General features: G+C 44.7%; 14 protein-coding genes and 27 long non-coding RNA genes across 70 annotated transcripts; 26 read left to right on the top strand and 15 right to left on the bottom strand.

The window, feature by feature from the left end:
- The first annotated feature begins 6,074 nt into the window (after positions 1 to 6,074).
- Positions 6,075 to 43,356, top strand: BLK (BLK proto-oncogene, Src family tyrosine kinase). 2 transcript variants are annotated; one of them, XM_083494535.1, is made up of 13 exons: positions 6,075 to 6,214; positions 19,128 to 19,244; positions 20,538 to 20,586; positions 23,062 to 23,155; positions 25,824 to 25,922; positions 26,677 to 26,780; positions 27,962 to 28,108; positions 29,145 to 29,297; positions 30,563 to 30,742; positions 31,741 to 31,817; positions 37,147 to 37,297; positions 41,140 to 41,271; positions 42,236 to 43,356. In XM_083494535.1, exons 2-13 carry the CDS (start codon positions 19,134 to 19,136, stop codon positions 42,445 to 42,447), a joined length of 1,509 nt encoding a protein of 502 aa, XP_083350661.1. In that variant the 5' UTR covers positions 6,075 to 6,214; positions 19,128 to 19,133; the 3' UTR covers positions 42,448 to 43,356. The 2 variants fall into 2 exon arrangements, with proteins under 2 accessions (XP_083350661.1, XP_083350660.1); XM_083494534.1 differs by having other exon boundaries at positions 6,103 to 6,214; positions 19,133 to 19,244.
- Positions 43,357 to 118,533: 75,177 nt separating this feature from the next.
- On the top strand, positions 118,534 to 182,230 carry GATA4 (GATA binding protein 4). The gene is made up of 8 exons (XM_083494660.1): positions 118,534 to 118,840; positions 124,575 to 125,327; positions 167,135 to 167,301; positions 169,849 to 169,974; positions 171,286 to 171,373; positions 174,320 to 174,471; positions 175,307 to 180,008; positions 180,070 to 182,230. Exons 2-7 carry the CDS (start codon positions 124,805 to 124,807, stop codon positions 175,487 to 175,489), a joined length of 1,239 nt encoding a protein of 412 aa, XP_083350786.1. The 5' UTR covers positions 118,534 to 118,840; positions 124,575 to 124,804; the 3' UTR covers positions 175,490 to 180,008; positions 180,070 to 182,230.
- Positions 182,231 to 185,277: 3,047 nt separating this feature from the next.
- Positions 185,278 to 193,908, top strand: NEIL2 (nei like DNA glycosylase 2). 3 transcript variants are annotated; one of them, XM_083495974.1, is made up of 5 exons: positions 185,278 to 185,344; positions 187,481 to 187,666; positions 188,979 to 189,334; positions 190,426 to 190,622; positions 193,089 to 193,554. In XM_083495974.1, exons 2-5 carry the CDS (start codon positions 187,529 to 187,531, stop codon positions 193,406 to 193,408), a joined length of 1,011 nt encoding a protein of 336 aa, XP_083352100.1. In that variant the 5' UTR covers positions 185,278 to 185,344; positions 187,481 to 187,528; the 3' UTR covers positions 193,409 to 193,554. The 3 variants fall into 3 exon arrangements, with proteins under 3 accessions (XP_083352100.1, XP_083352101.1, XP_083352099.1); XM_083495975.1 differs by having other exon boundaries at positions 185,280 to 185,344; positions 187,527 to 187,666; positions 193,089 to 193,908; XM_083495973.1 differs by having other exon boundaries at positions 185,301 to 185,436; positions 187,527 to 187,666; positions 193,089 to 193,908.
- Positions 193,909 to 204,855: 10,947 nt separating this feature from the next.
- FDFT1 (farnesyl-diphosphate farnesyltransferase 1) lies at positions 204,856 to 221,936 on the top strand. Of its 3 annotated transcripts, XR_014523553.1 has the most exons (10): positions 204,939 to 205,095; positions 206,746 to 206,863; positions 209,424 to 209,521; positions 214,265 to 214,448; positions 215,876 to 216,004; positions 216,701 to 216,892; positions 218,051 to 218,227; positions 219,166 to 219,741; positions 220,091 to 220,869; positions 221,082 to 221,936. XR_014523553.1 is itself a non-coding variant. In XM_083494480.1 (9 exons), the coding sequence occupies exons 2-9, from the start codon at positions 206,762 to 206,764 to the stop codon at positions 221,419 to 221,421; spliced, it is 1,257 nt and encodes a 418-aa protein (XP_083350606.1). In that variant the 5' UTR covers positions 204,856 to 205,095; positions 206,746 to 206,761; the 3' UTR covers positions 221,422 to 221,936. The 3 variants fall into 3 exon arrangements, 2 of the variants coding, with proteins under 2 accessions (XP_083350606.1, XP_083350605.1); XM_083494480.1 differs by lacking the exon at positions 220,091 to 220,869 and having other exon boundaries at positions 204,856 to 205,095; positions 219,166 to 219,318; positions 221,200 to 221,936; XM_083494479.1 differs by lacking the exons at positions 204,939 to 205,095; positions 206,746 to 206,863; positions 220,091 to 220,869 and having other exon boundaries at positions 209,083 to 209,521; positions 219,166 to 219,318; positions 221,200 to 221,936.
- A 5,570-nt stretch (positions 221,937 to 227,506) lies between these two features.
- CTSB (cathepsin B) lies at positions 227,507 to 253,358 on the bottom strand. The gene is made up of 10 exons (XM_083494763.1): positions 253,176 to 253,358; positions 240,541 to 240,682; positions 239,001 to 239,086; positions 236,381 to 236,495; positions 234,440 to 234,558; positions 233,939 to 234,024; positions 232,418 to 232,564; positions 231,133 to 231,249; positions 229,667 to 229,795; positions 227,507 to 228,737 (listed from the first exon to the last, which is right to left on the bottom strand). Exons 2-10 carry the CDS (start codon positions 240,664 to 240,666, stop codon positions 228,640 to 228,642), a joined length of 1,023 nt encoding a protein of 340 aa, XP_083350889.1. The 5' UTR covers positions 240,667 to 240,682; positions 253,176 to 253,358; the 3' UTR covers positions 227,507 to 228,639.
- Positions 253,359 to 278,861: 25,503 nt separating this feature from the next.
- LOC310702834 lies at positions 278,862 to 298,132 on the top strand. 5 transcript variants are annotated; one of them, XR_014523654.1, is made up of 3 exons: positions 278,862 to 278,885; positions 294,517 to 294,595; positions 297,965 to 298,132. It is a non-coding gene; the product is annotated as an uncharacterized lncRNA (long non-coding RNA). The 5 variants fall into 5 exon arrangements; XR_014523655.1 differs by lacking the exon at positions 278,862 to 278,885 and adding an exon at positions 289,421 to 289,444; XR_014523656.1 differs by lacking the exon at positions 278,862 to 278,885 and adding an exon at positions 293,163 to 293,276.
- Positions 298,133 to 310,442: 12,310 nt separating this feature from the next.
- LOC310702314 (beta-defensin 1-like) lies at positions 310,443 to 314,094 on the bottom strand. The gene is made up of 3 exons (XM_083493741.1): positions 313,971 to 314,094; positions 312,213 to 312,303; positions 310,443 to 310,715 (listed from the first exon to the last, which is right to left on the bottom strand). Exons 1-3 carry the CDS (start codon positions 314,088 to 314,090, stop codon positions 310,570 to 310,572), a joined length of 357 nt encoding a protein of 118 aa, XP_083349867.1. The 5' UTR covers positions 314,091 to 314,094; the 3' UTR covers positions 310,443 to 310,569.
- A 3,190-nt stretch (positions 314,095 to 317,284) lies between these two features.
- LOC310702317 lies at positions 317,285 to 317,881 on the top strand. The gene is made up of 2 exons (XR_014523448.1): positions 317,285 to 317,484; positions 317,747 to 317,881. It is a non-coding gene; the product is annotated as an uncharacterized lncRNA (long non-coding RNA).
- A 1,166-nt stretch (positions 317,882 to 319,047) lies between these two features.
- Positions 319,048 to 323,070, bottom strand: LOC310702842. The gene is made up of 2 exons (XR_014523681.1): positions 322,828 to 323,070; positions 319,048 to 319,514 (listed from the first exon to the last, which is right to left on the bottom strand). It is a non-coding gene; the product is annotated as an uncharacterized lncRNA (long non-coding RNA).
- A 13,055-nt stretch (positions 323,071 to 336,125) lies between these two features.
- On the bottom strand, positions 336,126 to 347,031 carry LOC310702502 (uncharacterized protein). Its single transcript, XM_083494098.1, has 6 exons — positions 346,776 to 347,031; positions 346,065 to 346,113; positions 345,402 to 345,450; positions 343,283 to 343,384; positions 341,810 to 342,306; positions 336,126 to 339,990 (listed from the first exon to the last, which is right to left on the bottom strand). The coding sequence occupies exons 1-6, from the start codon at positions 346,860 to 346,862 to the stop codon at positions 336,278 to 336,280; spliced, it is 4,497 nt and encodes a 1,498-aa protein (XP_083350224.1). The 5' UTR covers positions 346,863 to 347,031; the 3' UTR covers positions 336,126 to 336,277.
- Positions 347,032 to 351,889: 4,858 nt separating this feature from the next.
- LOC310702992 lies at positions 351,890 to 354,185 on the bottom strand. The gene is made up of 2 exons (XR_014523872.1): positions 354,076 to 354,185; positions 351,890 to 352,156 (listed from the first exon to the last, which is right to left on the bottom strand). It is a non-coding gene; the product is annotated as an uncharacterized lncRNA (long non-coding RNA).
- Positions 354,186 to 358,511: 4,326 nt separating this feature from the next.
- On the top strand, positions 358,512 to 363,835 carry LOC310702385. The gene is made up of 2 exons (XR_014523485.1): positions 358,512 to 358,790; positions 363,575 to 363,835. It is a non-coding gene; the product is annotated as an uncharacterized lncRNA (long non-coding RNA).
- Positions 363,836 to 366,847: 3,012 nt separating this feature from the next.
- Positions 366,848 to 371,252, top strand: LOC310702841. Its single transcript, XR_014523680.1, has 3 exons — positions 366,848 to 366,981; positions 369,387 to 369,500; positions 371,043 to 371,252. It is a non-coding gene; the product is annotated as an uncharacterized lncRNA (long non-coding RNA).
- Positions 371,253 to 378,171: 6,919 nt separating this feature from the next.
- Positions 378,172 to 382,130, top strand: LOC310702804 (uncharacterized protein). Its single transcript, XM_083494966.1, has 3 exons — positions 378,172 to 378,330; positions 380,900 to 381,016; positions 381,820 to 382,130. The coding sequence occupies exons 1-3, from the start codon at positions 378,273 to 378,275 to the stop codon at positions 381,951 to 381,953; spliced, it is 309 nt and encodes a 102-aa protein (XP_083351092.1). The 5' UTR covers positions 378,172 to 378,272; the 3' UTR covers positions 381,954 to 382,130.
- A 16,604-nt stretch (positions 382,131 to 398,734) lies between these two features.
- Positions 398,735 to 403,537, bottom strand: LOC310702962. The gene is made up of 4 exons (XR_014523840.1): positions 403,146 to 403,537; positions 401,147 to 401,306; positions 400,017 to 400,116; positions 398,735 to 398,794 (listed from the first exon to the last, which is right to left on the bottom strand). It is a non-coding gene; the product is annotated as an uncharacterized lncRNA (long non-coding RNA).
- Positions 403,538 to 404,854: 1,317 nt separating this feature from the next.
- LOC310702787 (uncharacterized protein) lies at positions 404,855 to 460,109 on the top strand. Of its 6 annotated transcripts, none has more exons than XM_083494919.1 (6): positions 422,429 to 422,510; positions 422,928 to 422,989; positions 428,243 to 428,356; positions 429,341 to 429,409; positions 430,000 to 430,041; positions 433,253 to 433,529. In XM_083494919.1, the coding sequence occupies exons 1-6, from the start codon at positions 422,450 to 422,452 to the stop codon at positions 433,400 to 433,402; spliced, it is 498 nt and encodes a 165-aa protein (XP_083351045.1). In that variant the 5' UTR covers positions 422,429 to 422,449; the 3' UTR covers positions 433,403 to 433,529. The 6 variants fall into 6 exon arrangements, 5 of the variants coding, with proteins under 5 accessions (XP_083351047.1, XP_083351048.1, XP_083351045.1 ...); XM_083494918.1 differs by lacking the exon at positions 433,253 to 433,529 and adding an exon at positions 449,793 to 449,973 and having other exon boundaries at positions 422,430 to 422,510; XM_083494921.1 differs by lacking the exons at positions 422,429 to 422,510; positions 422,928 to 422,989; positions 433,253 to 433,529 and adding exons at positions 404,855 to 404,964; positions 449,793 to 449,973.
- On the bottom strand, positions 451,532 to 455,870 carry LOC310702949. Its single transcript, XR_014523828.1, has 3 exons — positions 455,443 to 455,870; positions 453,368 to 453,527; positions 451,532 to 451,632 (listed from the first exon to the last, which is right to left on the bottom strand). It is a non-coding gene; the product is annotated as an uncharacterized lncRNA (long non-coding RNA).
- Positions 460,110 to 498,460: 38,351 nt separating the features above from the next.
- On the bottom strand, positions 498,461 to 784,749 carry LOC310702766 (uncharacterized protein). Of its 10 annotated transcripts, none has more exons than XM_083494874.1 (7): positions 784,645 to 784,749; positions 740,549 to 740,662; positions 532,791 to 532,880; positions 532,145 to 532,261; positions 527,399 to 527,515; positions 526,452 to 526,568; positions 498,461 to 498,731 (listed from the first exon to the last, which is right to left on the bottom strand). In XM_083494874.1, exons 1-7 carry the CDS (start codon positions 784,700 to 784,702, stop codon positions 498,724 to 498,726), a joined length of 621 nt encoding a protein of 206 aa, XP_083351000.1. In that variant the 5' UTR covers positions 784,703 to 784,749; the 3' UTR covers positions 498,461 to 498,723. The 10 variants fall into 10 exon arrangements, with proteins under 10 accessions (XP_083351000.1, XP_083351002.1, XP_083351001.1 ...); XM_083494876.1 differs by lacking the exons at positions 526,452 to 526,568; positions 527,399 to 527,515 and adding exons at positions 501,383 to 501,499; positions 502,502 to 502,618; XM_083494877.1 differs by lacking the exon at positions 498,461 to 498,731 and adding an exon at positions 523,323 to 523,615.
- LOC310702956 lies at positions 592,472 to 596,774 on the top strand. Its single transcript, XR_014523834.1, has 4 exons — positions 592,472 to 592,868; positions 594,645 to 594,744; positions 595,941 to 596,054; positions 596,653 to 596,774. It is a non-coding gene; the product is annotated as an uncharacterized lncRNA (long non-coding RNA).
- Positions 609,011 to 613,603, bottom strand: LOC310702803 (uncharacterized protein). The gene is made up of 3 exons (XM_083494965.1): positions 613,477 to 613,603; positions 610,854 to 610,967; positions 609,011 to 609,312 (listed from the first exon to the last, which is right to left on the bottom strand). Exons 1-3 carry the CDS (start codon positions 613,532 to 613,534, stop codon positions 609,170 to 609,172), a joined length of 315 nt encoding a protein of 104 aa, XP_083351091.1. The 5' UTR covers positions 613,535 to 613,603; the 3' UTR covers positions 609,011 to 609,169.
- LOC310702983 lies at positions 694,208 to 697,317 on the top strand. Its single transcript, XR_014523863.1, has 3 exons — positions 694,208 to 694,266; positions 696,054 to 696,153; positions 697,241 to 697,317. It is a non-coding gene; the product is annotated as an uncharacterized lncRNA (long non-coding RNA).
- On the top strand, positions 718,599 to 869,640 carry LOC310702760 (uncharacterized protein). Of its 4 annotated transcripts, XM_083494863.1 has the most exons (7): positions 718,599 to 718,985; positions 763,026 to 763,139; positions 763,465 to 763,554; positions 777,098 to 777,214; positions 840,593 to 840,709; positions 844,504 to 844,620; positions 869,360 to 869,640. In XM_083494863.1, the coding sequence occupies exons 1-7, from the start codon at positions 718,928 to 718,930 to the stop codon at positions 869,365 to 869,367; spliced, it is 621 nt and encodes a 206-aa protein (XP_083350989.1). In that variant the 5' UTR covers positions 718,599 to 718,927; the 3' UTR covers positions 869,368 to 869,640. The 4 variants fall into 4 exon arrangements, 3 of the variants coding, with proteins under 3 accessions (XP_083350989.1, XP_083350991.1, XP_083350990.1); XR_014523592.1 differs by lacking the exons at positions 763,465 to 763,554; positions 840,593 to 840,709; positions 869,360 to 869,640 and adding an exon at positions 846,142 to 846,405; XM_083494865.1 differs by lacking the exons at positions 777,098 to 777,214; positions 840,593 to 840,709; positions 869,360 to 869,640 and adding an exon at positions 862,331 to 862,417.
- LOC310702982 lies at positions 736,948 to 739,568 on the bottom strand. Its single transcript, XR_014523862.1, has 3 exons — positions 739,466 to 739,568; positions 738,347 to 738,463; positions 736,948 to 737,218 (listed from the first exon to the last, which is right to left on the bottom strand). It is a non-coding gene; the product is annotated as an uncharacterized lncRNA (long non-coding RNA).
- Positions 791,363 to 862,925, bottom strand: LOC310702762 (uncharacterized protein). Of its 2 annotated transcripts, XM_083494868.1 has the most exons (6): positions 862,739 to 862,925; positions 859,239 to 859,352; positions 858,155 to 858,271; positions 857,035 to 857,151; positions 792,762 to 792,878; positions 791,363 to 791,633 (listed from the first exon to the last, which is right to left on the bottom strand). In XM_083494868.1, the coding sequence occupies exons 1-6, from the start codon at positions 862,794 to 862,796 to the stop codon at positions 791,626 to 791,628; spliced, it is 531 nt and encodes a 176-aa protein (XP_083350994.1). In that variant the 5' UTR covers positions 862,797 to 862,925; the 3' UTR covers positions 791,363 to 791,625. The 2 variants fall into 2 exon arrangements, 1 of the variants encoding a protein (XP_083350994.1); XR_014523593.1 differs by lacking the exons at positions 857,035 to 857,151; positions 858,155 to 858,271; positions 859,239 to 859,352; positions 862,739 to 862,925 and adding exons at positions 793,881 to 793,997; positions 794,966 to 795,081.
- A 6,403-nt stretch (positions 869,641 to 876,043) lies between the features above and the next one.
- On the top strand, positions 876,044 to 931,584 carry LOC310702746 (uncharacterized protein). Its single transcript, XM_083494822.1, has 9 exons — positions 876,044 to 876,323; positions 877,151 to 877,242; positions 877,560 to 877,640; positions 888,908 to 889,024; positions 889,530 to 889,619; positions 913,431 to 913,544; positions 913,870 to 913,959; positions 919,332 to 919,448; positions 931,437 to 931,584. Exons 2-9 carry the CDS (start codon positions 877,182 to 877,184, stop codon positions 931,511 to 931,513), a joined length of 747 nt encoding a protein of 248 aa, XP_083350948.1. The 5' UTR covers positions 876,044 to 876,323; positions 877,151 to 877,181; the 3' UTR covers positions 931,514 to 931,584.
- A 98-nt stretch (positions 931,585 to 931,682) lies between these two features.
- LOC310702833 lies at positions 931,683 to 934,375 on the top strand. The gene is made up of 2 exons (XR_014523653.1): positions 931,683 to 931,895; positions 934,122 to 934,375. It is a non-coding gene; the product is annotated as an uncharacterized lncRNA (long non-coding RNA).
- Positions 934,376 to 944,622: 10,247 nt separating this feature from the next.
- Positions 944,623 to 956,373, top strand: LOC310702853. Its single transcript, XR_014523706.1, has 3 exons — positions 944,623 to 944,819; positions 951,285 to 951,407; positions 953,539 to 956,373. It is a non-coding gene; the product is annotated as an uncharacterized lncRNA (long non-coding RNA).
- Positions 956,374 to 971,411: 15,038 nt separating this feature from the next.
- Positions 971,412 to 975,845, top strand: LOC310703046. 2 transcript variants are annotated; one of them, XR_014523919.1, is made up of 3 exons: positions 971,412 to 971,588; positions 973,731 to 973,817; positions 975,456 to 975,845. It is a non-coding gene; the product is annotated as an uncharacterized lncRNA (long non-coding RNA). The 2 variants fall into 2 exon arrangements; XR_014523920.1 differs by lacking the exon at positions 971,412 to 971,588 and adding an exon at positions 972,731 to 972,880.
- Positions 975,846 to 1,003,278: 27,433 nt separating this feature from the next.
- On the bottom strand, positions 1,003,279 to 1,005,117 carry LOC310702408. Its single transcript, XR_014523496.1, has 2 exons — positions 1,004,786 to 1,005,117; positions 1,003,279 to 1,003,615 (listed from the first exon to the last, which is right to left on the bottom strand). It is a non-coding gene; the product is annotated as an uncharacterized lncRNA (long non-coding RNA).
- A 2,178-nt stretch (positions 1,005,118 to 1,007,295) lies between these two features.
- On the top strand, positions 1,007,296 to 1,010,872 carry LOC310703609. Its single transcript, XR_014524277.1, has 2 exons — positions 1,007,296 to 1,007,473; positions 1,010,528 to 1,010,872. It is a non-coding gene; the product is annotated as an uncharacterized lncRNA (long non-coding RNA).
- Positions 1,010,873 to 1,014,871: 3,999 nt separating this feature from the next.
- LOC310703618 lies at positions 1,014,872 to 1,016,664 on the top strand. Its single transcript, XR_014524281.1, has 2 exons — positions 1,014,872 to 1,015,093; positions 1,016,330 to 1,016,664. It is a non-coding gene; the product is annotated as an uncharacterized lncRNA (long non-coding RNA).
- Positions 1,016,665 to 1,022,523: 5,859 nt separating this feature from the next.
- Positions 1,022,524 to 1,025,375, bottom strand: LOC310703045. 2 transcript variants are annotated; one of them, XR_014523917.1, is made up of 3 exons: positions 1,025,310 to 1,025,375; positions 1,023,902 to 1,024,155; positions 1,022,524 to 1,022,744 (listed from the first exon to the last, which is right to left on the bottom strand). It is a non-coding gene; the product is annotated as an uncharacterized lncRNA (long non-coding RNA). The 2 variants fall into 2 exon arrangements; XR_014523918.1 differs by lacking the exon at positions 1,025,310 to 1,025,375 and having other exon boundaries at positions 1,023,902 to 1,024,300.
- On the top strand, positions 1,025,336 to 1,027,164 carry LOC310703044. Its single transcript, XR_014523916.1, has 2 exons — positions 1,025,336 to 1,025,519; positions 1,026,817 to 1,027,164. It is a non-coding gene; the product is annotated as an uncharacterized lncRNA (long non-coding RNA).
- Positions 1,027,165 to 1,031,357: 4,193 nt separating this feature from the next.
- LOC310704609 lies at positions 1,031,358 to 1,033,259 on the top strand. The gene is made up of 2 exons (XR_014524919.1): positions 1,031,358 to 1,031,576; positions 1,032,936 to 1,033,259. It is a non-coding gene; the product is annotated as an uncharacterized lncRNA (long non-coding RNA).
- Positions 1,033,260 to 1,035,450: 2,191 nt separating this feature from the next.
- LOC310702389 lies at positions 1,035,451 to 1,037,294 on the top strand. The gene is made up of 2 exons (XR_014523487.1): positions 1,035,451 to 1,035,647; positions 1,036,944 to 1,037,294. It is a non-coding gene; the product is annotated as an uncharacterized lncRNA (long non-coding RNA).
- Positions 1,037,295 to 1,045,969: 8,675 nt separating this feature from the next.
- Positions 1,045,970 to 1,049,681, bottom strand: LOC310703573. The gene is made up of 2 exons (XR_014524265.1): positions 1,049,516 to 1,049,681; positions 1,045,970 to 1,046,233 (listed from the first exon to the last, which is right to left on the bottom strand). It is a non-coding gene; the product is annotated as an uncharacterized lncRNA (long non-coding RNA).
- Positions 1,049,682 to 1,057,161: 7,480 nt separating this feature from the next.
- On the top strand, positions 1,057,162 to 1,059,187 carry LOC310702849. The gene is made up of 2 exons (XR_014523696.1): positions 1,057,162 to 1,057,323; positions 1,058,924 to 1,059,187. It is a non-coding gene; the product is annotated as an uncharacterized lncRNA (long non-coding RNA).
- Positions 1,059,188 to 1,061,559: 2,372 nt separating this feature from the next.
- On the top strand, positions 1,061,560 to 1,063,921 carry LOC310702472. Its single transcript, XR_014523516.1, has 2 exons — positions 1,061,560 to 1,061,786; positions 1,063,665 to 1,063,921. It is a non-coding gene; the product is annotated as an uncharacterized lncRNA (long non-coding RNA).
- Positions 1,063,922 to 1,069,625: 5,704 nt separating this feature from the next.
- LOC310702820 lies at positions 1,069,626 to 1,074,754 on the top strand. Its single transcript, XR_014523632.1, has 3 exons — positions 1,069,626 to 1,069,863; positions 1,071,638 to 1,071,763; positions 1,074,501 to 1,074,754. It is a non-coding gene; the product is annotated as an uncharacterized lncRNA (long non-coding RNA).
- Positions 1,074,755 to 1,079,608: 4,854 nt separating this feature from the next.
- Positions 1,079,609 to 1,081,916, bottom strand: LOC310703591. The gene is made up of 3 exons (XR_014524270.1): positions 1,081,686 to 1,081,916; positions 1,080,300 to 1,080,425; positions 1,079,609 to 1,079,800 (listed from the first exon to the last, which is right to left on the bottom strand). It is a non-coding gene; the product is annotated as an uncharacterized lncRNA (long non-coding RNA).
- A 2,087-nt stretch (positions 1,081,917 to 1,084,003) lies between these two features.
- LOC310703048 lies at positions 1,084,004 to 1,087,303 on the top strand. Its single transcript, XR_014523921.1, has 3 exons — positions 1,084,004 to 1,084,239; positions 1,085,951 to 1,086,076; positions 1,087,108 to 1,087,303. It is a non-coding gene; the product is annotated as an uncharacterized lncRNA (long non-coding RNA).
- Positions 1,087,304 to 1,136,750: the final 49,447 nt, after the last annotated feature.

Here is a 1,136,750-nt window from a genome sequence, read left to right as displayed (position 1 = left end):
CTGGTGGAACGCTCTGTCACAAGAGACTAGGGCCCTACGGGACTTGACATCTTTCCACAGGGCCTGCAAGACGGAGCTGTTCCACCAGGCCTTTGGCCAAGGCACAGCCTGACCCCCTCCTTTGGCAATCCTCACAGAACTCTAGCCCAATGGTTGCCATTAATCTGATTTGAATTAATTTTATAATGAAATGATTTTAGAATGTTTTATCATTTTACTATTGTTAGCCGCTCTGAGCCCGGCTTTGGCTGGGGAGGGCGAGATATAAATAAAGTTTATTATTATTTATTATTATCTGTCCCCGCCCAGGGACAGAACTGACATTCACAAGCCTGCAAAGTCAGTAAGGGAAAACATTTTATGGGGAGTAGATGGAGCTGGGTACCAGATCCTCGCCTCTCCCCAAATGCTCCAAGGGGCTCTTGCATGGCCCTATCCCCTTTGACAGGAGTTCGGACAAGAGCATGGTGAGCCCCTGGATTCCTTTAACGGAATACCCTTGCAGCAACAGCATTGGAAGGGCAGGAACAGCCAATCCATACCCCTCCACCAACCAATTTTTTTCCTAAAACCAATGCCTAACCGCAGCCTTACAAGTTGTGATGATTTGCTACGCAGTAGGCAAAAACCAAATGGCACCAGCCAATCAGCCAAATGGACAAAATTCCTACCAGGCCCCTGCCCCAAAAGCAGATGACCCCGTGACAGGCATAGCAAGGTCAAACACAACAAACACCCTAAAATTAGGGGGGTGGGCAGGTGATCCGATGCAACCAGCGAAAAGAGGACGCTCAATGCTGCACGCAGGGAATATATTCAACCCAGGCTGTCAATCAAAATTGGCAACATCACCCTCTCCCCAGCAACCAGAGGGGTCCAGTCACACTTTGGGCCAACCCAACCAACTTGCCCAGCAACAGGGGGTGTCTGGTTAACCCCACCGCAACCCGGGCTCTCCATGAAGGAGAACTCGCTTTGTAAAGTAATCAAAAGTGTCAGGGAACTGCCATCAGAGGCAGGAGGAGTGGTAAGATGCTCCAATGATGCAGGGGAGGGAACTAGCAAGGAGAGAGGGGGGGCTTCCTCTGGGGAAGGAAATCCCAGGGACACCAGGGAGAAAGGGGAGGCTGAGAGTACTGCGGAGGGGAGGCTCCGAGACTCTTCCAGTGAAATCAGCAGAGAGAGCACAGGACCTCCTCTTGGCACGCCCACACTGTGCAGAAAGCTTCCACGCAGAGAATCAAGGCGGAGACTTGCAGTCAAGGAATTTTTATGTTGGAGGAAGTTTAGGAAATGCCCACTCACAGATTCTGCCAGTGACTGAGACAGTCGCGTTGTAAGGGCTGTCAAACCAGGGAAAGGTTTAGCTATACAACCAGCTTGGAACAGTTTGCAGCTTACGCACAAGCAACCCCAATTCCCATTACAAAAAGCTATTGAGAAATAATTTGCAAGGCAATGAAAAAAATGTTGAAGATAACTTTTGTTAAAAGACCAGAAGCTTTTTTGCTAGGCATTACAAGACATGCCAAAAGAGTGGAAGAAACGATTCATGTACATTACAACAGCAGTTAGGAGATTACTAGCCCCAAAATGGAAAGACGACAAGATACCAATGAAAGAAGAACAGCAAGTAAAACTGACGGATTACGCTGAAATGGCAAAGCTTACTGGAAAACTTCAAGGCAAAGACAAGAGATTTTTAAAAAGATTGGGAACCATTTATGACGTACCTACAGAAACATTGTAAAGAAGCAGACTCACTAGCAGGGTTTGATGAAACACTTACAATTAAGGAAACAAGCATAAACGTTAAGAGGCAATAACAGGGAAAACAATAAAGCGTAAGATGTAATTTGGGACACATGGTATAAAAATGATACAAATGCAATAATATTTAGATTACAAATTAAGGTAGAATAAAATAAGCAGAAGAAACAAATATTTAAAGAACCAGAAGAGAAAGTTGAGGGAAGTCTGGGGGGAGACTGGGATTTGCATATGGTTTTTTGTGATAATGTTGCTTGTGTTGAATATAAAAATGTAAAACTTAATAAAAACTATTTTTTAAAAAAACCGCAGACAGATGGCCATCCAACCTCTGCTTAAAAGCTTCCAAGGACTTAGTACACCAACTTCAGAGGTCATCCGATTCCACTGTCAAGCAGCTCCCACTGTCAGGAAGTTTTTCCTGGTGTTTTGTCGGAATCTCCTTTCTTGCAACTTGGAGCCATTGGTTTGAGTCCTACCCTCCGGAGCAGGAGAAAACAAGCTTCTCCCCCCCCCTTCCATGTGGCAGCCCTTAAGATATTTAAAGTCTGACCAGAAGGTCGGCGGTTCGAATCCCCACGACGGGGTGAGCTCCTGTTGCTCAATCCCTGCTCCTGCCAACCTAGCAGTTCGAAAGCACTTTGAAGTGCAAGTAGACAAATAGGTACCGCTTCGGTGGGAAGGTAAACGGCATTTTCATTTGCTGCTCTGGTTTCAGTGTTCCATTGTGCCAGAAGCAGCTTATATTTGTTTTCTTAAAACTATTAATTTTATCTATCTTCTGATACCTTTATTGTCCACTGCCTGTGTGTATATCACTATTTTAAATGAACGTTTTCCACAATTTGATGCTCACCTCTCTCTTTTTTAACGTTGTGCAGTGTAGAAAACCTTGCTAAATAAAACAGAGGCTTGATTTTGCGTTTTGAGTGTGTGAGAATGCAGATCTCTTGACAACGCCCTTCTGCAGTTTCCCTAAGCCCAGGCTGTCCCTGTGCGAGAGGACGATTGTCCCTAAATTGGACATCATTTTAAATGGAAACACAGTGGGAATCAGCATTTCAACTGGCCAGGATGTTCCATCTCCTTGACCTTCGGGTCACTGTAGCTAAATAGACAAAGTTTAGAGGCCAGTTAGAGCAGAAGGCTTTGGGGTTGGAATGTATCGAGAAATATCTGACAGTGATTCTCATGCTCTGAATTGTAGGGTAACCTCTCCCTGGAAATATCTCCCATGTGAATATTCATTTTGTTGATGTTTGCTGCTCCACCAAGGGTTTCTGGTCCAGTGTTCGAGTCTGGCTAAACATCCGGCAGAAAACATCTCTACTCTTTACACACACACAGTCCTCACAAGGAGAATGTCAAGCATTTTTTTAAAACCCCCCCCACACAAAAAAAATCTCACAGTCACACACACTTCCTTTTTTTAAAAAAACCAATTCTTTATTGGTTTAAAATACAGGCATACAAGCATACAACAAAGGTAAGTATAGCAAAGTTAAATACAAAAAGAAAAGATCTTCACAACATAATAGCAGGAAAGGATTTGAAAAAAGAAAGGGGGGGAGAAGAAAAAAAAGCCGAAATTTTGTACAGCATTATGTCCATCAAATATAATTTTCTGCATAAAACTTTGAATCGTTCTTGTTATACTTTTTGTATTGTCATGATTTTATCGCACAGTTTTATTTTATATCCTTGCCCATACTTTCCACTAAGATATTTCTTTCATTTATTTTTTGTAGTCACACACACTTCCATGTCCTGCACACATTTTATATTTCAGGCCCTCCAAGCATCCCTATTTTCCAGGGACAGTCCCAGATTTACAGAAGCCGTCCCAGTTTCTGACTTGACCCTGGAATGTCCTGCTTTTCCTTAGGGTGTACCTCTTTTCATTGGAGAAATGTTGGAGGGTATGGTAAAGGTAAAGGTAAAGAGACCCCTGACCATTAGGTCCAGTCGTGGCCGACTCTGGGGTTCCAGCGCTCATCTCGCTTTATAGGGCAAGAGAGCAAGCATTTGTCCGCAGACAGCTTCCGGGTCATGTGGCCAGCATGACTAAGCCGCTTATGGCGAACCAGAGCAGCGCAAGGAAATACCGTTTACCTTCCCACCGGAGCGGTACCTATTTATCTACTTGCACTTTGATGTGCTTTCGAACTGCTAGGTTGGCAGGAGCAGGGACCGAGCAACGGGAGCTCACCCCGCCGCGGGGATTCGAATTGCCGGCCTTCTGATTGGCAAGTCCTAGGCTCTATGGTTTAACCCACAGTGCCCACAGCCACCCGCCACAGTGCCATCTGCCACCCGTGTCCCGTGGTGGGTATGGTATGGCAATCCCTATTCTTGTGAGATAAATGTTGGAGGGTATGGAGTAATCCAACCCCCTAAGCCGTCTGAAGGCAGCCCTGCATAGGGAAGGTTTGGTTTTTAAAAAAAATGTTTAGTGTTTGTTGTGTTTTTATATATGTTGGAAGCAGCCCAGAGTGGCTGTGGCAACCCAGTCAGATGGGCAGGGTATAAATAGAATCATCATCATAATTCATCTGTTTCATGGATTTGGGGTGGAATTAGTTCCTTTGGGGATGGGGCAGACTTGAACAGGAACTCTCCTTTTTTAAAACGAACTTTCTAACCACTGGGAGACAGGGACAGACAATGGCATCAGCAACACATCCTCAAAACGGCTTCATCAGGAAAGCCTGTCACATGACTTTAAAAAAATATATTAATGGCTGAATGAACTGGCCTACAAAATGGAGGATGACAGAACTGTCTGAAGACGGAGGAGCAGTCAAGTTTTGCTGTGGGTCTGGCTTCTGTTCTGTTCGGTGTGTCAAAACAGTTCACAAAACATGACACAAAAGGTTTATTTGCTGACCTCCGGTGCGTATGTACATCATAGCGGGATTTCAGTTATTACAAGGAAGGTCCCCTTTTCAGAAATCTGAAGGCACGGTTTTAAAAAATCTGTTTTCTCTTCCTATAATGAACACTTTGACTCTGAGGTGATATGTTCTGACTGGGAATGTGTGCAATTTTCAAGCGTGGGTGCTTTCCTTTTTTTATATAAATAATAATAATCTCTGCCTTATGGCTGAAGCTGTGGACAAAATGATGTGAGCTGATTTGGGCAGAGAAGGGGTCTGGGCTTTGGCCGAGCTGGACAGAGACAGCCCCAGATCGTTGTGGGTCAAGTCAGGCCTTGCAGACTGATCCAGGGCTGTCGAGGGCTAGAGACAAGAAGCTTTACCTACATGTGGCTGTTCCCAGCAAGGAAACATGTATTTGCAGTCAAACTGAAGAGGTTTGAACCCACTGGTGTGCAGACGATTCGATCCTGAAGACTCTGGGGAGAGAGGGGTCTGTTTCGCCAGCATGATCTCTCATTGGAGAAGTCTATTCAAGCAAGATTATTACCTCTGCTGTGACCCCTTCCCACCCCACAGCCATATGCGTAAACAGGGTTTTGAAGACCCTAAACATACATTAAGGACGCAGGTGGCGCTGTGGGTTAAAAACCACAGAGCCTAGGACTTGCCGATCAGAAGGTCGGCAGTTCGAATCCCCATGATGGGGTGAGCTCCTGTTGCTCGGTCCCTGCTCCTGCCAACCTAGCAGTTCAAAAGCACGTCAAAGTGCACGTAGATAAATAGGTACCACTCTGGCGGGAAGGTAAACGGCGTTTCCGTGCGCTGCTCTGGTTCGCCAGAAGTGGCTTAGTCATGCTGGCCACATGACCTGGAAGCTGTACACCGGCTCCCTCAGCCAATAAAGCGAGATGAGCTCCGCAACCCCAGAGTCGGCCACAACTGGACCTAATGGTCAGGGGTCCCTTTACCTTTTTAAACATACATTGGACCTACTCCCAAATTGAATCAGTGCCAGATCCAGTCAGGTGTTCAACACAGGTTTTGTGGTGGGGGCGCTTCAGGGCCCAGGATGGCGTCAACAGCTGGTTCAAGCAAGTGAGCCTGACCTCAGGACCAGATCCGGCCATCTATGAATGAAGATGTGGCCACACGCGGGAGGGAAGTAGCAGGTCGAAAATAGAATTTGGCCCGTAAACCTGAAAGTAGCGTGTCATAGCCCACTGAGGCTTCGTGGGGAAGCTTCGTTTTTCCACTAAAGTGGCCACAAGTCTAACATTAGCTCAGAGCGAACAGCGTGGCTGAGTTATTGGCCCCAGGACTCTAGAGAGCAGCAGCCCCTCTCGAGCACTTTGTTCTGATGTTGTCGGCAGGAAACCACTAACAGAAGTCAACTGACAAAGCCGAGATGCCTTATTAGAGCGTTTCTGTACATGTGCGAGTTTAGAACATTAACCCTTCTCATCTAGAGGAGCCTAGCAGGGAGAACACCTTTTCTTTTTGGTAGCTCTGGAAGGGTTCTGAAATTTCATGGGATATGCTCTGAGACCGTTGCAAGGAAGACCAAGGTGAGCGACTAAACTTAATAGTCAATAGCATTGTCTTTTCATAAAAGCCCTGCTGGAGTCAAGAGTCAGCTCCAGCTTCAGATGCAATGAGAAGCCCCCGTTGTCAGTTTTTGCCTCAGTTTGTCATCTTTAGAATGGGAATAATTGTGACAGCCAACACAGGCACAAGACGTCTAGGGGGGAAATAGCTTCCTAGAGCCCAGTCTTCCTGTTCCTCAATCTGGCTTGCGATTTTCATCACAGGGTGATGCTTTTCATTCTCTCTGTGTGCCTCAATTTCTCTTGTTCACACTTAGTTCTTTGTTCCTACTTTTATTCGGCCTTTGAGTATATGATCGTAATATTCAAGTGGAATATTTCCCCCACTGCTTCCAGAATGCTCACGGTGTGAAGAGATTCAGGAATCGTTTGTTGTCAATATTATGCAATGCCTTGCCTAAAGGGGCAACTTCTCTCATTCATATATAACATTAATATGCAATAGTAAGCAAAGTGAATGCTGAATTTGAATGAAAATTGTATACAGAAAAGGTGATAAAGTAAAGAGGGGAGAGAGCAGATCAGGAAAACGCGTATTGGTAGAGAAATGAATTAAAAGGAGACACCTCATCGGCTAATTTATCATTTCAACACTGGATAATAATAATAATAATAATAATAATAATAATAATAATACGCCACCTATCTGGGTTGCCACAGCCAATTCTTTTGATAATTATTATTATATAGCTTTCCTGATGTAGGTGTGTTATCTGCACATTGTTTTCCCAGAGGTTTTTTTCCCCAGCCTGCCTGTTACTGCTGGGGCTATTTTGCTTTGCTTAAAACAACATAGCATGATTTACATTTTGAAAACAACAGGTTGTTTATTATTATTATTATTATTATTATTATTATTATTACTACTACTACTACTACTACTACTACAACAACAACTACAACTACAACTACAACTACTACTACTAAAAATGGTGGGTAGCTATGAAGACCTTGACTTGTGTATCTGAGAAAGATTGAAATTTTAAAAATACATTTCTATTCGGTAGTATACTAATTGTGGATTTTGTTTCTGGGCTGGGTCTCTTTTAGCCAGAGGCCACAAGACAAGACACATAAAATCACATTGCCTGTGTGATGTGTAGTTTACTTGGCGTGAGAATAAAAGCGAGACTGGCTTTCAGCATGCAGCTTCCTCTTAAACTGACGTTGATGAATTAACTTGTCTATCAAATTTGTCTTGGCATATCCATGTTGAAGTTTCGTGATCTATTTTAGCACCACAAGAGGTTGATTTGCTGTTGTTTTTTACCAGGGTGATGACTTCATAATCCCATGTCTGGGTTATTTCTCGGTTTATCTAGTGCTACTTTCATACATTATGAGATCAGAAGACAGTTCACACGTTCATCTGTGCAGGATTAATGGAAGGGAGAGTAGAATTACCAACAACCTTCACATGTCCCCACACTCATCATCTTAAGAGCAACATTCCCCACACATGTTCCTTCTATGTTGTTGAGCATAGTGGACAGAGCCATCAATATCTGCCCAGCTTGGTTGCTCTGTCCCCAAAAGAAATCATGGTCAACCTGGAGCGACTAAAACCTTCAATTCCTTCAAGTCGCTAGTCCCCAGGGTTTTCTGATCTGTATCTAACCTATCACAGAGGGCCTACAGAGGAACATCTCCAGCTCCATTGTTCCGCCTGGACACTGAGGTCCAGCGCCAAGGGCCTTCTGGCGGTTCCCTCCCTGCAAGAAGCCAAGTTACAGGTAACCAGGCAGAGGGCCTTCTTGGTAGTGGCGCCCGCCCTGTGGAACGCCCTCCCACCAGATGTCAAAGAGAAAAATAACTACCAAACTTTTAGAAGACATCTGAAGGCAGCCCTGTTTAGGGAAGCTTTTAATGTTTAATAGGTTATTGTATTTTAGTGTTTTGTTGGAAGCTGCCCAGAATGGATGGGGAAACCCAGCCAGATGGGTGGGGTATGAGTAATAAATTTTTATTATTGTTACTACAGTTCTATGATCCTCTTGGAAAGCTGGTTTCCTGCAAGATCTGCCACAGGGTGCGTGCATGGGATTCTCCACGATTTCCCCTTCCCCCTTTGCTGTTTCCTCACTTGCCTAAGGCTTAATATTGAAATAAGGAACTCATGCTGGGGCTAAACAACCTCAAACATCGGGTGCAAGAGATGTTCACATGACTGGCAGGCATAGGCAAACTCGGCCCTCCAGATGTTTTGGGACTACAGCTCCCATCATCCCTAGCTAACAAAACCAGTGGTCAGGATGATGGGAATTGTAGTCTCAAAACATCTGGAGGGCCGAGTTTGCCTATGCCCGACTGAACGCATCACATGTCATTTACACGCCGGGATGAAATGTAAAACCTGTTACTCAAGCCGGCCGTTCATATCGAGTTCTGCTGCTTTTCATTTTCTTTTTGCTGTTGGTGTTTAATCCTGTGCTCTTAAGTATACTCTCAATTCATTCTTTGATGCAGCACTTTTTCCCCTAAAATAATGTTTAGGGGTACTCTCATTTTGACTCAAGAAAATCACCATTTTTATAGTTCAAATCGGGAAAATTAAATACAGTGAATGGACAAAAGTACAAAGATTCACAAAACATCCCCCCAGAAAAAAGCACTGCTTTGATAGATCACTCTTTGGGGTTTTTTACTAATAGAAGAGCATAAAAATAGCAACAGTTTTATGATTTTTTTATGGAAGAAAACAACAAGCACTTGCCTACTCCATTATTATTTTTAATACCTATTCACTGATTACTACATAAAATATCCCAAAGCAAATTACAGTAGTAAACACCCACAATTACAAAAGTCTAAAATAGTATCAAAAGTCCAATACAACATTGCTTTTAAGAACTCTGGAACGTTGGAACTCCCTGCCTACTGATATTAACCAGGCGCCTTCATTGTATTCTTTTCGGCACCTGCCAGAAACATCTTCCCAGTAACTGGAAATTCAAGCCAGTTACCTGCCACCTGGAGTGGACAGGTAAACCGGGAGTCTTTAAGTCAGAACCTGGTGGTCTGGCAACTCTGACTCCAAGGTGGTACCTGAGATCATGGCAAGAAGGTTGTTTCCTATGGTCCTTCGCTTTAGTCAAACTCATCTTTGCTTCACTCCTGAAAACAAAATGGAGGCTAACAGCAAAAGCCTTATAATTTTATCTTTCCATCTGTTGCATACCCTCCAACATTTCTCTGGTGAAAATAGGGATGTCGTATTCCATCGTCATCATAATTTCATAATTTGTACCCTCCCCAGACACTCTGGGTGGCTTCCAACACATATAAAAACATATATGCTTTTCAGATTGATATATTTCACTAGTTTTACTATCATTTTAACATTTCAAAACTTGACTTCATTCCCCCTGTTTCTGCAGTTCCCTAAATTTATTTATTTATTTATTTATTTTAATTTTTATTGGAAATTTTATTTAGAACATAACATAAACCCCCACCCCCAATACTGAAATACAATAAGCATAACATAAATATATTTTTAATACCTTCTGCATATCCACATTAACTTAATTTGCTCATTTATTCATCTACTTTAATCATATACTCTTGTAAAGCTGCAGGTTATTACAATAATCCTGCCAATGTTCTTCTCTGTTTACAATTTATCTGTAAACATTCAATAAACCATTTCTATTGTTTTATAAAAAGTTTCTTATACTTTCGGTAAGTTTCAACATTTCTGCATATTCGATATATAAAAACATAGTAAAACATTAAACGTTAAAAACCTTCTCTACACAGGGCTGCCTTCAGATGTCTTCTAAAGGTTATATAGTGACTTATTTCCTTGGCTCGGGGGTCACAAAACTCCATACCCTCCAACATTTCTCAACTAGGGCCAGGGCCTTTTCAGCACTGGCCCCAACTTAGTGGAACGCTCTGTCACAAGAGACTAGGGCCCTGCGGGACTTGACATCTTTCCGCAGGGCCTGCAAGACAGAGCTGTTCCGCCTGGTCTTTGGTTTGGACTCAGTCTGACCCTTATGTTTCCCTACCCTTATGGTCTTGATTTATCAGCTATTTTAAAATGAGGCTGCATTTTAACCTGTATTTTAACCTGTATTTTAAATTGGTTTATTCCCCCTATTATGTTTTTACTGTAATTTTACTGGTGTTAGCCACCCTGAGCCCAGCTCTGGCCGGGGAGGGTGGGGTATAAATAAAATTTTTATTATTATTATTATTATTATTATTATTATTATTATTATTATTATTATTGAAAACAGGGACATCCTAAGGAAAATTGGGACATTCCATATTTTTTTTAAATGATATTTATTAAGGTTTCAAAAAAGGTTACAAAAATAAGAAAAAGAAAAGAAAAGAAAAAATACAAAATACAGAAAAATAAAAACACTTAAAAACAAATCAATCTTTCCATGTCTTGTCTTTCATTTACTTGTTTCCCTGACCTTCTCACACCTCCCTTTTTTGTATTCCAGTTCAGTTAGTTAATTCAGCAAATCCTTTCCCTCTTTGTTTTTATCCTAATCCTTTAACTTAATATATTGTAACCTAGGATTCTCACCTGTTAACAAACCATTTTTACATACTCCTTTGTAACATTGCTGCTAAAACCACTTAACTTCATTCTGACATCATTCTAACATTCATTAATTTTGCAGTATTTCTGTAAATAGTCTTTAAATTTCTTCCAATCTTCTTCCACCGACTCTTCTCCCTGGTCTCGGATTCTGCCAGTCATTTCCGCCAGTTCCATATAGTCCATCACCTTCATCTGCCATTCTTCCAGAGTGGGTAAATCTTGTGTCTTCCAGTACTTTGCAATAAGTATTCTTGCTGCTGTTGTAGCATACATAAAGAAAGATCTATCCTTCTTTGGCACCAATTGGCCAACCATGCCCAGGAGAAAGGCCTCTGGTTTCTTCAGAAGAAAATTGGGACATTCCAGGCTCAAATCAGAAACCAGGATGGATTCTTTAAATCCAGGACTGCCCTGGAAAACAGGGACACTTGGAAGCTCTTCTATCTATTTAGTGGAAGTTAGTACAGTGGTACCTCTGGTTAAGAACTTTAATTCGTTCTGGAGGTCCGTTCTTTACCTGAAACTGTTCTTAACCTGAGGTACCACTTTAGCTAATGGGGCCTCCCACTGCCGCTGCACGATTTCTGTTCTCATCCTGAAGCAAAGTTCTTAACCCGAGGTACTATTTCTGGGTTAGGGGAGCCTGTAACCTGAAGCGTCTGTAACCTGAGGTACCACTGTATGGCTGATTCACCGGAGCAGTGAACATGGACATTCTGCAGTTCTTAAATCTCTCGATTCTTACTCCTAAGAGTCCCCAACCTACTACACTGCTGATCACCTATCTTAAGACAACTGCGAAAGGTTTTTTTTTAAGTTTGTGCCGGCATAAAAGTTTCGGTAGAACATTTTCTATGCTAAAATGGCAGCGTTCTCCCCCAGACTGCAGTTTGGCAAAAGCCCGCTTTGGAAGGAAGATCAGCCTTTGAGAAGAGTGTTGCAAACAGGTAGTCTGGTGAAAACCACATTTATCCTGCACAGTGTTTGCTGCTGCTGCTGTTGTTTACTGCTGATGGTTGCAAAGCCACAGGCATCTTCTGTGGGTGCCAGCGGAAGCAAACTGCAGCCCGAAGAGAACTAATGTCCATTTGGCCAGTGACAGGCGTGATGTGGGGCTTTGGATTAAAAAACCACAGAGATTATTCAAGTTCTTTTCTTTCATTGTGGATTGTTGTTAGGAGATGCCTGTTCCGCCCCCCAAAGCTACAATTCCTAGAGTGATTTAATATCAATTCCTCTTCTCAGGCAACTCTGGGAAACGTAGCAGTGTCAGGGGAATGTAGGAATCTCCTAGCCGCTCCCAGTACCCATAAGAAACTCCAGCTCCCAGAATACAGGGAACCAGACAGAGGGCCTTATCGGTAGTGGCACCCGCCCTGTGGAACGCCCTCCCATCAGATGTCAAAGAGACAAACAACTACCTGACATTCAGAAGACATCTTAAGGCAGCCCTGTTCAGGGAAGTTTTTAATATGTAACGCTGTACTGTTTTTAACACTGATTGGGAGCCGCCCAGAGTGGCTGGGGAAACTCAGCCAGATGGGCGGGGTATAAATAATAAATTATTATTAGTATTAGTATTAGTATTATTATTGGGGGGAAGCCATGGGAGTTTACAGTGGTAACATAGTGCTTTACATATACAGCATACCCTCCAACATTCCTCCAATGAATATAGAGACGTCCTGTTATTGTTATTGTTATTATTGTTATTGTTATTTTATTTTATTTTATTTATACCCCACCCATCTGAATGCGTTGCCCCACCCATCTGGGCGGCTTGCAACACATATAAAAACACAATAAGACATTTGTAAACTTCCCTATACAGGGCTGCCTTCAGATGTATTCTAAAGGTTGTACAGTTATACCTCGTGATAAATACGCTTCAGGCTGAGCGTGTTTGGGTTGCACTCCGCGGCGACCCGGAAGTAACGGAGTGCATTACTTCCGGGTTTCGCCGCTCACGCATGCGCAGACAGTCAAAATGACAACACGCACATGTGCAGAAGCGGCGAAACATGACCCGCGCATGCGCAGACACGCTGTCGCGTCTTACGTTATGTTCAGGATGCTAACAGGGCTCCGGAATGGATCCCGTTTGCATCTCGAGGTACCACTGCAGAGTTGCTTATCTCCTTGACTAGTGGGGTCACATAACTCCACACCCTCCATTTCTCCAATGAAAATAGTGACGTCCTAAGAAAAATTAGGAACGCGGGTGGCGCTGTGGGTTAAACCACAAAGCCTAGGACTTGCCGATCAGAAGGTTGGTGGTTCGAATCCCTGCCATGGGGTGAGCTCCCGTTGCTCGGTCCCAGCTCCTGCCAACCTAGCAGTTCTAAAGCAGTTCGAGTCCAAGTAGATAAATAGGTACCGCTCCGGTGGGAAGGTAAACAGCATTTCCGTGCGCTGCTCTGGTTCGCCACAAGTGGCTTAGTCATGCTGGCCACGTGACCTGGAAGCTGTACGCCGGCTCCCTCAGCCAATAAAGCGAGATGAGCACCACAACCCCAGAGTCAGCCACGACTGCACCTAATGGTCAGGGGTCCCTTTACCTTTTTAAGGAAAAGCAGGACGTTCTGGGATCAAATCAGAAACTGGGACAGCTTCTGTAAATCTGGGGCTGTCCCTGGAAAATAGGGACACTTGGCGGGTCAGATAGAGTGTGAAATTGGCTAATGATGGTACAAAGCAGGGCTAATGAGGGGTGTGACCTAAGAAGAGGAGGTGTGGCTTAGGAAAGTCCCGAGAGACAAGCAGAGAATCCTGGTGGGGCCATTTTCAGCTCTCGGGCCTGAAGTCCCCCACCCCTGGTAATAATAATAATAATAATAATAATAATAATAATAATAATAATAATAATAATAATTTATTTATACCCCGCCCATCTGGCTGGGCTTCCCCAGCCACTCTGGGCGGCTTCCAACAAAATATTTAAATACTTCAAAATACTTCAAAAATGCATCAAACATTAAAAGCTTCCCTAAAGAAGAAGAGTTTGGATTTGATATCCCGCTTTATCACTACCCGAAGGAGTCTCAAAGCGGCTAACATTCTCCTTTCCCTTCCTCCCCCACAACAAACACTCTGTGAGGTGAGTGGGGCTGAGAGACTTTAAAGAAGTGTGACTGGCCCAGGGCCACCCAGCAGCTGCATGTGGAGGAGCGGGGAAGCGAACCTGGTTCCCCAGATTATGAATCTACCGCTCTAAACCACTACACCACACTGACTCCCAGTGTTGAACCCTTTCCCTTTGCACCATGAATATCTCTCCCTTCCCAAGCTACCAGCCAGGATGGAGGGGGTTTGCAGATCCAACAGCAGCTGTCCCTTGTGACCCTGAAGCCTGGAGACTGCTAAATGCAGTCAGGCGTTTTTATATCTTCTCTGGCTTGCCGTGAAATCTCATGACCATTGTATGTTTTCAGCTAAATAATTTTTTAAAAAAAATTCCTTCCAGTAGCACCTTAGAGACCAACTAAGTTTGTTATTGGTATGAGCTTTCGTGTGCATGCACACTTCTTCAGATACAGAATCAGCTATGTTGTGCTGCTCATTCAGCTGGAAGTAAGGGGGAGGCTCTTACTTTGCAATCTTCCTCAGGAAAGAGTGACGGCCACCCATTTCTCTGAAAAGAGGCCTGATAAGGGGCTTCTTATCTCACAGGGTGTTTAATTCTGTATTTTTAATCTCCTGTAATATCATCCTTGCATGAGCTTCCCACAAATGAACATGCAAGGGGGCACATTTCTAAATGAACCGCAGGGTCAAAAAAAAAAAAAAGGAAGACATGCACATTTGAACAATAACACGGGCAAATGAATAGAAGTGCATGTTATCTACGTGCATGGGTTAAAAGGCAACTGTGTGGTACTTGTTGCAACTGTTCTTTTTCTTTAGGAATGACCACTATCCAGAGAACATTTATATCAAAGGATGCCGTGCAAATTAATAATACTGAAGACTGATATTAAATGACAACATGGTGCTGTGGGTTAAAGCACAGAGCCTAGGACTTGCTGATCAGAAGGTCGGCGGTTCGAATCCCTGCGACGGGGTGAGCTCCCGTTGCTGAATCCCTGCTCCTGCCAACCCAGCAGTTCAAAAGCACATCAAAGTGCAAGTAGATAAATAGCTACCACTCCAGCAGGAAGGTAAACGGTGTTTCCGTACGCTGCTCTGGTTTGCCAGAAGTGGCTTAGTCATGCTGGCCACATGACCTGGAAGCTGTACGCCGGCTCCCTCGGCCAGTAATGTGAGATGAGCGCTGCAACCCCAGAGTCGGCCATGACTGGACCTAATGGTCAGGGTTCCCTTTACCTTTACCTATCATCACATACTTTCTTCTTTGGCGATCACTTGTAGCCGAGTAAGATTCCATGAACATGGTCTTAACAGTGAGTCCGTTAGTAACTGTGGAGGCCAATTCTGGATCCACACATCCTTCCACAGTGGGGACATAGGATTCCAGGTGGGAGTTGATCACGGTGAAGGTTAGCCAAATGTGCACATTTCTCCCTTTCGTCCTGAGTCTGAGTGTCTTCAAAGCCCATGACACCTTTGGTACAGGCTGTTCTCCAACTGGAGCGCTCGCAGGCCAGTGTATCCCAGTTGTCGCTGTTGATACTACATTTTTTTAGATTTGCCTTGAGGGCCACTTTAAACCTCTTTTGTTGACCACCAGCATTACGCTTTCCATTTTTAAGTTCGGAATAGAGTAGTTGCTCTGGAAGATGATCCACACAACATGACCAGTCCAACAAAGTTGATGTTGAAGAATCATTGCTTCAATACTGGTGATCTTTGCTTCTTCTAGTACACTGGCATTAGTTCACCTGTCTTCCCAAGTGATATGTAATATTTTTTTTTTTTGAGACACCATTGATGGAATCTTTCAAGGAGTTGGAGATGGCGTTCATAAGTGGCTCATGTTTCACAAGCGTACAGCAAAGTTGGTAGTACAATAGCTTTGTAAACAAGCATTTTGGTTTCCCAGACATCTACTGACTTATACAATTCATGTAGCTCCTAACAGCCTTTAACCAGACGAGGCAAATGATGGCTGGAATAGTAACACATTGCAAGTATTCCTCTTAGCTGTAGACAGGGAATGACGTTCACATTATTTTCTGGTCGACCTTCCTAGGGCCACATGCCAATGGGAGGCAAAGAGAGATGGGAAAAATTGGGTGGGGCAACAGAGGTAAATTTGCCATTTTGTACAGGAGGCTTGTTTCTTCTACGCACAACCATCTCGATTCTCCACCCAGGCAAGCAAGGACACATTCCAGCCAGGCAAAAACATTCCAGGGTGGTGCAAAGCAGGAACAGCGAGGGGCGTGGCCTGCTGAGAAGTGGGAGTGCCTGGGAAGGAGGCGTGGCCTGTGGGGAGGAGGCGTGGCCAGGGCACCAGATAGGGATCTCAGGGTCCACATTTGGTTCCTGAGTCTAAGGTTCCCCAAAGACCTGCAGTTTTTGGAGAAGGATCGTCTCACAGTCTCAAGCCTACCTCAGGAGAAGCCCCACGTCCATGGTATTTCTGTCTCCTTCTCAACAAAGAGTCGGTGGCATAGTGGTTAGTGTCGGACAAGGACATGGGAGACACCAGGGTTACAGTCCCTGCTCGGCCATAAAGCTTGTGGACCAGTCACTGCCTCTCCACCTAACCTACCTCACTGGGTTGTTGTAGGGATCGAATGAGAAGACGTGGACTATGTACACCACCTTGGAGAAATAGGTGGAATAGATATATAGATAAACTTGACATGAGCCAACAGTGTGACGCGGCAGCTAAAAAAGCCAATGCAATTCTGGGCTGCATCAATAGGAGTATAGCATCTAGATCAAGGGAAGTAATAGTGCCACTGTATTCTGCTCTGGTCAGACCTCACCTGGAGTACTGTGTCCAGTTCTGGGCACCACAGTTCAAGAAGGACACTGACAAACTGGAACGTGTCCAGAGGAGGGCAACCAAAATGGTCAAAGGCCTGGAAACGATGCCTTATGAGGAACGGCTAAGGGAGCTGGGCATGTTTAGCCTGGAGAAGAGGAGGTTAAGGGGTGATATGATAGCCATGTTCAAATATATAAAAGGATGTCACATAGAGGAGGGAGAAAGGTTGTTTTCTGCTGCTCCAGAGAAGCGGACACAGAGCAATGGATCCAAACTACAAGAAAGAAGATTCCACCTAAACATTAGGAAGAACTTCCTGACAGTAAGAGCTGTTCGACAGTGGAATTTGCTGCCAAGGAGTGTGGTGGAGTCTCCTACTTTGGAGGTCTTTAAGCAGAGGCCTGACAACCATATGTCAGGAGTGCTCTGATGGTGTTTCCTGCTTGGCAGGGGGTTGGACTCGATGGCCCTTGTGGTCTCTTCCAACTCTATGATTCTATGATTCTATGATTCTATGATATGCAATAAATGAATAATAAATGAATGATTACAGTTGCAGGAGCATTTGATTGTCCTGCTTCTCATCTGGTCACCCTATAGCCCTAAAATTAATTAATTAATTAATTAATTAATTAATTAATTAATTACTTGCTGCATCTATCTATCTATCTATCTATCTATCTATCTATCTATCTATCTATCTATCTATATTACTTGGTTTTGCTTCTGGCGGTTCCCTCACTGCGAGAAGCAAAGCTACAGGGAACCAGGCAGAGGGCCTTCTCGGTAGTGGTGCCCACCCTGTGGAACACCCTCCCATCAGATGTCAAGGAAATAAACAACTATCTGACGTTTAGAAGACATCTAAAGGCAGCCTGTTTAGGGAAGTTTTTAATGTGTGACATTTTAAAGTAATTTTAATCTTTGTTGGAAGCCGCCCAGAGTGGCTGGGGAAACCCAGCCAGATGGGCGTAAATTATTATTATTATTATTATTATTATTATTATTATTATTATTATTATTATTATTATTCTTACAATACAAAATTATGGGGGGGATTCAAATACATATCCATATATAGATATTCCTCCGAATCTCAGGACCTCCCCACACCCCCTCCCTGGAGTCCCATTTTAAACATTAAAACTGCATCTTCTTCCGTAATCTAATTAGTACATCAAACCATATTTTCCGTAGGAATTGTTACACTACAAGTGAAATCAAAATCCTGCCAGCGTTTCCACCTGCTTACAGTGGTCTTTTAAGTAACATAATTTTTTCCCCATTCTTTTGTAAAGTTTTTGTCCTCTTAGTTCCTGAGTTTTCCAGTCAGCTTTGCCATTTTGGCATAGTCCATCCGCTTGGTTTGCTATTCTTCTCTGGTAGGGACTTTGCCTTCTTTCCATCTCTGGGCTAGGAGCATCCGAGCGGCTGTTAAGGCAATAATAATAGTATGTCATGTGACTGGGGAAGTGGGGCAGGATTCCAGGAGGGACAGAATGTAGAAACACAGAGTGGTAGAGTTGGAAGATACCCCAAAGGGTCATCTAAGTCAAACCCGCTGCAAACCCTACAGGACTGTCTCTCCTGCTATGTCCTGTTATATACTGAAGTTCTCACCCTGGGCCAGCAGGGGAATACTGTAGATAGTTTTCACTCAGGTCCACATATGCAAATAAGGGATTGAAAGTGGCGTTCAGTGATTGGATAGTTACAGAAAATGGTTACTGTTGTGTTGTAGTGGAGCTCTATATAAGCAGGCTGGCTGAACCCTTCAGTTCAGTTCTGTTCTGGCCTGTGAATAAACAAGAGCTGTTTGAAGAATCGCTGTGTCGTCTGATATGTTCACCCACAACTTAACATGTCCCACGCAGGACCTTACAGTCTTCAAACAAAAACATCTTGGAGGTCCCTGGCCACAGGGAGGTTAGGCTGGCCTCAACGAGAGCCAGGGCTTTTGGGGCTGTGGCCCCAATCTGGTGGAACGCTCTGTCACAGGAGACTAGGGCCATGCGGGACTTGACATCTTTCTGCAGGGCCTGCAAGACGGAGCTGTTCCACCAGGCCTTTGGCCAAGGCACAGTCTGACCCCTCCTTCTGTAATCCTCATAGCCCTCTAACCCAATGGTTGCCATTAATTTGACTCTGAATTGATTTTGGAATGAATTGATTTTAGAATGTATTTCAATTAATTTTTCTTTTTCTTTCTTTCTTTTTTTCTTTTTTTTGGCTTCGGCTGGGGAGGGTGGGATATAAATATTATATTATTATTATTATTATTATTATTATTATTATTATTATTATTATTATTATAGCAGGACTCATTCTGGCATTGAGCATAAACAGAGGCCCTCCATGGAGTCATCCTTTTCCAGCTGATCACCCGGAAGCAACCTTGTTTGTGTTCCCTCCAGTGCAGGATGGGGTCATGTGGTAGCAAGAAGACTGGCCGGAAGGAGAGGCGCAATTCCATATACAGGCAGAAGCCTCTGCCATCTCCAAGAAAGAAAAACCCTCCACCGCCACCGCCGGTAAGAATTCGAATCCAAGACTGGGCTGTGCCTCAAAGGGCTGGAATTCTGCCAGAAGAAGAAGAAGAAGAAGAAGAAGAAGAAGAAGAAGAAGAAGAAGAAGAAGAAGAAGAAGACGACCCTGCCCATTTGACTGGGTTGCCCCAGCCCCTCTGGGCAGCTTCCAACATACATAAAAAGATAATAAAGCATTAAACATTAAAAAGAAAACCTCCCTGTACAGGCCTTCAGATGTCTTCTAAAGGTTGTATAGTTACCTATTTCCTTGGCTTCAGGGGTCACATAACTCCATACCCTCCAACATTTCCCCGATGAAATAGAAATGTCCTAAGGAGAAGTGTGACATTTTCAGATCAAACCAGAAACCGGGGCAGCTTCTGTAAATCCCAGTATACTTGAAGGAGCATCTCCACCCCCCTCGTTCAGCCTGGACGCTGAGGTCCAGCTCCGAGGGTCTTCTGGCAGTTCCCTCACTGCGAGAAGCAAAGCTACAGGGAACCAGGCAGAGGGCCTTCTCGGTGGTGGCACCCTCCCTGTGGAACGCCCTCCCACCAGGTGTCAAAGAGAAAAATAACTATCTGACTTTTAGAAGATATCTGAAGGCAGCCCTGTTTAGGGAAGTTTTTAATGTTTGATGTTTTATTGTGTTTTTAATATTCCATTGGAGCTGCCCATAGTGGCTGGGGAAACCCACCCAGATGGGCAGGGTATAAATAAATAAATAAATAAATTATTATTATTATTATTATTATTATTATTATTATTATTATTATTAGACTGTCCCTGGAAAATAGGGGCCCTTGGGAGGTCTGCAGATGATGCTGACCAGTGGGTTGCAGTCGGGGCAAACTACCGTATTTTTTGCTCTATAAGAATCACTTTTTCCCTCCTAAAAAGTAAGGGGAGATGTGTATGCATCTTATGGAGCGAACGCAGGTTGCGCAGCTATCCCAGAAGCCAGAACAGCAAGAGGGATTGCTGCTTTCACTGCGTAGTGATCCCTCTTGCTGTTCTGGCTTCTGAGATTCAGAATATTTTTTTTTCTTGTTTTCCTCCTTCAAAAACTAGGTGCGTCTTATAGAGCGAAAAATACGGTGTTTTTATTTTCTGGTTCCCAATGCATTTTAATGATTTCTTTTAACTTGCTGGCTACACTTTGCACTTTATAAAGTTGTTGTTGTTTTTTTTGAAATGTCGTAAGCTGACTTGAATCCCAATTTGGGATTAATAAAGGAGGGGGCAAGGGGGGACTATTGCAGTGAAGTAATGTTTGGTTTCTGTAACTTTCCAAAGGTCAAGGCAAAGAACTTCACCATTCCTGCCAACCGGTCTTCTGACAGCGGTAAGAAGATGAACCTTGGTTTTCCCTTGACGTTTTGCAAAGCTTTCTCTTGCTGTTTCCTCAACACCAGGGAGCTATTGTGCCGACCCATTGGGATGAAGGCTTCCTTTATTTCCAGCTCTGAGCTCTCCCTAAGCCTGCAAAATAGAACTGTGAATTTCTTTTCCAGCTGCAAACATGCAATTCAGTACTACAATTACCATTCTACTGTTGAGAGTGTATTAACTTATGGTCTGTGTGTGTGGTTTGGGAGCTGTACGGTCAGGAAAAAAACAATGTTGTCCAGGGTTGTAAAGACTGAAGAGAGAATAATTGGGTGCACTCTCCCTAAAAAGGTAAAGGGACCCCTGACCATTAGGTCCAGTCGTGGCCGACTCTGGGGTTGAGGCGCTCATCTCGCTTTACTTGCCGAGGGAGCTGGCGTACAGCTTCCGGGTCATGTGGCCAGCATGACTAAGCCGCTTCTGGCGAACCAGAGCAGTGCACGGAAACGCCATTTAAATTCCCGCCGGAGCAGTACCTATTTATCTACTTGCACTGGAGTGCTTTCCAACTGCTAGGTGGGCAGGAGCACGGACCGAACAATGGGAGCTCACCCCATCTCGGGGATTCAAACCGCCCACCTTCTGATCTGGAAGCCCTAGGCACTGTGGTTTAACCCACAGTGCCACCCGCACTCTCCTTACCTTGGATCTACGCTTCCAGGTGCCATAAGAAAGCTTCACAGCCCGGAAATGATCTCTTTCAGCTTCTGCCTTCTGGAAGAAAGTACAGGGTTATAAAGACTAGGACTAGCCGCCTGAGAAACAGTTTCTATTCAAATGCAATTTTGTTTTTAAATGCAGTGTAAGGTAGTCTTTATGGGAGCATATTGTATTTAATTATGGGGTATCAGAGGTTTAAGGGGGATAACCAAGCTGGGATAGCAGGCTTGTTGGTTTCTGAATGTCTGGTGCAGATTTTCAATTTCGTCGTTATGTATGGGACAATGACAATAAAGTTTATCGCATTGTATCATATCGTATCGTATCGTATTGTATCGTAGTGGAAATCCAGCAGGCAAGTATTTACTTAGAGCAGCCGCCCCCCAGCTGAAGCTCTTGGCTTGCAAAATGAGCTCCTGGCCTTTTTTTGGCACGTCTTCACCGATAAATGCAAACTGGAGTATTCACTGGACTCAGCCCTCACAAAACCATGCATTGTTCCTGAGTCTCACACGTGACCTTGCAAAGGGGGAAGGTTGCCAGTGGCTTTCTTCGAAAAGGTCAGGCCGAGTGAGATTTAAAACTCTCTGTCTCACCCTTGGCTATATTTAGAAGGTCTTTGGCTCGCGCCACGAAAGGTCTTCTCCCTTTCACAGGACGGGTGTTGGCGTATCTGCTGAAGACCTCCCTGAATGTATTCAAGCTGCTCACATTAGTGTTTAAGATGTCAAGGAGATAAACAACTACGCAGCTTTTAGAAAACATCTGAAGACAGCCCTGTGTAAGGATGTGATAAGACAAAGAACTCCCTGCGTTTTATATTTTGTCTCACTGGGGCAACCCAGCCAGATGGGAGGGGTAAAATTGTTGTTGTTGTTGTTGTTGTTGTTGTTGTTGTTGTTGTTGTTGTTGACAGGCCTCAAATATCTGAAAGAGCTACTCTTTCCCTACACACCTACAAAATATTTCAAGAAGACTTCCCAATTACATAATTTAATACTTGTTTTTAATTTTTGCTGACTTTATCTGTGCGCCATTACAGTTTCTTATGTGCTGTAAGCCACCCAGAGCGGCTGGGGAAACCCAACCCAACCTAACCACCTTGCGACTTGGGACCTTCAAAATGTTGTCATTTGTGGACTTTAAGGTCCTCTGCAGCATTCTGCACCTGCTGGAGTTTCTGGGTCAGCTTCATGGGCAAACTTCCTTACAGCTGCTGCTGGTATTAGACTCTCCTTTTTGGAGGTTTTTCAACAGAGATTGCATGCCCATCTGTCGGGGGTTCGTTACTCACGATTCCTGCATTGCAGGAGGTTGGACTGGGCTATATGACCCTTGTGGTCCCTTCAATTCTATGATTGTATATTTCCCCTCCATGAAGTTGCAATATGGCTGTTTTTTACAGCAATGCCTGGGTTTTCTTTCTAGTCTCTAGTCATGAAAAGCCTAAAACCCATTGCTCAATAAATCAGTGCATATTAATTTAATCTTGTAATCATAATCACCATAATAAATTGCTCTGGCAGCAGGCTGTCCACCATTGGAACAGTAACAAGGTAAATAAGGGCTGGTTCAGGAATACTGTAACCATATATGTGAACAGGAAGGTATTAACTAAAGGTACAGAAGCTGCATTAAACTTAAATCCAGGCTCTTTTCTACCTTTGCTGAACAAGGAGTGGGGATGGTTGACCCTATTCCATGTAGTTGATACTTCTGGCTTCCAGGTCTTGGGCTCAGTTAATACTTTTGCTTTTTTTTCACAATACAGATAAGCACATTGTCATAGCACAGTACCATTTCACTACGCTGAGTGACCGCGATCTGCCATTGACCGTAGGAGAGAAGTTTGAAGTCCTTTGCAGGTGAGTGATCTTTTGCAAGTTTCGATCAGATCAGTCATGCTCTGGTATGCCTTTTGCTATAAATGTACAGTCATTCCTCAGGTTACAGATGCTTCGGGTTGCGCAATTTTGGGTTGCGCACCGCTCTGAACCCGGAAGTACCGGAACGGGTTACTTCCGGGTTTCAGTGATTGGGCATGCACAGAAGCGCTAAATCGCGACCCTCGTGTGCGCAGATGCGACGCTGCGGGTTGCGGACACTGCGGGTTGCGGACATGCTTCCCGTACGGATCACGTTCGCAACCCGAGTGTCCACTGTATAAAAATCAACCTGAAATATAGAGCATCCTCATGTAAAAAAAAAAAATCTGGGCCCATTTTCCTGTTGTGATACAGTTTTACAATCCACATGAGTATTCATATACAAACATACCTACATACATACATGATGCCGGTGGTGCTGTGGTCCGAACCACTGAGCCTCTTGGGCTTGTCAACTTGGGCTTGTCAACTGGCAGTTTGAATCTGCTTGATGGTAGTGAGCTCCCGTTGCCCTGTCCCAGCTCCTGCCAACCTAGTAGTTCAAAAGCATACCAGCGTGAGTAGATAAATAGGTACCGCTGCAGCGGGAAAGTAAACGGCATTTCCGTGTGCTCTGGTTTCCGTCAGGGTGTCCCATTGCGCCAGAAGCGGTTTAGTCCTGTTGGCCACATGACCTGGAAAGCTTTCTGTGGATAAATGCCGGATCCCTCGGCCTGAAATGAGATCAGCACCACACCCCATAGTTGCCTTTGACTGGACTTAACTGTCCAGGAGTCCTTTAACTTTTTTTTCTTTTTTTTTTACATACATGCATATAGAGAGAGAGAGAGAGCAACAGCTCAGGACCACAATATCTCAAGGACCGCCTCTTTCCATATGAACCTACCCAGACTCTGAGATCATCTTCTTAGGCCCTCCTTCCTGTGCCTTTTCCCTGAGAGGTCTGGAGAGTGGCAGCACAAGAACGGGGCCTTTTCTGGACTGGCTCCCCATTTGTGGAATGCTCTCCCCAGGGAGACTCACTTGGCTCCTTCATTACATATATTTAGGCACCAGAGAAAAATGTTTCCCTATCACCAAAGCTTGGGCTGATTAACATCCTTTGGCCTTTTTAAATGTGTTCATGAGAGAGTGGGGTTATTGGAGGTTTTTTGTTTTGGTTTTACTACGTATTTTGTGTTCCCATTTTCAATGCTTATGTTATAAAGCACCTCTGTGGTCATCTGCAAGGGATTCCCACTCGGAGGGGTTCATGTTGCTAGCCTTCATGTCACATCTGCAGACAACTTACTCCTTAACTTAAAGAAAACAAAAGAGATCATTGTGGACTTAGGAAATGTAAATTGAATATTCAGCCACTTATTACTGAGGGGAAGTGCATGGAACAGGTCTCGGTGTTTCGATTTCTGGGAATGGAGTTGAGAGACGACCTAACCTGAAGAAGAAGAAGAAGAGTTTGGATTTGATATCCCGCCTTTCACTCCCTTTTAAGGAGTCTCAAAGCGGCTAACATTCTCCTTTCCCTTCCCCCTGGGGAAGGGAACAGCAAAGACCTGGTGAAGAGAGCACAGTAGAAGTTATATTTTCTGAGAATCCTCCAGAAAAACAATCTCTCAAAGGACCTGTTGATGGCATTTTACCATTGCACTGTGGAGAGCGTACTAACTTATGGTCTGTGTGTGTGGTTTGGGAGCTGCACGGCCAGGGAAAAAACAATGCTATCCAGGGTTGTAAAGACTGCAGAGAGAATAATTGGGTGCACTCTTCCCACCTTAGGTCAAATCTATGCTGCCAGGTACCATAAGAAAGCGGCAGAGATAGCACAGGATAGTACGCACCCCGGAAATGATCTCTTTCAGCTTCTGCCTTCTGGAAGAAGGTATAGGGTTATAAAGGCCAGGACTAGCCGCCTGAGAAACAGTTTCTACGCAAATGCAATTCTGGTTCTAAATGCAGCATAAGGGGTCTCTGTAGTATAGTGTATTTTAAAATGGGATTTTAGAGTTTTTAGTGGTTTTTGAATGTTTTATGTAGTTTTTATGTAGTTTTATGTAGTTTTGTGGTAGTTTTATGTAGTTTTGTTGTAGTTTTATGTAGTTTTTCAATTTCATTGTTCTGCAAGGGACAATGACAATAAAGATATCGTAATCGTAATCATAATCATAATCATAATCGTAATCTTTGTAACACAGAGCTGGTCTGCCAACAGGCCTGGTATCTGGCGCCAGCTCCCCGTGGAAACTAGTTAAGCACCCATAAGTCCTCACCTAGTCAGCCAAAACCATCAACTAGAAAAAGGGACTAGTTTGACAAGCTTGCTCTTATACATTTTACCCACAAGGCATCATCCAGATTAATCCCCCAAATTTGTAATAATACTGTTTGTCTCTAGTCTTCTTTCTGGTGTGTTGGCAAAAAAAGAGCATTTATTCGTAAAAATGATATTAGGAAAAATTGCTTGTGAAGGCTCACAGTGTTGTTCTTGTTGTTCTTGTTGTTTTAACTGGTGTGGAAATGTGGGGGACTCAACTGACGACTGGAAAAAGAGAGAACTAGAGAGAAACCAAAAGAGATGAGCCCATCCCTAGTAAAATCACTGCTTCTTTCAATGTGCATTGTTTATTTATACGGTGCTTTATTTTCACAGCGACGGTGACTGGTGGCTAGCAAAATCTCTTACAACGGGGCACAAAGGCTACATACCCAGCAATTTTGTGGCCCGTGTAAACAGCCTGGAAGAAGAAAAGTAAGGAGGCCTCTTTGGGTTTGGGGGCACAGAATCTATCATCCAACATTACCAACTTGGGGGACCCCAACTGATATTTTTAGACATGTGAAGGTCTGCGGTGAAAAGTTTGCAATCATCAAGGCCAGGGTTTTGCTGTGTTTGTTTTTTTAAAAAAAAAAAATTGTGGCCTGATTTGGTATGTCATGAGGTTCTAATTCCTTTTTCCTCTACATATTATCTGCCTCCCTATGCAAGTTAGTCCTCTAAGGATGCATAAACATGGTACATTTAAACCCCCAAGAATTCCAGGAAATGTAGCTAGTTTTGGGTGCTGGAAACTGAAATTCAGTGATATGTAAACTACAGTTCCCATGCTTCTTTGGGGAAGCCATGTGCTTTAGATGTATGGTGTGTCCGCAGCCTAACTCAGTTTTTATGCACCTCTGTTGTCTTCTGACTTCCAGTCTTTCCCTTAAAAAAACAAAAACGGTGAGCCTTATGGTACCATAGATGTTAAAATCTCATGTTCTACCAATTGAGCTAAAAATGGTGATCAATTGCTCTGCCTGCAAAAAAAGAGGTAATTAGGAATTAAAACCCTACCACTAATCTCCCACCCCAGAACAGGAACTGAATCATTAAAGGCTGATTCAGCAATGCCATAGGAACAGGAAATTTCTAACTAAAGGGACAAAAGCTGGACCTTCCTTTCTTAGTGGTGATTTCTGCTCTTGCTGTTGTTTAATAATGATAATAAATCTCCCTTTCTCAGGTGGTTTTTTAAAGGCCTGAGCAGAAAAGAAACCGAACGCCTCTTGCTAGCACCTGGCAATGTGATGGGGTCATTTCTGATCAGGGAAAGCGAAACTAATCCAGGTAAGAATCTGGGAATGTATTTTGCAGAATGACAACGGAAAAGTTCTCTCTCTGTTCCTGCAATTTCAGAAACACCATTAATATACTGGAGTATTTGGAAAATAAACCAGCTGCTTTGATGCTGGTGGATGCAGAAAAGGCGTTTGACAATGTCTCGTGGAGTTTTACGAAAGTGCAAATAAACCTCATGGGATTCATTCCGTTTCTGCTTTAAAAGCTCCACTGAAGGAAAGTCCACCACCTTCTGAAAGAGTCTGATCCATAACTTAGCATTTCTTACCATCAGAAGGTTCTTCCTGTTCACGAGCTAACAAGGACTTGCTCACAAATTTATTGACAGCTGCACAAATTATTATCGCCAGGAAGCAGAAGGGGCAAGCAGAATATAAAATGGAAGGGTGGTATAAAGAGGGGTAAAGGTAAAGGGACCCCTGATCAATAGGTCCAGTCATGGCCGACTCTGGGTTTGCAGCACTCATCTTGCTTTATTGGCCAAGGGAGCCGGCGTACAGCTTCCAGGTCATGTGGCCAGCATGACTAAGCCGCTTCTGGCTAACCAGAGCAGTGCATGGAAACGCTGTTTACCTTCCCGGTGGAGTGGTACCTATTTATCTACTTGCAGTTTGATGTGCTTTTAAAATGGAAGGATGGTATAAAGAGGGGTGGGATATAGCTATTAATGGTAAATTAATCAATGTGCCATTAAGGTAAGACAGGGAGTGTGCAGGAGAAATGATTTTTGAGGAGATATGCGAGAGCGTTTGTAGAGTTTGTACTGTTAAAACGGAAAAGGGGTCAAACCAATTTTGGGAGGTTGGATCATTACAATAGAATCGTCTCAGTTGTGGAGTGCACATGTTTATTCTTATTTATTTATGATTATTGCTTTAATTAAAAATAAATAAAATGGATGGGGGGGGTTCTTCCTAATATTTAGTTGGAATTTCCTTTCTTAATCAATTTGAATCCATTGGTTTGGGTCCTGCCCACTGGAGCAGTAGGAAACAAGCAGTTCCTGGACTACAGCTCTTATTGTCCCCACATTGGCTGGGGCTGGTGCGAGTTCGAATCCAGGACCGCCAGAAAAATGCATTGCGAAACGATGTTCCTGCCGACAGAAATGTTTAGAAACACATTCCTGCAACAACAGATAATACCTATTTTTGTGTCTCCTTTTCCAGGTGCCTTTTCCCTTTCCATCAGGGACTACACATCTCAAGGGGATGTCATCAAACATTATCAAATCCGCTCTCTGGACCAGGGGGGATATTACATCTGCCCAAGGACCACATTTCCTACACTGCCGGACCTTGTCAAACATTATTCTTGTAAGTTGCCCTTAAGTTGGGATGGGAGAGGAATTTGACTGGGTTCCCAGAGAAAGTCAAGTGTACCTAATTCACAGTTTCGGAATCAATGTGAGAGCCGAAACATACCCATCCTTTGAAATTCGTACACATGCAAATTTTGCAGTCCAGTTCTCCAACCAAGTGTGCCTTTGAAAAATGAATATATTCATGAAAACAGCACGCAAACATGGGGAAATGTGTACATTGGTCAAAACTGCATACAAACATGTCTTTATTAGGAGAAACCTGAACTAGAGTGCTGGTGAATTTTAATAAGGATTTAAAAAAAAAAAAAAAAGATCTGCAAAGTGCTGCAGGAATGTTGAGAACTGAAGATTCGACCACTAAAGGAGGACAAATTTCAAAGAATTTGACTTACTATATGCAGAGCAATAAGACTATATCATATTCCCTATTTGTCTTTTCATTTCCCCCCTTATGTTCTCTCTCTCCCTCCCTCTCTCATCTTTCACCTTTCTCTTTCTTACTCTCTCTCCTTTTTCTTTATGTCACTTTCTATCAAAATTGAACTGTGGACAAACATTTTGAACTAAGGCCATTTCCAGACATCACTCTCTATTGAGCATCCTTCCTGATTTGTTTTCCTGGGGAGTTTAGGCGACTTTGCATCAACTCAGGAATCAATGCACACTGTCCACCGACGCATTTTTCTCCATTAAAGTTCCTTATCCCGAAAAGTCTGGTGTTTTGAGGAAGCAAGTTTGTTGTGCCAGAGCAGCAAACCATCTTTCCCTGTGCTACCTAAATTTAGAGGGATCTCATTGAATCCCACCCGAAAATAGCAGGTGTTCTAAGCGAGGAAAACGGGACAAAACACTGTAATATCTGGAGATGGGAAGACATGGAGGGAAGTGGGGAGTTTGTACTCAATACCTGTTGTAAAAAAATAAAAATGAAATAAACTATGTAGGAGGAGGAATAGGATTACTACAACCATGTTCTGCCCTGACCTGATCTCAGATCTTTTTCTTCTGCTTCCGGTGCCCCTGCACAGCTTACGAAGGTGGCTTGTGTCAACTGCTACGGCAGCCGTGCATCTCTCTGGTTCCACAAAGGCCGTGGACCACCGACGAATGGGAGATTCCTCGGGAAACACTGAAACTTGTCAAGAAGCTGGGAGCAGGCCAGTTTGGAGAGGTTTGGATGGGTAAGCCGAGACTCATATAAAACCGGTCCTGAAAGACTTACCGTATTTTTCGCTCCATAAGACGCACCTTTTCCCTCCTAAAAAGTAAGGGGAAATGTGTGTGCATCTTATGGAGCGAACGCAGGCGGGAGGCTCTGCTCAGCGCTCCCTTTCACAAGCTGGGTAGAGCGTGTGTGCGGCTCTTGGGGGCTTTTCCCCGAGGAGGGAGAAGGGCAGCCCGTCAGTCCCTTCTCCCTTCTCGGGGAAAAGCCCCCAAGAGCCGCACACACGCTCCGCGCAGCTCTTTAAAAGGAGCAAGGCTCTTGGGGGCCTTTCCGGGAGGTGGGGGAAGGGACTGACGGGCTGCCCTCTGTCCCTTCCCACACCTCCCGAAAAAGCCAACAAGAGCCGCTGCCAGGCTCTGCTCAGCGCTCCCTTGTAAGGGCTCCCTTTCGTTCCTCATTCTGCTTTGCAGGGAAGCCAGCAGAAGAGGCGCTGTGCAGCTATCGCTCTTGCTCTGCTGGCTTCAGCAAGAGCTGCACAGCTTGCTCTGCTGGCTTCTCAGCGAAGCAGGAGGAGGGACAGAAGGGTTTAAAGCAAGAAAAGCAAGAGCCGCTTACATGCTGTGTGCAGAATATTTTTTTCCTTGCTTTCCCCCTCTAAAAACTAGGTGTGTCTTATGGTCAGGTGCATCTTATGGAACAAAAAATACGGCACATTGGCTCCCAGTACATTTCCGAGCACAATTCAAAGTGTTCGTGCTGACCTTGAAAGCCCTAAACGGCCTTGGCCCAGTATACCTGAAGGAGCATCTCCAACCCCATCGTTCTGCCAGGACACTGAAGTCCATCTCTGAGGGCCTTCTGGTGGTTCCCTCATTGCAAGAAGTGAGGTTACAGGGAACCAGGCAGAGGGCCTTCTCGGTGGTATCACCTACCCTCCCTGCAGATGTCAAGGAGATAAAGAACTACACAACTTTTAGAAGACATCAAAAGTCAGCCCTGTTTAGGGAAGTTTTTAATGTTTGATATTTTGTCGCTTTTTTATTCTTTTTGGAGCTGCCCAGAGTGGCTGGGAAAACCCAGCCAGATGGGTGAGGTATAAATAATAAATTTTATTATTGTTGTTGTTATTGTTATTGTTATTATTAGTGTTGCCTGGAATTGTCATATCTGGAAAAGGTGTAAAAACGGATATGGGTTGTGGAGTTCAGCTGGAAGGATCTGAGCTTCCAAAAGGTGGCAAGGCCTTCTGTCCTTCATTCGCCCCATTTTTTCCTTCTGTAGGTTATTACAAGAATAATGTGAAGGTGGCAGTGAAGACCCTGAAAGAAGGAAGCATGGCTCCAGATGCCTTCTTGGCCGAAGCCAACTTGATGAAGAGGCTTCAGCATAGCAAGCTGGTTCGTCTGCACGCCGTGGTCACTCAGCAGCCGATTTACATCGTAACAGAATACATGGCCAACGGTAACCAACTCCCCTGGGATCTCAGCTAATTATATTGATCCGCAGTGGAATGCAGAATCTGGGTCTCCTTGATTTCAGTCGATACCTTCTTGCCAGTACAGGAAAATGAAAGCACCCAAATCACAGCATTTCGAACATACTGTAATGCCAAGTTAAAAATGCATTGTGCTTATATACAATCTAAGGCAGAGCTTTCCAAACGTTTCATGTTGGTCACACACTTTTTAGACACACACCATTTTGTGAGACGGTAATTCAGTTGTACAGTCATACCTTGGTTGGCAAACATCGTGGTACTCGGACATTTTGGCTCCTGAAAGCCATAAACCCGGAAGTGAATGTTCTGGTTTGCAAACGTTCTTTGGGACAGCAAATGTCCAATGGGGCTTCCAGGGCTTCTGATTGGCTGCAGGAGCTTCCTGCAGCCAATCGGAAGCCGTGCTTTGGTTTCCAAACGTTTACACGATGGAGCGTTTACATGACACACCTACACATTGCAGCCGACACACTAACGTTTTGAGGCACACAGTTTAAAAAGCTCTGATCTAAGGATAGGGACAAACCAAGATGCAATTAATTTAAAGGTCTTCACAGCAGAATAGGGAAGTCTGTTTCTCTTATGATTTTGTCCAGGTTAGCCAATAAGTAGTCCAAATATCTTTCAGATGTCCTTTTTGGGTATTTCTGTAGGATAAATAATCTGTTTCATTCATCTCTATTTTATATTTTGTGTTTTTTATATTGCAATTTTATGTTATAAACCGCCCTGAGATCTACAGGTATAGGACAGTATACTAGCAACAGCAGCAGCAGCATTAAGGTCCTCAAACTAGAATTTGTTGCTTGCTTTATTACCCTAACGTACATTAGGAATATTCTCTTCTATTACTCTCTTAGAAAAGGATTTGACATTAAAAACATGGGAGACTTTATCCAATACCATTGCACGCTGAAAGGTCTTTGGGAAGTGAATCATCTTGATTTCTCCTCCTTTTCAGGCTGCTTGCTGGATTTCTTGAAATCAGAGGAAGGAAGGAAGTTGACTCTCCCCAAACTTATAGACTCCTCAGCCCAGGTGAGTGGAATGATTCACCTTAAACCTTGTAATTGAAAAAGGTCTTGATAGAGTGGTGCATGCTCTAGTTAACTCCCTCTTGGACTACTGCAATGCGCTCTACGTGTGGCTACCTTTGAAGGTGACCTGGAAACTACAATTAATCCAGAATGCGGCAGCTAGACTGGTGACTGGGAGTGGCCGCCGAGACCACATAACACCAGTCTTGAAAGACCTACATTGGCTCCCAGTATGTTTCCGAGCACAATTCAAAGTGTTGGTGTTGACCTTTAAAGCCCTAGACGGCCTTGGCCCAGTATACCTGAAGGAGCGTCTCCACCCCCATCATTCTGCCCGGACGCTGAGGTCCAGCACCGAGGGCCTTCTGGCGGTTCCCTCATTGCGAGAAGCAAAGCTACAGGGAACCAGGCAGAGGGCCTTCTCGGTAGTGGCGCCTGCCCTGTGGAACGCCCTCCCATCAGATGTCAAAGCGATAAACAACTACCTGACATTCAGAAGACATCTTAAGGCAGCCCTGTTCAGGGAAGTTTTTAATGTGTGACATTTTAATGTATTTTTTGTCTCTGTGGAAGCCGCCCAGAGTGGTTGGGGAAACCCAGCCAGATGGGCGGGGTACAAATATTATTATTATTATTATTATTATTATTATTATTATTATTATTATTATTATTATATTTCCCTGAACTTGAGAGCTACGCATGTGGCTCTCTGGCCATCCTGAATGTTGCTTTCTTTGAAGCCTGAACTTCTGAGAGGAGAATGTTTTGAGCAAAGTATATAGCAAGGGGTCTTCTGGATTTTAGGAGAAGCAAACTTAGAAATTGTTACAGAAAAATCTAGGTGTGAGGCTGCTCACTTACCCAGCTGGTCAGGCAGAGCCCGCGGGTCCCTGCGGAATAAAGGAAGGATTCCAGCCACCAACCGGAGCAAATAGCTGTAGGCCAAAGTTTATTGCGCAACAGGTTCAAAGAGGAAATTTGAACCCCGAGGATGGGGTGACAAGGACTTTTAAAACTTTCTCACCATATCTCAGAATACAGTTTGTGCAGCATCATTGATACGTCATTGCTACATCACTGACATGTCACAAAAGGGGAGGGGTAGACAGGGTTTACACTAGTTTAACCTTGGCAAACATGTCCAGACAAGTCCTTGGTAGAAGATTAGCATAAGCAGACATGGCAGGGCAAGACTCAGGTATAGGATTAGCATAGGCAAACACCTCCGAAGTCCCACCACCCAAAGAACTTCCTTTGCATGTCTGGACCCCTTGGCAAATCTGGCAATGGGATTAAGCTTTCCTTGGCCAACAATCAGCTCAGCAGTTGTCACCTCTGGTAACTTCCTGGCGTTCTTTTCAAGGGGAAAATAGCTTTGGAATGGAGGAAACTGGCAAAGGAGTTGATTTTATATTATTTTTAAAGCTAGGTAACTTCCCTGAGCTGTCAAGTTGAAAGGATACATTCAGGCGTAATATTTGTAACATTTGACTTTAAAGATGTTCCCGCCCCCCGCCATAATTTCCGTAACAGAAATGCAAACTCAGAGGTCAGAACTGCACATAAATTTAATGCCGTCATTTGGATTTCATTGGGCGGGAGGAGTTTGGGAGTATGCCCTGCAATTCTGGTGGATGGCAAGGTTTGGAGTGAGTCCTTCAGTCCTTGAATAGACAGTAAGGTGCAATGCAGTGTATCTGGCAACAACGTCCGGTGGCAAGTATTGTCAGAACGGTGTTGTTTGCATGAGCTGACCGCTCGGGCGCAGAACGCGTAGGCGGAATCTGCAAATAGAAAGTTATCGGTGTATACGTCGTCCTGTGGTCAGTCCCTCTCTCCCTCCTTCCCCTCTGCTTGTATGAGCTGAGAGGAAACAAGCCATCTATCTCATTAACATCAGGACAGGAAGCGACACCCATTTTCCACTGAGGCGAGCGGCATTTGAGCTGAAAGCTTGAGCATGTCGAATATTTGTGGAAAATGTATCTTCACATCCTGTTCGAAACCACAAGAAAGATGCAAGGTGGCAAAAAAACAAACAAAAAAAAACCTACCACAAAATCTCTGCGGTCTGGAAAATTGTTGTGCCCTTTGAGGCAGAACTAAACAAAAGAGGGTCTCGCCGTCTTTTGACAACCTTCTTTATATACAATTTGTTCTGCGCTGGTTAAAGGCTGGGGTTGGAGGGATTTCTCTCTTACGTGTTGCTCTGTTGATGGCAGACGTTTTTAGAGAAGTTTTTAGGGAAGTTTTTAATGTTTAATGCTGTATCATATTTTTAATATTCAGTTGGGAGCTGCCCAGATGGGTGGGGTATAAATTATTATTATTATTATTATTATTATTATTATTATTATTATTATTATTATTATTATTATTACTATTAAACATATGCATGTCTTGTGTCGTATATTAAGGATGTAAGAGGAACCAAACTGGATCAGACCAAAGGTCTGGGACAACCCAGTCAGGTGGGCGGCATAAAAACAACAACAACAACAACAACAACAACAACAACAACAACAACAACAACAACAACAACAACAACAAATTTTCATTATCAACAGCATCATAACCCAGCTTGGGATTTTGGAGAATTCATAGGAAAGCAGAAATGGGAGCAAAATTTGTTCACGCAATCATCCCATGTCTGAAATGGAAATAAGTCTGGAGAATGCGATCAGTATTCATAGTTGTTGTTGCTTTCATTCCGCAAACCATACGCAGTCATTTCCCCTCAATCTGCATTGTGTTGAAAGGAGTGGGGCACAATAGTAATAGCAGTGTAATTCATGTAATTAATTATATGAGCCACCTGATTTCACCGCAGTGGGCGGCGAGACGAATAATGTACTTTTTGGAGGAAGCTGAAACTGCAGCGGAATGGAAGCGGTGCTGCAAGAGAAGAATACAGGGGGTGGGCAATGATTCCTTCTTACATCCCTAAGTCCAGCACCTTCTTTCCCAAAGTGGCCCACCAGTTGCCTCTGGGAAGCCCATAAGCAGAGCCTGAGATCAGTAGCACCCTCCTACTTACAAACCCCAGCAACCAGGATATAGAGGCATACTGTCTCTGGTACTGGAACTAATAAGGACTGACTCCTGGTTCTAATGTTAAATGGAGAATAAGAATACTAGAACTCAGCAGGGGTCTCCAGCGAAGCACAATGTTGGAAGATGCAAGCCAAGCAAAGCAGAGTACTTTTTCACAAATCACATAGCTAAAGTACAGAATTCTCTTCCTCGAGAGGTCGTGGTAGCCACCAAGTTTAAAGGTAAAGGTAAAGGGACCCCTGACCATTAGGTCCAGTTGCAGCCGACTCTGGGGTTGCAGCGTACATCTTGCTTTATTGGCCGAGGGAGCCGGCGTACAGCTTCTGGGTCATGTGGCCAGCATGACTAAGCTGCTTCTGGCGAACTAGAGCAGCACACGGAAATGGCGTTTACCTTCCTGCCAGAGTGGTACCTATTTATCTACTTGCACTTTGGTGTGCTTTCGAACTGCTAAGTTGGCAGGAGCAGGGACCGAGCAACGGGAGCTCACCCCATCGCGGGGATTCGAACTGCCAACCTTCTGATCAGCAAGTCCTGGGCTCTGTGGTTTAACCCACAGCGCCACCCGCATCCCTTGCCACGAAGTTTAGATGGCTTTAAAAGAGGATGAGGCCAATTCAAGGAGGAGAATGCTATCGGTGGCTGTGTTCTATGTCCATTGCGGGAAAAGTGATTGGGAATGCTGGCTGATTTTTGGAGGGTGGGGTGAATGGAAAACCCAGTTAGAAGGGGAATCAATTTGAGTGCCTGGAATCCTGAACAGCAAGCACTGCATTTTACAACATTGAGGTATGGAATAGATGGGCTGTTAGCCTGATCTAGCAGGCTGTGATTATAAGATAAAACTTTTATTCGCATTAGCCAATGGCCATAGCAAGAGTAAAACATTACAGTATATGCAGAAAAGGAAATTTGATATAAGAGCACAATTTAAAGTCATGAATCAGCAGTCAATTAGTGGCCCTTATTCTGATTGCCCCTGCTATGAACCTAGCAACCTGTTATCTGCTCATTTTGATAGAAGAAAAGACATTGTGGCAGTGGCTGGGCGCCCTGGGATGGTTAGTACGAGTTGGGTGATGATCTCGTTCCTCAGGTCTTTGTAGAGAGCGCAAGACAGGAGGACGTGTGCCGCTGTTTCGGTGCTACCGTCTCCACAGGGGGCAAAGATGTTTCTCAGGCGGGATCTTTTGGAATCGACCCTCGAGTACCACAGATGGCAAAGCATCCAGTCTTGCAAGTGTAAAAGCACATCTGTATTTTGGGATAATAAGTTTGTGCAGATATGAGGCCAGAGAATCAAAATGGAGAGGTGGAAAATGAACATACCAAAGGTAGAATTTCCTTATAGTGGCCAGGTTGTTCTGATGCTCGATATCTTTTAGATGTTGACTAATTAGATGTTTGCTTTAGTAGGGCCCATAGTGAGTAGGTGTTGTGGGGACTGAGTTGCATATCCAGCTTGTGAACTTTATTGCATCTGATAGCATGCATCCATCCATCCATCGAGTCATTATACCTGTATCCTACTTTACAGAAATTTCCTCCTATTGTGACTTAATACTAAAATCTACACCAATGTAATTAGACATGTGTTGGTGTTTGTATGTGGGTTGGAGAGAGGGTGGTACTGTTTCTTTTGTCCCCCTAACAGTTGATAATACAGGCTTCTGGTAAGGGTCCCTGGTCCGTATTGGTAGGGATGAAACCCCTGGTATTTCCAGATAAGGTTGTGGTAGAAATATGATTCAGTTTAAGGGTGCATTTACCTCATTCGCACTTTTCAAAACACTGTGCGAACCAAAACACAAGCGTCCTTTAAATTCACACTTCTCTGAATTTTTCAGTGCAGCTCTCCAGCCAAATAATGTGCACCAAAATCCATATATTAGGGTAAAGTGTGGCCACATTAGTGGAAATAACATCAAAATTGGATTTTTTTCAAAAGAAAAAAATGCTTGCAAAAAATGTACATGTTAGGTTGTTGTTGTTGTTTTAAAGTAATTATTACCACTGCTATTATGAATTGTTTCCTATGAAGCATCTCAAAGCAATTTCACAATGCACTGTTAATGAATTTTCATGAGGGCTTTTAAAAGAATAAATAAATACATGGCACGTCGATGTGGAAATCTGGTACAATGACCTTAGGATTGGAAGTGAGAAACTGAGAGAAACCAGAATAGCCAAATTCACTTATCCCTATCAGCCACAGAGGAATCCTTCTCTGTGATTTCCATGCAGTTGTATTCCATTATTTTCCTTCTTCCTTACAGGTCGCTGAAGGGATGGCGTACATTGAGAGAATGAACTCCATCCACAGGGACCTCAGGGCAGCGAACATCCTCGTCTCGGAGACCCTCTGTTGCAAAGTTGCAGACTTTGGCCTGGCGAGGATCATAGAGAATGAGTACCTCGCGAAAGAAGGTTGGTATGACACTCAGGGCTTTGTGGTTTAGTCATTTAGTCGTGTCCAACTATTCGTGACCCCATGGACCAGAGCACGCCAGGCACTCCTGTCTTCATGGATCACTGCCTTGCCATGGCGAAGGGGCTTGAATAACTCAGAGAAGCTATGAGCTATGGCGTGCAGGGCCACCCAAAATGGACAGGTCATAGTGGACAGTTTTGACCAAACGTGATCCACCTGGAGCAAGAACCAGCAAGCCACTCCATGGAGTCTGAACTGGCAGCAACTGACCAGAAAACGGATATCAGGGTCATAGAAAAACACTAGCATATGGAAATTGTTCTATTTCCTATGTGCTAGCTTTCCATGTGCAGAAAAGTGCTGTCTACCTCTATTTGTAGTATGAATTGCTGAAGTCCAGGAATGCATCCTGTTTTCCCCTAGAGATTGACCCCCTCCAACTAACCAGGGAAAGGCTTCCTAAGACTTTTTACCAGAGAATACAAGTCAACCCAAATCCTTTCCCAAGCTAAAAGAATGGGCTGACACCATCCGCTCAAAGTGTGTCACCATTTTTTATACCTGTCACCCCCAAATCTCTGGTCACTGTCATCTCCACCCCCATTATCCAGACTGGGCACTGAGGTCAAGCTCCGAAGGCCTTCTGGCGGTTCCCTCATTGCAAGAAGTGAGGTTACAGGGAACCAGGCAGAGGGCCTTCTCGGTGGTGGCACCCGCCCTGTGGAATGCACTCCCAGCAGATGTTAAAGAGATAAGGAACTACACAACTTTTAGAAGACATCTGAAAGCAGCCCTGTTTAGGGAAGCTTTTAATGTTTGATGTGTTATCACATTTTAAATACCGTATTTTTTGCTCTATAACACGCACCCGACCATAACACGCACGTAGTTTTTAGAGGAGGAAAATCCGTAGGCATGCCACCCGTAGGCATTTCCTCCATAACACGCACAGACATTTACCCTTACTTTCTAGGAGGAAAAAAGTGAGTGTTATGGTGCAAAAAATACGGTATTCTGTTGGGAGCTGGCCAGAGTGGGGAAACCCAGCCAGATGGGCGGGGTGTATATATATAAAGGTAAAGGGGCCTCTGACCATTAGGTCCAGTTGTGACCGACTCTGGGGTTGCGGTGCTCATCTCGCATTATTGGCCGAGGGATCCGGCGTACAGCTTCTGGGTCATGTGGCCAGCATGACTAAGCCACTTCTGGCGAACCAGAGCAGCGCAAGGAAACGCCGTTTACCTTCCCGCCGGAACGGTATCTATTTATCTATTTGCACTTTGACATGCTTTCGAACTGCTATGTTGGCAGGAGCAGGGACCAAGCAACGGGAGCTCACCCTGTCAAGGGGATTCGAACGGCCAACCTTCTGATCAGCAAGTCCTAGGCTCTGTGGTTTAACCCACAGTGCCACCCACGTCCCTGTGTGTGTGTGTGTGTGTGTGTGTGTGTGTGTGTGTGTGTATATATATATATATATGCTTTCGTAGATTTTCATGGGTACAGGAATGCAGGTTTTGGTGTCTTCGGGTGTCTTCCCGTGTAAGAGTTGGGGTGTCTAGGCGACGTTTCGACGAGGTCTCACTCGTCATCTTCAGGCTGGTGCTTTCGGCTTCTTGTTACTGGAACAGAGCAGGATCTCAGTGTTTGAGTTCATATAAATACTGTTGAGGGGGTGTGGTGTATAGCCTCTAACGTTCTGGGCAGAGAGGAAGTTCCCAGGTTAGTGTGCCTTTTCTTCTTTTGTTCCTTAATTACTTGAGGGATATATATATATAAAATTATCATCTTGCCGAACAACTCCAGGCACGCCTGGAAGAAGCGGACCATTTGGATCCCTTCCAGTCAGGATTCAGGCCTCATCATGGGACTGAAACTGCTTTGGTCGCACTGGTTGATGATCTCCGGCAGGCTAGGGACAAAGGTGAGAGCTGTTTCCTAGTTCTGCTGGATCTCTCAGCGGCGTTTGATACCATCGACCATAGCATCCTTCTAGACCATCTTGAGGGGCTGGGAGCTGGGGGCACTGTTATACAGTGGTTCCGCTCCTTCCTCCTGGGCCGTGTTCAGAAAGTGGTGGGGGGGGGATGAGTGTTCAGACCCCTGGGCTCTCACTTGTGGGGTGCCTCAGGGTTCTGTCCTCTCCCCCATGCTTTTCAACATTTACATGCAGCCGCTGGGAGAGATCATCAGGAGGTTTGGGCTGGGTGTTCATCAGTATGCGGATGATACCCAGCTCTACCTCTCTTTTAAATCAGAACCAGTGAAGGAGGTGAAGGTCCTGCGTGAGTGTCTGGAGGCGGTTGGAGGATGGATGGTGGCTAACAGATTGAGGTTGAATCCTGACAAGACAGAAGTACTGTTTTTGGGGGACAGGAGGCGGGCAGGTGTGGAGGATTCCCTGGTCCTGAATGGGGTAACTGTGCCCCTGAAGGACCAGGTGCGCAGCCTGGGAGTCATTTTGGACTCACAGCTGTCCATGGAGGCACAGGTCAAATCTGTGTCCAGGGCAGCTGTTTACCAGCTCCATCTGGTACGTAGGCTGAGACCCTATCTGCCTGCGGACTGTCTCGCCAGAGTGGTGCATGCTCTGGTTATCTCCCGCTTGGACTACTGCAATGCACTCTACGTGGGGCTTCCTTTGTAGGTGACTCGCAAACTACAACTAATCCAGAATGCGTCAGCTAGACTGGTGACTGGGGGCGGCCGCCGAGACCATATAACACCGGTCTTGAAAGACCTACATTAGCTCCCAGTACATTTCCGAGCACAATTCAAAGTGTTGGTGCTGACCTTTAAAGCCCTAAACGGCCTCGGTCCAGTATACCTGAAGGAGCGTCTCCACCCCCATCATTCTGCCCGGATACTGAGGTCCAGTGCCGAGGGCCTTCTGGCGGTTCCCTCATTGCGAGAAGCAAAGCTACAGGGAACCAGGCAGAGGGCCTTCTCGGTAGTGGCGCCCGCCCTGTGGAACGCCCTTCCAGCAGATGTGAAAGTGATAAACAACTACCTGACATTCAGAAGACATCTTAAGGCAGCCCTGTTCAGGGAAGTTTTTAACGTGTGATATTTTACTGTATTTTTGGTTTTTATGGAAGCCGCCCAGAGTGGCTGGGTAGGCCCAGCCAGAAGGGCGGGGTATAAATAATAAATTATTATTATTATTATTATTATTATTATTATTATTATTATTATTATTATTTTCATCATCTCCTATATGTTCCTGCCTGAGCCCTGTGCCTAGCTGAGTGAGGTCCACCTTTATACAGTATTATCTCGTTCCCTCTGATAAATCTATTTACTTTATTTCCTTACATTTATATTCTGCCGTTGTCCCATCTAGAACCCCAGGTGGCCTGCTTCGTCATTCCTATGCGGTCTCCCATCCTTGCTTCAGCAAGGTGGTGACCTCATGTGCCACACCCCTGAGGGGGTCTTTATGGAGTGTTTCCTCAGCTTCCCCGTCTCTCCTCTCCTCTCCCCTGGCCAGCCCAGAGGGACCATTCACCTGGGGAGCTTGTAGCCAGGGCTGCTGCAATAAACACCTGTGCAAGCCTTTGGGAGGCAGAGATGGGAGAGGTTCCTCAGAGGAGGGAGGGAAGGGAAGAGGGACAGAGGCCAGTGTTGACCGCAGCACCCTTGACCATCATGCAAGGACCCCTAGGGTACCACAGCACACTGGTTGAAAACCACTGATTTACAGTATATGTTTAAACTAAGATGGTGGGTTTCCCCCCTCCCTTTCCATCTCGTCTTTTCTCTTTCTTTTCTTTGTCATATTTATAATTTGAAATCCATAGGAACAACAAAAACACATGAATTTACCCTTTCTCGACAGGTGCCAAATTTCCTATCAAATGGACAGCACCAGAAGCAATTAACTATGGAGTTTTCACGATCAAATCCGACGTTTGGTCTTTTGGAATTCTCCTAACTGAAATCATCACCTATGGAAGGTGCCCCTACCCCGGTACGGTACTTTGCATTAGAGCATCATTTGTTACTCCGAGTCAAGGATCAATTATTGATTATTGATTATCCGTTATCCATTCGCTCCGCTGATGTTTTAGCAAGCCTTCATTCTATTTTCTTTATTAATAATTTGTATTAAATTTTCAGATTTTCCATTTCAAATTAAGCATCTTTTATTATACCACACATTCATTGACTTCCCTCCCCTTCCAAGGTTCATTTAACTTATCCACCATTCCTGAATTTTTTAATATATCCATCTAATTTAATTTTCCTATCTTACATCAGTTCAAAATATGTGAGTGAGTAGGTGCCATCAACAGTAAGGCCCTGTTCCTATACCATACAGTATGGACCTCGTGCTAAGATGGAAGGTCCTCTCCCACCGAGCACAGTGATTGGTTATGGGGCAAGTAAGGGATGAGACAATGGGACTCAGGTGGCGCTGTGGGTTAAACCACAGAGCCTAGGGCTTGCTGATCAGAAGGTTGGCGGTTCAAATCCTCGTGACAGGGTGAGCTCCCATTGCTCAGTCCCAGCTCAGTCCCAGCTCCTAAAGCATGTCAAAGTGCAAGTAGATAAATAGGTACCGCTCCGGCGGGAAGGTAAACAGCGTTTCCATGTGTTGCTCTGGTTTGCCAGAAGTGGCATTATTATTATTATTATTATTATTATTATTATTATTATTATTATTTATACCCCGCCCATCTGGCTGGGTTTCCCCAGCCACTCTGGGCGGCTTCCAACAGAACACTAAAATACAATAACGTATTAAACATTAAAAGCTTCCATAGTCATGCTGGCCACACGACCCGGAAGCTGTTCCCTCCTCGGCCAATAAAGCGAGATGAGCACTGCAACCCCAGAGTCGTCCACGACTGGACCTCATGGTCAGGGGTCCCTTTACCTTTAAGGGATGACACAACATCTTTCAGTATCAATTCTTTCTCTCCTTTCCACAGCTATGACCAATCCCGAAGTCATCCAACACCTACAGAAGGGTTACCGGATGCCCCGTCCAGAAAACTGCCCAGCTGAACTCTATGCAGTCATGTTGAAATGCTGGAAGAACAATCCTGAAGAGAGACCCACGTTCGAATACCTCCAGTCCACCCTTGAGGACTTTTACACGGCCACGGAAGCGCAGTACGAAGCTCAGCCCAATTCTTCCTGAGCAGCGACAAGGGTAAAAACCCTTGTGGGATGCTGGCAAGAGGGGTGTGTGGACTCGCTTCCGAAGCAGACTTTGCTGGACCGCTGGGCATTTCTGATCCTCCACGGCTACCTTTGGTCCTCACCGCGTTCTCAAGGTCCCCTGCGAGACCAGGAGTTGAAATGGATTTTGTTCCGGGCCAGTCCTAAAGGAGAGGATTTGAGAAGAGTAGACTCTACCGCCTCTTAGATCGGACTCCGTTGCCTGTCCCAAAACTGTCCTTACCGATTAAACAATAACTTAAACTTGGGTTACCAGATGTCCCCGGGGACAGTCCCCGGATTTGCAAATCTGTCCCCAAACAAATTCTGTCCCTGGAATGTCCCCAGATTTGCAAATCTGTCCCCAGGAAACGTGGCAGCGGCAGCCTCAGCAGCCCAGAGCCTGGTAGCACAGTTGGCTCTGGCTGGCTTCAGGAGCTGCTCGCTGCCATGGCGCCTGCCATTTTTCCTCTCCGGAAGTCCCCATATGACGATGCTTGTGTGCTGTACCAGGAATGTCCAGCGGTACAGATCTCCTGCCCCCATTCCCCTTTGTTCTGATTGGGGGAGGCTTGGGAGTTGCAGGCAGACGGCTGTTGCCCAGTTTTTTAAAAACTCTGCGCATTTATGTTTCACAGGGTGCGGAAGAAGGGCCTTGCACCTTTAGTGTGGTGTAGTGGTTAAGAGCAGTGAACTCGTAATCTGGTGAACTGGGTTCACGTCTCCGCTGCTCCACATGCAGCTGCTGGGTGACCTTGGGCCAGTCACACTTCTTTGAGGTCTCTCAGCCCCACTCACTTCACAGAGTGTTTGTTGTGGGGGAGGAAGGGAAAGGAGAATGTAAGCCGCTTTGAGACTCCTTCAGGTAGTGATAAAGCGGGCTATCAAATCCAAAGTCGTCTTCTTCTTCTATATGATATGCATGTGTGCTTGGGCCCAGGGTCTTTTGCCTCACCATCCCCACTACTGACTCCCTGTTGCTATTCAGCTTCAAAAAAAGAAAAGAAAAGAAAAGAAAGTGTCCCCGGATTCATTGAAAAAAATCTGGTAACCATAACTTAAACTGCCAAGGGTGGATCTATAATCAGGCATAAGGAAAGGGCACATGAGGGCAAAGCAGGATCTCACCTCCGCTGGTCAAATCCTTGATTCCATGTGCCTGCAGGCTCCTCCTTCCTAATTGTTGTTGTTGTTTTGTCATTTAGTCATGTCCAACTCTTCATGACCCCATGGCCCAGAGCATGCCAGGCACTCCTGTCTTCCACTGCCTCCCGCAGTTTGGTCAAACTCATGCTGGTAGCTTTGAGAACACTGTCCAACCATCTCGTCCTCTGTCGTCCCCTTCTCCTTGTGCCCTCCATCTTTCCCAACATCAGGGTCTTTTCCAGGGAGTCTTCTCTTCTCCTGAGGTGGCCAAAGTCTTGGAGCCTCAGCTTCAGGATCTGTCCTTCCAGTGAGCACTCAGGGCTGATTTCCTTCAGAATGGATAGGTTTGATCTTCTTGCAGTCCATGGGACTCTGAAGAGTCTCCTCCAGCACCATAATTCAAAAGCATCCATTCTTCAGCGATCAGCCTTCTTTATGGTCCAGCTCTCACTTCCATACATCTGTCCACAAGGAAAGGCATTCTAAGGTGCTATTCTTGCAGGTGCCCACTAGGTGTCTCTCTCACCTCACATACCTTAGACAGGACTAGGGGGAGGTGTTGCAAATGAGGGCTTTTAAGGAAGTATTCAGATGATCCTGCTCTGCAACAGTGAGAGCAATAGCAGCTCCTTCTCCCAGAGGTTATATACAAATTCCCCTGCCCCGAAAGGTCTGTTAACATCCTTTATAATCCCATCGTTGCAGTTAACGACCTAGAAGAGGAACTATGCCTGTAGCAGAAATGGTGGTATGGTGGACACAGTAAAGAATTGTGCTGGGTTCTGAAGATGATCCATTGGCCCCTTCTTATGTTGTGGCGTTCCTATTGACAAGGATTAAGGTTGAATGCCGACAAGACAGAAGTAGAATTTTGGGGGGACAGGGGCAGGAAGGTGTAAGAGGACTCCCTGGTTCTGAATGGGGTAACTGTGCCCCTGAAGGACCAGGTGTGCAGCCTGGGAGTCATTTTGGACTCACAGCTGTCCATGGAGGCACAGGTCAGTTCTGAGTCCAGGGCTGCTGTTTACCAGCTCTATCTGGGACGCAGGCTAAGACCCCACCTTCCTGCAGACTGTCTTGCCAGAGTGGTACATGCCATGGCAGTGGCGTAGCGTGGGTTGTCAGCACCCGGGGCAAGGCAAGTAATTTGCGCCCCCTAACCCGTGGATTTTGCGCCCCCTAACCCGTGGAGCGCAGCCCCCCAGATGTTGCGCCCGGTGTGGCCGGCCCAGCCTGCACCCCCCACTCTACGCCACTGTAGCACAGAACACCATCCCTAATCCTGCAACTGCAAAAAGTTCTGCAACGCAGCACAACAGACCGTGCAAAAGGATCGTTGTTGATGCTTTTATTTAAAAAATGTAAACAACAGCCATCTTTATTTACACTATGAGCTAACTGTCTGAGATGGGTAAAACCAATCCCAAAGGGCCCTTACAAACAGTAGATTATGCTACATTTTCCTTGTTTAAATCCACAATGTTTTGGTTTTTTTAAATGCACTCTACCTCCCCACCCTTATACCCTTTCCACCCAAGACGTACACCTGATGCCTTTGTCACACATTACATGCACCCAACCCCTTCCCTGCAGTCAGCTAGATTTCCCTCGCAATAAACGTGGGTGGGTAGGTACCGGAGAAGGGAAACCTGAAAAGAGGAAGTGGCTGCTTTCCTGCATTCTGCCTCAGGGTCTTACTGCCCACCCTGCTCTGTTTCGTTGCTGTGTTTGCTCAAACGGAACAAAGAGCAGGGAAAGCCCCTCCCCTCCAGGCAGAGAGAGAGAGAGAGAGAGAGAGACGCCCTCCACGAGTTCTCGAGCTTGGGCAACGGCTGCGCCGCCGACGGCGAGGCGCTAAGGCGCCGGCTCCCCAGGCTGCAGCGCTTGGCCAGGCGCTGCGCTTGCATGCCTGGCCGCGCCCAGCTCGCCTCAGCGCAGCAGAAAACAGAAGCAGTGGCGGAGACGACGACCCCCCACCCCAACCAAGCCTTGATTGCTTGTCCCTTCCCTCTGGACTCGCGCCCCCCCCCAGGTGTTGCGCCCAGTGCGGCTGGCACCCCTGGCACCCCCCACGCTACGCCACTGTGCCATGGGCATAGCCAAGGGAAGGCAGGGAGCGGCAGCTGCTCCCACCCCACCCCACCCCACCCACTCCAGATCAAGTAAAACAATAGAAATACTCAGTGCTTTTTTTTCTTTAAAAACATGTTTAGGTGAACTCTCATTTTGACTCAAAAAAATCACCATTTTATAGTTCAAAACGGGGGAAATAAATACAGTAAATGGACAAAAGTACAAAGATTCACAAAATGTTTAGGGGTATGTGTACCCCCATAAAAAAGCACTGGGAATACTTAACTATCTGACCAATCACATCGGTTCTGCCCCCCCCAAAGAAATCATGCCCCCCCCAAAGAAATCCTGGCTACGCCCATGCTATGTGACCTGGCTACCTCCCACTTGGACTACTGTTACATGGGGCTACCTTGGAAGGTGACTCAGAAACTACAACTAATCCAGAATGCGGCAGCTAGACTGGTGACTGGGAGTGCCCATCGAGACCATATAGCACCGGTCCAAAAGGATCTTGATTGTCTCTCAGTATGCTTCTGAGCACAATCGAAAGTGTTGGTACTGACCTTTGAAGCCCTCAACAGCCTCGGCCCTACAAACCTGAAGAAATGTCTCCACCCCCATTGTCCAGCCCAGACACTGAGGTCCAGCTCCGAGGGGCTTACTGTGAGAAGTGAGGTTACAGGGAATCAGGCAGAGGGCCTTGTCGGTAGTGGCACCTGCATTGTGGAACACTCTCCCATCAGATGTCAAAGAGAAAAACAATTACCAACTTCAGGAGACATCTGAAGACAGCCCTGTTCAGGGAAGCTTTTAATGTTTAATAGGTTATTGTATTTTAATATTCTGTTGGAAGCCTCCCAGAGTGGCTGGAGAAACCCAGCCAGATGGGCAGGGTATAAATAATAAATTATTATTATTATATTATAAGATAATAATCAGGCATCCAAACAACAATGGCCCTAGCCTGACATAGGCTAGTCCAGGAATTCTTTTGCAGCTTGTATTTCACACCCCAAATAATCAAAATGCTACCATTTATTATTTTCAAGGGTTTAGGGCAGGGGTCTGCAACCCGTGGCTCCGGAGCCGCATGTGGCTCTTTTACACCTTTGCCGCGGCTCCGGGGCGGATACTAGCGAGGGGAGGAGGCGCATTGTGCACCCCGACACTCACCACTGTGGCAGGCGCTGTACTGGCTGTGACATCGCATGGGGGCGGTGCGTGTGTTAGTCACGCACCGTCCCGACCTCACCTTCCCGCCCGCTGTCAGATCGCGGCTCCGGAGATATATTTGTTTTAAATGTCGCAATGGTTTTGCGGCTCCCAGTTTCTTTTCCTTCGGAAACGGGTCCAAGTGGCTCTTTTTGTCTTAAAGGTTGCAGACCCCTGGTTTAGGGCTTCCCCCATCTAGAACACCAGCTTTAAAAGAGGATTCGACAAAGGGCTACCGACGGCTACCAGCAATTATGGCTATGCTATGTCTTTGCAGCCGGAGGCAGAGATGCTTTTGAACACCAGGAGCGAGTGTTTTTGTTCCTGGTTTCTGCTTGTGGGTGTCCCATAAGCATCTGGCTGGCTGCTGCGAGAACAGGATGCTGGAGCATTGACTCGATCCAGAGGGGTCTTCTCATGCTCTTATGCCCCATCGCATTCGGCCATTCAGATTTCCTCTTAGAAGTCTCGGCTGGAATGCCAGGGAGAGGAGACGAGAGGGGGGGAGAAAGGGCTCATAAATTACTGGCTAAAGCCACTGTCACATCAAGGCAAGGGCAGTTTATACAAGCTGCCGCAAGGTTATTAAAGATCAGAGGGTAACTAACCTCGGACACAGCTACCTCTGAAGTGTGTCGTGTCCGAGGGCGCTTGATACATGCTTGGGCTTTGACCTGGAGGCAACCCCCTCTGACCCCTGCTTTATCAGAAGGAGAGCAAGCCCTGGGGTGGGCCTGTGGACCACCTAGCGTGTAACCTGAAGGGCACGAGGAGACACGATAGCAAAGGATCAGCCAGTGTCGGGACTGACGGAGGAGAATGCGAGGTGGTACACTCTGAGCTGGGAAGTCTGTGGTCCAGATATTACCTTGAGCTGCTCGCTCGCCCACTCACTCACTCACTCACTCACTCATGAAAGGTATAAAAAATAGTATGGTGATGATGATGATGATGATGATGATGATGATGATAGTACCCCACGCATCTGACTGGGGTGCCCTAGCCCAGGGGTCTGCAACCCGCGGCTCCGGAGCCGCATGTGGCTCTTTAACACCTTTGCCGCGGCTCCGGGGCGGATACTAGCGAGGGGAGGAGGCGCATGGTGCGCCCTGACACTCCCCACTGTGGCGGGCACTGTACTGGCTGTGACGTTGCATGGGGGCAGAGCGTGCGTTAGTCACGCACCGTCCCAACGTCACCTTCCCGCCTGCTGTCAGATCGGAGGGCAGCGGCGCGCATGCTTTAAATGTCGCAATGGTTTTGCGGCTCCCAGTTGTTGTTTTTCTTCGGAAACGGGTCCAAGTGGCTTTTTTTGTCTTAAAGGTTGCAGACCCCTGCCCTAGCCACTCTGAGCAGCTTCCAGCATATACAGAAACATAATAAAACATCAAACGTCGAACACTTCCCTGTACTGCTTGGTTCCTTGTAACTTCACTTCTTGCAGGGACAGAATCGCCAGAAGGCCCTCGGCACTGGACCTCAGTGTCCAGGCAGAATGATGGTGGAGACGCTCCTTCAGATAAACTGGTCCAAGGCCGTTGAGGGCTTTCAAGGTCAGCACCAACACTTTGAATTGTGCTCGGAAACATACTGGGAGCCAGTGTAGGTCTTTCAAGACTGGTGTTATATGGTCTCAGAGGCCGCTCCCAGTCACCAGTCTAGCTGCCGTATTCTGGATTAGTTGTAGTTTCCGGGTCACCTTCAAAGGTAGCCCCACGTAGAGCGCATTGCAGTATTCCAAGCGATCTTCCAAAGCAACTACTCTATTTCCAGTTTAAGAATGGAAGGCATAATACTGGTGGTCAACAAAAGAGGCTTAAAGACTCTCTCAAGGCAAATCTTTGTGTGATGGTCTGGGAATTTGATTCAGAGGCTGAACCGGAGGAATCCCAGCCTGCACAGGAGTCCCCGCCTCCAGGGCCGGCTGAACTGGGGCAGGGCCTTGATTCTGAAGCGCCTGCACCTGTGCCGGATCCTCAGGAGCAGGCACCAGGTGAATCCACTCTGGCTCCGGAGGTGGTTGAGGACTCAGTGCCTACAGGTGAGTCTCCCCCTGGGTCCAGTAACCCTTCAGCCTCTCCTGAACTCCAGAGGCTCAGGGCAGAGAGGCGGAGGGAACTGGTTTCTCCCAGGAGGAGTGCTCGCCTTAAGGCCAGGAGAGGCGGGTCTCCTGGGGGCCGGGACCATCCCTGGCCTCAGAGAAGATAAAGGCCAGTCAGCCCGGTCCCAGGTTGCGGGAGCAACGTTGTTGAAGAGCTGTTTTGGCCAGCACCCAGCCCGGTTCCCCCAGAGTTCCTGTCCTTGCCCGGCTCCTTGCTGTGGACCCCGCTTCACCCGTGGAGGACTGTCTGCCGACCCCCGACTCAGGTCCTGGACCTCGCCCCACGGTAACCTCCCCCCTGGACCAGCACACTTTGAAAATGGGGTATAAACACCAACAACTGGGAAATACTGGCCTGCGAGAGCTCCAATAGGAGAACAGCCTTTACCAAAGGTGTTATGGACTTTGAAGATGCTCAAACTCAGGACGAAAAGGAGAAATGTGCTAAGAGGAAGGCACACTTGGCAAATCCATACCATCATCAACTCCCACCAGGAAACCTACCTCTCCACTGTGGAAGGACAAGTGGATCCACAATCGCTTACGGGCACACCGTTAAGACCGTGTTCATGGAAGACAATCTTACGAGTGATCAGCCAAAGAAGAAAGATTAAGGAACAAGATAGGGCCCTTGAGGGCATTGGCAATGCCAGAGAACTGTCCTCCCCACTTGCCCTGAGGTGTGAACAGAGACTGGGGGTTTGGAAGGTTGCCAGGTAGCTACTGGGTGTGTGGTGATAGGAAGAGAGGCCTGAGCAAGGGTTGCAGGGAAGAAGAAAGATTGGGATCCGTCTGGGCAGACTGGCTGCAGGCCTGCTGGGAGAGATGCCTTGGCTGCACTGCTGTGGGGGAACAAGCCCCTATTGAAATGACTGTGCTGTAAGATCTGGACTCCCTCTGTGCAGACTGAAGGTGTAAATAGGTGAATAAACCTTATTTCTTAAAGGTACAATGGCCTCCGCCGTGTCTCAGTTCTCCAAAGGACCACAGGCCCTGCCACTGCTAAGCAGAGAGAGCAGGATGCACCCAACTTTTGTGGTACTATCTATGTTCTTATAGAGAACTCCCTGCCACAGGAAACAGGGATGGCCACTGAAATATACTCAGAGTCGAGTGTGGATTTCATGCTCTTTATTCAGCTCATAGTAGTGAGGAGGAATGGAAGTTCCCTCAAAAAGTCTGCTTTATATACATTATTTACACAATGGGCCCTACGTGATTGGCTAATTCTGGGATTCTCCTGTAGGCCAATCAGGTTGCGGATTCACTTCCACCTGGAGCTTGATTGGGTGGCTCCTGTGGACCAATCAGACTGCTGCATTCTGGATCCTATTGTTCTAGGACTAATCAGACTGTTGCATTCTGGATCCTATTGTTCTAGGACCAATCAGCATGCTGCATTCTGAATCCTATTGTTCTAGGACCAATCAGCATTTTGGATCCTATTCAACTCAGTACATAACAGCCACCAACTTGGATGAAAGCAGAATGGGCGAATTCATGGAGGACAAGGCTAGCCACAATGGAGGCTCTGCTGTTCCTCCACAGTTGAAGGCAACAATGCTTCTGAAGACCAGTTGCTGGAAAGCTCAGGAAGGGAGAGGGCTCCATGTTCGAATCCTGCTTGCTGGTCTCACACAGCCATCTGGTTGGCCACCGTGAGAACAGGATGATGGGCTAAATGTGGTCTGCTTGGCCTGAGCCATCAGGTTCTTCTTGATGTTGTTGTTTTTAAGATATTTATAAAAGTTTTTAAAGTATAACAGTGAAAATGAAAAACAAAAAAACAAAATACAAAATACAACATAAAAACAGTTTCAAGAAAACGCTTATTTCCCCGGACCTCCTCATACCTCCCTTCTTTGTATTCCACTTCAATTTGTTAGTTCAGCAAATCCTTACCATTAAGCTTTTACCCATTTATAAACCTTTTTTTCGTATCTCCTAAAGCGTTACAGCTGGAAACCACCTAGTTTCTATCCAACATCTTTCTAACATTCATTAATTTTACAATATTTCTTTAAATAGTCTTTAAATTTCTTCCAGTCTTCTTTCACCAACTCTTCTCCCTGGTCTCGGATTCTGCCAGTCATTTCTGCCAGGTTCTTCTTGATGTTCTTATGCCATAAGCTTGATGAACCAGCAGCATAAAGCAGCTTTTCTGTGTTTCTGATGAATTTGTTTCTCGAGCAGTAATGCTACTTGAAGTCAATAGGTATAGATGTGAGCAGATCCACTTTGCCCATGCCTGGCTGCCAGGCTCTTCCTGTGGAGTTTTGGGGGAGGGAGATGTTATTTACAACCTGGCCAGATCCCAAAGGCCGTTCTGCCTGCCTCTCCCTTGCAGCAGGAAGGTGAAGGCCATGGGACCCGGCCATCTGCAGGCAGCGCCCTCCCTCCCCACCGGCGACTCCTGCGCATCTCTGAGAAGCAAACAAGCTGACCGCATCCAAATCATGAAAGGGAGGGAGGGAGGTTCTCTGGAGCTCAAGGTAACGGCTGAGGAACAGCTGCGCTCCGTTCCCATGTTGGCTCTCCTCTCCTGGAGGGAATGTCCTGTACCCGGGAGGACAGGAACGTGGAGGCAGGGAGGGATCAGGCCTGCGTCAGTCAGCGCCAGTCCTTGACAATCCTTCCTGCCCGTGCCCAAGGAGCAAGGAGGGCCTGGTGGCGCATGCGATGCAATGCGCACGACTGCTCTGAACAGCTGGACTAAAGCTCTTTTGCAGAGAGTTATGTCATGCCAGGGGACGCGGGTGGCGCTGTGGGTTAAACCACAGAGCCTAGGACTTGCCGATCAGAAGGTCGGCAGTTCAGATCCCAGCGACGGGGTGAGCTCCCATTGATCGGTCCCTGCTCCTGCCAACCTAGCAGTTCGAAAGCCCATCAAAGTGCAAGTAGATAAATAGGTACCGCTCCGGCGGGAAAGTAAATGACATTTCCGTGCACTGCTCTGGTTCGCCAGAAGCAGCTTAGTCATGCTGGCCACATGACACGGAAGCTGTACGCCGGCTCCCTCGGCCAGTAAAGCGAGCTGAGCGCTGCAACCCCAGAATCGTCCGCGACTGGACCTAATGGTCAGGGGTCCCTTTACCTTTACCTAAAGGTAGCTTACAATGTCAGTTGTATGGGACAAACCCACTGCCTGAAACTGTCCATAAAAGCACATTCTGAAATGGTGGGATTTAAAAGAGCCGATCAGCATTTGCTAAAATTCCAGGGCGTATAAAAACAATAAGTTTAAAAATAAAAAATGAGGGCAAACGTGCAAAACTGCAGGAGGGGGTGAATAGGAAGGGGAATTACGGAAGAGTATCAAAGCAGTTTTATATTGCAAACATTTTAAAAAGTCGGGGGGGGGGGGTCATGGAGCCAGGATGGAGAAATATGGCAGTGACCCTCTTCATAGATTAGCTTCTAATTTTAATTCAGGAAACAGCAACAGCAATGACTCTGTGCTTTGGTATCAGAAGTTTGGGAAATGCCGAGAGAGAGTAATGCAGACTCCCCGGCCGAACGAAAACAAAAGTTTCGTTGGAAGCGGGAGACAGTCCAGTAGACGTTTGCTGGCCCTGAGCTTCCTCCGATTGAGTTAAGTTCTTAAGGATTTCCCCTCAGAAGCCACTCCTGTGGCAAATTAATCTCCTTATTACCACATCCTGTCAAGTGGGCAGCCATTTGTCTCTGGCGGGGGTGACAGAGGCGGGTTCCGATTTGTCTCGCTCGGTGGCAGGCGCAACACTTCGCAGGGAGGAGTGAAACCCGAATCAAAACCAGCCGTCTGTGGTCCTCCTGTGCGATGGGGCCTGTCAACAGAGGTGACGGATTTGCCGTAAATCCCAAATCTTCAAGTGCCGTGGGCCACCGTTGTGGTTGAGGCTGGCCTACGTCGCAATCTGCACGCTTCGAAACCTGCATTGCGCCTGTATTCATGTGCACATAAACAAGAAAACATAGCTGGCCAGGCAAAGGGCTTTGCCTATACGTTTCGCAATAGGAAATAAGTTGGCGTTCTTTCCCCCACATGGAAACTGAGGGGCTGAGGTAAAGACAGATTAATAGCCTGGCTAAGGACACCTTCTGAGGTGGGTCTGAGGCGAGATTCAAACTACAGTGGTACCTCAGGTTACAGACGCTTCAGGTTACAGATGCTTCAGGTTACAGACTCCGCTAACCCAGAAATAGTACCCCAGGTTAATAATAATTATTATAATAATAATTTATTATTTATACCGCACCCATCTGGCTGGGTTTCCCCAGCCACTCTGGGTGGCTTCCAACAAAACACTAAAATACAATAACCTATTACACATTAAAAGCTTCCCTAAACAAGGCTGCCTTCAGAACTTAAGAACTTTGCTTCAGGATGAGAACAGAAATCACGCAGCGGCGGCGCAGAGGCAGCGGGAAGCCCCATTAGCTAAAGTGGTGCTTCAGGTTAAGAACAGTTTCAGGTTAAGAACGGACCTCCAGAACGAATTAAGTTCTTAACCTGAGGTACCACTGTACAAACTTCCCAGTGCACAATCATGGTGACGACACCGAATCTGAAATAATATTGTATGAGAACGAAAATGTGTGGCTAGACAGATAGAGACCTAAGATATATCCATTTCCAACTCATCGAATTCCCTTACCTCTCAGCCATCTCAAAACAGAGTTTGAATCATTTACCCATGATTCAAACTCAATTTTGAGACTGCTGAGAGGTTAAGAGGTTCAAAATGTTCCTTAGTCTGGCACCTTCCTATATCTGCATGGATGCCACACTTTCTGAGTGCTCAAATCATTTCATGTATATTATCTGACCCATCAGCCCTGCAAACCAGGCCGGTGAGGCATTGGTTATGACATAATCATAGCATCGTAGAATTGGAGAAGGGACCCTGAGGATCACCTAGTCCAACCCCCTGCCGTGCAAAAATATGCAGCTGCCCCAGATGAGGTTCAAACCTGTGGCCTTGGCATGATCAGCACCATGCTCTAACCGACTGAGCTATCCAATGCAATGACACAATTGACAGGTGGGTTGTCCTGGCCCACAGGGGTGGAGACAGATAAAGACCTGGCCCTTTGGACCCAAAAGGTCTCCCACTCATCTCAGCTAACTATATTTTATTTTTATTCTTGTATTTAATATTGCTTTCATAAACTGCTGTGGACATGTGCATGTGTTTGTGAACACCAGGCATTGACGTCTTTATGATTTAGCAAAGTTAGAGATGTGTTTGCCTATAGAAAGACATGCTTATTGTGGTTCAGAAGCTGGTCCGTGGAAGGGCAGAGAATTCCTGGAATAAACAAGTTGAGAAATACGACGTCAAAAAATGCAGAAGAGGTGCCAAAAGAAAGATGAAGAGCATTGCGGCGATTTTCACAAAACAAACCGACAGTGTTTGGTTTGGGTTGTCCTAAGAAGATTGAAGACATCACCACCCCTTGTGCACTTCTGGCTGCGCATCATTCCTCAACAGCTTCTTCTCCTTTTTTTATTTTTAGCTCAAACATCAAGAACTAAACACTGCAGCCCACGACCCCGTGGAACGCAAGACTCAACAAAGCAAGAATTCCCTTTGAAAGTTGGATCTGTGCAATGTGGACTCAGCGCTGGGACACATGACCGAAAGAGCAGAGCTGAAACATGTGATCAGAGGTAGCGCATGGTGTTGCTTGTGCAGGGTTGCACCACTTCAGAGCAAGGATTTGGGGTGGGGGCTGTCTCACATTTGAGTGCTCCCTCGTAAAATTGCATGTTAACCTGTATTTTAAATTGGTCCCCTCCCCCCATTATATTTTTATTGTAATTTTACTGGTGTTAACCACCCTGAGCCCAGCTCTGGCCTGGGAGGGCAGGGTATAAATAAAATTTATTATTATTATTATGGCCCATCAAAGCCATTTCCCCCTTTTTTTAATCTGTCCTGAAAGCACCACCAATCATAAAAAACCAGGGTCTAGCTGCATCAGACCAAAGGCTCAAGTCTAGCATCCAACATGGAAGAGGGAGCAAGCTTGAATGAATGTTAGAATGATGTTGGATAGACACTAAGTGGTCTTTTGCTGTAATGCTATAAGGGAATATGAGAAAATGGTTAATAATGGGGGGGGAATTAATGTTATAATATTTAAAAATTGAAGATTAAGATGAATGAAGAGGGGAGGGATTTGCTGAATTAACAATTGGAACTGGAATACAGAAAAAGGAAGGCGTGAGGAGGTCCGGGAAATAAGCAAATGAAAAATATGTGATGGAAAGATTGAACTGTTTTTTAACTATTTTTATTTTGTATTTTTCTTTTTATTTTGTAATTTTTTGAAAATCTTAATGAATATCTTATAAAAAAAAAAAGGAAGAGGGAGCGAGCTTGTTTTCTGATGCCCCAAAGGGTAGGATCTGGCCTGATGGATTCAAATTACAAGAAAGGAAAGTCCAACTAACCATTGGGAAGAACTTTCCAATTGTCAGAGCTGTTTGACAGCGGAACCGATTCCCTCGGAAGGTGGCGGACTCTCCTTCCTCAGGAAATATTTTTTAGCAGAGTTGGGTGGCCATCTGTCAGGGATTCTTTATTTGTGATTCCAGCGTTTCAGGTGGTTGGGCTAGATGACCCTCAAGGTTCCTTCCAACTCAACAGTTATGTGATTATATGATCCTGTTTTCCCAGTGACCGGTCAGCTGCCTGTAGGACACTTCCAGTTAGTGAAATTGCTTATGAAATTCCCAGCAACCTAAGAGAGAGGGGGAAGGACAGAGACTTATCTGATCCCTACATACAATTGGCCATTGTTCCGACCCAACAAGATGGTGCTTTTGTTTTCAGGATTAAGGTACGGTACTTCTAAAGGTAAAGGGTAAAGGGACCCCCTGACCATTAGGTCCAGTCATGGCTGACTCTGGGGTTGTGGCAGCGCTCATCTCGCTTTATTGGCCGAGGGAGCCGGCGTACAGCTTCCGGGTCATGTGGCCAGCTTGACTAAGCCACTTCTGGCGAACCAGAGCAGCGCACGGAAACGCTGTTTACCTTCCCGCCAGAGCGGTACCTATTTATCTACTTGAACTTTGACGTGCTTTCAAACTGCTAGGTTGGCAGGAGCAGGGACCGAGCAACGGGAGCTCACCCCGTCGCGGAGATTCAAACCGCCAACCTTCTGATCGGCAAGTCCTAGGCTCTGTGGTTTAACCCACCGCGCCACCTGCGTCCCAAGGTACTTCTACACTATCCTTATTTTGAGGTGGGATTGAAACACATACCAAGAAATTCAGGTTGTGCAATTATAGCTAGTTTGGAAAACTCACACACCAAACCCTCTTCCCCCAAAATCGGACCTCTCTCTCTCTCTTTTTTTTTTTTTTTTTTTTTTGCAGTAAGGAATGTGATCAGCCAATGTGCTGGAATGAGATGGGATCATCCAACCTCCCCCAAAACAAATCGGAAGGAATGTTCCATAAATAGCCCACATCGTTTAAACTCCTTGCAGAAAATCGGGATGAGTGCTCAATAAACAGGTCTTCTGGGAGAGCCCCGAATCTTGAGAAGAAGGAACATCAGAAGGTCAAAGATGTCCTCTAGAAGTTTTCCTTTTTAAAAATATATATATACGATAATCTTTATTGTCATTGTCACATACAGAACAACGAAACTGAAAAATCTACATAAGACATTCAAAAACCAACAAGCCTGCTATCCCAGTTATCCCAGCCTGGTCAGCCCCTAAAAATTCTGATACCCCATTTTTAAATACAATATACGCCCATAGAGACTCCTTTAAAACCAAAATCGCATTTGGATAGAAACTGTTTCTCAGGCGGCTAGTCCTAGTCTTTATAACCCTGTACCTTCTTCCAGAAGGCAGAAGCTGAAAGAGATCATTTCCGGGGTGCGCACTATCCTGCGCTATCTCTGCAGCTTTCTTATGGCACCTGGAAGCATAGATTTGATCCAAGGTGGGAAGAGTGCACCCAATTATTCTCTCCGCAGTCTTTACAACCCTGGACAGCATTGTTTTTTCCAGGATTCTCTGTGCAAATCTTCCTTCTCCCCTCTCCCCACTGCCACCTCCCCCCACCCACCCACCCAATCCTTCCTTGACAGTAACCATGCCTCCCTGCGGTGTCAATCAAAGCAGACTTGGGCTGTGTCAGCCACAGTTCTCTGTAATCTCTCGGGAGCTACAGTGGTGCCAGAAGTGACAGAACTCCTTATCCACATCTCTGGGATATAAACAATATTGCAGCGTAATGACAGGAGCCGCATTAGTGAGCAATACCCTCTAACCACTTTGGCTGGGACAAAGCGAAGGGGAAACCTCCTTTATTAATACCTGAGGGGTGGCAGGCCCTGATTATCTGCTGTAAGTAAGACCCTCAGCAAGAGACAAGTCTTGCCAGGCTGGGCTGGTTTCTTGGGGTGGTTAGCTGGGAAATGATTTCCATAAGCAGTGCTTTTTTTCTGGGGGGAGACGCAGGGGTACGCAAACTCTAAAACATTTTGTGAATCTTTGTACTTTTGTCCAATTTACTGTATTTATTTTTCTGGATTAGAAATATAAAATGGTCATTTTATTGAGTCAAAATGAGAGTACCCCTAAACATTTTTTTAGGAAAAGAGAGAACTGTCCATAAGTTTCACATTTCTAAGGCAAAACGGGATCAAAGCTTTCTCAGGGTTTAGGGTGGAAAGTCCGGAGGTTGCATCAGGTGCTCAAAAACATAAATTCTTAGCAGAAAGTGATAATGGCTGTTGATAGATGATAGATAGATAGATAGATGATAGATGATAGATGATAGATGATAGATAGATAGATAGATAGATAGATAGATGATAGATAGATAGATGATGATAGATGATAGATGATAGATAGATGATAGATAGATAGATAGATAGATAGATAGATAGATAATGATAGATAGATAGATAGATAGATAGATAGATAGATAGATAGATAGATGATGGTAGATGATAGATAGATAGATAGATAGATAGATAGATAGATGATAGATAGATAGATAGATAGATGATAGATAGATAGATAGATAGATAGATAGATAGATGATAGATAGATAGATATAGAAGATATAGCTGATAGATAGATAGATAGATAGATAGATAGATAGATAGATAGATATAGATAGATAGATGATAGATAGATAGATAGATAGATAGATAGATAGATAGATAGATAGATAGATATAGATAGATAGATAGATAGATAGATAGATAGATAGATAGATAGATGATAGATAGATAGATAGAGATAGATAGATGATAGATAGATAGATAGATAGATAGATAGATAGATAGATAGATGATAGATAGATAGATGAGAGAGAGAGAGAGAGAGAGAGAGAGAGAGATGATAGATAGATGATAGATAGATAAGATAGATAGATAGAGATAGATGATGATGATGATAGATAGATAGGGAGTCTTCTCTTCTCATGAGGTGGCCAAAGGATTGGAGCTTCAGCTTCAGGATCTGTCCTTCCAGTGAGCACTCAGGGCTGATTTCCTTAAGAATGGAGAGGTTTGATCTTCTTGCAGTCCGTGGGACTCTCAAGAGTCTACTCCAGCACCGTAATTCAAAAGCATCAATTCTGCAGCGATCACCCTTCTTTATGGTCCAGCTCTCACTTCCATACATCACTACTGGGAAAACCATAGCTTTTACTATACTGATCTTTGTTGGCAAGGTGATGTCTCTGCTTTTTAAGATGCTGTCTGGGTTTGTCATAGGCAAGTGGATAAGCCAAATTCATGGAGGAGGAGGGCTGTCGATGGCTACTAGCCAAGTTAGCTACATTCTGCCTCCACAGCTGGAGGCAGCAATGTTTCTGAATTCCAGTTGCTGGAAACCACAGGAGGGGAGAGGGCACTTCTGCTTAGATCCTGCTCACAGGTTTCCCACGGGCATCTGGTGAGAAGGAGATGCTGGACTAAATGGGCCATTGGCATGCCCTCCAACATTTCTCCAATGGAAATAGGAACATCCTAAGAAGAAGCAGGACATTCTGAGATGAAATCAGAAACTGGGATGACTTCTGTAAATCTAGGACTGTCCCTGAAAAATGGGGAAACTTGGAAGGTCTGCATTGGCTTGATGAAGCAAGTTCTTCTTAGGTTCTTACCTGCACCCTATTTCATTTCATGTTGAAATATACATTCTTAAAAAAAAACCAGAAGCATTTTTACTTGGTATTATAGGTCAGGACATTAATAGGCAAGATGTTAAATTGTTTTTATATGCAATAACTGCAGCAAGAGTATTGTTAGCCCAGAAATTGAAAAAAGAAGAAATTCTGACGAAAGAAGAATGGCAGATGAAATTAATGGACTATGCAGAATTGGACAAAATGACAGGAAGGATTTGAAACCTGCGGGACCAGAGATTTACAGAAGATTGGAAGAATTATATGAATTATTTGAAGAGCAACTGTAATCAACAAATTACGCTAGTAGGACTACAAGAGGTTTTGTAAGGAGAAATATATGAAGTGTTACGAAGTAGAAAAAGATAGAGTTTGAAATGTAATAGGGAAGATAAGAAATACATGCTAAGAGATTAGATTGGAAAATTTCTAGGCAGGATTGATGGAAGTAAAAAATTTGAATAAGATGTAAAAGTATGTTTAATTACTGTTGAACATTTGAAAATGATATGTTAAAAAAAACTAATAAAAATTTATATTAAAAAAAGAAGAAGAACCCAGCACCCTAAGCATGCGAAGCAGAGGCTTTAACACTGAGCTGCAGCCCTTTAAATGTATGGTGTGCATTGCAACTAAAATCAGAATTTGGTTCCATTTCATGGAGGGGCAGTGCTGTGATGCCAGAATTTCTTCAAAAATTAAAACTTGACATCTTTACCAGCACAGTGGTACCTCAGGTTACATACGCTTCAGGTTACAGATGCTTCAGGTTACAGACTCCGCTAACGCAAAAGTAGTACCTCGGGTTAAAAACTTTGCTTCAGGATGAGAGCAGAAATCGTGCGGTGGCAGCGGGAGGCCCCATTAGCTAAAGTGGTGCTTCAGGTTAAGAACAGTTTCAGGCTAAGAACAGACCTCTGGAACGAATTAAGTACTTAACCCGAGGTACCACTGTACAACCCAAAGCGAGTTGAGTGATCTTTATCCTAACTGACGGTGGCAAACCTAACTGATTGCCCAAAGTAAAATAATTGGGGGGGGGGGGTTATTAAAAAAAGAGAAAAGGAAAAGAAAACCCAGCCGTCTCCTCTCCGCTCCCATTCCATATGACATGAAATGGACTCAATCATAATAGAGTACTTATCAGAGGCTCGCTCTTTCAGAAGCCTCTGGCTGAGCCCTGGACGCTGGACAGCGGCCAAGGCCCAGCCAAGGATAACAAAACAAGTCTCATTCAAGTATTCCGAGCCAATTAAAAAAGACAAATTAGCAGGCCCCTTATCTCTAGCTCCTTCTCCCCTTCCCAGTCGAGAGCAGTTCTTGGGGAGGAATGTTTTTCGTCGGCAGCCGCAGGGCCCCTCTGAACTCCTCCAAGGTCTGTGATGGATGAGGCCCCGTTCGCTCACGCATCAAATGCCCAGCGGTTGCGATGAGCCAAAATAATGGGTGAAGGCCGAGATTGCAGGGAAGGTAGATAGTGTACTTGCTTGCAAACGGCAAGGGGAGGAGAGACAGCCCTACAGCTGGATCAGGCCAAAGGCTCATCGAGTCCAGTATCCTGTCCTCACAGCGGCCAAGCGGATGCCTGTGGGAAACCCGCAACAGGATTCGAACACAAGAGCATCTCCCTCTTCCTGTGGTTTCCAGCATCTGGTCTTCAGAAACATTGCTGCCTTCGACTGAGGAGGCAGAGCAGAGCTATCCTGGCTAGTAGCCATCCCTGGACTCTCCCACTCCATGAATTTGTCTCATCCTTTTTAAAAGCCATCTGTGTTCCTGGCCATACAAATTTCCGTAGCTTAACTACGTGCTGAGTGAAGAAGCGCTCTCCTAAATCTTCCCTCACCCAGGTTTGTTGGGTGTCCAGAGTTCTGGTGTTGTGTGTGTGTGTGTGTGTGTGTGTGTGTGTGTGAGAGAGAGAGAGAGAGAAATAATAATAATAATTTTTTTAAAAATTATTTATACCCCGCCCTCCCTGGCTCCCTGTAATTTTTTACTGTAAAATTACAGTAAAAACATAATGGGGGGGGCCAATTTAAAATGCAGGTTAAAATGCAGCCTCATTTTAAAAGTAGCCCATAGATCAAAACCATAAGGGGAGGGAAACTGAAGAGCCCCAGTCTGCACAGGTTCCCCTGCAACAAACACCAGCTGGGCCGAGTCAGGGGCCTGAGCCTGCCCTGGCTCCAGATGTGGGGATTCCCTCGTTGCCTTCAGCTGGGCCATCACTTACAGCTGCTCCACTGCCAGTTGGGTCAGGGGAGGCTGAGGCAGCCTCTGGGTCTAGTAACCCACCGGCGCCTCCCGAGCTGCAGAGACTGAGGTCTGAGAGAAGGAGAGACCTGAGTCCTCGCAGGAGGAGTGCTTGCCTTTGGGTGAAACAGGGAGGTGAGTCACCAGGGGATCAGGACTGGCCGCTACCCCGACAAAGATAAAAGGCTGTCGGACCCTGCCCCAGGTTGTGGGAGCAACATTGTTGTATGCCAGATCCTGCACCTGTCCTTACCTGGTTCCCTGCCTTTGCCCTGTTGGACTGACTCCCAGTGGAAGCTTTGGATTCTGGACCGGTCTTGGACCATGTTTCATGGGTTACCCCCGGGCCCAGCACAGGTTGGATGGCCATCTGTCATGGATGCTTTGAGATTCCTGCATTCCAGAGGGTTGGACTAGATGACCCTTGGGTCCCTTCCAACTCTAAGATTCTATGATTCTATGACTCACAGTGACCCCACCAATCAAGAGAGTATTACCAATTCACTCTGCTACATATTGTTGAGCGCCAACCCAACCTCCAAGGGGTACAAACTTCCAGGGCTTCCAGGCATGTTTCCTTTGGATTGAGATGCAGCAGAGACTTCAAATATCTGAAGGACCATCACATGGGACATGGAGCAAGCTTGTTTTTGGCTGCTCCACAGGGTGCGGCCCAAACCCGTGGATTCAAATGACCAGAAAAGCAATTCCAGGAATACATGGAAAAAGTGCTGGAGCTTAAAAATTAATATGCAAAAGTATAAAAGGTGCAAGGAGATAGGATAATAATATATTAAGGATGGAACAACAACAACAACAACAACAACAACAACAACAACAACAACAACAACAACAACAACAACAACAACACAATCTTTATTACGGTCCAGAGACCCAACAAATCATTACAAAGCAATACACAACTCATACAGCCTACCTCCAGGTAAAACAAGCATTTTGTTCAGAAGATAGGGATCATTGGTTCTTGCAACCACCGATAAAAACTTTGCCACTGCTAATGTTCTAGCATTTGTCGGGTCTTTCAAAAGGAACCTGACATAGTGAGCCTCTGATTTTCCCGGGAAATGTACCAGCAAGGGTAGTATCAGTTCAAAGGATGGAATAACAAATAAAGTGAATAACAACAATAACAAAAATAATATTAGGTAAAGAAGATTGCGCACGGATGGAGGGAAGTATTGGGCTGCGGGGGAGGGAGTGAAGGGATTAATTGAAACTGTTAAAGATTGGTATAGGATTTAAGAGATTTAAATTTTCATAAAGATTCTGTAAGGAAAGCAGAAAGCAGCAAGAAATATCAAGTAAAGGTATCGGAGAGGAGATCAGTGTAAATGAAAACATGAGACTTATGGTTTTGTTGCATATGATTTTATTTTGGAGTTGTCTGTTTATTTTGGGGTTGTTTGTTGTAAAGAATGTATACTATGTGGATAAAATAATGAAGGATGAAACTGCAAAAGAAAAAAGATAAGAAAAGAAAAGAGAGTCGAGCTAAACATTGGAAATAACTAATTCTTTGACAGGTGGTGAACTCTCCTTACTTGGAGGTCTTAAAGCAGAGGTTGGGTGCTCTGTCATGGATGCTTTACTGAAGATTCCTGCATTGCAGAGGATTGGACTGGGGTCTGTCCCAGCTCTGCATTTTTGTTATTCTTTGGTTTCCCTTTGCACTTCCACAGTGTCTAGAAAATGCGAGGGGTTTTGTTGAAGATGAAAGAGGCAAAAGTGAAGGTTTCGTGTCTTCCTGGCACAGCTTCACTGCCAGCTGCCTTGACCCTGATGGCTTATCTGCTGGAACATGTTGATTTCACATCTTTCTTTCTTTTTTCACCCCCACCTCTCAGTTCATACAGCCCTTCTCAGCCCACACTTTCCCCCAAGGCTGCTTTCATAGCTTTAACTTTTGGGGGAGGCTTTCACAGCGGATGGAATTCAGACTAAACTTTCCTCTCTGTCTCTCTTTTAAGGCTGCTCTTCCAAGGCCGCAAAACCATCTTCTACGCAGCTGTCTGGAAATGGAGGGCTCCTGGCTTCCCTGAGCAGCCAGCCCTTAAGGTACAGCCAGCCGAGGGAGTGAATGTGAGGCATTTTTTTTATTTAATTATACATACATACATACATACATACATACATACATACATACATAGGGACGCGGGTGGTGCTGTGGGTTAAACCACAGAGCCTAGGACTTGCCAATCAGAAGGTCGGCAGTTCGAATCCCCGCGACGGGGTGAGCTCCTGTTGCTCAGTCCCTGCTCCTGCCAAACTAGCAGTTCGAAAGCACATCAAAGTCCAAGTAGATAAATAGGTACCACTCCGGCGTGAAGGTAAATGGCGTTTCCGTGCACTGCTCTGGTTCGCCAGAAGCAGCTTAGTCATGCTGGCCACATGACCCGGAAGCTGTATGCCGGCTCCCTCGGCCAATAAAGCGAGATGAGCACCGCAACCCCAGAGTCGGCCACGAGTGGACCTAATGGTCAGGAGTCCCTTTACCTTTACATACATACATACATACATACATACATACATACCCCACCCATCTGGATGGGTTTCCCCAGCCACTCTGGGCGGCTTCCAACAAAATATTAAAATACAATAGTCAATTGAACATTAAACGCTTCCCTAAACAGAGCTGCCTTCAGATGTCTTCTAAAGGTCTGGTAGTTGTTTTTCTCTTTGACATCTGCTGGGAGGGCGTTCCACAGGGCAGGCGCCACCACCAAGAAGGTCCTCTGCCTGTTTCCCTGTAACCTCACATCTTGCAGGGAGGGAACTGCCAGAAGGCCCTCGGAGCTGGACCTCAGGGTCTGGGCTGAACGATCGGGTTGGAGACGCTCCTTCAGGTATACTGGGCTGAGGCTGTTTAGGGCTTAAAAGGTCAACACCAACACTTTGAATTGTGCTCGGAAATGTAATGGGAGCCAATGTAGGTCTTTCAGGACTGGTGTTATATGGTCTTGGCGGCCGCTCCCAGTCACCAGTCTAGCTGCCGCATTCTGGATTAGTTGCAGTTTCCGAGTCATCTTCAAAGGTTTCCAGGTTCACCTTCAAAGATAGCCCCACAGAGAGCGCATCGCAGTAGTCCTAGCAGGAGTTAACTAGAGCATGCACCACTCTGGTGAGACAGCCTGCGGGTAGGTAGGGTCTCAGCGTGTACCAGATGGAGCTGGTAAGACAGCCGCCCTGGACACAGAATTGACCTGTCCCTCCATGGACAGCTGTAAGTCCAAAATTACTCCCAGGCTGCACGCCTGGTCCTTCAGGGGCACAGCTACCCCATTCAGGACCAGAGAGTCCTCCACACCAGCCCGCCCCATCCCCCCAAAACAGTACATCTGTCTTGTCAGGATTTAACCTCAATCTGTTAGCCGCCATCCATCCTCCAACCGCCTCCAGACACTCACACAGGACCTTCACCACCTTCACTGGTTCTTATTTAAAAGAGAGGTAGAGCTAGGTATCATTCACACCATTTGAAAGACAAGAAAGTTGTTATTGGCAATCAGGATCTCAGGTAAACAGAAAGTGGCCGTGGTCCCTGCTTTGCAGAGGCCAGCCATCTATGTCTTAGGACAGTCGTGCAGCCACTATTTCTGCAGAAGTGATTCGAAGTCATACCAGCAATTTAGTTTTTGCAATTGAAGTGTTCTCAACTGTTCTTCTAGAGCAGGGTTTCCTTGGGTCTCCAGCTGTTTTTGGACTACAGTTCCCATCGTCCCTGACCACTGGTCCTGCTAGCTTAGCTAGGATGGGAGTTGTAGTCCAAAAACAGCTGGAGACCCAAGTTTGGGAAACGCTGTTCTAGAGCAACTCCACCTTAGGGGGGGGGAGAAAAACAGAACCATTTGCATTTAGGAAAGTGACAGAGAAATGAATTAAAATTTGGGATGGATGAATGAAGAAGTGGAAGATGTGTAAAGATGTGTGGAAATACATTCCACATTTGTAAGAAATTGATATTTTAGTGTCGCAGCACCTGAACTTTGGAACCCCCTTCCCATTGATATCAGGCAGATGCCATAACTGTACTCTTTTCTGGTTAGGCAAAGCTATCCAGGCATGTAGAATGTTGATGTGTGTTTTCATCTAGTTTTTAGCTTATTCCACATCAGTTTTCTGCTGAATAACTTATCTGTGCATACCGTATATCATTGTTGTTGTTGTTTAGTCGTTTAGTCATGTCCGACTCTTCGTGACCCCATGGACCAGAGGACGCCAGGCACTCCTGTCTTCCACTGCCTCCCGCAGTTTGGTCAAACTCATGCTGGTAATTTCGAGAACACTGTCCAACCATCTCGTCCTCTGTCATCCCCTTCTCCTTGTGCCCTCCATCTTTCCCAACATCAGGATCTTTTCCAGGGAGTCTTCTCTTCTCCTGAGGTGGCCAAAGTATTGGAGCCTCTGCTTCAGGATCTGTCCTTCCAGTGAGCACTCAGGGCTGATTTCCTTCAGAATAGATAGGTTTGATCTTCTTGCAGTCCATGGGACTCTCAAGAGTCTCCTCCAGCACCAGAATTCAAAAGCATCCATTCTTTAGTGATCAGCTCTCACTTCCATACTTCCATACATCACTACTGGGAAAACCGTATATCGTACAGCCTCAAAAAATGAATGGATTCCAGGCACAATCTAATGTCAACTTTCAGTTTGTTAGACACCTGCCATGTCATTTGGGCCTCTGTCAGCCAGGCAAGGCTGATTCCTGAGTTCTGACTTCCGTTCTAACACAACCAAGGTGGGGTTAGCATTTGTGATATAAAAAGTTATGGTGTTTCAGCAGGACATGCACTGATTGGAAAGGAAGCAGTCTGTTCGCCCTGAAACCTTTTCAGGGGCAGACAGTATTGGAAGTGGGATCCCATGTAGTATAGCCAATACCATCATGAGCAAAAATAATCAAAGGACATTTGAATAATCTTCCCCAAGTTCAAATGACTCACATTGCATCCTGCAGAATTATGATCAGTTCCAGCGAGCCCCAAATTCAGGGCCACTTGCTCGCCTTTCTTGTGAAATATTCACAATTTGCAACAAGGAGGCCGTGAGAGCAGAGTTTGCTTCAGAGAAACGCACGCTTGCAGAAAAACGAGAGGTTAAAAAAAACGGGAAAGGGAAATGTCCGATTTGTTAAATGCTTGTTGGGCTATTGTTTCCTTGATGGAAAAGGAAGGAGGATAGGGAGACTTTGACAGAAAGAGAGAGAATGAAGACTCCTTCCTGGACCAGCTCGGAAGAGGGCAGATAAGGATGGAAACGATGAGAGAGGCAAAACCAGAGACAAACAGGAGCAGACTAGAGAGATGCTTTGTGGGCAAAAGGGGGAAAAGAAAATCTGGTATCATAGCGCACCCATCACTAACAGCAACAACCTGTAGTCCGAAATAGTAGTCCAGTCCACACTCTTCTCAAGCTCAGACCCCTCCAGCCTGTTTTTTCCTTGCAGACATTTTTGTTGGTTGATTGGTTTATATATTTAAAAAATCTATACCGCCTTGTCATTAAAAATATCAAAGCAGTTTGCAGCAATAATACATAAAAACCATACAATAAAACCATTAAAAAGCTAAAAGTGTTAAAAGCAGGCATCAATTACCCCATGGAGAAGGATATATTCAGCACTGAAGGTGCAGCCAGAAGCAGGCTAATCTCTCACAGCAAAATGAGAATAGTGCCTGTACATTTTTGTCTCGTATTTTGAGTTCTACAAATGCTAGAAGCTTAAAGGTAAAGATAAAGGGACCCCTGAACATTAGGTCCAGTCATAACCGACTCTGGGATTGCGGCACTCATCTCTCTTTATTGGCCAAGGGAGTCGGCGTACAGCTTCCGGGTCATGTGGCCAGCAAGACTAAGCCGCTTCTGGCGAACCAGAGCAGCGCACGGAAACGCCATTTACCTTCCTGCCAAAGCGGTATCTATTTATCTACTTGCACTTTGACGTGCTTTCGAACTGCTAGGTTGGCAGGAGCAGGGACTGAGCAACGGGAGCTCACCCTGTTGCGGGGATTCGAACCGCTGACCTTCTGATCGGCAAGCCCTAGGCTCTGTGGTTTAACCCACAGCACCACCTGCATCCCTCTTTTTAAAAAGAAAAATGGAAGCTGAACATCTGGGAGATATGGTTCATCAGGGTTCAGGCAACTGCCCCTTTTTGCCCCTCCCTCAATGGACACTCATGAACTGAGCTGGATGACCTGTGAGGTGCCTTCCAACTCAATAACAAATCAGAAATACCGTATACAGTTTATTTATATGGCGCATCATTTATTGTTTCTTAATGAAATTGTATATTCATTATGAATGTGAGCTGCCTTGGGAAGGCTATTGCCTTGAAAAGCATCTTTGAAATACAGTGTCATCACAGCTTACGTGTGTTTCACATGTGTGATGTCAGCTTTATGCAGTTGAACTAAACATCAGGAAAAGCTTTCTGACAGTAAGAGCTGTTTGACCGTGGAACGGTCTCCCTCAGGAGTTGGTGGACTCCTTGGAGGCTTTCTAAGCAGAGGTTGGCAGCCCATCTGTCATGGATGCTTTAGCTGAGATTCCTGCATCGCGGGGGTTGGTCTAGATGACCCTTGGGGTCCCCTCCAGCTCAACAGTTCTATGATTCTATAAAGGCTGCCTGGTTGAAATCACACAAATTAGATGCACGGAAGGTGGAGAGCTTAAAAGCTCTTTTTGCAGGGGGTTTTCCCGGCGTGGAAAGAACCTTAAAGCTCTCCACCTTGCTTACCGGGCTCTGGGATGCTCTTCCGATATTTAGCAGGAGCTTTTTAAAAATATATATATAATAATAATCATTTTTTCAATACAAACAACAACCGCAAAAGACACATACAACAAAAACCATAATAACACTAATAACGCAATTTGACAATTCAGATTTGAATACACTGATATACCTATGACTACAACTTTTTAAACAATATTTTCCCACCTCTCTCTCCTCCCCCTATTTCCCACCACTATCCGCCTTATCGCTTAAATATTCCTTCCAGATTTCTTCATATTTATCCATTCTTAATTTGCGTCGACATGCAATTTGTTCGTATGTAGCTAATCTGTTCATATTATCAATCCATGTGCTCAATGGAATCTTTCTGTGGCTCTTCCAATTAATCAAAACAAGATTTTTGCTTCTAATACAGCACAGTACATCCAATTATTTTTCACCCCTTGTAATCTCCCACGTTTCCGGAATATAATTTAGAATTAAATTCAATTCCCCTAAATAACAATTTCTTTTTATTACTCTTGCTATAAATATTCTCACCTCGCACCAAAATGATCTTATCATCGGGCATTTAATCATCATACGTACTAAGTTCGCATTTTTACTCCCACATCTCCAGCAGTTGTCTGCACTTGTTATTTTCTTCTGGTATAGTTTTGCTGGAGTCCAGTGGACTCTGAATATTACCGTATTTTTTGCACCATAACACTCACTTTTTTCCTCCTAGAAAGTAAGGGGAAATGTCTGTGCGTGTTATGGAGGGAATGCCTACGGGTGGCGGGGGGGGGGGATCTGCTGCAGTCGTGAGCAGAGGATCCATGGTTCCCCTTCCTTCCCTCCTCCGTGGTTACAAAGCATGGATCCACATGGATCCTCAGGATTTTTGCATTGGGCTACTCCAAACTCACTGTCAGATCACATGTCTGTGGCCACAGCATGAACCACAAAAATCATATATCCACTATTTCGTTTAGAATATTTTTTTCTTGTTTTCCTCCTCTAAAAACTACGTGCGTGTTATGGTCTGGTGCGTGTTATAGAACGAAAAATACGGTATTTTCTGTTGAATAAGTCTTAGTCTTAGATCCATAGAGGCTATATCTGTTGATTTTATACTTGACTCCCATATATCATTTGTTATCTGTACCCCTAACTCGCGATATTTAGCGGGAGCTTTTTCTGCCTTTCTCTGGGGAAACAAGGCCTGCTCAGCTCACAGCTTTAGAAAGGGAGTGATGATTGCTTGGGGGATGGAATTGCAAGGGTGTGGTTCATATATGCACGTTTTTGCCTAAATACACCGTTCCCCGAATGTAACCCCCGTGCAAGAAAGCGGTCGTGCTGCACTGGAAACGAAAATGCGCTCCGTCGTCCTGTAAATATGGCTCATCTGGGATCCTGGAGGCATCCTTCCTGTGGATCTGTCTGCCAAGTGAAATCAGGCCGTCCATCAATGTCTCCATCTCCAGCATGAGCATTGGAGGCCCTCATCACACAAACACATTTTGATCCTCCCATTCCTTGTGCCTTCAGGCACCCATCCCCCCTCCCCCCCATCGCTCAGCGGCTCAGCTGACAGCAGGAGAGACAATGCCATTTTACCTCATCCCAGGCTATCAGGAGCCCGCCTTATCCTTCCCTTATCCAGCAATGTTTTTCTATTAGTCTAACACTCCATTGTGCTTCCCTCTTATCAGCTCCCAGGGCTGATGTAATGCCCTGTCTTGGAAGTGGCTTCTCTAGTTCTGCTTTATTCAACAGTGGGAGGGTGCAGGCTAGAGTCAGCAGCTTTTTCAAAAAAAAACACAAAAAACCACCCCACCCCCCACAAGGCCGAATCATCTGGGCCAGGGTTCCTGGCCTCTGAGGTCAAAGCCGAATTTAAGGCTCGGGTTTGAAATTGCCAGTTTGGTTGGGAGCATCACAGCCTGTTTGTTGATCTTTGGCAAACCGCTTTTTCGCTCTTTTTGCAAAGGAGGAGGGGAAATGACTTCTGCATTTCCGGGTTAAACACGCGGGGGCTTCCGTGAATCCGCATTATTAAGAGGCGAGTGAAGGATCGTGAACCAAAGCGCAGCAACTTCCCTGGCCTTCATTCACAAGTGTGCCTGTTATGTATTGAGTTGAATAGGATCCAAAATGCAGCAGTCTGATTGGTCCTAGAAGACTAGGATCCAAAATGCAGCAGTCTGATTGGTCCTAGAACAATAGGTTTCAGAATGCAGCAGTCTGATTGGTCCTAGAACATTGCAGCAGTATGATTGGTCCGCAGGAGTCACCCAATCCAGCTCCAGGTGAAAGTGAATCCGCAACCTGATTGGCCTACAGCAGAATCCCAGAATTAGCCAATCACGTGCGGCCCATTGTGTAAATAATGCATATAAAGCAGATATTTTGGGGAAACTTTCATTCCTCACTACTATGAGCTGAATAAAGAGCATGAAATCCACACTTGACTCCAAGTATATTTCAGTGCCTTAGTTTGCTAGCGTGTGCAAGACATCCATGCACTGCAATGCTCCCAGTGGAACATAGGAACCATACCTTAAACCAGGTAAAGTGGTTGGTCCTAGCTCAGTATTTCCTACTGCGATGGTCAGCATCAGTGCTTCAGGCAGGGAGCATTGCTAGTCCAACCTGGAGATACTAAGGAATGGACCTGTGGCCCTTCTCCAGGTCACCATCTATCGCCAAACCACTGGTCCATCTAGATCAGTAATGTCAACAACAGTGACTGGCAGCAGTGGTTTCAGAGTGAAATAAAAAACTTAAGCATATATATATATATATATATATATATATATATATATATATATATGCAGGTTTTGGTGTCTTCGGGTGTCTTCCCGTGTAAGAGTTGGGGTGTCTAGGCGACGTTTCGACGAGGTCTCACTCGTCATCTTCAGGCTGGTGCTTTCGGCTTCTTGTTACTGGAACAGAGCAGGATCTCAGTGTTTGAGTTCCTATAAATACTGTTGAGGGGGTGTGGTGTATAGCCTCCAACGTTCTGGGCAGAGAGGAAGTTCCCAGGTTAGTGTGCCTTTTCTTCTTTTGTTCCTTAATTACTTGAGGGATATCTTGAGTGATTTCTTGAGTGATATTCTGAGTACCACTTAGGTGGGTCATTAAGTGTGGATTAGTTGCTAAAGCTTTGGTGTCTTGACCTCTTGAGCTTGTGAAGAGTTTTTCTGAGAAGATGGCTGTACTGCACTTAGTTGTGCTCTGGCTTGGCTTCGTGTATAGGGGCGAGCTGTGGTTTTGTGCCCTGTGCCAGCCAGATCTGTGTAGGGATTGCAGGGGGGTGCAGCATCCGGAGGTGCCACTATGGTTTGGCTACTGGATGGTGTCTGTAGTTTATCTGTGGAGAGGGTCTGGGTTTGGGTCTGGTGTGGTTGATTGGTGATGGCGTTCTGTGTGCCTCTGGTTCTGGTGTCGGTTTTTGTGGGGAGGGCTAATTTCCAGATGTCTGGCAGGCGGGACGTGTCGTCACGCTTGTTCATGTTGTGAGGGTGTTTCTCTATCTCGATGGCTTCCATGATTATTCTCTTGTGGTGATGTTCCATGTTAAAGAGCAATTTGGAATCTGCAAAAACCGACACCAGAACCAGAGGCACACAGAACACCATCACCAATCAACCACACCAGACCCAAACCCAGACCCTCTCCACAGATAAATTACAGACACCATCCAGTAGCCAAACCATAGTGGCACCTCCGGATGCTGCACCCCCCTGCAATCCCTACACAGATCTGGCTGGCACAGGGCACAAAACCACAGCTCGCCCCTATACACGAAGCCAAGCCAGAGCACAACTAAGTGCAGTACAGCCATCTTCTCAGAAAAACTCTTCACAAGCTCAAGAGGTCAAGACACCAAAGCTTTAGCAACTAATCCACACTTAATGACCCACCTAAGTGGTACTCAGAATATCACTCAAGAAATCACTCAAGATATCCCTCAAGTAATTAAGGAACAAAAGAAGAAAAGGCACACTAACCTGGGAACTTCCTCTCTGCCCAGAACGTTGGAGGCTATACACCACACCCCCTCAACAGTATTTATAGGAACTCAAACACTGAGATCCTGCTCTGTTCCAGTAACAAGAAGCCGAAAGCACCAGCCTGAAGATGACGAGTGAGACCTCGTCGAAACGTCGCCTAGACACCCCAACTCTTACACGGGAAGACACCCGAAGACACCAAAACCTGCATTCCTGTACCCGTGAAAATCTACGAAAGCAAATATATATATATATATATATATATATATATATATATATATATATATATATATATAAATAAAATGTTCATAAATGTACCATCCAAGCACATATATAGATATGGGGACCACATGTCTGGAGCAGCACAGGAAGACCGCCCTGAAACCATTTTGACTCCCAAACTGACCAAATGTTTTCTCTGCAAGGAGGGAGGGTGTGAAGGAACCTTCCCATTGTCTCAGGAAGTGGGTAATCATCTCAAAGGAATGGGCAGACTACCAGGAAAGGCAATCAGATAAGGCACTATCAGATAACCTGGCAGACAGGAAAAACAACATTCAAATTTCTGTTGTAGACCACCTTTTCTGTGATGTAGGTATGATGTTTGTGGGGGGTGGTCTTGAGCTCCAGGGCAGGAAATTTAAAATGTCTATATAAGGACAAGCACACCTTTGTTCTGGGTCCTCTTCCTTTCCTGTGTGTGAGGGGAGCACCCTGTTGCAACAGTTTCAATAAAGATCAGGCTTACAAGCTGCTTTCCTTCTCAATATTCTCTGGTTGGCCTCTGTTATTTTCTCCGACCGACGGAGAACCTACAAAGGACTCTATAAGGGCTCTTGTGTCCCCCATGAGGGAATAAGGTCAGATTTTTGTTTATTACAAGAGTGTGTAGAGTCAGAGATCATATCACTCTGGTGTTGGTCCAACGTGAAAGCTTGAGAGGTGAATTGGGGTGTCATAATGGAGTGCAATGGGGATGTCAAAGGCCAAATGTCTACCTGGCCATGAAGCTCATTGGACGACCTAGGACCCCTCACTGTTTCTTAGCCTAACCTACCTACATGGGAAGTTGTGAGAATAAAAATGGGAACTGGGGAGAACCAGGTATGGCACTTCGAGCTCCTTGGAGGAAAGGTGGACTACAAATGTAATATCGGAGTAATAATTAAGAGGGTTATGAGGAAAGTACTCTGCATGTGCAAAGAAGTGGTTACTTTTAATTACCGTATTGGCCCAAATATAAGCTGCACCCACAAATAAGCCGCACCTTTAAAATTCGGGGCAGGGGGGGGAGGAATACAGTGGTGCCTTGGTTTAGAAACTTAATCCATTCCGGAAGTCTGTTCTTAAACCAAAGTGTTCTTAAACCAAGGTGTGCTTTCCCATAGCAGCGGGGGACTCAATTTACAAATGGAACACACTCAACAGGAAGCGGAACATGTTCTGCTTTCAAGGTAAAGTTCACAAACCAAAACACCTACTTCTGGATTTGCAGCGTTCTTAATCGAAGTTGTTCATAAACTAAGCTTTTCTTAAACCAAGGTACCACCGTACCCGAATATAAGCTGCTCCCTTAAAATTCCGCAGGCATTCATGCCCGTAAATGGCAAATGTAGAAGAAAACCCTACATGTATTAGAGAGGACCCGCAAGTGGGTTAAACACCGTAGCACCGTAAATGCAATAAAAAATCAATAGTGCACTGTAAAATACAGGGAAAGCGATGAATGACATTAGAATTAATTGCACAACAGTCTCAAGCTCACAAATCGGCAATAAAACACTTTTTCGTTCCATTTGACCGTGTGTCTTTTTCAGCAGCGATATCGTAACAGCCAATTTTTGTAAGGTTGCACTTTACCTTCAACTTTTCACAGTCATAATTGGGGGGGGGCATGGCTTATACGTGGGCCAATATGGTATGTATATTTATGCACACCTGTTCTGTGAAAGGAACAAACTGGATGGGAAGTCTTGCTCAAGGAGTGTGTGGACGGCCTACAGGATGGAGGGATTTTTCTTTCTCTTTCTGCTTACGTCACTGGTTACATTGTGACTCATGTTTTGCTAGTGTCAATATTTGAGAGGCATCGCTCTTGCAGCGCAGGAGCACGGATCATGCCCGCCAAGCAGATTCGGAAGCCTTTCCCTTACCCAGGCAGGCTGAGGCGCTATTGATTAGCGTGTGAAAGACTGCCGGGTTGCCGGGCGACGGTCCACAAGGCCCAAAGGCCTCGTATTAATAATTGTTCTGCAGGGAACCCTGTTTGTCCTCTCGGGCCACCGTGAGAGGACTTTGCCCTCTCCTTATCGCAGAGGAAAAACCGAAAGACCCAGGAATGCAAATGGGCAGGTTCACGCTGCCCCGTCTTGTTAACCAAACCGGGCCACCACCCCTTAACCCTTTTGTGGGGCAAGCGAGGTGAGCCGTGCGGGTATCGCGCTGAGGAACGTGGCACAGGACCTTCATCTTGGAGGGGAAATGGCTTCTCCAAAGAAAACCAGGGCTGCTTTGGACTGCGGGCTGGCTAGTCCCCATATGTGACCAGAACTCTTCAGGGTGTTACCTACTTTCTCATGTTCTTAAGAGCAGGAGGAGGAGGAGGAGGAGGAGAATGATATTCTTCATCTCAGTGTTGTGGTTTCAAGTCCCATGTTGGGCAAAGAATTCCTGCCTTGCAGAGAGTTGGACTGGATAATCCTCACTGCCCTTTCTAACTCTATGATTCTATGGTTCTGTAAAGAAGGCTGATCGCCGAAGAATTGATGCTTTTGAATTATGGTGCTGGAGGAGACTCTTGAGAGTCCCATGGACTGCAAGAAGATCAAACCTATCCATTCTGAAGGAAATCAGCCCTGAGTGCTCAATGCAAGGACAGATCGTGAAGCTGAGGCTCTAATACTTTGGCCACCTCGTGAGAAGAGAAGACTCCCTGGAAAAGACCCTGGTGTTGGGGAAGATGGAGGGCACAAGGAGAAGGGGACAACAGAGGATGAGATGGTTGGACAGTGTTCTCGAAGCTACCAACATGAGTTTGACCATATTACGGGAGGCAGTGGAAGACAGGAGTGCCTGGCGTGCTCTGATCCATGGGGTCACAAAGAGTCAGACACGACTAAACGACTAAACAACAACAACAGTGAGTCAATGGTCCAGTGAAGGCCTGGAATCAAGTGGAGAACAAGGATGGGGAACCATCTAGTCTAGCATCCTGTTCTCACAGTGGCCAACCAGATGCCCATTTTGGGAAAACAGAACATGAGCCCAAGAAAACTCTTGTGGTTTCCAGCAACTGGCATCGCTGTCTCCAACCGTGGAGCCATTGTGGTTAGTGTCCTCTGATAGCCCTCTCTACTTTATCTCATCCTCTTTTGAAGCCATCCAAATTGGTAGTCATTGCTGTCTATGTGCTGTGTGAAGAAGTCTTTTGTTTAATCTGTGCTGATCCTTCTACCCTTTGGCTTCATTTGATGCCCATGAGTTCTAGCGTTGTGAGAGAAATGTAATAATTTTTATTAGTTTTTTTTACACAAAGTTTGTCATTATTCAATTCACTTTCAATATAACAATTTCTTACATTTCTGACTTCCCATCCTTGCGTCCGTGGTGTTCCTGTTCTTTCCTTCATCTGCTGTCGTAACTGCCTTTTATTTTCCATTGCGTTATAACTCATATTACAATCATTTATATAATCTCCACCTTCATCGTTCTGCCCAGACACTGAGGTCCAGCGCCGAGGGCCTTCTGGTGGTTCCTTCGCTGCGAGAAGCGAAGTCACAGGGAACCAGGCAGAGGGCCTTCTCGGTAGTGGCACCCGCCCTGTGGAACGCCCTCCCACCAGATATCAAAGAGAAAAATAACTACCAGACTTTTAGAAGACATCTGAAGGCAGCCCTGTTTAGGGAAGCTTTTAATGTTTGATGTTTTATTGGTTATTGTATTTTAGTGTTCTGTTGGAAGCCGCCCAGAGTGGCTGGGGAAACTCAGCCAGATGGGTGGGGTATAAATAATAAATTATTATTATTATTATTATTATTATTATTATTATTATTCTTCTCCTTCCCTTGCCCATTATTCAAATCTTGCTCGCGATTTCATTTGATTCACTCATTTTTCCCTCAAATAGTCTGAAAAGAACCTCCACTCTGCGACAGAGTTCTCGTCTTTTGGGTCTGTAATGGTTCTAGGGGTTGCTTGTGTGTAAATCGACACCACTCTTGGCTGGTTGCCTGAATGAACCCTTTCTGTCTGGACAGCTACGCGCCCGTGACTGTCTCAATCGCTGGCAGAATCCGTTAGTGGGCGTTTCTTGAACTTCTTCCAGCAAAGAAGCTCTTTGATGCTTAGTCTCCTCCTAGCCTCCCTGCGTGGAAGCCTTCTGCGGAGGGTGGGTGTGGGCATCGGAGGACCCGTGCTCTCCCCACTGGTTCCCAGCGAAGAGTCTTGGAGCCACCTCACCGATTCCCCCAGCTGCCCCCCTTCTCCACTGGTGTTTCGCTGATTTCCTTCCCCAGAAGATGTGCTGCTTCTCTCCCTCCCGGGACACTCTCCGGAATCCCTCTGGAGCCCTCCCTCTCCCTCTGGCTCCGATGGCAGTTCCCTGACAGGGTCCCTTATTTTTGTTGTCAACTTCATCATCTCATAGAATCATAGAATCATAGAGTTGGAAGAGACCACAAGGGCCATCGAGTCCAACCCCCTGCCAAGCAGGAAACACCATCAGAGCACTCCTGACATATGGTTGTCAAGCCTCTGCTTAAAGACCTCCAAAGAAGGAGATTCCACCACACTCCTTGGCAGCAAATTCCACTGTCAAACAGCTCTTACTGTCGGGAAGTTCTTCCTAATGTTTAGGTGGAATCTTCTTTCTTGTAGTTTGGATCCATTGCTCCGTGTCCGCTTCTCTGCATAGTCCATGACCTTTAAAATCCATTCTTCTTTTGTTGGCACTTCTTCTTTCCACTTCTGCGCACAAAGGATTCTGGCTGCTGTAATAGCATGCATAAACAACTTAAGTTCGTTAAGTTGGCTGAGTCCAAGAGTAGTTGGATAGCCACCAACATGGATGGCTTTAAAAGGGACTTCTACGAAATCATGGAGAAAAAGCCTATCCACTGCTAACAGTCATCAAAACTATGTGCTACCTCCAGTTCTGCTTGCCAGTTTCACATCGGTGTCTGATTGGCCACTGTGAGAACAGGATGGTGGGCTACATAGGCTACTGGCCTGATCCAGCAGGACTCTCCTTTCCATATACAGTGGTACCTCGGGTTAAGTACTTAATTCATTCCGGAGGTCTGTACTTAACCTGAAACTGTTCTTAACCTGAAGCACCACTTTACCTAATGGTGCCTCCTGCTGCTGCCGCGCCGCCGGAGCACAATTTCTGTTCTCATCCTGAAGCAAAGTTCTTAACCTGAAGCACTATTTCTTGGTAGTGTATCTGAAGAAGTGTGCATGCACACGAAAGCTTATACCAAGAACTAACTTAGTTGGTCTTTAAGGTGCTACTGGAAGGAATTTTTTATTTTCACTATTTCTGGGTTAGCGGAGTCTGTAACCTGAAGCGTATGTAACCTGAAGTGTATGTAACCCGAGGTACCACTGTATAGGAAGGTGAACAAAATGTGGCATCAGGAACAGCAAAGCACTTTCACTTCCCCTGTCGACTCTCTAGGACAGGGGTCAGCAAACTTTTTCAGCAGGGGGTTGGTCCCTGTCCCTCAGACCTTGTGTGGGGTCAGACTATATTTTTTTTTTGGGGGGGGGGGACAAATTCCTATGCCCCACAAATAACCCAGAGATGAATTTTAAATTAAAGGGCACATTCTACTCATGTAAAAACATGCTGATTCCCGGACCGTCCGCGGGCTAGATTTAGAAGGCAATTGGGCCTCCGTGCCTTAGTTTGCCTAGCCATGGTCTAGGAATTGTAGCTCTGTGAGGGGCAAACTTTTACACATCACTTGGGAAGACAGGTGAACTAATGCCAGTGTACTGGAAGAAGCAAAGATCACCAGTGTTGAAGCAATGATTCTTCAACATCAACTTCATTGGACTGGTCATGTTATACGGATGCCTGATTATCGTCTTCCAAAGCAGCTACTCTATTTACAACTGGAAAGGGTGATGCTGGTGGTCAACAAAAGAGTTTTAAAGACTCTCTCAAGGCAAATCTTTTAAAAAGTAGTATAAATATGGATAATTGGGAAACACTGGCCTGAGAGTGCTCCAATTGGAGAACAGCCTCTGCCAAAGGCACCATGGACTTTGAAGAAGCATAGAAACTCGGGAAGAAAGGGAGAAATGTGCTAAGAGGAAGGCACGTTTGGCAAACCCTCACCATGATCAACTCCCACCTGAAAACCTGTGTCCCCACTGTGGAAGGACGTGTGGATTCAGAATTGGCCTCCACAGTCACTTACGGATTCACTGTTAAGACCTTGTTCATGCAAGACAATCGTACTCGACTATGAGGGATTGCCAAAGAAGAAGAAGAATCACTTTCCCCTCCCCTGCCGACTCTCTAGAAATTGTAGCTCTGTGAAGGGTAAACTACAGTTCCCAGAATTCTCTGTGGGAAGCAATGGTCTTTAAATGTATGCTGAAGATGTGAGTCAAGTTATCATCTCGGACTGTTGTTGTTTAGTCGTTTAGTCATGCCCGACTCTTCGTGACCCCATGGACCAGAGCATGCCAGGCACTCTTGTCTTCCACTGCCTCCTGCATTTTTATCAAACTCATGCTGGTAGCTTCGAGAACACTGTCCCACCATCTCGTCCTCTGTCGTCCCCTTCTCCTCGTGCCCTCCATCTTTCCCAACATCAGGGTCCTTTCCAGGGAGTCTTCTCATGAGGTGACCAAAATATTGGAGCTTCAGCTTCAGGATCTGTCCTTCCAGTGAGCACTCAGGGCTAATTTCCTTCCAAATGGATAGGTTTGATCTTCTTGCAGTCCATGGGACTCTCAAGTGTCTCCTCCAGCACCAGAATTCAAAAGCATCAATTCTTCAGCGATCAGCCTTCTTTATAGTCCAGCTCTCACTTACATTCACTACTGGGAAAACCATAGCTTTAACTATACAGACCTTTGTTGGCAAGGTAGACTATTCCCTGCCAAACTCTATGCTGCTGGGTCAGCTTCTCAGATAGGGCTACATACCAGCCTTTCTCCGAAAAGAGAGGTTGATTTCATACCCCCAACAACCCATAATTTGCAAATGGGCCAGTGCTAAAACCAGATCTTTGCATGGCAGAACTTGCGCCAAGCACCTGGATTAATTTTGGCTGAAATAAAATGGAAGGCATTTATTTGAACACATTAACCAAATGTTGCTTGTTAGGGAGTTCACACATACCTTCTGCGTTTATTTTTATTTTCAGCAATGTTGCTGGAAAGGTGTTACTCTGAAAGAGTTAACAGCTGGTTGCTTTTTCAATTAGCTAAAAAAAATAATGGGGTGCCAGGGTGGGGGTAGCGTGAAGCTGGAACTAATTTTTTTTTCCCTTAACCCACTGGTGGGAGAAGCTGTCAAACTAGTGGGGAGGAGGGGCTCCCTCTTATCCTGGTAACATGCAACCAGCAAGGTCAATAGAGCAGAAATCCTCTTGGAGCACCAATCTGTATTTGAATTATTTAAACAATGTAGTACAGCCAAGTTAAATGGAGCTTATCAAACATCACACCTCTCCAAGCACAATCAGAGATGGCAGGATATTAACTGGCAAGCTCTCCGCTGCTGCCCTGGGTGAGAAAATCAGGCTCTGTCAAGGTGGGGTAGGGGGTTTCTCCTCCCTCTTCCCCCCTCCCCCGCTCTGTTTAGGAAAAGGAAGGAACACAATAGCCCAGGTCGTAGGCGGACTCCCGTCTGTCCAGAGGGGCAAACAAAGGTGCCCAGGCTTTGCTTCAGTTCAACCAGTTTGCGGTTTTGCTGTCACAGAAGGTTGCCAGGGACAAGTCAGGTGGTGGGTGCCATTTTGCGCCTCTCAACTCGTTGCCCAAGATCCTTTGCAAGGCGAGAAGAAGCTTGCTCCTGGCTGAGTACCGTATATACACCAGGCATAGGCAAACTCGGCCCACCAGATGTTTTGGTACTACAACTCCCCTCATCCCTGACCACTGCTCCTGTTAGGGATGGCCACAGTGATCCATGCGACAGTCACCTCCTGGCTTGACTACTGTAATTCACTCTACACGGGGCTGCCCTTGAAGATGTCACAGAAACTCCAGCAAGTGCAGAATGCTGCAGCGAGGCTCCTCACGGGGTCCCTGCCATGGGAGCATATTCACCCAGTGCTTTTCCAGCTCCACTGGCTCCCACTGGAGTACAGGGTCAGATTTAAGATGCTGGTTTTGACCTTTAAAGCCCTTCACTGCCTAGGACCCTAGTACCTACGGGACCACCTCTCCCGGTATGCCCCACAGAGGACCTTAAGGTCCATAAATAGCAACACCCTAGAGGTCCCGGGCCCTAAGGAAGTCAGATTAGCCTCAACTAGAGCCAGGGCCTTTTCAACACTGGCTCTGGCCTGGTGGAGCGCTCTGTCTCAAGAGACCAGGGCCCTGCAGGATCTGATTTCTTTCCACAGGGCCTGTAAGACAGAGTTGTTCTACCTGGCCTTTGGCTTGGAATCAACTTGATCCCCTCCCCCTCTTTCATTTTTCCTTTCTACTTCTGTGATGGAACTCCTGTTTGGGGACTTCCCTGGCTTTTTTCTGGCCCACGTAGGACCAGTCTGGATAGCTGGCTTTGGTGAAGACTTGACGTTTTCATCCCCAAAAAAGTTTTTTGATTTGAGTTCCTACTGAAATGAGGCTGCATTTTAATGTTGTATTTTAATCTTGTTTTTAAGTTGTATTTCAATCAATTGTTTTTATACCTTGGTGACCACCAAAAATGTGAATTTATTTAAGGGTAACTGTGAAGGACGTTGGATTGAAGAGAAGGGGGATTGGGAAATATGGACAAATCTGAAGTTGCTATTGTTGGGCCGAGTTGTTGTGGCGGGGATGAGGGTTGCTGTGATGCCGGGGATGTTGCTTTTGTTCCAAATAGTGCAAGTTTTGGATGGGATGGATTGTATCAGGAGGTGGCAAACGGATGTTTTTGGAGGTGTTTGGCAGGGCAGGAAGCCTCGAGTAAAACTTAAGATATTGACGGATGCTAAAGAAGGAGGTGGACCTGCCCTGCCAGACCCCTAAACTTTGTTGTGAACCATCTGCTTTTTGCTGGCTGAGAGAATGGTTGTCTCCTGGAAGCACAGAAGTGTTGGATAATGGCAGATGAAGTTGATGGACTAGATAGAATTGGTGGGAAAGACTGGCAAGATCCGGGACCAGGGAGAAGAGTCGGTGGAAGAAGACTGGGAAAAGTTTAAAGATTATTTATAGAAATATTGTAAAATGAATGAATGTTAGAAGAACGTTGGAAGTTATATGGCTTCAGTAGAAATGTTATAAGGAATTAAGTATAAATAGATTAATAGGGTATTAAAGGAAAATAAGGTTAAAATGTGTTAAGATAATTATAGGATAGAAAACAGGGGAAGATGGATAGGAATTGGAATTAAGTATAAATAGATTAATTGAGCTTTAAAGGGAAAAATATGGTTAGAATGTGTTAAGACAATTATAGGATAGAAAACAGAGGAAGATGGAAACGAATTGCTGAAACAATTAACAGAAGTGGAATACAAAAAGGGAGGTGTGAGGAGGTCGAGGAAATAAGGGAAAGAAAGATAAGATGTTGAAATTGAAATTTTCAATGGTTTTTGTTTTGTTTTGTTTTATGTTTTTTTATTATATTGTATTGTATTGTATTGTATTGTATTGTATTGTATTGTATTGTATTGTATTGTATTGTATTGTATTGTATGTTTTTTCTTTTTTGGCTTTTTGTAGTGTTGTGTTTAATTTGTTGGAAATTTAATAAATATTATTTTTTTAAAAAAAAGAGAGAGAGACCAGGGCCCTGCAGGATCTGATTTCTTTCCACAGGGCCTGTAAGACAGAGTTGTTCTACCTGGCCTTTGGCTTGGAATCAACTTGATCCCCTCCCCCTCTTTCATTTTTCCTTTCTCCTTCTGTGATGGAACTCCTATTTGGGGACTTCCCTGGCTTTTTTCTGGCCCACGTAGGATAGTTGGCCTTGGTGAAGATTTGACGTTTTCATCCCCAAAAAAGTTTTTGATTTGAGTTCCTACTGAAATGAGGCTGCATTTTAATGTTGTATTTTAATCTTGTTTTTAAGTTGTATTTCAATCAATTGTTTTTATACCTGGTGTCAGCTGCCCTGAACCCGGTCTTGGCTGGGGAGGGCAGGGTATAAATAAAATTTATTATTGTTGTTGTTGTTGTTGTTGTTGTTGTTCCAAAACATCTGGAGGGCTGAGTTTGCCTATGCCTGATATACACCAATGCAGGTCATGTCTCTCTATGTTCCCAGGTCCAGAGGAGACGGGTCAAAATCTAAAACCTGCTGCATTGTTTTCCTGGTGACAGTGGCCTCCAGCCACATGAGCAGGGCAAGGCGTACCTGTCATTCTGGAAACATTGCTAGTTCTTTTTCTATGCCTCTTTGCCTCTTTAGATATGTAAAGAGGGTGCTAGACAGGATTGGCCAGGCCTGTGAACAAAGACTGGTTTGATCAAATTGGACTTGTCACGGTGGAAATATTGACAGGGTAAATGCAGAGGGCATTGTAACAATTGCATTTATCCGATGAAAATAGGGATGTCCTGTTCAAGAAGAAGAAGTTGAGTAAGAAGGGCTTGATTGTTCAGCATGGAAGCAAGCCTGGAAGCAAGGACACCCAGTTCTGCATCTGACGAGTGTTTTCTTCTGGAGAACAAGCACAGTTGGGTTTCTAGGAATTCACACTTGTGAGCTGACAGCTTTCGTGCTCGGAAACTTGCCATGACCGTCCTGGGCTTTGCTTTCTTTCATTGCCTGGTCATGTGCACTGCTTCAAAATGTCAAATGTGGGAGTCCCGCAAGAGAGAGAGCAAGACTCCCAGGCATACCTGGAGGGCTGCCAGGAGCAAGCGAGCCCTTTGGAAAAGCAGATATCTGAGGAGCAGCATAGCAGCACTCCCAGGACCAAAGAGTTGGGTATTGGGCATCTCTGAAGCCTGTACAGTCACACTTTGGATCCTGAATGCCTTGCGAGTTGAACGTTTTGGCTCCCGAACATCATAAATCCAGAAGTGAGTGTTCCAGTTTGTGAACGTTTTTGGAACCCGAACGTCCGATGCGGCTTGCACAGCTTCCGATTGGCTGCAGAAGCTTCCTGCAGCCAATCAGAAGCCACGCCTTGGTTTCTGAACGTTTTGGAAGTCGAATGGACTTCCGGAACAGATTCCGTTCAACTTCTGAGGTACCACTGTACTTTGCTAAGCATTCCGACTACCATGGGAAGACATGTAGCTCAGGGCTAGTTCCAGGGTTCAAATCTGGGCCAATACTCTGACCCAGTTTTGTATGATTGGATGCATAACTTTCCTCTTTGGCTGTGAAAACTAGATGCCCACACCAGACCTTGCAATGCCGCAAGGCTGCAGTAATGTGGGGACTGTTCTTCATTTGTCTAATAGACTAGCATTGTTGTAATTTTATTTCTCTTCCCGTGCTTCTCACTGTCCAGTCTCTCTCTCTCTGTTCACTTGTTCCCTTTCTCTCTCTCTCTCTCTCTCTCTCTCTCTCTCTCTCTCTCTCTCTCTCTCTTTTTCTTTCTTTCTTTCTTTCTTTTGACGAAGGCGGGCTTTAAAACTGCTTGCACGGGCAATATTTATTTAATAGAAAATAGCCCAAAATGTCAAAGCCACAGCAGACATTTCAGAATTGCGAGTGTAAAAGTGGGGTGTTTGGAAGCACAGCTTTCCAATGACCTTTGGGGTCTTTTTTCCCACCGAAAGCCTGAGAATTTATCTTTGGAGAATCCTATAATCTCCTTTCTTTTAATCCAAAATATAACAAGCCTTGGAAGGCAGCCAGGATGCTTCGTTTTCAATGACAGCACCCACGCTTTGCAGCCAGTCAAGAAAAAAATTTGGGTATTCCCTCTATCTCCACTTTCAGGCTGAAATAGCCAATGAAAAAGGTTGATAAATCTCTCTCTATCTCTCTCTCCCCTTTAAAAGTTGAGAACAGCTAATGTGATGGCTGCCAATTTGCTAAGTTCAAGGTGCTGGGACCAGGATACCTGAGAGATCTTTATCTTTCCACAAGGGCCGACATTGATGCTGAAATCCAGCATCGCCTGAGCTCTGCGAGTGCAGCTTCCTCCCGATTCAAATGCAGTGTGTTTGAGGACCGGGACATTTGCAGGGTAACCAAAATGCTTGTTTACAAAGCTATTGTACTACCAACCTTACTGTATGCTTGTGACACATGGAACACTTAAACATGCCATCTCCAACTCCTCAAAAGATTCCATCAACAGTGTCTCCCAAAAATTCTACACATCACTTGGGAAGACAAGCAAACTAATGCCAGTATAGTGGAAGAAGCAAAGATCACCAGTGTTGAAGCTGATTTGCCATTCCTCTCTGGTATGGACCTTGTCTTCTTTCCACCTCTAGGCTAGTAACATCCAGGCAGCTGTTGTTCCATACATTAAAAAATACTTTCTGCTCCTTTGGAATGTCGGTACCTCTAATTCCTAATAAAAACCGCTTCTGGGTTTTTAACAAAGATTTTAAACATTTCTTTTTTCATTTCATTGCATATCATCTCCCAGAAAGCTTTTATTACCCTACAAGTCCACCACATGTGATAAAAGGTACCTTCTTTTTCTTTACATTCCCAGCAGATATTTGTATTTGTCCTATACATTTTTTGCCAACTCACTAGGAGTCAAAGACCACCGGTACATCATTTTCATATAATTTTCTTTCAGTGCACAACATGCTGTAAATTTCAAATCTGTTTTCCACACCGCCTCATTCTTGACCTCACAACAACCCAGATTAGGTTGAAAGATTGAGACTACCGTATTTTTCGCTCTATAGGATGCACCGGACCATAGGACGCACCTTGTTTTAGAGGGGGAGAACAAGAAAAAAAATTCTCCCCCTCTCTGCTCAGCGCCAATTCAGCGAAGCGGCAGGAGAAATTTCTCCTCCCGCTTAGCTGAAGGGACGCTGCGCCTTAGCTGAAGGGGCACCTACCCTTCAGCGAAAGGAACCCGAAGCCTCCGGAGCACAGTGGGAGCTCGCCTGAAGCCTCTGGAGCAAGACTCTCCTGGCTTCAGCAAAAGGAACCTGAAGCCTGCAGAGCGCAGCAGGAACTCACGCTGCCTTCCGAAGGCTTCAGGCGGCTATCCCTGAAGCCTGGAGAGCGAGAGGGGTCGGTGCGCACCGACCTCTCTCGCTCTCCAGGCTTCAGTGAAAGCCACACGAAGCCCCCGGAGCACGGAGGGAGCGCTCCCTCTGCGCTTCGGAGGCTTCGCATTGCTATCGCTGAAGCCAAGGAGCCTGCATTCGCTCCATACGACGCACACACATTTCCCCTTAATTTTTGGAGGGGAAAAGGTGCGTCCTATAGAGCGAAAAATACGGTAGCTCAAGTACACTCAGAGAAGACCCTGCTGGGGGTGAGGCAGGCAGAAACAGGGCATTCCAAGGCACTGCCGGGTGGGTGCGTGTGGCACGCCCCAGATGCCATTCCGGGGGGGGGGGACGCATGCCACACTTCTGGAACTCGCCCCCGGCAGGTGGCGCGCCACACCCCCTGGGATGAGCGCTGCTCCAGGTACCGGAGCAGGAACCCCATGGAGGAGGGGGGAGTCGCAAGATTCAGAGGAATCTCTGTATATGGATATATATTTGGATTTCTATAACTTTGCATTTGTAAAACCAAATAAAAAATAATTTCAAAAGAAGAATGAGGTAGTGTGATGGAAACCATCTTGAGCTACTTTGCGGAGGGAAGGTGAGCTTTATACGTGATAAATAAATTGTCTTCGCCTTATAATAAGCTTATAGATAGCAAGGGGGTCTGCGGCTGGGGTGGGTGGTTCATGAATTCTGCATTCCAGTAGTTGGATTCCTTTCTCTCTCTTTTTGTCCAGTTCAAGAGGTCACAAGATAAACCTGGTCGATTCTCGCTTTCCCTGTTGCTAAGAGATGTTGATACGCCACATCTGCACCGCACCATATTTGTTCACCTGCTAAAGGACGGCACCCACCAAAAAAAAAAAAAAACCACAGGTGAGTTAACTCTTTCTGGTCTCTTCTGTACCCCCTCAGATTCATCATAATGCCAACATTTTGAACGTTTTAACCTGTTGTCTCTGCGCATCTGCTCTCATTGGAGCCTATCAATGGCTCATCGGATAACAGGGTCAGCTCTGTGTTGTTCGAAACCAGAGTTGGGCAAAGATAGTAATAGTAATTTATCATTTATACCCCTCCCATCTGGCTGGGTTTCCCCAGCCACTCTGGGTGGCTCCCAACAAAATATTGTTGTTGTTGTTTAGTTGTTTAGTCGTGTCCAACTCTTCGTGACCCCCTGGACCAGAGCACGCCAGGCACTCCTGTCTTCCACTGCCTCCCGCAGTTTGGTCAAACTCATGCTGGTAGCTTTGAGAACACTGTCCAATCATCTCGTCCTCTGCTGTCCCCTTTTCCTTGTGCCCTCCATCTTTCCCAACATCAGGGTCTTTTCCAGGGAGTCTTCTCTTCTCATGAGGTGGCTTGGGATTCATCCAGCCCAGCCTTTCGCATGATAACAAAATATTAAAAACACGATAAAACATCAAACATTAAAAACTTCCCTAAACAGGGCTGCCTTCAGATGTCTTCTAAAAGTCAGATAGTTGTTTATTTCCTTGACATCTGATGGGAGGGCGTTCCACAGGGCAGGTGCCACCACTGAGAAGGCCCTCTGCCTGGTTCCCTGTAACCTCACTTTTCACAGGGAGGGAACCGCTAGAAGGCCCTCGGAGCTGGACCTCAGTGTCCGGGCTGAACGATAGGGGTGGAGATGCTCCTTCAGGTATACTGTGCTGAGGCTGATCATCTTTCCTAGATCTACTTTGTCTTTTTTTTTCTTTTCTGCTACCAGCCTCCTCTGCAGTAAGGATATGCCATCAAATGTGGTAAGAGGACCTCTCCCCTCTGAACTGCCTCTTTGCCAGGCTTGAAGTGGAAGGGGACCAGTAACTGAAACTTGATTGTCAGTTAACTCTTGTTTTGCTTTGTACTCAAACCTAGAGTGATGGGTTTTCTTTCGTGGTTTTTGTTTTGTTTTGTTTTGTTTTGTTTTTTTTGCAATATTGAACTTCTTCTGCATTTGTTAAATTGTAGAGTTTGGGTGATTTTTGTTTAATATACTGGCATGCTCCGCATTTCGTATGTTTGTATTTTGATGTATTTTGCTGTAAGACATCTGAAGGCAGCCCTGTTTAGGGAAGATTTTTAATGTTTGATTCTATTTTTAATATTCTGTTGGGAGCCGACCAGAGTGGCTGGGGAAACCCAGCCAGATGGGTGGGATATAAATTCATCATCATCATCACCATCAGTGCTTTTTTCTTAAAAAAAAAGTTTAGGGGTACTCTAATTTTCCTACTCATATTGAAATACTGCCCCTCAAAGAGGCCAAACTTAGATTCACAAAATGTTTAGGCATATGCGTACCCCTGCGTCCCCCCAGAAAAAAGCACTAGTTATTATTATCATTGTGGCAAAGCAGCATATAAGTAAAGTCTGCCAACCCATGTCTTTTATTCCAGGAAAGTGCCTTTTAATCCTCCTCTGGACTTAGTCTAAACAGGCGTCTTAAGAAAGAGACTGCTTAATTGCCAAGGCAACGCACGATAACGCTCCCCTCTTCTACCAAGTCTTCCAAACTTAACCCAAAAGAACGGTCCCAGGAGTGCAATTCATGGACCCAAGCAGCCCCCTAATGAACGCTGTGGGAATTAGGAATTGCTGATAAGGCCCTGCCTTTTATAGTTTTAATTTCATAGCTCCAGTCGAGGCTTCCTGATAAGGAACGCACACATTGTGTGGAGCTGCACCTCCCGGCCTCTTGGGTCCAAGCGAGTTGGCAAGCATCCGTCAAAATGCTTTTTGCCATTTACACGAATACCCCGATGCTTTCCGATAAGGGAAAGTGTAAGTCAACAGAGTTGCGGCTGTAATTGGGTGTTACCTGCTTAGATATGCGGGGCCGTTATCTCGGGATCATTTCACTGGCTCTGTTGAACTTCAGCTTCACCCCAGCTGGGGATGAAAAGCTTTGCCCCCTGTACACGGTTTGTTCATCCAGCAGGAAAAAAACACACTTGGGAGCCAAACAAGGGAATTTCCACGCTCCCTGGATTTTCCCAGGTGAAAGCAGGAACGTAGGGAGATGCCTTATAGTACCGAGTCAAAACATTGGTCCATCTAGCTCAGTACTGCCAACACGGACTGGCAGCATCTCTCCAGTGTTTCAGAGAACAGGGCTTCTCCCAGCCCTACCTGGAAATGCCCAGGTTTCGAACCTGGACCTTTTGCATGTAAGGCAGATACTGCACCTCTGAGCTGCAGCCCTTCCCAAAACTCTTGTGTAACACCATTATTTAGCACAGGGCAAACAGGGTACAGTCCCATGAAGCTCAGTCTGACCTCAGCCAGCTCCTTGGCCTACCTTACCTTCCTCGTGACAACTGGTCCATGGGGTGGCCCTGGATGTCAGCTTCCTCTTCCTCAGCCTTAGTCTTGGCTTTGTATTTCATTCATTCATTCATTTATACCAGGCTTCCTCAACCTCGGCCCTCCGGATGTTTTTTGAGACTACAATTCCCATCATCCCTGACCACTGCTCCTGCTAGCTAGGGATCATGGGAGTTGTAGGCCAAGAACATCAAACGGGCCAAGGTTGAGGAAGCCTGATTTATACCCTACCTCTCCTCCTAGGGTGTATGGGGTGTTAGGGGAGAGATAGTACATCTGGAACTATCCAGCATCGCCTGAGCTCTGCGAGTGCAGCTTTCTCCTGATTGAAGCACAGAGTGCTTGAGGACCAAAACATTCACAAACCAAAATGCTTGTTTACAAAGCTATTGTACTACCAGCCTTACTGTATGCTTGTGAAACATGGACCACTTATAAACACCATCTCCAACTCCTCGAAAGAGTCCATCAACGGTGTCTCCGAAAAAAATTATATATTACTTGGAAAGACAGGCAAACTAATGCCAGTGCACTGGAAGAAGCAAAGATCACCAGTGTCGAAGCAATGATTCTTCAACATCAACTTCGTTGGACCAGTCATGTTGTTCGGATGCCTGATTATTGTCTTCCAAAGCAACTACTCTGTTCCAAACTTAAAAATGGAAAGCATAATGCTGGTGGTCAACAAAAGCGGCTTAAAGACTCTCTCAAGGCAAATAAAAAAAATGTAGTATAAACACCAGCAACTGGGAAACCCTGGCCTGCGAGCACTCCAGTTGGATAACAGCCTTTACCAAAGGTGTCATGGGCTTTTAAGACACTCGAACTCAGGATGAAAAGGAGAAACATGCTAAGAGGAAGGCGCGCTTGGCAAATCCACACCGTGATCAACTCCTGCCTGGGAACCAATGTCCCCACTGTGGAAGGACGTGTAGGTCCAGAATTGGCCTCCACAGTCACTTAGGGACTCACTGTTAAGACCGTGTTCATGGAAGACCATCTTACTCAGCTACGAGTGATCACCAAAGAAGAAGAAGAACCTCTGGCAGGGGACACGTTGTGCTTCTTCTGGGATAGTTTGTCCACCTTTGGTCCCCACCCTGTGCTCCGTCAGTGTAGACAACACTGAACTAAAGGGAGTACAGTTCTGGTTCAAGACGTATGTTCACGCTTCTTATTTGTTGAGCAGAAGGCTTCCTGCCACTCTCTGGTTCTCCGTAACTATGCCAAGAGAGGCAGTGGTGCCTTTGTCTTCACACTGGGCGTCACTGTTTGCTTGGGATTAATGTTTCTCTCTGGCTTTTCATTGTACAACATGTCTGTTTCCCCCAAATGCAAACAACACGCTTCTTAAGTAAATCTGATCCAGATCTTTTTTTTTAAAAGCCACTTCCATGTTTTGCCCTCCATTATTCTCCTCTCCTGCAAAACTCAACAGGACAGTTTAAGGAAACAGTGCAAATTCGGCCTCGGTCCAGTATACCTGAAGGAGCGTCTCCACCTCCATCGTTCTGCCCGGACACTGAGGTCCAGTGCCGAGGGCCTTCTGGCGGTTCCCTCATTGCGAGAAGCAAAGCTACAGGGAACCAGGCAGAGGGCCTTCTTGGTAGTGGCGCCCGCCCTGTGGAACGCCCTTCCAGCAGATGTCAAAGTGATAAACAACTACCTGACATTCAGAAGACATCTTAAGGCAGCCCTGTTCAGGGAAGTTTTTAACGTGTGATATTTTACTGTATTTTCGGTTTTTATGGAAGCCGCCCAGAGTGGCTGGGGAGGCCCAGCCAGATGGGCGGGGTATAAATAATAAATTATTATTATTATTATTATTATTATTATTAAAATTCGTTAGCTAAAGGTTCTCAGCTGTGGCTGCCATCCGGAGGGCTGCTTTAGCACGCCAAATAAATTTATTTCTTTATTGCCTATCCTAGCTTTTTCTCCAAGGAGCTCAAAGTGGCCTACATGGTTCTGCCCCTCCTCATTTAATCCACAGAACAACCCTGTGCTGTCACCTGCCTTATTGCAGGGCAGATTTGAGGGTAAACCATACGCTGAATGAGTCTGCCCCTGCGGCTTGATGGAGGTAGAAACTGTCTCTCGTGCCTTGTTACACTGCCGTTTCTACAGGGATATACCCTCGGTATTTATTACCCTTGCTATGCAAAAATCTCCAAATGAATCTGTCATGTACTGAGTTCAATAGGATCTAAAAGGCAGCAGTCTGATTGGTCCTAGAACAATAGGATTCAGAATGCAGCAGTTTGATTGGTCCTAGAACAATACAGCAGTATGTTTGGTCCGCAAGAACCACCCAATCCAGCTCCAGGTGGAAGTGAATCTGCAACCTGATTGGCCTACAGGAGAATCCCAGAATTAGCCAATCACGTAGGGCCCATTGTGTAAAGAATGTATATAAAGCAGATATTTTGGGGAAACTTTCATTCCTCACTACTATGAGCTGAATAAAGAGCATGAAATCCACACTCGACTCCAAATATATTTCAGAATCCAAACTTCAATGTCTAAAATCCCTGGTAGAGGACAAGGATCCTGAGATCTCGTAAGGGTAACCAAATTCTGTGCGATTGCCATAAAACTTAGGGAACAAGCTGTGCTATCATAATCATTAAGGTTTTAAATGATAATTTAAGGTTATATGTTAGTGACTAATTTTTAATTTATATATATTTTTAACTGTTGCTATATCTGTATTGTCCCTGGTATACCTAATTGCAAATTCAAATGTATCCCTATCGTGTTTTATGACTTCCTTGATATTGTATGGATAGTATGGATATGGACCCAGTCTGGATAGTTAGCCTTGGTGAAGACCTGATGTTTTCATCCTCAAAAAAGTTTGATTTGAGTTTCCATTGGAATGAGGCTGCATTGTAATGTTTTAATGTTGTATTTTAATCTTGTTTTTAAGTTGTATTTCAATAAATTTGTTTTTATATCGGTTGTTAGCCGCCCTGAGCCTGGTCTTGGCTGGGGAGGGTGGGCTATAAATAAAAAAAATTGTTGTTGTTGTTGTTGTTATGTGGGCTGGAACTGGTCTGTGACCGAAATAATAAAATTCATTCATTCAACCCTGTGAGGTCAACCAAGTGAGCTTCATGACCAGGTGGTAATGTGAACCCTAGTGTCCTAGCTCCTTGTGCACTACTCTAACTACTACACCACACTGCATGCACCATTATACCATTTTAAACAGCTATGGCTTCACAGAATCATAGAACTGTAGAGGCTGTTATCTTGACTGGAGTGTAATTGAAATTAATAAGATTTGGGAATGCAGAAATAGAGAAAATCGTCAAAGCATCAATTCTAGCACATAAATTATATAATTTGGTATCAGAATGATTGGTGTTAGTAACTGTATTGTAATTTGGCATTGTTATAATGAGGATGTTATTGGACTGCAATTGAAAACTAATTAAAAAATTATAAAAATAATAATTCTTTAATTAAAAAAAATTGTCGGGTGTTGTTACTGGCTTGGATACATTGGGGAGCACTCAGAAAAGCGATTCCCCACTCGCAATCCTAAGTAGTAGACTCCATCCTGTCATTTCAGGATTTTTCCACCTCACTGCGTGGGCAGGTGGTCTTAAGGCATTCAGATCCAGTGTGGCTTTTTCCAGTGGAAGAAGAAGAAGAAGAAGAAGAAGAAGAAGAAGAAGAAGAAGAAGAAGAAGAAGAAGAAGAAGAAGAAGAAGAGGAGGAGGAGTAGTTTGGATTTGATATCCCGCCTTTCACTCCCTTTAAGGAGTCTCAAAGCGGCTAACATTCTCCTTTCCCTTCCTCCCCCACAACAAACACTCTGTGAGGTGAGTGGGGCTGAGAGACTTCAAAGAAGTGTGACTGGCCCGAGGTCACCCAGCAGCTGCATGTGGAGGAGCGGAGACTCAAACCCGGTTCCCCAGATTACGAGACTACCGCTCTTAACCACTACACCACACTGGCTCTCAGGGGTAGGTAACGTAAGGCCTGGGGGCTGGATGCGGCCCAATTGCCTTCTAAATCTGGCCCATAGACGGTCCAGAATCAGTGTCTTTTTACATGAGTAGAATGTGTCCTTTTATTTACAGTGCATCTCTGGGTTATTTATGGGGCCTGCCTGGTGTTTTTACACATTAGCAAAACAACAACAACAAACCTATGGTTACGTGAAACATACTCAATAAACACACAAAACGTAACCGGCTGTACTTTTGAATTGTATCATTGTATCAAATTGTAGATTTCAACAGAAGTCTCATAATGTATAAAGACACTTATACATGTGTGGACCTTATGCTTAAACTGACTAGAGAATGAACTGATCCACTGGGTCTTCTGCTTTTTCGTTGAAGTTTATGAGACTTCCATTGAAATCTACAATTTGATACAATGAATAGTATACCTCATTTATTCTAAAGTTCAGCCGGTTATGATGCAGGTGGTGCTGTGGGTTAAACCACAGAGCCTAGGACTTGATGCTTAGAAGGTCGGCGGTTCGAATCCCCATGACGGGGTAAGCTCCCATTGCTCGGTCCCTGCTCCTGCCAACCTAGCAGTTTGAAAGCACGTCAAAGTGCAAATAGATAAATAGGTACCGCTCCAGCAGGAAGGTAAACGGTGTTTCCGTGCGCTGCTCTGGTTCTCCAGAAGTGGCTTAGTCAAGCTGGCCACATGACCCGGAAGCTGTACGCCGGCTCCCTCGGCCAATAAAGCGAGATGAGCGCTGCAACCCCAGAGCCGTCCGCGACTGGACCTAATGGTCAGGGGTCCCTTTACCTTTACAGCTGGTTACGTCTTGTGTGTTTATCGATATATGGTGTTTTTACACAGGCAGAATGTTTGCTTTTATTTAAAATGCATCTCTGGGTTATTTGTGGGGCATAGGAATTTGTTCATTTTATTTTATTTTTTCAAAATATAGTCCTGTCCACCACATGCTCTGGGGGATGGGGGACCGGCCCACGGCTGGAAAAGGTTGCTGACCCCTTTAGTAGATGGTCTGTTTTTTTGCCATACAATTCTTGCAGCCCCAGTCATAGCTGCTTCTCTCTGGCTCTCTCTTTTTCTTCCCTAAGGTGGGAGAAGTCGAAAGTGAAAATGGCCAGACCTTGTCTGCAATTAAACCAGGAGACTCTGCAAAAAAAAGAAGAAGAAAAGGGGGAAAGTAAATTGAGTCCACCAGAAAGCCCGTTTATTAGATTCTTTTAATTTTTATGTTCATTCTCATAATCCACTGCGTCAACGTGTGGCAGATAAGGAGAATCATTTGTCTTGTAAATGATACCCTGCCCAACCCCCACCCCTTCTCATGCGTCTGAAGCAGCAATCGTTGATAAATTGAATGAGAGGAGCCACATTGCTCAGTGGAAGTCCTAAGGGAAAGCGGGGCATTCTGGGATCAAATCAGAAACTGGGACGGCTTCTGTAAATCCGGGACTGTCCCTGGAAAATAGGGGCACTGGGAGGGTCTGTGTGGAACATTCAAAGTTTGATCCTTGGGGTCTCTAGCTAAGGACTTGTTTTCCTGCTGCTCCAGAGGGTGGGTCCCAATCCAATGGATAGGAATTAAAAGAAAGGAGATTCCAACTTTGCCCCCAGAGGCGCACTGCATTGTCTCAAAAGACAGACAGATGCCAACACCTAGTCATGATGACTGTGTTCTACCTCCACTTATGGGCATAGCCAGGGTTGGGGGTTGGGGGCAGGACCTCAGCTAGTTACGGGTATTTATTGATGCCTCCACTATCCGAGGCAATTTACCTCTGAATACCAGTTGCAAGGCAGTGGTCAGAAAGCTGCTTCTTGAGAACTTCCCAGAGGCACCTGGTTGGACCACATGAGAACAGAGTGCTGGATTGTTATTATTTTTTCCAAGTAAATTTTTATTATTTTCTTTAAATATTCTTTTTTCAACAATCCTTATCATCACAATATACTCCCTTTGACTCTGCCGAGCCTTGACTTCCCTCCCTCCCTTCAGTTGGTATATTTTTCGCATTCTTAACACGTATATTATTCTTATATCTCTACTATTTTACACTGAAGGTATTATTCCAGTCCTGCTAGTGTCTTTAAGTTTTTACAGTTCTCCTTTAAATATTAAATGAATTTACTCCAATTGTTCTTGTGTCTCTGGTCTTCTTGATCCCGGATCCTCCCTGTCAATTTGGCAAGTTCCGCAAAATCTGTCATCTTCACCTGCCACTTCTGGATGGTTGGTATATCTTGTTTTCCATTCTGGGGCCAGTAGGGTTCTTGTGGCAGCCGTGGCATACATAAACAAATTCTGATCTTTTATTTTAATCTCCCTTCCCATCAGACCTAGCAGAAAAGCTTCCGGTCTTTTGGGAAACGTATACCTAAATATCTTTTTCAGTTCACTGTAGATTGATTCCCAAAAATTTTTGACCTTGTCACAGGTCCACCACATAGTGCTAGATTAAATGTGCTTTTGGCCTGATTCAGCAGTGAAACAAAAAAATTAAGGTCTTATAATATAATAATAATAAATGTTCATAAATGTACCAACCAAGCACATACATATATATGGGGACCACATGTCTGGAGCAGCACAGGAAGACCGCCCTGAAACCATGTTGACTCCCAAACTGAACAAATGTTTTCTCTGCAAGGAGGGAAGGTGAGGAAACCTTTCCATTGTCTCAGGAAGTGGGTAATCACCATATCAAAGGAATGGGCAGACTACCAGGAAAGGCAATCAGATAAGGCATTACAGTGGTACCTCAGGTTACAGACGCTTCAGGTTACAGACTCCACTAACCCAGAAATAGTACCTCGGGTTAAGAACTTTGCTTCAGGATGAGAATAGAAATCGTGCTGTGGCAGCAGGAGGCCCCATTAGCTAAAGTGGTACCTCAAGTACAGTTTCAGGTTAAGAACGGACCTCCAGAATGAATTAAGTTCTTAACCCGAGGGACCACTGTATCAGATAACCTGGCAGACAGGAAAACCAACAATATTCAAATTTCTGTTGTAGACCACCTTTTCTGTGATGTAGGTATGATGTTTGTGGGGGGTGGTCTTGGGTTACATCCCTTCTGTGATGTATGTATGATGTATGGAGGGGTGGTCTTGAGCTCCAGGGAAGGCAATTTAAAATGTCTATATAAGGGCAGGCACACCTCCTCCTCTGTCCTCCTGCGTGTGAGGGGAGCACCCTGTTGCAACAGATCAATAAAGATCAGGCTTACGAGCTGCTTTGCTTCTCAATATTCTCTGGTTGGCCTCTGTCCTTTTCTCTGACCAATGGAGAACCTACAAAGGACTCTATAAGGGCTCTTGTGGTCCCCCTAAGGGAATAAGGGCAGATTTTCCTTTATTACAGCAGCCAGGGTCTTCTGGTGTTCTCCAGCAGAACATTTCACAAGTGTTTCTCCCCTCCCTGAGGAGTAAGAACATGAAAATAACCCAGCTAAACAATTCCTGCCCCTCCATGCACCTCACAAATCTGCTGCATCAATTTGCCCAATGGTAGGGTAGGCCCTGACTGAGTGTGGGGCTGGAGCACCAGCATAAATTGCAGGGGTTGCAAACTACTCTATTCCAACTTTAAAATGGAAAGCGTAATGTTGGTGGTCAACAAAAGAGGCTTAAAGACTCTCTCGAGCCAAATCTTTAAAAATGTAGTATAAACACTGACAACTGGGAAACACTGCCCAGTTGGAGAACAGCTTTTCCCAAAGGTGTCATGGGCTTTGAAGATGCTCAAACTCAGGGAGAAAGGGAGAAACATGCTAAGAGGAAGGCATGCTTGGCAAACCCCTCACCATGATCAACTCCCACTCGGAAACCAAAGTCCCCACTGTGGAAGGACATGTGGATCAGAATTGGCCTCCACAGTCACTTACGGACTCACTGTTAAGACCGTGTTCATGGAAGACCATCTTACTCGGCTATGAGTGGTCGTCAAAGAAGAAGAACCTCTGACAGGGGACACATTGTGCTCCTTCTGGGATAGTCTGTCCACCTTTGGTCCCCACCCTACACTCCATCAGTGTAGAAGACCAGGGTTTCCTGGCAGAGCTGATGAGCTTCTCTAATCGCCTCTCTAGGAATGGGGCTTGGACCCTCACAATGCATTATCCTTCCAACCATTATCTCCCGGCTCAGCTACCTAGATCTCATCTCCCTAGATCTCATCAAACTGCTTCCAGGGCTTCTACCATTATCACGAAGCCCCTGATAAGCTCTTTTGGCTGGATTCTTGTTATCTAATCTGTATAACAACCTCAACAATCAATTAGATGCCTGTGGCCTTTCTTACTCTCCTTTTAACCAGGGGGAGGGGGACCACTTCAAGGAGGGCACCAGTCACTAACCAACTCAAAGAGATATCTCTCAGTGCTATTGACATTGGTGTAGGAGTGGAGTTGCTTGTTGCAATCAATTGTTTATCTTTTGTTTGGACTATCTGAACAAGGCAAAGGATCCCAGTCCCGTAGGGTGGTCTCCATCCTCTGTGTGGGTTTGGAAGGATTTGCATTTAATCAACCAGAGAGGGAGGGAAAAAATCAGCTCCCCCCCCCCCCGGTCTTATACTGTAGAATGCGCAAATCGTTCTGTCTAGAGTCTAGACAAAGAGACGGTGGCTGAACTGTGGTGGTGGAGAGTAAGACAAATCTGGTTTGAAGGCCCTTGCAGACTTTCTTCTACCAAGGCCAGACATCTCAAGGTCTACTTAGTGCTCTGATGTCTAACCCAGACATTGCCACTAACTGGAGCATGCTGTGGGGTGGAATGTGGCAGAAAGGAGATGAGTTCGTTTCATGACCGGGATGGTGTAGTCGTGTGTTTAGAATGTCAGGCTAGGGACCTGGAGGATCCGGGTTTGAATCTCTGCTCAGACATGAAGTTCACTGAGGGTGACCTTAGGGCAGCCACCCTCTTCTCAGGCCAACCTACCTCACAGGGCTGTTGTGAGGATTAAAGAGGGAGAGCCATGTGTGGCCACTTCTTTCCCTTGGGATACAGGTGGGATAGAAATGCCAATCATTATTTTCCCACGGATTTGTTCTAAATCAGCGGTAAACAGTGCATTTTCCTAGAGAAAGCAGCAGGAAAAACAAAACAAAGAGTGTATCTAGAAAGCAACAAACACACAGAAAACCTCTCAGGCCTGTACTTTTTAGGAATGGAACAAGCAGAAGTGTAGACAAGCCCTGAATTTGCATTTGAGAGCCAGTGTGTACTGCATTGCTTAGAGCAGGGGTCGGCAACCTAAGGTCCGTGGCCCACAAGTGGCCCACAGGGATTATTTAACCAGCCCATGAGCTGCCCCCAAACTGAACCGCCCACTTAGCAACTCCCCACACGTTGCACTAAACCAGCGCAGCGCGGGGACTCGCTTCCGCAGACGCAGGTGCCTGTGTGCGATCCAACTCACAGAGGGATCTCCACTGGAGTGAACCGGCCCAGACAAGGTAACCCTTGCTGATCCCTGGCTTAAGAGTGTCAGACTAGGACCAGGGAAACCAGGGTTCAAATCACCACGCAATGCTCGCTAAGTAATATTGGGCCAATCACTGCCTTTCAGCCTGACCTACCTTGTGGGAACCGAATGAGGGAGAACCATGTATGCCACTTCGACCTCCTTGGAGAAAAAGGTGGGGTGTAAATGCAATTAATGATGGTGGTGGTTGTGGAGGGAGGGGCATGACTGCAAATTAAGCCTGTTCCTATCTTTACCACCAACCATCTGCCTTCTGTTTCGTGGGCATCTTGCCAGCATGTGATGGGATTAGGAAGCTATGGTTTTCCCAGTAGTGATGTATGGAAGTGAGAGCTGGACCATAAAGAAGGCTGATAGCCGAAGAATTGATGCTTTTGAATTCTGGTGCTGGAGGAGACTCTTGAGAGTCCCATGGACTGCAAGAAGATCAAACCTCTCCATTCTGAAGGAAATCAGCCCTGAGTGCTCACTGGAAGGACAGATCCTGAAGCTGAGGCTCCAAGACTTTGGCCACCTCATGAGAATAGAAGACTCCCTGGGAAAGACCCTGATGTTGGGAAAGATGGAGGGCACAAGGAGAAGGGGACGACAGAGGACGAGATGGTGGGACAGTGTTCTCGAAGCTACCAGCATGAGTTTGACCAAACTGCGGGAGGCAGTGGAAGACAAGAGTGCCTGGCGTGCTCTGGTCCATGGGGTCACGAAGAGTCGGACACAACTAAACAACTAAACAACAACAAAATCTGTGCATTGGATTAAAAAAGAGGTAAGGGTTGCTCAGTCCTTGAAAGGCTCCTGCTACACACCCCAAAACAGCAGCCCGGCAGTAAGAGACCTTGCGCAGAGAGCAGCTTGGAGCCCTGGTGGGTCCAATAACCACTTAGGAATCTCAGCCTGTAGCATATTCCAAATTCCTGGAAAGCTGAGCTCATCTGGGGGAGGTTGCGAAGGAGAGACCCCAGTCACGATGTCTTCTTTACCTAGGACGGACCATTCGTTGGGCACACAGAAGCCATTGTGGGCGATTGCGGAAGAGGGAGAGGAAATAAAGGAAAGGTTTAAGTGTGTATTTGCTTGTTTGTTTCCTTGCATGTGTTTATATATATATCCCTTCCAGCTGAAAGACTCGAAAAACTCCTGGTAGGGCTGGGAAAGATTCCCCGTCTGGAATTGCTGGACAGCCACACTGCCAGGCAGGGAAAGCAACTCTGCAGATGCCCAGTGGTGCTCTTGCCTTCGCTATTGCCTGACCGACGCCAGGGCTGAGCCTTGAAGCCAATCCTGTTCGTAAAATCCAAAACTGGAGCCTTCTTCGAGAGCAACATGCAATACACACTTAGGAGGCAGGGAGCCCCATTAAACTAAGCACGTGCAGAGCTCAACCCACCCTGGGGCCACATTTGAGGCTTAGTCAACCATCCGGGGCCACATGCCAGTGGTGAGTGGGGCCAACATAAACGTCAAACATGTAGGGCGTGCCAACAGCCCCTAGCTTACACATCTTCATTAGAAAAATAATTGAAAATAAAGCTACCAATATCATAATGCCGTTACACATATCTATGGTGTGACGACATTTGGAACAACCTCGTTCACACATCACATAATATAAACTGTGGAACTCTCTCCCAGAAGTAGCAGTGATGATCACAAACCTAGATAGCTTTAGAAGGGGGTTGGACCAGGTTTGATGAGGCCCTAATCTACGGAAGGTAATGGGGCCCTTTATATGTCCAGCTCTCCTTTGTCAACAACAAACTGTCACCGTTTTTTTGTGTTGTCATTTATGGACCTAATAGGTCTCTCAAGCCATTTGCACATGTGGCCATGCAACCGGTCCATGCAGAATGTAGGCACCCTAGATATAGAAAGGAGCAAACCAGTGCACTGGTGGAGGAATGGGGGTGCAGAGAGAGTGGGCCGCCCCCGACACCACTATTCCGGTAGGGTGCCATTGCAGCGGCCTCCCCAGACATGCGCTGTGCACCCTTCCATGCACGCACCAGACACCACGTCCCCACAGGCGGCGCATCACGCCCCCAGAATGCACGCCACGCCCCTGTGCATGACGCATCACACTCTCGCAAGCGGCGTACCATGCCCCAGGATGTGCACTCCACACCCCACGGGCAGCGTGCCACGCTCCGCGATGCGTGCCCCGAGTAGCAGAGCATGCAGCTTCACCACTGAACCAATGATATTTTCAGGAAAAGGCTAGAGGGTGGGGCCCATGACTTACATCAGAGGAGCCTACACAACACAAAACACTCTTGCTGTACATAGGTTTTATTTTATTTGTTTTTTGTCTTATATTTTGGAAATGTACATCCAGCTTTTTTTTCCTTTAATTTTTGGGGGGGACCCCAAGAGAGCGGGGCCCTAAGTTATAGCTTGTTTAGCTTATACGTAAATCCGGCACTGGTGGACAAATTCATAGTGCCTGCTAGGTGTCTACTTAGCCATTCAATCAAGTAAATCAATAAAAATACTTAAGTAGAAATTGTAGAAAGATTTTGACAGATTTCTCTAAGCAATTTGAAAGAACTGTTAATAATAATAAAAAAAATTTATTTATACCCCACCCTCCCTAGCCAAGGCCGGGGTCAGGGCGACTAACAAGCAATAATAAAAACAAGTTGAATGAATACAACTGTTGTTGAGATGTTTCATTCGCAATCTGCTGGCTAGACTGAGGAGGATTTCTGGTGGGTGCCTTGCCCCCCCCAAACATAAATCCTGGCTACGCCCATGAAGAGTGGGTGCTCTTGTGCTCAGTGGCGTAGCATGGGTTGTCAGCACCCGGGGCAAGGCAAGTAATTTGTGCCCCCTAACCCGTGGATTTGCGCCCCCTAACCCGTGGATTTGCGCCCCCTAACCCTAACCCCCAGATGTTGCGCCCGGTGCGGCCGGCCCCCCCTGCACCCCCCACGCTACGCCACTGCTTGTGCTTGAGTCCTGCGTGTGGGGTTTCCATAGACCTCTGGTTGGCCACTATGGCTCTTCTTATATAGGCTAGCTGAGATTCCTGCATTGCGGGGGGCTGGACTAGATGAACCGGGGGGGGGGTACCTTCCAAATCTACAGTTCTATGATTTTGTGCTATAGGTTCGTAGGCATACACACACATGCATTCATAAGAGGGCAGGATATGCTTCCATCAACGGGGTCTCCGAAAAATTTTACACATCACTTGGAAAGGCAGGTGAACGAATACTGGTATACTGGAAGAAGCAAATATCACCAGTGTTGAAGCAATGATTCTTCAACATCAACTTCGTTGGAGTGGTCATGTTGTGCGGATGCCTGATGATCGTCTTCCAAAGCCACTACTCTACTCAGAACTTAAAAGGGGAAAGCGTAATGCTGGTGGTCAACAAAAGTGGTTTAAAGACTGTCTCAAGGCAAATCTAAAAAAATGTAGTATAAACACCAGCAACTGGGAAACACTGGCCTGCGAGCACTCCAGTTGGAGAACAGCCTTTACCAAAGGTGTCATGTGCTTTGAAGACACTCAAACTCAGGATGGAAGGGAGAAATGTGCTAAGAGGAAGGCATGCTTGGCAAACCCTCACCATGATCAACTCCCGCCCGGAAACCAATGTCCCCACTGTGCAAGGATGTGTGGATCCAGAATTGGCCTCCACAGTCACTTACGGACTCATTGGCAAAACTGTGTTTATAGAAGACAATCTGACTCCGCTACAAGTGATAGCCAAAGAGAGATATAAGAGAGATATCCTAAGAGCATGCTTAGGATCTGTTGCCACAGAAGCCTCGCCTTCGTTTCTCCTGCGGCATCCTGCTTAGAGGGAATGCGCTCTGCACATGCTCTGAGACACACTTATCGCATGGTGAGACATGTCCGGAATGAAGCCGTGCCAAGAGCGGGTCCGCTTCTTCTCCGCTGGGCAGGAGCCCTTCTTCTCTTCCGCCGCCTCCTCTCCCCGTGGTCCGGAGAGAAGCGAGGGGATCGGGGCCCCCTGGCTTCTGCCCCCAGCCAGCGCCTGGGAGTCTGCGCCCGAGCGGCAGAGACAGTCCGGCGACCCCGGCGCGCTTCCTATCAGCAGACACCTCATTAATATCCCCCCGGGAGGGCGGCCTGGCTCCGGCGCAGGAGGGGAAACCGGAGCAGGCGCCGTTTACACGGGGCGGAAGAGGACGGAGCGGGAAGCGATTGGGGAGCGCGCAGAAAGGGAACGGGGCAAATCATTGCGTTTTACAGGAGAGGGAGCTGAGAGGAGCGAATAGGGCAGGGGGTCATAGCTGTCAACTTTTCCCTTTTTTTGCGAGGAATCCTATTCGGAATAAGGAATTTCCCTTTTAAAAAAAGGGAAACGTTGACAGCAATACAGGGGGTGGAGGGGAGATTGTCCCATAAAACCAGACCAAGCCACGATACGGGAGCGTCAGTGGTGGCTCAGGCGCATCTTTAAATCTGCAGGATGGGAGTAATTGTATTAAAATGGGGCCAATACAGGATCAGGCCCGGGGTCCATCTAGTCCAGGATCCTTTTCTCACAGTGGCCAACCACGTGCCTTCAGTGGGAAGCCCAAATACAGTGGTACCTCGGGTTACAGACGCTTCGGGTTACATATGCTTCAGGTTACAGACTCCGCTAACCCAGAAATAGTACCTCGGGTTAAGAACTTTGCTTCAGAATGAGAACAGTAATCGTGCAGCGGTGGCGCAGCGGCAGCAGGAGGCCCCATTAGCTAAAGTGGTGCTTCAGGTTAAGAACAGTTTCAGGTTAAGAACGGACCTTCGGAACCAATTAAGTTCTTAACCCGAGGTACCACTGTACAGGACCTGGGCGGGGGCGTGGCTGGGGGGGAGTAGAGGGGCAGCTTCCCCCTCCCAGAAATCAAATAAAAATATTTAAGTAAACGAGGTCCCCCCCCACACAAAAAAACCCACCCATAAATCCTGGCTACGTGAGCGGAAGAGCAAATCTTCCTGCTGGTGATTTCTAGCATTCAGACACTAAAGCAAGGCATAACCACTGATAATCCTCTCCTCCATGAATTTCTCTATTTTATTTTATTTTATTTTATTGCATGGCGTTTCTATACGCCCTTCATCCAAAGATCACCGAGAGATTTGCAATTGAATTGAATTGAATTGAATTGAATTGAATTGAATTGAATTGAATTGAATTTATTTGGTCCAATCTGGTGACCATCACTCCATCTCCCGCAGTGACCGTCATAGTTTAACTCTCTTGGATGAAGGAGTGTTTTATATCACCTGCCCCGAATCTGCCAGCTTCCCACTTCACTGGGCGACCCAGTTGGGCTCCTGAGATCAAAATCAAGGCAGAGGAAGCAAGGGGTGCGTCAGAGTTTCAGATCAGGCGCTCTGAAGTGGCCCCATTGACTTTATCCGGGTCACTCTTGAAAGAAAAGTGGTTTCGGGAGCTGTAGCCAATCCCGAGCGCAGAATCCTCTTTCCTGTTTTGATACTCAGCTGGCCAGAGCTTAAATTGTGTGTGTGTATGTGTGTTAATATGCCAGTGTTTTAAAACTGCTCCTATAGATGCAGTAATTTTGCATCTGCCTGTTTGTCGTGTTGTGAAATTGCTTTGAGATTCTCCATTTGTTGTTGTTGTTTAGTCGTTTAGTTATGTCCGACTCTTCATGACTCCATGGACCAGAGGACGCCAGGCACTCCTGTCTTCCACTGCCTCCCGCAGTTTGGTCAAACTCATGCTGGTAGCTTCGAGAGCACTGTCCCACCATCTCGTCCTCTGTCGTCCCCTTCTCCTTGTGTCTTCCATCTTTCCCAGCATCAGGGTCTTTTCCAGGGAGTCTTCTCTTCTCATGAGGTGGCTAAAATGTTCTCCATAGGAAAACGAAAATGAAAATTCGAAGGCACGCTACCGAATGCAGATTGTAACCAAACAGAGATGTATGGGCGTAATGTACGCACGAGAATAAGATTTATGCATAAAAATACAAATGTATTTGAAAAGAAAATAATAATAAGGTGGCAGCCGCATCCAGCTGCCTCCTTCCGTCAGAGCAAGGATTTTTGCGCGTGCCAGGGAACTTTGCCCGCTCTCCTCTCCCTCCACCCTGGGTGCGCCTCCTCCCTCCCCCAAAACTGTCCTTTGAGAGAACCCCGAGAGAAGATTTAAGGGGGACATGGCGAGGAGGAGAAGGGGAAACACCTAGTGCCGTTTATAGTACTGCATTGCTGCTACTCTGTTGTTGTGCGCTTCGGATTTAATTCGGTTTCTTGTGTGAACGTGGCTGGGTCATTTAACTGGGAGGAAAGCTGCAAAAGAACGAAAGAGTTTGGAGCAAGATGTTGAGAGCTCGACAGAGTGGCGATTGATCTGGCTTTTTTTAAAAAAAAATGCCCCACTAATTGCACAATTTATGCATTAAGTAAGCTGAGGTTTAAAATTAAAGCGTCTTCTGTCCCATTGAACTGAATAGGGCTTCGCTCTGAGTAGACGTGCTTGCAGACCCGTCATACCGGCTGCAAGGAATTCTCCCCTGAAATCAAGGGTAAATTTGCTGAGGATTTACTCAGGATTTTAGCATATTTGTCTTGGGAACAAATTAGAGAACCTCTGTTGAAAGGTGGTCTGCGCATAGGTTCAACAAACAAACAAATAAAAGAATGAGTATTTGGGCGGGGGGGGGGGGGAGAGGGAGAGAGCAACTATGTCCGCGGCGTTCTGCTTGGATATTCTTCTTGAAAATGAGAGTCAGCATGAGGTCTAGTGGCTAGAGACCTGGGAGACGAGGCTTCAAATCCCCACCCCGCCATGAAGCCCCTGATTGACCTTGGAACAGTCCCTACCCCACAAGGTTGTTGTGAGGAGTCAAATGTGCCAGCGGAACTCCTTGCAGGGAAGGTGGGATATAAAAATAATATTTTTTATTATTATTCAAAATTATAACGAGACATGTTATCTAAAAACATATCATCCTTGTTTCCCCCCACACACATTTTTCCTCCCTCCCCCCTCCCACACAAAACCCACCCACCCCCCACCCCCACTTTCCTCAGTTCCAGTCTTTGGTTTCTCTAAGAATGCTGTTTTCTGCATGTTACAAAGTTGTATGGATCCTCAAACTATTTAGCTGATTATTACCAATAAAAAGTTGGTGAATGTTTATTCAAAACCTGCCAGGGAGTCCAGTTCGCTTTGTTGCGTCTTCAGATACTTTGTAAACCCTAACCCTAACCCTTTACAAAGTATCCTTTACAAGATATAAAAATAATATTAATAAATGTAAATAACAAATAAAATGTGGGCTGCCATCACACTTAGTTAAGTTTCCACTGAATTCAATCATCACTTACTTCTGAGTAAATATGTTTAGGATTGCATTAGTGGAGAGCAATAGTTATTGATACCGAGCACTTGAAATGATTGACATCAGCAGAGATTTACTTTCAAGAAATGAAGAGTCTCTCTTTTATTTGGATATACCCCAAACTCACTAATTCGCATGATAAACGTGAATTATACGAAGTAGCAAATCCCGCAGCGGCTCCAGATGATCTGTTTGTCTGTTTTTTTCAAATGCATTAGGGCAGATAAACATTTTTACAGCCTGATGCTAAATATTTGATTTTGGAAAGATCAAACAAAGGGATCCCAACTGATCCTGTGTCTCTTTGCCAAGAAGTAAACCCCGCTAAGCTCAACGAGACTCTGCACAGTTTATTTCAAAGTAAAACCCATTGTGTTCAATGGTGCTTACTCCGTAGGAAGCACCGCAGTAGGATCCTGCCCCCTTTCCTCCCAAGAAAGTGTGCAGCGGATTAAACCCTAACACTCCCTCAAATCCTGTGCCGTTTTCTTAGAAAGCGAAAGCTGCAATTCTACACCCACCTATCGTGGAATTCAGTGGGGTTTAATTTTCAAAGGACAGGACTGCGCTGAAGTCTCAGAAAGATCCTATACACGTTTTCTCAGTGATAACCGCCCACTAACTTCAGTTGGACTTACTCCCAAGTAAACCTGGAAAGGATCACAAAGCCTGAACTCTTTCTTTCTTGGGAAAGTTGGGAAATTCATCAGACTGGATACTATTTTATAATTGCCATACGGTGGTATCAGTAATGCCCCGAGTAGACCTTTTGAAACCAATGGACTAAAGTTACACAACTCCATTGATTTCAATGAGCGTGTTTTATGACCTACATATCGCCCTTTTTACTATGATTAATTTTTTTTTAATGTCGAGCAACCACCATCAACGCGCCTGTAAATTAAACATACAGATTTTGCAAAGCCATTTCTCCACTAAGCTTAATGTGCCACTGATCTCGGCGGGAGAGGTTTAAGCAGGTGCTTATATTTCCCCTCCCCCCTTGAAATAAATAGAACATGCGCCGCCATCTTGGCCACGTTTACTCGGGAGTAAGCCCCACGGCTTGCGCTGGGAATCAGAAGGCATGAGACTGCCCCCTTGGCAGTTTCTCTGGATGCAATCTTCCTTGAAAGCAAGTCCCATAAAATGCATTAAATTTACTTATAAAAATGTTAATGTTTTATATGGCTTTCCTTGTTTTCTTTTCTTGTATGGTGTATTTATGATTGTGTTTCTAAATGTAAATCGCTTGCAGACTTTTTTTAGATAACAGGCGGCATAATAATAATAATAATAATAATAATAATAATAATAATAATAATATAAATACATACATACATAAATACAATAAAATACAATAAAAACAATTGAATTTGCTTCCAAGCAAACGTTTCTCTTTTTTTCATAATTTGTCCTTTCTCAATTTATTGGCACTTTTTCTTAACTCCACTTAACTTTCTTCGATTCTTTACTTTCCCAGCAGAAATCAACTCGATCTCTTCCTATACGTGGTGTATATCTTTCCCGCAGCTTTTCCGTAAGATTTCCCCCCTTCTTTACACAAGACTGGGCGAAGTCCAAATTCATTTTTCTCGGTGTCAAGAGAAGCCTTCTTCCGCAAAAGGCGATAAAACCGCCAGCGCTGCAGATTTTACACTGTTTCGTGCGTGTGTCATGTTGTAAAAATATTACCTCTAAAGGAAGAAGCATTTCCCCTTAAAAAACAAATTAATAACGAGGAAGTTTTGGAATAAATTTTAAGCAGCAGGGCCAAAAACGGAAAAAGTCATTATTTTCCATTGCATTCACGAAATTTACCCGGGTAAATTTGCATTTAAGGGAGTTATTTGGTTATTGATTTTATTTTGATTATATATTTTGTGGTTTTATATTTTGATTTTGTTCTGTGAACCGCCCTGAGACCTCCGGGTATAGGGCGGTATATAAATAATAATAATAATAATAATAATAATAATAATAATAATAGAGAGGTTTCCTTATGAAATATCTACGGCTGTGTGTTTGTTTGTTTGTTTGTTTAACGAATGCATTTAAAAATCTATTTTTCCCACGTATCTTTATATTCAGCAAATATATTAAGACTAGTTTGATTTTATCTTATTAAAATGTATAGAATTAAAGCATATTCGATGTATTTGGCGTTCTTTCATTTCTTTCTTTTTTTAAAAAAAAACAAAAACAAACCCTCTTCTTATTGAATGTTCCATACGAAACTACAGTCACACCGTATAAATCCTTACTCGGGAGTTCCATTGATTTCAACACATCCTACTCCCGGATAAACATGGGAATCCCCCATAGAAATCAACTGGACTTACTTCGGAGTAATCCGACGGCAGGCAAACCGGGCGCAACCCTACCGAGAAATCATCAGTGGAATGAAGTTAACTTCCGAGTAAAAGCATATAGTATGGATGGATCAGGCCCTTAGGTTTCTTAAGAGCAAAAATGCCGAGTGTGTGTATATGTTTTATATTCTTACAGCCACGTTCCGCGAGGACGGAGGATTCCCTTCGAAGAAAATGAAAGACTACTCTTACAGTTTATAGGAAATTCACCCATTTTCCTGGAGCGTCAGAAAAGCTTTGCTCATTGCAACGTTTCAAACAGATCCAGCCGCTCTTTCGACACCGCGCTCTGAAAAATATACAGTATGTATGCGTAATTTTGCGCCTCCATCTCTGCCTCCTTCAACCTACAGCTAGACATCGAGACGATCGCAGACTTTCCCCCACTTCTTCTTGGCTGTTGTTAAAAAGTCTGTCTTAATTTCACAGCCGACTCTCTACTCTCTGCCTGTTTATCTCGAAAAGATTGTAGCTCCCCCCCCCTTTTTTTTTAACACACCCGCGCTAAACTTCATACGCAACAGAAGCCGACCACCGTAATCACCGCGTGCAATTTTTCCAGACTCTGCGTTGAACACTATATTCTGCAAGCCTCGATATTCTCCTTGAAGAAGAAAAAAAGTACTGCCTCCTGGAAGAGCAGAAACCACCATTAAAAAAACCCAACATTTAATTCTCTCCCTTCAATTGCAAAGCAAAATGTTGGCGCTGGAGCCAAATCAGACACCATTAAGTCATAGATAATGCATTCTGCAGCTCCATGATTAATGTCACAGCTCTGATATGAATGTGCTTTAGAACCTCAGTGATTCTTTCTCCTATGAAGAATGCAATTGTTCCCATTTCACAGAAAGGGCAAACTGAGACCAAGCGGTGTCAACTTACCCAAAGTAAAGGAGGGTGCTGTAGCCCAGCCTAGAGCGCTGAACTTTATAGCAGGAGTTACCAAACTGTGGTCCATCATGAACTTGGAAGTGGTCCAGGGCATGTCTGTGAAGAAAACTTGTGGTTTCGATTCTATTCTATGGGATTCAAACTGCGATACAATAAAATGCATTATAGGAGACAAGGGAAGGAATAAAAATGCAATTTAATACAGCACGAAGCACAGTGCATTACAATTGCTACAGCGGACAGAGAAAAGTCATTAGGTGGTTCTCGAAAACTCTTAGCAGCTGTCAAGTAATCCGTAGTAGGGGGTGTTGAGAACCACAGCCTTATTGGATTTCATTGACTCTTGAGGGTCCCAGGATGTTAATACAATTCAAACAATCCACTTAAATACAATTGTAAAGGGGGGGGGTTGGGGGGTGGAGAAGCATAAGACCTGTTTACAATCTTATAAACAGCAGGTCAGTTTGGTTTCAGGTTAGGAAATAAATCAAAGATAAACTAAAAGAAGGTATCATATCTGCAGCCCATGCTAGATCACAGTTTGCATTTGATTTCAGTATTGATGAGCTCCGAGACCCCGGTCTTAAATAATTTACTTCTACATAAATCTTTTTTTATAGCTGAGCGATTTACTTTCAGTTGATTTGTTTAGGTGGATCGTGGTCTTCTAAGTAGATAACGTTTTAATGCAATTCTTGTTCCTTTGTTATGTGTTTTATACAGTACAGTGGTACCTTGGGTTACGTACTTAATTCGTTCCGGAGGTCTGTTCTTAACCTGAAACTGTTCTTAACCTGAAGCACCACTTTAGCTAATGGAGCCTCCCACTGCTGTCGTGCACGATTTTAGTTCTCATCCTGAAGCAAAGTTCTTAACCCGAGGTACTATTTCTGGGTTAGTGGAGTCTGTAACCTGAAGCGTATGTAACCTGAAGCGTATGTAACCCGAGGTACCACTGTACTGATACTTGTACACCAAAAATGAAGGAAAACATTAAGTCATAGAATTGTAGAGTTGGAAGGGACCCTTATGATCATCTAGTCCAACCCCCTGCAATGCAGAAATATGCAGCTGTCTCCCATACGGGGATCAAACATGCAACCTTGGCATTATCAGCACCACGCTGTAGCCAGCTGAGCTATCCAGGCAGTGTGGATAGCCAGTGTGGATTAATTTCAATAATTAAATAATTCAATAATTAAAAGCTTTTGTTTAGGCAGGCCTCTCCAGGCATGTAGAAGTCAGGTGTGTTTTAGTTCTTTTTGGCTACTGTTGATTTTAATCACATTTTGAATAATGTTAAATACCTGTTTTTGACTGTTTTTTTTGGTCAATGCATCCATGTTTTTAGGACCTACCTTATTTCTATCATTTTAATCTCAAGTGTCCAAAGTCAGGGTAAAAAGGTGCATGTTCAGCTTTTGCTGGCATCTGTACAATGAAGGGGCCAGGCGAACCTCTGTCGGGAGGGTGCTCCACAACTTAGGGGCCGCCACAGAAAAGGCCCTTATATTTTAGCTACTGAGAAGATTTGGAGAAATGCATAAATGATAAAACAGTACAGAATGAGGCAAGATCGGGGGCAGAATTATGGGCAGGCTAATTCTACGCTGGGCTCAGGAGTTTAGGGTTTCCCCATCACAGATGATTTACTGAAATTTCCACTCAACAGCTGAAGCAAACAGTGCATATTCACTTGTAAAGATGGAGATAGTGACTGTGCACAGCCAGAATAGCATTAATATTCTTATTCTATTTTTTTTTAAAAAAGCATTATTATTACTTAGAAGAAACTGTTGCAGCTCTGGAGCCCATTCCACAGACTTGTAAGCAATCCTGCATGAGAATCATGTGTCGGTTGCAAAATACCCTGGGACAGAGGGTATTCATCAGCTGCTGAACAAACAGAGGGTGGGGGGGAGGTGATACTGAAGATGCTAGGGTCCTAGGGCGTCATTTGGTCTAGGGATGGCCTCTGCCATGATGATGGGATTATATATGATTTTGATTTAGTCAATGGGTAGATCAGAATCAGCATCTAGGCACCCACCCCCAACCCCCAACAAAGTGACTTGGGTACCTCCCAGAGGAGATAATCGGAATTGTTTGAGAAGAACCTGATTAGCGTTGCTTAGACCTTCAGGGTTGATCTGCAGTCTCCAGGTGGCAGTGGGAGGGTTTGAATGTGGGCGAGAGCACCTTAACAATTTTTTTTTAAAGAAAACTGCATGCAGATTGCAAGCTTCAGGCTGCAAATTATTACATAGACCCTTTGGGGAGTCTGCTCTCCACCCTCCCTGTTGCTAATGGTTCATGTGATTTGCTTAATGACATCACCAGGGGCTGCCCCTGCCCCCATGAAATCACTGGAGACCCACCCCATGACATCACCAGGGCCTGCCTCTAGGTCTCAGGCACTCCTGACCTGACAGTTCTAGACCTGATGTGGCAACAGACAGGCTCCTCGGACATTATGCACAAACTGCACATATTGTATAAAAAAACAAAAACTAGAAATTATTGCACATATTAGGTCAGATCATTGACCCATCAATCTCAGTTTTGTCTACACTGGTTTGCAGTAGCTCTTCAGGGTTTCAGGCAATAAGTCCTATCTGGAGAAACCGGGGATTGAACCTGGGACCTTTTGCATACAAAGCAGAAGCTGTACCACTGAGCTATGGCCATTCCCCCACACCATTCTGATTTTCAAAGGTGGTTCAGGAACCATTTCCAACCTGTTTACTTTCTCCAGCCCATTGCATGGGCTTATGATGTATACCTCCCCGGGATATTTTGATAAAGGACTGTACATAAATTGGATAATGAGATAATGACCTTCGTCAGAGTTGCTGCTTCTGCCCATCCATTCCACACACACCCCATTTATAAGGGCTGAGCACCGGATTCAGCCAAATCCCAAACCAAATTGGCCCAATTTGGGCCCTTGTCGAGGTCAGGCCAAGGCAACTACAGATCACTATTGAGTGTAATGATTTGTGCCCATCGTAGATAAATATGATCTCTTAAAAAACCCAGACAGACTGTCTCCAAACTGTTGCAATTACAACACTATATAAGGAGAATGCCAAGGTAAGGAGAGAGGGGGAGGAGAGGAGATGGACTTTGCATAATGAGAGCTGTAGGGCTAGCCTAGAGAGCTATCAAGAGACCCAACCCTCTCCATTCACAGGGCATGGGGGTTGCAGAAATGGGGAAATCTTAAATACAGAACTCTTTTGTAAGTTCTGTCTTGTGGAAAAAGTTTGATGGCATTTGTTTAGCCTGTCTTTTGTCTCCTTCACAGTATATATCTTTTTGTTTCCATCGTTTCCCAATCAATCCTAGTCCCACCCTTGTTTTAAATTTGTTGTCTTAATAGTCCTCTTGCCCCCCCTTCAAAAAAAGGCTCTTCTTTTTAGGTTAGGTTTATTTACAGCTGTTTTCCACATCTGTCTTTATTCGCACTTGAAAAAAGAGAAACCTTTAAGAGTATCTAACACACACACACTCTCTTGAGCTAGCTGTTTTCAGTTTGGCAGGGTTAATATACTCTTGAGGTCCTGTCGTGTCTCCAGATTCCATCCACCTAGGTGAAACAACAAAAAAAGTTGTGGCTTTTTTAATTTAAAAAATTAAAAGGGGATAGCCACCAAAACAGAAACCCCTATAACTACTTGCCTGCAGTGTGGCGCACTTAATACCATGGCCCATATGGGGGGGGGGGACAGAAACAACACTTTATGGACATTTTGAAACATTTTAAGTTTAAAGTTGTTAGCATGAAAATTCCTTGATCTAGCTGTCAAAAAGCAACAACCACAGGATTAATCCCTTATGTAGGGACTAGCACATCTGCAAAATTCACCATCCTATAGACCCAAATTTATTCTATTTATTTGTTTGTCTGTATACACTACTCTTCTTCCAAAAATCTCAGAGCGGTTCACAGAATATTGTGGCCATTTTGGCTACCCAGAGAATGTCAAGGATTTGCATTTTCCGGACTGTGATCTGGATTCAGTTCCGGCGCAGGCCAGATTGGGTCCAATCCAAATCAGGTCTGATCTGGATTGACAAATCAGGTCTGATCTGGATTGATGAATCACATAAAGGCCACTTCTTTCTTCAGAGCAGTCTCCTTTGTATTTTTTGAGGTGCAGCGCTCTAACAAACGCATTACAGTGGTACCTCTGGTTAAGAACTTACCGGTAATTCATTCTGGAGGTTCGTTCTTAACCTGAAACTGTTCTTAACCTGAGGTACCACTCAGGTTAAGAGGTAATGGGGCCTCCCGCCGCCACCGCACCACGATTTCTGTTCTCATCCTGAAGCAAAGTTCTTAACCCGAGGTACTATTTCTGTGTTAGTGGAGTCTGTAACCTGAAACATCTGTAACCTGAAGCATCTGTAACCCAAGGTACCACTCTACAACCACTGGGAGCTGCAAGAGAATGTTGCAGCATGGAGTCCCCCAGCCATTCCACCTCCCCACTCCTGGTTTTCTGCATTCTCCCCTCTTCCAACTGTCTGTTGGTGCCTTCTGCGCCCATAGCGAGTGCTTAACCCAGGGGTCAGCAAACTTTTCCAGCAGGGGGCCGGTCCACTGTCCCTCAGACCTTGGGGGGGAGGCTGGACTATAAACAAAATGAACGAATTCCTATGCCCCACAAATAACCCAGAGATGCATTTTAAATAAAAGCACACATTCTACTCATGTCAAAGCATGCTGATTCCTAGACCATCCGCAGGCCGGATTTAGATGGCGATTGGGCCAGATCTGGCCCCCGGGTCTTAGGTTGCCTACCCATGGCTTAACCCTTGCTGGACTGCTTAGTTACTTAATTCTGTTGTCCTTCTACAAAATTTGGGGGGTTCCACTCCCCAGCTTGCTTATCCCTCCCTCTGTGGATGATGCCTTTGGGGCTACTTAAGAACCAGCACACAGAGAATTGAGTTTGCATTTGTCATGGGTACTTTAGTTGAGGTTGAGTTGAAGCAGGGGGCTTGGATTAGATCACCGTCAGGGGTCTCTTCCAACTCTGTTGTTGTTGTTTAGTCGTTTAGTCGTGTCCGACTCTTCATGACCCCCTGGACCAGAGCACGCCAGGCACTCCTGTCTTCCACTGCCTCCTGCAGTTTGGTCAAACTCATGTTAGTAGCTTCGAGAACACTGTCCCACCATCTCGTCCTCTGTCGTCCCCTTCTCCTTGTGCTCTCAATCTTTCCCAACATCAGGGTCTTTTCCAGGGAGTCTTCTCTTCTCATGAGGTGGCCAAAGTCTTGGAGCCTCAGCGTCAGGATCTGTCTTTCCATTGAGCACTCAGAGCTGATTTCCTTCAGAATGGATCGGTTTGATCTTCTTGCAGTCCATGGGACTCTCAAGAGTCTCCTCCAGAACTCTTCCAACTCTACCAATCTTGGCTATCCCAGGAGACAAAGTTCAGAGTCAATGGGGGGTGGGGGTATGGGGCTCCACTCCTCAGCAGTCTCTTCTCCAGGCTATGACCCCGCAGGCCCCCACTTTGCTTCAGCAAGGGATTGGTATCACGTGCCACGAGGCTGTTCTCTGTCGTCCTTGGTTGGACCTGTGCATGTGATTATACGTCAGGCAGACAGAAGGGTCTAAAGGTTAATAGAGTAATAAGAGAGCAATATTGCTGCATTTAAAAAAGGGGGGGAGGGAGGGATATCATCCATTATTCTGCAGCCTTCAAGACTGATAACAGGAAAAAACAGCCCTTGATTCTGGGCAACCATGATTTATCATTTCCTTACTGCTGGTTTTCATATACTGGGTTTTTAAAAAAATAATAATGAAAAGTTGCTATCTTAATGCATTCTGTCTCCATTTTTTAAAAAATTAATTTATATGCTGCTTTACACGCCAAAATGCCAAACTCCTGTCTGCAACTTAGCAGGGCTAAACCTCTGTTATGTACTGAGTTGAATAGGATCCAAAAGGCAGCAGTCTGATTGGTCCTAGAACAATAGGGTCCAGAATGCAGCAGTCTGATTGGTCCTAGAACAATAGGGTCCAGAATGCAGCAGTCTGATTGGTCCACAGGAGCCACCCAATCCAGCTCCAGGTGGAAGTGAATCCGCAACCTGATTGGCCTACAGGTGAATCCTGGAATTAGCCAATCATGTGGGGCCCATGGTGTAAATAATGTATATAAAGCAGACATTCTGGGGGAACTTCCATTCCTCCTCACTGCTATGAGCTGAATAAAGAGCATGAAATCCACTCTCGACTCCGAGTATATTTCAACCCCCAAGTAGGAAGCTAGGCTGGCAAGTCTGCAAATCTCATGGACAAGAAAATTATGGCTATTTTGGTTCCTCAGTGCAAGTTAATGGGATTTCTGAAGACTTGTGTCCACGTAGATGGACTTTCTCCGCCCTTAAAAAACCCAGATATCAACTCATTGGAAACATATAGCTCAGTCAGTAGAACATGAGGCTTTTGATCTCAGGATTGTTGGTTAAAGCCCCACTCTGGGCAAAAAAAATCCTGCATTGCAGGGGTTGGACTAGATGACCTTGGCGGTCCCTTCCATAATTCTACAAGAATACCATGGCCCCCTTCCACCAATGGATAGAAAATACGACAGCTCTTGCAACATACAAATGGACACAGAATGTGCATGGATAACAACGTTTGGAATTCATTTATAAATAGTATAATGACTTGCTCATAATTTTGTTGGAATAACTGTATTACTTTCGGACCCATATATCGTATTGGATCACAATTTCAAGCTTTCTTTGTTAGTTGCTTTCTTTCTTTTCTTTCACTTCCTCACTGAAAACTTCACTGAGGTGTATGAGGTGTATGAGGTAAAGGTAAAGGTAAAGGGACCCCTGACCATCAGGCCCAGTCATGGCCGACTCTGGGGTTGTGGCGCTCATCTCGCTTTATTGGCCGAGGGAGCCAGCATACAGCTTCTGGGTCATGCGGTCAGCAGGGACTAAGCCGCTTCTGGCGAACCAGAGCAGTGCACGGCAACGCCATTTACCTTCCCGCCGGAGCGGTATCTTTTTATCTACTTGCACTTGGACGTGCTTTCAAACTGCTAGGTTGGCAGGAGCAGGGACCGAGCAACGGGAGCTCACCCCGTCGCGGGGATTCGAACCGCTGACCTTCTGATCGGCAAGTCCTAGGCTCTGTGGTTTAACCCACAGCGCCACCATGAATTTGCCTAATGTTCTATAAAAGCCATCTAGCCTGGTGACCAACACTGCCTCCTGTAGAAGTGAGTTCCATAGTTCAACTATGCGCTGTATGAAGAGAAGGACTTCCTTTTATCTGTCCTGAATTTCCCAGCATCCAGTTCAGTAGCATAGAAAGGCAGAGACAAGGTGGGAGGGGCACATCGGGGGTTCTCAGGGTGACATGGGGGGGGGAGAGTTGCAAGATGGCACAGGTGCTTTGCTGGGCCCAGGGGTAACCCGTGAAACGCAGTCCAGGACCAGTTCAGAATCCGGAGGTTCCGCAAGGAGTCAGTCCAACAGGGCCAAGGCAGGGCATGAGGCAGGAAACCAGACAAGGACAGGCACAGGATCTCAGGCAGGATCTGGCATACAGCAAAGTTCCACTAGGAGTCAGTCCAACAGGGTCAAGGTAGGACACAAGGCAGGAAACCAGGTAAGGACAGGTGCAGGATCTGGCATACAGCAAAGTTGCTCCCGCAACCTGGGGCGGGGCCCAACAGCCTTTTATCTTTGTTGGGGTAGTGGCCGGTCCTGATCCCCTGGTGTCTCACCGCCCTGTTTCTCCCGAAGGCGAGCACTCCTCCTGCGAGTGCTCAGGTCTCTCCTTCTCTCAGACCTCAGTCTCTGCAGCTCGGGAGACGTCGGTGGGTTACTAGACCCAGGGGCTGCCTCAGCCTTTCCTGACCCAACCAGTAGTGGAGCAGCTGTAAATGATGGCCCAGCTGAAGGCAACGAGGTCATCCCCACATCTGGAGCCAGGGCAGGCTCAGGCCCCTGACTCGGCCCAGCTGGTGTTTGTTGCAGGGGAACCTGTGCAGACTCTGACTCTTCAGGATCAGGCCCCAGACTTCAGATGATGCCTGAGGCAAAGGATCCGGTGCAGACTGAGTCTCCTCTGGTTCTGAGTCCGAGCCTGAGTCCCACGCCATCACAGGCACTGTCCTTCCCTCAAAAAGCTAGCTAAGCAAGTTCTGGAGATGTTCCCCCAAAAAACTCAGTTTAACAACTCTGGCTGATCTCCTAAGAAAAGCTCAAAGACTTTGGGTGATCTCTTAAAGAAAGTTCCACCTCTTGATCATTTCAGTTGCCCTTTTCTGGATCTTTCCCAATGCCACAATATCCTTTCGAGGCCCACACTCACAGCATGTTCCCACTCCTGTCTCAGTGACATCTATCCTGGCTTGGTCATGTCCATAGAATGGAAAATTTCGGGATCCCCAAGGACTTGCTGGCCTGGCTGTGTGGGAATGCCACAAAGGCTGGAGACAACCAGTAAGGTTGCTCATCCGTAATAGTGACCAGCAGCGGAATGAGCACTGGGAAGACCACTTGAAGACTTGACGTTTTCATCCCCCAAAAAGTTTTTGATTTGTGTTTCCATTGAAATGAGGCTGTATTTTAATGCTTTGATGTTTTAATGCTGTATTTTAATCTTGTTTTTAAGTTGTATTTCAATCAATTTGTTTTTATATCGGGTGTTAGCCACCCTGGCTGGGGAGGGTGGGGTATAAATAAAATTTATTATTATTAATATTAGAGGGAATAAACCACTATGGGACACCTCTGTCTGCAGCAAAGCATGCCTCTCCCATAATGGTCTCTGCCAAGACAGACAGGTGCCAGCAACAACAACAATAAGACCTTTATTTATTCAGGGACCTAATGAGAATATCCATTAAAAAAGCAACTGTACCAAAAGGAATTCTTGTGAAAATAAGTAATATTTAGGTAGGGGGGCAGGAATTTTGTCCTTGTTCAGGGTGCTATACTGTATTACCTAATAATATTGCCCCTAATGCCTGTCCATCTCTCTCTCTCTCTCTCTCTCTCTCTCTCTCTCTCTCTCTCTCTCTCTCTCTCTATCTACACATAGACACAGTTTCCATCCCCTGCCCCCAAAGGAATGAAGATTGGCTCAGTTGCGCAGCAGATACACTCCCTCGTCGAAAACGCATCTTTTGGAGAAGTGGAGGAGCATGAGGTCCCAGGTTCAGTTCCCAATGGCATTTCCAGGCAGGGCTGGGAATCATAGAATCTTTGAGTTGGAAGGGACCCCGACGGTCATCTAGTCCAACCCCCTCTCAACCCGACGTGCCCCCATCCAATGTGAAACCTGAGCAGACCCTTCTGAGCTTTGCAAATGTGCCAGCTGTTCCGTTGCTGCGACACTAGCAGGCTGCCTCCTCCTTGCCTGAAACCCTGCAGAGCTGCTGCTGCTGCCGGCCCGTGCAGACGCTACTGAGTTGGCTGGACCAATGGTCTGAGTCATGGGAAAGCAACTCCCTGTGTGTTCCTATGGTGTGGCGAGGCCAGGAGGCAAGAAAGTGGGGAACGAGGAGGGGGAGGACCGGAGGAGGAGGAGGAGGAGGAGGAGGAGGAGGAGGGAAGAGGTGGGAAGCGTCAGCAGAAGCCCTGCTTGAGGTCCTGGCCGAGGGGGTTGGGCCGGAGGCGCCTGACGCCTTTGCGCCTCTCTCTCTCTCTCTCTCCCGGCAGGAGCGAGGCGTGTTGCTCCTGCGGCCGCCCGAGGCAGGCAGCCTGCAGAGACGGGCCAGGAGCCTCCCGCGGGCCACTTGCGGGCTTTTTCAGCTGGGTGACCAGTGTGATCAAGGCTCCCTGGCCCCCGGAGCGCGGGCGCTGACACAGCAGGCTGCGCCTCGGCGCTGCTCCGGAGTGGAACCGGCTTCGCGGGGAAGAGAGCCCGACTCGGAGCAGGCAAACGGAGACGGAAGAAAGCAGGTCGGTTGGATCTTTATCTCTCTCTCTTGCAGACCATTTTTCTTTATTCCCCCCCCCCTTGCTCGCCGCCGCCACCGCTTCTCTCCTTGCCAACGGTTCCCAGATATATATCTATATTACGCGCGCGTACTGGACCTTTATACTAGAACCGTAGACCTGTAGAGTGGAAAGGGATCTCCAAGTTTCATCTAGTCTACCTTCTGCCACGCAGGAATCGCAGTGAAAGGACTCCCAAAGAACATTACCCACCCTCAAAGAATTCTGGGCTCTGTAGTTTAGGATGGGCGGTTGGCAATTGTCACCCTGCGAGGGGAAAACTACGGTGCCCAGAATTCTTTGAAGGAAAGACTGTTCTTTGGATATGTTCCTTGGGTACGCGGATCGAGAAAATCTTGTCGTTTTTCTCTTCGTCTGACGCTCGATTCTTAGGGCAGCACATGTCTCTCCCTCTTTGCGCAGGATCCACTGTTCCTTTGGATAGGTTCCGATATCTTTTTTCTCCAGTCTCTCCCTCTCCGCAGCCAACCCGGCCTTTCCTTTCCCAGCTGAAACTGTAACCTTCTCCATGTAGGTTCTCCCGGGATTGAGGATCGCTGAACCCAACGAGGCGAGTAAAAAGAGCTTAGGATCGCACTGCGAGGATTCCACGACCCCCAGCTTCCACGTTCTCGTTCTTTCTCCTATCCAGTTTCATTTCGCCCCTTCTCGTTCTCTCTCGCTCCTTCTCCTCCTCCTCGCCAGCTCCCTAGATCTCCGTTCGCTTTTATCTTTATATCATTCCCTTGCTTCCCACGAAGCAGACATTCTTTTCGCTTAAAAAAGAGAAGAAATCAGCGACTGGAAACGCAACGAGGGTCCCTTTTTAGAAAAGTGAAAAATTAAGCTTCTTAAATCCTACCCAATTTTTATAAATAATCCCATCGCGGTAGTTTCGGCAGGATTTTATCTCTCTTTTTTTGCGCAAATCTCCTATACCTCTAGTTATCCCCCTCTTAAAGTTAGTAGTGGTTGATGCAGGATTGATTCAGTCAAACGTGAAAACTTTTAAACTCCGATCTCAGCTGGATTGATAGTTGTCGTGTAGAAATCGATGGGGCTGAACTGTGCGTAATAGGAATTATTATTGCTATTCTTCTAATATTCTCCCAGGTCTCCTTGCTGTTTTGAAAGTCTTCCTTATTTGCCTTCTTTTTAGCTACTTGCTACTATATTTATTTATTTACTTACTTACTTACTTACTTACTTACTTACTTACTTACTTACTTACTTACTTACTTATTTAAAAGATTTGTGTAACAAAACCTATATGCCGCTCGGGAGTAATAAAACTTCTAAACTGTTTGCAATAAAATATCCAAGCGGCCTTAGTTCATCATTGGCTACTTTGTAAACCCCAGGCTTTGCTGATCGAGATTCTCATTGAACGGGGAGGATTTTCATTTTTAAAGGGGAGCTCTTGTTCAAAAGGTGATTTTTCTCCCCCCTCTCGCTTCTCAAAGAGGGGTGTTTTTTTGGGGGGGGCGGCAATAAGAAACATTTTTTAAAAAAAATAATAATAATAGTTAATTATTATTTCCTAAACAGTCTCTGCTTTTTGTGATGGCTTTTTAAAAGCAGGGAGCAACAAATATCTGATTTTAAGCGCGGAAGTTAAAAACCCCTTTTGAGGGCGGGACGGAGCCACTCAGAGGATCTGATTCAGTATTCTTATTTTTACTATGATTTCCGCGTAAAAAGAGGGTTCCGTTCCGAGTAAATCGCTCTTGCAGTATTTCCAAGTAAAGCGCGGGGGCCAAGTGAGTGAATAAACCTCCGCTTATTCCCCACGTACAAATCTCCTTCGTAAAATGTAATAATAAAAACATTCCGTTCTTAAAAAAGGGAGATGGAAACGATGGGGGGGGGAACCCCTGTAAGGATAAATTAAAAAAAAACAACCATTCCAAATATTTCTAGTATGTTTATCCTGTTTGGATTCTCTCCCCCCATACACACACCTTTAAATTTTGCAAAGTTTTCAACCCAACTCACTTTTTCTTCTGCCAACCATTTGCATCTACATATAAAGTGGGGGTCTCTTTATTTACATCTGGGTTGGAGTTAATTGAATTTCAGAATTGCAAAAGCACCTTTTTTAAACCCCGCTGGGAGAAATGTACTGGGACGCACATTCGTTTGCTAGGAAGTTTTAAGTCGACCTCCTGCTTTCAGTTTTGAAGTGTTCAAAGTTGGCTGGAGCGTGTCCGTGTTTCCTGCTCGTCATGCTATTTTGTGTGATCACAACTGTACGCTTCTCAAGGCTGCAATGCAACGCTGAAGGTTATGCCTTAAACCGCATTATTTTGTGCGTAAATTGCACGATCGCCGTCCACAGATTTTATATTTGTGCACGTTGCAATTTGGATTTGGTCCTGCGTCGTCAGAAAATATTCATTACTGTATTTTGAAGAGTTTAGTTCTACAAACATTTTCTGGAGGAGATTGCTAAAATATATTAGATCAATCCGATTTATGAGTGAATCAATATAAGGATATGATTTTTTTTTTAAAGGAAAAAGTGTGGGGTTGTTTTTTGTTTAGTTTTTTTAAAAGGAACGCTGGCAGCCGATTTCTAATTATCTGTTTGATAAATCTGGAACAGAAACGGCTAAAACTTTGAACAAATGCTGCGGGCGTTTCGTACAGACAGACTTGTGTTAATTTCAAGTTACTTTTAAAAAGGGGGGGGAGCTTTCCCCACTTAAGTTTATTTCTGCAGTTATTGAGCAGCAGGGGATAATTGGGGAAGAATCTTCGCGACGCTTGAATTCGGTTTCATCTACGGGGAATAAGGAGTGGGAAGGGGGGGGAGTGTTAATTCGTATTAACCTGGAAAATCTGGAAAGAGAAGGTTTGTTCGCTTCACCATGGCGCAAAACCAGCGGGCATGCTGGGAACAGTTTTTGGGGGGTGGGGAGCTGAGACCGCGTATGATCCGATTTAAAAGAGAAGCCACCCTTATCCATAAAAATAAAAATTCCCTAAACTCCGTTTACGTTTCATTTCCACGAGAATCTCCTTTGGGGCCGATTGGCAGGAGAGTGAGACTGGGGAGGGCGGCGAAGGAACCGGTCTCTAAATTCAAATCGAATTCAGTGTATTTTTGAGAAGAGCTCGATTTTAGACATGAACGCTGGCCATTCTCTTTGGGAAAGAAGCTTTTCAGAGAGGTTTCAGGGACTGGATCTTGCAGTCCTTGGGAGTCAGGCTATCAAAGTCCACGTGCTTAGATGGTGGGGGTGGGGTGCTGGAGAGCCAGGCAGTGATTGTTCAGCAGAAAGGGGCTGACACTTTGCACATGCCCAAAGGTTGCCGGCCCATCGCCTTGCGCAAGAGTCAGCGCTAGCGTGGAAAGCAGATTGTGTTTGTGTTCGAAGTAGGTTGCTAGTTCCTGTGTCTCCTAATGGGTTGTCCATGCAATCCTTTTCAGTGACCCCATCAACTTCTGCCCTTTAAAATATTCTAGTCCTCTCTGTTTCAGGCATTATAGGTTGAGGAGACCATTTGAGAAAGGGAGTAGAGGTGGCCTCGCTCCCTTGGTAAAGGTAAAGGTAAAGGGACCCCTGACCATTAGGTCCATTCATGACCAACTCTGAGCTCATCTCGCTTTATTGGCTGAGCGAGCCGGCGTACAGCTTCCGGGTCATGTGGCCAGCATGATTAAGCCACTTCTGGCGAACCAGAGCAGAGCAAGGAAACGCCGTTTACCTTCCCGCCGGAGCGGTACCTATTTATTATCTACTTGCACTTTGACGTGCTTTTGAACTGCTAGGTTGGCCGGAGCAGGGACCGAGCAACGGGAGCTCACCCCGTCGCGGGGATTCGAACCGCCGACCTTCTGATCGGCAAGTCCTAGGCTCTGTGGTTTAACCCACAGCGCCACCCGCATCCCTCTCTCCCTTGGTGCCTGCATGCAAAATGCAGACTGCTGAAGGGGACTGGTTTTTTTGTGTTGTGGGGCAGGCTTCCAAGGGCCCTGGAGAGACATTGTGGCACAGTGGTTAGAGTTGTGATTACACTTAGGCTGGGGAGATTCTGGGTTCAAATCCCCCACAGCCACGAAGCTCACTGGGTGACGATTGCACCCTCTCCGTTTAATCCACCTCACAAGGTTGTGGTGAGGATGAAATGCAAGAGGCTTGGAGGAATGGTAGGACATGAAGGTTAAGAACAACAGGAAAACAACACCTTCATATTCTCCTGTGTCAACAGAAGGACGAGCAATTAATGTTAGTTAGCCTGTCCTGAGTTTCCTGCTGCTGTTTTGAACATGTAGATGTACATGCATTGAAGATGGGGGTCACACATGTGTTCCATGCATGTGTTGCAGTGCTCCTGTGCACAATTATGAAGTATGCACATCCCACATGGACTGCTTGCCTTTCTAAGTGTGGTTGGGCAGAACTGGCAGATCTTAACTGCAAAGGAGGAAATCATGACTCATTAGCGTTGCCTTTTGATGTGTGCACAAATGTGCATTTTGACAAGCAGGGAGAGGGGTGTTGTTCAAGGCTGCAAGGAATAGCTCTGTAATGAACATTCCTTGCCCTCTGAGCACGCACAGAAGTCATGAACCTGGGAGGAATTGTGGCCTATGGCATTTTCATCCCTGAGCATGCGCACAGTTTCCAGACGTCCCATTTCTGTGTTGAAGTCAGCCTAAAACGGAGCTCTGGTTCACAGAGCGGCGATTCCTCCCTCGAAGGTTGGACTAGAAGATCCTCTCAACTCTACAATTTTATCCTTCCTGGAAAAGTATACACCTATGTCACAGCACACAGGGACCTAACTGACTCCCATCTTTCTGTGTGCAAACCGTCTTATACCTCTGCTCACCTGCTTTCTGCTGCCTGTCTCCCCCCAAAACAATTTTTTTCCATTTTCTCCCACCCCACCAAAGACAAAGGTTGGATTCCACAATCGCAATTCTGGAGGACCTCAAGCCATTCCTAACCTACCTAACTCTAGGCTCCAGTTTCAATCCTTTATTATTTTCACACCCTTTCCCAAAAGGACAGCCTGCTGCTGTGATGTGATTTCAGATCAAACAGCCAGACTTGCTCCAATTAGCAGCATCTATACCCCCAGGGACAAAGGTTTGGCTCTGCTGGAGGTGCCCTCTAACGTCTCTCACCTTCCCTAAGTTTATTATACCTGCCTTAAGTGGGACGGGGTGGCAATGTGGGTTAAACCACAGAGCCTAGGACTTGCAGATCAGAAGGTGGGAGATTTGAATCGGGGTGAGCTCCCATTGCTCAGTCCCTGCTCCTGCCAACCTAGCAGTTTGAAAGCACATCAAAGTGCAAGTAGATAAATAGGTACCGCTCCAGCGGGAAGGTAAATGGCATTTCCATGTGCTACTCTGGTTCACCAGAAGCGGCTTAGTCCTGCTGGCCCATGACCTGGAAGTTGTACGCCGGCTCCCTCGGCCAATAAGGCGAGATGAGTGCCACAACCCCGAGTTAGTCATGACTGGTCCTAATGGTCAGGGGTTCCTTTACCTTTATACTCCCAGGGACAAAGGTTTGGCTGTGCTGATGGTGCCCTCTAACTGTCTCTCACCTTCCCTAAGTTTATTATTCCTGCCTTAAGTGGGGAAGGGAGCCTTTTTGAACCACATTTTCTCTCCCTCTTTCTCCTCCCCCCTACCCACACTTTACCTGCATGTCTCATTCTGTCTCCCCTTCCTTTCTAGGTGTGAACCAGGCCCAGAAGGAAGGATGCCAGACCACAGAAGCCACTGCTGACCCTGATGCCTGGAACCACCTTGAAGGTTAGGACCTGTTAGGACCCAGAAAACTGCTTCCCCACCCTATCCTCTCATCCTGGACCTGATTGGGAACGACAAGGTCACCTCCTGTCTTGATTTTGGAGGTAGACTCTCTCTCCCTCTAGCCCACTTGGATCTCGCCTGCTCCTCCAGAGATGTACCAGAGCTTAGCCATGGCTGCCAACCATTGCCCTCAGGCCTACGAAGGTGCGAGTGGCTTCATGCACGGCGCAGCTGCCACTTCTCCTGTCTACATCCCGACCACGAGGGTCGGCACCATGATTCCCAGCCTTCCTTACCTCCAGGGGTCTGCCTCATCGCAGCAAGGCAGCCCCTCCGGCCACTCCATCTGGACTCAGCCCGGAGCCGAGAGCGCCTCATATAACCCCGGCTCGACTCACCCGTCCGTCTCACCCAGGTTCTCCTTTGCTGCTGGCTCCCCCATCCCGACCACCACCTCCAGAGAGGGGGCCACTTACAGCAACCCCCTCAGCATCACGGCCAACAGCAGGGAACAATACGCCCGCAGTTTCAGTGGATCTTACTCCAGCCCCTACCCAGCCAGCTACATGACCCCGGAGCTGGGGGCCACTTGGACTTCCTCGCCTTTCGACAACCCCATGCTCCATAACCTCCAGAACCGGGGAACCCCAGGAGGGACTAGACACCCCAACCTAGGTAAGATCCACTCTCTCTGTTAGCTTTACGATACGATACAATAATCTTTATTGTCATTGTCCCATACAGAAGAACGAAATTGAAAAAATGTACATCAGACATTCAAAAACCAACAAGGCTGCTATCCCAGCTATCCCAGGCTGGTTAGCCCCCTAAAAACTCTGATACCCCATAATTGAATACAATATACCCACATAAAGACTACCTTACACTGCGTTTAAATTGGAATGGCTTGCATTAAATTGGAATGAAAATTGCATTTGGATAGAAACTGTTTCTAAGGCGGCTAGTCCTAGTCTTTATAAGCCTGTACCTTCTTCCAGAAGACAGAAGCTGAAAGAGATCGTTTTCGGGGTGCGCCCTGTCCTGCGCTTTCTCTGCAGCTTTCTTATGGCACCTGGAAGAATAGATTTGATCCAAGGTGGGAAGAGTGCACCCAATTATTCTCTCCGCAGTCTTTACAACCCTGGACAGCATTGTTTTTCCCCTGACCGTGCAACTCCCAAACCACACGCACAGACCATAAGTTAATACACTCTCAAGAGTACAATGGTAAAATGCCATCAACAGGTCCTTTGAGTGATTATTTTTCCAGAGGATTCTCAGATTCTTTAGTTGGGGTCTTTCTAGAAAGAAAGAAAAAAGCTACATTGCTAAGCAGGTTCCAGGTATGTTGATTTTGAACTGACCAGCATCTAACCAATTAACAAACTGAAAAATTTATCTGGAGAAGAGGGCATTTTGAAATAATACTTTTATGCTTAACGGCAAAATCGTAGATGCGAACAAATAAGGTGCAAGGAAGCAAATGAAAGCATCTGTTCACAAACGTTTGTGTGATGCTGATAACGCCAAGGTTGCAGGCTTGATCTGCATGAGGGACAGCTTCTTATTCCTGCATTGCTGGGGTTCGAATAGATGATCTTCAGGGTCCCATCCAACTCTGTGATTCTTTGATTCTTGAAATGGAAGGCTGCATAAGGTTGAGCTTTGCTGCTAAACTTCTTGTTCCAAATCATTACGATAAATGCCCATCTTTCTATTAACTTGCTGGGTTGTTTTATGTGTGTACTTTTAAAATAAGTTAGTCATTTTTACTATAGACCAAACTTTTATGAAAGCATTCAATGTACCTCAGTTTTTAGCTATCGTGATTCTTTCTATTTCCCGCTCATACATTTAGGTGAACTCTGAATATTCTACTACCTGGTTATTTGAAAGACGTTATCTCTGAAAATGAGGATGTTAAAAAAATGTCTTTCTTTTCCGTGAGTGTGAGTTAACTTAACCGTGAATAGTAATTAAAGGCTCCTCTAGGAAAAGAATTGGGAACATCGTACATTCCACTTTAAGAAAATATAAACAGAGCTAATTCTTTCTTTTTTAAAGTTCTGGATCCATCTATCTTGCTAAGTAAAAACAAAAATCTGAATGATGCTGATTTCAGAGAGAATGCCTTTCCTTCAGTTGTTTTGTTTTTTTGTTTTTTCAAAAAAAATATTCATTTTATAACACAAATAGACAACACAAACAGAAAAACAAACAATACAAACAAATTCTTGTCTTATCCTCATTTTTTCTAAACATTGTAAGGCGGGTTTCCCCAAGTCCCCCCCATCTGATTTTCATTTTACCACATCTTTTAGCAGTTTACATATATCATAATTTCTAACCATTTTTTAAAAAAATCACGCTTACTTTAACCATAAAAATCTTCACGTTTTATCACTTACAAATAATACTATTCAGTTGTTGGTTTGGGGGAAAACCTGATTCAGTGCTATGAGGTTTCAAAGGTTTTTTTATATGCATATGTTTGTTGTTGTTTAGTCGTTTAGTTGTGTCCGACTCTTTGTGACCCCATGGACCAGAGCACGCCAGGCACTCCTGTCTTCCACTGCCTCCCACAGTTTGGTCAAACTCATGCTGGTAGTTTCGAGAACACTATCCAACAATCTCATCCTCTGTCATCCCCTTCTCCTTGTGCCCTCCATCTTCCCCAACATCAGGGTCTTTTCCAGGGAGTCTTCTCTTCTCCTGAGGTGGCCAAAATATTGGAGCCTCAGCTTCAGGATCTGTCCTTCCAGTTAGCACTCAGGGCTGATTTCCTTAAGAATGGAGAGGTTTGATCTTCTTGCAGTCCATGGGACTCTTAAGAGTTTTCTCCAGCACCATAATTCAAAAGCATCAATTCTTTGGAGATCAGCCTTCTTTATGGTCCAGCTCTCACTTCCATAAATCACTACTGCTATTTCTTTTAAATGCAGAGGGACTGAACTTGAGCATGCCTTGCCTTAAGGCTGCTAAAGACCCAGCAGTCTGTGGGTGGGGCCCTGATCCGGTAGCTCCAGGCTGGAAAAAGGCAAGCTTCCTGCTTGATTTAGGACACAAAGGGAAAGTGATGAGTTTCTTTCACTTTTCCTTTGTGTCCTAAATCAAGGATGGAAGCAACTAAACACTTTGTTGAGGCCATAGGGTGATTTTAAACCTGCTGCTAAAGATGCCGTATTTTCCCCTCTCTCCTTTAACTTTGGAGCTTTTGTTGAAATGAATTAAAACTATTTGACAGGTAGGGTTCTAATCCCAGGAGACTTTGTTAGCAATAAGAAGGTTACCAGATTGCTCAAGAAATCCAGCCGGTACACAAACACACCACAACATCCTGTTGCAAAGGAAGAAATTGGGAGTGAAATAAACTAGGGAGACTAAGCATTTTGATGTGGTTCTGGTTCTGATGTGTCTGAACCTGGGAGACAAAGGTTGGATTCCACAATCGCTATTCTGGAGGACCTCAAGCCATTCCTAACCTACCTTAACTCCTAGTCCTAACCTACCTCTCAGGGTTGTTGTGAAGGAGCGGGAGACCTTGAGCAGCTTGGAGAAAATGTGAGAGGTACATGTAACAAAATTAAAAAGTGAATAGGAAATCATGTTTTCAAACAGGCAGCAGCAACAAACTTGCAGCACCTTAAAACTTGGCATGTTGCAAATATATCTCTTCCCTGTATGGCAGGACAACATTGTAGTTGGTGCTAGCCAAATCTCCTGAGGGGTAGGGATGATACATTGAATTAGTGGGGTGCCATTATTATTATTATTATTATTATTATTATTATTATTATTATTATTATTAATACCCCACCCTCCCCAGCCAGAGCCGAGCTCAGGGCAACTAACACCAATAAAATTTCAGTAAAAACATAAAAGGGGGGAAAAACACAAGTTAAAATACAAGTTAAAATGCAATTTAAGATGCAGCCTCATTATAAAGTAGCCCATAGATCAAAACCATAAGGGGAGGGAAACATAAGGGTCAGACTGAGTCCAAACCAAAGGCCAGGCAGAATAGCTCTGTCTTGCAGGCCCTGCGGAAAGATGTCAAGTCCCACAGGGCCCTAGTCTCTTGTGACAGAGTGTTCCACCAAGTCGGGGCCAGTACTGAAAAGGCCCTGGCCCTAGTTGAGACCAATCTAACCACCTTGCGACTTGGGACCTCCAAAATGTTGTTATTTGTGGACCTTAAGGTCCTCCGCGGGGCATACCAGGAGAGGCGGTCCCGTAGGTACGTGGGTCCTAGGCTACATGGGGCTTTAAAGGTCAAAACCAGCACCTTAAACCTGACCCTGTACTCCACCGGGAGCCACTGCAGCTGGTAAAGCACTGGATGAACGTGATCCCATAGCAAGTACCACGTAAGGAGGCTCGCCACGGCATTCTGCACCCGCTGGAGTTTCTGGGTCATCTTCAAGGGCAGCCCCGCGTAGAGCGAGTTACAATAATCAAGCCTGGAGGTGACCGTTGCATGGATCACTGTGGCCAGTGATCAATGAAGGAGGTCCATCTCTCAGATGATATCACAGAACTGCAAAGTTGGAAGGGACCCCCTCTGCAATGTAGGAATCTCAGCTAAAGCATCCATGACAGATGGCCATCCAACCTTTGCTTTAAAATATTCAAGGAACTCGGAGACATATCCCCAGATTTAAGATTTCAGAGAACGGAGGGGATCTGGTGGAGAGCCTTGACTCCAAATGGGACATTTGTGTTTGGAGAAAAGGTGATTCAGAAGTGGCACGATGATAGAAGTTTCTGAGTCATGCATGGCATGAAGGAAGGGAACAGAAGAAAGGATTTGTCCCTCTCTCATAACACTAGGACAGGGGTCTGCAACCCGCGGCTCCGGAGCCGCATGTGGCTCTTTTACACCTTTGCCGCGGCTCCGGGGCAGATACTAGCGAGGGGAGGAGGCGCATTGTGCGCCCCGAGACTCCCCACTGTGGTGGGCGCTATACTGGCTGTGACGTCGCATGGGGGCGGTGCGTGCGTTAGTCACGCACCGTCCCGACGTCACCTTCCCGCCCGCTGTCAGATCGCAGCTCCGGAGATATATTTGTTTTAAATGTCGCAACGGTTTTCTGGCTCCCAGGTTTTTTTTCCTTCGGAAACGGGTCCAAGTGGCTCTTTTTGTCTTAAAGGTTGCAGACCCCTGCACTAGGACCAGAGGCCATACAATGAAGCTGGATAGGCAAAAGAAAGCACTTCATAACAAAGCGGAAATGGTTAAGTAAACTTTGTGAGTACAGTGGTACCTCGGGTTAAGTACTTAATTCCTTCTGGAGGTCCGTTCTTAACCTGAAACTGTTCTTAACCTGAAGCACCACTTTGAATGGGGCCTCCTGCTGCTGCCGCGCCACCGCTACACGATTTCTGTTCTCATCCTGAAGCAAAGTTCTTAACCCGAGGTACTATTTCTGGGTTAGTGGAGTCTGTAACCTGAAGCGTATGTAACCCGAAGCGTCCGTAACCCAAGGTACCACTGTACCTGGAGTTAGCAAAATTGACGGATTTAATAAGGCATAAGTCAACAGTTTTAATTCAGAAACAATAGAAATGTTTAAATGATTAAGCAAAGCTCAAATACGAAAGTTTGGTTGTGTCTAGACCAGGGGTCTGCAACCCGCGGCTCCGGAGCCGCATGTGGCTCTTTTACACCTTTGCCGCGGCTCCGGGACGGATACTAGCGAGGGGAGGAGGCGCATTGTGCGCCCCGACATTCCCCACTGTGGCGGGCGCTGTACTGGCTGTGACGTCGCATGGGGGCGGTGCGTGCGTTAGTCACGCACCGTCCCGACGTCACCTTCCCACCCGCTGTCAGATCGGAGGGCAGCGGCGTGCATGCTTTAAATGTTGCAATGGTTTTGCGGCTCCCAGGTGTTTTTTTCTTCGGAAACGGGTCCAAGTGGCTCTTTTTGTCTTAAAGGTTGCAGACCCCTGGTCTAGACTAACCTTGTGAAGAATACAGGGAACATAAAGAATTGATTGATTATGAAAGAATCTAAGGAAGGGAAATGATTGAAGAACAGATGTAAATGCGAGTAAGACAACTAAGAGACGTGCGGTGAATGCGGTGGAAGTCTTTTATAATATTTTAAGTAAGATTTATGTATTGCAGTATTTGAAGCAAGAATTTGGTAATATTCCGGGTTATGAAAAGTATTTTTTCTTTTCTTTTGTCTTTATATTTTTTCTTTTTCCTTTTCTTTCTTTTTCTTTTTATTAGTTTTCATTTTGGAAAATGTTCTTATAGTGTTATGTATTGTTCTTTAATTTCTCTTTTTTGAAAAATTTAATAATAATAACAAAAGAAAGCACTTCTCTGCACAGTGGTGGAGTTCAACTGTGGAACTCCCTTGAGACAGGGATGGCCACCAATGTGGGTGCCTTTAAAAGAGGATTAGGCAAATTCACGGAAGAGAGGTTTTAATGATTGCTATGCTGGAGCTGTGGGTTAAACCACAGAGCCTAGGACTTGCCGATCGGAAGGCCAGCAGTTCGAATCCCCGTGATGGGGTGAGCTCCCGTTGCTCGGTCCCAGCTCCTGCCCACCTAGCAGTTCGAAAGCATGTCAAAGTGCAAGTAGATAAATAGGTACCACTCCGGCGGGAAGGTAAATGGCGTTTCCGTGCGCTGCTCTGGTTCACCAGAAGCGGCTTAGTCATGCTGGCCACATGACCCGGAAGCTGTACGCTGGCTCCCTCGGCCAGTAAAGCAAGATGAGCGCCACAACCCCAGAGTCGGTCATGACTGGACCTAACAGTCAGGGGTCCCTTTACCTTTACCTATGCTCTGCCTCAAAGAGATACTTCCAAATACTAGTTGTTGTAAACCCCAGGAGGGGAGAGGGCTCCTGTGTTCGAATCCAGAAGGCTCTTCTTATGTTCCTAATCATTTAGACAGGCTGATGCAGTAGTTGAATGTGGTCAGTCCTTTATCTTTGAGGATAAGGCTGTCCATGGATGCTGGCCACAATGGCTATGTTCCCAGTCCTGTGTCGGAAGCACGATGACCCCGAGCGCCATTTGTGGAAATCCCCAGTAGGGAGAACACTATTGCTTGTGGGACTCTGTAGGCATGTGGTTAGCTACACAAGATGCTGGAGAATTTGAGCCTGTGGCATGATCTGACGGGGTTTTCCTTACATTTTTAGGTGCGTATGAAAACACTCAAGACCGCTTAGTGTCTGGGCCAATAGCTGTGTTTAGGGCAGTTGGGAGAGCATGAGACTCTTAACCTCAAGGTCGTGGGTTTGAACCCCACGCTGGGCAAAAGATTCCTGCATTGCAGAGGTTTGGACTAGATGACCCTCACGGTCCCTTCCAACTCTACTACAATTCTATGATCCCAAATGCTCAGAAACATTTCAATAAGATTTAGGTTCTGTTCCAGTTCTGATGGCGTCAGGGCCAGATTTAGGTCTGATGAGGCCCTAAGCTACTGAAGGTAATGGGGCCCTTTATATGTCCAGCTCTCCTTTCTCAACAACAAACTGTCACTGTTTTTTTGTGTTGTGATTTATGGACCTAATAGGTCTCTCAAGCCATTTGCACATGTGGCCATGCGACCAGTCCATGCAGAATGTAGGCACCCTATATATAGAAATGAGCAAACCAGTGATATTTTCGGGAGCAGGCGGGGCCCATGACTTACATCATAGGAGCCTACACAACACAAAACACTGTTGCTGCATGTAGGTTTTATTTGTTTTTTATCTTATATTTTGGAAATGTACATCTAGTTTTTCTCCCTTTAAATTTTTTGCCCCCCCCAAGAGAGTGGGGCCCTAAGCTATAGCTTGTTTATAGCTTATATGTAAATCCGGCACTGGATGGGGTTTGTATTCAGAGTGGGTTGGACTTCCCAGGATACCCTCAGACATCTCTGCTGTTTAGAGTGTTGGAGTAAGACACAGAAGACCAAGGTTCAAATATCCACTTGGATATTTGGGGTGAACATGGGCCTATCATGAACTTTCCGCCTAACACACCTCGCTGGGTTGTTGTGAAAATAAAATGTGGAGGGGGAGCAACATGTATGTCCCATTGAGCTCCTTGGGGGAGAGGTGTGATATAAATGCAATTGATATAAGGAAGGGCCATGGTTTAGTGGTTAAGCATCTGCTTTGCATGAAGGTTCAATCCTGCAGGCATCTCAAAGTAGAACTGGCGGAGACCATTACCTGAAATGCTTGAACTAATCAACTAATCCGTTCGAGAACCAAGGTTCCACTGTATACATTAAACCTGCAACTTGCATGCATTTAACTTGTGTGCATTCAGCTTTACGTCCTGGGCAAACTTTAAAAATAAAAAGGAGCTGTTGTCTGGGGCGGGGGGGGGGAGAGACTTTGGCAGTCCCACCCACAGTTGCGCCCAATGTGTTTTGACTATATGCGATTTTGGCTTTAGGCGCGATCCCCGGGACATCACTGCCTCCTAATTTTCAGGCTCACTGTCAATTTTCTGCTGGGATGCAGCTGTTTGTTCCTGGGTCTGGCCTTCAATGCTCAGGTAATGCCTGTGACTTTGTACTTTGCTGCAAGGCCTGATAGGTCAGCCCTTCCAAGCGCACCCAAATATGCAACACAAACACACTGCGTTCAATCATGGCCTTTTGTTGATGTGACAAGGACAATTTATTGGCTTGTGTTGGAAAAAGAGCTGGCAGAGTTGTAAAAGGAACATGCAAATGTTTGCTTGGGCCGGCTGAGAAGGAGAATAGGACCCACCCCACCCCCCTGAAACCTGGCTCCTTTCCTTCTGTAATAATACGTCATTCAAATAGCAACTCCAGGAACCTCTAACTGGTAGGCAGGAGGTGTTGCTTGCAATTGGATTTGGCTGCTCTCCTTAGTAGGGATTTAAGGAAGGCAGGAGTTGGGTTTTTCTCCCTTTTTAAATGGGAGGATCCAGAGATACTTAAGCTTTGAACTTAAAGAGTCTTTAAGCCTGCAGTTGCTACCAATTTGCACTTCTTATAGGTTCTCACTTTGGGCAAGGGACTTAGCTTGGTGGTAGAGGGTTGCCAGAAGACGATTTCAGGTTCCATTCCTGGGTGTCTCCAGGTAGAACGAGTGTCCGGCCTAGATGGGCCAATGGTAAAAACAGCTTTCTGTGTCAATCGGAATTTGAAAACCCATATTGGATCCACCTTGACCATTCCGCTCCCTCCCACCCTCTGAAGGCAGAATTGCACACCCAAGCCAACTGGAAATTATCCTGTCTTTGCATCTCTGTGTCTGTCTGTCTAGCTCCTGCTGCTTCTTTGGCAATCCCTCGTAGCCAAGTAAGATTGTCTTCCATAAACACGGTTTTAACAATGAGTCCGTAAGTGACTGTGGAGGCCAGTTCTGGATCCACACGTCCTTCCACAGTGGGGACATTGGTTTCCGGATGGGAGTTGATCACAGTGTGGATTTGCCAAGTGTGCCTTCCTCTTAGCACGTTTCTCCCTTGTGTTCTGAGTTTGAGCGTCTTCAAAGCCCACGGCACCTTTGGTAAAGGCTGTTCTCCAACTGGAGTGCTAGCAGGCCAGTGTTTATACTACTGTACTTTTTTTAAAAAAATTGCCTTGAGGCAGTCTTTAAACCTCTTTTGCTGACCACCAGCATTATACTTTCCATTTTTAAGTTTGGAATAGAGTAGTTGCTTTGGAAGACGATCATCAGGCATCCGCACAACATGACCAATCCAACGAAGTTGATGTTGAAGAATCATTCCTTTGACGCTGGTGATCTTTGCTTCTTCCAGTACACTGACATTAGTTCGCCTGTCTTCCGAAGTGATATGTAAATTTTTTCGGAGACACCTTTGATAGAATCTTTCAAGGAGTTGGAGATTAAATAACTAACCATTTGCTGCCATTTCAAAACACCCCATACAAGGCCATTTTGGTGAGGTGAGATGGCGGCCCAAATAGTAATAATAATTTATAATAATAATTTGTCTGTTTGACTTCCGAAATGTTTGAAAACCAACGCACAAGCTTCTGATTGGTGCAGGCGCCCCAGAAACAACAGCCGACAGCCGCATCAGATGTTTGGCTTCCAAAAATCATTTGAAAACCGGAACACTTACTTCCAGGTTTTTGGCGTTTGGGAACCAAGGCGTTTGAGAACCAAGGTACCACTGTATGCATCCCCACTAAAGACCTTTAGATCATCAGGCTGGCTCATGATTTAGGAGGTTTAGAAGTGGTCGTCCTAAATGCCGACAGCATGCTAGTGAAGGGCTTTGCCATATACATAATTCTTAAAGGCAGATGAGTGTTATTTGTTTGGGATCTATGAGATCTCCACTTCTGTACTGCAGTAAGTCCAATGGAAGCCAGCAGTGCAAATTCAACTCAGAGTGTTGTTGTTGTTGTTGTTGTTGTTGTTGTTGTTGTTGTTGTTGTTGTTTGCCTTGGCTCTGAACGTTTTTCAAATAACCAGCCTCGGGTTTCGGTTCCTATCGCCTTCCTCTACAAGCAGAATTCTAGGATTCGGTCAACAGAAGACCGTAATCTGAAAATAGTCCCTGACACAGTTCCCTTGGTTGTGGCAGATTCAATTTTTGCTACAGCTGCAGCTGCCTTCATGTCCAGCTTGGTTCATGCGAATGTTCCTTCCCTGGGAGAAAATAAGCAAGACCGTGATGAATTTTTTAAAAAATGGAAGCTGCCAGGATTTGAAGTCAACACTCTTTGGCCAGAGAGCAAATTCCTAAATTCAAGAGGTGCATTGTCAATATTATTGTTGCTTCTTCTGTTCCTGGTGTTTCAGCACGGACGTCAAATTCAATCCAAGGCACTAGTCCTCAGTGTGGACCGGCTGCTGCATTGGACCGGATCTCAAGTGAGCTGCAACAGTGGCACTACCATGTTGCAGATATATGATGAAAAATCAAGAAATGGGTCCCTGGGTGCATGTTTGGGGGTAAAGGCAGGTCTGGATCACAAAAGGTTGAAGATTGCTGTTCTAAGAGCAGATTTCAACTGAATAGAGTCATTTTCAGATATACGTTGGGGAGCTTTCTATGTGTGATGTTCAATGATAAGACATAAATCATTTTTAAAATGTGGTTTGCTTAGGGGTAGTGTGCTTCCTTATACTTTCTTTTATATATATACACACACACACACACACACATTTTTATTAATTTTTTAACATATCATTTCCAACAGTCATTTAACATACATTTTTATCTTATACAATTTTTTTGACTTCCGTCAACTACCTCTGAAGATTTTCCATTCTTTATCACTTAGTCTGCATTTCTTAATTTCTCTATTACTTTTAATTATCCTTAACTAATATTCTCTTCTTAATGTTCCTTGCAATATTTCGCATAATCCGCCTTACAAAACTTCTTGCAGTCCTACTAGCGTAATCCGCTTTTCAGATAGTTCAAATATTTACTCCAGTCCTCTAAGAATCATTGGTCCCGCAGGTTTCAAATCCTTCCTGTCAATTTGTCTAATTCTGCATAGTCCATTAATTTCATTTGCCACTCTTCTTTTGTCGGTAATTCGTACTTCCTGATATTTTCAGCGTAAGCGAGAATATTTTATGTGTGTGTGTTTTTCAAAGCAGTGCTTTGTGTCTTTTGTGACTGGACCCCATTGGTAAAACTGGTTGTGGCTGATGGGAGTTGGGAGTCTGGAGGGGCATAGGCTCCCCTTCCCCATTTTACTGAAATAAGTGGGGCGTGCTCATCATGACTAATGGGGTAGAGGGAAAGCTGGTTTTTTCTTGCTTCTAGTTGTGCATCCCACAAAATTCTGCAGCCACCGCGATCAGCTCACCAGCCAATTTGTCATTTGTTTAAAATGAGCCTTCTTAAAATATTGGGGGACTGGGGGGCAGAATAAGTCCAGATATTTCAAGTTAAGGCACCTGTGCACTGCTGTAAATACTATTTCATTCTTGTACCTCATACACAAGGACCCGGGTGGCGCTGTGAGTCAAACCACAGAGCCTAGGACTTGCCAATCAGAAGGTCAGTGGTTCGAATCCCCGTGACGGGGTGATCTCCTGTTGCTCTGTCCCTGCTCCTGCCAAACTAGCAGTTCGAAAGCATGTCAAACTGCAAGTAGATAAATAGGTACCGCTCCAGCGGGAAGGTAAACGGCGTTTCCATGTGCTGCTCTGGTACGTCAGAAGCGGCTTAGTCATGCTGGCCACATGACCCAGAAGCTGTACGCCGGCTCCCTCGGCCAATAAAGCGAGATGAGTGCCGCAACCCCAGAGTCTGCCACGACTGGACCTAATGGTCAGGGGTCCCTTTACCTTTACCTTTACCTCATACACCTCTGTGGCTACCCAAAGTCCACTGAACTTCAGAGCTCACGTGTGAATTATAAGCAACCCCAGAGCAGTTTTATGAATATACGCCTCCACTTTTAACTGTGGGGAGGGGCAGAGAGATTTACCCCAGTGAATTCTTGAGAATCGCATTTAGGTTGCTGTTTGGTTCTAGTTGCTTTGGGTTAAAGAGAAAGCTACCAGCAAATTTTGCAAATGAATCAATACACAAGCAAGCAGGGAGCGTGACATTGTAGCTCTGAAAGAAATGTGAAACTTACTGCAACACACACAGTCCCACACTCATCCTTGACAAGCAGCTACAGTGGTACCTTGGGTTACATACGCTTCAGGTTACATACGCTTCAGGTTACAGACTCCGCTAACCCAGAAACAGTGCTTCAGGTTAAGAACTTTGCTTCAGGATGAGAACAGAAATCGTGCTCCGGCGGCACGGCAGCAGCAGGAGGCCCCATTAGCTAAAGTGGTGCTTCGGGTTAAGAACAGTTTCAGGTTAAGTACAGACCTCCGGAACAAATCAAGTACTTATTGTTTTGTAGTCCTCATTGTTTTGCATCCATTACATGTGCTCTCCATGTTTCTCTGTGCTTTGGGGAGTGGGGGTTGGGTGGGGGGGTCAGCCTGAGCGTTGTTTCCAGTCGAGGAAACCTCTGAGCTTTCCTTGGCTGGAAACAGTTTATTCTAGGCGAGGGTTCAGCTCTGCAGATAACAACAATGAAGTCCTGTTCATGTTGCAATTGCCAGCACTTTTTATATACCACTGCCAGAGATACGTTTGAAATACACAAGCCAAACGGGATGAGAATGAAAGGTGACCACTCTTGGCAGATTGCAAAAAAAATTAAAAATGTTTTGGTCTTTTAATGTGCCTATGAGGTGAGTCAATAAACCTTTTCAAGGTCTTATATTTGCAAGGACACTTGTGAATCTCCCTTTCAATCCAAATTTCTATGGTGGTCAGAGGCGATCTCAAATAGCTTCTAATCCATTTCACTGCTCCTATTTTGTCCTGATTTTGCTTTGGGGGGGGGGGTTTCCCTTCTTAAAAGCGCATTAGTACACACATCCATGCATTAGAGCTGCTTTTTAAAAGCTGGTCCTTGTTGTCAATACAGCATCAGCGTGCATAGCATTTTGCTGAGAATAGGAGGGAAGTCAGGTCTCTGCCCCAAGGAACCTGCAATCCAAAATTTGACAAAGTGGAGATGAACTGAGGCAGGGATAGGCACAATGGAATTGCTCCAATTGTACATTCTTGAGCAGGGGCAACACACTCTGCCCAACAGTGAAATTGGGCTTTTCTTCTTTCTTAATAATAATTAATAATAATAATTTATTATTTATAACCCACCCATCTGGCTGGGGTTACGCAGCCACTCTGGGCGGCTTCAAACAACATATTTAAAATACAATAAAATATTTGATTTTAATGTTTGAATCCAGCTTGAGCTCAAAGCGGCTCGTGATAATCACAGTAGCATTAAAAACAACAAACGTAGGAATCATGATAATGTCAAATACAGTGGCTCATAAATAACGGAAACAGCAACAACAAAATCATCAAGGCAACCAATACAATTCAATAAAGTCGTCATACTTTCTTGTTTTTAACCACTGTACCATACTGCCCCCTGCAAGTGTTGGAGAATCTGTTCTTTTAAAAGTCATCAGGACTTCCCTTCCAAAAGAAGACTCAAAACTAATCTCCTAGACCTGGAGGGCTTCCTTGAGTAACGCGTCACCAACTGGCACAAAGAGTGCTGTGCTGTTTTTATCATGTATATTTTAATAGATTTTAAAAGTATTTTTAATTACTTGCGAACCAATTTTCTTTTCATATGTTTTTAGCTTTCTGTATTTTATCTGTGTTGTAAGTTACTTTTGAGTCCTGGTCTGGTGGAAATGTGTGATTATAAATTATTATCATCATCATTATTCAACCAGGATATTTCAGCTGCAAATGGGCATTGTACATTCAGAGTGTACATATGTGTTCAGAGTGGCTCAGTCAGTAGAACACAAGACTTTTAATCTCAAGAGTCAAGGGTTCAAATCCCACATTGAGCAAAAGATTCCTGCATTCCAGGGGGTTGGACTAGATGACCCTTGCGACCCTTTGCAAACTCTACAGTTCTGTGATTCTATGACTGCTACGCCAGGAAAACAACAAACCATGCCCTTGGATGTGCTTACAAGCATCGCTGCAATTCTCAGCCCCAAGGCTGACTCTCAAGGTGTTGGAAGGCCAACAGTGGTCATTAAGGGAGAAAACCGAGCAGCTGTGGGGAAGGAAAGGTGCAAAAAGAACCCTGGAGTGATTTTAGGGAATCAAATGACAGGGAACACATGGAGAGAAGCATTTTTTCCATTTACCCTACTTGTGTGCTTTTAAAAAATCCTCCTAAGGCAACTGAACAAGAGGAATGCCTTTTGCTGTGGCAATCTCTACAGCACCTCTGCCTAACTTCCTATTTAAAAAGTCGAATAACCGCAGCACAAGACATCTGCTTGAACACTGTGAGTCACAGGCCTTTGATCTGACCCCATATTCCTAAAATATGGATTTTCAATGCCTGACATAGGAGATATCATCTATTAAGGGGTCCATTCCACCTACACCAGGTGGAATGGACCTTTCTCCTCCCTAGCAGGTTTTAAATCCCAAGCCGGAATTAAGATTGCCGGAAGAAATATCAACAGCCTCAGATATGCAGATGACACAACCTCGATGGCAGAAAGTGAGGAGGAATTAAAGAACCTTTTAATGAGGGTGAAAGAGGAAAGCGCAAAATATGGTCTGAAGTTCAACATCAAAAAACCCAAGATCATGGCCACTGGGCCCATCACCTCCTGGCAAATAGAAGGGAAAGAAATGGAGGCAGTGAGAGATTTTACTTCCTTGGGCTCCATGATCACTGCAGATGGTGACAGCAGCCACGAAATTAAAAGATGCTGGCTTCTTGGGAGAAAAGCAATGACAAACCTAGACAGCATCTTAAAAAGCAGAGACACCGCCTTGCTGACAAAGGTCCGTATAGTTAAAGCTATGGTTTTCCCAGTCGTGATGTATGTAAGTGAGAGCTGGACCATAAAGAAGGCTGGTCGCCGAAGAAGTGATGCTTTGGAATTATGGTGCTGGAGGAGACTCTTGAGAGTCCCATGGACTGCAAGAAGATCAAACCTATCAATTCTGAAGCTGCAGCAGGCAAGCACATTCCATTCAGAAAAGATTTATGTTGCTCTTGGAGCTTTTTTTTTTTAAAAAAAACCCTTTCTGTCGCAGCGAATATTTGCTTTCCCGCTAACTGATGCTTTTGAATTGTGGTGCTGGAGGAGACTCTTGAGAGTCCCATGGACTGCAAGAAGATCAAACCTATCCATTCTTAAGGAAATCAGCCCTGAGTGCTCACTGGAAGGACAGATCCTGAAGCTGAGGCTCCAATATTTTGGCCACCTCATGAGAAGAGAAGGCTCCCTGGAAAAGACCCTGATGTAGGGAAAGATGGAGGGCACAAGGAGAAGGGAATGACAGAGGACGAGATGGTTGGACAGTGTTCTCCCACTGTTCCCCTCAGAGAGCTATGATTCCTTTTTATTTATCTATTTTTAAAATCATTTTTGAATTGAAAGTTTTTCATTTGATATGCAATAACAGCCATACTAATGTAAAAAAAGAAATATAGGAAAGGAACCGGAAAAGAGAAAAAGAAAGAGAAAGAAAAAGAAAAAGAAAGAAAGAAAGAGCAAAAGAGAGAGAGAGAGAAGAGTATAATAATATCAAGCTCTTTGCATCTTTATTCCACATACAGAAGACTGAACTTGCCCAGCTCTCACCTGGGAGCCTCACCTCGCCCCCTTCCCTCAGTCTCCCAGTTTGAGGGATCCAAAGAACTACAATTCCCAGAGCTCACTGGGAAAGGGGGTTAATAGCTAAACCAGTGTTCTTTCACTCAAAGTGCTCTCTTTTGCACCAGGATCTGGTTTGTTTTCTTTTTCTGCTAAAAAGCAAGTTCTACATTCCCTGGTTTACATTGTATCACACACCACTTTTAACAAGTCACAGTTTCCCCAAAAAGAACCCCGGGAACTGTAGCTTTTAAAAGGTACCAGGCATTGTTAGGAGACAGAGCACAACAGTTCCTAGAGTTCCTTGGGAAACGGGATTGATCTCATCATTTTGCAGGATATCTGTGCTCTTTTTCAGTACGCAGAGTCCTCTGCAACCAAGGAGCAGTAATTGCTCTCTCTCTCCTGCATTTCTTGCATTTCTTGACATTTAAATGGCCCTTTGCCTTCAGCCAGCAGGAGATGGAAAGGGGTTTTGCTAATGAGGACAGTCAATCTCCAAGTGTTGATGACCAAACCTGACCTGAAGGTTTGCTGAGCCAGTGTGAATGTTTGGGATCAAGGTGCCAGTCTAATTTAAGAGGCAGGCGCCAAGTCTTCTGAGTTTAGCTTCCCTCGAGGTGGGAATCCTAAATGTAAACTGCTAATGGGTACACAGCAGGCCTTAATTCTCAAGGAGAGGAGGAGCAGCTGGGATCTGGGGCTGGTGGTCCTTCCTGGTTGTTGTACCTGAGTAGCTAAAGGTTAGAATCTTAGAGTTGGAAGGGTCAACTAGTTTAATCTCAGCTAAAGCATCCAGGTTGCTCACTGGGGATGGGGAAAACTTTTCTGTTTTTCTTTTTAAAATATCAATACTCCACCCATCTGGCTGGGTTTCCCCAGCCACTCTGGGCGGCTTCCAATAGAATATTAAAAACACGATAAAACATTAAACATTAAAAAAAATTCCTATACAGTGGTACCTCTGGATGCGAACGGGAGCCCCATTCGCATCCTGAAGCAAATACAACCCGCGTCCATGGGTCGCGATTGGCCACTTCCGCGCATGCGTGTGACATCATTTTGAGCGTCTGCGCATGCACAAGCTGCGAAACCCGGAAATAATGTGCTCCGTTACTTCCGGGTCGCTGCAGAGCGCAACCCGAAAATGCTTAACCCGAAGTTACTTCAACCCAAGGTATGACTGTACAGGGCTGCCTTCAGATGTCTTCTAATTGTCAGATAGTTGTTTATTTCCTTGACATCTGATGGGAGGGCGTTCCACAGGGCAGGTGCCACTACCGAGAAGGCCCTCTGCCTGGTTCCCAGTAACCTCACTTCTCGCAGGTGGGGAACCGCCAGAAGGCCCTCAGAGCTGAACCTCAGCGTCTGGGCTGAATGATGGGGGTGGACGCGCTCCTTCAGGTATACAGGACCGAGGCTGTTTAGGGCTTTAAGGTCAGCACCAACAGTTTGAATTGTGCTTGGAAACTTACTGGGAGCCAGTGTAGGTCTTTCAAGACTGGTGTTATATGGTCTTGGCGGCCGCTCCCAGTCACCAGTCTAGCTGCCGCATTTTGGATTAGTTGTAGTTTCCGGGTCACCTTCAAAGGTAGCCCCACATAGAGCGCATTGCAGTAATCCAAGCGGGAGATAACCAGAGCATGCACCACTCTGGAGAGACACTCTGCGGGCAGGTAGGGTCTCATCCTGAGTACCAGATGGAGCTGGTAGACATCTGCCATGTTCAGGTGCCATTCGAGCTGTATTTTCACCTACTTCTCAGTTTCTCTGGCTGGACTGTGGCACTGAAAGCAGGACCCTGTCTCAAAAGGGGGGGTGGCCTGTCCGACATAGGAGGCCACAGTCCAGGGTTCAAATCCTCACTCAGCCATGTAAGGTCAGTGGATGACCTTTACCCACTCACCTACCTCGCAGGGTTGTCGTGAGGGGGACCAAACTGTGGGAGGCAGTGAAATACAGGAGTGCCTGGCCTGCTCTGGTCCATGGGGTCATGAAGAGTCGGACATGACTAAACGACTAAACAACAACAACAATGACTTCTCTTGATCTGGACACTATGCTTCTGTTGAAATATAGTGTTATATACACGATATATGATACATCAGAAAGGCCTATATGGTATATACAGTGCTACCTCGGGTTAAGTACTTAATTCGTTCCGGAGGTCCATTCTTAACCTGAAACTCTTCTTAACCTGAAGCACCACTTTAGCTAATGGGGCCTCCTGCTGCCACAGCACCGTCGGAGAACGATTTCTGTTCTCATCCTGAAGCAAAGTTCTTAACCTGAAGCACTATTTATGGGTTAGTGGAGTCTGTAACCTGAAGCGTATATAACCCGAGGTACCACTGTACATTGGTAATGGCTACATGGAAATGCCTGCTATCTGCAATGCGGTCTTTCTTCCGCATGCATAAAAATGTAAGGCTGTCGTCACACAACCTTCATTGGAGGGTTTTTGTAGTGTCATGTCACAATCCTGGGTTTGGTTGAAGTCAGGGTGGAGCAAGGGAGCAAAAAAGAAGGCAGGTTGCACAACAGCAGGGGTCAGAAAGGTTTATCTTGCCTAGGCCGGATCAGTCCTGAGGAGAACCCTCCGTGAGTGTGTGTGAGTGTGCGCGCCTGCGATTTTCGGCGTCTGTGCAGACGCGATTTTTGACGCCGCGGAAGCGAGTCCCCACGCCATGCCGGTTTAGCACAGTGCGAAAGCAGGCACCTTGGTTTGGGGGCGGCTCGTGAGCCGGTTAAACGACCTCCGCAGGCCGTTTCCAGCCCATGGGCCTTGGGTTGCTGACCCCTGCACAACAGGGGTCAGCAAGCAAGCGAGAAGGGAGGAACGATGAGAGGCAGGAAGTGGTGGATTAAAACAGTGGCAGAAGCTCGAGTACAGCAGAGATGGAGGAACTTGCATTCTGCATTTGAAAAACAGCTAAGTTCTGTTATCTGTTTAGATTATGCCAGCAAAGCAAAGATGGGTCGATTAAATAGAAGGCAGAGGAAAACAAAGAATTGTGTGTGCATCTTTCATAGAATTATGCCTTATCACTGGAAGCCCTGCAGTGCAAACTCATTGACTCCAGGGCTGGCATGCAACTAGGTATTAATGCTGCTATTAATAGATCTAGCACAGGGTCTATGCTGTGTAAAACGTAGCTGAATGCCAACCGCTGGAATTTACCGGGTGTTTGCAAGGGGTGAGGTGGGGCGGCGAATGATCTCTGCTCAGTGCTCTGCGCGCAAGAAGGTCCCAGGTTCAGTGCAGTTTAAACGCAAGGAAGTAGGGGGAAGAACCAATCTTCTCATAGAGGAATTCCTGAACAGCTTCAGAGGATACCCGGGGTTTGTGTTGCAACAGCTATAGAGTGTTGTCTAGCACTGTAGGACTTTGAGAAGCTGGTTATCACTGGATCAAGTTCATCAGGTTTTTAAAACTCAGTTTTATTAAAGGTTTTCAACATATAATACAATAAAAACTAAGTAAATCTTATATCTGTCTGTCTGTCTATCTATCTATCTATCTATCACATATAATACAGTAAAAACCAAACAAAGCTAATATCTAAAGAGAACAAAATAATAAAAAAGAAAAGGGGAGAGCGAAAATAAAGAAGAAAAAAGAAGCACTCCCACGCAAGCACAAAAGCTCATTGTATAATAATAATAATAATAATAATAATAATAATAATAATATTTATATCCCGCCCATCTGGCTGAGTTTCCCCAGCCATTCTGGGCGGCTCCCAACAGAATATTAAAAACACAATAAAACATCAAACATTCAAAACTTCCCTAAACAGGGCTGCCTTCAGATGTCTTTTAAAAGTCAGATACAGTAGTTGTTTATTTCCTTGACGTCTTATGGCAGAGTGTTCCACAGGGCCGGCACCACTATCGAGAAGGCCCTCTGCCTGGTTCCCTGTAATCTCACTTCTCGCAATTTGCCAGAAAGCTCTCAAACCTGGACCTCAATGTTCTCAGTATAACTTTGGGCCATCTAAAGTTGTATGAACCCAGTTTGCTAATCTGTCAAATGGGTATAATAGAAATCTACTTTCTTGGAGCTGTTGAGAAGGGAAGATCTATATCCCCAAACATTTGTCTACAAACAAATACTACTTTTCACCTCCACAGTTCCTGGCTACTTTCAGCTCTCCTCCTTTCCAGTTTTCCTTCTCCACCCAGACTATTCTTCTGACCTCTTCTCTGCCATTTCTCCCAAGTCACAGCATTAATTTCCTTTGATCAGTTATGCTTATTTCTGACTGCATAGGTTCTCCTTGGAAAGCAGGCTGGAGCCACTTAGTTTAAGTTGCAATGTTACCCATTAGCTTTTATCAGAAATGCAAACAATCCCGCAAAGAATGGGTAGCCTTTATAAACCGCTAGTGTGAAGATGGAACCCCCTTTAAGAAAAGGAAAGAAGTACCCAGCCTCTGCTTGATTATTTTCCTTTCACTTCAGTGGCGTAGCGTGGGGGGTGCAGGAGGGGCTGGCCGCACCGGGCGCAACATCTGGGGGGGACGCACTCGCACTCGCAGCTCTCTGCCCCTACCTGGCTCACTCACTCTCTCTCAGTTAGGGGGCGCAAATTACTTGCCTTGCCCCGGGTGCTGACAACCCACGCTACGCCACTGTTTCACTTCCTCTATGCTAATCTGCCTCGAACAGTAATAATGCTTGAAAGCTTCTTTATCACTTCATTCAATGCTTAGGGAAAGTAAGGTCTGTCAGTCAGCTGCAGAAGATGGCATCATTTGCTGCTGCTCTTCAAAAGAGTCCTGGATCTGTGCTCTCCAGCATCATCTCCCACCTGCACCATGGTCTATGCCAATTTTTGGACCACTCTACTGCCTTTTAAGTCTTCTGCATCTCTCCCCCCCCCCCTTTCCTATTCCCTTTTGCTTGTTTTTCTTTCCTCTGAGATCAGAGCAGCTCAGCCAATGGCGGCCTTCTGCCTGCCCCGCTTCTCTGTGACATCAGCCAATCAGGGCCGTCTTTCTCCACGGAATGTTCCATTTGGGAAGCTCCAGGGGTGAGCTCCCGTAGCTCGGTCCCTGCTCCTGCCAACCTAGCAGTTCGAAAGCACGTCAAAGTGCAAGTAGATAAATACCGTATTTTTTGCTCTATAAGACGCACCAGACCACAAGATGCACCTAGTATTTCGAGGAGGAAAACAAGAAAAAAAAATATTCTGAATCTCAGAAGCCAGAACAGTAAGAGGGATCACTGCACAGTGAAAGCAGCAATCCCTCTTGCTGTTCTGGTTTCTGGGATAGCTGCGCAGCCTGCATTCGCTCCATAAGACACACATACATTTCCCCTTACTTTTTAGGAGGGAAAAAGTGAGTCTTATAGAGCAAAAAATACGGTAGGTACCGCTCCGGCGGGAAGGTACATGGCGTTTCCGTGCACTGCTCTGGTTTGCCAGAAGTGGATTAGTCATGCTGGCCACATGACCCGGAAGCTGTACATCAGCTCCTTCAGCCAATAAAGCGAGATGAGCGCTGCAACCCCAGAGTCGGCCACGACTGGACCTAATGGTCAGGGGTACCTTTACCTTAACCTTTAGGAAGGTCCATCTCTCCTTTCCCTCGCTTTCATCCTCTGCCATCTTTCTTCATCCCTTCCTCCCCTCTTGCCTTCTCTCTTCTCTCCCGCACTTCTCCTCCAAACAGCTCATTCAAACTTTGGCACCTCCATTCTGAGACTTGATCGATAGGGACCAGCTTAACAAGTTAATGATAATCGCAGAATAAACGCTGGTGTTTCAAAGTTCACCCAACTTTAGCAGCGGTTCAGATTCCCACCCCCCAACCCCCTGGCAACACACACAACCAAATGACCCGAGCCACGAGGATTTCATCGATCGGGTGGAGGAGTTTGAACTTGCCTTGCGCTCCTCTCTCTCTCTCTCCCTCTCCTGGCCCGATCTGATCTGGGTTCAAGACTGCTTTGATTCTCTTCCTTATCGAAAACCTTTCCCCCTATCTTATAATGTCTGTTATTTTAGATAAAAAGCCCAATCAATTGAGCCCGAAAGTTTTATTTCCTTCTGATAACTCCGGTCCAGGCTATTTTAACGGGGAGGTCAGTGTATTTGCAGAGTTTGGAACTGACCCCTGCAGATACTTATCAGCTGCTGCAAAAAAATGCATGTTGCTGCTGTTATTAATAATGTTAATATAGGTGCAGCCTTGCACCAGTTGTGAGCAGATGCAATGCATGAGCCATGCATTTATTCATTTCTTCTTTTGTGGACTAACCTAAGGAGAGCAGGCTGGATTGGCCCATCTAGTCCAGCATCCCATAACCCTTAGTGCAGGGGTCACCAAACTTTTTCAGCAGGGGGCCGGTCCACTGTCCCTCAGACCTTGTGGGGGGCCAGACTATATATTTTTTGGGGGGGATGAACGAATTCCTATCCCCCACAAATAACCCAGAGATGCATTTTAAATAAAAGGACACGTTCTACTCATGTAAAAACACACTGATTCCTGGACCGTCCACAGACCAGATTTAGAAGGCTGTTGGGCCTGATACAGCCCCCAGGCCTTGGTTTGCCTACCCATGCCTTAGTGGGACAGCTGAACATATGCTCAAATACCTCTCATTTAAAGGTAAAGGGACCCCTGACCATTAGGTCCAGTCATGGCTGACTCTGGGGTTGCGGCGCTCATCTTGCTTTATTGGCCGAGGGAGCCTGCGTACAGCTTCCGGGTCATGTGGCCAGCATGACTAAGCCGCTTCTGGCGAACCAGAGCAGTGCACGGAAACGCCGTTTACCTTCCCGCTGGAGCGGTACCTATTTATCTACTTGCACTTTGATGTGCTTTCGAACTGCTAGATTGGCAGGAGCAGGGACCGAGCAACGGGAGCTCACCCCATCGCGGGGATTCGAACCGCCGACCTTCTGATCTGCAAGCCCAAGAGGCTCAGTGGTTTATACCACAGTGCCACCCGCGTCCCTGTATATGACATCGAAAGTCTCACATCAAATATAACTGATCTGCAGACTTTACAATCTGAAAATAGACACAATCGTGTTCTTTTGTAACCCCAGAAAATATTTAATAAAAAAAAATTTAAAAAAGCAACCCCATTGCTGAATTAGCAAGGCAAGGACTATTATTTATGACCTCTAAGTATGGATTATTTAACGAGAAAGGAAGTTACCTATGTCAAATGTGAATGAACAATATACTGCATCCTAAAGATGCCAGTCTCTGCAGTCCCTCCTTCCCAGGAAACAAAACCCTCTGTAAACAGCTGGAACCCCTGGAATCTTGCACTGATCAAAGATTGTGGTGCTGCATAATACAGCATAAAGGCTGAAGTGGCATAAAGGCTGAAGTCCTAGGCTCTGTGGTTTAACCCACAGCGCCACCCGTGTCCCTTTACCTCTCATTTACAAAGCCCTAAACACCTTGGGATTTAGGCCCTTAGCAGGCTGATGCTTCCGGATGCAGGTTTCTCTCATGCTTGCTTAAGACACTTCAATCTTATGCAGCCGTGCAAATCTGGGGATTATAACTTAAGGGCAGTTTGGAGCTCCTTTTCACTTCCTTGCATTTCATGAGAAAAGCCGGCTGCTCAAAATGCACAACGCCTCCCTTTCTCAGTCCCACCCACTTTCTCAGCAAGCCCCGCCCAGGCTCTCTGGCAAGACGCCGCCCCTTATTTTGCTCTTCCTTCCACGTTTCCTGCACAGGAAACACTCCAGCAATGCTGTGGCCAAAGTTCAAGGGCAGCCGTGCGAGAGGAGGAGGGATGGTTTTCTTGGAAATGTTTTTTTCCCTCCCGTCCCAGGAAGTCAACAGGATGTGATCTTTTTGCCTTGAAGCTTAAAAGGGCTGGCTCTTAGAATATGTGCTGTCTTGAAAGAGTAACTCCACGTGACTGATAGCACCAGATCGTCCTTTTAGCTGATCCTTCCACTTTGCAATGGTCTATAGCAGGGATCGGCAAAGTTTTTGTGGCTTGGGCCGGTTCACGGTTCTACAGACACTGTGGTGGGCCGGAGTGTGCATGCACGCATGCGCAAACGCTATTTCCGGTGCTCCTTCCAGCGCGGAGGAGGCGTGCACAGCTTCTCATTGGTGCTCCACGCCGGTGTAGTGTGGCGCACGGGAGCCGACCGAGTGGGCGGCAGGGATCCATGGGCCGGTTAAATGACCCCCATGGGCCTCTTGTGGCCCATGGGCCTTAGGTTGCCAACCCCTGGTCTATAGGGTGTGAAGCAGATGAACAGCTTTTGCTGCCCCACAACAACACAGTGAAATCAGCCATTAATGGCCCCCCATTTTGCAGATGAAGAAGCTGAGCCTGAGATACTTCTCTGAAGCAGGACTGCTGCCCTGTGTCTTCTGGGAATAAAGTAGGATAAAGGTAAAGGGACCCCTGACCATTAGGTCCAGTCGTGACCAACTCTGGGGTTGCAGCGCTCATCTCGCTTTATTGGCTGAGGGAGCCAGCGTACAGCTTCCGGGTCATGTGGCCAGCATGACTAAGCCGCTTCTGGCGAACCAGAGCAGCGCACGGAAACGGCGTTTACCTTCCCGCCGGAGTGGTACCTATTTATCTACTTGCACTTTGACGTGCTTTCGAACTGCTAGGTTGGCAGGAGCAGGGACTGAGCAATGGGAGCTCATTCCGTCATGGGGATTCAAACCACCGACCTTCTGATCGGTTTAACCCACAGCGCCACCCGCGTCCCACAGCAATAGCTGCTCCCAATTACTCTACTTTCAGGGAACAATCTTCTATGTAGATTCAACTCCCTATGGACCCCTGCATGTCTACCAAGCAACCCCTTTGTGGATTCTGCAAAGGATTCTGGGGGATGTTCTAGGGCAGGGGTCGGCAAACTAAGGCTCGCAAGCCAGATCAGGCCCAATTGCCTTCAGGATCCGACCCCCAGACTGTCCATGGATCGGTGTGGGGATTCTGAAGGCTGGAAGACTCAGGACAGAGAAGGAGGTATTTCTTCACGCAGTGCATAGTTGAACTGTGGAACTCCCTGCCACAGGAGGCAGGGTTCAACCTGGATGGCTTTCAAAGAGGATTAGACAAAAATCATGGAGGAGAAAGGGCTCATGTGTTCGAATCCTGCTTGTGGGTTTCCCACAGGCATCTGGTTGGCCCTTGTGGGAAAAGGATGCTGGACTAGATGGACCATTGGACTGGTCCAGTAGGCTCTTCTTGTGTTCTAGGGACATGGGTGGCACTGTGGTCTACCACTGAGCCCCTTGAGCTTGCCGATCGGAAGGTCGGCGGTTCGAATCCCCATGATGGAGTGAGCTCCCGTTGCTCTGTCCTAGCTCCTGCCAACCTAGCAGTTCAAAAGCACACCAGTGCAAGTAGATAAATAGGCACCAATGTGGCGGGAAGTTAAACAGCATTTCCGTGCGCTCTGGCTTCTGTCACGGTGTCCCATTGGACCAGAAGCGGTTTAGTCCTGCTGGCCACATGACCCAGAAAGCTGTCTGTGGGCAAACGCCGGCTCCTTCGGCCTGAAAGCGAGATGAGCGTCACACCCCATAGTTGCCTTTGACTGGACTTAACCGTCCAGGGGTCCTTTACCTTTCTTGTGTTCTTAAAAATAAAACTCTGTGCATTTGGCTTCAGACCAATTTGTTGTTGTTTTAAGAAAAACACACCTGCCCATACGATCAGTTATGTTTTCCATAATTGGGTGACGGCTGAATTTTCGTTCAGTCGCAAGCTTCTGGAAAGTGTTGATCTAATCTTAGTGGTGAAAAACGTTATTTATTTTATTTCTACATTCGTCAGAACTCTTTTCAAGATGTGCTCCGAATCGAAGGGCTGTGGGGCACATGCAGACTGTGTCTGCAGATTGTGGAAGCAAAATTTGGAATCCTCTCCAAACCTATGCTAAAGTTTTGCAGAGGTTTTTCTTCGCGGTGGCAGTGTTTTAACTGCAAAACTTTGGCATGGATTTGGAGAGGATCCCAAATTTGGGGGTTCATGGGGGGTATAGTGGACTTGTGGGAAGATCTTCAAGTTGTCTTCCAGCGCTTACATTCTGTAGGAGCACCCAAAATGCACAATTGGTGGCCAGGGTGTCTTGTGACAGACAGACCTAAATATGTGAACTATTCCTGATAAGGCCATCAAAGGCAGGTCGGACACAAAAGTAATCCTGTTTGTTTTAACGCACAAAGGCTCCAGATTCTTCAAGACTGGGCTGGTATCAAAGGAAAGCTCTGGTCTGATGTGTCCTACACGTTCACTCAACTGCTGGTCCTGGGGCAGAATGAGGAAGCCTCCTCCTTGCTGGGGTTGTCTCCTCACTGAGTGCTCTTAGTTAAATTTTAACCGCTCAAACCTCCAGACTGCCCATCCCAGCCCCACCCTGTAGCTCTGCAGACATCTGGTGTAGGAGCTTTGCAGAAATCCTATAGGCAATTGATTTGGATCAAGGGCTCCTGGTTCAAAATGCTGCCATGCAACTTTTCCAGACTTTGGTCTCCTGCTCCAACCTCCCGGCCAACCCGGCCCATTAAGTCCTATGATTATGTGACCGATTGTCAGCTTTCATGTATTTTCTTTTCCAGGCTGTGCGAACAAAGCTCTAAATAAGGCCGGCTTAAGTGAAACCTATTGACTTTGAGACTTAAAAGCATTCTTTCAAACAAAAAAGCAGGGTGGGTGGAAATCTCATGATTCTAAAGGTAGGCTCGGGATTTTTTCAACGCCCAGGTTGCAGTGGGCGCTGGACATCGCCTTTGCGCACAGTACTGCCCTCTGCAGGATGAAGCTCTGAATTGTGAGCCTTCGATGATGAGAATTAAGACACAGAACAGGTGGGATTCAGCCTTAGATGGGTGGAAGATTACAGGGCTGAGGTTCGCCAAGGCGAAACTCTTGATTCTGGACTCGAAGCATGACTGCAAGTCATTGGCACTGATTTCTGGTGATTTCAGAGTGGTTTCTTGTGATTTCAGAGCTTTACTGCTTGTATCGTTTGTTTGCTTTTCATTTCATAAATTTGGTTATACCGCTGGATTGTAGACAGACAAACCTCAGAGTGGTTACTTCTTTTTCTCCACCATGGATAGCTCAGTTGGTTAGAGCGTGAAGCATGTAAATTCCAAGGTTTGAAGTTTGATCCCTGTATGGGACAGCTACAAATTCCTGCATTACAAGGGGGGGGGTTGGACTAGATGACCCTCAGTGTGGTGTAGTGGTTAAGAGTGGTAGACTCGTAATCTGGGGAACCGGGTTCGCGTCTCCGCTCCTCCACATGCAGCTGCTGGGTGACCTTGGGCGAGTCACACTTCTTTGAAGTCTCTCAGCCCCACTCACCTCACAGAGTGTTTGTTGTGGTGGAGGAAGGGAAAGGAGATTGTTAGCCGCTTTGAGACTCATTCGGGTAGTGATAAAGCGGGATATCAAAGCCAAACTCTTCTTCCAACTCTTCAATTCTTTGATTCTATTCTATGATTCATTCCAGTATTTTGAACAGGAGGCTGAACGAGATGTGCCATTGGCTGCACCCAGCAGGCACCTTCTTATGTCCCGACATAGAATGTAGACGTGTCTTTTAATCTGGTTTTTAGCTTATCCTTGATTTTAATTATTGTGATCTTTCAAGGTTTAGAATTCTTTAGTTCATTGTTTTATTCTTCTTGTAATCGCTTTTGAGGTTTAGTGGGAGGGGGGGTGTTCTCCTAACAATCAGATATATACAGATAGATCTATTTGAAACAAATAAACAATAAACGGTAGCCCAGAACATCTGGAGAGCACTGAGTTCGTCTAGGCTGGCTTTACTAATACCTGCAACACAGTGCCTTAAGCCATCATTTAAAACAAAACAGAACAGAACAGAACCATATGAGCTTTATTTTATTTTTTAATGTCAAAACCAGCTCACAGCCTGGATAGTTTGAAAAGGAAACCTCTAGGCAGTCTCCTTCTTCTCCAGCAGACCAAATCAATCATGCGTGGGGGGTATTTTTTCTGAACATGTTTCCAAACACAAAAGTGTTGCAGGAAAAAAAGGAGGGCACAGGGTTTTCCAGGGCAGGCGTTTGCACTTAATTCTGCAGAATTCGAAAGGTGGATTTTTAGTATTATCATTCCCAGCCGTACGGAAGGAGGCTGAGCATCTGAGCCCATCCTGAGAGTAGGGCTCCGTTTTCGGGTTGAAGTGAGGGTCACCAGGACCAATATTAAGATGCCAGTGGTGACCAGCCAGTCCCCCCCCCCCAAAAAAAACACCCTCGCAGGCAGAGTAGATAATGGGGGTGCAGAACTTCAGCTGGAACTGGCCGTCCATACCTTTTTCTCTGGCCCTCAGGACTCTCCCCCAAGCCCCACCCTTCACATCCTCCTTGGGTGCTTTTGTCCCTGTTGAAATTCCATTTTGTTAGCTTGCCCTCACAGGCACTGTGGTCTAAACTGCTGAGCCTCTTGGGCTTCTCAATCAGAAGGTTGGTGGTTTGAATCCCCACGACGGGGTGAGCTACCGTTGCTCTGTCCCAGCTCCTGCCAACCTGGCATTTCGAAAGCACACCAGTGCAAGTAGATAAATAGGTACCGCTCCGGCGGGAAGGTAAACAGCGTTTCCGTGTGCTCTGGTTTCCATCACTGTGTCCCGTTGCGCCAGAAGTGGTTTAGTCCTGCTGGCCACATGACCCGGAAAGCTGTTTGTGGACAAACGCCGGCTCCCTCTGCCTGAAAGCGAGATGTGCAGCACAGCTCCATAGTCGCCTTTGACTGGACTTAACCATCCAGGGGTCCTTTACTCTTCACATTTACCTTTTACCTTATCCAATCTGTTAAGGTCATTTTGAATTCTGATTTTGTCTTCTGCGGCATTAGCTACCCTTCCTCGTTGGGTGTCACCTGCAAATTTGACAAGCATCCCCTCAACTCCTTCATCCAAGTTATTTATAAAGATGTTGAACAACAACAAGCCCAGGACAGAGCCCTGCTGAACCCCACTTTTCTTCTTCTTTTATTAAAAGTTTTTTTTAATTCATTTTCACTTCTACCATTTGACCTCATGCATAAATTATAATCATTTTACAAACAGGATTCTCAGAATCTCCGAACTTCCTTCCACCCCTCCATGGTTTCCCCAGATATTCTTTTCAAACTGCATCCTATCATATTCTCCACATTTTCTTCACTCAATTTTTATCATAATTCTTGCTTCATTGCAAGTGTTTTTAAAATCCTGCCAATGTTTTCAGTTGTCTACAGTGTTCTTTGAAGTAACTTTAAAAAATTCCCCATTCTTTATTAAATTTATTGTCCTCTTGGTTGCTGATCTTCCTGGTAAAGATAAAGGTCAAGGGGACCCCTGACCATTAGGTCCAGTCGTGGCCGACTCTGGGGTTGCGGCGCTCATCTTGCTTTATTGGCTGAGGGAGCCGGCGTACAGCTTCCGGGTCATGTGGCCAGCATGACTAAGCCGCTTCTGGCGAACCAGAGCAGTGCACGGAAACGCCGTTTACCTTCCCGCTGGAGCGGTACCTATTTATCTACTTGCACTTTGACATGCTTTCAAACTGCTAGGTTGGCAGGAGCAGGGACCGAGCAACGGGAGCTCACCCCATCGTGGGGATTCGAACCGCCGACCTTCTGATCAGCAAGTCCCAGGCTCAGTGGTTTAACCCACAGCGCCACCCGCGTCCTGGTAATCTTTGCCAATTTGGCGTGGTCTATCATCTTTATCAGCCATTCTTCTTTTGTAGGTAGAGCATCCCACTTTTCTCCAGGATGATGAGAAACCATTATTTACTCTGCCTGTGGGCTATTGGGGGGGGGGCTGCTCTGGAGGAAAGGTCCTAAAACCAGTGGATTCAAAGCACAAGAAAGGAGATCAGGAAGAATTTTCTGACAATAAGAGTCGTTTGACAGTGGAATGGGCTCCTCCTTCAGAAGGTGGCGGATTCCCCTTCATTCCCCACAGAAGTTGGGTGGCTATCTGTCATGGATTATTCAGATTATTCCTATATTATTTGCAGTATTCCTGTATTGCATGGTTTGAACTCGATGATCCTTTCCAACTCTGCAATTCTACAGTGCATTAAATTGATGGTTTGAACGGATGCTGGAATAGTAGGACCCAATTTGACCCGATCCAGCCATAGCTGTCAACGTTTCCCTTTCCTTGCGAGGAATCCTATTTGGAATAAGGGAATTTCCCTTTAAAAAAGGGGAACGTTGACAGCTATGGATCCAGCTCTCATCTTCTTCCTCCTTATGTGCAGGAACGGATTTAGGTTTGATGAGGCCCTAAACCACTGAAGGTAATGGGGCCCTTTATATGTCCAGCTGTCTTTTGTCAACAACAAATTGACGCTGTTTCTTGTGTTGAATATATGCTATATGGTAACTTATGGACCTAAGAAGTATCTAAAGCCATTTGCACATAATAGGAGCCTACACAACACAAAACACTGTCACTGTATGTAGGTTTTATTTTATTTGTTTTTTATCTTATATTTTGGAAATGTACATCCAGGTTTCTTTTTCCTTTAAATTTATTGAGGGCCCCCCAGAGAGTGGGCCCTTAAGCTAAAGCTTGTTTAGCTTATACAGTGGTACCTCAGGTTACAGACACTTCAGGTTACAGACGCTTCAGGTTACAGACTCCGCAAACCCAGAAATAGTACCTCGGGTTAGAACTTTGCTTCAGGATGAGAACAGAAATTTCACAGTAGCGGTGCGGCGGCAGCGGGAGGCCCCATTAGCTAAAGTGGTGCTTCAGTTTAAGAACAGTTTCAGGTTAAGAACAGACGTCCAGAACGTATTAAGCTCTTAACCCGAGGTACCACTGTACGTAAATCCTGCACTGCTTACGTGGCCCTACTTGATACGCCAGTCCTTTTCATTTAAACCAACACTTATGCAATGTGCATTCAGATCAGAATTTAAGCACAGAGTTCGTTAATTGCACGCCAGGCCTGATAGCTAAGGAACTGGGGCGGAGGAGGTTACCCAAAACAGCCAGAGAACAGGTGTGCACAGACTGGATGCTCTGCAGCCGGGATATTTTCCGCGTTGCAGGAAGACCTTGACATTCCTCTCCCTTTCCCCCAGCCCTTGCTTGACATTCATCTTTGCAGGATTTCGCAAGGCTGGGCACCATTGCACCAAAGTCACCCCCTTATCGTAGCAATTTGTCGAAGGAAGAGCAGCTTCTCAGGGTTTGCGGACTCTGTGGAAGTGCTCCTCTCGAGATCTGTTTAGACGGAGCCTCTTAAGGAGAGCACAAATCCCTCCTCCGCCGAGGCGATTTGCCCATCTGGGTGTGTTGATATTAAATTTCCCTCTGTCTGTAAACAGAGCGCCAGGGGGAGGATGAAGGAAGGCCCGTTGGCATTGGGGAGGAGGTGGAGATGAAAGCAGCTGGGATGATGAAAGGGAGTCCAGATAACTGATGGGGGAACAGGCAGATTCCAGCCATCAGTGCCTGAACTGGGTACCTGGGAGGCAGCTCACCAACCCGCCCCACCCCCCCTTGTGGCTGACTGTGGATTCCTTTTTTGTGTGCAAAACTCAACTTTCTCTCTCTTTGCTTCTTGGGTGGCTAAGAAGAAATTGGAAAATAATAGCAATTAGGGCCTCAAATAAAAACTGTTGCCGCACAGAGTGCTGCTGTTTATTTTTATTTTATTTATCTCGTTTTCGCCATTGTATTATTTGTTAAAACTGTATTATTTATTATTTAACAAATGCCATAACATTTGTACCCCACTGGGCTGTGGATAAAACCCAACCAACCAACCAAATGAAAACACCTCAAAGCGGTTTACAAAAACGAAGAAGATAAAACGATAAAAATCACCCATAAGAAAAATTAACGGCAATAATTTTGCCAACTTTTAAAAAGTTTGTTTAAAAAACAAAAAAAGGCTAAAACCAAATTAAAATTGTTTTATATCTGCCGTAAGCCGCTCAGAGTGGCTAGGGAAACCCAGTGAGATGGGGGAGTATAAATAATAAACTAATAATAATAATAATTATTACTATTATTATTATTATTATTATTATTATTATTATTATTAAACCTGCATGAACTTTCTAAACATCTGGGTAGGCTTGTCTAAGCAATATTTTTTTAAGCAGGTGCCTTCACTGTGTACTTTCCAGTGTCTGCTTTGAACAGCCCTCCTGGCTAGTAGCCATCAATGGATCAATCAAGTGTTCCTTCCTCTTAGCATGTTTTTCCCATGCAGTCCTGAGTTTGAGTGTCTTCAAAGCCCATGACACCTTTAGTAAAGGCTGTTCTCCAACGGGAGCGCTCGCAGGCCAGTTTTTCCCCGTTGTCGGTGTTTATACTACATTTTTAAAGATCTACCTTGAGAGAGTCTTTAAACCTCTTTTGCTGACCACCAGCATTACATTTTCCATTTTTAAGTTCAGAATAGAGTAGTTGCTTTGGAAGACAATCATCAGGCATCCACACAACATGACCAGTCCAACGAGGTTGACGTTGAAGAATCATTGCTTCGACAACTGGTGATCTTTGCTTCTTCCAGTACACTGGCATTAGTTTGCCTGTTTTCCCAAGTAATACGTAATTTTTTTTCGGAGACACCGTTGATGGAATCTTTTGAAGAGTTGTAGCTGGTGTTTATAAGTGGTCCATGTTTCACAACTGGTGATGTTTGCTTCTTCCAGTACACTGGCATTAGTTCGCCTGTCTTTCCAAATGATGTGTGTAAAAATTTTCAGAGACAAAGTTTAACTATGTGCTGAGTGAAGAAGACCTTTCTTTTAACCATCCTGAATCTTCCAACATCCATGGATGTCCACGAACTTAGTGATAAGTTCTTGACTTTCCCGTTTGGCGGGAGAGCAAATATTCCCTGTGACAGAAAGAGGGTTTTTTTTAAAAGCTCCAAGAGCAACATAAATCTTTTCTGAATGGAATGTGCTTGCCTGCTGCAGCTATTGTTCTGTTGCTGGGCAGGAGCTCTCCAGACCCTTTGCTGCCTTGAATAAGCATTTCCTTTCCAAGTTGTTGGGACACCCACGGGAAAGAATCGGTGTCAAGAGGCCTCATAATGACAGGATTTAGAGCCGCTGCCAGAAGCCGAAAGCCATAAATTGAGACGCCTTTGCCTGCTGCTCTTGGCACAGAGAACAGGCTTCTGAGTCCAATGCCCTCTGCAGCTCCTCTTTTAAAATTTGCAAGAAGCAGGTGAGGGGTTTGGCGCTGTGGCTGGATCTACGCTGATATGAAAAACGCTATAAAAATGCAGTTTATCGTTGGCGATGGACTGCTGCTCTGCGGCGCCCTCTGGCGTCACATTTTTATAATGCATTTTTTAACGTTCTGATTGACCCATGTACCTGAGTCCTGTGTCATGAAAAGAATCCTCACCTGCTACCATAGGAGTCAAGTCCTAGGGACCAAGGTCCCTGCAGGGGCTGGGGGCCCCCAAATTTGAACGCCATTGCAATTCAAATAGTGTGCATACGCCATGTCATGTGATGGATTCTGTGGGGCGGAGCTTACCTGGACCCCCCCCCCCAGTTTTACCCAGCCAGGCTTTGCAAAAGGGAGAAGAAGCTGGCAAAGGCATCGAAAGAGCCTCCCCAAAGATTAGACAATCTACTAATCTACTAATCGCAATGGCCACAGCTGGTGGTGCTGTGGGTTAAACCACAGAGCCTAGGACTTGCCAATCAGAAGGTCAGCGGTTCGAATCCCCACGACGGGTGAGCTCCCGTTGCTCTGTCCCTACTCTTGCCTACCTAGCAGTTCGAAAGCACATCAAAGTTCAAGTAGATAAATAGGTACCACTCCGGCGGGAAGATAAATGGCGTTTCCGTGCACTGCTCTGGTTCTCCAGAAGCGGCTTAGTCATGCTGGCCACATGACCCGGAAGCTGTACGCCGACTCCCTCGGCCAATAAAGCGAGATGAGCGCCGCAACCCCAGAGTCGGTCACGACTGGACCTAATGGTCAGGGGTCCCTTTAGCTGTACTGTGTTCTACCTGCACAGTTGGAAGTAGCAATGCCATATTTCATAAAGTGGAAAACTGAACACATAAGTTGTTCTCCAAAAAGAAATTGAGTTTTTGAGCTGTTTTGCGGGGGGGGGGGGGATATAAAGGAACACTTCCAACATGGGTTGCCATACATACACCCAGGTTTTCCCGGATGTTTTACCAATTTATATGCGATTGGTGCCCGGACGCTATTTTTGACAGGCAAATCCCAGCTACGTCTGGACATATACACCAAAGAAAATCCTGTGTTGCAAAACAGAACACTCTGAACAGCGGACAGTACATGGCCATGAATCAGCTATCACTAAAAAATGTACGCTTTTTAGTGATAGCTGATCCATGGCCAATTGATGTACCTTTGGTGACTGTTAATTTGCTGGTGAAGGTTTCTCATTGAAACACTTCATTACCCTGGAAGAACTGTACTGCCTGCTGCTATGCTTGGAGCACCCTATTGCAACGTTTGGAGCACCCATCATCTCACCTTTGTAGGATATTCAGCTTGGAAAGTCATTCTGCCTCCCATTTCAGTGATATTTGATGGTGACTCACCATTCCTGTTCATGGAACATTTCATAGAATCATAGAGATGGAATAGACCACAAGGGCCATCGAGTCCAACCCCCTGCCAAGCAGGAAACACCATCAGAGCACTCCTGGCATATGGTTGTCAAGCCTCTGCTTAAAGACCTCCAAAGTAGGAGACTCCACCACACTCCTTGGCAGCAAATTCCACTGTCGAACAGCTCTTACTGTCAGGAAGTTCTTCCTAATGTTTAGGTGGAATCTTCTTTCTTGTAGTTTGGATCCATTGCTCCATGTCTGCTTCTCTGGAGCAGCAGAAAACAACCTTTCTCCCTCCTCTATATGACATCCTTTTATATATTTGAACATGGCTATCATATCACCCTTTAACCTCCTCTTCTCCAAGCTAAACATGCCCAGCTCCCTTAGCCGTTCCTCATAAGGCATCGTTTCCAGGCCTTTGACCATTTGGGTTGCCCTCCTCTGGACACGTTGCAGTTTGTCAGTGTCCTTCTTGAACTGTGGTGCCCAGAACTGGACACAGTACTCCAGGTGAGGTCTGACCAGAGCAGAATACAGTGGCACTATTACTTCCCTTGATCTAGATGCTATACTCCTATTGATGCAGCCCAGAATTGCAATGGCTTTTTTGGCTGCTGCGTCACACTGTTGGCTCATGTCAAGTTTAATACATTATTTATTTGTTTCTTACTCATTTGTGACTCCATGTACATATTATCAGATTCGGGGACACTTTAATTAGTTAATTAATTAATTACTACACGTTTGGGACATTGATGCTGCAGCGATGGCGGTGGCGGAGGGGCGGCTGCTGCCTTGACCTCAACCGCCACATTCCCCCTTCCTCCGAGGTTTCTGTCTCCTTTCTCCATGAGCCTGGGCAGCCCCTGAGTTGTTGATTCTTCGGTGGTAGTGGTGGGGAAGTGGTGCACGGTGGGTCAGGCATGGAAGGCGGAGAAGGAGGGCCGAGAGCGGCGGCGGCAGCGAGGCTCGGGCAGCACGATGCTTCCCTTCCCATCGGAGCAGCCCCAATCCCATTCCTACTTGCGTGCAAGCAGGAGCGGCCAGGGATCCCTCAGCTGGGAAGGGAGGCTTCACACTGACTTTCGGAGCAGCCCCATCCCAACTCCTACTTGCGTGCAAGCAGGAGGGGGCAGGGATCTCTCAAGCAGCGCGATACCTCTCTTATATAATAATAATAATAATAATTTCATATTCATACCCCACCCATCGGGCTGGGTTTCCCCAGCCACTCTGGGCAGCTTCCAACTGAATATTAAAAACAACACAGCATCAGACATTAAAAACTTCCCTAAACAGTTGTTTTTTAAAAGTAAAATAGTTGTTTATTGCCTTCACATCTGCTGGGAGGGTGTTCCACAGGGAGGATGCCACTACCGAGAAGGCCCTCTGCCTGGTTCCCTGTAACTTGGCTTCTCGCAGTGAGGGAACCGCCAGAAGGCCCTCAGAGTTGGACCTTAGTGTCCGGGCTGAAAGATAGGGGTGGAGACGCTCCTTCAGGTATACAGGACTGAGGCCGTTTAGGGCTTTAAAGGTCAGCTCCAACACCGGAACAGCCCCAATCCCATTCCTACTTGTGTGCAAGCAGGAGGGGGAAGGGATCCCTCAGCTGGGAAGGGAGGCTTCCCGTTGCCTAACTGAGAGATCCCCGCCCCCTCCTGCTTGCATGCAAGCTCCGATAGGCAGCATGAAGCCTCCCTTCACAGCTTAGTTGCTGGGGTCAGGGAAGGTGGAGGCAGCCCGGAAGCTGCAACTTAGAGCCCCTGCACCACTATCATATGGGGACTTCCGAGCAGCTCCTGAAGCCAGCCAGAGTGAAATATACTCGGAGTCAAGTGTGGATTCCATGCTCTTTATTCAGCTCATAGTAGTGAGGAACAGAAGTTCCCCCAGAATGTCTGCTTTGTATACATTATTTACACAATGGGCCCCACGTGATTGGCTAATTCTGGGATTCTCCTGTAGGCCAATCAGGTTGCGGATTCACTTCCACCTGAAGTTGAATTGGGTGGCTCCTGCGGACCAATCAGACTGCTGCATTTTGGATCCTATTGTTCTAGGACCAATCAGACTGCTGCATTCTGGGTCCTATTGTTCTAGGACCAATCAGACTGCTGCATTTTGGATCCTATTGTTCTAGGACCAATCAGACTGCTGCATTTTGGATCCTATTGTTCTAAGACCAATCAGACTGCTGCATTCTGAATCCTATTGTTCTAGGACCAATCAGACTGCTGCAATTTTGATCCTATTCAACTCAGTACATAACACAGTGCCAACTGCTCCGGGCTGCTGAGACTACTGCTGCTGCGTTTCCCAGGGACATTAGATGAAATCCGGGGACATTCCGGGGATGGGATTTGTCCGGGGACTTAATTTGCAAATCCAGGGATTGTTCCCGGGAAACGGGGACGTCTGGTAACCCTAGGCTGGGTGAATGTTTGGTTTGGTAGACCTCAACTTCTTCTTTGCACCATCTTGGAAAGGAGAGGGAGTCCATTCCAACAGCACAATTAGCAGGGCGGAATTTGATGCGTTGCGGCCTCCAAGGCCTGCAGCTGTTATTTTTAAACCATTCCACTCCATAGCCATTTTCCCCCCAGCTTTGCAAGTGATTCCAGCTTCTGTCTGGCACAGGATTGAGGCTGAATTTCTTCCAAAGAAAAGAAGAAATGCGTTTCTTATCTGCTTGGGCCTGGACGTTATGTATGCTCTGCCTAAGAATTGCAGTGTGCAGCACAAACAGCCCTCTGTTACTGCATGGCTATAAATCCTGGGCCGCATATAAATCCACAGCATATCAGATGGCAGGGGCATCGCTTAGGATTATTTTCCTAATAACGTAAGAAGAGCATACCCTCCAACATTTCTCTGATGAAGATAGGGACATCCTATTCTATCATTATCATTATTGTTATTGTACTGTTTATACCCCACCCATCCGTATTTAGGTTTGATGAGGATTTAGAGTTGAATACTGAAGGTAATGGGGCCCTTTATATGTCCAGCTCTCCTTTGTCAAGAAACAATTGTCACTTTTTTCTGTTGCATATATGCTATATGGTAATTTATGGACCTAATAGGTATCTCAAGCCATTTGCACATGTTGCCGTGCAACCAGTCCATGTAGAATGTAGATTTCTATATTTCTATATATATATAGAAATGAGCAAACCAGTGATATTTTCGGGAGCAGGCGGGGCCCATGACTTACATCATGGGAGCCTACACAACACAAAACACTGTTGCTGCATGTAGGTTTTATTTTATTTGTTTTTTATCTTATATTTTGGAAACGTACATCCAGGGTTTTTTCCCTTTAATTTTTTTGGGGGTCCCCAAGAGAGTGGGGCCATAAGTTATAGCTTGTTTAGCTTATACGTAAATCCGGCACTGACTGGGTTACCCAGCCACCCTGGGCAGCTTCCCACATATATAAAAACATAATAAAACATTAAGCATTCAAAAGAAAGCCCCTTCCCTTTACTGGGCTGCCTTCAGGTGTCTTCTAAAGATCTCCATGGCTCAGGGGTTGCGTAACTCCCTACCCACCCAACATTTCTCCAATGAAAATAGGGGCATCCTAAGGAAAAGCCGTATAGTTAAAGCTATGGTTTTCCCAGTAGTGATGTATGGAAGTGAGAGCTGGACCATGAAGAAGGCTGATCGCCGAAGAATTGATGCTTCTGAATTCTGGTGCTGGAGGAGACTCTTGAGAGTCCCATGGACTGCAAGAAGATCAAACCTCTCCATTCTGAAGGAAATCAACTCTGAGTGCTCACTGGAAGGACAGATCCTGAAGCTGAGGCTCCAGTACTTTGGCCACCTCATGAGAAGAGAAGACTCCCTGGAAAAGACCCTGATGTTGGGGAAGATGGAGGACACAAGTAGAAGGGGGCGACAGAGATGGTTGGACAGTGTTCTCGAAGCTACCAACCTGAGTTTGACCAAACTGCGGGAAGCAGTGGAAGACAGGAGTGCCTGGCGTGCTCTGGTCCATGGGGCCACGAAGAGTCGGACACGACTAAACGACTAAACAACAACAAAGGAAAAGGGGGACATTCTGCAATCCAATCAGAAATCGGGGAGGCTTCTCTAAATCTGGGGCTGTCCCTGGAAAATAGGGACGCTTGTAATAGATAGAACAGAGGCTTTTAAGTAGAGGTTTTGTAATTGCAATTCTTGCAATGAGGGGGGTTGGACTAACCCAAATACCTGCGGGAAACTGGCAAACAGGACAGGAGCACAAGAGCAGTCTCTCCTCTCGCAGTTTCAGTATTAAGAGCTGTTCAAAGCCACTTATGTCTACAGAAATAAGCTAGGTACTAAAAAGATGCATAAAACCACCAGGAGCTTCTATGTGCAGAAAACTTTCTAATAAATGCAGAAAGACAACAAAAAAGTGGTGGGGACGGGACTTTTTACACATCTGCACCTAGGAATAACACCCCTGAGACTTTTCTCCTGCTGTCTGAAACATTTGTTTAAGCAGTAAACCTCCACCGGTCTCTCACAAACTTATTTTTCGCGCTGATACCTCAGTTTTCAAACAGCTTAGAGCTCGAAGGACTTGGAGCCTTGCCTGCAAGCAGGAGTGGAGGCGGGGATCTCTCAGAAGTGGAGCTGGCTGGGAGGCGGGGACGGGGGCGACACCCCTTGCCTGCCCACTAGGGCACTAGGGCTGCAGGTTTTGGACGCACGTGTTCCATAGGTTTGCCACCACTTGGCTAGGTGACCCTCAGGGTCCCTGCCAACCTGGCAATTCTATGATTCCCTATGAAACTTGCCCTGTCCATTCTTCTGGCCTAGATTGGGGTGATGCTTCCCCCTAGTGGCTGCACTGTTAGCAAGCAGGCAAAGTTAATTTGTGCTGGTGATTCTATACAGTGGCACCTCGGAGTACATACGCTTCAGATTACATACGCTTCAGGTTACACACTCCGCTAACTCAGAAATAGTGCTTCAGGTTAAGAACAGAATTTGGGCTCTGGCGGTACTGTACAGTGGTACCTCGGGTTACAGACGCTTCAGGTTACAGACACCACTAACCCAGAAATATTACCTCAGGTTAAGAACCTTGCTTCAGGATAAGAACAGAAATTGTGCGGCGGCGGCAGCAGGAGGCCCCGTTAGCTAAAGTGGTGCTTCAGGTTAAGAACAGTTTCAGGTTAAGAACGGACCTCTGGAACAAATTACGTTCTTAACCTGAGGTACCACTGCACAAAGAAGTCCTGTACAGTGGTACCTCGGGTTACAGATGTTTCAGGTTACAGGCGTTTCAGGTTACAGACTCCGCTAAGCCAGAAATATTACCTTGGGTTAAGAACTTTGCTTCAGGATGAGAACAGAAATCGTGCGGCAACAGCAGGAGGCCCCATTAGCTAAAGTGGTACCTCAGGTTAAGAACAGTTTCAGGTTAAGAACGGACCTCAGGAACGAATTAAGTTCTTAACCCGAGGTACCACTGTACAGCTTTGGGACCAGGATACTTAAGATAAGGCTGCCATACATTCAGAGTTTCCTGGACATAGCCGGGATTTGCTCTGTGGAAAATGGCATTCAGGCGGAATTTTTGAAAACCGATTAAAATGCCTGAGAAAACCCAGGCATGTGGCAGTCCGTATTGGAAGTGTTGATTTTCGGGGGGCAATTTTCCTAAATAAATTGGTGGAAACTTCATTCTGGGGGGAGATTCTGAAGGGGAAAAAATTGCAACAATTTTGCCCACCTCACCCCCCAAGAAAAGCTCAAAAAAAAAAAGTTCAACTGATTTTTACTTTTTTGAAATTTATCTCCTTATGTTGTACCCATCGGCACTCCTGCATCCATCATCTTATCAGGAGAGCCGTTCCATACAATGTAGGAACTGGTCTTGTGTGGCACTCAGCTTTTAGAATACCTTCCTGTAATATATCAATACAGTTTTATTATAGTTGTATTTTATAATATATATGTATCGTAATGCTGTCCCATCCCATCCCCCTCCGTGCCTATATTTTGGTCACTGTCTCGGGTGTACCAGAAAGGTGGCTTATAGATTTTTAAATCGAAAAATGAAATCAAGAACTGTAATCCCTTTGAATCCTCCTTCCTGGAGCTATATGCACTTAACCTTGATTGGCCTCGGGGCAGGAGAGTCAATCGACTCAGATTTGCCTATTATTCTGCGCATCACCTCAATTGGAAATGCATTTCCAGACCAAGCCTTATGAGGAACAGTTGAAGGAGTTGGGTATGTTTAGCCTGGAGAAGAGGAGACTGAGAGGAGATTGGATGTTGTTGTTGTTTAGTCATTCAGTTGTTGTCCGACTCTTCATGACCCCATGGACCAGAGCAGGCCAGGCACTCCTGTCTTCCACTGCCTCCCGCAGTTTGGTCAAACTCATGCTGTCCAACCATCTCGTCCTCTGTTGTCCCCTTCTCCCTGTGCCCTCCATCTTTCCCAACATCAGGGTCTTTTCCAGGGAGTCTTCTTTTCTCATGAGGTGGCCAAAGTATTGGAGCCTCAGCTTCAGGATCTGTCCTTCCAGTGAGCACTCAGGGCTGATTTCCTTCAGAATGGACAGGTTTGATCTTCTTGCAGTCCATGGGACTCTCAAGAGTCTCCTCCAGCACCAGAATTCAAAAGCCTCAATTCTTCGGCGATCAGCCTTCTTTATGGTCCATCTCTCACTTCCATACATCACTACTGGGAAAACCATAGCTTTAACTATACGGACCTTTCAAATATCTTAAGGGCTGTCCCATGGAAGATGGAACAAGCTTGTTTTCTCCATCTCTGGAGGGTAGGACTCGAACCAACGGCTTCAAATTACAGTGATACCTTGGTTCTCAAACGCCTTGATACTCAAACAACTCGGAACCCCAACACTGCAAACCTGGAAGCAAGTGTTCTGGTTTGCAAACTTTTTCCAGAAGCCGAATGTGCTTTGTTTTGAGCGCCACACTTCCGTTCTGAGTGTTCATGCTGAGGTCTGCCTGTTTTTGCTATTTATTTTGCGTTTTTGTTTTTGCCGCTCTTACGGTTTTGTTTTTGTGACTGTGTGGAACCCAGTTCAGCTACTGATTGATCGCTTGATTGTGTGACTGCAGTACAATTTTTATTGCTTTCATTTTATGGTTCAATGGTCTCGTTAGATACTAAAATTCATGTTAAATTGCTGTTTTAGGGATTGTTTTTAAAAGTCTGGGACGGATTAATGCATTTTGCATTACAGTCATACCTTGGGTTACAGACTCTTCAGGTTGAGTTTTTTCGGGTTACGGACCTGCCGAAACCCGGAAGTACTGGAATGGGTTACTTCCGGGTTTCGGGGGTCACGCATGCGCAGAAGCGCTAAATTGTGCTTTGCACATGCACAGAAGTGGCGAATCACAACCCACATGTGTGCAGACGGATTAATCCATTTTGCATTACTTTCTATGGGAAAGCGTGCCTTGGTTTTGGAACGCTTTGGTTTTGGAACAGACTTCTGGAACGGATTAAGTTTGAGAACCAAGGAACCAAGAAAGGAGATTCCGACTTAACATCAGAAAAAGCTTTCTCACAGTAAGAGCTGTTTGACCATGGAATGGTCTCCCTCAGGAGGAGGTGGACTCCTTGTAGGTTTTTAAGCAGAGGTTAGATCTGTCAGGGATACTTTCGCTGTATTCCTGCATCGCAGGGGGTTCCTTGCAATGCTGCAACTCTGTAATTCTGCGAGACCAACTTTTGCTTCCTCTTTCTCTCCCCCTTTCCCTCTTGCTCCTGCAGATTTTTATGACGATTACTCCGAAGGCCGGGAATGCGTCAACTGCGGAGCGATGTCCACCCCGCTGTGGCGGAGAGACGGGACCGGCCACTACTTGTGCAACGCTTGCGGTCTCTACCACAAGATAAACGGCATTAACCGACCGCTGATCAAACCCCAGAGGAGGCTGGTAAGAAAACGCCTGCGGAAACCTAGGGTGCCATCTCTGAACTCAGCCCGGAAGCGCGATCTCAGTTGCTGGCAGTGAATTAGAAATTCCTATTCACTAGTTTATGATATTGCATCATTGATTGCTATATTTTTGAATGTTCAGACCCAGAAACTTCCCCCCGAAATAAATTCACTCTTGACTCAAATTTTGGTTTTTGGCAGAATTTAGGCCACAACTTTATTGATTACAGAAAGTGACTGGTTGCATAGGCTCTGGTTCAACTAGCCCCCTGCACCGTTGCAGGTAGCGCTGACCCAGGGCACCAGCATAGGTCAGCCAAGGGTGAACACCTGGATAAGCGGAAAGCCGGGAACGGGCTATCTCCACCACCCAAATGTCCCCCTGGACTCAGGCACGGGCACAACCCCCTCTTAGGGGATGACCAAACCATCGAGTCCCTGGATTCTTTTAATGGAATACCCTTCACATAGGGATGGCGAGAGCGTTCTCCCACCCCTATCACCTGAACCTGAGCCTGAGCCTATCCGCAACCTTACAAGTTGTGACGATTTGCTACGTGGCAGGCAAAACCCAAATGGCAACGGCCAATCAGCCAAGTGGGGAAAATTCCTGCCATGCCCCTGTCCCAACGACAAACGACACACGATGGCATAGCAAGGTCAAGCGCAAAGCCCTAAAAGTAGGGAGAGGTGGGCGGGTGTTCTGATGCACGTGCCGAAAGAGGAAGCTCTGGGTCACGTGCATGGGCATAAATAGGTCCCTCGAACCATTTGAACTGCGTCCCATTGGCCAGATTGCACCCAGCTACGAGGGACCTACCAATCGGGTGTTGTGGCTGACCAATCGTACCCACCCACAACACAGGGCGTCGGTTGTCCAGGTCTCACCACAGTACGTGCCCTCTTTAAGGGAGGACACGATTTAATACAAAGGTTCCCAACGTGGACAGTAGCGCCCCCTAGTGGCGGTGGGATTACCTAGGAGGCGCTAAGATGCTTGAACACAGTACAGTGGTGCCCCGCAAGAGGAATGCCTTGCAAGACGGAAAACTCGCTAGACAAAAGAGTTTTCCGTTTTGGAGGTGCTTCGCAAAACGAATCTCCTATAGGCTTGCTTCGCAAGACGACAATGTCTTGCGAGTTCCTGCTGGTTTATTTCCTCCCCCCCCCCTTTTTTCTAAGCCGCTAAGCCGCTTATCAGCTGATCCGATCAGCAGATAGCATCTAAAAGCCGCTAATAGTGCTAATCCTTTAATCCGTCAATGGGCTTGCTTTGCAAGATGAAAAAACCGCTAGACGAAGAGAATCACAGAACGGAGGCACCACTGTAAAAAGTAAAGTAAAAAAGACAGTAGGCAGTTGCTGAAGATGTAAATGACTATCAAGACTCTGAACATCCCTGGATCAAGTTCATCAGTTTTGTTGAATTAATTAAACTAGTTTTCACTAGATTTTGGAGGAACGTGGAATTGATGGTTGCTGCGTTGTTTTATTTCCTTGTTAGTGGGTCGTGCAAACTGACATTCTGAATAACGCCTTTTGTGTAACGGGTTGCAGGGACAGGAATAGGGTGGGCCCTGAAAACACATGTCTCAGATTTCCAAGGTCAGGGTAGAAGGGATCCTGAGGATCATCCAGTCCAACCCTCTGCAATGCATTAATATGCAGCTGTCCCGTAAGGGGATCGAACCTGCAACCTTGGCGTTATCAGCACCATGCTCTAACCAACTGAGCTATCCAGGTTGCATCTTCAGCATTCGCAAAAGCTGTGTAGCGAAGAAGCCAGAGGCACCTCTGTGGGGAGGGAATTCCACAACTTAGGGGCCGCTGCAGAGAAGGCCCTGTCCTAGGCCACTCTGGCTGAGCTTCTGAGTGTGAAGGAACGACCAAGAGGGCCCCCTCTGTGGATCTTAATACCTGAGGGGAACTGTAGGGAAGGAGCCGGACTCTCAGATGCTTAGGGCCCGAGCACCTTGAATTGGGCAGAGAAACAAACCAGAAGCTGACGCAGCTGTTTTAGAACAGGGGTTTTTGTGAGATCTAGGGGTGACCACAGCCAGGAACCCGATCTCTGCAGACTTTAAAAGGTAAAGGTACCCCTGCCCGTATGGGCCAGTTGTGTCCGACTCTAGGGTTGCATGCTCATCTCGCTCTAGAGGCCGTGAGCCGGCGCCGTCTGAAGACACTTCCGGGTCACGTGGCCAGCGTGACAAAGCTGCAGCTGGCGAGCCAGCACCAGTGCAGCACACGGAAACGCCGCTTACCTTCCCGCTATAAAGCGGTACCTATTTATCTACTTGCACTTAGGGGTGCTTTCGAACTGCTAGGTGGGCAGGAGCTGGGACCGAACGACGGGAGCTCACCCCACCGCGGGGATTCGAACCGCCGACCATACAATCGGCAAGTCCTAGGCACTGAGGTTTTACCCACAGCGCCACCCGCGTCCCTCTGCAGACTTTAGGTATTCCTAAATAAGAATGGTTTGCCCAAGGCCACTGGTGAGTTAACAGCCATTTGTTCTCGCTTCCGACCCTTGTTCCTGCAGTCGGCTTCCCGTCGGATCGGGCTCTCATGCGCCAATTGCCATACCACTACGACCACGCTGTGGCGCCGGAATGCAGAAGGCGAGCCGGTCTGTAACGCCTGCGGTTTATACATGAAGCTCCACGGGGTAAGAGCAACGTGCCAAAGCAGAGCATTCATTTTGCAGTCTCTCTGGAGCATGGGATATGTAGTGTACGAAAATGGCCTTTCCTGCGTGTTGGGGAACCATTTTATTTTGTTCAGTCCTTCCATTTGTTTCCTCACCCTCCCTCCACGAGGTAAGAGCGACACACCAAAGAAGAACATACGTCTTGCAGTCTCTCTGGAACATGGAATATGTAGTGTACATGGCACCATGGAACTACTGCCCGTGCTTGGCTTTTCTCTGTGGCGTGACATGCGTTGTGGAACTATTTAATTTTGTTCGGCCATAAAATGAAAAGAAAACGCTTATTCAATTAGTGCAGTTACCGTATTTTTCGCTCCATGGAGCGCACCAGACCATAGGGTGCACCAAGTTTTTAGGGGGGGAAATAAAGAAAAAAAATTATTCCCCCCCAGCCCCAAAGAGCAAAGAAGCCAAGACAGCGAGCAGGATCCATCCCGCTGGCTGTCTTGGCTTCCTCTTTAGCCACGCACAACCTCTCCAGCCGGGGGGCTGGGGCTTGGGAAGTCCGAGCTTCCCCCGACCCCAGCCCCCAAAACAGGCAGCTATCCGCAAGCCTTCCGAGTGCAGCGGGAACTCCTGCTGCACTCAGAAGGCTTGTGGATACCTGCCTGAAGCCCGGGGAGCGCAGCAGCAGTTGGCTGCAGGCTGCTATCCACAAGCCTTCGGAGCGCTCCGAAGGCTTGCTGATAGCTGCCTGAAAGCCTGCATTCGCTCCATAGGACGCACACACATTTCCCCTTCATTTTTTGGGGGGGGGGGAAGTGCGTCCTATAGAGCGATAAATACGGTAATACTGTGGAACTCCCTGCCACAGGATGGTCACCAAGCTGAATGGCTTCGAAAGAGGATTAGACAAAATTCACAGAGGAGAGGGGTGTTGATGGCTTCTAGACACGGTGACCATGCTCTGCAATTCACAGTTTGAAGCAGCAATGGTTCTGAATACCAGTTGCTTGAAAACCACCGGAGGAGAAAAGGCTCTTGTGTTCGAATCCTACTTGTGGGTTTCCCACAGGCATCCAGTTGGCCCTTGTGGGAAAAGGATGCTAGACTAGATGAGCCCTTGGTCAGATCCTGCAAGCACTTCTTACGTTCAGATGTTCATAGATTGTCTTCCTTGCAGTCAGATGAAAACCCGCTACGAAACAGTTCTGCCTCAGTTCCTGGATTTGCAGCCCAGCTCCCGTTAGCCATGGACTGTTGTAATATTGGGAGGGGTTCATGTTCCTGGGTTTTTGCGCATGCTCTAAAAGGTTGGTGTCTCCTTAGGTCCCGAGGCCTTTAGCAATGCGGAAGGAAGGAATCCAGACCAGGAAGCGGAAACCAAAGAATTTAAACAAATCCAAGGCGCCATCAGGTGACTGCAGGGTTCCTTGCTTTGCAAAATGTATATACAGCTTCACAGCCCAAGTCAGAAACAATGGAACAATTTGTACAGATCACAGAACCATAGAATTTTAGTCCCAACTACAGTCATACCTCAAGTTACGTCCGCTTCATGTTACGTTCTTTCAGGTTACGGCCCGCTGTGACCCGGAAGTACCGGAAAGGGTTACTTCCGGGTTTCGCCACTCGCACATGCGCAGAAGAGTAAAATGACGTCACGCGCAGGCGCGGAAACAGCAAATCGGGTTGCGCTCTTTTCATGTTGCGAATGGGCCTCCAGAACGGATCCCGTTCGCAACCTGAGGTACCACTGTAAAGAAGAATGGCAATTTAAGCTGATGGAATATGCGCAACTTGCCAACTCAACATATAATAATATACTAATAAGAATAGTTTATTATTTATACCCCACCCATCTGATGATGATGATAATAATAATAATATCTTTATTGTCAATGTACAACCTGTGCACAATGAAATTAACACAGCCACTCTGGGCGGCTTCCAACAAAAGATTAAAAATACATTAAAACGTCAGTCATTAAAAACTTCCCTAAACAGGGCTGCCTTCAGATGTCTTCTAAACGTCAGCAAGAAGAACATACACTTAGAAAAGACTGGAAAATGTTTATTGAGTATAGTGGGGGGTGCGGATTGTGTACACTTGAAAAAGGTTGGCAGCATTTAGATAAATTCAACCATGTAAATAAGTTTTGATGGATGTAATAATGGAATACTGAATGGTTTAGTTTATGTAAAATGTGCAGGGATCTATGGCATGCCAAATGAACCATGGAAAAAGAAGAAGGGAAGTCATTGATATTTTAAGGTTGTTCAAATGAGTATTCTAAATTGTAAAACAGAAAATTTGAACCACCAGCCTTCTGGTTAACAGCAAAACCCATTGCGCCACACAATGAATATTCCATAAATGATATGTACCGTATTTTTCGCCCCATAAGACGCACTTTTTCCCCTCCAAAAATGAAGGGGAAATGTGCCTGCGTCTTATGGGGCGAATGCAGGCTTTCGCTGAAGCCTGGAGAGCGAGGGGGGTCGGTGCGTACCGACCCCTCTCGCTCTCCAGGCTTCAGGAAGCTCTGCGCAACCCTTGGGAGACCGGCTCGAGGGTTGCGCAGAGCTGCCTGCAATCCCGGGACCAGCGCAGCTCTGCGCGGCCACCGGGAGCCGGGGGAGAAGCTCCGCCCGGCTCCCGGTGGCCGTGCAGAGCTGCGTGCGGTCCTGGGACCAGCGCAGCTCTGCCCGGCCACCGGGAGCCGGGGGAGAAGCTCCGCCCCGCTCCCGGTGGCCGCGCAGAGCTGCCTGCCATCGCGGGACCAGCGCAGCTCTGCCCGGCCACCGGGAGCCGGGGGAGAAGCTCCGCCCCGCTCCCGGTGGCCGCGCAGAGCTGCCTGCCATCGCGGGACCAGCGCAGCTCTGCCCGGCCACCGGGAGCCGGGGGAGAAGCTCCGCCCCGCTCCCGGTGGCCCTGCAGAGCTGCGTGCGGTCCTGGGACCAGCGCAGCTCTGCCCGGCCACCGGGAGCCGGGGGAGAAGCTCCGCCCCGCTCCCGGTGGCCCTGCAGAGCTGCGTGCGGTCCTGGGACCAGCGCAGCTCTGCCCGGCCACCGGGAGCCGGGGGAGAAGCTCCGCCCCGCTCCCGGTGGCCGCGCAGAGCTGCCTGCCGTCGCGGGACCAGCGCAGCTCTGCCCGGCCACCGGGAGCCGGGGGAGAAGCTCCGCCCCGCTCCCGGTGGCCGCGCAGAGCTGCCTGCCATCGCGGGACCAGCGCAGCTCTGCCCGGCCACCGGGAGCCGGGGGAGAAGCTCCGCCCCGCTCCCGGTGGCCCTGCAGAGCTGCGTGCGGTCCTGGGACCAGCGCAGCTCTGCCCGGCCACCGGGAGCCGGGGGAGAAGCTCCGCCCCGCTCCCGGTGGCCGCGCAGAGCTGCCTGCCGTCGCGGGACCAGCGCAGCTCTGCGCGGCCACCGGGAGCCGGGGGAGAAGCTCCGCCCCGCTCCCGGTGGCCGCGCAGAGCTGCCTGCGGTCCTGGGACCAGCGCAGCTCTGCGCGGCCACCGGGAGCCGGGGGAGAAGCTCCGCCCCGCTCCCGGTGGCCCTGCAGAGCTGCGTGCGGTCCTGGGAGCAGCGCAGCTCTGCGCCGCCATCCCGAGCGGGGCGCTAAGTCCCGCCCCGCTCGGGATGGCGGCACAGAGCTGCCTGCCATCGCGGGACGGCAGGCAGGTCTACGCCGCCATCCCGAGCGGGGCGCTAAGTCCCGCCCCGCTCGGGATGGCGGCACAGAGCTGCCTGCTGTCGCGGGACTGCAGGCAGGTCTACGCCGCCATCCCGAGCGGGGCGCTAAGTCCCGCCCCGCTCGGGATGGCGGCACAGAGCTGCCTGCCGTCGCGGGACGGCAGGCAGGTCTACGCCGCCATCCCGAGCGGGGCGCTAAGTCCCGCCCCGCTCGGGATGGCGGCACAGAGCTGCCCTCCCCATCGCCAGCCCCACAAGCTCGGGGGGCAGCGGGGAGGCAGAGCGTGCCTTCCCACTGTTCCCCGACCTGGTTCTTCCAGCCCCGCACCTGGGGGGGGAAATAAAAATTTTTTTCTTTATTTCCCCCCCAAAAAACTAGGTGCGTCTTATGGGCCGGAGCGTCTTATGGGGCGCAAAATACGGTAAACATCTTTCCAAACATCACAACATTGCAATTTATGTAATTTCAGCTGATTCCAGAGGACTTGAGCTGCAATGCTAAAAGCCCAAGGGAGAGCCACCAGATGCCCAGTTTGTTTTCTTTGCAAAAGAACGGAAGGCTCCCCACCCCCCCGGATGAAAAAATTGACCACAACAGAATCTGGTGCAGTCTCTAGACAGACCTAGTTTAACACATTGTCTTCTCCCTTCTCTTCTGCCATGTCCAGGGTCTGCCAGTAGCGACAGCCTCCCCTCGTCCGTCAGCTCTGCCCCCTGCACCACCACGACAACCACCACAACTGCCATGGAAAAAATGCACCCCATCAAAATGGAACCGGGGATCTCCCCTCATTACGGGCACCCGGCGCCCATTCCACAGGTGAGGAAGGAAGGAACCGTCGCGGGAGGAGCGGGGCAAAAGGGAAAGATTGTGGGCCCAACTCGTGCAGCGATTATAGAATTATAGAACTGTAGAATTAGAGGGGACCCTGCAGGTCATTCCTTCAATGAAGGAAGCGCACCTAAAAGAGACCCTGATGGATGGCTACCCACAGGGCCAGATTCAGCTTTGATGTGGCCCTCAGCTACTGAAGGTAATGGGGCCCTTTATATGTCCAGCTGTCCTTTGTCAAGAACAAATTGCAGCCAATTTTTGTGTTGAATATATGCTATGTGGTAATTTATGGACCTAATAGGTATCTCAAGCCATTTGCACATGCAGAATGTAGGTAAAGGTAAAGGGACCCCTGACCATTAGGTCCAGTCGTGACCGACTCTGGGTTTGCGGTGCTCATCTCGCTTTATTGGCCGAGGGAGCCGGCGTACAGCTTCCAGGGCATGTGACCAGCATGACTAAGCCGCTTCTGGCTAACCAGAGCAGCGCACGGAAATGCCATTTACCTTCCCGCCGGAGTGGTACCTATTTATCCACTTGCACTTTGACGTGCTTTCGAACTGCTAGGTTGGCAGGAGCAGGGACCAAGCAACGGGAGCTCACCCCATTGCGGGGATTCGAACCGCCAACCTTGTGATCGGCAAGTCCTAGGCTCTGTGGTTTAGACCACAGCACCACCCGCGTCCCTTGCACTATTAAGCATATTATTGTGTATAATTGCGAGTTGCTGCTGTTAATTACTTCCTTCCCCTACGCTTCCATTGATAATCTGTTTTTCTCTCTCTTTCTCCGTTCCACCTCCACACACACCCAAAACCAGGCATTCTCAGTCGCTGCCATGTCTGGACATGGACCTGCTCTTCACTCTCCCATGCCAAGCCTCAAACTTTCCCCACAGAGCTACCCAGTAACTATGAGCCAGTCTCCGCAGCCCAGCTCCAAGCAAGACTCCTGGAACAGTCTGGTTCTGGGCGAAAGCCATGGAGACATTATCACGGCATAACTGTCTCTGCACCACAGCTTCAGGCTCGGGATACGAAGGCGTCTTTCCACCATCAGACAACACCGGGATGCTTTCTTCATTTCCTTTCGCTTGCTTTCTCCGGCCACTTTCCTGAAGGCTGTAGATCCCGATCCGAGGGCTGGGCGCAGGCTGTCCCTCAAATGCCTCTCTGAGGCGCATTCTTTCTCGCAAAGGATTCTGGGTACTGTGGTTCGCCCCTCACAGACTCTGGATTCCAAACAACCTTTGGCAAACTACCGTGCCAAGAATTCTTTGAGGGGGACAAATGTGCTTCGGAGGTGACTGAAGTGTACACAACCGTTCCAGATCGTGCCGTCGAAAGGTTTTGTTTGGGGGCTTGCTTTGAAAAAGACTTCGGTGAAGTTGCCGCCACACTTGGAACGAACGAGGTCTTCAGTCGCTTCAGAGCCTCGAATGACAACTGCCTTCAGAAAAGCTGACAGAAACTCCAGTTAAAAGTATGTATACACATGGACAAATCTGGCCCTGCAGTCTTTGTCGGCTTTTGCTATTAAATTCCCCACTCTGGCCCAGCAGGTGAAGAGAAGATTCCCTTGTGCTGGCATTCCCTGAAATACAGAATCCTAGAACCAGAGAATTTTAGTGTTGGGACCCCTAAGGTTCATCTAGTCGAACCCGCTGCAATGCAGGAATGATGATCATTTCCAAGATCTTCCTGGGGCAGGATTGGCTGTGTGAATGTGTTTTCCAGACATCTGATCCTCACTGAAATACCCAAGGTCAGATACCTGCAAGATTATGTGTCTGAGCTGTCAACAGATCTATCCCCTCCGACGGATCTTTCACCTTGCCCAATGTCCCTGGAAAGGCAGCCAGGTTTTTCCACACAGCTTAGTGATCAAATCTTGAAAAAGCAAAGCGATGGACATGAATTGTGTGAAGGCGGGAGGAGAAGAGAGAACACGTGGACCAAACAATACCCCAATATTACGAGTGATGGGGGGGGCGGTCAGCACCTGGCGGCCCCCATGCACAAATCTGACTCCTCTCAGTGGTGATATTTGCCTACTCGGTTGCTAGCAGTCGATTCTTTGAAACGAAGGGTGAGTAGACTCACGGGGGACTAGTTGGGGTGTTATCCCTTCATGTCCCCCATTTGATTGTCAAAATGTCCCCACCCACAATGCAAAAGAGCACTTGTTGCTGGGCAGGACTCTCGAGTTACCGTCGCCGATGACTGCAACGCCGAATGAATACTTAAGATTTATTTGGGGTTTTCTCCTTCCCTGAATGGAGGACTGCAATCCCATAATAAGCCAGGATGGAAAAGGAGATGCATTGTACAGCAAATGCCACAGATAAACACTAAGTGGGAGTCTTCAGGGTCTGGAAAAAGACACGAGAGCTGTTTTGAAAAGCATGGGACAGAATTGTCAGGTTCTGGATACCACGGCTAGTGACTGTCGCAAGAGGAATCTCGTGCATCCAGCAGTTTTGCAACTGCCTGCACTGTGCCAGTGTTAATTTAATTGCTTTTCTGACATCTTGATTATGCCTCCTCCTCTTCCTCCTCTCCCCACCCATTGCTATCAATAAATCTTTATTATTATTATTATTATTATTTTCATAGCAGCTGTTCCCACCAGGAATGGATCCGAAAGAGGGATTTCCTATCGCCCTTAGGAACACAGGACCTGAGTCAGACCGCCGCTCCATCTATCTCAGTACTGTTGACATGGACGGGCAGCAGCTCTCCGGGATCTGCAGACTGGGGTCTCGACCAGCCCTATCTGGAGATGCTGGGGATTCATAGAATCATAGAATCTTAAGAGCTGGAAGGGACCCAAGGTTAATCTAGTCCAACCCCCTGCAATGCAGGAATCTCAGCTAAAGCATCCATGACAGATGCCCATCCAACCTCTGCTTAAAAATCTCCAAGGAAGGAGAGCCCACCACTTCTGGTGGGAGACTGTTCCACTCCTAAACAGCTCTGACTGCCAGAAAGGTTTTTCCTAATGTTTAGTCGGACTCTCCTTTCTTCTAACTTGAAGCCATTGGCTTGAGTCCTACCCTCCAGAGCAGGAGAAAACAAGCTTGTTCCCTCTTCCGTGTGACAGCTCTTTAAATATCTGAAAGTGGCTCTCATATCTCAGTCTTCTCTTCTCCAGGCTAAACATACCCAGCTCCTTCGACCGTTCCTCATAAGGCATAGTTTCCAGACCCTTGATCATCTTGGTTGCCCTCCTCTCCACACGTTCCAGCTTGTCAACATCCTTCTTAAATTGTGGAGCCCAGAATTGGATGCAGTATTCCAGATGTGGTCTGACCAAGGCAGAATAGATCGGTACTATGACTTCCCTTGATCTGGACACTAGACTTTGAACCTTGATTGAACATTGGCCCTTCTGCATGCAAGGCAAATGCTCTCTCCTTGCGCTATGGCCTCTCCAAATTAAATTCTCTTTCATTCTCACACAAAACACTTTTGCTTTTTTGAAAGGAAGAGGTGAAACGTAGGTCACAGGTGGCGCAGTCCTTAAACAGCAGCTCGCTTGATCGGCGATCAGCTTTGTTTGGACACAACGATTACCATCATTTAACCAACGCTAATCCTGGCATGTTTAAAAACAATATTGCAAAGCTGCTGTTTAAGGCTGGCATTCCCACTCCTGCAAACATCAAGGAGCTATAAAGCGCTTGAGCCGATTTAAACAAAAGCAAGCCCAGCCTTGCCTATCTGAAAGCAAACAGAATGGCTTTATTAAGCTTAATCCTCAAAGCTTTTTGCACTTGACCTCGTTCGATTTGGCCCTCCTTTGCAAATCTTACAGGCTTCAGACTGTAATCAATTGATGGAGAAGATGGTTGAGCTCAGTCTTTAGATTAAAGTGGTTCAGTCATAGAGGGCATATTTTGCATACAGAAGAAGCCAGATTTGATCCCCAGCATGGCTAGTTAACTGAATCAGATGGCAAGGGATAGAGAAGATATGAGAGTCCCTGGATCAACGTCTTTGGACTACAACTCCCATCAGCCACTGGAAGGCACCACCTTGGCAAACGCTGCCCTAGAGAGCTGCTGCCCATCAGACAATACTAATCTAGATGGACACAAACACCTTTCCATTTATAGTCTTCAGTTCTGCCTCAAAGAGAACTTTTGTCTGGCTCCACGGTTTGGACGTTGTAACTGAGGCCACAAACCTTGTGCAACTCGCCCAGCCGAACCCTGGCTGGCGTTCTTCCTCAGTGGCACTCCCGTCAATCTGAAGGCAGCGTTTGGTTAGCAAGCCACAAGTTAGATCTCTTTGTGCCCAGCGCTGAAACGGCAAGATGGTGGCAAAGGGCTTTCCTGCAGGAACGCTTTTAGAAGGCAGGCATATGATTTTTGCCTAAGGTCCATGCATTTCATAAAGGGCCCACTTACATTTTCTCCAATATTTAGGCGCTAGGGAGTCCCAAGACCTGATCCCCTTCTGCCACCAAATGAACATTAATTAAAACACATCACAGCTTTTGTAAAATCTCTGCCAAACCCTGCTGGCCAGTTTCACGCAGCTCATTCCCCTTCCCTGAAAGAAACAGTAGTTTTTTCTGCCATGTTTGTGTGGATGGTAGACATTTGTGAGGGGCATTAAGCTTAATCGTTTACGTTGCTAAGGGCTGTTGTCCCTTCCTTCTAACATGAAAAAATAGCCTTTGCAGCCTCTGTGGCTGTCACACTTGCAAGGATGAACCCATGGTGTAACTTCTTCCCTGCTAAACATTCCAGGAACTGTAGCAGCTGGGGAGGCTGCAAATTATTTACATGTGCAAGCACAAAATGGGAAGACCAGCCTTCAAACCTCTACACTTCAACCCAAATGTCCAGCAGAACATTGGCTGTCATTTTTGGAATGGAATTAAGACTTATAAACCTGTCGGTATGTTGTCTTTCGGTTAAAAGAAAAGAATAAAATATAGATACAGTAAACTGAAAGGAGAATTCCCTGGATGCCTAGCTCCAGGTTTGGGGCGAGTACTCTTTGGTGAGAGAGCCCCAGCAGAAATTTAAAATCACAAAAGCATGCAGCAAGTTCAGGCATGGAAATGGAGCCTTTAAAATATCCGCTTCTAAGTTGCTTCCAAAGTCTCCCAATTCCCTTAGCATAGAAAGAGACCATACATTTGGCAAGTCAAAAAATGGTTTACTTACAAACTCTTCAAAGGTTAGATTCATGTGCTTTTCCATACATCAGTCAGAAAACACGGGCAGTCAAACTTAAGATTAGTTCCAAAGTGGTGAAAGTTCCCAAATTAATTGTATAGAAACACAAAGATGGCTTGCTTAAGCCACGTGGTCTCCTTACCGGAAGGGTTCACATGATACAAGTGTGGTGGAAAGTGGGAGAACCAAGAGTTTGATAGCCCTCCCTTTGAATGTGAGCTGAGGTGACCTTGTCAAACCTTGCAGGACAGCATACACTCTGGTCTTAATCCTTCCATGCATTAATTCGAGTTGAGCACGCTGGTTACAAAACCCAGGGGACAGTGCCAAGGTTTGGCTGCATTAATTCGAGTTGAGCACGCTGGTTACAAAACCCAGGGGACAGTGCCAAGGTTTGGCTGCATTTTCATTTTTAAAAATAATGTTTTGCATCATTCAGATGCTTCGCTAAGGGAGCCTCCTTTTGTACATATGCAGAGCATGCCAAGATCTGCGGAGACGGAACGGGCATGCGCTTTTCATCCCGCAGGGCTGTTTTTTCCTTTCCTTTTTAATATAGTACGTTACTCAAAACGTGTGCCCTAAAATTCAGCTGCGCTGAAAATTTATCCCGTGTTCCAGCTCCAGACATTTCCGGAGACTTATTATGGGGTGCAGGATTTGTCCTTGCTCTGACAGCTGGTCTGGGGAGAGGGGTGGCTCCTCCTCCTGGAGAGGAGGCAAAAGACAGGCAGGGACCTGATCCATCGCCAGAGGGAGGTGCCATCCATCAGTTTATAGGGGGGAAAGAAATTGCTTTCTGAAATTATGAAAGCGGTAGAAAAACTTGGGTGAAATTCTTGTGGCTTTTTGCTGTGCATACCTTACTCTCGGGATGCGGGTGGCGCTGTGGGTTAAACCACAGACCCTAGGACTTGCTGATCACAAGGTCGGCGGTTTGAATCCCCGCAACGGGGTGAGCTCCCGTTGCTCGGTCCCTGCTCCTGCCCACCTAGCAGTTCATAAGCACATCAAAGTGCAAGTAGATAAATAGGTACCACTCCAGCGGGAAGGTAAACAGTGTTTCCGTGTGCTGCTCTGGTTCGCCAGAAGCGGCTTAGTCATGCTGGCCACATGACCCAGAAGCTGTAAGCTGGCTTCCACGGCCAGTAAAGCGAGATGAGCGCCGCAACCCCAGAGTCGGCCACAACTGGACCTAATGGTCAGGGGTCCCTTTACCTTTTTTACCTTACTCTCAGCATGACTGAGGGGTTTGTGGGCAGTTTCTTTCCTTCTGCAAAAGAATGTGTTGCAGTCTTCAGCCTTGCTGTTTGCCTATGTTTCCCCAAACCTCACGACATTCTTAACTTGGCTTTCCCATTTGCATGAGAAGGTCGGGTACTCTCTATTCTGTAACTGCTCTTTTTTGGGGGGGGGGGGATTGAATGAAATTTTATTAACTTTTAAACAAATCCATGTGGATTTCCCCCCCCCCCCAAAAAAAAAGGATAAAGGGGAAGACTTCCCTTAAAAACAAAATCAGCAGGCATCCTGATCTCCAGCACTTGGTAGCTGGCTTCCCCAGTTTTCGATGCTTCAATTAATGCCCAGGGGTAGATGTCATAAGTAAGGCATTGCAGAGGGTTGGACTAGATGACCCTTCGGGTCCCTTTGAACTCTACAATTCTATGAATCTGTGACTCTTCCCATTGGGCTTTTCTTAACGATAAATAAATCAGGTAACCAGGTAGGCTGCAGAGCACTGGAGAAATGTCGAATGTGACCCTCCCCATTGTTTTCATCACTCTGTGCTAAGAAACGCTTCACCTGTTGAATTTCCATGTATTTTATAAAAGAATTGACAGCCAAATTTCGATGTGTTCTAGGTTGACCCAGGCTGGAGCTTAGCTGAGGGTGCAAACCTGTGCCTTTACCATGCCAGGCTGCAGGAGGGAGGTCGTATTACGCAAGACTTCCACCGTGCTGTGAATAAACAAGTTAACAGACACCCCCTGCAGTTAGAAAACTAGCTTATCAGGGAGAAGGCTGGAGGGGAATGTTTCTCCCTGACTTGCTAGTTTTCTACGTGCAGGGAGTTTGAAGCATTTGAATATGTGAGCCCCACCTGCAGGTGGAAGTGCTGGAGTCCAGAAACAGGTTGACCACCTCCAAGTCGAACTACTTTGAACTACAAGTTGAACTTCTTTGAACGTAGTTCACCCTAGTTGGCAGCCCTGGATGGTTAGGCTAGGGAAATTGACCAGCATCTTTGGGCCTATAAACTGGCTGGTAACTTTAAGTGACATTCATACCATTTCTTTAATAACAATAATAAAAACAATCCATATATTTTTGCGTGATAAGAGTCTGTGGAAAGGTGCTGTTCCAGGAACATGCTTGCTTGAATGGTTGATGCCGAGGCAGGAGCCCGAACAAGTTTAAGATTATTTAAAGTTATAATATATACGTGTGAATATCTCTCTCTGTATTACGATGCAATATGACTACCGATCTGCATACTGACTTCACCTGTTAGAATGAATGGAAATAAATGGACAGGCATTCATTTCCAAATCGAGAAAGTCTTCCTTCTTCGTCCTTTCGCTTTTCAAAATCTCTTCCTTGCAGCAATGAGGGTGCCAAAAATCCGGAGTTCTATACATGCACACGCATACTAGAAAGCAACAAAACTCGCTAGTACATACTGCAACTGCGAGCACGTTTGCAATGTGAAGCAGGATCTGATATGGTTTCAAACATTTTGCAGGTTGAAAACTAAAATTTTGCACCAAGAGAAGCTGAACTCTGGGTGAGTTACGGAAGTTCAGCGTAGGTGCATCATTTATGTTGTTTTGCATGATTCATATCATCATCGTCATTTTTAATTTGTATACCGCCTTTCTATCTTACAATACTCAAGGCGGTTTACAAGCTGAAGAAACAAAAAATGTACTTCTAATGCAATACAAAAATGTGATAATGAAACATAACTTTGAAGTAGGCAATCTCCATCAAAAAAGTAACATTCAACAATCATTAGAATAGTATAAAATAATAATATCGACATATAAAAGTTAAACAGAAATCCACTCAACAGTTACAATAATATCTAAACTATAATCAGTAAAACAACGGCAAGCCACAGTACATAAAACAATACAACATAGCTGTCAAGCGTCCCTTATTTGGCGGGACAGTGCCTTATCCCAGCGCCATGTCCCACTGCTGTCCCTTATTGATGAGGCTTCGTTTGGTTGCTGGCTGGGCTTTCTGCCTTTGGCTCAGAGGGGCTCAGAAGTTGAACATACCTGTGCCCGGAAAATCCCTTCTTTTGGCTGCTGATCCCTTATTTTTGAGGCTGCTGGTCCCTTATTTTCAAATCTGTAAGTACAGTGGTGCCCCACAAGACCAATGCCTCGCAAGACGGAAAACTCACTAGACGAAAGAGTTTTCCATTTTGGAGGTGCTTCGCAAAACGAATCTCCTATGGACAAAAATGTCTTGCGAGTTCCTGCGGGTTTTTCCCCCTCCCCCCTTTTTCTAAGCCGCTAAGCCGCTTATCAGCTGATCCGATAAGCCGCTAAAAGCCGCTAATAGCGCTAGTAGCGCTAATCCGCTAATCCGTCAATGGGCTTGCTTTGCAAGACGAAAAAACCGCTAGACGAAGAGAATCACAGAACGGATTCTTTTCGTCTTGCAAGGCACCACTGTAGACAGCTATGCAATACAATACCCATTGAGAAGTAGATAGTGGGGCATGGCAGCTGGAAGGGGGCCTTGCCTGGTGGAGTCTTTCCCCTCACACCACACCACACCACACCCCCATTATATAATTTATCGCATTTACAACCCACCTCTCAGTCAATGAGCTCAAGGTAGCATACTATGTAGTAATAGTAATAATAATAATTTATTATTTATACCCCGCCCATCTGGCTGGTCTTCCCCAGCCACTCTGGGCGGCTTCCAACAAAATATTAAAATACAGTAATGCACCAAACATTAAAAGCTTCCCTAAACAGGGCTGCCTACAGATTTCTTCTAAAAGTCTGGTAGTTGTTGTTCTCTTTGACATCTGTATGGTTTTCCATCCCTCATTTTACCCTCATAACAACCCAGTGAGGTTACGCTGAGCAACAGCGAGTGGCCTAAGCTTCATGGCCGAGTGAGGATTTGAACCAGTATCTCCCAGGTCTCAACCTACTACGCCACATTCGCTCTCATCATACAATTCATTCTGGCTATTTTGCACGATCTCATTCATGAAAAGTGGTGGGATTAGCTCAGGGGCCGGATTCCCTCCTGGAAACTAACCAGGGGTCGCAGGACAGTGGTGGGCAGGGCCTAGATGCAAAAGTGGGCGGGGCAACATCTTCGACTTCACTTTGTGCAATAGGCTACATTCCAGCTGGTCACAACAGAATTTGAGGAGGGAATGGGCAGGCCTAATGAGGGCTGCGGCTTGGGAAGGGTGTATAGCTAGGGGAGCGTCCCGAGGGCCAGATAGAAGGGAGACAGGGGCCACATTTGGCCACCAGGTCTGAGGTTCCCCTATTCCTGTTTTAGAAATGAAACAGTTGTAGGAATTAAGAAGGTGAGCTTGTGGCGAGCAGGTGAGCCGGAGGGGACATGAATCGTAGATTCTCCAAGGGACAAAGTTTTAGGGTCTGGGCAAAACTTCCAGAACAGGAGGTTGTAAGGGAGAAGAAGGCAGACAAAAGGGGTGGGCAGTTTTGGTTGTTTTGCACTCTGCACATGTTCAGAAAACCCTCTCTCATCACATTCCCTTAAAAGTTCTTTTCCTTAAAAAAATAAAAGCAATTTGCACATGCTCAGAATCCCTTGGACCGTGGTTATTTTTAAAAGCACCTTTCTCCCACGTGGGGGGGGGCGACGCTCTGTGCGTGCTCAGAGGCACAAAGCCCAAAGTGCAAAAGTGTTGTTGTTTAGTCATTTAGTCGTGTCTGACTCTTCGTGACCCCATGGACCAGAGCACGCCAGGCACTCCTGTCTTCCACTGCCTCCTGCAGTTTGGTCAGACTCATGCTAGTAGCTTCGAGAACACTGCCCAATCATCTCGTCCTCTGTCATCTCCTTCTCCTTGTGCCCTCCATCTTTCCCAACATCAGGGTCTTTTCCAGGGAGTCTTCTCTTCTCATGAGGTGGCCAAAGTATTGGAGCCTCAGCTTCAGGATCTGTCCTTCCAGTGAGTACTCAGGGCTGATTTCCTTCAGAATGGAGAGGTTTGATCTTCTTGCAGTCCATGGGACTCTCAAGAGTCTCCTCCAGCACCAGAATTCAAAAGCATCAATTTTTCAGCGATCAGCCTTCTTTATGGTCCAGCTCTCACTTCCATACATCACTACTAGGAAAACCATAGCTTTAACTATACGGACCTTTGCTGGCAAGGTAAGTACTAAAGTGGTTTTAAAAAAAACAAAACCAAGAGGACAACAACCCTGAAGGGACTTGTCCTGACCTCTAGGTGGCATTTTGGGAGAAATCAGCTGCTCAGGGAGGCATCACCATGAACAGCTGCAAGGAAAGAGCGTAGCCCAAAAGAGGTGGGGCAGGGCGGGGCAGGGCGCTCTGACATCGATTGCTCCGGAGACGCGCAGTTCGGTGCTCTGCTGAGTGGGTCTGCCGGAGCAGCTGCTTTGAGAAAGTTAGTTTCGCATCCCTGGAAAGGTATCAAGTCCGGATTCCTTCCCCCCCCCCCCAAAATCCCACGATCAGAGCGCAGAAGCCTAAAAAAAGAGAGAGAGCCAGAGAGAAACCAGGTTGGTTGAGCACACGGAGCGTTCACACGTTCAGTTGCTTCCCGCTTATTCGCGTGGCGGCTCTGACACGCGGGGTACACGTGTGCACGGCTTCCTTCGGCAAAGCATTGTGTTCGCGGGGGGGGGTGGGGGTGCTATCTGACCTCTGCAATCGTAGAGGGATGTGAACACGTACACGTGTTGGACGTGGAAGCTTTCCGGACGTACTATCCATGCCAGAGCTTGATTGCGAAATCGGAGGAGATGATAGGATCATAGAATTGCAGTGTTAGAAGCGACCCTGAGGATTATTTATAGTCCAACCTCCTGCAATACAGGAATATGTCAGCCGCACGAGCTTCACCGTTTAATTGTTTTTTAAAAACTCAACAACAAAAGTGTAGGCGCTGCTGCACCAAAAGGTAGATTTCTTGCAAATGTGAAACAGGTTGCACCTGTCAGAGTGTCAGTTGCAAAAAGAATGAAATGGTTAAAATCAACGTTTAAAAAGTGATAAACTTAAAGCAGATTGAGACACCACATCAACATTCCAGATACAGTGGTACCTCGAGTTACATACGCTTCAGGTTACATACGCTTCAGGTTACACACTCCGCTAACCCAGAAATAGTGCTTCGGGTTAAGAACTTTGCTGCAGGATGAGAACAGAAATCGTGCTCTGGCGGTGCGGCAACAGCAGGAAGCCCCATTAGCTAAAGTGGTGCCTCAGGTTAAGAACAGTTTCAGGTTAAGTACGGACCTCCAGAACGAATTAAGTACTTAACAGGAGGTACCACTGTACCTGGGTAGTCTTCTGGAAACCAAAATGGTTTTAACAAGTGCTGAACAGAGTACAGTGAAGCCACCTGCCTGTTATCAATCAGCAAGGAGTTCCAAAGTGTAGGCACTGTTGCACCAAAAGGCAGATTTCTTGCAAATGTGAAACAGTTTGCACCTGTCAGAGTGTTGCCTATCCCTGATCTAAACAGCTTTCATATGGAGGATGGATCCAGTTTGCTTTCTCCTGCTCTGGAGGGTAGGACCCGAACCAATAGATTGAAGTTACAAGAAGGGATATTCCGACTAAGCGTCAGGAAGAACTTTCTGAGGGCAAGAGCTGTTCAGCAGTGGAATTGTCTCCCTCGGGAGGTTGTGGACTCTCCTTCCTTGCAAGTTTTTAAACAGAGGTTGGATGGCCATCTGTCATGGACGCTTTAGTTGAGATTCCTGCATTGCAGGGGGTTGGACTAGATGACCCATGGTGCCCTTCCAACTCTATGATTCTGCGATTCTATTACAGTGGTGCCTCGCAAGACGAAAAGAATCCGTTCTGTGATTCTCTTCGTCTAGCGGTTTTTTCGTCTTCCGAAGCAAGCCCATTGACGGATTAGCGGATTAGCGCTATTAGCGGCTTTTAGCGGCTTATCGGCTTATCGGATCAGCTGATAAGCAGCTTAGCGGCTTAGAAAAAAGGGGGGAAGGGGGGAAAACCCCGCAGGAACTCGCAAGACATTTTCGTCTTGCGAAGCAAGCCCATAGGAGATTTGTTTTGCGAAGCACCTCCAAAACGGAAAACTCTTTCGTCTAGCGAGTTTTCCGTCTTGCGAGGCATTCGTCTTGCGGGGCACCACTGTATTCTTTATATTCCACAATTTTTTGTGCCTGTACATCATGGGTAGGCAAACTAAGGCCCGGGGGCCAGATCCGGCCCAATTGCCTTCTCAGTCCGGCCCGCGGACGGTCCGGGAATCAGCGTGTTTTTACATGAATAGAATGTGCCCCTTTATTTAAAATGCATCTCTGGGTTACTTGTGGGGCCTGCCTGGTGTTTTACATGAGTAGAATTTGTACTTTTATTTAAAATGCATCTCTGGGTTATTTGTGGGGGATAGGGATCCCCCCCCAAAAAAATATAGTCCAGCCCCCCACAAGGTCTGAGGGACAGTGGACTGGCCCCCTACTGAAAAAATTTGCTGAAAAAGTACAAGCTTGGAGTTGGCCCTGTTGGTGGAAAGTCCATTGCACAAGAGCTGTGTCTTTGAGTGCTTAACTTGGCCCCTTTCAGCTTCAGGAACTCGGCTGCTGCCCCCAAATTTATCCCTCTCCTGCAGCGATGCCCGAGGGCCCGACTGTGAAGAGGTTCCAGCTTCAGTGCTCCCCATTTGTGGGGCAGGCCGTGACCAAAGTAGGGGGAAGCACGAAGCAGATGAACCCGGATGATCTGAAGGGGCTGGTGCTGCGGGACACTCAGGTGAGTCTCGCACCCATTTGGCTCCCCCAAATACCTTGTGTACAGTGGTACCTCTGGATGCGAACGGAGTCCGTTCCAGAGGTCCGTTCGCAACCTGAAAGGAACGCAACCCGGGTCGCCGCGGAGCGTAACCTGAAAACGCTTAACCTGAAGCACTTCCGGCGGGAAGGTGAACGGCATTTCCGTGTGCTGCTCTGGTTCGCCAGAGTCGGCCAGGACTGGACCTAATGGTCAGGGGTCCCTTTACCTTTACATCACTCAAAGCATCATCTTGGGCTTGGCCTAATTAAAACTTAATACAGTACATGCTAATTTCAGAGGATTTAGAAACACCCAATACCAATGTCAAAGAAGCTTATCTTTAGTCTCTGTTGACGTGCCCAACAGCTTAAAAACACATTGGGTGTGCCAACCTACTTTTAATACAGTGGTGCCTCGCAAGACGAAAAGAATCCGTTCTGTGATTCTCTTCGTCTAGCGGTTTTTTCGTCTTGCGAAGCAAGCCCATTGACGGATTAGCGGATTAGCGCTATTAGCGGCTTTTAGCGGCTTATCGGATCAGCTGATAAGCGGCTTAGCGGCTTAGAAAAAGGGGGGAGGGGAAAAAACCCGCAGGAACTCGCAAGACATTTTCGTCTTGCGAAGCAAGCCCATAGGAGATTCGTTTTGCGAATCACCTCCAAAACGGAAAACTCTTTCGTCTAGCGAGTTTTCCGTCTTGCGAGGCATTCGTCTTGCAGGGCACCACTGTACTCCAAGCATTGATTAAATTCTAGCACCCACTTGATTCCAGAAATTTAGGTCAAGTCTAGTGCCCACCAACTTACAGCAATATTATTATTTTTTCCCCCTTTCTTTTTTTAAAAAAATAATTGTTATTAAGAATTTCAACATAACAAACGCCGGCTCCCCGGCCTGAAAGCGAGATGAGCGCCGCAACCCCATAGTCACCTTTGACTGGACTTAACCGTCCAGGGGTCCTTTACCTTACCTTTTTTTTACCTAAATTGATCCATAAAATGAAAGCAATAATCAATGTACTGTACTATAAAATAAATAAGGCAGTATTGTAGATGATAAAAATCATTACCCACACAGTCACAAATGAACTGAAAAGGCCTCGGAAACAAAAACGCAAAATAAATAGCAAAAACAAAAGCGCCAAACTTAATCTGTTCTGGAAGTCCGTTTGACTTCCAAAACGTTTGAAAACCAAGGCGCAGCTTCTGAAATTTTACATCTCTATGATGAATACAGTGTGAAACAGAAAACGCAGAAAATGATGCCTTCTGATATCCCCGATTTTTTTCAGGTCCATGGGAAGAATTTGTTCCTGGCTTTTGGTGGAGTTCAGGAAGCAGCGCCCAGCAGCGAGGACTCGTCTACAGAACCTTGCAAACCCGGGTCAAGCAGCCAAGGGATGGGCCGTGGCAGAGGCAGTCCCATTCTCCAGAGTTGGGAAGGAGGCAAGGCCGATTCTGGGGGTCCGCGGCACCCCCTGCGGGAGGAGCATGAAGCTGATGTGCCGTCATTTATGGACGACGCTGCCGGACCCCTTTGGAAATGGCTACGATTCCACTTTTGGCTGTATGGGAGCGTCCGTGTCAATGAGTTTGCAAGGGCCAACAAGGCTAATAAAAGAGGGGACTGGAAAGATCCGGTTCCCAGGTACGAATTTGATAAGTGCTACGCTGTGCAGATGCCACGAAAAAATCGGCCCAGGCAGCTTCCTGTTTGCACAGAGTTGTGAGCAAAAACTGTCATAAGTCCTAATCCAAGTGTTAGCCTACAGTGACATGGATTTCAAGCACTGGCAAATAGACCAAGGCAGCAGTTTATACTTTTTCTAAACCAGAGGTGCAGAACCTTTGGTTCACGGGCTAATCTTTTTGCAAAAACACGTCCAGCCACCCATCAGCTGATTGGCTGGGTCAGGGCCAGATTTAGGGTTGTGCAGGCAGTTCCCCGTGCTAAGATGGCACAGAACAACAACAACATTTATATGAGTACCTACTGAGAAGATCCACAAAAATGCAACTTTACCAAAAAGAATTATTGTGTAAATAGGAAATATTTAGGTATGGGGGCACAAAATTTCCTCCTTGCTCAGGGTGCCATATTACCAAAATCCGCCCCATCTGGCTTGGACTTCTAATTTAAGCAAGTAGGTGGGCCAGATTCAGAGGAGTCTGTACAGTGTGTCCTCTCTCCTGTTGCAGGAGAGTCCTCTCTCCTGTGCAGCTGCTTCAAAGAGCGCTTTTGTGGAGCTCTTTAAGAGTCCCTGGGCTCTGTTTTGAACCTCTGAAGGCCCTTAGAAGCAGTCTTCCCACCTCTTTCAAACATTGGCTGGGCGGGGTGGAGTTGAGGGGAGGATGCTTCAGTCTGCAGTTTTGCAAAGCCCTATTCTAAACATTGCTGAGCACATTGCTTCAAAGAGTGCTTTTGCAAAGGGGCTTCAGGCAGGTCCCCTTTGACGCAGACAGCAGAGCAGGGTGAATTGTCTTAAAATCCCTTTGCAAACAGTAGAGGGACTACCAACAGCCCAATGTCTGCCTAATACTTGGAGATGCTGCATGTGGGATTTGGAAAGATGAGTGGAGCCACCCACCTGTCAATCATCTGACACCATTTGATTGACATACAGGTGGTCCCTGCTTCTCAGATTTGGCTGGATCACAATAAGACTCTGGATCATAGAGACCAAAATGTTTCCCCACCCCTATTCTAAGATAATAAGATATTCTTCGTTTGACTTTCAGGCTGGTTCTGCATTTTGATGGAGAGGGCTTTCTCGTCTTTTATAACTGCCGGATCCATAGCTGTTCTTCTCCTACCGCTGAGCCGGCTACTGACATCCTGAGCTTGGAGTTTGATCAGGAACGTGCTTTGGGGGCCCTGTGCAAAGCTGTACCTGTGTGCCACACCCTCCTGGACCAAAGATATTTCTCAGGGCTTGGTATGTATCGGGTTGTGCAGTATCTCTTTAGTTTTCTTCCCAGTACAGTGGTACCTTGGTTCTCAAACGTAATCCGTTCCGGAAGTCCGTTCCAAAACCAAAGCATTCTGAAACCAAGGCGTGCTTTCCCATAGAAAGTAAGGCAAAATGGATTAATCCATTCCAGACTGTTAAAAACAACCCCTAAAACAATTTGACATGAATTTTACTATCTAAGGAGACCATTGGTCCATAAAATGAAAGCAATAAAAAAATGTACAGTGGTACCTGGGGTTACAGATGCTTCACATTATAGATGCTTCAGGTTACAGACTTCGCTAACCCAGAAATAGTACCTCGGGTTAAGAACTTTGCTTCAGGATGAGAACAGAAATCGTGCTCCGGTGGCACGGCGGCAGCGGGAGGCCCCATTAGCTAAAGTGGTACCTCAGGTTAAGAACAGTTTCAGGTTAAGAATGGTGGTGAAGGTCCTGTGTGAGATGGAGGCAGTTGGAGGATGGATGGCGGCTAATGGATCGAGGTAGAATCCTGACAAGACAGAAGTACTGGTTTTGGGGGGCAAGGAGGCGGGTGGGTGTGATGGACTCCCTGGTCCTGAATGGGGTAACTGTGCCCCTGAAGGACCAGGTGCGCAGCCTGGGAGTCATTTTGGACTCACAGCTGTCCATGGAGGCACAGGTCAATTCTGTGTCCAGGGCAGCTGTTTACCAGCTCCATCTGGTACGCAGGCTGAGACCCTAACTGCCCACAGACTGTCTCACCAGAGTGGTGCATGCTCTAGTTATCTCCCACTTGGACTACTGCAATGCACTTTATGTGGGGCTACCTTTGAAGGCTACCTGGAAACTACAACTAATCCAGAATACGGAGCCAGCCAGACTGGTGACTGGGAGTGGCTGCTGAGACCATATAACACCAGTCTTGAAAGATCTACATTGGCTCCCAGTACATTTCCGAACACAATTCAAAGTGTTGGTGCTGACCTTAAAAGCCCTAAATGACCTTGGCCCAGTATACCTGAAGGAGTGTCTTTTTTTTGTATCTCTTTGCCTACTATACCCAGTAAAAAGGCTTGTGGATTTTTTTAACAAAAGTGTTTTTAAACATTTTATTTCACTCATTATACAGTGGTACCTCAGGTTAAGAACTTACAGGTGAAACTCGGAAAATTAAAATATTGTGGAAAAGTTCATTTATTTCAGTAATTCAACTTAAAAGGGGAAACTTATATATGAGATAGACTCATGACATGCAAAGCGAGATATGTCAAGCCTTTATTTGTTATAATTGTGATGATCATGGCGTACAGCTGATGAAAACCCCAAATTAACAATCTCAGAAAATTAGAATATTAAATGAAATCAGCAAAACAAGGACTGCAAATAGAGCAATATTGGACTTCTGAGAAGTAGAAGCATGCATATGTACTCAGTACTTGGTTTGGGCCCCTTTTGCATCAGTTACTGCCTCAATGCAGCGTGGCATGGATGCTATCATCCTGTGGCACTGCTGAGATGTTATGGAAGATCAGGATGCTTCAATAGCAGCCGTCAGCTCTTCTGCATTGCTCGGTCTCATGTCTTTCATCTTTCTCTTGGCAATGCCCCATAGATTCTCTATGGCGTTCAGGTCAGGCAGGTTTGCTGGCCAATCAAGCACAGTAATCCCATGGGCATTGAACCAGGTTTTGGTACTTTTGGCAGTGTGGGCAGGTGCCAAAGCCCTGCTGGAAAATGAAGTCAGCATCCCCATAAAGCTCGTCTGCAGAAGGAAGTGTGAAGTGCTCCAAAATCTCCTGGTAGACGGCTGTGTTGACCCTGGACTTAATGAAGCACAGTGGACCAACACCAGCTGGTGACATGGCTCCCCAAATCTCATTTCTGATGAGAGCAGCTTTTGCATTTCATTTGAAAACCAAGGACCCAGAGTCTGGAGGAAGAATGGGGAGGCACACAATGCCAGATGCTTGAAGTCCAGTGTGAAGTTTCCACAGTCTGTGTTGATTTGGGGAGCCATGTAATCAGCTGGTGTTGGTCCACTGTGCTTCACTGAATTACTGAAATAAATGAACTTTTCCACGATATTCTAATTTTCCGAGTTTCACCTATAATTCATTCTGGATGTCCGTTCTTAACCTGAAACTGTTCTTAACCTGAGGTACCACTTTAGCTAATGAGGCCTCCCGCTGCTGCTGCTGCTGCGCGATTTCTGTTCTCATCCTGAAGCAAAGTTCTTAACCCAAGGTACTATTTCTGGGTTAGCGGAGTCTGTAACCTGAAGTGTCTGTAACCCGAGGTACCACTGTATATCATTTCCCAGAAAACCTTTACCTCTTTACAAGTCCACCACATATGGTAAAAGATACCTTCCTTTTCTTTACATTTCCAACACTCACTAGATCTTGTCCTATACATTTTAGCAAGTTTTGATGTTGTTAAATGCCCTGTTTTAAACATTTCATGCCAGGGAATATCATTAAGAACGAGGCCCTGTACCTAGCGAAGATCCATCCACTCTCCCTCGGATCCCTCCTGCCACTCCCGGAACTCAGGTCCCTACTTGACCATGCTGTTCGCTTCACCTCGGAGTGGTTCATCAACAAGCAGCAGAGAGGGAGGCAACATTGGCAGATCTACCAGAAAGAGAGATGCCCTGAAGGGCACCAGGTGAGGAAAGAAGCCTTTGGTCCCCCAGATGGACTGAGAAGACTTACCTGGTGGTGTCCCCAGTGCCAGCCTCAAGTTGGTCAGGAAGAGGATGAGGACCTTTCTACTCGCGGCAGTTGAAGGGTTAAGCCTCTCTGCCCCCGGTTGGATTGTGCTAGGATGCTGAAATTTGAAGAGAGAACAGTGCGGGGTGGGCGGGCACATGCCCACGATTGCTATGGAGAAGCCACCCAAACCATAACCATTTCCACCCTGGTTTTAATACTGACGAGTACTTACCAAGCGGCTAGTCCTCATCATATTGTGGCATTCACATCCCCAGTCCTCGCTTGGGTGATGGTGGGGTGCTGTTGTTGTTTGAAATGTGGCCTTGGGCCACGTTAAGTGTGAGCTGGACCACAGTTAAATGAAAGATGTTGGACTAACAAAAACGGAGACAGCTGTAGAACTTTGAGTTTCTCAGTCTGAAAGACAGATTTTTCAGTTAGTATAGCAGCCAAGGCTGTTGCAATAGACAGCAGAAGTTTAGCATTCTGCCTCTTTGGAGAATGAGAGCCCCATATAGATGTTGAGAAGTTCCTGGTTTCTGTATTAAAGTTTTATTCGTTCCTTGACAGAAATGTTTCTTGTGCGTGTTTCTTCCAAGGGTCAGGGGGCTGTGACTAAGGCTCTGTGTTAAAAGAGTTTCACTGCAAGTGAGCAGACTGCAATTCTCAGGCTCGTTTGAGAGGAAGCTATGGCCTTTCAAGTGGCATTTATTATTATTATTATTATTATTATTATTATTATTATTATTATTAATATACCCCACCACTTTGGCCGACTTTGAAAACCTCCTGATACAGGGCCTGCCTTCAGATATCTTCTAAAAGTTGTGCAATTCTCTCCTTGACATATTATTATTTTTTAATAATGATGATAATAATATGCCCTGATGCGAGTTCACAGTGCAGAGACAACCTTATTCCTCATCCTCAATCAGCAGAGCAAACGAAACCCTAGGAGAAGGGAGACATTTCGTGTGGGTGGGCATGCTAGTCTCACAGAACAAAATTGTAGAAACAGAGAATTGTAGAGTTGGAAGGGACACCAAGGATCATTCAACCCCCTGCAATGCACTTATATGTGGCTAACCATTTGTGGGATGCTCTCCCCAAGGAAGTTTGCCTGGCGCCTTCATTATACACCTTTAAGGGCCGGGGCGGGGGGGGGGGGGGAGAGGTTCCTCTTTAACCAGGCCTTTGGTTGACTGACATTCAATGCCCTTTTAAAATGTGTCGGGGACGGGGGAATAATTGGGTGGTTCTTGTTTTTATTTGGATTGTGCATTTGGCATTTCTATATTGCGATTTTATCCCGTGAGCCGTCCTGAGACCTACGGGTTTGGCGGGGGGGGGGGCTACAGATTTAATAAATAAAAATATAGTGGACACTCAGGTTGCGAACTTGATCCGTGTGGGATGCATGTTCACAACCCACAGCATCCGCAACCTGCAGCGCCGCATCTGCAAAAGCGCAGGTTGCGATTCGGCGCTTCTGCGCATGAACAAAACGCAATTTAGTGGTCCTGCGCATGCGCGAGCGCCGAAACCCAGAAGTAACCCACTCTGGTACTTTTGGGTTTGGCGCAGTGTGCAACCCAAAACACGCAACCTGAAGCATCTGTAACCGAGGTATGACAATAATAATAATACACATTTGCACCTCGCTCTCTCACTCACAAATACCCAAAAATGGATAAAAAGTGGGGAGGAGGAAGAAACTGTTAGGATATTTCCGTTCCACCTTAAAAGGGAGCAGGCTTTGTGAGTCACAGAGTCTGTGCATTTCCTGTTCACAGGATGTTTATGTTTTTCTGTTGCTTTCGTTTTCTCTCTGTGTCTGGAGACACTGATGCAGGCAGTCATGTTTTTCTTTGTTCTGACCAACGCTGAATAAACTTGTAAATAATGCTCTCCTGCGTGCAACTTCTGCTGTGAATTATCTGCTGATAGAGTGTGCCTGAGCTCTGGAATGTGGCAAGCTATTTCTAGAAACGTGTGTCGCTAATTGCTGATACTGTGTGCCCAGGGGCGCGGACTTATAAAAAATATTGGGGGGGCCCGGGAAAGCTCATGAATAATAAATAAGCTCATGAATATGCAGATAAAGTGGCGCCGCCTCCTCGTGAGCGAATAGGGGAGAGCGTGCTGCGCCTATTAATCAGCTCCGAAGGAAATTGGGTGGAGCTTTTGCTCGGGAGGGAGGGCAGGAGGCATGCAGCCCGACCCTGTGCATTTTGGGCTGGGGGAGGGGCGGCGGTGGCGCTCTGCTGGAGGGGCGCCCAAGATTATTGGGGGGGCGGAGCCCCCCCAAACGATTTTTTGAGGGTGCTCGGGCCCCCTCAGGCCCCATGGAGTCGGCGCCTATGTGTGTGCCTACGAGAGATCGATGATCGTCCGGCAGCCGGCTTGGGGGCCATGATGGACTTTGTCTCCCTGGCAGTATCCCAACAGAAACATGGTTAGAAATCCATATATATATATATATATATATGCAGGTTTTGGTGTCTTCGGGTGTCTTCCCGTGTAAGAGTTGGGGTGTCTAGGCGACGTTTCGACGAGGTCTCACTCGTCATCTTCAGGCTGGTGCTTTCGGCTTCTTGTTACTGGAACAGAGCAGGATCTCAGTGTTTGAGTTCCTATAAATACTGTTGAGGGGGTGTGGTGTATAGCCTCCAACGTTCTGGGCAGAGAGGAAGTTCCCAGGTTAGTGTGCCTTTTCTTCTTTTGTTCCTTAATTACTTGAGGGATATCTTGAGTGATTTCTTGAGTGATATTCTAAGTACCACTTAGGTGGGTCATTAAGTGTGGATTAGTTGCTAAAGCTTTCGTGTCTTGACCTCTTGAGCTTGTGAAGAGTTTTTCTGAGAAGATGGCTGTACTGCACTTAGTTGTGCTCTGGCTTGGCTTCGTGTATAGGGGCGAGCTGTGGTTTTGTGCCCTGTGCCAGCCAGATCTGTGTAGGGATTGCAGCCATCTTCTCAGAAAAACTCTTCACAAGCTCAAGAGGTCAAGACACGAAAGCTTTAGCAACTAATCCACACTTAATGACCCACCTAAGTGGTACTCAGAATATCACTCAAGAAATCACTCAAGATATCCCTCAAGTAATTAAGGAACAAAAGAAGAAAAGGCACACTAACCTGGGAACTTCCTCTCTGCCCAGAACGTTGGAGGCTATACACCACACCCCCTCAACAGTATTTATAGGAACTCAAACACTGAGATCCTGCTCTGTTCCAGTAACAAGAAGCCGAAAGCACCAGCCTGAAGATGACGAGTGAGACCTCGTCGAAACGTCGCCTAGACACCCCAACTCTTACACGGGAAGACACCCGAAGACACCAAAACCTGCATTCCTGTACCCGTGAAAATCTACGAAAGCATATATATATATATATATATATATATATATATATATATATATGCCACCAAATTCCTAAGGGCCGCCCAATGTCTATGGACTGTGGGCCAACTAACCCCGGTGTAACAGAAGAAGGAAGACCTCGTGATGTATGGAGCAGAACTTGTTGCCCAGGGAAAGGTCGAATGGTTTGAAGAATTGGGATTTTGTGATTGTATCAGAATGCAAGGAAATGCTGAAGGCTTGAGCTACCTGGAAAAAAACCAAGGGCTTGGGTTTGTCAAACTTTGTTCTTAAAAGAAGAATGTGGGTGGGTGGTTTTGTGTGTGTGAGAGAGTTCAAGATGTCCTGTTCAGCCTAGGCAGAGCAGGGAGCAACGAGATCTACCTAGGACTTTGCAAAGCCAAGAATGGATGACACAGACCGCTTAAGAGAGTCTTGTAGCTTATAAGCAGTCTACACACCCTGTACATCTGCAAAACGATTGATACTGATACATTGGAAGGACAAAAAGATTATCTCTTTTGATTGATGGATAGATGACATGGGAATTCTTGCAACCGATGAACAGATTGCTTTTGGAGGAAGATTACGCATGGACAAATTTAATGAACGTATTTATTGAAACCATCGTGAGTCATGCATCAATGTCTATTTGAGGTAAACAATAAGTTCATCCATCTACATATATGTTACATAGTTCTGTAATCTTAATTATATTTTGCTGTCATATAGAATCATAGAAACATAGAATGGTAAAGCTGGAAGGGACCCCAGTCTGGTCCATCACTCTGCGATGCAGGAATATCATCTAAAGCATCAATGACAGATCATATTGTTGTTTTTCCCAATTGTTTTTATTAAATATTTTCTTGAGTTACGGAAGTACATGCATCGCCTCTACTTTCATATCATAAAGTCCTTTCTACAGTTATATTCGATATGAGACTTCAGTACCAGCCAGATGGGTGGGGTATAATTAATATATTATTATTATTATTATTATTATTATTATTATTATTAAACAGATCATATGGTTCTTGTTGTTTCCCTCTACCTTTTAAAATGTCTTTATGCATTCTATTTATTTATTTTTTAGCCCGCGGTTAGATTCTTTACGAAATAAATCAATAAATGGGATCTGCCAAATCGTGCATCATCAGGAAGTCTTCCAAAATTTGCTTGTGCTTCTCTTTCGCTACCCAAAGGTTTGCTGTGCAAGCTGTGCCACACACTTGCTCCGCCCCACACCACAGGCGGGTGTGGCTGGCACTGTCCTCCTGCTCACCTATGCAAAGAACAGGGAGGGGTGTTTGAAGTTGAACATGTGTAGCAACCAACCACCTGCGCAAAGCTAAAAAGCTGCGCTTACTGTTCCAGCTGGCTTGGCCTCTGATGCCAACTGCCGCTGGCATGCCGCCCTCGGAAAGTTGCTCAGGAAGGAACGGGGTCATAGCTGTCAACTTACAGAATTGAAAATAAGGGACCAGCAGCCCTGAAAATAAGGGATCAGCAGCCAAAATAAGGGATTTTGCTTGACTTATACAGAAATCCGGCACTGATGGAGCCATGCTGCTTTTGCTGTGACTGACTGTGTTTTGCAGGGGGTTGGCCTGGATGATCCTAAGGGTCTACAACTCCGACCAAAGAAGAGGGGCAGACAAAACTGATGAACGACGTCGAGATGGCAACAAAGCTTACAGGCAGAATTAGAAACCAGGAAGAGGACCTCTTTAATAAAGAATAGGGAAAGTTTATAATTTATTTGAAAAGCTACTGTAAAGAGTTACATTCATTGGTAGGATTGACAGAAAACTTGAACTATGGATGGACAAATGATTTATAAAAATGGAGTTATGAAAGGGATGCAGAGGGGGAAATCACTACATTAAGATGCTGCATTGGTTGGAGGGGATGCTAAGCAGCAGTTGGGGCTGCCCTGCTTGGTCCTTCCCCACCGGAGAGAGAGGGAGGGAGGGAGACTCTCGCCCATGCCGCCCACGAGCCCAGCATGAGGTTGTTGCGGCACGGCAGCAGCCGCTGAAGCTACGCCCTTCTGCGTGCAAGTCTCGCAAGAGAGGGGCTGCCTGCCTGCCCGCCGCCACCCGTCTCCTCACTTGAGGGGGGAAAGGGAGAGGCGGAGACGAGGCAGCTCGTGCGGACACTCTATCTCGCGGCGGAGGACCCCAACCCGCTGCTTCCCTCCTGAGTCGGGCGAGCATGAAACCCGGGAAATTTAAGGGACATCATCAATAAGGGACAGCAGTGGGACACGGCGCTGGGATAAGGGAGTTTCCCGCCAAATAAGGGATGGTTGACAGCTATCAATGGGGTTGAAAATCCTTCCCTACTCCAGGGCTACAGCACCCTGAGTCCCTTTCCAATGCGGTAGGGGTTAAAATCTAATGGAGAATTTTGCTGGTGGAACTAGTCAGATGAGTTCCTCTGCAAGATAGGGGGGGGCGGGAGAGAGAAGCATAACTACTACAACAACTATTTGACTTTTAGAAGACATCTGAAAGCAGCCCTGTTCAGGGAAGTTTCTAATGTTTGATCTTTTATCATGTTTTTAATATGTTGGGAGCTGCCCAGAGTGGCTGGGGAGAGCTTCCGGGGTCTGTTACCTTTACCTTATGTCATAAAGAGCCTACTGTCTCTGCTGTGCCCCATTTCCAAAAGGTAACAAGGACTCCAGCTGAGCACCTGGAACCTCTAGAACACTGGTGGTGAAGCTATGGCAAGCGTGCCAGAGTGGGCACTCAGAGCCCTCTCTGTTGGCACACACACCATTGGTCAAACGCCCCCTAGAGTTCTGCCCGGACACTGAGGTCCAGTGCTGAGGGCCTTCTGGCGGTTCCCTCGCTGCGAGAAGCCAAGTTACAGGGAACCAGGCAGAGGGCCTTTTTGGTAGTGGCACCCGTCCTGTGGAACGCCCTCCCAACAGATGTCAAAGAGATAAACAACTACCAGACTTTTAGAAGAGATCTGAAGGCAGCCCTGCTTAGGAAAGTTTTTAATGTTTAATAGACTATTGTATTTTAATATTCTGTTGGAAGCCACCCGGAGTGGCTGGGGAAACCCAGCCAGATGGGCGGGGTATAAATAATAAATTATTATTATTATTATTATTATTATTATTATTATTTAGAGTCTCTGACGCAGCTTTGAGTTGGTATCGCTTTCTTGATTGTGCTCTGCCCGCAGTGGTGTTTGGTTGAGATGCGGGCCCGCCAATCAGGTGTTTCGTTTGTGCGTTGCTCCTCAAAAAGGTCAACAACTTTGGTCAATCCTCCCCCAAAACGCTCAATAACGCTATGATAAATAAGTGCGTTTTGGGTTGCAGTTTGGGCATTCGATCTCAAAAAGGTTCGCCACCACTGCCCTAGAATCTTGCACCACTTGGGAGACTGAGGTGGTATGCAACATTATGTTCACTTCTGGACAGCTCTTCCTTTAGCTGGAGCTGACCCTCTCAGGTGGGCACCATTACCATTCTAAGAGAACGAAGGAGAAGTTCCCAGTGAGCTCTGGCACTTTCTGGAAAAATATCACTGCTCCTAAGAACACAACCTGTGTTTAGTTCTTGGTTGTAATGCGCCCTGCAGGGCAGATGCTTATCACTAAACACCTGCAAAATGTCAAAAGCAGGAACAATTTGTTCGTGCTCTCTTTTGTTGCCAGGGTTCTAGTTTTTCTCTGTCTTGAGGGCATATTCCCTGTTTTTTTAAAAAGAAAAATCCCCAAATGGTGGTCTCGAGACTCCAATCTTTAAAAAAAGAAGAGAAAAGTTTTTGAAAGATGCTTACATAATCTTTTTATCTGCAAGAGTAGCTCAGCAAGTTTGAAATTTAGGAAACTCCCTGGAACTGAACAACTTGTTCTGTGCTCTTTCTGAAGCCTGAAGGTTGCCCTTAACTTTTTGTCAGAGCAGACTAATTGGAGTTAACAGCCACAATTATCTTAGGGCCGTTAATGTCAACAGGAACACTATGAGTAAAAGTTAGTTGCAGCAACCCAATATGCTCTTGTCGTAGAACAGAACTTTTAACTCGACTCTGCAGAGTTGTAGCTTCAGTTCTTAAAAATCCTGTTGTGTAAACTATTTTTTTCTTTAATAATAATAATAATAATAATAATAATATCACAACCACCCATCTGTTAAATACGAAGAGGCCAGGCTGCTTTGCGGGCAGAAAACTCGCAACCTACTTTGACGATTAGAAGAGGTAAATTAAAGTAATTCTGTTGAAACCAGGGTGTTGCAAGCTTGCAAGCATTTATCTATGTTGCAAAAAAAATGTGACCCAGCAGGTCCAGTAGGTAGTGAATAAGAAAATGTGTGTCTAAAGTGCAGGACTCTCAGGAAGAGGGACCCTTTCCCCATTATCTGCTGGCTAAGAGGGGATTGAGCATAGCCAACTGTTCCTGCAGTGCTGGCTGGTGTTAATCCTCCAGGAAGAACCATAGCAACCTCCCCTTAAATGGAAAATGGGTTACAACTCCCATCAACCCCAGCCAGTGTGGTGTAGTGGTTAAGAGCGGTAGACTCGTAATCTGGGGAACCAGGTTCGCTTCCCCGCTCCTCCACATGCAGCTGCTGGGTGACCTTGGGCCAGTCACACTTCTTTGAAGTCTCTCAGCCCCACTCACCTCACAGAGTGTTTGTTGTGGGGGAGGAAGGGAAAGGAGAATGTTAGCCGCTTTGAGACTCCTTAAAGGGAGTGAAAGGCGGGATATCAAATCCAAACTCTTCTTCTTCTTCTTCTACTGTTGTTGGCATCCGAGAGACAATGGAGTATGCCGCTGGGGGTGAAGTGAAACTGTTGCATTAGCTGCACTGATGTGACCTCCCCAAGGCACAAGCCTGGGCAATGTGCTTGAGGTCCTGGGCTGCCAAGACAACAAGACTCCTTTCTCTCAGCCAGCGATCACCTGCTCAATCACCTGGCCCTGGAACGGAAGATTTGAGTCTGGGCAATAGTTGGCCATGATGGCCAGGTCCCAACATGGTTTTGTTAAGAACCGGTTTAATAAAGCTGACTGGGAAGACTCACAGAGGAAGCATTCACTACCCCACAAAGCCCATTGCCCAGCCTTGCCTGGCTTGTTTTTATGAGCCAGGATGGGCAAGGATCAAGGAGATAGGTGGTTGGTTTCACTCGTCCAAGCAGCCTGACCACATCCTCGGAGGTAACAGTTTGCAATTGATCCCATGCAACTTGACTAGGCAGTGCTCCAGTACTCTCTGGCCGTGGCCCTGCTCCCTCTTTCCGAATCTGAGTGACTTTATCTGCAAAAAAAAACCCCTTGCAAAATCATTGCAGGAGATCTTGGGGTCCTCCCCAGATCCCTATGGCAAAGGTGGTTCTGTTAATATTATGAACCATCTAGTACCAGGAAGAATGGACGAAATTTAATGACTACTTAGTTAAATAGGTTAAGTTAAATTAATTAGAAAAAGCTTGCAAATACTGGATAGGCTCAGGATTTAAGTATGTAAAGTGATGAATTAATATGTTTAATGCTGAACTGGAAAGAAAGAAAGATGTTAAGCGATTAAGTTAATTTTATAAGAATATCGATTTGGAAAACCGTTATAATGAGATGCACTGAAATCTAACCTGGGGATACGAGGAAGTCACTTAACAATGTTAATTACATTAGTTTTAATAAGGTTATGATTTATGTTTGTTTGTCTATTCGTCTATTTTTGTGAAAAAACTACGGTAATAAAAAAAAAAATTGGGCGGGGGGGGAGACTATGAACCATCTAAAAGAGTCTCCTGGTACTGTTTTCTGCAGATGCAATAGAGTCAACAAAGAAGGTCCTCTTCGCCATCACTGTCACCGCTTGGCAGGCTCCATGTTGAGCTCTAACCTGTGTTCAGTCTGCTTCAGAGTGAGTTTTTCGCCACCAGCACTCTAGCCGTCTCAGCAATTGTTTCATCACCCTCAGCTCTGGGGAAAATCAGGGGGCCATCCAGGTTCCATGCAAACAGAGAGGGTGCTTTGGAACCAGGCAGCTGCTAGCCCTGGTTAGCTCATAGCTGTCAACCGTCCCTTATTTGGCGGGAAAGTCCCTTATCCCAGCGCTGTGTCCCGCTGCTGTCCCTTATTGATGATGTCCCTTAAATTTCCCAGGTGTCAAAGGAAGTAGCTCCTCTCCCTCCCTCCCTGCCGGCCAGGGAGGAGGGAGGCTCCAACTGGGTTGCTTGGCTGCGTTGCTCACCCATTAAGGAGCCTAAGAATGACTGGGGGTGGAGCTTGCATGCCTTGTGCCGATCAAATTGGCCGCATTGCCTGGGGACTCGCCTTTGCTCAGTGCTTCCCAGCGGAGAGGTGACGGTGGTTTTCCTTGCTGCACCCCCTTTGCTGGGTTGCTGCGCTGTGGGAACCACCGCTTCAGGCTTCGTTTGGCTGCTGGCTGGGCTTTCTGCCTTTGGCTCGGAGGGGCTCAGAAGTTGAACATACTGTGCTGGGAAAATCCCTTATTTTGGCTACTGATCCCTTATTTTCGAGGCTGCTGGTCCCTTGTTTTCAAATCTGTAAGTTGAAAGCTATGGGTTAGCTCCACATTACAGTGGGCCACCAGGGAATCTGCTGCAAGGCCATCAAGATAGGAGCCAACTCCTAGGGGCCTCCAATCAAATATTTGAAGGGGACATCCCCTAGGGTTGCCATATTTCAAGAAGTAAAATTCCTGACACTTGCTTAAAAACCACCAAGATTGTTAAGCTTTTTGGAGGGAAACAAACCCAAATTGCTGAGGGTTTTTTTTGGCAGAAACCTAACCCGGAAATAGTGATTTGGAACTGCTTTTCCCATCACGTTGCCATACATCCGAACTTTCCCAACGTTCTTACACCCAAAAACCAGGACACTTCATGTCTGGAACTTCATGTTATCAATTATATGCAGGTTGGAGTTTACCTCCGCTGCAATATTTTATTCAAGTTGGCACCCCGGCCATAAAACATGGGCCATCCTATAGCATTGCATCCTCTCAGTATTGCACATTATAGTCCCCTTTTCACAATGGTGATCATAATAATAGCAATATCGCATATGCAGTTGTTGTTGTTGTTTAGTCGTTTAGTCAGGTCCGACTCTTCATGACCCCATGGACCAGAGCATGCCAGGCACTTCTGTCTTCCACTGTCTCCTGTAGTTTGGTCAAACTCATGCTGGTAGCTTCGAGAACACTATCCAACCATCTCGTCCTCTGTGATCTCCTTCTCCTTGTGCCCTCCATCTTCCCCAACATCAGGGTCTTTTCCAGGGAGTCTTCTCTTCTCATGAGGTGGCCAAAGTATTGGAGCCTCAGCTTCAGGATCCGTCCTTCCAGTGAGCAATCAGGGCTGATTTCCTTCAGAATGGAGAGATTTGATCTTCTTGCAGTCCATGGGACTCTCAAGAGTCTCCTCCAGCACCAGAATTCAAAAGCATCAATTCTTTGGCGATAGCCTTCTTTATGGTCCAGCTCTCACTTCCATACATCACTACGAGGAAAACCATAGCTTTAACTATACGGACGTTTGTTGGCAAGGTGATGTCTCTGCTTTTTAAGATGCTGTCTAGGTTTGTCATTGCTTTTCTCCCAAGAAGCAGGCGTCTTTTAATTTCGTGACTGCTGTCACCATCTGCAGTGATCATGGAGCCCAAGAAAGTAAAATCTCTCACTGCCTCCATTTCTTCCCCTTCTATTTGCCAGGAGGTGATGGGACCAATGGCCATGATCTTCGTAGCAGTAACTCAGTAGCAGTAGCGCAGCTTAATTATCAGGTACCCACGAGGCGAGATTTAGATTGCAAATAACAGATATTCCTGGCTGTTTGTGAACACACGTCACGTTTCCTATTGCACCATCGCCTCCAGGTATATTGCACCATTGCCTTTGTGTGCGTCTGTGTTCACCCTTCCCCGCCCCACAGCGATCCTGGGGGTCACACGCAACCTTTGCAAGGATGATGGAACGAGGAAGAAGCGGCGGCGCAAGAGCGAGCGGGCACGCGCGCGGCCCCTTTAAGAAACCCGGCTGCTTGCGAAGCCCCGCCCCGCCCCATCTTCACCCATGCCGCCTCCGAGCCAATCCGGAGGCGCCGAGCGGCCGTCACGCCAGCCCCCGCGACGGCCTCATTGGGCGACGCGGCCCTGGCGCCAGCGCCGCGCGGCCACCGGGCGGCCTATCGGCCCTCCGAGCCAGGTGCGGCGCCCGCTGATTGGCTGCTGCTAGGGGACGGCCGTTGAGGGCACAGGAGGGGAGGGGGGCGGAGGAGGGAGGATGGCGATGCGCTTTCTTCGGGGTTGTCCGGGCATCTCGGCAGAGGAGGCTGTACGGGCGGGGAGGGAGGAAGAGGAGCCGCCAGGGACTCATAGGGACTAGAAACCCTTCCAAGGAGACGGTAAGAGTGGGCAGGGGGGGTGCAAATGGGGCAAAATAAGACGTGGGGAGGAGGGAAACAGCGGGGTCACAGATAGGTAGGTAGGTAGGTATGGGGAGGGAAGACCTCATAGGGACTAGAAAGCCTCCCGAGGAGACGGTAAGGGTGGGCGGGGGGAGACAGGTGGGGCAAAATACGGCAAGGGGCGGGGCGGGGTCACAGGTAGGTAGGTACGTAGGTAGGTGGGGGGAGGGAGGGAAGACCTCATAGGGACTAAAAATCCTCTCAAGGAGATGGTAAGGGTGGGCGAAATAAGGCGGGGGGCGGAGTGGGGGGGCAGGAGGGAAACAGCGGGGTCGCAGGTAGTAGGTAGGTAAGTAAGTAGGTAGGGGGAGGGAAGCCCTCATAGGGACTAGAAACCCTCACAAGGAGACGGTAAGGGTGGGCAGGGGGTGCAGATGGGGCAAAATAAGGTGGGGGGAAGGAGGGAAACGGCAGGGTCACAGGTAGGTAGGTAGGTAGGTAAGTCGGTATGGGGAGGGAAGCCCTCATAGGGACTAGAAACCCTCACAAGGAGACGGTAAGGGTGGGCAGGGGGGTGCAGATGGGGCAAAATAAGGTGGGGGGAAGGAGGGAAACGGCAGGGCACAGGTAGGTAGGTAGGCAGGTAGGTATGGGGAAGGAAGACTTCATAGGGACTAGAAGCCCTCCCAAGGAGCCGGTAAGGGTGGGCAGGGGGAGACAGATGGGGCAAAATAAGGCAGGGGGCGGGGTGGAGGCAGGAGGGAAACGGCAGGGTCACAGGTAGGCAGGTAGATAGGTAGGCAGGTAGGTCGGCATGGGGAGGGAAGACCTCATAGGGACTAGAAACTCTCCCACGGAGACGGTAAGGGTGGGCGAAATAAGGTGGGGGGCAGGGTGGGGTGGGGCAGGAGGGAAACAGCGGGGTCGCAGGTAGGTAGGTGGGGGAAGGGGAGTGGGGAGACCTCATAGGGACTAGAAAGCCTCCAGGGAGGGTAAGGGTAGGGGGACAGAGAAGGAGTGAATTAAGCCAGGGGGACGGGGTGGGTGGGAAAGAGGAAAATTACAGGATCGCAGGGAGAGATGGGAAGGGAAGACGTAATAGGGATTAGAAACCTCCAAGGAGGGTAAAGATGGGGGGGGGTACAGAGCGGTGTCCTAGGTTGGTATATAGGTAGGTAGAGCAAGGGGAGGGAAAGATCTCATAGGGACTGGAAACCTCCAGGTAAGGTAAAGCAGGAATATAGAAGGTGCGAACTAAGGCAGGTGGGAAAGGGGAACACAGCAGGATCATAGGTAGGGAGGGAATGGGAATGGGAGGACATCAAATGAACTAGAAACCAGGGAGAGGGAGGCTAAGGGTGGGTTGGGATCTAGAAGGGGTGAATTAAGTCAGGAGACAGGTGGGTGAGAAGAAGAGTGGGTAAAAAGGAAAGTAAAAAGTGAGGGGAAGGCTAGAGTAGGGGAATGAAGCCAGGTGGAGGAGGAGGAGGAATAAGAAATTGGTAGTGGGAGAGGAAAGAAAAATTAAAAGAGAAAAGGAAATTGCTGATTCCACAGGGTGGAGAAAAAAAGAGGGATTTAGGGAGAAGGCTGGGCAGGGCAGGTCCTCATTAAATCTTATCGCTCTGGACACCCACAAATTGGCAGGTGAGACTGGAAGCTGATGGAGCTGTTCAAGAAATGGCTGGGCCACCCAGAAGAGCTCTACAACCTGGTGAGGTTTAAGATGGGAGGCTACAAGACGGTGATGCCCAAGATGGACCAGGTGAGTGAGCGACAGTGCACTGTGTTGAATGGGTGTGGAAAGAATGGGCTGTCTTGTTCCCTGGTTTTTAATTTGCTTGTTCCCTGGTTTTTAATTTTGCTGGCTAGGAAGGCCCTTAGCTCGGTGGTTACAGTGCCTGAAGTGTCCCAGGGTCGATGCTCACTGTCTCTTAAGCAGGACTGGAAATGTTCCCATCTGAAACTCTGGAGAGCACTGCCAGTCTCTGATGGTTCAGTACAGTGGTGCCTCGCAAGATGAAAATAATCCGTTCCTTGAGTCTCTTCATCTAGCGGTTTTTTCGTCTTGCGAAGCAACCCTATTAGCGGCTTAGCGGCTTAGCGCTATTAGCGGTTTAGGGGCTATTAAAGGCTTAGCGGCTAAAAGGCTATTAGTGGCTTAGAAAAAGGGGGGGGAGCGAAAAAAATCGCAAGACTCGCAAGACGTTTTCGTCTTGCGAAGCAAGCTCATAGGGAAATTCATCTTGCGAAGTGCATCGAAAAACGGAAAACCCTTTCGTCTAGCGGGTTTTTCGTCTTGTGAGGCATTCGTCTTGCGGGGCACCACTGTATCTTGTTGCTCCCAGCGGCCAAAGGACCTCATAGGGCCAAAAGACCTCATAGCGGCCAGACAGACACTTCCAGGAAGCCCACCATCAAGCCATTAAGGAAATTGCATTCCCACAATGTTTTCCCCGCCCTCCAGCAACTGGCATATTAAGTGATAGCCTGCCTCTGGACATGGAAGTTCTATTTAGCGGTGCTGCCAAAACATCGTTTGGGAAGGGCCTGTAACTCAGTGGCGAAAACATCTGCTTGGCATGCTTTTTTATTGGATTGGTTGTGACTCTCCTCGAAAAAGAGAAAAAGATGGAGATGAGGAGCTGTTGTATGGGGTGTATGTCTTATTCTCTTTTCCCGTTCTGTTTTTTCCTGCTTCATACTTCTATCTTGTCAAGGAAGTGAGAGAAGAAATCATGGTTTCAGAAGGGCGGGGGGGGGGGCTGGAGAGACTCTGAAATCTGTAAAGTATTTTCAGACATATTTAATACACATTTTTAGTCTATTAATTGCAGCCGTTTAGCCAGAGACAATGGATTCATACTGTTTCCAAACGTCCACAATCTAATGTCAGTCATGCAGGATTTGGAGCAGGTGAGGTAGGAACAAAGACAGACAAGAAATAATTGGAAAAAATATTAATTTATAGCAATCAAATAAAATGCTATATTGTGAAATTACAGTGCCAGACAGGTCTTAAATCGGACCATGACAAAGCACTCTTGCACCTTAATTATGAATTGCTACCTGTCAGATTTTATGAAAGGTATCAATTATATTTCTTTATTATGACTTTATATGTGCAGTCAACTTGCCTATCCTCTGGACAAATGGTTTTATTCCATTTTCTTCCTTCCTCTTCCTTTCTCTTCCTTAAAGCGAAAAGCCCTTTCCCTCCACCAAATATCTCCAGCAGGATCTCGGGCCAAATCGCACTATGCTGGAACTGCGGTTTTGGAGCGCTTGATGCAATTTTCTTCTTGCGTGTGGGGGGAGAAAATCGTTTGATATGTCTTTTTATGATTTTTTTATATTGAAAACTGCCCCCTGATCCTAAGAGGAAGGGCAGTATAGAAATTTAGCAAGTAACAGTCGAAATAATAAAAGCCGTGCCGTTCGGTTAAGCAGGAGTCTCCGTGCGCTCCAAGACGCGCAAACGGTAAAGCCAAGTGCTGTTTAGTGGTTAAGGCGTTGGACTCGGACCCCGGCCGCGTGAGATCCGCACGCACTCTCCCGCCACTCGGAGCCTGACCCACCTCGTAGGGTTGTTGGTTGCAAGGATAACGCCGGGAGCAGGAGAGGAACCTCCGGCTGTTGGGGAAAGGTGGGAGATTCGAACGCGGCGAGAAATGAGATGGCAATTTAAAAGCGCCTAGGATCGCGCGGTGGATCCCACTGCGCTTTCGTGGCATGGGGTGGGGGATCTCTTTCCCCTTGAATGAAGAGGGGAGAAAGAGGAAATGAAAAGCTGGAGTTTGTTTCGTCCAGGGCGCTTTTGCAAAGCGCCTGCAGGGAGCGCTCCGGGTTGGTTAAGTGGGCCAGGCGCGGCGCCCGGGGAGGGAAGGAGGCGGGCCGGCCTCGGCTGCCTTCCCTCCCCGCCGAGGGAAGGGGCGGTGGGTGTGTCCGCTTCCCCTCTGGCTGCGCGCGCCCCGGATCCTTTCCCCCGCGCCCATGGCACGGGGCCAGGCGGGGGCCGCGTTGCTGGCCCGCTGAGCCGGGCGCCCGGGCGCGCCCCTCGTTCCCTCTCCATGGCCAGCGGCCCCTCCAAAGCCGCAACCTCCCTTTTCAAGCGTACTTTGGCCCTTTCCCCGCCCCGTGCTGGAGGAGCAGTAGGAGGATCGGGGCCGGGCGGCGGCGGCTGCAGCAGCTGCTGCTGGGCCGGGGGCCGGGTGCGCTCGGCGTCCGGCCCGCACCGCCTCCAGCAGCCCCAGGCTCCGCCGCCGCTGGCTTCCCGTGGGACCCGTTTCCTGAGCGCGCCGCCGCCCTCTGTGCTCTTGTTGCAGGACTCGCTCAGCGACAGCCTCCGCCGCTGCTACCAGTACTTGAACCAGACCAGCCGGAGCTTCGCCGCCGTCATCCAAGCCCTCGACGGGGAGCTGCGGTGAGTTCCCCGGGCGGGTGCGGGGCGCAGGGAGCGAGGGGCGTGCAAGCTTGCACGGTGGCTAAGGATGGAAGGGGTTAACTGCGTTGGTCTGGCAAGGAAAGGGTTAACCGTGCGCGCGCACGGGTTTTGTTTTGGTTGCAAGTGGTTTTTTCCCCCCTCCCCCTGGGGGAGGAGTGAAATCCGAATCGAAGTCCTGTACCAGGCAGTGCGTTCCGAGTGATCGCCAAAAAAGAAGCTTTGCTCCTGTGCTCCGCTTGGCACCGCCTGCGGGCTGGAGCCTGGAAGTTGCAGCGCTGCAAAGCTTGGAATGGTTTTCCTTCAATCTGGCGACCTCTTGCTAGACTACAACTCCCATCAGCCCCCAGGTGCTGAACATGCTGGCTGGGGAGCTGAGAGAGTCCCAAACTCTTCCGGAGGCGCAAGGTTCAGAAAGGCTGTCGTGTAATACTGCACCCTCCAACATTTCTCTGATGAGCACAATTCAAAGTGTTGGTGCTGACCTTTAAAGCCCTAAACGGCCTCGGTCCAGTATACAGTGGTACCTCAGGTTACATACGCTTCAGGTTACAGACTCGGCTAACCCAGAAATAGTGCTTCAGGTTAAGAACTTTGCTTCAGGATGAGAACAGAAATCGTGCTCCAGCGGCATGGCAGCAGCAGGAGGCCCCATTAGTTAAAGTGGTGCTTCAGGTTAAGAACTGCTTCAGGTTAAGAACGGAATGAATTAAGTACTTAACCCAAGGTACCACTGTATACGAAGGAGCGTCTCTACCCCCATCATTCTGCCCAGACACTGAGGTCCAGCACCAAGGGCCTTCTGGCGGTTTCCTCACTGCGAGAAGCCAAGTTACAGGGAACCAGGCAGAGGGCCTTCTCAATAGTGGCATCCGCCCTGTGGAACAACTACCAGACTTTTAGAAGACATCTGAAGGCAGCCCTGTTTAGGGAAGCTTTTAAAGTTTGATGCATTACTGTATTTTAATATTTTGTTTGAAGCCGCCCAGATTATTATGATGATGTACCCCAGCCACTCTTGGCAGCTTCCAACATATATAAAAGCGTAATAAAGCCTTAAACTTCCCTATACAGTGCTGCCTTCAGATGGCTTAGGGGTTGGCTAACTCCATACCCTCTAACATTTCTCCAATGAAAATAGGGACATGCTAAGGAAAACGGGGACATTTTGGGATCAAATCAGAAACCCGGGACTGTTTGTGTAAATCCAGGGACCCTTGGAAATATATAGAACGGACAGAGGTTTTTATTTATTATTATTTATTAAATTTTTAAGTAGAGGTTTTGTCATTGCAGGGGGTTGGACTAGATCACCCTTAGGGGTTCCTTCCAGCTCTCTGGTTCTGTGTAAGGCAGCCTCTGCCTGATTGGGCTGTTTTCTCCGTTGACTGCCCAGGGCTGTCCGCTCTGACCGGCAATGGCTCTCCCCAGGAGATGGTGGGTGTTGCGCCTGGGTCCTTCTGCATGCCAAACAGCAGTGTCCTTAGCATGGAGGGAGGTCCCAGAGCATGCACTGTGCTTGCTGACCAGACAGCTCCTCCCACAAACAAGGTTTTGGGTTGGCCTGTGAAATCAAGAGAACATCGTGGTTTGGCAGCTTCCACCGACTTTAAAATATCCGAGGTCCATTTATTAGGAGGCTGTGAAAACACAATTCCAGGAAGGAATTGCATCTGGCTTAGCCTCCTGGTGCAATTCTCAAACTTCCAGCATCAACCTTTCTTAAGACCGTAAGAACAGCTTGCTCAATAAGCCAGCGGCTCACCTAGTCCAGCATTCTGCTTTCACAATTGCCTTTTGCTGGTGCAATGCCAGTCTCCTCTGGAGTAAGGATATGGGAGCCAGCAGCATGCAGTCTAGCCCCTACTGAAATCTAGATTGCTTTTTTGTTGCTGTAAATATTGAATTGATTCTGTTAAATCGTTGGCTTTGGACCTCTTGGAATTCCCTGACATGCTCTGCATTTTGTCTATTTGAATTCTGAACGTTTGCTGTTACTTGCTCTGGGCCTGTGTTTTTCGCAGTCTGCTCTGGCACAGCACACACCTGTTGCAAGTTCAAGATATTCTCTGAGCTGCCCTTTGCATCACCGCAAACGGGCCTCCTCCTCCGCCCTGTTTTATGGGTACACGTGGGTTTGCTCCAGAGCAATTAACTTTAATTCAGCCGCCTCAGAGAAAGAATGAAAGGCTAAGTGCAGACAATGACTCCGTTCCCTACACATAGCGGAGTGTGTGTGTCTGCGTGGGGGAGGTTTTCTGCAAATTGCTTCAGCCAGACTGCAGAGGGTGACCCAGTCTTGCTGCCCATTTAACGAGCTGGCGCAGTTAAATATATAAAAATGAAGTGTTTCATCCAGGAAAATGGGGCTGATCTGTAATCGTAATAGCAAAGAACTGGACTGAATTTTGGAAAGTTAAATAAGATAAAAATATATTGTCCAAAACCAGTTTGAAGTCCATATTGTGATATCAGTTATTGACCTGGCAATATACAGTGGTACCTTGGTACTTGAACGGCTTGCCTCCCGTACAAATCGACTCCCGAACGCTGCAAACCTGGAAGTAACTGTTCTGGTTTGCAAGTGTTTTTTGGAAACTGAACGTCCGACGCAGCTTTCATTTGAGGGCAGGAAGCTCCTGCAACCAATTGGAAGCCACACCTTTGTTTTCCAACGGTTTCCAGAGTCGAACGGACTCCCAGAACGGATTAAGCTCAAGAACCAAGGTACCACTGTATTGTGAATCAAGATGTGTGCGTGCAAAAATCACCATGTGGGAAAAACCATGAAGCTATCCAATGTTTCTCTCGGTTCCTGCAGCCTCTGTTAACTCTGCTGGCTCATATCTCTCAGGGGCAGCAAATCACAAGAGCAGGTCTTGGCAAAAGTCACAATACAGGAAAAACCGTGAAGCTAGCCAATGCCTCTACATAGCTACATCCTTATTTCAGACATGGTGATATATCGGTATATTATGATGTTTAGCTGGTTATAGATTATGATATTGAAACCCAGATATCAGCCATTCCTGTGCGCTGCCTCCACAGTCAGAGGCTGTCTGCTGCAGAATTCCAGTTGTGGAAACTGCAAATGGGTGGCATGGGTGGGCCTAGGACCCACATACCTATGGGACATACCTACCTGGTATGCCCCGCGGAGGACCTCAAGGTCCACAAATGACAATATTTTGGAGGTCCCAAGTCACAAGATGGTTAGATTGGTCTCAACTAGGGCCAGGGCCTTTTCAGTACTGGCCCTGACTTGGTGGGACGGTCTGTCACAAGAGACTAGGGCCCTGCGGGACTTGACATCTTTCCGCAGGGCCTGCAAGACAGAGCTGTTCCGCCTGGCCTTTGGTTTGGACTCACTCTGACCCTTATGTTTCCCTCCCCTTATGGTTTTGATCTATGGGCTACTTTTAAAATGAGGCTGCATTTTAATTTGCATTTTAACCTGTATTTTAAATTGGTCCCCCCCCCCATTATGTTTTTACTGTAATTTTTACTGTTGTTAGCCGCCCTGAGCCCGGCTTTGGCCGGGGAGGGCGGGGTATAAAAATTATTATTATTATTATTAGTATGCTGCAGCCATGATGGCCTCTTGGCTTTCCCGTAGGGGACAGGATGCCCAGACTAGATGGGCCCCTGGGCTGATGCAGCTCTCCTTAGGTTCTGCAAGGTTGGTGCTGGCACTCTTGAGTTGCACCGGGAGGCTAATCTGGAGCCAATACTCGGTTCCTTTATTTGCAGCTGTGTGCTGCAATCCCTCCTAATAGAAACGAATGATCCACAGAGCTTTCACGCTGGCTGAAGTTGCCAAACACAATGTTCTCTCTCTCTCCTCCTTGCATTCCCATAATTTCATAGGCCAATCTAAGGCCTGGTTTGTGGGGAGTAACCTCTTGGTAGCACATGATTTGGGGAGAAGGGACCTCGCTCTGTGGTCCAGGCACCTGCTTTGTGTGCAGAAGAAGCCAGGTTCCATCCCCAGCATCTCCAGGTAGAAAGGGCCAGGTGGCAGGAGAGAGCTGCTGCCGGTCAGAGTAGAGTATTCTGTGTTGTGGGTGGATAGATGGCTACCAAACAGTCTCAGGTAAAGGTAAAGGGACCCCTGACCATTAGGTCCAGTCGTGGCCGACTCTGGGATTGTGGTGCTCATCTCGCTTTATTGGCCGAGGGAGCCGGCGTGTCATGTGGCCAGCATGACTAAGCTGCTTCTGGCGAACCAGAGCAGCGCATGGAAATGCCGTTTACCTTCCCGCTGGAGCGGTACCTATTTATCTACTTGCACTTGGACGTGCTTTCGAACTGCTAGGTTGGCAGTGGGGATTCAAACCGCCGACCTTCTGATCGGCAAGTCCTAGGCTCTGTGGTTTAACCCACAGCACCACCCGCGTCCCTAAAACAGTCTCAGAGGCAGCCCTAAATAATATCCTGTCTCTTTAGGGCCTATGGAGACATAGGAAGCTGCCCTTTACTGAGTCAGACCATCGTTCCATCCAACTCAGTTCTGCCCACACTGACTGCCAGCAGGGGGTTGGACTAGATGACCCTTAGGGTCACTTCCAATTTTATAATTCTATTAGCTCTCAAGCAGGACTTTCCCAGACTTTTCTGGAGATGCCAGGGTTCGAACGTGGGAAGCCAGCTGCTTGCAAGGTGGGTGTTCCACCCCCTGTGCTAGGAGAGTCCTTCAGCTCAGACCTCTTTCCTCCTCGTCCTCAGCCATGCCGTGTGCATCTTCTACCTGGTGCTCCGAGCCCTGGACACGATCGAGGACGACATGACGATCAACCTGGAAACCAAGGTCCCCATGCTCCACAACTTCCACTCCTACCTGTATCAGCCGGACTGGAAATACATGGACAGTAATGAGAAGGACAAGCAAGTTTTGGAAGACTTCCCGACGGTGAGCAATTTGGCCAGTCAGTCCTTCGTTTGTGCGGTCATTTTAAGTTGGCTGTGCAAATCCTGACATTGTCAGTTTGCTATAGCTCTTGGTATCTGCAAATTGGGTGCTTGCTGGCAGCAGATAGGAAGTTGGTTTTATGGTGGTCTCTTTCTGAGCCATCTCTTCTCAAGGAGGTTTAGCAGCACTTTTTTTTGGGGGGGGGAGAAAAACAACAGTGTGGCCCCCAAAGTCAGTTAAGTGCCTCCAAGGATGCTTCAGTCTTCAAGAGATAAACACAGATCTTAGACTGGTCTAACTACTGCACGTTCTGGGAAGTTGCTCGCCTGATCGCTAAGTATTTGGATGCCTCTTGAGATATAACTAAATTTCCTGAGAATGAAGAGCAGGTTTCCGTCTGTGTTTGGATGCAGTTGGGTGCCATTTTGAGATGTGCAAATTTTGTTCTGTTTTGTTTTTTTTAAATCATTTTTATTTGATTTTACAATACAAAATTATTTTAAATATTCAAAAACATAACCATATACAGAGATTCCCCGGAATCTCAGGACTTCCCCCTCCCCCCTCCCTGGAGTCCCATTCTAATCAATTAAAACTGCATCTTCTTCCATACTCTATTATATCAGTCCATATTTTCCATGGTGATTGTTGCACTACAAGTGAAATCAAAATCCTTCCAGTGTTTCCATCTGCTTACAGTATCTTTTTAAATAGCTTATAAATTTCCCCCATTCTTTTGTAAAGTTTTTATCTTCTTGATTCCAGAGTTTTCCGGTCAACTTTGCCATTTCGGCATAGTCCATCCGCTTGGTTTGCTATTCTTCTAGTTGGGTCCCATCAAGATGGCGAGCTGGATCTTTCACAACTGACCTGATTTTAACCACTGGTTTCAAAACCACACTGACATTTTGGGTTTCTTAGAATTTGTGAGCAATGTCAGAGGCAAAGCTGCTGGTTCCCTATTAGTGCGAAGGCAAGATTCGACAATTGGTGTCTTGGGAAAGTTATGACATCAAATGCATCCTTAAAGTTGCGGCTGGACAATAATCTGCTCCTGAACCAAGTGGTGAGGGAGACTGTGGCCCTCTAGATATTACAGACTCCAGTTCCCATCAGTCCTAGTGAGTGATGAGAGATGATGGGAGTTGTAGTCCAATACTGTAGGTTCTCCACCCCTGCCTTCAAGTTGCTATAATTCCTGGGCTCTTTGTCTGCAATCCCATAACCGCTTTCCCGGGAGCAAGCTCCACTGAACTGGGTGGGACTTGACTTCTGAGTAGACCTGTGCCTACTATCAAATGGGTTACACTTTGGCCCTAGAAAGAGGTGTATAGGTCCGTTTCCCTTAAATGCAGAAACTTCATCCTTACCCTTGTTTTGAACTGGCTCATTTCGTTTCCTCCTGTCACTTGTGGTTATCGCCTTAGATCTCCTTGGAGTTCCGCAACCTGGCAAAGATATACCGAGATGTGATTGCTGACATCTGCCACAAGATGGGTCTGGGGATGGCTGAGTTTTTGGAGAAGAAGGTGGATTCTGAGAAGGAGTGGGACCAGGTGAGTAGACTTGGGAAGGGGTCCCCAGGGAATCTACTTGGGGCTGAAACCTGTGTGTTCAGGAAATGTGCCGAAATGGATCCAACTTTCAGTGTGGGATGTCCTTCATAGGTTTAGCAGTTGGCGGGCAAAATTGTGCGCCCCTTGCTCCTCGGGGTGTTTCTTATTCTTTATTGCGTTGTCCTGTTCCAATTGCTGCTTGCGGTTCCCTCATTGCGAGAAGTGAGGTTACAGGGAACCAGGCAGAGGGCCTTCTCGGTGGTGGCGCCCGCACTGTGGAACGCCCTCCCATCGGATGTCAAGGAAATATGCAGCTATCCTATTTTTAAAAGACACCTGAAGTCAGTCGCACAATCACACAAGTAGCTGAACTGCGTTCCACACAGTCGCAAAAACAAATGAACTGAAAAGGCCTCAAAAACAAAAACGCAAAATAAATAGCAAAAGCAAAACAATAAGAAATTCTTTTGAGATTTACGCCGTAATGCTTTTTTCCATTGATGTGGAAAACTGGCAGTCATGTTTGTGCTTATGCAAACCCTCCCTTACCGTGTGCCAGACAAAGGAGGGAGATGGAAAGCCTCAAGTGCTGCAGCTCTTTTAATAAGTAGATTAAACAAAACAAAAACAAAAACACCATGCTATAGCTAGGATTGATTGATTGATTGATTGATTGATTGAAAAACCTCTCTCTAGTATTGCCATTACGTCGCTGGCCTGGTGGGCATTGGCCTGTCCCAGCTCTTTTCTGCGTCGAAGCTGGAAGACCCCATCGTTGGGCAGGACACGGAGCTGGCCAACTCCCTGGGGGTTTTCCTGCAGAAAGTCAACATCATCCGGGACTACTTGGAGGATGAGCTCGAAGGCCGGGAGTTTTGGCCCAAAGAGGTAAAGCAAGGGGCGACAAGAGAGAAGAGAGGGAAAGCTGCGACATTTGGTCCAGGGGATGGAGACCACCTGTTTTGATGGAACACGAGAAATGGGCCTTTTCCGCGGTGGCTCCCCACTTGTGGAGAGACTCGTCTGGCATATCTTTAGATGCCAGGCAAAAACATTCCTCTTCTCCCAGGCCTTTGCCTAATTAAACAACCTATGGCCTTTTAAACTATTATGTGTGTGGCAGGGTATTGTCTTTATTTGATGATGATGATGATGATGATGATATATAATTTATTTATACCCTGCCCATCTGGCTGGGTTTCCCCAGCCACTCTGGGTGGTTCCCAACAGAACACCAATATCAGTAATAAAAAAGCAACAACATCAAATATTAAAAACTTCCCTAAAAAAGGGCTATGATACTATGGTATATATTTTGTGGTTTTTATAAAATAATAAATAATAATTATAATAATTTCATACCCCACCCATCTGGCTGGGTTTTCCCAGCCACTCTAGGCAGTTTAAAACATATCTAAAAATAATAATAATAAATCAGTCATTAAAAACTTCCCTAAGCAGGGCTGTCTTTGGGTGACGGGCAGTACAGAAATTTAATAAGTAAATAAAAGTAATAAATATATATACAATAAGCCTCCTCCCCACGAGGAACTAGATATGTAGGCTGTTGCTGGGTATTTTGATCTGCTTCTAGTTTATTGCCAAATTTATTTAATTCCCCACCACCTGCAACGTTTAAAATAGTTTCTTTCGGCTAGATTTTTTGTTTGTTTTGTTTTTACCAATAATTGTATTGCTTTGTTCTCTTTGTAAACCCCTTTGAGGTTTGCTTTTTAAAAACAAAACAAAGAAAGTGGTGTGTGGATTTTACGAAATAAATATATAATAAATGGGGACAAAATGTATCGAGTTGGATAAAAACCAATCATTTAACAAAACTGGAATAAAATGAAAGTTGCAAACGAACAGACAGACACCACACAAGCTTAAATACGTAAGCAAAGAACTAGTGGGAAGAGGAAATTCTCAGGGCAGGGCTGCATAGCCACTCTCAGTTCACATCCTGCATCAACGGGGGTCAGACTAGATGACCGTTGGGGATCCCTTCCAGTTGTATGACTCTGATAGCTTCTCGGTGTCTCCCAGGTTTGGAGCAAGTACGCGAAGAAGCTGTCTGACCTGACCAAGCCGGAGAACATCGACAAGGCCGTTCAGTGCATGAATGAGCTCATCACCAACGCCTTGCACCACGTCCCTGACGTCTTGACGTATTTGTCCCGCCTGAAGAACCAGAGCGTCTTCAACTTCTGCGCTATTCCGCAGGTGGGTAGGGGCGCGTGGCTTGCAAAGCTGTCTTTGGAGGTGCTCTTCTGTTTCCCTTCATCTCCTGTTAACAGGGCTGGATTCAGGTTTGATGAGGCCCTAAGCTACTGAAGGTAATGGGGCCCTTTATATATCCACCCGTCCTTTGTCAACAATAAATTGCCGCTGTTTTTTGTGTTGAATATATGCTATATGTCAAAACAAAACCAAAAAAAATTCCTTCCAGTAGCACGTTGGAGACCAACTAAGTTTTTATTGCTCCTGCCAACCTAGCAGTTTGAAAGCATATCAAAGTGCAAGTAGATAAATAGGTACCGCTCTGGCGGGAAGGTAAACGGCGTTTCCGTGCACTGCTCTGGTTCACCAGAAGTTAATACCAATAAAAACTTAGTTGGTCTCTAAGTTGCTACTGGAAGGATTTTTTTTAAAAAATTTTTTGACTAGGGCAGACCAACACGGCTACCCACCTGTAATATGCTATATGATAATTTATGGACCTAATAGGTATCTAAAGCCATTTGCACATGTTGCCGTGCAACCAGTCCATGCGGAATGTAGGCACCCTATACAGTGGAACCTCGGGTTGTGAACGTGATCTGTGCGGGGGGCACATTCACAACCTGCAGTGTTCACAACCCACAGTGCCGTGTCTGCGCACTCGTGGGTTACGATTCGGCGCTTCTGCACATGTGCAAACCACTGAAACCTGGAAGTAACCCGTTCTGGTACTTCTGGGTTTGGCGCGGTGCGCAACCCGAAAACGTGTAACCTGAAGCGTCTGTAACCCGAGGTACCACTTTATATAGAAAGGAGCAAACCAGTGATATTTTTGGGAGCAGGCAAGAGAACATGTATCTAATGACCTTTGATAGCCCAGAATGAAGCAGGGTTGTTTTGGTGACTTCTCTTCTTCTCCCCCCTCCACTCCTGGTCCCCAGGTGATGGCCATCGCCACGTTGGCTGCCTGCTACAACAACCAGCAAGTCTTCCGGGGAGTGGTGAAGATTCGGAAGGGACAAGCTGTCACTCTGATGATGGACGCAACAAACATGCAGGCTGTTAAAGCCATCATGTACCAGTATGTGGAAGAGGTGAGTTCATGATCGCCGTAGGTTTTATTTCTGTGCCTCTTTTCCATGGTAGAACCATACTCAAAAGCGTCTTACGCCAACATACAGAATAAAATACAGCAACATTTCAAGGTAAGTTACAAAACCGAACCCAACGTAAATGAACATCAACAGGGCAAACAAAGTCTTCTAAAAGTTGCATAGTGTGGTTAAAAACTTGAGATTGGCAAACCTCAGTTGACCTACTGGTGGGGCTGGAAATTAAGGGCAGACTAATTTGGGGGCTGCCTGCTGTGGCGTTTGCCTCCTAGGTGGGTCATAAGGAGAGGGTTAAAATGAGTGTGATGTGATAGGCCAGTGGAAACTGATAGGAGGAGTTAGAGTGAGAGTGGGTGTTGTGTGGAAGTTAGTTGAGAGTTGAAAAAGGAAGAGGGAGGATATACAGTGGTGCCTCGCAAGACGAAAAGAATCCGTTCCGTGATTCTCTTCGTCTAGCGGTTTTTTCGTCTTGTGAAGCAAGCCCATTGACGGATTAGAGGATTAGCGCTATTAGCGGCTTTTAGTGGCTTTTAGTGGCTTATCAGCTTATCGGATCAGCTGATAAGCGGCTTAGCTGCTTAGAAAAAGGGGGGGGGAGGGAAAAAACCCCCGCAGGAACTCGCAAGATATTTTCGTCTTGCGAAGCAAGCTCATAGGAGATTCGTTTTGCGAAGCACCTCCAAAACGGAAAACTCTTTCGTCTAGCGAGTTTTCTGTCTTGCGAGGCATTCGTCTTGCGGGGCACCACTGTAAGTCTGTGGGTTGGTCGAGTTGTGTGGTGAAAGAATGAGAGGAAGTGTTAGGTGGAGTCAGATAGTTAGTTGGGATAATCAGTTTGAAGTTGTTAGGAACGAATAGGACAGTTAAGGAACTAAGATTAAGAAACTGCCAAGAAAAACTAACTGAAACCATAAGCTTGTTCATGCCTATAAAATAAACTTGATTATTTGTTAATGATACCAAATACCAAATACCAACCAATGTACCCGTGAGGAGAAACGGGTTGGTGGCAGCGAAGAAAGCAAACACAGTGGTGGCACAGGGTCAGTAGACCGTCAAATGTCCAGGGGCCCTGTGTGATCGCCACACCTGCTTTATTTGTTTTGAGGTGAATTTGCTACTAGTTTGTTACTGTAATAAGACAAGGCTACTTTGCTTCTGGGACGCGGGTGGCGCTGTGGTCTAAACCACAGAGCCTAGGACTTGCTGATCAGAAGGTCAGTGGTTCGATTCCCTACGAAGGGGTGAGCTCCCGTTGCTCGGTCCCCGCTCCTGCCAACCTAGCAGTTCGAAAGCACGTCAAAGTGCAAGTAGATAAATAGGTACCACTCTGGTGGGAAGGTAAATGATGTTTCCTTGTGCTGCTCTGGTTCGCCAGAAGCGGCTTAGTCATGCTGGCCACATGACCCGGAAGCTGTACGCCGGCTCCCTCAGCCAATAAAGCGAGATGAGCGTCGCAATCCCAGAGTCGTTTGTGACTGGACCTAATGGTCAGGGGTCCCTTTACCTTTTTACTTTGCTTCAGGCGGCACTGTGCTCTAAACCAGAGAGCCTAGGGCTTGCCGATCAGAAGGTTGGTGGTTCGATTCCCCATGAAGGGGTGAGCTCCCGTTGCTCGGTCCCTGCTCCTGCCAACCTAGCAGTTCGAAAGCACGTCAAAATGCATGTAGATAATTAGGTACCACTCCGGCGGGGAGGTAAACGGTGTTTCCGTGCACTGCTCTGGTTCGCCAGAAGCAGCTTAGTCATGCTGGCCACATGACCACATGGCTTCTGGTGTGTTGCTGTTATTAAACAATAAATAACAGCAGAGCTGTTTGGACGAATGCTGCCTTAGTGAAAGCTGGTTCTTCTCTCCTGCAGATCCATCAGAAGATCCCAAGTACAGATCCTTCCTCTAGCAAGATACAGCAGATCATTGCCTCTGTCCGATCCGTTAGCCTACCCAGCGGCGCCCTGGTCTCCCGGACCCATTACTCTCCCATCTACCTGTCCTGCGTGATGCTCTTAGCTGCGTTGAGCTGGCAGTACCTGAGCACCGTGTCGAAAGCCGCGGAGGAATACGTCCATACAGGCGAGAACTGAGAGCAGATTTCCCAGGATGCCACGCCCTTCGCTGCGGGATGGAATATGCTGCTGTTATTATTTCCTTGCCCCTTGGGAATGGGAGAACTCATAGATGCCCCAGGACTGTTGGAGAAGGGCTTGGAACCTTGCAAGCTAAAGTTGGAGCCAGAAGATTTCACCTAGAAAGCAATTACTTGCTAGCTTTGAAGCGTCTAACAAATTGCAGTTTCCAGACCTCTAATTTTTTCCTTCCTCTTTTGGAGGAACTGGTTACAGGCAAGTCTGTCATTGGAGTCTGTCTTAATATATTTTTCCTTCCATTTTTTTCCTGCAGACCCATTTGGATCTGCGTCTTTTTGTGTGTTTTTGACATAGAGTGTTTTTTAACTAGAGTGTTTGAAGGTGCCTCTTTGTCGCTTGTGAATTTTGACAGTAAAAAGGGAAAGAAAAAAATTACTGCGATGAAGCCTCCTGCTCTCTTTTTCTTCTGTTTTTATTCAAGTTTTTAAAATTCAGCAACCAAAGCAACACAAGAGTCCATGATGTGGTTATCTTGAGTCGGGCTTATTTAGAAATCACAGCAAGTTCTAATATTTACCAAGGATTTACCCCGGCTCGTTTTAGAACAGGCCTTCTCTGCAGTGACTCCCCGTCTATGGAATGCACTCCCCAGGGAAGTTCGTCTGGCGCCTTAATTGTACACCTTTAGGTGCCAGGCAAAAATGTTCCTTTTTAAGCAGGCCTTCGGTTGATCTTACTGACATCCAACAGCCTTTTAGAATGTGGTTCTTTTCTGGAAGGGTGTTATTGGGTTATTGTTTTTGGTTTGATTTTATATGTTGTGGTCTTGCTTGTGAACCGCCCTGAGACCTCTGGGTTTAGGGCGGTGTATCAATTGAATTAATAATAATAACAATAATAATAATAATAAGCAGCAGCAGCAGCAGACCTTTGACACGTTTCTCCCACCACAGGCCCCTCTGGCAAACCTTAAAGGTTACCGTATTTTTCGCCCCATAAGACGCACTTTTTCCCCTCCAAAAATGAAGGGGAAATCGGGGTGCGTCTTATGGGGCGAATGCCTGCAAGCCTCGCGCGCCCGGCAGGAGGTCCCACCGGGTGCGCGAGGCTTGGGGCGGCAGCCTGTCGCCCGAAGCACGGGGAGCCCTCTGGAGGGCTCCCCCTGCTTCGGGCGAGTGTCTGCAAGTCTCGCGCACCCGGCGGGACCTCCTGCCGGGTGCGGGAGGCTTGGGGCGGCAGCGGACTGCTTGCGCGCACCTAGAAGCTTGGGGCGGGCTGAGCTCAGCTTGCCCCAAGCTTCTAGGTGCGCGCAAGCAGTCCGCTGCCGCCCCAAGCCTTGCGCACCCAGCGGGACCTCCTGCCGGGTGCGGGAGGCTTGGGGCGGCAGCGGACTGCTTGCCGGCACGCAGAAGCTTGGGGCGCGCTGACCTCAGCTTGCCCCAAGCTTCTGGATTAGCGCAGCGCACCTGGGGGGGGGAAATAAATTTTTTTCCCTTTATTTCCCCCCCTAAAATCTAGGTGCGTCTTATGGGCCGGTGCGTCTTATGGGGCGAAAAATACGGTAGATTTCTATATTGTAAAGCTAAGCTAAGGAATTTTGTGGTAGTAACAAAACACACATTGTGGGTGGCATCCTTGTTTTCACAGAGGGATTCTGTTTTTACGGGATTCTTTGATGTGGAACGTGGATTGCAAAATGCACACAACTGACAGGCAATTTCTTTGCTTCTGGTTGGTGCAAAAGCCTATGAGTTTGAACAGGCATCCCCAAACTTGGCCCTCCAGCTGTTTCTGGACTACAACTCCCATCATCCCTAGCTAACAGGACCAGTGGTCAGGAATGATAGGAAATGTAGTCCCAAAACATCTGGAGGGCCGAGTTTGGGGATGCCCAAGTTTGAGGGTCAGCATTTGAGAAGCAGGCTCACTCGCTTTCAATCCTGTGACTGGCTTTGTTCTAAGATGCTCGAGGTTCCCAGGCGTTGTTGGACTACAACTCCCATGATCCATAGCCAGCAGAGGCAGCAGTCGTGGATGATGGGAGCGGTAGTCCAACAACATCTGAGAGACCAAGTTAGAGAATGCTTTAGACCAGTCTTTCTCAATCTCCCTTATTTGGAGAAGAACATCTATTGTGTGTGTTCTCAAAAAGGTCTGAGGCCAGGCTGCTGAGATGGGCCCTTTAATAAAAATAACTTGGGGACAATCAGTAGAATGCATCATCGTTCCTAGGCAAGGGGCTGTTTTTATGTTCAGTAAAGGTAAAGGGACCCCTGACCGTTAGGTCCACTCGTGGCCTACTCTGGGGTTGCGGCGCTCATTTCGCTTTATTGGCCGAGGGAGCCGGTGTACGGCTTCCGGGTCATGTGGCCAGCATGACTAAGCCGCTTCTGGCAAACCACAGCAGCGCACGGAAATGCCATTTACCTTCCGGCCGGAGTGGTACCTATTTATCTACTTGCACTTTGACATGCTTTCGAACTGCTAGGGGGGGCAGGAGCAGGGACCAAGCAACGCCCGCCGACCTTCTGATCGGCAAGTCCTAGGCTCTGTGGTTTAACCCACAGCACCACCCCCGCCCCTTTCTGTTCAGTACATCTGGTCAAAACAGCCTCAATTTATTTTATTTTTTTAAAAAAGCAGCAGAGAGTATAGATAGTCTTGGCTATTCCACAACCACAGTTTGAGCACTTCTGCTTTGCATCTTCACTTCCTGGCCCATTTCCTCTAGAGCAGCCTTCCCTAGCCTGGTCCGTGCCAGATGTTTCGGATTGCAGCTGCCCTGGCTGGCGCTCATGATGTTGCAGTTCACAACATCTGGGACGCATCGGGCTAGGAAAGGCTGTTCCAGAGTAGACCTGGCAAACCTGTGGCCTAGCTGCAGACTCCCAGCTCCTATCTGCCCCTGCCAACATGGCCACTTGAGGCTTGTAAGCCAGCAGCCTTGGCCAGTCCCAGGTGTCCCAGGCCTACTCTAGAGGAAGCCCTCTTTCAGTACTCTGAACCATATCTATCCTGGCTCTGATCCATTTTATGCTTAATGGCGGTGTTTGTGTGCATGTGTTTTGCATTGGCAGGGGGAGGGGGGACCCACTGGAGCAACTTTCCAAAAGAAAAATTCAGTTTGTCAAACTCCCTTGGCTGCTTTTCGAGACCTTAAGTTTCTGCAAAATGTGGATCCCCTTGATCTTTGGTTTTTGACAAAACTTGGGACGGCTGCAGCTTCGCTTGAGAGAGCTCTGATTAGTTTGCCAAATATTCTATATTCTGGAATAGTGTAGAACTCAAGCATTTCATAAGGGGAAAAAAAGGTTGCTGTGTTACATAGATCTTGCAAGAACCGGTCACTTGATGACATCAGGGGGGGCGGTTGCCCTTTGAACTTCTTGCAGCTCAGGCCTTGAATTATATCTCCCAGGAAGGGCAGGGGCAGGCCAAGAAATTTAACCTTCGGAGTAAAGAGTTTGTTGACTGTCTTGTCTGCGTGAAGACTGCTGAATCAGGCAAACACTGAACTTTTCCAACAGGGCACCTCCATTTGTATCATATCCAAGCTAAGCTGCACCTGCAACAAAATGTTGCAGTGCTGGGGAGATGCTGTTCACACTCACCCATCTAGTAATCCCACAGGTGGTATAGATCTTTGCTAAAAACAAAAAAACCCCACCTATTTCCAGCTTCCTAACCCTACCTCTTAAGCAGTGATAAAGCATCTACTTCACGTAGAAAGCCCGTGTGTGCAACACTTCGCCAGATGGACCAAATTGCTCTCACTGTACATAAAAGCAAATTCCCATGTTTGCCCCACAAGCCTCCTATGGGCTCCTCTCTTGGGCATGAGTTGTGGTTGTGTTAGCATCCACAACACAGAGACTAAAAAAGGGGAAATGACAGCTTGTCTTTAAAGAGGAGAGAGACTGCTTTGCTTTGTGCATTTGAAGCACGCAGCAAGGAGCCACAATGATTACTAAAAGACCTTTGGTGGAAGACCAACCTTCCTGTGGCAGGGGCTTTGGACTATTTGACCTAGTGTTGAGAGTGTTTGTGTCTTTGTGTCTGTTGGGCTGCATGGTGCCAGAGAGCCTTCTAATTCCTGGATCCAGCAAGAGTTAAAATAATAGATGATTTCCACCCACCCCTTCTCCCCAAACCTTATACTGTATAAGGTAAAGATAAAGAACCCCTGGACGGTTATATGGGGTTGCAGCGCTCGTCTCGCTTTCAGGCCGAGGGAGCCAGCATTTGTCCACAGCTAGTTCTTTGGGTTATGTGGCCAGCAGGACTAAACCACTACTGGTGCAACGGGACACCATGATGGAAGCCAGAGCACACGGAAACGTCGTTTACCTTCCTACCACAGTGGTACCTATTCATCTACTTGCACTGGTGTGCTTTCGAACTGCTAGATTGGCAGGAGCTGGGACAGAGCAAAGGGACCTCACTCCGTCAGGGGGATTTGAACTGCCGACCTTCTGATCTGCAATCCCAAGAGGCTCAGTGGTTTATACCACAGCGCCACCCGCGTCCCTGTATATGACATCAAAAGCCTCACATCAAATATAACTGATCTGTAGACTTTGCAATCTGAAAATAGACACAATCGTGTTCTTTTGTAACCCCAGAAAATATTTAATAAAAAATAATTTAAAAAGCAACCCCATTGCTGAATTAGCAAGGCAAGGACTATTATTTATGACCTCTAAGTATGGATTATTCGAACGAGAAAGGAAGTTACCTATGTCAAATGTGAATAAACAATATACTGCATCCTAAAGATGCCAGTCTGCGGTCCCTCCTTCCCAGGAAGCAAAACCCTCTGTAAACACCTGGAACCCTGGAATCTTGCACTGATCAAAGATTGTGGTGCTGCATAATACAGCATAAAGGCTGAAGTGGTCATTGCTTAATGAGCATAGTTGGAAAGGAATAAACAGATTGTGGTTCAGAAACAGAAGTCAAAACCTAAAAGCAGCCAGGAGATTGAGTCTCTTCACTGCAATTGCCAATAGACCTACACAAGAGGAAGAACTTTCAGACAGAGCGGAAGTTGGGTGGCCATCTGTCAGGGATGCTTTAGCAGAAATTCCTGCATTGCAGGGGGTTGGACTAGATGACCCTCAGGCCCCCTTCCTACTAAGATTCTATGACTCTGATCAGATTGCTTGGCCTTTGATGAATTTGGGGCCCCTCTAAGATGTATTGGATGCGGGTGGCGCTGTGGGTTAAACCACAGAGCCTAGGGCTTGCGGATCAGAAGGTCGTCGGTTCAAATCCCCGCGATGGGGTGAGCTCCCGTTGCTCGGTCCCTGCTCCTGCCAACCTAGCAGTTTGAAAGCACGCCAAAGTGCAAGTAGATAAATAGGTACCGCTCCAGCGGGAAGGTAAACGGCGTTTCCGTGCACTGCTCTGGTTCACCAGAAGTGGCTTAGTCACACTGGCCACATGACCCGGAAGCTGTACGCCGGCTCCCTCGGCCAATAAAGCGAGAGGAGCGCCGCAACCCCAGAGTTGGCCACAACTGGACCTAATGGTCAGGGGTCCCTTTACCTTTACGATGTCTTGGACCACAGTTCCAATTGGGCTCAGCCATCATAATTGGAACTGTGGTATGAAAGGCCCAGTTGCTCAAAAGCTGGCCTAGTTCATACCAAACAGACCCCCATCCTTGCGAGTGCAATGCGGTTCAAAAGTCTGAACATGTATGCAGCCTCCCCTCCCAAAATAGCAGCTCTAATATTCAAGCGCAACCCTGAAGCACGTTCTTACCCTCAAAGAATTCTGGGCACTGTAGTTCGGCTCCTACAGAGCTACAGTCCCCAGCTACCCGCAACAAACTACAACGCCCAGAATTCCTTGAGGGAATGAACGTGCTTTAAAAGTACAGCATTTTGTATATGGAGCTCTATAGTAAAGGTTGGGGTTTATCATCACACCAGTTTCTCCACCAGCAGTAGCTAAGGAGGCAGGCATGCACACAAGACCAGGAAGCGTAAAACTTTTACCCCAGAACTGCTGCGTAATACATACCACTTCCCAAAACCGTTTCTGGCCACCAGGGGGAAGAATAAGAACTTACTATATAGCCAGGTAATGCGGCCTTTATTGTAGAGAGAAGAGACAAATTGACAAATCTTGTGATCGCAAGAGCAGCCAATTGTAATACATGGTTCTTGTCAAATGCAAAAAAAGGGGTGGGGTGGTATTTCAAGTTGGAAGCTAGTGAAATGAGGAAGACGAATGTATCTGTCTTATTCCCAACCGCTGGCTGCATGCTTTAGTTCATTTCCGTAAAAACACAACTTGGTAATTTGAAATAGCAAAAATAGGTTTGTTCTTTACGTAACTACCAGCTGCTCATGCACAAGCCCAGCTCTCCTAACAGAATAGGTGATTTAAAAAAACATTGAGTGTCATCACTTAACATCTTAATTTAAAAACGAAACAAAGGCAGAGTCATTCCCTCCTGCCGCTGTTAAATGCAATTATAATCGAAAGCTGGCTTTCAGGCACCAGCGAACATGATGGCGTGGTAATCCAATAAAGCCAGATTTTAAAAAATCAAACAACATTTCACATGGAGATTGCAACAGAGAAGGAGGAGCGCTTGGCTGTCTGTCACACTTTGGGGGCTGGGTTGGTTCAGAAATAAGGCCATAGGCCTCTGAAACCTCCTCACTTTTCCCCTACCCAATTTAGGGGCATGTTGAGATGAAGGCAGCTGGGGAAACATACCCTTTTAACCTCTTGGCACTGGGAGACAGCAGCCAAGGCCGTTGGATCAACTGTATTGGCTCTGCAGCAACTCAAGAGAAATTCCAGAGGATTGTTGCAATTAAGGCTTGGAAGAAGACGTTTCAGATTATCATCACTGAGGTGGTAAAAGAATGAATGGGGGCTGCATTCACTTCCACCTGTGCTGGAAGACTCCCCAAATTCAGCTCTGCAAATTGTCTGTCGTTGGCAGCCCAGGAAGACTTTGTGTCGAACCCAAGCCACGGGCCTCTCGGCTCAAAGGCAGACTTTGCCAGAGGGAGCAGCGCAACACAATTAAAAACCAAAAATTATCCGAAAGCTTTAATAATAAAAATAAAAAAAGCCAAAGTCTAAAATGTCTTGCATGAAACTTTCGCAACCCCGGCCGCTTATTTTCTCCACAGGTACGATCAATTGATTATTTGCAGAAGGGCTAACTGGCTGGATTCAAGAAAAGCGGTTTTACAGCTGTTTCCAGTACTGGCTGGTCCGAGGGATGCCAGCGACAATCTCGGATTCGATTCCACAGTGGTCCTCTCCGCGGAGAATTCTGAAGAAGCCTAGGAGGAACGTAGAGGAATAATGCCTTAGTGAAGGGTCTCCAAGCCTGAGAGCTCTCAGCTAGGCAAAGAGAAGCAACCTTTTAAACCCTGGAGTGTTTTTGTGCCAGCAAGATGGGACACAGAAGCTGCCTTTTAACAATTCCTGACTGCTATGATTTGCATAAGTCAGGCATGTCCAAAGTCTGTTTCGGGGGCCTAAACCGGCCCGCTGGTCGGTTTAATCTGGCCCCTGTGGCAGTTTATTTCTCTCATATATATATCTATGTTTTTTAACATGACATTTTCAACAATTATTAAGCATACTTTTATATCTTATACAATGTTTTTTTGACTTCCATCAATCACATCTGAAAATTTTCCAATCTTTTCACTTAATTCACATTTCTGACTTTCACTGCTACATTTAAATATCATAACTAATGTCTATCTTCTTTGTGATATTTCTCCTTACAAAACTTCTTGTAGTCCTACTAGCGTAAATTGTCGATTACAGTTGCTCTTCAGTGGCAGTTTATTTCTATTTCCTGGCGTAAAATCCTAACCCCCCCCCCCCACAACTTCAATCTTAAAAAAAGGTCAACAACTTCGGTCGGCCCTCATGGCCCTTCATTTCATCAAATCTGGCCCTCTTTGAAAAAAGTTTGGACACCCCTGGCATAAGACAAGGAATAGCTCATTGATTGGGTCTTGTTCCAGATACTCTCATTGACTTATGCAAATCACTACAGGTATTAGGCATTGTTTTTAATAATAAAAAAACACAAGCTACTCTTTGAAATCAAGCTGAGTGTCAGATGTTTTCACGACAGCCTTGGCACCGAACAGTATACAAAGAAATGAAAGACGCTTTTTCTCCTGCAAAGACACAGCCCAGCCACTTAGCAAGTTATCACCTGAACACGCCAGGGCCCCGTAAGGCCACCTACCATTTTCACCCCAGTCGGTGTTCCAGGAGTTTGCAGCCAGCCAGTAGGGAGTGCCGTTGTCAACGCCCCAGCCGAGGATTCGGATCGCGTGGCCGCCAACTTGCTCTCCAGAGACATGCTGATATACGCCTGCAATAATGGAAGAAAGTGACTGTGTGATGGCCTGGGATTCGGACTCGGATGCTGGACCTGAGGAATCCCAGCCTGCACAGGATTCCCAGCCTCCAGAGCCAGCTGAGCCGGGGATGGGGCATGAGCCTGAAGGGTCCTCACCTGTGCTGGATCCTCAGGTGCAGGCACCAGCTGAGTCTGCTCTGGCTCCTGAGGACCCATTGCCTGCAGGTGCTCCACTCTCAGCCCCGTCAGAGGAAGCTGAGGCTGCCTCTGGGTCCGGTAACCCTCCAGCCTCTCCTGAGCTGCAGAGGCTCAGGGCAGAGAGGCAGAGGGAACTAAGTTCCTGCAGGAGGAGTGCTCATCTTCAGGCCAGGAGAGGCGAGTCACCAGAGGATCGGGGCCGCCCTATGCCTCGGGGCAGATAAAAGTCGGCCAGCCCCAGTCCCAAGTCGCGGGAGCAACATTGTTGGTTGCTAGTTCCTGCCTGAACCCTGTCCTGCTTTCCTGCCTGAGCTCCTGACCAGCCCTGGCTCCCTGCTTGCAAGCCTGTTCCTGACTTCACCCGACTCCCTGCCCTGCACCCAGCTTCAGCTACTACAGACTGCCTCCATGTTGCACCTTTGTCCACGGACCGGACATGGACCTTGCCTCTCGGGTAACCCACGGGACCAGCATAGACTGTAACTACATCTAAAAACCAAAATGAGCAAAGGGACGTGGGATGGAGCAACTCCACAGATGTTCTTGATGTTGGCATCAGTCTGTCTCAAAAGACAATGGGGTGTGCTTTCGAACATGGGTGAAGTCAAACTGCTGGGTTAGCAGCACCCTGGGGTGCAAGCCTGGGTGGTGTGTATGGAGGTCTTGGGCTACCCAGACAACAAGACCCACCCGCTCGGCCTCGCTGATATGGTATAAAGGAAAGGAAAGCATAGCTATCAACTTTCAGGTTTGAAAATAAGGGATCAGCAGCCTTGAAAATAAGGGATCAGCAGCCTCACTTGTCCCGGGGACAGTCTATGGGATATCTAACAATCCGAGATAGCAGCGGGAATCAGCGGGAAATGGCGCAGGAATAAGGGAATTTCCCGCAAAAAAAGGGAAGGTTGGTTCCAGGAGTTTCCAGAAGGAGGTGTGCAAGGCACCATCCAACCACCTTAAGGACTCCACTCCATATTTGTGGAGGGTTTACCCGTTCGCCTTTTCTTCTAGGGAAGAGGTGTGGCCCGAACAGACTCCCAGGGGCCAGGCAGCGAGGTCCGAAGGGCCACATCTAGTGACTACCCCTGCTGTAAGAGTTAAAGCGCCAGGCAATCTATTCAGAAATAATAATAAAAAACCAATAGCCTTACCTGACTTGTACATGAGGAAGTCTGAGTAAACGACGAATGCTCCTTCCACTGGCCCGTTCTTGTAAATTTCAGACTTTATCATATCCTCGTTGGGGGGCACGCCGTAGGAAGTTACACCTGCAGAGACAAGAGGAGGCAACCTCCAAATCAGCAAGAATTCAAAGCATTTTTAAAAAATCAAAATCAGATTTGTAGAGTTCCCACCTTCCCTTTGCTTGACCCGAGGTGCCCAGCTGGGATTCGAGTCACAGTAGCTGTGGTTTCCTGAGGAGGCATCCTCAGGCCTTGTTTAAATCACAGGGACTAGAAACACACTTTGAAGAACAGGACAGAACGCCAAGCCTATAACCTCCCCTGCTTGTCAGTCCTAACCAGAATAGGCAATGATGCCAGGGATGGTGAAGTCACACCCCTGGTCTATGAACCGCCTTTAGGAATACCTGCTCTCCATGGCAGACGCGGGTGGCGCTGTGGTCTAAACCACAGAGCCTAGGGCTTGCCGATCGGAAGGTCGGCGGTTCGAATCCCCGCGACGGGGTGAGCTCCCGTAGCTCGGTCCCTGCTCCTGCCAACCTAGCAGTTCGAAAGCACGTCAAAGTGCAAGTAGATAAATAGGTACTGCTCCGGTGGGAAGGTAAACGGCGTTTTCGTGCGCTGCTCTGGTTCACCAGAAGTGGCTTCGTCATGCTGTCCACATGACCCGGAAGCTGGCTCCCTTGGCCAGTAAAGCGAGATGAGCGCTGCAACCCCAGTCATCCGCAACTGGACCCAACGCTCAGGGGTCCCTTTACCTTTACGGCAGAATTGCATCCCCAAAGGGGATCTTAAGCACCGGATTAAATGTCAAGTCCTAAAACTGCAGGCTCTGTCATAATTAAAAACCTGTCCACATTAATCAGATCGCTTTTCTAGGGCTGCTATTTCAAACAGGCTGCCCTGGGTGTCTGTACTGGATTGTAAAACAAGACACAAAGTTAAATTGAAGCCCTTTAAAGCTTGCAGCCCTGAGCATGCAATGTAAACAGCCTTTTAAAGATTCCATCAGGCTGCGCCAAAGGGAAGCAGGGCTGCTTTGCTGCCTCTGCTGAAACTTTTCCTTTGATTCGTTTCTATTCCACCAACAAGAACTCTTGTTAACCACGAATGAGTGGTGCCTGACCTTGGTGTTCCTTCCTCTACCCTCCACATCCCTTTTTCCTTCTGTGCTGTGTCTTTTATATTTCAAACTTAGGGACAAGGAACTGCATTGTTACTGCTGGCCTTTGCCACGAAGCAATGCTGTTACCGTAGTGCTTGTCTTCTTTATAGGATGGAGAATAGCCATCTTCGCATTTTTTCGTGCACTCTGGGGTTTCGCCCCCTTCCCCGGTGCAGGGGGGTCGAGTTCCATTGGTGTGGTGCTCGCAAGGAGGGATAGAGTATGGCCTGCAGCCTGTTGGGACAGGAGCAAAAATACAAAAGTCAAATTCCATCCAGGGGGTCATAGAGCCAGACACCCTGTGGCTGGGACACCAACATATCCTCCAGTCAAAAATAAAACATGTACATCTGCATAATTTTGTTCCCGCTCCACAATTCAGGCGCCAATGTGACTTTTTTTTTTTGCAGGAAACGGCAGAACAGAACTATTTCCTTTAAGGCACGCCTTCCTGATTTACCGTATTTTTTGCACCATAACACTCACTTTTTTCCTCCTAGAAAGTAAGGGAAAATGTCTGTGCATGTTATGGAGCGAATGCCTGCGGGTGGCGGGGGGGATCTGCTGCAGTTGTGAGCAGAGGATCCATGGTTCCCCTTCCTTTCCTCCTCCGTGGTTACAAAGCATGGATCCACATGGATCCTCAGGATTTTTGCATTGGGCTACTCCAAACTCACTGTCAGATCACATGTCTGTGGCCACAGCATTAACCACAAAAATCATATATCCACTATTTCGTTTAGAATTTTTTTTTCTTATTTTCCTCCTCTAAAAACTACATGCGTGTTATGGTCTGGTGCGTGTTATAGAGCGAAAAATACGGTATTTATTTTTTTAAAGTAGCCAACTGCAAATTAAAAGGGAAATGAAACCATGGCCATTTCCACCCCATACATTTAAATCACTCTTATACCAGCAGAACAGTTTTCACACAAGGCTGTATACAGGAACTTAAAAGCCACGGATGTCTCCAAAATCCACCCTGAACAGGAATGTTTTAGCAGCCGGGCAGAAAGCCACAAGGGGGCAGGTGCTCTGTTTTACAATCTGCTTCTAGTTTATTGCTGACTTTTATCTTCTGAAAGTTTCTTAAAGGATTCTTTCTACCGATGACACAATATAATCCCATTCTCTTTGTCAACAGCTTTGAGTAGCAGTTGTTTTTTATTACAAGCAAGCCATGTTTAACTTTTCAGAAATAAGTCAATAAGCATAATCTTCCAAAAACATCCTTCACAATCTCTTCCACGTATCTGAAGAAGTGTGCGTGCACACGAAAGCTCATACCAATAACAAACTTAGTTGGTCTCTAAGGTGCTACTGGAAGGAATTTTTTAATTTTGTTCCACATACAAAACTCTCAAACATCCCCCCCAACGCAGGGAATCCTAAGCCAACCATCTACTGCAAATTGAATTTCTGGTCCACCGTAAACTCCCTGGCAGCATTAAACCCAGTTTACTGTTTCCAGTGGATGGAGGCAGGGTGCCTCTGATTCACAAGTGGGCATGTGTGTGTGTGCCCGCATAGGTGTAGGACAAAGATAAAACCACTAGGTGGGGTTGAGGGCTGATGCAGTTTCTGTTTTGCTACGGGAGACAAACTCACCCACGTGGGAGTCATAAAGGCCGCCAGACACCAGACCCTTCTCCGTCCAATATTTCCAGGCGGCTGAAGGATACCCTCCGTTACACCTGCAAGGAAGCAACGATTTATGCAATGCCATCGCGAAGATCCGTGGGGGAAATAGGCAGGAGTAGTTTTAACTTTGGAAGTTGAATGGAATCCTTTCCAGGAGTCGGTTCAACTTCAAAAACCAAAGTGCAGCTTTGGATTGGCTGCAGGAAGCTCCTGCAGCCAATCGGAAGCTGCGGAGGACGTTCAGCTTCCAGTTCGCAAACCTGAACACTCACTTCCGGGTTTGCTGCGTTCGGGAGCCAAAACGTTCCAAGAACGAAGCTGTTCAAAAACCAAGGGACACCTGTATTCCCGAATGCAGCAACTTCTCAAACAGAGGAAGGGCTTGGGTTGCTATTCTGGAAAGTCGGGATACAGAGGGAGCTGGGGTGTCGCTGTTCTGAAAGGTGAAGACACAGGAAAAGAACTTACCCCATTCCACATTCAAAGCCGCAGCAAGAGAGCAGGTCTTCTGCAGAGATCTCCACATTCACTTTGGTGTTGGTATGGATGCAAACCCGGTCAGAAATGGCCTCTACGGCACCAAAAGCCTTCAGAGAATGCAATCAAGAGAGTAAGGAGCGGCCCAGCCAACTCTTGAAGAATAACCCCTTAGGCCTCACCCGCAAAGCCAGACTATAATTAAACAAGTGCAATTGCATCCGTCCTCCATCACCATTAGCTTGCCTTTCCCCCTCCCTTTCCCACTGGAAATTCCTCGGGGCAGAGACTTGATTTAAATTTGCATATGTACATACTTTGGTTCTCAAACGCTGGAAACCCGGAAGTAAGTGTTCCCGTTTTTTAACGTTTTTTGTTAGCCGAACGTCCAATGAGGCTATTGGCTATAGTTTCTGGGGCACCTGCACCAATCAGAAGCTGTGCCTTGGTTTTAGAACATTTCAGAAGTCAGACAGACTTCTGGAACGGATTAAGTTTGGCGCTTTTGTTTTTGCTATTTATTTTGCGTTTTGGGGGGCTTTTTCGGTTAATTTGTTTTTGTGACTGTGTGGAACCCTGTTCAGCTACTGATTGATTATGCGACTGTGGAAATTGATAAAAGCCCCCCATCCAAACAATGACTATCATCAGTGCAGGTAAGGGAAAAAAATAATTTTTGTTTTTATCATCCACAATACTGTCTCATTTATTTTATGGTACAGTACATTGATTATTGCTTTCATTTTATGAATCAATGGCCTCATTAGCTAGTAAAATCCATAATTGCTGTTTTAGGGGTTGTTTTAAAAGTCTAGAATGGATTAATCAGTTTTGCATTACAGTACTTTCTATGGTTTAGGAATGGAATTCCACCTTGGTTTTGGAATGGAATTCCGGAACGGATTAAGTTTGAGAACAAGGTACCACTGTATATGCTGCTTGCATAGGTTGGCTACATTCCCAGCATAACAGCACTTTTTAAAAAGCACCACTGATTCTTATTAGGAGACAATAAGATGGTGCTTACCCTTCTCCGATTCAGATCTGTGGAACTTTATAAAAAGAACTTCAGATTTGCCTGGGCTGTATACACACCGAGTAATTGTATTAAAAGGATTTCCCCAAAAAATAAAAAATATAAATGGTACAACAGCAGTGATCATATTGTGCCACACACAAGACCAGCCCTCTTCCATGCTTCCCCACAGATTCATGTGCAAACCTTTGTCTCAAACTATATCCATTCATTGCTTTGAAATTTGCTTTTACAAAGCATTTTAACAGAACGTAAAAGCAGTTTTCAGAAACTGGTACAGTGGTACCTCGGGTTACACACGCTTCAGGTTACAGACTCCACTAACCCAGAAATAGTGTTTCAGGTTAAGAACTTTGCTTCAGGATGAGAACAGAAATCGTGCTCTGGCAGCAGCAGGAGGCCCCATTAGCTAAAGTGGTACTTCAGGTTAAGAACAGTTTCAGGTTAAGTACGGACCTCCGGAACGAATTAAGTACTTAACCCGAGGTACCACTGTACAGTCATACCTTGGGATAAATATGCTTCAGGATAAGTATTTTCGGGTTGCGCTCCGCGGCAACCCGGAAGTGATGGAGCGTGTTACTTCCGGGTTTCGCCACTTGCGCATGCGCGCGCGGTCAAAAATGAAAATCACGCGCATGCGCGGAAGCAGTGAAACGCGACCCACGCACGCGCCTCTTACGTTCTATTCAGGATGCGAACGGGGCTCCAGAACAGATCCCGTTCGCATCCCGAGGTACCACTGTATTCAGAAGTGTTGCTGCCTTCAAAATTGGAGGTAAAACATGGCCCTAAAAAGGAAGGAAGGAAGAACGAAAGAAAGAAAGATAATAGCAGATGTGGAGCCCCTTAATTCATACCCTGGCAAAGGAGAGGCTTTAAAACTCTTGCCTTACCCAGCAGGAACCACAAGAGCCCTGGTCTCTGATCTCACCGATGGTCGGACACTTTGGCCACTGCTCCCGCGAGTCGAAGCTTTCAGGCAGGTCCAGGTCATTGAAAAATCCAATCCTATGTGCATTTCAAAATTGGGAGTGCGGAAAGAGGAGCGACAGATTAACGTTCTGGGCATTCCTTCTGTTAAATTGTGGGTGAACATATCAGACGACACAGCGATTCTTCAAACAGCTCTTGTTTATTCACAGGCCAGAACAGAACTGAACTGAAGGGTTCAGTCAGCCTGCTTATATAGAGCTCCAGTACAACGTAACTGTAACAATTTTCTAAAACTATCCAATCACTGAATGTCACTTTCGATCCCTTATTTGCATAACTATCTACAGTATCCCCTTGCTGACCCAGGGTGAGAACCTCAGTACATAACACCTTCTTTTTCCAGATCAAGACATGAAACAGGATGGTGCCCCACACCAAGTCCAACCAAGAACTTAATGCCTTCTTGAAAAGGGAATAAGGGGCAATTAGAATATGCAGCAGCGATGGGGGAACTAGAATGAACCATGGAAGCAGGGGAAAGGGAAGCTGGCGATTAATGTATTGGTTTTGTACTTGAGGGGGGAAATTGTAAATGCAGAAAGTATAAATAAAAACTGGGGAGGGGGAAGAATATGATAATCAATGCAATGCAATGCACTATCACGATTTGTGCATTGCTTTGTAATGATTGCTTTGTAATGATTTTTTGGGTCTCTGGACCTTAATAAAGAATGATTGATAATCAATGCCCTTTTGCATATGGAATCTGCTTTTAGAACAGGGACGCTAGTCCTCATGAATAAATGAAAGAATGTGTGTGTGTGTGTGTGTGTGTGTGTGTGTGAGAGAGAGAGAGAGAGAGAGAGAGAGAGAGATCCAGATTTCATTCAAGAACTCCTCTTAAACTCTCATCCCATTAACATTAAGAAGGCCCATTCTCTGTCTTGCTTTCTGCACCTGCTAAAACCCTTCTTCATTTCAGCAAGCTTACACTGGCTTGCGATTTTATCATGCATTCTGGAACACCAGAGATTTACAGAAGATTGGAAGACGTATATGAATTATTTGAAGAGCAACTGTAATCAACAAATTACGCTAGTAGGACTACAAGAAGTTTTGTAAAGAGAAATATATGAAGCATTACAAAGTAGGAAAATAGATAGGGAAAATAAGAAATGCATACTAAGAGACTAGATTGGAAAATTTTCAGACAGGATTGATGGAAGTCAAAAAAATTGAATAAGATGTAGAAGTATGTTTAATTACTGTTGAAAATGATGTTAAAAAACTAATAAAAATTATATATATAAAAAAAAACACCTAATTTTTATTAAAGGCAGTTTGTGTTGTTGTTGTTTTTAATTGAAGGTAATGGTAGGTTGTTATTATTATTTATTAAATTCATATACCCATCCTTCATCACAAGATCGCAGGATGGTTCACAAAATAAAATTAGTTTTAATTAGCTAGTTGATGCAGGACCCTTTCTCTGTGTGGGACAAATTAAGATTTACCTGTTATAGAGGACTTTGTATTTCTCTCTCTCTCTCTCTCTCTTCATTTAGGTTAGGTTTTTTTAATGTTTCTTTAAAACTTTGCAGAATAACATTGCAATTTTCCAATGTAAATAACAATGTAAATAATAAAAATGTGGACTTGCATGCTTGCCATCTCAAACAATTATTTTAAGATTTATTTGCACACTACGTAGATGTTTTCTATCAAGTAAGAGTGGTACTAAAATTATGTTAATAAAAAGTAAAAAACAAAACAAAACACCCATACTGGTAATAAGACTGCTTCCCAGAACTCATTAAGTTAAAAACATGAAGTTGCTGAGATAAACTGCTGTTTCATACGCCAGCAAACAGTTTTCCATTAGATTATCAGCTGCCACCGATATAAATGTGTCTTGAAAGTCTCACCCACGCCAAGTACCCAGTAATCCAAAAAGCCCAGAAAACTCACAGCCTGTTCCCCACCTGAAAGGTTAGGAATATAGGAAACCACCATAGACCCGTTAGGGAAATATTGGGATTCAATACCCAATATTCTGTGGGTTCCGCCTGGACAGCAAATAAGATCCAGACTCCAATTGTCAATCAAACATGTTTATTTAGGCGTTGCAGCGCCAGCGAGTTTCAGAAAATGGCAAAGCTCTGTCAGTGGTTCCAGGGTATTGAACCTCAATATTTTCCCAACACACCAAGACAAACCATTGGTCCATCTACCCAGCAGCTCTGCAGGGTACTGAGACAAAGCACCAACTATGGGATGGCAGGGGTTGAACCTGGAATCTTTTGAATGCAAAGTGTGACCAAATCCCTCTGGCAGCGATTTAAGAAGATGATGGGAGGGGTCAGGAATAGCAAGGAACCCCAAAGGGATATTACTGCAATTATTAAATCAATTTCACATTTTGACAATATGGAATCCATATTTTGCTCCACTTAATATCTGAAGCATCGTCCTCATTAAAAAGCAGGCTAGACCTGTGTCTGGAAACTGAACGGAGAGGTCCAGAGTTACAGGAAATTTGTGCAGCCTTGGGTATCTAGAGGTAAGGAACAGAAAACTCACCTTTCTGGTAGTTTGGGGCCATGCAGGAATGTGCCACACAGCTTTTTCACATAGCTCAGGTCCACATTGTGGAAGTTGTGCCCAGCCTTTAAGAAAAGACAGAAACATGATTGGTTTGGTTCTCAAACGGCTTAGTTGTTGAGCAACTTGGAACCCGAACAATGCAACCACAGAAAAAAGTTTGCTAACTTTTTTCGGAAGCTGAATATGCTCTGATTTGAGTGTTACGCTTCGAATTTGAGTGCCACGCTTGCATTCTGAGCGCTGCACTTAGGTCTATCTGTTTTTGCTATTTATTTTTGTGGCTTTTCTTGTTTTTTGTGACTGTGTGGAACCCAGTTCAGCTACTGATTTATTGACTGTGTGACTGCGGAAATGGATAAAAGCTGCAAAGCTACTTTAGCCAAAGCAGGTAAGAAAGAAAAAAATACATTTTCATTTTTATCATCTACAATTGATAAATTGATAAATTATTGATTTTACAGTACAGTACTTTGTTTATTGCTTTCATTTTGTGGGTCAGTCGTCTCGTTAGATAGTACAATTCATGTCAAATTCTTCTTTTAGGGGTTGTTTTTAAAGGTCTGGAACGGATTAATCCAGTTTGCATTACTTTCTATGGGAAAACACACCTTGGTTTTGGAACGGACTTCCGGAACGGATTAAGTTTGAGAACCAAGCTAGCACTATACACTCTCCAATAGTTATTGTACAGGAGTATCCTGCAGAATTGTCTTGCGATGAGGACCTGATCACTCCCTTCTCCACCCCTATGTTGAATTCACAGCCGAGAACTTGGCAGAAGGGCAGGTGACATGAACTGGGAACCCCAGAACAAACTGTAGTTATCCTCATAACCAAAATGCTCAACTCTTCATTAAAGCCTGGAAGGGGTTAAAGCCATAGAGTAAGCTGTTCTGCCAGGCTTAGCTAAGTCAGACGCCCTTCACCTTGGAGGAAAGCAAGCCTGCCATTCTACCACCTGATCTGCAGCATGTTGAGAAGTTAAAAAAAGGGGGAAAGCTCAGGAATGGGACATCTGCCTTGCTGTCATCCCAGTGGGCAGATAAGAATTAATAATTAATAATAAATAATAATAATAATAATAATAATAATAATAATAATAATAATAATAATAATAATAATAATATATTTGTACCCTACCCATCTGGCTGGGTTTCCCCAGCCACTCTGGGCGGCTTCCAACAAAGATTAAAAATACATTAAAATGTCACACATTAAAAACTTCCCTGAACAGGGCTGCCTTCAGATGTCTTCTAAATGTCAGGTAGTTGTTTATCTCTTTGACATCTGATGGAAGGGCGTTCCACAGGGCGGGTGCCACTACCGAGAAGGCCCTCTGCCTGGTTCCCTGTAGCTTTGCTTCTTGCAGTGAGGCAACCGCCAGAAGGCCCTCGGCACTGGACTTCAGCGTCCAGGCAGAACGATGGGGGTGGAGACGTTCGGTCAGGTATAACAGTTCCTTCTCCTGCCAGTGTCACCCGCCATCCCAACTGGCCAGCCAAAAGTTGGTACTTACCTGCCAGGTAGTGTTCAACTTATTGATGTAGTTGACCATGTCGTGAGAGAGAGGGGGGAAGATGGGGACACTGCGAGCGCCCGTAAGGACCACCAGGAGACACAGAGATACCACGGACCGCCACATTTTGGAAACTGGAACCCTAAGGGGTGGGGGAAAAGAATGGAAGCAAATTTAAGTTGCATGACTGATAAACTGCCAAATACGAACGAACAATAAAGCTGCACATCACTCTTTTAAAAAGAGCATATCAATGTTATAAGTAATTACGGGCATGCATCTTTTTGACTAATGCTATCTTGCCTGGGGGTGGTTTTGCATACTGCAGTCAACAGTCTTGGGCTATTGACTAGCCAGAGATCTCAGCTCATTGTATATAAAACTGCATCGTGCAATCTGGACCAATTAAAGAGAGACAAGATTTTCATTTTGCTTGAGGAAGAGGCACACAGGAGACAAGAGTTTTTCAACGGTGCATCTAGGAAGTCAGTGAAACCAGATGAGCAGGTAGGGGTGGAAGTGATGTCATATTAAGAAACCCCTCTGGCCTTCAGAAGGTGTGTAAGGCAAAGTATATGACGAGTGTGTGTTGTTTTTTAACCACAAACTTGGGTGAGCTAGAAGAGTAAAAAGAAAACACCTCATGGAAAGTCAGTGGTACCTCAGATTAAGTACTTAATTCGTTCTGGAGGTCCGTACTTAACCTGAAACTGTTCTTAACCTGAAGCACCACTTTAGCTAATGGGGCCTCCTGCTGCTGCCGTGCCACCGGAGCATGATTTCTGTTCTCATCCTGAAGCAAAGTTCTTAACCTGAAGCACTATTTCTGGGTTCGCGGAGTCTATAACCTGAAGCGTATGTAACCTGAAGCGTATGTAACCCGAGGTACCACTGTAATCAGCAATACAGTCGCACCTTGGTTATTGAATGGAATCCCTTCTGGAAGTCCGTTCAGACTTCTGAAAATGTTCGACAACCAAGGCGCGGCTTCCGATTGGCTGCAAGAGCTTCCTGCACAAATCGGAAGCCGTGTCGGACGTTCGGCTTCCAAAGAACGTTCACAAACCAGAGATTCACTTCCGGGTATGCGGCGTTTGGGAGCCAAAGCATTCGAATCACAAGGCGTTCGGGATCCGCGGTACGACTGTACAGACACAGAGCAAAACAAGGGCCACCAATGTGTCACCCAGCAACAGCACTGAGTCTGCGCAACACCTTCTATGGTGCCCACAGGTGGTCTCAGTAAATGTCCCCTCAAGTGACTTTTCTACTTTAACTTCTCATAGTTCTTTCCTTAACTCAAGGTTGTCATCTGAACTAGTCAGATGTTTAACAGATAATCAATCACAGTTAAAAAATAAGATCACATCTGAAAAATAAGATGCAAAGAAGAACAGTTGCCAGCAACAGAAGAATGGCAAATAAAACTTATGGACTACGCAGAAGTGGCAAAAACTGACAGCAAAACTCAAGAGACTATGACAATGAGAAGTTTTAAAAAGAGTGGGGGAAATTTATTGCGTATGTGCAGAAATACTGTAAACAAGCTGGTACACTGGCAGGTTTAGATTAAGCACCTGTAAGTAGTAAAGAAATAGAGAATGTAAAGGAGTGAACAAGTGGATAAAAATGATAAAATGCAGAGAATGGGGTAAGATGTAAAAAACTAGTAGAAGGGGGTGGAAGGTAGTTTTGAGGTTTAAAGAACCCCAAAAGAAGGTTTGTAAAATAGTAGGATTTTTTTATTAGAAGTATAAATGTTAGATGGTGGTTCGGTTTTTTGTATCCTTATTTTATTTTTGGTAAAAAAATTATTTACAGAGAAAAATAAGACTTCATAGATATATTGCCCCCCAAATGGCAACTAGACATTTTGTTTTGATAACTTGTAAACCTTGGTTTGGGACGCGGGTGACGCTGTGGGTTAAACCATAGAGCCTAGGACTTGCCGGTCAGACGGTTCAAATCCCCGCGACGGGGTGAGCTTCCGTTGCTTGGTCCCTGCTCCTGCCAACCTAGCAGTTCGAAAGCCACATCAAAGTGCAAGTAGATAAATAGGTACCACTCCGGCGGGAAGGTAAACTGCATTTCTGTGCACTGCTCTGGTTCGCCAGAAGCGGCTTAGTCATGCTGGCCACATGACCTGGAAGCTGTATGCCGGCTCCCTCGGCCAATAAAGCGAGATGAGCAATGCAACCCCAGAGTCGGCCACGACGGGACCTAATGGTCAGGGGTCCCTTTACCTTTACCTAAACCTTGGTTTAAGGAGCCACATGGCACCTAGCTTATATGCCTGAGTTTCTAACAGTGATAGGGAAGGACTACAGTGGTACCTCAGGTACGCTTCAGGTTACAGACTCCGCGAACCCAGAAATAGTGCTTCAGGTTAAGAACTTTGCTTCAGGATGAGAACAGAAACCGTGCTCCGGCGTCACGGCGGCAGCAGGAGGCCCCATTAGCTAAAGTAGCGTTTCAGGTTAAGAACAGTTTCAGGTTAAGTACGGACCTCCGGAACGAATTAAGTACTTAACCTGAGGTACCACTGTATTTAGGTTAGCAAGCCTCCACTAGGAAGCAGTATGGCCCAAACAGATTTCAAGCCTTGGTGATAACTAGACTAACATCAACCCCGAAATGGTATTTGGTTTTGACCAGTCAGCTGTGCTCTGAGTCAGGTTAGGATTCTATCAGGTGCACTAGTGGTCAGTTGACACAGACAGGATTAGCTGCGATCTTGATTGTCTGGTGTAAGGGAAAGGAGCCGATGGTGCTTGCAAACCTCTCTTGGGGCAGACAGACTCTTATCTAAAGACAGGCAAGCACATTTTGCAACTCAGAGATCAGCTAAAGCGTCTTGGGTTTTGCATTATCTCAGAACCCAAGTCACATGCAGGAAAACAGGCCGTCACTTTTTGCTGAATTGCACCGAGAGCAAGCCAGACAGGCACCAGCCTGGTTATTTTTTAAAAGTTTCAACACTAAATGGAACACGTAAAGCTCATTCCCACTGCCTCTAACTTCCCCACTGCTTTTAAGGAAGTGAGTGAAATATTAAAATTAAAAGCGGGAGGGTTCTGGGAAGTTCAGTGGGGAAGTTCCACTGCAATCCCCTAAATTGTTCTGCTTACTACTGAATTTTACAAAAATAAGAAAACAATGAAATTATCAGGGGGTGAAGGAAAAAAGAAAGAAAGCTAAAAACAACTACAGTGGTGCCTCGCAAGACGAAAATAATCCGTTTCGCGAGTCTCTTCGTCTAGCGGTTTTTTCGTCTTGCGAAGCAACCCTATTAGCGGCTTAGCGCTATTAGCGGCTATTAAAGGCTTAGCGGCTAAAAGGCTATTAGCGGCTTAGAAAAAGGGGGGGAAGCAAAAAAAAGGCGAAGCAAGCCCATAGGGAAATTCGTCTTGCGAAGCAGCTCAAAAACGGAAAACCCTTTCGTCTAGCGGGTTTTCCGTCTTGCGAGGCATTCGTCTTGCGGGGCACCACTGTATTTCCAAAAATAAGGAAAATCAGCAATAAACTGAAAAGCAGATTAAAACACACGCCAACATTACATATGTTTTAATATGGGGTTGCCACTCGGTTTGTACTATAGCTCAGTTGGTTAGAGTGTGGTGTCGATAATGCTAAGGTTGCAGGTTCGATATTCCTGCATTTGACCTTCCTCCTTTCTAAGCTCCTGTCTGCTCCCAATGAAATCTTCAAGAGTTCTGCCAAACTCAGAAACTTCCCACAAGACAGTTTTAAAGACAGTTACTCTGTGGGGAGACTGGGAGTTTTATCACAGTGCCAGCTGCTTCACTCAAGATGCTTTGAGTGTTAGGTTGCGCCCTTGTCAATTTCCCCATTTCACATGCAGATGAGCTGCAGTACAGAAGCTTCTTTAAAAACAGTTCCACGAACAGATGAGAAAGGAGAAACTCTCTGGTTACAAGGCTGAGAATACCCAGGCTGTACAACCTGCAACTTTCATTTCTTCCTTGCAGAGGAGAGTTCTTCCTCTTCCGTCAGCCGATGACTCACTCGACTTCGCTATCACGCTCCAACACACAGCAGCCCATAAGAGCCCATAAACACTCTCAGGCAGAAATATTCACTGCTTGAAATATGGCGTCCCTCAGACCTGTAGCTCTCTAGATGTTGACTTCAAAATTCGTCGGATGATGACCTGTGCCACAAACTAGATTTAATGGACACTCATATCAGAGTGTTTTGTAAACTGATAGCCATAGCCGTTTACATACTAACCTTTTATGCTCTTCCATATCTGTTTAACGCTCCTAACCCTTCTTTTAGATTCTTATACAGTGGTACCTCGGGTCAAGAATTTAATTCGTTCCGGAGGTCCGTTCTTAACCTGAAACTGTTCTTAACCTGAAGCACCACTTTAGCTAATGGGGCCTCCCGCTGTTGCCACGCCGCTGGAGCACGATTTCTGTTCTCATCCTGAAGCAAAGTTCTCAACCCGAGGTACTATTTCTGGGTTAGCGGAGTCTGTAACCTGAAGCGTCTGTAACCTGAGGTACCAGTGTAGTCTTTTATACTGAAATAAATAAAGGTCTTATGTATATAATAAAGGTTCATAAATGTACCAAACAAACACGTACATAGATATATAGGCCACATGTCTGAAGCTGCACAGGACAGCAGCTATGAAGCCATTTTGACTCCCAGGCTGACCAGGTGTTTTCTCTGCAAGGTCAAATGGAGGAGCCTCCCCATTGCCTTTTCCTTCACAAATCCTGTCTTAAGGGTATATCTGTGTGTGAATAGGGTGAGCCTGTGACCTGGCTCAGGAACCAAGTATTTGAACCACAAAAGACTAGCCAGGCTCCCCATGGTATCCAATCAAGTGAGCATTAACAGGCAACCTGCCAGACAGGGGTTAAACAACGCACTCAGAATTCTGTTGTAGACTGCCTCTTCTGTGATTTAGGTATGATGTATCTGGGGTGGTGGTTTTGATCTATACCCCTTCTGTGATGTAGGGGTGATCTTTGACTCCAAGATGGGCAATTGAAAATGTCTATATAAGGGCAGACACACCTTGATTCTGGGTCTCCTCCTTCTCCTGTGTATGAAGGGGGCACCCTGTTGCAACAGTTCAATAAAGATCAGGCTCACTAGCTGCTTTGCTTCTCAAAATTCTCCGGTTGGCCTCTATTTTTTTCCTCCGACCGATGGAGAACCTACAAAGGACTCTATGAGGGCTCTTGTGTCCCCCATAAGGGAATAAGGGCAGATTTTCGTTTATTACAACATATACCTTCTGTTTTAAGAATTTTAGCTTTCTAAAACGTTTTACACATTTTAAATGAATGTACCCCACCCTAATTATGCTGGTCTATGACCGTAAGAAATATTTGATTGATTAACTGGGTTGGGCTTGCTTCCCTGCCTGAAATCCTCAAGAGCTGCTTGCTGCCAATGAGTGTAGACAGTATTGCGCTAGATCAGGCGTTCCCAAACTCGGCCCTCCAGATGTGTTGGGACTACAATTCCCATCATCCCTGACCAGTGGTCCTGTCAGCGAGGGATGATGGGAATTGTAGTCCCAAAACATCTGGAGGGCCGAGTTTGGGGATGCCTGAGCTAGGTGGACAAATGTCTTGGTACATACACAGCACTTTCCAGTGGAGGAAAGTTATAATGTTAAGCGTGAGCTTGAGGATAATCTTCACCCAAACCTGCTACTGCATCTCCAAGACTTTTTAAAGTCAGGTTTAAAGTCAGGGTTCCTGAGACACATGTACTTGAAATTGGGCTTTTATGGATGCAGATGTGGTTGAGAGACCCCTGAGAAATGACACCAAAACAGAAAGCACCATCTGCCAGTGCCCTTTTATTTTTTTAAAATACAATCGGCGATGAAGTTGCAAGCAGGCGATAGTTAAAAGGGGGAACCAGAGGAGTTAACAAAACCCTCAAGATGAGGTGTGCAAGCCTCGAAAAAAGGATCCAAGAATTAAGATGATGAGCGAAGGACTGCTTCTTCCAACCTCCTCCCAGGTTAAAACAAGTCACAACCAACTCGTGACTTCGCCAGAGACAATAGGAACAAGCAGACTTTGGACTGCATTTACGATAGGAGTTGATTTTGAACCCGTTTACGCAGGCCTCTTCTCTCCCCTCCCTGCCCCAGTAAAAACGAACATAAATCCTTCTAAACACACAAAACACACACACAAAAGGCCCAGCTCTTTGAAAAGCAAGCAGAGGTGGAAAGACAGCCAGAAATCTGGGTCCCACAGCCCAGATTTGTGGTTCTGAAGCGATTTTTCATGGTGAGTGTCTTCCTCCCCTTCTCCCAGATACATGCAAGAAGAGCTTGTTTCTGTTGTCCGTAAGACAGGCATGTTTTCAAGCTTTCCACATCACAGAAAGGGATTTTTAAGCTGTGATTCCTGCACTGGACTAGATGCTGCTTCCAACTCTACAAATCTGCTTCATCGGACATAACCCCACAAGGATTCTGGGCCAGGTTTTGTGTTCCCCAGCCCTCTCCAACCTAGTGTTTTGGACTCTGGTTCCCATCACCCTGACCACTGTGCATGCTGCCCAGGCCGGCTGATGAAAGCTGGGGAGCCCAGTGAAAAAAATAAATTAAGGTCTATAATAAACGTTCATGGACTTGCCAGGCAAACACGTACATAAATGTATGGGCCACATGTCTGAGGCAGCACAGGAGGGCAGCCCTGGAGCCATTTTGGCTCCCAAACTGACAAAATGTTTTCTCCGCAACATCAAAGGAAAATGGAAAAGCCTCCCCATTGTCTTTTCATTCACAAAACCTGTCTTAAGGGTAAAGGTAAAGGTACCCCTGCCCGTACGGGCCAGTCTTGCCAGACTCTAGGGTTGTGCGCTCATCTCACTCTATAGGTCGGGAGCCAGCGCTGTCCGCAGACACTTCCGGGTCACGTGGCCAGCGTGACAAAGCTGCTCTGGTGAGGCAGCGCAGCACACGGAACGCCGTTTACCTTCCCGCTGGTAAGTGGACCCTATTTATCTACTTGCACCTGGGGGTGCTTTCGAACTGCTAGGTTGGCAGGCGCTGGGACCGAACGACGGGAGCGCACCCCGCCGCGGGGATTCGAACCGCCGACCATGCGATCGGCAAGTCCTAGGCGCTGAGGTTTTACCCACAGCACCACCCGCGTCGTCTTAAGGGTATATCTGTGTATAAATAGGGTGGCGGTTAGGCATTGGCAATGTTTTGTAGATGGAAGAGGGGAGGAAGCGCCATCACCTGCCCCGCATATTGAAGGGTAGTCCGGTAAAGGATTACGGGTGGCGTGGCCCCGTCCGAAGCCTGGGGAGGTGAGGGCCTATGCCACGCCCCCTATTGGTGGCCCCGCGAGAGTTCCTAGTTGATGTGCAGGACTCCCCCTACTGGTGGTTAACCCTTCCCGGACTTCAAGCGGACAGGCTGAAGCCAGATAGTCGGTTAGGACCAATACCTAAGCCAATACCACTCATCACCTGTAACCAATAAAGTTGTGGCCCATTAACCTTAATAACTGTGCCATGTGTCTTTATTTCCACTTGGGGGGGGGGGGAATCGGCACGCAATTAGCCCAACTGCAAATCCCATTCGCTGCTCAGCCAACCGACGCCTACTGTGCCCCTTCCCCACCAAGAAATGTCACGGCTGCTCCAGGAAACCAAAATGTCAGCTAAAACCACAGGAGCCAGCCAAAAAAAGACCTCGTCTGGTGTCTGAGCTGGTGAAGCTGCGGAGAGTGGAACAGAGATGTGAGGGTTGAGTGGGTGGAAACCTCTGGGCCTCAGGCTAGGAGAACTTCCACAGATCAGCAAGAGGGTTTTTTCCACCCCCAGGCCCTGGGCTGCATTTCACCCCATTTCTCCTTCCTCCCGCTAAAGGAGTTGCCAGGCTATCAGTGGAACTCCATACCTGCTCACCCAGTAGAGCCTGATACTCTTATTAAAAGGGTTGCGGATTCGAGTCCCACGTTTGGCAAAAGATTCCAGCATTGCAGGGGGTTGGACTAGATGACCGCTATGGTCCCTCCCCACTCTAAACTTCTATGATCTGCAACCAACCTGCCAAAGGGCTGCAATTTAAAGGAGACGCACCCATGAAGGAGCATAGCAAGATGCCATCTTCCATGTCAGAGAACACTGGCCCATCTACCTTAGTATTGCCTTCACTGACTGGAAGCAGCTCTCCAGGCATTGAACCAGAGACCTTCTGCATGCAAGTGTTGTGTCACTGAGCCCTTTGCAGTGTCTCCCTATCACTGGGTAAAGTTTCTGTTTAACAACAACAACAACAACTTATTTACACCCTGCCCATCTGGCTGGGTTTCCCAGCCACTCTGGGCCGCTCCCAATAGAATATTAATGTGATAAAACAGCATTAAAAACTTCCCGAAACAGGGCTGCCTTCAGATTTCTTCTAAAAGTTGTGAAGTTCTTTATCTCCTTGACATCTGATGGGAGGGCGTTCCACAGGGTGGGAGCCACTACTGAGAAGGCCCTCTGCCTGGTTCCCTCCCTGCAACCTCGCTTCTCGCAGGGAGGGAACGACCAGAAGGCCCTTGGAGCTGGACCTCAGTGTCTGGGCTGAGTGATGGGGATGGAGACGCTCCTTCAGGGATACTGGGCCGAGGCCATTTAGGGCTTTAAAAGTCAGCACCAACACTTTGAATTGTGCTTGGAAACGTACTGGGAGCCAAAGTAGGTCTTTCAGGACCGGTGTTATGTGGTCTCGGCAGCCACTCCCAGTCACCAGTCTAGCTGCCGCATTCTGGATTAGTTGTAGTTTCCGGGTCACCTTGAAAGGTAGCCCCACGTAGAGCGCATTGCAGTAGTCTAGGCGGGAGATAACCAGAGCATACACCACTCTGGCAAGACGGTCTGCGGGCAGGGAGGGTCTCATCCTGCGTACCAGATGGAGCTGGTAGACAGCTGCCCTGGACACAGAATTGACCTGCGCCTCCATGGACAGCTGTTCAGGGGTGGCATGCAAAACTCTTGAGGTTTATACCTACAAACACTAGTTAAATACAGATCACGTCTGCCCTTTTGTTTTTCTTCCACCATGGACACCTCCTGCCAGACTCCTCCCAATCTTTTTTTTTGCAAATAACAGCACACACCCCACCAATACGCTAGCTAGACACAAGCTCACAGTTCCTGGAAATTACATCACTTAGTTTGCTTGGCTTGGGACCAGATTGGTTGCATTTTCAAATCTTTTTGCTGCTAAGGAAAGCCAGGCCACAGAAACTTCTACACAGGAAGAGAGGAAGTTTCCTGATATAACGTCAGGCTACTAAGTCCACCTAGCTCAGAATTAGTCACACCTGTGGGCCCCAAACATTTTCAGGCGATTGCCATCTTGGTTCCACACTCATTTCTAGTGCCCCCCCTCACTTTACCCTATAAACAGAATACAGTTGTGCCTCAGGTCACATACACTTCAGAGTACAGACTCCGCTAACCCAGAAATAGTGCTTCAGGTTAAGTACTTTGCTTCAGGATAAGAACAGAAATCGTGCTCCGGCGGCGCAGCAGCAGCAGGAGGCCCCATTAGCTAAAGTGGTGCTTCAGGTTAAGAACAGTTTCAGGTTAAGAATGAACCTCCGGAACGAATTAAGTACTTAACCCGAGGTACCACTGTACAGTCATACCTCGGGTTGAGCATTTTCAGGTTACGCTCCACGGCGACCCGGAAGTAACGGAACGCGTTACTTCCAGGTTTTGCTGCTCGCACAGATGCTCAAAATGACATCACACGCATGTGTGGACACGGCGAATCATGACCCGCACAGACGCGGGTTGTGTTCGCTTCAGGATGCGAACTCATGCTGTTAGCTAGGGATAATGGGAGTTGTACTCCCAAAATACCTGGAGGGATGAGTTTGCCTTGAGAGGGACACTGTACCTCTGTTGCTGCAGCCTAGAACTGCATACCTTTTTTGCTGCTGCTTCCCGTGAAGCTTGCAGTCTACTAAGACCTCTAGATCAGTGGTTCCCAATCTTTTTTTGGCCATGCCCCACCTAAGCATCTCTAAAATGCTGATTCCCTCTCCTTCCCCTATGACATATAATTCTTATTACAGTGGTACCTCTGGTGGCAGACTATCTGTTCCGGGTGCCATTTGCACCCCAAAAAGTCCATAACCAGAGCGGCGCTTCTGAGCATGTGCGAAGCGCAATAGAGCACTTCTGCACATGTGTGAACCATGCAAAATGCTTCTGTGCATGCAGCAAAACCCAGAAGTAAACACTTCCAGGTTTGCCACGTTCTTAACCCAAAAAAAAAAAACCGCAACATGAAGCGTTCGCAGGAGGAGGTATGACTGTATTCAAAAAGCGAACTCCTATTCATGGGGAGGAAGTCTAAAAGGCCATTATCTTGGTCCAAACAAGCTTTCAAATTGCCCCCCTAGATCCTTTTCACGCTACTTAAAAAACTTAAAAATAAAATCAGAACGGCCCTGGATAAAGGGCAATTGGATCATCTGACTAAAGCTGCAAGCTTAAATAAGCTTATCAACACTCCAATGCTAATGAGGCTTCCTTATAAGCCTTTTTTTGGAGCAGGCCTTGAGTTTCAAAATCAGATATATAAGAAGCCCCACCCTTGGAGAAGATCTTCCTCCTCCTGTTTGCCATCTCTCCTCTCTCGCACACAAAAAACAGAGCCGTCCAGGACAACATCAAAGGTTCAATTTCCGTCTTCCCTAAAGCCCAAACATGCATTATGAGACTAGATTAGCAATTTTTTTCCCAGCCATGGGGGGGTTGTGTGTAAAATACAGGCAGTGCCACTGGTCAACTCCCCTAAGGTCAGGCCACAAAACCTGTTATGGGTCCCAGAATGTGCAATATGTTCAGAGTAATGGGAACTGGGGTTAAGCAGGCGGAGAGGAGATATTGGATTTTCAACTTCCTTCAGCATGCATGCTCAATGGTCAGGTATGGTGGCAGCTTTAGTTCAGCAAAATCTGGCAAGCCACAGTTTGTCCCAACTCTGGCTTAGAGAAGGAGGATGACATTATTACCAGCTTCAGTATTATGAACATACCTTTAGCAAAACTATTTAGCAGTGAAGGGTTGGTGTGGCCCCACTTTTTAAAACAGCGCCCCAAATATATTTGATTTATACCCCACCTATTCTCCAAGGATTTCCAGGTGGGTTATATAGTTCTCCCCCTCCCCACTTTATAATTACAACAGCCCTGTGAAGACTCATTTATTATTATTATTAATTAAATTTGCATACAGTGGTACCTCGGGTTAAGAACTTAATTCGTTCTGGAGGTCTGTTCTTAACCTGAAACTGTTCTTAACCTGAAGCACCACTTTAGCTAATGGGGCCTCCCGCTGCTGCACAATTTCTGTTCTCATCCTGAAGCAAAGTTCTTAACCTGAGGTACTATTTCTGGGTTAGCAGAGTCTGCAACCTGAAGAGTCTGTAACCTGAAGCGTATGTAACCCGAGGTACCATTGTACTGCCGCAGGTCTCAAGAAAGAAAAGTAGGTTAGATTGGCTAGCCCAAAGCCACACCCAGTAGCCTTCATGGCTGAGCAGGAAATTTGAACTCTGATCTTGCGGGTCCTAGCCAGACACTCTAACCCGGGGGTCCGCAAGGTTTACCTCGCCTGGGCCAGTTGACTCCAGCAGAGATCCCTCCATGGGCCAGATCATGCGCGCATGTGAGCACGCACAGCTGCGATTTCTGGCGTCTGTCTGCGCAGACACGATTTTCGATGTCTGCGTCTGCACAGAAGCGATTTTTGGCATCTGAGCATGTGCAGACGTGATTTCCAGCCCAGCACCGCGAAAGTGGTCCCTTACACTGGTTTAGCGCAGTGCACGGGGACTCGTCAAGCGGGCAGCTTGGTGGCCGTTTAAACAACCCCCATGGGCCGCTTGTGGCCCATGGGCCCTAGGTTGCCTACCCCTGCTCTTACCACTACACCCTACTGCCTTTGCACTGCATTTGCGGAAAACCTGCCGCAGCATAGCAACTGGAGGTGGAAGGAAAACAAAACCTGTTTGTATAACAGAGTGGGAAGCTTTTGCATATGAGTGAGCCCAGGACACGAGAGCGTGTACAGAGGGCCCTCCAGAAAGAGACACCCAGCCGCTTTCCACCCCCAGATACCTTGAAGTCTACTTCTCCTCCCACCCCACCCCACCCCCGCCAAAAAAAACCCCAACCGCTTCATCGGTTTCCTTTAGGGAAGGAAGGAAGCAAATCAGATTCGCCAAACTCTTTTGCAAACCTGCTGTAACTGTTGCAAAACAAAACAAGAGGCCGGATTTACAGAGTCTGAAGGTTAGCTCTGGTTACTCTTAAACAACAAACCAACAAAGCGGGTTTTTGAGTCTTGGGCGCGCCCGGGGCCACGATCCACGCACACTCTTTACCGGCGAGTAAGCGGGGAACATGGGGCAGACCCCCGCGGCACTTGCTGAAAATTTGGGAAAGGATTTTTTTGGCAAAAGGAGAGGGAAGGGTCCCACGCCTTGCGCAATATTGCAAACCTCTCCACCCTGGCCACTTCCTCCCGCACCCTAATAGACACTCTCAGCAGCCAGGGCGGCCAGGATCGGGGCCACGCCCTGCCCTAAGGAAGGAGCAAAGCGTTGCTCTTACCTGAGATGGGAAGTGGATCTGAGCCAAGCCGAGAAAACCGGAGAGTTCAGGTCCCCCCCTATTTAAGTACAGCTGCCGGTTGGGTCGTCTCGGTTGTGCAGGCTCCTCCTGCTGACTCAGCCCACGTGGGCGCTGCGCCTCTCCGGCAGCTGACCCGGCAGCACGTGATTCCCCACCCCTCCCTCCCTCCTTCCTCCCCCACCCACCCACCCCATAGATAAATCATGTGATCGTTGCTTGGCTTGCAAAGATGGGTGGCGCGCCCATCTCTCCAAAGCGCAAAGGGGCGCTTTCGAATTCGACCGTTTGTTTTACTCTCAAGTAAACGCTGCGGGTGTCGATGGGGCATGATTGGGGCGGAGGGGAGGTTGGGCAAGGATTGCGCGCACAGAGGCACCCCGCCAGGCCCGATCCTGCACACCCCTCCTTTCCCCACCCTTCCTTTCCATGATTATAAAAATAATGCTATGGTATGGAGATAAGGGGACGAGGAAGATTTTTCTCTTTCTCTCGAGACAGTCGTGAAGTTGAATGGTGGGAGATTCGTGATGGATTAAAAATAGGCGGGGTAGTTCAAGTCCCTAGAGCATGAGACTCAGTCTTAAACTAAGGTTGTGGGTTCGAATGCCGCACAGGGCAAACAAAAATCATGCATTGTAGGGAGTTGTTCTAGATAACCCTCATAGTCCCTTCCAATTCCACAGTTCTATGATTCTGTGAAAGGGCTTCTTCCCGCAGGGTGTTAGTTAACCTGTGGAACTCTCTCCCACAGGAAACAGTGATGGCCACCAATTTGGATGGCTTTAAAAGACCATTAGACAAATCCATGGAGGAAAGGACTTATGATGTCTACTAGCAGCCATGCTTCTGACATACCAGTTGCTGGAAACCAAAGGAGGGGAGAGGGGCTCTTGCGCCCGGATCCTGCTTGTGGGTTTTCCACAGGCAGGGAATTCACAGGGGAGTCTGGGCAGGTGCTTGGCCTAATCCAGGAGGCTCATAGAAGTCCAAAATCAGAACCTGAGGAGAACAACCACTCGCTTGTGATTACCAGGAAGGGCATCTCTGGGTTATTTGTGGAGCAAAGGAATTTGTTCATTTCTCCCCTTCCCCCCCCCAAAAAAAAATATAGTCCGGCCCACCACATGGTCTGAGGGACAGTGGACTGGCCCCCTGCTGAAAAAGTTTGCTGACCCCTGCCCTAACCTACCTCACAGGGTTATTGTGGGGATTAAATTAGGACGAGTTGGTTGGATAGTGTTCTCGAAGCTACCAGCATGAGTTTGACTAAACTGCGGGAGGCAGTGGAAGACAGGAGTGCCTGGTGTGCTCTGGTCCAGGGGGTCACGAAGAGTGGGACACGACTAAACGACTAAACAACAACAACAGCAAATTAGGGGGGGGGGGAGAGATCTGTGTGGATATGAATGCAGTAAAGAATAGAAGAGAAATTTTACTTTCTAGGGCTCCATGATCACTGCAGATGGTGACAGCAGTCACAAAATTAAAAGACGCCTGCTTCTTGGGAGAAAAGCAATGACAAACCTAGACAGCATCTTAAAAAGCAGAGACATCACCTTGCCAACAAAGGTCCATATACTTAAAGCTATGGTTTTCCCAGTAGTGATGTATGGAAGTGAGAGCTGGACCATCAAGAAGGCTGATCGCCGAAGAATAGATGCTTTTGAATTGTGGTGCTGGAGGAGACTCTTGAGAGTCCCACGGACCGCAAGAAGATCAAACCTATCCATTCTGAAGGAAATCAGCCCTGAGTGCTCACTGGAAGGACAGATCCTGAAGCTGAGGCTCCAATATTTTGGCCACCTCATGGCAGTGGAAGACAGGAGTGCCTGGTGTGCTCTGGTCCAGGGGGTCACGAAGAATCGGACACAACTAAACAACAACAACAAAGAGTAGCCATGGATTGTCTTAACCACCCTGAATTTGGCTAGCCCTGTCTCCTGTTCTTACAGTGGCCATAAACCCCTCTTGGGCTGGTGAAACATCACCCTGCGAGCTTCGGGACTGAGTGGAGATCAAGCCTCCCCGGTCCTATCAGCTACACCCCTGGTCTTCAGCTGGTGGGTCAGAAGACTGGGCCACAGCCTGATCCTAGGTTAAAACGGGAACAGTACTACCAAGCAACAAATGGATCCCAAAATGCAGACGTGTGGGTAAAAGTTGGGTCCTGAGTCTGGAAAAACTTGGAGATTAATGATCAAACCCTTCAGGCGCCCAGACTCAAATCTTATCCCTGATAAGATTGTGTGGCATCGTGAATGCCTTTCCCCAATCCATTTACCTGGTATATTTTAGAGTCTTGGTTTAATCTGCTTTCTCCATGCCTTTGAAGGGCTGTTTTGATACGGAATTGCTCTCTTTTGTTCAGTTGCTGTCTCTTGTGCTCTTTTGACTGATTCAATCATAGATTATAACATCCTATGCCCTTCTAAAATGTGGGTTGGGGTTTTTTGTGGGGGGTTATTGGGCTGTTGTTTTTATTTTCATTATATATTTTGTTTTTAAAAATATAATTTTGATTTTGTTCTGTGAACCGCCCTGAGACCTCCAGGTATCAATAAATAAAATGATCATAATCATAGAATTGTTTGTTGTGGGGGAGAAAGGGAAAGGAGATTGTTAGCCACTTTGAGACTCCTTAGGGTAGTGATAAAGCGGGATATCAAATCCAAACTCTTCTTCTTCGTCTTCTTCATCCAGCCCAACCCCCTGCAGTGCAGGAATCTTTTGCACAAGGTGTGATTCGAACCCATGACACAAAGATTAAGAGTCTCATGTTCTACCGACTAGATGTTTTTCGTATCTTAGATTTATTTCAAATCTTCTGCTATATCTTATCTCTGCCTTGCTTCAGCATTCACGTGCAAGTCACCTTGAAGGCAAATCGATGCAAAGCACTTGGCAAGGTGGAAGTGTGTTTGTTAGAAGTATATAAAACACAGTACAAGTTTGCAGCCTTGGATTTCCTGGATCTCTTAGGTTACACTCCTAAACGACTAAACAACAACAGCCCCCCATTGTCTAACATCAGGTTGTCTACCAACTGTTCATGTGCAACTCCATCTGCAGAGGTCCACAGATTAAGGTGCTTGCTTGCAAAATGCAAACATGAGATACCTGTTTGGCTGCTGGGTTAAAGGCACAGCTAGGGAATCCAGCTGAAAAACAGTCTTACAACTGGTTTTTTAAAAAATAATAAAAAAAACAGATAAAAGGGATGTTTGTGCTGTGTCAAAGTGCTAACAAGAAACCATATGACCTTTTGCAATTTTAATGCTAAACCATTTTCTACTGAGTCACTGAGCAGTGTCAGCAGAGGAGGAAATATGTCTGCTTGTGTAAGTTTATATATCTGTGATCTTTTAAATAGAACATATCCAATGTGCTGGGGTCCTGGGATTGTGCATATTCTTGACCCCTGTTTAGCTGGAGCCCAATGCCACCCAATAAAGTTTGGCTCTTCTAGGAACTAGTTGATGGGAATCAAAACTTTGCTGAGGTCATAATTTCTTTACCCATGCTCTGGAAGTCGTGCCAGCACTCAGCTGGGTCAAGGGGAAGTACGTCTTTGCAGGAACGTTCTCCAGCCCTTCAGGAAATGAAGGCTAATAATGCAGTCCTGGGTTAGCCTGATCAGCAAAGAAAGAGGCTTGCTTAGAAACAGATCAGCGTCTGCTTCTGAATATCAGATTGCTCTTAAAAGGCACAGGAACAGGATAGACTCGTAAAAGGTGGCAATGCGATGTGCAACAGTGTGGGTTTATTTTGGAAAAGCGATCCAAACGGAAGCACTACACGCAGCACACCTAATTAAACTTCCACACAGGCAACGATGGGCCAAGAATTCCAAGGTCTCGAAAATAAAATGAATATGTATAAGTGCACAAGGAAAACACGCATACATAAGCCTATAAACCACAAATAGTACAGGAGAGCAATCCTGAAGCCATCTTGACTCTTCTAAAGACTTTAAATGCAGAAGGAAATATCTTGGAGAAGCCTTTCCCAATTGTTCTCTCCCTTACAAATCCTGTCTTAAGGGCATATTTTGTGTATGAATAGGGTTAGCCCTGTGTGACCTGAATTCAAGAACTAAAGTATTTACTTTCTCAGAAGAATGGCCAGGCTGCCCAGGTAATGTAATCAGTAAAACATGATCTTGGCAGACAGGAGAGAAGTCATACAGTGGTACCTCAGGTTAAGTACTTAATTCGTTCCGGAGGTCCGTTCTTAACCTGAGACTGTTCTTAACCTGAAGCACCACTTTAGCTAATGGGGCCTCCCGCTGCTGCACGATTTCTGTTCTCATCCTGAAGCAAAGTTCTTAACCCGAGGTACTACTTCTGGGTTAGTGGAGTCTGTAACCTGAAGCATATGTAACCTGAAGTGTATGTAACCCGAGGTACCACTGTACTCTCAAATTTCTGTGGTAGACCACCTCTTTCTGTGATGTATGGATGATGCTTTTAGGGTAGCACCTTAGAGACCAACTAAGTTTGTTCTTGGTATGAGTTTTCCTGTGTATGCACACTTCTTCAGATACACTGAAGCAGAAGTCACCAGACCCTTATATATAGTGGGAGGGTGGGGTGGGCTTTTTCTCAGGAGGGTAGTAGGAGATGGGTGATTGTCTCATTGGAGCCTCAGCTTCAGGATCTGTCCTTCCAGTGAGCACTCAGGGCTGATTTCCTTCAGAATGGGTAGGTTCGATCTTCTTGCAGTCCATGGGACTCTCAAGAGTCTCCTCCAGCACCAGAATTCAAAAGCATCCATTCTTTGGCGATCAGCCTTCTTTATGGTCCAGCTTTCACTTCCATACATCAGCAACTTATAAGTGATAAATTGTAATTCAGCAGTAGTTGTCAACAGGTTTACCAGACCCATGGAGTCAATCACCCATCTCCTACTTACTACTCTTCTGAGAAAAACCTCAGCCCACCCTCCCACTATATATAAGGGTCTGGTGACTTCTGCTTCAGTGTACAGTGGTACCTCGCAAGACGAATGCCTCGCAAGACAAAAAACTCACTAGACGAAAGGTTTTTCCATTTTCGATTTGCCTCGCAAGACGAATTTCCCTATGGGCTTGCTTCGCAAGACGAAAACGTCTCACGACTTTGTTTTCTTTGTCTAAAAACAAAGACATGTTTTGTTTATAAAGTTAATTTATTTTCCCTTCAATTTTTGAACTGCTCTTTACAGTATGTGTGACATTAAAGAGCAGTTAATAAACTGTTGTTGTACCAAATTTGGCTTTGTTTGGACTTTTTTTGACCATAGGAACGCATTAATTGATTTTCAATGCATTCCTATGGGATTTCGTGCTTCGCAAGACGAAAAATTCGCTAGACAACAAAAATTGCGGAACGAATTAATTTCGTCTTGCGGGGCACCACTGTATCTGAAGAAGTGTGCATGCACACGAAAGCTCACAACAAAAACAAACATAATTGGTCTCTTAAGGTGCTACTGGACAATTTATTTATTTTTTAATATATTTTGACTGTGTCAGACCAGCATGGCTACCTACTGGCTTTTAGGGTGGTCTTTGGCTAAGAGTTCGAGCAATTTCAAAAGCCTTTAAAGATTCTTGTGCACTTTTGTTCTGGGTCTCTCTTGCCTCCTTGCACGGAGGGGAGGGAGCTCTGTTGCAAGAGAAATAAAAAGATCTGCCTTGTTTGCACTGGATCCTGCCTCCATCCATTCTTCTCTGACTGATCATGGACATAGGGGACCCCGAGTCCCTTGGAGAGTTGGGCTGCAAAAGCAAACCCCCATTCCCCCCCCCCCATTACAGCTTCAAAAAAGGTTTAGGCAAATTCATGGAGGACACGGCTAGAAATGGCTCCTAACCACCATGGTTATGCTCTGCATCCACAGTGGTGGATTCTGAATCCCAGTTGCTGCAAACCACAGGAGGGGAGAGGGCACCTGTCCTGTGTTCGAATCCTGGTTTCTGGTCTCCCACTGGGGCCTCTTGTTGGCCGTTGTGAGAATGGGAGGCTGGACAAGATGGGCCATTGGGCCTGATCCACCAGGCTCTTCTTAAGTCCTTAAGCAATTGTGAAGACGGCTATCTTTTGTGTTCAAACATTTTGAGCATGTTAGATTTCTGATTCTGCCTCTCCCAAGTAAAAATTCAGAAAAATGACCTAGAAAAGAAGTGTTATTAATTTATTTATTGACCTGCCCTTCATCACAAGGTCCCAGATTGAGTCACAGCAGTGCAAAAACACAAGATTATAATCAGTTTAAACAACAGACAATCAAGAGGACAAGGTGGTTCTTAAAGACCCTTGTCTCTGGTGTCAAAGGTCAGGGTAAAGAGGTATATTGTCAGCATATGATGCAAGCCATAAATGAAGATGCCAGATCGTGTGTGTGTGTGTGTGTGTAGCTTAGGAACTGTTACAGAGAATGTCTTTCCCCAGACTGACATATCTCTCCCCCTTCTGAATGTCTGACAAGGTGGAACTGAAAATAATGCTTCAGAGCACGTGCAGAGTGCTTTCCCCCCATCACATGGCACCAGTTTTGCAGAGAGGATCAGTTCTGAGCAAAGATACCTTTGAGCATCCACAAAGTGCAATCATTTTCTTTGGTAGCATGAAAAGAAGGGAAATAGCCAAAACAGGACCCTCGAAGATTTTTTAGTCAGACCAGTAATATTGTAGGCAATTGGCATAAACAAAATGGATCATCATAAACACTCCTCTGTTCTCCAAACCCCAGCGGAGATTGAGGCTGGATTAGTGTGATTAAAATGAGAAGGTATAGACCACATTATGGTTGGTGCCTGAATAGGATTTACACCTGTCTACTCAGAAGTAAGAGGGATGCGGGTGGTGCTGTGGTCTAAACCACAGAGCCTAGGACTTGCTGATCAGAAGGTCGGCGGTTCGAATCCCTTTGATGGGGTGAGCTCCCGTTGCTCGGTCCCTGCTCCTGCCAACCTAGCAGTTCGAAAGCACATCAAAGTGCAAGTAGATAAATAGGTACCACTCCGGCGGGAAGGTAAATGGCATTTCTGTGCACTGCTCTGGTTTGCCAGAAGCGGCTTAGTCATGCTGGCCACATGACCCAGAAGCTATACGCCGGCTCCCTTGGCCAATAAAGCGAGATGAGTGCCACAACCCCAGAGTTGTCTGCGACTGGACGTAACGGTCAGGGGTTCCTTTACCTTTAACTTTCTCATAGAGGAGTTGCTCCACTGCTCACCCTCGCTCGCAACTTCACCGTCAGTATTTAACCTGAGATGTTTGAAAGAAAAGCAGGAACAACCCTAAAATTGCTGTTAATGTAGACATATTTATTGGAACACTTGTTAAAAAATAATTTGAAGACAAGAGCATTCATTTCCCTTGCAGTTTAAATTTAAGAGTTTACGCCCTGGCTACGCTCAGACTCTTTGAAAGCAACTTGTGAGTCAGATGTCTTTGAAGTGCAACGAAGTGAGTAACATGTTGATTGTAGCTTTTGTCAGCTCAAAATGACGGAGAGGAAAGAAAGCCTTATGTGAAAAAACGCCTTCAAGCGCCAACTTGATATTCAATCTGTATTGGATTGTCTTCACTCATTTTCCATTTTTGAATGGCCTCTGTTAAACTGCAAGGAGGGGCTGGATTGCTGAAGCCACAGCTCACATTGCTAGGTTTCTGTGACATCACAGCAGCTCAGCCAATAGCTAGGGAAGGCACAAAGGTAGCTTTCAGGCTGTGCTTTTATGTTCAGGGTTTTGGAGAAAAGTTTTGGCATGTTTGCAAAAGTTAGATGATGGGGTGAAGATTCAAGACAGAGAAAAGGAACAGAAGAGAAGACAGTAAGCATGTCAGCTCATAAGAGGAAAAATGGAAATTCATATCAGGACAAAGCCTTCATGAAGCCAAGCAAACTGTCACAAGTTAGTGTGCAGGCTTCTCCAGAACTTTGCATTAGAAGAAGAAGAAGAAGAAGAAGAGTTTGGATTTGATATCCCGCCTTTCACCCCCCTTCTAGGAGTCTCAAAGCGGCTAACATTCTCCTTTCCCTTCCTCCCCTACAACAAACACTCTGTGAGGTGAGTGGGGCTGAGAGACTTCAAAGAAGTGTGACTGGCCCAAGGTCACCCAGCAGCTGCATGTGGAGGAGCGGGGAAGCGAACCCGGTTCCCCAGATTACGAGTCTACCGCTCTTAACCACTACACCACACTGGCTCTAGGATTTCCAATGAACTCAGCAATTACAGGGTGAAATGGATTTGGGGGAAATGATGTAGAACCAATGCAGAAATGGAAGAATTTCTTCACAGAATGTGTAGTTAATGGGATTTTCCGCTGCAACATTAAGAGCAGCAGCAACACCAACAGTTTACTAATCTCACCTTCTATATGATTGCCACAAGGCAATACGCAATAAAAATGGTTGAAAACACAAAAATAATTTAAAAGCAATATTTTTAAATATTCTTTTATGTTTCTCCCTATCATTCAGTTGTCAGCATGTTGAGTAGGAAGGTGTTGATGTAATGATACTGTTGTATAATGTTTTAAATGCTGAACTTGTCTTTGCAATGCAATAATAAAATAATAAAAATTACTCGAACTTTCAGTAGCCCTGGTTCCCAACTTTTAAGTTAAAAGCCGTCATAGAAGACCCAGTAGATCGCGGCGGTCTGCAAGAGAGTTTGTCCTGCAAGTTCAAAGGAACCGCTCAGAGATCAAGTCTTTCTCCAAAGACCTGAACCAAAAGATACCGTATTTTTCGCTCTATAACATGTACCCGACCATAACACACACATAGTTTTTAGAGGAAAATCCGTAGGCATGCCACCCGTAGGCATTTCCTCCATAACACGCACAGACATTTCCCCTTACTTTCTAGGAGGAAAAAAGTGAGTGTTATGGTGCAAAAAAATACGGTAAATGACGACATAAAGAACAACAACCCTGAGACGTAGGATAGCCAGAGACTGGCCCGAGGTCACCAAGTGAGCTTCATTCATTGTAGTGTCCGGGGAAACCCAGCCAGATGGGTGGGGTATAAATAATATATTATTATTATTATTATTATTATTATTGTAGTGTGGGGATTTGAACCTGTGTCTCTCGCAGGTCCTAGTCCAGGACTCTAACCTCTACACCACACTGGTCCACGTTTCCATCTTGTCTCTCCGTGCTCATCTGTCTATAGTTGCTAAACTGGTAAAGAGGGATACCAGCCAGAGGAGCCTCCATCCTCTACTGAAATGGAAAAGAGAGTATTCTAATGCTCAACTGCCCTGGGCTATGGCAATACTCTTGGGCATGCAATGGGGCAATACTTGGCTACTTATTAACTATCAATGCCAAACAGTCCTGGGGAGTTTTATTGTCAACTAGCACCAAGCACGCCCATCCAGAGACTTTATTTTTATCCCTTTTCCAGATAAACCAGCGGGGGGGGGGGGGAGTATTCAGGCAGAAGCACTGAAGGTCAGTATTTTGCAAGAGAGATTCCAGGGCCCTGTGGGATATTTCTGTTTGGGGAATAAAAGTGGCAGTCCAGTGCTCTGTTACCCCAGGGCAACAAAGCTGCTAAAAGCAACCCCCAGCGGTTAGGAAATGTCCTGGGGAAATGTGCTGAGAAGTGTAAAATCAACAGGTGATTAATGACAAGATTATGAGCAAATGAAGATGGATTGCCATATAGCCTTGTGGTTCCCTCACTGCAAGAAGTGTGGTCACAGGGAACTCAGTACAGTGGTACCTCAGGTTAAGAACTTGGTAATTCGTTCCGGAGGTCCGTTCTTAACCTGAAACTGTTCTGAACTTAACCTGAGGTACCACTTTAGCTAATAGGGCCTCCCGCTGCCACCGCACCACCGCCGCACGATTTCTGTTCTCATCCTGAAGCAAAGTTCTTAACACGAGGTACTATTTCTGGGTTAGTGGAGTCTGTAACCTGAAGCATCTGTAACCCGAGGTACCACTGTAGTGGTGCCCGCCTTGCAGAACGCCCTCCCACCAGATGTCTTTTTTTAAAAAAATATTTTAGTCACATAATATACATTCTTTACAACAAACAACTTCAAAATAAGCAGACAACTCCAAAATAAAATCATATGTAACAAAATCATAAGTCTCATGTTTTCATTTACACTGATCTCTTCTCCGATACTTTTACTTAATATTTCTTGTTAATAGAGGGCCTTCTTGGTGGTGGCTCCCGCCCTGTGGAACGCCCTCCCACCAGATGTCAAGGAGATAAAGAACTGTACAACTTTTAGAAGAAATCTAAAGGCAGCCCTGTATCGGAAAGTTTTTAATGTTTTTTTTATTTATTTATTGAGATTTTACAGACAATAAAAAGTTACAGAATTAAAAAGAAAAAATGAAAATAAAAAAGAAAAAATAACAATACAAAGATACAAAGACAAAATACATAAAAAGTAAAAAAACCCAGTTAAAAGCAAATCAATATTTTCATGTCTTATATTTCATTTACTTGTTTCTTGACCTCCTCACACCTCCCTTTTTTGTATTCCAGTTCACATAGTTAATTCAGCAAATCCCTTCCATCTTTGTTTTTATCTTAATTCTATATCTTAACATATTATAACTTCGTATCTCTTAAATCTTATTTTAACCGACTTCTCACAACCATAATATTCTTACCTAATTCTTTAAACATTTTTACTAGAGCCAAGTAATTTCGTTCCAACATTTTCCTAACATTCATCAATTTTATAAAACAATCCTAGTAATAAAGAAAAAGCAATAAAGACAATCCAATCTTCATCCCGCGTCCCTTCCTCCTGGTCCCGGGTTTTGTTAGTCCTTTTTGTCCCATCGATCTAGCGCATTAACCTGGTGACCTTACATCCGAGGCCCTTAAATCTCTTCCATGTCCCTTCCACAGCTCTTCTTCATATTCTCCTTTCACTCATGGGAACTCCAGCTTAGTGATGTTTTTGACCCCTTTCAACAAACCAGCCCCTTTTCCATAGTCCAGACTCAACTCCATGTGGTATTTAAAAACATGTTTCAGAATCCCTCCAAAATTGAGAGCCCCAGGTAAGTTTTTAATGTTTGTTGTGTTTTTATGTGTTGGAAGCCTCCCAAAGTGGAGGGTATTATTATTATTATTATTATTATTATTATTATTATTATTATTATTACTACTACTACTACTACTACAGTGGTGCCTCGCAAGATGAAATTAATTCGTTCCGCAAGTTTTTTCTTCTTGCGAGTTTTTCGTCTTGCGAAGCACGGTTTCCCATAGGAATGCATTGAAAATCAATCAATGCGTTCCTATGGAGACCGTCCGGGGACAGAGGGGAAGCGCCGCGCGCCTTCCCCTCTGTCCCCGGACCTGTTTTAAAGCAAGGGAAGGGGCAGCGGGGAGAATCGCTTCTCCCCGTTGCCGCCCCTTGGTTCAAAAGGGGTCCAGGGAGAGAGGGGAAGACGCGCGCGCCTTCCCCTCTGTCCCCGGAGATTGCGGGGCTGGCAACGGGGAGAAGCGATCTTCTCCCCGCCACCCCTTGCTTCAAAAGAGGTCCAGGGACAGCGGGGAAGACGTGCTGCGCTTCCCCGCTATCCCCGGAGCTTGCGGGGCAAGCTTCGTTTTGCGAAGCAAGCCCATAGGGAAATGCGTCTTGCGAAGCGGCTAAGACAACGAAAAACTCCTTCGTCTAGCGAGTTTTTCATCTTCCGAGGCGTTAGTCTTGCGGGGCACCACTGTACTACTACTCAAAAAAGACTTAGGGACATAAGAAGATTTTGCAGGATCAGGCCCCTGGCACCTGCAACCCAGCATCCTGTTCTCACAACCCGAACCCAAACCAGAAACCGGAAATCAGGATTCGAACACAAGAGCAACTCTCTCCTCCTGTGGTTTCCAGCAACTGGTATTCAGAATCAAATGTCATTTTTAAGCTGATCGTCGTCATGACCGCATCCTGCACCTGTAGTTCCACAGAAGAGCTTCCGACTGTCCTGAATCGCTCACTGTTTAGCTTCAGTAGATGGCCCTGAGTCATGGCTAGATTGTAGCCTAACAATATTTTAGCATAAGCTAAAAAAAAATAGCTCTGTGACGCTCGGTAGAATTTGCCTCCTAAGCCTTCTTTCTCTCTCCCCCCCCCCCATTTTGCTTGCACATTCCTTAAAACTGCAAAGTCACTGTTAACAGCTAAGAATTCTTCTTCTTCTGCCACAACCATGATTAAAAGCTGCACACATGACTCCCACTTGTGACTGAGATGACGGTCAGGAAATGTCACTAAAGTGTACATTTAACCAAAGGACACGCAAGCTAAGAATCAAAATTGCAAAGCAACCAGTGAAGAACATTTAAAAAACACATATCTTTATTTTTAAATTTTTTTTTATTGCTTGTCCTCCTAAGATAGAAAGCAGTGTCCTTATTCTCCAGGGACAGTCTTGGATTTTCAGAAGCCAAGCTGATTTCTGATTTGATCGCAGAATGTCCCGTTTTTTCCTTAGGACGTCCCTATTTTCAGCTGAGGGTACGGAGTTATGTGACCCCCGAGCCAAGGAGATAAGTACCAGTAACTACCGTATTTTTCGCTCTATAACACGCACCATACAATAACACACACGTAGTTTTTAGAGGAGGAAAACAATAAAAAAAATATTCTAAACGAAATAGTGGATATATGATTTTTGTGGTTCATGCTGTGGCCACAGACATGTGATCTGACAGTGAGTTTGGAGTAGCCCAGTGCAAAAATCCTGAGGATCCATGTGGATCCGTGCTTTGTAACCACGGAGGAGGGAAGGAAGGGGAATCATGGATCCTCTGCTCACGACTGCAGCAGATCCCCCCCGCCACCCGCAGGCATTCGCTCCATAACACGCACAGACATTTCCCCTTACTTTCTAGGAGGAAAAAAGTGAGTGTTATGGTGCAAAAAATACGGTATACAACTTTTAGAAGACATCTGAAGGCAGCCCTGTTTAAAAGGTAAAGAGACCCCTGACCGTTAGGTCCAGTCACGGACGACTTTGGGGTTGCGGCACTCATCTCGCTTTACTGGCCAAGGGAGCCGGCGTTTGTCCACAGACAGTTTTTCCGGGTCATGTGGCCAGCATGACTAAGCTGCTTCTGGAAAACCAGAGCAGCACACAGAAACGCTGTTTACCTTCCTGCCAGAGCGGTACCTATTTATCTACTTGCACTTTGTGCTTTCGAACTGCTAGGCTGGCAGGAGCAGGGACAAAGCAACGGGAGCTCACCCCGTCGCGGGGATTTGAACTGCCGACCTTTTGATCGGCAAGCCCTAGGCTCACTGGTTTAACCCACAGCGCCACCCACATCCTGCTTAGGGAAGGTATTTTTTTATATTCCGTGTTCTGTTATGATTTTATATTTGTTTGAAGCTGCCCAGAGGCAAACCTCTTTCATCCCTGCAACTATTTCTGCTCTTTTGGCGAGTGCTGGGATAGTTATCAATACTTGTTAAACCAGTTTCACAGAGGGGAGAATTTCCTGCTCTGTGATAGAGGCATCACCAGTTTGCTTTCTGTACTATTTCAGCTCAGGTTTTACTGATAGCAGTGATAAGTCAGCAAGAAATTGGTGAATTCATTGAGAAAACGGGGTTAAGTCAAAGCATTCCCTGAAATAGGTGCATCTGGCAAATAGAAGGGGAAGGAAAGGAGGCAGTGAGAGATTTTACTTTCTTGGGCTCCATTATCTTTTTTTTTTTTTTTTGGTTTTACAAACTTTTTTTTAAAACAATACAAACATATAAAAAGACATACAAACACGTATAGTTTCATAACCTTTTTTCATAAAACCTTGTTTCTCAGACTCCCCCATACCTCCCCTTTCTGCATCCCAATGTCCAAAATTTTTAGCAACTTCTAATTATTTCTCTCAAGCCTCTGTCCTCTTAATCTTTCCTTCAGTCTAATCTTATATCACTGTAACCCTTTCTTTCTCAAAACCTCGACATTCTAGCGTTCAGCAAGTTTATAATAGTCCTTAAGATAGGTTTTAAATTTCTTCCATTCTTCTTCCGCCGTCTCCTTTCCCTGGTCACGGATTCTGCCAGTCATCTCGGCCAATGTCATGTAGTCCATCACTTTCATCTGCCATTCTTCCAGAGTGGGTAGATCTTGTGTCTTCCAGTACTTTGCGATAAGTATTCTTGCTGCTGTCGTAGCATACATAAAGAAAATTCTATCTTTCTTTGACACCAATTGGCCGACAATGCCCAAGAGAAAGGCCTCTGGTCTTTTAGAGAAAGTACATTTAAGTACCTTTTTCAATTCATTGTATATCATATCCCAGAAAGCCTTAATCTTCGGGCACGTCCACCAGAGGTGATAGAAAGTACCTTCAGTTTCTTTACATTTCCAACACTTGTTATCAGGCAAATTATAGATTTTTGCTAGCTTGACTGGGGTCATGTACCACCTATAAATCATTTTCATAATGTTTTCCTTTAAGGCATTACATGCCGTAAATTTAATACCGGTGTTCCACAACCATTCCCAGTCAGCAAACATAATGTTATGACCAATGTCCTGTGCTCACTTAATCATAGCTGATTTAACTGTTTCATCTTGTGTGTTCCATTTCAGCAGCAAATTATACATTCTTGACAAATTCTTAGTATTGGGTTCTAACAGCTCAGTCTCTAATTTTGATTTTTCCACCTGGAAGCCAATTTTCCTGTCCTGTTTGTAAATCTCCATTATTTGGAAATATTGGAGCCAATCTTGTACTTTAGGTTTCAATTTCTCATGACTTTGTAATTTCAATTTATCTCCATCCTGTTCCAAAATTTCCCAATACTTTGGCCACTTGGGCTCCATTATCACTGCAGATGGTGACAGCAGTCACGGAATTAAAAGACGCCTGCTTCTTGGGAGAAAAGCGATGACAAACCTAGACAGCATCTTAAAAAGCAGAGACATCACCTTGCCAACAAAGGTCCGTATAGTTAAAGCTATGGTTTTCCCACTAGTGATGTATGGAAGTGAGAGCTGGACCATAAAGAAGGCTGATCGCCAAAGAATTGATGCTTTTGAATTATGGCAATGGAGGAGACTCTTGAGAGTCCCATGGACTGCAAGAAGATCAAACCTATCCATTCTGAAGGAAATCAGCCCTGAGTGCTCAATGGAAGGGCAGATCCTGAAGCTGAGGCTCCAATACTTTGGCCACCTCAGGAGAAGAGAAGACTCCCTGGAAAAGACCCTGGTGTTGGGAAAGATGGAGGGCACAAGGAGAAGGGGACGACAGAGGACGAGATGGTGGGACAGTGGTCTTGAAGCTACTAACATGAGTTTGACCAAACAGCGGGAGGCAGTGGAAGACAGGAGTGCCTGGCGTGCTCTGGTCCATGGGGTCACAAAGAGTTGGATACAACTAAACAACTAAACAACAACAACCAAGTTGTGTTGCAAAGGCCATTTGCAGAAGGGCTCCTATAGCATTACTCGGAGTTACATTGATGTGTAAATGCATGTATTCCCTTGCATTTAATATCATTCATTTTAATAATCAAGCTTCTACTAAGGACTTATACACCCTTACCTTTTGGCCTGCTCTTTCGTCCCCACGAAAACCCGCTCTATAAAGCTAAATTGGAGAAAATGGCCATCTGCAGAAAGCCTGTATAGACATTTGCTCCCGTTGAGTTTCACATGTACTAGCAGTACATGTGAAAAGAATCTAAGGGTCTCGGTGGACCACAAGCTTAACATGAGCCAACAGTGTGATGCAGCAGCAAAAGGAGCTAACGCTATTCTAGGCTTCATCAGCAGAAGTCTAGTGTCCAGATCAAGGGAAGTAATAGGACCACTCTATTCTGCCTTGGTCAGACCACACTTGGAATACTGTGTCCAGTTCTGGGCACCACAATTTAAGAAGGACGTTGACAAGCTGGAACGTGTGCAGAGGAGGGCAACCCAGATGATCAAGGGTCTGGAAACCAAGCCTTATGAGGAGTGCTTGAAGGAGCTGGGTATGTTTAGCCTGGAAAAGAGAAGACTCAGAGGAGATATGATAGCCATCTTCAAATATCTTAAGCGCTGTCACATGGAAGAGGGAGCAATCTTGTTTTCTCCTGCTCCGGACGGTAGGACTCGAACCCATAGCTTCAAGTGAGAAGGAAGGAGATTCCGACTAAGCATCAGGAAGAAATTTCTGAGGGCAAGAGCTGTTGAACAGTGGAATGGGCTTCCTCGGGAGGTTGTGCACTCTCCTTCCTTGGAGGTTTTTGGCAAAGATTGGATGGCCATCTGCATTGCAGCGGGTTAGACTAGATGACTCTTGGGGTCCCAACTCCACGATTCTATGATGCTGTGATTCTAGAGCAGGTTTTTGAGGGGAAAGCTCCAGAGCAAAACGTTTGGGCATGGAGATTAAATCATGGGTCGTGTCTAGAAAGAGCAGAGGAACGTTGAATAAACCTTAAGGACTGATTCTGAGTCCTAAGAAGCATTTGTAGCCTTGACATTTTAAACTCACCTGGCTTCCAACCTTTCTGAAAAGAAGGCATTTTTTCATTCTTCCTGGGGAGGAACTCTGTGTGCCTTCAAAGCTTGCACACACACACACACATATGGAAGTGGGATTTGACGTTGAAAAATATAACCAGGCACTCATTTTTGGGCACTGAGGAAGTCACTGTTTTCTCTTGAATTAATTTGCAGCGCCATCTAGTGGCCAACATTGGAATTCGATAACTGTGATTCCATTTTCTCTCCACCCGACAGTTTTCTTACCATCAAAGGATGCGGTGTGTTTGATATGACAAGTAGAGTGGCATGTCCTGCCTCTCAGTTTGCCAGAAGAGATCCATGACTTGATGACGGTTCTGCAGAGAGACTTAGGCATCCCAAAGTGTGCAGAATACAACTGTCCACAGTAGGGCAATGCCTTTATTAAAAAGGTAAAGGGACCCCTGACCATTAGGTCCAGTTGTGGCCGACTCTGGGGTTGTGGCGCTCATCTCGCTTTATTGGCCGAGGGAGCCGGCGTACAGCTTCCGGGTCATGTGGCCAGCATGACTAAGCTGCTTCTGGCGAACCAGAGCAGTGCACGGAAACACCATTTACTTTCCGGCCGGAGCGGTACCTATTTATCTACTTGCACTTTGACGTGCTTTCGAACTGCTAGGTTGGCAGGAGCAGGGACCGAGCAACGGGAGCTCACCCCGTCGCGGGGATTCAAACCGCCGACCTTCTGATCGGCAAGTCCTAGGCTCTGTGGTTTAACCCACAGCGCCACCCACGTCCCTTTATTAGGAAAACCCAAATGTCCTAAAAATACCGAGCGACCTTTTAATTGTAAGGAGCACAAGGTGGCATACACAGTTCTCCCACTGCTCATTTTATCCCTGCAACGACTCACACAATTTTATTTTATTTTACTTATAAGAGTTATATATTGCCCTTCATAATAAGATCTCAGGTCACGGAGTGAAATATAGGATAAAAACATTAAAAAAGTAAAACAAAGCAGCAGAACACTAACCACCACCCCTCACACATACACCTTTAAAAGGCTGTAGTTCTCGAAGCCATCATGAGTCTGACCAAACTGTGGGAGGCAGTGGAAGACAGGAGTGCCTGGCATGCTCTGGTCCAGGGGGTCACGGAGAGTCGGACATGACTAAACGACTAAACGACTAAACAACAAAAGAATATTAATCAGCCAAAGATGAATGCCATATAGATAGTTAAAAGCCAAAGGCCTGATGAAAATGAATGTTCTCGCCTGTCACCTAAATAAATGTAATGATGGTGCCCTCTAGGGGGGCACCACTGAAAAGACCCATATAAGCAGCCCAATACTATCATGAGCAGAAACAATCCTGAATGCAGAACAAAAGGACATTTGGAGGGTCCCGCGGAACATCCCATAACTTCTGTTTGAAGTCCTCTGGATTCAGTCCCCTTTTCTTGCCCCAGGTACCTGCAGACAAATACAACCAGCTCAGCATAATCTGGTCAGAAAAAATACCAGGACAAGCTGAGAAATAATTTAAAAAGGACCTCCGTGAAGCACAGAGACGAACAAACAGACATTAACCCCCTCTAACCTCTCCCAAAGAGTATTGTTTGTCTCCTCCTGTTACTTATCACCCCGCTATATTTTTATGCGCTGTTTGCGGGGCTATTCCCAGCTTCCAAATCCTTTGACCTCATCTGTTTGGCTTTCCAGGGCTGTGTCAGTGGCCAATGGCCAACAGGATGTGACCGAAGGAATCCCTGGAAATCTGTCCTCAGACTGCCTGTCTGTGGCTGTGTCACAAGCTCATTCAGGAAATGTGTCGAGAAAGAGGGAGCCATTGGGAGCCCCACTTGCATGAACAGAAGGGTGCCCGTTTAAGGAGGAAAACAGGAAAGTGGAAGGCGATAAGGAAACAAGGGCCCGGAAGGGAAGGTTGACAAACGAAGGGGACAACCCAAAATTGCTGCTTTTTGCAGAACACGGCGCAATGAGCCGAGATCAAGATGGATGTTGGAGCCATCTTTTCCCAAAGTAATGGGACCCCATGGTTCTCAAACGACTAGGACAATTTCACAAGCGCTCTGTTCTGCAGGCTAATATCGTTAATTCGCATCGAAGGCGCGGGAACTGAGGCTGAGAAATCAGGAAGTCATAGAATTGTAAAGTTGGAAGGGACCCTGAAGGTCACTGGTACTTAATTTATTGCAGAACTAGACACAACAGCAGCCCCTAGGTTGTAATCTGCCTTGAGCGTTTCAGAAAGAGAGAATACATATGTTTTACATCTTGTTTTTTAATTTTTAAAATAGATACATTTGATTTTTATTCTTTTTTGCTTTTAAATCATTTTAAACTTTATAACACTCTTATCAAACAGGTTATTTCCGCCTGTTTTTAACACTGCAAACCACTTTGATGTCTTTCTTTTGTGATTGAGTGGCTAATAATAATAATAATACATTTATTATTTATTCCCCAGCCACTCTGGGTGGCTCCTAACAGAATATTAAAACAGGATAAAACATTAAACATGAAAAACTTCCCTAAACAGGGTTGCCGTCAGATGTCTACTAAAAGTCAGATATGGTGGTACCTTGGGTTACATACACTTCAATTTACATACGCTTCAGGTTACAGACTCCGCTAACCCGGAAATATTACCTTGGGTTAAGAACTTTGCTTCAGGATGAGAACAGAAATCGTGCAGTGGCGGTGCAGCGGCAGGAGGAGGCCCCATTAGCTAAAGTGGTGCTTCAGGTTAAGAACAGAACGAATTAAGTTCTTAACCCAAATTAAGTTCCAGAACGAATTAATTTCTTAACCCGACGTACCACTGTAGTTGTTCATTTCCTTGACATCTGGTGGGAGGGCGTTCCACAGGGTGGGCGCCACCACCGAGAAGGCTCTCTGCCTGGTTCCCTGTAACCTCGCTTCTCACAATTAGGGAACTGCCAGAAGGCCCTCGGAGCTGGACCTCAGTTAAGCATTTAAGTCAATAAAGAGCACAATAGATTTAATTGACTCAAAGGCTGCATGTTAAATGGAAGAAAATATCTTTAAGCCACTAGCGCCCCAACTTTTCCCCATTTCCTTTTTTTGAATGAGAGGCTCTGAACGGGCTGCTGCAGTATCAGCGGTGGTCCTGATGGCTGGTCCCTGTGGCCTAGCTCTGGGGGCCTCTCCCTGCCCCCCCCCCGACATCCTAGCCATGCCAAAAAGAGACCGTGGGAGTTTGCTTGCCGTTTCCCCCTCCTTATCTCTGCTTAAGTGCAACTTTTCGCCAATCCTGCTCGACTCAGTGGCCGAGGTGCGACCTACGGGGTCAAACCCGTCTCCAGAGATTCGGCCCTATCTCCCTGGCCCTCCAGGATGCTGGCAGCAATCCCAGTTTTCTGACGACAGAGAGCTCTCCCCCCTCCCCTAGTCTTTCCCCACTCCCAGTCTCGTCCTCGGTGTCTGGCGCAGGTTCAGGAGAAGGCTCCGCTCTTAGCCGACTGAAATAGTAAACCTGATAGCTAAAGTGCCCCAAAAAGAAAGCGCAGATAACTTTCCATTCAGAATCGCCTCCTCTGCCTCCGACCTTCCCATCCCCACCTCCTGGGGACCACACAGGGCCATCCATCAAATTCACAATCCCTCGGAACCAGGAATGGTGATCATGGTGGGGCCTGAATGCACACAGGAAGGGGGGGTCGAGAAGCTCCCCTATGAGGAAAGGCTACAGCATCTGGGAGTGTATACTTTTATAGAGGGGCATATAGGGTATTGCAGGAGGGGTAGTAGCTTTCGTGGGGGAGATGCCACACTCCTTATGGGGTAGTTTGTTTACAAAGCTATTGTACTACCAACCTTATTGTACTCTTGTGAAATATGGACCACTTGTAAACGCCATCTCCAACTCCTCGAAAGATTCCATCCACAGTGTCTCTGAAATTTTTTTACACATCACTTGGGAAGATTGTCTTCCATAAACACGGTTTTAACAATGAGTCCGTAAGTGACTGTGGAGGCCAATTCTGGATCCACACGTCCTTCCACAGTGGGGACATGGGTTTCCGTGTGGGAGCTGATCACAGTGTGGATTTGCCAAGCGTGCCTTCCTCTTAGCACGTTTCTCCCTTGCGTTCTGAGTTTGAATGTCTTCAAAGTCCATAGAGATAAGCATAGTGTCAGCTCACTAAAAAAAGGTTGACAACTTTGAGGAACCTGGGGGGAGAGGGGCGCCGGACAGATCTTTGCACCCCGGCGCCGCATATGCTTAAGACTGCCCTGGGTGGGTTTGTCCGCCTTTGATCCCCATCCAGCACTCAGATCTCACCTGCGACTCCTAGAAGCTGTCAGCATGCGACAGTGACTACACCCTGGGAAACGGCTTCAGCTGACCAGCTAAACCAGGTGCGGGTAGCCAATGGGTCTCAAAGCCTCAGTGAGTTAGGGACTTCCCATGCATGTGAAGATGGGCTCTAGTGGATTGTGCAGATGAGACCAAGGGTGGGTCCAACAGTCAAGAAGACGGTTTCTGCACATGCTGCAAAGGGAAGTGAGGTCCAGATGGACTTGTCCACCTGAGAAGGTAGCCCATCTAGGAGAAGGAAAGCTCTGACCCCTAAAACTTCACTGACTTGTGGGATATCTTCAGGAGGAGAAAAGACTCAGGAGCAAACTGTACACAAATCCCGAGTGGAGTCCCTAAGATGGCTGGATGGCACCTTGTATGTCTCCTTGTATTGCTATTGAGTTTTATGATTTTCCTGATATTGTAAGTGGTCTCTGACCGTAATAATAAATTCATTCATTCATTCTTTTAAGAGGTAAAGGTAAAGGGACCCCTGACCATTAGGTCCAGTCGTGGCGGACTCTGGGGTTGCGGCGCTCATCTCACTTTATTGGCCAAGGGAGCCGGCGTACAGCTTCTGGGTCATGTGGCCAGAATGACTAAGCCGCTTCTGGCAAACCAGAGCAGCACACGGAAATGCTGTTTACCTTCCCACCGGAGTGCTACCTATTTATCTACTTGCACTTTGACGTGCTTTCGAACTACTAGGTTGGCAGGAGCAGGGACCAAACAACAGGAGCTCACCCCTTCGCAGGGATTCGAACCGCCAACCTTCTGATCCGCAAGCCCTAGGCTCTGCTGACCTTCTGTTCCGCAAGCCCTAGGCTCTGTGTTTTAACCCCCAGCGCCACCCGCGTCCCATAAGGGAGAACTTACCAGGAATCTAATATTGAGAAGCTTAAACAAACCTGCAACCAGATATCTGCTGTGTGTTTAAAAGGGGAATGTAAAACTCTTAAGTTATAGAGCATGCTAGCGTGAGTTAGGAAGGATATTAATAAACAATATATCCTCTCCTGCCTCCATGAACCTTCCCACAAGAGGATGGTGCTATTGTGCTTACATCTTGCTTGCTGATTTCCCATTAATACATCTGGCTAGCCACTGTGAGGATAGGATTCTGGGCTAGATGGACCACTGACCTGATCAATCAGCTCTTCTTACTTTCCTAAACCATTCCTCACCTCTGGCCTGCTTTTCAGCTTCTGGATGGAAGCGAATGGCCATCCCTCAGCAGAGACAGAACGCCGGGTCTGATGGACAGTTTATGAGTCAACATGGCAAGTCTAACATGCCCACGTGGACAAACCTCTTGCAAGCGGAAAGCAAAAGAGAAACAGGGTGGGTGGCTGCCTGTCTTCCTATTCTTGTTTTTAGCAATTCCGCCCAGTTTTGCAATTTCATAAAATTGCCATCATTAAAACTGTGCAGGCCTTGGGACACAATATAATGTTGGAAGATTGGGAAAGGTTGTGGAAGAAAGGGGTTAAGTTCATGGCATGTATGGTACTAAAAGAAAACATTATGAAAATGATGGTACTTAACCCTGGTAAAATTAGCAAAGATTTACCATGATAATTCATGCTGGAAGTGTAAACAAAAGGAAGGCACCTTTTACCATATGTGGTGGACGTGTCCTAAGGTTAAGGACTTCTGGGAAAAGATTTATAATGAGTTTTAAAAAATGTTGACATATACCGTATTTTTTGCTCTGTAAGACTCACTTTTTCCTCCTAAAAAGTAAGGGGAAATGTGTGTGCGTCTTATGGAGCGAATGCAGGCTGCACAGCTATCCCAGAAGCCAGAACAGCAAGAGGGATTGCTGCTTTCACTGCGCAGCGAGCCCTCTTGCTGTTCTGGCTTCTGAGATTTAGAATATTTATTTCTTATTTTCCTCCTCCAAAAACTAGGTGCGTCTTGTGGTCTGGTGCATCTTATAGAGCGAAAAATACGGTACATTTGTAAAGAAACCAGAAGCCTTTTTACTTGGAATAATAGGATTGGAATTGGCCAAAAAAGATGCTAGGTTATTTTTGTATGCCACTACAGCGGCAAGACTGCTATTAGCAAAAAAATGGAAATCTCAAGAAATACCAATGGTAGAAGAGTGGCAGATGAAGATGTTGGAGTTTCTGGAGTTGGCTGACCTGACTGGAAGAATCTGCGAACAGAAAGAGGAGGAATACCAAGAAGACTGGATGAAATTTAAAGACTATTTAGCTGAATATTGTAATATAAGATAATTAAGAAGGTTCTTGAAAGTACTAAACAGGCCTAGGATAACAATAAGTATGTGGTATAGTAATATGGATTTAAGACAAATAAGAAAAGAATTGAATATAGTTAATTGAAGGAACTAATTATTTAGAAAGATGTTTGGGAGAACTGTTACAAGGTGATATAACGAAATTCAGTTAGGGGGGATTTGAGGAAGTCACTTAACTTAACTAACTGTGTTTCTATTTTATTTTTTTTAGTATTGTAATGTGTTTTGTTCTGTGTGTTTTATATGTTATATTTGTTATAAATATGGAAAACTAATATATATTTTTTGAGGAAAAAAAAGACCTGTGCAGGCCTCATTGAATTCTAGCAAAGCATTTTCCTTTGGCGAGCGTGAGGAATGATGTACCGTATTTTTCGCTCTATAGGACGCACTTTTCCCCCCTCCAAAAATTAAGGGGAAATGTGTGTGCGTCCTATGGAGCGAATGCAAGCTCCTTGGCTTCAGCGATAGCAACGCAAAGCTTCCAAAGCGCAGAGGGAGCGCTCCCTCCGCGCTCCGGAGGCTACGCGTTGCTTTTGCTGAAGCCTGGAGAGCAAGAGGGGTCGGTGCGCACCAACCCCTCTCGCTCTCCAGGCTTCAGGGATAGCCGCCTGAAGCCTTTGGGGCGCAGCGGGAACTCGTGCTGTGCTCCGAAGGCTTCGGGTTCCTGTTGCTGAAGCCGGGAGAGCAAGACTCTCCTGGCTTCAGCAGAGAGGGAGAGCTGCGCAGCGCCCCTTCAGCCAAGTGGGAGGAGAAATGGAAGGGGCTCCATTTCTCCTGCCGCTTCGCTGAAGGGGCGCTGAGCAAAGAGGGGGAGATTTTTTTTTCTTGTTCTCCCCCTCTAAAACAAGGTGTGTCCTATGGTCGGGTGCGTCCTATAGAGCGAAAAATACGGTATATCACACATTAAACATCCTTCAGAGGGAGCCTGAACGGCTTCGCTTGGCCATGTGGGATAAATTTGCAAGGCAACGACAGCAAAATAAATAACCTCGCCCTCTGGAAAGCAGGGTGATGTCCGGGCTTGGGGAGGTAGGGAGAGAGCCGGGATGCTCCCGCGTGCCGGAATGTTAATAGATTTATCTCCCTGTGAGGAGGACAGTTACAAATAGGCCTCTCTCTTGAGCCAACACTTCTTGGAGGTGGCCGTAGACAGCATGAAGAAGATGCATGTACTCCTATCCTTCATTGCACAAGAAGCACTTCGTTCAAATGTTACGTTGGCCGCCAAAGCAGACACAGAGATATCACTTTTTCTGTAAGAGTGTGGGAGTTTGAAACACTCCTTTGGGGTTTCCCCCTCCTCCACTCCCCTTCTCCTTTTTTGGAAGGCAAAAATGGGTTATTCTTAGCAACTGACACGGGGTTGCCGTCCGACAGGGAAAAGATGGCAGGGTGAGGCCCTCAGCTGTGAGATTAATGGAGGGGTTGATTAATGCCTCTCTGCTCGAGTATCTCGGCCGCATCCTTACAGAGCCTGGTCAAAGACCTACGCAGCCCCTTCTCCTCTTCTAAAAAGGTCTTATCTGGCTGTGGCTGAGGAGCCTCAGAAACAGTTCATTTGTATTGTGTCAGGGAGAGAGTGATTCGCCCTCCTGGGGAAGATGAGGATCTGCCTCATGGAGGCTGCGATGCTTGAAATCTCATTCTTTCTCATGTTGACATCTGCCGGGGATTTATCCTGCTCTGTGGCTGCGTGCGGCCCATACATTTAAAGAACATTCCTCCCTCCTGTGTATGGTGAGTGGAGACCCTGCTGTCACAGTTTCTTGAATAAAGATCAGGCTTACTAGCCTCTTTGCTTCTCAATATACTCTGGTTGGCCTTTGTTATTTATCCTACCAATAGGGAACCCACTTAAGGACTTTATACGGGCTCTAGAATACCCCATAAGGGAAAAGGAGCAGGTTTTTCCCCTTGTAACAATACCATTCACGTGGGATTACGGAAAAGGGTTGGGAAAGCAGGGCTTTCTGCCATGTTTAAAATCCTCCTGTAATAAATGAAAATCTGCCCTTATTCCCTTATGGGGGACACAAGAGCCCTTATAGAGTCCTTTGTAGGTTCTCCATCGGTCGGAGAAAATAACAGAGGCCAACCAGAGAATATTGAGAAGCAAAGCAGCTCGTAAGCCTGATATTTATTGAACTGTTGCAACAGGGAGCTCCCCTCTCACACAGGAGAGGAGGAAGACCCAGAACAAGAACAAAGGTGTGCCTATCCTTATATAGACATTTTAAATTGCCTGCCCTGGAGTCCAAGACCATCCCCAGAAACATCATACATACATCACAGAAGAGGCAGTCTACAACAGAAATCTGAGTGCGTTCTTTACCTCCTGTCTGGCAGGTTACCTGTTAATGCTTACTTGATTGGATACCCTGGGGAGTCTGGCCAGTCTTTTGTAATGATAAATACTTAGTTCCTGAGCCAGGTCACAGGCTCGCCCTATTCATACACAGACATATCCTTAAGACAGGATTTGTGAAGGAAAAGACAATGGGGAGGCTTCTCCATCTTCCTCTGACTTTGCAGAGAAAATATTTGGCCAGTTTGGGGGCCAAAATGGCTTCATGGCTGTTTTCCTGTGCTGCTTCAGACATGTAGTTTATATATTTATGTACGTGTTTGCTTGGTACATTTATGAACATTTATTATATATATAAGGCCTTAATTTTTTTATTTCACTCCTCTGCAGGAACAAAGCGCTCAATTCCACATGGACGTCTAAAGGTATTGGGAAGGGAATTGGCATTTCAGGGAGCGCTCCTGTTAACTTGCCATGTGCCCCCGCCATCGCCTCTTGCCATGTGCCAGGGTGCCTATGTCATGCGCTCACTGAGAAAAGCACATGTCTGTGTACGACAAAGTCCGACGAGTCAATCTTAGGGGCGTGTTGTGTTGTTTAGTCGTTTAGTCGTGTCCAACTCTTCGTGACCCCATGGACCAGAGCACGCCAGGCACTTCTGTCTTCCACTGCCTCCCACAGTTTAGTCAAACTCATGCTGGTAGCTTCGAGAACACTATCCAACCATCTCGTCCTCTGTCGTCCCCTTCTCCTTGTGCCCTCCAGCTTTCCCAATATCAAGGTCTTTTCCAGGGAGTCTTCTCTTCTCATGAGGTGGCCAAAGTATTGGAGTCTCAGCTTCAGGATCTGTCCTTCCAGTGAGCACTCAGGGCTGATTTCCTTCAGAATGGAGAGGTTTGATCTTCTTGCAGTCCATGGGACTCTCAAGAGTCTCCTCCAGCACCATAATTCAAAAGCATCAATTCTTTGGCGATCAGCCTTCTTTATGGTCCAGCTCTCACTTCCATAAATCACTACTGGGAAAACCATGGCTTTAACTATATGAAGTCTTCGGGGCAGGACATGGCAAAGGAGCAGGGCGTACGTCCAGGCCATCAATAGCCCATGGGGTGGGAAAATGTTGTCTCAAATGATCTCATTTCCCACATGCAAGAGTCCCTGATAAGGACAGGCAGACAATGAGAAGGAGTCCAGACGATTTTCCTATCAGCCCCGAGAGATGGAGATCAGCAGCAAGGAAGGGGCCAGAGTGCAAAAATGAGTAAGAAAAAGAGAAGGGTGCTGTCTCCTCAAAGCGGGCTGTTAAAACATCTAACATCCGAGAGAGCATGTGTGCCATTGACAGCAGTTGTCTCAAGGCACAATCTGCCAGGCAATTCTCGTGTGCAGGCCATCGAGACGTTTTGTCAGTGGTGCTCTGCAACTTGGGCAGGCATGCCTTCAAATGAGTTAAAAGGCACTTTCCCGAGCACAATTCAAAGTGTCGGTGCTGATCTTGAAAGCCCTAAACATCCTCGGCCCAGTGTACCTGAAGGAGCAACTCAACTCCCATCGCTCAGGTCTGAGGGCCTTCTGGCGGTTCACTCCCTGCGAGAAGCGAGGTTACAGGGAACCAGACAGAGGGCCTTCTTGGTGGTGGTGCCCGCCCTGTGGAACGCCCTCCCATCAGATGTCAAGGAAATAAACAACTATCTGACTTTTAGGCGACATCTGAAGGCAGCCCTGTTTAGGGAAGTTTTTAATGTTTGATGTTTTATTCTGTTTTAATATTCTGCTGGGAGACACCCAACAGATGGGTGGGGTATAAATATAACAACAACAACAACAACAACAACAACAATAATAATAATTTATTAACAGAGCTGAATTTCTCCCAGCCCCAGGAGGGGACTTCTCTCCAAGCCACAGTCTGATAACTTTGTGAACATAAGAGGGAGTTAATGGCCCGTCTAGCCGGACATCCTGTTCTTACTGTGGCCACCCAATTACAGTGGTACCTTGGTTTGCAACTGCTTTAGATTACAACCATTTTGGATTACAACCACGTCAAACCTGGAAGTGTGTGTCCCGTTTTTTTTTATTACAGCCCTTTTGGGGGGGGGGATTACAACCAATTTGCAAATTTTTTTTTGGAGGCCCCATTGGCAGAAGCACGCCTTGGGTTACAACCTGTTTTGGTTTACAAACCGGACCTCCGGAACGGATTATGGTTGTGTTATGTGCTAAGCTTGGATCCTAGAACAATAGGCAAGTAGGATCCTAGATTGCAACTACTGATTGGCTTGCAGGAAAAGACCAATCAGGCACCAGGAGGAAGCTAATCAGCCAATCGTACGGGACTCATTGTGTAAATAATGTATATAAAAGCCTGAGGCTTGGGGGGCAATTCAATCACTGTTTTACAAGCTGCAATAAAGAGCATGAAATCACCACAGGACTCCGAGTATATTTCACTGGCAACGAAGGTGGGATCCAAACCCACTCGTGCGTAGCACAATGGATTAGCAATAGGACTCCGATTATATTTCAGGTTGTAAACCAAGGTACCACTGTATCTCGGTGGGAAACCGGTAAGCAGGATTTGAACATAAGAGCCCTATCACCCCTCCTGGCCTTTCCAACAATTGGAATTTGGGCGCATTACTGCCTCTCTCTATGGAGGCAGAGCATAGCAGCCGTTGATCACCTTGCCTTCCATGAATCTGCCCAGTCCTCTTTCAAAACCGTCCAGGCTGCCTATTACGGAGGAGAGCTTATCTATGCGCTGTGTGGGCAGCAGCAGGAGTGTTATGTACTGAGTTGAATAGGATCCAAATTGCAGCAGTCTGATTGGTCCTAGAACAATAGGATCCAGAATGCAGCAGTCTGAATGGTCCTAGTACAATAGACTTCAGAATGCAGCAGTCTGATTGGTCCGCAGGAGCCACCCAATCCAACTCCAGGTGGAAGTGAATCCGCAACCTGATTGGACTATAGGAGAACCGCAGAATTAGCCAATCACGTGGGGCCCATTGTGTAAATACTGTATATAAAGCAGACATTTCGGGGGAACTTCCACCCCTCACTACTATGAGCTGAATAAAGAGCATGAAATCCACTCTTGACTCCGAGTATATTTCAAGGAAGAAGCATTGGAAGGATGCAAGGAAGGATTCAAGGCAGCTTTGGGATTCATCTCCAAAAACCAAGGCCACGCTCCGTGCTGCATTTCGCGGCCGAATTTCCTTGGTTTGTTTTGCAGGTGCCGCTTAATCTCCCCGGAAAATTTGCCCTGTTTCTGTTTCAGGCCAGAAACGAGCCTCAGATTTTCCTCCGTTAGCTATGCTGCATGTTCACAGATCCCTGGCTTTCTTGAACTCTCTCCCTCTCTCTCTCTCCCTCCCTCTTTCTTCTCCATTCTCTGGCTGACTTTCCACACCCCTGCTCCCATCCTCCATCGCATGGCCAATCTGAAGATGTCAGGCTGCCATGATAAGGCCTCAGAGGGTCTGCGTGAGAGTAACGCTTGCATGTGCTTCGTGGCGCCAGGCTGCGTCTCGCCCCTCCCCCCAGTCTCGCGCAGCAACTTTTCATCCGCCAAAACCACACACGACGTCATCCATCTCTCTCTCTCTCTCTCTCTCTCTCTGTCTCTCCACCTCAAAAGTCGGCACGCGCTCAGAGGTGCAAAGGCTGCAGGAAAATTAGAACAGCAAAGTGGGAAGAAGCAAGCCAGAGGTTTGGTTACTTTGGCAAAGACTCCCGGTCCTGCAGAACATCACCGGTCCAGACTTCACAAGGTGGAATAGCTTCACAAACTGCTAGCTTTGCAACCCCAGCAGTTTCTACAGGTTTGAGGGGAGCTTATCTCTCTGGCTGATGGCCTTGGGGAGATGAGAGAGTGTGTCATAATGGCGGCTGGCTCCATCGCCCGGTTCTCTCGCCTTCCCTCCATTTCCCCGCTGATCTCCTGAGGGGAAACTGTTGGCCAATGCAGAGAGAAGGCCATGGCGTCATCTGTGCGAGGGAAACGCTGGGCCTCTCGGATGAGGTTTCGAGCTGAACGTTAGCCAAGACAACCATGGGGCGATTTCAAGGCTGGCTTGTCGGGAAAGCTGGCTGTGTGAGTGTATCAAACAGGCAGCTTGTCAAACTCAAAGTGGTATATGTGGTCCTCGTCACCCTCTGTAGTATATTCACAAGAACCCTGTGAGGTAGGTTGTCCTGAGAGTTTGTGACTTGTTCAAGGTCACCCAGTGACCTTCATGGCGGAGAGAAGATTCGAACCCGTGTCTCCCAGGTCCTAGTCTGAGACTCTAACTGCTACACCACAAGCTAGGCTGGGAGATCGCCTGCCAAGTTGGTGTAGACCGTACTGAGCTAGGTGGACCTATGGTCTTATATATCACATACTGTATTTTTCACTCTATAAGACGCACCCGACCATAAGAGGCACCTAGTTTTTGGAGGAGGAAAACAAGAAAAATATATTCTGAATCTCAGAAGCCAGAACAACAAGAGGGCAGCGAAAGCAGCGATCCCCCTCGCTGTTCTGGCTTCTGGGATAACTGCGCAGCCTGCATTCGCTCCATAAGACGCACACACATTTCCCCTTACTTTTTAGGAGGGAAAAAGTGAGTCTCAAAGAGCAAAAAATACGGTAATTGTTGGAAGGGTTCCGGGGGTCATCTAGTCCAACCCACTGCAAAGCAGAAATCAATCATTTGCCCAACGTTGGGCTCGAATCCCTACAGGGAAGTTTTTAATGTTTGATGTTCTTAATTTTATCGTGTTTTTAACAGTCTGGTGGGAGCCGCCCACAGTGGCTGGGAAATCCCAGCCAGATGGGAGGGGTATAAATTATTATTATTATTATTATTATTATTATTATTATTATTATTATTAATTTTTATTTATACCCCGCCCTCCCCAGCCAAGGCTGGGCTCAGGGCGGCTAACAAGCAATAATAAAAACAAGTTGAATGAATACAACTTAAAAACAAGATTAAAATACAACATTAAAATATTGAAACATTAAAATATTAAAATGCAGCCTCATCACAGGAGGAGAAAGGAAAAAGAATGCATATTAGTCATGCACACAGTCATCTGAAGGATTGAACTTTGACCTCCTGCTCCATTCCCCAAATATCTCCTCCCTACCAGTGCCAAGCCCCGATCTTTTATGCAAAAGAGGACAGTGGTTTGCATGAAATGAGCACCGGCCTGTTTATATGTATAGATGCATGTTTAGGAAGGGCAGCTATAATTCAAACAGAACAATAGAATTGTAGGATTGTAGTGTTGGGCCCCAGGGTCATCTAGTCCAACCCCCTGCAATGCAGGGATCATAGCAGAGGAATCCCTGACGGGTGCCCATCCAACCTCTGTTAAAAAAACCCACAATGAAGGCGAGTCCACCACCTTCTGTGGGTGCCTGTTCCACTGTTGAACAGCTCTTACCACCAGAAAATTCTTCCTAATGTCTGGAAACCCAAGACATCTCATCAGAGGGATGGGAAGAGTGTGGTTTGAAATATACAGGGGCTGCAGCACAACAAAAGGCGGATGAAATTAAACTGGAGCATTTGTGGTATTAAGAAGATTGGGATTTCAGCAGGAAGTTATCAGATTGTGCACTGATTAGGATTCTATGTGAAATATACTCTGAGTCGAGTGTGAATTTCATGCTCTTTATTCAGCTCGTAGTAGCAATGAATGAAACTCCCCCCCCCCCAAAGTCTAGCTATATATATGTTATTTACACAATGGGCCCCACGTGATTGGCTAATTCCGGGCTGCTCCTGTAGGCCAATCAGGTTGCGGATTCACCCCCTCCAGAAGCCTATTTGGCTGTTCCTGAAGGCCAATCAGGTCGCTGATTATCTTCCAGATGGAGCTGGATTGCGTGGCTCCTGCGGACCAATCAGACTGCTGCATTCTGGATCCTATTGATCTAGGATTCAGCTCAGTACATAACACCTGGTAATTCCAAGGCTGCTTGCTGCTTTAAACCAGACTTGCCCTCCAAATACAGTGGTACCTCGGGTTACGAACTTAATTCATTCTGGAGGTCTGTTCTTAACCTGAAACTGTTTTTAACCTGAGGTACCACTTTAGATGTGGGACGCGGGTGGCGCTGTGAGTTAAACCACAGAGCCTAGGACTTGTCAATCAGAAGGTGGGCATTTCGAATCCCCACGACGGGGTGAGCTCCCACTGCTCGGTCCCTGCTCCTGCCAAGCTAGCAGTTCGAAAGCACATCAAAAGTGCAAGTAGATAAATAGGTACCGCTCCAGCGGGAAGGTAAATGGCGTTTCTGTGTGCTGCTCTGGTTCTCCAGAAGCGGCTTAGTCATGCTGGCCACATGACCCGGAAGCTGTACACCAGCTCCCTCAGCCACTAAAGCGAGATGAGTGCCATAACCCCAGAGTCGGTCACGACTGAACCTAATGGTCAGGGGTCCCTTTACCTTTACCTTTACCACTTTAGATAATGGGGCCTCCCGCTGCCACTGCGCCGCCACCGCACGATTTCTGTTCTCATCCTGAAGCAAAGTTCTTAACCCGAGGTACTATTTCTGGGTTAGCGGAGTCTGTAACCTGAAGCGTCTGTAACTTGAGGTACCACTGTAGAGGACTGGCCTCTGCAGAAACCTAGTCCCTTGGAATCAGCTGAGTAAAGTAAACTGGTTGCACACTGCCATCTGCTGGCACAAAACTGTATCATATTTGATGTATATCCGGAATGCAGAATCAGCTGCTCTCCAGATCTCCCACCACGCATAAGAAGAGCCTGCTGGATCAGGCCAATGACCCATCTTAGTCCAGCATCTTGTTCTCACCGTGGCCAGCCAGTTGCTTGTGGGTAGCATGCATTCAGGATTCGAACACAAGACCACTTTCCCTTCCTGTGGTTTCCAGCAACAGGTATTCAGATGCAATTAGTGACCATTGGGCCAGCTTGTTGGGGCTTCTGATAATTTGGAGTCCAACACAATTGGGAGGGCCACAGGTTCACAACCCCTGATCTTTAAAGCGGGGGGGGGGGGGAGAACAGTTTTGGGACAGAGATCCCCATCAGGCCCAGCCAGGTGGGAAAAGTTGGGTTCTGCTAATGCGATTGGATGGGAGCTGTAGCCCCCCAAACCCAGAGGGCGCCAGGACCTCAAATACTGGTTTGCCAGATGCTATGGGGAGAGATGTATGGAAGATGTAGAGATGTAGGGAAGTGAGAGCTGGACCATAAAGAAGGCTGACTGCCGAAGAATTGATGCTTTTGAATTATGGTTCTGGAGGAGACTCTTGAGAGTCCCATGGACTGCAAGAAAATCAAACCTCTCCATTCTGAAGGAAATCAGCCTTGAGTGCTCACTGGAATGACAGATCCTGAAGCTGAGGCTCCAAGACTTTGGCCACCTCATGAGAAGAGAAGACTCCCTGGAAAAGGGAGAGGCAATGGAGTGTACCTTCGGGGGTGAAGTTCAACCACTGTGTTAGCAGCATCAAAGTGACCTCCCTGGGATGCAAGCCTGGGCAGTGTGTCTGGAGGTCTTGGGCTGCCCAGATGACAAGACACCGCCCCCCGCCTCACTGATGTGGTCCAAAGTAAAACAGAGCAAGACATTTGGCACCAGCTTGGTTGCGGGAGTTGCAGGAAGGAGGCATAGAAGGCGCCATCCAGCTGTCTTAGGGACTCCACTCTGGATCTGTGTAGCATTTATTCCTTAGCCTATCCTGAAGATATCCCTCAAGGCAGCAGAGGTTAAGGGTCAGAGTTCTCTTTTTCCTAGAAGGGCTATGTTCCCAGGTTGACAAGTCCCATTTACCCCTCGTTAGAGGGATATACTAAGGACTGCTAAATCATGTTTGTTTTGTTTATTATCACATCAGTGGTGTAGCGTGGGTTTTCAGCACCCGGGGCAAGGCAAGTAATTTGCGCCCGCTAACCCGTGGATTTGCGCCCCTAACCCATGGACTTGCGCCCCCTAACCCTAACCCCCAGATGTTGCGCCCGGTGCGGCCGGCCCCCCCTGCACCCCCCACGCTACGCCACTGTATCACATTTACCTCCCACATTTCCTCCAAGGCGTTCAAGGTAACATACCTTGTTCTTCCCCTCTGCATTTTGTCTTCAAAACAACCCTGTGAGTTAAATCAGGCTGAGAGAGTGTGATTGTCCCAAGGTCACCCAATGAACATCCTGGCTCCTAGTTTAATGTTCTAAACCTGGGGTCAGCAAACTTTTTTAGCAGGGGGCTTTTTTAGCACTGTCTCTCAGACCTTGTGGGGAGCTGGACTATATTTTGAAAAAGAAAATGAACGAATTCCTATGCCCCACAAATGACCCAGAGATGCATTTTAAATAAAAGCGCACATTCTACTCTACAAGGCAGGCCCCACAAATAACCCAGAGATAAACGGCCTCGGTCCAGTATACCTGGAGGAGCGTCTCCACCTCCATCGTTCTTCCTCTCTGCAAGAAGCCAAGTTACAGAGAACCAAGCAGAGGGCCTTCTCAGTAGTGGCACCCGCCCTGTGGAATGCCCTCCCATCAGATGTCAAAGAGAAAAATAACTACCAAACTTTTAGAAGACATCTGAAGGCAGCCCTGTTCAGGGAAGCTTTTAATGTTTAATAGGTTATTGTATTTTAGTGTTCTATTGGAAGCTGCCCAGAGTGGCTGGGGAAACCCAGCCAGATGGGTGGAGTATAAGTAATAAATAATAATAATAATAATAATTTAAATAAAAGGGCATGTTCTACTCATGTAAAAACACGCTGATTCCTGGACCGTCCGCGGGCCAGATTTAGAAGGCGATTGGACCAGATCCGGCCCTAGGGCCTTAGTTTGCCTACCCATGCTCTAAACCACTACACCACACTTGCTTTTTCTATGGTAAATATAAACAAAACTTTGCAAGGAAACATATTTGGAATTGGGAAAAATAAAACACATTGAAGGGCTGGTTTTCTTTCATGCACAGTTTATTTAATGACAACAAAACCACTTATTATTATTTCCAGATAAAAGTCCACTTTGGGTGCCAATACGCATAGTTCTCTTGCTGCTTCTCAGGAGGTCTTCCTCCAGTTTCCTGCAGCTTCTGGATCCTTCTGGGCCATTATCTGCAGCAACGCTGGCGCCCATTGGTGCAGGTGCCAATGGGCCTTTCATTGTGGAAGCAAAGTCTCCGGCAATGTCCATGGTTGTAGTGGCACTGCAGGCTGTCATAGAGGTCTCCTGGTGCTGTTCAGAGAACCACAGGTTTGAGTAAAACTGAGACCCACCAAGGCAAAAACTTTGCAAAAACCCACTTACAGCAAGACCAGTGTCACTACAAAGAGTTCAGCCTGACTGCTGTACTGGCAAGAACCAGTGATCTAAACCACTGAGCCTCTTGGGCTTGCCAATCGGAAGGTTGGAGGTTTGAATCCCCATGACGGGCTGAGCTCCCATTGCTCTGTCCCTGCTCCTGCCAACCTAAAGTTCGAAAACACGCCAGTGCAAGTAGATGAATAGGTACCACTGCGACGGGAAGGTAAATGGCATTTCCGTGCGCTCTGGCTTCCGTCACGGTGTCCCGTTGCACCAGAAGCGATTTAGTCCTGCCGGCCACATGACTCAGAAAGCTGTCTGTGGACAAACGCCAGCTCCCTCGGCCTGAAAGTGAGGTCACCTTCGGCTGGACTTAACCATCCAGTGGTCCTTTACCTTTACCTTACCTTTACCTGGGGACGCGGTTGGCGCTGTGGTCTAAACCACGGAGCCTAGGGCTTGCCGATCAGAAGGTCAGCAGTTCGAATCCCTGTGAAGGGGTGAGCTCCCGTTGCTCGGTCCCTGCTCCTGTCAACCTAGCAGTTCGAAAGCACGTCAAACTGCAAGTAGATAAATAGGTACCGCTCCGGCGGGAAGGTAAACGGCGTTTCTGTGCGCTGCTCTGGTTCGCCAGAAGCGGCATAGTCATATTGGCCACATGACCCGGAAGTTGTCTGCGGACAAATGCCGGCTCCCTCCGCCTATAGAGCAAGATGAGCACTGCAACCCCAGAGTCATCCGTGACTGGACCTAATGGTCAGGGGCACCTTTACGTACTGGCAAGAACCAGTTTAGGAGGAACCTAACTTATAAAGTGAAAAACAACTCCAGATAAGGTGCAAGGAGGGTTCTGCATGTGCAGTAAAAAAAAAGGAGTTTCCAAGGGCTGTATGAAGAGATGGTGAGGCGATGGGTGGCCTCAGCTGACCCCTATCTAGCTCAGTCCTGCCTTCACTGATGGCAGCGGCTGTCCAGGTATTCAGACAGGTGTCTATCCTAGTCCTACCTGGAAATGCCATTGGAAACTGAACCTGGGCTTTCTCCATGCAGAGTCAATGCTCCACCCCTGACCCACAGCCCTTCCTTGTGGCTCTTTTGTCCCTGGAAGTCAAAAGCAGCTGAGCAGCGCTTCTGATCTGTTTCGCCCTGTTGCCTCCTCTGTGCCTCAGTTTCTCACCTGCAGCAGACTGGCAGAGGAAGAGGAGAAGGACACACAGCAAGTAAAGCATCCTCATGACGCCTTTGGGTCCGTGAGCGGAGGCTTCGGAGGAGAGGAGTCTCGTGCAGCGAAGCTTTCCTGGCTCAGGAAGCGAGTGAGCCGAACAACCTCTGTGTTTACAGAGGGTTAGCAGGCTTGGGAAACATCCCCAAGGGTGAGCCAGGAAGCAGGCCAATGCGGTAGCCCAACCCAACTGAGACTGGCACAAATGTAACCTTTTGGGATTCGATATCACCATTAGATAACGGCCTACGAAGCTGGCTGGAGACCAAGGGAGCAACCTGGAGCAGATCCATCCTTTTGATGCAATACTTTCCTCTTCTTCTGGCCAAGTTGTTCCCTCAAGCGGAATTCTGTCGGGATTCTGCAGGTGAGCAATGATGCAACATGAACATTGGCAACGATACTAAAAAAAAAAGTGGATCAGGAAATTCCACCTTTAAGAAAAAAGAAGAGGTGAGGGGACCAAGAGTGCAGGTGAAATAATACAAACAAATTATAACCACAATATAGTGTTGTAAACAAAATCTGCCCTTTTCCCCTTATGGGGTATTCAAGAGCCCATATAGAGTCCTTATGTAGGTTCCCTATTGGTAGGAGAAAATAACAGAGGCCAACCGGAGAATACTGAGAAGAAAAGCAGCTAGTAAGCCTGATCTTTATTGATCTGTTGCAACAGGGTGCTCCCCTCACACGCAGGAGGACAGAGGAGGAGGTGTGCCTGCCCTTATATAGACATTTTAAATTCCCTTCCCTGGAGCTCCAGAGTACCCCTCCATACATCATACATACATCACAAAAGAGGCGGTCTACAGCAGAAATCTGTGTGCGTTTTTTATCTCGTCTGGCAGGTTACCTGTTAATGCTCACTTGATTGGATACCCTGGGGAGCCTGGCCAGTCTGTTGTAATGATAAATACTTAGTTCCTGAGCCAGGTCACAGGCTCACCCTATTCAAACACAGACATACCCTTAAGACAGAATTTGTGAAGGAAAAGACAATGGGTTGGCTTTTCCATTTTCCCTTGACCTTGCAGAGAAAACATTTGGTCACTTTGGGAATCAAAAATGGTTTCATGTCAGTCTTCCTGTGCTGATATATGTTCGTGCTTGGTTGGTACATTTATTATATATCTAAGACCTTAAAATTCTTATCACAATAGCAGAATTCTTTTTTAAAAAATAGTTTTTATTGGTTTTTCGATATATACATCCTTTATGAAATATCTCTCTAGCAACTTTCCATTTTTCCTGCCCCCCTCCCCTGGACTTCCCCCATACTCAGTGGCGTAGCACGGGGGGTGCAGGGGGGGCCGGCCGCACCGGCCGCACCGGCCGCAACATCTGGGGGTTAGGGGGCGCAAATCCACGGGTTAGGGGGCGCAAATTACTTGCCTTGCCCCGGGTGCTGACAACCCACGCTACACCACTGCCCATACTTCCACTTTGTTTTACTTTCAGTTTATTCATCCTGCGTATTATTTCCCCAATTAATCCCTAATACCTTTACAGCTATTTTTTCATTATTATTTACATTTGTGAATGTTTACTCAAACCCTGCTGATGAGTCCAACTCTTCATATTGTCTCTTCATATATATTGCAAATGGTTCTCATTCTCTTTTAAAGTCTTTGCTGTCCCTTTCATGTAATTTGTCTGTTAATTTTGCTGATTCTGCATATTCTACAAGATAGCAGAATTCTGTTCAGTGGGCAGAATGGTGCTTCCAGAGAGGCTCTCTGGTTGATGCCACAAATACCGTGTGCCGTTAGTTGCACAGTGCAATGCCCTCCCTGATAACAGGCACAAGGCGTTCTTTTCTCCCCGTGTGACGTCGCTGAGAGTAGATAAGAATGCACCACAATCTCCTGCTTAACTGGACCAAAGGTCTCTCTAGGTCTCTCTACCGTCTATTTGAAATGGCAGCCAGTGAGGTCCTCGCTCACATTCTTGCAGGAATTTATGTATAGGTGTTTTTTTTCTGGGGGGGGGGTTGCCCCTCCAGCAGATATCATGCACATGCACCCCACTAACAAAATCAGTGCAATCACTTTTGTGACTTTTGTGATTTGTACCCACAAAACACTTCATCCCATGTTCTTCCATCTATTCAAAGGGCCTCTGCTGCACAATACCAAATGTAACAATTCACTGATAGATGTATCTATGTACTGGCTCACTGGGGAAACTTCAGAAATTCATATAGACATGTGAGCTCAGCTACTCAGCAGCCCCTCTGCCTGAGTGATAATTCCTGGCATCCTGATACCTGAGTGCCAGACAGGTAGCCATTCCAGAAATAACAAACCCAGATGAAGACAAAAGGGTGTGATTAACTTGGCTGGGAAACAGGGAAATGTAAATATCTCTTTTGCTACACTTGATGGGTGTTTGGTGGAGGGCAAGGGGAACCATGGGGCAGGGTCCAGGATGCTCAGATTACTGCCACCAGACCTTCCCTTTCCTGCTTGGCAGGGGGTTGGACTCGATGGCCCTTGTGGTCTCTTCCAACTCTATGATTCTATGATTCTCTATGTAACCATGATGTATTAGTGATGTAGGTTGGGGGGGGGTGTAACATGGGGATTAAGGTAAAGGCACCCCGACCGTTAGGTCCAGTCATGGATCACTTTGGGGTTGCAGCGCTCATCTCGCTTTATTGGCCGAGGGAGGTGGCGTACAGCTTCTGGGTCATTTGGCCAGCATGACTAAGCTGTTTCTGGCAAACCAGAGCAGCGCACGGAAACGCCGTTTACCTTCCCGCCGGAGCGGTACCTATTTATCCACTTGCACTTTGACATGCTTTCAAACTGCTAGGTTGGCAGGAGTTGGGACTGAGCAATGAGAGCTCACCCCTTCATGGGGATTCGAACCGCCAACTTTCTGATCGGCAAGCCCTAGGCTCTGTGGTTTAACCCACAGCGCCACCCGCATCCCATAACATGGGGATTAGCAGCTAATAAAAATTTGGGTTCTCTTTTGTTCGGGGCTTCCATCTTGTTCCACCTTGTGGCAGGTGGGAGTCCTGTCGCGACAGTCTTCAATAAAGACCAAGCCTACTGGCTGCTGTTTTGCTCTGGTATTCCTGGCTGGTGTTTTTTGTCCAAGGGAGTCCTCAGATTTCTCCATTAACAACATCATACGTTTAAAGAATTACTGTAGAAGGACGTTTAGTTCCAGAATTTGCCTTCACACTCACTTAGGAACCCACTGTTAAACCGTTTTTATGGAAGGCAATCTTACTCGGCTACGAGTGATTGCCGAAGAAGAAGACCACTTTAAAAATGCCCCCCCGCCCTGAATCCTGGGAGATGTAGTTTGTGAAGGGTGCTGAGTTCTTAGGAGACCCCACTGGTCCCAGTTCCCAGAGTTCCCTGGGTAAACTTCCCTTCGTTGTTTAAATCAACCTGGGAATTGTAGTACTGGGAGGGGAATCGTGGGATCTCATAAGAACAAAATTAGTCATACATATGACTAAGTATTGAAAAGCTGAATGTTTTGGGGATAGGTTTTATTGGGGGGGGGGCAGACCCTTCTAAGTTCCTAGGTGTTGGGAATCAAGCCTGTATCAGGAGAAACTGGCCACTCTCCAGGCACCCGGCTTGATCTCCGGTTGACCTCCCTGTCTGCATTCCCCGGCAGGATACAGGCTAGGTCGCGATAGGCGATCCTTCTCGGCGTGAGAAGAACATCCCCCCTCTTTCCTGCCCCCCCCCCCGGGCAGGGGAAAGAGATAGACAGAAACGTATTTACATGCCTTTATTTCTGTCTTTGCAGCGTTACAAAAATCATGACTGCTCTCTTCAAGCTCCAGCAGCCGAGAGACAAACTCCTCCTGTACTTCCTGTACAGCTCATATTACACTCTGAGCTAATTCCGGTGCTTCACACTGTGAATAGACTGTCCCTCTGTTTCCCACGGAACAGTCCCAACATTCCCATTATGTTTTGCTTTCAAGCTACCAGCTCGCGGCCGCATTGCTTCTATATCGTAACACTAGGTCCACCAATAAGCAATGGCCCACACTGGAATTTCCCAAACCCCACATGAAAATCCCCCCCCCCCATGAAAAAGCATCTCAGTTCAGCTTGCTCCGTGGAGAAACTTGGCTCCCTTGACCTCCCTATTATGACCTAATAGAACTCATGATTGCTGAGAAGCAGCCGGCCACCCAGGAAGGAGCCTTGAAACTTTTCCTACAGGCAAGGAGTTGCTTCTCTTCTTCATGCTGCCCCCCGCCCAGTACAAATGCCCCTTTGATCTGCCCCTTCTCCCTTCCTGCCCCTTAGGCCCAGGCTTCCTGCCCCCAAACACCTTTGCGATGTTCCCTCTTTCTCTTAATCGGCCCACTTCCTTCAAAATCCTCCTGGAAACCACCATGTCCAAGAATATTTCAGCCTAGGGAGCCAAAATGGAGTCCTCTATGTGTTCTTGGGCTCCAGATACCTTTTCTCCAGCGGCCGAACAGCGATGGAGTACACTACCTGGGCTGCCCCTGTTTAGACCTTGTTCCTGGCAGAAATAAGGTTTGAGCTCAAGTATCGCAGCTTGGTCCAGCCCATCCATCGCTACTTTCCCTCACTTCTCTCTTTTCTTCCATACCTCAGCTCCTGTTGTTGTTGACTTTGATTTGTTGCCCCTGCCCTCTCTTGTAATACCAACATTAGTGGAGTGGCAGACCAAAATGGTTGAATATGTGGAATTAGCAAAACTGACCCACAGAATCCGTAACCAAGAAGAAACACAAGTTCAGAAATGAGTGGAGTAAATTTGTGGAGTATATACGCAGTAATTGCAGAAGTTTAAAGGCTGTAGTAGGATTAAAATAAATCTTATGATGTGAATAGGATGTTCTTAAGAATCTGCGATAAATGAAAGGTAAATATGAAAACCTGTTGAAGGGAGGGAAGTCCGTGCTCGATAGAGCGTTGAGAAAATACATTAGTGTATTTATTTTATTTTGTTTTGTTTGTGTTAAAGAAAATTCAATAAAAAGCCTTTTAAAAAAAATTTATTGCCTGCCCTCGACCCCTAAGATCAGGGTGGATCACAGCAATTTAAATGCAACATTAAAAAGTATTAGTATTACTAATTCTAATTCTTTTATTATTTTTATGCCACTCATCTGACTGGGTTTCTCCCAGACGCTCTGGGAGGCTTCCAACATATATAAAAGCACAACAAAACATTGAACAATAAAAAACTTTCCCATATGGTGGAACCTCAGTTGTCGAACGCAATCCATTCCGGAAGACCGTTTGACTTCCGAAACGTTTGACAACAGAGGCACAATTATTATTATTATTATTATTATTACTACTACCACTATTAATGCTGCAGAATAAGCAGCCCTGTCAAATTAGAAGCATCGTCAAATTGTGCTCTTTTCCAGCTCCAGACCTTAGTGCTCTGAATTTCTCTTTCGCTTCTTGTCTTTTTCAGATTACATCCCAGCCAACTGCCATGAAGATTTTTTGTCTTCTCTTTGCTGGACTGTTCTTGGTCTTCCTGTCCAATTCAGGTAAAAATGCCCACTGACTAATGACCAACCTGATCATTGTGTGATGAGGGAAGAAAGTCAACCCTGTTTTTGCACAGAAAGGCAAAATTATCGGCTTCGCACTTTCCCAAGCAACATGCAGAATGAAACACAGCCATCCTTTGAAATTATCTGGATTTTGCAATGCAGTTCCCCAGCCAAAATGCATCTCACAGGGTCGTGGGTGTGTATAAATGCAAACTTCAGTAAAAATAACATGAAAAAATAATTATATTTGTGAAAATCACTTTGCAAAGCATGTGTATGTTAGAGGAAATTGCATACCAAAAAGTGTACACAGGGAGAAATTTCTACTTAGATCCTGGCAAATTTTAATGAGGACCTTAAAACCCCCCACAAATCACTCTATACAGTGGTACCTTGGGTTACGAACTTAATTCGTTTCGGAGGTCCATTCTTAACCTGAAATCATTCTTAACCTGAGGTACCACTAATGGGGCCTCCTGCTGCCGCTGCGCCGCTGGTGCACGATTTCCATTCTCATCCTGGGGCAAAGTTCTTAACCTGAGATACTACTTCCGGGTCAGCGGAGTTTGTAACCCAAAGTGTTTGTAACCGAAGGTCTTTGTAACCTGAGGTACCACTGTACTTTGTCTTTCTAACTTCCAGCAAGTTGAGGATCTAGCACAAAGCCTCTTCCTTTGTTACCTTAATGGCCCACACTTTGAGAGGGTCATTACATCACCAGGAAGCTAGCCTGGCTGTTGCAAGAATCGAAACCATGCTGGACCCAGGAATTAAAAGGGACTCAGGCATATAGCTTACCCCCCAACTCATAACAGTATTTTATTCTGTGTGTGTGTGTGATGTCTCTGCAGAGACATCACCTTGCCAACAAAGGTCTGTATAGTAAAAGCTATGGTTTTCCCAGTAGTGATGTATGGAAGTGAGAGCTGGACCATAAAGAAGGCAGATCACCGAAGAATTGATGCTTTTGAATTATGGTGCTGGAGGAGACTCTTGAGAGTCCCGTGGACTGCAAGAAGATCAAACCTCTCCATTCTGAAGGAAATCAGCCCTGAGTGCTCACTGGAAGGACAGATCCTGAAGCTGAGGCTCCAATACTTTGGCCACCTCAGGAGAAGAGAAAACTCCCTGGAAAAGACCCTGATGTTGGGAAAGATGGAGGGCACAAGGAGAAGGGGACGACAGAGGACGAGATGGTTGGACGGTGTTCTTGAAGCTACCAGTATGAGTCTGACCAAATTGTGGGAGGCAGTGGAAGACAGGAGTGCCTGGCGTGCTCTGGTCCATGGGGTCACGAAGAGTTGGACACGACTAAACGACTAAACGACTAAACGACTAAACGACTAAACAACAACAACAACAACATGTGTGTGTGTGTGTTTTAAATAATTGCTTCAGCTACACACACAAATAATATCTGCAAATAATATGTGTATATCTCTATTGGAACTGAACTCAGCAAAGCCGGCTGCACAACACAGTGCAGGGAAACTTGCCATATCCCTTAAAACTCAGCTTAGTTGGGACACTCCAGCCCAGGCTCCAAGCATAGGGTAAGGAAGACAATAGGCCACTCTTCTCTTAGCTTGTGCAGTTTAACTATGGGCTCATGAGATCCACCGCTGGAATCAAGACGCAAGACGTCTAAATTATATTAAGGAGTAGTGGCGCTAAGGGTGGTGCTGTGGGTTAAACCACAGAGCCTAGGACTTGCCAATCAGAAGTTCAGCGATTCAAATCCCCACGACGAGGTGAGCTCCAGTTGCTCGGTCCCTGCTCCTGCCAACCTAGCAGTTTGAAAGCACGTCAAAGTGCAAGTAGATAAATAGGTACCGCTCTAGCGGGAAGAAGAAGAAGAAGAAGAGTTTGGATTTGATATCCCGCCTTTCACTCCCCTTCAGGAGTCTCAAAGCGGCTAACAATCTCCTTTCCCTTCCTCCCCCACAACAAACACTCTGTGAGGTGAGTGGGGCTGAGAGACTTCAAAGAAGTGTGACTGGCCCAAGGTCACCCAGCAGCTGCATGTGGAGGAGCGGAGACACGAACCCGGTTCCCCAGATTACGAGACTACCGCTCTTAACCACTACACCACACTGGCTCTCTGGTAAACGGCGTTTCCGTACATTGCTCTGGTTCACCAGAAGTGGCTTAGTCATGCTGGCCACATGACCTGGAAGCTGTACGCCGGCTCCCTCGGCCAATAAAGCGAGATGAGCGCCACAACCCCAGAGTCATCCGCGACTGGACCTAATGGTCAGGGGTCCCTTTTTTATACTGCCCAGGCCAATGACCTCCACTCTTTGGTAGCAGATTGCCAAGGTTCTGAGCGCATTCTGAGCTGAGGAATATCTGAGCTGAGCTCACAGCTCACATCGAAACCATACGTTTAAAAGACGTTTAAAGCACATGTCTTCCCCCACAGAAGGCTGCACACACACACACACACACACACACACACACACACTATACACTTAAAGGACATGGCTTCCAGTAAAGACTCTGGAGAATCATGGATTATTACAGATCCCAGAATTATTTGGCGGAAGCTGTGTGCTTTAAATCTTTGGCGTGATCACCGTCTTTTTAATCCAGTGGTCTACTCCTCCTTAGCTTTTTTCATTTCAGCAGGTGGGAAACGTCATTTTGCCATTAAACAATCTGGGAGTCAGAAGCCCCTGGCGATCTCCCATTTCCCTACTCCTGGTGTAGAAGACACACTCCTCCTCCCTCCACAAACCCCTTTCCTTGCGTGACATGTCTCAGAATGCAAACCTACAGGCAGGAACTGGTTTTTGTAAGCTAGCCTGGGAGCCTTTTTGTTATGTACTGAGTTGAATAGGATCCAAAATGCAGCAGTCTGATTGGTCCTAGAACAATAGGATTCAGAATGCAGCAATCTGATTGGTCCTAGAACAATAGGACCCAGAATGCAGCAGTCTGATTGGTCCACAGAAGCCACCCAATCCAGCTCCAGGTGGAAGTGAATCCGCAACCTGATTGGTCTATAGGAGAATCCCGGAATTAGCCAATCACGTGGGGCCCATTGTGTAAATAATGTATATAAAGCAGACATTCTGGGGGAACTTCCATTCCTCCTCACCAGTATGAGCTGAATAAAGAGCATGAAATCCACTCTTGACTCCACATATATTTCACTTTTTGGCTTCAGAGCAGGGTAAAAATTCTGCAAGAAAGTAACGCAATGAAGTGAAGCAAACACAACAAACATCTTTAATAGTTGTGTGTCAATTTTGTGCAAGCCTCAGTGGCTGATAGCCAGTCTCCTACGCAGCTAAACTTAAGGTGCAGGATCCTTCCCCTCTCTTGCCTCCCTAGTGATGTTCCTCTTCCCTCCACTTGTAGGCATAGCGGACTTTGTCACCCTGGGCTGCTTCGTCCGAGGCGGGAAATGCGAAACGGACATTTGCAAAGAAAATGAAGAACAGATCGGAAACTGCTCCAGAACTGAAAAATTGTGCTGTAAGAAACCAAAATAAATGGCGTCTCCTGGATCCCAGGGGACTTCCTTTACCTGGAGATGTGGGCATCAGATCCGCACACTGAAAGATCAATGAGGAGGAGGAGGAAGCCTTGGTTGAGCTGACTGCTTGTGGGTGGCTGGAAAACCGACAAGGAGTCACAATTTTCTCCTGATTGCTGGAGATCTCTCTCCAGCATCTGGAATGCTACCCCCACCACAGTTCTGCTTGTGAAAATTTGTCGAACGAAAATCGGGCAGGCCTCCCTCCATTGGATTATACTTTACGGATTAATTGTGTAAATTATACCTTAGGCAAGGTGCTTGTGGAGCAGGGAGGGTGATGAGGCTGAACCCTGCTAGCCAGGGTGTTACGGAAAAATCTAGGTGCAAGGCTGCTCAGTCACCCAGCTCGTCGGGCAGAGACCGCGGGTCCCTGCAGAATAAAGGAAGGGGTCCAGTCACCAACTGGAGCACATAGCTGTAGGCCAAAGTTTATTGCGCAACAGGTTCAAAGAGGAATTTTGAACCCCGAGGATGGGGTGACAAGGACTTTTAAAAGTTTCCCACCATATCCCAGAATACAGTTCATACAGCATCATTGCTACATCACTGACATGTCACAAAAGGGGAGGGGTAGACAGGGGTTACACTAGTTTAACCTTGGCAAACATGTCCAGACCAGTCCTTGGTACAAGATTAGCATAAGCAGACATGGCAGGGCAAGACTTGGGTATAGGATTAGCATAGGCAAACACCTCTGAAGTCCCACCACCCAAAGTACAATAGAACTTCCTTTGCATGTTTGGACCCCTTGGCAAGTTTGGTGATGGGATTAGGCCAGTGTTTCCCAACCGGTGTTCCGCGGCACACTAGTGTGCCGCGAGACGTTGCCTGGTGTGCCGTGGGAGGGAGGCGGGCGAGTCGGGCGGCGAGAGGCGGGGCGGCGGCGGCGAGCACACGCGGGGCGGCGAGCGAGCTCCCTCCCACATCCCATCGCCGCTCGCTTCGGCCGGCCTACTGGGCTGTCGCAGGCGGAAGGCCTGCGCATGCGCGAGGTTTTCGCGCCTTCGGGATTCCCTTCACGCCTTCCTCCTCCCGGGTCCTTGAGAGCGCGGGAAGCGGCAGCGCGAGACCGGCGTTGAGCCTGGTAGGTATTGCGCTTGCCAAGGCCATAGGCGCCGACTCCAAGGGGCCTGAGGGGGCCCGAGCCCCCTCAAAAATTCGTTTGGGGTGGCTCCGCCCCCCAATAATCTCGGGCGCCCCTCCAGCAGATCGCTGCCGCCGTTCGGATGTACCGTAAACCTCGCAGTATTCTGTAGGGTGTGTGCTTTCAAGAACTGTGTTTAAGATTGGAGCCTTGTTGAGCTAACACAACCTCCTCTTTACTTAAGGGAAATGTTTAAGCTTTTCTCCCCGCCCCTGTGTTGAGTTTTAAAAATAAATAATCCTACAATTGCAATAGGGGGAGACTATGTGTATGAACCGAAAGGGGAGGAGAAGCGGGGCGCGCGCGCAGGGGGGGGGGGGTTTCTCGAGCACAAATCAAGACAATGGATCTTCTGCGCTGGAAGAGGCGGCAGATCTCAAACAAAAGCTTGATGAACGGAACAGACAAAAACGCAAAGTTCCATTCAGGGCTCCCCTTTTGCCACGTCGCCTCACAGTTTGGAAGATAGCAGCTCTCCAAATTAATAGTCCTCTTTGAATAGGCGGGGCCTGAGCGTTCCACCAATTTAGGCCTCCTGCCGGGATGTGATATGGCTCCACCTTCCTCAAGGTGGTTCTGCTTTTAAATATTTTCCACCCTGTCACCATGAGGACTAGCGACTTCTTTTCGTAAAATATAAAATCGCTGTTCCTTGCTCTCATGAGACTGTGTGTTTTAATTCGAAAAGGGTGTTCCGTGTATTTGATTCCTATTAAAGAGAGTTACTTTATATATAGTCAATATAGACACAGAGTTAATTTTTTAAACATTTTCTAATGGTGGTGTGCCTCGAGATTTTTTTCATGAAACAAGTGTGCCTTTGCCCAAAAAAGGTTGGGAAACACTGGATTAGGCTTTCCTTGGCCAACAATCAGCTCAGCAGTTGTCACCTCTGGCAACTTCCTGGAGTCCCTTTCAAGGGGAAAATAGCTTTAGAATGGAGGAAACTGGCAAAGGAGTTGATTTTATATTATTTTTAAAGCTAGGTAACTTCCCTGAGCTGTCAAGTTGAAAGGATACATTCAGGCATAATATTTGTAACACTTAACTTTAAAGATGTTCCCGCCCCCCCCGCCCCCTGTAATTTCCATAACACAGGGATTCCCTCTAACAAATGAATTCCCTGCTCCAGTTTTCTGGAATTTCCAGACAAGAGATCACAGCCATGTAAAACACAGGGCTTCCCCAATGAATCCTGGGAACCGTAGAACAATGCTGCAATTCCCAGCACCCTTAACAAACTACAGTTCCCAGGGAGCTGTGTGCTTTAAATGTACGGTGTAGCTGTGACTAGACTTTTCTCTCAGTCTCCTGTCTGGCAGGAGATGGCAAGTGAGGACACCGATCGCATCTGACCCTAGATGTGTGTTTGTTGCATAAGCTGTTTGTTGATAGCTGTTGGTCTCCAGCTACGAAAGTCTGTATTTGCCTTACAGAGGTATGGTTCCTACCCAAACATAACCCCCACCCCACCCACTCCTGCTTCCCATATCAGCAGCCCACTGGCAGGCAAGGTGGCAACAGTTTAAAGCCACAAAACAGAGGAAGGGGAGGTGAAGGGGCAAGGGAGAGAAGGCAAAACTCCAGCAAACCACAGGCTAAATCTGCAATGGGGCAGTTCTTTCAAGAGCCCATTGGTCATTCTGTCCTTGATGCTTTAGTTGAAATTCCCACTCGCCCCCATCTGAGCAATTTTGCCTGACTTGGCAGGATGAGCTAAGGGCTTCAGAACACGCTTGTGTTGACATATTCCCCAAAGTGAAAATCTGGACAAAGTTGCTGAGCTTTTCGTTTTCCCTTGAGTAAATTAGTTGAGTTTTTTTAATCTCCTCCTCCTCCTCCTCCTCCTCCTCCTCCTTCCCCTACTTGCCATAAGTCTGGGTATTCCAATCCACCATTTTTGCAGCCCAATTCCCGGAATTGTCCAGATGTATGGCAGTCCTATGTCCACTGTGAAATTGCTTTCAATGATATCTGATTGTCACCTGCATTTCATCAAGAGACAGTTGGGGAGTGTTGGGACTAGGACCCAGGAGGCCAAGGTTCTATTTCATTCATTCATTCATTCATTCATTCATTCATTCATTCATTCATTCATTCATTCATTTTATAATATTGTCCTTCATCAAAATATCCCAGGGCGGTGTATAACAAATACTGAATGAGCCATGAAGCTTGCTGGGTTAGTTTGACCCTACCTTACAGGGTTGTCGTTCGCCACCTTGAGCTCCTTGGAAGAAAGGTGGGAGATAAACATAATAATGAATAACATTGTTTGCAGTCCACCCTCCTAAACCTTTGATCCAGAGGCCTTCTTTGAAGGGCTGTCGGCTCCTCTAGGGTGCAGCTTGTAGATTACTAATGTACCCAGTGGAAATTCTCTCTCTGATCTGACCCTTTGTGTCAAAGATAAATTCTTATCCCAAAAAAATAAGTTTTAAAGCTTTACTTGCAGAAACTTGGTTTAAGTGTTATGAAAAAAAAAAGAGCAATATGTTGTCTCGGTTATACATTTCTATTCTTACATGTGCTGATTCTAGCATAAGGCTCAAGAACATGTATTTGCCCAAAAAGATTCTGAGTTGTGTGGGCTACTTCATTAACATAAGTAAACACTCCAAAACACACACACACACTGTGGCTCAGTCATAAAACCCACCCCACCCCACTTTTGCAATGGAAAAATGCAAGTCTTCAGCAATTTGCTCACACATTCTTTGCAGTAACTTAAATAAAATACAATTACAGTTGCACACCATTCTATGTACCGTATTTTTCGCACCATAGGGCGCACCGGACCATAGGGCGCACCCAGTTTTTAGGGGGGGAATTCAAGAAAAAAAGTCTTTTTACCCCCCGCAGCCCCAAAGAGCAGCGTACAGGCTGCACACAACCTCTCCCTGCCCGAGGGGTTGCGTGCAGCTATGGATCAAGCCAAGGCAGCGAGCGGGATGGATCCCGCTCGCTGTTTTGGCTTCCCCTAGCCCCGTGCAGCCTCTCCCTCCCGGGAGAGGCTGCGTGGGGCTAAAGAATCCATAGCCCCGTGCAGCCTCTCCTTGGCAGAGGGGTTGCGCGCAGCTATGGAGGAAGCCAAGGCAGCGAGCGGGATGGATCCCGCTCGCTGTTTTGGCTTCCCCTTTAACCCCGTGCAGCCTCTCCTTGGCGGAGGGGCTGCACAGGGCTTTCCTGGCTTTACTGGGAGGTGGGGGGATTCCCTCACCTCTCCCAAAAGCCCGCAGAAGCCGTGCAAACCCTTTAAAGAGATCGCAGCTTCTCCTGGCTTTCCCGGGAGGTGGGGGGATTCCCCCACCTCCCGCAAAACCGGCAGAAGCCACGCGCCTTTTAAAAGGGCTGCACGGCTTCTCCTGGCTTTCCTGGGAGGCAAAACCAGGCTCCCCCCCCCCGCCAGCCTTGTAGCCAAGTCGGGGGACAGCGGCAAAGGCGCGCTGCGCCCCTCCCGCTGTCCCCCGAGTTTGCGGGGCTGGCGACGGGGAGGAGCAGGCTTCTCCCCCCGCCAGCCTTGTAGCCAAGTCGGGGGACACCGGCAAAGGCGCGCTGCGCCCCTGCCGCTGTCCCCCGAGTTTGCGGGGCTGGCGACGGGGAGGAGCAGGCTTCTCCCCCCGCCAGCCTTCTCACCAAGTCGGGGGACAGCGGCAAAGGCGCGCCGCGCCCCTGCCGCTGTCCCCCGAGTTTGCGGGGCTGGCGACGGGGAGGAGCAGGCTTCTCCCCCCGCCAGCCTTCTCGCCAAGTCGGGGGACAGCGGCAAAGGCGCGCCGCGCCCCTGCCGCTGTCCCCCGAGTTTGCGGGGCTGGCGACGGGGAGGAGCAGGCTTCTCCCCCCGCCAGCCTTCTCGCCAACTCGGGGGACAGCGGCAAAGGCGCGCCGCGCCCCTGCCGCTGTCCCCCGAGTTTGCGGGGCTGGCGACGGGGAGGAGCAGGCTTCTCCCCCCGCCAGCCTTCTCGCCAACTCGGGGGACAGCGGCAAAGGCGCGCCGCGCCCCTGCCGCTGTCCCCCGAGTTTGCGGGGCTGGCGACGGGGAGGAGCAGGCTTCTCCCCCCGCCAGCCTTGTAGCCAAGTCGGGGGACAGCGGCAAAGGCGCGCTGCGCCTCTCCCGCTGTCCCCCGAGTTTGCGGGGCTGGCGACGGGGAGGAGCAGGCTTCTCCCCCCGCCAGCCTTGTAGCCAAGTCGGGGGACAGCGGCAAAGGCGCGCCGCGCCCCTGCCGCTGTCCCCCGAGTTTGCGGGGCTGGCGACGGGGAGGAGCAGGCTTCTCCCCCCGCCAGCCTTCTAACCAAGTCGGGGGACAGCGGGAAGGGCGCGTTGCGCCTCTCCCGCTGTCCCCCGAGCTTGTGGGGCTGGCGGTGGGGCTCTCCTGAAGCCTGGAGAGCGAGAGGGGTCGGTGCGCACCGACCCCTCTCGCTCTCCAGGCTTCAGCGAAAGCCTGCATTCGCACCATAGGACGCACACACATTTCCCCTTCATTTTTGGAGGGGAAAAAGTGCGTCCTATAGTGCGAAAAATACGGTAACTGCTAAATAATTGCAATACAGTTCTCATCTTCAGTTCATCCCCATTATCAGCTTGTAAGATGCTGCCTGAACTCTGTATCAGCACACTGTGTTATAGGTTTATGGTAAACCCTAGAAATTAATAATTATTTGTGATATGAAGGGAGAGAATGCAAGCTGCAAAGGGATTCGTGCACTAGCTCATGCAAAATAACTGGGCTGGGCTCCGGCTATCAAAAGAACAATGGAAGGACATTAACAATACAAGAGAACTCCTTCCCTCTTACCCCAGGTGTGAACAGAGACTGGGAATTTGGAAGATTGCCAGGGAAACTCCTGTGGGGTGGGGGCAAGGGTTGCTGGAGGGAAGAAGGAGGAAGAAGAGCTGAGATCCATCTTGGGCAGGAAGGCAGAAGGATGTCTGTGCTGTTGCCTCTTAAACCGGTCATGCCGTAAGATCTGGACTCCTTCCATGCAGATTGAAGGTGCCAATAAGTGACTAAACCATATTTCTTAAAGCATTACAGTCTCTGCCTTGTCTTCCATTCTCCAAAGGAAAACAGACCCTTTGTGGGTGCCTGGGACTCCCTGGGCTCTTGCGAGACTGTCACGCCAGAGTGGTGCATACTCTAGTTATCTCTCGCTTGGACTGCTGCAATGCGCTCTATGTGGGGCTACCTTTCAAGGTGACCTGGAAAGTACAACTAATCCAGAATGCGGCAGCTAGGCTGGTGACTGGGAGCGGCTGCTGAGACCATATAACACTGGTCTTGAAAGACCTACACTGGCTCCCAGTACGTTTCCGAGCACAATTCAAAGTCGTGTTGCTGACCTTTAAATCCCTAAATGGCCTCGGTCCAGTATACCTGAAGGAGTGTCTCCACCTCCATCGTTCTGCCCAGACATTGAGGTCCGGCGCCGAGGGCCTTCTGGCGGTTCCCTCCCTACGAGAAGCCAAGTTACAGAGAACCAGGCAGAGGGCCTTCTCAGTAGTGGCACCCACCCTGTGGAACGCCCTTCCACCAGATGTCAAAGAGAAAAATAACCAAACTTTTAGAAGACATCTGAAGGCAGGGAAGCTTTTAATGTTTAATAGGTTATTGTATTTTAGTGTTCTATTGGAAGCCGCCCAGAGTGGTTGGGGAAGCCCAGCTAGATGGGCGGGGTATAAATGATAAATTATTATTATTATTATTATTATTATTATTATTATTATTATTATTATTATTATTATTGCCACTGCTCGGCAGAGAGAGGGCAGAGAGAGGGGCAGGCACCCAACCTTTGTAACAATACTCTTTCCTGCCCACCTAATACATCACATTGCATCAGGTGTCCCTGCAGAGGGTGAATGGATTGCCGGAGCTGGAGCCTAGAGCAGGTCAGCAATAACTCACAAGGTGTCAGGGAAGTTAACTCTTTATTCAAAGAAACCGAAACAGTGCAGGCCTAGTGGTCACAGCAACTCTTCCCAATCATGTCTTGCTTGTGGGTTTCCCCTAGGTTGGCATGATCCAGCAGGGCTCATCCTTAACTTCCGATGACTGGGCCAAAGGAACACTCGTTAAAGGAAACAATTTGTCATGCTTCCCCATCCTTAACATCTTGTGCAGTTTGGAGATATAATTTGGGAAGTGCTGCTTGCTACCAATTAGAGGAGATTGCGCAGAACATCTCCAAAAGGAGCCACTTCCTGCGTTTCCTCAGAGCTCTTGTATTTCTTGGGCAAAATTCTGCAGCATATAATTACCGGTTCGAAACAAAACCCGCCGCTTGGGATTTCGTCCTCAGAGCAGTATCCCACTCTGCAGTTATGGTGCAGAGAGTCGCAGCCTGGCTTTTCGTCTTGAATTATCCCTGCGGGGAAGAAAAAAGAGGCTCGCCAGTTTAGGAAACAACAGCTCAGAATGACCACGAGCGAAAGGAATTCCAGAAAAGCAGTATTGGTCTGTTGCAGAAAAAGCTATGGAAATTCTTCAAGGTTTGCATGGGGTGGGGTGGGTGGTTAATGTAGACAATAGCCTACTTTTCAAGATGCATGGAGAACTTTATCATAATCCATTCAATAAGACCGTTCGTGGAGTCCAGGCACACAACCGAAATTGCATTCTTCAACTGAGACTGTATCACCAATCAGAGAGCCAGTCCTGGACCAATAGCCTGACAAAGAATAAGGCATATGCTAGCTCTGCAGTGGGGATGTGGGTGGCGCTGTGGGTTAAACCACAGAGCCTAGGACTCGCTGATCAGAAGGTCGGCAGTTTGAATCCCCGCGACGGGGTGAGCTCCCATTGCTCAGTCCCTGCTCCTGCCAACCTAGCAGTTCGAAAGCATGTCAAAGTGCAAGTAGATAAATACCGTATTTTTTGCACCATAACACTCACTTTTTTCCTCCTAGAAAGTAAGGGGAAATGTCTGTGCGTGTTATGGAGCGAATGCCTGCGGGTGGCGGGGGGGATCTGCTGCAGTCGTGAGCAGAGGATCCATGATTCCCCTTCCTTCCCTCCTCCGTGGTTACAAAGCATGGATCCACATGGATCCTCAGGATTTTTGCATTGGGCTAGTCCAAACTCACTGTCAGATCACATGTCTGTGGCCACAGCATGAACCACAAAAATCATATACCCACTATTTCGTTTAGAATATTTTTTTTCTTGTTTTCCTCCTCTAAAAACTGTGTGCGTGTTATGGTCTGGTGCGTGTTATAGAGCGAAAAATACAGTAGGTACCGCTCCGGCAGGAAGGTAAACAGCGTTTCCATGTGCTGCTCTGGTTCGCCAGAAGCGGCTTAGTCATGCAGGCCACATGACCTGGAAGCCGCACGCCGGCTCCCTCGGCCAATAAAGCGAGATGAGCGCCGCAACCCCAGAGTCGGTCACGAGTGGACCTAATGGTCAGGGGTCCCTTTACCTTTACCTTTAGCTCTGCAATAGAAAAAGCAGGACTTGATGCACTAGAGGAGAGCGCAGGGCTTCCCAAGTGACTATGTTCCTATCCAATGTCAAAGATCTCTTTATCACCTCCCGCCAACTTAAGTGTGAATGCACTCACAGAGGGATAGGGAATCTGAAGATGCACACATGCAGCACGCATGTGTCAATCACCCATCCTCAGAGGATTGGTCCTAGCCGGATTTATGTCACCTCTCCAGGACATTTTGGAAGATCTCACCTGGAGCAGCCAGAGTGATGGAGATAAGATGAGGAAGTAGCAGCAGCAGCAGCAGCAAGAACACGGATGTCTGCATAGCGATGGCAACCCAGCCGTCTGACATGGGAGAAATCCAAAGTAACAGGTGTCTGGGTTCACTAAGAAATGCTTACCAGAACCTGAGAGAGAGAGAGAGAGAGAGAGAGAGAGAGAGAGAGAGAAGAAGAAGCAGTAGCAATGAAAAAGTTCTCTTGTTTCTCTGCTCCTCCCTCCTTCTGGGTCATTTTGACCCAGGGGGAATTCCTCAAACTCTGTAGAAGGGCTGGCAAAAGCTTGACTTCAAACAGCAGCCGCCTGAATGATGGAAGCCCAGGTGTTTGGTGACACTTTCAATAGCCAGAGATCACTTTGTTCCTGTGGCTTGGAGCCCGGGAGAAATTCTTCTCCATTTACACCAGGTTTCGATTGTATCCAGGAAATGGGGCAAACTGCGTGCCAAAAGCAGCAGAACCAAAAACCTGCCCTAAGGTTGCCTGCCTGCTTCTGTCTTTTCTCGGGATAATCTTTATGTTGGAAAAGTGGGTCACCGCAAACTGGTGTTTTTGTTGTTGGCGTATTCTGCAACATGCTCTTGGCACGATCAGTCAGGGCCGGCCCTACGATGAGGTAGAGTGAGGCGGTTTTCTCAGGCAACCCTCAGGCAGGAGGGTCCCATCCTTTGACATGTATTGGAGTAAGATTTAACCACCAGTCCAGTTGGCTTCCATATGCGCCTTGAGGAAGGTTGTCGTCTTGCCTTTGCCTCAGGCAGCAAAATGTCTTGAGCCGGCTCTGCAATCAGTGCACCTTTGCTGGATCTATCCTGCTTTCATTTCTTCTGTGGTGCTTCCCCAATGCTGCCTGGTTATTGATGTCCAAAGCGGCTGCAGCACGACAAAAGGGGGATGAAATTAAACCAGAGCATTTGTCGTATTAAGAAGATCGGGATTTCAGCAGGAAGTTATCGGATTGTGCACTGATTAGGATTCTATGTGAAATATACTCGGAGTTGAGTGTGGATTTCATGCTCTTTATTCAGCTCAGAGTAGTGAGGAATGGAAGTTCTCCTGAAATGTCTGCTTTATATACATTATTTACACAATGGACTCCACGTGATTGGCTAATTCCGGGATTCTCCTGTAGGCCAATCAGGTTGCGGATTCACTTTCACCTGGAGTTGGATTGGGTGGCTTCTGGGGACCAATCAGACTGCTGCATTGTGAATCCTATTGTTCTAGGACCAATCAGACTGCTGCATTTTGGATCCTATTCAACTCAGTACATAACACTCTGATTCTGCGAGCAGAGCAGCTGCTCCAAAACTTTGGCAGGCACACAGAGTATTGAAAGCAGGAATCACTTTCGACTGCCCCAATAGCACTGTGAGCACAAAACATCATGAATGTGGAATAAAAAGGATGTTTGGAGCTGTCCATAAACTCATCAGTGATTTCCCAACTGTTTGGGCAGGTCTTCGTCTTGTTTCACTCTGCCCTGAGCAGCAGCAAGCATGGGAGATGTCGAGTAATACTAATACTAATACTAATACTAATACTAATACTAATACTAATACTACTACTACTAATAATATTTTATTATTTATACCCCGCCCATCTGGCTGGGCTTCCCCAGCCCCTCTGGGCGGCTTCCAACTGAATATTAAAAACAATACAGCGTCAGACATTAAAAACTTCCCTAACTTCCCTCGGAGCTGGACCTCAGTGTCCAGGCTGGACGATGGGGTTGGAGATGCTCCTTCAGGTCTACTAGGCCAAGGCCTTTTAGGGCTTTAAAGGTCAGCACCAACACTTTGAATTGTGCTCGGAAACATACTTTTGCAACAAAACTATATTTGACCACTTTTCTCCTCCTTTTCTGGTTGCTCTTAAGCCCTTTCACATCTAAGCTGTTTTTTTAAAAATGTGACTATGTATTTACTCATAAGTAGAATGTAGGAACCATGTGCTCTACAGAAAGCTGGCTTGAGGCACCAGGCCCACTGGCAGACCAACTCTGTGTTACAAAGATGTCTGCAAGCATGACATGAAGGCTGACATCATTAACCCTGCCCTGTGGGAATCGCTTGCTTTAGACCACAGTGCCTGTAGACAGTCAGGTTGTGTATTCACAGCAGTGACCAGAGGAGGAAAGACTGTTGGGAGGAGCGCAGAGAGAAAAAATGCCATGGTGCATCTGCATCTACAGAACTGGACACCTTCGTCTGCCCAAGCTGCACCAAAACATGTCTCTCCCATACCTGTCTCTACGACCACAGCAGGTGCTACAACCTTCCAACAGTTTGACTTCACCCCCAAAGGTGCATTCCTCCATTGTCTCCCGAGACAGATGGATGCCAACCATTGCCAACCTTTAAAGCCCTAAACGGCCTTGGTCCAATATACCTGAAGGAGCGTCTCCATCTCCATCGTTCTGCCTGGACGCTGAGGTCCAGCTCCGAGGGCCTTCTGGCGGTTCCCTCATTGCGAGAAGCAACGCTACAGGGAACCAGGCAGAGGGCCTTCTCGGTGGTGGCACCCGCCCTGTGGAACACCCTCCCATCAGATGTCAAAGAGAAAAATAACTACCTGACATTTAGTAGACATCTGAAGGCAACCCTGTTCAGGGAAGTTTTTAATGTGTGACATTTTAATGTATTTTTCATCTTTGTTGGAAGCCGCCCGGAGTGGCTGGGGAGACCCAGCCAGATGGGTGGGGTACAAATAAATTATTATTATTATTATTATTATTATTATTATTATTATTATTATTATTATTGCTGCGTTGCAATGCTGAAACCTGTGTTGGAAATTTAGGGTAAGAGCAGGTGATGAATAATAGCTTGTGCTTCTTCAAAAGGTACCTCACAAACTGAAAGTATCTAAAGGGCAGAGCTCAAGTGACCATTTTTTGAATATATGGCATTAAAAAATATTATACAGATTTTGAGGCATGTGGTCACTTATATACAAGCACCACCAGTATATACAAATGTCTGGCTCATTTAAGACTATATAGAAGTTTTATTCTCAATGTTCCTGGGACTCACAGGTGGAGAATCGTTATATAAATCTTGATTATTTGTAAAGGGAATTTTTGATTGAACTAATACTTTATTATCCCTTTGGAGCTGTGCTTAATTTTTCTACTTTTGTCCTCCTAGGCTGTGGCTCTTTATGGCTTCATATCTTTATTTTTTGCCTTCTTTCTTCTCGTAACATATGCAATATTGTTTGTTAAGAAACCAACAAACTAGCAGCAACAACAAACTAACCAGCCATCTCCAAAACACAAAGTTTTATGATTTTGGGGACAGGGGTGGTAGAAGGGTTTATTCCAAGGTTGTTGTTTTTTCTACTTCTCAAGCAGCCAGCTCACGGCTGGTCCCTGAACGTTTTAGAAACAAGGGGGATTGAAGTGCAAACCACTGTAGGAGAGTAGCAAACAGAAATGCAAGAGAGGAAAAAATACATTTTTATTAGGAGGGTGTGTGGGTGTAAGATTTGGCAAGGTTAATTCATAACTGGAAAAAGGGAGCAGAGGAACACTCTCTCCTTTGGGGGGATATCTTCAGTTTGCCTCTCCTTACTAAACCACTTCATCCCGGCAACAGATCATGGTGTGGTGGTAGCAGGTCCCAATCTGCTCCTCGCCCTCACTGCAGTCATCATACCGACAGATTCCTCCTCGCCGGAGGCAGTGGCTCACATACCGGGGCTCGCGCTCCCCATTTCCTGCGTAAGAAAGAAGCAGAGGACATAATGCCTTGAAGACAGCCTTGCTGGGTCAGGCAGGCTACGCCTTCCCCTGTTATTCATCCTCAACATCTGGCGTTTGGAGATAGATAGCTTCTATCAACTGACCTTCTCAACTGTTAAAATCCACGGATGGGACTTTTTTGCTAGTTTTGCTACCCTCAGAAGAATAGCTGTCAACGTTTCCCTTTCTTTAAAGGGAAATTCCCTTACTCCAAATAGGATTCCTCGCAAGAGAAGGGAAAAGTTGACAGCTATGCTCAGAAGTGTGGGACCCTCCTCAAAGAGGTCTTCTGCCATCTTCTGTGACTGGCTCAAGATTGCCTTGTGAGTTTCGGGGCCAAGTAGAGATTCGTACCCAGGTTTCCCAGGTTCCCTAGCCTGACACTCTAACTGCTAGCCCACACTGCCTCTCTTCCGCCCTGGGATGACCATGCATTGCTTTATCCTTTGACAGTCATGGCTTCGCTTCTCGTGTGACCCACCGCTTTTGCCAAATTTGTATTGTTCTTGTTATGATGATGAAATACGCCAAACCATTCCAGGTGGAGCGGTTTTATGTGTTCTTGCTACTGTATGTACTGTTGCTTTAACTCACCCTGGGACCTTAAGGCAAAGGGTAAGAAATCAAATAAGCAGATGAGTAATAAAAACTCCATATGCCATGTTATGTACTGAGTTGAATAGGATCCAAACTGCAGCAGTCTGATTGGTCCTAGAACAATAGGATCCAAATTGCAGCAGTCTGATTGGTCCTAGAACACGATTGGCTTACAGTAGAATTCCAGAATTAACCAATCATGTGCAGCCCATTGTGTAAATAATGTATATAAAGCAGATACTTTGAGGGGACTTTCATTCATTCCTCCTCATCACTATGAGCTGAATAAAGAGCATGAAATCACTTTGCGACTCTGAGTATATTTCATGCCATTTACTGAATCAGAAAAAAACACCACACAGTCAGATGTATCAGGTGCATTCATGACTCTACCCAAGGATGATTTGCAGAGAGATCTCCTCTCCACTTACTCTCTTGCAATACAGGTGTTGTTGCTGGGCTCAAATCCAAGAATCTGGAAGGATCAAGTGCCTCTTCCTAATTTGCTGCACCAGGATGATCAAAGGAAAGAGGTGCAGGGACTACACAGAATGGCTAGTCCTTAACCTGTTACTCTTCAGTTTGAGCAAGCAAGTGTAAAAGAGAAGCTTGATGGATTTCTCCACCCATATTTGCCAGGATCATGAACCCTGAAGTTCAGCCAATCTAAGGAAGGACTCCCTGCTGCATAGATTTATTAAGCCTCATGAACAACGCAACCCATTCTGTTTTGGAATTTGAAACCAAAGCTTAATATGTGAAAGCACATATTACCTGTAGCCTGTTGCATTAAATTGTGATTTACAAGTCCACCCTAGGAAACCTATAAGCTAGAGAGGCGTTTTGCTAGTGAGCTCCATTTCTGTGCACCTTACCTGGGCTCACCAGGAGCACTGCAAGGAATAGGGCAACCAGGAGGTGGAAACTCCTCATGGCTGGGTCAGGCTGGGTCACTCTCCAGGGTAACTAGGAAAGTGAAATAAAAGGAGAGGGACAGTGGTAAACCTTTTCTGTGCCATAAAACGAACCGCTAGCAGTAGCAACGATGCAAAAGGGGAAGGGGGTCGGTAAATAAATAACTAGGTAGTGTCAAATAAATGCCAGATGAATCTTCCTCTCTCCATCGCCTGCCTTTTCCCAGTCAAAATCAAGCACCCTCTTATAAATCCAGAAATTGCAGAAGGAAAAAGTTAAGTATATATGTAGGGAAAGAAATGGAACAATTTTGGGGGGTGGATCGTGCTCTTTCTTCCCCCTTCCCTTCCTTTCTCCCTCTCTCCCCACATCCAGTCAACCTCTGTCTATAATGAACAATCCAAATGTTACCCATCAGTGGTGGACAGAGATATATGTTCACTATGATAGGATACGGGTTTAGCTCTGCTGAAAAGCATCTAGTGGCTTTGGTTTGGAAAGCAATGCGTAATTTTCACCAGGGTTTCAGAGCACTCTTTCAGAGGCCTTAGAGGGCAGATGTCACCTTCAGAGGACATTTATCCACCCTCATTGTTTAAAAGCAGCTCCTTCTCCTCCCTGTCTTATACACTTCAAATTGCTGATGAAAGCAGAAGCCAAAAGGTTTCTATAGAGGGACATCTTATTTTATGACTATTTTGGCTTGCTACTCCAATATGCAAGACTAAATTGCTGCGAACTTTCTGAGAATTCAAAGCCACATCAAATGTAGCTAGATATTATTTACATCATGCTTTATACCTATAAACTGGATGCACCTTATTCCTTCGATTGTAAATTGGTTTAACTGATTTCCATGTTTTCTTTTTTTGCATTGCGGTGACCCACAATGGGACCTTATGGTAAAGGCTGGGCATAGGCAGATTTAGAGGGATGTGACCAGTTCGGTCGCACTGGGCGCAGAGCCTTGGGGGTGCCACAATTATGATGTAGAATGGAAGGTGAGAGGCGAGTGGGAGGCAAATTTTGGTGTTACACAGGGCACCACTGAAATGTGAGAACCCAAGGCCTGCCACTCAGGTGGTTAAGAAATTTCAATAACAGCAGAAGCAACCATGAAAACAACAGTATAAAAGAAGAGCAAATAAATCCAATACATTCTTCGTTCATCGAGAATTGTGCAAAAAGATCACCAAGGACCATCAGCAGTGGCAGACACTGGGATGTCAAATTCCACCAGTGCCCTGTGCGATGTTAAAATTTTCTCCCCACCATCTCTCGCGCACCATTCTCCATTGTTGTGGCACCCCCTGTGGCCCTCAGTGCGGCCGAACCCTTTGTGCTACCCTAAAACCACCTCTGACCACCAGTGGTGTTGGTCTGGTTGTTATTTTGTCTGTCTCCACAGATAAAAGGGGAAAACACACACCCTGGGGTGCAGTTCTTTCAAAATCCACAAGGTAATTACTGGTTCTTGTTCAGGGATCATCATGGAAAGCCAATGAGTAGAGTAACTGTAATTTGTTAATGTCACTCAACACAACCTCAAGAACAGACAACACAACCCAAAGCTTTGGCCCTCTCTAGTTTTTATGGTTGATGAATGGGCCAGTGTTGGGTGAAGACCCACACAGATAATTTCTACATTTCAACACACAGGTTCTATCGCAAATACTATTAACTACCAGACAATGAAACAGCCATCAGACAGTTCTTACCCTCGACGCCCTGTGGTGCTTTGCTCCCACTGCGGTTCTAACCATCTCATGCTTGGAACACCTAGTATGACATAAGAGAATGAAATTCTCTTTCCCCATAGGCTGGAAAGGAAAGACCATTGTTTGTCTAGCAGCCTCTTGTTTCAAGACCGCTTCATTCTAGAGTGATATTAGCCAATCAGGTTGCATATGTAGGTGACTCCTTTCCAATTGGCTGAAAAGGAGACCTGATTTTTCAACTGGTCTTTAGTTTTTAAGGACTGGAACAAGTTTTAGGGATGTGCACCAACCATCAATTTGGTTTGTATCTGTCACTTTGGGAAACAGACTAATTTATTCCAAGTCGCTCTATTGTCTGTCTGATTCAACTCATGTTTTGGGTCTGTTAAAAACAAAGCTCTGTTTCCCACCATTTACTATTATGGGGGACTTTTTGACAGAAGTGGGTAGAATTTTCAGGCATCTCTTTTTATTTTGTATTTCTATTTGGTGAGAATGGATGGAATTTGCTGCCATGGTCTGAGGACATGAATCCTGCCAAATTTCAGAAGGAAGACAGTCTTTACAGAATTGGGATGGAAAAACAGGAATCACTTAACCTCTCTGAGTTTCTTATGGGAAATCAATCAGAAAATTGTTGGGTAAAGAAACATTCACACTGAAGACAAATAGGTTATAGTGCCAGGAGTCTTATTTAAGGTTGCTCTTGGGGGGAAAGTTAAGGATATTAAAAAACCAAGAATTAAAACGAACTTTTCACCGCCACAGAAGGAAAGAATGAAGAGTGACAACACTATGCTCTAAACATTGTAAGTTCCCTAGAACTCAAAGGCAGCACAAATACAAACTGAAAAAGAACAAGAAGCCCACCCCCAGCATAAAATTAAAACAATTAAAGTAGTTGCTCTGCTTGTTGTGACTTGAAATGTTTTTTAAAGGGTGGGAGGGACCCTGATTCTTCTGATCCACCCTTCTAAGCACCCTCATCTGGAGAGGCAGGACTTGCAAAAATAGCAGTAGGCAAGTTTGTGAAACAAATAACTTCCCTCAGTATTCTACCTTCCCCAAAGCACCGTGACTGAAGAAACTGATAAAAAAAATTCCTTCTGTTTAAAAGCTAAACCCGTCCATTAAAATGTGTCAGCTTGGTTTCTCTTTTAACAACACAAAGGAGTCTGCAGCATTTTGTGTGCATCTGTGACTGAGTCAACAGAGCAACACAAGTTTTTGGGAGAGAGTGAGAGTGCTCCTCTGACACAGGGTGCCTTGTTAACATTGCCACCCAACTCAGGCAAATATAAAAGCACTGTGAAGCATCCCAGTTTGGATTTCAAACAGAGCCAGTGCACACTTCTAACAGGTGTAAAGGTAAAGGGACCCCTGACCATTAGGTCCAGTCGTGGACGACTCTGGGGTTGCGGCGCTCATCTCACTTTATTGGCCGAGGGAGCCGGTGTACAGCTTCCGGGTCATGTGGCCAGCATGACTAAGCCGTTTCTGGCGAACCAGAGCAGCGCACAGAAATGCCGTTTACCTTCCCGCTGGAGCGGTACCTATTTATCTACTTGCACTTTGATGAGCTTTTGAACTGCTAGGTTGGCAGGAGCAGGGACCGAGCAATGGCAGCTCACCCCGTCACGGGGATTCGAACCGCCGACCTTCTGATCAGCAAGTCCTAGGCTATGTGGTTTAACCCACAGCTCCAGCCACGTCCCTCTAACAGGTGTACATCTCAGTAAATTAAAATTGAGCAACATGACTCATGCCCCTGAATGTGAGAATATCAGCACATGTGCCTTATTTTTAAAGCACCTATGGCGGCTGAATTTGGTAGTCTAATATCAAAAGTACTGTATTTGCTATAGAACAGGCATGGCCAAACTTGCCCCTCCAGCTGTTTCTGGACTACAACTCCCATCATCCCTAGCTAACAGGACCAGTGGTCAGGGATGATGGGAAGTGTAGTACCAAAACAGCTGGAGGGCCAAGTTTGGCCATGCCTGCTCAAGAAGAACGTAGGTGCCTTCACACAATATTTACTCAGTCCAATATGAAGCATGATATCTATGGCTGGGATATCACTGCCTCCCAAACATATGAGATCATTTCACACCACCACAAGCTTCCCTATCCATGTGTCAGTGCAGTAAGACAATGTTATATGCTTTTTTATGTTTGCTTATTGTTTGGTTGGGAAATATTACCTGTTCTTTTGGTGGCATTCTCTCCCCCTCCCTCCCTCCCTCCCTCTCTCTCTCTCTGTGTGTGTGTGTGTGTTTGTGTGCGCATGTTTGGTTTTCGTTTTTTGGTAGGGGTATAAGTATTTTGCTTGCTGGAGGCAGTTGGCATTCTGAGTGTTGCCAGTTTCCTTCTGTGAAATGAGTACTTTGTGGTACCCACGACAGTTTATGAGATTTCTAAATGTGCAAGAACATGGATAGAACCTCTCCATTCTGAAGGAAATCAGCCCTGAGTGCTCACTTGAAGGACAGATCCTGAAGCTGAGGCTCCAATACTTTGGCCACCTCATGAGAAGAGAGGACTCCCTGGAAAAGACCCTGATGTTGGGAAAGATGGAGGGCACAAGGAGAAGGGGACGACAGAGGACGAGATGGTTGGACAGTGTTCTCAAAGCTGCCAGCATGAGTTTGACCAAACTGCGGGAGGCAGTGGAAGACAGGAGTGCCTGGAGTGCTCTGGTCCAGGGTGTCATGAAGAGTCGGACGCGACTAAACAACAAGAACATAAGAACGTGTTGGAACATAAGAGCCTGCTAGATCAGGCCAATGGCTCATCGAGCACAGCACCTGGTTCTCAGATGTCTGTGGGAGACCAGCAAGGAAATCCAAGCACAATATCATTCTTTTTCTCCTGCGGTTCCCAACAACTGGTATTCGGAAGCATTGCTTCCTCCAGATGTACACAGCACAGACATTCATAGCCCTCTCCCCCTCCATGAATCTTCTTTTTAAAGCCATCCTAGTTGGTGGCCATCACTGTCTCCTGTGGCAGGGAGTTCCATAGTTGAACTATGTGCTGTGTGGATGAAGTATTTCGTTTTGCCTGTCCTGCATCTTCCAGCCTATGCACTACAGTGGCACCTTGGGTTACAAACACTTCGGGTTACAAACTCCGCTAACCCGGAAGTAGTACCTCAGGTTGAGAACTTTGCTTCAGGATGAGGACAGAAATTGCACCGCGGAGGTGTGGTGGCAGTGGGAGGCCCCGTTAGCTAAAGTGGTGCTTCAGGTTAAGAACAGTTTCAGGTTAAGGACGGTTTTGGGTTAAGAATGGACCTCGGGGGGGGGAGTGAAGAAAAAAATGGACTGGACATTTGAACAGACTGTGGAGACAGCAATAATCTGCTTCTCTACTGTTTTGTCAATTGACTTCAACCCCTCTGAAATAGAAGTAGGAGTTGTCACACTTGATAATCCTAAATTCAGCATCCTTTCAGAAGCAGAGATTGATGCACACCTTGTCGCTTTAGCAGAGAGAGATTAGCTCTACAGTGGTACCTCTAGATACGAACGGGATCTGTTCCAGAGCCCCGTTCGCATCTAGAGGTAAACGTAAGTAGCGACGGCATGTCTGCGCACGCACGCGTCACTTTTCGCCGCTTCTGCACATGCACATGATGTCATTTTGAGTGTCTGCACATGCGCAAGCGGCGAAACCCGGAAGTAACGCGCTCTATTACTTCCCGGTTGCTGCGGAGCGCAACTTGAATGCGCTCAACTCGAAGCATAATCAGCCCAAGGTATGACTGTATTTAGAATTCCTAATTTTGTGACTTCGGGCCAGAATGTCTGGTGAAAACCAACTTGTTAATGGCTCTGGATTATGGGCTGAAAATGAAATGCTCACTATCTGATGTATTTTAATCTGTACGAATAAAACGGTGGATTTGGGGGGAATCCCCCCTAAAAAAAACAGACCTCCCGAATGAATTAAGTTCATAAACGGAGGTTCCACTGTATTACTAGCCCTCTCTGCTCCGGTGAGAACAATGAACTTATTTTCTAGTCTGGCCTTAGATGGAATTTCTTCATGTTCTGATGTCATATCCAACCATTCACTATGGATCTAAAATAGCAAGTTGCCACCTGACTCTTTTGTTGTGAAATGTTTTGATTACTTAACAAAGTTCAAAAAAAGGTGCAAAAATGTTGCTGTCCAGTGAAAAAACCCCAAAACAAAACCCCCTATGCAATGCTTCAAGAAGTGCTTTCTTCAGTTGAGCTTTAGAATTCAATGCACAGAGCCTTTGAGGCATCAAAAGCTTCTTCCTACTGACTGTGAGATCTTGCATAAGCATCGCCAGCCTCCCAGAGCTGGTGAGTTGGGTGTACTTTAATGCCCAAGCAAGGATGAGAGCTTAAAAATCTCTTTTTGCACCTCATCCACTTGAGTTACTGTATCTAGTGCCTAAAGAGGTTTTAAGATCTCCTCCTTGCTTGAAGGACAAGGTCTGCTCAGCACTCTGGCTTTAGGGATACAGTGGAACATTGGTTTTCGAACGTAATCTGTTCCAGAAGACCGTTCGACTTCTGAAACATTTGAAAACCACGGATCAATGGGTTTTTGGCAAAATCCACTGGAAAAAACAAAGAAATGTGCCCCGGAAGCCGTTCGACTTCTGGGGCGCATTCGAATATGGAAGCAATTACTTCTGGGTTTTTGGCATTTGGGTTCTGAATTGTTTGGATTCCAAGACGCTCAAAAACTTAGGCTCCACTGTACTAGGGACTCTCTCTCTCTCCCTCACCCATTGACCATGGGTGTGGTTCCAAGGATTTGGGTATATGTGACTTTTGTGCATATGTGGAATTCTCAGAGCTGAACCCCCGCATAAGAGGCAATCATACTGTAAAACCAAAGACTGCAAGAAAAGCGCTCACATTTCCTTCCAAAGCAAACCAAACTGGGCTAAGCATTGCTGACTCTGAAATGTCTTAGTCCTCAGAGAAGTGGGGAGTCCAGAACAATGTTCAGAGTCAGCCTACCCAGGTGAACACAGCAGCCTACCTAGGTGCTTGCACAGAATTCTTGGTCACCTATAACAACACAGGTCTCATTTTTATTATTATTATAAAAAAGAATCATTTGTTTATTATATAAATCTATGATTTGTTTTTGCAATGAGGGATTGGTGCTACAGTTTGACAGCAAGGGGTTGGAAAGGCTGCGAGTGCTTTAGAAGGAAGAAGTGGAAAGAAAGACAATGCCAGAGGATGCGCAAATGCGCACAGCGGTCCTGATTTCCTCTCCGTTTCACAATGGAATTGTTGAGCTGGGAGAAACCGCTTTCCTAAAAAGAGCATGCAGACTCAGAGACGTCGGTTCTCTTGGGACACTCTCGCCCAGGTTCTCAGGTCATCCGCAACAGTCTCGGCGCCGGCGCCTCTCAATCCTTCTCCCGGCAACATTTTATTTTCGTGTGGTAGCACGTGCTGATCTCGATTTCATTGTAGAAGCACCGATTGCCTCGGCATTTCCCTGCTCTCCGCCGGCAGCGCCTGGCGAATAAGTTCAAACCGGCTCCTTAGCAAAGGAAAATGATGATTCGTGATCACTCGCACTCCGTTATAAGACAAGGGGAAGGGTGGGGTGACAATGATCTGGGGGGTGGGATACATTTGCAATTAGGATGGGGGGGAGGGTCTGTACTTTAGTGGCAGAACACCTGCTTTTCATGTCAAAGGTCCCAGGTAAGGGTTCAGAAAGACCCCCATCTGAAATGATAGTTGGCCATTGCAGACTGGGTATCTTCAACCTTTCAGACCCAGAACACACCTTTAACCAAAACCTGCATTGGGGGACCCATTTATTAAACGTTCACCGGATATCTACATGGTAGTGTTCTTGTTGCTGCCCACCTTAGATCAGGATGTGGGTTCGACTAGTGAGCCTTAAATGGCTCAGGACCACGATACCTCAAGGACCGCCTCTTCCCATATGAACCTACCCAGACCCTCAGATCATCATCTGAGACCCTCCTTCGTGTGCCTTCTCCTCAAGAGGTCCAGAGGGTGGCAACACGAGAACAGGGCCTTCTCTGTGGTTGCTCCCCATTTGTGGAATGCTCTCCCTAGGGAAGTTTGCCTGGTGCCTTCATTATATATCTTTAGGCACCAGGCAAAAATGTTCCTTTTTAACCAGGCCTTTGGTTGATCTGTTTGACATCCTATACCAGGGGTCAGCAAACTTTTTCAGCAGGGAACCGGTCCACTGTCCCTCAGACCTTGTGGGGGGCTGGACTATCTATCTATCTATCTATCTATCTATCTATCTATCTATCTATCTATCTATCTATGGGGGGGAATGAATTCCTATGTCCCACAAATAACCCAGAGATGCATTTTAAATAAAAGCACACATTCTACTCATGTCTAAACACCAGGAAGGCCCCACAAATAAATGCCCGGAGAGATAATAATAATAATAATAATAATAATAATAATAATAATAATAATAATAATAATAATAATAATAATAGTGAGCCCCCTGCTGAAGACCAGTGATGCAGACAACACTGTGCTAAGTTGGACCAAAGCTCTGACTTGGTATAAGGCAGCCTCCCCTGTCCTCGTGCCATATGAACAAGGATGGTTGGGGCTGGAACGCCCTCTCATCAGCTGTCAAAGAGATAAACAACTATCTGATGTTTAGAAGACATCTGAAGGCAGCCCTGTTTAGGGAAGTTTTTAATAACTGATGTTTTAATGTATTTTTGATCTTTGTTGGAAGCTGCCCTGAGTGGCTTGGGAAACCCAGCCAGATGGGTGGGGTACAAATAATTTATACATTGTTGTTGTTGTTGTTGTTGTTAAAGGCATCTATGCTTGGCATCCCTGCTTGGCATCTATGCATTAAATTTACTTTTGCCTTCCATCAGCTTTGGCTGGTTTCTTTGGCCAGGGACAGCCCAACTTCTGTTGCCTGATGACCTCTAGGTTAGATTACTGCAACTCATTATATGTAGAGCTGCCTTGGAAGACAGTTTAGAAACTTTGACGGGTGCAGAATTTCACAGCCAGGTTGCTCCCTGGGCCAAGAAGGTCTGAGCATAAAAGGCCAGTCCTAGTCTGACTACACTGGCTGCCAAATAGTTTCTGGGCCCAATTCATCCCATAAATCCTTATGTTGCTCAGGACCGCAATACTTCAAGAACTACCTCTTCCCATATGAACCGACCTGAACCCTGCAATCATCATCTGAGGCCCTTCTTCTTGTGCCCCCTCCATGTGAGGCCCAGAAGTTAGCAACATGAGAACAGGCCTTTTCTTCCTTGGCTCCCTGCTGGTGAAATGCTCTCCCCAGGAAGGCTCGCCTGGTGCCATTGTTATATACAGTGGTACCTCCGGTTACGAATGGGATCCGTTCCAGATGCCCAGCCGCATCCCAAAAACTTGATAACTGGAGGCGCCCTTTTGTGCACACATGCAGGGCACACACACAGCGCGATTGAGTGCTTCTGCGCATGCGCGCATGGCGAAACCTGGAAGTATACACTTCCTGATTTGCCGCATTCGCAACCCAAAGTTTACTTATCCAGAGGGATACGTAAGCAGAGGTACGACTGTATCTTCAGAACCAGGCAAAAAACTTCCTTTTTAAACCATGCCTTTGGCTTTTAACTCTCCGTAGCCTTATAGAATGGGTGGGATGTATTACTACTGTGCCCCTCCCCCTGGTTTTAATGCATGGATGTTTTGTTGTTCTGTAAGTCATTTTGTAAGTTGCTTTGAGCTGCCATGGCAAAAAAGCAACTAATAAATTTATTTAGTAAAAAATAATTATACAGTGTACCTCGGGTTACAAACGCTTCAGGTTACAGACTCCGCTAACCCGGAAGTAGTACCTCGGGTTAAGAACTTTGCTTCAGGATGAGAACAGAAATTGTGCGGTGGCAGCGGGAGGCCCCATTAGCTAAAGTGGTACCTCAGGTTAAGAACAGTTTCAGGTTAAGAACAGACCTCCGGAACGAATTAAGTTAAGTGTACCTGGGTACTCTCACATTGTCACTATTTTGGTGTGGGCTTCAGTCACACAGCGGCAAATTCAGGTTGTGCAGTTATAGATGACTGGGAAACCCACTCTCCTGAAAGATCAGGCTTTTTGTGATAAGGAAAGTGAAGTGAAAATGTGCTGGGAGGTACGGTGGTACCTTGGTTCGCAAACGCCTTGGAACCCAAACACTGCAAACCTGGAAGTAAGTGTTCCGGTTTGCGAACTTTTTTCGGAAGCCGAACATGCTCCATTTTGTGTGTTGCGGTGAGGTCTATCTGTTTTTGCTATTTAGTTTGCGTTTTTGTTTTTGTGGCTTTTTTTGACTGTGTGGAAACCAGTTCAGTGACCACAGCAAATTGTTTATTGCTTTCGTTTTATGGATCAATGGTCTCATTAGATAGTAAAATTCCATGTTAAATTGCTGTTTTAGGAGTTGTTTTTAAAAGCATGGAACGGATTAATTCGTTTTGCATTACTTTTGGAATGGACTTCCCGGAACGGGTTAAGTTTGAGAACCAAGGTACCAGTGTTGGGATAATACTGGTTTTTGATGCAGACCCTTCTAACCTCCTTGCAAGTAAATAAGGATGAATGCTCATGAAATAGCTGGTGTCGCCTGGCCTCCTCACAAGCAGGCAGGACGAATGCTCAAGAAACAGGGCACATGGAAGCATTATGTGGAGCATGAGAGTTGCACGGATGTCTCCCTTTGGGTGAGCTGCCGGGAATCCCCCTCCCCATTATTTTTTCCAGAGAGAAGGGCATGGAACCCACCAAACATGGTCTGGCCATCAAGTCTCAGAAGGGATCCCATGTGATAAGCGACTCAGCTTGTTCCTCTTACCTAAAGAGACTAGAAAGGCACCCAAAATGGCAACGATCAACAGATTACGGAACCTCATGGCTGGAGGGTCACCTGTGATCTCCGAGGAACTGGAACAAGTGTGTAAACATAGATGAGGTCAACAGCTTGGCCAACAAGACGGGAGTAGCGGTGGGTGAAATAATAATCAGCATACATAACCTACAAAGTCCATTGTTCTCCTGGTGGAAAGGAGCCAACACACCAGCGAACCGAAGAATTAAAGTCCTGTGTCCCTATTGGCTGAATCAGGTTGTGTGAGAGATCTGGAATGTTCCATTGTTTTCTTCTCCGAGGATGGTTCACTTTGAATCGGCCGTTTGTTGACCACACAAGCCATCTCCAGGTACTCGCTGATTCGAATAAATGTAACAGATTGAGGTTGAATCCTGACAAGACAGAAGTACTGTTTTGGGGGACAGGGGGCGGGCGGGTATGGGGTATTCCCTGGTCCTGAATGGGGTAACTGTGCCCCTGAAGGACCAGGTGCGCAGCCTGGGAGTCATTTTGGATTCACAGCTGTCCATGGAGGCGCACGTTAATTCTGTGTCCAGGGTGGCTGTCTACCAGCTCCACCTGGTACGCAGGCTGAGACCCTACCTGCCAGCGGACTGTCTTGCCAGAGTGGTGCATGCTCTAGTTATCTCCCGCTTGGACTACAGCAATGTGCTCTATGTGGGGCTACCTTTGAAGGTGACCTGGAAACTGCAATTAATCCAGAATGCGGCAGCTAGACTGGTGACTGGGAGTGGCCGCCGGGACCACATAACACCTGTCCCGAGAGATCTGCATTGGCTCCCAGTACGTTTCCAAGCACAATTCAAAGTGTTGGTGCTGACCTTTAAAGCCCTAAATGGCCTCAGTCCTGTATACCTGAAGGAGCGTCTCCACCCCCATCGTTCTACCCGGACACTGAGGTCCAGCGCCGAGGGTCTTCTGGCGGTTCCCTCATTACGAGAAGTGAGGTTACAGGGAACCAGACAGAGGGCCTTCTCGGTAGTGGCGCCCGCCCTGTGGAACGCCATCCCTTCAGATGTGAAGGAAATAAGCAGCTATCTTTAAAAGACATCTTAAGGCAGCCCTGTTCAGGGAAGTTTTTAATATTTAATGCTGTACTGTTTTTAACACTTGATTGGAAGCCACCCAGAGTGGCTGGGGAGACTCAGCTAGATGGGTGGGGTATAAATAATAAATTATTATTATTATTATTATTATTATTATTATTATTTAATGTTCATTTCATTATTTATTTATTTTTAAATCGGGACATCTTGAAAAGATACCCCAAAGGATTTCAACCACCTCCACTGCCAGCAGCAGTGGTATTGGAGGAGGGGGTAGTAGAGAGCCACACTGGTGCCATGGGAGAGTGTTATTTGGGTGTTGTTGCACCCATGGGTGCCATGCCGGGGAACATTGCCTTAATTAATTTTAAATAATCACACTTTCATCCACGGACGTCGAATAACTTACAGAAAAATCATTCAGTTGGAAATCTAACAATAACATGCATCAAAAGCCTCCTCCTATTCGTTATGCGTAACAGTATATACTTTTGCCCCTACTCATTTGTCCTAATTTCCTTCTCCCTCCGTCCCTCCCCTTCAACCCCTCCCCCCCAAAAAGTGTTCTCTCTTCAAATCTTTAATAATAATAATAATAATAATAATAATAATAATAATAATTTATTTATACCCCGCCCATCTGGCTGGGCTTCCCCAGCCACTCTGGACGGCTTCCAAAAGAATATTAAAATACTATGATACATCAAACATTAAAAGCTTCCCTAAACATGTGCACAGATTATTCATTCTAATTTGGATGCTTGGGCTGGCTTCCCCCCCGTGTTATCCAATTCCTATAACTTGTCTTTTGACATTTGTTTTCCCATGTATCTTCCGTCGTCACCTGTTCAAATAGATCAGATTGTATATATTCAAAAACATAGTCATTCAATTTTTCCGTTGTCAGTTTATCCTTTTCTTTCCATCCTGATGCAATAACTAGCATACCAGCTAAGATCATAATTTTATACCAATCTTGCTCTTTTATTTCTATTTTACTATTCCCCAGTATTCTTGAGATAAGCATTTCTCTATTGACGGAACATTGCCTTAAGACATACAAACATACAGTTCTGTCTATTCCACTCCATCTATTACAATTTTATGTTATGAACTGCCCTGAAATCTACGGATGAAGAGCGGCATACAAATCTAATTGAATAATAATAATAATAATAATAATTTGACCTTCAGTGGTACTCCCACAGAGAATATAATTCCCCAGGCCCGCGTATGCACCACTCAAAGCACTTTGCTTCTTCATGCTGTGCATCGTTAAACTATGGAACTCCCTGCCACAGCAGACAGTGATGGATGGCTTTTAAAGAGGACTAGACGGCTACCAAGGGATGCGGGTGGCACTGTGGGTTAAACCGCAGAGCCTAGGACTTGCCGATCAGAAGGTCGGTGGTTCAAATCCCCGCGATGGGGTGAGCTCCTGTTGCTCAGTCCCTGCTCCTGCCAACCTAGCAATTCGAAAGCACGTCACAGTGCAAGTAGATAAATAGGTACCACTCCGGCAGGAAGGAAAATGGTGTTTCCATGCACTGCTCTGGTTCTCCAGAAGCGGCTTAGTCATGCTGGCCACATGACCCGGAAGCTGTACACTGGCTCCCTCGGCCAATGAAGCGAAATGAGCGCTGCAACCTCAGAGTCAGCCACGACTGGACCTAATGGTTAGGGGTCCCTTTACCTTTAGAGGGCTATCAGCTATTATGGTTGAGCTCTGCTTCCACGGTTGGAGGCATCAATGTTTCTGAACGCCAGTTGCTAAAGGGGAAAGGGCTATTGCGCTTGGATGCTCCTGGCGGATTTCGCACAGCCACTGTGAGAACAGGATGCTGGACTAGACTGGCCACTGGCGCGATCCAGCCAAGTCTTATGTTTTTATGAATGTAAGTTCAGTGCCGTTTGCTAGGCAGAGGCAGTGAGGAATCCTAGAATTGGAAGGGACCCTAAGGGTCATCTAGTCCAACCCCCTGAATATGGCAGCTGTCCGAGACGGGGATCAAACTCGGAACCTTAGCATTATCAAGCTCTAACTGACTGAGCGAACCAGGGGCAGCTATTGACTTAGCTCCCTGTTTCTGGACTTCTCCAGAGGCACCTGGTTGTGAGGGAAAAGGATGCTAGACAATTTATTTTTTTATTAGTTTTAATAATAATAATTATAAATTTTATCTATACCCCACTCCCCCGGCCAGAGCCGGGCTCAGGGCGGCTAACATCAATAAAATTTCAGTAAAAACATAATAAGAAAAAAGAAAAGAAAAAAACCACACAATTTAAAATACAGATTAAAATGCAATTTAAAATGCAGCCTCATTTTAAAAGTCAAAACCACAAGGGAAGTGAAACATAAGGGTCAGACTGAGTCCAAACCAAACTTTTCAGTTACAATCCAATATTAGCCTCATCATAACAATACCAATTTATAATACAATTACTAATTCCAATTGTTCAAATACCGAATTATATAATTTAGATAAAGTGCCCCCCCCCGGTGTGCTAGAATTGATGGCTGATGGTTTTCTTTACTTTTTCCGTTCCAAACTCTTATTAATTTCAATTACATTCCGGCCATAATAATAATAATCCCATTATACAACACCTGCTATTTTAATAACTTCTATTCCTGTTGACACATTAAATGATTTATAAATCTACAAGTGAGGCACTCAAACGATAACCTTGTTCTTCCTGTGTGTGGCAATTATTCTGTCCGTGGTGTTTCTTATGTATTTCTTATGCATTTATTTATCGCATTCATATCCCACCTTTCCTCCGAAGAGCTCGTTGGCCTTTTTTCTCCCCTCTTCATTTGAATCCACACAACAACATTGTGAGGTAGGCTAGGCTGGGAGACTGTGACTGGCCCAAGATCAAACACAGTGAGTTTCTATGCGAAATGGGGATTTGAACTCTGGTCTGTCAGATCCTTAGCCCAGCACATTAATTGCTGCGCCACACTGGCTCACGATAGCTAGGCCTTTGGTCTGATCCTGCAGGAGTCTTTATATCGATCACACCCCACATATAAAAAAGCCTGTGGGTTTTTCTTGAAGATGCTTCTTCCTAGAGAAAACCAGTTCTCCACTGTACGCCCAGGCTGCACCCTGGTGGTGTGGCAAGACAACATTGTCTTGTACTCTTGAAGATGGGTGTTCCCTGCCCTGCAGAACTTGGCATCTTCTCCTCACAACATTTCCAAACTTTTCCCACTTCAGAGGCTAAGGAGGAGTTTGATGGAGGCACGCAGGCCAAATCTGGGTGTAGAGAACCCCCCGTTGCCTTCATAGGAGAGGAAGTGAGAAGGACAATCTAGGCAAAGAAAGAGAGGGAGCGAGAGAATTAGAGGAGCAAAAGGCCTTGCAAACACCTAATATCCCTTCTAGGCAAAGATGAAAATAAATGCTATGCTTTTCCAGTTTCAATAGTGTAATCCAGTACAGTGGTACCCCTGGTTGCGAACGGGATCCGTTGCGGAGCCCCGTTCACAACATGAGCAGAATGCAACCTGCGTATGCGCGGGTCACGATTCGCTGTTTCTGCGCATGATGTCATTTTGAGCACCTGTGCATGTGCGAGCGGAACCCGTTCCGTTACTTCCGGGTTGCCGCGGGACGTATCCTGAAAGAACATAACCTGAACCGAGCGTAACAAGAGGTATGACTGTAGTTCCCTAATTTTTTTGAGCCACTGTCCAGAAGCTCAACCCCAGTACTCCCTACCACTACCCTGTAAAAAGCATTACTGGATTAGAAATTTAATAATAATAATAATAATAATAATAATAATAATAATAATAATAATTGTTATTATTACAGTGGCTTGATCAACCAAGTAAGGAAGATAAATAACATTCAAAACAGTAACAACGAATTACACATTTCCCCAAAAAGCCACGGGATCACATTCACTCGGTGCTATACCAACTGCACTGGCTCCTGGTGGAGTACAGGATCAGGTTTAAGGTGCTGGTTTTAACCTTTAAAGCCCTATACAAACTAGGACCCTCGTACCTACGGGACCGCCTCTCCTGGTATGTCCCACGGAGGACCTTACAGTCTTCAAACAAAAACATCTTGGAGGTCCTGGGGCACACGGAGGTTAGGCTGGCCTCAACCAGAGCCAGGGCTTTTTCGGCTGTGGCCCTGATCTGGTGGAACGCTCTGTCACAAGAGTCTAGGGCCCTGCGGGACATCTTTCCGCAGGGCCTGCAAGACAGAGCTGTTCCACCAGGCCTTTGGCCAAGGCACAGCCTGACCCCCTCCTTCGGTAATGCTCACAGAACTCTAGCCCAATGGTTACCATTAATTTGATTTTGAATTGATTTCAAAATGAATTGATTTTAGAATGCTGTGTTACTTTTATTGTTGTTAGCTGCTCTGAGCCCAGCTTCGGCTGGGGAGGAAGGAATATAAATAAAATTGTATTATTATTATTATTATTATTATTATTATTATTATTTATAAATTAATTAAGGAGAAAGACATGCAAGAACATAGAGGAAGCTGCAATACAAAGCAGGAGCTCAGTCGGTAGAGCATGAGACCTCTTAATCTCACGGTCATGGGTTTGAGCCCCACTTAGGCAAAAAAGATTCCTGTATTGCAGGGGGGGTTGGACTAGATGACCCTCGGGGTCCCTTCCTACTCTACAGTTCTGTGATTCTATGTACCAACTCACCAACACAACAGAGCTGAATGCCGCTGTAGCAGCTCCCCTTCTCGATCTTCTGTGCAGGGCAGAGAGTGGGGTGGCAGGTCCCTTTGTCTTCGTGGCACTTCAGAGTGTCTCTTGCATGACTGTGCCCTAAGGCAGGGAGAGATACGCAAAAGGGGTCAGTTCACGCACTGGCATGCAGAAGGGATGGGCTGTACGAGAGGCAAAGCAGCCATTTGAAGCAGCGTGTTCATAACGAAGAGCAGAAGAAGAGCCTACTGGATCAGGTCAATGGACCTTAAGGCACACTAGGTCAAAGGAGGGAGACCCAAGGCTCTCCAGAATATGCTGGATTGCAACCCCAATAATCTCTGAACACTGGTCATGCTAGCTAGGGTTGATGGAGCCTGACAACATCTGGACCAGTGCCAGATTTACATATAAGCTAATCAAGCTATAGTTTAGGGCCCCACTCTCTTGGGCCCCCCAAAAAAGAACTGGATGTACATTTCCAAAATATAAGATAAAAACAAATAAAATAAAACCAACAGACAGCAACAGTGTTTTGTGTTGTGTAGGCTCCTATGATGTAAATAATGGGCCCCGGCTGCTCCCTAAAATATCACTGGTTTGCTCATCTCTATATATAGGGTGCCTACATTCTGCTATTTATAATTATTACTAGTTTGCATCATTATATTTACACCTATTATTGTTTCATGTTATAGCAAGTTTCTAGAGACTAGATTATGAGTCTTTGTAAACTGTGTTTGCAAAGGAACTCTTGTTATTGCCAAATGACAAGCTGTTTGCATTATTAAGTTTGTTATGAATGAAAATCATTTTAAGTTAAAGCTTGATAATTATTTCACTATTAATATACTTCTTCTTAATTGTATTTCACTATTAATATACTTCTTAATTGTATTTCAGTTCAACAATTACTTTGATAAAATGCATATTTTGTTATGTGAAAATGGCTTTAGATACCTATTAGGTCCATAAATTACCACATAGCATATATTCAACACAAAAAACAGCGCCAATTTGTTGTTGGCAAAGGACAGCTGGACATATAAAGGGCCCCATTCAGTAGCTTAGGGCCTCATTAAACCTGAATCGAACCCTGATCTGGAGCCACTGTCAACTGGCAGTGCTCACTTAGAATCATAGAGCTGTAGAGTTGGAAGGGATTCCAAGATTCATCTAGTCCAGGTTTCCACAAACTTGGCCCTCTGGATGTTTTTGGCCTACAACTCCCATGATCCCTAGCTAGCAGGACCAGTGGTCAGGGATGATGGGAAGTGTAGTTTCAAAACATCTGGAGGGCCGAGTTTGAGGAAGCTTGACCTAGTCCAGCCCCCTGCAATGAAGGAATCTCAGCTCAACCTCTGCTTAAAAACCTCCAATGCTTTCTGCATTCTCGATTCCCTGCATCGGACCTTTGATTGTAAGCCAGCATTTGAACCTCGTACGAAGGGCGGCATGGCAGTTTAACAACATAAAATAATAACAATAGTAAGAACTACCACCTACCTGGGGTTAAGGTGCAGAGAAGCAAGAACGCAACCGGGAAAAGAGACGGCATGATCCTCGTGGCCAGTTGATTTAGCAGCAGAGTAAGTCCCAGATGCCTTCAGAGCCAAAATGTGTTGTGTCTCTGTGAAAAATAATGTATCTTGGGCCTTTTTAAAGGGATGGGAACCACTTTAGCTGTTTCCTGGTGGCTTAAGGGATTTGATTGCAGCTGGAGATTTTACCTGCCTACGGGAACAGCACTGCTGAACAGAAAAAGTCATATAAACATGACAATAGACAAAGGTCACATGTGAAGCTGGAGAAGAACTAATCTTCCTACAATGTCATCAGGACTTCAGGATGGGGTGGAGTTTCTTGGGTGACTCAGTTGATAAGGAAGCAGAGACAAGCCTCCCTGAGGACGGGAATTCTGAAAGCTCAGTAAACTTTGGCTCATCGTGTCCTTTTAAACCTCCATGCGTCATGGCAAGAGGTGTTGAGAGATTTTTTGTCTGTGGTCATTCCAAATAACTGGTGTAGCTACCCTCTGTTGCATTTTCTTGGTCTACTAGATTCATTCGTATTATAACAGTTTAGGGTGCCCACACATAGCAAACACACAGGCCACAGAAAACCAATCCGTCACCCTTCAAATTTTAGGAAATATTTCTTTAGAAAAATCACACATTATTTTAGCACACAGAGCAATCCCAAAAGCCATCTTGGCTCTCCTAATTACTCTAAATATTTCCTCTGCAGAAGGAAATATCTTGGAGAAACTTTCCGTAGTAGTTCCTTACAAATCCTTCAGATCCTGTCTTAAAGGCATATTTTGTATGAATGGGATATGCTTGTGGACCTGGATTCAAAAGAAATAAAGTATTTACCATCTCAAAAGAACCCTGGCCAGTTGATTGCACAACCCTGCCCAGCCTGCCCAGAGCTTGCAACCAGTAAAACAGGGGTCCCCAAACTAAAGCCCGTGGGCTGGATAAGGCCCGAGGGACTCGTTTATCCGGCCTGCGGCAACCCCCGCTGCCCACCTGCTCTTACCAGTGCTGCGCTGCGTGGCTGCCCACTTTCAGGTCGGAGGGGCACCAGAAATAGCTTGTGCACATGCATAAGCATTATTTGCTCATGCGCAAGCGTTATTTCTGGTGCACATCCGGGTAGGAAGAGTCCAGTGCACATGCACACAAGCTATTTCTGGTGCTCCTCAGACCCAGAAGTGCGCAGGAAATAGTGCGTGGGCACACGTATGGGCACACGCTCCCCCGCCCTCCGGCCCACAGTGTGATCAGCGCTGGAGACAGCAGCTCGAGGCGTGGTAGGTTTGCTGACCCCTGCAGTAAAACATTATCAGGTACCTTGACAGACAGGATAGAAGCCATTCTCAATTTTTTGTTGTAGACCACCTCCTTCTGTGCATGATGTTTTTAGGGTGGACTTGCCGATCAGAAGGTTGGCGGTTCGAATCCCCACGATGGGGTGAGCTCCCATTGCTCGGTCCCTGCTCCTGCCAACCTAGCAGTTTGAAAGCATGTCAAAGTGCAAGTAGATAAATAGGTACCGCTCCAGCAGGAAGGTAAACAGTGTTTCCGTGCGCTGCTCTTGTTCGCCAGAAGCGGCTTAGTCATGCTGGCCACATGACCCGGAAGCTGTACGCCGGCTCCCTCGGCCAATAAAGCGAGATGAGGGCTGCATCCCCAGAGTTGGCCATGACCGGACCTAATGGTCAGGGTCCCTTTACCCTTACCTTGTCTAAGGCAGGGTCGGCAAGGTTTACCTTGCCTGGGCCGGATCGGTCCTGCAGAGATCCCTCTGTGGGCCGTGTGCAGACATGATTTCCGGCGCTGCGGAAGCAAGTCCCCGCGCCACACTATGCTGGTTTAGCGCAGTGTGCTGGGACTTGCCGAGTGGGCGGCTCAGTCTTGCAGTGGCTCGTGGGCCAGTTAAACAGCCTCCGTGGGTCGCTTCTGGCCCATGGGCCACACGTTGCCGACCTCTGGTCTAAGGGGATTGGGCAATGTCTAGTCTTTAAAGGGGCTTGCACACCTTTGCTATGGGTCTCTCTTATATCCTTTCAAGGTAGGTACAGAAAAATAAAGATCTGCCTTGCTTTTCACTGGAACCTGCCTCCATCCATTCTTCTCTGACCAATCATGGACTAAGGGGACTCAGTGTCCCTTGGGGAGTTGGGGAGCAAAAGCCAACCCTGATTTCCCCCAAAAAACATTAGGAACATAGGTAGTTGCCTGATACAGAGTCAGACCTTTAGTCTATCTACATCAGTACTGTCCCCCATTGGCTGGCAGTAGCTCTCTGATATTTCAGACAGAGATTTCTCCCAGCCCTACCTGTAAATGTTTGGGACTGAACCTAGCATGTTCTGCCTGTAAGTCTTTGTGGTATAAGAACTTACAGACTTTAGCTACCATGGGGGGGGGGGGACTGCAGGCAAACGGTGTGCTTCCTTAACTTACCATGATAAGATTCTTTCTTGCAGGGAGACAGGTGGTGGTTTTCATTCTTCAGCTAATCTGATTGGATTTGGACTCGGACAATGGGTACATCTCCTGAGGGGCATCTCCTAAGGATGGCTGATAAGATTACATTGCAAAAAGCCATCGCACGGCTTGCAATGCAACATCATTTCCATGGAGGTAACCGGTTTAACTCCTGTAGCAGCTAGGCCCCTCAACCAGCTTCCTTGCTTTTATTGCAAAGCAGAAAAGACAACAACTTGGAGCCGTTAAAGAAAGACCCATATTGGAAGCTACTGAAGTGGAGCAGCTCTCAGCAGCGCCGTCTTACCCATAGGTGCTAGGGGTGTGGGGCACCTGGGTGCCGGGCTCTCAGGGGCGCCAGGCCGAGAGTCCGGGGCCCGAGAGTTGAGTTTGCGGAAGAGCCCGCCTGTCAGTTGGAGCGCCGCAACGGGCTCTTCTGGTGAGTTCAGGGGCGATTGAGCCAGCGAGATGCTGAGGTGGCCAGCTGGCTCCATCCTCCTGCACGCCTGGGACTGGGCAACCGGGGGGCGGGCACCAGGCGAATCTTTGCACCCCAGCACCGCATATGCTTAAGACAGCCCTGGCTCTCAGCTGGCACCCTGCCAACACTACAGCAGGTCTGAGGGACAGTGGACCGGCCCCCTGCTGAAAAAGTTTGCTGACCCCTGGCTTAGTCCAGTACCCTGTTCTCGCAGTGGCTGAACAGTTGTTGGCATTTCTCTCTCTCTCTCTCTCTCTCTCTCTCTCTCTCTCTCTCTCTCTCATTCGTTATTACAAAACAAGTTACGTAGAACAGGGGTTGGCAAGGTTTACCTCGCCTGGGCCGGTTCACACCAGCAGAGATCCCTTCATGGGCCGGATGATATACACGGAACAATAATTATACATACTTTATCAAGCTTCTGAGAAAAATACAAAACATTAAACAAAGACTGAGTTAAGCATTTGAGAAATCTATTGAAACCAGACATTATAAGTTCATGTTAGGCTGGGTAGTTCACAACTCTCTGTGGCTTTGTTTAATGTTTTGTATTTTTCTCAGAAGGTTGATAAAGTAGGTGAAGAGGTGTTCCTAAGAAAGGCAGCCTCTCCTCCACAAATTTACCCACTCCTCTTTTAAAGCCATCCAGGTTGGTGGCCATCACTGTCTCCAGTGGCAGTGAGTTCCAAAGTTTGACCATGCGCCGAGGGAAGAAGTACTATCTTGTATCTGCGCTGCGTCTTCCAAAGTGCAGTTTCACTGGATGTCCATGTGTTTTAGAGTTGTGAAAGGGGGGGGCGGAGATTTTCTCTATCTGTGTAGACCAACAACTTCTTGAGGGCCACAGCTTCCCATCCCTGGTCCAAGATTTAGGTCCTCCAGAACTTCTCTTCCTCAGTGAAAGCTGCTTGTGCAGGATGTATGAGATGAGAGAGACACCTAGTGGTCACATGGAAGTACATCACATTTGAATGCCACTCTTGGTTCAGAATGTGACCAGGGTTCATTTCATTTATTTAATCGGTATACTCTCCTTCAACTGTAGATCTCAGGGCAGTTGACAACATTAAGACAGAAGATAAAAGCACAAAACACATAATAAAACAAGAAAAAAGCAAATCAATGCCACAAACCAATACGCCCCCCTCCACAAACACATTTAAAAGGATATAGGATGTTAGCCAAAAGCTAATATAGAATATAAAAATTTGACGGATTATGAAAGAACTTAAGGGAAATGATTGAAGAACAGATGTAAAAGTGAACAAGATAACTAAGAGACGTGCGGTGAATGCGGTGGAAGTCTTTTATAGTATTTTAACTAGGATTTATATATTGTAATGTTTGAACCATGAATTTGGTATTATTGGTTATGAAAAGTACTCTTTTTTCTTTTCTTTTACCTTTTGTCCTTTTTATTTTCTTAGTCTGTATTTTGGAAAATATGTATATAAATGTGTTTACAGTGTTATGTATTGTTCTTTGTTTCTCTTTCTTTTCTTGTAATATTCAATAAAAACTAATAATACTAATAAAAAAGGATGTTAGCCAAAAGCCTGGTTGAAGAGGAATGTTCCTGCCTAAGGCAGGGGTCTGCAACCTTTAAGACAAAAAGAGCCACTTGGACCCGTTTCCGAAGGGGAAAAAAAACTGGGAGCCGCAAAACCATTGTGACATTTAAAACAAATATATCTCTGGAGCTGCGATCTGACAGCGGGCGGGAAGGTGACGTCGGGACGGTGCGTAACTAACGCACGCACCACCCCATGCGACGTCACAGCCAGTACAGCGCCCGCCACAGTGGGGAGTGTCAGGGCGCACAATGCGCCTCCTCCCCTCGCTAGTATCCGCCCCGGAGCCGCGGCAAAGGTGTAAAAGAGCCACATGCGGCTCCGGAGCCGCGGGTTGCAGACCCCTGGCCTAAGGTGTATAATGAAGGGACCAGGTGAACTTCGCTGAGGAGAGCATTCCACAGATTGGGAGCCACTGCAGAAAAGGCCCTTTCTTTTGTTGCCACCCTCTGGACCTGTTGTGGAGGAGGAACACGAAGGAGGGCTTCAGATGATATCTCAGGGTCCAGGCAGGTTCATACGGAGCGAGGCAGTCCTTGAGGTATTGTGGTCCTGAGCCATTGAGTATAGCTGGGCGCTTCTCCCTGTGAGGCAGTGTTTCACAAACTTGGGTTTCCAGCTGCTTTTGGACTAAAAGTCCCATCATCCCTAGCTAGCAGGACCAGTGGCCAGGGATGATGGGAACTGTAGTCCAAAACCAGCTGGGGATTCAAGTTTGGGAAGCCCTGGCCTAGACACTAGATTGGTGTGTGTAATCCAGAGCAGTAGAAGCGACTGTGTTCTGTTTGAAAATAGAGCATTAACGATCTGCTGTGTGCATTCTGGGAAGCAATCAACCAGAGGAAGGAATCCTTTTGCATTCTAATTAGGGACTGGGGAAGAAATCTACTTCAGTTAGCATTCAAATGCAAATTTGCCTACTTCACACTTTCTGAAACCATACAGCCAACTGTATTGCAGAGATCCCTTGAATTTCGCATGTCTCTGAGTTTTGCAACACAGTTCTCCAGCCAGGTACAGTGGTACCTCGGGTTACATAAACGCTTCAGGTTACATACGCTTCAGGTTACAGACTCCACTAACCCAGAAATAGTACCTTGGGTGAAGAACTTTGCTTCAGGATGAGAACAGAAATCATGCTCCAGCGGCGCAGCGGCAGAGGGAGGCCCCATTAGCTAAAGTGGTGCTTCAGGTTAAGAACAGTTTCAGGTTAAGAACGGACCTCCGGAACGAATTAAGTACTTAACCCGAGGTACCACTGTATGACTGAAGATAACATACAAAAGTGTATTAGAAGGAAATACTAAAATAAAGCATGTATTGGGCAAAATTGCAGAGAGAAAAAAAAGACAATTAAAGTTTGATGAATTTTCACATGCAAATGTCAAGAGCTGAACTTAAGGTAGGACAATCAAGAAACCCAAAACTGACAGATTCACTCATCCCTACTTGTAAGACATACCTTTCCAGAGCCTCAAATGCAACATATTTATTTTATAAATATGAACATGCTGCCCCCTTGTGATATAAGTATTCCTTGATCTGCACCAGGTAGGTTGGTCTCCACTGAGTCATTTAAGGAGCCCCAGCAAAGCCTTAGCAGGTTGGGAGAAAAGGAGCAGCTGCTCATTTGCTGGCGAGGAACCACACTTTCTTAGTGGGTGCCCTTTTGGGAAGGGGACACCCTGCTTTCCTGGTGGTCCCAGGAGACTCCTTTTTGGGGCAGGCTTTTCCTGTTTCCCCGGTTCTCTTGAAAGATGCCGGAGGGACGACCTGCTTTGTCGGGGCCATCCCCGCATTCACAGAGGGTACGAAAGAGGGTTTTTGGCTGACAACGTGCCCTGATTTCTGGGGGGCCCCAAAGGCTGGTGCGGTGGGATAGGCTGCGGGCTTCCTGGAGGCTGCCCCCTTCCTAGGGGCAGCTCCCAACTGGGAGGAAGGTTGCCTGGAAGGTCTTGGGGGCTGCACATGAGGAGAACACTTGACGTTTCCTGAGCTGCTAGGCTTCACGCGGCAGATGGGGGGAGCCTGCCCCAGAGGGGCGGCTGCTGTGGTTGCTGCTTGGGTAGCTAGAAAACCCAACGCTTTGGGGTTTGCTGAAGTGGCCCGTGTAGAGCGCTTCCGGGAAGAATCCTTGACTGGCGGAGTCCCCAGTCTTCTACGAGCGCCAGCTGCAGCCCGCTTTTCGGGGGGCTGGACCAGTTTCTCCTTGTTTCCTCGAATGCGGGTCCAGGCCTGCTTGATGACATGCAGCATCCTTTTCACAGGGTTCCTCGAGGGCTTCTCTGTCGTGGGTACTTCCTTCGGGCCCCTGCCTGGATGGTATCCTGCTTGCGGAGGCCCCTGCTGGAGTTGGCGCTCCAAGCTGGGTGGTGGGAGGCACTTGCCCTTGCCCGCCAGCTTCTTGCCAAGGCTCACCTGGACTGAGGAGGAGGTGGCCTCGATTTGGGTCCCCATTTGCAGATGCTGTACCATCACTCCAGAAGGCTTGCAAGGGGCCCTGGGGCCCGGGTTGGCGGACATGCCCTCTTTGATGCTGCCACTGCCACCACATCGCTCTGGGAGCTGCTCCTGTGCCTTTCCCTCCTCTGCCGTCTCTGGCAGGCCCCACTTCCTGGCGTGGATCTTGTTGATCTTCAGGTGGAAGTCTAGGCCCATCAGAACATTCCCGTTGCGCACCGTCAGCCGCGGGAAGATGTGCAGGAGCGGGTCCTGCTGAGTGCGGGGGTGAGGGCACATGGCGCTGCAGCTCCCGCACTGCCGGCACACGGGGTACTCTGCCCGCAGCTCCCCGTGGCCCATCTCTAGGCCTTGCGCCAGGCTGAGCCGCAGGTCCTCCACTGTCTGCTCCACACTCAGAGAGGCAAGGATGGAGCGGCTTAGCTGCTGGCGGGAGGGCAGCTCACGGAGTGCCTGGGCGCTTGGGGACAGCTTGGCCACAGTTGTCCCACCGCTGTTGCCTTGAAATGGCAGCACTGCTTTTGGAGCTGCCACGTGGCTCGTGGGCAGTGGGCTGGCCGGTAACTTGGTAGCTGGTCCAGATTCCCTCCCCTCCCTAGCTTCAGGCTTCAGCATGGCTCGGGCTGTGCTTTCTCTCTCCTCGGAAATGGAGAGTGTCGCATAGGGGACCTCCGGGGCAGGTCTCTGTGAGGAGGACTTGGTTTGCTCTAATGTCCTGCTGCCCTTCTCAGAGGACAAGAGTGGCTTTGCCACGGGTGGTCCTCCTTCTCCATCTTGTTGCAAAGCACCTTGGCATTCGTGCCCAGGATCTGTGGCAATTAGCACCTGCCCAGGAGCGCTGGCCTTTGCTATAGCAAAAGGTTCCTTGGGGAGGTTCTCCTCCAAACTCACTGTGTGGCCCATCAGTTGGGGTGGATCTTCACGGGACATGTCCTTTCTCCTGTGCATGTCGTCCAGGGTGTTTTCTCCTCCTGCTTGGCAGCTTCTTACTTCCCAAGGACTCTCAGCTGAGTCCATCCCATGGAAAGGTTCACCCTTGCTTTGGTTTTCCAGGATGCTGCCATGGCTGATGAGTCTGTTATCTATGGGGTTGTGAGGCTCACCCCCAGCTGCAAGGCTCTTTCTTACATGGTCCATAGGAGTGTCAGTCCTTGCAGAGCAGGGGCTGTCTTCTGCCTTTTGAACAAGACTCTTTCCCTCTCTGCCTCTGCCTGCACTGCTTTCTAGTGTGTGTTGGACAGAACGGGAGAAAGGGAGGGGTGGCGGTTGGTGGCACTCCATTGAGGTGTGGGGTGTGAATTCTCGCACGGGGGCCTCCATTTGCTCTGACAGTTGGATTTCCTTCTTGGAGGAAAAGTGAGGTGCAGGTTGTGGACCTTCCTCTATCAAGGGTTGGGGTGCAGATTCTTGCACGGGAGCCTTCACTTTTTCTGACAACTCGATTTCCTTCTTGGAAGAAGAATGGGGTGCCCTTGAAGTTTGAGGTGCAGATTCCTGTGCGGGGACCATCATTTTCTCTGCCCGCCTGATTTCTAACAGTTGCAAGGCATCTTGTCCTGGGTGCAAAGGGAGCGTGACCCCAAGTGCCAGCTGGGCACTGCCAGGCTTTGCTACGGGCACAGGGTCCTTGGGAGAGATTCTGTGGTCTTTTAGATGGGATGCACCTTGGTGTGAAATGGCCTTCACCTTCCTGATGCTCTTGGAGGGCTGCCTCTGACTCTCTGTCCCAGCTTGGCAGCTTTGGGCTTCCTTACTTCCAAGGCTCTCAGCTTGACCCATCATGCCTGAAGCCTTCACTTTCTTCTCTGGGGCACCAAGGACGCCTGGACTGCTTTTGCTGGTGACGTGGCTGCTCCTGGGGCGTCTAGTTCTACCTCTGCTTACAAACCTGCTCCTTAGAGAACTCTCTGAAAAGCCTGATCTTGTGGGAGGAAGGGTGACCCTTTTCGCCACCCTGAATTCATTTCCTTCCTCTGCTCTTTTCTTGGGGGCTACCTGGACAGCGCTGCCCTTTTGGGAGAATGTAAAGGGAATGGGCTGGGGGGAACGCCCCCTCACAGTTTGGGATGCAAGCCTCCTTGAGGGGGCCCTGGCTGGCTCAGACAGCTCCTCCTCCTCCTCCTCCTCCTCCTCAACCCTCTGTGAGGGGCTACAGGAGTGTACAGGTGATGGGGAGCGGGTGATCTGGCAGTCCAGGGAGTGAGTCAAAGGAGTGGGCTCCCCCCAGAGATTGTGCATCTGTTTCTTCTTCATGTTGAACTCCAAGTGCTGAGCGGTGTCTGGGCTGATGGCTGTGCAGGGACCACGGGGAGCTTGGTGGGCCTTGTGGGAATGAGGTTTGGGCAAGGCAGGCCTCTCCTTCCAAGATGTTCCTCCCCTTAGCATTATTGCCTCCAGAAGCTGGGCCCTGGTTTTCACACTAGTTGGACTGATGCTCATGGGCCCAGACTGCTTGCTTCTCTCCTTCTCAGCCCTCTGTGGGGGGCTTGAGGAGCGGGCTGGGGAAGGGGAGAGGGGAGCCTGGCATGTCAGTTTGGCCAGGGACTTAGTCGAGGGGTTGGGCTCCCCCCAGAGCTCTGGGATCTGCTTCTTCTTCACATTGAAGTCCAAGCGCTGGGTGGCATCTGACCCAAGTGCTGTGCAGGATCTACGGTGATGAAGCTGACCCCTTTGGGAAGGGTGTTTGGGCAAGGCAGGCCTCTCCTCCCAGGAAACTGCTCCCTCCGACATCATCTCCTCCAAAAGCTGGGCCGTGGCTTTCACATGAGCTTGTTTGGTGTTCCCTGAAGGTGAGAGCCTGTCCCGGATGCTGTCGGATGTGGGCAGAGCCAAAGGTTGACCAGAAGACACTCGGGAAGTTTGGGGGTTGCAGTTTGGACCTGAGAGAGAGAAAAGCGGAAGTACTCAGAAACGGACCAGTTCTTTCTCCAGAATGTCACAACATCTCAGATAGATTGTCAAGGTGAGGATTCAGGGACCAGGGTAATCCTGACCTGTTAGAGCAGCGGTTCTCAACCTGTGGGTGCCCAGATGTTGTTGGACTACAACTCCCACCATCCCTGAGCTCTGGCCTTGCTAGCTAGGGGTGATGGGAGTTGTAGCTCAACAACATCTGGGGGCCCACAGGTTGAGAAAAGCTGTGTTAGAGCATTTCAGTAGCAGTTGTTGAGGAGGGGTGTAGTTGTTTACCTGACCCCCTGTCACAAGTGTCACCAGGAAGAAGAAGGGAAGGAGGGAGGCAGCAGAGAAGGCAGAGTGATGAAAGCACACCAGCAGGGGTGCTGCATTGACTCTGCTGGTGCATTCACGCTGCACCAACCTCCTCATTGCGCAGACAGGGGGAGACCCCCCAGCCCCAGGCGAAACCCGAGTGGACTGAAAATTCCCAGGTAAGTTCCGCCCACTATTGTGTGGGCAGGGCAATCCCTCCCCTTACCTGGCCAACTCTCTCCTGGCAACGCCTCCCCAGCTGCGATTGGGTAACTGGCAGAGGTAGGCGACTGCCTCCAGGTGTCCAGCTGGGGTGTGTGTGAATCCAGGCTGTACTGCCGGGATCCGCATGGGATGGGGGGGGGCTGTGTGCAACTGTACAAAAGGTGCCCCCCCATTTGATGTGGGGAGTGGTCATTGTCTCACATCTCTTCCTCCTGGTTGGTTGCAGTGACACAGGTGATGGGAAGGCAGACAAACCTTGTTGCCTCTTCCCAGTGACCCCTATGGAGGAGAACTATGGGGTACCAACCCAAATCTCTCCCCCCCCCATGCCCCAAGGTGGGTAATGATTTTGGGGGAAATTGAATTGTGGGGGCAGTGATCTGTGTTTACTGGGTAAGTTTTAATTTAGGGTAACACATTTATTTGTGTTGGCTTGTATATGTTTTTAATGAATGGAGACAATGGAAAGCAAATAGAACTGATTTGGAGTAGAATCTGTGGGGAAACAACATCTTTACAATCAGAATGTACCTTTTACATTGCGTTGAGTTGCTTCATGGGAAGTGATTCACAAATGGAGATGAATAAATAACTTGGCATGTGCAAATTTGTCTCTCTGGTCATCACTCGCTGTGCCCCAAATGAGCAGTTTCAGAAAAAACGTTGTTTGATGTTTTATTTAAACTTTCGTATTTGTATGGGTTTTGAATTGTGCAATTGCTTTGAGACATTTTATGTAGTGAGAAATGAACAAGTGCAATTGCCACCAATACCATCAACAGCAACTTGTGACTCAGGCCAGAGGGTTCTGGGTTCAAGCCTCACTCCTTTGGGAAGCAGTTTTCTCTTAGAATGACAGGGGGAGGGGGAGAGCTTACAACATGGCCAGTTCCCCTGTCCAGGAATGTTCCATGTGTGTAGAAGGCAGAGATGCTTGGAAGATCTACAACCTTCCTCAATGATGTGCAGAAGAGTACAGTGGTACCTCGGGTTACAGATGCTTCAGGTTATGTGTTTTCGGGTTGCGCACTGCGCTGAACCCGGAAGTACCGGAACGGGTTACTTCCGGGTTTTGGTGCTCTCACATGCGCAAAAGTGCTAAATCGTGCTTTGCGCATGCGCAGAAGCACCAAACTGTGATCTGTGCATGCGCAGACGCGGCACTGAGGCTTGCAAACGTGCCTCCCGCATGGATCACGTTCGCAACCCAAGGTTCCACAGTATTTAGTGAAAATGGGGGTGAGAATGGGGCCTGTTACTCACAGCTTGAGGGCCTGGGCACAACAGCGAACATTTCCCATGAGCTGCTGCGCTGAACTTCTTCCTGATCGCTCAGAGGCTGATGTCTCTCCCACTTGCTCAAAGCTTCCTCCCTGCTTCTTCTGCTGGAGATGCTGTCAAAGTCAGTTTCGCTGGTGACCTCAGATGCTTGCTGGAGGTTTGGTGCACCAGGGATCAGTTCATTTAGGGACTCCCAGTTGGGCGTGGGCTCTCCCCACAACTCCTGAAGCACCTTCCGGCAGATGTTGAACTGAGCAGGCTGGTGGGACGTGGGGTCTCTGTGGAGTTCCTCGAGGCCAGCTCCACAGGGTCTGTGAAGCAGTGGTGAGTACCGGCCATCTTCCTCTGGAGCGGATGGTGAGGAGGTGAGGGGCATGTCTGGGAGGCTTATTACATCATCGCTTGATGAGGACAAAGACCAATTGCTGCTGATGGATGTGAGGGAGCCCAAGGAGGTGCTGGAGAGACTAGACAGGACTCTAATGGGCAGAAACACACACAAACAGATATGGGAATTATGGCTCTGTGGAATACAGTAAATCAGGTCTGTGGGGAACCTTTGGTACACCAGATGTTGATGAACTACAAGTCCCATAATCATTGGCCATTCGCCATGCTTGCTGGAGCTGATGGGATGTGTAGTTCGGCAACTGGAGGGCCACACGTTCCTCACCTCTGCAGTAAATAAAAGAGAGAGGAGCAACTCCTTCTGGGTGTTGCTTTTGCAGTCCCCCAACTAAAGAATGTGTACAAAAACATATATATTAAGGAGAAAATGTGCATGAAGATGTACATAATAGTGGAAAATAACATTGCAGAAATGCATTATATCAGGGGAAATTGCTTGCAGAAATGTGTATGTTAGCCAAAAGCACGAACAACAATGTGTATTTTAGAAATGTATTTATTAGAAATATCAAGTATTAAATGGCTGTCACATGGAAGGTGGAGCAAGATTCGAACTTCAAAGAAGGAGATTCCCACTAAACACCAGGTAGACCAATCCGATGCAAAGAGGTGATGGACTCTCCTTCATTGGAGGTTTTTAAACAGAGGCTGGATGATCATCAGCCAGGGATCCTTTAGCTATAATTTCTGCATTGCAGTGGGTTGGACTGGATGACCCTTGAGGTCCCTTCTAATCATAGCTGTCAACGTTTCCCTTTTTTAAAGGGAAATTCCCTTATTCCAAATAGGATTCCTCGCAAGAAAAGGGAAAAGTTGACAGCTATGTTTCCAACTCTAGTGTTCTATGTCTGGCATGCTTTGGTTTGCCTATTGGTTGAGGAGGTGCAAATTAGGAAAGGTCACATTAAAATACAGCAATTCCCCCTCCTTTCCTAATTCCTACTTGGAAGTTTGAGCCATGGATCTCCCCACATCACACCTATTTTGCACCCCAGACCTTGTTGCTCTCCCTCTCTCTCCCTCCTTCTCCATTGTCCACTGACTTACGAGTCCAGATCCATCTCCAGCTCCTTCGGTTGGGGTGGGATGTTCACCTCTGTAGAGCTCAGTCTGCACTCCAAGGTCAAGATCTCAGTTGGCTCTGGATGTCTGGTGGGAAGGAGACAGGCTGGCTAAGGATTCTTTGGAAGATCTATCTGGTAGCCAGTTCAGCTGTCAAAACCTGATGGGAACTGAGCATGGCCAGGCTGGAATGCCTGGACTGCATCATCAGAAACAGATTGGACTTCTTTTAATTTGGTGTTAATGCAAGATCATAAGAAGAGCCTTGCTGGATCAGGCCAGTAGACCATCTAGTCTAGCATCCTGTTCTCACAGCAGCCAACCAGATGTCTGTGGGAAGTCCACCAGAAGGACCTGAGTACAAGAGCACTCTCCCCTCCTGTGGTTTCCAGCAACTGGTGTTCAGAAGCATGTTGCCTCTGGCAGTGAAGTTAGAACATGCCCATCAGGTCAGTAGCCACTGAGATGATAATGAAGCTTCCTTGCACAGCACACAAGGGCATGAAGGCTAACCGCAGGGGTGGATCGAAGGACAATGTGTTCTCCTCAGTATCCTATAGGGCAGTGGTGCTCAACCTGTGGGTCCCCAGATGTTGTTGGACTACAACTCCCATCATCCCTGACCACTGGTCATGTTGGCTAGGAATGATGGGAGTTGTAGTCCAACAACATCTGGGGACCCACAGGTTGAGAACCACTGCTATAGGGCAAGGACAGTCAGAAGGGAGCTTTCTGGGTGATTTGCAGTAGATAAAAAAAAAAAAAGCATATGCAGGAAATGGACTTCAAATGGAAGTCAGGGGTGAATCTTAGAGTAAGTTGCAGGCAGCTATAGGCACTTGTGGTGGACATGCCCCAAAGTGACAACTTTTTGAGGACAAGTGTTAAATGAAATAAGTAAAATTACCCATCAGTGTGTCAGGAAGTCTCCAGACATTGAGCTACTAAATTTATACAGTGGTACCTCAGGTTACATATGCTTCAGGTTACATACGCTTCAGGTTACATACTCTGCTAACCCAGAAATATTACCTCGGGTTAAGAACTTTGCTTCAGGATGAGAACAGAAATCATGGCGCAGTGGCAGCAGGAGGCCCCATTAGCTAAAGTGGTGCTTCAGGTCAAGAACAGTTTCAGGTTAAGAACAGGCCTCCAGAACGAATTGAGTTCTTAACCCGAGGTACCACTGTATTTAAATGAGAAGCTGGACTGGATTTCTCCTAGTGGAAGGATTTACCGTATTTTTCACTCTATAAGACTCACTTTTTCCCTCCTAAAAAGTAAGGGGAAATGTGTGTGCATCTTATGGAGCGAATGCAGGCTGTGCGGCTAAGCCAAAAGCCAGAACAGCGAGAGGGAGAACTGCACAGCATTCCCTCTCGCTGTGCTAGCTTCTGGCTTAGCCGTGCAAAGCCTCCGCAGGGCACGGGGAGCCTTCATCCCTCCACCCGTCAGTGATGGGCTGCCCTTCTCCCTCCTCGGGGAAAAGCCTGCAAGCGCTGCACACATGCTCCACGCGGCTGGTGAAAGGGAGCACTGAGCAGAGCCTGGGATGCATACAGGCTCTGCTCAGCGGTCCCTTTAAGTAATATTTTTTCCTTGGATTTCCCCTCTGAAAACTAGGTGCGTCTTATGGTCAGGTGTGCCTTATGGAGCGAAAAATACGGTAAATGGTGTAAATTTGAGTGCTTGGCACATTGCCCTTGCAAAAAAGTTGATTCACAAATTAAGACTGACAAGAGGAACAAAGTACAAATATATATTTGTGGAAGAACAGCGGTGCTTCATTTCGTTTACAAATTCTCCAGGAAACGCAAAGACCAGTACCAAAGGTTCATACTAAGTTGTGGATTGCTTAATCGGAATGTGTTTTACAGATGTATAATGTTATAAGTTGTGTATTTACAGAAATACAGGTTTTCGTAATGTATTTTGGAGAGTCTCCAGAGAAATAAGTAAATAAAAATTAAATACAGAAAGGAAAGTGTTTCACAGCCACAGGACATTCACCTCTCCTCCAAATATGGTGGGACCTAATGGTTTGGGACAGCAAGGAGGGTGCTACAGAGGGCAGTGGGAGAAAGGGAAACTGGCTACCACTTACTTCTTTGAGCTGCTCACTTTGCTTTTTTTCTGAAAGAATCCGTGGCAGGCTGAAAGCAAGAGACAGAGAGGCTTGTGAAGGCCAACAATCCAAGTCTACCTTCCATAGCTGTCAACTGTCCCTTATTTGGCGGGAAACTCCCTTATCCCAGCGCCATTTCCCGCTGCTGTCCCTTATTGATGATGTCCCTTAAATTTCCCGGGTTTCAGAGGAAGCAGCTCCTCTCCCTCCCTCCCTGCCGGCCAGGGAGGAGGGAGGCTCCAACTGTGTTGCTTGGCTGCGTTGCTCACCCAATAAGGAGTCTAAGGGGGGGGGTGGAGCTTGCATGCTTTGTGCCAATCAAGTTGGCCGTGTTTCCTGGGGACTCGCCTTTGCTCAGCACTTCCCAGCGGAGAAGTGACGGTGGTTTTCCTTGCTGCATCCCCTTTGCTGGCTTGCTGCGCTGTGGGAACCACCGCTTGAGGCTTCGTTTGGCTGCTGGCTGGGCTTTCTGCCTTTGGCTTGGAGGGGCTTAGAAGTTGAACATACCTGTGCCTGGAAAATCTCTTATTTTGTCTGCTGATCCCTTATTTTTGAGGCTGCTGGTCCCTTATTTTCAAATCTGTAAGTTGACAGCTATGCTACCTTCCCCAAAGAGACTAAAGGAATAGACTGACTGCTCACCAATCCATGTCTCATGAAGCTTTAGCCACCTGGTCCTGGGGCTACAAGCCTGTTGCACAAGAGGTAAAAAGGAGACAGCATTGGGTAGGTGAACAACAAAGCTTAAGTAAGTTGTAGCCTTTTCTGTACATCTGAGATCTCACCCAGTGCCACCAGGCCCCGCCCCCGATATGCTAAGCCACACCCTTTATCTCCCAGACTCCACCCCCTGCATGTCCCACACAAGTCCTCAGTAAACCTTGTCAATGGAGGCAGCTCAGTGACACAAAGTATCTTCTGTCAGCTTTGGTCGTGAACCTATGTGGACGGGGATAGCATGGTTTCTGTTGTGTATGCTCTAGTAACCTACAAGTTAGATGATTGCAATGTGTTGTACGCAGGACTTCCATTGATGATGGTTCAAAAACAGCAACCAAGGGTAGATTGTTTACTATGACAAGAAGTCATGGGCATGTAATCCCAGTTCTGGGCTTGCTGCACTTGCTGCCCATTCATTTCTCTACAGCAGCGGTTCTCAACCTGTGGGTCCCCAGATGTTGTTGGACTACAACTCCCATCATCCCCGAGCTCTGGCCTTGCTAGCTAGGGATGATGAGAGTTGTAGTTCAAGAACATCTGGGGACCCACAGGTTGAGAAAGGCTGCTCTACAGGGACCCTGAAGTTAGGTTGGAAGTCTCCTCTGTGATCCTCTGCTGAGGAGAGTCTCTTACCCACAAGGCTGCAGCCACCCAGAAGACCCAGAGAGTGATGAAGATCAAGAGCTGTATCAGCTCGAAGGCCCAGTGACACCAGCTCATTTCCGGCAGGAAGAAAAAACTGCCTGTTGACCTGGAGAGCAAGAGTACTTCCTGGGCCCAGCCAGGCGTCCCCTTCTTGGAGTCACGCCCACATCACAAAGGCCCACCAGCTCCTTGGACCAGAGTGGTGGTGATGACGGGTGCTCTGTGAACACTGGCCAGACATCACAATGAGCCTGGAGCAGCCTCCTGCCTGCTCTGGGCAAGGGAACTTGTGGGGCAGCCACACAGGGCTGGCCCTATCCTTGGGCAGAGGGAGGCACCTTCCTTGGGCAGCACAGAATCATAGAACTCTAGAGTCGGAAAGGACCACTAGAGTCATCAAGTTCAACCCCCTGCAATGCAGGAATCTCAGCTAAAGCATCCCTGATAGATGGCCTTCCAACCTCTGCTTAAAAACCTCCAAGGAAGCAGAGTCTACCACCACCCAAGGGAGACTATTAAGTAGTGGGTGGACATAACAGATGACACAGAGATTTCTCCATGTAGTTCTTTATAAGTAAGCTGGAACTGAACTGAACTGAACAGCTCAGCCGGCCTGCTTTTATAGACAGTCGGCTGTCAACATTGTAACAACAACAACCCAGCGTTCCCCGCCTAAATTCACTGACGTGGAACTGAGTGAAAACTATACGGTGGTACCTCGGGTTAAGTACTTAATTCGTTCTGGAGGTCTGTTCTTAACCTGAAACTGTTCTTAACCTGAAGCACCACTTTAGCTAATGGGGCCTCCCGCTGCCACTGTGCCGCCGGAGCACGATTTCTGTTCTCATCCTGAAGCAAAGTTCTTAACCCGAGGTACTATTTCTGAGTTAGAGGAGTCTGTAACCTGAAGCGTATGTAACCTGAAGCATATGTAACCCGAGGTACCACTGTATACACGATACTCCTGGTGGCCAGGGTGAGAACTTCAATACATAACAGAGACCTTTCCACTGTCGAACAGCTCTTGCTATCAGAACGTTTTTCTGTATGTTTGGTCCGAATGTTCTTTCTTCTAACTTGAAGCCATTGGTTACCCTCCAGAGCAGGAGAAAACAAGCTTGTACCCTCTTCCATGTGACTGCCCTTGAGATATTTGAAGATGGCTATCTTACCTCCCCTCAGTTCCCTCTTTTCCAGGCTAAACATACCCAGCTCCTTCAACTGTTCCTCATAAGGCTTGGTTTATCTGCTCAGATGCTGGGGGTTGCTGGGCAGCGCCTTACTTTTGTTGTTAAAAATTTTCAAGATAAGAATAGACAGTGCCAATGAGGTGTTGGCGAACAGGGCATTTTCCACCCCCCTAAGTTAGCTTGCCCCCCACCCACTACCTGCACTGAAGTAAGATGGAGCGAGCTCCCATTGCTCTGTCTCAGCTCCTGCCAACCTAGCAGTTTGAAAGCATACCAGTGCAAGTAGATAAATAGGTACCACTGTGGCAGGAAGGTGAATGGCATTTCTGTGCGCTCTGGCACTCGTCACAGTCCTCCGTGCACCAGTAGCCGTTTAGTCCTGCTGGCCACATGACAATGTGGACAAATGCTGGCTCCCTTGGTCTGAAAAGCGAGATGAGCGCCGCACCCCATAGTCGCCTTTGACTAGACTTAACCCTCCAGGGGTCCTTTACTTGACTTTGACTAAAGGGAACAATGTAAGGATACGAGAAGAGCCTGGCTGCTGGAGGAATGTGGACAGTGTTCTTCCACACACACGGAAGTCCAAAATGACCCAGGATCTCCCCCAACAACAAACAACTAGCAGCTCTACACTCCCACACTGGCAAATGCATTGGGCCACTTTTCACGGATGCTAAATGTATGGTGGTTTGTGTGAATCATGGCATGGTAGAGATGGAAGTATCCTGCATGTTAGAGCCAGAGGCATCCTAAACCGTTTGAAGGTACAGCTCTCCTTCCAGGAGGAGAAAGAGGGAGTGTGCATGCCAATCTCTGCTTTGAGAGGAGGAGGGTTGCAAGGCTGAATGGGACTTCCCTCTCCTCCCAGTTCTTTCCCTTTGCCTGTCCCTTAGCCATGGTGGGCCTACAGAGGGGGAGGTCTCCCTATTGGTGAGTGGCAGAAAAGCAGAACACAGAGAGAGGGGACACTCTTCTTCCTGTCCCTTGTCTGGAATGCACGGTGTGGTGTAGTGGTTAGAGTTGTCTTTGTCCATGGAGTTTTCTTGACAGGGATACTGGAGTTAGAGTCAGCATCTTAAAAAGCAGAAAGCAGAGACATCACCTTGCCAACAAAGGCTCGTATAGTTAAAACTATGGTTCTCCCAGTAGTGATGTATGGAAGCGAGAGCTGGACCATAAAGAAGGCTGAGCGCCGAAGAATTTATGCTTTTGAATTATGGTGCTGGAGGAGACTCTTGAGAGTCCCATGGACTGCAAGAAGATCAAACCTCTCCATTCTGAAGGAAATCAGCCCTGAGTGCTCACTGGAAGGACAGATCGTGAAGCTGAGGCTCCAATATTTTGGCCACCTCATGAGAAGAGAAGACTCCCTGGAAAAGACCCTGATGTTGGGAAAGATGGAGGGCACAAGGAGAAGGGGATGACAGAGCACGAGATGGTTGGACAGTGTTCTTGAAGCTACCAACATGAGTCTGACCAAACTGCGGGAGGCAGTGGAAGACAGGAGTGCCTGGCGTGCTCTGGTCCATGGGGTCACGAAGAGTCAGACACGACTAAACGACTAAACAACAAGAAGTGGTCGGAGTGTGGGACTTAGGACCTGGGAGATCAGGGTTCAAATCCCACTCAAGCCGTGAAGCTCACTGGGGGACCTTGGGCCAGCCACTGTCGTGCAGCTTAGCCTAACTCACAGGGTTGTTGTGAGGGGAGGAATGGGGAGGAAGAGGAGAAGCACACATACATATGGATCTAATAATATAGAAATACATGGCAGTGGCCTGAGCACTCTGCCCTCCCATCAAATATCTCAGCCTTTCGCCCATGCATTGAAGGCTCTGCAGGGTTATTGAGGGGCAAATTTGCCAATTTTAGACCCTCCTAGTTTCTCATTTTACCAGGCATAAGATCAGTTCTCCACATTTCCACAGCAGGGTTTTTTTTTTAAGTTCTCACATTGATTCGTTTCAGGGCAAATTTCTCCCATTATAAACAATTTTGCCAATATTCACTTTTTTGGGTGGTTGGTTCCTCCCAGTATAATGCCACCTTCATTCATCTATGCAGTTGCACTCACACTTTACCAAGCATGTGTGTGTTTTTTGGTACACATTATTTGGCTGGGGAAATTGCATTGCAAAATTCAGAGAAGTGCAAATTTCAAAGGACGGCTGTGTTTTCCTTCCTTTATAGTTTTAGAAAGTACAAATTGGATAAGTTTCCTTTTAAATTCTGAATTGAAAATTTCCTCCACCCTCACTGCAGGGTCACAATATACCTAAAAAACAAACAAACCATACTAGTGTATGTCCTGACAAACAAAATGGGGGCTAGAGGCCTTTTGCCGGAGATGCCGCCAAGATGAACAACACTGTCACCATCCAAACAAGGAAGTTCATGACCAATAGGCTGCTTCAGCATAAGCAGATGGTGATAGATGTTCTTCATCCTGGAAAGGCCACTGTTCCCAAAACTGAAACCCACGAAAAGTTGGCCAAAATGTACCAGCTAGCAAAAATCTATCATTTGCCCGACAATAAATGTTGGAAATGTAAAAAAATTGAAGGTACATTCTTTCACCTTTGGTGGACGTGCCCAAGGATTAAGGCTTTCTGGGAAATGATATATAATGAACTGAAAAAGGTATTTAAATATACCTTCTCGAAGAAACCAGAGGCCTTTCTCCTGGGCATGGTCGGCCAATTGGTGCCAAAGAAGGATTGATTTTTTTTTATGTATGCCACAACAGCAGCAAGAATACTCATCACAAAGCATTGGAAGACACAAGATCTACCCACCCTGGAAGAATGGCAGATGAAGGTGAAGAGTATATGGAATTGGCAGAAATGACTGGCAGAATCCGAGACCAGGGAGAAGAGGCGGTGGAAGAAGATTGGAAAAAAATTAAGGACTATCTAGAGAAATACTGTAAAATTAATGAATGTTAAAGGGATGTTAGATTGAAAACAAGCGGTGTTGGTAAAAAGATTAATAAAAATATGTAAATATGGATTGATAATGGTGGAAAATATATATTTATTATAGGTCAAGATGTTGAGCAAGGATAAATGATAGAGGGTAAGGATTTGCTGAACTAAATATCTGAATTGGAATACAAAAAGGGAGGTGTGAGGAGGTCAAGAAACTAGTGAGTGAAATATAAGATATGAAAATACTAATCTTTTTTCTGTTTTGCTTATTGGCGTTTTTTATTCTTTTTTCTTCTATTTTGTTAACTGTTCTCTATTGTGTATTTCTTATGTGTTTTGTTTTGTATTTTTTTAATTTTGTAGTTTTTCTTGGTTTTTGTATTCTATGTTTAAACTTTGAAGCTTTTGATTGTTTATGAAACTTTAATAAATATTACTTAAAAAAAACCCAAAATGTACAAGACAACCCCAGATGTCATTTTCGTCTTTGGCTTCAGGACTCATTTTGGAGGTGGGAAGACAACAAGCTTTGGCATGATCTACGATTCCCTCGACTATGCAAAGAAAAATGAACCAAAGCACAAACTAGCCAGGCATGGTTTGTATGAAAAGAAAAAGACTTCAAGGAAACAGGGTAAAGAACGTAATAAGAACAGGAAGAAGAAAGTCAGAGGAACAGCTAAAGCAAATGTTGGTGCTGGCAAGAAGTGAGCCAGCAGTGGATTTTAACAGAAATTAAATTATCCTGGCAGAAAATATATGGAGATTGTACTGTTGTGTTGCATTCCGGTCAAATAAATTCTGTGAAAACTCAAAAAAAGGGGGGGGGACTAGAGTGTTCAACTGGGTTCTGCAAGAGCAGGGTTCAAATTTTCACTTGGCCATGAAGCTCACTCTCAGCCTAACTTACCTCACAGGGTTGTTGTGAGGATGAAGTGGGGATGAGAACTATCTAATAGCACCAAAGAGAGAACTGGACTGCTTGCATATTGAATAACATTTATTGATTCATTGGAAGGGATTCTTCTTCTTGACAACTGAAGAAGGTTCTTGCAGCTGATCTGGGCTCCTCACACGCCTCTTCCTTCAAACGGAGTGCAACACTTGTTCATCGTTTTGTTTGGACAGTTGTTGTTGTTGAACACAAGGCCCGAGGGACACCGGGACTGAACATCAAGGCAGTATCCCCGGCCTTCGTTGCAGATAACGACTTGCGCCAAATTCTTCACTACTTCCCCCTGTCTGTGCGCTGTGTACAAAGAGCTGGTGATGGAGAGGCCTTTAGGATTTGGTTATCATCACAAAAATATACAAAACAGGGCTGCTGATTTTCTCTTTTGAATATTTTAAAGAGTTGCTTTTACCTTTTTCCAGATAATTTTATTCTTTTATTCTGGTAAACCACTTGGAGGTTCTCCCCCACTTCAAGTGGTGAATAAATATTATGAAATAAACAATAAACATAGAAATAACTAGTTACAGGTAGGTAGCTGTGTTGGTCTGCCATTGTCGAAACAAAATTTAAAAAATCCTTCCAGTAGCACCTTAAGGTAAAGGTAAAGGGACCCCTGACTGTTAGGTCCAGTCGTGGACGACTCTGGGGTTGCAGCACTCATCTCGCTTTACTGGCTGAGGGAGCCAGCGTACAGCTTCCGGGTCATGTGGCCAGCATGACTAAGCCACTTCTGGCGAACCAGAGCAGAGCATGGAAACGCCGTTTACCTTCCTGCCAGAGCGGTACCTATTTATCTACTTGCACCTTGACGTGCTTTCGAACTGCTAGGTTGGCAGAGTAGCACCTTAGAGACCAACTAAGTTTGTTATTGTACCTTAGAGACCAACTAAGTTTGTTATTGTACCTTAGAGACCAACTAAGTTTGTTATTGGTATGAGCTTTCGTGTGCATGCACACTTCTTCAGATACAGTGTGCATGTACATGAAAGCTCATACCAATAACAAACTTAGTTGGTCTCTAAGGTGCTACTGGAAGGATTTTTTTTATAGAAATAACTAAATGAAGACCCAGGACATTAAAAGTCCATTATATTAAAAACAGCATCAATGTGCCTGGAATGTATTTATCCACTAGTGTGATTCATAAAGCGATACATCGCTTTCCCCTTCAGCACAAACCAAGCCCTGTCTCTGTATCCTCAGATGAAGATCCATACCTGATATCAGGCACTCAGGGTTTTAAATCATGAGCAAACATTCACACTTGTGCGTGTAGGCGACTCATTGAATATCTCTCACTCTTACAAGGTATTGTGTTAACACCACAATTGGATGGAAGAGTTCAGAAGCGACATCTGCTCGTGACTGAAATCTTTCTGTGGATTGGCAGTCATTAGCTTGCAGGGTTGCCATATGTCCTCTTTTTCCAGGACACATCCTCTTTTTTGTGGGTAGAGTCGTATAGCGATCCATAGTTAAAAGCATAAGTTGGCAAATGTGTCCTCTTTTTTTGCTCTTCAAAATATGGCAATCCTAGCAGTACCTGACTGACTCCAGCTACAAAAGCTGAGGCTGCTGAAAAGGCCAGAGACCATATTGGCAGAGATTCCAGGAAGACCTGTCCTCTGCCTTACAGACCTTTTCCACCTGGCCTGGGAGGGCAGGACCTGGACTGACTCCAGCTACAAAAGCTAAGGTTGCTGAGGTATTGTCTGGAGAGGGTTGTTGGGGGTGGTTTTTGCTGTTATTATTATTTTTATATTTTTATTTTAGATCAAATTATTTATATGGAAATTGTTCAATTTGGTTCTGTACTTTTTGATGGTTTGTTTATTGTTTATGACTACATTAAAACATCAAACAGTATCAGAGATGCATAGAACTGTATAGCTGGGAGGGACCCCAAGGGTCAAATAAAGCAATCCAGAAAAAAAATCAAATATATAGTATACATTCAAAGCAATATAATTTAAACTAAAATATTAACTTAAAGATTTCAAAACAAAACATTGCAAAAGAGGCCCACTGTAGAATGCACATGCAATGCAGCAAAGTTAACAAAAAAACTTAAACATTTCAAAAGTCAACATTATTGAAGGAAGTAAAATACGAAATGCACATTTAAAGCAGCATGATGAACTAGAGCACAAAATATTGTCATAAGCATAGGAAACTTACCTTAAGCATAAGAATAATCAGAACTGCTCTCTTACCTGCAATAGTACTGAAGACAAGAACAACCTGTACAGCTAGACTGAGGTAAGGAAACATCATGGCTGGAGTTTTCTCTGATGGCCAGAGGAAAGAGACTCTAAGGCACAGGGAAGGCAACTTTGCATGCAGCTAGGAGGTTCCCTCTATTTATAGAGTCACAGTGCCCACACAATGTTGAAAGAAAACTATATGTTTCTGCATTGGAATATTGCGAGCAGGTATTCCTTGCAACTTTGCCTTTCAACATCGGAACAACGAATATCTCCCTCACATCTATTTTCTCCTAAGTATATTTAATTTTGGGACATGGGTGGCGCTGTGGGTTAAACCACAGAGCCTAGGACTTGCCGATCAGAAGGTTGGCGGTTCGAATCCCCACAACAGGGTGAGCTCCCATTGCTCGGTCCCAGCTCCTGCCAACCTAGCAGTTTGAAAGCACGTCAAAGTGCAAGTAGATAAATAGGTACCATTCTGGCGGGAAGGTAAACGGCGTTTCCGTGCACTGCTCTGGTTCGCCAGAAGCGGCTTAGTCATGCTGGCCACATGACCCAGAAACTGTACACTGGCTCCCTCTGCCAATAAAGCGAGATGAGCGCTGCAACCCCAGAGTCAGTCATGACTGGACCTAATGGTCAGGGGTTCCTTTACCTTTATGGTTAATTTATCTGGACACTTTCCTAAGAATTGTCTGTGGGGAAAAACTTTTCTGTGTTGTGTTCCAGGCGTTGCTGCTTATTTGCACATTGATTAACAGAAATCATCATCATTATCATTATCATCATCATCTGTTAATTAATGTGCAAATAAGCAGCAGCGCATGGAACACAACACAGAAAAGTTTTTCCCCACAGACAATTCTTAGGAAAGTGTTGGGAAAGATTGAGGGCACAAGGAGAAGGGGACGACAGAGGACGAGATGGTTGGACAGTGTTCTCGAATATACTAACATGAGTTTGACCAAACTACGGGAGGCAGTGGAAGACAGGAGTGCCTGGCGTGCTCTGGTCCATGGGGTCATGAAGAGTCGGACATGACTGACTAAACAACAACAACAACAACAACAAATTTTAGTTATACCCAGCCCTCCCTGGCCGAGACCGGGCTCAGGGCAGCTAACACCAAATATATAACACATTAAAAACACAAAATCAAACGATTAGTTTAAAATACAATTTGAATCTCATTTAAAATCAAAATAAAATTAAGTGGTAACCCATGAATCATAACCATAGGGGTAAGAAATTAAAAGTTCACCAGGCCCGGCCACCTGTGCTGGTCCCATATGGGCCAATGGAAAGAGCCAAGGAGGCCACTTACATACAGGGTCCTATAGAAAGAAGGGGGTCAGACTGGGCCTGGACTGAAGGCCTGGTGGAACAGCTCCGTCTTGCAGGCCCTGCGGAAAGATGTCAAATCCCGCAGGGCCCTAGTCTCTTGGGACAGAGCGTTCCACCAGGCTGGGGCCAGGGCTGGTCGAGCATTTCCCTCCTTTTGCAAATGCTGCTGTCAATTTCACGATGGCTGGACAGAAAGGAAGTGAAAAGTCAGTTAGCAGCTTCATCAGAATGCAGCTGGACGCAATCACTTGCAGTTGGCCTGTTCATAGAATCATAGAATTTGTGCAGTTGGAAGGGAACGTGAGAGTCATCAAGTTCAACCTTCTGCAATGCTGGAATCTCAGCTAAAGCATCCCTGACAGATAACCATCCAAACTCTGCTTAAAAACTGCCAAGGGAGGAGAGTCCAGCACCTGCCAAGGGAGACTGCTGCATTGTCGAACAGCTCTTACTATCAGAAAGTTCTTCCTGATGTTTAGTTGGAAACCCCCTTCTTGTAACTTGAAGCGGTATTCCTCATTGGAATATACTGATGTCTCCTGCTACTATGGTGTAATAATGGTGATGTTTCACAAAGCAAATATAACTGAACTGTGAAAACTCTACACAGGAATGCCATGAAACCTTCTGAAGATATTATATACAGTGGCACCTTGGGTTAAGAACTTAATTGGTTCTGGAGGTCCGTTCTTAACCTGAAACTGTTCTTAACCTGAGGTACCACTTTAGTTAATGGGGCCTCCCGCCGCCACCGCACAATTTCTGTTCTCATCCTGAAGTAAAGTTCTTCACCTGAGGTACTGTAGCCTTATTAGACTTTAACGGTTGGTGAGCTCTGTGTTGCTCCCGGACAGGAGGAAGGAAGTCAAATGACACCGAGGGTTGGTTCAGAGAAAGAGTTCTTTATTCCTGCTCTCCAGAACAGCAGAAAGGCACTTGTGTGGTCAGTCCACAGCAAGTTCAAAGAAATGAGAGATTTCATGCAGTATATATATCCTACAGGCACCCTCTCCCCCTTCCCCAGGAATCCAAGCACCAGCTTGTACACGCAAGTTGACATCACAGATGTTCCTGCTCTGGTTACTCTTAACCATAAAAGGGTTTTCCTTCCTGTACTTCTGACCATAAAAGGGCATTCCTGTTCTTACACTCTTATCTTGGAGCAAGAGGTCAGCAACTCCAAGAACACACTCTGGCGCTGTTCCTGGACTAGGTCTGTGCATTTTTGTGGTCTTTGTGGTCAGGGTGTAAGATAAGGCCCAGAGTGTCATCCCTGCTCCACTTTGGAATAGACAAGGCCATTTGTCATTACCGGCCTTCATGGACTGATAAGGGAGAGAGCTTTGAGCACTTGCTTATACAGCTGGGTTTTGGCTCAAGAGCTCAAGTTAAAGCATTTTAGAAATGCTCCCTTGGAAAAGGAAAAAAAGTGGATTTTGGGTCCCTGCACAGAAACCCATTCCTTCAGTACTATTTCTGGGTTAGTGGAGTCTGTAACCTGAAGCATCCTTAACCTGAAGCATGTGTAACCTGAGGTACCACTGTATTTTCAAATTTTGGCTAAAGGGGTGCATCATTAAGAAAATCAATTTCATTTGCTTTTCATTTCACTGCGTGATTAATCATTAAAGAGTTTATCTGGAACGAGGCTATCGAGAAAAGTTGGATTGCCAAGATCTGGCTGGATGAGACAGAGGGCCTGTTTTTATTCAGTTGCATCTCTCTGATTCATAGTAGAGCTGGACAAGATTCACGAAAGGACCAACATGAGCAAGGTGCTGCTGCAATTCCCTGTGAAGAAAACTTGCAGCATTGGGTATGGGGGGGGGGGGGAATCAGTGCCAAGGGGGCAGTGGTGTAGCATGGGGAGCTCAGGGACAATTGCCCTTGGTGCAAAATTGTGAGGGGTGCGAAATTTCAACACTCAGTGCTGCCTCAATGCAACTGTGCACTTCCGTCACTGGACTTGGTTGAAAATGGATTTCTCCATGTGAACCAGGAAGTGACCTCTCCAGACAACGGAACAACTCTTCTTTTCTTATGTCTATGTCCTGGGTGATGTGGACGCCATTAGGCAGTTGAATGTGCATGTGCACTCTGTCTGTTTCTCTCTGTCCCAGCCACCCAGTTTCTCTCTGTTCTCTATGGCCCCGGGCACTTGCAACCCACGCTACACCACTGCAAAGGGGGAAATGATAGAGGTGTGTAAGTGTATACTTCTGGGTTTCGCAGCTCGCATATGCGCAGAAGTGCTCTATCACGCCGCGCATGTGCACAGAAGTGGCACCTCTAGTTACGGATTTTTTGGGGGTGCACATGGCACCCCGGAACGAATTAGATCTGTAACCAGAGGTACCACTGTGCTTCTCACAACACAGAATTAAATGGTGGAATTTGCTCCTACAAGAAGTAGTAATGGCCATCAGCTTGGGCCTTGATCCAACAGCCTTTTCTTATGAGAGATCCAGTGTGCTATAAATGTCAGCTTCGTGTAAATACCAATTTGGACATTTCAAGGCCATATATCAACATATATGTTTAAATTAAGATGGATGTATCAATGGTTGATGTATGTGAGCTGATGGGGGGGTGGGAAGGTAATGTTCCTCTCTTTCACTTTTTCTTTCTCTGTCTTTCTCCCTCCTCTTTTCCCCTTTCATTTGATATATGAAATAAATTATACAAAGCATCAAGTGTGAAAGGGAGTGCAGTTTCGAGGGGCACAGGCAGCAAACACAGTGCCCTCCAGATTTCGCTGGACTACAAATCCCATCACGCCCCATCATTGGCCACATTGGCAGAGGTGATGGACATTGTAGTCTAAAGATATCTGCAGGTAAGGTTGACTGATTGTGCATGAAGGATTTTGCTGGTGTAACCATCTAGCTTACTGCCTGACACAGTTCCTGAGCTGAACCTGATCTTGATGTTTGATTTGTTGCCAGGATGTTGACTTCTAGGGTCCAGAAATGGAGATGAATGAGATGAAGAAGAAAACAAGAAAAAGAGGTTAGTTTGCAACACAGAGCAAGAGGAAGAGGCTTCAGTTAAGGATGACGCCACCAAGGGACTATTATGACATGTTCTGTCATGTGCCTTGTGACACCAGCTGCCCATTGCCAAAAGCTCTAAAGCAACTTCTTTTTATTAACAACAGTTAGACCACAAGGGAAACTGTCAGGCACTAGATCACTCTTTCTTCAGTGCCAAAGGACCACATTTGGAATGCTGTGTACTGTTCTGGTTAGTTCACCTCAAAAAGGATGTTGCAGGGTTGGAAACAGTTCAGAGAAGCTCATCAAAATTACCAACGTGATGGAGCAACTCCCCTATGAAGAAAAGCTGCAGCATTTCGGACCTTTTTATTTAGAGAAAAGGTGAGTAAGAGGCGAGGTGATAGAAGTTTATAAAATGATGAATGACATGTTGTTGTTGTTTAGTCATTTAGTCGTGTCCAACTCTTCGTGACCCCATGGACCAGAGCACTCCAGGCACTCCTGTCTTCCACTGCCTCCCGCAGTTTGTTCAAACTCATGCTGGTAGCTTCTTACAATCCAGATTCCTATGAAACATTTTTCTTTACAGCATTGGACTTTCCTTTCACTTCCAGGCATATCCGCAACTGAGTGTCCTTTCGGCCTTGGCCCAGCCACTTCATCAGCTCTGAATCTACTTGTACTTGTCCTCCGCTCTTCCTCAGTAGCATGTTGGACGCCTTCTGACCTGAGGGGCTCATCTTCCAGCGTCATAACTTTTATATGCCTGTTGTCTTTGGCCATGGAGTTTTCTTGGCAGGGATACTGGAGTGGCTTGCCGGTTCCTGCTCCAGGTGGATCACGTTTGGTCAAAGCTCTCCACTATGACCTGTCCATCTTGGGTGGCCCTGCAGGGCATAGCTCATAGCTTCTCTGAGTTATTTTTTTTAAAAGTAATTTTTATTGCATTTTTTTCAATCACAGACAGAAGAAAAAAAAGAAAAAGAAAAGACAAGAAAAGAAGATAAAAAGAATCATAACCTTTCAACAACTTATTTCAATTTTCTATCGAACTTCCCCACATCTCCCGCACAATGCATTCTTAACAATAAATTTATCAGCAAATTATAACCTTGTTTCATGTGTTTCTTTTGTACTTTCAATTGCAATTTAAGTTTAAATCCCTTATTATCCATTTACTCTGAAAACAAAACATATTATCATTTTTCACCATTTAAACTTTGATTCTTTCAATAATATTATCCAATTTCATATATATTGCACTCTCATTGCTGGGGCTAACATTTCAAGTCATGCGTCATTTTATAGTTCATATAACTTATAAAATTTTTGCAAATAGTCCTTAAATTTTTTCCAATCCTCCTCCATTGCTTCTTCTCCCAGATCTCGGATTCTGGCGGTCATCTCGGCCAACTCCATGTAGTCAATCAATTGCGTTTGCCACTCTTCCAGTGTGGGCAAATCTTGAGTCTTCCAATATTTGGCGATAATAATTCTTGCTGCTGTGGTAGCATACATAAAAAACGTTCTATCCTTCTTTAACACCTTTTGGCCCAGCTTCTCTGAGTTATTCAAGCCCCTTCGCCACGGCAAGGCAGTGATCCATAAAGGGGATGAATGACATAGAGAAAGTATAAAATATGCCCCACTCCACACAATCAATCACAGGACATGATGCATGCACACCATTTGAAAGTATACCTGAAGGAGCATCTCCACCCCCATCATTCAGCCTGGACACTGAGGTCCAGCTCTGAGGGTCTTCTGGTGGTTCCCTCATTGCAAGAAGTGAGGTTACAGGGAACCAGGCAGAGGGCCTTCTCAGTAGTGGCGCCTGCCCTGTGGAATGCCCTCCCTTCAGATGTGAAGGAAATAAGCAGCTATCTTATCTTTAAAAGACATGTGAAGGCAGCCCTGTTTAGGGAAGTTTTTAATATTTAATGCTGTATTGTTTTTAACACTCGATTGGGAGCCGCCCAGAGGGGCTGAGGAAACTCAGCCCGATGGGCGGGGTATAAATAATAAAATCATCATCATCATCATCATCATCATCATCATTATAATGGCAATGCCTATCAATGTGAAGGAGCCCTCAAATATTTTATGGGGGGGGCAAAGACCCCTTGGCCCCTAGGAGTTGTCTCCTTTGCTCTCTCATGATGCAAGAACTCATGGCCTACCAATGAAGCTGAATGCTGGAAGATTCAGGACTGATGAAATAAATTACTTATTTACGCAGCGCATAGTTAAACTATGGAATTCACTTCCGCAGGAGGCAGAGACAGCCATCAACCTGGATGGCTTTAAAAGAGGATTAGACCAACTCATGGAAGAGACAGCTATTGTTGTTGTTTAGTCACTTAGTCGTGTCCGACTCTTCGTGACCCCATGGACCAGAGCATGCCAGGCACTCCTGTCTTCCACTGCCTCCCACAGTTTGGTCAAACTCATGCTGGTAGCTTCGAGAACACCATCCAAACATCTCGTCCTCTGTCGTCCCCTTCTCCCTGTGCCCTCCATCTTTCCCAACATCAGGGTCTTTTCCAGGGAGTCTTCTGTTCTCATGAGGTGGCCAAAGTATTGGAGCCTCAGCTTCAGGATCTGTCCTTCCAGTGAGCACTCAGGGCTGATTTCCTTCAGAATGGAGAGGTTTGATTTTCTTGCAGTCTATGGGACTCTCAAGAGTCTCCTCCAGCACCAGAATTCAAAAGCATCAATTCTTCGGCGATCAGCCTTCTTTATGGTCCAGCTCTCACTTCCATACATCACTACTGGGAAAACCATAGCTTTTACTATACGGACCTTTGTTGGCAAGGTGATGTCTCTGCTTTTTAAGATGCTGTCTAGGTTTGTCATTGCTTTTCTCCCAAGCTATTGTTGGCTACAAGCTATTATGAGTATGCTCTACTGCCCCATTTGGGAGTCAGCAGTTCTTCTAAATACCAGTTGCTGGATACCACAGGAGGGAAGAGTGCACTTGTGTTTGTATCTTGCTTGCTGGTTTCCCACAGGGATCTGGTTGGCCACTGTGAGAACAGGATGCTAGACCAGATGGGCCATTGGCCTGATCCAGCAGACTCTTCTTGTGTTCTTAATCATTCTTATCTTCTTGATCATCTGGTTGCCCTTCTCCAAACCTTTCCAATATCCAGAAATGGTGAGACCTTTCTTTTGCCATCCTGGTTCCAGGTTGTCTACTTTGCTATCCATCATTAGTCTCACATCAAGCAGACCCATTTAGAATACCAATACCCATTAGCTTAAAGGTAAAGGGACCCCTGACCGTTAGGTCCAGTTGCGGATGACTCTGGGGTTGTGGCGCTCATCTCACTTTATTGGCCGAGGGAGCAGGCATACAGCTAATGGGTCATGTGGCCAGCATGACTAAGCCGCTTCTGGTGAACCAGAGCAGCGCACGGAAATGCCGTTTACTTTCCTGCCAGAGTGGTACCTATTTATCTACTTGCACTTCGACGTGCTTTTGAACTGCTAGGTTGGCAGGAGCAGGGACTGAGGAATGGGAGCTCACCCTGTTACGAGGATTTGAACAGCCAACCTTCTGATCAGCAAGCCCAAGGCTCTGTGGTCTAGATCACAGCGCCACCCATGTCCCTGTATGAACATTAGGAACACCCTATACTGGCATTGTAGCTATCCAGAGAATAGAAGTGAAGAACCCACATCCACCCATTAGCTTAGGTTCATTCAATTTAATGAGTCAGTTTGGAGTAAAACCTAATTGGCTGCAACTCATGAAATATAAAGGAAACCAGCACCTGAAACACAGAACAAGCAGCAATTACAGGATAAAGGCATATGGAAACCTCAGGAGGGATGCCCAGCTAAATAAATTGTGTGCAGTGTCTGGAGAGAGAGGGAGAGAGTTCAGTTGCTGAAAGGGATAGCTGCAAGAAATACCCGTTTGCAATGTTTCCCACTCGGGTGCAGAAACGTATAGGTTTATTTCAACATTGCATGGGCATTGCAACTCTATAAGTAGAGGGAACCTCCTAGGTTCACTCAGAGTCAACTTCCCTCTGCCTTTGAACGTCTTCCCCCAGCAGTCAGAGAGATCTCAGAGGAACCCCTAGCCATGAGGCTCCTTTATCTCAGCTTTGCTGTGGTTGTTCTTGCCTTCAGTGTTGCTGCAGGTAAGTGGGCAGCTCAGGCTGGGAACTGAAAAGACAGGACCTGTGAGAACATGCATTTAAAAACTGAGTGGTTGTAATTGTGATGGATCTACAGGGGAAGGTAATCCCTGCTGGGACCAGTATCCTAAAAAAGAAAAGAAAAAGGAAGAATCCTACTAAGTTGCCACCACAGGCTGACCTTGACCTGAAGACTGTTGGGCAAGGGGTAATTGGTCTTTTTTGAGCTGGGGACCACATTGACCCATGGTCAACCCTCCAAGATATTGAAGATTGCTTTCTAGAGCCAATTGGTAGCTGCTCACTTTTGCTGAGCACACCCCTTTGTTGCATATTTAGCAGATTAATTGCGCTGTAGAAAGCGTGCTGGGGAAACAATGAAGGAATGCAAAAATTTATTTTGCTTGGCTTGAATTACAAAAACAAAAACTCCTCTTACATTAAATCTGTAAGTATGACCCATTCACCAGGGTACTGAGAGACGTACACACTGCTCTTTATACACCATACCCAATCGCTGACACAACTTAATTAACGCAACTTAACAGCACCTGCTATACTGCGTCACAGCGGTAAAACTAGGTCATGATATTTACTCTGGCCTTTAAAGAGATACACATCTTGTGAAACAATAATGAACCTTAATATTTAAATAAAGCATTCAACACCCTTCACTTGCCCCCTAGTAACTACGTTCTCTTTTATCTAAACTACTCTTGCCTCACAAATATACCCATTGTTTTTCTTCCAATAACCATTCATATATATATAATAATAATAATAATATGTGCATTTGAATCTGAGGTCTGAGGTCTGGACAGTGGGAGAGAATGAGGAGAGGCCAGCTCCTTTCTAAAATTAATTTATTAATTTATTGGGGTATGTGCTGCTGTTTTGTTTGTTTGTTTGTCTTGGTAAATCTATCAAATGTAGTTTTCAAGTGCAAACCAACCTAGAAATGTGCACATTTTTATTACCATCACGGGACCCTAAAGGCTTTCTTCTCTTTCCATGTAGGTCATGCACATATGGAAGGGAGACTAAGGCCCTGCAATGGCGGTCGGGGATACTGCCTGGATATTCAGTTCCCGTGCCCCTCAGGCCTTCAATTCATTAACAACACCTGTCCTAACCCAACAATGTTTTCTTGCTGTACTCCAGTCCAATGAAGAAGTGAGCGAGGAGCCAAAAACCTGTTGTCCTTTCCCACTACCATCATTCAGAAAAAGAATCCGTCGTCGCACTCTGTTCAATAAATAAACCATTGGTTCAAGGTCACTGCAACCAGGCTGGGGTTTCCTTCCTGTTCGTGGGCACATTGCATGCTTTTATCAGATTTGCTGTGACCCAGTGGGGCTGTCATAGTGGTTGCGCATAATGCTTTCTGCTGGTTAAGAGGGTGGGACCCGAAACGACGGGTTCAAATGACAAGGGAGGAGATTCCCGTTAAACATGAGAAAGACCTTTCTTATGACAGGAGTTGATAGAATCATAGAATATTAGAACGGGAAGGGACCCAAGGGCCATCTAGTCCAACCCCTGCAATGCAGGAATCTCAGCTAAAGCACCCATGACAGGTGGCCATCCAACCACTGCTTCAAAACCTTTAAGGGAGGAGAGTCCACAACCTTCCGAGGGAGATCATTCCACTGTCGAACAGCTCTTACTGCCATAAAGTTATTTCTGATGTTTAGCTGGGATCTCCTTTCTTGTAACTTGAAGCCATTAGTTCAAGTCCTACCCTGCAGAGCAGGAGAAAACAAGATGCTACTACTACTACTACTACTACTACTACTACTACGGCAATTTATTATTTATACCCCACCCATCTGGCTAGGTTTCCCCAGCCACTCTGGGCAGCTTCCAACAGAATATTAAAATACAATAGTCTATTAAACATTAAAAGCTTCCCTAAACAGGGCTGCCTTCAAATGTCTTCTAAAAGTTGGATAGTTGTTTTTCTCTTTGACATCTGGTGGGAGGGTGTTCCACAGGGCAGGCGCCACTACCGAGAAGGCCCTCTGCCTGGTCCCTGTAACTTCGCTTCTCGCAGCGAGGAAACCGCCAGAAGGCCCTCGGCACTGGACCTCAGTGTCCGGGCAGAATTGTTCTGAGATGTAACCCAGACCACTTAGGAAGCCCATGATGGAGATGAGAACTAAATTCTCGTGAGGTAGGTAAGCTGCCACAAGACACAATTCCTTGGGAAATCCTGCAAAAACCTCATTGCAATGAATGGAAGGTCTTGGTTATTTCACTGAGATTTGCTCAGAAAATGGTCAAGACTTCCTTTCTCCTCTGCAATTGCCTGTCATGGTATCCGGTGCCTGCTGCCTAAGATGGACAACTCACTTTAGAATCATATAATTATAGAGTTGGAAGGGACCCCAATGGTCATCTAGTCCAACCCCCTGCAAAGTAGGAAACACAACTAAAGAATCCCGGAAGAATAAGAAATCAAGATAACATTTTATATGAAAGAATGGCAATGATTTACTGAATATTTACAGATAAATTATAAACAGATAAAAGCATTGGCAGGATTACTGTAATAATCTGCAGTTTTATAAGAGTATAAGGAGTGCTTTTTTCTTTAAAAATGTCTAAGGCTACTCTCATTTTCCTACTCATATTGAAATACTGCCCCTCAATGAGGCCAAACTTAGATTCACAAAATGTTTAGGTGTATGCATACGCCTGCATACCCCCAGAAAAAAGCACTGAGTATATATTTAAAAAGGAATGCGGGTGACGCTGTGGGTTAAACCACAGAGCCTAGGACTTGCCGATCAGAAGGTCGGCGGTTTGAATCCCTGCGTCGGGGTGAGCTCCGGTTGCTCGGTCCCTGCTCCTGCCAACCTAGCAGTTCGAAAGCATGTCAAAGTGCAAGTAGATAAATAGGTACCGCTCCGGCGGGAAGGTAAATGGCGTTTCCATGTGCTGCTCTGGTTCGCCAGAAGTGGCTTAGTCATGTTGGCCACATGACCCGGAAGCTGTCTGCGGACAAACGCCGGCTCCCTCGGCCAAAAAAGCGAGATGAGCGCTGCAACCCCAGAGTCGGTCATGACTGGACCTAATGGTCAGGGGTCCCTTTACCTTTATATATTTAAAGAAGATGAAATAAATGAGCAAATTTGGTTAATTTGCAGAAGATATTAAAAATAAATTTAAGGAACCGCAGAAAGAAGGGGAAGGAAGTCAAGTTTTGAAATGTCAAAAGGATTGTAAAATAAGTGAAATGTATAAAATTAGTGAAAAGTATAATTAAATAAATGAAAATTGAAAAAAAAGAACCCAAAGAATCTCTGACAGATGGCCATCTGACCTTGCCTCACGGTAATGCAGCTATCGTTTTCACAAGTTTTTAATCACAGATCACATTGCTTGTTTAGGCACTGCCCCTGGGACCAAGGCTTCCCAAGACAAGTGAACAAGGAACATCCATTAAGATGTAGAAAAATGTGGTTTGTCTGCTTGATTGCATAATGTACAGGTGATAAGAAGCAATTTGGTCATGACACTAACCTCTTTTATGAAGAAAGGGTTAGGCTGTGTGGATGTTCTTGGCTTAGGAGGAAAGGATGACGAGAATAAGGACTTGATCGAGCAGCCTTTGACAGCTTGGTGTCCCCCAGATGTTTTGTAAAGCAATGATTGTGGAGCGTTAGTGATTTCTGTCCATTCAGAGCCTTGGAACTGAGGGTCAGATTTGGCAAGATTTCAGTGATGGTGAAATCTTCTTATGGATGATGGAATAAAATCACTATTTTGTTTTTCTTTAAAAACCGAATAATGGAGAAGTTGTACATAAAACCTTGCACATCACCAAAACAAGCATATTAAAATGCATCTAAAAATGTGCAGATCAGGAGAAAAGCACACTGAAAAGTTTCTTTCTTGGAAGGTATTGCAATTGAACTTGAACTGAACAGTCCAAGCACAAGAATTTGCGTCAAACTGCATTGCAGCAAAGCTCTTAACTCACATTCCACTTTCCATTTACGTAGGTGCTGTGAACTTGTGATCATGAGATTACAGAAAATCTGTTAATTGTTATGGAAATAAAACAGCATGGCCTGGAGCACAGGACAGATTGTGAACATATGAGAAAGGTGATTCTGCAGGTAAATAAATATAAAGATAAATAAATGCTCTAGGATGAGTTAAGAGACAAGGGCCTGGAGGGATCAGATGCTGACAGTTGCTGGAAATACCTGTTTGCAGCTTTCCCCAAAGGTATGTTTCAACAGCTCTTTGGCACAGCAACACTATAAGTAAAGAGAACCACCTTGTTCCATCCAAACTCCACTTCCTTCTGCCTTGGAGCGCCTTCCCTTTGGCAGAGCTCACAGAGGAAACTGCAGCCATGAGGTTCCTTTACCTGAGCTTTGCTCTGGTCTTCATCCCCTTCCACGTTGTTGCAGGTAAGAGAGCAGCTCAAGCTCAGGGTGGAGGGTAGCATCTGCTGCAAATGCAGAAGGTCTCAGGTTCAATTGCAGGTGTTTCCGCAAAGTGCTGGGTTTCCCCCCTGACAGAAAAGCTGGAGAACTGCTGCCTCTCAATGTACACAATTCTGAACTAGTGTGACTGGGTTTAAGTGAGCTTCCTATCCTGTGTGGCTGCCGAAATAGGGGTGGTGAAGGAAAGCATTTCATAATAAAACTGAATCTGAATAAATGACTTTTGAGAAAGCAGCAACGTCCAGACTGCATGCTGAGGCGGCACTCCAGGTTCCATCGTGGTCATTTACATTGTTCAGGTAAGTAGCCGTGTTGGTCTGATGCAGTCAAAATAAATAAAACAAAAACTAAAAAATTGTCCAGTAGCACCTTAGAGACCCACTAAGTGTGTTCTGGGTATAAGCTTTCGTGTGCATGCACACTTCTTCAGATAACTGATATATTTTTGTGAGTTTGGAGGGGTTAGTGTGCATGATGCCCAAGTCCTTTCTGATTGCTGGATTCAGCAAGGGTAGAAATCTAATGGAAGATTTCATTGCTGAACTAGCCAGACAAGCTTCTTTGTGAGAGAATGACCACCATAGTTGCTACCTGTCAGAGCTGCTTCCAGATCCTAGCTCACAGAGGATCACGCTAGCCAGCGATCATTTAGTAAAAGTCTTTATTGAGTTACAGTTTCCATTCTCAAGCTGCTGCGTGCAACTCTACGTCTTATGGGTTAGACCGGCGAAGCTCCGTCTGAGTCTCCGCCCCTTGTACACCAACTTAATATCCTAGCCTTACTCCACCTTTTCCGCCTGTCTGTTCTTCTCTGGGTCCCTCTGCCCCCCTGGGTCTCTTCCTTCCGGGATTCTTCTGACGCCGACCCCCCAGACCCTCCTGTCTCCTTGCGCCGGGCTTTAGGACCTGGCTCCCTTTCCGGGCTGCTTACTGCGCCACCTTCCTGTGCATTTGAACTTGGCGCGCGCGCCCAACCTTCCACTTTCCGTCTGACCATTTCTTCGCTCCCCGATGGAGGTGTGGCCACTCCTGACTCGTGCCCTCCCTCCTGTTGTGAGCTGCCAGCGCTTGATACCTGACGCCCTTCCTCTCCCCTGCTCTCTGTTGGTGACGCTGGTCCCGATTTCCAACTGCTCCCCTCTGATCCCCCTCTGGCCCTTTCTTCCTGGGGTGTCCCCCTAGGCTCCCCCCTTGCCCTGACCACTGGTGCTCCTTTCTGTGAATCTTCTGATTCACTGGAAAGACTCGGAGATCTCGGGTCGTCGTCATCACTCATCTTTTCTTCTGCCTCCTCCCCCTCGCTCTCTGTTTCCTCCCTTGCCCTTGCCTCTGCTCCTGAACCCCTGACACTACCTAAAGACCCAATGAGTATAACCAAAGAAGTGATAGTGTTCCCTGGGCAAATGGGTGGGCCTTTCCCCCTCCTCACCTGGCTGATAGTGAGAAGGGCAGTAGCCAGCACTGTTGGATGTGCGCTGAAGAATACGCAGGCTGCAGGCAGAAGCCAGAGAGGGAGAGCTGTCTGGCTTTTCTCTGCCACCTGACTCCCGGTGGAGTACAGGATCAGGTTTAAGGTGCAGGTTTTAACCTTAAAGCCCTATACGGCCTAGGACCCTCGTACCTACGGGACCGCCTCTCCTGGTATGCCCCACAGAGGAACTTACGGTCTTCAAATAAAAACATCTTGAAAGTCCCAGGCCACAGAGAAGTTAGGCTGGCCTCAACTAGAGCCAGGGCTTTTTCGGCTGTGGCTCCGATCTGGTGGAACGCTCTGTCACAAGAGACCAGAGCCCTGTGGGACTTGACATCTTTCCACAGAGCCTGCAAGACAGAGCTGTTCCACCAGGCCTTTGGTGGAGCTCTGGCCCAGTGGTTGCCAGTGGCTTGAATTAATTACCGTATTTTTTGCACCACAACACTCACTTTTTTCCTCCTAAAAGGTAAGGGGAAATATCTGTGCGTGTTATGGAGGGAATGCCTACGGGTGGCATGCCTACAGATTTTCCTCCTCTAAAAACTATGTGCGTGTTATGGTTGGATGCGTGTTATAGAGCGAAAAATACGGTGATTTTATAATGAATGATTTTAGAGTGTTGTTTGTGCTGTACTTTTGTACTGTTTTATTATTGTTAGCCGCCCTGAGCCCGGCTTCGGCTGGGGAGGGCGGGATATAAATAAAATTTATTATTATTATTATTATTATTATTATTATTATTATTATTATTAACCACTACATTAGCCTGGGTCTCATTCTTGAAAATGCTCCTTCAATGCTCAAAACAAAACGTTGTCAACCAATTACTGTCCTTTTTTTTTTGCACAAGAAGTCTTCTCAAATCATGACAATTTATGTCCCTCTCTTTTGACAGGGCAACTTACAAGCTGCAAAGAACAGGGAGGATATTGCCAGGTGCCACTAACTCTGAAATGTCCCTATGGAAATATTCCAGCCAACTGTGGCTTTAATGGAAACTGCTGCAAGCGTAAGTGAAACACAGTGAGTTGGCTATGCTAACAAGGGGGAATGTTTGTTCATTTTTAATACTGCTTTTTCATTCTGATTTCCTGATCTACGCTCTAGATCTTCACTGGAGGAAGCAGAAGCAGGGCTTGTGCTAAAGGAAACAGTGATCAATCACTTTATAAATCAGAATAGCTGATAATTGTCTCAGGGCATACTAACCCTATTCTTAGTAGTACAAAGTATGATTCAGTTCTCAAGCTGCACTTCTAGGTTCTGCATCAAGTGACCAAACTGAGCCTTCTAATGTGTATTTTTCTCCATGAGGCTTTGTTTCGTCAGAATCGAGTACACTGGTACCTCAGGTTACAAACGCTTCGGGTTACGTGTTTTCAGGTTGGGGACCATGGGAAACCGAGAAGTACTGGAAAGCGTTACTTCCGGGTTTCGCCGCTCACACATGCGCAGAAGCGCCAAATCGCATAAAGCGTGTGCGCAGACGCGGCCCTGCAGGTTACGAACGCTGTGGGTTGTGGACGTGTCTTCGTCACGGTTTACATCCGCAGCCCGAGGTTCCACTGTACACACTTCCAGAGCTAATGCTAAATACATTAATTCTGGTAAATGAGCCACCATAGCCACTAGAGGGCCTTGAAAATTGGTGTCCTGGGCTTTTTAAACTGGTCTACTTATGTACTATCTGAAACCAAAAGGGCACATTGCCTGCCAGAATTCTTTTCAGCGGACTAGGCCTGCACGCCTTCTTCCCTGTCTGCTACAGATTCCTGCATTTCAGGGTAGCATACCCTCCAACATTTCTCCAATGAAAATAGGGACATCCCATTCCATCATGATAATTCAACTATGTATACCCCACACATCTTATTGGGTTTGCCCAGCACTCTCGGCAGCTTCCAAAATATATATAATAACATAATAAAACATTAAATATTATAAAATCTTCAGATGGCTCTGGTGCTAGATAACTCCATACCCTCCCACATTTCTCCAAGGAAAAGTGGGGGACACTGGTGGTGCTGTGGGTTAAACCACAGAGTCTAGGGCTTGCCGATTGGAAGGTTTGTAGTTTGAATCCCCGCGACGGAGTGAGCTCCCATTGCTCAGTCCCTGCTCCTGTAGATAAATAGGTACCGCTCTGGCAGAAAGGTAAACGGCGTTTCAGTGCACAGCTCTGGTTCACCAGAAGCGGCTTAGTCATGCTGGCCACATAACCCAGAAGCTGTACACCGTCTCCCTCGGCCAGTAAAGCGAGATGAGTACTGCAACCCCAGAGTCGTCCGCGACTGGACCTAATGGTCAGGGGTCCCTTTACCCTTTACCTAAGGAAAAGTGGGATATTCTGGGATCAAATCAGAAACCAGGATGGTTTCTCTAAATCAGGGATATCCCTGAAAAATAGGGACACTTGGAGGGTCTGGGGTAGGACTAGATGTTATTTTGAGCCCTTCAAACTCTACAATTCTATGATCCTCTTGCATCTTCTGAAGGTGAGGAATCTGACTTTGGGGCCATCAACAATAGTTCTCTTGTTTCTTTGATGCAGATAAACCACCAACAATGCCCGCGTGTGATAGCCTGGGAGGGTTCTGCCAAGAGGATCTCAGCAAACCCTGCCCGTCTGGTCGGACTATTCCGAGTTACTGTGGCGTCAATACACAATGCTGTGCCCTTGAGGGATACCCGTGAGCAGCCCACCTCCATGGTTGTGAACGTCTGATGGCTATGCCAGTTCTTCGGGATCTTTGCTTGTGGAAGTGGTGCAAATCTGCCCATGTGTGAAAGCAGACAATGAAATAAATGCTCAGATGAATGCTCAGATGAATAAACACAAAATAATTTCACAAAGTTGAAATAGAATGTGTATTTTTTTTGTTTTCTTTTTTAAAAGCGCCTACTGCTAAATATGACCCAACTCCAATGAAAGAACATCTTATCTGCTCAAGATCCCTCTTGACTGAAGTCCTCATCAAGTAGTCTCAGGAGCAGATAATTGCAGCCAGTGCTTTTCATGCACACAGGTTATGGGAACATGGGTGGGACAGGCTGAACTCAACCCAGACTGAAAGCATGACTGAAGTGAAGCTCATTTTGAAGGAGCCATTGCCTTGTGGGTGACCACAAATAATTGAGGGTGGCATTTAGTGCTGTTGAAGTTAATGGACATGGCTGCATTAGGTCTATTTCTTCCCATGGGTCTACTCTGAGTAGGACTCAGAAATTTTTTTGAGGGGTGGGAATTTCTGTGAACGAGAGAAGGGACTCAGAGAGGTTCCAGTGAGGGCGGGGGGAGGAACTGAAGAATCAGGAAGGGCTATTGCTGCCTAGTGATCAAGATCCCAGGTTCAGTCATCATCTGGGTCTTTCATTCTTTTTAACTTTCATTCATACACATTGATTCATAACTGTCAGCATAGGCGCCGACTCCATGGGGCCTGAGGGGGCCCGAGCCCCCTCAAAAATTCGTTTGGGGGGGCTCCGCCCCCCCAATAATCTCGGGCGCTCCTCCAGCAGAGCGCCACCGCCGCCCCTCCCCCAGCCCAAAATGCACAGGGTCGGGCTGCATGCCTCCTGCCCTCCCTCCCGAGCAAAAGCTCCACCCAATTTCCTTCGGAGCTGATTAATAGGCGCAGCACGCTCTCCCATATTCGCTCACGAGGAGGCGGCGCCACTTTATCTGCATATTCATGAGCTTATTTATTATTCATGAGCTTTCCCGCCCCCCCCCAATATTTTTTATAAATCCGCGCCCCTGACTGTCAGGGACTGGGCAGAAGAGGAATGGTGGAGACGGCCCTACCCAGCTTGACCCTCCCAGGGAGGAGGAAGTGGAAGATAGTTTAGATTTACAACAGGGTCTTGAGGGAGGTCACAGCTCAAGGGCAGGTGGGGGGGGGAGTTGGGAAATAATGGGAGAGGAGGAGAAGGAGGAAGCATCAGGAAGAGATCACGTTGGCAAAAGACGGAACTCTACAGTGCCCCCTGGTGTCACAGTGTTACAATGCATTTAAAACGCTTTAAAACCCCCCACAAAAAAGGAATGTACCTGAGTCTACATATATTAATTTCTATCGTCTCTCATTTTGAGTTACATGTTTTTTAAAGGCTTTAAATGAAGTTTAGACTGTCAGAATACGTAGCCCCAGGGATGAGACAAACCTCTCCGGCATCTTCCTGATGTCACGCAGCTCCAGGACATCCACAAATCATCAGTCCCAGAGCGCTCCAGGGACACATAGCAGATGCCTATGTGCACACACACTCAGCAGAGATCAGCAGAAACGAAGTGGAGATTGGTGTGCGTTTATTAAGCAGTATTTACAGGACAAACATTCACGGCGTCCTCTCACTCTAGCTCCGAGAGAGAACAGAACAGAAAAAGGAACACAACACAGCAGAGCAGAAGAGATAAGGCCAACTTCTGTTCCCACACTTTCCAAGCCTAGGAAAGTAAACATGGACATGTGACATAACAGACTCATATCCAGCAACGGGAGGAGTGAAATCCTGACAGACTACGTTAAAGTGCTTGTTTGTTCTATCTCTATTAACCATCCCCTTCCAGACTCACAGCAAGGGGAAGTCATGAAGTGACACACCTCACACCTGCAAATTGAAATATACTCAGAGTCCTGCGGTGATTTCATGCTCTTTATTGCAGCTTGTAAGACAGTGATTGAATTTCCCCGAAAACCTCAGGCATAACCTACAGTCATTCCTCAGGATAAATACGCTTCAGGTTGAGCACTTTCGGGTTGCGCTCCGTGGTGACCCGGAAGTAACGGAGTGCGTTACTTCCAGGTTTCGCCGCTTGTGCATGCGCAGATGGTCAAAACGACCTCACACGCATGCGCAGAAGCATCGAAACGTGACCCGTGCACGCGCAGACGCGCTATTGTGTCTTACATTCTGTTCGGGGTGTGAACAGGGCTCTGGAACGGATCCCGTTCGCATCCCGAGGTACCACTGTACATTATTTACACAATGAGTCCCGTCTGATTGGCTGACTCTGCTTCCCTCCTGGAGCGTGATTGGGCTGCTACTGCAGGCCAATCAGTTGTTACATTCTAGGATCCTACCAGCCTGATAGGTTGATTAACGTCCTCCTGGGGTCTGATTGGGCTGCTACTGCAAGCCAATCAGTTGTTGCATTCTAGGATCCTACTTGCCTATTGTTCTAGGATCCAAGCTTAGTACATTGTTGTTGTTTAGTCGTTTAGTCGTGTCCGACTCTTCGTGACCCCATGGACCAGAGCACACCAGGCACCATGTTTTACCGAGGTGCCACCACACAAGCAGAAAAGCGCAGTGGAATTGTGTGGGCGGTAACCTCTAATGCCAGCAATCACTGCTACCTTCCGGTGCTCAAAGAGACAGGTAAAACTTGGGTAATCCCATTCCTGTTGTTGCCACCCATTCACGCACGCAAGAAGAGGATGAGATGTATTACCACAGTGACAACGAGCTTCTGGGCAAGGGGGACACCATTAGCCAGGGCTCTCTCAACGCCAGGTACAAGGAACCCAGGGACACTTGGGTTTCCTCTCTGGATTGCTGTGGTGGAATTGAGCAGAAGCTGAGTGGGCAACAGCTGTCCTTGCAGGGAAGACAGAGAATCGCCACCATCGTTCCTGGTCCTCATAGATGCTCATGCAAAGATGAAGGATGCAGCGCAGCCATGAGGCAGGAGAGGCTGTGTTGCGCCACCTCTCTTCCCCTGCATGTGGGGATGGCTTTTTATACATATAATTGTTATTGATTTTAACATATAAACTATAAAATGTACCACAAAACTTATCACTTATAAAATCTTTTTAGACTTCCATCAGCACCTCTGATGATCCACCGTTTTAACCACTTCTTATGCATTTCTTAACTTTATATTGCCTTTACATCTCTTAAAATATCATCCCCTCCTTCTCCATTTTTGCAAAAATATTCCAAAAATACTCCTCACAAAACCTCTTACAAACCTACAAACGTCATCTGCTCTTCACAAATACTTTTCAAATAGTCCGTAAATTTCTTCTGTGAATTTCTGGTCCCGCCGGTTTCGAATCCTTCCTGTTAGTTTATCTAGTTCTGCATAGTCCAATAACTTCATCCTCCATTCTTCAATCGTCGGTAATTCTTCTTGCTTCCATTTTTGGGCCAATAATATTCTTGCTGCTGTTCTTGCATATAAAAAAAGCTTGCATTCCTTTCTGTTTATATCACTCCCAACAATGCCCAGTAAAAATGCTTCTGGTTTCTTTATGAATGTGTATTTCAACCTTTTTATCAACACATTATATATCATCTCCCAGAAGCATTTCACCTTTTTACATTCCCACCACATGTGATAAAATGTTCCCTCATTTTCTTTACATTTCCAACATTTATTACTGACTTTCTACATTTTCGCTAACTTGACAGGTGTAATATACCATCTATACATCATTTTCACCACATTTTCTTTTACAGCATTGCATGCAGTAAATTTTAAACCTTCCTTCCATAATTTTACCCAATCACTCAGCTGTATATTATACCCAAAATCTTTGGCCCAGTGAATCATAACCGACTTAACCTCCTCGTCCTTCAAATGCCAGTCAAGCAGCAGTTTAGACAAAATTTTAGAATCATTACTTAATATCTCGAATTCAAACTTTGATCCACTTTCATCAAATCCTTTTTCTTTAGAGTCCTGTTTAAACATTTCATTGACCTGGCGGCAATGTAACCAATCATTAACATATTCTTTAATTTCTTCTTATGGTTTCATTTTCCATTTACTTCTTTCATGCGGGAATGGCTTTATGAAAATGTGGAACAATGGCAGGGAGATCTCACCTGGTGCCAATTTCTCTGATCTGTGCAGACCTGTCCAAGGGTGTGCCGTGCCGTGGGGTGTGTGATATCAAAGCATGTGAGTGAGTCTTTGCATCCTGGGTCATTGTTCTGTAGATGAGGGGAAGAATTGGGACGGGGCAGGACAAGCTGTGATGGGATTGCTTTGTGGGTCAATGAGGACCCTCTATCTGTGGAGAAGGTGGATAAAGGGAAGTTTGTCCATCTCGCTCATAAGAACTTGTGGACATCCAATGAACGCTGGAAGTTTCAGGACAGAGAAATGGAAAGACTTACTCCACAGCTCATGGTTAAACTGTGGAACTCCCTGCCAGTGATGGCCACCAGCTGGGATGGCTTTAAAAGAGGGTGGAGGAGGAGGACTACCAATGGCTAGCAGCCACAATGGCTTTGCTCTGCCTTCACAGCTGGAGACAGCGATGCTTCTCAATCCCCATTACTGGAAGTTGCAGGAGGGGAGAGGGCTCCTGTGCATGTACTCTGCTTGAGGGTCTGGCTGGCCAAATGCACAGAATAATAATAATAATAATAATAATAATAATAATAATAATAATAATAAATTTATACCCCACCCATCTGGATGAGTTTCCCCAGCCACTCTGGGCGGCTTCCAATCAAGTGTTAAAAACAATACAGCTGGATACTGGATGGGCCCTTGGCTTGATCCAGCAAAGCACTTCCTATGCACTTTAGTTCACAGAGGGAGGGGATGAAGAGCCTTTGCAGAACAAGCAAAGGAAAACCTTTGCCATTGAGCATTGCCAGCCTTGGCCAACCTTGTTGTTTGTTGTTGTTTAGTCATTTAGTTGTGTCCACCTCTTCGTGAGCCCATGGACCAGAGCATGCCAGGCACTCCTGTCTTCCACTGCCTCCCACAGTTTGGTCAAACTCATGTTTGTAGCTTCGAGAACACTGTCCAACCATCTCATCCTCTGTCGTCCCCTTCTCCTTGTGCCCTCCATCTTTCCAAACATCAAGGTCTTTTCCAGGGAGTCTTTTCTCTTCTCTTGAGGTGGCCAAAGTATTGGAGCCTCAGCTTCACAATCTGTCCTTCCAGTGAGCACTCAGGGCTGATTTCCTTAACAATAGATAGGTTTGATCTTCTGGCAGTCTATGGGACTCTCAAGAGTCTCCTCCATCACCATAAGTCAAAAGCATTAATTCTTCGGTGATCAGCCTTCTTTATGGTCCAGCTCTCATTTCCATACATCACTACGAGGAAAACCATAGCTTTAACTTCACGGGCCTTTGTTGGCAAGGTGATGTCTCTGCTTTTTAGGATGCTGTCTAGGTTTGTTATTGCTTTTCTCCCAAGAAGCAGGCGTCTTTTAATTTCGTGACTGCTGTCACCATCTGCAGTGATCATGGAGCCCAAGAAAGTAAAATCTCTCACTGCCTCCATTTCTTCCCCTTGTGTTTGCCAGGAGGTGATGGGTCCAGTGGCCATGATCTTAGTTTTTTGATGTTGAGATTCATACCATATTTTGCACTCTCCTCTTTCACCCTCATTAAAAGGTTCTTTAATTCCTCCTCACTTTCTGCCAGCAAGGTTGTGTCATCTGCATATCTGAGGTTGTTGATATTTCTTCCGGCCATCTTAATTCCGGCTTGGGATTCATCTAGCCCAGTGTTTTGCATGATAAATTTTGCATATAAATGAAATAAGCAGGGAGATAATATACAGCCTTGTCATACTCCTTTCCCAATTTTGAACCAATTAGTTGTTCCATATCCAGTTCTAAGTGTAGCTTCTTGTCCCACATAGAGATTTCTCAGGAGAAAGATGAGGTGATCAGGCACACCCATTTCTTTAAGAACTTGCCCTAGTTTGCTGTGGTCGTAACACCAATGAATACAGAATCAAACAAGCAAAGACCATGTTTCTTTGCATGCAGTTTTTAATTGTGTTCTATAGTGAGTACTGCATTGACCACCTTTTTGCACCAGTGTGGTGCAGTGGTTAAGAGCGGTAGTCATGTAATCTGGGAAACCGGGTTCGCTTCCCCGCTCCTCCACATGCAGCTGCTGGGTGACCTTGGGCCAGTCACACTTCTTTGAAGTCTCTCAGCCCCACTCACCTCACAGAGTGTTTGTTGTGGGGGAGGAAGGGAAAGGAGAATGTTAGCCGCTTTGAGACTCCTGAAGGGGAGTGAAAGGCGGGATATCAAATCCAAACTCTTCTTCTTCTTCTTTTTCTGGGCCATGCTGTTCTGGACCCCCTCCATACAGACCTAAGTTGTAAACAGGTGAATAAATCATATTTCTAAAAGCCACAATGTACCTTCAGACTGAGGGTCAGATTTGGCAATATTTCAGTGATGGTGAAATCTTCTTATGGATGATGGAATAAAATCACTGTTTTATTTTTTATAAAAAACCGCATAATGGAGAAAGTGTACATAAAACCTTGTGCATCACAAAAACAAGCACAAAATGTGCAGATCAGGAGAAAAGCACACTGAAAAGTTTCTTTCTTGGTAGGTATTGCAATTGCAGTCCAACCACAAGAGGTTGCATCAAACTGCATTACAGCAAAACTATTTCACTTCCTTTCCATTTAGGTGTTGTGAAGTTGAGATTACAGGAAATCTGCTAATTGTTATGGAAATAAAACATCAGGGCCTGGAGCACAGGACAGATTGTGAACATATGAGAAAGGTGGTTCTGCGGGTAAATCTTAGGAAGAGAAATAAATAGCTTAGGATGAGTTAAGAGAAAAGGGCCTGGAGGGTTCAGATGCTGAGTTACTGGAAAAACCTGTTTGCAGCTTTCCCCACCCAGATGAGCAAATGTATGTTTCAACATCTCTTTGAGGTTGCACTGCAACACTATAAGTAAAGAGAACCTCCTTGTTCCATCCAAACTCGACTTCCTTCTGCCTTAGAGCATCTTCCCTTGGGCAAAGATCTGAGAGACAACTCCAGCCATGAGGTTCCTCTACCTGAGCTTTGCTCTGGTCTTCATCCTCTTCCACGTTGTTGCAGGTAAGAGGACAGCTCAAGCTCGGGGGTGGGGATGGGGGAGTATCAGGTTCAAACTGCAGGTGTTTCTGCAAAGTGCTGGGTTTCCCCCCGCCAGAGACCCTGGAGATCTGCTGCCTCTCAGTGTACAAAATTCTGAACTAGTGTGACTGCTTATAAGAGAGCTTCCTATCCTGTGTGGCTGCCAAAATAGGGGTGGTAAAGAAGCAACACATTTCATAATAAAGCTGTATTTGAATAGACGACTTTTGTGAAAGCAGCAACGTTACAGACTGAGGCACACTCCAGGTTCTTTTATGGTCATTTATATTGTTCAGGCAGGTAGCAGTGTTGGTCTGACACAATTGAAATAGCACCTTAGGGACCATCTAAGTTTGTTCTGGGTATAAGCTTTCGTGTGCATGCACACTTCTTCAGATACAGGTATATTGTTGTGAGTTTGGAGGGGTTAGTGTGCATGATGCCCAAGTCCCTTCTAAATCCTGGATTCAGCAAGGGTAGAAATCTAATGGAGGATTTCATTGTTGAACTAGCCAGACAAGCTTCTTTGTGAGAGAATGAGCACTATAGTTGCCACCTAAAGACCCAATGAGTATAACCAAAGAAGTGGTGGTGTTCTCTGGGCAAATGGGTGGGCCTTTCCCCCTCCTCACCTGGCTGGTAGCGAGAATGGCAGTAGCCAGCACAGTTGGATGTGAGCTGAAGAATATGCAGGCTGCAGGCAGAAGCCAGAGAGGGAGAGCTGTCTGACTTATCTCTGCCACCTGACTCACCCAGATCAACGCAGGGCATACATTCTAGCAGGACTGAATGTGCTCCCATCAGTAATACTACAGAGGAGATTCCAGAAAATATCCCTTTTGAGAGACTATGCCCCTGTAGACCAATCTAAAAGGTTACTGTCCACACACTTTCCCTTCACAGATACTTGTGTGTAGGTTAAGGTTACCAGATTTTTTTCTTTTTTTCAAAAATATATTTTTATTGAAAAATGTTAACAACATAAATTATCAATCAACATAACCAATTACATCCCCCCTTTTTATTCCCTCCCCTCCCTCCCTCTCCCACCTCCCCAGAGACTTCCCTCAGTTCCCGTCTCTGATTTGTTTATACGTATTTTTCTCTGCATATTGTAGAATTGTACATATCGTTACCTTATCCATTATATGTTCTACTAATAAATTTGTGGATGTTTATTCAAAACCTGGCAAGGAGTCCAAATCATTTTGTTGTCTTTTTAAGTAGTATGTAAAAAGTTCCCATTCTTCCTTGAAGTCACTGTTGTCCTTCTCACGTAGTTTATATGTAAACTTTGCCCATTCCACATAGCTCATCAGTTTTTCTTGCCATTGTTCTTTCGTTGGGATTTCCTCATTCTTCCATCTTTGTGCTAACAAGACTCTTGCTGCTGTTGTAGCATACATAAATAAGTTCTTTGTTTTTCTTGGCTGATCTCGTCCTCAAATCCCGAACAAAATGCTTCTGGGTTGTTTTTTACAAATATCATTTTAAACATCTTTTTCAACTCATTATATATCATCTCCCAGAATTTTTTAACTTCTCTACATTCCCACCACATATGATACAAAGTACCTTCTTTTTCTTTACATAAGGTTACCCAATTTCTTTCAATGAATCCAGGGACACTTTTCAACTTCAATGGATTTTGTATGGGGACTGATGTGTAAATCCGGGGACTGTCCCCAGGAAACGGGGACGTCTGGTACCCTTAGTGTAGGTAAAACCTCTTTCAATTGTTTAGCAGAGTAATCTTCTCCCCAGGAGCTGTGGACAATAACAAAAAGTTGTTTGAAAGATGACTCACTAAACTCTGTGAAGTCTCGGTAAAGAGATTGTATTCCCAGACCGGGTACAAGCATTATGATAGCAAAGAATATTTTCCAATTGTTAAAAAAACCAGCAATTAACAGCACAGTTTCAGACAAAGCCACTCTTATCTCTAGTACATTGTAAATTACAGGAACAGTCCGTCAGCAGCTTTTACAGGCAGCACTCTTTGGACAAACGTCTGCCGTCAGGCAACTGCAAAACTGAATCTGAGTGGTCTTCTTTTTATTGGCACGTCCAGCTGATTCTAATTCAGCTCAGAGTGCCACTCCCATATATAAAGGAAAGGTCTGGAACCTTCTGGAACCTTCTACTTGTTTCTGGCAGAATGATTCCCTAACAAGATGTATAGAATCAGTTTGGCATGCTGCCTTGCCCCCATGACTGAGGTGGTCCAGGGCCACATGACATGACTAAAGTGTGTGCTCATGGCCACTGCCAAACTTTTTTGGGGGGTCCAGCCCCTTCCTTGAATAAACCCTGTGAGGGAGATCAGGCTGTGAGTGACAAGGCCACCCAGTGAGTTTTATGTCTGAGTGAGGATTTGAACCCTTATCTCCCAGGCCCTAGTCTGACACGCTAACCACCAAATCAGCCTGGGTCTCATACTTGACAGTGCTATTCCAATGCTCAAAACAAAACGTTGACAACCAATTAATGTCCTTTTTTGCACAAGAAGTCTTTTCAAGTAATGACAATTTACTTCCCTCTCTTTTGACAGGGCAACCTGCCAAAACCTGCGAAGAACAGGGAGGATATTGCCAGGTGCCAGCAACTCTGAAATGTCCCTATGGTTATATTCCAGCCATGTGTGGCATTAATGGAAACTGCTGCAAGAGTAAGTGAAATCCAACGAGTTGATCATGCTAACAAGGGGGAATGTTTGTTCATTTTTAATCCTGCTTTTTCCTGATCTACGCTCTAGATCTTCGTTGGAGGAAGCAGAAGCAAGGCTTTGCTTGTGCTAAAGGAAACAGTGATCAATCACTTTATAAATCAGAGTAGCTGATACTATTCTCAGGACATACTAACCCAATTCTTAGTAATACAAAGTATGATTCAGTTCTCAAGCTGCAGTTCTAGGTAATGCATCTAGTGACCAAACTGAGCCTTCTGATGTGTATTTTTCTCCATGAGGCTTAGTTATATCAGAATTGAGTACACACTTCCAGAGTTAAAGCTAAATACATTAATTCTGGCAAATGACCCACCATAGTCACTGGAAGGCCATAAAAATTGGTGTTCTAGACTTTTTAAACTGGTCTACACGATCGGGTGGCACTGTGGTCTGAACCGCAGAGCCTAGGGCTTCCCTAGGCTCTGTGGTTGAGACCACACACACAATAAAACATTAAATATTATAAAAACTTCAGACAACTTGGGTGCTGGATAACTCCATACCCTCCAACATTTCTCCAATGAAAATAGGGACGTCCTAAGGAAAAGTGGGATATTCCAGGATCAAATCAGAAACTAGGACGGCTTCTTTAAATCAGGGATATCCTTGGAAAATAGGGACACTGGGGTAGGACTAGATGTTATTTCGAACCCTTCAAACTCTACAATTCTACACATCTTCTGAAGGTGAGGAACCTGACTTTAGGGCCATCAATGATAGATTTCACTGTTTCTTTGTTGCAGACAAACCACCGACAACACCCCAGTGCAATAGACTGGGAGGGTTCTGCCAAGTGGGACTCAATGAACCCTGTCCGTCTGGTAAAACTCTTCCGGCTAACTGTGGCATCAATGCAAAATGCTGTGCCCCCGAGTGACACCAGTGAGCAGCCCACATCCGTGTGTGTGAACGTCCAATGGTTACGACAATTCTTCTGGATCTTTGCTTGTGGAAGTGGGCCTGATCAGTTCATTTGTGAAAGCAGGCAATGAAATAAATATCAGTCTGCTCAGATGAATAAACACAAAATAATTTCGCAAAGTTGAAATTGAAAGTTTTTGTGTGTGTGTGATTTTTTTTTTAAAAAGTCTACTGCTAAATATGACCCACCTCCAATGAAAGAACATCTTATCTGCTGAAAATCCCTCTTGACTGAAGTCCTCATCAAGTAGTCTCAGGAACAGATAATTGAAGCCAGTGCTTTCATGCACACAGGTTATGGGAACATGGGTGGGACAGGCTGAACTCAACCCAGACTGAAAGCATGACTGAACTGAAGCTGATTTTTAAGGAGCCATTGCCTTGTGGGTGACCACAAATAATTGAGGGTGGCATTTAGTGCTGTTGAAGTTAATGGACATGGCTGCATTAGGTTTATTTCTTTCCATGGGTCTACTCTGAGTAGGACTCAGATTTTTTTTTGAGGGGTGGGAATTTCTGTGAATGAGAGAAGGGACTCAGAGAGGTTCCAGGGAGTGGGGGTTGGGAGGAACCGAAGAACCAGGAAGGGCTATTGCTGCCTAGTGATCAAGATCCCGGGGTCAATCATCATCTGGATCCTTCATTCTTTTCAACTTTCTTTCACATTAATTCATAACTGTCAGGGACTGGGCAGAGGAGGAATGGTGGAGATGGCCTTCCCAGCTTGACCCTTCCAGGGAGGTGGAAGTGGAAGACAGTTTAGATTTACAACAGGGTCTTGAGGGAGGTCACAGCTCAGAGACACATGGGGGGGTGAAATTGGGAAGTAATGGGAGATGAGGCGAGGAAGCACTAGGGGCTCAACAGCTGATGGACACAATGTCTTTAGAAAGCATTCCTGACCCCCTCTCTCCCAGAACCTGTTGAGCCTTGAAAGTCAGAGAGCAAAGAGCTCAAAGACAGAGGGTGCGTAGCAGCACCTGTAGAAGTGATGAATGAGGACGTGGGAGAGAGGGGGGTAGAGGGTGGAGATTCACTCGGGAGAACGGCATTATCCAAGAGGCTGGGTTCTGTAGCCTCTCTCTGTAATTACTGAATTATAAAAGGATGGTAAGAAACATTTCCTTGTCTTTGTGTGTTCCTGGCAACCGGCTGGGAGTTGCTGGCAGCAGCCTGACAATAGCAAGACAACGTATAATCACAGATGCCAATCAAAATAAAATACAAGTAGAAAAATATATCTAGTGTGATGGCCTGGGATTCGGACTCGGATGCTGAACCTGAGGGATCCCAGCCTGCACAGGATTCCCCACCTCCAGAACCAGCTGAGCCGGGGATGGGGCATGAGCCTGAAGGGCCCTCACCTGTGCTGGGTCCTCAGGTGCAGGCACCAGCTGAGTCTGCTCTGGCTCCTGAGGTGATGGAGGACCCATTGCCTGCAGGTGCTCCAATCTCAGCCCCGTCAGAGGAAGCTGAGGTTGCCTCTGGGTCCGGTGACCCTCCAGCCTCTCCTGAGCTGCAGAGGCTCAGGGCAGAGAGGCGGAGGGAACTAAGTGCCTGCAGGAGGAGTGCTCGCCTCCAGGCCAGGAGAGGTGAGTCACCAGAGGATCGGGGCCGCCCTACACCTTGGGGCAGATAAAAGCTGGCCAGCCCCAGTCCCAAGTTGCGGGAGCAGCATTGTTGGTTGCTAGTTCCTCCCTGAACCCTGTCCTGCTTTCCTGCCTGAGCTCCTGACCAGCCCTGGCTCCCTGCTTGCAAGCCTGTTCCTGACTTCACCCAACTCCCTGCCCTGCACCCAGCTTCAGCTTCTACGGACTGCCTCCACATTGCACCTTTGACCACGGACTGCACTTGGACCTCACCTCTTGGGTAACCCACGGGACCAGCACATCTAGAATTAAACACTTGGACCACATTTCCATATGAATTCCAAACAACAACAACAACAACAACAACAACAATAATATTGAAAGGTTCCAAGTAACAAAAATGGCTTTATACTCTCCTATGCCTTCTTACTTCAGTACCTTCTAAAAAGACTTTATTTCTTGGCAAAGACATTTCCTTGTCTGCCCTCTCTTATTCTCACCATGTACGGCCCAGATTTTAGTTATTCATTCCCTCATGGTTGTTGTTCTCGTTTCTTCCCTGGATTTTGGAAGAGGACTCTGGCAGCAGTTAAGAGGTGTTGATGCTTCAGTATGTTTCTGTACATGCTGGTAGCCGCCCAGAGTTGCTGTGGCAACCCAGTAAGGTGAGTGGTGTCCAAATAACGAAATTATTATCATTATTATTTTTATCATTATGATGTAACGGAACAATGGAGCAAATCAGGTTTGCCTGTGTTCCAGCTTCACTGAAATTCCTGCTATTGTGCTCAGGATTCAAGAAAATGTGTAGTGGGAAATCAAGTTGATGAAAGACGGAACTCTGCAGCGCCATCTGGTGTCCCAGTGTTATATTGCATTTAAAACTAATGTAGCTGAGTCCAGAGGAAGATTTAGGGCAGTGTGACCGGTTCCCACACACAGGTCTCCAAGCCAAGGGACATCTTCCCACCTCCTACCCAAAGCCTTTCAGGGAGTTGGAGTAGATGACCGACTCTACAATGCTATGATTCTAAGTGCTCGCTTTGGGTAAGCAGGGCACCAGGCATTGGGGAGGAGGTGTGAGGGCTCTGGCAGGGTCCTATGGCTCTCCCATCTTCTTCCTACATCTGGGAAAGTGCTAACTAGGCTTTGGGAAGGAGGTGGGAAGACTCTAGGAGAGGCTCAGGTTGTAAATGTGTGAATAAATCCTATTTCTAAAAGTCACCAACAGTCTCCGCCGGGTCGTCTACACTGAAAGGCAGCAGTTCTTCAGGGTTTCCATCCAGGGAAATAGCTGGGATTGAATCTGAGACCTTCTGCATTTGTAGCAGATGCTCCCCCACTGAGCTTGAACTGCTCTCTTACTTGCAACAACGGGGAAGAGGATGAAGACCAGAGCAAAGCTCAGGTAGAGGAATTTCAGGGCTGGAGTTTCCTCTGAGATCTCTACCAAAGGGAAGGTGCTCTAAGGCAGAAGGAAGTGGAGTTTGGATGGGAAAGGGAGGTTCTCTTTACTTATAGTGTTGTTGTGCCAAAATAAATTGCCTATGCAACCTATTTATCTTGGAGAGCTTCCTAAGTTTTACCTGAAGAACAACCTTTCTCATGCTGTTTTCTTTCCATATCAATTAATAGATTTCCTGTCATCTCACAAAAGCTGCTGCCAAATTGACAGCACCTGGATAAAACGGAAGTGGAATTTTGGGTAAGAGCTTGACTGTAATGCAGTTTGATGCAACCTCTTTTGGTTGGACTGTTCAGTTCAACTGCAATTGCAAAGACCAGAACAAAGTTCAGGTAAGGGAACCTCATGCCTAAAATTTTCTCTGAGATTTCTGCTGCTGAAGGGAAAGTGCTCTAAGGCAGAAGTCTTCTTTGGATGAAACAATAAGGTTCTCTTTACTTACAGTGCTGCAGAGCCAAAGAGATGTTGAAACATACATTTGACATCCTATCAGAAGGTGGGATAACTTCTGTAATTCTGGGATGTCCAGGTCAAATCACAACTGCTGATAGATATGCAGTCTCCCTGTGACCCTCTGATCATTTTTGGACTATAATTCCCATCATACATGAATTGCAATTCCTACAATCCCTGATTTATTCTGTGTGGGTTGATCCCAAAAGAAGATGGTGATTAAATTATAAGCAGCATTGGGATGAGGTGAGCCCATTCATGGGAGCCACTGACACTATCTCGCTATCACACCCACACCCTTTCCTCAGTTCATTTCACTGTCCCCAAAATGGTTTCCTACCATAGTTTCTCCTTCCCACTGCTAAGATCTTTCTCAATGACCTATGGGCACCCACAAGGCAGTGGCTTCTGAATAATCAGCTCCATTTAGGTCATGGCTTCAGTCTGGGTTGAGTTCAGCCTATCCCACCCGTGTTCACATAAACAACTTGGCAACAAAACCCAAGCTCTGCCTGGGTGCATGAAAAGCAATGGCTGCAGTTATCTGCTCCTGGGACTCAGGGATGAGGACTCCTGTCAAGATGGATCTTGGGCAGATATGATGCACTTCCACTGGAGTTGGGTCATATTAAGCCATAGATGCTTTTTAAAATAAATAAATAAATACAGTTTCTCAATTGCAGTTTAATATGCGTTTAATTAGATGATCATATGAACAGACTGATCTTCATTTCATTGTCTGCTTTCACAAATCGATTGATAAGGCCCACTTCCACAAGCAAAGATCCAGAAGAATCAGCATAGCAATCACGCTTTCACACCTATGGATGTGGGCTGCTCACTGACGTCACTCAAGGGCACAGCATTGTGCATTGAAGCCACAGTAAGCTGGAAGAGTTAGACCAGATGGGCAGCATTTGGTGATTCCCTTCTGGCAGAACCCTCCATTTCACTAATGATTATCCTGAATAAAATAAAGAAGGAAATCTGTAATTGATGGCACTTTCATGAGCCTGGAGTCAGATTGCTCACCTTCAGGAGATGAGGGAGGATCATAAAACTGTAGTGTTGGAAGGACTCAATGGAACATTTAAGGAATCTGTAGCAGAAAGGAGGGGGACATGCAGGCCCAGCCCCAGAAGAGCTCTCAGAGGAATTTGCAAGATCACTGCTGACATCCCCTGGCCCATCCTGGATGTCAGGATGGGCCACTGGCAGTCACTGACTCTGAGGACTCCACCACACAAAGACCCAGGGAGACCTGAAGATCCCTTACTCCATTGCTGTAGGAGGTGATGGCAAAGGCTGGACCCTCAAAGTGACATAGCATCTTACAGGAACGGTGATGCTAACTATTATTTTATCTTTTATTCTGATATTTATATTACACCTTCTCCTGGACAGAGAGATGGTCACTGATTTAGATGGACAGGCATGGAGAGGAAAGTTCTGATTTGACTGAAGTTCTGGTCAACATTACGTAATGGCCACATTTAGAGGGGCCTTATTTATTTATCTGCTGTATTTTTATCTCTTTTTCCAAACATAAAAGAAAAAAACAAAGTAACAGTTGACTGGGACTTACAGATTACAGTTGCTTTTCAATTCATTTTTCAAAAATTCCTAAAAGGCAGCATTAAAAGGTAAAGGTAAAGGTAAGTTAACTCCGGCAGTTAAGTCCTGCAAAGAAATCTGAGGGTGCAGGGCTCATCTCACTTTACTGGCCGAGGGAACCGACGTTTGTCCATAGACAGTTTTTCTGTGTCACGTGGCCAGCATGAGTAAGCTGCTTCTGGCGAAACAAGAGCAGTGCACGGAAACACCATTTACCTTCCTGCCGGAGTGGTACCTATTTATCTACTTGCACTCTGATGTGCTTTTGAAATGCTAGGTTGGCAAGAGCTGGGACCGAGCAACGAGAGCTCACCCCATCGCAGGGATTCGAACCTCCGACCTTCTAATCTGCAAGCCCTAGGCTCAGTGGTTTTGATCACAGCTCCACCTGCGTCCCTAAAAGGCAGCATTAGCTACCAATTTTGTTGGTATTCTGAATTTTGTAGTTAGAGCCACCAGTTTTTATTGCCCATGGTAAGTGCAGCCTGCATAGTTTGCATCCATATGAACACCTGTGGTATCAAAATTCCCTGTGGACAGATGAAAACCTTGAGGCTCTAATGCTTAAAAGAAGATGCAGAACCTAGAAGTGCTGCATCAGAACTGAATCCAACTTTGTTCTTCTAAATATAGAGTTAATATGCCCTGAGAGTATTATCAGCTATTTGGATTCATAAGCTGGGTGATGGCGGACTCCCTCTGAACTGGAGGGACAAGCTCCACAAGAAACGGGTCTTTCCCGCTGCGGCGTAGCGGGGACCCTTTTGAAAATCACAGGCGGATGAAGCCTGTGACCGTGGGACTCGGCGGGCACCTTTAGCGCCCCCCCAACCCACTAAGGAACCCAGAAACAGGCTCCGAAGTGAAGAGGGGGAAGTGGCGCTGTGCTGTGAGTTGACTGCTTTTTCTGCGGAGCGAAGCTGCACAGCCGTTGCCGGAAAGCGCTGCCTTAATCCTGGGACAATTTGGCATTGAAATAACCAACCGTGAGTACTGGAACGCTAAATAACTGGATTTTAAACAAGTATTGGCAAAATAAAAGGAACTTGGACTCTAAAATTTACCTTAATTTGATACTGAAACGGAAAGGGGTAAGCAGGAAGTCACTCTTCTGTTTTCTTGTAGCTATAACAAAGCAAAGACAAAGTAAACTAGAGCCTTAAAAATCACTTTTAAAGGATCGTCTTTCACCATTCAAAACTGCGGAACCCCCCTTCGGAAGCAGGAAAAGAAGGGGGATTGTTACTGAGTTGTTTAAACCTGCGGAAACAAAGTTAAAGCAAAGTATCTTTCCACCGTCCTGACCCTGGAGCGGGGTGTCAGATTTGGCATTTGAAGCTCATTGACCAGAAATAAATGCTTTGACAAGATAGTCAAAAGGAGGGAAACATTGTGATTCCATTGTTTCCTTTCACTTTTTTTTAAAAAAGGACAAATATGGACAGAATATCTTTAAAGAAGAAACTTTGTTGCTATTGTGCTTAAGGAAAAGAACAATCAGAAGTTTCTCCTCCTAGAGGGGAACTATGAAATTGTAACTAAATCCTGGGAACTTGCGGCTGTTTACTGATTACAACTGTGGGAAAGAGTTCGGTGACCTTGCAGGACAATGCCTTCAGAAGCACTGTTGGGTGCTTTCTGTAACATAAGTGCCCTATTGGACCAGTTAAGCCAGAAGATGGATTTTATGATAAAAGCTGCTAGTGCCTTTAATCAGGCAGTGGAAAATTATATGGAGCCCATTCAGGAACCAAAACAGGAGTGTGTCATGACAGAACAACAGAAAGAGGAGGACCCTGCTGAATCTGGGACGCCAGGGACGGAGGGACTCTCGGCCCAGCAGGAAAGTGAGCTTTTGGATTTGGCTAATGAACTCGGAAAGAACCAGACTTGGAAAGATAAAGTTTGGACTGAACTGGAAATGGGGGGTTGGATTGAACCCCCTATGCAGGGAGGTTTGGACTTTCCGAGTCTGGAAATGGAAAAAAGTTAAATACTTGGGGGTGAATCTTTCTGGGAAAAATCTGAATTTATATAAAGACAACTACGAGAAATTATGGAATGAAATTAAGAGAGATTTGGAGATATGGTCAAATTTAAAATTGTCACTAATAGGCCGGATTTCAGTGATTAAGATGAATGTGCTGCCAAAGATGCTTTTTTTGTTCCAAGCCCTCCCAATTATAGACAATGTAAAATGTTTTAAAGAATGGCAGAAAGCTTTATCTAGATTTATCGAGCAGGGGAAAAAACCTAGAATTAAATATAAATTCCTTACGGACTCTAAAGAAAGAGGGGGATTTCCCCTGCCAGATTTAAAAATTTATTTTGAAGCAGCAGCATTCTGCTGGATTAAAGAGTGGATGCAACTAGAAGATACAGATCTATTAGATTTGGAGGGTTTGGACAATGTGTTTGGTTGGCATGCATATCTATGGTATGATAAGGTAAAGGCCCATAATGCCTTCAAAAATTAGGTAATCAGGAAATCGTTGTATAATGTTTGGATAAAATATAAAGATCTTTTAGAAAGAAAGACACCCAGATGTCTTTCACCAATGGAGGCAAAGGCCCAGAAAAACTTAAATATGGACACCAAATGGTTGAGATATTCTGATTTACTGTTGGAAGATGAAGAAGGATATAAATTAAAACCATTTGATCAAATTAAAGATAAGTTAAATTGGTTACATTATCACCAGATTAATGAATTCTATAAAATCAATAAGAGAAATGGTTTTGCTTCTGAAAAATCCAAGTTGGAAATGGAATTGTTTGATAATAAAGGTAAAAATTTATCGAAAATGTATAAGTTATTGTTAGAGTGGCATACAAAAGATGAACAAGTTAAATCTGTGATGATAGATTGGGCAAGAGACGTGGGACATAATATAATGTTTGAGGATTGGGAAAGACTGTGGAAGAAAGGGCTAAAGTTCACTGCATGTACGGTGTTAAAGGAAAATATAATGAAAATGATGTACAGATGGTATTTGACTCCTGTTACATTAGCAAAGATACAGTGGTACCCCGCAAGACGAACGCCTCGCGAGACGAAAAACTCGCAAAACGAAAGGGTTTTTTCGTTTTCGAGTTGCCTCGCAAGACGAATTTCCCTATGGGCTTGCTTCGCAAAACGAAGCTTGCCCCGGGGACAGCGGGTCTTCTCTTTTGAAGCAAGGGGCGGTGGGGAGAAGCGATCTTCTCCCCGCAGCCCCAGGTCCGGGGACAGCGGGAAGCGCTTCCCGCTGCCCTCAGACCTCTTTTGAAGCAAGGGGCTGTGGGGAGATCGCGATCTCCCCGCAGCCCCTTGCTTCAAAAGAGGTGCGGGGGCAGCGGGAAGCGCTTCGCGCTGCCCCCGGACCTCTTTTGAAGCAAGGGTTTGCGGGGAGAAGCGATCTCCCCGCAGCCCCTTGCTTCAAAAGAGGTCCGGGGACAGCGGGAAGCGCTTCCCGCTGCCCCCGGACCTCTTTTGAAGCAAGGGGCTGCGGGGAGATCGCTTCTCCCGGTGCTCCGAAGCTGGGCGGGGGGGAGGGAACACCTTCTGAAGGCAGGCGGGGGGCGAAAGTCTTTGCTCCCCCCTGCCTGCCTTTCCTGGAGGGCTTTTGAAGTCAGGCGGGGGGGAGCAAAGACTTTCACCCCCCGCCCGCCTTCAGAAGAGGTCCAGGACCTCTTCTGAAGGCTGGCGGGGGGCAAAAGTCTTTGTCCCCCCTGCCTGCCTTCCCAGGGGCTTTTAAATTGCCCCGGACAGCGGAGAAGTCCTCCGCTGTCCCGGGGCGATTTTAAAATGCCGTTCGCCAGCATTTTAAGATCGCCCGGACAGCGGAGAAGTCCTCCGCTGTCCCGGGGTTTTTTAAAATGCTGGGGGTGGGAAGAAAAGCCCTTGTCACCCCCCCCCAGCCTTCAGAAGAGGTCCGGGGACAGACTGTCCCCGGACCTGGTCTGAAGGCGGTTTCCCTAGGAACGCATTAATTGATTTTCAATGCATTCCTATGGGAAACCGTGCATCGCAAGACGAAAAAACCGCAAGACGAAGAGACTTGCGGAATGAATTAGTTTCGTCTTGCGAGGCACCACTGTATATCAAAACTGTGATAATCTATGTTGGAAATGCAAAGAAAAGGAAGGAACTTTTTATCACCTGCCCCAAGGTGAAATACTTCTGGGAAAAGATTTATAATGAATTGAAAAAAAATGTTGAAATATACATTTACAAAGATACCGGAGGACTTTCTCTTGGAATAACAGGTTTGGAATTGCCCAAGAAATATGTTAAATTGCTTTTGTATGCAACAACTGCTGCTCGAATTTTACTAGCTAAAAAGTGGAAAACCCAAGAATTACCAACGGCGGAAAATTGGCAGATGAAGATGATGGATTTTTCGGAGCTAGCCGACCTAACCGGAAGAGTCTGTGACCAGAAGGAGGAGGAGTATCAGGAAGAATGGACAAAATTTTGTGATTATTTAACTAAATTTGTTAAGTTAAATTAACAGGAAATAGCTTGCAGGTAACAGATTGGCTTAGGAATTAATATACTAAGTTAAGTGATGTTGAACATGTTTAATTTCGAATTGAAAAGATATAAGGATGTTAACAGACTAAGTCAAGTTTATAAGAATTATGATTTGGAAAGCCATTAAAAGGATATGCATGGAAATTCAACCAAGGGGAAGTGAGGAAGTCATTTAACAATGTTATTAAGTGTGATTTTAATAGGATTATGATTTATGTTTGTTTGTTTGTTTGTTTGTCTGTTTATAATTTTGTGAAAATTAATTTTTAAAAATTGAAAAAAATAAAAATTAAATTCACCTGTCTTGGGAGACACTCAAGCCAGTCGTTTGCCTTCTAAAAACCTGGGTTCAGAATTGGCCACAGACAAGAATGGATCTATTAAATTATTTCTCATCTGCAGCCTAGGATTGCAGTTGCTTTTTAAATAGCCATTCATTTCCCAAATATTTCTAAAATGCAGCAATAACTTTCACCATGTTTGGCTTTCTAGTATTCTCCATGATGATGGCACCCCTGGTTCAAGTCCTTATGGACCATGTGGTTTCTAGCTCTGGTTTTACTGGTTATTATGATGTATTTTTGTACTTCAGGGGAGGTCTGGAAAGTGCAGAATGAAATGGGACTCTTTGTTGCCAAATGACTCTTTGTTGCCAAATGACAGCTGCCTAATCTTCACTGAGGGTTGTCTTAAAATTTTGTACAGCTAGATCAGAGCTGCCAGTTTTTAATGCCCATGGGACATGCAGCCTGCACAGTTTGCACCCATACAAACATCCGCGGTATCAAAATTCCCTGTGGACAGATGAAAACCTTGAGGCTCTAATGCTTAACAAAAATGCAGAACCTAGTAGTGCTGCATCAAAACTGAATCCAACCTTTTACTTAAAGAAACAGAGTTAATATTATATGACTATATTATCAGCTACTCTGATCCATAAACTCATTGGTGACTATTTTTTTTAGCACATGCAAAGCCCTGCTTCTGCTTCCTCCAGTGAAGATGTAGAGTGTAGATCAGGAAATCAGGATTATAAAGGAGCAAGCATTCACAAGTAAGTGGGAACACCAACTCAATGGATATGACTTACTTCCCAAGATTCTTCTGATGGGTCCATAGTCCGGACGTTTGTCTGTGCAAAAGATAGAGAAGTAAATTGTCTTTATTTGAGAGGCCTTCCTGTGCAAAAAGAAACATTAATTTGATGTCCATTTTGTTTTGAGCATTGGAATGGCACTTTCAAGTATGAGAGCCTGAGGTCCTAGACTAGGAAGTGGGAGACCAGTCTTCAAATTATCATGAAGCTCCTTGGGTGGCCTTGGGCCAGTCACTCACTCTCAGCCTGGTCTACCTTGCAGGGTTGATGTGAGGATTAAATTAGACGCCATCTTGTGCTCCATGGAGAAAAAGGTGGGATATAAATGTCATTCATAAATAAATTTCCAAAGCCTTCTGTAACAGCAAATCAGTAATATTATTTGCTGTTGGGTGTAGTGAAGGGTTAACCTTCTGTGTCTCGAGGCTGAGAGGAGGCGCTTGCAAGGGAAGTAAGCCAAGACGTGACAAAAGCAGCTTGGAATGCTGTGAGCTGAGTGAAAAGTGAAAGCAGTTTTGTTGCGTAGCTGCAAACAGAGGGAGAAGATGCAGCTTAAATCAGATGGAAGTTCTTGTTTGTAAATATGCTACTTTTGAGCAAATAAAGTGATATTAGGACAGAAGAAACGTGTGGGACTTGTTCACTGCCCTTTCAACATGACTGCTGTGCAACTTTGCTAATTGCTTTACGACCTGCAGAAGCTCGCAGGGGGAAGCGTGCTGGACGCCGAAGAATAAAGCAATAAATCTACCTAACAAAGGTTATGGGTCAACGTGAAGCGTGTGAGAAAGGGCTTTGAAGCTTTATTAGCTGAACGTCAATTTGATCGACTGCCGAGACTTCAAAGGGCAGATCGGAGGAGGCTGACGGAGTGGGAGCTGAGAGCCAAGTCGTCCGGAGTGCCCAGTTTGGCTGCTGAGTGAGTACCTTTGGAAAAGCCAACAGAAGGGAGGCAATGGCTCAGCCCTATGAACATGGCTTTGAGCTTAAACTGCCATGTCAGAAACTGACTAGTCAAAATTGGTTGCAGTGGAGCTTTCAAGTAGAGCTTTTGCTGGTGGGGGAGCAGCTTTGGAACGTAATTCACCCCCCACAGAATGCAGCTGGGAAAGCAGAGGCTAAGAGGGCTGCAGAGCAAAGTGAAGTGCAGAAGGCGTGTGCTTGCTTTTTTGGCAGAAAGTGTGGATGCTCAGCTGGTGCCTGTTGTCCTGGGTGCAAGAAGGCCAGAGGCCGCTTGGCTAGCACTCCGAGAAGCTTGTGGAGCTGGAGTGGGAAGCAAGGGCCGAGAAGTGGCTGCATCCGAAAGGGAGAGGAGAGGCAAGATGGCGCTGGCCACATTCCTGAGAGTCGATACACAGCTGGGAGGAGCTGGGAGCCCCCATGGGGGGGGGGAGAAGGGACTGTTGCTGTTGCTGGCAATGCTGCTGGTGCTTTTGCTGAGCCTGGGAGCTGTGTGGATGCTGCAACATGTCTGTGTGAGGAGCCTGGAGAGAGGCCAAGTGTTGGGAGCCCTTTACCCATCAGAGGGGGTGCAGGAGAACGTCCTGGAGGCCCCATGAGCAGTGGGGGGGGCAGTGAGCAGTGAGCAGTGAAAGCTCAGAGACGCCTCTTTCTCCAAAAGCTGCCAAGAGTTGTTTACAACGTGAGCTGAAGCCAAGCCGTGGGAAGCTGAAAAGTGCTGGAGGCTTCAAGGCTGGCCACCTGCTGGGGGGAGTCTGTTGCCATGACAACCAGAAAGGACATCTGCAGAAGCCCCAAGGAGGATTGTTGCCATGGTGACCCAGGAATGTCAACAACAAGACTTTTTCACTGTAATAATCGACAGTGGTGCCTCGAACTCGTTGGTGCCATCTCCTGGTCTTTTGAGGAATTACAGGACAGTAAAAACTGAGAAATTTGTGACGATTGCAGATGGAAGCAGAAAAAGATTAACAGAGACAGGCCTTTTCTTCTGTCCTTTTCTTAAGCATGAAGTCAAAGCTTATGCAGTGCCCGGTTTAACTAACTGTTTGTTAAGTGTGCATGATCTACTTATCAATGGTTTTCATATTTCTTTTGCAGGTGACAAATGTGAATTCTCCAAGGATGGGAAACACGTGTACACAGTACAGTCTAAAGATAATTTGTTTGCTGTAAATGTGCCTTTTTCCACAGGAGAGGATGGCACCGAAGATGCGAAGGGCCAATGTGTGAATGTAGCATCCCACCATGGTTGTTCACATATTTGGCACCGACGCTTCGCCCATTTGAATTGGAAATATCTCCAGAAAGCACCAGAGATGACATAAGGGTGCAAATTTAATGTTTGTGACAAATTTTTAGATTGCAATGCATGTAAACAGGCGAAAATTGTGACATGCTCATATCCAAAGTCAGAGAGGCAGACCACACAACCCTTTGAATTAATTCATGCAGATTTGTGTGGACCCATGTCTGTTGAGTCACTGGGAGGTTCAAAGTATTCTCTGCTTTTGATTGATGATTTTTCGAGGTCTGCTTGGACCTTCTCTCTGAAAACGAAAGGGGAGGCGGCTAAAATGATCAAGGATTGGATCACTGCAGTTGAGGTAACTTTTTCCACCAAAATAAAAAAATTCCTTCCAGTAGCACCTTAAAGACCAACTAAGTTAGTTCTTGGTATGAGCTTTCGTGTGCATGCACACTTCTTCAGATACACACTTCTTCAGTGTGTATCTGAAGAAGTGTGCATGCACACGAAAGCTCATACCAAGAACTAACTTTGTTGGTCTTTAAGGTGCTACTGGAAGGAATTTTTTTATTTTGACTATGGCAGACCAACACTGCTACCTACCTGTAACTTTTTCCACCAAAGTTCGTGGTTTTCAAAGTGACAGAGGTTCTGAATTCACTGGTTCTGCTTTACAGGATTTCTTTAGGGAGAAGGGGATTAGCCACAGACTGACCGCTCCTTACTCTCTGCAACAGAATGGGGTCGCAGAGAGACGGAACAGGACGGTGCAGGAAGCTGTATCTGCGATCCTGTGGGACGCAGGGCTACCCCAGAAATATTGGTCTGAAGCTTCGAGATTTGTGGTCCATACGCAGAACAGAGTGTACAACTCTAGTGTAGGAAATACACCGTATTTCTTACTGCATGGAAAGAAGCCTAAGGTACACTACCTTCGTGTGTTTGGTTGTGAGGCTTGGGCGCTTATTCCAAAGGCTCTACGCCAGAAAGGTGAGCCAAGATCTAAAAGAATGATCTTTGTAGGGTATGAGCCTGGCTCAAAGGCCTGGCGGTTTGCGTACCCAAGTGGAGACCAGTCTACGTTGGTTATCAGCAATAGCACTGAGTTCTGTGAGCAAGCCGGTTAGAATCATCTGCACGCTAATCCAGACGTGATTCCACAGCAGTTCTATGACTCAGATGTTGAGGAGGAAGAGCAACTTGGTGCTGGGGACCACGGTCCAGAGCGACAGAGTCCAAGGCAGGGACAGCTCAGGATCCCTCAGAGGGGGGAACCTAGAACACCTCCTCAGGCAAGTGTCAAGTTTGAGCCAAAGAGTGAGCTATCTTCACCTGCTGGACCAGCTGTAAGGCCCAAGAGGCGCAGCAGGTCAGAGGGGGAAGACACTGAAGTTGAGGATGATTTAGCTGGACCCAGTGAAACAGCAGGGTCACCGGGATTCACACTGAGGAGATCAGCGAGGACAAGGAGGCCTCCTGATCGGTACGACACTTCAGGCATCTGGGTAGGTTCTGCAAGATGTGAACCTGAATCCTTCGAGGATATTCAGAGTTTATCTGAGGAAGAAGCAGGCAAGTGGCACAGGGCAATGGACAAAGAGATGAAGTCCATGAAAGATCTAGGTGTGTTCTCACTCACAGAGTTGCCACCGGGTAAGCAGGCTGTGAGTTGCAGGTGGGTTTACCACTTGAAACCCACGGACGCTGGAGAGTCGCAGTATAAAGCCAGGTTAGTTGCTCGAGGATTTACACAGAGGAAGGGAATACACTTCACGGAGGTGTATTCGCCAACGTCACGAGCGGAGACTCTGAGAACGCTTTTAGCTTGTGCAGCACAGAGAGGCTGGAAAGTAAACCACTTTGATGTGGATGTTGCCTACCTTAACTCAGATCTCCAGGAGGAGATGTACATGATTCCTCCTCCGGGGTTTGAGAACTTAAGGCAGGATGTTGTGTGGAGATTGCACAAATCCATCTATGGATTACGTCAATCTGCTAGAAACTGGAACATGTGCCTGAATGAAGCCTTAGAAGAGCTAGATTTCAGGAGAAGTGTTGCTGATAGTTGCTTTTATTTGAGAGGATCAGGAGCAACACAAGAGTATTTGCAGATTTGGGTTAATGACGTGTTATTCTTCTCAGAAACAGATGAACAGGCAGAGAAGTTTGCCAAAGAGCTAGGTAAACGATTCAAGCGTAAACAGCTTGGTGCTGTCAAAACCTATTTAGGTGTCAGTGTTGAGCGTGTACAGGATGGAAGTTTTTTGCTCAGCCAGAGAGGTAAAATTGAGCAATTGCTTCAGAAAATGAGGATGAGTGATTGTGCAGGAGTGAGAAGTCCTATGGAGACTAGTTTTGTGAAGGACAGCCAGCAAGTAGAACGCGCTGCATTCAAAAATACTGAAGTGTTTCAGTCAGCCCTAGGGAGTTTGTTGTACTTGTCCCAGTGGAGCAGACCTGATATAGCGTTTGCTGTCAATCTGCTCAGCAGGGAAGCTTCAAACCCTAGTGTGCAAGCCTGGAATGGCATCAAGAGAGTTCTGAGGTATTTGCAGGAGACCAAAGACTTTTGTCTTAGGTGGCCAGCACAAGGAGAAGTCAAACTGACTTGCTTTGTGGACTCGGATTGGGCTAATCTTGAGGATTGCAAGTCTGTGTCTGGCCTAGTGGTGAAGTTTGGGAACTCAGTAGTTGGATGGAGGTCCAAGAAGCAAAGTCTTATAGCGCTCTCATCCACTGAGGCTGAGTTTAGTGCTCTTTCAGAGGTGTGCAGAGAAGTAGAGTTCTATGCTTGCTTGGTGCCGGAACTCTGCGAAGTGGATTGTCAGCCGATACGTGTTTTCGAGGACAATCAACCATGCCTGCGTTTGGCAGAGTCAGGTCAGTTCAAGGCCAGAACTAAACACCTAGACATTCCCTTTCGGAATGTGTGCCAGAGTGTTCAGAAGGGATTAGTTGCGCTGAAGTATTGTCCCTCTGCCAAGAACCTAGCTGATGGGTTCACGAAGCCACTCACCTTCCAAAGACATGGGGAGCTTTGCGAAGGTCTGGGTTTGGGACGACCAAGGGTCGCTTCTCCCCTCAGGCGTGAGACAAGAGGGCGTGTTGGGTGTAGTGAAGGGTTAACCTTCTGTGTCTCGAGGCTGAGAGGAGGCCCTTGCAAGGGAAGTAAGCCAGGACATGAGGAAAGCAGCTTGGAATGCTGTGAGCTGAGTTGAAAAGTGAAAGCAGTTTTGTTGCGTAGCTGCAAACAGAGGGAGAAGATGCAGCTTAAATCAGATGGAAGTTCTTGTTTGTAAATATGCTACTTTTGAGCAAATAAAGTGATATTAGGATAGAAGAAACGTGTGGGACTTGTTCACTGCCCTTTCAACACGACCGCTGTGCAACTTTGCTAATTGCTTTGCGACCTGCAGAGGCTCGCAGGGGGAAGCGTGCTGGATGCAGAACAATAAAGCAATAAATCTACCTAACATTTCCTATGATACCGATGGGGAGATCGAGGCTGAAAGTGAGAGTGTGGTTTACCCGAGGCCAGCTGGTGAGCTCGTGGTAGAGTTTTACAGATTTGGATTGTCAGGCATGGGAGATCCTGATATGACTGATGCTCTGGTCAACATAATCATTTTTTATAGATTGGTTTTCATAGATTGGTTGGGAGAGATCTTGTTTACATATATATTTATTTACTACATTTTTATCTCTTTTGCAAAACAAAAGAACTCAATGTATATCACTTACCCCTGCAGCAGATTCTGCTGGTGCCACAGGGGGCCAATGGGATTTCTACAGAGGTACAGTTTGTAGTTGCTGGGAATTGGCAAGATCCTCCAAGTAATTCACATAAACGTTGCCCTGTGTAAAAGAGAAGGGAAATAAATTCTTTTTTTTTTTAAAAAAAAATAATATTTATTACTTTTCCAACAATTTAAACATACACACACAAAAATAAAAAGAAAAAAGAAAAAATAACAATACAATACATTACAAAACCACTACATAACACCTTAAACTAACAAAACAAAACAAAACAAAAACAATTTAAAAGACTTCAAACAATTTCAATATCTTATCTTTCATTCACTTATTTCAGTGACCTCCTCACACCTCCCTTTTTGTATTCCACTTCTGTTGATTGTTTCAGCAATTCCTTTCCATCTTCCTCTGCTTTCTATCCTTTAATTATCTTAGCAGATTCTAACCTTATTTAGGGAAATAAATTCTTTGAAATGGGGCAAAGGGGTTTCCAACCACATTTTCCCAATCTAGAACCATGCGTATTTAATGGGATGACCAACTTTTACAGGCTTCTGCTGCCTCACAATAAGCAAGGGTCAGATCGGTCCTCCTTCGCTAAAAAAACTCCAGCTGATTCCTGAACCTTGTAAGGGTGCGGACACTGAGCTGGACCCAGCCACTTGGGTGGCGTATAAATCATAAAATTATGATGATGATTATTACTGCTCTTGGGATATTTTCTGCACAGCCAACAAGCCTATATCTTGCAGGTTGTTAATGCAAGGAGTGAAAAATGAGCAGATAATGCACCCACAGAACCACATAACTGGCAACTATGTCAGCCTTCATTCCATTTTACAGCCTTCATTCCTTTGCTTTCAACATCTGCTAATCAGAATTACAGCTGTTCTGAGTTTCAGAAACAGATTGCCATTTGTGCCCGCTCTGAGAATGGTATTTTCTGGAATCTCCCCAGTAGTGTTGCCAATGTGTCTTGCTCACCTCACACCCAAATGTGCTGGCTATAGTCTTTCTCAGCTACCAGCCAGGTGAGGAGGGGGTAAGGCCCACCCATTTGGCCAGGGGAAACAATTTCTTCATTGGCTATGAAACTTGCTGGGTTAGGTCCATAATGGAATCCTTCATCAGATTTTTACTCTTCCTAGATCCAGGACCTCTGGAATTAGAAAGGACTTGGGGATCATGCACACTAACTCTTCTAAACTCACAGCAATATAAATGACCACCATGGAACCTGCCTTGTGGCTCAGTTCATCCTCCACCTCTTTTTAAACAGCCAGATATGATAGGGAGCTACTCCCTTCCTGTGCCCTCTTACCTGCAACAACATGGAAGAGGATGAAGACCAGAGTTAAGCTCAGGTAGAGGAACCTCATGGCAGCAGTTTCCTCTGAGATCTCTGCCAAAGGGAAGGCACTCTAAGGCAGAAGGGAGTTTGGATGGAACAAGGAGGTTCTCTCTACTTATAGTGTTGCAGTGCCAAATCCGGTAACTGTCAGCATAGCATCTGAATCCTCCAGGCCCCTTTCTCTTAACTCATCCTAAGCCATTTATTTATCTTGCACATCATCCTAAGATTTACCCACACAATCAGCTTTCTCATATGTTGACAATCTGTCCTGTGCTCCAGGCTACAAACAGGTATTTCGTGCAACTCTCAGCATCCAAACTCTTCTCTCTTAACTCATCCTATGCAATTGATTCATCTTGGAGAACTTCCTAATATTTACCTGCAGAACAGCCTTTCTCCTGCTGTTTTCTTTCCATATCAGTTAGCAGATTTCCTGCCATCTCACAAAAGCTGTTGCCAGCTTCACAGAGCCTGGATAGAAAGGAAGTGGAATTTCGGGTAAGAGCTCGGCTGTAATGCAGTTTGATACAACCTCTTTGGATTGGACTGTTCAGTGTGACTGCAGTAGCCATACCTACCAAGAAAGAATCTTTTCAGTGTGCTTTTTTCCTGGTCTGTACCTTTTTGGATGCATTTTGCTTAACAGGCTAGTTTTTGTGATTCATGTAGTTTTATGTCCATTGCTGCCATTATAGGCTTCCCATACAAACACCCACATAAATCAATGACTTCATCCCATCATTCATAAATTATAAACACAAGCAAGAACAAGAAATGTAAGAATTAACAAAAAGAAAAAAAACCACCAAGAAGATATAAGGAGACAACTGTGAGCAGAAACATTGTTTAGATTGTTTTGATCAGTTGTACTCTGCATTTCAGTCAAAAGGTTCCCAGAGTGGCTTATGTACAATTTAAAAAACAAAAAGCCAAAAATGGCACACAAGCAGAAAAGGACAGGAAGGGAAGAGGAAAACAAAAACCTGAACTTCTTACCAATTTCTAGACAATCATGGCCAGCTGACCCAGTTCAGGACCAGGAGGTGCCTGATTCAGCTTGGCCTCCAGCAAAAGCAGATGCCATGAGCCCTACTTACTGTCTCCTCCCAAGAGGCAGTCTGGTGGAGCGGTCCATTAGGAGGTCCATCTTTCCTGCACTGCTTGCATCTCCCCTGGGAGCCTATGCACTTTCCTTCCTTGGAGGTTTATAAGCAGAGGTTGGATGGTCATCTGTCATGGATGCTTTAGCTGAGATTCCTGCATTGCAGAGGTTGGAGTAGATGAGCTTTTGAATCTCTTCAGCAGAAATGTTGCTTTTTCAGATGGTTTTTTCAGAATAAATAATGCTTTTAATTATTGCTTTTTTCTTCATTCTGATATCCTGATCTACACTCTACATCTTCACTGGAGTAAGGAGAAGAAGGGCTTTGCTCCTGCTAAAGGAAATAGTGATCAATCACTTTATATATCAGAGTAGCTGATAATACACTCAGAGCATATTTACCTGCGTTAAAGAGATCTGAATGGAATAGATAAATAAAGAAGGTCCCTCTAAACCTGACCCAAGAATGATGATGTTGACCAGAGCTTCAGTCAAATAAGGACTTTCCATGCCTGTCCATCAAAATCAGTGACCATGTTGCTGTCCAGGAGAAGGTGTCTCCTGAACTCTGGGCTATGGTAAGGCCAGGCAAAACTGGGGGGAAGCCCAGTTTACCGGAATTTCTGGGAGGAATATCCTCAGACAACCAAACATTAACACAGGGAACATGGATGGATTGTTAGATAACAAAATCTCAGACCCTCCAACATTCGGCCAATTAAACTTGGGACGTGCGTCTTTCAGTGCCATACTCCCGGGCAATGAGCTGGGGCTTCCCCTCTCTAACCCCCTTTCATTGTCTCCTCCTCCTCCAGTGGGGGCAGCATTGGGCAGAGGAAGCTTGGCTAATGGGTCCGGTGGGGGCAACCTGACCTGCATCACCAGCAACTCCCCCTCCTCCACCTCCATGGGCTCCAGCACAGCCACTTTTTTCAACCAAAGACATTCATCTGGGTGCTGAACTTTCAAAGGAGCTGAGCATCAAAAACGGGACATCCAATCAGAAGCTAGGATAGCTTCTGTAAACCTGGGATGTCCCAGTTGAATCAGGACTATTGATGGATAAGCAATCTCCATTTCTAGTCATCTTGACGTCAGGCATACCGTACTACTGGGCCTCCGATTGTTGTTGGACTACAATTCCCAGCAGTATAAACTGCAATTCCCACAAGCCCTGGTTTATTCTGTGTGGGTTGAAGCCAAAGAGAGAGGGAGAGGTAATTATTAGCAGCATGAGGATAGGCTGAACCCACTCATGGTAGCCACTGACATGACCTCCCGCCTTAAAAAAAGGACACTAATTTCCTCAGTCTATTTCACTGCCCATTACCCCAACTTGGTTTCCTAACATTGCTTCATCTTTCTATTACTGATTTCTTTCTCCTCCCTGGAGTCTTCCTAAGCAGTCAATGATCCCATTGTGGATGTATAGCTGAAGGAGCATCTCTACCCCCAACATTCAGCCTAGACATAGAGGTCCAGCTTCAAGGACCTTCTGGGGTTTCCTTCATTGGGAGAGGTGAGGTTACAGGGAAGCAGGCAGAGGGCCTTTTAGGTAGTGGTGACTAAGGAGCTAAGGGCTCCTTAGGGTGGCACCAGGGAGGGAAATGTCGTCGCGCCACTCCAGATTATCCTGAGGTTTGGGCTGGGCTGTCACCAATATGCTGGTGGCACTCAGCTCTATCTGCTGATGGATTGGCCACACCGACTCGGCCCCGAACACACTGACCAGATGCTTAGAAGCTGTGGCTGGATGGTTTCGTGGGAGCAGATTGAAACTAAATCCTTTGAAGACAGAGGTCCTATGGCTAGGTCGGGATGACATGGGGATGAGGGACCAACTCCCTTCTCTGCGGGGCCCAATTAGTGCCATTGCCTTCTGTTAAGAGTTTGGGTGTAATCCTTGACGCCCCCTTTCCATGGAGGCGCAGGTTACAGCAACAGCCAAGGCGACATTTTTACACCTTCGCTACATCAAGCAGTTGGTCCCTTACCTTTCCCGTCCTGACCTGGCCACAGTGATCCATGCGACAGTCACCTCCAGGCTTGACTACTGTAATTCGCTCTACGCGGGGCTGCCCTTGAAGCTGTCCCAGAAACTCCAGCGGGTGCAGAATGCTGCAGCGAGGCTCCTCACAGGGTCTCTGCCATGGGAGCATATTCACCCAGTGCTTTTTCCAGCAGCACTGGCTCCCGGTGGAGTACAGGGTCAGATTTAAGATGCTGAGTTTGACCTTTAAAGCCCTTCACGGCCTAGCACCCTTGTACCTACGGGACCACCTCACCCGGTATGCCCCACGGAGAGCCTCAAGGTCCATAAATAGCAACACCCTAGTGGTCCCGGGCCCTAAGGAAATTAGATTAGCTTCAACCAGAGCCAGGGCCTTTGCAACTCTGGCTCCGGCTTGGTGGAACGCTCTGCCTCATGATACCAGGGCCCTGCATGATCTGATTTCTTTCCGTAGGGCCTGTAAGACAGAGTTGATCCGCCTGGCCTTTGCCTTGGAGCTAATTTGATTCCCTCCTTCCCTCTCTTTCTTTTTTCTTTTCCTTTCTCCTCCTGCAATGAGGCTACATTTTAATATTTTAATGTTTCAATATTTTAATGTTGTATTTTAATTTTGTTTTTAAGTTGTAATCATTCAACTTGTCTTTATTATTGCTTGTTATCTGCCCTGAGCCTGGCCTTGGCTGGGGAGGGCGGGGTATAAATAAAAATTATTATTATTATTATTATTTATTATTAAGCATCCATGACAGATGACCATCTGTGCACAGGAAAGTGGAAAGGCTCCCAGGGGAGATGCAAGCAGTTCAGGAAAGATGGACCTCCTAATGGAACGTTCCACCAGACTTTTTTAAATTGTACATAAGCCACTCTGGGAACCTTTTGACTGAAAAGCAGAGTACAACTGATCAAAACAATTTAAACAATGTTTCTGCTCACAGTTGTCTCCTTATATCTTCTTGGTGGCTTCTTTCTTTTTGTTAATTCTTACATTTCTTTTTCTTGCTTGTGTTTATAACTTATGAATGATGGGATGAAGTCATTGATTTATGTGGGTGTTTCTGTGGGAAGCCTATAATGGTGGCAATGGACATAAAACTACATGAATCACAAAAACAAGCCTGTTAAGCAAAAGAAATCTAAAAATGTGCAGACCAGTAGAAAAGCACACTGAAAAGATTCTTTCTTGGTAGGTATGGCAACTGCAGTCAAACTGAACAGTCCAACCCAAAAAGGTTGTATCAAACTGCATTACAGCCAAGCTCTTACCCAAAATTCCACTTCCTTTCTATCCAGGCTCTGTGAAGTTGGCAACAGCTTTTGTGAGATGACAGGAAATCTGTTAACTGATATGGAAAGAAAAGAGCAGGAGAAAGGCTGTTCTGCAGGTAAATATTAGGAAGTTCTCCAAGATGAATCAATTGCATAGGATGAGTTAAGAGAGAAGAGTTTGGATGCTGAGAGTTGCACGAAATACCTGTTTGTAGCCTGGAGCACAGGTCAGATTGTCAATATATGAGAAAGGTGATTGTATGGGTAAATCTTAGGATGATGTACAAGATAAATAAATGGCTTAGGATGAGTTAAGAGAAAGGGGCCTGGAGGGTTCAGATGCTATGCTGACAGTTACCTGATTTGGCACTGCAATGCTATAAGTAGAGAGAACCTCCTTGTTCCATCCAAACTCCACTTCCTTCTGCCTTAGAGTGCCTTCTCTTTGGGGGAGATCTCAAAGGAAACTGCTGCCATGAGGTTCCTCTACCTGAGTTTTACTCTGGTCTTCATCCTCTTCCATGTTGTTGCAGGTAAGAGGGCACAGGAAGGGAGTAGCTGCTGGAAATGCAGAAGGTCTCAGCTTCAATTCCAGGTATTTCCCCTGCTGGAGACCCAGAGAAACTGCTGTAGGTGGAACAACAGTATGAATTGGCTGCTCCCTATTCTATCTGGCTGTTTAAAAAGGGGTGGTGGAGGAGGAAAGAGTTTTACAATACATTTAATATTGAAATTGAATACATGGCTTTTGCAAAAGCAGAAATGTTCTGGATACAGACTGATCCACAAGGCAGGTTCCATGGTGGTCATTTATATTGCTGTGAGTTTAGAAGAGTTAGTGTGCATGATCCCCAAATCCTTTCTAGTTCCAGAGGTCCTGGATCTAGGAAGAGTAAAAATCTGATGAAGGATTCCATTATGGACCTAACCCAGAAAGTTTCATAGCCAATGAAGAGATTGTTTCCCCTGGCCAAATGAGTGGGTCTTACCCCCACCTCATCTGGCTGGTAGCTGAGAAAGACTATAGCCAGCACATTTGGGTGTGAGCTGAGGAAGAGACATTGGCAACACTACTGGGGAGATTCCAGAAAATACCATTCTCAGGGAGGACACAAATGGCTATCTATTTCTGAAGCTCAGAACAGCTGTAATTCTGATTAGCAGACGTTGAAAGCAAAGGGGAACCTTCAGTAGAATGAAATGAAGGCTGACTCAGTCGCCAGTTATGTGGGTCTGTGGGTGCATTATCTTCTCATTTTTCTCCCCTTCCATTAGCAACCTGCAAGATGTAGGCTTGTCAGCAATGCTTAAAGATCCCAGGAGCAGTAATCATCATCATCATCATCATAATTTTATGATTTATATGCCACCCAATTGGCTGGGTGCAGCTCAGTGTCCACACCCTTACAAGGTTCAGGAATCTGCTGGAGTTTTTTTTAGTGAAGGAGGACCGACCTGACCCTTGCTTATTGTGAGGCAGCAGAAGCCTATAAAAGTTGGTCATCCCATTAAATACGCATGGTTCTAGATTGGGAAAAAGTGGTTGGAAACGCCTTTGCCCCCTTTAAAAGAATTCATTTCCCTTCTCTTTTACACAGGGCAATTTTTCTGTGAAACTTTAGGAGCATCTTGCCAATTCCCAGCAACTACAAAATGTACCTATGGGCAAATCCCATGGGGCTTCTGTGGCGACGATGGAATCTGCTGTAGTAGTAAGTGATATCCATTGAGTTGTTTTGTTTTGCAAAAGAGATAAAAATACAGTAAATATATATAAACAAGTTGCCTCTCAAATTAACCATTCTATGAAGAATTGATTATGTTGATCAGTCAAATCAGGACTTCCCATGTCTGACAATCCAAATCTGTAAAACTCCACCATGAGCTCACCAGCTGGCCTCAAGTAAACCACACTTTCACTTTCAGCCTCCATCTCCCCATCGGTATTCATAGGAAATAATAATACTGATTTGCTGTTACCGAAGGCTTTGGAAATTTATTTATGAATGGCATTTATATCCCACCTTTTTCTCCATGGAGCACAAGATGGCTTCTAATTTAATCCTCACATCAACCCTGCAAGGTAGACCAGGCTGAGAGCGAGTGACTGGCCCAAGGCCACTCAAGGAGCTTCATGATGATTTGAAGGCTGGTCTCCCACTTCCTAGTCTAGGACCTCAGGCTCTCATACTTGAAAGTGCCATTCCAATGCTCAAAACAAAACGGACATCAAATTAATGTTTCTTTTTGCACAGGAAGGCCTCTCAAATAATGACAATATACTTCTCTATCTTTTGCACAGACAAACCATGGACCTATCAGAAGAATCGTGGGGAGTAAGTCATATCCATTGAGTTGGTGTTCCCTCTTACTTGTGAATGCTTGCTCCTTTATAATTCTGATTTCCTGATCTATACTCTACATCTTCACTGGAGGAAGCAGAAGCAGGGCTTTGCATGTGCTAAAAAAAATAGTCACCAATGAGTTTATGGATCAGAGTAGCTGATAATATAGTCATATAATATTAACTCTGTTTCTTTAAGTAAAAGGTTGGATTCAGTTTTGATGCAGCACTTCTAGGTTCTGCATCTTCTTTTAAGCATTAGAGCCTCAAGGTTTTCATCTGTCCACAGGGAATTTTGATACCGTGGATGTTCATATGTTCTTAACTGTTCTTAACCTGAAACTGTTCTTAACCTGAAGCGCCACTTTAGCTAATGGGGCCTCCTGCTGCTGCTGTGTCGCCAGAGCATGACTTCTGTTCTTATCCTGAAGCAAAGTTATTAACCCCATGTAATATTTCTGGGTTAGCGGAGTCTGTAACCTGAAGCGTATGTAACCTGAAGCGTCTGTAACCCAAGGTACCACTGTACTTTGGTTTTGCTTTTGTTTAGTTTAAATCCTGCTACCTGTCCAAACTCTTGTATCAGCTCCAGTGCTTTAACTGCACTGGAGTCTGGGTCTTGTAATGTCAATACTGGATCATCCGCAAAGGCTTTTAATTTATATTGTTTGGTTCCTACTGTAATACCTTTAATTTGTTCATCCTTTCTAATCATACTTAGCAAGACCTCTAGAACTGAAATAAACAGCAGAGGGGAAAGTGGGCACCCTTGCCTGGTTCCCTTCTCAATTCTAATTTCCTCCGAAGCCACATTATTTACAATAATTTCAGCTTTTTGTTCCTGATAGATGGCTTTAATACCATTTAAAAAATCTTGGCCCACCCCCATACTCTCAAAATTATATAGCATAAAACTCCAAGATACATTGTCAAAGGCCTTCTCTGTATCAATAACCATTAACATTGCTTTACAACTCTTCCTTGCTTCCAGCTTTTCCAGGATATCCACCACAATTCTAATATTGTCTTTCATATGTCTTCCAGGCAGAAATCCTGCCTGGTCCTCGTGGATATACCTAAATAAAACCTTCTTTAGCCTGTTAGCCATTATATTTGCCAAAATTTTATAATCCACATTGAGTAGGGAGATTGGTCTATAGGTTTTAACATTGGATCTATCTTGACCCTGTTTAGGAATCAGAGTGATATAAGCTTCTTTCCAGGTTTCAGGAGCTTTGTCCCTTCGTAAAATCAGGGGTTGAACAAGCCAATCTTTCAGTGTCTTGTAATATTTTGCTGATAGACCATCAGGTCCCGGTGCCTTGCCAAGTTGCATTGAGTTTATTGCCTGTTCCACTTCCTGTCTTGTAATTGAACCTTTTAGTAGGATATTTTTTATCTTCCAGAATCTGCTACAAACCATTAGTCTTTATAAATTTCTCAATTTTTACCAAATCCTCTTTGTCCTTCTTATACAGTTGTTTATAATATTTGTAAAAATATTTTCTTATGTCTACAGGGTTCTCTACAGATTTTTCTTATGTTACAATATTTGTGATAGTACTTTGCTTTTGTCTCTTCTTTAATTGCCAGGCTAATAATTTCCCACATTTATTTGCAGACTCAAAATTTCTTTGTTTCATCCTTCTCAAATTTCCATTCTATTTCTTGATTTACAAACTGTGAATATTGAACCTGTAAGACCTTAATTTCTTTTTGAATCTGCAAATTCTTTGGGTTTCCTCTGAGCTTCTTCTCTTTGTCTTTTAGTTGTTCCATAATTTTATCTTTTCTCTCATTCTGTGACTTTCTCCTAGTTGAATTTTGTTGTATCAGAAACCCTCTCATTACTGCTTTGCTGGCATCCCAAATAACCCTTGTTTCCATTCCTTGGATCATATTAAGTTCACATTAGTTCTTTAGGGTTTTTGGGGCCTTATTAACAATTGATGTACTTGAACCCAGGTTTTAAGAGGGTAAACAACTGATTTGAGTGTTTTCCAAGGTTGGTGACCAGAAAGGTACAAGATTTGAAAGCTGTTTCTTTTGAGGAATATTGGAGGAGCTCAGCATGTTCAACCTGGAAAAGAGAAGGTTAATATTTGCCAGGCTGCAATGGGATATTTTTCCAGAGGGCAGGACTGGAAACAAAGGGATGGAAATAACAAAGAAGCAGGTTTTGAGTGACAATCTGTGAGGGAACTTGTCATTGAAGATCTTGCATTGAGCAAGGGAGGGACCAGTTGATCTCCAGGTCACTTTTGGCTCTCCATCCAGCTGTAGATTCACTGAACTTTATCCTGCTCTTCTTCCCAAGGGAGACTGGGGCACAAATATCTCTACTCATTTCATATAAAACTATTCATATAAAACTATTTTTAATTATATTATCTATTTGACTTATATACCAAGCTTCATCAAAACATCCCAGGGCAGTTCAAAAGATAAACACAGAAGATAAAAGCACAGATGTATAAGGAGAAAAATTGAAAAGAGATTTTTGTTTCTTGCCTTTCTTGGTTATAAGTTTAAGATCAGGGGCTGTTTTCCCTTCTTTTAAAAATGCTATCTGTAAGTACCAGTGAACTGTTACTTTGTTTTTTTCTTTTATGTTTGGAAAAAGAGATAAAAATACAGCAGATAAATAAATAAGGCCCCTCTAAACATGGCCATTCTATCAAAAAATGATGATGTTGACCAGAACTTTAGTCAAATCAAAACTTTCCTCGCCATGCCTTTCCATCTAAATCAGTGACCATCTTTCTTTCCAGGAGAAAGTGCAATATAAATTTCAGAATTAAAGATAAAATAATAGTTAGCACCACCTTTCCTGTAAGATGCTGTGTCACTTTGAGGGTCCAGCCTATGCCATCACCTTCTACAGCAATGGAGTAGGGGATCCTCAGGTCTCCCTGGGTCTTTGTGTGGAGGAGTCCTCAGAGTCAGTGACTGTCAGTGGCCCATCCTGACATCCAGGATGGGCCAGGGGATGTCAGCACTGATCTTGCAAATTCCTCTGAGAGCTGTTCTGGGGCTGCGCCTGCATGTCCTCTTCCTTTCTGCTACAGATTCCTTAAATGTTCCATTGAGTCCTTCCAACACTACAGTTTTATGATCCTCCCTCATCTCCTGAAGGTGAGTAATCTGACTCCAGGCTCCTGAAAGTGTAATCGATAACAGATTTCCTTCTTTCTTTTATTCAGGATAATAATCAACGTAAGAGGAAAGGGGGGTTTTGCCAGGAGGAACTCACCAAATGCTGCCCGCCTGGTCTAACTCTTCCAGCTTCCTGTGGCTTCAATGCACAATGCTGTTCCCTTCAATGACATCAGTGAACGGCCCACATCCATAGGTGTGAAAGCGTGATTGCTACACTGATTCTTCTGGATCTTTGCTTGTGGAAGTGGTTCTGATCAATCCATTTGTGAAAGCAGGCAATGAAATAAAAATCATCTAATTAAACGCAAATTAAACTGCAATTGCAAAATTGTATTTTTTCATTTTTTAAAAAAAGCATCTCAGACTAAATATGACCCACCTCCAGTGGAAGCACTGTTGGCTTTTTTTGCAGTATGGTAGCGCTGCAGAGAGCTTGCTGGGGAGACCATGCATCAAAAAGGGACTCAAAAATAACTTAAGGAAGGTTTTAATAAGAAAAACAAAAACTCCATTTACACTACAATACATCAACAAACCAGACCCAACCACCAACCCATCCCCCAGGGTAATGGGAGAGCTAGGTGCTGCTCCTTATATACTCTACCCAATTCCTGACACAGTTTAATCAGTACAACTCAGCAGCACCTGCTATGTTTCACAGCTGTAAAGCTGGGTCTCGTTAGTTTGCTCTGGCCCTTGCTCCGGCCCCTTAAAGACACACACATCGGGTGGAACAATGATGAACCTTTACATGTAAAGAAACCATTCAACATTTCCCCTGCGGTTCATCATTGTGGAACAAAAATATAAAGCATACTTTGTACATGTTTTTCATGTGTAACTTTTGGAAGTGCTTTTGTAAAAATGTCCGCAATTTGATTGTCACCTGGAACATATTGAAATACAACCATTTCACCAGCCATTAGTTTCTTTTCAAATTCTAAACATAATCTTAAGACTCTAGTGCGCTGCGTATTGGTCTCTGAACACAGGATAGCAAGTCCACTCTGGGAATCAAGGTAAACTTTTACTGGTAGTGTTACTTGCATCTGTAGGTCTGCAAATACTTGCAGATACCATTCTACATCATGAGTGGCCTGAACGCATGCACATAATTCACTCTCTGTTGTGGAGAGACAAATAATGGTTTGTGTCTGGGACTTCCATTCAAATGGACAACCGTTATAAGAAAACACCATACCAGACACACCCCTGCAATTATTTTGTTCCACTGCATGAGATGCATCGCAGAAAATTTCAAAACCTTTGTCAATACTTGTTGTAAACTGCAACCTATAATGTTTGGTATGTTTAAGGTACATTACCACTCGGGCTTTTCCACAAATTTTGCCAGAAAGTGAAAAGCATAAGTTATATCTGGTCTTGAGATTCTTTGAATGAAATTTAGCTTGCCTATAGCATAACGATACAAAGTTTTGTTAGGAAATGGCTTATCTTCACCTGTAAAGGTGAAACCACACACCATAGGTGTTTCCTTCCCATTTGCATTTTCTAAACGTAGCATTTCAACTAGATCATCCATTTTTGCAGTTTGATGAACCAGAAAAGATCCATTTTTGCCTTTCTCAATTTGCATGGATAAGTAATTTTTAGCTATGCCTAATTCCACCACATCAAATTTCTTCTGTAACTGTGAAACTACCTGTTCATATTCCTGTTTAGTTTTTGTAGAAATTAACACGTCATCTACATACACACATATTTTTGTTACAGAGTTTGCCCTTTCCTTTATAAACACACAATTGTCTGCCTTTCCTTGTGAAAAACCAATATCTAGCTATTCTTTTGCTAAAGTTTGGTGCCAATTCCTTCCACTTTGGTGCAGACCATAAAGGGGTTTATTTAATTTGCATACCAAACCTTCAGCAGCGTCTATGCCTTCAGGGACACGCATAAAAATTTGTTCTTTTAAATCTGCAAACAAATATGCAGTTTTTATATCTAGGTGATAAACAGAATGTCCACGTTGTGATGCATCTTTTAACGAAAGCTTAACTGTTTCATATTTTACACTTGGTGAATAGCACAAATCATAATCTTCGCCTGGAATTTGTTGAAAGCCCCTAGCAACTAGTCTTGCCTTGTACCTTACAACTTCATTTTTATCATTCATTTTAATTCTATAAACCCATTTTGAATCAATATGTCTCATATCTGGGGTTTGTGGTACAAGAGACCAAGTGTTATGTTCTTTTAAAGAAGCTATCTCGGAGTTCATAGATTTATACCAATTTACAGCTTGGTGCTTAGATAAATTCTGAACATCATTGTAGCTTTTTGGCTCAAAAACTGCCTTATTGGCATACACAGTATTAAAATGTTCATCTGCAAAACGTTGTGGCTTCTGTCTCTTTCTATCTGAATGTCTCAGTCCGGAAGGAGAGTCAGACTCCTCAGACTTAATGGAACTAAGTGAACCACTAGTTTCAGGTTGTAAATCATCACTATCAGATTGAAGAGGTGCCTGTAGGCTAAGCTCACGGTCAGAAAACTCAAGAGAATCTAACCTCCTCTCGGGTGCCTGTGACTTTAAATCCTCAAACAAATTATCAGATCCAACAGGCTTTTTGTCTTCTTCCATTAATTCAGAAGACAATTTCCTGCTGCTGCTGCTCCTGCTTCCTCTTCTTCCGCTATCATTTATACCATCAGTATCTTGGAAAACAGCAACTCCATTCCAATTTACAGTTTGTATCATGCTTCTGGTAATATGAAATTTGCCAGTTGCTGGTATGTAAATTCTGTACACCCCCTGCTGGTAGCCCATTAATTTTCCCTGAACACTACGTTCACCCAATTTCTGGTTAGCGGGATAATGCATAATTACATCTGAACCCCAAATACATAGGTATTTCAGATTAGGGCATTTTTTAAACAGCTTCTCATAGGGGGTGACATCTAAACCAGAATGATAACCGCGATTTCTAACGTAACAAAAGGCATTGAGTGCTTCAGCACTAAACACTTTGGGCAGATTAGCATCGTGCAGATAAGTTTTAACCCCTGCCTGCAAGTCATGCTGCACAACTTCAACAAGCCCATTTTGCCAGGGACTTCGGGGGCAAGATAACTCATGAGTAGTCCCCTGCACTTCCCGGAATTTCTCAAAATCCTCAGAAACAAATTCCCCGCCCCGGTCAGAAAACAGGTTCTTAATAGGTTTGTTAAAGTGCATTTTTACCAAGTTGCAAAAAACCTTGTACTTCTCAAATGCTTGGGACTTCTCAGCTATTGCATAAGTCCAACAATATATACTATACTGGTCTATCAGGGTAAGCCAGTACTTCGAACCTCCTAATGATGGTGGGAGTGGCCCAACTAAATCACAATGTACACGCTCAAATGGCTCAGTTACTTTCCTATCTGAGCACCTACCCTTGCGTGCAACCTTAATCTTATTCTTGCAACAGGATAGACACTGCATAAAGAATTTACATGGTTTTAAGTTGAGGCCATTGACAATATTCTTTGTCTTAATTACATCAGCAAAATTCAGGTGTCCCAGAATTTTGTGCGCCTCGTGGACACACCCAGAATGTGGCCTTACATTCCTCAACCCCTGGCTTGACTGTGCTGCTCTGCAATTTATAGGCGATTGGGAGTAGGTGCGAAAATACAGTCTATGTAAACCATCAGATTCCCGGGCATACAATAGACGTTTGTTCCCATCGAAAAACTCACACATAGACTTTAAGAAACGCACAGTTATGCCTTGACGAGCAAAGCACCTTACTGATAATAAATTGTCCACTGACGGGCAGTAAATGCAGTTTGTTATTGTAATGTTTAAAGAGTCAAGTTTAACAGTACCCCTGCCAAGCGACTGCAGGACTTGTGAATTGGCTAAATGTACATTACCAATTTCCTCTTTGAAAGAAATAAACAAGCTTCGATTGTTGCAGATATGCTGAGATGCGCCTGAGTCCACAATAAAATAATTCCACTTGGCACCTTTAATTCTTTTACGATCTGTAGTCCGAACGTGAAAAGCTCGTGGCTCGTTTCTGTCTCTACTATACAATGCCGGCTGCTGGGCTGACGACCGTGATTGACGAACAGAAACAGGCTTGGGAGTACTTTGCTTTCTTTTGGATCTGCAGTCCCTTTCAAAATGTCCTTGCTTATTGCAGAACCAACAACGCTTTGCAGCTTTAAATGCAGTTGTATCACCACAGGTTTGCATATGGTGTTCCTCATTCTTTCTGGAAACAGGAGTGCTTATGGCACAAGCCTCCCTTCTATCCAACTCGCCCATTAATCTTGCCGTTACCCCTTCCACAGTTAATTGTGCTGGTGGAACGGCAGATATCTGGCTAGCTATACCATCAAAGTCCTCATTAAGGGAACATAGAATGATAAAAATATACTGAATATCAGGTATCTCCATGTCCCTTCGAATTAATTCGCCGCGTATTGCCTCCAGACGTCTCAAGTGTGCTGCCAAATCACCACCAGGCTGCAACTTCGTCTGGTACAACTGCTTGAAAAACGTCAATGCAGAGAATGACTCTTTTCTAACATGCACTGCTGCAAGACTGTCCCACATTTCTTTGGCAGTTTTCTTATTTCTTATATAGACTACTTGCTGGTCGCTGACTGCCAAATTAATTATCGCCCTGGCTTTTGCATCTCCTTTCGACCAAGCATTAGTTACAGGGTCAGGAGGGTCATCAGTTACATAGGTCCATACTTCTCTAGAGGTCAAAAGTGCCTCCACCCGAAAAGACCATAAACTATAGTTCTCATCTGTCAGCTGTGGGAAGACCAGAGCCTTCTCAGCTTCAGGAACCCGGTCAACCATTCCGGAACTCTTCCAGACCCACAGAACTACGCTAACAGGAGAAGGAGTTTTCAAACCTTTCTCAGAGTCCAAAAATATGCAGTCATCCACTCAGCAGCTGGGCCCATAACCAAAGACGTTGGCTTTTTTTGCAGTATGGTAGCGCTGCAGAGAGCTTGCTGGGGAGACCATGCATCAAAAAGGGACTCAAAAATAACTTAAGGAAGGTTTTAATAAGAAAAACAAAAACTCCATTTACACTAAATACATCAACAAACCAGACCCAACCACCAACCCATCCCCCAGGGTAATGGGAGAGCTAGGTGCTGCTCCTTATATACTCTACCCAATTGGGGGTGCCCATAGGTCACTGAGAGTGGTATTTAATGCTGCTGAATGCACCCCAGTTTCATTGATTTCCATGGTGTACTCTGAGAAGGACTAAGAATTTTCTGAAGGGGCAGTTTCAGGAATCTCTGAATTAGAGAAGGAACTTAGGGAGGTGCCAGGGAGTGTGGGATGGGGGGTAGGGAAGAAAATGAAGAGTCAGGAGGGCTATGGTTGCCTAATGATCAAGATCTCAGGTTCAATCTTGATCTGGGTCTTTCGTTCTTTTCATCTTTAATTAACATACATTAATTCATAACATAGCCAAGTATAATTGCAGATGCGAAGTAAAATAAAACACGAGCAGAAAAGGATATCTAAAGTTCAACACGTAGGAACACATATCCATGCCACTTTTATTTATTTGTTTAGACAATTCTCTGCCAACTTTCCCCCAAGGTAGTCAACTGGATGTACATCATTTTCTTTCATGAGCCTATGTGTCCCAATGGTGACTAAGGAACTAAGGGCATCAATACCACGCTGATGCCCTTAGTTCCTTAGTCACCACTACCTAAAAGGCCCTCTGCCTGCTTCCCTGTAACCTCGCCTCTCCCAGTGAAGGAAACGCCAGAAGGTTCTTGAAGCTGGATCTCTATCTGCATATCTGGGGTTGTTGGTATTTGCTGCAGTTTCCTCTTAGATCTCTGCCAAAGGGAAACCAGCTCCAGGCTACAAACAGGTATTTTATGCAACTCTCAGCATCCAAACTCTTCTCTCTTAACTCATCCTATGCAATTGATTCAATTTGGAGAACTTCCTAATATTTACCTGCAGAACAGCCTTTCTTCTGCTGTTTTCTTTCCATATCAGTTAACAGATTTCCTGTCATCTCACAAAAGCTGTTGCCAACTTCACGGAGCCTGGATAGAAAGGAAGTGGAATTTCGGGTAAGAGCTCGGCTGTAATGCAGTTTGATACAACCTCTTTGGGTTGGACTGTTCAGTGTGACTGCAGTAGCCATACCTACCAAGAAAGAATCTTTTCAGTGTGCTTTTCTCCTGGTCTGCACATTTTTAGATTTCTTTTGCTTAACAGGCTTGTTTTTGTGATTCATGTAGTTTTATGTCCATTGCTGCCATTATAGGCTTCCCATACAAACACCCACATAAATCAATGACTTCATCCCATCATTCATAAGTTATAAACACAAGCAAGAACAAGAAATGTAAGAATTAACAAAAAGAAAGAAGCCACCAAGAAGATATAAGGAGACAACTGTGAGCAGAAACTTTTTTTTTTATAAATATTTATTGAATTTTCACAAATTATAAAAACACACACAATATACAATACAAACATACACACACCAAAACAAACATGTATCATTTCAAATCCTTTTTTTCTTAAAACTTACTTCACCGACTTCCCCATACCTCCCCTTTCTGCATTCCAATTCCCAAATTTATTTCAGCAAATCCTCCCCCTTAATTTTATCTAATTTTTTTCCTTTTCTTTTACTTAAACTTTTACAGCTATAATCCCTTACTTTCTATAACCACAACATTTTAACACTCATTAATTTTACAATATTTCTTAAGATAAAATTTTAATTTCTTCCAATCTTCTTCCGCCGTCTCATTCCCCTGGTCTCGGATTCTGCCGGTCATTTCAGCTAGTCCCATGTAGTCTATCACCTTCATCTGCCATTCTTCCAGAGTGGGTAGATCTTGTGTCTTCCAATACTTTGTGATAAGTATTCTTGCTGCTGTTGTAGCATACATAAAAAATGTTCTATCTTTCTTTGACACCAATTGGCCGACGATGCCCAAGAGAAAGGCCTCTGGTTTCTTAGGGAAAGTACATTTAAGTACCTTTTTCATTTCATTATATATCATTTCCCAGAAGGCCTTAATCTTCGGGCACGCCCACCAAAGGTGAAAAAAGGTACCTTCCGTTTCTTTACACTTCCAACACTTATTACCATGCAAATGGTAGATTTTTGCAAGCTTGACTGGGGTCATGTACCACCTGTAGATCATTTTCATAATATTCTCTCTTAAGGCATTACATGCCGTAAATTTTATACCGGTGGTCCACAACTGTTCCCAGTCAGCAAACATAATGTTATGACCAATGTCTTGTGCCCACTTTGTCATAGCAGATTTCACTGTTTCATCTTGCGTATTCCATTTCAGCAACAAGTTGTACATTCTTGACAGATTCTTAGTGTTGGGTTCTAACAGTTCTGTTTCTAATTTTGATTTCTCCACCTGGAAGCCAATTTTCCTGTCCTGTTTGTAAACCTCCATTATTTGATAATAATGGAGCCAATCTCGTACTTTCACCTTCAATTTCTCGAAACCACCAAGAAGATATAAGGAGACAACTGTGAGCAGAAACATTGTTTAAATTGTTTTGATCAGTTGTACTCTGCTTTTCAGTCAAAAGGTTCCCAGAGTGGCTTATGTACAATTTAAAAAACAAAAAGCCAAAAATGGCACAAAAGCAGAAAAGGACAGGAAGGGAAGAGGAAAACAAAAACCTGATCTCCTTACCAATTTCTAGACAATCATGGCCAGCTGACCCAGTTCAGGGCCAGTAGGTACCTGATTCAGCTTGGCCTCCAGCAAAAGCAGATGCCTTGAGCCCTGCTTCCTATCTCTCCCTAAGAGACAGTCTGGTGGAGCGGTCCATTAGGAGGTCCATCTTTCCTGTACTGCTTGCATCTCCCCTGGGAGCCTGTCCACTTTCCTGTGAACAGATGGTCATCTGTCATGGATGTTTAATAATAATAATAATAATAATAATAATAATAATAATAATAATAATAATTTTTATTTATACCCCGCCCTCCCCAGCCAAGGCCAGGCTCAGGGCAGATAACAAGTAATAATAAAAACAAGTTGAATGATTACAACTTAAAAACAAAATTAAAATACAACATTAAAATATTGAAACATTAAAATATTAAAATGTAGCCTCATCGCAGGAGGAGAAAGGAAAAAGAAAAAAGAAAAAGAGGGAAGGAGGGAATCAAATTGGCTCCAAGGCAAAGGCCAGGCAGATCAACTCTGTCTTACTGGCCCTACGAAAAGAAATCAGATCCTGCAGGGCCCTGGTCTCATGAGGCAGAGCGTTCCACCAAGCCGGAGCCAGAGTTGCAAAGGCCCTGGCTCTGGTTGAAGCTAATCTAATTTCCTTAGGGCCCGGGACCACTAGGGTGTTTCTATTTATGGACCTTGAGGCTCTCCGTGTGGCATACCGGGTGAGGTGGTCCCATAGGTACGAGGGTCCTAGGCCGTGAAGGGCTTTAAAGGTCAAACTCAGCACCTTAAATCTGACCCTGTACTCCACCGGGAGCCAGTGCAGCTGGAAAAGCACTGGGTGAATATGCTCCCATGGCAGAGACCCTGTGAGGAGCCTCACTGCAGCATTCTGCACCCGCTGGAGTTTCTGGGACAGCTTGAACGGCAGCCCCGCATACAGCGAATTACAGTAGTCAAGCCTAGAGGTGACTGTCACATGGATCACTGTGGCCAGGTCAGGACGGGAAAGGTAAGGGACCAACTGCTTGATGTGGCGAAGGTGTAAAAATGTCGCTTTGGCTGTTGCTGTAACCTGCGCCTCCATGGAAAGGGAGGAGTCAAGGATTACACCCAAACTCTTAACAGAAGGCAATGGCACTAATTGGGCCCTGCAGAGAAGGGACTTGGTCCCTCATCCCCATGCCATCCCAACCCAGCCATTGGACCTCTGTCTTCGAAGGATTTAGTTTCAATCGGCTCCCACGAAACCATCCAGCCACAGCTTCTAAGCATCTGGTCAGTGTGTTCGGGGCCGAGTCGGTGTGGCCATCCATCAGCAGATAGAGCTGAGTGTCACCAGCATATTGGTGACAGCCCAGCCCAAACCTCCGGATAATCTGGGCAAGGGGGCGCATAAAGATGTTAAAAAGCATCGGGGAGAGGATTGCGCCCTGTGGCACTCCACACACCAAGGAGTGGCGCCACAACATTTCCCTCCCTAGTGCCACCCTAAGGAGCCCTTAGCTCCTTAGTCACCACTACCTAAAAGGCCCTCTGCCTGCTTCCCTGTAACCTCACCTCTCCCAATGAAGGAAACCCCAGAAGGTCCTTGAAGCTGGACCTCTATGTCTGGGCTGAATGGTGGGGGTAGAGATGCTCCTTCAGCTATACATCCACAATGGGATCATTGACTGTTTAGGAAGACTCCAGGACGGAGAAAGAAATCAGTAATAGAAAGAAGAAGCAATGTTAGGACACCAAGTTGGGGTAGTGGGCAGTGAAATAGACTGAGAAAATTAGTGTCCTTTTTTTAAGGCGGGAGGTAGTATCAGTGGCTGCCATGAGAGGGCTCACCTCATCCTCATGCTGCTAATAATTATCTCTCCCTCTCTCTTTGGCTTCAACCCACACAGAATAAACCAGGGCTTGTGGGAATTGCAGTTCATGGATGATGGGAATTGTAGTCCAACAACAATCGGAGGCCCAGTAGTCCGCTATGCCTGATGTCAAAACGACTAGAAATGGAGATTGATTATCCATCAATAGTCCTGATTCAACTGGAACATCCCAGGTTTACAGAAGCTATCCTAGCTTCTGATTGGATGTCCCATTTTTGATGCTCAGCTCCTTTGAAAGTTCAGCACCCAGATGAATGTCTTTGGTTGAAAAAAGATGGCTGTGCTGTAGCCCATGGAGGTGGAGGAGGGGGAGCTGCTGGTGATGCAGGTCAGGTTGCCCCCACTGGACCCATTAGCCAAGCTTCCTCTGCCCAATGCTGCCCCCACCGGAGGAGGAGACAATGACAGTGAGTTGGAGAGGGGAAGCCCCAGCTCATTGCCCGGGAGTATGGCACTGAAAGACGCACGTCCCAGGTTTAATTGGCCGAATGTTGGAGTGTCTGAGATTTTGTTATCTAACAATCCATCTATGTTCCCTGTGTTAATGTTTGGTTGTCTGAGGATATTCCTGTAAGAAATTACGGTAAACTGGGCTTCCCCCCAGTTTTGCCTGGCCTTACCATAGCCCAGAGTTCAGGAGACACCTTCTCCTGGACAGCAACATGGTCACTGATTTTGATGGACAGGCATGGAAAGTCCTTATTTGACTGAAGCTCTGGTCAACATCATCATTCTTGGGTCAGGTTTAGAGGGACCTTCTTTATTTATCTATTCCATTCAGATCTCTTTAACTCAGGTAAATATGCTCTGAGTGTATTATCAGCTACTCTGATATATAAAGTGATTGATCGCTATTTCCTTTAGCAGGAGCAATGCCCTTCTTCTCCTTACTCCAGTGAAGATATAGAGTGTAGATCAGGATATCAGAATGAAGAAAAAAGCAATAATTAAAAGCATTATTTATTCTGAAAAAAACCATCTGAAAAAGCAACATTTCTCATGAAGAGACTCGAAGGCTCATCTGCTCCAACCTCTGCAATGCAGGAATCTCAGCTAAAGCATCCATGACAGATGACCATCCAACCTCTGCTTATAAACCTCCAAGGAAGGAAAGTGCACAGGCTCCCAGGGGAGATGCAAGCAGTGCAGGAAAGATGGACCTCCTAATGGACCGCTCCACCAGACTGCCTCTTGGGAAGAGATAATAAGTAGGGCTCATGGCATCTGCTTTTGCTCGAGGCCAAGCTGAATCAGGCACCTCCTGGTCCTGAACTGGGTCAGCTGGCCATGATTGTCTAGAAATTGGTAAGGAGATCAGGTTTTTGTATCCCTTTTCCCTTCCTGTGCCATGTTTGGTTTTTTGGTTTTTAAATTGTAGATAAGCCACTCTGGAAGCCTTTTGGCTGAAAAGCAGAGTACAACTGATGAAAACAATTTAAACAATGTTTCTGCTCACAGTTGTCTCCTTATATCTTCTTGGTGGTTTCGAGAAATTGAAGGTGAAAGTACGAGATTGGCTCCATTATTATCAAATAATGGAGGTTTACAAACAGGACAGGAAAATTGGCTTCCAGGTGGAGAAATCAAAATTAGAAACAGAACTGTTAGAACCCAACACTAAGAATCTGTCAAGAATGTACAACTTGTTGCTGAAATGGAATACTCAGGATGAAACAGTGAAATCTGCTATGATAAAGTGGGCACAAGACATTGGTCATAACATTATGTTTGCTGACTGGGAACAGTTGTGGACCACCGGTATAAAATTTACGGCATGTAATGCCTTAAAGAGAGAATATTATGAAAATGATCTACAGGTGGTACATGACCCCAGTCAAGCTTGCAAAAATCTACCATTTGCCTGGTAATAAGTGTTGGAAGTGTAAAGAAACGGAAGGTACCTTTTTTCACCTTTGGTGGGCGTGCCCGAAGATTAAGGCCTTCTGGGAAATGATATATAATGAAATGAAAAAGGTACTTAAATGTACTTTCCCTAAGAAACCAGAGGCCTTTCTCTTGGGCATCGTCGGCCAATTGGTGTCAAAGAAAGATAGAACATTTTTTATGTATGCTACAACAGCAGCAAGAATACTTATCACAAAGTATTGGAAGACACAAGATCTACCCACTCTGGAAGAATGGCAGATGAAGGTGATAGACTACATGGGACTAGCTGAAATGACCGGCAGAATCCGAGACCAGGGGAAGGAGACGGCGGAAGAAGATTGGAAGAAATTAAAAATTTATCTTTAGAAATATTGTAAAATTAATGAGTGTTAAAATGTTGTGGTTATAGAAAGTAAGGGATTATAGCTGTAAAAGTTTAAGTAAAAGAAAAGGAAAGGAAAAAAATTAGATAAAATTAAGGGGGAGGATTTGCTGAAATAAATTTGGGAATTGGAATGCAGAAAGGGGAGGTATGGGGAAGTCGGTGAAGTAAGTTTTAAGAAAAAAAGGATTCAAAATTATACATGTTTGTTTTGGTGTGTGTATGTTTGTATTGTGTATTGTGTGTGTTTTTATAATTTGTGAAATTCAATAAATATTTATAATAAAAAAATGTTTCTGCTCACAGTTGTCTCCTTGTATCTTCTTGGTGGCTTCTTTCTTTTTGTTAATTCTTACATTTCTTTTTCTTGCTTGTGTTTATAACTTATGGATGATGGGATGAAGTCATTGATTTATGTGGCTGTTTGTGTGGGAAGCCTATAATGGCAGCAATGGACATAAAAGTACAGGAATCACAAAAACAAGCCTGTTAAGCAAAAGAAATCTAAAAATGTGCAGACCAGGAGAAAAGCACACTGAAAAGATTCTTTCTTGGTAGGTATGGCAACTGCAGTCAAACTGAACAGTCCAACCCAAAGAGGTTGTATCAAACTGCATTACAGCCGAGCTCTTACCCAAAATTCCACTTCCTTTCTATTCAGGCTCCTTTAAGTTGGCAACAGCTTTTGTGAGATGACAGGAAATCTGTTAACTGATATGGAAAGAAAACAGCAGGAGAAAGGCTGTTCTGCAGGTAAATATTAGGAAGTTCTCCAAATTGAATCAATTGCCTAGGATGAGTTAAGAGAGAAGAGTTTGGATGCTGAGAGTTGCACGAAATACCTGTTTGTAGCCTGGAGCACAGGACAGATTGTCAATATATGAGAAAGGTGATTGTGTGGGTAAATCTTAGGATGATGTGCAAGATAAATAAATGGCTTAGGATGATTTAAGAGAAAGGGGCCTGGAGAGTTCAGAGGCTATGCTGACAGTTACCGGATTTGGCACTGCAACGCTATAAGTAGAAAGAACCTCCTTGCTCCATCCAAACTCCACTTCCTTCTGCCTTAGAGTGCCTTCCATTTGGCAGAGATCACAAAGGAAACTGCTGCCATGAGGTTCCTCTACCTGAGTTTTACTCTGGTCTTCATCCTCTTCCATGTTGTTGCAGGTAAGAGGGCACAGGAAGGGAGTAGCTGCTGGAAATGCAGAAGGTCTCAGCTTCAATCCCAGGTATTTCCCCTGCCAGAGACCCTGAGAAACTGCTGTAGGTGGAACAACAGTTTGAATTGGCTGCTCCCTATTCTATCTGGCTGCTTAAAAAGGGGTGGTGGAGGAGGAAAGTGTTTAACAATATATTTAATATTGAAATTGAATACATGGCTTTTGCAAAAGCAGAAATGTTCTGGATACAGACTGAGCCACAAGGCAGGTTCCATGGTGGTCATTTATATTGCTGTGAGTTTAGAAGAGTTAGTGTGCATGATCCCCAAGTCCTTTCTAATTCCAGAGGTCCTGGATCTAAAAGAGTAAAAATCTGGTGAAGGATTCCATTATGGACTGTCGAGTTACAGCTCGGCATCCAAAGAAAAATCAGTCTCACACCATGATAGGTTCCGAAATATGGCTGCTCTTAGGGCTAATGCAGCACAGCTTTTATTGTGTGAAATCAGAAAGATACAAAAAATACAAGCCAAGCAATTTGTTCTAGCCAGCAGATAAAGACCTTCGTACTAGACCATGCGAGCGATCAGGCTATGCTACGTTAACCAATCATATGGGACAGCACAAGCTGTTCACGCGCTGTTCATGCTCCAAGGATGCTTCTAGCTATGAAATCACCCTGTAACAATAAGAACTTTGCTCATGCTCTCATGTACAAGCAATCATTTTCCCACATGTCCCCTTTTCTTGTTTATATTATTAGAGGAAAAGAGGGACCATTAGTCCAAATCGTACACTTCATTGCCTAAGCGTCTACACTTTGCAACATAAATTCCTCTTGTAACCCCTGTGGTGGGCCGTGGTCGGTACCACCATGCAGTGCATTGGGAAATCAAAGAGGGTATGCATTGAATGCAACAACACACCATAATGAAGCCAGCAATACATGCAATTACAATCAATAATATTTTTCTTAAGCATAATCCATTAGGTAACCAAGAAGACAACCACTCCCATGGATCAAAACCTTCAGGTGGATTCAAAGGATTATGGGCTATCATTTGTTCCATATGATCAATAGTAGCAGAGATATTGGTCGATTGATCAGTTATATACATGCAGCAATGAGAATGAATTAAGGCACAAATTCCACCTTTAGAAGCAAGGATCACATCTAAAGCATAATGATGTTGAAGAACTACATTTCTTATTTCTGATATTTCTTTGTTAATCATTTTTAAAGCCAAAATGGTGGAATTAAACAAATTTTCTGTCCAGTTTGCCAATTTATGCAAATCACGGTAATTCATGGCTGCACCTAAAGAAGGCAGAAGGGACCTAGAGATGGCTGTCCCTGTATATTGAGAAATAGGTGATTGTACTTCCCTTCTGTTACGCAAACGAACCTCTGGGAGCTTATCTATTTTATACACCAAGGGTACTACTATACCTAACGTGCAGGTACCAGAAAAGGCAGAGGGGATTTCTTTGTAGGCACGTGTGCCACAAAATAACCATAAATCAGATTGAAGCAAACATGTAGTTCTGCTGCTCTTTCTCATCCAGTCGAACCAAACATAAAAGTCTCTACACGCAGCTTGTTGTTCATAGGTCATGTAAGTTGTGACATTATTAATTAAAACCTTTGGTCTGCCACTCATGGTTGTAACATTAAGAAAACAAGAAGATCCATTAATGTATTCATATGTCCAATTACAATATGGATAATGACCTAAAATTTTTTTGCTATTGTGATTAAAATAAAAACAATAGGGAGCCAATTCTACGAGGGATAGAACTACAGGAGGTAAACTTATGCGATTGTCCTTCATATTATTGCTAATCTTATATGAAGCATTTACTGGAATGCTAGAATACCACCACCAAAAAAGCTCAAAGCTTTGTGAAGCTTTTAAAAATCATTTTTCTCAGCAGCTAAAAGGCAATAGCCAAGCATATATTTTTTTTCCGCGTCAAGCATATTCCACTTGCTGTAACTAAAAAGATTGCAACAAGGTCGAGAACAGAGCCCATTGTCTTTGCAGACCTTGCTAAAGAACCATATTGCAACTTGATTTCTGTCCAGGAACCATGCCAAAGCACAAGAATGAAACAACTGGAACACACTGAAATCCCTTCACCCCCTCCCTTGCCAAGAGTCCACAATAGTTCCAAGACAGCCCTCTGTACATGCTCAGGGGAACACATCATAGGGCAGGACTCCTGAGGGAGGAGAAAAAAAGAAGAGATCTGGGAGGTAAAATCCAAGTGATGCCAATAAGGATGAGAATGGTAAATTAGTCCAATGGCTATTTCCAAGCAACCTGTGTGATATTTCGTGGCTTGATTATTGGCATGTAAAAACCACAATCCAGAAGAAGTCACACAACCATTTCTGCAGATACAGGAGCCCATTTGCTGTAAATAAGTCTGATGTATTGCTCCTTGTACTGCTGAGTCAAAAGTCCAAGCCCAATGAAGCATGATGATACAGATGGGATGGTCGCTATTGGGAGGCAGCAAAACTGTAATGATGTTTGGTGGTTGAAGTGGCTTCCCAGGGAAAAGGGGGGCCAATGCAGTAGGGGTGAAGATGGCCTTTCAACGTGCCAGGAAACACTGGAACAGCTGTGGAAGAGCCTCTTCCATTGCAGAGGTGACTGTGATCTTGTCTGCTGGATCCTTATGTCCTTTAAGGGCAGAAAATAGTGGAGGCAAAGTGGATGTGGGCAGGTCCAAATAACTCTTTATCTGATTCAGCTGTCCAAGAATTTGTTGTAAATCCACCAGTTTAAGATGATCAGGGAACTGTAGTTGAGGCGTAACTGGAATGGCTGCAGATGCTGTCAGCTTGTGTCCCAGGTACGTAATAGGTAAAGTCCGCTGGATTTTCTCCTTAGCCACTGTCAATCCAACAGGTTGTAGCCTTTGCAGGATTTTGGGACACGGCGGAGGACAAGGCCGTGGCTAGCAGGCCGTGGCTAGCAGTGCCCACTGACTGGCAGGCTTTAAGCATATCAGCAATGGCTATATTTGATGTTGCCATTAGAGGGCGCAGCACTTGCTTACAGTCCTCATGTGCATGATCAAACGCAAGCTGGCAAACAATCGCTTCTTGTGCTGCCAGGTCCTGAACTTGCCGCTTGAGGGTATTATACAAGCGATCAACAAATTGTCCATAGGGCTTTGCAGGACCCTGTCTGATGCTTCCACATCGGCCATCATGCTCATTCCTGTCATCAGGGACAGAGGCCAGAGTCTCTTGGGCTGAGGCTGTGGTGGCTGCCCAATACATAGGATCAAGGGCCAACTGTTGGGCAATGGTAAGAAAATTGCCTCCTCCCGTCAGCCCATCGAGAACATCGGTTTGGGTCAGCATGACGGGGGCTGGGGGTGCAGGAGCAATCACAGGAAAGAGATTTGGAGTATCAGCATCAAAAGGCAACAACGGAGCAGTGGTACAAAGAGTCTCTTCTTGGAGAGGAATGGTAGGAGCGGTGCCAGATGCCTTGGGCGGAGGAGGTGGAAGAGCGGGGGGTGCTGCAGAATTTGAAGAATGCAGGGGAGTGACAGGAGGAGCCGAAGAGAGAATGTCTGGCGGTTTAGGAGGTAGGTTTGAGGCAGGCAAAGCGGGAACCGGGAGGGCTGTTGCAGCAGCCAGAAGAATGTTTGAAGGAGTTAAGCACGACATAGCTTTGTAGACGTTACACCAGGCATGCAAAACCTTGACATCAATCTGAGGATGATTTTGAAAGAAGTGTCCAATTTTTTTCCAATCGTCTAACTCCCAATTTCCGTCCTGGGGGAACCAGGGGCAGTGAGTGTCCAGGGCTTTTATAAGGGACTTAAGGTCAGCTTTCCGAACAGCAAGGTTGTTACTGGCCAAAAGGAATTTAAGGTCTTTAAAAAAAAATTTCTGTGGTGCAGAGAGAGATTTTCCCATGATTGCAAGAGTTGCAAAAAGAGCAGGGAGCACTTACCGGAGGGATCCTTAGGAGGATGAGGGAGGCGCCTTTTGCCCTGTCCGGGTGGAGATAAGTGCTGATAAGTCCGTAACGTAGTCCAGAATCACATTCACACGGGAGCTCTCACCGGGGATCCACTACGTGGATGAACGACGCGTCTGCAGCCCTACCGGGCGAGGTGAGGCTGAACGTTGTAAAACAGCATGAAGTCCGAAAGAAATCACACGGGAGCACTCACCAGGGATCCACTACGTGGATGAACAACGTGTTGGTGAGTGCTGAATAATGAAAAACAACGTGAAATCCGAAGGCAGTCACACGGGGCACCAATTGTCGAGTTACAGCTCGGCATCCAAAGAAAAATCAGTCTCACACCATGATAGGTTCCGAAATATGGCTGCTCTTAGGGCTAATGCAGCACAGCTTTTATTGTGTGAAATCAGAAAGATACAAAAAATACAAGCCAAGCAATTTGTTCTAGCCAGCAGATAAAGACCTTCGTACTAGACCATGCGAGCGATCAGGCTATGCTACGTTAACCAATCATATGGGACAGCACGAGCTGTTCACGCGCTGTTCATGCTCCAAGGATGCTTCTAGCTATGAAATCACCCTGTAACAATAAGAACTTTGCTCATGCTCTCATGTACAAGCAATCATTTTCCCACAATGGACCTAACCCAGCAAGTTTCAAAGCCAATGAAGAGATTGTTTCCCCTGGCCAAATGAGTGGGTCTTACCCCCTCCTCACCTAGCTGGTAGCTGAGAAAGACTATAGCCAGCACATTTGGGTGTGAGCTGAGCAAGAGACATTGGCAACACTACTGGGGAGATTCCAGAAAATATCATTCTCAGAGAGGGCACAAATGGCAAGGTATTTCTGAAACTCAGAACAGCTATAATTCTGATTAGCAGATGTTGAAAGCAAAGGAATGAAGGCTGTAAAATGGCATGAAGGCTGACATAGTTGCCAGTTATGTGGTTCTGTGGGTGCATTATCTGCTCATTTTTCTCTCCTTGCATTAAGAACCTTCCATTAACAACCTGCAAGATATAGGCTTGTTGGCTGTGCAGAAAAAATCCCAAGAGCAATAATAATCATCATAATAATTTTATGATTTATACTCCACCTAAGTGGCTGGGTCAAGCTCAGTGTCTGCACCCTTACAACGTTCAGGAATCAGCTGGAGTTTTTTTAGCGAAGGAGGACCGATCTGACCCTTGCTTATTGTGAGGCAGCAGAAGCCTGTAAAAGTTGGTCATCCCATTAAATACGCATGGTTCTAGATTGGGAAAAAGTGGTTGGAAACCCCTTTGCCGCCTTTAAAAGAATTTATGTCCCTTCTCTTTTACACAGGGCAACTTTTCTGTGAAACCTTTGAAGGATCTTGCCAATACCCAGCAACTACAAACTGTACTTATGGGAAAATCCCATGGGGCTCCTGTGGCGACAATGGAATCTGCTGTAGTAGTAAGTGATATCCATTGAGTTCTTTTGCTTTGCAAAAGAGATAAAAATGCTGTAAATAAATATATATATAAACAAGATGCCTCTCAAATCAACCATTCTATGAAAAATTGATTATGTTGATCAGTCAAATCAGGACTTCCCATGCCTGACAATCCAAATCTGCAAAAGGACTCTTGGGAAGTAAGTCATATCCATTGAGTTGATGGTCCCACTTACTTGTGAGTGCTTACTCCTTTATATTCCTGATTTCCTGATCTACAGTCTGCATCTTCACTGGAGGAAGCAGAGCTTGCCACGAGACTATGGCAAACAGAGCTTGCTGAACTCAGAGCCACATATCTCATCAATCAATAATACAGTCCTCAGATACGCAGAGCCTCTGGGCCCATGACCATTGTCAGAAGTGCCGGGGGGGGGGGGAGAGGTGTGACACGCATAGCCCCCAGATCTGAGCAACCTCTCCAGGCATCTCCTCTCCAGAATGCAGCATGGAACGGACATAACTCATCAGTCCCGGTGTGCAGCAGCGACACATACCCAAAGATATGTGCACACTCAAGCAGCAGAGTATAGCTGGAAGCTGAGGCTGTGAGATGTGGCATCTAAGTAATTTATTAAGCAATATATCCAGGACAAACCAATCATGGTGTCCTCTCACACCTTCTCCAATAGAGAGAGAGAGAGCAAGTACAAAAGTACAATCCCACGGAAGAGATAAGGACTGGAATCCGTCCCCACACTTTCCAAGCATGGAATATAAAAACAGACATGTGATGTAACAATCACACATCCAGCAACAGGAGAATGAAAATACTGACAGCAGGAGCCTGTAAAAGTAGGCCATCCCATTAAATATGCAGGGTTCTGGTTAGGAAAAAAAGTAGTTGGCAACCCCTTTGCCCAATTAATTTTTTTTTATTTCCCTTCTCTTTTACACATTGCAACTTGACTGTGACTTATATGATGGATCTTGCCAATTCCCAGCATCTATGGAATGTCCATATGGAAAACTCCCATGGGGCTTCTGTAGCAGCAGTGACCCCTGCTGTATTCGTAAGTGATATCCATTGAGTTGTTTTGTTTTGCAAAAGAGATAAAAATGCAGTAAAGATATATAAACAAGATGCCTCTCAAACCAACCATTCTATGAAAAATTGATTGTGTTGATCAGTCAAATCAGGACTTCCCATGTCTGACAATCCAAATCTGTAAAACTCCACCATGAGCTCACCAGCTGGCCTCAAGTAAACCACTCTTTCACTTTCAGCCTCGATCTCCCCATCGGTATTCATGGGACATAATAATACTGACTGGCTGTTACAGAAGGCTTTGGAAATTTACTTATGAATGGCATTTATATCCCACCTTTTTCTCCATGGAGCACAAGATGGCTTCTAATTTAATCCTCACATCGACCCTGCAAGGTAGACCAGGCTGAGAGCGAGTGACTGGCCCAAGGCCACCAAAGCAGCTTCATGATGATTTGAAGGCTGGTCTCCCATTTCCTAGTCTAGGACCTCAGGCTCTCATACTTGAAAGTGCCATTCCAATGCTCAAAACAAAATGGACATCAAATTAATGTTTCTTTTTGCACAGGAAGGCCTCTCAAATAATGACAATTTACTTCTCTATCTTTTGCACAGACAAACCTCTGGACGTTACATCCTCGGAAGGACTCTGGGGAAGTAAGTCATATCCATTGAGTTGGTGTTCCCTCTTACTTGTGAATGCTTGCTCCTTTATAATTCTGATTTCCTGATCTATACTCTACATCTTCACTGGAGGAAGCAGAAGCAGGGCTTTGCATGTGCTAAAAAAAATAGTCACCAATGAATTTATGGATCAGAGTAGCTGATAATATACTCATATAATATTAGCTCTGTTTCTTTAAGTAAAAGGTTGAATTCAGTTTTGATGCAGCACTTCTAGGTTCTGCACCTTCTTTTAAGCATTAGAGCCTCAAGGTTTTCATCTGTCCACAGGGAATTTTGATACCGTGGATGTTCATATGTTCTTAACTGTTCTTAACCTGAAACTGTTCTTAACCTGAAGCACCACTTTAGCTAATGGGGCCTCCTGCTGCTGCCGCATGATTTCTGTTCTTATCCTGAAGCAAAGTTATTAACCCCATGTAATATTTCTGGGTTAGCGGAGGCTGTAACCTGAAGCGTATGTAACCTGAAGCGTTTGTAACCCAAGGTACCACTGTACTGTGGTTTTGCTTTTGTTTAGTTTAAATTCTGCTACCTGTCCAAACTCTTGTATCAGCTCCAGTGCCTTAACTGCACTGCAGTCTGGGGCTTCTAATGTCAATACTAGAACATCCGCAAAGGCTTTTAATTTATATTGTTTGGTTCCTACTGTAATACCTTTAATTTGTTCATCCTTTCTAATCATACTTAGCAAGACCTCTAGAACTGAAATAAACAGCAGAGGGGGAAAGTGGGCACCCTTGCCTGGTTCCCTTCTCAATTCTAATTTCCTCCGAAACCACATTATTTACAATAATTTTAGCTTTTTGTTCCTGATACCATTTAAAAAATCGCTTTAATACCATTTAAAAAATATTGGCCCACCCCCATACTCTCAAAATTATATAGCATAAAACTCCAAGATACATTGTCAAAGGCCTTCTCTGCATCAATAACCATTAACATTGCTTTACAACTCTTCCTTGCTTCCAGCTTTTCCAGGATATCCACCACATTTCGAATATTGCCTTTCATATGTCTTCCAGGCAGAAATCCTGCCTGGTCCTTGTGGATATACCTAGATAAAACCTTCTTTAGCCTGTTAGCCATTATATTTGCCAAAATTTTATAATCCACATTGAGTAGGGAGATTGGTCTATAGGTTTTAACATTGGATCTACCTTGACCCTGTTTAGGAATCAGAGTGATATAAGCTTCCTTCCAGGTTTCAGGAGCTTTGCCCCCTCGTAAAATCAGGGGTTGAATAAGCCAATCTTTCAGTGTCTTGTAATATTTTGCTGATAGACCATCAGGTCCCGGTGCCTTGCCAAGTTGCATTGAGTTTATTGCCTGTTCCACTTCCTGTCTTGTAATTGAACCTTTTAGTAGGATATTTTTTATCTTCCAGAATCTGCTACAAACCATTAGTCTTTATAAATTTCTCAATTTTTACCAAATCCTCTTTGTCCTTCTTATACAGTTGTTTATAATATTTGTAAAAATATTTTCTTATGTCTACAGGGTTCTCTACAGATTTTTTTCTCTGTTACAATATTTGTGATAGTACTTTGCTTTTGTCTCTTCTTTAATTGCCAGGGTAATAATTTCCCACATTTATTTGCAGACTCAAAATTTCTTTGTTTCATCCTTCTCAACTTCCATTCTATTTCTTGATTTACTAACTGTGAATATTGAACCTGTAAGACCTTAATTTCTTTTTGAATCTGCAAATTCTTTGGGTTTCCTCTGAGCTTCTTCCCTTTGTCTTTTAGTTGTTCCATAATTTTATCTTTTCTCTCATTCTGTGACTTTCTCCTAGTTGAATTTTGTTGTATCAGAAACCCTCTCATTACTGCTTTGCTGGCATCCCAAATAACCCTTGTTTCCGTTCCTTGGATCATATTAAGTTCACATTAGTTCTTTAGGGTTTTTGGGGCCTTATTAACAATTGATGTACTTGAACCCAGGTTTTAAGAGGGTAAACGACTGATTTGAGTGTTTTCCAAGGTTGGTGACCAGAAAGGTACAAGATTTGAAAGCTGTTTCTTTTGAGGAATATTGGAGGAGCTCAGCATGTTCAACCTGGAAAAGAGAAGGTTAATATTTGCCAGGCTACAATGGGATATTTTTCCAGAGGGCAGGACTGGAAACAAAGGGATGGAAATAACAAAGAAGCAGGTTTTGAGTGACAATCTGAAAGGGAACTTGTCATTGAAGATCTTGCATTGAGCAAGGGAGGGACCAGTTGATCTCCAGGTCACTTTTGGCTCTCCATACAGCAGTGGATTCACTGAACTTTATCCTGCTCTTCTTCCCAAAGGAGACTGGGGCACAAATATCTCTAATCACTTCATATGAAACTATTCATATAAAACTATTTGTAATTATATTATCTATTTGACTTATATACCAAGCTTCATCAAAACATCCCAGGGCAGTTCAAAAGATAAACACAGAAGATAAAAGCACAGATGTATAAGGAGAAAAATTGAAAAGAGATCTTTGTTTCTTGCCTTTCTTGGTTATAAGTTTAAGATCAGGGGCTGTTTTCCCATCTTTTTAAAAATGCTATCTGTAAGTCCCAGTGAACTGTTACTTTGTTTTTTCTTCTATGTTTGGAAAAAGAGATAAATATAAAGCAGATAAATAAATAAGGCTCCTCTAAACATGACCATTCCATCAAAAAATGATGATGTTGACCAGAACTTCAGTCAAATCAAAACTTTCCTCGCCATGCCTGTCCATCTACATCAGTGACCATCTTTCTTTCCAGGAGAAGGTGCAATATAAATTTCAGAATTAAAGATAAAATAATAGTTAGCACCACCTTTCCTGTAAGATGCTGTGTCACTTTGAGGGTCCAGCCTATGCCATCACCTTCTACAGCAATGGAGTAGGGGATCCTCAGGTCTCCCTGGGTCTTTGTGTGGTGGAGTCCTCAGAGTCAGTGACTGTCAGTGGCCCATCCTGACATCCAGGATGGGCCAGGGGATGTCAGCAGTGATCTTGCAAATTCCTCTGAGAGCTCTTCTGGGGCTGCACCTGCATGTCCTCTTCCTTTCTGCTACAGATTCCTTAAATGTTCCATTGAGCCCTTCCAACACTACAGTTTTATGATCCTCCCTCATCTCCTGAAGGTGAGCAATCTGACTCCAGGCTCATGAAAGTGCCATCAATTACAGATTTCCTTCTTTCTTTTATTCAGGATAAACATCAGTGTGTGATGAAATGGAGGGTTCTGCCGGAAGGGAATAACCAAATGCTGCCCGTCTGGTCTAACTCTTCCAGCTTCCTGTGGCTTCAATGCACAATGCTGTTCCCTTCAATGACATCAGTGAACGGCCCACATCCATAGGTGTGAAAGCGTGATTGCTACACTGATTCTTCTGGATCTTTGCTTGTGGAAGTGGTTCTGATCAATCCATTTGTGAAAGCAGGCAATGAAATAAAAATCATCTAATTAAACGCAAATTAAACTGCAATTGCAAAATTGTATTTTTTCATTTTTTAAAAAAAAGCATCTCAGACTAAATATGACCCACCTCCAGTGGAAGCACTGTTGGCTTTTTTTGCAGTATGGTATCACTGCAGAGAGCTTGGTGGGGAGACCATGCATCAAAAAGGGACTCAAAAATAACTTAAGGAAGGTTTTAATAAGAAGAACAAAAACTCCATTTACACTAAATACATCAACAAACCAGACCCAACCACCAACCCATCCCCCAGGGTAATGGAAGAGCTAGGTGCTGCTCCTTATATACTCTACCCAATTCCTGACACAGTTTAATCAGTACAACTCAGCAGCACCTGCTATGTTTCACAGCTGTAAAGCTGGGTCTCGTTAGTTTGCTCTGGCCCTTGCTCCGGCCCCTTAAAGACACACACATCGGGTGGAACAATGATGAACCTTTACATGTAAAGAAACCATTCAACATTTCCCCTGCGGTTCATCATTGTGGAAGAAAAACATAAAGCATACTTTGTACATGTTTTTCATGTGTAACTTTTGGAAGTGCTTTTGTAAAATGTCCACAATTTGATTGTCACCTGGAACATATTGAAATACAACCATTTCATCAGCCATTAGTTTCTTTTCAAATTCTAAACATAATCTTAAGACTCTAGTGCGCTGCGTATTGGTCTCTGAACACAGGATAGCAAGTCCACTCTGGGAATCAAGGTAAACTTTTACTGGTAGTGTTACTTGCATCTGTACATCTGCAAATACTTGCAGATACCATTCTACATCACGAGTGGCCTGAACGCATGCACATAATTCACTCTCTGTTGTGGAGAGACAAATAATCGTTTGTGTCTGGGACTTCCATTCAAATGGACAACCGTTATAACAAAACACCATACCAGACACACCCCTGCAATTATTTTGTTCCACTGCATGAGATGCATCGCAGAAAATTTCAAAACCTTTGTCAATACTTGTTGTAAACTGCAACCTATAATGTTTGGTATGTTTAAGGTACATTACCACTCTCTTAAGAGCAGAGAAGCATTGTGTAGTGGGCTTTTCCACAAATTTTGCCAGAAAGTGAAAAGCATAAGTTATATCTGGTCTTGAGATTCTTTGAATGAAATTTAGCTTGCAGAACGATACAAAGTTTTGTTAGGAAATGGCTTATCTTCACCTGTAAAGGTGAAACCACACACCATAGGTGTTTCCTTCCCATTTGCATTTTCTAAACGTAGCATTTCAACTAGATCATCCATTTTTGCAGTTTGATGAACCAGAAAAGATCCATTTTTGCCTTTCTCAATTTGCATGGATAAGTAATTTTTAGCTATGCCTAATTCCACCACATCAAATTTCTTCTGTAACTGTGAAACTACCTGTTCATATTCCTGTTTAGTTTTTGTAGAAATTAACACGTCATCTACATACACACATATTTTTGTTACAGAGTTTGCCCTTTGCTTTATAAACACACAATTGTCTGCCTTTCCTTGTGAAAAACCAATATCTAGCTATTCTTTTGCTAAAGTTTGGTGCCAATTCCTTCCACTTTGGTGCAGACCATAAAGGGATTTATTTAATTTGCATACCAAACCTTCAGCAGCGTCTATGCCTTCAGGGACACGCATAAAAATTTGTTCTTTTAAATCTGCAAACAAATATGCAGTTTTTATATCTAGGTGATAAACAGAATGTCCACGTTGTGATGCATCTTTTAACGAAAGCTTAACTGTTTCATATTTTACACTTGGTGAATAGCACAAATCATAATCTTCGCCTGGAATTTGTTGAAAGCCCCTAGCAACTAGTCTTGCCTTGTACCTTACAACTTCATTTTTATCATTCATTTTAATTCTATAAACCCATTTTGAATCAATATGTCTCATATCTGGGGTTTGTGGTACAAGAGACCAAGTGTTATGTTCTTTTAAAGAAGCTATCTCGGAGTTCATAGATTTATACCAATTTACAGCTTGGTGCTTAGATAAATTCTGAACATCATTGTAGCTTTTTGGCTCAAAAACTGCCTTATTGGCATACACAGTATTAAAATGTTCATCTGCAAAACGTTGTGGCTTCTGTCTCTTTCTATCTGAATGTCTCAGTCCGGAAGGAGAGTCAGACTCCTCAGACTTAATGGGACTAAGTGAACCACTAGTTTCAGGTTGTAAATCATCACTATCAGATTGAAGAGGCTAAGCTCACGGTCAGAAAACTCAAGAGAATCTAACCTCCCCTCAGGTGCCTGTGACTTTAAATCCTCAAACAAATTATCAGATCCAACAGGCTTTTTGTCTTCTTCCATTAATTAAGAAGACCATTTTCTCCTGCTGCTGCTGCTTCTTCCTCTTCTTCCTCAGTATCATTTATACCATCAGTATCTTGGAAAACAGCAACTCCATTCCAATTTACAGTTTGTATCATGCTTCTGGTAATATGAAATTTGCCAGTTGCTGGTATGTAAATTCTGTACACCCCCTGCTGGTAGCCCATTAATTTTCCCTGAACACTACGTTCACCCAATTTCTGCTTAGCGGGATAATGCATAATTACATCTGAACCCCAAATACATAGGTATTTCAGATTAGGGCGTTTTTTAAACAGCTTCTCATAGGGGGTGACATCTAAACCAGAATGATAACTGCGATTTCTAACGTAACAAAAGGCATTGAGTGCTTCAGCCCAAAACGCTTTGGGCAGATTAGCATCGTGCAGATAAGTTTTAACCCCTGCCTGCAAGTCATGCTGCACAACTTCAACAAGCCCATTTTGCCAGGGACTTCGGGGGCAAGATAACTCATGAGTAGTCCCCTGCGCTTCCAGGAATTTCTCAAAATCCTCAGAAACAAATTCCCTGCCCCGGTCCGAAAACAGGTTCTTAATAGGTTTGTTAAAGTGCGTTTTTACCAAGTTGCAAAAAACCTTGTACTTCTCAAATGCTTGGGACTTCTCAGCTATTGCATAAGTCCAACAATATCTATTATACTGGTCTATCAGGGTAAGCCAGTACTTCGAACCTCCTAATGATGGTGGGAGTGGCCCAACTAAATCACAATGTACACGCTCAAATGGCTCAGTTACTTTCCTATCTGAGCACCTACCCTTGTGTGCAATCTTAATCTTATTCTTGCAACAGGATAGACACTGCATAAAGAATTTACATGGTTTTAAGTTGAGGCCATTGACAATATTCTTTGCCTTAATTACATCAGCAAAATTCAGGTGTCCCAGAATTCTGTGCACCTCGTGGACACACCCAGAATGTGGTCTTACATTCCTCAACCCCTGGCTTGACAGTGCTGCTCTGCAATTTATAGGCGATTGGGAGTAGGTGCGAAAATACAGTCTATATAAACCATCAGATTCCCGGGCATACAATAGACGTTTGTTCCCATCGAAAAACTCACACATAGACTTTAAGAAACGCACAGTTATGCCTTGATGAGCAAAGCACCATACTGATAATAAATTTTCCACTGACGGGCAGTAAATGCAGTTTGTTATTGTAATGTTTAAAGAGTCAAGTTTAACAGTACCCCTGCCAAGCGACTGCAGGACTTGTGAATTGGCTAAATGCACATTACCAATTTCCTCTTCGAAAGAAATAAACAAGCTTCGATTGTTGCAGATATGCTGAGATGCGCCTGAGTCCACAATAAAATAATTCCACTTGGCACCTTTAATTCTTTTACGATCTGTAGTCCGAGCGTGAAAAGCTCGCGGCTCGTTTCTGTCTCTACTATACAATGCCGGCTGCTGGGCTGACGACCGTGATTGACGAACAGAAACAGGCTTGGGAGTACTTTGCTTTCTTTTGGATCTGCAGTCCCTTTCAAAATGTCCTTGCTTATTGCAGAACCAACAACGCTTTGCAGCTTTAAATGCAGTTGTATCACCACAGGTTTGCATATGGTGTTCCTCATTCTTTCTGGAAACAGGAGTGCTTATGGCACAAGCCTCCCTTCTATCCAACTCGCCCATTAATCTTGCCGTTACCCCTTCCACAGTTAATTGTGCTGGTGGAACGGCAGATATCTGGCTAGCTATACCATCAAAGTCCTCATTAAGGGAACATAGAATGATAAAAATATACTGAATATCAGGTATCTCCATGTCCCTACAAATTAATTCGCCACGTATTGCCTCCAGATGTCTCAAGTGTGCTGCCAAATCACCACCAGGCTGCAACTTCGTCTGGTACAACTGCTTGAAAAACGTCAATGCAGACGCTGACTCTTTTCTAACATGCACTGCTGCAAGACTGTCCCACATTTCTTTGGCAGTTTTCTTATTTCTTATATAGACTACTTGCTGGTCGCTGACTGCCAAATTAATTATCGCCCTGGCTTTTGCATCTCCTTTCGACCAAGCATTAGTTACAGGGTCAGGAGGGTCATCAGTTACATAGGTCCATACTTCTCTAGAGGTCAAAAGTGCCTCCACCCGAAAAGACCATAAACTATAGTTCTCATCTGTCAGCTGTGGGAAGACCAGAGCCTTCTCAGCTTCAGGAACCCGGTCAACCATTCCGGAACTCTTCCAGACCCACAGAACTACGATAACAGGAGAAGGAGTTTTCAAACCTTTCTCAGAGTCCAAAAATATGCAGTCATCCACTCAACAGCTGGGCCCATAACCAAAGATGTTGGCTTTTTTTGCAGTATGGTAGCGCTGCAGAGAGCTTGCTGGGGAGACCATGCATCAAAAAGGGACTCAAAAATAACTTAAGGAAGGTTTTAATAAGAAAAACAAAAACTCCATTTACACTAAATACATCAACAAACCAGACCCAACCACCAACCCATCCCCCAGGGTAATGGGAGAGCTAGGTGCTGCTCCTTATATACTCTACCCAATTCCTGACACAGTTTAATCAGTACAACTCAGCAGCACCTGCTATGTTTCACAGCTGTAAAGCTGGGTCTCGTTAGTTTGCTCTGGCCCTTGCTCCGGCCCCTTAAAGACACACACATCGGGTGGAACAATGATGAACCTTTACATGTAAAGAAACCATTCAACAAGCACATCATATCTGCACAAGATCCCTCTTGACAGAAGTCCTCATCCCCAAGTCCCAGGAGCAGATAACTGCAGTCATTGCTTTTCATGCATCCAGGCAGAGTTTGGGTTTCACTGCCAAGTTGGTTATGTGAACATGGGTTGGATAGGCTGAACTCAACCCAGACTGGAGCCATGACCTAACTGGAGCTGATTATTAAGAAGCCACTGCCTTGGGGGTGCCCATAGGTCACCGAGAGTGGTATTTAATGCTGCTGAATGCACCCCAGTTTCATTGATTTCCATGGGTGTACTCTGAGAAGGACTAAGAATTTTCTGAAGGGGCAGTTTCAGGAATCTCTGAATTAGAGAATGAACTTAGGGAGGTGCCAGGGAGTGTGGGATGGGGGGTAGGGAAGAAAATGAAGAGTCAGGAGGGCTATGGTTGCCTAATGATCAAGATCTCAGGTTCAATCTTGATCTGGGTCTTTCGTTCTTTTCATCTTTAATTAACATACATTAATTCATAACATAGCCAAGTATAATTGCAGATGCGAAGTAAAATAAATCACGAGCAGAAAAGGATATCTAAAGTTCAACACATAGGAATACATATCCATGCCACTTTAATTTATTTGTTTAGACAATTCTCTCCCAACTTTCCCCCAAGGTAGTCAACCGGATGTACATCATTTTCTTTCATGAGCCTATGTGTCCCAATGGTGACTAAGGAACTAAGGGCATCAATACCACGCTGATGCCCTTAGTTCCTTAGTCACCACTACCTAAAAGGCCCTCTGCCTGCTTCCCTGTAACCTCGCCTCTCCCAGTGAAGGAAACGCCAGAAGGTCCTTGAAGCTGGATCTCTATCTGCATATCTGAGGTTGTTGGTATTTGCTGCAGTTTCCTCTTAGATCTCTGCCAAAGGGAAAACAGCTCCAGGCTACAAACAGGTATTTCATGCAACTCTCAGCATCCAAACTCTTCTCTCTTAACTCATCCTATGCAATTGATTCAATTTGGAGAACTTCCTAATATTTACCTGCAGAACAGCCTTTCTCCTGCTGTTTTCTTTCCATATCAGTTAACAGATTTCCTGTCGTCTCACAAAAGCTGTTGCCAACTTCACGGAGCCTGGATAGAAAGGAAGTGGAATTTCGGGTAAGAGCTCGGCTGTAATGCAGTTTGATACAACCTCTTTGGGTTGGACTGTTCAGTTCGACTGCGGTAGCCATACCAACCAAGAAAGAAACTTTTCAGTGTGCTTTTCTCCTGGTCTGTACTTTTTTGGATGCATTTTGCTTAACAGCCTTGTTTTTGTGATTCATGTAGTTTTATGTCCATTGCCGCCATTATAGGCTTACCACACAAACACCCACATAAATCAATGACTTCATCCCATCATTCATAAGTTATAAACACAAGCAAGAACAAGAAATGTAAGAATTAACAAAAAGAAAGAAACCACCAAGAAGATATAAGGAGACAACTGTGAGCAGAAACATTGTTTAAATTGTTTTGATCAGTTGTACTCTGCTTTTCAGTCAAAAGGTTCCCAGAGTGGCTTATGTACAATTTAAAAAACAAAAAGCCAAAAATGGCACACAAGCCGAGAAGGACAGGAAGGGAAGAGGAAAAAAAACAACCTGAACTCCTTACCAATTTCTAGACATTCATGGCCAGCTGACCCAGTTCCGGACCAGGAGGTGCCTGATTCAGCTTGGCCTCCAGCAAAAGCAGATGCCATGAGCCCTACTTCCTATCTCTTCCCAAGAGGCAGTCTGGTGGAGCGGTCCATTAGGAGGTCCATCTTTCCTGCACTGCTTGCATCTCCCCTGGGAGCCTGTCCACTTTCCTATGCACAGATGGTCATCTGTCATGGATGCTTAAGAATAACAGTAATAATAATAATTGGTATGGCAACTGCAGTCGAACTGAACAGTCCAACCCAAAGAGGTTGTATCAAACTGCATTACAGCCGAGCTCTTACCCGAAATTCCACTTCCTTTCTATCCAGGCTCTGTGAAGTTGGCAAAAGCTTTTGTGAGATGGCAGGAAATCTGTTAACTAATATGGAAAGAAAACAGCAGGAGAAAGGCTGTTCTGCAGGTAAATATTAGGAAGTTCTCCAAGATGAATCAATTGCATAAGATGAGTTAAGAGAGAAGAGTTTGGATGCTGAGAGTTGCACGAAATACCTGTTTGTAGCCTGGAGCACAGGTCAGATTGTCAACATATGAGAAAGGTGATTGTGTGGGTAAATCTTAGGATGATGTACAAGATAAATAAATGGCTTAGGATGAGTTAAGAGAAAGGGGCCTGGAGGGTTCAGATGCTATGCTGACAGTTACCGGATTTGGCACTGCAATGCTATAAGTAGAGAGAACTTCCTCGTTCCATCCAAACTCCACTTCCTTCTGCCTTAGAGTGCCTTCCCTTTGGGGGAGATCTCAAAGTAAACTGCTACCATGAGGTTCCTCTACCTGAGTTTTACTCTGGTCTTCATCCTCTTCCACGTTGTTGCAGGTAAGAGGGCACAGGGAGGGAGTAGCTGCTGGAAATGCAGAAGGTCTCAGCTTCAATCCCAGGTATTTCCCCTGCTGGAGATCCAGAGAAACTGCTGTAGGTGGAACAACAGCATGAATTGGCTGCTCCCTATTCTATCTGGCTGAGGAAGACACATTGGCAACACTACTGGGGAGATTCCAGAAAATACCATTCTCAGAGAGGACACAAATGGCAATCTATTTCTGAAGCTCAGAACAGCTGTAATTCTGATTAGCAGATGTTGAAAGCAAAGGGGAAACTTCAGTAGAATGAAATGAAGGCTGACTCAGTTGCCAGTTATGTGGGTCTGTGGGTGCATTATCTTCTCATTTTTCTCCCCTTCCATTAGCAACCTGCAAGATGTAGGCTTGTCAGCAATGCTTAAAGATCCCAGGAGCAGTAATAATCATCATCATAATTTTATGATTTATATGCCACCCAATTGGCTGGGTGCAGCTCAGTGTCCGCACCCTTACAGGGTTCAGGAATCTGCTGGAGTTTTTTTAGTGAAGGAGGACCGACCTGACCCTTGCTTATTGTGAGGCAGCAGAAGCATGTAAAAGTTGGTCATCCCATTAAATACGCATGGTTCTAGATTGGGAAAAAGTAGTTGGCAACCCCTTTGCCCCCTTTAAATGAATTTATTTCCCTTCTCTTTTACACAGGGCAATTTGGCTGTGAACTAGCAGGAGGAACTTGCCAATTCCCAGCAACTACAAAATGTACCTATTGGGAAATCCCATGGGGCTCCTGTGACGACAATGGAATCTGCTGTGGTAGTAAGTGATATCCATTGAGTTGTTTTGTTTTGCAAAAGAGATAAAAATGCAGTAAATATATATAAACAAGATGCCTCTCAAATTAACCATTCTATGACGAATTGATTATGTTGATCAGTCAAATCAGGACTTCCCATGCCTGACAATCCAAATCTGTAAAACTCCACCATGAGCTCACCAGCTGGCCTCAAGTAATCCACACTTTCACTTTCAGCCTCGATCTCCCCATCGGTATTCATAGGAAATAATAATACTGATTTGCTGTTACAGAAGGCTTTGGAAATTTATTTATGAATGGCATTTATATCCCACGTTTTTCTCCATGGAGCACAAGATGGCTTCTAATTTAATCCTCACATCAACCCTGCAAGGTAGACCAGGCTGAGAGTGAGTGACTGACCCAAGGCCACCCAAGGAGCTTCATGATGATTTGAAGGCTGGTCTCCCATTTCCTAGTCCAGGACCTCAGGCTCTCATACTTGAAAGTGCCATTCCAATGCTCAAAACAAAATGGACATCAAATTAATGTTTCTTTTTGCACAGGAAGGCCTCTCAAATAATGACAATATACTTCTCTATCTTTTGCACAGACGAACGTCTGTACTATGGACTCATCAAAAGAATCGTGGGAAGTAAGTCATATCCATTGAGTTGGTGTTCCCACTTACTTGTGAATGCTTGCTCCTTTATAATCCTGATTTCCTGATCTACACTCTACATCTTCACTGGAGGAAGCAGAAGCAGGGCTTTGCATGTGCTAAAAAAAATAGTCACCAATGAGTTTATGGATCAGAGTAGCTGATAATATACTCATATAATATTAACTCTGTTTCTTTAAGTAAAAGGTTGGATTCAGTTTTGATGCAGCACTTCTAGGTTCTGTATCTTCTTTTAAGCATTAGAGCCTCAAGGTTTTCATCTGTCCACAGGGAATTTTGATACCGTGGATGTTCATATGTTCTTAACTGTTCTTAACCTGAAACTGTTCTTAACTTGAAGCACCACTTTAGCTAATGGGGCCTCCTGCTGCTGCCATGCCGCCAGAGCATGATTTCTGTTCTTATCCTGAAGCAAAGTTATTAACCCGATGTAATATTTCTGGGTTAGCGGAGTCTGTAACCTGAAACATATGTAACCTGAAGCGTTTGTAACCCAAGGTACCACTGTACTGTGGTTTTGCTTTTGTTTAGTTTAATCAATCAATCAATTTCTTTATTCGACCGATAGTCAGAATTAAAACATTACACAATAATTATAAACTATAACATCATAGGAGGTACATAAGTAAGGTAGGGCCACAGTACTAGACCTCTCACAGATAACCCACGTCAAAGCATTCAGTTATACGTTTCCGACACTTGAGTGCCAGGAAAAGAAATTTAGCCACTGACAAGGTTGTTTTCCCAGAAGACTTATTTAGCAGATATGCTGTCTGCTTTCCTCTTTGTCGGGAACTGAGCTGGGGTAAGTATGGAGTTATAAGATACTGTCTTAAATCGTTGTAGAAGGGACAGCTCAATAGAATGTGCTCTGTGGATTCTACCTCACCCAATGCACAGTGGCATAATCTCTGGTCATATGGGACTCCTCCATATCTTCCCTTCAGGACCGCCGAGTCAAGAACATTCAGCCTAGCCGCAGTAAATAGTCTGCGGTATTCCACGTAGTGGATATCCGCCAGGTAGCGAGCTGGAGCAGCCCGATACAACTGCTCCCCCAGAAACAACCCAGGTTTCACACGGGCTATGTCCTCCTGTCTGGCAATATCCCTTAATCTTTGCGCGATCACCGCCTTTGCATGGCTATACGTCATGGACTCTATATAAAGGGAGGACAACCCACACTTCTGCACTTCCTCCACTATCTCCCCTTCCCATGGAGATTTAAAGTTATCCCTCAGAATCAAGGGGGCCAAACCCACCGGTCTGAAACAGAGCTTGAGCCATAGCCATAGCTTCGCTTTCAGGGCCACATACCTAAAGGCTTGGCAACCGGTTTCCAATCTCATGATCGCGCCTGCCACGGAGGGGGGGATCCTGAGTATGGCCCTGAGGAATTGGGTTTGGATAGATTCCAATTTTTCAGAATCCCTACGTGAGCCCAAGGCAATGCCCACCAGCAGAAGAGGGAGGACTTTCATTTTAAAGAGACGTAAGGCAACATTGACAGTTTGTGCCTGTTTCTTGGAGTACAGGGTTCTAATCACCAGGGCTGCTTTGGATGCGTTCGAGGCTATGTATTCTCTGTGTGCCAGGAAGGACCTATTTGATCTTACAACCTGACCCAGGTACTTGAAGCAATTGACCTGCTCTAAAGGAATACCATTAATTGACCATAAATTAGGTTTCGGTCGAGCAGCAAAGACCATTATTTTGGTCTTGGCATAATTTAATTGGAGCTCGTGTTGGGTCTCATATTCATGAAGAGCTCGAAGCATCCTCCTTAATCCGATGGTTGAGGTAGCTAATAGGGCAGCATCGTCCGCATACAGTAGGACATTTAAGGCTCGTCCTGCCAGTTTTGGTGGATGGAAATCAGCATTTGCCATATGCACCACTAGCGAATTAATATAGAAGTTAAACAGAGCAGGGGCAAGCAAACAGCCCTGTCTTACCCCCCTAGTGGTGGCAACCGGATTGGAGACTAGCCCCTTACTATCTATCCTAATCCTCAAGAGGGTATTTGTATGCAAATTAATAATCAGCAAGAGAAGGCGGTGGTCGATAGATGTCGCTGCCAATTTTGTCCATAGCTGGTTCCTGGGAATTAGATCAAAGGCCTGCTTAAAGTCTATAAAGGCGATGTGGAGGGCTTTTAGGCCATTGCCAGCGTACTTGGTGGCCAAGTGATTTAGGATTAAGATTTGGTCTGTTGTTGATCTTCCGGGGCGGAAACCCGCCTGTTCCTCTGCGATGATATTGTTGCTTTCCATCCAGGTCGTTAATTTGTTAAGTAGAAATCTTGAATAGATCTTCCCGATAACATTTAGCAGGCTAATTGGTCTAAAATTGGCCGGGTCTGTGCGCGGCCCTTTCTTGTGAATTAACACAATCAGTGCAGAGTGCCAGCTTGGAGGAAATTGTGCTGTTTTGTTTATATAAGTAAAAAGAGCTGCTAGGGGTGGACACCACCAATCCTTATTGACTTTAATAACATCTATGGAAATAAGATCGTCTCCGGGTGCCTTGCCCGCCTTAAATTGGCCTATAAGTGTTTCCACTTCAGAGCAGGTAACAGGATCCCACTCTGGCAAGGGGGCCAAATCTAACCTTCCTTCGCTGGCTGCGTGAGCTGCATATAAAACGGAGAAGAAGCTTTCCCAGGTGTCAGCTGAAATTTGGGGTTCTATCCTTGACAATGGTCTACCCAGGTATTTGGAAATTTGGTGCCAAAAGGAGGAGGGATTTCTATTTTCTGCAGCTTTTAGAAGGTTCTTCCAATCATTTCTTTCTGCTGCAAGCTTCTTTTCCTTTAATAGTGCTTTATACCTTCTCTTGAGGTTCATAAGGTGACTGCTAGGTGCGGAGTCATTTGATGCCCTATATGCCAAGAATTCATTATATAGGTTGTTCTTGAAGTGCCTACATTCCTCGTCAAACCACTTTTTATGAGAGAAATGGTTACTATTCATTACCGGGGTCTTAGCCAACGAAGGTTTTAGCAGTTCTACTAAATTGTCATATATTGGCAGTGGCTCAACTGCCTGGATAAGGGAGTCCCTTGTCTCTTGCAGTTGGTCAGACCAAAGGAGTTCATTTATCTGTTGAGCCATATTGTCGGTCCATTTTAAGGCAGTGGGCCTCATCTGAAGCTGGTTATTTGTAATAGGCACACAGGAATAGGTAGCCAATTCTCCATCCAGGGTCAGAGAAAGTTCTAATGGAAAATGGTCACTTTCCAGCCTCGTTACCACCCTAAAGTTGGAAATTTTGGGAATTAGGTCTACTGATGTCCAAATAAAGTCTATGGTAGAGGCTCGGGAGCCTGACCAGAAAGTAAATTCGGCAGGGTAATCAGAACTGAGAGCTCCGTTTAAAAGGTGAAAATTAAGAGCCATCAAAGTTTGTCTACATTTAAAACCTGCGTATGTAGCAACACTGTCTTTAAAATTCCTGGGTAAAAGGTCTGAGGTTAAAATGGGTAGTGAGGGATATTTATTATGTTTAGCAAATAATGATTTATCAGAGTGAGACAATCGGCCATTGAAATCTCCTGCAACTAGGAAGGTGGCTTCAGGATATTTCTCTAGGAGAGCTTCAAGAGTCTGTTGAATTTCCCTCCATCTTTGGTCCACCAGGTTTTTCTTATAGATTGGGTGCAAATAAACATTAATCACCATGAACACTTCCTCCGCTGTTTGTAGCTTTACACCCAGCATGGATGACGACTGGATGTCGATTTGTTCCACCTGCAGGTTTAAGGCCAAAGAAACTAGGGTAGCCAACCCACCTTGTGGTCTGCCAGGTGATAGTAAATTCTGTTGTGCATTCAGGTAGAAGCCCTTATACCCTGATAGGGAGAAGCCCTCACAAGCCCAGGTCTCTTGCAGCAAAAGAATATGACTGCCTTTTATGTAGGCGACAAAGGATGGATCCATCAGCTTAGGTTTAATGCCAGCTACATTCCAGGATAAGAAAGTAAGTAATCTCCTGGTCACCCCTTCGAGTCATGCTGGGCCTTGCGGAACCAGCACGGCAGAATCCACCTGGGAATGCATGCGGCGAGGGGGGACAATAGGCTGGAAGAAGGAAGTAATTGTAGCTTGCTTACCAGGCAATTTCCGAGCACCACTTACCGCAGCAGCAGCCATGGATTGAGGCTTAATTATTGGTAGCTGCAGGGATGGATTCTGGTGCACGGGAGTATCACTTAACGACAGGTCCATAGACTCTACATTTAAAGTATGCTCTAAGATTGAGGGGGGTGGGCCTTTTGGATCTGCAGATGCTGTAGGGAACATGCAGTGTAAGGCAGGTGGAAGGCATCCTTTTCGGTTTGCCTCCAAAATAGCATCCAGTCTTGCCACAGCTTCCGAGTTTGACCAGAGGGTTGTCGAATCTTCCACTGTATCCTGCCCGGGCTTGACATCCCGAGGCCGTGTACAGCCAGGTTGCAGATCAAAGGTCGTTAAAGCAGGTACCACTTGGGCTTGTGTAGACTGATCTACAATTGGTGAGGAATTCATCTTATTTACATGAGCATGATCTTCTGAGTTACGGAGACAGAGTAGCAACTCGTCCAATCTGTCCATTATCTCTGTTCGCTCCCGTTTTGGCAATTGGGGGAAGGATAGAAGTAACTCACGCTCCGTAGAATTCTCCAGATGTATAGCCTTTGTCAGTGGAGGCAGGGGGGCGTCAATCCAGCTGATTAGATCTGCGGCCAGGGGAGTTGGGGTCGTGGCAATTGGCGGACCCTCAGGCTTATCTGCTTTCTTTTTGAACAAGCAGTTTGGTAAGAGGGGGCAGATCTTGGTATTGGTAGCAAGGATTCCATAGTTAATTAGAAGGCTTCTTGAGGACATAATAAGTGCAGGGAGCTTTTTGGTTTTAAAGGAGAGCAGCACTCTCTGCCTCTGAGGTCTGCTGCTAATATGATCAATATGCTTCAGGTCAATAGCGCTAGGGGTTACCCTCAGAAGCTCCGCTAGGTGTCTCCTTATATCACTCTTATAGTGCCAGTTTATCACCTTGCCTCTAAAGGGGCAAACCGTTAGGCAGATTTTGGTAGCTTGCAGCAGCAGTTTGTGAGGAGGTGCAGAGTGTTGTTCCTTCTTATTTTGCTCACCTTGCTCACTTTTCTGATTGCCAGCAGCTTGAGGAATTATACAGGATGTATGAGGTAAAACGGGTGCTCTGGGCATTTGCCAAAATTTTATAATCCACATTGAGTAGGGAGATTGGTCTATAGGTTTTAACATTGGATCTATCTTGACCCTGTTTAGGAATCAGAGTGATATAAGCTTCCTTCCAGGTTTCAGGAGCTTTGCCCCCTCGTAAAATCAGGGGTTGAATAAGCCAAGCTTTCGGTGTCTTGTAATATTTTGCTGATAGACCATCAGGTCCCGGTGCCTTGCCAAGTTGCATTGAGTTTATTGCCTGTTCCACTTCCTGTCTTGTAATTGAACCTTTTAGTAGGATATTTTTTATTTTCCAGAATCTGCTACAAACCATTAGTCTTTATAAATTTCTCAATTTTTTCCAAATCCTCTTTGTCCTTCTTATACAGTTGTTTATAATATTTGTAAAAATATTTTCTTATGTCTACAGGGTTCTCTACAGATTTTTTTCTGTTACAATATTTGTGATAGTACTTTGCTTTTGTCTCTTCTTTAATTGCAAGGCTAATAATTTCCCACATTTATTTGCAGACTCAAAATTTCTTTGTTTCATCCTTCTCAACTTCCATTCTATTTCTTGATTTACAAACTGTGAATATTGAACCTGTAAGACCTTAATTTCTTTTTGAATCTGCAAATTCTTTGGGTTTCCTCTGAGCTTCTTCCCTTTGTCTTTTAGTTGTTCCATAATTTTATCTTTTCTCTCATTCTGTGACTTTCTCCTAGTTGAATTTTGTTGTATCAGAAACCCTCTCATTACTGCTTTGCTGGCATCCCAAATAACCCTTGTTTCCGTTCCTTGGATCATATTAAGTTCAAATTAGTTCTTTAGGGTTTTTGGGGCCTTATTAACAATTGATGCACTTGAACCCAGGTTTTAAGAGGGTAAACGACTGATTTGAGTGTTTTCCAAGGTTGGTGACCAGAAAGGTACAAGATTTGAAAGCTGTTTCTTTTGAGGAATATTGGAGGAGCTCAGCATGTTCAACCTGGAAAAGAGAAGGTTAATATTTGCCAGGCTGCAATGGGATATTTTTCCAGAGGGCAGGACTGGAAACAAAGGGATGGAAATAACAAAGAAGCAGGTTTTGAGTGACAATCTGTGAGGGAACTTGTCATTGAAGATCTTACATTGAGCAAGGGAGGGACCAGTTGATCTCCAGGTCACTTTTGGCTCTCCATCCAGCTGTACATTCACTGAACTTTATCCTGCTCTTCTTCCCAAGGGAGACTGGGGCACAAATATCTCTACTCATTTCATATAAAACTATTCATATAAAACTATTTTTAATTATATTATCTATTTGACTTATATACCAAGCTTCATCAAAACATCCCAGGGCAGTTCAAATGATAAACACAGAAGATAAAAGCACAGATGTATAAGGAGAAAAATTGAAAAGAGATTTTTGTTTCTTGCCTTTCTTGGTTATAAGTTTAAGATCAGGGGCTGTTTTCCCTTCTTTTTAAAAATGCTATCTGTAAGTCCCAGTGAACTTTTACTTTGTTTTTTTCTTTTATGTTTGGAAAAAGAGATAAAAATACAGCAGATAAATAAATAAGGCCCCTCTAAACATGACCATTCTATCAAAAAATGATGATGCTGACCAGAACTTCAGTCAAATCAAAACTTTCCTCGCCATGCCTTTCCATCTAAATCAGTGACCATCTTTCTTTCCAGGAGAAGGTGCAATATAAATTTCAGAATTAAAGATAAAATAATAGTTAGCACCACCTTCCCTGTAAGATGCTGTGTCACTTTGAGGGTCCAGCCTATGCCATCACCTTCTACAGCAATGGAGTAGGGGATCCTCAGGTCTCCCTGGGTCTTTGTGTGGTGGAGTCCTCAGAGTCAGTGACTGTCAGTGGCCCATCCTGACATCCAGGATGGGCCAGGGGATGTCAGCAGTGATCTTGCAAATTCCTCTGAGAGCTCTTCTGGGGCTGCACCTGCATGTCCTCTTCCTTTCTGCTACAGATTCCTTAAATGTTCCATTGAGTCCTTCCAACACTATAGTTTTATGATCCTCCCTCATCTCCTGAAGGTGAGCAATCTGACTCCAGGCTCATGAAAGTGTAATCGATTAAAGATTTCCTTCTTTCTTTTATTCAGGATAAACATCAGTGTGTGATGAAATGGAGGGTTCTGCCAGAAGGGAATCACCAAATGCTGCCCGTCTGGTCTAACTCTTCCAGCTTCCTGTGGCTTCAATGCACAATGCTGTTCCCTTCAATGACATCAGTGAACGGCCCACATCCATTGGTGTGAAAGCGTGATTGCTACACTGATTATTCTGGATCTTTGCTTGTGGAAGTGGTTCTGATCAATCCATTTGTGAAAGCAGGCAATGAAATAAAAATCATCTAATTAAACGCAAATGAAACTGCAATTGCAAAATTGTATTTTTTCATTTTTTTTTAAAAAAGCATCTCAGACTAAATATGACCCACCTCCAGTGGAAGCACTGTTGGCTTTTTTGCAGTATGGTAGCGCTGCAGAGAGCTTGCTGGGGAGACCATGCATCAAAAAGGGACTCAAAAATAACTTAAGGAAGGTTTTAATAAGAAAAACAAAAACTCCATTTACACTAAATACATCAACAAACCAGACCCAACCACCAACCCATCCCCCAGGGTAATGGGAGAGCTAGGTGCTGCTCCTTATATACTCTACCCAATTCCTGACACAGTTTAATCAGTACAACTCAGCAGCACCTGCTATGTTTCACAGCTGTAAAGCTGGGTCTCGTTAGTTTGCTCTGGCCCTTGCTCCGGCCCCTTAAAGACACACACATCGGGTGGAACAATGATGAACCTTTACATGTAAAGAAACCATTCAACAAGCACATCATATCTGCCCAAGAGTCCTCTTGACAGAAGTCCTCATCCCCAAGTCCCAGGAGCAGATAACTGCAGTCATTGCTTTTCATGCATCCAGGCAGAGTTTGGGTTTCACTGCCAAGTTGGTTATGTGAACATGGGTTGGATAGGCTGAACTCAACCCAGACTGGAGCCATGACCTAACTGGAGCTGATTATTCAGGAGCCACTGCCTTGGGGGTGCCCATAGGTCACTGAGAGTGGTATTTAATGCTGCTGAATGCACCCCAGTTTCATTGATTTCCATGGTGTACTCTGAGAAGGACTAAGAATTTTCTGAAGGGGCAGTTTCAGGAATCTCTGAATTAGAGAAGGAACTTAGGGAGGTGCCAGGGAGTGTGGGATGGGGGGTAGGGAAGAAAATGAAGAGTCAGGAGGGCTATGGTTGCCTAATGATCAAGATCTCAGGTTCAATCTTGATCTGGGTCTTTCGTTCTTTTCATCTTTAATTAACATACATTAATTCATAACATAGCCAAGTATAATTGCAGATGCGAAGTAAAATAAAACACGAGCAGAAAAGGATATCTAAAGTTCAACACGTAGGAACACATATCCATGCCACTTTTATTTATTTGTTTAGACAATTCTCTCCCAACTTTCCCCCAAGGTAGTCAACCGGATGTACATCATTTTCTTTCATGAGCCTATGTGTCCCAATGGTAACTAAGGAACTAAGGGCATCAATACCATGCTGATGCCCTTAGTTCCTTAGTCACCACTACCTAAAAGGCCCTCTGCCTGCTTCCCTGTAACCTTGCCTCTCCCAGTGAAGGAAACGCCAGAAGGTCCTTGAAGCTGGATCTCTATCTGCATATCTGAGGTTGTTGGTATTTGCTGCAGTTTCCTCTTAGATCTCTGCCAAAGGGAAAACAGCTCCAGGCTACAAACAGGTATTTTATGCAACTCTCAGCATCCAAACTCTTCTCTCTTAACTCATCCTATGCGATTGATTCAATTTGGAGAACTTCCTAATATTTACCTGCAGAGCAGCCTTTCTTCTGCTGTTTTCTTTCCATATCAGTTAACAGATTTCCTGTCATCTCACAAAAGCTGTTGCCAACTTCACGGAGCCTGAATAGAAAGGAAGTGGAATTTCGGATAAGAGCTCGGCTGTAATGCAGTTTGATACAACCTCTTTGGGTTGGACTGTTCAGTGTGACTGCAGTAGCCATACCTACCAAGAAAGAAACTTTTCAGTGTGCTTTTCTCCTGGTCTGTACCTTTTTGGATGCATTTTGCTTAACAGGCTTGTTTTTGTGATTCATGTAGTTTTATGTCCATTGCTGCCATTATAGGCTTCCCATACAAACACCCACATAAATCAATGACTTCATCCCATCATTCATAAGTTATAAACACAAGCAAGAACAAGAAATGTAAGAATTAACAAAAAGAAAGAAGCCACCAAGAAGATATAAGGAGACAACTGTGAGCAGAAACTTTTTTTTTATAAATATTTATTGAATTTTCACAAATTATAAAAACACACACAATATACAATACAAACATACACACACCAAAACAAACATGTATAATTTTGAATCCTTTTTTTCTTAAAACTTACTTCACCGACTTCCCCATACCTCCCCTTTCTGCATTCCAATTCCCAAATTTATTTCAGCAAATCCTCCCCCTTAATTTTATCTAATTTTTTCCCTTTTCTTTTACTTAAACTTTTACAGCTATAATCCCTTACTTTCTATAACCACAACATTTTAACACTCATTAATTTTACAATATTTCTTAAGATAAATTTTAAATTTCTTCCAATCTTCTTCCGCCGTCTCCTTCCCCTGGTCTCGGATTCTGCCGGTCATTTCAGCCAGTCCCATGTAGTCTATCACCTTCATCTGCCATTCTTCCAGAGTGGGTAGTTCTTGTGTCTTCCAATACTTTGTGATAAGTATTCTTGCTGCTGTTGTAGCATACATAAAAAATGTTCTATCTTTCTTTGACACCAATTGGCCGACGATGCCCAAGAGAAAGGCCTCTGGTTTCTTAGGGAAAGTACATTTAAGTACCTTTTTCATTTCATTATATATCATTTCCCAGAAGGCCTTAATCTTCGGGCACGCCCACCAAAGGTGAAAAAGGTACCTTCCGTTTCTTTACACTTCCAACACTTATTACCAGGCAAATGGTAGATTTTTGCAAGCTTGACTGGGGTCATGTACCACCTGTAGATCATTTTCATAATATTCTCTCTTTAAGGCATTACATGCCGTAAATTTTATACCGGTGGTCCACAACTGTTCCCAGTCAGGAAACATAATGTTATGACCAATGTCTTGTGCCCACTTTATCATAGCAGATTTCACTGTTTCATCCTGAGTATTCCATTTCAGCAACAAGCTGTACATTCTTGACAGATTCTTAGTATTGGGTTCTAACAGTTCTGTTTCTAATTTTGATTTCTCCACCTGGAAGCCAATTTTCCTGTCCTGTTTGTAAACCTCCATTATTTGATAATAATGGAGCCAATCTCGTACTTTCACCTTCAATTTCTCGAAACCACCAAGAAGATGTAAGGAGACAACTGTGAGCAGAAACATTGTTTAAATTGTTTTGATCAGTTGTACTCTGCTTTTCAGTCAAAAGGTTCCCAGAGTTGCTTATGTACAATTTAAAAAACAAAAAGCCAAAAATGGCACACAAGCAGAAAATGACAGGAAGGGAAGAGGAAAACAAAAACCAGAACTCCTTACCAGTTTCTAGACAATCATGGTCAGCTGACCCAGTTCCGGACCAGGAGGTGCCTGATTCAGCTTGGCCTCTAGCAAAAGCAGATGCCATGAGCCCTACTTACTATCTCTTCCCAAGAGGCAGTCTGGTGGAGCGGTCCATTAGGAGGTCCATCTTTCCTGCACTGCCTGCATCTCCCCTGGGAGCCTGTGCACTTTCCTTCCTTGGAGGTTTATAAGCAGAGGTTGGATGGTCATCTGTCATGGATGCTTTAGCTGAGATTCCTGCATTGCAGAGGTTGGAGCAGATGAGCTTTTGAATCTCTTCATGAGAAATGTTGCTTTTTCAGATGGTTTTTTCAGAATAAATAATGCTTTTAATTATTGCTTTTTTCTTCATTCTGATACCCTGATCTACACTCTACATCTTCACTGGAGTAAGCAGAAGAAGGGCATTGCTCCTGCTAAAGGAAATAGCGATCAATCACTTTATATATCAGAGTAGCTGATAATACACTCAGAGCATATTTACCTGAGTTAAAGAGATCTGAATGGAATAGATAAATAAAGATGGTCCCACTAAACCTGACCCAAGAATGATGATGTTGACCAGAGCTTCAGTCAAATAAGGACTTTCCATGCCTGTCCATCAAAATAAGTGACCATGTTGCTGTCCAGGAGAAGGTGTCTCCTGAACTCTGGGCTATGGTAAGGCCAGGCAAAACTGGGGGGAAGCTCAGTTTACCAGAATTTCTGGGAGGAATATCCTCAGACAACCAAACATTAACACAGGGAACATGGATGGATTGTTAGATAACAAAATCTCAGACCCTCCAACATTTGGCCAATTAAACTTGGGACGAGCGTCTTTCAGTGCCATACTCCCGGGCAAATGAGCTCAGGCTTCCCCTCTTCCAACTCACTGTCATTGTCTCCTCCTCCTCCAGTGGGGGCAGCATTGGGCAGAGGAAGCTTGGCTAATGGGTCCAGTGGGGGCAACCTGACCTGCATCACCAGCAGCTCCCCCTCCTCCACCTCCATGGGCTACAGCACAGCCACCTTTTTTCAACCAAAGACATTCATCTGGGTGCTGAACTTTCAAAGGAGCTGAGCATCAAAAACGGGACATCCAATCAGAAGCTAGGATAGCTTCTGTAAACCTGGGATGTCCCAGTTGAATCAGGACTATTGATGGATAAGCAATCTCCATTTCTAGTCGTCTTGACGTCAGGCATAGTGGACTACTGGGCCTCCGATTGTTGTTGGACTACAATTACCAGCAGTATAAACTGCAATTCCCACAAGCCCCGGTTTATTCTGTGTGGGTTGAAGCCAAAGAGAGAGGGAGAGATAATTATTAGCAGCATGAGGATGAGGTGAGCCCTCTCATGGCAGCAACTGATACTACCTCCCTCCTTAAAAAAAGGACACTAATTTTGTCAGTCTATTTCACTGCCCACTACCCCAACTTGGTGTCCTAACATTGCTTCTTCTTTCTATTACTGATTTCTTTCTCCGTCCTAGAGTCTTCCTAAACAGTCAATGATCTCATTGTGGATGTATAGTTGAAGGAGCATCTCTACCCCCACCATTCAGCCCAGACATAGAGGTCCAGCTTCAAGGACCTTCTGGGGTTTCCTTCATCGGGAGAGGTGAGGTTACAGGGAAGCAGGCAGAGGGCCTTTTAGGTAGTGGTGACTAAGGAGCTAAGGGCTCCTTAGGGTGGCACCAGGGAGGGAAATGTTGTGGCGCCACTCCTTGGTGTGTGGAGTGCAGCAGGGCGCAGTCCTCTCCCTGATGCTTTTTAACATCTTTATGCGCCCCCTTGCCCAGATTATCCGGAGGTTTGGGCTGGGCTGTCACCAATATGCTGGTGACACTCAGCTCTATCTGCTGATGGATGGCCACACCGACTCGGCCCCGAACACACTGACCAGATGCTTAGAAGCTGTGGCTGGATGGTTTCGTGGGAGCAGATTGAAACTAAATTCTTCAAAGACAGAGGTCCTATGGCTGGGTCAGGATGGCATGGGGATGAGGGACCAACTTCCTTCTCTGCGGGGCCCAATTAGTGCCATTGCCTTCTGTTAAGAGTTTGGGTGTAATCCTTGAAGCCTCCCTTTCCATGGAGGCGCAGGTTGCAGCAACAGCCAAGGCGACATTTTTACACCTTCGCCACATCAAGCAGTTGGTCCCTTACCTTTCCCGTCCTGACCTGGCCACAGTGATCCATGTGACAGTCACCTCTAGGCTTGACTACTGTAATTCGCTCTACGCGGGGCTGCCCTTGAAGCTGTCCCAGAAACTCCAGCGGGTGCAGAATGCTGCAGTGAGGCTCCTGATGGGGTCTCTGCCATGGGAGCATATTCACCCAGTGCTTTTCCAGCTGCACTGGCTCCCGGTGGAGTACAGGGCCAGATTTAAGGTGCTGAGTTTGACCTTTAAAGCCCTTCACGGCCTAGGACCCTCATACCTACGGGACCACCTCACCCGGTATGCCCCACGGAGAGCCTCAAGGTCCATAAATAGCAACACCCTAGTGGTCCCGGGCCCTAAGGAAATTAGATTAGCTTCAACCAGAGCCAGGGCCTTTGCAACTCTGGCTCCGGCTTGGTGGAACGCTCTGCCTCATGATACCAGGGCCCTGCAGGATCTGATTTCTTTCCGCAGGGCCTGTAAGACAGAGTTGATCCGCCTGGCCTTTGCCTTGGAGCTAATTTGATTCCCTCCTTCCCTCTCTTTCTTTTTTTTTCCTTTCTCCTCCTGCAATGAGGCTACATTTTAATATTTTAATGTTTCAATATTTTAATGTTGTATTTTAATTTTGTTTTTAAGTTGTAATCATTCAACTTGTTTTTATTATTGCTTGTTATCTGCCCTGAGCCCGGCCTTGGCTGGGGAGGGCGGGGTATAAATAAAAATTATTATTATTATTATTATTATTATTATTATTATTAAGCATCCATGACAGATGAATATCTGTGCACAGGAAAGTGGACAGGCTCCCAGGGGAGATGCAAGCACTTCGGGAAAGATGGACCTCCTAATGGAACGTTCCACCAGACTTTTTAAAATTGTACATAAGCCACTCTTGGAACCTTTTGACTGAAAAGCAGAATACAACTGATCAAAACAATTTAAACAATGTTTCTGCTCACAGTTGTCTCCTTATATCTTCTTGGTGGTTTCTTTCTTTTTGTTAATTCTTACATTTCTTGTTCTTGCTTGTGTTTATAACTTATGAATGATGGGATGAAGTCATTGATTTATGTGGGTGTTTGAGTGTGAAGCCTATAATGGTGGCAATGGACATAAAAGTACATGAATCACAAAAACAAGCCTGTTAAGCAAAAGAAATCTAAAAATGTGCAGACCAGGAGAAAAGCACACTGAAAAGATTCTTTCTTGGTAGGTATGGCAACTGCAGTCAAACTGAACAGTCCAACCCAAAAAGGTTGTATCAAACTGCATTACAGCCGAGCTCTTACCCAAAATTCCACTTCCTTTCTATCCAGGCTCCTTTAAGTTGGCAACAGCTTTTGTGAGATGAGAGGAAATCTGTTAACTGATATGGAAAGAAAACAGCAGGAGAAAGGCTGTTCTGCAGGTAAATATTAGGAAGTTCTCCAAATTGAATCAATTGCATAGGATGAGTTAAGAGAGAAGAGTTTGGATGCTGAGAGTTGCACGAAATACCTGTTTGTAGCCTGGAGCACAGTACAGATTGTCAATATATGAGAAAGGTGATTGTGTGGGTAAATCTTAGGATGATGTGCAAGATAAATAAATGGCTTAGGATGAGTTAAGAGAAAGGGGCCTGGAGGGTTCAGATGCTATTCTGACAGTTACCGGATTTGGCACTGCAACAATATAAGTAGAGAGAACCTCCTTGTTCCATCCAAACTCCACTTCCTTCTGCCTTAGAGTGCCTTCCCTTTGGCAGAGATCTCAGAGGAAAACGCTGCCATGAGGTTCCTCTACCTGAGCTTTACTCTGGTCTTCATCCTCTTCCATGTTGTTGCAGGTAAGAGGGGACAGGGAGGGAGTAGCTGCTGGAAATGCAGAAGGTCTCAGCTTCAATCCCAGGTATTTCCCCTGCTGGAGCCCCTGAGAAACTGCTCTAGGTGGAACAACAGTATGAATTGGCTGCTCCCTATTCTATCTGGCTGCTTAAAAAGGGGTGGTGGAGGAGGAAAGTATTTAACAATATATTTAATATTGAAATTGAATACATGGCTTTTGCAAAAGCAGAAATGTTCAGGATACAGACTGAGCCACAAGGCAGGTTCCATGGTGGTCATTTATATTGCTGTGAGTTTAGAAGAGTTAGTGTGCATGATCCCCAAATCCTTTCTAGTTCCAGAGGTCCTGGATCTAGGAAGAGTAAAAATCTGGTGAAGGATTCCATTATGGACCTAACCCAGCAAGTTTCACAGCCAATGAAGAGATTGTTTTCCCTGGCCAAATGGGTGGGTCTTACCCCCTCCTCACCTGGCTGGTAGCTGAGAAAGACTATAGCCAGCACTTTGGGTGTGAGCTGAGCAAGAGACATTGGCAACACTACTGGGGAGATTCCAGAAAATACAATTCTCAGAGAAGGCACAAATGGCAATCTATTTCTGAAGCTCGGAACAGCTGTAATTCTGATTAGCAGATGTTGAAAGCAAAGGAATGAAGGCTGTAAAATGGCATGAAGGCTGACATAGTTGCCAGTTATGTGATTCTGTGGGTGCATTATCTGCTCATTTTTCTCTCCTTGCATTAAGAACCTTCCATTAACAACCTGCAAGATATAGGCTTGTTGGCTGTGCAGAAAAAATCCCAAGAGCAGTAATAATCATCATCATAATTTTATGATTTATACGCCACCCAAGTGGCTGGGTCCAGCTCAGTGTCCGCACCCTTACAAGGTTCAGGAATCAGCTGGAGTTCTTTTAGCGAAGGAGGACCAATCTGACCCTTGCTTATTGTGAGGTAGCAGAAGCCTGTAAAAGTTGGTCATCCCATTAAATATGCATGGTTCTAGATTGGGTAAAAGTGGTTGGAAACCCCTTTGCCGCCTTTAAAAGAATTTATTTCCCTTCTCTTTTACACAGGGCAATTTGTCTGTGAAACGTCTGGAGGATCTTGCCAATACCCAGCAACTACAAACTGTACTTATGGGAAAATCCCATGGGGCTCCTGTGGCGACAATGGAATCTGCTGTGTTAGTAAGTGATATCCATTGAGTTATTTTGCTTTGCAAAAGAGATAAAAATGCATTAAATAAATATATATATAAACAAGATGCCTCTCAAATCAACCATTCTATGAAAAATTGATTATGTTGATCAGTCAAATCAGGACTTCCCATGCCTGACAATCCAAATCTGCAAAAGGACTCTTGGGAAGTAAGTCATATCCATTGAGCTGATGGTCCCACTTACTTGTGAGTGCTTACTCCTGTATATTCCTGATTTCCTGATCTACACTCTGCATCTTCACTGGAGGAAGCAGAGCTTGCCACGAGACTATGGCAAACAGAGCTTGCTGAACTCAGAGCCACATATCTCATCAATCAATGAGACAGTCCTCCGATACGCAGAGCCTCTGTGCCCATGTCCATTGTCAGAAGTGCCGGGGGGGGGGGAGGTGTGACACGCATAGCCCCCAGATCTGAGCAACCTCTCCAGGCATCTTCTCTCCAGAATGCAGCATGGAACGGACATAACTCATCAGTCCCGGTGTGCAGCAGCGACACATAACCAAAGATATGTGCACACTCAAGCAGCAGAGTATAGCTGGAAGCTGAGGCTGTGAGGTGTGGCATCTAAGTAATTTATTAAGCAATATATCCAGGACTAACCAATCATGGTGTCCTCTCACACCTTCTCCAATAGAGAGAGAGAGAGCAATTACAAAAGTACAATCCCACGGAAGAGATTAGGACTGGCATCCGTTCCCACACTTTCCAAGCATGGAATGTAAAAACAGACATGTGATGTAACAATCACACATCCAGCAACAGGAGAATGAAAATACTGACAGCAGGAGCCTGTAAAAGTAGGCCATCCCATTAAATATGCAGGGTTCTGGTTAGGAAAAAAAGTAGTTGGCAACCCCTTTGCCCAATTAATTTTTTTTTATTTCCATTCTCTTTTACACATTGCAACTTGACTGTGACTTATATGATGGATCTTGCCAATTCCCAGCATTTATGGAATGTCCATATGGAATAATCCCATGGGGCGCCTGTGGCAGCAGTGACCCCTGTTGTATTCGTAAGTGATATCCACTGAGTTATTTTGTTTTGCAAAAGAGATAAAAATGCAGTAAATATATATAAACAAGATGCCTCTCAAACCAACCATTCTATGAAAAATTGATTGTGTTGATCAGTCAAATCAGGAATTCCCATGCCTGACAATCCAAATCTGTAAACCTCCACGATAAGCTCACCAGCTGGCCTCAAGTAAACCACACTTTCACTTTCAGCCTCGATCTCCCCATCGGTATTCATGGGACATAATAATACTGACTGGCTGTTACAGAAGGCTTTGGAAATTTATTTATGAATGGCATATATATCCCACCTTTTTCTCCATGGAGCACAAGATGGCTTCTAATTTAATCCTCACATCAACCCTGCAAGATAGACCAGGCTGAGAGCGAGTGACTGGCCCAAGGCCACCAAAGGAGCTTCATGATGATTTGAAGGCTGGTCTCCCACTTCCTAATCTAGGACCTCAGGCTCTCATATTTGAAAGTGCCATTCCAATGCTCAAAACAAAACGGACATCAAATTAATGTTTCTTTTTGCACAGGAAGCCCTCTCAAATAATGACAATTTACTTCTCTATATTTTGTACAGACAAACCTCCGGACTTTTTTTTTTTTTTAAAAAAAGATATTTATTAAAGATTTTAAAGAATTCAAACAATACAACATATTTAAATCAAAAGAAAGAAGAAAGCAAAAAAGAAACATAGAACACATACAAAAATACAGAAAAAAGAAAAAATGCATAGAAAACATAGAAGAGAAAATACTTCATTTTCATTAGGTAACACTTTCATAACCCTCTTTCATGACTCCCTCACGTCTCCCTTTTCTGTATCCCTAGTTACAAAGTCATATTCCGCAATACTTCACCTTCCTTTTAAAAATTATTTTAAGTTATATATTTCAGCAATTATGTCTCCAATTTTACCTCTTGTTATCAAGAATTTAAATGTTTATACTTGACATAATATTATTCAAATTTCATCTTTGTTCTTATAGTTCAATTATTCTCATAAACCCTTCCACTAATTTGCTAATGCCATATTATTTTGTATCTTGCATCATTTTAACATTCATAAAGTTTACAATGCTTTTGTAAATAGTCCTTAAACTTTTTCCAATCCTCTTCCACTGTCTCTTCTCCCAGGTCTCGTATTCTGCCAGTCATTTCTGCCAATTCCATGTAGTCTATCAGTTGCATCTGCCATTCCTCCAGAGTGGGCAAATCTTGAGTCTTCCAATGCTTTGCGATGAGTATTCTTGCTGCTGTCGGCGCATACATAAAGAAAGTTCGATCCTTCTGTAACACCCTTTGGCCGACAATGCCCAAAAGGAAGGCCTCTGGTTTCTTAGGGAAGGTATATTTAAATACCTTTTTTAGCTCATTATAGATCATTTCCCAGAAAGCCTTGACCCTTGGGCAAGTCCACCAAAGGTGAAAGAATGTTCCTTCAGTCTCCTTACATTTCCAACATTTATTATCTGGCAAGTGGTATATTTTTGCAAGCTTGACTGGAGTCATGTACCACCTATATATCATTTTCATAATATTTTCTTTCAAGGCATTACATGCCGTGAACCTCACACCGGTGGTCCATAACCTTTCCCAGTCAGCAAACATAATATTGTAGCCAATGTCTTGTGCCCATTTTATCATAGCTGATTTGACCGTTTCATCCTGAGTGTTCCACTTTAACAGCAAGTTATACATTTTTTAAAGTACTTTAGTTTTTGGTTCTAACAGTTCTGTTTCTAGTTTCGATTTTTCCATCTGGAAGCCTATTTTTTTGTCCATATTGAAAACCTCCCTGATCTGGGCGTAGTGTAGCCAGTCTTGCACTTTATCCTTTAATTTCTCAAAACTCTGCAATTTCCAAGTGTCTCCATCTTTTTCTACTATTTCCCAATATTTTGGCCAGTTGGCCTCCATATTGAGTCTTTTCTGAGCCTTGGCTTCCATTGGTGATAACCACCTTGGGGTCTTATTTTCTAACAAATCTTTATATCTTATCCATTGAGCACTGCTTTCCTGACAATATGATTCTTAAAAGCTTTATGAGCTTTAACCTTGTCGTACCAAAGATATGCATGCCACCCAAATACATTGTTGAACCCTTCTAAATCCAAAACATCAGTGTTCTCAATAAGTAGCCACTCTTTCAACCAGCAGAAAGCTGCTGATTCATAATACAGTTTCATATCTGGCAGGGCAAACCCCCCCTTTTTCTTTCAAATCCGTTAATATTTTAAATTTTATTCTGGGCTTTTTGCCCTGCCAGACAAACCTGGAAATATCTCTTTGCCACCTCTTGAAACACTCCATCTTGTCCACAATCTGTAAGGTCTGAAACAAAAACAGCATTTTTGGCAATACATTCATCTTTATAGCAGCAATTCGACCCAACAAGGAAAGCTTCAATCTTGACCAAATTTCTAGATCCTTTTTTATTTCTGACCAGCATTTCTCATAGTTATCTTTAAATAAGTTCAAATTTTTAGCTGTCATGTTAACCCCTAGATATTTCACCTTCTTAACCACAATTAAGTCTGTCTCCTTCTGAAACCTTTCTTTCTCTACATTTGTCAAGTTTTTTTCCCAAAACCTTAGTTTTCTGCTTATTTAATTTAAATCCCGCCACCCGACCAAAGTCTTGAATCAGTTCCAATACCCTTTTCGTACTAGATTCTGGCTCCTGTAATGTCAAAACTACCGTATTTTTCGCTCTATTGGACGCACCGGACCACAGGACGCACCTAGTTTTTAGAGGGGGAAATCAAGGAAAAAAATATTATCCCTCCCCCCAGCCCCAAAGAGCAACGGACAGGCTGCACGCAGCCTGTCTGCTTCTCCCAGAGCTTCTTGGGGCTGCGGGGGAAGCCCGGGTTCCCCCACCAGCCCCAAAGAGCAAAGAAGCCAAGACAGCTCAGGGGATCCATAGCCGCGCAACCTCTCCAGCCAGGAGCTAAACCTCTCCAGCGCGGCTAAAGAAGAAGACAAGGCAGTCCAGGGCAGGCACTCACTGCCCTGGCTTCCTCTTTAGCCTTGCACAGCATCTTTAGTCTTGCACAACGGGATGGATTGCGCCCGCTGTCCACCGGGGCTGGACTAGATGACTCCTGGGGTTCCCTTCCAACCTTGCAATTCTATGACCTCGGAAGGTGTTTGGGGTCTCCACCACTGGAGGCTTTTAAGCAGCGGTTGGGGGACCATCTCTCTGGCGTTCTTTAGCTGTGATTCCTACATTGTGAGGGGGCTGGGCTAGATGACCCTCAGGTGGCCCTCCCAACTCTATACAGTCCTACAGTTCTGCAGCAGGAGATCCACAGCCACTTAGAATCATAGAATCATAGAATTGGAATAGACCACAAGGGCCATAGAGTCCAACCCCCTGCCAAGCAGGAAACACCATCAGGGCACTTCACACAATGCCCACACCATCAGAGCACTTCACACAATGCCCACACCATCAGGGCACTTCACACAATGCCCACTCCCAATTTTCATCTGAGAGACATGTGGCTTCAGTGTCTAGGCAGGTACCCCCCTACTTGCCACACTTCCCCCACCTCACTTAAGCTGAGGGAATTCCTGCCCAGAGAAGCTCCCAGGTGAGGCAAGGGTTAAGATCTACCTCTGGTAGATCTCTTGTGGCTGGAGAGGCACGCAAGGCTAAAGAGGAAGCCAGGGCAGTGGGATGGATTTGCGAAGGAGGCTTTGCGAAGCCTCCTCCCCCCCCCCCCCGGAGAGGCGCGCAAGTCTAAAGAGGAAGCCAAGGCAGCGAACGGGATGGATCGCGTTCCCTGCTCTGGCTTCCTCTTTAGCCTTGCGAAGTCTCCTCCCCCCCCCCCCGGCGCGCAAGTCTAAAGGGGAAGCCAGGCAGCGAGCGCGATCCATCCCGTTTGCTGCCTGGCTTCCCCTTTAGACTTGCGAAGCCCCCCCCCACCCCCCCACCCCCGGAGAGGCGCGCAAGTCTAAAGGGGAAGCCAGGCAGCGAGCGCGATCCATCCCGTTTGCTGCCTGGCTTCCCCTTTAGACTTGCGAAGCCCCCCACCCCCCCCACCCCCGGAGAGGCGCGCAAGTCTAAAGGGGAAGCCAGGCAGCAAACGGGATGGATCGCGCTTGCTGCCTGGCTTCCCCTTTAGACTTGCGAAGCCTCCCACCCCACCCCCACCCCCGGAGAGGCGCGAAAGTCTAAAGGGGAAGCCAGGCAGCAAACGGGATGGATCGCGCTTGCTGCCTGGCTTCCCCTTTAGACTTGCGAAGCCTCCCACCCCACCCCCACCCCCGGAGAGGCGCGCAAGTCTAAAGGGGAAGCCAGGCAGCGAGCGCGATCCATCCCGTTCGCTGCCTGGCTTCCCCTTTAGACTTGCGAAGCCCCCCACCCCCCCCACCCCCGGAGAGGCGCGCAAGTCTAAAGGGGAAGCCAGGCAGCGAACGGGATGGATCGCGCTTGCTGCCTGGCTTCCCCTTTAGACTTGCAAAGCCCCCCCACCCCCGGAGAGGCGCGCAAGTCTAAAGGGGAAGCCAGGCAGCGAACGGGATGGATCGCGCTCGCTGCCCTGGCTTCCTCTTTAGCCTTGCGAAGCCTCCCCCCGGCTGGAGAGGTTGTGCAAGGTTTTTCTAGAGGAGGGAGAAGGGACTGACTGGCGGCGTCAGTCCCTTCTCCCTCTTGGGGAAAAGCCCGCAAGAGCCGCGCGAAGCTTGTGTGGGGCTCTTGAGGGCTTTTCCTGCCTGCCTCCTCCCTGCATTCGCTCCATAGGACGCACAGACTTTTCCCCTTAGTTTTTAAGACGGGAAAAGTGCGTCCTATGGTGCGAAAAATACGGTAAGTCATCTGCAAAAGCTTTAAGTTTGTACTGTTTGGCTCCGACCTGAATTCCTTCAACCAGCCGGTCCCCTCTGATCATGTTCAAGAGCACCTCCAGGACTGAAATGAATAACAGTGGGGTGATAGGGCATCCAAGTCGTGTTCCTTTTTCAATCTTGAACTCTTTTGTCACCACATTATTAACTATCAATTTAGCCTTTTGTTCTGAGTAGATTGCTTCTATACCATTTTCAAACCCCCGTCCCACTCCCATCCCTTTAAGATTTTTCTTCATAAAATTCCATGAAATATTATCAAAGGCTTTCTCCCCGTCGATAAAGATCAGAACTGCTTTTGTATTAATGTTCACTTGCAAAAGTTTCAAAATGTCAATAATGTTCCTTGTATTGTCCGACAGGTGTCTGCCTGGGAGAAAGCTTGCCTGATCTTTATGGATCACTTCGTTTAGCACTCTTTTTAGTCTATTTGCTAAAATGTCAGCAAAGATTTTGTAATCCACATTCAACAGGGAAATGGGACGGTAGTTCTTAAGTTGTGTCTTCAGTTTCAGATTTAGGAATCAATGTGATTAAAGCTTCTTTCCACAAAACCTCCGGACTTTAGATCCTCGGAAGGACTCTGGGGAAGTAAGTCATATCCATTGAGTTGGTGTTCCCACTTACTTGTGAATGCTTGCTCCTTTATAATTCTGATTTCCTGATCTACACTCTACATCTTCACTGGAGGAAGCAGAAGCAGGGCTTTGCATGTGCTAAAGAAATAGTCAGCAATGAGTTTATGGATCAGGGTAGCTGATAATATATTCATATAATATTAACTCTGTTTCTTTAAGTAAAAGGTTGGATTCAGTTTTGATGCAGCACTTCTAGGTTCTGCATCTTCTTTTAAGCATTAGAAGCTCAAGGTTTTCATCTGTCCACAGGGAATTTTGATACCGTGGATGTTCATATGTTCTTAACTGTTCTTAACCTGAAACTGTTCCTAACCTGAAGCACCACTTTAGCTAATGGGGCCTCCTGCTGCTGCCGTGCTGCCAGAGCATGACTTCTGTTCTTATCCTGAAGCAAAGTTATTAACCCGATGTAATATTTCTGGGTTAGCGGAGTCTGTAACCTGAAGCGTATGTAACCTGAAGCGTTTGTAACCCAAGGTACCACTGTACTGTGGTTTTGCTTTTGTTTAGTTTAAATTCTGCTACCTGTCCAAACTCTTGTATCAGCTCCAGTGTCTTAACTGCACTGCAGTCTGGGGCTTGTAATGTCAATACTAGAACATCCGCAAAGGCTTTTAATTTATATTGTTTGGTTCCTACTGTAATACCTTTAATTTGTTCATCCTTTCTAATCATACTTAGCAAGACCTCTAGAACTGAAATAAACAGCAGAGGGGGAAAGTGGGCACCCTTGCCTGGTTCCCTTCTCAATTCCAATTTCCTCCGAAACCACATTATTTACAATAATTTTAGCTTTGTGTTCCTGATACCATTAAAAAAATCGCTTTAATACCATTTAAAAAATATTGGCCCACCCCCATACTCTCAAAATTATATAGCATAAAACTCCAAGATACATTGTCAAAGGCCTTCTCTGCATCAATAACCATTAACATTGCTTTACAACTCTTCCTTGCTTCCAGCTTTTCCAGGATATCCACCATATTTCTAATATTGCCTTTCATATGTCTTCCAGGCAGAAATCCTGCCTGGTCCTTGTGGATATACCTAGATAAAACCTTCTTTAGCCTGTTAGCCATTATATTTGCCAAAATTTTATAATCCACATTGAGTAGGGAGATTGGTCTATAGGTTTTAACATTGGATCTATCTTGACCCTGTTTAGGAATCAGAGTGATATAAGCTTCCTTCCAGGTTTCAGGAGCCTTGCCCTCTCGTAAAATCTAATTAGATACTTCTACCAGCTGTTGAATAAGCCAATCATTCAGTGTCTTGTAATATTTTGCTGATAGACCATCAGGTCCCGGTGCCTTGCCAAGTTGCATTGAGTTTATTGCCTGTTCCACTTTCTGTCTTGTAACTGAACCTTTTAGTAGGATCTTTTTATTTTCCAGAATCTGCTACAATTCATTAGTCTTTATAAATTTCTCAATTTTTACCAAATCCTCTTTGTCCTTCTTATACAGTTGTTTATAATATTTGTAAAAATATTTTCTTATGTCTACAGGGTTCTCTACAGATTTTTTCTCTGTTACAATATTTGTGATAGTACTTTGCTTTTGTCTCTTCTTTAATTGCCAGGCTAATAAATTCCCACATTTATTTGCAGATTCAAAATTTCTTTGTTTCATCCTTCTCAACTTCCATTCTATTTCTTGATTTACAAGCTGTGAATATTGAACCTGTAAGACCTTAATTTCTTTTTGAATCTGCAAATTCTTTGGGTTTCCTCTTAGCTTCTTCTCTTTGTCTTTTAGTTGTTCCATAATTTTATCCTTTCTCTCATTCTGTGACTTTCTCCTAGTTGAATTTTGTTGTATCAGAAACTATCTCATTACTGCTTTGCTGGCATCCCAAATAACCCTTGTTTCCGTTCCTTGGATCATATTAAGTTCACATTAGTTCTTTAGGGTTTTGGGGGCCTTATTAACAATTGATGTACTTGAACCCAGATTTTAAGAGGGTAAACGACTGATTTGAGTGTTTCCCAAGGTTGGTGACCAGAAAGGTACAAGATTTGAAAGCTGTTTCTTTTGAGGAATATTGGAGGAGCTCAGCATGTTCAACCTGGAAAAGAGAACATTAATATTTGCCAGGCTGCAATGGGATATTTTTCCAGAGGGCAGGACTGGAAACAAAGGGATGGAAATAACAAAGAAGCAGGTTTTGCGTGACAATCTGTAAGGGAACTTGTCATTGAAGATCTTGCATTGAGCAAGGGAGGGACCAGTTGATCTCCAGGTCACTTTTGGCTCTCCATCCAGCTGTACATACACTGAACTTTATCCTGCTCTTCTTCCCAAAGGAGACTGGGGCACAAATATCTCTACTCATTTCATATAAAACTATTCATATAAAACTATTTTTAATTATATTATCTATTTGACTTATATACCAAGCTTCATCAAAACATCCCAGGGCAGTTCAAATGATAAACACAGAAGATAAAAGCACAGATGTATAAGGAGAAAAATTGAAAAGAGATTTTTGTTTCTTGCCTTTCTTGGTTATAAGTTTAAGATCAGGGGCTGTTTTCCCTTCTTTTAAAAATGCTATCTGTAAGTACCAGTGAACTGTTACTTTGTTTTTTTCGTTTATGTTTTGAAAAAGAGATAAAAATACAGCAGATAAATAAATAAGGCCCCTCTAAACATGACCATTCTATCAAAAAATGATGATGTTGACCAGAACTTCAGTCAAATCAAAACTTTCCTCGCCAAGCCTGTCCATCTAAATCAGTGACCATCTTTCTTTCCAGGAGAAGGTGCAATATAAATTTCAGAATTAAAGATAAAGTAATAGTTAGCACCACCTTTCCTGTAAGATGCTGTGTCACTTTGAGGGTCCAGCCTATGCCATCACCTTCTACAGCAATGGAGTAGGGGATCCTCAGGTCTCCCTGGGTCTTTGTGTGGTGGAGTCCTCAGAGTCAGTGACTGTCAGTGGCCTATCCTGACATCCAGGATGGGCCAGGGGATGTCAGCAGTGATCTTGCAAATTCCTCTGAGAGCTCTTCTGGGGCTGCGCCTGCATGTCCTCTTCCTTTCTGCTACAGATTCCTTAAATGTTCCATTGAGTCCAGGGACGCGGACTTATAAAAAATATTGGGGGGGGGGGGCCCGGGAAAGCTCATGAATAATAAATAAGCTCATGAATATGCAAATAAAGTGGCGCCGCCTCCTCGTGAGTGAATAGGGGAGAGTGTGCTGCGCCTATTAATCAGCTCCGAAGGAAATTGGGTGGAGCTTTTGCTCGGGAGGGAGGGCAGGAGGCATGCAGCCCGACCCTGTGCATCTTGGGCAGGGGGAGGGGCGGCGATGGCGCTCTGCTGGAGGGGCGCCGGAGATTATTGGGGGGGCGGAGCCACCCCAAACGAATTTTTGAGGGGGCTCGGGCCCCCTCAAGCCCCATGGAGTCGGCGCCTATGATTGAGTCCTTCCAACACTACAGTTTTATGATCCTCCCTCATCTCCTGAAGGTGAGCAATCTGACTCCAGACTCATGGAAGTGTAATCGATTACAGATTTCCTTCTTTCTTTTATTCAGGATAAACATCAGTGTGTGATGAAATGGAGGGTTCTGCCAGAAGGGAATCACCAAACGCTGCCCGTCTGGTCTAACTCTTCCAGCTTCCTGTGGCTTCAATGCACAATGCTGTTCCCTTCAATGACATCAGTGAACGGCCCACATCCATAGGTGTGAAAGCGTGATTGCTACACTGATTCTTCTGGATCTTTGCTTGTGGAAGTGGTTCTGATCAATCCATTTGTGAAAGCAGGCAATGAAATAAAAATCATCTAATTAAATGCAAATTAAACTGCAATTGCAAAATTGTATTTTTTCATTTTTTTAAAAAAAGCATCTCAGGCTAAATATGACCCACCTCCAGTGGAAGCACTGTTGGCTTTTTTTGCAGTATGGTAGCGCTGCAGAGAGCTTGCTGGGGAGACCATGCATCAAAAAGGGACTCAAAAATAACTTAAAGAAGGTTTTAATAAGAAAAACAAAAACTCCATTTACACTAAATACATCAACAAACCAGACCCAACCACCAACCCATCCCCCAGGGTAATGGGAGAGCTAGGTGCTGCTCCTTATATACTCTACCCAATTCCTGACACAGTTTAATCAGTACAACTCAGCAGCACCTGCTATGTTTCACAGCTGTAAAGCTGGGTCTCGTTAGTTTGCTCTGGCCCTTGCTCCGGCCCCTTAAAGACACACACATCGGGTGGAACAATGATGAACCTTTACATGTAAAGAAACCATTCAACATTTCCCCTGCGGTTCATCATTGTGGAACAAAAACATAAAGCATACTTTGTACATGTTTTTCATGTGTAACCTTTGGAAGTGCTTTTGTAAAAATGTCCGCAATTTGATTGTCACCTGGAACATATTGAAATACAACCATTTCATCAGCAATTAGTTTCTTTTCAAATTCTAAACGTAAATATGACCCACCTCCAGTGGAAGCACATCATATCTGCCCAAGATCCCTCTTGACAGAAGTCCTCATCCCCAAGTCCCAGGAGCAGATAACTGAAGTCATTGCTTTTCATGCATCCAGGCAGAGTTTGGGTTTCACTGCCAAGTTGGTTATGTGAACATGGGTTGGATAGGCTGAACTCAACCCAGACTGGAGCCATGACCTAAATGGAGCTGATTATTAAGGAGCCACTGCCTTGGGGGTGCCCATAGGTCACTGAGAGTGGTATTTAATGCTGCTGAATGCACCCCAGTTTCATTGATTTCCATGGGTGTACTCTGAGAAGGACTAAGAATTTTCTGAAGGGGCAGTTTCAGGAATCTCTGAATTAGAGAAGGAACTTAGGGAGGTGCCAGGGAGTGTGGGATGGGGGGTAGGGAAGAAAATGAAGAGTCAGGAGGGCTATGGTTGCCTAATGATCAAGATCTCAGGTTCAATCTTGATCTGGTTCTTTCGTTTTTTTTCATCTTTAATTAACATACATTAATTCATAACATAGCCAAGTATAATTGCAGATGCGAAGTAAAATAAATCACGAGCAGAAAAGGATATCTAAAGTTCAACACATAGGAATACATATCTGTCAGGGGTTCAGGAGCAGAGGCAAGGGAGGAAACAGAGAGCGAGGGGGAGGAGGCAGAAGAAAAGATGAGTGATGACGACGACCCGAGATCTCCGAGTCTTTCCAGTGAATCAGAAGATTCACAGAAAGGAGCACCAGTGGCCAGGGCAAGGGGGGAGCCTAGGAGGACACCCCAGGAAGAAAGGGCCAGAGGGGGATGAAAGGGGAGCAGTTGGAAATCGGGACCAGCGTCACCAACAGAGAGCAGGGGAGAGGAAGGGCGTCAGGTATCAAGCGCTGGCAGCTCACAACAGGAGGGAGGGCACGAATCAGGAGTGGCCACACCTCCATCGGGGAGCGAAGAAACGGTCAGACGGAAAGTGGAAGGTTGGGCGCGCGCGCCAAGTTCAAATGCACAGGAAGGTGGCGCAGTAAGCAGCCCGGAAAGGGAGCCAGGTCCTAAAGCCCGGCGCAAGGAGACAGGAGGGTCCGGGGGGTCAGCGTCAGAAGAATCCCGGAAGGAAGAGACCCCGGGGGGCAGAGGGACCCAGAGAAGAACAGTCAGGCGGAAAAGGTGGAGTAAGGCTAGGATATTAAGTTGGTGTACAAGGGGCGGAGACTCAGACGGAGCTTCGCCGGTCTAACCCATAAGACGTAGAGTTGCACGCAGCAGCTTGAGAATGGAAACTGTAACTCAATAAAGACTTTTACTAAATGATCGCTGGCTAGCGTGATCCTCTGTGAGCTAGGATCTGGAAGCAGCTCTGACAATATCCATGCCACTTTTATTTATTTGTTTAGACAATTCTCTCCCAACTTTCCCCCAAGGTAGTCAACCGGATGTACATCATTTTCTTTCATGAGCCTATGCGTCCCAATGGTGACTAAGGAACTAATGGCATCAATACCACGCTGATGCCCTTAGTTCCTTAGTCACCACTACCTAAAAGGCCCTCTGCCTGCTTCCCTGTAACCTCGCCTCTCCCAGTGAAGGAAACGCCAGAAGGTCCTTGAAGCTGGACCTCTATCTGCATATCTGAGGTTGTTGGTATTTGCTGCAATTTCCTCTTAGATCTCTGCCAAAGGGAAAACAGCTCCAGGCTGCAAACAGGTATTTTGTGCAACTCTCAGCATCCAAACTCTTCTCTCTTAACTCATCCTATGCGATTGATTCAATTTGGAGAACTTCCTAATATTTACGTGCAGAACAGCCTTTCTCCTGCTGTTTTCTTTCCATATCAGTTAACAGATTTCCTGTCATCCCACAAAAGCTGTTGCCAACTTCACGGAGCCTGGATAGAAAGGAAGTGGAATTTCGGGTAAGAGCTCGGCTGTAATGCAGTTTGATACAACCTCTTTGGGTTGGACTGTTCAGTTCGACTGAAGTTGCCATACCAACCAAGAAAGAAACTTTTCAGTGTGCTTTTCTCCTGGTCTGTACCTTTTTGGATGCATTTTGCTTAACAGGCTTGTTTTTGTGATTCATGTAGTTTTATGTCCATTGCCGCCATTATAGGCTTCCCACACAAACACCCACATAAATCAATGACTTCATCCCATCATTCATAAGTTATAAACACAAGCAAGAACAAGAAATGTAAGAATTAACAAAAAGAAAGAAACCACCAAGAAGATATAAGGAGACAACTGTGAGCAGAAACATTGTTTAAATTGTTTTGATCAGTTGTACTCTGCTTTTCAGTCAAAAGGTTCCCATAGTGGCTTATGTACAATTTAAAAAACAAAAAGCCAAAAATGGCACACAAGCCGAGAAGGACAGGAAGGGAAGAGGAAAAAAAACAACCTGAACTCCTTACCAATTTCTAGACATTCATGGCCAGCTGACCCAGTTCCGGACCAGGAGGTGCCTGATTCAGCTTGGCCTCCAGCAAAAGCAGATTCCATGAGCCCTACTTACTATCTCTTCCCAAGAGACAATCTGGTGGAGTGGTCCATTAGGAGCTCCATCTTTCCTGCACTGCTTGCATCTCCCCTGGGAGCCTTTGCACTTTCCTTCCTTGGAGGTTTATAAGCAGAGGTTGGATGGTCATCTGTCATGGATGCTTTAGCTGAGATTCCTGCATTGCAGAGGTTGGAGTAGATGAGCCTTCGAGTCTCTTCAGCAGAAATGTTGCTTTTTCAGATGGTTTTTTTAGAATAAATAATGCTTTTAATTATTGCTTTTTTCTTCATTCTGATATCCTGATCTACACTCTACATCTTCACTGGAGTAAGGAGAAGAAGGGCTTTGCTCCTGCTAAAGGAAATAGTGATCAATCACTTTATATATCAGAGTAGCTGATAATACACTCAGAGCATATTTACCTGAGTTAAAGAGATCTGAATGGAATAGATAAATAAATAAATAAATAAATAAGGTCCCTCTAAACCTGACCCAAAAATGATGATGTTGACCAGAGCTTCAGTCAAATAAGGACTTTCCATGCCTGTCCATCAAAATCAGTGACCATGTTGCTGTCCAGGAGAAGGTGTCTCCTGAACTCTGGGCTATGGTAAGGCCAGGCAAAACTGGGGGGAAGCTCAGTTTACCGGAATTTCTGGGAGGAATATCCTCAGACAACCAAACATTAACACAGGGAACATGGATGGATTGTTAGATAACAAAATCTCAGACCCTCCAACATTTGGCCAATTAAACTTGGGACGTGCGTCTTTCAGTGCCATACTCCCGGGCAATGAGCTCGGGCTTCCCCTCTCTAACCCCCTTTCATTGCCTCCTTCTCCTCCAGTGGGGGCAGCATTGGGCAGAGGAAGCTTGGCTAATGGGTCCAGTGGGGGCAACCTGACCTGCATCACCAGCAGCTCCCCTTCCTCCACCTCCATGGGCTACAGCACAGCCACCTTTTTTCAACCAAAGACATTCATCTGGGTGCTGAACTTTCAAAGGAGCTGCCATCAAAAACGGGACATCCAATCAGAAGCTAGGATAGCTTCTGTAAACCTGGGATGTTCCAGTTGAATCAGGACTATTGATGGATAAGCAATCTCCATTTCTAGTCGTCTTGACATCAGGCATAGCGGACTACTGGGCCTCCGATTGTTGTTGGACTACAATTCCCATCATCAATGAACTGCAATTCCCACAAGCCCTGGTTTATTCTGTGTGGGTTGAAGCCAAAGAGAGAGGGAGAGATAATTATTAGCAGCATGAGGATGAGGTTATGGGAGTCGGAACTTAAGAGGTTAAGTTGTTCCCATGATGCCTCAGCATTCTGACGTCAGATTTGGAAGCTGGGAGGAGCTTTCCTGTCTGTTCCCTCTCGGTCGTTGAGAGAGAGAGACGCAGTTTGTAATGGCTGCGAGGAGTCCTGGAGTTTTCTGAGAAAATGATGAAATAAAGAGCTGTAAATGGACATTGCTGTGCTCTGTGTGTTTGTCGGAAGCAAGTGACAGTTTGCTGCTGTGTTTTACTCTGCTGGGCGTGCATGAAAGAAGCAGATTGCACCGCTGAGAAGGAAGCGTGCCGGACCGCTGTAAAGAGCTAATTGGAGTATAAATCAATTAGCACGTCAAGGACTAACCAAAACATCTACAGGTTATGGTCCCTAAATTACCGCTTGTAAAACTGTCACTGGAGGCTGCCGGAAAGCTTTGAAGTTGCGTTCGGATGGCAGTGGAGTTGGCGAAAGTGGAGGTCTGTATTTGAGGCAAGCAGCTAGCTGAAAGACGCAAAGGTTTGCCTGTGCTGAATGCAGAAGTGCTGAGAGCAGCAGGAAATCGTTTCTCCACGGAGAGGGGCCGGAAGAGCTGGTGATCTGTGAGTATAGCTTGGGGCACCTTGGGAGAACGGGAAACCATGGCAGAAGGCCACGATTCATATTCCGTACCTTTCGAAAAATTGGACGGAAAGAATTGGCAAGAATATAGCAGGAGGCTGAAGGCATGGCTGGTAGCGAAGGGTCTTTGGGAGGCAGTGCAGGGACCCCCACTTGCTACGCCAGGGGCTGGAGCTACATCAGCTGAGATAGCAGAAGCACGTAATTCCCAGAGGAGGAACCAGAGGGCCCTGGGAGCAATCGTGCTTAGCCTGGATGGTTCGCAGCTACCTTTGGTTGAGGGCCTGGAAAATGCTTGTGAGGCTTATCAGGCGTTGGAACGGGTACACCACAGAACCACGGCTGGGGCAAAGATCCACACCACCAGACGCTTGTTTGAGATGAAGTTACGTCCTGGGGATAGCATCAGGAAGCATGTAACTGATATGCTGGCCGTGTTTAACCAGCTGAGACTGTTGGGTATCGATTTTCCAGAGGAGCAGAAGGTGTACATTTTGCTCAGCTCTCTGGACAAGAGTTATGACAATCTGTGTCTAACTCTGGAGTCTATGGATCCGCAACAGCTGACGCTTCATTACGTGACAGGACGCTTGCAGGACGAACAAGAGAAACGCCAGAAAGAGGGCAGGGCTGGCACCGGGAGCTCTGGGTGTAAGGGCGGAACCAAGCCAGCGGAATGCACGGTTCAGGCGTTTTCCATTCGTCGGTGCTACGTGTGTAATTCTACTGAACATCTGCGACGAAATTGCCCCCACCGGAGCAGAGAGGCAAGGCAGGATGTTGTCAAGGTCAGCTCCCATGGGAATCAGTCGGGTTTCCATGGCAACCAGCCTGGGAGAGCAGCCAGGCGTGGGACAGAAGCAGGTGGACGTGACAAACACCAGGAGGAGATTTACCAAATAACAGCCAGCATGGCGCTGTTTGAAAACAGCTGTGAGAAGGGCTCAGAGTTTTGTTTTGTTATTGACTCTGCAGCTAATCGCAACTTGATTCCAGAGACCCCTGCTGTCGAGATGTGGAATTGCAGAGCAGTTCTGGCCGGAAAGACTGTGCTTTTTGCAAATGGACAGAAAAGAAATGTAACTAACGTCGCAAATCTGTTTATGTCTCTTTTACAGGAGGAGTTGGAGTGCTGTATTGTTCCAGGGATACACCACTGTCTTTTGTCTGTGCCTTATTTGTTAAAAAAGGGATTTAAGGTTTGTTTTGATAATGATGTCTGCACAATCTCCAAAGGAGGGAGGATACTTGCCAAGGTTAAAAAGGGGCAGAATGATCTCTTCATTCTTAAAACGTCTCTGGAGGGTGAGGGGAAAGTTGAGAAAGCACAAGCCCTGTGTGCTAAAATTCCCGCTCATGTGGAATGTGCTCATATCTGGCATGAAAGGACAGCTCATAGTTCTTTAGAAGAACTACAGACGCTACCTGAGGTCGCCAAAGGGTGTCACATCGTAGAATGTGGATGTGCGATAGATTGTGAAGCATGCAGACATGCAAAGGTAAAAGGGTGCAGTTACCCAAGGGTGGATAGGGTAGCCACAAGACCTTTTGAGCTGGTTCACATAGATCTGTTGGGTCCTGTAAAGGAACCAAGTCTGGGAGGGTCAAGGTTTCTGCTCACGATGCAGGATAATTTTACGCAGAATACCTGGACTCTTGGGCTCAAATCCAAGGATGATGCAGCACAGCTGATCAGAAGCTGGATTGAGGAGGTGGAACAAAGGTTTTCCACCAGAGTGCAAGCTGTCACAAGTGACAGAGGAGCCCAGTCAACAGGTTCTGCTTTGCAGAAGTTCTTTCACAAGAAAGGGATACGTCACACAGTGACTTCACCCAATCAGAGGGGGGAGGCAGAGCTACGATGTGAGGCTCTGGTCCAGACTGCAAAGGTGTTGCTGAAAGATTCTGGGTTGCCACCAAAGTTTTGGCTGGAGGCAATCAGGTATGTGAGCTTCACCTGGAATCGGACCTACAATTCAGTGGTAGGTGACACACCGTTTGGTTTGTTGCATGGCAGGAAACCCCAGATTCATTTTCTGCGCAAGTTTGGGTCGGAAGCATCTGTGCCAGTGCCAAAAGTTTTGCAGGGGCCAGATGGATCCAAGTTCCGGAAAATGATCTTCTGTGGGTATGAGCCAGCAGCACGTGCATGGAGGTTTGCGTTCCCATCAGGTGATCAGAGTAAACTGCTGATCAGCAAACACGCTGAGTTCTACGAACAGGATGAAAGGTCAAAGACTCCTGTCAAGCGTGATGTTCTATCAGAATGTCTTTCTGATTCAGAACAGGAAGATTCTGAGGGGGAGGAAGGAGAGGCTGAGTCTGCTGATGACGATCAGGTCACTGACCAAGGTCTGGAGCAGGGTGGGGCATCTCCACAAGGTGTTAAAAGAGAGGCCAAGAGTGAGCCAAGTTCTCCAGTGAGTGTGATGGAGAGGATTCAAAGACGTTTTAAGTCAGAGGGGGAATCCAGAGATGCTGAGGAAACACCTGCTAGTGATGGTGAGCCAGGGGAAGCATCTGGGTTTGTACCCAGGCGATCCAGTCGCACAACGAAGGGTGTTCCACCGGAGAGATTTCAGGCCACAGGTGCGTGGGTAAGTTTCGCACAGAGTGAACCTGAGAGTTACGTGGATGTTCCACAGGTATTGTCAGAATGTGTGGCAGAGGGGGTATGGGAGTCGGAACTTAAGAGGTTAAGTTGTTCCCATGATGCCTCATTCTGACGTCAGATTTGGAAGCTGGGAGGAGCTTTCCTGTCTGTTCCCTCTCGGTCGTTGAGAGAGAGAGACGCAGTTTGTAATGGCTGCGAGGAGTCCTGGAGTTTTCTGAGAAAATGATTAAATAAAGAGCTGTAAATGGACATTGCTGTGCTCTGTGTGTTTGTCGGAAGCAAGTGACAGTTTGCTGCTGTGTTTTACTCTGCTGGGCGTGCATGAAAGAAGCAGATTGCACCGCTGAGAAGGAAGCGTGCCGGACCGCTGTAAAGAGCTAATTGGAGTATAAATCAATTAGCACGTCAAGGACTAACCAAAACATCTACAGAGGTGAGCCCTCTCATGGCAGCCACTGATACTACCTCCCGCCTAAAAAAAGGACACTAATTTTCTCAGTCCATTTCACTGCCCACTACCCCAACTTGGTGTCCTAACATTGCTTCTTCTTTCTATTACTGATTTCTTTCTCCGTCCTGGAGTCTTCCTAAACAGTCAATGATCCCATTGTGGATGTATAGCTGAAGGAGCATCTCTACCCCCACCATTCAGCCCAGACATAGAGGTCCAGCTTCAAGGACCTTCTGGGGTTTCCTTCATCGGGAGAGGTGAGGTTACAGGGAAGCAGGCAGAGGGCCTTTTAGGTAGTGGTGACTAAGGAGCTAAGGGCTCCTTAGGGTGGCACCAGGGAGGGAAATGTCATCGCGCCACTCCTTGGTGTGTGGTGTGCCACAGGGCGTAATCCTCTCCCCGATGCTTTTTAACATCTTTATGTGCCCCCTTGCCCAGATTATCCGGAGGTTTGGGCTGGGCTGTCACCAATATGCTGGTGACACTCAGCTCTATCTGCTGATGGATGGCCACACCGACTCGGCCCCGAACACACTGAGCAGATGCTTAGAAGCTGTGGCTGGATGGTTTTGTGGGAGCAGATTGAAACTAAATCCTTCGAAGACAGAGGTCCTATGGCTGGGTCGGGATGGCATGGGGATGAGGGACCAACTTCCTTTTCTGCGGGGCCCAATTAGTGCCATTGCCTTCTGTTAAGAGTTTGGGTGTAATCCTTGACGCCTCCCTTTCCTTGGAGGCGCAGGTTACAGCAACAGCCAAGGCGACATTTCTACACATTCGCCACATAAATCAGTTGGTCCCTTACCTTTCCCGCCCTGACCTGGCCACAGTGATCCATGCAATGGTCACCTCCAGGCTTAACTACTGTAATTCGCTCTACGCGGGGCTGCCCTTGAAGCTGTCCCAGACACTACAGCGGGTACAGAATACTGCAGCGAGGCTCCTGATGGGGTCTCTGCCATGGGATCATATTCACCCAGTGCTTTTCCAGCTGCACTGGCTCCCGGTGGAGTACAGGGTCAGATTTAAGGTGCTGCATTTGACATTTAAAGCCCTTCACGGCCAAGGACCCACGTACCTACGGGACCACCTCACCCGGTATGCCCCACAGAGAGCCTCAAGGTCCATAAATAGCAACACCCTAGTGGTCCCGGGCCCTAATATGGAAAGAAAACAGCAGGAGAAAGGCTGTTCTGCAGGTAAATATTAGGAAGTTCTCCAAGATGAATCAATTGCATAAGATGAGTTAAGAGAGACGAGTTTGGATGCTGAGAGTTGCACGAAATACCTGTTTGTAGCCTGGAGCACAGGACAGATTGTCAACATATGAGAAAGGTGATTGTGTGGGTAAATCTTAGGATGATGTACAAGATAAATAAATGGCTTAGGATGAGTTAAGAGAAAGGGGCCTGGAGGGTTCAGATGCTATGCTGACAGTTACCGGATTTGGCACTGCAATGCTATAAGTAGAGAGAACTTCCTCGTTCCATCCAAACTCCACTTCCTTCTGCCTTAGAGTGCACTCCCTCCCTGTGCCCTCTTACCTGCAACAACGTGGAAGAGGATGAAGACCAGAGTAAAACTCAGGTAGAGGAACCTCATGGTAGCAGTTTACTTTGAGATCCACCTTTGGGGGAGATCTCAAAGTAAACTGCTACCATGAGGTTCCTCTACCTGAGTTTTACTCTGGTCTTCATCCTCTTCCACGTTGTTGCAGGTAAGAGGGCACAGGGAGGGAGTAGCTGCTGGAAATGCAGAAGGTCTCAGCTTCAATCCCAGGTATTTCCCCTGCTGGAGACCCAGAGAAACTGCTGTAGGTGGAACAACAGCATGAATTGGCTGCTCCCTATTCTATCTGGCTGAGGAAGACACATTGGCAACACTACTGGGGAGATTCCAGAAAATACCATTCTCAGAGAGGACACAAATGGCAATCTATTTCTGAAGCTCAGAACAGCTGTAATTCTGATTAGCAGATGTTGAAAGCAAAGGGGAAACTTCAGTAGAATGAAATGAAGGCTGACTCAGTTGCCAGTTATGTGGGTCTGTGGGTCCATTATCTTCTCATTTTTCTCCCCTTCCATTAGCAACCTGCAAGATGTAGGCTTGTCAGCAATGCTTAAAGATCCCAGGAGCAGTAATAATCATCATCATAATTTTATGATTTATATGCCACCCAATTGGCTGGGTGCAGCTCAGTGTCCGCACCCTTACAGGGTTCAGGAATCTGCTGGAGTTTTTTTAGTGAAGGAGGACCAACCTGACCCTTGCTTATTGTGAGGCAGCAGAAGCATGTAAAAGTTGGTCATCCCATTAAATACGCATGGTTCTAGATTGGGAAAAATAGTTGGCAACCCCTTTGCCCCCTTTAAATGAATTTATTTCCCTTCTCTTTTACACAGGGCAATTTGGCTGTGAACTAGCAGGAGGAACTTGCCAATTCCCAGCAACTACAAAATGTACCTATTGGGAAATCCCATGGGCCTCCTGTGACGACAATGGAATCTGCTGTAGTAGTAAGTGATATCCATTGAGGAGTTGTTTTGTTTTGCAAAAGAGATAAAAATGCAGTAAATATATATAAACAAGATGCCTCTCAAATTAACCATTCTATGAAGAATTGATTATGTTGATCAGTCAAATCAGGACTTCCCATGTCTGACAATCCAAATCTGTAAAACTCCACCATGAGCTCACCAGCTGGCCTCAAGTAAACCACACTTTCACTTTCAGCCTCGATATCCCCATCGGTATTCATAGGAAATAATAATACTGATTTTCTGTTACAGAAGGCTTTGGAAATTTATTTATGAATGGCATTTATATCCCACCTTTTTCTCCATGGAGCACAAGATGGCGTCTAATTTAATCCTCACATCAACCCTGCAAGATAGACCAGGCTGAGAGCGAGTGACTGGCCCGAGGCCACCAAAGGAGCTTCATGATGATTTGAAGGCTGGTCTCCCTTTCCTAGTCCAGGACCTCAGGCTCTCATACTTGAAAGTGCCATTCCAATGCTCAAAACAAAATGGACATCAAATTAATGTTTCTTTTTGCACAGGTAGGCCTCTCAAATAATGACAATATACTTCTCTATCTTTTCCACAGACGAACGTCTGTACTATTGACCCATCAGAAGAATCTTGGGAAGTAAGTCATATCCATTGAGTTGGTGTTCCCCCTTACTTGTGAATGCTTGCTCCTTTATAATTCTGATTTCCTGATCTACACTCTACATCTTCACTGGAGGAAGCAGAAGCAGGGCTTTGCATGTGCTAAAAAAAATAGTCACCAATGAGTTTATGGATCAGAGTAGCTGATAATATACTCATATAATATTAACTCTGTTTCTTTAAGTAAAAGGTTGGATTCAGTTTTGATGCAGCACTTCTAGGTTCTGCATCTTCTTTTAAGCATTAGAGCCTCAAGGTTTTCATCTGTCCACAGGGAATTTTGATACCGTGGATGTTCATATGTTCTTAACTGTTCTTAACCTGAAACTGTTCTTAACTTGAAGCACCACTTTAGCTAATGGGCCCTCCTGCTGCTGCCGTGCCGCCAGAGCATGATTTCTGTTCTTATCCTGAAGCAAAGTTATTAACCCGATGTAATATTTCTGGGTTAGCGGAGTCTGTAACCTGAAGCGTATGTAACCTGAAGCGTTTGTAACCCAAGGTACCACTGCACTGTGGTTTTGCTTTTGCTACCTGTCCAAACTCTTGTATCAGCTCCAGTGTCTTAACTGCACTGCAGTCTGGGGCTTGTAATGTCAATACTGGATCATCCGCAAAGGCTTTTAATTTATATTGTTTGGTTCCTACTGTAATACCTTTAATTTGTTCATCCTTTCTAATCATACTTAGCAAGACCTCTAGAACTGACATAAACAGCAGAGGGGAAAGTGGGCACCCTTGCCTGGTTCCCTTCTCAATTCTAATTTCCTCCGAAACCACATTATTTACATTATTTTAGCTTTTTGTTCCTGATAGATCGCTTTAATACCATTTAAAAAATCTTGGCCCACCCCCATACTCTCAATATTATATAGCATAAAACTCCAAGATACATTGTCAAAGGCCTTCTCTGTATCAATAACCATTAACATTGCTTTACAACTCTTCCTTGCTTCCAGCTTTTCCAGGATATCCACCACATTTCTAATATTGTCCTTTATATGTCTTCCAGGCAGAAATCCTGCCTGGTCCTTGTGGATATACCTAGATAAAACCTTCTTTAGCCTGTTAGCCATTATATTTGCCAAAATTTTATAATCCTCATTGAGCAGGGAGATTGGTCTATAGGTTTTAACATTGGATCTATCTTGACCCTGTTTAGGAATCAGAGTGATATAAGCTTCCTTCCAGGTTTCAGGAGCTTTGCCCTCTCGTAAAATCAAATTAGATACTTCTACCAGCTGTTGAATAAGCCAAGCTTTCAGTGTCTTGTAATATTTTGCTGATAGACCATCAGGTCCCGGTGCCTTGCCAAGTTGCACTGAGTTTATTGCCTGTTCCACTTCCTGTCTTGTAATTGAACCTTTTAGTAGGACCTTTTTATCTTCCAGAATCTGCTACAAACCATTAGTCTTTATAAATTTCTCAATTTTTACCAAATCCTCTTTGTCCTTCTTATACAGTTGTTTATAATATTTGTAAAAATATTTTCTTATGTCTACAGGGTTCTCTACAGATTTTTCTTATGTTACAATATTTGTGATAGTACCTTGCTTTTGTCTCTTCTTTAATTGCCAGGCTAATAATTTCCCACATTTATTTGCAGATTCAAAATTTCTTTGTTTCATCCTTCTCAACTTCCATTCTATTTCTTGATTTACAAACTGAATATTGAACCTGTAAGACCTTAATTTCTTTTTGAATCTGCAAATTCTTTGGGTTTCCTCTGAGCTTCTTCTCTTTGTCTTTTAGTTGTTCCATAATTTTATCTTTTCTCTCATTCTGTGACTTTCTCCTAGTTGAATTTTGTTGTATCAGAAACCCTCTCATTACTGCTTTGCTGGCATCCCAAATAACCCTTGTTTCCGTTCCTTGGATCATATTAAGTTCACATTAGTTCTTTAGGGTTTTGGGGGCCTTATTAACAATTGATGTACTTGAACCCAGGTTTTAAGAGGGTAAACGACTGATTTGAGTGTTTCCCAAGGTTGGTGACCAGAAAGGTACAAGATTTGAAAGCTGTTTCTTTTGAGGAATATTGGAGGAGCTCAGCATGTTCAACCTGGAAAAGAGAAGGTTAATATTTGCCAGGCTGCAATGGGATATTTTTCCAGAGGGCAGGACTGGAAACAAAGGGATGGAAATAACAAAGAAGCAGGTTTTGCGTGACAATCTGTGAGGGAACTTGTCATTGAAGATCTTGCATTGAGCAAGGGAGGGACCAGTTGATCTCCAGGTCACTTTTGGCTCTCCATCCAGCTCTAGATTCACTGAACTTTATCCTTCTCTTCTTCCCAAGGGAGACTGGGGCACAAATATCTCTACTCATTTCATATAAAACTATTCATATAAAACTATTTTTAATTATATTATCTATTTGACTTATATACCAAGCTTCATCAAAACATCCCAGGGCAGTTGAAAAGATAAACACAGAAGATAAAAGCACAGATGTATAAGGAGAAAAATTGAAAAGAGATTTTTGTTTCTTGCCTTTCTTGGTTATAAGTCTAAGATCAGGGGCTGTTTTCCCTTCTTTTAAAAATGCTATCTGTAAGTCCCAGTGAAATGTTACTTTGTTTTTTTCTTTTATGTTTGGAAAAAGAGATAAAAATACAGCAGATAAATAAATAAGGCCCCTCTAAACATGACCATTCTATCAAAAAATGATGATGTTGACCAGAACTTCAGTCAAATCAAAACTTTCCTCGCCATGCCTTTCCATCTAAATCAGTGACCATCTTTCTTTCCAGGAGAAAGTGCAATATAAATTTCAGAATTAAAGATAAAATAATAGTTAGCACCACCTTTCCTGTAAGATGCTGTGTCACTTTGAGGGTCCAGCCTATGCCATCACCTTCTACAGCAATGGAGTAGGGGATCCTCAGGTCTCCCTGGGTCTTTGTGTGGTGGAGTCCTCAGAGTCAGTGACTGTCAGTGGCCCATCCTGACATCCAGGATGGGCCAGGGGATGTCAGCACTGATCTTGCAAATTCCTCTGAGAGCTCTTCTGGGGCTGCATCTGCATGTCCTCTTCCTTTCTGCTACAGATTCCTTAAATGTTCCATTGAGTCCTTCCAACACTACAGTTTTATGATGCTCCCTCATCTCCTGAAGGTGAGTAATCTGACTCCAGGCTCCTGAAAGTGTAATCGATTACAGATTTCCTTCTTTCTTTTATTCAGGATAATAATCAATGTAAGAGGATAAGGGGGGTTCTGCCAGGAGGAACTCACCAAATGCTGCCCGCCTGGTCTAACTCTTCCAGCTTCCTGTGGCTTCAATGCACAATGCTGTTCCCTTCAATGACATCAGTGAACGGCCCACATCCATTGGTGTGAAAGCGTGACTGCTACACTGATTCTTCTGGATCTTTGCTTGTGGAAGTGGTTCTGATCAATCCATTTGTGAAAGCAGGCAATGAAATAAAAATCATCTAATTAAACACAAATTAAACTGCAATTGCAAAATTGAATTTTTTCATTTTTTTAAAAAAGCATCTCAGACTAAATATGACCCACCTCCAGTGGAAGCACTGTTGGCTTTTTTTGCAGTATGGTAGCACTGCAGAGAGCTTGCTGGGGAGACCATGCATCAAAAAGGGACTCAAAAATAACTTAAGGAAGGTTTTAATAAGAAAAACAAAAACTCCATTTACACTAAATACATCAACAAACCAGACCCAACCACCAACCCATCCCCCAGGGTAATGGGAGAGCTAGGTGCTGCTCCTTATATACTCTACCCAATTCCTGACACAGTTTAATCAGTACAACTCAGCAGCACCTGCTATGTTTCACAGCTGTAAAGCTGGGTCTCGTTAGTTTGCTCTGGCCCTTGCTCCGGCCCCTTAAAGACACACACATTGGGTGGAACAATGATGAACCTTTACATGTAAAGAAACCATTCAACAAGCACATCATATCTGCCCAAGATCCCTCTTGACAGAAGTCCTCATCCCCAAGTCCCAGGAGCAGATAACTGCAGTCATTGCTTTTCATGCATCCAGGCAGAGTTTGGGTTTCACTGCCAAGTTGGTTATGTGAACATGGGTTGGATAGGCTGAACTCAACCCAGACTGGAGCCATGACCTAACTGGAGCTGATTATAAAGGAGCCACTGCCTTGGGGGTGCCCATAGGTCACTGAGAGTGGTATTTAATGCTGCTGAATGCACCCCAGTTTCATTGATTTCCATGGTGTACTCTGAGAAGGACTAAGAATTTTCTGAAGTGGCAGTTTCAGGAATCTCTGAATCAGAGAAGGAACTTAGGGAAGTGCCAGGGAGTGTGGTATGGGGGGTAGGGAAGAAAATGAAGAGTCAGGAGGGCTATGGTTGCCTAATGATCAAGATCTCAGGTTCAATCTTGATCTGGGTCTTTCGTTCTTTTCATCTTTAATTAACATACATTAATTCATAACATAGCCAAGTATAATTGCAGATGCGAAGTAAAATAAAACACGAGCAGAAAAGGATATCTAAAGTTCAACACATAGGAACACATATCCATGCCACTTTTATTTATTTGTTTAGACAATTCTCTCCCAACTTTCCCCCAAGGTAGTCAACCGGATGTACATCATTTTCTTTCATGAGCCTATGTGTCCCAATGGTGACTAAGGAACTAAGGGCATCAATACCACGCTGATGCCCTTAGTTCCTTAGTCACCACTACCTAAAAGGCCCTCTGCCTGCTTCCCTGTAACCTTGCCTCTCCCAGTGAAGGAATGCCAGAAGGTCCTTGAAGCTGGACCTCTATCTGCATATCTGAGGTTGTTGGTATTTGCTGCAGTTTCCTCTTAGATCTCTGCCAAAGGGAAAAGAGCTCCAGGCTACAAACAGGTATTTTGTGCAACTCTCAGCATCCAAACTCTTCTCTCTTAACTCATCCTATGCAATTGATTCAATTTGGAGAACTTCCTAATATTTACCTGCAGAACAGCCTTTCTTCTGCTGTTTTCTTTCCATATCAGTTAACAGATTTCCTGTCATCTCACAAAAGCTGTTGCCAACTTCACGGAGCTTGGATAGAAAGGAAGTGGAATTTTGGGTAAGAGCTTGGCTGTAATGTAGTTTGATACAACCTCTTTGGGTTGGACTGTTCAGTTCGACTGAAGTTGCCATACCAACCAAGAAAGAAACTTTTCAGTGTGCTTTTCTCCTGGTCTGTACCTTTTTGGATGCATTTTGCTTAACAGGCTTGTTTTTGTGATTCATGTAGTTTTATGTCCATTGCTGCCATTACAGGCTTCCCATACAAAAACCCAAAAAATTTAAAATTGGCTGTGTAATTTGGAATTAATGTGATTTGGGATTAATGTGATTTGATTGGCCTGTTAATAAAAATTATTTTTTAAAAAAGAGATAGTCGATAGTCAAATGAAATCGTGGGCAGGAAAAAAGCAGTGGTGGAAAAATGCTAAAATAACTGTAATAGAGAAACTTGTGTATGTGTTTGAAAAAATAATAATAAAGAATTATACTACACAAAAGAGAGAATGGTCTACACTGACACAGCAGTTTTCCAGGGTTTCCGGCCAAGGAAATACCTAGGATTGAACCTGAGACCTTCTGCATTTGCAGCAGATGCTCTCCCTCACCTGAGCTTGAACTGCCCTCTTACCTGCAACAATGTGGAAGAGGATGAAAACCAGAGCAAAGCTCAGGTAAAGGAACCTCATGGCTGCAGTTTCCTCTGAGATCTTTGCCAAACGGAAGGCACTCTAAGGCAGAAGGAAGTGGAGTTTGGATGGAACAAGGAGGTTCTCTCTACTTATAGTGTTGCCGTGCCAAGAAGATGCTGAAACACACATTTGTGCATCTGAGTGGGAAACGCTGCAAGCAGGTATTTCCTGCAATTGTCAGCATCTGAACCGTCCAGGCCATTTTTTCCTAACTCATCCTAGGCAATTTATTTATTTTGCAGACCATCCCAAGATTTATCTGCAGAACAATCTTTCTCATCCTGTTCTCTTTCCATATCAATTAACAGATTTCCCGTCATCTCCCAACTTCATGGCGCCTGGATAGAAATGAAGTGGAATTTTGGGTAACAGCTTGGCCCTAATGCAGTTTGATGCAACCTCTTTTGGTTGGGCTGTTAAGTTCAACTGCAGTTGCCATACCTTCCAAGAAAGAAATGTTTCAGTTTGCTTTTCCCCTGGTCTGCACATTTTTAGAAGCATTTTGCTTAACATGCTTGTTATTGTGATGCATATGCATATAGGCTGCCTATCTCCCATTCCCACCACCCTTCTGAGTAACACCCCTCCCCACCTTCTCACTATATAGAAGGATCTGGCAACTTCTATTTCAGTGTATCTGAAGAAGTGTGCATGCACACGAAAGCTCATACCAAGAACTAACTTAGTTGGTCTTTAAGGTGCTACTGGAAGGAATTTTTTATTTTGATTAATTTTACAGTATTTCTGTAAATAGTCTTTAAATTTCTTCCAATCTTCTTCCACCGACTCTTCTCCCTGGTCTCGGATTCTGCCAGTCATTTCGTTTGCTTTCCTATGTATTTCTTATCAATAAAATAAATTCAGTGTGGCATGAGCAACTTTTATTCTGTTTGGCCTGGAATAGAGGAGACTGAGAGGAGATGTGATAGCCATCTTCAAATATCTCAAGGGCTGTCACATGGAAGAGGGAAGAAGCTTGTTTTCTCCTGCCTTGGAGGGCAGGACTCAAACCAATTGATTCAAGTTACAAGAAAGGAGATTCTGGATAAACATGTGGAAAAACCATCTGACAGGGCCAGGGCTGTTTTTACCGGGGGGTGCAAGGGGTGCAGGGCTGAAGCCGCCTAAGCTCTTAACTATCTACCTGTTACAAAATAAGAAATAATTTTGATCACGCTAGAAAAGCAAAATACATATATACCTAGGTATTATCAATTGCATACATACTGTTTCACTAAAGAACTTTTGACTTTGTGCTCAAAGACGCATCGTGCCAGCAGCAGCACTTGTCATTCACAACGGCGCGTTTTAATTTCATCACTTCCAGTTCAAATTCGTTTAGAGAAATCGTTTAAAAATAATGTTTATTGTCATTAATTGTCGGCATTTTCGTTGACTAACTACTTCGGACTGGCGTTTTCCAGCACACGATTTTAATTTTCCATTTCCGAAAAATGGGCCTAGAGCACATGGTATGAATTTCACAAGCTGCATCCCCCCCCATTTAACGATGAATGTTAAGCGAGAAACACATTTTACAACAAATGCTAAGCGAGAAACGCTGGGCAAGTCCATGGGGCAGGAGGTTGCAGGCAGGCAAGGGGCAGTGGTGGGGCGTAGTTGGCCTCGTTCAATGGCGCAGAGGTTTATTTGGGGGCTAAACTAAATTTGGGGGTGCTGGGTGGATCTTTGCACCCCGGTGGGGCATATGCAAAAGATGGCCCTGGTAAGAGCTGTTCAACTGTGGACTTTTCCTCCTTGGAGGTTTCGAAGCACAGTTTGGATGGCCATCTGTCATGGCTGCTTTAGCTGAGATTCCTGCATTGCAGGGGTTGGAGAAGATGAACCATGAGGTCCCTTCCAACTCTGCAATTTTATCATTCTATGATACTAAGACGACTTGTTCCCCCTGAATAATGTGATCTGCGATTAAATACATGTGGAAACAGGAGTAGTGCTTTTCAGCTGAGGGACCTGCTCCTGTTGTTGAGGATCAGGGGAAGCAGTGCCATTTTTCTGGGAAGGAGCAGATGAGGTTCCTTCCTCCACCAGGAATTGCTCTTGCTGGGATACAGCAGATGACGTGCCTCTCTGCACAGGGACTTGTTCCTGCTGGGAAGGCGCAGCCAAGGTGTCCTTTTCCAGGAACTTTTTCCAGATGTTAAGCAGGAGGAGATGCCATTGCAATCTGTTTTAGCACCTGCTGTTCTTGTACTGAAAGAGTCACAATGCCTGGAAGTACATCAAGTATATATATATGCTTCTAGTATCAATTAAACTGTTGCAGTTGACATTATTCAAACCCCATTGCAAATCAGGTTTACTCTCAAGATTTAAGGACTTTCAGCTGTTTGCAATGTGCAAATCAAGCAAAAGCAATTGAAACAGCTCAACACAACAGAGGCTTCAAATGGTCCCCCCCCCATTCAACTGAAAATGCCTGAGTTGCCTTTTGCTTCCCTCTTCCCTCCCTGTTCTTTCCTCCTTGTGTGCCATTTCTTTTAAAAATGATATTGCACATACACCACTTGGTGAACCTTTTCCCCTGAAAAACAGGGTATAAATTATATAAACAATTTAATAATAAATAAGGTTTCTACTAACAGGTGTCTTGTCGCATCTTTTGATTTTGTTGTCTAACTAAGAGAATACAGTGGTATCTCAGGTTAAGTACTTAATTCGTTCCGGAGGTCCATTCTTAACCTGAAACTGTTCTTAACCTCAAGCAACACTTTAGATAATGGGGCCTCCTCCTGCCGCCGCGCCACCAGAGCACGATTTCTGTTCTCATCCTGAAGCAAAGTTCTTAACCTGAAGCACTATTTCTGGGTTAGCAGAGTCTTTAACCTGAATCATATGTAACCTGAAGTGTATGAAACCTCAGGTACCACTGTAGATACTTGGGCCCCTTTCTCATTTCTGCATTTTTATTTTACATCTGTTGTTCTTGTTTGTGTTTATTTATTATGAATGATGGAACAAAACCACTATTTTTTTTTGGGGGGGGGGAATCACAAAATAGGGGAGGAGCACATAAAAATACAAGCATCACAGAAACAAGCATATTAAGCAAAAAGGAATCCAAAACTGCAGACCAGAAGAAAAGCAAATGGCAAAGTTTCTTTCTTTGTAGGTACAGTGGTACCTTGGTTCCAAAATGCCTTTGTACTCAAACAACTTGGAACCCAAAAGCTGCAAACCTAGAAGTGAGGGGTTCGGTTTGCGAACCTTTTTTCAGAAGCCAAAGGTGCTTCTTTTTGAGTGTTATACTTCCGTTTTGACTGCCACGCTTCCGTTTTGAGTGCAACACTTCTGTTTTGATGGTTATGCTTCTGATTTGAGTGCCGCACTTCCGTTTGGAGTGTTACGCTGAAGTCTGTCTGTTTTTGCTATTTATTTTGTGTCTTGGTTTTTGCGGCTCTTTATGTTTTGTTTTTGTGACTGTGTGTAACCCAGTTCAGCTACTGATTGACTGATTGTGTGACTGCAGTAGATTGTTTATTGCTTTCATTTTATGGATCAACGGTCGTGTTAGATAGTAAAATTCACGTTAAATTGCTGTTTTAGGGGTTGTTTTCAGAAGTTTGGAATGGATTAAAGCATTTTGCATTACTTTCTATGGGAATGCGTGCCTTGGTTTTGGAACGCTTTGGTTTTGGAATGGACTTCCGGAACGAATTAAGTTTGAGAACCAAAGTACCACTGTACTGCAATTGTGGTTGCATCAGACTGCATTAAAGCAAATCTCCTAAACAACATTCCACTTCCTTTCCATCCAGGCACTGTGAACGTGGCAGCTGATTCTGTGAGATGACGGGAAATCTGTTAATTGATATGGAATGGGAAAAACCGCACCCGAAGTACAGCACACGTTGTGATTGTTTGAGAAAATATCATTCTCAGAGAGGGTGCAAATGGCAAGGTATTTCTGAAGCTCAGAACAGCTGTATTTCTGATCAGCAGATGTTGAAAACAAAGGGGAAACTTCAGTAGAATGGAATCAAGTCTGACTCAGTCGCCAGTTATGTGGGTCTGTGGGTGCATTATCTGCTAATTTTTCTCACCAGGGAGAGTTGTATGTGAACTATTAGGAGGAACTTGCCAATTCCCAGCAAATAAAAAATGTGCCATTGGAGAAATTCCCGGGGTCTCCTGTGGCAGGAACGAAACCTGCTGCTGGGGTAAGTGATATCCATTGAGTTGTTTTCTTTTCGTAAAAGAGATAAATATGCAGTAAATAAATATATATAAAAAGGTAAAGGTAAAGGACCACTGACAGTTAAGTCCGGTCGCGAACAACTCTGGGATTGGGCGCTCAGCTCACTTTACTGGCCGAGGGAGCACTCGTCTGTCTGCAGACAGTATTTCCAGGTCATGTGGCCAGCGTGACTAAGCTGATTCTGGCAAAACCAGAGCAGCGCACAGAAACGCTGTTTACCTTCCTGCTGCAGCAGTACCTATTTATCTACTTGCACTTTGACATGCTTTTGAACTGCTAGGTTGGCAGAAGCTGGGACCGAGCAAAGGGAGCTCACCCCATCGTGGGGATTCGAACCGCGACCTTCCGATCAGCAAGCCCAAGAAGCTTGGTTGTTTACACCACAGCACGACCCGCCTCCCCATATATAAACAAGATCCCTTCCAAATCAAGCATTCTATGTAAAATTGATGATGTCAGTCAAATCAGGACTTCCCATGCCTGACAAACCAAATATGTAAAACTCCACCATGAGCTCTCCAGCTGGCCTCGGGTAAACCAGGCTTTCACACTCAGCCTCGATCTCCCCATCGGTATTCTGGGACATAATAATACTGACTTGCTGTTACAGAAGGCTTTGAATATTGATTTACTCATTGCATTTATATCCCACCTTTTTCTCCATGGAGCTCAAGGTGCCTTCTGTGGTTTTTCCTAATTTAATCCTCACAACAAACCTGAGAGGCCCAAGGAGACACTGTGAGCCTCATGATGAGGCTCGATTTGAAGGCTGGTCTCCCATTTCCTGGTCCAGGACCTCAGGCTCTCATACTTGGAAGTGCTCTTCCAATGCTCAAAACAAAACATCAGTCAAATGAATGTTTCTGTTTTGCACAAGAAGTCCTTTCAAATAATGACAATTTAATTCCCTCTCTTTTGCACAGCTCCATTGTGTAGAGCTCCGCTAGGATTTTGCCAGTCCCCGATCACGGAGAACTGTACCTTTGGAGAGGTTCCAAACGTCTCCTGTGGTCCTAATGAACGCTGCTGTAATTGTAAGTGATACTCATGACTTGGTGGTCCCACTCGTGCAAATGTTTGCTCATTTTTAATCCTGATTTCCTCATCTACACTCTACATCTTCACTGGAGAAAGCAGGGCTTTGCTTGTGCAAAAGGCAAGAATCACTGATCAGTTTCTGTATCAGAGTAGCTGAAAATAGGTTCAGGGCATATTAATTCAATTTTAGAATTAAAAAGTTGGATTCAGTTTTGATGCAGCACTTCTAGGTTCTGCATCTTCTTTTAAGCATTAGAGCCTCAAGGTTTTCATCTGTGCACAGGGAATTTTGATGCCACAGATGTTCATATGGGTGCAAACTGTGCAAGCTGCTCTTTCCATGGGAAGTAAAAAATGGGGGCTCTGATCTAAGTGTCTTATCTAAGTCTGATCTGAGAGCCAGTGTGGTGTAGTGGTTAAGAGCGGTAGCCTCTTAATCTGGGGAACCGGGTTCGCGTCTCCGCTCCTCCACATGCAGCTGCTGGGTGACCTTGGGCTAGTCACACTTCTTTGAAGTCTCTCAGCCCCACTCACCTCACAGAGTGTTTGTTGTGGGGGAGGAAGGGAAAGGAGAATGTTAGCCGCTTTGAGACTCTTTAAAAAGGGAGTGAAAGGCGGGATATCAAATCCAAACTCTTCTTCTTCTTCTTCTAACTCTCCAAAATGTTAAGACAGCGCTGAGTAAGTGAGGATGAGTCAGCAGTCTGCTGCTGCTGAAGGAACACAAATATGATTTGGCAACAAAGATTCCCACTTCATTCTGCACTCACCAGAACTCACCTGAAGTACAAAAATAATGTTGACCGGAGCATCAGTCAAATCAGGACTTCCCATGCCTGACAATCCAAGTCTGTGAGACTCCACCATGAGATCACCAGCTGGCCTATGGATAACCACACTTTCACTCTCAGCCTTGATCTCCCCATAAGCATTATGGGGCATAATAATACTGACTTGCTGTTACAGAAGGGCTTTGAATATTTTTTCATTGCATTTATATCCCAGGTTCTTCTCAATGGAGCTCAAAGTGGCTTCTATGGTTCTTCTTAATTTAATCCTCACAACAACCCTGCGAGGCAGATCAGGCTTAGAGTGAGTGACTGGCCCAAGACCACCCAGGAAGTCTCATGATGAGGCTGGATTTGAACGCTGGTCTCCCATTTCCCAGTGCAGGACCTCAGTCTCTCATACTTGGAAGTGCTATTCCCATGCTCAAAACAAAACACCCGTCAAATTAACGTTTCTGTATTGCGCAAGGAGTTCTCTCAAATAATGAAAATCTACTTCCCTCTCTTTTGCACAGATGAACCTCCATTGTGTACAATCTTGAGAGGATTTTGCCAGGTCACAAGAACTGCGAACTGTCCCTTTGGAGAGATTAGAAATGTCTGTGGCCCTAATGCACGCTGCTGTAGGAGTAAGTGATACCCATGAATTGGTCCCACTCACATGTGAATGTTTGCTCATTTTTCATCCTGATTTCCTGAGCTACACTCTGCATCTTCACTGGAGGAAGCAGGGCTATGTTTGTGCTAAAGGAAATAATCACTGATCAGTTTCTGGATCAGAGTAGCTGATAATATGCTCAGGGTATATTAATTCTATTTTTAGAAGTAAAAAGTTGGATTCAGTCTTGATGCAGCACTTCTAGGTTCTGCGTCTTCTTTTAAGCAACAAAGATTCCCACTTCATTCTGCACTCACCAGAACTCACCTGAAGTACAAAAATAATGTTGACTGGAGCATCAGTCAAATCAGGACTTCCCATGCCTGACAATCCAAGTCTGTGAGACTCCACCATGAGCTCACCAGCTGGCCTATGGATAACCATACTTTTACTCTCAGCCTCGATCTCCCCATCGGCATTATGGGACATAGTAATACTGACTTGCTGTTACAGAAGGGCTTTGAATATTTGTTTGTTTGTTTGTTGCCTTCTGTGGTTCTTCCTAATTTGTTGCCTTCTGTGGTTCTTCCTAATTTGATCCTCACAACAACCTTGCAAGGGAGATTAGGCTGAGATTGAGTGACTGTCCCAAGGCCACTGTGTACGCCTCATGATGAGGCTGGATTTGAAGGCTGGTCTCCCATTTCCTGGTCCAGGACCTCAGTCTCTCATACTTGGAAGTGCTATTCCCATGCTCAAAACAAAACACCCGTCAAATTAACGTTTCTGTATTGTGCAAGGAGTTCTCTCAAATAATGAAAATCTACTTCCCTCTCTTTTGCACAGATGAACCTCCATTGTGTACAATCTTGAGAGGATTTTGCCAGGTCACAAGAACTGCGAACTGTCCCTTTGGAGAGATTAGAAATGTCTGTGGCCCTAATGCACGCTGCTCTAGGAGTAAGTGATACCCATGAATTGGTCCCACTCACGTGTGAATGTTTGCTCATTTTTAATCCTGATTTCCAGATCTACACTCTGCATCTTCACTGGAGGAAGCAGAAGCAGGGGTTTTCTTGTGCTAAAGGGAATAGTGATCAATCACTTTATAAATCAGGACATATTAACCCTATTTTTAGATTTTTATTTTTGGATTCAGTTTTGATGCAGCACTTCTAGGTTCTGCATCTTCTTTTAAGCATTAGAGCCCCAAGGTTTTCATCTGTGCACAGGGAATTGTGATACCACAGATATTTCGTATGGGTACAAACTTTGCAATCTGTACTTCCCATGGGCAGTAAAAACTGGCGGCTCTGATCTAACTTTCCAAAATGTTAAGACAACACTCAGTAAATGAGGATGAGCCAGCCGTCTGCTGCTGCTGCAAGAACGCATATGTGATTTGGCAACAAAGAGTCCCACTTCATTCTGCACTCACCAGACCTCAGCTAAAGTACCAAAATACATCACAATATCCAGCAGTAGAACCGGAGCTGGAAACCTGATGGTCCCTAAGGACCTGAACCAGGGGAGGAATTCTTGAATGCCAACAATGGTCATAGTTACAGATAGATAGCTGTGTTGGTCTGCCGTAGTGAAAACAAAATAAAAAAATTCCTTCCAGTAGCACCTTAGAGTCCAACTAAGTTTGTTCATGGTATGAGCTTTTGTGTGCATGCACATTTCTTCAGCTCCACACAATGGTGATAGTTAATTCTGCCTCTTAGAAATACTGGAAAAATGAATTGAAAAGCAACTGCAATCTGAGGCTGGAGATGAGAAATAATTTAATAGATCTATGCTAGCCTGTGATGGAGTCCTCAAAGTCAGCGGCTGCCAGCGGCCCATCCTGATATCCAGGATGGGCCAGGGGATGTTGGCATTGATCTTGCAAATTCCTCTGAGAGCTCTTCTGGGGCTGGGCCTGCATGTCCTCTTCCTTTCTGCCGCAGATTCCTGCATTGCAGGGTGGCCTTAAATGTTCCATTGAGTCCTTCCAACACGACAATTCTATGATACTCCCTCATTTCCTGAAGGTGAGCAATCCCACTCCAGGCTCATGAAAGTGCAATCGATTAGAGATTTCCTTCTTTCTTTTATTTAGGACAATAATCAATGTAAGAGGAAAAGGGGGGTTCTGCCAGAAGGGAATCACCAAACGCTGCCCATCTGGTCTAACTCTTCCTGCTTACTGTGGCTTCAATGCACAATGCTGTGCCCTTGAATGACATCAGTGAGCAGCCCACATCCAAAAGTGTGAACGCCTGATGGCTACGCTGATTCTTCTGGATCTTTGCTTGTGGAAGTGGGCCAGATCAATCCATTTGTGAAGCAAACAATGAAACAAAGATCAGTTTGTTCTCATGATCCTCTAATTAAACACATATTAACCTGCAACTCTAAAATTGTATTTCCCCCCCATTTTTTAAAAAAGCATTTATGACTAAATATGACCCACCTCCAGTGGAAGCGCATCATATCTGCCCAAGATTCCTCTTGACTGAAGTTCTCATCCCCGAGTCCCAGGAGCAGATAACTGCAGTCAATGATTTTCATGCACCCAGGCAGAGCTGGCCTAGTTGGTTATGTGAACACGGGTGGGATAGGCTGAACTCAACCCAGGAGCCACTGCCTTGTGGGTTCCCATAGGTCACTGAGAGTGGTATTTAATGCTGCTGAATGCACATCAGGTTTATTGATTTCTATGGGTGTACTCTTAGTGGGACTCGGAATTTTCTGAAGGGTGTTTTCTGGGATTTTGACAATGAAAGAAGGAACTCAGGGAGGTGCCAGGGAGGAGGTGGGACTGAAGAGTCGGGAAGGGCTATTGCTGCCTAGTGATCAAGATCCCAGATTCAGTCATTGATCTGGATATTTCTTTTCAACTTTAATTTACATACATTAATTCATAACATAGCCAAGTGTAATTGCAGATGCCAATTAAAATAAAATACAAGCAGGAAAGAATATCTAAAGTTCAACACATAGGAACACATATCCATGCCACTTTCAATTTGTTTGTTTAGACATTTCTCTCCCAACTTTCCCCAAGGAACTCAAGGCAATATACATCGTTTTCTCCCATGAGTCCAGGTCTCCCAGGTCTTAGACTAATACCACGCTGGTGCCGTTGCCCTTAGTTCCTTAGTCACCACTACCTAAAAGGCCCTCTGCCTGCTTCCCTGTAACCTCGCCTCTCCCAATGAAGGAAATGCCAGAAGGTCCTTTGAGCTGGACCTCCGTTTCCGGGCTGAATGATGAGGGTAGATATGCTTCTTCAGGTATACTTCCACAATGGGATCATTGACTGGTTAGGAAGACTCCAGGGAGGAGAAAGAAATCAGCAGTGAAAAGGAGAAACAATGTTAGGAAACCTGGTTGGGGCAGGGGGCGCTGAAATGGACTGAGGAAAGCGTAGCTTTGGGGGGGCGGGGAGGTAGTGTCGGTGGCTACCATGAGTGGGCTCAGCTCATCCTCCTGCTGCTTATAATTTCCTCCCCCTCCCCCTTTGGCTTCAACCCATGCAGAATAAACCAGGGCTTGTGGAAATTGCAGTTCATGGATGATGGGAATTGTAGTCCAACAACAATCGGAGGGTCACAGGTCAACTATGCCTGATGTCAAGACTAGATTGCTTATGCATCAACAGTTCTGATTCAACTGGGACATCCTGGAATTACAGAAGCTATCCCAGTTTCTGATTGGACGTCCCATTTTTTGTGCTGAGCTCCCTCGACAGTCATCTGGCTCTTGTGAGAGCTCAGCACCCAAAGACAAATGTCTTGGGGGGGGGGAGGCAGCTGAGCTTTAGTCCATGGAAGAAGAGGAGGAGGGGGAGCTGCTGGTGATGCAGGTCAGGCTGCACCCACTGGGCCCAGTTGCCATGCTTCCTCTGCCCAATGCTGCCCCCACTGGAGGAGGAGGAGACCACAACAACAGGGGGCGGAAGAGGGGAAGCCCCAGCTCATTTGCCCGGGAGTATGGCACTCAGTCGTTTCTGGTACATACCCCTCCTCTACTCTTCTGGTCAATATTCTTCTTAAATGCCAAATCCTCATTTTTAAATTAATAATTGCATTTTTAGCAAGGATGTTTGGCAAACGGTTGGTTCAGCTGTTTCTGGAATCCAGCTTTCTGTTCTGTTCAGTTGAATTTTACTCGGAGTCGAGTGTGGATTTCATGCTCTTTATTCAGCTCATAGTAGTGAGGAATGAAAGTTTCCCCAAAATATCTGCTTTATATACATTCTTTAAACAATGGGCCGCCCATGAATGGCTAATTCTGGGATTCTCCTGTAGGTCAATCAGGTTGTGGATTCACTTCCACCTGGAGCTGGATTGGGTGGCCCCTGTGGACCAATCAGACTGCTGCATTCTGGATCCTATTGTTCTAGGACCAATCAGACTGCTACCTTTTGGATCCTATTCAACTCAGTACATAACACCAGCGCTTCTAAACTATGACAAACCCAAGGCTTGCCCAGTTTACTGGAATTTCTGCCAGACAACCAAGCCTTAGCACAGGGAACATGGATGGATTGTTAGATAACAAAATCTCAGACCCTCCAACATTCTGCTAGTTAAACTTGGGATGTGTGTCTTTCAGTGCCATACTCCCAGGCAAATGAGCTGGGGCTTCCCATCTTCAGCCCCCTGTTGTTGTGGTCTCCTCCTCCTCCAGTGGTGGCAGCATTGGGCAGAGGAAGCATGGCAACTGGGCCCAGTGGGTGCAGCCTGACCTGCATCACCAGCAGCTCCCCCTCCTCCTCTTCTTCCATGGACTAAAGCACAGCTGCCTCCCCCCCCAAGACATTTGTCTTTGGGTTCTGAGCTCTCACAAGAGCCAGCTGACTGGCGAGGGAGCTCAGCACAAAAACCGGGACGTCCAATCAGAAACTGGGATAGCTTCTGTAATTCTGGGATGTCCCAGTTGAATCAGAACTCTTGATGGATAAGCAATCTTGACTTGACCTTAGGCATAGTGGACCTGTAACCGTCCGATTGTTGCTGGACTACAATTCCCATCATCCATGAACTGCAATTCCCACAAGCCCTGGTTTATTCTGCGTGGGTTGAAGCCAAAGGGAGAGAGGGCGGAAATTATAAGCAGCATGAGGATGAGCTGAGCGCGCTCAAGGTAGCCACCGACACTACCTCCCTGCCCCCCCCAAGCTACTATTTCCTCAGTCCATTTCAGCGCCCCCTGCCCCAACCTGGTTTCCTAACATAAACAGCAGTTCCTTCATTGGGAGAGGCGAGGTTACAGGGAAGCAGGCAGAGGGCCTTTTAGTGGTATTGCTAAAAACCTGGGAGACATGTACATTGCCTTGAATTCTTTGGGGAAAGGTGGGATAGAAATGTCTAAACAAATAAATTGAAAGTGGCATGGATATGTGTTCCTATGTGTTGAACTTTAAATTTTCTTTTCTTTTCTGCTTCTATTTTATTTTATATTTGGCTATGTTATGAATTAATGTATGTAAATTAAAGTTGAAAAGAGAGACCAGATCAATGATTGAATCTGGGATCTTGATCACTAGGCAGCAATCGCCCTTCCCGACTCTTCAGTCCCACCTCCTCCCTGGCACCTCCCTGAGTTCCTTCTTTCATTCTCAAAATTCCAGAAAACAACCCTTCAGAAAATTCCGAGTCCCACTAAGAGTACACCCATAGAAATCAATAAACCTGATGTGCATTCAGCAGAATTAAATACCACTCCCAGTGACCTATGGGCACCCACAAGGCAGTGGCTCCTGAATAATCAGCTCCATTTAGGTCATGGCTCCAGTCTGGGTTGAGTTCAGCCTATCCCACCCGTGTTCACATAACCAACTTGGCAACGAAACCCAAGCTCTGCCTGGGTGCATGAAAATCATTAGCTGCTGTTATTTCCTCCTGGGACTCGGGGATAAGAACTTCAGTCAAGAGGGATCTTGGGCAGATATGATGCGCTTCCACTGGAGGAGGGTCATATTTAGTCATAGATGCTTTTTTAAAAATGAAAAAAATACAATTTCGAATTTGCAGGTTAATATGCGTTTAATTAGATGATCATCTGAACAGACTGATCTTTGTTTCATTGCTTGCTTCACAAATGGATTGATCAGGCCCACTTCCACAAGCAAAGATCCAGAAGAATCAGCGTAGCCATCAGGCGTTCACATTTATGGATGTGGGCTGATCACTGATGTCACTCAAGGGCACAGCATTGTGCATTGAAGCCACAGTAAGCAGGAAGAGTTAGACCAGGCGGGCAGCATTTGGTGAGTTCCTCCTGGGAGAACCCCCCTTTTCCTCTTACACTGATTATTGTCCTCCTGAATAAAAGAAAGAAGGAAATCTGTAATTGATGGCACTTTCAGGAGCCTGGAGTCAGACTGCTCACCTTCAGGAGATGAGGATCGATCATAGAATTGTAGTGTTGGAAGGACTCAGTGGAACATTTAAGGAATCTGTACCAGAAAGGAAGAGGACATGCAGGCCCAGCCCCAGAAGAGCTCTCAGAGGAACATCAGTGCTGACATCCTCTGACCCATCCTGGATGGGCCACTGGCAGCCGCTGACTTTGAGGACTCCACCACACGAAAACACAGGGAGACCTGAGGATCCCACACTCAATTGATGTAGGAGGTGATGGCAAAGGCTGGACCCTCAAATTGATACCACATCTTGCAGGAAAGGTGGTGCTAACTATTATTTTATCTTTTTTCTGATATTTATATTGCACCTTTCTTCCAAGGAACTCAATGGCACATATAATTCTCTCAGCTCCATTTTATCTTCACAACCACCCTGTTAAGTAGATTAGGCTGAGTTGCAGTGACTGGCCCAAGGTGAGCTTCTTGGCCAAGTGGGGACTTGAATCCTGATCTGCCAGGTCCTCCTCCAGCACTCTAACTCCTACACCACACTGTTTTTCTATTCGGCTGCTGCTGCTACAACATAAAGCCCCTTGATGGAGCTTTATGGATGTTCATTGATGGAACAGCTTTAGAGCTGTATTTCTCAGAGGGCAGCCTGTACCCTGTCTCCTCTTGCCCCAATTTTACCTAGCCTTGCCATAGCACAGAACCCAACAGACACCTTGTTGTGGACAGCAAGATGGTCACTGATTTAGATGGACAGGCATGGAGAGGAAAGTCCTGATTTGACTGAAGTTCTGGTCAATTACATATTTTTTTGACAGAATGCGTGTATTTAGAGGGACCTTATTTATCTACTGTATTTTGATCTCTTTCCCAAAAATAAACGACAAAAACAAAGTAATGGTTCACCGGGTCTTACAGATAGCAATTTGTAAAAAGAAGAGAAAAAAGCCCCGATCTGAGACTTATAATCAGAAAAGGCATGCAACAAAAATCGCTTTTCAGTTTTTTGCCCTTATAGATCTGTGCTTTTATCTTTTGTGTTTATCTCGTGAACCACCCTGGATCTTTTGATGAAGGGTCGTACATAAGTGAAATAAATAACATAATTAAAAATAGTTTAATATGAATATTTCTATATGAAGTGATTAGAGATATCTGTTCCCAAGTCTCCTTTGGGAAGAAGAGCAGGATAAAAATTGAAGTAATAAAGAAACCTTCCTAAATAAAAATTAGTTTGTGTGGTTTTTTAGAAAAGAAAAGAAGATTTGGAGAAGAAAATAATCCTACTAAAATGTGATTTCTTATCAGAAAGTTCAGTGAGTGAACAGCTGGATGGAGAGCCAAAAATGACCTGGAAATCAACTAGTCCAACCCTTGTTCAATGCAGGATCTTCAATAACAGGATCTCTCACAGATTGTCCCTCAAAACCTGCTTCTCTGTCATTTCAACCCCTTTGGTTCTAGTCCTGCCCTCTGGAACAACTTCCACATGGCAGCCGTGCAAATATTTAGAGGCTGCAATCATGTCTCTCCCTCAAATTAACCTTCTCTGCTGAGCTCCTCCAATGCTCTTCAAAACAAACAGCTTTCAAATCTTGTACCCTTCCGGTCACATGACTTAGGAGACACTCAAATCAGTCATTTTTCTTTTTAAAACTTGGGTTCAGAACTGGCCACAGGCTACAATAGATCTATTAAATTATTTCTCATCTCCAGCCTCAGATTGCAGTGGCTTTTCAATTCATTTCTCCAGTATTTCTAAGAGGCAGAATTAACTACAGTGGTACCTTGGGTTACATACGCTTCAGGTTACATACGCTTCAGGGTACAGACTCCGCTAACCCAGAAATAGTACCTCAGGTTAAGAACTTTGCTTCAGGATGAGAACAGAAATAGTGGTAGCAGCGGGAGGCCCCATTAGCTAAAGTGGTGCTTCAGGTTAAGAACAGTTTCAGGTTAAGGACGGACCTCTGGAACTAATTAAGTTCTTAACCCGGGGTACCACTGTATCACCATTGTGTGTATCTGAAGAAGTGTGCATGCACACAAAAGCTCATACCATTAACAAACTTAGTTGGTCTCTAAGGTGCTACTGGAAGGATTTTTTTAATTTTCTTTCAACTATGGCAGACCAACATGGCTACCTACTTGTAACTATCGCCATTGTTGGCATTCAAGAATTCCTCCCCTGGTTCAGGTCCTTAGGAACCATGAGGTTTCTAGCTCCGGTTCTACTGGATATTGTGATGTATTTTGGTACTTCAGGTGAGGTCTGGTGAGTGCAGAATGAAGTGGGACTCTTTGTTGCCAAATCATATATGCGTTCTTGCAGCAGCAGCAGACGGCCGGTTGGAAAGTTAGATAAGAAGATGCAGAACCTAGAAGTGCTGCATCAGCACTGAATCCAAAAATAAAAATCTAAAAATAGGGTTAATATGTCCTGATTTATAAAGTGATTGATCACTATTCCCTTTAGCACAAGAAAACCCCTGCTTCTGCTTCCTCCAGTGAAGATGCAGAGTGTAGATCTGGAAATCAGGATTAAAAATGAGCAAACATTCACACGTGAGTGGGACCAACTCATGGGTATCACTTACTCCTACAGCAGCGTGCATTAGGGCCACAGTAGATGTTTGCAATCTCTCCGGAGGGACAGTTCGCAGTCCTTGGGGCCTGGCAAAAACCTCCCGAGAATCTACACAATGGAGGTTCATCTGTGCAAAAGAGAGGGAATTAAATTAAAGCCTTCTGTAGCAGCAAATCAGTATTATTATGTCCCATAATGCTGATGGGGAAATCAAGGCTGAGAGTGAAAGTGTGGTTATCCACAGGCCAGCTGGTGAGCTCATGGTGGAGTCTCACAGACTTCGATTGTCCAGCATGGGAAGTCCTGATTTGACTGATGCTCCGGTCAACATTATTTTTGTACTTCAGGTGAGTTCTGGTGAGTGCAGAATGAAGTGGGAATCTTTGTTGCCAAATCATGTTTGTGTTCCTTCAGCAGCAGCAGACTGCTGGCTCATCCTCACTCACTCAGCGCTGTCTTAAGATTTTGGAGAGTTAGAAGAAGAAGAAGAGTTTGGATTTGATATCCCGCCTTTCACTCCCTTTTTAAAGAGTCTCAAAGCGGCTAACATTCTCCATTCCATTCCTCCCCCACAACAAACACTCTGTGAGGTGAGTGGGGCTGAGAGACTTCAGAGAAGTGTGACTGGCCCAAGGTCACCCAGCAGCTGCATGTGGAGGAGCGGAGACACGAACCCGGTTCCCCAGATTACGAGACTACCACACTTAACCACTTTACCACACTGGCTCTGAGATCAGACTTAGATCAGACACTTAGATCAGAGCCGCCATTTTTTACTGCCCATGGGAAGTGCAGCCTGCACAGTTTGCACCCATATGAACATCCACGGTATCACAATTCCCTGTGCACAGATGAAAACCTTGAGGCTCTAATGCTTAAAAGAAGATGCAGAACCTAGAAGTGCTGCATCAAAACTGAATCCAACTTTTTACTTCTAAAAATAGAATTAATATACATTGAGCGTATTATCAGCTACTCTGATCCAGAAACAGTTCAGTGATTATTTCCGTTAGCACAAGCAAAGCCCTGCATTGTCCAGTGAAGATGGAGAGTGTAGATCAGGAAATCAGGATTAAAAATGAGCAAACTTTTGCACAAGTGGAACCACCAACTCATGGATATCACTTACTTATACAGCAGCGTGCATTAGGACCACAATTGACGTTTTCAATCTCTCCAAAGGTACAGTTCGCAGTCCTTGGGCCCTGGCAAAATCCTCCCAAGAATCTACAAAATGGAATTTCATCTGTGCAAAAGAGAGGGAATTAAATTGTCATTATTTGAAAGGACTTCTTGTGCAAAACAGAAACATTCGTTGGACGGATGTTTTGTTTTGAGCATTGGAAGAGGACTTTCAAGTATGAGAGCCTGAGGACCTGGACTAGGAAATGGGAGACCAGCCTTCAAATCCAGCCCCATCATGAGGCTCACAGAGTGGCCTTGGGCCTCTCATGGTCGTCGTGAGGATGAAATTAGGAAGAACCACAGAAGGCACCTTGAGCTGCATGGAGGAAAAGGTGGGACATAAATGCAATGAATGAATGAATGAATGAATGAATGAATGAATGAAAAAATAAATATTCAGAGCCTTCTGTAAGAGCAAGTCAGTATTATTATGTCCCATTATTATGTATTGATGGGGAGATCGAGGCTGAGACTGAAAGCGTGGTTTGCCCAAGCCAGCTGGGGAGCTCATGGTGGAATCTCACTGGTCTACATTGTCAGGCATGGGAAGTCCTGATTTGACGTCAAAGTGCAAGTAGATAAATAGGTACCACTCCGGCGGGAAGGTAAATGGCGTTTCTGTGCACTGCTCAGATTTCACCAGAAGTGGCTTAGTCTTCCTGGCCACATGACCTGGAAAAACTGTCTGTGGACAAATGAGGGCTCCCTCAGCCAGTAAAGCGAGCTGAGCGCCGCAGCCCCCGAGTCATTCACAACTGGACTTAACTGTCAGGGGTCCTTTACCTTTATTTTTATATAAATATTTATTTACTGCCTTTTAATGTATTTTGCAAAAAAACCACACACCACAACTCAGTGGATATCACTTACCCCTGCAACAGGTTCCGTTGTTGCCACAGGAGACCCCTGTAATTTCTCCATAGGTGCAGTTTGTAGTTTCTAGGATTTGGCAAGTTCCTCCTGCTAGTTCACATCCAAGTTGCCCTGTGTAAAAGAGAAAGGAAATAAATTTGTTTAAAGGGGGCAAAAGGGTTACAACTACTTTTTTTTCCAAACTAGAACCCTGCGTATTTAATGGGATGACCAACTTTTACAGGCTTCTGCTGCCTCTCAACCTGCTAACTACTATTTCATTGCCCAACATTAGCAAGGGTCAGATCGGTCCTCCTTCTCTGCAAACACTCCAGCTGATTCCTGAACCTTGTAAGGGGGCTGACACTCAGCTGCACCCAGCCAGTTGGGTGGTGTATAAATCATAACATTATGATGATGATTACGGCTCCTGGGATCTTTTCAGCACAGCCGCCGAGCCTAAATTTTACAGATTGCTAATGGAAGGGGAGAAAAATGAGCAGATAATACACCCACAGACCCACATAATTGGAGACTGAGTCAGACTTCATTCCATTCTACTGAAGTTTCCCCTTTGCTTTTAACATCTGCTAATCAGAAATACAGCTGAGCTTCAGAAATACCTTGACATTTGTTCCCTCTCTGAGAATGGTATTTTCTGGAATCTCCCCAGTAGTGTTGCCAATGTGTCTAGCTCAGCTCACACCCGGCTATAGTCTTTCTCGGCTCCCAGCCAGGTGAGGAGGGGGTAAGGCCCACCCATTTGCCCAGTGGGCACCATCTCTTCATTGGCTATACTCATGGGGTCCTGAGGTGGCAACTGTGGGCATTCTTTAACAAAGAAACTTGCTGGGTTAGGTCTACAATGGAATCCTTCATCAGATTTTTGCTCTTCATAGATCCAGGACCTCTGGAATTAGGAAGGACTTGGGGATCATGAACACTAACTTTCCAAACTTTTCCAAGCAATATAAATGACCACCATGGAATTTCCTGGTCGCTAAGGCTGCATCCTGAACATTGCTGCTTTTGCAGAATTCATGTATTCAAATTCAATTTCATTATTAATAGGTTTTTAAATACTTTCCTCCCCCCTTTTTAAGCAGCTGGATAGGATAGGAAGCTGCCAAGTCAGACTGTTGTTCCATCAAGCTCATAGCTGTCTACACTGACAGGCAAAAAGTCTTTAAGTGTTGCCGACCAGGGAAATACCTGGGACTCAACCTGAGACCTTCTGCATTTGCAGCAGATACTCCCTCCCTGTGCCCTCTTACCTGCAACAACGTAGAAGAAGATGAAGACCAGAGCAAAGCTCAGGTAAAGGAACCGCATGGCTGCAGTTTCTTCTGAGATCTCTGCCAAAGGGAAGGCACTCTAAGGCACAAGGAGGAGGAGTTTGGATGGAACAAGGAGGTTCTCTTTATTTATAGTGTTGTTGTTCCAAAAAGATGCTGAAACACACATTTGAGCATCTGAGTGGGAAATGCTGCAAGCAGGTATTTCCTGCAGCTGTCAGCATCTGAACACTCCAGGCCATTTTTTCTTAACTCATTCTAGGCAATTTATTCATCTTGCAGACGATCCCAAGATTTATCTGCAGAACAATCTTTCTCATCCTGTTCTCTTTCCATATCAATTAACAGATTTCCCGTCATATCACAAAAGCTGTTCCCAACTTCATGGGGCCTGGATAGAAAGGAAATGGCATTTCGGGTAACAGCTTGGCCATAAGTGCAGTTTGATGCAACCTCTTTTGGTTGGACTGTTCAGTTCAACTGCAGTTGCCATACCTTCCAAGAAAGAAACGTTTCAGTGTGCTTTTCTCCTGGTCTACACATTTTTAGATGCATTTTGGTTAACATGCTTGATATTGTGATGCATATAGTTTTATGTCCATTGTGCCCATTATATGCTTCCTCTCCCAATACCCACATAAAATAATTACTTTATTCAATCATTCATAAGTTATAAACACAAACAAGAACAACACCCAGAAGATGAGAGGAGAAACCTGTTGGTAGAAACATTGTTTAAATTCTTTACATCAGCTGTACTCTGCTTTTCAGTCAAAAGGCCCCAGAGTAGCTTAAATACAATTTAAAAAACAAATCAAAACATGGCACACAAGCGGAAAAGGACAGGAAAGGAAGACGAAGATGAAAAACAGATCTCCTTACCAATTTCTAGACAATAAGCATTTTACTTAACATGCTTGTTTTTGTGTTATGTACATTTTATGACCCCATTCTCCCCCAAGCAACCACATAAATTAATGACTTGATCCCATCATTCCAAAAATATAAACAAGAAGAACAACAAATCTATAAAAAAACCCATCACTCCAAAAATGTGTGGAGAAACCTGTTAGTACAGTAGAAACATTTTTAAAATTGTTTTGATTAGTTTTACTCTGCTTTTTAAGCCAAAAGGCTCCCAGAGTGGCTTATGTACAATTTAAAAACCAAAAAACCAAACATGGCACACAAGCGGAAAAGGACAGGAAGGGAAGAGGAAAACAAAAACAGAACTCCTTGCCAATTTCTAGACAATCATGGTCAGCTGGCGCAGTTCAGGGCCAGGAGGTACCTGATTCAGCTTGGCCTCCAGCAAAAGCAGATGCCTTGAGCCCTGCTTCCTATCTCTCCCTAAGAGACAGTCTGGTGGAGTGGTCCATTAGGGGCTCCATCTTTCCTGCACTGCTTGCATCAAAGGATCATCTAGGATGGTTGCTGCAGAACTGCATGGCTCTTTTCTTCTGATGGGTGTGTGGAGCAGTGGGTTTTAGGGACTGGAAGATATAGAAGGATTTCTCTCTTGCACTGGCTGTCTAGGATTGTTGCAAATGGAGAGGCTGCAATACTCACCTAGAGGACAGATTTAAGCATCTGGAGCAGTTTAATGACAAACCTGGATCTGGCTCAAGATCAGGGAGACCCACAAACCAATGATCAGGAGGGAGTAAGTTTCAAGCTTGACCCTTTCAAGCTGCCATGCTCTGTCAGTCCTGAAATGTGAAGATGCTTGAGGTTGGTTTCTGAGCTCCAAAGCAGGTTATCTTTTCCCATCAGATACACTCACCTTTCCCCTACCACCTTTCACTTGCAGTAGATCACAAGGTGAGCAACAGATTCTGCCCCCTTTGCCATTTAACATCTATATCAGTGGTTCTCAAAGGATTTGGTGTGCCACACTGGTGTGTCAGGAAAGGATGGCATGTGTGGCCGGCAGATTCAAGGACAATCAAAGAAACATTTAGACATTTCAGTGTAGTATAGTATCAAAAAGGCTCCTTTGCAGGTTCTTATGCAGCTTCTTTGTTTCATATTTTTGGGGTGTTCCATGATCCTATTATAAAGTAGTTGTGTTTTGTGTTAACTTTTATTCTGTTCAGCCTGGAATAGAGGAGACTGAGAGGAGATGTGATAGCCATCTTCAAATATCTCAAGGGCTGTCACATGGAAGAGGGAACAAGCTTGTTTTCTCCTGCCTTGGAGGGCAGGACTCAAACCAATTGATTCAAGTTACAAGAAAGGAGATTCTGGATAAACATATGGAAAAACCATCTGACAGGGCCAGGACTGTCTTTACCTAGGGGTGCAAGAGGTGCAGGGCTGAAGCCGCCTAAGCTCTTAACTATCTACCTGTTACAAAATAAGAAATAATTTTGATCACGCTAGAAAAGCAAAATACATATATACCTAGGTATTATCAATTGCATACATACTGTTTCACTGAAGAACTTTTGACTTTGTGCCCAAAGACGCATCGTGCCAGCAGCAGCACTTGTCATTCACAACGGCGTGTTTTAATTTCATCACTTCCAGTTGAAATTCGTTTAGAGAAATTGTTTAAAAAATAATGTTTATTGATGGACCTCCAGTGTGGCGCCTCCGGCAATGGCGGACTCCCTCTGAACTGGAGGGATTAGCTCCGCATGAAACGGGTCTTTTCCGCTGCAGCGTAGCGGGGACCCTCTCAGAAATCACAGGCGGATGAAGCCTGTGACCATGGGACTCGTAGGGCACCTTTAGCGCCCCCCCCAACCCACAAAGGAACCCATAAATGGGCTCCGAAGTGAAGAGGGGGAAGTGGCGCGGTGCTGTGACTTAACTGCTTTTTCTGTGGAGCGAAGCCACATAGTCGTTGCCGGAGAGCGCTGCCTTTTTCCTGGGACAATTTGGCATCTCAAATAACCAACCGTGAGTACTGGAACACTAAACATTCGGATTTTTAACAAGAATTGGTGAAATAAAAGGAACTTGGACTTTAAAATTTACCCTAATTTGGTACTGAAACGGAAAGGAGTAAACAGGAAGTCATCCTTCCGTTTTTTGTAGTTAGAACAAAGCAAAGACAACGCAAACTAGAGCGTTAAAATTACTTCTAAAGGGATCGACTTTCATCATTTAAAACTGCGGAACCCCCCTTCGGAAGCAGGAAAAGAAGGGGGGCTCTTTCTTGAGCTGTTTAAACCTGCAGAAATAAAGCTAAAGCAAAGTAATCTTCCACCGTCCTGACCCTGGAGCGGGGTGTCAGATTCGATGTTTCAAGCTCATTGACCAGAAAATGCTTTGACAGATAGTCAAAAGGAGAGAAACATTGTGATTCCATTGTTTCCTTTCGTCTTTTAAAAGAACAAATAAGGATAAAATAGTCTAAAAAAGAAACTTTGTTGCTATTGCTTTTAAGGAAAAGAACAATCAGAGGGGATTTGTGAAATTGTAACTAAACTCTGGGAACTTGCGGCTGCCACTGATAACAACTGTGGGAAAGGATTTTGTGACCTTGCAGGACAATGCCTTCAGAAGCACTGTTGGGTGCTTTCTGTAAAATAAGTGCCCTACTGGATCAGTTAAGTCAGCTTTTGGATTTGACAAATGAACTTGGAAAAAACCAGATTTGGAAAGGCAAAATTTGGATTGATTTGGAAATGGGGGGTTGGAATGACCCCCCTATGCAGGGATGTTTGGACTTTCCGAGTCTGGCAATGGGCCGTCAGAGAGTTGGAGCTGCTGAGACTTTTAACTTTGGAGGGAATTTGAATCATGTTTTAAAATACCATATGGAGTCTAGTCTGGACAATGAGAAAGGGGCTGATTTGTTGAAAAGGGCCAAAAACACTACTAAGCTGGAGTTCCCACGAGTGAAAGGAAATTATGAAGAAGAGCTGCGGAAGGGACATGGAAGAGATTTGAAGGCCTCGGATATACGATTACCAGGTTAATGTGCCAGACTAATGGATTAAAAAGGACTGACAATCCCGGGACCAGGGGGAGGGGACGCTGGAAGAAGATTGGATTGTCTCTATTTTTCTTGTTTTTTTTTATTATTAGAAGTGTTTTATGAACGTTGGAAAAATGTTGAAATGAAATTATTTGGCTCTTCTAAAAAATGTTTAAAGAATTAGGTAAAAAGGTAAAGGTTATGAGAAGCTGGTAAAAATAAGATTTAAACTTTAAGTTTTAAGGTTTTTATATAAGATAAGATGAAAATAGAGCAAGGTAATGTAATAACAGAATATTATGAATTATGGAAAAGGTTTTGCTGGGATAATTATTAATCAAGATACAAGAGATGGGAGGGGGAGGAGGTCATGGAAAGAAGGTAATGAAAGTGGAGAATTTGAAAAGGATGATCTTATTTTTCTTTCTCTTTTTTTCTTTTTTTCTGATGTAATTTTGTTTTCTTTTTTCCTTGTATTTTTTTAAAAAAACCTTTTTCTTTTTTCCCAATAAATATTATTTTTTTAAAAAAAAAATGTTTATTGTCTTTAATTGTCAGCATTTTTGTTGACTAACTACTTCGGACTGGCGTTTTCCAGCACGCGATTTTAATTTTCCATTTCCGCAAAATTGTGCCTAGAGCACATGCTATGAATTCCACAAGCTGCATCCCCCCACATTTAACGATGAATGTTAAGCGGGAAACACATTTTATGACAAATGCTAAGCGAGAAATGCTGGGCAAGTCCGTGGGGCAGGAGGTTGCAGGCAGGCAAAGGGCAGCGGCGGGGCGTGGTCGGCCTCGTTCAATGGTGCAGAGGTTTATTTGGGGGCTAAACTAAATTTGGGCGTGCTGGGTGGATCTTTACACCCTGGTGGGGCATATGCTAAAGATGGCCCTGGTAAGAGCTGTTTAACTGTGGACTTTTCTTCCTTGGATGTTTTGAATCACAGTTTGGATGGCCATCTGTCATGGCTGCTTTAGCTGAGATTCCTGCATTGCAGGGGTTGGAGAAGATGAACCATGAAGTCCCTTCCAACTCTGCAATTCTATCATTCTATGATACTAAGACGACTTGTTCCCCCTGAATAATTACAGATAGGTAGCCGTGTTCGTCTGCCATAGTCAAAATAAAAAAAAATCCTTCCAGTAGCACCTTAAAGACCAACTAAGTTAGTTCTAGGTATGAGCTTTCGTGTGCATGCACACTTCTTCAGATACACTGAAACAGAAGTTGCCAGATCCTTCTATATAGTGAGAAGGTGGGGAGGGGTATTACTCAGAAGGGTGGTGGGAATGGGAGATTGGCAGATAGCTGAGATGAGCCTGTTGACGACTCTTAACGACTGCAATAGGTCTTACAGGAAAAGGCAAGGGGTGAGAAGGTGAAAAATGGCTTAGTCATGTATAATGAGATAAGAATCCAATGTCTTTGTTCAGACCAGGTCTCTCCATGGTTTTAAGTTTGGTAATGAGTTGCAATTCAGCAGCTTCTCTTTCCAGTCTATTTCTGAAATTCCTTTGTAGTAAAACAGCTACTTTGAGATCTTGTATAGAATTGTCCTGGGAGATTGAAGTGTTCTCCTACTGGTTTCTCTTTTTGTGATTCTTGATGTCAGATTTATGTCCGTTTATTCTTTGGCGTAAGGTTCGGCCTGTTTGTCCAATATAGAGAGCTGAAGGACACTGTTGGCATTTGATGGCATACACAATGTTAGACGATGAGCAATTAAATAGTCCCGAGATGGTATGTGTGATGTTGTTGGGACCAGTAATGGTGTTGTCCGGGTGTATGTGGCAGCAAAGTTGGCATCTGGGTTTATTGCAGGCTCTGGTGCCAGTGTCCGTGTTAAGTCTGGTTGTAGTATTATTGTGGGTTAGGGGTTGTTTAAGATTGGGTGGCTGTCTGTAGGCAATGAAAGGCCTTCCTCCCAGAGCTTGAGAAAGAGAACTGTCATTGTCCAGGAGAGGTTGTAGATCTCTGATGATGCGTTGTACTGTTTTAACTTGGGAGCTGTATGTGATGACTAGAGGTGTTCTGTTATTTTCTTTTTTGGGTCTGTCTTGCAGCAAGTTCTCTCTGGGTATCAGTCTGGCTCTGTTGATCTGTTGTCTAACTTCATCTGCTGGGTATTTTAGTTCTAAAAAGGTTTGCTGTAGATCTCTTAGGTGAGAGTCTCTGTCTGTAGAATTGGAACAGATGCGGCTGTAACGTAGTGCCTGGCTATATACAATGGACTGTTTGGTATGTTTGGGATGGTAGCTAGAGGCATGTAGATATGTTTGTCAGTCAGTTGGTTTACGGTATAAGGTGGTGTCTATGCGCCCATCCTGTATTTTTATAGTAGTGTCCAAAAAATGTATTTCTTGCATAGATTGATTCATTGTTAGGTTGATTGTGGGGTGAAAATCATTAAATTTCTGGTGAAAGGTGTCCAGGGTCTGTTGACCATGTGTCCAGATGATAAAAATATCGTCAATGTATCGCAGGTACAAGAGAGGTTTGAGTGGGTAGGAGTTTAGGAAACGTTGTTCTAAATCTGCCATGAAGATGTTGGCATACTGTGGGGCCATGCAGGTGCCCATTGCTGTGCCGCTGATCTGAAGGAACAGGTCATCACCGAATTTGAAGTTGTTGTGGGTAAGGACAAATTGGCAGAGTTTGGTGGCAAGGTCCGCTGTGATTTTATCTGAAATGGTGTTCCTTATAGCTTGTAAACCATCGTTGTGTGGGATGTTGGTATACAGAGATTCCACATCCATAGTAGCTAGTATAGTATTGTTGGGAAGATTATTTAAAGATTGTATTTTCCTCAGAAAATCTGTGGTGTCACGTACATAGCTGGGAGCACTGATAGCATATGGTTTCAGAACAGAGTCCATATAACCGGAGACACCCTGAATAATGTGATCTGCTATTAAATACATGTGGAAATAGTAGTGCTGATTTTCAGCTGAGGGACCTGCTCCTCTTGCTGAGGATCAGGGGAAGCAGTGCCATTTTTCTGGGAAGGAGCAGATGAGGTTCCTTCCTCCACCAGGAATTGCTCTTGCTGGGATACAGCCGACGACGTGCCTCTCTGCACAGGGACTTGTTCCTGCTGGGAAGGTGCAGCCAAGGTGTCCTTTTCCAGGAACTTTTTCCTGATGTTAAGCAGGAGGAGATGCCATTGCAATCTGTTTTAGCACCTGCTGTTCTTGTACTGAAAGAGTCACAATGCCTGGAAGTACATCAAGTATATATATATGCTTCTAGTATCAATTAAACTGTTGCAGTTGACATTATTCAAACCCCATTGCAAATCAGGTTTACTCTCAAGATTTAAGGACTTTCAGCTGTTTGCAATGTGCAAATCAAGCAAAATCAATTGAAATAGCTCAACACAACAGATGCTTCAAATGGTCCCCCCCCATTCAACTGAAAATGCCTGAGTTGCCTTTTGTTTCCCTCTTCCCTCCCTGTTCTTTCCTCCTTGTGTGCCATTTTTTTTAAAAAAAGAGATTGCACATACGCCACTTGGGAAGCCTTTCCCCCCTGAAAAACAGGGTATAAATGAAAAGAAACAATTTAATAATAAAGAAGGTTTCTATTAACAGGTGTCTTGTCGCATATTCTGATTTTGTTGACTAACTAAGAAAATACATTGGTGGGGGGCCACCAGGTGGCGCGTTGGAAGATGGCCGACAATAACATCTCTCTGACCCATACGAGGTACTATGGGAAGTATGCAGCCTTCCTAAGCCCCCCCCCCCAGGATGTGGGGGAGCACTGTCCTGCCAGCGGTGTTCACAATGCACCCCCTGATACGAGTGATGGGGGTGCCGAACACTTGGCACAGGCCCTCGGTGAAGTCAGATCTTCCTGATGCCGTTTCCAATTAGCGCGTGCTGGTTGCTGCAGCTTGGAATTATAATTGGAAACATACGATTGGAAATGAAGCTGAAAGCACATACATCAAGTAAAGCTCGACTGATAAGACTGCTGATTAATGGATCTCTGCGATCAGGAGTGATGGACGGATATGTAAATCTTCTGATGAATTACCACAAGGAGACTGTATGTTTGGAAAGGAAGGGGGGGGGGTGGAGGAAAAAACTCTTTTTTCCCCTGCATGATGTGACATTAATAACCCTTCACCCCAGATAGAAACAAGATCGTCGCGTTTTTATGAATCATAGGCAGGACTTTAAGAACTATGTGGGATGGATTATAATAGGAAAGAAGACTGGAGAACGGTGAGAAAAGAGAAAAAATTTTATGACGCGTCTCGCCAAGACAGGCTTGCTGGAGGAAGAAGGACTGGGGGAGGAGAATCAGGATTGTTCGAATGAGAAGGAATGTTGGAATGTGAGTTTGGTCTGACAGAGCCCCCAGACTCATTTGATTTATTTGGTAAGCCTGAGGGGGGAAAAGGACAAAGCGTTGTACAGAGGCTGTCCCTGATCGATATGATTTTTGGAAGAGTACAAAATCCACATATAATGCCACCTTTTAACCTGCTTGTGAAAATCATCAGAGATCGCAAAGAAAGGAATTTATGATAACAACAAGAAGAGAAAGGAAGTAATAAAGGACTATCCAGATCAAACTGGACAGAACTGTCTAATTAAAGCAGTAAGTGATGCTGTTTTGGACTTGAGCGGAGCTTGATGTATGGGTACCCCCAACAAAATTTAAAATTTGGCTGTATAATTTGGAATTAATGTGATATGGATAATGTGATGTAATTGGCCTGTTAATAAAAATTATTTTAAAAAGAAAGAAAGAAAGAAAATACATTGGTACCTCAGGTTAAATAGTTCTGGAGGTCCGTTCTTAACCTGAAACTGTTCTTAACCTGAAGCACCACTTTAGCTAATGGGGCCTCCTGCTGCTGCCGCGCTGCCAGAACACAATTTCTGTTCTCATCCTGAAGCAAAGTTCTTAACCTGAGGTACTATTTCTGGGTTTGCGGAGTCTGTAACCTGAAGATTATGTAACCTGAAACGTATGTAACCCGACGTACCACTGTAGATACTTTCTCATTTCTGCATTTTTATTTTTATTTTACATCTGTTGTTCTTGTTTGTGTTTATTTATTGTGAATGATGGAACAAAACCACTAATATGTATGGTGTGGTTTTCTTGGGGTGGGGGTGTCACAAAATAGGGGAGGAGCACATAAAAATACAAGCATCACAGAAGCAAGCATATTAAGCAAAAATGAATCTAAAACCGCAGACCAGAAGAAAAGCCAGTGGAAAAGATTCTTTCTTTGTAGGTACAGTGGTACCTTGGTTCCAAAATGCCTTTGTACTCAAACAACTTGGAACCCAAACGCTGCAAACCTGGAAGTAAGTGTTCTGGATGCCGTACCTTTTCAGAACCCAAAGGTGCTCCGTTTTGAGTGTGTGATTGACTGATTGTGTGACTGCTGTACATTGTTTATTGCTTTCATTTTATGGATCAACGGTCTCGTTAAATAGTAAAATTCACGGTAAATTGCTGTTTTAGGGGTTGCTTTTAGAAGTTTGATATGGATTAAACCATTTTGCATTACTTTCTATGGAAAAGCGCGCCTTGGTTTTGGAATGGAATTCCGGAACGAATTAAGTTTGAGAACCAAAGTACCACTGTACTGCAATTGCGGTTGCATCAGACTGCATTAAAGCAAATCTCCTCAACAACATTCCACTTCCTTTCCATCCAGGCACTGTGAACGTGGCAGCTGATTCTGTGAGATGACGGGAAATCTGTTAATTGATATGGAATGGAGAAAACCGCACCCAAAGTACAGCACACGTTGTGAATGTTTGAGAAAGGATGTTCTTCAGGTAAATCCTAGGAAGTTCTCCAAGTTGAATAAATTGCCTAGGATGAGTTAAGAAAAAATGGCCTGGACGGTTCAAATGCTGACAGCTGCAGGAAATACCTGTTTGCAGCATTTCCCACTCAGATGCTCAAATGTGTGTTTCAGCATCTTTTTGGCACGGCAACACTATGTGTAGAGAGAATCTCCTTGTTCCACCCAAACTCCACTTCCTTCTGCCTTAGAGTGCCTTCCCTTTGGCAGAGAGCTCAGAAGAAACTGCAGCCATGAGGTTCCTTTACCTGAGCTTTGCTCTGGTTTTCATCCACTTCCACGTTGTTGCAGATAAGAGAGCAGCTCAAGCTCAGGTGGGGGAGCATCTGCTGCAAATACAGAAGGTCTCAGGTTGAGTCCCAGGTATTTCCCCATCCAGAAACCCTGAAGAACTGTTGTGTGTCCGTGTAGACCATTCTCTCTTATGTGTATTATAATTCTTTATTATTTTCCCCCAAACATATTCACAATGATATTCCTATCAGATAGTCACATTGTTTCATAAATTGACTTCCCACCCCCACTTCTGCAATGTTTCTACTCAAACCTTTTCCACTGCATTATATCTTTATCTATTACAAAATGTTTTTGAACTAAAGTTATTTTATCATTTTTTCTCCACGGCTTTTATCCTGCCCACAATTTCATCTGACTACAGTTTCTTTTTAAATCCACAAAGGCCTCCGTTCTTTAGAAACATTCATCATTGTGATCTCTCAATTTCTGTGCATATGATATTCTAGCTACTGTACATAAATACTTTCAGGCTTTTTGGGACTAGTCCATTTCAACATTTTCTTCATTTCATTATATATTGTTTCCCCAAAACCCATGGAAAGACAGCCTTATTGCATTAATTCCAAAACAGGGAACGTACAATCTACTTATTAACAACTATAGGCCTATCGCACTCCTAAATAATGATTATAAATTATACGCAAATATCTTAGCTGAAAGATAAAAAAAAGTCTTCCAGATGATTATACACAATGACCAAGCTGGCTTTTTGCCCAGGAGGCACATTTATAGCAGTACTAGAAACATTATAAACATTATAAATTTTTCTCTCTATAACACGCACCTGACCATAACATGCACATCGTTTTTAGAGGAGGAAAACAAGGGGGAAAAAATTCTGAATGAAACAGTGGATTTGCCCCTGCACTCGCACCAGTCGGCTCCAGGGACCACACATTCGCTCAATAACACGCACAGACATTTCCCCTTACTTTTTAGGAGAAAAAATCTGTGTGTTAGACCAGGCAGACATTTGTTTGATAACACTAGAAACATTATTGACATTTTGGAACTCTTACAAACGAACATCAATACAAAAGCAGTGTTGATTTTTATAGATGCGGAGAAGGCCTTTGATAATATTTCTTGGAAGTTTATGAAGAAAAATTTTGAAGGGATGGGAGTGGGACGGGGGTTTGAAAATGGTATAGAGGCAATTTATTCAGAACAAAAAGCTAAATTAATAGTTAACAATGTGGTGACAGAAGAGTTCAAGATTGAGAAAGGAACACGACAAGGTTGTCCTATTTCCCCTTTGTTATTTATTTTGGTCCTGGAGGTGCTCCTGAATATGATTAGAGGGGACCGGTTGGTTGAAGGGATTCAGGTCGGAGCCAAACAGTATAAACTTAAAGCCTTTGCAGATGACTTGGTTTTGACACTGCAGGAGCCAGAATCTAGTACGAAAAGGGTTCTAGAATTGATTCACGAGTTTGGTCGGGTGGCGGGTTTTAAATTAAACAAGCAAAAGACTAAGGTTTTGGGGAAAAAATTGACAACTGTGGAATCAGAAAGGTTTCAGGAAGAGACAGATCTAAAAGTGGTTAAAAAGGTGAAATACCTAGGGGTTAACATGACTGCCAAAAACCTGAACTTATTTAAGGACAACTATGAAAGGTGTTGGACAGAAATTAAAAAGGACTTAGAAAGTTGGTCAAGACTAAAACTTTCCTTGCTGGGCCGAATTGCTGTGATAAAGATGAATGTATTGCCAAAAATGTTGTTTCTGTTTCAGACCCTACAGATTGTGGACAGAGTGGAATGTTTTACAAAGTGGCAGAGAGACATTTCTAAATTTGTCTGGCAGGGCAAAAAGCCCCGAATAAAATTCAAAATACTAACTGATGCTAAGGAGAGAGGGGGGTTTGCCCAGCCAGATTTGAGGTTGTATTATGAATCTGCAGCTTTCTGCTGGCTGAAAGATTGGCTTCTTCTTGAGAACACTGATGTCCTAGATCTGGAAGGGTTTAACAATGCTTTCGGATGGCATGCATATTTGTGGTATGACAAGGTAAAAATCCATAAGGCTTTTAAGAACCATATTGTCAGGAGGGCTGTTTAATGTCTGGACAAAATACAAAGACTTATTAGAAAACAAGACCCCAAGGTGGTTGTCACCAATGGAAGCCAAGGCCCAGAAAAGACTCAATATGGAGGCCAATTGGCCGAAATATTGGGAAATACTTGAAAAAGAAGGAGATACCTGGAGATTGCAGAGTTTTGAGAAACAAAAGGACAAAGTGTGAGATTGGTTACATTATGCTCAGATTAGGGAGGTCTTTAAGGCAGATAAAAAAAACAGGTTTCCAGGTGGAAAAATCGAAACTAGAAACAGAACTGTTAGAATCTAAGACTAAGGTACTTTCAAAAATGTATAACTTACTGTTGAAATGGAATATGCAGGATGAAAGTGTCAAATCAGCTATGATAAAATGGGCACAGGACATTGGGCACAATATCATGTTTGCTGACTGGGAAAAGTTATGGACCACTGTAGCACCCTGCTTGTGGTTAACGCTTAGCTGGAATGAAATATTCAACGCAGCAATAGAGAATTTAAAATAATAATTTATTTGTCAGACAAATAAATGAGAGGCACAGTGGTATATGGTTACCAAGCTCTGGCCTGCCCTCCTGCCATTATGGCCAGCACTTATATTCCCTTAATCCAGCCCCCTTTGCTCCTCCTTTGGCTGCCTCTGTCCAATCAGCCTGGCTGAATTTCCTATTGGCTGATTGCTATAACCAATCCTAAAAGATACACCCATATCCTCCTGTCCTTATATGGAACACAAAGAGCTATATATTGTTACATCTATAAATGACAAATAAGTAGTAATATATCTTACATGTGTCTCAACAAGGAATCTTAATTACCAGCTCACCTCTTGCCCTCCTTGCCCCATTGCCCTCCAAAACAAATGGTTAATCTTAAATTTTTATCTTAAACATATGTCAAGGATCTTGAGTTCACATCAACATTGAAAGATCTCCTTCATTTGAAGGTTTCTAAACAAATGCCTGACAACTATATATCAGGACTGCTTGGATGGCGTCTCCTGTCTGGCAGGGGGGCTAGGCTGGTGGCTGACTTAATTTCAGGATAAATACAACTCTTACAACTATATGAAATAAGAATCTAGCATTTCTTAAATCCTTTGCATAATTACATTTAAGCCAATATATTTAATACATAACATAGGTAGCCTTTGTAAAGTAAAAAAAAGGAACTCAGTAAAAAACAGCTTCAAAAGAAGCCTCTTCAGTTTACACCCCCCATTCAGCCAGCTGCTTTTCCCATTAGCTCTTTCCAACATTTAACCTTAGGAAGAAGATCTGGCTCATTTTACTGGGAGGCACATTGGTATTATTTTACTATTTACTCATTCCTAATTATGTTTATCTCTGCCTTTTTTATCTTCTGTAACATGTAGGGTCAGTGTCCTCACTCTCAGCCTGTAATTCCCCCTTTTTACGACTTTGAGAATTGTTTTCTGCTATAAATCAAGGGGCCCCTTGTCTAGGAGGAAAACATTGCCAAGGTTCTCTAAGCCAGTGTTTCCCAAACGTTTTTGGGCAACGGCACACCTGTTAGCCGGAAAAAAATCTCGCGGCACACCACCATTAAAGCCCCGCCCCGTGACGTCAGCGCGCAGCGTCACGCCGGGAGGGACGCACAAAAGCGAAAGTTTTTTCCCTCCCCCTTGCCGGGGTGGGAGGAGGCAGCAGAGCGAGGGCAGCTGAGGCGGCGGCGGCGATAGCGGGCGGAGGAGGGGGCGGCGGCGGGAGTTGCTGCTGCTGTTGTTGCTGCTGCTGCCCGGACATGCCGGCCTCCTCCTCCTCCGCTGTCTCGCGCTCCTCCCTTTTGCGCGCGCTGCCCCGCCGCTCGGCACCACCACCGCGGAGCCGCCCCCGGCTCGACGCGGATCCTCGCCGCCGCCTCTCACCGCCCGACTCGCCCGCCTTCCTCCCACGGCACACCAGCCGGTGTCTCACGGCACACTAGTGTGCCGCGGAACACCGGTTGGGAAACACTGCTCTAAGCAGCTGGTCTTCTGCCTGGCATGAAACATTTGAAAATCTAAGCCCATTTAATTTAGGAACCTGATCAAGATATAAGCCAATATAAGCCTTGATTAAAAATGCAGTCTATATTCAGATGCCACACCACCGGAGTGAGGTTCACGGCATGTAATGCCTTGAAAGAAAACATTATGAAAATGATATACAGGTGGTACATGACCCCAGTCAAGCTGGCAAAAATATATCATCTGCCCGATAATAAATGTTGGAAATGTAAAGGAACTGAAGGAACATTCTTTCACCTCTGGTGGACGTGCCCAAGGGTTAAGGCTTTCTGGGAAATGATCTATAATGAGTTAAAAAAGGTATTTAAGTATGCCTTCCTTAAGAAACCAGAGGCCTTCCTTTTGGGCATTGTCGGCCAAGGGGTGTTAAAGAAAGATAGAACCTTTTTTATGTATGCAACAACAGCAGCAAGAATACTCATCGCAAAGCACTGGAAGACCCAAGATTTACCCACACTGGAAGAATGGCAGACGCAACTGATAGATTACATGGAACTGGCTGAAATGACTGGCAGAATCGGGACCTGGGAGAAGAGACCGTGGAAGAGGACTGGAAAAAATTTAAAGACTATTTACAAAAACACTATAAACTGTATGAATGTTAGGAGAATGCACGATTGAAAGTAACACGGCAGCAGTAATTTTGTTGTAAGATATATGAGAATAAGTGAGGTTTAAGGAAATGATGAAATTTGAAGTAACATTATGTTCAAACCAAGCAGTTTAATTTACGATAAAGTTATTTAAAATTTGGGACATAATATTTGAAATTTATAAAATAAGAACTGAAATAAGGTAATAAATTGCTGTCTATAACTTTGTGACTGAGAACGCAGGCAAGGGTGATGTGAGGAAGTCCACAGATTATGAAAATACAACTCATGAACAATTGTATTTTATATGTATTTTTCTTTTATTCTTTGTTTATTTCTTAATTTTGCTTTGACTTTTTCTCTCTGTATGGTGAGGGTATCTTATATGTTTGGTGGTTTGTTTGTTGTTTTTTTTTAAAAAATGCAATAAATATCTTTTAAAAAAAATCTGTGTGTTATAGAGAGAAAAGTACGGTACTTTCATTATTATCATTTTCTCTGAGGTTGTGGGTGTCTGCACATGTGTGTTGTTGTATGCAATGTTTGGGAGGAAATAAGACGGTAAATAACAAATAACAAACTAAATATCGATGTATGTAATTTTTATTTCTTAATTATATTTAGTGGTAGTATGGCTGTATTGTTTTTTGTAACATAAAATCATTCAATAATATTTTTTTTAAAAAAAACCTTTAGCGTTTTTGCATGTCCACCACGTTAAGAAGAATGAGCCATGTATTTGCTTACATTTCCAGCATTTACTTGACAAATTTTTATACATCTTGGCCAGTTTATTTGGCATTCAATACCACCTGCACCTCATTTTAAAATGATTTTCTATAAGTGTAAAAGGAGCAGTAAATTTCATTTCCTTTTTCCATGACTTCTTTTCCAAGATTGATGCAAATGATAGATCATTTTGGTCAAACTTCTTGATATTCTATAAATTGGGCAAAGTCGGAATTGCTTCCTGGAATTAGGTGGCTTTATTTATTCAGCTAAGCATTATCAGTTCCATATTTGCAGAGAATATGGAACTGATAGATATTTAGATATTTAGAGTTCTACCCTCCAAGGCATGAGAAAACAAGCTTGCTCCCTCTTCAATGTGACAGCCCTTGTGTTATTTGAAGATGGCTATCATATCTCCTATCAGTCTCCTCATTTGCAGGCTCAGCCATCTTCCACATAAGGCTCGGTCTCCAGAGCCTTGATCATTTGACAGCCCTCCTCTGCTCCTCTGGTCAATATGCTTCTTGAATGCCAAATCCTCAGTTTTTAATTGATAATTGCATTTTTAGTGAGGATATTCTAACAGAAGATCTGGAAGTAAATTTGGCAAACGGTTGGTTCAGCTGTTTCTGGAATCCAGGTTTCTGTTCTGTTCAGTTGAAATATACTCGGAGTCGAGTGTGGATTTCATGCTCTTTATTCAGCTCATAGTAGTGAGTGTTGGGATACTGCCAGGGAGTCAGGAGCATCAGGCAGCCTCATCAGGCAGGCCTCTATCGTCGTTCCTGGACGATCTCCAGACTTCCATTGGAACAGCATCAGTCAATTAGCTACACGAGCCTCAGACACATTCCAAAACTCGTGCACGCCCTTTTCGCAGAATTTCCACAACGGAAGATTCACCCAGGAAAGCGTATTTACAGCTTTATTCAACGTTAGTCAGAACAAAGGAAAAACATGATTGCTTGCTTCGATGTCGAGGAAACAGCCAGAACAAAAGCTATATACAAAACGGAAACTCCCTGTGAGCAGGAAGTAAACAGGCATGTGACACACAACAGCCTGCTCCCTTTTTAAGGAGGAATGGAAATATCCTAACATCGAGGAATGAAAGTTGCCCCAAAATATCTGCTTAATATACATTATTTACACAATGGGCTGCAAGTGATTGGCTAATTCTGGGATTCTCCTGTAGGCCAATCAGGTTGTGGATTCACTTCCACCTGGAGCTGGATTGGGTGGCTGCTGCGGATCAATCAGACTGCTGCATTCTGAATCCTATTATTCTAGGACCAATCAGACTGCTGCCTTTTGGATCTTATTCAACTCAGTACATAACATCTGTGTTTCTAAACTATGACAAACCCAAGGCTTGCCCAGTTTACTGGAATTTCTGCCAGGCAACCAAGCATTAGCACAGGGAACACGGATGGATGGTTAGATAACAAAATCTCAGACCCTCCAACATTTTGCCAATTAAACTTGGAATGTGTGTCTTTCAGTGCCATACTCCCGGGGAAATGAGCTGGGGCTTCCCATCTTCAGCCCCCTGTTGTTGTGGTCTCCTCCTACTCCAGTGGGGGCAGCATTGGGCAGAGGAAGCATGGCAACTGGGCCCAGTGGGTGCAGCCTGACCTGCATCACCAGCAGCTCCCCTCCTCCTCTGCTTCCATGGACTAAAGCGCAGCTGCCTCCCCCCCCAAGACATTTGTCTTTGGGTGCTGAGCTCTCACAAGAGCCAGCTGACTGGCGACGGAGCTCAGCACAAAAACCGGGACATCCACTCAGAAGCTGGGATAGCTTCTGTAATTCCGGGATGTCCCAGTTGAATCAGGACTGTTGATGGTTAAGCAATCTTGTCTTGACATCAGGCATAGTGGATCTGTGACCCTCCGATTGTTGTTGGACTACAATTCCCATAATCCATGAACTGCAATTTCCACAAGCCCTGGTTTATTCTGCGTGGGTTGAAGCCAAAGGGAGAGAGGGCAGAAATTATAAGCAGCATGAGGATGAGCTGAGCCCACTCAAGGTAGCCACCGACACTACCTCCCTGCCCCCCCCCCCAAGCTACGCTTTCCTCAGTCCATTTCAGCGCCCCCTGCCCCAACCTGGTTTCCTAACATTGTTTCTCCTTTCCACTGCTGATTCTTTCTCCTCCCTGGAGTCTTCCTAACCAGTCAATGATCCCATTGTGGAAGTATACCTGAAGGAGCATCTCTACCCTCATCATTCAACTCAGACACGGAGGTCCAGCTCCAAGAACCTTCTGGCATTTCCTTCATTGAGAGAGGCGAGGTTACAGGGAAGCAAGCAGAGGGCCTTTTAGGTAGTGGTGACTATGGAACTAAGGGCAACGGCACCAGTGTAGTATTGGTCTAAGACCTGGGAGACATGGGCGCATGGGAGAAAACGATGTACATCGCCTTGAGTTCCTTGAGGAAAGTTGGGAGAGAAATGTCTAAACAAACAAACAAATTGAAAGTGGCATGGATCTGTGTTCCTATGTGTTGAACTTTAGATACCCTTTTCTGCTTGTATTTTATTTTAATTGGCATCTGCAATTATACTTGGCTATGTTATGAATTAATGTATGTAAATTAAAGTTGAAAAGAGAGACCAGATCAATGACTGAATCTGGGATCTTGATCACTAGGCAGCAATAGCCCTTCCCGACTCTTTAGTCTACACTCTCTCCCTGGCACCTCTCTGAGTTCCTACTTTCCTTCTCAAAATCCCAGAAAACACCCCTTCAGAAAATTCTGAGTCCTACTCAGAGTACACCCATAGAAATCAATAAACCTGATGTGCATTCAGCAGCATCAAATACCACTCCCAATGACCTATGGGCACCCACAAGGCAGTGGCTCCTGAATAATCAGCTCCATTTAGGTCATGGCTCCAGTCTGGGTTGAGTTCAGCCTATCCCACCCGTGTTCACATAACCAGATGGGCAGGGAAACCCAAGCTCTGTCTGGGTGCATGGAAAGCATTGGCTGCAGTTATCTGCTCCTGGGACCCGGGGATAAGAACTTCAGTGAAGAGGAATTTGGGGCAGATATTATGCATTTCCACCAGAGGAGGGTCATATTTAGTCATAGATGCTTTTTCAAAAAAAAAAAAAATACAATCTTGAATTTGCAGGTTAATATGTGTTTAATTAGATGATCATCTGAACAGACTGATCTTTGTTTCATTGCTTGCTTCACAAATGGATTGATCAGGAACACGTCCAGAAGCAAAGATCCAGAAGAATCAGCGTAGTCGTCAGACATTCTCGCCCATGGATGTGGGCTGCTCACTGATGTCACTCAAGGGCACAGCATTGTGCATTGAAGCCACAGTAAGCAGGAAGAGTTAGACCAGATGGGCAGCGTTTGGTGATTCCCTCCTGGCAGAACCCCCATTTCCTCTTGCATTGATAATTATCCTGCATAAAAGAAAGAAAGAAATCTATAATTGATGGCACTTTCATGAGCCTGGAGTCAGATTGCTCACCTTCAGGAGATGAGGGAGGATCATAGATTTGTAGTGTTAGAAGGACTCATTGGAACATTTAAGGAATCTGTACCAGAAAGGAAGAGGACATGCAGGCCCAGCCCCAGAAGAGCTCTCAGAGGAACATCAGTGCTGACATCCTCTGACCCATCCTGGATGGGCCACTGGCAGCCGCTGACTTTGAGGACTCCACCACACGAAAACACAGGGAGACCTGAGCATCCCACACTCAATTGATGTAGGAGGTGATGGCAAAGGCTGGACCCTCAAATTGATACCACATCTTGCAGGAAAGGTGGTGCTAACTATTATTTTATCTTTTTTCTGATATTTATATTGCACCTTTCTTCCAAGGAACTCAATGGCACATATAATTCTCTCAGCTCCATTTTATCTTCACAACCACCCTGTTAAGTAGATTAGGCTGAGTTGCAGTGACTGGCCCAAGGTGAGCTTCTTGGCCAAGTGGGGACTTGAATCCTGATCTGCCAGGTCCTCCTCCAGCACTCTAACTCCTACACCACACTGTTTTTCTATTCGGCTGCTGCTGCTACAACATAAAGCCCCTTGATGGAGCTTTATGGATGTTCATTGATGGAACAGCTTTAGAGCTGTATTTCTCAGAGGGCAGCCTGTACCCTGTCTCCTCTTGCCCCAATTTTACCTAGCCTTGCCATAGCACAGAACCCAACAGACACCTTGTTGTGGACAGCAAGATGGTCACTGATTTAGATGGACAGGCATGGAGAGGAAAGTCCTGATTTGACTGAAGTTCTGGTCAATTACATATTTTTTTTGACAGAATGGGTGTATTTAGAGGGACCTTATTTATCTACTGTATTTTGATCTCTTTTCCAAAAATAAACGACAAAAACAAAGTAATGGTTCACCGGGTCTTACAGATAGCAATTTGTAAAAAGAAGAGAAAAAAGCCCCGATCTGAGACTTATAATCAGAAAAGGCATGCAACAAAAATCGCTTTTCAGTTTTTTGCCCTTATAGATCTGTGCTTTTATCTTTTGTATTTATCTCGTGAACCACCCTGGATCTTTTGATGAAGTACATAAGTGAAATAAGGAGTACATAAGTGAAATAAATAACATAATTAAAAATAGTTTAATATGAATATTTCTATATGAAGTGATTAGAGATATCTGTTCCCAAGTCTCCTTTGGGAAGAAGAGCAGGATAAAAATTGAAGTAATAAATAAACCTTCCTAAATAAAAATTAGTTTGTGTGGTTTTTTTAGAAAACAAAAGAAGATTTGGAGAAGAAAATAATCCTACTAAAATGTGATTTCTTATCAGAAAGTTCAGTGAGTGAACAGCTGGATGGAGAGCCAAAAATGACCTGGAAATCAACTAGTCCAACCCTTGTTCAATGCAGGATCCTCAATAACAAGATCCCTCACAGATTGTCCCTCAAAACCTGCTTCTCTGTCATTTCAACCCCTTTGGTTCTAGTCCTGCCCTCTGGAACAACTTTCACCTGGCAGCCGTGCAAATATTTAGAGGCTGCAATCATGTCTCTCCCTCAAATTAACCTTCTCTGCTGAGCTCCTCCAATGTTCTTCAAAACAAACAGCTTTCAAATCTTGTACCCTTCCGGTCAGTTGACTTAGGAGACAGTCAAATCAGTCATTTTCCTTTTTAAAACATGGGTTCAGAACTGGCCACAGGCTACAATAGATCTATTAAATTATTTCTCATCTCCAGCCTCAGATTGCAGTTGCTTTTCAATTCATTTCTCCAGTATTTCTAAAAGGCAGAATTAACTACAGTGGTACCTTGGGTTACATATGCTTCAGGTTCCATATGCTTCAGGTTACACACTCCGCTAACCCAGAAATAGTTCCTCAGGTTAAGAACTTTGCTTCAGGATGAGAACAGAAACCATGCTCCGGCTGCGCGATAGCAGTCGGAGGCCCCATTAGTTAAGTGCTGCTTCAGGTTAAGAACAGTTTCAGGTTAAAAACGGACCTCTGGAATGAATTAAGTATTTAACCTGAGGTACCACTGTTTCACCATTGTGTGTATCTGAAGAAGTGTGCATGCACACAAAAGCTCATACCATTAACAAACTTAGTTGGTCTCTAAGGTGCTACTGGAATGATTTTTTAAATTTTCTTTCGACTACGGCAGACCAACACAGCTACTTATCTGTAACTATCAACATTGTTGGCATTCAAGAATTCCTCCCCTGGTTCAGGTCCTTAGGGACCATCAGGTTTCCAGCTCCGGTTTTACTGCTGGATATTGTGATGTATTTTGGTACTTCAGGTGAGGTCTGGTGAGTGCAGAATGAAGTGGGACTCTTTGTTGCCAAATCACATATGCGTTCTTGCAGCAGCAGCAGACGGCTGGCTCATCCTCATTTATTGAGGGTTGTCTTAACATTTTGGAAAGTTAGATAAGAGCCACCAGTTTTTACTGCCCATGGGAAGTGCAGCCTGCACAGTTTGTACCCATACGAAAAAAATGTGGTATCAAAATTCCCTGTGCACAGAGGAAAACCTTGAGGCTCTAATGCTTAAAAGAAGATGCAGAACCTAGAAGTGCTGCATCAAAACTGAATCCAAATTTAGACATCGAAAAATAGGGTTGATATGTCCTGATTTATAAAGTGATTGATCACTATTTCCTTTAGCACAAACAAAGCCCTGCTTCTGCTTCCTCCAGTGAAGATGCAGAGTGTAGATCAGGAAAACAGGATGAAAAATGAGCAAACATTCACACGTGAGTGGGACCAACTCATGGGTATCACTTACTCCTGCAGCAGCGTGCATTAGCGCCACAGTAGACGTTTCTAATCTCTTCATAGGTACAGTTCCCAGTCCTTGGGGCCTGGCAAAATCCTCCCAAGAGTGTACACAGTGGAGGTTCATCTGTGCAAAAGAGAGGGAAGTTGATTTTCATCATTTGAGAGAACATCTTGTGCAATACAGAAACGTTAATTTGACGGGTGTTTTGTTTTGAGCATTGGAAGAGCACTTCCAAGTATGAGAGCCTGAGGTCCTGGACCAGGAAATGGGAGACCAGCCTTCAAATCCAGCCTCATCATGAGGCTTACACAGTGGCCTTGGGACAGTCACTCAATCTCAGCCTAATCTCCCTTGCAAGGTTGTTGTGAGGATTAAATTAGGAAGAACCACAGAAGGCACCTTGAGCTCCATGGGGGAAAAGGTGGGACATAAATGCAACAAACAAACAAACATACAAATATTCAAAGCCCTTCTGTAACAGCAAGTCAGTATTACTATGTCCCATAATGCCGATGGGGAGATCGAGGCTGAGAGTAAAAGTATGGTTATCCATAGGCCAGCTGGTGAGCTCATGGTGGAGTCTCACAGACTTGGATTGTCAGGCATGGGAAGTCCTGATTTGACTGATGCTCCAGTCAACATTATTTTTGTACTTCAGGTGAGTTCTGGTGAGTGCAGAATGAAGTGGGAATCTTTGTTGCTTAAAAGAAGACGCAGAACCTAGAAGTGCTGCATCAAGACTGAATCCAACTTTTTACTTCTAAAAATAGAATTAATATGCCCTGAGCGTATTATCAGCTACTCTGATCCACAAACTGTTCAGTGATTATTTCCTTTAGCACAAACATAGCCCTACTTCCTCCAGTGAAGATGCAGAGTGTAGCTCAGGAAATCAGGATGAAAAATGAGCAAACATTCACATGTGAGTGGGACCAATCCTGGGTATCACTTACTCCTACAGCAGCGTGCATTAGGGCCACAGGAGACGGTTGTAATCGCTCCAAAAGTACAGTTCGCAGTCCTTGGGGCCTGGCAAACTCCTCCCAAGACTGTACAGAATGTAGGTTCATCTGTGCAAAAGAGAGGGAAGTAGATTTTCATTATTCGAGAGAACTCCTTGTGCAAAACATAAACATTCATTTGACTGATGTTTTGTTTTGAGCATTGGAAGAGCACTTCCAAATATGGGAGCCTAAGGTCCTGGACCAGGAAATGGGAGACCAGCCTTCAAATCCAGCCTCATCACGAGGCTCACAGTGTCTCCTTGGGCCTCTCAGGGTTGTTGTGAAGATTAAATTAGCAAGAACCACAGAAGGCACCTTGAGCTCCATGGAGAAAAAGGTGGGATATAAATGCAAGGAGTAAATAAATATTCAAAGCCTTCTGTAACAGCAAGTCAGTATTATTATGTCCCATAATACTGATGGAGAGATCGAGGCTCAGAGTGAAAGCGTGGTTTGCTAAAAAGCTAGCTGTGGAGTTCATGGTGGAATCTCACTGGACTACATTGTCAGGCATGGGAAGTCCTGATTTGACTCATGCTCCGGTCAACATCATCAATTTTACATAGTATGGTCGAGTTTGGAGGGACCTCATTCATTCATTCATTTCCTGTGTCTTTTTCTCTATTGCAAAAACAAAACAAAAACAAGTTTTCGGAGGTTTAAATTTCAACTGCCTTGGGAGACACTCAAATCAGTAGTTTGCCTTCTTAAAATCTGGGTTCAGAACTGCCCACAGACAAGAATGGATCTATGAAATTATTTCTCATCTCCATCCTCAGATTGCAGTTGCTGGAGATGAGAAAACTATTTATTTCTCAAAGATTTCTAAAATACAGAAATTTCTATCACCATCTTGGCCTTCCTAGTATTCCTTGGTGATGGATGCACCTCTGGTTCAGGTCCTTTGGGACCATAAGGTTTCTAGCTCCTATTCTGCTGTATTTTATGGTGTATTCTTCCACTTCAGGTGAGGTCTGGTGAGGATTAAGTGGTACTCTTTGTGACCAAATCACACTTGCGTTCTTTCAGCAGCAGCAGACAACTGACTCATCTTCACTTACTGAGCACTATCTTAAAATTTTGGAGAGTTAGATCAGAACTGCCAGTTTTCATGCCCATGGGAAGTGCAGCCTGCACAGTTTGCATCCATATGAACACCGGCGGTATCAAAATTCCCTGTGGACAGATGAAAACCTTGAGGCCCTAATCCTTAAAAAAAGATGCAGAACCTAGAAGTGCTGCATCAGAACTGAATCTAACTTTGTGCTTCTAAATATAGAGTTAATATGCCCTGTGTGTATCATCAGCTACTCTGATCCATAAACTGATCCGTGACTATTTCCTAGCACAAGGAAAGCCCTGCTTCTGCTTCCTCCTGTGAAACAAGAAACAGGAAATCAGGATTGAAAATGAACGAACGTTCGCAAGTGAGTGGGGCCACCAACTCATGGGTATCACTTACTCCTACAGCAGCGTTCATTAGGGCCACAGAAGACCAATGTATTCTCTCCAAAGGGACAGTTCACAGTCCTTGGGGCCTGGCAATATCCTCCCAAGACTCTACACAATGGAGAAGAACCTGTGCAAAAGAGAGGGGAGTAAATTGTCATTATTTGAGAGGACTTCGTGTACAAAACAGAAACATTAATTTCATGGGCATTTTGTTTTGAGCATTGGAAGAGCACTTTCAAGGTGGTAGCCTGAGTTCCTAGACAAGGAAATGGGAGACCAGCCTTCAAATCTAGCCTCATCATGTGGCTCCCTGGGTGGTCTTGGGCCAGTCACTCACTCTGCCTCGCAGGGATGTTGTGAGGATTAAATTAGGAAGAGCCATAGAAGCCACCTTGACCTCCGTGGAGAAAAAGGTGGGATATAAATGCAATGAGTAAATAAATATTGAAAGCCTACTGTAACAGCAAGTCAGTATTATTATGTATTATTATGTCCCATAATACCGATGGGGAGATCGAGGCTGAGAGTGAAAGCGTGGTTAACCTGAGGCCAGCTGCTGACCTCATGGTGGAGTTTTACAGATTTGGATTGTCAGGCATGGGAAGTCCTGATTTGACTGATGCTCCGGTCAACATCATCAATGTTACATAGAATGGTTGATTTGGGGGGCATCTTACCGGTCGCTACGGGCTTGCCATCCGGAAGGTTGTCATTCGAATCCCCACGATGGGTTGAGTTCCCGTTGCTCGGTCCCAGCTCCTGCCCACCTAGCAGTTTGGAAGCATGTCAAAGTGCAAGTAGATAAATAGGTACTGCTGCAGCAGGAAGGTAACCAGCGTTTCCGTGTGCTACTCTGGTTTTGCCAGAAGCAGCTTAGTCATGCTGGCCACATGACCTGGAAAAACTGCCTGCAGACAGACGAGGGCTCCCTCAGCCAGTAAAGCGAGCTGAACACCCAACCCCAGACTTTTTCACGACTGGACTTAACTGTCAGGGGTCCTTTACCTTTACCTTTTTGTTTATATATATATATAGATATATTTACTGCATATTTATCTCTTTTGCAAAAAGAACTCAATGTAAATCACTTATCCCTGCAGCAGGTTCCGTTGCTGCCACAGGAGACCCCTGTAATTTCTCCATTGACACAGTTTGTAGCTGCTGGGAATTGGTAAGTTCCTCCTAAAAGTTCACAGCCAAGTTGCCTTGTGTAAAAAAGATGGGAAATAAATTTGTTTGAAGGGGGCAAAATGGTTGCCAACTACTTTTTTGCCAAACTAGAACCCTGCGTATTTAATGGGATGACCAACTTTTAAAGACTTCTGCTGCCTCGCAACCTGCTAACTACTATTTCATTGGCCAACATTAGCAAGGGTCAGATTGGTCCTCCTTCTCTGCAAAGCGTGTTTTCATTAAAGGAGAGCACGTGTTGCGGATGGGGCCGAGCAAAGCACCCCATGGTTGCCAGGCAGGATAGATTGAAGGGGCTTGGATCGGATTGGTGGTTGGTGTTACTGGGGTAAATTTGATGTTGCCAATTTAGGGGTGGGAACAGAGGTTATTTAAACAAGGCTCACAGCATGTTCCTTTCTCTTTCGCTGTGGGCACCGGATCACCCACCCGCCCTGCCTTGATTGGGCTTGTGCTTTGACCTTGCTATGCCTGTCATGGGGTCATCCGCATTGGTGCGGGGGCCTGGTAGGAATTTTTCCTTTTGGCTGATTAGTGTGTGCCATTTGGTTTTTGCCTACCGCGTAGCAAATCGTCACAACTTGTAAGGTTGTAAGGTTGGCGGTTGGGCATTGGTTTAAATTAGTTGGTGGAGGGGTATGGATTGGCTGTGCCTGCCCCTCCAATGCTGCTGCTGCACGGGAATTCCGTTAAAGGAATTCAGGGGCTTACCATCCTCTCGTCCAAACCCCTGGAATCGGGTGCGGGCTGCGTAAGCTCCTGGGAGCATGCGGGGAGAAGCTGAGGGTCTGTGTCGCAGCTCCAGTTATCCCTGAACTTGTTCCTCCACACTGGCTCTCGCTGGAATCCGGGAGTCAGTGCTGTCCCCCAAGGCGGGGGGGGGGGGACAGCTAGTCATAACCAATGCCTAAGCAACCACTCACAATTTGTATTTTAATAAATGCAAGGAGTAAATAAATATCCAAAGCCTTCTGTAACAGCAAGTCAGTATTATTATGTCCCATAATACTGATGGAGAGATCGAGGCTCAGAGTGAAAGCGTGGTTTGCTAAAAAGCTAGCTGTGGAGTTCATGGTGGAATCTCACTGGACTACATTGTCAGGCATGGGAAGTCCTGATTTGACTGATGCTCCGGTCAACATCATCAATTTTACATAGTATGGTCGAGTTTGGAGGGACCTCATTCATTTCCTGCGTCTTTTTCTCTATTGCAAAAACAAAACAAAAACAAGTTTTCGGAGGTTTAAATTTCAACTGCCTTGGGAGACACTCAAATCAGTAGTTTGCCTTCTTAAAATCTGGGTTCAGAACTGCCCACAGACAAGAATGGATCTATGAAATTATTTCTCATCTCCATCCTCAGATTGCAGTTGCTGGAGATGAGAAAACTATTTATTTCTCAAAGATTTCTAAAATACAGAAATTTCTATCACCATCTTGGCCTTCCTAGTATTCCTTGGTGATGGATGCACCCCTGGTTCAGGTCCTTTGGGACCATAAGATTTCTAGCTCCTATTCTGCTGTATTTTATGGTGTATTCTTCCACTTCAGGTGAGGTCTGGTGAGGATTAAGTGGTACTCTTTGTGACCAAATCACACTTGCGTTCTTTCAGCAGCAGCAGTAGCAGACAACTGACTCATCTTCACTTACTGAGCACTATCTTAAAATTTTGGAGAGTTAGATCAGAACTGCCAGTTTTCATGGCCATAGCAAGTGCAGCCTGCACAGTTTGCATCCATATGAACATCGGCGGTATCAAAATTCCCTGTGGACAGATGAAAACCTTGAGGCCCTAATTCTTAAAAGAAGGTGCAGAACCTAGAAGTGCTGCATCAGAACTGAATCTAACTTTGTGCTTCTAAATATAGAGTTAATATGCCCTGTGTGTATCATCAGCTACTCTGATCCATAAACTGATCCGTGACTATTTCCTAGCACAAGGAAAGCCCTGCTTCTGCTTCCTCCTGTGAAACAAGAAACAGGAAATCAGGATTGAAAATGAATGAACGTTCGCAAGTGAGTGGGACCACCAACTCATGGGTATCACTTACTCCTACAGCAGCGTGCATTAGGGCCACAGAAGGCCAATGTATTCTCTCCAAAGGGACAGTTCACAGTCCTTGGGGCCTGGCAATATCCTCCCAAGACTCTACACAATGGAGAAAAATCTGTGCAAAAGAGAGGGGAGTAAATTGTCATTATTTGAGAGGACTTCGTGTACAAAACAGAAACATTAATTTTGTTTTGAGCATTGGAAGAGCACTTTCAAGGTGGTAGCCTGAGTTCCTAGACAAGGAAATGGGAGACCAGCCTTCAAATCTAGCCTCATCATGTGGCTCCCTGGGTGGTCTTGGGCCAGTCAGTCACTCTGCCTCGCAGGGATGTTGTGAGGATTAAATTAGGAAGAGCCATAGAAGCCACCTTGACCTCCGTGGAGAAAAAGGTGGGATATAAATGCAATGAGTAAATAAATATTGAAAGCCTACTGTAACAGCAAGTCAGTATTATTACGTCCCATAATACCGATGGGGAGATCGAGGCTGAGAGTGAAAGCGTGGTTAACCTGAGGCCAGCTGCTGACCTCATGGTGGAGTTTTACAGATTTGGATTGTCAGGCATGGGAAGTCCTGATTTGACTGATGCTCCGGTCAACATCATCAATGTTACATAGAATGGTTGATTTGGGGGGCATCTTACCGGTCCTTACGGGCTTGCCATCTGGAAGGTTGTCATTCGAATCCCCACGATGGGTTGAGCTCCCGTTGCTCGGTCCCAGCTCCTGCCCACCTAGCAGTTCAGAAGCATGTGAAGACACCCGAGGACACCAAAACCTGTATATATATATATATATATATATATATATATATATATATATATATATGCAGGTTTTGGTGTCTTCGGGTGTCTTCCCGTGTAAGAGTTGGGGTGTCTAGGCGACGTTTCGACGAGGTCTCACTCGTCATCTTCAGGCTGGTGCTTTCGGCTTCTTGTTACTGGAACAGAGCAGGATCTCAGTGTTTGAGTTCCTATAAATACTGTTGAGGGGGTGTGGTGTATAGCCTCCAACGTTCTGGGCAGAGAGGAAGTTCCCAGGTGGGTGTGCCTTTTCTTCTTTTGTTCCTTAATTACTTGAGGGATATCTTGAGTGATTTCTTGAGTGATATTCTGAGTACCACTTAGGTGGGTCATTAAGTGTGGATTAGTTGCTAAAGCTTTCGTGTCTTGACCTCTTGAGCTTGTGAAGAGTTTTTCTGAGAAGATGGCTGTACTGCACTTAGTTGTGCTCTGGCTTGGCTTCGTGTATAGGGGCGAGCTGTGGTTTTGTGCCCTGTGCCAGCCAGATCTGTGTAGGGATTGCAGGGGGGTGCAGCATCCGGAGGTGCCACTATGGTTTGGCTACTGGATGGTGTCTGTAATTTATCTGTGGAGAGGGTCTGGGTTTGGGTCTGGTGTGGTTGATTGGTGATGGTGTTCTGTGTGCCTCTGGTTCTGGTGTCGGTTTTTGTGGGGAGGGCTAATTTCCAGATGTCTGGCAGGCGGGACGTGTCGTCACGCTTGTTCATGTTGTGAGGGTGTTTCTCTATCTCGATGGCTTCCATGATTATTCTCTTGTGGTGATGTTCCATGTTAAAGAGCAATTTGGAATCTGCAAAATTAATTTCGTGTCCTGTTTCTTTCATGTGTTGGAAAAGAGAGGAAGTTTTTTCTTCTTTTTTGACGGCATTCTTGTGTTCTGCGATACAAGAAATTAGCCCTCCCCACAAAAACCGACACCAGAACCAGAGGCACACAGAACACCATCACCAATCAACCACACCAGACCCAAACCCAGACCCTCTCCACAGATAAATTACAGACACCATCCAGTAGCCAAACCATAGTGGCACCTCCGGATGCTGCACCCCCCTGCAATCCCTACACAGATCTGGCTGGCACAGGGCACAAAACCACAGCTCGCCCCTATACACGAAGCCAAGCCAGAGCACAACTAAGTGCAGTACAGCCATCTTCTCAGAAAAACTCTTCACAAGCTCAAGAGGTCAAGACACGAAAGCTTTAGCAACTAATCCACACTTAATGACCCACCTAAGTGGTACTCAGAATATCACTCAAGAAATCACTCAAGATATCCCTCAAGTAATTAAGGAACAAAAGAAGAAAAGGCACACCCACCTGGGAACTTCCTCTCTGCCCAGAACGTTGGAGGCTATACACCACACCCCCTCAACAGTATTTATAGGAACTCAAACACTGAGATCCTGCTCTGTTCCAGTAACAAGAAGCCGAAAGCACCAGCCTGAAGATGACGAGTGAGACCTCGTCGAAACGTCGCCTAGACACCCCAACTCTTACACGGGAAGACACCCGAAGACACCAAAACCTGCATTCCTGTACCCGTGAAAATCTACGAAAGCATATATATATATATATATATGTATGTATATATATATCTACGAAAGCATATATATATATATATATATATATATATATATATATATATATATATATTTACTGCATATTTATCTCTTTTACAAAAAGAACTCAATGTAAATCACTTATCCCTGCAGCAGGTTCCGTTGCTGCCACAGGAGACCCCTGTAATTTCTCCATTGACACAGTTTGTAGCTGCTGGGAATTGGCAAGTTCCTCCTAAAAGTTCACAGCCAAGTTGCCTTGTGTAAAAAAGATGGGAAATAAATTTGTTTGAAGGGGGCAAAATGGTTGCCAACTACTTTTTTGCCAAACTAGAACCCTGCGTATTTAATGGGATGACCAACTTTTAAAGGCTTCTGCTGCCTCGCAACCTGCTAACTACTATTTCATTGGCCAACATTAGCAAGGGTCAGATTGGTCCTCCTTCTCTGCAAAGCGTGTTTTCATTAAAGGAGAGCACGTGTTGCGGATGGGGCCGAGCAAAGCACCCCATGGTTGCCAGGCAGGATAGATTGAAGGGGCTTGGATCGGATTGGTGGTTGGTGTTACTGGGGTAAATTTGATGTTGCCAATTTAGGGGTGGGAACAGAGGTTATTTAAACAAGGCTCACAGCATGTTCCTTTCTCTTTCGCTGTGGGCACCGGATCACCCACCCGCCCTGCCTTGATTGGGCTTGTGCTTTGACCTTGCTATGCCTGTCATGGGGTCATCCACATTGGTGCGGGGGCCTGGTAGGAATTTTTCCTTTTTGCTGATAAGTCTGTGCCAATTGGTTTTTGCCTACTGCGTAGCAAATCGTCACAACTTGTAAGGTTGGCGGTTAGGCATTGGTTTAAATTGGTTGGTGGAGGGGTATGGATTGGCTGTGCCTGCCCCTCCAATGCTGCTGCTGCATGGGAATTCCGTTAAAGGAATTCAGGGGCTTACCATCCTCTCGTCCAAACCCCTGGAATCGGGTGCGGGCTGCGTAAGCTCCTGGGAGCATGCGGGGAGAAGCTGAGGGTCTGTGTCGCAGCTCCAGTTATCCCTGAACTTGTTCCTCCACACTGGCTCTCGCTGGAATCCAGGAGTCAGTGCTGTCCCCCAAGGCGGGCGGGGCGGGACAGCTAGTCATAACCAATGCCTAAGCAACCACTCACAATTTGTATTTTAATAAAGTTGTGGCCAAAATTATGCCAAAAACCTTAAACAAAAAATTATGTGTGATGTGTGAGTTATTGGGGTAGGGGTGTTTTGGGGACCTCAGCACGCAAACACTCCAGCTGATTCCTGAACCTTGTAAGGGTGCTGACACTCAGCTGCACCAGCCAGTTGGGTGGGGTATGAATAATAAAATTGTGTTTATTATTATTACTGCTCCTGGGATCTTTTCAGCACAGCTGAAACCAAAATTTTACAGGTTGCTAATGGAAGGGGAGAAAAAATAGCAGATAATGCACCCACAGACCCACATAACAGGTGACTGAGTCTGCCTTCATTCCATTCTACTGAAGGTTCCCCTTTGCTTTTAACATCTGCTAATCAGAATTACAGCTGTTCTGAGCTTCAGAAAAACCTTGCCATTTTCCCTTCATCTCACAAAAAGCTGCTCCCAACTTCATGGCGCCTGGATAGAAAGGAAGTGACACGCCCTAATCAGCCAAGACGGGCGCAGATCAAGGAGGCAGGTGGTGGGCCTACCAACTTGGAGGAATCTATCCACAAACAAAGGTCTTAGAGAAAAAATTAACAGCGATTGAGAGAGAGAGGTTTCAGAATGAGACAGGTTTAACAGTGGTTAAGAAAGTGAAATACCTGGGGATTAACATGACAGCTAAAAATGGGAATCTATTTAAAGACAATTATGAAAAATGTTGGGCTGAAGTGAAAAAAGATTTAGAAATTTGGTCAAATTTGAAGCTTTCACAGCTAGGCCGTATTGCTGCGATAAAAATGAATGTATTGCCTAGAATGTTGTTTTTGTTTCAAACATTGCAAATTTTGGACAAAATGGATTGCTTCAAGAAGTGGCAGAGAGATATCTCTAGATTTGTCTGGCAGGGCAAGAAGCCCAGAATAAAATTTGAAATACTAACAGATGCAAAGGAAAGAGGTGGATTTGCCCTGCCAGACCTTAAACTATATTATGAATCAGCAGCTTCTTCCTGGCTGAAAGAATGGCTGCTTCTTGAAAACACAGACATTTTGGACTTAGAAGGTTTCAACAATGTATTTGGGTGGCATGCATATTTGTGGTATGAGAAGGTCAAAGCACATAAAGCATTTAAAAATCATATTGCCAGAAAAGCATTGTTTAATGTCTGGATAAGATATAAGGATCTATTGGAAAATAAAACCCCAAGGTGGCTGTTGTTGGCTTTTTGCAGTATGGTAGCGCTGCAGAGAGCTTGCTGGGGAGACCATGCATTAAAAAGGGACTCAAAAATAACTTAAAGGTTTTAATAAGAAAAACAAAAACTCCATTTACACTAAATACATCAACAAACCAAACCAGACCCAACCACCAACCCATCCCCCAGGGTAATGGGAGAGCTAGGTGCTGCTCCTTATATACTCTACCCAAATGCTGACACGCCTTAATCAAATACAACTCAGCAGCACCTGCTATGTTTCACAGCTGTAAAGCTGGGTCTCGTTATCTTGCTCTGGCCCTTGCTCCGGCCCCTTAAAGACATACACATGGAGTGGAACAATGATGAACCTTTACATTTAAAGAAACCATTCAACAGCTGTCACCGATGGAAGCGAAAGCTCAGAAAAAGCTCAATATGGAGGCCAAATGGCCGAAATATTGGGAAATTCTGGAACAAGAGGGAGATAGATTGAAACTGCAGAGCTTTGAGAAACTAAAAAACAAAGTGCGAGATTGGCTTCATTATTATCAGATAATGGAGGCATATAATTTGGACAAGAAAATTGGCTTCCAGGTGGAAAAATCAAAGTTAGAAACAGAACTGTTAGAACCCAAAACTAAGATTTTGTCAAAGATGTATAACTTGCTGTTGAAATGGAATACTCAGGATGAAACGGTGAAATCTGCTATGATTAAATGGGCACAAGATGTTGGTCATAACATAATGATGGCTGACTGGGAACAGTTATGGACCACAGGTATGAAGTTTACGGCATGTAATGCCTTAAGAGAGAATATTATGAAAATGATATACAGGTGGTACATGACCCCAGTCAAGCTTGCAAAAATCTATCATTTGCCCGATAATAAATGTTGGAAATGTAAAGAAACTGAAGGTACATTCTTTCACCTTTGGTGGACATGCCCAAGGATTAAGGCTTTCTGGGAGATGATTTATAATGAAATGAAAAAGGTATTCAAATATACCTTCTTGAAGAAACCAGAGGCCTTTCTCCTGGGCATAGTCGGCCAATTGGTGCCAAAGGAGGACAGAACTTTCTTTATGTATGCCACAACAGCAGCAAGAATACTTATTGCAAAATATTGGAAGACACAAGATTTACCCACCCTGGAAGAATGGCAGATGAAGGTGATGGACTATATGGAATTGGCGGAAATGACTGGCAGAATCCGAGACCAGGGAGAAGAGTTGGTGAAAGAAGATTGGAAGAAATTTAAAGACTATTTACAGAAATACTGCAAAATTAATGAATGCTAGAATGATGTCAGAATGAAGTTAAGTGGTTTTAGCAGCAATGTTATAAAGGTGTATGTAAAAATGGCTTGTTAATAGGTGAGAATCTAAAGCTATAATTTATTAAGTTAAAAGATTAAGACAAAAACCAAGAGGGAAAGGAATTGCTGAATTAACCAATTGAACTGGAATACAAAAAAGGGAGGTGAGAGGAGGTCAGAGAAGCAAGGAAATGAAATGTAAGGTATGGAAAGATTGTTTTGTTTTTAAGTGTTTTTTCTCTTTTTTCTGTATTTTGTATTTTTCCTCTTTTTATTTTTTATTTTGTTTCTTTTCTTTTTATCTATGTAATCTATTGTTTTTGAAACCTTAATAAATATCATTTAAATAATAATAATAAAGCGCAGCCACCTTATTTTCCCCAAAGACATTTGTCTTTGGGTGCTGAGCTCTCACAAGAGCCAGCTGACTGTCGAGGGAGCTCAGCACAAAAAATGGGACATCCAATCAGAAACGGGCATGGCTTCTGTAATTCCGGGATGTCCCAGTTGAATCAGGACTGTTGATGGATAAGCAATCTAGTCTTGACTTCAGGCATAGTTGACCTGTGACCCTCCAATTGTTGTTGGACTACAATTCCCATCATCCATGAACTGCAATTCCCACAAGTCCTGGTTTATTCTGTGTGGGTTGAAGCCAAAGGGGGAGGAAATTATAAGCAGCATGAGGATGAGCTGAGCATGCTCAAGGTAGCCACCGACACTACCTCCCCGCCCCCAAAAAAGATGCTCTTTCCTCAGTCCATTTCAGAGCCTTCTGCCCCAACCTGGTTTCCTAACATTTTTTCTCCTTTCCACTGCTGATTCGTTTTCCTCCCTGGAGTCTTCCTAATCAGTCAATGATCCCATTGTGGAAATATACCTGAAGGCACATCTCTACCCTCCTCATCATTCAGCCCGGACACGGAGGTCCAGCTCCAAGTGTTGGGATTTTAGTTCCCACCAGCTGAGAACAAGCAGCCAGATTGTTTACATCATGTGATGTATCTGAGCATGAGACAGGAAGTCTGAGCCAGTTCTCAGCACTCTCAGTGTAACCTGGATGGAGTTACTGTGAGTTGTCTTCCGCTTCTGGGTAGAAGCAGAGTCATGTCATAGACTCGCATCCTGTACTGCTCAGGCGAGCAGGCATGCTTTTGTACAGTCTTAATAAAGTAGCAGTTAGACTATGGACTGTCCTCTTTCTTCTGTTATGGATTGCCAGAAGATTGCTAGCGTGCTCCTCTCAGGAGGGAGGGGTCACTTATCAATGGTTTTTCTCGACTGAGGGGGATTCCAGCCAGAGAGTGACCTCCAGAGAAAGGCCCCGGGTGCCTGGGATGCTGGCACCGCTCCCGGGCTGGCGTGTTTCCAATAACCTTCTGGCGGTTCCTTCATTGGAAGAGTCCAGGTTACAGCGAAGCAGGCAGAGGGCCTTTTAGGTAGTGGTGACTAAGGAACTTAGGGCAACGGCACCAGCGTGGTATTAGTCTAAGACCTGGGATACATTGGCTCATGGGAGAAATTAATGTACATCGCCTTAAGTTTCTTGGGGAAAGTTGGGAGAGAAATGTCTAAACAAACAAATTGAAAGTGGCATGAATCTGTTATCCTATGTGTTGAACCTCTGCTTAATAACCTCCAAGGAAGGAGCGTCCACAACCTCCTGAGGGAGACCGTTCCACTGTTGAACAAATCTTACTTTCATTAATTTCCCCCCATATATCTAGTCAGAATCCCTTTTCTGCACCCACTAAGAGTACACCCATAGAAATCAATAAACCTGATGTGTATTCAGCAGGATTAAATACCACTCTCAGTGACCTATGGGCACCCACGAGGCAGTGGCTCCTTAATAATCAGCTCCATTTAGGTCATGGCTCCAGTCTGCGTATTTAATGGGATGACCAACTTTTACAGGCTTCTGCTGCCTCTCAACCTGCTAACACCTATTTCATTGGCCAACATTAGCAAGGGTCAGATCGGTCCTCCTTCTCTGCAAACACTCCAGCTGATTCCTGAACCTTGTAAGGGGGCTGACACTCAGCTGCACCCAGCCACTTGGGTGGCACATAAATCATAACATTATGATGATGATTACGGCTCCTGGGATCTTTTCAGCACAGCCGCCAAGCCTAAATTTTACAGATTGCTAATGGAAGGGGAGAAAAATGAGCAGATAATGCACCCACAGACCCACATAATTGGCGACTGAGTCAGACTTCATTCCATTCTACTGAAGTTTCCCCTTTGCTTTTAACATCTGCTAATCAGAAATACAGCTGTTCTGAGTTTCAGAAATACCTTGACATTTGCGCCCTCTCTGAGAATGGTATTTTCTGCAATCTCCCCAGTAGTGTTGCCAATGTGTCTTGCTCAGCTCACACCCAACTGTGATGGCTATGGTATTTCCCGACTCCCATCCACATGAGGAGGGGGTAAGGCGCACCCATTTGCCCAGTGGGCACCATCTCTTCATTGCCTATACTTATGGGGTCCTGAGGTGGCAACTGTGGGCATTCTTTAACAAAGGGTATGTCTACAATGGAATCCTTCATCAGATTTTTACTCTTCATAGATCCAGGACCTCTGGAATTAGGAAGGACTTGGGGATCATGGACACTAACTTTCCAAACTTTTCCAAGCAATATAAATGACCACCATGGAACTTTCCTGGTCGCTAAGGCTGCATCCTGAACATTGCTGCTTTTGCAAAAGTCATGTATTCAAATTCAATTTCATTATTAAATAGGTTTTTAAATACTTTCCTCCCCACCCCTTTTTAAGCAACTGGATAGGATAGGATAGGAAGCTGCCAAGTCGGACAGTTGTTCCATCAAGCTCATAGCTGTCTACACTGACAGGAAGATGGTTTTAAGTGTTGCCGACCAGGAAAATGCCTGGAATGCAACCTGATACCTTCTGCATTTGCAGCAGATACTCCCTCCCTGTGCCCTCTTACCTGCAATAACATGGAAGAAGATGAAGACCAGAGCAAAGCTCAGGTAAAGGAACCTCATGGCTGCAGTTTCTTCTGAGATCTCTGCCAAAGGGAATGCACTCTAAGGCACAAGGAGGAGAAGTTTGGATGGAACAAGGAGGTTCTCCTTATTTATAGTGTTGTTGTTCCAAAAAAGATGCTGAAACACACATTTGAGCATCTGAGTGGGAAATGCTGCGAACAGGTATTTCCTGCAGCTGTCAGCATCTGAACCGTCCAGGCCATTTTTTTCTTAACTCATCCTAGGCAATTTATTCATCTTGCAGACCATCCCAAGATTTATCTGCAGAACAATCTTTCTCATCCTGTTCTCTTTCTGTATCAATTAACAGATTTCCCGTCATCTCACAAAAGCTGCTCCCAACTTCATGGCGCCTGGATAGAAAGGAAATGGCATTTCGCGTAACACTTGGCCATAGTGCAGGTTGATGCAACCTCTTTTGGTTGGACTGTTCAGTTCGACTGCAGTTGCCATACCTTCCAAGAAAGAAACGTTTCAGTGTGCTTTTCTCCTGGTCTGCACATTTTTAGATACATTTTGCTTAACATGTTTGTTATTGTGATGCATATAGTTTTATGTCCATTGCCCCCATTAGATGCTCCCCACCCACAACAAGCATAAATTATTTACTTTATCCCATCATTCATAAGTTATAAACACAAACAAGAACAACAACCAGAAGATGAGAGGAGAAACCTGTTGGTAGAAACATTGTTTAAATTCTTTATATCAGTTGTACTCTGCTTTGCAGCCAAAAGGCTCCCAGAGCAGCTTACATACAATTTAAAAAATAAATCAAAACATGGCACACAAGCGGAAAAGGACAGGAAGGGAAGAGAAAAACAAAAACATGAACTCCTTGCCAATTTCTAGACAATCATGGTCAGCTGGCGCAGTTCAGGGCCAGGAGGTGCCTGATTCAGCTTGGCCTCCAGCAAAAGCAGAAGCCTTGAGCCCTGCTTCCTATCTCTCCCTAAGAGGCAGTCTGGTGGAGCGGTCCATTAGGAGCTCCATCTTTCCTGCACTGCTTGCATCAAAGGATCATCTAGGATGGTTGCTGCAGAACTGCATGGCTCTTTTCTTCTGATGGGTCTGTGTAGCAGTGGGTTTTAGGGACTGGAAGATGTAGCAGGATTTTTCTCTTGCACTGGCTGTCTAGGGTTGTTGCAAATGGAGAGCCTGCAATACTCACCTAGAGGACAGGTTTAAGCACCTGAAGCAGTTTAACGACAAGCTTGGATCTCTATTTGATCTAGATCCTTGAGGGTGCGTTGGACCAATAATTTGTCTCTGGACCAGGGAGGCCCCAAAACCAATGACCAGAAGGGACTAAGATTCAGGGCTGACCGTTTCAAGTTCTTGCACTTTGTAAGGCCTGAACTGTAGAAATGTGTGAGGTTGGTTTCTGAGCTCAAAAGCAGGCTATCTCTGCCCAACAGATACACTCAAATTTCCCTGCCACCTTTCACTTTCAGTAGATCACAAGGTGAGCAACAGATTCTGCCCCCTTTGCCATTTAACATCTTTATCAGTGGTTCTCAAAGGAATGGTGTGTCAGGAAAGAATGGGTTGTGTGGCTGTGAGATTCAAGTACAGGGAAAGAAACATTTAGATATTTCAGTGTAGTATAGCATCAAAATCAGAAAAGAGAAAGGCTCCTTTGCGTTGATGAGATGAGAGCTTGTTTGTCACAAATTGGACTTAATATAAGTGAGATTACCTAGCAAAAGCAAGCTCAGGCCTCTCATTGAGTTTCTATACATACTTAAGGTACATATGGTAAAGGCTCATTAATAATTCTATGTTGGGCCTGATTCAGGTTCTTATGCAGCTGCATTGTTTTATATTTTGGGGGGTTCCATGATCATATTATAAAGTAGTTGTGTTCTGTTATAAATCAAGAGGAGGGAGAAAGGTTGTTTTCTGCTGCTCCAGAGAAGCGGACACGGAGCAATGGATCCAAACTACAAGAAAGAAGATTCCACCTAAACATTAGGAAGAACTTCTAAAGGGAGATAGGTTTCTCTCAATATTTTATTCTGTTGCTCTCAAATATTATCTACACATAATAAATAAATTCCTGCACTCTGCTAGGAGGGACAAAACAGCCCAAAAATTGCAGTAGCTTGCAAAAGCCTAATCAGCTACTTGAAACTGCTGATGCTAGCTACAGGTCAGAAGGTCGCTTCCTGCCCAGCCAGAAACTGCTGTTAACTAGAAAAACCACTAGCAAGAAGTTTCCTGTTTTACTTCTGCTTAGTAATGCAAGAAGAAAACCACTAACAAGATGTTTCCTGCTTTACTTCTGCTTTTAAGTAATGCAAGATAGGAAGAGATACGAAGGGAAATGCTTTGCTAGCAAAAGAAGACACGTGCACAAGGAGGTGGGAGGGAGTGCTGGCTTAGCAGAAAGACAGAAATGATTTAGCAAGCAATATTTGCTAGTCGATTGGGGAAGTACGGCGGGTATAAGAAAGACTGTTGAAGTGACTTGCTTTACAGCCAGTATATTTTTAGGAATTATCCAGCAGGCTGTCTCTGAGTACAGACCTTGACTCTGTGCTCAGATCCCTCAATAAACTCTTTTTCTCCAAAGAAGATTTTGCTTTCCTGGTACTTTTGTTCCCTCCGAGGTCCAGGGGGATGGCGAGGCTAATGGATCCCTAGGTAAATAAGGCTTCATCTCTCTGGGGGCTCGTCCGGGATCAGCCCCCTTCCCAAATACGGACCGGAGGGCCAGGCTCAACCAAGGTGAACAGCTCCGATCGGCGTTCGCATTTCCGGTGCACACCCTGCCAGTTTGTAGGGGGAGATTGCCACACCGTCCTGGAGCAGAGACATCTGGTTGAGGGAGAATAAGAGGACAGAACGGCGCCGAGGGGACAGGTCCGCAGCGGAGAAGGTAAGCCCGAGGGAAAGGGCTAGGGGCCCGAGGGAAAGGGCCACCAGAGGTCTGATCAGCCTCACCTGGTAGTTGGCAATAGGGTGCCCGGCAGTAAGAATGCCACCAGGAAAGGAATTGGTAAAGGTTTGGGAAAGGGAATGGGGCAGAGGGAATTAAGTGTTTTGTTGTGTGTCAGATACACCAGTGGATGAATTGTTGAATGAGGGCCAAGGCTTAGTGTCCCCTTGGCCGAGCGATTGTAGGATTGTGCATTTTCTGACAAACTGTAGCATGTGGAGTGTGAAAGAATTTTGAAACCCAGTTAGGAGGAGAGTATCTGAAAAAATAGGATTTGGAGCAAGCCAATGTATTCCTCTGAATGCTTTTTAAATAACTGGAAAACAGCCACGAAGAGTGATGATTTGGGGATTCAAATTGAAAAACAGAGACTCAAAACTTTATGTGAGGTGGACTTGCCAACCCAGGGAACTGTGTGGCTTTGATTTGCAATTAATCAACCCCCTGTGGCAAATCAACCCCCTGTGGCAAAATATATTAAATGTCCACCCAGACCAGATCCCCTATATCTCTACATGAAAGACCAATGTAAAAAAAAAAAAAAAAAAAAAGAATCTACCATGGCTAAAGTCTTGCTGTGACAGCAACACACAGAACAGGATTTATACAGTGAAACCTCTGGTGTTAAAAGACCCAGAAGATAAGGAGGGGGAGTGATTAAGCCACCACCTTACACTCCACCAACAGCCCCTCCAACCCCCCCCCCCAGGCCAAAATCAAAAAGCACAGGGAGGTGCTGGTGTAGGGGGGGGGGAGGACCTGCGAAGGAGGATAGTGAGACGGAAGAAGAGGAAGATAAGGAAGATAACGAAGAGTTTAGGAAAACACTAGATGATATGAATCAAGGAAAGAAAATGTGGACAGAAAGACAGAAAAAGAGACTAAAAGGAGTTTGTAAAGCCATTTGAGGAAAAAGTTGGATGAAAGCCCCTTGTTAGTTGAGACAGCAGAATACTGCACCCCTGAAAAGAGGAAGAGATAGCAACGTAAGTGGGGACAGGCGGCGAAGAGAGTTATGTCTCACAGACAGTATGAGAAAACCAGGAAGGATCAGGCAGCTGGAAAAATGCCCCTTCGGAGGGTTTATGATCCACCAGCCCCTGTCCCAGCTGGACAAACAAAGGCACGGTCCAGCATATACCCTTTTCAAGTGCAGATGTTTGTAATTGAAGAAATCAGAACCCCTCTTTTGAGGAGAATCCAGCAAAGATTGTAAAATTGTTTGAAGGGATTTTTTAAAACCTATAATCCCACTTATGATGATGAACAATATCCCCTGGACTCACTACTAACTACAGAAGCATTACTTGGCCCCTGCATGAGTCAACTAGGGGAATAGAGAAGGATCCTTTTATATGGGGCAGGGAACAGCAGCAGGCTTTTCAGGATCTCAAAATGACAAGCCCCAGTGCTTAGCATCCAAACCCCAAGAAGCCTTTTACCCTGTTCACAGATGAAGACCAGGGGGGGTAGCCAAGGGAGTCTCATGCCAGAAACTGAAAAATTGGCAGCAACCTGTCGCATACTTGTCAGAGAAGCTAACCCCAGCAGAACAGAGGTTGCCCCCCCCCCCCGTATGAGAGTGATTGTGGCAGTGGCCACCCTACTCAAAAAGGCAGATAAATTCACGTTTGGACAGGACACCAGCTGTGTAACTCCAAGAGGAAGTGCCAGATGCTGTTATTACATTCACGCCTGAAGTTTCAGGTTACCACAGCCCTTAACCTAGCTACCTTATTACAGGTAGGAGAAGGTGAACAAGGGAGCTGCCCACTCAGTCTTACCTGTGCCTGTAACAAAACCCACAAACTAAGTGGTTGATATAATTGGAGCCACAGGTAAATCACAAAAGGCCCCGTTTTTGCAGTCTGTTACCTGCTGCCTAGACAAATTTTTGTATATACCAGAGTGTCCCATTCCTTTATTGGGCCGAGACTTGCTAACAAAATTACAAGCCCAGATTTCCTTCCAACCAATGGGGGAAGTAATGATGACAACTGGACCAGCAGGAGAGTTTTCTTTAGAAATGCCCCTGTGAGACCATTGATGCTTGATGATGGTAAAAGAAGAGGAGGGAATCCTCCCTGTTAGCCTGCTTCATGATGTTGACCCTGGACTATGGGCGGAAGATAAAAACCAATACCCCATCCCACGACAGGCAGCTGAAAGAGTGTGGGTGCATTTGAAGCGATTGCTTCAACATGGAATCTTGAAACAATGCCAATCACAGTGAAACACCCCACTGTTGCCAGTGAAGAAGGAAGATGGTGGGTACTGCATATAGGCCCCAAAGTTCTGGAAAATAGGAAAGGAAGAAAAGGACTTTGAAAAACCATTGACCCAAGAAACAGGGTCTAATTGGGTGTTCATGTTGCCCTTGGCTTTGCTTAGAGTTTGTAGCCTCCCATTGAAACGTATTCACTTGTCACCCTTTTGAAGTGATGTTTGGGAGACCGGTTCCTTATGTGTGCATGCTTTCACCTATCCCTGCTCAAGATGTGGAATTGAACAATTATGTACAGTCTCTCTTTCGAGATTCTCTCTCTCAACCCAGGCCCGAACTCCTTGCGTGACCAGTTTGAGCCAAGTGACGAGGTGTGGATAAGACTGGTCCCAGGCACCACTGCAACCGTGCTGGAAGGGCCCATCTGCTCTCCACATCCACAGCTGTGAAGATCGCTGGCGCCACCCCTTGGGTCCACTACATAGGAAAGCTGCTTCAGATTGGACTGTGTCTCAGCATCCTGAAGATCCCCTCCAGTGACGACTGCCTTGCTGATATCACTCCAGAGGCTGATATCTCTACGCACGGTGAAGAATTGGATGGGAGGGGCGCCCACAGGCAGCGCCCCCAACGTAGACATTTGTTCTCCAGCCAATTTAGAGGCACCACCAGGACTTTTGATATTGGTACCAGAACTCACTCCAGACGATGTGGAACCACGTTACACCCTTGATGAACAGCAGTGGACCAGCCAAGAAGGAACAACGCTCCAGGAAGGACCAGACAGCCGTGTTTTTGTGCCCCAACATCTGGCCAGCACAATTGTAAAGAATTACCACGAGTCCACCCATTTGGGAGGCCCAGCTGCTAAAGCACACCTTGGGAGAATATTCTACCTCAACTAACTGCTGCTATATCCCAAAATGTGCCCTGTGCGCCAACCAAGAGACTGAGAACTATCACCCTTTGAACTTCTATATGGCAGGCCAACCCCTTTCGTCCGAGACATCCCCGCCAGTTTGGGGCAGATGGGAGATCACATCACCCAAGAACAAGTGCAATCCCTGTGTTTGTTGTGTGTGTTTGCTTTCTTTCCAGGTATTCCCTCGAGCGTACACCTGCAGTCCCGTGGCAGTCTCGCTGAGCCGGTTCACCAGTTCCTTTGAGTGACAGCGTCTGGCGACCCCCTCATCCCCAACTGCAGTGAAAGTAGTCGAGGTGATCCCCTGGGTACATCACACGCATCTGAAGAAGGGTGTCTGGACTTGCAAAAGAAATCCTGCTGACCCTCTGAAGTTGATCATCACCTTGTGTCTGACGCTACCAGGAAAAAGCGTTGGACCACGGGCAACGCGATCCTGCGACTAATCATCACAAGGACAGTTACAAAGACTTTCTCTTTTCTCTCTTATTTTCTTTATTGACTTGCTCTATGTCTTATTGCCCTGACCCTACCGAACCTTACCGCCCTTATTGGCCTGCTGACCTCTGCTACGACTGGTTCGTCTTGCCGGTGGTAAGAGATGGCGTGCTCCTTGGCTATTGGAAACTGGGGTCTGATGAGATTACCGTATTGAGACACCCCACTGTCCCGTTGTGGCTCCTCTCCCACACCACTGACCAGCACGCATGGACAGTGCTCTTACGGGAAGCTGCAGAGACGTTCGAAATCTATCTAGTTCTGTACCGCTCTTGCTGTTGTGGGAGGGTAGTCAACTGTTATCCGGAAGGTAGAGCACTGTACCAACCTCATTTGATAGAACAGGTCCTACTCTTAACCCAGATCATAGATGGGACAGAACCTATCTTAATGCAAGTATTGCAGGGGTGGGAGCCTTAGCCAGGTGTGCATTGAAATTACTAAACAAGTGCCAGTGAGAATTGCCACCCCAGGATTTCAGCTTCCATATGCTCTGGTCACTAGGGAGGCAGCACGAGGGTTCAATCCACCCAACAGGGCTAATAGAAAAATTGACCCACATAGTGGGAGCATCAGCTCACCGGTGGGCTCTCATCCTTGAGGCTCAACAGGTAGTCGGGCACAAATATCAGTGGGCTCTTCAACAATGAGCACAACCCCTGAATATTGGTGGGAGGAACCATGGAGATATTGGGTTTGGTGGGTAGGAGTGATATGTACCGCCCTTGTCATATGGATGCTCTCGTATTTCTGTTGGCATGAACGGTATCGTATTTGTGGGAAGAATAGGCCCAATAATGCTTCTATTGCTTCTTTGCTTCTGTATACCCTGCTTAATGCAATGCCTGCAACATATGATGGGAAAGATGATGTCTCGCATGATGGGACCTCGCGTGATTACTGTAATGAGAGAATATAGACCCCTACCCCAGAACGAATCTAAGTAATAGATTGTTCAAAAGAAGAGGACGGAGTAAAGGGAGATAGGTTTCTCTCAATATTTTATTCTGTTGCTCTCAAATATTATCTACACATAATAAATAAATTCCTGCACTCTGCTAGGAGGGACAAAACAGCCCAAAAATTGCAGTAGCTTGCAAAAGCCTAATCAGCTACTTGAAACTGCTGATGCTAGCTACAGGTCAGAAGGTCGCTTCCTGCCCAGCCAGAAACTGCTGTTAACTAGAAAAACCACTAGCAAGAAGTTTCCTGTTTTACTTCTGCTTAGTAATGCAAGAAGAAAACCACTAACAAGATGTTTCCTGCTTTACTTCTGCTTTTAAGTAATGCAAGATAGGAAGAGATACGAAGGGAAATGCTTTGCTAGCAAAAGAAGACACGTGCACAAGGAGGTGGGAGGGAGTGCTGGCTTAGCAGAAAGACAGAAATGATTTAGCAAGCAATATTTGCTAGTCGATTGGGGAAGTACGGCGGGTATAAGAAAGACTGTTGAAGTGACTTGCTTTACAGCCAGTATATTTTTAGGAATTATCCAGCAGGCTGTCTCTGAGTACAGACCTTGACTCTGTGCTCAGATTCCTCAATAAACTCTTTTTCTCCAAAGAAGATTTTGCTTTCCTGGTACTTTTGTTCCCTCCGAGGTCCAGGGGGATGGCGAGGCTAATGGATCCCTAGGTAAATAAGGCTTCACTTCCTGACAGTAAGAGCTGTTCGACAGTGGAATTTGCTGCCAAGGAGTGTGGTGGAGTCTCCTACTTTGGAGGTCTTTAAGCAGAGGCTTGACAACCATATGTCAGGAGTGCTCTGATGGTGTTTCCTGCTTGGCAGGGGGTTGGACTCGATGGCCCTTGTGGTCTCTTCCAACTCTATGATTCTATGATTCTAAGCGCTGCGAGGAGTTGTTTGTTTGTGCAGAGCACTCTTTAGTGAAACAGCAGTGTTGAGATGATGGGAAATCTCCAGCAGAGGCATTGAAACATAGGACAATGCATCGCAGGCTGAGACTGAGACTGAGGAGGCTGAGACTGAGACTGAGGAGCCCAAAGCGGTCAAGGGTTCGGAAGCTGAACGCCTGCAGTTCTTTGAAGAGGGCGATTGTGACGACGATGACACTAAGGATCTTGATGTTATAATGGTGAAAAGGTGGAATGTGTTCAGCTTGGAACCACAGTGGTACCTCGGGTTACAAACACCTCAGGTTACAAACGCTTTGGGTTACAGACTCTGCTAACCAGAAAATAGTACCTTGGGTTAAGAACTTTACCTCAGGATGAGAACAGAAATCTCATGGCGGTGGCAGCAGGAGGCCCCATTAGCTAAATTGGTACCTCAGGTTAAGAACGGTTTCAGGTTAAGAACGGACCTCCGGAACAAATTAAGTATATAACCAGAGGTACCACTGTATCTCGAATGGCCTAGTAGCCGAACAAATTGGCTCCTGAAAACTGCAAACCTGGAACAATAATAATTTCCAATGTATTTCTGATCAATAAAAGAAATTCAATGTGGTATAAGCAAATTTTTATTCTGTTCAGCTTGGAAAAGCGGAGACTGAGAGGGGATGTGATAGCTCATTTTCTCCTGCTCTGGAGCGTAGGACTCAAAGCAATTGATTCAAGTTACAAGGAAGGAGATTCCAACTAAACATATGGAAAAACTATTTGACATTAAGAGCTGTTCAACTGTGGAACAATCTCCCTCAGCAGCCTGTGGACTTGGAGGTTTTTATTTTTATGTATAATATTTACTGGCATTTTTATTTTTAAAAAACCCCACCATACATTTTTTACATTTCTTATCATCACCTATATTTTGACTCTCTCAAGTCATTGAGTTCCCTCCATCCCTCCAACCTGACTTTCTAACTTCAGTTTGTAGTTTCACCCGCATTTCTCATTCCCCCTATCTACAGCAGTACCTCAGGCTACATATGCTTCAGGTTACATATGCTTCAGGTTACAGACTCCGCTAACCCAGAAATAGTACCTTGGGTTAAGAACTTTGCTTCAGGTTGAGAACAGAAATCATGCTCCGGCAGCACAGTGGCAGCGGGAGGCCCCATTAGCTAAAGTGGTGTTTCAGGTTAAGAACAGTTTCAGGTTAAGTACAGACCTCTGGAACAAATTAAGTACTTAACCCAAGGTACTACTGTACCTTTCTTTTTATTTTCATAACCCTTATAATTGTAAATATTCTTCTCCTTTTGACTAGCAAACCTTTAAATCAGTCCTGTTAGTGTTGTTAAATGTTTACAATGTTCTTTCAAATACATAATAAAATTGCTCCAGTCTTTTTCAAACTGTTGGTCTCGCTGGTCTCGAACCTTTCCTGACAATTGACTTGGAGGTTTTGAAGCAGAGGTTGGATGTCCACCTATCACGGATGCTTTGGCGGAGATTCCTGCATTGCAGGGGCTAGTTTGGATGACTTGGGGTCCCTTCCAACTCTGCAATTCTATCATTCTATGATTCTAAGAAGACTTCTTCCCAGCGCCTAAGTGAATAATGTGATCTGTGATTCAATATGTGTGAAAACAGTAGTGATGCCCTTCAGCTGAGGGACCTGATCCTGTTGTTGAGAAGCAGGGGAAGCAGTCTCATTTTTCTGGGAAGGAGCAGATGAAGTTCCTTCCTCCACCAGGAATAGCTCTTGCTGGGAAGGAGGAGTTGTGGTGTGTTTCTGCTGAAGGACTTGTTATTGCTGGGATACAGTAGATGACGTGCCTTTCCACACAGGGACTTGTTGACTTGAAAAAGGTTATCCTGCAGGTAAATCTTGGGATGGTGTCCAAGACAAATAAATTGCCTAGGATGAGTTAAGAGAAAAGGAGCCTGGAGGGTTCAGATGCTGACAGTTGCAGGAAATACCTGTTTGCAGCATTTCCCACTCAGGAGTGCAAATGTGTGTTTCAGCATCTTTTTGGCATGTCAACACTCTAAGTAAAGAGAACCTCCTTGCTTCATCCAACTTCCTTCTGCCTTAGAGTGCCTTCCCTTTGGCAAAGATCTCAGGGGAAACTGCAGCCATGAGGTTCCTTTTCCTGAGCTTTGCTCTGGTCTTCATCCTCTTCCACATTGTTGCAGGTAAGAGGGAAGCTCAAACTCAGGGGGTGGGGGGCTGTAGTGCATGCAGAAGGTCTCAGGTTCAATCCCTCTGCCAGAAATCTGGGAAACTGCTTTGTAGCTCAGACCAATACATCTATTTTGGTTTCTCTCACTTCAGCATTGAGATTAATCCACCACATTCTGGCACCAGTTTGTGATTTTTTTGGAGGGAAAGCCCTTGTGAATATCAGGGGAGGACACAAATGGGAAATTATTTCTGAGGTTTAGAACAGCTGTAATTCTGACTGACAGGTTTTGAAACCTTCAGAAAAATGGAATGAAGGCTGACATAGAGGCCAACTGTCTGGGTCTTTGAGTACTTTATCTGCTAATTTTTCTCCCCTTCCATTAAAGGTAAAGGTGAGGTCCAGTCGCAGACGACTCTGGGGTTGCAGCGCTCATCTCACTTTACTGGCCAAGGGAGCCGGCGTACAGCTTCCGGGTCATGTTGCCAGCATGACTAAGCCGCTTCTGGCAAACCAGAGCAGTGCACAGAAACACCATTTACCATATTTTTCGCACTATAAGACGCACCGGACCATAGTAGGGGGAGAACAGGAAAAAAAATAATTCTCCCTCTCTCTCCTTAGTGCCCCTTCAGCGAAGCTGCAGGAGAAATGGTGCCCCTTCCATTTCTCCTTCCGCTTCGCTGAAGGGCCGGTGCATAGCTCTCCCTCTCTGCTGAAGCCAGAAGAGTCTTGCTCTCCCAGCTTCAGCAAAAGGAACCCGAAGCCTTTGGAGCGTGTCACAAGGTCCCGCTGCACCCCAAAGGCTTCGGGGATAGCCACCTGCTGGGCTTGCATGTCCTCTTCCTTTTTTGCTCCATTGTTCCATTACATCATAATGATAAAAGTAATAACGATAATAATTTCGTTATTTGGGCCCCACTCACCTTACTGGGTTGCCACAGCCACTTAATTGCTGCCAGAACCCTCTTCCAAAATCCGGGGAAGAAATGAGAACAACAACCATGAGGGAATGAATAACTAAAATCTGGGCCATACATGGTGAGAATAAGAGAGGGCAGACAACAAGGAAATGCCTTTGCCAAGAAATGAAGTCTTTTTAGAAGTTACTGAAGTATGAAGGCATAGGAGAGTATAAAGCTATTCTTGGTACTCAGAACCTTTCGATATTATTATTTGTGTTTGGAATTTGTATGGAAATGTGGTCCTAGTGTTTAATTCTAGATATCTTTTTCTACTTGTATTTTATTTTGATTGGCATCTGTGATTATACGTTGTTTTGTTATTGTCAGGCTGTTGCCAGCAACTCCCAATCGGTTGCCAGGAACACACAAAGACAAGGAAATGTTTCTTACCGTCCTTTTATAATTCAGTCATTACAGAGAGAGGCTATAGAACACAGCCTCTTGGATAATGGCGTTGTCCCGAGTGAATCTCCACCCTCTACCCCAGTCTCTCCCACATCCTCATTCATCACTTCTACAGGTGCTGCTACCTGCCCTCTGTCTTTGAACTCTTTGCTCTCTGACTTTCAAGGCTCAACAGGTTCTGAGAGAGGGGGGGTCAGGAATGCTTTCTAAAGACACTATGTCCATCAGTTGTTGCCTCCCCCCCAGTGCTTCCTCCTCCTCCTCATCTCCCATCATTTCCCAATTCCCCCCCCCATCTGCCTCTGAGTTGTGACCTCCCTCAAGACCCTGTTGTAAATCTAAACTGTCTTCCACTTCCTCCTCCCTGGAAGGGTCAGAAGATAGAAGATAGAAATTAATATATGTAGACTCAGGTACATTCCTTTTTTGTGGGGGGTTTTTAAAGCATTTTAAATGCATTGTAACACTGTGACACCAGGTGGCACTGTAGAGTTCCGTCTTTTGCCAACGTGATCTCTTCCTGCTGCTTCCTCCTTCTCCTCCTCTCCCATTATTTCCCACCCCCCCCCCGCCTCTGAGTTGTGACCTCCCTCAAGACCCTGTTGTAAATCTAAACTGTCTTCCACTTCCTCCTCCCTGGAAGGGTCATGTTGGGGTGGCGGTCTCCACCATTCTTCCTCTGCCCAGTTCCTGACAATTATGAATTAATGTGTATGAATGAAAGTTGAAAAGAATGAAAGACCCAGATGATGATTGACCCTGGGATCTTGATCACTAGGCAGCAATAGCCCTTCCTGGTTCTTCAGTTCCTCCCCACCCCTCCACACCCTGGAACCTCTCTGAGTCTCTTCTCTCATTCACAGAAATTCCCACCCCTCAAAAAAAAAATCTGAGTCCTACTCAGAGTAGACCCATGGAAATAAATAAACCTAATGCAGCCATGTCCATTAACTTCAATAGCAAATCAAATCAATCTTTATTATGGTCCAGAGACCCAACAAATCGTTACAAAGCAATGCACAATTCATACAGCCTACCTCCAAGTTAAACAAGCATTTTGTTCAAAAGACAGGGATCATTGGTTCTTGCAACCACCAATAAAAACTTTGCCACTGCTAATGTTCTAGCGTTTGTCCGGTCTTCCAATAGATACCTGACATAGTGAGCCTCTGATTTTCCTGGGAAAGGTACCAACAAGGGTAGTATCAGTTCAGCCCTGGCTTGCTCATATTTTGCACAGTGCAACAAAATATGTTTTATGGAATCAATGTCTTGAGCACACAAGCAAAGTCTGTCCTGGTAGGGAACTCCTCTCAACCTGCCATCCAACACTGCAGAAGGAAAGACATTTAGTCTGGCTTTGGTGAAAACCCTTGGATCATTTGGTACTGTCAAGTTTTTAATGTAAGATGTTAACTGAAAGACATGCCCATATTGTACTCCTACTGCCAGTGGACTACAGACTGTGTGTGATCGAGATCTCAAGTCACTGTGTGCATTATCCCATAATCTTTGCTTTAACGTCTTTAGGGCGCCTTCATAACCCAGGAAATACAGTTGGGGGATGGGTGACAGACCAATAGAGGTGTCTTTTCTATCCATGATCAATAGCACTAAATGCCACCCTCAATTATTTGTGGTCACCCACAAGGCAATGGCTCTTTAAAAATCAGCTTCAATTCTGTCATGCTTTCAGTCTGGGTTGAGTTCAGCCTGTCCCACCCATGTTCCCATAAGATGTTCTTTCATTGGAGTTGGGTCATATTTAGCAGTAGGCGCTTTTGAAAAAGAAAAATACACATTCAATTTCAACATTGTGAAATTATTCTGTGTTTATTCATCTGAGCAAACTGATATTTATTTCATTGTCTGCTTTCACACATGGGCAGATTTGCACCACTTCCACAAGCAAAGATCCCAAAGAACTGGCATAGCCATCAGACATTCACAACCATGGAGGTGGGCTGCTCACGGGTATCCCTCAAGGGCACAGCATTGTGAATTGACGCCACAATAACTCGGAAGATTCCGACCAGATGGACAGGGTTTGCTGAGATCCTCTTGGCAGAACCCTCCCAGTTTATCACACTCGGGCATTGTTGGTGGTTTATCCGCATCAAAGAAACAAGGAGATCTGTTGATGGCCCTAAAGTCAGGGGCAAGCCGTCTGAAGTTTTTATAATATTTAATGTTTTATAATGTTTTTATATATATTTTGGAAGCTGCCAAGAGCGATGGGCAACCCAATAAGATGTGTGGGGTATACATAGTTAAATTATCATTATGGAATGGGACATCCCTATTTTCATTGGAAAAATGTTGGAGGGTATGCTACCCTGAAATGCAGGAACCTGTAGCAGACAGGGAAGAAAATGTGCAGGCCTAGTCCCAGAAGTTCTCTCTAGTGGGGTAGCGGAGCTGAAAAGAATGCTGGCAGGCAATGTGACCTTTGGGTTTCAGATAGTACATGGGCAGACCAGTTTAAAAAGCCAAGGACGCCAATTTTTCATAGCCGTCTAGTGGCTATGGTGGGTCATTTGCCAGAATTAATGTATTTAGCATTAGCTCTGGAAGTGTGTTCAAATCCTCACTCCCAGGGTGGCCTTGGGCCAGTCACTCACTTTCAGCCTGATCTACCTGTTATGTACTGAATTGAATAGGATCCAAAATGCAGCAGTCTAATTGGTCCTAGAACATGCGGCAGTCTGATTGGTATGCAGGAGGCACCCAATCCAGCTCCAGGTGGAAGTGAATCCACAACCTGATTGGCCTACAGGAGAATCCTGGAAATAGCCCATCACATGGGGCCCATTGTGTAAATAATGTATATAAAGCAGACGTTTTGGGGGAACTTCCATTCCTCACTACTATGAGCTGAATAAAGAGCATGAAATCCACACTCAATTCCGAGTATATTTCACTAGCAACGAAGGTGGGATCCCACTGAGCTGACCACCACACACAGCACAAAACTTTTTTTCCAGATTTGATAAATTGAACAAAAGTTGTTGACTTTTTTTAGGATTGACATTGATTTTTTTACTCTGGAGTTGTTGAACTTTTATTATGCTGCCATGGGGGATGGAATAAATTGATCAGCAGGCTGGGTTAGGCCCCTGAAACGGACTTTGGACATGCCTGGGTTATACTCATTGGGTTTTAGATGCCAAATATGGTTGCCATTTTCTCACAAAGAAGCTTGTCTGGCTAGTTCAACAATGAAATCCTCCATTATTTTTTTACCCTTGTTGAATCCAGGATTTAGATGGGACTTGGGCATCATGCACACTAACCCCTCCAAACTCACAACAATATATCTGTATCTGTAGACGTGTGCATGCACACAAAAGCTTATACCCAGAGCAAACTTAGATGGTCTCTAAGGTGATATTTCAACTGTGTCAGACCAACACGGCTACCTGCCTGAACAATATAAATGACCATGATGGAACCTGGAGTGTGCCTCAGTCTGTAGCCTGAACGTTGATACTTTCACAAAAGTCATTTATTCATATTCAGTTTTATTATGATACACTTTTCTTCTTCACTATTTTGGCAGCCAGATAGGATACGTAGCTCTGTTATACCCAGTCACAGTAGTTCAGAATTGTCTACACAGAGAGGCAGCAGATCTCTAGGGTTTCTGGCAGGGGGAAAACCCAGCACTTTGCAGAAACACCTGCAGTTGAACCTGAGACCTTCTGCATTTGCAGCAGATTCTCCCTCCCTGTGCCCTCTTACCTGCAACAACGTGGAAAAGGATGAAGACCAGAACAAAGCTCAGGTAGAGGAACCTCATGGCTGGAGTTGTTTCTCAGATCTTTGCCCAAGGGAAGATGCTCTAAGGCAGAAGGAAGTCGAGTTTGGATGGAACTAGGAGGTTCTCTTTACTTATAGTGTTGCAGTGCAACATCAAAGAGATGTTGAAGCAAACATTTGCTCATCTGGGTGGGGAAAGCTGCAAACAGGTTTTTCCAGTAACTCAGGATCTGAACCCTCCAGGCCCTTTTCTCTTAACTCATCCTAAGCTATTTATTTCTCTTCCTAAGATTTACCCGCAGAACCACCTTTCTCATATGTTCACAATCTGTCCTGTGCTCCAGGCCCTGCTGTTTAATGTCCATAACAATTAGCAGATTTCCTGTAATCTCAACTTCACAACACCTAAATGGAAAGGAAGTGAAATAGTTTTGCTGTAATGCAGTTTGATGCAACCTCTTGTGGTTGGACTGCAATTGCAATACCTACCAAAAAATAAACTTTTCAGTGTGCTTTTCTCCTGATCTGCACATTTTTAGATGCATTTTGCTTAATGTGCTTGTTTTTGTGGTGCACAAGGTTTTATGTACACTTTATCCATTATGCGGTTTTTTAAGAAAAACAAAATAGTGATTTTATTCCATCATCCATAAGAAGATTTCACCATCACTGAAATATTGCCAAATCTGACCCTCAGTTCTGAAGGTACATTTTGGCTTTTAGTAATATGATTTATTCACCTGTTTACAACTTAAGTCTGTATGGAGGGGGTCCAGAACAGCATGGCCCAGAAAAAGGTGATCAATGCAGTACTCACTATAGAACACAATTAAAAACTGCATAAAAAGAAACATGGTCTTTGCTTGTTTGATTTTGTATCTATTGGTGTTACGACCACAGCAAACTATGGCAAGTTCTTAAAGAAATGGGTGTGCCTGATCACCTCATCTTTCTCCTGAGAAATCTCTATGTGGGACAAGAAGCTACACTTAGAACTGGATATGGAACAACTGATTGGTTCAAAATTGGGAAAGGAGTATGACAAGGCTGTATATTATCTCCCTGCTTATTTAACTTACATGCAAAATTTATCATGCAAAAGGCTGGGCTGGATGAATCCCAAACGGCATTAAGATGGCCGGAAGAAATATCAACAACTTCAGATATGCAGATGACACAACCTTGATGGCAGAAAGTGAGGAGGAATTAAAGAACCTTTTAATGAGGGTGAAAGAGGAGAGTGCAAAATATGGTCTGAAGCTCAACATCAAAAAACGAAGATCATGGCCACTGGGCCCATCACCTCCTGGCAAATAGAAGGGGAAGAAATGGAGGCAGTGAGAGATTTTACTTTCTTGGGCTCCATGATTACTGCATATGGTGACAGCAGTCGTGAAATTAAAAGGCGCCTGCTTCTTGGGAGAAAGTGAGAGCTGGACCATAAAGAAGGCTGATCACTGAAGAATTTATGCTTTTGAATTATGGTGCTGGAGGAGACTCTTGAGTCCCATGGACTGCAAGAAGATCAAACCTCTCCATTCTGAAGGAAATCAGCCCTGAGTGCTCACTGGAAGGACAGATCGTGAAGCTGAGGCTACAATACTTTGGCCACCTCATGAGAAGAGAAGACTCCCTGGAAAAGACCCTGATGTTGGGAAAGATGGAGGGCACAAGTAGAAGGGGACGACAGAGGACGAGGTGGTTGGACAGTGTTCTCGAAGCTACCAGCATGAGTTTGAGCAAATTGCGGGAGGCAGTGGAAGACAGGAGTGCCTGGCGTGCTCTGGTCCATGGGGTCACGAAGAGTCGGACACGACTAAATGACTAAACAACAACAAACAACAACAAGGTTGGCCAAGGCTGGCAATGCTCAATGGCAAAGGTTTTCCTTTGCTTGTTCTGCAAAGGCTCTTCATCCCCTCCCTCTGTGAACTTAAGAGCATAGGAAGTGCTTTGCTGGATCAAGCCAAGGGCCCATCCAGCATCCAGCTGTATTGTTTTTAACACTTGATTGGAAGCCGCCCAGAGTGGCTGGGGGAACTCATCCAGATGGGCGGGGTATAAATTATTATTATTATTATTATTATTATTATTATTATTATTATTATTATCCTGTGCATTTGGCCAGCCAGACCCACAAGCAGGATACATGCACAGGAGCCCTCTCCCCTCCTGCAACTTCCAGTAATTGGGATTGAGAAGTGTCACTGTCTCCAGCTGTGAAGGTAGAGCAAAGCCATTGTGACTGTTAGCCTTTGGTAGTCCTCCTCCTCCACCCTCTTTTAAAGCCATCCCAGCTGGTGGCCATCACTGGCAGGGAGTTCCACAGTATAACCATGAGCTGTGGAGTAAGTCTTTCCATTTCTCTGTCCTGAAACTTCCAGCGTTCATTGGATGTCCACAAGTTCTAGCCTTATGAGCGAGATGGACAAACTTCCCTTTATCCACCTTCTCCACAGATAGAGGGTCCACGTTGACCCATAAAGCAATCCCATCACAGCTCGTCCTGCCCCGTCCCAATTCTTCCCCTCATCTAGAGAACTACGACCCAGGATGCAAAGACACACTCACATGCTTTGATATCACACACCCCGCGGCACGGCACGCCCTTGGACAGGTTTGAACAGATCAGAGAAATCGGCACCAGGTGAGATCTCCCTGCCATCGTTCCACATTTTCATAAAGCCATCCCTGCATGCAGGGGAAGAGAGGTGGTGCAACACAGCTTCTCCTGCCTCATGGCTGCGCTGCATCCTTCATCTTTGCATGAGCATCTATGAGGACCAGGAATGATGGTGGCAATTCTCTGCCTTCCCTGCAAGGACAGCTGTTGCCCACTCAGCTTCTGCTCAATTCCACCACAGCAATCCAGAGAGGAAACCCAAGTTTCTCTGGGTTCCTTGTACCTGGCGTTGAGAGAGCCCTGGCTGATGGTGTCCCCCTCGCCCAGAAGCTCGTCGTCGCTGTGATATTACATCTCGTCCTCTTCTTGCCTGCGTGGATGGGTGGCAACAATAGGAATGGGATTACCCAAGTTTTACCTGTCTCTTTGAGCACCGGAAGGCAGCAGGGATTGGCGATGGCATTAGAGGTTACCGCCCACACAATTCTGCTGCACTTTTCTGCTTGTGTGGTGGCACCTCGTTAAACATGGTGCCTGGTGTGCTCTGGTCCATGAGGTCATGAAGAGTCGGACATGACTAAACGACTAAACAACAACAATGTACTAAGCTTGGATCCTAGAACAATAGGCAAGTAGGATCCTAGAATGCAGCAACTGATTGGCTTGCAGCAGCAGCCCAATCAGACCCCAGGAGGACGTTAATCAGCCTATCAGGCTGGTAGGATCCTAGAATGCAACAACTGATTGGCCTGCAGTAGCAGCCCAATCACGCTCCAGGAGTGAAGCAGAATCAGCCAATCAGACAGGACTCATTGTGTAAATAATGTACAGTGGTACCTCAGGATGCGAATGGGATCCGTTCCAGAGCCCCGTTCGCATCCCGAACAGAATGTAAGATGCAACAGCGCATCTGCGTGTGCGCGAGTCGCATTTCGCTGCTTCCACACATGCGTGTGATGTCATTTTGGCCATCAGCGCATGTGCAAGCGGCGAAACCCAGAAGTAACACACTCCGTTACTTCCGGGTTACCACGGAGCGCAACCTGAAAGCGCTCAACCTGAAGCGTATTTATCCCGAGGTATGACTGTAGGTTATGCTGGAGGTTTGGGGGGAAATTCCATCACTGTTTTACAAGTTGCAATAAAGAGCATGAAATCACCGCAGGACTCTGAGTATATTTCAATTTGCAGGTGTGAGGTGTGTCACTTCATGACTTCCCCTTGCTGTGAGTCTGGAAGAGGACAGTTTATAGAGATAGAACAAACACACACTTTTATGTGGTATGTCAGGTTTTCACTCCTCCCGTTGCTGGTTATGCATCTGTTATGTCATATGTCCATGTTAACTTTCCCAGGCTTGGAAAGTGTGGGAATGGAAGTTGACCTTAACTCTTCGGCTCTGTTGTCTTTTGTTCTTTTTTCTGTTCTGTTCTCTCTAAGGGCTAGAGTGAGAGGACACCATGAACGTTTGTCCTGTAAATTCTGCTTAATAAACACTTAGAATGAGCACACCAATCTCCACTTCGTTTCTGCTGATCTCTGCTGAGTGTGTGTGCACATCGGCATCTGCTATGTGTCCCTGGAGCGCTCTGGGACTGATGATTTGTGGATGTCCTGGAGCTGCGTGACATCAGGAAGATGCCTGGAGAGGTTTGTCTCATCCCTGGGGCTGCGGGGGCCCCAGAGGCTTATTCTGACATAATGAGAGAAGATAGAAATTAATATATGTAGACTCAGCTACATTAGTTTTTGTGGGGGGTTTTAAAGCGTTTTAAATGCATTGTAACACTGTGACACCAGATGGCATTGTAGAGTTCTGTCTTTTGTCAACGTGATCTCTTCCTGCTGCTTCCTCCTTCTCCTCCTCTCCCATTATTTCCCAACTCCCCCCCCCCCGCCTCTGAGTTGTGACCTCCCTCAAGACCCTGTTGTAAATCTAAACAGTCTTCCACTTCCTTCTCCTTGGAAGGGTCAAGTTGGGGTGGCGGTCTCCACCATTCCTCCTCTGCCCAGTTCCTGACAATTATGAATTAATGTGTATGAATGAAAGTTGAAAAGAATGAAAGACCCAGATGTTGATTGAACCTGGGATCTTGATCACTAGGCAGCAATAGCCCTTCCTGGTTCTTCAGTTCCTCCACCCACTCCCTGGAACCTCTCTGAGTCCCTTCTCTCATTCACTGAAATTCCTACCCCTCAAAAAAAAATTCTGAGTCCTACTCAGAGTAGACCCATGGAAAGAAATAAACCTAATGCAGCCATGTCCATTAACTTCAATAGCACTAAATGCCACCCTCAATTATTTGTGGTCACCCACAAGGCAATGGCTCCTTAAAAATCAGCTTCAATTCAGTCATGGCTCCAGTCTGGGTTGAGTTCAGCCTCTCCTGCCCATGTTCCCATAACCTATGTGCATGAAAAGCATTGGCTCCAATTATCTGCTCCTGGGACTACTTGATGAGGACTTCAGTCAAGAGGGATCTTGAGCAGATAAGATGTTCTTTCATCGGAGTTGGGTCATATTTAGCAGTAGGCGCTTTTGAAAAAGAAAACAAAAAAAATACACATACTATTTCAACTTTGTGAAATTATTTTGTGTTTATTCATCTGAGCATTCATCTGAGGATTTATTTCATTGTCTGCTTTCACACATGTGCAGATCTGCTCCACTTCCACAAGCAAAGATTGAGAAGAACTGGCATAGCCATCGGATGTCTACAACCATGGAGGTGGGCTGCTCACGGGTATCCCTCAAGAGCACAGCACTGTGTATCGACGCCACAGTAACTCGGAAGATTCCGACCAGACGGGCAGGGTTTGCTGAGATCCTCTTGGCAGAACCCTCCCAGGCTATCGCACTCGGGCATTGTTGGTGGTTTATCTGCATCAAAGAAACAAGAGAACTATTGTTGATGGCCCCAAAGTCAGATTCCTCACCTTCAGAAGATGCAAGAGGATCATAGAATTGTAGAGTTTGAAGGGCTCAAAATAACATCTAGTCCTACCCCAGACCCTCCAAGTGTCCCTATTTTTCAGGGATATCCCTGATTTAGAGAAACCATCCTGGTTTCTGATTTGATCCCAGAATATCCCACTTTTCCTTAGGTAAAGAGACCCCTGACCATTAGGTCCAGTTGCGGACGACTCTGGGGTTGCAGTACTCATCTCGCTTTACTGGCCGAGGGAGACGGTGTACAGCTTCTGGGTTATGTGGCCAGCATGACTAAGCCATTTCTGGCAAACCAGAGCTGTGCACTGAAACGCCGTTTTTGCAGACATTTTGGCAAAAAGATTTTAAAAAGTGTTGATGGAAAAGATTCATAAGAACCAAGCAGGCTTTCTCCCAAAAAGGCACCTAGCAGATAATGTAAGGAACATAATTGACATTTTGGAAAAGTTAGAGGTGGATATAAACTCTAAAGCAGTGTTGATTTTTGTGGACGCGGAGAAAGCCTTTGACAATATTTCTTGGAGTTTTATGAAAAAGAATCTTCATGGGATGGGGGTAGGCCAAGGTTTTGAGAATGGTATGGGTGCGATATATTCTGAACAAAAAGCTAAGCTGATTGTAAATAATGTAATAACTGAGGAACTCAAGATAGAAAAAGGGACACGACAGGGGTGCCCAATTTCCCCATTGCTTTTTATCTCGGTTCTGGAGGTGCTGCTGAATATGATCAGAAATGACCAGCAGGTCAAAGGTGTACAGGTCGGAGCTAAACAATACAAGTTAAGAGCATTTGCAGATGACTTAGTATTGACCCTGCAAGAGCCAAACACTAGTACGAAAAAGGTGTTAGAAATAATCCAGCAGTTTGGCCAGGTAGCCGGATTTAAATTGAATAAACAAAAAACTAAAGTTTTAGGAAAAAAATTAACAGATATGGAGAAGGAGAAATTTCAAAAGGAGACAGGGCTGATGGTGGTTAAGAAGGTGAAATATCTAGGGGTTTATTTGACATCTAAGAACTTGAATTTGTATAAGGATAACTATGAAAAATGTTGGCCAGAAATTAAAAAAGATCTAGAAATATGGTCAAATTTGAAATTGTCAATGTTAGGCCGAATTGCAGTGATTAAGATGAATGTATTGCCTAGAATGTTATTTTTGTTTCAAACCTTGCAGATTCTTGACAAGATGGATTGTTTTAAGAGGTGGCAGAAAGATATCTCGAAATTTGTCTGGCAGGGCAAAAAGCCCAGAATTAAATTTAAAATATTGACAGATGCCAAGGAAAGAGGGGGATTTGCCCTGCCGGACTTAAAATTGTATTATGAAGCAGCAGCGTTTTGCTGGCTGAAAGAGTGGATGCTCCTCGAGAACACAGACATCTTGGATTTGGAAGGTTTTAATAACGCATTTGGTTGGCATGCATATCTATGGTATGATAAAATCAAGGTGCATAGGGCCTTTAAAAACCATATTGTCCGAAAAGCATTGTTTAATGTTTGGATAAGATATAAAGATCTGTTGGAAAACAAAACCCCTAGATGGGTGTCTCCTGTGGAGGCTAAGGCAGGGAAGAAACTCAATATGGAGGTTGGATGGCCGAAGTATTGGGAAATTTTGGAACAGGAGGGAGATAAACTGAAATTACAAAGTCACGAGAAATTGAAACCTAAAGTACAACACTGGTTTCAATATCATCAATTAATGGAGATCTTTAAACAGGACAGGAAAATTGGTTTTCAGGTGGAAAAATCAAAATTAGAGACTGAATTGCTAGAACCCAATACCAAGAATTTGTCAAGAATGTATAACTTGTTGCTGAAATGGAATACACAAGACGAAACAGTCAAATCAGCTATGATTAAGTGGGCACAGGACATTGGTCATAACATTATGTTTGCTGACTGGGAGTGGTTGTGGAACACCGGTGTCAGGGAACTGCCATCGGAGCATCAGGTGGTGGAGGGGCTCAGGGAGGAAGAAAGAGACTCAACAGCTGAAGCAGGGACCAGCAGGGGGAGGAGTGGATCTCTGAGGGAATGCGAGCAGGAGGGAGGGCTCAGGGACGCTTCCAGCGAGAACAGTGGGGAGGTATCTGAGTCTCCCATAGGGAGACCCACACCTCGCCGGAAACTGTCACGCCGTGAGTCCAGGAGACGCGTTTCCGTTAAGGAGCTCCTTTGCTGGAAACGCTTCCGCAGACAGCCACTGTCGGACTCTACTAGTGACTAGAGCAGACATGTCTGAGGAGCTCCGTCACACACGGAGGTTTGTGGGGTCGCACAAACTCTGAGGGAGCACGTTTTACGCACAAGCAGCTAATCAATCCCTAACAGCAGTCCGACAGTCTCTGTACGCTGCCTGTGCAAGAGAAAGCATCATGAGCGAACCAACCGGAACCGGAGGAGCGGGGGCTGGAGCTGGTCCAAGCTTGGAAGATAGATACCGAGCGTTGGAGGTCCAACTGGCGCTGCAGACGGCGAGGCTGGAGGAGAGAAGGGCTCAGGATGCAGACAAGAAGGGGAGAGCCACTCAGTTCCCCAGAAAGGTACCAGGATTGGTGCAGAAATTTGGGGGGGACCCCAAGGATTACCATGCCTTTAGGACAGAGATGCAATATGCCATTAATGTGCAGTTCGATGAGTTCCCTGATGAGGAATCGCGAGTTGCTTTCGTAATTGGGCATCTTGAGAAAGGGGCGAGAGACTGGGTTCGACCCCTAATGGCAACGCACAATGACGTACTAAAGGACACAATGAAGTTCTTTCGTGCAATGGATATCATGTTTTCCAGCGATATTGAGGAAGGGGTGGTGCGCAGACAGCTAATGGCTTGCAAGCAGGGAAGTCGATCTGTCCGTGAGTACTGGACCGAGTTTACCATGCTGATTCACAGACTGGGTTGGGATTTATCGGCGCCACCCATTCAGATGCTATTTGAAGAAGGTCTTTCTTCGGCGGTGAAAGACGAGCTGTCACGGAGCCCCAGGGCGGGGTCTATGGATCAGCTGACCAAATCTGCGCTGACCATAGGAGCGCGGCAGGAGGCAAGAGCCTTGGAGAGGCGGGAAGGGAGAGGGGAACGTTGGAAGGAGTTCCGCATTCCAGACATTCCTGAGCCAGCTTTCCCGCCGGCAGAGCCGATGGAAATCGGAACAGCGCGCGCGCGCGCATTTTCAAAAACCAGCGAGGGGGCTAAGAAGGAGGGAAAGGGCGCCCGGAAATGCTATCTCTGCCAACAGCCAGGCCACTTTGCCAGAGTCTGCCCCCAGAGGAAGGAATGGCAAGGGATGGTGGGAGCTGTTGAGGGGGGAGAACAGGGGGGAACGGAGCAGGTAAAAGCCAACGCCTGGTTGCCACAATCGGGGCACTGCAGCCAGGCCAAAGAGCAGTGAAAGTGCCCGTGCCAGAAGCTCCTCGACCTGCTCTAGTGATTGAAGTGTCGCTAGAGCTGCAAAATGGGCACCCCCTAAAAATAAAGGCGCTATTGGACTCAGGCAGCTCCTGCAATTTTATGAGCAAGGAGTTTGCTGCTGAACACCAGATACAGACTATCCCTTTAAGCAACCCCCTGCAGGTGACCACGATTGATGGCAGGGAGTTGTTGGGAGGAGGAGTCAGCTTGCAGACTGTCCCAATGATAATGAGGGTGGCAAGGCACACAGAACTGATAGCGTTTAATGTGGCCACCCTGGGAGGCGCTCCCATTATTTTGGGAATGAGCTGGCTAGCTCTACATGATCCGCTGGTTGGCTGGCATCAAAGAGTGGTGTCCTTTGGTTCAGCACATTGCTTAGAACACTGCAAAGGGGAAAAGGGTTCAGCAGGGGCCCAAGCCACCCTAGCAGGGACTGAAGTAATGGAGAAGGTGAAGGTACCACCACAGTATGCAGATCTCAGCGACGTGTTCAGCGAGAAGGAAGCTGACCAACTACCACCTCATAGGTCCTTTGATTGCCAGATCAATTTACTCCCTGGAGCACAGCTTCCCATGGGCAAGTTGTATGCCATGTCAGACAGAGAAATGCAGGAGTTGCGAGGGTTTATTGACAAGAACCTGAAGAGAGGCTTCATCAGAGAGTCCAAAGCAGCAGGGGGTAGCCCAGTGTTTTTTGTGGACAAAAAAACGCGGACAAGCCGAGACTTGTATGTGATTTTAGGAGGTTAAATGCAGTGACTGAACCAGTGGCTTTCCCTATGCCCAGGATTGATGATATTTTGACCAGGGTGAGGAAGGGAAAGATTTTTACAAAGCTGGATCTAAGGGGGGCGTACAACCTGATACGCATAAGGAAAGGGGATGAATGGAAAACCACCATGTTTACCCCTTTGGGGGCATTTGAATACCTCGTTATGCCATTTGGATTACAAGCAGGCTCAGCGTGTTTTCAATCTTTTATGAACCACGTACTGGGCCCTTTGCTCTACAAGAATTGCGTTGCTTTCCTAGATGATGTGTTGGTGTATTCGGAGAATGAGGAGCAACATGTGAGAGACGTCAGAGAAGTGTTGAGCAGACTGCAAGCCAACAGGCTGTGGGTGAAACTGGAGAAGTGTCGGTTCCATACCAAGGAGGTGGAATTCCTGGGGTACCGCCTGTCAGACAAGGGATTGGCCATGGATCCCGGCAAGGTACAGGCAGTGCTGGAATGGAAAACACCCAAAACCAAGAAGGATGTGCAGAGGTTCCTAGGGTTTGGAAACTTTTATCGTAAGTTCATCCGCAACTTCGCCCATCTGACGGCGCCCATCACTGACTGTCTCAGCAGTAAAAAGAAGTTTGTATGGACGGCGGAGGCGGAGCGAGCGTTTGATGAGCTGAAAAGGGCCTTCGCCTCTGAAGAACAACTTCTGCATGTGGATTTACGAAAGAAGCTAAGGGTTGAAACAGACGCATCTGACAGAGCCATAGGGGCGGTGCTTCTTCTGCAGCCGGGGAAGGAGGAGTCAGAGTGGCGACCGTGTGCCTTCTTTTCGCGAAAGCTGAACAAATCCGAGAGGAACTACACGGTGTACGACCGAGAACTTCTTGCTATTCATGAGGCGTTCCGGAGATGGAGGCATCTGCTAGTTGGTGCACAACATAAGGTGCAAGTGTGCACGGACCATAAAAATCTAGAGTACTGGAGAACTGCGCGAGTGCTCAACCAAAGGCAGTTGAGATGGGCCCAGGAGTTCTCCAAATTTAACTTTGAGATTTGTTACGTGCCAGGCCCAGAGAATGTTAGGGCGGACGCTCTCTCACGCAAACCTGAATATTTGGAGGGGGAGGGAGCACCCGAAGAAACCCATATCATTCCAGAGGACCGCTGGGTGTGTGGGGCGACTTTGGTGGGGCAAAGGGAATTGGTAGAGGGTACGGTGCATGATGCATACGCCCAGGACAAACTCAGGGGTCTCAGGAGGGAGGAAGACAAATCCGGTGGTTTTGAGGAGAGAAACGGGGCATTGTATTATAAGGGAGCGTTATATATACCTGAAGGGGAATTGAGGGAGAAGGTACTCAAGCAGCTGCACGATAGCCCCACAGCAGGGCATTTTGGGCAACACAAGACCATGTGGCTGGTTACCAGGGAATTTTGGTGGCCCAAGGTCAGGGAAGATGTGCGGGAGTATGTGAGAGGGTGTGAACAATGCCAAAGAGCCAAGGGGGAGAGGCGGGCGCCGGCTGGTTTATTAGAACCACTGCCCACACCTGAAAGACCGTGGGAAGCAGTGGCAATAGATTTCATGACTGATCTGCCAAGGTCTAGAGGGAAAACAGCCATCATGGTTGTAGTAGACCTGTTAACTAAAATGGCCCACTTTATAGCCTGCTCACATGCGGTCACAGCAGAAGAAACAGCCAAATTGTTTGTAGAGAATGTGTTTCGGTTGCATGGCGCCCCCTTGAGGGTGGTTTCAGACCGAGGGAAACAATTTACTTCCAGGTTCTGGAGGAAGCTCATGAGCTTACTGCATGTAGAGGTTAATTTTTCAACGGCCCGTCATCCAGAAACCAACGGGCAGGCGGAAAGAGCAAATGGGGTTCTCCAACAATATTTGCGGTGTTATGTTAATGACAGAGAGAATGATTGGGTGGAGAAGCTGGCGTTGGCAGAATTTGCCTACAACAATGCAGAGAACGTGTCCACGGGGATGAGCCCCTTTTTGGCTAATCACGGGTGCCATCCCAGAGCCTTCCCAGGGGGGGAGGGGGAGAACTGGAGCGTTCCAGCTGCTGAACAGTTCGTTGAAGAAATGGAAGCGATCCATCGCCAGCTCCAACTCAACTTAAACAGGGCTAAGGAGGAATATAAGAGGCAGGCAGACAAAAACAGAAGGGAAGGTGAAAGCATCAGGGTGGGGGACCAGGTGTGGCTGTCAACCCAAGGGTTGCCGTTCAAAGGAGGTTGTAAGAAATTAAGACCCAAAAGGCTGGGTCCGTTTGAAGTCATGCAGCAGGTCAATCCAGTGGCTTTCAGGCTCCGGTTACCGAACCACATGAAGCTGCACCCAGTTTTTCACAGGTCGTTGCTGTCACCGTATAGAGGAGACAGTGAAGGGAGGGTCACTAGGGGACCAGCAATGGAGGAGAAGGAACACAGCTACCATGTAGCGGAGATCCTCGATTCCAGGTGGAAGGGAGATCAAGTAGAGTATTTGGTAATGTGGGAAGGGGAACCGGAGTCGGAAAACACCTGGGTTAGGGCAGAGGATGTCAATGACGAAGTTTTAATAGAGACTTTTCATCAGAGGTTCCCACGTAAGCCTCAGCCTGTAGCGAGGTTCCGAAGGGAATACTTTGCCACCACCGACGAGGAAGAGGAGTTGGAGGGGTTTCCAGATTCTGAAGAGGAAGAGGATTCAGCGAGCCAGGACGACGATCGATGGAGGGAATTGTTCGAGACGTCGGAAGATGAGGAAGATTCTTTTCGGGGTTTTAGCCCTTCACCTCCCAGGGGAGAGGAAATGGGAGGGGGTGAGGGGGGCCCTGGAGGGGAGGTGGATGTCAGGGAACTGCCATCGGAGCATCAGGTGGTGGAGGGGCTCAGGGAGGAAGAAAGAGACTCAACAGCTGAAGCAGGGACCAGCAGGGGGAGGAGTGGATCTCTGAGGGAATGCGAGCAGGAGGGAGGGCTCAGGGACGCTTCCAGCGAGAACAGTGGGGAGGTATCTGAGTCTCCCATAGGGAGACCCACACCTCGCCGGAAACTGTCACGCCGTGAGTCCAGGAGACGCGTTTCCGTTAAGGAGCTCCTTTGCTGGAAACGCTTCCGCAGACAGCCACTGTCGGACTCTACTAGTGACTAGAGCAGACATGTCTGAGGAGCTCCGTCACACACGGAGGTTTGTGGGGTCGCACAAACTCTGAGGGAGCACGTTTTACGCACAAGCAGCTAATCAATCCCTAACAACCGGTATTAAATTCACGGCATGTAATGCCTTAAAGGAAAACATTATGAAAATGATTTACAGGTGGTACATGACCCCAGTCAAGCTAGCAAAAATCTACCATTTGCCTGATAACAAGTGTTGGAAATGTAAAGAGGCTGAAGGTACTTTTTATCACCTTTGGTGGACATGCCCGAAGATCAAGGCTTTCTGGGAAATGATATATAATGAAATGAAAAAGGTACTTAAATGTACTTTTCCTAAAAAACCAGAGGCCTTTCTCTTGGGCATTGTCGGCCAATTGGTGTCAAAGAGGGACAGAACTTTCTTTATGTATGCTACAACAGCAGCAAGGATACTTATCGCAAAGTATTGGAAGACACAAGATCTACCCACTCTGGAAGAATGGCAGATGAAAGTGATGGACTATATGACATTGGCTGAGATGACTGGCAGAATCCGTGATCAGGGAAAAGAGACAGCGGAAGAAGAATGGAAGAAATTTAAAATCTACCTTAAGGACTACTATAAACTTGATGAAGGTTAGAATGTCGAGGTTTCCAGAAAGAAAGGGTTACAGTGATATAAGATTAGACTAAAGGAAAGATTAAGATGATAGAGGTTGGAAAAAATATTTAGAAGTTGCTAAAAAATTATGGACATTGGGATGCAGAAAGGGGGGGTATGGGGGAGTCCCGGGAAAGAGGTTTATGAAAAATGTTATGAAATTATACGTATTTGTATGTCTTTTTATGTGTTTGTTTGTTTTAAAAAAAACTTTGTAAAACCAATAAAAAATTTTATATAAAAAAAATATGAAACGCCGTTTACCTTCCTGCCAGAGCGGTACCTATTTATCTACAGGAGCAGGGACTGAGCAATGGGAGCTCACTCCGTCGCGGGGATTCGAACTACAAACCTTCCAATCAGCAAGCCCTAGGCTCTGTGGTTTAACCCACAGCACCACCAGTGTCCCCCACTTTTCCTTGGAGAAATGTTGGAGAGTATGGAGTTATCTAGCACCAGAGCCATCTGAAGATTTTATAATATTTAATGTTTTATTATGTTATTATATATATTTTGAAAGCTGCCGAGAGTGCTGGGCAAGCCAATAAGATGTGTGGGGTATACATAGTTGAATTATCATGATGGAATGGGATGTCCCTATTTTCATTGGAGAAATGTTGGAGGGTATGCTACCCTGAAATGCAGGAATCTGTAGCAGACAGGGAAGAAGGCGTGCAGGCCTAGTCCGCTGAAAAGAATTCTGGCAGGCAATGTGCCCTTTTGGTTTCAGATAGTACATAAGTAGACCAGTTTAAAAAGCCCAGGACACCAATTTTCATGGCCCTCTAGTGGCTATGGTGGCTCATTTACCAGAATTAATGTATTTAGCATTAGCTCTGGAAGTGTGTACAGTGGAACCTCGGGTTGCGGATGTAAACCGTGATGAAGACACGTCCACAACCCACAGCGTTCGTAACCTGCAGGGCCGCGTCTGCGCACACGCTTTATGCGATTTGGCGCTTCTGCGCATGTGTGAGCGGCAAAACCCGGAAGTAACCCTTTCCAGTACTTCTCGGTTTCCCATGGTCCCCAACCTGAAAACACGTAACCCGAAGCGTTTGTAACCCGAGGTACCAGTGTACTCGATTCTGATGAAACTAAGCCTCATGGAGAAAAATACACATTAGAAGGCTCAGTTTGGTCACTTGATGCAGAACCTAGAAGTGCAACTTGAGAACTGAATCATACTTTGTACTACTAAGAATAGGGTTAGTATGCCCTGAGACAATTATCAGCTATTCTGATTTATAAAGTGATTGATCACTGTTTCCTTTAGCACAAGCCCTGCTTCTGCTTCCTCCAGTGAAGATCTAGAGCGTAGATCAGGAAATCAGAATGAAAAAGCAGGATTAAAAATGAGCAAACATTCCCCCTTGTTAGCATAGCCAACTCACTGTGTTTCACTTACGCTTGCAGCAGTTTCCATTAAAGCCACAGTTGGCTGGAATATTTCCATAGGGACATTTCAGAGTTAGTGGCACCTGGCAATATCCTCCCTGTTCTTTGCAGCTTGTAAGTTGCCCTGTCAAAAGAGAGGGACATAAATTGTCATGATTTGAGAAGACTTTTTGTGCAAAAAAATAGGACAGTAATTGGTTGACAACGTTTTGTTTTGAGCATTGAAAGAGCATTTTCAAGAATGAGACCCAGGCTAATGTAGTGGTTAATAATAATAATAATAATAATAATAATTTATATCCCGCCCTCCCCAGCCGAAGCTGGGCTCAGGGCGGCTAACAACAATAAAACAGTACAAAAGTACAGCACAAACAACACTCTAAAATTATTCATTATAAAATTAATTAATTCAAGCCACTGGCAACCATTGGGCCAGAGCTCTGCGAAGATTGCTGAGGGAGGGAGTCAGGCTGTGCCCTGGCCAAAGGCCTGGTGGAACAGCTCTGTCTTGCAGGCCCTGCGGAAAGATGTCAAGTCCTGCAGGGCTCTGGTCTCTTGTGACAGAGTGTTCCACCAGATCGGAGCCATGGCTGAAAAAGCCCTGGCTCTAGTTAAGGCCAGCCTAACTTCTCTGTGGCCTGGGACCTTCAAGATGTTTTTATTTGAAGACCGTAAGTTTCTCTGTGGGGCGTACCAGGAGAGGCGGTCCCGTAGGTACGAGGGTCCTAGGCCGTATAGGGCTTTAAAGGTTAAAACCAGCACCTTAAACCTGATCCTGTACTCCACTGGGAGCCAGTGCAGCTGGTATAGCACCGGGTGAATGTGATCTCGCAGTGAAGACCCCATAAGGAGTCTCGCTGCAGCATTCTGCACCCGCTGGAGTTTCTGGGTCAGTCTCAAGGGCAGCCCCACGTAGAGCGAGTTACACTAATCCAGTCTGGAGGTGACCGTCGCGTGGATCACAGTGGCTAGGTCAGGGCGAGAGAGGTAAGGAGCCAACTGCTTAGCTTGGGGGAGATGGAAAAATGCCGCCTTTGTTGTAGCTGCAATCTGCGCCTCCATGGAAAGGGAGGTGTCGAAGATTACACCCAAACTCTTAACGGATGGTGCTGGCACTAATTGCGCCCCCGCAAGAGATGGGAGTTGCCCCCCCAATCCCACATCGTCCCGTCCCAGCCACAGGACCTCTGTCTTCGAAGGATTTAGCTTCAACCGGCTCCCACGTAACCATCCAGCCACAGCTTCCAAACATCTGGTCAGTGTGTCTGGGGCCGAGTCAGGATGACCATCCATCAACAGATAGAGTTGGGTGTCATCAGCATACTGATGGCAACCCAGCCCCAAACTCTGGACAAGCTGGGTGAGGGGGCGCATAAAGATGTTGAAAAGCATCGGGGAGAGTATATGATCTGTCCACAGGGGCATAGTCTCTCTGAAAGGGATATTTTCTGGAATCTCCTCTGTAGTATTTGTTATGTACTGAAGTTCTCATCCTGGGCCAGCAGGGGGATACTGTAGATAGTTATGCAAATGAAGGATAGAAAGTGACGTTCAGTGATTAGATAGTTTGTATGCAAATGAAGGAACGAAAGTGACGTTCAGTGATTGGATAGTTTTAGAAAGTTGCTACAGTTACATTGTTCTGGAGCTCTATATAAGCAGGCTGATTGAGCTCTTCAGTTCAGTTCTGTTCTGCCCTTTGAATAAACAAGAGCTGTTTGAAGAATCGCTGTGTCGTCTGATATGTTTGCCCACAACTTAACAGTATTACTGATGGGAGCACATTCAGTCCCACTAGGATGTATGCCCTGCATTGATCTGGGTGAGTCAGGTGGCAGAGAAAAGCCAGACAGCTCTCCCTCTCTGGCTTCTGCCTGCAGCCTGCGTATTCTTCAGCGCACATCAAACTGTGCTGGCTACTGCCTTTCTCGCTACCAGCCAGGAGAACACCATCACTTCTTTGGTTATACTCATTGGGGCTTTAGGTGGCAACTATGGCGGTCATTCTCTCACAAAGAAGCTTGTCTGGCCAGTTCAACAATGAAATCCTCCATTAGATTTCTACCCTTGCTGAATCCAGCAATCAGAAAGGATTTGGGCATCATGCACACTAACCCCTCCAAACTCACAACAGTATATCTGTATCTGTAGAGTTGTGCATGGACACGAAAGCTTATACCCAAACAAACTTAGTGGGTCTCTAAGCTGCTACTGGACAATTTTTTAGTTTTTGATTTATTTATTTTGACTGCATCAGACCAACACGGCTACTTACCTGAACAATGTAAATGACCACGATGGAACCTGGAGTGCCGCCTCAGCATGTAGTCTGGACGTTGCTGCTTTCTCAAAAGTCATTTATTCAGATTCAGTTTTATTATGAAATGCTTTCCTTCTTCAACACCCCTATTTCAGCAGCCACACAGGATAGGAAGCTCACTTGTACCCAGTCACACTAGTTCAGAATTGTGTACATTGAGAGGCAGCAGTTCTCCAGCTTTTCTGTCAGGGGGAAAACCCAGCACTTTGCAGCAGATGCTACCCTCCACCCTGAGCTTGAGCTGCTCTCTTATCTGCAACAACATGGAAGGGGATGAAGACCAGAGCAAAGCTCAGGTAAAGGAACCTCATGGCTGCAGTTTCCTCTATTATCTCTGCCAAAGGGAAGGCGCTCCAAGGCAGAAGGAAGTGGAGTTTGCATGGAACAAGGTGGTTCTCTTTACTTATAGTGTTGCTGTGCCAAAGAGCTGTTGCACATACCTTTGGGGAAAGCTGCAAACAGGTATTTCCAGCAACTGTCAGCATCTGATCCCTCCAGGCCCTTGTCTCTTAACTCATCCTAGAGCATTTATTTATCTTTATATTTATTTACCCGCAGAACCAACTTTCTTATATGTTCACAATCTGTCCTGCGCTCCAGGCCATGCTGTTTTATTTCCATAACAATTAGCAGATTTTCTGTAATCTCATGATTACAACTTCACAGCACCTACGTAAATGGAAAGTGGAATGTGAGTTAAGAGCTTTGCTGCAATGCAGTTTGACGCAAACTCTTGTGCTTGGACTGTTCAGTTCAACTGCAATCACAATACCTACCAAGAAAGAAACTTTTCAGTGTGCTTTTCTCCTGATCTGCACATTTTTACATGCATTTTGCTTAATATGCTTGTTTTGGTGATGCACAAGGTTATATGTACACTTTATCCATTATGCTGTTTTTTAAGAAAAACAAAATAGTAATTTTATTTCAACATGCATAAGAATATTTCACCATCACTGAAATATTGCCAAATCTGACCCTCAGTTCCAAGGCTCTGAATGGAAGGAAACCCCTAACGCTCCACAATCATTGCCTGACAAAACATCTGGGGGACACCAAACTGTCAAAAGCTGCTCAATCAAGTCCTTATTCTGGTCATCCTTTCTTCCTAAGCAAAGAACATCCTCGCAGCCTACCCCTTTCTTCATAAAAGAGGTTAGTGAAATATACTCGGAGTCAAGAGTGGATTTCATGCTCTTCAGCTCATATTGGTGAAGAGGAATCAAAGTTCCCCCAGAATGCCTGCTTTATATACATTATTTATACAATGTGCCCCACATGATTGGCTAATTCCGGGATTTACCTGTAGGCCAATCAGGTTGCGGATTCACTTCCACCTGGAACTGGATTGGGTGGCTCCTGTGGACCAATCAGACTGTGGCATTCTGGATCCTATTGTTCTAGGACCAATCAGACTGCTGCATTTTGGATCCTATTCAACTCAGTACATAACAGTTAGTGTCATAACCAAATTGCTTTTCTTCATATCATCTGCACTTATGCAATCAAGCAGACAAACCACATTTTTCTACATATTAATGAATGGTCCTTGTTCACTTGTCTTGAGAAGCCTTGGTCCCAGAGGCAGTGCCCAAACAAGCAATGTGATCTGTGATTAAAAACTTGCGAAAACAGGAGCTGCATTACCATGAGGCAAGGCTGGGTGGCCATATGTCGGGGATTCTTTAGGTTCTTTTTTAAATTTTCATTTATTTATTTATACTTTCCAAGTGTATACATTTCACTAATTTTATACATTTCACTTATTTTATAATCCTTTTGACATTTTAAAACTAAAATTATTTTTAATATCTTCTGCATATCCAAATTATCTAAATTTGTTCATTTATTTCATCTTCTTTAAATATATACCCAGTGCTTTTCTCTGGGGGTACACAGGCGTATGCATACACTTAACCATTTTGTGAATCAAAGTTTGGCCTCATTGAGGGGCAGTATTTCAATATGAGCAGGAAAATGAAAGTACCCCTAAACATTTTTTTTTTAATAGAAAAAAGCCCTCCTTATACTCTTATAAAACTGCAGGCTTTTACAGTAATCCTGCCAATGCTTTTATCTGTTTATAATTTATCTGTAAATATTCAGTAAACCATTTCCATTCTTTTATATATATATATAAAATGCACTGCAAATAACAAGGCCAGTGGAAGTGATGGTATTCCAGCTGAACTGTTTAAAATTATAAAAAGATGATGCTGTTAAGGTGCTACACTCAATATGCCAGCAAGTTTGGAAAACTCAGCAGTGGCCAGAGGATTGGAGAAGATCAGTCTACATCCCAATCCCAAAGAAAGGCAGTGCTAAAGAATGCTCCAACTACCGCACAATTTCACTCATTTCACATGCTAGCAAGGTTATGCTTAAAATTCTACAAGGAAGGCTCAAGCAGTATGTGGACCGAGAACTCCCAGAAGTGCAAGCTGGATTTAGAAGAGGCAGAGGAACCAGAGACCAAATTGCAAACATGCGCTGGATTATGGAGAATGCTAGAGAGTTCCAGAAAGACATCTACTTCTGCTTCATTGACTATGCAAAAGCCTTTGACTGTGTTGACCACAGCAAACTATGGCAAGTTCTTAAAGAAATGGGAGTGCCTGATCACCTCATCTGTCTCCTGCGAAATCTGTATGTGGGACAAGAAGCTACAGTTAGAACTGGATATGGAACAACTGATTGGTTCCAAATTGGGAAAGGAGTACGGCAAGGCTGTATATTGTCTCCCTGCTTATTTAACTTATATGCAGAATTCATCATGCGAAAGGCTGGGCTGGATGACTCCCAAGCCGGAATTAAGATTGCCGGAAGAAATATCAACAACCTCAGATATGCAGATGACACAACCTTGATGGCAGAAAGTGAAGAGGAATTAAAGAACCTTTTAATGAGGGTGAAAGAGGAGAGCGCAAAATATGGTCTGAAGCTCAACATCAAAAAAACAAAGATCATGGCCACTGGGCCCATCACCTCCTGGCAAATAGATGGGGAAGAAATGGAGGCAGTGAGAGATTTTACTTTCTTAGGCTCCATGATCAGTGCAGATGGTGACAGCAGTCACGAAATTAAAAGACGCCTGCTCCTTGGGAGAAAGGCGATGGGAAACCTAGACAACATCTTAAAAAGCAGAGACATCACCTTGCCAACAAAGGTCCGTATAGTAAAAGCCATGGTTTTCCCAGTAGTGATGTATGGAAGTGAGAGCTGGACCATAAAGAAGGCTGATCGCCGAAGAATTGATGCTTTTGAATTATGGTGCTGGAGGAGACTCTTGAGAGTCCCATGGACTGCAAGAAGATCAAACCTCTCCATTCTGAAGGAAATCAGCCCTGAGCGCTCACTGGAAGGACAGATCGTGAAGCTGAGGCTCCAATACTTTGGCCACCTCATGAGAAGAGAAGACTCCCTGGAAAAGACCCTGATGTTGGGAAAGATGGAGGGCACAAGGAGAAGGGGACGACAGAGAATGAGATGGTTGGATGGTGTTCTTGAAGCTACTAGCATGAGTTTGATCAAACTGCGGGAGGCAGTGGAGGACAGAAGTGCCTGGCGTGCTCTGGTCCATGGGGTCACGAAGAGTCGGACACGACTAAACGACTAAACAACAACATAAAATGTTATCTTGATTTCTTATTCTTCCGGGATTCTTTAGTTGTAATTCCTGCTTTGAAGGGGGTTGGACTAGGTGACCATTGGGGTCCCTTCCATCTCTATAATTCTATGATTCCAAAGTGAGTTGTCCAACTTAGGCAGCAGGCACCGGGTACCATGACAGGCAATTGCAGAGAGAAAAGGAAGTCCTGGCTGTTTTCTGAGCAAATCTCAGCAAAGTAACCAATACCTTCCATTCATTGCAATGCAGTTTTTGCAGGATTTCCTAAGGAATTGTGTTTTGTGGCAGCTTACCTACCTTATGAGAGTTTAGTTCTCATCTCCATCATGGGCTTCCTAGGTGGTCTGGAGTACATCCCAAAAGAAGATGCATAAGAACAATTGTGTCTCAGAACTATAAAGTGGTACCTCGGGTAGCAAACACCTCGGATTACAAACACTTCAGGTTACAGACTCCGCTAACCTGGAAGAAGTGCCTTGGGTTAAGAATTTTGCCCCAGGATGAGAACAGAAATCATGCGCTGGTGGCAACAGCAGAAGGCCCCATTAGCTAACGTGGTACCTCAGCTTAAGAACGGTTTCAGGTTAAGAACGGACCTCCGGAACGAATTATGTTCGTAACCAGAGGTACCACTGTACACTGATGATTCCAGAGGTTTGCAAAATGAAACATGGCTATTTATTTTCACTCAAGGAAGATTGACATTTGGATATCATTTGGCAGAACCCATGCATAAAGGATGCTTAATGGCAATATGGGCCATTCGACTGCAAAACTCTGATACGCAGAAAAGGGTTTGTCATTGGTTTTTCAGCTCTCCAGGGTATCTGATAGATGAGGGTTGCCCAGGTGCCTCTTTTCCCCAGCTTGGGCTGGCAGCAGCCATGGCTTGCAGAGCCCAAGCTGCTCAAGTCCAAACCACCCAAACCCAAGCCCAATCCAAATTAAACCCCAGGATTTAAGTTGAATAAGTCAAAAACTAAAGTCCTTGAGAAAAATTTAACAACGATTGAGAAAGAGAGGTTTCAGATCGAGACAGGTTTAACAGTGGTCAAGAAGGTTAAATACTTGGGGATAACATGACAGCTAAAAATGGGAACTTGTTTAAAGACAATTATGAAAAATGTTGGACGGAAGTTAAAAAGGATTTAGAAATATGGTCAAATCTGAAGCTTTCCTTGTTGGGCCGAATTGCTGTTATAAAGATGAATGTACTGCCAAGAATGTTATTTTTGTTCCAATCCTTACAAATTTTAGACAAGATGGATTGTTTCAAGAAGTGGCAGAGAGATATCTCTAGATTTGTCTGGCAGGGCAAAAAGCCCAGAATAAAATTCAAAATATTAACTGATGTAAAAGAAAGAGGGGGGTTTGCCCTGCCAGACCTTAAACTCTACTATGAATCAGCAGCTTTCTGCTGGTTGAAAGATTGGCTACTTCTTGAGAACACTGACATTTTGGATCTAGAAGGTTTTAATAATGTTTTTGGGTGGCACGCATACTTGTGGTACGGCAAGGTTAAAGCTCATAAAGCATTTAAAAACCATATTGTCAGGAGAGCACTGTTTAATGTTTGGACAAGGTATAAGGAATTACTTGAAAATAAAACCCCAAGGTGGTTGTCACCAATGGAGGCAAAGGCTCAGAAAAGGCCCAATATGGAGGCCAAATTGCCAAAATATTGGGAGATTTTGGAGCAAGAAGGGGACAAATTGAGATTGCAGAGTTTCGAGAAACTAAAAGATAGAGTGCAAGATTGGTTTCATTATTACCAAATAAGAGAAGTATACAATCAGGACAAAAAAATTGGCTTCCAGGTGGAAAAATCAAAGTTGGAAACAGAACTGTTAGAACCCAAAACTAAGATTTTGTCAAAGATGTATAACTTGCTGTTGAAATGGAATACTCAGGATGAAACGGTTAAATCTGGTATGATTAAATGGGCACAGGACGTTGGTCATAACATTATGTTTGCTGACTGGGAACAGTTGTGGACCACAGGTATGAAATTCACGGCATGTAATGCCCTAAGAGAGAATATTATGAAAATGATTTACAGGTGGTACATGCAAAAATCTACCATTTGCCCGATAATAAATGTTGGAAATGTAAAGAAACGGAAGGTACATTCTTTCAACTTTGGTGGACGTGCCCAAGGATTAAGGCTTTCTGGGAAATGATATATAATGAACTGAAAAAGGTATTTAAATATACCTTCCTGAAGAAACCAGAGGCCTTTCTCCTGGGCATGGTCGGCCAATTGGTGCCAAAGAAGGATAGAACTTTCTTTATGTATGCTACAACAGCAGCAAGAATACTTATTGCAAAGTACTGGAAGACGCAAGATCTACCCACTCTGGAAGAATGACAGATGAAGGTGATGGACTATATGGAACTGGCGGAAATGACTGGCAGAATCCGAGATCAGGGAGAAGAGGCGGTGGAAAAAGATTGGAAAAAATTTAAAGACTACTTGCAGAAATACTGTAAAATTAATGAATGTTAAAGGGGTATTGGATTGAAAATAAGTGGTGTTGGTAAAAAGATTAACAAGAATATGTAAATATGGATTGATAATGGAGGAAAATATATATTTATAATAGGTTAAGATGCTGAGTAATGGATAAACGACAGAGGGTAAGGACTTGCTGAATTAAATATCTGAACTGGAATACAAAAAGGAAGGTGTGAGGAGGTCAGGAAACTAGTAAATGAAGTATATGATATGAAATTATTGATTCTTTTTCTTTTTCTTTTTCTTTGTGTTAACTGTTTTCGATATTGTATTTTCCATGTGTTTTGTTATTGTATTTTTGTAATTCTTTTTTTATTATATTAATTTGTTCTTATTTTTTAAGCTTAAACTTTGAAATTTTCTAATGTTTGTAAAACTTTAATAAATATTACTTTAAAAAAAGAGAAGAATTTTGCCCCAGGATGCGCTGGTGGCAACAGCGGAAGGCCCCATTAGCTAACGTGGTACCTCAGCTTAAGAACGGTTTCAGGTTAAGAACGGACCTCCGGAACGAATTATGTTCGTAACCAGAGGTACCACTGTACACTGATGATTCCAGAGGTTTGCAAAATGAAACTGGCTATTTATTTTCACTCAAGGAAGATTGACATTTGGATATCATTTGGCAGAACCCATGCATAAAGGATGCTTAATGGCAATATGGGCCATTCGACTGAAAAACTCTGATACACAGAAAAGGGTTTGTCATTGGCTTTTCAGCTCTCCAGGGTATCTGATAGATGAGGGTTGCCCAGGTGCCTCTTTTCCCCAGCTTGGGCCGGCAGCAGCCATGGCTTGCAGAGCCCAAGCTGCTCAAGTCTAAGCCACCCAAACCCAAGCCCAAGCCAAAATAAACCCCCAAAAGCCAATAAACAAAAACACCTGGACATTTCCTTTAAAATATAAATTCTCCCCCAGGGGTGGTCATGTTGCCCCCCACCCAAAGAGGACATGTGGCAACCCTATGTTGTATGAACATTAGGAACACCCTATACTGGCATTGTAGCTATCCAGAGAATAGAAGTGAAGAACCGTCAGGCTTCAGGAAATCTGATTCCTCTCCCTCATGGCAGACTGCAAGTAATGGAAAGACAAGACACTCTTACCAAGGTCTTTTATTCAATATAGACGTAGAAATGCCATCTCCTTGATAATGGCGTTGCTCCGAGTAATCCCCTCCCCCCTTCCCTTCTCAGTCGTCAACAGCCTCAGCTCCCTCACGGTGTCTGCTTGGGGACAATTGCCTCTGGGTTCTCTGCTCTCCTACTTTCATTGCTGTGTGTTCTGGGAGAATGGGAGATCTGGAATGCTCTCCAGTGATAACAGGTCAGCCAGCTGTTCCTGCTCTGCTTCTCCCATTATTTCCCAGCTTTGCCCCTCTTCTATCTCTGAGCTGGGACCCTCTGCAAAACCACCGCTGTAAATCTATAATGTCCTCCTCTTCTCGGGAAGGTTCAGGAGAAGGTTGGATGTGGTTTCCACCATTCCTCCTCAGTCAAGTCCCTGACCAGAACCATAACTCATGCACTGTCTAGAAGGTTTCTCGAATCCAGATTGCTGTCTGCAAGACATTTTGGTGCCTAAGGTGAACCACAAAATGGCACCTCCCTCCCAGGGCTGTATTTCACTTCACCGGAGCTCAGCTCTGGCACCTCTCAGGTGGGTGCCATTTCCACCTATTAGAACATATCTGATATCATTTTAATAGGGGGGAATAACACTAAACAGGTTAGTGTGGATGCAGACCCAGCTGACATAGTGTACTTCGACTTTCAAGAAGCTTTCGTCAAACCAGCTTACCAAGGACTCCGGAGTGGGAAGGATAAACACCCAATGCCTAAGCCAAGGTCTCCCTACATCTGAAAGTTGTGGCCAATTTTAACCCCATAACAGCTTGTCATGAGTCATTATTCCTCCTGGGGGTCGCCGGGGGTTGTAGGGTCTCCGTCTGGCCATCTCCTTTAGCACTAGCAAAGCCCTGCTTCTGCTTCCTTCAGTGAAAATTCAGAGAGTAGATCAGGAAATCAGGATTAAAAATAAACAGACATTCACACATGAGTCAGACCAACTCAATGGACACCACTTACTCCTACTGCAGGTTCCTTTTTTTTAAAAAAAGAATAATACTTTATTTAGAATTCAACAATAACAAAGTAAAAAACCGCAGTAGTTACTACATCAGTTCATTACAATTGACCAATTTTAACAATAAATAAATAGAAGTTGAAAAATGACAAAATATCACTTTTAACTTACTCAAGTTTTCATGTTTAACTTTTATCTCTTTATCTCTTTCTTAGCAGGTCATAGAGGAAAAGACCAAGGAAAGAGGTACCAAAAAAGAAAAAAAGAAGGAGGAAGGGGGGGGAAGGAAAAGAAAGAAGAAAACAAAACGAAATAAACACATTTGACTTCCGATTAGACTCATTGTATTATTATTTCGACTATTTTTTCACACACGGTTCCAAATAATTGTATTTCTTTCTTTGTTTTCCTCAGATATCAAAAGACATATTTGTTGTTTTACAAGCATCATTATATTTCTGCCAGGAGATATTTATTATTATAATACTTTTCCAGGTATGCTTTAATGAATTTCCCATTCTTTCTGTATTTTCTGTTTTTGGTAACCTCTAGTTCTCCCTGTCATCATGGCCATCTGTAAATATTCTGTCATTTGGACTTGCCACTTTTTTTGTCACTTTTCCAATTTTTTTGAAATTAAGATCGTGGCTGCTACTGTTGTATACATAAAAAGTGCTCTAATTTCTTTTTTGATTTCTGGTGAGATTATGACCAGGAGAAAGGTTTCAGGTTTTGTCTTAAATGAAAACTTAAATAGGTTTTTTAATTCGTTGTAGATGTTATTCCAGAATTCTTTAATGGCTGTGCATTTCCACCACATGTGCATATATGACCCTATATCATCTTTACACCTCCAGCAAGTTGGTGATCTGTTTTTATACATCTTTGCGAGTTTTGCTGGAGTGTGGTTGCCATCTGTATTGCATTTTCATAATATTTTCTCTCAGATTATAGAATGCCGTAAATTTACTATCCTCCCTCCACAATTTCTCCCATTGATCCATTTAGATGTTATATCCTAGGTCTTGCGTCCATTTCACCATTGAACATTTCACCAATTCTTCTTTCTCCTCCCACTCTAATAGGAGGTTATAAATTCTTGAGATGTATTTTCCTTTATATTGTATTAATTCTTTATCAAATCTAGATGTTTCCTTTGTAAGACCTTCCTTTTTATCTAAGTTCAATCTTTCATTTATCTGAAAATATTGTGGCCAGTCTGTCAGGTGTCTTCTGATTTCTTCAAATTCTTTTAATTTGACGTTATCGTTAATTTCTTCTATTAATACTCTATATGTGGCCCAGTCTCCTTGCATATTTTTCTTTTTAACAGGCAGGGCTTCTGTTGGTGAAGTTCATAGGGGAATTTTTGGTTCTAATATTCCTTTATATTTTATCCAGATCTTGTATAACGATTTCCTTATAATATGATTTAAAAATCCCCTATGGACGCTCAGCTTTTCATAAATGACGCTTGCCACCAGTATTGGTTGTCAAACCCTCCAGGTTTAGCACGTCTGTGTCTCTTAGAGTAATCAAGTCTTTTATCCATACCAATCCAGCAGCAGCATGGTACAGTTCTAATTCTGGTAGGGCAAAACCTCCCCTCTCCCTTTGATCTAGAAGTATTTGATGTCTGATTCTTGGTTTTCTTCCATTCCATATAAATCTGGCTATGTCTTTCCTCCAACTTTTAAAGCATTTCATTCCTCCCAATATTGGAATGGTTTGGGACAGGAAAATTATTTTTGGTAGAATGTTCATTTTGACTAATGAGATCCTGCCCCATAGGGAGAGGTGAAATTTAATTCCAAATTTCCATTTTTTTAAATCTCATTCCAAGTTTTTGTGTAATTGACTTGATACAAATTAACACATTTTGTTGATATCCAAATTCCCAAGTATTTTACTTTGTTTTTAATTTCCAAGCCCGTGATTTTTTGTAAGTCCTTTATCTCCTCAGATCTCATATTTTTAACTAATAAATTAGGTTTTTGAAGTTTATTTTGAATCCTGCCAACCTTCCAAATTTGTTAATTGTTTCTATAGCTGCTGGAATACTTTGTTGAGGATTCTCAGTTGCTATTATCAGGTCATCCGCAAATGCTCTGATTTTGTATGACTTTGCTCTTATCCTAACTCCTTTTATTTCTTCGTTTTTTTCTAAGAGTTTGTAATAGTGTTTCCAACACCAATATGAATAAAAGGGATGAAAGGGGACATCCTTGCAGGTTCCATTACTGCCACAGTGGCCCAATGTCTTTTCCATAGATACAGTTTGTAGTTGGGGGATATCAAGATCCTCGAAGTGCGTTACAGAATAATTGCCCTGTGTAAAAGAGAGGGAAATAAATTATTAACAGAAGGGGTTGCCAACTTTTCCCTAACTAGAACCCTGCGTATTTAATGGGATGACCAACTTTTATATGCTTCTGCTGCCTCTCAGCCTGCTAACTACTGGTTCATTGGCCAAAATTAGCAAGGGCAAACATTAACATGTTTCAATAGAAACACTCCAGCTGATTCCTGAACCTTGTAAGGGTGCTGACACTCAGCTGCATCCAGCCCGACAGATGGGGCATAAATAAAATTCTTATTCTTATTCTTATTCTTATTCTTATTCTTATTCTTATTCTTATTCTTATTCTCTTACTCTTATTCTTATTCTTATTATATTACTGCTCCTGGGATCTGATCTGAACAGCTCCCAAGCCTAAATTTACAGGTTGTTTATGGAAGGGGAGAAAAATTAGCAGATAAAGTACTCAAAGACCCACATAGTTGGCCTCTATTTCATCCTTCATCCCATTTTTCTGAAGGTTCCCCTTTGCTTTCAAAACCTGTCAGTTAGAATTACAGCTGTTTCAAGCCTCAGAAATAATTTCCCATTTGTGTCCTCCCCTGATATTCACAAGGGTTTCCCACCCACAAAATTACAAACTGGTGCAAAAATGTGGTGAACAGATCTCAATGCTGAAGTCAGAGAAACCAAAATAGATGGATTGGTCTGAGCTACAAAGCAGTTTCCCAGATTTCTGGCAGGGATTGAACCTGAGACCTTCTGCATGCACTACAGGTCCCCCACCCCCCTGAGTTTGAGCTTCCCTCTTACCTGCAACAATGTGGAAGAGGATGCAGACCAGAGCAAAGCTCAGGAAAAGGAACCTCATGGCTGCAGTTTCCCCTGAGATCTTTGCCAAAGGGAAGGCACTCTAAGGCAGAAGGAAGTTGGATGAAGAAAGGAGGTTCTCTTTACTTAGAGTGTTGACGTGCCAAAAAGATGCTGAAACACACATTTGCGCGCCTGAGGGGGAAATGCTGCAAACAGGTATTTCCTGCAACTGTCAGCATCTGAACCCTCCAGGCTCCTTTTCTCTTAACTCATCCTAGGCAATTTATTTGTCTTGGACACCATCCCAAGATTTACCTGCAGGATAACCTTTGTCAAGTCAACAAGTCCCTGTGTGGAAAGGCACATCATCTACTGTATCCCAGCAATAACAAGTCCTTCAGCAGAAACACACCACAACTCCTCCTTCCCAGCAAAGCCACTTCCGGGCCTGCCCCAGGAGGTGGGGTTGCGGGCATCACACCCTTCCCCACGTGAGCGGGGGCTGGTCTCTGCCCCCGCGAGAGCAGGGGGATCCCGTCCGGCCATGCCTCCCGGCCAGCCAATCGGCTGGCTGGAGGGGGCGTGGCTTGCCCTATTTAGGGCCGGAGCGGAGGGGGCTCGCCCTCTCTTCTCCGGCTAGCCTCACGTTTTTGATCACGTCTGCTGGATCGTTTTTGCCCCTTTGCTTTGCCTTGCCGCTTTGCCTTTGGCATTTTCCCACCGCTTGGTCTTTTTTCCCGCTGTGCTTCAAGGGAGTATTTCGGCGATCAGCTGGCTGGCGGGACGGCATTTTTTCAATCAGCTGACTGGCGGGACTGCATTTTTCGCCTGGTTACCCAGGCGCCTTTCTGGTGTGTTTTGGACAAGACGCGAGTGCGCTACTGCGATCAGCTGACTGGCGGGATTGCAGCCATCACCCAGCCGGCTTCCCGTTTCTGCTACCGACAGCGCGCACGCACCCTTCCGTCCCGCCTCCACATTGCGCAGCTGGCTTCCCACACCCGCTGCCACAGGGTTGCCCAACCTTCGGGTTGCCCAGCCGCCAGCCTTCGCTAATTCACCGAGGATACTCACCCCCTTACTTCTGCAGGACTGCGCTCCCGTCGGATCAGGTTTGCTAAGAGCGACGGGGGGGATTGCGCTGATCCTGGGGCGGGAGGCTTGGAGCGCCAGTGGGAAGAGGGTGGCAGTTTAGCTCACGGTTTCAGCTCATAATTTTAACTCAGACTGCCCTTTGCCAGCAATATTCCTTGGCGGGGGGGGGTTAGAATCACTAGCCTCACGCAGCGCTCCCCCATTCAGTTGAGGTTTAAGTAATAGCGCTTGCCTTGCTTGGAGTTGCCTCGTTTCCGTTCAACAGCAGTCGGCACTGTTGCCTAGCGACCAGCTTCTCCCGGTCGCCATTTTATTTGGACCACGTGACTTCCATTGCGGCCGCCATCTTAGGTTAGGCAGTCACCCGTGGGAAAGCTTCCTTTGTTAGCCTTTAATAAATTGCTTACAGTGCTTATAATTTACCACATTTTTAAAACTTTTATAGGGATTTAATCAAAGGGCTTCGATAAAACAAATTGTCAGGCGATTACCTCGCAAGTGATCTTATCTCCCCGTTGTATTTAAATAAATTCTAATTTGATTCGGAAGTAAATTTAAAGGGAGATTTAAGGAGCAGTTTAGATCTGCAAGGTGCTGCATAAGGCAACTCAGCCTGCACTGCTTTCCTGCTTTATTACTTTATATTACCTTGCTGGTATTATTTTAAGTTGTTATATTTTACTTTGCTTTACTTTGATTGATCTTACTTTGATTTAATTTTCTTTGCTAATAATTATTTACTGCTTTACTGCTGGACAAGTGATCTTGCCTCTCTGTCGCATTTAAGGTGTAATTTAAATTTGCAAAGTGCTGCATAAGGCAATTCAACCAGTACTGCTTTACCGCTTTATTACTTTGTATTACTTTGTTGATATTCTTTACCTCGCTTTATTTTACTTTGTTGCTGCTGCATTTCAATAAATCCAAATTTGGTTCTGAGGTAAATTTAAAGAGTGAATTGAGGAGCAATAGAAATAGCAGCCTAATTTATTTCATTTAGTTGGAACATTAAATTCATTTGGTTGACTAAGTGAGAGGGCAAATCTATTGCCGCCGGATTCTGATTGTATATCAATTTAATTTAATTGGTGATTAGATTTATTTGGTGGAGTTAAGTCTTTTGGTTATTTAATTTACCTCATTGCTTTTGGGGTTGTTTAGAGTCAGTATATATTATTTCTTGCCAAGTTAATTACTTAATTCCGTTTAAATTAATTGGAATTTGGTTCATTTGGCCAACTCATTCTAATTGGTGCTTGCTTTAAATATATTTCGTTAATCGGGAGCAAGGGCAGTTACTGCCCCCTCCCTACAGCACCCACCCCTTCTATCTAAAAACAGCCGTACGCATTCGATATATATATATAGTAATAATATTAATAATAATAACATTTAAAATAAACAAAACAAAAAGATAAGAATAAAATAAATAAATAAATAAATAAATAAAAATTAAGAAAAAAATAATAATAAATAAAACTTGACAACAAGGGGGTTTGTGCACGGGCTGTCTGTAAGTACAGCCACGAGTGCGAAAAATGCCTTGGTAACCATCCTGCCACTGCCTGCATCAAAAGGAGGCAGCCCTTTCGGGGTGGGAGAGGCGCCTATAACCAGGGACCGAGAGGTGGCCACGGAGCGCCATTTGGACCCCAGGGTGGCAGGCAGTAATTTCAGTCTGGGCTTAGCTTGGTCCCCCATCAAGTTGTCCCCGCTAAGAAACCTCTTAGACCTTTACCCTAACAGGACGGCAGCACAATACCTATGGGAGGGCTTTAGTACTGGTTTCAGGATCCCGGTAGCCTTTTCCCCCAATTCAGGTGATCCTCCAAACCAAAAATCAGTGAGGGAGATGCCCGAGGTCGCCCAAAAGAAAATTAGTAAGGAAATTAAAGCAGGAAGGGTAGCCGGCCCCTTCCTAGTCCCTCCAATTGAAGGCCTCCATATATCCCCGTTAGGCATAGTCCCCAAAAAAGCGCCCGGTGAGTATCGCATGATCCACAACCTCTCCTACCCAAAGGGGGGGTCCGTCAACGATGCGATACCACAGGAACTCTGCACAGTTAGATATGCCACGTTTGACCAAGCGGTAGAGCTCATACGCAAGTTCAGAAAGGGGGCGCTGCTGGCAAAATGTGACATTGAGTCGGCCTTTAGACTCCTGCCAGTTCATCCGGAAGATTTCCGGTGGCTTGGCTTCAAATTTGAGGGGGCGTATTTTGTAGACAAGGCAATGCCCATGGGCTGCTCTGTGGCCTGCGCAGCCTTTGAGGCATTCAGCACCTTCCTAGACTGGGCGCTTCGCTTTAGAACCGGCGCCGAGGGCGTGTTGCACTACCTGGACGACTTTATCCTCGTGGCCAATAGCAGGCTTAAGTGCTCAGAGCTCCTTGAAGCCTTCATATCATTAGCAGGGGAACTGGGGGTTCCTCTAACCGCTGACAAAACTGAGGGTCCGGCTACGACAATGGTTTACTTAGGTATCGAGCTGGACACTGTCGCTCAGACCTCAAAACTTCCCAGGGAGAAACTCATCGTGCTTGGCGACCTGATTCGGCAGCTGCTCCCCCTAAGAAAAGTTACACTCAGGCAAATCCAGTCACTGTTAGGTCACTTAAATTTTGCTTGCCGCGTGGTTTCCCCTGGCCGCCCATTCTGCGGCCGCCTCGCGAAGTTGTCAGCAGGGCTGCGTTCCCCTCACCATAGGGTACAGCTATCCAAGGAAGTGAAATCCGACCTGGAAGTCTGGTTGAAGTTCTTGCAGAACTACAACGACATTTCCCTGTGGCAGGACAACCTGTCGCTGCAGGTTGACTTCCAGGTCCATTCGGATGCTTCGGGCTCTCTGGGGTTTGGCGTTTACTTTAGGGGCCAATGGTGTGCTCAGCGCTGGCCCGCCGACTGGCAAGGGGGCCCCATTACCAGAGATTTAACCTTCCTGGAATTCTTTCCGATAGTAGTGGCGGTGCACCTGTGGCCGGAAACCTTTAGTAACCATAGGGTGTGCTTCCACACCGACAATCAGGCCGTGGTGGCAGTACTTTCCAGGCAGGTTGCACGGTCACCAAGGGTAGGCGTCCTCCTGCGTTCCTTCGTTCTCCAGTGTTTAGAGCTCAACATCCACTTCTCTGCAAAATTTGTGCCTGGTGTAAATAATGACATCGCGGACGCCCTATCTCGCTTTCAGATGGACCACTTCCGCTCGTTGGCACCGGATGCAGAGCTTCTGCCGCAGCCGTTCCCGGAACATCTGTGGAGTCTCGGGGACCAGAGGCATGGCAACCAGAGGCCTGGGAGCCAGAAGTGATTCAGGGAGTAATGGCCTCATTGGCACCTTCCACTTTGAGATCGTATAAGAAGGCTTGGTCAGATTTTTTAAAATTCCGCGACAAAACCCGAGCCATCAAGAGCAATGCCCCTCCCGTCAAGCCTGAGGTGCTATCTTACCTAGTTTACCTAAGACGCTTGGGCCGCGCCCCCAGAACCCTCAACCTTCAAGCCGCAGCAATTTCATTCTTTTGCAAGGCGGTATTTTCCACAGATCCTTGTGACGATTTTGTTATACGAAGGACGTTAGAGGGTTGGCGCAGGCTACAGCCCCCAAACTGCGATACGAGAAGGCCGATATCATTCGACATCCTTTCCCAAATCCATAAAAAATTGCGTGCAGTATGCTGGTCAAAGTACGAGGCGCGCCTATTTTCAGCGGCGTATTCCATTGCCTTTTTTGGAGCTCTGCGAATGGGTGAGGTAGTTTATGAAGCGGGTTGGCACGGTTCCTCCCGGGGCTTGCTTTTAAGCGACGTTACCCTGTCACGGGAGGACTTGGTAATACGAATACGCAGCTCCAAAACAGACCAGTACGGGAGGGGGGCTCTGGTTCAGCTGATGGCCACTGGCAGGCCTGGCCAATGTCCAGTAAAAGACACGAGGCGCTTTTTATCCCTGAGGGTCAGCTCGGCAGGGCCTCTATTGATCCACACAGATGGTTTACCTTTGACGCGTCACCAGTTCACTCGGGTCATGCACTTAGCGCTAGCAGCATGCGGCATCCCCGCGGCAGATTTTGCAGCACACTCCTTCAGGATTGGAGCAGCCACCACGGCAATGCACCTGGGTCTTACAACAGAAAGGATTAGGGACTTAGGTCGCTGGAAGTCTGATGCGTACAAACGTTATTTGAGAAAGAATTTGTGATAGTGATTGACCATGGCCTTTTATCTCAATTTCCTACAGGTGACATGGGGGTGCGCGTCTGGATTATCGGGCACAGTATTGTGCATTGGGCCAGGGTCCGCGCCATTAATTCCGGTCTCGGGCCATGCCTGGGCTTTCCACCTGACATCACCATTTCCTGGGTCTCCCGGAGGGGAATGCGCTGGGCCGAGATGCTTCCGGCAGTTAAGGCCAGAGCAGCAGTGGAGGGCCCCCCAGACGCTTTACTTATACAATTAGGGGAAAACGACCTAGCCTACAGGAAGGCAGTTGATTTGCAGTGGCACATTTTTAGCGACTTCGAGGAGCTGAAGGCAGCTTACCCGAATGTCACAATTATTTGGGCCTCGCTGATGGAGAGGCGGGTTTGGAGAGATTGCAGGTGCCCGATAGCTATGAATAGGGCTAGGAAAGCCTTGGATCGGGCGGTGGTGCATAGAGTGGCAGCCCTGGGGGGGTTGGTCATTGGCCACCCAGGCATTCGTTTCAACCTTGAGGCCCTCTACCGGTATGATGGCGTGCATCTTTCGGATGCTGGTAACGATGTTTGGCTGATGGATATTGCTAAGGGGATAAGGGAGTGGATTCAGGCATGAGAGTATTGGCGGCGAGCGGCTGCTCGGTGGCGGTAGGCATTGGTAAGAAGGGGTTAAGAGGATGTGTGTGGGGGAGGAACGCCATCACCTCCCCCCAGTGAACGAAGGGTGGTCCATTAAAGGACTCCGGGAGGCGTGGCCCTGTCCGAAGCCTATGGAGGTGTGGGCCAAAGACACGCCCCAGAGCAGTGACCCGGGGGAGCTCCTAGTCGACGTGCCTCGGCGGGAGACTCCCCCGATCAGTGTTAACCCTTCACCATGTCTCCAGCAAATGGGCTGGAGCCGGATAGTCGTTAGGACCAATGCCTAAGCCAATGCCTCTCATTCCTGAATTCAATAAAGTTGTGGCCTAATTCGCCCAATTAACCTTAATTATGGTGTCTCGTGTGTTTATTTATCTTGGTGGGGGGCGGGAACTCGCCACGCAAGAGCTATTCTGGGTGGAGGAAGGAACTTCATCTGCTCCTTCCCAGAAAAATGACACTGCTTCCCCTGCTCCTCAACAACAGGATCAGGTCCCTCAGCTGAAGGGCATCACTACTGTTTTCACATGTATTGAATCACAGATCACATTATTCAGTTAGGCGCTGGGAAGAAGTCTTCTTAGAATCATGGAATGATAGAATTGCAGAGTTGGAAGGGACCCCAAGTCATCCACACCAAGCCCTGCAATGTCTGGCTAGTTCAACAATGAAATCCTCCATTTTACCCTTGCTGAATCCAGGATTTGGAAGGGACTTGGGCATCATGGACACTAACCCCTCCAAACTCACAACAATATATATGTATCTGAAGAAGTGTTATTCTTATTCTTATTCTTATTCTCTTTCTCTTATTCTTATTCTTATTCTTATTCTTATTCTTATTCTTATTCTTATTATATTACTGCTCCTGGGATCTGATCTGAACAGCTCCCAAGCATAAATTTACAGGTTGTTTATGGAAGGGGAGAAAAATTAGCAGATAAAGTACTCAAAGACCCATATCGTTGGCCTCTATTTCATCCTTCATCCCATTTTTACATTCAGATCTCTTTAACTCAGGTAAATATGCTCTGAGTGTATTATCAGCTACTCTGATATATAAAGTGATTGATCACTATTTCCTTTAGCAGGAGCAAAGCCCTTCTTCTGCTTACTCCAGTGAAGATGTAGAGTGTAGATCAGGAAATCAGAATGAAGAAAAAAGCAATAATTAAAAGCATTATTTATTCTGTAAAAACCATCTGAAAAAGCCACATTTCTCATGAAGAGAATTGAAAGCTCATCTACTCCAACCTCTGCAATGCAGGAATCTCAGCTAAAGCATCCATGACAGATGACCATCCAACCTCTGCTTATAAACCTCCAAGGAAGGAAAGTGCACAGGCTCCCAGGGGAGATGCAAGCAGTGCAGGAAAGATGGACCTCCTAATGGACCGCTCCACCAGACTGCCTCTTGGGAGGAGACAGTAAGTAGGGCTCATGGCATCTGCTTTTGCTGGAGGCCAAGCTGAATCAGGCACCTCCTGGACCTGAACTTGGTCTGCTGGCCATGATTGTCTAGAAATTGGTAAGGAGATCAGGTTTTTGTTTCCCTTTTCCCTTCCTGTGCCATGTTTGGTTTTTTGTTTTTTAAATTGTACATAAGCCACTCTGGGAACCTTTTGGCTGAAAAGCAGAGTACAACTGATCAAAACAATTTAAACAATGTTTCTGCTCACAGTTGTCTCCTTATATCTTCTTGGTGGTTTCTTTCTTTTTGTTAATTCTTACATTTCTTGTTCTTGCTTGTGTTTATAAGTTATGAATGATGGGATGAAGTCATTGATTTATGTGGGTGTTTGTGTGGGAAGCCTATAATGGTGGCAATGGACATAAAACTACATGAATCAGAAAAACAAGCATGTTAAGCAAAATGCATCCAAAAAGGTGTAGACCAGGAGAAAAGCAAACTGAAAAGTTTCTTTCTTGGTAGGTATGGCTACTGCAGTCGAACTGAACAGTCCAACCCAAAGAGGTTGTATGAAACTGCATTGCGTGGCAAGTCCCCTCCCCCATGTGAAATGAAGACACTGGACACATTATATAAGGTTAATGGGCATGAAAAGGCCACAACTTTATTGATTACAGAATTGAAAGGTATTGGCCTTAGGCATTGGCTCCTATTGACTACCCGGCATGGAGACCGGGAAGGGTTATCCACAAGCAGTGGGAGTCCTGTTGAAGTACGCCAACTAGGATCCTACGGGTGTCACCGCTCGGGGGCGTGCCGGAGGCCCTTACCTCCCTAGGTTTCGGACAAGGCAACGCCCCCCGGAGTCCTCTACCGGACTACCCTTTCCTTGGGGGAAGGTGATGGCGCTTCCTTCCCCCCCATTCATTTGCATAACAATAAACCCCTGCCAATGCCTAACCGCCAATACCACGGAAGTTGTGACGTTTGCTACGAGGTAGGCGAAAAAACCAAAAGGCTGACAGTGCGCCAAATTGGAAAAATTCCTACCAGGCCCCTTGCGGCGACCAACCGGAGTCCATAGCAAGATCATAGCTAGCTAAGCCTAAGGGTGGGTGGGATGGGAAAACCGCTCAGCTGGCAAGGGGAAAGAGGGCGGTCCATGGGCGTGCCTGGCCTTAAGTAGGCTAGGCCACGCCTCCCCGGCCCGCCGATTGGCGGGCCAGGTCGCAGGCACGTCCATGGATTCCCTGGATCTTGCGGGGGCAAAAGGCCAGCCCCCGTGTGTGTGGGACAGGATAACCCCCAACCCCCTCTCCTCCCAAGCTCGGAAATGGCTTTATAGCCGAGCTTTTCCTGAAATTCCATTTCCTTTCAATCCAGGCTCCGTGAAGGTGGCAACAGCTTTTGTGAAATGACAGGAAATCTGTTAATTGATACTGAAAGAGAACAGGATGAGAAAGATTGTTCTGCAGATAAATCTTGGGATGGTCTGCAAGATGAATAAATTGCATAGGATGAGTTAAGAGAGAAGAGTTTGGATGCTGAGAGTTGCACAAAATACCTGTTTGTAGCCTGGAACACAGGGCAGATTGTCAACATATGAGAAAGGTGATTGTGTGGGTAAATCTTAGGATAATGTGCAAGATAAATAAATGGCTTAGGATGATTTCAGAAAAAGGAGCCTGGAGGGTTCAGATGCTATGCTGACAGTTACCGGATTTGGCACTGCAACACTATAAGTAGAGAGAACCTCCTTGTTCCATCCAAACTTCACTTCCTTCTGCCTTAGAGTGCCTTCCCTTTGGCAGAGATCTCAAAGGAAACTGCTGCCATGAGGTTCCTCTACCTGAGCTTTACTCTGGTCTTCATCCTCTTCCATGTTGTTGCAGGTAAGAGGGCACAGGGAGGGAGTAGCTGCTGGAAATGCAGAAGGTCTCAGCTTCAATCCCAGGTATTTCCCCTGCCGGAGACCCTGAGAAACTGCTGTAGGTGGAACAACAGTATGAATTGGCTGCTCCCTATTCTATCTGCCTGCTTAAAAAGGGGTGGTGGAGGAGGAAAGTACTTAACAATATATTTAATATTGAAATTGAATACATGGCTTTTGCAAAAGCAGAAATGTTCAGGATACAGACTGAGCCACAAGGCAGGTTCCATGGTGGTCATTTATATTGCTAAAATAAAAAAATTCCTTCCAGTAGCACCTTAAAGACCAACTAAGTTAGTTCTTGGTATGAGCTTTCGTGTGCATGCACACTTCTTCAGATACACAAATTTATATTGCTGTGAGTTTAGAAGAGTTAGTGTGCATGATCCCCAAGTCCTTTCTAATTCCAGAGGTCCTGGATCTAAGAAGAGTAAAAATCTGGTGAAGGATTCCATTATGGACCTAACCCAGCAAGTTTCATAGCCAATGAAGAGATTGTTCCCCCTGGCCAAATGGGTGGGCCTTACCCCCTCCTCACCTGGCTGGTCTGAGAAAGACTATAGCCAGCACATTTGGGTGGGAGCTGAGCAAGACACATTGGCAACACTACTGGGGAGATTCCAGAAAATACCATTCTCAGAGCGGGCACAAATGGCAATCTATTTCTGAAGCTCAGAACAGCTGTAATTCTGATTAGCAGATGTTGAAAGCAAAGGGGAACCTTCAGTAGAATGGAATGAAGGCTGACATAGTTGCCAATTATGTGGGTCTGTGGGTGCATTATCTGCTAATTTTTCTCGTCTTCCATTAACAACCTGCAAGATATAGGCTTTTCAGCTGTGCAGAAAAAATCCCAGGAGCAGTAATAATCATCATCATAATTTTATGATTTATGTGCCACCCAAGTGGCTGGGTGCAGCTGAGTGTCTGCACCCTTACAAGGTTCAGAAATCAGCTGGAGTGTTTGCAGAGAAGGAGGACCGATCTGACCCTTGCTAATGTTGGCCAATGAAATAGTAGTTAGCAGGTTGAAAGGCAGCAGAAGCCTGTAAAAGTTGGTCATCTCATTAAATACGCAGGGTTCTAGTATGGGAAAAAAGTAGTTGGCAACCCTTTTGCCCCCTTTAAACGAATTTATTTCCCTTCTCTTTTACACAGGGCAACGTTTATGTGAAATATTGGGAGGATCTTGTCAATTCCCAGCAACTACAAACTGTACCTATGGAGAAATACCAGTCTCCTGTGGCACCAATGGAATCTGCTGCAGTAGTAGTAAGTGATATCCATTGAGTTCTTTTGTTTTGCAAAAGAGATAAAAATGCGGTGTATATATATATATATAAACAAGATGCCTCTCAAATCAACCATTCTATGAAAAATTGATTATGTTGATCAGTCAAATCAGGACTTCCCATGCCTGACAATCCAAATATGTAAAACTCCACCATGAGCTCACCAGCTGGCCTCGGGTAAACCACACTTTAACTTTCAGCCTCAATCTCCCCATCGGTATTCATGGGACATAATAATACTGACTGGCTGTTACAGAAGGCTTTGGAAATTTATTTATGAATGGCATATATATCCCACCTTTTTCTCCATGGAGCACAAGATGGCTTCTAATTTAATCCTCACATCAACCCTGCAAGGTAGACCAGGCTGAGAGCGAGTGACTGACCCAAGGCCACCAAAGGAGCTTCATGATGATTTGAAGGCTGGTCTCCCACTTCCTAGTCTAGGACCTCAGGCTCTCATATTTGAAAGCGCTATTCCAATGCTCAAAACAAAACGGACATCAAATTAATATCATTCTTTTTGCACAGGAAGTCCTCTCAAAGAATGACAATTTACTTCTCTATCTTTTGCACAGACCAACTTCCGGAGTACGGATACTTGGGAATACTCTTGGGAAGTAAGTCATATCCATTGAGTTGGTGTTCCCACTTACTTGTGAATGCTTGCTCATTTTTAATCCTGATTTCCTGATCTACACTCTACATCTTCACTGGAGGAAGCAGAAGCAGGGCTTTGCATGTGCTAAAGGAAATAGTCACCAATGAGTTTATGGATCAGAGTAGCTGATAATATACTCATATAATATTAACTCTGTTTCTTTAAGTAAAAGGTTGGATTCAGTTTTGATGCAGCACTACTAGGTTCTGCATTTTTTTAAAGCATTAGAGCCTCAAGGTTTTCATCTGTCCACAGGGAATTTTGATACCGCAGATGTTCGTATGGGTGCAAACTGTGCAGGCTGCATGTCCCATGGGCAGTAAAAACTGGCAGCACTGATCTAGCTGTACAAAATTTTAAGACAACCCTCAGTGAAGATTAGGCAGCTGTCATTTGGCAACAAAGAGTCATTTGGCAACAAAGAGTCATTTGGCAACAAAGAGCCCCATTTCATTCTGCACTTTCCAGACCTCCCCTGAAGTACAAAAATACATCATAATAACCAGTAAAACCAGAGCTAGAAACCGCATGGTCCATAAGGACTTGAACCAGGGGTGCCATCATCATGGAGAATACTAGAAAGCCAAACATGGTGAAAGTTATTGCTGCATTTTAGAAATATTTGGGAAATGAATGGCTATTTAAAAAGCAACTGCAATCCTAGGCTGCAGATGAGAAATAATTTAATAGATCCATTCTTGTCTGTGGCCAATTCTGAACCCAGGTTTTTAGAAGGCAAACGACTGGCTTGAGTGTCTCCCAAGACAGGTGAATTTTATTCAATTTTTAAAAATTTATTTTCACAAAATTATAAACAAACAAACAAACAAACAAACATCATAACCCTATTGAAATTACACTTAATAACATTGTTAAGTGACTTCCTCACTTCCCCTTGGTTGAATTGCCATGCATATCCTTTTAACGGCTTTCCAAATCATAATTCTTATAAACTTGACTTAGTCTGTTAACATCCCTATATCTTTTCAATTCGAAAATAAATATATTCATCATCACTTAACTTACCATATTTTTTGCTCAATAAGACTCCCTTTTTCCCTCCTAAAAAGTAAGGGGAAATGTGTGTGCGTCTTATGGAGCGAATCCAGGCTGCACAGCTATCCCAGAAGCCAGAACAGGAAGAGGGATCGCTGCTTTCGCTGTGCAGCAATCCTTCTTGCTGTTCTGGCTTCTGAGATTCAGAATATATTTTTTTCTTCTTTTCCTCCTCCAAACACTAGGTGCGTCTTATGGTCTGGTGCGTCTTATAGAGCGAAAACTACGGTATATTGATTCCTAAGACAATCTGTTACCTGCAAGCTATTTCCAGTTAATTTAACTTAACAAATTTAGTTAAATAATCACAAAATTTTGTCCATTCTTCCCGATACTCCTCCTCCTTCTGGTCACAGAGTCTTCCGGTTAGGTCGGCTAGATCCGAAAAATTCATCATCTTCATCTGCCAATTTTCCGCCGTTGGTAATTCTTGGGTTTTCCACTTTTTAGCTAGTAAAATTTGAGCAGCAGTTGTGTCATACAAAAACAATTTAACATCTTTCTTGGGCAATTCCAAACCTGTTATTCCAAGAAGAAAGGCCTCTGGCTTCTTTATAAATTTATATTTCAACATTTTTTTTCCCAATTCATTATAAATCTTTTCCCAGAAGTCTTTCACCTTAGGGCAGGTGATAAAAAGTTCCTTCCTTTTCTTTGCATTTCCAACATAGATTATCACAGTTATGATAAATCTTTGCTAATTTAACAGGAGTCAAATGCCATCTGTACATCATTTTCATTATATTTTCCTTTAATACTGTACATGCAGTGAACTTTACCCCTTTCTTCCAAAGTCTTTCCCAATCCTCAAACATTATATTATGTCCCACGTCTCTTGCCCAATCTATCATCACAGATTTAACTTGTTTATCTTTTGTATGCCACTCCAACAATAACTTATACATTTTCGATAAATGTTTACCTTTATTATCCAACAACTCCATCTCCAACTTGGATTTTTCAGAAGCAAAACCATTTTTCTTATCCATTTTATACAATTCATTAATTTGGTGATAATGTAACCAATTTAACTTATCTTTAATTTTATCAAATGGTTTTAATTTATATCCTTCTTCATCTTCTAACAATAAATCAGAATATCTCAACCATTTGGTGTCCATATTTAACTTTTTCTGGGCCTTTGCCTCCATTGGTGAAAGCCATCTGGGTGTCTTTCTTTCTAAAAGATCTTTATATTTTATCCAAACATTATACAACGATTTCCTAATTACCTAATTTTTGAAGGCATTATGGGCCTTTACCTTATCATACCATAGATATGCATGCCAACCAAACACATTGTCCAAACCCTCCAAATCTAATAGATCTGTATCTTCTAGTTGCATCCACTCTTTAATCCAGCAGAATGCTGCTGCTTCAAAATAAATTTTTAAATCTGGCAGGGGAAATCCCCCTCTTTCTTTAGAGTCCGTAAGGAATTTATATTTAATTCTAGGTTTTCCCCCTGCCAGATAAATCTAGATAAAGCTTTCTGCCATTCTTTAAAACATTTTACATTGTCTATAACTGGGAGGGCTTGGAACAAAAAAAGCATCTTTGGCAGCACATTCATCTTAATCACTGAATTCCGGCCCATTAGTGACAATTTTAAATTTGACCTTATTTCCAAATCTCTCTTAATTTCATTCCATAATTTCTTGTAGTTGTCTTTATTCAGATTTTCCCCAGACAGATTCACCCCCAACTCTTGTATCAGCTCCAGTGCTTTAACTGCACTGGAGTCTGGGTCTTGTAATGTCAATACTAGATCATCCACAAAGGCTTTTAATTTATATTGTTTGGATCCTACTGTAATACCTTTAATTTGTTCATCCTTTCTAATCATACTTAGCAAGACCTCTAGAACTGAAATAAACAGCAGAGGGGAAAGTGGGCACCCTTGCCTGGTTCCCTTCTCAATTCTAATTTCCTCCGAAACCACATTATTTACAATAATTTTAGCTTTTGTTCCTGATAGATCGCTTTAATACCATTTAAAAAATATTGGCCCACCCCCATACTCTCAAAATTATATAGCATAAAACTCCAAGATACATTGTCAAAGGCCTTCTCTGCATCAATAAACATTAACATTGCTTTACAACTCTTCCTTGCTTCCAGCTTTTCCAGGATATCCACCACATTTCTAATATTGTCTTTCATATGTCTTCCAGGCAGAAATCCTGCCTGGTCCTTGTGGATATACTTAGATAAAACCTTCTTTAGCCTGTTAGCCATTATATTTGCCAAAATTTCATAATCCACATTGAGTAGGGAGATTGGTCTATAGGTTTTAACATTGGATCTATCTTGACCCTGTTTAGGAATCAGAGTGACATAAGCTGCCTTTCAGGTTTCAGGTGCTTTGCCCTCTCATAAAATCAAATTAGATACTTCTACTAGGGGTTGAATAAGCCAATCTTTCAGTGTCTTGTAATATTTCACTGATAGACCATCAGGTCTTGCCAAGTTGCATTGAGTTTATTGCCTGTTCCACTTCCTGTCTTATAACTGAACCTGTTAGTAGGATCTTTTTATCTTCCAGTATCTGCTGCAAACCATTAGTCTTTATAAATTGCTCAATTTTTACCAAATCCTCTTTGTCCTTTTTATACAGTTGTTTATAATATTTGTAAAAACATTTTCTTATTGAAGCAAGGAAAGGGGGCTACCCTTATGCTATACATATAATCAGTTATCAGTAATCAATATATTCACATATGCTCACATATAATCAGGGTTTACAGTAATTTATAATCCATTTGAATCAAGAAAAGCTTTTGCCTTAGCTAACTGCAAACTGCTTGGAACCGCAAGTCCAGAACCGACCTTTCACCTAGTAACATCCTGTACCCTATAGGAAAGGGGAAGCCATGAATCACAAGGCGCTGGTACAAATATCCCCCTCAACTACAGGCTAAAACTGTCCACAAAACAGGAAGGGCTTAACCACAAAAATCCCTACAGAGCAGATGCGTAAGGGGGAGGTAGCACCAGGAGATTCCCTCCCTAAGCCTTATTTCCCTGTTCTGTCAGAAGTAGGGAAAAGGTCAGACTGTACATCATTGTGCATCATTGTGCAGACAATGGAAAGCAGACATTAGGAGTAAAACTCTGCGTAAGATCAGGAGCATGGCAAGAAGCACGCTAATTGGCTATTTTTCGCTGGCATTCGTGACTGTCTCATGATATGTGATTTGCTCAGGTATATAACCTCAGGACTTTTATCTCTCAGGGTCCCAGACTTTTGGCAAGGATTCTATCTGGGTCCCTTATTGCTCAGCAATAAAACCTCACCTTCTTTTCTCCCATTGCTGTCTCTGTGTGATCCTTGTTACACCCTAAGTGGATACCACTATTTCACGTGCTTCATTATGTCTGCAGGGTTCTCTATAGATTTTTCTTCTGTTACAATATTTGTGATAGTATTTTGCTTTTGACTCTTCTTTAATTGCCAGGCTAATAATTTCCCTCATTTATTTAGAGATTCAAAATTTCTTTGTTTCATCCTTCTCAACTTCCATTCTATTTCTTGATTTACTAACTGTGAATATTGAACCTGTAAGACCTTAATTTCTTTTTGAATCTGCAAATTCTTTGGGATTCCTCTGAGTTTCTTCTCTTTGTCTTTTAGTTGTTCCATAATTTTATCTTTTCTCTCATTCTGTGACTTTCTCCTAGTTGAATTTTGTTGTATCAGAAACCCTCTCATTACTGCTTTGCTGGCCTCCCAAATAACCCTTGTTTCCGTTCCTTGGATCATATTAAGTTCAAAATAGTCCTTTAGGGTTTTTTGGGCCTTATTAACAATTGACGTACTTCTCAACAAGTCGTCATTCATTCTCCATCTGAAGGAACCCTGTACAAACATTTTTAAGTCCATAAAAACTGCATTATGATCCAAGCAAGTTTTAGGGCAAATTTCCATTTTTGTTACTTTAGGAACCAAGTCTCTGGATATCCATATGTAGTCTATTATTGAAAATACTTGGTTTGTATCTGGGGGAAAAAATGAAAACTTTTTCCATTGGATTTCTGGTTCTCCATATGTCTGACAAATCAAATTTGTCAGTTAGGTCAAAGAAAGCCTTAGGTGGTCTGCCAGAGTTCGATGCCTTTGATCTCTGAGTCCTGTCCACCAAAGTAGATGCAACTCCATTCAAGTCCCCCAACAGTATTAATTTGTAATCCATATATTCCAAAAGACTTGTTTCCAAGTTCTTAAAGAATCCCACTTTGCCATCATTAGGTGAATAAATTCCTAATAACAAATATTTTTCACCTTGTGCTGTAATTTCAACTGCTATGTGTCTTCCTTCCTCATCTTTAAATGCCAATTATGGATTCCATTTTTCTTTAATATAGAAAACCACTCCTCTTTTTTTGACTTTATCTGAAGAAATAAATTCTTGACCCAATCTTTTATTTATCAGTATTTTTCTATCTAGTCTTGTATTGTGAGTTTCCTGTAAACAAATTATATCCAAATTCTCTTTTTCCAAAATATGATAAATTGGTCTCCTTTTTGGGGGTGAATTCAAACCATTTACATTCCATGAATAAATTCCCAATGCCATGCTGTCTAATTAGGGGGAAGCAGCCTCCGCCCCCAGCAGCTGTGAGCTTTGTAGTCCAAGTTCTTCCGAGTGCTTTTGCAGAAATCTATCCTTCTCTCCAACAGTCTTTATTTTTTTGCTTTCTTCCTTTAAATTTGAAGGATAGGCCCTCTGGAAATTCCCACCTAAAAAAGATATTATTTTGTCTCAGAATGTCTGCCAAGTCCTTGTATTGGGATCTCAGGTTCAAAAATTGACGTGGGAACTCTTTAAAGAGCACCACCGCTCTATCCTGGATTTTGAGGCCTTTTTCATAGTGATGTCCCAAGATAATGTCTCTTTGCTCCTTAGTCTTAAAGACCACTATGCAATCATAAGTTATTTTAGTTTTCTTTTTAGGCCCAAATCTGTATGCTTTCTCTACCCAAGCTTCCACTTCCTATTTTTTCAAGTCCCAACATTCCACAAAAAATCCTATCAGAGATTCTCTGAGTTTTTCTTCTTCCAGAAAGGGGACCCCCCTCAATCTCAAATACGATTCTTTTTCTTTCAACTGAAGGAAGGTGATCGAATTAGCATTTTCATACTGCAACCGTTCCAAGTCTGGCACTCTAACAGTCTCCAGCTATGCCAACCTTGTGTCATGTGTGGTTATTTCCCTTTTCACGTCTTTCAAGTCGGTACTTGAATGTTCAATCTGTCCACCCAAATTATCTATGCTTGCTCTATTACAATCCAAACCTTCTTTAATGTCAGTTAACATTGACATCACCGACTCCTCAAATTGTGGAGCTTTGGAGTCACGTCTCAGCCTTTCTGAACTCATAATAGCTTAAGAATGTCAAGGTCAGTCTCACAGTCTGGCACAATAAAGGAGAAAAACAAGTTCCCTCCACCAATCCCACGACAGCCAGCCCAGAGGCAGCTTCCTTAATCTTCCAAACTCGCTGAATGCCAAAGACAAAAATGGCAAAGAGAAAATTTTCCAATTCTCTCCTTATTCTGAGGAAGGGGGACATGTTTTAGCCAATTTAGAATGTAGACAGGCAGCACAGGAAAGTTTGTAGCCAAGTCAGTGGAAACGGAGATTGAATGTTTCCTCTTCCATTGTGACGTCCTAATGGAGACTAGTCTTCCCTCCCTGGTGGTCTGTTGCCAAATGGGGAGGTCCCAATTGTATTTCCTAGCTTCCCAAAGTGATAACAAATAAACAAATACCCCCTTTTCTACCAGGGGGGGGGGCAGAATTGCTTGCAGGATTTAAAAACTTTTCCGTTCCTTAAAGGCTTTGGTCTTTGCACACCGATTTTCACCTTTTCTCCCTTTTCTTCCCAATCTTTTCCAATTTTAATTTGAAAGCACTTCCAGATGAGTGACGTCAGTGAGCAGCCCACATCCATAGGTGTGAACGCCTGATTGCTACGCTGATTCTTCTGGATCTTAGTTGTGGAAGTGGGCCTGATCAATCGATTTGTGAAAGCAGGCAATGAAATAAAGATCAGTCTACTGAGATGATCATCTAATTAAACGCATATTAAACTGCAATTGAAAATTTGTATTTTTTTCATTTTTTAAAGAAAGAATCTACGGCTTAATATGACCCACCTCCAGTGGAAGTGCATCATATCTGCCCAATATCCCTCTTGACAGAAGACCTCACCCCGAGTCCCAGGAGCAGATAACTGCAGCCATTGCTTTTCATGCACCCAGGCAGAGCTTGGGTTTTGTTGCCAAGTTGTTTATGTGAACACGGGTGGGATAGGCTGAACTCAACCCAGACTGAAGCCATGACCTAAATGGAGCTGATTATTCAGAAGCTACTGCCTTGTGAGTGCCTATAGGTCGTTGAGAAAGATATTAGCAGTGGGAAGGAGAAACTATGGTAGGAAACCATTTTGGGGACAGTGAAATGAACTGAGGAAAGGGTGTGGGTGTGATAGCGAGATAGTGTCAGTGGCTCCCATGAATGGGCTCACCTCATCCCAGTGCTGCTTATAATTTAATCACCATCTTCTTTTGGGATCAACCCACACAGAATAAATCAGGGATTGTAGGAATTGCAATTCATGTATGATGGGAATTGTAGTCCAACAATGATCAGAGGGTCACAGGGAGACTGCATATCTATCAGCAGTTGTGATTTGACCTGGACATCCCAGAATTACAGAAGTTATCCCACCTTCTGATAGGATGTCAAATGTTTCAACATCTCTTTGGCTCTGCAGCACTGTAAGTAAAGAGAACCTTATTGTTTCATCCAAAGAAGACTTCTGCCTTAGAGCACTTTCCCTTCAGCAGAGATCTTGGGGAAGATTTTAGGCATGCGGTTCCCTTACCTGAACTTTGTTCCGGTCTTTGCAATTGCAGTTGAACTGAACAGTCCAGTCAAAAGAGGTTGCATCAAACTGCATTACAGTCAAGCTGTTACCCAAAATTCCACTTCCGTTTTATCCAGGTGCTGTCAATTTGGCAGCAGCTTTTGTGAGATGACAGGAAATCTATTAATTGATATGGAAAGAAAACAGCATGAGAAAGGTTGTTCTTCAGGTAAAACCTAGGAAGCTCTCCAAGATAAATAGGTTGCATAGGCAATTTATTTTGGCACAACAACACTATAAGTAAAGAGAACTTCCTTTTTCCATCCAAACTCCACTTCCTTCTGCCTTAGAGCACCTTCCCTTTGGTAGAGATCTCAGAGGAAACTCCAGCCCTGAAATTCCTCTACCTGAGCTTTGCTCTGGTCTTCATCCTCTTCCCCGTTGTTGCAAGTAAGAGAGCAGTTCAAGCTCAGTGGGGGAGCATCTGCTACAAATGCAGAAGGTCTCAGATTCAATCCCAGCTATTTCCCTGGATGGAAACCCCGAAGAACTGCTGCCTTTCAGTGTAGACGACCCGGCGGAGACTGTTGGTGACTTTTAGAAATAGGATTTAGTCACACATTTACAACCTGAGCCTGTCCTAGAGTCTTCCCACCTCCTTCCCAAAGCCTAGTTAGCATTTTCCCAGATGTAGGAAGAAGATGGGAGAGCCATAGGACCCTGCCAGAGCCCTCACACCTCCTTCCCAATGCCTGGTGCCCTGCTTACCCAAAGCGAGCACTTAGAATCATAGCATTGTAGCGTCGGTCATCTACTCCAACCCCCTGAAAGGCTTTGGGTGGGAGGTGGGAACATGCCCCTTGGCTTGGCCACCTGTGTGTGGGAATGGGTCACACTGCCCTAAATCTGCCTCTGGACTCAGCTACATTAGTTTTAAATGCAATATAACACCGAGACACCAGATGGTGCTGTAGAGTTCCGTCTTTCACCAACTTGATTTCCCATTATGCGGCTTACAACACACTTTCCTGAAACCCTTTTTGATGTGATCCAGTCTCTGCCTGCAAGAAGGACCTGAGCACAATAGCAGGAATTTCAGTGAAGTTGGGGCACAGACAAACCTGTTTTGCTTTATTGTTCCATTATGTCATAATGATTAAAATGTTGGGATACTGCCAGGGAGACAGAGGCATCAGGCCTCCCCTTCGTCTCCGGACGATCTACCGGTCTCCCGTGGAAACAGCATCAATAAATTAGCGACACGAGCCTCAGACGCATTCCAAGACTCACGCGCGCCCTTTTCGCAGAGTTTACACAACGGAAGGTTCACCCAGGAGAGCATATTTACAGCTTTATTCAACGTTGGTCAGAACAAAGGAAAAACATGACTACCTTGCATCCATGTCGAGGAAAACAGCCAGAACAAAAGCTATATACAAAATGGAAACTCCCAGTGAGCAGGAAGAAAACAGGCATGTGACACACAACAGCCTGTTGCCTTTTTAAGGAGGAATGGAAATATCCTAACAAAAAATAATAATGATAATAATTTCGTGATTTGGACCCCACTCACCTTACTGGGTTGCCACAGCCAGTCTGGGCGGCTTACAGCATATACAGAAACATATTGAAACATCAACACCTCTTAACTGCTGCCAGAGTCCTCTTCCAAAATCCAGGGAAGAAATGAGAACAGCAACCATGAGGGAATGAATAACTAAAATCTGGGCCGTACATGGTGAGAATTAGAGAGGGCAGACAACAAGGAAATATCTTTGCCAAGAAAGGAAGTCTTTTTAGAAGGTACTGAAGTAAGAAGGCATAGGAGAGTATAACACCATTTTTGTTACTTGGAATATTATATTATTTTTGTTACTTTCAATATTATATTATTATTATTATTATTATTATTATTATTATTATTATTATTATTATTATTAGTGTTTGGAATTCATATGGAAATGTAGTCCTAGTGTTTAATTCTAGATGTGCTGGTCCCATGGGTTACCCGAGAGGTGAGGTCCAAGTCTGGTCCATGGTCAAAGGTGCAATGTGGAGGCAGTCCGTAGAAGCTGAAGCTGGGTGCAGGGCAGGGAGTTGGGTGAAGTCAGGAACAGGCTTGCAGGGAGCCAGGGCTGGTCAGGAGCTCAGGCAGGAAAGCAGGACAGGGTTCAGGCAGGAACTAGCAACCAACAAAGTTGTTCCCGCAACTTGGGACTGGGGCTGGCTGGCTTTTGTCTGCCCCGAGGCATAGGGTGGCCCCGATCCTCTGGTGACTCACCTCTCCCGGCCTGGAGGCAAGCACTCCTCCTGCGGGAACTTAGTTCTCTCCATCTCTCTGCCCTGAGCCTCTGCAGCTCAGGAGAGGCTGGAGGGTTACCTGCAGGCAATGGGTCCTCAGGAGTCAGAGAAGACTCAGCTGATGCCTGCACCTAAGGATCCAGCACAGATGAGGACCCTTCAGGCTCATGTCCCAGCCCTGGCTCAGCTGGCTCTGGAGGCGGGGAATCCTGTGCAGGCTGGGATCCCTCAGGTTCAGCATCCAAGTCCGAATCCCAGCCCATCACACTAGATATATTTTTCTACTTGTATTTTATTTTGATTGGCATCTGTGATTATACATTGTCTTGTTATTGTCAGGCTGCTGCCAGCAACTCCCAGCCAGTTGCCAGGAACATACAAAGACAAGGACATGTTTCTTACTGTCCTTTTATAATTCAGTAATTACAGAGAGAGGCTACAGAACCCAGCCTCTTGGATAATGGCGTTGTCCCGAGTGAATCTCGACCCTCTACCCCCGACTCTCCCATGTCCTCATTCATCACTTCTACAGGTGATGCTACGCACCCTCTGTCTTTGAGCTCTTTGCTCTCCGACTTTCAAGGCTCAACAGGTTCTGGGAGAGAGGGGGTCAGGAATGCTTTCTAAAGACACTGTGTCCATCAGCTGTTGCCCCCCTAGTACTTCCTCCTCCTCATCTCCCATTATCTCCCAATTCCCCCCCCCCCCATCTACCTCTGAGCTGTGACCTCCCTCAAGCCCCTGTTGTAAATCTAAACTGTCTTCCACTTCCTCCTCCCTGGAAGGGTCAAGTTGGGGTGGCGGTCTCCACCATTCCTCCTCTGCCCAGTCCCTGACAATTTATGAATTAATGTGTATGAATAAATTCGAAAATAATGAAAGACCCAGATGACTGACCCTGGGATCTTGATCACTAGGCAGCAATAGCTCTTCCTGGTTCTTCAGTTCCTCCCCACCCCTCCCTGGAACCTCTCTGAGTCCCTTCTCTCATTCACAGAAATTCCTACCCCTCAAAAGATTTTCTGAGTCCTACTCAGAGTGGACCCATGAAAATAAATAAACCTAATGCAGCCATGTCCATTAACTTCAATAGCAAATCAAATCAATCTTTATTATGGTCCAGAGACCCAACAAATCGTTACAAAGCAATGCACAATTCATACAGCCTACCTCCAAGTTAAACAAGCATTTTGTTCAAAAGATAGGGATCATTGGTTCTTGCAAACACCATTAAAAACTTTGCCACTTCTAATGTTCTAGGGTTTGTCCGGTCTTCCAATAGAAACCTGACATAGTGAGCCTCTGATTTTCCCGGGTAAGGTACCAGCAAGGGTAATATTAGTTCAGCCCTGGCTTGCTCATATTTTGCACAGTGCAGCAAAATATGTTTTATGGAATCAATGTCTTGAGCACACAAGCAAAGTCTGTCCTGGTAGGGAACTCCTCTCAACCTGCCATCCAACACTGCAGAAGGAAAGACATTTAGTCTGGCTTTGGTGAAAAGCCTTCGATAATTTGCTACTGTCAAGTTTTTAATGTAAGATGTTAACTGAAAGACATGCCCATATTGTACTCCTACTGCCAGTGGACTACAGACTGTGTGTGATCGAGATCTCAAGTCACTGTGTGCATTATCCCATAATCTTTGCTTTAACGTCTTTAGGGCGCCTTCATAACACAGGTAATACAGTTGGGGTATGTGTGACAGACCAATAGAGGTGTCTTTTCTAGCCATGATCAATAGCACTAAATGCCACCGTCAATTATTTGTGGTCACCCACAAGGCAACGGCTCTTTGAAAATCAGCTTCAATTCAGTCATGCTTTCAGTCTGGGTGGAGTTCAGCCTGCCCCACCCATGTTCCCATAACCTGTGTGCATGAAAAGCACTGGCTGCAATTATCTGCTCCTGAGACTACTTGATGAGGACTTCAGTCAAGAGGGATTTTCAGCAGATAAGATGTTCTTTCATAGGAGTTGGGTCATATTTAGCAGTAGGCGCTTTTGAAAAAGAAAACAAAAAAAAATACACATACTATTTCAACTTTGTGAAATTATTTTGTGTTTATTCATCTGAGCATTCATCTGAGGATTTATTTCATTGTCTGCTTTCACACATGTGCAGATCTGCTCCACTTCCACAAGCAAAGATTGAGAAGAACTGGCATAGCCATCGGATGTCTACAACCATGGAGGTGGGTTGCTCACGGGTATCCCTCAAGAGCACAGCACTGTGTATCGATGCCACAGTAACTCGGAAGATTCCGACCAGACGGGCAGGGTTTGCTGAGATCCTCTTGGCAGAACCCTCCCAGGCTATCGCACTCGGGCATTGTTGGTGGTTTATCTGCATCAAAGAAACAAGAGAACTATTGTTGATGGCCCCAAAGTCAGATTCCTCACCTTCAGAAGAAGCAAGAGGATCACAGAATTGTAGAGTTTGAAGGGCTCAAAATAACCTCTAGTCCTACCCCAGACCCTCCAAGTGTCCCTATTTTTCAGGGATATCCCTGATTTAGAGAAACCATCCTGGTTTCTGATTTGATCCCAGAATATCCCACTTTTCCTTAGGTAAAGGGTAAAGGGACCCCTGACCATTAGGTCCAGTCGCAGACGACTCTGGGGTTGCAGTACTCATGTCGCTTTACTGGCCGAGGGAGATGGTGTACAGCTTCTGGGTTATGTGGCCAGCATGACTAAGCCATTTCTGGCAAACCAGAGCTGTGCACTGAAACGCCGTTTACCTTCCTGCCAGAGCGGTACCTATTTATCTACAGGAGCAGGGACAGAGCAATGGGAGCTCACTACGTCGCGGGGATTCGAACTACAAACCTTCCAGTCGGCCAGCCCTAGGCTCTGTGGTTTAACCCACAGCACCACCAGTGTCCCCCACTTTTCCTTGGAGAAATGTTGGAGAGTATGGAGTTATCTAGCACCAGAGCCATCTGAAGATTTTATAATATTTAATGTTTTATTATGTTATTATATATATTTTGGAAGCTGCCGAGAGTGCTGGGCAACCCAATAAGATGTGGGGGGTATACATAGTTGAATTATCATGATGGAATGGGATGTCCCTATTTTCATTGGAGAAATGTTGGAGGGTATGCTACCCTGAAGTGCAGGAATCTGTAGCAGACAGGGAAGAAGGCGTGCAGGCCTAGTCCGCTGAAAAGAATTCTGGCAGGCAATGTGCCCTTTTGGTTTCAGATAGTACATAAGTAGACCAGTTTAAAAAGCCCAGGACACCAATTTTCATGGCCCTCTAGTGGCTATGGTGGCTCATTTACCAGAATTAATGTATTTAGCATTAGCTCTGGAAGTGTGTACAGTGGAACCTCGGGTTGCGGATGTAAACCGTGACGAAGACACGTCCACAACCCACAGCGTTCGTAACCTGCAGGGCCGCGTCTGCGCACACGCTTTATGCGATTTGGCGCTTCTGCGCATGTGTGAGCGGCGAAACCCGGAAGTAACACTTTCTAGTACTTCTCGGTTTCCCATGGTCCCCAACCTGAAAACACATAACCCGAAGCGTTTGTAACCCGAGGTACCACTGTACTCGATTCTGACGAAACTAAGCCTCATGGAGAAAAATACACATTAGAAGGCTCAGTTTGGTCACTTGATGCAGAACCTAGAACTGCAGCTTGAGAACTGAATCATACTTTGTACTACTAAGAATAGGGTTAGTATGCCCTGAGACAATTATCAACTATTCTGATTTATAAAGTGATTGATCACTGTTTCCTTTAGCACAAGCCCTGCTTCTGCTTCCTCCAGTGAAGATCTAGAGCGTAGATCAGGAAATCAGAATGAAAAAGCAGGATTTAAAATGAACAAACATTCCCCCTTGTTAGCATAGCCAACTCACTGTGTTTCACTTACTCTTGCAGCAGTTTCCATTAAAGCCACAGTTGGCTGGAATATTTCCATAGGGACATTTCAGAGTTAGTGGCACCTGGCAATATCCTCCCTGTTCTTTGCAGCTTGTAAGTTGCCCTGTCAAAAGAGAGGGACATAAATTGTCATGATTTGAGAAGACTTCTTGTGCCAAAAAAAAAAAAAAAAAAAAAAGGACAGTAATTGGTTGACAACGTTTTGTTTTGAGCATTGAAAGAGCATTTTCAAGAATGAGACCCAGGCTAATGTAGTGGTTAATAATAATAATAATAATAATAATAATAATAATAATAATAAATTTTATTTATATCCCGCCCTCCCCAGCCGAAGCCTTGCTCAGGGCGGCTAACAACAATAAAACAGTACAAAAGTACAGCACAAACAACACTCTAAAATCATTCATTATAAGATTAATTAATTCAAGCCACTGGCAACCATTGGGCCAGAGCTCTGTGAAGATTGCCGAGGGAGGGAGTCAGGCTGTGCCCTGGCCAAAGGCCTGGTGGAACAGCTCTGTCTTGCAGGCCCTGCAGAAAGATGTCAAGTCCCGCAGGGCTCTGGTCTCTTGTGACAGAGTGTTCCACCAGATCGGAGCCACAGCCGAAAAAGCCCTGGCCCTAGTTGAGGCCAGCCTAACTTCTCTGTGGCCTGGGACCTTCAAGATGTTTTTATTTGAAGACCGTAAGTTTCTCTGTGGGGCGTACCAGGAGAGGCGGTCCCGTAGGTACGAGGGTCCTAGGCTGTATAGGGCTTTAAAGGTTAAAACCAGCACCTTAAACCTGATCCTGTACTCCACTGGGAGCCAGTGCAGCTGGTATAGCACCGGGTGAATGTGATCTCTCAGCGAAGACCCCATAAGGAGTCTCGCTGCAGCATTCTGCACCCGCTGGAGTTTCTGGGTCAGTCTCAAGGGCAGCCCCACATAGAGCGAGTTACACTAATCCAGTCTGGAGGTGACCGTCGCGTGGATCACAGTGGCTAGGTCAGGGCGAGAGAGGTAAGGAGCCAACTGCTTAGCTTGGGGGAGATGGAAAAATGCCGCCTTTGTTGTAGCTGCAATCTGCGCCTCCATGGAAAGGGAGGTGTCGAAGATTACACCCAAACTCTTAACGGATGGTGCTGGCACTAATTGCGCCCCCGCAAGAGATGGGAGTTGCCCCCCCAATCCCATATCGTCCCGTCCCAGCCACAGGACCTCTGTCTTCGAAGGATTTAGCTTCAACCGGCTCCCACGTAACCATCCAGCCACAGCTTCCAAACATCTGGTCAGTGTGTCTGGGGCCGAGTCAGGATGACCATCCATCAACAGATAGAGTTGGGTGTCATCAGCATACTGATGGCAACCCAGCCCCAAACTCTGGACAAGCTGGGTGAGGGGGCGCATAAAGATGTTGAAAAGCATCGGGGAGAGTATATGATCTGTCCACAGGGGCATAGTCTCTCTGAAAGGGATATTTTCTGGAATCTCCTCTGTAGTATTTGTTATGTACTGAATTTCTCATCCTGGGCCAGCAGGGGGATACTGTAGATAGTTATGCAAATGAAGCAACGAAAGTGACGTTCAGTGACTGGATAGTTTTAGAAAGTTGCTACAGTTACATTGTTCTGGAGCTCTATATAAGCAGGCTGATTGAGTTCTTCAGTTCAGTTCTGTTCCGGCCTTTGAATAAACAAGAGCTGTTTGAAGAATCGCTGTGTCGTCTGATATGTTTGCCCACAACTTAACAGTATTACTGATGGGAGCACATTCAGTCCCACTAGGATGTATGCCCTGCATTGATCTGGGTGAGTCAGGTGGCAGAGAAAAGCCAGACAGCTCTCCCTCTCTGGCTTCTGCCTGCAGCCTGCGTATTCTTCAGCGCACATCCAACAGTGCTGGCTACTGCCTTTCTCGCTACAAGCCAGGTGAGGAGGGGGAAAGGCCCACCCATTTGCCCCGGAGAACACCACCACTTCTTTGGTTATACTCATTGGGGCTTTAGGTGGCAACTATGGTGGTCATTCTCTCACAAAGAAGCTTGTCTGGCTAGTTCAACAATGAAATCCTCCATTAGATTTCTACCCTTGCTGATTCCAGCAATCAGAAAGGATTTGGGCATCATGCACACTAACCCCTCCAAACTCACAACAGTATATCTGTATCTGTAGAGTTGTGCATGGACACGAAAGCTTATACCCAGAACAAACTTAGTGGGTCTCTAAGCTGCTACTGGACAATTTTTTAGTTTTTGATTTATTTATTTTGACTGCATCAGACCAACACGGCTACTTACCTGAACAATGTAAATGACCACGATGGAACCTGGAGTGCCGCCTCAGCATGTAGTCTGGACGCTGCTGCTTTCTCAAAAGTCATTTATTCAGATTCAGTTTTATTATGAAATGCTTTCCTTCTTCACCACCCCTATTTCAGCAGCCACACAGGATAGGAAGCTCACTTGTACCCAGTCACACTAGTTCAGAATTGTGTACATTGAGAGGCAGCAGTTCTCCAGCTTTTCTGTCAGGGGGAAAACCCAGCACTTTGCGGAAACACCTGCAATTGAACCTGAGACCTTCTGCATTTGCAGCAGATGCTCCTCCACCTGAGCTTGAGCTGCTCTCTTACCTGCAACAACATGGAAGGGGATGAAGACCAGAGCAAAGCTCAGGTAAAGGAACCTCATGGCTGCAGTTTCCTCTGTGATCTCTGCCAAAGGGAAGGCGCTCCAAGGCAGAAGGAAGTGGAGTTTGGATGGAACAAGGTGGTTCTCTTTACTTATAGTGTTGCTGTGCCAAAGAGCTGTTGAAACATACCTTTGGGGAAAGCTGCAAACAGGTATTTCCAGCAACTGTCAGTATCTGATCCCTCCAGGCCCTTGTCTCTTAACTCATCCTAGAGCATTTATTTATCTTTATATTTATTTACCCACAGAACCACCTTTCTCATATGTTCACAATCTGTCCTGTGCTCCAGGCCATGCTGTTTTATTTCCATAACAATTAACAGATTTTCTGTAATCTCATAATTACAACTTCACAGCACCTACGTAAATGGAAAGTGGAATGTGAGTTAAGAGCTTTGGTGCAATGCAGTTTGACGCAAACTCTTGTGCTTGGACTGTTCAGTTCAAGTTCAATTGCAATACCTACCAAGAAAGAAACTTTTCAGTGTGCTTTTCTCCTGATCTGCACATTTTTAAATGCATTTTGCTTAATATGCTTGTTTTGGTGATGCACAAGGTTGTATGTACACTTTATCCATTATGCTGTTTTTTAAGAAAAACAAAATAGTAATTTTATTTCATCATCCATAAGAAGATTTCACCATCACTGAAATCTTGCCAAATCTGACCCTCAGTTCCAAGGCTCTGAATGGAAGGAAATCCCTAACACTCCACAATCATTGCCTTACAAAACATATGGGGGACACCAAGCTGTCAAAGGCTGCTTGATCAAGTCCATATTCTGGTCATCCTTTCCTTCTAACCCAAGAACATCCTCACAACCTAACCCTTTCTTCATAGAAGAGGTTAGTGAAATATACTCGGAGTCAAGAGTGGATTTCATGCTCTTCAGCTCATATTGGTGAGGAGGAATTGAAGTTCCCCCAGAATGTCTGCTGTATATACATTATTTACACCATGGGTCCCACATGATTGGCTAATTCCGGGATTCTCCTGTAGGCCAATCAGGTTGCGGATTCACTTCCACCTGGAACTGGATTGGGTGGCTCCTGTGGACCAATCAGACTGATGCATTTTGGATCCTATTCAACTCAGTACATAGAATCATAGAATCATAGAATCATAGAGTTGGAAGAGACCACAAGGGCCATCGAGTCCAACCCCCTGCCAAGCAGGAAACACCATCAGAGCACTCCTGACATATGGTTGTCAAGCCTCTGCTTAAAGACCTCCAAAAAAGGAGACTCCACCACACTCCTTGGCAGCAAATTCCACTGTCGAACAGCTCTTACTGTCAGGAAGTTCTTCCTAATGTTTAGGTGGAATCTTCTTTCTTGTAGTTTGGATCCATTGCTCCGTGTCCGCTTCTCTGGAGCAGCAGAAAACAACCTTTCTCCCTCCTCTATGTGACATCCTTTTATATATTTGAACATGGCTATCATATCACCCCTTAACCTCCTCTTCTCCACGCTAAACATGCCCAGCTCCCTTAGCCGTTCCTCATAAGGCATCGTTTCCAGGCCTTTGACCATTTTGGTTGCCCTCCTCTGGACACGTTCCAATTTGTCAGGGTCCTTCTTGAATTGTGGTGCCCAGAACTGGACACAGTACTCCAGGTGAGGTCTGACCAGAGCAGAATACAGTGGCACTATTACTTCCCTTGATCTAGATGCTATACTCCTTGATCTAGATGAATAACAGTTAGTGTCATAACCAAATTGCTTTTCTTCTTATCATCTGCACATTATGCAATCAAGAAGACAAACCACATTTTTCTACATCTTAATGAATGGTCCTTGTTTACTTGTCTTGAGAAGCCTTGGTCCCAGGGGCAGTGCCTAAACGAACAATGTGATCTGTGATTAAAAACTTGTGAAAACGATAGCTGCATTACCGTGAGGCAAGGTCAGATGGCCATCTGTCAGAGATTCTTTGGGTTCTTGTTTTCAATTTTCATTTATTTAATTATACTTTTCACTAATTTTATACATTTCACTTATTTTACAATCCTTTTGACATTTCAAAACTTGACTTCCTTCCCCCTCTTTCTGCGGTTCCTTAAATTTATTTTTAATATCTTCTGCATACCCAAATTAACCAAATTTGCTCATTTATTTCATCTTCTTTAAATATATACCCAGTGCTTTTCTCTGGGGGTACACAGGCGTATGCATACCCTTAACCATTTTGTGAATCAAAGTTTGGCCTCATTGAGGGCCAGTATTTCAATATGAGCAGGAAAATGAAAGTACCCCTAAACATTTCTTTTAATAGAAAAAAGCACTCCTTATACTCTTATAAAACTGCAGGCTTTTACAGTAATCCTGCCAATGCTTTTACCTGTTTATAATTTATCTGTAAATATTCAGTAAACCATTTCCATTCTTTTATATATATATATATAATGTTATCTTGATTTCTTATTCTTCCGGGATTCTTTAGTTGTAATTCCTGCTTTGAAGGGGGTTGGACTAGGTGACCATTGGGGTCCCTTCCATCTCTATAATTCTATGATTCCAAAGTGAGTTGTCCAACTTAGGCAGCAGGCACCGGATACCATGACAGGCAATTGCAGGGAGAAAAGGAAGTCCTGGCTGTTTTCTGAGCAAATCTCAGCAAAATAACCACTACCTTCCATTCATTGCAATGCAGTTTTTGCAGGATTTCCTAAGGAATTGTGTTTTGTGGCAGCTTACCTACCCCATGAGAGGTTAGTTCTCATCTCCATCATGGGCTTCCTAAGTGGTCTGTGGTACATCCGAAAAGAAGATACATATGAACATTCCTCCTCAGTCAAGTCCCTGACCAGAACCATAGCTCATGCACTGTCTAGAAGGTTTTTCGTATCCAGATTGCTGTCTGCAAGACATTTTGGTGCCTAAGGCGAACCACAAAATGGCACCTCCCTCCCAGGGCTGTGTTTCACTTCACCGGAGCTCAGCTCTGGCACCTCTCAGGTGGGTGCCATTTCCACCTATTAGAACATATCTGATATCATTCTAATAGAGGGGGAATAACACTAAACAGGTTAGTGTGGATGCAGACCCAGCTGACATAGTGTACTTCGACTTTCAAGAAGCTTTCGTCAAACCACCTCACCAAGGACTCCGGAATGGGAAGGATAAACACCCAATGCCTAAGCCAAGGTCTCCCTACATCTGAAAGTTTAATAAAGTTGTGGCCAATTTTAATCCCATAACAGCTTGTCATGAGTCATTATTCCTCCCGGGGGTCGCCAGGGGTTGTAGGGACTCTCTCTGGCCATCTCCTTTATCACTAGCAAAGCCTTGTTTCTGCTTCCTTCAATGATAATTCAGAGAGTAGATCAGGAAATCAGGATTAAAAATAAACAGACATTCACACATGAGTCAGACCAACTCAATGGACACCACTTACACCTACTGCAGGTTCCTTTTTTAAAAAAAAAAGAATAATACTTTATTTAGAATTCAACAATAACAAAGTAAAAAACCGCAGTAGTTACTACATCAGTTCATTACAATTGACCAATTTTAACAATAAATAAATAGAAGTCCGATTAGACTCATTGTATTATTATTTCTACTATTTTTTCACACACGGTTCCAAATTATTGTATTGCTTTCTTTGTTTTCCTCAGATATCAAAAGACATTATATTTGTTGTTTTACAAGGATCATTCTATTGCTGCCAGGAGATATTTATTATTATAATACTTTTCCAGGTATGCTTTAAGGAATTTCCCATTCTTTCTGTATTTTCTGTTTTGGGTAACCTCTAGCTCTCCCTGTCATCATGGCCATCTGTAAATATTCTGTCATTTGGACTTGCCACTTTTTTGTCACTTTTCCAATTTTTTTTGCAATTAAGATCCTGGTTGCTACTGTTGTATACATAAAAAGTGCTCTAATTTCTTTTTTGATTTCTGGTGACATTATTGCCAGGAGAAAGCTTTCAGGTTTTGTCTTAAATGAAAACTTAAATAGTTTTTTAAATTCGTTGTAGATGTTATTCCAGAATTCTTTAATGGCTGTGCATTTCCACCACATGTGCATATATGACCCTATATCATCTTTACACCTCCAGCAAGTTGGTGATCTGTTTTATACATCTTTGAGAGTTTTGCTGCAGTGTGGTTGCCATCTGTATTGCATTTTCATAATATTTTCTCTCAGATTATAGCATGCCGTAAATTTACTATCCTCCCTCCACAATTTCTCCCATTGATCCATTTAGATGTTATATCCTAGGTCTTGCGTTCATTTCACCATTGAACATTTCACCAATTCTTCTTTCACCTCCCACTCTAATAGGAGGTTATAAATTCTTGAGATGTATTTTCCTTAATATTGTATTAATTATTTTTCAAATCTAGATGTTTCCTTTGTAAGACCTTCCTTTTTATCTAAATTCTATCTTTCATTTATCTGAAAATATTGTAGCCAGTCTGTCAGGTGTCTTCTGATTTCTTCAAATTCTTTTAATTTGATGTTATCGTTAATTTCTTCTATTAATACTCTATATGTGGCCCAGTCTCCTTGCATATTTTTCTTTTTAACAGGCAGGGCTTCTGTTGGTGAAGTTAATAGGGGAATTTTTGGTTCTAATATTCCTTTATATTTTATCCAGATCTTGTATAACGATTTCCTTATAATATGATTTAAAGATCCCCTATGGACGCTCACCTTTTCATAAATGACGCGTGCCACCTGTATTGGTTGTCAAACCCTCCAGGTTTAGCACGTCTGTGTCTCTTAGAGTAATCAAGTCTTTTATCCATACCAATCCAGCAGCAGCATGGTACAGTTCTAATTCTGGTAGGGAAAACCTCCCCTCTCCCTTTGATCTATAAGTATTTGATGTCTGATTCTTGGTTTTCTTCTATTCCATATAAATCTGGCTATGTCTTTTCCCCAACTTTTAAAGCATTTCATTCCTCCCAATATTGGAATGGTTTGGAACAGAAAAATCATTTTTGGTAGAATGTTCTTTTTTTAAAAAAAATGATATTTATTGAAAAATTTTTAGAATTACAAAAGAAAACAAGGTAGAAAAATGAAAGAAAAAACCAAGAAAAAACAAACCACATCAAACAATACAAATTAATAAAAATCAAAATAAAAAAATAACACAACACGATCAAAAGACAAAAATATACCACAAACATTTAAAAACAAATCCAATATTCTCAAATCCTTAACTGCCATTACCTTCTTTCTTTGACCTCCTCCTCCTCCCTTTTTTTGTATCCTAGTTGTTAATTGTCGCAGCAAATCCTTTCCATATTTCATAATATTCTGTCATTACATTACCTTAATCTATTTTAATCTTATTTTACTATAAAAAACCTTAAAGCTTAAATCTTAAATCTTTTACCAATTTCTCATAACCATAATATTCTTACATAATTCTTTGAATATTTTTACTAAAGCCAAATAATTTCGTTCCAACATTTTTCTAACATTCATCAATTTTGTAAAACACTCCTAATAGAAAAAACAAACAAACAAACAATCCAATCAATCATCTTCTGAATACATTGTCCTACACGGTCAGAAGTCTATTCCCACGATCGTAATCTGTAGCAGCTGCAAGCTCCCCGATTCAGAATTGGTTAGAAGAAGAAGAAGAAGAGTTTGGATTTGATATCCCGCCTTTCACTCCCCTTCAGGAGTCTCAAAGCGGCTAACATTCTCCTTTCCCTTCCTCCCCCACAACAAACACTCTGTGAGGTGAGTGGGGCTGAGAGACTTCACAGAAGTGTGACTGGCCCAAGGTCACCCAGCAGCTGCAGGTGGAGGAGCGGAGACACGAACCCTGTTTCCCAGATTACGTGACTACCGCTCTTAACCACTACACCACACAGGCTCCCTCTAGGGGGAAAACATCTATTTGTTCTTTTCTTTTAAAGGCAGATCTAACAACAAAGTTTCATTTTTCAGTTATTTTGTCAATATTTGTTCCTCTAAAATGCGAAAGGAAGCAATGGAATCACTATGTTTCTCTTCTTTTAGCTATCTGTCAAAAACGTTGGTCTCTGGTCAATGAGCTTCAAAAAACGTCAGTCCTGACACCCCGCTCCAGGATCAAGACAGTGGAAAATTACTTTGCTTTACACTCACTTCTGCAGGTTTAAACAGTCCAAAAAAAAAAAAAAAAAGAAATCCCCCCACTTCTCCTGCTTCCGAAGGGGGTTCAACAATCTTAAATGGTGAATGTTAATCCTTTACAAGCAATTTTCTGAACTCTAGTTTGCCATGTCTTTGCTTTAATCTATCTACAAAGAAACGGAAGGCTGACTTCCTGTTTAGACCTTCCCGTTTCAGTGCCAAATTGCAATAAACTTTTAAGTCCAATTTTCCTTTCTACTTGCAAGTCCTTATTAAGAGTCCAATTGTCCGAAATTTAAATACGGTGATTGTTTTAAAAGCCAAATTGTCTCAGGAAAAAGGCAGCGCTCTCCGGCAATGGCTGTGCAGCTTCGCTCCACGGAAGAAGCGGTTGACTCTTAGCACCGTGCCACCTCCCCCTCTTCGCTCCGGAGCCCGTTAGTGGGTTCCTTTGCGGGTTGGGGGGCACTAAGGGTGCCCGCCGAGTCACATGGTCACAGGCTTCATTCGCCTGTGATATTTGAAAGGGTCCCCGCTTCGCCGTGGCGGAAAAGACCCATTTCCTGTGGAGCTGGTCCCTCCAGATCAGAGGGAGTCCGCCATTACCGATGGCGCCACCCCGGAAGTCCAGTAGAATGTTCATTTTGACTACTGAGATCCTGCCCTATAGGGAGAGGTGAAGTTTATTCCAAATTTCCATTTTTTTTTATCTCATTCCAAGTTTTTGTGTAATTCTCCTGATACAAATTAATACATTTTGTTGATATCCAAATTCCCAAGTATTTTACTTTGTTTTTAATCTCCAAGCCCGTGATGTTTTGTAAGTCCTTTATCTCCTCAGATCTCATATTTTTAACTAATAAATTAGTTTTTTTGAAGTTTATTTTGAATCCTGCCAACCTTCCAAATTTGTTAATTGTTTCTATAGCTGCTGGAATACTTTGTTGAGGATTCTTAGTTGTTATTATCAGGTCATCCGCAAATGCTCTGATTTTGTATGACTTTACTCCTATCCTAACTCCTTTTATTTCTTCGTTTTTTTCTAAGAGTTTGTAATAGTGTTTCCAACACCAATATGAATAAAAGGGATGAAAGGGGACATCATTGCAGGTTCCATTACTGCCACAGTGGCCCAATGTCATTTTTCCATAGATGCAATTTATAGTTGGGGGATATCAAGATCCTCTAAGTGCGTTACAGAATAATTGCCCTGTGTAAAAGAGAGGGAAATAAATCATTAACAGAAGGGGTTGCCAACTTTTCCCTAACTAGAACCCTGCGTATTTAATGGGATGACCAACTTTTATATGCTTCTGCTGCCCATCAGCCTGCTAACTACTGGTTCATTGGCCAACATTAGCAAGGACAAACATTAACATGTATCACTAGAAACACTCCAGCTGATTCCTGAACCTTGTAAGGGTGCTGACACTCAGCTGCATCCAGCCCGATAGATGGGGCATAAAACAAACAAACAAACAAACAAACAAATAATAATTACTATTGCTCCTGGGATCTGATCTGAACAGCTCCCAATTTGTTGTTGTTTAGTCGTTTAGTCGTGTCCGATAGGTTACTTACAGTGTAGCCGTGCCAAAAAGATGTTGAAACACACATTTGTGCATCTGAGTGGGAAATGCTGCAAACAGATATTTCTTGCAATTGTCAGCATCTGAACCCTCCAGGCCCCTTTTCTCTTAACTTATCATATGCAATTTATTCATCTTGCAGATCAGCCCACCCAGCATTTACCTGCAGAACAATCTTTCTCATCCTGTTCTGTTTTCATACCAATTAAGAGATTTCCCATCATCTCACAAAAGCTGCTCCTTTTTTAAAAAAATAATATTTATTACTTTTCCAACAATTTAAACACTACAAAAACAAAATAAACAATACAATACAATACAAAAACAGCACACAACACCAACACATTAAACTAACAAAACAAAACAAAAACAGTTTAAAACACATCAAACAGTTTCAATATCTTATCTTTCATTCACTTATTTCAATGACCTCCTCTCACCTCCCTTTTTGTATTCCACTTCTGTTAATTGTTTCAGCAATTCCTTTCCATCTTCCTCTGCTTTCTATCCTTTAATTATCTTAACACATTCTAACCTTATTTTCCCCTTTAATACTCTATTAATCTATTTATACTTAAGCTGCTCCTAACTTCATGGCGCCTGGATAGAAAAGAAGTGGAATTTTGGGGAACAGCTTGGCGCTAGTGCACTTTGATGCAACCTCTTTCGGTTGGACTGTTGTGTTCAATTGCAGTTGCCATACCAACCAAGAAAGAAACATTTCAGTTTGCTTTTCTCCTCCTCTGCATCTTTTTTGGATGTATTTTGCTTAATGTGCTTGTTTTTGTGATGTGTGTTGTTTTATGTCCATTTTCCCCATTATATGCTCTCCGCCCCCCCCAAATACCACATAAAATATTTTATCCCATTGTTCATAATATAAAAGCACAAACAAGAACACCAAATGCAAAAAATAAAATAAAACCAAAGGATTTGAGGGAACAAATACTAGTAGAAATATTGTTTAAATTCTTTTGATCAGTTGTACTCTTTGGCTTTGGCTTTGATCAGTTGTACTCTTTGGTTTAAATTCTTTTGATCAGTTGTACTCTTTTGGCTCTTCTGGGGCTGCGTCTGCATGTCCTCTTCCTTTCTGCTACAGATTCCTTAAATGTTCCATTGAGTCCTTCCAACACTACAGTTCTACGATCCTCCCTCATCTCCTGAAGCTGAGCAATCTGATTCCAGGCTCATGAAAGTGCAATCGATTACAGATTTCCTTCTTTCTTTTATTCAGGATAATCATCAGTGTGTGATAAAATGGAGGGTTCTGCCAGAAGGGAATCACCAAACGTCTGGTCTAAATCTTCCAGTTTACTGTGGCTTCAATGCACAATGCTGTTCCCTTCAATGACATCAGTGAACAGCCCACATACATAGGTGTGAAAGCCTGATTGCTACGCTGATTCTTCTGGATCTTTGCTTGTGGAAGTGGGCCTGATCAATCCATTTGTGAAAGCATGCAATGAAATAAAGATCATCTAATTAAAGGCAAATTAAACTGCAATTGCAAAATTGTATTTTTTCATTTTTTAAAAAAGCATCTATGGCTTAAAATGACCCACCTCCAGTGGAAGCGCATCATATCTGCCCAAGATCCCTCTTGACAGAAGTTCTCATCCCCGGGTCCCAGGAGCAGATAACTGCAGCCATTGCTTTTCATGCACCCAGGCAGAGCTTGGGTTTCACTGCCAAGTTGGTTATGTGAACACGGGTGGGATAGGCTGAACTCAACCCAGACTGGAGCCATGACCTAACTGGAGCTGATTTTTAAGGAGTTATTTCCTTGTAGGTGCCAATAGGTCATTGAGAGTGGTATTTAATGCTGCTGAATGCACACTAGTTTCATTGATTTCCATGCATGTGCTCTGAGAAGGACTAAGAATTTTCTGAAGGGGGAGTTTCAGGAATCTCTGAATTAGAGAAGGAACTTAGGGAGGTGCCAGGGAGTGTGGGATGGGGGGTAGGGAAGAAAATGAAGAGTCAGGAGTGCTATGGTTGCCTAATGATCAAGATCTCATGTTCAGTCTTGATCTGGGTCTTTCATTCTTTTCATCTTTAATTAACATACATTAATTCATAACATAGCCAAGTATAATTGCAGATGCGAAGTAAAATAAAATACGATCAGAAAAGGATATCTAAAGTTAAACACATAGGAACACATATCCAGACCACTTTCAATTTATTTGTTTAGACAATTCTCTCCCAACTTTCCCCCAAGGCACTCAACAGGATGTGTATCAATTTCTCTCATGAGCCCATGTGTCCCAGTGGTGACTAAGGAACTAAGGGCACCAATACCACGCTGATGCCCTTAGTTCCTTAGTCACCACCACCTAAAAGGCCCTCTGCCTGCTTCTATGTAACCTCGCCTCTCCCAATGAAGGAACCACCAGAAGGTCCTTGGAGCTGGACCTCCGTGTCTGGGCTGAATGATGGGGGGTAGAGATGCTCCTTCAGGTATACATCCACAACAGTATCATTGACTAGTTAGGAAGACTCCAGGGAGGAGAAAGAAATCAGTAGTGGTAAGGAGAAACAATGTTAGGAAACCAAGTTGGGGTAGTGGGTGATGAAATGGACTGAGGAAATTAGTGTCCTTTTTTTAAGGCGGGAGGTAGTGTCAGTGGCTACCATGAGTGGGCTCACCTCGTCCTCATACTGCTAATAATTACCTCTCCCTCTCTCTTTGGCTTCAACCCACACAGAATAAACCAGGGCTTGTGGGAATTGCACTTCATGGATGATGGGAATTGTAGTCCAACAACAATCGGAGGGTCAGTAGTCCGCTATGCCTGACGTCAAGACGACTAGAAACGAAGATTGCTTATCCATCAACAGTCCTGATTCAACTGGGACATCCCAGGTTTACAGAAGCTATCCTAGCTTCCAATTGGATGTCCCGTTTTTGGTGCTCAGCTCCTTTGAAAGTTCAGCACCCAGATGAATGTTTTGGTTGAAAAAAGGTGGCTGTGCTGTAGCCCATGGAGGTGGAGGAGGGGGAGCTGCTGGTGATGCAGGTCAGGTTGTCCCCACTGGACCCATTAGCCAAGCTTCCTCTGCCCAATGCTGCCCCCACTGGAGGAGGAGGAGACAATGACAGTGAGTTGGAGAGGGGAAGCCTGAGCTCATTTGCCCGGGAGTATGGCACTGGAAGACATATGTCCCAAGTTTAATGGGCCGAATGTTGGAGGGTCTGAGATTTTGTAATCCATCCATGTTCCCTGTGTTAATGTTTGGTTGTCTGAGGATATTCCTGTAAGAAATTACGGTAAACTGGGCTTCCCCCCAGTTTTGCCTGGCCTTACCATAGCCCAGAGTTCAGGAGACACCTTCTCCTGGACAGCAACATGGTCACTGATTTTGATGGACAGGCATGGGAAGTCCTTATTTGACTGAAGCTCTGGTCAACATCATCATTTTTGGGTCAGGTTTAGAGGGACCTTCTTTATTTATCTATCACATTCAGATCTCTTTAACTCAGGTAAATATGCTCTGAGTGTATTATCAGCTACTCTGATATATAAAGTGATTGATCACTATTTCCTTTAGCAGGAGCAAAGCCCTTCTTCTGCTTACTTCAGTGAAGATGTAGAGTGTAGATCAGGAAATCAGAATGAAGAAAAAAGCAATAATTAAAAGCATTATTTATTCTGAAAAAAACCATCTGAAAAAGCCACATTTCTCATGAAGAGAATTGAAAGCTCATCTGCTCCAACCTCTGCAATGCAGGAATCTCAGCTAAAGCTTCCATGACAGATGACCATCCAACCTCTGCTTATAAACCTCCAAGGAAGGAAAGTGCACAGGCTCCCAGGGGAGATGCAAGCAGTGCAGGAAAGATGGACCTCCTAATGGACCGCTCCACCAGACTGCCTCTGGGAAGAGATAGGAAGTAGGGCTCATGGCATCTGCTTTTGCTGGAGGCCAAGCTGAATCAGGCACCTCCTGGACCTGAACTGGGTCTGCTGGCCATGATTGTCTAGAAATTGGTAAGCAGTTCAGGTTTTTGTTACATAAGCCACTCTGGGAACCTTTTGGCTGAAAAGCAGAGTACAACTGATCAAAACAATTTAAACAATTACAGATAGGTAGCCGTGTTGGTCTGCCATAGTCAAAATAAAAATATTCCTTCCAGTAGCACCTTAAAGACCAACTAAGTTAGTTCTTGGTATGAGCTTTTGTGTGCATGCACACTTCTTCAGATAATTTAAACAATGTTTCTGCTAACAGTTGTCTCCTTATATCTTCTTGGTGGTTTCTTTCTTTTTGTTAATTCTTACATTTATTGTTCTTGCTTGTGTTTATAACTTATGAATGATGGGATGAAGTCATTGATTTATGTGGATGTTTGTGTGGGAAGCCTATAATGGCGGCAATGGACATAAAACTACATGAATCACAAAAACAAGCATGTTAAGCAAAATGCATCCAAAAAGTTGCAGACCAGGAGAAAAGCACACTGAAAAGTTTCTTTCTTGGTAGGTGTGGCAACTGCAGTCAAACTGAACAGTCCAACCCAAAGAGGTTGTATGAAACTGCATCATAGCCGAGCTTTTCCTGAAATTCCACTTCCTTTCTATCAAGGCTTCGTGAAGTTGGCAACAGCTCTTGTGAGATGACAGGAAATCTGTTAATTGATACGGAAAGAGAACAGGATGAGAAATATTGTTCTGCAGATAAATCTTGGGATGGTCTGCAAGATGAATAAATTGCATAGGATGAGTTAAGAGAGAAGAGTTTGGATGCTGAGAGTTGCATGAAATGCCTGTTTGTAGCCTGGAACACAGGGCAGATTGTCAACATATGAGAAAGGTGATTGTGTGGATAACTCTTAGGATAATGTGCAAGATAAATAAATGGCTTAGGATGATTTAAGAGAAAGGGGCCTGGAGGGTTCAGATGCTATGCTGACAGTTACCGGATATGGCACTGCAACACTATAAGTAGAGAGAACCTCCTTGTTCCATCCAAACTTCACTTCCTTCTGCCTTAGAGTGCCTTCCCTTTGGCAGAGATCACAAAGGAAACTGCTGCCATGAGGTTCCTCTACCTGAGCTTTACTCTGGTCTTCATCCTCTTCCATGTTGTTGCAGGTAAGAGGGGACAGGGAGGGAGTAGCTGCTGGAAATGCAGAAGGTCTCAGCTTCAATCCCAGGTATTTCCCCTGCCAGAGACCCTGAGAAACTGCTGTAGGTGGAACAACAGCATGAATTGGCTGCTCCCTATTCTATCTGGCTGCTTAAAAAGGGGTGGAGGAGGAGGAAAGTGTTTTACAATATATTTAATATTGAAATTGAATACATGGCTTTTGCAAAAGCAGAAATGTTCAGGATACAGACTGAGCCACAAGGCAGGTTCCATGGTGGTCATTTATATTGCTGTGAGTTTAGAAGAGTTAGTGTGCATGATCCCCAAGTCCTTTCTAATTCCAGAGGTCCTGGATCTAGGAAGAGTAAAAATCTGATGAAGGATTCCATTGTAGACCTAACCCACAGTTGTCACCTCAGGATCCCATGAGCATAGCCAATGAAGAGATGGTGCCCATTGGGCAAATGGGTGGGCCTTACCCTCTTCTCACCTGGCTGGGAGCCAAGAAAGACTATAGCCGGCACAGTTGGGTGTGAGCTGAGCAAGACCCATTGGCAAAACTACTGGGGAGATTGCAGAAAATACCATTCTCAGAGAGGGCACAAATGGCAATCTGTTTCTGAAGCTCAGAACAGCTGTAATTCTGATTAGCAGATGTTGAAAGCAAAGGGGAACCTTCAGTAGAATGGAATGAAGGCTGACATAGTTGCCAATTATGTGGGTCTGTGGGTGCATTATCTGCTAATTTTTCTCTCCTTGCATTAACAACCTGCAAGATATAGGCTTTTCAGCTGTGCAGAAAAAAACCCAAGAGCAGTAATAATCATCATCATAATTTTATGATTTATACGCCACCCAAGTGGCTGGGTGCAGCTGAGTGTCAGCACCCTTACAAGGTTCAGAAATCAGCTGGAGTGTTTGCAGAGAAGGAGGACCGATCTGACCCTTGCTAATGTTGGCCAATGAAACAGTAGTTAGCAGGTTGAAAGGCAGCAGAAGCCTGTAAAAGTTGGTCATCCCATTAAATACGCAGGGTTCTAGTATGGGGAAAAAGTAGTTGGCAACCCTTTTGCCCCCTTTAAACGAATTTATTTCCCTTCTCTTTTACACAGGGCAACGTTTATGTGAAATATTGGGAGGATCTTGTCAATTCCCAGCAACTGTACCTGTGGAGAAATCCCAGTCTCCTGTGGCACCAACGGAATCTGCTGCAGTAGTAGTAAGTGATATCCATTGAGTTCTTTTGTTTTGCAAAAGAGATAAAAATGCAGTGTGTGTGTGTGTGTGTGTGTGTGTATATATATATATATATATATATATATATATATATATATATATATATATATAAAAACAAGATGCCTCTCAAATCAACCATTCTATGAAAAATTGATTATGTTGATCAGGCAAATCAGGACTTCCCATGCCTGACAATCCAAATATGTAAAACTCCACCATGAGCTCACCAGCTGACCTCAAGTAAACCACACTTTCACTTTCAGCCTCGATCTGCCCATTGGTATCATGGGAAATAATAATACTGATTTGCTGTTACAGAAGGCTTTGGAAATTTATTTATGAATGGCATATATATCCCACCTTTTTCTCCATGGAGCACAAAATGGCTTCTAATTTAATCCTCACATCAACCCTGCAAGGTAGACCAGGCTGAGAGTGAGTGACTGGCCCAAGGCCACCAAAGGAGCTTCATGATGATTTGAAGGCTGGTCTCCCACTTCCTAGTCTAGGACCTCAGGCTCTCATATTTGAAAGCGCTATTCCAATGCTCAAAACAAAACGGACATCAAATTAATATCATTTTTTTTTTGCACAGGAAGTCCTCTCAAAGAATGACAATTTACTTCTCTATCTTTTGCACAGACCAACTTCCGGAGTACGGATATTTGGGAATACCCTTGGGAAGTAAGTCATATCCATTGAGTTGGTGTTGCCACTTACTTGGGAATGCTTGCTCATTTTTAATCCTGATTTCCTGATCTACACTCTACATCTTCACTGGAGGAAGCAGAAGCAGGGCTTTGCATGTGCAAAAAAAAATAGTCACCAATGAGTTTATGGATCAGAGTAGCTGATAATATACTCATATAATATTAACTCTGTTTCTTTAAGTAAAAGGTTGGATTCAGTTTTGATGCAGCACTACTAGGTTCTGCATTTTTTTTAAGCATTAGAGCCTCAAGGTTTTCATCTGTCCACAGGGAATTTTGATACCGCGGATGTTCGTATGGGTGCAAACTGTGCAGGCTGCATGTCCCATGGGCAGTAAAAACTGGCGGCTCTGATCTAGCTGTACAAAATTTTAAGACAACCCTCAGTGAAGATTAGGCAGCTGTCATTTGGCAACAAAGAGTCATTTGGCAACAAAGAGTCATTTGGCAACAAAGAGCCCCATTTCATTCTGCACTTTCCAGACCTCCCCTGAAGTACAAAAATACATCATAATAACCAGTAAAACCAGAGCTAAAAACCGCATGGTCCATAAGGACTTGAACCAGGGGTGCCATCATCATGGAGAATACTAGAAAGCCAAACATGGTGAAAGTTATTGCTGCATTTTAGAAATATTTGGGAAATGAATGGCTATTTAAAAAGCAACTGCAATCCTAGGCTGCAGATGAGAAATAATTTAATAGATCCATTCTTGTCTGTGGCCAATTCTGAACCCAGGTTTTTAGAAGGCAAACGACTGGCTTGAGTGTCTCCCAAGACAGGTGAATTTTATTCAACTTTTTAAAATTAATTTTCACAAAATTATAAACAAACAAACATACAAACATAAATCATAACCCTATTGAAATTACACTTAATAACATTGTTAAGTGACTTCCTCACTTCCCCTTGGTTGAATTGCCATGCATATCCTTTTAACGGCTTTCCAAATCATAATTCTTATAAACTTGACTTAGTCTGTTAACATCCTTATATCTTTTCAATTCGAAAATAAACATATTCAACATCACTTAACTTACCATATTTTTTGCTCAATAAGACTCCCTTTTTCCCTCCTAAAAAGTAAGGGGAAATGTGTGTGCATCTTATGGAGCGAATGCAGGCTGCACAGCTATCCCAGAAGCCAGAACAGGAAGAGGGATCGCTGCTTTCACTGTGCAGCAATCCCTCTTGCTGTTCTGGCTTCTGAGATTCAGAATATTTTTTTTCTTGTTTTCCTCCTCCAAACACTAGGTGCGTCTTATGGTCTGGTGCGTCTTATAGAGCGAAAACTACGGTATATTGATTCCTAAGACAATCTGTTACCTGCAAGCTATTTCCAGTTAATTTAACTTAACAAATTTAGTTAAATAATCACAAAATTTTGTCCATTCTTCCCGATACTCCTCCTCCTTCTGGTCTCAGAGTCTTCCGGTTAGGTCGGCTAGATCCGAAAAATTCATCATCTTCATCTGCCAATTTTCCGCCGTTGGTAATTCTTGGGTTTTCCACTTTTTAGCTAGTAAAATTTGAGCAGCAGTTGTGGCATACAAAAACAATTTAACATCTTTCTTGGGCAATTCCAAACCTGTTATTCCAAGAAGAAAGGCCTCTGGCTTCTTTATAAATTTATATTTCAACATTTTTTTTCCCAATTCATTATAAATCTTTTCCCAGAAGTCTTTCACCTTAGGGCAGGTGATAAAAAGTTCCTTCCTTTTCTTTGCATTTCCAACATAGATTATCACAGTTATGATAAATCTTTGCTAATTTAACAGGAGTCAAATGCCATCTGTACATCATTTTCATTATATTTTCCTTTAATACTGTACATGCAGTGAACTTTACCCCTTTCTTCCAAAGTCTTTCCCAATCCTCAAACATTATATTATGTGCCACGTCTCTTGCCCAATCTATCATCACAGATTTAACTTTTTTTGTATGCCACTCCAACAATAACTTATACATTTTCGATAAATTTTTACCTTTATGCAACAACTCCATCTCCAACTTGGATTTTTCAGAAGCAAAACCATTTTTCTTATCCATTCTATACAATTCATTAATTTGGTGATAATGTAACCAATTTAACTTATCTTTAATTTGATCAAATGGTTTTAATTTATATCCTTCTTCATCTTCTAACAATAAATCAGAATATCTCAACCATTTGGTATCCATATTTAACTTTTTCTGGGCCTTTGCCTCCATTGGTGAAAGCCATCTGGGTGTCTTTCTTTCTAAAAGATCTTTATATTTTATCCAAACATTATACAACGATTTCCTAATTACCTAATTTTTGAAGGCATTATGGGCCTTTACCTTATCATACCATAGATATGCATGCCAACCAAACACATTGTCCAAACCCTCCAAATCTAATAGATCTATATCTTCTAGTTGCATCCACTCTTTAATCCAGCAGAATGCTGCTGCTTCAAAATATTTTTTTAAATCTGGCAGGGGAAATCCCCCTCTTTCCTTAGAGTCCGTAAGGAATTTATATTTAATTCTAGGTTTTCCCCCTGCCAGATAAATCTAGATAAAGCTTTCTGCCATTCTTTAAAACATTTTACATTGTCTATAAATGGGAGGGCTTGGAACAAAAAAAGCATCTTTGGCAGCACATTCATCTTAATCACTGAAATCCGGCCCATTAGTGACAATTTTAAATTTGACCTTATTTCCAAATCTCTCTTAATTTCATTCCATAATTTCTTGTAGTTGTCTTTATTCAGATTTTCCCCAGACAGATTCACCCCAACTCTTGTATCAGCTCAAGTGCTTTAACTGCACTGGAGTCTGGGTCTTGTAATGTCAATACTAGATCATCCACAAAGGCTTTTAATTTATATTGTTTGGATCCTACTGTAATACCTTTAATTTGTTCATCCTTTCTAATCATACTTAGCAAGACCTCTAGAACTGAAATAAACAGCAGAGGGGAAAGTGGGCACCCTTGCCTGGTTCCCTTCTCAATTCTAATTTCCTCCGAAACCACATTATTTACAATAATTTTAGCTTTTTTTCCTGATAGATCGCTTTAATACCATTTAAAAAATCTTGGCCCACCCCCATTACTCTCAAAATTATATAGCATAAAACTCCAAGATACATTGTCAAAGGCCTTCTCTGCATCAATAAACATTAACATTGCTTTACAACTCTTTCTTGCTTCCAGCTTTTCCAGAAATCCTGCCTGGTCCTTGTGGATATACTTAGATAAAACCTTCTTTAGCCTGTTAGCCATTATATTTGCCAAAATTTCATAATCCACATTGAGTAGGGAGATTGGTCTATAGGTTTTAACATTGGATCTATCTTGACCCTGTTTAGGAATCAGAGTGATATAAGCTTCCTTCCAGGTTTCAGGTGCTTTGCCCTCTCGTAAAATCAAATTAGATACTTCTACCAGGGGTTGAATAAGCCAATCTTTCAGTGTCTTGTAATATTTCACTGATAGACCATCAGGTCTTGCCAAGTTGCATTGAGTTTATTGCCTGTTCCACTTCCTGTCTTATAACTGAACCTGTTAGTAGGATCTTTTTATCTTCCAGTATCTGCAGCAAACCATTAGTCTTTATAAATTGCTCAATTTTTACCAAATCCTCTTTGTCCTTTTTATACAGTTGTTTATAATATTTGTAAAAACATTTTCTTATTGAAGCAAGGAAAGGGGGCTACCCTTATGCTATTCATATAATCAGTTATCAGTAATCAATATATTCACATATGCTCACATATAATCAGGGTTTACAGTAATTTATAATCCATTTGAATCAAGAAAAGCTTTTGCCTTAGCTAACTGCAAACTGCTTGGAACCGCAAGTCCAGAACCAACCTTTCACCTAGTAACATCCTGTACCCTATAGGAAAGGGGAAGCCATGAATCACAAGGCGCTGGTACAAATATCCCCCTCAACTACAGGCTAAAATGGTCCACAAAACAGGAAGGGCCTAACCACAAAAATCCCTACAGAGCAGATGCGTAAGGGGGAGGTAGCACCAGGAGATTCCCTCCCTAAGCCTTATTTCCCTGTTCTGTCAGAAGTAGGGAAAAGGTCAGACTGTACATCATTGTGCATCATTGTGCAGACAATGGAAGGCAGAAGTTAGGAGTAAAACTCTGCGTAAGATCAGGAGCATGGCAAGAAGCATGCTAATTGGCTATTTTTCGCTGGCGTTCGGGACTGTCTCATGATATGTGATTTGCTCAGGTATATAACCTCAGGACTTGTATCTCTCAGGGTCCCAGACTTTTGGAAAGGATTCCATCTGGGTCCCTTATTGCTCAGCAATAAAACCTCACCTTCTTTTCTCCAATAGCTGTGTCTGTCTGATCCTTGTTACCCCCTAAGTGGGTACCACTATTTCACGTGCTTCATTATGTCTGCAGGGTTCTTTATAGATTTTTCTTCTGTTACAATATTTGTGATAGTACTTTGCTTTTGTCTCTTATTTAATTGCCAGGCTAATAATTTCCCACATTTATTTGGAGATTCAAAATTTCTTTGTTTCATCCTTCTCAACTTCCATTCTATTTCTTGATTTACTAACTGTGAATATTGAACCTGTAAGACCTTAATTTCTTTTTGAATCTGCAAATTCTTTGGGATTCCTCTGAGTTTCTTCTCTTTGTCTTTTAGTTGTTCCATAATTTTATCTTTTCTCTCATTCTGTGACTTTCTCCTAGTTGAATTTTGTTGTATCAGAAACCCTCTCATTATTGCTTTGCTGGCCTCCCAAATAACCCTTGTTTCCGTTCCTTGGATCATATTAAGTTCAAAATATTGTTTTTATTCTCTTTTTTAATCATCAGAAATGTTTTATGAACGTTACAAAAATGTTGAAATGAAATTACTTGGCTCTTGTAAGAATGTTTAAAGAATTAGGTAAAAAGGTAATGGGTATGAGAAACTGGTAAAAATAAGATTTAAGTTTTAAGTTTTAAGGTTTTTTATAAGATAAGATGAAAATAGAGCAAGGTAATGTAATGACAGAATATCATGAATTATGGAAAGGATTTGCTGTGACAATTATTAATCAAGATACAAGAGATGGGAGGAGGAGGAGGTCATGGAAAGAAGCTAATGAAAGTGGAGAATTTAAAAATGATGGTTTTATTTTTTCTTTTTTCTGTTTTTGTCTTTTTTTCTCTGTAATTTTGTCTTTTTTTCTTTGAAATTTTAAAAATTCTTTTTCCAATAAATATCATTATAAAAAACAACAACAAAATAGTCCTTTAGGGTTTTTTGGGCCTTATTAACAATTGACGTACTTCTCAACAAGTCGTCGTTCATTCTCCATCTGAAGGAACCCTGTACAAACATTTTTAAGTCCATAAAAACTGCATTATGATCCAAGCAAGTTTTAGGGCAAATTTCCATTTTTGTTACTTTAGGAACCAAATCTCTGGATATCCATATGTAGTCTATTATTGAAAATACTTGGTTTGTATCTGGGGGGAAAAGTGAAAACTTTTTCCATTGGATTTCTGGTTCTCCATATGTCTGACAAATCAAATTTAATATAGAAAACCACTCCTCTTTTTTTTACTTTATCTGAAGAAATAAATTCTTGACCCAATCTTTTATTTATCAGTATTTTTCTATGTAGTCTTATATTGTGAGTTTCTTGTAAACAAATTATATCCAAATTCTCTTTTTCCAAAATATGATAAATTGGTCTCCTTTTTTGGGGTGAATTCAAACCATTTACATTCCATGAATAAATTCCCAATGCCATGCTGTCTAATTAGGGGGAAGCTGCCTCCGCCCCCAGCAGCTGTGAGCTTTGTAGTCCAAGTTCTCCTGAGTGCTTTTGCAGAAATCTATCCTTCTCTCCAACAGTCTTTATTTTTTTGCTTTCTTCCTTCAAATTTGAAGGATAGGCCCTCTGGAAATTCCCACCTAAAAAATATATTCTTTTGTCTCAGAATGTCTGCCAAGTCCTTGTATTGGGATCTCAGGTTCAAAAATTGACGTGGGATCTCTTTAAAGAGCACCACCGCTCTATCCTGGATTTTGAGGCCTTTTTTATAGTGATGTACCAAGATAATGCCTCTTTACTCCTTAGTCTTAAAGACCACTATGCAATCATAAGTTATTTTAGTCTCCCTTTTAGGTCCTTTTTAGCTTTCTCTACCCAAGCTTCCACTTCCTATTTTTTCAAGTCCCAACATTCTACAAAAAATCCTATCAGAGATTCTCTGAGTTTTTCTTCTTCCAGAAAGGGGACCCCCCTCAATCTCAAATACGATTCTTTTTCTTTCAACTGAAGGAAGGTGATCGAATTAGCATTTTCATACTGCAACCGTTCCAAGTCTGGCACTATAACAGTCTCCAGCTATGCCAACCTTGTGCAATGTATGGTTATTTCCTTTTTCACGTCTTTCAAGTCAGTACTTGAATGTTCAATCTGTCCCCCCAAATTATCTATGCTTGCTGTATTGCAGTCCAAACCTTCTTTAATGTCAGTTAACATTGACATCACCGACTCCTCAAATTGTGGAGCTTTGGAGCCACATCTCAGCCTTTCTGAACTCATAATAGCTTAAGAATGTCAAGGTCAGTCTCACAGTCTGGCACAATAAAGGAGAAAAACAAGTTCCCTCCACCAATCCCACGACAGCCAGCCCAGAGGCAGCTTCCTTAATCTTCCAAACTCGCTGAATGCCAAAGACAAAAATGGCAAAGAGAAAATTTTCCAATTCTCCCCTTATTCTGAGGAAGGGGGACACGTTTTAGCCAATTTAGAATGCAGACAGGCAGCACAGGAAAGTTTGTAGCCAAGTCAGTGGAAACGGAGATTGAATGTTTCCTCTTCCATTGTGACGTCCTAATGGAGACTAGTCTTCCCTCCCTGGTGGTCTGTTGCCAAATGGGGAGGTCCCAATTGTATTTCCTAGCTTCCCAAAGTGATAACAAATAAACAAATACCCCCTTTTCTACCAAGGGGGGGGGGGAGAATTGCTTCCAGGATTTAAAAACTTTTCCGTTCCTTAAAGGCTTTGGTCTTTGCACACTGATTTTCACCTTTTCTCCCTTTTCTTCCCAATCTTTTCCAATTTTAATTTGAAAGCACTTCCAGATAAGTGACGTCAGTGAGCAGCCCACATCCATAGGTGTGAACGCCTGATTGCTACGCTGATTCTTCTGGATCTTAGTTGTGGAAGTGGGCCTGATCAATCGATTTGTGAAAGCAGGCAATGAAATAAAGATCAGTCTACTGAGATGATCATCTAATTTAACGCATATTAAACTGCAATTGAGAATTTGTATTTTTTTCATTTTTTAAAGAAAGCATCTACGGCTTAAAATGACCCACCTCCAGTGGAAGTGCATCATATCTGCCCAATATCCCTCTTGACAGAAGACCTCACCCCGAGTCCCAGGAGCAGATAACTGCAGCCATTGCTTTTCATGCACCCAGGCAGAGCTTGGGTTTTGTTACCAAGTTGTTTATGTGAACACGGGTGGGATAGGCTGAACTCAACCCAGACTGGAGCCATGACCTAACTAGAGCTGATTATTCAGAAGCCACTGCCTTATGGGTGCCTATAGGTCATTGAGAAAGATATTAGCAGTGGGAAGGAGAAACTATGGTAGGAAACCATTTTGGGGACAGTGAAATGAATTGAGGAAAGGGTGTGGGTGTGATAGCAAGATAGTGTCAGTGGCTCCCATGAATGGGCTCACCTCATCCCAATGCTGCTTATAATTTAATCACCATCTTCTTTTGGGATCAACCCACACAGAATAAATCAGGGATTGTAGGAATTGCAATTCATGTATGATGGGAATTATAGTCCAACAATGATCAGAGGGTCACAGGGAGACTGCATATCTATCAGCAGTTGTGATTTGACCTGGACATCCCAGAATTACAGAAGTTATCCCACCTTCTGATAGGATGTCAAATGTATGTTTCAACATCTCTTTGGCTCTGCAGCACTGTAAGTAAAGAGAACCTTATTGTTTCATCCAAAGAAGACTTCTGCCTTAGAGCACTTTCCCTTCAGCAGAGACCTCGGGGAAAATTTTAGGCATGAGGTTCCCTTACCTGAACTTTGTTCCGGTCTTTGCAATTGCAGTTGAACTGAACAGTCCAACCAAAAGTGGTTGCATCAAACTGCATTACAGTCAAGCTGTTACCCAAAATTCCACTTCCGTTTTTTCCAGGTGCTGTCAATTTGGCAGCAGCTTTTGTGAGATGACAGGAAATCTATTAATTGATATGGAAAGAAAACAGCATGAGAAAGGTTGTTCTTCAGGTAAAACTTAGGAAGCTCTCCAAGATAAATAGGTTGCATAGGCAATTTATTTTGGCACAACAACACTATAAGTAAAGAGAACCTCCCTTTCCCATCCAAACTCCACTTCCTTCTGCCTTAGAGCACCTTCCCTTTGGTAGAGATTTCAGAGCAAACTCCAGCCCTGAAGTTCCTCTACCTGAGCTTTGCTCTGGTCTTCATCCTCTTCCCTGTTGTTGCAAGTAAGAGAGCAGTTCAAGCTCAGTGGGGGAGCATCTGCTACAAATGCAGAAGGTCTCAGATTCAATCCCAGCTATTTCCCTGGATGGAAACCCCGAAGAACTGCTGCCTTTCAGTGTAGACGACCCGGCGGAGACTGTTGGTGACTTTTAGAAATAGGATTTATTCACACATTTACAACCTGAGCCTGTCCTAGAGTCTTCCCACCTCCTTCCCAAAGCCTAGTTAGCACTGTCCCAGATGTAGGAAGAAGATGGGAGAGCCATAGGACCCTGCCAGAGCCCTCACACCTCCTTCCCAATGCCTGGTGCCCTGCTTACCCAAAGCGAGCACTTAGAATCATAGCATTGTAGAGTCGGTCATCTACTCCAACCCCCTGAAAGGCTTTGGGTGGGAGGTGGGAACATGCCCCTTGGCTTGGCCACCTGTGTGTGGGAACGGGTCACACTGCCCTAAATCTGCCTCTGGACTCAGCTACATTAGTTTTAAATGCAATATAACACCGAGACACCAGATGGTGCTGTAGAGTTCCGTCTTTCACCAACTTGATTTCCCATTATGCGGCTTACAACACACTTTCCTGAAACCTTTTTTGATGTGATCCAGTCTCTGCCTGCAAGAAGGACCTGAGCACAATAGCAGGAATTTCGGTGAAGTTGGGGCACAGACAAACCTGTTTTGCTTTATTGTTCCATTATGTCATAATGATTAAAATGTTGGGATACTGCCAGGGAGACAGAGGCATCAGGCCTCCCCTTCGTCTCCGGACGATCTACCGGTCTCTCGTGGAAACAGCATCAATAAATTAGCGACACGAGCCTCAGACGCATTCCAAGACTCACGCGCGCCCTTTTCGCAGAGTTTACACAACGGAAGGTTCACCCAGGAGAGCATATTTACAGCTTTATTCAACGTTGGTCAGAACAAAGGAAAAACATGACTACCTTGCATCCATGTCGAGGAAAACAGCCAGAACAAAAGCTATATACAAAATGGAAACTCCCAGTGAGCAGGAAGAAAACAGGCATGTGACACACAACAGCCTGTTGCCTTTTTAAGGAGGAATGGAAATATCCTAACAAAAAATAATAATGATAATAATTTCGTGATTTGGACCCCACTCACCTTACTGGGTTGCCACAGCCAGTCTGGGCGGCTTACAGCATATACAGAAACATATTGAAACATCAACACCTCTTAACTGCTGCCAGAGTCCTCTTCCAAAATCCAGGGAAGAAATGAGAACAGCAACCATGAGGGAATGAATAACTAAAATCTGGGCCGTACATGGTGAGAATTAGAGAGGGCAGACAACAAGGAAATATCTTTGCCAAGAAAGGAAGTCTTTTTAGAAGGTACTGAAGTAAGAAGGCATAGGAGAGTATAACACCATTTTTGTTACTTGGAACCTTTCAATATTATATTATTATTATTATTATTATTATTATTATTATTATTATTATTAGTGTTTGGAATTCATATGGAAATGTGGTCCTAGTGTTTAATTCTAGATGTGCTGGTCCCATGGGTTACCCGAGAGGTGAGGTCCAAGTCTGGTCCATGGTCAAAGGTGCAATGTGGAGGCAGTCCGTAGAAGCTGAAGCTGGGTGCAGGGCAGGGAGTTGGGTGAAGTCAGGAACAGGCTTGCAGGGAGCCAGGGCTGGTCAGGAGCTCAGGCAGGAAAGCAGGACAGGGTTCAGGCAGGAACTAGCAACCAACAAAGTTGCTCCCGCAACTTGGGACTGGGGCTGGCCGGCTTTTATCTGCCCCGAGGCATAGGGCGGCCCCGATCCTCTGGTGACTCACCTCTCCCGGCCTGGAGGCGAGCACTCCTCCTGCGGGAACTTAGTTCTCTCCATCTCTCTGCCCTGAGCCTCTGCAGCTCAGGAGAGGCTGGAGGGTTACCGGACCCAGAGGCAGCCTCAGTTTCCTCTGACGGGGCTGAGAGTGGAGCACCTGCAGGCAATGTGTCCTCAGGAGTCAGAGAAGACTCAGCTGATGCCTGCACCTAAGGATCCAGCACAGGTGAGGACCCTTCAGGCTCATGTCCCAGCCCTGGCTCAGCTGGCTCTGGAGGCGGGGAATCCTGTGCAGGCTGGGATCCCTCAGGTTCAGCATCCAAGTCCGAATCCCAGCCCATCACACTAGATATATTTTTCTACTTGTATTTTATTTTGATTGGCATCTGTGATTATACATTGTCTTGTTATTGTCAGGCTGCTGCCAGCAACTCCCAGCCAGTTGCCAGGAACATACAAAGACAAGGACATGTTTCTTACTGTCCTTTTATAATTCAGTAATTACAGAGAGAGGCTACAGAACCCAGCCTCTTGGATAATGGCGTTGTCCCGAGTGAATCTCGACCCTCTACCATCGACTCTCCCATGTCCTCATTCATCACTTCTACAGGTGATGCTACGCACCCTCTGTCTTTGAGCTATTTGCTCTCCGACTTTCAAGGCTCAACAGGTTCTGGGAGAGAGGGGGTCAGGAATGCTTTCTAAAGACACTGTGTCCATCAGCTGCTGCCCCCCTAGTACTTCCTCCTCCTCATCTCCCATTATCTCCCAATTCCCCCCCCATCTACCTCTGAGCTGTGACCTCCCTCAAGCCCCTGTTGTAAATCTAAACTGTCTTCCACTTCCTCCTCCCTGGAAGGGTCAAGTTGGGGTGGCGGTCTCCACCATTCCTCCTCTGCCCAGTCCCTGACAATTTATGAATTAATGTGTATGAATAAATTCGAAAATAATGAAAGACCCAGATGACTGACCCTGGGATCTTGATCACTAGGCAGCAATAGCTCTTCCTGGTTCTTCAGTTCCTCCCCACCCCTCCCTGGAACCTCTCTGAGTCCCTTGCCATGTCCATTAACTTCAATAGCAAATCAAATCAATCTTTATTATGGTCCAGAGACCCAACAAATCGTTACAAAGCAATGCACAATTCATACAGCCTACCTCCAAGTTAAACAAGCATTTTGTTCAAAAGATAGGGATCATTGGTTCTTGCAAACACCATTAAAAACTTTGCCACTGCTAATGTTCTAGGGTTTGTCCGGTCTTCCAATAGAAACCTGACATAGTGAGCCTCTGATTTTCCCGGGTAAGGTACCAGCAAGGGTAATATTAGTTCAGCCCTGGCTTGCTCATATTTTGCACAGTGCAGCAAAATATGTTTTATGGAATCAATGTCTTGAGCACACAAGCAAAGTCTGTCCTGGTAGGGAACTCCTCTCAACCTGCCATCCAACACTGCAGAAGGAAAGACATTTAGTCTGGCTTTGGTGAAAAGCCTTCGATAATTTGCTACTGTCAAGTTTTTAATGTAAGATGTTAACTGAAAGACATGCCCATATTGTACTCCTACTGCCAGTGGACTACAGACTGTGTGTGATCGAGATCTCAAGTCACTGTGTGCATTATCCAATAATCTTTGCTTTAACGTCTTTAGGGCGCCTTCATAACACAGGTAATACAGTTGGGGTATGTGTGACAGACCAATAGAGGTGTCTTTTCTAGCCATGATCAATAGCACTAAATGCCACCGTCAATTATTTGTGGTCACCCACAAGGCAACGGCTCTTTGAAAATCAGCTTCAATTCAGTCATGCTTTCAGTCTGGGTGGATTCACACCACTTCCACAAGCAAAGATCCCAAAGAACTGGCATAGCCATCAGACGTTCACAACCATGGAGGTAGGCTGCTCACGGGTATCCCTCAAGGGCACAGCATTGTGTATTGACGCCACAATAACTCAGAAGATTCCGACCAGACGGACAGGGTTTGCTGAGATCCTCTTGGCAGAACCTTCCCAGTTTATAACACTCGGGCATTGTTGGTGGTTTATCCGCATCAAAGAAACAAGAAGATCTATCGTTGATGGCCCTAAAGTCAGGTTCCTCACCTTCAGAAGATGCGTAGAATTGTAGAGCTTGAAGGGCTCAAAATAACATCTAGTTCACCCCAGTGTCTCTATTTTCCAGGGATATCACTGATTTAGACAAGCCATCCTGATTTCTGATTTGATCCCAGAATATCCCACTTTTCCTTAGGATGTCCCTATTTTCATCGGAGAAATGTTGGGGGGTATGGAATTATTCCGACACCCAAGCCGTCTGAAGTTTTTATAATATTTAATGTTTTATAATGTATATATATATATATATATATATATATATATATATATATATATGCAGGTTTTGGTGTCTTCGGGTGTCTTCCCGTGTAAGAGTTGGGGTGTCTAGGCGACGTTTCGACGAGGTCTCACTCGTCATCTTCAGGCTGGTGCTTTCGGCTTCTTGTTACTGGAACAGAGCAGGATCTCAGTGTTTGAGTTCCTATAAATACTGTTGAGGGGGTGTGGTGTATAGCCTCCAACGTTCTGGGCAGAGAGGAAGTTCCCAGGTTAGTGTGCCTTTTCTTCTTTTGTTCCTTAATTACTTGAGGGATATCTTGAGTGATTTCTTGAGTGATATTCTGAGTGCCACTTAGGTGGGTCATTAAGTGTGGATTAGTTGCTAAAGCTTTCGTGTCTTGACCTCTTGAGCTTGTGAAGAGTTTTTCTGAGAAGATGGCTGTACTGCACTTAGTTGTGCTCTGGCTTGGCTTCGTGTATAGGGGCGAGCTGTGGTTTTGTGCCCTGTGCCAGCCAGATCTGTGTAGGGATTGCAGGGGGGTGCAGCATCCGGAGGTGCCACTATGGTTTGGCTACTGGATGGTGTCTGTAATTTATCTGTGGAGAGGGTCTGGGTTTGGGTCTGGTGTGGTTGATTGGTGATGGCGTTCTGTGTGCCTCTGGTTCTGGTGTCGGTTTTTGTGGGGAGGGCTAATTTCCAGATGTCTGGCAGGCGGGACGTGTCGTCACGCTTGTTCATGTTGTGAGGGTGTTTCTCTATCTCGATGGCTTCCATGATTATTCTCTTGTGGTGATGTTCCATGTTAAAGAGCAATTTGGAATCTGCAAAATTAATTTCGTGTCCTGTTTCTTTCATGTGTTGGAAAAGAGAGGAAGTTTTTTCTTCTTTTTTGACGGCATTCTTGTGTTCTGCGATACGTGCATTTATTCGTCTGTTTGTTTGTCCAATGTACGTGGCTGGGCAGACTTTGCAGGGTATTTCATAGACCCCTTGGTTTTCCAACTGGATTTTATCTTTGGGGTTTCTGAGGATATTGGCTATTTTTTGGTTGGTGCAAAAGGCTGTTTTGATATTGTGTTTATGGAGGATTTTGCTAATTTTATCTGTAGTGCCCTTGATATAAGGAAGGAGGGCCATGCCATTGTTTTCTTCTGTGTCTTGGTTTTTGGGGGGTGTTTCTTTTTGGATTAGCTTCGTAACCCTGTTTTGCTGGTATCCATTGGCGATTAACACATTTGAGAGATTCTGTAACTCAGTTGTCAAGTGGTCTTTGTCAGCCAGGCGTTTGGTTCTGGAGATGAGGGTCTTGGCTACGGAGTTTATTTGTGCAGGGTGGTGGTGTGATTGTGCATGTAAGTAGCGGTTGGTGTGTGTTTTTTTCCGGTAGATAGTGTGTCCTAGGGAGCCATCAGGTTTTTTGTAGATTAGGACGTCAAGGAAGGGAAGTTGGTTGTTGGCTTCTATTTCCATAGTGAATTGTATTTTGGGGTGTAGGCTGTTGAGATGTGTGAGGAAGCTATCTAGTTTTTCTTTCCCGTGTGGCCAAATTACAAAGGTGTCGTCAACATATCTGAGCCAAAGTTTGGGTTTGTGTTCTGACTTGTCTAAAGCATTGGTTTCAAAGTGTTCCATGTACAAATTTGCGATGACCGGTGAGAGGGGTGATCCCATAGGTGCTCCTTCTATCTGTTTGTATCTTTGTCCATTGTGGATGAAGTACGTGTTGGTTAGGCAGTGGTTGGTCAGGTCCAGGATGTATTCGGGGGGATTGTATTTGTTTTGAATGGCTGTCAAGGCTTCATTAATGGGCACTTGTGTGAAGAGAGATACAACATCGAAGCTCACAAGTAGGTCATCGGGATGTAGGTTTTGCTTCTTTATTGTTTCTATGAACTGGAAGGAGTTAGTAACGTGTGAAGCGATGGATTCTGCATAGGGCTGAAGTTGCTTAGCGAGAAATTTAGCGAGATTTTGTAGAGGTGAGCCTATGGAGCTGACTATTGGTCTGAGTGGTGTTCCTTCTTTGTGTATCTTGGGGAGACCGTAGAGTTTGGGGCATCTGGATGATTTTTCTCTGGGGATGATTCTTAGCTGGATTTCTTCACTGATAGGAGAGGCTTTTATTCGTAAAACCCAAAACAGGGTTACGAAGCTAATCCAAAAAGAAACACCCCCCAAAAACCAAGACACAGAAGAAAACAATGGCATGGCCCTCCTTCCTTATATCAAGGGCACTACAGATAAAATTAGCAAAATCCTCCATAAACACAATATCAAAACAGCCTTTTGCACCAACCAAAAAATAGCCAATATCCTCAGAAACCCCAAAGATAAAATCCAGTTGGAAAACCAAGGGGTCTATGAAATACCCTGCAAAGTCTGCCCAGCCACGTACATTGGACAAACAAACAGACGAATAAATGCACGTATCGCAGAACACAAGAATGCCGTCAAAAAAGAAGAAAAAACTTCCTCTCTTTTCCAACACATGAAAGAAACAGGACACGAAATTAATTTTGCAGATTCCAAATTGCTCTTTAACATGGAACATCACCACAAGAGAATAATCATGGAAGCCATCGAGATAGAGAAACACCCTCACAACATGAACAAGCGTGACGACACGTCCCGCCTGCCAGACATCTGGAAATTAGCCCTCCCCACAAAAACCGACACCAGAACCAGAGGCACACAGAACGCCATCACCAATCAACCACACCAGACCCAAACCCAGACCCTCTCCACAGATAAATTACAGACACCATCCAGTAGCCAAACCATAGTGGCACCTCCGGATGCTGCACCCCCCTGCAATCCCTACACAGATCTGGCTGGCACAGGGCACAAAACCACAGCTCGCCCCTATACACGAAGCCAAGCCAGAGCACAACTAAGTGCAGTACAGCCATCTTCTCAGAAAAACTCTTCACAAGCTCAAGAGGTCAAGACACGAAAGCTTTAGCAACTAATCCACACTTAATGACCCACCTAAGTGGCACTCAGAATATCACTCAAGAAATCACTCAAGATATCCCTCAAGTAATTAAGGAACAAAAGAAGAAAAGGCACACTAACCTGGGAACTTCCTCTCTGCCCAAAACGTTGGAGGCTATACACCACACCCCCTCAACAGTATTTATAGGAACTCAAACACTGAGATCCTGCTCTGTTCCAGTAACAAGAAGCCGAAAGCACCAGCCTGAAGATGACGAGTGAGACCTCGTCGAAACGTCGCCTAGACACCCCAACTCTTACACGGGAAGACACCCGAAGACACCAAAACCTGCATTCCTGTACCCGTGAAAATCTACGAAAGCATATATATATATATATATATATATATATATATATATATATATATATATATTGGAAGCTGCCAAGAGTGATGGGCAACCCAATAAGATGTGTGGGGTATATATAGTTAAATTATCATTATGAAATGGGCCGTCCCTATTTTCATTGGAGAAATGTTGGAGGGTATGCTACCCTGAAATGCAGGAACCTGTAGCAGACAGGAAAAAAAATGTGCAGGCCTAGTTCGAGAAGTTCTCTCTAGTGGGGTAGCGGAGCTGAAAAGAATGTTGGCAGGCAATGTGACCTTTTGGTTTCAGATAGTACATGGGCAGACCAGTTTAAAAAGCCAAGGGCGCCAATTTTTCATAGCCCTCTAGTGGCTATGGTGGGTCATTTGCCAGAATTAATGTATTTAGCATTAGCTCTGGAAGTGTGTTCAAATCCTAACTCCCAGGGTGGCCTTTGGCCAGTCAGTCAGTACATGTTATGTACTGAATTGAATGGGATCCAAAATGCAGCAGTCTAATTGGTCCTAGAACAATAGGATTCAGAATGCGGCAGTCTAATTGGTCTGCAGGAGCCACCCAATCCAGCTCCAGGTGGAAGTGAATCCACAACCTGATTGGCCTACAGGAGAATCCTGGAAATAGCCAATCACATGGGGCCCATTGTGTAAATAATGTATATAAAGCAGACGTTTTGGGGGAACTTCCATTCCTCACTACTATGAGCTGAATAAAGAGCATGAAATCCACACTCAACTCTGAGTATATTTCACTAGCAACGAAGGTGGGATCCCACTGAGCTGACCACCACACACAGCACAAAACTTTTTTTCCAGATTTGATAAATTGAACAAAAGTTGTTGAGCTTTTTTTAGGATTGTCATTGATGAGCATTTTTTTACTCCGACTCTGGGGTTGCAGTACTCATCTCGCTTTACTGGCCGAGGGAGACGGTGTACAGCTTCTGGGTTATGTGGCCAGCATGACTAAGCCATTTCTGGCAAACCAGAGCTGTGCACTGAAACGCCGTTTACCTTCCTGCCAGAGCGGTACCTATTTATCTACAGGAGCAGGGACCGAGCAATGGGAGCTCACTGCGTTGCGGGGATTCGAACTACAAACCTTCCAGTCGGCAAGCCCTAGACTGTGGTTTAACCCACAGCACCACCAGTGTCCCCCACTTTTCCTTGGAGAAATGTTGGAGGGTATGGAGTTATCTAGCACCAGAGCCATCTGAAGATTTTATAATATTTAATGTTTTATTATGTTATTATATATATTTTGGAAGCTGCCCAGAGTGCTGGGCAACCCAATAAGATGTGTGCGGTATACATAGTTGAATTATCATGATGGAATGGGATAGTTGAATTATCATGATGGAATGGGATGCCCCCACCCCAATCCCATATCGTCCCGTCCCAGCCACAGGACCTCTGTCTTCGAAGGATTTAGCTTCAACCGGCTCCCACGTAACCATCCAGCCACAGCTTCCAAACATCTGGTCAGTGTGTCTGGGGCCGAGTCAGGATGGCCATCCATCAACAGATAGAGTTGGGTGTCATCAGCATACTGATGGCAACCCAGCCCAAAACTCCGGACAAGCTGGGCGAGGGGGCGCATAAAGATGTTGAAAAGCATCGGGGAGAGTATCGCACCCTGAGGTACTCCACACACCAAGGAGTGGTTAGCATGTCAAACCAGGGCCTGGGTTCAAATCCTCACTCCCTGGGTGGCCTTGATCTACGTCACAGGGTTTCTTCAAGGAAGGGACTGGGCCCACCAAACTAAGTTCTGCAGCGGCCATGCGCACAAACCTTAGTGACGTCACGTGTCCTGGGGGCCCCTCCCCCGGACGTGGGGGGGTGCAAGGCATCATGCCAAAACTGATTCTATATGATCTGTCCACAGGGGCATAGTCTCTCTGAAAGGGATATTTTCTGGAATCTCCTCTGTAGTATTTGTTATGTACTGAAGTTCTCACCCTGGGCCAACAGGGGAATACTGTAGATAGTTATGCAAATGAAGGATCGAAAGTGACGTTCAGTGATTAGATAGTTTGTATGCAAATGAAGGATCGAAAGTAACGTTCAGTGATTGGATAGCTTTAGAAAGTTGCTACAGTTACATTGTTCTGGAGCTCTATATAAGCAGGCTGATTGAACTCTTCAGTTCAGTTCTGTTCTGGCCTTTGAATAAACAAGAGCTGTTTGAAGAATCGCTGTGTCGTCTGATATGTTTGCCCACAACTTAACAGTATTACTGATGGGAGCACATTCAGTCCCACTAGGATGTATGCCCTGCGTTGATCTGGGTGAGTCAGGTGGCAGAGAAAAGCCAGACAGCTCTCCCTCTCTGGCTTCTGCCTGCAGCCTGTGTATTCTTCAGCGCACATCCAACTGTGCTGGCTACTGCCTTTCTCGCTACCAGCCAGGTGAGGAGGGGGAAAGGCCCACCCATTTGCCCCGGAGAACACCATCACTTCTTTGGTTATACTCATTGGGTCTTTAGGTGGCAACTATGGTGGTCATTCTCTCACAAAGAAGCTTGTCTGGCTAGTTCAACAATGAAATCCTCCATTTTACCCTTGCTGAATCCAGCAATCAGAAAGGACTTGGGCATCATGCACACTAACCCCTCCAAACTCACAACAGTACATCTGTATCTGAAGAAGTGTGCATGCACACGAAAGCTTATACCCAGAACAAACTTAGTGGGTCTCTAAGGTGCTACTGGACAATTTTTTAGTTTTTGATTTATTTATTTTGACAGCATCAGACCAACATGGCTACTTACCTGAACAATGTAAATGACCACGATGGAACCTGGAGTGCCGCCTCAGCATGTAGTCTGGACGTTGCTGCTTTCTCAAAAGTCATTTATTCAGATTCAGTTTTATTATGAAATGCTTTCCTTCTTCACCACCCCTATTTCGGCAGCCACACAGGATAGGAAGCTCACTTATACCCAGTCACACTAGTTCAGAATTGTGTACATTGAGAGGCAGCAGTTCTCCAGCTTTTCTGTCAGGGGGAAAACCCAGCACTTTGCGGAAACACCTGCAATTGAACCTGAGACCTTCTGCATTTGCAGCAGATGCTCCCCCACCTGAGCTTGAGCTGCTCTCTTACCTGCAACAACATGGAAGGGGATGAAGACCAGAGCAAAGCTCAGGTAAAGGAACCTCATGGCTGCAATTTCCTCTGTGGGCTCTGCCAAAGGGAAGGCGCTCCAAGGCAGAAGGAAGTGGAGTTTGCATGGAACAAGGTGGTTCTCTTTACTTATAGTGTTGCTGTGCCAAAGAGCTGTTGAAACATACCTTTGGGGAAAGCTGCAAACAGGTATTTCCAGCAACTGTCAGCATCTGATCCCTCCAGGCCCTTGTCTCTTAACTCATCCTAGAGCATTTATTTATCTTTATATTTATTTACCCGCAGAACCACCTTTCTCATATGTTCACAATCTGTCCTGCGCTCCAGGCCATGCTGTTTTATTTCCATAACAATTAACAGATTTCCTGTAATCTCATGATTACAACTTCACAGCACCTAAATGGAAAGGAAGTGGAATGTGAGTCAAGAGCTTTGCTGTAATGCAGTATGACACAAACTCTTGTGCTTGGACTGTTCAGTTCATCTGCAATCACAATACCTACCAAGAAAGAAACTTTTCAGTGTGCTTTTCTTCTGATCTGCACATTTTTAGATGCATTTTGCTTAATATGCTTGTTTTGGTGATGCACAAGGTTATATGTACACTTTATCCATTATGCTGTTTTTTAAGAAAAACAAAATAGTAATTTTATTTCATCATCCTTAAGAAGATTTCACCATCACTGAAATATTGCCAAATCTGACCCTCAGTTCCAAGGCTCTGAATGGAAGGAAACCCCTAACGCTCCACAATCATTGCCTGACAAAACATCTGGGAGACACCAAACTGTCAAAAGCTGCTCAATCAAGTCCTTATTCTGGTCATCCTTTCTTCCTAAGCAAAGAACATCCTCGCAGCCTAACCCTTTCTTCATAAAAGAGGTTAGTGAAATATACTCCGAGTCAAAAGTGGATTTCATGCTCTTCAGCTCATATTGGTGAAGAGGAATCAAAGTTCCCCCAGAATGTCTGCTTTATATACATTATTTATACAATGGGCCTCACATGTTTGGCTAATACCGGGATTTACCTGTAGGCCAATCAGGTTGCGGATTCACTTCCACCTGGAGCTGGATTGGGTGGCTCCTGTGAACCAATCAGACTGTGGCATTCTGGATCCTATTGTTCTAGGACCAATCAGACTGCTGCATTTTGGATCCTATTCAACTCAGTACATAACAGTTAGTGTCATAACCAAATTGCTTTTCTTCTTATCATCTGCACTTATGCAATCAAGCAGACAAACCACATTTTTCTACATCTTAATGAATGGTCCTTGTTCACTTGTCTTGAGAAGCCTTGGTCCCAGAGGCAGTGCCTAAACGAACAATGTGATCTGTGATTAAAAACTTGTGAAAACAGGAGCTGCATTACCATGAGGCAAGGTCAGATGGCCATATGTCGGGGATTCTTTAGGTTCTTTTTTAAATTTTCATTTATTTATTTATACTTTCCAAGTGTATACATTTCACTAATTTTATACATTTCACTTATTTTATAATCCTTTTGACATTTTAAAACTAAAATTATTTTTAATATCTTCTGCATATCCAAATTATCTAAATTTGTTCATTTATTTCATCTTCTTTAAATATATACCCTGTGCTTTTTTCTGGGGGTACACAGGCGTATGCATACACTTAACCATTTTGTGAATCTAAGTTTGGCCTCATTGAGGGGCAGTATTTCAATATGAGCAGGAAAATGAAAGTACCCCTAAACATATTTTTTTTAGAAAAAAAGCACTCCTTATACTCTTATAAAACTGCAGGCTTTTACAGTAATCCTGCCAATGCTTTTATCTCTTTATAATTTATCCGTAAATATTCAGTAAACCATTTCCATACTTTTATATATATATAAAATATTATCTTGATTTCTTATTCTTCCGGGATTTTTTAGTTGTGATTCCTGCTTTGCAGGGGGTTGGACTAGATGACCATTGAGATCCCTTCCATCTCTATAATTCTATGATTCCAAAGTGAGTTGTCCATCTTAGGCAGCAGGCACCGGGTACCATGACAGGCAATTGCAGAGGAGAAAGGAAGTCCTGGCTGTTTTCTGAGCAAATCTCAGCAAAATAACCAAGAGCTTCCATTCCTTGCAATGAGGTTTTTGCAGGATTTCCCAAGGAATTGTGTCGTTTGGCAGCTTACCTACCTCACAAGAGTTTAGTTCTTATCTCCATCATGGGCTTCCTAGGTGGTCTGGAGTACATCCTAAAAGAAGATGCATAAGAGCAATTGTGTCTCAGAACTATACAGTGGTACCTCGGGTTACAAACACCTCGGATTACAAACACTTCAGGTTACAGACTCCGCTAACCTGGAAGTAGTGCCTTGGGTTAAGAATTTTGCCCCAGGATGCGCTGGTGGCAACAGCAGAAGGCCCCATTAGCTAACGTGGTACCTCAGGTTAAGAACGGTTTCAGGTTAAGAACGGACCTCCGGAACGAATTATGTTCGTAACCAGAGGTACCACTGTACACTGTTGATTCCAGAGGTTTGCAAAATGAAACATGGCTATTTGGATATCATGTGGCAGAACCCATGCATAAAGGATGCTTAATGGCAATATGGGCCATTCGACTGAAAAACTCTGATACGCAGAAAAGGGTTTGTCATTGGTTTTTCAGCTCTCCAGGGTATCTGATAGATGAGGGTTGCCCAGGTGCCTCTTTTCCCCAGCTTGGGCTGGCAGCAGCCATGGCTTGCAGAGCCCAAGCTGCTCAAGTCTAAGCCACCCAAACCCAAGCCCAAGCCAAAATAAACCCCCAAAAGCCAATAAACAAAAACACCTGGACATTTCCTTTAAAATATAAATTCTCCCCCAGGGGTGGTCGTGTTGCCCCCCCCCCCCAAAGAGGACATGTGGCAACCCTATGTTGTATGAACATTAGGAACACCCTATACTGGCATTGTAGCTATCCAGAGAATAGAAGTGAAGAACCGTCAGGCTTCAGGAAATTTGATTCCTCTCCCTCATGGCAGACTGCAAGTAATGGAAAGACAGGACACTCTTACCAAGGTCTTTTATTCAATATAGATGTAGAAATGCCATCTCCTTGATAATGGCGTTGCTCCGAGTAATCCCCTCCCCCCTTCCCTTCTCAGTCGTCAACAGCCTCAGCTCCCTCACGGTGTCTGCTTGGGGACAATTGCCTCTGGGTTCTCTGCTCTCCTACTTTCATTGCTGTGTGTTCTGGGAGAATGGGAGATCTGGAATGCTCTCCAGTGATAACAGGTCAGCCAGCTGTTCCTGCTCTGCTTCTCCCATTATTTCCCAGCTTTGCCCCTCTTCTATCTCTGAGCTGGGACCCTCTGCAAAACCACCGCTGTAAATCTATGATGTCCTCCTCTTCTTGGGAAGGTTCAGGAGAAGGTTGGATGTGGTTTCCACCATTCCTCCTCAGTCAAGTCCCTGACCAGAACCATAACTCATGCACTGTCTAGAAGGTTTCTCAAATCCAGATTGCTGTCTGCAAGACATTTTGGTGCCTAAGGTGAACCACAAAATGGCACCTCCCTCCCAGGGCTGTATTTCACTTCACCGGAGCTCAGCTCCGGCACCTCTCAGGTGGGTGCCATTTCCACCTATTAGAACATATCTGATATCATTCTAATAGAGGGGGAATAACACTAAACAGGTTAGTGTGGATGCAGACCCAGCTGACATAGTGTACTTCGACTTTCAAGAAGCTTTCGTCAAACCACCTCACCAAGGACTCCGGAGTGGGAAGGATAAACACCCAATGCCTAAGCCAAGGTCTCCCTACATCTGAAAGTTGTGGCCAATTTTAACCCCATAACAGCTTGTCATGAGTCATTATTCCTCCCGGGGGTCGCTGGGGGTTGTAGGGTCTCCGTCTGGCCATCTCCTTTAGCACTAGCAAAGCCTTGCTTCTGCTTCCTTCAGTGAAAATTCAGAGAGTAGATCAGGAAATCAGGATTAAAAATAAACAGACATTCACACATGAGTCAGACCAACTCAATGGACACCACTTACTCCTACTGCAGGTTCCCTTTTTTTTTAAAAAAAAAAAGAATAATACTTTATTTAGAATTCAACAATAACAAAGTAAAAAACCGCAGTAGTTACTACATCAGTTCATTACAATTGACCAATTTTAACAATAAATAAATAGAAGTTGAAAAATGACAAAATATCACTTTTAACTTACTCAAGTTTTCATGTTTAACTTTTATCTCTTTATCTCTTTCTTAGCAGGTCATAGAGGAAAAGACCAAGGAAAGAGGTACCAAAAAAGAAAAAAAGAAGAAGAAGAAGGAAGGGGGGGGGAGAAAAAGAAAGAAGAAAACAAAACGAAATAAACACATTTGACTTCCGATTAGACTCATTGTATTATTATTTCGACTATTTTTTCACACGCGGTTCCAAATTATTGTATTTCTTTCTTTATTTTCCTCAGATATCAAAAGACATATTTGTTGTTTTACAAGCATCATTCTATTTCTGCCAGGAGATATTTATTATTATAATACTTTTCCAGGTATGCTTTAACGAATTTCCCTTTCTTTCTGTATTTTCTGTTTTTGGTAACCTCTAGCTCTCCCTGTCATCATGGCCATCTGTAAATATTCTATCATTTGGACTTGCCACTTTTTTGTCACTTTTCCAATTTTTTTGCAATTAAGATCCTGGCTGCTACTGTTGTATACATAAAAAGTGCTCTAATTTCTTTTTTTGATTTCTGGTGACATTATTACCAGGAGAAAGGTTTCAGGTTTTGTCTTAAATGAAAACTTAAATAGGTTTTTTAATTCGTTGTAGATGTTATTCCAGAATTCCTTAATGGCTGTGCATTTCCACCACATGTGCATATATGACCCTATATCATCTTTACACCTCCAGCAAGTTGGTGATCTGTTTTTATACATCTTTGCGAGTTTTGCTGGAGTGTGGTTGCCATCTGTATTGCATTTTCATAATATTTTCTCTCAGTTATAGCATGCCGTAAATTTACTATCCTCCCTCCACAATTTCTCCCATTGATCCATTTAGATGTTATATCCTAGGTCTTGTGTCCATTTCACCATTGAACATTTCACCAATTCTTCTTTCACCTCCCACTCTAATAGGAGGTTATAAATTCTTGAGATGTATTTTCCTTAATATTGTATTAATTATTTTTCAAATCTAGATGTTTCCTTTGTAAGACCTTCCTTTTTATCTAAGTTCAATCTTTCATTTATCTGAAAATATTGTAGCCAGTCTGTCAGGTGTCTTCTGATTTCTTCAAATTCTTTTAATTTGACGTTATCGTTAATTTCTTCTATTAATACTCTATATGTGGCCCAGTCTCCTTGCATATTTTTCTTTTTAACAGGCAGGGCTTCTGTTGGTGAAGTTCATAGGGGAATTTTTGGTTCTAATATTCCTTTATATTTTATCCAGATCTTGTATAACGATTTCCTTATAACATGATTTAAAAACCCCCTATGGACGCTCACCTTTTCATAAATGATGCTTGCCACCCGTATTTGACAACCGTCAAACCCTCCAGGTTTAGCACGTCTGTGTCTCTTAGAGTAATCAAGTCTTTTATCCATACCAATCCAGCAGCAGCATGGTACAGTTCTAATTCTGGTAGGGCAAAACCTCCCCTCTCCCTTTGATCTAGAAGTATTTGATGTCTGATTCTTGGTTTTCTTCCATTCCATATAAATCTGGCTATGTCTTTCTTCCAACTTTTAAAGCATTTCATTCCTCCCAATATTGGAATGGTTTGGGACAGGAAAATTATTTTTGGTAGAATGTTCATTTTGACTACTAAGATCCTGCCCCATAGGGAGAGGTGAAGTTTATTCCAAATTTCCAATTTTTTTTATCTCATTCCAAGTTTTTGTGTAATTGACTTGATACAAATTAACACATTTTGTTGATATCCAAATTCCCAAGTATTTTACTTTGTTTTTAATTTCCAAGCCCGTGATTTTTTGCAAGCCCTTTATCTCCTCAGATCTCATATTTTTAACTAATAAATTAGGTTTTTGAAGTTTATTTTGAATCCTGCCAACCTTCCAAATTTGTTAATTGTTTCTATAGCTGCTGGAATACTTTGTTGAGGATTCTCAGTTGCTATTATCAGGTCATCCGCAAATGCTCTGATTTTGTATGACTTTGCTCCTATCCTAACTCCTTTTATTTCTTCGTTTTTTTCTAAGAGTTTGTAATAGTGTTTCCAACACCAATATGAATAAAAGGGATGAAAGGGGACATCCTTGCAGGTTCCATTACTGCCACAGTGGCCCAATGTCTTTTCCATAGATACAGTTTGTAGTTGGGGGATATCAAGATCCTCGAAGTGCGTTACAGAATAATTGCCCTGTGTAAAAGAGAGGGAAATAAATTATTAACAGAAGGGGTTGCCAACTTTTCCCTAACTAGAACCCTGCGTATTTAATGGGATGACTAACTTTTATATGCTTCTGCTGCCTCTCAGCCTGCTAACTACTGGTTCATTGGCCAACATTAGCAAGGGCAAACATTAACATGTATCACTAGAAACACTCCAGCTGATTCCTGAACCTTGTAAGGGTGCTGACACTCAGCTGCATCCAGCCCGACAGATGGGGCATAAATAAAATTCTTATTCTTATTCTTATTCTTATTCTTATTCTTATTCTTATTCTTATTCTTATTCTTATTCTTATTCTTATTCTATTACTGCTCCTGGGATCTGATCTGAACAGCTCCCAAGCCTAAATTTACAGGTTGTTTATGGAAGGGGAGAAAAATTAGCAGATAAAGTACTCAAAGACCCATATAGTTGGCCTCTATTTCATCCTTCAACCCATTTTTACATTCAGATCTCTTTAACTCAGGTAAATATGCCCTGAGTGTATTATCAGCTACTCTGATATATAAAGTGATTGATCGCTATTTCCTTTAGCAGGAGTAAAGCCCTTCTTCTGCTTACTCCAGTGAAGATGTAGAGTGTAGATCAGGAAATCAGAATGAAGAAAAAAGCAATAATTAAAAAGGATTATTTATTCTGAAAAAAACCATCTGAAAAAGCCACATTTCTCATGAAGAGACTCAAAGGCTCATCTACTCCAACCTCTGCAATGCAGGAATCTCAGCTAAAGCATCCATGACAGATGACCATCCAACCTCTGCTTATAAACCTCCAAGGAAGGAAAGTGCAGAGGCTCCCAGGGGAGATGCAAGCAGTGCAGGAAAGATGGACCTCCTAATGGACCACTCCACCAGATTGGCTCTTGGGAAGAGATAGGAAGTAGGGCTCATGGCATCTGCTTTTGCTGGAGGCCAAGCTGAATCAGGCACCTCCTGGACCTGAACTGGGTCTGCTGGCCATGATTGTCTAGAAATTGGTAAGCAGTTCAGGTTTTTGTTTCCCTTTTCCCTTCCTGTGCCATGTTTGGTTTTTTGTTTTTTAAATTGTACATAAGCCACTCTGGGAACCTTTTGAGTGAAAAGCAGAGTACAACTGATCAAAACAATTTAAACAATGTTTCTGCTAACAGTTGTCTCCTTATATCTTCTTGGTGGTTTCTTTCTTTTTGTTAATTCTTACATTTCTTGTTCTTGCTTGTGTTTATAACTTATGAATGATGGGATGAAGTCATTGATTTATGTGGATGTTTGTGTGGGAAGCCTATAATGGTGGCAATGGACATAAAACTACATGAATCACAAAAACAAGCATGTTAAGCAAAATGCATCCAAAAAGGTGCAGACCAGGAGAAAAGCACACTGAAAAGTTTCTTTCTTGGTAGGTATGGCTACTGCAGTCAAGCTGAACAGTCCAACCCAAAGAGGTTGTATGAAACTGCATTGCGTGGCAAGTCCCCTCCCCCATGTGAAATGAAGACACTGGACACATTATATAAGGTTAATGGGCATAAAAAGGCCACAACTTTATTGATTACAGAATTGAAAGGTATTGGCCTTAGGCATTGGCTCCTATCGACTATCCGGCATGGAGACCGGGAAGGGTTATCAACAAGCCGTGGGAGTCCTGTTGAAGTACGCCAACTAGGATCCCACGGGTGTCACCGCTCGGGGGCATGCCAGAGACCCTTACCTCCCTAGGTTTCGGACAAGGCAACGCCCCCCGGAGTCCTCTACCGGACTACCCTTTCCTTGGGGGAAGGTGATGGCGCTTCCTTCCCCCCATTCATTTGCATAACAATAAACCCCTGCCAATGCCTAACCGCCAATACCGCGGAAGTTGTGACGTATGCTACGAGGTAGGCGAAAAAACCAAAAGGCTGACAGTGTGCCAAATTGGAAAAATTCCTACCAGGCCCCTTGCGGCGACCAACCGGAGTCCATAGCAAGATCATAGCTAGCTAAGCCTAAGGGTGGGTAGGATGGGAATACCGCTCAGCTGGCAAGGGGAAAGAGGGTGGTCCCCGGGCGTGCCTGGCCTTAAGTAGGCTAGGCCACACCTCCCCAGCCCGCCGATTGGCGGGCCAGGTCGCAGGCACGCCCAGGGATTCCCTGGATCTCGCGGGGGCAAAAGGCCAGCCCCCGCGTGTGTGGGAGGGGATAACCCGCAACCCCCTCTCCTCCCAAGCTCGGAAATGGCTTTATAGCTGAGCTTTTCCTGAAATTCCACTTCCTTTCTATCCAGGCTCCGTGAAGTTGGCAACAGCTCTTGTGAGATGACAGGAAATCTATTAATTGATACGGAAAGAGAACAGGATGAGAAAGATTGTTCTGCAGATAAATCTTGGGATGGTCTGCAAGATGAATCAATTGCATAGGATGAGTTAAGAGAGAAGAGTTTGGATGCTGAGAGTTGCACGAGATGCCTGTTTGTAGCCTGGAACACAGGGCAGATTGTCAACATATGAGAAAGGTGATTGTGTGGGTAAATCTTAGGATAATGTGCAAGATAAATAAATGGCTTAGGATGATTTAAGAGAAAGGAGCCTGGAGGGTTCAGATGCTATGCTGACAGTTACCGGATTTGGCACTGCAACACTATAAGTAGAGAGAACCTCCTTGTTCCATCCAAACTTCACTTCCTTCTGCCTTAGAGTGCCTTCCCTTTCACAGAGATCTCAGAGGAAACTGCTGCCATGAGGTTCCTCTACCTGAGCTTTACTCTGGTCTTCATCCTCTTCCATGTTGTTGCAGGTAAGAGGGCACAGGGAGGGAGTAGCTGCTGGAAATGCAGAAGGTCTCAGCTTCAATCCCAGGTATTTCCCCTGCCGGAGACCCTGAGAAACTGCTGTAGGTGGAACAACAGTATGAATTGGCTGCTCCCTATTCTATCTGGCTGCTTAAAAAGGGGTGGTAGAGGAGGAAAGTACTTAACAATATATTTAATATTGAAATTGAATACATGGCTTTTGCAAAAGCAGAAATGTTCAGGATACAGACTGAGCCACAAGGCAGGTTCCATGGTGGTCATTTATATTGCTGTGAGTTTAGAAGATTTAGTGTGCATGATCCCCAAGTCCTTTCTAATTCCAGAGGTCCTGGATCTAGGAAGAGTAAAAATCTGATGAAGGATTCCATTATGGACCTAACCCAGCAAGTTTCATAGCCAATGAAGAGATTGTTTCCCCTGGCCAAATGCGTGGGCCTTTCCCCCTCCTCACCTGGCTGGTCTGAGAAAGACTATAGCCAGCACATTTGGGTGGGAGCTGAGGAAGACACATTGGCAACACTACTGGGGAGATTCCAGAAAATATCATTCTCAGAGAAGGCACAAATGGCAATCTGTTTCTGAAGCTCAGAACAGCTGTAATTCTGATTAGCAGATGTTGAAAGCAAAGGGGAACCTTCAGTAGAATGGAATGAAGGCTGACATAGTTGCCAATTATGTGGGTCTGTGGGTGCATTATCTGCTCATTTTTCTCGTCTTCCATTAGCAACCTGTAAAATTTCGGTTTGGCAGCTGTGCTGAAAAGATCCCAGGAGCAGTAATAATCATCCTCATAATTTTATGATTTATACTCCACCCAAGTGGCTGGGTGCATCTGAGTGTCAGCACCCTTACAAGGTTCAGAAACCAGCTGGAGTGTTTGCAGAGAAGGAGGACCGATCTGACCCTTGCTAATGTTGGCCAATGAAATAGTAGTTAGCAGGTTGAAAGGCAGCAGAAGCCTGTAAAAGTTGGTCATCCCATTAAATACGCAGCGTTCTAGTATGGGGAAAAAGTAGTTGGCAACCCTTTTGCCCCCTTTAAACGAATTTATTTCCCTTCTCTTTTACACAGGGCAAGATTTGCAGTGTGAACTATTAGGAGGAACTTGCCAATTCCCAGAATCTACAAACTGTACCTATGGAGAAATCCCAGTCTCCTGTGGCACCAATGGAATCTGCTGCAGTAGTAGTAAGTGATATCCATTGAGTTCTTTTGTTTTGCAAAAGAGATAAAAATGCAGTAATATATATATATATATATATATATATATATATATATATATATATATATGCAGGTTTTGGTGTCTTCGGGTGTCTTCCCGTGTAAGAGTTGGGGTGTCTAGGCGACGTTTCGACGAGGTCTCACTCGTCATCTTCAGGCTGGTGCTTTCGGCTTCTTGTTACTGGAACAGAGCAGGATCTCAGTGTTTGAGTTCCTATAAATACTGTTGAGGGGGTGTGGTGTATAGCCTCCAACGTTCTGGGCAGAGAGGAAGTTCTCAGGTTAGTGTGCCTTTTCTTCTTTTGTTCCTTAATTACTTGAGGGATATCTTGAGTGATTTCTTGAGTGATATTCTGAGTACCACTTAGGTGGGTCATTAGGTGTGGATTAGTTGCTAAAGCTTTCGTGTCTTGACCTCTTGAGCTTGTGAAGAGTTTTTCTGAGAAGATGGCTGTACTGCACTTAGTTGTGCTCTGGCTTGGCTTCGTGTATAGGGGCGAGCTGTGGTTTTGTGCCCTGTGCCAGCCAGATCTGTGTAGGGATTGCAGGGGGGTGCAGCATCCCTACACAGATCTGGCTGGCACAGGGCACAAAACCACAGCTCGCCCCTATACACGAAGCCAAGCCAGAGCACAACTAAGTGCAGTACAGCCATCTTCTCAGAAAAACTCTTCACAAGCTCAAGAGGTCAAGACACGAAAGCTTTAGCAACTAATCCACACCTAATGACCCACCTAAGTGGTACTCAGAATATCACTCAAGAAATCACTCAAGATATCCCTCAAGTAATTAAGGAACAAAAGAAGAAAAGGCACACTAACCTGAGAACTTCCTCTCTGCCCAGAACGTTGGAGGCTATACACCACACCCCCTCAACAGTATTTATAGGAACTCAAACACTGAGATCCTGCTCTGTTCCAGTAACAAGAAGCCGAAAGCACCAGCCTGAAGATGACGAGTGAGACCTCGTCGAAACGTCGCCTAGACACCCCAACTCTTACACGGGAAGACACCCGAAGACACCAAAACCTGCATTCCTGTACCCGTGAAAATCTACGAAAGCATATATATATATATATATATATATATATATATATATATATATATATTGGTGTCCTCGGGTGTCTTCCCGTGTAAAAGTTGGGGTGTCTAGGCGACGTTTCGACGAGGTCTCACTCGTCATCTTCAGGCTGGTGCTTTCGGCTTCTTGTGAGGCTATACACCACGGCTTCTTGTGAGGCTATACACCACGTCATCTTCAGGCTGGTGCTTTCGGCTTCTTGTGAGGCTATACACCACACCCCCTCAACAGTATTTATAGGAACTCAAACACTGAGATCCTGCTCTGTTCCAGTAACAAGAAGCCGAAAGCACCAGCCTGAAGATGACGAGTGAGACCTCGTCGAAACGTCGCCTAGACACCCCAACTTTTACACGGGAAGACACCCGAGGACACCAAAACCTGCATTCCTGTACCCGTGAAAATCTACGAAAACATATATATATATATATATATCCACAAATAAAAACAAGATGCCTCTCAAATCAACCATTCTATGAAAAATTGATTGTGTTGGTCAGTCAAATCAGGACTTCCCATGCCTGACAATCCAAATCTGTAAAACTCCACCATGAGCTCACCAGCTGGCCTCGGGTAAACCACACTCTCACTTTCAGCCTCGATCTGCCCATTGGTATCATGGGAAATAATAATACTGATTTGCTGTTACATAAGGCTTTGGAAATTTATTTATGAATGGCATATATATCCCACCTTTTTCTCCATGGAGCACAAGATGGCTTCTAATTTAATCCTCACATCAACCCTGCAAGGTAGACCAGGCTGAGAGTGAGTGACTGACCAAAGGCCACCAAAGGAGCTTCATGATGATTTGAAGGCTGGTCTCCCACTTCCTAGTCCAGGACCTCAGGCTCTCATATTTGAAAGTGCTATTCCAATGCTCAAAACAAAACGGACATCAAATTAATATCATTTTTTTTGCACAGGAAGTCCTCTCAAAGAATGACAATTTACTTCTCTATCTTTTGCACAGACCAACTTCCGGAGTATGGATACTTGGGAAGTACCGGTAAGTCATATCCATTGAGTTGGTGTTCCCACTTACTTGTGAATGCTTGCTCATTTTTAATCCTGATTTCCTGATCTACACTCTACATCTTCACTGGAGGAAGCAGAAGCAGGGCTTTGCATGTGCTAAAAAAAAATAGTCACCAATGAGTTTATGGATCAGAGTAGCTGATAATATACTCATATAATATTAACTCTGTTTCTTTAAGTAAAATGTTGGATTCAATTTTAATGCAGCATTACTAAGTTCTTCATTTTTTTTAAGCATTAGAGCATCAAGGTTTTCATCTGTCCACAGGGAATTTTGATACCGTGGATGTTCGTATGGGTGCAAACTGTGCAGGCTGCATGTCCCATGGGCAGTAAAAACTGGCGGCTCTGATCTAGCTGTACAAAATTTTAAGACAACCCTCAGTGAAGATTAGGCAGCTGTCATTTGGCAACAAAGAGTCATTTGGCAACAAAGAGCCCCATTTCATTCTACACTTTCCAGACCTCCCCTGAAGTACAAAAATACATCATAATAACCAGTAAAACCAGAGCTAGAAACTGCATGGTCCATAAGGACTTGAACCAGGGGTGCCATCATCATGGAGAATACTAGAAAGCCAAACATGGTGAAAGTTATTGCTGCATTTTAGAAATATTTGGGAAATGAATGGTTATTTAAAAAGCAACTGCAATCCTAGGCTGCAGATGAGAAATAATTTAATAGATCCATTCTTGTCTGTGGCCAGTTCTGAACCCAGGTTTTTAGAAGGCAAACGACTGGCTTGAGTGTCTCCCAAGACAGGTGAATTTTATTTTTATTTTTTTCAATTTTTTAAATTAATTTTCACAAAATTATAAACAAACAAACATACAAACGTAAATCATAACCCTATTGAAATTACACTTAATAACATTGTTAAGTGACTTCCTCACTTTCCCTTGGTTGAATTTCCATGCATATCCTTTTAACGGCTTTCCAAATAATAATTCTTATAAACTTGACTTAGTCTGTTAACATCCTTATATCTTTTCAATTCGAAAATAAACATATTCAACATCAATTTTAAATTTGACCTTATTTCCAAATCTCTCTTAATTTCATTCCATAATTTCTCGTAGTTGTCTTTATTCAGATTTTCCCCAGACAGATTCACCCCCAACTCTTGTATCAGCTCCAGTGCTTTAACTGCACTGGAGTCTGGGTCTTGTAATGTCAATACTAGATCATCCACAAAGGCTTTTAATTTATATTGTTTGGATCCTACTGTAATACCTTTAATTTGTTCATCCTTTCTAATCATACTTAGCAAGACCTCTAGAACTGAAATAAACAGCAGAGGGGAAAGTGGGCACCCTTGCCTGGTTCCCTTCTCAATTCTAATTTCCTCCGAAACCACATTATTTACAATAATTTTAGCTTTTGTTCCTGATAGATCGCTTTAATACCATTTAAAAAATATTGGCCCACCCCCATACTCTCAAAATTATATAGCATAAAACTCCAAGATACATTGTCAAAGGCCTTCTCTGCATCAATAAACATTAACATTGCTTTACAACTCTTCCTTGCTTCCAGCTTTTCCAGGATATCCACCACATTTCTAATATTGTTTTTCATATGTCTTCCAGGCAGAAATCCTGCCTGGTCCTTGTGGATATACTTAGATAAAACCTTCTTTAGCCTGTTAGCCATTATATTTGCCAAAATTTCATAATCCACATTGAGTAGGGAGATTGGTCTATAGGTTTTAACATTGGATCTATCTTGACCCTGTTTAGGAATCAGAGTGATATAAGCTTCCTTCCAGGTATCAGGTGCTTTGCCCTCTCATAAAATCAAATTAGATACTTCTACCAGGGGTTGAATAAGCCAATCTTTCAGTGTCTTGTAATATTTCACTGATAGACCATCAGGTCTTGCCAAGTTGCATTGAGTTTATTGCCTGTTCCACTTCCTGTCTTATAACTGAACCTGTTAGTAGGATCTTTTTATCTTCCAGTATCTGCTGCAAACCATTAGTCTTTATAAATTGCTCAATTTTTACCAAATCCTCTTTGTCCTTTTTATACAGTTGTTTATAATATTTGTAAAAACATTTTCTTATTGAAGCAAGGAAAGGGGGCTACCCTTATGCTATTCATATAATCAGTTATCAGTAATCAATATATTCACATATGCTCACATATAATCAGGGTTTACAGTAATTTATAATCCATTTGAATCAAGAAAAGCTTTTGCCTTAGCTAACTGCAAACTGCTTGGAACCGCAAGTCCAGAACCGACCTTTCACCTAGTAACATCCTGTACCCTATAGGAAAGGGGAAGCCATGAATCACAAGGCGCTGGTACAAATATCCCCCTCAACTACAGGCTAAAATTGTCCACAAAACAGGAAGGGCTTAACCACAAAAATCCCTACAGAGCAGATGCGTAAGGGGGAGGTAGCACCAGGAGATTCCCTCCCTAAGCCTTATTTCCCTGTTCTGTCAGAAGTAGGGAAAAGGTCAGACTGTACATCATTGTGCATCATTGTGCAGACAATGGAAAGCAGACATTAGGAGTAAAACTCTGCGTAAGATCAGGAGCATGGCAAGAAGCACGCTAATTGGCTATTTTTCGCTGGCGTTCGGGACTGTCTCATGATATGTGATTTGCTCAGGTATATAACCTCAGGACTTGTATCTCTCAGGGTCCCAGACTTTTGGAAAGGATTCCATCTGGGTCCCTTATTGCTCAGCAATAAAACCTCACCTTCTTTTCTCCAATTGCTGTCTCTGTCTGATCCTTGTTACACCCTGAGTGGGTACCACTATTTCACATGCTTCATTATGTCTGCAGGGTTCTCTATAGATTTTTCTTCTGTTACAATATTTGTGATAGTACTTTGCTTTTGTCTCTTATTTAATTGCCAGGCTAATAATTTCCCACATTTATTTAGAGATTCAAAATTTCTTTGTTTCATCCTTCTCAACTTCCATTCTATTTCTTGATTTACTAACTGTGAATATTGAACCTGTAAGACCTTAATTTCTTTTTGAATCTGCAAATTCTTTGGGATTCCTCTGAGTTTCTTCTCTTTGTCTTTTAGTTGTTCCATAATTTTATCTTTTCTCTCATTCTGTGACTTTCTCCTAGTTGAATTTTGTTGTATCAGAAACCCTCTCATTACTGCTTTGCTGGCCTCCCAAATAACCCTTGTTTCCGTTCCTTGGATCATATTAAGTTCAAAATAGTCCTTTAGGGTTTTTTGGGCCTTATTAACAATTGACGTACTTCTCAACAAGTCGTCATTCATTCTCCATCTGAAGGAACCCTGTACAAACATTTTTAAGTCCAGAAAAACTGCATTATGATCCAAGCAAGTTTTAGGGCAAATTTCCATTTTTGTTACTTTAGGAACCAAGTCTCTGGATATCCATATGTAGTCTATTATTGAAAATATTTGGTTTGTATCTGGGGGGGGGGGAAATGAAAACTTTTTCCATTGGATTTCTGGTTCTCCATATGTCTGACAAATCAAATTTGTCAGTTAGGTCAAAGAAAGCCTTAGGTGGTCTGCCAGAGTTTGATACCTTTGATCTCTGAGTCCTGTCCATCAAAATAGATGCAACTCCATTCAAGTCCCCCAACAGTATTAATTTGTAATCCATATATTCCAAAAGACTTGTTTCCAAGTTCTTAAAGAATCCCACTTTGCCATCATTAGGTGAATAAATTCCTAATAACAAATATTTTTCACCTTGTCCTGTAATTTCAACTGCTATGTGTCTTCCTTCCTCATCTTTAAATGCCAATTATGGATTCCATTTTTCTTTAATATAGAAAACCACTCCTCTTTTTTTGACTTTATCTGAAGAAATAAATTCTTGACCCAATCTTTTATTTATCAGTATTTTTCGATCTAGTCTTGTATTGTGAGTTTCCTGTAAACAAATTATATCCAAATTCTCTTTTTCCAAAATATGATAAATTGGTCTCCTTTTTGGGGGTGAATTCAAACCATTTACATTCCATGAATAAATTCCCAATGCCATGCTGTCTAATTAGGGGGAAGCTGCCTCCGCCCCCAGCAGCTGTGAGCTTTGTAGTCCAAGTTCTTCCGAGTGCTTTTGCAGAAATCTATCCTTCTCTCCAACAGTCTTTATTTTTTTGCTTTCTTCCTTCAAATTTGAAGGATAGGCCCTCTGGAAATTCCCACCTAAAAAAGATATTCTTTTGTCTCAGAATGTCTGCCAAGTCCTTGTATTGGGATCTCAGGTTCAAAAATTGATGTGGGAACTCTTTAAAGAGCACCACCACACTGTCCTGGATTTTGAGGCCTTTTTTATAGTGATGTCCCAAGATAACATCTCTTTGCTCCTTAGTCTTAAAGACCACTATGCAATCATAAGTTATTTTAGTCTCCTTTTTAGGCCCTTTTTAGCTTTCTCTACCCAAGCTTCCACTTCCTATTTTTTCAAGTCCCAACATTCCACAAAAAATCCTATCAGAGATTCTCTGAGTTTTTCTTCTTCCAGAAAGGGGACCCCCCTCAATCTCAAATACGATTCTTTTTCTTTCAACTGAAGGAAGGTGATCGAATTAGCATTTTCATACTGCAACCGTTCCAAGTCTGGCACTCTAACAGTCTCCAGCTATGCCAACCTTGTGTCATGTGTGGTTATTTCCTTTTTCACGCCTTTCAAGTCGGTACTTGAATGTTCAATCTGTCCCCCCAAATTATCTATGCTTGCTCTATTACAATCCAAACCTTCTTTAATGTCAGTTAACATTGACATCACCGACTCCTCAAATTGTGGAGCTTTGGAGCCACGTCTCAGCCTTTCTGAACTCATAATAGCGTAAGAATGTCAAGGTCAGTCTCACAGTCTGGCACAATAAAGGAGAAAAACAAGTTCCCTCCACCAATCCCACGACAGCCAGCCCAGAGGCAGCTTCCTTAATCTTTCAAACTTGCTGAATGCCAAAGACAAAAATGGCAAAGAGAAAATTTTCCAATTCTCCCCTTATTCTGAGGAAGGGGGACATGTTTTAGCCAATTTAGAATGTAGACAGGCAGAACAGGAAAGTTTGTAGCCAAGTCAGTGGAAACGGAGATTGAATGTTTCCTCTTCCATTGTGACGTCCTAATGGAGACTAGTCTTCCCTCCCTGGTGGTCCATTGCCAAATGGGGAGGTCCCAATTGTATTTCCTAGCTTCCCAAAGTGATAACAAATAAACAAATACCCCCTTTTCTACCAAGGCGGGGGGCAGAATTGCTTGCAGGATTTAAAAACTTTTCCGTTCCTTAAAGGCTTTGGTCTTTGCACACTGATTTTCACTTTTTCTCCCTTTTCTTCCCAATCTTTTCCAATTTTAATTTGAAAGCACTTCCAGATGAGTGACGTCAGTGAGCAGCCCACATCCATAGGTGTGAACGCCTGATTGCTACGCTGATTCTTCTGGATCTTAGTTGTGGAAGTGGGCCTGATCAATTGATTTGTGAAAGCAGGCAATGAAATAAAGATCAGTCTACTGAGATGATCATCTAATTAAACGCGTATTAAACTACAATTGAGAATTATTATTTTTTCATTTTTTAAAGAAAGCATCTACGGCTTAATATGACCCACCTCCAGTGGAAGTGCATCATATCTGCCCAATATCCCTCTTGACAGAAGACCTCACCCCGAGTCCCAGGAGCAGATAACTGCAGCCATTGCTTTTCATGCACCCAGGCAGAGCTTGGGTTTTGTTGCCAAGTTGTTTATGTGAACACGGGTGGGATAGGCTGAACTCAACCCAGACTGAAGCCATGACCTAAATGGAGCTGATTATTCAGAAGCCACTGCCTTGTGAGTGCCTATAGGTCGTTGAGAAAGATATTAGCAGTAGGAAGGAGAAACTATGGTAGGAAACCATTTTGGGGACAGTGAAATGAACTGAGGAAAGGGTGTGGGTGTGATAGCGAGATAGTGTCAGTGGCTCCCATGAATGGGCTCACCTCATCCCAGTGCTGCTTATAATTTAATCACCATCTTCTTTTGGGATCAACCCACACAGAATAAATCAGGGATTGTAGGAATTGCAATTCATGTATGATGGGAATTGTAGTCCAACAGTGATCAGAGGGTCACAGGGAGACTGCATATCTATCAGCAGTCGTGATTCGACCTGGACATCCCAGAATTACAGAAGTTATCCCACCTTCTGATAGGATGTCAAATGTATGTTTCAACATCTCTTTGGCTCTGCAGCACTGTAAGTAAAGAGAACCTTATTGTTTCATCCAAAGAAGACTTCTGCCTTAGAGCACTTTCCCTTCAGCAGAGATCTCGGTGAAAATTTTAGGCATGAGGTTCCCTTACCTGAACTTTGTTCCGGTCTTTGCAATTGCAGTTGAACTGAACAGTCCAACCAAAAGAGGTTGCATCAAACTGCATTACAGTCAAGCTGTTACCCAAAATTCCACTTCCGTTTTATCCAGATGCTGTCAATTTGGCAGCAGCTTTTGTGAGAGGACAGGAAATCTATTAATTGATATGGAAAGAAAACAGCATGAGAAAGGTTGTTCTTCAGGTAAAACTTAGGAAGCTCTCCAAAATAAATAGGTTGCATAGGCAATTTATTTTGGCACAACAACACTATAAGTAAAGAGAACCTCCCTTTCCCATCCAAACTCCACTTCCTTCTGCCTTAGAGCACCTTCCCTTTGGTAGAGATCTCAGAGGAAACTCCAGCCCTGAAATTCCTCTACCTGAGCTTTGCTCTGGTCTTCATCCTCTTCCCCGTTGTTGCAAGTAAGAGAGCAGTTCAAGCTCAGTGGGGGAGCATCTGCTACAAATGCAGAAGGTCTCAGATTCAATCCCAGCTATTTCCCTGGATGGAAACCCTGAAGAACTGCTGCCTTTCAGTGTAGACGACCCGGCGGGGACTGTTGGTGACTTTTAGAAATAGGATTTATTCACACATTTACAACCTGAGCCTGTCCTAGAGTCTTCCCACCTCCTTCCCAAAGCCTAGTTAGCATTTTCCCAGATGTAGGAAGAAGATGGGAGAGCCATAGGACCCTGCCAGAGCCCTCACACCTCCTTCCCAATGCCTGGTGCCCTGCTTACCCAAAGCGAGCACGTAGAATCATAGCATTGTAGAGTTGGCCGTCTACTCCAACCCCCTGAAAGGCTTTGGGTGGGAGGTGGGAAGATGCCCCTTGGCTTGGCGACCTGTGTGTGGGAATGGGTCACACTGCCCTAAATCTGCCTCTGGACTCAGCTACATTAGTTTTAAATGCAATATAACACCAGGACACCAGATGGTGCTGTAGAGTTCCGTCTTTCGCCAACTTGATTTCCCATTATGCGGCTTACAACACACTTTCCTGAAACCTTTTTTGATGTGCTTTGATCCAGCCTCTGCCTGCAAGAACACAATAGCACAATAGCAGGAATTTCGGTGAAGGTGGGACACAGACAAACCCGTTTTGCTTTATTGTTCCATTACGTCATAATGATTAAAATGTTGGGATACTGCCAGGGAGACAGAGGCATCAGGCCTCACCGTTGTCTCTGGACGATCTACCGGTCTCTCGTGGAAACAGCATCAGTAAATTAGCGACACGAGCCTCAGACGCATTCCAAGACTCATGCGCGCCCTTTTCGCAGAGTTTCCACAACGGAAGGTTCACCCAGGAGAGCATATTTACAGCTTTATTCAATGTTGGTCAGAACAAAGGAAAAACATGACTACCTTGCATCCATGTCGAGGAAAACAGCCAGAACATAAGCTATATACAAAACGGAAACTCCCAGTGAGCAGGAAGTAAACAGGCATGTGACACACAACAGCCTGTTCCCTTTTTAAGAAGGAATGGAAATATCCTAACAAAAAATTATAATGATAATAATTTCGTGATTTGGACCCACCCCACTCACCTTACTGGGTTGCCACAGCCACTCTGGGTGACTTCCAGCATATACAGAAACATATTGAAGCATCAACACCTCTTAACTGCTGCCAGAGTCCTCTTTCAAAATCCAGGGAAGAAATGAGAACAGCAACCATGAGGGAATGAATAACTAAAATCTGGGCCGTACATGGTGAGAATTAGAGAGGGCAGACAACAAGGAAATATCTTTGCCAAGAAAGGAAGTCTTTTTAGAAGGTACTGAAGTAAGAAGGCATAGGAGAGTATAACACCATTTTTGTTACTTGGAACCTTTCAATATATTATTATTAATTATTATTATTATTATTATTATTATTATTAGTGTTTGGAATTCATATGGAAATGTGGTCCTAGTGTTTAATTCTAGATGAGCTGGTCCCATGGGTTACCCGAGAGGTGAGGTCCAAGTCTGGTCCATGGTCAAAGGTGCAATGTGGAGGCAGTCCGTAGAAGCTGAAGCTGGGTGCAGGGCAGGGAGTTGGGTGAAGTCAGGAACAGGCTTGCAGGGAGCCAGGGCTGGTCAGGAGCTCAGGCAGGAAAGCAGGACAGGGTTCAGGCAGGAACTAGGAACCAACAATGTTGCTCCCGCAACTTGGGACTGGGGCTGGCCAGCTTTTATCTGCCCCGAGGCATAGGGCGGCCCCGATCCTCTGGTGACTCACCTCTCCCGGCCTGGAGGCGAGCACTCCTCCTGCGGGAACTTAGTTCTCTCCATCTCTCTGCCCTGAGCCTCTGCAGCTCAGGAGAGGCTGGAGGGTTACCGGACCCAGAGGCAGCCTCAGTTTCCTCTGACGGGGCTGAGAGTGGAGCACCTGCAGGCAAAGTGTCCTCAGGAGTTAGAGAAGACTCAGCTGATGCCTGCACCTAAGGATCCAGCACAGGTGAGGACCCTTCAGGCTCATGTCCCAGCCCTGCCTCAGCTGGCTCTGGAGGCGGGGAATCCTGTGCAGGCTGGGATCCCTCAGGTTCAGCATCCAAGTCCGAATCCCAGCCCATCACACTAGATATATTTTTCTACTTGTATTTTATTTTGATTGGCATCTGTGATTACACATTGTCTTGTTATTGTCAGGCTGCTGCCAGCAACTCCCAGCCAGTTGCCAGGAACATACAAAGACAAGGACATGTTTCTTACTGTCCTTTTATAATTCAGTAATTACAGAGAGAGGCTACAGAACCCAGCCTCTTGGATAATGGCGTTGTCCCAAGTGAATCTCGACCCTCTACCGTCGACTCTCCCATGTCCTCATTCATCACTTCTACAGGTGATGCTACGCACCCTCTGTCTTTGAGCTATTTGCTCTCCGACTTTCAAGGCTCAACAGGTTCTGGGAGAGAGGGGGTCAGGAATGCTTTCTAAAGACACTGTGTCCATCAGCTGCTGCCCCCCTAGTACTTCCTCCTCCTCATCTCCCATTATCTCCCAATTCCCCCCATCTACCTCTGAGCTGTGACCTCCCTCAAGCCCCTGTTGTAAATCTAAACTGTCTTCCACTTCCTCCTCCCTGGAAGGGTCAAGTTGGGGTGGCGGTCTCCACCATTCCTCCTCTGCCCAGTCCCTGACAATTTATGAATTAATGTGTATGAATAAATTCGAAAATAATGAAAGACCCAGATGACTGACCCTGGGATCTTGATCACTAGGCAGCAATAGCTCTTCCTGGTTCTTCAGTTCCTCCCCACCCCTCCCTGGAACCTCTCTGAGTCCCTTCTCTCATTCACAGAAATTCCAACCCCTCAAAAAATTTTCTGAGTCCTACTCAGAGTGGACCCATGAAAATAAATAAACCTAATGCAGCCATGTCTATTAACTTCAATAGCAAATCAAATCAATCTTTATTATGGTCCAGAGACCCAACAAATCGTTACAAAGCAATGCACAATTCATACAGCCTACCTCCAAGTTAAACAAGCATTTTGTTCAAAAGATAGGGATCATTGGTTCTTGCAAACACCATTAAAAACTTTGCCACTGCTAATGTTCTAGGGTTTGTCCGGTCTTCCAATAGAAACCTGACATAGTGAGCCTCTGATTTTCCCGGGTAAGGTACCAGCAAGGGTAATATTAGTTCAGCCCTGGCTTGCTCATATTTTGCACAGTGCAGCAAAATATGTTTTATGGAATCAATGTCTTGAGCACACAAGCAAAGTCTGTCCTGGTAGGGAACTCCTCTCAACCTGCCATCCAACACTGCAGAAGGAAAGACATTTAGTCTGGCTTTGGTGAAAAGCCTTCGATAATTTGCTACTGTCAAGTTTTTAATGTAAGATGTTAACTGAAAGACATGCCCATATTGTACTCCTACTGCCAGTGGACTACAGACTGTGTGTGATCGAGATCTCAAGTCACTGTGTGCATTATCCCATAATCTTTGCTTTAACGTCTTTAGGGCGCCTTCATAACACAGGTAATACAGTTGGGGTATGTGTGACAGACCAATAGAGGTGTCTTTTCTAGCCATGATCAATAGCACTAAATGCCACCCTCAATTATTTGTGGTCACCCACAAGGCAACGGCTCTTTGAAAATCAGCTTCAATTCAGTCATGCTTTCAGTCAGGGTGGAGTTCAGCCTGCCCCACCCATGTTCCCATAACCTGTGTGCATGAAAAGCACTGGCTGCAATTATCTGCTCCTGAGACTACTTGATGAGGACTTCAGTCAAGAGGGATTTTCAGCAGATAAGATGTTCTTTCATAGGAGTTGGGTCATATTTAGCAGTAGGCGCTTTTGAAAAAGAAAAATACACATTCAATTTCAAAATTGTGAAATTATTTTGTGTTTATTCATCTGAGCAGACTTATATTTATTTCATTGTCTGCTTTCACACATGGGCAGATTTGCACCACTTCCACAAGCAAAGATCCCAAAGAACTGGCATAGCCATCAGACGTTCACAACCATGGAGGTGGGCTGCTCACGGGTATCCCTCAAGGGCACAGCATTGTGTATTGACACCACAGTAACTCGGAAGATTCCGACCAGACAGACAGGATTTGCTGAGATCCTCTTGGCAGAACCTTCCCAGTTTATAACACTCGGGCATTGTTGGTGGTTTATCCGCATCAAAGAAACAAGGAGATCTATCGTTGATGGCCCTAAAGTCAGGTTCCTCACCTTCAGAAGATGTGTAGAATTGTAGAGCTTGAAGGGCTCAAAATAACATCTAGTTCACCCCAGTGTCTCTATTTTCCAGGGATATCACTGATTTAGACAAGCCATCCTGATTTCTGATTTGATCCCAGAATATCCCACTTTTCCTTAGGATGTCCCTATTTTCATCGGAGAAATGTTGGGGGGTATGGAATTATTCCAACACCCAAGCCGTCTGAAGTTTTTATAATATTTAATGTTTTATAATGTTTATATATATATATATATATATATATGCAGGTTTTGGTGTCTTCGGGTGTCTTCCCGTGTAAGACACCAAAACCTGCATTCCTGTACCCGTGAAAATCTACGAAAGCATATATATATATATATATATATATATATATATATATATATATATTGGAAGCTGCCAAGAGTGATGGGCAACCCAATAAGATGTGTGGGGTATATATAGTTAAATTATCATTATGGAATGGGCCGTCCCTATTTTCATTGGAGAAATGTTGGAGGGTATGCTACCCTGAAATGCAGGAACCTGTAGCAGACAGGAAAAAAAATGTGCAGGCCTAGTTCGAGAAGTTCTCTCTAGTGGGGTAGCGGAGCTGAAAAGAATGTTGGCAGGCAATGTGACCTTTTGGTTTCAGATAGTACATGGGCAGACCAGTTTAAAAAGCCAAGGACGCCAATTTTTCATAGCCCTCTAGTGGCTATGGTGGGTCATTTGCCAGAATTAATGTATTTAGCATTAGCTCTGGAAGTGTCTTCAAATCCTAACTCCCAGGGTGGCCTTTGGCCAGTCAGTCAGTACATGTTATGTACTGAATTGAATGGGATCCAAAATGCAGCAGTCTAATTGGTCCTAGAACAATAGGATTCAGAATGCGGCAGTCTAATTGGTCTGCAGGAGCCACCCAATCCAGCTCCAGGTGGAAGTGACTCCACAACCTGATTGGCCTACAGGAGAATCCTGTAAATAGCCAATCACATGGGGCCCATTGTGTAAATAATGTATATAAAGCAGACGTTTTGGGGGAACTTCCATTCCTCACTACTATGAGCTGAATAAAGAGCATGAAATCCACACTCAACTCTGAGTATATTTCACTAGCAACGAAGGTGGGATCCCACTGAGCTGACCACCACACACAGCACAAAACTTTTTTCCCAGATTTGATAAATTGAACAAAAGTTGTTGAGCTTTTTTTTAGGATTGTCATTGATGAGCATTTTTTTACTCCGACTCTGGGGTTGCAGTACTCATCTCGCTTTACTGGCCGAGGGAGACGGTGTACAGCTTCTGGGTTATGTGGCCAGCATGACTAAGCCATTTCTGGCAAACCAGAGCTGTGCACTGAAACGCCGTTTACCTTCCTGCCAGAGCGGTACCTATTTATCTACAGGAGCAGGGACCGAGCAATGGGAGCTCACTGCGTCGCGGGGATTCGAACTACAAACCTTCCAGTCGGCAAGCCCTAGACTGTGGTTTAACCCACAGCACCACCAGTGTCCCCCACTTTTCCTTGGAGAAATGTTGGAGAGTATGGAGTTATCTAGCACCAGAGCCATCTGAAGATTTTATAATATTTAATGTTTTATTATGTTATTATATATATTTTGGAAGCTGCCCAGAGTGCTGGGCAACCCAATAAGATGTGTGGGGTATACATAGTTGAATTATCATGATGGAATGGGATAGTTGAATTATCATGATGGAATGGGATGCCCCCACCCCAATCCCATATCGTCCCGTCCCAGCCACAGGACCTCTGTCTTCGAAGGATTTAGCTTCAACCGGCTCCCACGTAACCATCCAGCCACAGCTTCCAAACATCTGGTCAGTGTGTCTGGGGCCGAGTCAGGATGGCCATCCATCAACAGATAGAGTTGGGTGTCATCAGCATACTGATGGCAACCCATCCCAAAACTCCGGACAAGCTGGGTGAGGGGGCGCATAAAGATGTTGAAAAGCATCGGGGAGAGTATCGCACCCTGAGGTACTCCACACACCAAGGAGTGGTTAGCATGTCAAACCCGGGCCTGGGTTCAAATCCTCACTCCCTGGGTGGCCTTGATCTACGTCACAGGGTTTCTTCAAAGAAGGGACTGGGCCCACCAAACTAAGTTCTGCAGCGGCCATGCGCACAAACCTTAGTGACGTCACGTGTCCTGGGGGCCCCTCCCCCGGACGTGGGGGGGGGGCAAGGCAGCATGCCAAAACTGATTCTATATGATCTGTCCACAGGGGCATAGTCTCTCTGAAAGGGATATTTTCTGGAATCTCCTCTGTAGTATTTGTTATGTACTGAAGTTCTCACCCTGGGCCAGCAGGGGGATACTGTAGATAGTTATGCAAATGAAGGATCGAAAGTGACGTTCAGTGATTAGATAGTTTGTATGCAAATGAAGGATCGAAAGTGACGTTCAGTGATTGGATAGTTTTAGAAAGTTGCTACAGTTACATTGTTCTGGAGCTCTATATAAGCAGGCTGGTTGAGCTCTTCAGTTCAGTTCTGTTCTGGCCTTTGAATAAACAAGAGCTGTTTGAAGAATCGCTGTGTCGTCTGATATGTTTGCCCACAACTTAACAGTATTACTGATGGGAGCACATTCAGTCCCACTAGGATGTATGCCCTGCGTTGATCTGGGAGAGTCAGGTGGCAGAGAAAAGCCAGACAGCTCTCCCTCTCTGGCTTCTGCCTGCAGCCTGAGTATTCTTCAGCTCACAACCAACTGTGCTGGCTACTGCCTTTCTCGCTACCAGCCAGGTGAGGAGGGGGAAAGGCCCACCCATTTGCCCCGGAGAACACCATCACTTCTTTGGTTATACTCATTGGGTCTTTAGGTGGCAACTATGGTGGTCATTCTCTCACAAAGAAGCTTGTCTGGCTAGTTCAACAATGAAATCCTCCATTAGATTTCTACCCTTGCTGATTCGAGCAATCAGAAAGGACTTGGGAATCATGTACAATAACCCCTCCAAACTCACAACAGTACATCTGTATCTGAAGAAGTGTGCATGCACACGAAAGCTTATACCCAGAACACACTTAGTGGGTCTCTAAGGAGCTACTGGACAATTTTTTAGTTTTTGATTTATTTATTTTGACTGCATCAGACCAACACGGCTACTTACCTGAACAATGTAAATGACCACGATGGAACCTGGAGTGCCGCCTCAGCATGTTTTGGTTAGTCCTTGACGTGCTAATTGATTTATACTCCAATTAGCTCTTTACAGTGGTCCGGCACGCTTCCCTCTCAGCGGTGCAATCTGCTTCTTCCATGCACGCCCAGCAGAGTAAAACACAGCAGCAAACTGTCACTTAGTTTCTCACAAACACACAGAGCACAGTAATGTCCATTTACAGCTCTTTATTTCATCATTTTCTCAGAAAATTCCCGGACTCCTCGCAGCCATGACAAACTGCGTCTCTCTCTCTCAACGACTGAGAGGGAACAGACAGGAAAGCTCCTCCCAGCTTCCAAATCTGACGTCAGAACGCTGAGGCATCATGGGAACAACTTAACCTCTTAAGTTGCGACTCCCATACCCCCTCTGCCACACATTCTGACAATACCTGTGGAACATCCACGTAACTCTCAGGTTCACACTGTGCGAAACTTACCCACGCACCTGTGGCCTGAAATCTCTCCGGAGGAACACCCTTCGTTGTGCGACTGGATCGCCTGGGTACAAACCCAGATGCTTCCCCTGGCTCACCATCACTAGCAGGTGTTTCCTCAGCATCTCTGGATTCCCCCTCTGACATAAAACGTCTTTGAATCCTCTCCATCACACTCACTGGAGAACTTGGCTCACTCTTGGCCTCTCTTTTAACACCTTGTGGAGATGCCCCACCCTGCTCCAGACCTTGGTCAGTGACCTGATCGTCATCAGCAGACTCAGCCTCTCCTTCCTCCCCCTCAGAATCTTCCTGTTCTGAATCAGAAAGACATTCTGATAGAACATCACGCTTGACAGGAGTCTTTGACCTTTCATCCTGTTCGTAGAACTCAGCGTGTTTGCTGATCAGCAGTTTACTCTGATCACCTGATGGGAACGCAAACCTCCATGCACGTGCTGCTGGCTCATACCCACAGAAGATCATTTTCCGGAACTTGGATCCATCTGGCCCCTGCAAAACTTTTGGCACTGGCACAGATGCGTCCGACCCAAACTTGCGCAGAAAATGAATCTGGGGTTTCCTGCCATGCAACAAACCAAACGGTGTGTCACCTACCACTGAATTGTAGGTCCGATTCCAGGTGAAGCTCACATACCTGATTGCCTCCAGCCAAAACTTTGGTGGCAACCCAGAATCTTTCAGCAACACCTTTGCAGTCTGGACCAGAGCCTCACATCGTAGCTCTGCTTCCCCCCTCTGATTGGGTGAAGTCACTTTGTGACGTATCCCTTTCTTGCGAAAGAACTTCTGCAAAGCAGAACCTGTTGGCTGGGCTCCTCTGTCACTTGTGACAGCTTGCACTCTGGTGGAGAACCTTTGTTCCACCTCCTCAATCCAGCTTCTGATCAGCTGTGCTGCATCATCTTTGGATTTGAGACCAAGAGTCCAGGTATTCTGCGTAAAATTATCCTGCATCGTCAGCAGAAACCTTGACCCTCCCAGACTTGGTTCCTTTACAGGACCCAACAGATCTATGTGAACCAGCTCAAAAGGTCTTGTGGCTACCCTATCCACCCTTGGGTAACTGCACCCTTTTACCTTTGCATGTCTGCATGCTTCACAATCTATCGCACATCCACATTCTACGATGTGACACCCTTTGGCGACCTCAGGTAGCGTCTGTAGTTCTTCTAAAGAACTATGAGCTGTCCTTTCATGCCAGATATGGGCGCATGACACATGAGCGGGAATTTTAGCACACAGGGCTTGTGCTTTCTCAACCTTCCCCTCTCCCTCCAGAGACGTTTTAAGAATGAAGAGATCATTCTGCCCCTTTTTAACCTTGGCAAGTATCCTCCCTCCTTTGGAGATTGTGCAGACATCATTATCAAAACAAACCTTAAATCCCTTTTTTAACAAATAAGGCACAGACAAAAGACAGTGGTGTATCCCTGGAACAATACAGCACTCCAACTCCTCCTGTAAAAGAGACATAAACAGATTTGCAAAGTTAGTCACATTTCTTTTCTGTCCATTTGCAAAAAGCACAGTCTTTCCGGCCGGAACTGCTCTGCAATTCCACATCTCGACAGCAGGGGTCTCTGGAATCAAGTTGCGATTAGCTGCAGAGTCAATAACAAAACAAAACTCTGAGCCCTTCTCACAGCTGTTTTCAAACAGCGCCATGCTGGCTGTTATTTGGTAAATCTCCTCCTGGTGTTTGTCACGTCCACCTGCTTCTGTCCCACGCCTGGCTGCTCTCCCAGACTGGTTGCCATGGAAACCCGACTGATTCCCATGGGAGCTGACCTTGACAACATCCTGCCTTGCCTCTCTGCTCCGGTGGGGGCAATTTCGTCGCAGATGTCCCGTTGCATTACACATGTAGCAACGACGAACTCCAGTGGAAAAATACTGCCCGGGGCTCCTCCCAGCTGGCCTGGCCCTCCTTCTTCCGGAAAAGCGCTCCTTGCCAGATCCGCCCCCTCTGAACACCACTCCAGCACGTACAGTGGAAAACTTTTCAAACTTGCCTTTGGAATTTTCCGCCCCCCCCCGACGTGCTCACTAGCACTCCTTGAGGCTAAATCATCAGGAACAGGGGCTCCAGCCATCTCTAGGCTTTCAGCTTCCATCTGCCCTTGGCCCTCTGCTGAGTCTTCACACAGACGTTTCAGCACTCGCCAGGCCTCACACGCAGATTCAACGCTTCCCAGGTGATGTTGCAATTTTGCATGCACACCTGCCCACAACATGCAGATCTCAGCTCTCTCAGCTTTCTCTCTCTGCATCTTCTCCTCCAGAGAAACAGACTTCAGCTTTCCTGCATCTCTGTCCACCAGCCCCGCACTTTCAGCAGCAGCCGGTCCGCTTGTGGACGGCTCTTTCTTGCTTACGTCCCACAAGCCAGTTGCCCAAAACCAGGCTCTCACCCTTCTGACCCAGATTTCCCACGACTGGGTGGTGAGCTCTTCAAGCTGTTCAAACGGAGCTTGAAACACCTCCTGGCCATCTGCCATGCTCTCCCGTTCTCCCAAGGTGCCCCAAGCTGTACTCACAGAACACCAGCTCTTCCGGCCCCTCTCCGTGGAGAAACGATTTCCTGCTGCTCTCAGCACCTGGCTCCACAGCATTCAGCAACACAGCATAGCGTCTTTCAGCCTGCTTGTTTGCCTTAGACACAGACCTCCGCTTTCGCCAACTCCACTGCCATCCGAACGCAACTTCAAAGCTTTCCGGCAGCCTCCAGTGACAGTTTTACAAGCGGTAATTTAGGGTCCATAACCTGTAGATGTTTTGGTTAGTCCTTGACGTGCTGATTGATTTATACTCCAATTAGCTCTTTACAGCGGTCCGGCACGCTTCCCTCTCAGCGGTGCAATCTGCTTCTTCCATGCACGCCCAGCAGAGTAAAACACAGCAGCAAACTGTCACTTAGTTTCTCACAAACACACAGAGCACAGTAATGTCCATTTACAGCTCTTTATTTCATCATTTTCTCAGAAAATTCCCGGACTCCTCGCAGCCATGACAAACTGCGTCTCTCTCTCTCAACGACCGAGAGGGAACAGACAGGAAAGCTCCTCCCAGCTTCCAAATCTGACGTCAGAACACTGAGGCATCATGGGAACAACTTAACCTCTTAAGTTCCAACTCCCATAGTCTGGACGCTGCTGCTTTCTCAAAAGTCATTTATTCAGATTCAGTTTTATTATGAAATGCTTTCCTTCTTCACCACCCCTATTTCGGCAGCCACACAGGATAGGAAGCTCACTTATACCCAGTCACACTAGTTCAGAATTGTGTACATTGAGAGGCAGCAGTTCTCCAGCTTTTCTGTCAGGGGGGAAACCCAGCACTTTGCGGAAACACCTGCAATTGAACCTGAGTCCTTCTGCATTTGCAGCAGATGCTACCCTCCACCCTGAGCTTGAGCTGCTCTCTTACCTGCAACAACATGGAAGGGGATGAAGACCAGAGCAAAGCTCAGGTAAAAGAACCTCATGGCTGCAGTTTCCTCTGTGAGCTCTGCCAAAGGGAAGGCGCTCCAAGGCAGAAGGAAGTGGAGTTTGGATGGAACAAGGTGGTTCTCTTTACTTATAGTGTTGCTGTGCCAAAGAGCTGTTGAAACATACCTTTGGGGAAAGCTGCAAACAGGTATTTCCAGCAACTGTCAGCATCTGATCCCTCCAGGCCCTTGTCTCTTAACTCATCCTAGAGCATTTATTTATCTTTATATTTATATTTATTTACCCACAGAACCAACTTTCTCATATGTTCACAATCTGTCCTGCGCTCCAGGCCATGCTGTTTTATTTCCAAAACAATTAACAGATTTCCTGTAATCCCATGATTACAACTTCACAGCACCTAAATGGAAAGGAAGTGGAATGTGAGTCAAGAGCTTTGCTGTAATGCAGTTTGACGCAAACTCTTGTGCTTGGACTGTTCAGTTCGACTGCAATCACAATACCTACCAAGAAAGAAACTTTTCAGTGTACTTTTCTCCTGATCTGCACATTTTAAGATGCATTTTGCTTAATCTGCTTGTTTTGGTGATGCACAAGGTTTTTGTACACTTTATCCATTATGCTGTTTTTTAAGAAAAACAAAATAGTAATTTTATTTCATCATCCATAAGAATATTTCACCATCACTGAAATATTGCCAAATCTGACCCTCAGTTCCAAGGCTCTGAATGGAAGGAAACCCCTAACACTCCACAATCATTTCCTGACAAAACACCTGGGGGACATCAAACAGTCAAAAGCTGCTCAATCAAGTCCTTATTCTGAACATCCTTTCTTCCTAAGCAAAAAACATCCTCGCAGCCTAACCCTTTCTTCATAGAAGAGGTTAGTGAAATATACTCGGAGTCAAGAGTGGATTTCATGCTCTTCAGCTCACATTGGTGAGGAGGAATCAAAGTTCCCCCAGAATGTCTGCTTTATATACATTATTTACACCATGGGCCCCACATGATTGGCTAATTCCGGGATTTACCTGTAGGCCAATCAGGTTGCGGATTCACTTCCATCTGGAGCTGGATTGGGTGGCTCCTGTGAACCAATCAGACTGCTGCATTCTGGATCCTATTCAACTCAGTACATAACAGTTAGTGTCATAACCAAATTGCTTTTCTTCTTATCATCTGCACTTATGCAATCAAGCAGACAAACCACATTTTTCTACATCTTAATGAATGGTCCTTGTTCACTTGTCTTGAGAAGCCTTGGTCCCAGAGGCAGTGCCCAAACAAACAATGTGATCTGTGATTAAAAACTTGCGAAAACAGGAGCTGCATTACCATGAGGCAAGGCTGGATGGCCATATGTCAGGGTTTCTTTGGGTTCTTTTTTAAATTTTCATTTTTTAATTTATACTTTCCAAGTGTATACATTTCACTTATTTTATAATCCTTTTGACATTTTAAAACTAAAATTATTTTTAATATCTTCCGCATATCCAAATTATCTAAATTTGTTCATTTATTTCATCTTCTTTAAATATATACCCAGTGCTTTTTTTTCTGGGGGTACACAGGCGTATGCATACACTTAACCATTTTGTGAATCTAAGTTTGGCCTCATTGAGGGGCAGTATTTCAATATGAGCAGGAAAATGAAAGTACCCCTAAACATATTTTTTTTTAGAAAAAAAGCACTCCTTATACTCTTATAAAACTGCAGGCTTTTACAGTAATCCTGCCAATGCTTTTATCTCTTTATAATTTATCCGTAAATATTCAGTAAACCATTTCCATACTTTTATATATATATAAAATATTATCTTGATTTCTTATTCTTCCGGGATTCTTTAGTTGTGATTCCTGCTTTGCAGGGGGTTGGACTAGATGACCATTGAGATCCCTTCCATCTCTATAATTCTATGATTCCAAAGTGAGTTGTCCATCTTAGGCAGCAGGCACCGGGTACCATGACAGGCAATTGCAGAGGAGAAAGGAAGTCCTGGCTGTTTTCTGAGCAAATCTCAGCAAAATAACCAAGAGCTTCCATTCCTTGCAATGAGGTTTTTGCAGGATTTCCCAAGGAATTGTGTCATTTGGCAGCTTACCTACCTCACAAGAGTTTAGTTCTTATCTCCATCATGGGCTTCCTAGGCGGTCTGGAGTACATCCTAAAAGAAGATGCATAAGAGCAATTGTGTCTCAGAACTATACAGTGGTACCTCGGGTTACAAACACCTCGGATTACAAACACTTCAGGTTACAGACTCCGCTAACCTGGAAGTAGTGCCTTGGGTTAAGAATTTTGCCCCAGGATGCGCTGGTGGCAACAGCAGAAGGCCCCATTAGCTAACGTGGTACCTCAGGTTAAGAACGGTTTCAGGTTAAGAACGGACCTCCGGAACGAATTATGTTCGTAACCAGAGGTACCACTGTACACTGATGATTCCAGAGGTTTGCAAAATGAAACATGGCTATTTGGATATCATGTGGCAGAACCCATGCATAAAGGATGCTTAATGGCAATATGGGCCATTCGACTGAAAAACTCTGATACGCAGAAAAGGGTTTGTCATTGGTTTTTCAGCTCTCCAGGGTATCTGATAGATGAGGGTTGCCCAGGTGCCTCTTTTCCCCAGCTTGGGCTGGCAGCAGCCATGGCTTGCAGATCCCAAGCTGCTCAAGTCCAAGCCACCCAAACCCAAGCCCAAGCCAAAATAAACCCCCAAAAGCCAATAAACAAAAACACCTGGACATTTCCTTTAAAATATAAATTCTCCCCCAGGGGTGGTCATGTTGCCCCCCCCCCAAAGAGGACATGTGGCAACCCTATGTTGTATGAACATTAGGAACACCCTATACTGGCATTGTAGCTATCCAGAGAATAGAAGTGAGGAACCGTCAGGCTTCAGGAAATCTGAATCCTCTCCCTCATGGCAGGCTGCAAGTAATGGAAAGACAAGACACTCTTACCAAGGTCTTTTATTCAATATAGATGTAGAAATGCCATCTCCTTGATAATGGCGTTGCTCCGAGTAATCCCCTCCCCCCTTCCCTTCTCAGTCGTCAACAGCCTCAGCTCCCTCACGGTGTCTGCTTGGGGACAATTGCCTCTGGGTTCTCTGCTCTCCTACTTTCATTGCTGTGTGTTCTGGGAGAATGGGAGATCTGGAATGCTTTCCAGTGATAACAGGTCAGCCAGCTGTTCCTGCTCTGCTTCTCCCATTATTTCCCAGTTTTGCCCCTCTTCTATCTCTGAGCTGGGACCCTCTGCAAAACCACCGCTGTAACTCTATGATGTCCTCCTCTTCTTGAGAAGGTTCAGGAGAAGGTTGGATGTGGTTTCCACCATTCCTCCTCAGTCAAGTCCCTGACCAGAACCATAACTCATGCACTGTCTAGAAGGTTTCTCAAATCCAGATTGCTGTCTGCAAGACATTTTGGTGCCTAAGGTGAATCACAAAATGGCACCTCCCTCCCAGGAGCCGTATTTCACTTCACCGGAGCTCAGCTCTGGCACCTCTCAGGTGGGTGCCATTTCCACCTATTAGAACATATCTGATATCATTCTAATAGGGGGGAATAACACTAAACAGGTTAGTGTGGATGCAGACCCATCTGACATAGTGTACTTCGACTTTCAAGAAGCTTTCGTCAAACCACCTCACCAAGGACTCCGGAGTGGGAAGGATAAACACCCAATGCCTAAGCCAAGGTCTCCCTACATCTGAAAGTTGTGGCCAATTTTAACCCCATAACAGCTTGTCATGAGTCATTATTCCTCCCGGGGGTCGCCGGGGGTTGTAGGGTCTCCGTCTGGCCATCTCCTTTAGCACTAGCAAAGCCCAGGTTCTGCTTCCTTCAGTGAAAATTCAGAGAGTAGATCAGGAAATCAGGATTAAAAATAAACAGACATTCACACATAAGTCAGACCAACTCAATGGACACCACTTACTCCTACTGCAGGTTCCCTTTTTTTTAAAAAACAAGAATAATACTTTATTTAGAATTCAACAATAACAAAGTAAAAAACCGCAGTAGTTACTACATCAGTTCATTACAATTGACCAATTTTAACAATAAATAAATAGAAGTTGAAAAATGACAAAATATCACTTTTAACTTACTCAAGTTTTCATGTTTAACTTTTATCTCTTTATCTCTTTCTTAGCAGGTCATAGAGGAAAAGACCAAGGAAAGAGGTACCAAAAAAGAAAAAAAGAAGGAGGAGGGGGGGGGGAGGAAAAGAAAGAAGAAAACAAAACGAAATAAACACATTTGACTTCCGATTAGACTCATTGTATTATTATTTCGACTATTTTTTCACACACGGTTCCAAATTACTGTATTTCTTTCTTTGTTTTCCTCAGATATCAAAAGACATATTTGTTGTTTTACAAGCATCATTATATTTCTGCCAGGAGATATTTATTATTATAATACTTTTCCAGGTATGCTTTAACCAATTTCCCATTCTTTCTGTATTTTCTGTTTTTGGTAACCTCTAGTTCTCCCTGTCATCATGGCCATCTGTAAATATTCTGTCATTTCGACTTGCCACTTTTTTGTCACTTTTCCAATTTTTTTGCAATTAAGATTGTGGCTGCTACTGTTGTATACATAAAAAGTGCTCTAATTTCTTTTTTGATTTCTGGTGAGATTATTACCAGGAGAAAGGTTTCAGGTTTTGTCTTAAATGAAAACTTAAATAGGTTTTTTAATTCGTTGTAGATGTTATTCCAGAATTCTTTAATGGCTGTGCATTTCCACCACATGTGCATATATGACCCTATATCATCTTTACACCTCCAGCAAGTTGGTGATCTGTTTTTATACATCTTTGCGAGTTTTGCTGGAGTGTGGTTGCCATCTGTATTGCATTTTCATAATATTTTCTCTCAGATTATAGAATGCCGTAAATTTACTATCCTCCCTCCACAATTTCTCCCATTGATCCATTTAGATGTTATATCCTAGGTCTTGCGTCCATTTCACCATTGAACATTTCACTAATTCTTCTTTCTCCTCCCACTCTAATAGGAGGTTATAAATTCTTGAGATGTATTTTCCTTTATATTGTATTAATTCTTTATCAAATCTAGATGTTTCCTTTGTAAGACCTTCCTTTTTATCTAAGTTCAATCTTTCATTTATCTGAAAATATTGTGGCCAGTCTGTCAGGTGTCTTCTGATTTCTTCAAATTCTTTTAATTTGACGTTATCGTTAATTTCTTCTATTAATACTCTATATGTGGCCCAGTCTCCTTGCATATTTTTCTTTTTAACAGGCAGGGCTTCTGTTGGTGAAGTTCATAGGGGAATTTTTGGTTCTAATATTCCTTTATATTTTATCCAGATCTTGTATAACGATTTCCTTATAATATGATTTAAAAATCCCCTATGGACGCTCACCTTTTCATAAATGACGCTTGCCACCAGTATTGGTTGTCAAACCCTCCAGGTTTATTTTTTTTTTAAATAATGTTTTTTATTGCTTTCTTCCAGGTACAAATATATAGTCAGACAAATAACAGTAGCAACAGAACAGAACAGAAAAATAAAAAATAAAAATAAAAAAGAATTTCATCTTTCCAGAACGTTATTTTTCATAACCAACCGGACTTCCCCACATCTCCCTCACCCTGCATTCTTTAATAAAAATATCAGCAAATTATTACCTTGTTTCATGCGTTTTTGTACTTTCAAATAATTATACTTTAAGTTTAAGGTACTTATTATCAGATTACTTTTGTCCTAAAATAGGCATAAAAATTACTTTAAACTTTGGTCCTTTCATAATTATAACTTAGTTTCCCAAATCATCAAGTTTTGTTGCTGAAGCTAGACTTTCCAAACCATGCAAATTCTTAGCATTCATATAGCTTATAATGTTTTTGTAAATAGTCCTTAAATTTTTTCCTGTCCTCCTCCATTGTTTCTTCTCCCAGGTCTCGGATTCTGCCAGTCATTTCAGCCAGTTCCATATAGTCCATCAATTGCATCTGCCACTCTTCCAGCGTGGGTAAATCTTGTGTCTTCCAATGTTTGGCGATAAGGATTCTTGCTGCTGTAGTTGCATACATAAAAAAAGTTCTATCCTTCTTTAACACTTTCTGGCCAACAATGCCCAGAAGGAAGGCCTCTGGTTTCTTGGGAAAGGTATACTTAAATACCTTTTTTAGCTCATTATAAATCATTTCCCAGAAGGCCTTCACTTTCGGGCAAGTCCACCAGAGGTGAAAGAATGTCCCTTCAGCCTCCTTACATTTCCAACATTTATTATCAGACAGGTGATATATCTTTGCAAGCTTGACTGGGGTCATGTACCACCTATATATCATTTTCATAATATTTTCTTTCAAGGCATTACATGCCGTGAATTTCATACCGGTGGTCCATAACCTTTCCCAGTCCTCGAACATGATATTATACCCAATATCCTGCGCCCATTTTATCATGGCTGATTTAACTGTCTCATCCTGGGTATTCCATTTAAGCAGCAAGTTATACATTCTTGAAAGAACCTTGGTCTTTGGTTCAAGTAATTCTGTCTCTAACTTCGATTTTTCCACCTGGAAACCTATTTTTTTATCCATTTTAAAGACCTCTTGAATTTGAGCATAATGTAACCAGTCTTGCACCTTATTTTTTAATTTATCTAGGCTCTGCAACCTCCAATTATCTCCAATTTTTTCTATTATCTCCCAGTATTTTGGCCAACCAACCTCCATATTGAGTCTTTTTCGGGCCTTAGCCTCTATTGGTGATAACCACCTCGGGGTCTTGTTTTCTAACAAGTCCTTGTATTTAGTCCAGACAGTAAATAGAGCTTTTCTGACAATATGGTTTTTAAACATTTTGTGAACTTTTACCTTGTCATACCACAAGTATGCATGCCATCCAAAAGCATTGTTGAACCCTTCCAGATCTAGGACATCAGCGTTATCTAATAAAAACCAATCTTTCATCCAGCAGAAAGATGCAGCTTCATAATATAACCTTAAGTCCGGCAGGGCAAATCCCCCTCTTTCTTTTGCATCAGTTAATATTTTAAATTTTATCCTGGGCTTTTTGCCCTGCCAGACAAACTTCGAGATATCTTTCTGCCACTTTCCAAAACATTCCACTCTGTCCACGATCTGTAGGGTTTGAAACAAAAACAACATCTTTGGCAATACATTCATCTTTACAGCTGCAATTCGTCCCAACAAGGAAAGTTTTAATCTTGACCAAGTTTCCTTTTTGATTTCTGACCAACATTTTTCATAGTTATCTTTAAATAAGTTCAATTTTTTGCAGACAAATTGACCCCTAGGTATTTCACTTTTTTAACCACATTTAACTCTGTCTCCTTCTGAAACCCATCTATTTCTGAAGGTGTCAAATTTTTTCCCAAAACCTTGGTTTTTTGCTTATTCAACTTAAATCCCGCCACCCGACCAAACCAAACCCTCCAGGTTTAGCACGTCTGTGTCTCTTAGAGTAATCAAGTCTTTTATCCATACCAATCCAGCAGCAGCATGGTACAGTTCTAATTCTGGTAGGGCAAAACCTCCCCTCTCCCTTTGATCTAGAAGTATTTGATGTCTGATTCTTGGTTTTCTTCCATTCCATATAAATCTGGCTATGTCTTTCCTCCAACTTTTAAAGCATTTCATTCCTCCCAATATTGGAATGGTTTGGGACAGGAAAATTATTTTTGGTAGAATGTTCATTTTGACTACTGAGATCCTGCCCCATAGGGAGAGGTGAAGTTTAATTCCAAATTTCCATTTTTTTAATCTCATTCCAAGTTTTTGTGTAATTGACTTGATACAAATTAACACATTTTGTTGATATCCAAATTCCCAAGTATTTTACTTTGTTTTTAATCTCCAAGCCCGTGATTTTTTGTAAGTCCTTTATCTCCTCAGATCTCATATTTTTAACTAATAAATTAGGTTTTTGAAGTTTATTTTGAATCCTGCCAACCTTCCAAATTTGTTAATTGTTTCTAAAGCTGCTGGAATACTTTGTTGAGGATTCTCAGTTGCTATTATCAGGTCATCCGCAAATGCTCTGATTTTGTATGACTTTGCTCTTATCCTAACTCCTTTTATTTCTTCGGTTTTTTCTAAGAGTTTGTAATAGTGTTTCCAACACCAATATGAATAAAAGGGATGAAAGGGGACATCCTTGCAGGTTCCATTACTGCCACAGTGGCCCAATGTCTTTTCCATAGATACAGTTTGTAGTTGGGGGATATCAAGATCCTCGAAGTGCGTTACAGAATAATTGCCCTGTGTAAAAGAGAGGGAAATAAATTATTAACAGAAGGGGTTGCCAACTTTTCCCTAACTAGAACCCTGCGTATTTAATGGGATGACCAACTTTTATATGCTTCTGCTGCCTCTCAGCCTGCTAACTACTGGTTCATTGGCCAACATTAGCAAGGGTCAGATTCTACAAACACTCCAGCTGATTCCTGAACCTTGTAAGGGTGCTGACACTCAGCTGCATCCAGCCCGACAGATGGGGCATAAATAAAATTCTTATTCTTATTCTTATTCTTATTCTCTTATTCTTATTCTTATTCTTATTCTCTTATTCTTATTCTTATTCTTATTCTTATTATATTACTGCTCCTGGGATCTGATCTGAACAGCTCCCAAGCCTAAATTTACAGGTTGTTTATGGAAGGGGAGAAAAATTAGCAGATAAAGTACTCAAAGACCCACATAGTTGGCCTCTATTTCATCCTTCATCCCATTTTTCTGAAGGTTCCCCTTTGCTTTCAAAACCTGTCAGTTAGAATTACAGCTGTTTCAAGCCTCAGAAATAATTTCCCATTTGTGTCCTCCCCTGATATTCACAAGGGTTTCCCACCCACAAAATTACAAACTGGTGCAAAAATGTGGTGAACAGATCTCAATGCTGAAGTCAGAGAAACCAAAATAGATGGATTGGTCTGAGCTACAAAGCAGTTTCCCAGATTTCTGGCAGGGATTGAACCTGAGACCTTCTGCATGCACTACAGCCCCCACCCCCTGAGTTTGAGCTTCCCTCTTACCTGCAACAACGTGGAAGAGGATGAAGACCAGAGCAAGGCTCAGGAAAAGGAACCTCATGGCTGCAGTTTCCCCTGAGATCTTTGCCAAAGGGAAGGCACTCTAAGGCAGAAGGAAGTTGGATGAAGCAAGGAGGTTCTCTTTACTTAGAGTGTTGACGTGCCAAAAAGATGCTGAAACACACATTTGCGCGCCTGAGGGGGAAATGTTGCAAACAGGCATTTCCTGCAACTCTCAGCACCTGAACCCTCCAGGCTCCTTTTCTCTTAACTCATCCTAGGCAATTTATTTGTCTTGGACACCATCCCAAGATTTACCTGCAGGATAACCTTTTTCAAGTCAACAAGTCCCTGTGTGGAAAGGCACGTCATCTACTGTATCCCAGCAATAACAAGTCCTTCAGCAGAAACACACCACAACTCCTCCTTCACAGCAAAGCCACTTCCGGGCCTGCCGCAGCAGGTGGGGTTGCGGGCATCACGCCCTTCCCCACGTGAGCGGGGGCTGGTCTCAGCCCCCGCGAGAGCAGGGGGATCCCGTCCGGCCACGCCTCCCGGCCAGCCAATCGGCTGGCTGGAGGGGGCGTGGCTTGCCCTATTTAGGGCCGGAGCGGAGGGGGCTCGCCCTCTCTTCTCCAGCTAGCCCCACGTTTTTGATCGTTTTTGCCCCTTTGCTTTGCCTTGCCGCTTTGCCTTTGGCATTTTCCCGCCGCTTGGTCTTTCTTCCTGCTGTGCTTCAAGGGAGTATTTCGGCGATCAGCTGGCTGGCGGGACGGCATTTTTTCAATCAGCTGACTGGCGGGACTGCATTTTTCGCCTGGTTACCCAGGCGCCTTTCTGGTGTGTTTTGGACAAGACGTGAGTGCGCTACTGCGATCAGCTGACTGGCGGGATTGCAGCCATCACCCAGCCGGCTTCCCGTTTCTGCTACCGACAGCGCGCATGCACCCTTCCATCCCGCCTCCACATCACGCAGCTGGCTTCCCACACCCGCTGCCACAGGGTTGCCCAACCTTCGGGTTGCCCAGCCGCCAGCCTTCGCTAATTCATCGAGGATGCCCACCCCCTTACTTCTGCAGGACTGCGCTCCCGTCGGATCAGGTTTGCTAAGAGCGACGGGGGGGATTGCGCTGATCCTGGGGCGGGAGGCTTGGAGCGCCAGCGGGAAGAGGGTGGCAGTTTAGCTCATGGTTTCATCTCGTAATTTTAACTCAGACTGCCCTTTGCCAGCAATATTCCTTGGCGGGGGGGGGGTTAGAATCACTAGCCTCACGCAGCGCTCCCCCATTCAGTTGAGGTTTAAGTAATAGCGCTTGCCTTGCTTGGAGTTGCCTCATTTCCGTTCAACAGCAGTCGGCACCGTTGCCTAGCGACCAGCTTCTCCCGGTCGCCATTTTATTTGGACCACGTGACTTCCGTTGCGGCCGCCATCTTAGGTTAGGCAGTCACCCGTGGGAAAGCTTCCTTTGTTAGCCTTTAATAAATTGCTTACAGTGCCTATAATTTACCACATTTTTAAAACTTTTATAGGGACTTAATCAAAGGGCTTCGATAAAACAAATTGTCAGGCGATTACCTCGCAAGTGATCTTATCTCCCCGTTGTATTTAAATAAATTCTAATTTGATTCGGAAGTAAATTTAAAGGGAGATTTAAGGAGCAGTTTAGATCTGCAAGGTGCTGCATAAGGCAACTCAGCCTGCACTGCTTTCCTGCTTTATTACTTTATATTACCTCGCTGGTATTATTTTAAGTTGTTATATTTTACTTTGCTTTACTTTGATTGATCTTACTTTGATTTAATTTTCTTTGCTAATAATTATTTACTACTTTACTGCTGGACAAGTGATCTTGCCTCTCTGTCGCATTTAAGGTGTAATTTAAATTTGCAAAGTGCTGCATAAGGCAATTCAACCAGTACTGCTTTACCGCTTTATTACTTTGTATTACTTTGTTGATATTCTTTACCTCGCTTTATTTTACTTTGTTGCTGCTGCATTTCAATAAATCCGAATTTGGTTCTGAGGTAAATTTAAAGAGTGAATTGAGGAGGAATAGAAATAGCAGCCTAATTTATTTCATTTAGTTGGAACATTAAATTCATTTGGTTGACTAAGTGAGAGGGCAAATCTATTGCCGCCGGATTCTGATTGTATATCAATTTAATTTAATTGGTGATTAGATTTATTTGGTGGAGTTAAGTCTTTTGGTTATTTAATTTACCTCATTGCTTTTGGGGTTGTTTAGAGTCAGTATATATTATTTCTTGCCAAGTTAATTACTTAATTCCGTTTAAATTAATTGGAATTTGGTTCATTTGGCCAACTCATTCTAATTGGTGCTTGCTTTAAATATATTTCGTTAATCAGGAGCAAAGGCAGTTACTGCCCCCTCCCTACAGCACCCACCCCTTCTATCTAAAAACAGCCGTACGCATTCGATATATATATATAGTAATAATATTAATAATAATAACATTTAAAATAAACAAAACAAAAAGATAAGAATAAAATAAATAAATAAATAAAAATTAAGAATAATAATAATAATAAATAAAACTTGACAACAAGGGGGTTTGTGCACGGGCTGTCTGTAAGTACAGCCACGAGTGCGAAAAATGCCTTGGTAACCACCCTGCCACTGCCTGCATCAAAGGGAGGTAGCCCTTTCGGGGTGGGAGAGGCGCCTATAACCAGGGACCGAGAGGTGGCCACGGAGCGCCATTTGGACCCCAGGGTGGCAGGCAGTAATTTCAGTCTGGGCTTAGCCTGGTCCCCCATCAAGTTGTCCCCGCTAAGAAACCTCTTAGACCTTTACCCTAACAGGACGGCAGCACAATACCTATGGGAGGGCTTTAGTACTGGTTTCAGGATCCCAGTAGCCTTTCCCCCCAATTCAGGTGATCCTCCAAACCAAAAATCAGTGAGGGAGATGCCCGAGGTCGCCCAAAAGAAAATTAGTAAGGAAATTAAAGCAGGAAGGGTAGCCGGCCCCTTCCTAGTCCCTCCAATTGAAGGCCTCCATATATCCCCGTTAGGCATAGTCCCCAAAAAAGTGCCCGGTGAGTATCGCATGATCCACAACCTCTCCCACCCAAAGGGGGGGTCCGTCAACGATGCGATACCACAGGAACTCTGCACAGTTAGATATGCCACGTTTGACCAAGCGGTACAGCTCATACGCAAGTTCGGAAAGGAGGCGCTGCTGGCAAAATGTGACATTGAGTCGGCCTTTAGACTCCTGCCAGTTCATCCGGAAGATTTCCGGTGGCTTGGCTTCAAATTTGAGGGGGCGTATTTTGTAGAAAAGGCAATGCCCATGGGCTGCTCTGTGGCCTGCGCAGCCTTTGAGGCATTCAGCACCTTCCTAGACTGGGCGCTTCGCTTTAGAACCGGCGCCGAGGGCGTGTTGCACTACCTGGACGACTTTATCCTCGTGGCCAATAGCAGGCTTAAGTGCTCAGAGCTCCTTGAAGCCTTCATATCATTAGCAGGGGAACTGGGGGTTCCTCTAGCTGCCAACAAAACTGAGGGACCGGCTACGACAATGGTTTACTTAGGTATCGAGCTGGACACTGTCGCTCAGACCTCAAAACTTCCCAGGGAGAAACTCATCGTGCTTGGCGACCTGATTCGGCAGCTGCTCCCCCTAAGAAAAGTTACACTCAGGCAAATCCAGTCACTGTTAGGTCACTTAAATTTTGCTTGCCGCGTGGTTTCCCCTGGCCGCCCATTCTGCGGCCGCCTCGCGAAGTTGTCAGCAGGGCTGCGTTCCCCTCACCACAGGGTACAGCTATCCAAGGAAGTGAAATCTGACCTGGAAGTCTGGTTGAAGTTCTTGCAGAACTACAACGGCATTTCCCTGTGGCAGGACAACCTGTCGCTGCAGGTTGACTTCCAGGTCCATTCGGATGCTTCGGGCTCTCTGGGGTTTGGCATTTACTTTAGGGGCCAATGGTGTGCTCAGCACTGGCCCGCCGACTGGCAAGGGGGCCCCATTACCAGAGATTTAACCTTCCTGGAATTCTTTCCGATAGTAGTGGCAGTGCACCTGTGGCCGGAAACCTTTAGTAACCATAGGGTGTGCTTCCACACCGACAATCAGGCCGTGGTGGCAGTACTTTCGAGGCAGGTCGCACGGTCACCAAGGGTAGGCGTCCTCCTGCGTTCCTTCGTTCTCTGGTGTTTAGAGCTCAACATCCACTTCTCTGCAAAATTTGTGCCTGGTGTAAATAATGACATCACGGACGCCCTATCTCGCTTTCAGATGGACCGCTTCCGCTCGTTGGCACCGGATGCAGAGCTTCTGCCGCAGCCGTTCCCGGAACATCTGTGGAGTCTCGGGGACCAGAGGCATGGCAACCAGAGGCCTGGGAGCCAGAAGTGATTCAGGGAGTAATGGCCTCATTGGCACCTTCCACTTTGAGATCGTATAAGAAGGCTTGGTCAGATTTTTTAAAATTCCGCGACAAAACCCGAGCCATCAAGAGCAATGCCCCTCCCGTCAAGCCTGAGGTGCTATCTTACCTAGTTTACCTAAGACGCTTGGGCCGCGCCCCCAGAACCCTCAACCTTCAAGCCGCAGCAATTTCATTCTTTTGCAAGGCAGTATTTTCCACAGATCCTTGTGACGATTTTGTTATACGAAGGACGTTAGAGGGTTGGCGCAGGCTACAGCCCCCAAACTGCGATACGAGAAGGCCGATATCATTCGACATCCTTTCCCAAATCCATAAAAAATTGTGTGCAGTATGCTGGTCAAAGTACGAGGCGCGCCTATTTTCAGCGGCGTATTCCATTGCCTTTTTTGGAGCTCTACGCATGGGTGAGGTAGTTTATGAAGCGGGTTGGCACGGTTCCTCCCGGGGCTTGCTTTTAAGCGATGTTACCCTGTCACGGGAGGACTTGGTAATACAAATACGCAGCTCCAAAACAGACCAGTACGGGAGGGGGGCTCTGGTTCAGCTGATGGCCACTGGCAGGCCTGGCCAATGTCCAGTAAAAGACACGAGGCGCTTTTTATCCCTGAGGGTCAGCTCGGCAGGGCCTCTATTGATCCACACAGATGGTTTACCTTTGACGCGTCACCAGTTCACTCGGGTCATGCACTTAGCGCTAGCAGCATGCGGCATCCCCGCGGCAGATTTTGCAGCACACTCCTTCAGGATTGGAGCAGCCACCATGGCAATGCACCTGGGTCTTACAACAGAAAGGATTAGGGACTTAGGTCGCTGGAAGTCTGATGCGTACAAACGTTATTTGAGAAAGAATTTGTGATAGTGATTGACCATGGCCTTTTATCTCAATTTCCTACAGGTGACATGGGGGTGCGCGTCTGGATTATCGGGCACAGTATTGTGCATTGGGCCAGGGTCCGCGCCATTAATTCCAGTCTCGGGCCATGCCTGGGCTTTCCACCTGACATCACCATTTCCTGGGTCTCCCGGAGGGGAATGCGCTGGGCCGAGATGTTTCCGGCAGTTAAGGCCAGAGCAGCAGTGGAGGGCCCCCCAGACGCTTTACTTATACAATTAGGGGAAAACGACCTAGCCTACAGGAAGGCAGTTGATTTGCAGTGGCACATTTTTAGCGACTTCGAGGAGCTGAAGGCAGCTTACCCGAATGTCACAATTATTTGGCCCTCGCTGATGGAGAGGCGGGTTTGGAGAGATTGCAGGTGCCCGATAGCTATGAATAGGGCTAGGAAAGCCTTGGATCGGGCGGTGGTGCGTAGAGTGGCAGCCCTGGGGGGGTTGGTCATTAGCCACCCAGGCATTCGTTTCAACCTTGAGGCCCTCTACCGGTATGATGGCGTGCATCTTTCGGATGCTGGTAACGATGTTTGGCTGATGGATATTGCTAAGGGGATAAGGGAGTGGATTCAGGCATGAGAGTATTGGCGGCGAGCGGCTACTCGGTGGCGGTAGGCATTGGTAAGAAGGGGTTAAGAGGATGTGTGGGGGGAGGAACGCCATCACCTCCCCCCAGTGAACGAAGGGTGGTCCGTTAAAGGACTCCGGGAGGCGTGGCCCTGTCCGAAGCCTATGGAGGTGTGGGCCAAAGGCACGCCCCAGAGCGGTGACCCGGGGGAGCTCCTAGTCGACGTGCCTCGGCGGGAGACTCCCCCGATCAGTGTTAACCCTTCACCGTGTCTCCAGCAAATGGGCTGGAGCTGGATAGTCGTTAGGACCAATGCCTAAGCCAATGCCTCTCATTCCTGAATTCAATAAAGTTGTGGCCTAATTCGCCCAATTAACCTTAATTATGGTGTCTCGTGTGTTTATTTATCTTGGTGGGGGGCGGGAACTCGCCACGCAAGAGCTATTCCTGGTGGAGGAAGGAACTTCATCTGCTCCTTCCCAGAAAAATGACACTGCTTCCCCTGCTCCTCAACAACAGGATCAGGTCCCTCAGCTGAAGGGCATCACTACTGTTTTCACATGTATTGAATCACAGATCACATTATTCAGTTAGGCGCTGGGAAGAAGTCTTCTTAGAATCATGGAATGATAGAATTGCAGAGTTGGAAGGGACCCCAAGTCATCCACACCAAGCCCTGCAATGTCTGGCTAGTTCAACAATGAAATCCTCCATTTTACCCTTGCTGAATCCAGGATTTGGAAGGGACTTGGGCATCATGGACACTAACCCCTCCAAATTCACAACAATATATATGTATCTGAAGAAGTGTTATTCTCTTTCTCTTTCTCTTTCTCTTTCTCTTTCTCTTTCTCTTTCTCTTATTATATTACTGCTCCTGGGATCTGATCTGAACAGCTCCCAAGCATAAATTTACAGGCTGTTTATGGAAGGGAAGAAAAATTAGCAGATAAAGTACTCAAAGACCCATATCGCTGGCCTCTATTTCATCCTTCATCCCATTTTTACATTCCGATCTCTTTAACTCAGGTAAATATGCTCTGAGTGTATTATCAGCTACTCTGATATATAAAGTGATTGATCACTATTTCCTTTAGCAGGAGCAAAGCCCTTCTTCTGCTTACTCCAGTGAAGATGTAGAGTGTAGATCAGGAAATCAGAATGAAGAAAAAAGCAATAATTAAAAGCATTATTTATTCTGTAAAAACCATCTGAAAAAGCCACATTTCTCATGAAGAGAATTGAAAGCTCATCTACTCCAACCTCTGCAATGCAGGAATCTCAGCTAAAGCATCCATGACAGATGACCACCCAACCTCTGCTTATAAACCTCCAAGGAAGGAAAGTGCACAGGCTTCCAGGGGAGATGCAAGCAGTGCAGGAAAGATGGACCTCCTAATGGACCGCTCCACCAGACTGCCTCTTGGGAGGAGACAGTAAGTAGGGCTCATGGCATCTGCTTTTGCTGGAGGCCAAGCTGAATCGGGCACCTCCTGGACCTGAACTTGGTCTGCTGGCCATGATTGTCTAGAAATTGGTAAGGAGATCAGGTTTTTGTTTCCCTTTTCCCTTCCTGTGCCATGTTTGGTTTTTTGTTTTTTAAATTGTACATAAGCCACTCTGGGAACCTTTTGGCTGAAAAGCAGAGTACAACTGATCAAAACAATTTAAACAATGTTTCTGCTCACAGTTGTCTCCTGATATCTTCTTGGTGGTTTCCTTCTTTTTGTTAATTCTTACATTTCTTGTTCTTGCTTGTGTTTATAACTTATGAATGATGGGATGAAGTCATTGATTTATGTGGGTGTTTGTGTGGGAAGCCTATAATGGTGGCAATGGACATAAAACTACATGAATCACAAAAACAAGCATGTTAAGCAAAATGCATCCAAAAAGGTGCAGACCAGGAGAAAAGCACACTGAAAAGTTTCTTTCTTGGTAGGTATGGCTACTGCAGTCAAACTGAACAGTCCAACCCAAAGAGGTTGTATGAAACTGCATTGCGTGGCAAGTCCCCTCCCCCATGTGAAATGGGGTCCAGTGAAGACACTGGACACATTATATAAGGTTAATGGGCATAAAAAGGCCACAACTTTATTGATTACAGAATTGAAAGGTATTGGCCTTAGGCATTGGCTCCTATCGACTATCCGGCATGGAGACCGGGAAGGGTTATCAACAAGCCGTGGGAGTCCTGTTGAAGTACGCCAACTAGGATCCCACGGGTGTCACCGCTCGGGGGCGTGCCAGAGGCCCTTACCTCCCTTGGTTTCGGACAAGGCAACGCCCCCCGGAGTCCTCTACCGGACTACCCTTTCCTTGGGGGAAGGTGATGGCGCTTCCTTCCCCCCCATTCATTTGCATAACAATAAACCCCTGCCAATGCCTAACCGCCAATACTGCGGAAGTTGTGACGTTTGCTACGAGGTAGGCGAAAAAACCAAAAGGCTGACAGTGCGCCAAATTGGAAAAATTCCTACCAGGCCCCTTGCGGCGACCAACCGGAGTCCATAGCAAGATCATAGCTAGCTAAGCCTAAGGGTGGGTGGGATGGGAAAACCGCTCAGCTGGCAAAGGGGAAAGAGGGCGGTCCATGGGTGTGCCTGGCCTTAAGTAGGCTAGGCCACGCCTCCCCGGCCCGCCGATTGGCGGGCCAGGTCGCAGGCACGCCCATGGATTCCCTGGATCTCGCGGGGGCAAAAGGCCAGCCCCCGCGTGTGTGGGATGGGATAACCCGCAACCCCCTCTCCTCCCAAGCTCGGAAATGGCTTTATAGCCGAGCTTTTCCTGAAATTCCATTTCCTTTCAATCCAGGCTCCGTGAAGGTGGCAACAGCTTTTGTGAAATGACAGGAAATCTGTTAATTGATACGGAAAGAGAACAGGATGAGAAAGATTGTTCTGCAGATAAATCTTGGGATGGTCTGCAAGATGAATAAATTGCATAGGATGAGTTAAGAGAGAAGAGTTTGGATGCTGAGAGTTGCACAAAATACCTGTTTGTAGCCTGGAACACAGGGCAGATTGTCAACATATGAGAAAGGTGATTGTGTGGGTAAATCTTAGGATAATGTGCAAGATAAATAAATGGCTTAGGATGATTTCAGAAAAAGGAGCCTGGAGGGTTCAGATGCTATGCTGACAGTTACCGGATTTGGCACTGCAACACTATAAGTAGAGAGAACCTCCTTGTTCCATCCAAACTCCACTTCCTTCTGCCTTAGAGTGCCTTCCCTTTGGCAGAGATCTCAAAGGAAACTGCTGCCATGAGGTTCCTCTACCTGAGCTTTACTCTGGTCTTCATCCTCTTCCATGTTGTTGCAGGTAAGAGGGCACAGGGAGGGAGTAGCTGCTGGAAATGCAGAAGGTCTCAGCTTCAATCCCAGGTATTTCCCCTGCCGGAGACCCTGAGAAACTGCTGTAGGTAGAACAACAGTATGAATTGGCTGCTCCCTATTCTATCTGGCTGCTTAAAAAGGGGTGGTGGAGGAGGAAAGTACTTAACAATATATTTAATATTGAAATTGAATACATGGCTTTTGCAAAAGCAGAAATGTTCAGAATACAGACTGAGCCACAAGGCAGGTTCCATGGTGGTCATTTATATTGCTGTGAGTTTAGAAGAGTTAGTGTGCATGATCCCCAAGTCCTTTCTAATTCCAGAGGTCCTGGATCTAGGAAGAGTAAAAATCTGGTGAAGGATTCCATTATGGACCTAACCCAGCAAGTTTCATAGCCAATGAAGAGATTGTTCCCCCTGGCCAAATGGGTGGGCCTTACCCCCTCCTCACCTGGCTGGTCTGAGAAAGACTATAGCCAGCACATTTGGGTGGGAGCTGAGCAAGACACATTGGCAACACTACTGGGGAGATTCCAGAAAATACCATTCTCAGAGCGGGCACAAATGGCAATCTATTTCTGAAGCTCAGAACAGCTGTAATTCTGATTAGCAGATGTTGAAAGCAAAGGGGAACCTTCAGTAGAATGGAATGAAGGCTGACATAGTTGCCAATTATGTGGGTCTGTGGGTGCATTATCTGCTAATTTTTCTCTCCTTGCATTAACAACCTGCAAGATATAGGCTTTTCAGCTGTGCAGAAAAAATCCCAGGAGCAGTAATAATCATCATCATAATTTTATGATTTATGTGCCACCCAAGTGGCTGGGTGCAGCTGAGTGTCAGCACCCTTACAAGGTTCAGAAATCAGCTGGAGTGTTTGCAGAGAAGGAGGACCGATCTGACCCTTGCTAATGTTGGCCAATGAAATAGTAGTTAGCAGGTTGAAAGGCAGCAGAAGCCTGTAAAAGTTGGTCATCTCATTAAATACGCAGGGTTCTAGTATGGGAAAAAAGTAGTTGGCAACCCTTTTGCCCCTTTTAAACGAATTTATTTCCCTTCTCTTTTACACAGGGCAACGTTTATGTGAAATATTGGGAGGATCTTGTCAATTCCCAGCAACTACAAACTGTACCTATGGAGAAATACCAGTCTCCTGTGGCACCAATGGAATCTGCTGCAGTAATAGTAAGTGATATCCGTTGAGTTCTTTTGTTTTGCAAAAGAGATAAAAATGCGGTATATATATATATATATAAACAAGATGCCTCTCAAATCAACCATTCTATGAAAAATTGATTATGTTGATCAGTCAAATCAGGACTTCCCATGCCTGACAATCCAAATATGTAAAACTCCACCATGAGCTCACCAGCTGGCCTCGGGTAAACCACACTTTAACTTTCAGCCTCAATCTCCCCATCGGTATTCATGGGACATAATAATACTGACTGGCTGTTACAGAAGGCTTTGGAAATTTATTTATGAATGGCATATATATCCCACCTTTTTCTCCATGGAGCACAAGATGGCTTCTAATTTAATCCTCACATCAACCCTGCAAGGTAGACCTGGCTGAGAGCGAGTGACTGACCCAAGGCCACCAAAGGAGCTTCATGATGATTTGAAGGCTGGTCTCCCATTTCCTAGTCCAGGACCTCAGGCTCTCATATTTGAAAGCGCTATTCCAATGCTCAAAACAAAACGGACATCAAATTAATATCATTTTTTTTGCACAGGAAGTCCTCTCAAACAATGACAATTTACTTCTCTATCTTTTGCACAGACCAACTTCCGGAGTACGGATATTTGGGAATACTCTTGGGAAGTAAGTCATATCCATTGAGTTGGTGTTGCCACTTACTTGTGAATGCTTGCTCATTTTTAATCCTGATTTCCTGATCTACACTCTACATCTTCACTGGAGGAAGCAGAAGCAGGGCTTTGCATGTGCTAAAAAAAATAGTCACCAATGAGTTTATGGATCAGAGTAGCTGATAATATACTCATATAATATTAACTCTGTTTCTTTAAGTAAAAGGTTGGATTCAGTTTTAATGCAGCATTACTAGGTTCTGCGTTTTTGTTAAGCATTAGAGCCTCAAGGTTTTCATCTGTCCACAGGGAATTTTGATACCGCGGATGTTTGTATGGGTGCAAACTGTGCAGGCTGCATGTCCCATGGGCAGTAAAAACTGGCGGCTCTGATCTAGCTGTACAAAATTTTAAGACAACCCTCAGTGAAGATTAGGCAGCTGTCATTTGGCAACAAAGAGTCATTTGGCAACAAAGAGCCCCATTTCATTCTACACTTTCCAGACCTCCCCTGAAGTACAAAAACACATCATAATAACCAGTAAAACCAGAGCTAGAAACCGCATGGTCCATAAGGACTTGAACCAGGGGTGCCATCATCATGCCATTTTTGTTACTTTAGGAACCAAGTCTCTGGATATCCATATGTAGTCTATTATTGAAAATACTTGGTTTGTATCTGGGGGGAAAAGTGAAAACTTTTTCCATTGGATTTCTGGTTCTCCATATGTCTGACAAATCAAATTTGTCAGTTAGGTCAAAGAAAGCCTTAGGTGGTCTGCCAGAGTTCGATACCTTTGATCTCTGAGTCCTGTCCACCAAAGTAGATGCAACTCCATTCAAGTCCCCCAACAGTATTAATTTGTAATCCATATATTCCAAAAGACTTGTTTCCAAGTTCTTAAAGAATTCCACTTTGCCATCATTAGGTGCATAGATTCCTAATAACAAATATTTTTCACCTTGTGCTGTAATTTCAACTGCTATGTGTCTTCCTTCCTCATCTTTAAATGCCAATTATGGATTCCATTTTTCTTTAATATAGAAAACCACTCCTCTTTTTTTGACTTTATCTGAAGAAATAAATTCTTGACCCAATCTTTTATTTATCAGTATTTTTCTATGTAGTCTTGTATTGTGAGTTTCCTGTAAACAAATTATATCCAAATTCTCTTTTTCCAAAATATGATAAATTGGTCTCCTTTTTGGGGTGAATTCAAACCATTTACATTCCATGAATAAATTCCCAATGCCATGCTGTCTAATTAGGGGGAAGCTGCCTCCGCCCCCAGCAGCTGTGAGCTTTGTAGTCCAAGTTCTCCTGAGTGCTTTTGCAGAAATCTATCCTTCTCTCCAACAGTCTTTATTTTTTTGCTTTCTTCCTTCAAATTTGAAGGATAGGCCCTCTGGAAATTCCCACCTAAAAAAGATGTTCTTTTGTCTCAGAATGTCTGCCAAGTCCTTGTATTGGGATCTCAGGTTCAAAAATTGACGTGGGAACTCTTTAAAGAGCACCACCGCTCTATCCTGGATTTTGAGGCCTTTTTTATAGTGATGTCCCAAGATAATGTCTCTTTGCTCCTTAGTCTTAAAGACCACTATGCAATCATAAGTTATTTTAGTTTTCTTTTTAGGCCCAAATCTGTATGCTTTCTCTACCCAAGCTTCCACTTCCTATTTTTTCAAGTCCCAACATTCCACAAAAAATCCTATCAGAGATTCTCTGAGTTTTTCTTCTTCCAGAAAGGGGACCCCCCTCAATCTCAAATACGATTCTTTTTCTTTCAACTGAAGGAAGGTGATCGAATTAGCATTTTCATACTGCAACCGTTCCAAGTCCGGCACTCTAACAGTCTCCAGCTATGCCAACCTTGTGCAATGTATGGTTATTTCCTTTTTCACGTCTTTCAAGTCGGTACTTGAATGTTCAATCTGTCCCCCCAAATTATCTATGCTTGCTCTATTACAATCCAAACCTTCTTTAATGTCAGTTAACATTGACATCACCGACTCCTCAAATTGTGGAGCTTTGGAGCCACGTCTCAGTCTTTCTGAACTCATAATAGCTTAAGAATGTCAAGGTCAGTCTCACAGTCTGGCACAATAAAGGAGAAAAACAAGTTCCCTCCACCAATCCCACGACAGCCAGCCCAGAGGCAGCTTCCTTAATCTTCCAAACTCGCTGAATGCCAAAGACAAAAATGGCAAAGAGAAAATTTTCCAATTCTCCCCTTATTCTGAGGAAGGGGGACATGTTTTAGCCAATTTAGAATGTAGACAGGCAGCACAGGAAAGTTTGTAGCCAAGTCAGTGGAAACAGAGATTGAATGTTTCCTCTTCCATTGTGACGTCCTAATGGAGACTAGTCTTCCCTCCCTGGTGGTCCGTTGCCAAATGGGGAGGTCCCAATTGTATTTCCTAGCTTCCCAAAGTGATAACAAATAAACAAATACCCCATTTTCTACCAAGGCGGGGGGCAGAATTGCTTGCAGGATTTAAAAACTTTTCCGTTCCTTAAAGGCTTTGGTCTTTGCACACCGATTTTCACCTTTTCTCCCTTTTCTTCCCAATCTTTTCCAATTTTAATTTGAAAGCACTTCCAGATGAGTGACGTCAGTGAGCAGCCCACATCCATAGGTGTGAACGCCTGATTGCTACGCTGATTCTTCTGGATCTTAGTTGTGGAAGTGGGCCTGATCAATCGATTTGTGAAAGCAGGCAATGAAATAAAGATCAGTCTACTGAGATGATCATCTAATTAAACACATCTTAAACTGCAATTGAAAATTTGTATTTTTTTCATTTTTTAATGAAAGAATCTACGGCTTAATATGACCCACCTCCAGTGGAAGTGCATCATATCTGCCCAATATCCCTCTTGACAGAAGACCTCACCCCGAGTCCCAGGAGCAGATAACTGCAGCTATTGCTTTTCATGCACCCAGGCAGAGCTTGGGTTTTGTTGCCAAGTTGTTTATGTGAACACGGGTGGGATAGGCTGAACTCAACCCAGACTGAAGCCATGACCTAAATGGAGCTGATTATTCGGAAGCTACTGCCTTGTGAGTGCCTATAGGTCGTTGAGAAAGATATTAGCAGTGGGAAGGAGAAACTATGGTAGGAAACCATTTTGGGGACAGTGAAATTAACTGAGGAAAGGGTGTGGGTGTGATAGCGAGATAGTGTCAGTGGCTCCCATGAATGGGCTCACCTCATCCCAGTGCTGCTTATAATTTAATCACCATCTTCTTTTGGGATCAACCCACACAGAATAAATCAGGGATTGTAGGAATTGCAATTCATGTATGATGGGAATTATAGTCCAACAATGATCAGAGGGTCACAGGGAGACTGCATATCTATCAGCAGTCGTGATTCGACCTGGACATCCCAGAATTACAGAAGTTATCCCACCTTCTGATAGGATGTCAAATGTATGTTTCAACATCTCTTTGGCTCTGCAGCACTGTAAGTAAAGAGAACCTTATTGTTTCATCCAAAGAAGACTTCTGCCTTAGAGCACTTTCCCTTCAGCAGAGATCTCGGGGAAGATTTTAGGCATGAGGTTCCCTTACCTGAACTTTGTTCTGGTCTTTGCAATTGCAGTTGAACTGAACAGTCCAATCAAAAGAGGTTGCATCAAACTGCATTACAGTCAAGCTGTTACCCAAAATTCCACTTCCGTTTTTTCCAGGTGCTGTCAATTTGGCAGCAGCTTTTGTGAGATGACAGGAAATCTATTAATTGATATGGAAAGAAAACAGCATGAGAAAGGTTGTTCTTCAGGTAAAACCTAGGAAGCTCTCCAAGATAAATAGGTTGCATAGGCAATTTATTTTGGCACAACAACACTATAAGTAAAAAGAATCTCCCTTTCCCATCCAAACTCCACTTCCTTCTGCCTTAGAGCACCTTCCCTTTGGTAGAGATCTCAGAGGAAACTCCAGCCCTGAAATTCCTCTACCTGAGCTTTGCTGTGGTCTTCATCCTCTTCCCCGTTGTTGCAAGTAAGAGAGCAGTTCAAGCTCAGTGGGGGAGCATCTGCTACAAATGCAGAAGGTCTCAGATTCAATCCCAGCTATTTCCCTGGATGGAAACCCCGAAGAACTGCTGCCTTTCAGTGTAGACGACCTGGCGGAGACTGTTGGTGACTTTTAGAAATAGGATTTATTCACACATTTACAACCTGAGCCTGTCCTAGAGTCTTCCCACCTCCTTCCCAAAGCCTAGTTAGCACTTTCCCAGATGTAGGGAAGAAGATGGGAGAGCCATAGGACCCTGCCAGAGCCCTCACACCTCCTTCCCAATGCCTGGTGCCCTGCTTACCCAAAGCGAGCACTTAGAATCATAGCATTGTAGAGTCGGTCGTCTACTCCAACCCCCTGAAAGGCTTTGGGTGGGAGGTGGGAAGATGCCCCTTGGCTTGGCGACCTGTGTGTGGGAACGGGTCACACTGCCCTAAATCTGCCTCTGGACTCAGCTACATTAGTTTTAAATGCAATATATCACCGGGACACCAGATGGTGCTGTAGAGTTCCGTCTTTCACCAACTTGATTTCCCATTATGCGGCTTACAACACACTTTCCTGAAACCTTTTTTGATGTGATCCAGCCTCTGCCTGCAAGAAGGACCTGAGCACAATAGCAGGAATTTCGGTGAAGGTGGGACACAGACAAACCCGTTTTGCTTTATTGTTCCATTACGTCATAATGATTAAAATGTTGGGATACTGCCAGGGAGACAGAGGCATCAGGCCTCACCGTTGTCTCTGGACGATCTACCGCTCTCTCGTGGAAACAGCATCAGTAAATTAGCGACACGAGCCTCAGACGCATTCCAAGACTCATGCGCGCCCTTTTCGCAGAGTTTCCACAATGGAAGGTTCACCCAGGAGAGCATATTTACAGCTTTATTCAATGTTGGTTTATTGATTGGTGCGTGACTTGCTAATTGATTTACAGCGGTCCGGCGCGCTTCCAGTCAGCTGCGCAATCTGCTTCTTCCAGTCACGCCTAGCAGAGTAACACACAGCGGTAAAAGCTGTCACGTAGCTTCACGTAGCTTCAGACAAATACACAGAGCACCATAATGTCCATTTACAGCTCTTTATTTCATCATTTCTTAGAAAACTCCAGGACTTCTCGCAGCCATGACAAACTGCGTCCTTCTCTCTCAAAAACCGAGAGGAACAGTCAGCAAAACTCCTCCCAGCTTCCAAAGCTGACGTCAGAATGCTGAGGCATCATGGGAACAACTTAACCTGTTAAGTTCCGACTCCCATACCCCCTCTGCACCACATTCTGACAATACCTGTGGAACATCCACATACCTCTCAGACTCACACTGTGCGAAACTTACCCACGCACCTGTGGCCTGATACCTTTCAGGTGGAATACCCTTCGTTGTGCGACTGGATCGCCTGGGCACAAACTCAGATGCTTCCCCTGACTCACCCAGCAGGTGTGTCCTCAGCATCGCGGGATTCCCCCTCTGACTTAAAACGTCTTTGAATCCTCTCCATTACACTCACCGGAGAGCTAGGCTCACTCTTGACCTCTCTTTTAACAACTTGTGGAGATGCCCCACCCTGCTCCAGACCTTGGTCAGTGACCTGATCGTCATCAGCAGACTCAGTCTCTCCTTCCTCCCCCTCAGAATCTTCCTGTTCTGAATCAGAAAGACACTCTGAGAGAACATCATGCTTGACAGGAGTCTTTGACCTTTCATCCTGTTCGTAGAACTCAGCGTGTTTGCTGATCAGCAACTTACTCTGATCACCTGATGGGAACGCAAACCTCCAGGCACGCGCTGCTGGCTCATACCCACAGAAGATCATTTTCTGGAACTTGGAACCATCTGGCCCTTGCAAAACTTCAGGCACCGGCACAGATGCATGCGAACCAAACCTGCACAGAAAATGAATCTGGGGTTTCCTGCCATGCAACAAACCAAATGGTGTGTCACCTACCATTGAATTGTAGGTACGATTCCAGGTGAAGTTCACATACCTGATTGCCTCCAGCCAAAACTTTGGTGGCAACCCAGAATCTTCCAGCAACACCTTTGCAGTTCTGACCAGAGCCTCACACCTGAGCTCTGCCGCCCCCCTCTGATTGGGTGAAGTCACTGTGTGACGGATCCCTTTCTTGCGAAAGAACTTCTGCAAAGCAGAACCTGTAAACTGAGCACCTCTGTCACTGGTGACAGCCTGCACTTCGGTGGAGAACCTTAGTTCCACCTCCTCAATCCAACCTTTGATCAGTTGAGCTGCATCTTCCTTGGATTTAAGACCGTGTGTCCAGGTATTCTGCGTAAAGTTATCCTGCATCGTCAGCAGAAACCTGGCCCCTCCCAGACTTGGTTCCTTTACGGGACCCAACAGATCTATGTGAACCAGTTCAAAAGTTTTTGTGGTTACCATCTCCACCTTTGGGTAACTGCACCCTTTTACCTTTGCATGTCTGCATGCTTCACAACGTATGGCACATCCACATTCTGTAATGTGACAACCTTTGGCGACCTCCGGCAGCGTCTGTAGTTCTTCTAAAGAACCATGAGCTGTCCTAGTATGCCAAACATGGGCACATGACACATGAGCGGGAATTATAGCACGCAGGGCTTGTGCTTTCTCAACCTTCCCCTCACCCTCCAGAGACGTTTTAAGAATGAAGAGATCATTCTGCCCCTTTTTAACTTTGGCAAGCATCCTCCCTCCTTTGGAGATTGTGCAGACATCATCCTCAAAACAAACCTTAAACCCCTTTTTTAACAAATAAGGTACAGACAAAAGACAGTGGTGTATCCCTGGAATGGTACAACACTCCAACTTCTCCTGCAAAATAGAAAAAGAAATATTTACAACATTAGTCACATTTCTTTTCTGTCCATTTGCAAAAAGTACAGTTTTTCCGGCCGGAACTGCTTTGCAATTCCACATCTCGACAGCAGGGGTCTCTGGAATCATATTGCAATTAGCCGCAGAGTCTATCACAAAACAAAACTCAGAAGCTTTCTCACAGCTGTTCTGAAACAATGCCAGACTGGCAGTTATTTGATAAGTCTCCTCCTGGTGTTTGTCACGTCCACCTGACTCAGTCCCACGCCTGGCTGTTTTTCCAGACTGGTTGCCATGGAAACCCGACTGGTTCCCATGAGAGTTGACCTTGACAACATCCTGCCTTGCCTCTCTGCTCCGGTGGGGGCAATTTCGACGTACGTGATCAGCTGACTTGCAAATGTAGCAACAACGAACTTCAGTGGAAAAACACTGCCCGGGGCTCCTTTCAGCTGGCCTGGCCCTCCTTCTTCCGGAAAAGCACTCCTTGCCAGATCCGCCCCCTCTGAACTCCACTCCAGCACGCACAGTGGAAAACTTTTTAAACTTGCCTTTGGAATTCTTCGCCCCCCCGACTTGCTCACTAGCACTCCTTGAGGCTAAATCATCAGGAACAGGGGCTCCAGCCATCTCTAGGCTTTCAGCTTTCATCTGCCCTTGGCCTCCTGCTGAGTCTTCACACAGACGTTTCAGCACTCGCCAGGCCTCACACGCAGATTCAACGCTTTCCAGGTGATGCTGCAATTTAGCATGTACACCTGCTCTCAACATGCAGATCTCAGCTCTCACAGCTTTCTCTCTCTGCATTTTCTCCTCCAGAGAAACAGATTGCAGCGTCTCTGCATCTCTGTCGTCTCTGTCCACCAGTTCCACTGGTTCTCTCTGGGAAATGTCCCAAATTTCCGTGGCTAAAAACCACGCTCTCACCCTTCTTGCCCAGGTATTCCACGCTTGGGCGGTGAGTTCTTCAAGCTGTTCAAACGGAGCTTGAAACACCTCCTGGCCATCCGCCATGTTCTCCCGTTCTCCCAAGGCGCCCCAAGCTGTACTCACAAATCACCAGCTCCTCTGGCTCCTGTCCATGGAGAAACGGTTCCCTGCTGCTCTCAGCACCGCAGCCTCTGCTTCTGTCAGCCAAACTGCCTCAGAACGCAGACTTCAAAGCTCTCAGACATCCTCCAACGACAGCTTTACAAGCGGTAATTAAGGCTCCATAACCTCTTGATTTATTGATTGGTGCATGACCTGCTAATTGATTTACAGCGGTCCGGCACGCTTCCAGTCAGCTGCGCAATCTGCTTCTTCCAGTCACGCCTAGCAGAGTAACACACAGCGGTAAAAGCTGTCACGTAGCTTCACGTAGCTTCAGACAAATACACATAATGTCCATTTACAGCTCTTTATTTCATCATTTCTCAGAAAACTCCAGGACTTCTCGCAGCCATGACAAACTGTGTCCTTGTCTCTCAAAAACCGAGAGGAACAGTCAGCAAAACTCCTCCCAGCTTCCAAAGCTGACGTCAGAATCCTGAGGCATCATGGGAACAACTTAACCTGTTAAGTTCCGACTCCCATAGGTCAGAACAAAGGAAAAACATGACTACCTTGCATCCATGTCGAGGAAAACAGCCAGAACAAAAGCTATATACAAAACGGAAACTCCCAGTGAGCAGGAAGTAAACAGGCATGTGACACACAACAGCCTGTTCCCTTTTTAAGAAGGAATGGAAATATCCTAACAAAAAATTATAATGATAATAATTTCGTGATTTGGACCCACCCCACTCACCTTACTGGGTTGCCACAGCCACTCTGGGCGACTTCCAGCATATACAGAAACATATTGAAGCATCAACACCTCTTAACTGCTGCCAGAGTCCTCTTCCAAAATCCAGGGAAGAAATGAGAACAGCAACCATGAGGGAATGAATAACTAAAATCTGGGCTGTACATGGTGAGAATTAGAGAGGGCAGACAACAAGGAAATATCTTTGCCAAGAAAGGAAGTCTTTTTAGAAGGTACTGAAGTAAGAAGGCATAGGAGAGTATAAAGCCATTTTTGTTACTTGGAACCTTTAATTATTATTATTATTATTATTATTATTATTATTATTATTATTATTATTAGTGTTTGGAATTCATATGGAAATGTGGTCCTAGTGTTTAATTCTAGATGTGCTGGTCCCATGGGTTACCCGAGAGGTGAGGTCCAAGTCTGGTCCGTGGTCAAAGGTGCAATGTGGAGGCAGTCCGTAGAAGCTGAAGCTGGGTGCAGGGCAGGGAGTTGGGTGAAGTCAGGAACAGGCTTGCAACCAGGGAGCCGGGGCTGGTCAGGAGCTCAGGCAGGAAAGCAGGACAGGGTTCAGGCAGGAACTAGCAACCAACAATGTTGCTCCCACAACTTGGGACTGGGGCTGGCTGGCTTTTATCTGCCCCGAGGCATAGGGTGGCCCCGATCCTCTGGTGACTCACCTCTCCTGGCCTTGAGGTGAGCACTCCTCCTGCGGGAACTTAGTTCCCTCCGCCTCTCTGCCCTGAGCCTCTGCAGCTCAGAAGAGGCTGGAGGGTTACTGGACCCAGAGGCAGCCTCAGCTTCCTCTGACGGGGCTGAGAGTGGAGCACCTGCAGGCAATGGGTTCTCAGGAGTCAGAGCAGACTCAGATGATGCCTGCACCTAAGGATCCAGCACAGGTGAGGACCCTTCAGACTCATGCCCCATCCCCGGCTCAGCTGGCTCTGGAGGCGGGGAATCCTGTGCAGGCTGGGATCCCTCAGGTTCAGCGTCTGAGTCCAAATCCCAGGCCATCATACTAGATATCTTTTTCTACTTGTATTTTATTTTGATTGGCATCTGTGATTATACATTGTCTTGTTATTGTCAGGCTGCTGCCAGCAACTCCCAGCCAGTTGCCAGGACCATACAAAGACAAGGAAATGTTTCTTACTGTCCTTTTATAATTCAGTAATTACAGAGAGAGGCTACAGAACCCAGCCTCTTGGATAATGGCGTTGTCCCGAGTGAATCTCGACCCTCTACCCCTGTCTCTCCCGTGTCCTCATTCATCACTTCTACAGGTGCTGCTACACACCCTCTGTCTTTGAGCTCTTTGCTCTCCGACTTTCAAGGCTCAACAGGTTCTGTGAGAGAGGGGGTCAGGAATGCTTTCTAAAGACACTGTGTCCACCAGATGTTGCCCCCCTAGTACTTCCTCCTCATCATCTCCCATTATCTCCCAATTCCCCCCCCCCATCTGCCTCTGAGCTGTGACCTCCCTCAAGCCCCTGTTGTAAATCTAAACTGTCTTCCACCTCCTCCTCCCTGGAAGGGTCAAGTTGGGGTGGCGGTCTCCACCATTCCTCCTCTGCCCAGTCCCTGACAGTTTATGAATTAATGTGTATGAATAAAGTCGAAAAGAATGAAAGACCCAGATGACTGAACCTGGGATCTTGATCACTAGGCAGCAATAGCTCTTCCTGGTTCTTCAGTTCCTCCCCACCCCTCCCTGGAACCTCTCTGAGTCCCTTCTCTCATTCACAGAAATTCCTAACCCTCAAAAAATTTTCTGAGTCCTACTCAGAGTAGACCCATGGAAATAAATAAACCTGATGCAGCCATGTCCATTAACTTCAATAGCAAATCAAATCAATCTTTATTATGGTCCAGAGACCCAACAAATCGTTACAAAGCAATGCACAATTCATACAGCCTACCTCCAGGTTAAACAAGCATTTTGTTCAAAAGATAGGGATCATTGGTTCTTGCAAACACCATTAAAAACTTTGCCACTGCTAATGTTCTAGTGTTTGTCCGGTCTTCCAATAGGAACATGACATAGTGAGCCTCTGATTTTCCCGGGTAAGGTACCAGCAAGGGTAATATCAGTTCAGCCCTGGCTTGCTCATATTTTGCACAGTGCAGCAAAATATGTTTTATGGAATTGATATCTTGAGCACACGAGCAAAGTCTGTCCTGGTAGGGAACTCCTCTCAACCTGCCATCCAACACTGCAGAAGGAAAGACATTTAGTCTGGTTTTGGTGAAAACCCTTGGATCATTTGGTACTGTCAGGTTTTTAATGTAAGATGTTAACTTAAAGACATGCACATATTGTACTCCTACTGCCAGCGGACTACAGACTGTGTGTGATCGAGATCTCAAGTCACTGTGTGCATTATCCCATAATCTTTGCTTTAACGTCTTTAGGGCGCCTTCATAACCCAGGTAATACAGTTGGGGGAGGGGTGACAGACCAATAGAGGTGTCTTTTCTAGCCATGATCAATAGCACTAAATGCCACCCTCAATTATTTGTGGTCACCCACAAGGCAACGGCTCTTTAAAAATCAGCTTCAATTCAGTCATGCTTTCAGTCTGGGTTGAGTTCAGCCTACCCCACCCATGTTCCCATAAGATGTTATTTCATTGGAGTTGGGTCATATTTAGCAGTAGGCGCTTTTGAAAAAGAAAAATACACATTCAATTTCAACATTGTGAAATTATTTTGTGTTTATTCATCTGAGCAAACTGATATTTATTTCATTGTCTGCTATCACATGTGGGCAGATTTGCACCACTTCCACAAGCAAAGATCCCAAAGAACTGGCATAGCCATCAGACGTTCACAACCATGGAGGTGGGCTGCTTACGGGTATCCCTTAAGGGCACAGCATTGTGTATTGATGCCACAATAACTCGGAAGATTCCGACCAGATGGACAGGGTTTGCTGAGATCCTCTTGGCAGAACCTTCCCAGTTTATCACACTCGGGCATTATTCCAACACCCGAGCCGTCTGAAGTTTTTATAATATTATAATGGAAAGCATATATATATTTTGGAAGCTACCGAGAGTGCTGGGCAACCCAATAAGATGTGTGGAGTATACAGAGTTAAATTATCATGATGGAATGGGACATCCCTATTTTCATTGGAAAAATGTTGGAGGGTATGCTACCCTGAAATGCAAGTATCTGTAGCAGACAGGGAAGAAGGCGTGCAGGCCTAGTCCCAGAAGCCCTTTTTAGTGGTGTAGGAGAGCTGAAAAGAATGCTGGCAGGCAATGAGTCCTTTGGGTTTCAGATAGTACATGGGCAGACCAGTTTAAAAAGCCAAGGACGCCAATTTTTCATAGCCGTCTAGTGGCTATGGTGGGTCATTTGCCAGAATTAATGCATTTAGCATTAGCTCTGGAAGTGTGTTCAAATCCTCACTCCCAGGGTGGCCTTGGGCCAGTCACTCACTCTCAGCCTGATCTACCTGTTATGTACTGAATTGAATAGGATCCAAAATGCAGCAGTCTAATTGGTCCTAGAACAATAGGATCCAGAATGCGGCAGTCTGATTGGTCCGCAGGAGCCACCCAATCCAGCTCCAGGTGGAAGTGAATCTGCAGCCTGGTTGGTCTACAGGTAAATCCCGGAATTTGCCAATCACGTGGGACCCATTGTGCAAATAATGTATATAAAGCAGACGTTTTGGGGGAACTTCCATTCCTCCCTACTATGAGCTGAATAAAGAGCATGAAATCCACACTCAACTCTGAGTATATTTCAGTGGCGACGAAGGTGGGATCCCACTGAGCTGACCACCACACGCAGCACAAAACTTTTTTTTCTGGGTTGTACTCATTGGGTTTTAGGTGCCAAATATGGTGGCCATTTTCTCAAAAAGAAGCTTGTCTGGCTAATTCAACAATGAAATCCTCCATTAGATTTTTACCCTTGCTGAATCCAGGATTTAGAAGGGACTTGGGCATCATGCACACTAACACTTTCAAACTCACAACAATATATCTGTATCTGAAGAAGTGTTCATGCACACTAAAGCTTATACCCAGAACAGACTTAGATGGTCTCTAAGGTGCTATTAGCTCTGGAAGGTGCTACGGATGCGGGTGGCGCTGTGATCTAAACCACAGAGCCTAGGACTTGCTGATCAGAAGGTCAGCGGTTCAAATCCCTGTGACGGGGTGAGCTCCCGTTGCTCAGTCCCTGCTCCTGCCAACCTAGCAGTTCGAAAGGACTTCAAAGTGCCAGTAGATAAATAGGTACCACTCCGGCAGGAAGGTAAACGGCGTTTCTGTGCGCTGCTCTGGTTCACCAGAAGTGGCTTAGTCATGCTGGCCACATGACCTGGAAGCTGTATGCCGGCTCCCTCAGCCAATAAAGCGAGATGAGCACCGCAACTCCAGAGTCGGTCATGACTGGACCTAATGGTCAGGGGTCCCTTTACCTTTACCTAATGTGCTATTACAACTGTGTCAGACCAACACGGCTACCTGCCTGAACAATATAAATGACCACGATGGAACCTGGAGTGTGCCTCAGTCTGTGGCCTGGATGTTGATGCTGTCGCAAAAGTCAATTATTCAAATTCAGTTTTATTATGATACACTTTTCTTCTTCACCATTTTGGCAGCCAGATAGGATACGTAGCTCTGTTATACCCAGTCACACTAGTTGAGAATTGTCTACACTGAGAGGAAGCAGTTCTCCAGGGATTCTGGCAAGGGGAAAACCCAGCACTTTGCGGAAAGGCCTGGGATTGAAGCAGTGGCGGAGCTTCATGCTCCAGCACCGGGGGGGGGGAGAGCAGGTGGTGGCGGGGCTGGCACATGTCACGGGGTCGTGGGACACTGCCCGCAGGGGTGTGACAACGTGGAAGACGATGAAGACCAAAGGAAAGCTCAGGTAAAGGAACCTCATGGCTGCAGTTTCCTCTGAGATCTCTGCCAAAGGGAAGACGCTCTAAGGCAGAAGGACGTCAAGTTTGGATGGAACAAGAAGGTTCTCTTTATTTATAGTGCTGCCATGCCAAAGAGATGTTGAAACATACCTTTGGGGAAAGCTGCAAACTTTCCAGCAACTGTCAGCATCTGATCCCTCCAAGCCCTTCTCTCTTAACTCATTATAATACTTTTCCAGACACGCTTTACAGATTTCCCATTCTTTCTGTACTTTCTGTTTTTGGTAACCTCTAACTCTCCCTGTCATCATGGCCATCTGTAAATATTCTATCATTTGGACTTGCCACTCATTTATTGTAGGTGTTTTGTCACAGTTTCTTGCAATTAAGATCCTGGCTGCTACTGTTGTATACATAAAAAGTGCTCTAAGGTCTTTTTGGATTTCTGGTGACATTATTCCCAGGAGAAGGTTTCAGGTTTTTTCTTAAATGAAAACTTAAATAGTTTTTTAATTTCTTTGTAGATGTTATTCCAGAATTCTTTAATGGCTGTGCATTCCCACCACATGTGCATATATGACCCTATACCATCCTTATACCTCCAGCAAGTTGGTGATCTGTTTTTATACATCACAATATCCAGTAGAACTGTAGCTAGAAACCTCATGGTCCCTAAGGACCTGAACCAGGGGAGGAATTCTTGAATGCCAACAATGGTCATAGTTACAAGTAGGTGCTGGTGTGCCGTAGCCAAAACAAAATGAAAAAAATCCTTCCAATAGCGCCTTAGAGACCAAGTAAGTTTGTTCTTGGTATGAGCTTTTGTGTGCATGCACACTTCTTCAGATACACACAATGGTGATAGTTCATTCTGCCTCTTAGAAATACTGGAGAAATGAATTGAAAAGCAACTGCAATCTGAGGCTGAAGATGAGAAATAATTTAATAGATCTATTCTAGACTGTGATGGAGTCCTCAAAGTCAGCGGCTGCCAGTGCCCCATCCTGACATCCAGGATGGGCCAGGAGATGTCGGCACTGATCTTGCAAATTCCTCTGAGAGCTCTTCCGGGGCTGGACCTGCATGTCCTCTTCCTTTCTGCCGCAGATTCCTGCATTGCAGGGTGGCCTTAAATGTTCCATTGAGTCCTTCCAACACTACAATTCTATGATACTCCCACATTTCCTGAAGGTGAGCAATCCCACTCCAGGCTCATGAAAGTGCAATCGATTAGAGATTTCCTTCTTTCTTTTATTTAGGACAATAATCAATGTAAGAGGAAAAGGGGGGTTCTGCCAGGAGGAACTCACCAAACGCTGCCCGCCTGGTCTAACTCTTCCTGCTTACTGTGGCTTCAATGCACAATGCTGTGCCCTTGAGTGACATCTGTGAGCAGCCCACATCCATAGGAATGAAAGCCTGATTGCTACGCTGATTCCTCTGGATCTTTGCTTGTGGAAGTGGTCCTGATCAATCCATTTGTGAAAGCAGACAATGAAGTAAAGATCAGTCTGTTCAGATGATCATCTAATTAAACACATATTAGCCTGCAAATTAAAATGTATTTTTTTCATTTTTTAAAAAAGGATTTATGACCATATATGACCCACCTCCAGTGGAAGCGCATCAAATCTGCCCAATATCCCTCGTATCCCCAGGTCCCAGGAGCAGATAACTGCAGCCAATGCTTTTCATGCACCCAGGCAGAGCTTGGGTTTCGCTGCCCAGTTAGTTATGTGAACACAGGTGGGATAGGCTGAACTCAACCCAGACTGGAGCCATGACCTAACTGGAACTGATTATTCAGGAGCCACTGCCTTGTGGGTGCCCATAGGTCACTGAGAGTGGTATTTAATTCTGCTGAATGCACATCAGGTTTATTTATTTTAATGGGTGTACTCTGAGTAGGACTCGGAATTTTCTGAAGGGGTGTTATCTTTCTTTTCAACTTTAATTTACATACATTAATTCATAACATAGCCAAGTATAATTGCAGATGCCAATTAAAATAAAATACAAGCAGAAAAGGATACCTAAAGTTCAACACATAGGATCACAGATCCATGCCACTTTCAATTTGTTTGTTTAGACATTTCTCTCCCAACTTTCCTCAAGGAACTCTAGGCGATGTACATCGTTTTCTCCCATGAGCCCAGGTCTCCCAGGTATTAGACTAATACCACGCTTGTGTCATTGCCCTTAGTTCCTTGGTCACCACTACCTAAAAGGCCCTCTGCCTGCTTCCCTGTAACCTTGCCTCTCCCAGTGAAGGAACCGCCAGAAGGTTATTGGAAAAATGCCTGCCCGGAAGCGGTGACAGCATCCCAGGCACCCAGGGCCTTTCTCCGGAGGTCACTCTCTGGCTGGAATCCCCCTCAGTCCAGAGAAGCCATTGCTAAGCAACCCCTCCCTCCTGAAAGGAGCACGCTAGCAATTTTCTGGTAATCCATCACAGAAGAAAGAGGAGAGTCCATAGTCTAACTGCTACTTTATTAAGACTGTACAAAAGTAAGGCGGGCCGCTAGGGGTGCATTGGAAGATGGCCGACAATACCATCTCTCCGGCTCACACGAGATAATTAAGAGGCTGATATGGGAGTATGCAGCCTCCCTTGTTGCCCCAATGGAATGGGGAACACTGCCTTGCCTGCTGTGGCCATAAATCACCCCCGGATTCGAAAGAAGGGGGTGAGGCACTAGGCACAAAGCCCTTGTGTGGGTCCGGCTCTTCCGGACGCTGTCTCTGATCGCGCACTGGCTGCAGCAGCTCGAAATAAACAATTAGAAAAGAAGCAAATGCACATACTTCAAGTGAAGATCGGGAATAAAGACTGCTAATTAAAGGGATCTCTGTGATGTGGAGCGACGGGCTGGATTCAACAATAAATCAAGAAGAAGATTCATCAAAGGATTGGTATGTCAGAGCAAGACTGAAAAGGGGGGGGGGACTTTTCTTTTTTTGTGTCTTATGTATCCAATAGCCCTCCCCCCAAGAGAGAATCGTTGCAAATTACTGATTACAAGCAGGAGGATTAAGAACTGTGTGGAAATTAATTACCAATCAAAGATATGGCTTGTGGGAACATCGAGAGAGGAAAGAAAGTTCTCTGTGACACAGTCATAAAAAGAGATTGTTATGGCAGGCCTGCCCACAGGAGGACTGAGGGGGAGGAGGACTATGGCTCGTGACTATATCGGAATGTGAGTTCGGCCTGGCAGGGCCCCCTGAGAAAATTTATGAGAGTGGCAGGCTTATGGAAATCAGGACAGACTGTGGGAAACGTTTTGTACGGAGGTGTTGAAATGATGTCTGTCTATTTTGATATGGCTCTTGGAAGAGTGTAAAATCCACACAGGATATAACAATGTTTGTTTTCAACCCGCTTGTGGAAACTATCAGAGATCACAAAGAAAGGAATATATGATAACAACAAGAAGATGAGGAAAACAAAAAAGAGAAGATTGAATAGAACTGTGATTATTATTTGGACAGAACTGTGTACAACAAAGCAGCAGCAAGAGTGATGTTTGGATCCCATTCGAAGCTTGAAGCATGGGTACCCCCAACAAAAATTTAAAAATTTGGCTATGTAATTTGGAACTGATGCGATTTGGAATTAATGTGATTTGACTGGCCTGTTAATAAAAATTATTATTTTAAAAAAGTATGCCTGCTCGCCTGAGCAGTACAGGATGCGAGTCTATGACACGACTCTGCTTCTACCCACAAGCGGAAGACAACTCACAGTAACTCCACCCAGTTTACACTGAGAGCACTAGAACTGGCTCAGACTTCCTGTCTCATGCTGAGATACATCACATGATGTAAACAATCAGGCTGCTTACTCACAGCTGGTGGGAACTAAAATCCCAACACTTGGAGCTGGACCTCTGAGTCCGGGCTGAATGATGAAAATAGATATGCTCCTTCAGGTATACTTCCACAGGTATACTTGTTCTTTCAGCACAAGAACAAGAGGTGCTAAAACAGATTGCAATGGCATCTCCTCCTGCTTAACGTCTGGAAAAAGTTCCTGAGAAAAGGACACCTTGGCTGCACCTTCCCAGCAGGAACAAGTCCCTGTGCAAAGAGGCACGTCATCTGCTGTATCCCAGCAAGAGCAATTCCTGGTGGAGGAAGGAAGCTCATCTGCTCCTTCCCAGAAAAATGGCACTGCTTCCCCTGCTCCTCCACAACAGGATCAGGTCCCTCAGCTGAAAAGCAGCAGTTTCCACTTGCATTTAATTGCAGATCACATTATTCAGTGGGAACAAGTCGTCTTAGTATCATAGAATGATAGAATTGCAGAGTTGGAAGGGACCTCATGGTTCATCTTCTCCAACCCCTGCAATGCAAGAATCTCAGCTAAAGCATCCATGACAGATGGCCATCCAAACTGTGCTTCAAAACCTCCAAGGAAGAAAAGTCCACAATTAAACAGCTCTTACCAGGGCCATCTTTTGCATATGCCCCACCGGGGTGCAAAGATCCACCCAGCACCCCCAAATTTAGTTTAGCCCCCAAATAAACCTCTGCACCATTGAACGAGGCCGACCACGCCCCGCCACTGCCCTTTGCCTGCCTGCAACCTCCTGCCCCACGGACTTGCCCAGCGTTTCTCACTTAGCATTTGTCATAAAATGTGTTTCTCGCTTAACATTCATCGTTAAATGGGGAAAGAATGCAGCTCGTGGAATTCATAGCATGTGCTCTAGGCACGTTTTTGCAGAAATGGAAAATTTAAATCCCATGCTGGAAAATGCCAGTACAAAGTAGTTAGTCAAAGAAAATGCTGACAACTAGCGAAAATAAGCATTGCTTTTCAAACGATTTCTGTAAACGAATTTGAACTGGAAGTGATGAAATTAAAATGCGCCGTTGTGAATGACAAGTGCTGCTACTGGCACGATGCATCTTTCAGCACAAAGTCAAAAGTACTTTAGTGAAACAGTAGGTATACATTTCGATAATACCTAGGTATACATGTATTTTGTTTGTCTAGCTTGATCAAAATTATTTCTGATTTTGTAACAGGTAGATAGTTAAGAGCTTAGGCAGCTTCAGCCCTGCACCCCTTACACCCCCAGGTAATGACAGCCCTGGCCCTGTCAGATGGTTTTTCCATATGTTTATCCAGAATCTTCTTTCTTGTAACTTGAATCAATTGGTTTGAGTCCTGCCCTCCAAGGCAGGAGAAAACAAGCTTGTTCCCTCTTCCATGTGACAGCCCTTGAGATATTTGAAGATGGCTATCACATCTCCTCTAAGTCTCCTCTATTCCAGGCTGAACAGAATAAAAGTTGGCTCATGCCACACTGAATTTATTTTATTGATAAGAAATAAATTGGAAAGCAAACAACTCCTCACAGCGCTTGATTTATAACACAAAACACAACTACTTTATAATAGGATGATGGAACACCCCCAAAATATGAAACAAAAAAGCTGCATAAGAACCTGCCAAGGAGCCTTTTTTGATACTATACTACACTGAAATGTCTAAATGTTTCTTTGATTGTCCTTGAATCTGCTGGCCACACATGCCATCCTTTCCTGACATACCAGCGTGGCACAACACATCCTTTGAGAACCACTGATGTAGATGTTAAATGGCAAAGGGGGCAGAAGCTGTTGCTCACCTTGTGATCTACTGCAAGCGATGGTGGCAGGGGAAAGGTGAGTGTATCTGATGGGAAGAGACAGCCTGCTTTGGAGCTCAGAAACCAACCTCAAGCATCTTCACATTTCAGGACTGACAGAGTGCGGCAGCTTGAAAGGGTCACGCTTGAATCTTACTCCCTTCCAGTCATTGGTTAGCGGGTCTCCCTGATCCTGAGCCAGATCCAAGCTTGTCGTTAAACTGCTCCAGGTGCTTAAACCTGTCCTCTAGGTGAGTATTGCCACCTCTCCATTTGCAACAACCCTAGACAGCCAGTGCAAGAAATCCTGCTACAATTTCCAGTCCCTAAAACCCACTGCTCCACACACCCATCAGAAGAAAAGAGCCATGCAGTTCTGCAGCAACCATCCTAGATGATCCTTTGATGCAAGCAGTGCAGGAAAGATGGAGCTCCTAATGGACCGTTCCACCAGACTGTCTCTTAGGGAGAGATAGGAAGCAGGGCTCAAGGCATCTGCTTTTGCTGGAGGCCAAGCTGAATCAGGCACCTCCTGGCCCTGAACTGGATAAGCTGGCCATGATTGTCTAGAAACTGGTAAGGAGTTCATGTTTTTTGTTTTCCTCTTCCCTTCCTGTCCTTTTCCGCTTGTGTGCTATGTTTGGTTTTTTGGTTTTAAAATTGTACATAAGCCCCTCTGGGAACCTTTTGGCTGAAAAGCGGAGTAAAACTGATCAAAACAATTTTAAAAATGTTTCTACTAACAGGTTTCTCCTCAAATTTTTGGAGTGCTGGGTGTTTTTTATAGATTTGTTGTTCTTCTTGCTTATATTGTTGGAACAATGGGATCAAGTCATTAATTTATGTGGTTGTTTGGGGGAGAATGGGGGCATAAAATGTACATAAAACTACATGCAACACAAAAACAAGCATGTTAAGCAAAATGCTTATTGTTAGATGCATTTTGCTTCACATGCTTGTTATTGTGATGCATATAGTTTTATGTCCATTGCCCCCTTTAGATGCTTTCCCCCCACACACCCACATAAATTATTTACTATATCCCATCATTCATAAGTTATAAACACAAACAAGAACAACACCCAGAAGGTGAGAGGATAAACCTGTTAGTAGAAGCATTGTTTAAATTCTTTATATCAGCTGTACTCTGCTTTTCAGCCAAAAAGCCCCCAGAGTAGCTTACATACAATTTAAAAACCAAAACAAAACATGGCACAGAAGCAGAAAAGGACAAGAAAGGAAGACGAAAATGAAAACCAGATCTCCTTACCAATTTCTAGACAATGTGCAGACCAGGAGAAAAGCACACTGAAACATTTCTTTCTTGGAAGGTATGGCAACTGCAGTCAAACTGAACAGTCCAACCAAAAGAGGTTGCATCAAACTGCACTATGGCCAAGCTGTTACCCGAAATGCCATTTCCTTTCTATCCAGGTGCCATGAAGTTGTGACAAGCTTTTGTGAGATGATGGGAAATCTGTTAATTGATATGGAAGGAGAACAGGATGAGCAAGATTGTTCTGCAGATAAATCTTGGGATGGTCTGCAAGATGAATAAATTGCCTAAGATGAGTTAAGAAAAAATGGCCTGGACGGTTCAGATGCTGACAGCTGCAGGAAATACCTGCTTGCAGCATTTCCCACTCAGATGCACAAATGTGTGTTTCAGCATCTTTTTGGCACGGCAACACTATAAGTAGAGAGAACCTCCTTGTTCCATCCAAACTTGACTGCCTTCTGCCTTAGAGTGCCTTCCCTTTGGCAGAGATCTTAGAAGAAACTGCAGCCATGAGGTTCCTTTACCTGAGCTTTGCTCTGGTCTTCATCTTCTTCCACGTTGTTGCAGGTAAGAGGGCACAGGGAGGGAGTATCTGCTGAAGGTCTCAGGTTGAGTCCCAGGTATTTCCCTGGTTGGCAACACTTAAGACCTTCTGCCTCTCAGTGTAGACAGCTATGAGCTTGATGGAACAACAGTCTGACCCGGCAGCTTCCTATCCTATCCAGCTGCTTAAAAAGGGGTGGGGAGGAAAGTATTTTAAAACCTATTTAATAATGAAATTGAATTTGAATACATGACTTTTGCAAAAGCAGAAATGATCAGGATGCTGACTGAGCCACAAGGTAAATCTTAGGATGATGTGCAAGATAAATAAATGGCTTAGGATGATTTAAGAGAAAGGGGCCTGGAGGGTTCAGATGCTATGCTGACAGTTACTGGATTTGGCACCGCAACACTATAAGTAGAGAGAACCTCCTTGTTCCATCCAAACTCAACTTCCTTCTGCCTTAGGGTGCCTTCCCTTTGGCAGAGATCTCAGAGGAAACTGCAGCCATGAGGTTCCTCTACCTGAGCTTTACTCTGGTCTTCATCCTCTTCCATGTTGTTGTAGGTAAGAGGGCACAGGGAGGGAGTAGCTGCTGGAAATGCAGAAGGTCTCAGCTTCAATCCCAGGTATGTCCCCTGCCAGAGACCCTGAGAAACTGCTGTAGGTGGAACAACAGCATGAATTGGCTGCTCCCTATTCTATCCGGCAGCCAGTGTGGTGTAGTGGTTAAGAGCGGTAGTCACGTAATCTGGGTAACCGGGTTCGCGCCTCCGCTCCTCCACATGCAGCTGCTGGGTGACCTTGGGCCAGTCACACTTCTGTGAAGTCTCTCAGCCCCACTCACCTCACAGAGTGTTTGTTGTGGGGGAGGAAGGGAAAGGAGAATGTTAGCCGCTTTGAGACTCCTGAAGGGGAGTGAAAGGCGGGATATCAAATCCAAACTCTTCTTCTTCTTCTTCTTCTTAAAAAGGGGTGGTGGAGGAGGAAAGTGTTTAACAATATATTTAATATTGAAATTGAATACATGGCTTTTGCAAAAGCAGAAATGTTCAGGATGCAGAATGAACAAGAAGGCATGTTCCATGGTGGTCATTTATATTGCTGTGAATTTGGAAAAGTTAGTGTCCATGATCCCCAAGTCCTTCCTAACTCCAGAGGTCCTAGATCTATGAAGAGTAAAAATCTGATGAAGGATTCCATTGTAGACCTAACCCAGCAAGTTTCTTTGTTAAAGAATGCCCACAGTTGCCACCTCAGGATCCCATGAGCATAGCCAATTAAGAGATGGTGCCCACTGGGCAAATGGGTGGGCCTTACCCTCTTCTCATCAGGCTGGGAGCCGAGAAAGACTATAGCCAGCACAGTTGGGTGTGAGCTGAGCTAGACACATTGGCAACACTACTGGGAAGATAACAGAAAATACCATTCTCAGAGGCAAGGTATTTCTGAAGCTCAGAACAGCAGTAATTCTGATTGGCAGATGTTGAAAGCAAAGGGGAACCTTCAGTAGAATGGAAGGAAGGCTGACTTAGTGGCCAGTTATGTGGGTATGTGGGTGCATTATCTGCTCATTTTTCTCATCTTCCATTAGCAACCTGTAAAATTTCGGTTTGGCAGCTGTGCAGAAAAAATCCCAAGAGCAGTAATCATCATCATCATAATTTTATGATTTATACACCACCCAGGTGGCTGGGTGCAGCTAAGTGTCAGCCCCCTTACAGGGTTCAAGAATCAGCTGGAGTGTCTGCAGAGAAAGAGGACCAATCTGACCCTTGCTAATGTTGGCCAATGAAACAGTAGTTAGCAGGTTGAGAGGCAGCAGAAGCCTGTAAAAGTTGGTCATCCCATTAAATACGCAGGGTTCTATATTGGAAAAAAGTAGTTTGCAACCCCTTTGCCCCCTTTAAACGTATTTATTTCACTTCTCTTTTACACAGGGCAATTTATATGTGAACTAGCAGGAGGAAACTGCCATTATCCAGCATCTACAAAGTGTCCCAGTGGAGAAATTAAAGGGGGCTCCTGTGGCTACAATGGAATCTGCTGCAGGGGCAAGTGATATCCATTGACTTGTTTTGTTTTCACAAAAGAGATAAATATGTAGTAAATAAATATATATATAAAGGTAAAGGTAAAGGACCCCTGACAGTTAATTCCCGTTGCGAACAACTCTGGTGCGCTCCTCTCGCTTTACTGACTGAGGGAGCCCCCATCTGTCTTCAGACAGTTTTTCCAGGTCATGTGGCCAGCATGACTAAACCGCTTCTGGCAAAACCAGAGCAGCGCACGGAAACACTGTTTACCTTCCTGCTGCAGCAGTACCTATTTATCGACTTGCACTTTGACATGCTTTCAAACTGCTAGGTGGGCAGGAGGTAGGACCGAGCAACGGGAACTCAACCGATCATGAGGTTTCGGACGACGACCTTCCAGACAGCAAGCCCATGTGGACCGATAAGATCCCCCCCAAATCAATCATTCTATGTAACATTGATGATGTTGACCGGAGCATAAGTCAAATCAGGACTTCCCGTGCCTGACAATCCAAATCTGTAAAACTCCACCCTGAGCTCACTAGCTGGCCTCGGGTAAACCAGGCTTTCACTCTCAGCCTCGATCTCCCCATCGGTATTATGGGACATAATAATCCTGACGTGCTGTTACAGAAGGCTTTGAATATGTATTTACTCATTGCAATTATCTCCCACCTTTTTTTCCATGGAGCTCAAGATGCCTTCTGTGGATCTTCCTAATTTAATCCTCACAACAACCCTGAGAGGCCCAAGGAGACACTGTGAGCCTCATGATGAGGCTCGATTTGAAGGCTGGTCTCCCATTTCCTAGTCCAGGACCTCAGGCTCTCATACTTGGAAGTGCTATTCCAAGGCTCAAAACAAAACGCCCGTCAAATTAACGTTTCTGTATTGCACTAAGAGTTCTCTCAAATGATGAAAATCTACTTCCCTCTCTTTTGCACAGGTGAATCTCTATTGTGTGGATTCTTGGGAGGATTTTGCCTGGCCCCAAGGACTGTGAACTGTCCCTCTGGAGAGATTACAAACATCCCCTGTGGTCCTAATGAACGCTGCTGTAGGAGTAAGTTGTATCCATGATTTGGTGGTCCCACTCGTGCAAATGTTTGCTAATTTTTAATCCTGTTTCCTGATCTACACTCTGTGACTTCACTGGAGAAAGCAGGGCTTTGCTTGTGCTAAAAGAAATAATCACTGATCAGTTTATGGATCAGAGTAGCTGATAATACGCTCAGGGCATATTAATTCTATTTTTAGAAGTCAAAAGTTGGATTCAGCACTTCTAGGTTCTGCATCTTCTTTTAAGCATTAGAGCCTCAAGGTTTTCCTCTGTGCACAGGGAATTTTGATACCACAGATGTTCTTATGGGTCCAAACTGTGCAAGCTGCACTTCCCATGGGCAGTAAAAACTGGTGGCTCTGATCTAACTTTCCAAAATGTTAAGACAACCCTCAGTAAATGAGGATGAACCAGCCGTCTGCTGCTGCTGCAAGAACGCATATGTGATTTGGCAACAAAGAGTCCCATTTCATTCTGCACTTTCCAGACCTCACCTAAAGTACCAAAATACATCACAATATCCAGTAGACCCGGAGCTGGAAACCTCATGGTCCCTAAGGACCCAAACCAGGAGAGGAATTCTTGAATGCCAACAATGGTGATAATTACGGGTAGGTAGCTGTGTTGGTCTGCCGTAGTCAAAACATAATAAAAAAATTCCTTCCACTAGCACCTTAGAGACCAAGTACGTTTGTTCTTGGTATGAGCTTTCGTGTGCATGCACACTTCTTCAGACACACACAATGGTGGTAGTTCATTCTGCCTCTTAGAAATACTGGAGAAATGAATTGAAAAGCAACTGCAATCTGAGGCTGGAAATGAGAAATAATTTAATAGATCTATTCTAGGCTGTGATGGAGTCCTCAAAGCCAGCAGCTGCCAGTGGCCCATCCTGATATCCAGGATGGGCCAGGAGATGTCGGCACTGATCTTGCAAATTCCTCTGAGAGCTCTTCTGGGGCTGGGCCTGCATGTCCTCTTCCTTTCTGCTACATATTCCTGCATTGCAGGGTGGCCTTAAATGTTCCATTGAGTCCTTCCAACACTACAATTCTATGATCTTCCCTCATCTCCTGAAGGTGAGCAATCTGACTCCAGGCTCCTGAAAGTGCAATCGATTACAGATTTCCTTCTTTCTTTTATTCAGGACAATAATCAATGAACTCACCAAACGCTGCCCATCTGGTCTAACTCTTCCGGCTTACTGTGGCTTCAATGCACCATGCTGTGCCCTTGAGTGACATCAGTGAGCAGCCCACATCCATCAGTGTGAACGCCTGATGGCTACGCTGATTCTTCTGGATCTTTGCTTGTGGAAGTGGTCCTGATCAATCCATTTTTCGAAAGCAGACAATGAAATAAAAATCAGTCTGTTCAGATGATCATCTAATTAAACGTATATTAACCTGCAAATCTAAAATTGATTTTTTTAAAAAAGCATTTATATGGCCCACCTCCAGAGGAAGCGCATCATATCTGCCCAAGATTCCTCTTGACTGAGTTTCTCATCCCTGTGTCCCAGGAGTTGATAACTGCAGCCAATGCTTTTCATGCACCCAGGCAGAGTTTGGGTTCCACTGCCCAGCTGGTTATGTGAACACGGGTGGGATAGGCTGAACTCAACCCAGACTGGAGCCATGACCTAACGGGAACTGATTATTCAGGAGCCACTGCCTTGTGGGTGCCCATAGGTCACTGAGAGTGGTATTTAATGCTGCTGAATGCACATCAGGTTTATTGATTTCTATGGGTGTACTCTGAGTAGGACTCGGAATTTTCTGAAGGGTTGTTTTTTGGGATTTTGAGAATGAAAGAAGGAACTCAGGGAGGTGCCAGGGAGGAGGTGGGACTGAAGAGTCGGGAAGGGCTATTGCTGCCTAGCGATCAAGATACCTGACTCAATCATTGATCTGGGTCTTTCTTTTCAACTTTAATTTACACACATTAATTCATAACATAGCCAACTATAATTGCAGATGCCAATTAAAATATAATACAAGCAGAAAAGGACATCTAAAGTTCAACACATAGGATCACAGATCCATGCCACTTTCAATTTGTTTGTTTAGACATTTCTCTCCCAACTTTCCTCAAGGAACTCAAGGCGATGTACATCCTTTTCTCCCATGAGCCCATGTCTCCCAGGTCTTAGACCAATACTACACTGGTGCCGTTGCCCTTAGTTCCTTGGTCACCACTACCTAAAACGCCCTCTGCCTGCTTCCCTGTAACTTCGCCTCTCCCAATGGAGGAACTGCCAGAAGGTCCTTGGAGCTGGACCTCCGTGTCAGGGCTGAATGATGAGGGTAGATATGCTCCTTCAGGTATACTTCCACAATGGGATCATTGACTAGTTAGGAAGACTCCAGGGAGGAGAAAGAATCAGCAGTGGAAAGGAGAAACAATGTTAGGAAACCAGGTTGAGGCACTGAAATGGACTGAGGAAAGGGTATGTTTTTTGGGGGGGGGGGCGGGGAGATAGTGTCGGTGGCTACCTCTAGCGCGCTCAGCTCATCCTCATGCTGCTTATAATTTCCTCTCCCTTTGGCTTCAACCCACACAGGATAAACCAGGGCTTGTGGGAATTGCAGTTCATGGATGATGGGAATTGTAGTCCAACAACAATTGGAGGGTCATAGGTCAACTATGCCTGATGTCAAGACAAGATTGCTTATCCATCAACAGTTCTGATTCAACTGGGACATCCTGGAATTACAGAAGCTATCCCAGTTTCTGATTGGATGTCCCGGTTTTTGTGCTGAGCTACATCGCCAGTTAGCTGGCTCTTGTGAGAGCTCAGCACCCAAAGACAAATGTCTTTGGTGAAAAAAAAGGTGGCTGCGCTTTAGTCCATGGAAGCAGAGGAGGAGGGGGAGCTGCTGGTGATGCAAGTCAGGCTGCCCCCACTGGACCCATTCGCCATGCTTCCTCTGCCCAATACGGCCCCCACTGGAGGAGGAGGAGACAACAACAACCGGGGGCTGAAGAGGGGAAGCCCCAGCTCATTTCCCTGGGATAATGGCACTGAAAGACCCACATCCCAAGTTTAACTGGCAGAATGTTGGAGGGTCTGATATTTTGTTATCTAACAATCCATCCATGTTCCCGGTGCTAATGTTTGGTTGTCTGCCTAAAATTCCAGTAAAATGGGCAAGCCCCGGGTGTGTCATAGCTTAGAAACACTGAACAGAACAGAAAGCTGGATTCCAGAAACTACTGAACCAACCGTTTGCCAAATTTTCTTCCAGATCTTCTGTTATGGTTCCTGGTGCACAGAGACATAAGAGGACAGCCAATGCTAGCCCTGCTCAAGATATTCTATAAATTGGGTAAAGTCGGTATCGCTTCATATAAGTAACAGCAACTTTATTTATTCAGCTAAGAACGATCAGTTCCATATTTGCAGAGGGTCAATTAGAAATTTAGGTATACTTATACGAATGGATATTACCGAATTTGTAGCATGTAATTTAACCAGAGTAATCAATGAGATTTCTTTATATAATCATAGATGGGAGTCATTTAACCTGCCCTTGTGCGGAAGGGTTAATACTCTTAAATGAACATAATTCCCAGAATAATCTATAGTGTGAGTAGAATTCCAGGTCATATATGTAGTAAATATTTCCAGAAAAGGAATTCCTTAATTAGGAAATGTCTATGGGGTTCTGCAACTCCAAGAATATCCTTACTAAAAATGTAATTATCAATTTGACCAGAGGAGCAGAGGAGGGCTGTCCAATGGTCAAGGCTCTGGAGACCGAACCTTATGTGGAAGATGGCTGAAGGAGCTGGGTATGTTGAGCTTGCAAATGAGGAGACTGAGAGGCGATATGATAGCCATCTCAAGGGCTGTCACATGGAAGAGGGAGCAAGCTTGTTTTCTCCTGCCTTGGAGGGTAGGACTCTAACCAATTGGTTCAAGTTACAAGAAAAGGATTCTGACTAGATATATGGGGGGAAATTAATGAAAGTAAGATCTCTTCAACAGTGGAATGGTCTCCCTCAGGAGGTTGTGGACGCTCCTTCCTTGGAGGTTATTCAGCAGAGGTTGGGTGGCCATCTGTCAGGGATGCTTTAGCTGAGATTCCTGCGTCGCAGGGGGCTGGAGTAGATGACCCTTGTGGTCCCTTCCAATTCTATGATTCTGTAATTCTATCACGATATAAAGAAACCTCATTAGGTACTTTGTTTATATTACATACGGCTAGTTGGGTGATATCCTTTGGTATGGTTATACCTAAATATCTAATTGATTCTCTGCAAATATGGAACTGATAATTCTTAGCTGAATCAATAAAGACACCTTTACTTCCAGGAAGCAATTCTGACTTTGTCCAATTTATAGAATATCAAGAAGTATGACCAAAACGATCTATCATTTGCATCAATCTTGGAAAAGAAGTCATGGAAAAAGGAAATGAAATTTACTGCTCCATATACACTTATAGAAAATCATTTTAAAATGAGGTACAGGTCTTATTGAATGCCAAATAAACTGGCCAAGATGTATAAAAATGCGTGAAGTAAATGTTGGAAATGTAAGCAAATAGATGGCTCATTCTTCTATATGTGGTGGACATGCAAATAAGCTAAAGGTTTTGGGAAAACAATATATAATGAAATGAAGAACATGTTGAAATGGGCTATTCCCCAAAAGCCTGAAACTATTTATGTACAGTAGCTAGAATATCATATGCACAGAAATTAAGAGATCACAATGATGAATGGAAGAATGGAGGCCTTTTGTGGACTTAAAAAAGAAATTGTAGTCAGATGAAATTGTGGGCAGGATAAAAGCCATGGAGGAAAAATAATAAAATAACTTTAGTACAGAATATTTTTTATAGATAAAGATATAATGCAGTAGAAAGTGTTTGAGTAGAAACATTGAAGAAGAGGAGGAGGAGGAGGAGTTTGGATTTAATACCCGCTCTATCACTACCCAAAGGAGTCTCAAAGCGGCTAACATTCTCCTTTCCCTTCCTTCCCTACAACAAACACTCTGTGAGGTGAATGAGGCTGAGAGACTTCAGAGAAGTGTGACTAGCCCAATGTCACCCAGCAGCTGCATGTGGAGGAGAGGGGAATCAAACCCGGTTCACGAGATTACGAGTGCACTGCTCTTATCCACTACACTACACTGGGCTCTCTGTGGGGGTAGGAAGTCAATTTATGAAACAATGTGACTATTTGATGGGAATATCATTGTGAATATGTTTGGGGAAAAATAATAAAGAATTATACTACACATAAGAGAGAATGGTCTACACTGACACACAACAGTTCAGGGTTTCTGGATGGGGAAATACCTGGGACTCAACCTGAGACCTTCTGCATTTGCAGCAGATGCTCCCTCCCTGTGCCCTCTTACCTGCAACAACGTGGAAGAAGATGAAGACCAGAGCAAAGCTCAGGTAAAGGAACCTCATGGCTGCAGTTTCCTCTGAGATCTCTGCCAAAGGGAAGGCACTCTAAGGCAGAAGGAAGTGGAGTTTGGATGGAACAAGGAGGTTCTCTCTACTTATAGTTTTGCCGTGCCAAAAAGATGCTGAAACACACATTTGTGCATCTGAGTGGGAAATGCTGCAAACAGGTATTTCCTGCAATTGTCAGCATTTGAACCGTCCATGCGCCCTTTTTCTTAACTCATCCTAGGCAATTTATTCATCTTGGAGAACATCCTTTCTCAAACAATCACAATGTGTGCTGTACTTTGGGTGCAGTTTTTCCAATTCCATATCAATTAACAGATTTCCCGTCATCTCACAGAATCAGCTGCCATGTTCACGGCACCTGGATGGAAAGGAAGTGGAATGTTGTTTAGGAGATTTGCTTTAATGCAGTATGATGCAACCACAGTTGCAGTACAGTGGTACTTTGGTTGTCAAACTTAATTTGTTCCGGAAGTCCATTCCAAAGCCAAAGCGTTCGAAAATGAAGGCACACATTCCCATAGAAAGTAATGCAAAATGGTTTAATCCATTCCAAACTTCTGAAAACAACCTCTAAAGCAGCAGTTTAATTTGAATTTTACTATCTAACGAGACCATTGATCCATAAAATGAAAGCAATAAACAATGTACTGCAGTCACACAATCAGTCAATCAGTAGCTGAACTGGGTCACAAAAACAAAACAAAAAGAGCCGCAAAAACAAAGACACAAAATAAATAGCAAAAACAGCCAGACCTCAGCGTAACACTCCAAACGGAAGTGCGGCACTCAAATCGGAAGCGTAACCATCAAAACAGAAGTGTTGCACTCAAAACAGAAGTGTGGCAGTCAAAACGGAAGTAGAACACTCAAAACGGAGCACCTTTGGCTTCTGAAAATGGTTCGCCATCCGGAACACTTACTTCCAGGTTTGCAGCGTTTGGGTTCCAAGCAGCGGCGTAGTGTGGGTTGTCAGCACCCGGGGCAAGGCAAGTAATTTGCGCCCCCTAACCTGGGGCAAGGCAAGTAATTTGCGCCCCCTAACCTGCCGCCGCTGCCAGCTTCTTCTTGCTGCTGCCTGGGCTGATCTGGTGTGGTTCTCTCCCGCGCTCAGCGCTGCGCTAGGCGGCCGCTGCACTGTCCCTCCCCCAGATAGTCCCTCGCTCTCTCTCCGCACCGCACGCCTGGCACCCACCCCCTCCACAGTGGGCAGCGACCCAGCGGCTCGGATTGGATTCGCACAGCCAGCACTGCAGTGAGAGAGAGAGAGAGAGAGAGCCAGGTAGGGGCAGAGAGCTGCGAGTGCGAGCGCGCCCCCCCAGATGTTGCGCCCGGTGCGGCCGGCCCCCCCTGCACCCCCCACGCTACGCCACTGGTTCCAAGTTGTTTGAGTACAAAGGCATTTTGGAACCAAGGTACCACTGTACCTACAAAGAAATAATCTTTTCCTTTTGCTTTTCTTCTGGCCTGTAGTTTTGGATTCATTTTTGCTTAATATGCTTGTTTGTGTGAGGCTTGTATTTTTATGTGCTCCTCCCCTATTTTGTGACCCCCCCCCCCAAAAAAAAAAACACCACACCATACAAATTAGTGGTTTTATTCCAGCATTCATAATAAATAAACAGAAACAAGAACAACAGATGTAAAATAAAAATAAAAATGCAGAAATGAGAAAGGGGCCCTAGTATCTACAGTGGTACCTGGGGTCACATACGCTTCAGGTTACAGACTCCGCTAATTCAGAAATAGTACCTCGGGTTAAGATCTTACTTTCATTAATTTTCCCCAAATATCTAGTCAGAATCCCTTTTCTTGTAACTTGAACCGATTGGTTAGAGTCCTACCCTCCAAGGCTGGAGAAAACAAGCTTGCTCCCTCTTCCATGTGACAGCCCTTGTGTTATTCGAAGATGGCTATCATATCTCCTATCATCTCCTCATTTGCAGGCTCAACATACCCAACTCCTTCAGCCATCTTCCAAATAATAATAATAAAAGATTGGAGGAAATTTAAATACTATTTACAGAAATATTGCAAAATTAAGGAATGTTAGAATGATGTTGGATTGAAGTTATGTGGTTTCTAGCTGTAATGGTTCAAAAGAATATGGAAAAATAGGATTTTTAATAGGTAAAAATTTAATGTTATAATATATGAAGATTAAAGATCAGGATAATAAGGAGGGAAAGGAATTGCTGAACTAATAAATTGAACTGGAATACAAAAAAAGGAGGTATGAGGAGATGCCGGAAACAAGTAAATGAAAGATAATGTAAAGATGGAATTATTTTTAACTGTTTTTTATTTTCTATTTTTTCTTTTTTCTTTTTCATTATGTAATATTGTGGAAACTTTAATAAATATAATAATAATAATAGAATCATAGAATCATAGAGTTGGAAGAGACCACAAGGGCCATCGAGTCCAACCCCCTGCCAAGCAGGAAACACCATCAGAGCACTCCTGACATATGGTTGTCAAGCCTCTGCTTAAAGACCTCAATAATAATAATAATAATAATAATAATAATAATAATAATAATAATAATAATAATTTTTACCCTGCCCTCCCCAGCCAAGGCCAGGCTCAGGGTGGTTAACCAGCAATAATAAAAACAAGTTGAATGAATACAACTTAAAAACCAAATTAAAATACAACATTAAAATATTGAAACATTAAAATATTAAAATGTAGCCTCATCACAGGAGGAGAAAGGAAAAGAAAAAAGAAAGAGGGGGATGGAATCAAACTGGCTCCAAGCCAAAGGCCAAGCGAAACAACTCTGTCTTACAGGCGCTGCGGAAAGAAATCAGATCCTGCAGGGCCCTGGTCTCATGAGACAGAGCGTTCCATTGGGCAGGAACCAGAGTTGAAAAGGCCCTGGCTCTGGTTGAACCTAATCTAACTTCCTTAGGGCCCGGGACCACTAGGGTGTTGCTATTTATGGAGCTTGAGGCTCTCTGTGGGGCATACCAGGAGAGGCGGTCCTGTAGGTATGAGGGTCCTAAGCTGTGAGGGGCTTTAAAGGTCAAAACCAGCACCTTAAATCTGACCCTGGACTCCACCGGGAGCCAGTGCAGCTTGAAAAGCACTGGGTGAATATGCTCTCATGGCAGAGACCCCGTGAGGAGCCTCGCTGCAGCATTCTGCACCCGCTGGATTGTCTGGGACAGCTTCAAGGGCAGCCCCACGTAGAGCGAATTACAGTAGTTAAGCCTGGAGGTGACCGTTGCATGGATCACTGTGGCCAGGTCGGGGCGGGAAAGGTAAGGGACCAACTGCTTGATGCGGCGAAGGTGGAAAAATGTCGCCTTGGCTGTTGCTGTAACCTGCGCCTCCATGGAAAGGGAGGCATCACGGATTACACCCAAACTCTTAACAGAAGGCAATGGCACTAATTGGGCCTCCGCAAGAGAAGGGAGTTGGTCCCTCATCCCCATGCCATCTCAACCCAGCCATAGGACCTCTGTCTTCAAAGCATTTAGTTTTAATCGGCTCCCATGAAACCATCCAGCAACAGCTTCCAAGCATCTGCTAAGTGTGTTCAGGGCCGATTCGGTGTGGCCATCCATCAGCAGATAGAGCTGAGTGTCATCAGCATATTGGTGATAGCCCAGCCCAAAGCTCCGGACAATCTGGGCAAGGGGGCGCCTAAAGATGTTAAAAAGCATCGGGGAAAGGATTGCGCCCTGCGGCACTCCACACACCAAGGAGTGGCATGACTACATTTCCCTCCCTAGTGCCACCCTCTGTCCCCAACCAGAGTTAAAAGAGCACAGCCATTTACGGGCTATGCCCTGTATCCCCACGTCGGCGAGGCGGTGGTCCAGAAGATCATGATCAACCATGTCAAAGGCTGCTGACAAATCTAAAAGGATCAGCAGTCCTGACCCGCCTTGATCCAGTTGTCTACGGAGATCATCTGTTAGGGCAACCAGGGCTGTCTCGGTCCCAAAACCAGGACAGAAACCGGACTAAAATGGATCTAAAGCCGATGTTTCCTCCAGAAACCTATCAAGCAGTTCAGCAACCGCTCTCTCAATTACCCTACCCAGGTATGGAAGATTTGAAACTGGGCGGTAATTGGATAGGTCTAAAGGATCTAGTGAAGTTTTCTTTAAGAGCGGACACACAACTGCTTCCTTCTGTTCCCCTGGGAATGTCCCCGTGGCAAGGGACAAATTGATAATTTCAAGCAGGGGGGACTACGCGACATCTAGACACGCCCTAATCAGCCAAGACGGGCACGGATCAAGGAGGCAGGCGGTGGGCCTACCAACTTGGATGAATCTATCCACATCAGCAGGAAGTATACGATCGAAATGGTCCCACACTGGACCTGAAGTCAGTCGAGGGGCCTCCAGTTCAGTCACTGTATCTAAATTGGCAGCGAGGTCACGGCGGCGCAACAGGACTTTCTCCGCAAAAACGCTCGCAAATGCCTCACAGCTGTGGGTCGAATTTGTGCTTAAATTTGCTTGTCCTTCTAAGGACGTTATTGACCTAATTATTCTAAATAGTTGTGCCGGGTGAGAGCTAGCGGATGCAATGGAAGCTGCAAAGTAAGATTTCTTAGCAGCTTTCATAGCCGTCTCATAGGCTTTCATAAGCGTCCTATAAGATGTTCTTGAGGCTCCGTCACGAGTCCGTCGCCATGCTCCCTCTAGCCGTCTTAGATCCCGCTTCATTTTCGGGAGCTCCTCAGTAAACCAAGGGGCCCGGTTTCGACAGGGTCGCAGAGGGCGCTTAGGCGCGATCTCATCGATGGCTGCCAAGAGCCAGTTATTCCAGTCCTCAACAAGGTCATCTAATGAGTCGCCTGGAGCAACTCTTGGTCTCCAGAGCCTTAATCATCTGACAGCCCTCTTCTGCCCCTCTGGTCAATATCCTTCTTGAATGCCAAATCCTCACTTTTTAATTGATAATTACATTTTTAGTAAGGATATTATTGGAGTTGCAGAACCCCATAGACATTTCCTAATTAAGGAATTCCTTTTCTGGAAATATTTACTACATATATGAACTGGAATTCTACTCCCACTATAGATTATTCTGGGAATAATGTTCGTTTGAGAGTATTAACCCTTCCGCATAAGGGCAGGTTAAATGACTCCCATCTATTAATATATAAAGAAAACTCATTGATTACTTTGTTTAAATTACATGCTACTAATTCAGTAATATCCATTGGCATGATTATACCTAAATATCAAAATGACTCTCTGCAAATATGGAACTGATAGCTCTTAGCTGAATAAATAAAGTCACTGTTACTTATATGAAGCGATACCGACTTTGCCCAGTTTATAGCATATCTTGAGCAGGGCTAGCACTGGCTGTCCTCCAATGTCTCTGTGCACCGGCAACCATAACAGAAGATCCGGAGGTAAATTTGGCAAACGGTTGGTTCAGTTGTTTCTGGAATCCAGGTTTCAGTTCTGTTCAGTGTTTCTAAGCTATGACACACCGGAAGGTCGCCCATTTTATTGGAATTTCAGGCAGACAACCAAACATTAGCACAGGGAACATGGATGGATTGTTAGATAACAAAATCTCAGACCCTCCAGCATTCTGCCAGTTTAACTTGAGACTTGCGCCTTTCAGTGCCATACTCCCGGGCAAATGAGCTGGGGCTTCCCCTCTTCAGTGGGTCTCCATCCCCTCCAGTGGGGGCAGCATTGGGCAGAGGAAGCATGGCGAATGGGTCCAGTGGGGGCAGCCTGACCTGCATCACCAGCAGCTCCCCCTCCTCCTCTGCTTCCATGGACTAAAGCGAAGCCACCTTATTTTTCACCAAAGACATTTGTCTTTGGGTACTGAGCTCTCACAAGAGCCAGCTGACTGGCGAGGGAGCTCAGCACAAAAACCGGGACATCCAATCAGAAACTGGGATAGCTTCTGTAATTCCAGGATGTCCCAGTTGAATCAGAACTGTTGATGGATAAGCAATCTTGTCTTGACATCAGGCATAGTGGACCTGTGACCCTCCGATTTTTGTTGGACTACAATTCCCATCATCCATGAACTGCAATTCCCACAAGCCCTTGTTTATTCTGCATGGGTTGAAGCCAAAGGGGGAGGGGGAGGAAATTATAAGCAGCATGAGGATGAGCTTAGCCCACTCATGGTAGCCACCGACACTACCTCCCCGCCCCCCCCAAAAGATACTCTTTCCTCAGTCCATTTCTGAGCCTCCTGCACCAACCTGGTTTCCTAACATTGTTTCTCCTTTCCACTGCTGATTTCTTTCTCCTCCCTGGAGTCTTCCTAACCAGTCAAAGATCCCATTGTGGAAGTATACCTGAAGGAGCATATTTACCTTTATCATTCAGCCCGGACACGGAGGTCCAGCTCCAAGTGTTGGGATTTTAGTTCCCACCAGCTGCGAGCAAGCAGCCAGATTGTTTACATCATATGATGTATCTGAGCATGAGACAGGAAGTCTGAGCCAGTTCTCAGCGCTCTAATTTTAACCTGGATGGAGTTACTGTGAGTTGTCTTCTGCTTCTGGGTAGAAGCAGAGTAGTGTCATAGACTCGCATCCTGTACTGCTCAGGCGAGCAGGCATGCTTTTGTACAGTCTTAATAAAGTAGCAGTTAGAATACGGACTGTCCTCTTCTGTGATGGATTGCCAGAAGATTGCTAGCATGCTCCTCTCAGGAGGGAGGGTTCGTTTATCAATGGTCTTTCTTGACTGAGGGGGATTCCAGACAGAGAGGGACCTCCGGAGAAAGGCACCGGGTGCCTGGGATGCTGGCACCGCTCCTGGGCAGGCGTTTTTCCAATAACCTTCTGGCGGTTCCTTCATTGGGAGAGGCAAGGTTACAGGGAAGCAGGCAGAGGGCCTTTTAGGTAGTGGTGACCAAGGAACTAAGGTCAAAGGCACCAGCGTGGTATTAGTCTAAGACCTGGGAGACATGGGCTCATGGGAGAAAAAGATGTATATTGCCTTGAGTTCCTTGGGGAAAGTTGGGAGAGAAATGTCTAAACAAACAAATTGAAAGTGGCATGGATATGTGATCCTATGTGTTTAACTTCAGATATCATTTTCTGCTTGTATTTTATTTTAATTGGCATCTGCAATTATAGTTGGCTATGTTATGAATTAATGTATGTAAATTAAAGTTGAAAAGAAAGACCCAGATCAATGACTGAATCTGGGATCTTGATCACTGGGCAGCAATAGCCCTTCCCGACTCTTCAGTCCCACCTCCTCCCTGGCACCTCCCTGAGTTCCTTCTTTCATTCTCAAAATCCCAGAAAACACCCTTCAGAAAATTCTGAGTCCTACTCAGAGTACACCCATAGAAATCAATAAACCTGATGTGCCTTCAGCAGCATTAAATACCACTCTCAATGACCTATGGGCACCCACAAGGCAGTGGATCCTGAATAATCAGCTCCAGTTACCGTAAATTTCGCTCCATAACACGCAGATTTTTCCTCCTAGAAAGTAAGGGGAAATGTCTGTGCGTGTTATGGAGCGAATGCCTACAGATGGCGGGGGAATCTGCTGCAGTCGTGAGCAGTCCGTGGCTCGCTTTGAAATAGCAAAGCGGGTGTAAGCGGCTCCTGTCAGCTAGCGGAGCCGGGGAGGAGGGAGAGAAGCAGAGCGGGAGTTGGCTGCTTTAAAACAACCCCTGCTCTCTGTCCCTGCCTGCAGTTTTTTGCTGTCCGATTTTGGATTAGCCACTGTAGGGGCTGTGTGTGTGTGTGCTTGATCTATCGTTCTCCTCCTCCTGCTTCCCCTTCACTCTCCCAGCGCCCCTCCGACGTTAGAATCCACACTCTGTGTGTGTGTGTGTGTGTGTGTGTGAGGTCTCCTTCTCCTCTTGCTTCCCCTTCACTCTCCCTCCGACGTTAGAATCCACACTCTGCACTCTGTGTGTCTGTGTGTGTGTGTGTGAGGGCTCCTTCTCCTCTTGCTTCCCCTTCACTCTCCCTCCGACGTTAGAATCCACACTGTGTGTGTGTGTGTCTGTGTGTGTGTGAGGGCTCCTTCTCCTCTTGCTTCCCCTTCACTCTCCCTCCGACGTTAGAATCCACACTCTGTGTGTCTGTGTGTGTGTGAGGGCTCCTTCTCCCCTTGCTTCCCCTTCACTCTCCCTCCGACGTTGGAATCCACACACTGTGTGTCTGTGTGTGTGTGAGGGCTCCTTCTCCTCTTGCTTCCCCTTCACTCTCCCTCCGACGTTAGAATCCACACTCTGTGTGTCTGTGTGTGTGTGAGGGCTCCTTCTCCCCTTGCTTCCCCTTCACTCTCCCTCCGACGTTGGAATCCACACACTGTGTGTCTGTGTGTGTGTGAGGGCTCCTTCTCCTCTTGCTTCCCCTTCACTCTCCCTCCGACGTTAGAATCCACACTCTGTGTGTGTGTGTGTGAGAGGTCTCCTTCTCCTCTTGCTTCCCCTTCACTCTCCCAGCGCCCCTGCGACTTTAGAATTGACACTCTGTGTGTCTGTGTGTGTGTGAGGGATCGTTCTCCTTCTCTTGCTTCCCATTCACTCCCCCAGCGCCCCTGCGACTTCCAGCGCCCTGCAACTTTAGGGCCAGTTCTCTCTCTGTGTGTGTGTGTTTTGACCTCACTGTGCTTGTTGGGGGAGAGTGTTGGTCACACTTTTTCTTGATTTGTCTCAGAGTGGTTACTATCGTGGTTTCCTTGCTGGGGAGGAGGGAGAGACGCAGAGCCTGCTTGTTCTAAAGGAGCAAAGCCGGAGAGGAGCCTCTCCTGCATTATTAGCAGCATCCTTCTCCACACCCCCCCCACGTGTGCTCCTTGTCCCTTGAGTGCTTTTCCTTCCCTCCCCACTTAAAACGTGGTTTCAAAGCACGGATCCACATGGATCCTCAGGATTTTTGCACTGGGTCACCCGAAATTCACCATCAGATCACATAGCATGTCCATGGCTACAGCCTGCACAAAAAACACACACGCACCCACTGTTTCATGGGGCCGCAATGGCGCAAAAACGTGGTTACAAAGCATGGACCCACATGGATGCTCAGGATTTTTGCATTGGGCTACCCCAAACTCACCGTCAGATCACATGTCTGTGGCCACAGCATGAACCACAAAAATCATACATCCACTGTTTTGTTTAGAATATTTTTTTCTTGTTTTCCTCCTCTGAAAACTACGTGCGTGTTATGGTCAGGTGCGTGTTATAGAGCGAAAAATACGGTAGGTCATGGCTCCAGTCTGGGTTGAGTTCAGCCTATCCCACCCGTGTTCACATAACCAACTGGGCAGCGAAACCCAAGCTCTGCCTGGGTGCATGAAAATCATTAGCTGCTGTTATCTCCTCCTGGGACTTGGGGATGAGAACTTTAGTCAAGAGGGATCTTGGGCAGATATGATGCGCTTCCACTGGAGGAGGGTCATATTTAGTCATAAATGCTTTTTTAAAAAATGAAAAAAATACATTTTAAATTTGCAGGTTAATATGTGTTTAATTAGATGATCATCTGAACAGACTAATCTTTGTTTCATTGCTTGCTTCACAAATGGATTGATCAGGCCCACTTCCACAAGCAAAGATCCAGAAGAATCAGCGTAGCAATCAGGCGTTCACACTTTTGGATGTGGGCTGCTCACTGATGTCACTCAAGGGCACAGCATTGTGCATTGAAGGCACAGTAAGCAGGAAGAGTTAGACCAGATGGGCAGCATTTGGTGAGTTCCTCCTGGCAGAATCCCCCATTTCCTCTTACATTGATTATTGTCCTGAATAAAAGAAAGAAGGAAATCTGTAATCGATTGCACTTTCAGGAGCCTGGAGTCAGATTGCTCACCTTCAGGAGATAAGATTTATAGTGCTGGAAAGACTCAAAGGAACATTTAAGGCCACCCTGCAATTCAGGAATATGTAGCAGAAAGGAAGAGGACATGCAGGCCCAGCCCCAGAAGAGCTCTCAGAGGAATTTGCAAGATCAATGCCGACATCTCCTGGCCCATCCTGGATGTCAGGATGGGCCACTGGCAGCTGCTGACTTTGAGGACTCCATCACAGGCTAGAATAGATCTATTAAATTATTTCTCATCTCCAGCCTCAGATTGCAGTTGCTTTTCAATTCATTTCTCCAGTATTTCTAAGAGGCAGAATAAACTATCACCATTGTGTGGAGCTGAAGAAATGTGCATGCACACGAAAGCTGATACCGAGAACAAACTTACTTGGTCTCTAAGGTGCTACTGGAAGGAATTTTTTCATTTTGTTTTGACTACGGCAGACCAACACAGCTATCTATCTGTAACTATCACCATTGTTGGCATTCAAGAATTCCTCCCCTGGTTCAGGTCCTTAGTGACCATCAGGTTTCCAGCTCCGGTTCTACTGCTGGATATTGTGATGTATTTTGGTACTTTAGCTGAGGTCTGGTGAGTGCAGAATGAAGTGGGACTCTTTGTGGCCAAATCACATATGTGTTCTTGCAGCAGCAGCAGACGGCTGGCTCATCCTCATTTACTGAGGGTTGTCTTAACATTTTGGAAAATTAGATCAGAGCTGCCAGTTTTTACTGCCCATGGGAAGTGCAGCCTGCACAGTTTGTACCCATACGAAAAATATGTGGCATCAAAATTTCCTGTGCACAGAGGAAAACCTTGAGGCTCTAATGCTTAAAAGAAGATGCAGAACCTAGAAGTGCTGCATCAAAACTGAATCCAAATTTAGAAATCTAAAAATAGGGTTAATATGTCCTGATAAAGTGATTGACCACTATTTCCTTTAGCACAAACAAAGCCCTGCTTCTGCTTCCTCCAGTGAAGATGCAGAGTGTAGATCAGGAAAACAGGATGAAAAATGAGCAAACATTCACACGTGAGTGGGACCAACTCATGGGTATCACTTACTCTTGCAGCAGCGTTCATTAGAACCACAGGAGACGTTTGTAATCTCTCCAAAAGTACAGTTCGCAGTCCTTGGGGCCTGGCAAAAACCTCCCGAGAATCTACACAATGGGGGTCGATCTGTGCAAAAGAGAGGGAAGTAGATTTTCATCATTTGAGAGAACTCCTTGTGCAATACAGAAACGTTAATTTGACGGGCATTTTGTTTTGAGCATTGGAAGAGCACTTCCAAGTATGAGAGCCTGAGGTCCTGCACTGGGAAATGGGAGACCAGCCTTCAAATCCAGCCTTATCATGAGTCTCACAGAGTGGCCTTGGGGCAATCACTCAATCTCAGCCTAATCTCCCTTGCAAGGTTGTTGTGAGGATTAAATTAAGAAGAACCATAGAAGCCACTTTGAGCTCCATTGAGAAGAACCTGGGATATAAATGCAATGAAAAAATATCAGTATTATTATGTCCCATAATGCGGATGGGAAGATTGAGGCTGAGAGTGAAAGTGTGGTTATCCATAGGCCAGCTGGTGATCTCATGGAGGATTCTCACAGACTTGGATTGCCAGGCATGGGAAGTCCTGATCTGACTGATGCTCCGGTCAACATTATTTTTGTACTTCATGTGAGTTCTGGTGAGTGCAGAATGAAGTGGGAATCTTTGTTGCCAAATCATATTTGTGTTCCTTCAGCAGCAGCAGACTGCTGGCTCATCCTCACTTACTCAGCGCTGTCTTAACATTTTGGAGAGTTAGATCAAAGCCCCCATTTTTTACTTCCCATGGAAAGAGCAGCTTGCACAGTTTGCCCCCATACGAAATATCTGTGGCATCAAAATTCCCTGTGCACAGATGAAAACCTTGAAGCTCTAATGCTTAAAAGAAGATGCAGAACCTAGAAGGGTTGCATCAAAACTGAATCCAACTTTTTACTTCTAAAAATAAAATTAATATACCCTGAGCGTATTATCAGCTACTCTGATGCAGAAACTGATCAGTGATTATTTCCTTTAGCACAAGCAAAGCCCTGCATTGTCCAGTGAAGATGTAGAGTGTAGATCAGGAAAACAGGATTAAAAATGAGTAAACATTTGCACGAGTGGGACCACGAAGTGATGGGTATCACTTACATCTACAGCAGCGTTCATTACGACCACAGGGGATGTTTGTAATCTCTCCAAAGGTACAGTTCTTAGTGATTGGGGCCTGGCAAAATCCTCCCGAGTGTGAACAAAATGGAATTTCAGCTGTGCAAAAGAGAGGGAATTAAATTGTCATTATTTGAAAGGACTTCTTGTGCAAAACAGAAATGTTAATTTGACGGGCGTTTTGTTTTGAGCATTGGACTAGCACTTCCAAGTATGAGAGCCTGAGGTCCTGGACCAGGAAATGGGAGACCAGCCTTCAAATGCAGCCTCATCATGAGGCTCACAGTGTCTCCTTGGGCCTCTCAGGGTTGTTGTGAGGATTAAATTAGGAAGAACCACAGAAGGCACCTTGAGCTCCATGGAGAAAAAGGTGGGATATAAATGCAATGAGTAAATAAATATTCAAAGCCTTCTGTACCAGCAAGTCAGTATTATTATGTCCCATAATACCGATGGGGAGATTGAGGCTGAGAGTGAAAGCCTGGTTTACCCGAGGCCAGCTGGTGACCTCATGGTGGAGTTTTACAGATTTGGATTGTCAGGCATGGAAAGTCCTGATTTAACTGACACCATCAATTTAACATAGAATGGTTGATTTGGGGGGGGGGTCTTCTTTATAAATGGGGTTGCAGGTGGTGCTGTGGGGTAAACCGTTGAGCCTCTTGGGCTTGCCGATCGGAAGGTCGTGGTTCGTATCCCCATGATGGGGTGAGTTCCCATTGCTCAGTCCCAGCTTCTGCCAACCTAGCAGTTCAAAAGCATGTCAAAGTGCAAGTTGATAAATAGGTACTACTACTGCAGCAGAAAGGTGAACAGCGTTTCTGTGCGCTGCTCTGGTTTTGCCAGAGGTGGCTTAGTCATGCTAGCCACATGACCTGGAAAAATGGTCTGCAGACAGACGAGGGCTCCCTCGGTCAGAAAAGCTAGCTGAGCACCCAACCCAAGAGTTGTTTGCGACTGGACTTAACTGCCAGGGGTCCTTTACCTTTACCCTTTTATATATATTTATTTACTACATATTTATCTTTTTTGCAAAAACAAAACAACTCAGTGGATATCACTTACCATTGCAGCAGATTCCGTTGCTGCCACAGGAGATCCCCTTAATTTCTCCATTTTCACACTTTGTAGTTGCTGAATAGTGGCAAGTTCCTCCTGCTAGTTCACATATAAATTGCCCTGTGTAAAAGAGAAGGGAAATAAATTCATTTCAAGGGGGCAAAGGGGTTGCCAACTACTTTTTTCCCAAACTAGAACCCTGCGTATTTAATGGGATGACCAAATTTTACAGGCTTCTGCTGCCTCTCAACCTGCTAACTACTGTTTCATTGGCCAGCATTAGCAAGGGTCAGATCGGTCCTCCTTCTCTGCAAACACTCCAGCTGATTCCTGAACCTTGTAAGGGGGCTGACACTCAGCTGCACCCAGCCACTTGGGTGGCACATAAATCATAACATTATGATGATGATGATTACTGCTCCTGGGATTTTTTCTGCACAGCTGAAAAGCCTATATCTTGCAGGTTGTTAATGCAAGGAGAGAAAAATTAGCAGATAATGCACCCACAGACCCACATAACTGGCAACTATGTCATCCTTCATTCCATTCTACTGAAGGTTCCCCCTTTGCTTTCAACATCTGCCAATCAGAATTACTGCTGTTCTGAGCTTCAGAAATACCTTGCCACTTGCGCCCTCTCTGAGAATGTTTTTTTCTGTAATCTTCCCAGTAGTGTTGCCAATGTGTTTTGCTCAGCTCACACCCAAATGTGCTGGCTATAGTCATTCTCAGCTACCAGCCAGGTGAGGAGGGGGTAAGGCCCACCCATTTGGCTAGGGGCACCATCTCTTCATAGGGTATAATGATGGGGTCCTGAGGTGGCAACTGTGGGCATTCTTTAACAAAGAAACTTGCTGGGTTAGGTCTACAATGGAATCCTTCATCAGATATTTACTCTTCATAGATCCAAGACCTCTGGAATTAGAAAGGACTTGGGGATCATAGAATCATAGAGTTGGAAGAGACCACAAGGGCCATCGAGTCCAACCCCCTGCCAAGCAGGAAACACCATCAGAGCACTCCTGACATATGGTTGCCAAGCCTCTGCTTAAAGACCTGCAAAGAAGGAGACTCCACCACACTCCTTGGTAGCAAATTCTACTGTCGAACCCCTCTTACCGTCAGGAAGTTCTTCCTAATGTTTAGGTGGAATCTTCTTGTAGTTTGGATCCATTGCTCCGTGTCCGCTTCCCTGGAGCAGCAGAAAACAACCTTTCTCCCTCCTCTATGTGACATCCTTTTATATATTTGAACATGGCTATCATATCACCCCTTAACTTCCTCTTCTCCAGGCTAAACATGCCCAGCTCCCTTAGCTGTTCCTCATAAGGCATAGTTTCAAGGCCTTTGACCATTTTGGTTGCCCTCCTCTGGACACGTTCCAGTTTGTCAGTGTCCTTCTTGAACTGTGGTGCCCAGAACTGGACACAGTACTCCAGGTGAGGTCTGACCAGAGCAGAATACAGTGGCACTATTACTTCCCTTGATCTAGATGCTATACTCCTATTGATGCAGCCCAGAATTGCATTGGCTTTTTTAGCTGCCGCGTCACACTGTTGGCTCATGTCAAGTTTGTGGTCAACCAAGACTCCTAGATCCTTTTCACATGTACTGCTCTCAAGCCAGGTGTCACCCATCTTGTATTTGTGCCTCTCATTCTTTTTGCCCAAGTGCAATAGTTACATTTCTCCCTGTTAAAATTCATCTTGTTTGTTTTTGCCCAGCTCTCTAATCTGTCAAGGTGGTTTTGAAGTGTGATCCTGTCCTCTGGGGTGTTAGCCACCCCTCCCAGTTTGGTGTCATCTGCAAATTTGATCAGGATGCCCTTGAGTCCATCATCCAAGTCGTTGATAAAGATGTTGAATAAGACCGGGCCCAAGACAGAACCCTGTGGCACCCCACTAGTCACTCTTCTCCAGGATGAAGAGGAACCATTGATATTTGGGTCCTCTCTTTTCCCCTTTTTGAAAATAGGGACAACAGTTGCCCTACTCCAGTCTGCCGGGACTTCGCCTGTTCTCCAGGAATTCTCAAAGATGACTGCCAGTGGTTCTGAGATCACATCTGCCAGTTCTTTTAATACTCTTGGATGCAGTTCATCTGGCCCTGGAGACTTGAATACATGTAAACTAGCCAAGTATTCTTGTACTATCTCCTTAGTTATTCTGGGCTGTGTTTCCTCTGCTGAATCATTTGCTCCAAATTCTTCAGGTCGGGCATTGTTTTCTTTATCGGAGAAGACTGAGGCAAAGAATTCATTGAGGAGTTCAGCCCTTTCTGTGTCCCCTGTTTGCATTTCACCATCTTCTCCTCTGAGTGACCCCACTGTTTCTTTGTTCTTCCTTTTGCTACGAACATACCCATAAAAGCCTTTTTTGTTGCTTTTAACCTCTCTAGCAAGCCTTTCCTTTCCTTTTAGTATTACTGTCCATGGGATCTCACCCAGCACTTCCCTAAGTTTTATGAAGTCGGCTTTCTTAAAGTCAAGAAATTGAGCCCTAGTATGCTTGGCTGCTCCTTTCCGCTGTATAGTAAACTTCAGAAGAGCATGATCACTCACACCTAATGATCCTTCCACTTCTACCCCACTAACCAGGTCATCAGCATTGGTTAGGACCAGATCTAAAATGGCTGTTCCTCTTGTTGCTTCTCCCACTTTCTGGACAATGAAGTTGTCTGCAAGGCCAGTGAGGAATCTGTTTGACCTTATGCTCTTGGCAGAGTTTGACATCCAACAAATATCTGGGTAATTGAAGTCCCCCATTACTACTTTCTCCCTTCCTTTTGCATGCTTGGCCATCTGTTCCAGTAAGGCATCATCTATGTCCTCCGTTTGGCTTGGGGATCTATATTAAACTCCCATAATGAGGTCACTGTTATTCTTCTTTCCCTTAATTTTGACCCAAATGCTCTCACTTTGGCTTTGAGGTTCTAAATCTTGGATCTCTTCACAGGTATACACATCCCTGACATATAACGCCACTCCTCCTCCTTTCTTGTCTGGTCTGTTTCTCTGAAATAGATTGTATCCCTCCATTATTACATTCCAATCGTGGGACTTATCCCACCAGGTTTCAGTGATGCCTATTATGTCATATTGAGTTTGCTGTACCAAGAGCTCAAACTCATCTTGTTTATTTCCCATGCTTTGTGCATTAGTGTACAGACATTGAAGTCCATTAATCATTCCCCGGTGTCTCTTATTTAAGGATTTTTTCCTCCCACCGCTAGGTCTGCGTGCTGTTTGCTCCATTTGGTCTATGACATTTGGATGATCATCTTCATCAATTGATGGACTCCTACCTTCAGGAGCACTGTCTCCCTGCACACTAAATCTTCTAAACTCTCAGCAATATAAATGACCACCATGGAAGCTGCCTTGTGGCTCATTCAGCATCCTGAACATTCTGCTTTTGCAAAAGCCATGTATTCAATTTCAATTTCAATATTAAGTATATTGTTAAATACTTTCCTCCTCCACCACCCTTTTTAAGCAGCCAGATAGAATAGGGAGCAGCCAATTCATACTGTTGTTCCACCTACAGCAGTTTCTCAGGGTCTCCGGCAGGGGAAATACCTGGGATTGAAGCTGAGACCTTCTGCATTTCCAGCAGCTACTCCCTCCCTGTGCCCTCTTACCTGCAACAACGTGGAAGAGGATGAAGACCAGAGTAAAGCTCAGGTAGAGGAACCTCATGGCAGCAGTTTCCTCTGAGATCTCTGCCAAAGGGAAGGCACTCTAAGGCAGAAGGAAGTGGAGTTTGGATGGAACAAGGAGGTTCTCTCTACTTATAGTGTTGCAGTGCCAAATCCGGTAACTGTCAGCATAGCATCTGAACCCTCCAGGCCCCTTTCTCTTAAATCATCCTAAGCCATCTATTTATCTTACACATCATCCTAAGATTTACCCACACAATCACCTTTCTCATATATTGACAATCTGGCCTGTGCTCCAGGCTACAAACAGGTATTCGTGCAACTTTCAGCATCCAAACTCTTCTCTCTTAACTCATCCTATGCAATTGATTCATCTTGGAGAACTTCCTAATATTTACCTGCAGAACAATCTTTCTCCTGCTCTTTTCTTTCCATATCAGTTAACAGATTTCCTGCCATCTCACAAAAGCTTTTGCCAACTTCACAGAGCCTGGATAGAAAGGAAGTGGAATTATGGGTAAGAGCTCGGCTGTAATGCAGTTTGATACAACCTCTTTGGGTTGGACTGTTCAGTTTGACTGCAGTTGCCATACCTACCAAGAAAGAATCTTTTCAGTGTGCTTTTCTCCTGGTCTGTACCTTTTTGGTTGCAGTTTGCTTAACATGCTTGCTATTGTGATGCATATAGTTTTATGTACATTGCCCCCATTATATGCTTCCCCCCATACCCACATAAATTAATTACTTTATCCCATCATTCATAAGTTATAAGCACAACCAAGAACAACACCCAGAAGATGAGAGGAGAAACCTGTTAGTAGAAACATTGTTTAAATTCTTTTGATCAGTTGTACTCTGCTTTTCCACACGCTAGCAAGGTTATGCTTAAAATTCTGCAAGGAAGGCTCAAGTAGTATGTGGACTGAGAACTCCCAGAAGTGCAAGCTGGATTTAGAAGGAGGAGAGTAACCAGAGACCAAATTGCAAACATGCACTGGATTATAGAGAAAGCTAGAGAGTTCCAGAAAGACATCTACTTCTGCTTCATTGACTATGCAAAAGCCTTTGACTGTGTCGACCACAGCAAACTATGGCAAGTTCTTAAAGAAATGGGAGTGCCTGATCACCTCATCTGTCTCCTGAGAAATCTCTATGTGGGACAAGAAGCTACAGTTAGAACTGGATATGGAACAACTGATTAGTTCAAAATTGGGAAAGGAGTATGACAAGGCTGTATATTGTCTCCCTGCTTATTTAACTTATATGCAGAATTCATCATGCAGAAGGCTGGGCTGGATGAATCCATAGCCGGAATTAAAATTGCCAGAAGAAATATCAACAACCTCAGATATGCAGATGACACAACCTTGATGGCAGAAAGTGAGGAGGAATTAAAGAACCTTTTATTGAGGGTGAAAGAGGAGAGCGCAAAATATGGTCTGAAGCTCAACATCAAAAAAACGAAGATCATGGCCGCTAGTCCCATCACCTCCTGGCAAATAGAAGGGGAAGAAATGGAGGCAGTGAGAGATTTTACTTTCATGGGCTCCATGATCACTGCAGATGGTGACAGCAGCCACGAAATTAAAAGACACCTGCTTCTTGGGAGAAAAGCAATGACAAACCTTGACAGCATCTTAAAAAGTAGAGAATCACCTTGCCAACAAAGGTCCGTATAGTAAAAGCTATGGTTTTCCCAGTAGCGATGTATGGAAGTGAAAGCTGGACCATAAAGAAGGCCAATCACCGAAGAATTGATGCTTTTGAATTATGGAGGCGGCGCGAAACGGCAATGGCGGTCCTCTTCGCGCAGTGAAGAGGGGCTCCGCGGAAAAGGGTCGTCCGCTACGGCAGAGCGGAGACCCGCTAAGAAAAACCACAGGTAGAGTGAGCCTGTGGTCGTGGGACTCGGCGGGCACCAAGAGCGACCTCGGAAACGAAGAAGGGACCCCGTAAGGGGCTCCGGAACGTGGAGGGGGTAGCGGTGCTGTGAGTTCATCGCTCTTTCCGCAGAAGTGAAGCCGCGCGGCTGCTGCTGATGAGCGCTGACCTTTCTTCTTTGAACATCCAATTTGAAACAACATACTCGTGAGTAAGAATCCTGAGATTTCTGAATTTAAATTTCTGAAATTCGGCTGAAAGCGGGAGACGTTAAAAAGGAAGTCCGTCTTCCGGCTCTGCTTAAAGTATCAAGCAAAGGGCTACAAAAGCTGAAGCGCTGAGAGGGGTTTTAAAAGAAGTTGGAGTATACCTTGCAAATTCGGATTTGACTATTTAAAAGTTAAAAACTGTATTCCTACAAGTGGACATAGATCGCAATCTCTTTCCCTTCTTCCTGTGGATTACAAAGTTTCGAAACCCAGCTCTCGGGCTGTCTGGATACAAAAGAACCATCAGACTGCGGTAACTGTGTATAAAGTTATAACGTTACATTGGGGTTTCTTTGTAAGTTACAAATAAGGAACTGTTGCATGCAGCATTGTTAAGAACTCTCACTTTCTGCAGTTTAAAGTGAACTTTGAAGGTTTTCTCCTCCGTCTTGGTTTTTTTTAACTTTTCATTTGGGAACTTAATGGTGGAAACTTTTCATCCTCTTTCCTAACTCTTGGGGAGCTCCCCCTACTGGATTGTGGAATTTCTAGTCTCTGAGAACTGCTGGTTGTTTTGCAAATCTTATGCTTGGATGTTTATATCCTGGACTGCCTTTCCCATGGGATTTACAATTTGACCTTGACACTTGGACAGCTGTGGAATGAGTGGCACAGCAAAAGCAAGGGCTGCCAAAAAAGCAAAACAAACTGAACTGTTGCAATCAACTTTTCCTGTGCAGCCACGCAGATCATCTGTCCCAATTGTTACAGGCCTGCAAGAAGGAGAACCTAAACAGCCAGCTTTTGGGGATATGGCCGCAGGAGGGCTGGACCCAGTCTCTAAAGAAATATTGGACCAGCTGGCAGCTTTAAACAAGAAAGCTGATGAACAGGCGACTAAATTTGACCAAGTGACAGCTACAATTAATAAATTGACTGACCAAGTTGCTCAAAATACACAGGCAATAGGAAATATCCAAATAACAACGGCAGAAAATCGAAAATTAGCTGAAGAAGCAAATTTAAAAGCAGAACAAAATAAAAAGAAGATAGAGGAAGTAAGAGGGGAAGTAAGACCACTGAGCAGACAGATCAATGAACAGCAAGCCTATCTGTCCATGACGGAATTGAAAAATTGGGAAAGCAATCTCAGGCTTAGAAATATACCAGAACTTGAGAAAGAAGATTTGATTGGTTGTCTGACAGCAGAAATATCAAAGTCCTGGGGTTTAGCAGAAGAGAAGGACTTTAAAATTGTCACCGCCTTTAGATTGGGAAGAGTGGCCAAGAAGGACAAACCAAGAGATTGCTTGATTATTGATTATTTTGAGATCTAAGCAAGAAAAAGATAATATACTCGGCCTACATTTTAAAAATTCATTGGTGATTCAGGGAAAGACAGCAGAAATCTTCAGAGACATACCGAAACAATTGTTGGACTTAAGAACTGCATATAAAGACCTCACAAGTTTATTGAGAAACAACACAATTCCCTATAGGTGGGAATTCCCTCAAGGACTATCTTTCAACTTGAAAGGGAAAAAAGTAAGAATCAGAACAGCAGAGGACCAAGAAAAGTTCCTGAACGACCACGGGGAGGACCTTCGGAAAGGAGTAGCAGGAGCTTGGCCACCACCCCCGCCTGGCTCAACACCGGACCCACCTCCAGACATAGACGACAAGAGAGACACCCCTATTGGTTGACAAATTGATTCAGGATGTCTCTGCAGCTTCTTAGTTGGAATATTCATGGTGCAAACTCCCCCGAGAAAAGAAAAAGGATTTTCCATATATTGAGGAAAGAACAATTGGACATTATTTGCCTGCAAGAAACACATGTGACTAGGCTCCATAGGAGAGTTTTAATTAATAAAAGATTAGGCCAAGAATTTATTTCATCAGACAAGGTTAAGAAAAGAGGAGTAGTGATTTATGCAAAGAAGAACCTAGCACCGAAGTTTTTGTTTAAAGATGAACAAGGAAGAATTTTGGCGATTGAAATACAATTACAAGGAGAAAAATTTTTGATAGTAGGAATATACACACCAAATGAGGGGAAATCGGAATTTTATAAAAAGCTGCATGAGATAATGCTGGATCATATTGACTATACTAACATCATTTTGATGGGAGACATGAACGGGGTGGTCTCCACCTACATGGATAAGTCACAAAATCAAAACTTAACTAAAGATGGCAGACTACCCAAAACTTTCTTTGAACTAACAGACAATATGGACTTGACTGACATTTGGAGGACAAAAAACCCACTAGGTAAAGAAGGAACATTCTTTTCTGAGGCCCACCTATCATGGACAAGAATCGACCAAATCTGGATAACTAGAGGACTGGCACCTAAGACTAAAAAAATAGAGATCTGCCCCAAAACCTGCTCCGACCATAACGCCTTGAAAATGGATTTGAGACTTACACCAGCTGGATCCTTCAGATGGAGAATGAATGACACCTTGTTTAGAGATCAGGAGATTGTGAAGAAGGCCCAAAAAACGTTGAAGGATTACTTTGAAATAAACTTGAACACTTCAGTGGAAAAGAAAACAATCTGGGACGCGAGTAAAGCAGTTATGAGAGGGTTTCTGATACAACAGAATACGATTAAGAAAAAACTCTGGAATGGAAAAAAGGATAAGATATTAGAGAAGATAAGAGATGGAGAGAAAAAGTTGAGACTTAATCCAAAATCAAAAGAAGTTTTAAGAGAAATTAAATTCCATCAAGCACAATATGCGAAATTGATAAATCAAGAAGTTGAATGGAAAATTAAACAAATGAAACAAAGATCATTTGAATCGGCGAATAAATGTGGGAAGCTGCTAGCATGGCAGCTGAAAAAGAGACAAAAATTGAACTTTGTTACCAATCTGGAGGTTGAAGGAGAATGTATCCAGAAACCAGAAGAAATTAGAAAGTGTTTCCAGAGATATTTTTAAAAATTGTTTACTCAAGGACCTCAGGCAGAGATTGAGATAAACCAATTTATAAAAAGTAATGGATTGCAAAAATTATCTCAAGATAAACAAACAACCCTGAATTACAGAATAACACAGCAGGAAATTGAAAGTGCCATTCAGAACATGCAATTAGGCAAATCCCCAGGCCCAGATGGACTTACCTCCAAGTATTATAAGACATTAAAGCACTATTTGATCCGGCCACTAATGGAGGTATGTAATCAAATTATGGAGGGGAAGGGGGCACCAGAATCGTGGAAAGAAGCTTTCATCACTTTGATACCAAAATCGGAATCTGAAAAGACTCAACTTAAGAACTACCGTCCCATCTCACTCCTGAACGTGGATTATAAAATTTTCGCTGATATCCTGGCAAGCAGATTTTAAAAAGTTTTAAATGAAGTAATTCATAAAGATCAAGCAGGCTTTCTCCCCGGTAGGCATTTGTCTGACAACACTAGGAATATTATTGATGTTTTGGAGTTATTGCAGACAAATATGAATACGAAAGCGGTGTTAATTTTCATAGACGCAGAGAAGGCCTTTGACAACATATCTTGGAAATTCATGAAGAGAAACTTGGAAGGGATGGGAGTGGGAAGGGCGTTCCAAAATGGTATAGAGGCAATCTATTCAGAGCAAAAGGCTAAATTGATAGTGAACAATGTGGTGACAGAGGAGTTCAAAATTGAAAAAGGGACACGACAGGGGTGCCCCTTATCACCTCTGCTATTTATCTCTGTCCTGGAGGTGCTGCTGAATTTGATCAGGAAGGATCAGCTGGTGGAAGGAATACAGGTCGGAGGAAAACAATATAAACTGAAAGCTTTTGCAGATGATTTGGTTTTAACACTACAGAAGCCAGAACCTAGTACAAAAAGAGTTTTAGAATTAATTTATGAGTTTGGTCGGGTGGCAGGATTCAAGTTGAATAAACAAAAAACTAAGGTTTTGGCAAAAAAATTGACACTTTCAGAAATAGATGGGTTCCAGAAGGAAACGGAGTTAAATGTGGTTAAAAAAGTGAAGTACCTGGGGGTCAATTTGACTGGAAAAAACTTGAATTTATTCAAAGATAACTATGAAAAATGTTGGTCAGAAATCAAAAAGGATTTAGAAGTTTGGTCAAGACTAAAACTTTCCTTGTTGGGAAGAATCGCAGCTGTAAAGATGAATGTATTGCCAAAGATGTTGTTCTTGTTCCAAACCCTGCAGATCGTGGACAGAGTGGAATGTTTTGGAAAGTGGCAGAAGGACATCACGAAGTTTGTCTGGCAGGGCAAAAAGCCCCGGATAAAACTTAAAATACTAACAGATGTAAAAGAAAGAGGGGGATTTGCCCTGCCGGACTTAAGGTTATACTATGAGGCTGCATCCTTCTGCTGGATGAAGGATTGGTTCTTATTAGAAAACACTGATGTCCTAGATCTGGAAGGGTTTAACAATGCTTTTGGGTGGCATGCATATTTGTGGTACGACAAGGTAAAGGTTCATAAATTGTTTAAAAACCATATTGTCAGGAAAGCTTTATTCACTGTCTGGATTAAATATAAGGACTTACTTGAAAATAAGACCCCGAGGTGGCTATCACCAATGGAGGCAAAGGCCTCAAAAATACTTGATATGGAGGGTGGCTGGGCAAAATACTGTGAGATAATAGAAAGAGTTGGAGACAATTGGAGGTTGCAGAGTTTAGAAAAATTAAAAGACAAGGTGCGAGACTGGCTACACTATGCCCAAATTCAAGAGACTTTTAAAAAGGACAAAAAAATTGGTTTCCAGGTGGAAAAATCGAAATTAGAGACAGAATTACTTGAACCTAAGATGAAAGTGCTTTCAAGAATGTATAACTTGCTGCTTAAATGGAACACTCAAGACGAGATAGTGAAATCAGCCATGATAAAATGGGCTCAAGACATTGGGTACAACATTATGTTTGAAGACTGGGAAAGGTTATGGACCACCGGTATGAAATTCACGGCATGCAATGCTTTGAAAGAAAACATTATGAAAATGATATACAGGTGGTACATGACCCCAGTCAAACTTGCAAAGATATACCATCTGTCTGATAATAAATGTTGGAAATGTAAGGAGGCTGAAGGAACATTCTTTCACCTCTGGTGGACATGCCCGAGGGTGAAGACCTTCTGGGAAATGATTTACAATGAGTTGAAAAAGGTATTTAAGTATACCTTTCACAAGAAACCAGAGGCCTTCCTCCTGGGCATTGTGGGCCAGAGAGTGCCAAAGAAGGATAGAACTTTCTTTTTATATGCAACCACAGCAGCAAGAATTCTTATAGCCAAATATTGGAAGGCACAGGAGTTTCCCACGCTGGAAGAGTGGCATACGCAACTGATGGACTACATGGAACTGGCTGAAATGACTGGCAGAATCCGAGATCTGGGAGAAGAGGCAGTGGAAGAGGACTGGAAAAAATTTAAGGACTATTTACAAAAACACTATAAGTTATATGAATGTTGAGAATTTGCTAAGTTTTGGGAAAACAAGCTTCAGTAATTAGATTTGAAAATGGTGGAAACTAAGTTATGACCGTGAAAAGACTAAAGTTTAGAGTAATGTTCCTTTTTTGGGGGGATTGATGATGGGAAAAAGTGAGCTAATAACAAGTACCCTAAATCTAAAATATAATTAGATGAAAGTACAAAAACGCATGAAACAAGGTATCAATTTGCTGTTATTTTTTATTGTAAAGAATGCAGGGTGTGGAGGATGTGGGGAAGTCCAGTGGATCATGAAAAACTGTTTGGAAATTGTGAATTTTTTCTTTTCTAATCTCTTTTTTCTTCTGTAAAGTCGCTTTTGCTGAGTCACTGACGATGTAGTTGGAAAAAGCAATAAAAAATATTATTAAAAAAAATGAATTATGGTGCTGGAGGAGACTCTTGAGAGTCCCATGGGCTGCAAGAAGATCAAACCTCTCCATTCTGAAGGAAATCAGCCGTGAGTGATCACTGGAAGGAAAGATCGTGAAGCTGAGGCTCCAATACTTTGGCCACCTCATGAGAAGAGAAGACTCCCTGGAAAAGACCCTGATGTTGGGAAAGATGGAGGGCACAAGGAGAAGGGGACGACAGAGGACGTGATGGTTCGACAGTGTTCTCGAAGCTACCAGCATGAGTTTGACCAATCTGCGGGAGGCAGTGGAAGACAGGAGTGCCTGGCGTGCTCTGGTCTGTGGGGTCACGAAGAGTCGGACACGACTAAACGACTAAACAACAACAACAACTCTGCTTTTCAGTCAAAAGGCCCCCAGAGTAGCTTATATACAATTTAAAAACCAAAACAAAACATGGCACACAAGCGGAAAAGGACAGGAAAGGAAGATGAAAATGAAAACCAGATCTCCTTACCAATTCCTAGACAATAAGCATTTTGCTTAACGTGCTTGTTTTTGTGTTACATGTAGTTTTATGTACATTTTATGACTCCATTCTCCCCAAACAACCACATAAATTAATGACTTCATCCCATCGTTCCAAAGATATAAACAAGAAGAACAACAATTCTATTAAAAAAAAACAACCCTCCAAAAATGTGTGAAGAAACCTGTTAGCAGAAACATTGTTTAAATTCGTTTGATCAGTTGTACTCTGCTTTTCAGCCAAAAACTCCCAGAGTGGCTTATGTACAATGCCTGGAAGTACATCAAGTATATATGCTTCTAGTGTTAATTAAACTGTTGCAATCAACATTATTCAAACCCCATTGCAAATCAGGTTTACTCTCAATATTTAATGACTTTCAGCTGTTTGCAATGTGCAAATCAAGCAAAAGCAATTGATATAGCTGAACACAACAGATGCTTCAAATGGTTCCCCCACATTCAACTGAAAATGCCTGAGTTGCCTTTTGTTTCCCTCTTCCCTCCCTGTTCTTTCCTCGTGTGCCATTTTTTTAAAAAAGAGATTGCACATACACCACTTGGGAAGCCTTTCCCCCCTGAAAAACAGGGTATAAATAATATAAACAATTTAATAATAAATAAGGTTTCTAATAACAGGTGTCTTGTCACATCTTCTGATTTTAATAATAATAATAATAATAATAATAATAATAATAATAATAATAATAATAATAATGTCCCCTCTCGGGGACAACGAAATTACTTGGCTGCTCCATCCACCCAGGTAGGGCACTCCACACAAAATCAAATCAACTATAAAAACACTAATTAAAACAATACAGTATAAAACAGCAAGGAAGATTAGATGACTTTCAAAGTCCAGGCTTCCCATTTAGGGCCGAGATCGCTCTGGGGAAGAAGCTGTTCTTAAGACGGCTTGTTCTTGTCTTCATTGTCCTGTATCTCCGTCCCGACGGCAGGAGCTCGAAGAGACAGTGACCAGGATGCGATGGATCTTTTACTATGTCCAGTGCCTTCCTATGGCACCTTGTGGCATAAATCTGCTCTAAGGTGGAGAGTGGGCAGCCAACAATGCTCTCTGCTGCCTTAACAACTCTGCACAACCCCAACCTGTCCCGGGTAGTACAGCTTCCGTACCACACACATAAGCCATAAGTGAGCACACTCTCAATGGCACAGTGATAGAAGGCAAGCAGCAGTTTCTGCGGAAACTTCTGCGGAAACTGCGGAAATTTTGTTGACTAACTAAGAGAATACAGTGGTACCTCGGGTTAAGTACTTAAATCATTCCGGAAGTCCATTCTTAACCTGAAACTGTTCTTAACCTGAAGCACCACTTTAGCTAATGGGGCCTCCTGCTGCCGCCGTGCCGCCGGAGCACGATTTCTGTTCTCATCCTGAAGCAAAGTTCTTAACCTGAGGTACTATTTCTGGGTGAGCGGAGTCTGTAACCTGAAGCTTATGTAACCTGAAGCGTATGTAAACCCAGGTACCACTGTAGATACTTGGGCACCTTTCTCATTTCTGTATTTTTATTTTTATTTTACATGTGTTGTTCTTGTTTGTGTTTCTTTATTATGAATGATGGAACAAAACCACTAATTTGTATGGTGTGTGTGTTTTTTTGGGGGGTGCACAAATTAGTGGAGGAGCACATAAAATTACAAGCCTCACAGAAACAGGCATATTAAGCAAAAATGAATCCAAAACTGCAGACCAGAAGAAAAGCCAATGGAAAAGATTCTTTCTTTGTAGGTACAGTGGTACCTTGTTTCCAAAATGCCTTTGCGCAAGCCACCCCCCAACAAACTCACACCTCACACATCAATTTTTGTTTAAGGTTTTTGGCATAATTTTGGCCACAACTTTATTCAAATACAAAACGTGAGTGGTTGCTTAGGCATTGGTTATGACTATCTGTCCTTGCCCTCAGGGACAGTGCTGGCCTTCCGGACACCGACGGAAGCCAGCGTGGGAAACAAGTATTGGGTGAGAATGAAGCCGGGAAATCAGACTAACATCTCTCACCCTCATGTTCCGGTGGGGTCTTGACCGGCCCAAGTCCGACTCCGGGGACAAGGACGAAGAATGTCAAGCCCCTGGATTTCCTTTAACGGAATTCCCATTCGCATCATTTGGAGGGGTAGGCACTTACCCCTCCAAGCACCATTTAACCAATGCCTAACCACCAACCTTACAAGTTGTGACGATTTGCTACGTAGTAGGCAAAAACCAAGTGGCACCAGCCAATCAGCCAAATGGCAAAATTCCTACTAGGCCCCCGCTCAAAGGCGAACGACCCCATGACAGGCAATAGCAAGGTCAAGCGAGCAAAAAACCACCCTAATAAAAGGGCGGGAGGGCGGGTGATCTCTCTGTTTAGGGAGAACACACTTTGTACTCAAACAACTTGGAACCCAAACGCTGCAAACCTGGAAGTAAACGTTCCAGATGGTGAACCTTTTTCAGAACTTCCTAAGATATACCTGAAGAACATCCTTTCTCAAACAATCACAACGTGTGCTGTACTTCAGGGGTAGTTTTTCCCATTCCATACAAATTAACAGATTTCCCGTCATCTCACAGAATCAGCTGCCACGTTCACAGTGCCTGGATGGAAAGGAAGCGTAATGTTGTTTAGGAGATTTGCTTTAATGCAGTCTGATGCAACCGCAATTGCAGTACAGTGGTACTTTGGTTCTCAACCTTAATTCATTCCGGAAGTCCATTCCAAAACCAAAGCGTTCCAAAACCAAGGCATGCATTCCCATAGAAAGTAATGAAAAATGGTTTAATCCATTCCAAACTTCTAAAACAACCCCTAAAACAGCAATTTAACGTGAATTTTACTATCTAACGAGACCGTTGATCCATAAAATGAAAACAATAAACAATGTACTGCGGTCACACAATCAGTCAATCAGTAGCTGAACTGGGTTACACACAGTCACAAAAACAAAACAAAAAGAGCCACGAAAACAAAGACACAAAATAAATAGCAAAAACAGACAGACCTCAGCGTAACACTCCAAACGGAAGTGCGTCACTCAAATCAGAAGCCTAACAATCAAAACAGAAGTGTTGCACTCAAAACAAAAGGGTGGCAGTCAACACGGAAGCATAACACTCAAAACAAAGCACCTTTGGCTTCTGAAAAAGGATCGCAAACTGAACCTCTTACTTCCCTGGTTTGCAGCGTTTGGGTTCCAAGTTGTGAAAGACTATAGCCAGCACAGTTGGGTGTGAGCTGAGCAAGACACATTAGCAACACTACAGGGGAGAATCCAGAAAATACCATTCTCCGACAGGGGGCAAATGGCAAGGTATTTCTGAAGCTCGGAACAGCTGTAATTCTGATTGGCAGATGTTGGAAGCAAAGGGGAGCCTTCAGTAGAATGGAAGGAAGGCTGACTCAATCGGCAGGTCTGTGGGTACATTATCTGCTCATTTTTCTCCCCTTCCATTAGCAACCTGTAAAATTTAGGTGGCAGCTGTTCTGAAAAGATCTAAGGAGCAGTAATAATAATAAACACAATTTTATTATTCAAAACCCACCCAACTGGCTGGGTGCAGCTGAGTGTCAGCCCCCTTACAAGGTTCAGGAATCAGCTGGAGTGTTTGTAGTGAAGGAGGACCAATCTGACCCTTGCTAATGTTGGCCTATTAAACAGTAGTTAGCAGGTTGAGAGGCAGCAGAAGCCTGTAAAAGTTGGTCATCCCATTAAATACGCAGGGTTCTAGTTAGGAAAAGGGATACTAGGAAGGCAAACATGGTGATAGTTATTGCTGCATTTTAGAAATCTTTGAGAAATGAATAACTATTTTAAAAAGCTACTGGAATCCTAGGCTGCAGGTGAGAAATAATCTAATAGATCCATTGTTTTCTGTGGCCAATTCTGAACCCAGGTTTTTAGAAGGCAAACAACTGGCTTGAGTGTCTCCCAGGGCAGATGAGCTATAAGCCTCTGAAAACTTGTTGTTATTATTTGCAAAAGAGAAAAAGATGCAGTAAGTAAGTATAAAAGGTCCCTCCAAACTCAACAATTCTATGTAACATTGATGACTGCAGCATCAGTTAAATTGGGACTTCTGATCTTTGACAATCCAAATCTGTGACCAGCTTTCTTTCCAGGACAAGGTGTCTGTTGTGCTCTGTGCTATGGCAAGGCCAGGCAAAACTGGGGGATAAGGAAAGATGGGGTGAAGGCTGCACTATGAGGAACACAGCTCTAAAGTTGTTCCATGAAGGCAGGAGCTGAATTGGAGGTTTTACTCTGTAGCAGCAACTTCAGCCAAAAGGAGGCAGTGTGGTAAAGTGGTTAGAATACTAGAACAGGTCCCTTCCCACCCTGAGTTTTTCATTTTCAAGATCTAGTTGACTAGATGAGAGAGTTGTAGCTGTAGCCTTCTCAAATCAAAATCAAGATCCATTTAAAAAAAAAAAAAGCTGTAAAATGTTCTTAAGCTCCAAAATTCTAACATTTTACAGCTGTTAAAGCCAACTCTTCTTAGATTTCTTATTTAGGCAATATTGCTCTGATAAGGTATCCTTTGCTATGATTAGTTTCATCTTCACCACTACCTTGGAGCCGGGTGGCTGTCCATAGCAGAGTGGTGGATCTGAGTTCGAGATGATGATGGTTCCTGCCTTGCTAGGTAGGACTAGGTGACCCTTTGGGTTCCCTTCAACCTCACAGTTCAATGATTCTGTGATCATTGATAGAGAAGCATGCAAATATATAACTGAGTACAACCGTGGCCACATGCAAAGAATTACAAAACAATACACCCTCATCTAGAAACAGTGAGGCTGATGGATTGCAAGCCTCTCACCTCTCACATTATCAAGGCAGTGAAAATCCGAGCGCAGAGAGAGATCGGGGCTCTGGTGAAGTTTTCCTTCTCTATCACGCGCTTGTGTGTGTGCTTCTGCATGTGAGAACTTGTTAAGCAAACTCTGAAGAGACATATGATGGTGAAGCACAATGGCTAAGAGATGGAGACTCCACCTTGAGCTCACCAGCTGGCCTCCAGCAAGCCACGCTCTCACTCTCAGCCTCAGTCTCTCCATCATTATTATGGGACATAATAAGACTGATTTGCTGTTACAGAAGGCTTTGGATATTTATTTATTTATTCATTGCATTTATATCCCACCTTTTTCTCAATGGAGCTCAAGGTGCCTTCTCTCAGCTGAATTTATTACCATGACAGAGGTCCATGGCAAATATCCATAGGTACAGCTTGCACTTTAGGGGAACTCGCAAAATCCTGCCACTTTCCCCGCAGAAATGACGATACCCTGTGCAAAAGAGAGGGGAGTAAATTGCCATTATTTGAGATGACCTCTTGTGCAAAGCAAAACCATGAATTTGACGGATGACGTTTCATTTGGAGCACTGGAATAGCGTTTTCAAGTATGAGAGGCAGGCTGATGTCGTGCTTTGAGGGTCCAACTAGGACTTGGGAGACCAGCCTTCCACTCCCACCTTAGCCACGAAGCTTACTGGGTGACCTTGGGCCAATCACTCACTCTCAGCCTTACCTACCCCACAGGGTTGTTGTGAGGATTGAATAAGGAAGGTAAGAAAGTCACCAGGACCTCCATGGAGGAAAAGGTGAGATATAAATGACAGAAAAATGAAAATTCTTCCCCTGCTCTTCAACAACAGGAGCAGTTCCCTCAGCCTAAGGGCATCACTACTTTTTTCACATGTATTTAATCACAGATTACTCATGGCCCTGGGAACAAATCTTCTTAGAATCATAGAATGATAGAATTGCAGAGTTGGAAGGGGTGAGATATAAAAACACAGGTCCCAGTTGGGACCCTTGAAAGTAATTCTGAGTAAACTCGATGAAGCAGCATAAATTTATTTTAGTGATCACAAAAAACCATATTTGCAAGATGGGTGACCAAAGCAGGCACACCTCGTTTCAACAGAACACATGTATATATTCATAGAATCATAGAATCATAGAGTTGGAAGAGACCACAAGGGCTATCGAGTCCAACCCCCTGCCAAGCAGGAAACACCATCAGAGCACTCCTGACATATGGTTGTCAAGCCTCTGCTTAAAGACCTCCAAAGTAGGAGACTCCACCACACTCCTGGGCAGCAAATTCCACTGTCGAACAGCTCTTACTGTCAGGAAGTTCTTCCTAATGTTTAGGTGGAATCTTCTTTCTTGTAGTTTGGCTCCATTGCTCCGTGTCCGCTTCTCTGGAGCAGCAGAAAACAACCTTTCTCCCTCCTCTATGTGACATCCTTTTATATATTTGAACATGGCTATCATATCACCCCTTAACCTCCTCTTCTCCAGGCTAAACATGCCCAGCTCCCTTAGCCGTTCCTCATAAGGCATCGTTTCCAGGCCTTTGACCATTTTGGTTGCCCTCCTCTGGACACGTTCCAGTTTGTCAGTGTCCTTCTTGAATTGTGGTGCCCAGAACTGGACACAGTACTCCAGGTGAGGTCTGACCAGAGCAGAATACAGTGGCACTATTACTTCCCTTGATCTAGATGCTATACTCCTATTGATGAGGCCCAGAATTGCATTGGCTTTTTTAGCTGCCGCGTCACACTGTTGGCTCATGTCAAGTTTGTGGTCAACCACGACTCCTAGATCCTTTTCACATGTACTGCTCTCAAGCCAGGTGTCACCCATCTTGTATTTGTGCCTCTCATTTTTTTTGCCCAAGTGCAATACTTTACATTTCTCCCTGTTAAAATTCATCTTGTTTGTTTTGGCCCAGTTTTCTAATCTGTCAAGGTCGTTTTGAAGTGTAATCCTGTCCTCTGGGGTGTTAGCCACCCCTCCCAGTTTGGTGTCATCTGCAAATTTGATCAGGATGCCCTTGAGTCCATCATCCAAGTCGTTGATAAAGATGTTGAATATTCCTTGTCCAAGCGCAAGCCCCTCCTCTGTGCGCAGAGGTCACAGATTTCACGACCGCTGGATTACAATCCTAAAATTCCCCTGTTTGTCAGACTCCCTCACAAGCACTTTTAACCACAAGTTGAAGCATGCAAACATCTGTTCTTCTTGCTAGAGTTCTTAAGCCAGAAGCTCCTAAAGATATAGCACCCTATAAATAACCCCCAAATATAAATCATGTTAAAAGGCCCCCGGATAAAAAAATCCCTAATTGTTGCATCCTTATGGCCTTATGACCTTTTTAAAAAAGCAATAATTAAAAGCACTATTTATTCTGAAAAAAACATCTGAAAAAGGAACATTTCTCATGAAGAAACTTGAAGGCTCATCTACTCCAACCTCTGCAATGCAGGAATCTCAGCTAAAGCATCCATGACAGATGACCATCCAACCTCTGCTTATAAACCTCCAAGGAAGGAAAGTGTACAGGCTCCCAGGGGAGATGCAAGCAGTGCAGGAAAGATGGACCTCCAAACGGACCACTCCACGAGATTGTCTCTTGGGAAGAGATAGGAAGTAGGGCTCATGGCATCTGCTTTTGCTGGAGGTCAAGCTGACTCTTGTCTACAAATTGGTAAGCAGTTCAGGTATTTGTTTCCCTTTTCCCTTCCTGTGCCATGTTTCCTTTTTTCTTTTTTAAATTGTAGATAAGCCACTCTGGGAACCTTTTGACTGAAAAGCAGAGTACAACTGATCAAAACAATTTAAACAATGTTTCTGCTCACAGTTGTCTCCTTATATCTTCTTGGTGGTTTCTTTGTTTTTGTTAATTCTTACATTTCTTGTTCTTGCTTCTCTTTATAACTTATGGATGATGGGATGAAGTCATTGATTTATGTGGGTGTTTGTGTGTGAAGCCCATAATGGCGGCAATGGACATAAAACTACATGAATCACAAAAACAAGCATGTTAAGCTAAATGCATCCAAAAAGGTACAGACTAGGAGAAAAGCACACTGAAAAGATTCTTTCTTGGTAGGTGTGACTACTGCAGTCAAACTGAACAGTCCAATCCAAAGAGGTTGTATCAAACTGCATTACAGCTGAGCTCTTACCCGAAATTCCACTTCCTTTCTATCCAGGCTCTGTGAAGCTGGCAACAGCTTTTGTGAGATGACAGGAAATCTGTTAACTGATATGGAAAGAAAAGAGCACGAGCAAGGCGGTTCTGCAGGTAAATATTAGGAAGTTCTCCAAGATCAATAAATTGCATAGGATGAGTTAAGAGAGAAGAGTTTGGATGCTGAGAGTTGCACGAAATACCTGTTTGTAGCCTGGAGCACAGGACAGATTGTCAATATATGAGAAAGGTGATTGTGTGGGTAAATCTTAGGATGATGTGCAAGATAAATAAATGGCTTAGGATGAGTTAAGAGAAAGGGGCCTGGAGGGTTCAGATGCTATGCTGACAGTTACCGGATTTGGCACTGCAACGCTATAAGTAGAGAGAACCTCTTTGTTCCATCCAAACTCCACTTCCTTCTGCCTTAGAGTGCCTTCCCTTTGGCAGAGATCTCAGAGAAAACTGCTGCCATGAGGTTCCTCTACCTGAGCTTTACTCTGATCTTCATCCTCTTCCATGTTGTTGCAGGTAAGAGGGCACAGGAAGGGAGTAGCTGCTGGAAATGCAGAAGGTCTCAGCTTGAATCCCAGGTATGTCCCCTGCCAGAGACCCCGAGAAACTGCTGTAGGTGGAACAACAGCAGGAATTGGCTGCTCCCTATTCTATCTGGCTGCTTAAAAAGGGGTGGTGGAGGAGGAAAGTGTTTAACAATATATTTAATATTGAAATTGAATACAAGGCTTTTGCAAAAGCAGAAATGTTCAGGATGCAGAATGAGCAAGAAGGCATGTTCCATGGTGGTCATTTATATTGCTGTGAATTTGGAAAAGTTAGTGTCCATGATCCCCAAGTCCTTCCTAATTCCAGAGGTCTTGGATCTATGAAGAGTGAAAATCTGATGAAGGATTCTATTGTAGACCTAACCCAGCAAGTTTCTTTGTTAAAGAATGCCCACAGTTGCCACCTCAGGATCCCATGAGCATAGCCAATGAAGAGATGGTGCCCATTGGGCAAATGGGTTGGCCTTACCCTCTTTTCATCTGGCTGGGAGCCGAGAAAGACTATAGCCAGCACAGCATCTGGCTGGGAGCCGAGAAAGACTATAGCCAGCACAGTTGGGTGTGAGCTGAGCTAGACACATTGGCAACACTACTGGGAAGATGACAGAAAATACCATTCTCAGAGGCAAGGTATTTCTGAAGCTCAGAACAGCAGTAATTCTGATTGGCAGATGTTGAAAGCAAAAGGGAACCTTCAGTAGAATGGAAGGAAGGCTGACTTAGTGGCCAGTTATGTGGGTATGTGGGTGCATTATCTGCTCATTTTTCTCGTCTTCCATTAGCAACCTGTAAAATTTCGGTTTGGCAGCTGTGCTGAAAAGATCCCAGGAGCAGTAATCATCATCATCATAATTTTATGATTTATACGCCACCCAAGTGGCTGGGTGCAGCTAAGTGTCAGCCCCCTTGCAAGGTTCAGGAATCAGCTGGAGTGTTTGCAGAGAAGGAGGACCGATCTGACCCTTGCTAATGCTGGCCAATGAAACAGTAGTTAGCAGGTTGAGAGGCAGCAGAAGCCTGTAAAAGTTGGTCATCCCATTAAATACGCAGGGTTCTAGTTTGGAAAAAAAGTAGTTGGCAACCCCTTTGCCCCCTTGAAATGAATTTATTTCCCTTCTCTTTTACACAGGGCAAGATTTGCTGTGTGAACTATTAGGAGGAACTTGCCAATTCCCAGCAACTACAAACTGTGCCAATGGAGAAATTATAGGGGTCTCCTGTGGCAGCAACGGAATCTGCTGCTTGGGTAAGTGATATCCATTGACTTGTTCTGTTTTCACAAAAGAGATAAATATGTAGTAAATAAATATATATGTAAAGGTAAAGGACCCCTGACAGTTAATTCCCGTCGCGAACAACTCTGGTGCACTCCTCTCGCTTTACTGACTGAGGGAGCCCCCGTCTGTCTTCAGACAGTTTTTCCAGGTCATGTGGCCAGCATGACTAAACCGCTTCTGGCAAAACCAGAGCAGCGCACAGAAACACTGTTTACCTTCCCGCTGCAGCAGTACCTATTTATCAACTTGCACTTTGACATGCTTTCGAACTGCTAGGTGGGCAGGACCTGGGACCAATCAATGGGAACTCAACTGATTCTGAGGATTCGGACGAGGACCTTCCGGACAGCAAGCCCAGGAGGACCGGTAAGATGATGTTGGCCAATGAAACAGTAGTTAGCATTTTGAGAGGCAGCAGAAGCCTGTAAAAGTTGGTCATCCCATTAAATACGCAGGGTTCTAGTTTGGAAAAAAAGTAGTTGGCAACCCCTTTGCCCCCTTGAAACGAATTTATTTCCCTTCTCTTTTACACAGGGCAATTTATATGTGAACTATTAGGAGGAACTTGCCAATTCCCAGGAACTACAAACTGTGCCAATGGAGAAATTACAGGGGTCTCCTGTGGCAGCAACGGAATCTGCTGCTTGGGTAAGTGATATCCATTGAGTTGTTTTGTTTTCACAAAAGAGATATATATGCAGTAAATAAATATATATATAACCAAATAGGTAAAGGTAATGGACCCCTGACAGTTAATTCTCATCGCGAACAACTCTGGGGTTGCTGCGCTCCTCTCACTTTACTGACTGAGGGAGCCCCAATCTGTCTGCAGACAGTTTTTCCAGGTCATGTGGCCAGCATGACTAAGCCGCTTCTGACAAAACCAGAGCAGCGCACAGAAACGCTGTTTACCTTCCTGCTGCAGCAGTACCTATTTATAAACTTGTACTTTGACATGCTTTCGAACTGCTAGGTGGGCAGGACCTGGGACCGATCAATGGGAACTCAATCGTTTATGAGGATTCAAACGAGGACCTTCCAGACAGCAAGCCCAGGAGGACCGGTAAGATCCCCCCCCAAATCTTTTTTTTTTTTTGTAGAAATTTTTATTGGATTTTACAAAATATAGAAAAAGTACAAAGACAAGGACAAGAGAAAAACACAAATGCATACTGCAAAATACAACAATACACACATTTAGCACCAAAATACAAAAATACATACATTAAAAACTAATAATAAAAAGAAAAAGCACATATAAAAAAACCACAAAAATTCCTTCTTTCTTAATTTTAGAACTTAAATTCACATATTCTCCTGACTTCCTCGCATCCCCCGTTCTTGTATCCCTTTTCAAAGTTAGTTCAGCAAAGCGTGTTCTAATAAAAGAGAGCACGTGTTGCGGCTGGGGCCAGGCAAAGCACCCTGTAGTTGACAGGGAATTTTGATAAAAATTGATCTGGCAAGGTTTGGATGGTGTTGCTGGGGCAAATAGTATGTTGCCATTTTGGGGGTGGAGATCAGAGATTATTTAAGCAGGGCCCACAGAGAGTTGCTTTCTCTTTCGCTGTGGGCATCTGATCACCCGCCCGCCCTCCCTTGATTGGGCCTTCACTTGACCTTGCTATGCCTGTCTAGGGGTCGTTCGCATTGGTGCGGGGGCCTGGTAGGAATTTTGCCATTTGGCTGATTAGTGTGTGCCATCTGGTTTTTGCCTACTGCGTAGCAAATCGTCACAACTTGTAAGGTTGGCGGTTAGGCATTGGTTTAAATTGGTTGGTGGAGGGGTATGGATTGGCTGTGCCTACCCCTCAGGTGATGCTGCAACACGGGAATTCCGTTAAAGGAATTCAGGGGCTTACCATCCTTTCGTCCAAACCCCTGGAATCGGGTTTGGGCCGTGTAAGCCCCTAGGAGCATGCGGGGAGAAGCTGTGGGTCTGTGTCGCAGCTCCAGTTATCCCTGATCTTGTTCCTCCACACTGGCTTCCGCTGGAATCCGGAAGTCAGTGCTGTCCCCGAGGCGGGGGGGACAGATAGTCTTAACCAATGCCTATGCAACCACTCACAATTTGTATGATAATAAAGTTGTGGCCAAAATTATGCCAAAAACCTTAAACAAAAATTATGTGTGAAGTGTGAGTTATTTTGGGATAAGGGTGTTTTGGGGGACCTCAGCACGCAAATTCATAGCCCGTTAATTTACCTGTTGTTGGTTTAATCTTAGTTTTTATCTTGTTGCTAGAACCCCCACAATTCATTTCAATCTCATCAACATTCAGCAATTTTGCAATATTTCTGCAAATAGATTTTGAATTTCCCCCAATCTTCTTCCACTGAGTCTTCTCCCTGGTCTCGGATTCTGCTAGTCAACTCCGCCATCTCCATGTAGTCCATTAGTTGCATCTGCCAGTCTTCTTTACTAGTGTTAATTCTGTCTCCTTCTGAAACCTCTCTCTCTCTGTCGGTGTCAAGTTTTTCTCCAAAACCTTAGTTTTCGTTTTGTTCAGCTTAAAACCTGCCACTTGACCAAAGTCCTGGATTACTTCTAAAGCCCTCTTGGTGCTAGATATCGGCTCCTGTAATGTCATCACTAGATCGTCTGCAAAGGCTTTGAGCTTATATTGTTTAACTCCAACCTGAATACCTTGAATCATTTGGTCCCTTCTAATCATATTTAGCAAAACCTCCAGGACCGAAATAAAAAGCAATGGGGAAATTGGGCAACCTTGTCGTGTCCCTTTCTCAATTTTAAACTCTTCTGTAACCATATTATTTACTATCAATTTAGCTTTTTGTTCAGAGTATATCGCACCTATACCATTTTTAAAGTTCTGACCAACCCCCATCCCATGAAGATTTTTCTTCATAAAACTCCAGGAAATGTTGTCGAAGGCTTTCTCCACGTCTACAAAAATCAAAACTGCTTTTGTATTAATGTTCACCTGCAGCTTTTCTAGAATGTCAATTACATTCCTCGTATTGTCCGATAAGTGTCTTCCAGGAAGAAAGCCGGCCTGGTCTTTATGTATCACCTCTGCCAAAACTTTTTCCAGTCTTCTAGCCAAAATATCTGCAAATATTTTGTAATCCACATTAAGTAGGGATATGGGGTGGTAATTCTTTAGTTGTGTCTTTTCCATCTCAGTTTTCGGTATAAGTGAGATGTAAGCTTCTTTCCATGTCTCTGGTGCCTTTTTCCCTTCCATAATTTCATTACAAACCTCCTTCAAAGGTTGAATTACCGTATTTTTCTCTCTATTACACGCAGATTTTTTCTTCTAAAAAGGAAGGGGAAATGTCTGTGCGTGTTATGGAGCGAATGTGGGGGGGTCCCTGGAGCCGATTAGGGGAGCGCAGGAACAAAAATCAGCAAAAATCAATCGTGCGTTGTGTCCGAGAGGGAAACCTGAAAAGAGGAAGTGGCAGTTTTCCTGCATTCTGCCTCAGGGTCTTACTGCCCACCCTCCTCTGTTTTGTTGCTGTGTTTGCTCAAACGGAACAAAGAGCAGGCAAATCCCCTCCCCTCCAGGCAAGCAGAGGGGAAAGCAGAGGTCTTTCCTTCTAGTAATTCCTCTCTGTGCTCCTCGCAGGCAGCCAGAAAGCATGCAGGAGGAGAGAGAAAGCTGGCTTCGGTTTGTGGAAACTTTTGCCTTTCTTTCCTCCCTCCCGTAAAATCCCTCTCCTGCTTTCTTAGCCAGCTGCTTCTCTGCACAACGCTCTCTTGTCCCTTCTGTGTTTTTCCTTCACTCCCCACTTAAAATGTAGTTACAAAGCATGGATCCACATGGATCCTCAGGATCTTTGCATTGGGCCACCCCAAATTCACCATCAGATCACATAGCAGCCTGCCCCCCCAAAATCACACACCCACTGTTGCCTGGGGCTGCAATGGTGCAAAAACGTGGTTAAAAAGCATGGATCCACATGGATCCTCAGGATCTTTGCATTGGGCCACCCCAAATTCACCATCAGATCACATAGCAGCCTGCCCCCCCCAAAATCACACACCCACTGTTGCCTGGGGCTGCAATGGTGCAAAAACGTGGTTAAAAAGCATGGATCCACATGGATCCTCAGGATCTTTGCATTGGGCCACCCCAAATTCACCATCAGATCACATAGCAGCCTGCCCCCCCAAAATCACACACCCACTGTTGCCTGGGGCTGCAATGGTGCAAAAACGTGGTTAAAAAGCATGGATCCACATGGATCCTCAGGATCTTTGCATTGAGCTACCCCAAATTCACCATCAGATCACATGTCTGTGGCCACAGCATGAAGCACAAAAATGATACATCCACTGTTTCATTCAGAATTTTTTCCCTTGTTTTCCTCCTCTAAAAACGATGTGCGTGTTATGGTCAGGTGCGTGTTATAGAGCGAAAAATACGGTAAATAGTCTTTAAGAGTTCTGTAATACTTGGAGGTTAATCCATCAGGCCCTGGAGATTTGCCCAGTTGCATATTCTGAATCGCGCCTTCCACCTCTTGTTCAGATATTTTAGAGTTCAATAAAACTTTATTTTCTTGAGAAATTTTTTGTAATCCATTTGAGTTCAGAAATTGATCAATTTTAGACTCAATCTGCGGCCCTTGTGTGTAAAGTTGTTTAAAATATCTCTGGAAGCAGCTTCTAATCTCCTGTGGTTTCTGTATGTTCTTTCCATCCACTTCAAGATTAGTGACCGTATTTAGTTTTTGTCTCTTCTTCAACTGCCATGCTAATAACTTTCCACATTTATTGGCTGATTCAAAAGTCTCATCTGTTTAACTTTCCATTCAATGTCCTGGTTTATCATTTTCATATATTGTACTTGATATAACTTAATTTCTCTCAAAATCTCTTGGGATTTTGGTTTAAGTCTCAATTTTTTCTCTCCTTCCCTTATTTTCTCCAGGATCTTCTCCTTTTTCTCATTTTGAGTTTTCCTTTTTATTGCATTTTGTTGTATCAAGAACCCTCTCATTACGGCTTTGCTTGCGTCCCAGATTATTCTTTTTTCCACTGTGGTCTTCAAATTTATCTCAAAATAGTCTTTTATTGTTTTTTGGGCCTTCTTGGTGATTTCTGAATCTCTAAACAAGGCGTTGTTCATCCTCCATCTGAAGGAACCAGTCAATATTGGTTTCATTTCCATCTTCACAGGGTTATGGTCGGAGCAAGTTTTTGGGCAGATTTCCACTTTTTCAATCTTAGGAGCCATTCCTGTAGTTACCCAGATTTGGTCAATCCTTGTCCAGGTCTTTTGGGCTTCAGAAAAGAATGTCCCCCTCTTTACCTAGGGGGTTCTTAGTTCTCCAAATGTCAATTAAGTCCATATTGTCTGTCAATTCAAAGAAGGTTTTTGGTAGTCTTCCATCTTTTGTCACCACTTGTCTTTCTGATTTATCCATATTTGTCAATACCACTCCGTTCATATCTCCCAGCATAATGATGTTAAAGTCCATAAAGTCCAACAATGTCTCATGTAGTTTCTTATAGAATTCTGATTTCCCCTCATTTGGTGCATATATTCCTACTATCAAAAATTTCTCACCTTGATATTGTATTTCAATAGCCACAAATCTTCCTTGGTCATCCTTAAAAACAAATTTAGGTGATAAATTTTCTTTTGCATAGATCACCACTGCTCTCTTTTTAACTTTGTCTGATGAGATAAATTCTTGTCCTGGTCTTTTGTTGATTAAAACTTTCCTATGTGTTCTGATTACATGGGTTTCTTGCAGACATATCAAATCCAATTGTTCCTTTTTCAATAGATGAAAGATTTTTTTCCTCTTATCAGGGGAGTTCAAATATTCCAACTTAGTATCTGCAGAGACATTGTGAGATTATTATGCGTCTCCTCCAACTGCTCCCAATTCTTGTTCTTGGTCTGTTGGTGGTAACACTTCTGGTTTATCCAGTTCCAATGGTATTTTTGCCAGGTCCAAAACTCCTGGTTTTAGTTTTGGTTCTTTTCCCTCTGCCTCTTTTTGTAGATTCTCCTCGTGGTCCTTCAGGAATCTCTCTTTATCCTCCTCGGATCTTATCTTCACCTTTTTTCCTCTGTACGTGAACGACAACCCCTGGGGAAATTCCCACCTGAAAATGATGCTGTTTCTTCTTAACAAGTTCACCAGGTCTCTGTAGTTAGCTCTGAGGTCCAATAGGTGTTTTGGGATATCTTTAAAAATTTCTATTCTTGAATCTTCAATTTCCAGCGATTTCTGGTAATGTAGGCCTAATATTCTGTCTCTCTCCTCCTTTGATCTGAGTGTAATCAAACAGTCCCTTACCTTGTTCTTCCTACCTTCTTTATTGCCTTTGCCAAGTCTGATGGCTGTCAGTATCTTAAAATCCTTTTCTGAGTCCAGGCCCCAAAATTCTTCAAACTCCTGTGTGAGGAATTCACACAGTTTGCCTTCTTCGAGTTCCGGTACCGCCCTAATTCTTAAATTTGCCTGTTTGTCTCTCAATTCAAATAAAGACAGTTGTGCCTTATGGTCTTCTAGTTGTTTATTGATTGGTTGTAATTTTCCTTCTACCACCAGCACCTTCTCTTTAGCCTCATCAGCAATTTTCCTTGTCAATTTAGAGTCCTGCAATAGGCGGTCAATCGCTTGAGTATTGGAGCTAATAGTTGTAGTGTTTAAATCAATTTTTGTTGACAGTTTTTCCAAAGCTCCAAATATTTTGTCTAAAGATGTCTAAAGATGCATTTATTAATTTATTTTTTAAAAAATATTTATTACATTTTTTAAAAAACACAAAGCAAACCAACAAACATATTCGACACCATCACCATAAAACAAAAGAAAGGAAAACAGAAGAGATTTAAAAAGTGAACAAAAAATAAATGAAGGAAAAAAAGATACATCAAAGTCGAGTTATCCATTAATCATATTCTCATAACCTTTGGACTTCCTCACATCACCCTTTCCTGCATTCTCAGTTATATAGTTACAAGCAGCAAATTATTACCTTATTTCAAATCTTATTTTGTAGTTCTCGAATATTATATCTCCAATTTCAATATTTTATATCATATTCTAAACTGATTAACTTAAGCATAATATTACCCCAGATTCTGTCATTTTCTTGAACATCACTTAGTCATACATTTTACCACTAAGTTACTGATGCCATGTTGTTTTCTATCATGCATTTTCTTAACATTCATACAGCTTATGGTGTTTTTGTAGGTAGTCTTTAAATTTCTTCCAGTCCTCTTCCACCGTCTCTTCTCCCAGGTCTCGAATTCTGCCAGTCATTTCGGCCAATTCCATATAGTCTATCAGTTGCGTCTGCCATTCTTCCAGAGTGGGCAAATCCTGTGTCTTCCAGTGCTTTGCGATGAGTATTCTTGCTGCTGTTGTTGCATACATAAAGAAAGTTCTGTCCTTCTTTAACACCATTTGGCCGACAATGCCCAGAAGGAAGGCCTCTGGTTTCTTAGGGAAGGTATATTTGAATACCTTTTTTAGTTCATTATAGATCATTTCCCAGAAAGCCTTAACCCTTGGGCACGTCCACCAAAGATGAAAGAATGTTCCTTCAGCTCCTTTGCATTTCCAGCACTTATTATCTGGCAAATGATATATTTTTGCAAGCTTGACTGGGGTCATGTACCACCTATAGATCATTTTCATAATATTTTCTTTCAGGGCATTACATGCCGTGAATCTCACTCCGGTGGTCCATAACTTTTCCCAGTCAGCAAACATAATATTATGCCCAATATCCTGTGCCCATTTTATCATAGCTGATTTAACAGTTTCATCTTGAGTATTCCATTTCAACAGCAAGTTATACATTTTTGAAAGTACCTTAGTCTTAGGTTCTAACAGCTCTGTTTCTAGTTTCGATTTTTCCACCTGGAAACCTATTTTTTTATCCAAATTAAAAACCTCCCTAATCTGTGCGTAGTGTAGCCAATCTCGCACTTTATCCTTTAATTTCTCAAAACTCTACAATCTCCAAATATCTCCTTCTTTTTCTAGTATTTCCCAATATTTCGGCCATGCGGCCTCCATATTGAGTCTTTTCTGAGCCTTGGCTTCCATTGGTGATAACCACCTTGGGGTCTTATTCTCAAATAAGTCTTTGTATTTTATCCAGACATTGAAAACTGCTTTTCTGACAATATGGTTCTTGAAATGCTTATGAATTTTTACCTTGTCGTACCACAAATATGCATGCCATCCAAAAGCGTTATTAAACCCTTCCAGATCCAGGACATCAGTGTTCTCAAGTAGAAGCCAATCTTTCAACCAGCAGAAAGCTGCAGATTCATAATATAACCTCAAATCTGGCAGGGCAACCCCCCCCCCCTTTAGCATCAGTTAGTATTTTAAATTTTATTCAGGGCTTTTTGCCCTGCCAGACAAACTTAGAGATATCTCTCTGCCACTTTCTGAAACATTCCACCCTGTCCACAATCTGTAGGGTCTGAAACAGAAACAACATTTTTGGCAATACATTCATCTTTATCACAGCAATTCTACCCAACAAGGAAAGTTTTAATCTTGACCAGCTTTCTAAATCCTTTTTAATTTCTGACCAGCACTTTTCATAATTATCCTTAAATAAATTCAGATTTTTAGCAGTCATATTAACCCCTAGGTATTTCACCTTCTTCACCACATTTAAGCCTGTCTCTTTCTGAAACCTTTCTGATTCCACAGTTGTCAATTTTTTTTCCAGAACCTTAGTCTTTTGCTTGTTTAATTTAAATCCCGCCACCCGACCAAACTCATGAATTAGTTCTAGAACCCTTTTCGTACTAGATTCTGGCTCCTGTAGTGTCAAAACCAGGTCATCTGCAAAAGCTTTAAGTTTATACTGTTTGGCTCCGACCTGAATTCCTTCAACCAACCGGTCCCTTCTAATCATGTTCACGAGCACCTCCAGGACAGAAATAAATAACAAAGGGGAGATAGGGCAACCTTGTCGTGTTCCTTTCTCAATCTTGAACTCCTCTGTCACCACATTGTTAACTATCAATTTAGCTTTTTGTTCTGAATAGATTGCCTCTATACCATTTTCAAACCCCCGTCCCACTCCCATCCCTTCCAAATTTTTCTTCATGAACTTCCATGAAATATTGTCAAAGGCCTTCTCCGCATCTATAAATATCAACACTGCTTTTGTATTAGTATTTGTCTGCAAAAGTTCCATAATATCAATAATATTCCTGGTGTTATCAGACAAATGTCTACCAGGGAGAAAGCCTGCCTGATCTTTATGGATTACTTCATTTAACACTTTTTTAAATCTACTTGCCAAAATATCTGCAAAAATTTTGTAATCCACATTTAGGAGAGATATGGGGCGGTAGTTCTTCAGTTGTGTCTTTTCAGTTTCCAATTTAGGTATCAAAGTGATGAAAGCCTCTTTCCACGATTCCGGTGCCTTCTTCCCCTCCATAATCTCATTGCAGACCTCCATTAATGGTTGTATCAAATAATCTTTCAATGTCTTATAATACTTGGAGGTAAGCCCGTCTGGCCCTGGAGATTTGCCGAGTTGCATATTCTGAATGGCACCTTCAATTTCTTGTTGTGTTATTTTATAGTTCAATATTGTTGTATTTTCTTGAGACAACTTTGATAGTCCATTTCTTCTTAAAAATTGATCTATCTCAATCTCTTTTTGCGGCCCTTGCGTATAAAGTTGTTTAAAATATCTCTGGAAGCACTTTCTAATTTCCTCGGGGTTCTGAATGTTTCTTCCTTCAATCTCTAAATTTGTAACCGTGTTCAATTTTTGTCTCTTTTTCAACTGCCAAGCTAGCAGTTTCCCACATTTATTTGCTGATTCAAATGTCCTTTGTTTCATCAATTTAATCTTCCATTCCACTTCCTGATTTATCAACTTAGAGTATTGTGATTGATAAAGTTTGATTTCTCTCAGAATCTCCTATGATTTTGGTTTCAGTCTTAACTTTTTCTCACCTTCCTTTATTTTCTCCAAAATCTTATCCCTTTTCTCATTCTGTGCTCTTTTCTTTATCGTATTCTGTTGTATCAGAAACCCCCTCATAACAGCTTTACTTGCATCCCAGATTACTCTTTTTTCCACTGTGGTGTTCAAATTTATCTCAAAATAGTCCTTCAAAGTCTTTTGGGCCTTCTGAATAATCTCTTTGTCTCTTAACAAGGTGTCATTCATCTTCCATCTGAAGGAGCCGATTGGAGTTAGTCTCATGTCCATCTTTATTGCGTTATGGTCGGAGCAGGTTTTTGGGCAGATTTCCACCTTTCTAGTCTTTGGAGCCAGGCTTCTAGATATCCATATTTGGTTGATTCTTGTCCATGTCAGTTGGGCTTCAGAAAAGAATGTTCCTTCTCTTCCTAGGGGGTTCTTTGTCCTCCAAATGTCAATCAAGTCCATATTGTCTGTTAATTCAAAAAAGGTTTTAGGTAGTCTGCCATCTTTTGTCAAGCTTTGACTTTGTGACTTATCCATGTTTGTGGACACCACCCCATTCATATCTCCCATCATAATGATGTTACTATACTCCAGATAGTCCAGCATTGTCTCATGCAGCTTCTTGTAAAATTCCTATTTCCCCTCATTTGGTGCATAAATTCCCAATATCAGAAACTTTTCCCCTTGTGTTTGTATTTCAATTGCCAGAATTCTGCCTTGCTCATCTTTAAAAAGAAATTTTGGTGACAGGTTCTCCTTAGCATAAATCACCACTCCTCTCTTCTTCACACGGTCAGATGAGATAAATTCTTGGCCTAGCCTCTTATTAATTAACACTTTTCTATGGAGCCTTGTCACATGTGTTTCCTGCAAGCAAATAATGTCCAATTGTTCTTTCTTTAATAAATGGAATATCCTTCTCCTTTTTTCCAGGGAGTTACCGCCATTAATGTTCCAGCTAAAAAGCTGCAGAGACATCCTGGACAAATCTGTTATTCCTTAGGTGGTGGTGTTTCTTTCTTCTGGTCTTCAGGTCCCAAGGGTGTAGGTATAGGCGGTGGCCAGGACTCAGGAGTTCCTGTAATCCCTTTCTGAAGGTCTTCTCCGTGGTCGTTCAAAAACTTTTCTTTATCCTCAGGTGTTTTAATTTTTACTTTCTTCCCTCTGAATGTAAAAGATAGTCCTTGGGGAAATTCCCACCTAAAGGGAGTTTTGCTAGCTCTGTGTAAGTAGCTCTAAGATCCAAAAGTTGTTTTGGGATGTCTTTGTAGATTTCCGCTCTCTTAACTTGGATTACAATTGACTTTTCGTAATGTGAGCTTAATATTTTGTCTCTCTCTTCCTTGGATCTCAAAATAATCAAGCAATCTCTGGGTCTGTCTTTCCTTACTACTCTTCCAAGTCTGAAGGCACTCACAATTTTAAAGTCCTTTTCTTCCTCCAAGGGCCAAAACTTAGAGAATTCTTTTGTCAAGTATTCAATTAAGTCCCCTTGTTCAAGTTCTGGAATTGCCCTCAGTCTCAGGTTCTTTTCCCTATTTCGTAATTCGATCATAGACAGGTAGGCCTGCTGTTCACCAATCTGCTTGTGCAATGGTTTTACTTCTTCCTTTAATGCTTCAGCTTTTTGGTTAGCTTCCACAGCTAGCTTACGATTTTCTGTGGTGGCTTCAAAAAGGTTCCCAATTGATTGTGCATGCTGAGCAACTTGTTCAGTCAATTTATTAACACTGGCTGTGGTTTGATCAATCTTAGCCGAATGCTCATCTGCCTTTTTGTCCAAACTTTCCAATTTTTCCAAAATTTTATCTAATACTGAGGCAGTTTCTCCTGCAGCCATACCTTCTAGCAAAGTCTACTCAGTTCCTTCCTCTTGTGCCACCAAAACAGCAGGAACAGATGATCTGCGCGTCTGTGGGATCAAAGTTGTTTGTGTTAATTGTTTGGCTTTAGCTTTGGCCGCTCTTGTTTTCCCAGAGTCACTCATTCCACTCCTGTCTACGTGCCAAGGTCAAACTGTGTATAATCCCATGGGAATCCACAAGCCCAGAGAGTAAACAACAGATGGAAGAAAAAGAGAGAAAAAACAAGTCCCAGACAATTATAAATCCACAGTCCTCTAGGGGGAGTACAGACGTAACTTGAGGGGGGGGGGAAATCCAACTTATTCCAAAAACTTCAAAGTTTTAATTTTTGTCCAATTGGTCATAAATTCCAAAAAGACCTTCAGCTCTCTATTATCAGCAGAGTGGATCCTTGTTATAAAGACAATGTTTCAAAGAAAAGTGCCAGAAAGCGATGTTTCAATGTATCTAGTCCAGTAACACTCAAATGTAACAGTTCAAAGTAGCAAAAGCAAAATCCGCAGTCTGACAGCTCTAAATAAATTGGCAGTCCAAGTACCTGGGCTTCTTTGCAAATTATTGTAAATCCACAGGGAGAGGTAAAATCAAGTCCAAAACCAAATTAGTTAAGTCTCTTAGTCCCTTAGTCTCTGTAAAAGCAGTTCAAGTAATGCACGAGTTGGAAGCTTTTAACTCCACTTCAAAGGCTTCAGATCACAGACTTTGCTTTAAAAGTTAAGCAGAACCGGGAGACGGACTTCCTGGTTACATCTCCCTCTTTGGCCGAATTTTAACAACTTTAGTTTCCAATTCCTTTAACCCCTCTTACTCATGGGTTGGTGTTTTTCCGAGTCTAATGTTCCAGGGAAAAAGGTCAGCGCTCACCGACAGCAGCAATGTGGCTTCACTTACGCAGAAAGAGTGATCGACTCACAGCACCGCGCCAGCCCTTCCGCGTTCCGGGACCCCTTACGGGGTTCCTTCTTCGTTTCGGGGGGCGCTTCTGGTGCCCGCCGAGTCCCATGGCCACAGGCTCACTCTGCCTGTGGTTTTCCGACGTGGGTCCCCGCTTCGCCGTAGCGGGCGACCGGTTTCCGCGGAGCTTCCCCTTCACGAAGTGAAGGAGACCGCCATTGCCGTTCGCGCCGCATTTAGTGCCTTTTCAGGGCCTGTATTTTTTGCACCGAACTGCCCAGTATCTTCCTTTTCAGGAGGTGCCACTATGGAATGTCTTCGTTGCTGATATCTAGTTTTTGGCCTTGTAGGCTGGGGTTTTTCCTGATCCATTACTTTGTTTTTGAAACCTCAAGGTCACTCGCACAGTTCAAGCCTCTTTTCTGATGGGAAAATTTTCCAGCCAGCTGTAATGGAAAAACCCCAGCTATGTCCCAGTCCTCCTCTAGGGGAGCACCTTAGCAACAATGTTACTTTCAAGCAAAGATGTTACTTTTCCAGGCAATTTTCCCAAAGGCAATCTTACCTTTATAGCTTTCACTTTCCAGTAAAGGCAACAATTCAATATAAGGCAACAGTGTCCAACTCACATGCAGAGTATTCACAAGTAGTAACAAATGTTCATAAACGGTGCAACACTTTCTTATTGTCACTGGCAGACCAATAGCAGGGATTAGGCAGTGGTCTTTCCCTCACTTCTTCCTTAAACCCGGAAATTCCTTCCCCCCCCCTCACTTCAAGAGGGGTTCTTGTGTCTGGCAATGAAATTTAAAGTCCTTTCCACTTCTCCAGCTCTAGCTTCAAAAGTCTTTGCTTTGATATTATCTACAACAGCGGAAGGCGGACTTCCTTTTTACATCTTCCCGCTTCAGAGTCAAATTCAAATTTGCTGTGTCGATCAAAGGCAAAACAACCCTTTGAACTCCCAATTTTAAAAATCTTACTCACGCGTTGTATTTTGTAATCTGAAGTTTCAAAGGAAAAAGGTCAGCGCTCTCCAGCAACAGCTGCGCGGCTTTGCTCCGCAGAAGTAGCGATTGACTCTCAGTGCCGCGCCACCCCCATTCCGCTCCGGAACCCCTCGCGGGGTTCCTTTACCAATTGGGGGGGGCGCTTCTGGCACCCGCCGAGTCCCACGGCTGCAGGCTTCCTCCACCTGCGGTTTTTGAAAGGGTCTCCGCTGCGCCGTAGCGGACAGACCTGGTTCCTGCGGAGCTTCCCCTTCCGAACTCAGAAGGAGACCGCCATTACCGTTGGCGCCGCCTCCGGAAGTAAGATCCCCCCCCCCCAAATCAACCATTCTATGTAACATTGATGATGTTGACCGGAGCATCAGTCAAATCAGGACTTCCCGTGCCTGACAATCCAAATCTGTAAAACTCCACCCTGAGCTCACCAGCTGGCCTCGGGTAAACCAGGCTTTCACTCTCAGCCTCGATCTCCCCATCGGTATTATGGGACATAATAATACTGATGTGCTGTTACAGAAGGCTTTGAATATGTATTTACTCATTGCATTTATCTCCCACCTTTTTCTCCATGGAGCTCAAGATGCCTTCTGTGGTTCTTCCTAATTTAATCCTCACGACGACCATGAGAGGCCCAAGGCCACTCTGTGAGCCTCATGATGAGGCTGGATTTGAAGGCTGGTCTCCCATTTCCTGGTTGAGGATCTCAGGCTCTCATACTTGGAAGTGCTCTTCCAATGCTCAAAACAAAACATCAGTCAAATGAATGTTTATGTTTTGCACAAGAAGTCCTTTCAAATAATGACAATTTATTTTGAAGTGCTATTCCAAGGCTCAAAACAAAACGCCTGTCAAATTAACGTTTCTGTATTGCACTAAGAGTTCTCTCAAATGATGAAAATCTACTTCCCTCTCTTTTGCACAGGTGGATCTCCATTGTGTGGATTCTTGGGAGGATTTTGCCTGGCCCCAAGGACTGTGAACTGTCCCTCTGGAGAGATTACATGGGTCCCCTGTGGTCCTAATGCACGCTGCTGTAGGAGTAAGTTGTATCCATGACTTGGTGGTCCCACTCGTGCAAATGTTTGCTAATTTTAATCCTGTTTCCTGATCTACACTCTGCGACTTCACTGGAGAAAACAGGGCTTTGCTTGTGCTAAAGGAAATAATCACTGATCAGTTTATGGATCAGAGTAGCAGATAATACGCTCAAGGTATATTAACCCTATTTTTAGATGTCTAAATTTGGATTCAGTTTTGATGCAGCACTTCTAGGTTCTGCATCTTCTTTTAAGCATTAGAGACTCAAGGTTTTCATCTGTGCACAGGGAATTTTGATGCCACAGATGTTCATATGGGTGCAAACTGTGCAAGCTGCACTTCCCATGGTCAGTAAAAAATGGCGGCTCTGATCTAGCTCTCCAAAATGTTAAGACAGCGCTGAGTAAGTGAGGATGAGCCAGCAGTCTGCTGCTGCTGCTGCAAGAACACATATGTGATTTGGCAACAAAGAGTCCCATTTCATTCTGCACTTTCCAGACCTCACCTGAAGTACAAAAATACATCACAATATCCAGTAGACCCGGAGCTAGAAACCTCATGGTCCCTAAGGACCCAAACCAGGAGAGGAATTCTTGAATGCCAACAATGGTGATAATTACGGGTAGGTAGCTGTGTTGGTCTGCCGTAGTCAAAACATAATAAAAAAATTCCTTCCAGTAGCACCTTAGAGACCAAGTAAGTTTGTTCTTGGTATGAGCTTTTGTGTGCATGCACACTTCTTCAGATCCACACAATGGTGATAGTTCATTCTGCCTCTTAGAAATACTGGAGAAATGAATTGAAAAGCAACTGCAATCTGAGGCTGGAGATGAGAAATAATTTAATAGATCTATTCTAGCCTGTGATGGAGTCCTCAAAGTCAGCAGCTGCCAGTGGCCCATCTTGACATCCAGGATGGGCCAGGAGATGTCGGCATTGATCTTGCAAATTCCTCTGAGAGCTCTTCTGGGGCTGGGCCTGCATGTCCTCTTCCTTTCTGCAGCAGATTCCTTAAATGTTCCATTGAGTCCTTCCAACACGACAATTCTATGATCCTCCCTCATCTCCTGAAGGTGAGCAATCCGAATCCAGGCTCATGAAAGTGCAATTGATTACAGGTTTCCTTCTTTCTTTTATTCAGGACAATAATCAATGTAAGAGGAAAAGTGGGGTTCTGCCAGAAGGGAATCACCAAATGCTGCCCATCTGGTCTAACTCTTCCAGCTTCCTTGGGCTTCAATGCACAATGCTGTGCCCTTGAATGACATCTGTGAGCAGCCCACATCCATAGGTATGAAAGCCTGATTACTACGCTGATTCTTCTGGATCTTTGCTTGTGGAAGTGGGCCTGATCAATCCATTTGTGAAGCAAACAATGAAACAAAGATCAGTTTGTTCTGATGATCCTCTAATTAAACACATATTAACCTGCAAATCTAAAATTGTATTTTTTCCATTTTTTAAAAAAAGCATTTATGACTAAATATGACCCACCTCCAGTGGAAGTGCATCATATCTGCCCAAGATTCCTCTTGACTGAAGTTCTCATCCCCGAAAGCTTCAAGTTTGACCAGATTTCTAAATCTTTTTTCACTTCGACCCAATATTTTTCATAGTTGTCTTTAAATAAATTCCCATTTTTGGCTGTCATGTTAATCCCCAAATATTTCACTTTCTTTACCACAGTCAATCCTGTCTCATTCTGAAACCTATCTCTTTCAATCGGTGTTAAATTTTTCTCTAAGACCTTAGTTTTTAACTTATTCAATTTAAAACCTGCCACTTGACCAAATTCTTGAATCAGTTCTAAAACTCTTTTAGTACTAGATTCTGGCTCCTGTAGCGTCAATACTAAATCATCTGCAAATGCTCTCAGTTTTTACTGTTTAGCTGCGACCTATATACCTTTAACCAACTGGTCCCTTCTAATCATATTTAGCAGAACCTCCAGTGCCGTATTGCTGTGATAAAGATGAATGTATTGCCAAGAATGTTGTTTCTGTTTCAAACACTGCAAATTGTGGACAAAATGGATTGCTTCAAGAAGTGGCAGAGAGATATCTCTAGATTTGCCTGGCAGGGCAAGAAGCCCAGAATAAAATTTAAGATATTAAAAGATGCAAAGGAAAGGGGTGGATTTGCCCTGCCAGACCTTAAGCTTTACTATGAATCAGCAGCCTTTTGCTGGATGAAAGAATGGCTACTTCTTGAAAACACAGACATTTTAGACTTAGAAGGTTTTAACAATGGCATGCATACTTAAGGTCAAAGCACATAAAGCATTTAAAAACCATATTGTCAGGAAAGCATTGTTTAATGTCTGGGTAAGATATAAAGACTTATTGGAAAATAAAACCCCAAGGTGGTTGTCACCAATGGAAGCAAAAGCTCAGAAAAGGCTCAATATGGAGGCCAAATGGCCGACATATTGGGAAATTTTGGAACAAGAAGGAGACAAATTGAAATTGCAGAGTTTCGAAAAATTAAAAAAGAAAGTGAGAGATTGGTTTCATTATTATCAGATAATGGAGGCATATAATTTGGACGAGAGGTGGAAAAGTCAAAACTAGAAACAGAACTGTTAGAACCCAAAACTAAGAATCTGTCAAGAATGTATAACTTGCTGTTGAAATGGAATACTCAGGATGAAACGGTGAAATCTGTTATGATTAAATGGGCACAAGATGTTGGACATAATATTATGTTTGCTGACTGGGAACAGTTATGGACCACAGGTATGAAGTTTACGGCATGTAATGCCTTATGAGAGAATATTATGAAAATGATATACAGGTGGTACATGACTCCAGTCAAGCTTGCAAAAATCTATCATTTGCCCGATAATAAATGTTGGAAATGTAAAGAAACGGAAGGTACATTCTTTCACCTTTGGTGGATGTGCCCAAAGATTAAGGCTTTCTGGGAAATGATATATAATGAACTGGAAAAGGTATTTAAATATACCTTCCTGAAGAAACCAGAGGCCTTTCTCCTGGGCATTGCCGGCCAATTGGTGCCAAAGAAGGACAGAACTTTTTTCATGTATGCTACAACAGCAGCAAGAATACTCATTGCAAAGTACTGGAAGACACAAGATCTACACACTCTGGCAGAATGGCAGATGAAGGTGATTCACTACATGGAATTGGCAGAAATGACTGGCAGAATCCGAGACCAGGGAGAGGAGTTGGTGAAAGAAGACTGGAAGAAATTTAAAGACTATTTACAGAAATATTGTAAAATTGATGAATGTTAGAAGAATGTTGGAAAGAAACTAAGGGGTTTCCAGCTGTAAGGCAGATACGAAAGAAAAAAAGTTTATAAATGGGTAAAAGCTTAATGGTAAGGATTTGCTGAACTAACAAATTGAAGTGGAATACAAAGAAGGGAGGTATGAGGAGGTCTGGGGAAATAAGCGTAAGGAAGATATGGAAAATTATTTGTTTATTATTTGTTTTTATGTTGTATTTTGTATTTTTATTTTTCATTTCTATTGTTATATTTTAAAAACTTTAATAAATATCTTTGGGGGGGGGGGGAAATTAAGTTCTCATCCCCGAGTCCCAGGAGGAGATAACTGCAGTCAATGCTTTTTATGCACCCAGGCAGAGCTTGGGTTTTGCTGCCCAGTTGGTTATGTGAACACGGGTGGGATAGGCTGAACTCAACCCAGACTGGAGCCATCACCTAACTGGAGCTGATTATTCAGGAGCCACTGCCTTGTGGGTGCCCATAGGTCATTGAGAGTGGTATTTAATGCTGCTGAATGCACATCAGGTTTATTGATTTCTATGGGTGTACTCTGAGTAAGACTCGGAATTTTCTGAAGGGTGTTTTCTGGGATTTTGAGAATGAAAGAAGGAACTCAGGGAGGTGCCAGGGAGGAGGTGGGACTGAAGAGTCGGGAAGGGCTATTGCTGCCTAGTGATCAAGATCCCTGACTCAATCATTGATCTGGGTCTTTCTTTTCAACTTTAATTTACATACATTAATTCATAACATAGCCAAGTATAATTGCAGATGCCAATTAAAATAAAATACAAGCAGAAAAGGACATCTAAAGTTCAACACATAGGAACACAGATCCATGCCACTTTCAATTTGTTTGTTTAGACATTTCTCTCCCAACTTTCACCAAGGAACTCAAGGCGATGTACATCCTTTTCTCCCATGAGCCCATGTCTCCCAGATCTTAGACCAATACCACGCTGGTGCTGTTGCCCTTAGTTCCTTAGTCACCACTACCTAAAAGGCCCTCTGCCTGCTTCCCTGTAACTTCGCCTCTCCCAATGGAGGAACTGCCAGAAGGTCCTTGGAGCTGGACCTCCGTGTCAGGGCTGAATGATGAGGGTAGATATGCTCCTTCAGGTATACTTCCACAATGGGATCATTGACTAGTTAGGAAGACTCCAGGGAGGAGAAAGAATCAGCAGTGGAAAGGAGAAACAATGTTAGGAAACCAGGTTGGGGCACTGAAATGGACTGAGGAAAGGGTATGTTTTTTTTGGGGGGGCGGGGAGATAGTGTCGGTGGCTACCTCTAGCGCGCTCAGCTCATCCTCATGCTGCTTATAATTTCCTCTCCCTCTCCCTTTGGCTTCAACCCACACAGAATAAACCAGGGCTTGTGGGAATTGCAGTTCATGGATGATGGGAATTGTAGTCCAACAACAATCGGAGGGTCATAGGTCAACTATGCCTGATGTCAAGACAAGATTGCTTATCCATCAACAGTTCTGATTCAACTGGGACATCCTGGAATTAGAGAAGCTATGCCAGTTTCTGATTGGATGTCCCGGTTTCTGTGCTGAGCTCCATCGCCAGTCAGCTGGCTCTTGTGAGAGCTCAGCACCCAAAGACAAATGTCTTTGGTGAAAAAAAAGGTGGCTGCGCTTTAGTCCATGGAAGCAGAGGAGGAGGGGGAGCTGCTGGTGATGCAGGTCAGGCTGCCCCCACTGGACCCATTCGCCATGCTTCCTCTGCCCAATGCGGCCCCCACTGGAGGAAGAGGAGACAACAACAACCGGGGGCTGAAGAGGGGAAGCCCCAGCTCATTTCCCTGGGATTATGGCACTGAAAGACCCACATCCCAAGTTTAACTGGCAGAATGTTGGAGGGTCTGATATTTTGTTATCTAACAATCCATCCATGTTCCTGGTGCTAATGTTTGGTTGTCTGCCTAAAATTCCAGTAAAATGGGCAAGCCCCGGGTGTGTCATAGCTTAGAAACACTGAACAGAACAGAAAGCTGGATTCCAGAAACTACTGAACCAACCGTTTGCCAAATTTTCTTCCAGATCTTCTGTTATGGTTCCTGGTGCACAGAGACATAAGAGGACAGCCAATGCTAGCCCTGCTCAAGATATTCTATAAATTGGGTAAAGTCGGTATCACTTCATATAAGTAACAGCAACTTTATTTATTCAGCTAAGAACGATCAGTTCCATATTTGCAGAGGGTCAATTAGAAATTTAGGTATACTTATACGAATGGATATTACCGAATTTGTAGCATGTAATTTAACCAGAGTAATCAATGAGTTTTCTTTATATAATCATAGATGGGAGTCATTTAACCTGCCCTTGTGCGGAAGGGTTAATACTCTTAAATGAACATAATTCCCAGAATAATCTATAGTGGGAGTAGAATTCCAGGTCATATATGTAGTAAATATTTCCAGAAAAGGAATTCCTTAATTAGGAAATGTCTATGGGGTTCTGCAACTCCAAGAATATCCTTATTAAAAATGTAATTATCAATTTGACCAGAGGAGCAGAGGAGGGCTGTCCAATGGTGAAGGCTCTGGAGACCGAACCTTATGTGGAAGATGGCTGAAGGAGCTGGGTATGTTGAGCTTGCAAATGAGGAGACTGAGAGGCGATATGATAGCCATCTCAAGGGCTGTCACATGGAAGAGGGAGCAAGCTTGTTTTCTCTTGCCTTGGAGGGTAGGACTCTAACCAATTGGTTCAAGTAACAAGAAAAGGATTCTGACTAGATATATGGGGGGAAATTAATGAAAGTAAGATCTGTTCAACAGTGGAATGGTCTCCCTCAGGAGGTTGTGGACGCTCCTTCCTTGGAGGTTATTAAGCAGAAGTTGGGTGGCCATCTGTCAGGGATGCTTTAGCTGAGATTCCTGCGTCGCAGGGGGCTGGAGTAGATGACCCTTGGGGTCCCTTCCAATTCTTTGATTCTATAATTCTATCACTATATAAAGAAACCTCATTAGGTACTTTGTTTATATTACATACGGCTAGTTGGGTGATATCCTTTGGTATGGTTATACCTAAATATCTAATTGATTCTCTGCAAATATGGAACTGATAATGCTTAGCTGAATCAATAAAGACACCTTTACTTCCAGGAAGCAATTCCGACTTTGCCCAATTTATAGAATATCAAGAAGTATGACCAAAATGATCTATCATTTGCATCAATCTTGGAAAAGAGGTCATGGAAAAAGGAAATGAAATTTACTGCTCCTTATACACTTATAGAAAATCTTTTTAAAATGAGGTACAGGTCTTATTGAATGCCAAATAAACTGGCCAAGATGTATAAAAATGTGTGAAGTAAATGTTGGAAATGTAAGCAAATAGATGGCTCATTCTTCTATATGTGGTGGACATGCAAATAAGCTAAAGGTTTTGGGAAAACAATATATAATGAAATGAAGAAAATGTTGAAATGGGCTATTCCCAAAAGCCTGAAACTATTTATGTACAGTAGCTAGAATATCATATGCACAGAAATTAAGAGATCACAATGATGAATGGAAGAATGGAGGCCTTTTGTGGACTTAAAAAAGAAATTGTAGTCAGATGAAATTGTGGGCAGGATAAAAGCCGTGGAGGAAAAATAATAAAATAACTTTAGTACATAATATTTTTTTATAGATAAAGATATAATGCAGTAGAAAGTGTTTGAGTAGAAACATTGAAGAAGAGGAGGAGGAGGAGGAGGAGGAGTTTGGATTTAATACCCGCTCTATCACTACCCAAAGGAGTCTCAAAGGGGCTAACATTCTCCTTTCCCTTCCTTCCCTACAACAAACACTCTGTGAGGTGAATGAGGCTGAGAGACTTCAGAGAAGTGTGACTAGCCCAATGTCACCCAGCAGCTGCATGTGGAGGAGAGGGGAAGCGAACCCGGTTCACCAGATTACGAGTGCACTGCTCTTATCCACTACACTACACTGGGCTCTCTGTGGGGGTAGGAAGTCAATTTATGAAACAATGTGACTATTTGATGGGAATATCATTGTGAATATGTTTGGGGGAAAATAATAAAGAATTATACTACACATAAGAGAGAATGGTCTACACTGACACACAACAGTTCTTCAGGGTTTCTGGATGGGGAAATACCTGGGACTCAACCTGAGACCTTCTGCATTTGCAGCAGATGCTCCCTCCCTGTGCCCTCTTACCTGCAACAACATGGAAGAAGATGAAGACCAGAGCAAAGCTCAGGTAAAGGAACCTCATGGCTGCAGTTTCCTCTGAGATCTCTGCCAAAGGGAAGGCACTCTAAGGCAGAAGGAAGTGGAGATTGGATGGAACAAGGAGGTTCTCTCTACTTATAGTTTTGCCGTGCCAAAAAGATGCTGAAACACACATTTGTGCATCTGAGTGGGAAATGCTGCAAACAGGTATTTCCTGCAATTGTCAGCATTTGAACCGTCCATGCGCCCTTTTTCTTAACTCATCCTAGGCAATTTATTCATCTTGGAGAACTTCCTGGGATTTACCTAAAGAACATCCTTTCTCAAACAATCACAACGTGTGCTGTACTTTGGGTGCAGTTTTTCCAATTCCATATCAATTAACAGATTTCCCGTCATCTCACAGAATCAGCTGCCATGTTCACGGCACCTGGATGGAAAGGAAGCGGAATGTTGTTTTGGAGATTTGCTTTAATGCAGTCTGATGCAACCGCAATTGCAGTACAGTGGTACTTTGGTTCTCAAACTTAATTTGTTCCGGAAGTCCATTCCAAAACCAAAGCGTTCGAAAATGAAGGCACACATTCCCATAGAAAGTAATGCAAAATGGTTTAATCCATTCCAAACTTCTGAAAACAACCTCTAAAACAGCAATTTAACTTGAATTCTACTATCTAACGAGACCATTGATCCATAAAATGAAAGCAATAAACAATGTACTGCAGTCACACAATCAGTCAATCAGTAGCTGAACTGGGTCACAAAAAGAAAACAAAAACAAAGACACAAAATAAATAGCAAAAACAGCCAGACCTCAGCGTAACACTCCAAACAGAAGTGCGGGACTCAAATCGGAAGCATAACCATCAAAACAGAAGTGTTGCACTCAAAACGGAAGTGTGGCAGTCAAAACGGAAGTATAACACTCAAAACGGAGCACCTTTGGCTTCTGAAAAAGGTTCGCCATCCGGAACACTTACTTCCAGGTTTGCAGCAAAGAAAGAATCTTTTCCTTTTGCTTTTCTTCTGGTCTGTAGTTTTGGATTCATTTTTGCTTAATATGCTTGTTTCTGTGAGGCTTGTATTTTTATGTGCTCCTCCCCTATTTTGTGACCCGCCCCCCCAAAAAAACACACCATACAAATTAGTGGTTTTATTCCATCATTCATAATAAATAAGCAGAAACAAGAACAACAGATGTAAAATAAAAATAAAAATGCAGAAATGAGAAAGGGGCCCAAGTATCTACAGTGGTACCTGGGGTCACATACGCTTCAGGTTACAGACTCCGCTAACCCAGAAATAGTACCTCTGGTTAAGATCTTACTTTCATTAATTTTCCCCAATATATCTAGTCAGAATCCCTTTTCTTGTAACTTGAACTGATTGGTTAGAGTCCTACCCTCCAAGGCTGGAGAAAACAAGCTTGCTCCCTCTTCCATGTGACAGCCCTTGTGTTATTCGAAGATGGCTATCATATCTCCTTTCATCTCCTCATTTGCAGGCTCAACATACCCAACTCCTTCAGCCGTCTTCCAAATAATAATAATAATAATAATAATAATAATATTTTTTTATTTTTACCCTGCCCTCCCCAGCCAAGGCCGGACTCAGGGCAGCTAACAAGCAATAATAAAATCAAGTTGAATGAATACAACTTAAAAACAAAATTAAAATACAACATTAAAATATTGAAACATTAAAATATTAAAATGTAGCCTCATCACAGGAGGAGAAAGGAAAAGAAAAAAGAAAGAGGGGGATGGAATCAAACTGGCTCCAAGCCAAAGGCCAAGCGGAACAACTCTGTCTTACAGGCACTGCGGAAAGAAACCAGATCCTGCAGGGCCCTGGTCTCATGAGACAGAGCGTTCCATCGGGCCAGAACCAGAGTTGAAAAGGTCCTGGCTCTGGTTGAAGCTAATCTAACTTCCTTAGGGCCCGGGACCACTGGGGTGTTGCTATTTATGGTCCTTGAGGCTCTCCGTGGGGCATACCAGGAGAGGCAGTCCCGTAGGTATGAGGGTCCTAGGCTGTGAAGGGCTTTAAAGGTCAAAACCAGCACCTTAAATCTGACCCTGTACTCCACTGGGAGCCAGTGCTGCTGGAAAAGCACTGGGTGAATATGCTCTCATGGCAGAGACCCCGTGAGGAGCCTCGCTGCAGCATTCTGCACCCGCTGGAGTGTCTGGGACAGCTTCAAGGGCAGCCCCACGTAGAGCGAATTACAGTAGTTAAGCCTGGAGGTGACCGTTGCATGGATCACTGTGGCCAGGTCGGGGCGGGAAAGGTAAGGGACCAACTGCTTGATGCGGCGAAGGTGGAAAAATGTCGCCTTGGCTGTTGCTGTAACCTGCGCCTCCATGGAAAGGGAGGCATCATGGATTACACCCAAACTCTTAACAGAAGGCAATGGCACTAATTGGGCCTCCGCAAGAGAAGGGAGTTGGTCCCTCATCCCCATGCCATCTCAACCCAGCCATAGGACCTCTGTCTTCAAAGCATTTAGTTTTAATCGGCTCCCATGAAACCATCCAGCAACAGCTTCCAAGCATCTGCTAAGTGTGTTCAGGGCCGATTCGGTGTGGCCATCCATCAGCAGATAGAGCTGAGTGTCATCAGCATATTGGTGACAGCCCAGCCCAAAGCTCCGGACAATCTGGGCAAGGGGGCGCCTAAAGATGTTAAAAAGCATCGGGGAGAGGATTGCGCCCTGCGGCACTCCACACACCAAGGAGTGGCATGACTACATTTCCCTCCCTAGTGCCACCCTCTGTCCCCAACCAGAGTTAAAAGAGCACAGCCATTTACGGGCTGTGCCCTGTATCCCCAAGTCGGCGAGGCGGTGGTCCAGAAGATCATGATCAACCATGTCAAAGGCTGCTGACAAATCTAAAAGGATCAGCAGTCCTGACCCGCCTTGATCCAGTTGTCTACGGAGATCATCTGTTAGGGCAACCAGGGCTGTCTCGGTCCCAAAACCAGGACAGAAACCGGACTAAAATGGATCTAAAGCCGATGTTTCCTCCAGAAACCTATCAAGCAGTTCAGCAACCACTCTCTCAATTACCCTACCCAGGTATGGAAGATTTGAAACTGGGCGGTAATTGGATAGGTCTAAAGGATCTAGTGAAGTTTTCTTTAAGAGCGGACACACAACTGCTTCCTTCTGCTCCCCTGGGAATGTCCCCGTGGCAAGGGACAAATTGATAATTTCAAGCAGGGGGGACTGCGCGACATCTAGACACGCCCTAATCAGCCAAGACGGGCACGGATCAAGGAGGCAGGCGGTGGGCCTACCAACTTGGATGAATCTATCCACATCAGCAGGAAGTATACGATCGAAATGGTCCAACACTGGACCTGAAGTCAGTTGAGGGGCCTCCAGTTCAGTCACTGTATCTAAATTGGCAGCGAGGTCACGGCGGCGCAACAGGACTTTCTCCGCAAAAACGCTCGCAAATGCCTCACAGCTGTGGGTCGAATTTGTGCTTAAATTTGCTTGTCCTTCTAATGACGTTATTGACCTAATTATTCTAAATAGTTGTGCCGGGTGAGAGCTAGTGGATGCAATGGAAGCTGCAAAGTAAGATTTCTTAGCAGCTTTCATAGCCGTCTCATAGGCTTTCATAAGCGTCCTATAAGATGTTCTTGAGGCTCCGTCACGAGTCCGTCGCCATGCTCCCTCTAGCCGTCTTAGATCCCGCTTCATTTTCTGGAGCTCCTCAGTAAATCAAGGGGCCCGGTTTCGACAGCGTCGCAGAGGGCGCTTAGGTGCGATCTCATCGATGGCTGCCAAGAGCCAGTTATTCCAGTCCTCAACAAGGTCATCTAATGAGTCGCCTGGAGCAACTCTTGGTCTCCAGAGCCTTAATCATCTGACAGCCCTCTTCTGCCCCTCTGGTCAATATCCTTCTTGAATGCCAAATCCTCATTTTTTAATTAATAATTACATTTTTAGTAAGGATATTATTGGAGTTGCAGAACCCCATAGACATTTCCTAATTAAGGAATTCCTTTTCTGGAAATGTTTACTACATATATGACCTGGAATTCTACTCCCACTATAGATTATTCTGGGAATAATGTTCGTTTGAGAGTATTAACCCTTCCGCATAAGGGCAGGTTAAATGACTCCCATCTATTAATATATAAAGAAAACTCATTGATTACTTTGTTTAAATTACATGCTACTAATTCAGTAATATCCATTGGCATGATTATACCTAAATATCAAAATGACTCTCTGCAAATATGGAACTGATAGCTCTTAGCTGAATAAATAAAGTCACTGTTACTTATATGAAGCGATACCGACTTTGCCCAGTTTATAGCATATCTTGAGCAGGGCTAGCACTGGCTGTCCTCCGATGTCTCTGTGCACCGGCAACCATAACAGAAGATCCGGAGGTAAATTTGGCAAACGGTTGGTTCAGTTGTTTCTGGAATCCAGGTTTCAGTTCTGTTCAGTGTTTCTAAGCTATGACACACCGGAAGGTCACCCATTTTATTGGAATTTCGGGCAGACAACCAAACATTAGCACAGGGAACATGGATGGATTGTTAGATAACAAAATCTCAGACCCTCCAGCATTCTGCCAGTTAAACTTGAGACTTGCGCCTTTCAGTGCCATACTCCCGGGCAAATGAGCTGGGGCTTCCCCTCTTCAGTGGGTCTCCATCCCCTCCAATAGGGGCAGCATTGGGCAGAGGAAGCATGGCGAATGGGTCCAGTGGGGGCAGCCTGACCTGCATCACCAGCAGCTCCCCCTCCTCCTCTGCTTCCATGGACTAAAGCGAAGCCACCTTATTTTTCACCAAAGACATTTGTCTTTGGGTACTGAGCTCTCACAAGAGCCAGCTGACTGGCGAGGGAGCTCAGCACAAAAACCGGGACATCCAATCAGAAACTGGGATAGCTTCTGTAATTCTGGGATGTCCCAGTTGAATCAGAACTGTTGATGGATAAGCAATCTTGTCTTGACATCAGGCATAGTGGACCTGTGACCCTCCGATTGTTGGACTACAATTCCCATCATCCATGAACTGCAATTCCCACAAGCCCTTGTTTATTCTGCATGGGTTGAAGCCAAAGGGGGAGGGGGAGGAAATTATAAGCAGCATGAGGATGAGCTTAGCCCACTCATGGTAGCCACCGACACTACCTCCCCGCTCCCCCAAAAGATACTCTTTCCTCAGTCCATTTCTGAGCCTCCTGCCCCAACCTGGTTTCCTAACATTGTTTCTCCTTTCCACTGCTGATTTCTTTCTCCTCCCTGGAGTCTTCCTAACCAGTCAAAGATCCCATTGTGGAAGAATACCTGAAGGAGCATATCTACCTTTATCATTCAGCCCGGACACGGAGGTCCAGCTCCAAGTGTTGGGATTTTAGTTCCCACCAGCTGCGAGCAAGAAGCCAGATTGTTTACATCATATGATGGATCTGAGCATGAGACACGAAGTCTGAGCCAGTTCTCAGCGCTCTCAGTGTAACCTGGATGGAGTTACTGTGAGTTGTCTTCCGCTTCTGGGTAGAAGCAGAGTAGTGTCGTAGACTCGCATCCTGTACTGCTCAGGCGAGCAGGCATGCTTTTGTACAGTCTTAATAAAGTAGCAGTTAGGATACGGACTGTCCTCTTTCTTCTGTGATGGATTGCCAGAAGATTGCTAGCATGCTCCTCTCAGGAGGGAGGGTTCGCTTATCAATGGTCTTTCTTGACTGAGGGGGATTCCAGACAGAGAGGGACCTCCGGAGAAAGGCACCGGGTGCCTGGGATGCTGGCACCGCTCCTGGGCAGGCGTTTTTCCAATAACCTTCTGGCGGTTCCTTCATTGGGAGAGGCAAGGTTACAGGGAAGCAGGCAGAGGGCCTTTTAGGTAGTGGTGACCAAGGAACTAAGGGCAACGGCACCAGCGTGGTATTAGTCTAAGACCTGAGAGACATGGGCTCATGGGAGAAAACAATGTATATTGCCTTGAGTTCCTTGGGGAAAGTTGGGAGAGAAATGTCTAAACAAACAAATTGAAAGTGGCATGGATATGTGTTCCTATGTGTTTAACTTCAGATATCATTTTCTGCTTGTATTTTATTTTAATTGGCATCTGCAATTATAGTTGACTATGTTATGAATTAATGTGTGTAAATTAAAGTTGAAAAGAAAGTCCCAGATCAATGAATAAATCTGGGATCTTGATCACTAGGCAGCAATAGCCCTTCCCGACTCTTCAGTCCCACCTCCTCCCTGGCATCTCCCTGAGTTCCTTCTTTCATTCTCAAAATCCCAGAAAACACCCTTCAGAAAATTCCGAGTCCTACTCAGAGTACACCCATAGAAATCAATAAACCTGATGTGCATTCAGCAGCATTAAATACCACTCCCAGTGACCTATGGGCACCCACAAGGCAGTGGCTCCTGAATAATCAGCCCCAGTTAGGTCATGGCTCCAGTCTGGGTTGAGTTCAGCCTATCCCACCCGTGTTCACATAACCATCTGGGCAGCAAAACCCAAGCTCTGCCTGGGTGCATGAAAATCATTAGCTGCTGTTATTTCCGCATGGGACTCGGGGATGAGAACTTCAGTCAAGAGGGATCTTGGGCAGATATGATGCGCTTCCACTGGAGGAGGGTCATATTTAGTCATAAATGTTTTTTTAAAAAATGAAAAAAATACATTTTAAATTTGCAGGTTAATATGTGTTTAATTAGATGATCATCTGAACAGACTAATCTTTGTTTCATTGCTTGCTTCACAAATGGATTGATCAGGCCCACTTCCACAAGCAAAGATCCAGAAGAATCAGCGTAGCAATCAGGCGTTCACACTTTTGGATGTGGGCTGCTCACTGATGTCACTCAAGGGCACAGCATTGTGCATTGAAGGCACAGTAAGCAGGAAGAGTTAGACCAGATGGGCAGCGTTTGGTGAGTTCCTCCTGGCAGAACCCCCCATTTCCTCTTACATTGATTATTGTCCTGAATAAAAGAAAGAAGGAAAGCTGTAATCGATTGCACTTTCAGGAGCCTGGAGTCAGATTGCTCACCTTCAGGAGATAAGATTTATAGTGCTGGAAAGACTCAATGGAACATTTAAGGCCACCCTGCAATTCAGGAATATGTAGCAGAAATGAAGAGGACATGCAGGCCCAGCCCCAGAAGAGCTCTCAGAGGAATTTGCAAGATCAATGCCGACATCTCCTGGCCCATCCTGGATGTCAGGATGGGCCACTGGCAGCTGCTGACTTTGAGGACTCCATCACAGGCTAGAATAGATCTATTAAATTATTTCTCATCTCCAGCCTCAGATTGCAGTTGCTTTTCAATTCATTTCTCCAGTATTTCTAAGAGGCAGAATGAACTATCACCATTGTGTGGAGCTGAAGAAATGTGCATGCACACGAAAGCTGATACCGAGAACAAACTTACTTGGTCTCTAAGGTGCTACTGGAAGGAATTTTTTCATTTTGTTTTGACTACGGCAGACCAACACAGCTATCTATCTGTAACTATCACCATTGTTGGCATTCAAGAATTCCTCCCCTGGTTCAGGTCCTTAGGGACCATCAGGTTTCCAGCTCCGGTTCTACTGTTGGATATTGTGATGTATTTTGGTACTTTAGCTGAGGTCTGGTGAGTGCAGAATGAAGTGGGACTCTTTGTGGCCAAATCACATATGTGTTCTTGCAGCAGCAGCAGACAGCTGGCTCATCCTCATTTACAGAGGGTTGTCTTAACATTTTGGAAAATTAGATCAGACCCGCCAGTTTTTACTGCCCATGGGAAGTGCAGCCTGCACAGTTTATACCCATACGAAAAAAATGTGGTATCAAAATTTCCTGTGCACAGAGGAAAACCTTGAGGCTCTAATGCTTAAAAGAAGATGCAGAACCTAGAAGTGCTGCATCAAAACTGAATCCAAATTTAGAAATCTAAAAATAGGGTTAATATGTCCTGATAAAGTGATTGACCACTATTTCCTTTAGCACAAACAAAGCCCTGCTTCTGCTTCCTCCAGTGAAGATGCAGAGTGTAGATCAGGAAATCAGGATTAAAAATGAGCAAACATTCACACGTGAGTGGGACCAACTCATGGGTATCACTTACTCTTGCAGCAGCGTTCATTAGAACCACAGGAGACGTTTGTAATCTCTCCAAAAGTACAGTTCGCAGTCCTTGGGGCCTGGCAAAAACCTCCCGAGAATCTACACAATGGGGGTCGATCTGTGCAAAAGAGAGGGAAGTAGATTTTCATCATTTGAGAGAACTCCTTGTGCAATACAGAAACGTTAATTTGACGGGCATTTTGTTTTGAGCATTGGAAGAGCACTTCCAAGTATGAGAGCCTGAGGTCCTGCACTGGGAAATGGGAGACCAGCCTTCAAATCCAGCCTCATCATGAGTCTCACAGAGTGGCCTTGGGCCAATCACTCAATCTCAGCCTAATCTCCCTTGCAAGGTTGTTGTGAGGATTAAATTAAGAAGAACCATAGAAGCCACTTTGAGCTCCACTGAGAAGAACCTGGGATATAAATGCAATGAAAAAATATCAGTATTATTATGTTCCATAATGCAGATGGGGAGATTGAGGCTGAGAGTGAAAGTGTGGTTATCCATAGGCCAGCTGGTGATCTCATGGGGGATTCTCACAGACTTGGATTGCCAGGCATGGGAAGTCCTGATTTGACTGATGCTCCGGTCAACATTATTTTTGTACTTCATGTGAGTTCTGGTGAGTGCAGAATGAAGTGGGAATCTTTGTTGCCAAATCATATTTGTGTTCCTTCAGCAGCAGCAGACTGCTGGCTCATCCTCACTTACTCAGTGCTGTCTTAACATTTTGGAGAGTTAGATCAAAGCCCCCATTTTTTACTTCCCATGGAAAGAGCAGCTTGCACAGTTTGCCCCCATACGAAATATCTGTGGCATCAAAATTCCCTGTGCACAGATGAAAACCTTGAGGCTCTAATGCTTAAAAGAAGATGCAGAACCTAGAAGGGCTGCATCAAAACTGAATCCAACTTTTTACTTCTAAAAATAAAATTAATATACCCTGAGCGTATTATCAGCTACTCTGATCCAGAAACTGATCAGTGATTATTTCCTTTAGCACAAGCAAAGCCCTGCATTGTCCAGTGAAGATGGAGAGTGTAGATCAGGAAAACAGGATTAAAAATGAGTAAACATTTGCACGAGTGGGACCACGAAGTGATGGGTATCACTTACATCTACAGCAGCGTTCATTAGGACCACAGGGGATGTTTGTAAGCTCTCCAAAGGTACAGTTCTTAGTGATTGGGGCCTGGCAAAATCCTCCCGAGTATGTACAAAATGGAATTTCAGCTGTGCAAAAGAGAGGGAATTAAATTGTCATTATTTGAAAGGACTTCTTGTGCAAAACAGAAATGTTAATTTGACGGGCGTTTTGTTTTGAGCATTGGACTAGCACTTCCAAGTATGAGAGCCTGAGGTCCTGGACCAGGAAATGGGAGACCAGCCTTCAAATGCAGCCTCATCATGAGGCTCACAGTGTCTCCTTGGGCCTCTCAGGGTTGTTGTGAGGATTAAATTAGGAAGAACCACAGAAGGGACCTTGAGCTCCATGGAGAAAAAGGTGGGATATAAATGCAATGAGTAAATAAATATTCAAAGCCTTCTGTACCAGCAAGTCAGTATTATTATGTCCCATAATACCGATGGGGAGATTGAGGCTGAGAGTGAAAGCCTGGTTTACCCGAGGCCAGCTGGTGACCTCATGGTGGAGTTTTACAGATTTGGATTGTCAGGCATGGAAAGTCCTGATTTAACTGACACCATCAATTTAACATAGAATGGTTGATTTGGGGGGGGGGGATCTTCTTTATAAATGGGGTTGCAGGTGGTGCTGTGGGGTAAACCGCTGAGCCTCTTGGGCTTGCCGATCGGAAGGTCGTGGTTCGTATCCCCATGATGGGGTGAGTTCCCATTGCTCAGTCCCAGCTTCTGCCAACCTAGCAGTTCAAAAGCATGTCAAAGTGCAAGTTGATAAATAGGTACTACTACTGCAGCAGAAAGGTGAACAGCGTTTCTGTGCGCTGCTCTGGTTTTGCCAGAGGTGGCTTAGTCATGCTGGCCACATGACCTGGAAAAATGGTCTGCAGACAGACGAGGGCTCCCTCGGTCAGAAAAGCTAGCTGAGCACCCAACCCAAGAGTTGTTTGCGACTGGACTTAACTGCCAGGGGTCCTTTACCTTTACCCTTTTATATATATTTATTTACTACATATTTATCTTTTTTGCAAAAACAAAACAACTCAGTGGATATCACTTACCATTGCAGCAGATTCCGTTGCTGCCACAGGAGATCCCCTTAATTTCTCCATTTTCACACTTTGTAGTTGCTGAATAGTGGCAAGTTCCTCCTGCTAGTTCACATATAAATTGCCCTGTGTAAAAGAGAAGGGAAATAAATTCATTTCAAGGGGGCAAAGGGGCTGCCAACTACTTTTTTTCCAAACTAGAACCCTGCGTATTTAATGGGATGACCAACTTTTACAGGCTTCTGCTGCCTCTCAACCTGCTAACTACTGTTTCATTGGCCAGCATTAGCAAGGGTCAGATCGGTCCTCCTTCTCTGCAAACACTCCAGCTGATTCCTGAACCTTGTAAGGGGGCTGACACTCAGCTGCACCCAGCCACTTGGGTGGCACATAAATCATAACATTATGATGATGATTATTACTGCTCCTGGGATTTTTTCTGCACAGCTGAAAAGCCTATATCTTGCAGGTTGTTAATGCAAGGAGAGAAAAATTAGCAGATAATGCACCCACAGACCCACATAACTGGCAACTATGTCATCCTTCATTCCATTCTACTGAAGGTTCCCCCTTTGCTTTCAACATCTGCCAATCAGAATTACTGCTGTTCTGAGCTTCAGAAATACCTTGCCACTTGCGCCCTCTCTGAGAATGTTTTTTTCTGTAATCTTCCCAGTAGTGTTGCCAATGTGTTTTGCTCAGCTCACACCCAAATGTGCTGGCTATAGTCATTCTCAGCTACCAGCCAGGTGAGGAGGGGGTAAGGCCCACCCATTTGGCTAGGGGCACCATCTCTTCATAGGGTATAATGATGGGGTCCTGAGGTGGCAAGTGTGGGCATTCTTTAACAAAGAAACTTGCTGGGTTAGGTCTACAATGGAATCCTTCATCAGATATTTACTCTTCATAGATCCAAGACCTCTTTAATTAGAAAGGACTTGGGGATCATAGAATCATAGAGTTGGAAGAGACCACAGGGGCCATCGAGTCCAACCCCATGCCAAGCAGGAAACACCATCAGAGGACTCCTGACATATGGTTGTCATATGGGAGTCGGAACTTAAGAGGTTAAGTTGTTCCCATGATGCCTCAGCATTCTGACGTCAGATTTGGAAGCTGGGAGGAGTTTTCCGCTCTGTTCCCTCTCGGTCGTTGAGAGAGAGAGAGGCAGTTTGTAATGGCTGCGAGGAGTCCTGGAATTTTCTGAGAAAATGATGAAATAAAGAGCTGTAAATGGACATTACTGTGCTCTGTGTGTTTGTGGGACACTAAGTGACAGTTTGCTGCTGTGTTTTACTCTGCTGGGCGTGCATTAAAGAAGCAGATTGCACCGCTGAGAAGGAAGCGTGCCGGACCGCTGTAAAGAGCTAATTGGAGTATAAATCAATTAGCACGTCAAGGACTAACCAAAACATCTACAGGTTATGGACCCTAAATTACCGCTTGTAAAACTGTCACTGGAGGCTGCCGGAAAGCTTTGAAGTTGCGTTCGGATGGCAGTGGAGTTGGCGAAAGCGGAGGTCTGTATTTGAGGCAAGCAGCTAGCTGAAAGACGCAAAGGTTTGCCTGTGCTGAATGCTGTGGAGCCAAGTGCTGAGAGCAGCAGGAAATCGTTTCTCCACGGAGAGGGGCCGGAAGAGCTGGTGATATGTGAGTACAGCTTGGGGCATCCTGGGGAGAACGGGAAGCCATGGCAGATGGCCAGGAGGTGTTTCAAGCTCCGTTTGAACAGCTTGAAGAGCTCACCACCCAGTCGTGGGAAATCTGGGTCAGAAGGGTGAGAGCCTGGTTTTGGGCAACTGGCTTGTGGGACGTAAGCAAGAAAGAGCCGTCCACAAGTGGACCGGCTGCTGCTGAAAGTGCGGGGCTGGTGGACAGAGATGCAGGAAAGCTGAAGTCTGTTTCTCTGGAGGAGAAGATGCAGAGAGAGAAAGCTGTGAGAGCTGAGATCTGCATGTTGCGGGCAGGTGTGCATGCAAAATTGCAACATCACCTGGGAAGCGTTGAATCTGCGTGTGAGGCCTGGAGTGTGCTGAAACGTCTGTGTGAAGACTCAGCAGGAGGCCAAGGGCAGAAGAAAGCCAAAAGCCTAGAGATGGCTGGAGCCCCTGTTCCTGATGGTTTAGCCTCAAGGAGTGCTAGTGAGCAAGTCGGGGGGGGCGGAAATTTCCAAAGGCAAGTTTGAAAAGTTTTCCACTGTGCCTGCTGGAGTGGAGTTCAAGGAGGGCGGATCTGGCAAGGAGTGCTTTTCCGGAAGAAGGAGGGCCAGGCCAGCTGAAAAGAGCCCCGGGCAGTGTTTTTCCACTGGAGTTTGTCGTTGCTACGTGTGTAATGCAACGGAACATCTGCGACGTAATTGCCCCCACCGGAGCAGAGTGAGGGAAGCAAGGCAGGATGTTGTCAAGGTCAGCTCCCATGGGAATCAGTCGGGTTTCCATGGCAACCAGCCTGGGAGAGCAGCCAGGCGTGGGACAGAGGCAGGTGGACGTGACAAACACCAGGAGGAGATTTACCAAATAACAGCCAGCATGGCGCTGTTTGAAAACAGCTGTGAGAGAGGCTCAGAGTTTTGTTTTGTTATTGACTCTGCAGCTAATCGCAACTTGATTCCAGAGACCCCTGCTGTCGAGATGTGGAATTGCAGAGCAGTTCCGGCCGGAAAGACTGTGCTTTTTGCAAATGGACAGAAAAGAAATGTAACTAACGTTGCAAATCTGTTTATGTCTCTTTTACAGGAGGAGTTGGAGTGCTGTATTGTTCCAGGGATACACCACTGTCTTTTGTCTGTGCCTTATTTGTTAAAAAAGGGATTTAAGGTTTGTTTTGATAATGATGTCTGCACAATCTCCAAAGGAGGGAGGATACTTGCCAAGGTTAAAAAGGGGCAGAATGATCTCTTCATTCTTAAGACGTCTCTGGAGGGTGAGGGGAAGGTTGAGAAAGCACAAGCCCTGTGTGCTAAAATTCCCGCTCATGTGGAATGTGCCCATATCTGGCATGAAAGGACAGCTCATAGTTCTTTAGAAGAACTACAGACGCTACCTGAGGTCGCCAAAGGGTGTCACATCGTAGAATGCGGATGTGCGATAGATTGTGAAGCATGCAGACATGCAAAGGTAAAAGGGTGCAGTTACCCAAAGGTGGATAGGGTAGCCACAAGACCTTTTGAAATGGTTCACATAGATCTGTTGGGTCCTGTAAAGGAACCAAGTCTGGGAGGGTCAAGGTTTCTGCTGACGATGCAGGATAATTTTACGCAGAATACCTGGACTCTTGGGCTCAAATCCAAAGATGATGCAGCACAGCTGATCAGAAGCTGGATTGAGGAGGTGGAACAAAGGTTTTCCACCAGAGTGCAAGCTGTCACAAGTGACAGAGGAGCCCAGTCAACAGGTTCTGCTTTGCAGAAGTTCTTTCGCAAGAAAGGGATACGTCACACAGTGACTTCACCCAATCAGAGGGGGGAGGCAGAGCTACGATGTGAGGCTCTGGTCCAGACTGCAAAGGTGTTGCTGAAAGATTCTGGGTTGCCACCAAAGTTTTGGCTGGAGGCAATCAGGTATGTGAGCTTCACCTGGAATCGGACCTACAATTCAGTGGTAGGTGACACACCGTTTGGTTTGTTGCATGGCAGGAAACCCCAGATTCATTTTCTGCGCACGTTTGGGGCGGAAGCATCTGTGCCAGTGCCTAAAGTTTTGCAGGGGCCAGATGGATCCAAGTTCCGGGAAATGATCTTCTGTGGGTATGAGCCAGCAGCACGTGCATGGAGATTTGCGTTCCCATCAGGTGATCAGAGTAAACTGCTGATCAGCAAACACGCTGAGTTCTACGAACAGGATGATAGGTCAAAGACTCCTGTCAAGCGTGATGTTCTATCAGAATGTCTTTCTGATTCAGAACAGGAAGATTCTGAGGGGGAGGAAGGAGAGGCTGAGTCTGCTGATGACGATCAGGTCACTGACCAAGGTCTGGAGCAGGGTGGGGCATCTCCACAAGGTGTTAAAAGAGAGGCCAAGAGTGAGCCAAGTTCTCCAGTGAGTGTGATGGAGAGGATTCAAAGACGTTTTAAGTCAGAGGGGGAATCCAGAGATGCTGAGGAAACATCTGCTAGTGATGGTGAGCCAGGGGAAGCATCTGGGTTTGTGCCCAGGCGATCCAGTCGCACAACGAAGGGTGTTCCACCGGAGAGATTTCAGGCCACAGGTGCGTGGGTAAGTTTCGCACAGTGTGAACCTGAGAGTTACGTGGATGTTCCACAGGTATTGTCAGAATGTGTGGCAGAGGGGGTATGGGAGTCGGAACTTAAGAGGTTAAGTTGTTCCCATGATGCCTCAGCATTCTGACGTCAGATTTGGAAGCTGGGAGGAGTTTTCCGCTCTGTTCCCTCTCGGTCGTTGAGAGAGAGAGAGGCAGTTTGTAATGGCTGCGAGGAGTCCTGGAATTTTCTGAGAAAATGATGAAATAAAGAGCTGTAAATGGACATTACTGTGCTCTGTGTGTTTGTGGGACACTAAGTGACAGTTTGCTGCTGTGTTTTACTCTGCTGGGCGTGCATTAAAGAAGCAGATTGCACCGCTGAGAAGGAAGCGTGCCGGACCGCTGTAAAGAGCTAATTGGAGTATAAATCAATTAGCACGTCAAGGACTAACCAAAACATCTACATGTCAAGCCTCTGCTTAAAGACCTCCAAAGTAGGAGACTCCACCACACTCCTTGGCAGTAAATTCCACTGTCGAACAGCTCTTACTGTCAGGAAGTTCTTCCTAATGTTTAGGTGGAATCTTCTTGTAGTTTTGATCCATTGCTCCGTGTCCGCCTCTCTGGAGCAACAGAAAACAACCTTTCTCCCTCCTCTATGTGACATCCTTTTATATATTTGAACATGGCTATCATATCACCCCTTAACTTCCTCTTCTCCAGGCTAAACATGCCCAGCTCCCTTAGCCGTTCCTTATAAGGCATCGTTTCCAGGCCTTTGACCATTTTGGTTGCCCTATTCTGGACACGTTCCAGTTTGTCAGTGTCCTTCTTGAACTGTGGTGCCCAGAATTGGACACAGTACTCCAGGTGAGGTCTGACCAGAGCAGAATACAGTGGCACTATTACTTCCCTTGATCTAGATGCAGCCCAGAATTGCATTGGCTTTTTTAGCTGCCGCATCACACTGTTGGCTCATGTCAAGTTTGTGGTTAACCAAGACTCCTAGATCCTTTTCACATGTACTGCTCTCAAGCCAGGTGTCACCCATCTTGTATTTGTGCCTCTCATTCTTTTTCCCAAGTGCAATAGTTACATTTCTCCCTGTTAAAATTCATCTTGTTTGTTTTTGCCCAGTTCTCTAATCTGTCAAGGTGGTTTTGAAGTGTGATCCTGTCCTCTGGGGTGTTAGCCACCCCTCCCAGTTTGGTGTCATCTGCAAATTTGATCAGGATGCCCTTGAGTCCATCATCCAAGTCGTTGACAAAGATGTTGAATAAGACCGGGCCCAAGACAGAACCCTGTGGCACCCCACTAGTCACTCTTCTCCAGGATGAAGAGGAACCATTGATATTTGGGACCTCTCTTTTCCCCTTTTTGAAAATAGGGACAACATTTGCCCTCCTCCAGTCTGCCAGGACTTCGCCTGTTCTCCAGGAATTCTCAAAGATGACTGCCAGTGGTTCTGAGATCACATCTGCCAGTTCTTTTAATACTCTTGGATTCAGTTCATCTGGCCCTGGAGACTTGAATACATCTAAACTAGCCAAGTATTCTTGTACTATCTCCTTAGTTATTCTGGGCTGTGTTTCCTCTGCTGAATCATTTGCTCCAAATTCTTCAGGTCGGGCATTGTTTTCTTTATCGGAGAAGACTGAGGCAAAGAAGGCATTGAGGAGTTCAGCCCTTTCTGTGTCCCCTGCTTGCATTTCACCATCTTCTCCTCTGAGTGACCCCACTGTTTCTTTGTTCTTCCTTTTGCTACAAACATACCCATAAAAGCCTTTTTTGTTGCTTTTAACCTCTCTAGCAAGCCTTTCCTTTCCTTTTAGTATTACTGTCCATGGGATCTCACCCAGCACTTCCCTAATTTTTATGAAGTCGGCTTTCTTAAAGTCAAGAAATTGAGCCCAAGTATGCTTGGCTGCTCCTTTCCGCTGTATAGTAAACTTCAGAAGAGCATGATCACTCACACCTAATGATCCTTCCACTTCTACCCCACTAACCAGGTCATCAACATTGGTTAGGACCAGATCTAAAATGACTGTTCCTCTTGTTGCTTCTCCCACTTTCTGGACAATGAAGTTGTCTGCAAGGTCAGTGAGGAATCTGTTTGACCTTATGCTCTTGGCAGAGTTTGACATCCAACAAATATCTGGGTAATTGAAGTCCCCCATTACTACTTTCTCCCTTCCTTTTGCATGCTTGGCCATCTGTTCCAGGAAGGCATCATCTATGTCCTCCGTTTGGCTTGGGGATCTATAATAAACTCCAACAATGAGGTCACTGTTATTCTTCTCTCCCTTAATTTTGACCCAAATGCTCTCACTTTGGCTTTGAGGTTCTAAATCTTGGATCTCTTCACAGGTATACACATCCCTGACATATAACGCCACTCCTCCTCCTTTCTTGTCTGGTCTGTTTCTCTGAAATAGATTGTATCCCTCCATTATTACATTCCAATCGTGGAACTTATCCCACCAGGTTTCAGTGATGCCTATTATGTCATATTTAGTTTGCTGTACCAAGAGCTCAAACTCATCTTGTTTATTTCCCATGCTTTGTGCATTAGTGTACAGACATTGAAGTCCATTAATCATTCCCCGGTGTCTCTTATTTAAGGATTTTTTCCTCCCACCGCTAGGTCTGCGTGCTGTTTGCTCCATTTGGTCTATGACATTTGGATGATCATCTTCTTCAATTGATGGACTCCTACCTTCAGGAGCACTGTCTCCCTGCACACTAAATCTTCTAAACTCTCAGCAATATAAATGACCACCATGGAAGCTGCCTTGTGGCTCATTCAGCATCCTGAACATTCTGCTTTTGCAAAAGCCATGTATTCAATTTCAATTTCAATATTAAATATATTGTTAAATACTTTCCTCCTCCACCACCCTTTTTAAGCAGCCAGATAGAATAGGGAGCAACTAATTCATGCTGTTGTTCCACCTACAGCAGTTTCTCAGGGTTTCCGGCAGGGGAAATACCTGGGATTGAAGCTGAGACCTTCTGCATTTCCAGGAGCTACTCCCTCCCTGTGCCCTCTTACCTGCAACAACATGGAAGAGGATGACGACCAGAGTAAAGCTCAGGTAGAGGAACCTCATGGCAGCAGTTTCCTCTGAGATCTCTGCCAAAGGGAAGGCACTCTAAGGCAGAAGGAAGTGGAGTTTGGATGGAACAAGGAGGTTCTCTCTACTTATAGTGTTGCAGTGCCAAATCCGGTAACTGTCAGCATAGCCTCTGAACCCTCCAGGCCCCTTTCTCTTAAATCATCCTAAGCCATTTATTTATCTTGCACATCATCCTAAGATTTACCCACACAATCACCTTTCTCATATATTGACAATCTGTCCTGTGCTCCAGGCCACAAACAGGTAATCGTGCAACTCTCAGCGTCCAAACTCTTCTATCTTAACTCATCCTATGCAATTTATTCATCTTGGAGAACTTCCTAATATTTACCTGCAGAACAATCTTTCTCCTCCTCTTTTCTTTCCATATCAGTTAACATATTTCCTGCCATCTCACAAAAGCTGTTGCCAACTTCACAGAGCCTGGATAGAAAGGAAGTGGAATTTCGGGTAAGAGCTCGGCTGTAATGCAGTTTGATACAACCTCTTTGGGTTGGACTGTTCAGTTTGACTGCAGTTGCCATACCTACCAAGAAAGAATCTTTTCAGTGTGCTTTTCTCCTGGTCTGTACCTTTTTGGTTGCAGTTTGCTTAACATGCTTGCTATTGTGATGCATATAGTTTTATGTACATTGCCCCCATTATATGCTTCCCCCCATACCCACATAAATTAATTACTTTATCCCATCATTCATAAGTTATAAGCACAACCAAGAACAACACCCAGAAGATGAGAGGAGAAACCTGTTAGTAGAAACATTGTTTAAATTCTTTTGATCAGTTGTACTCTGCTTTTCCACACGCTAGCAAGGTTATGCTTAAAATTCTGCAAGGAAGGCTCAAGTAGTATGTGGACCGACAACTCCCAATAGTGCAAGCTGGATTTAGAAGAGGCAGAGGAACCAGAGGCTAAATTGCAAACATGCACTGGATTATGGAGAAAGCTAGAGAGTTGCAGAAAGACATCTACTTCTGCTACATTGACTATGCAAAAGCCTTTGACTGTGTCGACCACAGCAAACTATGGCAAGTTCTTAAAGAAATGGGAGTGCCTGATCACCTCATCTGTCTCCTGAGAAATCTCTATGTGGGACAAGAAGCTACAGTTAGAACTGGATATGGAACAACTGATTAGTTCAAAATTGGGAAAGGAGTATGACAAGGCTGTATATTGTCTCCCTGCTTATTTAACTTATATGCAGAATTCATCATGCAGAAGGCTGGGCTGGATGAATCCATAGCCGGAATTAAAATTGCCGGCAGAAATATCAACAACCTCAGATATGCAGATGACACAACCTTGATGGCAGAAAGTGAGGAGGAATTAAAGAACCTTTTATTGAGGGTGAAAAAGGAGAGCGCAAAATATGGTCTGAAGCTCAACATCAAAAAAACGAAGATCATGGCCACTGGTCCCATCACCTCCTGGCAAATAGAAGGGGAAGAAATGGAGGCAGTTTTACTTTCTTGGACTCCATGATCACTGCAGATGGTGACAGCAGCCACGAAATTAAAAGACACCTGCTTCTTGGGAGAAAAGCAATGACAAACCTTGACAGCATCTTAAAAAGTAGAGAATCACCTTGCCAACAAAGGTCCGTATAGTAAAAGCTATGGTTTTCCCAGTAGTGATGTATGGAAGTGAAAGCTGGACCATAAAGAAGGCCGATCGCCGAAGAATTGATGCTTTTGAATTATGGTGCTTGAGGAGACTCTTGAGAGTCCCATGGGCTGCAAGTAGATCAAACCTCTCCATTCTTAAGGAAATCAGCCGTGAGTGCTCACTGGAAGGAAAGATCGTGAAGCTGAGGCTCCAATACTTTGGCCACCTCATGAGAAGAGAAAACTCCCTGGAAAAGACCCTGATGTTGGGAAAGATGGAGGGCAGAAGGAGAAGGGGACGACAGAGGACGAGATGGTTGAACAGTGTTCTCGAAGCTACCAGCATGAGTTTGACCAAACTGCGGGAGGCAGTGGAAGACAGGAGTGCCTGGCGTGCTCTGGTCCATGGGGTCACGAAGAGTCGGACACGACTCAACAACAACAACAACAACAACAACAACAACAACTCCTCTGCTTTTCAGTCAAAAGGCCCCCAGAGTAGCTTACATACAATTTAAAAACCAAAACAAAACATGGCACACAAGCGGAAAAGGACAGGAAAGGAAGATGAAAATGAAAACCAGATCTCCTTACCATTTCCTATACAATAAGCATTTTGCTTAACGTGCTTGTTTTTGTGTTACATGTAGTTTTATGTACATTTTATGACTCCATTCTCCCCAAACAACCACATAAATTAATGACTTCATCCCATCGTTCCAAAGATATAAACAAGAAGAACAACAATTCTATTTAAAAAAAAAACAACACTCCAAAAATGTGTGGAGAAACCTGTTAGCAGAAACATTGTTTAAATTCGTTTGATCAGTTGTACTCTGCTTTTCAGCCAAAAACTTCCAGAGTGGCTTATGTACAATGCCTGGAAGTACATCAAGTATATATGCTTCTAGTGTTAATTAAACTGTTGCAAGCAACATTATTCAAACCCCATTGCAAATCAGGTTTACTCTCAATATTTAATGACTTTCAGCTGTTTGCAATGCGCAAATCAAGCAAAAGCAATTGAAATAGCTCAGCACAACAGATGCTTCAAATGGGTCCCCCACATTCAACTGAAAATGCCTGAGTTGCCTTTTGTTTCCCTCTTCCCTCCCTGTTCTTTCCTCCTTGTGTGCCATTTTTTTAAAAAAGAGATTGCACATACACCACTTGGGAAGCCTTTCCCCCCTGAAAAACAGGGTATAAATGATATAAACAATTTAATAATAAATAAGGTTTCTAATAACAGGTGTCTTGTCACATCTTCTGATTTTGTTGACTAACTAAGAGAATACAGTGGTACCTCGGGTTAAGTACTTAAATCGTTCTGGAAGTCCATTCTTAACCTGAAACTGTTCTTAACCTGAAGCACCACTTTAGCTAATGGGGCCTCCTGCTGCCGCCGTGCCGCCGGAGCACGATTTCTGTTCTCATCCTGAAGCAAAGTTCTTAACCTGAGGTACTATTTCTGGGTGAGCAGAGTCTGTAACCTGAAGCTTATGTAACCTGAAGTGTATGTAAACCCAGGTACCACTGTAGATACTTGGGCCCCTTTCTCATTTCTGCATTTTTATTTTACATCTGTTGTTCTTGTTTGTGTTTCTTTATTATGAATGATGGAACAAAACCACTAATTTGTATGGTGTGTGTGTGTTTTTTGGGGATGCACAAATTAGTGGAGGAGCACATAAAATTACAAGCCTCACAGAAACAAGCATATTAAGCAAAAATGAATCCAAAACTGCAGACCAGAAGAAAAGCCAGTGGAGAAGATTCTTTCTTTGTAGGTACAGTGATACCTTGGTTCCAAAATGCCTTGGTTCCAAAACAACTTGGAACCCAAACGCTGCAAGCCTGGAAGTAAACGTTCCAGATGATGAACCTTTTTCAGAACTTCCTAAGATATACCTGAAGAACATCCTTTCTCAAACAGTCACAACGTGTGCTGTACTTCGGGGGTGGTTTTCTCCATTCCATATCAATTAACAGATTTCCCGTCATCTCACAGAATCAGCTGCCACGTTCACAGTGCCTGGATGGAAAGGAAGTGGAATGTTGTTTAGGAGATTTGCTTTAATGCAGTCTGATGCAACTGCAGTTGCAGTACAGTGGTACTTTGGTTCTCAAACTTAATTCGTTCCGGAAGTCCATTCCAAAACCAAAGCGTTCCAAAACCAAGGCATGCATTCCCATAGAAAGTAATGAAAAATGGTTTAATCCATTCCAAACTTCTAAAACAACCCCTAAAACAGCAATTTAACGTGAATTTTACTATCTAACGAGACCGTTGATCCATAAAATGAAAACAATAAACAATGTACTGCGGTCACACAATCAGTCAATCAGTAGCTGAACTGGGTTACACACAGTCACAAAAACAAAACAAAGCCACGAAAACCAAGGCACAAAGTAAGTAGCAAAAACAGACAGACCTCAGCGTAACACTCAAAATGGAAGTGCAACGCTCAAATCGGAAGCCTAACAATCAAAACAGAAGTGTTGCACTCAAAACAAAAGTGTGGCAGTCAAAATGGAAGCATAACACTCAAAACGAAGCACCTTTGGCTTCTGAAAAAAGGTTCGCAAACCGAACCCCTTACTTCCAGGTTTGCAGCGTTTGGGTTCCAAGTTGTGAAAGACTATAGCCAGCACAGTTGGGTGTGAGCTGAGCAAGACACATTAGCAATACTACAGGGGAGAATCCAGAAAATACCATCCTCAGACAGGGCACAAATGGCAAGGTATTTCTGAAGCTCAGAACAGCTGTAATTCTGATTGGCAGATGTTGAAAACAAAGGGGAACCTTCAGTAGAATGGAAGGAAGGCTGACTCAATCAGCAGGTCTGTGGGTCTGTGGATACATTATCTGCTCATTTTTCTCCCCTTCCATTAGCAACCTGTAAAATTTAGGTGGCAGCTGGTCTGAAAAGATCTAAGGAGCAGTAATAATAATAAACACAATTTTATTATTCAAAACCCACCCAACTGGCTGGGTGCAGCTGAGTGTCAGCCCCCTTACAAGGTTCAGGAATCAGCTGGAGTGTTTGTAGTGAAGGAGGACCAATCTGACCCTTGCTAATGTTGGCCTATTAAACAGTAGTTAGCAGGTTGAGAGGCAGCAGAAGCCTGTAAAAGTTGGTCATCCCATTAAATACGCAGGGTTCTAGTTAGGAAAAGGGATACTAGGAAGGCAAACATGGTGATAGTTATTGCTGCATTTTAGAAATCTTTGAGAAATGAATAACTATTTTAAAAAGCTACCGGAATCCTAGGCTGCAGGTGAGAAATAATCTAATAGATCCATTGTTTTCTGTGGCCAATTCTGAACCCAGGTTTTTAGAAGGCAAACAACTGGCTTGAGTGTCTCCCAGGGCAGATGAGCTATAAGCCCCTGAAAACTTGTTGTTATTATTTGCAAAAGAGAAAAAGATGCAGTAAGTAAGTATAAAAGGTCCCTCCAAACTCGACAATTCTATGTAACATTGATGACTGCAGCATCAGTTAAATTGGGACTTCTGATCTTTGACAATCCAAATCTGTGACCAGCTTGCTTTCCAGGACAAGGTGTGTGTTGTGCTCTGTGCTATGGCAAGGCCAGGCAAAACTGGGGGATAAGGAAAGATGGGGTGAAGGCTGCACTATGAGGAACACAGCTCTAAAGTTGTCCATGTAGGCAGGAGCTGAATTGGAGGTTTTACTCTGTAGCAGCAACTTCAGCCAAAAGGAGGCAGTGTGGTAAAGTGGTTAGAGTACTAGAACAGGTCCCTTCCCACCCTGAGTTTCTCATTTTCAAGATCCAGTTGACTAGATGAGAGAGTTGTAGCTGTAGCCTTCTCAAATCAAAATCAAGTTCCATTTTTTAAAAAAATAAATGGGTGTAACATGTTGTTAAGCTTCAAAATTCTAACATTTTACAGCTGTTAAAGCCAACTCTTCTTAGATTTCTTATTTAGGCAATATTGCTCTGATAAGGTATCCTTCGCTATGATTAGTTTCATCTTCACCACTACCTTGGAGCCGGGTGGCTGTCCATAGCAGAGTGGTGGATCCGAGTTCAAGATGATGATTGTTCCTGCCTTGCTAGGTAGGACTAGGTAACCCTTTGGGTTCCCTTCAACCTCACAGTTCAATGATTCTGTGATCATTGATAGAGAAGCATGGAAACTATATAACTGAGTACAACCGTGGCCACATGCAAAGAATTACAAAACAATACACCCTCATCTAGAAACAGTGAGGCTGATAGATTGCAAGCTTCTCACCCATTTTTGTCAATATTGCTAACATGTAAACATTATCAAGTCAGTGAAAATCAGAGCGCAGAGAGAGATCGGGGCTCTGGTGAAGTTTTCCTTCTCTATCACGCGCTTGTGTGTGTGCTTCTGCATGTGAGAACTTGTTAAGCAAACTCTGAAGAGACATATGATGGTGAAGCACAGTGGCTAAGAGATGGAGACTCCACCATGAGCTCACCAGCTGGCCTCCAGCAAGCCACGCTCTCACTCTCAGCCTCGGTCTCTCCATCATTATTATGGGACATAATAAGACTGATTACAGAAGCCTGTTACAGAAGGCTTTGGATATTTATTTATTTATTCATTGCATTTATATCCCACCTTTTTCTCCATGGAGCTCAAGGTGCCTTCTCTCAGCTGAATTTATTACCATGACAGAGGTCCATGGCAAATATCCATAGGTACAGCTTGCACTTTAGGGGAACTCGCAAAATCCTGCCACTTTCCCCGCAGAAATGACGATACCCTGTGCAAAAGAGAGGGGAGTAAATTGCCATTATTTGAGATGACCTCTTGTGCAAAGCAAAACCATGAATTTGACGGATGACGTTTCATTTGGAGCACTGGAATAGCGTTTTCAAGTATGAGAGGCAGGCTGATGTCGTGCTTTGAGGGTCCAACTAGGACTTGGGAGACCAGCCTTCCACTCCCACCTTAGCCACGAAGCTTACTGGGTGACCTTGGGCCAATCACTCACTCTCAGCCTTACCTACCCCACAGGGTTGTTGTGAGGATTGAATAAGGAAGGTAAGAAAGTCACCAGGACCTCCATGGAGGAAAAGGTGAGATATAAATGACAGAAAAATGAAAATTCTTCCCCTGCTCTTCAACAACAGGAGCAGTTCCCTCAGCCTAAGGGCATCACTACTTTTTTCACATGTATTTAATCACAGATCAGGCACTGCCCTTGGGAACAAATCTTCTTCAAATCATAGAATGATAGAATTGCAGAGTTGGAAGGGGTGAGATATAAAAACACAGGTCCCAGTTGGGACCCTTGAAAGTAATTCTGAGTAAACTCGATGAAGCAGCATAAATTTATTTTAGTGATCACAAAAAACCATATTTGCAAGATGGGTGACCAAAGCAGGCACACCTCCTTTCAACAGAACACATGTATATATTCCTAGTCCGAGCGCAAGCCCCTCCTCTGTGCGCAGAGGTCACAGATTTCACAACCGCCGGATTACAATCCTAAAATTCCCCTGTTTGTCAGACTCCCTCACAAGCACTTTTTACCACAAGTTGTTTTTAGCCACAGGTGAAAGCAGGTTTCATGTCTAGGTTCCAAGCACAAACTTATTGAAGCATGCAAACATTTGTTCTTCTTGCTAGAATTCTTAAGCAAGATGCTCCTAAAGATATAACACCCTATAAATAACCCCCAAATACAAATCATGTTAAAAGGCCCCCGGATAAAAAAATCCCTAATTGTTGCATCCTTATGGCCTTATGACCTTTTAAAAAAAGCAATAATTAAAAGCACTATTTATTCTGAAAAAACCATCTGAAAAAGGAACATTTCTCATGAAGAAACTTGAAGGCTCATCTACTCCCACCTCTGCAATGCAGGAATCTCAGCTAAAGCATCCATGACAGATGACCATCCAACCTCTGCTTATAAACCTCCAAGGAAGGAAAGTGTACAGGCTCCCAGGGGAGATGCAAGCAGTGCAGGAAAGATGGACCTCCTAATGGACCACTCCACCAGAATGCCTCTTGGGAAGAGATAGGAAGTAGGGCTCATGGCATCTGCTTTTGCTGGAGGTCAAGCTGACTCTTGTCTACAAATTGGTAAGCAGTTCAGGTTTTTGTTTTTCTTTTCCCTTCCTGTGCCATGTTTCCTTTTTTGTTTTTTAAATAGTACATAAGCCACTCTGGGAACCTTTTGACTGAAAAGCAGAGTACAACTGATCAAAACAATTTAAACAATGTTTCTGCTCACAGTTGTCTCCTTATATCTTCTTGGTGGTTTCTTTGTTTTTGTTAATTCTTACATTTCTTGTTCTTGCTTGTCTTTATAACTTATGGATGATGGGATGAAGTAATTGATTTATGTGGGTGTTTGTGTGTGAAGCCCATAATGGCGGCAATGGACATAAAACTACACGAATCACAAAAACAAGCATGTTAAGCTAAATGCATCCAAAAAGGTACAGACCAGGAGAAAAGCACACTGAAAAGATTCTTTCTTGGTAGGTATGGCTACTGCAGTCACACTGAACAGCCCAATCCAAAGAGGTTGTATCAAACTGCATTATGGCCGAGCTCTTACCCAAAATTCCACTTCCTTTCTATCCAGGCTCTGTGAAGCTGGCAACAGCTTTTGTGAGATGGCAGGAAATCTGTTAACTGATATGGAAAGAAAAGAGCAGGAGAAAGGCTGTTCTGCAGGTAAATATTAGGAAGTTCTCCAAGATGAATAAATTGCATAGGATGAGTTAAGAGAGAAGAGTTTGGATGCTGAGAGTTGCACGAAATACCTGTTTGTAGCCTGGAGCACAGAACAGATTGTCAATATATGAGAAAGGTGATTGTGTGAGTAAATCTTAGGATGATGTGCAAGATAAATAAATGGCTTAGGATGATTTAAGAGAAAGGGGCCTGGAGGGTTCAGAGGCTATGCTGACAGTTACCGGATTTGGCACTGCAAAGCTATTAGTAGAGAGAACCTCCTTGTTCCATCCAAACTCCACTTCCTTCTGCCTTAGAGTGCCTTCCCTTTGGCAGAGATCACAAAGGAAACTGCTGCCATGAGGTTCCTCTACCTGAGCTTTACTCTGGTCTTCATCCTCTTCCACGTTGTTGCAGGTAAGAGGGCACAGGGAGGGAGTAGCTGCTGGAAATGCAGAAGGTCTCAGCTTCAATTCCAGGTATTTCCCCTGCCGGAGACCCTGAGAAACTGCTGTAGGTGGAACAACAGTTTGAATTGGCTGCTCCCTATTCTATCTGGCTGCTTAAAAAGGGGTGGTGGAGGAGGAAAGTGTTAGTATCTTAGCTCACAGTCAGAGGTACCTGGCCTCCCCCGAGGCAATTGAGCGAGATACTGTGTTTACCTTCCGTCTGCGACCCCCGGCAGGCTAGGTAAACAAACCCGGCGATTCTTCTCATTAGACGTGAGATAGAACACACCCTCTGCTTCTCTCGGCTTCTCTCCCTCCCTGCATTCCCCCAGGGAGGGGAAATGAGACAGACAGGAGTCCTTTTTACATGTTTTATTCCTGTCACTCAGCAGTACATAGAAATGCGACTGCTCCCTTCAGACTCCATCAGAAGAGACTCAAACTCCTCCCCTGTACTCCCAGCACAGGTCAGATGACACTCTGAGCTAACATCCAGTGCTCAGTACAGAGAATAGGCTCCACCTTTTCTCCAACAGTACATCTGCAAAACATAACATCCTGTTTTGCATTCCAGCCATCTGGAGCTGGCTTTTGCCTTGGTGCTTTTTCCCAACAGAAAGTACTTAACAATATATTTAATATTGAAATTGAATACATGGCTTTTGCAAAAGCAGAAATGTTCAGGATACAGACTGTGGCACAAGGCAGGTTCCAAGGTGGTCATTTATATTGCTGTGAGTTTAGAAGAGCTAGTGTGCATGATCCCCAAGTCCATTCTAATTCCAGAGGTCCTGGATCTAGGAAGAGTAAAAATCCGATGAAGGATTCCATTATGGACCTAACCCAGCAACTTTCATAGCCAATGAAGAGATTGTTTCCCCTGGCCAAATGGGTGGGCCTTACCCCCTCCTCACCTGGCTGGTCTGAGAAAGACTATAGCCGGCACATTTGGGTTTGAGGTGAGCAAGACACATTGGCAACACTACTGGGGAGATTCCAGAAAATACCATTCTCAGAGAAGGCACAAATGGCAATCTGTTTCTGAAGCTCAGAACAGCTGTAATTCTGATTAGCAGATGTTGAAAGCAAAGGGGAACCTTCAGTAGAATGGAATGAAGGCTGACATAGTTGCCAATTATGTGGGTCTGTGGGTGCATTATCTGCTATTTTTTCTCTCCTTGCATTAACAACCTGCAAGATATAGGCTTCTCAGCTGTGCAGAAAAGATCCCAGGAGCAGTAATAATCATCATCATAATTTTATGATTTATATGCCACCCAAGTGGCTGGGTGCAGCTGAGTGTCAGCACCCTTACAAGGTTCAGAAATCAGCTGGAGTGTTTGCAGAGAAGGAGGACCGATCTGACCCTTGCTAATGTTGGCCAATGAAATAGTAGTTAGCAGGTTGAAAGGCAGCAGAAGCCTGTAAAAGTTGGTCATCCCATTAAATACGCAGCGTTCTAGTATGGGAAAAAAGTAGTTGGCAACGTTTATGTGAAATATTGGGAGGATCTTGTAAATTCCTAGGAACTACAATCTATACCTATGGAGAAATCACGGTCTCCTGTGGCACCAATGGAATCTGCAGTAGTAGTAAGTGATATCCATTCAGTTCTTTTGTTTTGCAAAAGAGATAAAAATGCAGTAAATAAATAAATATATATATATATAAACAAGATGCCTCTCAAATCAACCATTTTATGAAAAATTGATTATGTTGATCAGTCAAATCAGGACTTCCCATGCCTGACAATCCAAATATGTAAAACTCCCCCATGAGCTCACCAGCTGGCCTCAAGTAAACCACACTTTCACTTTCAGCCTCGATCTGCCCATTGGTATCATGGGAAATAATAATACTGATTTGCTGTTACAGAAGGCTTTGGAAATTTATTTATGAATGACATATATATCCCACCTTTTTCTCCATGGAGCACAAGATGGCTTCTAATTTAATCCTCACATCAACCCTGCAAGGTAGACCAGGCTGAGAGTGAGTGACTGGCCCAAGGCCACCAAAGGAGCTTCATGATGATTTGAAGGCTGGTCTCCCACTTCCTAGTCTAGGACCTCAGGCTCTCATATTTGAAAGCGCTATTCCAATGCTCAAAACAAAACAGAAATCAAATTAATATCATTTTTTTGCACAGGAAGTCCTCTCAAAGAATGACAATTTACTTCTCTATCTTTTGCACAGACATACGTCCGGATTATGGATTCTTGGGAATACTCTTGGGAAGTAAGTCATATCCATTGAGTTGGTGTTCCCATTTACTTGTGAATGCTTGCTCATTTTTAATCCTGATTTCCTGATCTACACTCTACATCTTCACTGGAGGAAGCAGAAGCAGGGCTTTGCATGTGCTAAAAAAAAATAGTCACCAATGAGTTTATGGATCAGAGTAGCTGATAATATACTCATATAATATTAACTCTGTTTCTTTAAGTAAAAGGTTGGATTCAGTTTTGATGCAGCACTACTAGGTTCTGCATTTTTTTAAGCATTAGAGCCTCAAGGTTTTCATCTGTCCACAGGGAATTTTGATACCGCGGATGTTCGTATGGGTGCAAACTGTGCAGGCTGCATGTCCCATGGGCATTAAAAACTGGCAGCTCTGATCTAGCTGTACAAAATTTTAAGACAACCCTCAGTGAAGATTAGGCAGCTGTCATTTGGCAACAAAGAGTCATTTGGCAACAAAGAGTCCCATTTCATTCTGCACTTTCCAGACCTCCCCTGAAGTACAAAAATACATCATAATAACCAGTAAAACCAGAGCTAGAAACCGCATGGTCCATAAGGACTTGAACCAGGGGTGCCATCATCATGGAGAATACTAGAAAGCCAAACATGGTGAAAGTTATTGCTGCATTTTAGAAATATTTGGGAAATGAATAGCTATTTAAAAAGCAACTGCAATCCTAGGCTGCATATGAGAAATAATTTAATAGATCCATTCTTGTCTGTGGCCAATTCTAAACCCAGGTTTGTAGAAGGCAAACGACTGGCTTGAGTGTCTCCCAAGACAGGTGAATTTTATTTTTATTTTTTTCAAATTTTTCAAATTAATTTTCACAAAATTATAAACAAACAAACAAACATAAATCATAACCCTATTAAAATTACACTTAATAACATTGTTAAGTGACTTCCTCACTTCCCCTTGGTTGAATTTCCATGCATATCCTTTTAACGGCTTTCCAAATCATAATTCTTATAAACTTGACTTAGTCTGTTAACATCCTTATATCTTTTCAATTCGAAAATAAACATATTCAACATCACTTACCGTAACTTACCATATTTTTTGCTCAATAAGACTCCCTTTTTCCCTCCTAAAAAGTAAGGGGAAATGTGTGTGCGTCTTATGGAGCGAATGCAGGCTGCGCAGCTATCCCAGAAGCCAGAACAGGAAGAGGGATCGCTGCTTTCGCTGTGCAGCAATCCCTCTTGCTGTTCTGGCTTCTGAGATTCAGAATATATTTTTTTCTTGTTTTCCTCCTCCAAACACTAGGTGCGTCTTATGGTCTGGTGCATCTTATAGAGCGAAAACTACGGTATATTGATTCCTAAGACAATCTGTTACCTGCAAGCTATTTCCAGTTAATTTAACAAATTAAGTTAAATAATCACAAAATTTTGTCCATTCTTCCTGATACTCCTCCTCCTTCTGGTCACAGAGTCTTCCGGTTAGGTCGGCTAGCTCCGAAAAACCCATCATCTTCATCTGCCAATTTTCCGCCGTTGGTAATTCTTGGGTTTTCCACTTTTTAGCTATTAAAATTCGAGCAGCCGTTGTGGCATACAAAAACAATTTAGCATCTTTCTTGGGCAATTCCAAACCTGTTATTCCAAGAAGAAAGGCCTCTGGCTTCTTTATAAATGTATATTTCAACATTTTTTTCAATTCATTATAAATCTTTTCCCAGAAGTCTTTCACCTTAGGGCAGGTGATAAAAAGTTCCTTCCTTTTCTTTGCATTTCCAACATAGATTATCACAGTTATGATAAATCTTTGCTAATTTAACAGGAGTCAAATACCATCTGTACATCATTTTCATTATATTTTCCTTTAATACTGTACATACAGTGAACTTTACCCCTTTCTTCCAAAGTCTTTCCCAATCCTCAAACATTATATTATGTCCCACGTCTCTTGCCCAATCTATCATCACAGATTTAACTTGTTATCTTTTGTATGCCACTCCAACAATAACTTATACATTTTCGATAAATTTTTACCTTTATTATCCAACAACTCCATCTCCAACTTGGATTTTTCAGAAGCAAAACCATTTTTCTTATCCATTCTATACAATTCATTAATTTGGTGATAATGTAACCAATTTAACTTATCTTTAATTTGATCAAATGGTTTTAATTTATATCCTTCTTCATCTTCTAACAATAAATCAGAATATCTCAACCATTTGGTGTCCATATTTAACTTTTTCTGGGCCTTTGCCTCCATTGGTGAAAGCCATCTGGGTGTCTTTCTTTCTAAAAGATCTTTATATTTTATCCAAACATTATAAAACGATTTCCCAATTACCTAATTTTTGAAGGCATTATGGGCCTTTACCTTATCATACCATAGATATGCATGCCAACCAAACACATTGTCAAAACCCTCCAAATATAATAGATCTGTATCTTCTAGTTGCATCAACTCTTTAATCCAGCAGAATGCTGCTGCTTCAAAATATTTTTTTTAATCTGACAGGGGAAATCCCCCTCTTTCTTTAGAGTAACTGTGCCCCTGAAGGACCAGGTGCGCAGCCTGGGAGTCATTTTGGACTCACAGCTGTCCATGGAGGCGCAGGTTAACTCTGTGTCCAGGGCAGCTGTCTACCAGCTCCACCTGGTACGCAGGCTAAGACCCTACCTGCCCGCGAACTGTCTCGCCAGAGTGGTGCATGCTCTAGTTATCTCACGCTTGGACTACTGCAACGCGCTCTACGTGGGGCTACCTTTGAAGGTGACCCGGAAACTGCAATTAATCCAGAATGCGGCAGCTAGACTGGTGACTGGGAGTGGCCGCCGGGACCACATAACACCAGTTCTGAGAGATCTGCATTGGCTCCCAGTACGTTTCCGAGCACGATTCAAAGTGTTGGTGCTGACCTTTAAAGCCCTAAACGGCCTCGGTGCTGTATACCTGAAGGAGCGTCTCCACCCCCATCGTTCAGCCCGGACACTGAGATCCAGCACCGAGGGCCTTCTGGCGGTTCCCTCATTGCGAGAAGTGAGGTTACAGGGAACCAGACAGAGGGCCTTCTCGGTAGTGGCGCCCGCCCTGTGGAAAGCCCTCCCTTCAGATGTCAAAGAGATAAATAATTACCTGACATTCAGAAGACATCTTAAGGCAGCCCTGTTCAGGGAAGTTTTTAATATGTAACGCTGTACTGTTTTTAACACTGATTGGGAGCCGCCCAGAGTGGCTGGGGAAACTCAGCCAGATGGGCGGGGTATAAATAATAAATTATTATTATTATTATTATTATTATTATTATTATTATTATTATTATTATTATTGAGTCTGTAAGGAATTTATATTTAATTCTAGGTTTCCCCCCTGCCAGATAAATCTAGATAAAGCTTTCTGCCATTCTTTAAAACATTTTACATTGCCTATAACTGGGAGGGCTTGGAACAAAAAAAGCATCTTTGGCAGCACATTCATCTTAATCACTGAAATCCGGCCCATTAGTGACAATTTTTAAATTTGACCTTATCTCTAAATCTCTCTTAATTTCATTCCATAATTTCTCATAGTTGTCTTTATTCAGATTTCCCCCAGACAGATTCACCCCCAAGTATTTAACTTTTTTCACAATATCTAGGCCAGTCTTTTCTTGTAGTGATTTTCTTTCATCATTATCCAGATTTTTCTCTAATGCTTTGGTTTTGCTTTTGTTTAGTTTAAATCCTGCTACCTGTCCAAACTCTTGTATCAGCTCCAGTGCTTTAACTGCACTGGAGTCTGGGTCTTGTAATGTCAATACTAGATCATCCACAAAGGCTTTTAATTTATATTGTTTGGATCCTACTGTAATACCTTTAATTTGTTCATCCTTTCTAATCATGCTTAGCAAGACCTCTAGAACTGAAATAAACAGCAGAGGGGAAAGTGGGCACCCTTGCCTGGTTCCCTTCTCAATTCTAATTTCCTCCGAAACCACATTATTTACAATAATTTTAGCTTTTGTTCCTGATAGATCGCTTTAATACCATTTAAAAAATCTTGGCCCACCCCCATACTCTCAAAATTATGTAGCATAAAACTCCAAGATACATTGTCAAAGGCCTTCTCTGCATCAATAAACATTAACATTGCTTTACAACTCTTCCTTGCTTCCAGCTTTTCCAGGATATCCACCACATTTCTAATATTGTCTTTCATATGTCTTCCAGGTAGAAATCCTGCCTGGTCCTTGTGGATATAGTTAGATAAAACCTTCTTTAGCCTGTTAGCGATTATATTTGCCAAAATTTTATAATCCACATTGAGTAGGGAGATTGGTCTATAGGTTTTAACATTGGATCTATCTTGACCCTGTTTAGGAAGCTTCCTTCAAGGTTTCAGGTGCTTTGCCCCCTCGTAAAATCAAATTAGATACTTCTACCAGGGGTTGAATAAGCCAATCTTTCAGTGTCTTGTAATATTTCACTGATAGACCATCAGGTCTTGCCAAGTTGCACTGAGTTTATTGCCTGTTCCACTTCCTGTCTTATAACTGAACCTTTTAGTAGGATCTTTTTATCTTCCAGTATCTGCTGCAAACCATTAGTCTTTCTAAATTGCTCAATTTTTACCAAATCCTCTTTGTCCTTTTTATACAGTTGTTTATAATATTTGTAAAAACAGTTTCTTATTGAAGCAAGGAAAGGGGGCTACCCTTATGCTATTCATATAATCAGTTATCAGTAATCAATATATTCACAGTTACAGATAGGTAGCCGTGTTGGTCTGCCATAGTCAAAATAAAAAAAATCCTTCCAGTAGCACCTTAAAGACCAACTAAGTTAGTTCTTGGTATGAGCTTTCGTGTGCATGCACACTTCTTCAAATATCTGCTACTGGAAGGAATTTTTTTATTTTCAATATATTCACATATGCTTACATATAATCAGGGTTTACAGTAATTTATAATCCATTTGAATCAAGAAAAGCTTTTGCCTTAGCTAACTGCAAACTGCTTGGAACCACAAGTCCAGAACCGACCTTTCACCTAGTAACATCCTTTACCCTATAGGAAAGGGGAAGCCATGAATCACAAGGCGCTGGTACAAATATCCCCCGCAACTACAGACTAAAATGGTCCACAAAACAGGAAGGGCCTAACCACAAAAATCCCTACAGAGCAGATGCATAAGGGAGAGGTAGCACCAGGAGATTCCCTCCCTAAGCCTTATTTCCCTGTTCTTGTCAGAAGTAGGGAAAAGGTCAGACTGTACATCATTGTGCATCATTGTGCAGACAATGGAAAGCAGAAGTTAGGAGTAAAACTCTGCGTAAGATCAGGAGCATGGCAAGAAGCACGCTAATTGGCTATTTTTCGCTGGCGTTCGTGACTGTCTCATGATATGTGATTTGTTCAGGTCAATAACCTCAGGACTTGTATCTCTCAGGGTCCCAGACTTTTGGAAAGAATCCCATCTGGGTCCCTTATTGCTCAGCAATAAAACCTCACCTTCTTTTCTCCAACTGCTGTGTCTGTCTGATCCTTGTTACACCCTAAGTGGATACCACTATTTCACGTGCTTCATTATGTCTGCAGGGTTCTCTATAGATTTTTCTTCTGTTACAATATTTGTGATAGTACTTTGCTTTTGTCTCTTATTTAACTGCCAGGCTAATAATTTCCCACATTTATTTGGAGATTCAAAATTTCTTTGTTTCATCCTTCTCAACTTCCATTCTATTTCTTGATTTACTAACTGTGAATATTGAACCTGTAAGACCTTAATTTCTTTTTGAATCTGCAAATTCTTTGAGATTCCTCTGAGTTTCTTCTCTTTGTCTTTTAGTTGTTCCATAATTCTATCTTTTCTCTCATTCTGTGACTTTCTGAATTTGTTGTATCAGAAACCCTCTCATTACTGCTTTGCAGGCCTCCCAAATAACCCTTGTTTCCATTCCTTGGATCATATTAAGTTCAAAATAGTCCTTTAGGGTTTTTTGGGCCTTATTAACAATTGACATACTTCTCAACAAGTCGTCGTTCATTCTCCATCTGAAGGAACCCTGTACAAACATTTTTAAGTCCATAAAAACTGCATTATGATCCAAGCAAGTTTTAGGGCAAATTTCCATTTTTGTTACTTTAGGATAACCATATGTAGTCTCTGGATAACCATATGTAGTCTATTATTGAAAATACTTGGTTTGTATCTGGGGGAAAAAGTGAAAACTTTTTCCATTGGATTTCTAGTTCTCCATATGTCTGACCAATCAAATTTGTCAGTTAGGTCAAAGAAAGCCTTAGGTGGTCTGCCAGAGTTCAATACCTTTGATCTCTGAGTCCTGTCCACCAAAGTAGATGCAACTCCATTCAAGTCCCCCAACAGTATTAATTTGTAATCCATATAATCCAAAAGACTTGTTTCCAAGTTCTTAAAGAATTCCACTTTGTCATCATTAGGTGCATAGATTCCTAATAACAAATATTTTTCACCTTGTGCTGTAATTTCAACTGCTATGTGTCTTCCTTCCTCATCTTTAAATGCCAATTACGGATTCCATTTTTCTTTAATATAGAAAACCACTCCTCTTTTTTTGACTTTATCTGAAGAAATAAATTCTTGACCCAATCTTTTATTTATCAGTATTTTTCTATGTAGTCTTGTATTGTGAGTTTCCTGTAAACAAATTAGATCCAAACTCTCTTTTTCCAAAATATGATAAATTGGTCTCCTTTTTGGGGGTGAATTCAAACCATTTACATTCCATGAATAAATTCCCAATGCCATGCTGTCTAATTAGGGGGAAGCTGCCTCCGCCCCCAGCAGCTGTGAGCTTTGTAGTCCAAGTTCTTCCGAGTGTTTTTGCAGAAATCTATCCTTCTCTCCAACAGTCTTTATTTTTTTGCTTTCTTCCTTCAAATTTGAAGGATAGGCCCTCTGGAAATTCCCACCTAAAAAAGATGTTATTTTGTCTCAGAATGTCTGCCAAGTCCTTGTATTGGGATCTCAGGTTCAAAAATTGACGTGGGATCTCTTTAAAGAGCACCACCGCTCTATCCTGGATTTTGAGGCCTTTTTTATAGTGATGTCCCAAGATAATGTCTCTTTGCTCCTTAGTCTTAAAGACCACTATGCAATCATAAGTTATTTTAGTCTCCTTTTTAGGCCCAAATCTGTATGCTTTCTCTACCCAAGATTCCACTTCCTATTTTTTCAAGTCCCAACATTCCACAAAAAATCCTATCAGAGATTCTCTGAGTTTTTCTTCTTCCAGAAAGGGGACCCCCCTCAATCTCAAATACGATTCTTTTTCTTTCAACTGAAGGAAGGTGATCGAATTAGCATTTTCATACTGCAACCGTTCCAAGTCTGGCACGCTAACAGTCTCCAGCTATGCCAACCTTGTGTCATGTGTGGTTATTTCCTTTTTCACGTCTTTCAAGTCGGTACTTGAATGTTCAATCTGTCCCCCCAAATTATCTATGCTTGCTCTATTACAATCCAAACCTTCTTTAATGTCAGTTAACATTGACATCACCGACTCCTCAAATTGTGGAGCTTTGGAGCCACATCTCAGCCTTTCTGAACTCATAATAGCTTAAGAATGTCAAGGTCAGTCTCACAGTCTGGCACAATAAAGGAGAAAAACAAGTTCCCTCCACCAATCCCACGACAGCCAGCCCAGAGGCAGCTTCCTTAATCTTCCAAACTCGCTGAATGCCAAAGACAAAAATGGCAAAGAGAAAATTTTCCAATTCTCCCCTTATTCTGAGGAAGGGGGACACGTTTTAGCCAATTTAGAATGTAGACAGGCAGCACAGGAAAGTTTGTAGCCAAGTCAGTGGAAATGGAGATTGAATGTTTCCTCTTCCATTGTGACGTCCTAATGGAGACTAGTCTTCCCTCCCTGGTGGTCCGTTGCCAAATGGGGAGGTCCCAATTGTATTTCCTAGCTTCCCAAAGTGATAATAAATAAACAAATACCCCCTTTTCTACCAAGGGGGGGGGCAGAATTGCTTGCAGGATTTAAAAACTTTTCCGTTCCTTAAAGGCTTTGGTCTTTGCACACCGATTTTCACCTTTTCTCCCTTTTCTTCCCAATCTTTTTCAATTTTAATTTGAAAGCACTTCCAGATGAGTGACATCAGTGAGCAGCCCACATCCATAGGTGTGAATGCCTGATTGCTACGCTGATTCTTCTGGATCTTAGTTGTGGAAGTGGGCCTGATCAATTGATTTGTGAAAGCAGGCAATGAAATAAAGATCAGTCTACTGAGATGATCATCTAATTAAACACATCTTAAACTGCAATTGAAAATTTGTATTTTTTTCATTTTTTAAAGAAAGAATCTACAGCTTAATATGACCCACCTCCAGTGGAAGTGCATCATATCTGCCCAATATCCCTCTTGACAGAAGACCTCACCCCGAGTCCCAGGAGCAGATAACTGCAGCCATTGCTTTTCATGCACCCAGGCAGAGCTTGGGTTTTGTTGCCAAGTTGTTTATGTGAACACGGGTGGGATAGGCTGAACTCAACCCAGACTGAAGCCATGACCTAAATGGAGCTGATTATTCAGAAGCTACTGCCTTGTGAGTGCCTATAGGTCGTTGAGAAAGATATTAGCAGTGGGAAGGAGAAACTATGGTAGGAAACCATTTTGGGGACAGTGAAATGAACTGAGGAAAGGGTGTGGGTGTGATAGCGAGATAGTGTCAGTGGCTCCCATGAATGGGCTCACCTCATCCCAGTGCTGCTTATAATTTAATTACCATCTTCTTTTGGGATCAACCCACACAGAATAAATCAGGGATTGTAGGAATTGCAATTCATGTATGATGGGAATTGTAGTCCAACAATGATCAGAGGGTCACAGGGAGACTGCATATCTATCAGCAGTTGTGATTTGACCTGGACATCCCAGAATTACAGAAGTTATCCCACCTTCTGATAGGATGTCAAATGTATGTTTCAACATCTCTTTGGCTCTGCAGCACTGTAAGTAAAGAGAACCTTATTGTTTCATCCAAAGAAGACTTCTGCCTTAGAGCACTTTCCCTTCAGCAGAGATCTCGGGGAAAATTTTAGGCATGAGGTTCCCTTACCTGAACTTTGTTCTGGTCTTTGCAATTGCAGTTGAACTGAACAGTCCAACCAAAAGAGGTTGCATCAAACTGCATTACAGTCAAGCTGTTACCCAAAATTCCACTTCCGTTTTATCCAGGTGCTGTCAATTTAGCAGCAGCTTTTGTGAGATGACAGGAAATCTATTAATTGATATGGAAAGAAAACAGCATGAGAAAGGTTGTTCTTCAGGTAAAACTTAGGAAGCTCTCCAAGATAAATAGGTTGCATAGGCAATTTATTTTGGCACAACAACACTATAAGTAAAGAGAACCTCCCTTTCCCATCCAAACTCCACTTCCTTCTGCCTTAGAGCACCTTCCCTTTGGTAGAGATCTCAGAGGAAACTCCAGCCCTGAAATTCCTCTACCTGAGCTTTGCTCTGGTCTTCATCCTCTTCCCCGTTGTTGCAAGTAAGAGAGCAGTTCAAGCTCAGTGGGGGAGCATCTGCTACAAATGCAGAAGGTCTCAGATTCAATCCCAGCTATTTCCCTGGATGGAAACCCCGAAGAACTGCTGCCTTTCAGTGTAGACGACCTGGCGGAGACTGTTGGTGACTTTTAGAAATAGGATTTATTCACACATTTACAACCTGAGCCTGTCCTAGAGTCTTCCCACCTCCTTCCCAAAGCCTAGTTAGCACTGTCCCAGATGTAGGGAAGAAGATGGGAGAGCCATAGGACCCTGCCAGAGCCCTCACACCTCCTTCCCAATGCCTGGTGCCCTGCTTACCCAAAGCGAGCACTTAGAATCATAGCATTGTAGAGTTGGTCGTCTACTCCAACCCCCTGAAAGGCTTTGGGTGGGAGGTGGGAAGATGCCCCTTGGCTTGGCGACCTGTGTGTGGGAATGGGTCACACTGCCCTAAATCTGCCTCTGGACTCAGCTACATTAGTTTTAAATGCAATATAACACTGGGACACCAGATGGTGCTGTAGAGTTCCAACTTTCACCAACTTGATTTCCCATTATGCGGCTTACAACACACTTCCCTGAAACCTTTTTCGATGTGCTTTGATCCAGCCTCTACCTGCAAGAAGGACCTGAGCACAATAGCAGGAATTTCGGTGAAGTTGGGACACAGACAAACCAGCTGATTCCTGAACCTTGTAAGGGTGCTGACACTCAGCTGCCTCCAGCCTGACAGATGGGGCATAAATAATAATAATAATAATAATAATAATAATAATAATAATAATAATAATAATAATTACTATTGCTCCTGGGATCTGATCTGAACAGCTTCCAAGCCTAAATTTACAGGTTGTTTATGGAAGGGGAGAAAAATTAGCAGATAAAGTACTGAAAGACCCACATAGTTGGCCTCTATTTCATCCTTCATCCCATTTTTCTGAAGGTTCCTCTTTGCTTTCAAAACCTGTCAGTCAGAATTACAGCTGTTCCGAGCCTCAGAAATAATTTCCCATTTGTGTCCTCCCCTGACATAGGCGCCGACTCCATGGGGCTTGAGGGGGCCCGAGCCCCGTCAAAAATTCGTTTGGGGGGGCTCCGCCCCCCCAATAATCTCCGGCGCCCCTCCAGCAGAGCGCCATTGCCGCCCCTCCCCCAGCCCAAAATGCACAGGGAGGGTCGGGCTGCATGCCTCCTGCCCTCCCTCCCGAGCAAAAGCTCCACCCAATTTCCTTTGGCCAGATACCTCCTCACCTCTTTTACTCTGCTAGACCGGGTGCTCACAAGAGAGCAGCTGTGAGTCCCAGAACACCAGGACCCCTTCCTGGGATCGCTGCATAGCTGTTCCAGCGTCGGAGGAGGCCGTGGGGCCAGCAAGAGTGTTCCCTTACGTTCCCCCACCTGCCCCACAGGCAAGCTGGATACATTTGCATCAAATAGATATGAAACCTGTTTCATTGATAGAGAGTAGGGGGTGGGATCCCCTGCTCAGGCCCTGGGGATGAGGGGTTGAAATGAAGGAGGAGAAGGACCGCCCGGAGGACGGCCTTGCAGAGACAACAAAGCAGCCTTGTCGGGTGAGAGAAACCTCAGGCGACCCCTCCGGGCCTTTCACCCCTCGAGCTGTTGATACAGCCGGGACTAAGAGGCCATCCAAACACCCCAAATCCCATTCACCCACGCAGGACGACGAGCCAGAGTGGGCCCCTCCACCTATAAACTCCCCTCCTAGTGATCTGCAGCGAAGAGGCTTGTAAACCCTTCAATGGAGTCCCGAAACCCCTCAATGAAACATCAGGATTTCTCAAAGAACCATCGCTGACCAATGGGCATCGTCCAAGGTGAGAGGCAGCCAATCCGAAGTCAGGAAGCAGCAGCCCCGTGTCTGGAGCGCGCGATCCGCCAGGAGAGCACAAGAAACCGAGAGCAGAAAGCGGGGAAGAAGCGCGCTACAAAATGTAGCAACAGCGGATACAATGTTTCCTCCTGTTTCCTTGTTTCTTGCAAGACAGAAACAGAGGGCGATCCAGGGCTCCCCTCCCTCCCTCCCTCCCTCCCTCCCTCCCTCCCTCCCTCCCTAGCAGAAGGTCCTTGGAGCTGATTAATAGGCGCAGCACGCTCTCCCCTATTCGCTCACGAGGAGGCGGCGCCACTTTATTTGCATATTCATGAGCTTATTTATTATTCATGAGCTTTCCCGGCCCCCCCAATATTTTTTATAAGTCCGCGTCCCTGTCCCCTGATATTCACAAGGGTTTTCCTCCCACAAAATTACAAACTGGTGCAAAAATGTGGTGAACAGATCTCAATGCTGAAGTGAGAGAAACCAAAATAGATGGGTTGGTCTGAGCTACAAAGCAGTTTCCCAGATTTCTGGCAGAGGGATTGAACCTGAGACCTTCTGCATGCACTACAGCTCTCCCCCCCCCCCCAAGTTTGAGCTTCCCTCTTACCTGCAACAATGTGGAAGAGGATGAAGACCAGAGCAAAGCTCAGGAAAAGGAACCTCATCGCTGCAGTTTCCTCTGAGATCTCTGCCAAAGGGAAGGCACTCTAAGGCAGAAGGAAGTTGGATGAAACAAGGAGGTTCTCTTTACTTAGAGTGTTGCCGTGCCAGAAAGATGCTGAAACACACATTTGCGCGCCTGAGGGGGAAATGCTGCAAACAGGTATTTCCTGCAACTGTCAGCATTCAAGTCAACAAGTCCCTGTGTAGAAAGGCACGTCTTCTACTGTATCCCAGCAATAACAATTCCTTCAGCAGAAACACACCACACCTCCTCCTTCCCAGCAAGAGCTATTCCTGGTGGAGGAAGGAACTTCATCTGCTCCTTCCCAGAAAAATGACACTGCTTCCCCTGCTCCTCAACAACAGGATCAGGTCCCTCAGCTGAAGGGCATCACTACTGTTTTCACATGTATTGAATCACAGATCACATTATTCAGTTAGATGCTGGGAACAAGTCTTCTTAGAATCATAGAATGATAGAATTGCAGAGTTGGAAGGGACCCCAAGTCATCCAAACCAGCCCCTGCAATGCAGGAATCTCCGCCAAAGCATCCATGATAGGTGGACATCCAACCTCTGCTTAAAATCCTCCAAGTCAATTGTCAGGAAAGGTTCGAGACCAGCGAGACCAAGAGTTTGAAAAAGACTGGAGCAATTTTATTATGTATTTGAAAGAACATTGTAAACATTTAACAACACTAACAGGACTGATTTAAAGGTTTGCTAGTCAAAAGTAGAAGCTTATTTACAATTATAAGGAATATGAAAGTAAAAAGAAAGGTAGATGGGGAAAATGTGGATGGAATTACAATCTGAAGTTAGAAAGTCAGTTTGGAGGAATGGAGGGAACTCTATGACGAGAGAGAGTCAAAATATAGGTGATGATAAGAAATGTAAAAACTGTATGGTATTTTGTTTTGGGTTTTTTTGAAATGAAAATGCCAATAAATATTATACATAAAAATAAAAACCTCCAAGTCCACAGGCTGCTGAGGGAGACTCTTCCATGGTTGAATAGCTCTTAATGTCAAATAGTTTTTCCATATGTTTAGTCGGATTCTCATTCCTTGTAATTTGAATCAATTTCTTTGAGTCCAGAGCAGGAGAAAACGAGCTATGACATCTCCTCCCAGTCTCCTCTTTTCCAAGCTGAACAGAATAAAAATTTGCTCATGCCACACTGAATTTATTTTATCGATCAGAAATACATTGGGAATTATTATTATTAGTAGTAGTAGCAGCAGCAGTAGTAATAGTAGTAAAACCTCAGCACCTAGGACTTGCCGATCGTCAGGTTGGCGGTTTGAATCCCCGCGGCGGGGTGCGCTCCCGTTGCTCGGTCCCAGCGCCTGCCAACCTAGCAGTTTGAAAGCACCCCTGGGTGCAAGTAGATAAATAGGGACCGCTTACTAGCGGGAAGGTAAACGGCGTTTCCGTGTGCTGCGCTGGCTCGCCAGATGCAACTTGTCACGCTGGCTACGTGACCCGGAGGTGTCTCTGGACAGCGCTGGCCCCCGGCCTCTTAAGCGAGATGGGCGTGCAACCCCAGAGTCAGACACGACTGGCCCGTACAGGCAGGGGTACCTTTACCTTTTTATACCCAGAGGCCTGAGGGAGGCTCACAAGATAAAATCAAAATATAAAACCACAAAATACGTTATCAACAGCACAACAACCCAATAACCCCCAACACCCCCCCCCATTTTAAAAGGGCATAGGATCCTGACAACATTTAAGGTAAGACAATTAAAAAATCTGGACAAGAGCCACTTGTTGGAAAGACCATGATCTCAGAAATGTTTGCAGTAATATTTATTGGCAAGCAAATTGGCCAGGTCCCTTTCTGATACAAAGACAAAAAATAGTTTTGAAATAAGAGTGGGAAGGGGAAAAATTATCTTTGGTTGTTGAGCAGATGTAAAAGGCGATGGGCTTCATGGGGTGGTGAATGCTTCCCTCCGTGAGGGAGCCTTCCTGGTCCCACTGAAAGAGGTGGTTATTAAACAGCTTCTTTAAAAAACACCATCTTTAGATGCGGCCACAATGGCTGACTACGCCCAGTCTCAAATCTTCCATTCTTGGGCAAGGTGACTGAGCGAGTGGTTGCTGAACAACTCCAGGCACGCCTGGAAGAAGCAGACCATTTGGACCCTTCCAGTCGGGATTCAGGCCTCATCATGGGACTGAAACTGCCTTGGTCACACTGGTCGGGCTCTGGCGGGCTAGGGACAAAGGTGAGAGCTGTTTCCTAGTTCTGCTGGATCGCTCAGTGGCCTTTGATACCATCGACCATAACATCCTTCTGGACCTTCTTGAGGGGCTGGGAGCTGGGGGCACTGTCATACAGTGGTTCTGCTCCTTCCTCCTGGGTTGTGTTCAGAAAGTGGTGGTGGGGGAAGAGTGTTCAGAACCCTGGACTCTCACTTGTGGGGTGCCTCGGGGTTCTGTCCTCTCCCCTATGCTTTTCAACATCTACATGCAGCCGCTGGGAGAGATCATCAGGGGGTTTGGGCTGGGTGTTCATCAGTATTTGGATGATACCCAGCTCTACCTCTCTTTGAAATCAGAACCAGTGAAGGCGGTGAAGGTTCTGTGTGAGTGTCTGGAGGCAGTTGGAGGATGGATGGCGGCTAACAGATTGAGGTTGAATCCTGACAAGACAGAAGTACTGTTTTGGGGGACAGGAGGTGGGCAGGTGTGGAGGACTCCCTGGTCCTGAATGGGGTAACTGTGCCCCTGAAGGACCAGGTGCACAGCCTGGGAGTCATTTTGGACTCACAGCTGTCCATGGAGGCACAGGTCAATTCTGTGTCCAGGGCAGCTGTTTACCAGCTCCATCTGGTACGCAGGCTGAGACCCCATCTGCCTGCGGACTGCCTTGCCAGAGTGGTGCATGCTCTGGTTATCTCCCACTTGAACTACTGCAATGCGCTCTACTTGGGGCTACCTTTGAAGGTGACCCAGAAACTACAACTAATCCAGAATGTGGCAGCTAGACTGGTGACTGGGAGCGGCCGCCGAGACCACATAACACCGGTCTTGAAAGACCTACATTGGCTCCCAATGTGTTTCCAAGCACATTTCAAAGTGTTGGTGCTGACCTTTAAAGCCCTAAACGGTCTCGGTCCAGTATATCTGAAGGAGCTTCTCCCCCCACATGGTTCTACCTGGACACTGAGGTCCAGCACTGAGGGCCTTCTGGTGGTTCCCTCACTGCAAGAAGCCAAGTTACAGGGTGCCAGACAGAGGGCCTTCTCAGCAGTGGCACCCTCCCTGTGGAACACCCTCCCACCAGATGTCAAAGAGAACAACAACTACCAGACTTTTAGAAGACATCTGAAGGCAGCCCTGTTTAGGGAAGCTTTTAATGTTTGATGCATTACAGTATTTTAATATTTATTTGGAAGCCGCCCAGAGTGGCTGGGGAAGCCCAGCCAGATGGGCGGGGTATAAATAATAAATTATTATTATTATTATTATTATTATTATTATTATTATTATTATTATTACTACTACTACTAATGCTTCATCTTCCACAAGGGAAAGGCCTTTATCTATCGTTGCAAACAAGTCCTCTTTGCGTAGTCTTCTTTCCTCTTGGCGCTGTTTCTATTGCTGATGCGCTTCCACCAGAATGTCTCTTGTCCACCGTGGCTTTCTGGATCAGCCTCTTGGTCTGAGTCTGTATATCTGTCAGTGTCTGGAAGGATGCTTGGATCAAATTCATCACCATTTTCACTGCTTCTGGCTTCTCTTCTTGCTGCCTTTTCTTTCTGAATATAGGAATTCTTCCTATATTCTTCTTTGTCAAATTTGTCCTCTTCTGGAAGCTGCTATTTTGCTTTGTTGAGACTGATTCCATCACTGTCATCATCATCTTCTGCTTCGTCGTGGACAGATTTTTGCGTGGGTGACCACTGGTTAACTACCCATGTTCAGTAAACACAATGCTTGTGGTTTTTTTTACATTTTCTCTTCAATACTTTTTTTCTTCTTCTTTTGTTTTAGTTATTTTCTTCTTCAGCTTTGAATTTGATGTACAGTCGGACCTTAGATCTTAATCTGTTTAAAACTTAATCTGTTTCAGGACCCTGTTCGACTCCAGGAAACGTTCAAAAGCCAAGGCGCGGCCACTGATTGGCTGCAGGAGCTTCCTACATGCAATTGGAAGCAGCGGAAGCCATGTTGAAATTTTGGCTTCTGAAAAACATTCGCGAACAGGAAGACCTGCTTCCAGGTTTGCAGCGATCGGGAGCCGATTTGGTCGCCTAGTAGGCCATTCGAGATACAGTGGTACCTCTGGTTACATACTTAATTCATTCCGGAGGTCCGCTCTTAACCCGAAACTGTTCTTAATCTGAGGTACCACTTTAGCTAATGGGGCCTCCAGCTGCTGCTGCACCTCAGGTGTGCGATTTCTGTTCTCATCCTGAGGTAAAGTCCTTAATCCAAGGTACTACTTCCGGGTTAGCGGAGTCTGTAACCTGAAGTGTTTGTAACTCGAGGTACCACTCTTGGTATTACTCTTGGTGCTACTTTTTCTCCTGGTTCCAAGCCAAAGACATTCCACCATTTCACCATCAAAACATCAAGATCCTTAGTGTCATCGTCATCACAACTGGCCTCTTCAAAGAACTGCAGGCATTCAGCTTCCGAACCCTTGACCGCTATGGGCTCCTCAGTCTCAGTCTCAGCCTGCGATTCATTGTCCTAGGTTTCAATGTCTTTGCTGGAGATTTCCTATCATCTCAACACTGCTGTTTCACTAAAGAGTGCTCTGTAGAGGGGGACTTCCGGTGGAGCGCGATCCTGCCGCAAGCGGGGATTTTTCCGTGAGGAGAATCCCATGCTATTTCAGATGAAAAGGGGTGCTACAGGGCACAGTATCCCCCAAATTTAATCTCTGGGGGGATATCCAGAGTGGCAGGTTCCCAGCAAAGCCAGGAGCAGCCCACCCGGCTGTCAGGTAACTCCAAAAGGAGCAAAGAGAACGGCGGAGCAGGTCAGCGGGCTATGGGAAGACGTTTTCTACATCTGAATAGCAAAGCCCCGAGCTTGCAAGAGAAGCGCTCCATTCTCAAATAAAAGAAATTCAGACCAAATTGGATTATAATTCTGTGGCAATAATTTAAGGAAGGATTCGAAGCACAGAGAGAAAAGTTTGGAGTTCAGTTGTCATCTGGAATCAGGACAGACGCAACGCAGCACGCAAAGCTGGAAAGGAAAAGTGAGTTGCCACTGGCGGTTATTGTTTCTTTTCTCTCCATGAACTTTACTAAAAAGTAACTTTTTAAGAAGTTACAAAGTATTAAGGGACTGTTAAAGCCAAAAGGGAGAACAAAAATTTAAGATTGAGGAAGTCTGAAGTCTTTGATGTAATGGAGGGGAACACAGAGGATTAAAGTTTTTTTTTACTTTCACTTTGAACTGCAAAATGGAAAAGGAGCTTCCGACTCCATTATTAATACCTTGTTGGAATGGCGGTTTGGTGGAAACAGCGAACAAAGGTTTTTTAGACTTTATTCTTTGAGTCTTTATTACCAAAAAGGATTATAGCCACCTCTGCCATTTAAGTACAGTATTATTTGCAATTGGGAATGCCCCCTTTTTTCTGAATTGGGAACTTTTAAACTTTTAAACTGCATATATTACAGGGGGGATCTGTTACCCTAGTGGAAGGAATGAGATACTACAACTTGTTTTTCTTGTTTTTCTTCTCGGTGAAGGGATATAATATTGAGAAGTGACTTGTGCCTCTTTAGTACTGGTAAGTGATCTGTGCTTGTTTTCATTGCTTTCTTTTTCTCTTTTTTGGAATTTCACCTCTGGAGTTTTGACATCTGGATACAATTTTTGGAAATGTTACCAATTGGATATAATTTGGGGAAAGGGTTTTTTGGGAAGATTTTTGGAAACTCCTTCTCCTTTGGGCCTACGTTAATATTTTTATTTCCTTCTTATTTAAATAATCTGGCTGAGTGGTGGACATTGAAACTAATTTAGATTTAAGCTACTCTCCCTTCCAGGAGGTACCTTTGGATTAATGTGGCAAGAAGTCTTGGCTCTATGGAGGAATATCTGGAATATATTTGGAATATAAATTTTTTTGGACGGTTTTCAGGGAATCAACTTATTCGGAGGAATAGCCTAATTGGTGGCAAGAAGATTTGTTTTGTTTTGGTTTGGTTTTTGCCTTGATCTCCTACTCCTCATCATCTCCCAAAGTTATGGTTGGGCTGAAAACTGATAAACCATATTTTATAATTATAAATTGGAAAATCGACAAAGTGTAAAAATTGGATTTAATTATTATTTGAGGACTGTTAGAACATTTAACAAAGATGACACACCAGCAAAAGAAAGGGGCGGATGGGGGGGACACCAGCAGAGAGGAAAGGGTCTAAACAAGAAGCAGATTTTAAAGCAGAAATTTTGAGGATGTTTGCTGAAATAAAACAAAGTGAAAAGAACTTAGAATCAAAACTAGAATCAGTAGACAATAAGATTGGGAAAATGGATAAAAAAATTGATGAGACAGTAAATGAGCTTAAAGGACAAATAAAAGGTATCTAAGAGAACTCATTCATTAGAGGAGGGATTTAAGAAGATGAAACAAGAAATGAAGGAAGTGAGGCGAGAGGAAGAGAGGATCAGAGTGGAGATGTTGGAATTAAATAAATCAAAAGAAGAAATTAAAGATGCGATTGCCATGAATGAATTGAGATAGAGGCAAATTAACCTGAGGTTGCGAGTCATCCCGGAGATAGAGAATGAAAATATTAAAGAAAGACTGATATCGGAATTAGCCCAATGGATGGCGTTACCAATAGAAGAGGTAGCTAAAACAGTACAAAATGTATTTAGAATGAGAGTAAGAACAACTAAAACAAGAAAATTTCCAGGAGAGTGTTTAATCACTTTCAAGGATATGGAAATGAGAAATTTGATATTACAGAAGAATAGAGAGAAAAGACTTTACATAGATGGATGTCACATAATCATCTTTAAAAACATACCAATAAGACTATTGAAACAAAGAGACCCATACAAACCATTGGTGCAGGTTCTTAAGAAAAACAACATTGAATTCAAATGGGAATTTCCAGAGGGAATTTCTTTTTTTTACAAAAGTAAAAAGCGCAGATTGATGAGTCCAGAAGAAACAGGGAAGTTTCTGAGAAGGTATAAAGAGCTAAAAGCAGAAGATGGAGAAGTTGAAGAAGACAAAGGAGCAGAAAAAGGAGCAGGTGCCAAGGAAGAATCAGAATCGGGGGGGAAAGAAGAAGAGAATGGAAAAAGGCAGAAAAAGAAGAAGAGGAGGAGGAAGAAGAGACAGATAAAGTATAAAAGAGTAAAAAGTAAACCAAATTTATTTAATTGAAAATTACCATGGCGCTAAAATTATGGAATTGGAATATTAATGGGATGAATGAGGGGGGGAAATGGAATAAAATCAAACAATTTTAAAAAAAGTAAAATCTGGACATTATATGTTTACAAGAGACACACGTCGCAAGGAAACAGGAAAAATTTGATTAATAAAAGATTAGGAAATGAATTTGTATCTTCAGACAAAGAGAAAAAAAGAGGGGTAGTTCTATATATTAAAAGTAAAATTGAATCACAACAAATCTTCAAAGATGAAGAGGGAAGGATTATAGCAGTACGGATCAAATGGCAGGGCGAAAGTTTGATAATTGTCGGGATCTATGTGCCTAATGGAAATAAGACTGATTTTTATAAAATTTTAGAAGAAAAACTATTTGAGTTTATGGATAAGAAAATTATAGTAATGGGAGACATGAATGGAGTGGTTTCATTGCAAATGGACAGACTAAGAGATGGATTAAGTAAAGAAGGAAAATTACCTAAGACCTTTTTTTCTATGGTTAAGAATTACAATTTGATCGATATTTGGAGACTCAGACATCCACTGGGAAAACAATTCACTTTTTTTTTCTGAACCGAATCGGTCAATGTCAAGAATAGACCAAATATGGGTCTCGAATGAACTGACGCCAATAATTTTACAAATTGAGATTCAACCAAAAATAATTTCGGATCACAATCCAATAAAAATGGAACTGAAAGGACTTGAGGAAAGAACTTTTAGATGGAGAATTAATTATTACCTCTTCAACGATCAAAAAATTATAGAAAAAGCACAAAAGAAATTAACTGAGTATTTTGGGGATAATAGTAATAAAGGTACGAAGATGAGCGTAGTATGGGACGCAAGCAAGGCAGTGATGAGAGGTTTTTTTATTCAACAGAATTCATTGAAGAATAAGAACAGAGAAAAAGGGAGAAAAGAAATCTTAAAGCAGATAATGGACAATGAACAAAAATTAATTAAAAAACCAAATAATTCAAAAATAAAACAAGAGATTAAGACCTTGCAAACACAATTTGCAATGATCATAAATAAAGAAATAGAACTGAATATTAAAAGGTTAAGACAAAAAAACTTTGAATTCGCGAACAAATCAGGTAAATGGCTTGCATGGCAAATCAAAAAGAGAAAGGAGCAAAATACAATTAATAAAATTACTGTAAACGGAGAAGAGATTGATAATCCGTCAGGAATCAGAAAAGGATTCTTGGATTTCTACAGACAATTATATAAAAACAGAGAAAGAAATAATATGAGGAAAACAGAACGATTTTTGAAAGAAAAAAAGGTGCAGACGATCCCGGCAGAAAAGAAAGGCCAACTGAATGCCCCAATAGAAAACGAAGAGATAAAAGAGGTTATAAAGGAACTGAAAAGGGGGAAAGCCCCAGGACCAGATGGATTTACATCAGGTTACTATAAAGAATTGAGAGATGTTTTGATGATACCATTGAAAGAAGTTATGAATAACATTTTAAAAGAAAGAGACATCCCGGAAACATGGAAAGAAGCATTCATTACATTTATCCCTAAACAGGACTCAGACTTAACACAAGTTAAAAATTATAGGCCCATTTCACTGCTCAATACAGTCTACAAAATATTTGCAGGGATTTTAGTGAACAGACTGAAAAAGATATTACAAGAAATTATTCATAAAGATCAAGCGGGTTTCCTTCCAGGCAGACAGATGAAAGATAATATAAGAAATGTAATTAATATTTTGGAGTATCTGACTGCCAGGAATGAGAAACAAGCTATATTAATGTTTGTAGATGCAGAAAAGGCCTTTGATAATATTGCTTGGGATTTTATGTTGAAGAATTTGGAGTATATGGATGTGGGGATAGAGTTCTTTAACGGGATAAAGGCAATTTATACAGAACAGAAAGCAAAGTTGATTGTTAATAATGTGATTACAGAAGATATAAAAATAACAAAAGGAACTAGACAGGGATGTCCACTCTCACCACTGCTATTTATAACGGTCCTAGAGGTTTTTCTAAAGACGATGAGACAAAGTGAACTAATAAAAGGGGGTGACAGTTGGTCAGAATGAATATAAAGTGAAAGCCTTTGCGGATGATCTGGTAATAACGATTGAAGAACCATTAGAAAGTGTAAAAGAAGTATTGGACGAGATTGAGAAATTTGGAAATGTGGCAGGGTTCAGATTAAATAAGAAGACAACTAAAATAATCACAAAAAATATGGATCAAAGTATGATAGAAATAATGCAACAGATAACAGAGATAGAGGTGGTGAAAAAGGTAAAATATCTAGGAATTTGGTTAACTCCTAAAAATATTGATTTTTTTCAGAATAATTATATACCGGTCTGGAACGGAATAAGGAAAGATCTGGAGGTGTGGGGCAGAATGAAGTTATCTTTCTGGGGTAGAATTTCTATGATAAAAATGAGTGTCCTTCCAAAAATGTTATTTTTGTTTCAGACTATCCCCATAATAAAGGGGGTAGCAATTTTGAAAGAGTGGCAAAGAGTGCTCTCAAGATATATCTGGCAGGGTAAGAAGCCAAGAATTAAATTTAAGTTATTAACGGATGCAAAGGAAAGAGAAGGCTTCGCCCTGCCGGATTTGAAACTATACTACGAAGCAGCATGTCTTTGCTGGTGGAAAGAATGGATAAAATTAGCGAATAAGGAGTTATTAGATTTAGAAGGATTTGATAACAGATTTGGATGACATGCGTATCTATGGTGTGAAAAGAAGAAAATTCATAAAGGCTTTGGAAACCACATATTCTGGAGTTCACTAATAGAAATATGAGATAGGCATAAAAACCTATTAGAACCAAGAGTTCCACACTGGTTGTCTCCATTAGAGGTTATGAGTGTAAAGAAAATAAATATGAGAGGTAATTGGATTACATATGGTGAATTGATAACCAAAGAAGGAGGAAAATGGAAACTAAAGCCATATGAACAAGTTAGAGAATATGTTTATGATTGGTTGCATTATTTTCTGGTTAATGAAATGTTTAAAAAAGACATTAGAGAAAGTGGTTATGCAGAAAAAGACTCAAAGTTTCAGACAGATGTGATAAATAATGATTGTAAAATTTTGTCAAAAATGTATAAAATAATGTTGTAATGGAATATGAAAGATGAAGAAGTTAAATCGGTAATGGTACAATGGGCCAGAGATTTTGGTCATAATATACAGTTTGAGGATTGGGAAAAACTATGGAAGGAAAATCTAAGATTCACTGCTTGTACAACATTAAAAGAAAATGTCATGAAAATGTTTTACAGATGGTACATCACACTGGTAAAATTAGCAAAAATGTATAAGACGTGTAATAAGTGTTGGAAATGTAAGGAAAAAGAAGGAACGTTCTATCATATGTGGTGGGATTGTAAGAAAGTGAAGGGTTTCTGGGAGATGATATATAATGAAATGAAAAAGATGTTAAAATATACATTTGTAAAGAAACCAGAGACCTTTCTGTTAGGGATTACAGGAAAGGAAATAAGAAGAAAGGACTGTAAACTTTTCCAATATGCAGTTACAGCAGCAAGAATTCTACTGGCCCAGAAATGGAAGCAAGAGGAAATACCCACAATAGAAGAATGGAGACTGAAACTGACAGACTATGCAGAATTGGACAGACTAACTGGGAAAATTAGATATCTTCGAGACCAAAAGTTCATTGAGGACTGGGGGTAATTTGTTGAATATCTGAAAAATATATGTGATGTGCAAACAACGCTAGTGGGGTTTCAGGAAGCACTGTGAAAGCTGAGATATATTGTTAAAAAGAAATAGAAGTGGGAGGGAAGTTTAACGGCAATATAAACAGAAGAAATGCGTAATTGAGAGGCAAATATGGATGATTGTCAGAGAAGCTGAAGGAAGTCCAAATAGAGTTAAATTTGTGGAAATTTCGATAAGACTGTATATTTGTGTTGAAAAATTAATAAAAATTATTTTTTTTTAAAAAAGAGTGCTCTGCAGAAACAAACTCCTCGCAGCGCTTGATTTATAACAGAACACAACTACTTTATAATATGATCATGGAACCCCCCCAAAATATAAAACAATGCAGCTGCATAGGAACCTGAATCAGGTCCAACATATAATTATTAATGAGCCATTTCCATATGTACCTTAAGTATGTATAGAAACTCAATGAGAGGCCTGAGCTTGCTTTTGCTTATATTAAGTCCAATTTGTGACAAACAAGCTCTCATCTCATCAACGCAAAGGAGCCTTTCTCTTTTCTGATTTTGATGCTATACTACACTGAAATATCTAAATATTTCTTTCCCTGTGCTTGAATCTCACAGCCACACAATCCATCCTTTCCTGACACACCAGTGTGGCACAACACATCCTTTGAGAACCACTGATATAGATGTTAAATGGCAAAGGGGGCAGAATTTGTTGCTCACCTTGTGATCTACTGTGAAGTTAAAGGTGGCAGGGAAAAGGTGAGAATATCTGATGGGAAGAGAGAAATCCTGCCACATCTTCCAGTCCCTAAAACCCACTGCTCCACACACCCATCAGAAGAGCCATGCAGTTCTGTAGCTCCCATCCTAGATGATCCTTTGATGCAAGCAGTGCAGGAAAGATGGAGCTCCTAATGGACCGTTCTACCAGACAGCCTCTTGGGGAAAGACAGGAAGTAGGGCTCATGGCATCTGCTTTTGCTGCAGTCCAAGCTGAATCAGGCACATCCTCGCCCTGAACTGGGCCAGCGGGCCATGATTGTCTAGAAACTGGTAAGGCATTCATGTTTTTGTTTTCCTCTTCCCTTCCTGTTCTTTTTCGCTTGTGTGCCATGTTATTTTTTTGGTTTTTAAATTATGGATAAGCCACTCTCGAAGGCTTTTGGATGAAAAGCAGAGGTAAACTGATCAAAACAATTTAAACAATGTTTCTACTAACATTTGTTTCCTCACATCTTTTGAGTTTTGGTTTTATTTTATTTATTTTTTTGCATTTTGTGTTCTTGTTTGTGCTTTTATATTATGAACAATGGAAAAAAATCATTGATTTATGTGATTTTTTGGAGGGGAAGCATATAATGGGGGCAAAGGACATAAAACAACACAAATCACAAAAACAAGCACGTTAAGCAAAATGCATCCAAAAAAGATGCAGAGGAGGAGAAAAGCAAACTGAACCGAACAGTCCAATTGAAAGAGGTTGCATCAAACTGCAGTATGGCCAAGCTGTTACCCAAAATTCCACTTCCTTTCTATCCAGGTGCCATGAAGTTGGGAGCAGCTTTTGTGAGATGACGGGAAATCTGTTAATTGATACGGAAAAGAGAAAAGCAGGAGAAAGGTTGTTCTGCCGGTAAATCTTGGGTGGGATGGTCTGCACGATGAATAAATTGCCTACGATGAGTTAAGAGAAAAGGGGCCTGGAGGGTTCAGATGCTGAGAGCTGCAGGAAATACCTGCTTCCAGTGTTTCCCCCTCAGGCGCGCAAATGTGTGTTTCAGCATCTTTTTGACACGACAGCACTATAAATAAAGAGAACCTCCTTGTTCCATCCAAACTCCACTTCCTTCTGCCTTAGAGTGCCTTCCCTTTGGCAGAGAGCTCAGAAGAAACTGCAGCAATGAGGTTCCTTTACCTGAGCTTTGCTCTGGTCTTCATCCTCTTTCGCGTTGTTGCAGGTAAGAGAGCAGCTGAAGCTCAGGTGGGAGAGCCTCTGCTGCAAATGCAGAAGGTCTCAGGTTGAATTCCAGGTATTTCCCTGGTCGGCAACGCTAAAGAACTGCTGCCTGTCAGTGTAGACAGCTATGAGCTTGATGGAACAACAGTCTGACTTGGCAGCTTCCTATCCTATCTGGCTGCTTAAAAAGGGGTGGGGAGGAAAGGATTTAAAAACCTATTTAATAATGAATTTGAATTTGAATACATGAATTTTGCAAAAGCAGAAATGTTCAGGATGCTGACTTGAGCCACAAGGCATGTTCCATGGTCGTCATTTATATTGCTGTGAGTTTGGAAGAGTTAGTGTGCATGATCCCCAAGTCCTTTCTAATTCCAGAGGTCCTGGATCTATGGAGAGAAAAAAAATCTAATGGAGGATTCCATTGTGGACCTAACCCAGAAAGTTTCTTTGTTAAAGAATGCCCACAGTTGCCACCTCAGGATCCCATGAGTACAGCCAATGAAGAGATTGTGCCCCCTGGGCAAATGGGTGGGCCTTACTCCCTTCTCACCTGACTGGTAACCGAGCAATTCTATAGCCAGCACAGTTGGGTGTGAGCTGAGGAAGACACATTGGCAACACTACTGGGGAGATCATTATCAGAGAGGGAACAAATGGCAAGGTATTTCTGAAGCTCAGAACAGCTGTAATTTTGATGTTGAAAGGAATGTTGAAATGCAGAGATAATATGCCCTGTTGAACACAGATGTTGAAAGCAAAGGGAAACCTTCAGTAGAATGGAATGAAGGCTGACTTAGTGGCCAGTTATGTGGTTCTGTGGGTGCATTATCTGCTCATTTTTCTCCCCTTCCATTAGCAACATGTAAATTTTAGGTTTGGCAGCTGTTCTGAAAAGTTCCCAGGAGCAGTAATCATCATCATCATTTTATGATTTATACGCCACCCAAGTGGCTGGGTGCAGCTAAGTGCCAGCACCCTTACAAGGTTCAAGAATCAGCTGGAGTGTTGGCAGAGAAGGAGGACCAATCTGACCCTTGCTAATGTTGGCCAATGAAATAGTAGTTAGCAGGTTGAGAGGCAGCAGAAGCCTGTAAAAGTTGGTCATCCCATTAAATACGCACGGTTCTGGTTAGGAAAAAAGTCGTTGGCAACCCCTTTGCCCCATAATTTTTTTTTTACTTGTCTTCTCTTTTTAACAGGGCAAGTTTTCTGTTTACTATTTGGAGGAACCTGCCAATTCCCAGCAACTACAAACTGTGCCAATGGAGAAATTTACGGGTTCCCCTGTGGCAGCAACGGAACCTGCTGCAGGGGTAAGTGATATCCATTGAGTGGTTTTGTTTTCGCAAAAGAGGTAAATATGCAGTAAATAAATATATATAAAAAGGTAAAGGTAAAGGACCCCTAACATTTAAGACCAGTCGAGAACAACTCTGGGGTTGCTGCGCTCCTCTCACTTTACTGACTGAGGGAGCCCCCGTCTGTCTGCAGACAGTCTTTCCAGGTCATGTGGTCAGCATGACTAAGCCACTTCTGGCAAAACCAGAGTAGTGCACGGAAACACTGTTTACCTTTCTGCTGCAGTAGCAGTACCTATTTATCAACTTGCACTTTGACATGCTTTTGAACTGCTAGGTTGGCAGAAGCTGGGACCGAGCAAAGGGAGATCACGCCATCGTGGGGATTCAAACAGAAACCTTCCGCTCGGCAAGCCCAAGAGGCTCGGTGGTTTACACTGCAGCACGACCCGCATCCCCATATATAAACAGGACCCCCGCCCCCCACAATTCAACCATTCTATGTGAAATTGATGATGTCAGTCAAATCAGGACTTTCCATGCCTGACAATCCAAATCTGTAAAACTCCACCATGAGCTCACCAGCTAGCCTCGGGTAAACCAGGCTTTCACTCTCAGCCTCAATCTCCCCATCGGTATTATGGGACATAATAATACTGACTTGCTGGTACAGAAGGCTTTGAATATTTATTTACTCATTGCATTTATATCCCACCTTTTTCTCCATGGAGCTCAAGGTGCCTTCTGTGGTTATTCCTAATTTAATCCTCACAACAACCCTGAGAGGCCCAAGGCCACTCTGTGAGCCTCATGATGAGGCTGGATTTGAAGGCTAGTCTCCCATTTCCTGGTCCAGGACCTCAGGCTCTCATACTTGAAAGTGCTCTTCCAATGCTCAAAACAAAAAATCAGTCAAATGAATGTTTATATTTTGCACAAGAAGTCCTTTCAAATAATGACAATTTAATTCCCTCTCTTTTGAACAGATGAAACTCCATTTTGTAGATACTCGGGAGGATTTTGCCAGGCCCCAGTCACTAAGAACTGTACCTTTGGAGAGATTACAAACATCTCCTGTGGTCCTAATGCACGCTGCTGTAGGCGTAAGTTATATACATGACTTGGTGGTCCCACTCGTGCAATAGTTTGCTCATTTTTAATCCTGTTTTCCTGATCTACACTCTCCATCTTCACTGGACAATGCAGGGCTTTGCTTCTGCTAAAGGAAATAATCACTGATCAGTTTCTGTAGCTGATAATACGCTCAGGGTATATTAATTTTATTTTTAGAAGTAAAAAGTTGGATTCAGTTTTGATGCAGCACTTCTAGGTTCTGCATCTTCTTTTAAGCATTAGAGCCTCAAGGTTTTCCTCTGTGCACAGGGAATTTTGATGCCACAGAGGTTCATATGGGTGCAAACTGTGCAACCTGCTCTTTATATGGGAAGTAAAAAATGGGGGCTCTGATCTAACTCTCCAAAATGTTAAGACAGCGCTGAGTAAGTGAGGATGAGCCAGCAGTCTGCTGTTGCTGAAGGAACACAAATACGATTTGGCAACAAAGATTCCCACTTCATTCTGCACTCAACAGAACTCACCTGAAGTACAAAAATAATGTTGACCGGAGCATCAGTCAAATCAGGACCTCACATGCCTGACAATCCAAGTCTGTGAGACTCCCCAATCAGCTCACCAGCTGGCCTATGGATAACCACACTTTCACTCTCAGCCTCAATTTCCCCTTCAGCATTATGGGACATAATAAGACTGATATTTTTTTCATTGCATTTATATCCCTGGTTCTTCTCAATGGAGGTCAAAGTGGCTTCTATGGTTCTTCTTAATTTAATCCTCACAACAACCCTGCAAGGAAGATTAGGCTAAAAGTGAGTGATTGGCCCAAGGCCACCGATGGAGTCTCACAATAAGGCTGGATTTGTTGTTGTTTTTTTGTTTTTTTATAAAATATTTATTAAGGTTTTACACAAAACATAGGTATTACACAAAACATAGGTTTACAAAGTAGAGTTTACAAAAATCATAATTTTACAAAATAGGAAAAATTTAAAACAAAACTTAACTAAAAAAAACAACACATAAAAAAGATATATAAAAAAGAAAAAGAAGTTAATAGCTAAATAAAAAGAGAAAAAAGAAGATTTAAAATAAGTCCATCTTTCAATAAACTTTCAACTCATTTCCTTATTTCTTTGACCTCCTCACACCTCCCCTTTTGTATTCCCGTTTAAAAATCCTTTCAGCAAATCCTTACCCTCTATCATTTGTCTTTACTCAGTATCTTAACCTATTATAACTATGTATTTTCAACCATTGTCAGTCCATATTTGCATATTCTTGATAATATTTTTACCAATATCACTTATTTTCAATCCAACATCATTTTAACATTCGTTAATTTTATAGTATTTTTGCAAGTAGTCTTTAAATTTCTTCCAGTCTTCTTCCACCGACTCTTCTCCCTGGTCACGGATTCTGCCAGTCATTTCTGCCAATTCCATGTAGTCCATCACTTTCATCTGCCATTCTTCCAGTGTGGGTAAATCCTGTGTCTTCCAATACTTTGCAATAAGTATTCTTGCTGCTGTTGTTGCATACATAAAGAAAGTTCTATCCTTCTTTGGCACCAATTGGCCGACTATGCCCCGGAGAAAGGCCTCTGGTTTCTTCAGGAAGGTATATTTAAATACCTTTTTCATTTCATTATAGATCATCTCCCAGAAAGCCTTAATCTTTGGGCACGTCCACCAAAGGTGAAAGAATGTACCTTCAGTTTCTTTACATTTCCAACATTTATTATCGGGCAAATGATAGATTTTTGCAAGCTTGACTGGTGTCATGTATACCATTTTCATAATATTCTCTCTTAGGGCATTACATGCCGTAAATTTCATACCTGTGGTCCACAACTGTTCCCAGTCAGCAAACATAATGTTATGTCCAACATCCTGTGCCCATTTAATCATAGCAGATTTAACCGTTTCATCTTGAGTGTTCCATTTTAACAGCAAGTTATACATTCTTGAAAGTATCTTAGTTTTGGGATCTAAGAGTTCTGTTTCCAACTTTGATTTTTCCACCTGGAAGCCAATTTTTTAATCCAAATTATATGCCTCTCTTATTTGATAGTAATGAAGCCAATCTCGCACTCTGTCTTTTAATTTCTCAAAACTCTGCAATTTCAGTTTGTCTCCTTCTTGCTCCAAAATCTCCCAATATTTTGGCCACTTGGCCTCCATATTGAGCCTTTTCTGGGCCTTTGCCTCCATCGGTGACAACCACCTTGGGGTTTTATTTTCAAGTAAGTCTTTACATCTTATCCAGACATTAAACACTGCTTTCCTGACAATATGGTTTTTAAATGCCTTATGTGCTTTAACCTTGTCATACCACAAGTATGCATGCCACCCAAAAACATTGTTAAAACCTTCTAAATCCAAAATGTCTGTATTCTCAAGAAGCAGCCAGTCCTTCAACCAGCAGAAAGCTGCTGATTCATAGTAAAGTTTAAGGTCTGGCAGGGCAAATCCCCCTCTTTCTTTTGCATCAGTTAGTATTTTAAATTTTATTCTGGGCTTCTTGCCCTGCCAGACGAATCTAGAAATGTCTCTCTGCCACTTCTTGAAACAGTCCATTTTGTCTAAAATTTGTAGTGATTGAAACAAAAACAGCATTCTTGGCAATACATTCATCTTTATAACAGCAATTCGACCCAACAAGGAAAGCTTCAGATTTGACCATATTTCTAAATCCTTTTTAACATCCGACCAACATTTTTCATAATTATCCTTAAATAAGTTCCCATTTTTAGCTGTCATATTAATCCCCAAGTATTTCACCTTCTTAACCACTGTTAAAACTGTCTCATTCTGAAACCTCTCTTTCTCAATCGTTGTTAAGTTTTTCTCAAGGACTTTAGTTTTTAACTTGTTCAACTTAAATCCTGCCACATGACCAAACTCTTGGATCAGTTCTAATACTCTTTTAGTGCTAGATTCTGGCTCCTGTAGTGTCAGTACTAAATCATCTGCGAAAGCTTTCAATTTATATTGTTTAGCTCCGACCGTTATACCCTTAATCAAATGGTCCCTTCTAATCATATTTAACAGAACCTCCAGGACTGAAATAAAGAGTAATGGGGAAATTGGGCAGCCTTGTTGTGTCCCTTTCTCTATCTTAAATTCCTCTGTCACCACATTGTTAACTATTAGTTTAGCCTTTTGTTCTGAATAAATTGCACTTATACCATTTTCAAACCCTTGACCGACCCCCATCCCCTGAAGATTTTTCTTCATAAAGCTCCAAGAAATATTATCAAAGGCTTTCTTGGCATCCACAAAGATTAAAACTGCTTTAGTGTTAATGTCCTCTTGCAACTTCTCCAAAATGTTAATTATATTCCTCGTATTATCAGACAAGTGTCTGCCTGGGAGAAAACCAGCTTGGTCCTTGTGTATCTCTTCCCCTAATACTTTCTTCAGCCTTTTTGCCAAAATGTCAGCAAATATTTTGTAATCCACATTTAACAGGGATATGGGTCGGTAGTTCTTAAGTTGTGTCTTTTCAGACTCAGTTTTCAGTATAAGTGTAATATATGCTTCTTTCCACGACTCTGGCACTTTTCCCCCTCCAAAATTTCATTGCAAACCTCCTTTAGTGGTTGAATTATCCAGTCCTTCAAAGTTCTATAGTATTTTGAGGTTATTTTAAGGCTGGATTTGAAGGCTGGTCTCGAATTTCCTAGTCCAGGACCTCAGGCTCTCATACTTGAAAGTGCTCTTCCAATGCTCAAAACAAAACGCCCGTCAACTTAACGTTTCTGTATTGCACAAGGAGTTCTCTCAAATGATGAAAATCTACTTCCCTCTCGTTTGCACAGATGAGTCTGCACTGTGTATACTCTTGGGAGGATTTTGCCAGGGCCCAAGGACTGCGAACTGTACCTTTGGAGAGATTATAAATGTCTCTTGTGGTCCTAATGCACGCTGCTGTATAAGTAAGTCGTCATCAATCTTTATTACGGTCCAGAGACCCAACAAAACATTACAAATTAATACAGAGTTCATACAGACTACCTCCAGGTTAATCAAGCACTTTGTTTGGAATATAGGGCTCATTTGTTCTTGCAACCACTGATAAAAACTTTGCCACTGCCAACGCTCTAGCTTTTGTCGGGTCTTCCAGTAGGAACCTGACATAGTGAGCCTCTGACTTTCCCGGGAAAGGCACCAGCAAGGGTAGTATCAGTTCAGCCCTGGCCTGCTCATACTTTGCACAATGTAACAAAATATGATCTATGGAATTGATGTCTTGAGCACACAAGCAAAGTCTGACCTGGTAGGGAACTCCTCTCAACCTACCATCCAGCACTGCAGAGGGGAAGACATTCAGCCTGGCTTTGGTGAAAATATAAATAAGTGATACCCATGACTTGGTGGTCCCACTCGTGCAAATGTTTGCTAATTTTTAATCCTGATTTCCTGATCTACACTCTACATCTTCAAGGGAGAAAGCAGGGCTTTGCTTGTGCTAAAGGAAATAATCACTGATCAGTATATGGATCAGAGTAGCTGATAATACGCTCAGGGCATATTAATTCTATTTTTAGAAGTCAAAAGTTGGATTCAGCACTTCTAGGTTCTGCATCTTCTTTTAAGCATAAGAGCCTCAAGGTTTTCCTCTGTGCACAGGGAATTTTGATACCACAGATGTTCGTATGGGTCCAAACTGTGCAAGCTGCACTTCCCATGGGCAGTAAAAACTGGTGGCTCTGATCTAACTTTACAAAATGTTAAGACAACCCTCAGTAAATGAGGATGAACCAGCCGTCTGCTGCTGCTGCAAGAACGCATATGTGATTCTGCTACAAAGAGTCCCATTTCATTCTGCACTTTCCAGACCTCACCTAAAGTAAAAAAAAAATGTATCACAATATCCAGTAGAACCGGAGCTAGAAACCTCATGGTCCCTAAGGACCTGAACCAGGGAAGGAGTTCTTGAATGCCAGCAATGGTGATAGTTACAGGTAGGTAGCTGTGTTGGTCTGCCATAGTCAAAAGTTTGTTCTTGGTATGAGCTTTCATGTGCATGCACACTTCTTCAGATACACACAATGCTGATAGTTCATTCTGCCTCTTAGAAATACTGGAGAAATGAATTGAAAAGCAACTGCAATCGGAGGCTCTAGATAAGAAATAATTTAATAGATCTATTCTAGCCTGTGATGGAGTCCTCAAAGTCAGAAGCTGCCAGTGGCCCATCCTGACATCCAGCATGGGCCAGGGGATGTCGGCACTGATCTTGCAAATTCCACTGACATCTCTTTTGGGGCTGCACCTGCATGTCCTCTTCCTTTCTGCTACAGATTCCTGCATTGCAGGGTGGCCTTAAATGTTCCATTGAGTCCTTCCAACACTACAATTCTATGATCCCCCCCTCATCTCCTGAAGGTGAGCAATCCGACTCCAGGCTCATGAAAGTGCAATCGATTAGAGATTTCCTTCTTTCTTTTTTTTAGGACAATAATCAATGTAAGAGGATAAGGGGGGTTCTGCCAGGAGGAACTCACCAAACGCTGCCCATCTGGTCTAACTCTTCCTGCTTACTGTGGCTTCAATGCACAATGCTCTGCCCTTGAATGACATCCGTGAGCAGCCCACATCCATAGGTATGAAAGCCTGATTACAATGCTGATTCTTCTGGATCTTTGCTTGTGGACGTGGGCCTGATCAATCCATTTGTGAAGCAAAAAATGAAACAAAGATCAGTTTGTTCTGATGATCATCTAATTAAACTGCAATTCTAAAATTGTATTTTTTAAATTTTTTTAAAAAGCATTTATGACTAAATATGACCCTCCTCCAGTGGAAGCGCATCATATCTGCCCAAGATCCCTCTTGACTGAAGTTCTCATCCCTGTGTCCCAGGAGGAGATAACTGCAGCTAATGCTTTCCATGCATCCAGGCAGAGCTTGGGTTTTGCTGCCCAGTTGGTTATGTGAACACGGGTGGGATAGGCTGAACTCAACCCGGACTGGAGCCATGACCTAACTGGAGCTGATTATTCAGGAGCCACTGCCTTGTGGGTGCCCATAGGTCACTGAGAGTGGCATTTAATGCTGCTGAATGCACATCAGGTTTATTGATTTCTATGGGTGTACTCTGAGTAAGACTCGGAATTTTCTGAAGGGTTTTTTCTGGAATTTTGAGAATGAAAGAAGGAACTCAGGGAGGTGCCAGGGAGGAGGTGGGATTGAAGAGTCGGGAAGGACTTAAACATAAACAAAGAAACAAATATTGACATAGTTTGGGATGCCAGCAAGGCAGTATTAAGAGGCTTCCTAATCAATCAGAACAGCTATAGGAAAAAAGTTAAGAGAACGAAAAAAGAAGGAATACTTACCCAATTAAGAGAATGTGAAAAAAGTAATAATAAACCCAAGTGAGGAACAGATTAAACAAACGTATAAAATGTTACAAACACAATATTCAATCCTAATAAACCAAGAAGTAGAATGGTGAATCAAGTCATTGAAGCAAAAAAATTTTGAATCAGCAAATAAAACGGGAAAATTATTGGCGTGGCAATTACGAAAAAACAAAAAAAACAAAACGTGATTAACAAAATAAAAATAGAAGAACAATTATTGGAAGACCCCAAAGAAATAAAGAAAAGTTTTCTTAAATTTTATGAAAAATTATATAAAAGAGAAGAAGAAGAGGAAACAATTAGATAAAATTAAGGGAAGGATTTGCTGAAATGTATTTTAGAACTGGAATGCAGAAAGGGGAGGTATGAGGAGGTCGGCGAAATATGTTTTAAGAAAAAAAGATTTGAAAATTATACGTGTTAGTTTTCTGTGTTTGTATGTCTGTATTGTGTATTGTCTGTGTTTATATAAATTGTGAAAATCCAATAAAAATTTTATATATATAAAAAAAGAAATCCCCGCGGTACTAATTTTTGTTGATGCCGAAAAAGCTTTCGGCAATGTATCCTGGCAATTTTTATTAAAGTGTATGGAAACAGTAGGGATAGAGGGCACATTTTTGGAGGGAATAAAAGCGATCTACTCGAGCCAAAGAGCTAAATTGATTATTAATAATGATTTAACTGAATCATTTGAGACCTCGAAGGGTACGAGACAAGGTTGCCCTCTGTCACCTCTTGTGTTCATATTGGTCTTAGAAATAATTGCCAATAAGATAAGAATAACACCAGAGATACGTGGAATTAAAATTGGGACAAAAGAATATAAACTGAAAGCGTATGCCGATGATTTGATGTTATCATTAGAAGAACCACAAAAAAGTGTTGGTAGGGTAATAGAACTATTAGAAGAATTTGGAAAGCTATCGGGCTTTAAGCTAAACAGAATAAAAACCAAAATGATGACCAAGAACATGGGGGAAGATTTAAAAAACTATTTAGAATCACAGTGCGGAATTAAAGTTGTAAGAAAGGTAAAATACTTGGGAATATGGTTAACTACGAAAAATATAAATTTAATGGAGGATAATTACACAAACACCTGGAAAGAAATAAAAAAGGACTTGGATACCTGGAACAGGATAAAATTATCATGCTCAGGAAGAATGGCGGCAATTAAGATGAACATACTTCCAAAATTGTTGTTTTTATTTCAAAATATTCCGGTGATTAGGGGAACCACAATATTCAAGGATTGGCAATTTTTTTTATCAAAATTTATTTGGCAGGGGAAACGACCAAGAATTAAATTTAAATTACTCACAGACCGAAGAGATAGAGGAGGATTTGCAGTGCCAAACCTGAAATTATACTATGAAGCCTCGTGCCTTTGTTGGATTAAGGAGTGGATTGTTATAAAGAACATAGATTTATTGGATTTAGAGGGCTTTAAGGTCAGATTCAGATGGCATGCATACTTGTGGCACAATAAGGGAAGAGTACATAGAGGATTCTCCAACCACATTATCAGAGGACCACTGCTTGAGGTATGGGAGAGAAACAAAAGATTCCTTGAAGGAAAGACCCCCTGGTGGTATCACCATTCGATATTTTAACAATTAAAAAAATAAATTTGGAAGGTGAAAGATGGACATATGAAGATCTACTGGTTAGAACAGAAAAAGGATGGAAAATCAAAACATATGAAGAGTTAGGAAATAAACTAACAGGCTGGCTACAATTTCATCAAATTAATGCTCTGTGGAATGAAGATAAAAAGATAGGGATGAATGAAAAAAATCTAGATTTCAAGTAGAAATATTGGAAGGGAAATCCAAACTCTTATCTAAAATGTATAATCAGTTGTTAGAATGGGATACTAAAGACGAGGAGATAAAAGAAGTTATGGTAAAATGGGCGATAGATTTGGGATATAATTTGGAATATGACAGTTTATTCTTTGGAATAAAGAAATGAAATCCACAGCTTGTGTTGCACTTAGAGAAAATATGGAGAAAATGATGTACCGTTGGTACATCACACCTGTAAAATTAGAAAAAATCTATAAGACTGGAGATAATGCATGCTGGAAATGCAAAATTAAGGAAGGCAATTTCTACCATATGTGGTGGACTTGTGAAAAAATTAAAAAGTTTTGGGAACTTATCTATAATGAACTAATTTTTTGTTTTTTTAATACACCTTCGTTAAAAAACCAGAAGCTTTTCTTTGGGGGATGATTGGAGGTGAAATTAAGAAAGAGGATCAGATATTATTTCAATATGCAACAGCAGCTGCTAGAAGACTGATAGCACAAAATTGGAAGACAACAAATATCCCAACAGTTAAAGAGTGGCAAAGTAAATTATTCGAATACATAGAATTGGAAAAAATGACACAAAAAATTAGAGACCAGAAAGACACAAAGTTTATTAAGGAATGGAACAAATTTATAACATATATTGAAGCAGATGTAAGAAATTTAAAATTCACAGTAGGTTTAATATAATCCTTCGACGCGTAGATGTCGTAAATTGAAACTGCGGAAAAAAATCTTTTGTTATATAATCCAAAGCCGAGGTGGAGGGAAGTCAACTATTTGTATGATGTCTTTTGTTGTTTGTTTTCTTTTTTGTTGTGTCTTTGTTTAGCTGTTGTTTGTGTTTCTTTGGTTAATGGAAAGAGAATGAAAGAAGGAACTCAGGGAGGTGCCAGGGAGGAGGTGGGACTAAAGAGTCGGGAAGGGCTATTGCTGCCTAGTGATCAAGATCCCAGATTCAATCATTGATCTGGGTCTTTTTTTTCAACTTTAATTTACATATATTAATTCATAACATAGCCAAGTGTAATTGCAGATGCCAATTAAAATAAAATACAAGCAGAAAAGGATATCTAAAGTTCAACACCTAGGAACACATATCCATGCCACTTTCAATTTGTTTGTTTAGACATTTCTCTCCCAACATTCCCCAAAGAACTCAAGGCGATGTAAATCGTTTTCTCCCGTGAGCCCATGTCTCCCAGGTCTCTAAATACCACACTGGTGCCGTTGACCTTAGTTCCATAGTCACCACTACCTAAAAGGCCCTCTGCCTGCGAGAGCCAGTGTGGTGTAGTGGTTAAGAGCGGTAGTCTCGTAATCTGGGGAACCGGGTTCGCGTCTCCGCTCCTCCACATGCAGCTGCTGGGTGACCTTGGGCCAGTCACACTTCTTTGAAGTCTCTCAGCCCCACTCACCTCACAGAGTGTTTGTTGTGGGGGAGGAAGGGAAAGGAGAATGTTAGCCGCTTTGAGACTCCTTAAAGGGAGTGAAAGGCGGGATATCAAATCCAAACTCTTCTTCTTCTTCTTCTTCTGTCACCCCTCCCAATGAAGGATCTGCCAAAAGGTCCTTGGGGCTGGACCTCCATGTCAGGGCTGAATGATGAGGGTAGAGATGCTCCTTCAGGTATACTTCCACAATGCGATCCTTGACTGGTCAGGAAGACTCCAGGGAGGAGAAAGAAATCAGCAGTGGAAAGGAGAAACAATGTTAGGAAACCAGGTTGGGGCAGGGATTCCAGAAACAACTGAACCAACCGTTTGCCAAATTTACTTCCGGATCTTCTGTTATGGTTGCCGGTGCACAGGGACATCGGAGGACAGCCAATGCTAGCCCTGCTCAAGATATTCTATAAATTGGGCAAAGTCGGTATGGCTTCATATAAGTAACAGTGACTTTATTTATTCAGCTAAGAGCTATCAGTTCCATATTTGCAGAGAGTCAATTAGATATTTAGGCATAATCATACCAACGGATATTACTGAATTAGTAGCATGTAATTTAAACAAAGTAATCGATGAGTTTTCTTTTCATATTAATAGATGGGAGCCATTTAACCTGCCCTTATGCGGAAGGGTTAATACTCTCAAATGAACATTATTCCCAGAATAATCTATAGTGTGAGTAGAATTCCAGGTCATATATGTAGTAAATATTTCCAGAAAAGGAATTCCTTAATTAGGAAATGTCTGTGGGGTTCTGCAACTCCAATAATATCCTTACTAAAAATGTAATTATCAATTAAAAAATGAGGATTTGGCATTCAAGAAGGATATTGACCAGAGGGGCAGAGGAGGGCTGTCTGATGATGAAGACTCTGAAAACCTCATATCGCTTAAGAGGCCGGGAGCCAGCGCTGTCCGAAGACACTTCCGGGTCACATGACCAGCGTGAAGGAGCTGCTCTGGCAAGGCAGCACCAGACCAGCACAACGCATGGAAATGCTGTTACCTTCCCTCTATAAAGCAATACCTATTTATCTACTTGCACTTAGGGGTGCTTTCGAACTGCTAGGTGGGCAGGAGCTGGGACCGAACGACGGGAGCTCACCCAGCCACGGGGATTCGAACCGCTGACCATGCGATCGGAAAGTCCTAGGCACTGAGGTTTTACCCACAGCACCACCCGCGTCCCTTTGTTTAAATTATATGCTACTAATTTGGTAATATCTATTGGTATGATTATACCTAAATATCCCTGTCAGGGAACTGCCATCAGAGCTAGAGGCGGAGGGAAGGCTCCAGAGGGATGCCGGAGAGGGTCCCAGTAGAGAGAGAGGCAGCCCATCTGCTGGGGAAGGAAATCAGTGTAACACCAGTGGAGAAGGGGGGCAGATGGGGGAATCGGAGAGGAGGCTCCAAGACTCCTCGCTGGAGACCAGCGGAGAGATTACGGGTACTCCGCTGCCCACACCCTCCCTGCGCAGAAGACTTCCGCGCAGGGAGAGTAGGAGGAGACTTGGCGTCAAAGAACTTCTTTGCTGGAAGAAGTTCAAGAAACGCCCACTGACAGATTCTGCCAGCGACTGAGACAGCCACGAAGCTAGAGGCTGTCCGGACAGAAAGAGTTCAACCCCAAGAATGACAGTGGCCAGGGTGGCTGGGTTGGCGGTGGAAACAAAAGGGGAGGTGCCACCACAATATGCTGACCTGAAGGAAGTCTTCAGCGAGAAGGAGGCGGATAGACTACCCCCCCATAGGCCCTTTGACTGCCAAATCAACTTACTCCCAGGGGCTCAGCTGCTGGTGGGTAAGCTGTATGCAATGTCTGACTGGGAGATGCAGGAGTTGCAGCAGTTTATTGACAAGAACCTGAAGAGGGGGTTCATAAGGGAATCAAAGGTGGTGGGGGGCAGTCCGGTGTTCTTTGTGGACAAAAAAGAGACTAATCAGCCTAGATTAGTCGTAGATTACCGGGCGTTAAACCTGGTATCAGAACCCGTGACCTTCCCAATGCCCAGGATTGACGACATTTTAACACGGGTGAGGCAGGGGAGAATTTTTACCAAGCTGGACCTCAGGGGAGTGTACAATTTGATTAGGGTAAGGGAGGGGGACGAATGAAAAACCACCGTGTTCACCCCCCTGGGGGCTTTTGAGTACTTAGTCATGCCATTTGGATTACAATCAGGCTCCGCCTGCTTTCAAGCATTCATGTACCACGTGTTGGGGCCCCTGCTGTACAAGAACTGTGTAGCCTTTTTGTACGATGTCTTAATCTATTCGGACAATGAGAAGCAACATGTCAGAGACGTCTGGGAAGTGCTAAAGAGACTGCAGAAGCACCAGTTGTGGGTTAAGCTGGAAAAATGCCAATTTCACGCCAGAGAGGTCGAGTTTCTGGGGTACAAGTTGTCAAACAAGGGCCTAGCTATGGACCCAAGCAAGGTGCAGGCAGTGCTGGATTGGAAGGCCCCCAAAACCCGGAAGGATGTGCAGAGGTTCCTAGGGTTCAGCAACTTCTACAGGAAGTTCATCAAGAACTTCGCCCACTAGACAGCTCCCATCACAGATTGTCTCAGTAGCAAAAAGAAGTTCACCTGGACAAAAAGTGCCCAGCAATCCTTTGAAAGACTGAAGAAGGCATTCGCTTCGGAAGAGCAGCTCCTGCACGTTGATCTGGAGAAGCCCATGAGGCTGGAGACCGACGCGTCCAACCGAGCCATTGGGGCGGTACTTTTGCAGCCAGGGGCCAAGCAGGGCTGGATGCCATGTGCCTTTTTCTCAAGGAAGCTGAGCAAGTCGGAGCAAAACTATACGGTGTATGACCGCAAACTGCTTGCGATCTATGCGGCGTTTCGCCGATGGAGACATCTGTTAATAGGGGCGCAGCACAAGATCCAGGTTTGTACTGATCACAAGAACTTGGAATACTGGAAGACCGCGCGAGTACTCAACCAGAGACAGATTCAATGGGCACAGGAGTTCTCCAAGTTTTCCTTCGCGATCCGATACGTGCCAGGAGAGGAAAACGTAAGAGCAGATGCTCTCTCCCGGAAGCTGGAGTACATGGAAGGAGAGGGACCGCCAGAGATCCGACACGTGATCCCCGAGGACCAATGGGTGTGTGGGGGAGCGTTGGTTGGGAAACGAGAACTGGCCGGGCTTACTAGAAACGACGTGTTCGCTCAAACTAAAATCAGGAAACTCCGAGACGGAAGGGAAAACCATGGAGGGTTTGAGGAAAAAGAAGGGCTGCTGTACTAAAAGGGGGCGCTGTATGTACCGGGGGAGACCTTGAGGGGGAAAGTACTCAAACAACTCCACGGCAACCCAACAGCTGGGCACTTTGGACAGCACAAAACCATGCTGCTCGTCACCAGGCAGTTCTGATGGCCAAGGACGAGGGAAGATGTATGGGAATATGTACGGGGCTGCCCCCGGAGGGTTACTGGAACCCTTACCCATGCCAAGAAGACCCTGGGAGGTGGTGTCCATTGATTTTATGACAGATTTGCCCAAGTCACGGGGAAAGACGGCAGTCATGGTAGTAGTCAATCTACTGATGAAGATGTGCCATTTCATAGCTTGCTCACATGCAGTGACGGCAGAGGAGACAGCCCGGTTGTTTGTGGATCACATCTTCAGGCTGCATGGGGCTCCCTCGAGGGTCATCTCAGATCGCGGGAAACAATTTACTTCCCGGTTCTGGAGGAAGCTCATGAGCTTGCTGCAGGTCGAGGTGGGATTCTCGACGGCGCGACACCCGGAAACCAATGGGCAAGCGGAAAGAGCGAACAGTATCCTCCAGCAATACCTACGCTGCTGCGTCAGCGAGAGACAGAACGATTGGGTAGAGAAACTAGCGCTGGCTGAATTTGCTTACAATAACGCTGAACATGTGTCCATGGGAATGAGCCCGTTCATGGCCAATTATGGGTGTCACCCCAGGGGCTTCCCGGGGAGGGGGGGAGGGAGGATGGCGTGTACCTGTGGCAGAGCAGTTTGTGGAAGAAATGGAGGCCTTGCACCAGCAATTCCAAATGCACTTGGAGCAGGCCAAGGAAGCCTACAAGAGGCAGGCAGACAAGCACCGTCGGGAGGGGGAGGCCATATGGGTGGGAGACCGAGTGTGGTTGTCAACCCAAGGGTTACCCCTAAACGGAGGGTGCAAGAAGTTGCAGCCAAGGCGGCTGGGACCTTTTGAGGTAACACAGCAGGTGAACCCTGTGGCATTCCAGCTCAAGTTGCCTGACAGCATGAAGATACATCCGGTGTTCCATAGGTCCCTACTCTCACCGTACAGGGATGGCGGGAATTTCTGGGGCGGGAGGGAGGAGTCACCACCCACCCGCGGGTAGAGGAGAGGGAACACCACAACCAAGCCACAGAAATACTCGATTCAAGGTGGCGAGGGCGCCAGGTGGAATACTTGGTAGCTTGGGAGGGAGAAGCTGGGTCAGAAAACACGTGGGTCCCCGCTGAGGCGATCAATGACAGGTATCTAGTGGAAGAATTCCACAGCCTGTTCCCAGATAAACCAAAACCACTAGTGAGATTCTGGGAGGAAGAATTTGGAACCACAGACGACAAAGAGGACTTTGTAGGTTTTACTGCCTCGAAACAGAGGGAGGGGAGGTGTCAGAGGGAGAAGAATCAGACTGGGAGGCCCACCCCACGGGAAGAGATCGGAGCGGGTGGGAAGCGGGTTTTGAATCCTCAGAGGATGGTGACAGCTCCTTCAGGGGATTCCCCGCATCATCGGCCGAGGAAAGGGACGAGGTTGGATCAGAATGTCGGGCCGGGGGTGGAGGGGGTCCTGGGGGGGAGGTGTATGTCAGGGAGCATTACAAGTCCCACCTCCTCCCTGGCACCTCCCTGAGTTCCTTCTTTCCTTCTCAAAATTCCAGAAAACACCTTTCAGAAAATTCTGACTCCTACTCAGAGTACACCCATAGAAATCAATAAACCTGATGTGCATTCAGCAGCATTAAATACCACTCTCAGTGACCTATGGGCACCCACAAGGCAGTGGCTCCTGAATAATCAGTTCCAGTTAGGTGATGGCTCCAGTCTGGGTTGAGTTCAGCCTATCCCACCCGTGTTCACATAACCAACTGGGCAGCGAAACCCAAGCTCTGCCTGGGTGCATGAAAATCATTAGCTGCTGTTATCTCCGCCTGGGACTCGGGGATGAGAACTTCAGTCAAGAGGGATCTTGAGCAGATATGATGCGTTTCCACTGGAGGAGGGTCATATTTAGTCATAAATGTTTTTTTTAAAAAATGAAAAAAATACATTTTAAATTTGCAGGTTAATATGTGTTTAATTAGATGATCATCTGAACAGACTGATCTGTGTTTCATTGCTTGCTTCACAAATGGATTGATCAGGCCCACTTCCACAAGCAAAGATCCAGAAGAATCAGCGTAGCAATCAGGCGTTCACACTTTTGGATGTGGGCTGCTCACTGATGTCACTCAAGGGCACAGCATTGTGCATTGAAGCCACAGTAAGCAGGAAGAGTTAGACCAGGCGGGCAGAGTTTGGTGAGTTCCTCCTGGCAGAACCCCCCTTTTCCTCTTACATTGATTATTGTCCTGAATAAAAGAAAGAAGGAAATCTCTAATTGATTGCAGTTTCATGAGCCTGGAGTCGGATTGCTCACCTTCAGGAAATGAGGGGGGATCAAAGAATTGTAGTGTTGGAAGGACTCAATGGAACATTTAAGGCCACCCTGCAATGCAGGAATCTATAGCAGAAAGGAAGAGGACATGCAGGCCCAGAAGAGCTCTCAGAGGAATTTGCAAGATCAATGCCGACATCCCCTGACCCATCCTGGATGTCAGGATGGGCCACAGGCAGTTTCTGACTTTGAGGACTCCATCACAGGCTAGCATAGATCTATTAAATTATTTCTCATCTACATCCTCAGATTGCAGTTGCTTTTCAATTCATTTCTCCAGTATTTCTAAGAGGCAGAATGAACTATCACCATTGTGTGTATCTGAAGAAGTGTACGTGCACACGAACAAACTTAGTTGGTCTCTAAGGTGCTACTGAAAGGAATTTTTTCATTTTGTCTTGACTACGGCAGACCAACACAGCTACCTACCTGTAACTATCAACATTGTTGGCATTCAAGAATTCCTCCCCTGGTTCAGGTCCTTAGGGACCATCAGGTTTCCAGCTCCGGTTATACTGCTGGATATTGTGATGTATTTTGGTACTTCAGGTGAGGTCTGGTGAGTGCAGAATGAAGTGGGACTCTTTGTTGCCAAATCACATATGCGTTCTTGCAGCACCAGCAGACTGCTGGCTCATCCTTATTTACTGAGGGTTGTCTTAACATTTTGGAAAATTAGATCAGAGCCGCCAGTTTTTACTGCCCATGGGAAGTGCAGCCTGCACAGTTTGCACCCATATGAACATCTGTGGCATCAAAATTCCCTGTGCACAGAGGAAAACCTTGAGGCTCTAATGCTTAAAAGAAGATGCAGAGCCTAGACGTGCTGCATCAAACTGAATCCAAATTTAGACATCTAAAAATAGGGTTACTATGTCCTGATTTATAAAGTGATTGACCACTATTTCCTTTAGCACAAACAAAGCCCTGCTTCTGCTTCCTCCAGTGAAGATGCAGAGTGTAGATCAGGAAATCAGGATTAAAAATGAGCAAAAATTCACACGTGAGTGGGACCAATCCTGGGTATCACTTACTCCTGCAGCAGCGTTCATTAGATCCACAGGCGGCGTTTGTAATCTCTCCAAAAGTACAGTTCGCAGTCATTGGGGCCTGGCAAAAACCTCCCGAGAATCTACACAATGGTAGTCCATCTGTGCAAAAGAGAGGGAATTAAATGGTCGTTATTTGAAAGGACTTCTTGTGCAAAATATAAACATTCATTTGACTGATGTTTTGTTTTAAGCATTGGAAGAGCACTTTAAAGTATGAGAGCCTGAGGTCCTGGACTAGGAAATGGGAGACTAGCCTTCAAATCCAGACTCATCATGAGACTCCCTGGGTGGCCTTGGGACAGTCACTCACTTTTAGCCTAATCTTCCTTGCATGATTGTTGTGAGGATTAAATTAAGAAGAACCATAGAAGCCACTTTGAGCTCCATTGAGAAGAACCTGGGATATAAATGCAATGAAAAAATATTCAAAGCCCTTCTGTAACAGCAAGTCAGTATTATTATATCCCATAATGCTTATGGGAAGATTGAGGCTGAGAGTAAAAGTGTGGTTATCCATAGGCCACCTGGTGAGCTCATGGTGGATTCTCACAGACTTGGATTGTCAGGCATGTGAGGTCAACATTATTTTTGTACTTCATGTGAGTTCTGGTGAGTGCAGAATGAAGTGGGAATCTTTGTTGCCAAATCATATTTGTGTTCCTTCAGCAGCAGCAGACTGCTGGCTCATCCTCACTTACTCAGCGCTGTCTTAACATTTTGGAGAGTTAGATCAAAGCCCCCATTTTTTACTTCCCATGGGAAGAGCAGGTTGCACAGTTTGCACCCATATGAACATCTGTAGTATCACAATTCCCTGTGCACAGATGAAAACCTTGAAGCTCTAATGCTTAAAAGAAGATGCAGAACCTAGATGTGCTGCATCAAAACTGAATCCAACTTTTTACTTCTAAAAATAAGATTAATATACCCTGAGCGTATTATCAGCTACTCTGATCCAGAAACTGATCAGTGATTATTTCCTTTAGCACAAGCAAAGCCCTGCATTGTCCAGTGAAGATGGAGAGTGTAGATCAGGAAAACAGGATTAAAAATAAGTAAACATTTGCACGAGTGGGACCACCAAGTCATGTATATAACTTACGCCTACAGCAGCGTTCATTAGGACCACAGGGGATGTTTGTAATCTCTCCAAAGGTACACTTCTTAGTGATTGGGGCCTGGCAAAATCCTCCCGAGTGTGTACAAAATGGAATTTCAGCTGTGCAAATGAGAGGGAATTAAATTGTCATTATTTGAAAGGACTTCTTGTGCAAAACAGAAATGTTAATTTGAAGGGCGTTTTGTTTTGAGCATTGGAAGAGCACTTTCAAGTATGAGAGCCTGAGGTCCTGGACTAGGAAATGGGAGACCAGCCTTCAAATGCAGCCTCATCATGAGGCTCACAGTGTCTCCTTGGGCCTCTCAGGGTTGTTGTGAGGATTAAATTAGGAAGAACCACAGAAGGCACCTTGAGCTCCATGGAGAAAAAGGTGGGAGATAATTGCAATGAGTAAATAAATATTCAAAGCCTTCTGTACCAGCAAGTCAGTATTATTATGTCCCATAATACTGATGGGGAGATTGAGGCTGAGAGTGAAAGCCTGGTTTACCCGAGGCCAGCTGGTGACCTCATGGTGGAGTTTTACAGATTTGGATTGTCAGGCATGGAAAGTCCTAATTTCACTGACATCATCAATTTAACATAGAATGGTTGATTTGGGGGGGGGGATCTTCTTTATAAATGGGGTTGCAGGTGGTGCTGTGGGGTAAACCGCTGAGCCTCTTGGGCTTGCCGATCGGAAGGTCGTCGTTCGAATCCCCATGATGGGGTGAGCTCCCTTTGCTCAGTCCCAGCTTCTGCCAACCTAGCAGTTCAAAAGCATGTCAAAGTGCAAGTTGATAAATAGGTACTGCTACTGCAGCAGAAAGGTAAACAGTGTTTCCGTGCGCTGCTCTGGTTTTGCCAGAAGCGGCTTAGTCATGCTGGCCACATGACCTGGAAAAATGTCTGCAGACAGATGAGGGCTCCCTCGGTCAGTAAAGCTAGCTGAGCACCCAACCCCAGAGTTGTTTGCGACTGGACTTAACTGCCAGGGGTCCTTTACCTTTACCCTTTTATATATATTTATTTACTACATATTTATCTTTTTTTGCAAAAACAAAACAACTCAGTAGATATCACTTACCATTGCAGCAGATTCCGTTGCTGCCACAGGAGATCCCCTTAATTTCTCCATTTTCACATTTTGTAGTTGCTGAATAATGGCAAGTTCCTCCTGCTAGTTCACATATAAATTGCCCTGTGTAAAAGAGAAGGGAAATAAATTCATTTCAAGGGGGCAAAGGGGTTGCCAACTACTTTTTTTCCAAACTAGAACCCTGCGTATTTAATGGGATGACCAACTTTTACAGGCTTCTGCTGCCTCTCAACCTGCTAACTACTGTTTCATTGGCCAGCATTAGCAAGGGTCAGATCGGTCCTCCTTCTCTGCAAACACTCCAGCTGATTCCTGAACCTTGTAAGGGGGCTGACACTCAGCTGCACCCAGCCACTTGGGTGGCACATAAATCATAACATTATGATGATGATTATTACTGCTCCTGGGATTTTTTCTGCACAGCTGAAAAGCCTATATCTTGCAGGTTGTTAGTGCAAGGAGAGAAAAATTAGCAGATAATGCACCCACAGACCCACATAACTGGCAACTATGTCATCCTTCATTCCATTCTACTGAAGGTTCCCCCTTTGCTTTCAACATCTGCCAATCAGAATTACTGCTGTTCTGAGCTTCAGAAATACCTTGCCACTTGCGCCCTCTCTGAGAATGGTTTTTTCTGTAATCTTCCCAGTAGTGTTGCCAATGTGTTTTGCTCCGCTCACACCCAAATGTGCTGGCTATAGTCATTCTCAGCTACCAGCCAGGTGAGGAGGGGGTAAGGCCCACCCATTTGGCTAGGGGCACCATCTCTTCATAGGGTATAATGATGGGGTCCTGAGGTGGCAACTGTGGGCATTCTTTAACAAAGAAACCTGCTGGGTTAGGTCTACAATGGAATCCTTCATCAGATATTTACTCTTCATAGATCCAAGACCTCTGGAATTAGAAAAGACTTGGGGATCATAGAATCATAGAGTTGGAAGAGACCACAAGGGCCATCGAGTCCAACCCCCTGCCAAGCAGGAAACACCATCAGAGCACTCCTGACATATGGTTGTCAAGCCTCTGCTTAAAGACCTCCAAAGAAGGAGACTCCACCACACGCCGTGGCAGCAAATTCCACTGTCGAACAGCTCTTACTGTCAGGAAGTTCTTCCTAATGTTTAGGTGGAATCTTCTTGTAGTTTTGATCCATTGCTCCGTGTCCGCCTCTCTGGAGCAGCAGAAAACAACCTTTCTCCCTCCTCTATGTGACATCCTTTTATATATTTGAACATGGCTATCATATCACCCCTTAACTTCCTCTTCTCCAGGCTAAACATGCCCAGCTCCCTTAGCCGTTCCTCATAAGGCATCGTTTCCAGGCCTTTGACCATTTTGGTTGCCCTCCTCTGGACACGTTCCAGTTTGTCAGTGTCCTTCTTGAACTGTGGTGCCCAGAACTGGACACAGTACTCCAGGTGAGGTCTGACCAGAGCAGAATACAGTGGCACTATTACTTCCCTTGATCTAGATGCAGCCCAGAATTGCATTGGCTTTTTTAGCTGCCGCATCACACTGTTGGCTCATGTCAAGTTTGTGGTTAACCAAGACTCCTAGATCCTTTTCACATGTACTGCTCTCAAGCCAGGTGTCACCCATCTTGTATTTGTGCCTCTCATTCTTTTTGCCCAAGTGCAATAGTTACATTTCTCCCTGTTAAAATTCATCTTGTTTGTTTTTGCCCAGTTCTCTAATCTGTCAAGGTGGTTTTGAAGTGTGATCCTGTCCTCTGGGGTGTTAGCCACCCCTCCCAGTTTGGTGTCATCTGCAAATTTGATCAGGATGCCCTTGAGTCCATCATCCAAGTCGTTGACAAAGATGTTGAATAAGACCGGGCCCAAGACAGAACCCTGTGGCACCCCACTAGTCACTCTTCTCCAGGATGAAGAGGAACCATTGATATTTGGGTCCTCTCTTTTCCCCTTTTTGAAAATAGGGACAACATTTGCCCTCCTCCAGTCTGCCAGGACTTCGCCTGTTCTCCAGGAATTCTCAAAGATGACTGCCAGTGGTTCTGAGATCACATCTGCCAGTTCTTTTAATACTCTTGGATGCAGTTCATCTGGCCCTGGAGACTTGAATACATCTAAACTAGCCAAGTATTCTTGTACTATCTCCTTAGTTATTCTGGGCTGTGTTTCCTCTGCTGAATCATTTGCTCCAAATTCTTCAGGTCGGGCATTGTTTTCTTTATCAGAGAAGACTGAGGCAAAGAAGGCATTGAGGAGTTCAGCCCTTTCTGTGTCCCCTGTTTGCATTTCACCATCTTCTCCTCTGAGTGACCCCACTGTTTCTTTGTTCTTCCTTTTGCTACGAACATACCCATAAAAGCCTTTTTTGTTGCTTTTAACTTCTCTAGCAAGCCTCCTTTCCGCTGTATAGTAAACTTCAGAAGAGCATGATCACTCACACCTAATGATCCTTCCACTTCTACCCCACTAACCAGGTCATCAACATTGGTTAGGACCAGATCTAAAATGGCTGTTCCTCTTGTTGCTTCTCCCACTTTCTGGACAATGAAGTTGTCTGCAAGGTCAGTGAGGAATCTGTTTGACCTTATGCTCTTGGCTGAGTTTGACATCCAACAAATATCTGGGTAATTGAAGTCCCCCATTACTACTTTCTCCCTTCCTTTTGCATGCTTGGCCATCTGTTCCAGTAAGGCATCATCTATGTCCTCCGTTTGGCTTGGGGATCTATAGTAAACTCCCACAATGAGGTCACTGTTATTCTTCTCTCCCTTAATTTTGACCCAAATGCTCTCACTTTGGCTTTGAGGTTCTAAATCTTGGATCTCTTCACAGGTATACACATCCCTGACATATAACGCCACTCCTCCTCCTTTCTTGTCTGGTCTGTTTCTCTGAAATAGATTGTATCCCTCCATTATTACATTCCAATCGTGGGACTTATCCCACCAGGTTTCAGTGATGCCTATTATGTCATATTTAGTTTGCTGTACCAAGAGCTCAAGCTCATCTTGTTTATTTCCCATGCTTTGTGCATTAGTGTACATTGAAGTCCATTAATCATTCCCCGGTGTCTCTTATTTAAGGATTTTTTCCTCCCACCGCTAGGTCTGCGTGCTGTTTGCTCCATTTCGTCTATGACATTTGGATGATCATCTTCATCAATTGATGGACTCCTACCTTCAGGAGCACTGTCTCCCTGCACACTAAATCTTCTAAACTCTCAGCAATATAAATGACCACCATGGAAGCTGCCTTGTGGCTCATTCAGCATCCTGAACATTCTGCTTTTGCAAAAGCCATGTATTCAATTTCAATTTCAATATTAAATATATTGTTAAATACTTTCCTCCTCCACCACCCTTTTTAAGCAGCCAGATAGAATAGGGAGCAGCTAATTCATGCTGTTGTTCCACCTACAGCAGTTTCTCAGGGTTTCCGGCAGGGGAAATACCTGGGATTGAAGCTGAGACCTTCTGCATTTCCAGGAGCTACTCCCTCCCTGTGCCCTCTTACCTGCAACAACATGGAAGAGGATGACGACCAGAGTAAAGCTCAGGTAGAGGAACCTCATGGCAGCAGTTTCCTCTGAGATCTCTGCCAAAGGGAAGGCACTCTAAGGCAGAAGGAAGTGGAGTTTGGATGGAACAAGGAGGTTCTCTCTACTTATAGTGTTGCAGTGCCAAATCCGGTAACTGTCAGCATAGCATCTGAACCCTCCAGGCCCCTTTCTCTTAAATCATCCTAAGCCATTTATTTATCTTGCACATCATCCTAAGATTTACCCACACAATCACCTTTCTCATATATTGACAATCTTTCCTGTGCTCCAGGCTACAAACAGGTATTCGTGCAACTCTCAGCATCCAAACTCTTCTCTCTTAACTCATCCTATGCAATTGATTCATCTTGGAGAACTTCCTAATATTTACCTGCAGAACAATCTTTCTCCTGCTCTTTTCTTTCCATATCAGTTAACATATTTCCTGCCATCTCACAAAAGCTGTTGCCAACTTCACAGAGCCTGGATAGAAAGGAAGTGGAATTTTGGGTAAGAGCTCGGCTGTAATGCAGTTTGATACAACCTCTTTGGGTTGGACTGTTCAGTTTGACTGCAGTTGCCATACCTACCAAGAAAGAATCTTTTCAGTGTGCTTTTCTCCTGGTCTGTACCTTTTTGGTTGCAGTTTGCTTAACATGCTTGCTATTGTGATGCATATAGTTTTATGTACATTGCCCCCATTATATGCTTCCCCCCATACCCACATAAATTAATTACTTTATCCCATCATTCATAAGCTATAAGCACAACCAAAAACAACACCCAGAAGATGAGAGGAGAAACCTGTTAGTAGAAACATTGTTTAAATTCTTTTGATCAGTTGTACTCTGCTTTTCCACACGCTAGCAAGGTAATGCTTAAGATTCTGCAAGGAAGGCTCAAGTAGTATGTGGACCGACAACTCCCAGAAGCGCAAGCTGGATTTAGAAGAGGCAGAGTAACCAGAGACCAAATTGCAAACATGCACTGGATTATGGAGAAAGCTAGAGAGTTGCAGAAAGACATCTACTTCTGCTTCATTGACTATGCAAAAGCCTCTGACTGTGTCGACCACAGCAAACTATGGCAAGTTCTTAAAGAAATGGGAGTGCCTCATCACCTCATCTGTCTCTCTGTGGGACAAGAAGCTACAGTTAGAACTGGATATGGAACAACTGATTAGTTCAAAATTGGGAAAGGAGTATGACAAGGCTGTATATTGTCTCCCTGCTTATTTAACTTATATGCAGAATTCATCATGCAGAAGGCTGGGCTGGATGAATCCATAGCCGGAATTAAAATTGCCGGAAGAAATATCAACAACCTCAGATATGCAGATGACACAACCTTGATGGCAGAAAGTGAGGAGGAATTAAAGAACCTTTTATTGAGGGTGAAAAAGGAGAGCGCAAAATATGGTCTGAAGCTCAACATCAAAAAAACGAAGATCATGGCCACTGGTCCCATCACCTCCTGGCAAATAGAAGGGGAAGAAATGGAGGCAGTTTTACTTTCTTGGGCTCCATGATCACTGCAGATGGTGACAGCAGCCACGAAATTAAAAGACACCTGCTTCTTGGGAGAAAAGCAATGACAAACCTTGACAGCATCTTAAAAAGTAGAGAATCACCTTGCCAACAAAGGTCCGTATAGTAAAAGCTATGGTTTTCCCAGTAGTGATGTATGGAAGTGAAAGCTGGACCATAAAGAAGGCCGATCGCCGAAGAATTGATGCTTTTGAATTATGGTGCTGGAGGAGACTCTTGAGAGTCCCATGGGCTGCAAGTAGATCAAACCTCTCCATTCTTAAGGAAATCAGCCGTGAGTGCTCACTGGAAGGAAAGATCGTGAAGCTGAGGCTCCAATACTTTGGCCACCTCATGAGAAGAGAAGACTCCCTGGAAAAGACCCTGATGTTGGGAAAGATGGAGGGCAGAAGGAGAAGGGGACGACAGAGGACGAGATGGTTGAACAGTGTTCTCGAAGCTACCAGCATGAGTTTGACCAAACTGCGGGAGGCAGTGGAAGACAGGAGTGCCTGGCGTGCTCTGGTCCATGGGATCACGAAGAGTCGGACACGACTAAACGACTCAACAACAACAACAACAACAACAACAACAACTCCTCTGCTTTTCAGTCAAAAGGCCCCCAGAGTAGCTTACATACAATTTAAAAACCAAAACAAAACATGGCACACAAGCAGAAAAGGACAGGAAAGGAAGATGAAAATGAAAACCAGATCTCCTTACCATTTCCTATACAATAAGCATTTTGCTTAACGTGCTTGTTTTTGTGTTACATGTAGTTTTATGTACATTTTATGACTCCATTATCCCCAAACAACCACATAAATTAATGACTTCATCCCATCGTTCCAAAGATATAAACAAGAAGAACAACAATTCTATTAAAAAAAAAAAAACAACACTCCAAAAATGTGTGGAGAAACCTGTTAGCAGAAACATTGTTTAAATTCGTTTGATCAGTTGTACTCTGCTTTTCAGCCAAAAACTTCCAGAGTGGCTTATGTACAATGCCTGGAAGTACATCAAGTATATATGCTTCTAGTGTTAATTAAACTGTTGCAAGCAACATTATTCAAACCCCATTGCAAATCAGGTTTACTCTCAATATTTAATGACTTTCAGCTGTTTGCAATGCGCAAATCAAGCAAAAGCAATTGATATAGCTCAACACAACACATGCTTCAAATGGTTCCCCCACATTCAACTGAAAATGCCTGAGTTGCCTTTTGTTTCCCTCTTCCCTCCCTGTTCTTTCCTCCTTGTGTGCCATTTTTTTAAAAAAGAGATTGCACATACACCACTTGGGAAGCCTTTCCCCCCTGAAAAACAGGGTATAAGTGATATAAACAAGTTAATAATAAATAAGGTTTCTACTAACAGGTGTCTTGTCACATCTTCTGATTTTGTTGACTAACTAAGAGAATACAGTGGTACCTCGGGTTAAGTACTTAAATTGTTCCGGAAGTCCATTCTTAACCTGAAACTGTTCTTAACCTGAAGCACCACTTTAGCTAATGGGGCCTCCTGCTGCTGCCATGCCGCCGGAGCACGATTTCTGTTCTCATCCTGAAGCAAAGTTCCTAAGATATACCTGAAGAACATCCTTTCTCAAACAATCACAATGTGTGCTGTACTTCGGGGGTGGTTTTTCCCATTCCATATCAATTAACAGATTTCCCGTCATCTCACAGAATCAGCTGCCACGTTCACAGTGCCTGGATGGAAAGGAAGCGTAATGTTGTTTAGGAGATTTGCTTTAATGCAGTCTGATGCAACCGCAATTGCAGTACAGTGGTACTTTGGTTCTCAAACTTAATTCGTTACGGAAGTCCATTCCAAAACCAAAGCGTTTCAGAACCAAGGCATGCATTCCCATAGAAAGTAATGAAAAATGATTTAATCCATTCCAAACTTCTAAAACAACCCCTAAAACAGCAATTTAACATGCATTTTACTAACTAACGAGACCGTTGATCCATAAAATGAAAACAATAAACAATGTACTGCAGTCACACAATCAGTCAATCAGTAGCTGAACTGGGTTATACCCAGTCACAAAAACAAAACGAAAAGAGCCACAAAAACCAAGACACTAAGTAAATAGCAAAAACAGCCAGACCTCATCGTAACACTCAAAACGGAAGTGCGGTACTCAAATTGGAAGCATAACAATCAAAACAGAATTTTGCACTCAAAACAAAGGTGTGGCAGTCAACACGGAAGCATAACACTCAAAACGAAGCACCTTTGGCTTCTGAAAAAGGATCGCAAACTGAACCTCTTACTTCCCTGGTTTGCAGCGTTTGGGTTCCAAGTTGTGAAAGACTATAGCCAGCACAGTTGGGTGTGAGCTGAGCAAGACACATTAGCAACACTACAGGGGAGAATCCAGAAAATACCATTCTCCGACAGGGCGCAAATGGCAAGGTATTTCTGAAGCTCGGAACAGCTGTAATTCTGATTGGCAGATGTTGGAAGCAAAGGGGAACCTTCAGTAGAATGGAAGGAAGGCTGACTCAATCGGCAGGTCTGTGGGTACATTATCTGCTCATTTTTCTCCCCTTCCATTAGCAACCTGTAAAATTTAGGTGGCAGCTGTTTTGAAAAGATCTAAGGAGCAGTAATAATAATAAACACAATTTTATTATTCAAAACCCACCCAACTGGCTGGGTGCAGCTGAGTGTCAGCCCCCTTACAAGGTTCAGGAGTCAGCTGGAGTATTTGTAGTGAAGGAGGACCAATCTGACCCTTGCTAATGTTGGCCTATTAAACAGTAGTTAGCAGGTTGAGAGGCAGCAGAAGCCTGTAAAAGTTGGTCATCCCATTAAATACGCAGGGTTCTAGTTAGGAAAAAAAGTAGTTGGCAACCCTTTTGCCCCCTTTAAATGATTTTATTTCCCTTCTCTTTTACACAGGGCAAGATTTGCTCTATGAACTACTTGAAGGAACTTGCCAATTCCCAGAATCTACAAACTGCACCTATGGAGAAATGACATGGGCCACCTGTGATAATAATGGAACCTGCTGTAGGAGTAACTGATATCCACTGAGTTGGTCCCACTCACATGTAAATGTTTGCTCATTTTTAATCCTGATTTCCTGATCTATACCTCCACAGGAGGAAGCAGAAGCAGGGTGTTGCTTGTGCTAAAGGAAATAGTGAGCAATGATTTTATAAATCAGTATAACTGATAATATACACAGTGCATATTAAACCTGTTTTCAGTAGTACGAACTGTGATTCCTTTCTTATGCTACAACTCTAGTTTCTTCATCTTCTTTTTAGCATCATAGCCTCAAGGTTTTCATCTGCCCACAAGGAGTTTTGGTACTGCCGATGTTCCTATGAATGCGAACTGTGCAGATTGCATTTCCCATGGGCAGTAAAAACTGGTGGCTCAGATCTAGCTGTACAAAATTTTAAGACAACCCTCTGTAAGTGAGCATGAGCCAGCTGTCTGCTGCTGCTGAAAGAACACAAATGTCATTTGGCAACAAAGAGTCCACTTTCCAGACCTCACCTGAAGTGCAAGAATACACCATAAAATCCAGCAGAATAGGAGCTAGAAACCTCACGGTCCCAAAGGACCTGAACCAGGGGTGCAACCATCATCAAGGAATACTAGGAAGGCTAACATGGTGATAGTTATTGCTGCATTTTAGAAATCTTTGAGAAATGAATAACTATTTTAAAAAGCAACTGCAATCCTAGGCTGCAGGTGAGAAATAATTTAATAGATCCATTGTTTTCTGTGGCCAATTCTGAACCCAGGTTTTTAGAAGGCAAACAACTGGTTTGAGTGTGTCCCAGGGCAGATGAGCTATAAGCCTCTGAAAACTTGTTGTTATTATTTGCAAAAGAGAAAAAGATGCAGTAAGTAAGGATAAAAGGTCCCTCCAAACTCAACAATTCTATGTAACATTGATGACTGCAGCATCAGTTAAATTGGGACTTCTGATCTTTGACAATCCAAATCTATGACCAGCTTGCTTTCCAGGACAAGGTGTCTATTGTGCTCTGTGCTATGGCAAGGCCAGGCAAAACTGGGGGATAAGGAAAGATGGGGTGAAGGGTGCAGTATGAGGAACACATCTCTAAAGTTGTTCCATGAAGGCAGGAGCTGAATTGGAGGTTTTACTCTGTAGCAGCAATTTCAGCCAAAAGGAGGCAGTGTGGTAAAGTGGTTAGAGTACTAGAACAGGTCCCTTCCCACCCTGAGTTTTTCATTTTCAAGATCCAGTTGACTAGATGAGAGAATTGTAGCTGTAGCCTTCTCGAATCAAAATCAAGTTCCATTTTTTAAAAAAATAGCTGTAAAATGTTCTTAAGCTTCAAAATTCTAACATTTTACAGCTGTTAAACCCAACTCTTCTTAGATTTCTTATTTAGGCAATATTGCTCTGATAAGGTATCCTTTGCTATGATTAGTTTCATCTTCACCACTACCTTGGAGCCGGGTGGCTGTCCATAGCAGAGTGGTGGATCTGAGTTCAAGATGATGATTGTTCCTACCTTGCTAGGTAGGACTGTTGGGATTCGCAGGATACTGGATAAGTCTGCAGGCTTCAACAGGATGATGCAATACTCTGCTGGGTCAGAGTGACTCAGCAGGAGTGTGATTAGTGTAATTGGCTATCACCTGTTTTAAAAAGGAAAGCCTGTTTAACAGGGGATGTGGTGGTTGTGCTGTAGTGTGGTGGTGCTGTGGTGGAGAGTATTCGTTTGTAAGTACTCTGTATGGACTGTTTCTTTTGTAAATGCCTGTATATAGCTCACATTAAAAAAGGACTGCACTGAAAAACCTGGTGGAGTCCTCAGAGTCAGCGGTTGCCAGTGGCCCATCCTGACATCCAGGATGGGCCAAGGGATGTTGGCACTGATCTTGCAAATTCCTCTGAGAGCTCTTCTGGGGCTGGGCCTTCATGTCCTCTTCCTTTCTGCTACAGATTCCAGCATTCCAGGGTGGCCTTAAATGTTCCTTTCAGTCTTTCCAGCACTATAATTCTTATCTCCTGAAGTTGAGCAATCTGACTCCAGGCTCATTTTCTTCCTTCTTTCTTTTATTCAGGACAATAATCAGTGTAAGAGGAAATGGGGGGTTCTGACAGGAGGAACTCACCAAATGCTGCCCGCCTGGTCTAAGTCTTCCTGCTTACTGTGGCTTCAATGCACAATGCTGTGCCCTTGAGTGACATCAGTGAGCAGCCCACATCCATAGGTGTGAACGCCTGATGGCTACGCTGATTCTTCTGGATCTTTGCTTGTGGAAGTGAGCCTGATCAATCCATTTGTGAAGCAAGCAATGAAACAAAGATCAGTCTGTTCAGATGATCATCTAATTAAACACATATTAACCTGCAAATTCAAAATTGTATCTTTTTCATTTTTTAAAAAAGCATCTATGACTAAATATGACCCTCCTCCGGTGGAAGTGCATCTTATCTGCCCAATATCCCTCTTATCCCCGGGTCCCAGGAGGAGATAACTGCAGCCAATGCTTTCCATGCACCCAGGCAGAGCTTGGGTTTCGCTGCCCAGCTGGTTATGTGAACACGGGTGGGATAGGCTGAACTCAACCCAGACTGGAGCCATGACCTAAATGGAGCTGATTATTCAGGAGCCACTGCCTTGTGGGTGCCAATAGGTCACTGAGAGTGGTATTTAATGCTGCTGAATGCACACCTGGTTTATTGATTTCCATGGGTGTTCTCTGAGTAGGACTTTGTATTTTTTATAGGGGCTTTTTTCAGAATTCCTTACTAGTTTCTAGACAGTCATAGGCAGCTGGACCAGTTCAGGGCCAGGAAGTGCGTGATGGAGCCGGGCCTCCCTGAATTCTTACTTTCATTCTCAACATTCCAAAAAACATGGACACCTATTAAACTGTTGCTGCTACAGTATAAAACCTCCTGTTCAGCCAGTTCCTTGACAGAGCAACTGTAGAGTTGTGTTCCTCAGAGTGCAACCTGCCACCCATCTTCCCTTGCCCCCCAGTTTTGATGGACCTTGTCATAGTTGAGAGCACAGGAGACACCTTCTCCTAGATAGCAAGATGGTCACTGATTTAGATGGATATTGAAATATACTCAGAGTCGCAAAGTGATTTCATGCTCTTTATTCAGCTCATAGTGGTGAGGAGGAATGAATGCAAGTCCCCTCCAAGTATCTGCTTTATATACATTATTTACACAATGGGCTGCACATGATTGGCTAATTCCGGAATTCTACTGTAAGCCAATCAGGTTGTGGATTCACTTCTATCTGGAGCATGATTGGGTGGTTCCTGCCAACCAGTCATACTGCTGCATTGTTCTAGGACCAATCAGACTGCTGCATTCTGAATCCTATTGTTCTAGGACCAATCAGACTGCTGCCTTTTGGATCCTATTGTTCTAGGACCAATCAGACTGCTGCAGTTTGGATCCTATTCAACTCAGTACATAACACCCCTCCCCTCTAAGTTCCAGTCCTGCCCAGGAGGTCGTATTCATAGTCCTCAAGGTACACCGGCAGCCTACGTGTGCGTTGTGGCCTGGGGTGTTCCCTGGTCTGGGGTTCAGGTTCTGGCTCGTGTTCCAAGGATGCTGGCTATGATGGGGCTGTTTGGTCTGGCGCAATCGGCTCGCTCAGTCGTGGTTCTGGTTCCGGTGTCCTTTCGGCCTCACGGGTCCTCTCTGTATTTTCTGATTCTGCCTCTCCTGCTGGCCCCTGCTGCTCTATGGGCCTCACTGCCCCACTGTTCCCTTGGGACTCCTCTGACCTGTCCTCCTCCTCCTGGTTTTCTCCCGGGAATCGTCGCCTTATCTGGTCGCAGTGGCGGCGCCAGCATTGCCCCCCATCTGTTAGCACCTCGTACGACACGGGGCCAGTGACCCTGGTGACTGTGGCGGGTACCCATGCAGGGCCTGCCCCAAAATTCTTTGCGTACATTGGGTCCTGGGCCTTGAAGGTCCGGGGGTTCCTGCCTTCCCCCAATACTACCTCATCCTGAGCTCTATCGGGGTGAAGGCAGTCCAATCTGATTGCAAGGCACCGACCCATTATGGTCATTTAGTGGGTCTCCGGCCAGTCGTTGAGCTGGGGGTGCTTTGCTGTGCTAGAAGGAATATGGCAAGGTGGTACCCCCAATCCCCTTGCGTCATGCGGCGAAGGGTGTCCTTGGTGGTCCGCACCATGCGTTCTGCTTGGCCATTGGTGGCAGGGTGGAATGGCGCCGAACGGATGTGGCGGATGGCGTTCTGCATTGTGAAGGTTTGGAATTCTCCTGATGTAAATGCAGTCCCGTTGTCTGAGACGAGAGTGTAAGGGAGCCCGTGGGTTGCAAACAGCCTGCATAGTACCCGGATGGCTGCAGACGTAGAAGTGGACAGTACCAGTGCGACTTGCAGCCATTTGGTGTAGGAGTCCACCACTATGAAGAATGTTTTCCCCTGAGAGGGGCCAGCGAAGTCCACATGCAGGTGTGACCATGGTGCTCGGGCGGACTCCCAGGACTGGACTGGGGCCCTTGGGGGATCTGGGCGGGATTCTTCGCAGGCCTGGCAGTGTTTGACCCAGGCCTCTATCTCTCCGTCGATCCCCGGCCACCACACATAACTCCTGGCAAGGGCCTTCATTCTTACTACCCCTGGGTGTGTCTCGTGTAGGGCTGTGAGGACCCTTTTGTGGAGGGGCTGGGGAACAACGACCCTGCTTCCCCATAACAAACACCCCTTGTGGGCGCGGCAGTTCATGTTTGCGGGTTGTGTAGCCGGCGAATTCTGGCCTGGGGCTGCTGCTGGGCCATCCCCTCCACACCCAGTCCAGGACCCGGGAGATGACCCTATCTTTCTTGGAATGGTGTGCAACTTCTTGTGCCTGAATGGGGCGGTCGGGAAGCAGCTCCAGGCTCATAACCTCTTGTGCAGGTGCTGGGTCGGGCCCTGTTTCCGGTAGTGGTAGCCTGCTGAGGGCGTCCGCATGGCCCATCGCCTTCCCAGGGTGGTAAATCAGTGCATACTGGTAGCTGGCAAGGAAAATTGACCACCTGAGGACGTGAGGAGACAGCACTTGGGGGGGTCTGCTTTTCGGGGGCAAACAAGCCAAACAACGGCTTGTGGTCAGTCACCACGGTGAAGGGCCGCCCGTACAAGAAATCATGGAATTTTTTTACTCCCTTCACGATTGCCAGACCCTCCTTGTCGATTTGCGAGTAGTTCTGCTCGGTTGCGTTGAGTGTCTGGGAAAAGTATGCTACCGGTACCTCTCTTCCATCCGGGAGTTGGTATCCCAGGACAGTGCCATAGGGTGAAGCGTCGCATGCTAGCACCACCGGCAGCCTCTCGTCAAAGTCTGCCAAGACCGAGTTTGAGAAAAGCAAGTCCTTGACTGCCTGGAATGCGGCCTCCTGCCTGGAATGCAGCCCCCCATACCCAAGGGGCCCGCTTGTCCAGGAGTCTGTGTAGGGGCTCCGCTACCACCGCCTTGTGGGGAAGGAAGGAATAGTAAAAGTTCAATAGTCCCAAGAAGGCCTGAAGTTCAGTCTTGTTCTTGGGCGCTGGGGCATCACAAATGGCCCGTACCTTGTCCCCAGTTGGGTGGACCCCTTCTGCGTCCACCATAAATCCCAGAAAGTCCACCTGAGGCACTCCTAGTAGACATTTTTTCCCACTTCACCTTGAGACCCGCTGTCTGGAAACGGTGCAGAATGGTGCGGAGGCGGTCCTCAAACTCCTCTGGTGTGGGCCCAACAATCAACACATCATCGAAGAAGGGGGTGATGCCAGGAATCCCTGGAAGTCCGTGAGCTCCATCGAGTTGCCTTGGTGCGTTGGGCCCCGGGACCTGGGGCTCTTGGATTGGTCATCTGATGCCTGGCGTTGGGTGGGCCGAGCCCGACACACCCGGGCAATGTGTCCCGATTTTCTGCACTGCCTGCACTCTGCATTGCGGAAATGGCAGGTCCTCCTCTCGTGACTTTCTCCACAGCTTGCGCAGTTCCCTCCTTCTCGTCGAGGCAGCTGTGGTATGTGGGCTGCTTGAGTGTGCTGCTATACTCGGTGCACCTCCTCCCTGTTGGATGCTGAGTCGTCAGTGAGGTCTTCGTGGTGGACCCTCGGTTGGGACGGCTGGCTCAGCCGTGCCTCTTGCGTCAACCTCTCGGCAGCTTCCGTTGCCAGGGCCTCCTCCAGAGCGACCTGGAACGTTAGGTTCTTCTTAGCGTAGAGGCGTCGTTGCAGCTTCTCATCCTTCAGGCCACCGACGAGGCGGTCCCGAAGCATGTTCTCCAGCTCTGAGAATTTGCAGAACCGGGCAGCTTGGCAGAGAGAGGTCACAAACCCAGTTATGGTTTCCCCAGGGGCTTGCCGCTTTGCGTAGAAGGCATTTCGACGAGCCACCACTGAGGGCTGTGGCGAAAAGTGCCCCTTCAGCTCTTCCATTATTGTTTTGTATGGAACAGTAGCAACGTCTTCAGGCGCAAGGAGAGCCTGGGCGATTTAAAACATCTCCTCTCCGCAGATGCTGAAGAATATTGCCCTCTTCTTGGCGTCTTCTTCATCGGTGACCCCTTTGGCTTCTAGGAGGAAGGTGAAATGGGAGGCGCACGCTTCCCAGTCTCCAGATGCTGGGTTGAACGGCGAGAAGCTGCTGTTGGTTGCCATTCTGAGTTCCTTGTGTCCCAGAGCTGAAGCCTGGATACACGGTGCGAGGCAGCGGTGCGGCAGGTGGCGGTGCTGCGGTGCTGTATGTGGCAGTCAGCTCAGTGGGATCCCACCTTCGTCGACAGTGAAATATACTCAGAGTTGCAAAGTGATTTCATGCTCTTTATTCAGCTCATAGTGGTGAGGAGGGATGAATGCAAGTCCCCTCCAAGTATCTGCTTTATATACATTATTTACACAATGGGCTGCACATGATTGGCTAATTCCGGAATTCTACTGTGAGCCAATCAGGTTGTGGATTCACTTCTATCTGGAGCATGATTGGGTGGTTCCTGCCAACCGATCATACTGCTGCATTGTTCTAGGACCAATCAGACTGCTGCATTCTGAATCCTATTGTTCTAGGACCAATCAGACTGCTGCCTTTTGGATCCTATTGTTCTAGGACCAATCAGACTGCTGCAGTTTGGATCCTATTCAACTCAGTACATAACAGATAGGCATGGAAAGTCCTGATTTGACTGAAGCTCTGGTCAACGTCGTCATCATTTTGGTCAAGTTTAGAGGCACCTTATTTATTTATCTACTACATTTTGATCTCTTTGAAGAGTTAGATCAGAGACTCCAATTTTTACTGCCCCATAGCAAGTGCAGTCTGCACGGTTAGCATCCATATGAACAATTCCCCGTGGACAGATGAAAACCTTGAGGTTCTAATGCTTAAAAGAAGATGCAGAACCTAGAAGTGCTGCATCGGAACTGAATCCAAATTTGTACTTCTACAAATAAAGTTAAGGTGCTCATAGTGTATTATCAGCTAATCTGATATAGAAAGTGATTGATCGCTATTTCCTTTAGCACAAGCAAAACCCTGTTTCTGCTTCTTCTGGTGAAGATCAGAATGTAGATCAGAAAATCAGAATGAAGAATGAACAAACATTCCCACCTGAGTGGGACCACCAACTCAATGGATATCACTTACCTGGACAGCTGAATTTATTACCACAACAGAGGTCCATGGCAAATATCCATAGGTACAGCTCACACTTTTGGGGAACTCGCAAAATCCTGCCACTTTCCCCACAGAAATAACGATACCCTGTGCAAAAGAGAGGGGAGTAAATTGCCATTATTTCAGATGACCTCTTGTGCAAAGCAAAACCATGAATCTGACGGATGACGTTTCATTTGGAGCATTGGAATAGCGTTTTCAAGTATGAGAGGCAGGCTGATGTCATGCTTTGAGGGTCCAACTAGGACTTGGGAGACCAGCCTTCCACACCCACCTTAGCCACAAAGCTTACTGGGTGACCTTGGGCCAATCACTCACTCTCAGCCTTACCTACCTCACAGGGTTGTTGTGAGGATTGAATAAGGAAGGTAAGAAAGTCACCAGGACCTCCATGGAGGAAAAGGTGAGATATACATGACAGAAAATGAAACTTAATCCCCTGCTCCTCAACAACAGGAGCAGTTCCCTCAGCCTAAGGGCATCACTACTGTTTTCACATGTATTTAATCACAATTACTCATAGCCCCTGGGAACAAATCTTCTTAGAATCATAGAATGATAGAATTGCAGAGTTGGAAGGGGTGAGATATAAAAACACAGGTCCCAGTTGGGACCCTTGAATTTAATTCTGAGCAAACTCGATGAAGCAGCATAAATTTATTTTAGTGATCACAAAAAAAACATATTTGCAAGATGGGTGACCAAAGCAGGCACACCTCATTTCCGAGCGCAAGCCCCTCCTCTGTGTGCAGAGGTCACAGATTTCACGACCGCCTGATTACAATCCTAAAATTCCCCTGTTTGTCAGACTCCCTCACAAGCACTTTTAACCACAAGTTGTTTTTTGCCACAGGTGAAAGCAGGTTTCATGTCTAGGTTCCAAGCAGAAACTTATTGAAGCATGCATGTTCTTCTTGCTAGAGTTCTTAAACCAGAAGATCCTAAAGATACAGCACCCTATAAATAACCCCCAAATACAAATTATGTTAAGAGGCCCCCGGATAAAAAATCCCTAATTGTTGCATCCTTATGGCCTTATGACCTTTACAAAAAGCAATAATTAAAAGCATTATTTATTCTGAAAAAAACCATCTGAAAAAGCAACATTTCTCATGAAGAGACTCGAAGGCTCATCTACTCCAACCTCTGCAATGCAGGAATCTCAGCTAAAGCATCCATGACAGATGACCATCCAACCTCTGCTTATAAACCTCCAAGCAAGGAAAGTGGACAGGCTCCCAGGGGAGATGCAAGCAGTGCAGGAAAGATGGACCTCCAAATGGACCACTCCACGAGATTGTCTCTTGGGAAGAGATAGGAAGTAGGGCTCATGGCATCTGCTTTTGCTGGAGGTCAAGCTGACCCTTGTCTACAAATTGGTAAGCAGTTCAGGTTTTTGTTTCCCTTTTCCCTTCCTGCACCATGTTTCTTTTTTGCTTTTTAAATTGTACATAAGCCACTCTGGGAACCTTTTGACTGAAAAGCAGAGTACAACTGATCAAAACAATTTAAACAATGTTTCTGCTAACAGTTGTCTTCTTGGTGGTTTCTTTCTTTTTGTTAATTCTTACATTTCTTGTTCTTGCTTGTGCTTATAACTTATGAATGATGGGATGAAGTCATTGATTTATGTGGGTGTTTGTGTGGGAAGCATATAATGGCGGCAATGGACATAAAACTACATGAATCACAAAAACAAGCATGTTAAGCTAAATGCATCCAAAAAGGTACAGACCAGGAGAAAAGTGTTGGGATTCGCAGGATACTGGATAAGTCTGCAGGCTTCAACAGGATGATGCAATACTCTGCTGGGTCAGAGTGACTCAGCAGGAGTGTGATTAGTGTAATTGGCTATCACCTGTTTTAAAAAGGAAAGCCTGTTTAACAGGGGTAGTGGTGGTGGTTGTGCTGTAGTGTGGTGGTGCTGTGGTGGAGAGTATTCGTTTGTAAGTACTCTGTATGGACTGTTTCTTTTGTAAATGCCTGTATATAACTCACATTAAAAAGGACTGCACTGAAAAACCTGGAACTCTTAGTGCTTTGCTGAAAACGCCGCGTGGAATACGCGACAAAAAGCACACTGAAAAGATTCTTTCTTGGTAGGTATGGCTACTGCAGTCAAACTGAACAGTCCAATCCAAAGAGGTTGTATCAAACTGCATTACAGCCAAGCTCTTACCCAAAATTCCACTTCCTTTCTATCCAGGCTCTGTGAAGCTGGCAACAGCTTTTGTGAGATGACAGGAAATCTGTTAACTGATATGGAAAGAAAAGAGCAGGAGAAAGGCTGTTCTGCAGGTAAATATTAGGAAGTTCTCCAAGATGAATCAATTACATAGGATGAGTTAAGAGAGAAGAGTTTGGATGCTGAGAGTTGCACGAAATACCTGTTTGTAGCTGGAGCACAGAACAGATTGTCAATATATGAGAAAGGTGATTGTGTGAGTAAATCTTAGGATGATGTGCAAGATAAATAAATGGCTTAGGATGATTTAAGAGAAAGGGGCCTGGAGGGTTCGGATGCTATGCTGACAGTTACCGGATTTGGCACTGCAACCTCCTTGCTCCATCCAAACTTCACTTCCATCTGCCTTAGAGTGCCTTCCCTTTGGCAGAGATCTCAGAGGAAACTGCTGCCATAAGGTTCCTCTACCTGAGCTTTACTCTGGTCTTCATCCTCTTCCATGTTGTTGCAGGTAAGAGGGCACAGGGAGGGAGTAGCTGCTGGAAATGCAGAAGGTCTCAGCTTCAATCCCAGGTATTTCCCCGGCCGGAGACCCTGAGAAACTGCTGTAGGTGGAACAACAGCATGAACTGGCTGCTCCCTAGACTATCTGGCTGCTTAAAAAGGGGTGGTGGAGGAGGAAAGTGTTTAACAATATATTTAATATTGAAATTGAATACATGGCTTTTGCAAAAGCAGAAATGTTCAGCATGCAGAATGAGCAAGAAGGCATGTTCCATGGTGGTCATTTATATTGCTGTGAATTTGGAAAAGTTAGTGTTCAACGCAATTTATTTAGAACAAAAGGCAAAATTGATAGTCAATAATGTGGTGACAGAAGAGTTTAGAATTGAGAAAGGAACACACCAGGGCTGCCCTATTTCCCCACTGCTACAGTGGTACCCCGCAAGACGAATGCCTCGCAAGACGGAAAACCCGCAAGACGAAAGGGTTTTCTGTTTTGGAGGCGCTTCGCAAGACGAATTTCCCTATGGGCTTGCTTCGCAAGAAGAAAGCCCATAGGGAAATCTCCGGGGACCTCTTTTAAATGCTGGTGGTGGGGATCAAAGCCTTTCCCCCCCTCCGGCCTTCAGAAGAGGTCCAGGAAGGCCGGTGGGGCCCGAAAGGCTTTGCTCCCCACCGCCAGCATTTTAAAAGCAGTCCAGGATAGCAGGGAAGCGCTTCCCGCTATCGCGGACGGCTTTTGAAGGCAGGCGGGGGGGAGCAAAGACTTTTGCTCCCCGCCCACCTTCAGAAGAGGTCCTGGACCTCTTCTGAAGGCAGACGGGGGGCAAAAGTCTTTGCTCCCCCCTGCCTGCCTTCCCGGGAGAGTGGAGAAAGGCAGCGTGTTTCTCCGCTGTCCCGGACGGCTTTTGAAGGCAGGCGGGGGGGGGGCAAAGACTTTCGCCGCCCGCCTTAAGAAGAGGTCCAGGACCTCTTCTGAAGGCGGGCGGGGGGCGAAAGTCTTTGCTCCCCCCTGCCTGCCTTCCCGGGAGAGCGGAGAAAGGCAGCATGTTTCTCCGCTGTCCCGGACGGCTTTGGAAGGCAGGCGGTGGGGAGCAAAGACTTTTGCCCCCCGCCCGCCTTCAGAAGAGGTCCAGGACCTCTTCTGAAGGCGGGCGGGGGGCAAAAGTCTTTGTCCCCCCTGCCTGCCTTCCCAGGGGCTTTTACATCGCCCCGGACAGCGGAGAAGTCCTCCGCTGTCCCGGGCGATTTTAAAATGCCGCCCGCCAGCATTTTAAGATCGCCACGGACAGCGGAGAAGTCCTCCGCTGTCCCGGGGTTTTTTAAAATGCTGGGGGTGGGAAGAAAAGCCCTTGTCCCCCCCCAGCCTTCAGAAGAGGACAGAGTGTCCCCGGACCTGGTCTGAAGGCGGTTTCCATAGGAACACATTAATTGATTTTCAATGCATTCCTATGGGAAACCGTGCATCGCAAGACGAAAAACTCGCAAGAAGAAAAAACTTGTGGAACGAATTAATTTCGTCTTGCGAGGCACCACTGTATTTATTTCGGTCCTGGGGGTGCTCTTGAACATGATCAGAGGGGACCGGTTGGTTGAAGGAATCCAGGTCGGAGCCAAACAGTATAAACTTAAGGCTTTTGCAGATGATTTGGTTTTGACACTTCAGGAGCCAGAATCTAGTACGAAAAGGGTGTTAGAATTGATTCAAGAATTTGGTCGGGTGGCAGGATTTAAACTAAACAAGCAGAAAACTAAGGTTTTGGAAAAAAAACTTGACAATTTTGGAAAAAGAAAGGTTTCAGAAGGAGACAGAGTTAAATGTGGTTAAAAAGGTGAAATATCTAGGGGTTAATATGACGGCTAAAAATCTGAATCTATTTAAAGATAATTATGAAAAATGTTGGTCAGAAATCAAAAAGGATTTAGAAATTTGGTCAAAATTGAAGCTTTCCTTGTTGGGTCGAATTGCTGCTATAAAGATGAATGTATTGCCAAAAATGTTGTTTTTGTTTCAGACTTTGCAGATTGTGGACAAGATGGATTGTTTTAAGAGGTGGCAGAGAGATATTTCTAGGTTTGTCTGGCAGGGCAAAAAGCCCAGAATAAAATTTAAAATATTAACTGATTCTAAAGAAAGAGGGGGGTTTGCCCTGCCAGACATGAAACTGTATTATGAATCAGCAGCTTTCTGCTGGTTGAAAGATTGGTTACTTCTGGAAAACACTGACATTTTGGATTTGGAAGGGTTTAATAATGTGTTTGGGTGGCATGCATACCTGTGGTATCACAAGGTAAAAGCTCATAATGCGTTTAAGAACCATATAGTCAGAAAGACACTGTTCGATGTCTGGACAAGATATAAAGATTTGTTAGAAAGTAAGACCCCAAGGTGGTTGTCACCAATGGAAGCCAAGGCTCAGAAAAGACTCAATATGGAGGCCAACTGGCCAAAATATTGGGAGATAGTAGAAAAAGATGGAGACACTTGGAGATTGCAGAGTTTTGAGAAACTAAAGGACAAAGTGCGAGATTGGTTACATTACATTACAAAGTGCGAGATTGGTTACATTAGGGAGACCTATAAGGCGGACAAAAAAATAGGCTTCCAGGTGGAAAAATCGAAACTAGAAACAGAACTGTTAGAACCAAAAACTAAGGTACTTTCAAGAATGTATAACTTGCTGTTAAAATGGAACACTCAGGATGAAACAGTTAAATCAGCAATGGTAAAATGGGCGCAAGACATTGGTTATAATATTATGTTTGCTGACTGGGAACGGTTATGGACCACCGGTGTGAAATTTACGGCATGTAATGCCCTGAAAGAAAATATTATGAAAATGATATACAGGTGGTACATGACCCCAGTCAAGCTTGCAAAAATATACCATTTGCCAGACAATAAGTGTTGGAAGTGTAAAGAAACTGAGGGAACATTCTTTCACCTTTGGTGGACATGCCCAAGGATTAAGGCTTTCTGGGAAATGATCTATAATGAACTCAAAAAGGTATTTAAATATACCTTCCCTAAGAAACCAGAGGCCTTTCCTTTGGGCATTGTGGGCCAAATGGTGTTAAAGAAGGATAGAACTTTCTTTATGTACGCAGTAACAGCAGCAAGGATACTCATCGCAAAATATTGGAAGACACAAGATTTGCCCACCCTGGAAGAATGGCAGATGCAACTGATAGAATACATGGAATTGGCAGAATTGACTGGCAGAATCAGAGACCTGGGAGAAGAGATAGTGGAAGAGGACTGGAAGAAATTTAAGGACTATTTACAGAAACATTGTAAATTGTATGAATGTTAGAATGATGCAGGATACAAAGACAATATGGCATTACTGATATTTTTGAAAGGAGTATGCAAAATTGGCTTATAAGAACAAAGGTGAAATTTGAATAACATTATGTCAAGCTTGAATATTTGACAACAAAGGGAAAAATTGGAGACATAATAGTTGAAACGTATAACTTAAAATAAGTGTTGAGAGAAGGTGAAATATTGCTGAATAAGATTTTGTAAAAGGGAACACAGAAAAGGGAGATGTGGGGGAGTCAAGAAAGAGGGTTATGGAAATAATATTTAAGAAGGTGAACTTTTTCTTGTTTCTATGTCTTTTTTCATGTTTTTTTTCTTTTTCTTTTGATGTGTTTAATGTCTGTATTTTTGGTATTTGTCAAGGAACTGACATCAGAGGCACGGGAGAAGGAGAGGGTCTCTGATTCTGCAGGAGAAGGTCCCAGCGCTAGGGGGAGACTTAGCTAGGAAGAAGGGGAAGGGAAGAAGTGTAACACCAGGGATCCAGGAGAGCAACGGGACGCGGAGGTGCAGGGGATCCAGGACTCTTCGTTGGAAGTTAGTGAGGAGAGCCCAGGCACCCCGCTACCCACGCCCACCCTGCGCAGGAGACTCCCGCGCAGTGAGAGGCGGAGACGCTTGGGCGTCAAACAGCTCTTATGTTGGCAGCGCTTTAAGAAACGCCCACAGACAGATTCTACGAGTGACTAAGGGCAGCCACGCTGAGATGGGCTGTGCAGTCAGAAGGGTTTAACCAGGCAATCTAATGCCCATACGGGGCAGGATTACGCACAAGTAACTCCCAGCCACTACAGCAATCTGTCTGTCACTGAAAGTTGCTCGTGCGCAACAAGCAGAGGGGAAATCATGAGTAAGACCGGAGAAGTCGGAGCCGCGAAAGGGGCGGCTGGAGGCCAATCACTGGAGGAGAGAAACCGCGACTTGGAAGAGCACATAGCCATCCTTACGGCGAGGCTGGACGAACGATGGTCTCTGGATACTCAGGGGAAACCCACCCCCATAGCGAGGAAGGTACCGGGACTGGTGCATAAGTTTGGGGGAAAGCCTCAAGAGTATGGGGCGTTTAGAACAGAAATAGAATATGCCTTGAAGCTGCAGCAAAACGATTTTGAAAATGACGCAGTGAGAGTTGCTTATATTGTGGGGCACTTGCAGGACAGGGCTAGAGAGTGGATTCGGCCGCTTATGGCAACGCAGAATGATGCTATGGAGGATCTACAGAAATTCTTCCAGGCAATGGACGCTATGTTCAGTAGTGATGTGCAACAGAGTGTGACCAAACGGGAACTGCTGAGCTGTAAGCAGGGAGAAGGGTCAGTTAGAGACTATTGGTCACGTTTTGCAATGATCGTGCACCGTCTGGGGTGGTAGCTGGACTCGGAACCCATACAAATGCTATTTGAGGAGGGGTTGTCACCAACGGTCAAAGATGAGCTTTCGTGCGCACCCCGCCCACAGTCTATGGATCAGCTGACCAAAGCAGTCCTTGCGATTGGCGTAAGACAGGAAGTGCGGGCTCAAGAGAGGCGGGAAGGGAGAGAGCAGCGTTGTCATGACTACTGCATTCCTAGAATACCTAGGCAGCCTTCCCCGCTGGCGGAGCCAATGGAAATAGGTGGTGCGCGTGCCCAGGAGGTTTCAAACTCCAGCCAGAGTCGCAAAAAGGAGGGAAAGGATATAAAGACGACCAAGCAATGTTTCCTTTGCCAACGGCCAGGACATTTTGCCAGAGTCTGCCCACAAAGAAAGGCCTGGCAAGGAATGGTGGGGGCCGTGGGGGGCGAGGAGGAGGAACCACAGACCCCAGAGCAGGGAAACGGAAATGCTTGGCTGCCAATCAGCGGGCACAGCAGCCGAGCCAACAACCAATGAAGGTGCCCAAACCAGATTCTCCAAGAGCCACAATTGCCATTGAGGTGGTGCTTGAACTCCCAAATGGGCACCCAGTGAAGGTTCGGGGTATGCTGGACTCAGGAAGCTCATGCAACTTTTTTAGCAGGGACTTTGCATTAGAGCATCAGCTTCACCTGCTACCTTTGGATGCACCTCTGCAAGTCACCACCATTGATGGGAGGGAACTGATTGGGGGGGAAGTCACCCACCAGACCCCACCGATGAGAATGAGAGTGTCTAGGCACTCAGAGACAATCGCCTTCCACGTTGCCTCACTAGCGGGTCCCCCAATAATATTAGGGATGAGCTGGCTAGTGCAACATGATCCGGTGGTGGCGTGGCATCAGAGGACCGTCAGCTTTGGGTCTGACTACTGCCTGCAGCACTGTCTAGGCGGGGAAACGCCGAGGATGAGCGTAGCCAGAGTGGCAAGCACTGCAGTGGAGGGTAAAGGGAAGGTGCCACCACAATATGCTGATCTGAAGGAGGTTTTTAGTGAAAAGGAGGCAGATAGACTGCCACCCCACAGGCCGTTCGATTGCCAGATCAATTTGCTCCCTGGGGCGCAGCTGCCTGTGGGTAAGCTGTATGCCAATGTCAGACAGGGAGATGAAGGAGTTACGGGACTTTATCACCAAGAACCTAAAGAGAGGGTTTATAAGAGAGTCAAAGGCAGTGGGGGGTAGTCCAGTATTTTTGTGGACAAAAAGGACACTGGTAAACCGAGGCTTGTAGTGGACTTCAGGGCAGTAAATTTGGTGTCAGAACCAGTGACTTTCCCTATGCCCAGAATTGACGACATTCTGATGAGAGTGAGGAAGGGAAAGATTTTCACCAAGCTGGACCTTAGGGGGGCTTACAACTTAATCCGGATGAGAGAGGGAGATGAATGGAAGACCACCATGTTCACACCCCTGGGGGCCTTTGAATATCTCATTATGCCTTTCAGATTACATTCAGACTCCGCCTGTTTTCAAGCGTTAATGCATCACGTGTTGGGGTCTCTGCTTTACAAGAACTGTGTAGCATTCCTGGACGACGTCTTGATATATTCAGAAAATGAGGAGCAACATGTGAGAGATGTCAGGGAAGTGCTACAATGATTGCAGAAACACCAGTTGTGGGTCAAGCTAGAGAAATGTCAGTTTCATGCCCGAGAGGTGGAGTTCCTGGGGTACAAGTTATCTGACAAAGGCTTAGCGATGGACCCAAGCAAGGTGCAAGCAGTATTGGAGTGGAAAACCCCAAAGACATGAAAGGATGTGCAGAGGTTCCTAGGCTTCGGCAATTTCTACAGGAAGTTCATCAAAAACTTTGCACACTTGACAGCCCCAATCACGGACTGTCTCAGTAGTAAAAGAAAGTTTGTGTGGACGGAGGAAGCCCAGCGATCCTTTGAAAGATTGAAGAAGGCGTTCGCGTCGGAAGAACAATTACTACATGTGGATTTGGAGAAACCACTGCGACTGAAGACTGATGCATCAGACAGAGCCATAGGGGCGGTTTTGTTGGAGCCAGGACTGAACAAGCAAGAATGGAAACCGTGTGCCTTTTTCTCGAGGAAGCTGAGCAAGTCGGAACAAAACTACACCGTGTACGACCGAGAACTGCTAGCAATTTACGCCGCCTTTCGTCGGTGGCACCATTTGCTGATAGGGGCGCAGCGCAAGATCCAGGTTTGTACAGATCACAAGAACTTGGAATATTGGCGGACAGCACGGGTGCTCAACCAGAGACAGATTTGCTGGGCGCAGGAGTTTTCCAAGTTTTCGTTCGAAATCCAGTATGTGCCAGGAGAGCAAAACGTGAGAGCAGACGCTCTCTTGCGGAAACCAGAGTACTTCGAAGGAGAGGGGCCGCCAGAGACCCGACACGTCATACCTGAGGACAGATGGGTGTGTGTGGGAACTCTAGTGGGCACGAGAGAACTGGCAGGACTCACTAGGGACGATGAATTCGCCTGAACAAAAATCAGGGAACTCCAAAATGGGAGAGGAGCACCAGAGGGGTTCGAAGAGAAGGAAGGGGTGTTGTACTACAGGGGGGCGATGTACGTACCGGGGGAGGCCCTAAGAAGAAGGGTACTCAAACAACTACATGACACCCCCACAGCGGGGCACTTTGGGCAACACAAAACCATGATGCTGGTGACCCGACAATTTTGGTGGCCACGGGTGAGGGAAGATGTACGCGAATATGTAAGAGGGTGTGACCGCTGCCAGAGGGCCAAGGGGGAATGCACGGTACCAGCGGGTTTACTGGAACCCTTACCCACACCAAACAAACCCTGGGAGGTGGTGTCAATTGATTTCATGACGGATTTGCCCAAATCAAGGGGAAAAACAGCAGTGATGGTAGTAGTTGACTTGCTAACCAAAATGTGCCATTTCATCGCCTGTTCACATGCGGTGACGGCGGAAGAAATGGCACGGTTGTTTGTAGAACACATTTTCAGGCTGCATGGCGCCCCCTTGAGGGTTCTCTCAGACCGCGGAAAACAATTTACTTCCCGGTTCTGGAGGAAGCTCATGAGCCTATTGCAAGTCGAGGTCAGCTTCTCGACAGCGAGACACCCAGAAACCAATGGGCAAGCGGAAAGGGCAGACAGCATACTCCAGCAATACTTACGCTGCTACGTAAGCGAAAGGCAGAATGATTGAGTAGAGAAAATAGCGTTAGCGGAATTTGCGTACAATAACGCTGAACATGTGTCCACAGGAATGAGTCCATTTTTGGCCAACTATGGGTGTCATCCCAGGGCATTCCCAGGTAATGAGGAACAGAGCTGGAGTGTGCCTGCAGCTGAACAGTTTGTGGAAGAAATAGAAGCATTACATCAACAGCTCAAGATGAACCTAGAGAGGGCCAAAGCCAATTACAAGAAGCAAGCAGATAAACACCAAAGGGAAGGGGAAACCATAAGGGTGGGGGATCGAGTGTGGCTGTCCACTCAAGGGTTACCCTTTAAGGGAGGGTGCAAGAAGTTGCAGCCTAGACGGCTGGAGCCATTTGAAGTCATACAACAGATAAACCCCGTGGCATTCAAGCTCAGGTTGCCCGACAACATGAAAATACATCCCGTGTTCCACAGGTCCTTACTCTCACCACACAGAGAGGGGCGGGAATTCGAGGGGCAGGAGGTAGAAGTCATGCCACAACCACAGGTAGAAGAAAGGGAACACCAAAGTTCGGCCGCAGAGATAGTTGACTCAAGGTGGCGGGGTCGGCAAGTGGAATACTTGGTGGCGTTGGAAGGAGAGCCCTGGTCGGAAAACACGTGGGTGCCAGCAGAGGCAGTTGGCGACGAGCATATGGTGGAAGTGTTCCACCGACGGTTCCCGGACAAGCCCAAGCCCTTAGAGAGATTCTGGGAGGAACAATTCGGTACCACAGAGGAGGAAGAGATTTTGGAAGGGTTTTCAGAATCCGAAGAAGAATCGGATTGGGAAGGTCATTCCATGGGTGGGAACCTTAGCAGGTGGGAAGAAGTTTTCACACCCACAGATGAGGAGGACAGCTCATTCCGGGGTTTCCTTGGCTCTCCGACCAGAGAAGAGGCTACAATAGAGCCCACAGGTCGGAGGGGGAGTGAAGGGGGCCCTGGGAGGGAGGTGGATGTCAGGGAACTGACATCAGAGGCACGGGAGAAGGAGAGGGTCTCTGATTCTGCAGGAGAAGGTCCCAGCGCTAGGGGGAGACTTAGCTAGGAAGAAGGGGAAGGGAAGAAGTGTAACACCAGGGATCCAGGAGAGCAACGGGACGCGGAGGTGCAGGGGCTCCAGGACTCTTCGTTGGAAGTTAGTGAGGAGAGCCCAGGTACCCCGCTACCCACGCCCACCCTGCGCAGGAGACTCCCGCGCAGTGAGAGGCGGAGACGCTTGGGCGTCAAACAGCTCTTATGTTGGCAGCACTTTAAGAAACGCACACAGACAGATTCTACGAGTGACTAAGGGCAGCCACGCTGAGATGGGCTGTGCAGTCAGAAGGGTTTAACCAGGCAATCTAATGCCCATACGGGGCAGGATTACGCACGAGTAACTCCCAGCCACTACAGTATTGTATCGCTTTTTTGTGATTTTGTATTTTCTTTGTGTTTTTATTTGTGAAAACTTAATAAAACATTTATAAAAACAAAAAAACAAAAAGGTACAGACCAGGAGAAAAGCACACTGAAAAGTTTATTTCTTGGTAGGTATGGCAACTGCAGTCGAAGTGAACAGTCCAACCCAAAGATGTTGTATCAAACTGCATTACAGCCGAGCTCTTACCCAAAATTCCACTTCCTTTCTATCCAGGCTCTGTGAAGTTGGCAACAGCTTTTGTGAGATGGCAGGAAATCTGTTAACTGATATGGAAAGAAAAGAGCAGGAGAAAGGCTGTTCTGCAGGTAAATATTAGGAAGTTCTCCAAGATGAATCAATTACATAGGATGAGTTAAGAGAGAAGAGTTTGGATGCTGAGAGTTGCACGAAATACCTGTTTGTAGCCTGGAGCACAGGACAGATTGTCAATATATGAGAAAAGTGATTGTGTGGGTAAATCTTAGGATGATGTGCAAGATAAATAAATGGCTTAGGATGATTTAAGAGAAAGGGGCCTGGAGGGTTCAGATGCTATGCTGACAGTTACCGGATTTGGCACTGCAACACTATAAGTAGAGAGAACCTCCTTGCTCCATCCAAACTTCACTTCCTTCTGCCTTAGAGTGCCTTCCCTTTGGCAGAGATCTCAGAGAAAACTGCTGCCATGAGGTTCCTCTACCTGAGCTTTACTCTGGTCTTCATCCTCCTCCATGTTGTTGCAGGTAAGAGGGCACAGGAAGGGAGTAGCTGCTGGAAATGCAGAAGGTCTCAGCTTGAATCCCAGGTATGTCCCCTGCCAGAGACCCTGAGAAACTGCTGTAGGTGGAACAACAGCATGAATTGGCCGCTCCCTATACTATCTGGCTGCTTAAAAAGGGTGGTGGAGGAGGAAAGTATTTAACAATATATTTAATATTGAAATTGAATACATGGCTTTTGCAAAAGCAGAAATGTTCAAGATGCAGAATGAGCAAGAAGGCATGTTCCATGGTGGTCATTTATATTGCTGTGAATTTGGAAAAGTTAGTGTTCATGATCCCCAAGTCCTTCCTAATTCCAGAGGTCTTGGATCTATGAAGAGTAAAAATCTGATGAAGGATTCTATTGTAGACCTAACCCAGCAAGTTTCTTTGTTAAAGAATTCCCACAGTTGCCACCTCAGGATCCCATGAGCATAGCCAATTAAGAGATGGTGCCCACTGGGCAAATGGGTGGGCCTTACCCTCTTCTCATCTAGCTGGGAGCCGAGAAAGAGCTAGACACATTGGCAACACTACTGGGAAGATAACAGAAAATACCATTCTCAGAGGCAAGGTATTTCTGAAGCTCAGAACAGCAGTAATTCTGATTGGCAGATGTTGAAAGCAAAGGGGAACCTTCAGTAGAATGGAAGGAAGGCTGACTTAGTGGCCAGTTATGTGGTTCTGTGGGTGCATCATCTGCTCATTTTTCTCGTCTTCCATTAGCAACCTGTAAAATTTCGGTTTGGCAGCTGTGCTGAAAAGATCCCAGGAGCAGTAATCATCATCATCATAATTTTATGCTACCCAAGTGGCTGGGTGCAGCTAAGTGCCAGCACCCTTACAAGGTTCAAGAATCAGCTGGAGTGTTTGCAGAGAAGGAGGACCAACCTGCAAGATATAGGCTTTTCAGCTGTGCAGAAAAAATCCCAGGAGCAATAATAATCATCATCATAATGCTATGATTTATGTGCCTCCCAAGTGGCTGGGTGCAGCTGAGTGTCAGCACCCTTACAAGGTTCAGGAATCAGCTGGAGTGTTTGCAGAGAAGGAGGACCAATCTGACCCTTGCTAATGTTGGCCAATGAAATAGTAGTTAGCAGGTTGAGAGGCAGCAGAATCCTGTGAAAGTTGGTCATCCCATTAAATACGCAGGGTTCTAGTTTGGAAAAAAAGTAGTTGGCAACCCCTTTGCCCCCTTGAAACAAATTTATTTTCCTTCTCTTTTACACAGGGCAAGATTTGCGGTGTGAACTATTAGGAGGAACTTGCCAATTCCCAACAACTAGAAACTGTGCAAATGGAGAAATTATAGGGGTCTCCTGTGGCAGCAACGGAATCTGCTGCTTGGGTAAGTGATATCCATTGAGTTCTCGTGTTTTCACAAAAGAGATAAATATGCAGTAAATAAATATATATATAACCAAATAGGTAAAGGTAAAGGACCAATGACAGTTAAGTTCAGTCGCGAACAACTCTGGTGCACTCCTCTCGCTTTACTGAGGGAGACCCCGTCTGTCTTCAGACAGTTTTTCCAGGTCATGTGGCCAGCATGACTAAACCGCTTCTGGAAAAACCAGAGCAGTGCACGGAAACACTGTTTACCTTCCCGCTGCAGCAGTACCTATTTATCAACTTGCACTTTGACATGCTTTCGAACTGCTAGGTGAGCAGGACCTGGGACCGAGCAATGGGAACTCAACCGATTATGGGGATTCGGACGAGGACCTTCCGGACGGCAAGCCCAGGAGGACCGGTAAGATGATGTTGGCCAATGAAACAGTAGTTAGTTTACCTTCCCGCTGCAGCAGTACCTATTTATCAACTTGCACTTTGACATGCTTTCGAACTGCTAGGTGGGCAGGACCTGGGCCCGATCAATGGGAACTCAACCGATTATGAGGATTCGGACGAGGACCTTCCGGACGGCAAGCCCAGGAGGACCGGTAAGATGATGTTGGCCAATGAAACAGTAGTTAGTTTACCTTCCCGCTGCAGCAGTACCTATTTATCAACTTGCACTTTGACATGCTTTTGAACTGCTAGGTGGGCAGGACCTGGGACCGATCAATGGGAACTCAACCGATTATGAGGATTCGGACGAGGACCTTCCGGACAGCAAGCCCAGGAGGACCGGTAAGATGATGTTGGCCAATGAAACAGTAGTTAGTTTACCTTCCCGCTGCAGCAGTACCTATTTATCAACTTGCACTTTGACATGCTTTCGAACTACTAGGTGGGCAGGACCTGGGACCGATCAATGGGAACTCAACCGATTATGAGGATTCGGACGAGGACCTTCCGGACGGCAATCCCAGGAGGACCGGTAAGATGATGTTGGCCAATGAAACAGTAGTTAGGAGGTTGAGAGGCAGCAGAAGCCTGTAAAAGTTGGTCATCCCATTAAATACGCAGGGTTCTAGTTTGGAAAAAAAGTACTTGGTAACCCCTTTGCCCCCTTGAAACGAATTTATTTCCCTTCTCTTTTACATAGGGCAAGATTTGCTGTGTGAACTATTAGGAGGAACTTGCCAACTCCCAGCAAGTAGAAACTGTCCCAATGGAGAAATTACAGGGGTCTACTGTGGCAGCAACAGAATCTGCTGCTTGGGTAAGTGATATCCATTGAGTTGTTTTGTTTTCACAAAAGAGATAAATATGCAGTAAATAAATATATATATATAACCAAATAGGTAAAGGTAAAGGACCCCTGACAGTTAAGTCCAGTCGCGAACAACTCTGGGGTTGCTGCGCTTATCTCACTTTACTGACTGAGGGAGTCCCCATCTGTCTGCGGACAGTTTTTCCAGGTCATGTGGCCAGCATGACTAAGCCGCTTCTGACAAAACCAGAGCAGCGCACGGAAACGCTGTTTACCTTCCTGCTGCAGCAGTACCTATTTATAAACTTGCACTTTGACATGCTTTCGAACTGCTAGGTGGGCAGGAGGTGGGACCGAGCAACGGGATCTCAACCGATTATGAGGATTCGGACGACGACCTTCCAGACAGCAAGCCCAGGAGGACCGGCAAGATCCCCCCCAAATCAACCATTCTATGTAACATTGATGATGTTGACCGGATCATCAGTCAAATCAGGACTTCCCGTGCCTGACAATCCAAATCTGTAAAACTCCACCCTGAGCTCACCAGCTGGCCTCGGGTAAACCAGGCTTTCACTCTCAGCCTCGATCTCCCCATTGGTATTATGGGATATAATAATCCTGACGTGCTGTTACAGAAGGCTTTGAATATGTATTTACTCATTGCAATTATCTCCCACCTTTTTCTCCATGGAGCTCAAGGTGCCTTCTGTCGTTCTTGCTAATTCATTCCTCACGAGGACCCTGAGAGGCCCAAGGAGACACTGTGAGCCTCATGATGAGGCTGGATTTGAAGGCTGGTCTCCCATTTCCTGGTCCAGGACCTCAGGCTCTCATACTTGGAAGTGCTATTCCAAGGCTCAAAACAAAACGCCCGTCAAATTAACGTTTCTTTATTGCACTAAGAGTTCTCTCAAATGATGAAAATCTACTTCCCTCTCTTTTGCACAGGTGGACCTCTATTGTGTGGACTCTTCAGAGGATTTTGCCTGGCCCCGAGGACTGTGAACTGTCCCTCTGGAGAGATTACATGGGTCCCCTGTGGTCCTAATGCACGCTGCTGTAGGAGTAAGTTGTATCCATGACTTGGTGGTCCCACTCGTGCAAATGTTTGCTAATTTTTAATCCTGTTTCCTGATCTACACTCTGCGACTTCACTGGAGAAAGCAGGGCTTTGCTTGTGCTAAAGGAAATAATCACTGATCAGTTTATGGATCAGAGTAGCAGATAATACACTCAAGGTATATTAACCCCATTTTTAGATGTCTAAATTTGGATTCAGTTTTGATGCAGCACTTCTAGGTTGGACTCGATGGCCCTTGTGGTCTCTTCCAACTCTATGATTCTATGATTCTATGATTCTATGATTCTATGGTCTAACTCTTCCTGCTTACTGTGGCTTCAATGCACAATGCTGTGCCCTTGAGTGACATCAGTGAGCAGCCCACATCCATAGGTATGAAAACCTGATTGTTACGCTGATTCTTCTGGATCTTTGCTTGTGGAAGTGGTCCTGATCAGTCCATTTGTGAAAGCAGACAATGAAATAAAAATCAGTCTGTTCAGATGATCATCTAATTAAACGCATATTAACCTGCAAATCTAAAATTGTATTTTTTTTCATTTTTTTAAAAAAGCATTTATATGGCCCACCTCCAGAGGAAGCACATCATATTTGCCCAAGATTCCTCTTGACTGAAGTTCTCATCCCCGAGTCCCAGGAGGAGATAACTGCAGCCAATGCTTTTCATGCACCCAGGCAGAGCTTGGGTTTCGCTGCCCAGTTGGTTATGTGAACACGGGTGGGATAGGCTGAACTCAACCCAGACTGGAGCCATGACCTAAATGGAGCTGATTATTCAGAAGCCACTGCCTTGTGGGTGCCTATAGGTCATTGAGAGTGGTATTTAATCCTGCTGAATACACATCAGGTTTATTGATTTCTATGGGTGTACTCTGAGTAAGACTCGGAATTTTCTGAAGGGTGTTTTCTGGGATTTTGAGAAGGAAAGAAGGAACTCAGGGAGGTGCCAGGGAGGAGGTGGGACTGAAGAGTCGGGAAGGGCGATTGCTGCCTAGTGATCAAGATCCCTGACTCAATCATTGATCTGGGTCTTTCTTTTCAACTTTAATTTACATACATTAATTCACAACATAGCCAAGTATAATTGCAGATGCCAATTAAAATAAAATACAAGCAGAAAAGGATATCTAAAGTTCAACACATAGGAACACATATCCATGCCACTTTCAATTTGTTTGTTTAGACATTTCTCTCCCAACGTTCCCCAAAGAACTCAATGCGATGTACATCATTTTCTCCCATGAGCCATGTCTCCTAGGTCTTAGACCAAAACCACACTGGTCCCGTTGCCCTTAGTTCCTTAGTCACCACTACCTAAAAGGCCCTCTGCCTGCTTCCCGGTAACCTCGCCTCTCCCAATGAAGGAAATGCCAGAATGTCCTTGGAGCTGGACCTCGGTGTCCGGGCTGAATAATGAGGGTAGAGATGCTCCTTCAGGTATACTTCCACAATGGGATTATTGACTGGTTTGGAAGACTCCAGGGAGGAGAGAGAAAACAGCAGTGGAAAGGATAAACAATGTTAGGAAACCAGGTTGGGGCAGGGGGTGCTGAAATGGACTGAGGAAAGGGTACCTTTTGTTGGAAAACAAGCCTCCTAGGGAGAGGCTGGCAACTCTCCCAAACTCCTGGTTTGCTTACTGGTGATCTGCCCTGGCTGCAATCCCCGCAAGTCCAGGATAGATCTCGATAGGCGACATTTCCCAGCGTGGAAAATGCACACCCCTCCCTCCTTGCTTCCCTAGCAGGGAAAGGAGATAGTCAGAAATCCTTTTACATCTCTTTATTTCTGACTTTGCAGCACTACAGAAAACATGTCCGATCAGTTCAGACTTCAGCAAGCAAGTGACAAAGACTTCCCACACATACGCAACAGGAAGGTCTCATATTACACTTAGAAAACAAACTCTTGAAACCTGTGAACTTCCGGGAAGATTCTTTCCCACAGCTAGCCACATCATGTGATGTTTTCAAGCTACCAGTTTGCATCTGCGTTGCCTTCATATCGTAACATCTTGGGGGGGGGGCGGGGAGGTAGTGTTGGTGGCTACCTTGAGTGGGCTCAGCTCATCCTCATGCTGCTTATAATTTCCTCTCCCTCTCCCTTTGGCTTCAACCCACGCAGAATAAATCAGGGCTTGTGGGAATTGCAGTTCATGGATGATGGGAATTGTAGTCCAAGAACAATTGGAGGGTCACAGGTCCACTATGCCTGATATCGAGACAAGATTGCTTATCCATCAACAGTCCTGATTCAACTGGGACATCACAGAATTACAGAAGCTATCCCAGTTTCTGATTGGCTGTCCCGGTTTTTGTGCTGAGCTCCGTCGCCAGTCAGCTGGCTCTTGTGAGAGCTGAGCACCCAAAGATAAATGTCTTTGGTGAAAATAAGGTGGCTGCACTTTAGTCCATGGAAGCAGAGGAGGAGGGGGAGCTGCTGGTGATGCAGGTCAGGCTGCCCCCACTGGACCCATTAGCCATTCTTCCTCTGCCCAATGCTGCCCCCACTGGAGGAGAAGGAGACAACAACAACCGGGGACTGAAGAGGGGAAGCCCCAGCTCATTTACCCGGGAGTATGGCACTGAAAGACGCAAGTCCCAAGTTTAATTGGCAGAATGTTGGAGGGTCTGAGATTTTGTTATCTAAGAATCCATCCATTTTCCCTGTGCTAATGTTTGGTTGTCTGCCCAAAATTCCAGTAAATTGGGCAAGCCTCTGGTATTCCTTGGCTTAGAAACACTGAACAGAACAGAAACCTGGATTCCAGAAACAACTGAAGCAACCTTTTGCCAAATTTACTTCTGGATCTTCTGTTATGGTTGCTGGTGCACAGAGACATCAGAGGACAGCCAATGCTAGCCCTGCTCAAGATATTCTATAAATTGGGCAAAGTCGGTATCGCTTCATATAAGTAACAGTGACTTTATTTATTCAGCTAAGAACTATCAGTTCAATATTTGCAGAGAGTCAATTAGATATTTAGGTATAATCATACCAATGTATATCACTGAATTAGTAGCATGTAATTTAAACAAAGTAATTGATGAGTTTTCTTTATATATTAATAGATGGGAGTCATTTAACCTGCCCTTATGCGGAAGGGTTAATACTCTCAAACGAACATTATTACCAGAATAATCTATTGTGTGAATAGAATTCCAGGTCATATATGTAGTAAATATTTCCAGAAAAGGAATTCCTTAATTAGGAAATGCCTATGGGGTTCTGCAACTCCAAGAATATCCTTACTAAAAATGCAATTATTAATTAAAAAATGAGGATTTGGCATTTAAGAAGGATATTGACCAGAGGAGCAGAGGAGACCTGTCCAATGATCAAGGCTCTGAATACCAAGCCTTATGTTGACAACGGCTGAAGGAGTTGGGTACCCACATTTTCCGCTATATAAGATGCACCCGACCATAAGACGCACCTAGTTTTTGGAGGAGGAAAAGAAGAAGAGAAAATTCTGAATCTCAGAAGCCGGAACAACAAGAGGGATCGCTGCGCAGCTAAAGAGGTGATCCCTCTTGCTGTTCTGGCTTCTGGGATAGCTGCGCAGCCTGCATTCACTCCATAAGATGCACATACATTTCCCTTTACTTTTTAGGAGGGGAAAAGTGAGTCTTATAGAGCAAAAAATACGGTATGTTGAGTCTGCAAATGAGGAGACTGAGAGGCGATATGATAGCCATCTCAAGGGCTGTCACATGGAAGTGGGAGCAAGCTTGTTTTCTTCTGCCTTGGAGGGTAGGACTCTAACCAATTGGTTCAAGTTACGAGAAAAGGATTCTGATTAGATATATGGGGGGAAATTAATGAATGTAAGATCTGTTCAACAGTGGAACGGTCTCCCTCAGGAGGTTGTGGACGCTCCTTCCTTGGAGGTTATTAAGCAGAGGTTGGGTGGCCAGCTGTCCGGGATGCTTTAGTTGAGATTCCTGCATTGCAGGGGGATGGAGTAGATGACCCTTGGGGTCCCTTCCAATTCTTTGATTCTATAATTCTATCAATATATAAAGAAGGTACTTTGATTATATTACATACTGCTAATTGGGTAATATCCTTTGGTATGATTATACCTAAATATCTAATTGATTCTCTGCAAATATGGAACTGATAATACTTAGCTGAATCAATAAAGACACCTTTACTTCCAGGAAGCAATTCCGACTTTGCCCAATTTATAGAATATCAAGAAGTATGACCAAAATGATGTATCATTTGCATCAATCTTGGAAAAGAAGTCATGGAAAAAGGAAATGAAATTTACTGCTCCTTTTACACTTATAGAAAATCATTTTAAGATGAGGTGCAGGTGGTATTGAATGCCAAATAAACTGGCCAAGATGTATAAAAATGTGGCAAGTAAATGTTGGAAATGTAAGCAAATAGATGACTTATTCTTCTATATGTGGTGGACATGCAAAAAAGCTAAAGGTTTTTGGGGAAAACCAATGGTTCAGGACCTGCTCTCAGACAGGAATGATCAAATTATTTTAATAGTGGCTAAATTTTTGAGTGATGTCCATGTAGAAAAACTGGCCCATTATAAAGGGATTTAGTGGTTATTAATTAATTGGTGATGTGCTAGTGTTGTATTGTATTATTTATGCAAATTGATTTTCCCTGGAGTTAAAGATCTGACTTGGACAAAGTTTGTTATGTTGAGCTCGTATTTTGCACAATTTGTATATGGTGCCTGATAATGTGTGGTTAGCTAGGCCTAATAAAGGATGTGTATATAAGATTTTTGGGAAACAATATATAATGAAATGAAGAAAATGTTGAAATAGGCTATCCCCCAAAAGCCTGAAACTTTTCTTACAGGCATAAGAGGGACAAAGGTTCCAAAGGCGAGGACTAAACTATTTATCTACAGTAGCTAGAAAATCATATGCACAGAAATTAAGAGATCACAATGATGAATGTTTCTCGAAGAATGGAGGCCTTTTGTGGACTTAAAACAACCTGTAGTCAGATGAAATTGTGGGCAGGATAAGAGCAGCGGAGGAAAAATGCTAAAATAACTGCAGTACAGAACCTTTTTGTAACAGATAAATATATAATGCAGTAGAAAAGGTCTAAGTAAAAACATTGCGGAAGTGGGGGCGAAAAGTCAATTTATGAAACAATGTGACTATTTGATAGGATTATCATTGTGAATATGTCTGGGGGGAAATTATAAAGAATTATACTACACAAAAGAGAGAATGGTCTACACTGACACACAACAGTTCTTCAGGGTTGCCGATCGGGAAAATACCTGGGACTCAACCTGAGACCTTCTGCATTTGCAGCAGATGCTTCCCTCCCTCCCCCCCCCCACAAGATTGTGCTGCCCTCTTACCTGCAACAACGTGGAAGAGGATGAAGACCAGAGCAAAGCTCAGGTACAGGAACCTCATGGCTGGATTTGTCTCTCAGATCTCTGCCCAAGGGAAGTCGCTCCAAGGCAGAAGGAAGTCAAGTTTCAATGGAACAAGGAGGTTCTCTCCACTTATAGTGTTGCCGTGCCAAAAAGATGCTGAAACACACATTTGTACATTTGAGTAGGAAAAGCTGCAAGCAGGTATTTCCTGCAATTGTCAGCATTTGAACCATCCAGGCCCCTTTTTTCTTAACTCATTGTAGGCAATTTATTCATCTTGGAGAACTTCCTAGGATTTACCTGAAGAACATCCTTTCTCAAACAATCACAATGTGTGCTGTACTTTGGGTGCGGTTTTCCCCATTCCATATCAATTAACAGATTTCCCATCATCTCACTGAATCAGCTGCCATGTTCACAGCACCTGGATGGAAAGGAAGAGGAATGTTGTTTAGGAGAATTGCTTTAATGCAGTCTGATGCAACCACAATTGCAGTACAGTGGTACTTTGGTTCTCAAACTTAATCCGTTCCGGAAGTCCATTCCAAAACCAAAGTGTTCCAAAACCAAGGCACACTTTTCCATAGAAAGTAATGCAAAATGGATTAATCTATTCCAGACTTCTAAAAACAAGCCCTGAAAGAGCAATTTAACGTGAATTTTACTATCGAACTAGACCGTTGATTCATAATATGAAAGCAATAAACAATGTACTGCAGTCAGACAATCCGTCAATCAGTAGCTGAACTGGGTTACACACAGTCACAAAAACAAAACAAAAAAGCTGCAAAAACAAAGACACAAAATAAATAGCAAAAACAGACAGACCTCAGTGTAACACTCAAAACGGAAGTACAGCACTCAAATCGGAGGCATAACACTCAAAATGTACCTACAAAGAAAGAAACTTTTTCATTTGGTTTTCTTCTGGTCTGCACAGTTTTGGATTCATTTTTGTTTGATATGCTTGCTTCTGTGATGCTTGTATTTTTATGTGCTCCTCCCCTATTTTGTGATCCTCCCCCCAAAAAAACCCCATAGAAATTAATGATTTTGTTCCATCATCCATAATAAATAAACACAAACGAGAACAACAGATGTAAAATAAAAATAAAAATGCAGAAATGAGAAAGGGGCCCAAGTCTCTAGCCTCTTAGTTAGTCAACAAAATCAGAAGATGCGACAAGACACCTGTTAGTAGAAACCTTATTTATTATTAAATTATTAAATTGTTTATATCATTTATACCCTCTTTTTCCAAAAAAAGGCTCCCCAAGTGGTGTATGTGCAATCTCATTTTTTTAAAAAATGGCACACAAGGAGGAAAGAACAGGGAGGGAAGAGGAAAACAAAAGGCAACTCAGGCATTTTCAGTTGAATTGGGGGGGGGCATTTGAAGCATCTGTTGTGTTGAACTCTTTCAACTGCTTTTGCTTGATTTGCACATTGCAAACAGCCGAAAGTCCTTAAATCTTGAGAATAAACCTGATTTGCAATGGGGTATGAATAATGCCAATTGCAACAGTTTAATTAACACCAGAAGCATATATACTTGATATACTTCCAGGAATTGTGACTCTTTCAGTACAAGAACAGCAGGTGCTTAAACAGATTGCAATGGCATCTCCTCCTGCTTAACATCTGGAAAACGTTCCTGAGAAAAGGACACCTTGGCTGCACCTTCCCAGCAGGAACAAGTCCCTGTGCAGAGAGGCAAGTCATCTGCTGTATCCCAGCAAGAGCAATTCCTGGTGGAGGAAGGAACCTCGTCTGTTCCTTTCCAGAAAAAAGACACTGCTTCCCCTGATCCTCAACAACAGGATCAGGTCCCTCAGCTGAAAGCACTACTCCTGTTTCCACATGTATTTAATCGCAGATCACATTATTCAGTGGGAACAAGTCATCTTAGTATCATAGAATGATAGAATTGCAGAGTTGGAAGGGACTTCATGGTTCATTTTTTCCAACCCCTGCAATGCAGGAATCTCAGCTAAAGCATCCATGACAGATGGCCATCCAAACTGTGCTTCAAAACCTCCAAGGAGGAAAAGTCCGCAGTTGAAGAGCTCTTTCCAGGGCCATCTTTAGCATATGTGCCACCGGGGTGCAAAGATCCACCCAGCACCTCCAAATTTAGTTTAGCCCCCAAATTAACCTCCACACGATTGGACGAGGCCGACCACGCCCCGCCACTGCCCTTTGCCTGCCTGCAACCTCCTACCTCAGAGACTCCTTGTCCAGCTCCCGCCCGCAGTGTTTCTCGCTTAGCATTCGTTGCTAAATGGGGGGAGGTGTAGTTCGTGGAATTCATAGCATGTGCTCTAGGCACGTTTTTGCAGAAATGGAAAATTAAAATCGTGTGCTGGAAAACGCCAGTACGAAGTAGTTAGTCAAAGAAAATGCCGACAATGACAATAAAAATTATTTTTTAAGTCATTTCTCTAAATGAATTTGAACTGGAAGTGATGAAATCAAAACACGCCGTTAAAATTAAAATGAAATTAACACTTCCGGGTCAGCGCCATCGATGAATGGCGGAGTTCCTCCAAACGGAGGAACGGGCTCCGTGGAAACTGGGTCTTCCCGCCGCGGCGAAGGTGGGGACCCGCTAGAAATCCCAGGCGGAGGAAGCCTGGGAACGTGGGGTTTGGCAGGGCACCAGGAGCGCCCCCTACTCGCGGGGAATCCCATTTAGGGGCTCCGGAGCGAAGTGGGGTGAGAAGCGCAGTGCTGCGAACCGACTGCTACTTTCACAGAGTGAAGCCGCACAGCCATTGCCGGAGAGAGCTGACTTTTTCCTGTGGACAATTGGATTTAAAACAAGTACCCGTGAGTAGAAACGGAAAATTGGATCAAGAAATTTCTTAATTTGGTATCGAAGCGGGAAGGTTCAAAACAGGAAGACCGCCTTCCGCTTTTTGTATATAGACTAAAGCAAAAATATTGTAAGCTAAAGCCTGGAAAGATGTCAAAAAAAGTCTAAATTTCCTTCATTCAGAATTACTGAAACCCCCTTGGAAGCAGGAGAAAAGGGAGACCCTAGCAGGAGAAGGAGTGAAGAAGGATAAGTTTCCACCGTCTCTAACCTGGGAACGGGGTGTCAGAAACAGAAACCTTTGGAGAGGTTCATTGACTGTGAATGGAACATTTTGACAGATAGCTAAAGAAGAGGAATCAAGCTGATTCCAATGTTGCTTTTTGCATTTTAAAGAAACAAAATATCTGAAAAATATCTGAAAAACGAAAGTAACTTTCCTTTGCTGGACTTGCCTAAAAAATTTTTTTTGATACAAATAGAAATTGTCTCCTCTATTTATTTTTTTTATAAATATTTTTTATTCCATTTTTCAGATACAAAGTCAAAGATATAAAATATATAAGAAAGAAACAAAAGAAAAGACAAGAAAAAAGAAGAAAAAAATCCAACTTTCCAAACCTTTTTCACACAACCAACTGGACCTCCCCACATCTCCCTCACCCTGTGTTCTTTACAATAAAAATATCAGCAAATTATTACCTTGTTTCATGTCTTATTTTATACCTTTCAGATGTTATGTTTCTGAATTTAAAATACTTTTTGTCCATTACTTGTACCTTAAATTAAACATAATATTACTTTAAATTTCACCCTTTTCTTACTTATAACTTAGTTTCCTGTTTCACCAAATCTAATTGCTGAAGCTAAAATTTCCAAATCGTGCAAATTCTTAACATTCATACAACTTATAATATTTTTGTAAATAGTCCTTAAATTTTTTCCAGTCCTCTTCCACTGTTTCTTCTCCCAAATCTCGGATTCTGCCAGTCATTTCAGCCAGTTCCATGTAGTCCATCAATTGCGTCTGCCACTCTTCCAGTGTGGGTAAATCTTTTGTCTTCCAATATTTTGTGATGAGTATTCTTGCTGCTGTAGTCAAAATAAAAAAATTCCTTCCAGTAGCACCTTAAAGACCAACTAAGTTAGTTCTTGGTATGAGCTTTCGTGTGCATGCACACTTCTTGGTATCTGAAGAAGTGTGCATGCACACGAAAGCTCATACCAAGAACTAACTTAGTTGGTCTTTAAGGTGCTACTGGAAGGAATTTTTTTATTTTGACTATGGCAGACCAACACGGCTACCTATCTACAACTTGCTGCTGTAGTTGCATACATAAAAAAAGTTCTATCCTTCTTTAACACTTTCTGGCCGACAATGCCCAAGAAGAAGGCCTCTGGTTTCTTGGGAAAGGTATACTTAAATACCTTTTTTAACTCATTGTAGATCATTTCCCAGAAGGCCCTCACTCTTGGACAAGTCCACCAGAGGTGAAAGAATGTCCCTTCAGCCTCCTTACATTTCCAACATTTGTTATCAGACAGGTGATATATTTTTGCAAGCTTGACTGGGGTCATGTACCACCTATATATCATTTTCATAATATTTTCCTTCAGGGCATTGCATGCCGTGAATTTCATTCCAGTGGTCCATAACCTTTCCCAGTCCTCAAACATGTTATACCCTATATCCTGAGCCCATTTTATCATGGCTGATTTGACTGTCTCATCCTGGGTGTTCCATTTAAGCAACAAGTTATACATTCTCGAAAGTACTTTAGTCTTTGGCTCAAGCAATTCTGTCTCTAATTTCGATTTCTCCACCTGGAATCCTGTTTTTTTATCCAGTTTGAAAACCTCTTGAATTTGAGCGTAATGTAACCAGTCTCGCACCTTATTCTGTAATTTCTCCAAGCTCTGCAACCTCCAATTATCTCCAATTTTTTCTATTATTTCCCAATATTTCGGCCAACCGGCTTCCATATTGAGCCTTTTTCGGGCCTTAGCCTCCATTGGTGATAACCATCTCGGGGTCTTATTTTCTAATAAGTCTTTGTATTTTGTCCAGACATTAAATATTGCTTTTCTGACAATATGGTTTTTGAACATTTTGTGAACCTTTACCTTGTCGTACCACAGATATGCATGCCATCCAAAAGCATTATTAAACCCTTCCAGATCTAGGACATCAGTGTTCTCTAAGAGTAACCAATCCTTCATCCAAGAGAAAGCTGCAGCTTCATAATATAGCTTTAAGTCCGGCAGGGCAAATCCCCCTCTTTCCTTTGCATCAGTTAGAATTTTAAATTTTATCCTGGGCTTTTTGCCCTGCCAGACAAACTTAGATATATCTTTCTGCCATTTTCCAAAACATTCCACTCTGTCCACAATCTGTAGGGTTTGAAACAAAAACAGCATCTTCGGCAATACATTCATTTTTATAGCTGCAATTCGACCCAACAAGGAAAGTTTCAATCTTGACCAAATTTCTAAATCCTTTTTGATTTCTGACCAACATTTTTCATAATTGTCTTTAAATAAATTCAAAATTTTAGCAGACAAATTAACCCCTAGGTATTTCACTTTTTTAACCACATTTAACTCTGTCTCTTTCTGAAACCCATCTATTTCCAAAGGTGTCAAATTTTTACCCAAAACTTTGGTTTTTTGCTTATTCAACTTAAATCCCGCCACCCGACCAAACTCATAAATCAGTTCTAAAACTCTTTTTGTACTAGATTCTGGCTCCTGTAGTGTTAAAACCAAGTCATCTGCAAAAGCTTTCAGTTTATATTGTTTCTCTCCGACTTGTATTCCTTGCACCAACCGGTCCTCCCCAATCATGTTCAAAAGCACCTCCAGGACTGAAATAAATAAAAGAGGGGATAAGGGGCACCCTTGTCATGTACCTTTTTCAATTTTAAACTCCTCTGTCACCACATTGTTCACTATCAATTTGGCTTTTTGCTTTGAATAAATTGCCTCTATACCATTTTCAAACCCCCGTCCCACTCCCATCCCTTCCAAATTTTTCTTCATAAACTTCCAAGAAATGTTGTCAAAGGCCTTCTCCGCATCAATAAAAATTAACACTGCTTTCGTATTGATATTAGTTTGCAAAAGCTCCAAAATGTCAATAATATTCCTAGTGTTATCAAACAAATGTCTACCTGGGAGGAAGCCTGCCTGGTCTTTATGAATTACTTCATTTAGCACTTTTTTCAATCTACTTGCCAAAATATCTGCAAAAATTTTGTAATCCACATTTAAGAGTGAGATGGGACGGTAGTTCTTAAGTTGAGTCTTTTCAGATTCCAATTTAGGTATCAATGTGATGAAAGCTTCTTTGCACGATTCCGGTGCCTTCTTCCCCTCCATAATCTGGTTGCAAACCTCCATTAGTGGTTGTATCAAGTAATCTTTCAATGTGTGCTGGTCCCGGGGGTAAGGTACCTTGGGTGTAGCAGAGTCCACACGAAGAGGGGCGAGGTCCGAGGCAGAGAGCCGGGCGGGGAACAGGAACGCTGGAACAAGAGGCTGTGCAGGGAGCAGGAACACCGGATGGTCGGGAACAGGAGGCCGAGCAGGGAACAGGAGTACCGGATAGTCAGGAACAGGAGGCCGAGCAGGGACCAGGAACACAGGAAGGTCCGAAGCCAACAACGATGTTGCTCCCGCAACCTGGGGCCGGGCTGACTGGGCTTTTATCCTCTTCTAAGGCCAGGGGCGGTCCCGGCCCCCAGGAGCCCCGCCTCCTCTGGCCTTAAGGCGAGCACTTCTCCTGGGGGCAACCAGTTCCCTTCGCCTCTCTGCCCTAAGCCTCTGCAGATCAGGAGAGGCCGAAGGGTTACTGGGCCCTGGAGGAGGCTCACCTGTGGCCACTGAGTCGTCAAGCCTCTCTGGGGCCAGAAGGGTTTCACCTGGGGCCAGCTCCTGATGCACTGCCACAGGTGCAGGTTCTTCAGCATCTAGGCCTTGCCCCAGTTCAGCCGGCCCTGGAGGCGGGGACTCTTGTGCAGGCTGGGATTCCTCTGTTTCATCCTCTGAATCGGAATCCCAGGCCATCACACCATGTCTTATAGTACTTGGAGGTAAGCCCGTCTGGGCCTGGAGATTTGCCTAGTTGCATATTCTGAATGGCGCCCTCAATTTCTTGTTGTGTTATTTTATAATTCAGGATTGTTCTCTTTTCCTGGGATAGTTCTGGTAGTCCATTAATTTTCAGAAATTGGTCTATCTCAGACTCTTCCTGCGGCCCTTGCGTATAAAGTTTTTTGAAGTATATCTGGAAACACTTTCTAATTTCCTCGGGTTTCTGGATATTTCTCCCTTCGATTTCTAAGCTAGTAACCGTATTCAATTTTTGTCTCTTTTTCAACTGCCATGCTAGCAGTTTCCCACACTTATTCGCTGATTCAAATGATCTTTGTTTCATCTGTTTGATTTTCCATTCCACTTCTTGATTTATCAATTTAGCATATTGTGCTTGGTAGAATTTAATTTCTCTTAGAAACTCCTGTGATTTGGGTTTTGATCTCAGTTTTTTCTCCCCATCTCTTATCTTCTCTAGGATCTTATCCTTTTTTTCATTCCAAAGTCTTTTCTTTATTGTGTTCTGTTGTATCAAAAACCCTCTCATAACTGCTTTACTTGCGTCCCAGATTATTCTTTTTTCCACCCCACCGTAGTGTTCAAATTTATTTCAAAATAATCTTTTAAAGTTTTTTGGGCCTTCTTCACAATCTCCTGATCTCTTAATAGGGTGTCATTCATTTTCCATCTAAAGGAACCGATTGGAGTAAGTCTCATTTCCACTTTCATGGCATTATGGTCGGAGCAGATTTTTGGGCAGATTTCCACTTTTCTAGTCTTAGGTGCCAGCCCTCTAGTTGTCCATATTTGGTCGATTCTTGTCCATGACAGGTGGGCTTCAGAAAAGAATGTTCCTTCTTTACCTAGGGGGTTCTTTGTCCTCCAAATGTCAATCAAATCCATACTGTCAGTTAATTCGAAGAAAGTTTTAGGTAGTCTGCCATCTTTTGTTAGGTTTTGATTTTGTGACTTATCCATATTTGTAGAGACCACCCCATTCATGTCTCCCATCATAACGATGTTGGTATAGTCCAGATAGTCCAGCATTATCTCATGCAGCTTCTTGTAAAATTCTGATTTCCCCTCATTTGGTGCATAAATTCCTAATATCAAAAATTTTTCTCCTTGTGTCTGTATTTCAATTGCCAAGATTCTTCCTTGCTCATCTTTAAATAAAAAATTTGGTGACAGGCTCTCCTTTGCATAGATCACCACTCCTCTTTTCTTGACTCTGTCCGGTGAAATAAATTCTTGGCCTAGTCTTTTATTAATTAACACTTTCCTATGGAGCCTAGTCACATGCGTTTCCTGCAAACAAATAATGTCCAGTTGTTCTTTTTTCAATATATGAAAGATTCTTCTTCTTTTTTCCAGGGAATTTCCGCCATTAATGTGTCACGGCTAAAATGGCCGCTGTTTCTTTAATTCGAATAAAGCTGGGTCAGCATGACTCAGGGGTCTGCACCAAGTTGTATATATAAGTGAGAAATGTTAGTTTGGGCTGTGGCTGGTGTTTGGGTTGGTTGGTGCTGGTGTGTATAGTTATTCAGTCATGTTTTGCACAAGGACTTTTAAGAATAAAACTCTGCAAGGATATTCTCGTGGACTCTTTTTGTGCCGACAAGGGTCCGAGGACCAGGCTGAGGAGATAAAGGGAGGTCAGAACCCTTTCCTTCTTTTTTTGCTTTCTACAAACACTGACAGGTTATGGACCCAGTGTTTCTGAGCATGTGCAGAGTGCAAAACGACTAACAGCATTTCAGCAAGGAGCTGATGAGTCCTGGTGGTGTACAGAGACAGTGGCTGTGTGTTGGAGCAGTTGGTGGTAAGCTGTAACTGTCTGCAGCGACGCTGGAGCGGCTAGGATCTGAGGATCAGGAAAGCACTCAGCGTCGGCTACTGGAACAGTTTGAACTGCTAGAGGACCACAGTTGGCGACTCACAGAGCGGCTACACCAGTTGCAGAGCCAGGCGGGACCTGAGGGTCAACAGAGGCAGCAGCTAGAAGCCGGTGAGTGCCAGCCAGGACCATCCAGTTAGACTCTAAAAAGAGAGTCAGGAGAGATTGCTGGAGGCCCTACAGAAGGGGCTCAGCAGGCACCAGCAGAGATGGCAGATTTCCAGTCTTCCCAAGTTGTAAATATTGGGGGAGGCATTCCTTCTGAATTTCTCTCAGAAAGCAACTGGCTGAGTTGGTCAATTAAAATGCAGCAGTTGTTAAGGAGAGATGGACTATGGGACTGTGTTGAAACTGAGGTTTTGAGAACTGACTCTGCTGAGAAAAAACGACTGGATGAAAGGGCCCGTGCCCAAATTATGCTGTGTTTGAGCAACTCTCAGTTATTGCATGTAGCAAATGCCAGCACAGCGTTTGAGTGCTGGAATTTATTAAGGGCAATGCATGTCAGAGAAACTGCTGGAACTATAATTTCTCTGACCAGAAGGCTGTTCAGGACTGTTATGAAAGAAGGTGAGAGTTTGGCAACTCATCTTCAAACGCTGAAATCTCTGTTTCTTCAACTACAGCAGAGAGGTAAGCATTATGATGAGACTGACCAAACCTACATTATCCTTTCAAGTTTGCCTGAAAGCTGGTTGCCCGTGATTAACAGCATGGAGAGTATGCGTCCCCAAGATCTGACCCTTGAGTATGTGGTTGGCAGATTGACCGAAGAAGCAGAAAGAAGGTCAGATAGACAGGCTGAACTCCAAGAGCGGAGGAGTTACAGCAAAGGGGGCCAGCAGCAGAATCTGCCAATGGAGCAACACCAAGGTTTGGACTTGGCCATGGTGGTGAGGAGGTGCTATAGATGCAACCAACCCGGGCATCTCCAGCGTCAATGCAGGGCAAGACTTCCAGGAGACGACGTGAAGCAGAGACAGCAATCGACGCAGAAACATAAGCAGAAGGGGTTCTCTTCAGGGAAGAAGAACATGCGTTCTGCTCAGTTTGTGTCTGCATTTTCTCGGGAGGAGAGAAAGATACCTCGAGGAACATGGTTGCTGGACTCTGGCAGTAGCAGGATTATCTGCAACAGTCGGGAGGACTTTAAGACCCTGGAGAAGCCAGCTGATGGAAAAGACTCAATTTATCTTGCTGATGGTCGTAGAAGCAAGATTGATGGCCAAGGAACATGTTTCCTGCAGTGCTTGAACACTACTCTACCAGAGACTCTGTTTGTCAGCAGTTTGGACTATTGTTTACTGTCTGTAAGCTGTTTGATTAATGCAGGGTATAGTGTTAAGTTCACGCAGGATGGCTGTCTGATAAAGAATGGAACTCAGGTATGTGACCATGCAAAGTTGGAAAATGGGTTATATGTAATGCAGGACAAGCCTGTTAAAGCAGCCCAGGTGGTTCAGGATAATTTGCCAATTCATAAGGGGTGTGTACATCAACTGCACAGAAAACTGGGTCACGCCAATTTCCGTGTGCTTTCAGAAATGCAAAAGGTGTGCAAGTACCTAAAAGTAAATAGCTGTAACTGTTTCCTAGATTGCAATGTATGTAAAATGGCCAAATCTAAGAGGAAGCCTGTGGCTTCTAAAAGCGACAGAGTATCTAAAGAGGTTTTAGAACTTGTCCATTGTGACATGATAGGCCCTTTTCCACAGAAGACTGAAGGGGGCGCCAGATATGCTTTTCTGGTAATAGATGACAAATCACGTTTTAGTTGGCTGTTTTTGTTAAAGCAGAAATCTGAGTGTTTCCCCACATTCAGAGAATGGGTTGCCCAAGCTGAAAAGCTCTTCGCTCGGCCTGTTGTGCAGCTGCAAACAGATAGGGGCGGAGAATTTCTGAACAAACAATTTGGGACATGGTTGCGACGTAAGGGGATCACCCATCGTTTGACTAACCCTTATAGCCCTGCTGAAAATGGTCTGTGTGAAAGACGTGGGGCTGTGATACAGTCAGTAAAGGACTGCCTGCTAGTGGATGCAGGATTGGGCCACAACCATAGGCTGTGGGGCGAGGCTTCTCTGACCGTGAACTTTTTGATTAATAGAACCTGGTCTAGCTCTATAAAAGATATTCCTTATCGTGTGTTGTTTGGGAAAGAACCAGAGTGGAAAATGCTCCATAACTGGGGTTCTTGGGCACATGTAAATATTCCCAAAGCTCAGCGCCAGAAAGGGGGCGCTAGAGCGCAGAAACTGCAGTTTGTGGGATATCAGTCCTATGGCAAAGGGTGGCGTTTTAATTTACGCCCAGGATGCGTGGTTCTGTCACGAAGTGCAGACTTCGCTGACCAGGACAGATGGACTGCGATCCATGCCAACCCTGATTGCCTACTGCCCCTGCAAGTAAGAGAAGAGGCTTCTTCTCAGCCACTGGCAACACAGGAGCAGAATGAGGAAGAGGCACAGATTTCCCCAAAAGATGTGGCAATAGATAATACTTCTCTAGAGGAAGAAGAAGAAGAGCCAGAGATAAGGGTGGAAGAAGTAGTAGTTGTGCCTAGGCGCTCCCAGCATTCAAACAAGGGCGTACCTCCTCAGCGTTTGACCCTAGGAGGAGTGAGAGTATGCAATGTGAGTTGTGTGGAACCACAAAGTTATAATGAAGTCTTAGACTTAACCCCTGGGGAACGTGATTTGTGGGAACAAGCTATGAAAGAAGAAATGGACTCTTTTAAACGTAACAAAGTGTTTGAAGTCATAATGCCGCCACCTGGTGGCAGAGTGGTGTCATGCAAGTGGGTTTACAAAAGGAAAACCCTTGCATCTGGGGAACCACGTTTTCAAGCCAGATTAGTAGCCAGAGGGTTCACTCAGATTAAAGGGGAGAGTTATGATGAAGTGTTTTCTCCCACGGTAAAGAGTGAAACTTTTCGTTTAATGCTTTCCATTGCTGCTGTAAGACAACTAGCAGTGCACCATTTTGATGTTGATGCTGCATATCTGCATGCAAATTTAGACCATGAAGTGTTAATGAGACAACCCCCTGGGTTTGAAGAGGAGAATGGTGCAGTCTAGCGTTTGAGAAAGGCTGTTTACGGTCTCAAACAAAGTGGAAGGTGTTGGAACCAGTGTTTAAATGAAGCCCTTGTAAAACTTGGTTTTAAAAGGAGTGTGGCTGATCCGTGTCTGTACACCAAGGGGACAGGCAACAAATATCTAATGCTCTTAGTCTTTGTTGATGATTTGCTTGTGGCAGGGAGTTCCACAGATGAGATCCAGAAGCTCACAAGTCAACTAGAAAAGAGGTTTAAGCTTAAAGCCTTAGGGCCTGTAAGCAATTACTTGGGAGTAGAAGTAAGGCAGGAAGCAGATGGAAGCTTCCTATTGAGCCAGAAAGAGAAAATTCTTCATTTAATAGAGCAGTTTGGCATGGAAAACTGCAAGTCAGTTCAGACTCCCATGACACCAGATTTCCCAAAGACACTGTGTGATGATGAATTTGATCAGCCTGAGTTGTATCACTCAAAAATAGGATCACTGTTGTATTTAAGCCAGTGGTCAAGGCCAGACATTGCATGTGCTACAAATGTTCTGAGCCAACGTGTATCTAAACCCAGTACTGCCGATTGGTGTGCTTTGAAAAGGCTTATCAGATATCTAAAGGGGACATTAAATGTATGTTTAAAGATATCTAGTACAAAAGACGAAAAACTAGACGTATTTGTTGATGCGGACTGGGGAAGCTGTGTAGCTACTAGAAAATCTACAAGTGGAATGGTTATAATGTTTGCCAATTCCCTAATTGGATGGAAGTCAAAGAAACAAGGATTTGTTGCAACCTCATCCTGTGAGGCAGAATATGGGAGCCTGTCGCTAGCATGCAATGAAATCATGTGGTTTATACAGATACTAAAAGATCTAGATTGTAAAGTTGATTTGCCTATCCAAGTGTATGAAGATAGCCAATCGTGCATTGCATTAGCGGGCTCGGAAATAATGAAATCCACATCAAAACATATTGCTATCCGTCATGCGAATGTGAGAGATTGTGTACAGAATGGGGGTAATCAAACTGGAGTATTGTCAGTCACAAGATAATATTGCTGATTTGTTTACCAAGCCTTTGCCAGCAACATGCCATAATGAATTGATGACAAAACTGGGTTTATGTATATAATGTATTGTTGTATTGTTGTAATGTATTGTTTCTGTTGGGGTTTTTCGCATTTAAGAAACAGAAGGGGTGTCACGGCTAAAATGGCCGCTGTTTCTTTAATGCGAATAAAGCTGGGTCAGCATGACTCAGCAGTCTGCACCAAGTTGTATATATAAGTGAGAAATGTTAGTTTGGGCTGTGGCTGGTGTTTGGGTTGGTTGGTGCTGGTGTGTATAGGTATTCAGTCGTGTTTTGCACAAAGACTTTTAATAAAACTCTGCAAGGATATTCCCGTGGCCTCTTTTGTGCCGACAAGGGTCCGAGGACCAGGCTGAGGAGACAAAGGGAGGTCAGAACCCTTTCCTTCTTTTATTTGTGCTTTTTACAAACACTGACATGTTCTTCTCGCTAGAATTCTTAAGCCAGAAGCTCCTAAAGATATAACACCCTATAAATAACCCCCAAATACAAATCATGTTAAAAGGCCCCCGGATAAAAAAATCCCTAATTGTTGCATCCTTATGGCCTTATGACCTTTACAAAAAAGCAATAATTAAAAGCACTGTTTATTCTGAAAAAAACCATCTGAAAAAGGAACATTTCTCATGAAGAAACTTGAAGGCTCATCTACTCCAACCTCTGCAATGCAGCAATCTCAGCTAAAGCATCCATGACAGATGACCATCCAACCTCTGCTTATAAACCTCCAAGGAAGGAAAGTGCACAGGCTCCCAGGGGAGATGCAAGCAGTGCAGGAAAGATGGACCTCCAAATGGACCACTCCACCAGATTGTCTCTTGGGAAAAGATAGGAAGTAGGGCTCATGGCATCTGCTTTTGCTGGAGGTCAAGCTGACTCTTGTCTACAAATTGGTAAGCAGTTCAGGTTTTTGTTTTTCTTTTCCCTTCCTGTGCCATGTTTCCTTTTTTGTTTTTTAAATTGTACATAAGCCACTCTGGGAACCTTTTGACTGAAAAGCAGAGTACAACTGACCAAAACAATTTAAACAATTTTTCTGCTCACAGTTGTCTCCTTATATCTTCTTGGTGGTTTCTTTGTTTTTGTTAATTCTTACATTTCTTGTTCTAGCTTGTCTTTATAACTTATGGATGATGGGATGAAGTCATTGATTTATGTGGGTGTTTGTGTGGGAAGCCCATAATGGCGGCAATGGACATAAAACTACATGAATCACAAAAACAAGCATGTTAAGCTAAATGCATCCAAGAACGTACAGACCAGGAGAAAAGCACACTGAAAAGATTCTTTCTTGGTAGGTATGGCTACTGCAGTCACACTGAACAGTCCAATCCAAAGAGGTTGTATCAAACTGCATTACAGCTGAGCTCTTACCCAAAATTCCACTTCCTTTCTATCCAGGCTCCGTGAAGTTGGCAACAGCTTTTGTGAGATGGCAGGAAATCTGTTAACTGATATGGAAAGAAAAGAGCAGGAGAAAGGCGGTTCTGCAGGTAAATATTAGGAAGTTCTCCAAGATGAATAAATTGCATAGGATGAGTTAAGAGAGAAGAGTTTGGATGCTGAGAGTTGCACGAAATACCTGTTTGAAGCCTGGAGCACAGGACAGATTGTCAATATATGAGAAAGGTGATTGTGTGGGTAAATCTTAGGATGATGTGCAAGATAAATAAATGGCTTAGGATGATTTAAGAGAAAGGGGCCTGGAGGGTTCAGATGCTATGCTGACAGTTACCGGATATGGCACTGCAACACTATAAGTAGAGAGAACCTCCTTGCTCCATCCAAACTCCACTTCCTTCTGCCTTAGAGTGCCTTCCCTTTGGCAGAGATCTCAGAGGAAACTGCAGCCATGAGGTTCCTCTACCTGAGTTTTACTCTGGTCTTCATCCTCTTCCACGTTGTTGCAGGTAAGAGGGCACAGGAAGGGAGTAGCTGCTGGAAATGCAGAAGGTCTCAGCTTGAATCCCAGGTATGTCCCCTGCCAGAGACCCTGAGAAACTGCTGTAGGTGGAACAACAGCATGAATTAGCTGCTCCCTATTCTATCTGGCTGCTTAAAAAGGGGTGGTGGAGGAGGAAAGTATTTAACAATGTATTTAATATTGAAATTGAATACATGGCTTTTGCAAAAGCAGAAATGTTCAGGATGCAGAATGAGCAAGAAGGCATGTTCCATGGTGGTCATTTATATTGCTGTGAATTTGGAAAAGTTAGTGTCCATGATCCCCAAGTCCTTCCTAATTCCAGAGGTCCTGGATCTATGAAGAGTAAAAATCTGATGAAGGATTCCATTGTAGACCTAACCCAGCAAGTTTCTTTGTTAAAGAATGCCCACAGTTGCCACCTCAGGATCCCATGAGCATAGCCAATGAAGAGATGGTGCCCACTGGGGAAATGGGTGGGCCTTACCCTCTTTTCATCTGGCTGGGAGCCGAGAAAGACTATAGCCAGCACAGCATCTGGCTGGGAGCCGAGAAAGACTATAGCCAGCACAGTTGGGTGTGAGCTGAGCTAGACACATTGGCAACACTACGGGGAAGATGACAGAAAATACCATTCTCAGAGGCAAGGTATTTCTGAAGCTCAGAACAGCAGTAATTCTGATTGGCAGATGTTGAAAGCAAAGGGGAACCTTCAGTAGAATGGAAGGAAGGCTGACTTAGTGGCCAGTTATGTGGGTATGTGGGTGCATTATCTGCTCATTTTTCTCGTCTTCCATTAGCAACCTGTAAATTTTCGGTTTGGCAGCTGTGCTGAAAAGATCCCAGGAGCAGTAATCATCATCATCATAATTTTATGATTTATACGCCACCCAAGTGGCTGGGTGGAGCTAAGTGCCAGCACCCTTACAAGGTTCAAGAATCAGCTGGAGTGTCTGCAGAGAAGGAGGACCAATCTGACCCTTGCTAATGTTGGCCAATGAAATAGTAGTTCACAGGTTGAGAGGCAGCAGAAGCCTGTAAGAGTTGGTCATCCCATTAAATACGCAGGGTTCTAGTTTGGAAAAAAAGTAGTTGGCAACCCCTTTGCCCCCTTGAAACAAATTTATTTTCCTTCTCTTTTACACAGGGCAAGATTTGCGGTGTGAACTATTAGGAGGAACTTGCCAATTCCCAGCAACTAGAAACTGTGCCAATGTTGAAATTATAGGGGTCTCCTGTGGAAGCAACGGAATCTGCTGCTTGGGTAAGTGATATCCATTGACTTGTTTTGTTTTCACAAAAGAGATAAATATGTAGTAAATAAATATATATATAAAGGTAAAGGACCCCTGACAGTTAATTCCCGTTGCGAACAACTCTGGTGCACTCCTCTCGCTTTACTGACTGAGGGAGCCCCCGTCTGTCTTCAGACAGTTTTTCCAGGTCATGTGGCCAGCATGACTAAACCGCTTCTGGCAAAACCAGAGCAGCGCATGGAAACACTGTTTACCTTCCCGCTGCAGCAGTACCTATTTATCAACTTGCACTTTGACATGCTTTCGAACTGCTAGGTGGGCAGGACCTGGGATCGATCAATGGGAACTCAACCGATTATGAGGATTCGGACAAGGACCTTCCGGACGGCAAGCCCAGGAGGACTGGTAAGATGATGTTGGCCAATGAAACAGTAGTTAGCAGGTTGAGAGGCAGCAGAAGCCTGTAAAAGTTGGTCATCCCATTAAATACGCAGGGTTCTAGTTTGGAAAAAAAGTAGTTGGCAACCCCTTTGCCCCCTTGAAACGAATTTATTTCCCTTCTCTTTTACACAGGGCAATTTATATGTGAACTATTAGGAGGAACTTGCCAATTCCCAGCAACTAGAAACTGTGCCTATGGAGAAATTACAGGGGTCTCCTGTGGCAGCAACGGAATCTGCTGCTTGGGTAAGTGATATCCATTGAGTTGTTTTGTTTTCACAAAAGAGATATATATGCAGTAAATAAATATATATATAAGCAAATAGGTAAAGGTAAAGGACCCCTGACAGTTAAGTCCAGTCGCGAACAACTCTGGGGTTGCTGCGCTCCTCTCACTTTACTGACTGAGGGAGCCCCCGTCTGTCTTCAGACAGTTTTTCCAGGTCATGTGGCCAGCATGACTAAGCCGCTTCTGACAAAACCAGAGCAGCGCACGGAAACGCTGTTTACCTTCCTGCTGCAGCAGTACCTATTTATAAACTTGCACTTTGACATGCTTTCAAACTGCTAGGTGGGCAGGACCTGGGACTGATCAATGGGAACTCAATCGTTTATGAGGATTCGAACGAGGACCTTCCAGACAGCAAGCCCAGGAGGACCGGTAAGATCCCCCCCCCAAAAAAAAAATCTTTTCTTTTTTTTAGAATTTTTTATTGGATTTTACAAAATATAGAAAAAGTACAAAGACAAGGACAAGAGAAAAACACAAATGCATACTGCAAAATACAACAATACACACATTTAGCACAAAAATACAAAATACAAAAATACATACATTAAAAACTAATAACAAAAAGAAAAAGCACATATAAAAAAAACACAAAAATTCCTTCTTAATTTTAGAACTTAAATTCACATATTCTCCTGACTTCCTCGCATCCCCCGTTCTTGTATCCCTTTTCAAAGTTAGTTCAGCAAATTCATAGCCCGTTAATTTACCTGTTGTTGGTTTAATCTTAGTTTTTATCTTGTTGCTAGAACCCCCCACAATTCATTTCAATGTCATCAACATTCAGAAATTTTACAATATTTCTGCAAATAGATTTTGAATTTCCCCCAATCTTCTTCCACTGAGTCTTCTCCCTGGTCTCAGATTCTGCTAGTCAACTCCGCCATCTCCATGTACTCCATTAGTTGCATCTGCCAGTCTTCTTTACTAGTGTTAATTCTGTCTCCTTCTGAAACCTCTCTCTCTCTTTCGGTGTCAAGTTTTTCTCCAAAACCTTAGTTTTCGTTTTGTTCAGCTTAAAACCTGCCACTTGACCAAAGTCCTGGATTACTTCTAAAGCCCTCTTGGTGCTAGATATCAGCTCCTGTAATGTCATCACTAGATCGCCTGCAAAGGCTTTGAGCTTATATTGTTTAACTCCGACCTGAATACCTTGAATCATTTGGTCCCTTCTAATCATATTTAGCAAAACCTCCAGGACCGAAATAAAAAGCAATGGGGAAATTGGGCAACCTTGTCGTGTCCCTTTCTCAATTTTAAACTCTTCTGTAACCATATTATTTACTATCAATTTAGCTTTTTGTTCAGAGTATATCGCACCTATACCATTTTCAAAGTTCTGACCAACCCCCATCCCATGAAGATTTTTCTTCATAAAACTCCAGGAAATGTTGTCGAAGGCTTTCTCCGCGTCTACAAAAATCAAAACTGCTTTTGTATTAATGTTCACCTGCAGCTTTTCTAGAATGTCAATTACATTCCTCGTATTGTCCGATAAGTGTCTTCCAGGAAGAAAGCCGGCCTGGTCTTTATGTATCACCTCTGCCAAAACTTTTTTCAGTCTTCTAGCCAAAATATCTGCAAATATTTTGTAATCCACATTAAGTAGGGATATGGGGCGGTAATTCTTTAGTTGTGTCTTTTCCATCTCAGTTTTCGGTATAAGTGTGATGTAAGCTTCTTTCCACGTCTCTGGTGCCCTTTTCCCTTCCATAATTTCATTACAAACCTCCTTCAAAGGTTGAATTAAATAGTCTTTAAGAGTTCTGTAATACTTGGAGGTTAATCCATCAGGCCCTGGAGATTTGCCCAGTTGCATATTCTGAATCGCGCCTTCCACCTCTTGTTCAGATATTTTAGAGTTCAATAAAACTTTATTTTCTTGAGAAATTTTTTGTAATCCATTTGAGTTCAGAAATTGATCAATTTTAGACTCAATCTGTGGCCCTTGTGTGTAAAGTTGTTTAAAATATCTCTGGAAGCAGCTTCTAATCTCCTGTGGTTTCTATATGTTCTTTCCATGCACTTCAAGATTAGTGACCGTATTTAGTTTTTGTCTCTTCTTCAACTGCCATGCTAATAACTTTCCACATTTATTGGCTGATTCCAAAGTCTTTTGTCTCATCTGTTTAACTTTCCATTCAATGTCCTGGTTTATCATTTTCATATATTGTACTGGATATAACTTAATTTCTCTCAAAATCTCTTGGGATTTTGGTTTAAGTCTCAATTTTTTCTCTCCTTCCCTTATTTTCTCCAGGATCTTCTCCTTTTTCTCATTTTGAGTTTTCCTTTTTATTGCATTTTGTTGTATCAAGAACCCTCTCATTATGGCTTTGCTTGCGTCCCAGATTATTCTTTTTTCCACTGTGGTCTTCAAATTTATCTCGAAATAGTCTTTTATAGTTTTTTGGGCCTTCTTGGTGATTTCTGAATCTCTAAACAAGGTGTCATTCATCCTCCATCTGAAGGAACCAGTCAATATTGGTTTCATTTCCATCTTCACAGGGTTATGGTCGGAGCAAGTTTTTGGGCAGATTTCCACTTTTCAAATCTTAGGAGCCATTCCTGTAGTTATCCAGATTTGGTCAATCCTTGTCCAGGTCTTTTGGGCTTCAGAAAAGAATGTCCCCTCTTTACCTAGGGGGTTGTTAGTTCTCCAAATGTCAATTAAGTCCATATTGTCTGTCAATTCAAAGAAGGTTTTCGGTAGTCTTCCATCTTTTGTCACCACTTGTCTTTCTGATTTATCCATATTTGTCAATACCACTCCGTTCATATCTCCCAGCATAATGATGTTAAAGTCCAACAATGTCTCATGTAGTTTCTTATAGAATTCTGATTTCCCCTCATTTGGTGCATATATTCCTACTATCAAAAATTTCTCACCTTGATATTGTATTTCAATAGCCACAAATCTTCCTTGGTCATCCTTAAAAACAAATTTAGGTGATAAATTTTCTTTTGCATAGATCACCACTGCTCTCTTTTTAACTTTGTCTGATGAGATAAATTCTTGTCCTAGTCTTTTGTTGATTAAAACTTTCCTATGTGTTCTGATCACATGGGTTTCTTGCAGACATATCAAATCCATTTGTTCCTTTTTCAGTAGATGAAAGATTTTTTTCCCCTCTTATCAGGGGAGTTCAAACCTCTAATATTCCAACTTAGTATCTGCAGAGACATTGTGAGATTATTATGCGTCTCCTCCAACTGCTCCCAATTCTTGTTCTTGGTCTGTTGGTGGTAACACTTCTGGTTTATCCAGTTCCAATGGTAGCTTTGCCAGGTCCAAAACTCCTGGTTTTAGTTTTGGTTCTTTTCCCTCTGCCTCTTTTTGTAGATTCTCCTCGTGGTCCTTCAGGTATCTCTCTTTATCCTCCTCGGATCTTATCTTCACCTTTTTTCCTCTGTAAGTGAACGACAACCCCTGGGGAAATTCCCACCTGAAAATGATGCTGTTTCTTCTTAACAAGTTCACCAGGTCTCTGTAGTTAGCTCTGAGGTCCAATAGGTGTTTTGGAATATCTTTAAAAATTTCTATTCTTGAATCTTCAATTTCCAGCGATTTCTGGTAATGTAGGCCTAATATTCCGTCTCTCTCCTCCTTTGATCTGAGTGTAATCAAACAGTCCCTTACCTTGTTCTTCCTACCTTCTTTATTGCCTTTGCCAAGTCTGAAGAGTGTCAGTATCTTAAAATCCTTTTCTGAGTCCAGGCCCCAAAATTCTTCAAACTCCTGTGTGAGGAATTCACACAGTTTGCCTTCTTCGAGTTTCGGTACCGCCCTAATTCTTAAATTTGCCTGTTTGTCTCTCAATTCAAATAAAGACAGTTGTGCCTTATGGTCTTCTAGTTGTTTATTGATTGGTTGTAATTTTCCTTCTACCACCAGCACCTTCTCTTTAGCCTCATCAGCAATTTTCCTTGTCAATTTAGAGTCCTGCAATAGGCGGTCAATCGCTTGAGTATTGGAGCTAATAGTTGTAGTGTTTAAGTCATTTTTTGTTGACAGTTTTTCCAAAGCTCCAAATATTTTGTCTAAAGATGCATTTAGTGTCTCTTCAGGGCCTGTATTTTTTGCACCGAACTGCCCAGTATCTTCCTTTTCAGGAGGTGCCACTACGGAATGTCTTCGTTGCTGATATCTAGTTTTTGACCTTGTAGGCTGGGGTTTTTCCTGATCCATTACTTTGTTTTTGAAACCTCAAGGTCACTCGCACAGTTCAAGCCTCTTTTCTGATGGGGAATTTTTCCAGCCAGCTGTAATGGAAAACCCCCAGCTATGTCCCAGTCCTCCTCTAGGGGAGCACATTAGCAACAATGTTACTTTCAGCAAAGATGTTACTTTTCCAGGCAATTTTCCCAAAGGCAATCTTACCTTTATAGCTTTCACTTTCCAGTAAAGGCAACAATTCAATATAAGGCAACAGTGTCCAACTCACATGCAGAGTATTCACAAGTAGAAACAAATGTTCATAAACGGTGCAACACTTTCTTATTGTCACTGGCAGACCAATAGCAGGGATTAGGCAGTGGTCTTTCCCTCACTTCTTCCTTAAACCCAAAAATTCCTTTCCCCCCCTCACTTCAAGAGGGGTTCTTGTGTCTGGCAATGAAATTTAAAGTCCTTTCCACTTCTCCAGCTCTAGCTTCAAAAGTCTTTGCATTGATCTTATCTACAACAGCGGAAGACGGACTTCCTTTTTACATCTTCCCGCTTCAGAGTCAAATTCAAATTTGCTGCGTCGATCAAAGGCGAAACAACCCTTTGAACTCCCAATTTTAAAAATCTTACTCACGGGTTGTATTTTGTAATCCGAAGTTTCAAAGGAAAAAGGTCAGCGCTCTCCAGCAACAGCTGCGCGGCTTTGCTCCGCAGAAGTAGCGATTGACTCTCAGTGCCGCGCCACCCCCGTTCCGCTCCGGAACCCCTCGCGGGGTCCCTTTACCAATAGGGGGGGGCGCTTCTGGCACCCGCCAAGTCCCACGGCCGCAGGCTTCCTTCGCCTGTGGTTTTTGAAAGGGTCTCTGCTGCGCCGTAGCGGACAGACCCGGTTCCTGCGGACCTTCCCCTTCCGAACTCAGAAGGAGACCGCCATTACCGTTGGCGCCGCCTCCGGAAGTAAGATCCCCCCCCAAATCAACCATTCTATGTAACACTGATGATGTTGACCGGAGCATCAGTCAAATCAGGACTTCCCGTGCCTGACAATCCAAATCTGTAAAACTCCACCCTGAGCTCACCAGCTGGCCTCGGGTAAACCAGGCTTTCACTCGCAGCCTCTATCTCCCCATCGGTATTATGGGATATAATAATAATGATGTGCTGTTACAGAAGGCTTTGAATATGTATTTACTCAATGCATTTATCTCCCACCTTTTTCTCCATGGAGCTCAAGATGCCTTCTGTGGTTCTTCCTAATTTAATCCTCACGACGACCCTGAGAGCCCCAAGGCCACTCTGTGAGCCTCATGATGAGGCTGGATTTGAAGGCTGGTCTCCCATTTCCTGGTCCAGGACCTCAGGCTCTCATACTTGGAAGTGCTCTTCCAATGCTCAAAACAAAACATCAGTCAAATGAATGTTTATGTTTTGCACAAGAAGTCCTTTCAAATAATGACAATTTATTTTGAAGTGCTATTCCAAGGCTCAAAACAAAACGCCCGTCAAATTAACATTTCTGTATTGCACTAAGAGTTCTCTCAAATGATGAAAATCTACTTCCCTCTCTTTTGCACAGGTGGATCTCCATTGTGTGGATTCTTGGGAGGATTTTGCCTGGCCCCAAGGACTGTGAACTGTCCCTCTGGAGAGATTACATGGGTCCCCTGTGGTCCTAATGCACGCTGCTGTAGGAGTAAGTTGTATCCATGACTTGGTGGTCCCACTCGTGCAAATGTTTGCTAATTTTTAATCCTGTTTCCTGATCTACACTCTGCGACTTCACTGGAGAAAGCAGGGCTTTGTTTGTGCTAAAGAAAATAATCACTGATCAGTTTATGGATCAGAGTAGCAGATAATACACTGAAGGTATATTAACCCTATTTTTAGATGTCTAAATTTGGATTCAGTTTTGATGCAGCACTTCTAGGTTCTGCATCTTCTTTTAAGCATTAGAGCCTCAAGGTTTTCATCTGTGCACAGGGAATTTTGATGCCACAGATGTTCATATGGGTGCAACTGTGCAAGCTGCACTTCCCATGGTCAGTAAAAAATGGCGGCTCTGATCTAACTCTCCAAATGTTAAGACAGCGCTGAGTAAATGAGGATGAGCCAGCAGTCTGCTGCTGCTGCTGCTGCAAGAACACATATGTGATTTGGAAACAAAGAGTCCCATTTCATTCTGCACTTTCCAGACCTCACCTGAAGTACAAAAATACATCACAATATCCAGTAGACCCGGAGCTGGAAACCTCATGGTCCCTAAGGACCCAAACCAGGAGAGGAATTCTTGAATACCAACAATGGTGATAATTACGGGTAGGTAGCTGTGTTGGTGTGCCGTAGTCAAAACAAAATGAAAAAATTCCTTCCAGTAGCACCTTAGAGATCCACTAAGTTTGTTATTGGTATGAGCTTTCGTGTGCATGCACACTTCTTCAGATCCACACAATGGTGATAGTTCATTCTGCCTCTTAGAAATACTGAAGAAATGAATTGAAAAGCAACTGCAATCTGAGGCTGGAGATGAGAAATAATTTAATAGATCTATTCTAGGCTGTGATGGAGTCCTCAAAGTCAGTGGCTGCCAGTGGCCCATCCTGACATCCAGGATGGGCCAGGAGATGTCTGCACTGATCTTGCAAATTCCTCTGAGAGCTCTTCTGGGGCTGGGCCTGCATGTCCTCTTCCTTTCTGCTACACATTCCTGTATTGCAGGGTGGCCTTAAATGCTCCATTGAGTCCTTCCAACACTACAATTCTATGATCCTCCCTCATCTCCTGAAGGTGAGCAATCTGACTCCAGGCTCCTGAAAGTGCTATCGATTACAGATTTCCTTCTTTCTTTTATTCAGGAGGACAATTATCAATGTAAGAGGAAAAGGGGGGTTCTGCCAGGAGGAACTCACCAAATGCTGCCCATCTGGTCTAACTCTTCCGGCTTACTGTGGCTCCAATGCACAATGCTGTGCCCTTGAGTGACATCAGTGAGCAGCCCACATCCATCAGTGTGAACGCCTGATGGCTACACTGATTCTTCTGGATCTTTGCTTGTGGAAGTGGTCCTGATCAATCCATTTGTGAAAGCAGACAATGAAATAAAAATCAGTCTGTTCAGATGATCATCTAATTAAACGTATATTAACCTGCAAATCTAAAATTGTATTTTTTTCATTTTTTTTAAAAAAAGCATTTATATGGCCCACCTCCAGAGGAAGTGCATCATATCTGCCCAAGATTCCTCTTGACTGAAGTTCTCATCCCTGTGTTCCAGGAGGAGATGACTGCAGCCAATGCTTTTCATGCACCCAGGCAGAGCTTGGGTTTCGCTGCCCAGCTGGTTATGTGAACACGGGTGGGATAGGCTGAACTCAACCCAGACTGGAGCAATGACCTAACTGGAGCTGATTATTAAGGAGCCACTGCCTTGTGGGTGCCCATAGGTCATTGAGAGTGGTATTTAATGCTGCTGAATGCACATCAGGTTTATTGATTTCTATGGGTGTACTCTGAGTAGGACTCGGAATTTTCTGAAGGGGTGTTTTCTGGGATTTTGAGAATGAAAGAAGGAACTCAGGGAGGTGACAGGGAGGAGGTGGGACTGAAGAGTCGGGAAGGGCTATTGCTGCCTAGTGATCAAGATCCCAGATTCAATCATTGATCTGGGTGTTTCTTTTCAACTTTAATTTACATACATTAATTCATAACATAGCCAAGTGTAATTGCAGATGCCAATTAAAATAAAATACAAGCAGAAAAGGACATCTAAAGTTCAACACATAGGAACACATATCCATGCCACTTTCAATTTGTTTGTTTAGACATTTCTCTCCCATCTTTCCCCAAGGATCTCAAGGCGATGTACATCCTTTTCTCCCATGAACCCATGTCTCTCAGGTCTTAGACGAATACCACGCTGGTGCCGTTGCCCTTAGTTCCTTAGTCACCACTACCTAAAAGGCCCTCTGCCTGCTTCCTTGTAACTTCGCCTCTCCTAATGGAGGAACTGCCAGAAGGTCCTTGGAGCTGGACCTCTGAGTCCGGGCTGAATAATGAGGGTAGAGATGCTCCTTCAGGTATACTTCCACAATGGGATTATTGACTGGTTTGGAAGACTCCAGGGAGGAGAAAGAAAACAGCAGTGGAAAGGATAAACAATGTTAGGAAACCAGGTTGGGGCAGGGGGTGCTGAAATGGACTGAGGAAAGGGTACCTTTTGTTGGAAAACAAGCCTCCTAGGGAGAGGCTGGCAACTCTCCCAGACTCCTGGCTTGCTTACCGGTGATCTGCCCTGGCTGCAATCCCTGCAAGTCCAGGATAGATCTCGATAGGCGACATTTCCCAGTGTGGAAAATGCACACCCCTCCCTCCTTGCTTCCCTAGCAGGGAAAGGAGATAGTCAGAAATCCTTTTACATCTCTTTATTTCTGACTTTGCAGCACTACAGAAAACATGTCCGATCAGTTCAGACTTCAGCAAGCAAGTGACAAAGACTTCCCACACATACGCAACAGGAAGGTCTCATATTACACTCAGAAAACAAACTCTTGGTTTTTTTTATAAAATTTTTATTGGATTTTCACTTTTTATAAAGACAAAATACACACAGAAAAGACAAAAGACAAAAACATGTATAATTTCAGAGAATCTTACTTTCCTAACCCTGTTCCCTGACTTCCCCCCACCCCCCCTCATGCATCCCAATTCCCAAAATTGTGTCAGCAAATTGGTATTTCTCCTCTTAACCATCTTAATATTACCTCTTTTATAAAGAAAAATAGATTTTTCCTAAGTTGGACTCAAATTCCCTTCCATTGATTTCCCATTTTGTCTTAGTTAACGGTCATATTCATTAAACCCAAAGGTCTTGAGTGTTTTTTAAGATTCTATTCTTCCCTCCCTCCCATCCCCGGTTTTCGTCCCTTCCCAATACATGTCCAGAATAGCAGTTCTTAGCCTGGGTTCCTCACATCCGAGGCTTTCCAGTCTCTTTCAGTCCCTCTCCGCCGGTCTTGTTGGTAGTCCTTTATGTCAGTCGTCAAATCTCGAAAGAGTTCTATCACCATCAAACCATATTCTCTTCCCACAAGGACATTTGGAAACAGCTGCTGGAAAATTTCCACAAAGTCTGCATCTTCAGAATCAAAGTCAGAGTGGAGGCCCCAATCATATTTCTTTATTTTAAATTCCTGTATTCCATAAACTCTCGGGACCTCCTCCTTCGTCTTTTGCATCTTTCGCAGGTTTGTGGTAGATATAATCCAAAAATCTCCTTGCTTATATTCCACAGATGCCAACTTCTGGTTGGTACTTTCCAACTTTACTTTCTCTTTTTCTTGTTTAGTCTCTTTCATTTCTGATATCATTTCCGATTCAGCTGTGGGTTCTTTCTCATTCAGGTCCTCAATACATTCAGCAGAGCTGCTTGTTCCAGAAGTCAAGGTCATGAGTTGTTTATTCATAGCCAGACTCTGCTCTTGTAAGATTCCCACCAAATGAAACATTCTTTCGATTTCTACTAGTAACTTTCCATCCACAGCCATTGTAGTTTCACAGAATTCCCCCTAGAGGGAATCTGGTTACTTATTAATCTTTTCTCCAACAATCCTCTAACTTATTGTTATTACTTTGTTTCCAACAATTTTAGTTCAATTGTAACTCATTTTAGTCCAGAGGGATCTTAAATGACTATTTTTCCGCTCTAAACTGTCCGTTTGACAGCTTTGACAGCTGTCAAACTCCGCACCTCTTACACAAGCTCAGAAACAGGACGCTCCCGGGCCCGGGAGGGAGGGTTGTTTACACCACAAAGAAAGCTTCCAAAACTCCACTCTCCAGCTCAAAATTTCTTTTTTTGCCAAATCTTGGAAGTTAATGTCTTTTTTTTTTAACTCACCCCTCAAAGGGTAGGCTCTCCAGCTTAGTTCTTAAATCGTTGCTTTAGATCGTCTGCAAGGGGGGGTGCGGACTTCCTTTTAGCACCCCCCGGTCGTCTCAAATTCACAGGATAATATTCTTAAAGTCCAAATCCACCTTACTCACGGGTTATTCTTTTCAGTCCGAATTTCAAGGAAGGAAGTCAGCGCTCTCCAGTCATGGCTCGCGGCTTCGCTCAACCGAGGTAGCGATCGACTCTCCGCAGCCTTTAAAAAGGCTCTTCGTGGATCGGGGGGGCGCTTAAGGCACCCGCCGAGTCTTCGGTCCGCAGGCTTCAGCGCCTGCGGTTTTTAAGGGTCCCCGCGTCGCCGGCGCGGCAAGACCCGTCCTCAGTTGAGCCGATTCCCTCCGCAGATCGGAGGGAATCCGCCATTTCCAGATCGCACCAACCCGGAAGTCCAGAAAACAAACTCTTGAAGCCTGTGAACTTCCGGGAAGATTCTTTCCCACAGCTAGCCACATCATGTGATGTTTTCAAGCTACCAGTTTGCAGCTGCATTGCCTTCATATCGTAACACCTTTGGGGGGGGGGAGGTAGTGTTGGTGGCTACCTTGAGTGGGCTCAGCTCATCCTCATGCTGCTTATAATTTCCTCCCCCTCTCCCTTTGGCTTCAACCCACGCAGAATAAACCAGGGCTTGTGGGAATTGCAGTTCATGGATGATGGGAATTGTAGTCCAGCAACAATCGGAGGGTCACAGGTCCACTATGCCTGATATCAAGACAAGATTGCTTGTCCATCAACAGTCCTGATTCAACTGGGACATCACAGAATTACAGAAGCTATCCCAGTTTCTGATTGGCTGTCCCGGTTTTTGTGCTGAGCTCCCTTGCCAGTCATCTGGCTCTTGTGAGAGCTGAGCACCCAAAGTCGAATGTCTTTGGTGAAAAAAAGGCAGCTGCACTTTAGTCCATGGAAGCAGTGGAGGAGGGGGACTGCTGGTGATGCAGGTCAGGCTGCCCCCACTGGACCCATTAGCCATTCTTCCTCTGCCCAATGCTGCCCCCACTGGAGGAGAAGGAGACAACAACAACCGGTGGCTGAAGAGGGGAAGCCCCAGCTCATTTGCCCAGGAGTATGGCACTGAAAGACGCAAGTCCCAAGTTTAATTGGCAGAATGTTGGAGGGTCTGAGATTTTGTTATCTAAGAATCCATCCATTTTCCCTGTGCTAATGTTTGGTTGTCTGCCCAAAATTCCAGTAAATTGGGCAAGCCTCCGGTATTCCTTGGCTTAGAAACACTGAACAGAACAGAAACCTGGATTCCAGAAACAACTGAAGCAACCTTTTGCCAAATTTACTTCTGGATCTTCTGTTATGGTTGCTGGTGCACAGAGACATCAGAGGACAGCCAATGCTAGCCCTGCTCAAGATATTCTGTAAACTGGGCAAAGTCGGTTTTGTTTCATATAAGTAACAGTGACTTTATTTATTCAGCTAAGAACTATCAGTTCAATATTTGCAGAGAGTCAATTAGATATTTAGGTATAATCATACCAATGTATATCACCGAATTAGTAGCATGTAATTTAAACAAAGTAATTGATGAGTTTTCTTTATATATTAATAGATGGGAGTCATTTAACCTGCCCTTATGCAGAAGTGTTAATACTCTCAAACGAACATTATTACCAGAATAATCTATTGTGTGAATAGAATTCCAGGTCATATATGTAGTAAATATTTCCAGAAAAGGAATTCCTTAATTAGCAAATGCCTATGGGGTTCTCCAACTCCAAGAATATCCTTACTAAAAATGCAATTATTAATTAAAAAATGAGGATTTGGCATTTAAGAAGGATATTGACCAGAGGAGCAGAGGAGACCTGTCCAATGATCAAGGCTCTGAATACCAAGCCTTATGTTGACGACAGCTGAAGGAGTTGGGTACCCACATTTTACGCTATATAAGGCACACCAGACCATAAGACGCACCTAGTTTTTGGAGGAGGAAAAGAAGAAGAGAAAATTCTGAATCTCAGAAGCCGGAACAACAAGAGGGATCGCTGCGCAGCTAAAGAAGTGATCCCTCTTGCTGTTCTGGCTTCTGGGATAGCTGCGCAGCCTGCATTCACTCCAAAAGATCCACATACATTTCCCCTTACTTTTTAGGAGGGGAAAAGTGAGTCTTATAGAGCAAAAAAATACGGTATGTTGAGTCTGCAAATGAGGAGACTGAGAGGCGATATGATAGCCATCTCAAGGGCTGTCACATGGAAGTGGGAGCAAGCTTGTTTTCTTCTGCCTTGGAGGGTAGGACTGTTGGGATACTGCCAGGGAGATAAAGTCCATCATGCCTTCCCCAAGCAGGCTGCCGGACGATCCATCGATCTCTGGTAGTCACGCAGTATGAGCTTTTAGCGACACGAGTTTCCTGGAAATACCTTGCCACATTCCAGGGCTCGTGCACACTCTTTATCAGCAGATTATGCACAGCAAAAGTCGCACCCAGGTGAGCATTATCTACAGACTTTATTCAGCGTTGATCAGAACAAAGAAAGACGTGACTGTTCTGCGTCAGTGTCTTCGACAGAGAGAGAAATCAAAAGCAACAGGAAACATAAACATCCTGTGAACAGGACATGCGCAGACTCTGTGACTCACAAAGCCTGCTCCCTTTTAAGGTGGAACGGAAATATCATAACATCCTCCCCCTTTCCGTGTAACCTGTAGTACCTGTGGTTCAAGCCAATTGCAACCTTTGTGCATAAACCTTAAGTTGTTCTCTGTTAACAACCTTAGACAACAGATCAGCAGGAATTTCATTTCCTGGCATGTAGGACACCTGAATGAGTCCTTTCTGAATACACTCTCTTGCACGATGTAGCTTAATCTGCAAGTACTTGGTTCTTTGCTTGCAACTCTCCTTGTACAGGACATTTCACAGACACCCTGATGTCCTTAAACAGTTGCATCAATCATTCACAATCCATGAGTGAAAATGACAGAGCATTGAGTTCTGCTTCACAGGAACTTAGGCTCACTGTTGTCTGCTTCTTGCACAACCAGTCAAACAGGCAGTGGTTGTACATGTAGCATACTCCAGAAGTGCTTGTACCATCCGTGGTGTCACTTCCAAAACTTGCATCTGCAAAGATTTCAAGACCTCCAGTCTTCTGACTGGTGAACCTCAGCCTGTAGTGCATAGTCCCTTTCAAATAGCGGGCTATGCGCTTCAGAGCTTTCCAATCCTGAACAGTAGGATTGTTGGCATGTCTGCTAAGCAGGTTAGTGCTTACAGCTATGTCGGGTCTTGAACATCTGGCAATGAAGTTCAACTTGCCTAGGATGCATCTGTACAGCGTTGTGTCAGAAAACGCTTCAGCAGTACTGTCTACCTGGTAACCTGTCACCATCGGTGTGTCTGCTGGGTTTGCATCAACCAAATTCAACCTGGTTAATACATCAGCAATTTTCTGTGTTTGGTGTACCAGAAAATTACCTGCTTGGTCCCTCTCCACCTGTAGAGAAAGATAGTTGGATACCTCACCAAGATCCTACATGTCAAAGTGCTCCTTCAGCTGAGCCAGGGTGCTTTGATAAAAAGCCTGATTCTTCCAAAACATCAGAAGATCATCAACAAAACATAAACAATACAGTTTGTTTTGCCCCTCCTCCTTGACAAACACACATGGATCAGCTTTGCCCTGGTGAAAACCTAGAGAAAACAATGTCTCAGTGAGTTTTGTGTTCCAACACCTGGCACTCTGCTTGAGACCATATAAGGATTTCTGCAGTTTACAGACCATTCCCTTCTGTATCTGCATCCCGTCAGGTGGAAGCATAAACAGCTCCTCGTTCAAAATCCCGTACAAAAAAGCTGTATTAATGTCATGGTGGGAAACATGCAGTTTCTCCTCCGCAGCAATCTTGAGCATCAGCCGAATGCTCTCATATTTGACTGTGGGTGAATAGGTCTCGTCTTGGCCTTGAAGACCCATTTGCTGCCAACCAGTCTCATCCCTGGGACTACCGGTACCAGTTCCCAAGTTTGGTTCCTATTCAAGGAATCAACTTCAGCCTTCATGGCATTAAGCCAAGGCTCAGCATCTTTAGAGGTTAACTCCTGAACCTCTTTGAAGCTTGAAGGTTCCCACACCTTCTCTGAGCTACTAAGAACAGCAGTTGCTGTCTTAGCAAACTCATCAGCAAATCTCTTTGGAGGTCTGCCCTTCGTGGTCCTCTCAGATCTGTGTACTAGACGCAAGTCTTCTGGACTCATCTCCTCTTTCTTAGGAGAAAAGTGACCAATGGTGAACAGTGGTTCTTCCAGTTCATTGTCAGACGCATCAGATGGTCTGACTGAGGCCTTTGCGCTCTTGTAGTCTGCTGTGTCATCACTGTCACTGACACCAGCAGCAGCGCCGCCCACTGAACTGGAATCCGAACTCTGATCATCATCATCATCATCATCCTCAGCAGCTTCCTCAGTTTTAGCTGTTTGCTTGACATCACCTTCATCTTCCTCTGGGTAACTCTGGAAAATTCCCACATTTTCCCCCCACTTAGGATTGTACTCAACACTCCTTGTGAACTTAATGGACTTAGAGTCAGTCATCCATACCCTGTATGCACCTTTTTCGTACCCCATGAACAAACCATGTGCCCCACGCTTCCCAAGCTTGTTGCTTTGTGGGGTGTGTACGTGTACCCACATGTCAGAACCAAAGATACTCATGTGCTTGATGTTGGGTTTCTCACCAAACATCTTCTCATAGGGGGTACAACCAATAGGTGATGACAATCTGCGATTAAAAGTGTAAACAAAATTCGCCAGAGCCTCCCCCCAAAACTTATCAGGGAGATTGGCATCATGCAACAAGGTTTTCATTCCTTGCAGCAACGTTTGATTAGCTCGTTCCGCAAGCCCATTCATCCATGGCGATATGGGCGTTGACAAGTCATGATGGATTCCCTTCTCAGTCAGGAAAGCTTCAAACTGCTGAGAAGTGAACTCCCCGCCCCGATCAGTAAAGAGACAGCCAATACGTTTACCGTGAACATTCTCCAACCAAGCACAGAATGCCTTGAACTTTGGAAACGCTTGCAATTTCTGCTCGAGCATAAACACATGAATGTACCTGGGAAAAGAATAAAAAAGAATCCAGTGGAAGCGCATCATATACCGGTATTTCCAAGATCCCTCTTGACTAAAGCCCTCTTCACCGATTCCCAGGAGCAGATAACTGCAGCCAATGCTTTTCATGCACCCAGGCAGAGCTTGGTTTATGTGAACACGGGTGGTATAGACTGAACTCAACCTGGACTGGAGCTATGACCTAACTGGCACTGATTATTAAGGAGCCACTTGGTGCTGTGGGTTAAACCACAGAGCCTAGGGCTTGGCGATCAGAAGGTCAGAGGTTCGAATCCCCGCAACGGGGTGAGCTCCCGTTGCTCGGTCCCAGTTCCTGCCAACCTAGCAGTTTGAAAGCATGAAGTGCAAGTAGATAAATAGCTACCGCTCCAGCGGGAAGGTAAACGGTGTTTCCGTGTACTGCTCTGGTTCGCCAGAAGCGGCTTAGTCATGCTGGCCACATGACCCAGAAGCTGTACACTGGCTCCCTTGGCCAATAAAGCGAGATGACCACCGCAACCCCAGAGTCGGTCACGACTGGACCTAATGGTCAGGGGTCCCTTTACCTTTACCTTTTGGTTGTCCATAGGTCATTGAGAGTGGTATTTAATGCTACTGAAGGCCCATTAGGGTTATTTATTTCCATGGGTGTACTCTGAGTAGGACTATTGCTGCCTAGTGATCAAGATCCCAAGTTCAATCATAATTTGGATGGTTATGTGGGAGCCGGTTGAAGTTAAATCCTGTGAAGACAGAGGTCCTTTGGCTGGGTCGGGACGATATGGGATCGAGGGGGGGGGCGCAATTAGTGCCAGCACCATCCATGAAGAGTTTGGGTGTAATCTTCAACACCTACCTTTCCATGGAGGTGCAGATTGCAGCTATACCAAAGGTGGCATTTTTTCATCTCCGCCAAGCTAAGCAATTGGCTCCTTACCTCTCTTGCCCTGATCTTGCCACTGTAATCCACACCACGGTCACCTCCAGACTGGATTATTGTAACTCACTCTATGTGGGGCTGCCCTTGAGACTGACCCAGAAACTCCAGCTGGTGCAGAATGCCGCAGTGAGACTCCTTACGGGGTCCTCACCGTGGAATCACATTCACCCGGTGCTATACCAGCTGCACTGGCTCCCAGTGGAGTACAGGATCAGGTTTAAGGTGCTGATTTTAACCTTTAAAGCCCTATACGGTCTAGGACCCTCATACCTATGGGACCGCCTCTCCTGGTATGGTCCACGGAGGACCTTACGGTCTTCAAACAAAAACATTTTGGTGGTCCCAGGCCACAGGGAGCTTAGGCTGGCGTCAACCAGAGCCAGGGCTTTTTGGCTGTGGCTCCAATCTGGTGGAACGCTCTGTCACAAGAGACTAGGGCCCTGCGGGACTTGGCATCTTTCTGCAGGGCCTGCAAGACAGAGCTATTCCACCAGGCCTTTGGCCAAGGCACAGTCTGACCCCCTCCTTTGGCCATCCTCACAGAACTCTAGCCCAATGGTTGCCATTAATCTTATTTGAACTGATTTTATAATGAAATGATTTTAGAATGCTGTATCATTTTACTGTTGTTAGCCGCTCTGAGCCCGGCTTTGGCTGGGGAGGGCGGGATATAAATAAGTTGTTGTTGTTGTTGTTGTTGTTGTTGTTGTTGTTGTTGTTGTTGTTGTTGTTATTATTATTAAACTTTAATTCACATATATTTATTCACAACTTAACAAAGTATGATTACAGATGTCAATTAAAATAAAATACAAACAGAGAAGGATATCTAGAATTAAATGCATAGGAACACATTTCCATATGAATTCCAAACACGAACAGATAATATTGAAAAGTTTCAAGTAACAAAAATGGCTTTACATTCTCCTATGTCTTCTTACTCCAGTACATTATAAAAAGACTTCATTTCTTGGTTAATACATTATCTTGCTGTCTGCCCTCTCTTGTTCTCATCATATATGAAAGCTGTGCAAACCATGTCCCAGATTTTAATTATTCATTATCTCATGACTGGTGTTCTCACCCCCCCACCCCAATTTTGAAATTCTGGCGGCAGCACACCCTCCAACATTCCTCGGATGACATTAGGGACCTTCTTCAGTCCACCCCGACTCTTCTCAATCTTTGCCACCCATTCTCCCCGTGCAGAACATTTCCTATCAGAAGAACAATGGGACACAGCACACATGCCCTCTACCATCCTGAAAAACCACAACCCCTTAATCTTGACTTTATTCTACTTTATTCTTTGGTAGATTTCCAAACAGAAAAACACACACACCAATAAATAAATTTTAGGAAGGGGAGTGATTAGATGCAGATGAACAAAGTGTCCTGTCCCCTCCAGAAAATAAAAATACTGTATTTTTTGCTCTATAAGACTCACTTTTTCCCTCCTAAAAAGTAAGGGGGAAAGTCTGTGCGTCTTATGGAGCGAATGCAGGCTGCGCAGCTATCCCAGAAGCCAGAACAGCAAGAGGAATTGCTGCTTTCACTGCACAGCGATCCCTCTTGCTGTTCTGGCTTCTGAGATTCAGAATTCCCCCCCCTTGTTTTCCTCCTCCAAAAACTAGGTGCGTCTTGTGGTCTGGTGCGTCTTATAGAGCGAAAAATACGGTAAGTCAGGTCTCTTTGTGTTCCACTCTGCTCCCCCTTTCTTCCTACCCAGGTAAGAATTTTGCTGGATATCACCCACGGTCCTTCCTTCTCTTTTTCAAACAGTCGGAGGATGAATGGCAATTCTGAAAGGTTACAGGAGAGATAATGATAGGACAAGTTAGTACAGATAGTTTGCGAGGTGTACCAGGCAACTCCTACGAGGAATATTCAGCACAATTAACTAGGTTAATTTAGGGGGAAAGGGTGGGCAGAAGATTGATGCTGGGGATGTTCTAAAGGATAGTGATTGCCTACACCTTGCAGGTGCCCCACTGCAAAGCAGAGACCTTTATTTTATTATTATCACACACTTGTATAAAGAACTGGAACTTCTCAGCTTGATTCATCACCGATCAGCGTCCTTTCTGCAGCAGCCTCGAGTTATCAGAGGGAGCTTCAACCATGAGGTTCCTCTCCCTTTTTCTTCTTCCTTTGCTGTTGCTGGCCCTGGCCAGCCAGGCTGAACAAGGTAAAAAGAAAAAGAAAAAGAAAAGGCTCAGATTTTTTAAAAGTCTTTCGTATATGGTAGACTTGTAAAAGGGTAAAAGAGTCTTGGGAAATGATCCATAATGAATTGAATTTGTTTTTTCTAAAGTACTTTCCCAATAAAACCGAGTCCTTTCAGTTGGGGATAATTCAGACTGAAATTCCCAGGTGTCAAAAAAGGTTATTTACGTATGCCACTACTGCGGGCTGTGTTTTGTTAGCCCCCAAATGGAAAACAAGTGAGGTCCCAACCAAAGAAGAATGGCAACTTAAATTGATGGGACATGCACAGCTTGCAGATCCAACTTATAAAATAAGAGAGCAAAAAGAGCATTCGTTTAAAGAAGATTGGAAAATGTTTATTGAATATACAGTATGGGGGGAAATTGTGTACATTTGAAAACGTTGGCAGCATTAAGATAAATTCAACAGTGTAAATAAGTTATGATGGATGTACTGAACGATATAGTTTATGCAAAATATGCAGGGATTTATGAAGTTTCTCAGAATGATTAAGTGCAAAAGGGATGTTGAGCAAGTTGATAACTCTCTCTCTCTCTCTCTCTCTCTCTCTCTATATATATATATATATATTACTCACTGGAATCTATGAGCTTATGTCATACCCTCCAACATTTATCTGCTGAAAAAAGGGACTCCCTATTCAATAATACTAATAAGAATAAGAATCATAGAATTGTAGAATTAGAAGGGACCCAAGAGTCAACTAATCCAAATCCCTGCCCATACGCAGCTCATTGGATGGGGTTTCCTTAGCCACTCCGGGCGGCTTCCTACATATATAAAAACACAACAAAACATTTTTAAAACTTCCCTGTAGAGGGCTGCCTTCAGATGTCTTCTCAAGATTGTATAGTTACTTATCTTGCTTGCTTGGGTGTCACATAGCTCCATACCCTCCAACATTTCTCTGATGAAAATAGGTATGTCTCGAGGAAAAGCAGGGCATTCTGGGATCAAACCTGAAACCAGAAACCAGGACAACTTCTGTTTGTTAATCTTCAATGAGTATATCTTGATTAGATATACAATCCATATATATGCAATGTTCAGGGAAATATAAATTGAGTGGTTAATTTGGACAATAACCAGACATTGTGCACAGTCACCATGTCTCGTGGACAATGTGCATGTACTCCTTCTGCGAAGAGGGAATTGTGCACAATTCCTGGTCAATATATACAACCCCCCTGCAGGTCTCATAATGACTGAATTTTGTATATTCTTTGGCCATTATGCATAATCCTCAACAGGCCTTATGTTGCCAGTCTTGCCCATCTGACATTCCTGCCACTGTGCCCAAACCCCACTGAGCTCCACATGCCTTACCCCACACACAACTTGAAAAGGAGCAGCAATGCTTGGGTGTTTGGAAACCAGGTGTGCAAGCTCATCCCCCCAGGATCACCCCAGGATCAACTGCTGCTGAGCAATATTTCATTGGTGGGGTGGGGGTGGGTGCAGAGATGGCAGTGGGTGGGATCAGAGGGCTGGGCGATGCATGGATACATAATCTGAAGTCGGTTTGAAGTCCAGACTGTGATAACGGTTTCATAATTTTTGACCAGGCAATATATTGCGAATCCCCACTCACCAGGTGCTCAGGCAGTTTCTGAAGCCCTTGCCACTGACGGCGCTAGGGGCGCAGGACGAGAAATGCCCCCACTTTACTCCAAAGTAAATGGCTGCTTCCTGCCTGCCCGATTTGCAAGCCATGAGCCCGTGCTGCCTATCAGCTGGCCTTGCAGAGCAGCCAAAGACAAATGCACTTCATGTTAGGCAGCGAAACTGGAGATTTAGCAGGAAGGAAACCATGAGCCAGGTCGTACAGAAAGGCAGGTGCCCTGCATTTCTGAAGGGGGAGATGACCTCCTGATTCATAGGCACCAACTCCAGGGGGCCTTGGGGGCCTGGGCACCCACATTTTTTCCCTGTGGGTGTCTGGCCCCCACCCCTGCTGCTGCCGCCTGGCGCTCTGGATCTGGTCTTAGCTATCAAAAGCAGGAGCCAAGCCACATGGATCTTGTTGCAAAAAGAAAGATCTCACTTTGCTGCTTGGGAATCTCCGTCCCTCCCCAGCCAAGCTTAGCTGATTAGCCCTAGGCTTAATCATGTGAGCATGGCGTTTTTTTCTTTTAACCTTCCACACGGAGGCCCCACTAACCATTTGGTTCTCTATTTCTTCCAGTGGGCAAGGCTTGTGAGAGGATGAGAGGCTTTTGCGTCCATAAGAGTTCACACTGCCCCAGCAACAAAGTACTTCCGTTTGAATGTGGCGAGAAGAGAAAGTGCTGCAAAAAGTTAGACTCAGATGCGTAACCGTGGATAAGAGAAACCGAACTTCACACGGGGGGGGGGGGGGACAAAGAGTGCTCGATATATGCTAAGGCAGAAATTGTTAAAAGCATTGCATTCCGCTCATTAAATGCCTGTCAGAAATAAGCAGCTGAAGTGTTCATTGCAAGATAGGATTTGGTCCCAAGGATACTGTTGGATGTTCCTGGTGCTCCCTGCTCAGTTCTGAAGTTTCTCAAGCTCCTGGTGGCTTTTGCTATGCTTAGAAAGTTCGCAGCTGCATTTCCGATCAGCTGACATTTCAGTCTTCAAACAGTCTTCAAAGGCAGCCGTGTGTAACACATAGCAGTAGTCTGACCAGGAGTGTGATGGCCTGGGATTCAGACTCTGAGGCTGAACCTGAGGTATCCCAGCCTGCACAGGAGTCCCCGCCTCCAGAACCAGCTGAGCCAGGGCTGGGGCTTGAGCCTGAAGGGTCCTCACCTGTGCTGGATCCTCAGGTGCAGGCACCAGCTGAGTCTGCTCTGGCTCCTGAGGTGATGGAGAGCCCATTGCCTGCAGGTGCTCCACTCTCAGCCCCATCAGAGGAAGCTGAGGTTGCCTCTGTGTCCGGTAACCCTCCAGCCTCTCCTGAGCTGCAGAGGCTCAGGGCAGAGAGGCTGAGGGAACTAAGTTCTTGCAGGAGGACTGCTCGCCTCCAGGCCAGGAGAGGCGAGTCACCTGTGGACTGGGGCTGCCCTATGCCTCGGGGCAGGTAAAAGCCAGCCCCAGTCCCAGGTTGCGGGAGCAACATTGTTGGTAAACTGTTCCTGCCTGCACCCTGTCCTGCTCTTCTGCCAGAGTTCCTGACCTCACCCGGCTCCCTGCCTTGAACCCAGCTTCAGCTTTGCCGGACAATCTCCATACCGCACCCTTGACCTCGGACTGGACTCAGACCTCGCCACACAGATAACCCTTGGGACCAGCACAAGGAGATACCTAGAGTGTGTGTAATCATAGCCAGGCTAGCTCCTCCAAAAAGAACCAGAGCTGGTACAGTACACCACCCTCAGCTTGTGCCTCCAGGGACTGAGCTGGATCCAAAATGATCCCCGGGGTGTGCGCCTGATCCTTTAGAGAGGGATCAAATCTATCCAGAAAAGGTTGAACTCCACTATCTTGGCTAGATATACCACCTATTTACAGCAGGGGTTGAGAGACTTCAGGCTTTGGGGAAATTGGTGCTTTTTGGTTTTTACAATAGCCTGGCAGAAAACACATGCACTCAGAATTAAAGCATCCCGAGTCCCAAAACTGAATGGATCCCATAGTCCTCCTACACACACACACACACAAAATCACTCCTGTTTACCTACCCACTCTGCTTTCTTAATCCGAGCAGTATTAGGAGAGGAGATTCATTTTGTTGCTCCTCTTTCTAAAAAGTTAGGAATCTGAAACCCTACTTCAAACCATCCAGAGATTGGCATCATTCTGCCCAGTGGTTTGCCCTGCCCTGGATGTTGACATCCACGTGAGATGGGCATCTTGCATGACCCTGCAGCATAAATGCCACAGGGTCAGCCAGGAGCTCCAACACCACTTCCTGGTCTCTCAGGTAGGAACTGAACTATTGAGAACCCACTCAGAGGCAATACAATACAACAGCCAAGTCCTAATCAGAGCAGACCCATGGAAGTTAATGGGCCTAAGTCAGTCATACCTTTCAGCTTCAATGGGTCTACTCTGAGTAGGACTAGCATTGAATACCACATAGGGTGCACAGTGTCAAAAGCCAATGAAAGGTCCAAGAGAAAAAGCAGGCTAGCATTCCATTAATTTCTCTTCCACCAGGGCCACAGCTTAGTGATAGAGACCTTAAAACATGGAATCATAGCATCTTCATGTTGGAAGGGGCCCAAGGGTCATCTAGCCCAATCCCTTGCAATACAGGAATCTCAGCTAAAGCATCCATGACAGATGGCTATCCAACCTTTGCTTTAAAAACCTCCAGGGAAGGAGACTCCACCACCTCCCAAGGGAGACTGTTCCACAGTTGAACAGCTCTTAATGTCAAAAAGCTTTTCCTTATGTCTAATCAGAACCTCATATCTTGCAACTCGAAACCATTGATTCAAGTCCAGCCTTTCAGAGCAGGAGAAAACAAGCTTGCTCCATCCACCATGTGACAGCCCTTCAAATATTTGAAGATGCCTATCATAACTCCTCTCAGTCTTCTTTTTCCAGGCTAAACATTTCCAGTTCTTTCAAGAGTTCCTCATAAGGCTTGGCTTCTAGACCCTTGATCACTCTACAGTGGTACCTCGGGATGCAAAGCTCTACGCAGGGCTGCCCTTGAAGCTGTCCCAGAAACTCCAGCGGGTGCAGAATGCTGCAGCGAGGCTCCTCACGGGGTCTCTGCCATGGGAGCATATTCACCCAGAGCTTTTCCAGCTGCACTGGCTCCTGGTGGAGTACAGGGTCAGATTTAAGGTGCTGGTTTTGACCTTTAAAGCCCTTCATGGTCTAGGACCCTCGTACCTACGGGAACCGCCTCTCCCGGTATGCCCCACAAAGAGCCTCAAGGTCCATAAACAGCAACACCCTAGTGGTCCCGGGCCCTAAGGAAGTTACATTAGCTTCAGCCAGAGCCAGGGCCTTTTCAACTCTGGCTCCGGCCTGGTGGAACGCTCTGCCTCATGAGACCAGGGCCCTGCAGGATCTGATTTCTTTCCGCAGGGCCTGTAAGACAGAGTTGTTCCGCCTGGCCTTTGGCTTGGAGCCAATTTGATTCCCTCCCTCTCTTTCTTTTTTCTTTTCCTTTCTCCTCCTGCGATGAGGCTACATTTTAATATTTTACTGTTTCAATATTTTAATGTTGTATTTTAATTTTGTTTTTAAGTTGTATTCATTCAGCTTGTTTTTATTATTGCTTGTTAGCTGCCCTGAGCCTGGCCTTGGCTGGGGAGGGCGGGGTATAAATTATTATTATTATTATTATTATTATTATTATTATTATTATTATTCATTCCCGAGCCCCGTTTGCATCCTGAATGGAAAGTAAGATGCGACGGCGCATCTGTGCGTGCACGGGTTGCATTCCGCCGCTTCCATGCATGTGCGTCTTCCGTGAATTTGAGCGTCTGTGCATGTGCGAACGGCGAAACCCAGAAGTAACGCACTCCGTTACTTCCAGGTTGCCGCGTAGCGCAACCCAAAAGCGTGCAACCTGAAGCACATTCAATTTGAGGTATGACCGTAGTTGCCCTCCTCTGCACACATTCCAGCTTATCAACATCCTTCTTAAATTGTGGTGCCCAGAAGTGGGCACCATATTCCAGGTGTCTTGTGGAATTCTTGACATCACACATCAAACTGAAGGGCTGAGATCTCTGAATTACCCTAATGTGCCTCATTATTCAGCCCCCACATAGAGCCTATGTGCACCCCAATAAATAGTTCAGCAGTATCTTCAAGACACAAAGTTTCCCTACCCATGAGCTGCCCCATAGTGTCAGAAGCTGGAGCCCATCTACTGTCTTTCAAACCAGTGGATTTTTACTGCATTGGTGGCATATGTTTCCTTCCTTTCTCATAAGAAAATTAGTAGACCCACCGACATTTTGTGGCTGAATGGACATTCCTGCACACTTGCAAGACTCTTCTTGCACCACAGATCACACTCTGCCTGCATGCCTGGCATGTTACCTGACCAGTCTTTAAAATGATGGCCATAAAACTCCACCTTGACCCTTGCTGCAAGCTGGGCCAACTAAAGGGGTTATCATTAAATCACCCAATGCATCCGGAGGTTGATGGGTCCATGTGTTCACACCAGCAGGTGAAAGGTGCAGTGTACTGAGCTTCAAAATACAGCAATCCTGATTTTTCAGGCCAACCAGGGCAGTTGCAGCAATGCCCTTTTCCTCTTCTTCTCAGGTTGTTTGGGACATGGAAGCTGCCTTATTTTCAGACTATAAAAGCTCAGTACAATCATACTTTGGTTTTGGAACAGGTTAGTTCCCAAACTGTTTGGCTCCCAAACACCGCAAACACAAAAGTGTCTGGAATGTGCCCTCCCCCACACTGCAGCAGAAGAGTTGGCCTCAGAAATTGAGCAAGGAGCCCACTCTTCAGCTGAGAACTGTCTGAGTTTAGAGAAGACAGCCCAGGCTGCCTCCTTCCCAGGCAAGACACTATTAGCTCCCAAGGAGAGGAAGAGTTGGAAGTTGGCCAAAGCGTTGCCAGGCAACCAGCAGATAAGCCAGTATCAGAGGCTGAGTCTTCTGGGGAAGAGCTAGGCAAGACGTGCAGTCCTCGAATGAGGAGGTTGGAGAAGTTCAAAGAGCAATGGAAGGGAAGGAGATGAAAGGCAGGATTTTGGCGTTCTTTCTGTTGGCGAAGGACAATGAGTCAGACTGAGCAACTAAGATTAATGAGAGCAGGCAGATCGCCATGCTCTGGATGTGTTTTTTTTCCTTTTAAATAAACTTTTAAATAAACTTAATTAAAGCCGCACTTTGGTTTTCGAACATTTTGGAAGTTGAACGGACTTCTGGAACGGATTCTATTTGACTTCCATGGTACGACTGTATTGCCAACAATCCCCTTCAGAGGCTCTCAAGGGTTCCCAGTGGGGGTCTTTCCCACCCTTACCTGGACATATTAGGGATTGGACTGAGGACCTTTTGCATGCAATGGATGTGTTCTACCATTGAGCTATGTTCTTCCCCACATGTCAGGAAAGAGATCTGACGCGGCAACCATGGGCACCCCAGGGAAGTTTGGCAAAGGGGCAGAAGCGTGTGGTGCATACTCTGAGGTTCTGTGGTTGCCTTCACACTGAATGGCAAATCATTATAAAATACTCCTAATGGAGGGGAGCCCAAAACATCCCAGCAAGAAACATGCATGCTCAATGGCCATGGTGGCTGGCTAAGTCAATCACAGAAATTGGGGGTGGCTGGTTGGGAATGGGGGGTGGAATCAGAGAGATGGCCAAGACTGGCTGACTGGCTGGTACAGTGAACAAGTGCACTTCATAGGGCAACATGGTGCAGGCTGCACTATAATATATTTATTTTCCATTCTCTTGGCTTTACATTCTGTACTGTGAATGAAATTGCAACCCTCTAATATGTTTCAGCTGTTTATAGAAAAGTAAGATATGAGCCTGCTGGATCTGGCCCACGGCCCATCTAATCTAGCATCCTGTTCTCACAGCAGCCAACCAGATGCCTGGGGAAACAGGAATCAAGCATAAGAGCACTCCCCGCTTCTTTGGTTTTTCAGCAACTGGTTATTCATGAGCTGTGAATTAATGATTTTTTAAGGAGTTATGTAGGCGTTTGTACTGAGCCCCAGGGGACACAGATGGCGCTGTGGTCTAAACCACTGAGCCTCTTGGGCTTGCCGATCAGAAGGTTAGCGGTTCGAATCCCAGCAATGGCGTGAGCTCCTGTTGCTCTGTCCCAGCTCCTGCCAACCTAGCAATTTGAAAGCATGCCAGTGCAAGTAGATAAATAGGTATCGCTGTGGCGGGAAGGTAAACGGCATTTCCGTGCGCTGCTCTGGTTTCCGCCACTGTGTTCCGTTGTGCCAAAAGTGGTTTAGTCATGAGGGCCACATGACCCGGAAAGCTGTCTATGGACAAACGCCAGCTCCCTAGGCCCATAGTTGCTTTTGACTGGACTTAACTTTCCAGGGGTCCTTTACCTTTACCTGTACTGAGCCCCACTTGATGGAAACCACAGGAAGGGAGAGTGGAGTCTAGTGATGTTCCAATACTGTTCTGACACCTTCACCTTTCCTCAAGGTGATCTAAGAGATAAGATGACAAGTCATCTCCCTCAATTATCTAAGTAATTTGTCTACCTCAGGCTGGACAAGTTGCAATCTTTTCATCAAAACAGGACCAGTTCTTTCTCAGTTTAGAGTCCATGTTGAAATGGATTGGGGCAACTTTGCTGATAACGAATTGTGCAAGCTCAGCATGGCAAACAGCCTTGAGTGCCCTCATTCCAACATTCCTTTGTCTCTAAATTCCTATACCTGTATATAGAGGGGATCTTCAATTTGTATCCAGATCCACCGTCACTTTGTCTTGAAGCTGCTTCTCACCAGATGTCTTGAGATCTCAGAGAAAACTTTGGCCATGAAGTTCTTCCACATTTTCTTTGCTATGGTTGTTCTGCTCTTCCAAGTTTTCACAGGTAAGAGGGCAGCTCAGACTGGGGAGTTAAGGGGTGCAGATTAGTTGTTTAATGGAAGGGGGTTTGGCCAAATAGAAAGCACTTTTTTGTTTAATGCTATGTCGTTGCTGCAATGCATTAAGTAAGATTCTTTGGTCCTAAGCACACATGGTTTGAAGCAGGTGCCATGGAAATCAATCTCATTTATTTCTGACTAAATCGTAACTCAGCCTCCTTCAGGACAGTGTAACATGCAAAGGGCCACTGGTTCTGCAGACAGAATCAGCAAAAGTGTACTGAAGTGTGGGGGCAAAACTGTAGCTGTTTAAGACCACAGGGATTCCCATTGCCTGGTGTCCAAACTACTCACAGCTCTGAATTCACACCCTAGATAAAAACACTGAAATGATATGTTTGTTTTCTGCAGGGGTGCACCTTATCCCCTGTGATGAGATGGGGGGTTACTGCGTGATAAAACCTGCTCCATGCCCCGAGGGGCAAATACGTGGCTATTGTGGTCCAAATCACAAATGCTGCAAGGCTTGATGTTGCTGCTGAAGAGCTCGGATTTGCGAGGACAAACGTTCACCCCTGATTTCCTGATGAAAACTAAGACAGATCTTCACTTGGAGAAGCAAGTCAAGGCTGCACTTGTACTAGAGGTCTCAGCGATCTCAGTGAGCCGAACTCATCAGCTCATCAAATAAACGTTCAAAATGTGGGTTTGACAATGTGTTTTTAATGTGTTCACCAACAACTTAGCTATAACATGAAGTAGGGATGCGCAGAAGCTCTCTACCGCTGTGCCTGCATGCGCAGAAGCAGTCCCTCCAGTTGTGGAAACCTCGGGATCCAACTGGAGCTCCGGAATGGATCCTGTCCACAACCAAAGGTACCACTGTAGTTCGAAAACATGCCAGTGCAAGTAGATAAATAAGTACCACTGTGGTGGGAAGGTAAACAGTGTTTCAGTGCTCCCTGGCACTCGACATGGTGCTCCATGCACCAGCAGCTGCTTAGTCATGCTGGCCACATGACCCAGAAAGCTGTCTGTGGACAAACATCGGCTCTCTCGGCCTGTAAAGCGAGATGAACACCGCAACCCCTTTGACTGGACTTAACCATCCAGGGGTCCTTTACCTTACCTTTTTTTTTACCTAAATTCATATGCATAGGAGCTTATTTCCTATAGGGGGGTTATTGGGTTACTGCTTTTGGTTTGATTTGATATGTTGTGGTCTTGTTGTGAACTGCCCTGAGACCTCCAGGTATAGTTGAATAAACAACAACAACAACAACAACAACAAATAATAATAATAATCCAGAGTAGAATAAGCCTGGCGAATTGTAGGCAGATACATCAAGAGGTTTTCACTCAGGATTGGACCCCGGCCAGCATGGCTGATGCCATTTGTTCACTGCCAGAAACCTACAACCTGGATTTACCAAGGTGGGATCTTCATAAACCAGTATCTCAAGCAAAGGAGTGTTCAGACCGTTTTCAACTCAGTGAATGCAAGTTTTAAAAAGTGTAGGTTTAAAATCCGGTTCGTAACGCAGCAGGTCAAAAACATGGCGATTCAGTTTTGAGGCTATGGTGGTATGTTCTTTATAGGTTTCCTGTGACCTAAGCCAGTTATAGACACATTTTTTTACATTGGCCCAGGATGAATTTTGGCTGACACATTGCAGTCAAAGGCGATCCTGTGTCTGCCAGGTGTACACGCCGAACCTTTTTGTTTGTACAGTAGCGGCACAATGAATTTTGAGCCTTTGTTTTCTCCTTGTCTGTCTTGATCAAAGGCAAACTGGTCACCTTATCTGGGCTCTGACCCCAGATCCAACAGGGTGTGACACTTGGAACTTCCATAACCACATGCTTATTCCTCAGTCCCTGCCCCTTAAATTCTGTATCTGTTACCCCACTCCCAAAAAAAGCTGAACAAGGAACAGATACCTACCAGTCTGTTTTGTTAGTGTTACGTCCTAAACTGAGACCAGAGATCCTAAGTTGTGGATTGATTACTCTGAGTACCAGATAAGAAGACCCTGTTAGATCAGAACAATGCCCATCCGGTCTAGAATCCTGCTTTCCCAGTAGCCAACCAGGTGCCAATATGAAAACTGTATGCAGGATCTGAGAATAAGAGAACTCTCCTCTCCTGTAATTTCCAACAACTGGAAACCAGAAGCTTGACTACATCTGACCACAGAGAAAGAGCCTAGCCATTGTGGCTGGGTTTTGTTTTTGTTTTTAAATCAATGTATCAAACAGGGACCAATTTTCTGGGTCTAGGAAAGCCTGAGCAAAACATAACAAATCACCTGTTATTCAATATGCAAGCAGTCCAGTTTTCTCTTTGGTGCCATTAGATAGATCTCATCCCCACTTCAACCTCACAACAACCCTGTGAGGTGAGTTAGGCTGAGAGAAAGTGACTGACTGACCTGAGGTCACCCAGTGAGTTTCATGGCTGAGTGAGGATTTGAACCCTGCTGTTGCAGAATCTAGTTGAACACTCTAGTCCCCATTTTGTTTGTTAGGACATATACTAGTGTGGTTTGTTTTTTTAGATATACAGTGGTACCTCTGGTTACGTACTTAATTTGTTCCGGAGGTCCTTAGGTCTTTTCTTAACCTGAAACAGTTCTTAATCTGAAGCACCACTTTAGCTAATGGGGCCTCCTGCTGCCGCTGCGCTGCCAGAGCACAATTTCTGTTCTCATCCTGAAGCAAAGTTCTTAACCCGAGGTACTATTTCTGGGTTAGCGGAGTCTGTAACCTTAAGCGTATGTAACCTGAAGCGTATGTAATCCAAGGTACCACTGTACAGTGGTACCTCTGGTTACAAACTTAATCCGTTCTGGAGGTCCATTCTTAACCTGAAACCGTTCTTAACCTGAGGTACCACTTTAGCTAATGGGGTCTCCCGCTGCCGCCACACCACTGCCGCATGATTTTTGTTCTCATCCTGAAGCAAAGTCCCAAAACATCTGGAGGGCTGAGTTTGCCTATGCCTGTTCTAGATAATAAACTAAACATCCCAAACACTGCAACTTTTCTTCATAGGGACATTGTTCCATTCCCTTGATCTGGAGGGTGCCAGGGTGGAAAAGGCTGTCCTTAAAATTTAAATAAATGGGAGATCTCAATGGAGACACTCTCTTAGCGATACCAATAAGCTTCCTTCAGCCAAACATCCACTGAACTTGAAAATTTCTGCAGACAAAGAAGTTTCTCCTCTATCACAGAACCACCACCTCTTCCCAAGGGGACTTCAGGCACCCTCTCACCTCTCTGTCTTTTCTTCTGCAAGCTGAACATACCCAACTCAACCATTCCTTGTACCTTAGTTCTTGAACTTAATCTGTTTCAGGAGCCCATTCGACTCCAGGAACTGTTCAAAAACCATGGTGCGGCCTCCGATTAGCTGCAGGACCTTCCTACATGCAATTGGAAGCCGCGGAAGCAATGTCGGAAGTTCGGCTTCCGAAAAACATTTGCAAACCGGAACACCTGCTTCTGGGTTTGCAGCATTCAGGAGCCGATTTGTTCGGCTACTAGGCCATTCGAGATACAGTGGTACCCCTGGTTACGTACTTAATTTGTTCCGGAGATCCGTTCTTAACCTGAAACCATTCTTAACCTGAGATACCACTTTAGCTAATGGGGCTTTCCGCTGCTGCTGCGCTGCCGGTGCACGATTTCTGTTCTCATCCGGAGGTAAAGTTCTTAACCCAAGGTACTATTTCCGGGTCAGCTGAGTCTGTAACCTGAAGTGTTTGTAACGCGAGGTGTTTGTAAGCTGAGGTGCCACTGTATTGTGGCCCTGCCATGGGGTGGAGAATTTCAATTCAAAATTTATAAGGAAACTTCTCTAATTCATACTTTCTAAAACTACAAAGGAAGCAAAACACAGCCGTCCTTTGAAATTTGCACTTCTCTGAATTTTCAATGCAATTTCCCCAGCCAAGTAATGTGTGCCAAATGCGAAACAAACCAAATATCTTTCTCAGCTCTACTTCTGAGTCAAGCTACACTGCATAGCACTATCCATGCTTGCTTTGATTTGCACCCATCTGAACAGATTTTTTGTGTGGGTTATCATCATTATTTTTTGCCTTAGTTCTTCCAGATATAGATCATTACTAATTTACTGCCAAACTGACTCAGGTCCTTTCTGATTGTCTCATGACACAATATAAATGCCTGGCTACACAATTTGCATGTGCACCACAGCAAATTGTCTCCACATCCATATAAATAGAGGGAAACATCCTGATCTTATCCAGATTTTGATCCGGGTCGGCTGTGGAGAGGCTTCCTTCCAGCAACCTTGAGTGTTCAGAGAAAACTTCAGCCATGGGACTTCCTTACCTGCTCTTTGCTTTGGTTGCTCTCCTCTTTCACACATTTGCTGGTAAGAGGAAAGCTCAGGTGGAGGGATAGGGAGGGAGGCGAGTCCAAATGGAGGGATCTGAATTTCTCATCTCTCAACAGCAGCCTGGGAATGTATAGGCAAGTCCTGGAAGACCTTTAATCTCAATAATTTGGATGGCTGGTATTTGAGGGTTTGGGAAAGTGCCCTTCTTAAAAATATATCTCATAAATCAAAAATATTGAAAGGGCAGAGCTCGAATGACCTTTTGATTGATTGATTGATTGATTGATTGATTAGATTTAGATGCCACCCTTCATCCAAAGATCTCAGGGTAGTTCATGATATATGGCATGATTTCATTTCTTACACAAATTTTGGGGCAAATGGTTGCTCAGTGCTACCAGTATATGCAAACGTCTGGCTCATTTAAGCCTTCATTCTCAACAGCTGTGGGGCACACAGGTGGGGAATAATAATAATATTCAGTGCTTTTTACCCTAAAAAAAGATGCTCTCCTGAAGGAGCGTCTCCACCCTCATCGTTCTGCCCGGACGCTGAGGTCCAGTGCCGAGGGCCTTCTGGCAGTTCCCTCATTGCGAGAAGCAAAGCTGCAGGGAACCAGGCAGAGGGCCTTCTCAGTGGTGGCACCCGCCCTGTGGAACACCCTCCCATCAGATGTCAAAGCGATAAACAACTACCTGACATTCAGAAGACATCTTAAGGCAGCCCTGTTCAGGGACGCTTTTAATGTGTGACATTTTAGTGTATTTTTGATCTCTGTGGAAGTCAGCCAGAGTGGCTGGGCAAACCCAGCCAGATGGGTGGGGGTACAAATAATAAATTACTAATAAATTACTAATTACTATAAATTACTATTACTATCACTATTACTAAATAAATGTTTAGGGGTACTCTCATTTTGACTCAAGAAAATCACCTTTTTGGAGCTCAAATTGGGGAAAAATAAATGCAGTAAATGGACGGAAGTACAAAGATTCACAAAATGTTTAGGGGTATGTGTACTCCTGCATCCCCCCAGAAAAAAAGCACTGATAATATTTATTATTTGTAAAGGGAATCTTTGCATGATGTAATACTTCACTATTCCTTTTGATTTGCACCGCATCCATCTAATCCTTCCAGGCTGTGACTCCTTATGGTTTAGATTGTTGATTCTTTGTTGCTCTCTTTTTTTTTCTTTTCTATGCTTGCACTTTTATTTAACTAATCAAGGAAAATAAAAGTAACAATTGCCAAAAAGTAATTGGAGACAAAAAGCACCTGCTTTTTCATGCAGAAAGTCCCAGGTTTGATCCCTAGCATCTCCTAATAGGGTTAGGGGAAAACTCCATTTGAAACCCTGGGAATTGCTGCCATTCACTGTAGACAATATTGTTAGGCGGACCAGTGGTCTCACTCAGTATTAGCCAGCTTGTCATGTTTCCCATGTTCCTGAAGCTGTGGTCCTAGGCACTAGCTAGGGTCAGCCCAAAGCATCTTGCTTCCTGAGGCAAAGTGCAAGGTGACGCCTGTTGCCCCCTGTCCTCTGTGGAACCACAGCTGCTTAGTCTACTATTGCAGGAAGCTTCATCATTACGAAAAACACACAACCCCCCCCCCTTAGCTGGCCATTATTCTAGGTACTCTGAACAACAAGCAACACATCGGCTAATAATACAATGGTACCTCGTGTTGTGTAACCTCCAGGTTACGGAATCTTCAGGTTACGGCCGCGGCAAACCCGGAAGTGTATACTTCCAGGTTTTGCTGTACTCACATGTGCAGAAGCGCTCTGTACATCTTGTGCATGCACAGAAGGATGCCTCCGGTTATGAAGTTTTCAGGATACGGCCGGGCCTCTGGAACGGATCCCGTTCGTAACCGGAGATACCACTGTATACTGAATTTATTTTTATAACACTATACTGTTTCTATACTGAGAGCCAGTGTGGTGTAGTGGTTAAGAGCAGTAGACTCGTAATCTGGGGAACCGGGTTCGCGTCTCCGCTCCTCCACATGCAGCTGCTGGGTGACCTTGGGCTAGTCACACTTCTCTAAAGTCTCTCAGCCTCACTCACCTCACAGAGTGTTTGTTGTGGGGAGGAAGGGAAAGGAGAATGTTAGCCGCTTTGAGACTCCTTCGGGTAGTGATAAAGCAGGATATCAAATCCAAACTCTTTTTCTTCTGCTTCAAAATTCATAAACAGAAGACATATAACATGTGCATGGAGTCACAAACTAATACGGATAAAATAAATGTTCCATGAACAGGACTGGTAGGAGTGGCAAGTCACTGTCAAAGATCACTGAAATGGAGGCAGAATGGCTTGCCACAGTCAATATTCCTACAAACGTGAGATGATGGGTGCTCCAAACGTCAAAATAGGGTGCTCCGAGAACAGCAGTAGACAGTACAGTTCTTCCAGGACACTACACTTTCTAGTAATAGCTGATCTATGGCCATTTGAAGTACCTTTGGGTACTCTTAATTTGCTGATGAAGATTTATCATTGAAACAGTTCATTATCCTGGAAGAACTGTTCATGGAACATTTATTTGATTCTTATTAGTTTGTGACTCCATGCACATATTATATGTCTTCTGTTTATGAATTTTGAAACAATTGCTGTTGTTTAGTTGTTTAGTCGTGTCCGACTCTTCGTGACCCCATGGACCAGAGCATGCCAGGTACTCCTGTCTTCCACTGCCTCCCGCAGTTTGGTCAAACACATGTTAGTAGCTTCGAGAACACTGTCCAACCATCTCGTCCTCTGTCATCCCCTTCTCCTTGTGCCCTCAATCTTTCCCAACATCAGGGTCTTTTCCAGGGAGCCTTCTCTTCTCATGAGGTGGCCTCAGTATTGGAGCCTCAGCTTCAGGATGTGTCCTTCCAGATTTGAAACAGTATAGTGTTATAGAAAAATATTGTCAGTATTATTAGCTGACGTGTTGCTTATTGTTGTTCAGAGTGTTCTGTTTTGCAACAGAGGAGACTTTCTTTGGTGCATTATTCTAGTTAGGCATGATGCTGGAACGGGGAGGGGGGCACATTTTTGGTTCTGTGGGCCAGATTCTGTTGAGTTTTGGCCTTGCGTGCCAAATTTGGCAGGTGTGTCGAGCTGAAGTCAAGACTTCATAGAGATAGGAGGGACCCAGAAGTTCATCTAGTCCAAGCCCTCTGCAATGCAGCTGTCCCTTACGGGGATTGAACCACCAGCCTTGGCATTATCAGGAGCGTCTCCACCCCCATCGTTCTGCCCGGACGCTGAGGTCCAGCACCGAGGGCCTTCTGGCGGTTCCCTCATTGCGAGAAGCTACAGGGAACCAGGCAGAGGGCCTTCTTGGTAGTGGCACCCGCCCTGTGGAACGCCCTCCCATCAGATGTCAAAACGATAAACAACTACCTGACATTCAGAAGACATCTTAAGGCAGCCCTGTTCAGGGAAGTTTTTAATGTATGATATTTTAGTGGTTTTTTGGTTTCTATGGAAGCCGCCCAGAGTGGCTGGGGAAACCCAGCCAGATGGGCGGGGTACAAATAATAAATTATTATTATTATTATTATTATTATTATTATTATTATTATTATTATTATCAGCACCATGCTGTAGCCAACTGAGCTATCCAGCTGTTGCTTGCAGGTAGCAAGGCCTCCCCACAACAGAAAGCAGGCTTGCTTCATCCGGGGTGGCGCCATCGGTAATGGCGGACTCCCTCTGATCCGGAGGGACTGGCTCTACGGAAATCGGGTCTGTTCCGCTACGGCGAAGCGGGGACCCTTTAAAAAATCACAGGCGGGTGAAGCCTGTGACCGTGGGACTTGGCGGGCACCTTTCGCACCCCCCCCAATTTGTAAAGGAACCCAATTACGGGCTCTGGAGCGAAACGGGGCAAGCGGCACAGTGCTGAGAGTCAACTGCTTCTTCCGTGGAGCGAAGCCGCACAGCCGTTACCGGAGAGCGCTGACCTTTTCCTGTGACAATCTGAGTAGGCTAAATTTGGAAATAAAGGAAAATAAAGACTTAATTCGGTACCGAAGCGAGGAGGCATAAACAGGAAGTCCGCCTTCCGTTTCTTGTAAATAGAGTAAAGCAAAGAAGTTGTAAGCTAAAACCTGGAAAGTCGATTGAAAAGGACTATAATCCTAACATCAAAACAAGGGATTTCCCCCCTTGGCGGCAGGAGAGGAGGGGGGAAAGGTGTGAACTATATTTTCCTGCAAAAAGAGAGGAAAGGAAGTTAAAATCCACCGCTTACCAAGGTGGTTGTCACCGATGGAAGCGAAGGCTCAGAAAAAGCTCAATATGGAGGCCAAATGGCCGAAATATTGGGAAATTTTGGAACAAGAGGGAGACAGATTGAAATTGCAGAGTTTTGAAAAACTATAAAATAAAGTGCAAGATTGGCTTCATTATTATCAGATAATGGAGGCATATAATTTGGACAAGAAAATTGGCTTCCAGGTGGAAAAATCAAAATTGGAAACAGAATTGTTAGAACCCAAAACCAAGATTTTGTCAAAGATGTATAACTTGCTGTTGAAATGGAATACTCAGGATGAAACGGTGAAATCTGCTATGATTAAATGGGCACAAGATGTTGGACATAACATAATGATGGCTGACTGGGAAGTTATGGACCACAGGTATGAAGTTTACGGCATGTAATACCTTAAGAGAGACTATTATGAAAATGATTTACAGGTGGTACATGACACCAGTCAAGCTTGCAAAAATCTATCATTTGCCCGATAATAAATGTTGGAAATGTAAAGAAACTGAAGGTACATTCTTTCACCTTTGGTGGACATGCCCAAGGATTAAGGCTTTCTGGGAGATGATTTATAATGAAATGAAAAGGGTATTTAAATATACCTTTCTGAAGAAACCAGAGGCCTTTCTCCTGGGCATAGTTGGCCAATTGGTGCTAAAAAAGGATAGAACTTTCTTTATGTATGCTACAACAGCAGCAAGAATACTTATTGCAAAGTATTGGAAGACACAAGATTTACCCACCCTGGAAGAATGGCAGATGAAGGTGATGGACTACATGGAACTGGCGGAAATGACTGGCAGAATCCGAGACCAGGGAGAAGAGTCGGTGGAAGAAGATTGGAAGAAATTTAAAGACTGTCTACAGAAATACTGTAAAATTAATGAATGTTAGAATGATGTTGGATTGAAGTTAAGTGGTTTTTAGCAGCAATGTTATAAAGGAATATGTAAAAATGGATTGTTAGCAGGTGATAATCTAAAGTTATAATATATTAAGATAAAAGATTAAGATAAAATCAAAGAGGGAAAGGATTTGCTGAATTAACTAATTGAACTGGAATACAAAAAAGGGAGGTGTGAGGAGGTCAGGGAAACAAGCAAATGAAGGATAAGATATGGAAAGACTGATCTGTTTTTAACTGTTTTTACCTTGTATTTTCATTTTCTTTTTTCTTTTCTTTTTTCCCCTTTCTTTTTTCTCTTATTTTTGTAATATGTTGAAACTTTAATAAATATCTTTTTTAAAAAACCAAAAACAGAAAGCAGGCTTGCTTCTTCAGCCCATCAGCTGATGGGTGGGAGAGCTTGATATGGTTCTCTAATAGGATATACAGTGGTACCTCGGGTTACATATGCTTCAGGTTACATATGCTTCAGGTTACACACTCCGCTAACCCAGAAATAGTGCTTCAGGTTAAGAACTTTGCTTCAGGATAAGAACAGAAATCGGGCTCCGGCGGTGCGGCAGCAGTAGGAGGCCCCATTAGCTAAAGTGGTGCTTCAGGTTAAGAACAGTTTCAGGTTAAGAACGGACCTCCGGAACGAATTAAGTACTTAACCTGAGGTACTACTGTTAATGGGCACTCACCTTCCTGCAAGGGGGGGGGGAGAGCAATTTCCATTGAAGCCATTGGTATGATGGAGACCCCCCCCCCCCGGAATTTCAACAGTGGTTTCAATGGGAACTGAAAGACTCTCCCACATTGCCCATCATTTGATGGCCAGCAAGGACAATTGAGACCCCTGCTATAAAATGGAGAGGGAAATTTGATTTTAATGCAAACCCCCTCCTGATCAGGAAAGGCTTTGCACTAAAAGTGCAAGTAGGATGGAACTTCCCCCTGCAGCTCAGAGTTCTGGATACAAGCCCCATGTCGGGCAAAAGGTTCCTTCGAAAGGTTGACCCTCGTGGTTCCTTCCAGCTCTACGATTCTTTGATTCTATTCTACTATCAGCAGATGAACCGATCCTTCTTTCTCCAGGGATGGGCAACCGCGACGTCATGTGTGGGGAAGGTGGGCGTGGTGTTGCAAAAATGGCCCCATGAGCCAAATGGGAGACCTGGCAGACCAGATTTGGCCAGGGTGGGGGAGTTGGCTCCTACACTCCTTGATGTACATCAAACTACCTTTTAGGGTGTGTGTGTGGTGGTGGTGGTGGTGGGGTAAGGGCTAGGCCAAGTTGTCTCCCAGCTAATGGAAGTCTTATTTGTCCCCCGCTTTTTGTACAGTGCCGCCTGAGGAGAAGTGTGAAGACCGGGGGGGCTACTGCCAACCTTCATCAGACAAAGACTGTGATGACGACGACACCCTTCCATTACCATGCTCTCATGCTAATGAGACATGCTGCAAATGTAAGTCATGTGCAGTTCTGCAAAGATGGGTGCTTGGTTGTTATTCCAGATAGATAGATAGATAGATAGATAGATAGATAGATAGATAGATATAGACAGACAGACAGACAGACAGACAGACAGACAGACAGATGATAGATGATAGATAGAATAACAACAATATATATAATTTTCTGTTTTGCAATTTAAAGTACTCATTTTTACATCCTTAAGATATCAGTAACTTCCCTTCTTCTCTTTCCATGGTTCATTTTACATAATCCCTGCATATTTTACAGAAACTAAACCATTCAGCATTCCATTATTACATCCATCAAAACCTATATACATTGTTGAATTTATCTTAATGCTGCCAGCGTTTTCAGCTTTAAACAGTTATTTTCTATATATAGTTGTAAATAATGATAATAATAATAATAATAATAATAATAATAATAATAATAATAATAATAATAATTTATTATTTATACCCCGCCATTCTGGCTGAGTTTCCCTAGCCACTCTGGGCGGCTCCCAATTGAGTGTTAAAAACAATACAGCATTAAATGTTAAAAACTTCCCAAAACAGGGCTGCCTTCAGATGTCTTTTAAAAATAGGATAGTTGTTAATTTCTTTGACATCTGATGGGAGGGCGTTCCACAGGGTGGGCACCACTGCCGAGAAGGCCCTCTGTCTGGTTCCCTGTAACCTCACTTCTCTCAATGAGGAAACCGCCAGAAGGCCCTCAGAGCTGGACCTCAGTGTCCAGGCTGAACAATGGGGGTGGAGTTGCTCCTTCAGGTATACTGGGCCAAGGATGTTTAGGGCTTTAAAGGTCAGCACCAACACTTTGAATTGTGCTCGGAAACATACTGGGAGCCAATGGTACCTCGGTTTATGAACTTAATCCATTCCGGAAGTCCGTTCTTAAACAAAACCATTCTTAAACTGAGGTGCACTTTCCCTATAATGAGGCCTCCCACCGCTGGTGCCCTTCCACTGTTTGGCTTCCATTCGTAGTACTCGGTCTATGAATTCGTAAACGAGGTACCACTGTACTCAACAAACACTTTCCAATCTTCTTTAAACATAAGTTCTTCTTGTTCTCTTATTCTATATGTTACGTATGCAAGTTGTGCATATTCATCTTAGATGTTCTTGTTATTCCTAAGTGCCTGACTAAACAAGTTGTTGCTGTTGTTGTTGTTGCTGCAGGCAACTCTTCACTTACACGGAGGCTACATTCTGCCCCTGCATGCATAAGTGAAAATCCATAAAGTGAGGAAGACCCTCTAAACACTCTTTATGCATCCCTATACCACTCTCTCCCCAATCCATACCATACATATTTTATCCAAAAATATCCCCAACTAGGATTAAAGCTCTGGGAGCCTCACTGACATCCCTTTCGGGCTCCTCATGAGCTACAAACGCTCTCTGGCTCTCTCTGGCCATTCCTGGGTTTGAATTTCATTCCTGAATTGAAACACACCTAGGTTCTTCATGGTAGTCACACCTGCCCTGTGGAACACCCTCCTGTCAGATGTCAAGGAAATAGACAACTGACTTATGGACAACATCTGGAGGCAGCCCTGTATAGGGAAGTTTTCAATGTTTGATGTTTAAATTTGCTGGAAGCCACCCAGAGTAGCTGGGGCAAACCCAGTCAGATGGGTGGCATATCAATAAATTATTATTATTATTATTATTATTATTATTATTATTATTATTATTACTATTATTACTATTATTATTAATTTCCCGGTGCTATGTGTATGTGTGCTACACGGCCGCACACAAGTTGAACGCATGTGAGTGGGGAATTGTCTGTATTATTAATCCTGTCCTCACTGCAAGTGATCAGGAGTCTCAGACGAGGGAATATCAAGGCTGTATATGGAGCCCAGCATGCATTGTCAAGCTATATTCAGAATCCTAGAGTCGGGAGACACCTCAGAGCTCATCTATTCCACCCCCTGAAGCTCTTTACAGAATGAGTGCATCCTGGCTATAGGACAATTGTCTTCAGTCCAAAGGCTTAGAGTCTACCTGAATGTAATTGGTGTCCTCCTTATTCACTCTTTGGAAATAATAATAATAATAATAATAATAATAATAATAATAATAATGATATTTGTTTCTTTTCTGCAGTACCACCACCGTTAAAATGTGAAGCTCTGAGGGGCATCTGCATGAATCCACCTGATGACACCTGCCTTTCTGTTATATCAGCAAAATGTGACGGGGATGACATGAAATGTTGCAAAAAATATTGAAGCTGAAGTGACAGTATCAAGTGTCAATGTCCCCTCCTCCTTTATCTCTGATTATTATTTTTCAATTGCCAGTGAAGAATGTCTGCTTGCGATACACAAGGATAAATCAGCATGACTAACGGATCAGCTCTAACGCCGATTAAAACACAGATTAGAAATCCTACTTTAAAATAAAAACAAAGATGAAGGCTTATTATTTCATACTGAATACAAATTCAGGCATAAGAAAGGCACAGAATCACAGAAATGTAGAGTTGCAAGGGATCCCAGACATCATCTATCCCACCCCCTGCAATGCAGGAATCTCAGCTAAAGCATCCATGACAGATGGTCATCCAACTTCTGCTTAAAAATATCCAAGGAAGGAGAGCCCACCATCTCCTGAGGGAGACCGTTCCATGGTTGAACAGTTCTTGTCAGAAAGTTCTTCCAGATGATTAGTTGGAACCCCCCTTTTGTGGTTTGGATACATTGGTTTGGGTCCTGTTCTCTTGAACAGGATTAAACAAGCTTGCTCCCTCTTCCATGTGGCAGCCCTTTAGATATTTCATAAAATCATAGAGTTGGAAGGGACCCTTAGGGCTATCTAGTCCGACCCCCTGCAATGCGGGAATCTCAACTAGAGCATTCACGACAGATGGCCACCCAACCTCTGCTTTAGAGAGAGCCAGTGTGGTGTAGTGGTTAAGAGCGGTAGACTCGTAATCTGGTGAACCGGGTTCACTTCCCCGTTCCTCCACATGCAGCTGCTGGGTGACCTTGGGCTAGTCACACTTCTCTGAAGTCTCTCAGCCTCACTCACCTCACAGAGTGTTTGTTGTGGGGGAGGAAGGGAAAGGAGAATGGTAGCCGCTTTGAAACTCCTTCGGGTAGTGATAAAGTGGGATATCAAATCCAAACTCCTCCTCCACCTCCTCCTCCTCCTCCTCCTCCTCCTCCTCCTCTTCTTCTTCTTCTTCTTCTTCTTCTTCTTCTTCTTCTTCTTCTTCTTCTTCTTCTTCTTCTTCTTCTTCTTCTTCTCCACTGTGACAAGCAGTACACTTGACATTCAGGAGTCAAATTAATAAAAGGAGATATTAAACAACTCTCCCAACTACTGTGTGTTTTCCCTTGCTTGCGATTACAGTGGTGCCTCGGGTTAATTCGTTCCGGAGGTCCGTTCTTAACCTGAAACTGTTCTTAACCTGAAGCACCACTTTAGCTAATGGGGCCTCCTGCTGCTGCCGCGCCGCCAGAGCACGATTTCTGTTCTCATTCTGAAGCAAAGTTCTTAACCCGAGGTACTATTTCTAGGTTAGCGGAGTCTGTAACCTGAAGCGTATGTAACCTGAAGCGTATGTAACCCGAGGTACCACTGTAATTTGTTAATTTAGCCATGCCCAAAAAATATCATACTTCTTCAAAGTCATTCTTCTGTAGCAAAGCTATCGGCATCTCAATGGATGCCTATATTGTCACGTATGTTGAAAAGAACTCCTTAGCTAATGAGAGGGGAGGGCTCAGAACTGAACAATAGCAGAAGACTAATCAAACAGCATTTTCAAAGACAGTGTCTTCTTCTGTTTAAATGACAGGCTTCAGATATCCAAGATTAGTCTGAGTAAATCCCAAAAAGTCACTTTTTTGTGCTTCTTTGGCACACATTTCCTTTCGCAGAAAACCGAATGTAAAGCTTAGATCCCTGAAAGGTCGGAACATCAAAAGGTGCCTTATATTGGGGGTCAGACCCCTGCTTCATCTAGTTCAGTATTGCCTACTGACTGGCAACCGTTTTCAAAGGTGCTTCAGATAGGGGCCTCTCTCAGCTCCACTGGGAGATTCAGGAGATCAGACCTCAAGCTTCCCACATGCATGTTAGCAGAGTAGCTCAATTGCAGCTAGGAAGCCAAATCATGTGCAGTACTAACTCTTGATATTCAAAAAGCTTTTACTTGTAGAACATATAGCCACAGAAAAATACATACAAAGTATTTACACTTACACACTTATCCAAGCACGGCCTTAGTTTTACTTAGTTGATGATTGTATCTTCTTTCTCAAATATTCAGACAAACAATGTCTTTCTATTCCTGCATATTCCTTCCTAAACAGCTTATGTTTTAGAGCTACAGTGATGCACAAATGGAAGGTAGGAATGTGCGAGACTACTGGAATCTCCAGCCTGACACAATTGCTTCACCTTCTTTCCTCCTTGCACACTTCCTGGGGCATCTCGTTGACCTCTGCAAAAACAGGGGGGTGGAGTAGATGGGCCTTTCACCTGATCCAGCAGAGCTTAAATTATCGTTAAATTTTTTGTTTTACAATTTAGAATACTCATTTAAAAATCCTTAAAATATTAATGACTTCCCTTCTTCTCTTTCCATGGTTCATTTTGCATACCATAAACCCCTGCATATTTTACAGAAACTAAACCATTCAGTATTCCATTATTACATCCACCAAAACTTATTTACACTGTTGAATTTATCTTAACGCTGCCAATGTTTTCAAGTGTACACAATTTCCCCCCATATATTCAATAAACATTTTCCAATCTTCTCTAAATGTATGTTCTTCTTGTTCTCTTATTCTATATGTTAAGTCTGCAAGCTGTGCATATTCTATGAGTTTAAATTGCCATTCTTCTTTGGTTGGGACCTCGTTTTCCGTTTTTGGGCTAACAAAACATGGGCTGCAGTAGTGGCATACATGAATAACCTTTTTTGGAACCTGGGATTTTCCATCTGTATGGTGCTGGAGGAGACTCTTGAGAGTCCCATGGACTGCAAGAAGATCAAACCTATCCATTCTTAAGGAAATCAGCCCTGAGTGCTCACTGGAAGGACAGATCCTGAAACTGAGGCTCCAATACTTTGGCCACCTCATGAGAAGAGAAGACTCCCTGGGAAAGACCCTGATGTTGGGAAAGATGGAGGGCACAAGGAGAAAGGGAAGACAGAGGATGAGATGGTTGGATAGTGTTCTCGAAGCTACCAGCATGAGTTTGACCAAACCGAGGGAGGCAGTGGAAGACAGAAGTGCTCTGGTCCATTGGGTCACGAAGAGTTGGACACGACTAAATGACTAAACAACAACAACTTTTAAACATTTTTTTCAATTCATTATGGATTATTTCCCAATACTCTTTTACCCCTTTACAGGTCTACCACATATGAAAGAAGTTCCCTCAACCTCATTGCATCTCCAGCACTTATCTGATTCAGTCTTATACATCTTAGCAAGCCTACTCGGAGTTAGATACTGCCTGTACATCATTTTCAAATAGTTCTACAAAGAATAACATGCTCTAAACTTCAAATCACTTTTTACAAAATTATTATGACTTCTTATGCCCAGCTTAGATGATGTACTGGAGATCAGTAACAGGCTTTTCTGTTTCTTTAAATTTCTCTCAAATTATCCATTGGGGAGTGCTGGACAGTGTGGGAATTGATCCAACAGGACTCTGGAAAGTTATGCCCTAAACTTCCAGCCCATTAACGGAGACATTATTCATTTCCCTGCAGATCCAGTTTGTCCTGTTGAGAGGAGAATGTCACTGTTTTATAGATGTCCTGACAGCAAAAAAAAGTAGCATGGCTTGTACGTAGGCCAAGATGGGAAGTGTGTAAAACATTTTATGTGTTTTCTGATTCAAAACCTGTGCTCATATATGTTGAAAGAGATGAGAATGACATTTCTCCATCCGGAGAATAGCAGAAGCCAGCCGGCAAAAAAATTCCAATCCAGGTTTAAGTTGATTTTTGTTTGCGTGTGCATATGAGGGTGGGGACTGAGAACTTTTAAGATGGAATGGTTACTGTTATGTGTGCCGGCGTGGTTGCTCGAGAGCGAACAGGCAAGACCCCCACTGGTCTTTTCGAGGCTTTATTATTGGTGCAAAAACATTCACAGTGCAGAACATCTCCATTCCGTGTCTGCTCAGTCACTAGCAGAATCTAGGAGTGGGTGGTCCTTAAACTTTCCCCAGCAGGGCAGTCTTTTGACCCCCATCCTACACCTCCCCTCTCTGCGTGTAAACCAACTGCAAAGAGAGGGCGTGGGCAAAGGGGGACCTGCCTCCCCCCCGCTTTGCTCAGGCTTGGTGTTGCAGCTCTCTCTAGCATCCTCCGAACCCTGCATCCCTTCCCCACTGGAGGTGTGGCTTCCCTCCTCCGCGGAGGAAGAGCTGCTTCTTACGATCTTCGGAGGCTCCCTGTAACCCAACTGCCCTTCCACCTCTCGCCTCTGAGCTGATGGCAGTTCCCTGACAGTTACTTATCTTTATTACTCATTAAATTTGCATGTTGCCCTTCATTTGTCGATCTCAGGGCAGTTCATAGCATAAAAATACAAGGCAAAAATGCAAAATAAAAGCAAAAGCAAGAACAAACAAAACCAATAATCTCTCATCCCAGCCCTTCCCACAAACACATTTTAAAGGATATAGGTTGTTAGTCAGCCCAAAACCTGGTTGAAGAGGAACGTTTCTGCCTGGCACCTAAAGATAATATAATGAAGGTGCCGGCTGAACCTCCATGGGGAGAGCATTCCACAAATGGGGAACCTCTGCAGAAAAGACTGTTCCTGTGTTGCTGGACCTCTCATGGGGGAAGCGCACGAAGAAGGGCCTCAGATGATGATCACAGAGTCCAAGTAGGGAGAAGCGGTCCTTGCAGTATTACAATCCTGAGTCACTCTGGGTGGCTTCCAACAAAGATTAAAAATACATAGAATGTCACACAATAAAAACTTCCCTGAACTTCAGATACCTTCAGATGTCTTCTAAATGTCAGGTAGTTGTTTATCTCTTTGACATCTGATGGGAGGGCATTCCACAGGGCGGGCGCCACTACCGAGAAGGCCCTCTGCCTGGTTCCCTGTAACTTTGCTTCTCACAGTGAGGGAACTGCCAGAAGGCCCTTGGTGCTGGACCTCAGCATCTGGGCAGAACGATAGGGGTGGAGACGCTCCTTCAGGTATACAGGGCCGAGGCCATTTAGGGCTTTAAAGGTCAACACCAACACTTTGAATTGTTCTTTGTAGGTCTGAACCACCACTTTGCATCGGGCCTAGAAACTAACTGGCAGCCAGTACAGCCAGTACATTGGTGTAACATGCCCAAACTGTCTTGCCCCTGGCCACTGTATTCAGCACCAACTGAAGTTTCCGAACCATCTTCAGAAACAGCCCTATGTATAATGCACTGCAGTAATCTAACCTAGAGGTTATCAGAGCATAGAAAATGGTAGTTGGGCTATCTCTGTCCAAGCAGGGGCACAGCTGGGCCACCAGCCAAAGCTGATGGAAGGCACTCTGTACCACTGAGGCCACCTGAACATCAAGAGATAGCAAATGATATAGGAGTGCCCCAAGCTACACGCCTGCTTCTTCAGAGGAAGTGTAACTCCATCAAGAACAGGCAACCTCTCATCAATCCAGTCTATGGAACAGTGTCTCAGTCTTATCTGAATTGAGCTTCAGTTTGTTGCCTCTTATCCAGACCATTACTGAGGCCCAGCACATCCACTGCAACACCTGCAGAGTCCACCCAATTTGAATTCTTAAAGCATCCTTAGGATTTCTTTCTCCACACCCCAAGCCAAAGCAGATGAGCACTACTGCAGCTCCTACTTCCATGATGTGCACAGCTGCATGGATGGGGTTATCACATTGTACCCTCACAGCAACTCTGTGAGGTGGGCTGATCCTCCATTAAGAGAAGTGGCTTGCCCAAAGTCAACTTAAAGAGGGGTTTTAGTGTAGGGTTTTCTGTGACCCTCCAAATATTGTTGACCTTCAGTTCCAAGCAGCATCTGCAGCCAGTATGACCAAATGTCAGAGTTGATGGGAATTTTATTTAGGGTTGCTAGTTCAGGAGCATCCCACACCCTGAGAGTTCAGGACACAAACCTAAGACTTTGGGGTATCCTTGTGATGTCTGGAGACAGAGGTTAATTGGGAGAGAGGTGTCTTTCTGATGTTATAAGGGCAGGCCCTGGAGACAGAGGTTAATTGGAAGAGAGGAGCAGAGGACAACAGTACAGGGTGGCTATGCTATAATTTGCAGCCAGCTCCTGACAGGCTGGAGCTTACAAACTTCACACATGGTCACATGTATATATTTAAAGACATTCTCATCCTCCTGGAGATTCAAGCCCTCAGGTTCTCCAGCCCTGATTTATGGAGATGCACTGCCCATCCAACAGTGCTCTGGTTTCTTTTTCTCTGTGTGCATAGGATCCCCTTTAGCATTTTCTCCTGAGCAATGCACAAGAGGAGGAGGAGAATGCAGATGGAGGACATTCTTCTGCCTGGTACCTTATAGGAACATTGGCATTCTCAACTGATCCCTTGCTGCAAAAACCAACTTTACCCAAAGTGGAGTGATGAAAATTAATAGACCTAAGTTAGGAATAGAGGGACGCGGGTGGCGCTGTGGTCTAAACCACGGAACCTAGGGCTTGCCAATCGGAAGGTCGGTGGTTCGAATCCCCATGACGGGGTGAGCTCTGGTTGCTCTGTCCCAGCTCCTACCAACCTAGCAGTTCAAAAGCACATCAAAGTGCAAGTAGATAAATAGGTACCGCTCCTGCGGGAAGGTAAACGGCATTTCCGTGCGCTGCTCTGGTTCACCAGAAGCAGCTTTGTCATGCCTGCCACATGACCCGGAAGCTGTACGCCGGCTCCCTCAGCCAGTAAAGCAAGATGAGCACCGCAACCCCAGAGTCATCTGTGACTGGACCAAACCAGCAGGGGTCCCTTTACCTTTACTTTTAAGTTAGGAATGGTCATTAGTTTCAATGGGTCTGCTATGAGCATTGAATACAGACCATGACAATTTGTAATGAAATCAAATATTTGAAGATGGCCTTATTTAAAGCAGGTGTGGTTATCCTTTGGCCCTTCAGATCACATTTACGATCACATGATGGGTTGGGGTTGTTTTTTGCTGTGTTTTGCCAGTGTAGGGATGATTGAATGCATCACTGAAATCACAGAATCATAGAGTTGGAAGGGACCCCCAAGAAAGATTGGGCAACACATGCAAGCATCTCCTGCGACAAGACAAGAAACGTACCGGGAGAGTTTGGCTAAATTACCTGCGTCAGTGAAATCCAGAGAAATGGGCTAACACTTCAACTGCATGAAAACTGGTGCTTATCAGAAATGACAACCTGCCACTTGCGCACAAACCCCTATGAAACACAGACCCACCTTGCAACATTCCACTGTCCCTATAACTTCTTAAATAGTTGGAATCAGATGGATTTACTAAACACACTTTACTAAGCCGGGTGTGCTAAACCCACCTTCTGCTTGAGAGACTGTCTCCTGAGAAGCATTCAGCCATGAGGTTGCATCTTCTCTTTGCTCTTCTTGTCCTACCTGCCACAGGTAAGAAGCTATCACAGTCTGGTTATACAATTCTCTCTCTCTCTCTCTCTCTCTCTCTCTCTCTCTCTTTCTCTGTGTCTCTGTCTCTCTCTTGTTCTTTAAAATAAAAATATATAAAGAAAGAAACTTTTAAAATGTATTTGTATATTTGGCAAGACTTTGTCAAATCCTAATTTAAAGCTGTAACTAAATCCAGAGCCAGTTTGGTGTAGAGGTTAGAGTGTCAGACTAGGACCTGGGAGATCAGAGCTCGAATCCCCACTCAGTCATGAAGCTCACTTTGACCAACATACCTCACAGGGTTGCTGAGAGGATAAAATGGGGAGGAGAACTATGAAAGCCACTTTGAGCTCCTTTGAGGAAATGTGGCATACAAATATAACAGATAACAACTACTACTACTACTACTACTACTACTACTAGTGTGGTGGCAAACTTCACGGCTTAACTATGTAAATAATAAAATCGCAGAATTGTAAAGCTGGAAGGGGCGTCAAGGGTCATCTACTCCAACCTCTGCAATGCAGGAATCTCAGCTAAAGCATCCATGACAGATGAACATGCACGCTTTGATTTAGAACCTTCAAGGAACTCCACCACTTCTCATGGGAGTCTGTTCCACAGTCAATATTTGAAGATAGCTATCACATCTCCTCTTTTCCAAGCTAAACATACCCAGCTCCTTCAAGCACTCCCCATAAGGCTTGGTTTCCAGACCACTGATCATCTTGGTTACCCTTCTCTGCACAGGTTCCAGCTTGTCAATATCCTTCTTAAACTGTGGCGACCAGAACTGGACACCGTACTCCGGTTGGGGTCTGACCAAGGCAGAATAGAGTGGTACTATTACCTCCGTTGATCTGGACATTCAACTTCTATTAATGCAGCCAGGGCCATCTTAGGCATATCCGGCGCCATGGTGCAAAGATTCCTCTGCCAGCTCATCAGAAAGGCACCCAGCCAATTTGGTTGCCAATAAATATTCCTGTAGACATTTCTGAGATCATGGTCTTTCCAACTAGTGGCTTTGTTAATTGTCTTACTTTAATTGCCCTTTGACAGCCCTACTCCAAGCCCAGGCGTGCAGGGAGGAGCCGGGCAGCTGCCTCAGCACCTCACTCGGTCCCGAACTCACGCACATCCTGCAGCAAAAGAGCCCGCTAGGTGCCTCTGGGAGCCCAGCGCTGTGGTGTCATGCACCACAGGAGGTGGAAATAAGAAACCCATATTTTCATAAATTCTCTGTGTTTTTATTTTTAATCTTTTTTTCCTCTTTCCTCCCTGCAGTTTGTAAATACATGAGTGTCATTATGGACAGCATCTTTCCAAAGTTCTTATTTCATCAAATTGTTAAATAAAACTTTTTTTAAAATCCAAACGAAGGTGTTGACATGGACAGCAACATGCTGTTAACTTGCACTATCCCATTAACAGGACCTCTAGGTTTCTTTCAGTGTAATCTCACCGCTTCTTCCTTTACTTCCACATGAACATCATTTTGTTAATTTGTTTATTGATGGGCTATTCTGGATACTTGGGAGGGAAATAAATTACAATTTTACATTTTAAAAAGAGAGAGATAACAGTTAAGACGTCCCTGAATGCAGCCTAGAATAGCATTAGCCCTTTTTTTTTGCTGCTCCTGCATCACACTACTGACTCATGTTACGCTTGTGGTCTACTAAGATCCCCAGATCCTTTTTGCATGTATTACTGGCAAGACAAGTGTCCCCCATCTTTATATTGGTGCAGCTTCCTGGTTTCAGCACTGAACTCATGGCTTATACTTTGGGGAGATATCCCTCTGAGGAAAACTGCATTTCCTCCCCACTATGGGGGAAAAGCACCTCAAGATCTTGAATACTTGCATAAGCAGAAAATAAAAAAAGTCTGTTTACTGATAAGGGAATTGCTTTGACCAGCAAAATGTCCTGATCAGAATCAAATAAAAGTCATGTCAGATGTGCCAAGAGTAACTCAGGAAGTACAGCTGCTAACCTACTTGGTACCCCATGAAACAGAAAATAAAGTTTATGAATGTTAACACATTGAGGGATGCCTGAGAGGAGAGGAGTGGCAACTAGAATGGCCAATGTAGAATGGCAGAGTATCAGGAGACTAGGAGAAGATGGAGGTAGAGAATAAATGGGGTCAATGCTCTGTAATTAGGATGTAAGAATCTATGGATGTCTTCTAAAGAAGCCTTGTCAAGCAGCTGATACCCACAGCAACCTAAAAACAAAAAGAAAAGCCTATATAAGCAATTCCATAATTTATTTTCAGGGAGTGTGATTCTTCCATTGCAAGAAGGGGAAGAGCTAAGAAGGACTGAAATGGCATCTACTCCTCAACAACAGGAAGAGGGGCATGAGCAGAAGGCCCCCTCATCTGCACCTTCCCAACAGGAGCAACAGGTCTCTGACCAGAAGGTCCCCTCATCTGCACCTTCCCAGCAGGAGGTAGTCCCTGAGCAGGAGGCAACCTCATCTGCACCTTCCAAGCAGGAGGAGCAAGTCCCTGAGCAGAAGGTCCCCTCATCTGTACCTTCTCAGCAGGAGGAGCTAGTCCCTGAGCAGAAAGCCACCTCATCTGCACCTTCCCAGCAGGAGCAAGAAGTCTCTGACCAGAAGGTCCCCTCATCTGCACCTTCCCAGCAGGAGGAGCAAGTCCCTGAGCAGGAGGCAACCTCATCTGCACCTTCCAAGCAGGAGGAGCAAGTCCCTGAGCAGAAGGTCCCCTCATCTGTACCTTCTCAGCAGGAGGAGCTAGTCCCTGAGCAGAAAGCCACCTCATCTGCACCTTCCCAGCAGGAGCAAGAAGTCTCTGACCAGAAGGTCCCCTCATCTGCACCTTCCCAGCAGGAGGAGCAAGTCCCTGAGCAGGAGGCCACCTCATCTGCGCCTTCCCAGCAGGAGGAGCAAGTCCCTGAGCAGGAGGCCCCCTCATCTGCACCTTCCCAACAGGAGCAGCAAGTCCCTGAGGAGAAGGCCCCCTCATCTGCACCTTCCCAACAGGAGCAGCAAGTCCCTGAGGAGAAGGCCCCCTCATCTGCACCTTCCCAACAGGAGCAAGTCCCTGAGCAGGAGTCCACCTCATCTGCACCTTCCCAGCAGGAGGAGCAAGTCCCTGAGCAGGAGTCCACCTCATCTGCACCTTCCCAGCAGGAGGAGCAAGTTCCTGAGGAGAAGGCCCCCTCATCTGCACCTTCCCAGCAGGAGAAGCATGTCCCTGAGGAGAAGGCCACCTCATCCGCACCTTCCCAGCAGGCACAGCAAGTCCCTGAGGAGAAGGCCCCTTCATCTGCACCTTCCCAACAGGAGCAGCAAGTCCCTGAGGAGAAGGCCCCCTCATCTGCACCTTCCCAGCAGGAGCAAGAAGTCTCTGACCAGGACTCCACCTCATCTGCACCTTCCCAACAGGAGCAAGTCCCTGAGCAGAAGGCCACCTCATCTGCACCTTCCCAGCAGGAGGAGCAAGTCCCTGAGCAGGAGGTAACCTCATCTGCACCTTCCCAGCAGGAGGAAGTCCCTGAGCAGAAGGCCCCCTCATCTGCACCTTCCCAGCAGGAGCAACAAATCTCTGACCAGAAGGTCCCCTCATCTGCACCTTCCCAGCAGGAGCAGGAAGCCCCTGAGCAGAAGGCCCCCTCATCTGCACCTTCCCAGCAGGAGCAACAAATCTCTGACCAGAAGGTCCCCTCATCTGCACCTTCCCAGCAGGAGGAGCAAGTCCCTGAGCAGAAGCCCCCCTCATCTGCACCTTCCCAGCAGGAGGAGCAAGTCCCTGAGCAGGAGTCCACCTCATCTGCACCTTCCCAGCAGGAGGAGCAAGTCCCTGAGCAGGAGTCCACCTCATCTGCACCTTCCCAGCAGGAGGAGCAAGTTCCTGAGGAGAAGGCCCCCTCATCCGCACCTTCCCAGCAGGAGAAGCATGTCCCTGAGGAGAAGGCCACCTCATCCGCACCTTCCCAGCAGGCACAGCAAGTCCCTGAGGAGAAGGCCCCTTCATCTGCACCTTCCCAACAGGAGCAGCAAGTCCCTGAAGAGAAGGCCCCCTCATCTGCACCTTCCCAGCAGGAGCAAGTCCCTGACCAGAAGGCCACCTCATCTGCTCCTTCCCATCAGGAGGAGCAAGTCCCTGAGCAGGAGTCCACCTCATCTGCACCTTCCCAGCAGGAGGAGCAAGTCCCTGAGCAGGAGGCCCCCTCATCTGCACCTTCCCAACAGGAGCAGCAAGTCCCTGAGGAGAAGGCCCCCTCATCTGCACCTTCCCAACAGGAGCAGCAAGTCCCTGAGGAGAAGGCCCCCTCATCTGCACCTTCCCAACAGGAGCAAGTCCCTGAGCAGGAGTCCACCTCATCTGCACCTTCCCAGCAGGAGGAGCAAGTCCCTGAGCAGGAGTCCACCTCATCTGCACCTTCCCAGCAGGAGGAGCAAGTTCCTGAGGAGAAGGCCCCCTCATCTGCACCTTCCCAGCAGGAGCAGGAAGTCCCTGACCAGAAGGCCTCCTCATCTGCACCTTCCCCAAAAGAGCAGCAAGTCCCTGAGGAGAAGGCCCCCTCATTTGCACCTTCTCAGCAGGAGGAAGTCCCTGAGGAGAAGGCCCCCTCATCCGCACCTTCCGAGCAGGAGCAGCATGTCCCTGAGGAGAAGGCCCCCTCATCCGCACCTTCCGAGCAGGAGCAGCATGTCCCTGAGGAGAAGGCCCCCTCATCCGCACCTTCCCAGCAGGCACAGCAAGTCCCTGAGGAGAAGGCCCCTTCATCTGCACCTTCCCAACAGGAGCAGCAAGTCCCTGAGGAGAAGGCCCCCTCATCTGCACCTTCCCAGCAGGAGCAAGAAGTCTCTGACCAGGACTCCACCTCATCTGCACCTTCCCAACAGGAGCAAGTCCCTGAGCAGAAGGCCACCTCATCTGCACCTTCCCAGCAGGAGGAGCAAGTCCCTGAGCAGGAGGTAACCTCATCTGCACCTTCCCAGCAGGAGGAAGTCCCTGAGCAGAAGGCCCCCTCATCTGCACCTTCCCAGCAGGAGCAACAAATCTCTGACCAGAAGGTCCCCTCATCTGCACCTTCCCAGCAGGAGGAGCAAGTCCCTGAGCAGAAGCCCCCCTCATCTGCACCTTCCCAGCAGGAGGAGCAAGTCCCTGAGCAGGAGTCCACCTCATCTGCACCTTCCCAGCAGGAGGAGCAAGTCCCTGAGCAGGAGTCCACCTCATCTGCACCTTCCCAGCAGGAGGAGCAAGTCCCTGAGGAGAAGGCCCCTTCATCTGCACCTTCCCAACAGGAGCAGCAAGTCCCTGAGGAGAAGGCCCCCTCATCTGCACCTTCCCAGCAGGAGCAAGTCCCTGACCAGAAGGCCACCTCATCTGCACCTTCCCATCAGGAGGAGCAAGTCCCTGAGCAGGAGTCCACCTCATCTGCACCTTCCCAGCAGGAGGAACAAGTTCCTGAGGAGAAGGCCCCCTCATCTGCACCTTCCCAGCAGGAGCAGCATGTCCCTGAGGAGAAGGCCCCCTCATCTGCACCTTCCCAGCAGGAGAAGCATGTCCCTGAGGAGAAGGCCACCTCATCCGCACCTTCCCAGCAGGAGGAGCAAGTCCCTGAGCAGAAGCCCCCCTCATCTGCACCTTCCCAGCAGGAGGAGCAAGTCCCTGAGCAGGAGTCCACCTCATCTGCACCTTCCCAGCAGGAGGAGCAAGTCCCTGAGCAGGAGTCCACCTCATCTGCACCTTCCCAGCAGGAGGAACAAGTTCCTGAGGAGAAGGCCCCCTCATCTGCACCTTCCCAGCAGGAGCAGGAAGTCCCTGACCAGAAGGCCTCCTCATCTGCACCTTCCCAAAAAGAGCAGCAAGTCCCTAAGGAGAAGCCTCCCTCATCTGCACCTTCCCCAAAAGAGCAGCAAGTCCCTGAGGAGAAGGCCCCCTCATTTGCACCTTCTCAGCAGGAGGAAGTCCCTGAGGAGAAGGCCCCCTCATCTGCACCTTCCGAGCAGGAGCAGCATGTCCCTGAGGAGAAGGCCCCCTCATCTGCACCTTCCCAGCAGGAGAAGCATGTCCCTGAGGAGAAGGCCACCTCATCCGCACCTTCCCAGCAGGCACAGCAAGTCCCTGAGGAGAAGGCCCCTTCATCTGCAGCTTCCCAACAGGAGCTGCAAGTCCCTGAGGAGAAGGCCCCCTCACCTGCACCTTCCCAGCAGGAGCAAGAAGTCTCTGACCAGGAGTCCACCTCATCTGCACCTTCCCAACAGGAGCAAGTCCCTGACCAGAAGGCCACCTCATCTGCTCCTTCCCATCAGGAGGAGCAAGTCCCTGAGCAGAAGGCCACCTCATCTGCACCTTCCCAGCAGGAGGAGCAAGTCCCTGAGCAGGAGGCAACCTCATCTGCACCTTCCCAGCAGGAGGAAGTCCCTGAGCAGAAGGCCCCCTCATCTGCACCTTCCCAGCAGGAGCAACAAATCTCTGACCAGAAGGTCCCCTCATCTGCACCTTCCCAGCAGGAGCAGGCAGCCCCTGAGCAGAAGGCCTCCTCATCTGCACCTTCCCAACAGGAGGAGCAAGTCCCTGAGGAGAAGGCCCCCTCATCTGCACCTTCCCAGCAGGAGCAACAAATCTCTGACCAGAAGGTCCCCTCATCTGCACCTTCCCAGCAGGAGGAGCAAGTCCCTGAGCAGAAGCCCCCCTCATCTGCACCTTCCCAGCAGGAGGAGCAAGTCCCTGAGCAGGAGGCCACCTCATCTGCGCCTTCCCAGCAGAAGGAAGTCCCTGAGCAGAAGGCCCCCTCATCTGCACCTTCCCAGCAGGAGGAGCAAGTCCCTGAGGAGAAGGCCCCCTCATCTGCACCTTCCCAACAGGAGCAGGAAGTCCCTGAGGAGAAGGCCCCCTCATCTGCACCTTCCCAACAGGAGCAGCAAGTCCCTGAGGAGAAAGCCCCCTCATCTGCACCTTCCCAACAGGAGCAGCAAGTCCCTGAGGAGAAGGCCCCCTCATCTGCACCTTCCCAACAGGAGCAAGTCCCTGACCAGAAAGCCACCTCATCTGCTCCTTCCCAGCAGGAGGAGCAAGTCCCTGACCAGAAGGCCCCCTCATCTACACCATCCCAGCAGGAGGAGCAAGTCCCTGAGCAGGAGGCAACCTCATCTACACCTTCCCAGCAGGAGGAGCAAGTCCCTGAGCAGAAGGCCACCTCATCTGCACCTTCCCAACAGGAGGAAGTCCCTGGGCACAAAAGCACCTCATCTGATGACGCATTTGATGAAATTGATTTTCCTTCGGAAGGTGATCCTGATTCCGAGGAGGAAACCGATTACGATCTCCTTGATCACATACTTCCTTTCCGTATCCTAAGACAGTTCTTTTCTGGCCTCAGAGGTAGGTATCTATTTTCCCCTTTCTATTTATTTATTTATTTATTTATTTATTTATTTATTTATTTATTTTCTTCTGTTTTAATGGGTTCATCCATTTTCAGTCCATGATTTGTCCAGCCACATAGGTCCATGTTTGTAGACTGCCCTGATGTCTGCAGCTCCTCCAGAGCCATATCGCTGTTTTTGGTTCTTTGGATCAAACATGAGTTTCAAATCCTGCAATGAAGCTTTCAATGGACATGGACAGTTTTCTTTGATCTTCTGTGGCCTGTGAGCAGACTGGAATCATTTCCAGTCCCCGTTAGGAGACGCCAGGGATTGGATATGCCAGTATCTGCATGCAAATAATGTCTTCCATTCTCCCCTTTTCCTCACTTCATTTGTGTGTGTGTGGTTGTTTGTTTGTTTGCTTGTTGTTTTTTTAAAAAAATCACCATTGTTGACATAAGACATTCCAGCACCATGCACTATAGTTTATCATAGAATCATAGAATTGTAGAGTTGGAAGGGACCCTCACGGGTTATCTAGTCCACCCCTCTGCAATGCAGGAATCCCAAGTAGCGCATCCATGACAGATGGCCAGTCAACCTTTGCTTGAAAACGTCCAAGAAGAGTCCACAACTCCCCAAAGGAGACCGTTTCACTCTTGAACAGCTCTTACTGTCAGAAAGTTTTTCCTGATTAGTTGGAATCTCCTTCCTTTTAACTTGAAGCCATTTGTTTTAATCATAACTGTTCTGCCCCCCGGAGCAGGAGGAAACAAGCACTCTTCTTCCATGTGACAGCCCTTGACATATTTGAAGGTGGTTATCATATCTCGTCTCAGTCCCCTCTTTTCCAGGTTAAACATCTGTAGCTCCTTCACCCACTCCTCATAAGGTTTGGTTTCCAGACACTTGATCATCTTGGTTGCCCTCTTCTGCACACGTTCCAGCTTGTCAACATCCTTCTTAAATTGTGGTGCCTGGCATTGGACACAGTATTCCAGGTGTGGTCTGACCAAGGCAGAATAGAGCGGTACTATTACTTCCCTTGATCTGGACACTATACAGTGGTACCTCGGGTTAAGAACTTAATTTGTTCTGGAGGTCCGTTCTTAACCTGAAACTGTTCTTAACCTGAAGCACCACTTTAGCTAATAGGGCCTCCCACTGCTGCTGTGCAATTTCTGTTCTCATCCTGAAGCAAAGTTCTTAACCCAAGGTACCATTTCTGGGTTAGTGGAGTCTGTAACCTGAAGCATCTGTAACCTGAGGTACCTCTGTACTTCTGTTGATACAGCGTAGAGTAGTGTTAGCTCTTTTTTTGCTGTTGCAAAAAATGTGAAGACCACTAGATCCTTTGCACATGTACTGCTAATAAGCCAGGTGTCCCCCATCTTATATTTGTACATCTGGTTGTTGTTTTTGTTGTTTTTGTTGTTGTTGTTGTTGTTGTTCTTCTTCTTCTTCTTCTTCTTCTTCTTCTTCTTCTTCTTCTTCTTCTTCTTCTTCTTCTTCTTCTTCTTCTTCCTTGTCCTTGTAGGATAAGTTCCCAATCATGACAGAGTTATGTGTCTCTTTTATTCAGGGGCCCTGCACTGCCGAAAGCTGGGAGGTGTCTGCCGACCAAAAAGAGCAAAATGCAGGACGACTCTACAGATTCAGATCCCGTGTGGTCCTGGCAGGAAATGTTGCTCCCTTTGGTGAACTGACAAGTAGCACAAATTTACAAAAGTCAGCATGGCAGTGTTGAAACTAAGCCGTGCATTGACTGTCCAAGTCAGAAAAGTGAATGCCAATGGGACTTGGTAAACACAACAAATATGGTATAAATCTGTAACTGTGTGCTCAGCATCTTAAAAAACAACAACAATAAAGGAGCAACTTCCATTTTGTGATCCTCAATCGTCCTGATATTTATGGTTGTGTGTGATGTGATAAATTGTTGTACTGTGTGAGACAGGGTGCGGGAGAGGATCATGGAAAAGACCACATCTCAGCAGTAAGACAGAGGTGCCAACTTGAATAAAATATGGGGGGGGGGGGAATGTGTGCAGGTAAGCTCCGCTCCACATAATTGATCAAATGGAGCATGCACACACCATTTGAATGGCAATGCCCATCAACTTGGGGGGGGGGGGGATTTTATTGGGGGGGGTGATTGGACTTTGGCTCCTAGAAGTTGGCTCCTATGGATAAGAGTATGTGCATTGGCTAGGGCGTGGAAAAGGGAAAGCAGCAGAGCTGAGTATGTTCCTTGAGTCCAGCTCTCATCAGCTCCAGTCAGAAGGAACAGGGTTGATGGGAGTTGTAGACCAACAACATCTGGAGGGACCAAATGTACTCTTCCCAAGCTCATTGTGATGGCCTGGGATACGGACTCGGAGGCTGAACCTGAGGAATCCCAGCCTGCACAGGAGTCCCCGCCTCCAGAACTACTACTGGAAGGAATCCCCCCCGACTGTGGCAAACCAACATGGCTACCTACCTGTAACTAAATCTTTTTACTTCTACAGTGGTACCTTGGATTAAGAACTTAATTCGTTCTGGAGGTCTGTTCTTAACCTGAAACTGTTCTTAACCTGAGGTACCACTTTAGCTAGTGGGGTCTCCCACTGCCACCGCACCACCGCCGCACGATTTGTGTTCTCATCCTGAAGCAAAGTTCTTAACCCAAAGTACTATTTCTGGGTTAGTGGAGTCTGTGACCTGAAGCATTTATAACCTGAAGCATCTGTAACCCGAGGTACCACTGTATTACTCTTACTTCGCTAGAGCTGGACTCTATTGTTGATGCATCCTAGAACTGAATTACCGTAGTTTTATTTTTGCTGCTGCATCACACTGTTGACTCATGCCAGACTTGTGGTCCACTAAACACTCTATATCCGTTTCACATGGTCTGCTGTCAAAACAGGTGTCCCCTATCCTATATTTGCACATCTATCTAACAGTCACAATAGCCCTCTCTCCATTTGCAGTTCCCAGAAACAGATACTCAGAGACATATTGCATAATGTTGCTTTCTTTGGCATTCGAATCAGGAAGTTGAGAAAACTACAGTCCCCATGAGCCTGGCAGGAAACTACACCTCTGAGCTTCCGGATGGCAGTCGTTTTCAGCTCAGAGTCAGATAGGCAGAGAGGCTCTCTGCAAGATCTCCCTGCAACCAACATCCCTCTTCCCCGTCACAAAGGTAAAAGAGGTTTTTCTTTCATTTTCCTGTTAAAGTGTTTTTCTTTGTGTGCATATTATGGAGGAACTGGCCGGGCACAAGAGTCTCGGGGGGGGGGGGAGCAATTGGATAGTTCTAGATTTCCTTTTATTTTCAAAGGCTAAACTCAAAAAGACCACACAGCTGCAGAGAGTGCTGTGTCAGGGTCTGCGAATCGTTGCATCTGACTGCTATTTTGGAATCCATGTGAACAATGTGAAAATTACGAGTGTAATGGAAAGCATTGTCGGATGCTGAGGCCAATACCTGATTCATGTGTAAGTGTGAGCCAGCCCATAAATCATGTGAACACTTGGCACGTGATATGTTATTGCATATGAATGACTTCTGTTGAGACATGAGCTTCATTCACTTAAAAATAATAATAGAGAGATTGAGCATTATGAATGCAATTCTATACACATTGACCTGGGGGTAAGACCCACTGAGCCCAATGATATTTATTTCTCAGGAGGCAGATGTGTGTTTGTGTGCATGTGATACTTATTCATAGATATACAGAAATACATACCCATTAAAAAGCACCTGTCACCATCCTCCGTGTGCCAGTAGTGGTCTAGTCATGCGGGCCACATGACCTGGAAAACTGTCTGTGGACAAATGGCGGCTCCCTCAGCCTGAAAGCAAGATGAGCGCCGCAACCCCATAGTCGCCTTGGACTGGACTTAACCGTCCAGGGGTCCTTTAACTTTTTACCTTTACCTTAAAATAACATGCTAAGATAAGACAGCTACTTAGTCTAAAAAAAGAACAAAGTCAGAAAGAAGAACAAGAAAGAAGACCAGAAAAGGAGAGAGACCTAAGAAAAAGAGAAATGGAGAGAAAAGGAAAAGACAGGAAGAGCTACCAAAATAAAGAAAAAAGTAAAGGGACTTCTGGCTCTCTGTCCTGTGGCTACATATAATATTACAAGTCCATTTTGTCTTTCACACACAAAGTCCATAAGAAATTTCCCATCCTTAGCAAATGTCAGCAATTATTTTTCCGTCGTTAAACATGTTAACTTCGCCATCTCAGCCATATCCAATGATTTTAGTGGCATATAGCAGTCTCTCTGAGGCAGATATAGAACTGCACTGTGTAACACACACACACACACACACACACACACACACACACACACACACAGAGAGGTCTTCCTCTTTCAGGCCCCTGTAACTGCCTTCCTACCAACCGACAAACCTGTTCCTCCTTGGAATTCTGAGCAAGCTCCAGTATTTACAGTGCTACTGTCATCACAAAAGGATCCATGGGTGAGGCCCAGTGTGGTGAGCTGGTTAGACTAAGAGAGGGGTAAAGCAAACCTTTTGGGCACATTTGCCATGGGCACTAGCCACAAAATGGCTGCCACGGGGGCATGGCATAAAGGTTGCCACATCTTGACAGTGCAGAGAAAGAGGCAGGGTCACCAAATGGTGTGGACACCTCCCTCCCTATCTGCCAGTCCATCCATGGCAGGAAAAGTACTTTCATCATCCTTCTGCTTTGGTGATCACTCCATGTGTAAGATTGCCTTCCAAGAACATGGGCTTAACAGTGACTGTGTAGGCCAATTCTGGATCCACACATCCTGCCACAGTGGGGGCATAGGTTTCCGGGCAGGAGTTGATCATGGTGAGGCTTTGCCAAACGTGCCTTCCTCTTAGCACGTTTCTCCCTTTTGACCTGAATTCAAGTTTCTTCAAAGTCCATGTGACACCTTTGGTAAAGGCTGTTCTCCAATTGGAGCGCTCGCAATTGTTGGTATTTATACTTTATTATCCATCACTGTGTTGGCTTGCAGAGAGAAGCTCTTCTCCTGTCTGTCCAGAACTGATGGGAGGGTGGGTGTCCAGTCCTGGCATTCAGTGAAATACAGGCATTTTTAAGGGGGTGTATTCAACATAGGAGGGTCTAAGCCAGCACAAACAGAGACTGGACAGTAAGAGCATCTTGTTTTTCGGGGATTGGTGAGGAGATATTTACTGAGTGCCTTTGTGGGCACCATAGGAGGTATTGGGGACACACCGGTGCCCATGGACACTACACTGGCAACCCCTGGCTTAATAAGTGCACAAATTTCTTATCCATTCTGCTTTCATCTCAGTGTGTCATCTTTCTAAGGTTACCGAGACTCCAGCTGAACTTCAGTCATGAAGATCCTTCATTGCCTCTCTGCTGCCATCTTACTATTATTATGGACTGTTCAAGGTGAGCAATGACAGAACATGTGCCACACCCTACCCCACCCCCATGTTCATGTTCTGATTTGGCTTGGGATCCAGGATCCAGCTGGATCTGGAGCACAGCTCTAATATTTGTTTTTATTCCATCCTCTAACTCTATTCCCAGGGCTGTTTGCAGCAACAATTAAAGCATACAGTAGTACCTCTAGTTACAGACTCAATCAGTTCCGGGGTGCCGTTTGCACCCCAAAAAGTGTGTAACTAGAGTGCCGTTTCTGTGCACATGCACGACGCGATAGAGCACTTCTGTTCATGTGCAAAGCTTGCAGAACGCTTCTGCGCACACACGAGTGGCAAAACCTGGAAGTATACACTTCGGGGTTTGCCACGTTCGCAAGCCAAAAAGACGCAACATGAACCTAACGCAACACGAAGTATGACTGTACATGCAAAAATGAAATATAATAAATGGGGAAAGCTACAAAATTACAATAGCAGAGAATAGTCAGTCAGGTTAGAATCGTGTTAAAAAATATCAGGGGAGTAAATCATTTATTTGTTCTAATATACTGAGCTAAATATAGGTTCATTTTTTCTGTTCTAAAACACATTCTTGTAGATTCTTAGTATATGTTTCTAAGTCCCCCATGACCACCACAGAAGGTAAGGCTTGCCGTATGCGTTATTGGAAAATTTCCAAGAAAGATTAAGAAGAAGAATAGCAAAAAATGATGAAATAATTGGCCACAGTCTCTGTGTGTTTTATAGATAGGTTGTCAGGGAAGGTGGAAGTTGTAGTCATTAAAAGTTCACCAATCTTTAGTTGTTTTGCTGTTTTTGGGAGGTATTGGCCTAGACTTGACCTCCATTGTTTTCTCCACCTCCTGATCTGATTTTCTCCTTATCGTTCTACAGAAGGCTATTCACAAATGTTCTTCTTTTCAAATTGCAGTCTGGCACCAATTTCACTGGCAGTCTCTTTCCTTATTTCCTTACTTCAGGCATGCCCTTCTAGCAGATTTGGACACTTCCCTGCTCCCCTGCTTCTGTTCAAATTCTGCTTCCAGAGATACCCCAGTATCCGCCAATATCAGTCACTGGTAGTGGACCAGACCAAGTTAGGCAAAAGGAAAACACTAGCATTGATCTTCTGAGGCAGATGGTTTAAGTCTAAAACAAAGTGGGCTGCCAAGGGTTCTCAAGGTTGCTGCAGCCTCACCCAAGGTCGGTGGTTGAGATGCCATCCAAAAAACATAGAGGGCATCAGGTTGGGGAAAACTACTCCACATGTTAGAATCTAAACCAAAGGGTGGTTCAAATGGCAAAAAGGGAAAGTAGATTAAGTACAAGGAAGAACTTCCTGATAGTACAAGCTGTTGAATGGTGGGACAGAGGGCCACAGAAGGTTGTTCACTCTCCTTTTTTTAAGCAGAGGCTGACTTTATCAGGGGTGCTTCATTTTTGGATGTCCTCCAAAAATCAGATCAGCCTTTGCCCATTTCGTGCCCTTTAAGTGTTTTGGACTCCAACTACAATTGGCCCCATCCAAGGGGTTGGCTAGGGATGATGGGAGTTGCAAATACATGAAAGACACCAGGTTGATGAAGACTGAACTAGGTGGTCTAGCTCTGTGATTCTAAACCTTCTGTTGTTGTTTCTACAGAAGACAGCCCTGCAGACGCCGCACTTCTTACTTGCTCCTCCATGGGAGGGTACTGCATTCAGCCAGTCAATCAGACCTGCCCTTCGGGTCTATTACTGGATGTGCCCTGCCATTTCAAAAGAGTCTGCTGCTCAAAGATGGGTGATTAGCCTTCATGTGCATCCTCACCCATCTCACCTGTTCTTCAAGTTGGCTGCTGGAAGCTCAGCTGCAATGACTTCTGTCAGCAAGGCCTTCCTCGCCATTCTGAAACAACACTTGGGAACAACCAGCATTGATTGTTCAGGAATCCTCACTGATTGTTTAGACCTCATCTAAGGTTTTATTTCAGTCATATTTTCATGTACCTATGCTTGGCAAATAAAGTTCCCCTGTGGAAGGAGGGGCAAATTTGTTGGGATGCTGAATGCTTAAAGGTAAAGGTAAAGGACCCCTGGACAGTTAAGTCCAGGCAAAGGCGACTATGGGGTTGTGGTGCTCATCTCGCTTTCAGGCCGAGGGAGCTGGGTTTGTCCACAGACAGCTTTTTGGGTCGTGTGGCCAGCATTACTAAACCACTTCTGGCACAACTGAACACCGTGATGGAAACCAGAGAGCACAGAAACCTTCCCGCCACAGTGGTACCTATTTATCTACTTGTACTGGCACGCTTTCAAAATGCTAGGTTGGCAGGAGCTGGGACAGAGCAACGGGAGCTCACTCCGTAGTGGGGATTCAAACTGCCGACCTTCTAATCGGCGAGCCCAAGAGGCTCAGTGGTTTAGACCACAGCCCCACCTATGCCCCTGCTGAATGCTTAGTTCAGTATGTCTTGGTATAGACCTCCAGGAATTCTCTGTGGAACCATCCCAAGGCTGTCAGTATCATTTGTAGACCAGGATGCTTTGATGCATGAGGATGCAAACCCAAATGGCACATGCTGATTCCAATAATTCACACAGGGCTTAATTTATTGGGAAGTTCTTCTGCACCAGCCTGGGTAAAAAGGAAAGTAGATGATCTTCCTTTCCATCTCCTGGTCTCCAACTCTGCTGCTGTGAATGCCACCCAGTGCCAACTCCAGATTCTGGAGAGTCCTTGGGAAAGGTACCCTCATGGTCCCCTCTTCCCATGGAGGAAGGGCATCTGCTTTGTAGCAGGTTCAATCTCCAGCATCTCTAGGTAGGGTTGGGGAAAGACTGTTGAAAACTATTGAGCTAGATGGATCCGTGCTCTTATTTAGTGTCAGGGAGCTTCTCACTTCCCTCCCAGTGTGGTGTAGTGGTTAAGAGCGGTAGACTCGTAATCTGGTGAACCAAGTTCATGTGTCTGCTCCTCCACATGCAGCTGCTGGGTGACCTTGGGCTAGTCACACTTCTCTAAAGTCTCTCAGCCTCACTCACCTCACAGAGTGTTTGTTGTGGGGGAGGAAGGAAAAGGGGAATGTTAGCCGCTTTGAGACTCCTTTGGGTAGTGCTAAAGCGAGATATCAAATCCAAACACTTCTTCTTCTCCCTCTGTGTGTTTAGCTCCTTAACACCGTACTCCCCCTCCTCTTTTTCATCAATGCTTGCATTCCAAGCCGAGAGATGATGAGCAAGCAGGAACTCGCACCTACTTCACTGCCTTCTCACCACCAAAGTTGCCTTGGGCAAGGGGAGAAAAAGGTGAACCAGCCAACTGCAATGGTAAAGAGGAGAGTTGGTCAGGAAAAGCTTTTGTTAGTGGGCCCTCTGTTTCACTGAGCACCCTTGACACTTGTAGCCCTGGTGGTGCCCTACATCTGCAGCCTAAGGTAGCACCTTCACTACATAGTAGGGCAGCTGACGTCTTTTTCAGCCCCTTTTCCAGCATCATAGTCCACCCTTCTTTTTAAAGATAGAATCATAGAGTTGTAGAGTTGAAAGGGACCCTGAGGACCATCTGCTCCAACCCCCTGCAACGCAGGAAAATGCAGTTGTCCCATACGGGGATCAAACCTGCAACCTTGCCATTATCAGCACCACGCTCTAACCAACTGAGCTATCCAGGCTGGTCACATAATTCACTTGGATGGATCCTGTCTCTTAATAAGACGATGAAGAGAAGGTGGAGGAGCTTGACACTGGGAGGTGGAATAAAGCTAAATCTCAGAGGAGACAGGTTAGGAAAGCCAATCTTTAGAAACAGAAAATGTTGGGCTCCGGGGGGGGGGGATTAAATATCTCAGAAAAGGGCAAACAATGATAAAGCGGATGGGGCAACTGTGAGGAAAGGGATGTTTTAGTTTAAATAAAAAACAAGTAAGAGAAAATTATGGAAGCTGGTAAAATTATGCATGGGATGGAGAAAGAGGTTTTCTCCCTCTCTTATAACTCGTGGACATCCAATGTGTCTGAATGTTGGAAGATCCAGGACAGATAAAGGAAAATGCTTCTTCATGCAGTGCACAGTTAAACTGTGGCCTCAAACTTGGATGGCTTTAAAGGGAATTGAACAAACTCATGGAGGATGAGGCTTTAGGCCTGATCCAGTTGGATCTTCTTATGATCCTATGAATATTGAAGACCACGCTGTTCTAGAGACACAGCACTGCTCTCTCTTGGGGAATGCCTGTGTTTGCAAATCCCGATTGCTTTGATAGCATCTCTTGCAAGGTCATGACATGTACTTCTCCCAAAAGGCTGCACCTTCTGTCCTGGAATGAGAAAAGAACTACAACTACACAGAGTCTGCAGATGGTTCTCTGATGCAATTCTTTTGAGGCTGAGGTACATGTTGACATCGAGGCCATCAGAAGGCATCTAACCTGTAAATCTTAACTAGGTTTCAGCTGGAATTGTTTCATGAAAGAATAGCAATTCCCACAGGGTGCTGAGAGTTCTCTCTCAACTTCGTTTTGCAGGACTACAATTCTCAGGATTTCAAAGAGAACTGACATGGAAACATGGATGGAACCAATCCAGTTTAGGTCTAGGAAGCAGACATGTTATAAGAGACTGATGAGTTTATTTATATATTTGGGAAATTCCTCACTATTTCCTTTTCCAAGGAGCAGATACATACCGTAGGTTGAGGCCACTCTTAGAATCATAGAATTGTAGGATTGGAAGGGATTCCAAGGGTCATCTAGTCCAACCCTCTTCAATACAAGAATCACAACTAAAGCATCCCTGAGAGATGGCCACCATCTTGGTCCCTTCACTGATGCTGGAGGCACAAGTGGGCTCCCAAACACTGAGTGCCAACTGTGGCTCTCATCTGGATAGTTCAGAGGTCTATAGGGCAGTATATTATTATTATTATTGTTATTATCATCATCATCATCATCATCATCATCATCATCATCATCATCTAGGTTGGATTACTGCAATGTGTTGCAAGGTGGTTCAGAAACTACAGCTAATGCAGAATGTGATGTCTAAGACCAGACAGTCTGAACACATAACTCCAGTTCTGGCCTACCTACGAGTGGCTCTCTTTAGGCAGTCAGGATGGCAAGGCAAGGCAAGATCAGAACATTGGAGAGGAACAAAGGAGAGGTATTTCAGGACCATGGTTAGCAATCCTGAAGCTGAGACTGGACATACAAATTGGCTCAGTGGTGCCATGGAGCAACCGATCATCTGATTGTTGGTGCTATGCAAGCCTCGATGACCAGCTGATTGCCAGCCCTTGCAGGTGCCACCAATCAACTGATCAGTGCTGCCTGCAAACTTCCTTTTGACCCAGCTGCGTCTTTACCTGCCCCACATCTAGTGCCATATATGATATCAGCTTTAGGCATGGCTTGACGGAAACAGCCTCTTAGGCCAAACAGGGAGACCCAAAATACCTGCAGGCTGTGGGTTCCCCACTGATGGTCTAGATGCTGGAGTTCCATGCTGTGAGGCTATCTTCCCATGTCTCTCCTGATCCTCCAAGAAGTCTGTGGGACATCCATGGATCACTGTAGTTTGGAGGTAGATGCCTCTCTTCAGGGTTCAAAGGAGAAGATGAGGTCTCTGTTTATTGTGGCACCCCGTGGGATCAACCAGGGAGCGGACCCATTTGCTCTCCAGAGTCCTTCACTGGAGGACTCTGCCTCTCGGAATTCCTGCTCTGAGGCCATGACATCCCATTGTTTGTGGTAAGAAGTCAACAAACGAGCTAACTCATTTCAGCAGCAAGGTTGTGCACAGAATAAGGGTTTTTTATTTCACGGTGGCTTTTGGAAGTGTATCACACTGACACACACTGTGACAACAAGGCCCATAGAGCCAAGTTATATGTTATATCAGTGGTTCTCAGTTAGGGGTCTGGGGACCCCTGGGGGTCTGCAGAACACACCTTGGGAGTCCATGGCACCATTCCCTGCCAGGGACTCACTTATCTTGTTATTTGTAAAGTGCTTGCTGGCAGGGGAAAAACCTGTGAAAGAGTTTCTGGATAGCAAGTGAGCTGGGATTGGGCACAAACCTCTGACACAGTTTCCTAGGGCTCTTGCAATTGGAGGTGTGTGAGAGAGACTTGATACAGGGTGGATTCACATGCTTATCATAAAAAAAAATGTAATGGATCCCTTCCCCTCGCTCTCTACTTTTTAATTGACTAGAACTTTAAAAGACTAGAACTTCTAATTGCTTTCAAGGACTGTCAAGTTTAGAGGACTCTCCCACTGCTTGTAGGTAGGGTTTTCGGTGAACCTTGCCTTATGAGTTTGGGATTCATGTCTTATCTTGGAAGTCCAACAGGGGAAATAGCTAAGGAAATTGCCACTATGATTAGCTCACCCTCTGGTGATTCAGTTTAGTGCTAGGGCTGGCAGTGTCAACGAATGAGTGATAAAGAAGAGTGAGTGGCAGAAATCAGAGAATCATAGAATAATAGAATTGTAGAGTTGGAAGGGACACTAAGGGTCATCTATTAAAATCTCCAGAGAAGGAGACTCTAGCACTTTCCAAGGGAGTCTGTTCCATTGTCAAAAAGCTCTCACCATCAGGAACGTCTTCCTAATGTTTAGCCGGAATCTCCTCAGTCTTCACTTTTCCAGGAGAAACATACCCAGCTCCCTCAACTGTTCCTCAAAAGGCTTGGTTTCCAGACTATTTATCATCTTGGTTGCCCTCCTCTGCCCACATTTCAGCTTTTCATAGACTCATAGAAGTGTAGAGTTGGAAAGGACCTTGAGCATTATCTAGTCCAACCCCCTGTGATGCAGGAATCTCAGCTAAAGCATCCATGACAGCTGACCATGCAACCTCTGCTTAAAACCCTCCAAGGAAGGAGAGTCTACCACCTCCCAAGGGAATCCATTCCACAATCAAACAGCTCTTGCTATCAGAAAGTTCTGGTGTTTAGCCAGAATCTCCTTTCTTGTAACTTGAAGTCGTTGGTTCAGGTCCTACCTGCCGGAGCAGGAGAAAACAAGCTTGCTCCAACTTCCATGTGACAACCCTTGAGATATTTGAAGATGGCTATCATATCTCCTCTCAGGTAAAAGTGTGCTGCCCATCCATTTTCTGATCTGGCTCCACTCACTGCTTGTTTAAGTTCCTAGATTTCCTGAACTCAATTACCCCCAAAGGCAGAGGGTGGGCAACCTCAAGCCAAGGGCCAAATTCAACCTTCTCTATCTGGTCTTCAATCCTATGCCACACCCCTTTGGCCTACCTGGAGTGCAGTCATTAACTCTGATAATATCTCTTGCTTGAATGGGTGGAGATTAGAGAGGGGTTTACATGGGTGTAAACTAGCCTACTGTACAAAGCTAACATTTACATCAAATGCTTTCTTCACTGATGCTTCTGATCCCATCCAGTATTGCCATGTGGCCCCTAAGAGGATGCCCAGAAAGTAATATGGCTCTCAGAACCCACCCATGCCTTAGAGACTGTGGTCCTTTAAAAAAAGGAAAAGGTTTGCCACCCCCTGGCTTATACTGAGAGGATGAGTTTTCAATGGGTTGGCACCGAGCTGGTTAGAGTAAGTAACACTGAGGTCCCCTTGAAATCAATCCCGAAAAAAACCTTGGTAAAGTTTCAGTTAGGCACTGAGTTTCTATTGTGACAGAGACTTCCTCAATGCAAGCAAAAAAGAAGGGAAAGCAATAACACTTTTCTGCAAGGTTTAGGGGGAAAGGCTTGAATCCCAGGAACAACAGAATGGAAAGCAAAGATCTATCAATTTGCAGTGATGTCTATGAAGGCATAAGACACTTAAAGACATTCATCCAGACTTGGAATATGTTTATTTATTCCTGCTGCAATGGAACACATTTCTTTGTAAAGTACAATATTTATTTGGCCCATGCAAAGTGAGCATAAACAACAGCATGCAAGAATATAGCTTTAATTACTGTTCTTGAATATTTCCCTATTCTTTTGTTCTCAGCTTATTACCATTGAACAGCATATTTAAAGGGATACAAAGCATACTTTCCAACATTTTCGTCCCCCAAACTGGGACATCAGTTTTGTGCCAGTGCCCTGGTGCTTATCAGCAGGGTTGTGCCAGAGCACAGGACCTTTGGCATTTTGGCGTGACCCTGCTGACAAGCACCAGAGCGTTGGATGGAAAAAATGGGACATTCTGGCATGCAAACAGAAGCTGGGATTGGCTTCTGTGATTCTGGGACATCCCACTTAAAATGGGACACTTAAGGGGTATGTATAAAGAGGAAACTTAAATCATGAATAACTTAAGGCCCTTCTTTCCAATGGGACATTGGTGAAATCAACATGCTCTGAAGTCAGCGCACAATAAGAAATCAGATCTAGAACAAATCTAAGACTTAAATATAAAAAAGAGATTATTTCAAATAAGGAAAAATATAAAAATGGCATGTCCTTCATAAGATTTGAGGGGGGTGGCAGCGGCGACTGGACTTCAAATCAAAATGTGAACTGCGCTTAATGAACTGTGTCACATGCATTGATTACTGTCTGCTTTTGGAGAGGAATAGTCCAATTTATTTCCTCAGAGAGAAATTCATATTTGAATTAACAACCAAAACGTACACTTAGGGATCAGAGTTGCTTGTTGTCACTGCTGGAGGCTGGAGTATGTTATGTGGAAAGCTCAGTTTGGTGGGAGGTAGTTCACCAGTGAACATTTTCACATCCCATGGAATCAGTCAGAGGTCTCTGAACTGTCAATCATGCTACTCTGCAAAACAACAACAACAACAGATAATTTTGTCATGGTTTTGGAAAGATCTTTTCCTGCAGGAAGGACACTACCATTTCCCAACTCTATCCCCAATTTCCCCAGCTCTGTCTAGGCTTACTCCTAGACCTGCCAAACATCTCTCCCTGGACTCATGGTGACATAAGGTGAGTCCTGCTGGATTGGACTAATGGTCCATCATTTCCATCATCCTAGTCTCACAATGACCAACCAGATGCCATTAATGGGAAGCCCACAAGCAAGACCTCAGGGAAACAGCACTCTCGCCACCTGCAGTTCCCAGTAGGAAAAACACAGCCATTGCAGCTGGCAGTCACTGAAAGCCTTAGCCTTATTCTTCATGAATCTGTCCAATCCTCTTTTTATAGCCATCCCAGTTGATGGTCATCACTACGTCTTGTAGGAGTGAAAGTCCATGGTTTAACCATAGCTGTCAACTTACAGAATGGAAAATAAGGGACCAGTAGCCTTGGAAATAAGGGATCAGCAGCCAAAATAAGGGATTTCCTTTCCCCCCCAACATGTGCCTCCTTCCCCCCCCCCCAACATGTGCCAAAGGCAGAAAGCCCAGCCAGTATCCAAATGAAGCCTCAAGCAGTGGTTCCCACAGCACAGCAACCCAGTAAAGGGGATGCAGCAAGGAAAACCACGTCACCTCTCTGCTGGGAAGCACTGAGCAAAGGCAAGTCCCCAGGCAACGCGGCCGATTTGATCGGCACAAGGCATACAAGCTCCACCCCCAGTCTTTCTTAGACTCCTTATTGGGTGAGCAAGGCAGCCAAGCAACACAGTTGGAGCCTCCCTCCTCCCTGGACAGTAAAGGAGGGAGGGAGAGGAGCTACTTCCTTTGAAACACGGGAAATTTACGGGATATCATCAATCCAGGACAGCAGCAGGACACGGCGCTGGGATAAGGGAGTTTCCTGCCAAATAAGGGACGGTTGACAGCTATGGGTTTAACTATGCATGATGTGAAGAAGTAGGTACTTTCTTCTGTTTGTCCTGAATCTTCCTAGATTCAACTCTATCGGATGATTTGAAGTTCTAGTATTATGAGAGAGTGGGAAAGAAAATGGCTTGTGGTTAAGCTCTCTCGCCTTGCTAACCCAAGTTTACAGTGAGGAGAGAACTTAATGATGAATCCTGGTTCAGAAGACACACTAAACCAAACCCATTACTGCCTGCATGCTTGTCCAGTCTCACTAAACCAAGGTTTGCCTTACTGTGTCATGCAATGTATCACAACCAGCTAAATTAAGGCACACGGTTGCAGAAGAAGCTGCTGCACATGCTCTCTCCAAGATAATTTTGTTCCAGAAATGACATCCCATATTGTTTAAATAACTATGGGCTTTTCTTTACATCCCTTAGAGGCTGAAACTTTTAAATGATCATCATCTTCATGTGGCATTTCAATTCTGTTATTATTATTATTATATTTTAAAAGACAGTCGTTTTTCATCCCAACTGAAAAAAGCTGGCCTCAAGGAGACTTGCCATTCACTGTGTTATGAATACTCAGGTGTACTACAACATGACAATATTTTAATAACCTGTGATTTTTGACCGGTGAAGGCATTTCAATTAACAATTGAAACCTGATTACATTCCCTTGATTGTTCTACTTGAGTATCCTGTTTTAATTGAAATGTTGTTTTAATGTGATGCTTTTGATTGTATATTTTAATTAGGGATGTTTATGTTTATTACCGTGTATTCTAAATATGCCTACATTTTACTGTTTGCCATTGGTTTTTACACTTTTGCACGAGCCACTTATAAACCTATTTTGGCATTGAGCAGTATGTAAGTGAAAAAAAATGCAATGTAATGCTAAATTCATCAGACTTTTATTTTGTAACTGTATGACTTTATTTGAAATATATGGTAGAGAAATGAGATTTTTAAACATTGAATTGTCCCAGAATTAATCAAATTATTACCTTTATGTGAATAATGTAGCTAGTGTCAGAAGACATACTTTTTAGCACCCTTGTAAAACCAGAATTCCTCGGGAGACAATTCCAGTTTAAAATTAGTCAAGGGTTTGTAAGTGTATTTTGGTCACCTAATGATTAACATGTCAATGTGCACCTGAAGAACAAAAGAACAACTTCAGAGGGCAAACGCTTTCTGAAGAATGCTTATAGTGAGATAGTGTGTCCTGCCCTACCAGGCTGACTGATGTTTACTTTTATTTTTTAATTAAAAGAATGGATGTTGAGGAGCAGCAAGGTTCTACGTAATTGTCTTCTGGAACACTCAACTTCTGCAGCATCTAAAGACTGACTTTCCATATGCTGGCAGGCTCCTGGTTCTTCTCAGGTGAGATTTCATTTTACTTCTGGTATGAAGATTCTACATTTTATCCCATTGATGCTTTCCTAGGCTACCCCAGCAAAGATCAGAAGAACTTGCCTTATACTGATTGGTAGCAACTCTCCAGGGTTTCAGTCAGAGGGTCTCTCCCAGACCTACCTGGAGATGCTGGAAATTGCACCCGGGACATCCTGCATATAAAGTAGATGCTCTACCATTGATCTACAGTGTAGATGCCCATAACATCCCCATCCACAGTCTTCAATTTAAAAAAGAACAAGCATTTCACCTACTGAAGAGCTCTCCAAGATATCAAGCAGGGGACCTTTAATCCTCTTGCTCAGTCCTTTAATAGAAGACATCAGGGATCATGCTATTAGAACTTCCATGTGCAAAAGATGTTTGACGACTGAGCAACAGATTCCCCTTGTGGCCTCTTGACCCGTTCCGATCTCGGATGGATCTTTCCTTCCCACATGTCTTCTAAAATCCAGAAGTGATTGTTGGACTCCCCCATTCAGTGCAACAGGTTTTCCACCTCTCTTGCAACTGTGCCTTGTTGCTGACTGAGAACCACCAGGGGCTTCTTGCTTGGGGAGAATTCTGAGGGCCACTTAGAGAGCTCTAGAGGTCTAAGATTCCCCCACCCCTAGACTACCAGCTGCAAGCAAAATGGAATCCAACTCATTGTGCATCAGAGACGGCATTTAAAAACAGAATTAAAAGCCAATGTTTCCAGCCGCGCTGAAGGCACTGATCAATCAATTCCTCTGCTTTATCAATGACCATAAATTATCACGGTCTGCTTTTGTGTAGTGCGGCACTCATCTCCACTTTCAGGCCAAGGGAGCTGGCGTTTGTCCACAGACAGCTTTCTGGGTCATGTGACCAGCATGACAAAACCGCTTCTGGCACACGGGACACTGTGACAAGTGCCAGAGTGCACGGAAACGCCGTTGACCTTCCTGCCACAGTGGTACCTATTTATCTATTTGCACTGGTGTGCTTTCAAACTGCTAGGTTGGCAGGAGCAGGGACTGAGCAATGTTAGCTTGCCCCGTCATAGGGAATTGAACCGCCGACCTTCTGATTGGTAAGTGCAAGAGGCTCAGTGGTTTAGACCACAGCGCCACCCGCTCCCTCCAATTGCATCACTTACCTTTGCAGCAGGATAAGTTAATGCCACAGTCAACAGGAACAATTTCTCCAGAGTCAAGGCAATCATCTCCTGAAGGGACGCAAACACCCCCGTATTGAAAACAGGTGTAAGATTGTGCTGCAGAAAATAAATTGAATATTCCTGTTATTTGGGAAGAAAACTGTTCTGCAAAAGAACAGGGGGGAAGAAAAGGGGAAGGGCAACTGTTTTTAAGGAAAGGGCTGGTGTTGTGATGTTTTTTATTGTAATTATCTGTATGTCTTAAAAGATCTTTTATAAATGCATTGTATTTATTCTGATTAGTGTTGAATTGCCATTTAATTATTCTTTTTGCCCTGTGCTTTTAGCTGTTTCTATTTTATCTGTAAGCAGCTTTGAGTCCCTGTTTGGGAAAATTGAAGGGTATAATGATAAGAACGATAATAATGATAATAATGAAAGCACACCAGTGCAAGTAGATAAATAGGTACCGCTGTGGCAGGAAGGTAAACGGCGTTTCTGTGCGCTCTGGTTTCCATCACAGTGTTCCGTTGTGCCAGAAGCGGTTTAGTCATGCTGGCCACATGACTCGGAAAGCTGTCTGTGCACAAACGCCGGCTCTCTCAGCCTGAAAGCGAGATGAACGCCGCAACCCTGGACTGGACCTAACCACCCAGGGGTCCTTTACCTAATAGGTATCTAAAGCCATTTGCACATAACAAAATATGTATTTTATCAAAGTAATTGTTGAACTTATCTTATATTTTGGAAATGTACATCCAGTTTTTTCTTCCTTTAAATTTTTTTGGGGCCCCCAAGAGAGTGGGGCCCAAACTATAGTTTGTTTAGCTTATACGTAAATCTGGTACTACTTATGATCCTCAGCATCTCGTATGCAGGGGCTCCCTGCCTAGAACAGTGGACACAGAACATCATAGCTAATAGCATAGCATATATAGAATCATAGAATCATAGAGTTGGAATAGACCACAAGGGCCATTGAGTCCAACCCCCTGCCAAGCAGGAAACACCATCAGAGCACTCCTGACATATGGTTGTCAAGCCTCTGCTTAAAGACCTCCAAAGGAGGAGACTCCACCACACTCCTTGGCAGCAAATTCCACTGTTGAACAGCTCTTACTGTCAGGAAGTTCTTCCTAATGTTTAGGTGGAATCTTCTTTCTTGTAGTTTGGATCCATTGCTCCATGTCCGCTTCTCTGGAGCAGCAGAAAACAACCTTTCTCCCTCCTCTATGTGACATCCTTTTATATATTTGAACATGGCTATCATATCACCCCTTAACCTCCTCTTCTCCAGGCTAAAGATGGCCAGCTCCCTTAGCCATTCCTCATAAGGCATCGTTTCCAGGCCTTTGACCATTTTGGTTGCCCTCCTCTGGACACGTTCCAGTTTGTCAGTGTCCTTCTTGAACTGTGGTGCCCAGAACTGGACACAGTACTCCAGGTGAGGTCTGACCAGAGCAGAATACAGTGGCACTATTACTTCCCTTGATCTAGATGCTATACTCCTATTGATGCAGCCCATATAAATAGGGAAGGCTCATAGCTCAGTGGCAGAGAATCTGCTGTGCATGCAGAAAGGATATGGAAAGCCCCATATGAAAATCTGGAGAGCCACTGCCAGCCGGTGTCAACAATTCTGCACTAGCTGGATCTATGGCAGCTCCCGATTTTCCTAAATTTGCTTATGCACATTTTATGAAAATCTATTCTCCTTTTGGGGACACACACACAATTATTTCCTCCTTTTTTCGGGTGATACTTAAGCAACCACCCAACCTGACAGGTAGACTTTCTTAAGAGGAATGAGAGATCCAATCAGATATTTCTCAGGGGGGGGGGGCATTTGCTAGCCAGAAGGCTGGAACTCTGTTTTCTGGAGAAATTCCTGGCTCCTCAAGACTGAGAACCAAAATGATGTTTGTGGAAAATCAGGAGAACATTTTGCCTGGCCCTGTAAGCCATCTTCTCTCAACAACTTTCTTACCTGTGGCAACGTGGGAGAGGAGGACGAGCAGAGTAAAGAGGAGGTGGAGAACCTGCATGGCCAAAGTGTCCTCTGGGATCTCAAGGCTGCTGGAGGGAAGCAGGCAGATCTGGGTGAAACCCAGAAGGTCCCCACTACTTATAGCAGCATGGAGACAATAGAATGTTCCAACAGGTACCGGTGATCCATGCAGATCGCAGACAGACATTGCTGATACGTTGTGTGAATCTGAGCCAGGACCGGGCTTAACAAAGACCTATTTTATTTATTACAGAACTTTCTGTAATAACTAGGGAAAGGGCTTGTAGCTCAGTGGTGGAACACATGCACTGCACATCCCAGATTCAATCTCTGGCATGGGAGAAATTCCTGCCAGAAGCGCAAGCAAATCAGGATGAGTGCTCATTGTCCTATAACCTTTCTGCAAACAATTTGGGATGAATGGGGTAACTGTGCCCCTGAAGGACCAGGAGTGCAGCCTGGGAGTCATTTTGGACTCACAGCTGTCCTTGGAGGCGCAGGTTAATTCTGTGTCCAGGGCAGCTGTCTACCAGCTCCATCTGGTACGCAGGCTGAGACCCTACCTGCCTGCGGACTGTCTCGCCAGAGTGGTGCATGCTCTGGTTATCTCCTGCTTGGACTACTACAATGCGCTCTATGTGGGGCTACCTTTGAAGGTGACCCGGAAACTGCAACTAATGCGGCAGCTAGACTGGTGACTGGGAGTGGCCACTGAGACCATATAACACCGGTCCTGAGAGATCTGCATTGACTCCTAGTACATTTCCGGGCACAATACAAAGTGTTGGTGCCGACTTTTAAAGCCCTAAATGGCGTCAGCCCAGTATCCTCTTGTTTTGCAAAATGCAGATTTGACAAGTTAGGCTTTAAATGTCTGTAATTTCATAATTTGGCTAAATCTGTGGAAGAGCTTTCAATTTGTTATACAGTGGTACCTTGGGTTACATACGCTTCAGGTTACAGACTCTGCTAACCCAGAAATAGTACCTCGGGTTAAGAACTTTGCTTCAGGATGAGAACAGAAATTGTGTGCCGGCGGTGTGGTGGCAGCAGGAGGCCCCATTAGCTAAAGTGGTACCTCAGGTTAGGAACAGTTTCAGGTTAAGAACGGACCTCCGGAATGAATTAAGTACTTAACTCGTGGTACCACTGTATAATAAGTGTAGCAAGTTTATTCAATGTGATCTCTCTTTTGGGTCTTCTTTATGGATATGGGGACAAGGACTGGATATATACTAATCTCAGCACAAGTTTTGCACAAGCAATTCAGGATGAAGGCTCCATAAATAGGTCATTTAGAGAAGGCTTATATATTTTATGCAGACAGTGATAAAGTACCGTCAAAATGCAGTGGGTATTGAATGAACTGAGTTGCTGCAAAACGGCTTCAGCTCTGGATTGCTGGCGTGAATAATTGTGTGCCATTATACACAGCTACCCAAAAATGCTGTGAACAACTCTTCAACCATTTCCTTCCTCCCTTCTCTCAGCCGGAGAGTCATCTTGGGGTGGCTCTTGCAGAACCTATCACCTTGCAGCTGGAGTCCTTACCTGTGCTGCTATTTCCCAGTTGTGCCCTTTCCCCCCTGCAAATTAACAGTTATTCAAGAATCTTTCAAAAAAGCATCTCTCAAGTTTCTTCCATCCAGGGCTGAGCCATCCAGGAGGCAAGGGGAGGTGATTGCCTCAGGCGGCAGATCCACAGAGGCAGCAGATCTGAGCTCCAAGGTATGTATCTCCCTCAGGGTCCCTTCCAACTCTGCAATCCAGTGATTTATGATTTTGTGGTTTGCCTCAGGTGCCAAAATGTCTTGGGCCCTTCCTCTACCTGAAGAGCAGCAATGCAAAACAGGAAAGGAAAGGAAAGGGAAATCAGCAGTAAATTCCAGCCCAGTGCCATCCCTTAACTTGCCACAGGGGGGCACAGATCTCTTATAAATCCGGGTGACCTACAAATCCAGTTTTTCAGTGTTAACATGCCAAGGAAAAACCTAAAAACAAAGCAGTGTATTGGTGTTTCTGACATATAGCCAAGGGCTTTCAACTGCTGGCTTGAGGAGGTGGGAGAGAAGGGGTTGATTTCAATCGCAACGGTGTTTTGGATACCTGCCAAACCAACACAGCATTCTCCTTTTGTAGACTGCCTCAGAGGAAATGAAAAACAAAACCTTCTGATGAATGCTATTAGAAGTGAAGACTTACATTTTCAGGAGTGTCGACAAAGTATCAGGCTTCCTGTTTTGAATTCTAGGACCTACAGAAAATCTCTCCACCTGCTGCAAAGTTTCAAAGCCTCATTCATAGATCAAACAGTGTGTGTCGGCTGGAGGGGTGTATGACATTTCAGCTATTTGTAGGGGTAAAATTTTAGGGAGAGGCATGCAAACCACCAGCTCTCCTCTCAGTTATCACTCAAAACTGCCACCATTTTTAATCCCCTGAATATCATGGACCATTTTAATCGGGGTTTTGGTTATTACAATTGTGACCAGTATCAGCGAATAACCAAAATAGGGATGGGATTGGTTAGAACCAGTGATCTTTGGCCTCCCCAGCCTTAAGATTTCCTCTCCTCTTTTGTTGAACGGACTTTCACCTCTTGCCGAAAACCTGTCAAATGTGGGCTAATCTTTTCCCCTGCTGAAAGATGCCACATTTGCAGGCATCTTTGTAACACACAGTAGGTCTGCCAACAGGACTAGGGCCAGAAGCCAGTTCCCCACAGAGCAGATCCTTGGGAATCCTGCCTGCCATCTTCCATTCTACGGACATGACCCAAGCCAGTACAGTGGTACCTTGGTTCTCAGACACCTTGGTACTCAAACAACTTGGAACCCAAACACTCCAAACCCGGAAGTAAGTGTTCTGGTTTGCAAACTTTTTTCGGAAGCCGAACATGCTTTGTTTTTAGTGTTACACTTCTGATTTGAGTACCACACTTCCGTTTTGAGTGCCACACTTCCATTACACTGTTACACTATCTGTTTTTGCTATTTATTTTGCGTTTTTGTTTTTGCAGCTCTTTTTGTGTTGTTTTTGTGACTGTGTGTAACTCATTTCAGCTACTGATTGATTGATTGATTGTGTGGCTGCGGTACATTGTTTATTGATTTCATATTATTATTATTAATAATAATAATAATAATAATAATAATAATAATAATAATAATAATAATAATTTGTACCCTGCATATCTGGCTGGGCTTCCCCAGCCACTCTGGGCAGCATCCAACAAAATATTAAAATACAGTAATGCATCAAACATTAAAAGCTTCCCTAAACAGGGCTACCTCCAGATGTTTTCTAAAAGTCTGGTACAGTAGTACCTCGGGTTACATACGTTTCAGGTTACATATGCTTCAGGTTACAGACTCCGCTAACCCAGAAATAGTACCTCGGGTTAAGAACTTTGCTTCAGGATGAGAACAGAAATTGTGCTCTGGCGGCGCGGCGGCAGCAGGAGGCCCCATTAGCTAAAGTGGTGCTTCAGGTTAAGAACAGTTTCAGGTTAAGAACGGACCTCTGGAACAAATTAAGTTCTTTACCCGACGTACCACTGTAGTTGTTGTTCTCTTTGACATATGGTGGGAGGGCGTTCCATAGGGATCAATGGTCTCTTTAGACAGCAAAATTCATGTTAAATTGCTGTTTTAGGCGTTGTTTTAAACAGTCTGGAACAGATTCATGCATCTTGCATTACTTTCTATGGGAAAGCACGCCTTGGTTTTGGAACGCTTTGGTTTGGAACGGACTTCCGGAATGGGTTAAGTTTGAGAACCAAGGTACCACTGTATAGGCATTACCGAGAAAGGAGTGTGAACATGCTGGGACTGTAGGCTTGGGAGAGCATGTCTATGTTTGAAACTCTGTCCTGCTATGTGATACCTAATCAGGAGATGTTGTTGTTGTTGTTTAGTCATTTAGTCATGTCCGATTCTTCGTGACCCCATGGACCAGAGCACGTCAGGCACTTCCGTCTTCCACTGCCTCCCGCACTTTGGTCAAACTCATGCTGGTAGCTTCGAGAACACTGTCCCACCATCTCGTCCTCTGTCGTCCCCTTCTCCTTGTGCCTTCCATCTTTCCCAACATCAGGGTCTTTTCCAGGGAGTCTTCTCATCTCATGAGGTGGCCAGAGTCTTGGAGCCTCAGCTTCAGGATCTGTCCTTCCAGTGAGCACTCAGGGCTGATTTCATTCAGAATGGAGAGGTTTGATCTTCTTGCAGTCCGTGGGACTCTCAAGAGTCTCCTCCAGCACCATAATTCAAAAGCATCAATTCTTTGGCGATCAGCCTTCTTTATGGTCCAGCTTTCACTTCCATACATCACTACTGGGAAAACCATAGCTTTAACTATATGGACCTTTGTTGGCAAGGTGATGTCTCTGCTTTTTAAGATCCTGTCTAGGTTTGTCATTGCTTTTCTCCCAAGAAGCAGGCGTATTTTAATTTCAGGGCTGCCGTCACCATCTGCAGTGATCATGGAGCCCAAGAAAGTAAAATCTCCCACTGCCTCTATTTCTTCCCCTTCTATTTGCCAGGAGGTGATGGGACCAGTGGCCATGATCTTCATTTTTTTGATGTTGAGCTTCAGACCATATTTTGCGCTCTCCTCTTTCACTCTCATTAAAAGGTTCTTTAATTCCTCCTCACTTTCTGCCATCAAGGTTGTGTCATCTGCATATTTGAGGTTATTGATATTCCTTCTGGCAATCTTAATTCTGGCTAGGGATTCATCCAGCCCAGCCTTTCGCATGATGAATTCTGCATATAAGTTAGATCAGGAGATGTTATCACCCTCCAAACCATCAGAGAGACGGAGTGTCATAAGATTTTCACATGCCTTGTCCGTAAAAGAGGAGGGAAACCTCAGCCAAACCCCAACACTATGCCAGTGAATATAATCTGCATTCCTTTCATTCTATGGTTCATTCTCTTTGTTGTAAGTATTGTTTCGCTTTTTTAAAAAAAATGTATTTTTTTTCGGTGTCAGTGCACTGAGGATAAAAAAAATAAAAAACACAATTATCGTTTTGGCAAGGGAACAAAGCTGGGCTGAATTGTTAAGCCACCTCACCTGTCCTTTTGTTGACTTTGTGTAATGGAGAAACCACAAACTAAACACAAATTGCAGCTTGCTTAAGCCCATAGAAACCAGTAGCTTGCTGAGCGTCTCACCCTCTGTTGAGTTGTAGTTGGGGCATTTCCTCCTTGGATAAAAGCCAAGAAGTAACCGCATATCCCAAACCCACATTTTGTTAAGTGACCTGCCAACTTGTCCCCCCCACCCCAAAAGAGACAGTTATTTTCTGTCTTCCTTCCTTGTACAAAAGTGTGCCCAGAGCCATTCGATAGCTGAAGTCTTGGACATTTTGGCACATGGAATGAAATGTCTAAATGATTCACACCCGCCCATCTTGTTTTAGAAAGCAGTTCCTTGTTGCAAAGAAAATGCAGCACCAGAAATCAGAAGTAAACATGATCATGATGACACTCTCATGAAATCTGCTGCCTGAAGCAGTAATGACTTAGGACTCAGCTACATTTGTAAAGATAAAGTGCTTTACAGTCGTACCTTGAATCCCAAATGCCTTGCGACTAGAACATTTTGGCTCCTGAATCCTGCAAACCCAGAAGTGAGTGTTCCGGTCTGCGAACGTTCTTTGGAACCCAAACATCTGACGTGGCTTCCGCGGCTTCCGATTAAGTGCAGGAAGCCTTGGTTGTCAAACATTTTTGGAAGTCAAATGGACTTCCAGAACGGATTCCATTCAACAACCAAAGTACAACTGTATATGCATTATAACACTATGGCACCAGATAGCGCTGTGGAATTCTGTTTTTCGCCAGCGGAACTTCCCTGTGTTAAGTTTACAACGTGTTTAACCAAATCGCTTCTTTGATGTGTCTAGATCCAGCCTTATACAGTGGCATAGTGTGGGTTGCCAGCACCCAGGGCTGTGCAGAATGAGAGAAACGGATGGAGTATGCATGTGCATTCAATTGCCTAATGGTGTCTGTGTTTTCCAGGAGATTATGGCCACAGAGATAAAAAAAGAAGAGTTGTTCTGTTGTCTGGAGAGGTCACTTCCTGGTTTGCACGGAGAAGCCGCTTTCAACAGAAAGCAGCAATGAAAGCACACAGCTGTATTGAGACAGCACCAGATGTTGAAACTTTGCACTCCTAACATTTTTCCGCCTGGGGCAACTGCCCTTGTGCCCCCCCCATGCTACACCACTGGACTTAACCTAGTTTTATGATCCTGTTCTCCCATTGGACTTCCTTGTGAACATTGCCTCCTTGTCTGACTTCATAAGAATCACTGGTAGAGGAAGGTGGAAGAGCTTCAAGGTGGAAAGTCTGATAGGACTTAAGCTCAGAGAAGAAACTACCACCAAGACAAGGAAGGCTGGTATTTTAATGTTGCAAAAGTTGATCTCTGAGTAAAATGAATGTTCTGCCCCTTGCTATTTCCAGAACTCAGCACAAGTCCCTTCGAAGGGGGGGGGGGAATCCTGCAATTGTAGCACTGATAGAAGCTATTGTGAGAGCAGAGGAACTTTCTGTCCTGGAAAGAAAGAAATAATGATGTGTTCTGGAGATTGGAGATTGCCAGAGGGCAGGATCAAACTGAGTAGCTCCACTAATGGGAGACAGTGCAAGGGCTCTGGTTAGTGTGATGGGGGCTTCCCCACTTTCCTGACCCATGCACCTCCCCATCAAACTTCTGGATGACCCTGCAAAATTGACCATGCTGGGGGGCACCAATGGTACTTCTCTCCTGGCCAATCCACCCACCCACCCAAATTGAAACAAACTGTCTGCAACCCTGAGTGAAGTGGTTTGGGGCCTAATTTTCACCGGCTTAATTGGATTAGCCCCATATCAGGTAAACCTGCATTTACAGGAGGAAAGAATTGAGACTGGTGTTGTGAGACAGTGGCACCTCGGGTTAAGAACTTAATTCGTTCTGGAGGTCCTTTCTTAACCTGAAACTGTTCTTGATCTGAGGTAGCTTCCTGCAGCCAACTGGAAGCCGCGGAAGCCCTGCCAGACATTTGGCTTCCAAAAGAACGTTCACAAACCTGAACACTCACTTCCAGGTTTGCAGCATTCGGGAACCAAAACGTTCGACTGCTAAGGCATTTGTCAACCAAGGTATGACTTTTGCATACTTTTTGAGAAAAGTGCTTTGCAAAAATACATTGGTTGTGGAAAACTATATACAAATGTGTGTGTTAGGAGAACGTTGATACAAAAATGCTGATGAATTTTCATAAGAAAAGACTGCTGGCCCACATAGTCCAGCGTCCTGCTCTCACAGAGGCTTGTGGGAAACCATCAAGCAGGATTTGAGCGCAAGAGCACTCTCTCATCCTGTAGTTTCCAGCAGCTGGTATGATTTCTTAACATCACAAACTGATGTGGAAATGTGGGGAGCTGAGAGAAATCAGATTTGCCCGGCCATTTTAAACCAACCAGCAGACCAGACTTGGAGCAGACAGCCCTTCAGAGAGAGAACAGAGGAGCGTCTTCTGAAAATAAGACACATGGAAAAACAAGAAGGCATGATAAAAAAAATTCCTTCCAGTAGCACCTTAAAGACCAACTAAGTTAGTTCTTGGTATGAGCTTTAGTGTGCATGCACACTTCTTCAGATACCAATGCACACGAAAGCTCATACCAAGAACTAACTTAGTTGGTCTTTAAGGTGCTACTGGAAGGAATTTTTTTTATTTCGACTATGGCAGACCAACACGGCTACCTATCTGTAACAAGAAGGCATGAGTTAGTGTCCAAAGCTTCTAGTTAATTTTGTGTTCAGAAGAGTTGTTGAGAGGGGAGGACACTATTGCGCACCGGAAGTGGAATAGAAAGTGGTTAGGGTCAGGGTGATTTCAGCCTGAGGGCCACAGTCTCTTCTGGTGGCCACATGTCATTGGTGAGTGGTGCCAGAGGCGAAAGTGGATGGAGCAACAGATTGTTTTTACTTGCACTGAAGGTGCAAAGCAACATGGGTGAGGCTGGGTAAGACAATGTGGCCTGAGGGAAATGCACCGCATCCTGATCCTGAGGTTCCCTGCCCCGGGGCTAGGAGATAAAGTTAAGAATGCTTTAACCATGTCTCAAGACCGGGGCTGTTGGATCAGATGGAAGCTAAGAAATTCTGAATTTCTGCATTTGCCTGTCCCATGGCTGCCATCCAAGATTGTATGCGGTGGATTGCAATCTTTGAGGCAGAACATAAAAATGCTTCACTCATCATTTCCTGGGCATTTTGCCAGCTGAAGAAGAAGAAAACTCTACCCAAAAACCCTACCAGGGACACACCAGCATTTCCTTCTTTCAGCCTTTTATTTCCACTGGCTTCGAGATAGTAGCCGGCCTTCAACCTTCCCTTTGGAGCTGTTTCCTGGTTTCTCAGGTGTGGGCCAAGCCATCCAAAGATAAACTAGAAGCCAAAGGTGTTGTGGGGGCTGTTATCAATTTGATAGGTTTGGTTGTCCAGCCAGTAGATTGTAAGTTGAGTGGAGCAACTGTGGATCTCTCTGGGGCTGTGGGAGGTTAGCTGGAAGAAAGACCCAGGGGATTCTTCTCTGGTCCAGCATCCTACCTCTCCTTTAAATCAGAACCAGTGAAGGCAGTGAAGGTCCTGTGTGAGTACCTGGAGGCGGTTGGAGGATGGATGGCGGCTAACAGATTGAGGTTGAATCCTGCTAAGACAGAAGTACTGTTTTTGAGGGACAGGGGGCGGGTGGGTGTGGGGGATTCCCTGGTCCTGAATGGGGTAATTGTGCCCCTGAGGGACCAGCTGTGCATCCTGGGAGTCATTTTGGACTCACTGTCCATGGAGGCGCAGGTTAATTCTGTGTCCAGGGCAATTGTCTCCCAGCTCCATCTGGTACGCAGGCTAAGACCCTACCTGCCCACGGACTGTCTCGCCAGAGTGGTGCATGCTCTAGTTATCTCCCGCTTGGACTACTTCAATGCACTCTGTGTGTGGCTAACTTTGAAGGTGACCCGCAAACTGCAATTAATCCAGAATGCGGCAGCTAGACTGGTGACGGGACAGCCGCCGAGACCACATAACACCAGTCTTGAATGACCTACATTGGCTCCCAGTACTTTTCCAAGTATAATTCAAAGCGTTGGTGCTGACCTTTAAAGCCCTAAACGGCCTCAGTCCAGTATACCTGAAGGAATGTCTTCACCCCCCCCCATCGTTCTGCCTGGACACTGAGGTCCAGTGCCGAGGGCCTTCTGGCGGTTCCCTCATTGTGAGAAGTGAGGTTACAGGGAACCAGGCAGAGGGCCTTCTTGGTAGTGGCGCCCACCCTGTGGAACACCCTCCCTTCAGATGTGAAGGAAATAAGCAGCTATCCTATCTTTAAAAGACATCTGAAGGCAGCCCTGTGTAGGGAAGTTTTTAATATTTAATGCTGTACTGTTTTTAACATTTGATTGGGAGCCGCCCAGAGTGGCTGGGGAAACTCAGCCAGATGGGCGGGGTATGAATAAATTATTATTATTATTATTATTATTATTATTATTATTATTATTATTATTATTATTATTATATCCTGCTCTTACAGTGGCCATCCAGGTAGGAAACCTGAAGCTGTATTCAAGCAAAAGAGCACTATCCCCTCCTGTGGTTTCCATCAACTGGGATTCAGAAGCATTCCTGCCTCTGACCATGGAGGCGGAACATAGCCATCGTGGCTGGGAGCTATTGATAGCTGTTTCCTCTATGAATTTGCCCAATCCTCTGTCACAGATGCTTCCATAATTGAGAAGATCCATTTGGGGGTGCCAAATTGTGGGCTCTCACAGGGTACCATAACGTCAAGGTTGCAGGTTCATTTTCCATGTGGGACAACTGCATATTCCTGCATTGCAGGAGATTGTACTGGATGAACCTCGGGGTCCCTTCCAACTCTATACCATACTACACGTGGGTGGCGCTGTGGTCTAAACCACTGAGCCTATTGGGCTGGCCGATTGGAAGGTTGGCGATTTGAATCCCTGCAATGGGGTGAGCTCCCGTTGCTCTGTCTCAGCTTCTGCTAACCTAGCAGTTCAAAAGCACACCAGTGCAAGTAGATAAATAGGTACCACTGCATAGGGATGTTAAATGGCATTTCCGTGCACTCTGGTTTCCGTCACAGTGTCCCGTTGTGCCAGAAGCAGTTTAGTCATGCTGGCCACATGACCCAGAAAGCTGTCTGTGGACAAACGCCTGCTTCCTCGGTCTGAAAGCGAGATGAGCGCCACAACCCCGTAGTTGCCTTTGACTGGACTTAACCGTCCAGGGGTCCTTTACCTTTTTCTTTTTACCTTTTTACCATACGACAAAAGATTATCAAAGTCTGCCCCTGGTGATAGGGACAGATATGGCCATCAAGTTGTGGAGAAAATGGATGAGGAGGAATCTTCTGCATCGTGCTAGAATTCAGGCAAGATTCAAGACAGAAAAAAGAAAATACTTATTCACATTGTAAAGATGCAATGATGACCACCAGCGCGGATGGTTATGCAAGAGAATTAGAGAAATTCATGTAGGGTAAGGCTATTAGTTCTATCTGCACAGGCAGAGGCAGAATGTCTCTGAATATGAGTTTCTCTGAATCTGGGCAAAGCATTGTTGCATTCAAATCCTGCTTGTGGTCTTCCTTTACGCTGCAAGAAAAGGATGCTGGACTTCACAAGCCTTTGGCTTGGTCCAGCAGAACTCCTATGATGTTCTTAAGATGATTCTTAAGGTCATCCTCTTAGACCTGTCTGGCCACAGTTGGAACACCAAAGCGGTCAGCTAAATAAGCAGTAGCTTGCTTGGCCTTCTGTGTCAATATTCTATAACTCTCCTTGAACTTTGCACAACCCGGAATGATAAAATTTAAGATAACCTTTCAACATCGATTGATCGATCCAAAAGCATGTTGTTGGCAACTGGACACGGCAATTAATCCACCCCATTCTGAATTTTCGTTCTTCTTGCAAACAAGGTCCCCCAGGCTGCTATACCTGCACATTTCTCTTTCCTTGTATAGCAAGCGGCCACAGGGTAACATTATCTTGCCCGCTTGTACAAAAACAAATATGCATTACTTCAAAAAAAGAAAAAGAAAGAATAGAGTTAACCAAACACCCTTATCATTCAATGAACTTGCCAACAACTTCCTTATGGCTTGGTACAAAGGCATCTTACGGGAATTATCGCTAACCGAAACACAGCTGGAATTTGAGTATGTAAGCAACTTGAATAACAGCTCAGATTACTCAGTTCTACTTCACTGCAAGATCAATGTTCCTCTTACCTTTTGTATGCCTCTGAATGACAGTGACTGGGAGAGGGTTCTTGCACTCATTTAGTTCCTTAGCTACTTACTTACTTAGATTTAGCTTGCCATGCTTTTGTCCAAACCCCTGTCAAGGGGCTAGGGCCACGCAAGATCCCCTGGGAGCATTTGGGGAGGGGTGAGACATGGTTTCCAGTTCTGTCTCTCTCTCCAAAATGTTTTCCCTTTCTCACTTTGCGGGCGTGCAAATGTCAGTCTGTCCCTGTGCGGGGTCAGATAGTCGCAACCAATGCCTAAGCAGCCACTCACATTGCTTGTAATTTTAATAAAGTTCTGGCCAAAATTATGCCAAAAACCTTAAACTAAAATCATGTGTCAATTGTGTTTTATTGGGGGGTGTCTTGGGGACCTCGACACACAACAACCCTATACTGGACAGACTGAAAGCCTGAGACATAAAGATAAGATGTTTATGTCATATAATGTCTTTGAAGATGGTTTCTAAGTTCAGATTCAGAACAAGGTGTTTCTTAAATTAAAGGATTTGCAAGCTTTTCAAGCTCCTGAAGAATGCACAGGAATAGAAGTCATGCACCACAAAGCACAGAAATTTGTTCTCCTCTTTGTTCTGAGAGAAGCCAGTCTGGTCCAGCATCCTGTTCTCACAGCGGCCAACCAGAAAAACCAATAAGAAGCTTGTAAGCAGGACCTGGGCACAGCAATGCTCTCCCCTCTGTAGTTCCCAGCAACTGGTATTCAGAAATGCTGCCTCCCACTGCTTCCCACAGTCAAGGCACGTAAAAAAGGTAAAGGTAAAGGACCCATGGACAGTTAAGTCCAGTCAAAGGTGACTATGGGGTTGCAGCGGTCATCTCACTTTCAAGCCAAGGGAGCCGGCATTTGTCCACAGACAGCTTTCCAGGTCATGGGGCCAGCATGACTAAATCACTTCTGGCACAACGGAACACTGTGACGGAAACCAGAGCGCATGGAAATGCCGTTTACCTTCCTGCTGCAGTGGTACCTATTTATCTACTTGCACTGGCGTGCTTTTGAACTGCTAGGTTGGCAGGATCTGGGGCAGAGCAATGGAAGCTCACTCTGTCATGGGGATTCAAACAGCCAACCTTCCAATCAGCAAACCCAAGAGGCTCAGTGGTTTAGACCACAGCACCACCCGTGTCCCTACTGAATGCTTAGTTCAGTACGTCTTCCTTTCCATCTCCTGGTCTCCCACTTTGCTGCTATGAATGCCACCCAGTGCCAACTCCAGATTTTGGAGAGTCCTTGGGAAAGCATAGTCACCAGGGTTAGTAGCTATTGATAGCCTCCTTCTCCTCCAAGACTTTATCTAATCCTCTTTTAAAGACATCCAATTTGGTGGCCATCACTGCCTCTTGTGGGAGCAATTTCCATGCTTTACTGCTATGCACTGCAGAGGGCAGTTAATTTCAATTTAAGGGCTCTTCCACACTTCCATTCGCCCCATTGCTTCCCCCTGGGGAAACTCATGGTTTAGCGCTGAATCAAAACAAAGGGCAATTTCCAACAGATTGTTGTTTGTTCTGATTTAGCTTTCAAGAGCAAGGGTTTAGGTTTTTTGGGAGGGGGAGTAGTGGAGCAAAGGCAAAACTGCTTGGATCCATGTCTAGAAAGCATGGGAGAAGTGGAAAATCCCAGGGAAGCACCCAAGTTGAGCTTCATTGGATGGCTCCACTGAGTTCTATTAATAATAATAATATTGCTATCATTGTCCAAGAAGGAGACAAGAGCAATTTCAGAGATTGGCTAATCAGAGCTTCAAAGAGAAAGCTGCAGAGTGAATAGCACAATGCTGGCAGCAAGGTGGAGGATACAAAGGTCCTTCACCATCACATGGTGCCCACAATCTCAGCACCAATGGAACCCAAAGGCTCAAGGAAAGGACAGTTGGAGAAGCTTTGAATGCCTTACTCCAGATCACTGATATTTATACAGTTATTCCCATTCTGGCAAAAGGATGAGGAAATGACAAGGGGGAATTGTGTTGCATCTCTGAGATTGCCACCAGCATTGTTGAAACTCTGCTATAATGACCCTTGAAACCACTTGGAACCATTTTGAAACCATTTCTGTTTGCAGTTTACTCAATCCTTCATTGAACTGCCATCCTCTTTCTGACTCCCTCATACTTTCCTGCTCTTTGAAGCTCTGATTAGCCAATCTCCCTGTACAGGTGCTCTGAAGTTGCATCCATAGAGGAAGGCAGTAACTGCATCCATCAAAACATGCTCCTCCATCAGACCTCCCCACTTGAGATGGTGGTTCAGGCAAGCTGGGAAGCAAATATGAAAGATAGAGATGCATAAGAAGATGTTTGAAGAAAGCAGACTGAGAGCAGAGACGGTATTAGAGCGTGTGTGGGACCCTCCCTCCCCACAAACTAGGCGGTCTGACTGTTCAGAGAACAAAAGATGCAGAGAGGAGGAGGAGCTTCCAGTTAGCGCCTTGGCTGTTGCGGAAGACGGAAGGGGGATGATTAGAGTAGGCAACTGCTTTCCTTGGGGAGGGATGTAGATTTTTGCTTGCAACCTGATGCCTGAAGAAAAAGGGACTATAAAATATAAAGGTAAAGGCAAAGGGACCCCTGACCATTAGGTACAGTCATGGCCAACTCTGGGGTTGCAGCGCTCATCTCATTTTACTGGCCAAGGGAGCCGGCATAAAGCTTCTGGGTCATGTGGCCAGCATGGCTGTGCCTCTTCTGGCGAACCAGAGCAGCGCACGGAAACGCTGTTTACCTTCCCACCGGAGCGGTACCTATTTATCTACCTGCACTTTGCTGTGCTTTCAAACTGCTAGGTTGGCAGGAGCAGGGACCGAGCAACGGGAGCTCAACCCGTCGCGGGGATTCAAACCACCAACCTTCTGATCGGCAAGTCCTAGGCTCTGTGGTTTAACCCACAGCACCACCCAAATCCCTCATTAATTCTTATCTGTGAAGTTACTGAAGGGAGGGGGGGGCAGGCTCTCAACACATGACACTTGTCAACTTCAACTGATGGAATTTGGGTCATTATTTATCGTCCAGACAGTCTCCCTCCACCCCTTATCGTTTGAGAACTGGGTAGCAATTCAAACTTTTGTACAGTAAAGAGGAAGTCATCCTACAGCGCAGTAATGGCCCCATTCCTGGTGTCAGCTGTCCAAATGGGGCCTCCATTAAGAGATCTCGGTGGGAATTCATCGGATGCCGGCATGCATCCTTCCCTTCCTTCAGCCCCTGACATGTGATGTGCAATTGACCCCATCAAACCTGTATGCTGAACCAGAAGCCATTTCTATCCAGTTCTATCTAGTGCCACCCTGTCCACATTTCTGTGTACATTATGAGCAAACGCTATAACTCTTTTGGATTTTAGCTCTGCCTTCTGAGAGTTAAAAACAGGTGGTGCCTCATGTGTTTTTCCTCAAAGTTAGGAGATAGGAACCTCATGGGAAAAGGTTTTGCACTGCATTTCTACATTCTACATTCACTTGGAAATATAGAAAGCCAATTGATATGGGATCAGACCACTGGTCAGTCCATCTCAGGAATCCCACACTAACTAACAGTAGCTTTCCAGGATTTCAAACAAGGATTATTTCCAGCCCCACCTCAAGATGTCAGGGATTGAAACAAGGCATGCAGAGCAATACTCCTACCTCCGCAATTTCCTGGGAGTAAACCCCAGTAGACATAATGGGACTTCCTTCTGAGTAAGCATGCAAAAGGATGTGTCAGTTTAAGCCAACCTTCATGGAAAACTTGCCCCAACCAAAGGATAATTTAAAAATTAATTAATAACAATAATACATTAGGATTCCAGATTCCCCAATCATGCACATATACAAAAAGAGAAAAACATAAAGAATAAGAACTTGAGTGGTGGGTGGATGTAGTTAATCAGATTTATTGAAGGGATAGTGACAAATTATCCAATGGTTTTCTGAAAGGAGTGGAATCAATTAACCAATGCTTTATTTGAAAGGAGCAGACTGGCTCATTCTTCCTCATGGTTGTAAAAACCTCTATGTAGGAGTTTCTTGGAACTTCACCATCTCTTGCCTCAGCGCACACAGCACAGCAGAACATTGCGATATGGACAATTGTTATATTTCTCCTCCCACTTCAAGCCATTATGGCACCTGTAGCCCCGTGGCAGGCAATATCCTCTGTTGCCATAGCAGCCGACGACCGCAAGTCGTGTAGAAGCCTTTGGCCCAGAGTCTGGATATAAAAGAGGAGGGAAACATTCTTCAAAATACTTGAAGGGCTGTGAGACACAGAAATGACCAAACACCCCATGGGCTTAAGATCAGGGCTGATTTCAGCTGAACAGTAGGAGGAGCATCTTGATGATAAGAGCAGTTCAGTGATGGCTGGTCCATTGGGGTGAATGGGGCACTCCCCTACCAACATGAGTTTTCCTCCAGGCAGCCCCCACCTACCAGCCCTCTTACTCACAACTACCTGTCAGCTTTATCCTCCTGCAATCCCTGTAGAGCTCAACAGAGAGAGGAGGAGGAGGGGGATATTCCTTCTGAAGAATCCTCAGCGTTTTACTCCTAGTTACTCTTTTTTGTATCTGTTTGCAACTTTCCTCTGTTCTCAGGCATCTGGTAGCACGTGATGAGCTGCTTTAATGCTTCTCCACCTTTATTCATTTATTGCTCATTGCCTGTTATCTTTTATGGATTTCCTGTTTTCAATATGATATGGCTTCACTGTTGTTGGCTCTCTGGTTATAGACTCTGTATGATGCATATATTTTATATTAATCTTAAATATTTCTGTATTTTTGTAAGTCACCGTGGGTTATGATTAAATAAGTTTTGGGATTTTGCATGCAGTTTTGCTTAATGTAAACACTGCTGTAAATGATTTTACACAACAAAATGCATTTATGTGATTAACAACAACAACAACAATATGATCATGCTCATAATCCTCATTCTCCTAATCCTCATCCTCATAAAGGCACACTTTATCCTAATACATGCCTCTGATGTCTAGTTGAAAATCTACAGTGTGGGCATTACCAACCACAACAGGTCGTGCTAGAAATTCTCATGCTTGAGGTTCTGCAACTTCTTGGCTACTGTGAAGTACATTTCACACTCAACCATTCATCTAGAATATCGGTGACTTGATGTAATGCAAAGACAATCCTATCTAAGAGTATGTAGAGACAATTGTCCACCACAGAGCCAGCATATCTCTATCACGAATGGTGATGCTGACAAGAGCATGCATAACCAAAATCAGGGCATGTTCCAGCCAAAGAGAAGCATTTTAAGAGATTTCAGTGGAAGAGTGAATCCCTGCACTCCAGTGAAATCCATAACCTGTCCACCATGGAAGGTGTAGGAGATCATCTTCCATGTACATAACAATTACCTTCATCCTGCAAACCTTGATCGTCACCAGCATGGTCTTCCCCCGGGAGGAAGTCTTTCAAGTCCTCTCCCTCTTGCTTCTCCATTTTGGCCAGATCTGCTTCATCAGCCTGGGCACTGTAAAGGAAGACCAATGCAAAGAAAAGACAGACAAACTTCATGGCTCTTAGAAAAGTTGTTGGTGCCACTGCAAGGAATCCCAAGGATGGACTAGCAATGGTGAGGCCTCGACAGAGATCATGTCTATATATACAGGTTGGAAGCCAAGAAGGCTGCCCTAATGGACCGCATTTCATTGACTTTGAAGTCAATGAAGGGAAGGGGGCAAGATAAGGCCACATAGGGAACCTGAAATTACTTGATTCTTAATGACAAGAGTCTCTTTGATGTTGCCCCCAGTCCGCAGGCCTTTTCTTTGGAGTTGAAATAATTGTATTTGCCCTGTTGCTGTTGCTAATAACCCCTTTGCTCCCCATCTGCTGGCCTCCTCATCTCCCCATCAGGCAGCTGACACATCATCTCAGGCTGCATTCAAATCCTGAATGGCAATAAAGTAGGTCCTTTTTTTGGGTGCCCTTTTGTTAAATGGCAGTGTGTTCAGAGGAAGAAGGCCAGGTTTTCAAGGGCATCTCTTAAGAACAAACATCTTTAAACTGCATAAGCGTAAGACATAGGAAAAACAAAGCAGCTCTTTTCAAGTATCTGAATGGCAACTAGTAGAATTGGAACAGGATGAGTCAGCCATGTGATGGTGAGGAAACAGGTTGACAGATGGGAAGCCAGAGGGTAATTAGGAAGGAGGTTAAGGTAAATACGTGTCACAATACTGATGAAAGGGCCAATATTATACCTCATGGGGAACTGCCTTGCACCATTGATCCATCTAGCTCAGTATTGTCCACACTGATTGGCAACAGCTCTCTAGGGCTTCGTGTAGGGAAAATCCTAGCCCTACCTAGAGATGTCAGGGACTTATCCACAGTTGGAGGCAGTGATGCTTTTGAATATCACTTGCAAATTACAGGAGAGGAGAGGGCTTGTACTCATGTCATACTTGAAGGCTTCCCACAGGCATCTGGGTGGCCACTGTGAGATCAGGGTGCTGGGCAAGAGTCATTGGCCTGATCCAACAGGGCTCTGTTGTTTAGTCGTTTAGTCGTGTCTGACTCTTCATGACCCCCTGGACCAGAGCAACCCAGGCACTCCTGTCTTCCACTGCCTCCCGCAGTTTGGTCAAACTCATGCTGGTAGCTTCGAGAACACTATCCAATCATCTCGTCCTCTGTCGTCCCCTTCTCCTTGTGTCCTCCATCTTTCCCAACATCAGGGTCTTTTCCAGGGAGTCTTCTCTTCTCATGAGGTGGCCAAAGTATTGGAGCCTCAGCTTCACGATCTGTCCTTCCAGTGAGCACTCAGGGCTGATTTCATTCAGAATGGAGAGGTGTGATCTTCTTGCAGTCCATGGGACTCTCAAGAGTCTCCTCCAGCACCATAATTCAAAAGCATCAATTCTTCAGCGATCAGCCTTCTTTATGGTCCAGCTTTCACTTCCATACATCACTACTGGGAAAACCACAGCTTTTACTATACGGACCTTTGTTGGCAAGGTGATGTCTCTACTTTTTAAGATGCTGTCTAGGTTTGTCAACAGGGCTCTACTTATGTTTATATGTCATTTTGAATGCCAAGCAAATACCCTCTCACTGTGGTACAGTCCTTCCCCTAAAAGTAGGTTTTAGTTGCTTAGATGAATACTTGCAGTTGCTTCTCTCTCATACTGCCTGGTTCAGAGTAGAATGAGGACTGGCCCATCTTCAATTTTCTGCAAAAAGAAAAGCAGAGAACTTTGTCTTCTGCTGGTAGCTTGCTCCGGGCCCTGCTTAGTAGCTTTGTAAATATAAAAATGCTTCATATGTATGTCTTTATCATAGGGATAAAGGGGGCCTGGAAGCCTACATTTGGCCCACAGGCCTGAGCTCCCACCCTCAAGTTTTTTCAGTCTTGTGGCAAAGGTGAACAGTCAAGCAAGGCCTTTTAAAAATAACAACAACTAGATCCTAATTCTATTTTGGCAAGATAGTACCGGTATTACCTGGTTTCTTTTTCCTGGTTTTTCTTCTAACTCCTCTTTTTCTCTCCTCCTCCTCCTCCTCCTCCTCCCCCCCTACCATTTTAGTTTATGTACTCTCTTCCCCATAATTCACAAATGTGCCCAAGTAACCACCAGGCCTATAGATCTGCTAGACCTTCCCTTTGGCGTTCTGCTCAAGATGTCTCCCTCCACTGAATTACAGGAAGGGAAGTTAACCCAACGGGCTGTTCTTTCTATGTCTCTCTACCTGCTTTGCTTGCCCGCCACCTGGAGGATGCCAGAATGCAGAGCACATCCCTGGAAGCAACTGATAGCTAATGTTGGCAGCAGTCTCGGAAACCTAAAACTATTCGAGTCGTTTCCTGGTATAAATGGTATAAATACCAGCAACGCTCCCAAAGATTCTCCATCCCTTACTTCATTGAGCCTTGTCTTCTGGCTAGCATTGAAAGCGCAGCCAGTCGACAGCCATGAAGACGCTTTGCGTTCTCTTTGCTGTTGCCTTCTTGGTTTTCCAGGTCCAGGCCAATCCCAAACCACCATCTGAGGATGAAGTGGAAGTCAAGGAGGCTGATGTGTCTCGTGCTTATAAAGACGGTAAGTTGGGCTGAACAACAACATTCCACTTAGGTACCGCAGGCTGTGCAAGAATCCTAGAACTGCAGTTGGAAGTGCAACCCTAGGTCAGCTCCTGCAGGGTGTGGTGGAAAAAGGATTACCTAGAATTACAAACCCCTCAAACTGTTCCGCTTTAAGTGGAACACCCCATAATTACAGAAGTCTTCCCAACTTCTGATCTGGGATGTCCCATTTGTGGACCCGAAAGGTGTGCATCCCAATTTTCCTCTGGGGCATGTTGGAGGATATGATCCAGCTACTCGGGACTTTCAAGCTTCGTAGGAAGGACACGAGAAAACTGTTTCATTGCCCATCTCTTACTATGATGATGGCATGCATTCAGGCCCAACACCTACTGAGTTTGGTGGTACTGTTCATTTTAGGACTGCAGCGTAGGATTGCAGCATGGACCTGTTCCTTCTTGATGTTCCTTCAAGGTCTGGGCTGGGAAGTCTTTATTTATATTCCCTCAGGGGCAGCCTGTAAGGAGCTGTATAGCAGTGGTGGATAAGACTATAGTCAAATGAAGGCAGGACAGCCCCTCCCTCTCTCTGCCGTCCTCTTCTTTCCTCTCCCTCTCTTTTCCGCCACTTTCTTCACTCTTTTTGACACCTGCCCCCCACCAATTCCTGAAGGGGACATGTAGTCATTGTGAGAGAAGGATGGTGGGCTAGATGGGGCATTGGCCTGTTCCAGCAGGCTTTTCTTATGTTCTTAATATGCAAAACTGAAACACAACCAAGATTTGAAATTCACCCTTCTCTGAATTTTTAGAAGGCGGTCCTCCAGCCAAATGGCATGTATAAACGTGCATCTGTTAGGTGAAAATGTGCCTAAAAATAACATAAAAATGCATCCCGGTGTTGTTGACAGCAATGTTTATATTAGGCGAAGGTGTGTACATTATTTAATTAATAGCCGTACCTTTTTCAAAATGAACAAAGGCAACTTCTAAAAATACTGAAATATATAAAGCAGATATAGTAAAGGGTAAATGGGACCCCTGACCATTAGGTCCAGTCGTGGCCGACTCTGGGGTTACGGCACTCATCTCGCATTACTGGCCTAGGGAGCTGGCGTACAGCTTCTGGGTCATGTGGCCAGCAGGAATAAGCTGGTTCTGGTGAACCAGAGCAGCGCATGGAAACGCTGTTTACCTTCCCATTGGAGTGGTATCTATTTATCTACTTGCACTTTGACATGCTTTCGAACTGCTAGGTTGGCAGGAGCAGGGACCGAGCAACGGTAGCTCACCCCGTCGCAGGGATTCGAACCGCCAACCTTCTGATCGGCAAGTCCTAGGCTCTGTGGTTTAACCCACAGCACCACCCACATCCCAAAAAAGCAGATATACACATATATAAAATATACAGAGTCTAAAACAAAAGAATAAAGAACAGTGAAGCCCTGTAGTAATGGAAACCCACAACCCATAATAAGTAACAAAACCAGCATAATATACAATTCAGCAAAATGAGAAATTAACAGTAAAAAACTGACTTTTTAAAGAATGTTTAAAAAAGAAGAAGAGTTAGAATGCAAATGTGGGAAACTGAATTTAAGATGGAAGAAGTGAGACATTGAGGGAAACCGAAATTGCCAGATTATTCACCAGTTGTTTGTTTAGAATGCAATCCTATGCATATCTATTTGGAAGCGAGCCCTACTGAAGTCAATGGGGCTTACTCTGAGGCTGTGTTGAAGTGGATCCTCCTGGTATTCTAGTCCAACCCTGTGTTGGATAGTCCATACCTAGACCACCCCCACCAAATGATGCCAAGCCACTGCTTGAAAACTTCCATCCTGTGAGGAAAAGCCCATTAGCCCATGGGTAGGCAAACTAAGGCCCAGGGGCCGGATCTGGCCCAATCGCCTTCTAAACCCTGGAATCAGCATGTTTTTACATGAGTAGAATGTGTCCTTTTATTTAAAATGCATCTCTGGGTGCATAGGAATTCGTTCATTATTCCCCCCCAAAAAAATATAGTCTGACCCCCCACAAGGTCTGAGGGACAGTGGACCTGCTGAAAAAGTGTGCTGACCCCTGCAGTGATTAGCCCTTTAGTTATTTGGCTTCACTGTTGAGGTGCTACAGTGCTGGCTGGTGCCCATTGGAACTGATAGGGTGGAAGGTAAGGAGGCCAACAGCCAAAGCCAATGAGAAGCAGAACCAACCGATTCTCTCTTTTTTTATATAAAATATTTATTAAAGATTTTAAACATTAAATTCACATATAACACAGTACAAAACACAAAAACAACAGGAAAAAAACAACAAAGGTAACATATAATAACAAACACACCACAAAATCAAATGTTCAACATCCATCTTTTCATAAGCTTTTGGACTTCCTCAAATCTCCCATTTCTGCGTTCCCAGTTGTAGAATTATAAACAGCAATTTATCACCTTATTTCAACACTTATTTTGTAATTTTCAAATATTATGTCCCCGAATTTAAGCATTATTATCAAATAGTTAGATACTTAGTTTAGACATAATGTTATTCCAAAGTTTATCTTATATCTCAGATCTTACTTATTCTCATGTTTCTTTCAACTAAGTTACTGGTGCCATGTTAATTTCAGTCCTGCATCCTTCTTAGCATTCATACAGTTTACAATGTTTTTGTAAATAGTCCTTAAACTTTTTCCAGTCCTCTTCCACTGCCTCTTCTCCCAGGTCTCGGATTCTGCCAGTCATTTCTGCCAGTTCCATGTAGTCTATCAGTTGCGTCTGCCATTCTTCCACGGTGGGCAAATCTTGGGTCTTCCAATGTTTTGCTAAAAGTATTCTTGCTGCTGTTGTTGCAGAACCAACCGATTCTCATTTTATCCACATCCTTCCCTTTGTCAAGTTGTACAGGAGGAGGAAGCTGAAATGGGCCCCATTCAACCCAACGGACCAGCCATCACTGATCTACTCTCACCATTAAGTTTTTCCTCCAACCAAAATCTACCCTCCCATAAATGAGTGCTTTGCTCATTTTTATGTCCGACAATATTTTCATGAGTGCTTCTTTTTTACATTCAGACCCTGGGCTGAAGAAAGAACCAAAGGATTCTTCAAGGATTACGGTGGTCCTCTGTGCTTCAATGAACAAGGGTTACTGCCTGCCAAAGGATTTTCAGTGTGATACGGGCATGGTGTTCATGGATGAAGAAAATAACTGTCCATATCCTCACATTCTGAAGTGCTGTGTGCGCTGATACAAGATTTGGCGGAGTGTTGTGAAAACCTTTGGAAGAAGTTTCTAGAATCAACCACTCCACTCCTTTTGAATAAATCACTGGTTTATCATTTCTACTCCTTTCAGCAAATCATTGGTTAATTAACCTCCCCTTCCCTTCAATAAATGACCTATTAATTGCACACAAACCCTGCTCAAATTGTTTTTCCTTAAGTTTCTTTTTTGCATACACGCAAGAACATGGAATCTGAAATCCTTGTTCATTACTTAGTTACAGTGGTACCTCTGGTTACGAACTTACCGTAATTCGTTCCAGAGGTCTGTTCTTAACCTGAAACCGTTCTTAACCTGAGGTACCACTTCAGCTAATGGGGCCTCCCACTGCCGCTGCGCGATTTCTGTTCCCATCCTGGGGCAAAGTTCTTAACCCAAGGTACTACGGTATTTCTGGGTTAGTGGAGTCTGTAACCTGAAGCATCTGTAACCTGAGGTACCACTATATTTGTTATATTTCTATTATGCATAGGTTGGGGCAGTTTTCCCATGAAGGTTGGCTTCTAATGACGCAACCCTTTGCATGTTTACTCAAAGGAAATCCCATTACATTTACTGGAGTTTAGTCCCAGGAAAGCGGAAAGGAAGGAATGGAGCTCAGTGACGTCACAGGCACATGACATGGCATTGAGCCCCTCCAGTGTTGGTCCCCAAAGGCTGCCTCTGGATTCAGTCATAAACTGAGGGTATTCCCAGGGGAAAATGATGCTGTGAATGAGCCCCAAGCCAGCTTTCAATCTTCTAAAACAGGTGTGCCAAATAGGGAGGGGCTGGGGGTGCCAAGGACCCCCAAATATTTTCAGTGAAGAGGCAGCTCACCCTCAAAGTTTTGTGGTGGCTGTGTGACATGCTACAGGGCTGTGGGACACCCACATGGCACATCAGCACACCCTGGCAGTGTGTCTGCATGATGTCAGCATGCCCTGTGATGCGGTGTGCATGTATGGCATGCTGACGTTGCGTGACCCCAGCTCCCTCAATTGTGGGGACAAGGCGGAGTGTGTGTCCCTAAGTGTGCACAGAATGCATAAATGTCAGCCCGCAGACTGCAAAAGACAACCACTGCAAAAGTGACAGAGGAACCTCACAGCTGTAAACTTTGGGGGTTCTCATTGTAAAAGACCACAGAGATAATTGACAACAGTAATGCCCTTAAAGGAAGAATTTATTCCTATACAGTGGTACCTCGGGTTAAGAACTTAATTCATTCTGGAGGTCCGTTCTTAACCTGAAACTGTTCTTAACCTGAAGCACCACTTTAGTTAATGGGGCCTCCCGCTGCTGCCGCGCCTCCGGAGCATAATTTCTGTTCTCATCCTGAAGCAAATTTCTTAACCCGAGGTACTATTTCTGGGTTAGCGGAGTCTGTAACCTGAAGCTTATGTAACCTGAAGCGTATGTAACCTGAGGTACCACTGTAAACAGGACTGCCACCAGGCTATGTTCCACTGGCTTTGAATTTGCACCCGTGATAAGGGTGCAATATAACATCACATATGGCATTTGAGATCATTTTATTCTTCATGGCTGAGTTCTCTTTGAAGTTGCCTCCAAATATATTGGCTCTTTCATCAGTATTGCAGCACCTATTTACCTTAACCTCCTTCCTAATTACCCTCTGGCTTCCCATCTGTCAACCTGTTTCCTCACCATCACGTGGCTGACTCATCCTGTTCCAATTCTATTGGTTGTCATTCAGATACTCAAAAAGAGCTGCCTTGTTTATGCTATGTCTTATGCTTTTGCAGTTTAAACTTGCATGTTCTTAAGAGATGCCCTCGCCAACCTGGCCGTCTTCCTCTGAACGCACTGCCATTTATCAATGGGGCACCCGAAACAGGATCTACTTTATTACCATTCATGATTTGAATGCAGCCTAAGATGAGTCAATTTTAGCAGGCATCTGCTGGCTCCTTTTTAGCTTCAAATCAGCTAATTTCACCTCCGTGCCAGATTTATGTATAAGCTAAACGAGCTATAACTTAGGGCTCCACTCTCTTGGGGGGCCCCCAAAAAATAAAGAAAAAAAATCTGGATGTGATGTACATTTCCAAAATATAAGATAAAAAACAAATAAAATAAAACCTACATACGGCAACGGTGTTTTGTGTTGAGTAGGCTCCTATGATGTAAATAATGGGCCCCCAATCATTTTAAGTTAGAGCTTAATAATTATTTCACTATTAATATACTTCTTCTTAATTGTATTTCACTATTAATATACAGTGGTACCTTGGGTTAAGAACTTAATTCATTCTGGAGGTCCGTTCTTAACCTGAAACTGTTCTTAACCTGAGGTACCACTTTAGCTAATGGGTCCTCCCACTGCCGCCACGCCACCACCACACAATTTCTGTTCTCATCCTGAAGCAAAGTTCTTAACCTGAGGTACTATTTCTGGGTTAGCGGAGTCTGTAAGCTGAAGCGTATGTAAACTGAAGCGTCTGTAACCCAAGGTACCACTGTACTTCTTCTTAATTGTATTTCAGTTCAACATTTACTTTGATAAAATACATATTTTGTTATGTGCAAATGGTTTTAGGTACCTATTAGGTCCATAAATTACCACATAGCATATATTCAACACAAAAAACAGTGACAATTTGTTGTTGACAAAGGACAACTGGACTTATAAATGGCCCCATTACCTTCACTAGCTTAGGGCCTCATCAAACCTAAATCCAGCCCTGTTTCACCTATACTGCTCCTAAGATATTCCACTCATCCAACTATGTATTATTAGGAGATCCCCTCACCAATCTGCTCCCCCTCTAGACATACTTCTGTATCTCAATGTGTTGTCCAAAACTGGACACAGTATCCAAGATGGGTCGAAAAGTGTAGAACGAATACCATTCACTATAGTTTCCCCTCTTCTGCTGTCAGTCTGTGTGTTCCCTGTGTCTTTCTTTTACAACTGAAGCAGTGATGTAGATTTATATCAGTTGATTCTCATTCTGTCAGTTTCAATCAAAGGTCCCAGACTGTCAAGTTCATTCTGAATCTTCATACTGCCATCAATGGTGTTAACTGTGCCTCCTGGTTTTGTGTCATCTGCCTATTCAAGGAGCAACTCTTCCGTGTCCTCATCTTATTCATGAAAATGTTCAATTATACAGGGCTTAGGTCAGAGCCCTGCAGCACTCAAAACCTCCATCCTGAATAACACAGAGACAAAAATGACCCAAGTAAATAAAGAGCAGAATAAGGATGGGGGAAGAGTTTAATTTTGTTTGCGTTTAATGAGAAACTGCCTAATTTGCAGTTTCAGACCAGTCCGCATAGGAAAAACCAGCTATACATCAAAATGCAGATTTTCAGTTCTTTCAATCCATTTTTTGCCAATTCCAAAAAGGACACAAAGTGCATATATTAAGCAGAAAGCAAACAAGCAGTAAGAATAACATGCAAAATGCATCATAGCATAAAAATTGTTTGAAAAAAAGGTCCTATGTCAACCCTGCATACAAAAAGATGCTTATTGGAAGAAATGCTGTTGAATTCTCCTGAGGGTTATTTTCTTTTGAAAAATAAAGTGAAATCGCCAGGGGAAAAATTATAACTGAATTTAAGATTAGAAACCTGAGAAACTGAGAGAAAGCCACATTGCATTGGCAGTTCATTCCTATAGCAGAATAAATAAATTATTACAAGGTTTTGGGAAATGGTGGTAAATGAACTTTGAAAATCGTGATATATATATATAGAGAGAGAGAGAGAGAGAGAGAGAGAGAGAGTCTCTCAAAAGGGCTTTGAACAATACCACAAATGCCCAGTCTTTCCCCACACTCAGAGCCCAGGACCATCAAAATAAATATTGCTTAGTAGATTATGGTGAGGATGTGTCAGCTGCCTGATGGGGAGATGAGGAGGCAAGCATATGGGGAGCAAAGGAGTTATTAGCAACAGCAACAGGGCAAATACAATTATTTCAACTCCAAAGAAAAGGCCTGCGGACTGGGGGCAACATCAAAGAGACTCTTGTCATTAAGAATCAAGTAATTTCAGGTGCCCTATGTGGCCTTACCTTGCTCCCTTCCCTTCATTGACTTCAAAGTCAATGAAATGCGGTCCATTAGGGCAGCCTTCTTGGCTTCCAACCTGTATATATAGACATGATCTCTGTCGAGGCCTCACCATTGCTAGTCCATCCTTGGGATTCCTTGCAGTGGCACCAACAACTTTTCTAAGAGCCATGAAGTTTGTCTGTCTTTTCTTTGCATTGGTCTTCCTTTACAGTGCCCAGGCTGATGAAGCAGATCTGGCCAAAATGGAGAAGCAAGAGGGGGAGGACTTGAAAGACTTCCTCCAGGAGGAAGACTCTGCTGGTGATGATCAAGGTTTGCAGGATGAAGGTAATTGTTATGTACATGGAAGATGATCTCCTACACCTTCCATGGTGGACAGGTTCTGGATTTCACTGGGGTGCAGGGATTCACTCTTCCACTGAAATCTCTTAAAATGCTTCTCTTTGGCTGGAACATGCCCTGATTATGGTTATGCATGATCTTGTCAGCATCACCATTACTGATAGAGATATGCTGGCTCCGTGGTGGACAATTGTCTCTACATATTCTTAGATAGGATTGTCTTTGCATTGCTTCAAGTCACCGATATTCTAGATGAATGGTTGAGTGTGAAATGTACTTCACAGTAGCCAAGAAGTTGCAGAACCTCAAGCATGAGAATTTCTAGCACGACCTGTTGTGGTTGGTAATGCCCACACTGTAGATTTTCAACTAGACATCAGAGGCATGTATTAGGATAAAGTGTGCCTTTATGAGGATGTGGATTAGGAGAATGAGGATTATGAGCATGATCATATTGTTGTTGTTGTTAATCACATAGATGCATTTCGTTGTGTAAAATCATTTACAGCAGTGTTTACATTAGGCAAAACTGCATGCAAAATCCCAAAACTTATTTAATCACAACCCACGGCGACTTACAAAAATACAGAAATATTTAAGACTAATATAAAATATATGCATCATACAGAGTCTATAACCAGAGAGCCGACAACAGTAAAATCATATAGAGTGGTACCTTGGTTTTCGAGCGAATTGTCTTCCGGAACAGATTACATTCAAGAACTGAGGTGCCACTGTAATAATGAACACAGGCTACCCATAAAAGGTAACAGAAAATTAGCAATAGATAAATAAAGGTGGAGAAGCATTAAAATGGCTCATCACGTGCTACCAGATGCCTGAGAACAGAGGAAAGTTGCAAACAGATACAAAAAAGAGTAACTAGGAGTAAAACGCTGAGGATTCTTCAGAAGGAATATCCCCCTCCTCCTCTCTCTGTTGAGCTCTACAGGGATTGCAGGAGGATCAAGCCGACAGGTAGTTGTGAGTAAAAGGGCTGGTAGGTGGGGGCTGCCTGGAGGAAAACTCAAGTTGGTAGGGGAGTGCCCCATTCACCCCAATGGACCAGCCATCGCTGAACTGCTCTTATCATCAAGATGCTCCTCCTACTGTTCAGCTGAAATCGGCCCTGATCTTAAGCCCATGGGGTGTTTGGTCATTTCTGTGTCTCACAACCCTTCAAGTATTTTGAAGAATGTTTCCCTCCTCTTTTATATCCAGACTCTGGGCCAAAGGCTTCTACACGACTTGCGGTCGTCGGCTGCTATGGCAACAGAGGATATTGCCTGCCACGGGGCTACCGGTGCCATAATGGCTTGAAGTGGGAGGAGAAATATAACAATTGTCCATATCGCAATGTTCTGCTGTGCTGTGTGCGCTGAGGCAAGAGATGGTGAAGTTCCAAGAAACTCCTTGGCAGAAGTTTTTACAACCACGAGGAAGAATGAGCCAGTCTGCTCCTTTCAAATAAAGCATTGGTTAATTGATTCCACTCCTTTCAGAAAACCATTGGATAATTTGTCACTATCCCTTCAATAAATCTGTGATTAACTACATCCACCCACCACTCAAGTTGTTATTCTTTATGCTTTTCTCTTTTTACAAACATGCAAGAATCTGACATCCTTGTGCATTATTGCTATTAATTAATTTTTAAATTGTCCTTTGGTTGGGGCGAGTATTCCATGAAGGTTGGCTAAAACTGACACATCCTTTTGCATGCTTACTCAGAAGGAAGTCCTATTATGTCTACTGGGGTTTACTCCCAGGAAAGTGGGGAGGGAGGAGTATAGCGCTGCATGCCTTGGTTCAATCCCTGACATCTTGAGAGGGGGCTGGAAATAATCCTTGTCTGAAATCCTGGAAAGTTACTGCTAGTCAGTGTGGGTAACCCTGAGATGGACTGACCAGTGGTCTGATCCCATTTTGGTTGGCTTTCTACATTTCCAAGTGAACGCAGAATGTAGAAATGTAGTGCAAAACCTTTCCCCAAGAGGTTCCTTTCTGCTAAATTTCAGGAAAAACACATGAGGCACCAACTATTTTTAGCTCTCAGAAGGCAGAGCTAAAATCCGAAAGGGGTTATAGCATTTGCTCATAATGTACACAGAAAGTGGACTGGGTGGCACTAGATGCCTGCATCCAATGAATTCCCACTGAGGTTTCTTAATGGAAGAAGAAGTGTTTGGATTTGATATCCCGCTTTATCACTACCCTAAGGAGTCTCAAAGCGGCTAACATTCTTCTTTCCCTTCCTCCCCACAACAAACATTCTGTGAGGTGAGTGGGGCTGAGAGACTTCAAAGAAGTGTGACTAGCCCAAGGTCACCCAGCAGCTGCATGTGGAGGACTGGGGACGCAAACCCGGTTCACCAGATTACGAGTCCACCGCTCTTAACCACTACACCACACTGGCTCTCATCTGGACAGCTGACACCAGGCATGGGGCCATTACCCTGCTGTAGGATGACTTCCTCTCCACTGTCTAAAAGCTTGAATTGCTACCCAGTTCTCAAACGATAAGGGGGGGGGGGACTGTCTGGAAGATAAATAATGACCCAAATTCCATCAGTTGAAGTTCACAAGTGTCATGTGTGGAGAGCCTGCCCCCTTCAGTAACTTCCCAGATAAAAATTAACAAGCAGTTTATATTTTATAGTCCCTTTTTATTCAGGCATCAGGTTGCAAGCAATAATCTACATCCCTCCAATTTTAACTCATGAGCTAATACCACAATCTGCTCCGATTGTATATTTTATCTTTATGAACGCTGTTTTTATTGTGTTTTGTTACGTGAGCTGGTCTTTGACCGTAATAAATTATCTCTCTCTCTCTACATCCCTCCCCAATCATCCCCTCTAATCACAACTATTTGTCACTTGGGTCAGCTGTCTCACTCTAACATAGGCCCTTGTTCCTGCTGATCCACAAAGCTGAACCATAGACTCCTGGCAATGGTGGTTCCAGGAATCAGGAGCCCTCATCCTCAGGAGCTTCCATGGGTCCTCATTCTGGAGGAGGCAGGAGATAAGAATAAGAATAAGAATATCTTTATTGTCATTGCCCCCTTCGGGAACAACGAAATTACTTGACTGCTCCATAAAAACACTAATTAAACAATACAATATAATACAGCAGGGGAGATTCGATGACTTTCAAAGTCCGGGCTTCCCATTCAGGGCCGAGATCGCTCTGGAGAAGAAGCTGTTCTTAAGACGACTCATTCTTGTCTTCATCGACCTGTATCTCCGTCCCGACGGCAAGAGCTCGAAGAGACAGTGACCAGGATGTGATGGATCTTTTACTATGTCCAGTGCCTTCCTATGGCACCTTGTGGCATAAATCTGCTCTAAGGTGGAGAGTGGGCAGCCAACAATGCTCTCTGCTGCCTTAACAACCCTGCACAACCCCATCCTGTCCTGGGTAGTACAGCTTCCGTACCACACACATAAGCCATAAGTGAGCACGCTCTCAATGGCACAGTGATAGAAGGCAAGCAGCAGTTTCTGTGGAAGATGGTTTTTCCTTAGTATTCTCAAAAAGTACAGTCTCTGCTGCGCCTTCTTCACAAGCCCTCTTGTGTTGACACTCCAGGACAGATCCTCTTGTAATTCAATGCCCAGAAATCTGAACGTTGTTACCCTCTCCATACAGACCCCATCAATCAAAAGTGGCTGGACGTTGCTCTTCTGTCTCCTGAAGTCCACCACAAGCTCCTTTGTCTTCCTTGTATTTATGAGCAAGTTGTTAGCTCTGCACTACTCTGTCAGCCACTCTGTCAGATGCAACCTCAGAAGTGCTTCCATCACCTGATCTGCTGGGATACTCTGTGCATATTGGGAAGGGTGGTTCTTTGTGGGCAAAGGGTCATCTGCTGGGGATGGGGCCCTGGAACATTCCCAACCGTGTGACCCTCTGGATCAAGCCCTGATCTCCTATATATTGTGGCCAATGGGTTGCTGCTCCCCGGACATGTGAGTTGCTGTTGCATCTCCTTTGTTTTCTCCCTAATCGTGCTAAGCTTAAAGTGACACTCTGGACCCAGTGCAGCTGGAGAAGAAAGAGAGCACCAGCAAAGAATCTAAGGGATTTTGCTGGATGCCAAATGGGTGCCTCCCTCCCCTTAGCAGACAAAGCCAAAGTTTAGAGGTTAGGACTGAGAAGAAAGACAGCAAGCTGGAAAGCCAGGGAGGCAGAACATGGTGTTTGATTTTTGTCTTAATTGAAGGCTGCGGTTACAGAAGAAACAAGACCCTTCTGGGGTGTTTGCCGTGAACCCCTCCATCACAGGCTCAGCTTGTATATATGTGTACACAAACCATATATCATGAAGACTCACAGTCCCTGCTGTGCCTCATTCCTCAAAGGAAACACAAACCCTGGGTAAACACCTAGAACCTTTTAAATCTCACACCGCTCAGAGATTGGGGTGACATGCAACAGTGTGTGTGTTTCTGGACTGCTTGCATTGCTTGACAGCCCTGTCTACCTGCCATCCAGCCAACCCACCCCCTTCCCTTTGTACCTCAACCCAACCTCCATCCCCTCACAGATCCTTCATGTCCTTCAGCCCCTCCATCCTCAAAAATGACACATGCAAATTCATTATACGAAATATTGCACTGACTGGGATAAAAAAAATAATCTTAACTTAGAAGGCCTCACTGAAAGGCAGAAGTCATCAACATGCACTGAAAAGATGCCAGAAAGGTTTCTAGCTGTCTGCAGCCACAACCAGCAGCTCAACATTCTTAAAATCGGCCGTTTTCCTCAAAATCACAACACTGTCATGTCGCCAGTCAGATCTGGATATGTTTCAACATGGTGAGAAATACAACTGGGTGAGGTCAGACTGCCTAATCTGATTGGCAATGGGAGATTCACATTCTTTCTGATTTCTTTTTTGAATAGAGAGAGAAACAAGTGGCAAAGAGACTTTTAAAAGGCCCCAAGGCAAGCAGGTGTACAGCCTTTGAGAGAAGAGATAAATATTTTTTTGAAGAAAAAAAATTCCAGTAGTACCTTAGAGACCAACTAAGTTTGTTCTGGGTATAAGCTTTTATGTGCATGCACACTTCTTCAGATGCACAGATTTCTGCATGCACACAAAAGCTTATACCCAGAACAAACATAGTTGGTCTCTAAGGTGCTACTAGAGTTTAATTTTTATTTATTTATTTATTTTATTTTGACTGCTACCTACCTGAATTTAATTTTTATTTATTTATTTATTTATTTTGACTGCTACCTACCTGAATTTGAGAGAAGACAATTTCCTTTAATATTTCTCCAATGGAAATGGAAAAATGTCATCCTATTCAACAACAATAATAATAACAACAGCAACAACAAACTATTACTTATTAAAGGTAAAGGAAAAGGAACCCCTGACCGTTAGGTCAAGTGCAGACGACTCTGGGTTTGCTGCGCTCATCTCACTTTACTGGCCGAGGGAGCTGGCGTTTGTCCGCAGACATCTTCGGGGTCATGTGGCCAGCATGACTAAGCCACTTCTGGTGAACCAGAGCAGCGCACGGAAACGCCATTTACCTTCCCGCCGGAGCGGTACCAATTTATCTACTTGCACTCTGACGTGCTTTTGAACTGCTAGGTTGGCAGGAGCAGGGACCGAGCAATGGGAGCTCACCCCGTGGCGGGGATTCGAACCGCCAACCTTCTGATCAGCAAGTCCTAGGCTCTGTGGTTTAACCCACAGCGCTACCCGCGTCCCTTATTACTTATACTCTGCCCATCTGACTGGGTCGCCCCAGCCACTCTGGATGGCTTCCAGCATATATAAGAACAGAATAAAACATTTAAAAACTTCCCTATACACATCAGCATTCAGATGTCTTCTAAAGCTTGTTTAGTTGCTTACCTATCTTCTTGGGACATAAGTGGGACATCCCAGGATAAAGTCAGAAACTGGGACGGTTTTTGTAACTCTGGGACTGTCCCTGGAAAATAGGGACACTTCGAGGGTTTGGAAGTGATTAACATTACAGGATTCAGGGCAAACAAAATGAAGCACATTTCTATATAGCACAACTGTGGAGTTGACGTCCTCAAAGTGCAACAATGACCATCAAATCAGATGGCTTTGAAAGAGTTCTGGGCAAACTCCCAAAGAGGCTGCCAATGGTTGCCAGCCATGTCTGTTATATTCTCCCACCACTTGCCTGTCCTGTTTGGGCTGGGGACCAATACATGGGTTCAAGGTTTATTTTTCCCCACCCTGGGTTCTGAGAAGCCATTTTCCCAGTTCTGCCGCCTCTTCCAGCAACACTTCAGGCAAAAGGCCACAGCCAAGCCAACATTCTACAACTCTTTTTGGAGTAAGAGGAAATGAACATAGGGGATTTTGAAAGCGACTGCAGTTCGGTAAACGTTTCAGGAAATTACTTTTATCTGCCCACTTCAGAATAGAACTTAATGTGTTCTGTTTACACAGGGCTTTCTGGGCAGCAGCAGCAGGGCATGTGTGCAGAGAGCCTTCTTTTAACTTCTGAACTGTGCAAACATTTGGAGATATGTGATTTCAACAAATGCTCAGAGGTGATTGATCAGCAAAATAAGCTTCAGCTAAGACAGCATAGTAGAAACTTATTTCGAATTTTTGCTTTGGAACTCGTGGTGCCTCTTCTCAGGCCACATACTCAAACTACAATTTCATTTGCCTTTTTTCTAACTTGCTCGTTCTCAAAGTTTGCATACCTCCCAAGCACCCCAGAAAAAAGGGACATCCCATTTTTTCATGTGGCCATTTTGGGTGCCATGCTCTCACATGCTGCGTTCTCAACCCCCAAAAACACTTTTTTTTGGGGGGGTGAGTGTGAGGCGTGGGTCATGTGACTTGTCCAGGAATATGTCCTGGAAGACTTGCATCCTGGTTTGGGGTCAGAAAAAGTTGGACGGTATTAGTTTGGAAGCATTTCTAGTTCTTTTGCAGTCTCAGCAACATCTATCAAAACTTTTTGAACACCCCCCTCCCCGTACCTGCAGCCCACAAGGGAATTCTTGGTCACTTGCAACTGGCTTGTAACGGAATTTAAACCAACTTCCTTATTTTGCAGTGGCTTGATTGTAAGTTTGACTTAAAAAAAGGATGTTGTACCATGTAACAAGTGATCAACTTGAACATACAAATGTTTCAATTCAGCAAGCCTGTTGAGTTCCTGTCCAAATTCATCAATCAGGCCCTAATGGAAAAATCCCAAAACCGTAGTGTTGGAAGGAAAGCCAGGGGTCATCCAGTCTAGTCCTCTGCAATGCAGGAATCACAGATAAACCATCCCTGGCAGTTGACCATTCAACCTTGCTTCAAAAGATCCAGCACAACGTAAACATATTACACAAATTAAAAGAGGGGACTGGTGTCAGGAACCAGGCGCAACAAATCAACAACATCAAAGTGATTAATTTAATTAATTTAATTCTCTCGGTGTATTTTGCAACTTCATCCCAGTTTTTCACACAACGCAGCACTTCAGGGTGCGGGTATTTGGGCAGTTGTTGAATCTCTCCTTCATCACAAAGCCTGAGGCACACCGGAGCTTCCGCAGTAAGCAGTATCCCCAAGGCCAGAGGCAAGAGATTTTCCCGTCCTGTGGTGGTGCAACTGCCTGCCCATTCTCTGCTGGAAAGGGGGAAAAAGGCAATAATGATAGTGTTGGGAACATGCAAGGGACACACAGTGGAGGGGAGGAGAGGAAGTGCTTTGGTGGGACTCATGAGTTGAATCCCTTGCAATGACTACAATGAAACATATATGCAGCAAAACATATGCAGTCATACAACAAAATATATGCAGTCATTAGCAGTCGTCAACAGGTTTACCATACCCATTGAGTCAATCACCCATCTCCCACTACCCTTCTGAGAAAAACCCCACCCCACCCTCCCTCTATATACACTGGTACCGTGGGTTACAGATGCTTCAGGTTACAGACTCCGCTAACCCAGAAATAGTACCTCGGGTTAAGAACTTTGCTTCAGGATGAGAACAGAAATTGTGCTCCGGAGGCGTGGCGGCAGCAAGAGGCCCCATTAGCTAAAGTGGTGCTTCAGGTTAAGAGCTTTTTCAGGTTAAGATCGGACCTCCGGAACGAATTAAGTACTTAACCTGAGGTTCCACTGTATAAGGGCCTGGTGACTTCTGTTTCAGTGTATCTGAAGAAGTGTGCATGCACATGGAAGCTTCTAACCAGAACAAACTTAGTTGGTCTCTAAGGTACTACTGGATTTTTTATTTTATTTATTTTGACTGTGTCAGACCAACACGGCTACCTACCTGAATCCACAAAACATATATGAAATCAATCAAAATTTAATGTATCTTCTACCTACCTACCTATCTATCTATCTATCTATCTCTATCACCTATCTATCTATCATCAATCTATCATCTATCTATCTATCTATCTATCTATCTATCTATCTATCTATCATCCATCCATCCAAGAAGTCTTCTTGGAAATGTAATATTTTCAACAGGTACCAACAAACAACGAAAAAGTTGCCTGTTGCATATATAATTTCATGGAAGGGGAGTCCAAAGCATAGGTGTTGCCACATTAATGTCCAATGCTGATATCACACAAATCATATCTCCTGATGGGATCACAGAATCGTACAATCATAGAATTGTCGAGTTGCAAGGGACCCAAAGGTCATTTAGTCCAACCCCTGCAATGCACAAATCTTTCACCCAACATGCCCCCCCCCCCAGTTCCTGAGTGAAATACACTCTTTTTGTTGTTGTTGTTGTTGTTCTGAAAGAACCCCTCAGCTTACCATCTGCCTGATAAGCAGCACTCTCAGTCTCAGGATCCTTGCTGTCCTTCAGTTTGCCTGTAGACCACAGATCTAGCCTGGCTTGGCTATGGAGAACCAAGAAGAGGACTACAAAGATGAAGTGAAGGGTCTTCATACTCGAGATTGAGCTATGTCCCCAATTTCTGGTGGAAGTAAAGAGCCTGAGAGTTTCTGGAACTTCTGGAAAGGTGTGCAGAGATCTTACTATTTATTCCATTTTTCCCCCCTTCTGGCTAAACACCAAGAAATTAGTAAGAGGATTGAGTCAATTCTATGTCGTCGTTCTTGAAGGGCAGCTCACGTTGCCCCTTCAGAAGCTCTTGAAATGCTTTTGGCTTACAGTTTACTTTAGGAAGACTGGAAGCTTCCTTGTAAAAGGCCCCCTACTCTGACTGGCAGTAGCTCCCTCCATAGTCTCAGGAGGGGAAGGGTTTTTCTCCCCATTCCCTGTTTTGTAAATAATAATTATTATTTATTATTTATACACCACCCATCTGGCTGGGTTTCCTCAGCCACTCTGGGCGGCTTCCAACAGAATATTAAAATACAATTATCTATTAAACACCAAAAGCTTCCATAAACAGGGCTGCCTTCAGATGTCGTCTAAAGGTCTGGTGGTTGTTTTTCTCTTTGACATCTGGTGGGAGGGCATTCCACTACCGAGAAGGCCCTCTGCCTGGTTCCCTGTAACTTGGCTTCTCACAGCGAGGGAACCGCCAGAAGGCCCTCGGCACTGGACCTCAGTGTCCAGGCAAAACGATGGGGGTAGAGACGCTCCTTCAGGTATACTGGACCGAGGCCATTTAGGGCTTAAAAGGTCAGCACCAACGCTTTGAATTGTGCTTGGAAATGTACTGGGAGCCAATGTAGGTCTTTCAAGACTGATGCTATGTGGTCTCAGCGGCCGCTCCAAGTCACCAGTCTAGCTGCCGCATTCTGGATTAGTTGTAGTTTCCCGGTCACCTTCAGAGGTAGCCCCACATAGAGTGCATTGCAGTAGTCCAAGCGAGAAATAACTAGAGCATGCACACTCACACAGGACCTTCCTGGTTCTGATTTGAAAGAGAGGTAGAGCTGGGTATCATCTGCATACTGATGAACACCCAGCCCAAACCCCCAGATGATCTCTCCCAGTGGCTGCATGTAAATGTTGAAAAGCACAGGGGAGAGGATGGAACCCTGAGGCACCCCACAAGTGAGAGACCAGGGGTCTGAACACTCAATAGTTTGGGGAATCAGAATTTCAGTGCCCACAAACATTTCATAAAACGCAAAGTGAAAGTATTTCAAATGATTTTGATTCTTGAGTGACAACAGTTGTTTTTGGCAACAGTCTCAGAAACCTAACACCATCCTGCCCTATTCCTGGTATAAACCGTATAAATACCAGCAAAGCTTCCATAGATTCTCCACCCTTCTCTTCATTGAGCCTCTTCTTTCCATTAGCATTGCGACTGCAGCCAATCTTCCACCATGAAGATGCTCTGTGTTCTCTTTGCTGTTGCCTTCTTGGTCTACCAGGTCCAGGCCAATCCCAAACCACCATCTGAGGATGAAGCCAAGGAGCCTCTTGACCCTGAAATGAAGTTGAATGAAGGTAAGTTGGGCTGAAAATGGTCATTCTTTCATACTTCAGCTTGTGGAAGAATCCTAGAATCACGGTTAGAAGTACAACTCTAGGTTAGCTCAGCCACATTATTGCAGAAAGATAATTCTTTTGATTTACAAGCTTTAGTTATCATGGACTTTCCAGTCTCATAGGAAGGACCTGGACAATCTGGTTCATTGTCTAGCTCATCATGATGCATTTACTTCTTACTGAGTTTGATGGGACTTTGTGTTTTAGGACTTTCTTCTTGACCTTCCTTCAGCGGTTGGGATGGGCTGTTTCCTCCCCATAATCCCTCAGAAGCAATCTGTCAGGAGCTTCTTTGTGGCAGTGGCTGAGACTAGAATCCAAATTTGCAGGGCATCCCTTTTTCCATGCCCTCTCTCTCCTTCTCTCCCAAATCCTTTCCCCAATCTTAGTGCCATCACTCCTGCCCTAGTTCCTGAGAGGGACATGCGATCACTGTGAGAACATGATGCTGGACCAAATTGGCCACTGGCCTGATCCTGCATGTACTTATTTTCTTTATCTGCAAATTGAAACACATCCATCATTTGAACTTCAGCCTTCTAGGAATTTTTCAAGGTGGTTCTCCTAGACAAATAATGTTTACAAAGATGCATCTAATAGGGGAAAGTGTGTCATGTTTATAGCGAAACTGCATTCCATATGGGCATAATTTATTTAATGGGATGCCTTATTCACCTTTTTCATAATGACCAAAGGCAAAATATAAAAATACAAATAGGTATAAAATAGATGCAAAATGTATAAGTCCTACAGATTCTAGAACCAAATAGTTGACACCAGCAAGGGCATATAACATTAAAAGGAAGCATACACTCCCCCTCCAAAAGAAATATTAACAAAGCCAGTAGAATATTGATTGAACTGCTCCAATGGTGGTTGGCACCCATTAGAACTGGTAGGGCAGAAGGCAAGGAGCCCAACAGTGGTTGGAGCCAAAGTCAAAGCCAAACCAACAAATTCTGGTCTTGTCCCCCTCCTTCCCTCTGTTGAGTTCTACAGGGGCTACAGGAGGAGGAAAGCAACAAGTAGTTTGAAATAAGAAGGCAGGCAAAAAAAAGTTCATGAAAGTGGAAAGATAAAGATAAACCAACCAAGGAAGATTGGTTGAATAAACTGACAGTCTATGTGGAGTTGGCAAGTTTGACAACAAGAATCAGAGACCAGGAGGAGTCTGTGATTAGAGAGGGGTGGAAGCTTTGTGGTATTTGACTCTTGAAGTATTTTCACGAATGTTGCTTTTCTCTTTTATATGCAGACCCTGGGCTGATGCTCCCGCCAGACGATTCTGCAAAACTTACGGCGATCCGGTGCCAAGGCGGCAATGGATACTGCCTGCCCTGGGGCTTCGCATGTCACAAAGGCTGGGTATTCAAAGAACCGTATAATGACTGCCCATTTTCTGCAAATCTGAAGTGCTGCGTGCGCTGATGTCAGATGTCAGAGTCCTGAGAAACCCAGTGGCAGACCTTTTTACAATCTCCAGGAAGAATGTGCCACTCCACTCCTTTTGCAGAAGTTCCTGGTTAATTGATTCCACTCCTTTCACCAAATCATGGGTTAATTCTCTCTCCTTTCAATAAACGACTCATTAACTGCACATAAACCCGGTCAGTTGGTTTTTCTTTATGTTTTCTCTTTGCCTACCTGAAAGATTGGGGAATCTGAAATCATTGCTTATTTAATAATAATACTAATAATAATTTTAAAGGATGGCTAAATTGGGTCAAGGGATGTGGGTGGGGCTGTGGGTTAAACCACAGAGCCTAGGGCTTGCCGATCAGAAGGTCGGCAGTTCGAATCCCTGCGACGGGGTGAGCTCCCGTTGCTTGGCCCCTGCTCTTGCCAACGTAGCAGTTCAAAAGCACGAAGTGCAAGTAGATAAATAGGTACTGCTCTGGCAGGAAGGTAAACAGCGTTTCCATGCACTGCTCTGGTTCACCAGAAGCGTCTTAGTCATGCTGGAAGCTGTACATCGGCCCCCTCGGCCAGTAAAGTGAGATGAGCGCCTCATCCCCAGAGTCATCCGCAACTGGACTTAATGGTCAGGGTTCCTTTATCTTTACCTTTTTAAGTTAGGGCAGCCTCTCCACGAAGCTGGGCTTCTAATGACACAACGCTTTGCATGTTTACTCAGGGATCATTGCCATTATGTCGACTGGAGTTTAATCCCAGGACAGTGGGAAAGGAGTACTCTAGTTCATTGGTTGAGTGTTTCCAGCAAGTGTTTCCTCTGTATTTCCTCCCCCACCTTTCTCTTTTATGACTCAGGCCATTAAGTTGATAGTTCATCTTCTGTTTTTTGTGTTAAACTCAGGGGGTAAACTACTCCTGAACATGGAGGTTTTAGATGAAATGACCTTTTTGAAGGAAGGGAGGGAGATTTTTATATATAACTGTAGGTAAAGGAAAAGGACCCCTGGACGGTTAAGTCCAGTCAAAGGCGACTATGGGGTTGGGGCACTCATCTCATTTCAGGCCGAGGGAGCCAGCGTTTGTCCACAGACAGCTTTCTGGGTCATGTGGCCATCAGGACTAAACCGCTTCTGGCGTACGGAGGACTGTGACAAGTGCCAGAGCACAAGGAAATGCCATTACCTTCCGGCCCGAGCGGTACCTATTTATCTACTTGCACTGGCATGCTTTTTGTACTGCTAAGTTGGCAGGAGCTGGGACAGAGCAATGGGAGCTCACTCCATCACGGGGATTTGAAACATTGACCCTCCAATCAGCAAACCCAAGAGGCTCAGTGGTTCAGACCACAATGCCACCCATGTCCCTATATAACTATAGAGTTGGAAGGGACCCTGAGGATCATCTAGTCCACCCACTTACCATGATAAGCAGCTCTCCAATACGGGGATCAAACCTGCAACCTTGACATTATCAACACCAGGCTCTAACCAACTGAGTTTGCACTGATAGTAGAGAACTTCTGCTTGAACACTCCAGAGCCAGCACTGACTTTCTGAGATGATGGGTGATGGGGGCGGCATTCTCTGATAAATTGTGACTTCACTTCCACATGATCTTGAGTTGGTTTAAGAAGTTTCACATGAAACCAATGGTATCAAATAGCAAGAGAAACAGGGAAACTGACACGTGGACAAATAGAAGAAGATGTCTTCACCCCAGTTTGGTTCCCCTTTCTCACATTCACAGCCCAACAAGACAACAACAAGAATCCCCAAACAGCATACAAATCAATCTGGCTAACCTGATTAAAAAATACACACTCACAGCCCGCTCTCACACAAAAGCAACTCTCACTACAACCAACCAACCAAAGACAACTAACCACACCCTAAGCCTCTCTCACCACCAAGGAAATACAAGAAGTGAATAGTAAGAAAACTCATACAAGTAACGCTGACACAGCCCCTCACACACACTAAGTAGAACAATAGAAGCATAACCACCTCACCTGCCACTCCCCCTTTTTTCTTTCTTTTTCTTTTCTCTCTTCTTCTTCTTCCTAACTGCTTAAACCAATTCATAAACAAAGAACTTATCCATTGACCACTAATAATGAAACATGTGTTGCAGATATTTTCCCACATTTATTATGCTATTTTTGTCATATGCAAATGACATGAGAAAACGTGGTATACTTGTTTGTATAGCATTATTCTTGTATATAAAACCCAACTTTAAAAAAGAAGAAGTTTCACATGCAGGAGAGAGAAGAATAAGTCTTGTCTGTGTATACTGCATCAAAATACCCCCACCACTAGAAACATCCAAAAGGTGCAGAAAAGGAAAGACCTAATGGATCGAATGGTTGGAGCCAATCCCTTTTGAGATTATTTTTTTTGCCACATTTGGGGGCTATTCATCTTAGAAAAATTTGGGGGACTCAGTAGAGGTGTGCAAATTATGCATGGAGTTGAAAAGGTAGAAAGGGAGCTGTTTTCGTCCCTCAGGTAAGAGCTGACGGGGAAAAACCCTTTTCTGTCTGAAGCTCTGGAGAGAGCTGTTGCCAGTCAGAGTAGACAATATTGGTCTAGATAGGCAAAAGCCTTTTGCAAGGAAGCTGCATGTCTTCCTAAGGTTGGGTAAATCTTCAGTCAAAAGTATTTCAAGAGCTTCTGAGTGGGCATTGAGAGCTGCCCTTCAAGAGCATTGGCACATAGTTGACTCAGTCCTGCTCCTAATTTTTTGCCAGAAGAAAAAAAATATATTTGAATAAATACCAGGGACTCTGCACACCTTTCCAGAAGTTGTGAGAACCTCTTGGGTTCTTTACTTCCATCAGAAATTGTGGACATATGCAGCTTACCTTTGAGTATGAAGGCTCTTCACCTTGTCTTTACTGTATAGTCCTCTTCTTGGTTCTCCATAGCCCAGCCAGGCTAGATTTGTCGTCTGCAGGCAGACTGAAAAAACAGCACAGATTCCGAGGCTGAGTGTGCTGCTTATCAGGCAGATGTTAAGCTGAGGGGTTATTTTAGAACAAAAAGAAAAGGAGTATTTTTCAGTTAGGAACCGTGGGGGGGTGTAAAAATCCTAGAAGGAATCGAATTTAGAAGGAGGGCTGTTGGTAGAGATGGGGGAGAAAGTTGATTCAGTTCACATCTAAAGGCAAATCTACCAACTTTGCGCTTTCTGAGGCAATATATTAGCTGAACCACGGCCATCCCTCAAAAGCAACACTTGTCTGCATTTTGCAATGCAGTTCTTCAGCTAAGCAAAATGTACCCAAAATGCATATACCAGGGTAAAATGTGCACAGGGATGCATATATTGTTAATATATGAAACTGCATTGTCTTAGGGGAAATGGCTTGCCAAAAATGTGTGCATTGGGCAAAATTGCATCGAAATACATGTGCATTGGGATAAATTTGTAGCAAGATGCTGATGAATTTTTAGGAGGACTTGCCATTTCACGAACTGATATGGGAAAGTGCAGAACTACATTCAAGTTTTGGAAAAGAAAAAGAAGAAGAGGTGGAGGAGAAAAACTAGAACGGACAGATTCACCCATCTCTGGGTAAGCTAGGTTCTGGCAATACATTGACAGGAATTTATAGACTCATAAAATCTACCTAACATGGATCTGTCCAGCTTCTTGGTTCATTCATTGGCCAGCTGTTATTAGCTTATGTGAAGACAGAACATAGCTCTCAGGGGCAGCTGAGGCCATGTTACTGCCTGCTGCAATGGACAGGCTGGTGTCCTTTCCATACTACATGCAGAATCTTACAGGACTAGCACTTGAATCTTACTTAACACTGGTGTTGGGACCACACTAAGCATGAGGCTAACTTAGACTGCTGCTGTCTCTCCCCTGACAACAGAGGCAGCTGCCCTGTGCTGTCCAGTGGTAGAGTTGGCCCTGAAAGCATGTCCCCCAGTGTTTTGCAGTTTCTCAGGGGGGAAATTGGTTGAAGCTTGATCCCTGCATCTTTAGCTGTCAGACCGATGCAATGATTATATGGTGCAAGGCTTATAGCAGGAAACAATACATTCATTCTAACACCCCCAGCTCCACTGATTACAAAAGCCCCACCTTGCTCTCTCCAGTTTCCCCAGTTTCAACAAAAACATTTGAGGTGCCTTCTGAAAGATGTCCGCAGTTCAGGTATTGGCGAGTCAATTGATGCTGAATTGCCTTGCTAAGGTGAGAACAGAGAATCAGCATTTGAAAGAAGCAGAATGCTAATCCCAGCAATTGTTGGATTAACTGTAAAGTGAAATAATTTCAGGTGGTTTCAACCAATAGTTGACAATGGATATTTGATGTTGGCAGCAATCTCAGAACATCATTCGCCCTGTTTCCTGGTATAAACTGTATAAATACCAGCAATGCTTCCAGAGGGTCTTCATCTTTCTCTTTATTGAGCCTTTTCCTTCCATTAGTATCGAGGGTGCAGCAAATCTTCAACCATGAAGATGCTTTACGTTCTCTTTACTGTTGCCTTCTTGGTCTTCCAGGTTCGGTCCAATCCCAAACCACCCTCCAAGGTTGAAGGGGAAGCCAAGGAGTTTCTCGAGTCTCGTGCTTATAAAGATGATGGTAAGTTGGGCTGAAGAACAACATTTCAATGTATCTATGTGGGGTTTATTGTCTGTTAGTTTGGTTGTAAGTTGCCTTGGGTTGTCCCAAGCAGGATGACGTGATGGACTAATTTAATTAATAAATTAACCCCCTGTAGTTATTGAGAGGTGAGAAAGAATTCTACAATCCCACTTGGATGTGCAACCCTAGGTTAGCTCAGCAATGGGGTTGCATAAAGAGAATTCTTGAGACATGCAAGCTCTAGCTGCCATGGACTTTCCAGCCTCGCAGGAAGGACCTAGGCAAACTGGTTCATTGCCCAGCTCATACTGGGATGAGGGAATGCATTCAGGTTCATTATTTACTGAGCTGGACAGGACTGTGTGTTTTAGAACCTTTCCCCTGATTTTCCTTCAATGGCTGGGGTGGGAAGTCCCCCCCCCCCAGATTCCTTTAGGGGCAATCTGTCAGAAGTTGCATTGTGGCAGTGGCTGAGAATAGACTCAAAAGTGAGTGAGGCATTCCCTCTCTCTGTGACCCTCTTTTCTCTATCTCCCACCCCTTCTCTCTTTATCTCCTCCACCATTTGTTTGTTTCACTCCTCCCCTGTCAGTTTCTGAGGCCCCTGGACTGCAAATTGCTCGACGCTACTTTAGGGCATGGCTTAAAACTCACCCTCCCCATTCCTTTTTGGGGAGGTCATAGAATCATAGAATCATAGAATCATAGAATCATAGAGTTGGAAGAGACCACAAGGGCCATCGAGTCCAACCCCCTGCCAAGCAGGAAACACCATCAGAGCACTCCTGACATATGGTTGTCAAGCCTCTGCTTAAAGACCTCCAAAGTAGGTGGGGAATTGCTGAAAACATTTTCTGCTTAAGTTACCCTCAATGTTATCTTCTGTAAGACGTAAGACAGGCATGGGCAAACTCGGCCCTCCCGATGTTTTCAGACTACAACTCCCATCGTCCCTAGCTAGCAGGACCACTGGTCAGGGATGATGGGAATTATAGTCCCAAAACTTCTGGAGGGCTGAGTTTGCCTATGCCTGAAGTAAGATGTTCAAAGAGGCATGCTGTTTGTGCATCTGCTCCTTCATATTTCTCTCTGGGAATTTGTGTGCTTAATGCTGCAGCCCTGCAGCCATTTATCTGGTAATAAGAATGAGGGAGAGATCCTATTCAGTTTGCACTCCAGCCATTGTTTGAAATTCGCCCCTTCTGTGAATTTTGCAAGGTGGTTCCCAGCTCAATGATGTGTGAAAAAATGCATATGTATTTTCTACTGAAATCTGCCCTCCAAGAAGTCCTTTGCTCTTCGAGAGCTCTTCAAATATTTTGAAGAATGCTGCCCTTTCTTTCTTTTTATATGCAGGCCCTGGGCTGAACCCAGAACCAAAGGATTCTTCACGGTTTCAGGTGGTTCTGTGCTCTGACAACGATGGCTATTGCCTGCCACGTGACTTCCAGTGTCACAATGGCTTGGCGTTCAAGGAGCCATGGAACGACTGCCCGTTTTCTGATGTTCTGAAGTGCTGCGTGCGCTGATGCAAGAGAAGGTGGAATCCCAAGAAACCCCCGGCAGAAGTTACTGCAAGTACGAGGAAGAATGAGGAACTCACTCTGAATAAATCATGGGTTAATTGATTCCAATCCTTACAGCATCTTTCATCTTTCAATAAACAACCTATTCACACAGCCTCCTCAAATTGTTTTTCTTTATGTTTCCAGTCTAAAAGGTAAAGGTAAAGGGACCCCTGACCATTAGGTCCAGTCGTGGCCGACTCTGTGGTTGCGGCGCTCATCTCGCTTTATTGGCCAAGGGAGCCGGCGTACAGCTTCCGGGATTGTGGCCAGCATGACTATGATGCTTCTGGCGAACCAGAACAGCGCACGGAAATGCCATTTACCTTCCCGCCAGAGCAGTACCTATTTATTTACTTGCACTTTGACGTGCTTTTGAACTGCTAGGTTGACAAGAGCAGGGACTGAGCAACGGGAGCTCAACCCGTCACGGGGATTCGAACTGCCGATCTTCTGATCTGCAAGCCCTAGGCTCTGTGGTTTAAAGCACAGCATCACCCGTGTCCCTCATTTCCAGTCTAGATCCCTGTATATGCAGCTACTATGCTCCTTTCCTCTAGTTTGTTGGTGTGCACGATAAAATTGCACCACGCTGCGGTGAAAATGTGCTTCTTTCCTTGCATTAATCTGAAATTATGAGAAAGCCTCCTTGCCAATCCAGCTTGGCATCATTTGGCATCTTATAAGGCTAACATAGCCTCCTAAAGCTTTGCACAGATATCCAGTTTCCCACTGAATGCCAAGGGTTTCCGAGAAAGTAACAGGCATGCATATGTGTGCATCTGCCTGCTTAATCCCTTCGTTTTCCATTTCCCACATCACAATGAAACCAGATGAAATGCTCTCCTTCCAGGACTGGATGCTGTGGAAAGCAAAGAAACTGATTCATGTAGTGCAGGGGGCTGGATTACTATGATTCTAGGAACATAACCCTTGATTAATTCCTGGCAGGGAGGGAGGCTCCTTACTTCTCTCACCCTCACCTAGCCAGGTCCTTCAGGTATACTGGAGCAAGGCCATTTAGTGCTTTAAAGGTCAGCACCAATGCTTTAAATTGTGCTTGGAAACATACTGGGAGCCAATGCAGAACTCTCAGGACCAGTGTTATGTGGTCTCAGCAGCCACTCCCAGTCACCAGTCTAGCTGCCGCATTCTGGATTAGTTGTAGTTTCCCGGTCACCTTCAAAGGTAGCCCCACATAGAGTGCATTGCAGTAGTCCAAGCGAGAGATAACCAGAGCATGAACCACTCTGGTGAGACAGTCTGAGGGCAGGTAGGGTCTCAGCCTGTGTACCAGGTGAAGCTGGTAGACAGCTGCCCTGGACACAGAATTAATTTGCGCCTCCATGGACAGCTGTGAGTCCAGAATGACTCCCAGGCTGTGCACCTGGTCCTTCAGGGCCACAGTTACTCCATTCAGGACCAGGGAGTCCTCCACACCTGCCCGCCTTCTGTCCCCCCAAAACGGTACTTCTGTCTTGTCAGGATTCAACCTCAATCTGTTAGCCGCCATCCATCCTCCATCCGCCTCCAGACACTCACACAGGACCTTCACCGCTTTCACTGGTTCTGATTTGAAAGAGAGGTAGAGCTGGGTATCATCTGCATACTGATGAACACCCAGCCCAAACCCCCTGATGATCTCTCCCAGTGGCTGCATGTAAATGTTGAAAAGCATGGGGGAGAGGATGGAACCCTGAGGCACCCCACAAATGAGAGCCCAGGGGTCTGAACACTCCTACCCCACCACCACCACTTTCTGAACACGGTCCATGAGGAAGGAGCAGAACCACTGTATAACAGTGCTCCCAGCCCCTCTAGACGGTCCAGAAGGATGTTATGGTCGTTGGTGTCCTCTGCAAAAATAAAATAAAACAATAAATACACACATGCACACGAATCACAGAATTGTAAAGTTGGAAGGTACCCCAAGAGTCATCTATTCCAAGCTCCTACAATGAAGGATTGGGTTACATCACATGTTTCTTTCTGAATATCTGTCATTGGCAATAATAAAGAGAGTGATTGATTGAATCTGGCCGCATTCTGTAAGGCCTGTAAGGTATTCTGCAAGCTTGGGTGTTGTTAAGTCAATAGATACATAATCACATATTTGAGGTGACAACAAAGAGAATAATAGTTTGGGGAATCAGAATTTCAGGTTCCACAAACATTTCATAAAATGCAAAATGAAAGTATTTCAAATGATTTGGATTGTTGAGTGACAACAGTTGATTTGGCAACAGTCTCTAACACCATTCTTCCCTTTTCCTGGTATAAACCGTATAAATACCAGTAAAGCTCTCATAGATTCTCCACCCTTCTCTTCATTGAGCCTTTTCCTTCCATTAGCATTGCGACTGCAGCCAATCTTCCACCATGAAGATGCTCTACGTTCTCTTTGCTGTTGCCTTCTTGGTCTACCAGGTGCAGGCCAATCCCCAACCACCATCCGAGGATGAAGCCAAGGAGCCTCTTGATTCTGAAATGAAGTTGAAAGAGGGTAAGTTGGGCTGAAAATGGTCATTCTTTCATATTGCAGCTTGTGGAAGAATCCTAGAATCACAGTTAGAAGTACAATTCTAGGTTAGCTCAGCCATATTATTGCAGAAAGATAATTCTTTTGACTTACAAGCTTTAGTTATCATGGACTTTCCAGTCTCAGAGGAAGGACCTGGGCAATCTGGTTCATTGTCCAGCTCATCATGATGCATTTACTTCTTACTGAGTTTGATTGGACTTTGTGTTTTAGGACTTTCTTCTTGACCTTCCTTCAGCGGTTGGGTCGGGCTGTTTCCCCCCCATAATCCCTCAGAAGCAATCTGTCAGGAGCTTCTATGTGGCAGTGGCTGAGACTGGAATCCAAATTTGCAGGGCATCCCTTTTTCCATGTCCTCTCTCCCAAACCCTTTCCCTAATCTTAGTGCCATCACTTCTGCTGGCTCCAGTCTCAGACGACTCTGGGGTTGCAGTGCTCATCTCACTTTACAGGCTGAGGGAGCCGGTATTTGTCCGCTCCGCAGACAGTTTTTCTGGGTCATGTGGCCAGCATGACCAAGCCGCTTCTGGCACAACGGAACACTGAAACCAGAGCAGTGCACAGAAATGCTGTTTACCTTCCCGGGGAAGCGGTACCTATTTATCTACTTTCACTTTTTGGCATGCTTGAACTGCTAGGTTAGCAGGAGCTGGGACCAAGCAACGGGAGCTCACCCCATCATGGGGATTTGAACCGCCAACCTTCTGATCGGCAAGCCCAAAAGGCTCAGTGCCTTAGACCACAGCGCCACCCGCATCCCTTGCACCACTCATATCTTTTATTACATTTCTTCAAATACCACAAAGCTTCCACCCCTCTCTAATCACAGACACCTCCTCGTCTCTGATTCTTGATGTTAAATTTGCCAACTCCACATAGGGTATGAGGAAGGATGTTAGGTGTAATTTGCAGCAGGATAAGGGGAAACAAGGAAACCATGGAGGGTTAGAGGGGAAGTTCACATTTCTTTAAAAATATTGGGGGAAACCAAATATGTAATTAACTTTTGAAAATCAAAAGAAAATTGTAAAAAGGGGGGGGGAGGCAGGCAGATGAAAGCTGTCTGGAAGCAATCTGAGGTTTGGGAGTGGGGAGTGCCCAGTTTGCCCTAATGGAACTGAACTACTTTCACCATCATGATGTTCTGCCAGCCAGGATCTCCCCTCACATAAACTTAAGTTCCTGAGGTCTTCGCTCTTTTCTATGTCTATTGACCCTTGAAGAATATTCACTAATGCTGCTTTTCTCTTTTATATGCAGACCCTGGGCTGATGCCCCAGCCAGACGATTCTGAACGACTTAAGGTGGTCCTGTGCCAAGGCTTCAATGGATACTGCCTGCCCCGGGGCTTCTCATGTCACAAAGGCTTGGTATTCAAAGAAGCGTTTAACGACTGCCCATTTTCTGCAGTTCTGAAGTGCTGCGAGCGCTGATGTCAGATGACAGAGTCCTGAGAAACCCAGTGGCAGACCTTTCTACAATCTCCAGGAAGAATGTGCCACTCCACTCCTTTCACAGAAGTTGCTGGTTAATTGATTCCACTCCTTTCACCAAATCATGGGTTAATTCTCAATCCTTCTTTCAATAAACAACTCATTAACTGCACATAAACCTGGCTCAGGTTGTTTTTCTTTATGTTTTCTGTTTGCCTACGTGAAAGATTGGGGAATCTGAAATTCTTGCTTATATAAAAATAAAAATAAAAATAAAAATAAAAAAGGATGACTAAGTTGGGGCAAGGGATGTGGGTGGCACTGTGGGTTAAACCACAGAGCCTAGGGCTTGCTGATCAGAAGGTCGGCATTCCTGTGACGGGGTGAGCTCCTGTTGCTCGGTCCCTGCTCCTGCCAACCTAGCAGTTCAAAAGCACGTCAAAGTGCAAGTAGATAAATAGGTACCGCTCTGGCAGGAAGGTAAACGGCATTTCCGTGTGCTGCTCTGGTTCGCCAGAAGCGGCTTAGTCATGCTGGCCACATGACCCAGAAACTGTACGCTGGCTCTTTCGGCCAGTAAAGTGAAATGAGCGCCTCAACCCCAGAGTCATCCGCGACTGGACATAAGGGTCAGGGGTCCCTTTACCTTTACCTTTTTAAGTTAGGGCAGGCTCTCCACAAAGCTTGGCTTCTAATGACACAATGCTTTGCATGTTTACTCAGGGATCATTGCCATTATGTCTACTGGAGTTTAATCCGAGGACAGTGGGAAAGGAGTACTCTAGTTCATTGGTTGAGTGTTTCCAGCCAGCATAGCTAATGGTCAGAGATAGTTTCCTCTGTATTTCCTCCCCCACCTTTTTCTTTTATGACTCAGGACATTAAGTCGATAGTTCATCTTCTGTTTTTTTGTGTTAAACTCAGGGGGTAAACTACTCCTGAACAGGGATGAAATGACCTTGTCTTGGGGAAGGGAGGGAGTTTTTTGTATATAACTGCAGGTAAAGGTAACTGTAGGTAAACCAACTGAGTTTGCACTGAAAGTAAAGAACTTCTGCTTGAACACTCCAGAGACAGCGCTGACTTTCTGAGAATGATGGGTGATGGGGGGGGCGCGGAATTCGACTTCCTGTTTTCTGATGTTCTGAAGTGCTCTGATGCAAGATTAGGTGGAATCCTGAAAAAACCTCAGCAGAAGTTTCTGCAAGCAGGAGGAAGAATGCGGAACTCACTTTGAATAAATCATGGGTTAATTGATTCCAATCCTTTCAGCAAACCATTGGTTAATTTGTCCCCCATCTTTCCATAAACAACCTCTTAACGGAACACACAGCCTCCTCAAATTGTTTTTCTTTATGTTTCCAGTCCAGATCCCTGTATATGCAGCTACTGTGCTCCTTTCCCCCCAGTTTGTTGGTGTGCATGATAAAATTGCACCACGCTGCGGTGAAAATGTGCTTCTTTCCTTGCATTAATCTGAACTTATGAGAAAGCCTCCTTGCCAATGCAGCTTGCCATCATTTGGCACCTTATAAGACTAATATAGCCTCCCGAAGCTTTGCACAGATTTCCTGTTTCCCACTGAATGCCAAGGGTTTCCGAGAGAGTAACAGGCATGCATATGTGTGCATGTGCCTGCTTAATCCCTTCGTTTCCCATTTCCCACATCCCAATGAAACCAGACAAAATGCTCTCTTTGGAGGACTGGAGGCTGTGGAAAGCAAAGAAACTGATTCCTGTACTGCAGGGGGCTGGATTAGGTGACCCTGGGGTTCCTTCCAGCTCTAGGACTCTATGATTCTAGGAACAGAACACTTGATTGATTCCTAGCAGGGAGGGAGGGTCCTTACCTCTCTCACCCTGACCTTTTGTCACCCCCCCCAGGCAAGACACTTGGGGCGGACCACACCCCCCTAACCCCACTAGCGACGCTCCTGAGGGTATGGAGTTATCTGACTCTCAAGCTGTCTGAAGGGTTTTTTCAAATGTTTAATGTTTTATTACGCTTTTATATATGTTGGAAGCTTCCCAGAGTGGATGCACACTTCTTCAGATACCCTTCTTAAGATTCTGTTTCAGTGTATCTGAAGAAGTGTGTATGCACATGAAAGCTTATACCCGGAACAAACATAGTTGGTCTCTAAGGTGCTACTGGTCCATTTTTTTAATTGATTTCAACTGTGTCAGACCAACACGACTACCTACCTGATTCCTTATTGATGATTTTATTGTTTTATCGTTTTCATAAGCCACTTTGAATTCTTTTTTTAAAAAAAACTACAACAGCAATAGAGCAGTGAATAAATTTCATGAAATAAATTAATAAGTGTTCTGTGTTATGTTCAGAATTTTATTTGTGTTCAAAGTTCTTTGTATGTTTCTACGGAGAAAAAGATTTATATGTATATTGCACACATGCATACACACAAACTGGGACGGAAACTCCGGAATGTAAATATGAGTAGCCTTTATCGGGCCAAGTGTTAACAGGTGTTAAATTAGCACGGTGATAACAAAACAATATTATCTGCAATAAAGCAGGTCTTATCTTGTGTGCTTTGGCTCAGCAGAGAAATGCTACACATGTGTGTGTGTGTGTGCAATTTGTGATAGTTTAGCCCCACTGTTTGCATTTTATTCTATTTTTTTAAAAGGACACAGAGTTTGTAATACACAGGTTCCTATCTTAGATTAGGCAATCGTTTTAGAAAGGTGAGTGTGACATCAGAGGATACAGGGAGGGATTCAACATCACATCTAGGCAATCCTAAGCATTTGAGCTTTCCGGATGGAACAGTTCCCCCCTCTCCTACCCCTGTGCGCCATTCTGGAAATTCTCCCATACCCACAAGCCATTTGGAGGGGGGGTGTTTGAGGAAAGAGGGGGTGTGAAGCCCCGTTGCACAAGCGGAAGTGCAAAGCTTATTTGCCAGGAATGGAAACTTGGCTGTAGGGCACAGAGGCAGAAGAGCTTGAATGCCCAGCATCTTTTGAGCAAAGCACCATTAGCAGAAGTAGCAAAAAGCACAGATCGGGCAGTAACAAGATGACTTCAGCAACCCCTCCCCAAAGGGGAATTGGAGAGCCCTGGTAAAATTCCTTCATGAGATTAGAAGCTGGATCTTTCAGTCACAAAAAAAGCTCCACCTTCCTTCACTTCTGTTAGAATTCCTGCTCCATGATTGCAGTCATGGGATTGTTGTCTATCACATGATGGTATATGTTTTGACTCCACAGAGTGGGAAGTGATGGAGACAGGATGTTTGTGTTACTGTGTTCCGTGAAGTGGGACTATTGTCCTTTGTTATTTTTCTCTTTGCTGTCTGATGCTAGAGAGAGAGGGAGCCATGTTGCAGTGCTCCGTGTGTCTTTATATGTATATAAAGTAGATTAGCCAAAATGCTGAGTTGCTGAGGTCTGTTAAGCAAACTGTGCAAACTCTGCGGATCTCTAAGTGTGCTGGTGTCTGTTGGCATCAGTCACTATGATGTTTGGGCTGAAGAAAGTTTTTGAAGCTCCCAAATGATCGACCAGGAGGGAGAGAACTTACCAGTCGGGCATGTGTCTCTGCCAGGGTTCTACTCGAGTGTAGGCCGAGCTCCTGACAACTTTCACCCCCACGACCTGCGTTTTATCCTTATAGAATCGTAGAATCTAAAATCTAAAAAAAATGTAGTATAAACACCAACAACTGGGAAACACTGGCCTGCGAGCGCTCCAGTTGGAGAACACCCTTTCCAGAAGGTGTCATGGGCTTTGAAGACGCTCAAACTCAGGATGAAAGGGAGAAACGTGCTAAGAGGAAGCAAACTTTGGCAAACCTTCACCATGATCAATTCCCACCTGGAAACCAATGTTCCCACTGTGGAAGGATGTGTGGGTCCAGAATTGGTCTCCACAGTCACTTATGGACTCATTGTTAAAACCGTGTTTATGGAAGACAATCTTACTCGGCTATGAGTGATCGCCAAATAAGTGCTGGCCCCCGCAGTTTGGCGCCCAGTGCCAGCCACATTTTGTTACGTTTGTTGACTGAACTAAAAGGTTTTGTGAGCCTGATTTTTTTAAAACATTTTTTTGTCATTTTGTCACCCCCCACCCCGTGATGACGCTTGGGGCAGCCCGCACCCCTCCTTCCTCCTCCAGTAGAGTGTCTGTTGTGCTGGTGTCTGTTGGCATTGGTTGCTGTGATGTTTGGGCTGAAGAAAGCTTTAGAAGCTCCCAAACGATTGACCAGGAGGGAGGGAACTTACCAGTCAGGCATGCGTCTCTGTCAGGGTTCTACTCGAGTGTATGCCGAGCTCCTGACAACTTTCACCCCCACTACCTGGGTTTTATCCTTATAGAATCATAGAACTGTAGAGTCAGAAGGGACCCCGAGGGTCAGCTAGTACCACCCCCTGCAGTGCAGGAATCTCAGCTGAAGCATCCATGACAGGTGGCCATCCAACCTCTGCTTGAAAACCTTAAAGGAAGGAGGGTCCACTACCTCCCAAGGGAGACCGTTCCACTGTTGAACTGCTCTTGCTCTCAGAAATAATGCTTAGTCGAGTTCTCTTGTCTTGTGACTTGAAGGCATTGGGTTGAGTCCTACCATGTTTTATTTTATGATATAGTGGTATAGAAACACCTAAACAAACATTTTTAAAGATGTGTATTTTAATGAGCGGAATATTATGAGTAATGAGAGTTGAGAATGTTACGATATAGAAGCAATGCAGCTGCAAACTGCTAGCTTGAAAACATCACATGATGGAATATTGGGACTGTTCCGTTGGGAAACAGAGGGACAGTCAATTCACAGGGCAATGCACCGGAATTAGCTCAGAGTGTAATATGAGCTCTTCCTCTTGCTCTTGTACAGGAAGTACAGGAGGTGTTTCTCTCTCGACTGCTGGAGCTTGAAGAGAGCAGTCGTGTTTTCTGTAATGCTGGAAAGACAGAAATAAAACCATATAAATACATTTCTGTCTATCTCCTTTTCCCTGCCGGAAGAGCAGGAGGGAGGGGGTGTGTTCTTCTCACACTGAGAAGAATCGCCTATCGCGACCTAGCCTGGATCTTGCTGGGGAATGCAGCCAGGGAGGTCAACATGAGACCAAGCCAGGTGCCTGGGAGTGTTGCCAGTTACTCCTGATATAGGCTTGATTTCCGACATCTGGTAGCACAAGCCGGTGGTTTTGCTCCATGAAAGCAGCAAAAGAGGTTGATGGATCGTATTCATCCTCTGCAAGGAGATAAAGGAAGATATGGTAGCGGGCGGATGGAAGCTACAAGAACGGCTGAGCACCGGAGTAAAGAATGCTAGAGGAATTTTTGTGGGTTATGAGAAGGGTCTCTACAGAGTAATTTTGTCTGAATCTGGTCAGGTGATTCTCACAAAATTTCTAGAGAGTGCTCCTGAAGAGGAGAGAGTAATTGTTCACACATTTCCCACTGAGGACAATTCAGATGATGATGATGATTTTACTGATTTTTTAAAAAAATAATATTTATTAAGATTTAAAAGGTTACAAAAAGAGAAAATAGGAAACATCATATTAAGCAAAAACAAAACATCACATCACAATGAAGGGGGGAAAAAGAACTAGAAAAATAAAAACAGGGGGGGAAATACAATGAACCTTCCCATAACTTATCTTTCATTTCCTTGTTTCCTTGACCTCCTCACACCTCCCTTTTTTGTATTCTAGTTCAGTTAGCTATTTCAGCAAGTCCTTTCCATCTTTCCAGGTTTTGTCCTATATTTTATCTTAATATAATGTAACTTTACTTTCCCTCCTTTCACCATTTAACAATCTGTTTTTTCTTAATCCTTTATAGCATTTCTGCTAAAACCACATTACTTCATTCCAACATCCTTCTAACATTCCTTAATTTTACAATGTTTCTGTAAATAAACTTTAAATTTCTTCCAATCTTCTTCCACCGACTCTTCTCCCTGGTCTCAGATTCTGCCAGTCATTTCCGCCAGTTCCATGTAGTCCATCACCTTCATCTGCCATTCTTCCCGGGTGGGTAGATCTTGTGTCTTCCAGTACTTTGCAATAAGTGTTCTTGCTGCTGTTGTGGCATACATAAAGAAAGTTCTATCCTTCTTTGGCACCAATTGGCCGACCATACCCAGGAGAAAGGCCCCTGGTTTCTTCAAGAAGGTATATTTAAATACCTTTTTCAATTCATTATAAATCATCTCCCAGAATGTCTTAATCCTTGGGCACATCCACCAAAGGTGAAAAAAGTACCTTCAGTCTCTTTACATTTCCAACATTTATTATCGGGCAAGTGATATATTTTTGCAAGCTTGACTGGGGTCATGTACCACCTGTAAATCATTTTCATTATATTCTCTCTTAAGGCGTTACATGCCGTAAACTTCATACCTGTGGTCCATAACTGTTGCCAGTCAGCCACCATAATATTATGTCTTACATCTTGTGCCCATTTAATCATAGTTGATTTCACCGTTTCATCCTGAGTATTCCATTTCAACAGCAAGTTATACATTCTTGACAAGTTCTTAGGTTTGGGATCTAACAGTTCTGCTTCCAATTTTGATTTTTCCACCTGGAAGCCAATTTTTTTATCCAAATTATACACCTCCATTATTTGGTAATAATGGAGCCAGTCTTGCACTCTATTTTTTAGTTTTTCAAAACTCTGCAGTTTTAATCTGTCTCCCTCTTGTTCCAAAATCTCCCAATGTTTCGGCCAAATGGCCTCCATATTGAGCTTTTTCTGAGCCTTCGCTTCCATTGGTGACAACCAGGTGGAGTAAAGAATACTAGAGGCATTTTTGTGGGTTATGAAAAGGGTCTCTACAGAGTAATTTTGTCTGAATCTGGTCAGGTGATTCTCACAAAATTTCTAGAGAATGCTCCTGAACAGGAGAGAGTAATTGTTCACACATTTCCCACTGAGGACAATTCAGATGATGATGATGATTTTACTGATTACAGTGGTACTGAGAGTGACACAGATAGCTCGAGTGACACAGATAGCTCAAAGAGCTCAGCTGACACAGTCATTGAGAGGAAATCTCACACAATGGCTAGACCTTCATAAGTGAAGGATGAACCACTGTTTACAGTTGGAACTGGTTCTCCAAAGAGTTCTGAGACTGAACCAGTCAGCAGAGAGGATCAGACCTCATACGCAGGTCTGAGAGAGGTACAAAGGGCGTACCACCCAAGAGGTATTCTAAAGAGTTTGCTAACTCAGCTGTAGCATGTGTTACTATTGTTGACAACTCAACACAGGTTGAAGCTGTGTCTAAGTCAGAGACAAAGACACAACAGGGAGTTGCTAAGCGTAACACTACATTCTCTAGCCAAGGTAATGCAGATGCACTCATTCCTTGGAAGTCAGACAACCAGAGAGGTACACTGGGGAAACCAGTGGCAGGTAGTTCCATGGGTGGAACTGAAACAACAGGGGATTGTTATATGTATAACAACTGTTTGTTTTCTTCTCTGGATCACACTTTGTTCGCAGCTCACATTGATTCATATGGGGGAGTATGTTACGATATAGAAACAATGCAGCTGCAAACTGCTAGCTTGAAAAGTAAACATGATGGGAATGTTGTGACTGTCCATGGGAAACAGAGGGACAGTCAGCTCACAGGGCAATGCACCGGAATTAGCTCAGAGTGTAATATGAGCTCTTCCTCTTGCTCTTGTACAGGAAGTACAGGAGGTGTTTCTCTCTCGACTGCTGGAGCTTGAAGAGGGCAGTCGTGTTTTCTGTAATGCTGGAAAGACAGAAATAAAACCATATAAATACATTTCTGTCTATCTCCTTTTCCCTGCCGGAAGAGCAGGAGGGAGGGGGGGTGTTCTTCTTACACTGAGAAGAATCGCCTATCGCGACCTAGCCTGGATCTTGCTGGGGAATGCAGCCAGGGAGGTCAACATGAGACCAAGCCGGGTGCCTGGGAGTGTTGGCAGTTACTCCCGAAATAGGCTTGATTTCCGACAGAGAAGAGCGTATGAATTCAACAGTGCTTAGTTTATTTTTTCGTTGCTATTTTTTCCTCGTTGTTAAGATTGCTTTATTGGTTATGAATGCTGTAATACTTTGTGAATCTCAGAATATAACTTTTGTTGTAATTGTGCTGCTTTGCTTTTTTTTTTTTTTAGTTACTCTGTTAATAGTGCTTTATAGCCTGTAGTTGTTTTACTGATGATTTGTTGAATGTTCCGTATGATTTAAGTGATATTTGTCACATACCATTATCAGCTTGCAATATGTTATTTCCCTGCATAGGGAAGTTTTTTTAACGTTTGATGTCTTACCATGTTTCAATTTGTTGGAAGCCGCTCAAAGCGGCTGGGGCAACCGAGTCAGACTGACAGTATATGAATAATAAATGTTGTTGTTGTTGCTTATTTATTATCCTTTTGTGATTCCTCTGAGTGAAAAGTGGCATAGAAATACAGTCATACCTCGCGCTGAATGTGCTTCGGGATGTGCGCGTTCGAGTTGCACTCTGTGGCAACCCAGAAGTAACAGAGCGCATTACTTCTGGGTTTCACCACTTGTGCATGTGCAGACGCTCAAAATGACGTCATGCGCAAAAGCGGCTAAATTTGATGCGTGCGTGCGCAGACGTGCCATTGCTAGCTACGTTTGCTTCAAGATGCGAACGGGGCTCCGGTACGGATCCCGTTCGCATCCAGAGGTACCACAGTATAATAAATCAAATCAAGAAATCAGTGACTGTTTCAGACAATTGGGGGCACGGGGGGAGTTTGTAGTAGTAGTTACAGCAACAATGGTAGTTTAGTGCTAGTGATAACTATAAGTGATCAAATGCTTTGAGGAAGAATAAAATACTAGATAGCCACTGAATTGGAAGCAAACTCAGTTTTAATCAAAAAAGAGAGGTTTAGCATTAATCCATCTTGATTGGATGGTGGATTCTTCCTCTGTTCTGATCGTACGCTGTTGGTCTTCCTTGCATCTCTCTTGAGCAGGCTCTCTACTGGAATCCCACACAGCAATACATACTTGCAAAGCATTTTCCAACAGACTTCTCATTGGCATAGCATCCGGGGCGGCAATTTCCCCCCATAGCATTGCATACCATGGCATTTCTTGGGCGGGGAACATCTTCTGCAGGAAAGAAAAGAAAAGGCAAGAGACCTTAACATGTTTATCAGGTAGCTCTCCTCTCTTTGGCTTAGCTTAGTCTTATCTCACTTTAACATAGCGGACACTGCTTTTCTGTAAAGTTTTCCAAATTAGAGTATAATATATGTTCCCACCTTTTTTTGTTAGCTTTGGTTCTCATTTTTATTGTTGTTTTTTTTTGGGGGGGGGGTTGGTTTTACTGTAAACCGCTCTTTGAGTTATGCGGTAAGAATAGTGTCTAACCAAAATAAAATTAATGATAATGATGATATAACAATGGACTTTCTCTCCTCTACACGGGTGCTGCTGGTTTTACTGTTGCAAACATCTGCACAGGTTTTGGTAAGGCTACTCTGAAGAATGGTCAGCGATCTTGTTTCTTTCTGAACAAGATCTCAGCCTCGTTGCCATCAAAGAACATTGGGTGAGTTGGTCAAATTCAGTTTCTCTGAAGTCCCCATTTTCCTCTACCACCCCCACAAAAAAACAAAGTTCCATTCACCATCTTTCCATACTAGTTTGCAGATTTTATTTTTAAAAAGTCCTCATGAAAATTCACCAGCTAATAAACCCATATTTTGCAAGCAAAGACAGACATTTTCCCAAAGCACTTTTACATAATATGGTACTTGTTGCATGCCATTTTCATTAATATGTGTGTGCCTATTTAGACATGCTTTACCCCAGTATTTTCTGTTATTCTCTTTTTCTTTGCCCCCTCTAGATTAATGTTTTCATTTTGACCAAAAAAAGAGAAGATATTTGACGATAATCTTTGCATTTTTCTTTATAAACCCTAATAAAAAATATTTAAAAACAAAATTGAGTAATGTGTCAATTTTGAAGGATGGCTGTGTTTCCATTTGTGCATTTTCCAGGAAAGTGTGAATTAGGGAGTTAAACCTTTAACTGCTAACCGAATGAAATTTCTCCATCATTCTTAGTCACTACCTGGAATCAGGTCTGTTCTCTCACTGGCAGCCAATACAGGATGTGTTCCTGTCCAATGGTGCCCCATTGCATCTGGGCTGCAGTATTCTGTGCCAGCCTCAACTTCTGGACCACTTTCAAGGTCAGATCCACACAGAGCCCATTAAAGTCTACATGGGAGACTGTCAGTGATTACTGGGCATAGGCACTCGTTGCCCATCTAAAATGAAGGAGCACCTCCAAGCAGCACACTTGCTCCTTCAGGAGGTCTGGTGCCCTATCCAGAATATGGAAACTGTCTTCCAAATTCTCATATCCAAGAAATAACTGTAAAGATGCAGCTTCTGTTTATTGACCCCCATCTGCCTCCAGACACTGCCCCAGCACCTGCACAGCTTCTCCTGATTCAGATAGAATGGAGGGAGAGAGCTGAGTATCCCGCTCTCTGGATAACATCTCCCAGTGGTGTCACATAAATGTTAATCAGCAAGGGAGGCAATATGGAACATTGAGGGACCGCACAGTGTCAATGCTATAGGTCTAAATGGTAGCATCCCGATTCTATTCCCTCTTGTTGTGCCCCTAACCCTGTATTCTCATGGTACTGAAAGCCACTGAGAAGTTAAGGAGAGTCAAGAAAGTAGACCAGGGTGTCCCAACTTTGGGTCTCCAGCTGTTTGGGGGCTACAACTCCCATCATCCCTAGCTAGCAGAAACAGTGGCTTGGGAAGAAGGGAATTGTAGTCCAAAAACAGCTGGAGACCCATGTTTGTGAAACTCTGGTTTAGAACCACATCACTTCTGATAAAAGTCACCAAAGTGACCAAAGTCATGCCCAAACCTGAAGCCATATTGGAATGGGTCTATATGAAAGAAACTAGATCCAGCAGTCAGTGGCTGAGATGCAGAACTGGACTACTTTTGCTAATCTTCTCTGTATAGTTCTAATTTAGTATATGTGCTGCCGAAGGGAGAACTGGACCACTTTTGACAGATAGGTGATGCTGGCCAACTGTCCATCACCAAGCATTGGTGATTCAAATTAAAGGGAAGGATTGAAAGTACACTCAGACGTGCTCTGGAGTCTTTGCTTCCTCTACTTGAATTCAAGCCATGGTTACAGGTAAAGGTAAAGGACCCCTGGGCGGTTAAGTCCAGTCAAAGGCGACTATGGGGTGTGACCTTCATGTCACATTTCAGGCTGAGAGAGCTGGCATTTCTCTGCAGACAGCTTTCCAGATCATGTGGCCAGCATGACTAAACTGCTTCTGGCACAACGGGACACCATGACGAGTGCCATAGCATACAGAAACACAGTTAACCTTCCTGCTGCAGTGGTACCTGTTTATCTACTTGTGTTGATATGCTTTTGAACTGCTAACTGGGACAGAGCAATAGGAGCTCACCCTGTCATGTGGATTCAAACCACCGACCTTCCGATTGGCAAGACCAAGAGGCTCAGTGGTTTAAACCACAGCATCACCCGCATCTCTTGCTCATGGCTACAAAGATTCCTGTTGAAAGCGGGCCAGAAAGCAAGCCCCTCCTTTCAGGCGTTCTCTTTACTTGGTGGCTCTGACCAGGAGCTCTTGAGTGAAACTAATCCCAATGGGGTTTGCATTTGGTGCAAAAACTAAAGGGTGCTGAAGTCCTCACTTGTAGAGATAAAATCAGGACCAGATTCCTAGTTGTTCCTTTGCCACTGCAGCTTTACATGCCCCACACCTAATGTTATATGAAGTCAGGTGTGGGGCAGGTGGCCGTGACTGGATGAAAACAGACTTTGGGGCCAAATTAGAATCCCTGATGGATCTAATTTGACCCATGGGCCAAAGGCTCCCAAGACCCGTTTTAGATAACACATGTCATCCTGTAACCTCTTTAGCTCTCTCAAAGGCTTTAGGTCTCATATCTGACATTCAGAATGTGGTTGCAAGGCAAATCCTTGGTGCTTGGTGAGTGACTGAGAAGTTAGAAAGTGGCAGCATCTTTCCTTCAGAACCAATAGTGATGCTGATACGTCTAAACAAATGTGGTGGCCAAATTGGTCTTGTGTATATACTGTGTCTTCTTGTGTGCAAATCAACTGACTTTTGGCTGGGTGAAGAGACAGGATTCTGGAAACAGCTAATGTAAGAATCTGTGGGACCTTGCATGATGCCCTTCAACTCTAGACCTAGTGGTAGAAGCCAGCAGATGCAGGAGATTGAGGGCATGAGAAAAGAAACAAATTGGAAAGGTGAAGGAACCACAATGATATGGACACACTATTGCAAGAGGAGCGGAAAGAAAGAGAAAGGGGGGAGGGAGAAGTTTTTGCTTAATTCTACTCACCCGCTGGCATTTGGGCATCATCTTCTGCTAAAACATCAGGATTTGGCTTAGCCGTTGCCTGGAAAACCAAGAAGGCCAAAGCCAAAAGCACGAAAGCAGTCTTCATGGTGCACAATTGGCTGGGATCTCAGAATTGCAGAAGAGAAGAGCAAGGCTGAAGAATGGTTGAAGGACGAGATTGCAGAAACCCTTTATTTATACAGAATTTTGTGGCAGTGGGCCAGCGAATTTATGATCAGTAAACTTCTCAGGGCAAACATCCTGCAACATCTGTCAAAACCCCACCTGGATAGTAAATCATGTGGGAGTATTTGCTGATTATTGGGCAATTATTGTCATGGTGATCCTTTGCAACACAGTGAGGACCATGAATAGATGCATTACCCCAAACATCTTAATCTGACGGCTTTATGCAGTTGTCAAATAGTATATGCAATAAGGTAGGAGTTGGGGGCATCTATTTAAATGGCTATGAACTGGACTGGAGTGGAGCAGGGTATTAAAAGCCCACAATCGTGCAACAATATCAGCGAAGCACCAAAGGGTAAAAGTGCCCTATCAGAAGATACCAGTGAGCGAAGTGGAACATTAGGAATCAGAAAGTCCAGAAGGTAGCTTGGGCCCAAGAACCTTGAACACAGACTCCAAAGAATTGGAAGGGGCTCCCTCGGCCTGAAATGCAAGATGAGCGTCACACCCCATAGTTGCCCTTGACTGGACAGCATAGACTTTGTCCAAGCAGGTGCATTCTGTGGCCCCTTGAGAGTGGTGAAAGCACTGAAACAGGTCACTAGGTGTTGGGTCAAAACTGTCCAAAACTTCACAGACTAACAGACACAAGCACGGTTAGCATGGCAGTAGGACAAGGATAAATTCCACATTCCACTCAGCCTTCACTGATGGAATGGGACTCTGTTGTGGCTGGGAAATGCCCCAACTCCCTCGTTGAGAGCCACCCGGCATTGAACTCTGTCATGGGGCAAGTCAAGCTCTTGCTTGATGACTGGACTGGGAGATTGCAGCCAGGCAGATGTTTCAACCTGAGCTTAGGGTGTGCCAAAGCTAATCCTTCCCATCAGGGTCCCCTCATTACTATGCTGATTTTGCCCTATGCCATTTTCGCCACAAGGAGTTACTGTGACACCGCAGCTCAACTACCACCATACTGTTAATACACCAGTATGTGGTGTGTGGGACATGCCCAAGTGACTCACTTGGGTAGCAGTTGGGGGATCATCTTCCTCAGTTCCAGGGAGGTTAGGTTGGATTTTTTTAAAGGGAACTCTATATAACCCTGCCCTCAAGGGATGGGAACCTAAGTCCTGCACAGGACTTCTGCAATCATGGGCATATCTACACCAGTCACATAGACATTTTCCTTGATTGTAGTTCCAACACACTATTGTGATGGGCTGATGCTCCAAGTGTCCCTATTTTCCAGGGATAGTCCCTGATTTAGAGAAGCCGTTTCAGTTTCTGATTTGATCCCGAAATGCCCCTCTTCTCCTTAAAAAGGTAAAGGGACCCCTGACCATTAGGTCCAGTCATGGCCGACTCTGGGGTTGCGGCGCTCATCTCGCTTTACTGGCCAAGGGAGCAGGCGTACAGCTTCCAGGTCATGTTGCCAGCATGACTAAGCCGCTTCTGGCGAACCAGAGCAGAGCACGGAAATGCCGTTTACCTTCCCTCCTGAGCACTACCTATTTATCTACTTACACTTGGACGTGTTTTCGAACTGCTATGTTGACAGGAGCAGGGACCGAGGAATGGGAGCTCACCCTGTTGTGGGGATTCAAACTGCCGACCTTCCGATCAGCAAGTCCTAGGCTCTGTGGTTTAACCCACAGCGCCACCCGCGTCCCCTCTTCTCCTTAGGACGTCCCTATTTTCATTAGAGAAATGTCAAAGGGTATGGAGTTATGTGACCCCCTGAGCCAAGGAGATAAGTAACTATACAAATCTTTAGTTACAGGTAGGTAGCTGTGTTGGTCTGCCATAGTCGAAACAAAATAAAAAACATTCCTTCCAGTAGCACCTTAGAGACCAGGTAAGTTTGTTATTGGTATGAGCTTTCATGTGCATGTGAAGTGTATCTGAAAAAGTGTGTATGCACATGAAAGCTCAAACCAATAACAAACTTCATTGGTCTCTAAGGTGCTACTGGAAGGAATTTTTTTATTTTGTTTCGTATAAAAATCTTTAGAAGACATCTGAATGCAGCCCTGTATGGGGAAGTTTTTAAATGTTTATTATGTTTTTATATGCATTGGAAGCTGCCAAAACCCTCACCGTGATCAATTCCAGCCCAGGAACCAATGTCCCCACTGTGGAAGGATGTGTGGGTCCAGAATTGGCCTCCACAGCAACTTACGGACTCATTGTTAAAATGCCTATGGAAGACAATCTTACTCAGCTATGAGTGATCGCCAAATAAGTGCCAGCCCCCGCAGTGTGGCGCCCAGTGCCAGCCGCAATTTGTTACGTTTGTTGACTGAACTAAAAAGTTTCTTGAGTCCATTTTTTAAAAAATAAAACCCTCATATTTTTGTCATTTTGTCACTCCCCCCCCATGACTCTTGGGGTGGCCCCAGTGGCGTAGCATGGGGGGTGCCAGGGGTGCCAGCCGCACCGGGCGCAACAGCTGCGGGGGGCGCGAGTCCAGAGGGAAGGGACAAATTCCTTCCTCCGCCGGGCTCCCCGCCGCCACCGCCAGCCTTGCGCCCTAGCGCGCGCGCCCCCCGCCGCCGCTGCGGCTGCGCTCCACTCAGTGGCGTAGCGTGGGGGGTGCCAGGGGTGCCAGCCGCACCGGGCGCAACATCTGCGGGGGGCGCGAGTCCAGAGGGAAGGGACAAGTTCCTTCCTCCGCCGGGCTCCCCGCCGCCGCCGCCAGCCTTGCGCCCTAGCGCGCGCGCCCCCTGCCGCTCCTGCGGCTGCGCTCCACTCACTGCTCGCAGGAGGAGCAGCCGCTGCAGCAGCGCTGACGCCGCCACCGACGCCTGGCCGGGTACGGGCAGCCTCCGCACCCCGACGCCATCCCCTTCCCCCTTTTTTCCAGAGCTGGGGGAGGGGGAGGTTTTAAAAGGGGGTCTTGCATTGGCGATCCTGCAGCACTTTGGGCCGCACGACACGAGCGCGCAGCACGGATCAGCCACACCCCCACCCCGTGCATTTCCCGGGGAAAAGTGCTCCGCGTGGGAGGCGCGTTTCCCCTTCATTCCCTCTCGTGCAAATCCTCCTTGGGTTCCCTCCCCCGTCTTTCCTCTCCCTACCTCACAAAACCCTCACCTCGTAGCCTCCTCGCTGCCTCTCGCCTCCGCAGGAGCGTTTCCCTCCGCGGAAGAAGGAGCAGGGCGCTTCTGCAACTTTGGATTGCAACTTCCTGCTTCCCTGGGAAACAGAGCCCGGCCGGGTCAGTTGTCCAGCGGAGGGCCAGTTCCCCCCTCCCTCTCTCTCTCTCTCTCTCTCTCTCTGCAACCCTTGCGCCCCCCCCTGCGTACTACTTGCAATGCAACTTCCGCGCTCCATGCGCTTTCATAGAATCTGTCGAGCTGGAAGGGAGCCGAGGGTCATCTAGTCCCACCCGCTGCAATGCAGTAATACGCCGCTGCCCCCCTACAAGGGATCGAACCTGCAACCTTGGCCTTATCAGCGCCGTGCTCTTAAACTGAGCCATCCGGGCTCCCCTTTCCCCCACTTTCTTGCGTGCCTGAACCTGTCCGCGTTTTGCATTCTAACACTTGCAAGCTCCATCCTCCAGCAGTTCCCTGACGCCGGCTGCGCTTCCTTTCAGGCCAGTACTTGGCAGCCATAAACTCGCACCGTGTCCAATATCCTATAAAAAGCATTAATCGGAATACCTTGCAACATTTCATCAAAGAAAATTGAGACGCCCTATTCCATAATAATAATAATAGTAATAATTTTATTATTTATACCCTTCCCATCTGACTGGGCTGCCCCAGTCACCTTGTATAAAAATATAATAAAACATGAAACATTTTAAAAAAACTTCCCTTCAGATGACTTCTGAAGTTGTAGAGTTACTTATCTCCTTGGCTTGGGTGGTGTCTAATAAAAATAAAAATAAATTATTTATACCCTGCCCATCTGGCTGGGCTTCCCCAGCCACTCTGGGCAGCTTCCAAAAAAATATTAATACATCAAACATTAAAAGCTTCCCTAAACAGGGCTGCCTTCAGATGTCTTCTAAAAGTCTGGTAGTTGTTCTTCTCTTTGACATCTGGTGGGAGGGCATTCCACAGGGCAGGTGCCACTACTGAGAAGGCCCTCTGCCTGCCTCCCTGTAACCTCACTTCTTGCAGGGAGGGAACCACCAGAAGGCCCTCGGCGCTAGACCTCAGTGTCCGGGCAGAATGATGGGGGTGGAGACGCTCCTTCAGGTCTACTGGGCCGAGGCCGTTTAGGGCTTTAAAGGTCAACACCAACACTTTGAATTGTGCTCAGAAACGTACAGGGAGCCAATGTAGGTCTTTCAATGTAACTTCATACATTATTATTGTTGTTGTTGTTGTTGTTGTTTAGTCATTTAGTCGTGTCTGACTCTTCGTGACCCCCTGGACCAGAGCACGCCAGGCACTCCTGTCTTCCACTGCTTCCCGCAGTTTGGTCAGACTCATGTTTGTGGCTTCCCCTCACCATCCAGCTTGGTTTCCCTAGCCACTCGGAAACCCAAATCCTATGGAAATAGGGATGTCAAGGTTGCAGATTCGATCCCCGCACGGGACAGCTGCGTGGTCCTGCATCTTTCCTCAGGGCCTGCAAGACAGAGCTGTTCCACCTGGCCTTTGGTTTGGACTCAGTGGGACCCTTATGTCTTCCCTCCCCTTACAGTTTTGATTTGTGGGCTACTTTTAAAATGAGGCTGCTTTTCAAATTGCATTTTAACCTGTATTTTAAATTGGTCCCTCCCCCCATTATGTTTCTATTGTAATTTTACCGGCGTTAGCCGCCCTGAGCCTGGCTCTGGCTGGGGAGGGCGGGGTATAAATAAAATGTATCATCATCATCACCACAGGGGGTTGGACTAGATGACCATCGGGTCCCTTCCGACTCTACGATTCTATGATTCTATAAAGTCAAGTGTTACCGGAAAAATCCGAGGGCACGCTCGCACTCGAGTGCTAAAATCCACGGGTTAGGGGGCGCAAATTACTTGCCCCGGGTGCTGACAACCCACGCTACGCCACTGGATGGCCCGCACCCCCACTTCCTCCACTACTGAGTCCACCACCTCCTGAGGGACACCGTACCACTGACAGACCTTACTGAAGTTGGGTTGGAATCTCCTTTGTTGTAACTTGAAGCCATTGGTTTCAGTCCTGCCCTCTGGAGCAGGAGGAAACCAGCTTGTCCTTGGGCTAGATCTCACTCCTATGTTGACCCAGAACAGCACACCCGCTCTCCAGCTGCAAAAACTATTTACCACTCATTTATAAATTGTTTGAATTGCCCCAATATTCGCTCCTTGAAATGGAAAGAACGAAGATCAAATATCCTTTTTTTATGACAGTTACAGGAAGAGTGGATGCAAAGGACATTATTTCCCTGATGACCTCCTGCACTGCGGCTGCCTGCTGCTGCAGGAAAAGCCTGCCAAGAGAAGGGCCTGTCCTCAAGGACAGAGCATATGCTTGGCATGCAGAAAGTTCATCTCTAGGTTTTACTGGAAAAGGATGCCTGTCTGAAATGGTGGAGAGATGCTGCCATTCAGTGCAGACAAACCTGAGCTAGATGAATCAGCGGTCTGACTCTGGATAAAGCCGTCTCCCATGTTCCACAATACAATGCTCCAAGGATACCCACACGTCTTTGCAAACCTGCCTCCAGCTCTTTTATTTCACTTCTCTTCCTTCCCCCACCCCTTTTATGAAGATCACCCACTCTGAGACCCCACAGCTAATTCTCCCCTGGCCTCTTCGCTGGCCCAAGTAGGACTAATTCAGCCAGCTAGCCCTAGGGATTATCTAACTGATTTTTTAATTTTGTTGTTATTCATGTTTTTATACTGTATTTTATGCAGCTTTTATAATTAAGTGTTTTAAAGTATTTTGAATTTGTTGTTAGCTGCCCTGAGCCTGGTTTTTGAACTGCGAAGGGCAGGGTATAAATAAAAAAATATTATTATTATTATTATTATTATTATTATTATTATTATTATTATTATTATTTTACTTACAGTGAAAGGCCTGGAAATGGATTGGGATATGGGGACCATATGCCCATGATTGCAGAAGTCCTGTGCAGGACTTAGGTTCCCATGCTTTGGGGGCAGGGTTATATAGAGTTCCCTCCATAAAAATCCAGCTTAACCCCCCTGGAACCAAGGAAGATGATCCCCCAACTGCTACCCAAGTGAGTCACTTGGGCATGTCCCACACCCCAGTATTAACAGTATGGTGGTAGTTGAGCTGCGGTGTCACAGTAACTCCTTGTGGCGAAAATGGCACAGGGCAGAATCAGCATAGTAATGAATGGACCCTGATGGGATTGATTAGCTTTGGCACACCCTAAGCTCAGGTTGAAACATCTGCCTGGCTGCAATCTCCCACTCCAGTCATCAAGCAATAGCCTGGATGCTTGGCTTGCCCCATGACAGAGTTCAATGCTGGGTGGTTCTCAACAAAGGAGTTGGGGCATTTCCCAGCCACAATGGAGTCCTATTCAATCAGTGAAGGCTGAGTGGAATGAGGAATTTATCCTTGTCCTACTGCCATGCTAACCCTGTTGTGTCTGATAGTCTGTGAAGTTTTGGACAGTTTTGACCCAACACCTCGTGTCCTGTTTCAGAGCTTTTACCACTCTCAAGGGGCCACAGAATTCACCTGCTTGGACAAGGCCATTATTCAGGTCTATGCTGTCCAGTCAAAGACAACTATGGGGTGCAACGCTCATTTTGCATTTCAGGCCGAGGGAGCCCCTTCCAATTCTTTGAAGTCTGTGTTCAAGGTTCTTGGGCCCAAACTACCTTCTGGACTTTCTGATTCCTAATGTTCCACTTAGCTCACTGGTTTCTTCTGATAGGGCACTTTTACCCTTTGGTGCTTCGCTGATATTGTTGCACGATTGTGGGCTTTTAATTCCCTGCTCCACCGCAGTCCAGTTCATAGCCATTTAAATAGATGCCCCCAACTCCTACCTTATTGCATATACTATTTGACAACTGCATAAAGCCGCCAGAATAAGATGTTTGGGGTAATGCATTTATTCTTGGTCCTTCACTGTGTTGCAAAGGATCACCATGACAATAATTGCCCAATAATCAGCAAATACTCCCACCTGACTGTAAGAGCTGTTTGACAGTGGAATTTGCTGCCAAGAAGTGTGGTGGAGTCTCCTTCTTTGGAGGTCTTTAAGCAGAGGCTTGACAACCATATGTCAGGAGTGCTCTGATGGTGTTTCCTGCTTGGCAGGGGGTTGGACTCGATGCCGCTTGTGGTCTCTTACAACTCTATGATTCTATGATTCTATGATTTACTATCCAGGTGGGGTTTTGACAGATGTTGCAGGATGTTTGCCCTGCGGCTATTTATTCCACAGCTGAGAAGTTTACTGATCATAAATTCGCTGGCCCACTGCCACAAAATTCTGTATAAATAAAGGGTTTCTGCAATCTCATCCTTCAACCATTCTTCAGCCTTGCTCTTCTCTCCTGCAATTCTGAGATCCCAGCCAATTGTGCACCATGAAGACTGCTTTCGTGCTCTTGGCTTTGGCCTTCTTGGTTTTCCAGGCAACGGCTAAGCCAAATCCTGATGTTTTAGCAGAAGATGAGGCCCAAATGCCAGCGGGTGAGTAGAATTAAGCAAAAACTTCTCCCTCCCTTTCTCTTTCTTTCCGCTCCTCTTGCAATAGTTTGTCCATATCATTGTGGTTCCTTCACCTTTCCAATTTGTTTCTTTTCACATGCCCTCAATCTCCTGCATCTGCTGGCTTCTACCACTAGGTCTAGAGTTGAAGGGCATCATGTAAGGTCCCACAGATTCTTACATTAGCTGTTTCCAGAATCCTGTCTCTTCACCCAGCCAAAAGTCAGTTGATTTGCACACAAGAAGACACAGTATATACACAAGACCAATTTGGCTACCACTTTTGTTTAGACGTATCAGCATCACTATTGGTTCTGAAGGAAAGATGCTGCCACTTTCTAACTTCTCAGTCACTCACCAAACACCCAGGATTTGCCTTGCAACCACATTCTGAATGTCAGATATGAGCCCTAAAGCCTTTGAGAGAGCTAAAGAGGTTACAGGATGACATGTGTTATCTAAAACGAGTCTTGGGAGCCTTTGACCCATGGGTCAAATTAGACCCAGCAGGGATTCTAATTTGGCCCCAAAGTCTGTTTTCATCAAATCATGGCCACCTGCCCCACACCTGACTTCATATAACATTAGGTGTGGGGCAAGTCAAACTGCAGTCCTGATCTTACCTCTACAAATGAGGACTTCGGCACCCTTTAGTTTTTGCACCAAATGCAAACCCCATTGGGATAAGTTTCACTCGAGAGCTCCTGGTCAGAGCCACCAAGTAAAGAGGACCCCTGAAAGGAGGGGCTTGCTTTCTGGCCTGTTTTCAACAGGAATCTTTGTAGCCATGAGCAAGGGACACAGGTGATGCTGTGGTTTAAGCCACTGAGCCTCTTGGGCTTGCCGCAGCCATCCGCAAGCTAGAACAGTGAGATGGAGCACTGTTTTTTTGTGCAGCCCTCCCCAAGCTAGGACAGTGAGATGGAGCGCTGTGCAGCACTCCGTCTCACTGTTCTGGCTTCGGGGACAGCCTTTGAAGCCTCCGCAGGGCAGCGGGGTGAAGGCACTGTGGAGGCTGTGCGCAGCTAACCCCGAAGCCTTTGGAGCACAGTGCGAGTTCCCGCTGCGCTCCAAAGGCTTCAGGGATAGCCACCCGAAGCCTTTAGAGTGCAGCGGGAACTAGCACTGTGCTCCAAAGGCTTCGGGTTCCTTTGCTGAAGCCAGGAGAGTCTAGCTGCACTCCAAAGGCTTCAGGCAGCTATCCCTGAAGCCTGGAGAGTGAGAGGGGTCAGTGCGCACCGACCCCTCTCGCTCTCCAGGCTTCAGCAAAATTAACTCGTAGCCTCTGGAGCGCAGAGGGAGCGCTCCCTCTGAGCTTTGGAAGCTTTGCTTTGCTTTTGCTGAATCCAAGGAGCCTGCATTCGCTCCATAGGACACACAAACATTTCCCCTTAATTTTTGGAGGGGAAAAAGTGTGTCCTATAAAGCAAAAAATATGGTATATTATGCTCTAATTTGGAAAACCTTACAGAAAAGCAGTGTCCGCTATGTTAAAGTGAGATAAGACTAAGCTAAACCAAAGAGAGGAGAGCTACCTGATAAGCATGTTAAGGTCTCTTGCCTTTTCTTTTCTTTCCTGCAGAAGGTGTTCCCCGCCCAAGAAATGCCATGGTATGCAATGCTATGGGAGGAAATTGCCGCCCCGGATGCTATGCCAATGAGAAGTCTGTTGGAAAATGCTTTGCAAATATGTGTTGCTGTGTGGGATTCCAGTAGAGAGCCTGCTCAAGAGAGATGCAAGGAAGACCAACAGCGTACGATCGGAACAGAGGAAGAATCCACCTCCCAATCAAGACGGATTAATGCTAAACCTCTCTTTTTTGATTAAAACTGAGTTTGCTTCCAATTCAGTGGCTATCTGGTATTTCATTTTTCCTCAAAGCACTTGATCACTTATAGCTATCACTAGCACCGAACTACCACTGTTGCTGTAACTACTACTACAAACTCCCCCTGTGCCCCCAATTATCTGAAACAGTCACAATTTTCTTGATTTCTTGATTTGATTTATCATACAGTGGTACATCTGGATGTGAACGGGATCCATGCCGGAGCCCCGTTCACATCGAGAAGCAAACGTAACTAGCGATGGCACGTCTGTGTGTGCACGCGTCGCTTTTAGCCGCTTCTGCGCATGACGTCATTTTGAGCGTCTGCACATGCGCAAGTGACGAAACCCATTACTTCCAGGTTGCCGCAGAGCGCAACTTGAACGCGCTCATCCCGAAGCATATTCAACCCAAGGTATGATTGTCTTTCTATGCCACTTTTCATTCAGAGGAATCACAAAAAGCTAACGAATAAACAAATAATAACAACAACATTTATTATTTATATACTGTCAATCTGACTGGGTTGCCCCAGCCACTCTGAGCAGCTTCCAACAAATTGAAACATGGTGAGACATTAAACGTTAAAAACTTCCCTGTGCAGGGAAATAATATATTGCAAGCTGATAATGGAACATGACAAATATCACTTAAATCATATAGAACATTCAACAAATCATCAGTAAAACAATTACAAAACAACTAAAAAAATAAGCAAAGCAGCACAATTACAACAAAAGTTATATTTTGGCATTCACAAAGTGTTACAGCATTCATAACCAATAAAGCAATCTTAACAACAAGGGAAAAATAGCAATAAAAAAATAAACTAAGCACTGTTGAATTCATACACTCTTCTCAACTCTCATGACTCATAATATTCCGCTCATTAAAATACACATCTTGAAAAATGTTTGTTTAGGTGTTTCTATACCACTATGTCATAAAATAAAACATGGTAGCACTCAACCCAATGACTTCAAGTTACAAGAAAAGAGAACTCGACTAAGCATTATTTTTGAGAGCCAGAGCAGTTCAACAGTGGAACAGTCTCCCTTGGGAGGTAGTGGACCCTCCTTCCTTCGAGGTTTTTAAGCAGAAATTGGATGGCCAAACTTTCCAATACAGTATTTATTCCTAGGAGATCCTTTCACCAACCTGGCTATATTCCTCTGGACAGCATCCTCCTTTTCAATGCGGTGTCCAGAGCAAGACACAGCACCCAAGCTGCAAGTGTACAGTTAGTGTAGAACAAAGTGAATCTATGTAAAGAGATTAGACTATTTTAGTAAAAGGCAATAGAGGACAGATCAGATATTAAACTGATAAGAACAGATACTACACTTGATCTTAGCCAAAAGGCCGAGAAGAGATGAGATTAGACTATTTTAGCCAGCAATCGTTGGCACCTGTTCAGCTAAGACAACTGGAAAATCTCACCTGTGCCACTGCTGATTCAAGTTTCCCTGATCATGATCATGCATGTGTTTCTTTTTTCTTTTGTATGTTAAAAACAATCTTTTGCATTTCTAGCTTGATTTTGCACTTGTAGCAGCTCCTGTTGAAGCACCCATTGCCAGCCTTTCCTCCCAAGCTTTTCCCCAGAGCCCAGAACCATCACAACAAATATTGTTTAGCTGATTATTGCAAGGCCATAGGAGCCAACTCCCAGGGGCCAACGTGTTTTTTTTTTGGCCCCCGACAATAAAATATTTGAGGGGGCTGGGCCCCCCAAAGTTAAAGGGCATTCACAAGCAAATGGGGTGTGTGCGGTGTGCCATGTGATCGATTATACAGAGCGGGACTTTCCTGGGCCCCCACAATGTTTTATTCAGGTTAGAATAAAATTTAGAAAAGGGTGTGTCAGCCGACTGATGGAGAGATGAACAGACAAATATCTGGAGAGCGAGAGGGTTATTAGAAATACAGTGGTACCTCAGGTTAAGAACTTAATTCGTTCTGGAGGTCCGTTCTTAACCTGAAACTGTTCTTAACCTGAGGTACCACTTTAGCTAATGGGGCCTCCCGCTGCCACTGACGCCGCATCACCACCGCACAATTTTTGTTCTCATCCTGAAGCAGAGTTCTTAACCCGAGGTACTATTTCGGGGTTAGCAGAGTCTGCAACCTGAAGGGTGTGTAACCTGAAGCATCTGTAACCCGAGGTACCACTGTAGTGCAAATGCAAAGATTGCAACATTGGTCAAAAGGCCTACAGATTGGGGACAACATCAAAGAGAACTGTGTTGCTAAGGATGAAGTAAACTCAAAAACACCCTTATCTCACACCCTTATCTAGAGTGCTACTTCAAAAAGAATGGAACCCGTCCCATTAGGGCAGCATTCTTGGCTTCCCACCTGCATATATAGGCATGAACTCTGTGAAGGCATCACATTTGCTAGTTCATCCTTGGGACTCCTTTCAACGGCACACAAGTCTGAGAAGAACCATGAAGTTCGTCTGTCTCTTCTTTGCCGTGGTCTTCCTTGGCATTTCACAGTCTGATGAAGCCGATGTGCAAAAGCAATGGAGAAAGCCCTTGGAAGACTTGCGTGGCCTTCAGGACCAAGACCCAGTTTTGCCAGCTGAGGATGATGAAGCTTTGAAGGATGAAGGTAACTGTAGCATACATAGGAGATTGCAACATACATGGTGGGCAGGACAGGATTTCATCAGGAGGTTTTCAATCTTTCATTGAACTCCATTAGAAATACTTCTCTTTGGGTGAATCACACACTAATGGCAGTGTTTTCAATGGTGATCAGTAGGCTGTACATGCTCTTAGCCATGGTCTGTTTTTCTATGTGCAAAAAAGAGAGAGAGAATAGCATAAAATACTGGGGTAAAGGATGTCTAAATATGCACATATGAATGAAAACAGCCTATTCATAAAACATCTCTGAGGGCCTTCTGGCAGTTCCCTCCCTGCGAGAAGTAAGGTTACAGGGAACCAGGCAGAGGGCCTTCTTGGTAGTGGTGCCCGCCCTATAAAACACCCTCCCATCAGATGTCAAGGAAATATACAACTATCTGACTTTTACAAGACATCTGACGGCAGCCCTGTTTAGGGAAGTTTTTAATGTTTTATGTTTTATGGTGGTTTTAATATTCTGTTGGGAGCCACCCAGAGTGGCTGGTGAAACCCAGACAGATAGGCAGGGTATGAATAATAACTAAAATAATTATAATTATACAATAGGTATTATATTATGTAAAACTGGTTTGACAAAAATGTTTGGCTTTTCTTGAAAATATGTGTTTATTAGTAGGAAGTTGATTAATTTTCATGAGGGCTTTTTAAAATTAACATTTGCAAATGGGACTGTGGTCTAAACCACAGAGCCTAGTGCTTGCCGATGGGAATGTCAGCAGTTCGAATCCCCACGATGGGGTAGCTCCCATTGCTTGGTCCCAGCTCCTGCCCACCTAGCTGTTCTAAAGCATGTCAAAGTGTGAGTAGATAAATAGGTACCACTCCAGTGGGAAGGTAAATGGCGCTTCCGTGCGCTGGTTTGGTTCGCCAGAAGTGGCTTAGTCATGCTGGCCACATGGCCTGGAGTCTGTATGCTGGCTCCCTCACCCAATAAAGCGAGATGAGTGCCGCAACCCCAGTGTCGTCCACAACTGGACCTAACGGTCAGGGGTCCCTTTACCTTTTAATAACAGATTAATACACAAGTAGGATTTAGACTATAATCATCAGTAAAGCAATGTAGATATTAAGTAAGGATGAAGAAGGATGTTAGGTATAATATACAGCAGGATAAGGGGAAACAAGGAAACCATGGAGGGTTGGAGGGGAAGTCAGTGGTCCCTTTACCTATATAAATGTGCTGAATGGAACTTCATTATTTGCAGGTGGGGTGGTGCAAGATAAACGGAAATTGACAGAGTCACCCACCGCTCATTGTTGGCAATGGGGCCAATAGCATGTTCAGAGAGAAACAAAATCCCTAACCTCTCTGCAGAGTAGCCTTACCCAAACCTGCATAGATTACTACACTGGTGTAACCAGCAACACCTGTGTAGATGAGAGGAAGCTTTTGTTGTTATATCACCGTCATTAATTTTATTTTTGTTAGACACTTTTCTTACCTCATAACTCAAGTTACAGGTAGGTAGCCATGTTGGTCTGCTATAGTCGAAGGAATTTTTTTATTTCGTTTCCAGTAGCACCTTAGAGACCAACTAAGTTTGTTACTGGTATGAGCTTTCATGTGCATGCACACTTCTTCAGATTTTTTTATTTTCTCATAACTCAAAAGAGTTTACAGTAAAGCCAACTTGAAAAATGACCCTATAAAAATGAAAACCAAAGCTAAGAAAAAAGAAAAAGCTAGACGTATGGAGATGAAATATATCAGGCTTTAATTTGGAAAACATTTATTTATTACAGAAAAGGAGTGTCCGCTATTTAACACTAAGCTAAGCCCAAGAAGGGAGTGATACCTAATAAGCATGTTAAAGTCTCTTGCTATTATTTTTCCCTGCAGAAGTTGTTCCCCGCCCAAAAAATCCCATCGTATGCAATTCTATGGGGGGGAGATGCCGTCACAGGTGCGGTCAAAGTGAAAAGCTGGTTGGACGATGCTTTTCAACTAGGTCCTGCTGTGTGCATTTTCAGTAGAAAACGTACTTGAGAGAGATGCAAGAAAGACCAACAGCGTTTGATCGGAACAGAGAAAGAAACCAATCAAGATGAATTGATGCTGAATCATTTCTATTCAATTAAAATTGAGTTTGCATCCAATTCAGTGTATATATGGTGTTTCATTCTTCCTCAAAGCACTCAATCGCTCATCGCTGTTACTTGCACTAAACTACCACTGCTGCTGTAACTACTTCTACAAATTCTCCCAATGCCCCAAATTATCCACAACAGTCTGTTTTCTCGATTTTTTTTTTATATTTCTAGGTAGCTTTTCATTCACATGAATCGCAAAGCAAATAACAACCACAACAATAATAATAAGGCCTTATTTAAATGCCGCCCATCTGACTGGATTGTCCCAGCCATTCTGGACAGCTTCCAACAAATTAAAGCACAGTAAGAAGAAGAAGAAGAAGAGTTTGGATTTGATATCCCGCCTTTCACTCCCCTTCAGGAGTCTCAAAGCGGCTAACATTCTCCTTTCCCTTCCTCCCCCACAACAAACACTCTGTGAGGTGAGTGGGGCTGAGAGACTTCACAGAAGTGTGACTGGCCCAAGGTCACCCAGCAGCTGCATGTGGAGGAGCGGAGACACGAACCCGGTTTCCCAGATTACGTGACTACCGCTCTTAACCACTACACCTCACTGGCTGACATCAAACATTAAAAACTTCCTTATACTGGGAGCCTATATATTGCAAACGATAAATAACAATACCATAATAGAACACCACAAATGCCACTTAAATCATATAGAACAATTAACAAATCATCAGTAAAACAATTAGTCTCTAAAACACAATTCACAAAACAACCAAAAAAATAAAATAAGCAAAGCTGCACAATTACAACAAAAGTTATATTATGGGATTCACAAAGCAGGGGTCAGCAAGGTTTACTCACTCCAGCGGAGATCCCTCTGTGGGCAGGATTGCACATGTGTGTGAGTGTGCGATTTCCGGCATCTGTGTCTGCACAGATGCCATTTCCGGTGCCGTGGAAGCGAGTCCCCATGCTGCGCTGCACAGGTTTAGAGCAGTGCACGGGGACTTGCCAAGTGGGTGGCTCAGTTAGGGGGCACCTCATGGGCCAGTTAAATGACCACCATATGGCACCTGTGGCCCATGGGCCTTAGGTTGCCTACCCCTGTACCACAGCATTCATAACCCATACAGCAATCTTAACAACACTAACAAAATAGGAACCAAAAAATAAACTAAGCACTGTTGAATTCATACACAAACGTTTCTCAGCCCCTATGACTCAGAATCTTCCACTCTGTATAGCTCATTAAAATACACACCCCCATCATGCACATGGCAGGAACTCCTTTCTGAAGGTTTATTGGGTTGGATGTGGAGCAGCACAGGTGAAACCAACCGCCCTCTGATGACAGACAAGGTCTCTCTCCCCTCCCAGTTCTTTCTCTGGAAACAGCTCCCTTATGAAGGCTCCAAGGGCTGGAGGGTGAGGCAAGGCATGTGGGAAAAGATATTGCCTGATGGCCAACACCAAGTTTCTCCCCCCTCACAGTACTTCCTCCTGTAATTATCCCAAGGAAAAGGTCACTCAAAATTCTCTTTTAATGGTGTTGTGTGTTTTTTTTTTTGGGGGGGGGAGCAGGAATAGCATCTTTTCAATTTTTAAAAAAAGGATTTCTGTGCCACTGTATCATAAAATACAGGGTAGACTCAACCCAATGCCTTCAAAAGGAGAATCTGATGAAACATTATTTCTGACAGGAAGAGCTGTTTGACAGTGGAACAGTCTCCCTCAGGAGGTAGTGGACTCTCCTTCCTTGGAGGTTTCCATGCAGAGGTTGGATGGCGATCAGTCATGGATGCTTTCGCGTTGAAGGAGGTTGGGCTAGATGACCCTTGGGGTCCCTTCCAACTCTACAATAATATGAAACCACCTGTCAGGAGTGCTTGCAGGAGCCAGGCCCTGTGACTGGTAGGGCCTCGCAGGATTGGGGGCTTCCTGAGTTTGGTCTGGAAGGGCATGGCGCTACTGCACAGGTGATGCTTGACAGGCCAGGAGGGGTATATAAGACCAGCATTTCCCTCTGGCTCTTTGCCATGGCAACATGCTACCTGCCTAGCTGTGCTTTGGCTTTTTTAAAAAATTATTTTTTATTAACTGGCCAATCACATCAAATTAAATCACATCATATAAATTCCAAATTACAAAGCCAAATTTTTTAATTTTGTTGGGGGAACCCATACTTCAAGATCCAAAGGGGGATTCAGATCATCTTTTTATTACTGTGTTAATGTCCAAATCAGTCCCAATCAGTCCAAACAAAGTTCATAATTCTATCCAGTCTTATCTTGGTATTTCCACATCGTATCTTATTCATATAATTTCTCTTTTTCCTTTACGATCTCTTCTGTTGGTCTCCTTAAGCCGATAACAAGTATAATAATCCTGTGTGGATTTCCCGTTCCTCCACTAAGTCCAGATGGTTTCCATATATCTACTTCGTAGATAACATCACTCTTTCCATCGTAAATTTTGGCATTTGTCGCTCTTAAGTCCCACCGAGGAGTTGATCCACGATATGTAAACAACTCTATATCTCTCTTTCTCCTCCCAGACCCAAGAGCTCCAACAATGCCTCCCAAAATGGCGACGGCATTTTTTACTGCGTCATTACAAAACTCTTAGCTTTCCAGCTTCATCTTGAAACATTGCTTTGGATCGAAAGTTTATCTTCACACAGCCTTAAATCCACAGCTTAAGTCCTTAGTTTCTGACTCATTAGGGGAGGGGATTCTTGTTAAATCACATAAAAAAGGAAGGCAGGTTTTCTCCTCCCTCCCCCGTTTGTCATACCGTATCTTGACGTATCTTCTCATATTTTATTCTTGTCTTGTTATCAGAGATCTCTTCTGTCAGCAGTCTTTACTCCCCTTTTTCCTTGAAGCATGTGCAATTAATCTCGTCCAAATTGTTTCTTTTAAAGATCATTGCAACTAGCGGCGCAAATCAGGGACGGCGTCCAGGAGAGCCGGAAATCCCACAGGAGGGCTTTGTGCCTAGTGCCCCCACCCCCACAAATTCGGGGGTGGTATAGGGCACAGCAGGCAAGGGCCGTCCCCCCCACAATCCTGGGGGGGTTAGGGAGGCTAATTACCCCCATCATAGCCTCCAAATTACCTCGTGTGGGTCGGAGAGATGTTATTGTCAGCCATCTTCCGATGCGCCACCTAGTGGCCCCCCTGACTCCTGGTTTCTTGATTTGTGGACTGGAGCGCTGACCCTGGACTGCTGTTTCCTGACCTCTACTCTGGTCCCGATGTACCAAGCCAGGACTCTGACTGCCCGTAACCCGTACTGTGATACCACCGCTCAGTCAAGATTGATAAAGGCTTAATTCTTCCTTTTCAATTTAAATGATGTTTGGATCCAATTCACTGGGTATCTCAGAGTTTGGTGCTGATAACACCAAGGTTGGAGGTTTGATCCCCTTCTGGGACAGCTGCCATATTCCTGCATTGCAGGGGGTTGGACTAAATGATCCTGAGGGTCCCTTCCAACTCTACAATTCTATGGTTCTAAGACTGTCCCCTTAGAAGTGCATCCTGTTCAGTTACATGGGACTTATTCCTAAGTAAATATTATTATTTCACTCTTCCTCAAAGCACTTCCTCAAAGCACTAATGAACTGGGTATCTATGGGGTGTTAGGGGTGGGGTGATACCTCTGTTGTGAGACACATGTTGCTCCTTCTATGGTAGTTTGTCCACCTTTGGTCCTCCTCAACCGTATTCAGCTCTCATCTGTGGATCCATGAAGCTGTCAATATGTGCCACCCTAGAATATGGCTTCGACTGGGTGGCCAAAGCAGTTGTCGGTGTATCCAATGGGTCTCAAACCCTCGGTGGGATTGGGATTTCCCCTGAATGTGAAGACAGGCTCTGGAAGATTGAGTGGACAAGACCAATAGTGGGTCCAATGGTCAAGAAGGTGGTTTCTGCACGTGCTGCAGAGGGAAGTGAGGGGGGAGATGGGGCTCATCAACCTGGGAAGGCAGCCCATGTAGGAGAAGCAAAACTCTGATCCTAAATCTCCACTGCCTTGTAGGTTATCTTTGGGAAAAGAAAAGGCTAGGGAGTAAACTCAACACAAATCCAAGTGAAGTCCCTAAGATGGTTGGATGGTGCCTTGTACGCCTCCTTCTCCTGCAGCCAAACAGGTACCAAACATATTGCTCAGCAAGGCCATAAAGATAATTAAGAGCAGAACGAATTTCTGCTGCTCAACAAGGCAACCCAGCTAGATGGGCAGGGTACAACAACCACAACAACCACAACAACCACAACAACCACAACAACCACAACAACAACAACAACCACAACAACCACCACAACAACAACCACCACAACCACAACCACAACCACAACCACAACCACAACCACCACAACCACCACAACAACCACAACCACCACCACAACAACAACCACCACAACCACTACTACTACTACTACTACTTTATTATTTATGCCCTGCCTATCTGGGTGGGTTGCCCCAGCCACTATTTTTATTATTAATAAACTATTCCTATGTACAGGATTTGTAATGGGCTGTGTTCCACTGGATTTGAATTTCCACCCTTGAAAAGAGTGCAATATGGTGTTTGAGATTACTTTATACTTAATGGCCGATTTATCTTTGACGTTGCCTCCAAATATATTGGCCCTTTCATCAGAATTGCAGCATTTATTTACCTTAACCACCTTCCTTAAACAAACCCTGGATCCCCATCCCTTGTCCTGTTTCCTCACCATCACATTGCAGACACACCCTGATCACAGTCTATTAGTCATTATTTGGGTAACTGAAGAAATTTGCCTTGTTTCTCTGTTATCGTGCCTTTTCCAGGTTAAACAGAATCCAGTCTTTCAAATAATTATTCTTAGGAGTTTTCCTCACCAACCTGGCCATAATACTCCAGACAGCCTCCTCCTTTTCAATGTAGTGCCCAGAACCAGACCCAGGACCCAGGTTGTGTAGGGGGGAAAGTGTAGAACAAAGTGAATCTATATAAATCATTCATGATTTGGATACTATGCTTCCGTTACTGCAGCCTAAGATTAGACTATTTTAGCCGGCAATTGCTGGCACCTATTTAGCTTCTAATGAGCTAAAACAATTAAAATTCTCCCCTGGGCTGCTGCTAATGCAAGTTTTCCGGATCTTGTCCCATCCCCCAACTTTTGTACTTAAAAGCAGAATTTCAACGTTTCTCCTTGGCTGGATCTAGGCCATAGCTGTCAACGTTTCCCCCTTTTTAAGGGAAATTCGCTTATTCCGAATAGGATTCCTTGCAAGAAAAGGGAAAAGTTGACAGCTATGATCTAGGCATGTCAAAGAAGCATCTCAGTTAATTGAGTTGTAAGCTCTATAAAGTGAAATCACATTTTCACAGTGTTATAAAGCACCTTCTCTTTATGAATGTTGCTGAGTGCCTTGATTCTGCATGTGTCGCAGCTCCTGTTGAATATTGCTTTGCAGATTATCGCAAGGATGTGTCAGCTGACTGATGGAGAGATGAACAAACATATGGAGAGCAAAGGGGATTTTAGCAACAGCAACAGTGCAAATAGGAAGATTGCAACACTGAACAGATTGGCCAACAGGTTGGTGGCAACATCAAAGAGAACCGTGTTGCTAAGAATAAAGTAATCTCAAATGCCATGTTCACCCTTATCTCACACCCTTATTGAGAGAGCTACTTCAAAGACAATGAAACCTGTCCCATTAGGGTAGCCTTCTTGGCTTCCCACCTGCATATATAGGCACAAACTCTGTGAAGGCATCACCATTGCTAGTTCATCCTTGTGACTCTTTTCAGTGACACACAACAAGTCTTAGAAGAACCATGAAGTTCATCTGTCTTTTCTTTGCTGCGGTCTTCCTTGGCAGAGCCCAGGCTGATGAAGCCGATGTGGATCAAGGGGAAGAGCAAGACTTGAGTGGTCCTCAGGACCAAAACCCAGCTTTGCCAGCTGGTTATGATGAAGCTTTGAAGAATGAAGGTAATTGTAGCATACATAGGAGACTGGAACATATATGGTGGGCAGGACTGCATTTCTTTGGGAGGTCTTCACTCTTACATTGGACTCAATTAGATCATGGCTGGATCATGCACTGATGGCAATGTTTTCAATGGTGATCAGTAGGTTATACATGCTCTTAGGCGTGGTCACCTCACACATTACGTAAAGGTAAAGGTAAAGGGGCCCCTGACCATTAGGTCCAGTAGTGACCGACTCTGGGATTGCGGCGCTCATCTCGCTTTATTGGCCGAGGGAGCCGGCATACAGCTTCTGGGTCATGTGGCCAGCATGACTAAGCCGCTTCTGGCGAACCAGAGCAGCACACGGAAACGCCGTTTACCTTCCCGCTGGAGTGGTACCTATTTATCTACTTGCACTTTGATGTGCTTTCGAACTGCTATGTGGGCAGAAACAGGGACCGAGCAACGGGAGCTCACCCTGTCGCGGGGATTCGAACTGCCGACCTTCTGATCAGCAAGTCCTAGGCTCTGTGGTTTAACCCACAGTGCCACCCACATCCCCACACATTACATAGACACCCACAAATATGTTCCTGAAGAAATGCTGAGTTAGACCCAAGTAGTTTACCTCCTTTTCTCCAGTGTTGAAAATTTCCAGCTGGGCCTCCTAGGATTGGAGATGGACAGCCTGCTCCCAGATTTTGATTTGAGAGAAAGCAAAAAGTCCAAGAAGGAATTTAAGGTTTCAAATAAGAAGCCCAAACAACTAAACATTTAAGTCCTGATTCTGGTTGACCTGATGGTGGCTTCTCAGCACAAGGAGGAAACAAGGGAACTGCTAAAGGAGCAAGCTAGTTTGCTCCTGAGCCTAGCCTAGTCCAGCAGAGAGATCTCCTGGTCTGCAGCTGCTCCTGTTGCCTTATCTCCTGCTTGGGAAGTGCTGAGTACAGGACTTGCAATAAGCATTCTGCAGCCTTCCTAAATGCCAGACAAATAGCTGTTGGATGCCTGGGAAGCCTTGTGCAAGAGAATTTGACTTGATGCCGTTATGGGCCCTGGAGTTGAGTCTTCCTTGCAAACAGAAAGCTCCCTGCTGCATGCATTATGCTGAACATGAATGATGGTAGCAACAGGGCCAGGAAGTGCAGCATGACTTTGTGCTGTGGGTTTAAATGCATGACTCCCGCCTTACTTTTGACATGCCTTCTCCTCCACATGCAAGTGATGCAGACAAGCAGCATGCTGCAGTGGTCAGTGTGTTGGGTTCAAATCTTCTCTCACCCATGAAGCTTGCTGGCTGACCTTGGGCCAGTCACTCCCCCCACCCCACTGTAGCCAAGGTTTGTTGTGAGTATAAAAGAGGGGGAACCATTTACGCTACATTGAGCTCCTTGGATGAAAATGGGGGACCAGAAATGCCATAGTGAATAATGGGGGGTGGTGTAAAGGGGCTTTCCACTGTTTGCTTCTCTCTTCCTCCACCTTCCATCCATCCAACCAACCAACCAGGTACCTGCTGGCTATGGAGAAATGAAAACCAGAGAAATCAGAAAGGCAAAGTGTGATGAATGAGTAGATGGCTACTCAATGGGGACTGGTTATTACAGAGTCTGTTTGTTTCATGATGACTAGCAATGAGAAAGGGCTCCATTCATCAAAATTTCCCATTCATCCCCAAAACAGATGTTCGCAACCAGTGTTATGCATAAAGATAACATTTCATTTCATTTCTGCTTTGTGCTATACTTCCGTGTAACATGTTCCATGCAATGGGACTGTTTTTCTCTGTACAGGAAACATGCAACGGAGGAATGGTACCGGTCAATGTAAGAGTGGTGGCCATAAATACTTTTTCGGCATCTGCCCTTGTGGATCTGTGCCCCCTGGAAAATGCAGTTCTTTTGAGAGCTGCTGTAAAGGTGAAGTCTGCGTTCCTCATTAAGACACCTCATGCTTATTAGTAGATGTTTATTACTGCAAAAATGGGGTAAATAGGTCACCTGCCTGCACACAGAATCATAGAATTGTAAAACTGGAAGTGACCCCAATGGTCCTTTAGTTCAAGTCCTTGCAATTCAGGAATCTCAGCTAAAGCATTCCATTCAGAAGTTAAATGGATGGCAACCAGATATTTTGGGTTGTGCTTCCCAACGGTGAATGGTGCCCATTAGGGCTGGTAAGGAGGAAAGCAGAGAGACCTACAGTATCGTACTTTCCTCTAGTTGATGTAGCAGAAAGCACAGATCAGACAAGAACAAGAGGACTTCAAGAACCCTGCCCCAAAGGGGAACCGGAGAGTTCTGTAAAAAAAAAATTCATGTGGTCAGAAGCTAGACCTTTCAAGAGCTCTGTCTTGCTTCATTTCTGCCCCCACTTCCTGGGTATTATCCTTATACGGGAAGTGTTAAGAGAAACACAACAAGTTTTGCCTTGTCTACAAAATTTTGAAAACATGTTCATCTCTGAAGTTTCTTGAAGTGCCTCACTTTGGGGCAATCCTACGAGATCCCACTTTCATTCTGGGATGGAAGACTGGAGCAAGCGTAACCCAAGGAGTCTGCCCATAAGAACAGCTACACGCATTTTAGGATAGTTCCATAGGAAACCACATGGGAGAAGGGGTGTGACAAATTTGCTCCCCCTGGAGGGGTGTATGGCATTGTTTTTTCTCGTGTGTGTGTGTGTGTGTGTGTGTGTGTGTGTGTTTGTATGGTTTATAAAGAAAAATGCAAAGATAGTTGTCATTTTTTTTGTCAAAAATATTACCGGTAATCTAGAGCAGTGTTTCCCAACCACTGTTCCGCGGCACACTAGTGTGCCGCGAGATGTTGCCTGGTGTGCCGCGGGAAAAATTTGAAAGATTTTTTTTTTTAAGTCAAATTTTCGATTGGGGCGCCGTCACTAGATGACCCCTGGGGTTCCCTCCCTCCCTCCTGCTCTGTGCCTCCCTCCTCCGCCGGGGAGGCCCTTCCTGGCTCTCGGCCAAGGCTTGGCGGCTGCCACTCACTCGCTCGCCCACCCGTCCCTCCATCCCTGCACCCGGCCTCTCCCCCTCTGTCCCCGGCGCGGGGGCTGCCGGGATCCGTAGTCCCCTCGCCCTTGGGCTCCACGCCCGCGCGGGGTGCGCGAACTACATTTCCCAGCGTGGCCTGGCGGGCCGGGCGTTTTGTTTGAAGCGCTCTTCTCCCGGCCATGGAATGAGCGCAGTGGCGGCGGCCGGGCGGGCAGGGGCTCTTCCGCGCAGACCCCGCGCAGCCTTCCTGCGCCCCCGCGGAGATCGGGCGGCAGGATGGAGCCCGGGGATCCCCGCGGAGGCGGAGCGGCGGAGACGGAGGCTGCCCCCCAGGTAGGGCTGCGTCGGGGGGGTGTTATTTTTGCAATGCTGCATCCGCGCCGGAGGGGACGCATTGGACCGCGGGGAGACCCCTTGGCGGGCGTGCAAGGCAATGCATGTGTGCAGGCGTTGCATGGAGTGCGGTGCAATGCAATGGCAACGCGGCGCCCTGCATGCATGCATGCAACTTCCACCGGCGCTCGGGACTTGGCAGGTGAGGGGGGTCCCCAGTGGGCAGCAGAGAGAGCCGGGAGGGCGAAGGGAAGCCGGGGGGGAGCAGCGCTGCTCCCCGAGCCGAGCCCGGGGGGAAACTTCGGCGTCGTTGCGCCGGGTGTTGGAAGCGGAGGCTGGCGGGGGCCCCTCACCGGCAAAACCTGGTCGCCTCTCATATATTTCGTACATTGCATTCATCGCCCGCTTTCTCCTCCAAGGAGCTCCCGGGGGCGCGCGTGGTTCTCCCCGTGTTATCCTCGCAACAACAGCCCTGCGAGGTGGGTCAGGCGAGTGGCCCAAGGGAGCACCCAGGGATTGTCCTGGCCAGGTGGGGTGATTTGAACCCTGCTCTCTGCCCGGTCTTCGTCCTCATTTAGCCCCCACATGTGCATGACTGTGCATGACTGAGATTTTCCCCCCTCGTCTTGGCTATGGTGTGAGTCTGTGCTGTTAATTAATGGGGTTCTGCCTTCGGAGAAGATGAGCCAGCCCTCAAGGAGTTGATTATGTAATTTGCTAGCAATTCATGTCCCTCCCGGCGTGACGCTGCGCGCTGACGTCACGGGGCTGTAATGGTGGTGTGCCTCGAGATTTTTTTCATGAAACAAGTGTGCCTTTGCCCAAAAAAGGTTGGGAAACACTGATCTAGAGGCAAGAAAGAAAAAAAGTATTGCATAAAATATGGGGGCAACACATGTCTAAATATGCACATATTAATGAAAATGGCATACAATAGGTACCATATTGTGTAAAACTGCTTTGGGAAAAAAGTCTGTCTTTGCTTGCAAGTATGTGTTTATAAGGAGAAAGTTGATGGATTTTCATGAAGACTTTTTAAAAAATAAAATTTGCAAACTAGTATAGAAATGTGGTGAATGGAACTTTAATTTTTGCAGGGGGTGGAAAGTGAGGACATGAGAGAAACTAAAAAAGAAGCAGCAGCTAAATGCATGGAGATGAAATATTTCATGCTTTAATTTGGAAAACGTTTATTTATTACAGAAAAGCAGCGTCTGCTAGGTTAAAGTGAGCTTAACACTAAGCTAAGCCGAAAAAGGGTGAGATATCTGATAAGCTCGCTAAAGTCTCTTGCCTTTTTCCCCCTGTAGAAGTTCCCCTCCCAAGTAATCCCATCGTATGCAATTCTATGGGGGGGAGATGCCGTCACAAGTGCGGTCTCTCTGAGAAGTATGTTGGACGATGCTTTGCAACTATGTCCTGCTGTGTGCGTTTTCAGTAGAGAGCATGCGCGAGAAAGAGGCAGGAAAGACCAACAGCGTATGATCGGAACAGAGGAAGAAACCAATCGAGATGAATTAATGCTAAATCATTCCTTTTCAATTAAAATTGAGTTTGCATCCAATCATTCTTACTCCAGGGACTCAATTACTCCTAGTTATCACTAGCGCTGAACTACCACTGCTGTTGTAACTACTACTACAAACTCTCCCAGTGCCCCGAGTTATCCGAAAAAGTCTCAATTTTCTTGATTTCTTAATTTGATTTTATTTATTTTATTTCTATGCAACTGTTCATCCACATGAATCTCAAAGCAGCTTTGAAAGAGCAAATAACAATAACAGAACAGAACATCACAAATCATATAGAATGATGAACAAATCAGTAAAACACTATTAACAAAACAACAACAGCAAAAAGCAAAGCAGCATAATCACAATAGAAGTCATATTATGGGATTCACAAAGTACTACAGCATTCACAATCTATACAACAATCTTAACAGCATTAACAAAACTGTAAAAATAATAATAAACTAAGCCCTGTTGAATTCATACACAAACTCTTCTCAAATCTCATGATTTCAGCTCATTAAAATACACATCGACATCTTGCCCATGGCAGGAACTCCTTTCTGAAGGTTTATTGGGTTGGATGTGGGGGAGCACAGGGGCCTCTCCTCCCTCCCAGTTCTTTCTCTGGAAACAGCTCCCTTATGAAGGCTCCTAGGAGTGGGTGCTGTTGACAGTTCCTGGCTATCTGCCCAGGAAAGCAGAAATGCGGAGAGAAAGAGCTTTTAGACACAGGGGAAACACCTTACGATCAAGCCAACATTGCTCGGAATAACGCACCACCGGCTCCCTGGCTGTTACTTCCTAGCAATTAAACCCCTCCCGCTGCTTATGGTGGCTGCTAAGGGCAAACCGCCTTTGGGCTCCTTGTTGTGCAACATGCAGAGCATTCCTAGTTCTTAGGGAAGGGCGGGGGCTCTGGCAAACTCTCCAGAGACGGCGAGTCACTTGGCTGCTGCACAGATCTGACTCCTACCTCTGTGCACTGCTCCTGTCCTTCATCACCCATTCTTTCCCAACTCCTTCCTTTCTCCTGTCTCAAACCACCAGTCCAAAACATTATTCTCTCCCCCTTTGCCCTCACTGGAATGCTTCTGCGGTCTCTGCCTCTTCTCACCAGCAGTCCAGTCCCTGACAGGTGGAGGATGAGGCAAGGCAGGTGGAAACAGATATTGCCTGACAAACAGCACCAAGTCTCTCCCCCCCCCCACAGTACTTGCTCTTGTTATTATCCCAAGGAAAAAGGACACCCCAAATTCTCTTCTAGGGGTGTTTTATTTTGGGGTGGGGAGGAGTAGCATCTTTTCAATTTTTAAAAAAGTATTTCTGTACCACTGTACCATAAAATACAGGGTAGGACTCAACCCAATGCCTTCAAAAGGAGATTCTCACTGCACATCAGTAAGAGCTGTCTGACAGTGGAACGGTCTCTCTCAGGAGGTAATGGACTCTCCTTCCTTGGAGGTTTTCATGCAGTGGTTGGATGGCCATCAGTCATGGATGCTTTCGCATTGAAGCTACAGGGAACCAGGCAGAGGGCCTTCTCAGTAGTGGCACCCGCCCTACGGAACGCCCTCCCACCAGATGTCAAAGAGAAGAGAACAACAACTACAGTCATACCTCGTGTTGCATTTGCTTCAGGTTGAGCATTTTCAGGTTGTGTCCCGCGGTGACCCGGAAGTACTGGAAAGGGTTAATTCTGGGTTTCACCGCTCGTGCATGCACATGCACAGATGTTCAAAATGACATCACGCATATGTGCAGAAGCAGCGAATCGCGACCCGCAGACGCACAGACGTGGGTTGCATTCTGCTCATGTTGCGAATGGGGCTCCGGAACGGATCCCATTCACAACCAGAGGTACCACTGTACCAGACTTTTAGAAGACATCTGAAAGCAGCCCTGTTTAGGGAAGCTTTTGATGTCTGATGCATTACTGTATTTTAATATTTTGTTGGAAGCCGTCCAGAGTGGCTGGGGAAGCCCAGCCACATGGTTGGGGTATAAATAATAAATCATTATTATTATTTCAATATCTTAGACATAAATTGCCTTGAGACGGTGGTTTAGAAGGCAATTAGTAAGTCTAATATTAGTATGCTAGAATAAATCCCACTAGGGATTGCTCCCTGATACAGTAAATGGGTACAGGATTGAATGGCAGCCCTAAAAACCTACATTGCAAGCTGAATCTCTTGTATCTTTCTGGAAGAAAGGCACGCGGCATTCAGCAGTGATTATTCCTTTTTTTTATAAAAATTTTATTGGTTTTACACAGTTTTTATAAACACAAACAGTACACAATACAGACAAACAAATACACAAACAAACATGTATAATTTCGTGTCCTTTTTTTCTTAAACCTTGCTTCGCCGACTTCCCCATACCTCCCCTTTCTACATCCCAATTTCCAAACTTGTTTCAGCAAATCCTAACCCTTGGTTTTATCTATTTTTCCCCTTATTCTTTTCTTTTACTTAATCTTTTACAGCTGTAATCCCTTTTTTTCTAGAACCTCGACATTTCAACATTCATTAATTTTACAATATTTCTTAAGATAAATTTTGAATTTCTTCCAATCTTCATCCGCCGTCTTTTTCCCCTGGTCACGGATTCTGCCGGTCATTTCAGCCAGTCCCATATAGTCTATCACCTTCATCTGCCATTCTTCCAGAGTGGGTAGATCTTGAGTCTTCCAGCAGTGATTATTCCTGCCGGGTGCTGCCGTAAGAGTGTAGGTAAGAGTGTAACCCATGTTGTTACCTTCATCAAGAGGGGTCTCTCTCATTTGCTTGCTGAAGCACACAAAGTGGGGGGAACTGAACGCCCTGGCCAGAGATGGAAAACACACACTCTTTCAATGTGTGCTGGAGTTTGCACTCCTCTTTAGCAGCTGCTGCTGCGCTGGGGCGATGGTGCGAGTAGAGTCCTCCGCTTAACTTGTGTCCGAGTGCAAGCGCCTCGGATGGGCGTCAGGGTGTGTGTGCAAAACGGAGCCACAACCTCCAGGGCGCGCGTTTTCCCTTTGGGAGCCTCCGCTGTGGGTGGGGAGGGCGCAGCTCTATGCACCCGCTCAGAAGCACGCTGCTACGTCGGTGGGCCACTGAGAGTTCCGAGCAGCCGCCTTCCGCCTCCTCCTGCTGCTAGGCTCGTTCCTGCTCCTACTTGCGTGGGGATCTCTCAGCTGGGAAGCACGAAACCTCCACTTTTGAGAGATCCCTGCCCTGCTCCTGCTTGCATGGATTGCGGGATTGGGCAGCTCAGCTGAGGAGCGCCTGGCTGCCTTCAGGTGCTACAGGGGCAGCTTTGCAAGCTGGATCTCTACAGGGGCAGCTTTGCAAGCTGGATGCAGCTTTGGGCTACCTCTACCTCTCCCAACCTCAGCAACTATTCAGCCTGGCTGCCTTCATGGGGTTGCAGGGGATCTGATGTGGAGGTGGGGGCTCCTTTAAACTGCTCCCTTGAGGTGAGTGCAGCCACGAACCCCTCAATGGAAAGTGTGACGGAGCCTGCACCTCCCCAGCTGAGCAGCCCCGATCCAGCTCCTGTTCCCGTGCAAGCAGCAACGCTGCCTAGCAGAGCATCCCGATCCCACTCCTACTTGCCTGCAAGCAGGAGCAAGCTGTCAGGAGGGTGGCGGCGACATCCCTTGCCTGCTCACTTGCTGCCCCAGCCTAGACTTCCCTCACTGGAGGTGGAGGAGGGGGTGGTTGCTGTTGCGACTGCAGCGGCAGAGGGACCCAGTGCTGGAGGGCGGCAGGTGCCTGCTGGCTTGCTGCCAGTCCGCCTTCCGTCACTCTGAAAATGGAAGTGTGCAGTGGCGTAGCGTGGGTTGCCAGCACCCGGGGCAAGACAAGTAATTTGCGCCCCCTAACCCGTGGATTTGCACCCCCTAACAAGTGGATTTGCGCCCCCTAACCCCCAGATGTTGCGGCCGGTGCGGCCGGCCTCCCCTTGCACCCCCCACGCTACGCCACTGGGTGTGGCAATCAAAACGAAAGTTATACTAAGAACAGAGCATGTTCTGTTTCCAAAAAAAGTTCGAAAACCACAACACTCATTTCAGGGTTTGAAGTGTTCAGGTTCCAAGTACATTGGTACCTCGGGTTAAGAACTTAATTCGTTCCGGAGGTCCGTTCTTAACCTGAAACTGTTCTTAACCTGAAGCACCACTTTAGCTAATGGGGCCTCCTGCTGCCGCCGCGCCGCTGGAGCACGATTTCAGTTCTCATCCTGAAGCAAAGTTCTTAACCTGAGGTACTATTTCTGGGTTAGCGGAGTCTGTAACCTGAAGCGTATGTAACCTGAAGCGTATGTAATGCGAGGTACCACTGTAGTTAGAGAATAAAGCTGTTCAAAAACTGAGGTACCACTGTATTGCTCCACTCTCTCTCTCCACATGGATGCGCCAACCGCCCCTTCTAAACTAAAACCTTGGTATTCGGGTTAAATTGCTGTGTTGACACTTTGCAATAAATAAGTGGATTTTGGGTTGCAGTTTGGGCACTCGGTCTCTAAAAGGTTTGCCATCACTGACCTAGAGAGTCCTAGGGAGTTGGACTAGATGACCCCAGGATCCCTTCCTCCTCTACAATTCTATGATTCTAAGTTTCTTTCCAAAGAACTTTGAATCGCCCCATTTTTACTCCCTCCCTCCCTCCATATGCAGTATAGGTTTTTTGAATTGCCTGTTTCAGGGAGCTGAGCACTAATATTGTGGGGAGCCAGGAACCAGCCCAGAGATTATGATGTTTTGCCAACATCATACTGCTGGGATTTCTTGTTTTGGAGTGGTGTTTTGATTTTTTAGTTGGCTTTTAGTCTGGCCAGAAGCATGCATAACTAGATTTCTTAGAGTAATGAGTTGTTTATTATGAAGGAATAAGAAAGCACATGTGCTAAAAATGTTTGTATTGATTGTTTATTTGTAGTAGTAACAGCTGAAAGGAAGAGGTTATTGACTTAGCAAGGATAGACTCGCACCATGCCAGATTCCTTGAAGCCCAAATTAACAGAGATGTTTACTTGATATTAAATTTCTTCCACCGATGATCAAACAATGGTCCAGCTTTGAAATCCCTCCCAGTTACTTCATTTTGCTAAAGAAAAGAGGAAGAAGAGGTGGTTTAGTCATGATCACACATATTGAGAATACAGTCATACTTCTACTTATGTATCCCTCTGGATACGGAATATTTGGGTTATGACCACGGCCTGTATACTTCCGGGTTCTGTAGCACATGCATGAGCAGCAGCGTGCCTCTATATACATAATTTTTGGGGTGTGAGTGGACCCCCAGAACGAATTAAGTCTGTATCCGGAGAGTCCACTGTATATAGTGTTACATATATGTGCTGAATCAGTTCCAGCAGTCATGCTCATGGCAGGCCCATTGAAATCAATGGGACTACACTGAATAACATCGGATATCATCCTGTAATTAAATAGCTGCCCTTCACCTGATGGTCAAAGGGTGAACTACAGAAACTAACACTCAGAGCTCATCCACACTTGCACTTGTCCCATGGCTAGGAAGAGTGGGTCTGAGAGGTTTTCTGCTAAACGTGAGATGTCTTAATGAGGAACACAGACTTCACCTTTACAGCAGAGATATGAAAAGGTGCATTTTCCAATGCGAGTAGTTCCACGAGGGCAGAGGGCTAAAAAGCATCTACCACCAGAACGCCAACATTGCCTTGTACGATCCTTCCGTTGCATGTTTCCTGCACAGAGAAAAACAGTCCTGTTACATGGAACCTGTTACACGGAAGTCTAGAAGCATTCACACATGAAACAAATAGACTCTGTAATAACAAGTCCCCATAAAGTAGCCAGCTACTCATTCATCACACTTTGCCTTTCTGATTTCTCTAGCTTTTGTTTAGAAGATATCTGAAGGCAGTCCTGTTTAGGGAGGTTTTTAATGTCTGATGTTTTAATGTATTTTTAATCATTTGTTGGAAGCCGCCCAGAGTGGCTGGGAAAACCCAACCAGATCTGAAGGGTATAAAAAATATTTATTTATTTATTTAATTTATTTATTTATTTATTATATGCTCCAACAACCTCTTTTCCATCAGACCTAAGAAAGAGCACCCCATTCCATTGTAAAAAGCACAAATGAAACTGATCCATTGCATATCCCCATCACACAGTTCAAACTCTAAAGAAACAAAACCACACAGGGAAGAACACACTAGGTGATATCCTATTTCAGACAATTATCTGAAATATAGCCTTGATAATCAGATATCATCAGTGGCTTCAACCATGTTTGTAGGCAGTACATCTTTGACGAGCAGATGCAGGGGACAAGCTAGCCACCCCTGCTAGAAATTTCCAGTGCTGGAGAAAAGGAGGTAACTGTTGGGAAATTCCATTCCACCTTTAGTTACAGACATGGAACTGTTGCGTGTCACATGTCTGTTTACATTCCAGCACAGTCTGCTGGCAACTTCCGTTGTGTGTATAGCTTTTGCTTTTCTCTGTCTCTCCAAAAAGACAAAGGGAGAGACAACATGTTCCTTTGTCCTAATTTATGATTAAAAAATCTGTAGTTGTAGTATGCTTCCACAAGCCTCACACCTATTCTGTGTGTGCAGTTTCCTCAGCTGATAGTGTGCCCTGGCTTTGAAGCCTGGGTCGCTGATTTACGTCACAGCAGAGGCCGATGGGTCTGTGCAGTGGGATGGCTGGAAGGATATGACCCAGCTGGGGCTAAAGAGCTTGCCTTGTGACCCTCTGCATGCCGACAACAACTACCTTGGTCTAAGTCAGCATTCCTTCCAGAACGTATTAGAGAGTTTCAATGTAATGTCCAAGAGGACCATGCCTAAGAACATGTACAGCCTACTAATCACTGTTGAAAATACTACTAATAGCTCATGATCCAGCCAAGGAGAAGTATTTCTAATTGAGTTCAATGAAAGAGTGGACACCTCCAAAAGAAATGTAGTCCCGCCCACCATGTACATTACAATCACCTTCATCCTCCAAAGCTTCATCATAACCATCTGGGTTTTCATCCTGAGGACCACTCAGATCTTCCAAAGCCTCTGCCTCTTGCTTCTCTGCTTGGTCCAGATCTCCTTCATCTCCTTGGGCAATGCCAAGGAAGACCACAGCAAAGAAAAGACAGATGAACTTCATGGTTTTCTAAGACTTGTTCTGTGTTGCTGAAAGGGGTCACAAGGATGAACTGGCAATGGTGATGCCTTCACAGAGTTCATGCCTATATATGCAGGTGGGATGCCAAGATGGCTGCCCTAATGGGACGGGTTCCATTGTCTTTGAAGTAGCTCTCTAGATAAGGTTGTGAAATAAAGATGAATATGGCATTTGAGATTACTTCAGACTTTGCAACACAATTCTCTTTGATGTTGCCCCCCATTCTGTAGGCCTTTTGTTCAGTGTTGCCATCTTTGCATTTGCACTGTTGCTAATAACCCTCTCGCTCCCCATATGCTTGCCTATTCATCTCCCCACCAGGCAGCTGGCAAATCCTTGCCATAATCAATGAAACAATATTTATTGTGATGGTTCTGGGCTCTGAGAGAAAGAGCGGGGGGGGGGTGTGTGTTTGTGGACACCACGCTGAAACGGAAGCTGTCCGGAGTAGGATGGCCAGGTTGGTGAGGGGATCTCCTAATAAGAAATATTGGAATTCACACCCCTGATAAGAGTGCAATATAACACCACATATGGGATTAGAGATGAATGGCCAATTTATCTTTGACGTTGCCTCCAATTATATTGGTCCTCTCATCAGTATTGCAGCACCTATGTACCTTAACCTCCTTCCTAATAACCCCCTGCCTCCCCACCTGCTGATTTGTTTCCTCACCATCATGTGGCTGAAACATCCTGATCAGTCTATTCTTCAGGTACCTTGTTTGTCCTTCATCTTACCTTTTCCAGGTTAAACAAAGTCCAATCTTTCCAATATTTTTTATTAGGAGATCCCTTCACCAACCTGGCCATCCTACTCTGGACAGCTTCCTTTTCAGCGTGGTGTCCAGAACTAGCTACACCACCCAAGCTGTGTAGATCAGAGTGAAACTATAACCAGTGCATTTTTCCCAGGGGGTACTCAAAGGTACGCAGTACCAGCACCTCTTTTTTGTTCTTACTCACTGTAACAACTTCGTTGCAAGTTTGTTGTTTAGTCGTGTCCGACTCTTTGTGACCCCATGGACCAGAGCATGCCAGGCACTCCTGTCTTCCACTGCCTCCCGCAATTTACCAAGGTTCATGGTTCTTACATTCCAGGTTCCTATGCAATATTTTTCTTTACAGCATTGGACTTTCCTTTCGCTTCCAGGCATATCCGCAACTGAGCGACATTTCGGCTTTGGCCCAGCCACTTCATCAGCTCTGAATCTACTTGTACTTGTCCTCCGCTCTTCCTCAGTAGCATGTTGGACGCCTTCTGACCTGAGGGGCTCATCTCCCAGCGTCATAACATTTATATGCCTGTTGTCTTTGTCCATGGAGTTTTCTTGGCAAGGATACGGGAGTAGCTTGCCGGTTCCTGCTCCAGGTGGATCACATTTGGTCAAAACTCTCCACTACGACCTGTCCATCTTGGGTGGCCCTGCACGGCATAGCTCATAGCTTCTCTTTGCCACGGCAAGGCAGTGATCCATGAAGGGGTCATTGCAAGTACCAAAATCTATTTTTATGGAGGGGGCGGGAGAACACTGAGTATAACGATTCATTATTTCTTTGTCCCTGCAGCCTAAGAGTAGACTATTTTAGCAGGCAATTGATGGCACCTGTTTAGCTTCTAATAAGCTAAAATTATGAGATAATCTCACCTGTGCTGCTGCTAATGCATGTTTCCCCAATCTTGTATGTTTCTCTTTTTCTTTTGTACTTAAAAGCAGACTTTTACATTTCCAGCTTGATTTTGCACTTGTTGCAGCTGCTATTGACGCACCCAGTGCCAGTCTTCCACCTCCCTCTTATTCTCAGAGTCCAGAACCATCGCAATAAATATTGTTTCATAGATTATGGCAAGGATGTGCCAGCTGCCTGGTGGGGAGATGAATAGGCAAGCATATGGGGAGCGAGAGGGTTATTAGCAACAGTGCAAATGCAAAGATGGCAACACTGAACAAAAGGCCTACAGAATGGGGGCAACATCAAAGAGAACTGTGTTGCAAAGTGTGAAGTAATCTTAAATGCCATATTCATCTTTATTTCACATCCTTATCTAGAGAGCTACTTCAAAGACAATGAAACCTGTCCCATTAGAGCAGCCATCTTGGCATCCCACCTGCATATATAGGCATGAACTCTGTGAAGGCATCACCATTGCCTGTTCATCCTTGTGACTCTTTTCGGCGGCACACAACAAGTCTTAGAAAACCATGAAGTTCATCTGTCTTTTCTTTGCTGTGGTCTTCCTTGGCATTGTCCAGTCTGATGAAGCTGATCTGGACCAAGCAGAGAAGCAAGAGGCAGAGGCTTTGGAAGATCTGAGTGGTCCTCAGGATGAAAACCCAGCTGGTTACGATGAAGCTTTGGAGGATGAAGGTGATTGTAACGTACATGGTGGGCGGGACTGCATTTCATTGGGATGAGTTCACTCATTGAACTCAGTTAGAAATACTGCTCCTTGGCTGGATCATGAGCCAATGATAGTATTTTCAATGGTGATTAGTAGTCTGTACATGCTCTTAGGCATGGTCCTCTTGGACATTACACTGAAACTCTCTAATATGTTCTGGAAGGAATGCTGAGTTGGACCCAAGTAGCTACCTCCTTTTCTGCAGCACTGGAAATTTCTAGCAGGGCCTGCTAAGATGTGAGGTGGCTAGGTTTTCCCCTGCATGTGGTCATCAAAGATGTACTGCTTTCAAACATGGCTGAAGCCACTGATGAGTGGTCTTCCATGATATCTGATTTTCAAGGCTATATTTAGTGGTACAGCATCTCACAGATAATTGTCTGAAATAGGATATCACCTAGTGCATTCTTCCCTGAGTGGTTTTGTTTCTTTAGAGTTTGAACTGTGTAAGGAGGATGCACAACGGATCAGACACATCTGTGCTTGTTACAGTGGAGTGGGGTGGTCTTAGGTCTGAGGGAAGAGAGGTTGTTGGCCTATGTTGAATCTCACAGAGCTAAGCCCGCACTCAGAGAGCCATGTGCAACCAGAAACTTGCTCTGCGCCCTCTGCTGTTGATGTGACAGACAGCAAGAAGTCCAAGAAGGAGCTTAAGGTTTACAATAAGCAGCCGAAATAATGAAACATGCCATGTAAGTTCTGGTTCTGGTTGAGAGGGTGGTGGCATGGTGGCTTCTCAGTACAATGAGGAAACAAGGAGCAGGCTGGTTTGCTCCTGAGCCCAACCTAGCTCAGCAGAGAGATCTCCTGATCTGCATCTGCGTCTAATGCTTGGTAACTGCTGAGCACAGGCCTGGCAGTGCACATTCTGCAACACTCCTAAATGCCAGACAGACGGCTGGGAAGCCTTGTGCAGGAGAATTTTATCTGATGCCATTATGGGCCCTGGAGTTGGGTCTTCCATGCACACAGAAAACTCCCTGCTGCAAAAGAGCCAGGAAGTGCAGTGTGACTTTTTGTTGTGGGTTTAAATGCATGACTCCTACCTTACTTTTGACATGCCTTCCCCTCCACATGCAGGTGATGCAGACAGGCAGCATGGTGCAGTGGTCAGAGTGTTGGGTTCAAATCTTCATTCAGCCATGCATTTCTCTGGGTGACCTCGGGCCAGTCACTATTTTCTTTTCACTGTAGCCAACCTCAGAGGTTTGTTTTAAGGATAAAAGAGGGGGAACCATTTATGCTACCTTGAGCTCTTTGGATGAAAATGGGGACAGAAATCCTATAGTGAATAAAGGGGGGAGGGTAAAGGGGCCTTTCCCCTGCTAGCTTCTGTCTTCCTCCAGCTTCCATCCATCCATCCATCCATCCAACCAACCAACCAACCAACCAGGCAACTGCTGGCCATGGAGAAATGAAAGCAGCGAAATCAGAAAGGCAAAAATGATGGATGAGTAGCTGGCTACTCAACGCAGACTTGTTATTACAGATTCTGTTTGTTTCATGCTGACTAGCAATAAGAAAGGCTTCCATTCATCAAATTTTCCCATTCATCTCCAAAACGAATGTTCACCACCAGTGTAATGCATAAAGATAACATCATTTCTGCTTTGTGTAAATGCTTCTAGACTTCTATGTAACAGGTTCCATGTAACAGGACTGTTTTTCTCTGAGCAGGAAACATGAAACGGAGGAATGGTACCAATCTATGTGAGAGTGCCGGTGGTAAATGCTTTTTCGCCTTCTGCCCTCGTGGATCTATGCGCATTGGAAAATGCGGCCGATTCCGTCGCTGCTGTAAAGGTGAAGTCTGCATTCCTCATTAAGACATCTCACGTTTATTAGTAAATGTTTATTACAGCAAAAGGGGGATGCACAGGTCACCTGCCTGCACATAGAATCATAGAAATGTAGAGTTAGAAGGGATGCCAAGATTCATCTAGTCCAACCCCCTGCAATGCAGGAATCTCAGCTAAAGTATTTCATTCAGAAATTAAATGAATGACACCTGGATACTTTGGGTATGGCTGCCCAGTGGTGGACGGTGCCCATTGGGACTGGTAGGGAGGAAAGCAGAGAGACCTACAGCTGCTGGCACCAAAGCCAATGGCAGGCAGCCCCAGCTAATTCTCATTTGGTCCCCATCTTCCTCCTCTCTTGGTTCTACTAGAGCAAAATCAAGTAGCAGCAGGAGGAGGAAGCAGACAGTCAGGGCCAACATCTGGACTGACTGCAAGGAAGGAGGTAGGGCAGGTGGCATGAAGGCTGATTGAAGTCCAACTGAGGCTTGTGAGGAATGCCACAGGTGGCCCGGTAAACCAGCCTTCTCTTGTGCTGCCTGAAATAGACTCTGGCTTTTGACACCTGAGATGTACCTTCTCTTTATTTATGGTCATAAATTGTTTTAAAATGGTTTCAACCCTGAGGGTTTATCAAACAGAGAAATTTGGGCTTTCTCCCAGTTGACACTTGCTCTGATTGCACCAAAGAGCAGGTTTTCCCTGCGAATGGTGAAGGGCAAGGGGAAAACCATGTGAACCCGTGGCTAGAAAGTGTGGGTCAAGCAGAGTGTGGGTCTTCCTAGGTATGGGACAAGTGCAAGTGTGGATGAGCTCTGAGTGTTAGTTGCTATAACTCACCATTGGACCATCGGGTGAAGGGCAGCTATTTAATTACAGGATGATCTCTGATGTCATTCAGTGTAGACCCATTGATTTCAATGGTCTTGCTATGAGCATGACTGCTGGAACTGATCCAGCACATATATGCAACACTATATACTCTCAAGATGTGTGGCCATTAATAAAATTACCTCTTCCTTCCCTTTTCTTTAGCAAACTGAAGTAACTGAGAGGGATTTCAAAGCTGGACCATTGTTTGTTCATCCACGGAAGAAATTTAATTTCAAGTAATCATCTCTATTAATTTGGGCTCCAAGGAATCTGATATGGCACGAGTCTATCCTTGCTAAGTCAAGAATCTCTTCCTTCCTTTCAGCTGTTACTACTACTAATAAACAATCAACAGAAACATTTTTGGCACATGTGCTTTCTTATTCCTTCATAAAAAAAATAACTCATTACCCTAAGAGATCTAGTTATGCATGCTTGTGGCCAGACTAAAAGCCAACTAACCAATCAAAACACCACCCCAAAACAAGAAATCCCAACAGTATGGTGTTGGCAAAATATCAGAATCTCTAGACCAGTTCCTGGCTCCCCACAAAATTAGTGCTCAGCTCCCTGAAACAGGCGACTCAAAAAGCCTGTTTTGCATATGGAGGGAGGGTTAGGAGTAAAAACAGGGCAATTCAAAGTTCTTTGGAAAGAAGCTGTCTATTTAAGCCTGGCTGTATCCCCTTGGGAGATTAGAATCATAGAATTTAGAGGAAGAAGCGAACCTGGGGTCATTTAGTCCAACCTATCAAATACTATCTGGTACTTCTTACCGGGGGGAGCCCAGGGCATAGCAAAGATGCCCCCATTAATTTGGGAGAGGAATAGCTAAAGAAATAGAAACTGCTCTCCTTTCATTTCAAAAAACGAATACAAGCTTTACACTGAGCAGCTTAGTTTCTGCTGGTTGTTTTTGTATTCAGGGAGGGAAATGCTTCAGTTTTACATTTCAAGGCAAATCTCCCTCTCTAATACACTCTGTGAAGTTACAAACAGTTCTGGAATGCTTTTTAAAAAAATTTCAAACAAAGAAGGGGATTTAAAAAAAATCCTTCACAGCTCTGGTTTAAGAAAAGAAAAATCACACGGCATTAAAGCAATCTCACTTCTGGAAAAGCTCTTGGACTAGAGGAGCACAGAGGCTCAGACAAACACAGAGATACAGTGCACAGGGAAGTAGAGAGTGCGTAAAAATAGAGCAATGGAATGACATAAGACTTTGTGGGTCCCTGAGTTCAACTGGAAACACTTTATTAACATTGCAATTGACTGAATTGGCCCAATTCTTCAGCCCCAGCACAGAACAATTACACACCCTTTGTAAATTACCGTAATTCCAGAGATTAAATTTATCCACTTGGTGGCAGCAAGGAGGACCAAATAAGGAGAGCTAGCCTCTCATTTGCTTTTCACTTTTTCCTCTCATAGTGCAGACTACAACCAGTATTGCCACAGCTGTATCGGGTCCATTTATACTGGCCACATCTGGCACAAACGATGCAGGTTAAGGTGGTGGTGGGACAAAAGGCATTCAGAAAGGGCTTCAGTAAATATTTGTACATATTTTCTTGCAACCCCTGCCTTACGCTATTTGGTGATATCGGGAGATCTACAGAATAGCCCATAATTCAGCTGAATATAAGTTGTTTTTATTTTCAGATGATCTTCTTCCATTTATTTTTTAACCTCATATTACTATTGTTGTGTTGATGCAAATGATAGATGCTTTCGGCAAAATATCAGGATACTCTATTAACTGGTCCAAATCGGAACTGATGCCAATAGGTGAAAATTTGCTTATCCATTCATTTAAGGAGTTTAAATTCCACATCTCCCCCCGAATCTGTTAAAACCAAGAGATTTAAATCAGTTAGTAACTTTTAATATAAAACAAATATACAGATAGGTTTCTTCAGACATTGATAGATGGGAGTCATTAGACCTTACCCTTTGTGGAAAGACGAACACTCTCAAAATGAATATTATTCCCAGATTCTAAAAGGAATCCCAGTTCATATAACCGGAAAATATTTTCAGAAAATAAATTACTTGTTTAGAAAATGTGTTTGAGGTCCTTTATGGCCCAGTATACCTGAAGGAGCGTCTCCACCCCCATCATTCTGCCCAGACGCTGAGGTCCAGCGCCGAGGGCCTTCTGGCAGTTCCCTCATTGCGAGAAGCAAAGCTACAGGGAACCAGGCAGAGGGCCTTCTCGGTAGTGGCGCCCGCCCTGTGGAACGCCCTTCCAGCAGATGTCAAAGCGATAAACAACTACCTGACATTCAGAAGACATCTTAAGGCAGCCCTGTTCAGGGAAGTTTTTAACGTGTGATATTTTACTGTATTTTTGGTTTTTATGGAAGCCACCCAGAGTGGCTGGGGAGGCCCAGCCAGATGGGCGGGGTATAAATAATAAATTTATTATTATTATTATTATTTGACTCTGATAATATCGTTACAGAAAATGTGACTGCATAATTTTGTCCTCCAAGTTGCGTTCCCACAAATACACATGAGATATATGAGGTCATTTGTTTCCCTTCCTTCCTGGCCTTCTGTCTTAACTTTAGTTCCTTTGTTCTCAAAACCACGCTGGGAACTGTAGGACTGTGAGGGGAATAGTAGTCCCCTAACAACTTTCAGCACCCTTAACAAACTAGATTTCCCAAGATTTGTGGTGGCAATGTAATTAAGAAGGCTTGGGTGAAGTGGAAATACATATTTTTTTTAAAAAAACAAACAAACCTCAAGCATAACGTCTAAAAGAAAAGAATAGTGGGTGCAAGCATTACAATAAACAGAGACTCACCTTTTACAGCAGCGATGTATTATGTTGCACGACATAGTTCCAAGTTCCAGAAGGGCATTTCCAAGTTCCAGAAGGGCATTTCAGAAAGTGGCAACGCCCACCCTTTCTTCTACATAGACTGAACCTATAGTTGACCCTATGGCCTCCTGAACAAAGAACAACAGTCTATCCAGCATGCCAACTCAAATAAAAAAAATTGGGACCCACATAACTGATCACATGTCATGGCACACACACACCTTTTGTGGGCAAAGGTGGACTGGGTGGAGGGCAACAAATTCTCTGCCCTCCCCCCTCCACCAAAAAAACCACCCCTTTTAAAATGGATTCTTACTCCATCTCTAAATGTGAACAAAGAAAACATTTCTCCATTGCCTACAATCTTAAAATTTAGGGGCACACAATCAAATCAAAGGGCAGCTGTTTTGGACTGCCAGAAAAAAGCATTTTTTTTCAAAATAACAATATTAATTAATTTAGGGAATCCCGCCGCCCAGATTATGCCTTCTTGATTAGTAGCCAAAATGACTGTAAATAAAGATTAGACAAATTCATGGAGGGTAGATGTGTTATTGAGCTCTCTGCATGCATCTATCTGTGGCTATTAGCTATAATGGCAGAGAAGAGATGCAATGCACTGAATAAAAACTGTAAGTGGGAGTGGAGATGGATATTATTATTATTGTTGTTGTTGTTTGAATTTATGTACTACCCTATGGGACGCGGGTGGCACTGTGGGTTAAACCACAGAGCCTAGGACTTGCTGATCAGAAGTTCGGTGGCTTGAATCCCCGCAATGGGGTGAGCTCCCATTGCTCGGTCCCTGCTCCTGCCAACCTAGCAGTTCAAAAGTACGTCAAAGTGCAAGTAGATAAATAGGTACCGCTCCGGTGGGACGGTAAATGGCGTTTTCGTGCGCTGCTCTGGTTCGCCAGAAGCTGCTTAGTCATGCTGGCCACATGACCCGGAAGCTGTATGCCGGCTCCCTCGGCCAATAAAGCGAGATGAGCGCCACAACCCCAGAGTCGGCCACGACTGGACCTAATGGTCAGGGGTCCCTTTACCTTTACTGCCCTATACTCAGGGATCTCAGGGTGGTTCACAGAATGAAATCAAGATATAAAACCACAAAATAAATAATAGAAATAGAAACAACAACCCTCCACACAAAAACAACACATTTTAAAAGTGCATATGATATGGAATGCAACATAATGGATTGATTATTTGAAGCAGTCTCTCCTTCAAGCCCATCACTTTAAACATCTGTAACATGGCTGGCTAATGATTAGCCCTCTAGATTTTGTCCCATCACCCCGGTCGTTGACAATGGGGATGGGGATGATGAGAGTTGGAGTCCTCTAAGTTCTGGAGGACCACCTCTTGACACACACACACACCCCATCCTATAAGCTACGTCTGAATGTGTCAAAAATGGATGGACGTCTTACCCAAAACCAAAATTTCAGAAACCAGGAACATTCCTGAAAAAACAGCAAGGAAAAGCCATTGAACCTTCATAGCTGACTCTCGAAAAGGATCTCGAGCCAGACTGCAATAATGGAAAAGAGCTCTGGGACCGTTCTGCAGTTTCTCGAATGCCAAGTCTCTGCTTATTGATAGAGCTCTGTGATATACTGACATGTCAGCCCTGTTCATTAATCTTCCTGTTGTGATGCAGGTGACAGAAGAAACCCTCAAGAGGACATGGTGTGCAAGAGACAGGAAGCTAACACACAGTGCATTAATCTGACTAGGTATTCCATATTCACTGGGCTGGAAATATTGTTTCGGTGTGCCTTGTACCCCAATCATGTGAAACATCAATGTAGGTTTGCTAAGTGATTCCATCCTTGAGGTGCCATGGAAAGCGCTCCCAGTCTGCAGCTGAGTGGTCTCCCTTCCATCTCTGAAATTGCCCTAGGGGCTGGTCCTTCAGGACTGACACTTGGAACCCCCAGGGTAAAAAGGCAGTTTGCACTCTCTGTTTTAGAAAAAAAGGCTTTCTGTATGGTTTTCTCACTCTTTCAGGGTCCACACTCCTCATTTGGCAAGGAATCTGAAGTCAGTTTGGGGGATGGAAACCCTCATATGACAGAAGGTTTTGGAAGAGGTCAAGTAAGGCCGGGTCTTGGGTCCCTTTTCCTCCACACGTTCAACTTTCCAGGTGTGGTTTACCTTGGTACAGAGACTTGTAAACCCTTCTCTATCCTCCAGGAAGACAAGTGACATTATCAGTGTTTGAGGACACTTTCTGTTGGGAATCTGAGTACGTGCAGCTTCACACAGAGTCAATTAGGAGTTTGGCTGACAGCCAAGACAATGTAAAGGAGTAAATTCTGCCTGGAGATACAGAGGCCTGGAGACAGCTCCCTCATTGGTCAAGCTCACTCCCAGGAATAATGATTTATGGCCTACTGACTGGAATGTGTTAGTAGAGTGTTGAGAGTTAAGAGTTAGTGTGAGAGTCGTGTGGTGAGAGAGCTAGTTAAAGATCCGTGTTCTGTTCTTTTCCTGTAAATAGTAACTTGAAGTCCACTGTATATAATAAACACCTATAAGTAACAAGTTACTGGTTCCTGCTTCGTCCATCCTGCCTGCAACAGATTGCTTTTGTGAACTCTGCGCATACTCTGCCAAGGTCTGGCTAAGGTCCTGCAACAGGTTAGAAAGTTGCAAAACACCAATACTTTCAAAGTCAGCAAAAGTTGACAATGAAGTCCAGACAGGGGTGTGAAGCTGCAGGGGGAAAGTTTCAACGTCATATAGAGAAGCCTGGATTTTGGGGGGTTGGTCATATCTGACATGTAGGCTTGAGGTTCCCTAATCCTGCTCTGAAAGGGGAGACGATACTGACAATCTTACAGAATGAAATGTGTTGTAAATAAAAATATGCCCTTTTCCCTTATGGGGTAACCAAGAGCCCATATAGAGTCCTTACATAGGTTCCCTATTGGTAGGAGAAAATAACAGAGGCCAACCAGAGAATATTGAGAAGCAAAGCAGCTAGTAAGCTTGATCTTTATTGATCTGTTGCAACAGGGTACTCCCCTCACACGCAGGAGAGGAAGAGGACCCAGAACAATGGCCTGCAAGGCCTTATAAAGACTTTTGAAATTCCCATTCTCTAGATCAGGACCACCCCCAGAAACATTATGCATACATCACAGAAGGGGTGTAACCTAAGACCACCCCTCAGATACATCCCACCTACATCACAGAAATTTAAATGTTGTTTTTCTCTTGTCCTTGTTTATCTCCTGTCTAGCAGGTTACTTGATTGGATTTCCTGGGGAGCCTGGCCATTCTTTTGTAGTGGTAAAATACTTATTTCCTGGGCCAGGTCACAGGCTCACACCTTATTCAAACAGACATATCCTTGAGACAGGATTTGTGAGGAAAGAGACAATGGGGTAACCTTGCAGAGAAAGGATTTGGTCAGTTTAGGAATCAAAATGGTTCCAGATTGGTCTTCCTGTGTTGATCTATGTATGTGTGGTTATGAACGTTGCCATATATCTAAAACCATAAAATTCCTATCACAAATGAAACTTATAATTTGATATTTATGAATGAATAACAAAGCACACATGATAAAAAATGGATATGCTGTGTGTGTTTTTTTATTAGTAGTAGCAGAAAGAGAGGAAGGGACGGGTGCATGCCATTGTAGATTCTTTGACATCCAGAGATTTTGACTACCATTTAAGTTTCTTCTACCAACGATCAGAAAGTGACATTTTATATTGTTTCCTTTTGGTAAAGAAAAAAAGAAGGGGAGGGAGAAACTGTTTTATTCATAGGGAGACATATTGAAAAAAAGTAGTGTCACTTTTATGTATTGTGTTAGCCTTTGAAATTAAGTGAGCCAGAGAAAGATCAGCAAGGACGTTTAACTGGATATAGCCTCATGCCTCAGGGTTCTGGTCTTTGTTCCTCTAGGTCACCTGATTTCAAAGACAGTTCCAGTAGAGCCGCTGAAGTCAATGGGAGTCCATTGATTTCAGTGGGGCTACACTGAGTTGGATAGAATCCATGGATTACCAGATGTGAACATAGAAGCTGAGAATTTTGATTTCTTAAAAAAGAAACTCAACACACCTACACAAAGAGACACACTGACAGATTCATCCATTCGCTTTGGGAATAGCATAACGGCAAAAGTTTTTAGGTCTTTTCTTTTTGTGGCGGAGTAGGCGAGTATTCATATTGGTTTCTGTGCCAATTCTTTTTTGTGCTATTGGATTGCTGGTTCACACCCATTGTATTCCAGCTCTGATTTGGCTATCCTAAGTAAATCAGCAGAAAGATAACTTATTGTATCTGATATGCTTGTCAGCGGGGGATCTCAGAATGCCCTGCATGCAAAAAGTTCCCAAGTGGTGTCTCATCCAGACACTCAGGTGTGTCTCTGTGGATTCTATGATGGAACAATATTAGCCCAAGAAACAACATCAGTCAATGCACTTCCTAACTAGCCAACCAGCCAATTGCAGGTCCAAACGGAAAGACATTATAAGGTGGCAGGGTTGTGCATTGGATTTGACCAAAGCCTGTTTTGAATGGGGAGATCCAAGTTTTGGCTGAGTTGGATTGTGACAGCCATGGATTTCCATGGCTGGGTTGCACTGCCATGGTTGTCAAGGGCAGGGTTAGCATTTGGACAGACCCATTGACAGGAACCGATTTATTCTCAAATCTGTAGATTTCAGTTGGTCTGCTCTGAATGGTGATGAATATCACACTATATATTTGAGATATAGTTGTATCAGCATACTGCCAGCTTGTGCCATCCCTTTGCTCAATCAAAATCTGCCCCATTTCTCTCTCTCTCTCTCTCTCTCTCTCTCTCTCTCTCTCTCTGCATTTTATGTCTGAAGAAGAGGCCATCATGCATTTTAAATATGTTCTCTTGCAAAGTATTCATTTCTGCCCCTATTTTATCTGAAAACAAGCATTTTCAAATGCGCTTTGCACTTTGCTACGATGAGCCAAGAACTGCATCACATCATTCAGAGTTTATTAAACAGCTATCATTTCTCCATTAATCTGTGTTTTCTTTTTAAAAACAACAACTTCGCTCCTAATTATTTCATTAAATTTTATTCATCTTAATTAAAAAATATTAAGAATATTTAAAATACTTGGTTGGAGTGGAAATATATCTTAAACAAACAAACAAAAACTTTTAAAAGAAAGGAACATGTATTTTAATATGGAATGAAGACCCACCTTCTACAGCAGACATAGATCCAGTTGCAGGCCTCAAATCTCACAGTTCCACAAGGGCAAAACAGAAAATGGCACTGACCATCATTTTCTATACATCCATGCTTGGTATTCCTGGTCTTAAACAGTTCTGAACAAAGAACGACAGTCTTTCTTACTGCATGGAACCAGACACGTGAAATTCAAGTTGCAATCACACATGAAGTTATGAAGTAAAAAATTTTCCTTCCAGTAGCACCTTAAAGACCAACTAAGTTAGTTCTTGGTATGAGCTTTCGTGTGCATGCACACTTCTTCAGATACACTGAAACAGAAGTTGCCAGATCCTTCTATATAGTGAGAAGGTGGGGAGGGGAATTACTCAGAAGGGTGGTGGGAATGGGTGATTGGCAGATAGCTGAATGAGCCTGTTGACGACTCTTAACGACTGCAATAGGTCTTAAAGGAAAAGGCAAGGGGTGAGAAGGTGAAAAATGTCTTAGTCATGTATAATGAGATAAGAATCCAATGTCTCTGTTCAGACCAGGTTTCTCCATGGTTTTAAGTTTGGTAATGAGTTGCAATTCAGCAGCTTCTCTTTCCAGTCTATTTCTGAAATTCCTTTGTAGTAAAACAGCTACTTTGAGATCTTGTATAGAATGTCCTGGGAGATTGAAGTGTTCTCCTACTGGTTTCTCTGTTTTGTGATTCTTGATGTCTGATTTATGTCCGTTTATTCTTTGGCGTAAGGTTTGGCCTGTTTGTCCAATATAGAGAGCTGAAGGACACTGTTGGCATTTGATGGCATACACAATGTTAGACGATGAGCAATTAAATAGTCCCGAGATGGTATGTGTGATGTTGTTGGGGCCAGTAATGGTGTTGTCCGGGTGTATGTGGCAGCAAAGTTGGCATCTGGGTTTATTGCAGGCTCTGGTGCCAGTGTCCGTGTTAAGTCTGGTTGTAGTATTATTGTGGGTTAGGAGTTGTTTAAGATTGGGTGGCTGTCTGTAGGCAATGAAAGGTCTTCCTCCCAGAGCTTGAGAAAGAGAACTGTCATTGTCCAGGAGAGGTTGTAGGTCTCTGATGATGCGTTGTACTGTTTTAACTTGGGAGCTGTATGTGATGACTAGAGGTGTTCTGTTATTTTCTTTTTTGGGTCTGTCTTGCAGCAAGTTCTCTCTGGGTATCAGTCTGGCTCTGTTGATCTGTTGTCCAACTTCATCTGCTGGGTATTTTAGTTCTAAAAAGGTTTGCTGTAGATCTCTTAGGTGAGAGTCTCTGTCTGTAGAATTGGAACAGATGCGGCTGTAACGTAGTGCCTGGCTATATACAATGGACTGTTTGGTATGTTTGGGATGGTAGCTAGAGGCATGTAGATATGTTTGTCGGTCAGTTGGTTTACGGTATAAGGTGGTGTCTATGTGCCCATCCTGTATTTTTATAGTAGTGTCCTTATACAAGCTATAGTAGTGTTTTTATAGTAGTGTCCTTATACAAGCTAGAAGGAACACCATTTCAGATAAAACCACAGCGGACCTTGCCACCAAACTCTGCCAATTTGTCCTTACCCACAACAACTTCAAATTCGGTGATGACCTGTTCCTTCAGATCAGCGGCACAGCAATGGGCACCCGCATGGCCCCACAGTATGCCAACATCTTCATGGCAGATTTAGAACAACGTTTCCTAAACTCCTACCCACTCAAACCTCTCTTGTACCTGCGATACATTGACGATATTTTTATCATCTGGACACATGGTCAACAGACCCTGGACACCTTTCACCAGAAATTTAATGATTTTCACCCCACAATCAACCTAACAATGAATCAATCTATGCAAGAAATACATTTTTTGGACACTACTATAAAAATACAGGATGGGCACATAGACACCACCTTATACCGTAAACCAACTGACCGACAAACATATCTACATGCCTCTAGCTACCATCCCAAACATACCAAACAGTCCATTGTATATAGCCAGGCACTACGTTACAGCCGCATCTGTTCCAATTCTACAGACAGAGACTCTCACCTAAGAGATCTACAGCAAACCTTTTTAGAACTAAAATACCCAGCAGATGAAGTTGGACAACAGATCAACAGAGCCAGACTGATACCCAGAGAGAACTTGCTGCAAGACAGACCCAAAAAAGAAAATAACAGAACACCTCTAGTCATCACATACAGCTCCCAAGTTAAAACAGTACAACGCATCATCAGAGACCTACAACCTCTCCTGGACAATGACAGTTCTCTTTCTCAAGCTCTGGGAGGAAGACCTTTCATTGCCTACAGACAGCCACCCAATCTTAAACAACTCCTAACCCACAATAATACTACAACCAGACTTAACACGGACACTGGCACCAGAGCCTGCAATAAACCCAGATGCCAACTTTGCTGCCACATACACCCGGACAACACCATTACTGGCCCCAACAACATCACACATACCATCTCGGGACTATTTAATTGCTCATCGTCTAACATTGTGTATGCCATCAAATGCCAACAGTGTCCTTCAGCTCTCTATATTGGACAAACAGGCCAAACCTTACGCCAAAGAATAAACGGACATAAATCAGACATCAAGAATCACAAAACAGAGAAACCAGTAGGAGAACACTTCAATCTCCCAGGACATTCTATACAAGATCTCAAAGTAGCTGTTTTACTACAAAGGAATTTCAGAAATAGACTGGAAAGAGAAGCTGCTGAATTGCAACTCATTACCAAACTTAAAACCATGGAGAAACCTGGTCTGAACAGAGACATTGGATTCTTATCTCATTATACATGACTAAGACATTTTTCACCTTCTCACCCCTTGCCTTTTCCTTTAAGACCTATTGCAGTCGTTAAGAGTCATCAACAGGCTCATTCAGCTATCTGCCAATCACCCATTCCCACCACCCTTCTGAGTAATTCCCCTCCCCACCTTCTCACTATATAGAAGGATCTGGCAACTTCTGTTTCAGTGTATCTGAAGAAGTGTGCATGCACACGAAAGCTCATACCAAGAACTAACTTAGTTGGTCTTTAAGGTGCTACTGGAAGGAAAAATTTTTATTTTGACTATGGCAGACCAACACGGCTACCTATATGTAACTGAAGTTATGAAGTTTATACATAATATTAGGGAACCCTTTCATTCTATTCATTACTTTGCCTGAAACAAAGAGAAGATATAGTACTAGCTAGTCACCATTGAGCAGAGATATTACTAGTTAGCATAGGCTCCAACTCCCTGAAGGGGGCTAAGGCACTCCCCCCCCCCCATGTTTCTTTAGAGGGGACTGAGCCTCTTCAATAATTTGGCAACCTCATGAGAAGAGAAGACTCCCTGGAAAAGACCCTGATGATGGAAAAGATGGAGGGCACAAGGAGAAGGGGATGAGATGGTTGGACAGTGTTCTCGAAGCTACCAGCATGAGTTTGACCAAGCTGCGGGAGGCAGTGGAAGACAGGAGTGCCTGGCGTGCTCTGGTCCATGGGGTCACAAAGAGTCGGACCTGACTAAATGACTAAACAACAGCAGCAACAACAAGCCTTTTCAAATTTAGAAGACATTCCATGTGTGACATCAGGACGTCATGCGATGTTGAGAAAGTGATGTTGAGATGTCATGTAACATCATTCAAGGGTTTTTGTGAGATATCTCCAGAAATATCTTGGTCTCTTGGCTTTCAAGAAACCTTTTACCACAGTTTCCAAAAGTTCTGCAATAATTGAATTATTTTGCTATGGAAATGAACAAAATTGTCAATTTGGGCTTCTCTCAGTTTCTCACGTTTGCAATCGTAAATTCAGTTATTCATATTCTTCTGGGATCTTCTTCTTCTTCAAAAAAAAAAAATATCATCAGGATAATTCAACAGCATCTTAGTTTGAATTTAGCCTGATAAGCATTTTTTTTAAAAAATGTAATGTTGAGAAATGTGCATTTCTTTCAGTTATTTTTCCACATTATGATCCATCCAGTCTGTTAGTTTCACTGTGTTTGGGTACATTTCCCTTAATCCATGTTTTTGTTTTTTGTTTTGTTTTTAAAAACCTTTTTGGAGTTGAAAAAAATGCATTTAAAGATCTGAAAAGATCTGATGCAGTGCTGTTTTCATATGCAAATTGATCCAAATAGGGCATCCAAACAGTTTCAAAGCTATCTTTCTCCCTTGCCCTTCTTCTGCTCTTTATTTAGTCAGGATCTTTTATGAATAAATAGTTGGATGAGTGGAATATCTTTAACATGGGAAAGGTAAGGTGAAGTAGAAACAAGGAAGCTCTCTTCAGATATCAGAATAAGGACTGATACATTGTGATAATCAGGGTTCGTCAGCCACATGATGTTGAGAAAACAGACCAGCAGATGGGGAGCCAGGGGGTTATTAGGAAGACGACTGAGGTAAACAGAAATGTTGGATTGTACAAGAGATGTGGGCACAACTTCAAAGAGAACTCAGCCATGGAGAATAAAGTAATCTGAGATGCCATATGTACAAATTATGTAGGCAAATCAATCAATTTTTATTTCTCCCGGTTTCTCACACCTTCAAAACTATGTTCTGTACTCCACATCTTTGCATGTACAGGCAACCTCTTCCAGAAGATATTTGTAATTTTGAGGAGTTTAGTGATCTAACTTGGTCATCTCTTCCTGCCTCTGCTCACTTCCCTTCTCTATCTCTTGTTAAAGTTCTTTGATGGCTGAGAACAGCCTTTTAATGTATAATCTGGTGGGAGGAAGAAGTGATAATGCAGGGTACCTTCTGACCTTCTTTGATGTTAGAAATTGTTTGGAAGAATGTGCGGGTATTGGAAGAGGGGGCTAGCTAATGAATAATCGTCACATAGGCAGTTGGGCAAGCCATACAGGCTAGCGATCAATAATCTATAAATCAGATGGTTTGGGAGCATAGCTCAGAAGCTCATATACGAACTCATGGCTGGGGGGTTGTGCAACCTGAGGCTACCTAGGGGTCACTTTGCTACTTCTTGAGGGCTTCCCAGTGGCAGATCAAAGTGCTTGCTTGGTAATATATATAATGCTTGTTGTTTAGAATAAACTTTTTAATCTTCTCACTTACTTGTGTTTGTATTGCTTCTGAATACGCCTAGCATTTGGCAAGAAACCACATAAGTTTTGTTATCCATCCATCCATCATCTATCCCTATCATCTATCTAAATCTATCTATCTATCATCTATCTATCCATTTATCTATCATCTATCTATCTAATCTATCTATCATCCCTAGGTAGTTTAGGAAAATCATGGAGGGTACATCTGTTATTAAGCCCCCTGAATGTATCTATCTGCGTCTATTAGCTATAATGGCAAAGAGCAGCCGCCATTGACAGTCGCAATGCACTAAATATAAAATGTAGGGGGATGAGGTACAGTGGTGCCTCGCAAGACGAAAAGAATCCGTTCTGTGATTCTCTTCGTCTAGCGGTTTTTTCGTCTTGCGAAGCAAGCCCATTGAAAGATTAGTGGATTAGCGCTATTAGCGGCTTTTAGCGGCTTATCTGCTGATCGGATCGGCTGATAAGCGGCTTAGCGGCTTAGAAAAAGGGGGGGGAGGAAAAAACCCCAGCAGGAACTCGCAAGACATTGTCGTCTTGCGAAGCAAGCCCATAGGAAATTCGTTTTGCGAAGCACCTCCAAAACGGAAAACTCTTTCATCTAGCGAGTTTTCCGTCTTGCGAGGCATTCGTCTTGCGGGGCACCACTGTATATGAAATGCAGCATAATGGATTGCCGAAACTGGCCTGCCTTTCAAGCCATTGTTTTAAAGATCTGTAGCACGGGTGGCTAATGATTAGCCCTCCAGATGTCATTGACAATGAAGATGGGGATAAGGGGAGTTGAAGTCCACTAAGCGCTCAAGGACCACCTCTTGACCACCCCATCCTATAAGTTATGTCTGGATGTTTCAAAAATGGATGGACGTCTTACCAGAAAGCCACGTTGCAGAAACCAGGCACATTCCTGAAAAAAGTGCTAAGAGAAGCCATCGAACCCTCATAGCTGATGCTCAAAAAGGATCTCAGGTCAGACTATAATAATGGAAAATTGCTCTGTGACCGTTCTGCAGTTTTTGGAATGTCAAGTCTCTGCTTATTGACTGGGCTCTGTGATATACTGACATGTCAGCCCAGTTCATTAATCTTCCAATTGTAATGCAGTTGGCAGAAGAAACTCTCAAGAGAACATGGTGTGCAAGAGAGAGGAAGCTAACACACAGTGCATTAATCTGATTAGGCATGCCATATTCACTGGGCTGAAAATATTGTTTCGATGTGCCTTGTACCCCAATCAGATGAAACATCGATGTAGGTCTGCTAAGTGATTTCATCCTTAAAATGCCATGCAAAGATCTTCCAGTCTGCCCAGTGGCGGAGGAAGCCTCTCAGGCACCTGGGGCGAACCGCCCATAGTGGTGGGACACATGGCAGCCATAGGGACAGGATGGGGTGCACAGTGCCCATAGGGATGGGATGTGCCATGGGGCCTCAGCCACCCTACAGCTGGGGGGGAGGCAATGGGCAGACAGCGCGGAGCCTGCGGGTGCCAAGATGCATGGCTCGGGTGCACTGCAGGCCCTACAGTGAGTGCTGTCCACAATTTTGTCACCCCCGTCAGGGTGACACCCGGAGTGGGCCGCCCCCCAACCCTCTTCCTACACCCCTGAGTCTGCCACTGAGTCATCCAGAGTCTCATTAGTAACCTCTGACATCACCAGCTCTGGACCACATGAAGCAAGCAACTCTCATGGGCCAAAGTGGCAATGAAGTTGGCAATGAAGTTATTCTTGTTGCCTTCACTTCTGCTTGACAGATCCGGTCACCTAAGTTCAGTGAGTTCCCTCTCACTTGCAGACCTAGCATGCTTTTTTCTGTCTGCCTTTGCTTAGTAAAATAAATGGCAGTGTGCCCTTTGCAGCACTTGAAAGACCCTCAGGAGAAGCTGCTTTGATTTTCTGCAATACTTGGAAGGAGTGTCAAAAAGCAAAGCTTTAAAATTAAAAGCACCTTTCTCCCAAATCCCTTTAATTGGAGTGCCCTGGGAAAATAATTAGCTGTGATTAAAAGCTTGACTTGCCTTTCAAAGTTAAATATGCCCCCACCTCTATACCCAGTCCTATCTGAAAGAGTATTTTCCCCTCAGCCTGGTTTTGTTTCAAAGTAATGCATTTTTTATTTTATTTTTTTGGATAGCTGAAGCCACAGAAAAACTCAGATCTCAGAGTGGTAGTAGGGCCTGATCCAGATGCTTTGTAAACAGTGAGAGCCAAATCAGGTACATGAGAACCCACCCCAAACCCACCTTGAGATTTGGGGTATACCTAAACATGAAGCACCCCCGAATAGTTCTGAAATGTCAAAGTGATCTCTGTGAGGATCAGAACGTTCCTTTATGCAGCCCATAGAAGGATCACTGACATCACTATTTATTCCAGTAGTTCTCATTGGAATCCTCCTTGATTTCATTTTCCATTTGAAGAGCATTCTAGTATAGGTGAGCTAGAATACAACCTCAGTACTAAATGAGTCCTACCAAACAGTCATTTCCAAATTCTGCCCCAACCAATTTATGATTCTCTGAGCATCACCAGTTTCCCTTTTTTGACCTGTGCAGTCTGTTGTATATTATAGGGTAAATATGTTGGGAATCAGACCCATCCTTTGCCTTTTATTCCCTGTCTTTTCTCTGAGTCTCATTGGTTTGCCACCTCAACCAATTACTTGAAGACTGCATCCAGAAAGCTGTCTTGTTTTAGCTTCTCTAGCTCAGCTCTCTTTGCCCCAAAGGAGCAAATCTGTACTGTGAGAGCCAGGATCTCACAACTCCAAGCAAGCACACATCCTTTAAGAAGGATGTTGACAAGGTGGGACATGTGCAGAGGAGGGCAGCCAAGATAATCAAGCCATATGAGGAACAGTTGAAGGAGCTGGGTATGGGTATGGGTATGAGCTAGCAGAGAAGCAGTTGAAGAAGGAGCAAAAAGGGTTTTCTCTTGTGTGTTTGTGTTTCTTTGTGGCTGATTAGCTGTTCTCCCTGTGCAAAGGTCAGAGGGGGCAGGGTTTCTGTTGAGGAAGGTGATTAGCTGTGGGAGGAGCTTATCAGAGCTAGCAGGGAAGCAGTTGAAGAAGGAGCAAAAAGGGTTTTTCTCTTGTGTGTTTGTGTTTCTTTGTGGCTGATTAGCTGTTCTCCCTGTGCAAAGGTCAGAGGGGGCAGGGTTTCTGTTGAGGAAGGTGATTAGCTGTGGGAGGAGCTTATCAGAGCTAGCAGGGCAGCAGTTGAAGAAGGAGCAAAAAGGGTTTTCTTGTGTGTGTCTTTGTGGCTGATTAGCTGTTCTCCCTGTGCAAAGGTCAGAGGGGGCAGGGTTTCTGTTGAGGCAGGTGATTAGCTGTGGGAGGAGCTTATCAGAGCTAGCAGGGCAGCGGCGCGCGCAGTTTGATCCATCTTTTAGATTTAGGGGAGCTAGTCTCAAACGTTTGTTGGGGGAGACCTAGGTTTTTTTGTGAGGGGAGTTATTTGTCCTGTCTTCACGCTTTTTATGATGGAGGACCGCTGTAGCCACCCCCAACGACACATTCTCAAGATGGAGGGGGAGGGAACAGCTGCTGTCGCCTGCGGTTCCTGCGCAATGTTTGCCATCTTGCCAAAGGTTGCAGGCAGCTTTACCTGCAGCAATTGCATGTTGATTGCCCTCTTAAAAGACAAAGTCCAGCAACTGGAGGAACGTGTAGCTACGCTCCAAAGAATTAGAGAGCTGGAGGTCTTCTTGGAAGCAACAGACCACACAGTCTCCATCAAGGAGGAGACAGGGGACTCCCCTGAGAAGGAGGCTAGTTCACCAACACAGGAGCCAGATATATGGAGAAACGTGACTCAAAGAAGTAGGAGGCCCAGGGTTCGTTCTGATTGTCTAGAAATACACAATCGCTTTGAGGTCCTCTCCCCTAGCATGGAAGACAAAGAGCAGCCTCCATTTGAGGATCTCTCCCTCATTTCAGTCGATCAGGTAAATGAAGATGAGCAGCAAAGTCAGTCCTCAAGGAATGTGCAGGCGACCTTGGAACGGACAGCTCATGGAAGAACCCCGACCAAACCTAAGAGGAGGCGTGTAGTGGTGATAGGGGATTCCCTTCTGAGGGGAACAGAAACAGTGATTTGTGGGCCTGACAAGATGTCTCGGGAAGTGTGCTGTCTCCCTGGGGCTAAGATCCAAGATGTAACTGAACGACTGCAAGGGATCATAAAACCCACTGACAAATACCCCTTCCTCTTGGTTCATGTGGGAACCAATGACACTGCAAGCAATAGCCTCCAGAAGATCAAAAGAGACTACGAGGCTCTCGGCAGGAAATTGAAGCAACTAAATGCACAAATTGTCATCTCATCTCTCCTCCCAGTTCAACGTCGTGGCCCAGGGAGAGAGGGGGAAATAGTGGAAGTGAACAGCTGGCTTCGCAAATGGTGTAAACAGGAACGGTTTGGATTCTTAGATCACGGACTGCAGTTTCTTGAAGATGGACTTCTGGCAAGCGATGGGCTGCACCTCACAACGGTTGGGAGAAATGTTTTTGCCAAAAATCTCAGAAACCTTATCAGGAGGGCTTTAAACTGACTAATGTGGGGGAGGGAGACAGTGCTCCTGAAGGTAGGAGCCTATCAATTGATGAAGATGATCATCCAAATGTCATAGACCAAATGGAGCAAACAGCACGCAGACCTAGTGGTGGGAAGAAAAAATCCTTAAATATGAAACACGGGGGAATGATTAATGGACTTCAATGTCTCTACACTAATGTGCAAAGCATGGGAAATAAACAAGATGAGCTTGAGCTCTTGGTACAGCAAACTAAATATGACATAATAGGCATCACTGAAACCTGGTGGGATAAGTCCCACGATTGGAATGTAATAATGGGGGGATACAATCTATTTCAGAGAAACAGACCAGACAAGAAAGGAGAAGGAGTGGCGTTATATGTCAGGGATGTCTATACCTGTGAAGAGATCCAAGATTTAGAACCGCAAAGCCAAAGTGAGAGCATTTGGGTCAAAATTAAGGGAGAGAAGAATAATAGGGACCTCATTGTGGGAGTTTACTATAGATCCCCAAGCCAAACGGAGGACATAGATGATGCCTTCCTGGAACAGATGGCCAAGCATGCAAAAGGAAGGGAGATAGTAGTAATGGGGGACTTCAATTACCCGGATATTTGTTGGATGTCAAACTCAGCCAAGAGCATAAGGTCAAACAGATTCCTCACTGGCCTTGCAGACAACTTCATTGTCCAGAAAGTGGGAGAAGCAACAAGAGGAACAGCCATTTTAGATCTGGTCCTAACCAATGTTGATGATCTGGTTAGTGGGGTAGAAGTGGAAGGATCATTAGGCGCGAGTGATCATGCTCTTCTGAAGTTTACTATACAGCGGAAAGGAGCAGCCAAGCATACTAGGACTCAATTTCTTGACTTTAAGAAAGCCAACTTCATAAAACTTAGGGAAGTGCTGGGTGAGATCCCATGGACAGTAATACTAAAAGGAAAGGGAGTTCATGATGGCTGGGAGTTTGTTAAGAGGGAGATAGTAAAAGCACAACGTCAGGCAATACCAATGAGACGGAAACATGGAAGGTGCCTAAAGAAGCCAGGGTGGCTATCTAAAGAACTTTTAACTGAGTTAAGATTAAAAAAGGATGTGTACAAAAAATGGAAAAGGGGGGAAACCACCAAAGAGGAATTCAAACAAATAGCCAGCACGTGTAGACACAAAGTCAGAAAAGCTAAAGCACAGAATGAACTCAGGCTTGCTAGAGAGGTTAAAAACAACAAAAAAGGCTTCTATGGGTATGTTCGTAGCAAAAGGAAGAACAAAGAAACAGTGGGGTCACTCAGAGGAGAAGATGGTGAAATGCAAACAGGGGACACAGAAAGGGCTGAACTCCTCAATGCCTTCTTTGCCTCAGTCTTCTCCGATAAGGAAAACAATGCCCGACCTGAAGAATTTGGAGCAAATGATTCAGCAAAGGAAACACAGCCCAGAATAACTAAGGAGATAGTACAAGAATACTTGGCCAGTTTAGATATATTCAAGTCTCCAGGGGCAGATGAACTGCATCCAAGAGTCTTAAAAGAACTGGCAGATGTGATCTCAGAACCACTGGCAGTCATCTTTGAGAATTCCTGGAGAACAGGCGAAGTCCCGGCAGACTGGAGGAGGGCAAATGTTGTCCCTATTTTCAAAAAGGGGGAAAGAGAGGACCCAAATAATTACCGCCCAGTCAGTCTGACATCAATACCAGGGAAGATTCTGGAGCAGATCATTAAGCAAACAGTCTGTGAGCACCTAGAAAGGAATGCTGTGATCACCAATAGTCAGCATGGATTTCTGAAAAAAAAGTCATGTCAGACTAACCTGATCTCGTTTTTTGACAGAATTACAAGCCTGGTAGATGAAGGGAACGCAGTGGATGTAGCCTACCTTGATTTCAGCAAGGCATTTGACAAGGTGCCCCATGATATTCTTGTAAAGAAGCTGGTAAAATGCGGTCTTGACTATGCTACCACTCAGTGGATTTGTAACTGGCTGACTGACCGAACCCAAAGGGTGCTCATCAATGGTTCCTCTTCATCCTGGAGAAGAGTGACTAGTGGGGTGCCACAGGGTTCTGTCTTGGGCCCGGTCTTATTCAACATCTTTATCAACGACTTGGATGATGGACTCAAGGGCATCCTGATCAAATTTGCAGATGACACCAAACTGGGAGGGGTGGCTAACACCCCAGAGGACAGGATCACACTTCAAAACGACCTTGACAGATTAGAGAACTGGGCCAAAACAAACAAGATGAATTTTAACAGGGAGAAATGTAAAGTATTGCACTTGGGCAAAAAAAAATGAGAGGCACAAATACAAGATGGGTGACACCTGGCTTGAGAGCAGTACATGTGAAAAGGATCTAGGAGTCTTGGTTGACCACAAACTTGACATGAGCCAACAGTGTGACGCGGCAGCTAAAAAAGCCAATGCAATTCTGGGCTGCATCAATAGGAGTATAGCGTCTAGATCAAGGGAAGTAATAGTGCCACTGTATTCTGCTCTGGTCAGACCTCACCTGGAGTACTGTGTCCAGTTCTGGGCACCACAGTTCAAGAAGGACACTGACAAACTGGAACGTGTCCAGAGGAGGGCAACCAAAATGGTCAAAGGCCTGGAAACGATGCCTTATGAGGAACGGCTAAGGGAGCTGGGCATGTTTAGCCTGGAGAAGAGGAGGTTAAGGGGTGATATGATAGCCATGTTCAAATATATAAAAGGATGTCACATAGAGGAGGGAGAAAGGTTGTTTTCTGCTGCTCCAGAGAAGTGGACACAGAGCAATGGATCCAAACTACAAGAAAGAAGATTCCACCTAAACATTAGGAAGAACTTCCTGACAGTAAGAGCTGTTCGACAGTGGAATTTGCTGCCAAGGAGTGTGGTGGAGTCTCCTACTTTGGAGGTCTTTAAGCAGAGGCTTGACAACCATATGTCAGGAGTGCTCTGATGGTGTTTCCTGCTTGGCAGGGGGTTGGACTCGATGGCCCTTGTGGTCTCTTCCAACTCTATGATTCTATGATTCTATGATTCTATGATTCTATGTTTAGCTTTGAAAAGAGGAGACTGAGAGGAGATTTGATAGCCATTTTTTAATATCTAAAGGGCTGCTACATGAAAGATAGAGCAAGGTTTTCTCCTGCTCTGGAAGGTAGGACTTGAACCAATGGCTTGAAGTTACAAAAAAGGAGATTCTGACTAAACATCAGGAAGAACTTTCTGACTGTGAGAGCTGTTTGACAGTGGAATGGTCTCGCTCGGAAGGTTGTGGATTCTCCTTACTTTGAGGTTTTTAAGCAGAGGTTGGATGGCCATCTGTCATGGATGCTTTAGCTGAGATTCCTGCATTGCAGGGGGTTGGACTAGATGACCCTTGGATCCCTTCCCACTCTAATATTCTATGGTTCTATGATCCACAACTTAATTATCTACTAGCTTTTGAAAACCCAGTTCTTGGCTAAGATCATGTATCCAAATGCATTTGGAGATGCATGTTTCCCAAGTGTGTACATTTAGAGATGCACATATAAATGCAGGAATGTCCTGTGGATTTTCACAATAAACAGACTGGGAGATTTCCGTGACATATTGTGTTTATTCCCATCATTTTATTCATTCATTTTCAGAAGGAGGGCTTCATTAATCAGCGATCAGTGAGCTCACTTCTTCAGTTGCTTTTTCTGGAGGTCAAATAAGTGATTTTGTCACAAAAGATAATAAATGATGCTGAAGTTAATGAGAAGAGTCTTCTCCAATCAACTACAAATCTGCAGAAAGATAACAACAGAAAGATAATTAAATGTTTCCTTTTCTTTCCCTGTTAAATCCCTTGTTGTTTGCTTTGAAGTCAGGATGGGAACATGATCTTGGGGAGGAAATTGAAATTCTTTCTGGGGTGCAGTGATGGGGGAAATTAGCACAGTTGTTGGCAAGTTAGTCCAGTTCTGTGCCACCTTTCCATATTTAAAGGCAATAACTCACCAGCTGCATCAAAAGCACTTGTCCTTTATATTGTCATGGCAGCCCACCCTACTAGAAAGAGGATTTAAATTCACCAATAGATAATTGACTCAAAAAGGCTGTGCCATAGAAATATCTAAATTAGAGGAAAATTTTATTCAACTGAAAGGAAAGTATTTATTTAAGATGCATAAGCTCCTCCTTGACTGGGAAGTCGAGGAGGAAGAGGTTAAATAAGTTATGGTCCATCGGGCAAAGGATTTTGGACATAACATCTATATGAATGAATGGTAACAGCTCTGGAGAGAAGATATAAAGTTTACCGCGTGTTATAACTTGAAAGAAAACGGGATGAAAATATTAGCCGAAATATTGGGAAATTTTGGAACAAGAGGGTGATAAATTGAAATTACAGAGTCATGAGAAATTGAAGACCAAAGTACGAGATTGGCTCCATTATTACCAAATAATGGAGGTTTACAAACAAGACAGGAAAATTGGCTTCCAGGTGGAGAAATCAAAATTAGAAACAGAATTTTTAGAACCCAATGCTAAGAACTTGTCTAGAATGTATAACTTGTTGCTGAAATGGAATACACAAGATGAAACGGTTAAATCAGCTATGATTAAGTGGGCACAGGACATTGGTCATAACATTATGTTTGCTGACCGGGAACAGTTGTGGACCACCAGTTTGAAATTTACGGCATGTAATGCCTTAAAGGAAAATATTATGAAAATGATTTATAGGTGGTACATGACCCCAGTCAAGCTAGCAAAAATTTACCATTTGTCTGATAATAAGTGTTGGAAATGCAAAGAAACTGAAGGTACCTTTTATCACCTTTGGTGGACGTGCCCGAGGATTAAGGCTTTCTGGGAAATGATATATAATGAAATGAAAAAGGTACTTAAATGTACTTTTCCTAAGAAACCAGAGGCCTTTCTCTTGGGCATAGTCGATCTATTGGTGCCAAAGAAGGACAGAATTTTTTTTATGTATGCCACCACAGCAGCAAGAGTACTTATTGCAAAGCATTGGAAGACTCAAGATCTACCCACCCTGGAAGAATGGCAGATGAAGGTGATAGACTATATGGGACTAGCTGAAATGACTGGCAGAATCTGGGATCAGGGGAAAGAGACGGCGGAAGAAGATTGGAAGAAATTCAAAATTTATCTTAAGAAACATTGCAAAATTAATGAATGTTAAAATGTCGAGGTTCTAGGGAAAAATGGGGGTTAAAGCTGTAAAAGATTAAGTAAAAGAAAAGAATAAGGGGAAAAATTGATAAAATTAAGTTTTGTTAGGATTTGCTGAAGTAACTTTTGAAATTGGGATGTAGAAAGGGGAGGTATGGGGAAGTCGATGAAGTAAGGTCTAAGGAAAAAAAGGATATGAAATTATACATGTTTGTGTGTTTGTTTGTTTGTTTGTTTGTTTGTTTGTTTATGTCTATCAAAACTTTGTAAAACCAATAAAAATTTTATATATAAAAAAAAGAAAATGTTTTGTTGATGATACTTGACCTTGGCCAAATTGGCCAAAATGTATTTAAAAAATCTCAAACTTTTGTTGGAGATGTAAAAAAGGGGAGGGCACCTTAATGCACATGTGGTGGTACTGTGTGAGGATATGAGAATTTTGGGACATAATATACAACAAACTTAAAAAGATCTTAAAATTCTCCTTTCAAAGAAGAAGAAAAAGAAGAAGAAGAAGCCGCCTTTCTGTTAGGCATTATGTTCATTGAAATAAAATAAAAAAAAACCCTTTAGGACCATCTTTGTGTATGCAACCACAGTGGCCAGAATTCTGGTAGCAAAAAAGTGGAAAGGTGACTTAATTCCTACAAAGCTTGACTGGCAGGTGAAGATGATAGAATACCTGGAACTTGCGAAAATGACTGGGAGAATAACAGGAAACTCAAATCAGAAAGTGAGCAAAGAATGGACAATATTTAAAGAATATTTCAAACAATACTGTGAAAATGCAAATCTCCTGACAGGTATAGATTGTATCTTGAATATTAAAGAAAATTATAAATGTTAAAAAAATTTATCCGTATGTAATAGATATAATAGGAAGTGTGTATAGGTTTAAAATATTTAGAAAGCATAATGAAGCGATTAGGAAGTCAAAAATATGTGTGATGTTAGATATGTGTAGTCAATTAACATTTAGTTGTCATTGTGGTATTATTTTTGTCTGTTTGTGTTGTATTTTTTTGCAATAAAGATAATAAATTTGGGGGGAAAGAAAAAAGAAAAAGAGAGAGTCTTTGAACTTCTTTTGTCGACTACCAGCATTACATTTTCCATTTTTAAGTTTGGAATAGAGTAGTTGCTTTGGAAGACGATAATCAAGCATCTGCACAACATGACCAGTCCAACAAAGTTGATGTTGAAGAATCATTGCTTTGACACTGGTGATCTTTGAGTCTTCCAGTACACTGGCATTAGTTTGTCTGTCTTCCCAGGTGATGTGTAAAAAAAATTTGGAGACACCGTTGATGGAAACTTTCAAGGAGTTGGAGATGGTGTTTATAAGTGGTCCATGTTTCACAAGCATACAATAAGGTTGGTAGTATGATAGCTTTGTAAACCAGCATTGTGGTTTCCCTGCGAAAGTCCCCGTCCTCAAACTCTGCATTTCAGTCGGGAGAAATCTGCATTCACATAGCTCAGGCAATGCTAGATTTCGGCATCAATGTCTGCCCTTGTCGAAAGATAACTGGTATACTAGAACCAGCACCTTGAACTTAGTCTGGTAACTTATGGGCAGCCAGTGCAATTTTTTTAACCCTAGCATAATATGATGGTGATATTCTGCCCAAGTGAGCAGTTGAAGCACTGTATTATGAACCAGCTGCAATGTCCGTGTCAACCACAAACAGAGCTCTGCATAGAGTCCATTGTGAAAGTTATCAGGGATGGCTGTAGTCAGGCTGTCCTAGTCCAGAAACCTTCATGTCAGTCAGTGCTGGTAAATGGCATTCCTAACTACTGGGCTGCTTCTGACAGAGCTTGTGGGGTGGGTGTGTTCTTAAAGAAGACTTAACCTTACTTTAAGAACTAAGCTCACTCTCCCACAAGCTAGATATTCATTGTATGGAACTACCGTATATTGAAATTTTCTTTTTACCCCTTTTCCAAAATGGGACTTTATTCCCCTTCAAGCTTGACTTCTAGGCTAATCCAGCTTTTCAAGAAACTTCACACCCCAGGAATTTAGCTCCTATGTACTTTCAGGATTTGACTCCTAGTGCACAATGAGCTGAGTCCTTCTTAGTCTGTGCTGTTTTGATTAAATGATAGAATGCATGGCTGTTACTTACCCTCTCCCTGCTTAACTCGCCTTGAGGCTTTGTCAGCTAGGACAGAGGCGCTTCAGCAGCTGGGGCTCCCTGAGCTTCTTGAAGAGAGGCAGACCTTTTTCCCTTGCCATACTCTGTTGGATTAGACACTCTGAAAGGAATTGGTCAGTGTGTTGTTTCAGCAACTCCATCTCAAAACTCAGTGCTTGGCTGAAAGACCAGGCTGGAAGACTGCCCTGATTTTTGTTAGGTATAATTGATTTAATTGATTGAATTCACACGGAAATGAAAAATGCATGTGCATGGATGAAAGTTTAAAATGGAAAATGGCTGCCTTGAATTAAAAGACGGCACCCATGAATGGAATTGTCTGAATGTATGCATCACTTGGGTGCCATGGAAGGAAAATAAGAAAGATTACCCAGTTGCCCTGCAGCATTTCAGACCTCCACCACATGTTCCAACCTCTGCGGAATGGGCTCCACAAGTTTTAACACAATAAGAGTGAAAGGCTTCATAATCCTTTGTAGTAGTAATATCTAAAAAGAAAAAAAGTGGAGAATCACAACTGAAACCATTCTAATATACTGTATTTTTCCATGTATAAGACTATATTTTCTGCCATTTTACAAAAGTTTATAATTGGGGGTCATCTTATACATGGAATGTTTAAAATATTAATCTCTTAATTTTGGGCTTAAAAAATAGGGGTCATCATATACATGTGGGCGTCTTATACACGAAAAAGTACGGTATTTCATGCAACAGTATACACATATACACTCCATCTAAACTGATGCACATATTCTGGAAAACTATATGTCTATAATTTTACATATAAATTATTGAGCTATTTTTAACAGTAATGCATAAACGGCTTGAACATGAGTAGACACTCGATGCAAGTGGGAGTCCGATAAGGGCAAAGGTTTCCAGATTGGAAACCGACTAATTCTCTGCAAAATAAGGCATTTTCAAATGAGTTTTTCCACTATCTCTAAATTTAAATAAAGGAAACATTTCTCTATTACCTATGATCATAAAAATTGGGGACACTCAATTAAATCAGTGGACAGTGGTTTTAGGACTGGCAGGAAACAGTAGACAAATTCATGGAGGATATAACAGTCATGGAGCCCTTGGCATAGAATCATAGAATTACAGTGGTATCTCGGGTTAAGTACTTAATTTGTTCCGGAGGTCCGTTCTTAACCTGAAACTGTTCTTAACCTGAAGCACCACTTTAGCTAATGGGGCCTCCTGCTGCTGCTGTGACGCAGGAGCACGATTTCTGTTCTCATCCTGAAGCAAAGTTCTTAACCTGAAGTACTATTTCTGGGTTAGCGGAGTCTGTAACCTAAAGCATATGTAACTTGAAGCATATGTAACCCGAGGTACCACTGTATAGAGTTGGAAGAGACCTTAATGGTCATCTAGCACAACTCTTTGCAATTCAGAAATCTCAAGTAAGGCAGCCATGACAGATACCATCCAACGTCTGCTTAAAAACCTTAAATGAAGGAGAGTCCGCCACCTTCTGATGGAGTCCGTTCCACAGTCAAAACTCTTACTATCAGAAAGTTCTTCCTGATGTTTAGTCACAATCTCCTTTCTTGTAACTTGAATCTATTGTTTCATGTCCTACCCTCCAGACCCCTGATCATCTTGGTCGCTCTCCTCTGCACACATTCCAGCTTGTCAACATCCTTCTTAAATTGTGGCACCCAGAGCTGGACACAATATTCCTGGTGTGGTCTAACCCAGGCAGAATAAAGGTAAAGGGACCCCTGACCATTAGGTCCAGTCATGATGGACTCTGGGGGTTTGCGCTCATCTCGCTTTATAGGCCGAGGGAGCCGACGTTTGTCTGCAGACAGCTTCTGGGTCATGTGGCCAGCATGACTAAGCCGCTTCTGGCAAACGAGAGCAGCAGATGGAAATGCCATTTACCTTCCCGCCAGAGCCGTACCTATTTATCTACTTGCAGTTTGATGTGCTTTTGAACTGCTAGGTTGGCAGGAGCAGGGAACGAACAACGAGAGCTCACCCCGTCACGGGGATTCAAACCGCCAAGCTTCTTATCAGCAAGTCCTAGGCTCTGTGGTTTTACCCATGTAATCAAGACGAATTATAAGAGTGAGGCTCAGGTCTCTTCCTCCCCCCCCCCCCCACATGAGACGACTCTGGAAGTTAATTTATTAAGATTTATTGGTTCAACAAAAAGTTGGAGCTCCGCAAATTTCAATCTTCCTTCGATTCCTCTGTTGCCAGGAATGAGCTCCGCCCCCTTCTCCCCCAACAGGAAAACCCCCACCTCCCCTTCCTGTACTTTTCACACTTCTCAGCTAATGTCATGAGTCTACGCGATCGGGGGTGATTCCCCTCTCTCTATTTCTGTGTCTGTGTCACCATCTGAGCCTTTCCTTCGACTAACTGCTTCTCCCCCCCCCTCCTGTAGGAATCCTCCTCCTCCTTCCTCTGTCCCTGCTCTTTTGCAGGGCGATGAGTGGCATAGAGTGAAGGATAACAAATGGATCATGTCAAATTGTGGATTTGTCCCTCCTTCAGTCCCGTTGTTTTAAACACCTGCAGCATGGTTAGCTAAAGTGTAGCCCTCTTGATTTTGCCCCATCATCCCTGAGCATTGTCAATGGTAGTGCAGATGACAGGAGTCCACTAAGCTCTGCAGGGCCACATCTTGACCATCCCAGTCAATATTTCATGTCTAAATATTTCAAATTTGGTTATGTCTTACTTTTCTTCCCTGCAGAAAGCAGGAACACCCCTGAAAGGACCACAAGGGAAAGCCAACAAACATTCATAGCTGATACCTGACAAAGATCTCAAGTTAGACTGCCAGAAAGGAAAATGACAACAGAACTCTGTGACAGTTCTCTGTCTTCTGTAAGGCTAAAAGTCCTCTCATTTATTCAGCTCTCTTATAAATGATGCCTAAGCACTGATGCCTAAGCACTGCCTGTGGTGGAAGAATAGCTATCATATCTCCACTCAGTCTTCTTTACCAGGTTAAACATACCAAACTCCTTCAACCGTTCCTCATAAGGCTTGGTTTGCAGACCACTGATCACCTTGGTCACCCTTCTCTGCACAGGTTCCAGCTTGTCAATATCCTTCTTAAACTGTGGCGACCGGAACTGGACATAGTACACCAGCTGGGGTCTGACCAAGTCAGAATAGAGCGGCACTATTAGTTCCCTTGATCTGGACACTATACTTCTGTTATTGCAGCCTGGAATAACATTATGTTATATCGCTGCATCACACTACTGACTCATGTTTATCTTGTGGTCTACTAAGATCCCTAGATTCTTTCCGCATGTACTACTGACAAACCATGTGCCCCTCATCTGATATTGGTGCAGTTGATCATTCCTCCCTAACAGTAGAAGCTTACACTTGTCCCAATCTCTTACGGCCATACTGAATCTTGATTCTGTCTTCTGCAGCATTAGTTATCCTCCCAGTTTGGTGTCAATTGCAAATTTGTTGAACATCCCCTCAATTCCTTCATCCAAGTTGTTCATAAAGACAATGTACAATAACAGGCTCAGGAGAGAACCCAGCAGAACCTGACTTGTCACTTTCTTCTCGGACGATGGGGAACCTCATCTTACCAGCTTCTCCACAAGAATATCATGCAGAAAGCCATCAAAAGCCTTGCTGAAATCAAGATATACTATGACATAGCATTCCCCTGATCCACCAAGCGTGAAACTCTCTATAGAAATAATATTTATCTGGCATGGCTTCTTTTTGAGAAACCCATGCTCTTTCTTAGTAATCAATCTATCAGGGGCTGTTGGCTATAATGGTAGAGAGAAGCCCCCACAGAGAGATGATATACATTGAATACAAAATGTAGCAGAATGAGGTATGGAAGTCAACATAATGGATAGATTACTCCCCAAATGTGAACTTGTCACTCCTTCAAGCCCATTGCTTTAAACATCTGTATCATGGCTGGCTAAAAAGCAGAGACATTGTTGCCAACAAAGGTCCATATAGTTATAGCTATGGTTTTCCCAGTAGTGATGTATGGAAGGGAGAGCTGGACCATAAAAAAGGCTGATCGCTGAAGAATCAATGCTTTTGAATTATGGTGCTGGAGGAGACTCTTGAGAGTCCCGTGGACTGCAAGAAGAGCAAACCTCTCCATTCTGAAGGAAATCAGCCCTGAGTGCTGACTGGAAGGACAGATCCTGAAGCTGAGGCTCCAGTACTTTGGCAACCTCATGAGAAGAGAAGGCTCCCTGGAAAAGACCCTGATGTTGGAAAAGATGGAGGGCACAAGGAGAAGGGGACAACAGAGGACGAGATGGTTGGATAGTGTTCTCGAAGCTACTAGCATGAGTTTGACCAAACTGCGGGAGGCAGTTTCTGCTGCTCCAGACAAGCGTACACGGAGCAATGGATCCAAACTACAAGAAAGAAGATTCCACCTAAACATTAGGAAGAACTTCCTGACAGTAAGAGCTGTTCAACAGTGGAATTTGCTGCCAAGGAGTGTGGTGGAGTCTCCTTTTTTGGAGGTCTTTAAGCAGAGGCTTGACAACCATATGTCAGGAGTGCTCTGATGGTATTTCCTGCTTGGCAGGGGGTTGGACTCGATGGCCCTTGTGGTCTCTTCCAACTCTTCTATGATTCTATGATTCTACTTATTGCTCTTATAGCTAACCATCTAGCTAAGGGACAATCATGTTTTGTATTGAGAACAAATAACGTTATAAGGTATAAGGAAAGCTTGGATGGAGAATGGACTATCCTGCTACTTCAATGATTCTGTGAAGCATATCAGCTGCATCAGCTCCCTCCATACCTAATCCAAGATCAGGACAAGAGGTTCAACTCTGCATGGCAACTATGACATTGCTCCAATAAATTCCCATAACCACTCCCCAAATTAGTAAATTCGAGATATGGTCTGTTCACGCATGGGATCCCTGTGCCTTGCTGGAATGTTGATCTTACCAGCACACGCTCCCTCTGCATGGCTGAATCTGCTCCCTACTATAGATGTTGCAAGTTGCATTGGGTTGCCTAGAGCAAAATAAATTGACTAACAGATTGGAGAAGATCAGTCTACATCCCAATCCCAAAGAAGGTCAGTGTCAAAGAATGCTCCAACTACCACAGAATTGCACTCATTTCACATGCCAGCAAGGTTTTGCTTAAAATTCTACAAGGCAGGCTTAAGCAGTATGTGGGCCGAGAACTCCCAGAAGTGCAAGCTGGATTTGGAAGGGGCAGAGGAACCAGAGACCAAATTGCAAACATTCGCTGGATTATGGAGAAAGCTAGAGAGTTCCAGAGAAACATCTACTTCTGCTTCATTGACTATGCAAAAGCCTTTGACTGTGTCACCCATAGCAAACTATGTCAAGTTCTTAAAGAAATGGGAGTGCCTGATCACCTCATCTGTCTCCTGAGAAATCTCTATGAGTTAGAACTGGATATGGAACAAATGATTGGTTCAAAATTGGGAAAGGAGTACGGCAAGGCTGTATATTGTCTCCCTGCTTATTTAACTTATATGCAGAATTCACCATGCAAAAGACTGGGCTGGATGAATCCCAAGCCAGAAATAAGATCACCATAAGAAATATCAACAACCTCAGATATGCAAATGACACATATGACCTTGATGGCAGAAAGTGAGGAGGAATTAAATAACCTTTTAATGAGGGTGAAAAAGGAGAGTGCAAAATATGGTCTGATGCTCAACATCAAAAAATCCAAACTCATGGCCAGTGGTCCCATCACCTCCTGGCAAATAGAAGGGGAAGAAATGGAGGCAATGAGAGATTTTACTTTCTTGGGCTCCATGATGGTGACTGCAGTCATGAAATTAAAAGACGCCTGCTTCTTGGGAGGAAAGTAATGACAAACCTAGACAGCATCTTAAAAAGCAGAGACATCACCTTGCCAACAAAGGTCCGTATAGTTAAAGCTATGGTTTTCTCAGTAGTAATGTATGGAAGTGAGAGCTGGACCATAAAGAAGGCTGATCGCCGAAGAATTGATGCTTTTGAATTATGGTGCTGGAGGAGACTCTTGAGAGTCCCATGGACTGCAAGAAGACCAAACCTCTCCATTCTGAAGGAAATCAGCCCTGAGTGCTCACTGGAAGGACAGATCCTGAAGCTGAGGCTCCAATACTTTGGCCACCTCATGATAAGAGAAGACTCCCTGGAAAAGACTCTGATGTTGGGAAAGATGGAGGGCACAAGGAGAAGGGGACGACAGAGGACGAGATGGTTGGACAGTGTTCTCGAAGCTACTAGCATGAGTTAGACCAAACTGCAGAAGGCAGTGGAAGACAGGAGTGCCTGGCATGCTCTGGTCCATGGGGTCACGAAGACATGACTAAACAACAACAAAACCAAGTTAATTAATAATAATAATGGTTCGTGGTTCTCTTGGTCCTCTGTTACAAGGCCTAGTCCACCTCTTGGCGATCCACCCCACGGTGGGCATTCTCCCTATTCACTCATTTCTACAAGCTGATTTAATATTCAGGTCATATGTCTATCATCAATCACAATGTAATTATTTTCTATCAAGTGAGAGCTCTTAGAGAGAGAGTTAATCTGTCAAGTCTTCTCCCAGAAGTGTATATCTCTCATGGACTGGTTGGATGCAGAGGAGGGGGGGCAGCTGTGGAACCCACAAGGGATGAAACATGGATCAGTGGCTATGATTGCTAAGTAATACTTCAGGGGATATGATACCATTTTTCCAATTCAGTGAATCTTGAATGCATCATGAGGTTAATGTACTGTACAGAACTTCTTGAACAGCAAGGAAAAACCAGCAAATCAGTGTTGCTTGACAAGGATCTTGGTTATTAGTGGGATCTGAACCACATTGAAACCATATTTCCAACTGGGTGAATCGTGAATGCATTGCCAGATTAATGTACTCTGCCACAATTTCCTCTCTCTGGAATACCACGGCCTCTGGAAGGGTAACACAGGGAAGGCATTTTGTAATTCATTGTGTAATGCCTAGGGCTCCGATCACTGGAGATTTTGTAATCCCTAGAAGGGTGCGCATTGCCTCTTCATTACGTCTCAGGTTGGGGTACAAGGAGCATCCACCTTGACCTTCTCAGAGCTATGAAGACCATATAGTTTTTCAATGTTGTGCTTGCTCTGCTAATCATTCCCAATCCAGGCAAGAAATTACTTGAGGAGAGGAATGAATAATATCACCGTGTAGGGCCAAAACGTATCCCAGATTCTTCGTCCTCTTCCATTTTTGTTTCCAAGTTCTACCTTTCCAATTTCCATATGCAGTAGCTCTGCACCTCATGTAGGTGTTTGCTTCCAAGGGTAAAGCACATGTGCAAAATTTTGCATATAGACAAAATCTTTTGATTCTGCCCTCAGCTACCTAACCTGCCTTCCGTAAGGTGGCTTATGAGGTGGGGAGAACCCGACACACGGCAGGCTGAAAATGCCTTTCCAGGGAAGCAAGGTGAAGAGCTCAAAAGCTCTTTTTACACTGGTCTGCTTGGGTTTACTTGTTGCGAAGTAACCACTCAGCTTTAAGCAAAGGCCTATCATCATGCAGCTCTGGGACTGGTAGGGATGCTCTTATATGGTGTCACAGGATAAACTGACTTCCTGTGACATCTCACAACAGCATCCTCACCTTGTCCTTTACAACTGAAACCGTGCAGGTTAAATGCACATGTCATGCAATTTTCAACAATGGCAGAGGCCTGAGTACACTGGGTACCAGCGGCAGGTTTGTGTGGGGATTATGGTAGCTTAAAGTTGGGTTTCAGTACAGCAAGAAGGAGTCTGTTGTATTCCTTTTCTTTCACTGTGCAGCGATCCCTCTTGTTGTTCTGGCTTCTGAGATTCAGAAATTTTTTTTTTCTTCCTCCAAAAACTAGGTGCATCTTATGGTCTGGTGCATCTTATAGAGCGAAAAATACAGTTTATATATTTTAACTTATAGTGTTATTTACTAGATTCTATTTTACTAACTATCCAGCTTGAAGTCTCATGTAGGTGGAGAGGCAGATAAAGGTCATTTGTCGCTCTGTGACTACAGGATTCACTGAGGTGTCAGACCTAAATTTGTGCATGTATGGTGCTGTGCCCGCATACTGTGTGATGAAGGAATGTCCTCTCATCTATTCAGACATTGGAAGTTGTGGTAAAGACATTCGTTGCTGTTATTCTGGTAAGAATATAGATCTTACCAGAAGAAAAAAATGCTTAGTATGGCTGTGAACAGATACCTGGATCTGATTTCTGGCCCAGTTTGTAATTTAGATTGTGCCAGATTCTGGACCAACCCAGCCCATCCTGTATCCATGAAATGAAAATTTTGGAAATCCTATTGACTTGTGTTGGGAAACCAGGGAGTTGAAGGAGACAGTGGTAAGAGCACAAGTTCAAAAGCCCTCCCTAGATTCAAAAGATCTAAGTAACTACTGGCTAGTTGCTGGTCTCTCCTTATTACGCAATGTTCTTGAGTAGATGATTATGGACCAGATCCAGACGTTCTTGGAGGAAACTGATTTTCTAGATCCATTTCAATTGCGGTTGAGACCTGGTTTTGGCACAGAAACTCCCTGTATGCTGATCTCTGTCAGGAGAGAGACAGGGGAAATGCATCCTTGTTCATTCTCCTCAACCTCTCAGGGTCTTTTGATACTACTGAATATGGTATGCTTCTCAAGGGACTGTCTGAGTTGGGGGTGGGTTGCACTGCTTTGCGGTGGTTCTGGTCCAACTTGGATGGATGTTTCCGAAGGGTGATACTTGGGTAGTATTGGCCAGGGGGTGCTGGGTGTCAAGAGCTGAGGTGGCCTCAGAGTACACAAGTGGGTGAGGGAGCCCAGCGAGCCAGTCTGCCAGCACTTGGTGTTGGGAAAAGGCAGACAGGCTGGTGCCACGCTGGCCTTTCTTGTCCTTGTCTGGTAGCTGAGTGGCCGGTGCCAAAGGGGAGCCATTCTGCCACACAGGCCTGGTGGCACCAGCTGCTGCCTCCCAAGGTGAGTAAGGTGCTGGCCTCATGTTCACCTTTGGCTACTCTCCATTGGGACACTAGGGCTGGGGGCATCCTCCTCCTAGGCCCCTGTGGGGTGGCATGGTGAGGCACCTCTCTTTGGGGTGGGCAGGAGACCAAGGCAGTGGATGCCCAGAGTAGACCCTAGGAGAAAAGAGAGGAAGCTGACCTATATAGACTTAAATGCCTTTAACTGACTCAGGACTGCAATACCTCAAATACTGCCTCTCCCCTTATGAACCGACCCAAAAGGCTGCCAACTTCCTCTGAGGTCCTCCTTTGTCTGACTCCTCCAGAAGAGGGTGGTAACCCAAGAACAGGTCTTTTCTGAGGTGAAATTACCATTTATGGAAGGCTCTCCCCAGAAAAAGAAAAAAGTCTTTATAAAAAGGTCTTTGGCTGATAAAACCATATGTGACATTTGAAATAAGTTTGAGGGAATGGGTTCTGTTTTTTTATTATTGGTTTTGTATTCTCATTTTATATTTTTATGTTGTAAACCACTCTGTGATCTTCAGATAAAAAATGGTATACACAAGTAGTAAATAAATGGCTTCAATTTAATTTAATTGGCTATTCAAACATAAGCAGAGTTTCATACTAACAGCAAGAAATAAAACCCACTCCTTGCTTGTGGAGTACGTATTTGCCTCTGAGTAAGATACCACTTCTGTCCAGCTCTACGTTTTCACAAAGGTCAATCAAATATTTATCTTTGCATAGTGTCATTTCGAAAGATTAAGAATGGAAAATGACGAACACGAAAGAAAGTGAAACGGATAGAACCAAAAATCTTTGCTCAAAGCTGCGATTACCAACGTTAGTGCCTGCTGGACCTCTACTGGTACCCAGGAAGTCTTTGAAGACCACACTCTCTGCCCCTTCATCAAGAGAAGACTTTCCACCTGGAGGTTCAAGTGAAGTGGATTGACTTCTGAAAATTACAAATACTCTTCTGGCAGATAACTTTTGCTAAATTAACGTAGAATTAGAAATAATGGTTTAGGGTATTATATTTAGATGGCATTTCACTTGCTTTCTCTCTGTGTGTATATGCAGGTAGAGAACCTGTAAGAAACAGAAGGCAATGTGAGAAGATCCATGGAAAATGTTACAAATCCCAATGCGAAACTTTACATTATACTAGAGGAAAATGTGCAGAGAATATTGTATGCTGCTCAAATGTGTAAGTATAAAGCTCCCAGATATTGTGGTGGGTTGGACCTGATGACACTTGGGGTCCCTTCCAGCTGTACGATTCTATGATTCTGTGAAAAATACATGGTATTTAAAGTATTAAATCGCTTGCAGGTGAATTGAAGATGGTGTGTTAGAAACATTCTTGCTGGCGGCTTGCAAAAACATTACACTTGCCCCAGATATTGTCAAGGCAAACAGTTCCAGCAGGTGGTGGTTCTTTGTGCTTGTTGTTGTGAATAATAATATCAATAGCAAAAATACTTTATTTTAAAAAATGAACACCACAAATCAGCAACAGATGGAGTAGTGCGCTTGTTCAAGGGCTCTAGGTCAAATTTGACTTTGTCTTATTTTTTTCCTTTTTATTCCTTTTCTCTCACAGACCAATAGTCTGAAGAAGTTATCTACATTTGCTCTTACACTCCTGCTCATTGGAATGCAGAATAAAATTGGACCTGTCTGCAGCCAAAGTATCTGTGTGTGCTTCTTCCCTATCTGCTCATTTTACTTATTTCTCTTAAAAGCCCCATTCCATGCCCAATAAGCATGGGGCACCTTTGCCTGGCGGCGCTGTGGCCCATAAATTGCAGCAAAATCTCCTCTATGTACTGGGCTTATGGGGAAAAGCTGTCCCATGAGCAATGCCAGATTTACATATAAGCTAAACAAGCCATAGCTTAGGGCCCCACTTTCTTGGGGGCCCCCCAAAAAATTAAAGGGGGGGGGGACTGGATGTACATTTCCAATACAGTGGTACCTTGGGTTAAGAATTTAATTCGTTCTGGGGGTCTGTTCTTAACCTGAAACTGTTCTTAACCTGAAGACCACTTTAGCTAAGGGGCCTCCTCCGGCTGCTGCTGTGTCACCAGAGCACGATTTCTGTTGTCATCCTGAAGCAAAGTTCTTAACCCGAGGTACTATTTCTGTGTTAGTGGTTTGTAACCTGGAGCATGTGTAACGCAAGGTACCACTGTATACACTGTCGGATTCTCTAGCCTCAGTCAGAGGAAACTGGCCACTCTCCAGGCACTCGGCTTGAGATCCTTGTTGACCTCCCCATCTGCGTCTCCCGGCAGGATACAGGCAAGGTCACTATCGGCGATCCCACTCAGCGTGAGAGGGACACACCCCTCCTCCCCTCCTCCCTGCCTCCCCAGGGAGGGGGAAAGAGACAGACAGAAATCTATTTACATGTCTTTATTTCTTTCTTTGCAGCAGTACCGAGAAACGCGTCTGCACTCATCAGATTCCAAACAGTAGAGAGATAAACTCCACCCCTGTACTTCCAGTACAGGTCAGATGACACTCTGAGCTAACATCTGGTGCTCAGAACAGTGAATAGACTGCCCCTTCATTCCCATGGTACGGTCCCAAACATCAACATCCTGTTTTGCTTTCCAGACACCTGCAGCTCGCTCTTGCATTGCTGCTTTTTCCTGACATACACACACACACACACATACATACATATATACAAACATACAAAGAGAGGGCTGCCTTCAGACGTCTTCTAAAGGTTGCATAGTTACTCATCTCCTTGGCTTAGGGTCCTCATTACTCTCTAGCCTCTAACATTTCTCCAAGGAAAATCGGGATGTTGTAAGGAGAAATGGGGCATTCTGGAATCAAATCAGAAACTGGGGTTGTTTCTGTGAATCTGGGATGTCCCTGGAAAATATGAACACTTGGAGGGTCTGTTATTTCCAACCACAGTGTTCATATTGTTTCAATACAATGAATAGTATCCTTGGCTCTTATCTTATCCTTGGCTCCTTTCGATACACCTGCAAGAGAAAACATTTTAGATTCACATGCAGTGCACATTTTGTAATCAGACTCATCAAAAATCAATAGATACAGTCCATCTTTCTCTCTGGCAGAAAGATACAGCTCTCCGTCTTTAAAGATTTTGCAACTCTCCTTATCATAGGACAACACCAGTCCTTTCTTTGTCATCTGAGAAACACTCAGCAAATTCAACTTCAAATCAGGAACATAATAAACATTATTTATAGTCAAGTTCAGACTTTCCAAGTACACAGTCCTGATTCCGATCACTGCCTTGCCGTGGTGAAGGGGCTTGAAGAACTCAGAGAAGCTATGAACTACGCCGAGCAGGGCACACAAGATGAACAGGTAATAGTGGAGAATTTTGACCAAACGTGATCCACCTGGAGGAGGAACCGGCAATCCACTCCAGTATCCTTGCCAAGAAAACTCCATGGACAAAGACAACAGGCATATAAAAGTTATGACGCTGGAAGATGAGCCCCTCAGGTCCAAATATCCTCTGACTCTGAAGCAGGGCTTTCATTTTCATAGACCATGAGGAATAATTGTCATTAGTTAGGGGGGCTGGATAAGGTAAACCCGCCCCTTTCTTGGCATCCATCTTGATTCCAAGTTACAGCTTTTAGCTAAGAGCTGAAAAATCCAACAGTCTGTGAGCTGTTTACAGCTGTACTCTACAAGCTGCAAGCCCTTCGCAGCAAGCTAACGCTGAAAAATCCAACAGCCTTTTTCCATCCTCTGAGCCTTTTACTGCTCTGGCTTGCTTCCCGCTTGCCTTTGATGCTTAATGAGCCCATTAATCAGCCCCAAAGTACGCACGACTCCTTGGCAGGCAACGGCAGTTCTTATCAGGCTCCACCGGAATGCGTGGGATGTGGCTTTCTCTGTCTGTTTTAATCCAAAAACAGCAGTTCTTCAGTGAACCGGAGAACCATTCAATCCGCGTTCATCATGCAGCCATCAATCAGCAACCTTCAGGGGTCCGTGGAACGTCGCAAATCAGCAAAAACATCTCCACCGGGTGCTCCAACCGTCCTTAGCTGTGCTTTGTAGCCTTCACCATCCGCGTGCTACCACTTGTTGGAAAACTTGCCCCCTCAGGAGAGGATGGCCCCTCTCCCAGGCTCCCGGGGGTTTGTTTACTGGTGATCTACTCTGGCTGTCAACGCCCTGGCAGTCCAGGAAGATCTTGATAGGCGACATCTCCCTGTGTGGAAGATGCACACCCCCTTCTTCCTTGCATACAAGCAGGGGAAAGAAGATAGTCAGAAAGTCTTTTACATCTTGTTTATTTCTGACTGCTCAACTCTACAAAAAACATGTCCGATCAGTTCAGTCTCCTCCGAGCAAGTGACACAGACTTCCTTCACATACGCAACAGGAAGGTTTCATATTACACACAGAACAAAGCCCTGGGAATCCTGTGAACTTCCGGGAACATTCTTTCCAATAGCTAGCCACATCATGTGATGTAAACACCGAGCTGCCAGTGGTACCTCTGGTTTAGTACTTAATTCGTTCCGGAAGTCCGTTCTTAACCTGAAACTGTTCTTAACCTGAAGACCACTTAACTAATGGGACCTCCTGCTGCTCCTGTGCCGCCGGAGCACGATTTCTGTTGTCTTCCTGAAGAAAAGTTCTTCACCTGAGGTAATATTTCTGGCTTAGTGGAGTCTGTAACCTGAAGCGTATGTAACCTGAAGCGTATTTAACCCAAGGTACCACTGTATATAAGATAAAAAATAAATAAAATAAAACCTACATGCAACAACAGTGTTTCGTGTTGTGTAGGCTCCATATTAGTTCCATAAATTACCATATAGCATATATTCAACACAAAAAACAGTGACAATTTATTGTTGACAAAGGACAGCTGGACATATAAAGGGCCCCATTACCTTCATTAGCTTAGGGCCTCATGAAATCTAAATTCAGCCCTGTGCATGAGCCTTTGCTGTGGAGGGAAAGGGAAATCCTATGTAGGAATGCTTCCCCTGGAGCTCACAATTATTTTGCTTTGAGAACTTCCCTCTCACCCATCCTCAAATTAGAGCCTTTACAGAGCAATTTTGGGATGATCGTTGACAGGGCCAGAAATGATTTTTCTCTCTAAAACTGAGGCACTTGGTTATTGTTTTGCCTTTCCCTCAGTGAAATTATGGCTTTCCTTTGTTAGGTGGAAGAACATTGTTTGTGTGACGGGGGAAATGGCATTGGGTAGGATCAACATGGTATAGGGGAGAACCTATAAGGGGTCTCAGGGGTGGATTGACCACAGCAAACCCAAGCGTGGGTTCGGTATCTGCTTGCTTGAAGTCTGCACCCTGGTCTCCCAGTGAGACCTCGCTTGCCTGGCTTGCACCACAGCAAACTTCAACACGGACCGATTCCCATTGTTCTGGTTTGGAGGGATTCAAACCCAGCAGAACCATTCCACCAACATGGAGCTTGTGAGATGATGTACTGATCCTTTGACCGAATGCCAACCCTTGCCCTGCCTGCTGCCATCAAGAAATATTTGGCCTGACTTTAATCCCATCACTGTTGAACGGTATGGTGATCTGGCTGCTCTCATGGGTCACATCATGCTCTTGCCTGGGCAGCTAACTACCTCTATGAGGAACATTCTTTTTTTATTGCATTGAGATCAAAGAGGTATAAGAAAAGATTGGATAGAGGGATAGCTCTCCTGCTACTTAAATGATGCTGTGAAGCGTATCAGCTGCATCCACTCACTCCATACGCAATCCGAATATATGCAATGCTTGCAAACAGAACATGATGACAGAGAATCTTTGTTGGAAGCAAGGGGCAAATCTTTCCTGAACAAGAGAGTTATTCATCTCCACCCCGAAAAAAGTTATCACTGGTGAAAGGATCGTGGTGTTAGCTATTTGCAGACTAGTTGCACTGCAGAGAGCTTGCTGGGGAGACCACACATTACAAGGAACGCAAAACAACTTTAGCAAGGGTTTACTAACAAAAACAAAAACACCTTTTACAGTAAACATATCAATAAGCATGACCCATCCACCAACCCAACCCCCAGAGTACTGAGAGAGCTCTTTATATACTATACCCAATTGCAGAAACAGCTTAATTAACACAACTTAACAGCACCTGTTATAGCCCTTCACAACTGTAAAACTAGGTCATGTTATTTGCTCTGGCCCTTACAGACATACACATCTTGTGGAACAATAATGAACCTTCAAATTTAAAGAGATCACTCAAGAGGTAGGACCACCTCGGAGTCAAAGCCCAAGAGTCCAAGATCAGGACATGAGCTTCAGCACTGCATGGCAGCTATGACACTGCCCCCCAAAATGCCCATGCCCCCTCCCCAAACTAGTAAGTTCAAGATATGGTCTCCTCACTCATGGGAGGCATGTGTCATGCAGGAATGTTGGCCTTGCCAGCACACGCTCCCTTTGCATGGTAGGATCTGTTCCTTTCTATGGATGTTGGAAGTTTCACTGGGTTACTTTAGACAAGGTAAATTTACTAATGAAATTAATTGACCTTGACCTTCAACATGAAAGGTTGAAGATAAAACCACCTGTGCCCCAAGGCCCTTCCGATTCCTACCCATAGCCTCATAGGCCCTTGCTATATGTTACACACTGTATCTGGAAATATTCATTTCTACCTACATGAATCAGAAGGAGATTGTTTGTATGTTATCTCTGGGGCAGAATCAGAGAAATGTTCCCAGAGTTCTGGCAATGCTGATTTGAGACTGCACTTTATGTTGAAGAATATGAAATCGAAAAGAGAGATTTTTAGAAATAGAATGGGGGGAAATGATTGATTATTTGAAGATGCACTGTAAACAAATCACAACATTAGCAGGCCTGATATAAACACATGGAGTTAGTAATAATCAACGGGGAAATATCAGGGCAAATGAATAAATAGATTTAAATTGGTTATGCAGTAATGAAAAGATATAAAATAGTTTGTAGGGCAGCAGTTGAAGAAGGAGCAAAAAGGGTTTTCTTGTGTGTGTGTGTTTCTTTGTGGCTGATTAGCTGTTTTCCCTGTGTAAAGGTCAGAGGGGGCAGGGTTTCTGTTGAGGCAGGGGATTAGCTGTGGGAGGAGCTTATCAGAGTTTGTAGGGCAGCAGTTGAAGAAGGAGCAAAAAGGGTTTTCTTGTGTGTGTGTGTGTTTCTTTGTGGCTGATTAGCTGTTTTCCCTGTGTAAAGGTCAGAGGGGGCAGGGTTTCTGTTGAGGCAGGGGATTAGCTGTGGGAGGAGCTTATCAGAGTTTGTAGGGCAGCAGTTGAAGAAGGAGCAAAAAGGGTTTTCTTGTGTGAGTGTGTTTCTTTGTGGCTGATTAGCTGTTTTCCCTGTGTAAAGGTCAGAGGGGGCAGGGTTTCTGTTGAGGCAGGGGATTAGCTGTGGGAGGAGCTTATCAGAGTTTGTAGGGCAGCAGTTGAAGAAGGAGCAAAAAGGGTTTTCTTGTGTGTGTGTGTTTCTTTGTGGCTGATTAGCTGTTTTCCCTGTGTAAAGGTCAGAGGGGGCAGGGTTTCTGTTGAGGCAGGGGATTAGCTGTGGGAGGAGCTTATCAGAGTTTGTAGGGCCTAGCGGCGCGCGCAGTTATACCCATCTTTTAGATTTAGGGGAGCTAGTCTCAAACGCTTGTTGGGGGAGACCTAGGTTTGTTTTTTTTTTTTGTGGGGGAAGTTATTTGTCCTGTCTTCAAGCTTTTTATGATGGAGGACCTCTGTAGCCACCCCCAACAACACGATCTCAAGATGGAAGGGGAGGGAACAGCTGCAGTCGCCTGCGATTCCTGCGCAATGTTTGCCATCTTGCCAAAGGTTGCAGGCAGCTTTACCTGCAGCAATTGCATGTTGATTGCCCTTTTAAAAGACAAAGTACAGCAACTGGAGGAACGTGTAGCTACGCTCCAAAGAATTAGAGAGCTGGAGCTCTTCTTGGAAGCAACAGAGCACACCGTCCCCACCAAGGAGGAGACAGGGGACTCCCCTGAGAAGGAGGATAGTTCACCAATACAGGAGCCAGATATATGGAGAAACGTGACTCAAAGAAGTAGGAGGCCCAGGGTTCACTCTGATTGTTTAGAAATACACAATCGCTTTGAGGTCCTCTCCCCTAGCATGGAGGACGAAGAGCAGACTCCATTTGAGGATCTCTCCCTCATTACAGTCGATCAGGTATATGAAGACGAGCAGCAAAGTCAGTCCTCAGGGAATGTGCAGGCGACCTTGGAACGGACAGCTCATGGAAAAACCCCGACCAAACCCAAGAGGAGGCGTGTAGTGGTGATAGGGGATTCCCTACTGAGGGGAACAGAAGCAGTGATCTGTGGGCCTGACAAGATGTCTCGGGAAGTGTGCTGTCTCCCCGGGGCTAAGATCCAAGATGTAACTGAACGACTGCAAGGAATCATAAAACCCACTGAAAAATACCCCTTCCTCTTGGTTCATGTGGGAACCAATGACACTGCAAGCAATAGCCTCCAGAAGATCAAAAGAGACTATGAGGCTCTCGGCAGGAAATTGAAGCAACTAAATGCACAAATTGTCATCTCGTCTGTCCTCCCAGTTGAACGACGTGGCCCAGGGAGAGAGGGGGAAATAGTGGAAGTGAACAGCTGGCTTCGCAAATGGTGTAAACAGGAACGGTTTGGATTCTTAGATCACGGACTGCAGTTTCTTGAAGATGGACTTCTGGCAAGTGATGGGCTGCACCTCACAACGGTTGGGAGAAATGTTTTTGCCAAAAATCTCAGAAATCTCATCAGGAGGGCTTTAAACTGACTAATGTGGGGGAGGGAGACAGTGCTCCTGAAGGTAGGAGTCTATCAATTAATGAAGATGATCATCCAAATGTCATAGACCAAATGGAGCAAGCAGCACACGGACCTAGTGGTGGGAGGAAAAAATCCTTAAATAAGAGACACGGGGGAATAATTAATGGACTTCAATGTCTGTACACTAATGCGCAAAGCATGGGAAATAAACAAGATGAGCTTGAGCTCTTGGTACAGCAAACTAAATATGACATAATAGGCATCACTGAAACCTGGTGGGATAAGTCCCACGATTGGAATGTAATAATGGGGGGATACAATCTATTTCAGAGAAACAGACCAGACAAGAAAGGAGGAGGAGTGGCGTTATATGTCAGGGATGTGTATACCTGTGAAGAGATCCAAGATTTAGAACCTCAAAGCCAAAGTGAGAGCATTTGGGTCAAAATTAAGGGAGAGAAGAATAACAGAGACCTCATTGTGGGAGTTTACTATAGATCCCCAAGCCAAACGGAGGACATAGATGATGCCTTCCTGGAACAGATGGCCAAGCATGCAAAAGGAAGGGAGATAGTAGTAATGGGGGACTTCAATTACCCGGATATTTGTTGGACGTCAAACTCAGCCAAGAGCATAAGGTCAAACAGATTCCTCACTGGCCTTGCAGACAACTTCATTGTCCAGAAAGTGGGAGAAGCAACAAGAGGAACAGCCATTTTAGATCTGGTCCTAACCAATGTTGATGACCTGGTTAGTGGGGTAGAAGTGGAAGGATCATTAGGCGCGAGTGATCATGCTCTTCTGAAGTTTACTATACAGCGGAAAGGAGCAGCCAAGCATACTAGGACTCAATTTCTTGACTTTAAGAAAGCCGACTTCATAAAACTTAGGGAAGTGCTGGGTGAGATCCCATGGACAGCAATACTAAAAGGAAAGGGAGTTCATGATGGCTGGGAGTTTGTTAAGAGGGAGATAGTAAAAGCACAACGTCAGGCAATACCAATGAGACGGAAACATGGAAGATGCCTAAAGAAGCCAGGGTGGCTATCTAAAGAACTTTTAAATGAATTAAGATTAAAAAAGGATGTGTACAAAAAATGGAAAAGGGGGGAAACCACCAAAGAGGAATTCAAACAAATAGCCAGCACGTGTAGACACAAAGTCAGAAAAGCTAAAGCACAGAATGAACTCAGGCTTGCTAGAGAGGTTACAAGGAACAAAAAAGGCTTTTATGGGTATGTTCGTAGCAAAAGGAAGAACAAAGAAACAGTGGGGTCACTCAGAGGAGAAGATGGTGAAATGCAAACAGGGGACACAGAAAGGGCTGAACTCCTCAATGCCTTCTTTGCCTCAGTCTTCTCCGATAAAGAAAACAATGCCCGACCTGAAGAATTTGGAGCAAATGATTCAGCAAAGGAAACACAGCCCAGAATAACTAAGGAGATAGTACAAGAATATTTGGCTAGTTTAGATGTATTCAAGTCTCCAGGGCCAGATGAACTGCATCCAAGAGTATTAAAAGAACTGGCAGATGTGATCTCAGAACCACTGGCAGTCATCTTTGAGAATTCCTGGAGAACAGGCGAAGTCCCGGCAGACTGGAGGAGGGCAAATGTTGTCCCTATTTTCAAAAAGGGGAAAAGAGACGACCCAAATAATTACCGCCCAGTCAGTCTGACATCAATAGCAGGGAAGATTCTGGAACAGATCATTAAGCAAACAGTCTGTGAGCACCTAGAAAGGAATGCTGTGATCACCAATAGTCAGCATGGATTTCTGAAAAATAAGTCATGTCAGACTAACCTGATCTCGTTTTTTGACAGAATTACAAGCCTGGTAGATGAAGGGAACGCAGTGGATGTAGCCTACCTTGATTTCAGCAAGGCATTTGACAAGGTGCCCCATGATATTCTTGTAAAGAAGCTGATAAAATGTGGTCTTGACTATGCTACCACTCAGTGGATTTGTAACTGGCTGACTGACCGAACCCAAAGGGTGCTCATAGAATCATAGAATCATAGAATCATAGAATCATAGAATCATAGAATCATAGAGTTGGAAGAGACCACAAGGACCATCGAGTCCAACCCCCTGCCAAGCAGGAAACACCATCAGAGCACTCCTGACATATGGTTGTCAAGCCTCTGCTTAAAGACCTCCAAAGTAGGAGACTCCACCACACTCCTTGGCAGCAAATTCCACTGTCGAACAGCTCTTACTGTCAGGAAGTTCTTCCTAATGTTTAGGTGGAATCTTCTTTCTTGTAGTTTGGATCCATTGCTCCGTGTCCGCTTCTCTGGAGCAGCAGAAAACAACCTTTCTCCCTCCTCTATGTGACATCCTTTTATATATTTGAACATGGCTATCATATCACCCCTTAACCTCCTCTTCTCCAGGCTAAACATGCCCAGCTCCCTTAGCCGTTCCTCATAAGGCATCGTTTCCAGGCCTTTGACCATTTTGGTTGCCCTCCTCTGGACACGTTCCAGTTTGTCAGTGTCCTTCTTGAATTGTGGTGCCCAGAACTGGACACAGTACTCCAGGTGTGGTCTGACCAGAGCAGAATACAGTGGCACTATTACTTCCCTTGATCTAGATGCTATACTCCTATTGATGCAGCCCAGAATTGCATTGGCTTTCATCAATGGTTCCTCTTCATCCTGGAGAAGAGTGACTAGTGGGGTGCCACAGGGTTCTGTCTTGGGCCCAGTCTTATTCAACATCTTTATCAACGACTTGGATGATGGACTCAAGGGCATCCTGATCAAATTTGCAGATGACACCAAACTGGGAGGGGTGGCTAACACCCCAGAGGACAGGATCACACTTCAAAACGACCTTGACAGATTAGAGAACTGGGCAAAAACAAACAAGATGAATTTTAACAGGGAGAAATGTAAAGTATTGCACTTGGGCAAAAAAAATGAGAGGCACAAATACAAGATGGGTGACACCTGGCTTGAGAGCAGTACATGTGAAAAGGATCTAGGAGTCTTGGTTGACCACAAACTTGACATGAGCCAACAGTGTGACGCGGCAGCTAAAAAAGCCAATGCAATTCTGGGCTGCATCAATAGGAGTATAGCATCTAGATCAAGGGAAGTAATCGTGCCACTGTATTCTGCTCTGGTCAGACCACACCTGGAGTACTGTGTCCAGTTCTGGGCACCACAATTCAAGAAGGACACTGACAAACTGGAACGTGTCCAGAGGAGGGCAACCAAAATGGTCAAAGGCCTGGAAACGATGCCTTATGAGGAACGGCTAAGGGAGCTGGGCATGTTTAGCCTGGAGAAGAGGAGGTTAAGGGGTGATATGATAGCCATGTTCAAATATATAAAAGGATGTCACATAGAGGAGGGAGAAAGGTTGTTTTCTGCTGCTCCAGAGAAGCGGACACGGAGCAATGGATCCAAACTACAAGAAAGAAGATTCCACCTAAACATTAGGAAGAACTTCCTGACAGTAAGAGCTGTTCGACAGTGGAATTTGCTGCCAAGGGGTGTGGTGGAGTCCCCTACTTTGGAGGTCTTTAAGCAGAGGCTTGACAACCATATGTCAGGAGTGCTCTGATGGTGTTTCCTGCTTGGCAGGGGGTTGGACTCGATGGCCCTTGTGGTCTCTTCCAACTCTATGATTCTATGATTCTATGATTCTATGATTCTATAAAATAAATAACCGCAGAAAGGAGGGGAGAGAGAGGGAGTGCACTGTATATTTTGTACTATGCGTTATCGCTGATGCTGTCCATTTGAGAGCAGCTGGGCCACAGGGGGTGCCAGAAAGAGGTTTATAAAGCACCATTTGACTGCCTTGGGACTCCACTCTGGATTTGTGTAGATGTTTTGCAAGACAGAAGATATGGATTATTCCTTGGGGATTACTCCTGAAGCATAGCCACAAGGCAGTGAAGGTAGAGGATCAAAGTTTTTCTTCTCCTAGATGGGCTCCCATCCCAGGTTAAGGAGCCCCACCTGCCCCTCATTTCCTCAACATAATGATAATAATAATAATAATAATGATTAATAATAATAATAATAATAATATAACTTCCCTAAACAGGGGTGCCGTTAGATGTCTTCTAAAAGTCAGATAGTTGTATATTTCCTTGACATCTAATGGGAGGGCGTTCCACAGGGCAGGCACCACTACCAAGAAGGCTCTCTGCCTGGTTCCCTGTAACCTTACTTCTTGCAGTGAGAGAACCGCCAGAAGGCCTTCGAGCTGGACCTCAGTGTCCAGTCTAAACAATGGGGGTGGAGACGCTCCTTCAGGTATACTGAGCCAAGGCCGTTAGGGCTTTAAAGGTCAGCACCAACACTTTGAATCGTGCTTGGAAACATACTGTGGGCCAGTGTAGGTCTTTTAGGATTGGTGTTATATGGTTTCGGCAACCACTCCAGTCACCAGTCTAGTTGGCTCATATGCAGAAACTGCCTTCTTGACTATTGGGCCCAGTATTAGTCTTGTCCACTCAATTCTTTGAAGCTTGCCTACATTCGCAGGGGAGAGACAAGTCCCTAATTTACTCTGGGTTTGAGACCCAGAGCTACCCTCACCTGGTTTAGCCAGCCATTAGACAGCTTTTAGGAACCACAGGTAGCGTTGAGTACAGGAAGGGGATCAAATGTTGAAACAAGCCTGTCCTCTTCAACGTTTTATTTTCTCTTTCACTGTAAGAATTTCTGTGGACACCCATGCTTCTACCTTTGAGGTTACAATTAAATTATTTTTAAAAAGAGATGGAAGAGACTTTGCTCAGTGGCTATGATGATTGAGTGGATCTATAGGTGCTAATGGGGGTATGAAACCATATTTCCAATCCAGTGAATCTTGACTGCATCGTCAGGTTAATGTACTGTACAGAACTTCTTCTGCTGTACAGAACAGCAAGGACAAACATGCAAACTGGTTCTGCTTGATAGGGACCTCAGTTATTAGTATGAGCTGAGCCACATTGAAACCATTTTTCCAACCGGGTGAACCGCAAAGGCATTGGCAGATTAATGTACTCTAGAGCAGTGATACTTAAAGGCAATTTATAATTAAATGTATAATGCCTAGGGAGATTTTTTTTAATACCCAGAGGAGTATAAGACACACCAAAACACATTGCCTCTTCATTTCCTTTCAGGTTGGGATACAAGGAGCATCCACCTTGACCTTCTGGGAGACATGAAGACCGTATACTTTTTCTATATTGCATTTGCTCTGCTACTCATTCCCAATCCAGGTAAGCAATTATTTGAGCCCTAAATGGGACTGGAATGAGTAATGCCACTGTTTGGGGCCAATGCTTACCCTATTCCTCCCCTCCCCCCCGGTTTCCCCGTTCTACATTTCCACTTCCCATATACAGTATCTACTTGCACTTGTGCGCTTGTGAACTGGTGGGTTGACAGGACCTGGGACAGAGCACCGGGAACTCACCCCACTGCGGGGATTCGAACCGCTGACCTTACAGTCAGCAAGTCCAAGAGGCTCAGTGGTTTAGACCACAGCACCACCCACATCTTTTTCAACTAAACACTCTGCACAGTGAAAAGGCGTCGCTGTGGAAGAAAGGTGAAGATCTAAATGCTCTTTTCACACTGCGTATGATTGCACTTACTTGGTGCGAAAAAAGCTTTAAACTCTCAATCTTTCTTCTTGGGCAAAGGCCAATTATCATGCAGGTCAGGGACTGGTAGGGATGCTCTTACATGGTGTCACAGGATCAACTGACTTCCTGTGACATCTCACAACAGCATCCTCACCTTGTCCCTTACAATGGAAACCACGCAGGTTAAATGCACATGTCATGCAATTTTGAACCATGGCAGAGGCCTGAGTACACTGGGTACCAGTGGCAGGTTTGTGTGGGGATTGTGGGTTAAATTTTAAAGTTGGGTTAAAGCTTAACGTTGGGTATATGTACAGCAAGACGGGAGGTGGAAGGAGTCTGCCATATTCCTTTTTTAATGTGTTCTTCTGTGTTGCACCCATCTCTACTATTTCTTCTTGTTAAAATAGGTGTTTGCTTGCTTGCTTGTTTTTTTTTAAAAAAATCCACCTGAGTTTCTCTGCATTCTCTTAAATATTTTTTGCTGATATTGTTATTTATTAGATTTTATCATACCCACCATTCTACTTGAATTCTCTTGTAAGTGGATAGATAGCTAAAGGCCATTTGCTGCTCTGTTACTACAGGATTCACTGATGTTTCGGATAAAGAATCATGCGTGTATGGCGATGTGCCAGGGCACTGTGTGTCAAAGGAATGCCCTGATGTCTATGAAGACATTGGAAATTGTGGAGGAAAGCTTCGTTGCTGTCATTACCGTAAGAATAAAGACCCTATAACTGGATCTGATTTCTGGCCCAGTTTGTAATTTAGATTGTGCCTGATTCTGGACCAACCCAGCACACTCTGTATCCATGAAATGAAAAACTTTGGCAATCCTATTGACTTGTATTGGGAAACCAGGGAGCTGATTAATGCCTATTCGTTTCCTGCTTGGCAGGGGGTTGGACTCGATGGCCCTTGTAGTGTATTCCAACTCTATGATTCTATGATTCTATTCTAGAGAGGGCATATTGCCTCCCTGCTTGAAGGAGGCAATGATAAGACGACAAGCTCAGAAGCCCTCCCTAGATTCAAATGATCTAAGTAATTACTGGCTAGTTTCTGCTCTCTCCTTATTATGCAATGTTCTTGAGTAGATGATCATGGACCAGATCCAGACGTTCTTGGAGGAAAGTGATTTTCTAGATCCATTTCAATTGTAGTTGAGACCTGGTTTTGGCACAGAAATTCCTTGTATGCTGATCTCTGTCAGGTGAGAGACAGGGGAAATGTGTCCTTGTTCATTCTCCTCAACCTCTCAGGGTCTTTTGATACCACCGAACATGGTATGCTTCTCAAGGGAATGTCTGAGTTGGGGGTGGGTTGCACTGCTTTGCGGTGGTTCTGGTCCAACTTGGATGGATGTTTCCGGAGGGTGATACTTGGGGAGTATTGGCCAGGGGTGCGGGGGGCCAAGTGCGGAGGTGATCTCAGAGTACACAAGTGGGTGAGGGAGCGCAGCCAGCC

This window comes from Podarcis liolepis, assembly GCF_965112155.1.
Source record: "Podarcis liolepis genome assembly, chromosome: 3".
In the NCBI taxonomy this organism is placed as follows: Eukaryota; Metazoa; Chordata; class Lepidosauria; order Squamata; family Lacertidae; genus Podarcis; species Podarcis liolepis.
The sequence above is the reverse complement of the archived record's forward strand: the minus strand, read 5'-3'. Positions and strand labels throughout refer to the sequence as shown.

What these genes read in the sequence shown, in the direction of transcription:
- LOC310702804 (XM_083494966.1), top strand. Translation starts at nt 378,273, where the DNA reads ATGAGGTTCCTCTACCTGAGCTTTGCTCTGGTCTTCATCCTCTTCCAC. An exon ending in CCTCTTCCACGTTGTTGCAG is followed by an intron (nt 378,331 to 380,899) that starts GTAAGAGGACAG and finishes CTCTTTTGACAG; the next exon opens with GGCAACCTGCCAAAACCTGC. An exon ending in TAATGGAAACTGCTGCAAGA is followed by an intron (nt 381,017 to 381,819) that starts GTAAGTGAAATC and finishes TCTTTGTTGCAG; the next exon opens with ACAAACCACCGACAACACCC.
- NEIL2 (XM_083495975.1), top strand. Translation starts at nt 187,529, where the DNA reads ATGCCCGAGGGCCCGACTGTGAAGAGGTTCCAGCTTCAGTGCTCCCCA. An exon ending in TGGAAAGATCCGGTTCCCAG is followed by an intron (nt 189,335 to 190,425) that starts GTACGAATTTGA and finishes TTTGACTTTCAG; the next exon opens with GCTGGTTCTGCATTTTGATG. An exon ending in AAGATATTTCTCAGGGCTTG is followed by an intron (nt 190,623 to 193,088) that starts GTATGTATCGGG and finishes ATTTCATGCCAG; the next exon opens with GGAATATCATTAAGAACGAG.
- BLK (XM_083494534.1), top strand. Translation starts at nt 6,177, where the DNA reads ATGGGATATGCTCTGAGACCGTTGCAAGGAAGACCAAG. An exon ending in CAACCGGTCTTCTGACAGCG is followed by an intron (nt 20,587 to 23,061) that starts GTAAGAAGATGA and finishes TTCACAATACAG; the next exon opens with ATAAGCACATTGTCATAGCA. An exon ending in AAGTTTGAAGTCCTTTGCAG is followed by an intron (nt 23,156 to 25,823) that starts GTGAGTGATCTT and finishes TTATTTTCACAG; the next exon opens with CGACGGTGACTGGTGGCTAG.
- LOC310702760 (XM_083494863.1), top strand. Translation starts at nt 718,928, where the DNA reads ATGAGGTTCCTTTACCTGAGCTTTGCTCTGGTCTTCATCTTCTTCCAC. An exon ending in CTTCTTCCACGTTGTTGCAG is followed by an intron (nt 718,986 to 763,025) that starts GTAAGAGGGCAC and finishes TCTTTTACACAG; the next exon opens with GGCAATTTATATGTGAACTA. An exon ending in CAACGGAATCTGCTGCTTGG is followed by an intron (nt 763,140 to 763,464) that starts GTAAGTGATATC and finishes TCGAACTGCTAG; the next exon opens with GTGGGCAGGACCTGGGACCG.
- LOC310702502 (XM_083494098.1), bottom strand. Translation starts at nt 346,862, where the DNA reads ATGAGCTGGTGTCACTGGGCCTTCGAGCTGATACAGCTCTTGATCTTC. An exon ending in GGGTGGCTGCAGCCTTGTGG is followed by an intron (nt 346,114 to 346,775) that starts GTAAGAGACTCT and finishes CTTGTGCAACAG; the next exon opens with GCTTGTAGCCCCAGGACCAG. An exon ending in TGTGCCCAGGCCCTCAAGCT is followed by an intron (nt 339,991 to 341,809) that starts GTGAGTAACAGG and finishes TCTCTCTCTCAG; the next exon opens with GTCCAAACTGCAACCCCCAA.
- FDFT1 (XM_083494479.1), top strand. Translation starts at nt 209,169, where the DNA reads ATGGCCAGCGGCCCCTCCAAAGCCGCAACCTCCCTTTTCAAGCGTACT. An exon ending in GGGAGTTTTGGCCCAAAGAG is followed by an intron (nt 216,893 to 218,050) that starts GTAAAGCAAGGG and finishes GGTGTCTCCCAG; the next exon opens with GTTTGGAGCAAGTACGCGAA. An exon ending in TGTACCAGTATGTGGAAGAG is followed by an intron (nt 219,319 to 221,199) that starts GTGAGTTCATGA and finishes TCTCTCCTGCAG; the next exon opens with ATCCATCAGAAGATCCCAAG.
- LOC310702314 (XM_083493741.1), bottom strand. Translation starts at nt 314,090, where the DNA reads ATGGTCTTTCCTTTCCAGCCTATGGGGAAAGAGAATTTCATTCTCTTA. An exon ending in AGCACCACAGGGCGTCGAGG is followed by an intron (nt 312,304 to 313,970) that starts GTAAGAACTGTC and finishes TCACTTTCCTAG; the next exon opens with TTACCCTGGAGAGTGACCCA. An exon ending in AGTGCTCCTGGTGAGCCCAG is followed by an intron (nt 310,716 to 312,212) that starts GTAAGGTGCACA and finishes TTTCTTACGCAG; the next exon opens with GAAATGGGGAGCGCGAGCCC.
- CTSB (XM_083494763.1), bottom strand. Translation starts at nt 240,666, where the DNA reads ATGTGGCGGTCCGTGGTATCTCTGTGTCTCCTGGTGGTCCTTACGGGC. An exon ending in CCTTTATGACTCCCACGTGG is followed by an intron (nt 232,565 to 233,938) that starts GTGAGTTTGTCT and finishes CTGTCCCAACAG; the next exon opens with GCTGCAGGCCATACTCTATC. An exon ending in TAAAGAAGACAAGCACTACG is followed by an intron (nt 231,250 to 232,417) that starts GTAACAGCATTG and finishes TTGTCTCTGCAG; the next exon opens with GTGTAACTTCCTACGGCGTG.
- LOC310702787 (XM_083494918.1), top strand. Translation starts at nt 422,450, where the DNA reads ATGACAGGAAATCTGTTAACTGATATGGAAAGAAAACAGCAGGAGAAA. An exon ending in GGAGAAAGGCTGTTCTGCAG is followed by an intron (nt 422,511 to 422,927) that starts GTAAATATTAGG and finishes ATGTTGTTGCAG; the next exon opens with GTAAGAGGGCACAGGAAGGG. An exon ending in CAATGGAATCTGCTGTAGTA is followed by an intron (nt 428,357 to 429,340) that starts GTAAGTGATATC and finishes GCCAATTCCCAG; the next exon opens with CATCTATGGAATGTCCATAT.
- LOC310702803 (XM_083494965.1), bottom strand. Translation starts at nt 613,534, where the DNA reads ATGAGGTTCCTTTACCTGAGCTTTGCTCTGGTCTTCATCCCCTTCCAT. An exon ending in CCCCTTCCATGTTGTTGCAG is followed by an intron (nt 610,968 to 613,476) that starts GTAAGAGAGCAG and finishes CTCTTTTGACAG; the next exon opens with GGCAACTTACAAGCTGCAAA. An exon ending in TAATGGAAACTGCTGCAAGA is followed by an intron (nt 609,313 to 610,853) that starts GTAAGTGAAACA and finishes TCTTTGATGCAG; the next exon opens with ATAAACCACCAACAATGCCC.
- LOC310702762 (XM_083494868.1), bottom strand. Translation starts at nt 862,796, where the DNA reads ATGAGGTTCCTCTACCTGAGCTTTACTCTGGTCGTCATCCTCTTCCAT. An exon ending in CCTCTTCCATGTTGTTGCAG is followed by an intron (nt 859,353 to 862,738) that starts GTAAGAGGGCAC and finishes TCTTTTACACAG; the next exon opens with GGCAATTTATATGTGAACTA. An exon ending in TAATGAACGCTGCTGTAGGC is followed by an intron (nt 857,152 to 858,154) that starts GTAAGTTATATA and finishes TCTTTTGCACAG; the next exon opens with ATGGACTACCATTGTGTAGA.
- LOC310702766 (XM_083494874.1), bottom strand. Translation starts at nt 784,702, where the DNA reads ATGAGGTTCCTTTACCTGAGCTTTGCTCTGGTCTTCATCTTCTTCCAT. An exon ending in CAACGGAATCTGCTGCAATG is followed by an intron (nt 532,881 to 740,548) that starts GTAAGTGATATC and finishes CTGAACTGCTAG; the next exon opens with GTGGGCAGGAGCTGGGACCG. An exon ending in TAATGCACGCTGCTGTAGGA is followed by an intron (nt 526,569 to 527,398) that starts GTAAGTGATACC and finishes TCTTTTGCACAG; the next exon opens with ATGAACCTCCACTGTGTACA.
- GATA4 (XM_083494660.1), top strand. Translation starts at nt 124,805, where the DNA reads ATGTACCAGAGCTTAGCCATGGCTGCCAACCATTGCCCTCAGGCCTAC. An exon ending in GACTAGACACCCCAACCTAG is followed by an intron (nt 125,328 to 167,134) that starts GTAAGATCCACT and finishes TTGCTCCTGCAG; the next exon opens with ATTTTTATGACGATTACTCC. An exon ending in CAAATCCAAGGCGCCATCAG is followed by an intron (nt 171,374 to 174,319) that starts GTGACTGCAGGG and finishes TGCCATGTCCAG; the next exon opens with GGTCTGCCAGTAGCGACAGC.
- LOC310702746 (XM_083494822.1), top strand. Translation starts at nt 877,182, where the DNA reads ATGACAGGAAATCTGTTAACTGATATGGAAAGAAAAGAGCAGGAGAAA. An exon ending in CCTCTTCCATGTTGTTGCAG is followed by an intron (nt 877,641 to 888,907) that starts GTAAGAGGGCAC and finishes TCTTTTACACAG; the next exon opens with GGCAAGATTTGCGGTGTGAA. An exon ending in CGGCAAGCCCAGGAGGACCG is followed by an intron (nt 889,620 to 913,430) that starts GTAAGATGATGT and finishes TCTTTTACACAG; the next exon opens with GGCAATTTATATGTGAACTA.